This window comes from Pleurodeles waltl, chromosome 10 (genome assembly GCF_031143425.1).
Source record: "Pleurodeles waltl isolate 20211129_DDA chromosome 10, aPleWal1.hap1.20221129, whole genome shotgun sequence".
In the NCBI taxonomy this organism is placed as follows: Eukaryota; Metazoa; Chordata; class Amphibia; order Caudata; family Salamandridae; genus Pleurodeles; species Pleurodeles waltl.
The window spans coordinates 635,770,597-636,924,029 of record NC_090449.1 but is presented as its reverse complement, the minus strand read 5'-3'; positions in this window follow the sequence as shown (position 1 = coordinate 636,924,029).

Sequence of the window (1,153,433 nt, the reverse complement as noted above, 5' to 3'; positions counted from 1 at the left end):
CTGAAAGGCTTACTTGGTAGAGTCCTTATTAGATTTACTCTATAATTGTGGTTTAGTATGTCTGGCCCCCAGACTATCCCGACCAATACTAGAGTAGGTCTCAGCGCTAATCTTTGGCAGCTCACGTTCTTGACCTTGTACAGGAACGTTCCGCAGCCACATGTGCACTGCTAGTGCAACTGCTTCCTCTTAAAGATTGCTTAATATTATTGAAGATACAATGGCAGCATAGCCCATTAATTGCATCCCCAAATCCAGGGCGGGGCAGTCCATATTCACCTTAAACTTAAGTTAACACATCCCGGAAGATTGTCAAGTGTTGGTGTACCATGTGTGGTAGTATATAGCATGACAAATACCGTGCCCCAAATATTGCAGTTATCTACTGTGGGAAACCTCCCGAATGTAAGCCCATAGTGAGAATTGTATGTTTATCTTCAGGTCCCGAATGGGGAAAAACGGCTTTCAGCCATTTTTTTTTTAGTAAAACCAAAACACAATTTCTTCCAGTTTCGCGGGTACCCTACCCATGATCAAATGTACAGTCGCAGAGTTAATGCCTGATGTGACTGTATGTAGTTGCACTGGGGCAACATGTGCTGGGTTAGTGTTTAATGTTTGTATTACAAACTATACTAACAGTCTATATATTGTTGTAAGTTCAACATATAAGTGGTGAACCTCAGCTACCGCCAAGGTGCCTGCATCAGGATGCGGTGTATATGTGGCCAATTAAGGCCAGGTAGGACCATTATTGCTCAGAGGACCTAACCTAATGTGTAATATTGTGTGGGGTAGAGCACCATCAAGCTAGTCATTATGGTCTTGAGAAGATAGAGGTATCTCAAAGTATGCGTAAGCTCTGTATTGCTTGACATTGTTCAGTATTCTGTCTATCAATTGTTCTTTTTGCATTTGTTGCCCTAAGTGGGATGGGTATGCCCAGGCGTCTGTACCATGCTCCTCATGCCACTGGAGTCAAGCTAGCCTGGCTGATGAGGGGTCATACCCCAAAACCGGTCCCTGGATGCTTGTTTCCGGTCCAGCAAGGACCTGGCCTGGCAATTCGGTCCGGACTGTTCCCAAGGAGAACTGGATCAAGACTGATTTGCATATGTCTGGGTCTAAATTGGAATGGCATGAGTAGCAAACAAACAATGGATTTAGGCCCAGACCTCTGTCCTGGGGGTTAATGTTTAACATTGTTCAGCATTCTGTCCATTTATTGTTTTTTTGCACTAGTGTGACTGAAGCATCTTGCACCACCCTCTAACGTAGCCCATTAAAGCTTTTTTTGAGCCTAACATTATAGTCTGGGTGCAGTTTTAAACTACAATTCAACCTGACAAAATAAACCTTTTGCCATGCTTGTACCTTCCTTTTTAATACATATAAGTCACTGCTAAGGTATGTTCTCAATGGTCGATAGGACAGGAAGAATAGTATTTCAAAAGTAGGGCGTCTTTTTAAGTTTTACACGCCCTGGTAGTAAAAAGCTCCTACATTTATTTTTTACTACTGTAAGGTCTACCTCTTCCACAGGATAATATGGGGTTATCTTATTACAATTCATAGGAGCTTACTTTTGATTGGGAACAGGTAGAATGTTGGCCTCAAAATAATTATAATTTTTAATCCTTTTTAATGGTAAAGTCAGGGTTGAAGTCACAATTCTGAAAATGCCACTTTAGAAAGTTGGCAATTTCTTGTCCTAACCATTTGCAGCCTACAGCCTGTGTCCTGGGGCATATGACTGTGAATAGCTTGACATTTGGCCTTTACACATTCCTCCCAGACAGTGTGACAAAGGGGGATTACATTTTGGCAGGATGGGACAACCTGTTGGGTGGTGCAGAGTTTTCCCTCACCCCGCTTACCTTTCAAAGTAATGTTTCCAGCACACTCAGAAAAAAGGAAGGGACTTTCCTGAAATAGATATGGGGATAAACTAGAAGTTTCACCCGCTTTGAAGGCTGGCAGCAGGTATACATATTGTACCCTCAGACCAACTCTTCAGAACACTCCTGACCTGTGGTTGACATCAGAAAGACTGTCTTGGACACCCCAGAAGGCTACCATGCTGCTACAAGAGGGCTGCCCTGCTGCTACAAGAGAACTGCCGTGCTGCTTGAGACCTGTCTTATTGCTTAAATCAAAGTGACTCTAAGGGCTTGTTTGGCTAGCCTCCTGTGTGAGCTACAGGGACATAACAAGCTCTGGAGACCTTGAACCTTGCACCTGGCCTCTGCTGGAGTCCTGGCCCCCGAAGTGGCACCCCTCCAGTCCTGTGCCCTTGGTGGTAGTGCTGAAGGTGCTGCTCATGACTACCCTAAAATGTGGGATTTGGAAAAACATTTCACCAAAAAGTGGTCTAACTACCGACAGAAGACAGAGTTACCTGCTCAACTATCCGCAGAAAGTTCATAACCAGTTATCCTGCTCCCATTAAGTTGTTATCCAAAACAACAAATCCTGCCCCTCACCAAAAATATACACCCTCATGGAGCCTTCAGCAGCTACATCCTGCAACTCCATCCTGCCTTCTCATTAACATTTCTACAAAAATACTTTTATATCCAAAGTAAGCACAGACGGGGGTCAATCCACCTTGGGTAGCCTAACAGTGCTTCATCATGGTCAGCCTTAACATTTGGCTTTACTCTTGCACAATCAGATCCCCCATGGTTGGTGCTTTGATCTTTTAGGCATTATTTAAAACTTAAAACTTTTTGTGTTGTGTGTTTACTTTATTCCTGTTCGTGTGTTGCATAAACACTCAACACAGAGCCTCTAGGTTAAGCCTGACTGCTTTTATGCCAAGCTACACAACAAGATGATGGACAAGTGCTGAAACTTTTCAAACACTTATCCCCAGTCAGAGAACGGAGTTAAATCAATTGTTCGTTTTCTCACAATGCAACCCCAATTTGGACCCACCCAAGATAAAAGGGTTATGCACAGGTTAATTAAGTGAATGCACAATTTGCCCCACAAAACCGCACCTCAGCATATCATTAAATATCAACCAGTCTTTATACACAACAATATATACAAACAAAATACAAAAAAGACAAAATATATATACAAGTATACTCAGACAGATATATAGGCTTAGTATCATAACATGACAAAAACAAATAAATCCCTGCAATGTAATGTCTCAGTTTTCCTCTGAAACATTTAATTAGCAAGATCTGAGCCTGGTCCAACGTTGTCTATTGTAGTTTCAGAGTAACACAAAGCACAAGACTAAATATTACTATTTATCATCAGAGATTTGACTAGCACTTTAGTCCTCACACTGAACCCTAAACATTAGTGCACACATTTGGGTGTAACAGTCTCATCAGCAATACATAAGTGGATGTATGTCTATACATTACGGGCCATATTTATCAAACTTTCAAGTAGCGCAATGCAGCATGCGTTGCATGAAAGAGGGGGGCAGGAATGAGCCATATCTGTCAAGATATGGCACATTCCTGTTCTAAGCCTACGCTGACACACAACCAGCAGCCTAGGATTGTTTTTGTGTAGGAAGGGACACCTTCTTGCAGAAAAACAATCCTTGGTGACATTTTCCTCTTTCACCTGTGGAGGCATGGCATTTTGACACATTACCAGATTTACCGCTAATGGTAGATCTAGGAATGTACCAAAATCCATGGGTGGATGTATGGAAACACCTCCCTGGGGCAGAGTAACGCTGGGCAATTTGCACTGACATGCATGTCTTCTGATTTATCAAGCCATGCAGGGCCGTGCAAGGTGGCCCTGCGCAGCTTGGTAAATCTTACTAGGTTTTGCGTCACCTTTGTGACGCCCATGTTTGGTGCAAGGGCATCTCATAACCTTGATCAATCTGGCCCTACATTTCATTGTTTTAATCCCTTTTGTCTAATGCAACTATAAGCTGGATGTTCAAACAAAAAAATACAAACATTTACATCACGTAAGGCATTTTGCACATCTAAACTAAAGCCTACAGATGCTCTTCATAGTAAGATCTAAAATCATATTTGAAAATAAAGTTTATCTTTACAGGAGAGATCCCTTTGTGATAAGTATTCTTTATTTTCCAAGTCCTAATATTTGTTTTAAGCTATTGTACCAACCAGCCATGGTACTCATAGCCAGCAGGGGTGCTTAAGCTTCCTGAGGAGAATCTTTCCAATAAGGCTCAGGGCAATACAAAGTTGGTTCAATTTTAACATCAAGGTAATTCCTTTAGAGGTTTCATCAGTAGGGTCACCTTACCCTAAGATTAAGTAATTTATCTTTCACTTGCTCTCCTGACAAGTATGCCTTCTTTACCAAATCAGATACAAGTAGAAATCAGAACTGGATCATGATGGATATGTTCTTCAAACACACCCACTCCTAAGTGGTCAACAATTTATTAAAGTAGTATATTATATGTTAACATCTAATCAATGTTTCAAGAGTTTAATTTGTACTGCATACCCACTGAAGCAGACAGAGAAGTCTTGAGTCTCTGTTTGAGGTTTACCACCTTTCTGCAGCTGCATGGTTGATTCTTTACATTGTTTTTTGTGAATGCATAGATCTTGAGATCTTTGAAGTAGCCTGGCTTAATGTACCAAATGGAATTTGAAATTATATGTAAGTGTACATTCTTGCTTTTCCCTCCTTATTTGTGTGTGCGTGTGAGAGAGAGAGGGGGTGGACTCATGGATTGGGGTGCCGTTAATAAGAGAGCAAGGGGGAGAATGTCCTAGGCAGAGCAATAAAAGTGTGGAAAAAGGTGAGATGGGGGAGGTTGGGCTATAAAGGAAGAAGAGACAAGTAATCAGATTTGGGACCATCAAAATTGAAGAGGGAGACATGTGGCGGTCTGTCATTGTCAATAACAGACAGAAAAGAAACAGCCAGACAGGAAGTAATATTATGAGGAAGAAGGGAGAAAGACTGAGAGACACTTTATCAGGAGTTGAAAGCAGAACAGCTTCTGTCAGCATGCCTTTAACATTATTTCAATGATGGCAAATCTGTTTCTAACATTGAAGATATTTCAGAAATCAGCTTACCAGCAGGTGCTATCTTACTCCTGCCTTCATCTTTAGACATTGTGGGGCCCTCTACTGTACCTACATTAGGAGGCTGAAGTGTGGATAAAGACACAACAAATACAGCTGTGACTGAGAAGGCTTTGTCTCATATGCGGCTATTACAAGAAGATAGACCAAACAGCTTCAGTTCCGTGGAGATTGCAGGTTTCCTCCTGGAAAAAGGAAATGTTGTGCAGTCCTGATGTAGTCCGGCATTAACAGCAGACTTCAAAAATTAAGAAAATTCTACAAGAGCAGCAAGCACCCTAACACGGAAGAATGTATGTTTTACATGGGTTCTCAAGCATCAAGTGACAAGCATTTACAAAACAAGCATTTGCAATGCAACCGGTCTCGCGTTTGCTTGAGCTAGAGTAATTAGCATTGTAAACTCCTAACCGGACTTTTCTTGCCACATAAATTGGAAATAAAAATAAAACAGTTTCACATAACTAACTGGACTTTTCTTGCCATATAAACTCAAAAGTAAAAGTTTCACACAAGCAAATTGATGACCACCCTCAGTGCAAAGCAGACACACAAAGGGAAATAAAAGTTCACTCATAGTGAAACCTATTGGCAAAAGTGCAATTATTCATATAAGCGGCAAAAGTACAATTAACTTTGTTATAGGGTCGACGTCATGCAAAGCCCTTGACTTTTGTCCAGCGAGATTGCACTGTGAAAAAAGAGAAAAAGTAGCACAGAAACTGGACAGAAAACATGGAGCCTCGTAAGTTTTCAGTACTTGTTGCTGGGCTCGAGGCAGGCTAAACACTGGGAAAGGCATGGCTTATGCATGCCTTTCAGTAATGAAAGGAAGCAGATTTTAAAAGGTAAGCTCACGCACCAAAGAAAGAAACTGATGTGACATGGGTGTGGTTTGAAGCCCAAAGAGAGATTACAGTACGGGACGGAACAATTTCTGCTCGCCCGTAAAAAAGGGGAACATTTTCTTGAGCAATACACATATTGATTCAGATAATACACAAAGTTCCCTGCAGTTTGTTCTTGTCAAGCTGCTTCCATTTCTTTACTAATCTTCCCATTTTTGTATTTTGACTTTTTCCGGTTTGCTTCAGACAGCTGAGTTCACTGTGAGAAATGTCCATAGAGTGTCAGACAAATATATTCCTTCCACTGTCCAGACCACAGAGCTTGGTTCCAGTTGACACTTGGAAAGTGGTGCTTGCAATGATTTTCTCAGCAGCATTCCAACCCTACTTGCTTTCTCTAGTTGCATCACTTCGTTTCTATGAAGGATGGTTATTAAGAAAGTTAACATATTTTTGCTTTTTGGACATTGCAGTGAATACCAGTGTTTTAAATTGGAAAAAGTAAGTGCAAGTAGTCACCCAAATGTGCCATGGAGATTGGGTGGAGCTAGAGGTGAGCTTAATTTCCAAAGACCCCTTCCCTTTTGCGAATGGGTTAGCATCCGTTTCAAAAGGGTGCAAACTGCGATTGGTTTGCGACCGTGTTCTCAGTCACAAAGCAATCCTGCATTGCACTGCAACTCACAATTAGGAAGGGGACACCCCTTCCTAATTGCGACTCGCAAACCCGTTTTGCGAGTCGGTAACCAGGTTACCGAATCGCAAAACGGGTTTTGTGCATTGCAAAGTGCATTTGGCATGTCGCAAACAGCGAGATTCGCTGTTTGCGACATGCAAACTGCTTCCTACTTCTGGCCCCAAGATCGCAGGATCTAAGGACCCTGTTGGGTTAAAAAGGTGTGATTAATTTGTGGAGAACTTTTGGGCCTGCGTTATGTTTGGCCCGATGTATATGGGGCAGTGCCTTAAATTGGACTCTACTGCTTATGGGCTGCCAATGGAGAACTTCAAGGGGCATATTTATAATGCCCTAGCGTCACCTTTCTCCACATTAACATCATTATTTTTGCCGTTAATGTGGCCCAACGAGGCCGAAATCCCAACGCCGTATTTACAGGATGGTGCAAGGTATGCATTGCGCCACTCTGTAACCCTTTGCGCTACCTTATGCCTGTGACAGGCCTAATGTATGCAAAGGGGGCATTCCCCTGTTAGGTGAGCTGGAAAAATGTGTAAGGAAATCTATGAAATATCTTTGCACCATTGTTTACAGCACTTTTAAAGCCTGCTCAAGAGCAGGCATTAAAAGAGGGCTTCCATTCTTTAGCATAGGGCCCTATGTACTGTGCAGGAGTAGGCCCAATATTTTGGTGCTACTCCTACAGAGTACATCAATAGCGTCATGAAAAATTATGCTATTGCCCCCTACCCTGTGCAATGGTGCGCTGTATTTTAAATAAGGCGCACACATGGTGGCGGTAGGGGGGTGCTAAGGGGCGCAGGAAAAGTGGTGCTGCAATCGGTTCAGCGCCACTTTCCATAAATCTGCCCCTAAGTGTCTCCCTGGCTGACCTTGATTTTGGAATCCCTAATAGTGTCTGGGCTGCGGCATTCTGAATGATTTGAAGTTCCTTATCACTGCCTTGGAACTACGTAAATAGAGTGAATTGCAATAGTCAAGGCATGATAGGATCAGACCCTGGATCACGATTCTTCTGGAATCAGCTGGAAGCCATCTAAGGGTTTTCCTAAGTGCTCTTAGTAGACAGAAGCAGGTACCAGCTATCTTGTTCACCTGCGGGCCCATATAGAGCTGAGTGTCTAGGGTAAAGTCTAAGCTCTTCACCTCTTTATTTTGGTTTTGGCCATTCCCCTATCACTGTGGGACAGCTGATATGTTGCCAGAGGGATGGGTTGTTACCTAACATCATCTCCTCAGGTTTTCTCTCTGTTTAACTTTAGTCAGTTGCCCGCCATCAATTTTGATGCCTTCTCCAAACAACTGTTACGTTTTGTCGAAATGGCGATGATGGTATCAGGGGACAGCATGGCTACTAGCTGTGTTTCGTGGGCGTATGACACAATTGTGAACCCAAAGGCACTGATGATGTTTTATAATGGACAGACATAAATACTGAAGCTTGGTCCCAGCTGACACCTGTAAAGTGAGGCTTTACAATGTAATCATTTTCTCATCTGCATTCCAAACCTCCTTTCTTCCTCTAGTTGTATCACTTGGTTTTTATGAAGGGTGGTTATTAGAAAGTTAGCGTATTTTGCTTTTTGGACATTGCAGTGAATACCAGTGCTTTAAATTGGAAAAAAAAGTGCAAGTAGTCACCGAAATGTGCCATAGAGATTGGGCAGAGCTAGAGGTGGGCTTAAGTTCCAAACATTTTATAGGCTCAAATTCAAAAGCCGGTAAGTTAAGTACCCTCAAAATTGGGTAATCGTAATGTATATTTACAGTCTTTAGAAGTGTGAATCCAGAGTGCTAGATGTAAAGGAGCAAAGTAAATAACGTGCATCTTACAAGCAATTACTATGCTAAAATGGTATTGAATCAAATGTGCTAGGCTTGTGCCATTTATTATGAAACAGAATACATTTAATATTGTTCAGAATTCTTGCCCACCATACTTTGCTAGAGGTGGCTATGTTCATTACATTATGTAATATCTGTGATATTCTAACGTTTGTCAAGCTTCTCTCAGGCTCTACTACGACTATTTCCTTTTCCAGTTTCTCTCATTCACATTGCCAACATAGTGCTTAAAATGTATCACTTTCCTTTTACTCTCTTTCCATTCATTCTCTAATTTGTCCACTATATTTTATTTGGCCTGTTCCTCCCATATCTCATCCTCCTTTCACACCCAGCCTCTTATTTCTTTGCACTTTTTGTCTCTTCCATGTCTGACCCCTTTCCCCACTCCTCAGCTTTCCCTCTTCTCCTTGATACCTCTGTTACCTGTATCTCTCTCCCCTGCCTCTTATTATTCAAGGTGCATCTTACTCTCTCCTGTCGACTTTCTGTCCCTCTTCCTTCTTTCCCTCTACCTTGGACTGACTATCTGATTAGGGCCTCCTAGAAACAACGGTGTTAGAAGTGGGTGTGGGGTACACATTTCCCTCTCTCCCTTTCCCATCTATCCTGCTCTGTGGAATGGAACTCACTTGTTGCATTATGCACTGGCCAAATGTACAGCACTGGAATAATAATTCAATTCATCAAATTTATAAAGCACATGGCTACCCAGAACCGGGCTTCGCAGCGCTCAAGGAAGGACAGTGTAAAGAAAAAGTACACAAATTATGGGAAAAGATAGGATTTTGGCTGCTTCCTAAAGTGCAGGAAATTGTTTTCACTTCTCAGCTTGAGAGGCAACGAGTTACAGAGCTTAGAGGTAAGATATGAAAACAATCGACCCCCACACCTAGCTCTAATTATCCTGGGCATAGCTAAGAGATCAAGCTTGCCAGATCTAAGGACCCTATTGGGTTGATAAGGTGATCAATTGGTGGAGAACTTTTGGGCCCATGTTATGTTTGGCCCGATGTACCAGGCAGAGTGCCTTAAACTGTACTCTACTGCTTATGGGCAGCCAATGGAAAGCTTTAATTGTCTCCCTGCTGACTGTGATTTTGGAATCCCTAATAGTGTCTGGGCTGTGGCATTCTGAATGATTTGAAGTTTCCTTATTACTGCCTTGGAACTACGTAAATAGAGTGAATTGCCATTGTCGAGCTCTTCACCACTTTTTTTCGGTACTGGACGTCCCCCTGTCATCATGGGCCAGCTGATATGTTGCCAGAGGGATGGGTTGTTACCTACCACCATCACCTCAGGTTATCTCTCTGTTCAACTTTAGGCAGCTGTCTGCCACCCATTTGGATACCTTCTCCAAACAACTGTTACGTTTTGTCAAATTGGCAATGGTATCAGGGGTCAGCATGGCTACCAGCTGTGTATAGTGGACGTATGACACCATCGTAAACCCAAAGTCACTGATGATGTTTTATAATGGACAGACATAAATATTGAAAAGTGTGGGGCTCAGTGACGAGCCCTATGGGACTCCACATCTTATGCATAGTGGAGTAAAATGATCCCTCTGTCACTTGGAAGTCTCCCTCATCCAAAAAGGAAGTGAGCCATTTTAAGGCGTTTCCAATAATGCCAATTTCTTCCAGGCATTGCAGTAGAATAACATGATAAACCACACTGAAAGCAGCACTCAGACCGAGGAGTATGAGTGCCGCTGAGCCTCCTTGATCAAGGTCCAACTTAAGATCAACAGAACAGAAAGTGCAATTTCTTTACTATGACCATCACAAACCCTGTTTGAATTGGGTGGCAGATATTACTGGATTCCAGAAATACTGATATATTTCAGTTAATAATCTTCTCCAAGATCTTGCTCGGCCCAGGGAGTAGAGATGTAGGCCTGTAGTTCTCAACTGCCTTGAGATCTAGCACGGGCTTCTTCAGTAGGGGGTCAACGTTTGCATGTTTCCATACTTGAGGTACATGCTTGATCGTCAGTGATAGAGTATATAGTCTATTAACCCCAACAACATTTCATCGCCACACTTCGATAGAATATCTATTGGAGCAGGATCAAGAGGCGAACCTAATGTAATCAGGTGGGATTTCTCCAGAGACATATCACTCCCCAGCATGGCAGAGTTCACATACACACTGAGCACAATCAGAGTAACAGATTTTAGCATATAAGTATATGCCTGCCATGTCCAATGCTGTGTGTGCACATTTGCTTATAACAGCACAATGCTAGCTGCTTTTTACTTCAGTGCACAGGTGCAGTCACAATGCGGGCCTACTTCCGTTGTAAATACAGCAAAATCAGTGAATTGTATGCAAGCTGTACCAAAAAGTGCACCACTCACTTTTACAGCATTTAGCATGTGCTGCATGGATAGCATGAAGGGCCGGTTGTCCAGCATTGTCTGGCTTGTGCTAGCTAGGCAAAGAGAGGCTTGGTGCAACAAAGGGCTAACAGGAAAGTTTTATTCCAACGGGCAACACTCACCAGGCCACAAGGCAAATTCCATCTGCATCCACACTAGCTCAACCATTTTCCTTTTAGATAATTCACTTCCTTCTTTAAAAATGTCATGGTCATTCATCTGCCTTAATGGCAACACCCACGCCACTGATTCATGATCTGTATTGTGACTTCTCTTCCCCATGATAATGGTACCAGGGCGATCAGTTCCCACTCATCGCCCAACCAGTTCCACTGGTCAAACTTGCACTGGCTGCCCCCTCTGCTTCCTTACCTTTGTAGCTTGTTGCCTGCAGAATGATCATAAAGGATTTGCAAAGCTGGGTTTGCAGGCTGGGGGGCGAAACTGACAGCATTTTGATAGCTTTGGGCACTGGAGACAAACGCACACACCTCATGTCAGCAAGCACACAGCACAGGCACTCGCACATTCGGTGCATTGAATATGTTTAATAGGTTTAAGTTTTACAAACACATTAATTTTAGATGCCAGATTATATGTTTCTGTTTTACAAAATGTTCATTCCGGAAGGTGAAGAAGGCTCCCTTGCGCTCCTTCCAGTCACACCTGCTACTGCTGGCTTAGTTCACAGCCTTGCCAACTCGACCTGGCCACAGTAAGTCACCCTCATCAATTTTCTTCAGGACACACTTTCTGGCACAAGACAAATAGGGCCTGATTTAGATATTGGTGGAGGGGAATACTCTGTCAAAAACGTAACAGATATCCCGTCTGCCGTAATAATGATCTCCATATAATGTAATGGGATCATAATACGGTGGATGGGATATCCGTCACATTTGTGAACGAGTATTCCCCTCCACCTAGATCTAAATCAGATCCATAGTGTGATTGACTGCGCAGGGCCTAATTAGACCCTGTGCTTAGAATCAATGAGTGGTGGAGTCTTCAGCAAGAACTACCCCTACACAGAGGATCGGTGGGCCTACAACCTTCTCAGCAGCAGAGCTGTACCTATCTTGCCCTGGTAGATAAACCTACCCCGAGCCTGCCATGCTGTTCATCAGCGTGCCACTACTCTCCCTGGCTGTAGAGAAGTTCCAATACGATGTGTGGAAAATTCTGAAGTGCTGGTACTTAAGTGAGTATTGGCCCATATAAAGCACTGGTGAACACTTATTTTAATACTGCAGTTATTCAAGTATGGTTTGACATTTTATTTACAAACTATGCTTCTTCAATAGCCTTCGTTATTGATTCTCTGCTTCTTCTGAGAGTAGGGCTTGATCTTAGATATCTATCACTAACGACTCACACTAGTAGCATAAATCAATCCCTTCAGCCTCTGTTTTGGCTATGAATATATTTCAAGGGCCCACGTGTAGTTATGGTTAAGTAAGAGTTTCAATTACAAATCTGTTTTTTGCTTTCATAATAACTTGGTGCCGTTTGCCAAATCTGCATAAACTTTTTTTTTTTTAAGTTGAACTGATGTGGGTCCGGCATGGCAAGTTTCATGCAGATTCGTCTGGGGAGGTAATTCGGTTCAGCCATGTTTTCTTTATCGTAGAACGAATAATCCAATAGGGGTTGAAGTGGTAGATGTCACTTTTTTAAAGTGCCCCCCTCCCTTTTTTTGTACCCCGCTTGATGGATCTCCAGGAAACCTGCCATACCGAACCAAAATCAGGAAAACTTTTTTTAAAACTCTTATGCAGATTACTTGAACACAGTAGTCAGACTTCCAGACTTGCAGGCTGACAGCGGATATGTACTAAACCATTCGTTTACGAAAGAGATGCAGGTGACAGCAAACAGATAGGATGCAAATTGCAAACATAAAAAAAAAAAAAAAAATGTCCTTTGTTTAACTGAGTAACAGAAAGAAAATGTTAATATTTTCTGCTCATAACAGTGGTACAGAGACAGCACAATACATGCTGCATTTTAATTTCTCTCCACAGTAACCGAGCTGCGAGAAAAGGCTTGCATTGAATTAAGTAGCTGATGATATATTTCGAATATGATGTTATTTCCAGAGAGCTAACACAAATGAAAACTACTTAAAGGAGGAACCGAAGTGGATGCATTCTTTGAACTAACAGCAACATTCAGAGGTTTTGCAGAGCAATTTATTTTTCTCTTATCAGCACACTGGAAGTGCAATGCTGTGAATTTACAAGGGAACCTTAATCCAATTTGCAGGTATTTTATGGTTGGTCTCCTTGTGGAAAATGTAACTGGTAAAACATTCATTTTAACTTGACGTCTTGTATTTCCGTAGGATAATTTTTCACAGGGGCAACCGGTGCATGAAAGGGTGGCGGTATACTATTTGATTCTGTTTGGCAGCCATTTTGAGATCGAAACTAAGTTTTTTTTGTTAAACTACAATGGCACAAGAGGAGGAAAGACACCGATTTCAATTACTCGTAACAGATTGCAATAACACAGTTGCCTCTCCAAAACTGTTTGCCTCTTTTTGTGGTTGTTTTACATCTTTGTGGAAATCTAATAAATAAAGTTTGAATTTTATTCCTAAAGAGGCGGAATAACTTAGTGATTTGAACCTTACTGCTGAAACATGACCTAATCTGGTACCTGGCAATGCAGTCAGCCGCCTGCCTTTCTGACAGTCAGCATTATATTGTGTAAGTAACATTTGCCATTTACAGTGCTTAGAAATGTCATGGGTTTGGTATGAAAAAGTATTTTCAAAAGTTATTATTATTGTTATTACTGCATCCTGCCATCAGGCCCCACCCAGTGTATCACCACTTGGCCCAGTGAACAAACTCTGATTTTAGGAACTGGTTCTGTAGGCAGGGATGTGTTGGAATCCAGGAGTAATATACAAAGCCAGGGTGATGTGAACAGCCTAATTGTGTGATACTTTCATTTTCCTCTAGATAGTGTTGGTGTGCTTTTGAATCCATGCTGTGTTTGCATTCCTAAGAAGGGGTGCTCTGGCACCTTCTTGTCAGGCAAAAACTGAGGCAGAGCCAACAAAACATTGACTTCTGCTGCCTTCTAGTGATTGAGTAACGTGGAGTAGCTGAGGGAGATCTTGAAATTATACCTTCTTTTTAGGCCAAGACAAGAGGGGATGGATGATGATGGTGACTGGAGGTATAGGCTCACTCTTCGAAAAAAGATTCACATGGGCTTAGATCAAATCCTAACTTGAGGTGAGGCTCCATAAGGGAAGAAGTTTTGCAGTGACAAGGAACTAAAACCTATACCGGATCAGAATGGACTCTTAAAATTCAGTAGTTACAGGGGACAGTTCCTGTCAAGGGAAAATCTCATAAATGTCCAAGACTTTAGGGAGACAGTCTTTTCACACCTGACCAGTGACTAAAGAGGCAGCTCGATGTAGCTCTTAAACGCTATGCTTGGAAATGAGATTTGAGTGTAGTGTCATTGCATGAGTGGTTAGCCATGCCAGTTAAGTAGGTGGGTTAGGAGGACCAGGGACCAGATTTTAGTTTGGAATTAAGCAAAAAAGGGCCCATGTGGGGTCCAGCACCCCTTTTAACAAATCTGAGCTGTTGGCCTTGGCATCCTTCGTGTGGTTTTCCCCTAACTTTTTGACTTCAGACTTCCTGTTTTTGATGACTTTGTTTTTGCTGGCCTTAGTACTGTTCATATTTTACCACAGATAACCAGTGCTAAAATGCTTGTGCTCTTTCCCTAAAATATGGCAACACTGTCTTAAACTCAATTGGCATATTTAATGTAATTGTAAACCCCCAGTAAAGTGGCACTACTTGTGCCTAGGGCCGGTAAATTAAATGCTACTAGGGGGCCTCCTGCACTGATTGAGCCACCCACTCAAGTAGCCTTTTAAACATATCTCAGGCCTGCCATTGCAGAGTCTGTGTGCAGTTTTAAACTGCCATGTTGAACTGGCAAATTACATCACTTGCTATGCCCAAGCCTTCCTTTTAATACATGTACATCATTTCAGGGTAGGTCCTGGAAATCCCAGAGGGCAAGGTGCAATGCATTTGAAAAGTTGGACAGGTACTTTCAAGTTTTACATGTCCTGTTAGGGAAACACTCTTAAATTTGCTTCCACCACTGCGAGGCCTACCGCTCCCATAATGCAACATTGGAATTACCTTATTACATTTTATAAGTCTAATTTTCAAATGGTAACAGGTAACTGCTTTGTGTTTGGTATGTCTGGAATCACAATTTAAAAATGTAACTTATGGTGAAGTCAGATTGTAAATTGAAATTCTGAAAATGCCACTTTTATAAAGTTGGAATTTTCTTGCCTTAGCCATTTGGTGCATGCAGTCTATCTCTTGGCCATATGACTATGCTTCCTATTGTGTGTGGCTGTCTAGGAGGAATACACAAATCCCTATTGTCACCCATACTCAGTCATATGGTTGAAAAGGCCATGTATGTACATATAATATTAATTAGCCATATTTGCACTCCTTTGTATACATTTGGTTTTGCAGTAATTTACTAAGTCAGCCTTTACTATGAATCATGCGTTCAACTACCCAGCTGGGCAATTAATTACTCTGGTGGGACGCGCTGGTGGTGGCGGCAGGAGGCTGCACTCAATCTAGTCAGGGCAGGAGCCCTTTAAACTTTCTCCAGCGCGGGACGCGCTGTTGGTGGCGGCAGGAGGCGGCAGCCAATCCAGTTAGGGCAGGAGCCCTTTAAACTTTCGCCAGCGCTCCCGCCTCGTGGGATGCGCTGTTGGTGGCGGCAGGAGGCGGCACTCAATCTAGTCAGGGCAGGAGCCCTTTAAACTTTCTCCAGCGCGGGACACGCTGTTGGTGGCGGCAGGAGGCGGCAGCCAATCCAGTTAGGGCAGGAGCCCTTTAAACGTTCGCCAGCGCTCCCGCCTCGCGGGACGCGCTGTTGGTGGTGGCAGGAGGCGGCACTCAATCTAGTCAGGGCAGGAGCCCTTTAAACTTTCTCCAGCGCGGGACGCGCTGTTGGTGGCGGCAGGAGGCGGCAGCCAATCCAGTTAGGGCAGGAGCCCTTTAAACTTTCGCCAGCGCTCTCGCCTCGCGGGACGCGTTGTTGGTGGCGGCAGGAGGCGGCACTCAATCTAGTCAGGGCAGGAGCCCTTTAAACTTTCTCCAGCGCGGGACGCGCTGTTGGTGGCAGCAGGAGGCGGCAGCCAATCCAGTTAGGGCAGGAGCCCTTTAAACTTTCGCCAGCGCTCCCGCCTCGCGGGACGCGCTGTTTGTGGCGGCAGGAGGCGGCACTCAATCTAGTTAGGGCAGGAGCCCTTTAAACTTTCGCCAGCGGTCCCGCCTCGCGGGACGCGCGCGGGCGGCGCCCGGGCAAAGCCCGGGCCAAGGGCGGGCCCGTCCTGCGCCTGTCATCGTCCGAAAGAGGCTGGGCTGGGCCACCCCTCTTTCGCTTACAGTAAGGAGTGACTGCCTAAATCCATTTCAATTACCTGATACATATTTTGGTGTCTCTTTTTTGCTGCTAGTGGACTTTTAAAAGCCTATTTAGTACCATCTTGTTTGTTGCCCCGCTGCTGCATTGTTCTCACCATTGTGAATATGGGTAGGAAAAAAGGAACCCTATCTGGGCCTCAGGGGGGGGAGGCGGAAGCAGCAGACAGGGCTATGGCGCCACCACATTAGAATCCTTTCTTGCAAGAGCGGTTGGGGTTGTTACAAAAGAAATTGATTTGGCAGAGAGGAGGTTATCCATGGAATTGGAAGATTGGCACCAGGCCCCAACAGAAAACGGCCTTTGTGAGGCCGTGGCTGTGGAGGTGGACTTTCTGGGGATAGGGCAAGGTGCTGGTATGGCTGATACTGAGCCTGTTCAGGCTGAGCCAACAGAGTCAACAGAGGATTTGGGGTCCCATGGCCCCTCTAGAAGAAGTAAAAGACTTCTATTGTCTTCTCCCCCGGCCTCTCCTGTGGAAAATTGTAGCCCTCCCCCGAGGAAAAGAAAAGCCTTAAAAAAACTGATACCAAAGACAAAAACACCTCTCCTGGAGCTCCCTAAGGGTGGGAGCAGTGATTTTTCATCTGGTCAGCACTTTGGGCACGACACAACTAATATACTGACTAAATTTCAGGAGATTATTCAGGAGCTTTTGTCTCCCATGGTGGCGAAATTGTCTGCCATAGAAAAAACAGTATCCCTGATTTGTGCGCAAGGAGGTCAAGGAAGCCAGGGTGTTGGTAGAAGTGGGGCCTTGATGAGGCATCCCTGTGCCAGTAAGGAGTTGCCCTTCCCAGAGGTAGCCGCAGGACTCTTGGGGCCCATGGAAAAATCATCCCACCTTTTGGTGAATCCTGTCAATAATGAGGGTCAGGGTGCCTGTGCTGAAACTGCTTCGACTGCACCAACCCCTTCATTGAGGCCAGAGAGGCCAGTTTATATGTCTAGCTGCAATAGGCAGCCAGATACGGACTCTGTGGCAGCTGGGGGGGGTGGCCAACTGCTGTCTGGAAATGACAATCTGAACCAGCCAACGGCCAGGCCTTCCCCGGCTTGCTTGGATCTCCCCCCTGCATGTGCCCCCTACGTGGTAGTGCTGACGAATGTGCCTGCTCTTGTTTATGGGGCAACTGAGTCTACAAACCAACTCATAAATAAGGTTGGACATTGGCTGAGCAAAAATTGTGACTTTTCATGTAAGGACTTCAAGGATATCCTGTTTGCCAGAAGAATTGGGTGGGTTGGTCCTAAAAACAAGATGGGGAAGGGCGACTGTATTATTATAAATGTCAGATATCCCGCCTTGACTAAAAGGCTTCTCTCTAGCCATCGCTCTCCTGTCCCTAGTGCAGGTTCTATGGGTATGGTTCCCTTGGGCTATTTCTATGATCACATGCGAGCGTGTACTGGGGTCTCTTCTGGATCTGGTAGGAACCACCCCCTGGGTCAATTCAGCCTGCAGGCACGTAGTTGAAAAACCAACAGCAACCTATCCCTGGAAGGGGTGGATTGACAATGCGCTAAGGCACTGGCTATACAAGAAGAGGTACCCCCACAGTGTAATCTTATCTCATGGAATATTGCTGGCTATGACACTAAGCTATCTGATCAAGCATGGGTTGGGTGTGTGGCTAACTATGATGTTATCATGCTTCAGGAAACTTGGTCGACGGGACTGGCTGTGTGGGATGGGTATGACAGATATGCAATTCCAGCCGTACAGTCTCTTGGTGGTCGCTCGAAAGGTGGCCTGGTTACTCTAATTCGCCTCTCTAAGATAGTGGGTGCTTTCCAAATTAACTGTAACCATCAAGGTATATTGCTGGTATGGGTACTCTTCTCCAATCATTTTAATGTATTATTGGTCAACTTTTATAATGCTGTGTGGGATATGGGGTGCCAAATTGGGGCCCTGTTCTCCATTCTTAAGATTATGCAATATAGAATGGAGAAGGTGGGATTGGAATTTCGTGCCATCATCTCTGGGGACTTTAATGCCAAGTTGGGCCGGTCCTGTACTGTGGTTAATCCCTTCATCCGTGACTGCGAGGTCTATTCAGCGCTGGGTCCGCAGGAATCCAGAGGCAGAGATCTACTAAAGGAACTCGGGGAGATGGGCCTCTTGAATTTCTATGATATTGAAGCAGTAGGCACTCACCAACTTCCAACCTATGTCGGAAGAGGGTCTGGATCCACCATCAACTATATTTTTGTGTCCCCTCCTATGAGAGACTTGGTGATGGGAGGTAAAGTGTTAGGCGAATGCTTTAGCGATCATAATCCCCTTATATTGTCCTTTAAACTCCTGGGGGCGTTTCGCTTACTGGGACGAGGCAGGCCTGTAACGGTGGTGACAAAGGACCAGGGTAAGCGGCTTGGGTGGAAGCAAGTAGACCACCAAAAAGTTGTGGGAAGGGTTGTGGGGGACAACCTACATCTATTTATGGAAATACTCCTGACAGAAGCGCCAAATCCCATGACTGTTATAGATGCGATAACAGTAGTATATGCAGCAGTCAGAGACTGTCTTTTTGTAGTAGGCAACCACCCTAATAAACGTAAATGTGGCTGGTACGATAAAGCCTGCTATGATGCAAGGGCAAATTTAAAGATGGCTACCAAGACCCACCCTAGAGATTGGGTTCTCGTAAAAGAAGCGAGAATAAGGTATAAAAGGACCCTGAGGGATAGTAAGCTAAAATATAAAGATAAAGCTTGGGAAGAGTTAGAGCGTGCTACAGCTTTGAAAGACCCCGGCCTGTTTTGGAAGGTGGTGAATAGAGGTTCCCTTGAAACAGAAACCTCCGAGGGCCTTGGATGTAATATAGCCCCGGAGGCCTGGGTAACTCATTTCTGTAATATATTTGAGGGTACCCCCATAAGTAATACACGGGAGAGTGTGTATGATGTGGCTCCTAACCTAGCAATCAGATTCTCACTACAGGAGGTTATTGATGCGATACAGAGTTGTGCGCATAATAAAGCTCCGGGCCCGGACTCGATCCCGATGGATTTGTATAAAGCTAACCCTCAGTTATGGGCACCCATTCTCCTAAATGTTCTCAATGCAGCCGTAACTGTGGGCATCCCTGCCTCTTGGAGATTAGCATGCATAGTCCCAGTGTTTAAAAAGGGTGATCGTAATGATCCTAAGTCTTATCGCCCTATTTCACTGCTGGATGCCTCTGTGAAGATTCTGGGACGGATTATCCTAGGGCGTCTGGAGGCCTGGATGATAGGAAATGATATTTTAAGTCGGGAACAGTATGGCTTCAGGGAAGGTCTCGGTACGCAAGAACAGTATCTCAATTTACTGATGATAATCGACAAATACACGCAGGCCAGGAAAGGTACCCTTTATCTTGCTTTTATGGACCTCAGCTGTGCTTTTGATAAAGTGAACCGGTCTTTATTATGGGAGAGGCTAATTCAGTTAGGGTTGGACCCTATTATTGTAGTGCTTCTCCGATATCTCCATTCATGGACAGTAGCAAATGTGAGGGTGGGCCCAAATGGGGAATGTTCGGAGGCATTCAAGCTTTCAAGGGGTGTGCGCCAGGGGTGTGTCTTGGCCCCTACCTTGTTCCTTCTATATACTAATGGACTGACCGATTTTCTGATGGAACACTGCAGGGATGTCCCGAAGGTGAAGGGTATTGATATCCCTGTGCTGACAAATGCGGATGACGCGGTCCTTATGGCCCGCACGATGAATGGTCTCCGAGAATTAGTTAGAGCTTATGTTGTCTTTATGTCAGCGTTGGGGCTGGAGGTCAATTTTAAGAAGTCGCACTTTATGGTTTGTGGTAAACCTATGAGCAGGGTTGGGGAGCTAAGGGTGGAGGATCAAGTTATTAGCAGAGTCCACGAGTTCCCATACTTAGGGGTCATTTTTTATGAGAAAGGATCTTGGAAACCCTGTATTGCCAGAAGGATTGTGCTTTTTCATGCAACAGTTGGTGCAACCTTTGACTTCGCGGCTAGGGTAGGTAGCAAACCGATCAAACCCCTGCTTGAAATCTTTAGGCGGAAATGCCTACCTGTCCTTCTGTATGGTTCAGCACTTTGGGGGTTTAGGGATACCCGAGCCCTTATGGTGGAAGAAAATCGTTTCTGTAGAAGGCTTCTGGGTGTTGGTCAAAATATTCCTGGATTTTGCCTCCACCTGGAACTGGACCTTGAGTATGTACAGGAAACTACACAGCTGGCTCCCCTTTTGTTATGGATTTCAGTTTGGTGTAACGAACATGCCTCTCTTAATAGGGATATCCTAAGGGATTGTTTGGCCTGCGACCATGTAAAACATATTCCCTGATTGTCGCACATAAGGAAGATGGCACATGACCTGGGGCGGCCTGAATTGTTTGATTATCCCGAAGACCTAACTAGCTACGATAAGAAATGGGTTAAGGATAACTATCAGAGAATCCAGGAGACCAAGAGGGAGGGGGAGGCTCTAAGGAAAAAATCGATCAGGGAATTTACTATGCTAAAGATGTGGGTGGGTCCTGAGCAATATCTTTTAGAAATCAAGGATGTGAGGGAAAGGTCTCTCATAACTCGATTTCGCTTGGGGATCATTAGAAGTAATTTGTGCTTCTCCCTAGGTCAGTATGGGGAGAAATGTATTAGACCCTGCCCCTGTGATGGGGTGTCCCATCAAACTTTGATCCATTTTACCTTGTTCTGTGTCTTCTATGCTCCATTTAGAACCCGATTCCTACTACCACTCCTTAGGCCCAAGGGTTTTGTGCAATACCGTCCGGCTTTCATGTGGCTGCAAATGGCCTCAGATGTACTGGTATGGAAGGGCCTGGGATCATTTCTGAAGGGAGCTACTACTTGGCGCAAAAATTTAAAATGTTTAGAATGATCACATTTATTTTTTTTCAGTTTTTTATGAATGAGGTTTTTATCTTCTTTTGTTTTTTATTTTATATTTTATTTTTATTTTATTTTATTATTTTTTTATATATATATATATATATATATATATATATATATATATATATGTACATGTTTTTATGATGGGTGCTTTTATTATACATGGTTTTTATTGGTATTCTTATAATGTTTTGATGATTATGTGTTGTAATGGATGAATTTTTTTATACCGAATAAAGCTTCTTCTTCTTCTTCTTACTCTGGTGGCCAGCAGGTGAATCAAACTCTTGCCCAGAAAATAGACCCACTTGGAGGGGATTAGGCTTTCTCCTGTTATAGAAAGAAGATGCCATGGACAGGCATGGGCATGCTCTTTTCATAGAGACGAAAGAGGCAAGAAGACCTTGGGCAATATTCACCCCAGGGGGTCAATTTGAAGTTTTGGGGAAAAAGTATGCAATAGCAGTTGGTAGGGGCTAACACCCCAAAGAGAGCTATTGCAAACTAAGAGTTGAATTAGCCATCCTGAAAATTCCCATCATGCTGTGTGAAGGAGCAGAACAGCAAGTGGACTGCTCTTAGAAAGTGTCTGCCATGGGTGGAGGGATGTTGTACCATCTCTGAATTAGGCTAAAACTCCCATGTTAGAGAACTCTCCACCTCAACTTTTAAGTCGCTGCACATGGGAGAAACTCAGAGTAAAAAAGGAAACTGCAGAAGAAGATGAAGGACAGAACTCATGTGAATGTACCCCAGCCTGCATAATTTGCACTTGTACTTTTAGACTTTGTTGGCCATTTATCTCCAGAGCTAGTGGCACTGGCCTTCCTCTGGAGGACAGTGGAGAGTTGACTTGTGGGTGCCCTGAAGGAGAGGGTTCTCTTGTACTCATGTGGATCAGTCCTGGCTGGAGATGGCTAGGGAAGTGGTGCCACAGGCACAAGACAGAAGTGCCCTGCAAGTGGCTATGAAAACAGGGAAGTGTGGGTGGATGGTGTAGTCTGCCTTTGGGGCCCGGGGGTGTTGCTGCTGGGAGAACCCTGGCCAGGCTTCCAGGAACTGAAGACAGGAGGGGATAAACATGTGTTCTTACTCATCGGAGGAAGAGCAATCTAAATTAAAACAAGATAATTCCAAGAGTATCCAAAGTTTTAGGGTTAAGGAGGCTCTAGACAAACACTCCTGGAGTGTACCACCAAAGCATAATCAGCCATGTCAAAATCAGCCCAAGATATCCACCTGGAAACACTGCAGAACTAAGCAGTTTTTCTGAGGCACCAAGGCCAGGTCAAGGGGCAGTTTGCCAGCTTTGTAATTTGTCTCACAGGGAAGGTTAGTGTCCCAGAGAGTGTCCAACCTGTAGAAAAAAACATCTGATAATCCCTTTGCCCAATTCCCGTAGCCCCTGGGGAGGGCCAATGTCCTGGGGAACAGTGTCAGTTGCGCATGTTAAATTTTCCTCACCATCTATGCCACAAGGTATTACCACACTGTCAGGCATCCTGGGTCGGGAAATCCCCCAGTGCCTGACGAAAGTAGCCCAAGTTCCACAGGAGGTTAATGCCTCCCCACTTGCTGTTTGCCCTTGGAAAGTCAAATGGAGGCGTCAGATTGATGTGAGGGTAAAAGTCTCATTTCCTGCTGGCACAGTGTCTTTTCAGTTTGCATGTGGAGTCACATGAGGAAGCAAGGGCACCTGTGCTCCATCCATGCTGAAGTGAAAAGCCATGTTTAAAAAGAAAAGCACACAAAATGGCTGGTGCTTAATTTAAGAAAAGAAAGAGAAAAAGGAAAAATGTATCAACCCCTGTGGCCACTTCAGAGGGCTTATCACTGGTGGTAAAACATCAGCCCAAATGGACTGAAACAATTGTAGAATGTGCATATTTGCACGTTGGTACCCCAGAAGGGCAGGGGCACCACCGAGAGAGCCTGCTGTGTGTTTGGAGGCACCCAGGAGCATCTGTGAGCCTCCAACATACAGAAACAAGCCCAAACAATTTTGGAAGGCTGCCCTAAGTTTCCCTGGCACTGCAAAAGGTTTTGTGTTCAATTCAAACACTTCTGAAGCTGTGGTCATTCTCCAGAGACTGTGGCATACATAGATGTTTGTTTACAAGCCCTCTAATGGCTTGACAACCTTGTCAAAAATATAAAAAGACTGAGACAGTGCATGTTCTGAATATTGACAAATTTATTGGTATGTGCACCATGACAGTAACTCGCTGCATATATTATTTTATGTTAATAAAAGTTAATACCCTCTTTAAAGGTTTTGAGTGTCAATTTGCATTGCTTTTGAGTTCATCTTTTGCTTTTATTTTATGATGATCCACTAACGTCTACAAAAAAGTGATGGGTGGAATGCTTGAATCAATCTCAGCCATCGGTAAATACTCTTGTTGCATCCCAGTCCATCATTATTTAGCAAACTGTGCAATTCAGTTTGGACCCAACCATATGCAAATAAGCCTTGGCCTTGCACTAATTTGAACAGTCCAGACCAAACTGCCAGGTCAAATCCTCCCTGAACCAAAAAAAAAAGCAACCCAGAACTGGTTTTGCCCTAGTTAGGGCTCATCTGCCAAGTATAACTTGATTCCAATGACACAGTGAGCATGGGACCCACATTTGGGCATTCTGGTCTCATTTAGAGACACACACTAAAGTATACAAAAAAGTGATGGATGGAATTCTTGAATTAAGATTAGCCACTGGTTATTATTCAGGGATGCATCCCAGTCCATTGTTATTTTACACACCATACCATCATAGTTTGGCCAGCCATATGCAAATCTGACTCGACCCTGCTCCCTTGGTAACAGTCTAGCCTAAACTGCCAAGACAGGTCCTATCTGAACCGGAATATAAGCAACCCAGGACTAGTTTCAACCTAGTTAGGGCTCATCAGCCAGGTATAGCTTGATTTCAGTGGCACTGTGTGCACAGGACTCACATCTGGGCATATCTGTCCCATCTAGGGCAACACAGTAAAGTATACCAAACAAATGATGGGTGGAATGCTTGAATTTATCAGAAGCATACAGTAAGTCAGATTCAGTTAGTAGGATACTCTCAGATCACAGATCACAAAAATACCAAAACAAAATCAGGGGATTTAAGCAGGCCAGAACCCACTCTCTCAAAAGATCCCATTATAATATCCAAACGTTGCCACAGAAAAAATAATAAATGGTATTACACTAAACCCGGCATAAATTTTACTAAAAAAAATGTACTTTCAATGCTTTGGTGTAAATCTGTTTAGTAGCAAGAAAATATTTTAATCAAATAAAGTTTGTTGGTTGGAATTCAAAGGGTGAGCTTGTCTATGGATAGATTAACAGTTAGATTAGAATTTAAATACAGATCTATGTTTGGCTGAGTAAGCTGTTTTTGCTGTCTTGCTTGACAGTAAGTAGGATATTTGCCTCAGTACACTGCATTGATGAAACAGATGAATTTTAATTTGATCTAAGCATTTGCTGAGTACCTGTGCAATGCTTCGTGGGTCGGTTTGATGTGGTCTCACATACAGAAGATGAGGTACATTCTGACAGCCTGGGTCTGAATCTTTGGAACCTTGTTAATGTGTTTCTCGGACAGAGAACATAATATTAAAGTAGTTGAGGGATGCCAGGAGGTGGGCTCTTGATACCTAGGTAGGTAGATTCAGTACTTGCTTTGAGAGAGTGGGAGAAGTTTCCAGAAAATGGAGAGCTTCATGTTCACACTCTTTGCCACAGTGTAAATTTGGAAGCACAGTTGTGACTGAATTGAAAGGAATCTGGTAGAACTCTATATTAGGAGTTTCTAGGTTGGATGTGAAGATCAGGTCTAGCATGGGTCATACAAACTGTGTTAGGCTGCCCACCATCTCTGTGAGGCTGAAGGCAGGTTCTGTACCTTGGCTGCCAACCCTAAAAAAAAAAGTCACCCATTTCATGCTTCCTTTCAGACAATACTACTATTATCAGTTCCCACCCAACCCAATATTTATAGAGTCCAGAATCATCCACTCACAAACTGCTTGTGTTCACAGTTTGACCTTTAGCAGTGTATGAGCAGTATGAATTACAACATACAGAAATGTTCACTGTTCACATATCAAAATGAGTGTAATCATAATCTGATGATGGTTTACCACTGCTTTACAGATAGAAACCATTAAAAAAAGCACTACCCACACAAATAGGTTTCATTTAAAAAAAAAAAAAAATATATATATATATATATATATATATATATATATATATATATATATATATATATATATATATATATATATATATAAAGGAAACATATAAATTCAGACAAGCACACTGCTAAAAACACATGAACACCCATTCATACATAGCAATAAACATGCATGCACTATTGCAGGCAGGCAAACAGGGATGCAGTCACCCATGCTAACTGACCAAAATAAATACTGAGGGCCTGATTTATACTTTTTACCACAAACACAGTTTTGCAGCAAAAAGTACAGTGCCGGCCTGCACCATTGCACATCACCAGCTGGGTGCCATATTAAAGGAATGGCGCTAAACTTAGGCTAGCATCTTAAAAGAAGACGCTAGCCGGATGGGGGTGGTGATAGGGAAGGAGGGAGTTGTGCATCAAAAATTACGCTAGCCTGGTTAAAGGCAAAGAAATGCCTCTAACCAGACTAGTGCCATTTCTTGGTGCACAACCACCAAAAACATGACTTCTGTCTTAGGAAAAACAGGAGTCATGCCCACCACCTCAATGGCCAGCAGAGGGGACAAGTGTCCCCTGGGCATAGCCATTGCACCCTGCGCCATGCAGGGGGCCCCAAGTTAGGGCCCCGATTGCAAAAAAAGAAAACATACTTACCCAGATTACCCTGGGATGGGGTACCCCATCCTCCGTGTCCCTCTGGTGGTGGTGTTCCTGGGTCTTTGGGAGGGCACCTGGTGACCCATTACATGATGTTTAACCATCGAAATGGGTCCACAGGTCCCCTAATGCCTGGTCTGACCCAGGTGTTAAATAATGGTGCAAATCATGCTTTGCACTATTATTTGGTCCCTCCTCCTAACTGTGGGTCATTTTAGCACTGGGGATAAATATGGGGCTATTGGGATAGCACCATTATTTAGATGGGAACGCCTACCTTGCAGCTCATTGACGCAAGGTAGGTGCACACATCCAAAAAATTATGCAAACTCCTATGTTTTGACATTGTCTAACGTTAAAATACAAATTGGAGTTAGGTTTGTGCCAAATATACATTAAAAAAATGATGCAAATTCGGGCAAACAGAGAATAAATCTGCCCCTAAGTCCCGGTCCCATGTCCAACGGATATATAAACAAGGTGCCCCTTGACCAATATCTATATAAATAGCCCAACAAACCAAAAATTCAACATAATCACCTGCAGTAGAGGGCACAAAATCATGAGCCAAAGAGACCACATGGTGGTGTGTAGCACATGAACATGAAGTGTGTTGATAAGGGGAGCATGCAAAGGGGGAGCACTGGTTGATGTCCTCAAGGCGAGTAGAGTAAGATGTGCTTCAGGGGAGCATATTTAAATAGTCTTAGGTGATATATTTCAAGGCAGCACTGTGTAGTATTCGGTTCGGATATTCAGGGTCACGTGCAGAAAGCCACACAAAGTAATGTGCAGTAGGGGGAGCCAGTGATGAACAATTTTGAATAGAAGTTTATGTTTAAGATTTCTGCAGCTGATACTATGCACTCTTGAAGATGACTATGGTTCCATTTTGTGAGTTTTGTTTATCCACGGGTCCCATGTAATACATTTTTCCATAAGGAAATTTAAGCAGATATATTACAAAAAACTATGCGTCGCATTGGTAGAGTGCTGTTATAGTGATATGCTCACTAGCTTTTTTAACAAATGCCAAGCATAAAAAGTATTTATGTTGAGATTAAATCATTTTCTAATTGCCCCATTAATAAAGGAGCAAATGCTACATTATCATGGTGGGCTGCACACTCCATTCCCGAAGCATGATCAAGCGTGGAATTTTACACTGCATACCTTACTTCTTTATTATATTTGCAATACAATTAACATACAGAGATGCCACAATATCATTCAATATGCCAAACCTTAAAAGGAATGCATCAGATCTACATTAAACTACTTAATGGCATGAGACAAATAAAGAGTTTGGCTTATACTACAACTAATTGCTTCACCAAGTTCTGTGATTCAGTTTGCGCTACTTTTTACACACAGCATTATTCCTAAAGTATGTGGCTTCTTCCACCCTGCCTTCTCTGCATCCTAATTTTCCATCATTTTCGACATGGTGGAATGCTTACAAAGGAACACACAAATGACAGCACAAAATTGCTCCACACCGATCTGCAGGACTAGGCATGTTTTGTCTGTAGCTCTGCTCTCCCATGAATTCTCTCTTTAACCTTTAATCAGCTTACTAAGAGGGTGCTCACATAGATATATACATAAATGTGTAGGTGGATAGCAGTCAATAATGGGGCGCTTTTCCTCAAAGTGGTTATAGATGATGTTAGCCCTGGCATTGGTCGGCGTGATTTCCCCTGTCTTTTTTGCTTCGGATCCTGTGTTTATGACTGTGTGCTGCATTTTGTTTTTGCTGGTCTTAGGACTCTGGGCACTTTGCCCCTGCTAACCAGTGCTAAGGTGCAACTGCTCCCTGTTTAAATTGTGCTGGTGATTGGTTTATCCATGATTGGCATATTTGATTTACTAGCATGTCCCTAGTTGTGCTTAATTTGTAAAAAAAAACTGTAAGTACTAAGACTCTTCTGAGGAGGCCACTGCAGCCAGCACTACTCATTCTCCCTGTTAGCTCTGCCAATGACAGTATCAACACAACTACTAAGCATCTCACTCCTACAAGTGTGACAATTCAAATTATTCCAGACTACCCAAAGCTAGAATAAGGACATAAGTTGCAGGTAATGCTCTTGTTTTAAGTATATTGACTTATTAAACACTGTATTTCTGCTTATCTCTAAATCGGCCCAACAATGCCACCATGTGATGAGCTGTCACTAGAGCCGGTGCAGACAATTAAGTGGTGGTGCCAAGCATAGAATCCAGCAGCTCAAATTAAGCACTGATCCCTAGTAAAGTGCACTATGTGTGACCAGGGGCAGCAAATCATATTCTACTAGTGGGCCTGCATCACTGATTCTGCAACCCACACGAGTAGCCCTGCAAACATGTCTCAGGCCTGCCATTGCATCTGTGTGTGCAGTTTTAAACTGCCATTTCGGCCAGACAAGTTCACCTTTTTGCCACGTCAAGATCTTCCCTTTTGCTCGTCTCTAGTTGGCATTTGTTTGCACCATACCCAGGCAGGGTTCCTCACTCTAGTCAGGGTAAGGTAGTCACACAGCTAAGATTACAAAAGTACTCCACAGCAGTTTAGAAAAATAGTCAATATTTATCTGAGTAAAACAAGACCAAAACAACAAAAATCCAACATACACAAGTCAAAATATCACTTTTTAAAAGTTTGAACAAGTCATAATCCATAGGAATCAATGGATGTATCTCTTTAGCACAAAGTACTGGGGTGCATCAGAAACAATTCTCGTAGGAAAGGTGATGTCCTCAGTTCCTTACAGCTGTGCGGGATCATTGAAAAACTGACGCCCAAGGAAAATGCATGGAGAATCCAGATGCACTGTGTTGATGGGGTTTCAGTAAAACAGGTGTTGCATCGATTCAGCAGCCGCAAGACAGGTGCTGCATCAATTCTCCAGCCGTGAGACAGTGGCTGCATCAATTCTCCATCCTCTGGACAGGCACCTCATTGATTCTTCAGCCATTACATGTTGGAGCATAGATTGTTTCCTCCAGGGTACCATCTAACACTTTCAAGGGCTCAGGAACTAGAGTTGGCGCCACTTGGCAAGTCAAGACTCTCAGCAGAAGAGCCCCGGCACTGCTTTGTGTTAGGGCAGGCACAGCCCTCTTTGGGTGTAGGTGTCAGCTCCTCCCACCAGTCTAGCTCAGGAAGACGCATCAGCCTGGAGTTGAGCCTTCAGGATATGCAGGGCACACCTCAGCTCCCTTTGTTTGACGGTCTGGAACAAATGAACAAATAGCCCAACTGCCATTCTGACCCAGACGTGTATTCAGCAAACAGGCAGAGGCATGGAATGATTAAGCAAGAAAATGCTCTCTTTCTAAAAGTGGCATTTTCAAACTGGCAATTCAAAAAACAACTTCACCAAAAGATGTATTTTTAAATTGTAAGTTCAGAGACCCCAAACTCCACATCTCTAATCCCAATGTGAAATTACACTTAAAAGATATTTCAAGGCAATCCCCATGTTACCCTATGGGGAGAGATAGTCCTTGTAATAGTGAAAAACGAAGTTAGCATGATTTCACTATTGGGACATGTAAACCACCTAGGTCAGGGCGGAGTGCTATGCGGAACTCCGTGAAGTGATGAAAAAGCTCAGTTGTGCTACGCAGAGTTCTGTAAGTGGTGGAGTTTGGTTAAGGTGCACTGTTCGCACTGATTTTCAGTGCATGAGTTTCTCCCGTGCTGTAAAATCAGCGTGAACAGCATCACACTGAGTGCCACAGGGCGCTAACTTCTTTCTGCCTACTCGAGTGGATTTTCTACTTGAGCAGCAGCTTCCTCAATGCAAGCAGCGCCATTCTCATCGGGAGCAGTCACGTCCTACAGCAACTGCTCACGTTCAGAAATCTCACTCGCCAACTTAGCGATTTCTCTCGCCCGCATCCACCAACTTAACATTGGGGAGCGCGAGCAATAGAAAAAATTCTGCTTCGCATCACCTCTTGGAGCTTTTCGGAAATCTGCCCTCCGCAAGGAATGCAGAGTGGGTGAAAACTCTGCGAACTCCGCCGGCAAAGTGAAATTCTTAGCCCACCCCTAAAAACACCCCAGCACATGTCCTACCTTTTAAATACGCTGCACCCTGCCATGGGAGCTGCCTTGGACTTACTTTAAGGGTGACTTACATGTAGCAAAAGGGAATGTCTGGGCCTGCAAGTGGGTGCACTTGCGAGGTCGAAATGACAGTTTAAAATTTCACAAACACACTGCAATGGCAGGTCTGAGACATGTTTGCAGGGCAACTCATGTGGGTGGCACAATCAGTGCTGCAGGCCCACTAATAGCATTTGCCCTGGGCACACATAGTGCACTTTACTGGAGACTTACCAGTAATCAAATATGCTAATCATGAATAAACCAATCACCAATACAATTTACACAGGGAGCACTTGCATTTTAGCACTGGAGTCCTACGACCAGCAAAAACAAAATGCAGCACACAGTCAGAAACAGGAGGTCAGAAGCAAAAATAAGACAAGGGCAATCATGCCAACTGATGCTAGGTCTAACAGGTAACATCATTGACACATTGAGCTTTGCTCCTATTGTCAATAACACAATAAGGAAGCCCTCATTCTAAAACAACTGATATCTGCTCATCTACAATTGATTTTTTTCAGATCTTTATATTGCTAGCAGATGCTTGAATGAATCAGAAACTGAGAAAAACGCTAAGGCTGATTGATTACAATGCTTGGATTAATCTTTACCACTGATAATTACTCTGAGCAGTATCTAATTCCATCACTTTCTTTGGTCACTGTGCCATTTCAGAATACATCTAGAACAATTACTGGGAGTTTCAATTGATCAAAGCTTTTCTGTCTATCCATTTTGCTGCACAAATAGGTCAACCTAAGTGGCATGGATTTGTCCAGCTGTGCCCTAAAACGTCAAGCTGCACCTCACTGATGACCCCCAATAAGGCAAAAATATATTCCATATTTTGCTCCAGTTCAGAAGGCATTTAGCTTAGCTGTGTGGACTAAACTGCGTGCTTTTCTGCAAGGCTCAACTTATCTTCATATAGTCGTTTCCTGTGTATAATGCCATAGATGATTTGAACACAATAAGAAGAAACATACCTACAGCACTTTCCAGTTGTTAAAGTTGATTCAATTCTTTCAACTTGTGGTTAAATTGCTATGTAAGGAGCAGTGCTTAACTTGTAAATAAAAAGGTGCCTGTGCCCAAAGCCCTCCTTTTAAACACGGGGTTGCTGCATTTAAATGTGCGAGCACAGAATTCTGAGGAAGCTTATTCTGAAGCCATCTCGGACCTCTTCAATCCATTTAAAGACACTTCCTGTCCATTTAGCTCACCATTGCAGCTTTCTGCTTTCTCCCAATGTGACGCTTTTTCTGTTTTCTCTTCCTCCGTCTTTCAAATGTGTCTTTTGCTAGCAGCAAATGCTTGAGGCAGAAGAATAAGCCCAGGCCCTCAAAAATAAGTGTCAGTGCTCAGCACCAGAAACAATAAGCACAAATTAAGCACTGATAAGGAGTTATCTTAAGAGGTAGGAAGGTGGCCAGACGAGGGTCTCAAGACCCAGTTTCGTCACAATTTTTCTGTAGGAGTGTGTGTTTCTGTAGCGAGGCTGTGCAGCTAGCAAGACTATTAATGTTGTCCAGCTCTTTTTTTTGTGGGTGGTCCATGCAGCTTTGCTCTAAAACAACGGAGTGAAATTAGCTCACAGTACTTCACAATAGCTCACAAGGATTCAAGAACTTTCATCCATCACATTTTTCTGCCCACGTGAAAAAGGAAGTGCCTTTAGCGTGGCTTCCTCTATTTCTGATAAATGAGCAATTAATGAAACTAATGCATATTCTCAAGCACATTTCAGAATACACGAGGGAAAATATGATTGGAAAGGCGCAGTGCTTTGCAGACTGTTCAGGTGAATATTGCTGGAGAAGACATGATTTATGCACCCTGAAATACCCACTAAATCTATCATTTTTTGCAAGCAAATATGTTCATTTGGATTTTGTCTATATAAACACCATCGTTCGGAAAGTATAAATTGTTGTTACTGTTCGACACATTGATGATCATTATTGACTTGTGTATTCACTTATTATAAGATACCAGTCCTTTGTGCAGGGAATCAGAAAAATGACATTCTGCAAAACGCATATGACACAACTCACTTTTTATGAAGAAAAAAAAAAACAACAAGCTCAAACCAAGCACCTCTACGAATGTGAAGTAAGTAGTTAGACGGCCAGCCAAACACACATGCGCACTTAGGTGAACTCTCTCCTCCTCCTCCCCCACCACCAGTGACCCAGCCTCGCCCCTCCCTGCACTGCTAGCTGAGCCAGCAGATGAAAAATAAAACAATATTAAACTATTGTTTTATTTTTCATTTCCTGGCTCTTGGCCAGGGGGGAGCGACGTTCCTCAGCCAATGTGGACTAGCCACCCCCGCTAGATACACAGAGGTATTGCCTCCTTAGACCTGCCAATAGTTTATTTAAAATGTGTCTTAATTACTTTAGCTGGTCCTTTTTACTTTGATTGCTTTTATGCTTTAAAATAGTTATGTAATAATACCATCATTTGTAAATAATTATGTAATAGTGTCATTATTTTTTCTCTATATACAGTCTTATATAAATGATTCTGTATGCAGATTTATATAATTGTGCTTCCCATAGCCATAGATTGTGTTTTATTTGAAAATAATTGCTGAAGGACATCTATTTAAATGCATTCATGAAAATTGGATACTTACAAATTTGAGGGCCCTGTTGCCTTCTTTTCAGTATAATAATGGTTTATGATTTTCTCTTGAAATATATTTTTGATTTGTAATATATAGAAGACCTCACAATGTATAACAAATAAACAAAAAACAGGACAAACATCACCCCATTTGGCAGAGGCTGGCCCAGAAACCTTCCAACTTCAGTGTAAAAAAGAATGTATTAGCTAAGTAGTTGAAAACGTGTGTGACAGTGGATAAACTGACTGTGCTGCAGGCTAAACAAGAGGATTTGCAAAGAGACCGTCAATTGCTGCACAATCTACAAAGTAGTCAAGAAAAATTTAAATTGTTGATCTACTTTCTCAGCACAACAAAGACATATGAAAAGTAAACAAAATGCTTTCAGAGCTGTAGGCCCAAAGTCTTTCTCAAACGGAGATTGCTTGCTCATCAAGAGTGTGTACGGAAGGCCACATCATGTGTGATAGTAATTCTGCTGGTGCTAGCTGGCTCCTTTTCAGAGTTTATGGTTTTTAAGCAATTTTAAATTGATATTTGGCCCTCAAAGGCACTATTTGATTTAATTTTATCACAATTATCCCTGGACAGAAACCCCCTCAGCCATCTTTGAGGATACCAGGCTCGCTTACTCATTAGAATCCACCTTTGACCATTCTCTATGCAGGGAATGGGCAGTGACAGTGGTAAAAGTAGGTGGTGCCAGAGACGGGTGGTCGACGATGCCAATGGGGGAAGGAAGCATATGTCTTGTGAGAAACATTTTGGTCACATTCACATTTTTATTTTACAAATCAAACACTGACTGACTGACATCCCTTTGTAAGAAAAAGGCAGGGAGCTAGCTGTATATCATTGAGTGGGACATGTATTTTAATATGTCCTAACAATAAAACTTACAAATTGTCGTTTTTCTGGGGAAAAGTTAGTAGCCCCATTGGCTAGTGCAGAGTTACAGGCTTACATCTCAGTCCTGCTCCTGTTAACCTCTGGATGGGACTACTAAAATGGGAACTTCTAGGTATGAAATTAATTGTGGCGTCATACCCAACTTGATGTCAAAGTCAAATTTAACGTCACTTTTAAGGACAGGAAACTTTGAGGAAGTTGCCAGTTTATCCAGTGGATTGTCACAGTTGCTGGCCACCAGACAGTCTTCTGCCCACCTGGGGATTAGTGTGAATGACTCCCAGGCTCAGGAAAACTGAGGCCTGTCACAGAGGGTGGTGTGTCCTCCCCTAGTAGGAAGCCAAATGGGGTGTAGACCCAAAACGCGACTTTGTGGTTAACTGGCAACCACACTCGTGTAGGACTACCCTTTTGTACAGACAGACAGCCTGGAAGTAGGAACAGAAAGGAAAACCAGTTGCCAAATCTTTTTTTCCATAGGAATGTGGCCCACAGGTAGCCACACCTTGAGGGTGGGCTACAAAGCTCCTAACACACAAGGAAGGGTTCAGAAAACTTGAGGGATGGCAGGATAATGTACTTTGGGGTTGCTAAATAGCACACACAGCTGGAAGTTGTCATAGGGCAGAAGGGGTCCTGGTAGCCCATTGGCTAATGATCACATTATCCTTCTAGTGCACTTTCTGGACCTAAATAAGGCACCCCTGGCATCCTGAACCTCAGATAAAATCTGGACTGAAAAGAGGATCAAGGAAGGACTGCCCTGCTGACCCCTGGATCTGGCAAGAAAGGCTGCACGAAATGCTAGACTGGCCCGCTGCTTCTTGGCCTAGTAAAGAGTCAACTGTCCCTGTGGTGTCTGCTCAAGGAAAATATGCTCCTTAGTCCTAGACCGAAGTGATGTCGCCAAAGGTCAGTTGGCTGACACCTGTTCCAGCACCATGGCCACAAAAGCTGCCTGTCCTAGTCAGGCTGTAGCCATTCTCAAGGAAGCGTTCATGACTGCAGACATGCAGCTAAGAAGACTTACATTCTGGACTCAGAAGTTGCACCTATGTCTGCTGGACATGGGAGAGTTGTCAAAGTGTGGATTGGATGCCAAAGATGGGCACTAGCCCTCACTAAAGGATACCACTGGAAACTCTGTGTACAGAGATTGGCAGTTCAGCTGCTGCTGGGCTTCTACTGGCTACGAGAGGACATCAAGAGACCCCAACCTGTGTTGCCAAAATTACCCCATCTTAACAGTGGACAGAAGAATGACCCAAGGAAGGCCCCCATCGACCACACAGCAGCCACAGCATATTTCATCATCCTCAGCATCCTGTATCCCCAGCATCAGGACCACTCTATTAAGCCCTATGCCAGTCTTTCTGTAAAGTATGGAACTAGACTTGAGACTGCTTTGGTGAGCATGTAACTGTTCAAATATTCCTTATTGCCCCTCCCAACCTTCATCCTATTGTAATTGTTCACCCTGTCCAGGTTGGAATAGTAAAACACAAGTCTTTCAAACTTTCAAAAGTTTACAAGGTTTTTGGCTATCATTGCTTGTTTGCACTTTGGACCAAAAAGCTGAGATTTACTTTTGATTTAAAAATTCCATACCTCTGAAATCCTCTAGTGGAATTTGCTCATCTTGGTATCTAAAACTTCATAAAAATATAATCTATTTTTATAAATGGTGCTGGATTTCTTCGGGTTGTCTGATTTTCTTATTTCATTGTGTGGTGCTTCTAAGTGCTTTACACTAGCTCCTTTATTCAAGCCTTGCTGCTTGAAGCCACACAAATGAGCACGACCAGCTCAAGATGGTTTCATGAGTTTATTACATGGTAAGACCGCACAACCATATCATATAATATGTCACAATTGTCAGATCCCTCAAACCAACTACCATTGCAAATTTTAAATGCAACTAAAATATATATACAATATATTAATATATGCAATTGTTGAATGACAGCTGATAAAATAGCAAATAAATAGAAAGTCAAACTCCAAGAATATCAAATTGACAAAAATATCTGACAGTGGTCATACCTGTTTCACATTTGAATTTATAAACAAATTGGTGCAGTATGTGGTGTGTTATCACACAGCAATTACTGGCTCTTTTTTCTCAGTAATTAGTGTCCAAATATATAGACAATTAAAGTACAAGAAGATTCCAGGCAAAAATCAACATTTTTTAATTATAAACTGTGTGATAACAACAAGTAGTGGGCTCCATTGTAAAAACTCTTGTGGTTTTCACAGGGATCAATACTCTTTAGTGAGACTGTAAAGAGAAATTGAGAAGTTGGTTAAAAGAGACAGTTCTCAAGATAAAACTTAAGTGGAATCAGCAGCAGAGATCTTTTGATTGACAGGAAATGCATGTCATCAAGCAGGTCTAGTAGTCACTGAATGTACTTGGACTGGAATACTGGCATTTGACCACACTTCAAACGGAAATCACTGAGCTAATGTTGTTGTCAAAGCGGCCATTATTAGGGAAAACATGTTTACTTGGACCAGGAAGTTAACCAGTTACCTGCTACAGCAGATACACACCAGAAGGCAGATCCATATGTTGTTCATTGCAATTGGACTTCAAAAGGCACACATTCATACCAGACCTTGCTTGAAGAAGATGCCATGCTCTGAACAGAAAAGTGGCGAAGGGATAGAGATGGTTCCTCAATCAGGTGGATATTTACATGACAGTGAGATGGCACTGAGGGCCTGTTACATACACTAGGTCTAGGGTTGTGTATGCATTTCCTACCCAATGCTTAGGACATCATAGGTATCTAAGAAGCATATACGCAAGGTCCTTCAAACAGCCCAAAAATACTAATGGTTAGTGTGATTAGGACTAACTAAGATATATAATGAATATCATTGTTTCACACTTTGTTGCTTCTTGACACAAACTTTAATGAGTGTCCACTACTGGCCCAGAGGGAGCACTGTTTGGTTCAGTGGGTAGCAAGTCAGAAGACTGCTCAAAAAATATTGTCTGAGAAAATATTGTATCCTAAATATTGTTTACAAAAATATACTCACTTTGAGTGTACATTTGCTATGGTTACCTCCAATTGGGCAGGATGTCTATAAACTATATTTAGGACACACAATTCTAGACAACAGTTAGGGTAAAAGATTCTGGTACCATGTCATCTCAGACTAAGGGGGTCATTACGACCCTGGCGGAACAAGTCCGCCAGGGCCGTGGGACGCGGTGGCACCGCCGACAGGCCGGCGGTGCCCCGCGGGGCATTCTGACCGCGGCGGCTCAGCCGCGGTCAGAGAAGGGAAACCGGCGGTCTCCCGCCGGTTTCCCGCTGCCCCAAAGGAATCCTCCAAGCCGGCGCAGCATGCTGCGCCGGCATGGGGATTCCGACTCCCCCTCCCGCCATCCAGTTCCTGGCGGTTCTCCCGCCGGGAACCGGATGGCGGGAGGGGGAGTCGCGGGGCCCCTGGGGGCCCCTGCCGTGCCCATGCCTATGGCATGGGCACGGCAGGGGCCCCCGTAAGAGGGCCCCTAAAAGTATTTCAGTGTCTGCAAAGCAGACACTGAAATACGCGACGGGTGCAACTGCACCCGTCGCACCTTCCCACTCCGCCGGCTCTATTACGAGCCGGCGTCATCGTGGGAAGGGAGTTTTCCCCTGGGCTGGCGGGCGGTCTTGTGAAGACCGCCCGCCAGCCCAGGGGAAAACTCGGAATACCCTCCGCGGTCTTACGACCGCGGAGCGGTATTTCGGAGGGCGGGATCCTGGCGGGCGGAGTCATAATGAGGCCCTAACTGTGTCAGAGGTTCTTAACCTCTGGCCTGTGGACCCCTGGAAGTCCCTGTGACTAGTAGCTCTTTTTTTCTGTGAATAATCAGACACATTTTGAGGTAGATAACTGTTTAAAGGTGGTTCTTCCAACAAGGATAATAGTTTCAACAATTTACAATAATACTTGAAATATACTGTCTTGCCTTTCCAGTGTATTTGATTTATGTAATAATACAGTGGTTCCCAACCTTTTGACTTCTGTGGACCCCCACTTTATCATTACTGGAACCCAGGGACACCCACTGAATCATTATTGGAATCCGGGGACCCCCCACTGATTCGTTACTGAAAGCTAGCTACCTAATCTGTTAATATTATTTAATTTTCTAAGCAGTTGCAGACCCCCTGAGGAGGCTTCGTTGACCCCCAGGGGTCCCCGGACCACAGGTTGGGAACCACTGTAATAATACAATCAATAAATATATGTTGAAAGAATATTCGGTAGCATCTTAAAAATATTTTTAGTGAGACGTTGATTATTAGCTCTGGATAGAGGATGTGTGAATGCAAATAGGTTATGTTCACTCTCAAACAAGCTCTGACCCGAACTAGTAATCAGTCTTTGACTAAACACTTCTGAATTGCTTATGATTTCCTAGTAAATCATACACATAAGCAAAGTGTTTTACAAACCAGCACACTTACAGAGACAGCTTTTAATTGCTAACTGATTTATACATCCATACACAGGTAGGCTACTCAAATGGTCGTTCCGGGCTGCACATTCTTGCATCCACGACGTTACATGGGCAGGCACTTACAGACTCCGACCACCTACACTTCTGATATTATAAAGGGGACATGCCTTTACTTTTCTATAGACCTGAAGTACTTCAACAGGCATTTTCCAATAGGCAATCTGTACTTCTAGATTAAATGCCAAGATTTTAAGCAATCAACTCGATTGTTGCACCCTGTCTGTCTGAGGCCAATATCAATCCAGTTAATACTTCTCTCTCACTACTTCCCCTGAGAGCTCTGATTTCATATGATTATCCATTAACTATGAAGACGTTCTGTATCTTATACCCATTTGTATTTGCACTCATATTTAGACAGTGTCAGAGAAATGTAGGTGTGCTGAGTAGATATAGTGACCAAAAACAAAAGGATCACCCTTCCCTTTAACCCCAAGAACAAGGGTAATACCATCATTCAAACAAATGTTCTACCAGGAGAAAAAAACTTTTTTTTTAAATAACTCTAATAGCATCACATGGAAAATATATTGACCTGTCATCTAAGTCAATTATTCACTTTCTAGAAAAAGATTACATACACCATATTTCAAATATTTTCAATATATATTTTTTCGAACCTATGTAAAGGAAAAAGGTTCTCCATGTGATTGTGCAGTGAATACGTGATAAACTGTGAACCATGGCAAAAAGATAGCTATGTACAAGATGTACAAAAAAATGCACCAGGTGCCCACTACCCTTGGGATTACTTTATTGAGGGATTAAAACCCAAAGTGATAAAGCATAAAAGTTTGTATCCAACAATAAATGTAAAGGGTGGGCGAAAACTTAAGTTGACATTTAGACCCCTTTTCTAGGATGAATGCTCATCATCAGGACAAAATAAGGATAGACACAGACCCGAAATAATCAGGGACAAATCTTCATGAAAGAATCCCACTCAGAATTTTTTTGTTTTATATATGTATAGGGGCCACTGCGTGCTATACAAAAGTGTGTTGTGTCTGCATCAATGTTCATTAGGAAACCAGGAAGTGTTGGCCCCATGGCGGCATAGCTAAAAAAGTCTGAGGAGAACACAGGTATAAAAACACTAGCCGTGAGACCAGAGCATCTCATCCACTTCAGTACTCCAAAGGAAGAGTACTTGCAAGTGTAGGAATACCTCTCCCCAGCCGCAGCATGTCAGATTTGCATTGGTGCTCCAGACAGAAATCAGGAACTGGTAGCCCCACTTTAACATCAATACCATCCTCAGGACTATGCCATTTTAATGAAGAAGAAGGATACGTGCGTTGAGCAGTTGGAAACACTTATGGAGGAAAGATGGTAGCACCATTTCAACCTCAGGACATATTTGTCTGTTGAGATTCTGCTGATGTATTGCAAAAGTATATTGAAGCGCTCAGTTTTTTTCTTTCATTTTGGTGGGCACTGCGCCACCTCTACTCCAGCTCTGCCTTATGGGGGGGGGGGGGGGCTTATTCTTTAAAATGACGTGGTCCTGAAGATGGTATCACTGATATACGACAACCGAGACCGAAACGGCGACGCAAAGCCCATCTTTCCTATAAAAACATTGTTAACACCGAGTAAGAGCCTTGTATTCTTGTAATAGACAGTCTCTATCTGTATGTTTGAAAGTGAGTATTCTGTTCATGGACATATGCCGCAGAAGATTTTGATTGTATTAGAACTATACATTGGCAATGTATATTGAGATTCATGTTTTGAACCCCTGTGATTTTGTGTTGAGTATTGGCTCCTTTTGAAAAATAAGTTAGGAAACATATACGCCTGCAATGACAATGTTCCTTTTCTTTTTCAATTATTGTGTAAAAGTAAAAAAATTATTGAGTTGGAATGTCACTTTTGGACTCAGAAAACATAAAACAAATTTATTTCGAGATTTGTGTTGAAGTAAATCCCTTGTTGGCACCTTTACTTCCATTATCAGAAGGTAAAAGCAGCACAGAAAGTGCACAGAAAATGAGTAATATTTCCGAGGCGCTTACTCACCATCAAGACTTACTAATTCGTTGAGCATTTATAGCTGTGACAAAGTGCTTGAAAGTGGCTGGCTGCATGTTAGCACTATATAAACCTAGAAATGTATACTTTAATTATTAATTGAATACATTTTTAATAGGACGTACAGTGGCCGTTCATGAAGCATGCACTCCAGATTTAGTTGATTCCAGGCGCTTTAATAATGTTGCCGTTGTTATGAGCTTCTATGGTTTATCTTTGTGTAGAAAGTTGGTCAGAGTTCAAATGGCATGAATTTTTTCACGGGAAAAAATGTCATTTTGTAAGTCCCACTCATTATATTTTATTTGGGAAAATCAATTAAATGTTTTGGGTGATTCAATCCTGTTAACAAATACATATTACCTTCAAGTATACATTCATATACAAACTTATATCTTAACAAAGAAAAAGCCTTTATACTTGTAAATGTCAAACCTAATAACTGACTCTTTGGGATCCTTCATTTATAATGTCAGCAGGAAACGAGTTCAGCGCTCTGCGACAGCTGTGGGTGTATTACATTTATTTAAGCTCCAGTGATCTCATAATCCAGTCACATCTGCTTAGAAATCCAGAGGAATTGAGAAATATACCTTTACAAAGCCAACTTCACAACAACTGTCTCTATCGGAAAACCACCTTAAAAGACAAGAGCTCATCATAAAATATTGCTACTTTTATTTTTGCTAAAATGGAAACTCATAAGTCAGAGACTGTGACTGTTGCTTAGAAACAGATCTATTGGGTTTGGAGACTAAATAGTCAACTTGTAATCTTCAGGCTGAAATTCTGTGAACACCTGCATCACCAATGAAAAATAATAGATGAATAAACTGAAAAAGGTTGTGATTTGGAAAAAACAGAAACACACCAACATTGCACAAATCATCGTACATAAATGTTGTAGCTACCTTTCAAACACGTTTAAATTCAGATCTCCATGTCTTTTGTACATTCTGCTTATGTACCACAGACCAGACAATGCTGTTAGGCAGGTGTTTGTGTGTAGAAACCTTGCTGAAAGGCTATTTTCCCAAATAGTATTAGAGTTTACCTGCTAGATGATGACGCGTCTGTAACTGATTTGTTCACATGTTTTTTTAAAAAACATGGCTGTGAAAACGTGAAATATTAACTTGGGAAAGAGGGATTCCATCAATTCGTTAACACACTATCTTGCAAAGTTACAATGCAGTTCACGTAGAATATTCTGCTCATTCTCTAGCATCTACCATACAAGCAAAAGGCTTTTACTTGGAGAAATGCATGACAGGTCAAGCAGCAGCAACTCATCCATACTGGCAGAGGGGCCACTAACTTTTCCTCGCAGGAAGAGTATCTGTCAAGCTGAACAAAAGTCAGCCTGACAGATACTCTTCTGGTTCAGGTCAGGCAGCCAGGAGTTGGACATGCGCTAAATGCACAGACTCCTGGCTGCCTGAGCTGCAGTTTGCTGGGCTGAAGAAGTCACAGCACTGTGGGCTGTGGACGTAACCTTTTCTGCTGAGCACAGGTGCCTTGAGGCCCTCCCCTCATGATGAGGGGGAAAGTCACTTATTGCTTTGGGCCTGGGCACTTCAGTTTTAAGCCCTGAAGCCCACGGGGCCAAGTGTCAATTATTGATACCTCGTCACAGTGTGGGGTGGGGGTCAGCAGTCTCATTTACCCCATCCCTCTCTATGACGTGTGCTGCCTTCCCTCATTGGCTGACCTTAAGTAATGTTTGGTGCATGTGTGCATGTATGAATGTATGTGTATTTATTAGTAAGTGTTGTGAATGCATGTGTGAATGCATGTGTGAATGAATTGGTGTGAGTGAGGTGTATGTGTGCGTATGTAACCTACCACCTCCCCTGCTCCCTTTCCTCTTATAATTAGCGGCTGCCACTGGGTACAAGAAGAACCAAACATTAAAGTTGAGAAAACAAAGCAATAATAGTCCGTCAGAAGCTGGATTACTAGTTGAGGGGGTGAAACCTTACTCAGGCAGCCACCACAATCCTTGAGGGTGAAGCCATAATCAAACCACAAATAACCTGGGTTCAACACTCTGGTAATTTGGCACAGAGTGGTCAGGCTTAACTTAGAGGCAATGTCTACAGTATTTGTGCAGCAATTCAAACAGTAATAAAGTGAAACACAACACAAGAAAAATCCCCACACAACTTAAGCAAATAGAGTAAAATGTAATAAATCATTTGATACCAAAATGACAAAACTCCACTCAGTAGAACTGGGGATAGGTCATTTTAAAAATGCAAGTGGAAATAGCACTGAAAAGCACAAAGTGCCAACTGTGGTTACCTAGTCACATTAGACTGGAACAAAGTCAAAAAATTCAGGCTGATCACGATGGAGCGCAGGCTGGCTATAGGGACATAGTTAGGCTAGCTGAACAAGGTACCTTAAATCTTGGTTGGGGAGTGAAATTGAGTCCTGTGTCAAGGATGCGTCATGCAGCAGAGGCAATGTGAGGTTCTGGGGGTGGAGATATGTCAAGCAGAGGTGGTTCCAGGTAGCTGTTAGGCTACAATGCAAGATCCTGTGTCATTGTTGAGGATGCTGCTGATGAAGGGCTTGGAATTCAAAGTCCTGCATCAAAGATGCATTGCACACCAGGTCGATTCCGAAGAAGTTGTAGGGCTCGTAATGCAGAGTTCTGCATTGATGATGTGTCTTGCACTGGTGGTTCCGATGGACTGCGGGGTTACCTTGTGAAGTTCTTCATCGGGATGCATAGCACAGCAGTTCAGAAGAGGAGTTTTGCGAGGTGAAGGGTCTTGCTGCGTTTGCTCTGCTGAGCCAACAGATGGGCTGGCAGAGCACCATCAGGCCCATTTCCAAGGGTCCAGGACTGGGGTGGCACCACATGGGAGGGCCGGACTCATGGGTGGCAGTGTTCAGGTGCTGGGTTCAAGGTTGTTGGAGCCTGTTTTGTCCCTGAGGCTCTGGTCAGGAGGCCAGACAACTAGCCCTTGCAGTCAATCTGGTGGTCCTGGGTTCAAGATGCAGGTCCATTCCCTCACTCAGACAGGAGGGCAGCAAGACAACATAGCAGTCCTACTTCTGAGTCTTCCCTCACTCAGACAGGAGTGCAGAAAGACAGCATAGCAGTCCTACTTCTGAGTCTTCCATAGAGCTAGATGTTTTCTGAAGAGTTGGATCTAAGGGTCCAAAATGAATACCTGGTGCCCACGTGGATTAGGACATGATTCTGGAGATTTCCATCACCAGAGGTGCTTGGAATTTCCTGCCTCCCTACCCTGACCCCAGATTGTCTGCCGTCACAATTGACTAGTGTTAAACCCTTTGTACGTGTACTCAGGAAGAGCCATTGTGATGTGCAAGTGTGGAAGGTGACAGCTCCAACCCCTCATCAAGTCAGACATGGTGCATTCTGCTAACACCTATGGAACTTTGTTTCAATGTCTGGGGGCAATAGACAAAGACCAACTGCCAGCTACACATAGTCAAGTGACCCAGTAAACAGACTGCAGGCAACAAATGGTTAGGACAATGAAATGGCAACTATCTAAAAGTGGCATTTTCAGAACTGTGGCTTAAAATCCACTTTACCATTGAAGAGGGCTTTAAATTACAGTTCTTTAGACACCAAACTCTACATTTTTCAGAACTGTGGCTTAAAATCCACTTTACCATTGAAGAGGGCTTTAAATTACAGTTCTTTAGACAACAAACTCTACATTCCTACATTCTCACAATTGAAAGTTATCACTTATTTAATTTACTATGTTAACCCAATGTTATCTTATGGAAGAGGTAAGAATCAAAGTAGTGCAAAATGAATTTAAGGGATTTTCACAACTAGGCCTATGTTAAATTAAAAAGAACATGTCCATCTTTTTAAATACACTGCACCCTGCCCTCAGGGCTGTTGAGGGCCTATCATAGGAGTGCCTATTTATATATACAATAATAAAAAAGGAAGGTTTGGGCTTGGCAAAAGGGTTTATCATGCCAGGTTTGATTCACAGGCCCCCGGTACATGTAGCATGGCTTTACTAGTGACCTACAAGTAAATGAACTGTTCCAGTTGGGTGTAGGCCAATGTTACAATGTATAAAGGAGGGAGCACAGGCACTTTAACAATAGGTAGCAGTGGTAAAGTGTGCATAGTCCTAAAGCCAGCAAAAATGAAGTGAGCAAAATCAGGAGAGTGGAAGGCAAAATGTTGGGGGAAAAAGATGCTAAGGATGTGAGGTCTAACTTATTCCTAGACTTTTTTAGAGTAATCAAGATAAATGTAATCAGCAAGTTGTCATACAAATGGTTTAAATGTGATTAGGTAAAGGGAGATACAAACATTTAATGTTTTAAAGTACAAAACACCCAAAAACTACAAAGCATTAAATAGAGTCAATGTTCACAGTTGACTAGGATCTAGGCACAATTTTAGGCCGACATTTATGCAGTAGGGTTCAGTAAGCCTTGTCAATCACACCAGTCAATGTTTCAAGTTAGCACTTATAAGCTCAGTTTTGAGCTGGCTGGAGAATGTGAAATCTCATTAAAGTGTATTTTCATTAATCCTAACTATGGTTACAATATCCTGTTTGGAAATGAGAAAGCCATAGAGTTTCTACTGGCAGAGCCACTGATGGCCTTGGATGTGTTGTCCATCCACCACAGGGCCACGTATTTGAGGTAGGGCAACCATCACTAGGGGCCTGATCTACTGAACATTCATGCAATGCAGCAAGGGAACTTGCTGTGCTGTGTTGCACAAAAGGGAGAGAGCAAAAATACACCCTATTTCCTATAATGTGGTGCACTTCTGCTCTCTTCTAGCACTGGCACACTTGTGGCAGCTTAGCGCCAACACCCTTGCACCACGATGCGGGGGCACTTGTGTTGTGGTCAGAATAGTTTTTGTGCAGGGAGGACTACCTTCCCACATAAAACCTATTCTTAGAGGCTTTACCTCCTTATATGTGTGCTTCAGAATGTAACACACATGCAAAGAGAAAGTATATAGGAGGAATGATCCCCCCTTACTCCAGCCTTGAATATGCAAGCCACTTAGACGTTAATCTAGTTTTACAGACTTTAGTGAATATGGATATGTGTTGAAATACATGGGCAGATGCCAAGAGCTACTACTGCATGCACAGGTGGATGCTCTGAAGGCAGTAAGATCTGAGTTAGGCAGTTGGTAATCTCACAATAGGGCATAGATAGTCCTATGCCAAAATTGCTACACTGGTAGCCTTGTGGGCTGCCTGTCAGGCTCTAAATGAACATCCTAGTGCTGAAGTCAGTGAGTGTCTCTCACAGCCAGGTACACTGATTCCAGAGTCCTACTGAAGGTTTCTCTTTCTGTCCCCAAAGGTCTGAAGGTGTCAAAATTAGTTTTTAAAGGTAAAGCCAGAGGATACATCAACCATGGATACATTTGCCACCTTTCCCTGGACCTAAGTCCGATATTCAACTTAGTATCTACTTTTGGCTCTCAGAAATCTTTAACATAGTAATTTTTGGGGTACTCAGAAACCTTCAGTGTGGTAAGGCTTAAGATTGTAGGTGAAAAGGCCCCTATCGGGTCAAATACATCTTTTTGGCAGGCCTACAGTAGCCTCTAATATGTCTGGAGAGGACTCAGAGCAGGAAAAACTGGGGTCCAGATTCTCAAAGATTTAGCATCAGTTTAGTGTTGATTTTGTAAAGCTAAATCAATGCTAAACATTTTGGCATTCACAAACCAATGCATTGGTTTGTGTAGCAAAATAGCGCAAAGCAGAGAAAAATTCTGCTTTGCCTTACTTTGTGTTAAGGGGGCGTTACATGGGTGGTACATGGTTGTACCCATGCTACCACCCATGCTTTTTTATGCTAAACCCTATTATGAAACATCAGAAGAAAGGGTTTAGTGCCAAAAATTAATGCCTACATGGAGAAATGCTTTTATTTCTCCCTGCTTTTCAGGCTTTGCATGTGTGCTGCACTGTGCAGAACACATACAGAGTAGGAAAAACATTTCCGCTTGTTTTGGCATAGTATTTTGCATAGGAAGGGTACCCTTTCTGTACAAAACCTATGTTAGACCCATGCAAACACACAAGCACTAAGGCGCTCAGGTGTGTGCATGGTGCATGGTGTGAGAAACAGGGCTGATTGCAGGTGTTCGCCTGACTCTGATGGTGCCCTGGGAACTGCTAACCAGTCCCAGGGCCTGTGCTCTGTGTAAAATGAGCATGCAAATTAGGCTAATTATAATTGGCTATGTCAACCTACCTATGAGTCCCTAGTATATCGTAAGGCATGTAGGATAAGGGACCCCAGCATAGGTGGCGCACCCATAGGTGTACTGTTGAGGTGCCCAGGGTCATTTTAAAGGCATGCCTGCCTTGATGGATGCTTTTAAACTAAAGTTATATGCAAATTCAACTTTGGATTACAAATACTTCCAAAGTCTTAAACTACCTTACTTTTACATATGTCACCCCTAAGGTGTGCCCTAAGTGCCCCTAGACTGAGGTGCCATGTAACTACAAGCAGGGACCTTATCAAATTGTTTTATAAGCCCTGGTGAGGTAAAATAGATACATTTGTTTTTCCCTCGCTGTAGTGAATAGGCTCTGTAGGCTAAAATTGGGAGACTTTATTTTAATTAATAAAGTATCCAAATGAGCAAGATATGGCGAGTTTGGTTTCAAATTAATTGTTATAATACATCCCACAACTTCCATTGTTGGATTTAATATAACTAGTTCAGGGAAAAAGTGAAACGCTTCCTAAAAGTTACCAGTTTCTGGTCTGTAGTGGCCTTCTCTGATTGGCCAGCCTCTGGCAGCCTGGCCAGGCTGCGTTGATGATCTGTGAATTGGCCTGGGCTGAACACAAAGGAAGTGCCTGGGGAGGAGATCCGATGCAGCAGATGGTGAAACAGGATGGGGGAGAGCAGCCAAACTGGTCTTCAAAGAAGGGAAGGACATTTGGAGAAGCTCAGGACTTACCCCATTCGCTGCAAACTCAGACAACCAGGTGCTTTCTTGATTAGATTAGGAGAGGGCAGGAGAGGGGTGTGTTTAGGATTTTTAGCTACACCAGTCGATGGGCTCAGCCAGACCTAACCTCCAAAATTCAGTTTCTTCCATTTTGGATTTTTAATGACTGTTGCTCCCTGGGATTGTTTTTTACCACACTTCCCAGGAAGTGGTCATCCAAGGAGGTAGTGGTCTGCCTGTGAATGGGAAGTTGCCCCCCCGCTTTTCACCCCTGGATCAAGGATAAATATGTCAGAGCTGCACCCACACCTCAGATCCCTACAAGGAACAACATCAGAAGAAGAAGGTCTGCCCTGCTGGATCCCTGACCTGCACCTGGACACCACACTCTGAAGGACTACACCAGCTGCACACTTGGGCTTTACCACTCAAAGGACTTTTCCTGTATTCAACTGGTTCTAGAAGGGACTCCCTGTTTACTACAGGTGACAAATAGCTAACCAGAGTCCCCTGCATCAAAATCTGTAGGAACTGACCAGCTAACCAGTGGCTAGTGATAATTTTTTGATTTGAACCAGGTGCATTCTGGGAGTTGGAGTCCTAGCCCTCAAGGAGTAACTCAGAGCTTTTGGAACTTTGGGGTGAGCTGTGGACTCCTAAAGGGCCTTCAAAGACCTTCTGGAAGAAGATCCAGAAGTTTGGAGAAGATTGGAGAACTTTTGGAAAAAAGCTCCATAAAAGGACTAACCTGCCATTGAGAGTCAAGCCGGCTCACGTCGACCCCGACCCGGTTTGACTTGCAGGTTCGTCCCGCTGAAAAGCTCCAGAGCCCCAGACTTCCAGGATTTCACCGAGGGTGCCTGGAAAGTCAATCTGACGACTTTGACCGGAAATCGGCTTTCTGTGGAGGGTCGTCTGATGGATGAGAGAAAAAGCTCCAGAAAAAGTGAGTCTAAAGGTAAAAAGATGACCGGGAATTCCCGCACAGCGTATCCAAGGAGGGCTCCAGGGACATCGGATCAAGATTCAGCTTTGGCCCGTATGAAGATTTCCATCCCCAAAAATCATCTAAGTCTGAATGTAGAATTCTTCATAGAGGTCTCCTGCGACGCTTACTAAAGAGAGCTCCAGGGAGGTCAGATCAGATTGGTGACTTAGTCTCGCTGAAGAAAATTTTCAAGAAAAGACTAAGTCTGAAGGCAAACTTTTGACCGAGGCCTCCCGCTTGCTGTAGCCGAGGAAGGCTCCATTGCGGTTGGCCTCAAACTTTGACTTTGCCCCGGTCTAGTGCGACCAGATGACCAAATGGGCACTTTTAGTTTCTATGCGCTAGAAAACATTCATTCTTTAAAAATTCATATCTCCGGTTCCCCTTATCCAATTTCATTGTTTTGGTATCATTTTAAAGATAAAAATATAATCTACGTTTATAAATTGGTGTTGGATTTGTATTGTGTTTTGTGTTTTACTTATTTACTGTTTTGTGATTTTTAAATGCTTTACACACTTGTGTCCTAGGTTAAGACTTGTCAGTTGTTGCCAAGCTACCAAGGGTTGAACTGGGTTTAAGTTACTGAGACCTAACTGCAACCTAAGTGGAGGTTAGTAGCCTATTGCTAAGTGTAGGTACTTACCTGCCCTTACCAATAATCTACATCCCAACACATGGAAGCTAAAATCAGCCCTATCACTAAGGAGGGTAAAGGAAAGAGCCTTATTTCTGTGAATGTGGCGCTCTCCTGCTCTCTCCTTGTCATGCAGTGCAGCACAGTTTTTTTGGGTGCTGCTACGTGACACCTGGCAATTAATAGCCAGCATAGACACACCTTTTTAACTGAACTTTGGTATCTTGTCTTGCTTCTCCGGAGGCCAGTAAAATGATATAGTCTCAATTTTAGAAGCTGCTGGAAATATCATTTGTGGTTTTTCATACAGCTCACAGGCTTTCAAGGACGGCTTCTAGGTTCCCAGCTCCACACCCAGCAGGGGACCTACTTGGTCCTCTGCAGTCCACTGTTAACTAGTTAGCAGGTTCTTTGCAGAGAATGGAACCCTGTTTCAGTCCTTTGTGCCTCGGAGGCAGGACCTGAAGCCAACCAGCTAACCCTTTGAGAGCACTTCCCGTCTCTGAGAAAAGGTGGATCGAGTGGTGCACCTAAAGCTTCTTCACTACCATATCTAGGCAGGATTCTTCACAAGGCCCAGTATTGGTATGAGGCTTGGAGGTGCATTTTTATCCAGAATGTGAGTAAACGATAAGCAATATTCATTGACCTAATCCCTGCAGCAATCTGACAATCCATGAGAACATTGAATCAGTTCCTGTCTTGTGTGCGATCAAAGTATTCCAAGTATTCCAAAATTCTTTGTTCAAAATGGCAGATACCCCTCGACCTAAGTGTCTATTAATTACTAGTATGAAGAGTTCCTGATTTCAGAAACAAGCCTACTATTTACTGAGCTTTTCAGAATTCATGGAGGCTTAATTTGTGTTAGGGTGAAAGCCCTGCAGAATTTTGAAATAATTACTGCAGGAGATTCTAAGTGGCACAAAATATGAATTTTGTAATAGCTTTACTTAATAATTATCAAACATCTACCTCAGCCATTAAAATAGGTTTTGATAAATAAATAATGAAAACGAACTTTTAGGGTAATTTTTAACATATTTCTGGCACAAAACTGTCATTTTAATCCCAACCAGGCCTCTTCACACTAAAACGGCAATTTAATTTTGCATTGGACATCACTTTGAATGATTATTTATTTTCTTATTTTTCTTATACGCTTAACATTTGTTACTTTTATACACATGGGGCCTGATTCACAAAGAAAAACCTATACGTTTGTGTAAGTTTACTCTTTTCCAATATTCCCAAAACTTTAATTTAAAAATAGGTTCACAAATGTGAAGAATTTGGAGCCAGTGCAGAGAACTCCAAACATAAAAAAATAAGCCTGTCCTATCTTTTTATGTGCGGAGGTCTCTGCCCCTACTGCGGAGCCTCCGCACTGGTAAACTTACTATTAAATTGCAGTTTTGTGAATAATACAAAACAGTAAACTTACACAAACATTTAAGCTTACCATTATGCATGAAGCCATCAGCACCCACCCATCTGTGCTACAAGGACACAAAGGGGCTACTTATGTAATATATAAAAGTGTTTTTTCTACATGCCACAGCACTTTCCTTTTTTGAGCCATGTATTTACAAACAAACTTGTGGGTGATTTAAATGAACTCTTCTGCCCTCACATGACATTGAACTTTCATGTCACTGGTGCACTTGCTGCACCGATCTTCTGTGGCTTTACTAGAATGTTAAAAAAGCTGATTGGGTGTAGCCAGATTTCTTTGTCTGACTTTTCTTCTCACAGACAACTAGTCCAACAAGTGTACGTTTTTCTGATGTAAGCATTGACATAACACAATCACTTTCTTCACTTTCACTTATTGTTGAGGCCGAAGAACTGTTTGACGATGATTCAGATCACGATTGACGTCATTTGGTATCCATTTGCCACGTTGCTTCTGGAGCTTTCTGGCAGCCATTTTGTCTTCAGATCATGGCGCAATTACTCTTTCCTTTGCTCTGCACATTGTCACAAAATGGTTCTGTTTTCTAAAGGCTGTGCATATTTGACCAGTGGCGGGACACTTTCCTCCATGTGGAAATGCAAATCCACATCTGAAAAACAAAATCTTTTTGTGTGTGGACATCACTTTATTTTATTGATTTAATTTGAAGGAGATTTATAGAGGTCAACAAATGCACAAAGGTGTCTAGGCACTATAGTCTCAAAGGTGCAGGTCCATCAGCAACATTAGCTTCCAAGTATCCTAGAGTGTGAAAAGCCAGGTCTCTAAGGCCCTCCCTCCTAAAAGGAAGGAGTGATCTAATACTGTCAGGTGGCTGGGCAGCAAGTTCCATAGTCTAGCTGCTGCAACCGAGACAGCTCTGGCTCCCCATCACACCTTCTGGAATCTAGGCACAGTCATCAGAGTGAGGTGAGCAGAGCTGAGGTTTTTCACTGGCTTATACCTATCAAACATAGGCATGAATTCCACTGGCCCAGTTTGGTAGAGGGTCTTATGAACTATACAGGTGGCCTCAAACATAATATGTTTTATTATAGGGAGCCAGTGGAGGGACTGTAGTCCCTTGGTTACTAACTGTCTTTTTGGTATTTCCAGGGCAAGCTTGGCCAATGAGTTCTGCACTAACTGTAGTTTGGCTTGGACACACTTGTTCGTATCCAGATAGAGGGCATTACAATAATCGACTCTAGACATGATTAGTGCAAGAGCCACTTGTTTCCGAACTGAGAGAGGAAGGAGAAAGGAGAGGAAAAATTTTCCACAGCATTCTGATCAGCCAGAAACCTGATGATAGTACATTTGATCTGAGAGTCTAGAGAGAGCTTACAGCCCAACATCACCTCTAGGTTCTTAGCCTTCTCATTCAGCTTGGGAGAAGTACCTATTGACTCAGGCCACCAATTTGAATTTCAGACAGAGGATTGCAATCCAAAGAGCAGTACCTGTGTCTTTCTCCCATTGAGGTTAAGGTAGCTTCTCGCCATCCACCCAGCTACAGCTGTCATACAGTGATTGAAGCTCTTAGCAACGGTTTCAATATCCTTGGTAACTGACATGATGAGCTGGGTGTCATCGGCATGAGTCACCACCTGAATCCCAAAAGAATGAATAATCTTACCAAGGAGAAAAACATACATGTTAAAGAGGGTAGGAATTGAAGATGAGGCTTGCGGTACCCCACATGGTGAGGAAAACGGTCTGATAAAAATTGATTCATGGCTACCTTCTGAGATCTGTCCTTGAGAAAGGAGGATAGTAGTTTCAAAGCCCTACCTGAGATGCCCAGTTCCTGAAGGCGGTCAACCAGCAGAGATGAGGACATGGTATCAAAGGCGGCAAACAGATCCAACAGGATTAATGCTGCACCTTGCCCCGTTCCACACACTGCCTCACACTGTCAGTAGCTACCACCAATGCCATATCGGTACCATGATCTTTTTGAGTTCAAACTCTGACTAATCTAGCCACTTCTGTTCTTCTGCATATGCCATTAAATGGCAGTTCAGATGTTTTTCCAAAATATTAGCATGAACTGGAAATAAGGAGAAAGGTCAGAATTTTTTAAGGTCACTGGGGTCCAAGTTAGATTTCTTCGGAAGAGGCTTCACCACTATTTCTTTCAAAGCTCAGCGATAGCACCCAGAGGAGATAGCTTCATTCATTAGGGATGCGAAGGGATGAGCTACCAAACTAGCCACCATATGAATTCTTTTAGGAGTACACGGTTCCAGAGTGGAGACCAACTTAGTATTAAGGTGCTGCTCTACACGTTCTGGAGTAAGAAGAGGAAATAGCAATAGTGTCTTTTCTTCTGGTTCCATAGATTCAGAGGAGGGAGAATCCTCTTTCTGCCACTCACCGCTAGAAAACAATGTTTTCTCTGTAGCCGCTCTTAAACTTCAATTTCATTATAAATGTTTGTGATTTTTGATTGAAAGAACTCAGCGAGCTGCTTGCATAGTTTTTGAGAGTCTACAACTACAAAGGGAGCTGGAGGTGTGGATAACTGCTGCACAATCTTGAAGAGATCTCGAGATGAACCCGTTGCCTCAAATATTTTAGTATTTAGATTTTTCTTCTATGAGAGTTTGTTCATATTCTCTAATCATTGCCTTATAGGCAGACCTTTCCTGCTCATCATAGTTCTTCCTCCAGGAATATTCTTGGTGATGGCAAGCCTGCCTATATACCCTCAATCTGTCTGTAAACCAAGAGGCTGAGTGAGCCCTTCTCCTCCACTCAGTCTTTCATATGGGGGCTACCTAATCCACTGCCCTATCAAGCCAGGCATAAAGATTCTACCCCCACCTGTCAACATCCTCCTTCACACTAGGGGCATGCTGACAAATGTCGTCCTGAGGGATTCCATTGATACCCACTTCCAGTTCCTCCTACCAGCGTTGGAGTGAAGAAGAGGGTCCCTCACCTGAGACAGAGGAAGTTCGAAAGAGAATTAAACTGCCAAATGATCTATCTAAGGGGGAGCATGGACTGAAGTATCACCCTGGGGTCATCAGAAAAGATACCATACAGAGTATGCCCAGCCATATGGGTGGCTACTAAGACCAGCAGTGATAGCCCAAGGCAGGCCAGGGTTTCTTTAAGAACTGTGGTATCTCTATTAGTGCAGTCCTCATGATGAAAGTTAAACTCTCCCAAGATGGTAATATTGCCCTTACCCTGTCCAATAAAGTGTTGTAGAGTACAGTGGAGGAGAGTGTTGTAGAGTGTAAGTGATGTGTCATGTTGGAGTGGCATATTGTAAAGAGAAGTTGGGTGGTGTTTTGATGAGTTTCATATGATGTAGTAAAGTGGCATAGAGTGGATGGACGTAGCGTGGAGTAGAGTGGCATAGCATACAGTTGACTAAAGTGTCATAAATTGAAGCAGTGTGTTGTACAGAAGAGTGCAGTGGGGTGTCATACAGTATAGGACAATGATGTAGACTACAGCATAGTAGAGTGCCATGCAGTTTAGTTGATTTTTGTAGAGTGATGTGGTTTGTAATACAGTACAGTTTGGTAAAGTGTAGTAGAGTAGATTGGCATATAGTGTTATAGAGTACACTGGCAGGCCTTGGAAAATCATAAAATTTTTACTAGATCTCCACGTTGAGTAACTTGAATAATATACTTGATCTAACTGTAATGTACTTGACCTGTAAATGGGTCTCAAATTCTGTGATCCTAGGCAAATAGGTTACAGAGTCGCCTTTTTCTTCATTCTCACATGAGTGCACCTTCAAATATGTGAGCTTAGCATTTCTGCAGTACAAAAAACAATTTTGTTTTATTAAGTAGACTAAAGTGTGGTGCATGTATCACAAGAATATAGCCCACACATAGGGGACACATGACCCATGACTTGATTTTAGCTTACTAATAGCATTGCCAGTAGGGCAGGAGTGTTTCTCAGTTTGTTTAAACACTCGCTTTTAAAACATATATTTCTAAACCATGATGTGGTAGCCTACTGTCATCTACACACAGTAAATTTCCAAGAAATGGCCAAAAACCTTACCACTAATGTGCAGCTTTACTGATAAAACTATATAGTGTATTAAGAATCTGTGAAAATTGGGTTTCAGAAAACATATCCTTTGCACGTCAACACCTAAAGTTTTCTGATTTGTTTTTATCCTATTAAAATATTTTTTTATCACACAGAAATACAGAAAATGGCCATTCTCAACTACCAATACATATTTTGAAATGTTTGTACAGTTGACTTAGTCATTTAAATGCTGTGTGTTGGGAAAAACCTAACACCCTGTAGTTTTTTTATTTCCCCACTCTAAAGCAGATCAGACAGTTCACCTTACAAACTATTGGAACTCTATAGTCAGAAGGAAAATTAATTGTAAGATAAATTTACTTTGGACCTCTGTCTGTGAACAAAGAGCAAATGTGACATACAAAAACAAGATTTAAAGGCATCTTTTATTGCCCCTCCACTTTCTGACTGAACAGAGCACCTGTTCTTTGTCAACTGGCCAGAAAGGGCGAATTACTCCACCTGATCAAATACGACTTGCCATAGCAAGTGGTTGGGTAGATTTTTTGACCCCTGAATGACATTGAGAGGTGTAGAGTGGAGTGGTGTAGAGTGGAGTGGTGTAGAGTGGATTAGTGGGGTATAGTGGAGTACTGTGTAAGAGTAGAGTGAGGTAAAGTGGGGTGTAGTGGCATACAAAGAGTTGTGCACAGTGTTGTGTCTGGGACTAGAGTATTGTAGAGTGCAGTGGTGTAGTGTTGTACAGTGGCATACAGTATTGTAGAGTGTTGTACAGTGGAGTGAAGGCGTATAGACAGGAGTAAAGTGTTGGAGAGGGGCATACTGTGTAGTAGAGTGTTGTAGAGTAGAGTTGTATAGAGTACAGTAGTGTGTGAAACAGTGGAGCTGCATAGAGTGGATTGCTGTATAGTAGCAAAGAGTTAGGTGAAGTCTCATACACTGCAGTAAAGTTGAGTGGAGTGGTGTAACGTAATGAGGAATAAAGTACAATAGGCTGTATTGGAGTGTCGTAGAGTAGTGTGGCATGGATTGGAATGTACTGGTGTATCATAGGTAGCAAACTGCTATAAATTGGAGTGGGGGTCTCATACAGTAAAGTGGAGTGCTGTTTTGTATAAAAAAAGTGTTGTGTAGTGGATTAGATTGCTGTACATTGGAGTGTACAGATATAGAGTGGAGTATAGGGTTAGACAGTGGAGTGTGTGGTGATGGAGTGGAGTAGAATGTCATAGAGTGTGGTAGACTATTATAAAGTTATATAGAGGGCAGGAGAGTGTTATACAGTGGAGCGGTATAAGATGGAGTGGGCTACACTGTAGTGTACAGTAGAGTGGATTACCGTAAAGTGGAGTAGCATACACTAGAATATTGTACAGTGGAGTTTAGAAGAGTGGAGTGGCATAGAGTAGAATAGCATAGAATTGGCTGGTGTACAGTGGAGCAGCACAGAGTGGAGTAGGGTACAGTGGATTAGTGTAGAGTGGGTACCATAAATTGAAGTGGTGTGTGTACCAATGAGGAAACTTTTATAACTTAGAGTGACATCTCATTCAGTTGAGTGGAGTGCTTGTTATACATTGCTGGAAACTGCTGTAGAGTGGAGTAGAGTTTTGTACAGTAGAGTGTATGATCATACAGTTGAGTGCAAATTTGGACAGTGGAATGCACAGAGATAGAGTGGAATAGAGTCTAGTAGAGTGGCATAGAGTGTAGTTAAGTTTTGTAGAGTAGAGTTTTATAAAGAGGAAGAGAGTACTCTGGAGTGGTGCTGAGTAGAGTAGCATACAGGGGAATGGCATAAACTGGAATAGCATAGACTGGAGCGGAGTAGAGTAGGCAGATTTGTCATACAGTGGAGTGGCATAGAGTGTAATAGCCTATAGTGTACTAGTGTACAAGGCAGTGGTGTGAAGTCTAATAACATATAGTGTAGTAGTGTACAGTGGAGTGGTGTACACTGAAGTGGTGTAGTCTGGAGTTGTGTATTGTGTGGTGGGTTAGAGTGTAATAGCATACAGTGGTGTGGCCTACAGTGGAGTTCGACAGAATGGAAGAACATACAGTAGAAGGGCAAAGACTGAAGATTCTTACTTTGTAATAGTGTACAATAGAGTGGCATACAGTGGAATAGCATAGAGTGGAGTACAGTGGAGTAGTGTAGAGTAGAACAGCATAGAGTGGAACAGCGTAAATTAGAATAGCATAGAGTGGAGTGGCGTACAGTGGAGTGGTGAGACTGGAGTAGTATACAGTGGAGTGGGGTAAAATGAAATAGCAAATAGTAGAATGGGGTGGACTGGTGTCCAAGGGACTAGCATAGAATGCAGTGGCCTAGAATGGAGTTGTATACAATGGAGTGGCATGCAGTGGAATAGTGTAGAGTGGAGTGGTGTCCAGTAGAGTGGCGTAGACTGGAATAGCATATAGTGGAGTAGCTATAGTGCAGTGGCATACAATGAAGTGTTGTATACTGGAGTGGTGTACACTGGAATGGGGTAGAGTGTAATAGCATACAGTGGAGTGGTGTACTGTGGAGTGCTGTAGAGTGGGGTGGCATACTGTGGAATATAGGAGAGTAGAGTGGCATAGAGCAGAATGACGTAGACTGATATAGCATACAGTGGAGTAGTGTACAGTGGAGTGACGTAGACTGGAGTGAATGAAAGCCAATCACTGTTACTATAAAAATTAAGATTATACATTTTTTCCCTAGTGGCCAATTATCATGTCTTCCATATAGTAGTTTGTGTGGCTCACTGCACGGTCACGTTCCCATTTTATTGTACAGAAGTACATACGAAAAATGTTTTTGTTTGGCTAGTCCAGCACAGTTTTATTTTGTGAGCCGGAGACCATGCAAAGGAAACTTACGTAGACTAAGATGTATTCTAATTGTTATGTATTTACCTATAGGTTTCCATTAGCATGAGACCATAAATGGGTCTTTCCGTTGTTCACGTAACTTTTCATATGCAGTGTAGTTTACTTTTTAGGGTTCCTTGCTACTTTTAGTAGTATTGTTCTACAAGATATCACTGTGTTAGTGACCCTTATAACTTCATAACATCACTTACAATAGCAAAAAGAATTATCTACAACGTCTAATGTACACTGCTGTGAAATTTCTTTAGAAGCCGTCCAGCTGTTTTGACGCTACATCAAATGCATAGGTCCATGTAAATTGCACTGGATTTTAAGCATGATTTGAGACCCCCCCCATTTTATTTGCACCCTCCCTTAATCAAATGCCGCAAATCTTTCAATACACCAAAAAAGTAAAGGGTGTAACAGGTCTGCAAAGTTTCATGGAGATTGATCAAACAGGTGCAAAATTATTAAGGGACAAAAATCCCCTACAAAATCCAGATATTAACCCTCACTATAACTACAGTGTGGCTATATATATATATATATACATATATATCCCTTTCTCATATATACACACATAAAACGCGTTTCAACCGTCTCCCGGTCTTGATCACATGATCAAAGCAACAATAAGCATCAAAATTTAAGGGACTAAGCCACATAATAGACACTGAAAAGAGACCCTCACACCATGATTCTGAAAGGATACTCTTCAATAATTAATTTCAAGTTAATAATTCCTAAAATATTATGCTCTTAAAATATACAATAAAGGGTGAGCACATTTCATTTTATAACCTTTGTTAACATATTCACTACATAATTCTGGTGCTGTACCAAACAAATCAAATTATTAAGAAAACTCTTTAAGTGTATGTCATTAGAGAATTAAATTAGATCAACCTCAAAATCAAGGAAACCTTTTTTGGGCATGTCATTACAGTGATAAAACAATGAACCTATAGTACGAGACATTGATCACAATCCACATTGGCGAAAGAGAATGAATGGAAAGAAACTGCATGAAAGGACAAAGGGTGAAGGGCTGGTTTGAGCATTTTTGCCAGGTCTGCTTTTGGTTTCCTAGTCCAGCCATGTATGCTAATTTGTATGCTTAGGTACTTCAAGGAGTATATGCATATGTTAATGTTATGGTTCTATAACTCCTCCCCAATAGCTAATGGTATAGGATAAAGCAAAGACTTTGGTCAGTTTCCTCTGAATCCTGACACATCCATTATCTTTTCACGGCCACCAACATTTGAGGGAGTTAGTTCTTTGGCTTTGACATATACATTAACACATCACTGGCATATTAGGCTACTACATGAGTTGTGTGTCTAATCATCACTCCTCTGTCCATGTGATGTTTCCTCAATAACTGTGCCATTGGTTTTAGTAGCAATGCAAAAATGATAGGGGCTAGGGAGCAGTGTACCTCTTTCTATTTTCTTCTATGACAATAACAATGTGTTAATCCTCACCCCAATACCAACCTTGTTTTTAATGAGATAGGCCAAATGAATGTATGGCCATCCCTAACCACACCTACGTAGTGTCTCAAACCTGAATTTCCAGTTTAGCACATCAAACACCTGAAGGGCACCTGAGCTTGATATTGTATGCGAGCAACTTTGCACTACATATATTCCACAAGTACAAATAATCTAATGTTAATCATTGTGCTGTATTAAGGCATTCCTTTTTTGTGGTATGTATTTAGGAATGACAGTGGAAGATCTGATGCACAATATAGCGGATCTTTTCCTCGATCATGTAGCACCACCACTATCACCTCTCTAATGGATGATGGAAACACCCTGTTCTCCTTTTTTTCATTGTTTACTGCCAACAACCAGAGTGCAACCTATGTTCTGTTTTATCTCTTCAATTAACATTGGCTTATTTCACATGTTCCTGTCCTTTGGTATGACCAAAAGTAATTCTGCTTCATCTAGTACCATATGCATTGCTGTCTCAAATGGTGGGTTTGTCTGTAAATATAGCTCAGCAAAGTACTGTCTACATCTATTATTGATACCTTCTTGCATGCATTCGATAATATCATTTGGCATCTTAAGAGCTTCAATTGTTCAACCTCCCCTTTCTTTATTGACCTACCAAGCCAGTGCTCTACCTTCCTTGTCACCTTCATCGTGTTGTCTTAATGCCATTTTCTCCTTATACTAATCTTAAATGCCCCCATCGGGAAGTTTGCCATTCAACTGTGTTCTCATTTAATTAAATGTATTCTTTAATCGCCTTTCTCATCTCTCTATAGTGGGTATCTGATTGCTTTCATGGCTGAGCCCTCATGAAAGGACCAGTGAAGCGTGTCAAATGGGTCTCCATTTTACTTTAAGACAGGAATGGACTGACAGTGATCTATCACCAAGTGTGCTAAACAGGGCATCTCTAATTAATGTATAACAATATTTGGTAGTTAGAATCGGGTAGGCATGAGCACTAGGGGTGCCCTTTCTCTACCCCTTGCTGAACTCTCTACAATTCAGTCAAACACAAATGCCTCATCATTCCATGTAATGTACATCTACCAATCGTCACCATTTACAAAACATGGAAAGGGACAGATGCTGTCATACAAATTAGAAGTCCACCCCCGCCACCAGCTCTAGTCATAAAGAAACGTACCACATTTGAGCTGCCCATTTGCCTGACAACTTAACCTGTTCTTTGCGTAATAGGATTGTTTCCTGTTAAATCGTCGGACATATGGGCGTGTCGTCTTTATTTTCACTGTGATATATATTCCTTTCACGTTTGACGTTAACACAGACACATTGGCCATAGTTGTTCATGACCCAAGTATCTAATGTTGTACCCTTTACAAATACCTTGTGGTACACAGGATCTTTCAACCGTCTTTGGTGCATACCCTAACCGGAAATATCTCCGAGTTATGGTATATTGTGCTGCCAACAACTCTCAGAAACACGGGACAGTCAGTAATTGCCTCTTTGTGTTTCTGAGCTTTGCTGTCAGCAAAAGATACACTAAATCAGAGACATTACAAGTTAACGTATGAACTTAAGACGCCAAAAATAAACACATTTTCCTTCTGTACCGGGGCAGCACAGAAATTGTGATTATGATTTGACCCTCGGCATTGAGGAGCTTACTGTCCTACCCTTTACGGGAGAGCTAACTTTTCATCATTTGGTAAGGTATCATCAGGTTTATCAGATAAATAGTTTTTCCCTTTCATGTCGATGCACAAGCGCGCTGATGGAAGGAAAAACACTTTCTCTTTTATTTAGTTTATGTTTCTCTTCCTCAGACCTGTAAAGTTGTCAGGGCTGATATGCTCTTACAGGCAAGGTAATGATTTGGTTATTTGGCGAAATGAAGATGGTAAAGGGCTCTATGATAGCAGCCTTGTGAATCTGCTACACAGTGCATCCTCGCTGGCTGCGATCTTGTACACACTCCATTTCATATTTCAATCACAAATAAAATTCTATCAAATTGGATGGAATTCTTCCACTGCCTTACACCAAATAAATATAGTTAAAATACTGAAAGCAATGAAATCAAGCACATTTCGAACTAATATGCTCCTATAATGCTTTTTCGGTGCTTTCCAAAAATTCTCGTCCAAAGGCGGCGCTTAGAATCGTCACTGAGGACAGTCAATATTTTTTAAAAACACTCACCAGTTATTTTTTTCTTGAATACCTCATTCCTGCATCGGACTATTGCAGAAGTAGAACATAAGGAACACCAACTAGGAACCCATGCTTAAAAACTAATGGCATATTTTCCGGGCTGTATTTTCATTTGCCTATTTAGAACTTGCCTAATTGGTAGAGCTCAGTTAATGAGTTACAACATAGTTTAACATTCTTGTATGTTTGAGCGACAACAAGGTTTATGCCTGAACTTTCTACTTTGCAACGAAGGATAACAATGTATCTACTTGGTACGGCTTCAGGGTAAGGTCCATGAGAAAATTACACAAGAAAAAAATAAGACAGATAGGAGCATTTTATAGGACGCCCTTATCACAGAGACGTTCCCATTTTGTGCCTGTAGTCAATCATCTTGACAAATAGGATCCACATGTCTAATCAGCGTTTGTACCCATAATAACACATGCATGTTTTTATATTTGTGAGTTATTTAAGAACGGTGCGCATTGCAAAATAGTCTCTAGTCGCGTGTGGGAATTTCGCATGAAAATTTCTTGCTCAGTTGAAATGCAAGAAGCAGGTCAGTAGGGACTACAATCTTTTAAAGTACTGTAGGGTTTCCTACGTTACCACCACAGCACAGAAACTCTTCCCTGGACGAGGAGAGAAGAACTTGGACTCCATACTTTATGAACCTGTAGCCTTTCTGCTGACAACTATTTCTTTATTTTATTAAAATATTTTAAAAAAGACAAGCAAATACGCGTACAAACACACACAAAACAATATTAAACAAAATTAATAGCAAGATAAAAATAAAATCAATTAATGTATTATACATTTAAAAATGACACTGGCTATCACTGTACCCATTTGTTGCACATTTAAATAAAAGACAGAAGAACTTGTGACTTAATGAAATACTATAAAACCAAATGTGACATACAGAGCTCCAGCAATAGAACACGCCGAACAAAAAAAATATTACATGGTGCATCATATGGGAGTTCTAAAACACAGCAGCAGCTTTCGTTATGAGCACAGGTTACTTTTTAGAGGAAATATAACTGAAACTGTCACCAGCAGGGTCAATGGGTTTGTCGCATCTGCTATAAGATAAAAAGTTCGAACCCATGAACACACCTCATCCGCACCACCTCACAAATCGCCACAAAATGATATCACTAATATACAACTGCCCTGGGTTCGATGTGGCCCAATGATGTGGATTTGGAAAGTTTTATATAGTACGGTGTACCCATAGGACTTTGGAGGGGTAGGCTACCAGTTACCAATCCACGCCTCGGTTGGAGGATAAAATAACTCGTAGTGACCCATTTTCCACCCTTGCCGAAGCTTCCATTTTCTGCAATTTTAAAACCACAACTCACGCCAACCAGGTTTTACTCCCCTGAGAGCTACTTCCACCCATGTATTCAAAAGCCCTACAGGTACCGATACCAGGTCATTAAAAGAAGAGCGAGACAATTTAGGATTTTTCTCTTAACAGAAGCATTAAGATATGATAATTAGTCTATGTCCTGAAGAAAACCTCAAGATATCGGGTTCAATTGCACATCAACTGCTCATGCAAATTAAGAAGGGCACTAGAACCAACGACTGGCTGGCTAATAGGAGAACTGATTGCCCCACCTTTTGATCAGTAATCCATTCCCTTTGGTATTCACCTTTAAACTTTGGGGGACTCATTTAACCACAGACTGTATGCATAATTTCTTGATGGACGGTGACTACACCCAAAATATTACGTTTTATATTGTACAGCACCTTTATCACCTTCTCACATCACAGGTGAGGGTCTACTCAATACAGGTCAGGGTCTACTCAATAATCACATGCAATAATTATAGATGTCTTCCCCCTCAAGATGTATAATGTTCTTCTCACGTATTTATGAAAAGATGTCTGGAATGTTCTACTTTTCTCAGGTTCTACATTTAACCTGAGACAACTGAATTTACCCTTGTCCCTAATATAAGTCAATATTGAATCTTTTTTGGATAGTATTTATTCCTACTATGTCAAGCTAAAAGGGTATAGAATCCTTTGTCAAACGAATTCCTGTTAGAGAATTGGGAACTGAGATTCTGGATTGCATTTGCCTTCCATATACATATGCAGGAAGTATGCACTACATTGGAAGTACATAGAGTATAGTTAAGGACCAAGGGGGAGCTCACCTTAAGCTTTTTGCAGACTCCTCCGGGGTCCATAAATGTTGACCGTGAACCAAAAAACATCAGTCCATATTCCTTCAAACACTAACCAAAATTAAATATTCCCTCAAAAATATAAATGTCAACGTGTGCTGGATTATATCAAGTTTAGTTTTGAAGCAAGAAATGAGCCCTAATTCAAGACATGAAAATGATCCGCATCCCCTGTCGACCCCTCCACACAAGTGTCTGTCTGCCTATGCTATCACACACCAGCTGAAAATAGACTACTATTCTTTGTAGCTGTACTATTATTATGCACACAGCTGTGACTCAGTTTCCCCCTCCTGAAATTCAGTAGGTGCCTTCAATCCCGCGAAAACACAGATATTTTGACGGTATGGCTGCTGGCCGCAAATGCCTTACAGACAGCAGTGTGGTGACTGCTCTTTAGGAATGGGTGTAAATATGACACCATCCAAATAAGAGGTGAAGTAGATTCTTTATTAGGAGCACCTCATTTTCAACAGCCTCAGGAACCAGACGTAGCTGCCTTGATCGGAACCTCACACAGAATCAGCATGTGGAAATTTCAACCGCTTAGTAGTTACCCACCTCTGCATACGAAGGATTAAACACACTTGAACAATGCATTCAAATACAGTGCTGAGTAAGTAGTCAAGTGTGTGTCCACCATCAGCGTTCCATAGAACGCTGGAAGCGATGAAGCGGTAAACAGCTTTCAAGTTCATGCAGTTCACGCAGGTTTAAACACCATTAGTTTAAAAATACAAAATATGACTTTTTTCCATTTGAAGGAGTGCTTACAGATATCAGTAGACTTCCTGGTAAATGCACACCAGTTGCCACACAGTAATTCGAGTCACCCCTACCAGTTTCAGTACGGATTGTAAACCAGTAGAGCAGGCTATAGAGATGGCCAGGTGTTCCTACCCCGTCATTGCCACTGTAAAGATGACACCATCTAACTGAGAGGTGAAGTAGATTCTTTGTAAGGAGCAGCTCACATCCAACAGCCTCAGGATCCAGACCTACCTGCCTAGATCAGAACCTTACATCAGTCACATCACTGTGCTCGGAATGGAACCCAACATTCTACAGAAGCATTCTGTAAGACATCTCGACGTCACGATGGGGATGGGTGAAATTTGAAAGCATGGAGGTGAGATATCCTCCAGGAATTACACCAAAATACTGCAATGATTGAACTGGACACTTGAAAACATGGAGGGGTTCAAAGGGTTACCGCTGCCCATAAAACGTATTTGAAATTAGGGTCATGAGGAAATTTACTGGACAATTTCTGTAAGATACAGTCTAAAACACATATATTTGTAGACATTTCTGAAGAGGAAGACGTTAGGTAATCAAATAAATTATAATTTCCCTATTTCCCCAAAGAAGTCTGAGCCTCCTCAATGTTATTTCAGTGAGTTCTCAATACCTGCAGTTTTTTGTAAATGGGATCTAATGGTGCATTTTACAATACAATTTCCCTAGGAAACCGCACTAAAAGCCATAGGTTTTACAGGCAGTTCACACAGTTTGGGTATGCAAATGGACATTACATTCCGTCATATGTGAACCTTTTTGAATTAACAGTAGCAAATATATGATTACAAAATACAATGAATTCACCGAAAAATGATGTTACGGGACAATATAATTAAGATAGCGAGCGAAATTGACCCACTATGGTTATCAAAACTACCAAATTCCTAACGCAACCAAGGCCTACATTAATGGAAAATTTAGATGTATTCGTGTGAAGATGATGCTCTTAACCAAAACTGTCAAATTTCAATAGCTTTTATTTGCTTCCTTGATGTCTCCATCATAAACCCTGTAACATATTTTAAAGGGGTCACCCAGTGTAGATAAAAACAGAGTTCTCTCTACCTATGCCTGCATTGCTAAAAAGTACCAGCAATAGACACTCCAAAATGTTCCTTTGTTTAATGATCCCTGCTTGGACTTTGAGACATATTGGTGTGACGAACATTGATCAGATGGCCCCTCTATGAACATCAAATACTCATGCAGAACCGAAGAAAGGCATCAACTCAAAACCAACATAACAGACTTACAGTGCAGTAAAATATAACTGTATTACACAATAACACAAGGTAATAACACGTTAATATAGCTCAATAGCACAAAACCACTTAGCACCACAATGTAAAACAAACCTGAACAAACCCACAAGGGAAAACACAAATTATACAACACAAAACACAAACACACCATTTTAACAAGACAACAAAATATAAATTCAAAACACCAACCCAACACACAACATACCTGAACAATACCACAACAAAACTCAGTGACACAAAACATAAACACCTCAATGCAACAATACTGAAACAAGAAAACTGCAATAAAACAACACCAAAATAAATCACTACAGTAGCACAATGCAAAATGACACAAGAAAAGAAACTGTAAAGCAACATAGCATAAAAACACAACAAGCTCTTTCCTTCACCTATTGACCTCGACCAGCCTTCGCCTTGAATTGGTAGGACTTTCCCCGTAGTTAACTATGGACTTTAAGGCCTTCATTAAGTTGGTCAGTTTTGAGTGCGCTATTTATCATGCAAAATAAAAACTGACTCTGCAGTGCATGTAATTTAGCGTGTGCAAAGATTCTTGGGTTTTGCCACTAATATTATGTATGCATAACATATTTTTTTTTATATAGTTTTCATTAAGATGTGTAAGGACATATATCGCATTGGTAATAAATTTCATATGAGTTTCTCTCTGCCATGTAGCATCCTGCGATGAAACGAAAAATAATTTTTCCAGCAACCCCCTACCCCCGCCTCTTGACATTGATCCCAATCATATATTTGAGTCTCTAGAGAGCCATCCCCAGCCCTACCTCAGCCCCAATCGCTCTTCCTTGTCTTTTTTTGTTGTTATTTCGTGAGTGACCTGGCTTCCCCCATCAGTCCCCCCACATTTACCTTCACCAGGCGTGCAATGGTGAACGTCAGTCAGCCCCTGACCACCAAGTCAACTCCCACTCTTGTGTAATCTGGCGGGCACACTTACCCTGCTTCGGTACTCTTCAAGGCAGCCAGCCATCAGAAGAATCCCTCAGATCAGGCAGCATGACTGCTCACACCCTCAATGTGTCTGCAGCCTTTTTGCCCCTTTCTGGTGTGTTTCATGAGTCCTCCCTCTACCACAGTCCACTCAGACATGTCTTTGAGCCAGTCTCCATATTTTGGGAGCTCTGCCTACAAACATTTAATAGCTATGTGGTGTTTCACCAATAGCAGGCAGAGTAAAATAAATTTCCTGCTATGTTTCTTGTTATCAGGGGAGGGGAGCAGGCCCAGCAGAAACTTCTTCAGCGTAAGCTGGTCTGCCCATCCAGTGGCCCTGTTTAGTTGCTCTATCACCTCCAGCTAGTAGGGTGCCAGCGAAAGACAATACCAGACACCTACATTGGGTGAAGCAAGCTACACAGATGCTGAATGCAGCGTGGGCAGGTGGTGTTCTTGGAGATAGATAGGTCTGATGTACAAAGTTGTACTGTATCCATTTAAATCGGGCATTAGAATTAATCGTCCTCGCCGCTTCATGCACTCGTTTCCAGTCTCTGGCAGTCATAGGCTTCTCAACTACTTCTTCCCATTTTGTGTGTATGCGGAGTGGAGATACGGGGAAATCTTCCCTCAATGCTTGATAAACACTGGATATCAACCATCACCCCCCTGCCATGGCTTGTAGCACTGTCAGAATTTGAGAGTGTGGCGGTGCCTCTGGGAAGCACGGGTACAACAGACTTGTTGTGGCAAAGATCTTTGGGTACTGCAGGTATTGACTGGTCCCCAGTGCTAAGGACACAATAGCATCTTCTCTTTTGATTAACTTATTGATAGGGTACAGGTCGCCCAATGTCTTGCAACCTCCATCTTTCCATTTTTGAACTGATGTAGCCCCAGCTATATTGAGGAAGGGCTGCAGGGACCATAGCAACCTATCTGTTGCGTACGGGCTCGGCATAGCATTCTCGTAACTGCCAACTCCCAGATCCTACAAACCTGACATATGATATAAGGTGTGCCCAGAAGCACCCTCCCTCCATCAACAAAATGGGTAGCTGTGTAACACCATAGGAGATTCACAGTAGCCCTTTTTCCCAATTGCTGTCGGAGTCAAGCCAGTGGATGGCATACTGTAAGTATGCCGCCTTGTAATACAGCTCCAGATTTGGGACTTCTAGGCCCCCTTTTCCACATGTCCTCTTGAGTGTGGCTAGTTCAAAACGCTTCTGTTTATTTGCCCATAGGAAGTCTATGATAAGACTGTCAATTTCAGTAAAATAATGCCAGTGAATCTCATAAAAAGTGCCTTACAAGGTGTATAGGCATCAAGGATGCACAACTAGTTTAACAAGGGTAATTCTACTCATAAAGGACAGGGGGAGAGCCCTCCAGTACTGGACTAAAGCCTGCAGCCCCTCCACCACTCCATCGATGTTGAGGTCTAAAAACCATTGCTCAATGTGGGTAACCCTGATCCCCAAATACCTCACATTATTAGACTGCTAGGGGAACCCCATGTCTTGTAGTCCTTCAGCTGGGATCAAGACCTGTGTTCCCATAGGGAACAGGTTAGACTTTCTTCAATTAGCATAAAGTCCAGAGACCTCCCCAAACTCATGCATCATGTTCAGTAGTATTGGTACAGAATACTTAGCTTGTATCAGAAAGACCAGAGCATTGTTAGCACAGAGGGAAGTCACATGGGTGTCTTCTCCTACTGTGATCCCCCAGGATCCGACTGCCCAGAGCAACATGTCTGCCACTGGCTCTATTACCAAAACAAACAGCAGAGGTGACAATGGGCACCCATGCCACGTGCCCTTGTGCACCTGGAAACTGTCTGAGACCATCCCACCCATCCACACTCCCGCACTTGGATTAGTGGATAGTAGTTTAACCCACTGTATGTATTTAGGACTGTGCCACAGTTTTTTGAGGAGAACTCAGAGGTAGTCCCAGTACACCGAGTCGAATGATTGTTTCTTACTGAGAAACTGCAAAGAGTCACCCTGCAGTTGCAGCACAAGACAAACTTGTGAAAGACACCAGAGATCATAGAGGATATTCCATTTCAGAATAAACCAACACTGGTCTGTGTTTGTTAAGGCTGAGAGGTGGCTCTGCCGGCGAGCCAGTAATATACCACTAAGGGCTTTGATTTCAAAATTTAGCATAGAAAGGGGCCCATTGGGTCCTTGCCCGGTTTTGGTATCATCAAGACCATTGCTGCTCGCAATGTGTCCGAAATTCTCCCTCTGAAGTGCCTCCTGATATACCTCTAGCAGTCCTTCTGCAACGGTGTCCACATCACCATTTTCAGCCCCCCTATTGTCACAAGAGTATCTTCCCTGGAGATAGGCATTTCCATTGACTTGAGATCACACTCCGCAAGTCGCGGATGCGTGACCCTGGCCAGGTACTCTCCTTTCCCAACCACTTTTTCTGGCTGTGTCGCATACATCTTACACAGGTGGAACATGAACATCCCGTTAATGGCTAACTGTGTACGGACTAATACCCTTCTGTCATCTTGAAGTGCCAAGACCAGGGCCTATCGACCATCCTGCTTAACCACATTTGCAAGTAGTGCCCCCTCTCTGTTACCCTACCCATGTAGCCACTGGTGGTGTGCAGAGTAGGTGAATTTCTCCAGCCTGCACCAGTCATCAAGTATTTCCTTGCGGCACAGTTGCCAGTCTGGAAGTCTGTCAGGGTTAGTAGATAGTTCCCTCTCTATGACACCCAGGCACTCATCGTTTTTATCCAGGCTATGTTTCAAGTGGTGCCTGGCCCCATAAGTTGTCTTTAAGCACGCTCCATGGAGGACTACCTTCATAGCGTCTCAGTCCATGGATCTACTGTTCCCACTCCCACAGGTCTCATCAAAACAGTGCATCAACATTTCACCTTCCATTGCTGCAAATGGGGGTCTGTCAGAGCCTTCGTCCTAAGTCTCCACTGCAGGACTGCTGGCCACTTGCATGCCCTTCCAAAGCCCATCACCATGTGGGTGTGGATGATAGGTATTGGGCTAAATATGATATCCCCATCACCCCTTGTGCCATGGCAGGGGTCACAAAACAATAGTCTAAATGGCTGTATGCCCCTACAGATGGCGCATAGCAGAAGTCTACCTTCTCTGTCTGGTGTCTTTCCTGCCAGATGTCCACCATTCTGAGGCTCCTTAGTGTGTCTTGTAGTGTCCCTATCATTGCCAGCTTTGTGTGGAGTCTGGAGAGCTCACAATCAATCACCCCTTCCAGAGCACAGTTACAGTCTCCCACCAGAATAATATTCGCAGCTAGGTATTCTGAGGCTGCTGTTACCAACCTAGTACAGAAGTCTGGGAACTAATTATTAGGTGCATGCACATTCAACAACTAAACAGGATCACATACCTCCCTTCTGGGTTGATCACGTGCCCCTTGTGATTGATCATTGACCCAGATTATTGCTCCTTGTGCATACCTAGAGTAGGAAGTGGTATAAAGCTGCTCCCTCCACCTCTTCTGCAGATTATGCATGCAGTTTCCCCAGACATGGGTTTCCTGCAGGAGGGCTATGGAATCCCTGTATCACTTTAGGTAGACATATACCCTACGTCGCTTTTCCAAATTGCCCAGAACTCTGACATTCCAAGTCATAAGTTTCATCAATTCACCCACCATGTCTCATCGCATTCAGAACAGTCCAGCATCTGGTCTCACACGGCCTACCAGCTCTTGGCAGCTCACCCAACAGGAACGAGGCAGAAACTGGCACCTTAATGTACAGGAGCAGTAGAACATTCCTCAGAGCAGTACCCAGCATCAGCACTCCCCCCACCGCTTGAGCAGCACAGCCAAATGTCCTAGACCAACAACAGGCAGGCTGGAAAGTACCATCCACCAACCCATTTCCATCAGAAGAAGAACAGTCCACGTTTCAACCAAAACGTTTGCTTTGCTAGAGGGAAAAGCCCAAAGGGAGTCATGAGGCCATGCACTCAAGCTCCTCCATCAACACCACACAAGTCTCCCCCTCTTCCCACCAACAGATCAGTCTGTTTAGAAAGGATGATCACAGTGCACATCAATGAGGTTGCCTTACACACCACCCAGGAAAACGTTCAAGCACCATACCCATCACCTGAGAGTTCTCAGTCAATCAGCACCACTCCACATTTGTGGCATGGCCATTGGGGCAGCACCAACTGCTCCCCAAGTCCTTCACCCACAGGTTAGTATCAGTTCTCATTTTAAGTCGATCACAGGTCAATGTGGCCCAACATCCGTACTGTCGTTGCTAGGCTCAGGGTCACTTCGCCACCTTTGGGTTGACTCTCTGGAGTCCTGCACCACATTTCTATCCATAAAGAAGCCATCAGAGCAGACCACAACCCATCCCGTCCACCCCGAGCTGTCCAAACTATTAGTGTGTTCATGCTGTGTGCGGAGTTGGCCGATTGCCACTGTTTGAGTGGCGTTGCTGACCCTGTCCCTGCAGCACTCCTGGCACGGGCTTCCACCAAAGTATCCACACAGTCACTTGCTTCCTCTGGGGTGAAAAACAACAGCACCTTCCCTCAATGCAGCACACATAGGCCCATATTTATACTTTTTTAGCGCCGCCTTTGCGTCATTTTTTGATACATTTGTATTTTGTAAATTTGCTCTGTTTTTGCATCAAAAAGCGGCGCAAATGCGGTGCTAAAAATGTATAAATATGCACCATAGTTTTGCTGGGTACATCAGACTATTTCAGATTAAGGTTGCTCATGCAATTCTTAGCAAACAGGAAAGTTATTTGCTGGTCCGGTACATTTTTTGGGTAGTAAAGTCTTAAAAATTAAACATGCATGCAATGAGGGCACTAGGTGGTTCCCCAGGTCTCAGCGGGGGGGCAATGCCTGATGGGCCCATTCGATTGTGAAGAATTTCAACAGTCTTTTGGGACACAAAGTATTAGCAATCCATTCCTCTAAGAACAACTCTGCCAATTGCCCCGCCACCTTCTCCGCAAACCCAAGAAATTTCAAATTGTTTATTTTAGACTGACCCTCGGAATCTTCAATCCTCTCATCCACCCAGGCTCTTAGCTTCTGTAATATCACCATTGAGTCCTTTAGAGTGCTCACCTCTGGCTGCAGGTCTGCCACGGTTTCCTCAGCAGTGGTGACCCAGTCAGCCACCTTTTGCAGGTCCACCTGTAGGAGACTGACCTCAATCATCACTGAGTCTATTTTTGTGACCAGTTCTTCCCAGGACCCTAAATTGCTGTCACAAGGTCGGCAAGCATTGGAGATGAGTCCGCTGGTGCTCCCGCTGCTTCTCCAGGTTCCCCACTGCATCTTCCTGGTGCATGGTGTGGGTATAATTTACCCTTTTATTGACCCATGTTGACTTTTCAGATTTCTCCATCCCCATTTGTTTGACAGGCCTCCTCCGTACTCGTGTGGAGCCCTAGCCACGGGATCAAGCCACTCTCACGCCGAGGCCACAAAATGGGGACTGCAGGCACAACAGGTTAGGTTCCATACCCAAGGGGCACCCACCCAGGCCCATCCCCATGCCCTCTTGGGAGTGGCCCTCCACAGAGACTGTTCAGGCAATCGCGGGTCTCATCAGTCAGGCGCTGAACTCCCCAGTTGCCCTTGGTACGCACTCAGGGGTTGGCACAAGGGGTGCAGCATCCTTCATCCATTGGCAACTCCACTCCCTTCGCTGGTGGGAGCTCCACAAGGAGTGTCTAGCTGGCCATCCTGGTTGGTCATGCCCCAAGCATAACATACATATTTTGTTATTTACTGGGCATTTTTGCCCTGATAAAATCGGCAGATTTTACCTGCCAAAATTATGCAGGTAATGTTTTTATTTCTCCCAGTGTGTAACTAGTATGATAAAAATAGCAAAACTCATAAAAATCCAGAAGTTACCACACATATCAGAAGTTACCAGGCAATTTGTAATGATAGCCTTAGTAGCACTTCTGTCAATGCTGATGCAACTAAGTACACAGTCCCAGATATAGTAAAGCTGTGCACCAATGTGAAGCGACTCTTGTATGTATTATGCCACACATAATGTGTTTTCCACTAGAAAAGGGCCATTTTCTCAGCACTAAAAAATTATCTGCTCTGTGTCGCTCTGCATCAAAGAAGCTTTACTGTGACAGATCAGTCCAAACATCAATAGGTTTTCATGCACAGCCCGATCGTCTAATGTAGCCAGACTGAACTTTCAGTCAAAATGCCTTCAAGCAATGGTTAACGAAAAGAAATGTGATTATGCTGCCAAAAACTCGTGTATTGCATTTGTGCTGCAGTGTAGAGCAAACATTCAATGTGTTGGATCCTTCTGAATTTGTCTAGGCATTGGAAATTGAGCTAGAATGGCACGTTTCCAGTGCAAATCCTTGGCTAGATAACACACACTCACCTGTGCACTATAGGGTGATACTGTGCATCCCCAAGGCAGCGTTGTTGGAGCTCCAGCACAGAGGATGACGAGCAGCTGACCAGTCTTTGCGAATATTGGCCTGTGTTGTGATGTCACCCTTGTGTAAAGTAGCACAGCGAATTTGGTTGCTGATTTCTGTTGTGCAAAATATGGGTAAATCTGGACCATAAGGGCTTTTGTGGATTAAAAAAAAAACTACCTGAATATGTTTACTATCCATATTTGATTCCGCATTGATGCTAGAATAATTTAATGGCTAACTTAAAAAAATCAATATTTCAATGTCGAAACATTTAATTTAAATCATGTCAATATGAAACAAAATATTTGAATTCATTAATGGCTCAATATTTTTCTAAGTCTTAAAGCAGCGCAAATAGTCACAACACTTCCTCAAAATGTGCTCATCCTGTGATTAGCTAACAATGTCACACACAGTTGGCAGTCAGTGCGCCTCCACGAAAGACATCTCTTTGAGCTGCTGACAGCGGGTAGAAAAGCAGGTCTACTAGTGCACAACATTTATTGATGTCCAACTGGATGTCTTGGAAAATAAACCTCCATAAACGGTTCATCAGCAGTGTTAGACCTGACAGCCTTAGGGTAGTCACCCCTAACTTTTTGCCTGCCTCCCTCCATTTTTTTGGACACTGTTTTTGCTGGTTTATAGACTCTGCGCACTTTACCACTGCTAACCAGTGCTAAAGTGCATATGCTCTCTCCCTTAAAACATGGTAACCTGGAATCATACCTGATTGGTCTATTAATTTACTTATAAGTCCCTAGTAAGGTGCACTTTATGTGCATAGGGCTGGTAAATTAAATGCTACTAGTGGGCCTGCAGCACTGGTTGTGCCACCCACTTAAGTAGCCCCTTTTTCCTTGTCTCAGGCCTGCCATTGCAAGACCTGTGTGTGCAGTTTCACTGCCACCTCGACTTGGCATTGAAAAGTACTTGCCAAGCCTAGAACTCCCCTTTTTCTACATATAAGTCACCCTTAAGGTGTGCCCTAGGTAACCCCTAGGGCAGGGTGCTGTGTAGGTAAAAGGCAGGACATGTACCTGTGTAGTTATATGTCCTGGTAGTGTAAAACTCCTAAATTCGTTTTCACACTACTGAGAGGCCTGCTCCCTTCATAGGCTAACATTAGGGCTGCCCTCATACACTGTTGAAGTGGCAGCTGCTGATCTGAAAGGAGCAGGGAGGTCATATTTAGTATGGCCAGAATGGTAATACAAAGTCCTACTGACTGGTGAAGTCGGATTTAATATTACTATTCTAGAAATGCCACTTTTAGAAAGTGAGCATTTCTTTGCACTTAAATCCTTCTGTGCCTTACAATCCACGTCTGGCTGGGCTTGGTTGACAGCTCCTTGTGCATTCACTCAGACACACCCCAAACACAGGGTACTCAGCCTCACTTGCATACATCTGCATTTTGAATGGGTCTTCCTGGGCTGGGAGGGTGGAGGGCCTGCTCTCACACAAAGGACTGCCACACCCCCTACTGGGACCCTGGCAGACAGGAGTAAACTGAAAGGGGACCTGGTGCACTTCTTAGCCACTCTTTGAAGTCTCCCCCACTTCAAAGGCACATTTGGGTATAAAACAGGGCCTCTGCCCTACCTCATCAGACACTTGCTGGAGAAGAAACCTGAACCAGAAACTACATCCTGCCAAGAAGAACTGCCTGGTTGCTCAAAGGACTCACCTGTCTGCTTTCTACAGAGGACTGCTGCCTTGCTGTTGCCCTGCTGCCTTGCTGAACTCTTGTCTGGCTGTGAAAGTGCTCTCCAAGGGCTTGGATAGAGCTTGCCTCCTGTTCCTTGAAGTCTCAGGACCAAAAAGACTTCTTCCTTTCACTTGGACGCTCCGTGCGCCGAAAGTTTCGACGCACAGCTTGTTTCGCGGCGAGAAAAACGCCGCACACCGACGCTGATCAACGCGCCGCCCTCGGGACGATCGAGACTTTGACGCACAACCTCGCAAGGACAACGCCGCCCGACTTTCCAGGAGAAATCGACGCGACGCCTACCGTGAGTGCGAAACTTTGACGCACGGCCTCGCAAGGACAACGCCGCCCGACTTCCGAGGAGAAATCGACGCGACGCCTGCCGTGAGACCAAAATTTCGACGCACGGCCTCGCAAGGACAACGCCGCCCGACTTCCAAGGAGAAATCGACGCGACGCCTACCGTGAGATCGAAACTTCGACGCGCAGCCCCGCAGAACGACGCGCAGCCGGAAAACAAGTCGGAGAATCCACGCACAGACCCGGGACATCTGGTAATCCCCGCGATCCACGAAAAGAGACTGTCTGCGCGCCGGAAAATGACGCCCGACTTCCCCGCGTGGAAAAGAACGACGCAAGTCTTTGTGTGCTGAGGAGAAATCGACGCACACACCCTTTTTCCACGCATCTCTTCTCCTGTGGCCCTCTGAGGAGATTTTCCACTCCTAACCAGGTACTTGTGCTTGAAAGAGACTTTTGTTACATTCTAAAGACTTAAGACACTTTATATCACTTTCCTGTGATATTTCTACAATTTTCCATTGCAACTTTATTCTTTTTGACCTACAATTATCCTGATAAATATTATATATTTTTCTAAGCACTGTGTGGTGTATTTTTGTGGTGCTATATGGTGGTATTGTATGATTTATTGCACAAATACTTTACACATTGCCTTCTAAGTTAAGCCTGACTGCTCGTGCCAAGCTACCAGAGGGTGGGCACAGGATAATCTTGGATAGTGTGTGACTTACCCTGACTAGAGTGAGGGCTTTTGCTTGGACAGAGGGTAACCTGACTGCCAACCAAAAACCCCATTTCTAACATTGGTGATCAGCGGTGAGGATAGGACTTGTATTTGTGCAGTGACATACAGTAGCTAAGTATTTCACTACCTACCCACAGTTGAAGGTCAACTTGGTTTTTATCTCTTTTTGAAAATCCGTTTTTTTCCTGACAATTTTCAAAAACTAAATCCTCACTCAACAGGCAGGGGACTTTGACCTAGTCCAGTTGGATACATACACGGTCAAACAACTAAGAGGATTCTGCAGGGCATTAAGGGTACCCACCCAAGGGGCCTCCAGAAAGGAGGACTTTCAAGTGGCGCTGAGGGCCTGGGCAGAAGCCCATTTAGAGGATGATGAGGAAGGGGAGCCAGAAAATGGCCCCTCAGAAGGATTTTCACTATCTATGGATGGTGTTACCACTGCAATTGTGCACCCTTCCAGACCAGGGAGCAGTGTCTCCATGCAAAGCCTGACCGCAGAGGAAAGGAGAGAGGAAAGGGAGTTCCAATTGCAAATGGCAAAACTGAAAATTGAGGCGCAACAGGAGGAGAGGAGGGCAGAAAGAGAAGCCAAACAAGCTGAGGCTGAAAGAGCAGCCAAACAGATTGAAGCTGAAAGAACAGCCAAACAGATTCAAGCAGAAGCTGAAAGGGCAGCCAAACAAGCAGAAGCTGAAAGAGCAGCCAAACAAGTGGAAGCTGAAAGAGCTTTGGCTGAAAAGAAACTATTGTTGGCTCATGAACTGAGTCTCAAGGAGCTGGAGATCAAGGCAAGACAGTCTGAATCCAGCAATAATGGTGGCAGCATACAGACAGGACCTGCTGGAGAAAAGAAGGTTCGTATACCCAAAAATGTGGTGCCCAGTTTTGTGGTGGGAGATGACATAGATAAATGGTTAGCTGCTTATGAAGTTGCACTAAGGGCTCATGAGGTTCCTGAAGGGCAATGGGGGGTAGCTATGTGGGGTTATGTGCCGCCATTGGGGAGGGACACACTTCTCACATTGGATCCACTGGATCAAAACACATACCCACTCCAGAAAGCCACTTTACTTGCCAAGTTTGGGCTGACCCCTGAGGGATACCGTCAGAGGTTCAGGGACAGCACCAAACAAACCACACAAACATGGGTAGATTTCTTTGATTTCTCTAGTAAGGCACTGAATGGATGGGTGCGGGGCAACAAAGTAGCAGATTATAAAGGTTTATATGACTTGATCCTGAGAGAGCATATGCTTAATGTTACTTATACAGATTTGCGCCAGCACCTAGTGGATAGTAAGCTGACTGATCCCAGGAAGCTTGCTGAGGAGGCGGACCTCTGGGTTAGCACCAGAGTGTCCAAAAAGGTACCTGGGGGGGACTCCCACAAAGGTGGTCAGGGTTCCCAACAGAAGAAAGAGGGGGGAGATAAACTTACAGATAAGGAACTCTCTAAAGGCCCCCAAAAGAATTCCCAGGGAGGGGGTGGCAACCCTTCCTTTTCCAAATTTGGGAAAAAGCCAGGGACATTTGACAAGTCAGGAAATTCTAGCCCCAAATGCATGGAGTGTTACCAATATGGCCACTACAAAGGCGATCCACAGTGTCCCAAGAGGGCACCGTCCACTACCGGACAGGCACCTGGGTTGACTAGTGTAGCACTCGGGGGGGAGATGGACCCAACTAGCTTTGGGGAGCAGGTAGAGATTTCCCTAGTGTCCCTGGGAGAAGGAGAAATGGTGCCCAAGGCCCACATGCCCAGAAATACTTCCAAGTACCGGCAGTGGGTCACCATTGATGGGCAGAGGGTGGAGGCTCTGCGTGACACAGGAGCCAGTATGACTACTATCAAGAGTCAGCTGGTGTCAGCAGAGCAGATAGTACCTAATGCATTCCACCAGGTCAGAGTCGCTGACAATCGCGAGAGTCACCTACCGGTGGCTCTGGTTCCCTTTGAGTGGGGGGGGGTCTCTGGTACTCTGAAAGTAGCTGTGAGTCCTGCCATGCCTGTAGATTGTCTGTTAGGCAATGACCTTGAGCACACTGCTTGGAAAGAAGTGGAGCTCAGGTCTCACCTGGAGATGTTAGGGTTACCTGAGTGGGTCTGCATGACCACACGGTCCATGGCTGACCGAGAGGGAAGTCAAGGGCATCTGGAGCCTGGAACGATGGCCCAGAGAGCTGCCAGGAGGAGGGACCAGGGGTGCGGGAAACCGGCCCCAGCTGTTCCCACAGTGGCTGACGGGGCTCCTGAGGAGGAGGCTTCCGAGCCAACTGGGGAAGACATTGCCGCCCTAGGTGACTTACCTGAGCTTGCTGGCTGGCAAGTTGAGGGTGGACCCACCAGGGAGGAATTCTGCAAGGCGCAGAAAGAATGTCCCACTCTAGAAGGTTTGAGGAAACAAGCCTCAAACCAGGCAGCCGGCGACGCCTCTGGCGATCACCACCTATATTGGGAGAATGATCTCCTCTACAGTGAGCCTAAGGTTCCGGGCTTTGGGGCAGCACGTGTGCTGGTGGTCCCCCAATGTTACCGAACCTTCCTACTGGGTCTGGCTCACGACATTCCCCTGGCAGGACATTTGGGGCAGGGCAAGACCTTTAACAGGCTTGTCACCCACTTTTATTGGCCCAAAATTAGGACACACTCAGACAAGTTCTGCAGATCCTGTCCTACCTGCCAGGCCAGTGGTAAAGCAGGAAAAAGGGTTAAAACCCCCCTGATTCCACTTCCTGTCGTTGGCACCCCCTTTGAAAGGGTGGGCATCGACATTGTTGGTCCCTTGGACCCCAAAACTGCCTTAGGCAACAGGTTCATCCTGGTTTTGGTGGACCATGCCACCCGTTACCCAGAGGCAATCCCTCTGAGGACAGTAACTGCACCGGTGGTGGCCAGAACCCTGATGGGGATATTTACCCGTGTGGGATTCCCCAAGGAAATAGTGTCTGACAGAGGCACTAACTTCATGTCTGCATACATGAAGTCTCTGTGGGATGCGTGTGGTGTAACTTACAAGTTCACCACACCCTATCACCCCCAGTCGAATGGTCTTGTGGAGAGATTCAACAAGACCCTGAAAGGCATGATTGGTGGCCTCCCTGAGGCCATGAGGCGTAAGTGGGACGTCCTCTTACCATGCCTTCTCTTTGCTTACAGAGAGGTCCCCCAGAGAGGGGTAGGGTTCAGTCCCTTTGAACTTCTTTATGGGTACCCTGTCAGGGGACCCTTAAGCATTGTCCAGGAGGGATTGGAGAAAGCTCCAAAGACACCCCCTCAGGATGTGGTCAGCTATATGTTGGCCCTCCGCAACCAGATGACCCGCTTCTGGAAAGAAGCCCAAGATAACCTTGAGGCCAGTCAAGAGGTGATGAAACAATGGTATGACCAGAAGGCCACCCTGGTAGAGTTTCAACCTGGAGACAAAGTGTGGGTAATGGAGCCAGTAGAGCCCAGAGCTCTCCAGGACCGCTGGTCTGGCCCATTTGAAATAAAGGAGAGGAAAGGGGAGGCCACTTACCTAGTGGACCTCAAAACCCCTAGGAATCCCCTAAGGGTGCTCCATGTGAACCGACTAAAAGCTCATTTTGAGAGGTCGGAGATCAACATGCTTCTGGTCACAGATGAAGGAACGGAAGAGGAGAGTGAACCTCTCCCCGACCTCCTCTCTGCCCAAGAAGGTGATGGGTCAGTAAGCGGGGTCATTCCGTCTGACTCCCTGACTCTAAATCAGAAAGGAGACTGTTATGAGCTGTTGGAGCAGTTCTCCCCCCTGTTCTCCCTTACTCCTGGGCTGACCCACCTCTGTGTTCATGATATTGACACCTGTGACAGTCTCCCTGTGAAAAACAAAATTTACAGGTTGTCGGATAAGGTGAAGGCCAGCATCAAGGAGGAGGTCTCCAAGATGTTGACTCTAGGGGTCATTGAGAAATCCAGTAGTCCCTGGGCCAGCCCAGTGGTATTGGTCCCTAAGGCTACTGCCCCCGGTGCGAAGCCAGAACTCCGGTTCTGTGTGGACTACCGGGGTCTCAACTCAGTCTCACGGACGGATGCTCACCCCATCCCCCGAGCTGATGAGCTCGTGGACAGGCTAGGCGCTGCCCAGTTCCTGAGTACGTTTGATCTTACTTCAGGGTACTGGCAGATCGGCCTAACTGAGGGGGCCAAGGAAAGATCCGCATTTTCAACCCCGGATGGCCATTACCAGTTCCGGGTGATGCCGTTCGGGTTGAAAAATGCCCCCGCTACCTTCCAACGGTTGGTTAACGGGGTCCTAGCTGGCAAGGATGCCTTCTGTGCAGCCTACCTGGATGACATAGCTGTCTACAGTTCCAGCTGGGAGGAACACCTGCTTCACCTCAAGGAGGTGCTTCAGGCCCTGCAACAGGCAGGCCTGACCATCAAGGCCAGTAAGTGCCAGATTGGGCAGGGTTCCGTGGTGTACTTAGGACACCTAGTGGGTGGTGGCAAGGTGCAGCCACTCCAGGCCAAGATTGAAACTATCAAGGCCTGGCAACCACCCCGAACACAGACGGAGGTGAGAGCCTTTCTAGGCCTCACAGGATACTACCGCCGATTTGTCAAGGGCTATGGTACCATTGTAACACCCTTGACAGAACTCACTTCCAAGAAGCAACCTAGGTTGGTAAATTGGACAGAGGCTTGTCAGAAAGCCTTTGACGCCCTGAAGGAAGCCATGTGCACGGCCCCCGTACTCATGGCCCCTGACTACTCCCAGGAATTTATCGTGCAGACAGACGCTTCAGAGCATGGCATAGGGGCAGTCCTAGCACAGCTGAATGAGGAGGGCAGAGATCAACCGGTAGTCTTTATTAGCAGAAGGCTATTACCACGGGAACAGAGGTGGAGTGCTATTGAACGAGAAGCTTTTGCTGTGGTCTGGGCACTGAAGAAGCTAAGACCCTACCTGTTTGGGACTCACTTCCGGGTTCAGACAGACCACAGGCCCCTCAGATGGCTCATGCAGATGAGGGGTGAGAATCCAAAACTCTTGAGGTGGTCCATTTCCCTACAGGGGATGGACTTTACGGTGGAACATCGCCCAGGGGTTGACCACGCCAATGCTGATGGTCTCTCCAGGTACTTCCGCCTTAGCGATGAGAGCTCCCAGGAGGTCGGGTAGCTCTCCCCACTTTCAGCTGGGGGGGACACATGTTAGACCTGACAGCCTTAGGGTGCTATATGGTGGTATTGTATGATTTATTGCACAAATACTTTACACATTGCCTTCTAAGTTAAGCCTGACTGCTCGTGCCAAGCTACCAGAGGGTGGGCACAGGATAATCTTGGATAGTGTGTGACTTACCCTGATTAGAGTGAGGGCTTTTGCTTGGACAGAGGGTAACCTGACTGCCAACCAAAAACCCCATTTCTAACAAGCAGCCATTAAATAACTCAAAATATGTTTTAAGGAATACCCACACACACCACTGAGAAGCCACAATATCTTTAAGTACAGGAAGATCCTTGTTTTTCTTTTTTCTTTTTTTTTACATAAATAACGCTTTGGACATTAAACAGTGAGACTAAAGAGTTGGCTATATTACTCAGTTGTAAAATCAAACCATCACATAGGGCATTTTTAGGGTTGAGCTTGCGTCGCATTCACTTGCGCATGCGTATCGCTAGCGAGACGCTTTAGGAATTAGAAAAGGACTCGGAGCCCCGTCGACGTCACGTCAGTGTCTTTCATTGGTTCATTGGCTTGCCTGTTAGAATCTGCTTGCTTTGATTATTGGAAAGCACATATAGGTCATGCCTTTTCCAGTGGTTAGCCCTCCACGAGGGCAGCGACCAAGTACAGAAAACATGCGAGGCTCGCTGTTTCCCGTCAGGTTTGGAGACTACTTTTTATATTTAGTTCACAGTGCAATCTTGCTTGCTTAGTTTGTAATTGTTGCAGCACGGCAAGCATCTGTCATTGTTGCAGCACGGCTTGTTTTATACATAGTTTCGTCAGAATCACAATCTCGTTAGGTGTAGGTTACCCCGCATTAAAATTCTGAAGTCAGATAGTGGACTCCTTGCCCTGCATTGTTTCGCCTAAATCCTCAAGTGTACTAGACATCCTGCTACCTGCCCTGTGCCAGTGCTTGTTTGTATTGCATAGCGCACAACTATTGAGTGCGCTTTTCTGTGTGTCTTTTTATTCATTTCTCTGTATCTACTACCACCTCGGATTCAGTTTCTTCTTTCCTCTGGTTTTTCATCTTAATGCCAAAATTCTGCACGTGTAACAGTTGGTTGACTTTGACTATCACAGCTAGGTTTTGTATGGAAAAGAAGGCTCTATCTATCTGGAGACTGTTCTATCCAGAGAAGATGACATTTGTCACGGCACATGAAAAATATGTTCAAAGAAAATTTTCTTCACGGCGTTTTGGAATCCCAGCGAGAGCATTTGTTGGTGACGCATGTTCACAGCTTAGCGAATTTGGGAGTCTAAATTCTCTCCAGGCCTGAAGGGATAAGCGTACTGGGAGGTGCGCAACTGCCCCATCCAAACAATGCCACAAGTTTTGCTGCTCTGAAGATAGGTGAATAATTTCGGGTTCCAGGACGTAATGTCCAGTATTTGTGCATTGACATGTCAGGTGAAAGTGACGTTGCTTCAGAGTAAGCTAGGGTCTTCAGAGGTTCGACAGGTCTTGGTTTACTCTCAAGCACCCTGCCCCATACCTCCCTCGTGCAGCTGTGCTAAGTGCCAGGGACGCAGGTGCAGTTTCTTTCGCCTGTTCAGAGTCCGCTCGGGACTCCTTCGTGTTTTCTCGGGAGCTGGCGGGTAACTCTGCAGAGTTAAATATGTGAACGCACGCCCTGGTCACGTGACCCGACGGGGCCCTGGAATGCCGCATACTTGCAGTGCTTTAACAAAGACCACTGTACGGCAGGTGTTTGTTAGAGATTACGTATTAATTTAGTGAGATCAGGCGAAGGCACTACAGAGACAACTGTACACTGATGTTAACCCGTCCCTCCCATGGAAACCGTTATAAAAGTGTTGCTTTGAGTAGCACACCAACAAAGACGGCTACTATGCGAAATTGTCGTGCACATACATGTTGCAGTTTTCTACTCCCGGCATTGTCCACGCACTCAAACAGAGTAGCAAAGGTGGGGTTGCCACCTAGCTGCATTTTGTCCGCATGGTCAATATTTTTCAAGTCTGAGCAGGTAACAGATACTGGGAAAATCTCGCAAAACCCGGTATTTTCCAATTTCAAGCATAAATTTAAAATAACAACTAAATTAGGAAATCAAGTCAAAGGTATTTAAAGTCTGTCCACGCTATTCCCAGATGAGTATTACATCTAACAGAAGGTGTTGCCATATCAGCCAAAATCTCCAGAGACTTTTAGGACAAATCATGTTAAAGTACCAGCCACTGACCCTCCCAGAGTCTCTCAACACAGCCACTTGTTGAGAACTGTTTCTGTGGGCAGGCCAGCATTCTGTGTCATTTGCAAAGTCAACTATTGTCCTGCTTGAAGTTACAGACTCACTGGAGACCTGTGTCCAATCAGTGTGTTGGCGTTTCCACTTCTAAGAGCGCCAAGAGAACTATTAATCGTAGGTCTCGGCGGCGTGCTGGGCCGTTGTGTACGCACCAGTATGAATGCTGGTCACATGTTGGACTGGAACTACGGGCAGTCGGGCACTGCTTGAAAGGGCTGGTATTGATGGTGTTTTTTAAGTCGAGCGTAGCAGCCCGCATGCGCTGTTTTTTCCGACGTTTTGGAATGTATCTGGGTTTTTAGCAATGACCATCTCACGCCCATCTCCATCCCTCGTTCCTGGGCTTGTCCTTCAGAAATCCTTTGACTTAGGTAAATGGTTTACATTTGTCCCTCCTTGGGGATGTTTTGTTACCACCTTGGCTATTGCCCCATTACATGGCTAATTACAATTTTGCCGATAAGTGTGACTGCAAGCAAACTTTTTTCCCCCCTTTGTGTCCCTCCTTATCTCTGATGCTCCTGGCGGCCGAGGCGCTGTGAATTGTCTTGCTTATGTGAAACTGTTTTACTTTTGATTTTAAAGTTAGATGGCAAGAAAAGTCCGGTTAGGAGTTTATAACGCTAATAGCTCTAACTCGAGCAAATGTGGGACCCATTGAGTTGCAAATGCTTGTTTTTTACTTGGTTTGTGGAATGTACTTCTGACATGCAGTTATTTATTTCTATGTATTTTAATACAGACTTCTTTGTATGCATTAGGTAATGCAGTAGAATCTAGACTGATTGTCAGAGGTTTACTGTGGAAATGTTATTTAATCATACCCTTTCCACGCCACTTATGAGTGACATAATTTGGAGGAGGCATAGACTTGCAATACAGAAAAATCATGGGCACCGCTAAATAATTAACACGAACGCATTAACAAAATGTGGCATAACAAGTACTACCCCTTCCCTAATAAGTATAACTAAGCAGTTATAAATATGTACCCAGATTATGGATAAATTAACAAGATATTTAGCTATTTACAGGCCACCTCACTCTGTGCAACTCAATTAAGGATCAATAGAATACCTAAATATTTGATTTCAAAAACATGCAACATAACCCAATGCTTGACTCTACAACCTGACCATACTACAGCAATTCCTCTTTGTGTAGGCAGCAGATCCTACGTTAATACATGCTCTTTTTGAATATATTGACAACAGAAAAACCAAAAGACTACTGCACATTCCTATATTTTAGAGTGTTGTTGGGGTGCTCAAACATTCAAAACATGTCCGTTGTCAGGCATGTGTATTGGAACAAGAAACCTTGTACCAGCAAGTTAATTCTATTCAAAGAGAGAATGGAGCACACAGATAGTAATACTATTCCATGGGTGATGTTTGGATGGTTATGGCTCATTGAATATCTGAAAGAAACATAGTGTACAGTCCCATCACGGTGGTATCAATATAATGAGTATTCATTTAAGAATTGCAGAAGAGAATCATAGTTGCATAATTAAATAGTTCATAAACATAGTATTTAATGTAAAAATAGAAAATTGTGTTACAATGATTTTTTATAACAAGTCTTGAACAATATCAATCTAATAACATAACAGATAGCCTATTTGTAGATTAAATAGATGTACCAACACAAATAAATGTCATAACAACCATCAGGTGATTATCACCTAAAGAGGGAACATATACAGTCCCATAAATTGATGAAATACATAAGATTGTCCAATTGACAGATTGAAAAACTGAAAGATAGTATCTTCATCCAATTGAAAAATGATAATTCAGTTCATCCGAGTTCAGCCGACACGTGTTTCGTCCTCTAAGGGACTTTTTCAAGGCTTCAGGTTTCCAATAAGGTGCCTGTGTGAACGGTATGCTGTACGGCAATTAATCCTTTGGTGGCAGTGATCACCCATTGCCGTACAGCATACCGTTCACACAGGCACCACTTTCTAGGATGCCGGGACTACCCTGAAACCCTATTTTATGACTTTCAACTTAAGAGATTTTTATCACAGAATCTCAGTTACTTCTCAACAACCTTTGACTTACATTCTCTACCTCAAACTATGAAGACTACTAAGACATTTTAAAAGTATTGGAAACCTGAAGCCTTGAAAAAGTCCCTTAGAGGACGAAACACGTGTCGGCTGAACTCGGATGAACTGAATTATCATTTTTCAATTGGATGAAGATACTATCTTTCAGTTTTTCAATCTGTCAATTGGACAATCTTATGTATTTCATCAATTTATGGGACTGTATATGTTCCCTCTTTAGGTGATAATCACCCGATGGTTGTTATGACATTTATTTGTGTTAATACATGCTCTGCCTGAAGGTTATATAATAACTTAATTGAACTGCCCCCATTCTTTTCCACTAGAGAGGTGGTATAATATTTCACTATACAACAGTACATGAGAGCCTTCTAGTAGTTAGGGAGTCTGGAATCACCCACAGTTGAAGGTACCAGAACCAGGGTGAAGGAAAGGTTCAGCAGCCAGAGCAACTTGTTGAGGCAGTGTAGAAAATTGCATTTGCCAAGTTAAAATTCAATTTCCTCACTTTTTGGATCACTAGCATTTTGATGTTTGTTGTGGGCAGAAGGTTGATGGGGAGCCTATAGTCAGTGTATTTTCTGCTTAGAACTACCAAACTCCTGCATCAGTAGTTACAACTCTGCTACTGTGGAACAGGAAAGACCTCAGTCAGGGAAACACACTGACAATAGATGTGTACTCATATTAATAATAAGCAAATTGTAAGTTAAAGGTAACAGTTTACAATGCTTGCCCAGGTGCAAACCTGCTCACCTGTGGGACTCTAAAGAAGAATTTACTTTTGCTCTCTTGGCTTAGCTACCCACATTGGACTAACGTTCATTTTAAACTGAAGCCCAATATTCCTGAAAATTCAGACACATGAGAAGGTGGTGCTCTTAGGACTTAAACCTCCATGCCATGAAAGCTATAGATGACTTCTCTTGTTCCCGGTCCTTTCTAAGAGGATGTGTTCCCAGATTCTATGGCTGTAGTGAACTACAGGACAGCTTGGTTGTTACTTTCATGAGCATATTAGGAATGTCTACACAGTGGTGGAGGAAACATCTGACTTTTGTGAGAGGTTGTTTTAGATTTTAAAGATGTATTTTACTTGGAAAAAGTCATCCAACACGTGCATTTTTTTCCTTATGAGTTATTTGATGCTTAGGTAGCCAGAAAGCATTTTACTCAGCATTTGCCTCAAAAGATAACATTTCCTACAGTTAAATAATTTGGTATATACTTAATTTGAATTTGCACAACCATTTTTATAGCATTCTGAAAAAATACATCCTGCCCTGTGGAGTAAATATAAGAGAAGCGTTCAAAGGTTACACCAGAATTCTCTTGCTGCAAAGGATTAATCAAAGCTTGTAATCAGCCAATCTCTTGAACTGGGATATAGAGGTATTCGTCCTATGTGGACAGGTTTCTGTTCTTGGGTCCACTTTCTCTGGAGGCTATGGTTTGAAAGTGTCTGTTAATCCAGAGTCTGTTCATCCACATAGCCTGTACTGGACGTCCAGTTAATGTGGAATACTGCAATCATGAGTGACTTGAAACAATTTGTGTTTAAGGTGGACCTTTGAAGACCAGGTCAATCAGGATCTGTAAAAGAGAAACTGCCCTTTCTTGTTTTTTTTAAATGTGAATCAATCCTATAATTCAAACCAGAACCTGGCTCAACTTTGAAACCAGCAAGACTCCTTCTAATATTGGCAACACAAAGTACTTTTTCACTTTATGTATGATGCCCCCTCTTGTAAATGGGCTCCCTCAAATATGTTTGACATCCTGTGTCCAAAAAACACAGATATTATTCAGGTTTGTCGTACTCAAGACTTTGTAGTTTTGTCAATTTGTTAAACCCCAACATGAAAGAACTGATTTGTAGAAATCAGTATCTTCAAGATGACTGACTCCATTTACCCCCAGATTGTCTAAATCTATGATTTACTTAGTTTTGCTCTGAATGTTTTGACTGGTAACTTTACTGTTGATTGAGGCCTCATGATAGAGGTGTCCTAGGTCAGAGGACTCAAATCACATAAAGACCTCACTTGGACCAGCTGCAAATGATATTGCTTCGCAAGTCTAAATGTGACATTAAAATCTTAGACCTAGACAAAATCTCAACTTCGGTTTGACTATGTGAAATTTTGAGTGAGCCAATAGTAGGGGAGGGAGCATTTTGCCTAAACCCAATCAAATCTTTGAATGGCACTCAGATTCGTATTTTTGTTTCAATTTTATTTGTGCAATATATTTTACCATTTAATTTAATGTGATGTTTCCTTCATGTATATCACATTTCGTTCACCTCAATTTCTATTGCTGGCATTTTCCTTTTTCCTGTAACACTTGAAAGCTGTCTATGTCATCATCATTGTTGCTTTACTTTTCATATTAAGAAATTGTATTTTCACATACGGTTGGTGCAGTTACCAAAATTCTTTATTTCTTTGGTAATCAGAACACCGACTTTCGCTCTCTGTGAGGAATGTCTTGTCACAGAAGCCAGTCTACCAAGAGTAAGTTAGGATTGTGCTGAATAAAAGTAGTTCATCTCTGTGGGGAAGGCTACCAGGCATTCTCAAATAGACATCAGGAAAGTGTAGATCAACTCTTGAATCGCCGTCCATCCGATCTGTGTATAAGACCTTAGGAAACCTCTTCTATCTTGTCTCCATGCAAAACTATTGCCATGTTCTACCAGGTAGCTGCACCATAGAATTCTCTGCTAATGGTAAGCCTAAACTTGTGAGTAGCATTAGGCACAGGAAAGGAGACAAAGCAGAGTCTAGCAGCACATGCCATCTGTTAAGACAATTTCAAAGAAAGATCACGTAGCAAACAGCAGTTCAGCTTTTCAAGAAACAATCCAGGCAGTAAGCCTGAGGATGGCCCTCCTTTCTGAACCCTGTTTTTACTGCTGTTCCTGTAATGCGCTCTGTAGTCCTCAGCTAGTGGGGAACCTAAAATGACCAGGTGCACATTTCATATAAAGAAGAGATGAGACAACATGTAGCAGTACAGAATACTAATAGAGTCAGTTTCTGAGGAAAGCTTGAAGTATGCAATTTAAGCAAACACTTAGTATTCCTATTAGAGAAATGACTTACTGGAGGAGTGATCCTGCCTGATTTCTTGTTGGGCTTTTTTACAGAATGTCCTCTTGTGGAGTACGGATGCCAATGAAGGCTACAAGGAATAGTTATACCAGTTGGCAAGAGGAAGTGTCAGTGTTCTGATAGACTTTGATCTATAAATCATGTTAAATCAGAGTTATATCATTTTCTGGTCCTTTAAGGAACCCAAGCTGCTTTAGAACATTAGAAAGTTTACTGGTTAGGAAAGCAATCACAGGGATGAAGGTCTGCTAACTCTTGCAGGCCATCATTCTTGCAATTGCAACCAATCACAGAGGGCTTCAGTTGCATCTTACCTAATTAATGTTAACTAGGCAGATTGTACTGCAACCCCTTACGGTTCCTTACTTTGTGAACCAAACTATTTGTGCGTGGGTCCGTTAGCAACATAAGACTGCATTCACACAGAGTCGGTGCACAATTTGTGCTCACTTTTCCAAATGTAATCGTTGTACATCATGCCCACTATCTCCAAGCAGTAACAGATGACTGGAAAGTTGGGTGGTGGAGATCAGAAATGCAGCATCTCAAAATCAAAGCTTCATTTCATGCCTGTTGGTCAATACTATAGAATGAAGGCAGACTTAGTGGGATGAGTTAAATGAATTTTAAAAGTAAATGAGTAACTCAGTCAAAGATGTATATGACTTCATAACCCACAGCTAAATAAGTCACTATCTTTCAAAGTACTGACATTATTAAAGGGACGTTTTCAGGAGAATATTGTCCTTGGTGTCACTGCTGCCTTTGATATTTACAGAATTGGTCTAGAAAATAGTGTGTCAATGAGCAAGAGGAATCATTCCTAACTGATTATTAATTTTGTCCAGTAAGGTATTGGCGACAACTAAGATGCCAACGTTATCAGATGAAATAATATCAGTAGTATTATGAATTACAGAAAATTCAAGAAGTAGGTTGGTGGATAAGATGTGTTGATATTTATTGGGATGGACAAAATAACTGCCAATTATAGAGTAAATTTGTTTTAAGGGGGATTAAATATGGTTAAAGCATGACACATACCATCCTCCTGTGAATTGTGTTTTTTTTCATGTAACCACCAGGATGTGTCATTTATTCCAGCTACAAAATAGGTTTAGGGACCTGTTTCACTGCTTTCAAGAATCAGCTAAACTTGGCTGCATCGTAAAAAATAACAAACTCTGGTTATATGTGTTATAGGAGAAAATATAGCAATTAAAAAAATGTAGGCACTCAAGTATTTTTCAGCACAATCAAGTATTATGTGTTCCTCAAGATTTAAGTGCATTGTCATCTATATCTTGGTCCAAAGTGTCAATAAAAAATGGGTATTTGCATTTTCTTTCTTCCCTATCTGTAAAAGGGGCATTTGTTTTGGTCAGGAAACTGGCCTTCCCCTGAAAATGAGTCCAGCAACATCAGTAGAGAATGAACTGTATTTGACCCCTTAGTCTTGCTTTGAAATCATGTCTCAACTGTTCATGCATTCATCTGACTTTCAAAACATAGGGCCATTTGCTCTGCACTTGTGAAGCCAGTGATTAGAATCAATAACTGAGGTGAGACGTCCACTATGGAGGTGGGAAAGAACTAGATCTTCTTAATCTCTCCAGTGTATTTAATGTGTAAACATTACATCACAAAGTTAACATCTAAGAACATTTTCAATGTTGCTACACAATAATTGATAATCATCCAACACATATCCAACCAACACAATCCATTTCCCTGCAAAGACTTGGATTGACAAAGAACTTGTGAATCATGAACTTAGAAATATACTTGCATCTCTGGTCTGCTGCCTAACAGTGCATCAGACAGTAGTAATCGATTGTTGTGTCCATGAGAACACAAATACCCTGAGCCTTAACCAACCTGCTCCCAAAAAATTTAACTAAGAACTGTGTACACGTCATTCCTTATCATAAGTGGCATAACTTCCAGCACCTGTTCTGAATTCTGTGGCAAAAAGCCTTTGCCATAAATGCCCCTAATAAACAAAATAGATTGCAATACAATGACAATTGCTTAGAGAAGTTAGCAAACTTAGACAAATGTGCAATCTAAGCATGATTGAAAGTGTTTCTTCACAGATAAGCAAGGCGAAGCCATCTGAATACCTTTATCAAATTACTAACTTTGTTCAAAACATTGGAACTGTCGTTTATCACCTGAACTATCTTTCATGTTAAACTCCTTACTTACTAAGGGAATATAAGGACTGTAACAAGGAAGCCTTGGGTTCGAATAAATGAGGATAACTGGTAAGTAATCAGACAATTTCCTCTGCCACTCTAATGACTAATGCCCAATCACTCCCGACAAACCGTATCAAGGACTCAACATAGAAACGTACATCGGCTTCCGAGCAAATGTGTGAGAAATGAAAGCCACCAACTTGTTCCGTGCTGACACCTGGCAGCCATCTGGAGTTAACATCTGCATGTGTTTCCAAACTCTGATTTCACGATGTAGAGACGTAGTACATGTCGTTCATTCGCGGACGGATTATTGACATCATGAGTGTCTTTGAAACTTTGAACGTGGGATTTCTTATGTTTTAACATAACTGTTACTGCAACGGTACATTCGTTTAGAGGTTTCCATAAGTTTGTGGACAGTAAGGAAAGTTACAGTGGTCTTGGTGTTACATGCTGCACTGTCCTGATCCCAGAACATTTAAATGATTAACAGTAAATTCCAGAAAAAGGCGCACTTATGGTATGCTTTCTTACAAAGTCGGATTTTGGCTATTGATTCGGTATTTGTGTTTTGGTGGAATGAGCCTGATGGGGCCTAGTGATACAGTCCTTTGTGAAGCCTTTGCCTTGGTTAGGATTTAAAGGTATGGTGGTGTTAGGCCATATCACTCATCTCTAGTAAAGATGTAAGCAAGCTCTGTGACCAAGAGACACACTATAGGTCCAACATGGCATGTGCATTGCTTCCAGATCCTGTCACGTCCTCATGCACAACTTTGGTGACAGTTATCAGCTGTTCCCCTCCCATCAGATGGTTGGTCATTCTGTTAATGGAAACTCTCTTCACTTTGCGGCGATGAGGGAAAGTTCTAAATTAAAGCATATTATCTGATAGGTCAAAACCACTGACCCGTCGGCGAGCTCTGTCCAGTCACCAGTTTAATTCAAGCTGTGGAATGTTATCACCGCTGAAGTGACTGGACATAAAATTATTTCACTGGTCTAAAATATTAGCAATATATATTCTGTAACCCCAGTAGCATACGAAAACGTCTCCTGACAGTCCCACCGAATGAAGTACATTTATTTCCTTCAAGAAAGATACATAATAGGCTGTTCTCCTATCCCATGTCTACCTGCACCTACTAATGTATTGAGAGGGGCTTGTAGGATTGGACCAAAGACACAAGCCATGACATAAAACTAGCCTCATATCACAAGGCAGCGTAATAATACAAAACAATTACGTACGTGAATAATGATGTCACTCCGGGATATGTACTGTTGCTTATTTGTTTAGTAACAAAAGCTGTTTCTTGCCATTGTGCTCACCTCTGAGATGTGTTCGAGTGTATGCACGAGGGTCAGCAGGGTCAAACACGTCGTTCATGAGATTAGAAACCATGAGTTCACTTAGCGCGCCACCTTTGCTATATTATAGAAACTATAGGAGCCTGTGATTCTCTTCGATTGTAAATAACGTGGTGTGAAACACACGGCCCTTTCCTATTGAAATGCTGTGCGTGTACCTCATCTTTAAATATTCAGAGTAGGTATTAAATTATGTCTACAATGTGCAATCTGATAAATAGGCCTGTTCCAGGAACACAGCTGACCATATGGATCAATGTGGCAGGTGTAGACAAGAGGTTTAATCCTTCCGTCGCTTTACGTTTTAAACATCTATAAAACATTGTCAATTACTTAAAGATGATCTTAATTATTCCGGTTACCTTTCCTCGTCTAGCGGTGTAGCTAAGATTACCATAGCAGGTGCAGTGGCACAGGGGTCTGAGCGGTGCAAGCTAATTTTGGCTTTCTTTTTTTTATCAAACTAGGGAACGATGGTCTAGTTTTCTTGTTAGAACTGGGGCCCACGGAACATTGTCGCGCCACTGTAATTGTCCCTAATGTCGCATAACTTCACCTCATGTTATGTAATTACTCGTACAAGGAAGGGTTGTTGTGTACAATGCACGTGTAGAGCCAGCCATAGTTTAGGCTCCTGTACCGGAATGTATGGTCACTGCTAACTGGGACTTGGCTTCAAGGGGGTGTTTGGGGTGTCCCCGTTCCAGTTAATGTATTTCCTGGTAAATAGTGCTCTAAATTGGGTGTGCTGAGGCGTCTGTCAGATTTCACCAGTTGTGTTTACATACACACTGACAAAAAAAGCACACCCACTCCCTCCCTCTCTGTTTAGAAAGTCTTCAAAAATTTTCGTTATTTTACAAAATATTGTGTTTTCTCTCACTTACTACTCCTACCAATACGCATTCCCCTCCCTTTCCACTGCCCTTTTAGTCCCTTTCTTGAGCACTGCTTGTCATATATCGTATGTTAATATTAAAAGACAGCATAATTCATAGAAAATCTGAAGTTCCACCTCCTCTTCTCTCCCCCTCTCCAACCTTACTGACCAAGCTACGCCCCTGACCGCTGGCAACAACCAAAACCTGCTACGTTGAAACCAATTCTGGCAGCGTTAAAACCAATTCTGGCATGGCGGCAACAGACCCAGCACACGCCTGACTTCATGGGGATTAGAGATAATCTAGGAAAAGTTAAACGTTCGGCAGGTAAATAACACGAGACCCACTGCGCTGCAGTCTGACGGTGCCCGCTTCTTTCGGTGACCGCTGCAGTTTTGCACAGTAGGCGACAATTCCCTGCAGTGAGCAGTGTCACCAAATGCATCCCGGTATCCTTTCATCCAAATGCCAAGCTAAATCATTCCATAGGGTACCTGGAATCATACTCCGAACTGCTTAGATACACTAGAAAATATGGTGGCGCAAGAAAAGGTGCAAAGGGCAGACCCACCCGAAGCAGTGCGTAACACAACAGATCGGTGTGTGCAGGTGTGCCACCCTCACTCTGTGTGCAGCGGTGCAGCTGGCCGCAACAGCATCTGTTTCAGAAAGCGCTCGCGCGCTTGTTACACCCTACCACAAAAACACTGGTTCTCGCGCCTGTCTTTCTCAGTATTTGAAAACACGAATTGGACGCGCACTACACATAATAGCAACTGAAAATAAAACGCGCTGGTGCTTCAGTGAATAAAAACCGTTAAACACGTAGTGCATTTACCACTTCCGCGAACTGTGTATTCTTTTCATATGCATAATTTAAAGCCTGTCATCTTTTTAAATTACATGTTATCAACCAAGCAAGACAAATGGCTGCAGCTACATTGTTTTCTAAACTAGAATATGGCTGTGGGCAAAACGTGTGCACGTTTCCCGTGCGTTGTCCCATGCCATGCAGCTGTCGGAACAAACTTCAAAGGTAGACAATCTTGAAAAGCTGAGAATCCACCTACCTTCGGCGTTTTCCCTCCGCTGGGTGGACATTTTAAGTTATTAGAAGCTCCAGCTGTTTGATTCATTTTTGCAGTAAGTTGATCAGCTGTATTTTTTTCTAACTTTTCAGTGCGCTGAGTATTGTGGACCTCTGTTGATGTTAGCCCTGGTATCACAAAGACACGAGAATTATCCGTAATTCGCAGCTCTTATCTTGAGAGTTGTAATCCCCTCTTCACACCTGCAGTTTCTCAAGCACACAAATCATCAAGGCTCAACGAGAGGGGTGCCGAAGATCAGACTGTTATTGCAGTGTTGATGGAAACGCCGTGACCCGGGCGGATTGAGCCTTCCTCCTCACGCATAGCCACGCTCAGCCATGACCTCTGCTTTGATGATTACGTCGGACGGAAGATCAGAAAAGAAAGCTTTATCGATCCTGATGCCAAAAAAAGCTCTTGCTACACGGGACCACAAGGCGAGTCGAACTGGCATGCGCTCAAAGTGGTTTTATTGCGCAAGAAAGTGAGAGTGAAGTTGGTAGATAAAAGGATCATGCGAGGGAAGCTCCAGACTGGGGAGAATATGAAATCCCCCTTTCGAAGCCAAGTTTATTTCCTCGTGCCGCCTTCTTCATAGCAGTTGTGTCCCAGACTGCAGCATGTATAGCTAGTTCGTTTTCTGCGCAAGCATCCTTCCCCGCTGTTACTCTCTGGCTCCCCTGTCTGGCTGCCTCTGGCAACCCTTCGCTCATCTCCAAGCCCGTGCCTGCCCGAGGCTTGCAGAAAGGTACCTCATTTGTTTTAATCTCTTAAGGACATTTCCCTCCCGATAAGAAATGCCGGGATGTGATGCAATGCTCGATTGGCCACTTCAGGCAATTTTCTGATTGGGTTTGAATAGGTTCAGGGCAATTACTGATTGGAAGGGATTATTCCCCACTCATACTCTCTGCAAGCTGCAAAGAATGTGATATTCTATTTAACACTTTACTCATTTTCTTTACAGTGGCTTTTGAAAGCACCTGAGTGTACAGGGCTACACGTGCTACATCAGTATTAGGTTTTTCTCCTCAGAGTAAATGTGCTGTGTGCGCCATTTAGCAGTGTACTTTCAAAATATGCATCGTAGAACACAACGCTTTCTATTTTCTGAGGTGCAGCCACGTGAAGGAGTTGTTTCTCTGTACAATTACAAAAATGACTAGTAAAAATAAAGTATTTCCAAAGAAGCTATACCAGTTGCATTCATACGTGTTTGTGTGTGGGTTTATGTGAGCAAATGCATGAGACTGAATGTGATCACACATTGTGGCAAGCTCAAACCTAACCAGGAAGAGTGCGATGGGTGAGAAAAAAACAGATCCACGTGCAAATACATACACTGGAAAAAAAAAAATATATATACATTGAAAACAGGAATGTTATAGTTAGGAAACAATTAAAAAAAAAACGTAGAAATTCACTAAAAAAACAAAGGTTACAGGGACGTTATAATTAGGTTCTGATTTTAAATGCACACAACCATAGAAATTACCTTTTATAGAATTATTTCAAATAATTATAACTCGTGCCTGCTAGAAATGGGGTCTCTAGTTGACAGTGGTATACACCCTGGTCCAAATAAGGACCACAATGCTAGTCAGGGTAAGTCACACGCAATCCAAATTATACTGTGCCCACCCTCTGGTAGCTTGGCACTGAGCAGTCAATCTTAACTTAAAAGGCAATGTGCAAAGTATTTGTGCAATAAATCATACAGTAACACAGCGAAAACACGGCAAAAATACACCACACAGGCTTAGAAAAATACATGATATTTAGGTGGTTAAATTAAGGTCATGACGTTAAAGATCCAATAAGCTCAAGTTGAGATATCACTTTTGCAGGTTTAAAAATAGTCCAAAATCTTAAAAATCAACACTTGTCTCTTGTTTACACAAAGTACCTGGTTTGCGTGAAAAATGACACCCACAGAGACCGCAGAGGAGGAGATGCGTGGAAAAATAGGTCATGCATCGGATTTTTTGATGTGGCACAGACGATGCGTCATTTCTTTTAACGCTGCAAGGGGCTTTGCGTTGTTTTCCAGCATGCAGTCTTTGTTCCTCACTGTGATGCGGGGATCTTTTTGACACCCAAGGATGATGTGGGGAAATCCTGGCTGTACGGGAAGAAGTCACAGGCATTGCGTCAATCTGGCATGGCGATACATTGAATTTTCTGTGGCACTGCATGCGCTGCGTCAATTTTCCACTCAGGGAATCTGCTGTGTCGTTCCGGTTTGGCTGTGTGTCAATACAGTTGGGCTGTGCTTCAAATATCCTGTCACAAGGCAGGCGCTGCATCGAATTTTCACTCGGGAAGTCAGGCTGCGTCGTTCCAGCTCGGCTGTGCAGCAATTTCTCGGTCACATAATGGCTGTGCGTCTTTTCCAGCAGGCTATGCGTTGATTTTCGGAGCACAAGGAGTTTCCTGAAGAGATGAAGTCTTTTTGGCCAGAGACTTCAGAAAAAAGGAGGCAAGCTCAATCCAAGCCATTGGAGAGCATTTCTCAGCAAAGTCAGAGGGCAGCAGAGCAGCAGGGCCGCAGTCGTTTCCAGAAAAGCAGTCCAGATCAGATGTTTAGGTAGCCAGACAGTTCCTCTTGACAGGTTGCAGTTTCAGGTCCAGAAGTGTCTGAGTTGGTGGGGTCAGGGACCCAGTTTATATACCCAAAATGCCTTTGAAGTGGGGGAGACTTCAAAGAATGGTTTTGAAGTGTACAAGTTTCCCTTTCAGTACAGGTATGTTTGCCAGGGTCCCAGTAGGGGGTTTGACAGTCCATTCTGTGAGGGCAGGCCACTGGTCTTTGAAATGTAAGTGTCAGGCCCCCCACCCTTCCAGCCCAGGAAGAGACATTCAGTATGCAGATGAGTGCAGGTGTGACTGACTGTCCTGTGTTTGTGGTTGTCTGGGTGAAATGCACAAGGAAGCTGTCAACCAGCCCAGCCCAGACATTGATTGGAGAAAGGCTGTAAGGCACAGATGGATTTCAAGTGCAGAGAAATGCTCACTTTCTAAAAGTGGCATTTCTAAAATAGTAGTATAAAATTCAACCTCTCCAATAAGCAGGATTTTCTATTACCTTTCTGGCCAACTAAATGTGACCTGGTTACCCCTTTCCGATCAGAATCAAAGAGTATATGGGGGTAGTGCTAATGCTATCCTATGAAAGGAGCAGGCCTCACAGTAGTGGAAAACAAATTTAGGAGTTTTCCACTACCACAACATGTCCTGTCTTTTACCTACATAGCACCCTGCCCTATGGGTTACCTAGGGCGTACCTTACAGGTGACATATGTAGAACAAGCATTTGCAATGCAACAGATCTCGCATTTGCTCATGTTAGAGCTGATAGCGCTGTAAACTTCTAACCCGACTTTTCACCTATCGGCAAAAGTGCATTTATGTACGTAAGCCGAAAAAGTACATTTAACTATGTAAAGCGCTCGACTTCTGCCAAGCGAAATCGCGCTAGTAAATTAGAGAAAAAGTAGTCCACGAGCCTGACAGAAAACAGCGAGCCTCACATGTTTTCTGTACTTGGTCGCTGCGCTCGAGGAGGGCTAGCCACCGGAAAAGGCATGACATATGCATGCCTTCGACTAATGAAAGCAAGCAGATTTTAATAGGCAAGCCCATTAACCAATAAAAAACACTGACGTGAGTCGACAGGGCTCCGAGCCCTTTTCTAAAACCTAAAGCGTCTCGCTGCCATACGCATGCGCGAGCGCATGCAACGCAGGCTCGACCCTAAAAAGGGGAGTTTAAGGCTTGGCAGGTACTTGTAAATGCCAAGTCGAAGTGGCACTGAAACTGCACACACAGGCCTTTCAATGGCAGACCTGAGACATGGTTAAGTGGCTACTTATATGCTTGGCACAACCAGTGCTACAGGCCCACTAGTAGCATCCAATTTACAGGCCCTTGGCACATGTAGTGCACTTTACTAGGGACTTACAAGTAAATCAAATATGCCAATTGGGCATGAGCCAATGTTACCATGTTTTTAGGAAGAGAGCACATGCACTGTAACACTGGTTAGCAGTGGTAAAGTGACCAGAGTCCTAAAGCCAGCAAAATTGATGTCAGAAAAAGAAGAGGAGGAAGACAAAATGTTTGGGGGTGACCCTGCATAGAGGCCATTTCCAACAGTGCCCTAAGGTAACTTTAACTCTCACCTGTTAGAAAGTGGATCTCTAGTTAGCAGAGGTGTGCACCCTGTCCAAGTAGGGACCACAATCCTAGTCAAGGTAAGTCACAACACAATCTAAATTATCCAGTACTCAGCCCCCAGTAGCGTGGCATAGAGCAGGCAGGCTTAACTTAGAAGGTAATGTGTAAGGTATTTTTGCAATAACTTATACAGTAACACCGTGGAAACACCACAAAAAGTACTGCACACTAGTTTAGAAAAAAGGTAATATTTATGTGAATAATACAAGATCAAAATGACACTGATCTAATATACACTGGCCAAGATATCACTTTTTAGAGGTTAAAGTAAGTCCTAATCCATCAGAAAAATGGATGTATCTCTTTAACACAAAGTATCTGGGATGTGTAAAAAACAAAGACGATGTGAGCTACAGGGGAGATGAGGCACCAGAAAAACAAAGCGATTCGTCAGTTCCTTACTGCACAGGGGAGGTGATGCATCAATTCTTTCTTTGCAGGTGAGACGATGCATCGGTTCCTTAATGGCAGAGGATATGATGAGTCAATTCTTTCCTTGCAGAAAAGGTGATGCATAGATTTCCAGACCAGAAGCCATGCCTTCTTACTGGGGTGTAGGGTTGATGACAACCTGATGCCCAGGGATGACGCTTGGAAAATCCAGATGTGCTGTGATGATGGTAAAACAGGTGCTGCATCAACTTTGCAGGTGCTCGGCCAATTTTTGAGCTGCAAGACAGGTGCTGTGGTGATTCTGCAGGCATTGTGTACATTTTTCAGCGGCGAGACAGGCGTTGCATATACTTTTCCAGCTTCTTAACAGGATGCAGCTGAAAAACCTTTAGAGATCACTTGTGGTGGGAAGTCAATGTTCTTCCAGAGTAAAGGAGCAGAAGGCAGCAGGGGAACAAGCAGAAGAGCAGTTCTTCCAGAAAAGCAGTCCAGTTGAGTCCTTTGGACAGGACTGCAGTCCTTCTGATATAGTCCGGTTGTCAGTCCAGAAGTTTCTAATTCTTATGGGGTCATAGACCCAATATATATACACCCAAATGTGCTTTAGAAGTGGAGAAGACTTCAAAGAGTGGTTTTGAAGTGCACCAATCCCTCATGCCTCTGCTCCCTCATTACAACCCAATGTGGCTGTTGTTTTGCCGCTGTCCTTCCCGCCTGCCCTGAACATTTAGCTTGCTGCCCCACCCAGCTCCTTCCTACCCTCTGTTGTCTGAGTCCATGCAACAGACCCCTCCCTCCTGCCCTGCATGGTCTGGTGTGCTGCCATTGCCCTCCATTTTGCTTTATGTCTATGCCCACCCCACTTGCTGTCCATTGCCAAGTTCTATGCCCCATGCCCCATCATTGCCCTCCTGCTTAGCCTATGTGCCTAGCTTGATAACCCACCCCTTTCCCCGCCCTCTGATGTCTATGTGCATGACCCTGATTCCTCCTTTTTGCCCACCAGTTTCATGGACCTGTCACTACCCATCCTATCTACTCTGAAGGTTCTGTGGAACTGCCACTGCCCCGCTCGCATGCCTAGCATGGTCATTTGGCTGCCACCTGTCCCTGCAACCTTCACCCTGTCTGTCTGAGTACCTTGTCACTATTACTTCCCTCCTGTCCTCCATGGTCCATTTTGCTGCCACTCCCTTCTGCCGTCCGTGCTCTGTTGTGCTGCAACTGTTCCTCCTGACTACAGTGCATGGCCTGTTGTGAAGCCCCTTCGCCTGCCCTATCATGTCTGTGTCGAGCCGCTACCTCTCCCTTCTGTACACCATGGCCCTTTGTGCATGCCGCTGCCACTAATCCTCATGCTTGCTATGCATGGTTGTCTGTGCGGCTACAGCCCCTCTCACCTGGCCAGTGTGATCAGCTTGCTTTCCCTAAACCCCTCCACCTTCCTTCCATTGTCTGTGTGTATGCCATTAAAATCTTGTGTTGTGCTTCCAGTGCCCATCCTGCCTGCCCTTATGGTCAACTGGCTGTTCCTGCCCTGCCTCCCTGCCCTCCTTTTTCCATGTGTAGGCCGCTGCCCCCATTGTCTTGCCTTGTCTGGTTTGTTTTTGCGCTCCCCCCCCATCTGTTATGGTCTGTTCTGCTTTAACTGTCTCTCCTGTCTGTCCAGTATGTGCATGGCCCTGTCTCCTCCCTTTTACTTTCCATAGTCCATTGTGCAGCACTGCCATCCCACTTGCCCTGTGTGTTGTATGGTGCTGCTGCAACACCTGATGCCTGCCATGTAAGGTCAGTTTGATGCACCTGCCTATCTCCCTCCTGCCAGTCCATGCCCCCACACCATTACTCCTACCACCAGTGACCTAATGTACCATACCTGCCAACATTTTGAACTTGGTAAGAGGGAGATTTTTTAAACAAAAAAAACCTGGAGAAATGACTTTCCCCATTAACTTATACTGAAAAAGAGGAGATATTAGATAGGAGACAGATAAAATAAAGACCTTTTGGGTTTAAAAAAAGTTTAGAATCTCCTACCTCAATCAGGTCAGTTGGCATGTATGATTATGCTGCCACTACCTCTTCCTTCTGCCCTGGATGATTTAGTACATTGCCAAAGCCTCTCTTGTTTATTGCCCCTGCCCCCTTTTCTCTGCCCTTGTCTTCATTTCCCCTGCCCTCTATGGTCTGTTATGTTCCACTGCCCCTCCCGCCTGCCCAGCATGGCCAACAGGTTACCTCTGCACCCTTTTCCCTGCCCTCAAGTACATGCCCCTGACCTTGCCTCCCCACATTATTATAATGAACAACTAGATTGCTAACATTCTGTATTCATTACAAAAGTGTGGCACGCCTGACATCATCTTGATGTAATCAAAATTGAAATACCTAAAGCACTCCCACCATCCCACAAAGCCAATTTACATCACACAGTTGTGCTGGCGTTCTGCCTGTGGTGGGCCCATGATGGTGGGAGTCTGTTGTGGACAATTTCCATTAAAAAATCTTACCCTTTGGGAGAAATGAAAACATTTTAGCTCTGCACTGAGGTGGTTCAGAGACGTAGCCATGCTGATGCGTTCACTCAGGCTGTTGGAAACCTTTGTTATGGAATGAACTACAAGTATATAAGTTACAAAGGCATACATAATATGGGAGCTGAGATGGCGAATTACTGAACCTGTTGCAAATGTTGTGTGATGTACATTGACGTCCAATTGTATTCTCACAGATACACTAAAACTGTTGTATCTGTGTTTTAAGAATTAATTGGGCAAGGCTAAGGTGACAGCGGCCACATCGGCGAGGATGAAGTTGGCCACTGGGGGATTGAGTGCAGACACCACAGACACTGAGGCACCCAGTGGCATGGAGGTTGAGAGTGCTGGCACGGGGTCTACCAGTGACTCTACATCTTCCTGGGAGGCCTCCAATGAAGACCAGTCCCTAGTGGGGTAGACCACGGAGAGAACGTGACACCTGCACCTCCATCTGCCACCCATTCTAATCTCCACCCTCCCTCTTGCTCCCCCCAGTTGACCATAGCCATCTCCCTAAAAGGGGTGGATTCACCATTGCTGCAGGCACCTCTGCCCCTACCCTGGGACCCTGGCTGTGCTCACTGAGAAGGATGTTAATCTTTTAATAACGATTGCTGTAGACCAGACTGCACTATTGAATGCCATCAAGGGACTTGCTGGCCAGGACACACAGATGCTGGCTTACGTGGATGGCATTCACGGTGCCCTGTCTGGCCTACAGTGGTCATTCCAGACTGTGGCCACCTCATTGGCCTTCAGCATCCCACCCACCCCAACCTCGTGACCAGACTCCCATCATTTCCCCATCCCAACTCCCTCAACACAGCCCTGTCCAAAGCACACACAAGCATATTGTTAGAAATGGGGTTTTTTGGTTGGCAGTCAGGTTACCCTCTGTCCAAGCAAAAGCCCTCACTCTAGTCAGGGTAAGTCACACACTATCCAAGATTATCCTGTGCCCACCCTCTGGTAGCTTGGCACGAGCAGTCAGGCTTAACTTAGAAGGCAATGTGTAAAGTATTTGTGCAATAAATCATACAATACCACCATATAGCACCACAAAAATACACCACACAGTGTTTAGAAAAATATATAATATTTATCAGGATAATTGTAGGTCAAAAAGAATAAAGTTGCAAATGGAAAATTGTAGAAATATCACAGGGAAGTGATATAAAGTGTCTTAAGTCTTTAGAATGCAATAAAGTGTCTTTCAAGCACAAAGTACCTGGTTTCTGGTGGGAAATCTCCTCAGAGGACCACAGGAGAAGAGATGCGTGAAAAAAGGGTGTGTGCGTCGATTTCTCCTCAGCACACAAAGACTTGCGTCGTTCTTTTCCACGCGGGGAAGTCGGGCGTCGTTTTCCGGCGCGCAGACAGTCTCTTTTCGTGGATCGCGGGGATTACCAGATGTCCCGGGTCTGTGCGTGGATTCTCCTACTTGTTTTCCGGCTGCGCGTCGTTCTGCGGGACTGCGCGTCGAAGTTTCGATCTCACGGTAGGCGTCGCGTCGATTTCTCCTTGGAAGTCGGGCGGCGTTGTCCTTGCGAGGCCGTGCGTCGAAATTTTGGTCTCACGGCAGGCGTCGCGTCGATTTCTCCTCGGAAGTCGGGCGGCGTTGTCCTTGCGAGGCCGTGCGTCAAAGTTTCGCGTTCACGGTAGGCGTCGCGTCGATTTCTCCTGGAAAGTCGGGCGGCGTTGTCCTTGCGAGGTTGTGCGTCGAAGTCTCGATCGTCCCGAGAGCGTTGCGTTGATCAGCGTCGGTGTGCGGCGTTTTTCTCGCCGCGAAACAAGCGGTGCGTCGAAATTTTCGGCGCACGGAGCGTCCAAGTGAAAGGAAGAAGTCTTTTTGGTCCTGAGACTTCAAGGAACAGGAGGCAAGCTCTATCCAAGCCCTTGGAGAGCACTTTCACAGCCAGACAAGAGTTCAGCAAGGCAGCAGGGCAACAGCAAGACAGCAGTCCTTTGTAGAAAGCAGACAGGTGAGTCCTTTGAGCAGCCAGGCAGTTCTTCTTGGCAGGATGTAGTTTCTGGTTCCGGTTTCTTCTCCAGCAAGTGTCTGATGAGGTAGGGCAGAGGCCCTGTTTTATACCCAAATGTGCCTTTGAAGTGGGGGAGACTTCAAAGAGTGGCTAAGAAGTGCACCAGGTCCCCTTTCAGTTCAATCCTGTCTGCCAGGGTCCCAGTAGGGGGTGTGGCAGTCCTTTGTGTGAGGGTAGGCCCTCCACCCTCCCAGCCCAGGAAGACCCATTCAAAATGCAGATGTATGCAAGTGAGGCTGAGTACCCTGTGTTTGGGGTGTGTCTGAGTGAATGCACAAGGAGCTGTCAACTAAACCTAGCCAGACGTGGATTGTAAGGCACAGAAGGATTTAAGTGCAAAGAAATGCTCACTTTCTAAAAGTGGCATTTCTAGAATAGTAATATTAAATCCGACTTCACCAGTCAGTAGGATTTTGTATTACCATTCTGGCCATACTAAATATGACCTCCCTGCTCCTTTCAGATCAGCAGCTGCCACTTCAACAGTGTATGAGGGCAGCCCCAATGTTAGCCTATGAAGGGAGCAGGTCTCACAGCAGTGCAAAAACGAATTGAGGGTTTTTTACACTACCAGGACATATAACTACACAGGTACATGTCCTGCCTTCTACCTACACAGCACCCTGCTCTAGGGGATACCCAGGGCACACATTAAGGGTGACTTATATGTAGAAAAAGGGGAGCTCTATGCTTGGCAGGTACTTTTAAATGCCAAGTCGAGGTGGCAGTGAAACTGCCCACACAGGCCTAGCAAGGGTAGGCCTGAGACAAGGAAAAGGGGCTACTTAAGTGGGGGGCACAATACGTGCTGCAGGTCCACTAGTAGCATTTAATCTATAGGCCCTAGGCACCTGGAGTGCACATTACTGGGGACTTATAAGTAGATTAAATAGTTCAATCAGGTATGATCCAAAGTTACCATGTTTACAGAGAGAGAGCATATGCACTTTAGCACTGGTTAGCAGTGGTAAAGTGCGCAGAGTCTAAAAACCAGCAAAAACAGTATCCACAAAGTGGAGGGAGGCAGGCAAAAAGTTAGGGGTGACTACCCTAAGGCTGTCAGGTCTAACATGTGTCCCCCCCAGCTGAAAGTGGGGAGAGCTACCCGACCTCTTGGGAGTTCTCATCGCTAAGGCGGAAGTACCTGGAGAGACCATCAGCATTGGCGTGGTCAACCCCTGGGCGATGTTCCACCGTAAAGTCCATCCCCTGTAGGGAAATGGACCACCTCAAGAGTTTTGGATTCTCACCCCTCATCTGCATGAGCCATCTGAGGGGCCTGTGGTCTGTCTGAACTAGGAAGTGAGTCCCAAACAGGTAGGGTCTCAGCTTCTTCAGTGCCCAGACCACAGCAAAAGCTTCTCTTTCAATAGCACTCCACCTCTGTTCCTGTGGTAATAGTCTTCTGCTAATAAAGACTACCGGTTGATCTCTGCCCTCCTCATTTAGCTGTGCTAGAACTGCCCCTATGCCATGCTCTGAAGCGTCTGTCTGCACGATAAATTCCTGGGAGTAGTCAGGGGCCTTGAGCACGGGGGCCGTGCACATGTCTTCCTTCAGGGCGTCAAAGGCTTTCTGACAAGCCTCTGTCCAATTCACCAACCTAGGTTGCTTTTTGGACGTGAGTTCTGTCAAGGGGGACACAATGGTACCATAGCCCTTGACAAACCTGCGGTAGTATCCGGTGAGGCCTAAAAAGGCTCTCACCTCAGTCTGGGTTCGAGGTGGTTGCCAGGCCTTGATAGTTTCGATCTTGGCCTGGAGTGGCTGCACCTTGCCACCACCTACTAGGTGTCCCAAGTACACCACGGAACCCTGCCCAATCTGGCACTTACTAGCCTTGATGGTCAGGCCTGCCTGTTGCAGGGCCTGAAGCACCTCCTTGAGGTGGAGCAGGTGTTCCTCCCAGCTGGAACTGTAGACAGCTATGTCATCCAGGTAGGCTGCACAGAAGGCATCCTTGCCAGCCAGGACCCCGTTAACCAACCGTTGGAAGGTAGCGGGGGCATTTTTCAATCCAAACGGCATCACCCGGAACTGGTAATGGCCGTCAGGGGTGGAAAAGGCGGACCTTTCCTTAGCCCCCTCAGTCAGGGCGATCTGCCAGTACCCTGAAGTAAGATCAAACGTACTCAGGAACTTGGCAGCGCCTAGCCTGTCCACGAGCTCATCAGCTCGGGGGATGGGGTTAGCATCAGTCCGGGTGACTGAGTTGAGACCCCGGTAGTCCACGCAGAACCGGAGTTCTGGCTTCGCGCCTGGGGCAGTAGCCTTAGGGACCAACACCACTGGGCTGGCCCAGGGACTACTGGACTTCTCAATAACCCCTAGCGTCAACATCTTGGAGACCTCCTCCTTGATGCTGGCCTTCACCTTATCTGACAACCTGTAAATTTTGTTCTTCACAGGGAGACTGTCACCGGTGTCAATATCATGAACACAGAGGTGGGTCAGTCCAGGAGTAAGGGAGAAGAGGGGGGAGAACTGCTCCAACAGCTCATAGCAGTCTCCTTTCTGGTTTAGAGTCAGGGAGTCAGACAGAATGACCCCGCTTACGGACCCATCACCTTCTTGGGCAGAGAGGAGGTCAGGGAGAGGTTCACTCTCCTCTTCCATTCCTTCATCTGTGACCAGAAGCATGTTGATCTCCGACCTCTCAAAATGAGCTTTTAGTCGGTTCACGTGGAGCACCCTTAGGGGGTTCCTAGGGGTTTGGAGGTCCACTAGGTAAGTGGCCTCCCCTTTCCGCTCCTTTATTTCAAATGGGCCAGACCAGCGGTCCTGGAGAGCTCTGGGCTCTACTGGCTCCATTACCCACACTTTGTCTCCAGGTTGAAACTCTACCAGAGTGGCCTTCTGGTCATACCATTGTTTCATCACCTCTTGACTGGCCCCCAGGTTACTTTGGGCCTCTTTCCAGAAGCGGGTCATCTGATTGCGGAGGGCCAACATGTAGCTGACCACGTCCTGAGGGGGTGTCTTTGGAGCGTTCTCCAATCCCTCCTTGACAATGCTTAAGGGTCCCCTGACGGGGTACCCATAGAGAAGCTCAAAGGGACTGAACCCTACCCCCCTCTGGGGGACCTCTCTGTAAGCAAAGAGAAGGCATGGTAAGAGGACGTCCCATTTACGCCTCATGGCCTCAGGGAGGCCACCAATCATGCCTTTCAGGGTCTTGTTGAATCTCTCCACAAGCCCATTAGACTGGGGGTGATAGGGTGTGGTGAACTTGTAGGTTACACCACAAGCATCCCACAGATGCTTCATGTACGCGGACATGAAGTTAGTGCCTCTGTCCGACACTATCTCCTTGGGGAATCCCACACAGGTAAATATCCCCATCAGGGTTCTGGCTACCACCGATGCAGTTACGGTCCTCAGAGGGATTGCCTCTGGGTACCGGGTGGCATGGTCCACCAAAACCAGGATAAACCTGTTGCCTAAGGCAGTTTTGGGGTCCAAGGGGCCAACAATGTCGACGCCCACCCTTTCAAAGGGGGTGCCAACGACAGGAAGTGGAATCAGGGGGGTTTTAACCTTCTTTCCTGCTTTACCACTAGCCTGGCAGGTAGGACAAGCCCTGCAGAATTTGTCTGAGTGTGTCCTCATTTTGGGCCAGTGAAAGTGGGTGACAAGCCTGTTGAAGGTCTTGTCTTGTCCCAAATGTCCTGCCAGGGGAATGTCGTGAGCCAGACCCAGCAGGAAGGCTCGGTAACATTGGGGGACCACCAGCACACGTGCTGCCCCAAAGACCGGAACCCTAGGCTCACTGTAGAGGAGATCATTCTCCCAATATAGGTGGTGATTGCCAGAGGCGTCACCTGCTGCCTGGTTTAAGGCTTGTTTCCTCAACCCTTCTAGAGTGGGACACTCTTTCTGCGCCTTGCAGAATTCCTCCCTGGTGGGTCCACCCTCAACTTGCCAGCCAGCAAGCTCAGGTAAGTCACCTAGGGTGGCAATGTCTTCCCCAGTTGGCTCGGGAGTCTCCTCCTCAGGAGCCCCGTCAGCCACTGTGGGAACTTCTGGGGCCGGTTTCCCGCACCCCTCGTCCCTCCTCTTGGCAGCTCTCTGGGCCATCGTTCCAGGCTCCAGATGCCCTTGACTTCCCTCTCGGTCAGCCATGGACCGGGTGGTCATGCAGACCCACTCAGGTAACCCTAACATCTCCAGGTGAGATCTGAGCTCTACTTCTTTCCAAGCAGTATGCTCTAGATCATTGCCTAACAGACAATTTACAGGCATGGCAGGACTCACAGCTACTTTCAGAGTACCAGAGACCCCCCCCCACTCAAATGGAACCCGAGCCACCGGTAGGTGACTCTCGCGATTGTCAGCGACTATGACCTGGTGGAATGTATTAGGGATTATCTGCTCTGTGGACACCAGCTGACTCTTGATAGTAGTCATACTGGCTCCTGTGTCACGCAGAGCCTCCACCTTCTGCCCATCAATGAGGACCCACTGCCGGTACTTGGAAGTATTTTTAGGCATGTGGACCTTGGACATCATTTCTCCTTCTCCCAGGGACACTAGGGAAATCTCTACCTGTCCCCCACAGCTATCTGGGTCCATCTCCCCCCCGAGCGCTACACTAGTCAACCCAGGGACCTGTCCAGTAGTGGACGGTGCCCTCTTGGGGCACTGGGGATCGCCTTTATAGTGACCATACTGGTAACACTCCATGCATTTGGGGCTAGATTTTCCTGACCTGTCAAATGTCCCTGGCTTTTTCCCAAATTTGGAAAAGGAAGGGTTGCCACCCCCTCACTGGGAATTCTTTTGGGGGCCTTTAGAGAGTTCCTTATCTGTAAGTTTATCTCCCCCCTCTTTCTTCTGTTGGGAACCCTGACCACCTTTGTGGGAGTCCCCCCCAGGTACCTTTTTGGACACTCTGGTGCTAACCCAGAGGTCCGCCTCCTCAGCAAGCTTCCTGGGATCAGTCAGCTTACTATCCACTAGGTGCTGGCGCAAATCGGTATAAGTAACATTAAGCATATGCTCTCTCAGGATCAAGTCATATAAACCTTTATAATCTGCTACTTTGTTGCCCCGCACCCATCCATTCAGTGCCTTACTAGAGAAATCAAAGAAATCTACCCATGTCTGTGTGGTTTGTTTGGTGCTGTCCCTGAACCTCTGACGGTATCCCTCAGGGGTCAGCCCAAACTTGGCAAGTAAAGTGGCTTTCTGGAGTGGGTATGTGTTTTGATCCGGTGGATCCAATGTGAGAAGTGTGTCCCTCCCCAATGGCGGCACATAACCCCACATAACTACCCCCCATTGCCCTTCAGGAACCTCATGAGCCCTTAGTGCAACTTCATAAGCAGCTAACCATTTATCTATGTCATCTCCCACCACAAAACTGGGCACCACATTTTTGGGTATACGAACCTTCTTTTCTCCAGCAGGTCCTGTCTGTATGCTGCCACCATTATTGCTGGATTCAGACTGTCTTGCCTTGATCTCCAGCTCCTTGAGACTCAGTTCATGAGCCAACAATAGTTTCTTTTCAGCCAAAGCTCTTTCAGCTTCCACTTGTTTGGCTGCTCTTTCAGCTTCTGCTTGTTTGGCTGCCCTTTCAGCTTCTGCTTGAATCTGTTTGGCTGTCCTTTCAGCTTCAATCTGTTTGGCTGCTCTTTCAGCCTCAGCTTGTTTGGCTTCTCTTTCTGCCCCCCTCTCCTCCTGTTGCGCCTCAATTTTCAGTTTTGCCATTTGCAATTGGAACTCCCTTTCCTCTCTCCTTTCCTCTGCGGTCAGGCTTTGCATGGAGACACTGCTCCCTGGTCTGGAAGGGTGCACAATTGCAGTGGTAACACCATCCATAGATAGTGAAAATCCTTCTGAGGGGCCATTTTCTGGCTCCCCTTCCTCATCATCCTCTAAATGGGCTTCTGCCCAGGCCCTCAGCGCCACTTGAAAGTCCTCCTTTCTGGAGGCCCCTTGGGTGGGTACCCTTAATGCCCTGCAGAATCCTCTTAGTTGTTTGACCGTGTATGTATCCAACTGGACTAGGTCAAAGTCCCCTGTCTGAGACCCAGTCAGAGACATGTTGAGTGAGGATTTAGTTTTTGAAAATTGTCAGGAAAAAACGGATTTTCAAAAAGAGATAAAAACCAAGTTGACCTTCAACTGTGGGTAGGTAGTGAGATACTTAGCTACTGTATGTCACTGCACAAATACAAGTCCTATCCTCACCGCTGATCACCAATGTTAGAAATGGGGTTTTTTGGTTGGCAGTCAGGTTACCCTCTGTCCAAGCAAAAGCCCTCACTCTAGTCAGGGTAAGTCACACACTATCCAAGATTATCCTGTGCCCACCCTCTGGTAGCTTGGCACGAGCAGTCAGGCTTAACTTAGAAGGCAATGTGTAAAGTATTTGTGCAATAAATCATACAATACCACCATATAGCACCACAAAAATACACCACACAGTGTTTAGAAAAATATATAATATTTATCAGGATAATTGTAGGTCAAAAAGAATAAAGTTGCAAATGGAAAATTGTAGAAATATCACAGGGAAGTGATATAAAGTGTCTTAAGTCTTTAGAATGCAATAAAGTGTCTTTAAAGCACAAAGTACCTGGTTTCTGGTGGGAAATCTCCTCAGAGGACCACAGGAGAAGAGATGCGTGAAAAAAGGGTGTGTGCGTCGATTTCTCCTCAGCACACAAAGACTTGCGTCGTTCTTTTCCACGCGGGGAAGTCGGGCGTCGTTTTCCGGCACGCAGACAGTCTCTTTTCGTGGATCGCGGGGATTACCAGATGTCCCGGGTCTGTGTGTGGATTCTCCTACTTGTTTTCCGGCTGCGCGTCGTTCTGCGGGACTGCGCGTCGAAGTTTCGATCTCACGGTAGGCGTCGCGTCGATTTCTCCTTGGAAGTCGGGCGGCGTTGTCCTTGCGAGGCCGTGCGTCGAAATTTTGGTCTCACGGCAGGCGTCGCGTCGATTTCTCCTCGGAAGTCGGGCGGCGTTGTCCTTGCGAGGCCGTGCGTCAAAGTTTCACGTTCACGGTAGGCGTTGCGTCGATTTCTCCTGGAAAGTCGGGCGGCGTTGTCCTTGCGAGGTTGTGCGTCGAAGTCTCGATCGTCCCGAGAGCGTCGCGTTGATCAGCGTCGGTGTGCGGCGTTTTTCTCGCCGCGAAACAAGCTGTGCGTCGAAATTTTCGGCGCACGGAGCGTCCAAGTGAAAGGAAGAAGTCTTTTTGGTCCTGAGACTTCAAGGAACAGGAGGCAAGCTCTATCCAAGCCCTTGGAGAGCACTTTCACAGCCAGACAAGAGTTCAGCAAGGCAGCAGGGCAACAGCAAGACAGCAGTCCTTTGTAGAAAGCAGACAGGTGAGTCCTTTGAGCAGCCAGGCAGTTCTTCTTGGCAGGATGTAGTTTCTGGTTCCGGTTTCTTCTCCAGCAAGTGTCTGATGAGGTAGGGCAGAGGCCCTGTTTTATACCCAAATGTGCCTTTGAAGTGGGGGAGACTTCAAAGAGTGGCTAAGAAGTGCACCAGGTCCCCTTTCAGTTCAATCCTGTCTGCCAGGGTCCCAGTAGGGGGTGTGGCAGTCCTTTGTGTGAGGGTAGGCCCTCCACCCTCCCAGCCCAGGAAGACCCATTCAAAATGCAGATGTATGCAAGAGAGGCTGAGTACCCTGTGTTTGGGGTGTGTCTGAGTGAATGCACAAGGAGCTGTCAACTAAACCTAGCCAGACGTGGATTGTAAGGCACAGAAGGATTTAAGTGCAAAGAAATGCTCACTTTCTAAAAGTGGCATTTCTAGAATAGTAATATTAAATCCGACTTCACCAGTCAGTAGGATTTTGTATTACCATTCTGGCCATACTAAATATGACCTCCCTGCTCCTTTCAGATCAGCAGCTGCCACTTCAACAGTGTATGAGGGCAGCCCCAATGTTAGCCTATGAAGGGAGCAGGTCTCACAGCAGTGCAAAAACGAATTGAGGGTTTTTTACACTACCAGGACATATAACTACACAGGTACATGTCCTGCCTTCTACCTACACAGCACCCTGCTCTAGGGGATACCCAGGGCACACATTAAGGGTGACTTATATGTAGAAAAAGGGGAGCTCTATGCTTGGCAGGTACTTTTAAATGCCAAGTCGAGGTGGCAGTGAAACTGCCCACACAGGCCTAGCAAGGGTAGGCCTGAGACAAGGAAAAGGGGCTACTTAAGTGGGGGGCACAATACGTGCTGCAGGTCCACTAGTAGCATTTAATCTATAGGCCCTAGGCACCTGGAGTGCACATTACTGGGGACTTATAAGTAGATTAAATAGTTCAATCAGGTATGATCCAAAGTTACCATGTTTACAGAGAGAGAGCATATGCACTTTAGCACTGGTTAGCAGTGGTAAAGTGCGCAGAGTCTAAAAACCAGCAAAAACAGTATCCACAAAGTGGAGGGAGGCAGGCAAAAAGTTAGGGGTGACTACCCTAAGGCTGTCAGGTCTAACACATATGTATGCACCCATGACAACAACCACAAGCAGCACATCCCAACACTAACACAGCAAAAAACCACAAGCACAGACACACACATGCAGACACCACACACACCACCACAGTCAGTCCCCAGTCAGTGCACCTACTACTACACAACCACACACCCCCTCCACCGCCACACACACAGATACAACACCCACCACTACAGCAACACCCTCAGACACCAGAAGCACACCCCCAGTCAGTGTAACCACCATCACACAACCACACAACACCACACCCCACCACACCTACAGACACCACACCCACCACTACAGTAACACCCACAGACACTACAGGCACATAACCATTAAGCACACCCTCACCACACATGCATTCACCAGTGCGCCCTTACACATACCACACCAGCACTTACCACATCCACTACACACACATTCACACACATACATACTCAACACAAACAGCCATACTCACCCACCAAAAAGAAATCAATCAGTAAAAGACACAAATCTAAAATTAAAACATATAACCTGGACCCTCAAGCATCCACATCTTCAACACAAACATGCACAACAGACACAGCAACTCCCTCTACCTCCCAAACCCAAATCCCTCACGAAGAGCCTACCCATTTTCCTAAGGAGAAACTTCTTTTTTTTCTGGCCCTGATTCTTTCTACATCCCATGCCACCCTTGCCAAATGTAAATCTACCCCTTCCAAATCTCAAACTCCCCCTACCAAACTCAACCCCCAAACGCAAAACCAAACCCTCCCCTACTGTTAGACCTGACAGCCTTAGGGTGATCACCCCCAACTTTTTGCCTGCCTCCCTCCACTTTTTGGACACTGTTTTTGCTAGTTTTTAGACTCTGCGCACTTTACCACTGCTAACCAGTGCTAAAGTGCATATGCCGTCTCCCTTTAACCATGGTAACACTAGACCATGCCCAACTGGACTATTAATTTACTTATAAGTCCCTAGTAGAGTGCACTATGTGTGCCCAGGGCCTGTGGACTAAATGCTACTAGTGGGCCTGCAGCACTGATTGTGCCACCCACTTAAGTAGCCCCTTAACGTTGTCTCAGGCCTGCCATTGCAAGGCCTGCGTGTGCAGTTTCACGGGCAATTCGACTTGGCATTTTAAAGTAATTGCCAAGCCTAAACCTCCCCTTTTTCTACATATAAGACACTCCTAAGGTATGCCCTAGGTAACCCATAGGGCAGGGTTCTGTGTAGGTAAAAAGTAGGACATGTACCCATGTAGTTTACATGTCCTGGTAGTGTAAAACTCCTAAATTCATTTTTACACTGCTGTGAGGCCTGCTCCCTTCATAGGCTAACATTGCGGCTGCCCTCGTACATTGTTTGAGTTGTAGCTGCTTTTCTGAAAGGAGTACGATGGTCACATTTAGTATGGCCAGAATGGTGATATAAAATCCTGCTGACTGGTGAAGTTGGATTTAATATTACTATTTTAGAAATGCCACTTTTTGAAAGTGAGCATTTCTCTGCACTTAAATCTTTCTGTGCCTTACAATACACATCTGGCTGGGTTAGTTTACAGCTCCTTGCACAATCATTCAGACACACCCCAAACACAGGATACTCAACCTCACTTGCATACATCTGCATTTTGAATGGGTCTTCCTGGGCTGGGAGGGTGGAGGGCCTGCTCTCACACAAAGGACTGCCACACCCCCCACTGGGACCCTGGCAGACAGGATTGAACTGAAAGAGGACCTGGTGCACTTCCAAGCCACTCTTTGAAGTCTCCCCCACTTCAAAGGCACATTTGGGTATATAAACAGGGCCTCTGCCCCTTCCAACTCAGACACTTACTGGAGAAGAAACTTGTAACCAGAACCTGCATCCTGCCAAGAAGAACTGCCTGGCTGCCCAAAGGACTCACCTGACCGCTTTCTGTGAAGGACTGCTGCCTTGCTGTTGCCCTGCTGCCTTGCTGCTCCCTGGCTGAGGTGAAGAAGTGCTCTCTCAGGGCTTGAATAGAGCTTACCTCCTGTTCCCTGAAGTCTCAGGACCAAAAAGACTTCATCTCTTCAAGAAGGACTCCTTGTGCAGTGAAATTCGTCGCACAGCCTGCCAGAAACGACGCACAGCCTGCACCGAGGTGAAAATTTCATTGCACGCTGAACTGGAACAAAGCAGCCCGACTCCACAAAGAGAAGATCGACGCAGAGCCAGCGTAGCGACTGGAAATTTGACGGACAGCCCACTGGATCGACGCATAGCCAAGCCAGAACGAAGCAGCCCGACTTCCAGGGAGAAATCAACGCAGCACCTGCCGTGCAGTAGAAAATTAGATGCAACGCCCACCGGATCGACGCAGCTCCTGTGACTTTGTCCTGCCAGCACAGGAAATCCACGCACCGTCCCTGGGGCGTCTGAAAACCCTGCAACCCGAAGAGGATCCACGACGAGCGCCGGAAATCGACACACAGCCATCCATATATGGAAACTAAACAACGCATTGCCGTGTGCGGGCCGAGAAATCAACGCACACCCCTTTGTTTCCACGCGTCTGCTGCTCTGCGGCCCTTTGCAGAGATTTTTCTCATGAACCAGGTACTTTTTGCTTGAAAGAGAATTTGTTTGCTTTTAAAAGACTTAAGTCACTTTATATCACTTTTCAGTGATATCTCTACTTTTACTTATTGCATCTTTGATCATTTTGACCTGCATTTAACCAGATAAATATTATATATTTTTCTAAACACTGTGTGGTGTATTTTTGGGGTGCTTTATGGTGGTATTGTAGGATATATTGCACAAATACTTTACACATTGCCTTCTAAGTTAAGCCTGACTGTTCAGTGCCAAGCTACCAGAGGGTGGGCACAGGATAATCTGGATTTTGTGTGACTTACCCTGACTAGAGTGAGGGTCCTTGCTTGGACAGGGGGTAACCTGACTGCCAACCAAAGACCCCATTTCTAACATTGGTGATCAGCGGTGAGGATAGGACTTGTATTTGGGCAGTGACATACAGTAGCTAAGTATTTCACTACCTACCCACAGTTGAATGTCAACTTGATTTTTAATCTCTTTTTTTCGATTTTGTTTTCCCAGTCAATTTTTTTACCAAAATCCTCACTCAACATGTCTCAGGCTTGGTCTCAAGCAGGAGATTTTGACATTGCACTGTTGAAGACATATAGGCCCATATTTATACTTTTTGACGCAAAACTGCGCTAACGCAGTTTTGTGCCCAAAAAATTATCGCCGGCTAACGCCATTCTGAAGCGCCATGCGGGCGCCGTATTTATTGAATGACGTTAGCCGGTGTTAGCCGCCGGCGCTGTCTGGTGTGCGTTAAAAAAAACGACGTACACCAGGCAGCGCCGGCGTAGGGGGAAAATGGCGTATGGACGTCCACAAATGGTGCAAGTCAGGCTGAGGCAAAAAAATCGCCTTAACCCGATTTGCGCCATTTTTTTACAACGCCCATCCCCCATTGAAATGACTCCTGTCTTAGCAAAGACAGGAGTCATTCCCCCTTGCCCAATGGCCATGCCCAGGGGACTTCTGTCCCCTGGGCATGGTCATTGGGCATAGTGGCATGTAGGGGGGCACAAATCAGGCCCCCCTATGCCACAAAAAAATAAATAAAAAAATACTTACCTGAACTTACCTTAATGTCCCTGGGGTGGGTCCCTCCATCCTTGGGTGTCCTCCTGGGGTGGGCAAGGGTGGCAGGGGGTGTCCCTGGGGGCAGAGGAGGGCACTTCTGGGCTCATTCTGAGCCCACAGGTCCCTTAACGCCTGCCCTGACCCAGGCGCTAAAATCCAGCGCAAATGCGGGTTTTTTAGACCCGCCCACTCCCGGGCGTCATTTTTGCCCGGGAGCATATGCATCGGAGTCATTTTTTCAGACGGGAACGCCTACCTTGCATATAATTAAAGCAAGGAAGGTGTTCACGCAAAAAAATGACGCTAACTCCATGAACTTTGGCGCTAGACGCGTCTAACGCCAAAGTATAAATATGTAGGCCCATATTTATACTTTTTGACGCAAAACTGCGCTAACGCAGTTTTGCGCCAAAAAATTAGCGCCGGCTAACGCCATTCTGAAGCGCCATGCGGGCGCCGTATTTATTGAATGACGTTAGCCGGCGTTAGCCGCCGGCGCTGTCTGGTGTGCGTTAAAAAAAACGACGTACACCAGGCAGCGCCGGCGTAGGGGGAAAATGGCGTATGGGCGTCCACAAATGGTGCAAGTCAGGCTGAGGCAAAAAAATCGCCTTAATACGATTTGCGCCATTTTTTTACGACGCCCATCCCCCATTGAAATGACTCCTGTCTTAGCAAAGACAGGAGTCATGCCCCCTTGCCCAATGGCCATGCCCAAGGGACTTCTGTCCCCTGGGCATGGTCATTGGGCATAGTGGCATGCAGGGGGGCACAAATCAGGCCCCCCATGCCACAAAAAAAAAAAAAAAAATACTTACCTGAACTTACCTTAATGTCCCTGGGGTGGGTCCCTCCATCCTTGGGTGTCCTCCTGGGGTGGGCAAGGGTGGCAGGGGGTGTCCCTGGGGGCAGGGGAGGGCACCTCTGGGCTCATTCTGAGCCCACAGGTCCCTTAACGCCTGCCCTGACCCAGGCGCTAAAATCCGGCGCAAATGCGGTTTTTTTAGACCCGCCCACTCCCGGGCGTCATTTTTGCCCGGGAGTATAAATACGACGCATATGCATCGGAGTCATTTTTTCAGACGGGAACGCCTACCTTGCATATAATTAACGCAAGGAAGGTGTTCACGCAAAAAAATGACGCTAACTCCATGAACTTTGGCGCTAGACGCGTCTAACGCCAAAGTATAAATATGGAGTTAGTTTTGCGTCGAATTTGCGTCGAAAAAAATGACGCAAATTCGGCGCAAACGGAGTATGAATATGCCCCGGAGTTAGTTTTGCGTCGAATTTGCGTCGCAAAAAACGACGCTAATTCGGCGCAAACGGAGTATAAATATGCCCCTTACTGTCAAACAGTTGAAAGGGTTCTGCAAGGATATGGGAGTACCCACCCACGGTGCCTCTAGAAAGGAGGAATTTCAAATGGTGCTGAGGGCCTGGGCAGAAGCCCATTCAAAGGAGGATGCTGAGGAGGAGGAGCCAGAAGATGGCTCCCCAGAGGATTGTTTGCCATCAGTGAATGATGTTACCACTGCAACTGTGCCCTCTGCCAAACCAGGGAGCAGTGTCTCTGATCAAGGCCTGGCAACCACCTAGAACACAGACCGAAGTAGAAGCCTTTTTAGGCCTCACTGGATCTTACCGTAGATTTGTCAAGGGCTATGGTACCATTCTGTCACTATTGACAGAACCCACTTCCAAAAAGTAACCTAGGTTGGTGAATTGGACAGAGGCTTCTCAGAAAGCCTTTGATTCTCTGAAGGAAGCCATGTGCACGGCCCCTGTGCTCAAGGCCCCTGACTACTCCCAGGAATTCTATTGTGCAGACAGACGTTTCAGAGCATGGCATAGGGGCTGTTCTAGCACAACTAAATGATGAGGGCTCAGACCAACCAGTAGCCTTTATTAGCAGAAGGCTATTACCACGGGAACAGAGGTGGAGTGCTATTGAGAGAGAAGCATTTGCTGTGGTTTGGACACTGGAGAAGCTGAGATCATAACAGTTTCGGACTCACTTCCGGGTTCAAAATGACCACAGGCCCCTCAGATGGCTCATGCAGATGAGGGGTGAGAATCCTAAACTCTTGATGAGGTCCATTTCCCTACAGAGGATGGACTTTACGGTGGAGCATCGCCCGGGGATTAACCACGCCAATGCTGATGGTCTCTCCAGATACTTCCGCCCTAGCGATGAGAGCTCCCAGGAGGTTGGGTAGCTCCCCCCACTTTCAGCTGGGGGGGACACATGTTAGACCTGACAGCCTTAGGGTGGTCACCCCTAACTTTTTCCCTGCCTCCCTCCACTATTTTGACACTGTTTTTGCTGGTTTTTAGACTCTGCGCACTTTACCACTGCTAACCAGTGCTAAAGTGCATATGCCCTCTCCCTTTAACCATGGTAACATTGGACCATACCCAACTGGACTATTTAATTTACTTATAAGTCCCTAGTAGGGTGCACTATGTGTGCCCAGGGCCTGTAGACTAAATGCTACTAGTGGGCCTGCAGCACTGATTGTGCCACCCACTTAAGTAGCCCCTTAACCTTGTCTCAGGCCTGCCATTGCAAGGCCTGTGTGTGCAGTTTCACTGCCAATTCGACTTGGCATTTGAAAGTACTTGCCAAGCCTAAAATTCACCTTTTTCTACATATAAGACACTCCTAAGGTATGCCCTAGGTAACCCATAGGGCAGGGTTCTGTGTAGGCAAAAGGCAGGACATGTACCTATGTAGTTTACATGTCCTGGTAGTGTAAAACTCCTAAATTCATTTTTACACTGCTGTGAGGCCTGCTCCCTTCATAGGCTAACATTGCGGCTGCCCTCGTACATTGTTTGAGTGGTAGCTGCTTTTCTGAAAGGAGTACGATGGTCACATTTAGTATGGCCAGAATGGTGATATAAAATCCTGCTGACTGGTGAAGTTGGATTTAATATTACTATTTTAGAAATGCCACGTTTTGAAAGTGAGCATTTCTCTGCACTTAAATCTTTCTCTGCCTTGCAATCCACATCTGGCTGGGTTAGTTTACAGCTCCTTGCACATTCATTCAGACACACCCCAAACACAGGATACTCAGCCTCACTTGCATACATCTGCATTTTGAATGGGTCTTCCTGGGCTGGGAGGGTGGAGGGCCTGCTCTCACACAAAGGACTGCCACACCCCCCACTGGGACCATGGCAGACAGGATTGAACTGAAAGGGGACCTGGTGCACTTCCAAGCCACTCTTTGAAGTCTCCCCCACTTCAAAGGCACATTTGAGTATATAAACAGGGCCTCTGCCCCTTCAAACTCAGACACTTCCTGGAGAAGAAACTTGTAACCAGAACCTGCATCCTGCCAAGAAGAACTGCCTGGCTGCACAAAGGACTCACCTGACTGCTTTCTGTGAAGGACTGCTGCCTTGCTGTTGCCCTGCTGCCTTGCTGCTCCCTGGCTGAGGTGAAGAAGTGCTCTCTCAGGGCTTGAATAGAGCTTACCTCCTGTTCCCTGAAGTCTCAGGACCAAAAAGACTTCATCTCTTCAAGAAGGACTCCTTGTGCAGTGAAATTCGCCACACAGCCTGCCAGAAACGACGCACAGCCTGCACCGAGGTGAAAATTTCATTGCACGCTGAACTGGAACGAAGCAGCCCGACTCCACAAAGAGAAGATCGACACAGAGCCAGCGTAGCGACTGGAAATTTGACGCACAGCCCACTGGATCGACGCAACGCCCACCGGATCGATGCAGCTCCTGTGACTTTGTCCTGCCAGCACAGAAAATCCACGCACTGTCCCCGGGGCATCTGAAAACCCTGCAACCCGAAGAGGATCCACGACCGAGCGCCGGAAATTGACACACAGCCATCCATATATGGAAACTAAACAACGCATCGACGTTTGCGGCAGGAGAAACTGACGCAAACCCCCCTGTTTTCACCCATCTGCTCCTCTGCGGCCCTTTGCGGAGATTTTTCACATGAACCAGGTACTTTGTGCTTGAAAGAGACTTTGGCCCTCATTACGACTTCGGCGACCTTTCAAAAAGACCACCGAAGCCGCGGGTGACAACATACTGCCAGTGCTGGCGGTATTGGTGGATCCTTATTATGACTTTTCCATTGGTCCAGCGGACGGAAATAGCGTTTCCATCTGCTGGCCCAGTGGAAAAGTCACATCAACATTGCAGCCAGCTCATAATAGAGCCAGCGAAAATGTTGATGTGTAGAGGGTGCAGCAGCACCCGTCGCACATTTCACTGCCCGAAATTCGGGCAGTGAAATGCTCGAAGGGACTGTGCCTGGGGGCCTCGAGTCCCCCTTACGGCAAGCCTTTCCATAGCAGTGTTTACTGCCATGGACAGGCTGGCGGCTTGGGACTCATAATCCCCAGGGCTGCACTGCTTGCAGCGCTGCCCTGAGGATTATGACCGCCTGTCGGTCAAGTGGAGGGGCCTGCAGTATGTTCGTGGCTAATGCGCCATGGTCATAATTCACTGGCGGAACACCGCCAGCCTGTTGGCAGTGTTACCGCCAGTGTACCGCCGGCCGTCAGGGTCATAATAAGGCCCTTTGTTTGCTTTTAAAAGATTTAAGACACTTTATATCACTTTTCAGTGATATCCCTACATTTACTTATTGCATCTTTGATCATTTTGACCTGCATTTAACCAGATAAATATTATATATTTTTCTAAACACTGTGTGGTGTATTTTTGGGGTGCTATATGGTGGTATTGTATGATTTATTGCACAAATACTTTACACATTGCCTTCTCACTGCTCACTGCCAAGCTACGAGAGGGTGGGCACAGGATAATCTGGATTGTGTGTGACTTACCCTGACTAGAGTGAGGGTCCTTGCTTGGACAGGGGGTAACATGACAGCCAACCAAAGACCCCATTTCCAACACCTACAAAACTCAAATCCTTCCATCCCAAATCCAACCCCCCCCACTAAGAGTATTGAAGTGCTTGCTCTCTGCCCCATAGATGTCCCTTCCAGAGGAGGCTTATTCTGGCAGTGAATTTAGGTGGCAAGTGATGGGCCTGACAGCCATTATGGCCTATATGGGCTAACACCTTTGTTCCCAGTTTTCCATTTCATGAGATGGAGTTTTGTTATTTCCCACTGAGAGACTTGTCTCTTCCTTTTATAAAGATATTTTATTTTGAGCATACCTTTGTCCTGGCCTTATTTTTGGATTGTTACTAATTGTATCCTGATGAAGTTTTTTTGGCTAATGTGCGTGCCAAGCACTTACTCTCATTTCTGACAATGACAAACACAGATTTTATATTTCAGTTGTTTTTATTAAATGCATAACTAGGCTTGTACATTAGTGATGGACATAATCATTTTGATGCAAGCATTCATGTTGTTACTGGATGCTTGCACCAAAATTATATGTTTCTGTTTTTGTGAGTGGAGAATGCATGTGTATTTATTTTGACATGATGTGTCAATAATATACCGACATGCATCACACAGGTGACCTGGCACTTTACAGTAGAATGGGATGTTATTTTTGTGATATATTGAACACACAAAGGGCTCATGTGACCTTCATGCATCTCTGCCATGTTTGCAGTTTACCAGTAAAATGTTTATTACTTTCTGTGTACACCCACTTGTAGCATGTTGTAGTGTAATTGCCACAGTATCCTGGGATTGTTTGGTTCACACTGGGTATACTGTTTAAGTTGATACTTAAGATATTTTGGAGGCATTTTTACACTCACTTTAACTGACACATTTCTCTTTGGGACTATTGAGACATTTTATGTGGGTGTCCATTGCCATAAATGCAGTCTTTCCCAGATTGCTGGGTGGTACTTAAATCTTGAGGTCTATTCTGAAACATTTTCAGACTTCAGCATTAAACACTTCAGCATTGCATACCACTATGGTGGTATTTACACAAATTAATGAGCCATCCATGAGTCCACTAGTACTGTGATGCTACAACTCTGAGAGCAACAGGAATGCCAGTGATTTACCTTCTGTTCCAGTGATGACATGGTTGATTTCCATCTTGGACCTCGTCCAGGAGCAATTATAAGGCTGGTAACAGCGGGTTAATAGCAGTAGGATAAATGGAAAGTGTTAAAAAGGGGAGTTTCATGTTTATATAGCTCCCAAACCACCAGGTTTAGCTGCTGCTGTTGCTTCAGTGGGACTTCACATCAAGATCGGCTTGGCGGTAAAAGGGTCTTTCTTCCTACCACCAGCCGCTTTTGCCTATGGCACAGCCGACACAGGTGAAGATTCTTGGTGGTGATGGCAGACCATCGGCGGTCTTTCACCTATGCTCCCGCTGGCATTCAAACCCGGAGGGTGGACCATCACGGCGGCTGGCGGGTTTCCAATAGAAAAGAAAATCAGGCCGTAAGTGTTTTGCTTCAATCAAGATGGCTTCAGATGTGCCACACATTTGTCATAAGTGAGACTGTTAGCCCTCTAGTTGTTCTTCAGAACAGCCTGTGAAGTTGCAATAGAACACAAGGGGATCAACTGACAGGCTGTTCCTGTAGGAAGTTCATGTTTTACTGAGAATGTCAGACTTCATTCTCATATGGCTGAGAAAGTAAGTGTGAATGACGGACAAAATGCTCTCATTTTACCTTCTGGAGTACTTCCATAGCCTCTATGGGAAATTCAAGGTAAAACATTCTCTGAAACATGATTCATAAAATCCTCTAAAACACCTTAGAACATACTACAATTCCTAAAATTTGAATGGTGGCATCAAAAAATTATTAATATTTTAACTAAACTGTGATATCACCCTTTATATGTTCTCCTTTTTGTGACCCTCATTACATGGCATTCACTACAATGCATTTCAATGGGGTGCTGTCATAAATATTGGTCCCAAGATGGCTACCAGCACTTCCTGGCTGAAGTGTTGACAGCCTATTAGATCTCATCCTGAGATCTGTGCATAGGCTCCACTCAGATATACAAATTTGGAATTCCTTTAATATCTCGAAAACTAATGAATGGATTTACGCAAAAAACAAACAGCTTGCTTTTTAGGCCAGCACCTTCCTTCCTGGAAAATTTGGTGAAATTCCATTCAGCAGTTCGGGCTGCCGTCGTATCTAAAATGCCCATAGAAATTAACATGGGAAACACACTTTTTTTGACCCCTCTTTTTCTCAACCCCAACTTGATGGACCACCCCGAAACTTTCCATGTGCAGCAAGACCCTAGGCGACATTATTTGGGGGAATATTTCATGAAGATTTGTCAAATGATGCAGAAGATATGGGCAAGTCAAAAAACACTTTTCTTATTGAAACATAGGCCCTCATTACGACCTTGGCGGGCCGCCAATGCGGCCGCACTCCCGCTGTGGCCATCAGGAAATCCCCGATGGGCCGGCGGGCGGAAACCTGGTTTCTGCCCGCCGGCCCAGCGGGGATCTCGGGCGCAACACAGGAGCTGGCTCCAAATGGAGCCGGCGGTGTTGCAGCCGTGCGACAGGTGCAGTTGCACCCACCGTGCTTTTCAGGGTCTGCATAGCAGACAGTGAAAAGCAGCATGGGGCCGTGTCAGGGGCCCCCAGGGGCCCCGCGACTCCCCGTACCGCCAGCCTTTTCCTGGCGGTTCCAAATGCCAGGAAAAGGCTGGCGGTAGGGGGACTTGTAATCCCCTGGGCTGCTAGCAGCGCTGCCCTGGCGGATTAAATCCACCGGGACCGGCATTGGTCCCGGCGGTGCGACCGCAGCACTTTCACCTCGGTCGTAATACTGTGGATTTCACCGCCAGCTTGCTGGTGGTGAAATCCGCCACAACAACCATGGCAGTCCAAGACCGCCAGGGTTGTAATGAGGGCCTAAGTCCTAACTATAACTTCCTATTGGCAACCGTCACGCACAGTGCCAATTACCCCCAAAATTACAGCAATCATACCATCTTTCACAGTATCATTGATAATATCAATGTAATATTTGCTGTAAAATTTTGGCAAAAAAACTGTGCATGGCGATGGCGCAAGTTATAGTTACATTAGGGCATGAGTTATAGTTACTTGAGGTATCTCTAACTATAACTGGTGAATGTCTATGGTTTGGTACGATTAAAATCTGAGGCTAACTTTAACCTCCCTGTAACCTTTGGTTTTGCAAGTGAATTTCTATATTTTTAAAATTTTATTTCCTAACTATAACGTCCCTGTAACCTTTGTTTTTTCCAGTGAATATATATATATGTATATATACGTATATATATATATGTCATAATAAGGCCCTACATATATAAAACCAAACAAAACAGTCCTATCACGCCGCGCTCCACAGCCGGTGCTTGTGTCATGAATGGACCATTTACCTGCATTTAAATTTCTTCGAAAAACAAAGTGCAGCAATCCAAAAGACTTTGTATAATTCTTTAATGTATTCCAAAACAACCCATCATCATCACCAATGCGTTTTGACTATCACAGTCTTGATCACGGTAAGTAAGTGCATCTTTTCCTTTGCCCATACATATGCTCCCACCCTCTGCCATTATCCAGCATTCTGGGAGATGTAGTGCAAATCAAACATAGTCACAGTGTAAATTATAAACATATCTAATAAACTACCATCAGGATGTCTAATACATTTTCAGACACTGCTGATCCCTTTCTCTATTTCTTCTATTTATACATTATTATTTTTACATATGCAAAGCTGTGTGTTCCAGATACATCTCTACACAATCTCTCCCCATCAGTGTGGCTCATATTTCAAGCTCCCATACTTGATCTACACACCATGGGTATAGTGAAGTCCATGTGTTCAGCTACTTCTACTACCAGTGTGGGTAGGTAGATTCCCTCCCCCCTCAGTGGCCTAAGTGTAGTTTAGCTTGGCTTCCCACCTGTCCCTTTTTTACTTTTTCCCAATATGCCTGCCTCACTGGGCTTATTACATATATACTTGTCCTTTCTTGTATATTTACATAGTAATAGGATATACTCTCTCCTGTCCTAGGTGATCCCTATGAGACCAGTACAAGAGCCCGAGGTCACAGCCCTATGGATTGATCTAAGTATCAAGTTTAACATCTATGATCGTTGTAGTTTGTTTGCGACCACTAATAATATTGTTTTTTATATATTAAATGTTGCTCACATCTATTGTAGTGAGGGATATAGTATCCCAGCCCCCCCCTTGTAGGCATCATTACAGTATAGTCTGGTCCTAAGCCCTCTGGAGAACTTCCATTATTCTAATCTGCCGTGGGAATGTCTACAGTGTCCCAATCTTACCACTTATCCACTTCCAAGATCCTTTTGCCAAGACCTATAAGTATTGTACACCTTAGGGAATAATGCACCTTTCCTATTTTGACATAACATTAGTACCTACTATCCAAATACCAATTCATTCTGTCACATCTCCCATAGCAAGTATGTGAATCACCATCATCTTTCTATATGCTGATCTTAATATAAGTGTCTCTGGACATGGATATTGCACAGTTACACCCTATCTTTTGTCATGACGCTAGTGTCAGTGCCTACTCTTACAGTTTCTATAGATGACTGTGCATTTCCTCATCTCCATTCAATCCGTACGAGTCTTGAGTCTAATAATCATTTTTTACTCCAATCGTCTTAGTTTAAGTATCCTGTCACCTCCTCTTTCATGTTTCTTTACCCAGGCTATGCCATAGAAGCGCATGTGTAGCCAATCTACTCCATCATGACATTGTAGATGCTTGGTTAAGGCGTAGTTCATATCTCCATTTTGTACTGCCCATATATGTTCCAGTATCCATTTTTTCAGGAGGCAGATCATACTTCCCGCATACCTTAGCCCACATATGCACTCTAAGGCATATACAATAAATGAGGTGTTGCATGTTATCTTGTCCTCTATGGGTATATTTCTTACTTCGTAATCCATATACTCCTTCTTGTTGATGCCAATCTGGCATGTCTTGCACTTATTACATTTCATAAAACTTTTATTCCTTTGTTGTAACCAATTTGCTTGTGTCGTCATCTCAAAGAGGGTGCTCTCCTATAGGTCACACCAGGTCGCAACCCTAAAACTGCGCCACTGTCTGGATCCTTCTTTATCACAGCCCATATTTATTTAAAATATTGAGAACTTTATGATTCTCTTTGCTATAAGTCAAAATTAATCTAATAGTAGCATCATCCACCTCTTTAGATGAATTTGTATAGTTCATGAGTAGCTGTGTGCGTGTGATGGATCTTGCTCAATCCTCTCCTTGTTTCACATCCCAATATTTATATCGTCTTTTGAGGAATCTCTGTTTTGTTTCTCTGAATTTACTTTCCATTTCATTCTCATTAGAACATTTTCTCTTCATCCTAATGAACTCCCCATTGGGGATACTTTTCTTTAATGGTGTTGGATGAAAACTAGATCCCTGTAATACACTATTAGTTGCAGTGGATTTATGGTGTAGAGTTGTCTGTATTGTGTTCTCCTCAATATACACTGTCACATCCAGAATTTCTCTCAATGTCCTGCTCATTTTGTATGTAAACCGTAGGCCCACATTGTTCACATTTAATATGTATATAAACTCCTTGCATTGGTCTTCTGGGCCATTCCAAATCAAGAAAAGGTTATCTATGTAACGGAGCCACATGACGATTTTTTCCATATGTACATCATTCTCCTCTCTCCAAGCCACATGCTTCTCCCACCAGCCCATAGTGAGGTTTGCGTAGCTTCGAGAGAAGAAAACTCCCATTGCAGTTCCACAGATTTGAGAATACGTTTGATGATTAAAGATTAAGACATTATTTCTAAGACATAACTCAACCACCTCCAACAACATCTCTGAGTTTTTCAGCTCATAAATGCTCCTTTGTTGCAGGAAATATTTTACTGCTCTCAGCCGACTTTATGTGAAATCGGTGTGTAAAGTGATACCACATCTATGGTGACTAATAGGTATCCATCCTGCTGGGCGATATCATCCAGCAATCTTAGAAAGTCCCCTGCATCTCGTGTATATTAGCTCAAGTTTCTCACCATCGGTGCCAAAAAGTGGTCCCCATATAATGATAGATTTTCATATAGGGATCCACAGCTGGATATAATAGGTCTACCAGGGGGCTTAGTCAATGTCTTGTGTACTTTTGAGAGGAAACAAATTGTTGGAATCACTTGGCTCTCATTCATTAAAAGTGCTCGTTCATCCTCATTCAATAGACCCTCTGAGTGCCATTTCTGAAGTCCCCTGTGTAGATTCAAGGTTAAATCATTAAGTGGATTTTCCGATAACTTATCATAATTCGTAATTACATTCAATTGTCAAAGAGTCTCTTCTAAGTAGTCGTTCTTCTCCATAACCACAATATTTCCTCCCTTATCTTCTGGTTTGATTTCTAATTTCTAATTGTTTAGCAGTCATTTCAGTGTGCATATATATATATAACTGCAGGATGAAATTACACTAAATTTGGAAGAAAGGTAGCCTTTGGTCCAGAAAGAAGCCTTTTTGTTGTTTGGTATAAATCAATTCAGTAGCTTTTGAGATATTAAAAGAAAACTAGATATGTATATCTGGGGCTGCAAAGGCTTCATGAATACTCCCGATCTCGTGCAAAGATATGTTTGGCTGCCAGCACTTCAACCAGGAAGTGTTGGCAGTCATTGTGAGGCTCAACTTCAGCAGAGTCTAAAAAACAAAACAACAAAAAAAGGCAAAGGGGATAGGGCACGATTAACCTGCCCCTCCAGCCTTGGTGCAGGGGTCCCGGGGGTATTTTTTTATCCCAGTGAAAATCATGGCAGATCTGCTAATTTTACAGTGATGTCAAAAAAAAAAAAAAACTAGCATGGTGTACTGGACTTGCTTTTATTTTTGCCCCCGGGCGGGCCAGGTCCTGGGGACATCAGGAGGTGAATAAGGAGGGGGACACACGGGGAATCCCTACTAGGGCTTTTCAAAGCCCCAGGTAATGCCATCTCCCCGGGGCAGTGTAAAATAAGTATGAAGGGAGGACATGAGTTATAGTTACTTGAAATAACTCTAACTATAACAGCTGAATTTCTCTGTTTTTGTGTGTTTAAAATATGAGTCTAACTATAACATCCCTCAAACCTATGTTTTTTAAGTGAATTTCTCAGGTTTTTGTATTCTATTTTCTAAGTATAACATTTGTGTAACCTTTGGTTTTTTCAGTGACTTTCTATGTATTTATTATTGTAAAGTAATTTTAATTATGTTACGCTAATACAACCACCCCGAGCACTGCCTTCAGCCATGCATGGTGAGGGTTGGCCACCAGGCTGGCCAGGTCCTGCATCCAACCCCCTATAATCTCCCAACGCTGCACCACATGCAGCCTTTTGGCTATGTACAGCAGCGTTTGGGTACAGGGCCTGGCTTGTGGCCAGGCCCTGCGGCCTACCTCACGGCACTCATGACCTGCTTCTTTGTTTGGTGGAGATGTGTTCATACTTTTGTGTATCAAGAACGTGTCTCCAAATTTGGAGCAAATTCAGCTCAGAGGGCCCTTTTAGTAAGCTATCCATCATCCTGGGAATATGGTGGGAAGAAGTTACATACCACTAATGATTATGGGGTGGGACCAAAATGTTGGGGCTTCTAGGCCATTGTGCATACTTGTAGTTTTTAAAACACGCCAACAATCTCACGTCTCAGCAGCACATGACAAGAAAGAACCCAATTGTTACGATCACTACATGAGATATTGTGCTAAAATAAAGTAAGGATGCAAACACCTCCATCAAGGACTACCAAAAACTTTTCAAGGTGGAAATGCAGATTAAAAACACTTGTTTTGCCTTGACCATGCACAAGAAAATAGAATGATTAATACTTTATAGAAGTGGACCTTGAATTTGGGCACCTGCCCATTAGTACATCGTTGGGTAAATGTATACTGCATCTCATACATGACAGCTGCGTAAAGGACACCAAGGTAATGTCTTCTGATGTGTCTGTAACTTTGTCAATGTAAATGTTCCTTGGAATTTTTCTCAAATTACTTTTCAAGATGCAACTGCAGAGAAAGCACCAAATTGTGTTTTCTCTGCAGTTGCATCTCAAATTCTTTTCTTTTAAGTCTTGTTGAAGTCTGTATCAGGAGCCTCAAGGCCCCTGTGGTCCTAGCCAGCTTCCCACTTCCTGCGGGAGCCGGCACTGCTCCTGCACACAGGGAGCTGCTGGAAATGCAGCTCCATGCATGTGGGAGCAATACATTCATCTCTTTCCCTGCCTGCATCTCTACGCCTCCAGCAATGGGGACCATTTTCACAGCACTAACTTGTTGACAGCAGAGAATTTGCTTTTGTTTTGTGGGAGCTGTCATATGTGCACCGCTGGAGGTCGCAGGGGTGGCAAAACAGAGGGCTATAAATGGCTCAGGAGGGCGGTCACATTGCCCCCCTCCTTTGTTAAGCAGGGGCCAGCCCCAGGGAGGTGGTGGTCCCCGGTGTATGTGGGGTCCATGTGGCCCCCACTATAATGTTTGATTGGCCCCAGGGTGGTGGTGGATCCCAAGGCTTGGGGGCATCTACACAGCCTGCATTATTTTATACATATAGCTCAGGGGACGTGGTGGTCTACATGGCCCAGGAAGTCTGCAAGGCCCTCTGCATTATTTTATAAGTATAGCCCTGGGGAAGTGATGGTCGTCGGGGCCCAGGGGGCCGCATGTCCCACACTATTTTTTATTAATAGCACCAGGGAGGCGGTGGTCCCCGGTGGGGTCCTCATAGCTCCTGCATGTTTTTAGCTGATAGCCACAGGTAGTTGGTGCTCCCATGGCCGGGGGGGTTCATGCAGCCCCCCCATATAGATAACAAATATAGTCCTGGGAAGGTGGTGGTCCTGGGTTCATTTAACAGCCTTAGGAGGGTCCCCCGTCCTTTTTTCTTAAAGCTGCAGTGCCCCTGGGACCTAACCCACCCGGAAGGAAATTAATAAACAGCGTGGGAGACCACATTTTTTAAAATTTTCAGCAAAATCATCAGATCCATTTGCGGATTTTGCGGAAATATTAAAAAACATATTTTTTAGGCCTGGCAGAGTTCCACGGGGACCCCAGGACCACCAAGGCAAGGGGGTTAGGCCATTCCTACCCTGCCCCTTTTTCTTTTTTTTGGTGTTTTTAATTGTGACTCAACTGAAACCGAGTCACAACATGGCTGCAAACACTTCCTGGTTGAAGTGTTGGCAGCCAGCTAGATATCAGCAAGGGGACTGTTGATCCATGGAGGATCTGAGTCCTTAGATGTCTATATATTTTTTCTTTACTATCTTTAAAACTATTGAACAAATGAATACTTAAATCGCAAAAAGCACAATTTGTGAACCAAGATCTTGTTTCCTGTCAATTGGTGTAATCCCGTTCAGCAGTCCCGGCTGTAGGCATGTATAAAGACCTTATGGTAATTAATGTTGGAAACTCACTTTTTTGACCCCACCTTTTTCTTGCCCTCTGTTAGATGGATCATCCAAAAAGTTTCCATGTGCAACAAGACCCTATAAGGCACATTTTTGGGAAATAGTCATGAAGATTCATCAAACTGTGCCAAAGATAGAGCCAAGTAAAAAAACGTTTTTTTAATGGAAACTAGATCCTAACTATAACTATCTACGACTGCCAGTAGATAACATATACACAATCACACAAAACAACACAACTTGGAAGTTGGTGTGCTGCACATTATGGAGGGCTCAAACCTAAACAGCAAGAGTGCGATGAGCGAGAAAGAAGCACACCCATATGCAAATACATTCACATATACACACATATATATTTAAGACATTAAGACATAAGACATTAAGGCCCTCATTACAACCCTGACAGTAAATTCTGCTGACCGCCGTGCAGACGGCCGCCAACATACTGTGTCCGCGGTGGAAATCCGCTAGGGGTATTATGACCCACACTCAGAAATCTTCCACGATACAGACACCCACACAAGTCTGCCACACCAAAGGTCAGTGATAAACTGGCAATAGCAAAACCCACACCGTCACACAACAGAACTACACCCACACTATCACAACCCATGAATCAACGCGGCGATCATTCAACCACGGCAATCCATTGGCGGAACACACTGCCGCGCTCAAAATACACACACATTTACAAAACACCACCACACTGGACAATTCAAAATACACACACCTGACACACATACACACACTCACAACACTATAAAACACACACCCACATTATCCACAACCCCTCACAACGACAATTTTGGAAGAAGCAGAGAGACAGAAAAGCAAAGACAACACCAGCATCCAGAGGCACACAACACCATCCATGCACCTCAAAGAACAAACCCCAACACATCACCCCACATATCACATCAACCATTAACACACACATCACCCAAACCACATCGTGGCACCTTAAAGACACCCCAGGTTCTCTGAGGAGGAACTTGGGGTCATGGTGGTGGAAATCATCCGGGTAGAACCACAGCTATTTGGATCACAGGTGCAGCAGACGTCCATTGTAAGGAAGATGGAGCTATGGCGGACAAATTGTCGACAGGGTCAGCGCAGTGGGACACCATCCAAGAACACTGGATGACATCAGGAAGAGGTGGAACGACCTACGGGGGAAGGTACGTTCCGTGGTATTCAGATACCAGGTAGCAGTACAGAGAATTGACGGGTGACCCCCACCTCCTCCCCCACAACTAACAACATGGGAGGGGCAAGTCTTGGCGATTATGCATCCTGAGGGCCTCACAGGAGTAGGAGGAGGACTGTACTCTGGTAAGTCAAAGCTTTACTACTATATCCCCCACCCTACCTGCATGCCATGACAAATCTCAACACCTACCCTCTCACCCATCACCTCAACACTTCACAGATACCCCACTAGCACCTCCCACACATCCCAATACCAAGCCCTGCATGTGACAACAATGCATGGACACCCATCACAGACCTGCATGGACACCCATCACCACAGCATGCCCAGTAGAGAGACTCACCAAACCCACACAATCACCACTCACACAAGGGCCAAGTCGATAATGCAAGCACAGTAATAGAGGGAAACACACCCATTGCACAAGATGGCACACACAGATACAATAACAATGCATTTACACCCCAACACGACCCCTACACAACGTTACCGGACAGGGGGTGCCAGCCATATCTAGTCCACCCACAGAAGAGGCCCACAGTGATGACAGCAGCTCTCCACGCCTGGATCAAGATGACCAGCCCGGCCCATCAGGGACCTCTGGACAGTCGGTTCACCTGCCACAGACCCAACCCTCCACTGAACCTCTCCCCTCAGGAAACACCAGCACAGCACCCACCCAGCGGGCCCATGCCACTGTCCCCAGGACATGTCAATCAACAGTGTGTCCACCACTACAGGGACTCCAGGCAAACCCACTAACCCAGGACGATCAGGGACCTGGGGTCAGTGGCAGTGGGCACACGGTTCAGGGGACAGAAGCACAGGACAACAGGGAAGCTGGGAGGACTGCTGTGCGACTGGGGGAGGACAGGCCCAGGGAACCCACTCTTCACGAGGCACTCTCCAACATCATGGGAGCATACCTCCATTCCCAGGAGACCATGGGCATGGTACTGGCCAAGTTTCAGGAGACCCAGCGGCTGCAGGATGAACAGTACCTGGGGATCAGGGAGGACTTGAAGCCCATTAACACCATCCTGGTCACCATTGCAGGGGTGCTGGCAGACATTGCCAACACATGAGGGAGAAAGTGGCATACCCCCGGCCCCTGGCACCTGCCTGAATGATGAACAGCCTTTACGTCCGCCGGTGCTAGTGGACAGGAGGTCCCGCCACAAGAACAACAGGCCACCAGCACCCCACCCCCTGCAGAAGGAGAACCACCCCGCAAACGGTCCCTGCGATCCAGGCACAAGACAGAGAACATTGCCAAGACCCCCGTCAGGAAATAGGACTCTCCTGATTGTCACCCTTCTGTCCCACTATGTCACCCTGTCCACCTTGAACTGACATTGCTCCTCTTCCTATGCCCCATTGGACAATGCACCTCTGATACAAACAGATTGGACTCTACTATGGATATTCCGCCACCATCACGCCAGCCCATTGCACATCCCCCTCTACTCATTAGCACTTAAATAAACACCCTTGAATCACATAACAATCTGGAGTCAGTCTGTACTTTCACAAATGTATCATTACAACCTCTCAGACAAATATCAATGTAAATGTTCATTTGCACATACCAAAGTATGAAAGTTGTTGGGCAGCAGTAAACATAGCAGACGGCAGAATGTGGCACCCAGATCTTTGAAAGGAAAGCCAAAGTGAGCTGTCAGGGTCCATACACAGAGGTAAAAGGCAGACTTATACAATGTCCTACATTAGTCAAATATGAGATGAGCAGTGCCAGTCTCTTACCTGTGTCTCACTGGAATTACTGTATGATGATGTTGTTTCGGTTGTAAATATCTTCTTCCTCTGCCTCCTCTTCCTCACTGCCCACAGGCTCAACAGCTGCCACAAGACCAACATCCGGCCCTTCCTCCTGCAGAAAAGGCACCTGGCGTCGCAAAGCCAGGTTGTGCAACATACAGCATACCACGATGATCTGGCACACCTTCTTTGGTGAGTAGTATAGGGAGCCACCTGTTAGATGGAGGCACCAGAATCTGGCCTTCAGGAGGCCGAAAGTCCGCTCAATAATCCTCCTAGTTCACCCATGTGCCTCATTGTAGCGTTCCTCTGCCCTTGTCCTGGCATTCCTCACTGGGGTCAGTAGCCATGAGAGGTTGGGGTAACCAGAGTCACCTGTAAATGTCGAGGGATATCTGTTAGGCATACACCAACCCTTAGGGACTAAACCATACCCAGGCACCTAATTATACTGTGTGGGGACCTTGGGCTCACCTATTAGCCACACACAATGCCTCTGGAGTTGGCCCATCACATAAGGGATGCTGCTATTCCTCAAAATGTAAGCGTCATGCACAGAGCCAGGATACTTAGGGCCATATTTATACTTTTTGACGCAAAACTGCGCTATCGCAGTTTTGCGCCAAAAAGATTAGCGCTGGCTAACGCCATTCTGAAACGCCATGCGGGCGCCGTATTTATTGAATGGCGTTAGCCGGCGCTAGCAGACCGGCGCTGCCTGGTGTGCGTGGAAAAAAACCACGTACACCAGGCAGCGCCGGCGTTGGGGAAAATGGCATTAGGGCGTCTTAAAATGGGGCAAGTCAGGTTGAGGCAAAAAAATCGCCTCCACCCAATTTGCGCCATTTTTAACGATGCCCAGACGCCATTTACATGACTCCTGTCTTAGTAAAGACAGGAGTCATGCCCCCTTGCCCAATGGCCATGCCCAGGGGACTTATGTCCCCTGGGCATGGTCATTGGGCATTGTGGCATGTAGGGGGGCACAAATCAGGCCCCCCTATGCCAAAAAAAAAATTAAAAACAAAAAAAATTATACTTACCTGAACTTACCTGAATGTCCCTGGGATGGGTCCCTCCATCCTTGGGTGTCCTCCTGGGGTGGGCAAGGGTGGCAGGGGGGGTCCCTGGGGGCATGGGAGGGCAGCAGTGGGCTCATTTTGAGCCCACAGGTCCCTTAACGCCTGCCCTGACCCAGGCGTTAAAAAGAGGCGCAAATGCGGGGTTTTTTGCCCCGCCCACTCCCGGGCGTGATTTTTGCCCGGGAGTATAAATACGACGCATTTGCGTTGCAGTCATTTTTTTAGACGGGAACGCCTACCTTGCATCTCATTAACGCAAGGAAGGCGTTCACGCAAAAAAATGACGCTCATTCCTCATACTTTGGCGCTAGACGCGTCTAACGCCAAAGTATAAATATGGCGTTAGTTTTGCGCCGAATTTGCGTCGAAAAAAACGACGCAAATTCGGCGCAAACGGAGTATAAATATGCCCCTTGGCATTCACATGGGAGATGTACTGGTCTACCAAACACACGATCTGCACATTCATTGAATGGTAGCTTTTACGATTTCTGTACACCTGTTCATTCCTGCGGGGGGGACAAATTCCACATGTGTATCATCAATGGCACCAATGATGTTGGGGATATGTCCCAGGGCATAGAAGTCACCTTTCACTGTGGGCAAATCCTCCACCTGGGGGAATACGATGTAGCTGCACATGTGTTTCAGCAGGGCGGATAACACTCTGGACAACACATTAGAGAACACTGGCTTAGACATCCATGATGCCCTGGCCACTATTGTCTGAATGGAACCACTGGCCAGGAAATGGAGCACTGACAGGACCTACACTAGAGGGGGGATACCTGTTGGATGGCGGATAGCTGACATCAGGTCTGGCTCCAATTGGGCACACAATTCTTGGATTGTGGCACGATCAAGTCTGTAGGTGATAATGATGTGTCTGTCTTCCATTGTCGACAGGTCCACCAGGGATCTGTACACCGGAGGATGATGCCATCTCATCATCTGCCCAAGCGGATGTGGCCTATGGAGAAGAATGTTGAGCAGAAGGTCATGTACCACATGGTTTGCCCAAGGGTTTTGCACTAATGTGATTAACTCGGTGTGTGGCGTTGTCTGTCCGTTTTTGTGCCCAAATGTGCTGTGACGCAGTTAGGTGCCCTGCCATGTGCCACCCTGAAATGGACGCTGCCTGACCTGCAAGGAGGGACAAGGGGAAATGAGGTAACTGCGCTGAGTTGTGCAGCATCGTGGTAGTCGGTCAAAGACCGCTGCGCAATTCAGTATTGATTATCATTGGGCCCTATGGGTTCCAGGAGCCAATGACGATGTACGCCGGCGGTGACGGTACGCATCACCGCGGACGTGACCACCATTTTCTAGCTGTTCACTCACTTGATACCTGATCTTCAACAGGAGAGGACCTACACTGCAAGTGCTGCTGTGACCCCAGTCTGGAAGCGACAATGGCTCGAGTGAGGGCCCCTGCCTTCACTGCGGAGGAGTTGGGGAGACTACTGGATGGGGACCTCCCAAAGTACATGCTACTCTACTGTCCTCCAGACAAACAGGTGAGTAAACTGTGAGCATGATGCGTGGGACATGAATGTATGGAGTGGTGTGGCTGGTAGATACATGTTGGAGGGGGCCCTGAGGGCTGCATGCGAGGATGGTGAGTGTATGTGTGTCATGGCCTGGGTGGGAACTGGTGGCCAAAGAGTATGATGAACCAGACGGGGGAGTAAGTTCCTTTCTTACTTTACCTTTCCTCTAGGTCAGCGCCCACCAGAAGAAGGGTATTTGGCGTGCCATCGCCAAGGAAGTAAGGACACTGGGGGTCTATCACAGGTGGGGCATCCACTGTCGCAAGAGATGGGAGGACCTGCACCGCTGGAGCAAGAACACAGCGGAGGCCCAGCTGGGGATGGCCTCCCAATGTGGAAGGGCTGCCTGTCGCACCATGACCCCCCCTGATGTTCCAGATCCTGGCGGTGGCCTATCTGGAGTTGGATGGGTGCTTGAGGGCATCACAGCAGCCACAAGGGGGTGAGTAAAGTCTCATCCAGCTGACTCTGCGTGCTTTATGAGGTGTCTGGGTGGGGGATGTGAGCTGTGGGTTCCCCTAGGCCAGGGCGAACTTAGTAGGGTAGGTTCCTTGTTAGGCAGGCTCTGTGGCACTCCAACCCCAGTAGTGGTAGTGGCCATCTATAACCGGTCAGGCTCCTGTGGGTTCCAGGTGTGCAGCAAATTGGGTTAGGCATAGTCCCCCATGGGCAGGTGATTTCCCTACGAACAGTTAGTGCATGGCCTAGTGCATAGGGCTGCTCCCTGTGTGTTGTGTCCGCCAATGGTAGTGGTGTTGCTGCCATTGACCATGTGTCTCCTCTGTCTTTCCCCCCCTTTTTGTTTTGTCACCCTGTCCTTGTGTGCATTAGCATCATCTGGCAGAGGAGCAGTGGCACCGGAGCAGGAGGAAGCAGCAACCCACATGTACGGAGTCTGAAGGCACCAGTGGGACGGAGGGCGAGGGGAGCTCCATGACGGGGACAGGAGGGGACACCAGCGACAGCGACTGCTCCTCTGATGGGTGCTCCCTTGCGGTGGCGGGCCCCTCTGTGCCCACAGCAAAAACAGGTACAGCCACCACCCCTCCTACCAGCACCGCCCTCCCAGCAGCCCCTCAGCCTTTTTCCTGTGCCCGCTCACCCAGGAGGGTGGGCATCACCTTCGCCCCAGGCACCTCAGGCCCTGCCCCAGTCAGCCCTGCTGCCCTCAGTGAGGAGGCTATTGATCTCCTGAGATCCCTCACTGTTGGGCAGTCAACCATTTTGAATGCCATCCAGGGTGTCGAGAGACATTTGCAGCAAACAAATGCATACCTGGAGGGCATTCATTCTGGCATGGCAGCCCAACAGAGAGCATTTCAGGCTCTGGCCTCAGCACTGATGGCAGCCATTGTCCCTGTTTCTAGCTTCTCCCCTCCAACTTCCTCTACCCAGTCCCAATCCCCTCAACCCCAGCCTATCCCAAGCACACCTTCAGACCAGCATTCACCCAAATCAACACACAAAAGTGGCTCAGGCAAACATAAGCACCACACATCTCTCAGGCACTCACACAAGCACCATCCACATGCAGACACACCAACATCCATTGCCTCCAATGTGTCCCCCTCCTCCACCTCCCTCCCAGTCTCGTCTCCACTCACACCTGCATGCACTACATCCTCAGCCACTACCTCCATCACTAGCACGCCCATCACAACACACCGCTCACGTGCAATCACCACACCCACTACCATTCACGCGTCCCCTGTGTCCTCTCCCAGTTTGTCTTTGAGCCCTCCTGCCAAAGTACACAAATGCCAGCACACACCCACTCAACAGCCATCCACCACACAACAGCCTCCAACCCATGCCCCTCACCCAAACTCAGCAAACGTACACCTCCTACAACGACTATCTCTTCCTCCACTCCCAAACCCCCTCCATCTTCCCGCCCCAGTGTGTCTAAAAAACATTTCCTGGCTTCCATTGACCTCTTCCCTAAACCTCCCCCCATCGTTCCCCTAGGGCCAGGTTGTCTAGAGCCCAGACCAGCACCTCAGCCACCAAATCTTCATCCACTGTGGTCCCTGCAAGTCCGGGAGGATCGAAGAAGGCACCCATCAGGGCTGCCAATGTGCCAACTACTGAAGCCAAGCACCACCCAATTCCACCACCCGACAAGATAAAGAAGGGGCCAGCATGCAGAAGAGAAGTGCCGCACCACCCACCCAGCAAGGCCTCATCCAGAAGCAAAGAGGACAGTGCCAAGGTCCCAGCAGCGACTTCCAAGGTGGGGAAGGGACACAAGAGCATAGCAAAGTCACCCCAGGGCACGGAGCCTCCGGGTGAGGGACTGGTGATCCGCATTTCTCAAGTCAGCCCAGCAACCTGTACCACGGTGAGCACCGCCGCAACGACCGCCACCTGCACCGCCACCTGCACCATCTGCACCGCCACCTGCAGGTACTACAGTCACCAGCATGATCCCCAGTGGGCAGCCTTCCGAGGCTGCAGGAGACGACCTGGTGTCTCCCTCAACTACTACAGACACCTGCATCACGGGCAGCATCTCCGCCGCAGTCACGGCCGCAGCCACCGCCACCTGCCCCGCGACGTGCCCAGGCAGTGCCACTACAGCAGACATCAGCACCATCCTTAGTGGGCAGCCGTCCGAGGCTGCAGGAGATGTCCTGGACCCTGCACACACTACATTAGGCACCACCACCAGCACGGCCACTACCAGCAGTTTGCAGCCTAAGTCGTCGCAAGGTGGAGTCTGTCTCTGCCTCCATAGAGTATCATGCTACCCGTTACCGGAAACTCTTGTGGCTCAGACACCCAGGTGAGGGAATGGGAACTGCCACACCCCAGGTGCAGCATCACTGGGCACCAAGCCCCCTTCAGAACCAGTGGAGAAAAGCAGCCACTAACACAGTCCTTGCAGGATGAAGCACTCTTGGCACCATGCCCCCTCCAGAACCAGTGGAGAAAAGCATCCACTAACCCAGTCCTTAGCAGGATGAAGCACTCAGGGCACCATGTCCCCTCTGGAACCATTGGAGAAAAGCATCCACTAACACAGTCCTTAACAGGATGAAGCACTCTGGGCACCATGCCCCCTCCAGAACCAGTGGAGAAAAGCATCCACTAACCCAGTCCCCAGTCCTTAGCAGGATGAAGCACTCTGGGCACCATACCACCCAATTACGCCACCTGACAAGGTAAAGAAGGGGCCAGCATGCAGAAGAGAAGTGCTGCACCACCCACCCAGCAAGGCCTCATCCAGAAGCAAAAAGGACAGTGCCAAGGTCCCAGCAGTGACTTCCAAGGTGGGGAAGTGACACAAGAGCAAAGCAAAGTCACCTCAGGGCACGGAGCCTCCAGGTGAGGGACTGGTGATCCCCATTTCTCAAGACAGCCCAGCAACCTGTACCGCGGTGAGCACCGCCGCAACGACCGCCACCTGCACCACCATCTGCACCGCCACCTGCACCGCCACCTGCACCGCCACCTGCACCGCCACCTGCACTGCAGCTGGCGCTACTACAGTCACCAGCATCATCCCCAGTGGGCAGCCTTCCGAGGCTGCAGGAGACGACCTGGTGTCTCCCTTAACTACTACAGACACCTGCATCACGGGCAGCACCAGCAGCATCTCTGCCACAGCCACCGCCGCAGCCACCGCCACTTGCCCTGCGATTTGCCCAGGCAGTGCCACTACAGCAGACATCAGCACCATTTCCCAGTGGGCAGCTGTCCGAGGCTGCAGGAGATGTCCTGGACCCTGCACACACTACATGAGGCACCACCACCAGCACTGCCACTACCAGCAGTTTGCAGCCTAAGTCATCGCAAGGTGGAGTGTGTCTCTGCCTCCATGGAGTATCATGCTACCTGTTACCTGAAACTCTCGTGGCTCAGACACCCAGGTGAGGGAATGGGAACTGCCACACCCCAGGTGCAGCATCACTGGGCACCAAGCCCCCTTCAGAACCAGTGGAGAAAAGCAGCCACTAACACAGTCCTTGCAGGATGAAGCACTCTTGGCACCATGCCCCCTCCAGAACCAGTGGAGAAAAGCATCCACTAACCCAGTCCTTAGCAGGATGAAGCACTCAGGGCACCATGTCCCCTCTGGAACCATTGGAGAAAAGCATCCACTAACACAGTCCTTAGCAGGATGAAGCACTCTGGGCACCATGCCCCCTCCAGAACCAGTGGAGAAAAGCATCCACTAACCCAGTCCCCAGTCCTTAGCAGGATGAAGCACTCTGGGCACCATACCACCCAATTACGCCACCTGACAAGGTAAAGAAGGGGCCAGCATGCAGAAGAGAAGTGCTGCACCACCCACCCAGCAAGGCCTCATCCAGAAGCAAAAAGGACAGTGCCAAGGTCCCAGCAGTGACTTCCAAGGTGGGGAAGTGACACAAGAGCAAAGCAAAGTCACCTCAGGGCACGGAGCCTCCAGGTGAGGGACTGGTGATCCCCATTTCTCAAGACAGCCCAGCAACCTGTACCGCGGTGAGCACCGCCGCAACGACCGCCACCTGCACCACCATCTGCACCGCCACCTGCACCGCCACCTGCACCGCCACCTGCACCGCCACCTGCACTGCAGCTGGCGCTACTACAGTCACCAGCATCATCCCCAGTGGGCAGCCTTCCGAGGCTGCAGGAGACGACCTGGTGTCTCCCTTAACTACTACAGACACCTGCATCACGGGCAGCACCAGCAGCATCTCTGCCACAGCCACCGCCGCAGCCACCGCCACTTGCCCTGCGATTTGCCCAGGCAGTGCCACTACAGCAGACATCAGCACCATTTCCCAGTGGGCAGCTGTCCGAGGCTGCAGGAGATGTCCTGGACCCTGCACACACTACATGAGGCACCACCACCAGCACTGCCACTACCAGCAGTTTGCAGCCTAAGTCATCGCAAGGTGGAGTGTGTCTCTGCCTCCATGGAGTATCATGCTACCTGTTACCTGAAACTCTCGTGGCTCAGACACCCAGGTGAGGGAATGGGAACTGCCACACCCCAGGTGCAGCATCACTGGGCACCAAGCTCCCTTCGGAACCAGTGGAGAAAAGCATCCACTAACACAGTTCTTGCAGGATGAAGCACTCTTGGCACCATGCCCCCTCCAGAACCAGTGGAGAAAAGCATCCACTAACCCAGTCCTTAGCATGATGAATCACTCGGGGCACCATGCCCCCCCCGGAACCATTGGAGAAAAACATCCACTAACACAGTCCTTAGCAGGATGAAGCACTCTGGGCACCATGCCTCCTACAGAACCAGTGGAGAAAGCATCCACTAACAGTCCTTAGCAGGATGTAGCACTCTGGGCACCATGCCCCCTCCAGAACCAGTGGAGAAAAGCATCCACTTGAGAGACTGTGGCTTTGCACTCCCCAGGAGCAGGCAGTGGGCAACCCACCCACTTGAGAGACTTGAGAGACTTGAGAGACTGTGGCTTTGCACTCCCCAGGACCAGGCAGTGGGCAACCCACCCATTTGAGAGATTTGAGGAACTGTGGCTTTGCACTTCCCCGGACCAGGCAGTGGGCAACCCACCCACTTGAGAGACTTGAGAGACTGTGGCTTTGCAGTCCCCAGGACCAAGCAGTGGGCAACCCACCCACTTGAGAGACTTGAGAGACTGTGGCTTTGCACTCCCCAGGAGCAAGCAGTGGGCATGGAGCCCCCTCGAGGAGCAGTGGCGTTGTTCCATCAACCAGCTGAGGTGCCCCCCTTTCCTTCCCCCTGAGGTGCCTGTGTGTTTTTGACCTGATGCCCCTGCAGTGTTCTGTTCGTTTTGTGGCAGATGTTATGTGTGGGCTTTGCCCATGCTTTTTGGGCCAATGGTCCACGGACATTTAATGGGACAGTGTACTGACTTGTGTACTTGCTGCTAACATTTGTATATACTGATGATTATAAGTTGTCTTAGCCTATCTGATTGTTCGATTATTTTACTTGTTGAACTCATTTCATTTGGTCCTTGCGTTCTTCCATGGGGTGACGGGGTGTATCTGCGATGTGATTGGATATGTGTGTGTGTGTTGTTGTGGGTGGGGGGTGCGGGTGTTGCGTGTGTGTGTGTCACTCTCTTTTCCCTCCTCCCTTCCCCGGTGTGCTAGGTGCAGTACTCACCGTGGTCATCGTCGCCGTCTTTGATGTTGCTGGTAGTTGAGGAGGTAGGCCAGCATTGGCTGGACCTGTAACTCGGGCTCCATGGCGTCCTGGTTGTTCGTAAAGTGTTGAAAGGTGAGTGGTTTCCCTTCTGTGTTCTGTTTCCGCCATGCTTTTGATGGCGTTGGTAACGCCCCGGAAAAGCTGGCTGATTGGTGCCTTGTAATAGTGTGGGCGGTGCATTGTCTTCCGCCTGTCTGTTGGCGGTTACCGCCACAGTGTTTGTTTCTACCGCCGTGGCGGTCAGTGTTAATTTGGCTGTCTGTGTTGGCGGTTTCCGCTATGGTCGTAATTCAATTTTTTCTGCCGGCCTGTTGGCGGTATTACCACCGCTTTATCACGACCGCCATAGTTGTAATGAGGGCCTAAGACATTTAAATCACAATCTAAGTATGCAGTATAAAGATCATGACAGCAGTAATGAGTGGGAGACAACAGACAAATTCACTTTGAAAAAGACAGCATGTCAAAACACGTCATGAAGTCTCCTGGCAATCTGTTTTCACAAATAAATGAAGTTGGTTCATGCAGCTTCCAGGAGTGCAGACTCTTTTGTGGTTCTACATATGAGTTTTTTTTTGGTTTTAACCCTAATCTAGCACCGGCAGTTGAGCACGGAATATATATATGTATATATATATATACATATATATATATATATATATATATATATATATATAGAGAGAGAGAGAGAGATAGATATATGTATGTATGTATTACCTACTGACGGTCGCCAGTAGGTAAATATAGTTAGGACCATATTTCTATAGAAAAAGTGTTTTTTGACTTGCCTATATCTTTGGCACCATTTGATGAATCTTCACAACATTTTCAAAAAGAAGTGTTCCAGAGAATGTTGCACATGGAAAGTTTCAGGGTGGTCTGTCTAGTAGAGGCCAAGAACAAAGGGCGGTCAAAAAAAAATTGTTTCCCATTATTAATTCCATAGGGATTTTGAACATGACTACAGCCCGAATGGCTGAACAGAATTACACCACATTTGGCAGAAAGCTAGCTCTTTGTCCAAAAAGAAGCCTTTTTCTTGTTTGGTGAATTCTGTTCAGCAGTTTTTTTGATATTATAGAGGGACCCCCTCCATGACATAAAAAATGACTTTAAAAAAACTGTTTGCCCACATTTGCCGCAAAATGTTTTAAAAAAACCAAGCCTAGGCTCCCGTTCCTATTTGAATAGAGACCATGGGTGGGCCAGGTCCCTGTGGCATTTTCTAAAAAAAAGGAGGGGGCGCAGAGGCCCTCCCCTCCTAAGGCTCTTTGAGCCCTGGGAACCACCACCTCTCTGGGGCAATACAGTTGTTTTAAAGAGGGAGGCCCAAACAGCCTCCCCACAGCCTGGGGGACCGCTAACTCTCTGGGATTGAGAATTAAATTTATGCGGGGGCATGCAGCCTGCCCACAGCCTCAGGGACAGCCATTTTCAGAGGGCTGAATAAAATTGTTTTAGGGGGTCTGTTGCCGACCACTAGCCCCCGGGGGGTCCCGCCTACCTGGTGCAAGGTATTGCAAATAAGGGAACATGCAGCCCTCCTGCAGCTCTGGGGAGCAGACCTGGGGACTGGCAAATCCCCAGGGCTGAATGAAAATGATGAAGGGGTCTGTTGCAAACCCCCGACCCAGGGGGCCACCACCTCCCCACGACAAAATTAAAGGTTGGAGGGGGGCTGTGAGGACTTCCTCAATGAGCCAATAATGGCACTGGCAACTGCCACTCTCCCAGGGCCTGCTCCTGCTATGTCCCCGGGTGCCCACCCCTGGGAAATAGCCATTTGCTTTGATTTGGCAGGAGCTTTGACAGCTCCCCACCAAGTCAGAGCAAACACAACTCCACTCCCAAATACTCCTTGTCTGTGACAGCAATGTCAGCTCCCACAGGTGGGGGGGCTGGCTACACTACAGGGGCTTTGAGGCTCCCCTGTAGTCTCATTCCACACTAGTTGTCCTGGAGGGCACCCTTGGAGAGATGGCCAGACCCTGGGGATGGGGTCCCTGAGGCTGAGAGTGGCCCAGAGAGGTGGGGCTGCCTTGCCCCCCTCTTCATTTTAAGAAAGGCCAGTCCCCAGGGGATGTGATGTTTAAGGCCAAGATTAGCCCCACTCCTGCACACTAGCCATTCAAGCAACGAGGTAGCACTTACTAACTAACCAGTAGAAAGTACTCCTGTTAGATAGGCATTTTGTGTAAAACTGTGGACTTTTGTTGGATAAACGAGTGAGGATGCTGTGTACGCCAACGGTGGTGTTGTTGCAGTCATTGACCCAGTGTATCCTTTGTCTCTTCCCCCCTTTCTTGTTTTGTCATCCGGTCCTTGTGTGCATTAGCATCATCTGGCAGAGGAGTAGGAGCACTGGCGACAGAGGGAGCTGCATCATACAGGACCCTGGAGGCAGAGTCCACTGATGCCGAGGAAACAAGTGGGACGGAGGGCGAGGGGAGCACCACGACGGATACTTGGTTGGACAACACAGACTCTGATACCTCCCCTGATAGGAGCTCCCTGGTGGTGGCGGAGACCTCTGTGACCACCACAGCTGCAGGTACAGCCGCCACCCCCGTACCAGCACTGCCCACCCAGTAGCCCATCAGCGAGTTGCCTGTGCCTGCTCGCCCCAGGCACCTCAGGCCCTGCCCCAGTGAGCCCTGCTGCCCGGAATGAGGAGGCTATTGACCTCCTGAGATCCATCTCTGTAGGGCAGTCAACCATTGTGAATGCCATCCAGGGTCTGGCATCCCAGATGCAGCAATGCAATGCATTCCTGGCAGCCCAACAGAGATTGATTCAGTCTCTGGCCTCCTCTCTGATGGCTGCCATTGTCCTTGTTTCTACTGTCCCCACTCCAACTTCCATTTCCCAGTCCCATTCTCCTCAACCCCAACCCATCCCAAGTACAAAGACAGACGAGAATGCAAACAGGCAACACACAAGAGTGGCACAGGCAAACACAAACACAAGCACCACACTTCATCCCACAGTCACTCACACAAACACCATACCGTTGCAGACACGACAACATCCACAGCCTCCACTGTCTCCCACTCATCCACCTCCCTCCCAGTCACATCCACGCTCACATCTGCATGCACTACATCTACATCCACTATCAGCATCATCACACCAAGCAGAACAACCACCTCACTGGCAGACACCTCCACAACAGCCATGCACGCATCCCCTGTGTCCTCTCCCACTGTGTCTGTCCCCCCTCCTAAAGGACACAAACGCCATCCACCTCATATCAGCTTGCAGCCCATGCACCTACACCCAAATCCAGCAGACATACACCTCCCTCATCCTCTACTCCCATTACTCCTCCGTCCTCCAGCCCCATCATCCCTAAAAAGGTTTTCCTTTCCCAAATTGACCTCTTCACTACCCCTCCCACCAGTCCTGCACGTATGGGCAGGGTACCAAGGACACAGCCCAGCACCTCAGCCAAACAGTCCAGGGGGACAGTGGTAGCACCACCTACTTGTGGTGGTAGGAAAACCAGACCTACGACACTGAATGGGAAGGAGCCAGCACCACCAGGGATGAAAAGGAAGAGTCCTGCACCAGCTGTGAGGAAGGGGAAGTAGCCTGCTCTAGCTGTGAAGAAGGGGAAGGAGCCTGCACCAGCTGTGAAGAAGGGGAAGCAGCCTGCATCACCAGACAGAGAGGGGAAGAGCCCATCCACCCCTGCCAGGAAGGGTAAGGGATCCCTGACCCTTGAACAGGAGGAGACAAGGCACTGTACGCCAGCGGAAGCTGTCAGGCTAACACCACCACACTCTACACCAGAGGAAGCTGTCAGGCTAACACTGCCACAACCACCAGCTGTCACGGGGCCCACACTGCCAGCTGTAGATATGCAGCTATCAGTGAGTGCAGGGGCTGCCCAGGAGCCTCTTTCAACAACCACCACAATGACGCCATCAGTGAGTGAAGGGGCTGCCCAGGAGCCTCCTCCAACCACCACCACAATGCAGCCATCAGTGAGTGCAGGGACTGCCCAGGAGCCTCCTCCAACAACGACCACAATGCAGCCATCAGTGAGTACAGGGGCTGCCCAGGAGCCTCCTTCAACCACCACCACTGTGCAGCCATCACCACCGGAGCACGCAGCGTAGTCCACCCTCCAGGGTCTACTGTGCGGCCTGCCCCCTCCAGAACCAGTGGGCAAGTCACCCACTCCAGAGACTGTGTCCTTGCACTCCCCAGGACAAAGCAATGGGCATGTTGCCCCTTCCAGAACCAGTGGGCAAGTCACCCACTCCAGAGACAGTGGCCTTAACACTCCCCAGGACAAAGCAATGGGCATGTTGCCCCCTCCGGAACCAGTGGGCTTGTTCCTGCATCTGGTTGAGGTGCCCCCACTGAGGTGCCTGCCTATTTGCTAACTGATGCATCTGCAGTGTACTATCCGGATGTGGTCAGGATTCGAGTTGGGCCTTATACTGTGCCCTGTGGCCATGTAGGACATTTGAGCATTGGTCTGGGCAGTGTCCCTTTGGACATGTGTACATATCTGTTCCATTGACAAATTGAATTATTAATTTTGGATTTGGTCTGATTACAATCACTTAAGTCAATTCCTGTTGTCCTTGCATTATTCTGCCGTTTTTCGGGGCCAAATTATTTTTCTTATGCAGCTGGTTGTGTGTATGATGTGTGTGTGTCAGGTGTGTGTTGTGCGTGTGTCTGTCACTCTCATTTTCCTCCCTCCCTCCTTTGTGTGCTGGGCTGTTGTACTCACCGTCGTCGTCTTCTTCGGTGTTGGTGTTCGAATTGAAGCATAACGTAGAAGATCATCGGGAGAACTTTCAGTTCAGGTTCCATGGCGGCGTGATTCTTCCCTGTGTCTCCAATGGTGAGTCATTTCACTTCTGAGCTCTGTTTCCGCCAGGCTTTTGTTAGCGTTGGTACTGCCCCGGAAAAGGTGGAAGAGTGCAGGTTTAAAATATGGTGGGTGGTACTTTGTCTGCCGCTTGGCTGTTGCCAGCTACCGCCGTGGTGGCTGTTGTTTCCGCAGGGGTGGTTGGTGCGGTACATTGGCTGTCTATGAAGTTATCACCACCATGGTCATAATTTGGCAGTACTTACAACCAGCCTGTTGGCGGTATTACCGCCACTCTATCATCCACTCCCCGGGTCGTAATGAGGGCTCATATCTTTTGTCCTAAGTTACCTATATCTCAAGCCCTTGCCATGCACTGCCAATTACCACAAATATTACATCACTCATAACATCTTTGATAACTTCATTGATAATATCAATGTATCATTCGCAGTAAAATTATTGAAAAGAAATCTGTGCATGGCGGGGTCGTGGCAATAATACTGTCTTCATGTTACGTGAACTTGGAAGACTCATCAACACCAAAAGCAAGGGACCAGGCTATTTTAGTGAAGTGGATGCATATTCACCAACCAGGACTTTATTGTTCCATTGTGCTGCTCTACATTTCCAGATGCTTCCAGACAACAACTACATTGTAATCTCTGCTCCACATGTAAAGCTGCACATAGAATCCTCAGGACTTCATTGTTAAAATGAGCCCCACGATCTGATTCAGAGAAACCGTAAATTTGTACCTAGGTATTAACTCCTGCAACAGCAGTTTAGCTTCAGTGAGACTATGATTTTTCTGTGTTGGGTAGGTTGTCATCCATTGAGAGCAAATGCTCACTCTACCTAGGATATAGCATTATAGAATAGGCATCTTGATGAAGTCCATTGCATCCTGTTGAAGGCACCACTTGATCTTCCTACATGGCTTTGTGTAACTGGTGTTTTTCCCCTACGTTTATCTGTTGGCATGCCACATATTGATGGTGCAAGTCTTTTGCAAGCATCCTGAATCTCGGGTTAAACCAATTCTTTCTGAATAGTCCCAGCATTGCATCTTTTCCTAGAAGTGTTGGGCGATGGAAGGGTTGTGCCATTGGAAACAATAAACTCTCTGGCAACACTAGTCTTCAATCTCCTGAAATCCAAATGCCATTTGTGTTTTTCCCACATCCTGCTCTGTTCCAACCCTGCTGTTTCTGACCCTGAAATATCTTCCTGCAATCTCTTGAGCTCTTTTCATGTATCAGCTACTTACAACATAGAAAAATTAGTATCCTTTTTAGACTCATTTTTGTAAGCCCCGATAAATGTGCAGGCCACAAGATCAGAATACCATGCAACTTCATCATCAAGACCCTCTCATTGGTCTTAGACATGAGCCATCTACAAAGATTATATAATCAGGCTCAATCAATGGTTCATCTTTTAGGTGGGACCTTGGCTTGGTGCATACATTTGTGACATCTAGACAATCATGTTCAACCTCCCCATCATTCAATTCATTTACAGGGGGACATAGCAAACTTGATGGATTCAATATCTGACATTGTTTTAGGGAAATATTGTCAGCAGGAAGAATTTTTGCTGCTCATGCTTTGTAATTCTATTTTTTGTCATGTGTTGGGTTTTCATTCTGGTAGGCCAACTTTCAACAGAATGAGGGACCTTAACAGATAAAAGATGTCCCATCAATGTATTCTCACAGCAACTGCAGTGACTGCTTTAAGAAAGCCTGGCAGTCCTGTGACTACAGGGTCAAGGGTAATTGAAATATAAGCCACAGGTCTTCGAGAACCTCCATCTATCTGAGTAAGCACTGAGAGAGTGCAGCCCTCCATCTCACTGCAAAACAATTTTGAGCATCTTACTTTAATCAGGCATTTGTAGTGCCGGGACATGACAGAGACTTTCTCTCAGCTCTAGGAAAGCATTCAAGCATTCGTTGTTCATTGGAAGAAAATCAGGCACATCATTGTGTGTCAGCCTCGGTAAAGGCTTAGCCACTAAGGACAAGTTTGATATTCACTGTCTGCAGTAGCCGACCATTCCCAGGAACATTCTGACTTCTCTCTGTGTTCTAAGTGGATTCATTTTCAAAATCATTTATACTCTTGTGACACCTTTCTCATTCCTTTTCAAATGATATATCCCAAGTATTGGACTTATTTTGACAGTATTGCAGTTTATTTGGAGGCACTTTATGTCCATTCTCAGCTAGGTGATCCAACAAAGCAAAAGTATCTTGTCTACTCGTTTCTGCTGTGCTCAATGCCACAAGTAGGTCATCAATCTATTGCATAAGAACTGAATCACAAGGCATCTGCAAAGAGTCAAGATTTTTTTTTAGGATCTAGTTAAATATGGAAAGTCTTTCAGTATATCCTTGTGGAACTCAGAACCATGCAAAAACTATCTCTCTGAATCCAGACTTACAGCTGCGTCTTGTCGGGCCTTGTTAAATAAAACATTTTCAACATGAGTTTGAACATTGACACCATCCAGTGTACAGTAAATTGGGAAATTTCACTTGCACAACAAATCTCTTCTTAATAGATTTACAAGGCTTGAATCACATACTACACAGCAGTGCTTTTCTTCAAATGAAACTATTTTTACCTGAACTTCTGAGGCTGGGTTTGTTATCCATTTATTTGCAAATCCTAAAACTTGGATCTTCTTTCCCGAGAGTGGTATGTCTAGGACTTCTTTTGTTCAGTAGAACGGGTAGCTCAAGTATTGATAAGAAATTACGTTTGATGGCCATTTTTATCACCTTCTATGAATGGTCCACTCTGGTCTATCTCTGACTACGGCAAGTACACCACGTATTCAATCTTCCTCCCCGGCATGCAAATTATCAGAGCAGAAGCTCCCACTGTCCAACATAGGGAACTGTTGAAATGATTTCTGATTCTGAGTCTGGAATGGATTTGTATTTGCTCTGGGCATCTAATTCATATTCAATCTAGGGTTTCTCATATTTTGTGAAACCAGTAGAGCTTGTGGGGCTTACATATTTGGAACCTGTATCTGCATTGGCACTTGCATTGCTGAACATGTACATAATGCATCTGCAATTTCCTCCTTGCATTTGACCATCACTATTCAGTCTGTTTGTCTTCAGCCTACACCCCCTCTTCCAATGCCCACTTTTGTTACAGAAATGACAAAAATTCATTTTCTTCAGCATGACAACATCTAAACCAGAATTCGGATCAACTGGAACTCCTTGACCTCCAGCTTGTGGAACAATTATACCTCCTTGAACACCTTAAATACCAGCTTAAACCCAGCACTATGCATTCCACCTGAGTACCCTGCAAACAAGTGATTCAGAAATCCTTTCTGCGCCAAGTTCATTTGGTTAGCATAAATGGCTCCTTCAGTCTCTTCTGATTCATTTCCTGTTCTTCACTACAATATTTTGCATATCTCGGGATTTCATACAATAGTTTTGCAGCCAGCTAATCACACTCCGTTTTATGTGCATACTGATCTCTGGAGTCAACCTGGAAACAAACTATGACACAAGGAATCCCACATCACTCTTGTTGAGATATTCCATGCTCACTGTGTTGTCTAAATGTCAGCATCAATCGCTTACAAGTCATACACTGATTCTTTTGGCTCTTGTGACATTCATTTAATTTTCAGCAAATCAATATCCTATGGAGGAATCTTTACTTTCAGAACGGTAATCACCTAATCATACTTATTCATTACTACAGGAGATGGTGCATTTGTACATACATCTCTCAGTGGTTCTGAGTGTGGCCATTGTGCAGCAATTTTACACTTATCCCACCAATGATTTGGCACTATGAAATAAAATAACATATTAAAATAAGTCCACAACACCTTTAAAATCTTCACAAATCTGTCAAGTTATATGTACCACGGTACAGGATTCTGTCTCAGTTTTGGAAAATTATTCGTAAATGCTGCCACATCTCCTGTACTTCATGGTACATGAGCATAACCTCTACCTGGTATTTCTCTCATTCGAAAAGCTAAGGCTTCACCTTCATCTGGGGTACCTGGCAGTGGATCACTCTTTGCTTCATTTGCAGCAGATTGTTTCTTTTTTATGTTTCTTTGCTCCTTTGCTTTTTAATTTCTCAAAATCACTCCATTTACAAATGCATTTACTAATCCAGTAATGTGCAATTACATTCCTGAAGAATGCATTATTTCAATGGCTTCATCATCCAATTGTGCCCTCAACTATTTTTACAAAGGGACACTTTTTGAAAGACTAACTTCATATTTTGGAGCTAATTCTATTATTTTATCATGTATAGCACTGCATGCCTAGTAATCTCTTTGCTTAAGTAAATTAGCTCTTTTTCTTGGTATTGATTCACATGTTCAAGATCTAAGCATCTTGCAATTATTTTTTCTAGTTCGATTTTTAATCCTGGGACATTTAGCGGTCTGTCCTCTGTCTCCTGTGTAATGATGACCTGATTTTGTGCACTTACTGTCTTTTATTCTCTGTAGTGTCTTCAAACCGCTGTGGAAAAATCTCATCTTCAAATAAATTTGTCTTGCCTTGTGCTATTGGTGTCGTAAAGGCAACCCTTTTCCCTTCTCTCAATGACTGAACAATTTGTGATTTCTGCAATGCAATAAACCCTGTGCAAATCTGTAACGACTCTGCTGTTATAACTCTAATAACAGGTACTGGGACACTCACAATAGAAGCACTAACACCTGGAGACATCACTGTAGGAACAGTCTCAACTCAGGTAGACACAATGTTAGCTATAACTATTTGTACATCTGTCTTTGTCATAACAGACTGTGTCATCTGTAACGGTCTTTTAATTTGAATTGCATTTGGGTCAACAAGGGCTGTAGCCAATGTCACATTAGATTTCAAAGCACCCTCAAAATTATCTACGGGGGTCACATAAGGTGGTGGACACGAAGCTAACAATGCACCCAGAATTTCATCCCTTGAGTCACTATCGGTGTTTTATTTATTTCAACCTTTTTCATCTTAATTTCCCTGTGCGTTATTCTTTTGTGACTTCTGAGGATTTTCATTAGTAATTGCTGGGTACAGTCGTGGTCTTCAACTATGCATTTCCTCCATGTCTGCTCATCCCATCTAGCATCGGCCATAATTACGCACTGCTCTCTTAGCCTTGTTCTGAAATGTTTCTCTCTCCTTAGCAGCTGCAGCTTTCTCCCAAGCATTTAATGCTTTGTACTGTGTAGGTCTGGGTGGTGGTTTCATCTCACATAGCTTATCTCTCAGTCTGCAATGATTGTTAATTTAAATGTACATGTTTTTGGAAACTCATTTTCAGTGATCTTGCACTTTTGACGAAGCCACAAACATGTATGCAACCCTATACTCATTGCTATATAACGTACTGGTGTACCCACAGGAGGCAAACCTCCACCTTCCCAAACTGGAATTGTCACATCACCTCTCACAGTATTTTTAAAAGCTTTAAAACATTTAATGATCTCAAGTTATTCAACAAATGGTAAACAATGTAATTTAAATCTTCAATGTTTTAATTCTATTCCACACACTTCAACTTCTTAGCACATCCATCCTCCAATCTCAGTGTAGTTCTGCACAGACATCATCCAATTACTGCAAGGCATTTCACACCAACCGACCAATCTCAGCGCAGCACAAATGATGCAGCTGCTCACTCCTTGCAGCAGTTCACCCTCCTTTACAATTTTCTCATACACACAATTCTACAACTTTAATCAAACAATAAACAAACAATATTTGTCGGCTCCTTCAAAGAAAACCAAAGGCAGTTCAACAATTGGAGTATTTAGGTCTTTATACCCTCCAACTTTTCCCCCTCAAAAAAGATTTTCACATATGCAAATGAAATCTCGAGCAGTGGGAAATCACCCTAATCAATGCAGCTTCACCTTTGCACAATAGGTTCCAATAATATCAATAAATATTAGTGCAGTCACAACAAATCCTGACAGTCCTTATCTCCATTGTTCAATTGACAGTATCTCAAGACCTGCACCGCAAATCTTTAGCAGACAAGAAAACCATAAATCAACTCTTATTTATCTATCCTAGGATCTTAGACTACTTTGAGGTCCAATAACTTCTTCAACTTTTTATATAATAAGTATATAAAATTAGCAAATTTATTCAACACACATAAACAAATACTTGAACAAAACCTCAATAACCAAGACAAGTGTGATGCATGACCCTATTGATACTCACTCCTCCAATTCTGCAATTGCCTTTCAAACTGTACTACATCAATTTTCAAAGTTTGGGCTATGAGACATGGGCATCTATCTGAATCAGGGCAATGAATTACAACTCCTCTTTCTCATAATGTAAACTATCCTCTCGCTACCAACATTGCTGAAGTGGTTTTAAGTTATCAGTTTACAAGAAAAATGTTACCATTCATTTGGAGAAAAATATCTGCTGTTTCACTGAGCCAGTGGACATTTGACGTTGGCTGAGATTAACCAGGAGCTGTACATCAAATTAAACTATCATCACAATCTCAATTCTATTTTCAGTCAATAATGAGAGTCGAGGTGAGTTTTAAGGGTTTTATTCATCAAAACGTTTAGTGTTTCATCTTTATTAAACTCAGCATATAAAGTCATGAATATCAATCATTAGGTTTGTCAAGGATCAAACATAAGCAATCAGTAAATCATGCTAAGTACACTTAACTAGTTCCATAAAGAAAATAATTCATATTCTAGGAATGAGGATAAAAAAGGTGTCAGAACTTATAAAGTGTTTCAATTAGAGAGAGCGAGATCAATATGCATAATTCTTTGGTATCAAAATATCAGTTCAATAATTCAATAAGCAATCAAAGCAGAATTTCACATAAAGAGAGGTTCAAGAAACTCAGTAGAGTCTTAACATGAGGGGCATAGATGCGGGTAAAGTGGCTATGGGGAGAATGTGTGTAAACCTACTCTAGGAAGAACGCAATATAATAGACATCACAATCTAAGCTTTGCAACATGTTGCTTCTTCTTTCTCCAATCAACCAATCAGCTTTCAGTGCCCTAGAGGGAACAGGATCACTCCTCTTCTACTCCCCAGGAATACAATAGACCACAGACTGCCATGTCGAGTGAAACATTTCTTATCAATTGCAATGTTAATTCTCTTACTTGTTCACACCATTCATTTGCCTTTAGAAAAACTGCATCTTCATGTGTGAAGTTTTCCATTGCCTCACTCAATGACAATCTCTATTCATTAGTTAACAGCGTTCTTTGTGTAAGTAGAACCATTTGTTAAGTTGAACGAAAACATTTTATGCAACTATCATTCATTATGAAAAATATGTTTATGAGCAGGTCAAGAAAGAAACATTTTACATGTTTGCTTGCCAGAATATTCTGCCTCAGCTATTCAGGCCTTGTATGGGTAAATGGGGTTACCTTCTACTATGTCTGCACTTAAAAGCACTTATTTATTTCAAAGTCTACTCATCAATTCTGGACATTTTTAAATTATTTTTCTCAACATTCAAAATGCTTTTGCACACATTCATGCATACTGTATGAAACTGGGTTTCTCGTTGGCTGAGGTCTGAACCCTGTCTAACCAGGAACCACAATTCTAGTCGGGGTAAATCAGATATGCACCCTAAATTAACCTGTGCTCACCCTATCCAATAAATGAAAGTTGATATATGAATTTTTAAAGAACATCTGCAAATAGAGTGCTTAAAATCATAAAGCGCCAACTGGAGCTATCTGGTCATGCTATACTGAGTGAACTCTCAAAAGTCAGGCCAACTACGATGGAGCACTGGTCAGCTACAGGAACCAACTTTGTTCCTCTGAAATCAATACCTTGGATCGGGGTTGCATCAGCATCGAGGGAGGATGCAAGGAGCGAAGTGAGGAGCAGCTGAGTTAATGCATCAGAATTTAATCCTGACTACGTAGGTGATGCATAGGTTCTGAACTGCGCAATTGGGGATGTGTCCCTGTTGAACCCCTTGGGTGTAAGTGATGAAAGTCATCCAGAAGCGCAGCTAGTGATGTGTACTGAAGCAGTAATGCATTGGCGTCAAAGGAGATGCATTGGTTCTGACTGACGCAATGAGGGTGATGCACAAAGTTTACAGTTGCAGCCCTTTATACCCACTGGCAAGGACTCAGGACTGGATTGGCACCACAAAGCAGGGCAAGACTGGCAGTAAGCAAAGTCCAGGTGCTGTTGCAGGATCAAGTGAAGTATTTGATGTTCCTGAGACTTCAAAACAAGGCAAGACAGCAATCATTTGCAGTCACTTTGGTTCTGGGGATGTGGAGATGCAGGTCCGGTCCTTCTCACTCCCAGGCAAGGAGGGCAGCAGGCAGCAGGCAGAAGGGCAGGCAGAGCAGGAGTCCAGCAGAGACCAGCAGGGTCCAGCAGAATGATATTTCTTCCAGCAGCACAACAGTCCTTCTTGCTGGCAGAATGTTCTCAAGGTTCAGAAGTGTATTGAAGTGGTGGTGTCAAAGATCCAGTACTTACACCCAGCTGTGCCTTCGAAGTAGGTGAGACTTCTGAGAGAGGCCTTTGAAGTGCACAAAGTCCCAGCCCTCCATACTCTGGCTCCAGAGTCACTACAGGGAGGCATGCACCTCTTTGTGTGGGGAGAGGCATAGCCCATTCAGGTGCACTTGTCAGCCCCTCGATCCCATCCTGCTCAGGATGACCCATCAGGAAGTTAATGGCCCATTAGAATGTAATTGGTCCATCAGGCACACCTAAGCTCCCTTTGTGTGTGGCTATCTAGATGAAATGTACAAAGCCCAGCTGTCACCCACCCCAGACCTGTATTCAGAGACTGACAGAGGCACAGAATGGCTGAAGTAAGAAAATGCCAACTTTCCAAAAGTGTCATTCTCAGACTTGCAACTTAAAATCCAACTTTACCATAAGTTGTAATTTTAAATTGTGAGTCCAAAGACACCAAGATCGGGAGTCCCATCTCTTCCCAATTGTAAGCTTATAAGTTGTAATAGGGCAATTCCAATGATAACCTACCGGAGAGATAAACCTTTCAGTAGTGAAAAACAAATTTAAGAGATCTTCACTACCAGGACAAATAAAACAAAAAAGTACATGTCCAACATTTTAAATACATTGTTCCCTGGCCTTGGGGCTGTCCTGTGCCTATTGTGGGGGTGACTTATATGTGTTGAAAAGGAAGGTTTGGGCCTGGCAAGAGGCTTAAACTGCCAGGTCGACATAAAAGAAACTGCACATACAATCTCTGCAATGGCTGACTTGAGTCATGTTTAAAGGGTTACTGAAGTGGATGACACAATCATTGCTACAGGCCCACCAGTACCATTTAATTTACAGGCCCTGGGCACAAGTAGTTCACTTTTCTAGAGACTTATAGGTAAATGAAATATGCCAGTTGTGAATAAGTCAATGTTACCTTGTTGTAGGCACAGAGCACATGCACTTTAGCACCAGTTAGTAGCTGTAAAGTTCCCAGAGTCCTAAAGCCAGCAAAAACAAGGGCAGCAAAACAGGAAGTCAGAGGGCAAAAAATTAGGGGAACCACACTAAGAATGCCAGGTCTCACCCATACATTCCACTATTCCCATTGTCACCCTGCATGTTACAAGATAGTAATCTCTGTGAGTTAAGTGCCTACTGCTCAAGTATATGCGTAACTTGTAGGCCACATTTAGAATCCCCAGAGCTAACCCCAGTGGGGTCGGGTTGGATGAGAGTGATGGCTTACCCATTATGCTGTTTTGGTGCTGGTCGACATTACACTTTTCTTGTCGCTTTCAAAGTCTGAAGTTGTGTCATCTGTGCAGATGGAGGTATAAGGAGTCACATGTATGTATGTAGTATTCCTGTGCCGTGAACAGACAAGTAAGGCTGAGGAGCAGTGTACAGGATCACAAGCAAGCATAAAGTCAGCCAGTGATTATTTTACATGTCTGATTGTGGATAGTCTGAGAACCAACACAAATAACGAGCTTGTCAGCAAAATAAGTGGGGGTGCTGGTCGTGATGAGTTTGTTGGTTGTTGGTTGTTCGCCCCGCAAGAGGAGACAGTGGAGTTCCAGCAGGATGAGAGTGATGAGATCATATTTATTCAGGACATAAATGAGACATGCTGAAGCATGTAGGATGCACTTAAGGGGTGCCAAAGTCGAGTCTTCGTGGCCATGGAGTAAGGCATTACCATCTTCCACATGGAAGAGTACGAGGGTTTGAATAGCAGTTGCGAAGTCTTTTCTGGAAGAAATGGTTTCACTTTCACTAAAAGAGAGACCGGATACCACACAAAATGTGAAATACGTCAGTGGTCCACAATTGATTCATTACCCATGCAGTTTGCGGAATTTGGAGCATTATTGCACTGGCACTGTCTCCGAGACGTGCCCTGAAACTACTCATGCTAGAGCATGGATGGGAACCCTTTCAGGAGCCCAAGGAAAGACATGGGTTATTTGGCTCGGGCTGTGACTATCAGACATTTTTATCACTAGTGACCTGGACGTAAACTTAGTGTTGAACTCAGAATTGGGCACCAAATACAGCACTTTAGCAAATGATCCTCAGGCTATGAAGTCAAGCAGTTCGATATTTAGACAGGGGATGATTTGGAGATAGAGACTCATAACTCAATAATCAAATTAACAGCAATAGATAAAGGGCCAGGCAGTGCCTTTACTTAAAATGAAAGTACTTTATTAGTACGCACACAACATAATACTGAACATAAGTTTCAGTAACTCACACTGAGTTCACTGTATTTGTATGCTTCTGCTATTCGCTCTCATGCACATTTCTTGTGGAGATTGTGCAATGTTCTGTCCAGGTGCTCCAATTAAAGCAGCATTTGCTAGGGAATGATCCAGCCCCTGAAGGTCTTTCCCCCTCCTTCTTAAATTCAAGGTTGAATAATTGAATAATGAAAGTTCGTTGGTCTGTGCCCTCTGTGTTGCTCAGTTCCCTTGGTCTCCATCTCTAGGGCGGTGTCAGCTTTAGTAGCTGGGAGACTTGCCGCTACAGGTGATGTGTTGTACATTTAATCCTGGAGTTGTGCATTCAAAGCACAACCAAACAGAAGGGTGACGATAGGTTGATACCCTGGAATGCCTTGAACACTAACTTGAGGGCACAGCCAAACCGAATTTATGTAGGAAACTCCTAAATAGGGAATGGTTTACATTGACATTCAATTAAGATTCTGCATTAAAGTGGATGGAAAATGAAGAAGATTTTTTAGGGATTTTCCTCACCTCTGGATTATTCTAAGTAATTTGACCATTTTCTTAGATGTTGATCTATCATGCAGAGACTTCGAAGTGACTAAACGTAAAGCAGCCGTACTGCACAAAATTCTTTGTTAAATTGTATGACCCTAAATTCCTTTTTAAATAAATAAAATCATTTAAAGAAGACCGGGTGGAAGATTACCAAATCTACACCACTTCTCCCACACCAAACATGCAGTCTGCAAGTGGTGTAGATTGCTACTACAGAACATGCATTAAGACTTTTCTATTTTATAGTGAATGCATGTTCATTCATGTAAGAGGCATGTAGTTCAACTCTGACATTCCCACACTTGCACGTAGACACGGACCTATGCAGAGGAAGAAATCCCCTTTCTTCTAAAATGCAGGATTTTCGCGAACCTTCCCTCTTTTTCTATGCCACTTGACCTGCATTGTTCAGGTGAAAATTTATCAGTGCACAAGATTGTGGAGCAGTCGGTGATTTTTTTTGTGATGCGCACAAAGGTACAACTCTTCCGGTGTTCATCTCATTACGTTAGCATGAATCCCACTTGTGACGCTTCCCTAGACCCAACAAATGGTTCGTACAAAATCAGAAAAATCTTTATTTTTACAAAGCTTTTTCACTTCTAAGAGACACATGTAAAATATGCTGGTATTGCTTTTGTGAATCAGGACTAGATTTTGCTTGCACAACTGACCTCTTTTTGTTGTACATTTCCTGCCTCGAGAGCCACAGTTAGAGTGCTGCATTAATGTGTTTAAGGATGTATTTTGTACAAACACGTTTGATATTTTGTGGTAATTCTGAGAGGTTATCTAATTCCCCCATCAGATTGCCAACAGTGTTTTGCTATTGATAATGCAGAATAAACATTGAAAGAAGAAACAATATATTGTAAACATGTCAATGCATTTTCTGCTATTTTGTTTAGCTCACATCTATTAATCCTGTAGTGACGTTGCAATAATGCAGAGTTTTAACATCACTAATAGATTTAGACATAACCAATGGGTTTTGCTCATCAATCTACAGGCCAACTCTACAAAACCTAGCAGTAAAAAGATATAAACCTACTCATATAGATTTCATTTTACATTTTGAATACTTTCCGACTTTCATGTAGCTCACAAAACATTCCTGGTGTACCTCTCTGAATTGGCGACTGTCACAGTTTTTAAGGAGAACTGACATGCATGTTGTAGGGATGAGAATATCCACTGCATGGTATACAGTGTTGTTCTCCTGCCCTGAGACTCATCTGTGAGTATCTGGTATTCTGGTTTTTGATTTGCTGTCCTAGTCCCACACTGATCTAGTGTGAGTGCAGACACCTAGGCCTATCCTTTGAAATGTGTGAGGTCCTGGACTGTCCTGTGACCCCGATGGTCAAGTCAAGCATGCCTTCCTTACATTAACAGTGGTTTACTGTCCCTGTCATGGATTAAACATGTAAATTTGTGGTGGCAGAGTTCTGTATCTTGTGAATCCATAGTTGTGACCAGATCTGTTTTATCTGTGTCACCTGAAGATGGAGTCTAGTGGTCCATGTATGTAACATTATGCTTTTGTGTGTTAACCTAGGTCCTGACACTAATATCTTAAGTTTATGTTGTGTATGTGTGTGTACATGGCTATATGATACATGTCTTTTTTGTATTAGTGAATCAGAGAAATGAAGGATTCATTTTGAGTGTCCCTGAACTGGCCTTATGCAAAAGTGTGAGGTGTAAGTGTTTTTCCTGATACTGGAATTGCATTTCTGACATTCCTGAAGCTGAAGGCAGGAGGCCTAGACACTAGAGTGCAGAGAGAGTATATAAGGCTCATTTCATAATTCAATTAGAACTTTTGCTGAGTCAAGCTGTTGATCAGTCTTCTTGTAGCACTGCCATTTGGTAAATGATGAGGAGAGGGTGGGACTGCAGCTTCTCTTGCTCAGGGTGAAAGAGTACCCACAAGTGAGGAAAGTTGTTTGACTTTCCCCTGATCATTGTTCAGTGGGGCTGGTAAAAGCCAGCTTCCAAGAGGTGAAAGACATCACCTGAAGACTTGCTGGAAGAGGTGACTATTTGACCTGATGGGCCATCTGGGCTGAGGGGATGGGAGGAGAGGTTACTTACACCTGAAATGGCTGTGCCTGCCCTTACACAATGCAGTCCCCAACCCCTGGTATGTGTCTGGGAGGATCTTGAAAACAACAGAGACTTCTCTTTGAAGTAGGCCTACTTCAAAGGCAGAAATCGGTATCAGAAGAGGACCTAAAACCCCTGAAAATTAGATTACTTCTGGAACAAAGAGGAACCACTGCCGGGGAGAAGGGCTGGAAAAGTTGGTGGAGGAGTATTGCCCCTTTGCCTGTGACTGTGCTGTGCTGGTATGGCCTGCAGTAGGTGCTTCTGACTGAGAGAGGACAAAGACTGACTTTTGTGTGACTTCGCACTGGTGAAGAATCTCCAAGGGCTTGACCTGAGCTTGCCTCCTGTTGTTGAAGTCTCAGGGATAACAAAGACTTCTCTCTGCCAGCACTTGGGCATTCTGCTGAGAATCTTGCCTGCCAAGTGGTTCCCTAACCAGTCTTTGGGCCCTTGAAAGGTGCAGCTGGTGGAAATGGACTGAAATCTATGCAAAGACTGGTGGGTGGGGAAACTTTCAATGCACCACTGCCTTGCGACTGCTAAACGACGCAGCGCCGGCCTAGCGGCTAAAATCGATGCTCCACCTGCATCGCAGCTAGGAGATCGACGCAATGCAGCTGGAGAAACGACATGCCACACCCACAGCGGCTGCTGTTAAAGATGCAAGCCCCCACGCAGTGTGGTTTTTGACACCACGCAACTGGATTTCAAGGCAACATCGCTGGGCGTGGAAAATCAACGAAAAGCCTTCCCGGACCTGAGGTGTCTGTCCGGGATCAATGCATTGCTCTCTTGCAGGAGAGAAGAAACAATGCACGCCAACCCGACCGGCGCAGGAACAATGCACGGTCTCACTTACAACTGAGAAATTGACCCATCGCTTGCCTTTTTGGATGCACACTCGACCATGCAGCTTTATTTCAACACTACCCAGGTACTTTTGTGCAATGCCAGCGTTGTCACTGTTTTCTAAGGATTAAGGGGGTCATTACAACATTGGCGGGCGGCAACCACCACCCGCCAAGTTGTAACCGCCGTGCAGCTGCACTCCCGCAGTGCCCATCATGACATCCCCGCTGGGCCGGCCCGCCGGGGGATGTGGTGGGCAACATGGGCGCCGTCTCCGAATGGAGCTGGCGGTGTTGCAGCCGTGCGACGCAGACAGTGAAAAGCTGCACGGGGCCCCGTCAGGGGGCCCCTGCACTGCAAACCGCCAGAAAAAGGCTGGCGGTCGGGGACTCGTAATCCCCTGGGTAGCGCTGCAAGCAGCGCTGCCCAGGCGGATTATCACCTCCGGGGCAAAAGTGGCGGAATACCGCCGGCCCCGGCGGTGCGACCGCGGCACTTCCGCCGCGGTCGTAATACGCATGGAAGCACTGCCATCCTGTTGGCGGTTCTTCCGTCGTTTTAGCCCTGGCGGTTGCGTACTGCCAGGGTCAAAATGACCACCTAAGACTCTTATTCTTTTTTAAATTTATAACTTGACTTGTGTATGTCGGATGTTTGTCGTCTTGGTCTTGTTTTGTTTAGATAAATGTTAACTATTTTTCTAAACCTGTGTTGTGTCATTTTGTAGTGTTTTCACTGAGTTACTGTGTGTGTTGGTACAAATACTTTACACATTGCTTCTGAAGTTAAGCCTGACTGCTCATACCAAGCTACCAAGGAGGTGAGCAGGGGTTATCCCCTTTACCCTGACTAGAGTGAGGGTCCTTGCTTGGACAGGGGATAACCTGACTGCCAACCAAAGACCACAATTTTTAACACTTGTATTTCAAGTACCTCATTATGGAGCAGTCTTATCTAATGTACATGTTTGTGGGGGCATTTTATATATATAACTTTGCCTCAACTGTCTATATATATTCACAGTGATGGTTGTATGAAAACTCTCTTCTTATGCTTCATATGACTACAGGTCTCTCAACATTTTGTAATGTTACCCAGTAGCCACAAAATTGTCTTTTACAAATACTAATAATGATTTTCTTACTTTGCAAGAGAATCTAATCTGGACTGTCAAGCTTAGTGGTGATGCTAGGGATTTTCTCTTCAACTTTCGTTCATGAAAATCATTATTATCTTTCAGATGGAAAGAATTAGGGGACCCTCTTGTATATTGTACTTAGATGTCACAATAATGGAAATCATTATTATCATTCGGAGGGAAATAAATATTATCAGGGGACCCTCCCGTTTACTGTACTCAGATGTCACAATAATGGGGAATTCGCTTTACTCAAGTTCCACTGAGGTCCAAGGAATATTATCATTCAAGACCCTCTCTATATGTCGAGAGGCAATAAATCCATCTTTGTTATTTTTCTAACAGCCTCTGTTCCAAACTTGCCTTTTGCCCTCCTATTTGCTCCAGGATCACCCAGCGCATGACGGTGGGACTGTGACTCATCTCCAGGAAGTGCACTGTAAGTTTTGTGGTACTTCTCCTACACCTGATATTGCTACAGTACTTGAAGATATGAGTTTTTATTTATCTGCTTGTCATACCAATGTAGCGCAAGTTACAGGTGCAGGTTATGAGGTAGATCACAATACTGGTATTGCAATTTGTGTGTCCCCTTATCGTCCACCTTTTTCCTGGTTCCATTTCTATTGATTTAACAGTACTCGAAAGATGGTATTCAATACCATTCCTGTAGGCATAGTGACCTGTAATCCAGGATAAGCTCTAAGGGCCAGATGTAGCAAAGTTTTACGAGTCGCAAATGGCCCGATTCGCAATTTGCAACTTGGCAAAATCCGAAATGGGATGCAAAAATCCCATTTCCGAAGTGCAAATTGCGATGCAAGCCATAACCGAATCGCAAAAATAGCGACCTCATTGTGCGACCCGCAAAGAGGACGTCGCAATTTGCGAGTCGCAAACCATATGAAAAAGCCACTTGCAAATTGCTACTAGTCGCAAAAAGCCCATTTTGCACACCCAAATTACCACTAAGTCAGAGCAGGTGGTAACCAGAACCAAAGTATAAAAGGAGACCCAGAAGGCATCTGGGCTACTCAAAATGGTTGAACTGTATGTGATAGCATGGAGGAGGAGAGTCCACACCGCCCAGCAGAGGAGGAGGAGGAGCCAGAGGCAGGAGAGAATATACCGAACCAGGCAGACACTTTTCCAACAAACTGAGGAGGAGATTTATGACAAATATAGACTGAGCAGTGCAGCAATATTAGAATTAATTAAACTACTCAATCCGCAGCTTCAACGACAGACAATGCGCGGCAGCGCCATCCCCACACATGTGCAAGTGCTATGCTCACTGCACCTCTTGGCCTCGGGAAGCTATCAGGGGGTGATTGCTGTGGCAGGTGGGGTATCCCAAAGTGCACTATCACGATTCTTCAGATGTTTCCTAGATGCCATACTCACAGACATGTCCATATACATATCCCTACCCAGGAATGAGGCAGAAATTAACAGCACCAAGTTGGACTTCTACAGAATTGCCAACTTCCCCCATGTAATAGGGTGTGTGGACGGGACACATATACAAATCTGCCCTCCTGCAAATCTGGAATATGTGGTCCGCAATAGGAAATGTACCCTCTCACTAAACATCCAGGTGGTATGCGACGCCCATAACGTCATCACTGACATTGTAGCCAAATTTCCAGGGAGTACACATGACTAATACATATTCAGGCACAGTGGGATACACCAACCCCTAGAACGTGGGGAGTTTGGAGACGGATATCTATTAGGTATTGCTGAATACACCCTGAAGCCATGCATGCAGGTCACTGTATAAACCATCCATGCCCTGCTAACATTGCTTATTTTTGCCAAACAGGTGACAATGCATATGCGCTAAGACCATGGATACTTACCCAGTACCTAACACCTGGCAATGAGAATGAGAGGCGATATAACAGTGCCCATTGGCGGACCAGAACTGTCATCGAGAGGACCTTTGGACTGTTAAAGGCAAGATTCAGATGCCTCCACAAAAGTGGAGGTGCACTCCAGTATGCCCCAGTAACACCATTCAAGATCGTTGGCGCATGTGCACTCCTACACAACATTGCCACCAGAGGTGGGCTACATCTCACCCCTGAAGACACAGATTCGGAGGATGAGGAGCAAGAGCTACCACATCGCCAGCCTGGGGATAGAAGCATTGCAAATCAAGGCAGACAGAGACGGGACCACATTGCAACCCAATACTTTGGCAGGTACGTGGCAACTGTCACCACACTCACTGATGTCACACAAACAGAGCCCAGTTGTGTAGTGGAACAAACAAAACCTTTTTATTTGTGAACTAAATGTTGAAAGAAAAGTGCTGTCCGTAAGGGGCTGTACATGTCCAAACGTTATGAGGACCCATTAACATCATGTGCCTCATGAGTTATGCTGTCTGATGGCCTACACCCTCCTCCTTGTGCGCCCAGCATGGCTCATCCCAGGTGGGTCTGCTGACCCCTGCCGTGCACTTGCACTCCTCAGCACACGTGAGTCACTTGCAGACACACTGCTTATTGTGGACCTCTCCTCACTGTCCTGAGGGGTCTCACCTGGGCTCCTTGCCACCTGCCTGGCTTCCAACAAGTCCACTGCGTGGCTGATGTGGCCAAGTCCACGTGCCACATCCCCTGCAAAGTGGCCAAGTTCTACCTGTAGACTCACGGGCCGTCTAGACAGGCCAGTAGTGTTCGTAGCAAGACGCCCAATTGACGCTGCCATGCGGTCAAAGCGTGCCACTAGGTGGCGCTTCCTGCGCCTTGTGCTGCGTCTGTCTGCCACCAGTTCCGTCACTAGTTGGCGGATGGCCTGGGTGAGATCGCCCACATTATCATTAATTCTAGTGAACTGCGAGTTCACTTCAGCCAGGCCATGGGTCATGTTGTTTTCCATTCTGTGCAAAGCACTTGATATTGACCGCAATTGTCTGTTCTGCAGGCGCTGACCGTTAAGGAGGGATGCCTCTACTCTTGACATTGCTGCCTTCCCTATCTCCTCCTGGTGCATCGCCAGAACTCGGCATCTGTGTCTGCGCCTTTGTCGTTCTGCTGACTCTGGACGACTTGCTGTGGGGCTGGGGCCAGGGGTTGTGTGAGCTTCCCCCATTTCCTGCTCTTGTTCCTGAGGGGACTGTGGTGGTGTCCTGCTGGGCCCAGGAATTTCTGCTGCAGCCTCCTGCACTGTCTCTGGCCTGTTGTCTCCTCCCTGGACATTGTCGCTGCTGGGGGTGTTGTGTGGGAGACCTGTGGGACATAGGGAATACACTGTCAGTCTCTCACATCAGTTGTATGCCTCATAATAAACATTTGCCTATATGCTGACTACTGTACTACATTGCCCATAATGCACCATTCTCGTGGTTACTAGACTGGAATGGAGCTAGTATGGTTGTGCCTGCTGCTGTGTACTGGGAGAGTGTGGATACTGCATTTGTAGGTGTGAATGCATTGCTCATGGTACTCACTTTTGGATGTCCCTGGCGCAGAACTGTCCAATTCTCCCATTCCAGAAACGGCCTCAGGCTCCAGGGTCTGCTCCACCTTTTCTTCCATGGCTGTGGGTGGTGGGATGGTGGATGGGCCTCCTCCAGTGCCCCTCATTTCTCTGAGCTGCTCTGCCACCCTCTCCTTTGACCTGGAGGTCATACCACCTTTTTTTTATTTCCTCCAGGGTGTGGTGGCTCACCCCTATGGCATTAATCCTGTCCTGGATTTGCAGCCAGATCTTCTTTTTCTCTGTGTCTGGGACACTCGGGCTGCCTTGCCAAACAGTTTGTTGTGGTGCTGGCAGCATTCCTCAGTGAGCACCTCCAGTTCTTTATCAGAAAACTTTAGTTTCCTTCTTCTCCCAGCACTGCCTGTGTCCTCCATAGTAGCAGCAGGTCCTCTCTCCTGGGTGTTGCACTGCAGTTTGGAAAGGGTGTGGTCCTCCCTCCTCCCAGGTGTGTTTGATGAATTCCTGGTTCTGATGTCATCAGCAAGAGCCAGGAAGTGTATTTCCCAACTGTTATGCTGCACCTGCAGGCAATTTCCGGGCCAGTCGCTAGAAGCGAACTCGCAAAATGAGGTGCAACATCATTTGCGAGTCGCAAATTGGTGTCGCTCCTTTTTCTTGGATTCCATTTTGCGCGTTGGAAATTGCGATTCGCATTGAATCGTAATTTCCGACTCGCTATTGTTTTCCTATCTGGCCCTAAGTGTCCTGTATGCTAGTCATAGGGCTGTGAATATTTTTCAGGGGAAGGGGCCTTACTAGACTATCTCAAACTTCTTGACCTCTTAAAAGAAAAGAGAATTTTTCACTAGTCCAGTTTCCCAGTTCGTAGTATTGCCCAATTCTTATTTATCACTTTCTTCACTTGACTGGATGTTGTGCTGTAAGTGGTCAAGAATGTCAAAGGACTAGATGTGTTCTCCTGAGGCGTATCTTCCAACATGGTCTCCCAGTTCTTGTTCCTAGCTCGTTTTAAGGATTTTGCTATTATCATCTTGGGACACTCTCTGGCCTTCAGTTTCTGTGTAAAACTGTTTGCCTGATCTCAATGAATGTTATTTGAACAGTTTCCCTTTAGCCTCAGGAATTGTTCATAAGGTAAATTGTCACGTATAGGCCTCGGTAAAAACATTCATACCTCATAAGTGTGTTCTTATCCATAGGTTTATGGACTGTGTGGATAGACAGTTTTCTTTTGTATGCAAATATTGTGACATCCAGAAAGGATATTGAGTTGTTGTCTACTGTATGAGTAAAGTTCAAATTGGTGTCACATTAATTAAATCAAGTTATTAATGAGGGAATAGTATTCAACTCTCCATCCCATATTACAAGGATATCATTTTTATATCGTTTCCATAGTAATATCCTTCATTTGAAGGGATTATTATCATTGAGAATATACTATTTTTCAAAGTTATAAACATACAGACCTGTTCCACTCAGGGCAAAGGTACCCCCACTGATGTACCAAAGATGTGTAAAACAGGGTGCCTTCATACTCGAAAAAACTATTTGTTAGTGCTATGCGTGCACACTCCACTACAAAGTTTCTAGGTGCCAAAACCCCAGTCTTCTTCTTCCAGTGTCATTCTGAGAACCTCTAGGGTTTATTCTGTGTATATAGACGTTCCACATCTAGACTCATTAACTGTTGTGTCTCAGGGTCAAATTGCACATTTCTTAATAAACTCATCAGATCTTTGGTCTCCTTAAAGTAAGTACATTTGTTTTGTACTATTGGTCTCAGAAATAAATCACAGTATCTAGATAGAGGCTCCAGTAGGGACTCTATTCCCGAGACTATTGGGTGTCCTGGTGTAGGTGTTATGTTCGTATGTATCTTAGTAAGGTATAAAAGTAGGGCATTTGAGGATTTTTAGGTTGTAAAAGTTCGGCATCTGTTTTGTGATCCAACCATTCTCTTCAGCCTGTTCCACCAGTTATTTTATTTCTTGCTTAACACTGATATTGGATCAATTGTAAGCACTCTATAACTCTTTAAATCACTCAGTAGTCAACGGCACTCCATATCATGATCCTGCTTAGTTTGCATGACTCCTCCTCCCCACTTATCTGCAGATTCTATAATTAGCTCGCCATCTTTTCTCAAATCATACAGTGCCAGCCATTCCTCTTTTGTCATGCTCTTAACAGTTCTTCTCTCTGTTGCCTTAATCATTTCTATATTATTATACACTGCTTGTTCAAAGACCTGTATCTGTGTTGGGATTGACCCAGAGGGGAAGAAAAGAAGATTTTACCCTCAAATATGTATCACCTTCTCCCCTACATCTCTTGTTTTATTTTTTCTTCTTCTCTACATATATTGTATTATTCTCTTCAAAAAAGGCTTTAAGTTTTTATTTTCTGAAGAATACTTGTAGTTCACAGTGTAAACAGAACTTATCCAGATGTAGGATCCAGTAGGAACAACCCCTATTCCTTTGTTTAGAACTTGCTTTTGAGTTTCTGTGACAATCATCTCTGAAAGGTTTAGTCTAATGTCTGGCCCTTCTTCGTGCTCGCCACTGGTTCTTTTGTCATGCTCCTTCTATGCATGCCTGTTGCGCTGTCTTCCCACCTGACCTGGCTCCCTCACTTTTGTTTGCCTCTTCCTTCCCTTGCTAATAAAAGCAGATAAAACCCTTGGTTGCGAAAGAATTGAGGTGGAGGTGAGGCTTGAATAAAGGGTGGTTCCCATCCAAATATTTGTTGAGGAGGAGGACAGTACTGTTGGGGCAGGCCCATTTTTCCATTGTACCGCGCACTTGACTCCCAAGGATATAACTTGGCACACTGCTTATTTATTCGTCTCTGCCTTGCTGTTCTGCCTTCCTCACTAGACCAGCTTTTTGTGTTTCTATTAGTGTCCTCAGTGGAAGTGGCTTTAGAGGTGTTGCTATTTCTGTCGGCCTGTATATATTCTGGAGCAAAATAGGGAAATACCTTTTATTGCTCCAAGTACATCACACAAAGATGTTTAACCTTATCCCATAGTAAAGTGGTACATGAGTACAAGGGTGCTCTCTAGACAATTTTAACATCACATCTTTTTTCTGTTGATGTATACTTCACATTGTAGCTGCACATACACAATAATATTTGACCCACACCCCCGTAATTAGGTGTGGAAGCATACCCCGGAGGCATTAGGCACCCAGGGTGGGACCCCGACGACGAAGCATGCCGCCAGTTAGATCGGTGCGCGAGGGGGTGTTTTACAAGAACAAAAAGACTCTTTTAGGAACACAGATATAGATGCTAAGCATAATGGCTGGGTACCTGCTTTTGTTGATTAGATTGTGAATTTTTGGGAAGATAAGCAGGTACACCTTCTCTTCTCACTCCATTGTGTTGATTTTCAGTAGAGCTATACAATGACAGACACTCACATTATTTTAGCATGTCCACAGTTTACAAATGTATTAGTTTGTGATAGCTCATTCAGATCTCTTGGAGGCCACCATTGATTACGATTACATTGATTTGTGTTTTCAAGGTATCCCTTCCCAATAATTCACCTGTGAGTTAACAAGTAGTGCAGGTGGGAAACTGAGAATGATCAGGTACATTTACATTTCTCTGGGGTAGAGGGGAGGTGGAAAGGGTAACACTCCCTTTTTTAAAACACAAACCCCACAAGTGTGTTTTTTCACAGAAACTACTGAGAGCTGATATTCACAGACAGATTACGGCGAGAGCAGCATACAGTGCAAGATAAACAAAACAATGTCGTTTATATCCTATTTCCATTTCCCCTATTGGGTTAGAGTAGCCTCAGCATATTAAGATTGTCAGGAGATTTGGATCCAGTTATGGAGCTGGGAACCAATATCTCAGACGTTAGTTCACTCCTGGGGCAATCTCAGGTGAATGGTTGGCAGATGGGCAAGCGTGATAGGTGACAGGTGCACCTCCTGCTTAATTCAGAGTGGCCCATCCTGCCCACACCTATGTTAGCTTTGCCTCACTGTCTGGGAGCAATACAGAAGGACCGACTGCCAGCTACACCCAGTCATGTGACCAAGGGACAGGCTGTAGGCACCAAATGGTTAGGACAAATAATGCCATCTTGCAAAAAATGCAATTATCATAAATGTGACCTAAAACCCCACTTTACCATGAAAAGAAGATGATTTTAATTACAATTCTCAAGACACCAAACTTGACCTGCCTATCTGCTCCTTATTGTAAGTTATCACTTATTAAATGTATTAAGGAAAACCAATGTTATCTGTTTGGAGAGGTAGGCCTAGCAGCAGCGAAAAACACATTTAAGAGTTTTTCACTAACATGACATGTAAAAGATAAAAGTACATACCGAAGTCGTCCTTTCAGGACCTACCCTAATGGTGACATATGTATTGAAAAGGAAGGTTTGAACCTGGCAAAATGTTTCTTTTGCCAGGTTCCAATGACAGTATAAAACTGCACACACACACTGCAATAGCAGGCCTCAGACATGTTTTTTAGAGATTCTTTGGTTTCTGGCAAAATCTGTGTAGCAGGACTTCTAGTAGAATTTAATTTACAGGTCCTGGGTACATGGGGTACCACTTTACTAGGAATTTGAAAGTAAATTAAATTGGGTATAAGCCAATTGTACCATGTTTAGAGGGGAGAACATGTGCAATTTAGCACTGGTCAGCAGTGGCAAAGTGTACTGAGACCTAAGGACAATAAATACTAATTCAGCAAAAATAAGAGGGGAAAGGGCAAATGTTTTTCAGATGAACCTGCAGAAAGTGCCAAGTCCAACAATAATATTGTAGCCATCCTTGAAGTAAAAGCCTTAAGGCATTGGCTAACAATAGTTGTGAAGAAGGAGTGCAGAAATGCATATGCATTTAGGAATGAACTCAGTTGAGCTCAGGAACATATACTCCATAATCCCAAAGTGAGGCCATGTCAGGTTATATGTAAACCATAACTGTGGTGCTATAGCACTTTGCTGTCAAACAATACAGATAAAAGCGATCTGGGTATGACTCATCTACTGGTTCTAGGGCCTGAACAGAAACAGTCCAGCCCCCACTGTTTTTGGGAAAACATATTTCTCAATCTTAAGACCTCAGTGGCACTGCCAGGCACATTGTCTATAACCCCTCCTTCTCCTGTCAGTATGAGTACGCAACAGGGGCCCTGTAATGAAAGGATACACAGAGCTGTATTGTCTTCGACAGAGAGGTTTACAACATTCTTCACCTCATACAAGTGTCCACTGAAACAGGGTAGAGTTTCATGCAGCATAGTAGGCTTCAAAATTCTTAAGAAAGTCCTCATGCTATACTCACTCCTGCATTAGCATTCACACAATGATTGTCCACAGCTGATCAGCATTTGCCCTCTCAGGTTGTATCTTCAAAGGAGAGCACCCTTGGAATTCTGCCCAGGTCTCTGTCAAGAGGCCAGAGTCTAGCGCACCCCACTCAGAGTTTTAAAAAAACACTACTTTCACCACAGGTCTCTTCCACGGGACAATCTAACAAACTCTGACACCAAATCTAGAAACAACTCTTCTCTCACTATATTGACATCTATATGACACTTCGAAAGCCTTCTAATCCTCAAGGTGCCCTTCAAGGGGCATACAGAGTCTTACTGTGGGCAAATTGTATCCACTCTCACATCCATTATGACATTGGTCACACCCTGAGACTTGCTCTTCAGCTAAAAGTCCTTACCTTGAGACAGAATGCGTCTGGTCATCAAGGACTACCAGTCTGGCACACAGCACACACATTCATCCATCGCACACTCAGTTTCAGTCATGCAATAGTCTGCCTCGGCTGGGTCTTCTGTCACCTATCTCATAGACAGGAGTCTCAGCACCTCAGAAGTGCGAGATTCAGTTTCAAGTGGCCCTCCTTTTGTAAAAGAGCAGATAAAACATGCTCCACCTTTCATACTAGAGCAGATGAAGTCTCACTTCTACTCTTTACTCTTTTCTGGGCTCTCTGAATCCTAATATTTAAGGGCGTACCATTAGAGCCCCTCTGAGAGGAAGATTTGGTTCTTGATTTCACAAGCTGCAACGCTAAATGTGGCAAATAATTGTTAATGATGAGATCAACTAGCAGGCTTGAACAAACATCTGTCCTTCTCTGGGCAACAACTTCTCCCACCTCCAGGGTGACCAAGACCAATTGGTAACCATTCGCAAGGTTATACACACTGATTATGCCTTACATAAGGCAAACAAGTTACAGCTGTGGTGATCCCAGCCTCCCTACCACTGTGGATTATGGTGTTTTATAAATGAGTGTCTAGACCCAATTAACTGAGGTTTGTAGGAGGAATATTACAGTGTTCTCCCACACCCTCCATTGACCCTCAATGTTTACTTTCCCCTGAAGAGAAATTAGGGAGACCCCCCTTTTCTGTCCCCAGTGCCACTCTTTAGTCCCACTTCAAGTTACTCATCAATTGAAAACATTCTGGTGCAGCTCACACCACTTGTGGTGTCTAGATTGGAAGTGTCAATGAGTAGAATTGATTTGTACTTCCAACTCCACTTAAGACTATTGTACAGTGAAAAGAAGAATAGTGTGGCAGAAAAAGAGCAGCAATAGCCTGTCTTTAGTCTCTTGTATCTGCCACAGGGTCTTGTTCCACCCAATGACTGAGAGGAAGCCTTCCCTATATGACATGCCATTGCTTGTCAAGCCCACATGACTATGTGAGAGCAAGAGGATTGTGATAAAGAAGATAAGAGTATATACTCATTTCCACTGACAAAAAGAGCATAGGATAGCTTAAATACTGGTACCCAGAAAACTCACTGCTCCTTAAAAACTTTAGAACCACAATCCAATTTTTTTTTTTAGAATGACAAACAATTGAACCCTGATGGACAACGGTGAACGGGACAACGGTGAAACAGTCGCCCTCATCCTCCTCGACCTCTCGGCTGCCTTCGACACCGTCTGCCACCGCACCCTAATCACCCGCCTCCGCTCCACCGACATCCAAGGCCAGGCCCTGGACTGGATCGCCTCCTTCCTCTCAAACCGATCTCAAAGAGTCTACCTCCCTCCGTTTCGCTCAGACCCCACCGAGATCATCTGCGGCGTACCTCAAGGCTCATCACTCAGCCCGACACTCTTCAATGTCTACATGAGCCCCCTCGCCGACATCGTACGCAAGCACGACATCATCATCACCTCCTACGCCGACGACACCCAACTTATACTCTCCCTCACCAAGGACCCCGCCAGCGCCAAGACCAACCTACAAGAGGGCATGAAGGACGTCGCAGATTGGATGAGGCTCAGCCGCCTAAAGCTGAACTCTGACAAAACAGAAGTCCTCATCCTCGGCAACACCCCGTCCGCTTGGGACGACTCCTGGAGGCCCATGGCCCTCGGCACCGCATCGACCCCCGCAAACCACGCCCGCAACCTCAGCTTCATCTTGGACCCTCTTCTCACCATGACCAAGCAAGTCAACGCCGTGTCCTCCGCCTGCTTCCTCACCCTCCGCATGCTCCGCAAGATCTTCCGCTGGATCCCCGCCGACACTAGAAAAACCGTGACCCACGCCCTCGTCACGAGCCGCCTGGACTACGGCAACACCCTCTATGCTGGGACCACCGCCAAGCTCCAAAAACGCCTGCAACGTATTCAAAACACCTCGGCCCGCCTCATCCTCGACGTACCCCGCAACAGCCACATCTCCGCACACCTGAGACACCTGCATTGGCTCCCAGTCAGCAAAAGGATCACCTTCCGACTTCTCACCCACGCACACAAAGCCCTCCACAACAAGGGACCGGATTACCTCAACCGTCGCCTCAGCTTCTACGCCCCCACCCGTCTCCTCCGTTCCTCGGGCCTCGCGCTCGCTGCCGTCCCTCGCATCCGCCGCTCCACGGCGGGTGGGAGGTCCTTCTCCTTCCTGGCAGCCAAGACCTGGAACTCCCTCCCCACCAGCCTCAGGACCACCCAGGACCACTCCGCATTCCAGAGACTCCTAAAAACCTGGCTCTTCGAGCAGCAGTAACCCCCCCCCTTTTTCCCCTAGCGCCTTGAGACCCGGGTGAGTAGCGCGCTTTATAAATATTAATGATTTGATTTGATTTGATTTGACAATTGTGATCCACCCAGCTTTATTGGACAAGATGTGGGTGACTTGTGTGGCACCGCAAAGTCATTTGCAAACAGTACATTTTCCGGGGAGATGGATCAAATTTTTCACAGATATACAGTTTTACTAATAAAACTATATTGCACACAAATGATAATCCATGGAAATCAGGTTTCAGTGAATATCTGTCATTTGTGTATCAAAAGAAAAGTGTCTTGATTTGTTTTAATACTATTAAAATCTTTGTTTCCATCACACTTCAGAATAACAAAAACCGTGCTTCATTTTTGCGTTCCTAATGGCAGAATGTTTACAGGTCTTTCACATTTGTTGTATCTTACAGAAAATATTATCTTTAAACCTTTCCTTTCACACTCGCCGTACCCCAGCAACATTGTCACATAATTCCCTTTACTTTTCTTTCTACGACTGCAAAGTAAGAGGAGTTTGTAAACACCAATCTTCACGTCAGAAAAATAGGCAGCAAATTGTCAGAAGACATGGCCTGATATTTGGCCTCTGTCTTTGAAGCCCAGCAAGCATGACAAGATAAATAAAATTCAGAGGCCAACCTTGATTATTGCCTGAACTTTCACAACTTTTACATAAAGTTTTGAAATATAACACTTAATAATGAACAACATCAGCATACAGTGCCACTATTATGTCATGCAGAATGTTAAAAAATAATTGGCCAGGTTGCTACATATTTTTCATAGATTTGAAGTCTCACCATGTACATGAAGTAAGCTTGATTATTCATGAACTTTCCCTTACACATAGTAAATACCTACCTACACCTACCACTGTCAACACTCTCCTGCAACTAAATTGAAGCGGAGTTTGCTACAATTGTAAGCTCCTCAGACACAAGTGATAGATTCAGTAGCAGAAGTCATTTATACATCGCGTTTTGGTGATTATAACCCAATGGTGTGGTCAGCTATGAGAGGATGAAACCCTCCTCGGAAAATATATCGGAGGGCTGATTACCTGAAAATTTACCTGGATGTCAGTGTGAAATCAGTGAAGTGAAATGTGTTAAATTGCCGTACTTTGTCATTCTTTTCTTTCTTAATTAAGCACACAGCCACTTTCATGAGTTATGTCGCCAACATCCATATAAATTCTTGTACATCTTCTCCGGCATAGACACTTGTGGTTAAAATGCTCAAAAATGCAATAGTTAGAAAAACAAGGGTAAGAGAAAATAATATTAATTGCCTTGTCTATTTACATTTAACATTTAGAGCTGCTGATAATTCTGTAGTTGTGGAACTTCACTGTTGTCTTCGATATATTTTTTAAATGCTGAATGGTGAAGGAAGTTGGTGAAAATGCTAAAGCCTGTGCGCATTTTGATGGTTATTAACTTCAAGTTTATGAATGTGGACATTTTCTTCATGGGGTTGTTTCCCCCTGAGGTCTTCCCTGTTAATCAGAAATGAAATTTCTTTAAATATTGATGAATTAAAATGAAGCTTTTGTATTAAATTGCGATATTAGAGCTTTGATAACCTCATCAAACTTGCAGAAACTGGTTGCAGTATATTAATACAATCCTCTTACATTTTTAACAATATTTTAAGTTATTTGCAATTTTAAATAATAGATCATGAAAAAGTCAGACGCATTAGTAGCGTTTTGTCTAATTATTGAACACAGAACTATGCATGAGTAGGAGTAATTGCAAAATATAGTTACAAATCACAGAGAGTATTTCCATGAGTCAATGAATAAGAAGGGTGATTCAAAGAGATCTGAGACAAAGCTGCACTTTTAAAAAATATGTCTTATAGTAAAGGTTGTGTTGGTTTTGGATGCTTAGTTACTCTGACCTTTAACTATGAAACGATAAGCTACACATCTGAATTACAATAATCTCAGAATTATAAAAAATGACTCCTAACCTTGAGGACCACCCTGAAAATACGTGCATAATACTATTTTTGTAAATGTTCTATAATTCTACTTGTCATGCCAATGTCAAACCTGACCACCTTGTTATTATTTTGATAGGCTATGGACATGTTGGGAGCTGTTTCACCACACAACTTCATCAGATCACATATTTCATATTTCAGTCGTAATCTATTAAATATGTTGATACAACCATTCTTTGGAAATTGAAATTCTCCTAATTTTATAATTATGACCCACCTAATAAGGGAGTGTGAATAAAGACAATAGAGTAAATAACATTATTGGGAATATATCACCAGAGAGATATTCCACATTTTATTCCACTCGCCATGTGACACACAAAAGAGACTGGAGGGGTAAAGAGAATTTGTATATGAAAATGTACAAATTAAGGTTATTTTAATTCAAAGGACATGAAAGCCAGGTCTGCCGTCTGTTGAAAATTATAATGATTAACCCTCTTTAATGGTAAATTCGAAGCTATCACTACAACTTTGAAAATGCTACTTTTAGAAAACCCTCTGTGACTGCAGCCTGCCTTTAGTCACATGGCTGGGCGTAACTGACAGCTGAGGCTTTGTGAATTCACCCCAGACAGTCAGAAAATAGTGGAATTAGCAGAAAATTACCTTTCCACTGGCAGGATGGGGGAGAGCTGAGCATAGCCCCACTCGCACCTAAATAGATCGTGCTCTGCCAGCACACAGGGCATGAAAATAGGGCTGTTAGACACACTCTTCAGTTCACGGCTGGACCTTGCAAGGACTCTCAAAGGACTGCCTGCTGCTGTGACCTCCTGTGCACTCTACCAGTCTGCTGCTGTACCTGGACGGACTGCTTTGCTGCCTGGAGCCTGCCTTGAACCCTCAGAGGCCAGCCCTGCTATTGAGCCCTGCATCTTCACCTGCACCCAGGGCTTCAAGAAGTGATTCCAAGGGCTAGTTAGCTGGCCTCCCGTTTAGAGCCAGAGGGACATAACAGGCTCCTACCATCTTGAACCTACACCTTGTCCCAGCCAGAGGGAGTCCTGAACCCTCAATACACTCCTGGGCGCTTGGTTGTGGTGCTAAAGGTGACTAGATATCTGTAGTTGGTGTTTTTTTAATCTTTTAGGCACTATTTTGTAAATTAAACTTCAAACAATGATATCTTTGGTTACTCTGATTAAATTCTTGTCAAAATGGTGTCAAATAACATTAAAATGTACTCTATGTTTCAAATTGACTTGGGATTTTTATTGTGTTGTGGTTTCACTTAATTACTGTTTGTGTGCTGAATAAATACTTCATAACTTGCCTCTAAGTTTAGGCTGACTGTTTTTTATGCCAAGCTACCTAGGGGGTAAACACAGGTTAATTTAGTGACTTTTTGTTGTTCAACCTACAAAGGATTGTGGCTGTTGCTTGATCAGGGCTCACGCCCAAGTCAACCAACAACACTATTTCTCACAGGGAGGACATGAGGATTACCACAGGACACTAGCCACACATATCCCCCAACCTGAGAGTCCAGGTTTATTATGGCTGAAGACTTTCATCATCTTGAAAATTCCCTGAGACATGGAATTCTGGGCCTGCTTGCAGTAAATACGATGGGAACTACTGAAGGGTGTGTGTGCAGTTCCACTGCCATTTCGAATTTGGCATTTAAAATTACTAGCCAAGTCTTAAACTCCCTTTTATCTACATAAAGGTCACCCCTAAAGTAGGCCATAGGTAACCTTTAGGGCAGGGAGGTACTCATGTAAAAATCAGGACATGTACTCATGTGTTTTACATGTCCTAGTAGTGATAAACACATTAATTCATTTTCCACTACTGTGAGGCCTGCTCCTCTAATAGAATAGCATTAGAACAGTTATATAAGTGGTATATTCTGATCTGGAAGGAGTAGCCATGTCATATTTAGTATTGCCAGAATGGTATTAGAAAGTCCTATTGACTGGTGAAGTTGGATTTAATATTACTAGTTTAGAAAGTCCACATTTAGAAAGTGGGCATTTCTGTGCACTTACTGCCATCTGTGCCTAATACCCTGTTTCAAATCCACGTCTAGTCTGTGCTAGTTGACAGCTCCCCTTGTGCATTCCACTCAGACAACCACAAACACAGGACACTCAGGCAGTCAGTCAGTCACACAAGCTTTATTCGGTCTAATTAACCATCAAAGCAATGACTTACAACAATAAAATCGTGATCTATACATAGTAAATATATAATAACAAGATTAAAAAGTAGGTAATGAGGATGAGGAAAAAAATAAAATGAGAGATCTGCAAGTGTACAAAGAGAAAAAGTTGATATAAATCTTCACATGTGTGTCCCGTCCTATAAATGAGGGGGAAGTGTCAAAGTTCCTTTTTGTTGGCTGCCTTTAACTTCCTCATCGATAATTTATAAGAAATTTAATAAATAAAACAATTGGATTAAATAAGATAAAATCAGGGTTCAATTAATATCAAATCACTGTAATCCTTTTTTTTAAAAATATGTACGTATATACCAGGCAGACGCAAGGAACTTGCTGACCACACAATTTAAGAGAGAGGAGCAATCTCTCAACATCAGCCTGAGGGCATCTTTGCACGTTCTCAACCCCATATTTCTACAAGCGGGACAAAGCCATTTCCGCCGGGCAACGCCATAGGCAGGACAAATAAACATAAAGTGCACTACAGTTTCCACAGAACCATTACAGCAAGGGCATTTATCGGATATCAGGGTGGAGCTCCATGAACTAGAAAAAGACTTCAGAGGGAGGCATCCATACCTAAATCGAACATACAAACTTTTAATTAGTTGATCGGTAATTAAGTCCAGGAAGGGTTCGAAGTGGGGAAACCACTTGTATTCAAGGAAAAGAGACGTCAACCTACCATGTGAAGTACATAGCAGATATTTTTCCCTAACATGGGATCAGTAAACAGATTTCAGGTGGTCCTTGTGAGCCGTCCTTAAATTATTGGGCTGGCTCCAGAAATCACTGAGTCCCAAGGTATGGAACCATTCCGAAATGTACTTGAACCAAGGGATAGAAAGTGCATTTGGTCTATCCAATAAGTCTTGCAAAGACTCCTTGTAGGTGACTAATTCAGGGATAGTCCAGATACGAACCCAAAAAGTTAAAGGCCTTAAAGCTATTACATCAGAAATACGGGGGAACCCTAGGTCCAAAAACACTGGAACCAGGGGCGTGCTACGAGGACATGCCAAGAGTGATCTTGGAAAATTATTTTCCCCCACAGATAACTTGCTAGATTTGGAGCAACCCCAGACCTCAGCACCATAGACCGCGGCACTCTGAGCCTTGGCTAGACAAATGGTAATAGCAGGGGAAACAACTTTCTCAGTATTAGACATTTGAAAACGCAAAATTGCCCCTGACCTATGTGCTAGGAGGGCTAAGCTTTTCCCTACCTGGGCCTGCCAGTTCATATCGTTGCTGATTCTCACCCCTAAATAGTCAATAGAGCATACCTTGCTCAAAGGAACCTCGTTATACAAGATGTTACATCGTTTTGAGCTACCAGGACCAAAGATCATAAGTTTTGTTTTACTAGAATTGAGTTCCAATCCATGGTCTGCACAAAACACACTAAACCTGTCCAGGAGGACCTGAAGGCCCATAGGTGTTTTAGAGATCAAGAGGGAGTCATCAGCAAATAAGAGAATTGGAGCTTTTGAATTATTCAAAGAAGGGGTATCGTTTTGACAGTCAGTTGCAACTTGCACTACTTCATTGATAAACAACGAAAAGAGAGTGGGTGCCAGGACACAGCCCTGGTGTACCCCCCGCCTGATATTAATGCAATCAGTAAGTTCCCCCTGACTGCCCCATCTTACTCGAGCATAGGTGTTCTTGTGCAATCTTTGAATTAGATGCACCAAGTTCATCGGGACGCCAATTTTCTTTAGGACTTCCCACAATTTCTGCCTTGGAACAAGATCGAAAGTGGACTTAAGGTCAACAAAAGCAACATATAAATTTTGTTTGGCCAAGGTAACGTATTTCCAAAGTAACAAAAAAAATCTGAAAACTTGGTCCATAGTGCTAATTTTTTAACGTAAACCAGCCTGGAGGGGAGATATGACCTGATTAGCTTGGACCCAGTCCATTAGCCTGTCTAGAACTTGCTTAGAAAAAATCTTTTGAAGATTATCAATGAGGCTAATTGGGCGGTAATTGGCTGGCAGTCCCACATCTCCTTTTTATGAATAGGGATAATTTCGGCTCCGAGCCACGAGTCCGGAATGGGGCTACCTGCTGCAATGGCATTTGATAAGGTATTAATGTACCACGCCCAAATGAAGGGTTCAGACTTAAACAGGTCCCCCGGTATCTTATCAGGACCAGGAGCCTTAGCGGGTTTCAAAGAATTAATAGCTGCTGTAGTTTCAGCAATTGTAGAAACAATGCCCTCCATGGGACCTTCAATGAGAGGTCTGTGTTTGGCACCCATATGGTCCTCGTGATACTGTTGCACGGATGAAGCATAAATCTCGGAAAAATAAGCCACCCATCTTTCAGGCTGGATGTGAAAATTAGGAATAGCATTACCCTCTCTATGCCTGTGAGTCAACAACCTCCAAAAAGAGCCCTCGTCTCGATTTTCGACTGCCTCCAGCAGCTTCTGCCAGATCTCAAATTCCCAATTTTTCTTCGCTAGATTCAGGGCCTTGGCATAGCTAACTCTAGCGGCCCTGATCTCCTCCTGTGAGTGCTTGCGGAGGGCCAGTTTAAGATTGAGCCTAGCAAGGTCGCAGTCATTGTTGAACCATTCTCTGGATCGGATAGTATCAGAAGTATATCTCACAGTGGTTTCTTTATAAAATACATTCTGTAGAATATTTATCAATTCAGCATGAATTTTCTGGATTGGAAGACTATCGACCTCTTGCTTTTCAAGACCGGAAAACAGCTGTAGAAAGGAAGAATACATTTGTTTGACCAGGAGTGGGTTGGATGTAACCTTTGGCCAACTAACACGAGTTTGCCTGGAGTTTAGGGAAGGGATCGGAACATCAGTGATCTCTAGGTGTTGTGTTCTCCCAAATGCTTTGTTGAATAAAGTAAGAGATAGAGGGTGGTGATCGCTATCATGACGGGGTTCAACCTTCATGTCCAGAGTGTGTGACCAAAGCCTGATGTCAACAAAAGAATAATCAATAGTGCTGGAAGAACACCCCTGCTTAAAAGTGGGGGCACGATTTAGATCAGATCTAGTCCGACCATTACATTCCCTGAGTCCATAGCGTAGGCAAAGGGAAGCCATCTGTGTAGCAGCACAAGAACCAATGCTAAGAGAATCATCCTTCACTTGGGGAATACCCCAGGATTCATCTTCTTCAGTTGTTAGATTACCTACAAGGTTCTTGGATACAAAAGAACAGTTTATATTGCCCCCTATCACCAGATGGTTAGAAGGATGCAAAAGTTCCATATGCTCAGCTAGCTGAACAAGTACCCTTGATTCCATATTGGGAGGGACGAACCTCGCATACACGTTGACCAAGGTCACTGTGAAACCAGGGTGAAATATGAGTCTAACACCCAATAAGTCTAAGGAGTTAAGGGGTAATACAGAATGGTCGCATTGCAGTTTCTTATTCACTAAAATCATAAGCCCACCCATAGGCCTACCAAAGCCTCCAGAGGCAGGCTGGGCTGTGTCTTAATAAATTGTAAACCCCTCAACATATATTAACTCTTCCGCCCAGGTTTCCTGAAAAAGACATAAATCTTGCTTAGAGATAAAGTTAACCCATCCGGGATCTCCCATCTTTTTCCTTATTCCAGCCACATTCCAAGATAAAATATTAAGTACAGAGGGCACAAGTATGGGTCTAACTCTCGGGAAATGATTGAGTTCAGAGCCCTTGATCGTTTGCCTCTGTAAGACATAGCAACTGAAGTGGGGAACACTGAAGGAGGAACATCGTTTAGTCAATCTAAATCAGATAACCGGGGAGAGCGGATCTTGGTCAAAGCTGATCGATTGCTATTAAGTGGACCCTGAGCCCTTCCCACATGAGTATTGGAAGGTCTATCAATACTTTGTGACTCCCCCCCCCCCCCGGAGAATACATGGAGAGGCCAATTCCGATATTTCTACCAGATGTCAAAGAATGAGTCCGTAGGTTGAAAGCCATAAGGTTATCGACCATAGAGGTGTCAAAAAAGAGGATTGAAATATAATCAAGATATGAGTCTGGTTGAGCATGTCTATGTGCCTCCCAAATATCAGAACGGATAACAGACAGACATTTCCTCTGTATGCGAAACCAATAGACAACTTTATTAATGAGAGAATCGTGGGACGCTCTCTGCCCAGCAGACAACCTGGGGACCCCTGTCATGTAGATATATGCATCCTTCCTACTCTGATCATGTCTCCCCTTTGAATCTGTCGCCTGAATAAATTTAAATTGACCTTGGCGTGAGACTCTTGGTGGACTTGCGGGCGCCTGTGCACTCTTCCCAACCATAGCTCCCATGGGCAGGGGATTTATACAGGGAGGACGTGGGTCGTTATTTGTTGAAGCAGGAATAAGCATGCAACCGGAGTCGGTGGGGTTGTCGTCAGACAGAGAGAGGCAACTCCCCTTTTTATTTGTTGCCATACTCATAGACTTAGCCCCCAGCTTTGGACATTTGGGGTAAGAAGCTAAGTTATCCCCAGTGTCTAATGTAGCTAGCACGTTAGGCCCTCCCGTCGGCTCAGGAAAGTGGTTATTCGTGCTAAGCGATTTGCAGTTACACAATACCTTTGTCTCAGATAGTCCAGAGATTTTACCCAAAATAACCATTACCAAAGATTTTAAATTGTCCAGCTTCTGGGAAACATTTTCCAGTTCAAGTGACATCTTGCGTTGGGCCTGCCAGTCCAATTCCTCTGTATCAGGTTCCACAGAAATTAAAGGCAGAGAGCAGCCTGGGCCCTCGCTAGAAGTGGATAGGAGTTGAAATCTGTTTGAGCAGAGAATATCACTATAAACTACAGACTTGGAACCCAAATGCAGAGAGTCCCTAAATTGGTTACATTCTGCAACTTCAACACATGAAGTAGGCTTTATTGGTGGTGAACGAATTGCAGCCTTAGATATAGGAGGGGGATGGAGGTCCGCTTCCACAGACAAATGAGATGTTCGTAGTTTTTTGGTAAATAGATCCGGGATCTTCCTAAGAGTCGAAGTAGCCGGAATGGAAGGAGCGGTGATAGATGGACTCCTCAATATTGCCTCTACTTCCTTGAACAAGGAGTCAATAGCTTGAAATTGATTCCTAATGGGCTTAGGAGGGTCATCACTTTTCCGACCAGCTCGTTTCTTGTGTTTTTTGGCACCAGAAGGTGGCGCAGGGACATCATCTGCCTTACGCTTCCCCATTATTCAGTACGGCGTGTCCAAGCCAAGGACTGGGGCCCCCAAAGACAAAAACAAAGGAAAAATTGAGAAAGGATGGCCCAGCCCGTGAGAATCCCCTAGGTGTAGAAAGAGAGCAGGGGTGCCTGGGATTAGGGGTCCCACCAGGTACTAACCAGGCACTGGCAAGCCTGCTGCTATCACAGTACAGATGAAAGAGGGGGGGCCCAGCCCAGCCTCCTCCGGTCTCCGACGGGCACAGGACGGGCCCGCCCTTGGCCCAGGCTTCGCCCAGGCGTGCCTGCGCGCGTCCCGCGCTGTTCAAAATTTAAAGGGCTCCTGCCCCTTACTGCGATGCCGCCGCCGCCTCCTCCTTGGCCCCAGGTGCAGGTAAACGCGCGTCCCGCGAGGCGGGAGCGCTGTTTACAATTTAAATGGCTCTTGCCCCTTACTGCGATGCCGCCGCGCCTCCTCCTTAGCCCTAGGTGCAGGTAAATGCGCGTTCCGCGAAGCGGGAGCGCTGTTCAAAATTTAAAGGGCTCCTGCCCCTTACTGCGATGCCGCCGCCGCCTCCTCCTTGGCCCCAGGTGCAGGTAAACGCGCGTCCCGCAAGGCGGCAGCGTTGTTCAAAATTTAAAGGGCTCCTGCCCCTTACTGCGATGCCGCCGCCGCCTCCTCCTTGGCCCCAGGTGCAGGTAAACGCGCGTCCCGCGAAGCGGGATCGCTGTTCAAAATTTAAAGGGCTCCTGCCCCTTACTGCGATGCCGCCGCCGCCTCCTCCTTGGCCCCAGGTGCAGGTGAACGCACGTCCCATCTGCATTCATCTGCATACTTAATGGGCCTTCCTGGTCAGGAAGGGTGGAGGGACTCACACTTGCATTTCAAAGGGCAGTGGCCTTCCCTCATCCAAAGGACTGATAACCCCCCCCCCCCCACAGGGACCCTGACAGAGAGGATTGGGCTGAAAGGGGGACTTCACAACCTTTTTTTGAAGTTTCCCCCACTTTAAAGACATTTTGGGTATCTAAACTGGGTATCTGACCCCGACCAAATCAGACTCTTCTGGATCTACACCTGCACTCTGTCAGAGGAACTGCCTGGCTGCCCAAAAGACTCATCTGTACTGCTTTGCTGAGAAGGACTACTTCCCTGCCTGTTGCCCTGCTGCCCTGCAGGCCTCTGACTTTGCTGTAAGACTCTTCCTTCTCCAAAAGTGCTCTCCAAGCACTTGGATTGAGCTTTCTTCCTGTTATGAAGTCTCAGGGCCAACAAAGACTTCTCAAGCTAGCTTTTAGCTAGTTTTCTGACTTTAGCGACATCAAGAACAACTTCAGTGACGTCAGCACTGACGCCGCAGCTGCTCTGGCTCCATGGACTTTGCTCCATTCAATGACTGCGGCCTGCAATGCTTGTCCGACGTAGCCACGATGTCTCTAATGTCATGCAGTGTGATCACGATGCTGTGAAGACGACTCTTCATGTCTTGACTGACTGGATTGATCGACTGTGCCTGGTCACTAGGAACTGATGCCTCCCCACCGATGCTGCACCAGCTCCCTCTGCAACCAGACAGAACTGATGCCTCACCTCCCCTACCTCGCTGTACGGAACCAACGCCTGACCTCCCCAGACACCATAAGGGACTGACACTGCCCCGGCTCCAGCGACACTTCATCTCCACTGCTTCATGCAACATCTTTGTTTCTTTGCTTCCAAAGATACTGTGCCCGGAGTCAGTGATAGCCCCAGTTGGAGCTATTGAGTTTCTAAGTGCTTTAGTGGGGTGAAATCTTTAAAAATTCATAACTTTGCTTGTGTACATTGGCTTACCATAGTGTTGACCTTATTTTAGTCAGATAAATATTATCTATTTTTCTAAACCTGTGTGTTTTATTTTTTTGGTGGCTTCAATTATGTTACTGTATGATTATTGCACAAGTACTTTACACATGACCTTCTAAATTAAGCCTAACTGCTCAGTGCCAAGCTACCAGAAAACAGGATAATTTGGATTGTGTTGTGACATACCCTGGCTAGGACTGTGGTCTCTACTTGGACAAGGGTGTATACCTCTGCCAACTAGAGACACCATTTCTAACAATAAGATTACAATAAAACATGAGAAATATGATCATAAAGATTAAACAAGAATTTAGGTAAACCTCATTTAAAAATATATATTTAGATTTATTTATTTAAATCAATGTAAATATATACAGATAAACGAAGCATACACAAATAGCAGAGATAAATAACAAGTATTAACCACATAAGGTACAAAAACAATTTCAAACTACTAAACCAAGAACCAATGAAACTGAACTTAGAAGCAGTTAATCAATAAAAACATTTTCCCAAAAAATAGGATAAAATAAAACCAAAACTTGTATTTAACTGTTGGGGATGAAGCCACAGCTAATGGAAGGTATCACTTTGGCTGACTAAAGCTACAAACTGCCAAATAAATAACAATTATGCTAATATTATATCCCTAAAACGTAGGTACCAAAGCTTCCAATAGACATTCTCAAACAGCATATGAAGAAAATCAAGTCACAAAACTATTTCAAAATTGGAATACAAGAAAGACAAAATAAAATATAACTATATTAAAACAAACATATGGAACTTCACTACTAGACCTAATAAACAGCAACATATTTTAAATGCATTAATAGATACAAAAGTCATACCAAATAACAGAATTAAAAAAACAAATAATTCTTTATTTCTTTTTCAATGGCAAAATTAAGAACAGCCTTACAATTAACATAGAACCAACCAACCCATAAAAAAGAAGGAACCCCAAAAATCATAAGTGCATAATGTAAAACAATGTGGGGATCTCCCTATATCTCAATGTAGAGACTCTTTTTATTTCAAAATGAAATGTGTTAACATGCAACAAGTGAATAACTGTGATACAATCAAATTCATGTTTCTAGCATATTCTTCTGCAAGTGAGCATGAAGTGGTGATAATCAAGCTCTTGCTAAACAAATTAATTATAGATAAATATATGTGTGATTGTTTAGTTAAGGATTGTTCAACTACAAGCTGCAAGAACACTTGGATGCACTATGGCCCAATATTTTCACAACACAGGCATGTGCTGCATTTAATTGAATATGGGGCACCCCATGTTGCCCCTGCACTGGCGCTAAATTGATCTGCCTAGCACCAACGCAGGCATTGCAAGGATGTCTGCGTTGAGGGATTTGATTGTTTATGTGTGGGAAGGTGTCCCTTCCTGCACATAAACAATCACTGAAGCACACACAGAAGTGCCAAGCTTAATTTTGAAATGATTGTTGATGTGCAGGAACGGACTCCTTCCCGCACATAACAATCATGTCTGGCTTTTTGCTATTTCTATGTGTGTTGCAGAATGTAGCATGCATAAAAAAGCAAAAAACGAGAAGGAATAAAAGTATTTCCCATTGTCGAGCCTTTCTAATGCCACCCCTGGATTAGCGTTAGATTTTGGCGCTTCTTCAGGTTTATGAGAACTCGTAAATCTGAGGCAGCGTCAAAATGCAATGGGTGTTGCTGTGGCATGCCCACAGCAACACCCATTATACGTCCATTCCACACAAAGGACTGCATGTGAAGGGGCCATATTTACAAGGTGGCGTTAAGCCACAAAAAAGTGGCTTAACACCACCTTTAAATATGGGGCAGGGCATAGCGCCACTGGAGCGTTGTAGTAAAAGTGACGCTCCGGTGTTGCTAGGGGCTCTTAAATATGCCCTTATGTTTATTGTTTAGTTTAAGAGTTATCCCCAGGATGTTGTAAACATTAAGACCATTACGTTTCAGATTCTACTATTTCTATTGTTTGTCTCTTGTGACTGTTCTACTTTCATCACTTGTCTTTCCAGACTTTTCCATTTCCATCATATAAAGAAGTAATAGGTAAGACGAGTATTTCTTTGCATTATGTCAACTTACTCTCTAGGATGTTATGCTTTTGTTGTTTATATGTTTTCATTATTCTCATTTATGGCCTAAGATGACATGTTTTTATTGTTTATAGTTTTCAGTATCATGTCCACTTGCAGTCTAGGCTGACAGGTATTTATTGTTTATAATCCTGTAGATATTTAATCAATGTAATGGTTTAGCTGATGCATTTTCAGCCATGATTGTTTTGTCTTACTGCTGATTCAGTGTCTACACCTTGTGTACATCGCCATGGTCCTGCTGTCAGCATCGTTTTCAAAACATAACATAAGATTGCAGCTTAGAACCCTTAAAAAGTGAGGCATCACACTACAGGTAGGAGGGACTTCACCCGGCAATACAGTAGAGATTAGGATGGGCATGACTCCAGCTTGCATCTTCACCAAAAAGGCTCTGGCAAGACTCTGTAAAGCTCTGGTAAGCTCTTAGCTTCCATGGAATGTTGGCAGGGTGTATTTGCTCTCACACGGACACAATTGTCCTTGCTGTTTTGCCTAGAACAGCAGGCATGCTGTTCAAGTTCCAGAGATATTAAACAATTCTTTTGTCTCAAATTAGATATGTGCACCTCCTCTGCAATTAAAAACGTATGCTTATTATTAACTGATTCTGCTAGGAGTACCTTAGAGCCCAGAGACAGCACGTGAGGGTGTTGTTTTTCAATGTTTATGAACTACTTCTTTGCTTTCATTTTAATCTTCAGCGATGTTAGCAATTATAACGTATACCCAGGATGAGGAATTTTATCATAAATATTTAAAAATGTATGTTCCATTTCTAGTGTTCCAATACTGTGCCTCAACCTATCTTATGGGACTGATCGTTACTATGAAATGCTTTTTACACAAGATTGCTCAGTGGGTTGTATCTGGATTACAGTCCAACTGGATTTCTAACTCATATGGGCACATTGACTGAGTCCTTGTGCTAGGGGCTTAGAAATCCAATCTCTGTGACTCTGAGGCTAGGGGGTACACTCCGAGAATGCATCAACATGTTGTAAAAATCTAACAATATTTTTTTAACAAAATTCTTTTAGCTAGTATATAATATATATACATTATTCTACAAATTCTAATCTTCACACATATTATGCCACAAACTTCAACATACATCAGGTCACAAAAGTGGAAATTAATATTAAGTTAATAGGGGACTACACCTATAACAAAACAGCACGTTTAGTGAAAGGATGCCTTGGAAATGCACTGAATGATTGCTATTGCAAATCCACCACCAAAGAAGATATAGTTGAAAATGTAAGGGGAAACTATCACCCTCCAAACATGACTGAAATTAAAATTAGAAAAGCCCTGCATGGCTGAAGAGAATTGAGCACAAGCTGACAAGAACCCAAAAGAACTGCACTAAAGTTCTTTAAAAAATGACTGGGTAACTCTCTTCCAGAGAAAACCTAAAAAGACTAATAAATAAACCATGGAGAATTAATAGTGAAACACCAAGAGCACACAGAATACATGATAAACTGTAACTCCCACACTTAAAATGCCACTTACTAGCCATGATTTCTTACTGCATCACACTGAAATTAATGACAAAAGAATAATTGTTTATGCAACTAACAATAATTTACTAATCCAAACACAGTGCAATACATGGATGATGAATGGGAAATTCAAATTGTGCCCACCACTATGTACACAAATATACATGAGCACTATATTGCACAAATGTCCCTTTAGTCAAAAAATTATTTACTTCCAAGAAATTCTTTCTTACAGAAATATAACAGAAAATCCAGTTCATTAATATAGCCTTAGAACCCGCCGTAGCGGGCTCTACCGGCTATTAAAGGCCCGATACCCGCGTTAAATGCCCGAGCCGAAGGCGAGGGCATTTAACAAGGCAGAGGGACTTTAATAGCCGGTAGAGCCCGCTACGGCGGGTTCTAAGGCTATTAGAACATTCTGCCACTCAGGGCAGAATGTTCTATTAAAAAAAAAAAAAATGTTCACGGAGCCCGAGTGGATTAAAATCCCCTCGGGCTCCGTGAGGCTTTGTTCACAGCTGCTGCTGTGAACAAAGCGAACATTGGAATGTTGGCGCTGCGGGCTTTTACCGGCCAGTAAAAGCCCGCAGCACTCCATTGCTTTCAATGGAGCCCCCAGCATTCCAATGTTCTAATACATAGTAATTAAAAGTTTCATAAAATCTCCAATAAATACACTACATGACCTCATGACACAAACATAGAAACAATTATAATTCTGTGTTTATAATACCTTTTCTGGAAAGTACATCTTGCGAAAGTATACAATAAAAACCCATTTATAGCTTACATATCAGTCAGTCAAAATTTCTTTATTTGGCTCAGACATAGCCACTAAAGACACAAAGAGAAATAAACAGCCAAAAGTTAAAAATACTAACAAATACCAGACCTAAAATGTTACAAAATATTCAATTCATCAAATAGCTGCAACCTCCACTCTGAAAGACACCCACACCAATAATCAAATAAAACAGGTAAATAGGCAGCCACTGCTTTCTCTAGAAGGGGTAATATTTCTTCTTAAACCTCCATAGATCTCCTCAATCGTACATCAGCTTCAAAAAACGTTTAAACCCCTTGACACACTTCAAGGGCATTTAGCAGAAGGCGGTGAAACAGTGCATCCTTACTCCAAAGGAGCATATTTATGAGGCTTGAGACGCAGTTGCATCACTTTTAGCGGCGACGCAAACCTCTCAACCAGTCTATGAGGCCACACACGGCCACATTGCATTGCTTGGAATGGCCTTGTAGATATGAATTAAGGCAAGGCAGCACTTATATCTACATTGCCTTACTCTGCACCAGGGAGGCATTTTGACGCTTCTCCAGTCTTACAACAGCCTGTAAACCTGGGGATGCACCAAACCTTACACCTGCCCAGGAGAGGTGCAATGAAGAGAAACATCTTAATTTCTCCTCCTTGTTTCCTCTTTCTGTGTGTGCTGTATTCTGGATCACAGAGAGAAAGAGGAAAAGGCATCCTGGGATTGTTTTTATTTAGGAAGATGCCCCATTCTGCCCCAAAAAATCCTGTTGACTATTCAGACACATTAGGGTGCCTGAATTTGCTCTAGGCACCCAAAATGGTTCCAGCACTGTTGAAAGGGACAGGAATGTGCTGTATCTCAAGGATATAGACCATTCCTGCCCTTTCCTTTTGACGCAGGTCAACTCATCAAGATGACTTGCTGCGCTGCCCTGCCCCAAAGTCTCGTAAATGAGTCCCTTAGGCCCATATTGATACTTTTGTAGTGCCTCATTTGCGTCATTTTTTTACATAAAATTGGCGCAAACTTATATGTATTTTGTAAGTTTGCGCCGATTTTGCATAAAAAATATGACTCAAATGTGGCGCTACAAAAGTATAAATATGGGCCCAAGTGTTTTAAAATCATATTAAAAAAAAGCTTTCAAATATAATCTAAAAAAGTACAGAAAAACATAAAATGCATCAAGAATTGCTCAGGGTCATAGTCGCAGGGACGAAGTTTCTGAAGGTGCCACCTGTGTGCCTGACCCAGGGAAACTCAGAAGCTGCACCACGGTGCCAGCCCTAAACATTAAAAAAAGAGCCCTTTCCCACTGTATTATTTTTAGATACATGGAAATCAGAATACACTTTAACTGTCTCCTTATTCATTTCACTTACAAGTCTCTGGGAGTGACAATGATCTAAAAACATCAATGTGATCTTATTCTTATCCGATTTCCTGATTGTATCTAGGGAATCGAACTAAACTGATAGATTCAAGATGCCACGCATTTTGCATACATAAGCTAACCATGAGATGGCAAATCCATTAACTTAACACAAGCAATCCATAACAATTTCCCCGTTTACCTTCACCTCGCTGTCTGACCTGATGATAACCCATAATAAAAGTGGTGCCAACTTGGTCAGATCACTGATATACAAACGTTTGAGTTCCGTGTGCAGGATGAAGTGTAAGCTCGAAGGCAGCAAGTACATCATCCTTCGACAGATAGGGGTTTGTTCAACCCGCGTCAGTGTTGCCATAGCCTCAGATCCCAGTGCCATAAAAACAGCAGAGACAAGAGCACTATAAATGTTAAGAATTGGGGATACGATGCCCTTTCTTTTCCTTATTGGTGAATTAAGAGTTGATACAGCTCTTCTCTTAAGCTTTAAATATCCATTATGATCTGTGTATGCCATGTCCATGCATTACTTAAAATAACCCCTAAATAATAAAATCATTTATACCACAATCATGTGAGATTTACTATAATTAGTAACCAAATTCAGGGCCAGATGTATCTAACGATTTTACATCCGCAAACTTTGGCCGTTTGCGAATCCAAAAACATGGTCTGCGATGCATGAAAGGCATTCGCAGACCAAAAATAAGGAATCGCAAAAATAGCGATTTTTTGCATTGCAACATGGTTTTGCGACATGAAATACCAAATCGCAATTAGCAATTCGGTATTTCAAGTCGGAAATTGTGAGATGCAAAATGCGACACGCAAAACCATGTCGCAATTCGATGCATCAAAAATTCGCAAATTGCAAATTTTTGCAGAATGGCCTTTTGCACATGCAAATTACCACTAGGTGAAACCAGGTGGTAACCAGGTGCAACCTATATAAAGAGGCCCAGAATGCCTCAGACTCTTTTCCACAATGACTGCACTCTACGTCATGGTGAGGAGAATGAGGATCTTGGCAGGTTTATGGAGAGGGAGGAGGAGACAGGAGCGCATTTTAAGAGTGCGCATCACCCTTTTTGACCAGACTGAGGAGGAGATATATGATAAGTACAGGTTGAACTCAGCCATGATACTTGACCTGATAGCTGAGCTACAACCCATACTGCAGCGCACAACACATTGGACTCATAGCATACCCACCGAAGTGCAGGTATTGTGCTCCCTCCACCTACTTGCCTCAGGGAGCTATCAAGGGGTCATAGCAGCAGCTGGAGGAGTATCACAGAGTGCCCTCTCTAGATTTTTCAATGCATTTATCAACGCCATGCTGAGTAGGATACACCAGTATTTCAGATTCCCCCACACCCCACAAGAAATACAGCAGACAAAAATAGATTTCTACCAGATAGCACAGTTCCCCCATGTCCTAGGTGCCATAGATGGGACACATGTTGCAATATGTCCACCATCCGCCATAGAGTATGTGTACTGCAACCGTAAATACCAACATTCAATGAATATACAGGCGATATGCAATGCCTCCTACATCATAACTGATCTCATGTATAGGTACCCAGGGAGCACACACGATTCATACATCTTTCGTCACAGCGGCATTCACACAAGACTGCTAGCTGGGGAGTTTGGTGAAGGATATCTACTAGGTATTGTCCCTCTGTACACTGGTGCATTGATGGCGTGGTGACATCAGATGGCTCACTTACTCATTATACCCTCTGTTCCTTCCAGGAGACAGTGCCTACGCAGTGCGCACCTACATGATGACACCCTACCTCAATCCTACAACACCAGCAGAACGGAGATACAACTCAGCACACAGGGCAACCCGGAATGTGGTGGAGCGCACCTTTGGGCTGCTGAAGAGTCGCTTCCGGTGCATCCACAAAAGTGGAGGGGCACTACAGTTCAGCCCGGACACGACCTGTAGAACAGTGGCCACATGTGCAATCCTGCACAATATAGCTACCACCAGGGGCATACCTGTGGAAATATCTGATTCCGACTCAGATGAGGATGATGATCCCATGCCCCCACCCTACAGCCAGCAGACAGGACCAGTGCAGCAGAGGGCTAGCAAAGGCGTGCAGACATCACGCACAACCATTTCAGATGTAAGTAATAACAACACAACTTCACTGACATGTGTACTGGTAGTTAGAACATTTATTACCTTAACGTCAGGTAACATAAGTTTCACTAGCAAAATAAATAAATATTATGTGTCATAAAATAAGCAGATAACAGTGTCTCACTATTAATTCATAGTTTACTGTATCACAAAAGAAGCAGACAGTCCCCTGTGGACATTACAGTCACTTTCTACGGCCACTCGAGTGTGCAGTGGCCTCACTGGCAACTCTGGTATCGGCCTCAGTGGCAGTGCTGTACCTGGCACTGCGATGCCTAGGATCAGTGGTGGGCACTGCTACGCTGCTGAGGCTAGATGAGTCCTCAGTCTCCCCTTGTCCAAGTTCACTGGGTGTAGCAGAGCGGTTACCCAGCATATTATCCAGCACATTAGTTATCTGGAACAGTCCCTTTGCCACATCCCTACTGCTGTGTGCTGCCTCCACCTGTGCGGCCACAGCACGCCGCGATATGAGGGCCGTTGATGTTGCAAGGCGATTGACCGATCAACAGAATCCACCAAACATGCCCATAAAACAGCTCTCCTGCCTGCGGTGGCTGACTCTGTCGTGCCTTAGCTCTGTGCAGAGTTCCCTCACTGCAATTGTCAGCTCCCTGGTGTTCTCAGAAGCTGAGATCTGTCCCTCATGCAGCTTTGCAATGTTAGAATTAAGGCACTCCAACTCCCGATGCAGCCCCCCCATGTTGGCAGTGTGTGCCTGCATCTGCCTATGCACTGCTGTTATCTTCCTGTTTTGCAGGCGCTGCAGTTTCAGCATAGCGGATTCCAGGCCACCAAAGACTGATGGGCCCTCTCCTGCTTCCATGTGCTGTGCACCTGCATACAGATGCCTCCTGCGGGGTGTTGAGTTACGCTGGGGCTGGGACTCCTGCATAACAGTGGATCTGCCATCTAGGGAAGGAGTGTGGCCGTCATCCCGCATGTCGTCTGAGTCCTGGCTCAATTTGGGGAGCGGTACAGCCCTTGCCCTGCGTCTGATAGGCGCAAAATTCAGTGACTCAATGGTGTTGGAGTCTGATGGAGGGTGGGTTTCAGCATCCCCCACACCGGCACATGCTGATTCTGCTGGGCCTTGGCCATCTGCAACGACAATATGCAGCATGTCATTTATGTATGTATCACCAAAGGTTACACAATGGTAATAAATGTACAGTTACATCATATCACTATGTAGTGGGTGTTGTGTTCTTCTGGGTGTCGCTCTCCCTGATTACATTCTATGTGCTACTTTCAGATCTGGGTTGTGGACTACCACTCCCATAAGGCATTGTTGTGCAGCTTCTAAAATGTGGAATGGACTACTTCTCACAATGCTTTGCACTACTTGCTAATTCCTAAGGGGCATTTGTACATACACATATGGGGTTACATTTCAATATTTGCACTTACCTTTACTGGTGGTTGGTGTGCCGGATGTGTCTATGTCAGTGACCCCACTGACAGCTTCTGGGAGGAGTGTCGACTTAACCAGGTCTTCCATCGGGGTGGAGGGTGTCTCTGTGGATGGTCCGCCTCCTGTGCTCCTTGCCTCCTGTAGTCTTCTTGCCACCCTCTCCTTGGCACATCAACGCAGGTTGTACCACCTCTTTTTGATCTCCACCACTGAACGCTGCGCAACACCCACAGCGCAGATTTTTGTTTGAATGTCCGCCCAGAGTTTGCGCTTCTCACTCTCAGGGACCTGGAGTGAGCTCTTCCCGAACAGCTGGGCATGGCTCCTCACCACCTCCTCAGTGAGCACCACCAGTTCCTGCTCACTAAACTTGAGTTTTCTTTTCCTCTCTCCCTTCTCCTTTCCATGTGCAGAGTTGTCCATGGTGATGTGCAGTCCTGCCTTGTTCACAGACTTGCTCCCTGTGGCTGGGCTGTGTCTCTCTCACTGCTCCTTTGGGTGTGGCACCTGCAAACTGCCTTGGATGACTCACTTCCTGCTTGTGATGTCATCAGGCTCTGCCAGGTGTGCTTTCTCGCAATTTGCGATTTTCAATTACCGAATTGCAAATGTTTTGCGATTCGGTATTTGGGCCTCGCAAACCGCAAATAACGATTTTTAAGAAATCGTTAATTCTGAATCGCAGATATGTTAGATAGCATATTGCGACTCAGAAATAGCGATTCCTTAAAAATTTCTATTTGCGATTCGCAGAGGGCTTTCTTCATACATCTGGCCCTCAGTTCGCTGTTTAAAGAAAAAAAAAACTTCAACGAGTAAATGAAGGGCCCCCGGGATTCGTGCCATTATAACCATGTCAGCTTAAAGCAGTGCGGGCACAAAAGCATTCTTGATTTTTGGGATATCACTGGTGACAGTAACCAGAATGGAACACAACTTGTTAATGTAGACCACAAAAAGCAGTGGGGCAGAAAACAGCCAAGGTCTTGTGAAGGGAATATAAAAAGTTACCTAACTCCACCTCCAGTCCCAAATCCAGCATCATCAGCCAAAGTTTATTTCTGTTGACATAGTCAAAGTTGGCTGACAGGTCTATAAAAGCCAGGACCATTAGAGAGTGCTTAGCAATGGTATATTTGCCATAAGGCTCTGGGTGCAGTTGAACAGTGCATATATATCACATTCAGGATGTGCAATTTCAGTTGGTTATGTAGATACTAACGTGCATTATGAGAAACCAACATGACACAAACTGACTAGTGAAAAATAATCCATGTTTAAAATAAAATTTAATTTGAATCTAGAGCATACCCCAATCATGAACATTCATATCGTATTCAAGTTAAACAGCAGTTAACCGTACTGAGTTATAAGTAGCAAACTGGTTTAATTTCTTACATCGATAATGGAACACTTTAGTGGATGCCTCAGAAGTAACCAGCTGTACTAGAGGGCCCCAGGACGTACTCCTATTTTGGGATGCCTTTCTCAAAAGATCAACAAACATCCCCATATCCCAGGACAGGGCATGGAAATGCTATTCTCGGGGATCTCAGGAAGAGCAATCCTTGTATAAGATGACACAATTTTACGTAGATATTGGCTGATAGCAACGGCTACATACTGATGTATCACCCCACACACCAGATTTAAACCCATTTCTTTCAATCAAACCTCATATTTTTTCAATTCTGGATGCGGGATCTATTTCCTTTCCACTAGGAAAGAAACACAATATACCGATAAGTGGCTTACCAAATATACCCTGAACGCTGCTTGCATGGATACTGACAATGGCTCCTACCTGTGCGTTTTCAATCCGCTACCTGAGTCAATTCCCACCCTGTGCTGCAAACCTTTGTTTTGCTGGATCCTTTCTGGAATTCTGTATAAAAATGGGAAAGGGTTAAATCCCTACAGGGTTGGTAAAATAGGTGTGACAGATTACTTGTTCCTCGAGTACTGTAGGTGGTGCGCCAGCTAGTTTCCTCAGCACAACATTTAAGCGTGCTTATTATGAAGGGTGGGCGGTAAACTCTTCTCCGCTGGCGGAGTTGGCAGAGTTTTGCCTACTCTGTGCTACATTTGGAGCACATAGTATGGCAAAAACTCCACCAACCACCATGCTGCAGAGCTTTTCTTGCGCACAGCTCACCAAAGTTAAGTTGGCAAGTGTGAGCAAGATTTCATAACATGGGCAGTCGAGGCAGGAAATTATCGCTCATATTGAGAAAGATGCTGCTTGTGTTGTGGACGCTGATGCTCGAGTAGAAAACCTACTCACATCGGAGACTGAAGCAGTGCTCTCTAGCATACTGTGTGATGCTGTTCTCTCTGTTTTTACAGTGTAGGACAAGCTCCAGTTCTAAAAATCGGCAATGCATTGCAATGGACTAGAATTCCATTGCTTGCAGAACTCAGTGGAATCTCGCTGAGTTTTTCGGTAGTTCTGTGGATGTCGCAGAGTGAAACTCCACAAGTTCTGCCCACCCCTACTTTTTATTTCACTAATTTGTTTTCAATTCACCTCCTTCAAGGCACATATTTGGGGTACCTAGGCATTCCATATTGACTTTCACTGGGTTCCTCTTAGCAGAGAAGATTGCCATTCCCTCAGGGAGGATTTGCATGGATAGTTTTTGATAGAATAGAAGCATCACAGGGCCCTTGCATCCACCGAAGTACCCCAGGCTCCAGATTTCAATTCCCGTTTTATGGTGTGTATCATTGCATTTTTTGGTAGGTCAAACATTGATTTCAAGATACTTCCTTCTAACACCTCCAATACAACCCTTCTATCCATAACCAATACCTCCACTCCATACAAAGCCTGAGGAATTATCTAACCCAGTATAACTTTACTTAGTGGTTTAAAAGTATAACTACCATATTTGTGGTCAAAGTGCTTACAAGCATTCACTTCTATCATCAACGTAAGACTCCAACTAGCCAGGTGCTTGTTCCATCCTAAATCATCTGAAAAGATTAACCCTAAGCATTTATAGTCCTACTCCAGTCGGGTAGTCCCTAGGAACCAAGAGAATCCCCCTTTTTGCGTTGAAAATAGCAAGGTTGTTGTCTTCTCGGTATTGATTGTCTATTTTTTTTCTAGACAGTAAATGCTTAGTGCGTTTATTTTATATTTAAAGCTAATGGGCATGAGGCCCATCACCACAAAATCATTTGCATAAATGTACCAAATAGTATACCTCCCTGCAATCTTGGGTGGAAAACTGTGAGTAGCTTTTAGTACCTGATGAAGGTTCAAAATGAATAAGCTAAACAACAGGGGAGCTAAAACGCTTCCTTGTCATAAGCCATTCTCTGTTGAAAATTTCCTCAATAGGCTACCTGCCCTACCAAGATCAACCTGCACCCACTTATTGCTATAGTGTTTAATCAGGAGATCTGACAGGTTCTCAGGAATATTATACTGTTGGAGTTCAAGCCATAGCATGCCTCTGTTCACCCAGTTGAAGGCCACCCTGAAGCCAGTGAAGCATCAGCAAAAGCCACCTACCACATCCACTGATCTCTTAGTGACTCTCCACTGAGTGAAACAGTGGTCCAGGGATAATTATTGTCATCAACTGATCTTTCAGAGAATCATCACTAAACATTTTTTTTCATTCAAATCCTACTCCTTGCTATGAAAAGAGCATTGGGATAATCCAAAAACTATTTTTGTAAATTGTTAACCAGATTCAGCAACTCACTCTCTGGTACAGAACATACTGATGGAGCATGTATGTTTTGACAGACCATTTGTCTAAACCTCGTAACATCTTTAAAAAAATCAATTATGCAGGCAAGTACCCATGCTCAAGTGGTTTGCAACTTTGTTACTTTCCTCCCACAGTGCACTGATCTGAAGTTAATAGTCCACCTGCAACTCTTCCCCAGTTTGAGGGCTTGGCATTTTGCGTAATAGGAACAAACCCCTCAACTAACAGGCACTCAGTCAGCCATGTTTCCTGGAGCAACAAAACAGGGCAAGTACTTAGGATCTCTCTGTAATTTCCTATTTTCATGAAAAAAATTAAACCCAGGAATGTTTCACACTAAGACATGACCTGGCAGTAGATGCCCTGACTTCTCCCAGCCCATCTCATCAGCTTTTCTTTCACTCCAAGATGAAGTTTAGCAACTCCTAGAACCTTGTGGCTGAAAGCATGGACCCTCTTCCCTCCAACATTTGCAGGGATGTCCAACCACATCAAGATGTTGGAATGAATCTTAGTTCCCCCTAATTTGGGTTTTGTCATTTTGAAATGTATGGTTACTATTCTATCTTGGATCTGTTTCATTCCCAGCAGCTCATTCAGTGCCAACTTTATGTCCAACTCTAAGGGACCTAGTTGTATTTACCTGATTTTATTTTAATCTACTTTGTTCAGCAAAAAATGACGCTTTCCTGAGGCAACCACCTACCTCCTGCAGCTGGTTGGCACCCTCTCCAACTACCTCAGCACAATCGTGTAGACAGATGCTGTTGGCTTCCAAAGCTGGCACTGATGCTTCAGCTAACCACTTTGCCTCCTCAGAGGCAAATAGGTCATACATTACCTCAACACCTGCAACTGTCTTAAAGCACACCAGTACTAAGGGCAGATTAATGGAAAGTGTCTCTGCACCGTGTGCAGCACCACTTTCCCTGTGCCTCTTAGCACCCCCCTACCGCCACCATGTGTGCACCGTATTTAAAATACGGCACACCATGGAGCGGGGTAGGGGGCAATAGAGTAATTTCCAATGACTATTGGTGTACTCTGCAGGACTAGTGCCAAACTGCTGGTGCTACTCCTGCAGCATACATAGGGGCCCAATCTAAAGAATGATTGGAGTTTAAAGAATTACTGTAGTGGGTTACCAAACCTGGAATCTCCCCCTACCGTGGTTAATTTTTTTTTTTAATGATTTTGGCTTCTTTCTCACCAGTTTCACTATTGAGAGGCTTTGCTTCAAGCAGGGGCCTCTCTATGGTACCTTCCCCATAATTCCATTCTTTTTGACGTTTCCTATTTTTTCAGTCCCCCCTAGCGGTTTGTTTGACCTTTGTGTCCCTGTCTTACAAATCCTCTCCCCAGGATGTAGTTGTTTAACCTTTCCATTGATGTGCTGTTTTGGGAGATGAATTAGAAGGTTGCCTAGGAGTTGCCTTTCTGCATAGCTTTTGCTTTCTGACATATTTTACACGCCCCCTCCTACTGGTGGTCCTTGTTTCTCCACCCATTCCAAAGAACAGGTTCCAAAGACTCTCCCTCTTTTAAGGACTTGATAGGTGCTCTCTGAGTTAAAGGTCCCACCAAAACATAGGAGGTAGATGGCATAGCCTCTAAGGGCCTGGAGGGATCACCTGTTACTGTGGTACTCGTCTTTAAACCCCCTCCTGTGGTGGACTCCTTAGACTTGTCCTTCAGCAATCTACTCATGTTTTCAAGTAGCTGAATCTGCTTAATGTTTTGGGCATGGTTCAATAGTAAAGCTTTTAACTCCAAAGTCAAATTGTGGCTGTGTACTACAATGGTGCGCACTTCCGAAAATTTCTTGCTTGTATAAAAATGCGAAACAGTCAGTGATTGTTGATATGTAAATTGCAAGGAGTGCCAGATTGGTTCCACACCCAGCCACAGGGTGTGTAGGTTGTGGAGCCAGTTGGTCCACACTGGATATGTAGGATAGAGAGAACCACGGCACATCCAATAATTCCAAATGTTTTCTTTTATTCTTCTTTAGTATATCCAATGAACAAAGATCTGTTACAATGTTCCATGTACGAATAGTCTTTGGTATATCCAATGAACAAAGATCCGTTAACAATGTGCAAACAGCCGACACGTGTTTTGTCGTAACAGCGACTTTCTCAAGGCTTGTTGATATAGTATCTGTGTCAAATTAAGTCCATAATGTGGTATTCAAAGTGATGATTCTTTTCCATGCAGAATATGTTTATGTTAAATTCATGGGTACACCTTTGGACTATAACAAAGGTTGTACCTAGACCATGATAAGTTGAACTATGGAATCGTCCGTGTGAGCTCGTGTATACCCCCGAATACGTCATCACTTTGAATACCACATTATGGTATGGTTGGTATCCCCTCAGTTTGGGTATCACAACATTAATTAAAGGCTAAACCTGCCCCACTTTCCCTCACAAATATTGGCAAGGATGATAAGCTGGGGATCTTGCCCTCATAGCACCTCTCTGCTGCATTTGGCGACTCTCCATCAGACTAGATAAGATTGATAGATCCAACTCTCTTGGTCTCAACTGAGCACTACCAGTAAGTGTGGACAGCCCCAGCAGCATTTACCCTTTAGACAGCTACATCATTTTGAATGTCCTCAGACACCTTGGACTTCTCGGTAAAAATGTTTTGCACACATAAATCATCAAAGCCAGCAACTGATTTTCTCCAGCATTCCATGCTTCTTAAAACCTCCATATCAAAAACCTCTGATGGTCCCCCCTCCAGTAGAAAATTCAGATGAGTCTAAGACAGGGCAGGGTGCTGTAAGTGAAGGCTGTGTGGTTGATCCCACAGCACCTTTGAGTGCACCTTTCTCACAACTGACCCTTTTCGCAGCCTCAACCCTAACCACCCTACCTCTTGAAAGCTGCAAGTGCTCTGACATACCAAATCAATCCCATGTTCAGCGGTCAAGACAAAAGGACCAAACACAGGCACCAGATCTGGAAACAATGTTAAGTGGATTTGGAACAGTGACCATGGGTTGTACCTACGCTTCTGAACAGGGCTGAAGATATATCAGGATGACAAAGGTTGGAGACAGAAGGCAGCACAGTGCAGCACACTGGGCACAGGATATGGAATCCACAAGTCAGAAACAAGCAGACAACGAAGCGGAAACATGCAGGTTCTCCGGGCAGAAGCCACACCAGCCTTTAAGCTGGCCGCTTCCATGCACTGGGAGACCCCACACTGCATGCGCCTAGCATGCTCCCCACTCAGCATTGTGCTCCCGCACTGCCCTTCAGAACTGCTATCCTACTATCCCATTTGAATCTCAAGGTCCGACCTTTACTGCCTTGGTGCTAACCTTCTCTGGCACCAGCAGGTACTGTGTGCTCCGATGCAGGCCCTAAACAGGCTCTGAGGCACAGAGGCTCTAAAACTCAAAGAAATAGAGCTGGCAGATGGTGTGCAACATGCACCATGTGGCAGACAGGCAGCAGACAGTATGGTTTGGTGATTTGGCAATTTGGCAACTTGGTAGTTCGGCAGTTTGACCTGACCTTGTGCCTGCCCCTTCCTAGCCTATCCACAGCTCTGCATCTGTCGCTCTCCCAGCGTCAGCGTCCATCTCAGCTCACAACATCAGGATCAGCATCAACTCAGCTCATGTCCTTTGAAACTATGCACTGCTACAAGCTACATGCAAAGCATAGCAGACTCTTTAAAAATCAATCCACTGAAAAACACATTTTTACAATACACAAAAAAAATTTCATGATTTTGAACACGCTATGATTTAATCTATCCTAAAGGTTTACCCACATAGCAATATGTGTGCTACTAATACCTTAGCCAAGGTATACAGAACAACCTAAAAACATACACTGTGTATTGAATATACCACAAATGCAGAAGTGGCCTATGAAGTAAAAACAAGTACATTAGCCTATGCCTGTGCCAAACACCACAAAATGGTAATAGAATCCCCATACTACCAAATAAATGAAAAAAAACCTTTTCACTATTAATAGAGTATTTTGAATATACTTAGCTTGGTTGCCTGCATTAGTCTGGACATAGGCATCAACCCAAATTTCACTTCCCATGGTGGAATGTCTAGAACAGCACCAGTTTTCAAAGAGCAAAAACTAACAATGCAGTACAAAGGTGACACAATTTGTTTTGTTCCAGGGAACACTTGGAAGAAGCCACTCAACACTCTACCAATTTCTAGAAACACTCAAATAAGAACAAAACTACTAGCAACTAAGGCCGGATTTAGATGCTGGCTGCAATGTTCCCACCATCGAATTTTGCCTGCCGCTCTGATGGTCCGTCCACTGTATTTAGTTTTCAGCTGGACCATAGATGAAAGACCACCAACGGTCCACCGTCACCACCAAGAATCTTCACCCATGTCAACGGTGCCATAGACAAAAGCCACTGGTGTCGGAAATACAGCCCCTTTAGCTGCCAAGCCGATCACAATGTGCAGTCTCACCAACGCAACTGTGGTGACTAAACCTCCACATCTCAGTTGGTGGTTTGGGGGCAATATAAACATGAAGCTCACCTTTTTAATGGTTACCACGCATCCTGCTGTCATGAACCTGTTGCAACTAGTTCTCCAGTTGCTCCTGGGATAGGTCCAAGATGGAAATCAACCCCGTAGTTGTCAGAACAGAAAGTAAGTCACGTATATTCCTGTTAACCTCAGAGTTGTAGCTTCACAGTACTACTGGACTAGTGCATGGCTCATTATTTTCTTTGTAAATATCACCATAATGTTGCACAATGCTGAAGTTTGTAATGTTATAGTCCGACAATGCATCAGAGCAGACCTCAAGTTATAAGTAGCACCCACCAATCTGGGACTGACTGCCTTCATGGCAATGGACACCTACACAAAAAGTCTCAACAATCAGAAATATAAATGTGTCCATAAAGGTGTGTGAAATAATGTCCCCAAAATATCTAAAGTATCAACTTATACAGTATCCCCAATGCATATGTTCATATTTTTGACACATCATCGCAAAATAAACACACATGCATTCTACACTCACAAAAACAGAAACACATATAATTTTGATGTAAATGTCCAGTAACAAAATGAATGCTTGCACCAAAATTAATATGTCCATCACTATTGTACAACACTAATGTATGCATTTTAAAAAAAGAACTAAAATATACAGCTTGTGGTTATCACTGTCACAAAGAGAGTAAGTGTATGGCACATGAATTTGCAGAAATAACATTATCAGCAAACAATTGGTAACAATCAAAAAATAAGGCGAGGAGATAGGTATTCTCAAAATAAAATGTCTTTATATAATGAGGAGCTAAGTCTCCTAATGGGAAATAGGAAAGGTTCACCTGGACAGAGTGAAAAAATATGTCCAAAGGTGTTAGCACATGTGGGCCATAATGGCTGTCAGGCCCATAAATTACCTCCTATTTACACTGCCAAAATAAACCTCCCCTGGAAGGGGCATCTATGGGGCAGAGAGCAGGCATCTCATTGATTTTAGTTGGGGGGGGTGCTTGGGCTTGGGAGGGGAGGGTTTGGGTTTTGAAGGGGTGGGCTTGGGTTTAGGAAGGGTGGGTTTGGGTTTGGGAGGGGTGGGCTTGGTAGGGGTGATGTGGGATTTGGAAGGGGCACATTTCAATTTGTCAAGGGTGGGGAGGGATGTGAAAGGGGTAATGGCCAGGGGAAAAAGTAAGCTCCCCTTAGGAAAATTGGTAGGGTGTTTGTGAGGGATTTGGGAGGTAGAGGAAGTGGCTGTGTCTGTAGTGTGTGTGTGTGTGTGTGTGTGTGTGTGTGTGCTGAAGTGTAGGTACCTGACTGTCTAGAGTATGCACTGTATCTTTATATTTATTATTTACTGAGTGTCTGTTGGGTGGGTGAATGTGAGCATTTGTGTCAAGTATGTGTGTGTGTGGATTTGTGTAGTGGATGTAGTATGTGTTGGTGTGGCATCTGTGGGTGTACTGGTACATTCATGTATGGTTTGGGTGTGCCTACTGGGTGTGTGCCTGTGCTGTCTTCAGGTTTTGCTTTAGTGGTGCATGTTATGTCCATGGGTGTGATGGTGGTGGGGGGGGTGGTTGTGTTGTGGTGGGTGCACTTAGTATGGGTGTGCTTGTGGTATGCGTGGGTGTTGCTTTTATGATGGGTGTAGTGTCTGTGGGTGTGCTGGTGGTAGGTGTGTGTGGTAGCATCTTGTGTGGTAGCATCGTGGTCAGTGCACTGACTGGGAGTGTGCTTGTGGTGTGTGTGGCTGTTGCTGTAGTGGTGGGTGCTATGTTTGTGGGTGTGCTGGTGGTGGGGATGGGTGGGTGGTTGTGTAGTGGTAGGTGCACTGACTGGTGGTGTGACTGTGGTGGTGGTGTATGTGGTGTCTGTGCTTATGTTTTTTGCTGTGTTGTTGTTGGGATGTGCTGCTTGTGGTTGTTGTTGTGGGCGCATGTATATGTTTGCATGTGCTTTGGACAGGGTTGGGTTGAAGGATGTGGGATGGCGAAGGGGTGGGAGTTTGGGCATGAGGTTGGAGTGGGTGGAAGGCTGTGGCCAGTGAGGAGGCCAGACCCTGGAATGACCACTGTAGGCCAGACAGGGCACCATGAATGCCATCCAGGTAAGCCAGCATCTGGAAGTCCTGGCCAGCCATCCCTGTCATTCAATAGTGGGGTATGGCCTACAGTGATAATTCTTAAAAGATCAACAGCCTCCTCAGTGAGCACAGCCTGGGACACCAGGGCAGGGACAGAGGTGCCTGCAGCAAAGATTATGCTGCCCCTTTTTGGGGGGGGGTGACTATGGCCAATTGGAGGGGAAGCAAGAGAGAGGGTGGAGATTGGAATGGGGCGGATGAAGACACGTGTCACATGGGGGCGGATGAAGACACATGTGTCACAGTGTCTCCAGGGTCTGTCTCTATTATGGACTGTTCTTCATTGGAGGCCTTCAAGGAAGATATAGGGTCACTGGTGGCCTCTCTACCAGCCCCCTCACCCTCCATGCCATTTGGTCCCTTAGTGTCTGTGGTATCTACATCCAATCCCCAGTGGCTAGCTTCATCCCCACAGATGTGGCCACTGTCACCTTTGCCTTCCCAGTTGATGCTGAAAACACAGATACAACAGTTATAGTGTATCTGTGAGAGTACAATTGGACATCAATGTGCATCACACAACATTTGCAATGAGTCAGTAATCCCTCATCTCTGATGCCTTTCTCACTTATATAGTTGTAGTTCACTCGATAACAAAGGGTTACAATGACATCAGTAAACACATAAGCCTGGATACATCTCTGAACCACTGCAGTACAGAGCTAAAACTGGTCCACTTCTCCCAAAGGGTAATATTTTTGGATGGAAATTGTCTGCTCAAAATGGGAAAACACAACATCTATGTGATGTTAGCTTCCATATGTAAATGCCCCTTTCTGTCCACGGGCAGGACTAAGGACACCAAAATGTTGTCTGTGGGATGCACAACTCTCTCACCAATGTAAACACATTCTTGTCTATTGCTAACAATACAGTTTGGCATTATAATCCACATTGGCATTTGCTGAGTGGCTTACAAGCACACGTTGTGAAGGACTCAGGTCAACCTGCTACTGTCCACATTAACTTACTAGACATTTGCTGGACAAACTGTTTTCAAACATGTGTCAGACAAGGAATGATGCAACTGTACACAGAATACCAATACTTTTGGTGCAGATGCACATTCTCACATTGTTATAGCACCAACTTAGCAATGTCAAGTCTGATATATCAGCTGCTTCATAATTGTGCAGTTTTCCACAGTTACCAGTATTGAAGCCTACACTCACTACACACATTTGCAACATAATATCACACCTAACCCAATCATGACATGGTGCATGTTTTGTGAAACTGTCCCTCATGTCATTGTGAAAATGCTGGCAATCCTTTTGTTTGCATGCAGCCATGTTTCTGCCCTCAACAGTACTTGAATTGTGAGGAGGAATATAGTGGCATCCTTCAGCACAATGCAGTATACCACACACAGCATTGGATAGTGTCAACTGACATCTCCAGAAATCATCAGGGATTTGGATGTTTGTGTCGACATCAAAGTTGTACCATACAACATAGCTGAAAAGTAAATAGGTTAAACCACAGCAGTATTTACAGACAGTGACTTACCACTATGTTGCTGCTGTTGGGTCCTCAACTGCCATCAAGATCCAGGTAAGCTACAACAAGGATGCAGGCCATTAGGGGGTTCAGGATGCGTCACACCCGCCTGGATCACTGGAAGGACTGACCAACTTGGCTTTCAGCTGACTTTCTCCTCCCATCTCTTCCGACAGTGCAGGCTACATCGCTGGTGGAACCCAAGGGCCTGCACCTTCTTTGCGATGGCCTTCTAGATTTCCCACTTCTGATGGCCGTTGGCCTGTGTAAATGAAATAAAAGGACAAGAACATTCAGTGTTACTGTTGGGCAGTATTACTGTGACATTGCATTTTGGAAATTCTCATGTACCTTCACCAAACAATTACTGGATTCTGTTACTAACACATTGTTACAGGTAGAGCAGAAATATTGATGGTGATCTCATGGGCACCATCAATACGTGCAAGCTTCTCATGTTACCTAATCAGGCTTACCAAATTATCTTGGCCACTGCTAATCAACCAATCCTGTTGTGAGAGCCACCACAATCATTGTGAGCTACTAAAGGCCAAACCACCTGTACAATCCTTGCACATCATCATACACACTGCTACATTGACTTCCTGCCTAAACTCTCGAGAGTCAGAACCCATGGTCTGCATCACAGACAGTGACTGAGGGCAAGAGAAAGGCCAATGAGTCAGAGGTTTATGGGTTGTTTGAACAAGCGTGTTTTGGGATGGGACAGACTGGGAGGGATGATGGTGAGCCAGTGTCATCTGAACTTCCTTCACCTAAAATAAGTTTACCTACATGTGGCTTCATGACAGGTTTTAACCATACAGAGCAACTTAATACATAATGTGTTTTGGAATCCCATGTGACAGTACCGTATCAGAGCCCTTCCAGGCCTCTACATTTTTCCATCAACATCACTTTATTTTCAACATTGGATGTATGTTGTCAGTCGTACTACTGGTACACTGTCCACTGTCGAATAGTAGTCAGTGGCCTGCAGTTTGTATGATGAAATAGAACGTATTTGTTGAATGGACACACAGTACGGCTTCTACTTTCAGGTGGCATAACATTGCCATGCACAGACTTTCAGGCATTGGTCATAAAAATCGATCCCAGCTACATCATTTTTCAACTTCAACTCCAATCAAAACACGTTCACATTACCAAAAAGGAACCAAATAGCCTGTGAATCTGAAAGGAAGAGGTTACTCAGTCAGACATTCCCCAATCAGATATGTACTGTTCCTCTGGGTCTCATAGAGAACCTCCTTGGGAAGGAGCTCCAGCTCAGGGGAGAAGGAAGGGGCCCTGTCACTTGCTTTGCTCAGCATACTGGCTCTGAGAGGTTGGTAACAGTAGCAAAAAACGAGGAGGTCTTGATGGTTGCAGTGTTGGAGGCAAGTGAGTGTTTTTTCACAACGCGGCATACAAGTTCACTGCGGTGGTACAGGAAAAGCCCTGCACATGTAGTGGTAAATGTCAAATAGCAACCCAGTCAGGGAGCTCATTTTTTCATTGTGGGTGTGTAGTTCCAAGATGTGCTCCCTCTGCAACTCGTTGATTTCCCAGTGCTCAGTTATAACCTGGGCCATCATGTCCTGGGACTGTTTAATTGATTCCAAGACTTGGTCAATGGTGGTCTGTCAAATAAAAACCCCAGTAGCCTCCCTTGGCTGGCCCACAGATTCCTTTCCATGAGCCTACACCCTTGAGGAAGTGTACCCCATACCACTGGGTCCTGGCATAACTGGAGGCTAAGTGTGTGTTTCAACAGGGGCCAGGACTGGGGGGCACAGGATTGGTGTGTATGTCTTAATTGCACAGGAAGTAGAGGTTTCTTCACACTCAGATATTGCAGCTGTGGTGGGAGGTGTAGGTGTGGGATGAGTTTGACTCGCTGGAGCTGTCTAGCCGGGCTGACCAGATGTAACAATTGGCTCACGGTCATCCTGACTTGCAGCATTGAAGTCCTCACTGAAGGCTCCTGGGCTGGAGTCGAGATGTCTTGGCTGGCAGATGGTGCACTGGGCTGGGTTTTTGGACCTGCAAAGGTTACAGAGGATATGTAATTAAGACATAATTTATACATTGCATGTGTCTTTGTATACAGAAGGGCCAGCCTAAAAACTAGAAAGAGAGTGATAGACTGATTAGGCCCTTGCAGTATTTTCATTATTTTACTCATGCAACCTGATTTACACAGATGAAAACTCCAATACTGACCTTGTAGAAATATCCTGAAATGTCAAAGTGTTATTTTAGATTTGTTGGTTACATGTGACAGACATTGAACCCAACACAGTAGTGAGTAGGTTAGAGTACTGGCCAATTCCAAGGCCTATCAGGTTGCAAAACATTGGATACAAAGTGTTTCATAATGCACCAGAAACTGTAATTGGTCCTCATATGGAAAATGAAATTTAACATGTGTGTGGCTACTAATTCTATTCAGCATGCCACAAAACATTTTTGGATATCTTGGATTCAAAAGACAATGTTTAATGTAAGTGTTTTCATCGCCTAAGTGTAGCTATGCGTAGGGGTCAACATGGTTGAGATACACAAGAAGTGATATTTTAATCCATAGCATGACATGATGACTATCGAATGCACTAGTTTTTTAATTGTGTATACCTATTGAATTAAAGGACGGTGGAACAACATTGCATTGCACTATTGTTTTACAGATCAAAAAACAGAGCATCATGGTAGTTGTGGTCATCTGTTGGTACCATAGACAAAACTTGTTTGAAAAGTAAGTTACACATATCACTTCCACTGACTATTTTGGTGATAGATAGACACAGGTTTCCAACTCGTATTAACATATGAATATACGTAACTAAGAGAAAATACAATGTAGATACACCATACTTTCCTGTGAAAACGAATGGAGTTTTGGACCTGTTTATGTGAGCACAACAACATACTGTAAAAGACAATAATAGGCAGAGCCCATGCAAGGGATGATTCATAGGAATTACACACAATCTGACTATACATTTTGTATTATGTTAGAAGAAGAGCAACAACCTTGCTGTTAGTAATTTGTATGGCACAACATATTTTGTTTAGTCAAAATTAGCTAAATCTGTTTTGCTAAGGATGTTGCAGCATTGAAAGCATCTAACCTAAGGGCAGGACTCCATTAATGATTATGGAAACATACATAGGTCTGACTTACCAGTCCGCTCTCTACCATGGATTCCAATCAAACCTTCAGGATGGAGGATTTGCAAGACCTTCTCCTCCCAGGGAAAGAGATGCAATGGGGGGGCTGGGAGAACCACAACCAGTCCTCTGGCCCTCCAGCTTGGTGGCCAGTAAATGAAATTTCCCCCACAGGTCATTCCATGTCTTCCTAATGTCCTTCTGTGTGTGCACATTGTCAGTTACAGCATTCACTCTGTCAACTATTCTGGTCTACATTTGCCTTTTCTGGGAAATCGTAGTATATTGTACTTGTGCTCCAGACAATTGTGGCTCTACTATAATGATTTTTTCTACCATGACAGACAACTCTCCCTCTAAAAAACTGGGCTTTCTCCTCCCTGCCATCGTGAATTATTGGGAAAAACTAAACTAGTGCCCAAAAAGATGAGGGAGAATCAAGTAAATATGGTTTAAAAAATACAGAGGGACATTAACAAAGAAAAAAACCTGTCTCCTGTGTTGCAGTTTCTGCATCCAATTGGTCTTTTGCCGTGTAATGGCAAAGGATCATGGTCTGAAATAGAGTCTATTTTATAGTGTGTTTTGCAGATGTTCACAATTGTCCAGTTTACAACAGGTGTGGGCTACTAACATCCAGCCAATAGCCACAGCCATGGTACTACACTGACCTGGTCCCACAATGGATTCCTGCCGCCACGGGCCCGCTGCTGACACTCTACCAGTACAACTGTGTGATCTAAATAGACTTGGCGGTATGCTGCTGTCAAGCCGGTGACGGAGTGCTAATCATCAGCATTGGAGTCTGCTGCGTCGGCTGCGGGATTCAGGTGGCAAAAAGGAGTGCACTTGTTTTGGCGGTCTTTGGCTTAGACTCAATACTGCTAAATACAGCCAAAATCTAAAGCGGGCCCAAAGACTAGAAAAGTCCCTAACACAACTGAAAATAGAAATGTCTTACTTCAAACTACAGATTGAACACTACTATTAGAATATCACTAGAAAAGAAATCAAGCTGAAACCTCACTTAAATAAATTAAGCACCCAAAAAAATTAATTTTATAAATAGTAATTTTTTTTTGCCTTGTCTTTGTTAGACTTTATTTTAGTTAGTGCTATAAAAGCAATTATAACAATACATAAAAGAATAAAATCATTAAATCATTAAAAACCTCAGAATCTCAACATAAAAAATGGCTAGGAAAGACACATGAAAGTAAAAGGTAGCAGCATATGATGGAACCATCACAACACTCTAAAGTACAAGAACAAAGTTCATTTCACAGCTCCTAGACATGATTCTGTACTGTTGCATGCGGCAAAAGTCCATATTCAAGAACAGCATATAATTAATAAAAGCACAAGAAACAACAAGATGGAACATACAAAGGCACAAGCTCTGGGCAGTAGGCATTAAGCAGCAACAGGGCAACTCTTTTCTGTCAAAGTCTCCACATGCATGTAAGAAAACAAGAAACATCAAACACAATTGGTTGAGCAGTGTCTGCCTTAAATATTCTAGTGCCAATTTTGTAGTCCCAGGTGCCAGATTTTAGCACAACGCAGAATCTATTTCCTCTTATGTGTGTAGTATTTTGGGCAAAAATACAGAACATGGTCAATAGTTTCCTTCACTACAGGACAAAAGGGACAGCTCAAATTAGGTTCAGCATGGGCAACAGGATGTTACCACAGCGAAGTAAATGAATGAGGCGGCAAGATCACAACACAAATCTTAACATAAAGAGATCTGGTAGCCTGGGTCTCAATCATATCCCTATACTCTTCCAGGTGATAGGTGTCTTTGAATTCTAGAAAACTTGAGGTCAGGGAACCTAACCCCAAGGCCTTGTGGGATTTGCTATCTACATGTCTCCAATACAACTCCTTAAGCAGTGACTTGGGAGTGCCAAATAACACTTCTGGGTGGTTCCACATATTTCTGCACTCATCATCTTTAAGACAATGCCTAGTGTACTCCATTCATGGGATCCTAACAGCCCCAGTGTGTTTTATAAGTTCTTCCACACCCAACTGAAAGGGAAATAAGTCCAGTTAGGACTGGATCATCCTCCAATACCATAAGGGTCTAAGGCTCATATTTATACTTTTTGACACAAAGCGGCGCGGACACAGTTTTGCGTCAAAAATGTTACCGCCGGCTAACGCCATTTCTTTGCGCCGCTCTGGTGTCAAATTTATACTTTGATGCTCGGCTGCACAAACCACTGGTGTAAGTCTTTTTTTTTACTCAAACCATTGCGTCACGTCGTAAAGAAAAACAATGTTAATGCAGCAAAAATGACTTTGATCCGGTTTACGACGTCGCAAACCGGATACGTGCCATTTTTTTACGCAATTGCGTCAAAAGCGGCACAAACACAGCACGATGTGCAAAGGAGAGCCAAAATGTATCCCATAAGCTTTGAGTGACCCAAGGAAGATGACAACCAACCAGGAACCAGCCAGGAGGACCCACACAAGACCCAGGAGAGGGAGAAGAAGAAAAGGAAGTGTTTATTCAGTGCAGAGGAGCAGGAAATACTGGTGAAAGAGGTGACGGAACACCAGCACCAACTTTTTGTCACCTCTAAATTGCCAATTAGTAGGAGAGAGGCAATTTGGCAACAAACTGTTGACAAGATAAACAGTGTGGCAGAAGTATGGAGAACAGTCATCGAGTGCAAGATCGCTGACATGACTGCGGCGCAGGACCAAGGAAAAGATGGCCAGGAACATGATGGCAGCACTGCAGATTGGAGGTGGGAATCCAGTACCGCAGGAGACCCTTGACCACAAGGAGGAGATGGTGGCAGCCGTCATCCCTGAGCAGATCGTCACAGGGATTCAAGGACAGGACAGCACAGAATACCAGGCCACAACACAGATGCAGGGTAAGTGGCATGGGGAACTAAAATGACTAAATGTGAACTGTAGGCGGGGGGAGACATACCTACTACACAAAGCATGTAAGTTATGATAATCAGGGAGTGGAAAGGGCAAAGCGGCACGGCACAGGGCCATGGGCTGTTCAGAGGAAACCTGGGGCACAGTACAACACTACACCAACAACCTTTGCATTGGGGTATTCTGTCATGCCAAGGATGTTGGAAAGGTAAAGCCAGTCCAGGAGGGTAGGCTACAACGTAAAACTGGCCTGCTGTCACAAGACAGCTGGTATTCTCACTACATGAACTAGGGCTCAATTAACAGTCTCAGGCCATATCCGCAAGTGGAATTTAACATTGACAACAGTTGCCACTACCACCTCTGCTGTGTGTGCCGGTCAAGAAGCTAATGGCAGCTACGTGCCCATGGACAAACACACCCAAATTAGAGGGTTCAGGATGACAACGTTATCAATCCCCTGTAATCAATAAAAATGTGCTAATCCTGTCAAATGTGAATGTCCAAAGTCGCTACAAACATCAGCCATTGTCATAAGCATTATGAGGTACACAGCAGTAATGTCATATCCATGCTGCACATGTCAGGGTCCACACTGTGCCTGGGTCACAAAAGCTGCAATGATACCATGCAACATCCCAACTGTCATACTGCTCAGCCAACAGCATTGAGGAGGAGAACATATGTTTCTGGCTAGTGAAACACACCCGCACAGGCAGAAGAGGAAATGGAAGCCTGATAGGACCATCAGTGCAATCCAATGTAGCACACATTCCCCAGCAACAACATTACACACTACCAATGCTGACATCTGAATTGTGCCATGCCAACGCTATACATAGTATATGCTAGGTCTCAGCAACATATAGCTGGATGGGAAATATCAGAGACTGGGGCAGTTCCAGATTGTTAAGTGTGGTGCAAGTGTCATCAGAACACCCACAGCCAGTGCAAGGCCTCACCATGAGAATGGAAGTAGACGGAGGGTTAAGTTGTACAATAAGGGGTCAACATACAATTTGGGCAAAACCGACACCTAAAGGATGTGGAGCAGACAATTCCCCAAACTGCCCTCACTACATGTGACATTCAGGCGGGGCATAGGCCTGGGAGAATGCTAATATTACAGACAGGAACAATAAACAGGAACCAAGATCCCAATGTGCAACTAATAGGAAGTCAGGCACGTCACGTTACAAATGACACAACACAGACACACTAATTGTACTATATCTCATTGCAGAGGACGATGGCTCTCTTGGGGATATGCCTGTCCTGGACTTCCCTGAAGACATGGATGATGAGCTGACAAACATCAGCCAGCAGACCCTCCAAGATGTCCTTGGAACCCTCTAGACCACACCTTCAGTCGCAAAGAGGAGCACAGATACAGCAGCCATCACAGAGGAACCACCTACCACCCCAATTGTACGACCTACCAGCTCCAACCCAGCTGAGGAATCTGCCGACGCTGGCACCAGCTTTGAGAGGACAGTAGTGGGAGTACACATCTGTGATAGCCTCCATACTGGGAAGTTAGCTATTGTACATATGCTGCACTAGATCAGCAGGGTTGTACCAAACGTGAAGTAGCAAAGTACTTGGGAACTTTATATGTATGATGGAATTGCTCAGGAGTCCCTTGCACAACATCATGCAAGTAATACATTTTGACCATTCATTACCCAAATTCAGGTATCCCATGATGACCCAATAACTTATGAGAAGTGCATGGCTATAAAGTAGCACAGATGGCAAATGCATCAGCTCAGTTCCAGCTATTGTGCCCAAGACCAATTTAAAACACACAGGTACAATGAACAGAGGGCCAGGGATATTTGTTATCCCTCAATTGGTATCATTTGCTTCATGTTTTATGCTACAGCTATGGAAAGTAGCACCAAACATTTAGATATGAACCTGTGTGCATTACTTTGGCATCCATTCCTAATTTAATTGTGACACAACCAAGTCAAACTATCAGCCTAAGATATTATTTATTAGCTGAGGTTAGGAAGAAATTTGTACGTATGGGCCAGAATACAGATCAGACATATATTCAAAATAATTGGGGAACAGATTAATTCTTCGCTTTAGCTTGTGAAAAACATCTCTTTCCTGGTATACTCACAGACCATGGATAAAACATATGTTTGAGCCGCATTACCGTCATCTATTGACGTAAAAGCAGCACTACAATATCAAGTTGTGTATTTATAAGTTTGTGCAGCTGTTGCGTCAACAAATGATGGTAATGTATAGCAATTATTGTATAACTCATGGCAACTGTATGTTTAACTTGCATTCCACATGTCCAAGAACATTGCCTGCAGCACATGAACAAATCTGCTACTGTCACTACAGAGCATTTAAATGTGCACATTACTCTGAATTGTACTCACCAACAGGGCCACCAATCATAATCCCCAGGTGGTCCAGCAGGTCTTGCTCCCTGGCAACCAGGTCAGCCCAACGGTGTTTAAGCTGGTGGTCATTGCGCGGTGTGTTGTAGATTCTTTTCAGATGATACAGGACCTTTGCCCACCGGAACCTCCTTGCCTCTGTGTGATACCCCTGTATCTCACAGTCACCTGCTTCAATCATTAATGGGAGGAAGTGGCACACCAGTTAAATAGATCCCCCCAGCTCCTTCTCTCCCATCCTACCAAGACATGGCCTACTCAAAATGCTTGAAAAAAAAGAAGTAAGAATGGGGTACAGAGGATAATGAAGGAAAAGTAGGAGAGGGAAATGAAAACTAATTAACAGTAAAACAGCCCAACTGTCCCCAAACTAACACTACCCACAACAGACTCCCAACAGTACAAAGACAAAATTAGACACCAGAAATGACAAAAATACACTTACACAGGATAACACAGGCACCTAGGAAACACCAAAAGACAATTTAAAGACCACACAGGAGACACATTCACAATATACACAGAGAGACAAGTCCAAACACAGCCACACAGTCAGGAAAAATCACAGACTGCAAAGTAAAAGTGAAAGGACACCCACTCTCCCAATTCTGTAAACAGGATATCCTATTATATCACTTCCTGCCTCAAATGCGGTGCGTTTTTATTCTTATGCGTCAAAATATTAGAACGCTTACAGTCTGTGCGTCATTTTTTTTACGCACATGCTTAGAAATTACCCCACTTCCATATTTTACATTATTTTTCATACTTAACCAATTTCATGGGGTACAGTGTGGGAATTACCGCTCAGGGCCAATGGATCAATCATGGCAGTGAGTGTAATTTTTCCACGCATATGCAGCATTTTTTGATGCATGTGTGTCTTTTTTTATGCATATGTGTCAACATTTCTGTCTTTTACTGGGTTTGGGTCATTTCTCAATTTTAATAGTACATGACATGTGTGACTATACAGAGATACGCTGTTTGCACCTACATTGTGCATTCCAGTGTATGGGCACATGTGATGTTGTTGTACTGGATTTGCACTCTTCACTGACGCAGTAGATGGCCAAACGTGTGGAATACAAATTGGTATAACCCAGCTTGGGCATGTTGTGCGTCAATAGAGGATAGCAAGGCTACGCAACTTTATACAGTAACTCATTGCCTGTGTGTCAATGTGTGTGAATTGGCTCTTACTAATGTAGTTGTCCCACTGTGTGAACATCACAAGACGTGTTTTCTTAAATGTGCTTGTATGCATGTGTTCTCAATGTGGCCAACCATCAGATGCTATTCAGAGTAGAAATGAGAAAGAAATGTGTTTGTCATACACGTAGCAACAAATGCTGTGTGAACTTCCCAGTTTGTATGGGACATGAGCATCTCCAATGACAAACCATGAACAGGATAGATAGAAAACGGTTGATCATGGCAAAGTTCCAAGACTAGGCCATCACATGTCCTGAAATGTTGGATACCACTTCATGGGCACTTGTTTGTATACTACCCATGAGTCAGGCATTGGAAAATGCTATGTGGGTACAGTGTTTGTGACACCGAGTCCCAAAACCAATCCACAAATGTAATGTCACACCACAGTTTGAGTCATATAAATGACCTATGTTTCTCCTGTGGCAGTGGAGGACCAGCAGACCAAGCAGCACATGTGCACATATTTCCAGTGGTTAGTTGCACAAAGGTAACTAGTTCAAGTGTGTGGGGCCATGTGTAACCTGTGTCATTATTGGGGTCCATGTTGTCACAGTTACGTGCAGGTCTACTCATGAATCTGTGGAGCCATTTCCTGCATTTACAAAGCATCCTTCACAGCTGAATTGAACGAAAGCCGAAGAACAATTGAGAACACACATGGGGATAGTCCAGCTATGATCTGCAGATGTTTTATGAGACTGACAACAGGGCAACCTTGGTGTGCTCACAAAGTTGATGAATCACTAATTTTAAACCAGCAGGTTTCATCACAACATTTGTACACCGGGTGACCTCTAAAATTCCCACTGCAGCCGGGAACATCAGTGCCTCTGTGCTGATTAATCTCACAGCTATTCAATATGCAAGCCCCATCAATATGTTGGGGGCAATGTGAATCAGTGTGTGGACTGTCAGGGTACAAACATGTGTTGACATTTCATGCACATTATCTAAAGTTGTTTGTTGTGCTGGAGGCACCATACATAAAGCACAAATTGGACAGACAAAACTCTCAGCACAGCCACACAGTCTAGAAAAATTACAGACTGCAAAGTGAAAGTGAAAGTACACCCACCGTACCATTTCTGTAAACAGGATATCCTATTACATCACTTCCTGCCTCAAATGCGGTGCGTTTTTATTCTGATGCGTCAAAATTTTATGATGCTTACAGTCTGTGCGTCCATTTTTTTTTACACAAATGCTTAAAAATTACCCCGCATCCATAGTTCAAAATATTTTGCATTGGTAACCAATTTCATGGGGTACAGTGTAGGAATTACCACTCGGGGCCAAAAGATGTATAATGGCTGTGAGTGTCATTTTTCAACGCATATGCGGCGATTTTTGTCAAAATATATGTCTTTTACTGTGTTTGTGTCATTTCTCACATTTTTAAAGTACATGACAGCTGTAACTGTATAGAGACAGGCTGTTTGCATCCTGCATTGTGTATTCCAGTGTTTGGGCACATGTGGCAGATCACACTACTGCGGACCATGATACTCATGTTGTTGTACCGGATGAACACTCTTCACTGATGCAAAAAGTTAGATACCCAAACTTTTTGAATAGAAATTAGCATTACCCAGTTTGAGCAGGTTGTGCGTCAATAGAGGATAGCAAGGCTATGCAACTTAATACATTAACTTATTACCCGTGTGTCAATGTCTGTGAATTGGCTATTTCAATTTTTGTTGGGCCTCTGTGTGAACGTCAGAAGATTTGCTTTCATTAATGTGCTTGTATGCATTTGTTGTAAATGTGGATAACCTTCACAAACTATTCAGTGTAGATATGAGTCAGGATATGTGTTTGTCATACACGTAGCATCTAATGCTGTGTGAACTGCACTGACTTTTGGGACAATACATCTCCCATGCCAAACTATTCACAGGATAGATAGAGGACGGTTGATAGTGGCAATGAGTAAACCATCACATGTACAGGAATGTTGGATACCACATCCTGGTAACTTGTGTGTATACTAGCTATGAGCCAGTCTTTTGAAAATGCTATGTAGGTACAGTGTTTGTGGCACAGAGTCGGAAAACAATCCAAAAATGTATATAAGACCTATGCTTCTCGTGTGGCAGTGGAGGACCAGCAGACCAAGCTGCAAGTTTCACATATTTTCAGTAGTTAACTACATAAAGGTGTCCTGTTCAAGTGTGTGGCCATGTGTACCCAGTGTCATTATTGTCCTCCATGTTGTCACTGTTACGTGCATGTCTACTCATGAGTCTGTGGATCCATTCCCTGCATTAACAGAGTATCCTTCAAAGCAGAATTGACCGAAAGCCAAAGGGGAATGGACAACACACATGGGGATATTTGAGCTATGGCACTGCAGAAGGTTTATGAGGCTGACAACAGGGTAACCTTGGTGTGCTCACAAACGTAATGGATCAATAAATAGATCCCACAGCTTTCATCACAACATTTGTACACAGGGTGGCCTCTAAAATTCCCACTGCCACAGGGAACATCAGTGCCTCTGTGCTGATTAATCTCACAGCTAGTCACCATGCAAGCCCCATCAATAGGTTGCGGCCGATGTGAATCTGTGTGTGGACTGTCAGGGCACAAACGTCTTGTCCTCTCATACACATTAGCAAACCTTGTTTGTTGTGCTGGAAGCACCGTACCAACTCCTTGCATACAGCCATAGTACACTGTCACTGTTTGGCACTCATGACTACATGAAACCCAGACAAGGGATGGGGGCTGGATTATGCAATTTGAATACATGTCCCAGACCATAATACGATAAGTAAACTGATTAAACTATACTATACATTTGAGGATTCACCGTAGACCTACCAGACACAATACCCCAGGAGGAAAGTGAGGGCATGGAAAGCAACTATGAGAGAAATGTAGCCGCCACAGGGAACCTCTATGGTAACACAAAGACAGGTAACAATCAGGCTAACAGGATGCACGCTCTGTCAAGAACTAACATGAAAAAGGCAAATGCACAGTGAGCAGACCCAGACTGGGAAAAGCCTGAACAACACTGTGGAAAATGAAAACTGGATTTGTGCTGTTGGCTGCAACGTTACACAATAACCCAAGGACTGTGTTACACAAGTGGTTTATACGGCAATGTACAACAAGGATATACATAAAATGACAGCTTCTAAGCAGTTCCAGGCAGCAGCAATGGCAGTGCAGATTCAAATGGCTGGTCTGCATGGAAGTGCTCAGAGGTGTTTGCAGATTCAGTCTCTCAGAATTCCTGTAGGTGTGAATCCAGTTCAAAGGACCAACAGTACCTTTCAGGTCCTACAGACTACCAGGCAGTGCATTATTGGAACTGAAATCCATGCAGTCAGATGAACTAGGACTATGGCATGCATACTAAAGAGAGAAGCACACTGGAGTCAGAATCTGAGTCTGGGTGTTTGTAGATGAAGGATTATCAGGGTACAAATAGTCCTGGTACAGGGCCACCTAGAGAAGGGTGGGGAGAGACTGAAGAAATGCCTGTGACAGAACTTATAACTGGGATGGCATGCACAGGGCATGTCTTGTGAGCAATGCTTATCATACTTGGGGCACTTATGCTATCCATTTGCAGCTTACATGGACTTCTTGTCACACATGCTCCTTGCAGAGAAAGCTGATGTCACACTTACTCCTGTCAAGGGTGTGGTCATACTTTCCTGTTACTAATGCAATTGCAACTCCACTGGCTCATGTATGAAGCAGGTTTTTTACTTGTGATTTATGGTGTCTTAGTTGTGTGCCATATGCTGCAACAAACCATGTTGCCAACATGGATGTGTCCCATAGTTGTGTTACTCTGACATTGCCCTTCAAATGTGAAATGAACACCATATATGTCATTTACACTTTGTGTGAAGTTGGGTGTACATTCATACCAAACATATGTGACATGGCTTTTTCAGTATCCTAATCTATATTACTGCACTGCTCCATGAGTCTAAACTCGGATTGTGATTCCTAGGGATCATGTGATGCATAAATAATTACCCAGACCATGATTTAGTGATTAGAGTAAGTGTTTAATGAGATATGGTAAGAAAGTGGTGATGGTGACTATAGTTAAAAGAAGTTTTGTACAATGTGTTGTCTCTGACGCAATCCTGCAGCAGTGTTTGGATGGTCCCCCTCAGGTTGATGGACAGCATCCTCCTCTTCCTCCTCTTCAGGCATTTGTGGATCTGGTTCATAGAAGGGAATGTTCCCCCTTACACATATATTGTGCAGGATGGCACAGGTCAGAATGATCTTGCAGACCATTTCCGGGGAATATAAGAGGCTGTCTCCAGTGATGTGGAGGCACCTGAATCTTGACTTCCGGATGCCAAAGGTCCTCTCTACTATGGTGTGTGTCCTCCTATGTGCCTCATTATAGGCACGCTCTGCTGCAGTGCTTGGGTTTGCAAATGGGGTAATCATCCATAGCTGGATCCCATACCCCTGGTCAGCTGAAAGAGAAAATGAGCGAACAATTTGATGGAGTTGCACCATGATTATCACTTTGCATGGCAGTTGTTATCTTGTGTTGTCTGTGACTTATCTGTGTTTTTGTTATTGTATGGAATCCTAGGCTTCTAGGATGTACCATTAGCATTGGGTTGTTTCATTTTCTGGACTGGTGTTTGGCTGGTTGACCAGATGGCGGCGGTATTTTTGTAGACTTGCAGTGTGCTCCCATGCATTATGTCATGTGAAAGAGGTGCCAATGTGTCTTAACTGGGGGTGACATGATACTTCCATACTCAGAATCAATTCCACAGTGGTGGTAACACAGTTGCATCTAAATGGCCTGGACATCCCATCCAACTTAACATATGCAATGAATTTGTTAAACATCAGTGAGGCCCTTTGATTTGGCTAGGTGACAATGTACAACACATTTCCATAAGTTGGCAGCACTGAAGTGTTGACAATTGACAATGCAGAAAAATCCCATGTGTGACAAGTTCTATGCAAAACTATTTTTCTGCCCTCACCGAGTTGGCTCATGTTCAAACGTGTACCTACACTAATGAACCTGGTCCACTTAATGTGGCTAACTTGGTTGTGGGGGTGAAGGTTTAATTGTAAGAAGGTCCATATGCCTGTACATCTGTTGTGTGTATGTGTAATTGTCTCAATTAGTTTGTGTAGCAATGTGCACGTTGCAATATTGTCACATCAATATGTGTAATTAGCACAGTCCACTTGCTTATTGGTAGTGGGTAATGTCAGCCCAGGAGTGATGTGAGATGTTGGTACAGCCTCAATGATTCCATGTCCCATTCATTAGGGTCATCATCATCATGCTATGTGTCTCATGGTGTTTGACCTGCAGCGAAACACATTGCATACCCCTTACACAGTACATATTTTTGGAAGGGTGTGTGATTGAGTGTTATTGATGTGATATTGGAAGATTCATCTTCCAAATAGTACTGCCAGTTAAGGCCATGTCTTTGTCACTGTGTGGTTTTAAATTTGTCTCTGGTGACTCTGGAGTCGCATCTGTTGTTGTTTGCATCTGTCATTTGTCCCTAGGTGTGTATCCCATTGGGTCAGGATATCAAACATGCCTAGCAGTGTCACAACCTCATTGTCTTCCTGGCCACGTGTAAATGTAGTGGTGTATGTGTTGTGTGTCCTACAGGGTTGCTGTGCTGTGTGTATATAACTGGGTTTCTGTACTTACCAACAAGTAGGCCATTTCCATATTGTCCATCCTGGAAGTGTTGATTAATGGTGCTGTGGCGGAAGATGAATGAATCATGTACACTTCCAGGATACTTTGCCACAATGTTGGTGATCAAACCCCAGTGATACACAATGGCCTGCACATTGGTGGAGTGTGTGCTTCCTGTTGCGATATAGATGCTCGGTTGCAGCAGGTGTCACACTCCGTACATGTGTGCAGTCAATGGCACCAAGCATGTGTGGGAAGCCGTTGATTTGGTAGAAGCCTTGTTTGGTCTCCTGCTGTGCTGTGAGGGAGATGATGGCATCCAGTACTTTGGGTAGGAAGCAGAGAATAAGGGCTGTGAGATCCCGGCAACCAGGGCACCAGTGGTTTGAAAAGAGCCACTTGCCAACATGTGGAGGACATCTAGCAGCTTGGTCTCTAGTGGAATGATGTAGGGTGTCTGCAAGCTGGGTGCCAACTGTGGCTCAATGTGGCGCAGCAGCTGCTGCATGGCTTTCCAGTTTAATATGTACCTCTGGATGATGTCATGTTCCCTGAGGCCCAGAAGGGTTGTCCTGGTCCGGAATATCCCCTCCTACCTTCTGCGTTGCCTTTGGGGCCCCTGCTAGTGTGGTGGAAGCTGCTGCTGTTGGCCCTGTGTTCTGCGTCTGCATGCATGCTCGATGAATAGCACCTCTGTGTCTTCCTTTTGGAGCTCTGATGTTTTCCTTAAGTACTGGTGTGTTTGCCCCATTTTAACGCCTTCCCTGACCCAGGTGTTAATTTTTTATGCAAATTGGACTGTGCACCATTTTCCGACTCCGCCTCCCAGCCGTGCGGGATTTTTGCATGGTAGGATAAATATGCCGCACGTGTGTTTAAGTAATTTTTGGGACGGGAACGCCTACCTTGCATGTCATTAACGCAAGGTGGTTTCACGCATCCAGAAAATGACGTACACGGCTGAATTTTGGCGTTCGCGGGTGTCAAAGTATAAATATGGTGTTAGGTTTGCGCCAAATTTGCGTCAAAATTCGCCTGTAAGTTTTATTCTGGGGATAAGATATTGAATGCCAAGATCTAACCTGAGTGGCACGAATGGAATGCTGGTTTGTTAGATTAGTGAGAAGTCAGAGAAAATGATTTTCCATCTGTTCCATATTGTGGACATTGTAGTGTCTCCAGAGTTCTCCACCATATAGAGACCGCCTAAAGCTTTCAATGTGTAAATATTCAATGCAGGTGTTATCAGACTAAAACTAGATCCCTCAAAGGCTCTCAAGATACCACCTGTATGATACTCTAGTCTGAGTTTGCACTTTTGGATCTGAGGTGTCCAACCAACATTCTCATTTAGAGTGAGTTCCAGATTCTCAAAGGAACAAAGCCTCTCCAGTGGTAAGCTATTAGGGACTGGGTGTGATCTGGCAAGTATTCAATACCATATATTTATTTTATTGGGGTTGACCTGCAGCCCAATCTGCCTACAAAAGACCCTAAACTGATTCAACAAATTGTGGATGCCCATTGGGGATTTCAAGACGGTAAGGTGTTGTCTGCAAACAGGAGCGGCGGGAACTTCCTGTTTGCAGACACGGGGCATCATGCTTGCACTGCTCTAATGTGGTTACCAGTCATTAATGTATGACAAGAGCAATGTGGGAGCTAATACAAACCACTGTCACACTACCGGGATACTGGAATGGGGATTGTAAACTTCCAAGTAGTGTCATTCCTGATCTGTACATAGTCGTTTAAGTGCACCCTCCTAAACACATCAGTCAGATATTTCGGAATGCCCTTGTTTGTTCGGGCTGCCCACAGGTCCTCCCTGGGGACTAAATCAAAAGCTGACCAAAGGTTGACAAAAATGACACAGCAGCACCCACACCCCAGTGTGATATGCTCTCAATAGATAAATTGTACTTGGAGCACTTGCTCAATAGTGTTAGTCCCAGCCGTAAATCCTGCATGGAGGGGAGTCACCACTTCTACATCCTCAATCCATGCTTGTAGTCTGTTTAACAGAATGTGACAAAAAAGCTTCTGTGAGCTGTCAAAAAGACTGATTGGGAGGTAATTCCACGGGACAGACCCAAGGCCTTTCGTAAAGATTGGGATGATTTCAGTCCCTGACCAAGTCTGTAGCATGGTAAGCCCATTCATGATGTTATTGAAAAAAGGGCAAAAGAAGGGCACCATATCTCCTTCTCGGCTTTAAACAAATCCCCAGACACTTGATCAAGCCTGGGCACTTTCTCTGGTGTGAGCCAGTCAATTGTCTCAGCACTTGCACTAGTAGTAATAGGGCTAGAAAGACAATCAATCTGACGAGACAGGGCACCTGCAGACGAGACACTAGATAATTGGCACTCCTTATTACACTCCCCTGGGGTATCCAGGCATTCTGCTTGTGTGACCAAAGTCACACCCTGCTGGCTGGGCTCAACATATAGCCATTGGTTAGTGACAAGGCTGACTCATTTGTCCCCATATCTTGCGCATACAGACCTAAGAAATGTTTGACTCAATCAGCAGCTGTCATATTACTACACAGCGTGGTTGCAGATTCAAGATCCTTGTTGGCCACTTTTTGCAAAAGGAGTGATGGCCTTTCCCCTTGCATGCAGCCAATAATGTCTCCCATCTTGTTTGGCCCTGTCCAATATAGTTTTATTGGAAGCTTTTGCTTCCTGAATTGCAACTCTGGCAACCCCCTTGATAACAGCCATCAAGGCCTGCCTAGCTATCTGACATGCCTTGGTGAACCATTTGGCCACATAAGCCTGTTTTGAGAGGGTCTTGACTTCTACCAAAAAGAGCTCTTTTATGGAGGAGGTCAAGGAATTGTAGATGTCCCTAAGGTCCTCCCATGAGGATACTACAAGTGAACTTCCTCCTGGAGCAGAACTGCTTCCAGGGCAGTAACAATACCCTTCTACAACTGGGGCTAAATAGTTGGCCTGCATTGATTGCTAGTGGTCAAAAGTCTCCTAACAAAGGGTTCTAGATCATGTGATGGTATGCTGGAGCCTAGCAAGCTCAGGGAGAGATTTAAGGCATTGTGTTTGCTACTCTGCCTTGAAACCACCTCCACATCGATTACTTGTGACCACAGCTTCACATCCATCAGGATGTGATCTATGCAACTGGCCCCACCCTGTCGTTTGAAGGAATACTTCCCCTCGTTATCTGATGGAGTGCTCCCATGACAGGCCCACAGGCCATTTTTGAGGGTATAGGTATTTAGTTGCAGGACTGCTGCACACTATTTTTTAATTGGTTGGAGTGTGAGCTCCAGAATTGCGCATACTTTATGTTCTCCTTCACTAAGTGCATCACTGGCAATACCAAGGGGTCCAAAATTACAATTCAAATCCCCTGCCACAATTCTGAAAACATCAACTGGAAGAGATGAAAGGTGCACATTGATTACAAGAATAGCAGCTAAATCAGCTGTATTACCTTTGTGCCTACTGTAAACATTATATAAACATAATGAATGCCCATCAGGAAATTGCAAAGAAACACATACCACATCAGAGGACCCAAAGTCAATAACTTTATAAGAACAGGCCAAAGTGGTTCTCAACCAAATTGCAAGGCCCCCTGATTGCCTGCTTTTCCCTGAGAAATGACCGGGTTGATCGAAGCCGGCAAACTCATGCTGAAAATGTGGCCTAACTGCCCATGTTTCCTGGAACATACATAGATCAAATTGGTCCAAGAAGCTACCGCACTCGAGGCAGACCAATTTATTTTTGATGCCAGCAAGGTTCATGAAACAAGCTTAGTGAGGTGGGCCATCATGGCAGCAGAGTAACAGCCAATACAAACACTGGGGGGAGCAGTTGCAATGAGCTGAGGGTAATTTGGTAGATGCTGCTGCAACAGGTTATCATGGCTAGGGGCTTCCAATGCAGATCAAATAGGCTCCACTAGTGAGGGATACAAGGAAGTCATAGAATCAGCTCAAACCTCTCTAGTGGACAGGGTTCCAGACTTGCATGGTGGATCCTGGGGCGTTGCAAGCCAATTATTAGCATTTAAACCTGAAAGTGTCAGGTATCTATTGGAGATAGTGATACCTAGGGGGGCCCAAAGGCTCCAGTTGACAATTTTTATCATCTCTCCTTGTAGGTCGACCAAGACAGCTAACTGAACTGGTTAGACTTGGTTTAAAAAAGTAACCCAATGGAAAGATACTTGTGGAAATACAGTTTACGAATGGACGAAAGATCCTCCATTTTGTGTTTCCCAGTCGCCATTTTGTGTTAGCCCTTTTCTAGTTTTCCACCTCAGCACATATAAATCTGCTCCATCCGCACAAAGAAATGCTGATATATTAAATGACCCCAGAGCATATGTTTGTTCTTTTCTTGATGGCGTACAAATAGAGCAGGGCACGTTGACACAAGGTCAATGACTCATTTGTTTAACTTTCCTATCACATGTAATACAGCTAACAAAAGACTGCTGATGGTAACAGATTATTGTTGACACAAGAAATGTGACCTTTTGTTCCATATCCAGATGATTAATGATGTGAGCGCCTGACTCTGTAACCACAGGCATATCTATGTTTATAATTTGTCACTAGTTATACTCAGTTCTGCTTTATATTTGTTCTCTACAGAAATACTGATGATTGATGGAAATTAGTGAGTAATCTTATATTTGTGCTCTGTATGCCACATATACACATCCGCAGAGGAACTGGTCCTGACCAGTTCATGATACTGTCCTGAGATCATTAATCATCTTTGGCAGTTGCTAATCCTTCATACCTACTCCCACCCACTCTTGTTCCAGCACAACCATATATAAGGCCACCTGTGACTGTGTAAGTTGTCCACTTCTCTCATAGCCACATAGAGCTGTGAGGTGGTGTACCCGCTTGAGCGCAATAAATCTTTTTATATTTCAGTTACCTCCGACTGCTGGTCCTCCTTGTTGTAAGCGTACCTGGGTGAAGTAAGAAAAGATTCACTTTCACAAATTGGCGACTTTGGTGGGACCTCTCCGTGGGACATCCAGCGGCTAGTTACGTCCGTGGTGGAAAGGTGCGACCGAGGACCGAATGATCGTGGGGGCCCCTGCACGAAGGAGACAGCGTTTCTCTGCAGCAGCTGCCATCTGAAGTCCCGACAGGCCTCTCGACACAGGATTCCCCGGCAGAGGTCCACGAGCTGATCCCTTCTGAAACAGACGTGTTGTCCGAAGACCAACAGTCGGACGATCCAAGGACCACAAGGAACACCACAGATTGGTGAGATTGTTCTGTTGCATATTATTGTTACAGGTTTTGGTCAATTAAGTCTGTTAAAGACTGTGGTAAAGGAATAGTTATAACTAGAAATAATAGGAACAATGAAGAAATGCATTTCTAAAACGTTCTGTTGTATACGTTCAGGTTAGAGGTTGGACGAAAGTATCCCCACTCCTGTTGAAGATAGTCCTGGTTGGATATTAATGATAAAGAAAGGAGTGAATGTGAACTTATACAATAAAATATGGCATGAGTACACAAAAAAGGATAAGGAATTACAGTTTCCTATTGATGGTACCTTTGATTTAGCTAAAATACAGTATCTACAACAATGTATGATGGAACAAAAGGTTCGACCTGCTATGTTTGAGGTATTTCAAACATGGGAAAAATCCGCCAGAACACGGAATATGAAGCAGAAAAAAGATAGGGAAAGAGAACAAAATAAAACACCTATGGCCAAGGTAGCAGAATATAATAATATGCAGATAAATGAAAATATTGAACAGCATGACAGAGAATTTAGGATGAAAACAGAAAAATGTTTTGTTGCAGTAGAAAAAAGAAAGTGCCCCCCAGTCGATGAGGTATTGGAGGATTTGTTAGATAAACCACCTCCGTATAATATTGTCCAAATACCTGCACCCCCAGGGCCTGCGGGTCAACAAGCGAATGTTATTGCTCAGCAAGTTCAGCGGGTGATCCCTCCTGTTGTACCGGTTCCCCAATTAGCCACTCCCGTTGTACAATCAACAGGTAACCACTCCTGGTACACAAACTCAACAGATAAACACTCTGGTCACTAATAGACAGGGTACTCTAGGACCTCTAGGCTATACCATGACAACACCTTCCGCTCCTCCACCAGTACCTTTAAGCACAATGACTCAATGTACCACGCAATGTAATTCCCCCGCAATAAATTCACAAAGAACACACCACTGGATGGATTCCCCTTACTCTTGCTCACTAACTAGGGATAGTTCGTCACCAAATAAGTACGTCAGACAATCCCGACTAGGTCACTTAGAAAAAGGTACCATAAAAAAAATGACAAGAAAATGGATGGACCTAGGAGACATAACTAAAAGAGAAGCCAAGGAAACATTTGAAGGAATGCAAAAATTAAGAGTTAAAAATGTTGTCATTAATACTATGGTGGAACGACTGTTTGATCACTGTAATATTTTATCAGAGGTCTGTAACATCAGTTTCGATATGACAGACAGATTGAATAAATTATGGAAAGATAGCGACCAGTCCACATTAACGCTCACACAATGTGAAACTGCGTTTGAAAATTGTTACCACTATCAAAAGGAGCTAGATGATATTGCATGTGGCGCCACCGATAAACACCTCCACCAGCATTATGGCCCGGAAGATAATCATAACACCTCAGCCTTCCCTATGAGAGGGATACATCCAATTCCAGATCCTAGGGGTGGAAACCGTCCACCTATTGCCCAATATGTTCATACTCCTTGGACTAGAGCTGATTTGCTGGCTATGAAAAAAGATGTGCCGGATCCCCGAAAAAATCCAAGAATATTTTACGAGCAACTGGAATCCGCTATTAATTTAACACCTATGATATTAAAGGACATTGATTTTTTGTTTGATTTTTTCGTACCTCAAGATATATGGCGCCAAGTAAGGGACGTCGATTGCCCAACCATTAATTGGCAAAACATAATAAATAATGACACTGCTAGACAACCGGGAGGGGAGGTGCCTCAAGTATTAAAAGATTTACCAGGGCTTATTATAACACGAATGGAGGAAATATTGCCCAGAGAAAAGGTGGATTGGGATAAATTGACTGCATGTCGACGGAAGGAGGGAGAAGAAGTGACTGATTTTTTCAGTAAAATGGAAGAGGTTTTCAAAGGATATAGTGGACAAAATATACAGACTGTACAAGGAAAGCGCATTTTTGCAAATCAATTTGTGCATAATCTCTTACTTGATTTGTCAGACAGTATAAAGACATACGAAAGTACATGGACTGCTAAAGATCCAGCTGAACTATTAACAATGGCCTGCTATTATGAGAATAAGAGAAATGCAGAGAAAGGAAAGAAAGATAAGCAAATGAAGGAGTTAAAAACAAAAGCATTAATGCAGCAAGCTTTTCCTGACAGAGGAAGGTCAATAGAACGTACAAATTTTCAGAGGGGAGGTGGACGTAGTAGAGGGGCTGGTCGAGCTGCTTCGGCTCCGACGCAGCAGAGAGCAGGGTTAGGGTACAATACATGTGCCAATTGCTGTCAGGGGGGTCATTGGAAGAACGAGTGCCCTTTGTTACAGGGCCAGGGTCAGACTATGAGAAATAATACAAATACTTACAGAGGGAATACAACACGCCATGCAGACAGAGGGAGAGGGAGGGGACAACAGAGAAATTATAACTACGCAGAACAGTCAAATTATTTTGATAAAAGAAATAATGCGTATTTTACACAGGATTACGCACAGGATGATGAATTTCAAGATTGGCCACAATAGCGATGCCCAGGAGAGGACAGGGAGCGAGCGCAGATACCAGTGGACTCTTCAGGGCCATATATAAAAATGGAAGTTGAAGGTGAAAAGAGGGTATTTCTTCTAGATACTGGTGCCACTAATACATCCATTTCCCACCGCTTGCTCCCCCATGCTCCTCTCTCGGGAAAGTTAGATAAGTCCGTGGGATTTTCTAATGCCGTTGTCACAAGCCCCATTTCACGACCATTGGACTTCACAATAGGTCCCATAACAGGGACTATGCCATTTGTATTAACAGAAAAATGTTCACTTAATCTACTAGGACTGAAGGCTTTGAAAATGATGCATGCAACTATATACTGTATGCCAGATGGTGTCTACCTCACTTGTAAGAAAATGGCACTACCTAAGCAAAAATGCCTATCTAGACAATACATGGTTTTAGACAAAAATGACATTCCACCTGAACTTCATGACATAGATCCAAAACTATGGGCACATGGACCAAATGATGTAGGAACAATGGATATTGACCCAGTACATATTCAAGTAAAACAAAACGTTAGATTGCCTCGTATTCCCCAATACAAGATTTCAAAAGAAGGTGAGGAGGGACTAAAAATTGTCATATCAGACTTACTGCAACGACAGATAATAAAGGAAGTGACAAGTAGCCTATGTAATAGCCCCATTCTACCTGTGGTTAAACGAGATGATGGTACAGGGCAAGTCAAATATAGGATGGTTGTTGATTTACGAGCCATTAATAAAATAGTGGAACCCCAATACCCTGTTGTACCCGACATTACTGCAATGTTTTCGTCTGTACCGCCTTCAGCCCAGTGGTTCACTGTAATCGAGCTCAAAAACGCCTTCTTTAGTATTCCAGTACACCCAGATAGCCAATACTTATTTAGTTTCAGTTTCCAAGGAAGATCTTACCAATTTTGCAGAGTTCCTCAGGGCTATACAGAAAGTCCGAGCATCTATAGCCAAGCATTAAAAAGACAACTAGATAATTGTGTAATGCCACCTGGTACAGTATTATTACAATATGTGGACGACTTGCTAATAACAGCTGAAACGGAGGACATCTGTAAACAGGCTACGCATGCTGTTTTAACATTTCTTGCTCTGCATGGACATAAGGTTTCGCCAGCTAAACTGCAGAATTGTCGACAGGAGGTGACATATTTAGGTCATCTCCTGTCGAAAGGAGGGAGGAGATTATCATCTGACAGAATACAAGCAGTGCAGAGCATTCCCAGACCTAGAACTCAAAGAGATGTGCGTGCATTTCTGGGAATGGTCTCGTTTTGTAGGAAATGGGTACCAAATTTTTCTTACCTGGCCAAACCATTACTGTCCTTAACTCACAAAGATGTGAAAGATCCCGTCCCTTGGGAGAAAGAGCATCACAATAGCTTTATGGCTTTAAAACCTGCTTTATGCAATGCACCTGCTTTGGGCACACCAGACTACACTAAAGACTTTGCATTGTTCGTGTATGAAAGGGAAGGGTGCGCAATGGCTGTACTAACCCAGAAAAATGGAGAGAAGAATAGACCATGTGCCTATTTTTCCTCAACATTGGATCCGGTAGCAAGAGGCCTACCAAACTGCCTCAAAAATATTGCTGCTGCGGCTGCTGCAGTAAAACAGGCAGATTCTATTGTCCTTGGACATCCAGTTATGGTCCACGTACCTCATTCAGTGGACATACTATTAAACAAAAACAAAACTCAGCATTTAACTAATGCTAGGTTGACTCATTATGAGCTGATACTAATGGCCACTAACGTGACCTTACAACGATGTAATACGTTAAATCCAGCTACTCTGATGCCTCTCCCTTCAGAGCAGGATGAAGTACAACATGATTGCGTGATTGTTACTGAAACTGAAACGAAAGGTCGAGTGGATTTGGTAGATGAACCTATGCCCACAGTTGATGGTACACTATTTGTGGATGGCTCTTGCCTAAAGAGACCAGATGGAACTACCTCTGCAGCCTATGCAATCACAACCAACACAACAGTGGTTGAGACATGTAAAATACAACAGATGTCTGCACAGGCAGCCGAGCTAATTGCTCTAACTAGAGCATGTGAGCTTTCAGAGAAATTAGTAGTAAACATCTACACCGACAGCCAGTATGCCTGGGGGGTGGCTCACAACTTCGGGAGACTATGGGCCGAGAGAGGGTTCATTACATCTGGGGGTGCCAAAATACAGCATGGCACCTTGATTACAAGACTATTAAATTCTATTGCATTGCCAACCAAGTTAGCTATTATGAAGTGTAGGGCACACAAGAAAATCACAGACGATGTAGGTCAGGGTAATGCCTTTGCAGATGAAACAGCAAGACAAACTGCTTTAAATGAGTACACCTTAACTTATGTAGTGTCAAGTGCAGATGAAGACAAAAAAGATGAAATTGATCCCCACAAAGAGATAAAGGAGATTCAGGGATTGGCAAGTGAAAATGAAAAAAAGCAATGGGTAAAAGAAGGACATTACTTTAACACACACCTTGGGGCTTGGATGAATACACTTGGGACAAAGTGGATCTTGCCCGATAGTTTCCTCCTACCCATGCTTCAGATGGTTCACAGTCCTGCACATCTGGGGGCTGATGGGATGACAAATATAATTGAAAAGTTATGGGAAAACAAAAGTCTAAGAAAGACAGCTGTAAAACTTTCAAAGAATTGTATGACCTGTGCTCTTCATAATGTGGGGAAAGGGATACAAGTACCACCTGGCCATTTCAGATTACCAGAATACCCCTTTGAATGCCTTCAGATGGATTACATAGAAATGCCCCCTTCCAATGGCAAAAGATATGTTTTGGTTATTATATGTAGTTTTAGTAATTGGGTGGAGGCATTCCCTTTGAAAGATAACACTGCATTAAGCACAGCCAAGATGTTGTTAAAAGAGTACTTCCCCCGCGACGGCTTGCCAAGAAGTCTGTGGAGTGATAACGGAGTACATTTTTCAAATACAATAATGGACCTAGTATGCCACAGACTGGGCCTCAAACAAAAATTCCATTCAGTTTATCACCCAAAAGCAGCAGGACTTGTAGAGTGCTGCAACACTGCATTAAAAAATAAACTGCAAAAAATATGTGCATCAAGCACTCTCAGTTGGGTAGATGCTTTACCCTTAGCTTTGTTCTCCATGAGAACAACTGTTACTTCCAAAAACAGGCTCTCTCCCTACGAGCTTGTTATGGGGAAACCAGCAAATGTATATGGGTTTGCTTCTCCACCAAAGTTGCAAGAATTGATGCATTCTGCTTTATTGGATTGTTGTAAAGAACTAACTTCTGCCTTGTCTACCATTCGCCAACAGGTCAGAGACACTTGGTCCCCGCCTCTGGAAGGAGACGTACATGACATCATGCTTGGGGACTGGTTCCTGACCAAAAACTTTGTGAGAAAGAACAGCCTACAGCCCAGATGGAAGAAGCCATCTCAAGTTTTGTTAGTCACACAAACAGCAGTTCGATGTGATGGACACAAAAATTGGATTCATTTGTCAAATGTGAAGAGAGCACCACCGTTCTGGCCAGAGTTGCCCCCGGAAGAGGACCATTCTGACCGAAGGACTGGTGACTGCACTCCTGCAAAGATTGACAATAAACGAACAGTACCAAGATACAATTTATGCCCAAGTAAATTGAAGAGTGCTTAGGACGGAGCAAGCACCAACTGCCGCGCACTGAACAGTGCCATCTCTAAAGGACTAACTTGTGCAGTGAGGTTAGTAAAATAAGGACACTGCCGGTGAAGATATAAAAGGAGCATAAAGGAAATACCTCCCAAGCCCAAAGACCCATAGGAGGAGAGGGCTCGAGGTTGAATTTTGTCAAATAATACCAATTGTAGAGCCTGTAACAGTGAGGCCTATAACGAACACTGTTGAACTGCCGCATATGTGAAATTATATATATCACAAATGGTATTACTATTTGGAAGAACGACAAACCACATTCCTTTGATAGACATGGAGGATACATATTCTACCCTAAAATTGAATAAGAAAGGGCCTTGGTACTCCAAAATAGGCATATTATGTTTACTATTCTGTGTAATGTCTTTGGTTATCGGACTGTTATATCTTCTAGAGCTCTACCTCCCTATAAAAAATAAAGCCCCACTTCCCTCTAAGTTTCCCTCAGATATTATCCCCTCAGTTACGGTAGCACCCGAGGATATGGATCACAGGGAGGAAATGCGTCATAACTCTTTTCTTACCCTACTTCATCAGACCCATAAAGTAATAGATAAAAATAATTGCTGGATATGCATGCAATTTCCAGCCTATGTAGACGAAGGAATACCCCTTCTCCAAGTACCCCTGCCCTTTGAAGCATCTTGCTATGCATTACACATTGTCGTGCTGAAAATAGAGCTAATAGGGGTCTTTAATAAACTGGTCACCTCCCGCTCTAGCACTAGGACATCGACAGTCTCCCTGTACAACCGTTATCATAGTGACATCCTTGAGTCAGGGAATTGCACTGAAGTTATCCTGCCTAATGCAACGTTCCCCTTTTTTAATATATTTACCCCACTGTTTTTGGTAAATAATGACAGTACACCTCCGCTTGATAGGGACACCATGAAAATACCCTTTCTAAAAATAAGGCAATGTGGGGTGCTTGCATATGTATTAGGAGCAACGGTACTGCCAATATGGGGAATAGTACAAATTGTAATATGACTTTTGAGGTGATTTCTCAGGAAATATCTGTTCCACTTTATGTCGGTGACTCAGTTTATTTCATCTGTGGTTCCAGAGCCTATACTTGGTTACCAGTGAATTGGGGTGGCTGTTGTCATCTAGGACTTATAACACCAGCTATGTCTGTCAAAAATACACCGGAAGTAAATAGAGCGTTTAAGACTATAAGGGGTAGGCGGAGTGTTGACCAAGGAGACACGGTGTCTGAGATAGCTGGTGATGTGCTGACGGCGTTTGTTCCATGTTATGGCCCTGCCATACATTCCAGGAATATTCGCAGATTATCCCGTCTCTTGGATGCAACTATAGAGGAGACAGCGGGGATTATGGAGAACATCACAGTCGAGCTCAAGGCCGTCAGATTAGTTTCCCTTCAAAACCGGATGGTTCTAGACATGATGTTAGCAGAACGGGGTGGAGTCTGTAGGGTGATCGGGGCTTCCTGCTGCACGTATATACCTTACTCCTCCACGTCAGTTAGGGAAGCTGTCAAAAGACTGTATGATATAGGAACACAGGCCCATAGTGATGTTGGCTCATGGGACCCTGCGGGTTCCTTTTGGGATACATTATCTGCATGGGGCTGGAAAATAGGGATGTTCCTTGTGACTATCTTCCTTATCGTGGTTGGGTGCTGTATTCTCATTAATTGCCTACCCATGTGTTGTCAGTGTTTGGGGCGTCTGTTGAAACCACCCCGATGCCCCCAGTGACCCTAACTAATGCCCTTATCATGAGGGATGTTGTAACACAGCAATTGATGGATATCGACATTTCGGATAACGCCCCATCAAGCGTGAATACGGTTGATTATGTGAATGAGCGCAATGATGCCCACTATAGTAACAGCCGGCCTATTTATGAGCATGTGCACTAGAAGCTGCACCAAAATGTTGGACCTTGCGTCCAATGGGTCGATTGTGGAAATACGGTTTACGAATGGACGAAAGCTCTTCCATTTTGTGTTTCCCAGTCGCCAGTTTGTGTTAGCCCTTTTCTAGTTTGCCACCTCAGCACATATAAATCTGCTCCATCCGCACAAAGAAATGCTGATATATTAAATGACCCCAGAGCATATGTTTGTTCTTTTCTTGATGGCGTACAAATAGAGCAGGGCACGTTGACACAAGGTCAATGACTCATTTGTTTAACTTTCCTATCACATGTAATACAGCTAACAAAAGACTGCTAATGGTAACAGATTATTGTTGACACAAGAAATGTGACCTTTTGTTCCATATCCAGATGATTAATGATGTGAGCGCCTGACTCTGTAACCACAGGCATATCTATGTTTATAATTTGTCACTAGTTATACTCAGTTCTGCTTTATATTTGTTCTCTACAGAAATACTGATGATTGATGGAAATTAGTGAGTAATCTTATATTTGTGCTCTGTATGCCACGTATACACATCCGCAGAGGAACTGGTCCTGACCAGTTCATGATACTGACCTGAGATCATTAATCATCTTTGGCAGTTGCTAATCCTTCATACCTACTCCCACCCAATCTTGTTCCAGCACAACCATATATAAGGCCACCTGTGACTGTGTAAGTTGTCCACTTCTCTCATAGCCACATAGAGCTGTGAGGTGGTGTACCCGCTTGAGCGCAATAAATCTTTTTATATTTCAGTTACCTCCGACTGCTGGTCTTCCTTGTTGTAAGCGTACCTGGGTGAAGTAAGAAAAGATTCACTTTCACATACTGATGGATGATTTCACACAGGCATACCAGGCCCTTAGCCTGGATCTTACAACAATGAAACAATTTAACACTTCAGGATTCCTACAATTGATCACTACACAGTTCCCCTCTGATGATTTAGGTGAATGGCCAATCCACCTAATTCTCTTCACTAGTAGTATGTCTTTGTACTCAGGAATGGCAAATGCAGTGTTCTGAGAGAGCCACTGGCAAACTTTGTTCTTTAGTTTTAAATATGATTCCTCTATCTCAGCTGATAGAGATGGCACTCCTAGCAGAATCGCAACAGAGGGACAGCATTGATGTGGCAAGTCCAGGGACTGATGGATATGAACAAGCTTGGCATAGATGGAGATCTGGTAATTGCAGAGGCCTCAGCAAGCCCCTTGTCCTGAGTTACAGCTGTTGCTTATCTAGGTGGAGGAGCAGCCCCTGGCCCTGTTGATGCAGATGGTGCGGATCAAAGGAGCTGATAGCACTGCAGAAGGTGAGGGAAAGAGCATGTGGACATTTATCATAGTTGGAACTTGGAACATCACAGATGGAAGTCTGAGTAGATGGGTGGGAAGGGGCTGCTAGTATCAAAGGATAGTTCTACTTGTGGGAGAAATCCCAAATGGCCCCTTCCAATGAGCATATATTATCTGCAGGGAGGGAGATTGCAGTGGTTACTAAAGATTTGATTTGTTCCCATGTTAACCTTGAGCCCCACCTTGCTTCCGAATCTTTGGTCAGTCCAACTCTACATTGGAAGGGCACACGTCTGCAGGTTTCTGGGCACTGGTGGAGAGATGAGTAAAAGGTCCAGCTTTTTAGAATTTCGGGTAGTGACTCCTGCTTTGATTTTCCTCCCCTTCTTTTTGGAATGTTCATAAGGACTGGTAGGAATAGGCAATTCAAAAGCACACGAAAGTGACACTTTTCCCAGAATCATTGGCTAAGCATAGCCTAAATCCTCTACAGGAATGACACTATTTGTATGGCTTGTAGTAGCAGCAGCAAGGTCATCATTTGATAAAAGATAGTTAGTGGATGGTGGTTGCTCCATACAGTGGAAAACAAAACTCTACCTTTCTTTCATATCAAGTGATACACGCCTCTCATGCCAGCTCAAATGCCTTCTTGACTACACTAACTGCCTGTGCCAGAAAGGAGTCTAAAGTTGTACGAGCTGGAGTGCTGCTCCTGATGCTGTCCATGCTGGAGCCAGTTCACGCTTGCCCATGATCAAAGAAAAGTAGGGACAAAGGTTCCAAGAGGTCAAAGAGGTCCAAGGATCAAGGGCTTGTAGTCTCTGCTATAATGATTATCCCCCACCACAGCATCTCATGTCACAAGCAAGCAGATAATGGGAGGATGCGCCAACTAGAGCCAACTGATTCAGAGCAGCATGAAGGATCTTGTCTCAAGGTCTCCAGGTAAGAATGTCAGATGAGAGTGTCAGATCATATCATTAGCAGCAAGCCCAACAGGTCAAACAAGGTGAGATACAGCAGAACCAGCAACCAGTGATAAAGCTGGCAGGGAAAGCCAGCATCACTGCAACTGCAACTGTCCACTTACCTTCTCCCCTTTGCCTTGCTATAGCCACCACCTCCACTCACACAAACCAAGGCCAATGAGGATTGCAGGAAAAGGCAAGAAAAAGTAAAGGTGGTAGAAATAGCAGGCCACAATGCTGACAATCCATTTTGACCCACTTGCCTGTTGAAGTTTGCTAGGCTGGGACACCTGGGTGTACGGTTATCCACCCAGAGCTCAATTATCAGCTCAATTTCCAGCTCTGTTGCCAGCCAATACCACTATTAGACTGTGAAGACCTTCCTCTTCAGCTGGGAAAAATGTCACAAACGCCACTGCCACAGCTGTGGACACTGCCATGTAGACTCCATCAGCTTTAAACTCTACTAAACCACAACCAACTGCAACGGCAGCACCTACAGCCACTGCCCAGACTGCCCTGCGGTACACCTGTATCAGCCCGTCACCACTTGTGGTAATGGTTGGGGGCAACAGCAGTACTACAGCAATGTTGAAGGCAGTCATGGCAGGAAAAAACAACCTTGCTCCAAGTCTGGGGCTGTAGATGCCCTAAGAAAGCAGCGAGATGCTGCAACGACTTCTGAAATCTTCTGAAGAGTCCTCTGATATCTTTCAAATATAGTTCAAAATGTGATCTGAAAGGTGTTTCTGAAATGAGTGAAAATTATATCCACAGAGCTGGTCAGCTCATCAGCTGCCTTACAGCTCACAGCCTCCCTCTCTTCTTGTGTTGCCGGAAGCGTGCAGCATGTGACGTGTGGGCGGCGACGAGCATGGCATTATGAGGGAGGGGACTGACACAAATGCTAACTTCAGGCTCCAGAAACCGAACCAACAGCTTCTCTACTGAGCAGAAGCTTCTGCAATCAACATGGGGGGAGGGGAGGCTGCTCAGTTTTACTGAATTATTTTTAATAAGTTGCAATCTGAATAAAAGTATAGAAAAGAATCAGAATGTCAGAATGAAAAAACTGGTGTTCACAAATGATGAAAACAGACTACAAACTGAAGCAAGCACTGCAAAAATGTTGAAATAATAGAAATAAAAAAATACTTTCTTACTATACAGGGAGTGCAGAATTATTAGGCAAATGAGTATTTTGACCACATCATCCTCTTTATGCATGTTGTCTTACTCCAAGCTGTATAGGCTCGAAAGCCTACTACCAATTAAGCATATTAGGTGATGTGCATCTCTGTAATGAGAAGGGGTGTGGTCTAATGACATCAACACCCTATATCAGGTGTGCATAATTATTAGGCAACTTCCTTTCCTTTGGCAAAATGGGTCAAAAGAAGGACTTGACAGGCTCAGAAAAGTCAAAAATAGTGAGATATCATGCAGAGGGATGCAGCACTCTTAAAATTGCAAAGCTTCTGAAGCGTGATCATCGAACAATCAAGCGTTTCATTCAAAATAGTCAACAGGGTTGCAAGAAGCGTGTGGAAAAACCAAGGCGCAAAATAACTGCCCATGAACTGAGAAAAGTCAAGCGTGCAGCTGCCACGATGCCACTTGCCACCAGTTTGGCCATATTTCAGAGCTGCAACATCACTGGAGTGCCCAAAAGCACAAGGTGTGCAATACTCAGAGACATGGCCAAGGTAAGAAAGGCTGAAAGACGACCACCACTGAACAAGACACACAAGCTGAAACGTCAAGACTGGGCCAAGAAATATCTCAAGACTGATTTTTCTAAGGTTTTATGGACTGATGAAATGAGAGTGAGTCTTGATGGGCCAGATGGATGGGCCCGTGGCTGGATTGGTAAAGGGCAGAGAGCTCCAGTCCGACTCAGACGCCAGCAAGGTGGAGGTGGAGTACTGGTTTGGGCTGGTATCATCAAAGATGAGCTTGTGGGGCCTTTTCGGGTTGAGGATGGAGTCAAGCTCAACTCCCAGTCCTACTGCCAGTTCCTGGAAGATACCTTCTTCAAGCAGTGGTACAGGAAGAAGTCTGCATCCTTCAAGAAAAACATGATTTTCATGCAGGACAATGCTCCATCACACGCGTCCAAGTACTCCACAGCGTGGCTGGCAAGAAAGGGTACAAAAGAAGGAAATCGAATGACATGGCCTCCTTGTTCACCTGATCTGAACCCCATTGAGAACCTGTGGTCCATCATCAAATGTGATATTTACAAGGAGGGAAAACAGTACACCTCTCTGAACAGTGTCTGGTAGGCTGTGGTTGCTGCTGCACGCAATGTTGATGGTGAACAGATCAAAACACTGACAGAATCCATGGATGGCAGGCTTTTGAGTGTCCTTGCAAAGAAAGGTGGCTATATTGGTCACTGATTTGTTTTTGTTTTGTTTTTGAATGTCAGAAATGTATATTTGTGAATGTTGAGATGTTATATTGGTTTCACTGGTAATAATAAATAATTGAAATGGGTATATATTTTTTTTTGTTAAGTTGCCTAATAATTATGCACAGTAATAGTCACCTGCACACACAGATATCCCCCTAACATAGCTAAAACTAAAAACAAACTAAAAACTACTTCCAAAAATATTCAGCTTTGATATTAATGAGTTTTTTGGGTTCATTGAGAACATGGTTGTTGTTCAATAATAAAATTATTCCTCAAAAATACAACTTGCCTAATAATTCTGCACTCCCTGTACAAACCAATGCAGTAGAAATACAACTATTGTATTTCTATTATAATTAATGTACAAAGTATTTCAAAAAGGCATAACATGTAAAAACTGCTAGAAAAGAAAATATTTTTCCTCACAGTTTTTTTCAATATATATAATAATAAAAGTTGAAAAAGTACAATATACGTTGGAAAAATGTAAAAGCTTTTTGTCAAAAACAATATGCATGCAAACTTTTATGAAATCTTTTATAAAATGTATAGTTGGCAGAGATACACATCCTTGTACATGTAGGGACCAGAATCCTTGTCAGGGCAAGTCAGGGCAAGTCACAACACAATCCAAATTATCCTATACCCCCCCTTTTGGCGCCTTGGCACTGAGCAGTCAGGCTTATCCTAGAAGGGATTGTGTAAAGTATTTGTGCAATAACTCATACAGTAACACAATGAAAACACCCCAAAAATACCTCACACAGGTTTAGAAAAATAGATAATATTTATCTGAATAGAGTAAGGTCAAAACAACAAAAATCCAATAAGCACAAGTTGAAATGTCACTTTTAAAAGGTTTAAAAGATGCTCAATCCTTAGGAATCAAAGTTTGTATCTTTGTACCACACAGTACCTAGGGTGCATCAAAAATAACGATGCATGGGAGCCGCAGAGCAGGAGATGTGTGGAAAAATGGGGTGTTGCATTAGATTTCAGGAGCCTTGGTTCCTCACTGCCATGAGGTGATATTTTGATGCCCAGGGACGATGTGTTGAAAATTCTTAGCGCGCTGGTAGAAGGATCCGGTAGGCATTGCGGCAAAATTTCTGCCAGGAGGCGGGCGCTGCGTTGATTTCCGGTTGTGGGTCCGGTGCTGCGTCATACCAATCAGTGGTGCGGCGATTTTCCAGCCGCAAAGCAGGCTTTGTGTTGATTTCTGCAGGCCTTGTGGCGATTTTCCAATGCTCAAGGATTTCCTGAAGGGGTCAAGTCTTTGTTGGCTCTGAGACTTCAGAAACAGGAGCCAAGCTCAATCCAAGCCTTTGGAGCACACTTTAGGAGGAAAGAAAAGTCAACTGCTCCATATTTATAAGGAGGTGGGACACCACCTTTTTGTGGCGTTACGCCTCCTTGTAAATATGGGCCTATCTGACACAGTTTTCTGCATCAGAGGGGCTTGCAATGGGTGTTGCTGTGGTCGTTCCACCAAAACACCCATTGCTTTTAACGCTGCCTCAGATCTGCGTGTTGTTATAAACCTTTGGAACCACCAACAACTAATGCCATCCCAGGGATGGCGTTAGCATGGCAAAACGAAGAGGAATGCTTTTATTCCTCCTCATTTTTTGCTTTTTCTATGAGTGCTGCGTTCTGCAGAACACATAGAAGAAGCAAAATTCTGCGGATGATTGTTTATGTGCAGGAAGGTGTACCTTCCTGTATATAAACAATCACTCCGAAATGCCACTTTGGTGCAAGGATGCCTGCGTTGGCACAGGCATCTTAATTTAGTGTGTGCGCAGGGAGAAATGCAGTGCCACGCCATATTCCTCTATATGTGGCGCATCCCTACCTGCGTTTTAAAAGTGGTGCAGCGTGGCGCTGCTATTTTTAGCTCAGCCCCGAGCTGCGCCACTTTGGCTTAAATCAGAGCCTAAGTTCTATGGTATTTGCTCCTAATGTGTCAACTTAAGCTTACTAAGAGAAAAAAGTGGCGTACATCATGTTCCTCACTGTAGGTGTTTCATCATGTCATCCTATGCTATGCTATGCTGTGTCGTGTGGAAAGCAGAGCTTGCTAATTAATTTTATACCATGAACACTAACAGTGGTGACACCAGAGCTTTAAATCAAAGCTAGAATAGAATAAGCGAAAATTGTGTGTACTTTTTTATGATCCTGCATGAATTTTGTGGACACTACCTCTATTTCTTCATTCACTTCTGAAACCAATCGATTTATGCATTTTTATATTCGTTTTTCAGTTTTCGAACCCTGCAATTGTGATATTTCATTTGGATCTTGAAAATATTCTAATAAAGCAAATCATGATATATGATTGAAATATGTTCACCCGGAACCATAATTGTATTTAAGATCCCCTTCAAAACCAGCTTTCATAAAAGCCTAAACCTTGTTTTTAAGATTTATATTCATTCATTAACCCAGCTCTTTTGACATTTTTATTGTAAATCATAGCGGACAAAAAGCTGAAAAAGGTGGAAAGTGCACGCTTTCATGCGATTTGTAAATGCCACATTCCGAATGACTAATCGGCATGCTCACACAGTTTAATCATTGTTTCCTCAGTAGAAGATCTGTCATTATTACAATAGAAGATAAAGAGATACTCAAGTCTCCCTCCAACCCGTGATGGGGCTAATGCATACGGGTTGGAATATGCATTAATATATCTGTCTGCCCACGCTCTATTCAGCATAATCATTCCATTCATCTCCAATCGAAAAGTATCATCGTGGGTCATGCTGGCTATGTACAGTACTCCATTTTTTCCAGAATATTAAGAATGTTCCTGTATTATCTATTACAAGCAATTAATCATCAATTACCAGTCTTTTGACCCTTTAAACAAAACATGACGGTCATATCAATTACAATTAATTACCCGGTAGCCAGGTATTACAAATGAATTAAATGTATGTGTGTGCGCATGCAGAGATGCATATGTGAGTGCATACTTGCTGTTGTGTGTGCAGGCATGCGTCTGTGTGTGCATCTTTTCTGCGCAACACATCCTCATTGAAAGATAATTTCCCTACTTCTTTACCAGACAAATGTACTTTTCACGTGTGTACCATTACCAACATTGCCTCCATGAGCATTACAGAAATTGTTACCAAGATTTTCTTTGAAAACCTTTTTTAATTAGCATTTTAGAAAAACGGCACATAGTTAAGTACGAAGAAACAATTGCAATGATTACATATAAGTAGAGTGCATGTCCAAGTCATAGTGAAAGTCTCACACCAAGGGCCTGATTTAGATATTGACGGACGACTTACTCCTTCACAACTGTGACGGATATCCCGTCCACGCAATCTAAATCCCAGTATATCCCATGGGATTCAGATTTCGGTGGACGGTAAACCCATCACCATTGTGAAGGAGTAACTCATCCGTCAATATCTATATCAGGCTCCAAGTTTAGTATAACTCCCAAACAAAAGAAGAATGCTCCTACAGAGGGAGGAAGCTGTTCAGTCAACAGAGTCTCTGGTTCAAGTGCAAGACAGTGCTTAACCCCCCTACTTGCTGAACTCATGTTTGGTTGGCTTGTAGGACTCTGTGCACTTTACTACTGCTAACCAGTGTGAAAGTGCTTGTACTTTCTCTTTTAACCCTCATAAAATTAACTTACACCCAAATGGCACATATAATTTACTTGTAAGTTCCTAGTCAAGTGGTACTACTGGCACTACATGTACCACGGTCCTGTAAATTAAATGCTACTAGTGGGCCTGCAGCACTCATTGTGACACCTACTTAAGTAGCCCGTTAAAAACATGTCTCAGGCCTACCATTTGAGTTTTAAACTGGTGGTTCGGCGTGGAAAATAACTCTTTTGCCAGGCTTAAACCTTCCTTTTTAATACATTTGTCATAAACAGCAACAGAACAGGATGCAATGTATTTAAAAAGTTGGATTTTTAAGCTTTTTATGTCCTGCTAGTGAAAATTCTCAAATTTGTTTTTCACTATTGCAAGGCCTACCTCTCCCATAGGATAAGATAGGTTTACCTTATTACAATTAATAAGTGATAACTTTTCATTGGGAAACATAGGGAAAGTCATGTTTGGTGTCTGAGGAATTATAATGGAAGCTCTATTTTATAGTAAAGTCGGATTTTAAGGCATAATTCTGAAAATGCTTCTTTTACAAAGTTAGCATTTTCTTGTCCTAACCATTTGGTGCTGCAGCCTGTATCCATGGTCACATGACTTGGAATAGTTGCAGTTGATTTTTGGGTATTCCTCTCAGAGAGTCTCACATTAGAGGGTGTGAATGTTGGCAGGATGAGCCACCCTGGCTTGACAGGAGAGGGGCAGAGCTGTCACTTACCACATTTGCACTGGTCCAGCTCACTCACAAAGGACTTCACACTAGCCTATTTTGCATTTAGACAGACAGGGACCAGGGCAGGCAGGCAGACAGCCAGGAAATTCCAGACACCTCTGTAGGTGGAAAGCTACAGAAGCTTCTCCCACTTCAAAGGGGGCACCTGGTGTAAAAATGGAACCTTCAGGCTTAGTCTTCAGTACACACCTGGGCCTGTGGTACTACAGAAGAAGGGCACCCTCCTGTCCTGCTGTTTGAGGCCTGTCCTGCTTTCTGAGAAAGAAGACTGAGCTGCTGTCTTCATCCCACCCTAGTGATTCCAAGGTCAGCTGACAGACCTCTTGTTCTGACCTTCAGGGACATAACAAGCTCCAGAGGCCTCCCTGCTTCTGCCTACCTGACTTGCTCTCTGGACCTGCAATTAGACCTGCAACTGGAACTGTCTGAGCCCTGCTGCACTATGCAAGAGTCAGTCCCTGATCTCTAGGTGGTGCATCTCCAGCTCCTGGACACTTGGCTGGCATGTGAGATTGCACTCCTCTGACTAAAAAAAAAGAAATCCTGAATTTTTGGGCTCTTCACAACCATGAATGGGTACATTTGCACGAAGTTCTTGCCACCTGCAAGACCACCAATGCGAACCCGGTGAACCCAAATCTTTGTGCTAAAGCGACTACCAGCGGCGTCCGATGTGAACCATGTGCTAAAGCATTGACAGCCCGCGGTGACAAACAACTAGAGTCTCCAGCAATGACCGTCCACAAAACCCAGCAGGATCTTTGAGTTACAACAATGTCTGTCTTTGAAGCTCAGCCTGCTCTTCGTGCCACAATGACAACCACAACAGACACTCTTCCAGTTCCTCAAAGCCTCCTCCTCTGCTAGACTTTAGAACGTTTTCTGCTGGACTAGCCTACCCTCATCCAGTCCACAGCCCCTCATGGTCAGACTGACCATGCGACTTTCACTGGTCTCGCACAACCAGATAACTAAAAGTGGCACTTTGTGCCTCTAGGCACTATGCTTACCTTAAATGTTTAAAAAAAAATACCTCCAGTTCTACTGACTGGATGTTTGTAATTGTGGTGCCACATCATTTATTACAATATACTCTACTTTTCTAATTTGGTGTGGGATTTGTCTAGTGTTGTATATTCACTTTGTTGCTATTTGAGCATTGCATCAATACTTTACATATTGCCTCTAAGATAAGCCTGACTGATTTTTCGCCAGGCTAACAGAGAGTTAAGCACAGGGTAATTTAGTGATGTTTGTTGTTAACTCTGACAAGGATTGTGGCTGCTGCTTGAGAAGAGCTAACACTCCTCTCAACCAACTAACCAATTTCTTACAGATACGTAAAGCACCAACTCATAGGTTATACGATAATTCAATGTAATCTAGTTTGTCAGACTGCACTCCAAGTACACGAGGCTGCATCGCTTCTCTTGCAGCTACAGTGAAGGAGGCCAGTCCTGGTCTATTTGCATGAAGCCCACCTCAGGAATGACTGGGGTGCCAAGAGGAGCATCAGGTTGTAATTAGAGGTACACCCCTATCTGGAATGTGGTAGCAGAGGAAGGGGCAAAGACCAGATCAAGGAGCAAATATTCCAATACCCCGTCCAGCCACAACAGCAACAGTACAGGAGACATCACACAGTAGGTGTGCACCTTCCCACAAGGCGCAGCAGCTGACCTCAGGAGAGTTCAGTGCTGATCACCTGAGCAGAGCGGGAAAGCCCTTCACCACTGTCACTAGCCTCCTCACCTCTCCAGCTGTTGCAGAAGTAAATGATATATGGTAGAAATGGGGTCTCTGGTTGGCAGTCAGTATGTACTCTGTTCAAGCAGATACCCTCACTGTAGTCACAGTAAGGAAGATACACACCTTGGATAACCCCTGCTCACCCTCTAGGTAGCTTGGCACAAGCAGTCAGCTTGCTTATCTCAGAGGCAATTTGTAAAGTATTTGTACCAACACACACAGTAATACGGTGAAAACACAACAAAAGGGACACAACACTTTTTTCGAAAAATAGCAGATATTTATCTAAATCAAACAAAACCAAAACAACAAAAATACAACATACACAAGCAAAGTTATGAATTTTTAAATTACAAAGAGTCTTAATCCACAGAAAACAATGGGTGCGTTGCTTTTACACAAAGTACCTGGTTTGCGTCAAAAATAAAGCTGCACGGGTGAGCGTGCATCAGAAAAGTCAGTGATGCATCGATTCCTTACTCGCAAGTGAGGCCATGCATTATTTTTTCTCCAGTTGGGTAGGCGATGCATCATTTTTCTCTCCTGCAGAAGAGCGATGCATTGATTTCTGGACTGGCAACCTGGGCTCCGCTCAAGTGCATGATGATTTTGTGCCCAGTGACTGTGCGTGTGAAATTCCAGTGCACGGTGGTGAAGAGCCACTCTGTGTGGGTGATGTGTTGATTTTGGCAGCTGCACACAGGTGTTGCATCAATTTCCCAGCTGTGATGCAGGTGCTGCGTTGATTTTACAGCCGCGAAGCAGGTGCTGCGATGATTTTTCTCCCACCCGGTTCCTGTGTATAAATTTCAGTCTTGGTTCCACCAGCTTCTGCTCTAAAGGGCCCAGGGACTGGAGTAGGTACCACTTGGCAGGGTAGGAGGTTCAGCATGAGAGTCCAGGTGCCGGCAGAGGAACTCTTTGATGGCCCTAAGACTTCAGAACAGGGGGCAAGCTCAGTCCAAGCCCTTGGAGACACTTCACATGCAGGAAAACACAGCAAAGCCCAGTCCTTTCAAAGGCAAAAGGAGCATCTGCAGGCCAACCCAGCAAAGCACTGTCCCAGGCAAAGGGGCAGTAATCCTCCTCCAGCTCTTCACCTCTTCTCCTTGGCAGAGGTTCCTCTTGATTCCAGAAGTAATCTAAAAGTCTGGGGTTTTGGGTCAACTACATATACCCATTCCTGGCTTTGAAATAGGCAAACATCAAAGGAAAGTCCCTGTTTTCACAAGATCATGCCTTGCTCAGGTCTGGCACCAGACACACACTAGGGAGTTGGAGACTGCATTGTGTGAGGACAGACACAGCCCTTTCAGGTGTAAGTGTCAGCTCCTCTCTCCCCACTCTAGAGCACGAGAATGTTCAGGATATGCAGACTACACCCCAGTTCTCTTTGTGTCACTGTCTAGAGGAAATTCACAACAGCCCAACTGTCAGTCTGACCCAGTTGTGGAATACACAGGCAGGCAGAGGCCCAGAATGATTAAGCAAGAAAATGTCCACTTTCTAAAAGTGGCATTTTCAAACTGACAATCTAAAAACTAACTTTACCAAAAGATGTATTTTTAAATTGTAAGCTCAGAGACCTAAACTCCATATCTCTATCTGCTCTTAAAAGATATTGATAGGCAGTCCCCATGTAAAACTATGAGATAGATAGGCCTTGCAACAGTGAAAAACGAAACTGGCAGTATTTCATTGTCAGTATATGTAAAACACATCAGTACCTGTCCTACCTTTAACATACACTGCACCCCACCCATGGGGCTACCTAGCATCTACCTTAAGCGTGCCTTACATGTACAAAAAGGGACGGTTTGGGCCTGGCAAGTGGGTACACTTGCCAGGTTGAATTTACAGTTTAAAACTGCACACACAGACATGCAGTGGCAGGTCTGAGCCATGTTTACAGGGCTACTTCTGTGGGTGGTACAATCAGTGCTGTAGGCCCACTAGTAGCATTTGATTTACAGGCCCTGAGCACCTCTAGTGCACTTTACTAGGGTCTTACTAATAACTCAAATATGACAATCATGGAAAAGCCAGTTACACATTCAGTTTACACAGAGAGCACTTGCACTTTAGCACTGGTCAGCAGTGGTAAAGTGCCCAGCGTATCAAAAACCAGAAAAAAACAAAGTCCAGGACACAATCACAACATAAAAAGCAGAGGCAAAAAGACAGGAGAGACTACGCCAAGGATGCCAGGTCTAACAATTTAGGCTTGATAAGAGCCACAGTGCTAGACTTATTGGGGGGCCACCACAACACAGTCGAAGGGTACACCACATAAGGCCCAGCAGCTCAGCAGCCCACTGCCAGTTGGTCTGACTCTTGATCCTGGAGCAGAGAGGGGCCATTGCCAGCCTTCTCAGCATCACTGCTGCCCCTCCAAGGAGATTAGGTGCCAACTGCCCGAAGGAGGAGATGAGGAACAAAACTGGCAGGACAGATCAAGAGCCCCAGAGCTAGGCATCCTCCATGTCTGCTATCCTGGCCATGCTTCCCAAATTGTTACCATGTTGACCTGTAAAAAGGCAGCAGCTGACACCGGGGACAAAAGTAAGTGTACCAATTTCGCTGCCAAGTTGCAGAACACTATAGGCAAAGGAGAAGATGAATGTTATGTCCCAAAAAAAGATTTGTAATGACTCCTATCTTGAAAGTGCATCAAATTTACATACACAATTATAAATTTGATACCTTTCTTATATTAAGAGGTCCAAGGAAGTGTAATTGTCTTAATGGCAAGATCTTCATGATGACCACTAATATCAGTTTCAACATGTTCTTTTGGCAATGTGTCGACAAAGAACCTTCACAAAGGAGTAATGATGCGATGAAAATGCTTATAGTCCAAGACAAAACTAGTTAAAAGCCATAATCTCAAATGATCAATGATTTAACATTCAGTTTCTATGAAACACTCCATCAATGAAGCTTTAGCAGATAGGTAAATAACATGATGGGTAGTGGTGTCCAATTCAATGGTAATAATTCTCTGAAACTCAGAACACTGAAAGGCTGAGTGGACCCAGAAGGATTCAAACCTGTGATCTTCAGGATCCCACATATCTCATACATTAATCTACTGAGATACCTTACTAGTAAAATTCACACAGCACCATACCCAGTTAAATTATACATTCAAAATTATAACAGATATTATATGCACTAGTTAATAAATCTTTCAAGAAGCAACATGCTCACTCATTCATATCTTATATGTTGCAAACTCTCAGCCCTAAAATTAACCATTGTGTTTTCTATTAGCATATTATTGCAGATGCAGATTTTTGCGGCTCAAATTATCATGTGTTTTGCAACAATTATCTAATCAGAAGAAGAGAGGGTATGGGGAAGGAGGGCAGAGGGGGAATACATAAGAAAGGAGAATGCGGCATGAGGAGGGTGGAAAAGGTGGAAGGGAAGAAACGAGTAATGGCAGTCCCATCTACTTCAGTGATACATCAATTTAGCCAAACAATAACAGGCAATATGCCTCACACATATTAGCATTGCTAAAGGAGAAAGTCAAAAACCTATAGGGCATATTTGTGAAAAGGTTTCATCACATTTTCTCACCACAAAATGGGGGCAAAAGTGGTGCAATCCTTAAAATGCCTTTTATCAAGCTATGCAAGGTCACCTTGCATAGCCCTGAGAGGCTTGATAAATCTAAAGTAATGCAATGCAGTGCAAATCACTATGCTACTCCATGTTCCCACACAACACCCATGGATTTTGATGCATTCCTAGATTTAACATAAGTGGTAGACCTCGGAATGCACCAAAACTGTTACGCCTCCCCAGGTGAGGTGTAATGAGAAGAAATATCTTTCTTAGAGTTGAATTATGGAAGAGGTATAGTATTTCACTGGCCATAAATTTGACAACTAGAAAAGAAGACCTGGTGAAAAAAAAGATTAAACCAGATGCAATATATTCTTGAACTAGATGGTACAGACTTACAAAAGAGGCTGAGGAAGGAATAAAATCAGTAATCGAAAATTTGTTGACAAGGGAATTCTCTGAGAAGTGCTTGGTAGTCATTGCAATTACCTGTGATGGGAATTAAAAAGCCTAGTGACAAATGGAACATAGTGCAAAACTTCAGAAAAATAAATACAATTGTTGTGCCTTGTTGTCTTGTGGCACTGAATACAGCAGAAGCAGAATTGTATACAGTCATTGATTGGCTTATGCCAAGCATTCTTATCAGTCCTATTACATGAGGATTTACAGCTTCTCATATGGTGTAGAATCTAAGAAGGGTATACTGAGAGTATACTGAGAGTCCTTAAATTGTTCTTTCAAATACTAAAGAAAGATTGATAGAGTCTAAAAGTGCCATGTAACCAGTTCTATTTCTTTGTATAGATCACTTCCTAATAGCATCTAAGTCAAAGGAGGACTGTAAACTGGATACCTGTGTCCTGTTGAATCACCTACCTGAAAATTGGTATAAAGTCTCCCTGACCAAAACTCAAGTTTGTGAAAAGGATATAATTTATCTCAGAAACCATATTGAAAAGGGTTTGAGGATAGTTTCTAAAAAAGATGCTTTTGCAACTCTGTAATTGAGCTCGCCAGCCACCCAGAGAGAGGTTCGGATGTTCCTTGGAATTGTTGGGTACAAGAGATTGCAGGCAAACTTTATTGAGATGCCACACTATCATGGTTTGAAGTATATCTTGGTAATAGTCTGCCTGTTTTCCAAATGGGAAGAAGCATTCACACAAGATGAGCAGACAGAGTTACAGTTAGCAAATAATTGTTGAGGGAGTTGATTCCCAGGTTCAGGCTCCTAACTTCTATTTAGACCGATCTTGGCGCATATTTCAAGAATTAAGTGTTGGGAATAATCTGCACAGCTTTTGAGATCAAGCAGAGATTTTATTGTAATTATCAGGCACAATCCTCAGGTTTAGTGGAAAGGACCAATGGCACACTCAAGAATAATCTGGCAAAGGTCTGTGCCTCAAATGGAATGACGTTACTTGATGTTCATCCTCCTGTTTTCCAGACAGGAAGGCAGGCTTGACTTCCCATGAGTTCCTGGGTTATTGCAAAAGTCAAGCTGATATGGTGAAATCTGTCTCTGAAATCTACAAGGATACCCACTTCCATGGTATGAATGCAGGTGATTTGCGGTTTTCTGAAAGCACGTTTGTAAGGGCTGTCTCAATCAAAGGTGGAAAGGCCCTTTCCAGATCATATCAACAACAATTAACAGTTTCAAGTGTGCAGGCATGCCTCAATGGATCCACGCTGCTCACATGAAGAGCAAGAGTGCCTGACTCAGTGGATGAGGTGAATGAACATAGTACACAGTGCTGCCATCAAACTCAAAGCCAAATCCGGTTTTGCAGTGTCAATCCAGATGAAGATGAATATTTTTATGTGGAACTGATGAAGATAAAGTGAAAAGGCAAGAGCTAAAACTTCAGTTAGGTGAAGGTTTAGGTGAGGAACCTGAAATTCCTGAAGTCCAGTTACATAGTGATCAGAATGAAGAGCTACTGCCCCAAAAATGGGCAAAGCTTGAGTGGCAGCATGAAATAGTCTCTGATCAAAACAGTGACAAGGTGCAGTTGAAAATAAAAATAAAAAGTATTCATTTTGGAAGAAATGGTTTCACAGTGGAAAAAACACACAGAGACAAATTTATCAAAGAGCAAGCTTGAGTTCAAATCAAAGCCGAGAAGAAGATGGACATTGAAAACTATAGTACAAAAAGAGAGAGGTAAAGACATTCCAAGAAAGATAACATGTGAATGAAAGCATTGTGAGCTTAGGAGACTTTAAGAGATCATTGACACCACTTGCTAAAAGATAACGTAGAAGAAGGGTTTTACTTTGAAAATATGCCTCACCAGAGATGGTGTATTGAGCCGCAGTATCAGAAAAAGAAGAAGCAGATAAAATTGAGGAGGATTATTTTCAAATGAGTAAAAGTCAATATCATTTTGAGAGTGGTTCAGGCACTGAGAAATAACCTGAAGAAGAACCACCTTAAAAGGAGAAATAGCGACTTTAATTATCCAGTACTAAAGAAGAAGATGCATAAAAGAATCAAATAATTTTTGACTATCAAACTTAGAGACTTTGACAGATTTGTTTTGAATTTACGAGACATTAAGGCCCGTATTTATACTCCGTTTGCGCCGAATTAGCGTTGTTTTTTTCAACGCAAATTCGGCGCAAAACTAACGCCATATTTATACTTTGGCGTTAGACGCGTCTAGCGCCAAAGTATGGGCAAATAGCGTCATTTTTTTGCGTGAACGCCTTCCTTGCGTTAATGAGATGCAAGGAAGGCGTTCCCGTCTAAAAAAATGACGGCGACGCAAATGCGTCGTATTTATACTCCCGGGCAAAAATCACGCCCGGGAGGTGGTGGGTCAAAAAACCCTGCATTTGCGCCACTATTTAACGCCTGGGTCAGGGTAGGCGTTAAGGGGCCTGTGGGCTCAAAATGAGCCCACAGGTGCCCTCCCCTGCCCCCAGGGACCCCCCCTGCCACCCCTGCCCACCCCAGGAGGACACCCAAGGATGGAGGAACCCACCCCAGGGACATTCAGGTAAGTTCAGGTAAGTATAAGTTTTTATATATTTTTTTTTTTTTTGGGTGGCATAGGGGGGCCTTATTTGTGCCCCCCTACATGCCACTATGCCCAATGACCATGCCCAGGGGACATAAGTCCCCTGGGCATGGCCATTGGGCAAGGGGGCATGACTCCTGTCTTTACTAAGACAGGAGTCATTTAAATGGCGTCTGGGCGTCGAAAATAATGGCGCAAATCGGGTTGAGGCGATTTTTTTGCCTCAACCTGACTTGCCCCATTTTAAGACGCCCTAACGCCATTTTCCCCCTACGCCGGTGCTGCCTGGTCTACGTGGTTTTTTTCCACGCACACCAGGCAGCGCCGGTCTGCTAGCGCCGGCTAACGCCATTCCATAAATACGGCGCCCGCATGGTGCTTCAGAATGGCGTTAGACGGCGCAAAATTTTTTGACGCTAAACTGCGTTAGCGCAGTTTAGCGTCAAAAAGTATAAATATGGGCCTAACTTTTTCACAGACTATAAAGTGGAATAAATATTTATTTTCCTTTTTCTTGTTTATTATTGTTTTATGGAACTAAGAATAAAAAAGTAAATATTATTGTTTTAAAGAAACTTTTGGTTCACACTTGATTTTTTATGCCACAAACAGATTTCTGGTCTCAAATGGGAAGATAAGAAACAACATATGCTGTTAAATTTTAGTAGTAATGTTGCTAATTATGGCGTTATTACTATTAGTTGGCCTGTTGGTGTGTTTACTGATTCCTGTGTGAAATGTTCCAAATTATATGAATAATAATAATAACGTTGTAGCTGAAACTAATCTTGAAGATTATAAACAAATGATACCAATACAGGAAAACATTTAGCTAGAGATTTTATAGATAATGGGCATACTAAAATGATTAGGGAATACATGAACAATATGAAGATTAACAAATTGCTATGTGTGCGCTTATCTTCCCCAAAAACAGGGGAAGGATCACCATATGTACATTTATTTAGAGATATTAGAAATATATTTTGTTTTACCTAATTGATTTCCCTGTGCCCTTAGGGAATTTGTTCATTAATGAGAATGAAAAATAATTTATATATAGTGAATATTTGAGGGGGATTGCACAAAACGGATATGATACTAACCTGAATAGAGGTAAGTTGTCTTTGTTGAGTAGTGAAGAGCATGATTTTAATAGAGAATATAATAAGGAGAGGAGTGAAAGTAGTGAGAAATTTAGAGGAGCAGCAAATTGCTTTAGAACAGTGGTTCCCAACCTGTTGACCTCTGTGGCCCTTCAATTTTACTAGAACCCCAGGACCCGCCACTAAATCGTTATTGGAATCTGAGGATTCCCAACTGAGTCATTACTGGAAGCCAGGGACCCAGGCCTAAACATTGTTCATGATTTGAACTGCAAAACAATACCCAGAAAATACAGAAACAAGCGTTCCATCAAACACATATACAAATTATAACACATTTTATTTAATCTGGAAACAAATAAAAGAAAAAAAATACAAAGTCTAATCTTAGTAGGAAGGTTGTCACTTTTCTAAATTCAATTGGAGCCACACATATTCCATACTATATTCTGTTTCATGCACCTGCACTGTTCCCACAAATCAATCTGAGGATATTAATTTAATGTTTAGCCTCCAATTTCAAATTCCTTCCTATTTACAGAACATTTTATTTGTAGACACTTTATTAATCTGTTAATATTAGTTCATTTTCTAAGCAGTTACAGACTCCCTGAAGAGGCTTTGCATACCCCCGGGGGTCCCAAGACCGGTGGGAACCGCTGCTTTAGAAGAAGAGGAAAAATTCAGAGTCTCAGATTCCCATCCTAGGTTAAAAGTGGACCAAGAAAGAACAGACAAAATGTGCATGGTAAAACATAATCCTAAGGAAAAGGAGAGAGAATCATTTGTAGGTGAAACCATTTATGGCAAAACGTATGAGGCCAGGGGAGATCTTTTATCTGGAAGGGAACCTATTATGAAAGAAATCTATTATGTTTGTGGTAAGACTGCTTATAGTAACCTGACAAGATATTGAGTAGGTTCATTTTATTTGGCTTCAGTTCTCCATAGAATTTTTCACATAGATGAGTTAGATGAAAAACATGGCATGAACTTTGACAAGTGGTTTTAGGCACTTGAGGAGCAATGAATGATGTAAAAAACAGATGATTGGACAAATGTCATACAAAACTGTCTTGCCTTGGATAATCTTTCAGAACAAGAGGGTGGAGTTTGTAAAGTAAATAAGTTAAAGAGGTGTCGTGCTTACATTCCTGATCATAGTGGTGTGATTCTTGTATTAGTCACATACCTATTTTGACTCATGAGATTAGATCATTAACAGAGCCAGGATTATGGTAGAGTGCAGAATCCTGTATGAGAGAGTTAGGAAGTAGCTTTGCTAAAATAGACGAATGGTCAGGTAATACTGCTAGTGATGCTCTTCAATCATTTTTAACACCTGTAATACTTGTTATGATTTGTGCAATTGCCCTATTGCTCTTTCTATAGTTTTTAGAACATATATTTAGTAGATATATTAATAAAACTTAAAGCTGTACTAAAGAGGAAAAGTTTGATGTATGTAAATTGGACAACTATAAGGATTGAATGTATCAACAATTGATGAAATTGGAAGAGAATATACTATTATCTATCAAGATGAATGTTTCAACAGACTAATGGCTGAATAATAAAGTTCATCATTGGGGTTTAGTGAGTATTAAAAAATAATTAAAGGGGGAGGTTGTCAAAGCCTTTTCAGCCTTTTACATTTTGAGTGACAAATTATTTGTGTGAATTAGTCATTTTGATGATGCATATGACCTTAACTGATGACCTAATGATTTGGCGCATAAACAAATCATTATTAATTTAGAGGTGTGGTTAATTATGTAGCCTAGTTCGGCCACGTTGTCTTGCGAAACACCATTAAAATTGAGGCAGTTTCTGGTTTTCTGCTCATCTTGCTCATGTTCATCCCCCACCCCAGATACCTGTTGAAAGTTTTCTCCTCCCACAGTTTCCATGAAATACAGAGGGCTATGACATATTGTAGTGTGAGAAAGCATGGCATTATAAATGATAATTCCATTGTGTACGTAATGCATCATTTTGAAAGATTTCTGCTGCCAGTTATGATGCAGGAATGCACAAGAACATAATTCTATGAACTATTTTTAAGAAAATGTTTCATATTCTTTTGTACATTACCGGACTAGAGTTGCTGAGGAAGCAAGTTTAATATTTCTCTTACCATAGGATATGGATTAATTTTGAGATACTTTCAGTTTTACAAAATTGTTTTTAAGTTGCTAGTGCAACCTTCCCATGATCGCACCATGTTGAGTTTGCCGTTTTATTCATTAATATGCATAAATTGTGTATATAAAACCCTGGTTTTGATGGATCAGAAGCAATTTACAATTTTCTTCCCATAACGCTACCCGATGATTTTGAGATTATTTTCCTCAATTAGGTCCATGTTTACAAGAAAGTGTCACATCACAGATGATGTGCCACTTTTCTTGTGCCCTCCTACCAGCACCTAACAACACCATGGTTGCAGCGTATTTATTATACGGCGCACTATGGCAGTCATTTGCACAATAGCATCAACATTTTTTATGCTATTGTGGCACTTTGCTGCACTACCGGCAAAAATGTTGACGCTAGTGCAGCAAAGTGCAAGGAGGCCCATTGACTACAATGGGTGCATCATTTTAATGCCTACTCTGAGTAAGCATTAAAAATGGCGGAAAAAATGGCGCAGTGAAATCTTGCACATTTTACTGCATCATTGTTTTCAAGCTTCCCAGCGCTGGAACGTCCCACTTGCATACATTATGCCTGGCGCAGGCATAATGTGGTGCAAGGGGTTGCAAAGTGGCACAATGCAAGTATTGCGCCACTTTGTAAATCTGGCACAGCAGAAAAGCCACCTTAGTGCTGCCTTAGCATCACAATAAAGATGCACTAAGGTGGCTAAGGTGGCACAAGGGGCTTGTGAATATACCCTTTAGAATTTTGTCAGTACACTTTATGAGTTTGACACTTAGGGGCATATTTATACTCTGTTTGCACCAAATTAGTGTCATTTTTTTTTAACTCTAATTCGGTGCAAAACTAACTCCATATTTATACTTTGGTGCTATACCCCTCTAGCGCCAAATTTATGGAGTTAAAGTCATTTTTTGAAAGTGTAGACCTATCTTGCCTTAATGAGATGTAAGGTAGGCGTTAGTGCAGTTTTGCACCAAAAAGTATAAATAAGGCACCTAGAATTTAGAGAGATTTTATTTGTCTAACTAGGATTTCTCTTCTGATTTATGACTTTGTATTGTGTATCTGAGAAAATTATGTATTTTCTCTCTAACATTTTTCTGAACGACTTGTAGTAACCCCATTAAACTTCATTTTTATCTAGAACTCAGTTCCTGAGTGGTCTCAGTTTCTAATTATGATTCTACTGAGCTATGTTTGTGTTGTTGATGGGAAGGGTCATCTCTAACCAATAGATCACCAAGAAGACTCACAGAGCTAAACTGTATACGTTGAAATGTGTCACTCAACAAAATTGGGGTTCGGGTGCTTATTGAGATTCAGCTCCCACACAAGCATTTGAAAGGGTCTTGTTAGTGGAGCAAAATCTCTCATAAATACCTTCTCAAGGTGGCCTTCCTTGCAGCCCATTAACTCTTTGCAGACAAGAAAGAATCTGATTTAGTAAGTAATTAGGAACATGATTGACAAATGTCTTCTTGACTTCAGAGGATTTGTATGCTTTAGGCCACATACGCCAACATCTAGGGGTTGTATGTTGGTAGTTTAGATCCAAAAGAAGGCCAACTGGAGCATGATTTGCTAAACCACTTTTCAGTATGTTACAGTCTAGGGCACCTAGGAAGATAGTGCCCAACACCAAGAAGTAATTTATCCTGGAAGACGTGCCATGTGCTCCAGATAAAAATATGTAGTCGTGGGACAGCATGTGATTCCTATGCGAAACATCCATGAGGTTAAACTGATTTATCACATTTTGGTGGGCTATTCAGCTGTATACATTGCTTCTATATACTTACCTAGTTTTGTCTAATAAAGGATTGGGTGTTAAATCTCAATCACCCTCCAGGATGACCTTGAATACTACTGAATTCCAGCATGATTTTCAATAGGTATTTAAGATATGCTTTCCCGTTGTGATTGGGCACATAGACCCCAGTATGATTGCAATATCTAAGAAACTGAACTTTGCAAATATGTAGTGTCTGTCTAAATCTGTACACGTTTTCAAAACCTGTTGGGGGGGTGAGGGGTGAATAAGGATAACTGCTCCACACTCTTTTGTAGCAGGAGTGCCTTGTGCTTTATAGTGACATAGAGACCGAGTGTTGCTAATTAATAATTACTTTTAAATTTGTCAGATTCAAGTGTGGATAGATGTGACTCTCGGAATAGCACTACGTCAACTTTTTTAGTGGAGAGATAATGTTAGACTTTCTTCTTCTTAACATTATGGAAGAGCCTGCTTACATTGAAGGTTCCCAAATGTTATGTCGTAGGAAGGACTGCATTAAGATCCTCTCTAGTATAAGTATTGATGTGCGTTGTCAGCCACGGCAATGAAGTTGGTAAATGTAGTAGGCCTGTGTCTGTTTTCGTGGATGTGATGAGGGTAAGGCAGAGAGGTTTGAGATACAAGAGGAGGAAAGGTAGGATCCGGCAGAAAAGGGTAAAGCATAAAAGTGAGCTGGAAGGGGGAAGGTGAGGGAGAAAAGGCCCACACTAATCGCCAACTGTTGCCCCAGCATCACATTCCCCAGGAACCCCACACAGTGGACACAACAATTATAGGAACAAAAGTACACAAGGTATTTGTTAGTGTATGAATGATCTGTTCATACAATGTCCCAATGTTGAATACAAACCTAAGATGATAGGGCAGGACATAACAAAATACATGCTAAAGCATGTGTGGTTAAGTAAGTACACTCCTCACACGTGGCAGGTTCGGCACAATAAGTCTTCCAACTGGATTTCGGCATATTAAGGGGGATATTTATACTCTGTTTGCACCTAATTAGCGTCATTCTTTTTACTCTAATTTGGTGCAAAACTAACTCCATATTTGTACTTTGGCGCTAGACCCATCTAGCGCTAAATTTATTGAGTTAAAGTCATTTTGTGGATGTGGAAACCTACCTTGCCTTAGTGAGATGCAAGGTAGGCATTCCCGTACATAAAATGACTCTATGGCCTTAATTCAATATTTATACTCCCATGCAAAATTGGGAAGAGGGGTCAAAAAATGGTGCAAAGCTTGCTTTGCCCCATTTTTTAATGCCTGGGTCAGGGCAGGCGTTAGGGGACCTGTGGGCCTATTTTCATGGTGGAATGGAATAAGCCCACAGGTGCCCTCCCCAGGCCCGAGAGACACCCCCACCCACACCAGAGGGACAGCGGAGGATGGGGGACCCCATCCCAGGTAAATACAGGTAAGTATTTTATTTTATTTATTAAAGTGCCATGGGGGCCCTGAAATGGGCCCCATACATGGCACAGGGTGCAATGGCCATGCCAGAGGACCCTTGTCCCCTGTGCTGGCCATTGGGGTGGTGGGCATGACTTCTGCATTTTCTAATCTGGTTGGAGTCTTTTTTTTTTTACTTTAACCTGTCTAAAGTCATTTTTTGGTGCAAAACCCCCTTCTTCCATACCGCCAGCCGCAGCCAACTAATGTCAGTTTTATTGACGCTAGCCTACCCTTTGCACCGGCTTGCACCATTCCATAAATATGGTGCCCAGCAGGTGCACAGAAATGGGGCAAGCTAATCTTTTTGGTGCAAAAACAGGCATGCAGGAAATTCTAGTCCACCCTGAGTAGGATAATCCCTACATAAAATGAATTCCCAGAGAATTGTGAGTAGTAGAGGGAAGAGAGTAGTTGGATTAAGTGTGAAAGCATAATGAAGGCAATACCACCTGTGGAAGGACAGAAGAGTAGAAATTTGAAACAAGCATCTGTGGGGTATGCAGATCAAACATATGAAGTCATCAGAACGGGAATTACGAGACAAATTACAAATTGTATTAAGCTTGCAAAATCATTAGTAGGATGCAACAGATCAGAGTGCAAACGAGAACAAGACATTCTGAGCATTCTTCAAAGATTACAATATAGGAATGTATTGTTCTCTGGTCAAAACTACGCGAAAGAAATCCATACTGTGTGCTGCTCCTGATTAGTTCTACAGAAAGTTTCCATTGACCTCAAAGATGGACATATTGTATTTATAATTTATGCTACTGTAGAAAGAGTACAAATGTGTATTTTTTTACTCAAACTTCTCAGAATGTCTTGTTCCTATTTTCTACCTGGTTGTTCCTATTTTCTACCTGGTTGTTCATGTGAAAACAGGTAATTTTTCACATGACCTCTTAATGAAATAGCACAATAGTTAGCCAGGCACTTCTAAATTGAGAATGTATGAAATGAGCATTGATATGATGGGCAAACAACAGAAACAGGCAGGTTCCCAAACATCTTCTCAAACATTTTCAATGCAGCAGAATAGCCAGCCTAGTGACAGCATTTCTGAGAATGAAGATATGAGATATTACTAATTTATTTTATCTTGTGGTTGAAAACACTGTAATTCTCATTAATAATACATTACATATATTGTTTCTTTCTCATTAATGCACTGATGTACTATCCCTATTTAACCCCTTCGCTGCCAGGCCTTTTCCCCCTCCTGTGCCAAGCCTTTTTTTTTGGCTATTTGGGGCAGTTCGCGCTTAGCCCCTCATAACGTTTTGTTCACATAAGCTACCCACGCCAAATGTGCGTCCTTTTTTTCAAACATCCTAGGGATTCTAGAGGTACCCAGACTTTGTGGGTTCCCCTGAAGGAGACCAAGAAATTAGCCAAAATACAGTGAAAATGTTGTTTTTTTCAAAATAATGGGAAAACAGGGCTGCAGAAGGCAGCTCGTGTTTTTTTTCCCTGAAAATGGCATCAACAAAGGGTTTGTGGTGGCAAGATCACCATCTTCCCAGCTTTCAGGAACAGGCAGACTTGAACTGGAAAACCCCATTTTTCAATACAATTTTGACATTTTACTGGGACATACCCCATTTTTTTTATTTTTTGTGCTTTCAGCCTCCTTCCAGTTAGTGACCAAAATGGGTGAGAAATCAATGCTAGATCCCAGAAAGCTAAACAGTTCTGAAAAGTAGACAAAATTCAGAATTCAGACTCTTCTGGTTGCGGGGATATATAGGGCTTGTAGGTTCATCAAGAACTCTAGGTACCCAGAGCCAATAAATGAGCTGCACCCTGCAATGGGTTTTTATTCAATACCGGGTATACAGCAATTCATTTGCTGAAATATAAAAAGTGAAAAAATAGGTATCAAGAAAAGCTTTGTATTTTCAAAATGGCCACAAGATAAGGTGTTGAGAAGCAGTGGTTATTTGCACATCTCTGAATTCCGGGGTGCCCATACTAGCATGTGAATTACAGGACATTTCTCAAATAGTCGTCTTTTTTACACATAGCCTTACATTTGGAAGGAAAAAATATAGAGAAAGACAAGGGGCAAGAACACTTGTTTTGCTATTCTGTGTTCCCCCATGTCTCTCGATAAAAATGGTACCTCACTTGCGTGGGTAGGCCTAGCGCCCACAAAAGGAAATGGCCCAAAACACAACATGGACACATCAAATTTTTTCACAGAAAACAGAGGTGTTTTTTACAAAGTGCCTACCTGTGGATTTTGGCCTCTAGCTCAGCCGGCACCTGGGGAAACCTAGCAAACCAGCACATTTTTGAAAACTAGACACCTAGGGGAATCCAAGATGGGGTGACTTGTGGGGCTCTGACCAGGTTCTGTTACCCAGAATCCTCTGCAAACCTCAAAATTTAGCCCAAAAAACACTTTTTCCTCACATTTTGGTGACAGAAAGTTCTGGAATCTGAGAGGAGCCACAAATTTCTTTCCACCCAGCATTCCCCCAAGTCTCCCGATAAAAATGGTACCTCACTTGTGTGGGTAGGCCTAGCGCCCACAAAAGGAAATGGCCCAAAACACAACGTGGACACATCACATTTTTTCACAGAAAACAGAGGTGTTTTTTACAAAGTGCCTACCTGTGGATTTTGGCCTCTAGCTCAGCCGGCACCTGGGGACACCTAGCAAACCAGTGCATTTTTGAAAACTAGACACCTAGAGGAATCCAAGATGGGGTGACTTGTGGGGCTCTGACCAGGTTCTGTTGCCCAGAATCCTTGCAAACCTCAAAATTTGGCCAAAAAAACACTTTTTCCTCACATTTCGGCGACAGAAAGTTCTGGAATCTGACAGGAGGCACATATTTCCTTCCACCCAGCGTTCCTCCAAGTCTCCCGATAAAAATGGTACCTCACTTGTGTGGGTAGGCCTAGCGCCCACAAAAGGAAATGGCCCAAAACACAACATGGACACATCATTTTTTTTCACAGAAAACAGAGGTGTTTTTTACAAAGTGCCTACCTGTGGATTTTGGCCTCTAGCTCAGCCGGCACCTGGGAAAACCTAGCAAACCAGCACATTTTTGAAAACTAGACACCTAGAGGAATCCAAGATGGGGTGTCTTGTGGGGCTCTGACCAGGTTCTGGTACCCAGAATCCTTTGCAAACCTCAAAATGTGGCCAAAAAAACACTTTTTTCTCACATTTCGGCGACAGAAAGTTCTGGAATCTGACAGGGGCCACAAATTTCCTTCCACCCAGCGTTCCCCCAAGTCTCCCGATCAAAATGGTACCTCACTTGTGCGGGTAGGCCTAGCGCCCACGAAAGGAAATGGCCCAAAACACAACGTGGACACATCACATTTTTTCACAGAAAACAGAGGTCTTTTTTACAAAGTGCCTACCTGTGGATTTTGGTCTCTAGCTCAGCCAGCACCTGGGGAAACCTAGCAAACCAGCACATTTTTTAAAACTAGACACCTAGGGGAATCCAAGATGGGGTGACTTGTGGGGCTCTGACCAGGTTCTGTTACCCAGAATCCTTTGCAAACCTCAATATATGGCCAAAAAAACACTTTTTCCTCACATTTCGGTGAAAGGAAGTTCTGGAATCTGACAGGAGCCACAAATTTCCTGCCATCCAGCGTTCCCCCAAGTCTCCCGACAAAAATGGTACCTCAGTTGTGTGGGTAGGCCTAGTGCCCACAAAAGGAAATGGCCCAAAACACGACGTGGACACATCACATTTTTTCACAGAAAACAGAGGTGTTTTTTACAAAGTGCCTACCTGTGGATTTTGGCCTCTAGCTCAGCCGGCACCTGGGGAAACCCAGCAAACCATTGCATTTTTGAAAACTAGACACCTAGGGGAATCCAAGATGGAGTGACTTGTGGGGCTCTGACAAGGTTCTGTTACCCAGAATCCTTTGCAAACCTCAAAATTTGGCCAAAAAAAACACTTTTTTCTCACATTTCGGCGACAGAAAGTTCTGGAATCTGACAGGAGCCACAAATTTCCTTCCACCCAGCGTTCCCCCAAGTCTCCCGATAAAAATGGTACCTCACTTGTGTGGGTAGGCCTAGCGCCCACGAAAGGAAATGGCCCAAAACACAACGTGGACACATCACATTTTTTCACAGAAAACAGAGGTCTTTTTTACAAAGTGCCTACCTGTGGATTTTGGTCTCTAGCTCAGCCAGCACCTGGGGAAACCTAGCAAACCAGCACATTTTTTAAAACTAGACACCTAGGGGAATCCAAGATGGGGTGACTTGTGGGGCTCTGACCAGGTTCTGTTACCCAGAATCCTTTGCAAACCTCAATATATGGCCAAAAAAACACTTTTTCCTCACATTTCGGTGAAAGGAAGTTCTGGAATCTGACAGGAGCCACAAATTTCCTGCCATCCAGCGTTCCCCCAAGTCTCCCGACAAAAATGGTACCTCAGTTGTGTGGGTAGGCCTAGTGCCCACAAAAGGAAATGGCCCAAAACACGACGTGGACACATCACATTTTTTCACAGAAAACAGAGGTGTTTTTTACAAAGTGCCTACCTGTGGATTTTGGCCTCTAGCTCAGCCGGCACCTGGGGAAACCCAGCAAACCATTGCATTTTTGAAAACTAGACACCTAGGGGAATCCAAGATGGAGTGACTTGTGGGGCTCTGACAAGGTTCTGTTACCCAGAATCCTTTGCAAACCTCAAAATTTGGCAACAAAAACACTTTTTCCTCACATTTCGGTGACAGAAAGTTCTGGAATCAGACAGGAGCCACAAATTTCCTTCCACCCAGTGTTCCCCCAAGTCTCCCGATAAAAATGGTACCTCATTTGTGTGGGTAGGCCTAGCGCCCACGAAAGGAAATGGCCCAAAACACAAAGTGGACACATAACATTTTTTCACAGAAAACAGATGTGTTTTTTACAAAGTGCCTACCTGTGGATTTTGGACTCTAGCTCAGCCGGCACCTGGGGAAACCTAGCAAACCAGTGCATGTTTGAAAACTAGACACCTAGGGGAATCCCAGATGGGGTGACTTGTGGGGCTCTGACCACGTTCTGTTACCCAGACTCCTTTGCAAACCTCAATATTTGGCCAAAAAAAAACCTTTTTTCCTCACATTTCGGCGACAGAAAGTTCTGGAATCTGAGGGGAGCCACAAATTTCCTTCCACCCAGCGTTCCCCCAAGTCTCTCGATAAAAATGGTACCTCACTTGTGTGGGTAGGCCTAACGCCCACGAAAGGAAATGCCCCAAATACTCTCTGGACACATCAAAATTATCAAATACAAAACTACCTGTTTTTGCAGGGGGCACCTGGGTTTTTGGTCCTGGGCTCAGCAGCCTTCTAGGGAAACCTACCAAACCCAGACATTTCTGAAAACTAGACACCCGAGGGAGTCCAGTGAGGTATGACTTGCGTAGATCCCCCAATGTTTTCTTACTGAGAATCCTCAGCAAACCTCAAATTTAGCTAAAAAATCAAATTTTTCCCACATTTCTGTGTGGGATCACCGCACTGGGACACATTTCATACCACCCAATGTTCCCCTCAGTCTCCCGGTAAAAATGATACCTCATTTGTGTAGGTGGGCCAAGTTTTTGTGAAAGGGAAGAGCCAAAAACATGTTGATATTGAGGGGGAACAAAAGGGGTCCGAAAGGTCAGTTTGCAAAAAAACATTTTTAGGCTGACAAGTGCAGCAGAATTTTTATCGGTAGAGATGAGACAATGCTGGGTGGTAGGAATTTTGTGGATTCCTGCAGATTCCGGAAGGTTCCATCACAAAAACGTGGGAAAAATGTGTGATTTCTAGCAAAGTTGGAGGTTTGCAGGGGATTGCGGGTACAAAAATGGTGCGGGTGCATGTGAAACACACCACCCTGGAATCACCCAGATGTTAGTTTTCAGATGTGTCTAGGTCTTGTGGATTTTTCTACATGGCAGCATCCCAAAGTCCATAAAGTGCAGCCCTCACCATCCCAAGTGGGACGATTTTGAGAGTAAGCCAAGTTCTCATGGCCCAAATGTAAAACTAAAACCCAAAATAATCAAATGTCTTCTTGCTTGCTGTGGGATAAGATGTTTTAGAGTGCGGGGGAGAGCTGAAAGACTGTTACCCCCTTCAGTTGAGGTGGGGGCGTAACCAGGCCCATACTGGTTGGTAGCCACCATCCAAAATATATATATATTGTTTTAATTCCCTGGCATCAAGTAGACTTTCTGCCCCCCTGGGGTGTGGATCAGGGGTAATTGCCCCATCTGCCCACTGGTGGGCAGAACAACTTTGGCCCCATTTATTTTGGGGTGGGGGTATGGCCATACCCCCACCCTCTTATTTTTGAAAAAAAATCTTCCCTGGCCTCTGGTGGGCTTTCTGCCCCCCCTCGGGGGCAGATGGGCTTTCCAAAAATAGGCCCATCTGCCCCCAACAGGGGGCAGACATGGCCAACAGTAATGTGCCCCCATGGGGAGCGACCCTTACCCAAGGGGCTGCCCCCCTAAAGAAAACACACGCATACACACACACCAATCCCTGGTGCCTAAGTGGTTTCTGCCCCCAGGGGGGCAGATTGGCCTAACAAAAATTGGCTGATCTGCCCCCAAGGGGGGCAGAAATGGTCTAAATAGAATTTGCCCCCCAGGGGATCGACCCTTGCCTAATGGGTTGCTCCCCATCTCTAAAAAAACCAACCAAACAAAAAAAAATTAGCCCTGGTGCCTAGAGGTTTCTGCCCCTCCGGGGGCAGATCGGCCTAATAACAATATGCCGATCTGCCCCCAGGGGGGGCAGAAATGGCCTAAAATAAATGTGCCCTCCGCTCTCCCATCCCCCCCGGGGAGCGACCATTGCCCACAGGGTCGCTCCCCTTGCGTGACATTGGCACAAAAAAAAGATCCTAGTTGTTTGGGGGCAGATTGACCTAAAATCGGCCGATCTGCCCCAAGGTGGGCAGAAATGATCTAAATACAATTTTCCCCCCAGGGGAGCGACCCTTGCCTAATGGGTCGCTCACCATCTCTAAAAAAACAAACAAACAAAAAAAAACACACAAAAAAAATTAGCCCTGGCGCCTAGAGGTTTTGGCCCCCCCCCTGGGGCAGATCGGCCTAATAACAATAGGCCGATCTGCCCCAGGGGGGGCAGAAATGGCCTAAATACAATTTGCTCCCCAGGGGAGCGACCCTTGCCTAATGGGTCGCTCTCCATCTCTAAAAAAACAAACAAACAAAAAAAAACACAAACAAAAAAATTAGCCCTGACGCCTAGAGGTAAACAAACAAAAAAAAAAACAAAAAAAAAAATGTGCCCTGGTGCCTAGAGGTTTCTGCCCCCCCAGGGGCAGATCGGCCTAATAAAGATAGGCCGATCTGCAGAAATGGCCTAAAATAAATTTGCCCCCCACCCCCCCGACCCCCTTGGGAGCGACCATTGCCTACAGGGTCGCTCCCCTTGCATGACATTGGTTCAAAAAAAAAAGATCCCCGGTGCCTAGTTGTTTCTGCCCCCCTTGGGGGCAGATTGACCTAAAATCGGTCGATCTGCCCCCAAGGGTGGCACAAATGGTTTAAATACAATTTGCCCCCCCAGGGGAGCGACCCTTGCCTAATGGGTCGCTCCCCATCACTAAAAAAACAAACACACAAAAAAAACACAATTTTTTTTTTAGCCCTGGCGCCTAGAGATTTCTGCCGCCCCCTGGGGGCAGATCGGCCTAATAACAATAGGCCGACCTGCCCCCAGGGGGCGCAGAAATGGCCTAAAATAAATGTGCCCCCCGCTCCCCCAACTTCCCCAGGCAGCGACCATTGCCTACAGGGTCGCTCCCCTTGCGTGACATTGGTGCAAAAAACAAAATCCCCGGTGCCTAGTGGTTTAGGCCGATCTGCCACCAAAGGGGGCAGAAATGGCCTAAATACAATTTGCCCCTCCAGGGGAGCGACCCTTGCCTAAGGGGTCACTCCCCATCTGTAAAACAACAACAAAAAAATCCCCGGTGCCTAGTGGTTTCTGCCCCCCTTGGGGGCAGATTGGCCTAATTAAAATAGGCTGATCTGCCCCCCAGGGGGGCAGAAATGGCCTGAAATAAATTTGACCCCCACCCGCCCAACCCCCCCCGGGGAGCGACCCTTGCCTACAGGATCGCTCCCCTTGCGTGACATTGGTGCAAAAAAAAAAAAGATCCCCGGTGCCTAGTTGTTTCTGCCCCCCTTGGGGGCAGATTGACCTAAAATCGTCCGATCTGCCCCCAAGGGGGGCAGAAATGGTCTAAATACAATTTGCCCCCCAGGGGAGCGACCCTTGCCTAATGGGTCGCTCTCCATCTCTGAAAAAACAAACAAACGAAGAAAAAAAAACACACAAAAATTTTTAGCCCTGGCGCCTAGAGGTTTCTGCCCCCCCTCTGGGCAGATCGGCCTAAAGTCTATAGGTCGATCTGCCCCCAGGTGGGGCAGAAATGGCCTAAAATAAATGTGTGTCCCTCCTCCCCCAACCCCCCCCGGGGAGCGACCATTGCCTACAGGGTCGCTCCACTTGCGTGACATTGGCGCAAAAAAAAAGATCCCCGGTGCCTAGTTGTTTCTGCCCCCCTTGGGGGCAGATTGACCTAAAATCGGCCGATCTGCCCCCAAGGGGAGCAGCAATGGTCTAAATACAATTTGCCCCACAGGGGAGCGACCCTTGCCTAATGGGTCGCTCCCCATCTCTAAAAAAACAAACAAACCCAAAAAAAACACAAACATTTTTTTTAGCTCTGGCGCCTAGAGGTTTCTGCCCCCCCTGGGGGCAGATCGGCCTAATAACAATAGGCCAATCTACCCCTGGGTGGGCAGAAATGGCCTAAAATAAATTTGCCCCCCACCCCCCCAACCTCCCCGGGGAGCGACCATTGCCTACAGGGTCGCTCCCCTTGCATGACATTGGTGCAAAAAAAAAAGATCCCCGTTGCCTAGTTGTTTCTGCCCCCCTTGGGGGCAGATTGACCTAAAATCGGCCGATCTGCCCCCAAGGGGGGCAGAAATGGTCTAAATACAATTTGCCCCCCAGGGGAGCGACCCTTGCCTAATGGGTCGCTCCCCATCTCTAAAAAAACAAACAAACAAAAAATTTAAAAAAATCAAAAATCAGCCCTGGCGCCTAGAGGTTTCTGCCCCCCCTGGGGGCAGATCGGCCTAATAACAATAGGCCAATCTACCCCTGGGTGGGCAGAAATGGCCTAAAATAAATTTGCCCACCACTCCCCCAACCTCCCCGGGGAGCGACCATTGCCTACAGGGTCGCTCCCCTTGCATGACATTGGTGCAAAAAAAAAAGATCCCCGGTGCCTAGTTGTTTCTGCCCCCCTTGGGGGCAGATTGACCTAAAATCGTCCGATCTGCCCCCAAGGGGGGCAGAAATGGTCTAAATACAATTTGCCCCCCAGGGGAGCGACCCTTGCCTAATGGGTCGCTCTCCATCTCTGAAAAAACAAACAAACAAAAAAAAAAAACACACAAATTTTTTTAGCCCTGGCGCCTAGAGGTTTCTGCCCCCCTCTGGGCAGATCGGCCTAAAGTCTATAGGTCGATCTGCCCCCAGGTGGGGCAGAAATGGCCTAAAATAAATGTGTGTCCCCCTCCCCCAACCCCCCCCAGGGAGCGACCATTGCCTACAGGGTCGCTCCACTTGCGTGACATTGGCGCAAAAAAAAAGATCCCCGGTGCCTAGTTGTTTCTGCCCCCCTTGGGGGCAGATTGACCTAAAATCGGCCGATCTGCCCCCAAGGGGAGCAGCAATGGTCTAAATACAATTTGCCCCACAGGGGAGCGACCCTTGCCTAATGGGTCGCTCCCCATCTCTAAAAAAACAAACAAACCCAAAAAAAACACAAACAAAAAAATTAGCTCTGGCGCCTAGAGGTTTCTGCCCCCCCTGGGGGCAGATCGGCCTAATAACAATAGGCCAATCTACCCCTGGGTGGGCAGAAATGGCCTAAAATAAATTTGCCCCCCACCCCCCCAATCTCCCCGAGGAGCGACCATTGCCTACAGGGTCGCTCCCCTTGCATGACATTGGTGCAAAAAAAAAAGATCCCCGTTGCCTAGTTGTTTCTGCCCCCCTTGGGGGCAGATTGACCTAAAATCGGCCGATCTGCCCCCAAGGGGGGCAGAAATGGTCTAAATACAATTTGCCCCCCCAGGGGAGCGACCCTTCCCTAATGGGTCGCTCCCCATCTCTAAAAAAACAAACAAACAAAAAATTTAAAAAAATCAAAAATCAGCCCTGGCACCTAGAGGTTTCTGCCCCCCCTGGGGGCAGATCGGCCTAATAACAATAGGCCAATCTACCCCAGGGGGGGCAGAAATGGCCTAAAATAAATGTGCCCCCGCTCCCCCAACCCCCCCAGGGAGCGACCATTGCCTACAGGGTCGCTCCCCTTGCGTGACATTGGCGCAAAAAACATAATCCCCGGTGCCTAGTGGTTTCTCTCCCCTTTGGGGTCAGATTGACCTAAAATCGGCCGATCTGCCAGAAGTGGCCTAAATACAATTTGCCCCTCCAGGGGAGCGACCCTTGCCTAAGGGGTCACTCCCCATCTGTAAAACAACAACAACAACAAAAATCCCCGGTGCCTAATGGTTTCTGCCCCCCTTGGGGGCAGATTGGCCTAATTAAAATAGGATGATCTGCCCCCCAGGGGGGCAGAAATGGCCTAAAATAAATTTGCCCCCAGGGGTTGCTCCCCTTGCGTGAAATTCATGAGAAAAAAAAAACTCCCAGTGTCTAGTGGTTTCTGTCCCCCTTGGGGGAAGATTGGACTCATAAAAATAGGCCAATCTGCCCCCAAGTGGGGCAGAAATGGCCTAAATATGATTTGCCCCCTAGGAGAGCGACCCGTGCTTAAGGGGTCGCTCCCCATATCTAAAAATAACAAAAAAACAAAAACAAAACAAACAATTTTTTTTTATCCCTGGTGCCTAGAGGTTTCTGCCCCCAAGGGGGGCAGAAAAGGCCTTTAAAAAAATGCCCTCCCTGGGAGCGACCCTTGCCCAAGGGGTCGCTCCCCTCATGCCAGTTTCCTTTTCCAAAAGAAATCCCTGGTGTCTAGTGGGCATTTTAAAAGCCGGATTGCTTTACAATCCGGCTTTTGAAATGCTCAGAGAGACTTCAAAGGGAAGGAAATTCCTTTCCTTCCCTTTGAAGCCTCTCTGGCCTCCTCCACATAATCGGAAGAGATATGCTTTGCATTTCTCTTCTGCTCAGCTTCCAGCGTAATGGGAGGAGGCCTCTGTGAAAGTCAGCGCGCGATTGCGCGATGAACTCACAGGGGTGGTGGCGGGGGGTCAGGGGTGGAAGGGGAAGGGCTTCCCCTTCCATCCCTGCCTTGTGGGGGGGGGGAACCCCACAGAGGGAGCGCCAGCACTCCCTCTGGGCTCTGTCCCAGGACGTAATGGTCACGTCCAGGGCACACGAGCACTGTGCCTCAGGACGTAACCATTCCGTCCTGGGCACAGAAGGGGTTAAAAACCAGAGGTGTGCAATTTGCATACCAACTGATTTGCAAATTAGAATGCAATTTGTGAAGTGACCTAAATAGTAATAAGTTGCATCACAAACTCTTAATTTGCATGTGGTGGCAAAACAACCTTTCCTAATGAATATTAATTAGACAAGTTGCAATTTGTGAACCATTGTGATTGGCAATAAATGTAACAATGGACACTTGTGTCCGCATATTTGGATTCCAAACAGGAAACATTTTATTAAAGCTGCCTGTGTCCATCAAAGGGACTGGTGCTTCTTTTAAAGTGTCCCAGTAAGAAAGACATTCAAAGTCTGTGGTCCTATGGATTTCCACAGAGACAGTTCCTCTGTGAGAATCAATCAATCACTCAATCAGGATTTATAAAGTGCGTCTAATCCCCCAATAGGGTATCCAGGTGCTTGCAGGTCCCGAGGGCTTATTCAAACAGCCAGGTCTTGAGGACCATTCGCAATTCCAGAAGTGAGGTGATGGTCCGGAGGTGTGCGGGGAGGCTGTTACAGGGTTTTGCTGCGACGTGAGAGAAGAAGCATCCTCCACTTCTGCTTTGGTTGATGCAGGGATCATGGGCAAATGAAAGGGAGGCAGAGTGTAGTCTTCTCAACGTTTGGTGGACATTCAGTCAGTGGTTAATATACGTGGGTCCTTCGTTGTGTAGAGCCTTGTGTGCATGGGTCAGCAACTTGAATTGGCATCTCTTCTGTTTGGGAAGCCAGTGAGTTGCCTGAGATGGGGTGTGATGTGGGTTCATCGAGGAAAGCTGAGGATGAGTCTGGCTGCAGCGTTCAATATGGTCTGAAGTCTCTTTAGGAGCTGCATGGCAATTCCTACATAGAGGTCGTTGCCGTAGTCCAGTTGGCTGGTGATGAGGGCTTGTGTCATGATGTGTCTCGTGTGTAGAGGTAGCCACTTGAAGATCTTATGCAGAATGCGCAAAGTAAAGAAGCAGGTGGAGGAGACTGAGTTGATCTATGATTTCATGGTGAGCTTGTCAATAATGAGTCCTAGGTTTCTGGCATGGTCGGAGGAAGTGGGTGTCGGTCCTAGGTCTGATGGTCACCAGGAGTCATTCCATGTGTTGCTGCTGTTGGCACAGATCAGTTCTTCTGTCTTTTCTGTGTTCAGCTGCAAGCAGTTGTTCTTCATCCAATCAGCAACGCTTATCATGCATCAGTGGAAGCTGGTTCTGGTAGTGGAGGAGTCATCGGTTAGTGAGAGGATGAGTTGGGTGTCGTCTGCGTAGGAAATAATGTTGAGAACATGGGATCTGACGATGTTGGCCAGCGTGGTCATGTATACCTTGAAGAGCATGGGGCTGAGGAATGAGCCCTTGGGGACACTTCAGGTGTTCTGCTTGGGTTTGGAGATAAAAGGTGGGAGGTAGATCTTCTGTTCTACCGGTGAGGAAGAAGTGTTCCATTTAAGTGCATCCCTTTGGATGGTGATGTGGTGGAGTCTTTTGATCAGCATGTGGTGGGATATTGTTCTGAAGGCTGCCAAGAGGTCGAGGAGGATCAAAGCTGTGTTTGTTCTTGGTCGAGGAGGGTTTGGTGTTGTCAGTGGCCACAATGAGGGCAGTTTTCATGCTGTGATTGCAGCAGAAGCTGGATTGGGAGGCATCGAATAGTTGGTTCTGCTCCAGGTATGTCATGAGTTGCTTGTTGATGACGTTTTCCAGTACCTTTGCTGGGAATGGGAGAAAGGAGATTGGCCGGTAGTTTTTGGGTTGACTGGGTGTGTTTCCTGGTGTTGGGAAATGTTGCAATGTTGATAGCAGTGTTCAACAGGGTTGTGAGTTCCTGGACGATTTTTTGGTTTCCAAGGTTGAAGATGGAGTGCAGGCATGGGTCTGTTGGAGCTCCCGAGTGGATGGATATCATGGTGGAGGTGATGTCCTGGTTGGAGAGGATATTCAGGTAGTCAGTATGTGGTTTGTGTTGATTATGGTGGTTGTGTATCTGTCAAAGAAGTCCGTACCTGTGGGTTGGAGTTTGAGGTTTCTGTATATGGTTGCAATCTTCTAATGGAAGAAGTGGTCAGGGTTGTCAACCAGCTCCTGTGAGGGTGTGATGTTGTTTTCGCTGGCAGCCAGGTTGGACAGTTCCTTAACGATGTTGAAAAATTCCTTGGTGTTTGGAGCTGGTTTGGAAACATGTGGCAAGGGCTGTCTTTTTTGTTGCCTTCAGCAGCTGGTGGTACAGATTGAGGAAGGTCTTGTTTTTGTCAGAGGTGTCATTGCGGGTGTGCCATCTCCTCTCCAGGTGTTTTCTGCCTCGTTTCACTGTTCTGAGTTCTTAGGTGTACCAGCTGGCCTTTTTGTAGGATTTTCTCTGGATGTTGCTCTTGATGAGGAGGATGTTGTTGGCACAATAGGTGATCCAGGCAGTGACTTTTTTCACTCCCTGTTCGAAGTTGGTGGTGGTAGCGGGGTTGTAGTGTTGAGGGCATCCGCCCAGCTGGTCTCTGAGATTTTGTTCCACCTCCATTCGGGGGGTGCTGGTCATCCTAGGTGTGGAGGTGCTGGGGCTGAAGATACTGAGGGGGATGGTGGAGTGATCGGTCCATGTGAGTTCGGTAACATGGTTGTATTTGACGCAGTTGCTGGAGGTGAAAGTAGGGTCCAGCGTGTGTCCTGTGGTGTGGTTAGGGTCGTGGATGATCTGGGTCAATCCGAGACTGCTCATACTGCCAAGGAGGTGTGCAGTGTTGGTGTCGTTGGGGTCGTCGATGTGGAAATTTAGGTTGCAGAGGAGGATATAATCCTTGGAGATTACGTCTAGGGGCGCAATTAATTCTGCGATGGTGTTGCAGAAGCTGTAGCATGGGCCTGGGGGTTAGTATGCGAGGGTGCCTCTGATGATTGTTTTGTCTTCTATGTGGAGCTCAAAGTTGAGATGTTTATTGGGGGTGGTGGTGTTGGTGGTGATGGTGCACTGTATGGTCTCTTTGTGGATGATGGCTGTTCCTCCTGCCGGCTTGTTGGTGCAGTCCTGGTGAATTATTTTATATCTGTCAGGGATTGCTGTGGCAATGTCTGGGGCGGATGTGCAGTTGAGCCAGGTCCAGTGAGGAAGATGATGTTGGGTGTGAGGGCGGCAATGAGGTCCCATAATTTGGGGGAATGCTTGCATAGTGAGAGTGTGTTGAGAAAGGCGCATGCTTGTTGGTGTTTTTGTTCAAGTTGTGTCTGTGGTGTGTTCGGAGTAGGGCTGGTCGGTGGGCTGTTGTGTGTGCTGTGGCAGGTGAATGGCAGTGGGTGCAGGTTGAGGGCCCTAATGTGGGGTGTGGGTCGGCATGGTGGCAGTGTTTGTGGCGGCACCCAGGGTCGAAGGTGCAGAGCTCAGCGATGGTGTGTGTTTGGAGGGAGGAAGGGCCAGGGGTCAAGGCACTGGGAGCGGCCCAAGCTCGGATGGGCACAGATGGACTTGCCTTTGGAGCACCAGTGGTGTCTCCACTGCGCTTTTACACTGCGGCCTGCATTAAGTGGGGCCTGGGGCGGGCAGGGCAGAAACCACCCCCTTTGAGGTGTCACTAGCTGGTAAATGGCTTGCAATCACAATTGTGGTGACATATCATTGATACATTCCTTTCTGAATCGCAAATAGAAAGGGGATACCCTTCAGCTACTCAGAGCCATTGCCAGTAGACTATATGCAAGCATTTCTCCCATCACCTTTTGTGTGTTTGATTTAATTGCATAAGTGGTCAAGGATGTGCTCAAATGTGGGTTCCTTGCCCACTGTGGCATATGATGAAAGCTATACCTCACTGATGAGACCTAACAAGGCAGAAGATTGTCTGGGGGCTTGTGTTGCTTGTGCTCCTTACTGTAGGGGCCTCACTTGGCAGTTTGGGATGGACTGTTTCTGTTAGAGGCAGGATCAGCACTGATTTGTGTTAGAAATGGGGGTCTTTGGTTGGCAGTCATGTTATCCCCTGTCCAAGCAAGGACCCTCACTCTAGTCAGGGTAAAGGAGAATCCCACTCAGTTAACCCCCGCTCACCCCCTTGGTAGCTTGGCACGAGCAGGTAGGATTAATTTCAGAGACCAGGTGTAAAGTATTTGTATCAACACATACTCTAATATAGTGAAAACACCACAAAATGACTCAACACAGGTTTACGACAATAGCCAATATTTATCTAAACATAACAAGACCAAAATTACAAACATCCGACATACACAAGTCAAGTTATGAATTTTTAAAGATTCAACTCAAACATAGCACCTAGAAACACAAAATGCTTTGATGAGGTGATAACACAGTGTTCTGACGGAGTCGTTCCCAACAATCTGACGCCAATGGTGCTAGGTACAGAGTCACACAGACCCCCAGGTACAGTACCTTAGTAAAATGTGAAAACAAGCCAGTCCTCGAAGTCAGGGATCGCAGCTTCACTGGATCCGAGGCTACACCGGTTCCGGTGCTCCGGGACAAAGGAGCGGAGGCATCTCGAAGAGGGGTCAGGTCTTTGCTGTGGAGCGTGCAGGTGAGGCGGCGTTGGTGCGAAGTGTTGAATCCACGCACTTCAGGTGGAGCTGATATCCGGCGATCACAATGTGGTGTGATGACTTCCATTGAGTCACGGACTTCGGCGGGGCTGCAGTGATGTCGGACCTGCGAGTGTCGTCACACTCCAGCAAGGACCATGGAGTCATTTGCAGGTGGCCTCACAGGATTCGACAGCGGCGTTGGTCCGGAGTTCTCTGATGTTGGTTTTCTTGGATTTTCACCAGCTTCTTCTTTCAAGGGCCCAGGGACTGGATAGGGCACCACTTGTCAGGGTAGGAGTCTCAGCAAAGAGTCCAGGGGCTGGTAGGAGAAGTCTTTGAAGGCCCTGAGACTTCAGAACAGGGGGCAAGCTCAGTCCAAGCCCTTGGGGATTCATCTCAAGCAGGAATATACCACAAAGTCCAGTATTTGTCCCCTTTCACACGCAGAAGAGGCAACTGCAGGATAGCCGAACACAGCACAGTCACAGACAGGGGCAGCACTTCTCCACAGCTCTTCAGCTCTTGATTCTAGAAGTGATCTATTTTTCAGGGGGTTTGGAAGCACTTCTTATACTCCTTCCTGCCTCTTAAGTAGGTCTCCTTCAAAGAGAAGTCTCTGTTGTTTTCAAGATCCTGCCTTGGCCAGGCTAGGTCCCAGACACACACCAGGGGGTTGGAGACTGCATTGGGTGAGGGCAGGCACGGCCCGTTCAGGTGTAAGTCACCACTTCTCCCCTCCCTCCTAGGACAGATGACTCGTCAGGATATGCAGGCCACACCCCAGCTCCCTATGTGTCACTGTATAGAGAGAGGTGCAAACAGTCCAACTGTCAAACTGACCCTGACAGGGAATTCACAAACAGGCAGAGTCATGAAATGGTTTCAGCAAGAAAATGCCTACTTTCTAAAAGTGGCATTTTCAAACACACAATCTAAAAACAAACTTTACTAAAAGATGTATTTTTAAATTGTGAGTTTAGAGACCCTAAACGCCACATTTCTATCTGCGTCCATAGGGAATCTGCACTTTAATAATATTTAAAGGCAGCCATCATGTTAAGAGATAGGCCTTGCACAGTGAAAACTGAATTTGGCAGTATTTCACTGTCATGACATATAAAACACATTAGTACATGTCCTACCTTAAACATACACTACACACTGCCCATGGGGCTACCTAGGGCCTACCTTAGGGGTGCCTTACATGTAAGGAAAGGAAAGGTTTAGGCCTGGCAAGTGGGTAGACTTGCCAAGTTGAATTGGCAGTTTAGAATTGCACACACAGACACTGCAGTGGCAGGTCTGAGCCACATTTACAGGGCTACATATGTGGGTGGCACAACCAGTACTGAAGCCCACTAGTAGCATTTGATTTACAGGCCCTGGGCACCTCTAGTGCACTGTACTAGGGACTTACTAGTAAATCAAATATGCCAATCATGGAAAGCCAATTACACCTATATTTTGCACTTTAGCAGTGGATGGCATGGGTAAGGTGTCTAGAGTATCAAAACAGCAAAAACAGTTCCCAGCACACATCAACAACCTGGGAAACAGAGGCAAAAAGTTAGAAGAGACCACACCAAGGATGCAAAGTCTAACAATTTGCATAAAGAAAGACTCTGTCTAGAGAGAGACATGGGTGAAAAACGATTGGATGCAATGATAACCCAAGCAATTGCCAGTGGTTAGAATATTATCAAGCATTCATCTCTTCACCTTTTGCGTATTTGATTTAATGCCTGAACTAGTATGCCCAGACATTGGTGCCTTGACTGTTGTGCCAAAAGATCCAAACTGTATCTCACTCTTGAGGCCAAACAAGGCTGAAACTAGTCTGGGTTAGCTGACGTTCGCTTCTGGAGAGGACCTTGCCTGGCAGTTTGGATGGAGTGTTCCTAAGAAAAGCAGGGTCTGTACTGATTTGTAGACCTGTGCAAAATGTAAATGATGCCAGCATAATTCATGTAATTTAGGGAACTTCGCTTTATGCTTGTTACTTGAAATTCCTGACACCAAATTGTGTAATTACGCACCATTTGTTATATACTTTTACTACAAACACATAATTTGAGGTAAAAGAATATTGAGGAGACACTTGAACATTATGCAAGAAGGCATTGTTTGTGTTTTTTTATTTAAATGTGTTCTTATGCCAAAAAGTGACGCATGTGCACATTTTGCTCTAAATAAAGCGAAAAATGACTAATTCACATATTTTCCAAACATGCATAATTTTGTGCAGTTGTGCATAATTTCACACACCCCTTCTGATTTTCATAAGATTTGCATAAAGAGAGCCTCTGCCTAGGGTGACACAGTAGTGATAAACAATGTATTTGAATAATATGCTAAGCAATTGGTAAGACTATTTACAAGCATTCCTCCCATCACCTTTTGTGTGTTTGAAATTCTAAAGTTATCAATTTGGAAAGTCACCCTTGTGTGTTCCCTGTAAGCCCTCAGATGCTGGTTTATTTAGATATAAAAATGTGACATTCTAAATTTTGTAAAAAAAAAATACCCTCACAGTGAATAGTTGCTAAAAGTTGTTTGTCACTTTCTAGGTTGCGTTACACTTTGTGTGAACAGGCTTGATTGTGAATAATTTTCATTTTCAAAACTTAGCTTGTGACCATTGTAAAAACTCGCTTAAAACAATATGTTCTACTTTATGTCAAACATCTCATTTATTGGAGCCAATTCATGTTTGCTAAGTGTAGTGGAAAATAAACTTTCAAATGTTCACTTTGTGCTGCTTTGCATCAAATTGAAGTTAAAGAGAGTTTGGCTCTCTCCCTTGACTCTAGTGCCTGTAATTAGGTGTGAACCACATGTCTCATGAATGAAAATGAAGCTGCTTCCGAGATAAGGAAGGTTGACGTTTTGTAAATGCTGTGGTTGCTGTAATTTTTTAGTGCAGAAGAAATGATTTACGGTGTCTCAGAGATTTGTACTGTCACCACAAGCCGGACAAGGCATCTGCCTTTCCAATTTGTTAACAGGTAAAAAGTGAATTATGAAATCCTAGTCAGTAACACACTATGGCCAATGGAGTTGTCTAGCAGGTAAGGCTTGGCTGACTTTAAGAACTGAGGCCCATATTTATACCTTTTTTGCGCCGCATTTGCGTTATTTTTTTACGCAAAAGCGACACAAACTTACAAAATACAATTATGGGCTATATTTATACTTTGTTAGCGCCGCTTTTTGATGTAAAAACAGTGCAAACTTACAAAATACAATTGTATTGTGCACGTTTGCGCCACTTTTGCATCACAAAATGATGCAAATGCGGCGCAAAAAAAGTATAAATATGGTCCTGAAGGTTTCAGTGGTCTGGTAAGATGGTCACTGTATGACATGTCCCTAAGAGTCAGTGCCCCTGCTCTTTGAAAGACACTTTTATAGTTAACGATTCTCTATCCAAGACAGCATAACCCACCTTAGGAGGGCTTAATGAACATGAAAAACGTTAATAAGTCCATTTGGCCAGTAATTGATTTACGCTGTGACAGAACACCTTCCACTGTGAGTTGCGAGACATCGGCATTCACAATGTAATGCTGTGTTCGATCTGGATCTACCAACAATGTAGTGCTAATTAATTTGTCCTTCAACTTGAGTTTCCTTTTTCTTCAACAATTTGACAGCCTGTTGAGTTTCCTTGTCCTAGTGGATTTCTAAACCTTTCTTTAGCGATCTTTATGTGCGTGAAACTATAGTCAAAATGATTGTTAAATTGCCCACGAAACGTTGCAAACCCTAAAAGTCTTTATTTCTCCGAAATACATTTTGGAGCCTTCCACACTTTGAAAGCCTCTACCTTTTTCATGCCCATTTGTATTCATGTGTAAGTTATAATAAACCCTAAAAAGTCCACCTGTTGAGTGTGAAACACACACTGTTCCATCTTTGCGTAAAGATGATTTAAAGGCAACCATTGCAGAATTAAATGCACATGAGCAACATGTACAGTTGAAGATTTTCAGTAAATATATGTCATCTACATAAACGACTACACATCGGTCTATTAATTCAGACAACACTTTGTTATGGAAATATTGCAATGCTGCCGGTGCTTTGCACAGTCCAAAAGGCATTGACAAACTACTTTAACAGTCGAGTTTCGAGGCATTTTTATTAAGAAATCACTGAGCTTTGAGGCATATTCATTAAGAAATCACTCAGCACAGCAAGTCGCCTTGCTGAGTTGCTTTATGGGACAAGGCAGGAATGCGCCATATTTAACACTGTATTGCACATTAGTGTATTTTCCCTGTGCCTGTGCACAATTGTGTTGCCTAGCACCAACGCAGGCACCCTTGAACCATGGTGTAAGGGTGCCTGCGTTGTAAGCATGATTGTTTTGTGCAGGAAGGGGCACATTCCAGCAAAAAACAATCCTGAGAGTCATTTTCCTGTTTCTGAGGAAATAACAAGGAAAAATAAAAATGTTTCTCATTGTTTCGACTCATTTATGGCATAGCATAGCATTTTGACACATTCCCAAGTTACCAGTAATGGTAATTCCAGAGGGAATGTCACAAGGAACCACCAGCTTGTCAGGGAACCTGACAGTGGGGTCAGACACACTAGAGCAAGGATAGGAGTCTCTGTCACCTGGTGAGCAGGCACCCACCCTCAAGGAGAAGGGTTTTAGAAGCCTGCGCACAGGGATCTTAAGATACCACCTCAGGCTCCATCCAGTGGTATCAACAAAACTAAAAGACTTGTTTTAGATTGACTGTTCTGTAAGCTCAGTGATGGGGTGTTTTTCTGTATTTCTTTGACTTATTTGTTTTTTTGTTTTCACTTATTTTGGTTTTTTCTCTGGTTATGTTGTGCTAAATGGAATGTGCTATGTCATGAGTCGGTGGGGTTTGAGAATGAGACCCCTCCCAAATAAATGCATTGTGGTTTGATCATTACGTAGGGACCCACGTTAATAAAGAATCCGATTGACGCTCTCTGGAGTTAGTTAACTGCCAATATGTGTCTTGTGTATTATTACCTCCCCTCAGGCCCATTACAATTACAAGCCTCGTCGGGTGGGTAGCACCTGGTCATCACCAGCACTCATACCCCACAACCTAACATAGCCTTAGACATGTTTGATTTCATTAAAGCATTGATCAGTCTTGCAAGTGAGTTTACTATTTGTCAGGAGTTTTTTTTATTCCGTTGTTTTCTAACATAGAGTAACTTGGCCCAAAAAGCGTCAGACTAGACTCTCCTGACCTCTCAATGCTGCTTATTATACTGCTTTTTTGCAATTTTCAGTTGGTTAAACATATCAGAAGAGAGTGTTATTTCCTCATGGTCCTGAGGGCTTTATTTCGTTTCTGGTTTGTTAATCGGCAAGCCAGTGAGATTTTCTTCTGGCCAGGTAAACAATGTAAGATCTTTTTTCTACTGGGGCCGAGGTTGACCTTATTGTAAGTTGCATTAAAAGTGCAGCAAAACGCTTCCCAATATAGTATCTGGTCATTATTTCTTAGCTCACATTTGTTTGTTATTTTGTCTGCTATTAGTGCTATTTTAGGAACTGAATGATCGGAATATTTTATTCATTGATAACCAACTGTATTAGGCAGCACATCTTTTGGCACATCTGGAAGCCTAGGTAAAGCTCGACTGAATTCCATGACTTGAGGGAGGTAATCACTGTATGCGGTTCTTTCTATTCTATATGTCTTTAACATGGGATATAGCTGTAATGACACCAGGGTATAGTCAATGAGTGTGAAGTTGGCCCATGATACGTAAAATTTAGTGGGATGTCATTGACACTCCTGCCATTTAGCATCCTCATGCCTCCATATTCAACTTTGTTTATAAAATATTCACAATCATTTCGTTACAGCAAATATTTTTCCTTGTGTGAGGGACAGGAACTTCCCAGTAAAGATTTTGAGCTAAAGGGTGTTCTTCCTTGTCAGGATTTTGCAATAGGTTCATGTTAAAGTCTCCACTTTATAAGAATACTTGACACCTGAGAACATTGCAACAGATCTTGGGCCATATTTATACCTTTTACCGCCTGCAAACGCCATTCCTTTGCGCCAAATTTATACTTTGACACACGGCTGCGCAAACCACTGGTGTGAGTCGTTTTTTTTTACTCAAATCAATGCGTCACGTCGTAAAGAAAAGCAACGTTAACGCAGCGAAAATGACTGTGAGCCGGTTTACATCGCAAACCAGATACGCGCCGTTTTTTTACACAATTGTGTCAAAAAGCGGCACAAACACAGCATGCTAAGGAGAGCAAAAATGGATCCCAGATGCTTGCACGGACCCCAGGAAGATGACTTCAGACCAGGAACCAGCCAGGAGGACCCACAGAAGACCCAGGACAGGGAGAAGAAGAAAAGAAAGTGTAGCTTCAGTGCAGAGGGGCAGGAAATTCTGGCGAAAGAGGTGACAGAACACCAGCACTAACTGTTTGTCACCTCAAAGTTGCCAATCAGTAGGAGAGAGGCAATATGGCAACAAATTGTTGACAAGATAAACAGTGTGGCAGAAGTACGGAGAACAGTCATTGAGTGCAAGAAATGCTGGCATGACTGCAAGCGCAGGACCAAGGAAAAGATGGCCAGGAACAGGAAGGCAGCACTGCAGACTGGAGGTGGAAGTCCAGCACCGCAGGAGGCCCTGGACCACATGGAGGAGATGGTGGCAGCCGTCATACCTGAGGAGAGCGTCACAGGGATTCAAGGACAGGACGGCGCAGACTACCAGGAAACCACACAGATGCAGGGTAAGTCGCATGGGGAATCAAAATGCACAAATGTTAACTGTAAGCAGGGGGGGCATTCCTAATACACAATGCATGTAAGTCATGATATTCAGGGAGTGGCATGGGTAAAGGGGCATGACACGGGGGCATGGCCAGTTCAGTGGAAACCTGGGGCACAGTACTACACTACACCAACAACCTTTGCATGGGGCTATGCTGCCACGCCAAGGATGTTGGAAAGGTAAAGCCAGTCCAGGAGGGGAGGGTACAACGTAAAACTGGCCTGCTGTTACACGTCAGCTGGTGTTCTCCCTACATGAACTAGGACTCAATTAACAGTCTCAGGCCATATCTGCAAGTGGAATTTAACATTGGCAACAGTTGCCACTACCACCTCTGCTGTGGGTGCAGGTCAAGTAGCTAATGGCAGTAACGTCCCCATGGATCAAACACACCCCAATTAGATGGTTCAGGATGACAACTTTATCAATCCCCTGTAATCACTACAAATGTTCCAATCCTGTCAAATGTGATTGTCCATAATTGCTACAAACATGTGCCATTGTCATAAACATTATGAGGTACACAGCACTAATGTCATGTCCATGCTGCATATGTCAGGGTCCACCCTGTGCCTGGGTCACAATAGCTCCAATGACACCATGCAACATCCGAAATGTCATACTGCACAGACAACAGCATTGAGGGGGAGGACATATGTCACCGGCTAGTGAAATTCACCCTCACAGTCAGAAGAGGAAATGGAACTCTGCTAGGACCATCAGTGCAATCCAATGTAGCACACATTCCCCAACATCAACATTACACACTACCAATGCTGACATATGTACTGTGCAATTCCAATGCTATACATAGTTATGCTAGGTCTCAGAAACATGTAGCTGGATGTGAAATATCTGAGACTGGGTCAGTTCCAGATTGTGAAGTGTGGTGCTAGTCCCATCAGAACAACCACAGCCAGTGCAAGGCCTCACCATGAGAATGGAAGTAGACGGAGGGTTGAGTAGGACAAGAAGGTGGCAATTCACAATTTGGGCAGAACCAACACCTAGAGGATGTGATGCTGACAAGTCCCCAAACTGACCACAATACATGTGACATGCAAGTGGGTCATAGGCCATGGGAGAATGATAATATGAAAGACAGGAGTAATGAACCAGAACCAAGATCACAATGTGCAACCAATAGGAAGGCAGGCACGTCACATTACAAAACCCACAACACAGACACACTAATTGTACCATATCTCATTGCAGAAGACGATGGCTCTCCTGGGGATATGCCTGTCCTGGACTTCCCTGATGACATGGATGATGAGCTGACAAACATCAGCCAGCAGACCCTCCAAGATGTCCTTGGGACCCTCCAGACTCCACCTTCAGTCGCAAGGAAGAGCACAGAAGTAGCAGACTTCACAGAGGGCCCACCCACCATCCCAATTGTGCGACCTGCCAGCTCCAACCCAGCTGAGGACTCTGACGACACTGGCACCAGCTTTGAGAGAACTGTAGTTGGAGTACAGCGGGAGCTGGCCAAGGAGGTGCGGGTGGGGATGGAAAATATGGCAGCCAGCCTAGAGGGGGTGCATTCGTGCATGATGTCAACAGGCAGCAGCCATGCAAGGGCGAACATCAATCTAACATGAACTCGAAAAAAGTGTGAAGGAAATCAGCACAGCTGTAAGAGAGTTGACACAACACCTCCAACAACAATCCTGTCAACGCGTGCACAAATGCAACATTGACCCCCTCAGGGCTGACCTGGCTGCCTACCACCGTGATGTGGCTGCTATACTTAAGAACCAGCAGCTCCTCCTTGCTGCAGTAAAGCCCTTAATAGCCCCACAGTTGGCAGCTACCGGGATGTCTGACTCCACGTCTTCAAACACTGAGGTGTGTGTTGCCCCTTCAAACCCACCACCACCAAGGGCAGAGGAGACAACACACACATCAGAAGATGAAGACGTGGAACAGATCACCTTCATCCGTAAGAGTACCCGGTAGCACTAGTCCCTACCACATGGCCACCTATAACCAAGGTCCTTTGCTTTGTAACATGCCAGTCTTACAACAGCTGCTCACAAGCACTGTTCTCCAGCCCACTGTTTATCTTGTCACCCTGCCCTGTGATTGTCTCTCACTAACTCATTGGCAAATCCTGTCCCTCTGCACTGTCTGACACTTCACCCCAGCATGTACAATGACATGTCCTTTTGCACTTGTGTAGGATCACAATGGAAGGTGTAACACTAATGGACTCACAATCATGGACAATGTACATAAAGCACTACAGCACATTAAAATAAATAGCACTTACACAACAACTGTGTCTCTGTGTAATGTGACACATCAACCGTGATGGAGATCAGTGATGTTTACCTCAGGTCAATGATTATAGAATGTCAATACAACTGACCTGAAAGAATGTTGGCTGACAACTATGCACTGTGGTCTGGGTTGTACCATCATCTGCCCTTCCTGAGGGTTAATTATAAGGGAAATAGAAACTATACAGTTTAATGCTGTGTTGGACAGAATAACGCTTTCTCAAGGGATTTCTAAGCCAAAACTTATTGCGTTCAACTTTTTCTTCAAGCCAATATTTACGTATGTGACATTTGACCCAACTTTTTCCTAACACACACCATACAGCATAAATGGATGTGTATGAGTGTACGTACAAATATGTAATCTGGCTGAACAATGTAACAAATGATAGGTGTGAGTTATGTATACCATACTATATGAGATCATACTACCACTCACCTTTTAATGCTTCACTTGAACATCAGGCTGCAGGCAGACTTAACGCAGTATCCTCAATACCAAATCTGGTCGCAAAGTATGTGAGATAGAAAACATACATCAAAAATTAACAACACTTTGGGATCCATAGTAACCTTGAGTGGTGGGTGCAATGGATGGCAGATTCTTAGCAAAGGAGCTCTGGTGTAGCTGCCAATGTAACAGCTCAATTGGGATTTGGTTGCAGGATGGGACACAAATGTAAATACTAAAGAGACACTGTTCACCCATGCCAAGGCCCTGATCCCCCAGCATGTGACACATACTGTAAAGGATTACCCAAATATTTATTTAACAGTAAAAAAGGAAGCTAAAACCTGGGGAAACATCTTACCTAACCTAACCTATCCTAACTACACATTACCCACAACTGTCCCTAACTAACCTAAGCTAAACTTACTTATCATATTTAACTAAACGATCTAAACATCAATCCCCCACCCCCTTAGAAGACGGGACACATGGAGGACAACATATACTAACCTAAACACATACTATCTTATACTAAACAAATATGTATTTTTTGGGATTTATTTTTTATATTGTTTTTTTTTTTAACCCCAAAACCCCAACATCATCCCCCACCCACCCACACACATAATAAAAAACAGATACTAAAAGTATCATACCCGCACCCCCCACCCACTACTACTAACTAAACTAACAGCCTATTCTAACTTAACACTAAGCCCCCTAAACCCACTAATGAAAAGAAACAGGAAAGAGGAGGGAGGGAAGGGAATTATGGCTGAGGGTAAAATGTTTACAAGGTCGTCCTCCGCAGGGTCTTCTTTATGGCATGCACCCTCCTATTCACTTGTGCCACCTCCTGCTGCAGCCTGTTCATTTTCCTCAACATAAGGTCAATGTCACGTTGCATCTGTTGAAAATCTTCTGGGTCAATGACTGCAGCAGGGGTGGTCTGGGTGCCAGTTGAAGATGTATGTCCCCTTGTTGGTGCCATGCATGTAGGAGGAGGTGCAGGTGGTGCTGTGATAGGTCCTGGAGCAGTGGAGGTTGACGGTCCAGCAAAGGTGCCTGCTATGGTTGGTGCCACCTGGGTGGTAGAGGTGGTGCTGGTGGTGGTGGCTGTGGTGGACACGGAAGGGTCCCCTTGGGCAAATGCCCTCCACACTCCGGAGGCTCTTTATGGCGATAACGCCGTGCCATGTTGCAGAACCCAGACTCCACATCCAGAATGTGGCGGTAACGCATTGCCTGGCGCTGAAACTCCCAAATCTGGATGGGATTCATATTGGCTTCTGCTAAAAAAAACATAAAACCAAACATTAGGTACTTCATTGGGTGATATGGCTCCAGAAGTAAATCAGACAATACATCTAATCTACCAGAAACAGGCCATATCATCATACAGATCACTGATTGTCCCTGAGGAAGTACATGCCAACGCAGCCTACACATGTCCTATCAAACAGCCTAGCAATGGTCTAAAAGATGTGTAACAACTTAAATGACCTATGCATCATTTGTCACATAATAAATGCTGCAGGTCCTCCACATGTGACAGGCCAACTAATGACTAACTTCTGGATGACAATCAAGGGCCACAAGATCTGGGATTTGTAAATGGAATTGCCATAATAGAATGCAGTTGCTAATCATGAGTGGGTATCCTAGTTTTGGACAAGTGATTCACAGATGTACATGCCTGTGTACTAAACTTGGATCATCAGTCCTAGGTACACATTTCATAACCTTACGCCTGTGCCTGAGGGGGGATGGACAAGCAACAAATACTTTCCAACATCTAGGACACCCAGGAGACTTTGGACAGCTGTACATGGGTTTGGGCAGTCCACCACAGGTAAGGAAGATGTCCAACTAGGATACATCCAAAACTTGGACAATCCCATCCACATTTATGTTTGGAAATACAGACAATTGTCAACATCATTTCATACCAGTAATACATGACTTACAACAAGCAGATAAATGCAAGCACACATCTGGCCATGAGCTGCATGCACACCTATGACATTGTACTCAACTGACACATACACGTAGCACAACATGTGGAGCTACATGCTGCTAGGAAGTCAGGCATACAGTCAAACATGTTCATTAGTGAACAGGGAGGCTCAAGTCTGTGGATAAGACTTTGGCATCCCTTTTCTGTGAGATTCTGGGTCGGACTTGCTGACTAAATCATAAATATGGTCCTCTGCTAAATTTTCTTAATAAATGTTTTATCAACAAAAGTCACCCTATTCACATGGGCGTGCCTACAGGGCTGCACTAAAATCCCAAAATATGACTATAAGCTAATGATTGCCCAACTCAAAGATGGAAAAAAAATGATACTCCACTCAAGTAACATATCCGATCATTTACCAGTGCATCATACCTTGCTATGTGTCCAAGACACAGGAGTCAATCACACAACAGCAGCAAACACAACACAGAACAGAAATATCAACACTTACTGGAGATGTCTGGGTTCGCAAATCGAGCCACCTCTCCGATTGTGCAGGGGGCAGGTCCACCTGTAAAGCATGGAAGGGAGAAATGTGCTCAATGTCTGTTCACTGTACAACACTTCCAAATACAATTCCTGTGTGTAAGATTGAATCAGAAAGTCCAGCCTCTCAGGCATGATGATACTGCAACCGACATACCACTGCAAACATGTACAGACCCTGTCACTCCAGTGAGTGATACACACATATCTGCACACATGCAGTGGCCCTAGCTATCAAGTGGTGGCAAACATGCTCCATCATTTGTTGGCAGACTCATTTATGGAGTGTACTCCTCTCATCATGTGTATCAATGAGAGACATGCAAAGACACTTTCCTGGAGGACTGCAATACCAGTCACTCAGGTATTGTGGCTTGGGCATCAAAGGACAATCCTTTACTGTGTGACGCACCCGTGGGTTGAATTAAGGGCATGATTTATCCTGCTTTCTATGGTCCCTTACATGTAGGGCCTGGGTTGTGTTTAGGTTACATATGCTACATTAAAAGGGTACCCTGAGCCACATACGCCCCCTGTGACACCATAATGGCAGGGATCCTGTGCATTATTTGGTGACAGTTTGAGGCTAGCCATGGATTGACCAGTTTTCATATTTGGATACAACAAGGAGATATATGTTGACAGTGTACATTGGATTCATCCATGACAGACTGCATGGGCACAGGTGTAGTCATTGCCCCTGAAATGTGTCTCTCATTGCCCTGTTTACCCAATATGGGTTTCGGAAATCACAGATAAGCCACATTCAACATCTTACATTTGCCAATTTGGTTGATTAGCGGATATATAGAAAACTGACACTGTTATTTTTTCAATACTTGGTTTGGTAAATGTACCAGTGTGTCTATCATGATGATGTAGTTTTTAATTTGTATGTACCTTCGGAATGACAGCAGTCACAGGTATGCTGGTCTACTGATCTTAGCATACACCCATGTCAGTGATAGCCTTCATACTGGGAGGTTAGTTATTAAACATATGTTGCACTTGATCAGCATGGGTGTGCCAAACTAAACTAGCTAAGTATTAGTCAACTTTATCTGTATGATGGAATTGGTCAGGGGTCACTTGCATGACATCATGCACTCAATCCATTGTGATCATACATTCCCCCACGTCATGATGATCCCATAACTTATAACATAAGTACATGGCAATAGAGTAACGCAGTTGGCAAATGCATTAGCTTGGGGCCAGCTATTGTGACTAAGACCAATGTAAAACACACAGGTACAATGTACAGAGGGCCATGGATAGTTTGTACCCCTCAATTTGTATCATTTGCTTCATTTCATGTGCCACAGCTATGGTAAGTTGCACCAAACATTTTGATGTGAGCCCATGTGCATTACTTTTGGCATCCATCCCTAATTTAATTACGGCACAACCAAGTCCAACTATCAGCCTAAGATGTTACCTGAGGTCAGATATAACTTGTTGCGTATGTGTCAGAATCCAGTTCAGACATGTATCAGAAATATTTGGGGGACACATTATTTCTTGAAAACATGAGGTTTAAAAACATGTCTTTCCTGGTACAATCACAGACCATGCATAAAACACATGTTAGAGCCACATTTGCATCATCGATTTACATGAAGGCGGCACTAATTTACAGGCTCCTGTTGTTTTTTGTAAGTTAGTGCAGCTGTTGTGTCAACAAATTGTGGTATTGTGTAGGAATTATTGTATAACTCATGGCAACTGTATGTTTAACTTGCATTCCACATGTCCAAGAACATTGCCTGCAGCACATGAACAAATCTGCTACTGTCACTACAGAGCATTTAAATGTGCACATTACTCTGAATTGTACTCACCAACAGGGCCACCAATCATAATCCCCAGGTGGTCCAGCAGGTCTTGCTCCCCGGCAACCAGGTCAGCCCAACGGTGTTTTAGCTGGTGGTTGTTGCGCGGTGTGTTGTAGATTCTTTTCAGATGATACAGGACCTTTGTCCACCGGAGCCTCCTTGCCTCTGTGTGATACCCCTGTATCTAACAGCCACCTGCTTCAATCATTAATGGGAGGAAGTGGCACACCAGTTAAATAGATCCCCCCCAGCTCCTTCTCTCCCTTCCTACCAAGACATGGCCTACCCAACATGCTTGAAAAAAAAAGAAGTAAGAATGGGGTACAGAGGATAATGAAGGGAAAGTAGGAGAGGGAAATGAAAACTAATTAACAGTAAAACAGCCCAACTGTCCCCAAACTAACACTACCCACAACAGACTCCCAACAGTACAAAGACAAAATTAGACACCAGAAATGACAAAAATATACTTACACAGGATAACACAGACACCTAGGAAACACCAAAAGACAATTTAAAGACCACACAGGAGACAAATTCACAATATACATAGAGAGACAAGTCCAAACACAACCACACAGTCAGGAAAAATCACAGACCGCAAAGTGAAAGTGAAAGGACACCCAGTGTCCCAATTCTGTAAACAGGATATCCTATTACATCACTTCCTGCCTCAAATGCGGTGCATTTTAATTCTTATGCGTCAAAATATTAGAACGCTTACAGTCTGTGCGTCATTTTTTTTTTACGCACATGCTTAGAAATTACCCCACATCCATATTTTCAATTATTTTTCATACTTAACCAATTTCATGGGGTACAGTGTGGGAATTACTGCTCAGGGCCAATGGATGTATCATGGCAGTGAGTATAATTTTTCCACACATATGCAGCATTTTTTGACGCATGTGTGTCTTTTTTGACGCATATGTGTAAAAATTTCTGTCTTTTACTGGGTTTGGGTCTTTTCTCAATTTTAATAGTACATGACATGTGTGACTATACAGAGATACGCTGTTTGCACCTACATTGTGCATTCCGGTGTATGGGCACATGTGATGTTGTTGTACCGGATTTGCACTCTTCACTGACGCAATAGATGGCCAAACGTGTGGAATACAAATTGGTATAACCCAGCTTGGGAATGTTGTGCGTCAATAGAGGATAGCAAGGCTACGCAACTCAATACAGTAACTCATTGCCTGTGTGTCAATGTGTGTGAATTGGCTCTTACTAATGTAGTTGTCCCACTGAGTGAACATCACAAGACGTGTTTTCTTAAATGTGCTTGTATGCATGTATTCTCAATGTGGCCAACCAGCTGATGCTATTCAGAGTGGAAATGAGAAAGGAAATGTGTTTGTCATACATGTAGCAACAAATGCTGTGTGAACTTCCGAGGTTTTTTGGGACATGAGCATCTCCAATGACAAACCATGCACAGGATAGATAGAAGACGGTTGATCATGGCAAAGTTCCAAGACTAGGCCATCACATGTCCTGGAATGTTAGATACCACTTCATGAGCACTTGTTTGTATACTAACCATGAGTCAGGCATTGGAAAATGCTATGTGGGTACAGTGTTTGTGACACCGAGTCACAAAAACCAATCCACAAATGTAATGTCACACCACAGTTTGAGTCATATAAATTACCTATGTTTCTCCTGTGGCAGTGGAGGACCAGCAGACCAAGCAGCACGTGTGCACATATTTCCAGTGGTTAGTTGCACAAAGGTGTGTAGTTCAAGTGTGGGGGCCATGTGTAATCTGTGTCATTATTGGGGTCCATGTTGTCACAGTTACGTGCAGGTCTACTCATGAGTCTGTGGAGCCATTTCCTGCATTTACAAAGCATCCTTCACAGCTGAATTGAACGAAAGCCGAAGAGCAATTGAGAACACACATGGGGATAGTCCAGCTATGATCTGCAGACGTTTTATGAGACTGACAACAGGGCAACCTTGGTGTGCTCACAAAGTTGATGAATCAGTAATTGTAAACCGGCAGGTTTCATCACAACATTTGTACACAGGGTGGCCTCTAAAATTCCCACTGCAGCCGGGAACATCAGTGCCTCTGTGCTGATTAATCTCACAGCTATTCACTACACAAGCCCCATCAATATGTTGGGGGCAATGTGAATCAGTGTGTGGACTGTCAGGGTACAAACATGTGTTGACATTTCATGCACATTATCTAAAGTTGTTTGTTGTGCTGGAGGCACCATAACCAATCCATGCATACAGCCATGGTACACTGTCACTATTTGTCACTCATGCATACATGAAACCCAGACAAGGGATGGGCCATGATTAGGCTATTTGAAGACAAGCTCCACCCCATGATACAATAAGTAAACTGATTACGCTATACAATGTATTTGAGTATTCATTGTAGATCTACATGACACAATACCCCAGGAGGAGAGTGAGGGCATGGAAAGCAACTGCGACAGGGAACCTTTATGGTGATGCAAAGACAGGAACCAGTCAGGCCAACAGGATTCAGGGTCAATCAGGAACAAAAATGAACAAGGCAAATACACAGTGAGCAGACTGAGACTGGTCAAAGCTGGAACAACACTGTGGAAAATGAAAACTGTATTTGTCCTGTGTGTTGGAACTAAACACAATAAACCAAGGCCTGTGTTACCCAGGTGATTTATACGGCAATGCATAACAGTGTTATGCATATAATGGCAGTTTCTATGCCGTTCCAGGCAGCTGCAAGGGCAGTGCATGATGGCTGGTCTGCTTGAAGGTGCATCCAGGTCCTGTAGGTGAGAATCAAGTTCAAAGGGCCAACAGTACCTTTCACATGGGAAGCAATGGACAGGTGATTACAGGTCCTACAGACTACAAGGCAGTGCATTACTCGACCAGAAGTCCATGCAGACGGAAAAATATTGACTATGGCATACCATACTAAAGAGGGAAGCACACTTGATTCAGAATGTGAGTCTGGGTGTGTGTAGATGAGGGATCATCTGGGTACAAATACTCCATTTCCAGGGCCCCCTGAAGAAGGGTGGGGTGAGACTGAGAACATGGCAGTGACAGGACTTATGACCTTGGATGGCATGTGCAGGGGATGTCCTGTGAGCAATGCGAGTCATACCTGGGGCACTTGTGCTATCCATTTGCTGCTTACATGGATTTCTTGTCACACATACTCCTTGCAAAGATAGCTGATGTCACACTTACTGCTGTCAAGGATCTGGTCATACCTTCTTGTTACCAATGCTATAGCACATCCACTGCCTCATGCATGAGGCATTTATTTCCTTAGTGAATGATGGTGTCTTAGTTGTGTGCCATATGCTGCAATGAACCATATTGCCAACATGTATGTGTGAAATAGTTGTGGTCCTCTGCTATTGCCCTCAAATGTGAAATGGACATGAGATATGTCATTTACAGTGTGCGTGAAGTTGGGTGTACATTCATACCCATCAAATGGGATTTTTCAGTATCCTAATATGTATATCTGCAATGCCCCATGAAGCTACACTCTGATTATGACTCTTAGGGATAATGTGATGCAAAAATGATTACCCAGACCATGATATAATGATTAGAATAGGTGTTTATTGACATATGGTAAGACAGTGGTGATGGTGAGTAGAGTTAAAAGGAAATTTGGACAGTGTATTGTCTCCGACGCAATCCTGCAGCTAAGTTTGGATGGTCCCCCTCATGTTGATGGACAACGTCCTCCTCTTCCTGTTCTTCAGGCATTTGTGGATCGGGTTCATATAGGGGAGTGTTCCTCCTTACACAAATGTTGTGCAGGATTGCACAGGTCAAAATGATCTTGCAAACCATTTCTGGTGAGTATAGGAGGCTGCCTCCGGTGATGTTGAGGCACCTGAATCTTGACTTCAGGATGCCAAAGGTCCTCTCGACTATGGTGTGTGTCCTCCGATGTGCCTCATTATAGGCACGCGCTGATGCTGTGCTTGGGTTTGCAAATGGGGTCATGATCCATGGCTGGATCTCATACCCCTGATCAGCTGAAAGAGAAAATGAGTGAGAAAATGTTGATGTTGCTTGCACCATGATTATCGCTTTGCATGGCAGCTGTTCTCTTGTGTTGTCTGTGACTCATCGGTGTTTGTGTTATTGTGTGGTGTCCAGGGGGGGGGCAGAAACCTCTAGGCACCAGGGATAAAAAAAAAATTTGTTGCTTTTGTTTTGTTTTGTATTTTTGCAGTAGGGAGCGACCCCTTAGGCAAGGGTCGCTCCTCTAGGGGGCAAATTATATTTAGGCCATTTCTGCCCCCCTTGGGGCAGATTGGCCTATTTAAATGAGGCCAATCTGCCCCCAAGGGGGACAGAAACCACTAGAGACCAGGGAGTTTCTTTTTTTTTTGCGAATTTCACGCAAGGGGAGTGACCCCTTAGGCAAGGGTCGTTCCCCTGGGGGGCAAATTTATTTTATCCCATTTCTGCCCCCCTGGGGGGCAGATTACCCTATTTTAATTAGGCCGATCTACCCCCAAGGGGGGCAGAAACCACTAGGCACCGGGGATTTTTTTGTTTGTTTGTTGTTTTACAGATGGGGAGCGACCCCTTAGGCAAGGGTCGCTCCCCTGGAGGGGCAAGTTGTATTTAGGCCATTTCTGCCCCCTTTGGGGGCAGATCGGACGATTTTAGGTCAATCTTCCCAGAAACCAGTAGGCACTGGGGATTTATTTTTTGCGCCAATGTCACGCAAGGGGAGCGACCCCGTAGGCAAGGGTCGCTCACCGGGGGGGGGGGGGGGTTTGGGGGCAAATTTATTTTAGGCCATTTCAGTCCCCCCGGGGGCATATCCGCCTATTGTTATTAGGCCGATCTGCCCCCAGGGGTGGCAGAAACCTCTAGGCGCCAGGGCAATTTTTTTTTTGTTTGTTTTTTTAGTGATGGGGAGCGACCCATTAGGCAAGGGTCGCTCCCCTGGGGAGCAAATTGTATTTAGACCATTTCTGCTCCCCTTGGGGGCAGATCAGCGGATTTTAGGTCAATCTGCCCCCAAGGGGGGCAGAAACAACTAGGCACCAGTGATTTGTTTTGCGCCAATGTCACGCAAGGGGAGCGACCCCGTAGGCAAGGGTCGCTCCCCTGGGGAGAAAATTGTATTTAGACCATTTCTGCTCCCCTTGGGGGCAGATCAGCGGATTTTAGGTCAATCTGCCCCCAAGGGGGGCAGAAACAACTAGGCACCAGTGATTTTTTTTGCGCCAATGTCACGCAAGGGGAGCGACCCCGTAGGCAAGGGTCGCTCCTCGGGGTGGGTTGAGGGGGGCGGAGGGGCAAATTTATTTTAGGCCATTTCTGCCCCCCCCGGGTGTAGATTGGCCTATTGTTATTAGGCCGATGTGCCCCCAGGGGGGCAGAAACCTCTAGGCGCCAGGGCTAATTTTTTTGTTTGTTTTTTTAGAGATGGGGAGCGACCCATTAGGCAAGGGTCGCTCCCCTGGGGGGCAAATTGTATTTAGACCATTTCTGCCCCCCTTGGAGGCAAATCGGCCGATTTTAGGTCAATCTGCCCCCAAGGGGGGCAGAAACAACTAGGCACCGGAGATCTTTTTTTTTGCACCAATGTCACGCAGGGGGAGCGACTCCGTAGGCAAGGGTCGCTCCCCGGGGAGGTTGGGGGGGCAAATTTATTTTAGCCCATTTCTGCCCCCCCTGGGGCCGGCTGAGCTAGAGGCCAAAATCCACAGGTAGGCACTTTGCAAAAAACACCTCTGTTTTCTGTGAAAAAATGTGATGTGTCCACGTTGTGTTTTGGGCCATTTCCTTTTGTGGGCTCTAGGCCTACCCATACAAGTGAGGTACCATTTTTATCGGGAGACTTGGGGGATCGCTGGGTGGAAGGAAATTTGTGGCTCCTCTCAGATTCCAGAACTTTCTGTCACCGAAATGTGAGGAAAATGTGTTTTTTTAGCCAAATTTTGAGGTTTGCAAAGGATTCTGGGTAACAGAACCTGGTCAGAGCACCACAAGTCACCCCATCTTGGATTCCCCTAGGTCTCTAGTTTTCAAAAATGCACAGGTTTGGTAGGTTTCCCCGGGTGCCGGGTGAGCTAGAGACCAAAATCTACAGGTAGGCACTTTGCAAAAAACACCCCTGTTTTCTGTCAAAAAATGGGATGTGTCCACGTTGTGTTTTGGGGCATTTCCTGTCGCGGTCCTGTCGCAGGTGCTAGGCCTACCCACACAAGTGAGGTATCATTTTTATCGGGAGACTTGGGGGAATGCTGGGTGGAAGGACATTTGTGGCTCCTCTCAGATTCCAGAACTTTCTGTCACCGAAATGTGAGGAAAACGTGTTTTTTTAGCCAAATGCTGAGGTTTGCAAAGGATTCTGGGTAACAGTACCTGGTCAGAGCCCCACAAGTCACCCCATCGTGGATTCCCCTAGGTGTCTAGTTTTCAAAAATGCGCTGGTTTGCTAGGTTTCCCCGGGAGCCGGCTGAGCTAGAGGCCAAAATCCACAGGTAGGCACTTTGCAAAAAACACCTCTGTTTTATGTAAAAAAATGTGATGTGTCCACTTTGTGTTTTGAGCCATTTCCTTTCGTGGGCGCTAGGCCTACCCACACATGTGAGGTACCATTTTTATCGGGAGACTTGGGGGAACACAGAATAGCAAAACAAGTGTTATTGCCCCTTGTCTTTGACAAAAAAGATGTCTATTTGAGAAATGCCCTGTAATTCACATGCTAGTATGGACACCCCAGAATTCAGAGATGTGCAAATAACCACTGCTTCTCAACACCTTATCTTGTGGCCATTTTGGAAATACAAAGGTTTTCTTGATACCTATTTTTTACTTTTTATATTTCAGCAAATGAATTGCTATATATCCGGTATAAAATAAAAACCCATTGCAAGGTGCAGCTCATTTATTGGCTCTGGGTAACTAGAGTTCTTGATGAACCTACAAGCCCTATATATCCCCACAACCAGAAGAGTCCTGCTGACAAAACGGTATATTGCTTTAAAAAATCTGACATCGCAGGAAAACGTTACAGAGTAAAACGTGGAGAAAAATGGCTGTTTTTTTCACCTCAATTTCAATATTTTTTTATTTCAGCTGTTATTGTCTGTAGGAAACACTTGTAGGATGTACACAAATGACCCCTTGCTGAATTCAGAATTTTGTCTACTTTTCAGAAATGTTTAGCTTTCTGGGATCCAGCATTGGTTTCTTACCCATTTTGGTCACTAACTGGAAGGAGGCTGAAAGCACAATAAATAGTAAAAATGGGGTATGTCCCAGTAAAATGTCAAAATTGTATTGAAAAATGGGGTTTTCCAGTTCAAGTCTGCCTGTTCCTGAAAGCTGGGAAGATGGCGATCTTGCCACCACAAACCCTTTGTTGATGCCATTTTCAGGGAAAAAAAACCACGAGCTGCCTTCTGCAGCCCTTTTTTCCCATTTTTTAAAAACAAAACAACATTTTCACTGTATTTTGGCTAATTTCTTTGTCTCCTTCAAGGGAACCCACAAAGTCTGGGTACCTCTAGAATCCATAGGATGTTGGAAAAAAAGGACACAAATTTGGCGTGGGTAGCTTATGTGAACAAAAAGTTATTAGGGCGTAAGCGCGAACTGCCCCAAATAGCCAAAAAAAGGCGCGGCACAGGAGGGGAAAAAGGCCTGGCAGCGAAGGGGTTAAGTTGTCAGCACTGACGTGTTGACAATTGACAATGCACAAATATCCCATGTGTGACAAGTTCTATGCAGACCTATTTCTCTGCCCTTGCCGAGTCGATTCAGGTTCAAACGTGTACCTATACTACTGAACCTGTTCCAGTTCAGCTGGCTAACTTGGTTGTGAGTTTGTCATTTACATTGTCAGAAGGTCCATATGCCTGTACATCTCTTGCGTATATGTGTAATTGTCTCAAATCGTATGTGTCGGAATGTGCACTTTCAATATTGTCACATCAATATGTGTTCTTAGCACAGTCCACTTGCTTATTGGTAGTGGGCAATGTCAGAGCAGGAGTGATGTGAGATATTGGTACTGCCTCAATGATTCCATGTCACCTTCATTAGAATCATCATCATCATGCTATGTGTCTCATGGTGTTTGACCTGCAGCGAAACACATTACACACCCCTTACACAGTACTTATTGGTAGGAAGGGTGTTTGATTAAGTGTTATTGACGTGATATTGAAAGATTAATCTTCCAAGTTGTACTGCCAGTTAAGGCCATGTCATTGTCATTGTGTTGTTTTAAATTGTTCCCTTGTGTCTGTGGAGTGGCATCTGTTGTTATTTGGCATCCAATACCTGGGGTAGGAAGTCAGATAATGAGGGCTGTGAGATCCCGGTAACCAGGGCATCAGTGGTTTAAAAGGAGCCACATGCCGACATGTGGAGTACGGCTAGCAGCTTGGTTTCTGGTGGAATGATGTGGGGTGTCTGCAAGCTGGGTGCCAACTGTGGCTCAATGTTTCGAAGCAGCTGCTGAATGGCTTGACAGTTGAGTCTGTACCTCTGGCTGATGTCTTGCTGCCGGAGTCCAAGAAGGGTTCTCCTGGTGTGGAATATCCTCTCCTGCCTTCTGCGATGCCTTTGGGATCCCTGCTGGTGTTGTAGAAGCTGCTGTTTTTGGTCCTGTGCTCTGTGTCTGCGTGCATGCTGGATGAAAAGCACCTCCATGTCTTCCTTTTGAAGCTCTGCTGTTGCTTCTGTGTGTTTTCCTTAAGTAGTGGTGTTTTTGCCCCATTTTAATGCCTGCCCTGACCCAGGCGTTATTTTTTTACGCAAATCGGGCTGTGCGTCATTTTCCGACTCCACCCCCAGGCCGTGCAAGATTTTTGCGCGGTAGCATAAATATGGTGCACGGGTGTTTAAGTTATTTTTTGTACGGGAATGCCTACCTTGCATGTCATTAACGCAAGGCAGTTTCCCGCATCCAGAAAATTACGCACATGGCGGACTTTTGGCATTCGCGGACTTGGGCGTCATTGTATAAATATGGTGCACGGTTTTCACCGATTGTGCGTCAAAATCTTTGATGCACATTCAGGGCAAACAGAGTATAAATATGCCCACTTGTGCCATGGTAATCAGTTTGATCATTAAATCCATTTTTGTCATTGGGTCTGGATGGATATAGGCATTAATCAAGAATATGGATGATTCCCCTTGTTTGTTCCAGTTCCATAACTCCAAGAGTTGTAAACCTGGGTCAGTTTCGGTCTGAGCCCTAATTTCTATTTTTAACGATAAAGTTATATACATCGTGAGGCCTGCTTCTGGTCTCCCACACTTGTGTTGTTTTGTTGCGGGGATATTGTAAGGCATGTAACCCATGATTGGAAGAGAGGCCATTGCCCAAGTTTCCCGAAGGACTATGACATCATAATTCTTCCATGTTGGCGGGGGATCCCATTCTCTAGTTTGGATTTTGCCCCTGCAATGTTACAAGAACCAATTTTAGGGAACTTATGTTGTTTTTTGAAGGGGGAAGGAGAGGGAGCTTGAATGTGCAATGCATGTGTATGAAAATTTCTGCAAGGCCTGCAGAAGTCAGCCTCAATTGTCCCCCAGAGGCTGAAATTGTGCTGGGGTAGAGGACATTATGGTGCTATGTTGATCCTTTAAGTATTGAGTACACTTGCTTTTGAAATCTTGTTGAAGAGTTAGTTGTGCTGTTTTCCAGTAAGTAAGGATAGCAAGGCTGAGCATAGGGCGAGATGGGAATTCCCCAGGAATCAAAGTGATGTTTTTCTTTTAACACTATGGATACAATAGCTGGCGAGGGCCAGTCTACAGGAATGGTTTCTCATAAATTATTCTTGCATGACGACAACGTTTTCACTGAGATTATATCGCTAGTGGTAAGAATATCCAGAGAAGGTATTGGTCTAAGAAATTTCAGAATGTTGCCTCTGATTAGGGTATCCTGTTCCCTTTAGAATCATATTCTGGATCCAAGACAGTCTTGGTATTTTCTTGTTCACCCTCACTAACAACGGGCCAGAATACTGATCTCTTACCTAAATTCTGAAAACCTCTAGTTCTGTAACCACGTTGTCTGAATGAACGATTCCTCTGGGGATAGAATTGTGGTTTGAAATCTTGCTTGTATCCAAAGGAGCCTCTGTTTTGATTGACCATACCTCTGTGGCCAAATCGGCCAGCAAAGCGGCTCCTGCCTTTGCGGCCCTGCCAAAAAACAGAGAATGGAAAATCTTTTGCATGGAAGATTGCACCTTATCAATGGACGTATAGGTGGCCACATATTTTCTGAGCTCCTTAGTAAAGGATTTTCCAAAGAGCAATCCATTAGCGTCCTGTCCCATCTCTTTGGAAACAAGGTTGCTTAATTCTGGATCAATTTTCAAAAGGAGACTCTTCCGTCTCTCCTGCGCCATAGCAGCATTAGTGTTCCCTAAAAGACAAATGGCCCTTTGGGCCCAATTTGATCAAATTAGAGGGTCAACTTTGGTGCCCTCCATTCTGGCTTCTTTTGCCAAATCCAAAATTCTTGTTAATGGACCGGAAAGATCCAACAATCTATCTTGATAATTGGTCCATGTTCTATCCACACCTTTTTTGGGGACTATACCAAACTTAGTGAAGAACATTAACATGTTAGGGTCAATCACAGGAGTGGCTGAAATATTATTAGATAAGGACAGTCTAGGACATTCTGATTTTAATCTATTATGAGACAATTTGTCTAAGGGTTGAGGTAATTTATTGGAGACATAAGTTGCGACATGATCACTGAGCGTCCACTCAGTGGAATTTGGGTGACGGATAAGCGCAGGATCAAACATTGGTTGACCTGAAAAATCTAAAATGGATTCATTGGAACTAGAAACTTTTGAGGACTCTGCCAGTTCATTAAGAGAAGTTTTACACCTCTTCTCCACAGGCCCTGACCAGATAATTTTGTCTGGATCATCCTTATCCATGTCAGAATCACCCAAATCATCGTCTGTGTCTCCCAATTGAGTAATATGAATGGGAAAACTAAGGTTTGTGGAAGTACCAGGTTCAGAAACTGAACTTTTTCAAGGAGAGTCTCTCTTTGAAGCCAAATTATCTGCTCTTCTTTTTCTGGGCTTTTTAGAAGCTGAAGTAGAGATATCTAAAGTCAATAATTTTTTAACTGAGGCCTCAAAGGACTTAGAAAAATCTGATATGGAGCTTGAAACAGCTTTTTGGACCGAGTCTTTAATGAAAGAGTCCAAATTATCCTTAAAAATTTGAGCTTCCTCATCTTCAGAAGAATTCTCCATAATAAAGTATTTTTAAAATATTGATTCCAAATAAATGAGGGCCAAAGATAACCGGCTCCACTAAATAAAGAAAATAACCCAAGGACTACAAAGGGTTAACTTCTTTCACCCGAAGAAAGCAGGAAGTATTTGTCAGAAAAGAAACCAAAGGTGGGGGTGGTGTGGCTTAGCACTCCGGGGCAGACGGATGCACGACACCACAAATGCTTGAGAAAAGGCTAGAAATACCAGAGGGAAAGCGTGTAAAGAACTGAAACAGTCGACCCTGCCTGCACAGTGCAGAATCTAACCTCCGGTAAGAGCGCTACCTTTGGAATGGACAGTTTGGAAAGCGCATGCTGCCTTACGAGGACGCTCGTTATAGAACGTTGCATTCTATAATGAGCAGAAACGGCTAATATGCACGTTTCATGACTAAAACATGAAAATAATATTAAATATACGCATATAACTAATAAAATAGGACTGTAAGGGCCAGATGTAGCAAAGGTTTTTCCCCATTCTGTGTCTAGGGGAAAAAGTGTTTGTACATATGGCCCTAAATGGGTAAAATTAATAGACAGTAAAGTGGTTCTTATCTTGATTGTGATCAGCAAGAAAAGAGGACTTGTTGCTCTCAGTCAAGACATTTACACTTAGTTTGTGTCCTGATTGGTTTGTTCTATTGTGACATGTTTTTTGTATTTTCCCAGCCAGGAATGCTGGGAGTTGTAGTGTTTCTTTGCTGCTATTCATATTAAAGCAAGAGAAGAAAGCATAATAGGAGCCTCCGTGCCTTGTAAAAAAATCCAACTTTACCAGTAAAGAGAATTTATTATTACAGTTCCTAGGTTCTAAACATGAAATACCTACTCCTTCTCAATTAGGAATTACAGATTACTAAATGTAATAACCAAATATCCAACGTTATCCGATGAGAGGACTTGGACCCACAGTAGTAAACAAACCTATTTGAGATTTTTTCGCTACCAGGACATGTGTAAAACTAAAAAGTGTCCTTCCTTTTATTTACACAGCACCCTTCCCTATGGGCTGCCTAGGGCCTACCGTAGGGCTGACATATGTAATAAAAGGGGAGTTCAAGGCTCGGCAAGCGGTGTTAAATGCCAAATCGACATGGCAGTGTAACATGCTGCAATGGCAGGCCTAGGACATAGTTTACAGTACTACTTATGTGGATGGTACAAGCAGTGCTGCAGGCCCACTAGTAGCATTTAATTTATAGTCCCTGGGCACATGTAGGGCACTTTACTAGGGAAATATAAGTAAATTAATTATGCCAGTTATGTATACACCAATCAAACCATGTTTTAGGGAGGGAGGACAAGCACTTTAGCACTGATTAGCAATGATAAAGTGCACAGAGTCCTAATGCCAACAAGAACGGATTCAGCAAAAGTGGAGGCAAGCAGGCAGAATGGTTGGGAGAAGACAACCTAAGGTTGTCAGATCTAACATGAGGGTAGCAGCCTGCAACTTGGCATCCACTTATGGTTATGTCATGAGTGCTGCCTGCACCTAAAGTATTACATATTTGTTGGTTAATTGTTGATTTCCTCCTAATAGGCTTTTCAAACATTGAATTGCTATCACAGACATTGCCCCTGACTAGGACATTATTTGTTTCTTTTTTCCTTCCTTTTCTTGACCTTTCTTTGCCTTTTGTATGTGGTGAACACTTCTATGCTCTTGATGCCGATGGGTTGCTCTACTGTTAGGCATCTCCCCTTTGCTTAAACATCTCTCAGTTCTCTTTGTTTCAGTTTAGAGTTAGGCAAGCAGTTGAGCGTTCCTTCTTGATTGAACATTCACTATTGAGTTGGCCAGTGACTTCTTTATCAAGCGCTTGGTGCTGTCCTTTGATAGGTGAGCAACAGTACTAGATGTAGGGCTTTTGATCTGAGAAAACGTAGGTTTTTACTTTCTTTTACTTGACTGTCTTATTGGTGTTGGTAACAGAGGGAGCCATGCTTCACTTAATGTCATCCACTGACAGAGCCAGAATACCTGGCAAGGTACTCAGCTTATCAATTATTAGAGCACAGGTACACTTGACTGGTGAAAGGGTGTAAGTATTTTGTACTCAGGTAATTAAGGGGCATATTTATACTCTGGTTGCGCCGGAATTGCGTAGTTTTTTTTTACGCAAATCCGACGCAAAACTAACTCCATATTTATACTTTGGCGTTAGACCCGTCTAGCGCCAAAGATCTTGGAGTTTGCGTCATTTTTTAGCGTGGACACCTTCCTTGCGTTAATGATATGCAAGGTAGGCGTTCCCCTCTAAAAAATGACTCTGAGGCATGTGCGCCGTATTTATACTCCCGGGCAAAAATGACGCCCGGGAGTGGGCGGGTCAAAAAAAATTACGTCCAGCCGCTTTAGCGTAATTTTTTAGCGCCTGGTCAGGGAAGGCGTTAAGGGACCTGTGGGCTCGGAAGGAGCCCAGAGGTGCCCTCCCATGCCCCCAGGGACACCCCCTGCCACCTTTGCCCACCCCAGGAGGACACCCAAGGATGGAGGGACCCATCCCAGGCAACTTAAGGTAAGTTCAGGTAAGTATTATTATTATTTTTTTTTTGTGGCATAGGGGGGCCTGATTTGTGCCCCCCTACATGCCACTATGCCCAATGACCATGCCCAGGGGACATAAGTCCCCTGGGCATGGCCATTGGGCAAGGGGGCATGACTCCTGTCTTTGCTAAGACAGGAGTCATGTCAATGGAGGGTGGGAGTAAAAAAAAAATGGCGCAACTCGGGTTGAGGCAGATTTTTTGCCTCAGACCGACTTGCCCCATTTTTTGACGCCCAAGCTTCATTTTCCCCTACGCCGGCGCTGCCTGGTGTAAGTCATTTTTTTTGACGCACACCAGGCAGCTCCGCTGGCTAAAGTCATTCCATAAATAAGGCACCCGCACGGCGCTTTGGAATGGCGTTAGCCGGTGTTAAATTTTTTGACGCACAACTGCGTTGGCGCAGTTGTGCGCCAAAAAGTATAAATACGGCCCTAAGTGTTTAGGTCTGCCAAAATTATATCACTGCCTGAAATGAAGGCCGTTCATATGTTCAGCAGGATAAATTGAATATCTAATTTCTGAGACTGATAATTCAGAACAGCTACTGAGGCTTTAGGAGTAGTTAGTAGTGTGGGCCAGATATTTTTGACTCCTTGACTTGGTGTAAAGTTGAGTAATGAAAAAAGGCTTTCCTGCCATTTGGCTCTTAATTTGCTCCTTCTTTCTGTTGACACTTTGACTAAATTGCAGGGTTAGATATAGTTGTTGCATCATGTATTGTTACCGTAATGTGATCTAGCATGGGTCTGAATGAACTGCCTAAGTCCATGTGAATTGACTCTTGTGAGGCGTGGTCTGGGAGTGATACATTTTGGGATTTTTTTAGAGTAGCAGGGCCACTGGAATTATACAGCAGGAAAGGGCCAATTTATGCACCAGGATTGAGTAAATTATGTAACAAGAAAAGGCAAATTATGCATCATAATGTGGCACATTTTGTGATAGATATTACTTCATTATTTTGTCATTTTTAAACCTGATAACACCATATGGGTATTGAATGCACCTCACTACTACCAGTTTATTTAACACCTAAATATAGCAATAAGACACAGAAAGGTGATCTGTCCAGCTTTGCAAAGGACATTCCACTGTTCTGCAACACTTGTTGCTGCATTTTAGGTAACTTTGGAATCATTTGAGCTAGAAACAAAACATTTTTTATTAAACTCTGTAGATTATGCAGGAGATGATGGATTATGTGGCAAATGCAGCAAATCTATAATAATGCAAAAATCACTGCAGCCGCACTATCACATAGTTCTAGCGGCTTTACTTATGGCTATTGAAAAAAAACCTTGTTCAAATCCTTTATTATTGACTAATGAATGCAACTCGCTCTGAGTCGCTAACTGGGTGGGGTTGAATGCCTCATACTGTTTGAATATTGCTTCTGAGTTGCAGCAGATCCTGGGATGCTTTTTAAAGTGTTTTTACGTAGAGTTGAGTGAACTTGAGCAAAGCACAATAAAATGCAGGAAAACTCTGTTTTGGGGGTGGGACTGTTTTAGTTCCTGAGTAAAAGGTTCAGTAGATGAGCCCTGCAAAGATTGCAGAGAACTATGCTCCGGAAGATCTTTACCTCACTTGTGTGGTGCCACAGCTGGTGATGAACTTGAATATACGGGGCTTGTCTGTTGAAGAGTAGTAACAGCCATCTGTTGCTGAGGCTTGTCGGAAAGCTTGCATATTGATTCACTTTTTTTGCTTCTTGTTCTCGTGATCTGAGACCGGGAGTATGGGATTAGGTAGACCTGGTAGATCACTTGTGCTAGAGAATATAAGTGCAGAGGGATCTTTAAGAAAAGTAAACTTATTCTTATAAACTTTCTGACACACATCTGTGGAATTGGTGAAATCAAACAACCTTAGTCCTGGGTTATTCTTGACTTTACATTTTGACTGGTAAGCTCCAGCTTTTACTTCCTCTTCCTATGGACAGTTGTCTGGGGGGGAGGGCATTGCCCTGGAATTGCCCAACCTCATGTCATTTCCATGTTTCAGGGAGAACGCTGGGTAAGGGCTCAGGGGTTACTGGACCTTCTTTTGCAGCTTTTACTTGGCCAGTTTGTTTTTGATCACCCTTCATTGCACATTAAACCACGCCCGATGGCACACCCCCATCATGGCGGGCTATTTACTCATCTCCAAAGTGTGTCCACGCAGCTCTGCTGCACTCATTTGCCATGGTTTGGGAGGTGCTTGGCTCCCCTGTTTGGCATGGGCACCATCTTCAAAGGGTTCAATAAATTTGTTTTATTTTAACAATGGTTTACGCGGTACAGTGAAGCCTAGGATGGGACTCAAGGGTTTCTGGACTCTGGTTTGCTGTTTTTTTTGGCCAATTTGTTTTTTGATGGTGTTTCATTGCACAAATTAAACCACGCCCTCCCTTAATTGCAGGTTATTTACTCATCCACAAAGTACATCTGCGCAGCTCTGCTGCATCCATTTGAGCCTGATTCTGTTCCTTGTAGGCATACTTGTTGCCAAAGTTTGGGATGGGCCTGGCTCCTGTGTTTGTCGTGGACGCCATCTTCAAAGGGTTTAAAGCCCTATTTTATTTATTTTATAGTTTGATATTTCTCACATTTATTTTAAATTGTTTTATTTTACCAGTAGTTCCACATTTCAGGGAAGCCTGGGGTGGGACTCAATCGTTACTGGACACTGCATTGCTGCTTTTATTTGGCCAATGTGTTTTTTGATCGCGCTTCATTGTCCATTAAGCCATGCCCATTGGCATGCCCCAGGTAATGGTGGGCTATTTACTCATCTCCAAAGACCGTCCGCTCAGCGGACATGCCACTGGTACTCTAAAGGAAAGCTCATCTATGCTTGTCCATTCCCGGATCATCCCTTGCGCAGTCCCTCTGTCCACTGAGACACCCAGAGCTCCAGAAAGGTGAGTTACACATAGGATGAGCTTTAGGATTACAATAAGGGAAATAAAACTGGTGGTTGCACCAAACTGGATCTTTCATTTTGCAGGGTGAACCCCAATATTATTGCAAAGATTGTGGAGAGCTATTGGGGCAGGAAGATTTCAACAAAGGTGACACACAAAGTTATACACTAAAGGGACAGTCTAATTCTATGGCTATAACGAAAAGCAAACGATGTGATTTGTTAAATTCCAGGTCATTAGTGAAACATGGTGTGGAGTTCACCATGTTCACTGAGTCATCTAAACCCACTTTAGTTTTTAATCAGAGAGAGTTTGGTAGACCTCACAGCAGGTCCTGGCCTACTAAACGTTATTCTGGAGGGGTACACAATGAATAGACTAGACAGACCTTCCAAATGAGGGGAGTAGCTTGCAATCATTTATAAGGATGACATTCCAGCTATTTTTGAACCAGTGCATACTACACTGTGCAAGGCCATGACCTTCTCTATGGAACCATCTAACAATCAGACTTTTAAAGGTTTACTGCCTTATCAACGCTCCCCCCCCAGGTCGGAGACAGTTGTTTATCAAGAATAGAAACAACCTAATGGAGGCAAATTCCTTCATAATGATTATAAAGTATTGGGAGATTTTAACTTCTACTTGGAGCCAATCACAGATATTGACACTATTGCACTTAACCAAACTATGAGCAGTCTCTGCCTCTCTCGGAGAGTTACCGCCACCAAGCTGGGCATATCCTGGATGAGATTTTTACAAACAATAAGGCCCTAACCCATATAAGGGTTTTGCCATTAATCTGGTCCAACCACAAGGCCATTCTCTTCGATATATAATGTGTAAACAACCTGGCTAGGAGATTCAAGGTTCTCAGGGCCGCATTTATAATTTTTTTTTTTAATCAGCCCATTTGCGACTAGAAAAATGCTTTTTGGGATGAACATGTTTCCGAAGCGCAATTTGGGTTTTGCGATTTGATGTTAGGAAGGGGGTGTTAAGGGCATCCCTTCCTAACACCGAACCATGAAACCCCTTCCCCTTTGTGAATGGTAGCGAAAACGTTTTTTGAGAGCAGGCAATGGTCACACGGACCGCTGCCTACTCTTAAAAAATGAAACTGAAACGTTTCATTTTTTTCTTTTTAAATGCATCCCATTTTTATTTAAGGAAAAAGGACTGCGCTTAAAAAAATAGGTTGCTTTATTTCAAAGTAATCACAGACATGGTGGTCTGCTGACCATAGCAAGCCACCACCCATGTGATTTTTGTGATTCCCAGTGGGTCCCAAATTGCAACCTACCTCTTTAATATTAATGAGGTAGGTCTATTTGAAACCCAGCGGGAATCGCAAAAGAAACTCAATGGAGTTTCTTACATTTGGAATTGGGATTTCCTAATTGGTATTCACATGGAATCACAATTACGAAATCGCAATTCCAAATGTTAGTACATGTGGCTCTAAGTCCTTACTTTCCACTCATTCATGGCACAAAATTCAATCATAGGATTTCAAGCTAGCTCTGGAAAAATCACCCCCGATCTGTCCAGATGATTATAGATAAATCCATTTTGAATTACTCCAACTGGCTGAAAGAAACAATTAACACTCTGGCCCCACCAAAGAAAGTTAAACCTCAGAGGAATAAACCCTCTATCCCCTGGTATTTAGAAGATCTCAGGAAGCTAAAACTAAGTTGTTAAACAGAAGGAGAGAATTTGGAGGAAAGCCTACAATTAATTAGACAAAATAAAATATAAGGAATATATAATGATGATCCTAAAGCAAAATCCATCTCTTTAACACAAAAAATCCAATCCTCAAAAAGCTCCACTAGAGAACTATTTCAAACTGTCTAGAATTCTGACTAATAAACATGTAGGAAAGACCCAAGACTTCTGTAAAACTATAGCAGGTTTATTTCAGAGCAAGGTGGAATAAATGTATATTAAATTTTCCAAAAATATCTCACCTCCAGCTAGAGGTGTTTTGAGTTTAGCTATACAGCAAGGTGACAACTCCTTGTCAGATTTCTCTCCTCCTCTCAAGGAGGAAGAAGTGGAACTATTCAAATCCACGAAGTCAGGATCCCCCTACGACCCGTGCCCTCCTAGAGTGGTTAATCTACTTCCAGAATATCCAAAAATATCTTAGAGGCAATATTCCTTCTGGAGGTAAGTACTATACACAATATATACACTAGAGACCAAAATCAGGTAAGTAAATAGTCATAGAATAGTGCAAACAGTAGAAAATACAATAGAATGCAAACCAGTTACCATTGTGAAGCTACATATAAGAATTGAACTATATGTAGTGTGCACACATGTAATGGTGTCCCCGCACTCACGAAGTCTGGGGAATTGGCTCTGGACAGTGTGGGGCCACCTTTGCTAGTGCAAGGGTGCCCTCACACTTAGTAACTTTGCACCTAGCCCTCAGTAAATGAAGGTTAGACATATAGGTGACTTATAAGTCACTTAAGTGCAGTGAAAATGACTGTGAAATAGTGTATGCACTATTTCACGCAAGCTGCAGTGGCAGTCCTGAAGAAGAGTTTGTCTGAGCTCCTTAAGGGTGACAAAAGAAATGCTGCATCCCATAAGGATCTCCTGGAACCCCAATACCCTGGGTACCTATGTACCATATACTAGGGACTTATAAGGGGGTGCCGTGTGCCAATTGGAATTGGAATATGAAGTCACTAAACTATAGTGACTAATTTGGAAGCAGAGAGAGCATAAGCGCTGTTGTTCTGGTTAGCAGAACTTCAGTCACACAGTTAAGCACTACTGACAACACACACATTAGGCCACAAACTATGAGCACTGGGGTCCTGACCAGCAGTATCCCAGCAAGACAGGCAAAACATACTGATAAAGAGGCAGAATTTGGGGGTAACATGCCAAGAAAGATGGTACTTTCCTACACAAGGTCAATGAGGTTTTTTGCTCTCTCAATGGAAGCGTGCTTTGCTGCTCCCTCTAATTAAAAAAAACAATTTCATTGTCTTGGATCCCAACAGCTACAGGCCTAAATCCAGACTACCTAAGCTTGCCAAAATAATAGAAAAAATTATGAATAAAAAGCTAACCAATTACATCGAAATCAATCACCTCTTAGATCCTACACAGTTCAGATTTAGATCTGGATGTACTTCAGAGACAGCTCTTAGTAAAGCCACAGAAAAAGTAAGAGTCTCACTTGACCATGGAGGAAGAGCAGCGCCCATCCTACATGACTTATCAGGAGCATTCAATATGGTCAAACACAGGTTGCTGCTGGATCACCTTTCTCATTAGGAATCAAAGGGTCAGATTGGGGTCTGCTTAGCTCCTTCCTCATGGGCTGTGAACAATCAATAGCAGTAGGCAATTTCATTTCACCTCCCTTTTCCCTTCAATTTGAGTCCCTCAAGGATCATCGTGAAGCCCAACCCTGTTTAATAATAATGTTACATCTCTCGCTGATTTAAGAAGGCCCTTTGTTTTTCTCTTATATCCTAACCTGACGATACTCAAATTGTCATCTCATTAGCTAGCAGCGACATAAATACAGGACTGAGATTTCACAACTGCATGTTAGCCGTCAGTGGCTGAATGAGCAATACCTGTTTGAAACTGAACTCAGGAAATACGGAGGTTCTTCTTTTTGGTAACCAAACCTCCTTCTGGTCCTCAGCCTGGTGGCCACAAGAACTGGGGCCATTCCCTTCATTCCAGCCGACCTGCAGAAAACCGTTGTTACTTCTTTTGTCCTTGCAAAACTTTATTACTACAGTGACCTTTACCTCAATTGGCAACAATGATTAGTGAAGAAATTACAAACAGTGAAGAATGCAGTGGCGTGATTGTTCCTGAAAATCCTCAAATTTCAATCAGCATTGAAGGCTCTGAGGAACTTGCACTGGCTTACTGTCAAACAAAGAATTGTCTTCAAAGCCTTATGCTTCACTCATAAAACTGAACAATGTGGGTCCCCCTTTCTTGAAGTACTGTCTTAACTGGCATACTCCAGCAAGGACCTTACGATCGAATTCATCAAAAAACCTGGATATTCCGATATTTAAGAAAACCTCATGGGGTGATAGCAGTTTCACACTTGGAGCCACCAAAGCTTGGAACTCCCTGCCTCTCAATATAAAGTCTCTGCCAAATCCTTTAGCCTTTCGGAAATCCTTGATAACCTGGCCATTCTAAATGTAGAATTGGCTTTAGTTTAAATGAACATGCAGAGCTAGAGCCACAACACCCATGGGTATTTGAGTGTTCTATAAATACTTTTAACATTAACATTGACATTTGAAGTGACTTTAAGCTGTTGAATCAAAGAGCCAAAGCCCCAGCAGATCACAAAAGAGGAGGGCCAGCGTTTCAATGCAGCTACCAGCTTCTTGCTTGCAATGGCTTCTAGAAGCAGCATCAGACCTGTAAATTGGGCAGAGATGGGTCAAAATGGCTAGGGAGAAGTAGTGGAATGGTGGAAAGGTTGCAACTGGTGGAGAAAATGGCGCGGGAGATCACCGGTGCCCAAGCCGCACTGACCATTTTGACATCGCCATCCTCACCTGGCAGAATTCAACCCTACACTCTCAGAATAACTCCTGGGAACTTGTAAGTCTACTTAGTCCAATGGTCAAGCCACACACATCAGAAGGTTCCACGGCGTGGGGCTTTTATTTCATGCTAGTCACCTGAGTCTCAGGCCACCAACCTCAACCACAGTGTTCCAGCCACTAGCATCCGCTGCCCGGGCTGCTCTTGCGTTGCCATCAGCGCCACCCAGCTCAAACCGGCTTGGCTCAGCAACTCTATAGTCCTGTCCTCCATATACCCCGAATGGCTATAATGAAAGCTTCATTGTCTTATCCCTCCCCACCTGAAACAGAGGCAAAAAGGGCTGAGCCAGGGGGTGAGAGCCGAGGGGACAAGACCATAATTGGGGGCTGTAGACCAGGGTTCACCTGTTTGACTTCAGCAGCTTGGGACAGGGGCAGTTAGATGAGGCAGATCCAATCATTGCCCAGGTCTGTGGCTTTGCCTCTATACTTCTTCACTTCTTGATGATGCCCCAATGCTTAGATGCTCTGGCACACCGCTGTGATGCACTTCCTCCAATGCATTCACTACGTAAACCAACTCTGCAGTCATAGAGCCTGTGCGGTTGCAAGGAGACATTTTAGCATTATCTAAGAATCTGGGAGGCTTTTTCTCTCCATGAATAAAGAGCATAACACTGGATTTCCCATGAAAACTTTCTTCTCACAGCAATTTTTACCACAAAATTTAGATTTCTAACTAAGATTTGGTTAGCCTAGTTTATTTCAGGACTGTATCTTTGTAACCGAGGAATCCCTAAAATTCCCTTAAATTGTGGTGCATTCATTATAGAAAAACAGATGTTGTCTTGATAGGCATCTTGGACGATCAGAGTTGATTCATCACTTGAACTAACGGCAGGACATGAAGACAACTTGCTCACAATTTCTACTCTTGTTCACAATTGGAATTCTCAATGATTCTGCAAATTTGAAATAAATAAAATTGCTAATGGGTCAAGAATCAAAGAGCATTTTCACAGATATTTTGTTATTCTCGCCAAGTGCCATCCTGTGATGCACTTTGCATCAGATGAGACTTGAATTGGTCAAGAGCATGCAGTGTGAAGTGGGAGACTTACTATCCAAAGTGTCATTTGGGAGAAAGCTGTGCTGTAAACTAGGCTGTTAAAATGAGTTTTTAAAGGATTATGGGCTTGATTTAGATTTTGTCAGATAGGTTACTCTGACACAGGAGTGATGGATAACCCATCCAACAAAATCTAAATCCCATTATATTTTGTGGGATTTAGATTTTGGTGGACAGGATATCAGCACCCGACCACAAATATCTAAATCCGACCCTATGTTCTAAACGAGCAGCCGACTGTGATTGGAGAGGTCAGGTTGCAGGGGGAACTATAACATGCCAATACTGTGCCATGTTTTATTTCCCTGGCCACTTAAATTATGCAGCAGTAGTCGACTAAGTTATGCATTAGATCTGACAAAATTATGCTGCAAGAAAAGGCGAAATGTGTGGCAAACTACAGCACAATCTGTGGCAGCAGTATTTCATTATTTTGCCATTTCAACATCTTTTAAGACTGCAAGGGCAAAGTTGCAAATCACTAGCCTCAGTTTAGACCCTGAAAATTGTGATCGACAACTGAAAGTAACTAATTATATTTATAAAATAATCTGCTACTGCGCAGAACCACGATTTGGTACTTTTTGTACCAAATTGTGATCCATTTGACAAATATGTATTTTGGTGGGTGAAATGTGCAAATTATATAGCAGATGGTGGACCTTTTTGCTCGCAAATCCATAATTATGCAGATAGAGCAGCAACTGCAGAACCACATAATTCTAGTGACCTTTGTTATACATTACTGCACATTGTTATAAATAATTTATTATGTACATGAGCTTAGCACTTGAACTAGGGCAAACTTAGTTTAAAATTGTATTTATGATCCCTGGAAAATTGCTACGACAGAATTTAACCATGATGTTGTTGTGCAGCTGCACGAGGATACGTGTTTCCATTGTAGGTGGATGTTTCCTACGCAAAAGAGGAAAGGCATGCTGCCCCATTTCACTTCAAATTGCAGACGTCCCTTCTCCAGCAAAAATGGCTCTTTGAAACCCTCACTTTAGCAGCTACAGCAAGGAAGTTACAAAAACCCATGGGCTGTTATTATGAGTCCCACTAAAACGTCTATTAGTTCTTTGAGCGAAGGGCTGCTAAACCAGCCAAGTACTGTGAACAAGACGGAGAAAAAACATGAGTAAAATGGGGAAAAGGATAAGGAGAGATGAAAACCGAGTGACCATGAAAAGAAGAGGTAAGAGAAAAGGAAATAAAGAAAGATGAGTAGATAGAACGAGAAAATGAAGAGGGGGAAAACGGAGGAATGCATCACTGAACGCGAAAAGTTAGGCGGGTGAAAGCAGTAAAGAAGATATGAAAGAAGTGAGAAAGGAAAGGTGAAAGGAAGGTGAAAAGGGAGGACGGAAGGATGAAAGGAAGGGTAAAAAGAAGGAAGAAATATAGGTCCAGATGTACAAAGGTTGTTTGCATTTCTTAACTGTCCGAATCAGGGCCACTTAGAAATGCAAACTGGGCTTTTCCAATGTACAAAGCCCTTTAAGGAATTGCGATTTCTACCAATTCCTAGAGTAGGAAATGCAAAAAGGGATTTACTGTTTGCATTTCCTATTTTGATGTACCATGCTTTTCCTAAATGCGATTTGGGGCATTTTGGAGATGCAATTACCACTGACTTGAAGTTGGTGGAACTTGGTGCAATTTAAAAAAAGAACCCTTAGGCATATGTGTGCTCTAGGTGCACTGTTATTTTTGGGGTGCACCAAAGGGGGCCTTTTTCCCATAGCTATCCCTGGTTTTGCATTTCCTAAATAGTGATTTCTTAATAAGGAATCACTATTTAGGAAATGCAAAAACGGCTCATTGACTCAAATGCAATGGGATTTCTTAATACAAATTTCATAATAGCAATTCCTACTTTGTAGGAATTACGAAATTGGTATCCTTGTAAATAGCATTTTGCAATTCTTAAACAGCGATTTCTATGAATTTGCTATTTAATAAATGCAAAACTGAATTTTCTTACATCTGGCCCTAAGTATGAAATGATGGATGACCAGAAAAGTGAAAGAATGGGCTGAAGGGTGAAAAGTTTGATGGGTGAAAAGATGGATGGATAGATTGATAGAAGTTAGGTTGGCTAAGTGGATGAGAGAGTGGATGTATAGTTGGAAACATGAAAGAGAGTATGGATAAGTGGATTGTATTGAAGGGGTGAGAGGATGGATCCATTGAAGGATGGATGCAAACATAGAGGAAACTTTCCTGGGGAGCGTCAAGCTCACTTGCTTCACTCGCTTGGTGACATTAGGGCCCTGGTTTATCAAAGCATTGCATTGCCTTTGCATCATGCAGGTTGACGCAAGGGCAATGCAATCCCTAAATCAGATTGACTAAGCCACGCAATGACACCCTGCATGGACCTGTGTGCCTTGGTAATTCTGGAGTATCGCATGCAGAGTAAGTCACTTTCTTGTGTTACTGTGTGGCAGGGAGGCATTCCATGGGTGGAGAGTGGATGTACCCACGCACCCACTGATGTATTTTAGCACATTCCAAGATTTACTAAGACAAGTAAACCTGGTAATGCACCAACATTTTACCCTTTTTGATGTAAGCGCAACAAGGAAAGATATATTTATGTTGCTTTGTTTTTTCCTTCTCCTAAGTGTGCTGCACTTTGTAGCACACTTCCAAAGAGGAAAAAGCCTTGAAGGATTGTTTTGTGCAGAAAGGTGTCCCTTCCGGCACAAAGACAGTCCATAATGCAATGGTGATTGAATTGGCACTTGATAGCCACAAGTATGCCAGCACAGAGGAAGAGTAAGAATGTGCCATATGTTAGTAAATATGGCCCATTCCTGCCTTATTTATTTGATGCAGCAAATCAATATGTCTAGCTGCATTGCACTGCATAAAATAATGATGAACCTGGCCATCAATTTTTTATTCAAATTAAGGGTATTTTTTGTTTTTGTGTACTTCTCTGTTCAGAACACTTCTCCTAAGGCAGTAAGCTATAGCCTATGCAAAAGTCAAAAATATACTTTCCATTTGGCAACGGACTTTTGACTGGAGGCCCAGGAGTGTCGCAGAGACAGTCTCAGTACACTAGTTTGTCATCAAACACCACATTCCCATGGGGAGGGGATTTTGTTCCTTGCAAAAATGCAGACAAGGCCACTACTTTCTGCTACTGTGCGTGCTCACCTTTTTTCAACCTTGCATGAGGACGTGGATGTCTGTTTGTGGGGTAAATCAGGAGTCCCAGAGAGAGAGCCTGGGGGAAGTTGCAGCAACAAAATGAAAAGATACAGCTGGAGACCGCTCCCTAGTCGGTGCATGGCTAATGTAGCAGAAACACAGCACTAAGAAAGTCTCTGTCAGGCATGGATAAGTAAAGCGCTTCAATGCATCACCAGGGGCAGTAAGCACCTTACAAATTCTATTGCACCATAGTTACAATGGAATTGCCAGCATATTTATGTTATAACAAGTGTGGCTCCTCACTGCTGTGAAAGCATTGCACCTTACCATGAGTCAATTACAAGCCAAGCGCACGCAGTCTTAACTCGCTGTGTCTAATGACTATTAAATAATTTACTCCTATTTACAAAAGAAGTAATAATATTCAGTTTTATTTGCAACGTTTTAAAAGACCCCGATTTCTAGTGTGTGGGCAGATATAACACCCTGCTGAATAAACTTGTTGTTAAGATCTACAAGTGGGTCGTTCGACTACCAAAGCTTCATCTGACGTTCAGATCAAGCTTGAACTTGGCCTCCCTACGGCAGCAGGTGCAGGTGCCTTCCTTAATCTGTCATAAGTTACAGAGGGGCAGAGTTGGTAGCCTAGAGGCATTGCTATGGTCCGATATCAGTTACAGCCAACAAAGCTCTCAGTCACTTCCTAGAAGATTGTCAGCAACCCTTTGATAGAAAAGATCTCTAGGCCAGCAACCACAGTCCACAACACTTTAAAATGAGTATAATAAATAATGTTCACCTTTGGTCATTTCATTTAGGCAGGGCACTACTCACGAAACGCAAGCATGCCTGAGCAGGTATTAGCAGGTATCAGAGAGCTACACCAGCATCACATCTTCCCTGCAGGTATGCCATCCATTCAAAAGTAAGATTCATGGGCCTCAAGCTGGGCGACTGGCAATTTCTGAAACATTTATCCAACTGGCGTCACCCAAGTGTGAATACAATCTACAGGCCATGTGGTGGTTATGAAGAATCATTCTAACTTGTTGTATGCCTCTGCCCAGCACTGCTGCGCAAATGCAGGGCCAGACTTCGGAGAGAGTGGAACAAACTTGGAGTTCGCACATGTCAGCAGGCAATTATCGGCTCCTTAAGTCCCAATAATGTCTGATTATTTACCTGTAATCTTCATTACTCCTGGTCCTGTAGTCCTCATCCCATTCATTACTATATGGAGAGATTCCTCTCCATATAGTAGTGAAGGGGAGGAAGACGGTGTGACCTGGGGGTAATACAGCCCTGAACATTTTGCTGATGAAGTTTGTCACCATCGCATCCAACATGTTCAGCAAGCTAGGGGGGCGAACAGATGTGTCTCGTACACTCTTTTGAACCATCTGTTGAAACTGATCAGCCTCATTGAATTGTATTAACTCCTTGGGTGCCCTGGTTGTAACGGTTACGTCCTGGGCAGCACCACTCCCCTCGGGGCCTCACACCCCCCCTCCCCTGGATAGGGATGGAAGGTCAATTTATTTTTAAGCTATTTCTGCCCCCCAAGGGGGCAGATCAGCCTATTATAATTAGGCCGATCTGCCCCCAGGTGGAGCAGAAACCGCTAGACACCAGGGATACACTTTGTTTTTTGTTTACTGTATTTTTTTTTATATGTGGGGAGCGACCCCCAGAAGCAAAATTAATTTTGGGCCATTTGTGTCCCCCCAGAGGGCAGATCGGCCTATTTGTATTAGGCCAAGAAACCACTAGACACCAGGGAATTTTTATTTATTTATATTTATACACAAGGGTAGCAGCCCATTGGGCAAAAGCCGCTCTCCAGGGGGCCTATTTTTATTAGGCCGATCTGTCCCCAAGGGGGGCAGAAACCACTAGGCCCCGGAGATTTTTTTTGTGCCAATTTCACACAAGGGGAGTGTCCCCTTAGGCAAGGGTCGCTCCCCTGAAGGGGGGGAATTTATTTAAGTCCATTTCTGCTTCCCTTATGGGCAGATCGGCCTATTTCTATTAGGCCGCTCTGTCACCGGGGGGCAGAAACTACTTAGGCACCAGGGATTTGTGTGTGTGTATATGTGTGTGTTTTGTTTGCGGGGCAGCCCTTTGGGCAAGGGTTGCTCCCCATGGGGGCACATTACTGTTGGCCATATCTGGCCTATTTCTGGAAGGCCCAGCTGCCCCCAAGGGTGCAAAAAGCCCACCAGAGACCAGGGAAGATTTGTTTTTTCAAAATAAGAGGGTGGGGGTATGGTCATACCCCCACCCCAAAGAAATGGGACCAAAGTTGTTCTGCCCACCTGTGGGCAGATGGGGCAATTACCCCTGATCCACACCCCAGGGGGGCAGAAGGTCTGCTGAATGCCAGGGAATTTAACAAAAAAACTAAAAATAGTGGGGTGGTGGCTACCAACTAGTATGGGCATGGCTGTGCTCCTACCCCAACTGAAGGGGGTAACAATCTTTCAGCTCTCCCGCTGTGCACTAAAACATCTTATCCCACAGCAAGTAAGAGGACATTTGATTATTTTGGATTTTGGTTTTACATTTGGGCCATGAGTGCTTGGCTAATTCTCAAAATCGTCCCACTTAGAATGGTGAGGGCTGCACTTTTTGGACTTTGGGACGCTGCCATGTAGAAAAATCCACAAGACCTAGACACATCTGAAAACTAAACATCTGGGTGAGTCCAAGGTGGTGTGCTTCACATGCACCCCACTCCATTTTCTTACCACCAATGCCCTGCAAACCTCCAACTTTGCTGGAAATCACACATTTTTTCCTAATTTTTGTGATGGAACCTTCCGGAATCTGCAGGAATCCACAAAATTTCTACCACCCAGCATTGTCTCATCTATACCAATAACAATTCTGCCACGCTGACCCTCACCCTACCAAAGAAAAGACCATGAACTCTCACCAGACACCCTTTTTCCATAATTTAAGCACAGGAAATTCACTAGACATCTATCATAATACCCTCAAACCAATGAGCAACACTGCCTCAAAATACTCTACGCAACCTGCCACTGACCAGTCCCATTCAGGTAATATAGTTCTAATGGTCAACGTTCCCAAGTTAACCACATTGGCGCGCAAGGAAGGGGTAGACTCTATCAAAAACAAGGCAATCCACTGGATTCGCCATGTTAGAGGCTGCCGATCCATAATACGCGAGGACCTAATCAACGTAGTACGACGGCCAGACCCGGGAACTCACTTTGATATCCTAAAACTGACACTTAAGAACAGGACCATGGTGAACAATCTGGTGGCCCTAGACGCTAGAACAAGCCCACCTGCACACTCACGCATCCAGTTTAAACAGCCCAGGTCTCCCATGCTCCACGAGGAGTGTCCGAGTTACCACCCAGCAGAAAACCTATCCCCTCTTGGCAAATATGATTGACTCACAGCCCCACCTAAAATCTATGCAGGCAAACCTTGCAACCTTCCAACATCTATCACCCCTAGATCCTCCTTTTACCCCACCACTGTCTGTCCATGTACTCAATCCCCTACCCATGACACCGAGACCATTTCTGTCTCACTGAGCAATCATGACATCAATGCTCCATCCATCTTGCAGGCACATTGGCTACCAAACCAAGAGCTGCTGTCTAGGCCCTCAAGCACCTCCTGGATCAGGACCAGGCCAGCTCCAACAGAGGAACATCACCAACCACCGCAAGCCTCACGGGCAAACATTGGGATCAACCCATCTTTGCTCCCTCAGCCACATCTGCCAGACCAACCCCCGACAGCCAACTTTACAAACCCCGGGCATCCAGACAGGACAACTCAGCCACAATCTGGGGTACGACTTGTCTCATGGAACGTGGCAGGTCTGAAATCTATTCTTCCCCTTCCATCCTTCTTCTCTTTTATTGACGAACATGACATATGTCTCCTTCAGGAAACATGGTCACTCGACCCACTCTTCCGAACAGGTTATACAAATTTCCACATCCCCGCTGTGGCCAGCACGAGAGGCAGGCCCTCAGGGGGCCTGACCATCTGGATCAAAACATCACTTAGCTGCCATATATCACAGCTACCTACCGTCTCTCCCGACCTGTTAGGCCTTCGCCTATCCTTTGGGCCTGACACTGTGGTGAACATTTTCAATATCTAAACTCGAGGGGTCAGGGGGGGTCAAGTCTCCAAAACCCTCTGCGCCCTCGTAGCCCTCTTACAAAATTATCCCCGCCATCACAAGACCATCGTGGCTGGGGACTTCAACGTCACATTCGAACCCCTTGACTGGGACGATCTCAGGTCCACCCGCGAGGAAGATCAAGCTTGGTCTATCCCCGCCCTGTCAATCCCACCCATCAAGAGGTGGACGTCGGTTGCTATTCAGGTCAAATCTCTGACCATGGAGTTTGGACTCAGGGCGCTAAATGGCAGAACCAATTCAGACACCAATGGTAGTCACACGTACAACAAAACGAACCACACCAGCAGAATCGATTTGGCCTTTTCGATATAAGATTATGGCCTCTAGTCATCGATATGACAATCATCGAAAGGACTGAAAGTGATCACAACCCTCTCTCTGTTCACACATTAGCCCTAGGTAACCTCCCAGCCATGTCTAACCCCGCAGCAGTAGCACCTGAGGGTATTAGCCTGGCCAACAACAAAAGATACCTAAAATGGGACAATATTGTGGCCCGGCCCGCACTCATCAACGCTGCCAACAACACCCTAAAATCCACACTAATGGACCTAGAGGCAGGCTCTGCAACTCCCCACCAGGAAATAAGCTCTATCCACACCTCCTGCTTTAGGGATATCGCAGCCCACTTCTCAGCACCCCCAGCCCACGACGACAAACGACCTAAAGCCAGGCACCGCTGGTTCAACAAAACGTGTCGGTCCCTAAACAAGCGCCTAGTTCAAGCCATTAAATCCAAGGACCCCATCGCCATCTGCGTAGCTAGGAAGTCCTATAAATCTGCAATATGCATAGCCAAGCGTGATCAAGATAGCAAATGGTGGACAGCACTCAGCGACGCTGTGCGCGAGAGAAATTATAGTCTGTTCTGGTCCCTGGCAGCCCGAGGCCCGGAAACCAGTGGTCTGGACATTTCAACCAACATTGCCCCAAGAGACTGGATAGTCCACTTTAGCAGTCTGTACTCCCCTGATCATGATAGCCCCACCTCTGTTTGTACGGGCCCCCTCCTATTTCACTCATTAGCACCCACCACCGCAGCACCCCTGTTGTTCTCTCAAAGTGATATAACCTATTCTCTAAGCACCCTAAAGCGCGTCAGGGCCCCTGGTTCAGACTGCGTCCCAGCAGACCTATTTTCAACAGACCTAGCATCCTGGTCAAGATACCTCACCATTCTAGCTAACGCAATAGCATCTGGGGCGCCAATTCCCGATTCTTGGAAAGTGGCCATTGTTATTCCAATCTTTAAAAAGGGCGACAGATCTCTTCCCTGTAACTATAGACCCATTAGCCTTATTGACTGTGTCCAAAAAGTCTTCTGCCACTGCCTCCTAGGGAAGATCAAAGAATGGATAATTGACCAAGATATCCTTAGCCCCCTCCAAGCTGGTTTCCGAAAGAAGATCTCCACCACTGATCAAGCCCTCAGATTCCTATTATTATATTGGAAAATAGTGTTCATTGGTAAAGGCAGCCTTTATGTAGCTTTTGTGGACCTCAAATCTGCTTTTGACCTAGTACCTCGTAACAAACTTTGGGTCACTCTCTCTCGGATGGGAATCCCGGAACACATCCTTGCCATTTTGATACGACTCCACGAGGACAACTACGCACAAGTCAGGTGGGGCAACAAGGGACAACTAACCAATAGAATCCACGTCTCCCGGGGTGTGCGGCAAGGTTGCGTACTTGCCCCGACCCTCTTTTCCCTGTACATCAACGAAATTGTCCCCTCCCTCCTCAGACTGCAGGCTGACGCACCTTCACTTGGCACACAAAAAATCCCAGTCTTACTTTTTGCCGACGACACTCTTTTGATATCCAAAACCCCCAGTGGTCTAAGGAAACTCCTTGCGTGCTTCGAGCATTTCTGCTCATCTCAGGGTCTCGAAATCAACGCCTCGAAAACCAAACTAATGACCCTTAATCCCCACAGATCTTTCAAAGGGAAATTTACTTTAGAGGGCTCCTCACTGGAGAAGGTGGGCATTTTCAGCTACCTGGGCATAACACTCACTGACAACATGTCCTGGAAGCCACACATAGGAAATCAAGCCCTTAAATTAAGACAAACAACTGGGACTCTACTAAAAAAATTCCACCTCTCACACACAAAACCAATTCGCCCAGCATTACAGTTATACGAAGCCCAGGCAGTTTCCTCAGCGCTTTATGGGGCCGAACTCTGGGGTTACACCAAAACCCAAGACCTAACCACCGCTGAAAACAACTTCCTAAGAAACCTCGTGTCCCTTCCGCTAAGCACCCCACTGTTCCCGCTTTTCAAGGATCTCGGCATCAAACGCATTGGTCACAAAGCCCGCCTGCGACCTCTGATGTACTGGCGGCGTCTCTGGACCACTCCGGAACTTCACATCTTCACCGAAGCCCTACAGGTCATCCTAAAAGCCGACCACCTTCACAGAATCCCCTGGCTACGATCCATCAAGGATTTACTACACTCTATCGGGCTCGATGATCTCTGGAACTCACCAGCCACGTCAGTCTTTCCCTTGAAAAGCGAACTAAAGAAACTATACTGGCAAATGGCCAACCACGAAGATACTCGGGCTGCACTCCACACTACATTATCTTGTGACTTTGCCAACTTAAAAGAGTCATGCAAGTACGAAACATTTTGGGACCTAATCACGGCCCCAAGGGAAAGGAAACTGTACTTCCAGCTCCGCATTGGAACACTCCCATTAAGACTTTTTACCAGCAGCTGGTCACACAATGAATCCACCACATGCCCTGCTTGCAAAGCCCCCGTCGAGAATCTCCCTCACCTCCTTTTTGCATGCCCCGCATATACCGCCCCCCGTAGGAAATGGCTGGCCCCGGCATGCAGACTACTGGGAGTACGCTGCTCTACGCTAGCCCTGTGAATCCTTAGATGAGACACCAGGCCAATGCTAGTGATCGCTATCGCTAAATTCCTCGGAGCTAGCTGGCTTATCAGAGGGAAAACTCTTCTGGACAAAGACTCCAAATAAGACTGTCCCAACATCCTGCGCAGCGCATTTCATTTTATTTTCATTTCATTTCATTCTATCTAATTTTTACTCCATTTTATCACTGTATTTACCTGCAATTTTATTTTTTTATGTGTATTTATTTGTATTTATTACTGCTCGCGCTTTTTTGGCTCTTGTAGCCGCAATAAAGCTTTTTGAATTGAATTGAATAACAATTCTGCCCCACTTGTCAGCCTAGAATGTTTTTTTTCAAACTGCCCTTTTGAAACCGCTTCGGTTCCCCCTCAATTTCAACATGTTTTTGGCTCTTCCTTTTCACAGGCACTTGGCCCACCTACACAATTGAGGGGAATGTTGGGTGGTAGGAAATGTGTCCCGGTGCTGTGATCCCACACAGAAATGTGAAAAAATGTGATTTTTTTTTAGCTAAATTTGAGGTTTGCAGAGGATTCTGGGCAAGAAAACACTAGGGGATCCACGCAAGTCACACCTCCCTGGACTCCCTCGGGTGTTTAGTTTTCAGAAATGTCTGGGTTTGGTAGGTTTCCCTATATGGCTGCTGAGCCTAGGACCAAAAACACAGGTGCCCCCGCAAAAACAGGTAGTTTTGTATTTGATAATTTTGAAGTGTCCAGTTAGTGTTTTGGAGCATTTCCTTTCGCGAGCACTAGGCCTACCCACACAAGTGAGGTACCATTTTTATAGGGAGACTTGGGGGAATGCTGGGTGGAAGCAAATTTGTGGTTCCTCTCAGATTCCAGAAATTCTGTCACCGATATGTGAGGAAAAGGTGTTTTTTGGCCAAATTTTAAGGTTTGCAAAGGATTCTGGGTAACAGAACCTTTTGGGAGCCCCACAAGTCACCCCATCTTGGATTCCCCTAGATGTCTAGTTTTTTTAAATGTGCAGGTTTGGTAGGTTTCCCTAGGTGCCGGCTGACCTACAGGCCAAAATCCACAACAAGGCACTTTGCATGAAACAGCTCTGTTTTCTTTGGGAAAATGTGATGTGTCTTCTTTGTGTTTTGGGGCATTTCCTGTTGCGGGCGCTGGGCCTACCCACACAAGTGAGGTACCATTTTTATCGGGAGACTTCGATGGATGAAAGGAAATTTGTGGCTCTTCTCAGATTCCAGAACTTTCTGTCACCGGAATGTGAGGAAAAAGTGTTTTTTTGGCTAAAAGTTGAGGATTGCAAAGGATCCTGGGTAACAGAACCTGGTGGGAGACCCACAAGTCACCCCATCTTGGATTCCCCTAGGTGTCTAGTTTTCAAAGATGCAATTGGTTTGGTACGTTTCCTTAAGTGCCTGCTGAGCTAGAGGACAAAATCCAGAGGTACACACTTTCCAAAAAACACATCAGTTTTCTTTGGGAAAATGTGATGTATCCACGTTGTGTTTTGGGGCATTTCCTGTCGTGGGCACTAGGCCTACCACACAAGTGAGGTACCATTTTTATCAGGAGACTTGGGGGAATGCTGGGCGGAAGGAAATGTGTGGCTCCTCGCAGATTCCAGAACTTTCTGTCATCGAAATATGAGGAAAAAGTGCTTTTTGGCCATATTTTGAGGTTTGAAAAGTGTTCTGGGTAACAGAACCTGGTAAGAACCCCACAAAGCACCCCATCCTGGATTTCCCTAGGTGTCTACTTTTAAAAAATGCACAGGTTTGGTAGGTTTCCCTAGGTGCCGGTTGAGCTAGAGATCAAAACCTACAGCTAGGCACTTTCCAAAAACACATCAGTTTTCAATGAAAAAATGTGATGTGCCCATGTTGCTTTTCCTGTCGTGGGCCTTAGGCCTACCCATGCAAGTGAGGTACCATTTTTATCGGGAGACTTGGGGAAACACAGAATAGCAGAAAGTGTTGTTCCCCTTGTCTTTCTCTACATTTTGTCCTTCCAAATGTAAGACAGTGTGTAAAAAAAGATGTCTATTTGAGAAATGCCCTGTAATTCACATGCTAGTTTGGGGACCCCAGGATTCAGAGATGTGCAAAAAACTACTGTTTCACAACACCTTATCTTGTGCCCATTTTGGAAATACAAAGGTTTCCTTGATACCTATTTTTCACTCTTTATATTTCACCAAATGAATTGCTGTATTCCCGGTATAGAATGAAAACCCATTGCAAGGTGCAGCTCATTTATTGGCACTGGGTACCTAGGGTTCTTGATAAACCTACAAGCCATATATATCCCCACAACCAGAAGACTCCAGCAAACGAACGGTATATTGCTTTCACAAATTTGACATCGCGGAAAAAAGTTACAGAGTAAAACATCGAGAAAAATGACATTTTTTTAGCTCAATTTCAATATTTTTTAATTTCAGCCGTTATTTTCTGTAGGAAAACCTTGTAGGATCTACACAAATGACCCCTTGCTGAATTCATAATTTAGTCTACCTTTCAGAAATGTTTAGCTCTCCAGGATCCAGCATTGGTTTCCTACCCATTTCTTTCACTAACTGGAAGAAGGATAAAAGTACAAATAGTAAAAATGGGGTATGTCCCAGTAAAACGCCAAACTTGTGTTGAAAAATGTGATTTTCTGATTCAAGTCTGCCTGTCCCTGAAAGCTGGGAAGAAGGTGATTTTAGCACTGCAAACCCTTTGTTGATGCCATTTTCAGGGAAAAATCACAAGCCTTTTTCTGCAGCCCTTTTTTCCCATTTTTTTTTAAACTAAATGTTTTCTGTATTTTGACTAATTTCTTGGTCTCCATCAGGGGAACCCACAGACTCTGGATACCTCTAGAATCCCTAGGATGTTGGAAAAAAAGGACATATATTTGGCGTGGGCAACTTATGTAGCCAAAAAGTTATAAGGGCCTAAGCGTGAACTGCCCCAAATAGCAAAAAAAAGGCCTGGCACCTGAGGCGGAAAAGGCCTGGCAGCGAAGGGTTTAAACCAAACAGTCTCTTAAGTGACTGTAATCCCAAGGGTGCTTGTTTTGATGAGCACTCTACTGGTACTAATGGCTGTGTTTACACTGCACCAGCATTTCATCAGCTCATTGTCCAGTTGGTAATGAGGAACAACATGCTGCTATTCTGGTTTAAGTTAACCAGAGGGGACACAGTTACGGCATTTGAAATCTTGCTCAATTCCTGTGCTGCTACCATTGAGGAATAATCAGCTGCTTTTTTTTATCTTGCTAAATTATTTGTCGAAATCGACCAGTCACATTAAACTGCATCCAACAATAACAGAAGCAATAAGTCATTGACTGATGAAAATCCGAGGATTTCACTTTGACGATCACACTATGCTACTCATGGTTGTTCTTACATTACACCTGCACTGTATTGTAAAAGCGACTGCCTCAAAGCATTTGCACTTTATTTAATTGTGATGCTACAAATGTGCTGCTACAAATGAGGAATGGACCAGTTATTACCCGTTTAACTGACCAGCATGTCAACCTCAGCATGTTTTAAATTGCTGATACACATGATAACATAGCTTTAACATGGAAGAACATAATTATTGTTTTAAATGTTTTAAATAATCATAAACAATAAATATATTTATATATTTAATGTGTGTATGTATATATATATATATATTTATATACACATATAGTGTGTAGCATAATCACTTCTAAAACTATAAAATAAAATAACAATGTAACAGACTGGAGCGAAGTGGCTTTGATGATGGTCAGGGCTCTGATACTTTGTTCTTGCCTCAGTCCCATTTGGCATTAATGTATAGGAATGCATCACCGTGACATTTCTATCCTGTTGAAAAAGTAGAATTTTTTTTAACCAATACAAACCCCATTTGGCATTAATGCACAGGAATGCATGACCGTGACATTTCTATCCCGTTGAAAAAGTATGAAAATGTCTCAACCAATTCAATTTTCGAGTAGCCTAAACGCATTTCTGAAGTGCGTCAGGTTCTGTTGCCAGGGTAACCGTGTGATAGTAGCATTTAAATGACCTCCAAAAGGCTCTTTTATTTGTAATGTACATCATAACAACCTTAATTATGAGTATAGTATGAAACCCAGGTCGCACTTTCAAATGAACCTATTGCCTTGAATAGGTTAATGTTTTTTTTACCTAAACCTGAGTTAATCCGTAATTCTGAGAAATTTTCCGGAAATTAAACAGATGAAAGTAGAAGCGTTTTTTTAATACCACATCATAGTCTTTTGGCTAGCATTCCTCGGGAAGATAATGTACAATTTGTTGATTCCAAGAAAATACAGTAGATGTGCCAAATTACTGGTAGTGGAATTTCCGCCATAATGGTGTATTTTGGTAGTGGTAGTGTCGCGGATGGCAGATTTATCTCATCTGCCAGGAACTACAGACATTATAAAAATGAAAATCCATAAATTAGACCCACGTTTTTATTTCTAAAGTGATACCAAAATGTTAATTTACATATTTGCCTATAGTCATCATATATATAAAAAGAGATTCATAAATATATGCCAAGGAAGGTAACTTACTTAGCCCAAAATAATTTATTTTAGAATTCTCAATCAGCTTGTTATTGTTATCTGAAAGCTATACACCAATATATATATATATATATATATATATATATATATATATATATATACACACATACACACATACACACACACACAGACACACACACACATATAAATTCACTTAAAAAAAAACAAAGGTTACAGGGACATTATAATTAGGTTGTGAATTTAGTCGCACAAAGCCACAAAGCCATAAAGCCTGTCTGCCGAAGATCTGATGGTGAGGTTGGCGTCAATGTGGCTGGCTCCCCACTGGGGCCATTACAAGTTTCCCATAAACTACCTAAAGCATTGTCTTCAACTCGTAATCGAGCTGGCGGCAATGCTGTAATGCATAGGGTGCACTACCGCTCATCACAAAGTTCACTGTCTGCAAAGCACATAGTGAACTTTTCAGAGGGGCTGGACAGGGTTGCCCTGCCATGCCCATGCCAAGTGCATGGACAGTGCAGGGCCCCCCCTGGGGCACCTTGCACCCCATTTCCATCAGACTTTTCATGGCAGTGCTACCACTATGAAACCACTGGCAGAGAAGGGGGGTCATAATTCCCAGGTTGGCTCTGCTTGCAGCACTGCCGTGGTGGATTAGGACCGCCATCACCACCAGACCGTTGTGTCATTGAAAACTGGTGGTTCGACCACGGCCCTACCACCGCGGTTGTTATGTGGGGGTCGGCCCGCCGTAGTGGAGGCGGTCCCACCGCCACCACGACCCTGTTAGTCATTAGACTACTTTGGTCATAATGAGGCTCTATGTTTGTGGGAACCTGAACATGTTTACCTGCACATACCATATCCATGTGATATTGAACATCCAAACACCCACACACTATCTCTGCTGGGACTTGAACATCCTAGTAACCACACACTATCTCTGTGGGGACTTGAGAATCACTGTAATTACACATTATCTCTGTGGGGACTTGACTGTCATTATCATGGCACATTATCACGGCATGGCTCTTATAATCTAAACATATTCTGTCAGTAGGGACTTGAACATCACTATATTCACACACCATAAGGAGGCTTGAACATTCCTTTAATCACAGACTATCTGCATGGAGACTTAAACTTTATCTTCACACTCTGTCTTTGAGTGGACTTGAACATGCCTACCTTCATACACCATCTCTACATGGTCTTGAACATGCCTAAAATCACACATTATCCCAGTAGGGACACATTTTCTGTGTGGAAACTTGAACATTATCTTCATACACTATCTTTGTAGGGACTTGATCATGCTTACCTTCACACGCCATGTCTATGAGGTATTGAACATCTCAATAACCACAAACTATCTCTGTGGGGACTTGAGCATCACTTCATCACGCACTATCTCTGTGGGGTCTTGAGCATCACTATAATTACATGCTATCTCTGTGGGGACTTCAGCTTCACTATAATTACACAGTATATCTGTGGGGCGTTGTCTATCATTATCTTTACAAGTCATTGCTGTTTGAACTTGACTTTGATAATCTGCACACACTCTGCCAGTAAGGATTTGAACATCTATATTCAGATACTATAAGGAGGCACGTACATCCCTATCAACACACACTGTGCATTAAATACAGACACACTATCTTTGTGGGGACATAAATATAAGGACTGAACTTGCCTATACTCACACTATAGGCATCATTATCTTCACACATTCTCTGTGTAGAGACTTGAGCATTATCCTCACTCACTCTCTTTGTGGAGACGTTAACATTATCTACAAACAGAACTTCTGTGGGAACTTGAACATGCTTACTTTCACACACCATCTCTATGAGTTGTTGAACATCCTAGTAACCGCATACTATCTCTGTAGGATTTGAACCTAACTATAATTATGCACTATCTCTGTGGGGGCTTAAACATAATTATATTTACACACTATCACTACATAGATTTAACTATGATATTCTGCACACACTCTGTGGGTCGGGCCTTGAACACACTATATTCACAAACTGTAAGATGGCTTGAACATCCCTATAATCACACACTATCTTTGTGGGAACTTGAGCACCCCTATCGTCACACGCTATTTGTGTGGAAACTTGAACATTATCTTCACCCACTATTTTTGAGGGGGACTCAAACATGCTTACCTTTACACAACATCCTTATGAGGACTTCCCAATAACCACACATTATCTCTGTGGAGAATTGAACATCCAAATAATCACACACTATCTCGGTGGGGACTTGAACATCCCAATAATCACACACTATATCTGTGGGAACTTGAACATCCTAGTAAACACACACGGGCTCTGTGGGGACCTGAACATCACTATGATCACATGCTATCAATTTGGGGGCTACATCAATATCACTTTTACATACCATTTTAGTGAGGATTTGAACATTCTTATAATCACTGTTTCTGTGGTGACTTCAACATCATTTACTTCACATGCTAGCTCTATTGGGGACTTACACCATGGTTGTAGCGACATCTCTGAAGAAAATTTGGTACTATTATGATCACATATGACCTCTGTGGGCAGCATCACACACTCTCCCTGGGCAGAAAGTAACATTACATGCTATCCCTATGGAGATGTAGTCTAATAACTAATTAATATGATCACACTCAGTTGACCACATTGCCTAATTTCATCTTTTAATTTATCAATGTGTTAGTCTCCTAACTCCTAAGACTTTGGGCACCAAGCAAAAAGGTACACACTATCTTAATTCCCCTTCCATAATCCTGATATATTATAGTTTCTGATGCATTATTAATATAACCCATCTATTGTGTGCCAATAGGGTACATGTAGCCATTCAATTATGAATAGACTATGATGTTATTTGTGTATATTGTTGATAAAATAAATATTTAGCCTTATGACCATGAGTGTATTCCAACACAAATGATAGTTATGGAGTAAGCCCCCAAAAAGATAAAACGTTTTCAAGTCTACAGAATGAGAGTTCTGTGCGTGTGTTTACATTTTCATATAAGAGCAGGATCTTGTATTATGAATTTTTTCTTAACATTTTTCTGTAATTGGAATATTTTTAAAACATTAGGAAGGAATAGTCCCCACAAAGCAAGTGTCCACACATAGTCCCCACAAGGATGGTAACATGTGTATGTGTGTTTGTGTACATGTGTGTGTATTTGTGTGTGTGTGTGTGTGTGTATATATATATATATATATATATATATATATATATATATATATATATATATATATATGCTATAAATAATGTTAGGTGGGATGGTGAGATGAGATAATGGTGAGGATGTCATTGTAGAGAAGCTGTGTAGGTATGAGAGGGAAAGTTGATAGGTTGGTATTGTTTGCCAAGTTTTACTATGTAGGATGAGGGTGATGAGAGAGACCCAGGAGACTTAAAGTCCTGAACAAAGGACAAGGACAAGAGAAACAGTGCATGAGGAGAAGTTACATACTTCAATTTGATAGATAACATGCCATGAAATACAAATGGTGTAAGGGTATGAGGACACCAACAATTCATCTAAGACTTGTCTGCATATTAGTACATTTTGATTCCATGTTTTTCAAGATCAATTCTTAACCTTTTCTTTTATACATGTTCAAAGTGCACATCAAGCAGGATAGAATAAATCCCTTAAAGAGTGGGCAGGTCATTAGCCACAGCCTGTAGATTTAGGTGTATTTATGTCTCAGTTAAAAAAAGTATGAGTAGAATGGGAACATGTAACATGTAGTGTCAGTGAATCCTTTAAGCACAGACAGGATGTCAATGAGGGTTTGGTGAGCAATGGTGTCAAAGGCTGCAGGAAGGTCAAGCAGCTTGAAGATTCATGGATTTCCTTTAACTGCAATATAGATGGTTTCTTGCAAAACAAGAATGGTATCTGTCTTGGAATGGATCTAGATTAATAGTTACATGGAAAGTACTTTGGTTTGACCTAGTCTTGTAATTAAAGTGTGACTTCTTTTTCCATCATCTTTCTGATGAAGAATAGATGGACGATGGTTAAGGAGTTGACTAGGTCATCAAGTGAAAGATGGATTGTCTTTAGCAACTGAAAGGTCTATGTTGTTAAGGAATATGCTTTGTGTGAATCATTTATGATCCTGGGAGGGAGCCTGAAAAGTACCCTGATGATGGACTTCAAGATGGTTGAAAAAGATTTCCGTTTCCTAAGTGGCTGCATTGAGCACTGCGAAAAAATGTTTGATTTATGCATCAAAGAAAGTATTTAGAGTATGTTGCATGGTGGGAGGAATTGATAGTAATGGTTCTGCTTAGCATTGGTGATATTTGGCCTGACCCTTTCAAATGTCTTAAGAGAAACAAGATTAGCGTTATATTTAATTGAATTGGTCCTAGCTGGTTTTTGCCTTAGAAAATATATTGTTTTATGGATTTAAAGAAAGCTTTTTCTTTTATTGTATGTTTCTGTCAGTGATGGTAGGGCCAAAGTAGGTAGGTTTGTGTGCAGTAATGAGGTTGTGCAGTTGTCAATGAGATGTTTAATTCTATGACTTTGCGCTATTCCTTTGCTTATTTTGGTAACGTATTGTCATGCAATTTCCTTGATGACATTTTCTCATGGACTATGTTGTCATTGTGTACCATCTCTGTGTTTGTCACTTGGTTGTCAGTAATATAATGAAAAATGTGCAAGCAATATAATATGCATAACATTTGTTTGGATTGGGTTTAGGTATGGGTAGGCAGATAAGCACTTACGGGGAGGGGATGACAGATAAATGGGTAATGGGTTGAGGGCGGAGATGGGTTTGATGCAAGGGGTAAGAGGTTAGGTGTACATAGTTAAGGGTAAAAGCTTAAGGCATTGGGGAAAAGGTAATGTTAAGGGCCAAGAGTGAAGAGGAGTACGGAGTAAGGGGGGGTAAATGTGAGAAATGGGGTTGTTGGTTGACTGGGGTGTGAGCCCTGGTCAAGCAACAATCACAATCCCTTCCAGGGTAAACCACAGAAAGTCACAAAATTAACCTGTGATTAACCCTGCATAACTTAGCACAAAAAGCAATCAGGCTTAAACTTAGATGCAATGTGTAAAATATTTCTGCAAAACACAGGCAGTAATAAAGTGAAAAAACACCACAAACAAATCTTGAACCAAACTGAGTGAATTTTAATCATTTATTTGACACCAAAAGGACAAAAATTGAGTTGGTAAAACCTGAGTTATGGCTTTGTTCCATTTTAAGGTTCAAAATAGCACTTAAAAGCAAAGAGCACCAACAGCGGACATCTGGTCGTGCTAGGACAGGGCAAAGTTAAAAGTTAAGATGACTGTGATTGGGGGTGGTTCGGTTACAAAATGTGGAATGGACCCGGTCAGTGTTTACCCTCGCACATAGAAAATTATTGAAAGAAAGGTCTCTGAGAGGAAATAAGTTTTAGCGGGCAAGGCTGCAGGAACGTCCAAGGAGGGAGCATTGATGCCAGATAGCTGTGGAGCAAAGCCGCTGTGAAGATTTTTACCATCATATTCAGTCATCAAGGTGGAAGTGAAAAATCTCCAGTGGGACCAAGCAGAAGGCTGTAGCCAATGACAACTCCACAAGGTTGGATACCCCTTTGGCGAAGGACTGCTGAAATGGATTTGCTGCTGTGGAGAAGAAGGCAGCGAAAGAAACCACAAAGGCAATCTGACAGGCAATGCACCTCAGGCGGATAGAGTGAGCAAGTTGGTCTCGGTCTCCACCCGGTCATCAAAGCACTTTTTGGCTAAATTTTGTCTGAGCCTTCAGTTTTAGAAATTGGCCATCTGGGCACCCTTGGCATTGCATCTAATGGATCAGGAGTGGATGGAGACCTCTTAGGAGATACAAACTTACTCAGACTGGGTCTAGTTGCGGGTTGAAGTTTGTGGAAGCCTGTTATGTCCCTGTTGCCCCTGAACAGGAAGCCAGCAAAATAGCCCTTGAAGACACTTCTGGAAGTCCTGGGAGCAGGTGAAGATGCACGGCTCAACAAGAGGGTCAGCCTCTGAGGGTTTAAGGAAGGCTCCAGGCAGGAAAGCAGTCCTTCCAGGCACAGCAGCAGACTAGTAGAGAGCACAGCAAGTCACAGCAGCAGAAGGTCCTCTGAGAGTCCTTCCTCAGGTCCAGTAGTGAACTGAAGAGTGAGACAGAGAGCCTTAATTGTATACCCTGGTGCCCTGCTTCTAGAAGGTGGAAGTGGTTTCTGGTAAGGTTCTCTGAAGTTCTAGGAGTTTCCTGTCTCCCCTGCCCTTGCTCTAAGCTGGTTGTGCTGAAGATACAGCATTGTTAAGCCTATTCTGAGGATCCAGAGCACAGTCTATTCAGGTACAAGTGGGGCTGTGCTCAGCCCCCCCACCCCTATCCAGCCGATTGATGGGAAATTCAGGCTTTGCTATTTCCACTGTTGTGTGACTGTCTGGGGTGAAGTCACAAAGTTCTAACTGTCAGTTACACCCAGCCATCTAAGGCAGGCTGCAGGCACAGAGGGCTAAAGGCAGGAAAATGCCCACTTTCAAAAAGTGTTGTTTTCAAACTTGTAATGATAAATTTGACTTTACCATTAAAGGTTTATCATTACAAGTTCATAGGTACTGAGCATGCCTCTTAATTAGAAATAGCAGCTTACCAAATGTAATAAGGAATCCCCAGTGTTATCTTATGGGATGGGTAAACCTCACAGTAGTGAAAATGAATTTATGAGCTTTTCACTAATAGGACATGTAAAACTTAAACGTACATGTCCTATCTTTTCATTATACAGCACCCTGCCCTAAGGGCTACCTAGGGCCTACCTTAGGGCTGACACATGTGCAATAAAAGAGGAGTTTAAGGCTTGGCAAGGAGTTTTAATTTATTTTTAAAATGCCAAGTGAACATTGCCGTGGGACACTACATTCAGGCAGCAATGGCAGGCCTGGGATATGTTTTAAGGTGCTACTTAAGTGGGTGGCACAATATGTGCTGCAGGCTCACTGGTAGCATTTAATTTACCTGCCCTGGGTATATGGTATACCCCTCTAGAAGGGACTTACAAGTAAATTAAGTACACCAATCAGTTATGTGCCAATCAAACCATGTTTAAGGGAGTGAGCACAAGCACTTTAACACTGGTCAGAGTCCTAAGGCCCACAGAAGCAAAAACTCCAGAAAAATGGAAGCAAGCAGACAAAACATTTGGAGAAGACCACACTAAGGCTGACAGGTCTAACAGCAAGGCTGTAAATGTAACAGGTTAAGTGTAGGTGTAAGGGATAAGGGATGTGGGTAATGAGTTAATGGCAAAGCATAGTGATTAAAAGTAAAGAGTTAGGGGTAAAAGATAAGAGTTATGGTAAGGGGATAAAGGGTAAGAGCTTGCAGATATAAAGGTAAATGTTAATTGCACAAAGTTATTGCAAAGGCAAAGAAGTTAAGGGTAGGAAATAAAGTGTAAGGGATTATGGGTAAAGTGGAAGGCGCTGGGTGAGAAGGGAGGCTGTAAAGATAATGGGTTAAGTGGTTAAATGATGAGCATTATGTGTTAAAATAAGGGCTAGGTTCTGTGTTTTTTCAGAAGTAATGGGCAGTCGCTCTATGGTGGATAGCTATTTCCATCTCACATATTGAATTCTAATATTGGAGTTTTAGGTCAGTTGTACATTCACTGGTTCCTTTATTAAATCTTTGTTTAGTCCTTTGTTCTGAACCGGTGTCTCTATTTGAGCCCCTTCTTGTGATTCCAGTGAGAACTTTACTTCTCAAAGGTAAAATTCGGATGGTCATCGCCGTGACCCACAGGTTGGATGATCTGTATGACTCGTTATAGTAAATGTATGATCATGTTTGATGCCCCAAAAAATTCAGAAGCACTCCTGAGAAGTTATAACAGTTTCAGCTTTCCAGGAGTATTCAAATCCAAAAACAATTGTAAATGGGCATAGTGTACATTTACACATGTGTAAATGATTTGCAAAACTGAATCTGCCTGTACCTTATTTTTTACTTTTCTCTATGACAACTTTATTCAGGTGGAGAAATTCCTTTTTTCTTGTGACCACTTCAATTTTCGGGATCTTGCCTCCCTGTAACTACCCCTGACAGGAGTAAATCTCCGATTATAAACAATGTGATAGGTACTTTGTATATATTTGTGAACATCCAAAAATTGGCAGTGGGGATCTTTACATGGCAATATTGCACCATACCTGGGAGTGTGATTTGCATTATGAATGCGTATTCATGTTTTTTTAATGCAAACCATTAATTTCAATTGTAAAACAAGTCCTTTGCGCATCTAAGTGCAACTTAAGTTAAGTGCACCTTAGGTGTACCATTTGTTTCATTCGCTGGGACAATCTTTTTTAAGTTCCACATTTTCCTCTTCTAAATTACACTTACTATTGAAATGTCCCTGTCAATGCTAATATACTGTTTATGCTCGGTCATTCTATTATCGAGAGCTAGGCACATGTTCACAATTATTTTGCAACCTCTTATGACTGATTTCCTTAAATAACTTAAGAGCTTTCTTTTCATCTAGAACTGTATTCAGGACTGATTTTGCAGATGAGTTAGTGGATATAGGTTGATCAATAATAATGAGCGTTTTCCATGTTGCCCAAGGAGTCATAGTGAATTTATGAGGAAATCGCTGCTTCTTTAATATTTCTATGTAACTCAAAATCCAGCAAAGATAGAGACAAAGAACCTGAATCAGAAAAAGTGTGCCTCTAAAATTCAGAAGTAAGCCGGGAATAGCACACAAGTAATTCAGCCCTACTCATAACAAAATTGTTCTTGTATTGTTGAAGAAGGAGGCAAAGTTGGCACCCATGTCTCAACACCAAAGCTGTGGCTTGAAAACAACTAGCCGCTGTTGCAAATTCCCAATAAATAAACAAGTTGCAGGTGTTTTTTATTGCACAGTTTCGATAGATATTAGTTGGAACAATGCTTGAGTTAGAAGTGTCAACCCAGCAGCATAAAACTGAAGAGAAAAGGTAGGCACCGTGTAGCACGTTCCCTTGTTCTGCATCTCCTCTCCTGATTTTCACCTTATAATGGCCTCTGTGCACTGTGACACTCTGATTCAGTGTAAGAATGTGGGTGCTCTGTCCCAAAATCTTTACTTACAAATTGACTCCATTCAATTGTTTTTTTTTAAACGTTTCAGTAAGGCTATATTAAGCTGGCACAGAAACTGTACAGGTGGCAATCAATGTTAAATGTGGTATGTGGGCTGAAGTGCATTATCACAATACTCACATTTATGACCAAAGTGTAAGTGTTCAGAGAGTACCATAATGCTATGGATGTACTACAAATTAAAAGTGCCGCACAGCAACATGGCAAGAAAAGTGATTTGCCATATAGGGAAAACTAAACACACACACATATATATGTCACCCCTAAAGCGTTTCTTCTAAGCCAACAGGGCTGAGTGCTTATTATTTAAGCTCAATATCATGTATAGGTATTATACTAATACACAGAACTTCAAATTAACTGTATTCTAAACTTGCTATTGAATAAAAGAAGATTTTTAATACAGTTGGAGTTACAGTTTTTTCCATGAAAGTGTTCTATACACTGCCTGAGAGCGAGACTAGTTTGGAACTAGTTTGCCCAGTAGCCTTGACCAAAGACTGAATATACTTCCCAGTTTGGCAATGCTCCTTCTGGAAGACAGTGGGCTTGTCTCTAGGAGCAGGAAGCCACGGGTGGTGTTAACATGGCCACTTAGCAGAGATTAGCCACATGTGACAGGGACAGAACTGCACAAACAGCAGCTTCCACAACTCTTCCTTTTGCAATGGATATCCCAAATGGGAATCTCAGAAACTGACACCATTCATGCACAGAACTACCCTAGACTTACTGCCTGTGCTTCAAACTGAAGTTAAAGCTAGACTCGTCAAAGTCAGACAGAAAGTACACTTAGATTCCACTCAGCCACAAACTGTGAATGCCAATGGGCACTTGGAGTTGTTTTTGATTTTTGCCCTAAAATTCGAAAAATCAATGTCTCTCGATTAAATTACCCAGTGTTGATCTTTTTGTTGTCTTTTTGCTCAATGCATTTTTCTTCATTTTTTTAAATCGGTTTGGGAATCTTATTCTATCCTGTTCTTAATGTTAATGATATTTGATACTGCTTGAACATAACACTCTCGTGCCATTGCTAGCATGGTAGAGGTAGAGCACAGATTAATTTAGAACTAACCAGACTGCGTTTAAGAAGTTGGTATGGATGTCCCTCTGAAACAAATAACCCTGTTTATAATAGGGCTAGTTCATAAGATATTTGTTTTAGAATTACTCGCGGTGTGTTTCTGAGCTACTTTGTATTACAGGAGGCTTACACCTGGAATTTAGAAGCAAGCCAGCAGTATTACAAGAGTAAGGATCAGACCTCAGTTAAAGGATCAATATTTCACACCATACTGTTATGAAAAAAGTGATTGGGTATCATTTAAGTTATAGCCATTGCTAGAAGATTTACCATACTACAATGAACACAAAAAAAAACAAAAGAAAACAGAAGGTCAAAAAGGCGGCATTGAAAGTTCAATTAACTCATCAACACTTTTGTGAAAATGAAGAGAAAACAAGTAATATACATCATGTGATGGCTGAAAGAGTAATTAGTTTATTTTAGTGTAATATCAAGTATTTACTGACACATTGTATACTAGCAACTTCATAGTAGAAACTGAACTAACAACCTGGTAGGGCACCACAGCATTAATTCCACTACAAATTCCTTTATTTACATCAAGGAATGTGTTGCTTAACTAATGATGCTATAAAATAAATCCTGAAAACAAAATGATGAGCATTAATTGGAAATAGTATAAGAAAACAGAAAATCTGCATATTCTCCATTACAGCTATAAAAAAAACACACATTTTTGGTTACAAATGTGTTGATCCATAGGCCTTCTAATTACTAGAATGTAAAAGTATAGACAGCAAAATAAGGTTTGACTCAATTATTAAAATTGAGACCTGTGTAGTCATAGGAGTTTCCATCACAAGCGGCTATCTTTTTTGGTTCAAAAGCCAAACCCTATGTTTTGTTTTTATTTCATTTGCTTTTTCATTCGCTTATTCACAATATTGTCACTGTTTCTTATATATGCATAGATGATGTATTAGCCTCCCCACGTCCTATTTTTCTATCACTTCCTCTTCTAGAGTGTAAAGCGAATTTACTGAATCTGTACAGACTCAAACGGTGAAAAGGCTCCTTGAAGACCTATCCTGCATCAAATATTTAATTTTGTAGCTTGTCTAATGACTAATAGTAGCATTGTGAATAGTATTACTCAACCCTGCTAGAAAGATTTGATGCACATATGAGGGTCTTGGACAATGAAACATGAGGGATACTACTCACAATGATTTCACTGCCTTACTCCTGATTTCCAGGTGAAAGCCAGACGTACTACAAGAGTAAATCACACGTACACATAGCAAAATCTTAGTTAATCGGCCCCATGTGAAAAGAGAAGAGGGCTTTGAAGCTGTCATAGTTATCTACAGCAAAGGGACTTTAAATGAGTTTACATTTATTTAATTAAAGCAGCCGCGTGTTTAAGAGGAGAGCTTTGGGCACCGGCACGTTTTTATTTACAAATTGAGCACTGGGATAACGCCATTATGAACGCAGTTAATCAGCTATCCTATAATATATATATATATATATATATATATATATATATATATATATCAGCTTTCGGTATGATTTGTTCCTTGAAAAGAGACGGATAGCAGAAGTGTTTCGAAGCTCAGGTCGGACAATGGAAGGCAAAAGATACATTGTAATCCTGCAGAATATTCTATTGATTTTCTACGATCTGTATAGCAATGACAGTGCAACCTTGCTTCTTTGTAATTTCTAAAAATACAATATCGTTCTAAAATGCAGTTTAGTGGTTCTTTTCTATCTTTATTAAGGTTAAACGAATGTAGTTTTAATGAAACAAATGCATAATTAATGCAAACAATGTAAAATGCATCTTCCATTCTTCCTTCAGGGAAAAAGTGACCTTGAATTGTTCACTGGACATTCTTTAGCTAATTCAAGATGCGAGGTTTCATTTAGGTATAGTCTTCAAACTTATACCTTTCCTCTTCTATGAAACCTGAGACATTAAACATTGTAAATGTGTCATAATATTTCTGTCATAACTTACTTTTAAGGCTATTTGGGTGCAAAAATATTTTTAGCATCCTCACAGCTAATCAAGTAGCAAGGACAGCTTACCCACAGCAATAATACTTAATGAGACACACAACATGAATAGAAATTAAGGGGCATATGTATCATGATGTTGCATCGCTCTTGCAGCACGCACGGGGGCACGCAGGTGAAACAAAACCTAGGTCAGATTTAGCAAGCCACCTTGCGTGGCCCTGAGTGGCTTGATAAATCTGGAGTAACGCAAGGCAGCACAAATTACTGCCTTGCATGACTCTGCCTCAGAGAGGCATTTCATGGGTGAAGTGTATGTGTTCCCATGCATCCACCTAAGGAATTTGGCACATTCCCAGTTTTACCAGCACTAGTAAACCAGGGAATGCATCAACTCCTACACCTTCTCAGGGGAAGCGAAACAAGGAAAAATATATTTATTTCTCTTGTTCTTCCCTCTTCTTTGTGTGCTGCATTCTGCAGCCGCACTTAGAAAGAGGAAAATGCACTTGAGGATTGTTTTTGTGCAGGAATGTGCCCCTTTCTGCACAGAAACACTCCTGCCTGCTAAGAAGGCACCCTGGCACCCTGGTAGCGCACATTCCTGCTTTTCCTTTACACATAGTGGAACACAGCAAGGTGGATTGCTGCCCTGTGCTGCACTGCATGAAATAACAACAAATCTGCTGCTAAAGTTTGTGTGAAAATCTGCAGTGCTGCGTTATGCAAACTATAACAATTTGTGCAACCATATTACAAAGAGATGCACATTGAGGATGTCATCTGCTGCGCACATCTAAAAAGATGTCATGTTAGGGTGCCTCCACAGTGTAAAGAATAGACTGCAGTGTCTTGTGTTCGACTTGTATTCAAGATACACTTTGTAGTACAGCTTTGTGTCAAATTACAACAACCCATGAATAACTGTGCAACATATTTTATGTTTCTAGGTCATGCGACTTTACTAGATCTGGCTATGTGTGTTTAGGGTGTTTGAACTGCTTCACCACATTGTGCCCCAATTGTATTAATCAACAAGGTTTTGCAGCAAGTGATGCAAGAAAATTTAGACCAAGACTGACTATAATTCTGAGTAAAGGTTGCATCACTTTTGTAGTGCAACCCCTACACAACTTACTAAGCCACACACAAGTACATTTGCATGGCTTTGCGTGATTTGGTAAATACAAACTAACAGAACGCAGCACATTAAATTGCCTTACATTACTTTGCATTAGGGAGGTGCTACATGGGTGGAGTATAGGCATTTCCTTGAGTCCTCCCATGGATTGTGAAGCTAAGCCTGGTTTACAATGGCCTGCAAGCCGAGGGGTGTACCAAAATGATAGGTCTCCCCGACAGAGGTGTAACGCAGAGAGATATATTTATTACGCCTTGTTATTTCCTCTTACTATGTGTGATGCATTCTGAATCACGCATAGAAAGAGAAAATTGCCTCTTACGATTTTTTGTGCAAGAAAGTATCCATTCCTCTACATACACTATCCTGTCTGTAACACAGACACCTTTGAAGCATGCTGCAATGGTGCGTGCACTGGTGATATGCAGCACACAGTGAACCAGTGCTAGGAGAGAGCTGATGTGCACCATATCTTAGTACATATGGTACATTTCTACACTCTTCCCTTTCACGCAACAAGATGGAGCAAGTTGCCTTGCTGTGATACATTGCATGAATTATTAGTCAATTTGCCTCTCTGTTTTGAGCCTGTCTCAAGTTTTCAGTGAAAAATGTTTAGGAAAGTTGATCAACTTGCCATTTGTGCCACCTTTGTCTCACATAGCAGTGGTTTGCGTCTTGGAAGCATCCATACAAAGTAATAGTAAATCCGCACCTCAAGGTGATTTCACCTCTAACCTCTCATAGATATGTGGCCTAGAAAACAGTGACAAGGGATTTTCTGGGCAAGTACCGTGCATTGGAAGAGTGTTCAGAGATTGATGCCACATTTAACCGGTGAATACAGCACGCAACCATGGGTATTCTGTGAGCTTAAAGTGCACTAAAAATACAATCTCCGACCATGTAAAAAGTCCTGTTACAGCTAATTTTTCATACCACATCAGAGGGATTTTACATTTGACCTCTGACGCACTTGATAGCCCCACAAGTGTTCAATCACATTAACTAGGGGTGGGTAAAATTTGCATAATTTACTTTTGCAAAATTTAAAGAAAACTAAGCACATTTTTATGTGATTATGCAAAAAGAAATTCAGTTCTAAGCACTATCTATTTTTGTATGAAAAACCTCAATTTTCATGCTAAAAATAGCACCAAAAATTAAAGTACCATGAAGGACATCCACTTTTGTTCTGAGTGCTGACATTGTTCTGGCATTGTTCCTGCATTCCAATTATTTAATGTTGCCACAAATGCAATTATATCTATGCAACATGGCTTAATGGCGTAATGTTTGGAATTTCACGTGATATGCATAACTTGAAATTCATGACATTGTGCAAATCATGCCAGCGTATCTGAAATTTTGCCCAGGTCTGATCATAACACTGCCAGCTGGGAAGTGGAACTACTTTGTAACTAAGCTAGGTCCAAAATTCACCAGGGCATTTGCACAGAGACATTACCTATCTCGATGAATTTATCCTGTGGAAGATGTATAAACGACTTTGTGAAGTCTGTAAAAAGTAAACCAGTGAGAATAATGCTCTTAAAAATAAATCACAATGCATTTAAAACATAATCCCATATTTGTCATTTTTTCATGCAGCGCAATGCAGCAAGCCAACTTGCTGCACTTTGCTGTGCCGCGTGAAAAGGAAAGGGGAGGAATGCCCTTTCTGTTTAACATTTTACGGTGCAGTCTTCTCCTTTCCTAGCGCTAGTGCACTTTTCACTGCCTAGCTCCATTGCCGGCACCCTTGCATCATGGCGCAAGGGAGCCTGCATTGTAGGCAGATTGTTTTTGTACAGGAAGGGACACCTTCCTCCACAAAAACAATCCTCAGAGGCATTTTCCTCTTCCTATGCGATGCTCAGAATGGAGCACATGTACAAAGAAGAAAGAATGAGGAAAAATATTTCTCCTTGTTGCTGCTCACCTGAAGAGGTGTAGCATTTTGACGCATTCCCAGGTCTACCACTAATGGTAAATCTAGGAATGTGCCAAAATCTATAGGTGGATGCGTGGGAACACCCATGCTCCACCCACGGAAGCCTCTCTGGGGCAAAGTGATGTAATGCAGTTATTTGCGCTGTCTTGGATTACTCCAGATTTGTCAAGCTATGCAGGCCCACACAAGGTGAACTTGGGTGGCTTGATAAATTTCACTTAGGTTTTGTGTTACCCTTGCACCTCCTTGCATTGTGCAAGGGTGACGCAAATCCTTAATAAATCTTGCCCTTAATTTATTGATCCATAAGCTGGCCTTAGTCTCTAAAGCATCTTAGCATCTACGAGGACCCTAATCCTCACATATTCATCAAATAAGGGATGGAGGCTGTGGCTTGTGACCTTAAAGGGAATCACAGGATGTTCCTATTAACAGAAGCAGACCGTGTAATAGTACTTCAGAGCAGTGCTTTAGATGCACAGATTTTCAAATGGAAGAGTAACTCAGCTCTTCCACTGGACATGTCTGTCCATTGAAAGCACTGCCAGAGGCATGTATTTACAGGCCTTTGCGCTGTACTGGGCAAAGTTTTCATTGCACAGCATTGTGAAAAGATCCTTCCTTTGCAATGCCCTTAGGGTACTAATTGGTTACTCTGCAAATTGTCTGCGCACAATCCGGCACACACTAATGTGGTTGAATTGACTGTGCACCTCCGTTTGCATATCTAACTATGCAGGGAAAGAGGACTCTTGCTCTCTCTCTCGCTCTCCCTCTCTATCTCTCTATCTCTGTAGATAGATAGATAGATAGATAGATAGATAGATAGATAGATAGATAGATAGATGTGGCATTCGTGGCAGGAATGAAAGATATAGTTAGACCACGTGCCTCAGTCCAATCCACCCAGATTGTTTTTCATTTTGGAGCTGTGGAGGAAACCATAAGCTCCCGTGGCTTGCGGGCTTCCTGTACTCTGCAGGAGCTGACATCCAATCAAAGGGAGCAGTTTCTTTTTTCTCCCACAGTGAGCAGAAGCAGTGCTTGTCCTTGTGGACAAAAAGGGAAGTTGCTATGGTGATATGACCCCATAGACAAGCACCGTGGGCTGAGTAACCTGCCCACAACTGACTGTGATGTCCTAGGGGGATGGAATCTCCTATAAGGCCATGGTGTTGGGGTACCCATGACCAAAACATTATCTCAGTAAATGGGGCTCATGTATGCTTACTACTGACAATAATAAATAAAAAAAGTTAGGTTACCCCCAGGCCCTGGCCCACACCAGGGGGAATTTAGAAAAAGGTACCTTCCTGTGATATTCTGGCAGATCACAAAAAGGAAACAAATATCCTTTTAGCCCCAGGGAGAATACCTCTAGGCCCACCCCCACAAATACTAGAGGATCAGGTTACCCCTACACTGACTCCTCATGTCGTTGTCATTTTCAGGAGAGGAGGCCAGTTCTGACCTAACTGTAAATACACAGTGACAACTGCCACTGTGTAAAACATTACACAGTGGTGGTAGCCGCTATGTAGTTATAGGTATGGCAACTTTCTACAGGCAGAACATTTTTTGTTTTATTAATAACTTTGGGGCAGTTTGACAAATCTTCATAAAGCTCTAAAAAATGTTCATGCACCTCAGCTCATTCCTGGAAGGTTTGGGGTGCTCCGCCAAGCAAGGCTTCGAAAAAGGGGGTGCCATCACACAATTTCCCCATGCAGTTTCTATAGGGAATTTTAAACAATGATCCAGATAAAATGACTGAACAGAATTACACCTAATTCTGCAGGAAGCTAAAGGGTGGATTTATGTACATTGAATGCAATGTAGGGCAGCAAGCAAAGTTTCTGCCCTGCTTTCCATGAAAGGCAGACTGCAGAAATGAGCCATATCTCTGAAGATTAGGAACAATTCTGCTGTCTCCTAGTGCTGGCACACTATGTGTTGCCTTGCGTCACCACAGGTACCATTGCACCATGGTGCAAGGGCACCTGCAATACAGGCAGGATTGTTTTTGTGGAAGACATACCTTCTTGCATAAAAGCAATCCTTACAGGCATTTTCCAATTCTTTATGTGTGCTGCAGAATGCAGCTTGCATAGACAGAGGAAATAAGGAAGAAAAATAGATATATTTTGCTTTGTTACACCACGTTCAGGGAGGCATTGCATTTTGACACATTTCCATGTTTACTAGCTTTAGTAAATCTGGAAATCCCTCAAAACTCCTAGTGGATGCACGGTAACACCCATGTTTCACCCATGGATGCCTCCCTAATGAAAAGTAACGCATAGCAGCTCTACGTGCTGCCTTGCATTACTTTTTTGGGAAACATCCTAAGCAAAGCCATGCAAATCTGATTTGCGTGGTTTTGTAAATTACTAATTATACTATGCGCCATGGCTGCACCAATAAAGTGGTGTAACAAAATGTTAGTAAACCTGCCACAAGCCGAAGGGACTTATAAGTAAATTCAATGTGCCAATTAAGTGTATACTAATTTAACCATGTTTGGAAGGGAAAGCAAAAGCATTTTACTTCTCGTTAGCAAGGGCTCGAAAGCCAACAAAAACAGACTCAGCCAAAGTAGGTCAGTGAATGCAAAAATCTCAGGGAATGCCACACAAAAGATGAAAGATGGTAATTTCCAGCTGTAACTATAATGTCACTTTAAACATTGAATTTTGATTCTTTGACTTTTTGATGTTAGAAAAGATCATATTACCACACCTGACTATAACATCTATTTTCTACAGTTTTTTAACACTTTCAGTCAACAACTCCACTGAATACAGCCCTTGGGTAGTCATAACCGGGGGCTAGCACATGCCAACCCACCACAGCTTGCTGTCCATAATCAGCTGACTGCTTCTTTGTCCTTCTTGCTTGCCCTCCCTCCTCCATCTGCATGTTGTTGCTATCACCTCCTGCCCTTTACGCCCCTGCCCCCCTCCTGACTGCCCTCTGTTCTCTGTCTGTATGCTCCAGCCCATGCCCCTACATTCTCCTTGTGCATGCCCCTGCCCTCCGAGGTCCACTGAGCTGCTCCTGCTGGCCTACTGTCCTGATGGTGACCCCTAGTTACCATGGGTCAAAATGCCATTGACGATAAGGGCAATAGAAACTAAAAATTGTTAATGGGCTGTTTGGTTTCCTGAACTGAAAGACCTAAAACTTGCACAGCAAATTGCTGAAACGTTTCCTATGCTTCCTTTGCTTCTGTATTTTATTACAAACGCTAGTGCACTGTTTTCATCACTCACTTTGTGTTCACTTGAGCACTGAGTACGTATTTCACAGTTCAGATTATAAAACAGCATAAGTCCGAATCATGTCTGCAAGTGACTCTTGTTTTCATAGTAGCTTATTATTTTTTCAGTTTTTTTATGATTATTGTAATTCATTCTCCTTGATTCACCTTTAGAAAGATGGTATATTTCTGCCTAACCCAAATGTGCCTTTCTGCAGGTGTCCAGGCTCACATGACTGTTAATGACTTTCCTGTGGTGTGATGTGTTCCCCCCCCAGATAGGGCACAAAAGGAGGGGGATACACTCAGTTACTTGCTGGGTTTCAAAGGGTAGCCAGAGGGCTGTACTCAGCCCTTTCTTGACTTCAGAAGACTCCTGCCCTGTCACTTGCAAATGGAGCTCACACCTGGGCCTGCCTGCCTTTTTATCACTTGCAGGTTGGAGCCAGACCCAGGGGAAAAGAAGAACTGACCAGGACCAGTTGGAGGGTTAGACAAAAGAGTGATCTCCCAACTATAGACTGGCACTAGGTATAAAATTTGCAACCCCAGTACCTCTCATCAAAACACTATTGGAACTGATAAGATTCAAAAGAAAGATTATCCTGCTGTCTGACTATTCATCCTTGTTACCTTGATCCCAGAACCTCAGAAGTGACTCTTAGGGTCAGTTGGCTGATGTTTTCTAAATTGGTTTGAGATTCTTCTTGTGTTGTGTTTTCACTTTATTACTATTTGAGTGCTTCATAAATACTTTACACATTGCCTCTCCATTACACCTGGTTGCTTCTGCCCCACCTTACCAGAGGGTTAAGCACAGGTTTATTTAGTAACTTCTGTGGTTCACCCTGACAAGGATTGTGATTAGTATTTGAGTGAGGCACACACCCCACTCAATTAATAACCCAATTCCTTACAGTTAGGTATGGTAATAAGATTTAAATCTACCTTAAAAAACCCTAGAAATGCATTGAAAAAACAACTGTTAAAGGAACGTTATAGTTAGGTGTTGAAATTAGTTAAAAACTGACATTTAAAAACCATAAAACCCTGAAGTTATGTGAGCTAACTGTGGCCCTCATTACAGCCCTGGCAGTCGGTGTTAAAGCGGCGGTAATACTGCCAACACGCCGGCGGTGACACAAATGGAGTCATGACCACGGCGGAAACTGCCAACACAGACAGCCACTTTAACACTCCGACTGCCACGGCGGTAGCAACAAACACCATGGCGGTAACCGCCAAGAGCCAGGCGGTTACAATGTACCGCCCAACCCATTACAGCCTGCCCATATGCCAGCTTTTCCAGGGTGGTACCAACGCCATCAAAAGCACAGCGGAAACAGTACTTTGAAGGGAAACCACTCACCTCTCGACACTCAAGGAAGAACCAGGATGCCATGGAGCCTGAGCTGCAGGTCCTCCCCATGCTGGTGTACCTTCTCATATACCAGGAGTATCAATGGCGGCAGCGATGACCACGATGAGTACTGCACCTAGCACATAGGGAAGGGGGAGGAAAAAGAGAGTGACACACACATGCAACTTCTCCACCCCCACCCTCACCCCCAACACCATACACACAAACACATGCAACAACATTACATATACACCCCGTAACTCTCTGGAATAATGCAATAACAAAAGGAATGGAGTCAAATGAGTGTTATATTAGAAATAGACAGAAATACGTTAATATATCAAAAACAGTGTTTACAAAATATACAATATTTACAAAAGGCGGGACAATGTCCACTCAAAATGTCCGTGGCCCTCTGGGGCAAAACACATAGGCCAAGCCCACACTTGACTCCTGCCTCAATACGGAGAAAACACTGCAGGGGCTTCAGGTCAAAAACACACAGGCACCTCAGGAGAGGGTGAAGGGGGGTGCACCTCAGCCGGAAGATGGTAAAACACCACTGCTCCTGGAGGGGGCTCCATGCCCACAGCGATGTCTGGGGAGTGCAAAGACACAGTCTCTCAAGTGGGTAGTTTGCCCACTGCTTGTTCCTGGGGAGTGCAAATCCACAGTCTCTCAAGTGAGTGGTTTGCCAACTGGTTATAGAGGGGGCCTTGTGCCCAGTGTGCTTCATCCTGCCAAGGATGAGGTGAGTGGATGCCTTTCTCCACTGGTTCTGGAGGGGGCTTTGTGCCCAATGATGCAGCACTTGGGGAGTGCCAGGTCACAGTCCCTCACCTGGGTGTCAGAGCCACGAGATTTGCAGTGACCAGGATGCATGATAGTCCATGGAGGCAGGGCTACTGTCCATCCGCTGCCGGCTACGGCTGCACAGTGGTGGTAGTGCTAGTGGGGGTGCTGGCAGTGGTGGGGGGAGGCTCCAGCCCTTCTCCTGCAGCCTCGGACGGCTGCCCACTGGGGCTGCTGCTGCTGGCAGTGGTGCTACTGTCAGAGGTGCAGGTAGCGGTTCAGGTAACGGTGCTTGCGGCGGGGCTTGCGGCGGTGCAGGTGGCGGTGCTAGCCGCGGTGCAAGTGCCGGTGTTGCCAGTGGTGGAGGGAGGCTCTAGTCCTTCTTCTGCAGCCTTGGACGGCTGCCCACTGGGGCTGCTGCTGCTGACCATGCTTGTGGTGGTGCCTGCGGTGGTGCAGGTGGCGGTGCTGGCGGTTGTGCTGGTAGCCACCAGGCCTTCACCTGCAGGCTCGGATGGCTGAAGTGCCTTGGCTGGTATTTTGTGCCCCTTCCTGCCCTTGGCAGATGGTGGTGTCACCTTGGGTCTGGCAGCTGGAGTCTTTGAGGTGGCCTTGCTGGGTGGTTATTGCTCCTTCCCCTTGCTGGATGCGGACCCCTTCTTCACCTTTCCAGGTGGAGGAATGGTCTTTGCCTTGGCAGTGTTTGGTGCCACACTGTCTGGGCTGACGAGTGCCCCCTTTGAGCCTCTGACAGCTGCAGGAACCAGAGCGGACATGGACTTGGTGGCTGAGGTTCTGGGCTAGGTTTTGGCCACCCTGGCCTGAGGGGAAGGATGGGGGGGGAGGGATAGGGAAGAGGTCAATATTTGCCAAGAAAAGCTTCTTAGGGACATTGGGGCGGGAAGATGGTGAAGGTTTGGGAGTGGAGGAAGAAGGAGTGGTGGTACGAGGTGTCAGTCTGCTGTGTTTGGGTGCAGGTGCATGAGCTGGATGCTGTTGTGAGATGGATGGCAGTTGGGTGGGTGCTTGCATTTGTGTAATTTAGGAGGAGGGGTCACAAACACAGTGGGAGAGGACACAGGACATGTGCATGGATGTGGGGGTGGTGGCTACCATTGAGGGATGTGCAATGATGGGTGTGCTGGTGATGGAGGCAGTGGATGAGGATGCAGTGCATGCAGGTGTGAGTGGAGATGCTACTGGGAGGGAGGTGGACAACGAGGAGGAGGGGGACACAGTGGAGGCAGTGGATGTTGTTGTTGTTGGGGATGGTGCTTGTGTGAGTGCCTGTGAGATGAAGTGTGGTGCTTGTGTTTGCCTGAGCCACTTCTGTGTGTTGGTTTGGGTGAATGCTGGTCTGAAGGTGTGCTTGGGTTAGGCTAGGGTTGAGGGGATTGGGACTGGGTAGAGGAAGTTGGAGGGGGAGGCTAAAGACAGGGACAATGGCTGCTATCAGTGCGGAGGCCAGAGCCTGAAATGCTCTCTGTTGGGCCACCAAGCCAGAGTGAATGCCCTCCAGGTATGCATTTGTTTGTTGCGTATGCCTCTCGACACCCAACAGTGAGGGATCTCAGGAGGTCAATAGCCTCTTCACTTAGGGCAGCAGGGCTGACTGGGGCAGGGCCTAAGGTGCCTGGGGTGAAGGAGATGCCCACCCTCCAGGGTGAGCGGGCACGGGAAACACGCTGAGGGGCTGCTGGGAGGGCGGTGCTGGTAGGGGGGGTGGCGACTGTACCTGTTGTTGGGGTGGGCACAGAGGTGTCCACCACCGCCAGGGAGCTTCCATCGGAGGAGCAGTTGCTGTCTGCAGTGTCCCCTCCTGTCTCCGTCATGGTGCTTCCCTCACCCTCCATCTCACTGGTGCCCTCACCCTCAGTGGATTCGGCCTTCAGGCCCATGTGGGATGCAGCTCACTCCGTCGCTAGTGCCTCTGCTCCTCCACCAGATGATGCTAATGCACACAAGGACAGGGTGACCAAACAAAAAGAGGGTGGAGAGACAGAGGATACACTTGGTCAATGCCAGCAACACTACTGTTAGCGTACACAATACACAGGGATCAGCCCTATGCACTAGGCCATGCACTACCAGTTACAGAGCTGGTCACCAGCCCATGGGGTACATAGCATAACGCCATCAGCTGCACACCTGAAACAAACAGGGCCCTGACCAGTAGTAGATGCCCACTAACACCATTGGGGTCGGAGTGCTCCAGAGCCTGCCCAGCAAGGGACCTACCCTCCCATGTTTGCCCTGGCCTCGGGGCACCCACAGTCCACATCCCCACCCAGGGAAAATCTTAACGTGCGCAAAGTCATGAATCTGATTTTGTACTCACCCCCTTGTGGCTGCTGTGATGCCCTCAAGTGCCCATTAAACTCTGGATAAGCCACCGCCAGGATGCGGAACATCAGGGGGGTAAGGGTACTACGGGCACCAATTCCTCATTGGGAAGCCAGCCCCAGCTGGGCCTCCGCCGTCTTCCTTGCCCAGCGGCGCAGGTCCTCCCACCGTTTGCGGCAGTGGGTGCTCCGCCTGTCAAAGACCCCCAGGGTCCGCACCTCCTTGGTGATGGCACCCCAAATACCCTTTTTCTGATGGGCACTGACCTGCAGGAAAAATGCAGCAGAAAAGGTATTAGTCATACCGTCCGGACCGTCACACTCATGGCCCACCATATCCGTCTCATCACCTGACGCACATACATTGAACACCATACTTGCAGCACTCTGCCCAGGATGCCTCAGCCCCACCCTACATATGGCTTGCACACACAGCACTCCATACATTAATGGCCCACACATCATGCTCACAGTGTACTCACCTGTTTGTCTAGAGGACCATAGAGTAAAGTGTACTGGGGTAGGACCCCATGCACCAGTTTTTCCAACTCTTCCGCTGTAAAGGCAGGGGTCCTTTCCCCAGACACATGAGCCATTGTCGCTTCCAGACACAGGTCACAGCAGCACTTACAGTGTAGGTCCTCTCCTGTTGAAGGTCAGGTAGCAAGTGAGCGAATAGATAGAAAATGGCAGTCACGTCAGCGGCGGTGCGTACCGTCACCATCGGTGTACATTGCCATTGGCTCTTGGAACCCATAGGGCCCAATGATAACCAAAGCGAAGTTGCACGGCGGTCGTCGACCGCCTACCGCAACGGCGCACAATGCCAGCGGAATTACCTCATTTCCACTTGTCCCTCCTCACAGGTCAGGCTGATGCCATTTCAGGGGGGCACAAGCCATGGCATCTAACTGCGTCACAGCAGACATTGGCACAGCAACTGACTCTCGGATTCACATACTGGTTCTGTAAATGAAGAGATACATCATTATTTCAATAGATGTGTGGGTATGACCCTCTGCTCACCGTTTTCCTCCAGAGGCTTCAACCGCTGAGGATGAATATGAGATGGAGACATCCTCCAGTGTACAGACCCCTGGTGGACTTTGCGACAATGGAGGACAGACACATTATCCTAACTTACAGACTTGATCGGGCCACAATACAAGAACTGTGTTCCCAATTGGAGCCAGACCTGATGTCAGCTATCTGCCAGGCCACAGGTATCCCCCCTCTAGTGCAGGTCCTGTCAGTGCTCCATTTTCTGGTTCCTTCCAAACATCAGAGGTTATGGCATCAGGGATGTCTCAGCCAATGTTCTCCAACGTGTTGGCCAGAGTGTTGTCTACCCTGCTGAAACACATGTGCAGCTACATAGTATTCCCCCAGGTGGACGATTTGGCCACCGTGAAAGCTGAATTTTATGCCCCGGGACATATCCCCAACATCATTGGTGCCACTGATGGTACACATGTAGCATTTGTCCCCCCCGGAGAAATGAACAAGTGTTCAGAAATAGAAAAAGCTATCACTCTCTGAATGTGCAGATGGTGTGTTTGGCGGACCAGTACATCTCCCATTTGAATGCCTAGTATCCTGGCTCTGTGCATGATGCCTTTATCTTGAGGAATAGCAGCATCCTATATGTGATGGTCCAACTTCAGAGGCACCGGGTGTGGCTAATAGGTGAGCCCAAGGTCCTCACCCAGTATATGTTGGTGTCTGGGTATGGGTTGTCCCTAAGGGTTGGTGTGTGTCTAACAAGTATCCCTCGATATTTGCAGGTGACTCTGATTACCCCAACCTCTCATGGCTACTGACCCCAGTGAAGAATGCCAGGACAAGGGCAGAGGAATGCTACAATGAGAACCATCGTCCTCCTGAAGGCCAGGGTCCGGTCCTCCATCTGACAGGTGGATTCCTGTACTACTCACCCAAGAAGGTGTGTCAGATCATCGTTGCATGCTGCATGTTGCACAACCTGGCCTTGAGACGCCAGGTGCCTTTACTGCTGGAGGATGAGCCTGGAGATGGTCTTGTGGCAGCGGTGGAGTCTGTGGACAGTGAGGAAGAGGAGGTAAAGGATGAAGATTTGAACAACAGAAGCTCTCTCATACAACAGTACTTCCAGTGGCACACAGGTAAGTCACTGTAACTTCACTTTACATTTCATTTTTCTGTTGGACATTGGACATGGCAGCATAATTTCCCTATGTCTATGGCCACTTACTGTACCCTTTGGCATCTCTATTTTCAGATCTCTGTGCCCCACTCAGGCTCCTGGTGTGTTTACTACTTCCCACTACAGGTCATACCAATGTATAATTAACTGAACATATGAATTGCAATGTTTTCAGATTGTTGTACTAATACATATTACAATAAATTGACAGACTCCAGATTTGTATTTTTTGCAAGTTTTTTTTAAAGTTCTAATAAGTAGAGGGGGATTTGCAGTGGCCTGGGGTGATGGTGGAGGAATGTCCAGTTAGAGTCCAGTCTCTTGGTATCACAGGTGCATTGTCCAATGGGGCATAGGAAGGGGAGCAATGGCAGTTCAAGGTGGAGAGGGTGACAGAGTGGGACACAAGGGTGACAATCAGGAGAGTCTTATTTCCTGGCGGGGTCCATGGCAATGTTCTTGGCTTCTGCCTGGATCGCAGGGACCATTTGCGGGGTGGTTCTCCTTCTGCAGGGGGTGAGGTGCAGCACCCCTGCAATGGTGACCAGGATGGTGTGGATGTGTTTAAGGTCCTCCCTGATCCCCAGGTACTGTCCCTCCTGCAGCCACTGGGTCTCCTGCAAATTGGCCAGTATCTGGCCCAAGGTCTCCTGGGAATGTTGGTATGCTCCCAGGATCCCTTCAAGTGCCTTGTGGAGAGTGGGTACCCTTGGCCTGTCCTCCCACGTCACACAGCAGTCCTCCCAGCTGCCCTGTTGTCATGTGCCTCTGTCCCCTGAACCGTGTGCCCACTGCCACTGACCCCAGGTCCCTGATTTTCTTGGGTTTGTGGGGTTGCCTGGGGTCCCTGTAGTGGTGGACACACTGCTGATTGACGTGTCCTGGGGACAGTGGTATGGGCCCGGTGGGTGCTGTGCTGGTGTCTCCTGAGGGAGGAGGGTCTGTGGTGGTATGGGATTGTGGAAGGGTAACCGACTGTCCAGAGGTCCCTGATGGGACAGGTTGGTCATCGTGATCCAGGCGTGCAGAGCTGCTGTCATCACTGTGGGCCTCTTCTGTGGGAGGTCTGGTTGTAGCTGGCACCTCCTCTCCGGTGACGTTGAGTGGGGGTCCTGTGGAGATGAACATGCAGTGTTATTGTATCTGCATGTGCCATTTGGTGCATGGGTGTGTTTCCATGTATGGTTGTGATTGCCCTGTCAGCTTTGCCTTGTGTGAGTGGTGACTTTGTGGGCTAGGTGATTATCTCTAATGACCATGCTGTGGTGATGGGTGTCCATGCAGGTCTGTGATAGGTGTCCATGCATTGGAGTGGCATGCTGGACTTGGTATTGTGATTGGTGGGTTGTGATAGTGGGGTATATGTGAGGTGGTGGAGTGATGTGGGTGAGGGTAGGGGTAAGAGTTTGTGATGGTATGCAGGTAGGGTGGGGGATATAATAGTAAAGATTTGACTTGCCAGAGTCCAGTCCTCCTTCTACTCCTGCGAGGCCCTCAGGATGCATTATTGCCAAGACTTGCTCCTCCCTTGTTGTTAGTTGTGGGGGAGGAGATAGGGGTCCACCACCAGTCCTCTGTATAGCTACCTGGTGTCTTGCAACCACGAAATGCACCTTACCCCGTAGGTCGTTCCACCCCTTCCTGATGTCATCCCCTGTTCTGGGGTGCTGTCCCACGGCGTTGACCCTGTCCTTGACTCTCCGCCATAGCTCCATCTTCCTTGCAATGGATGTCTGCTGCACCTTTGATCTGAATAGCTGTGCCACTACCTGGATGATTTCCTCCACCATGACCCTTAGCTCCTCCTCTGAAAACCTTGGGTGTCTTTGGGGTGCCATGGATGTGGTGTGAGTGGTATGTGTGAGGATGTGTGGGGTGATGTTGTGGTTTGTACTGTGAGGTGCGTGGATGGCGTATGGGTGATGGTGTTTTGTGGCTCAGATTGAGTGGGTGCTCCTGGCTTGTCTCGCTCTCTCTGTTTGCAATCTTTTTTTGTCGTTGAAAGGGTTGTGGGTAATGTGGGTGTGTGTTTTATAGTGGTGTGGGTATGTGGGTGTGGGTGTGGGTGTGGTATGTGTATGTGTGTCAGGTGTGTGTAGTTTAAATTGTCCAATGTGATCTAGTTTTGTAAGTGTGTGTGTATTTTGAGCATGGCGGTGTGTACCGCCAATGGTTTACCATGGTTGAAAGACCGCTGTGGTGATTCGTGGGTCCTGATGCTATGGGCGTATTTCTGTTGGCGTAACGGTGTGGGTTTTGGTACCGTCAGCTTATCACTGACCTTTGGTCTGGCGGACTTGTGTGGGTGTCTGTGTAGGTGTCTGTATAGTGGCGGATTTGTCCGTGTGGGTCATAATACCCGTAGCGGTATACCGATGCGGTCACGGTATGTTGGCGGTCGTCAGCATGGCAGTAGGCGGTAGGCGGCATTTACCGCCAAGGTTGTAATGAGGGCCTATATCTTCTTTCCCTATCACACACTGCTTACGACCTTACATATTACATCACTTATGACCTTAAATGACGTTAGTGATGGTATCACTGATTACATCACAAATGAAATTATTGATGACATCTCTGATGACATCATTCAAACTACTGTTCCTCAAATTCTTCTATATACCACTTGATCATTTTAGAAAAGATTTTCTTTTTGCGCGGCTTTTGCCTTCATGTCACATCACTTATGACATGTTAAAGTAAATTATTAATGACATCACTGATGACATCTCAAATTACATCAATCAGTAGACATGACAGTATGCTATTAACTTTTCTTAGTAGAAAGTGTTCAGCACGGTCCCTGTGGAATTAATTTCCTTACCATCTCTAGTACTAATTGGCGTACTCTTTTGCAAGAAGCAGAACACGGAAAATTTGAAATATATCTTTTGAAATCACTGGTATTGAGGTGCATAAGCAGTGCAGTGGAACTGTTGACATTAGTGAGATGAGTAACTTAGAAACATTAATTACTTTCAAAAACAGTGTTTGGTTATAATTTCTTGATCACGTGCCTGTTAAATAGCTCACCTCATATTCAATGTTAAGAGAACAGCTTCACGTCTATATGTGAGATAATTATAAGGCATGCACTACTAGGCACTACAGAGAACCCTTCATAGTATTTAAAACTATGTAACATACTCCTGAAATAGGCAGAATTGCGTGACCATTTTTATAGCGCTTGGGATCACACTGTGACTGAAACAGTCTGTAAGTGAGTCACGCATAGATTATGCAACCTTGAACAATGTACAATGTGTTAGAATTTTCAATGAATATTTGGAAATAAATATGAGTACTTTGGATAACTGTAGTTCACATAGAAATTGCCTACAGCAGTACAGGGCCACTCGTTAATGTCAGCAGGTACAAGGAAATCTACAGATGAAAAGTGCACTGTAATAAGAAACTTGAAATTTTCTCATATATTTTTGATAACAGGACTTTGAATTAAGGCATGGCCTATTTAAAGCATATGTATGCAACTCACACTACTTGCGCTGTGCATTGTCTTTACATTGTTTAAATGAGGTATTGCTTTCACTTTAAACTACACTGATAACTAAAGTGTGTACCACATAACTGTTTCCATACCAAATGACACATATCTTCAGTTTCTATTTGATGAGCAGTAGTTTGGATGATGTCAGGGCCATATTAGGTTTGGTGAGGGGACCATCAGCCCCCCTACCTTTCAAAAAAATACGGACAGGGGGATGGTGTCAATAGGGTCAGGCTCCGTGGCCAACCCCTCCAAAGGCAGCCACCCCAAGCAGCATGTGGCCTTCGGCCAGGCACGGTGGGAGTTGGCCACTGGGGACACCATCCCCCGGACCTTGTTTTTAAAAGGGTAGGAGGCCTGGTGGCCCCCCTCACCGAACCTATTATGGCCCAGAGGACTCCATCACCCAAGGCTATATGTTTTAAAGGAGAGTGAGGCCACAAGGCCCCTCTCCCTGAGCCTCATTAGGCCCTGGGGACCGCTGGATCTTTTTTATTGTGATGGGGGTGTGACTCCCCTTCCCCAAGTATTATTAGGCCCTGGGGAAATTATCTTCCAGTGCCATTTTTTTAATCAACGGGGAGGAGGGGCCACATGGTCTCCCTCCCCGAGCCTTATTAGGCCCTGGAGACCCCATTCCCCAGGACCACTACTTAAACTAAAGGGGCATGGCCCTCCCTAACTGAGCTGTTATCAATCCTGGGTACTCCATCCCTCAGATCCCACATTACTTAAAGGTAAGTCCCTGGTGCCCACCCAGGGCACCCACCTTACACTCATTTGTGGCTACATGAGGAGCTCCAAGGTCCCCGTGGCCCCAGCCTGCTCCCTGCATGCAGCATGGGCCCGTATTGCTCCACTCTGAAGGAAGCACCTAGTTATGCTGCTCCCTCCAGGCAGGCACTATACTTTGATGTCTTTTCCTTCCCCCATCAGTGTGAGAAAGGAAACAGATCAAAAGTCTGCTCCCAGCAGGCTGGAGGATTTTCAAAGTACCCACAACCTGGGAACAGACTTTGGGCCTGATTATGACCTTGGCAGATGGAGTACTCCGTCACAAACGTGACAGATACCCTGCCTGCTGTTTTACAAGTTCCATAGGATATAATGGAACTTGTAATATGCCTGATGGGATATCCGTCATGTTTGTGATGGAGTCCCATCCTCCAAGGTCATAATCAGGCCCTTTGTGTTTGCTTCAACACTGAGGGAATTTTGAAAATGCTACGCCATGCAAGAAAAAACACAGTATCCCTGCCCACTCTGGTGCAGGCAGGCAAACCACTGTGTCCTAGGGGTGGGCTTTCTCCATCCCTCAGATCCCACATTACTTAAAGGTAAGTCCCTGGTGCCCACCCAGGGCACCCACCTTACACTCATTTGTGGCTACATGAGGAGCTCCAAGGTCCCCGTGGCCCCAGCCTGCTCCCTGCATGCAGCATGAGCCCGTATTGCTCCACTCTGAAGGAAGCACCTAGTTATGCTGCTCCCTCCAGGCAGGCACTATACTTTGATGTCTTTTCCTTCCCCCATCAGTGTGAGAAAGGAAACAGATCAAAAGTCTGCTCCCAGCAGGCTGGAGGATTTTCAAAGTACCCACAACCTGGGAACAGACTTTGGGCCTGATTATGACCTTGGCAGATGGAGTACTCCGTCACAAACGTGACAGATACCCTGCCTGCTGTTTTACAAGTTCCATAGGATATAATGGAACTTGTAATATGCCTGATGGGATATCCGTCATGTTTGTGATGGAGTCCCATCCTCCAAGGTCATAATCAGGCCCTTTGTGTTTGCTTCAACATTGAGGGAATTTTGAAAATGCTCCGCCATGCAAGAAAAAACACAGTATCCCTGCCCACTCTGGTGCATGCAGGCAAACCACTGTATCCTAGTGGTGGGCTTTCTGGACACAACATGCTTACCTCAGGGAATACGGTTCCCGGGGCCATTGATGGTTTGGAAAAGGGAGGCATATACTCCCTCCCTTTTAATTTGTTTAGCCTCCCTAGAGGATGGGGTCCCCGGGCCTTAAGAGGCTCTTGGAGAGGGGGCAAATGGCCCCACTCCCCTTAAAGAATACAGTGGGCCCAAGGGATGGTGTCCCCAGGACTGGAAATGGTATGGGGAGGGGGAACCCATCCCCCTCTCTTAAAAATACTTCAGGCCTCAGGTGATTGTGTTCCCGGTAACGAAAGAATCACAGGGAGGGGGGCTGTGTGCCCGCATCCCCTTAAAACATAATTTCAGCCTTAGGGGATGGGGGACTCAGAGGCATAAAACAGCCTGGAAAAGAGGCCATGTGTGTGCCCCTCCCCAAATAAATTAAAAGCATCACCCCCCAGACCATGGCCCACCCAGGATTTAAAAAAGAAGGCCTAGATGTATACTTGCTTGGCGCCAAATTTGTGTCATTTTTTGTACGCAAAATCAGTGCAAACCTAACTCCAAATTTATACTTTGGCACTAGACCCGTCAAGCGCCAAAGTTTTGGAGTTAAAGTCATTTTTTGCCAGCGGGAAACTACCTTATCAATGAGATGAAGGGAGGCATTCCCGGGCAAAAAATGACGATATGGCCTTAGCGCCCTATTTATCCCCCAATGCTAAAATCAAGCACGGTGGGAAGGTGGCCTTAAATAATGGCGCTAAGTGGGTGGGTAGAAGTCACAACCCTGGCAACCTTACCTTCAAGCATGGAGAAGTACAGGCAAATGCCTAAGATCAACTGGGTGAGGCTCTAAGGGATACAGGAGCCATATGTAATACAAATTATTTTTTTCCCAGAACAGATCCTACTTGGAGTATTTCACCAGGTTACCTATGCTGCCCTTATGTCCAAGTTACAGCCCATTGCAAAGGTGAGTTTGGAAAGGGAAGGTGTGACTGGCCCTAAGAAGGTAGTTGTGTCTCCTGCCCTCCCAATGGAGTGTCCACTGCTAATGATCTTAAAGCTTCTGAGTAGTCAGGGGTGGAAAGGCATGTCCATGCTCGGATGCTGCACCTCCCTGAGTGGGTGTTTGTTGTGATATTGGCATAGGCTGCACATCAGGGGAGTAATGGACCCTTGGACCCTGGAGCAGTGGGCCAAGCCTCCAAGAGCAAGAGAAAAGACAAAGGGTCTTGTGAGCCAACCCAAGTAGCTCAAGAGGTCTTAGGAGGAATCCAACCCTGAGCATGAGAATCTGGCCTCAGAAAAAGGATTCCACTCCTTCATGATATATCCGACTTGGCAGAACTGCAAGGAGCCAGTGGACCCACCTGAAATGAGCTGTACCAGGGAGAAAACGATTCTCCCACTCTCGCGGGCCGAAGGCATACTGCCTCAAGACAACAGAAGGGTGATGTCAATGATTTCCACAGAGAATATTGGGAGGATAGAGTCCTCTATACTGAGGCCATGGGCCCCATACCAGAGTCAAACAGGAGAGTGGTGGTCCCTCAGAAGTATACAGAGTTCCTCCTTCTTCACATTGGCTCATGACATTCCCTTAGCTGGACATTCAGGACAGATCAATACCTACCACAGGCTGGGCAACCGTTTCTATTGGCCACTTATGTCCGACAAGATAAAAGAGTTTTGCAGCTTCTGCATCATCTGTCAAGCCAGTGGCATGGCATGTTGATTCCCTATACCCTCCAACTGCCTCTTGGAACAGATATATCTTGGTGCTAGTGAACCATGCCACTAGATATCCAGAAGCCATAACTCTCAAGACAGTCACTGTCCCCAAAGTGGCTAGAGCGCTACTTGGCATCTTCACCGAAGTGGACTTTCTCAAGGAAGTGGTCTCAGGCTAGTAGACTAACGTTATGCCCATCTCTCTGAAGGCGATGTGGAATAAATGTAGTGTTATTTACAAGTTCACCAGCCCTTATCATTCACAGACCAGTCGTCTGGTAGAAATATTCAATACGACCATGAAGGGTATGATCATGGGCTTAACCGACAAGCTCAGGCGGGGATGGAATGTTCTCTTTCCATGCCTGCTGTTTGTTACAGGGATGTTCCACAGAAAGGTGTTAGTTTTAGCCCCTTTGAGTTACTATTTGGCCATCCGGTATGAAGGCCATTGTTTCTGGTTAGATAAGGTTGGGGGAAGCCTCTCAAACAGCCCAAACAAGATGTGTTGTATTATGTGGTCGGCCAGTAGCCCCACATGGCAGAGTATATGAAGAGAGCAAGCAGCAAACTGGACTAGCTAAGAGCTTATTTAGCTTTGGTATGACCAGAAGTCTACTATGCCTAAGTGCCATCCAGGACAGTTGGTGTGGTTGTTGGAGTCTGTAGCTCCCAGGGCCTCCAGAAGAAGTAGACTGGGCCCTACCCCATTCTGGAAAATTGTGTGAGACCTTCCACCCCCAGGAATGCCCACATGGTACTCCATGTCAACAGATTGAAACCCCACCAAGACAGAGCAAACAGGACCATGCCGATAGTCACAAATGAAGGAAGGGAGGAGGTGAGTGCACCTCTGCCAGACCTTCTCTCCACAAATGCACAAGGTGGGTTAGTTGAGGGAGTAGTACTCTCTCCCACATTGACATTCCAGCAGCAGAAAGACTGCAGACAAGTATTGGAGCAGTTTGTTGGGCTGTTCTCCCTTACTCCTGGATTCACCGCTTAGTCTATTCGTGATATTGACACTGGAGACAGCCTACCTGTCAATCACAAGTTGTACAGGTTGTCTGACCAGGTCAAAGCCAGCACTAAGGCTGAGGTAGGAAAGATGCTTGAGCTGGGGGTAATCAAGCCCTCTGACAGTTCATGGGCCAGTCCAGTGATATTGGTACCAAAGCCTAATCTCCACGGGGGGAAAAAAGAATTGAGGTTTTTGTAGACTACAAAGTTTTGAATGTAGTCACCAAGACTGACGCTCACCCCATACCTAGAGCTATTGCTCTCATTGGCAGGTTAGGGACTGCAAAGTAAAAGAGTACATTTAATTTGACCTCAGATTACTGGCAGATTGCTCTAATTCTAGAAACACAGGAGAGGTTAGCATTTTCAGGTCAAGGTAAAACTGAAGAATACTCCTGCCACCTTCCAAAGGCTGAGGAACATAGTCCTTTGCGGGTTGGACACTTCCAGAGAAGATTAGCTGGATGATATAGCTGCATTTAGTTCTACCTGGGATGAGCACCTGGCCCAACTGAGGGAAGTGCTTCAGGCCCTGCAGCAGGCAGGCTTGTCCATCAATGCAGGAAAATGCCACATAGGGCAAGGTCCAGTAGTGTATTTGGGCCACCTTGTAGAATGAAGCTGTGTACAATCTCCCCAGCCCAAGATTCGGACGATCATAGATTTGGAAGCTCCTAAGACACACACCAGGTCTAAGTCTTTCGTGATCTGACTGGGTACTGAGATTTGTGAAGGTCATGGGACCATTGTGGTTCCCCTGATAGAAATTACCTCAAAGAAGCACTCCAAAAAGGTAATCTGGACCTCATAGTATCAGAAGGCCTTTGACACTCTGAAGGAGGCTATGTGTTCAGCACCAGCCTTATTGGCACCTGCCTATATTAAGGAGTTTGTGGTAGAGACAGATGATTCAGAGCAAGGAATTATGGCAGTACTGGAACAAGTAAATGAAGAGGGCCAAGCTCAACCAGTTGCCTGCATTAGCAGGCAACTACTCCCTGGAGAGCAAAGATGGAGTGTCATTGAGAGGGAAGTCTTTGCTGAGGTCTGGGCCCTGAAGAAGCTGAGGCCACACCTGTTTGGTACTTACTTCCGTGTACAAAATCACCACAGGTTTCTCTGACAGCTCATGCAGATGAGGAGCGAGAACCCAAAATTTTTTAGGTGGTCCATTTACCTATAGGGGATGGGCTTCACAGTGGAACACAGATCTGGGACTGCCCATGCCAATGCAGAGGGACTTCCCCGGTTTTTCCACTTAGTTGATGAGTTCTACCAGGATGTAGGTTAGTTATCCATCACCATACATCTGGGGGAGCGTGTAGGAAAGTAATGTTTTTTGCCCTGATCACCCCCATTTTCTAACTTCTGCTAGTGTTTACCGACATTGAAAGTGCCCTAGGCTCTATATTAGAAATTGTTTTTCTGGTTGGCAGAGGTATGCACCCTGTCAAAGCAGAAACTACAATCCTAGTCACATAGACACAAAAAGTTAACACATGCTCACCCTCTGGTATCTTGGCACAGAGTAGTCAGGCATAACTTAAGAGGCATTGTGTAAAGTATTTGTGCAACACTTCGAACAGTAAAACGGTGAAAATACCTCACATGAATGATTCACATCAGGGTAAAAAAATAGAGCATAATTTAATGAAAAAAGCAAGGCCAGACTGACAAACATCCAATTAATAAAAACTGAGATATGGATTTTAAAGATTAAGGTGGTCATTATGACATTGGTGGTGAGTGATTGAGTGGTACTACGTTGGCTTAGACAGCCAACGTAACACACCAACCGCCAGGTCGTTAACAACGCTGACCATGGCGGTAGCCATCAACGGCCAGGCAGAAGCCAAGGTACCGCCCACCATATTATGACATAGCAGACAGCCAGGATTTCTGGGGCGGTACCAATGAGAACAAAAGCCTGCGGAAACATAACACAGAAAACGAAAGACTAACCAACAGGTACACAGGGGACGCCGCTGCCGCCATTGAACCTGAACTTCAAGTCTTCCCAATGCTATTCTACGCCATGGTCCTCATTGAACACCAACGCCGAAGAAGACGATGATGGTGAGTACAGCCACCTAGCACACAAGGGAGGGAGGGAGGAAAAGGAGAGTGACACACACACACATGCACGCAACACACACCAAACACAGAACCAGGAGCAGAGTTAAACCAATGTCACAGGACACATGTTAAAATAAAACAAGGACTGCTATGAGAATCAGCAAACGCAGTATTTGATGCCAACAGCCATCATATTGTCCATTCAAATCCAAATGCAGGGACAATGTTCAGAATGGGCCAATGGTCAGTCCAAAGTACAAAATGGCCACATGGCCACAGGGGACAATCCAAAGCCCAACTTCACTCCCGACAACATTTGGAATCCACTGTTCAGGGGCATCATGTTGGAAATGGGCAGGCAGCTCAGGGGGAAGGGGGGATGGGTGGGGGCTCCTCAGCTGAAGTGGGGAACTTGCCCATTGGTTCTGGAGGTGGCTCCATGCCCACTTGTCATTGGTGGGGAGTGAAAGGCCACAGTCTCTGAAGTAAGGAACTTGCCTACTGGTTCTGGAGGGGGCTCCATGCCCATTTGTCATTGGTGGGGAGTGCAAGGCCCCAGTCTCTGAAGTGGGGAACTTTCCCACTGGTTCTGGAGGGTGCTCCTTGTACAACAGTCCCTGGAGGGTGGCCTACATGCCCTCTGCTGGAGGTGAGGGCTGCTGTGTCTATGCTGGAGGTGAGGGCTGCTGTGTCTCTGTTGGAGGTAAGGGCTGCTGTGTCTCTGCTGGAGGTGAGGGCTACTGTGTCTCTGCTGGAGGTGAGGACAGCTGTGCCTGTGCCGGAGGTGGGGGCTCCTTGCCCTGTGCTCGAGGTGAGGGCTGCTGTGCCTGTGTTGGAGGTGGGGGCTCCTTTCCCTCTGCTGGCGGAGTGGGCCTCTTGCCTTTCATTGGTGGTTGATTGGGAACCTTCCCTTTCATTGGACGTTGAGTGGGAACCTTCCCTTTTATTTGTGGTTGAGTGGGATCTTTGGCACTCTTTGGTGGTGGAGGGAAATTCATGTATTCCCTCTTGTGCCCCCAAGGTCCCTTTGGCCTTTGACGTGTCACTTGTGTCCTTGCCTCCAGGACTAGGAGTTGTTTCCACTGTCCCTGTCCCTTGCTTTTCACCACCCTAGTCCTCGCTTTCTGAGCCGGAGGCATGCTCTCAGTAGGAGTGGCAGCCTTTACACTCTGGGGCCCCTTTGTGCCAGCAGCCGATGATTTGACGGGAGCAATGGCAGACTGTTTGGCTGAGGTGCTATGCTGGGTCATTGGGACCCTGCTCTTACAGGCAGGACAGGGGTGGGGAGGTGGAGGAAAGAGGTCAAGATGTGCAAGGAAAAGCTTCTTTGGGGCATTGGGGCGGGATGTGGGAGGAGGGATGGGAGTGGAGGTTGAGGGAGTGGTTGTCGGAGGTGTACGCCTGCTGGACATGGGGCAGGTGCATGGACAGTGTGCGTGTGTGAGGTGGCTGGATGTTGGGTGTCAGTGCGTGTGTTTGTGTCTCTTAGGAGGGTGGCAGACAGGTTGGGAGAGGACAAAGGGGACGCGTGGATGAATGTTGTAGAGCTGTCTGCAAGTAAGGTGTGTATGCTGCATGATGTGGTGATGGTAGTGGTGGCCGTTGATGCAGTGCATGCAGGTGTGAGTGCGGATATGACTGTGAGGGAGGATGAAGAGGGAGACAGTGGAAGCAATGGATGTTGTTGTGTGTGCAACTGTCTGTTGTTTGTGTGAGTGCTTGTGGCCTGAAGTGTGCTGCCTGTGTTTGACTGTGCTACTCTTGTGTGATGTTTTGTGTGCATGGTTGTCTGTATCTATACCTGGGATGGTTTGAGATCGAGGAGACTGGGACTGGGAAGTGGTAGTTGGAGGAGGGACGGTAGGAACAGGGACACTTGCTGCCATCAGAGAGGAGGCCAGAGCCAGAAATTATCTCTGTAGGGCCGCCAACCCACTGTGGATGACCTCCAGGTATGCATTGCATTGCTGCATCTGGGATGCCAACCCCTGGATGACATTCACAATGGTTGACTGCCCTACAGAGATGGATCTCAGGAGTTCAATAGCCTCCTCACTGAGGGCAGCAGGTCTCACTGGGGCAGGGCTTGAGGTGCCTGGGGCAAAGGAGATGCCCACCCTCCTGGGTGAGTGGGCAATGGCAACTTGGTGGAGAGGTACTGGGAGGGCGGTGCTGGTACGGGGGTGGCAGCTGTGGCGGCTGTGGCTGGGGTGGTTCCAGCGGTGTCTGCCACCACCAGGGAGCTTCCATCGGAGGAGGAATCAGAGTCAGTGTTGTCATCTCCTGTCGCTTCAGTGGTGCTCCCCTCACCCTCTGTCCCACTGGTCCCTTCGGAGTGGGTGGACTCTATCTCCTGGGTCCTGTGGGATGTAGCTCCCTCAGTCGCCGCTGCCCCTGCTCCTCTGCCAGATGATGCTAATGCACACATGGACAGGATGACAGAAGAAAATAGGGGGGAGAGAGAGAAAGGGAGCACTGGGTCAATTACAGCACCAACTCCACAGTTGGCATACACATCACCATTACACACAGGGATAAGGATTGAGCAGTGGCATTACATTGGCTAAATGCCACAGTAAGATGAGAGCCAACCCCAGCCAACTGCACCCCTCCTGGGACCCACTAAGCCCTGTCTAACATTGAATGCTACCTATCTAGGTTACCAGATTTTGCTACACACCCATTTACCTTGAGCTGGATCATGCAGCAATGGCTGACCTGGCATCAAGGGGCACTCACTAACTGAAACCCACCAGGAGGATCCCATGCCACCCAAAATAATTGTTGTCACACTCACTGTACTCACCCTCTTGTGGCTGCTGTGCTACCCTCAAGCACCAATCCAGCTCTGGGTAGGCCATTGCCAGTATGCACGCCATCTGGGGGGTCAGTTTCCGAAGGACCCCCTGCCCTCGTTGGAGGCCATCCCCAGCTGGGCCTATGTGGTCTTCCAGGCCCAGCGTGTCAGGTCTTCCCACCTTTTCCTACAGTGGGTGCTCTGCCTGCTATAGAACCCCAGGGTCAGCACATCCTTGGCAATCGCATGTCACAATACCTTCTTCTGATGGGTGCTGACCTGCAGAGGTAATACAGACAGGAGAACACCATTAACCATACAATCCAGCCTGTCTCACATCTGCCACACAAAAATCATTTGCATCTCCATTGGCACACACATCACCTGGGGCACTGCATGCACACTACCACCAGACATACCCCCACCCAAATTACACACTGCTATCACCCACATTTCCTTGCGACCTTGTCACATGTATCATGCCCATGGTGTTACCTGTTGGTCTGGAGGCCCATAAAGCTGTCCATACAGGGATAGGACCCCATCCACCAAGCACTCTAACTCCTCCGAAGTGAAGGCAGGGGCCCTTTCCCCTGTCACATGGGCATGGCAGGATCCAGACACAGGTCACACCAGCACACCCAGTGGAGGTGTTGTCCTGTGTAAAGTCAGGAATTAAGAGACGTTTTAGACAGAAAATGATGGTCACATCCCCAGTACACCGTCACCGCTTCCAGTGATCCCCATTGGAAATTGTTCTCCATAGAGCCCCATTTTAGCCAATGAGGAGTAGCACGGCGGTGCAAGGCCTCCTTCTGCCATGACGCCCAACGCCGGCGGAATTACATCACTTCCAAGTGTCCATACTTGCAGGACAGGCAGTCGCCATTTTATGGTGGTGGACAACATTCAGAAATTGGAAACTGCGTTATTGCTATAAATCACACATACATTGAAATTCACATTGTCCAATTACATACATGCTTTATGTACACTGAGGAGGTGGTTACATTGTTCAATTTGTGACACCCTACTCACTCTTGTGTCACTTAGATACCTATCACTGCAGAGGAATAGGAGGAGGAAACAAGACCTGGTGTGCAGACCCCTTGTGGAAGGCTACACTGGAGGATAGGCACATAATACTGACCTATCGACTGGAGAGGGCCACAATCACAGAGCTGTGTACTCAACTGGAGCCTGATCTGAGATCAGCTATCCGTCATCCCACTGGGATCCCCCTTCTTGAGTAAGTTCTATCAGTGCTTCATTTCCTGGCAACTGGTTCTTTCCAAGTGACAGTAGGCTTGGCAGTAGGAATGTCACAGCCAATGTTCTCAATAGTGCTAGCATGGGTTTTGTCTCACTTGGTCAAACACAGGTGTGCAGCTACAACACTTTCTGCCATGTGGAAGATTTCCCCCCCTCCAACACAATGAACAGGTATTCAGGAATCGGAAGAGTTTCCACTCACTCCATGTGCAAATGGTGTGCCTGGTGGACCACTACATCTCCCAGGTCACTGCCAAGAATCCTGGGTTGGCGCATCACGCCTTCGTCCTGAGGAATAGCAGCATTCCAAATGGGATGGCACAACTACAGAGGAACAGGGTGTGGCTAATTGGTGAACCAGAGTCCCCAATCAATGCATGTCAGTATATGCCTTCAGGAGTCAGCCCCCATAACATTGTGTAAGGCTAATGTTTGGCCTTAAATACTTTCAGGTGACTCTGGCTACCCAAACCTATTGTGGTTCCTGACCCCTGTGAGGAATGCCAGGACAGGGGCTGAGAATTGGTATGATGATGCACATGGGTGAACCAGGCGAGTCATAGAAAGACCAGGTTCAGATGCCTCCATCTGACAGGTGGATCCCTATGCTACTCCCCTGAGAGGGTTTGCCAGATAGTTGTAGCATGCTGCATGTTGCACAACCTGGCCCTCAGACGACATGTGTCTTTTCTGCAGGAGGAGGAGATTGAATATGGCCCTGTGGCAGCAGTGGACCCTGAGGACAGTGAGGATGAGGAGGCAGACGATGAGGTTGCGGACAACAGAACATCAGTTATACAGCAGTACTTCCAATGGCACACAGGTGAGACAGTGGAACTGACCATTCCTCTGATTATTTATCCTTTCAGTGTGGCTGTAGCATGATGGTAGTCAATCCCTTTGCATCTCAACTGACTGTCACCCTTGCCTTCTCATTTTGCAGATGTTGGTGTTATAACTACTGTGTACTGATGTGATGACTACAGACAGCTACAGGTCATTATTTGTATGCTATCACAGAGTTCAGGTCATTTGCATAAGATGTAACTGTTACCATAATTGCACATTTTCTTCATATAAAGCACTATCACTCAAGTTGTATTCAAGGGTGTTTATTGTAGTGAAATTTATACACATAATTGTGCAATGGAATGGGATGATGGTAGAGGTAAGTCTGGGGTATTTTTCCAGTCTATTTTTAGCACAGCTCCAGTGTCCAAGGGGCCACAAGAAGGGGAGCAAGGGCAGTTCAAAGTGGACAAGGTGACAGAGGGGGACACAAAGGGGACATTCAGGAGGGTCTCATTTCCTGGCAGTGGTCCTGTTTTTGGCAAGTGTCTCTGGCATCTGTCTGGGTCACAGGTAACTTTTGGGGGGTTGTTCACCTTCTGCAGGGGGAGGGGTGCCGGTGGCCTGTGGGTCCTGTGGCAGGGCCTCCTGTCCACTCGCTGCAGCAGATGTGGTGGGCTGTTCAGTTGACTGTCTATTGGAAAGGGCCCGCTGGTTTGCTGTATATTCCCTCAATATGTTGGCCATGTCAGCCACACCCCTGCTATGGAGACCATGGTGGTGTTAAGGGCCTGCAAATCATTCCTGATCTCCTGATGGTGTACCTCCTGCTAGTTTTCCTGCATGATGGCAAGAATCTGGCCCATCTTGTCCTGGGATTGTTGGTAAGCCCCCAGGTCATTAGCGAGTGCCTCCAGGACAGTTGGTTCCCTCAGCCTGTCCCCCCACTGGTGCACAGCTGTCCTTCCAGTTTCCCTGTCCCCCTGTACTTGTGTCCCCTGAATGGCGTGCCACTTCCACTTCCACTGACCCCAGGACCCTGATTTTCTTGGCTTTGAGGTGTGGAATGGGGTCCCTGTACAGGTGGGCACACTGCTGATTGATGTGTCCTGGGGTCAGAGGTGTGGGGATGTTGGGTGGGTGCTGTGGTGTGTTGGAAACTGAGGGGGGAGGCTCTGTGGTGAACTGGGATTGGGCTGGGGTGGCCGACTGACCAGTGGTCCCTGATGGGCCAGGAAGTTCATCCAGATCCAGATGTCCAGAGTTACTGACATCACTGGGGGCATCTTCTGTTGGGGGACTGGATAGCTGTGGCACCTACTCACCGCTGGGATTGGCTGGGGCACCTGTGGGGATGTAAGTGATGTAATATGCTTAACGTCTGTGACATATTCTACATCCCTAGCTTCCTCTATATCGTTGCTGTTACCCTGCCACCTTTGATTGTGTAGGGTGATGGATTGTGGGATTGTTAGTTCTCCATGATGTGCATGCATAGGTGGTGGGTGTACATGCAGGGTTGGGTGGGCTGTGCATGCAGTGGTTATGGCATGCAGGGCTAGGCATTAGGGTTAGTCATATGTCTAGGTGCACTGTGTGGGATGGAGTGGAGTGATGGGAGTCAGGGTGAGGGGGTGAGATGGCATGCAGGTATGGGGGGGTGATAGGTCGTAAATGTTGACTCACCAGTGTCCAGTCCTCCGGCTACTCCAGTGAGTCCGTTAGGATGCAGTATTGCCAAGACTTGTTCCTCCCATGCTGTCAGCTGTGGGGGAGGAGGTGGGGGTCCACCATCAGTTCTGTGGGTGGTGAGCTGGTGCCTTGCTGCCATGGAACGTACCTTACCCGTAGGTCGTTCCACCTCTTCCTGATGTATTCCCTTGTTCTTGGATGCTGTCCCATGGCGTTCACCCGGTCCACAATTCTCCGCCATAGCTCCATGTTCCTTGCTATTGATATTTGCTGTACCTGTGCTCCAAACAGCTGTGGCTCTACCCTGACTATTTGCTCCTCCATGACCTGCAACTCATCATCAGTGAAACAGGGGTGCCTTTGTGGGGACATTGGTATTGTGTGGTGCGTGTTGTGTAGTGGGTGTTCAATGATGTGGTAGGGTGTGGGGTGCGTGACAGATGGCTGGGTGTTAGTGGTGTATGTAGTTGTGTCTGTGATTTCCGTGCTTGTCTCTTGGCTATTTTTCATGTTCATAAAGGGTTGTGGGTAATGTGGGTGTGTGTTTCATAGTGCTGTGGGTGGATGGGTGTGGTGTGTGTATTAGTGTCAGGTGTGGGTTTTTGGTATTGGCCAGTGTTGTGTTGTTTTGTATTTGCGTGGCTATTCTGACCGCACCAGTGTGTACCGCCAATGGTTTACCACCGTTGAATGTCCACTGTGGTGATTTGTGGGTCATAATGTGGAGGGCGTTGCTTTGTTGGGGAGATGGTGTGGGTGTCCCGACAGTTTAACGCTTACCTTTGAACTGGCCGATTTGTGTTTGTGGCAGTATTCTGTCAGTTTGGTGTGTGTGTCATAATATGGCGAACGGATGTTCGCCTCCGCGACAGTAAGCGGGATTTACTGCCAATGTCATAATGAGGGCCTAAATGTGTAAGTAGTGCTTGGACGCAAGAAGTGCCTATGAGGACATCTGATCATGCTGGACCGGAAAAAAGTAAAGAGTTCAGGCCACCCGGGATAGAACACCGGCCGACTACAGGACCCACGCAGGGCCTGATGAGCAAGAGTACGTTAATCCTTGTCGTACCAAGAGATTCGTCATTGACCCCCACGCAGTTGGGGTGTGGGCCGGAATTCTCCAATGACTGCGAGTCATCGGGCCCGGGTGTGGGAGTTCCGAATAAGATTTGCTGGATCAGTCCACATTGGAGTGGTGATGTGTTGATCTTCTCCATGCAGTGGCAGTGCTGTCTTGATCCCAAACCAGTGGTTCCAGGGTGATGCAGAGGTTCAGAGTACAATACGTCGGTCCTGTCAGTTACAGCACTTTACATTCACTCCAAAGGGCCCTGAACTGGGTTGACACCACTTGGCAGAACAGGACTTACAGCAAGTAAAGTCCAGGTGCTGTTTTTAGGTTGAAGGGAAGTCTTTGATGTCCCTGAGATTTCAGAACAGGAAGCAAGCCAGCAAGCCCTTGGAGTCACTTTGGTTCTGGGATGGAAAGATGCAGGTCCAGTCCTCACTTACAGGCAAGTGGGCAGCAGGAAGCAGGTCAGCTCAGCACAACATGCATCTAGCACAATAGCAGCTCAGCAGAGTGACAGCCCTTGTAGGAGCACAGAAGTAATTTTTCCTGGCAGAGTATCCAAAGGTCCAGAAGTATCCTGCGTTTCTGGTGTCATGGGTCCAGTGAATATACCCAATTGTGCCTTTGAAGTAGGGATACTTCAAAGAAGGGACTTTGAAGTGCACCAAGACGCTCAATTCCTGCCCTGGATCCAGACTCTCTACAGGGGGCTATGTAGCTCCTTAAGTGTGGCAGGGCACTACCCTTTCAGGTGTGTCAGCCCCTCCCACCTATTCTGCCTGGGATGGTCCATTAGGATGTTCATGGCTTTTCAGTCACACCTATGCCCCCTTTGTGTGTGGCTGTTTAGAGGGAATACACAAGCCCAGCTGTCACTTCACCCCAGACATGTAATGGAGACTGGCAGACGGTACCAAATGGCTAAAGTAAGAAACGTGGCATTTTCAGAACTGTATTTTAAAATCTGACCTCACCATAAGTTGTGATTTTAAATTATGTGTCCAGAGACACTAAAGCTGGCAAAATTATCTCTTCCAGATTGGGAATTACACTTATAAGATGTAATAAATTAATCCCAAACTCATCCTGTGGGATAGATACACCTTATACTAGTGAAAAACAAATGTGGAAGTTTTTTACTACTAGGATATGTAAAACTTAAAATTACGTGGCTTGTGTTTTAAATGTGTCACACCCTGCCCTGTGAGTCACACAGGCCTATCCTCGGGGTGACATATGTGTTTAAAACGGGAAGGTTTAGGCTTGGCAAGAGGTTCAACTTGCCAGGCCTACGTGGCAGTTTAAATCTGCATACACAGGCTCTGCAATAGCAGACATGAGATATGGTTAAGGGGCTACGTTCATGGGTGGCACAGTCAGTGCTGCAGGCCCAATAGTAGCATTTAATTTATAGGCCTTGGGCACATGTAGTGCACTTTACTAGGGGTTTATAAGTAAATTAAATATGCCATTTGTGTATGAGCCAGTGTTACCATGATCTAGGGTAGAGAGCACATGCACTTTAGCTCTGGTTGGCATTGGTAAAGTGCACAGAGTCCTAACACCAGCAAATATGAGGTTGGAAAATAAAGGGAGGCAGGCAAAATGGGTGTCCCTCCCTCTTGCCAGCCTAGAATTTATAATATTTTCAGGAGGAGTTCCTCAAATCACTGCCCGGAACCAAAGAAGAAGCAAGCCTGCCCTGCTGGACCATTTGACTGCACCACAGAAGACTTCTACTCAGAAGGACTGCACCTGCTATACTCTCAAGGCTCCATAATAAAAGGCCTTTGCCTGACTCAAAAGAAAAAGAGTGGACTCCCTGAGCAGCAACAGGTAAAAAAGTGCTGACAGAAGTCACCTACAGCAGACAAAGAGAGGACTGGCCCAGCTACAGCTGGATTTTCCTGAATTGCACAGGTGCATTTTGGGAGACTGAGTCCTAGCTCCCAAGTCGCAATCCAACTCTGAACTCTTGGCCAGTGCTAGAGGACAATTCTTTCCCCAAAGGAACCAAGAATCAACTGGACCACAGCTCCTGGACCCATCTTCAATGAGTTTCTGATCCCCAAAAGGTACCTCTCAGGCCGTGGCTCTTCATGACCGCAAACAGGACTTTTGACACAAATCTTGCAAAGGTAAAACTTCAGCTGAACTAATCTGGGACTATATCTGACCCACGTTTCAATTGCAGTTGGCTTGAACCTTTAGATTTGACCCTGTCCAATGCTACTGGAGAGCCGGGGTTGGTGCTTTTTTAGGCGCTATGATACAGTTTATTCATATCTCCGGTTGCCTACATTGGATTTTTGTGTTTTCAGTGTAATTTTAAAGATAAAAATATTCTCTATTGTGATAAATTGGTGTTGGATTTTTAATGTATTGTGTCTTTCACTTATTAACTGTTTTGCAATATTGAGGGGCATATTTATACTCTGTTTGCGCCGGATTAGCATGGTTTTTGTTTACCCCAATCCGGGTCAAACTTAACTCCATATTTATATTTTGACGCTAGACCTGTCTAGCATCAAAATATCAGAGTTTGCATCATATTAAGGATGCGTGAAACCGCCTTGCATCAATGAGATGCAAGGTAGGTGCTCCTGTCCAAAAAGTGACTCCAAAACCTGCGCAACATATTTATCCAGCTGGGAAAAAATGACACACGGGTGGGATGCGGACTCGAAAAATGACGCAAAGCCCGATTTGCATCAAATTTTAATGCCTGGGTCAGTGCAGGTGTTAAAATAGGGCAAGCACACCACTAATTAAGGAAAACCAGCTCAAGCAACATCATTTCTCAAGAAGGACAACATGGAGGTGCTACTCATGCAGCATGCCAGACGACGCAGAGCACAGGACCAACAGCAGCAGCTACCACTACACCAACGTGGACCCCAAAGGCAACACAGAAGGCAGGAAAGGGTTTTCAGGACCAGGACAACCCTCCTGGGCCTCAGGGAACAGGATATCATCTGGAGGTACAGACTCAACTGGCAAGCCATACACCAGCTGCTGCGCCAAATTGAGCCAAAGATAACAGCCAGCCTGCAGACCCCACACAATGTTCCCCCAGTGACCTAGCAATATACACACGGCACAGCAACCTTGTAGGACACACAATACATACACCATTACATTGACACGTGGGCAGGAAGACACTGAGGTGTGACATAGGTAGTTATGTTGGACACCCTGACACAATGGGATACACACCTATGGACAAATGACGGCTGCCAATAACAATAGATGCCACTCTAGAGCTACAAGGAACCAATACCAAAGCACACAGTGACTATAATATGGCCTGCCCTGGAATTACAATTTGGAAGATGAACCATATACTATTACGTTAGGTCACATAGTCAATCACACACCCTCCCAAGCAATAAGTACTTTAGAAGGTGTGTGCACTTTTGGTCGCTGCAGGTCAAACACCATGAGACACATGGCATGAGGATGCTGACTCACATGTAGGTGACATGGAAATACTGAGGCAGTCCCAACATCACACATCACTCATGGGGTGATGTTGCCAGCTAGCAATAAGGAATCGGATTCTGCTATGAACACATATTGATGTGCCACTAATGCAAACTGCACAGAGCTGCACACACTGACAGACTTAATTCACCATCAAAATAACAGATGTACAGGGAGATGGCCCTTCCTGCACAGATACATCCACCTCCACAAGGCAGTTAGCCAGGTTACCTGGAACACGTTTGGTAGTGTAGGTGCATGGTTGCACATGAGCCACTTGCAGAGGGAACCACAAAGGTCTACATAGAACCAAATCACACATGGGACAATTGTGCATTGTCAATACTGAACACCTCTGTGCTGCTAACTTAGAGAGATGTGTTGGGCATTGTCACCAAGCCTAATCAAAGTGCCTCACTTCTGGATTTCATCTGCAATGACATATGTCTAAATGGATGGGATATACAGGCCATGTAGTGCAACCATGTTACCACCACATTGGAATCTATTGGGTGTGTGGAAGTATCATCTCCCCTCCAGTGAAAGTACACTAAAACATGCATGGGAGATACATACTGAACTGCTGTTTGGAAACTAAACCATAGATATCATGTCAATGAGCCAAACACAAGTTGTCAAGTCAAACAACCCAATGCAGAAAGAATCTCACAGAAGCCCAGGATCTCACACAATGCCACAAACACATATGAGTCACAGACAACACAAGATATCAACTGCCATACTGCATGACATTCCTGGTGCAAGCAACAACAAAATACTTACTCCTATTTTCTTTTTCAGCTGATCGGGGTTACAGGATCCAGCCATAGATCATGACCCCATTCCCCAACCCAAGCACAGTAGCAGAGCATGCCTATAATGAGGCACATCGGAGGACATGCACCATTGTTGAACGGACCTTTGGAATCCTGAAGTCCAGATTCAGGTGCGTGGACATCACCGGAGGCACCCTCCTATATTTGCCAGAAATGGTCTGCAAGATCATATTGACTTGTGCCATCCTGCACAACATTTGTTTTAGAAGGAACATCCCCCTATATGAACCCGAACAAGAACTGCCTGTGGAGGAGGAGGAGGTGGATGGTGCCAGGGAAAATGAGGGGGAACATCCAAACACAGCTGCAGAAATGCGTTGCAGACAGCAGACAGTTTATAACTTTTTTCAACAACAGTCACTATGTACACATTGTTACGATATGTAATTAAACACCTCACTTTATCACATAATCCTGCTCTGGTTACTTATTTATGCATCACATGTTCTTTAGGAATGTGAGTATTACCTCAGGGAGCATGTCACAAAGACAAATCTGATTACTTCTGATGCAACATCACATGTGATGCGTATGATTGGACAGCAAACATCACACACAGTTTTTTTTTTTAAACTCTTTTTAATTTCACATATGAAGGGTGAAATCATAGGACCACAGCATATGACCGACATCCACATTGCCAACATGGTCTACTGTAGCACATGACACACAACCATTGCATCTTCAATCATAAGGTAAATAAGTGCATCATACATGAGGCAGTAGATGGTGAAATATCATTGGTAACAGGAATGTTTGAACAGACCCCTGACATTGGTCAGTGTGACATTTGCTATCTCTGCAAGGAGCTTGTGTGACAAGAGGTGCACCAGTCCTGAAAATGGATAGCATGAGTGTCCCAGGTATGACAAGCAATAGTCACGGCACATGCCCTGCACAGTCCATCCCTGGTAATAAGTCCTGCCATGTGTTAAGTCTCTGCCCTTCCTTATCTAGGGGGTGCTGTAAATGGACTATCCGTACCTTGGGAATCATCCTTCTTGCTTCCCCTTTCTATATGGCATGCTATAGAACAACTACATTAGCCTGCATGGACTTCAGGTCCCATAACGCGCTGTCTGGTTGTTGGTAAGACCTGTCATCTTCTGTCCATAGCTTCCTGTGGGAAAAGTCTGGTTGTTCCCTTATACTGGATTCTCTCCTCCAGGACTTGTTAGACACTAAAGCTGCACACACCTGTGAGCTCTCTCGTGCAGCCCAGCCATGTGACTCTGCCCTGGCCTTGCTGCTGCCTGGAACTGCTTGGAAGCTGCCATTCCCTTAAGCTTCTCGCTGTGCATTGGAGTACAATTCATTTGTGTACCAGAGCCCTTGTTGGATTGTGTTACAGTCCTGATTATGCCTGAAACTGCTCTCTGTTTACATAGTGTTGTTCCTGCTTGTTCCAGTCAGACTTTGCTCCCTGTTTTTCGGCCTTGTTCATGTTTGTTCCTGACAGAGCCTGCTTCCTGGTACCCAGACCTGTTCCAGCCTTTGCGTCAACCAGAGCCTGTTCCCTGTGCCTGCATTTGACTCATAGTAGGTTCCTTTGCCCTCCGTTTCCTCTTGGGGAATGGTGTCTGGTAAGTGTACTATCAGTCCTCAACTGCATAGAATTGTTTAATTTTGTATTAGTTCTGGTACCTGGTTTCCAGGAGGCTAATCAAGCTCCCATCCTTTGTCTAGTTTTGAATGTATTCATTAGTGCCTAACCGTGACAGTGTGCTACGGCTGTATTCCTGGATTTGTTACTGTGTCTCCAGCCCAACAAACAAGGGCTAGTATTGCATATGTAAGTACAATCCATGTTTGTTCTCTGAGGGTCGTGACACAGATTCACTTCTGCCGCCATCTTTCGATTGGGCTTGCGTGGTGACTAGCTGTCAGAGTAATCTGCACAGAGGCACTGACGTTCCCTGTTGCTGTGAGAAGTTCGGAGACTTACCCTGTGTACAAACGTGGTGATGAGCCCTGCATGTTTGTCTATTACTTGCCCATTACATATTTGGCCACACTAAGGTTGCTCTGTATTCACTCTTCTGTATTATCTGTCGTACCATAGCTGCCCTATCCCCTTGTATGCTTTTAGCTGATCTTCTGCTTTAGGACAAATCTGCCTTGCAAGATACTCTGTGAACTCAAGGGTTGCCCCAACAGACTCCTGACTAGACCTGCACGAAACCTAACACCATGGAGCTCAATACTGACACAAGGTACACAAGCCAACACTCTTGAACTGGACACTTTGTGCAATGCACCTCTGAAAATATGTGAACACATGCAGCCAGAGCTGCATGTCCACCACAGCCACTGAAGGAACATAGGTAATTTACATTAGTCAAACTGATGTGTACACAACAATTTTATGATTGTAATTGAGGCTCAGTGTCACAAACACTGTACCTACCAAACATGTACAAATGCCCGACATATGGTAGTTTACACACAAGTCACCATGAAGTCGTAGCCAACAATTAATGACATGTGAGGGGTAACATATCTGACATAGCCCTTATCAGCCATCCTCGATCTTCCCAGTGTATGGTTTTCCATGGGAAATGTAATGTCCCCAAAGTGAAACAACTACACACATCAAATGAGTCAACACATATTAAAAACACATACCATGACTGTTGTACATCATTGATTGCCATCTAATGTTGATACCCATTTGTAACAGATTCATACATGACCATTACGCCAAATGTATTGCATGCCGTTCCATCAGAAGCACACACATAGTTGTAACAGTCAATTCATACAAAAAACACACAGGCCATGATTTATACTTTTGTAGCGCAGCCTTGCCATCATTTATTGACGCAAATCAGTGCAAACTTACAAATTCCATTCAAATTTCCTAACTGTGCGCTGCATTTGCGTCAGACAAAAAAATGAAATCCTGCGCAAAGATAGTAGAAATGTTGGCTGCAGTTGCATGGTTTACCACATGTGGCCAAACACTAAAACACACACTGCAGGCCATACCATCCTATCTTCGTATAGATACAGGCTGCATGCATGTCAAATATTTAAAAATCATGCAAACACAGCCTGAGTCACAATCTTTTACGCAAATTCATAGAAAAACATGCAAACGCATACTAAACGTCAATGGGTCCCTAGCGTTTATTCCACCAGCGCAACTCACACATGCGGATATCCATAAAAATAGTAGTTTCTTGGTAATGAGTGGTATTTTGCCATACCTGTAGGTTATGCGACAAATATATTTACATAAACTATGTATGTGTACAAAAAATACACACAAGATGGAAAACGGGGCGCAAAAGGGACAGGAAGCGATACCATAGGAAATCCTGTTTACAGACATGGTACAGTGAGTGCACTTTCACATTCACTTTGCAGTCTGTGATTTTTATTGACTGTGTGGCTGTGTGTTGGTGTTGCCCTCGTTTAGATTGTGTATATTGTATCTTGTGTGGTCTCTCTTTTGTCTTTTGGTGTATCCTATTTGTATATTGTACCTGTGTAAGTGTTTTTGTGTATTTTATTGTTGTCTGAATAGTATTTGTACTGTCTGGTGTCTGTTTGGGGGTTAGATTAGTTTGGTTAGTTGGGTCGGTAATTTGGGTTTGTAAGTTTCCTTTTTTCAAATTTCTTTTCCTTTTTTTTCCTCACTTTTTTTGTTGAAATACTGTACCATACCATGTTGGGAAGGGCGAGGATGAGCCGCATGGGTGAGGAGGATCTTGAGGCATTTTTGTGGCCGGCGTGCCACTCTATTCCAATGATACTGGAGGCAGGGGGCCGTGTGATACAGGGGTATCACACAGAGGCAAGGCAGCTGCGTTGGGCTAAGGTGCTCTTCCACCTGAAACGAGTCTTCAACACCTCCCGGAACGAGCACCAGCTGCAGCATCGCAGGGCTGTCCTGGTGGCACGAGAACAGAACCTGCTGGACCACCTGGGTCTGGTGATCTGTGGTCCTGTTGTGAGTATCACATTTACAAATGTGTACAGTAGAATGCTCCTGAGTGACAGTAGCAGATGTCTTGACGTGCTGCATGCAATGTTTGTGGCTATGTGGAATGCAAGTTGCACAAACTGTTAGTGTACCAGTACTGAGATGTATTACACATGCACCAAGCCATTTATAGCCTTCACAAATTGCATAGTTTTCTGAATTTTTGTGTTTACGTCAGGAAAATATTCATTCAAATGCACAACCCAAATTTTGCCATTCTGCTATCACATTGCACAATCACAAAACAGGGTTTTCTAGTGGCATATAGGAATAGGCGTTCCTAACCTATTATCGAGTCGCAGGTGGCTAATTGTTTTTTTCTTGGGCACAAATGCTGGCACTAAATAATTGCAGTTACCATTCGTTTCAAGTTTGTGCTAACCCATTTGCAAAAGGGGGGGTCCCCAGGGGATCCCTTATTCTTTGTGAATGCCTGGCAAAAAATGTATTCTGAGCAGGAAGTTGTGCCACGGACCACTGACTGCTTCCAAAAATAGTTTTCAGTAATAAAATAGGTTTTTCAAATACTTTCTGTTTCCCCTGCTGAAATAAGGCTGCAATTCAACAAATGTTTACATCCCAATTTGAAAGCAGTCACAGACATGGTGGTCTGCTGAGCCCAGCAGGCCAGCATCCTTTTGAGTGCTGCCATTCCCAAGGGGTTTGCAAAATGAGACCTACATCATCATTATTCAAGAGGTAGGTCATTTGCTACCCCATTTTTGAATTGCACACAGTGTCATATTGAGTGTTCTACCTCAGATCACCCTACTTCATAATTGCTAGTTGCTAAGTCTCGCAATGTGTGACTCACAAAACCTGATATAGGTACATATGGCCCTGAGTGACACATTTCAGGTGTAATTACTACACCTGTGCCCTTGCAGTCTATCAATGATGATCAGCTAAGACACTGTCAGCATACCATATTTCACAGTTTTGGGACAGCAAAGTGGGCAATCCATGTTTAGCGCTACATTGTCATCATTACACACACATGAACCCTGCCATCATGTTGGCATAGGGGGCATATACGGCTTAGGGGACACTGCCAATGGGGCATTTGTTACCTACATACAACTGTGCCACATCAGTTATGGACCACTGAATGCACGATAATTGCTGACTGAAGACTGACCCACATGTCCATCACAAAGTTAATCATGGTCCCTTGATGCACAAGCCACGATGCCTAAGTCATTTGTATTGCAGTGCACCAGGGAAGTGCCATTGCAATTGTCATCTAATTACACATCATATGGTGTACCATATGAAATGAATTAGTCACAAAACTTTGTAGTAGTCAGGTTTAGCACCACATGATTGTTAGGCCCAGTGCATGTGTGCATATGTGTGTCTATCACTCACTAGAATGTCAATGTCAATGCAAGTTTGCAGTGGTATGTCTGTTGGAGTGCCTACATGCCAGATCAGCAGCTCACTCCTTTTAAATGTCACACACTGTGATATGTTGTCCCCATGTTTGTACAGTGACCAGACATTGAGCATATATCTCCTTTCTATGCCTTACAGGTGGACCGGCCCCCTATACCACCGGGGAAGTGGCTCGATTTGAGGACTCAGACATATCCAGTAAGTGTGAAAATGTCTGTCCTGTGTAGTGATTGCAGCTGTTGTGTGATTGACTCGTGTGTTGCACTCATTGCAAGATATGATGAGCTGATACGTGATCTGATATATGACTTGACTGGAGGTTGACATAGTGCTCCATGCAAGGGTTAGACATTCACAGGCAGAGAGTCATATCTTTGGAGTCTTGTGCTGCCCAATAGGCATCAGCATGTGAACAAGGTGATAAGTAGCCACTTGTAGCCCACATTTGCTTTGGGGGTGGTCCAGTGTCAGAATATTGACAGCAAGTCATACCCTCACTTACACAAGATAGTGATGCATCACTTTTCCACACAAAATTGTGCATCCCTGTATTGTAATGTACATGTAGGACTGTATGGGTGACTGTCCCTCAGCATCTAGCCCCAAATGTTGTACTCCATTTACGTGGCACTTATGGTATGTTATAGGCGTGCATGCACGTCCAGGCCAGATGTGTGCTTGCATCTATGTGGGTGATTTAGGAAGTGTGTTGGCAGATCTTATGTTGATGGTTGTCCACAAATGGAAACATGAATGTAGATGTGATTGACCAATGGATACCTCACTCCTAGTTGGCAGGCCTACTCACATGTGTTCCACTCACTAAATCCATGTACAGCTGGACATGGCTTTTTGGTTGTCTTTGACGATTGTGATGATGTATTGCATGCCCATCCCCCCTGAGGCACAGGGGTAGGGGAGAACATATATGTCGGTAGGTGTGATGGTCACAGTGTGGATGACAGACATCTAATTCAAGCATGCATGTGTCCCAAACAAAACTGACCCCTTATAATTAGCAACTGCATACCATACTGCCAATTACATATACAAATCACAGATCTTGTGTGCCTTGAAGTTGATCCAGATGATGGAGATTTGTCGGCCTGGCCCATGTTAAGTACTTGCTGCATGTGCACTGTGACACATTGCTCTACATAAATGCACAGATCAGTTTATTTGGTACACACCTTGTTGTGCTTTGCTGTGCTGTTAAATACTTGATGGTTAGGTCGCGTTGCCATGTCATTCCTCAGGGAAAATGTATCATCTGTACTGTGATTTGGACTGCATGTGCAAGTTGAGGGAGAGTGTTAGATTATCATCTGTTCATGCATCACACAATGATGACAATAATGGTTGCCTGTCTCATTTTTACAGCTGCCAACATGAATGCCGCTGAAATAAGGGAGTTCCAGAGGTGGGGAGTGAGATACAGGCATATCTTGGATGTGGAGTCTGCGTTCAGGATGATGGCAATAAGCTATCGTAGGGGGACAGCCACAGGAGCATGGCGGGCTTTCAGCCAAGGGGGCCCAGCTTTGGCCACAACAGGTGTCGCCACCACCACAACTGCAGCCAGCGGCCCAGTGGCCACCAATACATTAGCCCCACCTGCTTCACCCTCAACCTCGGGAGCTACAGCCACAACACCTGCTGCACCTTTACTTACAGCACCCCGACCATGGCACCTGCAGGAGCGACAACATCAGGGGCACAGACCACCACAGCCACTGCTTTGGACATGGGTGCGATCAGGCATCTACAGAGGGACATGAGAAAGGTCCTAAGGAAGATTGACACTCTCCAGCGGGACGTGGATAGGAATAGCCGGAGGCTAAAATCTATTAAAAAACCTCTGAAGAGGGCAAACCTCTGAACTGCTGCATTGCCTCACCCTAATTCCGTCCCCTCCCTCCTCTTTCCTTATCCTGTTTATTATTGGGTTTAGAAGGTTTAGTGATAGGTTAGAGTAGGCTAGTAGTTTAGATAGGATAAGTAGGTTGGGGTGGGGCGTTTATATTATTACATGTTAGTTTGTAGGTGGGTGGGGGATGATGTTGAGGCTTTTCTGTATTATAATACAAATACATGTATATATATATATATATATATATATATATATATATATATATATATATATATATATATATATACGTATTTGTTAAGTATTAGTTAGGATCTGTTTAGGTTAGTATATATTGTCCTACATGTGTCCCGTCATATAAGAGGGGGTGGGGGTAATTGTTTATAGTTTTTAATTAAATGTGGTAAGTAAGTTTAGCATAGGGTAGTTAGGGCCAGTTGTGGGTAATGTAGAGTTAGGATAGGTGTGTGACATAGTTTTAAGTTCTCTTTTATACATAGTTATTACAATTTTAGGTACTCCTTTACGGCATGTGTCATATGCTTGGGGATCTGGGTCTTTGCATGAGTGTGTATGGCCAATTTTCCGTTGGCCTGTGTATTCCATCCTGCATCCACATCCCACTCTTCACATGTTGATTCCCACTTCCAACTCAGCAGTCACATTGGCAGCTACAACAAAGCTAAATCTCTATGCATCTGCCATCCATTGTACCCACCACTCAAGTTAACTATGGTTGCCATGTATTGGGCAGGGAGGTATGATTTTAAAGCTTCAACAAGTAGAGGGACAGGGAGAGTTAGAGGTCCAGTGTATAATCTCCCAAAGTAACTATAGACAAAGTAAATACACTGTTCCTAGCAGAAAGAGAGGGAAACCCTAAGGTTTAGGAGCAAGAGCCCTCACACACCCAATTGGATGTCATGCTTCATCATCGGTGTGCTCCTCGTCAGACTGGCACTGCAATGTCTGACGGGATCTCCATAAGGGGGCTCTTTGCCGGAGATCTTTTTTGAGTAACTGCCGTGAAGAACTACAAAGCAGGTCGCTATTGTGGTGAAAAATGGCGCACATCTGATTTGCGTCGTTTTTCAATGTCGTAAACCGGATTAGAGTCATTTTTCCTGCGTTAACGTCATTTTGCCTGATGACAAGGCGCAATGGGTAGCGTAAAAAAAAAAGACTCTAACCTGTTCTTAGTGCCACCATGCATCAAAGTATAAATTTAATGTAGGGGGGGCATTAAGAGATGGCGTTAGCGAGTGTTAAACTTTTTGATGTAAAACAGCGTTAGCGCAGTTTTGTGTCAAAAAGTATAATTCTGGCCCTAAGTTAAACCTGACTGCTCATTGCCAAGCTACCAAGGGTCGAGCAAGGATTAAAGTTACTGAGAGTTGACTGGACCTATTAATGATTGTAGTATTATTGCTAGGTGAAGGTGATTTGCCCCACCCATTAATAACCAACTTTTCTACTGTAAGGAATTTGCCTCTTGCTGTGTCAATGTTTTCTGTGATGCTTAGGGTAGATGTTGCATTTTGCATCCAGATTGTGGCTGTGTCACTCAGGAGCCTCTATTGCACAATGTTTGAGACCCTGCGCTACCCTGACCCTCAACAGTCCCCATTTTGTTGCTGTTCTTCTGGTCAGTGACCTGGGGGTGATAGAGATTACATTTTACTAATACATTAGTGGCATAGACGTTAGCACATGACAATTTAAAAATTTTAATTTAAAGCCGAACAGAGTACATTAACAGGAAATGTTTGGAATATGGCAGACTTGCGCCCTCCATTAGAATGAGCATTGCGTATTACCATGACAGATGCTGTGCAATTGTGTTACTGAACTACTGAAATGAAATCTAATTAGAAATATTATTTTAGAGATAAAGTAGACACACTTCAAAAGTTGCCGGGGGAACAGGACGCTCTCCCCAGCCCGCCCACTTGCCGCAGATACTATAAAGGAGCCGCGCCCCCCGCCAAGACGGGCCCGTCTATGCCCGTCTTTATCCGTCTAAGGCCAGGCCGGGCCCCATCTCTTTATTGCCGCATCCTGTAAGTAAGAGGCTTTTGCACACAATACAACAGGGCCGGGGATTATACCGTCAATGCCCGGAGGAGGCTGGGCAGGGCCTTTTACCTTTCCTGTGTTGAAATCAAGCAAGGCCTTTTATTTATATTTTTATCCCGCCCCACTTAGATTTCATGGGGAAGAGGAAGGCTGTAGACTTGCCAGCTCTGCTTAAGGGAACCAAGAAAGCCAAGAAACGTCCTGACAACTACGTTAATCAATCTTCCTTGAGGGGCCATAACGCGCTAGACGCTATTGACCTCCTCTTAGAGGAGGTCGAGTCTATTTTAGGTACTCATTCGATTGGTCACAGGCATCATAAAGATGGACAGACAAGGGCAAGGAAAATACCAGATATATTTAATCAGAAGGGCAAAAATCATCCCTTAGACATTATTCCCGAGACCGACGGCGGTAAGAACAACAATACCTATACATCTCCCTTAGTAGCACCTTTGCGGACCCCCATTGACAATGTATCTAGTTCTGTGGAGTCACGGAAGGAGCCTCCTTTTGAGGTTGATAAGTACATTCCCCCTCCCTTGAGTCCAGTGATCAAGTCGTTCCTAATATATTATTCTCCAATCGCTTTGAACAACTGCAGGAGACTAACGAAACGCCGCGTTTGCCGGGATCTGTTAATCCAGCCGTGAGGACATGTAGTCCTCATTTTGACTCAGAAACCCAAGAAGCCCAGAACATTAGAACTGATATGGCCTCAATTTTACAGAGAGTTAACGAAGTCAAGGATTTGGTTCTGGCTCTAACCACCCTAGTAAAAGGGAAAATAACTTCCCATTGCAGCTGTCTATGTTCTGGAGACAGTATGAAGATTCAAGGGGATGGACCATCTACAGTAACCAATCTAGTTATGGGGGACACGACGGAAGGGATGCCCCTGCATATAGCCAGTGATCCTTTACTTACTTTAGATAGGAATGGGAGCTATCCCCCATATCTCCTTGGAGAACCACGTCATATAGAAGTACCTGTTAAATCAATTAGTTACAACAAAACATTAAACTCCAGGACAAGTAAGAAAGACTACATTGATGGTGTTGAAGTAAGAGGAGGGGACAGGGTTTATGATTCATTAAACTTAGCCAGAACAGAGGTTCCGGCTACTTTTCAATATACTAGACTTTTTAAACCTCTCCGCAACTATAACTCTTCCTTGCATACAGAACAAAATGAAGTAGCAACCACGTCCCAGGCTAAGGACAAGAGGAAGGGTGACAATGTCATCCATTTGGTAGATGTTCCTAAATTAGCACCAGGCACAACAGAGAATCAGGATTCTCTGATCAACAAAGTGACTCATTGGTTACGTACTCGTCGAAATTGTCTTTCTATTATTCGTTTGGACATATTGGCAGCAGACAGAATGAGTGTCCCTGATTACAATTTGGACAAGATTACCATCTACCTAGCTAGTAAGTTCCTGGTTACCCAGCTCATGGACTTCAATCTGCGGACCAGACTGTATGAGGAGAAGAAAGGGAGGGCTAGGCTTATGATAGATCCCAGTAATTCTCCTACTTTAGTAAACTTTGATACACTAAGTAACACACGCAGAGACGGCTCATCTTGTACCTCGCAACTAATCCCTGTATGACTGTCCTTAGCTTTGAAGGTGCCTTATATGATCAACCATGAGATATTTAATTTCGATGAGAGCGACAGGGGACTGGTAAGGGATATAGGTAGTACTGATATGGAACAGAAGGCCTCTAGCGGGCTGTCTTGTAATATAGATCAAATTTATAACCCACTCACTCTATTGTCTTGGAATGTAGCAGGTCTCAACAAGAAGTTGGATGACCCAGACTGGGGTGCTTTTATCAAACACATAGTCATATGTCTCTTTCAGGAAACTTGGGCAGAGAGAGATAAGGTTTTAGACGGATTTTCCTCCTTCTCTGTCCCTGCGACTCCTTTGGGGAAGGGTAAGGGCCGTGCAAAGGGTGGGCTCTTGCTATGCATAAACAAGAATGTACAATGTGACCTCCAGCTGTTAGATATAGACTCTGTAGATGTAATGGGCATTTGAATTAAATTTAAACAAGATCTAACTATTGCTATCATTAATGTGTACAATCGACCAGTTTCACGGAATACTGAATCCCAAATTTTAGTTGCACTAATTAGCTATCTGGAGACTATGCATCCTTCTACTTTATTGATTATAGCCGGGGATATGAACTGCACCTTTGAGCCTTCTTCCTTGCTCAGTGGCTTAACTGACGAGGAAGATGAGCTCTGGGGGATACCCCAGCTAAACAGTTCTCGACTTGGCACTCGCTTGTGTGTGGCCACTCAGCTTGCCTCCCTTTGCTTACAATTTGGATTAAGGGCTTGCAACAGTAGGACATCATCTGATCTAAACCTCGCTCGACCTTCAAGAGGGGCATGTATATCAGTACCATTGATTATTTTTTGGTGGATGTCAGGTTATGGCCTCATTTAAGGGATATGAGAGTGGAAGCCAGAAGTGAGAGTGATCACTTTCATCTGCTACTTACATTGTCGGGGAGATGTTCAGGAGAACTTCTAATATCCTAAAAACTGGGGCTCCCCCCCTGCGATAGATCAGTAATTTCACTAAGGTCACATGGCCCAAAGTGATGACCAATCTCTCAGCGATTAGAGGAATCTACCAGGCTTTTACAGATAATTTGGCAGTATACGAGAACCAGGCTGTAGATAATATTACATTTTTTGACATTCATGTTAATCTGACCAAACAACTACAGAAGTTCTTCTATAAAGAAAGGAGATTTGGGTCGCATGGAAAAGACAAGGGTCGCTGTGGCTGGTTTGATGAATCTTGCTCAAGAGCCGAGATTGAGATAAAAGATACATTAGTTAGTGGCTCGCAGAGGGAGATACAGCAAGCAAGACGTAATTATAAAGGAACCACAACCCAGGCAAAAAAAAAGTGGGAAGATTTAATGTGGCAAGAACTTTTAGAATCCTCAAGAGCAAATGGCAACAAGCTCTTCCCGGAACTCCTGACCAAAAGGCAGTCAGGAGGTACGACACTTCCAGCCATCCACATCCAACCAGAAAGATGGGTGGAGCACTTTACCAGTCTTTATGCTCTCCCAATAGACCCTATGGAAGTTTCTGGGTTATATCCCCGCTTGATGAATTTAGATTCTAGTCCAAGCCTGCCCACATTTAGGGGAGGTGATTATGATTCAAATAACTGTATCTTTTTTTCTCTGGAAGAGACCCTGGAAGCTGTGAATTCCCTCAAACCAGGTAAAGCACCAGGTCACGACAAGCTTCCAGGTGATCTCTATAGATCTGAACCACATCTATGGTCATGGTATATAAACACCATCTCAAATAGTATAGCTGCTGGGGGACCAATTCCTGAGACTTGGAAGGGAGCAGAAATCATACCCATCCACAAAAAGGGCAATGTAAACCTCCTGATTAAACTATAGGCCTATTAGCCTCTTAGACAACTTACAGAAGATTTTTGCAAAACAACTTCTGCAGAGGTTAACTAATTGGGTCGAGGATCATCAGATTCTTTCCCCACTCCAGGCAGGTTTCCGACAAAAAAACAGTACAGTGGATCAGGTCTTCAGGTTGGCAGTACTGTACTGGAAGTATGTTGCCCTTGCTAAGCAGCGTTTGTACGTAGTATTTATTGATTTGAGATCTGCATTTGACCTGGTTCCCAGAGCTAAGCTGTGGGAAGTGTTGGGAAAATTGGGAGTCCCAGTTGAATTTTTGCACTTGCTAATAAGACTCCATGAAAACACCTATGTGCAAGTGAGATGGGGGGACCATGGTGAATTGACTGATCAGATTCCAACTCAGAGGGGCGTTCGCCAAGGTTGTGTGCTAGCTCCTTTACTTTTTACTTTATTCATTAATGAGGTAGTGAAGTACATGACCCATTGCCAAAACGATGCCCCCTCTCTTGATGCTCCAAAAATCTCTATTCTTTTATTTGCAGATGACTCGTTGCTTATATCAAAATCCCCAATGGGGCTCCAAATCTTTTTTTTGCAGAGAACATGGACTGGAGGTCAATGTTAATAAAACTAAATTAATGGTGTTTCACACTGGGCCTAGTAAAAGCTGCTCCATTACTATTGATAGAGTCCCATTGAATAAGGTTAATTCTATAGACTATCTGGGTGTTAGACTATCCAGTAAACTATCCTGGGAGGATCATATTTCGAAGAGCTCGGGGCTCCTGCAACACAGAGCTGCCTTTATTCTTTGTTTTTATCAAAGTTCTAGCATGAAAGCAGTTCTTCCAGCAATTAAAATTTACATAGCCAAGGCACAGGCGGCAGCTCTATATGGTGCAGAAATATGGGGTTCATGTATTTGTACTAAAATAACAGTGGGAGAGAATGCATTTGCTAGGGCCCTGATAGCGTGTCCACGCAGTTTACCTCTGATTCCTCTCTTCTTAGACTTAGGGTTGAAACGTGTAGCAGATCTGATTATTTTAAGACCCCTAATCTTTTGGATAAGGATATGGACTACCCCTGAATTGACCTCTTGCAAAGCATCACTAGTCGACTTGCTAAAAAAACAGAATGTAAAAACTATCCCCTGGATTAGACATGTTTCCTATTGGTTTGGATTATTGGGCTTGGCCGATTACTGGGAAAACCCCCATAATTTAGAAAGGCACCATAAAAATGTCCTGAAGACAACTTATTGGTCCTATATCAGGGCCAATTACATAACTTGTAACTCCTATGGTCGGTTGACGGATTCCTTTCTTGATTTTAAGTGGTTCACGCAATATGAGCCCTATCTTGATATTATACCAAATCTACTGGGTAAAAGTCTATATGTAAGATTTCGATTTGGAGCATTGCCCTTATTATCCTTGACAAGTAAATGGGGACAGCCCTCTAAAACTGATTTGTGTCCTGCGTGCGATTGCGCGAAAGAGTCCATCGAGCACTTTATGTTTTTTTGCCCTGCTTATTTTATCCCACGGTCAAAGTGGATCCGTAAAACCTGCTTAGTATTGGGTTTAAACAGTTGTTATCACTCATTAAGGGTTTTAAAAACCAATAAACCTATTGATTTAGTTTTAGCAGTTAGTAAATTTTTAGTTGCCACTTGGAATATACGACGTTGTATTTTAACCAAAAATAGATGCATTTTTATACTGTAATTTGATACTGTATAGGCTTGTATGTATTTATGTTTTTATTATTTTTATATTATACTGTATTGATGATGTATTTAATTGAGGATTATGTACTGTCGTGTATTGCTTTGATGGCCAATGGACCGAATAAAGCTTGTTTGTTTGTTTGATATTAAGTAGACATGAAAAGCATATTCTGAGTAGTAGCCAAACATGATTTAACAGTACTTATGTTGATTTATGTGAATTTATCAATGTGGAGCTATATACGTGTGCAGAGAAATAAATGCATGTTTACATTTTCTAATGTTATGTATTAAAAATGACCGTAATTAAATGATTTTATTTTCCCATATGTATTAATTACGTGATTCGCATTAACATTAGTGTTTAGTAATTAGAAATATGTATTTGGGCTTTCTCTTCCAGACTAGGCCTGATGATTCATTTTCACTGTAATATTGAGAAATGCTAACTCAGCATATTTCCTTTGACCTGAATTATTTCTTAGGTTGCTCATGTGTTAGAGAATGTCTTATTGTATTGAGAACAGAGATGGTAGTTTTAATATCCTTGAATGTAGCAATATTTGTTCCAGCTAATGGATGGACGACAACTATAACTTAATTTACATGAGAACTTTTAGAAACATCCTGTGTACCCTGGGAAAGAATCACAAAGTTTCAATGGTTATACCAATTGTCATTTTCCAACTGAACTGTATGAATTTATCAAGATGACTTTGCACCTTCCCTGAGAAAATTCAGAATATTTGCAAACCTGATGGGAGTCAATACTTTTCATTGGATATTGATCCATTTGCATAGGATGAGTCCACTCTGAGGCCCAATCAAGAATCAGTGGTGTTTTCTAATTAGGGAGAGACTTTTTAACTGTAGGCGAGCTTACTTTTGACAGGGAGAGGATCCACTCCATTACACCCAAAGAGTCAGTCCTTTCCAAATATCCTCAAAACTGTTTCGTTTTGCCTCTTATGTTCACCCATTGCAATTGTCTCAACACCTATGCTATTCATTACTAATATGCCCCACAAATTCTGCACTGCTCTCTTGCCCTTTGTGCAGCTTGTGTTCTGCACTGTCCCTGGTGTGCTGTCTACTGATGCTGTGAAGCTGTGAGCACTTTGGACTGATGAAGCCTTCCTATCTGCTGTCTCATGAGGAAAGGTATATAATCTGCAATGAGACATTTCTTGCTTCCCTTTCAGCTTAGATGATTTACACCAGTATATTTTATAGTGAGTTACCTAGTTAGATTATTGTTCAAATTATTTTTGTCTCCTTTTTCCTTATGTTGTGCGCATGTGTTAGTACATCACCACACATGCATGTCCAAATTTGTAATAAGAGTAGGGATGGCCCAGCCTAAAATGTTATTATTGCTGTTTGAATTTGACCAATGTCACCATCAACTGCTTTGAGATCTGTTTCTGTTGCACAAATCATTGTCTTATTAATCTGTGTCATCTTATTTGAATGTCTAATAGTATTGATGTTTAGTAGGCTAAGGGCCATATTTATACTCCGTTTGCGCCGAAATTGCGTCGTTTTTTTTGACGCAATTTCGACGCAAAACTAACGCCAACTAACGCCATATTTATACTATGGCGTTAGAGGCGAATAGCGCCAAAGTTCCCGGAATGTGCGTCATTTTTTAGCGTGAACCCCTTCCTTGCGTTAATGATATGCAAGGGAGGCGTTCCCGTCTAAAAAATGACTCCCAGGACTTTACGTGGTATTTATACTCCCGGGCAAAAGAGACGCCCGGGAGTTGGCGTGGCTAAAAACGGCGCATTTGCGCCACTTTTTAACGCCTGCTCAGGGCAGGCGTTAAGGGGCCTGTGGGCTCAAAATGAGCCCACAGGTGCCCTCCCATGCCCCCAGGGACCCCCCCTGCCACCCTTGCCCACCCCAGGAGGACCCCCAAGGATGGAGGGACCCACCCCAGGGACATTCAGGTAAGTTCAGGTAAGTATAATTTTTTATTTTTTATATTTTTTTTTGGTGGCATAGGGGGGCCTTATTTGTGCCCCCCTACATGCCACTATGCCCAATGACCATGCCCAGGGGACAGAAGTCCCCTGGGCATGGCCATTGGGCAAGGGGGCATGACTCCTATCTTTACAATGATAGGAGTCATGTTGATGGGGGATGGGCGTCGTTAAAAAATGGCGCAAGTCGGGTTAAGACGATTTTTTCGACGTAACCTGACTTGCCCCATTTTAAGACGCCCATGCGCCATTTTCCCCCTACGCCGGCGCTGTCTGGTCTACGTGGTTTTTTCCCACGCAAACCAGGCAGCGCCGGTCTGATTGCGCCGTCTAACGCCATTCCATAAATACGGCGCCCGCTTGGCGCTTCAGAATGGCGTTAGACGGCGCAAAACTTTTTGACGCTAAACTGCGTTAGCGCAGTTTAGCGTCGAAAAGTATAAATATGGGCCTAAATGTCTTCAGACGTTTCGGTCAGACTATGGTTTTCATGTATGTTTAAAATTTAGATTTGCATTCCATTAACATTACTTTGGCTCTGAGGTTGTAATAAAGCTTTGAAAATTGATTCAATTTGGAGTTTTGTTTCCGTAGTCAAATTGGTCATGGTGTTTAAAATTTGTTTAGATTTCTCATGTCATTGATTTGTGTATGAGAAATCCAACTACCCACACTTCTCGGAGTCCAAAGATCCCATTGACCTCTAGTGTGGGTGGGATAAGCTATTGTGTCCACCATTACCCTGAGCGCGGTTTCTGAATGTAAAATCAGAAAAATTGGGATCGCGCTCCAACAGCTTTTGGTAGCACAGAGATGGTTTTGCCTCATGAGGAGGAGAATTAGATTTTGCCCACATTGTGAGCTACTCATGGTGAAGTGTAGGGGTGAATGAAATTCCAGCGTCATGTTACAAGTATATGGTATGTTTTTTTAATAGGGTTTGTGCTTGGAATGGTTTTGCTAAACTGTGGTGAAGTGATGTGTGAGATGTTTAGGAAGTCATTGTACTCAAAGTGATTGTCAAGCTTTTGTGCTCAAAATTGTCCATGTGGTTCTTGTTGTTTATGGGTCCTGCATGGCCTAAGACTCCGGAGTACTGCACCAGTGTATGGAGACACTTGGTTAATTTGTTGTCTGTAGTGAGGTATTGGTCGATTGAGTGCTGTCGACAATACCAGTAGATTCCTTGAGTGGGTGTCAGTTATTGGTTGGTATTAGGTGAATCCCGAGTGCACAGGGAAGAACCGTATCAATCAGGAGTGAGATTTACTGGTCAAATTTTACTTGCATTTGAGCAAAAGCCACAGCAGGAAGTGCAGCCGCACAGCTTTCAAAGCATTTGAGTCCTACTGTAAGCAGACATGTTACACAAAGTAAAATTATTCCCCGCCATAACACAGGAGAGTGATCCAAATGTTAGACCTAAGACCAAAAAGAAGCCATCAGCAGACTTAGAGCAGATGTGAGATGACCAGAAATGTACAAAAGCCACTGAGGGTGATTCAGATGATGAATTTATAACCCAGCTATTACAGAATTGCCGTCCACCATATATTACGATAGAATCAGTAAGTCAGTATATAGCCCTGAGTTTAGCCACACCTCCAGTTGTGCTGAGCCAGGTTCCAGCAGCTCCAAATGCACCTGCTACTAAGGTAAAACAGGTGCCAGCAGTTTGACTGCAGTTCCTGTTGCTAAAACACCACAAAATATAACAGTTCCAGTTATGTCACAGCCAACTCAGAATTCAGGAATGACTCGAATGGAGTCTATGCCTAAGGTAATGACACCTGCACAGATTGTGAATTAGAGGCAGACAATGCCCATGTATTCTCCAATATCGACTCCACAGAATGTGGCCCCGAATTAATCAAATTAGACCTTTGGTACAGTATTAACTGGTCAAGGTACAGGACTAATGTTCCCACCAAGTCAAACGAATTTGTCAGGACCAGATACATTGACAGTTCCCGTGACAATAGGTCCAGTCATCCTGTTGCATGCCAGGGCAATAAAAGGAGTAGTTTACAGACTCCAAACCTGGTTATGGTAGTACATTCTCCATTTGTAACAGATGCAGAAATGGAAAGACTGATCACTACTTGCCATCTGTGACCCCTATGAATTCCTACGGTTCTAACCAGATGTTTGATAAAGTAGGTCTGCTGATTGATGTGACATGTCCCCCGTGTTCCACAGATTTAGCTATGCTGGCGCCGGAGCAGGTTATGAGAACATCATGTAATATTCCACAGACCATATCCCCAGGTAATAATATCAGCTTTCAAGGAATAGCAGCACAACAACTAACTGAATGGATAGACAGTTTAGGTGAAGTATCAGTTTTGGGAAACCTACCAGAGAGAGAAAAGACATTGAGGGGGTCATTCTGACCCCCGCCGGCGGCGGATGCCGCCGGCCTGGCAGGAACCGCCAGAAGACCGTACCGCGGTCAAAAGACCGCGGCGGTCATTCTGAGTTTCCCGCTGGGCTGGCGGGCGACCGCCAGAAGGCCGCCCGCCCCCCCAGTGGGAAACCCCCTTCCACGAGGATGCCGGCTCCGAATGGAGCCGGCGGAGTGGAAGGGGTGCGACGGGTGCAGTTGCACCCGTCGCGATTTTCAGTGTCTGCCACGCAGACACTGAAAATCTATGTGGGGCCCTGTTAGGGGGCCCCTGCAGTGCCCATGCCAGTGGCATGGGCACTGCAGGGGCCCCCAGGGGCCCCACGTCACCCGTTCCCGCCAGCCAGGTTCTAGCGGTGAAAACCGCCAGAACCAGGCTGGCGGAAAGGGGGTCGGAATCCCCATGGCGGCGCTGCTTGCAGCGCCGCCGTGGAGGATTCCCTGGGGCAGCGGGAAGCCGGCGGGAAACCGCCGGCTTCCCTTTTCTGACCGCGGCTTTACTGCCGTGGTCAGAATGCCCCCGGAAGCACCGCCAGCCTGTTGCCAGTGCTTCCGCGGTCGTTGGCCCTGGCGGTCCATGACCGCCAGGGTCAGAATGACCCCCTGAATTTGGCTAGACTAAACCTGAAACTGAATTAAATGAATGAAGCAACACTTGAGCTGGACAGATTGGATTCTTACTGTGAAAATTATTTGCGCTTTATGTGCAAGGATATCACACACCGTGCAGGGCAGATTTATGGGACATTTGCTGAGTTGGCGCAGAGATGTGAAATTGAGCTGGATAAATCTAAACCATTGAAAAGAAGTTACATATTAGAATTTGATTCTAAAGACGTTACAAACATGAGATCAACTGGCATGAAAATTCACATTAGAGAGTTGATCCAAGACATCCAAACATGGGGAGCATTAGATAAATGGAAGGTAAATGGGCAAAGAACAGACATCAGAAGAAAATGATGACTGCACCCTCAAATGGTGTACAGCAGGCTGAGAGAGCTGTAAAGATGATGCCAATGAGAGAAATTCCAGGAGGGAATCTTGTTTATGTCCCATGGAGTAGAAGTGACATACTGTCATTCACCAATGATTACCCGAGGTTGAGGAACAAGCCAGTGGAGTGGTACCAACAAACAGAGAGGTTTGTTAAGCTTGCAAAGTGCCTGTGGGAAGATTCAAACACTTTATTTGAAATTGTGGTTCCAGCAGATTTGTGAGTTTCATGTCAGCGGAGTGTTGATTGGCCAACTCAAGAACTGCCAAGAGATCCAGTGACAGGTATGCCATCTGAGGAGGTGATGAAAAGTTATTTCAAGGCAAATTCAATTCTTGAAAACTAGAGTTTTTCCCGAGATGTTAATTGGCAGAGGATTGACAGAATAGCCCAGGTGTCGAAGGAGTCTGTTCATGCTTACCATGAGAAATTGTTGCATGAATTCAAACAGTATAGCGGTACTGAGATTATTGAGTCGAGAGATATGATTCATATTGTGCTTAGATTTGTGTAAGGATTAAAGCCTGAAATTAGCAATATTATTCAGAATCATTTGATTCGCTGGCAGGGTAAACTGATTGATGAAGTATTGCAGTACGCAAAATACTGTAGTGATGACATTGAATTGAAGCAGATAAAATTAGAGGAGAAGGTGATGGTGATGCAAATCAACTCTGCCCAAGCAGCAGGAATGCAGGGTCCGCAAGGGATGATGAGCACAGGTGGAATGCAGGGAGTACAACAGCAGGGCAATGTAATGCCTCAGTTTAGAGGTGGAAGGCAAAGTCGTGGAGCTCGAGTAGATCAGAATGTTAATGTGGCTGATGTTCAGTCCATGAAGAGAATGCTTCCTTGTCATGCTTGTGACAATGTCGGACACTGGAGATGGGAGTGTCCATACAGTAATATAATTAATTTGATGCAAGGTGGTGGTATTGCACAGATGGTTGACACCAGTCAATTTCAAAATCAAAGAGTTCAGAGACCTGGAAATCAAAGTATGAATGTTTCTACTAGATAAGTACAAATGCAAATTCCCCAACAGCAGGTACAGTTTCCCCAGCAGCAAATACAGGTCCCATGGCAAATGCAGATTCCACAAGCTCCGATGGCACAGCAGCAAGTAATGGTTCCCCAGCAGAATGTAAAGCAGAGAGCAAATGCAAATGTAAAACAGTTAATCACACAATACCCACTCATCGAGTTCAATGATGATGAAGTGAGTGAAGAGTATTAGAGTGAGAGTTAAGAAGAAGAATGTGTGTTGGCTGCCTCCCTGGATTGTAGATCAGCAATAATACAAGTGTTATGGGTCATGATGTTTCATTTCTGGTTGACACTGGAGCAACTCGTTCCACTGTCAGATCTGCAGAAGTCCCTAACCTGCCTCTTTCGGGAAGGACAGTTCAGGTAGTAGGAGTAGCAAACCAGCATCTCGTAAGTCTAATTACGATGTACATCTTAGTCAAGATAGGAACCTTTGAGGATTTACACCAATTTGTACTATGTCATTCAAGTCCTATGTGTCTGTTAAGAACAGACATAGGGCCATATTTGTAAGCCGCTAGCGCCACAGAAGCGTCACTTTTAGTGACTCTCCTGTGGCGCTAAGCACAGTGCCATATTTACATGGTGGCTTTAAGCCACTTTTTGTGGCTTAACGCCACCTTGTAAATACAGCCCCTTCCCACACTCCCAAACAGCACTGTGCGTGGAAGGGGCATGCAATGGGTGTTGCCACAGCAACTCTCATTGCATTTTGACGCTGCCTCAGATTAATGAAATTTCGTAAATCTGAGGCAGCGCCAAAATACTTATTCCTCCTCGTTTTTTGCTTTTTCTATGTGTGCTGCATTCTGCCCCACACATTGAAAAGGCAAAATGACAGAAATTATTGTTTATGTGCGGGAAGGTGTTCCTTCCTGCACATAAACAATCATTTGAAAATGACATATTAGCACTTCTATGTGTGCTGCGTTAGTGTTTGCTTGTGAAGGGACACCATCATGCACATAACCAGTCATGCCCCTCAACACAGACATCCTTGCACGTTGGTGCAAGGATGCCTGCGTTGATGCTGGCAGCTAAATGTAGCACCAGTGCAGGGGGAAACGCAGGGGTGCACCATATTCCCTTAAATACAGCACATCCCTGCGTTTCTAAAGTGATGCAGCGCTGCACTGCCAATTTTCTTTAAATCTGGCCCTTACTGTGCACACTAAAATGTCCCATCACTTGTACTCATGAAGGAATGGCAATCCACACAAATAGTGATGATGAAACTTACAGCCAAATTGATTAAATGTACCCTCTCATATTATTGTTTCATGTGATGACAGTCAGAGTCTTGCCTGATGAATTACAGGACACAGTAATGTTGAGAGTTTGGGATCTCCCCTGAAAACATATTAGACTTATATGAGGTGTTAAGCCAGTCAAGGTGACCATAAAACCAAATGCAGTTTATCTCAAAACGCCTCAGTACAATATGACCCCAGACGTTATTGAGGGAACTATTCTAATAATTGCAGACTTTGTTGAGCAGGGAGTTCTGAAAGAAGTGATGGGCAGTCCTTGTAATTTCCCTACTATGGGGCTGCAGACGCCAAACGGAAAGTATCACATTATCCAGGATTTGAGAAAGGTGAATGAAATTGTGGTATCATATCATCCCGTGGTGCCAAATCCAGCAGTGATTTTGTTCCAAATTGCATGTGAAGCAGAATGGGTTTCCATTAATGATTTGTCCCAGGCATTCTTTTCAGCGCCCTTACATAAAGACAGCCAGTTCCTTTTCTCATTTAAATTTAACAATTCTATATATTCCAGGTGTTGCACCCCACAGGGATTCTCAGAATCACCATCTGTTTTTAATCAGATCCCGAAAAAGAACTTAGAGTCCTTAAGATTGCAATTTCAGTCTACTCTGGTACATTACATTTATGATTTGATGGTTGCATCCAATACATGTGAAGCTTGCAGACAAGATACAATAGTATTGTTGAATCATTTGGGTGAAAACGGACATAATGTTTCCCCTACCAAATTATAATATTACCTGAAGGAGGTAAAGTATTTGGGTCACCAGATTGAGAAAGGTGTAAGGAAAATGTCTCAGGAGAGAGTTGCAACCATTATGCAGACATACCCCCCAGTCACACAGAGAGATGTTTGAATGTTTCTAGCAATGGTGAGCTACTTCCACCAATGAATCCCAAAAATGTCAGTAATTTCCAACCCTCTGCAGAAATTAACGCAGAAAGATATTACGGACCCAGTTCCGGTTGATGAAGAATGCATGAGAGCTTTCACTGATTTGAGAGAGAGTTTGTACAGAGCTCTCATTCTGGTGATTCCTGATTACACAAAATGTTTTCACTATTTTGTCATGAACGTGATGGTTGTGCTCTTTCAGTTTTGACACAGTTTACATGGAGGACCAAACAGACCTGTGGCATATTTTTCCACCACATAGGATCCTGCTGCTGCAGCTTTGCCTGGCTGCTTAAAGAATGTGCCTGCCACTGGTGTAAGTCTTAGTCAATGCAAAGGCATTGTAATAGGACATCCTTTAACTGTCTATGTTCCACATTTGGTTGAGGTTCTTTTGACCAGAACCAAAACCCAATACCTAACTAATGCCCATCTTCCCCGCTATGAGTTACTCATCCTTGGATCCCCAAACGTGTCTATAAAACGTTGTTCAGGGTTGAATCCTGCCACATTGTTACCTATTAATGTTATGATCCAAATTATGAAAATGAAGTGGAACATGGCTGCCTTAATGTCACTGAACTATGTACCAAACCCATACCTGATATTCAGGCTACTCCTTTAGAATGAGAATATTCAAGTTGTGTTTGTTGATGGCTCCTGTTTAAGAGACAATGAAGGAATCATGAGAGCTGTTTATGCCATTTGCACAGTCGCAGGAATAGTTGACGCTCTGTGGATTCAGGGTGTCATTTTTGCCCAAGTGGCTGAATTGGTTTCTCTTACAAAAACGTGCTGTGCATCTGAGCAGCTTAAAGTGACAATCTTTACAGACAGCCAGTACGGGTTTGGTATTGTGCATGACTCTGAGCAGTCATCAATCAATCAATCACTGCATTTGTAAAGTGTGCTACATACCCGCAAGGGTCTCAAGGTGCTGGTGAGGGGGGGGGGTGCTACTGGTACCAGAGAGGCTTTATGACCTCTTCAGGATCTCCCATTCAAAATAGTGAAAAAATACACAGTTCATTAAATGTATTACAATTACCTGAGAAAGTTGCAGCTGTGAAATATTTAGCACAGCAGAAATCAAATGATTATTTCTTGTTGGGCATAGCCTATGTTGCCCAAATTGCCAGATACTGTGCACTTCATTGTGTCATCTTCAATGAAGAGTGGGGTGGTGGAAGTGATGCCGGTGAGACAAATCAAAGTTTCCTAACATCAGTGGTTGATACTTGGGATGAGGTTAAGAGATTGCAGGAAGAGGCGATGGAGGAAGAACGTAGAAGTTGGAGTAGAGCAGGTTGTGTACAGAGAAAGGAAGATGATGCCTGGAGTTCAAATGAAGGGAAAGTAGTATCGCCAAATTGTTTGTTGACATCTATAGCTAGATATCACCATGGCCAAGTTCATCTTGGCAGACATGCAATGATTTGTACATTTAAATAGACATTGTGCAACCCCAGATTTAGGTTAATCGCAGAAGCATTGTGTCATTGATGTGTGAGATGTCAGCAAATTAATCTGGAAAAACGGCCCATGGTTAATTTAAGACATAGGTGGATCGGTGTTCTGCTTAGCTTTAAACTAAGAGGGAACAAGGCCAAAGAATGCAGCACTCCTAGTTGAGTAATTAATTTATAAAGGCACTTCCCAGATTTCAAACAAAAGCACACAAAAATATGAATGTGAGCATTTAACTTCAATGCAGTAAAATATGTGTAGATACCAAAATAATCACAGCAGTTGAACAAATATAGGCAGAAAAAGTACAATACATTAACCATGAATATTTATACGATGAATATATATATATTTATGTATGCGCACAGCAAAGATAAATAATTAAGAATTAAAATGCATCACCATGGCAGTTGACTTCTTCATCCTTGCCAACATCAAGTCGAGGACCCCTGGATGGCTGCGGTAGTAGGAGATCCTTCCAATATAGGATATTTTACCCTGAACTGTGCGTCCATGTTCAGAACTCCTTATAACTCAGTGCCAAGCCGCCCCACCTCATGTACCTTAAACAAACCTAGGAGGAAGGTTTTAACAGCTCCCCCTCCCTTCGCATAATGAAATTCAAGTGCTGGCTGTGCTCAGTCTGCTGTGAAAACATGCAAAGGAATGGGCCCTGCCCCCGATGCGCATTCCAGAGACAGGGAAGCTGTATTTTTCCTTGATGGAAACATTCCCAGGCTGAAGCCTTCTCTTATCATGTATCTTCCACATCCCCCATGTTTTCTTCCAACATGGTGTAACTCTATGCTAGGAAAAAGAGCATACACATGTTCTGTGTAGAAAACAAGCTGTGCATGGAAAAATACTCGTGGCACTAATGTGACGGCATCTGAAGCTAAGCTGAGCTCAATATGGAGTCAGTGGTTAAAATACAGATAGCATTACAATAGGGAGGTCCATTTAACAGAATTCAACTTGATTTTATTGAGGTGCCTGCCTGCAATGGATTGAAGTATATGTTGGTGATTGTGTGTGTCTTCACATTGGATAGAAACATACCGAACATGCAGGAAAGACAGTCTTACGGTAGCCACGCTGCTGCTCATGGAGGTGATACCTAGGTTCGGCTTCCGAACTTCTTTGGAATCAGATCGAGGATCTAATTTTAACAACAAGATCATATAATTAGTGTGTGCAATTCTGAACATTGAGCACAAATTGCACTGCAGTTACAGACCAGAGGCGTCTGGGTTGATGGAGGAAATTAAGAGAACCCTGAAACCTCGATTGGTAAGGGTTTGCGCCTCTGCACCATTAAAATGGCCTGAGCATTACCACTTGTCCTAATGAGCATGCACCACTGACAGGAATACAGGACTGTCACCACATGAGATCCTGATGGGGTATGAAATAATGTTGCCCTAAGTGGGAAGGGTATGTGCAGGCATGGGTCCTATGCTTGCTATGCCACCAGATTCAAGCTAGCCTGGCTGATGAAGGGTGATACCCTGAAACCGGTCCCATGATGCTTCTTTCTGGTCCAAGGAAGACCTGGCCTGGCAGTTCGGGCTGAACTGTTCCCATGGAGGACAGGGTCAAGACGGACTTGCATATGGCTGGGTCCAAACATGGCAAGCAAAAAAATACTGATGGATTAAGCCCAGATCTGTGATGGGGTGAATGTTTGATTTGTTCTGCATTCTGTCCTTCATCTGTTGTTTTTGCATTTGTTGCTCCAAGTCAGAAGGGTATGCCCAGACGTGGGTCCTATGCTTGCTATGCCACCAGATTCAAGCTAGCCTGGCTGATGAAGGGTGATACCCTGAAACCGGTCCCAGGATGCTTCTTTCTGGTCCAAGGAAGACCTGGCCTGGCAGTTCGGGCTGAACTGTTCCCATGGGGGACAGGGTCAAGACTGACTTGGATATGGCTGGGTCCAAACTGGAATGACATGGCAAACAAAAAACAAACTGATTGATTAAACCCAGATCTGTGATGGGGGTGAATGTTTGATTTGTTCTGCATTCCGTCCATCATCTTTTGTTTTTGCATTTGTTGCCCCAAGTGGGAAGGGTATGCCCAGACCTGGGTCCGTGCTTGCTATGCCACCAGAGTTAAACTAGCTTGGCTGATGAAGGGTGATACCCTGAAACTGCTCCTAGGATACTTGTTTCTGGTTCAGAGAAGACCTGGCCTGGCAGTTTGGGCTGGACTGTTTCCATGGAGAACAGGGTCAAGACTGATTTGCATATGGCTGGGTCCAAACTGGAACGATGTGGTAAGCAAAAAAACTGATGGATTAAACCCAGATCTGTGACTGGGGTGAATGTTTGATTTGTTCTGCATTCTGTCCTTCATCTGTTATTTTTGCATTTGTTGCTCCAAGTCAGAAGGGTATGCCCAGACGTGGGTCCTATGCTTGCTATGCCACCAGATTCAAGCTAGCGAGGCTGATGAAGGGTGGTACCCTGAAACTGGTCCCAGGATGCTTCTTTCTGATCCAGGGAAGACCTGGCCTGGTATTTCGGGCTGGACTGTTCCCATAGGGAACAGAATCAAGACTGATTTGTATATGGCTGGGACCAAATTGGAATGACATGGCAAGCAAAAAAACTGATGGATTAAACCCAGGTCTGTGACTGGGGGTGAATGTTTGATTTGTTCTGCATTCTGTTCATCATCTGTTGTTTTTGCATTTGTTGCTCCAAGTGGGAAGGATATGCCCAGACGTGTGTCCCGTGCTTGCTATGCCACAAGATTCAACCTAGCCTGGCTGATGAAGGATAATACTCTTAAACCGGTCCCAGGATGCTTGTTTCTGGTCCAAGGAAGACCTGGCCTGGTAGTTCGGGCTGAATTGTTCCCATGGGGAACAGGGCCAAGACTGATATGCATGTGGTTGGTCGAAACTGGAATGAGATGGCAAGCAAAAAAACTGATGGATTAAACCCAGATCTGTGACTGGAGGTGAATGTTTGATTTGTTCTGCATTCCGTTCATCATCTGTTGTTTTTGCATTTGTTGCCCCAAGTGGGAAGGGTATGCCCAGACATGGGTCCTGTGCTGGCTATGCCACCAGCTCCAATGTAGCCTGGCTGATGAAGGGTGACACCCTGAAACCGGTTGCAGGATGCTTGTTTCTAGTCTAGGGAAGACCTGGCCTAGCAGTTTGGGCTGGACTGTTCCCATGGGGAACAGGGTCAAGACTGATTTGTATATGGCTGGGTCCAAGCTGGAATGACAAGGCAAGCAAAAAAACTGATGGATTAACCACAGATCTGTGACTGGGTATGAATGTTTGATTTGTTCTGCATTCCGTACATCATCTGTTGTTTTTGCATTTATTTCCCTCAAGTGGGAAGGGTATGCCCATACACGGTCCTGTGCTTGCTTTGCCACCAGATTTAAGCTAGCCTGGCTGATGAAGGGTGATACCCTAAAACCTGTCCCAGGATGCTTGTTTCTGGTCAAGGGAAGACCTGGCCTGGCAGTTCGGGCTGGACTCTTCCCATGGGGAACAGGGTCCAGACTGATTTGCATATGGCTGGATCCAAACTGCAATAACACGGGAAGCAAAAAAACTGATGTATTGAACCCAGATCTGTGACTGGGCGTGACTGTTTGATTTTATTTGCATTCATTCCATCATCTGTTGCTTTTGCCAATGCACTTGTAAACATAACAGATGATTTAGTGCTGGATTATTGCAAATGTCTGGGTGATGTGGTTCCCCCTTTATCGCATCAGGATGAAGCAGCAACAAGTCGAACGGCCCAAGAGCAGTGTCACAGCCTGAAGGCTGGTGAATGGGTGCTTGTACAAAAACACGTGAGGAAGACTTGCCTAGAACCAAGGTGGAAAGGACCTTATCAGATCATCTTGCTGACTACAACAGCTGTCAAGTGTGCTGATCTTCCAAACTGGATTCATGCAACCTACACACGCAAAGTTCCATGTCCTCTTGAAGACACAGAGGCCCTCATTACAACCCTGGAAGTCGGTGATAAAGCAACAGTAATACCGCCAAAGGCTGGTGGTAAATACCGCCAAATTATGACCATGGCAGAAACAGCTCAGACAGACAGTTACTTTAACACACTGATCGCCAGGGCGGAATCGACAAGCACCACAGCTGTATCCGCCTACAGTTCCTCCCACTATATTATGACACATCAATCCGCCACCTTTTCCGGGGCAGTACCAACGACATCAAAATCCTGGCGGAAACACCGCACAGAAGGGAAACAACTCACCTGTGGAGACTCTGGGAAGAACCACGCCACCATGGAGCCCGAGCTGCATATCTTCCCCATGATCCTCTACGTCCTGCTCCACCATGAGCATCAACGACGGCAAAGACGACAACGGTGACTACAGCCACCTAGCACACATGGGAGGGGGAGAAGAAAAAGAGAGTGACACACACATGCAAAAATCAACCCCCCCACCCACAACACCATACACATATGCAGATGCAGTAACATAACATATTTACTCCGTACCCCTCAGGAATAATGCAAGGACAACAGAAATAGATCAAAGTGAGTGTAATAAGATAAATATTGTGGAAATACGTGCATGCAAATCCAAAACTATATTCACATTTAATAATGAAGGGACACTGCCCAGTCCTCAATGTTCGTGGGCCACAGGGCCACAATACAAAGTCCAAGCCTCCACTCGTCTCCTGCAACAACATGGAGGGAACACTACAGGGGCATCAGTTCAAAAATAGGAAGGGAACCTCAGGGGGACGGGGAACGGGGGCACCTCAGCCGGAAGATGGAACAAATCCACTGGTCCTAGCAATGGAAACATGCCCATTACTCTGTCCTGGGGAGTGCAAGGCCACAATCTCTCAAGTGGGTGACTTCCCACTGGCTCTGGAGGGGGCAATATGCCCTGTGCTTGGTGATGGGGAGGGCAAGGCCACAGTCTCCCAAGTGGGTGACTTGCCTACTGGCTCTGGAGGGGACAACATGCCCATTGCTCTGTCCTGGGAAGTGCAAGGCCACAGTCTCTCAAGTGGGTAACTTGCCCACTGGCTCTGGAGGGGGCAACATGCCCTGTGCTTGGTCCTGGGGAGTGCAAGACCACAGTCTCTCAAGTGGGTGACTAGCCCACATGCTCTGGAGGGGGCAACATGCCCTGTACTCTAGATCCTGGGGAGGATGGGGTGAGTGGATGGCATTTCCACTGGTTCTGGAGGGGGCATTGTGCCCTGTGATCTTCATCCTGGGGAGGATGGGGTGAGTGGATGGCTTCTCCACTGGTTCTGGAAGGGGCATCGTGCCCTATGATCTTCAAACTCGGGAGGATGGGGTGAGTAGATGGCATCACCACTGGTTCTGGAGGGGGCATTGTGCCCTTGATCTTCATCCCGGGGAGGATGGGGTGAGTGGATGGCTTCTCCACTGGTTCTGGAGGGGGCATTGTACCCTGTGATCTTCATCCTGGGGAGGATCAGGTGAGTGGATGGCATCTCCACTGCTTCTGGTGCCCTGTGATGATGCCCTGTGATCTTCATCCTGGGGAGGATCAGGTAAGTGGATGGCATCTCCACTGCTTCTGGTGCCCTGTGATGACAGTCTTGGAGAGTGCAAGGTCACAGTCTCTCAGGTGGGTGTCATACCCACAGGATTTGCAGGGGCAGCCCGCACAACAGCCCATGGACGCAGGAATACACACTGTCAGCCAGCAGTGACGGCTGCTCAGTGGTAGTGATGGTGATGTTGCAGCTGGTGGTGGGGGGAAGCTCATGCCCATCCCCCTCAGCCTCGGACGGCTGACCACTGGTGCTGCTGCTGCTTGTGGCAGTGCTGCTGGTGGAGCTGGTGGTGGGGGGAGGCTCCAGCCCATCCCCTGCAGCCTCAGACAGCTGCCCACTGGTGCTGCTGCTGGTGGCAGTGCTGCTGGTGGAGCTGGCGGTGGGGGGAGGCTCCAGCCCATCCCATGCATCCTCGGACGGCTGCACCACCATGGTTGGTGGTGTGGGCTCAGACTGAGTCCCAGCACCAGGCCCCTTGTCCTTTCTGCCTGCTGGTGCAGGCCTCTTCCCCTTCCTGGCAGCAGCTTGGGATTCCTCCTTGCCCTTCCTTACAGCAGCTGGGGGTGGCACCTTTCCCTTCCTTTCAGCAGCTAGGAGTAGCATCTTTCCCTTCCTTTTTTGCAGCTGGGGCTGGCATCTTTCCCTTCCTTTCAGCAGCTGGGGGTCACATCTTTCCCTTCTTGGCAGCACTTGGGGAAGGCACACTTTCATATGTGGCTGCCTGGTGCCCGGGCTCCTTTCCCACCAGGAGTTTCTGGGGACATTACTGGGCTGTGGACTCGGTGGCTGAGGTGCTTGCCCGGGTTTTACACACCCTGGCCAGACGTGAAGGATGGGGTGAGAATGGGTAGGGAAAAGGTCACCGGTGGAGAGCAAAAGCTTTTTAGGGACATTGGGGTGGGAAGAGGTAGAAGGTTTGATGTGGAGGAAGAGGAAGTGGTTGAAGGAGGTGCCTGTCTGCTGTGTTTGGGTGCAGGTGCATGGGCTGGATGCTGTTGTGAGGTGGATGGCTGTTGGGTGTCTGAGTGCTTGCATTTGTGTACCTTGGGAGGAGGGACACAGACACAGTGGGAGAGGACACAGGGGACGTGTGCATGGCTGTTGGGGTAGTGTCTGCAGGTGAGGTGTGTGTTCTTCTAGGTGTGGTGGTGATGCTGATAGTGGATGATGGTGTAGTGCATGCAGGTGTGAGTGTAGATGCAACTGGGAGGGAGGTAGAGGAGTAGGAGGAGGGGGACACAGTGGAGGCAGTGGATGTTGGTATGTCTGCATCTGGATGGTATTTGTGGAGTGCCTGTGGGATGATGTGTGGTGCTTGTGTTTGCCTGTGCCACTCTTGTGTGTTGTCCTGTGTGCATGCACGTCTGCCTGTGTGCTGGGGATAGGTTGGGGTTGAGGGGAATGGGACGGGGTAGAAGAAATTGGTGGGGGGAGGGTGGAAACAGGGACAATGGCTGCCATCAGTGAGGAGGCTAGAGCCTGGATTGGTCTCTGGTAGGCCGCCAAGCCAGTGTGAATGCCCTCCAGAAATGCATTAGTCTGTTGCATTTGGGCTGCCAGCCCCTGGATGGCATTCACAATGATTGACTGCCCTACTGAGATGGATCGCAGGAGGTCAATAGCCTTCTCACTCAGGGCAGCAGGGCTCACTGGGGCAGGGCCTGAGGTGCCTGGGGCAAAGGAAATGCCCACCCTCCTGGGTGAGCGGGCACGGGCAACTTGGGGAGGGGCTGCTGGGAGGGTGGTGCTGGTACGTGGGGGTGGAGGCTGTACCTGTAGCTGGGGTGGGCACAGAGGTGTCTGCCACCATCAGGGAGCTTCCATCGGAGGAGGTATCTGTGTCCGAACTATCCCCTCTAGTCTCCGCCATGGTGCTCCCTTCCATCCCACTGGTGCCCTCACCGTCGGTGGACTCTGCCTCCTGGGTCCTGTGGCATTCAGCTCCCTCCATCGCAAGTGCCACTGCTCCTCCACCAAGTGATGCTCATGCACATAAGGACAGGGTGACAAAACAAAAAGGGGGGGATAGACAAAGGATACATTTGGTCAATTGCTGCACAAACACCACCGTTGGCGTACACCATACACTCACACACAGGGAACAGCCCTACGCACTAGGCAATGCACTGGCAGTAACAATGCTGGTCCCCAGGGCATGGGGAGGGACACATACCGCCAAGTGCAGCATACGTGGGACCCACACACCCCTGCCCAATAGTGGTTGCCTACTAGCTAGGTTGAAGGAAATTCACAACAGAATGCTGCCCAAAATAGAACCTACACTGCAATGTCAGGCCTGGCCTAGGGGCACCCATAGGCACACATATCCCAACCGGATACCACCCATCAGGCGCAAGTAGTGTGGATGGGCACTGTACTCACCCCCTTGTGGCTGCTGTGATGCCCCCAAGCACCTATCTAGCTCCGGATAGGCCACCGCCAGTATGCAGGCCATCAGGGGGATCAGGGTATGACGGGCACCCCTTCCTCATTCGGAGGCCATGCCCAGCTGGGCCTCTGCCATCTTCCGTGCCCAGCGTCTCAGGTCCTCCCACCATTTCCGACAGTGGGTCCTCCTCCTGCCGCACCTCCCTGGCGATGGCAAGCCATATACTCTTGTTTTGAAGGGCACTGACCTGCAGAGGAAAAACACAGGAAATGGTATTTGTCAAACCGTCCTGCCTGTTACACTCATGGCCCACCATACCCATTCCTATTCCCCTTACACACAGACATGACCCAGCATAAATGCTGTATGCTGCCCAGGGCCCATCCACCAACCCCCCCAACACGAGGCCTTCACACACAACACTCAATGCATCCATGCTGCATGCATCGTGCTCGCAGTGTACTCACCTGTTGGTCTGGAGCCCACACAGCAGTCCGTACTGGGGTAGGACCCCATCCTCCAGTATCTTCAACTCCGCCAAGGTGAAGGCAGGGACCCTTTCACAGCTACATGAGACATGTTAGGTTCCAAACATGGGTCACAGCAGCACATGCAGTGTAGGTTCTCTCCTGTTGATGGTCAGGTAGCAAGTGAGTGTACAGACAGAAAATGGCTGTGACGTCTGCGGCGGTGCATACCTTCACCGCCAATGTACATCACCATTGGCCACTGTGTCCCATAGGGCCCAATGATAACCAATGAGGAGTTGCACGGCAGTTCCCAACCGCCTCCTGTAACGGCGCACAACGTCAGCGGAATTACCTCACTTCCACCTGTTCTTCCATACAGGACAGGTGGACACTATTTCAGGAGGGGGGCAGGCCACAGATCTTAAATGCGTCACAGTTCACAATTGTACATTCAGGACATACATCACTAATGAATTATTAAAATCACATCATGCATTGAACTGTAGTGGTTACAATGTACAACAAATGACCTGGTCCTCACTCTTTTGCCCCATAGATTGCAACCGCTGCGGATGAATAGGAGATGGAGACATCCCCACGTGTACAGACCCCTGGTGGACACGGCAACAATGGAGGACAGACACATAATACTCACCTATAGACTTGACAGGGCCACAATCACAGAACTATGTGCCCAATTGGAGCCTGACCTGATATCTGCTATCCGTCACCCCACTGGGATCCCACCTCTTGTGCAAGTCCTATTTGTGATCCATTTCTTGGCAACTGGTTCTTTCCAAGTGACAGTGGGTGTGGCAGCAGGAATGTCACAGCCAATGTTCTCATTAGTGCTGACCAGAGTGTTGTCTGCCCTGATTAAACACATTTGCAGCTACATCGTTTTCCCCCAGGTGGAGGATTTGGCCACAGTGAAGGCTGACTTCTATGCAATGGGACATATCCCCAACATTATTGGGGCTATTGATGGAACACATATAGCATTTGTCCCCCCACTGCCCCCAGCAAAATGAATAGGTCTTCAGAAATCAAAAAAAAAATCACTTGATGTATGTGCAGCTGGTGTTTTTGGCGGACCAGTACATCTCCCATGTCAATGCTAAGTATACTGGGTCGGTGCATGATGCTTTCATCCTGAGGAATAGCAGCATCCCAAATGTGATGGGCCAACTAACTACAAAGGCAAACAGTGTGGATAATTGATGAGCCCTGGTTCGCACCCAGTGGATGTTGGTGTATGGGTATTTTGTGGGCCATAACGGTTAGTGTGTGGCTAACAGTTGCCCATCGCTATTTGAAGGTGACTCTGATTACCCCAACCTCTCATGGCTACTGACCCCTGTGAGGAATGCCTGGACAAGGGCAGAGGAACATTACAACGAGGACCATGGGCGAACAAGAAGGATAATTGAACGTACATTTGGCTCCTGAAGACGAGGTTTCGGTGCTTCCATCTAACAGGTGTATCCCTGTGCTACTCACCCATGAAGGTCTGCCAGATTATTACGGCATGCTGTATGTTGCACAACTTTGCCTTGAGACACCATGGGGGTCATTCTGACCCCGGCGGTCTCAGACCGCCGGGGCCAGGGTCGGCGGGAGCACCGCCGACAGACCGGCGGTGCCCCGCAGGGCATTCTGACCGCGGCGGTTCGGCCGCGGTCAGACAAGGAAAACCGGCGGTCTCCCGCCGGTTTTCCGCTGCCCTTGGAATCCCCCATGGCGGCGCAGCTTGCTGCGCCGCCATGGGGGATTCTGACACCCCCTACTGCCATCCTGTTCCTGGCGGTTCGCCCGCCAGGAACAGGATGGCGGTAGGGGGTGCCGCGGGGCCCCTGGGGGCCCCTGCAGTGCCCATGCCAATGGCATGGGCACTGCAGGGGCCCCCGTAAGAGGGCCCCACTGTGTATTTCAGTGTCTGCAATGCAGACACTGAAATACGCGACGGGTGCAAACTGCACCCGTCGCACCCCTGCAACTACGCCGGCTCAATTCTGAGCCGGCGTCCTCGTTGCAGGGGCATTTCCTCTGGGCCGGCGGGCGCTCTTTTGGAGAGCGCCCGCCGGCCCAGAGGAAATGTCTGAATAGCCGCCGCGGTCTTTTGACCGCGGTGCGGTCATTTGGCGGCTCCCTCCAGGCGGGCGGCTCCCGCCGCCCGCCGGGCTCAGAATGAGCCCCCATGTGCCTTTTCTGTAGGAGGAGAAGGCTGGAGATGCCCCTGTGGCAGCAGTGGACCCTGTGGACAGTGAAGATGAGGAGACAGAGAATGAGGACAACAGAACTGCAGTGATCTGTCAGTACTTCCAATGATACACAGGTAAGACAGTATAGCTTCACATCTCATTGACAGTTCAATGTTTGCCATTGTCACTGGCAGGCTGTGACTTCCTACTTTTATGGCCACTCACTGTACCCTTTGGCATCTCTATTTGCAGATGTTGGTGCCCCACTATTGCTCCTGGTGTGTTCACTCCAGCCAACTACATATCTTTCCTATGTATACATTACTGTACAGTTGAATTGCAATGTTTAAAACTTGTTAAATGAATACATGCTTAAATCATTTGACACACTCCATACTTTTTTTTTCAAAGGGTGTTTATTTATGTGCTAAGCAGTAGAGGAGCAAGTGCAATGGGCTGGGTTGATGATGGAGGAAAGTCCGAGGTAGAGTCCAGTCTATTTGTACCACAGGTGCCTTGTCCAAGGGGACATAGGAAGGGGAGCAATGGCAGTTCAAGGTGGAAAGGGTGACAGAGTGGGACACAAGGGTGACACTCAGGAGAGTCTTATTTCCTGGCGGGGTCTTGGCAATAGTCTCTGGCTTCTGCCTGGATCGGTGCTTCCATCTAACAGGTGTATCCCTGTGCTACTCACCCATGAAGGTCTGCCAGATTATTACGGCATGCTGTATGTTGCACAACTTTGCCTTGAGACACCATGGGGGTCATTCTGACCCCGGCGGTCTCAGACCGCCGGGGCCAGGGTCGGCGGGAGCACCGCCGACAGACCGGCGGTGCCCCGCAGGGCATTCTGACCGCGGCGGTTCGGCCGCGGTCAGACAAGGAAAACCGGCGGTCTCCCGCCGGTTTTCCGCTGCCCTTGGAATCCCCCATGGCGGCGCAGCTTGCTGCGCCGCCATGGGGGATTCTGACACCCCCTACCGCCATCCTGTTCCTGGCGGTTCGCCCGCCAGGAACAGGATGGCGGTAGGGGGTGCCGCGGGGCCCCTGGGGGCCCCTGCATTGCCCATGCCAATGGCATGGGCACTGCAGGGGCCCCCGTAAGAGGGCCCCACTGTGTATTTCAGTGTCTGCAATGCAGACACTGAAATACGCGACGGGTGCAAACTGCACCCGTCGCACCCCTGCAACTACGCCGGCTCAATTCTGAGCCGGCGTCCTCGTTGCAGGGGCATTTCCTCTGGGCCGGCGGGCGCTCTTTTGGAGAGCGCCCGCCGGCCCAGAGGAAATGTCTGAATGGCCGCCGCGGTCTTTTGACCGCGGTGCGGTCATTTGGCGGCTCCCTCCAGGCGGGCGGCTCCCGCCGCCCGCCGGGCTCAGAATGAGCCCCCATGTGCCTTTTCTGTAGGAGGAGAAGGCTGGAGATGCCCCTGTGGCAGCAGTGGACCCTGTGGACAGTGAAGATGAGGAGACAGAGAATGAGGACAACAGAACTGCAGTGATCTGTCAGTACTTCCAATGATACACAGGTAAGACAGTATAGCTTCACATCTCATTGACAGTTCAATGTTTGCCATTGTCACTGGCAGGCTGTGACTTCCTACTTTTATGGCCACTCACTGTACCCTTTGGCATCTCTATTTGATGTTGGTGCCCCACTATTGCTCCTGGTGTGTTCACTCCAGCCAACTACATATCTTTCCTATGTATACATTACTGTACAGTTGAATTGCAATGTTTAAAACTTGTTAAATGAATACATGCTTAAATCATTTGACACACTCCATACTTTTTTTTTCAAAGGGTGTTTATTTATGTGCTAAGCAGTAGAGGAGCAAGTGCAATGGGCTGGGTTGATGATGGAGGAAAGTCCGAGGTAGAGTCCAGTCTATTTGTACCACAGGTGCCTTGTCCAAGGGGACATAGGAAGGGGAGCAATGGCAGTTCAAGGTGGAAAGGGTGACAGAGTGGGACACAAGGGTGACACTCAGGAGAGTCTTATTTCCTGGCGGGGTCTTGGCAATAGTCTCTGGCTTCTGCCTGGATCACAGGGGACGTTTGTAGGGTGGTTCTCCTTCTGCAGAGGGAGGGGTGCTGGTGGCCTGTTGGTCCTGTGGCGGGGCCTCCTGTCCACTAGCGGCAGCGGAGGTGGAGGGCTGTTCAGTTGTCTGGCTAGTGGCAGGGACCCGCTGGTGTGACACTGCCTCTCTCATAATGTTGGCCATGTCTGCCAGCACCCCTGCAATGGAGACTAGTGTGGTGGTAATGGACTTCAAGTCCTCCCTGATCCCCAGGTACTGTCCCTTCTGCTGCTGCATGTTCTCCTGCAACTTGTCCATAATCTGGCCCAGTGTATCCTGGGAATGTTGGTATGCTCCCAGGATCGCAGTGAGTGCCTCCTGGGGAGTCGTTCCCTGGGCCTGTCCTCCCCCTGACGCACAGCAGTCCTCCCAGCTTCCCTGTTGTCTTATGCCTCTGTCCCCTGAACCGTGTGCCCACTGCCACTGACCCCAGGTCCCTGATTGTCTTGGGTATGAGGGGTGCCCTGGGGTCCCTGTAGAGGTGGACACACTGCTGATTGACATGTCCTGGGCACAAAGGTATGGGCCCTCTGGGTGGATGCTGTGGTGGTGTTTCCTAAGGGGGAGGCTCTGTGGTGGTATGTGACTGTGGCTGGGTAACTGACTGTCCGGAGGTCCGTGATGGGCCAGGTTGGTCATCCAAATCCAGGCGAGCAGAGCTGCTGTCATCACTGTGGGCCTCTTCTGTGGGGGGGCGGATGTTGCTGGTACCTCTTCTCCGGTGACATTGGCAGGGATATCTGTGGGGATGTAAATGCAGTGCTATTGTTTCTGTGTGTGACCTATTCTGCATGGGTGGGTTGCCCTCTATGGTTGTTATTTCCCTGGCAGCTTTGCCTTGTGTGAGTTGTTATTTGGTAGGCTAGCTGTTTCCCTCTGGTGTGCATGCTTTAGTGATAGGTGTCCATGCAGGCTTGTGAGTGGTGTCCATGCATTGGTGGTGCATGTAGGGCTTCAGATTGGGATGGGTGAGACGTGATGGTGGGGTGTGTGGGAGGTGGTGGAGTGATGGGAGTGAGGGTGGGGGTATGTGATGACATGCAGGTGGGGGGGTGATAGAAATAGTATAGAGTTGACTTACCAGAGTCCAGTCCTTCTCCTACTCCTGCCAGGCCCTCGGGATGCATGATTGCCAAGACTTGCTCCTCCCATGTTGTTAGTTGTTGGGGAGGAGGTGGGGGTCCACCGCCAGTCCTCTGTACAGCTAGTTGGTGTCTTGCTACCACAGAACGTACCTTCTCCCGTAGGTCGTTCCACCTCTTCCTGATGTCATCCCTTGTTCTGGGGTACTGTCCCACGGCATTGACCCTGTCCACGATTCTCCGCCATAGCTCCATCTTCCTAGCAATGGATATCTGCTGCACCTGTGATCCAAATAGCTGATTTCCTCCACCATGACCCTCCGCTCCTTCTCAGAGAATCTGGGGTGTCGTTGTGGTGCCCTGGGTGTTGTGCGAGTAGTGTGAGTAAGGGTGTGTAGGGTAATGTGTTGGTGTGTGTGTTGTGAAGTGCGTGGGTAGTGTAGAGGTGATGGTGGTATGTGGCTCTTGATGTGTGGGTGCTCTTGCTGTCTCTCTCTGTTGGCAATTAATTGTATACATAAAAAGTTGTGGGTAGTGTGGGTGTGTGTTTTATAGTGGTGCGGTGTGGTGTCTGTATGTGTGTCAGGTGTGTGTAGTTTGAATTGTCCAATGTGGTGTTGTTTTGTTTGAGTGTGTGTATTTTGAGAGCGGTTGTATGTACCGCCAATGGTTTACTGCCATTGAATGTCTGCCGTGGTGATTCGTGGATCATAATGTTGTGGGCGTTGTTCTGTTGGCGTAACGGTGTGGGTTTTGGTATCGCCAGTTTATCACTAACTTTTGGTGTGGCAGAGTTGTGTCTGTGGCTGTAGTATGTTGGCGGCAGTCAGCATGGCGGTGAGTGGGATTTACCGCCAATGTCATAATGAGGGCCAGAGTCTCATCCCTTAGGAGTGAATACAGAAAGTGAAGGGGTTCAGATCAGCCAAGCTGTCAGGGTGGACAAGTGGCTGAAGCAGAGCTCGAACAAGATGGTGAAAATGCAACTGTTCCTATTGCAGATAAAGGCACATGTGAGTGAAGACAAATCCATCTGACTCCTGGCAACACGGAAAATCCTGAGAATTCAGGTACACCTAAAAAGAGCACTGTAAAAGGGGGCCAATGTCCCACACCGATGCCTCATCTATAAGCTCCAAACTATAACAGAGGCAGCTGAAAAATGTAATCAAAGTGAAAGCAAAATTTGTGCCATAAGGAGAACCAAAAGGAAATGAGTGCCTAGTCGCATATACTAGCCAACTGAATGGATTTATCTTATTGGAAATGAATGGGAGAATTAGTTTACAGCCTTCTTTTTTGACCACGAGAATTCAGTTAAACATTTTGGAACTTGAAATTGCATTTGAACTGAGTTTTGAAATAAACTTGCCAATTGATCAAAAGAGGCATTACATACTGGAAGTGATAATCAGTGATCATCCAACTGTGATTTGTGAAAGACAAACTTTTTAAACTTTGAGAACTTTGAGTCAAAACTTGATAAACTTTCTAGAGATCAAGAATCGTTCCAAATAAGTGCAAGGAGACTATTAAAAGACTGCTTGAATTTTGATGTTGCTTGCTTGCTTTAAATTTTTCTTTTTTTTCTTTTTTTATCTCTCTGATTCTACAGAAGCCATGAACCCAGTACAGTGTAAATGAAGCAAATGTAAATATATATGCATTGGTTTAGCAATAGTATGTGTGATCATGAGTATTTTATTGGTTGTAAGTTTGAGTATTTCAGTGAAAGAAAATGTGCAAATCACATCAACTCCAGTGAAGGGAATTACATTATATAAGCTGGATAAATTTCATGAGGATGAAAGATTGCTTCATTTAGATGACACAAAGGGAGACATATACTCTAATGTCTATTATAGTCTGCTGCATGAGTATGTGGATACATTGAACATTCGTGACTGTTATGCATACACCCAGATTCCATCATCAATGCAGGAGGGGATCACTTATCACAGTTTACCATTCATTTAAGGCATCAGTTGTAGCCCATTGCTAACACACCTGTATAAACAAGAATACATGTAGTATTTTTTTTCTAACTTTTATCTCATTTTCTCTTTTGTTCCCATTGATCGCCATTTGAGCACCATTGCAAAGACTAAGAACATAGATATAGTTGGAGGATTCTTTGAACCTACACTAACTTTTGGCACAACATATGCAAACTGGAACAACTTAACATGTATTCCCACACAACCAGAGAATGAGTTGATTAATCTAGTTGATGACAGAAGAAAAGCAATAAAAGAAAAGATAGATAAGGGCATAGTTTCACATGATTACAAAAGGGATTCCACTCACAATACGCCTGATACACAAGGGCACTTTGCTTTAGATTGGCAACATGTAGGGAAGCTTTGTATATATAGGCCATAGTCAAAAACTGACGATAAATTTGTAGGGACTAGTGAATGCAGACATGTGTTTTTGATTAAGAGTGTGTGGGATTTCATGTTGAATGGGCAAGACCCCGCTGTGCTTGGTGTATATTATATTTGTGGGAAAAATGATTATTACAGGTTACCGAAAGGTTGGTATGGCACATGTTATTTAGGGATGTTTTTTTCTGAAAATCTAGCAAGTATACAGTTTTGACAACTTAGTATGGATGAGGCAAGAACCTAGAGAGGAGCAAGTGGTTCAGAGATTACCGGAGATATATTTGGAGCCTTTATTCCATCAGTGGGTGTGATCTTGAATGATATTAAGATAAGGAAGTTATTAATCATTGTAGATAAGATGTGGACTGATTTTCAGGTGCAATGCTCCTAATAGACACTGAAATGGTTGCGGAAGATGACTGGTTTTGCAGAATCGCCTTGCGTTAGACATCCTTTTAGCAAAGGAAGGCAGAGTTTGTTGAGTTTTAAAGGTGCAACATTGTTGCACCTACATACCTGACAATAGTAAGAAGATGAGAATATACATTTCTAATCTGCCAAGTCTGAGAAATTACTTAAATGACCTGAAACCGAGAAATATTTGGAAGTCAATGGGTGAAGGATTCTCAAGAGTAGGATCGTGGGTTGGAGATTTAGGGAATGGATTTGTGAGAATGATCCTCAAACCTCTACCGGTTGTGACTGTGTGCATAATTTGTGCTCTTGGATTTAACAAAGCATATAATTTCTGGAAGGTACAAAGAACAAAGAATAAACAGAGAAGAGAAGAAATTCAAATGAAGAATATGAGAAAATAGACCTAGACCTATGCGTGATCATACAACAAGGCTTTGAGCTGTCTCATTGTACATGAGAGTTTGATGACATAGATTGCCATCAGAGGAGGGATTGATAGAGATTACATTTCACTAATACATTAGTGGCATAGAAGTTAGCACATGGCATTTTAAAAATCTTCATTTAAAGCCTAACAGAGAACATTAACATGAAATGTAAAAATGTGCATGTTTGGAATATAGAGGACCTTGGGCCAGATGCAGCAAAGTTTTGCGAGTCGCAAATGGCCCGAATCGCTATTTGCGACTTCGCAAAATTCGAAATGGGACGCAAAAATCCCATTTCCGAAATGCAAATAGCGATGCAATACAGCACCGACTCGCAAAAATTGCAACCTGATTTTGCGACCCGCAAATAGGAAGTCGCAAATTGCGAGTCGCAAACCATATGCAAAAGCCAGTCGCAAATTGCGACTAGTCGCAAAAAGCCCTTTTTGCAAATCCAGATTACCACTGATTCAGAGCAGGTGGTAACGAGAACCAAAGTATAAAAGGAGACCCAGAAGGCATCTGGGTGACTCAAAATGGCTGAACTGTACGTGATAGCATGGAGGAGGAGAGTCCAGGCCGCCCAGCAGAGGGGGAGGAGGCAGAGACAGGAGAGGATATACCGAACCAGACAGACACTATTTCAACAAACTGAGGAGGAGATATATGACAAATATAGACTGAGCAGTGCTGTAATCTTTGAATTAATTGAACTACTGAATCTTCAGCTTGAACAACAGACAATGCCCGGCAGCGCCGTCCCTACACATGTGCAAGTGCTATGCTCACTGCACCTCTTGGCCTCAGGTAGCTATCAGGGGGTGATTGCTGTGGCAGGTGGGGTATCCCAAAGTGCACTCTCACGATTCTTCAGATGTTTCAGATGCCATACTCACACACATGTCCAGATATATATACCTACCCAGGAATGAGGCAGAAATTAACAGTACGAAGTTGGACTTCTACAGAATTGCCAACTTCCCCCATGCCAACTTCCCCCATGTAATAGGGTGTGTGGACGGGACACATATACTAATTTGCTCTCCTGCAAATATGGAATATGTGTTCCGCAATAGGAAATGTACCCACTCACTAAACATCCAGGTGGTATGTGATGCCCATAATGTCATTACTGACATTGTAGCTAAATATCCAGGGAGTACACATGACTCATACATATTCAGGCACAGTGGGATACACCAACGCCTAGAACATGTGGAGTTTGGAGACGGATATCTATTAGGTATTGCTGACTGAAGCCATACATACAGGTCACTGTGTAACCCTGAGATGCCCTGCTAAATTTGCCTTTTATGTCAAACAGGTGACAGTGCATATGTCCTGAGACCATGGATACTCACCCCGTACATAACACCTGGCAATCAGAACGAGAGGCGATATAGAAGTGCACATCGGCAGACCAGAACTGTAGTGGAGAGGACCTTTGGCTTGTTAAAGGCAAGATTCTGATTCCTCCACAAAAGTGGAGGTGCACTCCAGTATGCCCTAGAAACAGCATGCAAGATAGTTGCTGCCTGTGCCATCCTACACAACATTGCCACCAGACGTGGGCTACATCTCACCCCCGAAGACACAGACATGGAGGATGAGGAGCAAGAGCTACCACATCAACAGCCTGGGGATAGAAGCATCGCAAATGAGGGCAGAGACGGAACCACATTGCAACCCAATACTTTGGCAGGTACGTGGCAACCAAGACCACACTCACTAATGTCAGACACACATAGCCACGTTGTGTAGTCACACAAACAAAACCTTTTTATTTCTAAACTATGAAAAAAATAGAATAGTGCTGTATGCCACAGTCTTGAATTGTCAAAAGTCATATAAGACACATTAATTTCATGTGCCTTATTAAGAGTACATTTTTGTGGCTCACACCCTCCTCCTACTGCGGCCACCATGGCTCATTCCTGGTGGGTCCCCTGGCCCCTGCCGTGCACTGCTACTCCGCAGCACACCAAAATCATTGGCAGACACATTGCTAATGGTCGAGCCCTCCTTGCTGTCCTGCGGGGTATCCCCTGTGCCCCTTGCAGCCTGCCTGGTCTCCATTAGGTCTACCGCATGGCTGATGCGGCCAAGTCCCCGTGCCACATCCCCTGCAAAATGAAATAGTTCAACCTGCAGGCTGACAGTATGCCCTGACAGGCATGTGGTGTTGGTAGCAAGGTGCCCAATGGATGCTGCCAGTCTGTCAAACCTGGCGGCAGAGTTGCGGCCCCTGCGCCTTGTCTGTGCCCTGTCTGCCACAAGTTCAGTGACCAAATGTTCAATGGCCTGTGTCAAGTTCCCCAGATGTTGGTTCATGTGTTGGAACTGACTGTCCACATTTGCCATCCCATGGGTCATAGTGGTCTGCAGTCTATTGAGATTCCTATTTATTGACCACAAGTGTCTGTTTTGCAGGCGCTGACCCTGAACCAGTGATGCCTCTAGTCCCCCAAACTCTACATCTGCGACATCATTCCGGGGCACAGACTGCACTCTGCGCTGGCGTCTGTGCACTGCTCCAGCTGCTGGCTCTGTGCGCCTCTCTGTGGGGCTGGGCCCTGGTGCAACCCCTGCTGCCTCCATGTCCTGCGTTGGATCTTCCATGGACTCTGGTGGTATTCTGCTGGGCCCTGCTGTGTCACTGGCAGCCTCCTGCTGTGGGTCTGGCCCATGTACCTCTCCCTGCATGTGTTTGCTGCTGGGGGTGCCTTGTGGGAGACCTGTGGGACATAGGGGATACACTGTCAGTCTTGCACATCTGTTTTATGCCACACAGTAAACATTTGCCTATATTTGAACCACTGTACTACGGTGCCCATAATGCACTATTCTAGAGGTTGCTAGACTGGAATGGAACTAGTCTGGTGGTGCCTGCTGCTGTGTACTGGGATGGTGTGTATATTGCATTTGTGGGTGTCAAAGCATATCTCATGGTACTCACTTTTTGATGTCCCAGGCGCTGAAATGTCCACTTCTCCCATGCCCAGTACAGCCTCTGGCTCCAGTGTCGTCTCCACCATGGTTTCCAGGGCTGTGAGTGGTGGTACGGTGGATGGGCCTCCTCCGGTGCCCCTCATCTCCCTCATGCGCTCAGCAACCCTCTCCTTGGTCCTGGAGCGCAGGTCATACCAGCTTTTTTGCGGATTTCCTCTAGGGTGCGGTGGCTTACCCCAATGGCATTGATTTTTTCTTGTATTTGTTGCCATATTCTTTTCTTCTGAGTGTCAGGGACACTTGTTGCTGCCTTGCAGAAGAGTTTGTCATGGTGCAGGCAGCACTCTTCTGTAAGGACCTCCAACTCCTTGTCTGAGAATTTCAGTTTTCTCCTCCTGCCAGCACTGCCTGTCTCCTCCATGGTTGCTTCAGCTCCTCTCCCCTGGGTGTGGCTCAGCAGTTTGGGATGGGTGTGGTCCTCCCTCCTCCCAGTTCTATTTGGTGACTTCCTGGTTCTGATGTCATCACCAAGAGCCAGGAAGTGGGTTTCCCAACTGTTATGTTGCACCTGCAGGCAATTTCCGAGGCAGTCGCAATTTGCGACATCGGACCACACCCTTCGCGCAAATTGCGAGCTCGCTTTTAGCGAGGTCGCAAATTGCGACATCGCTAAAAACGGAGGTCGCAAAATGCGGTGCGACACCTCTGCGATTCGCAATTTGGTATTGCAAGTCTTTCTTGCATTTGGTTTTGCGAGTCGGAAATAGCGATTCGCATGGAGTAGCTATTTCCGATTCGCAAAATTTTACCTACTTACTTCTGGCCCCTTGTGCCCTCCATATGTATGAGCATCGTGTATTACCATGACAGATGTTGTGCAAATATATTTAATGAACTACTAACATGAATTCTAATTAAACATATTAGTTTAGAAATATAGTAGACATGGAAAGTATATTATGAGTAGTATGATGATTTATATGAATTCATCAACATGGAGTTATATGCGTGTGAAGAGAAATAAATGCATGTTTTCTAATGTTACACATTAATAATGATCACAATAAAATGATTTTATTTTCATATATGTATTCATTACATGGTACACATTGGCATAAGTGTTTCGTAATTAGAATTATGTAGTTAGGCTTTGTAAGGCAGACTAGGCCTGAAGATTAATTTTCTCTGTAATAGTGAGAAATGCCAATTCATTATGTTTCCTTTGACCTGAATTATATCTTAGGTTGCTCATGTGTTAGAGAATGTCTTATTGTATTGAGGACAGAGATTGTAACTTAATTATACTTGAATGTAGCAATATTTGTTCCAGCTAACGGATGGGCGACAACTATTATTGAATTCTCATCAGAACTATTAGAATCATCAAGTGTACCTTGGGAAGAACCTCAAAGTCTCAATTGTCATATAAATTGCTATTTCCCAACGGAACTGTATAAATTAATCGAGATGACTTAGCACCTTCCATAGGAAAATCAGGAATAGTTGCAAACCTGATGAGTGTCTACAATTTTTATTGGATATTGATCCATTTTAGGTGGGTGAGGCCACTCTGAGGACCTATCAAGGCTCCATGGTCTTTTCTAATTTTGGAGAGACTTTTTAACTTTAGGGGAGCTCACTTTTGACACAGCGAGGATCCACTCCATTACCCAGAGAGAGTCAGTCCTTTCCAAACATCCTCAAACTGTTTCCTGTGAGAAGGTAGCCTCTTTCTAACAAGGTTACCCCCATGTTGGCCTGTTTGTCAGTGTGTTTTTACTGTGTCACTGGGATCCTGCTAGTGAGGACCCCAGTGCTCATCAGTTTTGGCCTTCTTACCAGTCTGTTTCACTGTTTTTGTCAGTATGCTTAAATGTGTCACTGGAGTCCTGCTAACCAGAACTCCAGTGCTTATGCTCTCTCTGATTCCAAATTTGTACTTACATACTGGTAACCCAGTATTCCTCTCCAAATTGGTATACTGAACCCCCCTCATAAGTCCCTATTATATGGTAAGTAGGTACCCAGGGCATTGGGGTTCCAGAAGATCCTTATGGGCTGCAGCACTCTTGTGCCACCCATAAGGAGCTCATACAAATACATCTTCAGGTCTGCCATTGCAGCCTGAGTGAAACAGTATAAGCACTATTTCACAGCCATTTTCACTGCACCAGGTCACTTATAAGTCATCTGTATGTCTAACATTCAGGCCCTGAAGGCTAGGTGCATAGTACCTGTGTGCGAGGGCACCCCTGCACTAACAGAGGTGCCCCCACATTGTCCAGGCACATTTTCCCAGACTTTGTGAGTGCGGGGATGCCATTATAAGTGTGCACTACATATAGGTCAATACATATATGTAACTTCACAATCGTTACTCCGAATATGGCCAAGTAAGGTGTCCAACAACTGGGAATTGTACCCCAATACTGATTCCAGTATTGGTTTGCACAATCCCATGCACTCTGGCTGCTCTACAATGGCCCCCCCGTACTGCTATACCAGCCTTCTGAGGTTTTCACTACAGTCCCAGCTGCTGCCACCTCACAGACATGTTTCTGCCCTCCTGGGGCTTGAGCAGCTCAATCCCAGGAAGGCAGAACAATGCATTTCCTTTAGGAGAGGGGTGTTACACCCTCTCCCTTTGGAAATAGGTGTTATAGGCATGGGAGAGGTATCATCCCAGAGCCTCTGGAAATTCTTTGAAGGGCACAGATGGTGCCCTCCTTACATAATTCAGTCTACACCAGTTCAGGGACCCTCAGTCCCTGCTCTGGCGTGAAACTGGACAAAGGAAAGGGGAGTGGCCACTCCCCTGTCCATCACCACCCCAGGGGTGGTGCCCAGAGCTCCTCTAGAGTGTCCCTGAGTTCTGCCATCTTGTTTTAAGGATGGTCAGGAAACCCTAGGAGCATCTGAGTGGCCAGTGCTAGCAGGTGACGTCAGAGACCCCTCCTGATAGGTGCTTACCTGGTTAGGTGACCAATCCCCCTCTCAGGGCTATTTAGGGTCTCTCCTCTGGGTGTTTCTTCAGATTTGGATTGCAAGACTTCAGCAGGAATCCTCTGCATCCTTTACTTCATCTTCAACCAACGGGTCAATCGCTGACTGCTCCAGGAACTCTGCAAAACAGCAACAAAGAAGCAAAGACGACTTCTGCAACCTTGTAAATTCAGCTCCTGTCAGCAACTGCAACATCCTCTGAGGACTACCTGTCTTCAGCTTACACCAGAAGAACTGCAGGACTCTCCTGTGGAGTGACAGAGTAAGTTCCCTGCTTCTGCAGGCACCTCTCTGTAGCGATGACTGGTGGGTTGGACCACCCCTCCAGATGACAGGTGTGGATCCAGAAACACGGGTGTTGGACTAAAGTAACTTGGGCCATCCCCCCGTCCAGCTGTCCAACTCTGGTGTAGTTAAGAGGTTGCCTCCCTATGCAGGACAGTCCCCCTTTGCACCAAGTGACTTACAGTTGCTAAGGATTTTGTGCGACCTTCCAAGAAGCTCTTCATGCACAGCTCAGCTTAGGCCCGCAGCACTCAATCCTGCGATGCACAGCTTCCTGAGTGGTTCTCCTTTGTGTCTTGCTGCGTGGGCCTCCATTTGCACCTTCTTTGTCCCTGTATTGTGGGACTCCTGTGCATGCTGTCTGATTTTCTGAGGGCTCTCTGAGTAGCTGAGAGCCCCCTCTGTCTCTCCCCTCCTGGGTAGAGGCCAACAGATCCCCCTTGGTCCCGGGCAGACCCATTTTCCGCTAACCCCAAGCTTTGCGTGTGCCAAGGCTTGTTGGGGGAATCCAGCGACGCAAACCAGACTGCGTTCATCCATCCAGCGGAGGACACCATCTGCACCAACCAGGAACCTGCATCTATCGTCTTTAGTGCAATACTGATTTTGTCTTCTCACCAGTGGTTCCACTTTTGCACCTTCATCCGGGTTAGCATGGGCTCCTGTTCTCCCTGGACTCTTCTGTGCTTCTTGGACTTGGTCTCCTTCTTCCACAGGTCTTCAGGTCCAGGAATCTATCATTGGTGTCTTGCAGTCTCTTATGGTTATTGCATTATCTTCTATCACGACTTCAAGTGTGTTTTAGGAAACTTGCTATGTTTTACTCCTGCTTTCCTGGGCTCTGGGGTGGGGTACTTTACTTAACTTTGGTGCTTTCATACACTCCCCGCGCCCCCTACACACTACACTTGCCTAGGTGGGAAACCGACTTTCGCATTCCACTACTTTAGTGTATGGTTTGTGTTCCCCCAGGCCCATTGCAACCTATGGTGATTTTCACTATTTGCACTGTTTTCCTACTGTGAACCTATCTGTTTCTGGTTACTAGTGTATATATATTGTGTGATTTACTTACCTCCTAAGGGAGTATAGCCTACAAAGTATTTGTGGCATTGTGTGGATAAAATAAAGTACCTTTATTTTTGTAACACTGAGTATTGTCTTTCATGTGCCTAAGTACTGTGTGACTACAGTGGTATTGCAAGAGCTTTCCATGTCTCCTAGTTCAGCCTTGGCTGCTCTGCCTAAAATTACCTCTAGACAGCCTGGCATTTATATACTGACTACATTTCACTAATAAGGGATAACCGGACCTGGTATAAGGTATGAGTACCTTTCGTACCCACTACAAACCAGGCTAACCTCCTACATTGGCGGTGCAGCGGTGGGATAAGTACTTGCAATAGCCTTATCACTCTGTCACTAGTGCTTTCCACAGGAAAGTGTACTCTGTTCTTTGGACTATACAAAAGTATACCTAGTAATTGCACTTCCATTCTAAAAGTCTTAAAGTTAGATAAAGTAGGTATTTTCTTCCCTTTCACATTACTTTAACTTTTCTATCACTATGTCTTCCTCTGAGGCCACCCCTAGGGTTGTTAAAATTACTTAGAACCTACACTTTAAAGGTTTGAGAGGCCTTTGCTTGGAGAGAAGCCTAGGGATTGGGAAGAACCCTAACAAATATTTCCTTTTAAATCTCCTTCTCCAGGATGACCAAGAACAGTCTGGTCACCAGGTAGGGGAGGCAGAGGAGGATTCTGACCAGGTAGAATCAGGAGAAGGTCCTGAAGATGCAGGGGAGTGTCCTTCCCACAATCTTTCCACTAACAAACCTTCTAGTGTAGCTGGTAGTGGGAGGGGGTCACACACAAGTAGAGCTTCCTTCACACCTAGAGGCCAGGTCACTAGGGTTACACAACTTAGGGAGAGATCCACTTTTGCTCATTCCCATATTACCTCAGTCTCTGAAGGGTCTCACACATCCAATCCTGAGGATAACTCCCTAGATAGGGAGCTCAGAAAGCTCAGATTGGAAGAGGCTAGACTGAGGCTGAAACAGCAACAGCTGGCCCTAGATAGGGAAGCCTTAGCTATAGAAAAGGAAAGACAGAGTTTGGGGTTAGTTCCCCATGGCGGCAGCATTGACAGTTTCAGAAGTTATGAGGTCAGGGAGGGCAACATAAACTCCAGACATTTACATAAGATTGTTCCCCCATTCAAGGTGGGGGATGATATCCAAAAGTCATTTGCTGCACTTGAGAGGGCCTCTAAGGTTCAAAAGGTCCCTCAAAACCAGTGGGTTGCTATCCTTTGTTGTCCTTCTCTGACAAAGGGAGGTACAGACTCCTCACTGTTAGGGAGGAGGACAGGCTGGCCCGTCCTTTAGGGCGGAGGGGCCACACCCTCCACCTTTTGCCCCTCATGAAGAGTCTGTCAGGCTGAACAAAGGTCAGCCTAACAGACACTCTTTATTTTCAGCACAGACAGCCAGGAGTGTGACAAGCGCAATTTGTGCAGACTCCTGGCTGCTTGAGCTGAACTTTGCTGGGCTGAGGAGGTCACAGCTCCTATGGACGTGACCTCCTCGGCTTAGCAAAGGTGCCTCGGGGCCCTCCCCTGGGTGACGAGGACAGCGTCACCCATTGACACTCGCCTTGGGCGCTTCAGGTTTAAGCCCTGAAGCACCCAGGGGGAGTGTCAATCAGTAACACTTCGCCACAGAGTGGGGTCATCAGTCTCACTGACCCCATCCCACTCTGTGACGAAGCTGGAACTGCTGCCTTGCCTCATTGACTGACCTTGGGTCAGCCATTGAGGAAAGGCAGCAGTCCCAGCCCTTCTGGGACCTCGAGGCTGAAGGTAAGTGTGTGTGTGATGTTTTAAAATGAATGTTTGGTGTGTGCGTGCATGTTTGAATGGTATGAGTGTTGTTAATGGATGTGCGTGCATGTGTGTGTGAAAGAATGAGTGTGTGTGAACTTTTAAAATGAATGTTTGGTGCGTGCGTGCATGTTTGAATGTTATGAGTGTTGTTAATGGATGTGCGTGTGTGCGTGCGTGTCTGTGTGTGAAAGAATGTGTGTGTGTGTGTGCTTCCCGCCCATCCCCCTCCCTCCCAAAGCTGCCAGGCACCAGTGGAGAAGGGCTCAGACAATTACACCATTTTCAAAAATGCACTCATTGATGGTTTTGGGCTCACTACAGAGCAATACAGAATCGAGTTCAGGGAAACCAAGAAGGAATCTTCACAAGATTGAGTACACTTTGTAGACTGATCTATCAAAGCTTTAGAAGGTTGGTTCCATGACAGTGAAGTGTCTGATTACCAGGGTCTGTATAATCTGATTTTGAGAAAGCATATACTGAATAGTTGTGTGTCTGATTTGTTACACCAGTACCCAGTGGACTCAGATCAGACCTCTCCCCAAGAATTTGGTAAGAAGGCAGACAAATGGGTCAGAACAAGGGTGAGCAGAAAAGCTCATACATGTGGTGACAAGGAAAAGAAGAAAGATGGTGACAAATCTCAAGATAAGCATGGGGATAAAAATAAGCATAAAGATCCTTCTTCAGGTCCATAACACTCCTCTGGGGGTGGGGATAAGTCATCTTCCTATTCTTCCCACTCTACACACAATAAAAAGCCCTGGTGCTATGTGTGCAGAGGTAAAGGCCATAGGCCAGGGGGTAAGTCCTGCCCAGGTAAAGACCTTGAGCCTACCACCACTAATACATCGTCTTCAAACTCTAGTGCTCCTAGCAGCAGTAGAAATAGTGGTGGGACTACTGGCAATAGTCAAACAAAAGGTGTAGTTGGGTTCACTTTTGGGTCCGTTATAAAAACTGGGGAGGTATAGAAACCACTAAGACAGTTTCTGTCACACCTGGTGGCATCGACCTTGCCACCTTGCCTGCCTGTCCCCTTAACATGGACAAGTACAACCAGTCAATTGTGATAAATGGTGTTGAGGCCCAGGCCTTCAGGGACACAGGTGCCAGTTTCACTTTAGTGCCTGAAAACCTGGTCTCACCTGCACAACACCTCCTTGGACAGAAGTACCAGGTTACGGATGTCAATAACTCCACTCAGTCTCTCCCCTTAGCTGTAATGCAACTTAGTTGGGGTGGAGTTACTTGCCCAAAGCAGGTAGTGGTATCACCTAGCTTACCTGTAGACTCTCTTATAGGTAATGACCTAGAGGCCTCAGGTTGGGCTGATGTATAGTTTAGGACCCATGCATCCATGCTGGGTATCCCCGAGGAATTGCTTCCTCTTATTTCAAGTGAAATGAAAAAGCAAAGAAGAGAAGGAGCCCTGAATCCTCAGGATCCTCCTCCCCCAACAGTTAAGAAGGGTCTCAAAGTATCCCTTCCCCACCCTGCCACCAAGGATACCATTCCTGTGGTGGGAGAGACCTCTCCTGGGGTGGAACCTGTACCAAGGGAGCCCACAGCTGCCAAAGCTAAAATCCCAGAGGTAATAGTCCCTCTCTGTGACAGCACTAAAACGGATAAACAACACTGCACTGTTTTAGTTAATTTGAAGCAACCCTCCAGTCCTCCCAGAGAAACTTTAGTACAGCAGACCTGCACCACCTCTAAACACATAGGACGACAGCCCTGTCCTTATGTGGAGCTTTTAGTGCAGCTGCCCTGTCCTGCTCCAACCCAGGAGAAATAGCATCCCTGTTCTCTCTTGAAGCCATATGGACAACCTTTTTGCCCAGCTCTGGCTTTGCTGAGACAGCATCCCTCTCTAGCATTCCAATTCTTAGGCAAGCAGCCCTGTCTTGACATAGGATCAGAGGGACAGTCACACTGCTCCACTTTAAATCACTTAGGGGCATATTTATACTCTGTTTGTGCTGAGTTTGCGTCGTTTTTTTCGACGCAAATTCGACGCAAAACTCACTCCATATTTATACTTTGGCGTTAGACGCGTCTAGCGCCAAAATTCATGGAGTTAGCGTCATTTTTTTGCGTGAACACCTTCCTTGCATTAATGATATGCAAGGTAGGCGTTCCCGTCTTAAAAAATGACTCCGATGCATATGCGTCGTATTTATACTCCCGGGCAAAAATGACGCCCGGGAGTGGGCGGGTCTAAAAAACCCGCATTAGCGCCGGATTTTAACGCCTGGGTCAGGGCAGGCGTTAAGGGACCTGTGGGCTCAGAATGAGCCCAGAGGTGCCCTCCCCTGCCCCCAGGGACACCCCCTGCCACCCTTGCCCACCCCAGGAGGACACCCAAGGATGGAGGGACCCACCCCAGGGACATTAAGGTAAGTTCAGGTAAGTATTTTTTTTAAAAAAAAATTGTGGCATAGGGGGGCCTGATTTGTGCCCCCCTACATGCCACTATGCCCAATGACCATGCCCAGGGGACAGAAGTCCCCTGGGCATGGCCATTGGGCAAGGGGGCATGACTCCTGTCTTTGCTAAGACAGGAGTCATTTCAATGGGGGTTGGGAGTGAAAAAAAAATGGCGCAAATCGGGTTGAGGCGATTTTTTTGCCTCAGCCTGACTTGCACCATTTTTGGACGCCCATACTCCATTTTCCCCCTACGCCGGCGCTGCCTGGTGTACGTTTTTTTTTTTAATGCACACCAGACGGCGCCGGCGGCTAACGCCGGCTAACGTCATTCAATAAATACGGCGCCCGCATGGTGCTTCAGAATGGCGTTAGCCGGCACAAATTTTTTTGACGCAAAACTGCGTTAGCGCAGTTTTGCGTCAGAAAGTATAAATATGGGCCTGAAAACTTACAAATAGAGAATCTAAGAATATGTACAAATCTCCAAACAGGGTGGTTTACATCCCCACAGGAAAGTACCCATACAGTGGATGATAAAGGGAGTAACCACTCTACTGCAGATCTACTCCCCACGTACCACCACTTAGACAGTAAAGTTTCAACTGGCCAAGGTTAGCCTTATTGTCCTTCCGTTGGGGGGGAGGGGTATGTGAGAAAGTAGCCTCTTTCTAGAATGGTTAGCCCCATTTTGGCCTGTTTGTCAGTGTGTTTTTACTGTGTCACTGGGATCCTGCTAGTCAGGACCCCAGTGCTCATAGGTTATGGCCCATTTGTCAGTTTGTTTCACAGTTTTTGTCAGTATGCTTAACTGTGTCACTGGAGTCCTGCTAACCAGAACTCCAGTTCTTATGCTCTTTCTGTTTCCAAATTTATACTTACATATTGGCAACCCAGTATTCCACTCCAAAGTGGTATACTGGATTGCCCTTATAAGTCCCTAATATTTGGTACCTAGATACCCAGGGCATTGGGATTCCAAGAGATCCATAAGAGCTGCAGCATTTCTTTTGCCACCCTTAAGGTGCTCATACAAACACTTCTTCAGTACTGCCATTGCAGCCTGAGTGAAATAGTGTAAGCACTATTTCACAACCATTTTCACTGCACCAGGTCACTTATGAGTCAACTATATGTCTAACCTTCAGACCCTGAAGGCTAGGTGTATAGTACCTAGCAGAGGTGCCCCCACATCGTCCAGGCCCTTTTTCCTGGACTTCGTGAGTGCGGGGTCACCATTATAAGTGTGCACTACATATAGATCAATACATATATGTAGCTTTACAATGGTAACTCCGAATATGGCCAAGTAAGGTGTCTAACAACTGGGAATTGTACCCCAATACTGATTCCAGTATTGGTTTTACAATCCCATGCATTCTGGGTGCTCTACCATACCCCCCAGTACTGCCATAGCAGCCTTCTGAGGTTTTCACTGCAGCCTCTGCTGCTGCCACCTCTTAGAGAGGCTTCTGCCCTCCTAGGGCTTGAGCTGCTCAGTCCCAGGAAGGCAGAACAATGCATTTCCTTTAGGAGAGGGGTGTTACACTCTCTCCCTTTGGAAACGGGTATTACAGGCGTGGTAAGGGTATCATCCCAGAGCCTCTGGAAATGCTTTGAAGGGCACAGATGGGGCCCATCTTGCATAATTCAGTCTACACCGGTTCAGGGACACCCAGTCCCTGCTCTGGTGCAAACCTCGACAAAGGAAAGGGGAGTGACCACTCCCCTGTCCATCACCACCCCAGGAGTGGTGCCCAGAGCTCCTCCAGAGTGTCCCTGGGTTCTGCCATCTTATTTTCAGGATGGTCAGGGAACTCTGGGAGCATCTGAGTGGCCAGTGCCAGCAGGTGACGTCAGAGACCCCTCCTGATAGGTGCTTACCTGGTTAGGTGACCTATCCCCCTCTCAGGGCTATTTAGGATCTCTCCTCTGGGTGTTTCTTCAGATTCAGATTGCAAGACTCCAGTAGGAGTTCTCTGCATCCTTTACTTCATCTTCTACCAATAGCTGACTGCTCCCGGAACTCTACAAAACTGCAACAAAGAAGCAAATATGACTTCTGCAACCTTGTAACTTTATCTCCTGCCAGCAACAGTTTCCATGTCGTGCATCCTCGAGGACTGCCTGTCTTCAGCCTGCACCAGAAGAACCGCAGGAATCTCCAGTGGAGTGAAGGAGTCACTACCCTGCTTTAGCAGGCACCTCTCTGCAGCGACAACCGGTGGCTTGGACCTCCTCTCCAGATGACAGGCATGGATCCAGCAACATGGGTGGTGGACTAAAATGACTCCGGCAGCCCCTCCGTCAAGCTGTCCCACTTTGGAGGAGTTAAAAGCTTGCCTCCTTATGCAAGACGGTACTCCCGTACACCGCATGACATGCAGGTGCTAAGGCTTGTGTGCCACCTTCTAAGACAGTGGTTCCCAACCTGTGGTCAGGGGACCCCTGGGGGTCCCCGAAGCCTTCTCAGGGGGTCCGCGAGAGCCTAGAAAATTAAAACATATTAACAAATATTTACAAATTTGGTCCCCAGCTTCCAGTAATGACTCAGGCGGGGGTCCCCAGATTCTAAATATGATTCAGTGGGGGTCCCTGGGTTCATTAATGTTAAAGTGGGGGTCCACAGAAATCAAAAGGTTGGGAACCACTGTTCTAAGAAGTTCTTCATGCACAGCCCAGATTAGACTCCCAGCACTCAATCCTGGGACACACAGCTTCCTGAGTGGTTCTCCGGCGGCATGGGAATCCTTTGTGAATGCTGTGCAGGCCTCCATTTGCACCTTCTTTGTCCCAGTGCTGTGGGACTCCTGTGCACTCTGCCTGGTCTTCTGAGGGCTCTCTGAGTTGCTGAGAGCCCCCTCTTTCTCCCCCTCCTGGGTAGAGGCCACCAGGTCCCTCCTGATCCCGGGCAGCGCCATTTTCCGCCAACCCTAAGCTTTGCGTGTGCCAAGACTTGTTGGTGGAATCCAGCGAGGAAAACAAGACACCGTTCATCCATCCGGCGGGGAACACCCTCTGCACCAACCAGGAATCCACATCTGTCTTCTTAGCTGCAATACTGACTTTGTCTACTCACCGGTGGTTCCACTTTTGCACCTTCATCCAGGTTAGCAGGGGCTCCTGTTCTCCCTGGACTCTTCTGTGCTTCTTGGACTTGGTTCCCTTCTTCCACAGGTCCTCAGGTCCAGGAATCCATCGTCGGTGTCTTGCAGTCTCTTCTGGTTATTGCATTATCTTCTATCACAACTTCTAGTGTGTTTCAGGAAACTTGCTATGTTTTACTCCTGCTTTCCTGGGCTCTGGGGTGGGGTATTTTACTTACCTTTGGTATTTTCTTACACTCCCAGCGCCCCTCTACACACTACACTTGCCTAGGTGGGAAACCGACTTTCGCAATCCACTATTTTAGTATATGGTTTGTGTTCCCCCTATGCCCATTGCAACCTATGGTGATTTTTACCATTTGCACTGTTTTCCTACTGTGTACTTACCTGTTTCTGGTTACTAGTGTATATACTGTGTTCTTTACCTACCACCTAAGGGAGTATAGCCTACAAAGTATTTTTGGCATTGTGTGACCAAAATAAAGTACCTTTATTTTTGTAATACAGAGTATTGTCTTTCATGTATGTAAGTACTGTGTGACTACAGTAGTATTGCATGTCTCCTAGTTCAGCCTTGGCTGCTCTGCCTACAGCTACTCCTAGACAGCCTGACTTCTAGACACTGACTACATTTCACTAATAAGGGATAATCGGACCTGGTATAAGGTGTAAGTACCTTTGGTACCCACTACAAACCAGGCCAGCCTCCTACTTTCCTTTTGCCTCTTATTTTCGCCCATTGTAACTGTCCCAATACCTACGCTGTTCACTACTAATATGCCCCACAAATTCTGAACTGCTCTCTTGCCCTATGTGCAGCTTGTGTTCTGCACTGTTCCTGATGCTGCTGTCTTCTGATGCTGTGAAGCTGTAAGCACTCTGGACTTATGAATCCTTCCTGTCTGCTGTCTCATGAGGAAAGGTATATAATCTGCAATGTGACATTTCTTGCTCCCCATTCAGCTTAGATGATTTACACCAGCATATTTTTATAGTGAGTTTCCTAGTTAGATTATTGTTCAAATTGTTTTTGTCTCCTTTTTCCTTATGTTGTCCACATGTGTTAGTCTGTCCCCACACATGCATGTCCAAACTTATGATAAGAGTAGGGATGGCCCAGCCTAAAATGTAATTATTGCTGTTTGAATTTGACCAATGTCACCATCAACTGCTTTGAAATCTGTTTCTGTTGCGCAAATCATTGTTTTATTAATCTGTGTCATCTTATTTGAATGTCTAATAGTATTGATGTTTAGTAGGCTAAATTTCTTCAGACATTTTGGTCAGACTATGGTTTTCAGGTATGTTTAAAATTTTGTTTTGCATTCCATTTACATTACTTTGGCTCTGAGGTTGTAATAAAGCTTTGAAAATTGATTGAGTTTGGAGTTATGTTTCCTTAGTCAAATTGGTCATGGTGTTTAAAATTAGTTTAGATTTCTCATGTCATTGGTTTGTGTTTGATGTATCTGATTACCCACTCTTCTCTAAGTCCAAAGATCCCATTGACCTCTGGTGTGGGTGGGATAAGCTGTTGTGTTGCACCATCACACCGAGAGCCGTTTCTGAACCCGAAATCGGAAGAAGGGGAACGTGCTCCAGCAAGAGCTGTCGGGAAAGTCTCAGTGTAGGTGCTGCTTATAGCTCTGGAGGGAGAAATACCTTGAAAACTAATAGCCATCTATTTGATTTGGAGCGCTATTAACCTCATGAAATACACACAAACTTTAAAGTACCCATAAAGAGACCTGTTGCTGAAGAAGGGCTGTTACCCATGAATGCACAGCAATACTGGCACGGGCTACACGAACAGAGGGTGAAAACGTCCTAGTTTGTAAGTTACTGAAATTATCATGAACTCCACTTACCATAATGCAATGGGGAACTTTTACAGTGATGCCAGCTTTGTGCTGTCATCCTATCCCCACCTCCAAACCCGGCATTATTATAACGTGTTGTTTAATTACTGGGCACGGCACCAACAATCAGGTGCACAGCTGAACTGTGAACTGAAGAGGTAGATACAAATCACTGGGGATGATGGTCCCCTTCACAGTCCCATCTCACATGACTCCCGTGAGGCTCAGGAAAGAGAAAACCAAAGGTAAGAGATTGTGAAAGATATAGGGGGTTATTACAACTTTGGAGGAGGTGTTAATCCGTCCCAAAAGTGACGGTAAAGTGACGGATATACCACCAGCCGTATTACGAGTTCCATAGGATATAGGCCCTCATTCCATTCGGAGCCGGCTTCATTGTTGCAGGGCCTTTCCCGCTGGGCCGGCGGGCGCTCCTTTGGCGGGCGCCCGCCAGCCAAACGGGAACCGCCACTTGCCCGCTCTGCGGTCAAAAGACCGCAGAGGCCATTCTGGCTTTCCCGCTGGGCCGGCGGGCGCCCGCCAAAGGAGCGCCCGCCGGCCCAGCGGGGAAGGCCCTGCAACAATGAAGCCGGCTCTGAATGGAGCCGGCGGAGTTGCAGGGGTGCGACGGGTGCAGTTGCACACGTCGCGATTTTCACTGTCTGCAATGCAGACAGTGAAAATCTTTCTGGGGCCCTGTTAGGGGGCCCCTGCACTGCCCATGCCAGTGGCATGGGCAGTGCAGGGGCCCCCAGGGGCCCCACGACACCCGTTCCCACCATCCTGGTTCTGGCGGCGAAAACCGCCAGAAACAGGCTGGCGGGAAAGGGGTCGGAATCAAGCAGCAGCAAGCAGCGCCGCCATGGAGGATTCTCCCAGCCGGGGGTAATCCGGCGGGAAACCGCCGGACCCGGCTGGGCGACCGCGGCTTCACAGCCGCGGTCGGAATACAAAAGGAAGCACCGCCAGCCTGTTGGCGGTGCTTCCGTGGTCGTCGACCCTGGTGGTCGATGACCGCCAGGGTCAGAATGACCCCCCATAATGGACTCGTAATACGGCTGGTGGTATATCCGTCACTTTACCGCCACTTTTGGGACGGATTAACACCTCCTCCAAAGTTGTAATAACCCCCATAGTCTAAAGGCTCCCCACCAACTGCCTGATTTGAGCAGACCGCCATTAAGTCACAAACAACAATGTTAATTATATGCACGCCACTCACACACACCACACATACGCACACTGTCTCTTTCTCTCGCACCTGCTTTTGAATGCATGTACTGCTGCACCCCCACTGGTGTTAACCAAGAGTATCAGGTGGTAAGAGCAGGTCCTTTAAGAAGGTCACAAAGGACCTGGGCTGCAGCCCCAAACAGGAGTTCGTAAACAAACAAGATAGCAAGCTGTTTTCTACTGTCTCTTGCCCAGTGTTTTTGGAACAGTGAAAGAGAGTGGGAGGATGATTCTGGCTCCCAGAAAGCCATAAGAAGAGCATATATTTTTTAATTACAAGCACTGAGGCTCGGCTGTATGTGTGTGAAGGCCTGAGAGAATCAGGGACATGCAACCTCTGCTTATCAGACCGACACCTGCCTGCCACACATTATGCTTTAGTATGAATCTTAGTAAAGTAGGCCGACTGAGTGCAGAGATTCTTTCCAGTTGCATTCATACGACTGTCAGACAATCTCCTTGTGGGTTACCTGATCCAAAACGATTTCTCAATTTATGCAAACCAGAGTTGGCTGGGCTCCTTTTAGCTGTAACGGAGCCGACACGACCAAGAACAGTGTTATTTGTTATTTGTAATTCATTAAAACTGTAATTGTTTTCAGCTCACCGTAGAAGAGGCATCCAGCGGCTCTATTGCTGACTCTAAGGTATTTGAGAGCAGACTTCTTGTTTTTCCCAGTAAATAAGCTTATCTTACCCCATGTGTTATTGAAGGTCGCTGTGTTCTTGTCTTTCTTCAGCCACTAATCATTCAAGTCATCCTTTGAATGCATTTGTATGTGTATTATTTCATGGACGGACCTGTTTTGGATTTAATTGAATGTGGGGTGTTAACTGCATCCTTCATCCTAAGATCTGGATGAGAGGCTGCAAAGTACTGAGATTAATTTTCAGAGATGATAGTGGGGTACCAGATTTGCAAGGATGTGCTATATCAGGATCAATGGGCATAGTGGGATAAATAGGTGTTTTGTTATGCTATGTTGGTTTGTCTAGTGCACTAATCACCCGAGAGAGTATCCAGACGCCAGGACAGGTGCTTATACAGAGAGCAAGATCCTCTGTTTCTTGTGCAACTCAGGAGATGAGGAGGCTCTGATGTATTGAAGGAGGTTGTTCTATGTCTTGGGTGTGATAGGAAGAGGATGACTTAGATGTCATTTGTGTTGGAGATGATGGTAAGGCCTTGTGATCAGATGATGTTGGTGAGCACTGTCATGTATATGTTGAAAAGTGTTGGGCAGATGCATGATTCCTGTGAATCTCTACATTTCAGTTTCATGGTCTCTGATGTGAAAGGTGTCAATCTGACCTTTAGGTTCTTCCCAAGAGGTAGGAATAAATCCATTTGAGAGCAGATCATTGTATGCTAATCTTGTAAAATGTTCTGATGAGGGCGCAGAGAGTTCAAGCAGGATGAGAGCTACTGTTTCTCCTTGGTCCTGGATGATTTGAATGTCATTGGTGACCGAGATGAGTGCAGTTTCTGTGCTCAGTTTTTTTCTGAATCCTGATTGAGTGTCGTCTAGAAGGTGGTGAAGTTTGAAGTGGGTTGTGAGCTGCTTGTTGATGGCCATCTCAATCACCTTGGCTGGATAGAAGAGAAGAGAAGGAAGATGGCCCAGAAGTTGCTCATTTGATTGACGTTGGTTCTAGGCTTCTTGAGGAGGGAGTTGATTTCTTCAATTTCCATTCATCCTGGAAAAGTGCAGATATGATGGAGGTGTTGATGATGTGGGTCGGAGGCTACTGATTTGTGATGTTCCCAATTTGTGGATGTGGTAGGGCATTGGTCCTTTGGGGCCCCTGAGTGGATGGTCTGCATGATTGCCACTATATTGTTTCTGGTGAGGGTTGCCCATTCTGGCAGGCGGCTGTCTTGGTGGGTTGGAGAGTGATGAGTTATCTATGGTTGAGTTGTTGTACAAAGTTGTTGTAGATGTTTGCTATTTTGCTATGGAAGATGTTGGATAGGGTGGTACAGAATTGTTGGGAGGCAGTGATATTGTTGACAGTGTCTGAGAGCGAGATGAAATCTTTGACGGTGTCCTTGCAGCTGTTGAAGCTTCTTTTGATGCTGTCCAGTAGTGTTTCTTTCTAGGTGTCTTTTATTTGCTGGTGATAACATCTGAGCGCCACCTTGTAGGTAGTTCTGTCGGTGGTGGTGTGGCAGGCTCTTCATTTCCTTGCTAGCAGTTTGCAGTATCGTTTAGTGTCTCGGAGGTCTTCTGTGTACCAGCTGGCCTGCTTATTCTATCTACTATGCTTGTTGAGTTTGATAGATGTGAGGGAATCCATGCACTTCTTAATCCAGTTGTTGATGACCTTGTGAGGTTGACTTTGGGGCTGGGTTGATCTGTGATTTTTCCCCAGCTGCGGCTTGGAATGCTGAACCTAGTGGGGGTCTTGACTTGAAGTGTGCTGGTTTGGAAGTAATTGATGGAGTGCTTGGTGCCTGTAAGTGATATAGTGGCGCTGAATATGATACTGTCACTTGTGATGAAGATATGGTCTAGGGTGTGTCCTAAGGTGAGTGTTGGTTTTGGAATAAACTGGGTGTCTGATGTTGCTCAAGTGTTCAAGAAGTGCTGTGGAGCAGGGGTTGTTTTGGTATTCCATGAGAAAATTGCTCACTGAGGCAAATGTATTCTCTGGAGTTGATGGTGAGCGTAGTGACAAAGTCGGTGATAAGATTGGTAAAGGTGGCTCATGGTCCGGGTGGTCGGTAGGCTGTTCAGGGTGAAGTTTTTAGAGATTTGCAGCTTGAAGTGTAGGCTTTCCCATGAATGAGTGGCATTCTCCATGAATGTTTTGCATGTGTTGGACTCCTTGAGGATGATTGCAAGTCCTCCTCCTGGCTTCTGAGGGCGGTCCTGTTGAGTGATATTGTAGCCCACTGGAATTGCTGTGGCAAATTCTGGAGTCAGGTCTCTGCGAATAAGAGGATGTTGTGTACAGCAGGTCGCATATTTCAATTGTGTGTTTGCTGACTGATCATGGTAGAGAAGCATGCATGCAAGTGGGTGTTTGCTGTGGCTTGTGGTAGGGGTGTGGGTGTAGGCATTGTTTGGACCTGTGAGGCATGTGTGTTAGGTAGGGGTACTGAGGGAATTATTAGTATTTGCGTGTGGGGGGTGGGCTGGTGGTTGCTGAAGAACCTTATGGGTAGGTCCAGCTGAAAGTGCCTGCCATAGCGTAAAACATTGCAGCAGTTGTGGGAACAGTGATTGAGGGCTAGCAACCTAATAAGTGCTGCAGAGTACTGCTGTGTGGGGATTGGACCAGGGTTCCTGGTGCTAGGTGTGGACCAGGCACAGATGGCAAAAACAGGCATGCCTTTGTCCACTGCGTGCTTCCACTGCTTGTTCGTGTTGCCACTGCCATTAGGTAGGTCCTGGCAGGGGGACGTTTGCTGTACTGATGGGTGAAGAGAAATGAAATCCTCTTGCTTGGCTTTTTCTTTTAAAGATGGTTTTGGTGGAAAAACCAGTAATGTTACTTCCTGTCCAGATGAATGGTGGAACATTCAGTGATGTCACTTCCTGTGCAGGTGAATAATGGGAGATCCAGTGATGTCACTTCCTGTGCTGATGGGTGACAGGAAAATGCAGCCAGGGTGTAGGCCACAATGCTGGATTCACAAAGGCTGTACTTGGCAGGATTGAGGAGCTTTGGCTGAGGTATGTAGGCCTTGAACCTGAATTAACTCTAGGGGCTACAGAGTGGTGTTGAGCTACCTCGCCTCAATGTATGCTTGTCTCAGTACTATTATAAAGGGGTGGAGGGGTTTCAGGTCAGGATTGAGGTATGCTATCTGAGCTTTGGTAACAACTGTGACAGTGGACTAGGACTGGAATACAAGAAGTCACTACAGGTAATGTGTTGACATGCATTGCCAGAATTGTGGAAATGCCTCAGCACTGCAATAGGTGAGGTTCTCTTAGAGATCAGCAGTGGTAAAACTAAGTGTGAGTCCCAGGATGTAAATAGAAGGGAGTGAACATAACAAGATTAAGATACATTGGCTGAGGTGCACATTGTAGGTCTCCATTTATGAAAAGCAGCAGGGAGGCTACAAGGCAGAAATGAGATAATTGACTGAGCCATTTGGTTGATTTACCACAGCATCAGAAAGAGGGGTTCTGTTATGAAATGAGGAGCATTAGCAGAGCTTTAGGTCCACACTGTTTCTGTAGAACAGTGCAAGAGTAACTGGAGGCAATTAATAGAGGTGTATTAGGAGAAAGATGTGTATGTCCATTCATAGAATTAGCAGGAAATGCTGCATATCAGGAATAGGGTGCATTGGTAGAGATGTGTAATGTCTACAGTGCTCCAGGAGCAGAGGTTGCTATATGGTGGAACTATGCAACATTGGCTGATATGTATGCAGTTCCTATTAGAGAGCTAGTACTGAGGGATTTAGGTCAGGATTAAGGTCCATTGGCAGGACACTGTACATTTTGACAAATACTCCAATATATATAGAAATTACCTTGTATTTTAATGTTGTGACACAGTTTATATTGGCCTATTAACTGCCCATGAAACTGTTACCAAAAAATAACAAAGGGGCAGCTCTGTATACCAAGGAACCAGGATAATTGTGGAATATCAGTAAACACAGTGTTTCTTAGGGGTTCATAAATATCCCAATAGTCATTCCAGGGGCCCTAGTTGGGTGCTAGATCAACCATTTATTTGAATAAAAAGGATAACAACTGAAATAATAGGAAAGAACATGTATTTAGGGCAAGATAAAAGTATAAAAATAAACAACATTGATTGATATTAGTTGTTCCTGGTGAAGGTGCAATGCAAGTGATAAATTACAAAGTGATAGACAGAAAACACAGATGCAGTGGTCAGAGGTTCAGTTCATTGAGCACACTGACATCCCAATCTCTTCAGGGTGTAAAGTACAAGATTTAATTTGTGATCAAGCAAAATACTGTGGACATTTCCCTTCAGGACAAAATATTAGGTAGCAACCTAGAACAATGAACAATTTCAGGGTCCATAAGTCACTAGAAATTGTGATTCACCATCAAAAGGGAAAAGTTGATGGTGTTTTTCAAAGTCACAAATGAAACATTTGTGATATATAGTCAAAGAAACTGAGAGCCAAAAAAGTAACCAAGGGCATGATTTAGAGTTTGGCAGATGGGTTACTCTGTCACAAACATGACAGATATACCGTACACCCTATTACAATTCGCATAGGATATAATGGGATCATAATACGGCGGATGGGATATCCGTCACACCAATGTGACGGAGTAATCCCATCTGCCACCCTTTAAATCAGGACCTACTCAAGGTAAAAGATTTGAGTGGTGTGATCAGCAAGGCATAACCAACCCCTGACCCATCCAGGTCAGCCTGAAATCGTGCTTAAGTGAGTTGGGGAAGGCCAGCAAAAGGCTGCTTCCAGAAAAAAATGACCTTGGGTGCATCAAAAATAACCCCGCACGGGCAATACGTTGATTTCACTCACTCACGAGACCTTGAGTCGCTTCTCCTTTCGTTGGGTCGGGCGCTTCGTTTCTTCTCTCCGCAGGAGAGTGATGTGTCGATCCGGTCAGCATTCTCGGGTCCGGGCAGGCCTTGCATCGTTTTTACACACCCAGCGGTGTTGGCGTCTGAATTCCAGCCGAAAAATGATCCGAAAACCACGCAGTCCAGGTTCCTATCTCACCAGCCTCCGTCAGCGATGCTGTGCGTCATTTCTCCAGCCCTGGGCATCTGGTTGCATTGCAAGCAAACGTCGATTTTCAGCTGCGAAGCCGGCGGCGTGTCGATTTTTCAGCCGCAGATAAGAGTTGCGTCAATCTATTCCCTGCACGGCATTCTGTGTGTGGATTTCTTCCTCTTAGGCTTCCAGCTTCTCTTTTCAGGGTCCCAGGAACTGGATGGGCACCACTTTGCAGAGTAGGACTCTCTCCAGAGACTCCAGGTGCTGGCAGAGAGAAGTCTTTGCTGTCCCTGAGACTTCAAACAACAGGAGGCAAGCTCTAAATCAAGCCCTTGGAGATCGTCACAAGATGGAAGGCACACAAAGTCCAGTGTGCCCCCTCTTACACTGGCAGAAGCAGCAACAGCAGGATAGTTCCACAAAGCACAGGCAGGGGAGCTCTTCTTCCGCAGCTCTTCAGATCTTCTCCAGACAGAGGTTCCTCTTAGTTTCCATAAGTGTTCTGAAGTTTGTGGTTTTGGGTGCCCTTCTTATACCCAATTTCTCCTTTAAAGTAGGCCTACTTCAAAGCAAAGTCTCTCTTGAATGTAAAATCCTGCCTCGCCCAGGCCTGGCCCCAGACACTCACCAGGGGGTTGTAGACGGCATTGTGTAAGGGCACGCACATCCCTTTCAGGTGTGAGTGACAACTCCTCCCCTCCCTCCTAGTACAGATGGCTCATCAGGAAATGCAGACTACAGCCCTGCTCCCTTTGTGTCACTATCTAGTGTGAGGTGCAACCAGCCCAACTGTCAAACTGACCCAGACAGGGAATCCACAAACAGGCAGAGTCACAGAAATGGTATAAGCAAGAAAATGCTCACTTTCTAAAAGTGGCATTTTCAAACACACAATCTTAAAATCAACTTTACTAAAAGATGTATTTTTAAATTGAGAGCTCAGAGACCCCAAACTCTACATGTCCATCCGCTCCCAAAGGGAATCTACACTTTAATCAGATTTAAAGGTAGCCCCCATGTTAACCTATGAGAGGGACAGGCCTTGCAACAGTGAAAAACCAATTTAGCAATATTTCACTGTCAGGACATATGAGACACATTACTATGGGGGTCATTACAACCCTGGCGGACGGTGTTAAAGGTGCTGTAATACCTCAAACAGGCCGGCGGACAAAAAAAGGGAATCATGACCCTGGCGACAACTGCCAACAAAGACAGCCACTTTAACACACCGCCCGCCACGGCGGTACAGATGAGCAGCGTGGCGGTCACCGCCAACAGACAGGCGGAAGACAATGTACCGCCCATAGTATCACAACCCGCCAATCCGCCACCTTTTCCGGGGCGGATTCACCGTGGATAAAAACACGGCGGAAACGGCCATTTCAATGGGAAAACGCTCACCTGAACACATCCCACGAGGAAGGAGGACTCCATGGAGCCGGAATTACAAATCCTACCGGCCCTTGTATTCCTACTCATCTACGAAGAGCAATGCCGGCGCCGGCGAAGACAACGGTGAGTACTGTACCTACGACATAGGGGAGGGGGGAGGCAAAAGTTAGGGGGACACACACGAAACACCCCCACCCCCACCCTCGCATATTACAACACACACACCAATGCATTCACAAAAATCACAGTAACAACCCCCCCGGAAGAAGGCAAAGACAAAACAAAATCAGTTCAAACATTGTAATGTATCAATATACATGTTCCAAAAATATACAGACATAATATAAAATCATTCAAAAGTATATATATTACGAGAAGTAGTGCAGATATGCACATATCAATGTCCGTGCACCACTAGTCCAAAAATGCATGGGCGAGGCCCACAAAAGATACCTGTCCACAAACGGAGAGAACACTGCCGGGGCATCAGATAGAAATACTACAGGCACCTCAGGGGGAAGGGAAGGGGGGGCACCTCAGCCGGATGAGTGCAAAGCCAGATCCACGACGGGGCTCCATGCCCATTGATGTATCCTGGGGAGTGCAAAGCCACAGTCTCTCAAGTCTCTACAGTGGGTGGTTTGCCCACTGTACCATCCTGGGGAGTGCAAAGCCACAGTCTCTCAAGTCTCTACAGTGGGTGGGTTGCCCACTGTACCATCCTGGGGAGTGCAAAGCCACAGTCTCTCAAGTCTCTACAGTGGGTGGGTTGCCCACTGTACCATCCTGGGGAGTGCAAAGCCACAGTCTCTCAAGTCTCTACAGTGGGTGGGTTGGTCACTGGACCATCCTGGGGATTGCAAAGCCACAGTTTCGCAAGTAGATAACAGGCTCCACTGGTTCTGGAGGGGGACTGGTGCCCAGACTGGATTAGTCTCCCCGTGACAGTTCCTGTCCCGTCATTGTCCCAGCTGCACATGGGATAACGATGCTTGATGTGGCGGCCTTTTCATTCTTCCCCGGTGCATGCCCTGTTCAGCGGTGCTTTGCCATGGTGGTCTCTGGACTGTTCAGCGGTGCTTTGCCATGGCGGTCTCTGGACTGTTCAGCGGTGCTTTGCCATGGTGGTTCTGGACTGGGCATTGGTGTGTGGCATGACGTTCTCTGGACTGGGCATTGGTGTGTGGCATGACGTTCCCTCATTGCCCAGCGGGGCTGTGGCAGCCGGGGCCCTCCTGGGCACTGACTCCGGCGGTGGTCTCCGGACCAGTGACGATACTTGGGCCCTCCTGGCACTGACTCTGGCGGTGGTCTCCTGACCAGTGACGATACTTGGGCCCTCCTGGGCACTGACTCTGGCGGTGGTCTCCGGACCAGTGACGATACTTGGGCCCTCCTGGGCACTGACTCTGGCGGTGGCGGTGGTCTCCGGACCAGTGACGATACTTGGGCCCTCCTGGGCACTGACTCTGGCGGTGGTCTCCGGACCAGTGACGATACTTGGGCCCTCCTGGGCAATGACTCTGGCGGTGGCGGTGGTCTCCGGACCAGTGACGATACTTGGGCCCTCCTGGGCACTGACTCTGCCGGTGGTCTCCGGACCTGTGACGACGGTGCTGGCGGTGGCGTCCCGACCGCCAGGAAGGATGCCGCCCTTCTCCGCCGTGATGATCACACCAGGCTGTGTAGACTTCCTCTGGCCCTTCACCACCTTTGGAGGAGTCACAGCTGACTCTGCAGTCCCCCTGGGACCCTTGTGAGTTGTTTTGCCTCCAGGAGTCTTCACAGGGTCCCGTCGGCCACTTTCCAATTTCAGAGCCTTTACAGGGGGTGGGCTGCCAGTGCCTTGGCTCCGGGTCACACTGCCTGCCCTGGTGGCCGGTGCACTCCACACACCTTGAACAGGCACCACTGGTACTGGAGGCTTTTTGGCTGAGGCGCTATGACGTGACTGATGAATTGGAGGGTGGGGTGGGGGGTAAAAAGGTCAACTTTGCAGAGGGACAGTTTCTGACGAACACTGGGATGGGTAGTTGGAGGGGGTCTGGGAGTGGAGGAAGAGGAGGTGGTTGTAGGAGGTGTCACTTTAGGTGTTTTGGGTGCAGGTACTGGAGGCTGTCGTGAGGTGGATGGATGTTGGGTGTGTGGGTGCCCGCGTTTGTGTACTTTGGGATGGGGTGTCACAGACACACTGGGAGAGGACACAGGGGACGTGTAAATGGGAGTGGAGGTGGTGAGTGCAGGTGAGCGGGGTGTGGTGCTGGGTGTTCTGGTGCGACTCCTGGTGGCTGTAGATGTAGTGCATGCAGGTGAGAGTGTAGACGAGACTGGGAGGGAGGAGGGAGACGACGACGAGGGGGACACAGTGGAGGCAGTGGATGTTGGTGTGTCTGCATGTGGGTGATGCTTGCGTGTGTGCCTGTGGGTTGTGTGGTGCCTATGTTTGCCAGAGCTTCCCTTGTGTGTTGACGTGTGTGCATGCTGGTCTGTAGGTGTGCTTGGGATGGGCTGGGGTACAGGGGATTGGGTCTGGGTGGAGGAGGTTGGAGGGGGGAGGCTAGACACAGGGACAATGGCTGCCATCAGTGCTGAGGCCAGAGATTGCAAGGTTCGCTGAAGGACAGCCTGACCAGAATGAATGCCCTCCAGGAATGCATTACCGTGTTGCAACTTCCTTTCTACACCCTGGATGGCATTCACAATGGGAGACTGCCCAACAGTGAGTGACCTGAGGCGGTCAATGGCCTCCTCACTGAGGGCAGCAGGGGTGACAGGGGTGACAGGGGCAGGGCCAGAGGTGCCTGGGGAGAAGGTGATGCCCACCCTCCTGGGTGAGCGGGCAGGGGCGAACGCTTAGGGGCTGCTGGGAGGGCAATGCTGGTAGGGGAGGTGGCGGCTGTACCTGTAGAAGTGGGGCGCACAGATGGTGCCGCCACCACAAGGGAGCTCCCATCGGCGGACGAGTCCGTGTCGCTGGTTGGTGATCCGGTGGCCGACGTGAAGCTTCCCTCACCCTCCGTCCCACTGGTGCATTCTGAGTCCGTGGTGTGGCCCTCCATGGCCATTTGGGATGCAGCTCCCTCGTGCTCCGGTGCCACTGTACCTCCACCTGATGATGCTGATGCACAAAAGAACAGGGAGAGCACAAAAAGGGGGGGGGGAGGGCAGAAGAAAGACAGGTTGAGTGCATGGCATACCGCTACCGTTGGCGGACAATACAGACACAGCAGCCCCCTGCAGTACGCCGTGCGCCTGGCCTCTGCAGATGAAATTTCTGGGATCTGGCCTACATGGCTATGGTGGACATCTGCACACATGGATGCCACAGGGGCATCTATACCTGTACTTGGCACTCTACTGCGGTGGGGTAGAGTGCCACATGGGCTGCATTACGGAGGTGCCTAGTCTACGTATTTCTGCCTGGCCTAGGTACACCCACAGGCCTCCTCCCCCACCCAGACCCCTCCACTGCGCACAAAGTCCGCAGAATGAGAGAGTACTCACCCCCTTGTGTCTGCTGTGATGCCCTCAAGCGCCCATCCAACTCAGGGTAGGCCACTGCCAGGATCCGGAACATCAGGGGGGTCATGGGGCGACGGGCACCCCTCCCACGTTGGGAGGCCATCCCCAGCTGAGCCTCCGCCGTCTTCTTGCTCCAGCGGCGAATGTCCTCCCATCTTTTCCGGCAGTGGGTGCCCCGTCTCTGGTGGACCCCCAGGGTCCGGACGTCCTTGCCGATGGCACGCCAAATGTCCTTCTTCTGGTGGGCGCTGACCTACATGACATGCACAAGGGAAGAAGCGAAGTCATTACCAACTGCACCGTCGATGTGAGTGGCCCCCCTCCCTACCCTAGCCATGTGGCACATTCATTCACATGCATTCATGTTCTCTGAACTCTGCCCCCTTCCCTCTTACAACCAGCCCTCTCCACCCAGGCCTAGCCCATACAGAGAAGATGGCAGAATCCTCCGGTGTACCGACCGCTGGTGGACCTGTTGACAATGGAGGAGCGACATTTAATCGTCTCCTACAGGTTTGACCGTGCCACAATCCAGGAACTATGTACCCAGTTGGAGCCAGATCTGATGTCACCAATCCGCCATCCCACTGGAATCCCCCCTGATGTGCAGGTACTGTCAGTGCTCCATTTCCTTGCAAGTGGGTCTTTTCAGACAACAGTGGCCATGGCATCAGGGATGTCCCAGCCTATGTTTTCCAACGTGCTGTCCAGAGTGTTGTCTGCCCTGCTGAAACACGCAAGGAGATACATCATTTTCCCTGAGGTGGAAGATTTGGCTACAGTGAAAGGTGACTTCTATGCCCTTGGACATATCCCCAACATCATAGGTGCTATTGATGGGATCCATGTAGCTCTGGTCCCCCCCCACAGGAGTGAACAGGTGTACAGGAACAGGAAGAGTTATCATTCGATGAATGTACAGATGGTATGTTTGGCAGACCAGTACATCTCCCAGGTTAATGCTATGTTCCCTGGCTCAGTGCATGACGCCTACATCCTGCCGAATAGCAGCATCCCTGATATGATGGGTCAACTCCAGAGGCACCGGGTGTGGCTATTAGGAGACTCTGGTTACCCCAACCTGTCCTGGCTATTGACCCCAGTGAGGAATCCCAGGATCAGGGCAGAGGAACGCTACAATGAGGCCCATGGGCGGACTAGGAGGGTGATTGAACGCACGTTCGGCCTCCTTAAGGCCAGGTTCAGGTGCCTCCATATGACAGGTGGTTCCCTATTCTACTCACCGAAGAAGGTGTGCCAGATCATCATCGCCTGCTCGATGCTTCACAATCTTGCTTTGCGACGCCAGGTGCCTTTTCTGCAGGAGGATGGTCCAGATGACGGTGTTGTGGCAGCTGTGGAGCCTGTGGAGCCTGTGGACAATGATGAGGAGGAAGCTGAGGAAGAAGACAACGACAACAGGGAGTCAGTCATACAGCAATATTTCCAGTGACACACAGGTGAGAACATTTTCATTTTTACCATTACATTCACTGTCACACGTCTTCCTCTATCCTGTGTGTAATTTAATGGGATTATTTGGTAACTGAGTTGTTCCTTTCCATTACGGTTTCACAGGTGTGGTTACCAACGTGTGTCATCTGCATGCATCCTTTGAAGACTTGTGATGTATGACATAGGTATGTTGCCTTTACAACTAGAAACGCATTTTGACACTGTCATTGATAATACATTTTACCAAATCATAGACTGACTCAACATTGTTTTGTGGTTCAAGGGTGTTTATTTAAGTGCTTGAAAATGGAGGGGGTTGTAAAATGGTGAGGGGTGATGGTGGAGGAATGTCCATGGCAGAGTCCAGTCTATTAGTCTCACAGGTGCACTGCCCATATGGGCATAGGAAGTGGAGCTGGGGCAGTTTAAGTATGGACAGGGTAACAAAGCGGGACAGTGGGAGGACAATCAGGGTGGTCTCATTTCCTGGCGGGGGTCTTGCCATCTTGCTCTGTCCTGTTCCTGGATCTCAGGGACCGCTTGCGGGGTGGTTGTCCGTCTGCAGGGGGTGGGGTGCTGGTGTGGTGGTCCTGTGGTGGGGCGTCCTGTCCACTAGCGCCGGCGGAGGTGGTGGGCAGTTCATCATCCATGCTAGTGTCAGGGGCCCCTTGGAGTGCCACGGTGTCCCTCGTGGTCTTTTGTATGTCCTTCAGCACCCCTACGATGGTGCCCAAGGCGGAGCTGATGGTCCTGAGCTCCTCCCTGAACCACAAATACTGTTCCTCCTGCAGGCGCTGGGTCTCCTGAAACTTGACCAGGACCGTCGCCATTGTCTCCTGGGAGTGGTGGTATGCTCCCATGATGGAGGAGAGGGCCTCGTGGAGAGTGGGTTCCCTTGGCCTGTCCGCCCCCTGTCGCACAGCAGCCCTCCCAGTTCCCCTGTGTTCCTGTGCCTCTGTCCCCTGGACCGTGTGCCCACTGCCACTGCCCCCAGGTCCCTGTTGTTGTTGGGGTGGTGGGTTATCCTGGGTTCCGTGTAGTGGTGGACACACAGCTGATTGACCTGTCCTGGGTACGGAGGTTTGGGCCCGCTGGGTGGGTGCTGTACTGGTGTTACCAGAGGGTGGAAGGTCAGTGTTGGGCTGTGCCTGTGCAAGGGGAACCGACTGTCCCGAGGCCCACGATGGTCCGGGCTGGTCATCAGGCTCCAGTAGGGCAGAGCTGCTATCGTCACTGTGGGCCTCTTCTGTGGGTGGAGTGGAGATGTCTGGACCCTCCGGTGTGGTGACGGTCCTTCGTGATCCTGCAGGGGCATAAGAGCATGATTATTGCATGTGTGTGTGTGATGGTGTGCAATGTATGGGTGTGCGTGTACCCCAGTGCAAGCATTCCTGTGTGGGGGCTTGTGTGATGATGGTTAGGGGGTTGTTATGGATATGTGCTGTGGGCATGCTTTCGTGATGGGTGTCCATGCTTAGTTGTGTCATGCAGGGCTTGGTGTTGGGATGTGTGGTTTGTGTTATTAGTACATTGGTGAGGAGTTGTAGTGATAGGGGAGGGGGTGAGGGTGGGGGTCTGTGATAGCATGCAGGTAGGGTGGGGGATCTGATAGTTAAGATTTGACTTACCAGAGTCCATTCCTCCACCGACTCCTCCGAGGCCCTCAGGATGCATGATGGTCAAGGCTTGCTCCTCCCATGTTGTTAGTTGTGGGGGAGGAGGTGGGGGTCCGCCGCCAGTCCGCTGCACCGCGATGTTGTGCCTGGAGACCGTTGAACGCACCTTCCCCCTTAGGTCGTTCCACCTCTTCCTGATGTCCTCCCGATTTCATGGATGCTGTCCCACAGCGTTGACCCTGTCGACTATTCTGCTCCATAGCTCCATCTTCCTGGCTATGGATGTGTGCTGCACCTGTGAGCCAAATAGCTGTGGCTCTACCCGTACGATTTCCTCCACCATGACCCTGAGCTCCTCCTCGGAAAAGCGGGGGTGTCTTTGGCGTGACATGGGGTGGTGTGTGTGATGTGTGGGGTGGTGTATGTGGTGATGAGTGTGGTGATGTGTAGTGGTGTGTGGTGATTTGTGCCTGGATGTTGTGTGGGTGATGGTGTTGTGTGCCTCTGTGTGGTGGGATTGTCTAATCTGTGCTGTCTCTCTGGCCTTTGTGACTAATTTTTGGTCGTATGGGGTTTATGGGTGATTTGGGTGTGTGTTTTATATTGTGTTGGGTGTGTGGGAGTGTTGTTTGAATGTGTATCAGGTGTGTGTATTTGGAGTTGTCCAATGTGGTGGTGTTTTGGAGATGTGTGTGTATTTTGAGCGCAGCGGTGTGTACCGCCAATGGAATACCGCGGTTGAAAGACCGCCACGTGGATTTGTGTGTCGTAATAGCATGGGCGTGTTTCTGTTGGCGTGGAGGTGGAGGATTTGTTATCGCCAGTTTAACACTGACCTTTGGTGTGGCGGAGTTGTGTGGGTGTCTGAATTTCGGCGGATTCCGAAATGTGTGTCATAATAGCTGTGGCGGAATTCCGAGGCCGCGGCGGTGTATTGGTGGTCTTCTGCACGGCGGTAAGCGGCTTTTACTGCCAATGTTGTAATGACCCCCTATATGTCCTACCTTAACCATACACCGCACCCTCCCCTTAGGGCTACCTAGGGTCTACCTTAGAGGTGCCCCACATGTAGGAAAAGGAAAGGTTTAGGCCTGGCAAGTGGGTACACTTGCCAAGTCGAATTTACAGTTTAAAACTGCACACACAGACAATGCAGTGGCAGGTCTGAGACCTGATTACAGAGCTACTTGTGTGGGTGGTACAACCAGTGCTGCAGGCCCACTAGTAGCATTAGATGTACAGCCCCTGGGCACCTCTAGTGCGCTGTACTAGGGACTTACTAATAAATCAAATATGCCAATCATGGATAAACCAATTACATACACATTTTCTAAAGGAGCACTTGAACTTTAGCACTGGTTAGCAGTGGTAAAGTGCCCAGAGTAACAAAAACAGCAAAAACCGAGTCCAGCACACATCAACAACCTGGGAAACAGAGGCAAAATGTTAAGGGAGACCACGCCAAGGATGAAAAGTCTAACAATCACTGTTCTCGAAAAACAATTTATTCCGCCTGCAGAGGTGTATGTTTCATCACAGGAAAGTGTGGATTTCCTAGTACCTATGTTTTACTTATCAAAATTCATAGAGTGAGTGCACCGAAGGAGTGGACTTCACATTAAGAAGGCAGTGTCAAGAATACAATGTTAGAGGATGCTGGCAGACAAGTTCTTTGTTTCTCAATAGTCGAAATAACCAATTCTTGGGATACAAGGAAACATTAAGGGGCATATTTACAATTAATTGGAGTAGGGCAGCATGCAAGTCTTCTTGTTGAACTGTCCTGCGCCAATTTGAAAGGGCAGGAATGCACCGTATTTACGAGATACAGTGAATTCCTGCCCTTTCAGCCAGCGCCAGTGCACAATTTGGTGCCTTTTACCAATGCGGGCACCCTTGCACAATGGTGCAAGGGTATCTGTGTTGTTGGCAGGAATTTATTTTTTGTGCAGGAAGGGACACCTTCCTGCACAAAAGCAATCCATGGAGGTGTTTCGTCTTTCTAGGTGCGCACAGATTTTGATGCATTCCCAGGTTTACAGATCCTTGTAAATCTGGGAATGCATCCAAACCCTTTGGTGTTGCATTGGAAAACCCACCGCAATGCACACAGAATGCCCCCGGATGCAGTGTAAGGCAAAGCAGCGACTTTCGCTGCGTTGCCTTAAACAGATGAGGCTATGAAAAAGTACCCAAAGTGGCTTTATGTGGCCTCGTAGATATGGGTCAGCACTCTGTCCTGCCAGAGGTACATAGAACGTGATGCAGCGGCAGCAACTAAGCCCATTAGCATCTAACCTAGGGTAAAGAGAGACAAATTGGTTGAATGACGAAAATCCCTTGTACTGGCTGTCTAAATCCATTAACCCTCAAGCGCGACAACCTTCTGCAGGTCAAGTGATAGTATTTTAATAATGTAATAAGACGTGTATGTATGGCATAAATAAATATTTACAAGACAAAAGGACGTGTACTTACCATTGTAGGCTAGCAAGAAAACCTTACCAACAGGATGAGGCAAATAGACCCCACAAGGCAGTAAGCCAAAAAAGAAAGGAGGGAGGAGGATTAACTGCAGGGTAGGGCACACAGCAAGTAACTCAGTATTGTTGTTTTTTGTAGGTTACTGGTGTAGCAAGGACTGAAAGTATAGTAAAAAAAATCAACTGTGTTTCAAATGGAGAACTGGGCGCAAACTAAGGTGGCCAGCAGAAGAATCCAAAATAGCGCACAGTTGTTACCCATTGAATAAGAACTGCTGCCTGCCTTTTCTGTCCATGCTGCGAGCATTGATCTCTGACAGGCTGCCACCATTGTGCATTCGAAAGTAGGAAGGCCAGTTCTTGATCTGGCCCAGTCAGCACCAGCTCTAGAACCAGTCCATCACATAGTGGTGCTGACTGTTTCATTTTGAGGTGAGCACAACTATGTTTAATAAGTCAATTTCAACTGAAATTCAATAATACCAGCCTTTCACCTCATGATTATATCTTTATGTGGCCTGAAATAGTCTAGATTGTCACACTTGTAGGAAGGCATGGTTAGATGTTACTTTTTTACTGTTATTGGTTGCACTGGCAGGGGCAATGGGTGGTGCAGGCTGCAGTGGCCTTCCGAGAAGGGCCCCTGCACTTAATTTTTTTTTTTACAAACTAAGCACTGATGAAGGCACACAGGCCCATATTTATACTTGGTTTGCACTGAATTAGCGTATTTTTTTTACAGTAATTCAGGGCAAACCTAACTCCATATTTATATTTTGGCGCTAGACACATCTAGCGCCAAAGTTATGGAGTTAACGTCGTTTTCTGGATGGGAAAACCTTCCTTACATCAATGAGATGCAAGGTAGGCATTCCTGTCATTCCCTTCCAGAAAAGGATGACATGGCCTTTGCGCCATATTTATCCCCTTGTGCTAAACTCCAGCACGGGGGATGGGGGCCTTAAAGATTGGCGCTAGGCTTGCTTAGCATCATTATTTAACGCCTGGGTATGGACAGGCATAAGGGGACCTGTAGGCATATCTCCATGGTCAGAGACCATGGAAAGTGCACACAGGTGCCCATCCCTGGCCCAAGTGGCACCCCCACCCAACCCCACCCACACCAGAGGCACACCACAGGATGGCAGACCCATCCCAGGTAAGTCCCAGTAAGTATTTTTTTTCCCGCTCAGGGGCCCTGACTTGGGGCCCCCTGCACGTCACTGGCCCCAATGGCCATGCCCATGGGATGTTCATCCCCTGGTCATGGCCATTAGAGTGGTGGGCACAGCTCCTGTCTTTAATAAGACAGGAGCCATGTTCATGGGGGTTGTGCGCCAGAAAGTGGCGCTACACTGCTTAGAGGCCATAATTCGGCGCACCAGCTCCGGTTTCCCCTACGCCTCCCCTGCCTTGTTAGCCTCCTTCCCAAGGACACTAACAGGACATTAGCGCCGGCTACCGCCATTCCATAAATATGGAACCCGGCCAGCATCTTGGAAGGCCGCTATACTTTTTCACGCAAAACTGCGTTAGCGCAGTTTTGCGTGAAAAAGTATAAATCTGGCCCTAAGTATTACAAGCACTGCCATCTTGGATTTAGTGAGATGCTGATCGGTGAAGGGTTCATGAGGCATCAACATCCCACAGCTTGCCACCCAAACCTCTAGCCCCAAGCCACAATCTAAGGCCCTGATTTATACTTTGTTTGCGCTGCATTACTGTAATTTATTCATGCAATTGTATTTTGTAAGTTTGCGCCGCTTTTGCATCAAAAAATTACGGTAATGCGGAGCAAAAAAAGTATAAATCAGGGCCTAAGTGCACTAGCTCATGTATATATGTTTTGGCAGCCTTAAACTCTTTGTCAAATGGTGTCCCGTTGAAAGTTCATCTGATGGCCAGAGCAAGTAGTAGGGATCTGTAAAATAAAACACATAAAGAAACCTGACAAGTCCTGTCAGGCAGGACCAGAATGATAGAGGGTTGGCTTGCCTATTATTATTGGTAGCAGAGGTCAGATATTACAGGACGGGGGTTTAGGGGGCAGGATTTCCTGAGCAAGGCTCTCCAAATCCAAGCAGGGTCTAACTGGAATGTGGTCACTGGAATTTGCCCTTAGCAAACCGGCCCTTTACCCAGATGTGCTGCCTGGATAGCTTGTGAAGGAGCTTATTTGGTGGACGGAATTGAAGGCAGGAGTCCAAACTATGGCGACCCCCCCAAAACAAATTATGCTTTTCAGTTTTATTAACAAAAAAGAAGGCAAAAACAAAACAGCTACAATTCAAAACAGCATTTTGTATGACATAAAGAGACTAATGGTTCACAAGGCAAAACATAAAAAACAAGAACAAATGAAAGAATATTTATAAAAACAATGCAAACATAGAATATATTCTTGAAAACAACTGTACGTTTTTTGGATATATATGTTTTTTCTCTTTTCCAGTTTGATGGCTTCCTGAAGTAAAGAAATGTGTAGCAAAATAAGAACCAAGGCCCAGATTTATACTTTTTGACACAAAACTGCACAAATGCCAGCAGGGCGCCAAATTTATGGAATGGCCCAATCCGACGCAAAGGGTGGGCTAACGTCATGGAAAATGAGGTTAGCTGGGTGGGGGTGGCCGTATGGGAGAAGGGTGTTTTGCTCCAAAAAATGACGTTAGGCTGATTAGAGTACAAAAAGATGACTCTAACCAGCCTAACATCATTTCTTGAAGCAAAACCATCCACACCACATGACTCCTGTCTTACAAAGGACAGGGGTCATGCCCACCACTCCAATGGCTAGCACAGGGGATAAGGGCCCCGTGGGCATGGCCATTGCACCCAGTGCCATGTAGGGGGCCCATTTAGGGCCCCCAATGGCACTTTTAAAATAAAATACTTACCTCTACTTAGGTAGGGGTATTCCTGGGGCTTGGGGAGGGAACCTGTGGGCTCATTCCATGGTGTTTGACAATGGAAATGAGTCCACAGATCCCCTAACGCCTGCCCAGACCCAGGCATTAAATAATGGCGCTAAGCAGGCTTAGCGCCATTATTTAGGCCCTACCGTGCACCATTTTTGCACAGGAGGATAAATAAGGTGCTAGGGCCTTTGGGTCATTTTTTGGACGACAATGCCTACCTCGCATCTCATTAATGCAGGGTAGGTTTACGCATCCAAAAATGACTTTAACTCCAATATTTTGGTGCTAGACTTGCCTAGCGCCAACATATGAATATGGAGTTAAGTTTGTGCTGAATTAGCGTACAAAATAATGATGCTAATTTAGCATGAAGCAAATATAAATCTGGGCCCAAAGGTTTCACAATGACATTGAAATACATGGTAGTTAGGCAACCTCATTACTCTACTCTCCATGGGTGTTACTGAATATTAATCTGAAGCTAAATGTTGCAAAGTAGTCCTTGTTTGTCTTACACTGATAATTCTTTCTGAACACGGATTTTAACTGATACATTAAAAACGCCATGCAGTTTTAAAATGTACTCACAAGAGAAAACGTCAAATTAATCGAGTAACAGTAGTGACTACAATTTACAACCAGCATTCTCTGCCATATATTTAACACACTTGCAAGGTTTCTTGTAAAATCATTAACTGATTAGACACTGACAGTGTTAAACATCAAACCTCCAGCAGACTGACAGAAAATCATTATCAGGAGGTGCCTGGGAAATGTCCAGAGTGCACCTAGACTTAGTGAGCTCATCTCCAGGTAATTGACTTCAATCTTTACACGTGCATCTTGACGTACATCAATATAAAACCGTGTAATTTGTCAATGTCAAAAGCTTGCTCAGAATTAAGAGATGTTTATCATTAGGTACACTCTAAATTAAAATGTTAATGGGTACACTAGATATGAGAATCTAAAAAATAGAAATGGTGCCGTAAACATATGTGGGATATGCTCTTAATTCATTAACTTGCTTAAAATGTAATCATCCTATAAGTTTGTACTTTTGAACATTTGTAGAGCTAAAGCTTCTCAGTCCTGAATGGTGCTCTGTTCAGTATAATTCTTGTGTCTCTCAATCTCTCACACCTATTAAATATCAATGTGTAGTTATCTTATCTCGCAAGCTAATTATTCTTTATGAAAACCTACTCTGCAATATTTTTCCAACCCCTTTTAAGAACGCCAAAATGCTTTCATGTTCTCATTATTCAGTCTTTACCCATATATTTTCTCAATCATCTGCACCCATTGCATTAAACTCAGTATTGCTCAAGGGCGTACCTTAGTCAATGAGATTCGGAGAGTGTGAATGTCAAATTTCCCAAATGCAAAAGCAGTGGGCCATGGATGAATGTGAATGGTGACCAAGGTTTGAGATGGACTGTTCCTGTGAGGAGCAGGGTCAGTACTGGTTTGCATTAGAAGGGCCTCTGGGGATAAATTTGACTTTGTTGAGCAAGTGCTATGTTGCAGTGACCGAGTGCCAATGCAAGCATTCGCCCCATCATATTTTGGGTGTTTGATTGGCAGTAGTGTGTCTGGAAACCTGAGTCTGGGTTAGCTTATCAAGTCTACTACTGACAATGTGTGTGAATTAGAAAAGTAGTACTTTTGAATACATTCAAGGAGTACATCTACGGGGCAGATTTGCTAATTGTTTGGGGCAATACAAAACATCAAGCAAAGTTGCTGCACTGTGTTGCATCACCTGAAGAGAACAGAACTGTGCCATACCTTCAAAGAATGGCAAAGAGACTCTCTCTCCATGTCTGGTGCATTTTAGCCTGCCAAATACCAATGTAAGCACTCTTGCACCACAGCAGTGCAAGGGTGTCTGCTTTATGATCAGGATAGTTTTGCAGAATGCAGCACACATGCAAAGAGGAAATAACAAGGAGAAATATATTTCTCCTAGTTATGCCAGTCTCAAGTGGGCATGCCATTTTGGTGCAAATTCACATCTACAACTCTGTGTGTAGAGGTTTGCATCAAAATCCTTAGGTGGATGTACAGGAAGCCTGTGCACCACCCATGGAACGCATACCTGATGCAAAGTAATGCAACGCAGCTGTATTACATTTTCTTGCAAAGCAACACAAATCAACATTTGTGTGGCTTTGTAAATACTTTTAAGGTTTTTGTGTCAGAATCTCTTCAGAAAGTGACACATCCCCATGCAAAATCTTTGTAAATCTGGGCCTAAATTCATTTAGTTTTCTAATCCACAAAATGAACATGTTAAAACATCTCACAGAAATCAGAATGACCAGAAAAACTGGCACAGCAAAGCAAGATTGACTCAGGGCACCCAGACACAACTACCAATCCAAGAATGTATTTTTTGTTTCGGTGTCACACAACACACACCCCTGCCAGAGCTACCACTGGGTCATTTTATATTGAGTATATTAGTTTGCTACATAAAATGTTGTCTTTTCTAAATTTTGAAGTTTTCTGAAGCTATATTAAAGTATCATTCAGTATGAGTGTTGTCATATTTGGGGTATCAGTATAAAATAAGTAGCCACAGAGTTGATATAGTGAAAGAACACAAGCAAAGAAAGAGAAACAAGCTCTGGTTCATGTGTCTCTCTGTTTTAGTGTTATTTTAATTTTATATATTGTCTCTGTGTGTCCTGGTCACCCCAGGCATTCGCTCAGAGGAAGTCCAAATTCTGGGGGGAGATGATCCCTCTGGAGGGCTCCATTTGAGGCCATTTCACTGCTGTATATGGGTTTTCTGTAACCTCGACCTTTATTTTGATCCTCTCCCACTTTCATAAACTCAAGGAGAGCACCCATGCTTATACTGTCGCTCCAGTGATGATAAAACTTTTTCCCCACAAGAAAGGTCTCTACCTTTAACCTTTCCCATTTTATTACCTCTGCCCTCCACCTTTCGATTCCATGCACGTTTTCTGCTTTTCACTGCATGGCTACAGCTCCTTTGGTAAGCAGGAATGCCAAATCAATGATTTTGTGAAGTAAACTGAATTATAACTGCTTAAACTGAGCATTTTATGATACTTTTTGGGTGTATCCCATTATCTGTGCCGGATGAGAACCTTCTTGTTCATTACCACTGGTCTGGGCCCATTTCTTGTTTACTTTATACAGGTAGCTTATTGTCTTAATTAATAAAGTCCTGTATAAGATCAATATTACTTGCTTCCCTACCCTTTCCATCAAAATCTGTGGTGAAATTGTATACCTTTTTAGCTCATCTACGGAATCCACCATCGTACTGTTTCAGTGATTTAAGTCATAAGTTGGCAAATTTCTTACCAATATGCCTTTCCTTAGGCTGAGATGTGGGAAGTACTACACAATCCCCAACCAGCACACATTGTCTCTCTTCTTCTCCCTCTTCCATTGTGGTTGTAAAGGGAACCCAAGGTTTGAGCCCACTAGAGTTCTCCTTGCATCCTTCAAATAACTGGTAGAGAAAATCTGGTGTCCACACTGTTTTTTCAGCCTCTTGTCTAAGTGTGCTTGTTCCAGGAGCAATATTTGGGTGCCCTTTTCTACTAATATCTGTGCATACTGTATCTCTTAGTGTGGCTATTCACGGTCTTAATGTTCCTTGTGAGAAATGATACCTATCGCTCTGTGTGTTGGTCATTCTCTGTCCATTATGATTGGTTGACCACCCACTAAAGGTAGTTTTCTCTACCCTCTGCCTTGAATTCAGGTTTCCCTAGTTTACCTACCCAGTCCATTGCTACATAAACAATAACTGTTAGATGTGGGGCCCTTCAATGGTAGTCCCTCAAACCTTTTGCCTTCACACCTCCTGTTTTTCTAAATTCATTCACAATTCACCCTTGCTACCAATGCTACAGTGCCTGCACTCTCTCCCTAAAACATACAATTGTCCTCACTTAATTGATATATTAAATTTACTTGTAAGCCCCTAGTAAATGGTACTACATGAACCTAGGGCCCGTTAATCAAATGGTGCCAGTGGGCCCGCAGCAATCATTTTGCCACCCACTAATGTATCTTGGGAAAGCATATCTCAGTTTGTTGTGCAGTGTTAAACTGCCATTGTGATCAGGCAAAATAAACCTTCTGCTAGGCTTAAGCCTTTCTTTATAATTATTATAAGGTACCCACAAGGTGGGACCTAAAGGCTCATAGAGTAAGATGCATTATATTTAAAAAGTAGCCTAAAGTCATATTTCACTGTTGCAAGGCCTATCTCTCTCATGAGATAACATTGGGTTATTCAAATACAATTAACGAGTGATAACTTATGTTTGGGAGCAGATAGGAAAGTGATGTTTACACTCAAAGGAATTTTAAAATCCTCTTTAAGGGTAAAGTCAGATTTTAAGTTGTTATTCTGAAAATGGCACTTTTTTAAATTTGCCATTTCCTTGTCCTAAATATTTGGCACCTGCTGCCTGTGCCCTGGATCCCATAACAGTGAATAGCTTGGCAGCTAGCCTTTGTGTAATCCAGTGTGGCAAATAAGGAATAGATGTTGGCAGGATGGTCCATCCTGCCAGAACGTTTGGGCAGAGCTTTTTTCTGCCAAATTACATTTCAAGGGACTGCCTCCAGCAGCTTCATAAATGTACCTGAAACCTGTCATTTGTAACCCCAGAATACTTGGAGCCTAGCAGGGGGAAGGGACTAGATATGGGGGTAGTGTAGGGAGTCCCTCAGGTTAAGGGTTGGCACCAAGTATAAATGTTGGACCTCCTGAGCAACTCTTCAGTTCACTTTTAGACCTGTGGAAGAATCAAGTGAAGGACTGCCCTGCTGCTGGAAGGACTGCCGTGCTGCCTGAGGAAGGAAACCTGTACCTGTTCTTGAACTAAGGACCACCAGAGTTACTCAAAGGCTAGCTGGTGGGACTCCTATGTGAGCTACAGGGACATAACAAGCTCTAGAGACCTGTCCTGCAACCTCCCACTTGACCTGTTGCACTGGACCTGCCTGGATCCCCAGCTCGAATTAATGAGCCCTGCTGGCCTCTGCTGATGTGAGTCCTTGATCCCCAAGAGATGCCTCCCCTGGTCCTGGACACTTGGTTGGGATCAGAGAGAACACCTCCTTGCCTAACTGAAGGTCCCCTCAAAATCATTGTGAAGCGATGCAAAGCCCTACAAAGCCTCCACACACAGTAGAAAGCTTCATCAGATCTGACACACAGCGATGCAAAGCCCCGCAAAACTTCACCAAAGAGCTGCAAGATTCATTGGAATTGATGAAGAGCAACGCAAAACCCCACTAAGCCTCACAGGACAGCTGAACACCTCATTGGACTAACACCGAGCAATGTGAAGTCCTGCAAAGCCTTGCTGCACAGATGCAAGACCTCACAGAATCAACACCAAGCAACACAAAGCCTCGACAAAGCAACGCAGTGTAGACCTCGCACCAAGAAAATAAGGACAAGTTTTAGCAGGCCCTACTTAGTCTTGTGCCTGGCCTGCATCTTATTGCATCTCATTACGGTTGGCCTCAACTGATGACTTTGTCCCGGTTCAGCGTGACCAGATACCCTCAGTTGGTGATCTGCGCTTTTTTGTGCTATTTTTATTAAAAGATTTATCTTCAATATCTCTGGTTTTACTGATTGGATATTTGTCGTTCTGGTATAATTTTTTTTAAATTACTCTATTTTTCAAAAAATGTTTGGGTTTTTCTTGAGATGTGTTTTCATTTTCTTACTGTTTGTCTGCTGCATAAATACTAGGCCTGGGTGTAGTGGGTGGAGCCGCGCTACATGGAATTCCGTGAAGTGTGAAAAAAACTGTGGAGTTCCACGTGTGGGCGAATTTCTCGGTTGTACCTGTTTGCGTTGCATTTGATGTCAAAAGCACCATGAAGTACATATTTGTGTTTAAAATCCCACGTAAACAGCACCACATGGTTCATATTGGCACAGCCATCTTATTTTTCATTCTGTTTATGGTGCTGGGCCTGTCTTCAACTTTTCATCCAACCTCAATCTTTGCAGTCCTCCACCCTTACACTTAATCAACCTATATTTTGTATTTATTGTATTAGTGTGTATTTTTGTGTCTGATTATTTTTACGTTGACTTTTTATATTTTTGTTTATTTTCCCTTATTTCTCCTTCCTTTCTTCCTTTTCCTCCTGTTTCTTTTCTTCTCTTCTTCACCTGCCCAGCACCATAGCAGAGCAAGGGCAACAGAGGCTGCCTACCTTGTGGGCAGCGGCGCTGTCAAGGGGTGCAGCCTCCGCCAATTTTTAGCCAGGAGGAGGTAGCAGTACTGGTTCTATGCAGTGACACCTCCCCTCCATGCTGGCAGCTGTGGGCAGGTCTGGGAGCAGTTACCCCCAGCTGGAGCTTCAGCAGCTTTGGGCTAGGGTGCGCTGGATGGTCAGGGCCACCACCTAGGTCCAGTGCACCACCAAGCAGCTGATGCACTGGGCGGATATAATCGACCGCGAGCCGGACCTGCTCTGCCTGCTAGGCGTTGAGATCCCAGGGCTTGGTGAGTATTATATTTTTACTACATTTGTGTTCTACAAATAAGAATATTATTTATTATGTGATCCAGTTAGAGATAGGCAGGTGCTCGGCGCTACATCATCACACTCGTAGGCACTTGCTTTGGCTGATTATCTAAGAAGTCATTGCAATTCGGACGCCTTTGTCCTTATGTCTCCATAGGGAATTAGTGATATCAGTGAGTTAGCGTTCTCTGTGACTTTATGTACCTTATACGGTCCCAAGCAATTTCACAGTGATGCGAGTATGCATGCATTTAAAAAAAAGGGAGACTGAGTTGGTCCATCAAGGGGCTTGCGAAATGCAAATAGAATGAAAGATCATTCATCGCAATGTATTAGTTCCAAATGTAGTTTTTGTGAAATACATTTGAAATTGGGATTTTAGGAGTATAGCCAACTCAACGATAGTTGATCATAGTGGTATAGTACCATAGGCGATCTGATTTAAGTGCAATGTTATTGCATTTGCCTGTTATATAATAATATTGTGGAGATTAACATTACCACTAAGGTATTTATTTTATCTTCTTTATTTCTTACATCAGTACACAAGGGCAAGAAGAGGGGTACTCCACCAACATGTCCAGCTTATCTGGGGAGGTAATGACCACCAGTGCAGGTGCTGATGGCTCTGCTAATCCCAGTAAGCCCTATTATTTAATATTATTATTATTTCCCTAACTTTTACCTCTCTCTATGTTTATACTACTTTTAATTTTGCCTTGTTTACTTTTTTTATGCTGTCTTTCTCTTTTCCCAACTCCCCTATCCAGGTTTTGTTTAATTCCTGCTATCCCTGCATTATCTTTTTTTGTGTGTTTCATTGACCATTTTGTATTCCACCCCTTTATTGCTCTTCAATGATTCCAAGTCGTCAGTCAAAGGCTATAACTCTGCCCCTCTATTACGCAAAGCTTTTTGGTTGGCTTGACTATCTGGTGTTTCTAACATTCTAACAAAAATGCCCAGAGTGATATTTTGAACAGAAGATGCTGCAGTGCTAACCAAACTCTAATGATGTATTACAGTTGCATATTTTTTATTTAAAAAATTAAGAGTGGGAGGTGTACCCAGCATCTAAAAATGATATCCTGTTTTTTATAGCCACACCAACCATTGGAGCCGGTTTAAGTTCTACCACTGCAGAAGCAGATTGTGCAAGGGGAGATGCGACAGCAGGGGTGGGCGATGGTAAGTCACATTGCTTGCTTATTGACAATTACTCTTACTCTCTAGCTACAAGGGCGTATTGTGATCAGATTTATGACCCCCTCCCCCCCCAATTACAGCTACAGCAGTGGTTGGGTTACTTATGGCCTCTTCTATCTGCAAATCAGCAAAACCACACATAATGTACGCTAACAATGATGGCTTGATGGAAACATGAAATAACTGCAGGTTAAAAGAAAGGATGGGTGATAGGAGTAAAAGGAAAAGATGGTGGGTGGATGAAAAATGATGCATGGGTGAATATTGGTATTGGGTAAATGGATGGATGGGTAAAAGGATGATTGAAAGAAAGGGTGGATAGTGTGGGTATTGAATGGATGGATAAAATATTGTGAATTTGGGTGAAAGACTGCATGAGAGAAAGTAAAGCTTAACCCATGGTGGTTATGGGTGTATATAGAGGAAGAATGAAAGGACGATTGAATAATTGCTTGGATGAATAAAGAAAGGAGCTCTTTTTCTGTAGAGAGATCAGTGACGACCCTCTATTGTTCTATAGCAAAAGCTCTACCTACCTGCCTAATCCATCTGCATTACTCCGCAGTAGAGTAAGTCAAGTTTCTTTACTTTACTTATTTCCCAGTGAATCAATTTGTTGGAAAGAATTTGTGATGGTGGGCGAGACCAGTGAGTAAATTGGGATTAGTAAGTGCCCGTTTTGATTTCAAGTTTGTCCTAGGGGATACTATGTGACAAACGTGCCAAATACAATCTATTTAACCCATTCCTTTCTCTGTAGTGCACTTCATTGTTTCCCCCGTCTACTCACAGCAGACAGGATAAATATATATGCATTTTATACATGACATGTGTGATGTATCTTATTTATTTATCTGCCTCTTTGGAGTCAGGGTAGAAACTAAACTAAGTGAAAGCCATGTGGGGAAGAGCAGGGCCATTGGAATTAAAGATAGATAATTGTCAGCTACAGCTGCCTGAGCTGCAGACAGTAGCAAAGTACTTAAAGTGCTTGCTAGCATGCCTCCATATATTTGGCACAACAGCTTGTACTCCATGGTGCGTAATGCCTTACTCATCAAAAATGAGAGGTAATTAATTGTTATGTTTCTACTAAATGTGTCTGTTTAGTTACTTGAAAAGCCTTTAAAATTAAAAAATGGAATCACTGTTTTTTAAATCTGGTCTTATTCTGCCTTAATTCTTTTCTACCAGACGGTCAGTGCTTTTTATGTGAGGTATGTGTAGGTAAGCAAGTAAAATAGTGGCCCTGTGACTCTACTAATCATAATCACATCAAATTCCAATGTTCCTAGGGGAGCAGCAATATAGTGCCTCTATGCCACCCACTACCTATCATTTGAAGAAGTGTTTGTTCAAAGCATTATTTATTTATTTTTTATTTTTTCTTCTTCTTTTTCTTACTGTAGCTACTCCTGTTCAATGACCACCAACCAAACAGGATATTTCTGCCTATCTGTGGCAGCAGAGACTGGGGAACATCCAGGCTGAATATCAGCGGTTGGCCATACTGGAGGAGGAAGAGGCCAAAACAGCTGTCTTGGACCTAGGACCCAGCAGATCACCACACTAGCCCCCAGCCTCCTAGCCAGTACATCATCTGCACCGCTGCCAGCAGTCAGGGTCCCTGACTGCACCTGCTGCACCCTCTTTCTCTAACAGGGCATTGCTCAGACGCATCGTGCAACAGATGGACCGGATAGAGAGCCAGCTCACAAGCATTGAGCAGAGTCTGGACCAGCTCCAGACCCACATTGGTAGTACCCTCTTTTAAACCCTTTTTTTGTTTTTTGTTTTGGTGGGAGGGACTTTTGTGGGTGGAGAGGGTGGGGAAGGATTTGACATGGACTTTTTGTTGGACTTTTTTGGGATGGGGTTATTGGCTTGGGGAGAGGGGTGTCAATGTAGTGGGTGGAGAGGGAGGGTTTTCTATTTGTAAAAAATTAAAGGGGATTTATTTTTACTTCATTTGTGTCTCAAATCTATGGTGTTTTAGACTTTTGGGGACATATTTACAAGCCCCTTGTGCCTTCTTGTGCCACATTAGTGTCATGTTTTTATGCTGTTATGGTGTTAGGTAGGCATTTCGATGCACCATATTTACAAAGTACTGCAGTGCTTGCATTGCGCTACTTTATAACCACTTGAGCCACATTATGCCTGCACCAGCGTTCCAGCACTGGGAGGCCCGAAAAAATGGTGCAGTGAAATTTACAAGATTTTATTGCACCGTTTGTTCTATCATTTTTAACACCTGCTAAGAGCAGGAGCTAAAATGATGCATACATTACGTTCAATGGGCGTCCCTGTGCTTTGCTGTACTAGCATCAACATTTTTGATGCTAGTGCAGCAAAGCGTCACAATAGCATCAAAAATGTTGACGCCATTGTGGTAACAACCTCCATGGTGCACCATATTATAAAACCGACGCAACCATGGTGTCGTTGGGTGCCAGTAGAGGAATGCAAGAAAAGTGGGGTATCATCTATGATGCACCACTTTCTTGTAAATATGACCCTTAGTTTTCACTGCTGTATTTTAGTGTAGCCTGTTACTGTAATCTGCTAAAAAAACTGTATGCCATTTACTTACACCCTTGCTCAATTACCCTCTGCAACTATGTATTGACCACTAGGGGATGTTGCCCTTGCCTACTTTGCCTACAAAAACACAGTACAACAGACAACATCTTCTTCAGAAGGAGTTAATTACCAACTAAACAATTTCACTTTAATCCATAGTTCCTGAATGGAGGAAGCGAGGGAGTCTTCTTACTGCAAGGTTTTTCCTGAGGTGGCATCTTAAGGGGGTGGAGCAGTAGTAGTAGCAGGCTAGCAAGCTAAAAGGGAAGACAGAAGGTACCACTCCCACCTGTGCAAACTACAATTGCAGGAATAATTAAAGGATTATCCAACACTGCCAACTAGCTTGAAAGAAAACAGCGAATAAGTGGGTCATATGTTGTAACCTTAGGAAGACTGAGACCAGACTACCACAATGACAGCATTAGACAAACACTAAAGAAGACCATTGATAATAAAATCTAGCAATATCAATTTCTTCTGAGCAATGGCGGGGAGCTATAAAACTAAATTTAGGAAATGAAATCATGGAGTATTGAGAAGTGGGCTCAGACTCAAGAGTATTTGAAACAGGTTAAGTGTTTAAGGAACACACACACAAGGCATGAATGATGATGTTGATGGGGCCGGTGTGGAATATTAATCAGGTAATAGAAGGTAATAGAAGGTAGAAGGTCATGCAGTGAGTTGGTGTTGCTTCCACCACATCCGACCCACCAAGTGTGTGAATCATTTATGGTGAAAAATTAGGTCTGACCTCCATAAATTATACAGCCTGGGGAAAGAGGGTTAGGTGCTCAATGAATGTATGAGAAAGGGGATTTAGGGAAAGGTGTGACAAAGACAAACATTATTCAAAAGAAACCATGACAATATTTGTTGGGACACTGAGCAGCGCACCATCATCAATCTGTTGTGGAAGGAAATGAAGGGATAAGTAAGTATGACACAGTTCAGTAAATACATTGCAACAGACCTTCTACCCCAGAGAGACCCCATATAGTATATCCTAATTGTTATATCTTCTAGTTTTGAAATATGAAAGATCGAATGTAACCCACCTAGTTCAAATAATTATGACTGTTAAAAGGAAAATTATACTGTATTGTCGAATTGGGTGATGCATCTCTGTTCTTCTTGGAATATCTGTCACTCTGGTTACTATCTGAACCTGTCCGGTGGGTAAGCTGGTGTCTTGAGCTTTCCCCCGGTTTTGTTCATACAGGGGAAGACTAGGAGAAGGCCTGTGTACTGAAAAAAAAACCAGTAACTGTATTATAGAGTAAAGGAAAAGGACAAGAGAAAGCAGGTTAAGCTTCATGAGGAGTCAGGAGTGTACCAAGAACAGGCAGAGCAAGAACATAAGAGAAGTTTCACGTTTGAGCTAGCAATGCAGCAAACACATACTCAGCAGCATTTTGAAAATAATGCACCTCTCTCCAATTCACAGAGCTGAGTGAGTACTAGGTCTCAGAGTCTCCACCATCATCATGGGTTATTTTTGAAGTTGTTAATTTTCTCCTTTCTAGCTGTTGAGGTAGTCCCGCCCTGAGTCCTTCCATCTTCCTCCTCCAGATTCAGAGGAACCCCATCCCAGTCCCCAACCAACCAAGGTAGAACAGTGAAGTGAGCTGCTGTTGAAGAACAATTAGGGAAACAGAACTGGAGTATTTTTTGTGTAGATTTGTGTTTGGTAATTAAAGTGGCTGGTCTGTTCTGAGGAACAAGAAAAAAAGGAGTAGACCCTACAGGTAAATTTCACTACTTTTGAAAGGCCAATCACTTTTGTTGCATAGGTTCTCATTATCCTAATGAGCCTACACGATTTGGGCGGCAGAATCACCTGTATTGTGGGGAAATGAGTTTACTCCCACACCATGTGACACCTGCCGGCCTAATCCAGATTTTTCCGGCTAAGTAGCAGCACCTCTTCTCCGCCCTAGAGCAGTGATGATTATGACAACTGGGCGCATGACATACATGACTCCGCAGGGGAATAGTGGTTGGTCAGATCTCATCCTTTTCTCTCAGTGACATTGGTCTCACACATGCAAAGACAAAAGAGGCAGACTATAATTCAATAAGATTTTATTGAAATAACTGCATCTTAGATAAGAAAGCATGTATTGCAATAACTAGGACGATAAGGCACAATAGAAGTAAAATTGTAACAAGGAGAGTAAAACACAAAAATAGTCCTACCATACTGTAACTAAGGATTATATAAACATAGGTGTATTTATTGCCTACCTATGCTTTGTTAGAGCACAGTGTGTTAAGCTCTAATTCGCCCTTCAGGCTTACCCCTGGGAGGACATCATCCCTCATACCTGAGCAAAGAGGCCTGTGGTCTGTGTAGACACCATTCTCATACGGGCCAGGAAGCAGATAGTCTAAGCAAGCAGCTGTAGTGAAGCAATCAGCAGTCATCTGGCTAGAATCTCTCTCTAACGTTTATGGACAAAAAAGTGTTTTTTATAATAACACAACTAATGTTCTAAGAAAGATCCCCACGTAAGAATGTGTATGTTTCTGTGAAAATTGGAGACAAAGCATACCATGTTTGCCGGCAATCCTATCTTACTGCACCCTTGAGGAAAGCACAGAGGGCAAGAAATGTCCTGCTAATAACGCAGTGCTGTCATAGGCGAAGAACAACTAGATGGAGCAAAATAAAACAAGCACCGCAAATGTGGCTTGCTAAATGAAATATAACTATGCTAAGGTGCACAGCTGCAGGCCTAGGTAGCTAAAATACCATGTATAAAATTATGGCTAAAATAGCTAAACAACACCCTCCCCTTGCCTGTTCAAAGGTGCTTTAAAGTCTAAATAAAAATATAAAATCCACTAAAAAAATTCAAGCATATGTGTCCAAATACAATCTCAATAAAGACAAGTTAAAAGACATTTGAGCATGTAATAAAAAGGGACAATTTTAAAGTAGCAAAGTGGCGCTAGCAAGACCAAGTTAAAAAATCAGTGTCATTTTTTAAATCGCCAATTATGTCCAGGACAATTGAAGCCAGGAAAGTTTCCACATCGGCAGGTGGTAGAACGGCCAGATCTACTCAAACTAAAGCCAAGGAGCACTTATGTTGCAAAGCCTGACCTCCAGCTGAGACAGTGGCATTCCGTGTTGTGACCAATGTTGTTTTAGGAGCTGCACAATCCAAGAAGGGCAACTCATACACAGCTTCCTGCAGCCGACGCACCCTCAACGTGCATGTCTGGTAATGATCCCTCAGTGAGAACATCAACAGATCAGCATCCAATGATAGTAAGGGCTGCATAGAAAGGAAAACTTCCAGTGCATATTCAAAATGACACCAAAGGCATCAGAACTCGGGCTGCACACAATCCAAAACCAGTCTGAATGACAGAGACCTGTCGCGTAGGCTCTCATTATTCTAATGAGACTACTGGATTTTGAGCAGCAAGATTGTCCACAGTGTGGGAGACTGAGTCTGACCCACGGTGGGTGACACCTGTCGCTCCAAATCCAGGTTTTGCTCCGGCTAACTAGCAGTACGTCATCTCTTCCGAAAGGTAGAGATGATTGGACAGCAGAGCGCATGACATATCATACTTCTCAGGGAAGTCGTGGTCACTCAGGTTGCATCCGGTTCTCTCATTCACAATTCGGTCTCATATATAAATGAAAATGAAAGCAGTATAAGTTTTAAAGACTGGTTTAATAAAATGACTGCATTCTAGATAGCAAAGCATGAGCTGCAATAACCAGAATAACACAACATAACAATATTAAAATGGTGACGATGAGAGTGAAGCATAAGAATGATGCTATCATATTGCCACTAAAGTCAATGGGCTATTGTTAGACCTGACAGCCTTAGGGTGGTCACCCCTAACTTTTTGCCCTCCTCCCTCCACTTTTTGGACACTGTTTTTGCTGGCTTTTAGACTCTGCACACTTCATCACTGCTAACCAGTGCTAAAGTGCATATGCTCTCTCCCTTTAAACAAGGTAACCTTGGATCATACCTGATTGGACTATTTAATTTACTTATAAGTCCCTAGTAATGTGCACTATATGTGCCTAGGGCCTGTAGATTAAATGCTACTAGTGGGCCTGCAGCACTGGTTGTGCCACCCACGTAAGTAGCCCCTTTACCTTGTCTCAGGCCTGCCATTGCAAGGCCTGTGGGTGCATTTTTACTGTCACCTCGACTTGGCATTTAAAAGTACTTGCCAAGCCTAAACCTCCCCTTTCTCCACATATAAGTCACCTCTAATGTGTGCCCTAGGTAACCCCTAGAGCAACGTGCTGTGTGGGTGAAAGGCAGGACATGTACCTGTGTAGTTTACATGTCCTGGTAGTGTAAAACTCCTAAATTCGTTTTTGCACTACAGTGAGGCCTGCTCCCTTCATAGGCTAACATTGGGGCTGCCCTCATACAGTATTGGAGTGGTAGCTGCTGATCTGAAAGGAGTAGGAAGGTCATATTTAGTATGACCAGAATGGTAATACCAAATCCTGCTGACTGGTGAAGTTGGATTTAATATTACTATTCTAGAAATGCCACTTTTAGAAAGTGAGCATTTCTTTGCACTTAAATCTTTCTGTGCCTTACAATCCACGTCTAGCTGGGCTTAGCTGACAGCTCCTTGTTCATTCACTCAGACACACCCCAAACACAGGGTACTCAGCCTCACTTGCATACATCTGCATTTTGAATGGGTCTTCCTGGGCTGGGAGGGTGGAGGGCCTGCTCTCACACAAACGACTGCCACACCCCCTGCTGGGACCCTGGCAGACAGGATTGAACTGAAAGGGGACCTGGTACACTTCCTAGCCACTCTTTGAAGTCTCCCCCACTTCAAAGGCACATTTGGGTATAAAACAGGGCCTCTGCCCTACCTCATCAGACACTTGCTGGAGAAGAAACCTGAACCAGAACCTGCATCCTGCCAAGAAGAACTGCCTGACTGCCTAAAGGACTCACCTGACTGCTTTCTGCAAAGGACTGCTGCCTTGCTGTTGCTCTGCTGCCTTGCTGTACTCTTGTCTGGCTGTGAATGTGCTCTCCAAGGGCTTGGATAGAGCTTGCCTCCTGTTCCCTGAAGTCTCAGGACCAAAAAGATTTCTCTTTTTCATTTGGACTCTTCGTGCGCCGAAATTTTCGACGCACAGCTTGTTCCGTGTTGAGAAAAATGCCGCACACCGATGCTGATCGACGCGACGCCTTCGGGGCGACCGGAACTTCGACGCACGGCCTCGCAAGGACAACGCCGCCCGACTTCAGAGGAGAAATCGACACAACGCCTGCCGTGAGAGCGAAACTTCAACACACAGCCCTGCAGAACGACGCGCAGCTGGAAAACAAGCAGGAGAATCCACGCACAGACCCGGGACATCTGGTAGTCCCCGCGACCCATAGAAGGAGACTGTCCGCACGACATAAAACAACGCCCGACTTCCCCGCATGAAAAATAACAACACAAGTCCGTGTGTGCTGGGGACAAATCGACGCACACACCATTTTTCCACATATCTCTTCTTCTGTGGCCCTTTGCGGAGATTTTCCACTCCAAACCAGGTACTTTGTGCTTCAAAGAGACTTTGATTGATTTTTAAAGACTTAAGACACTTGATATCACTTTCCTGTGATATCCCTACAATTTCACATTGCATCTTTATTCGTTTTGACCTACAATTATCCTGATAAATATTATATATTTTTCTAATCACTGTGGGGTGTATTTTTGTGGTGCTATATTGTGTTATTGTATGATTTATTGCACAAATACTTTACACATTGCCTTCTAAGTTAAGCTTGACTGCTCGTGCCAAGCTACCAGAGGGTGGGCACAGGATAATCTTAGATTGTGTGTGACTTACCCTGACTAGAGTGAGGGTTCCTGCTTGGACAGAGGGTAACCTGACTGCCAACCAAAAACCCCATTTCTAACAGCAATTTTTTATCTGAATCATAATTTGAGCACAGCATGTTAAGCTGTAATCCTGCCTTTCAGGTTCCCCCGGGAGGACATCAACCCTGATACCTGAGCAAAGGCCTGTAGTCTGTGTTAGCATCTGCAGCGAAGCATTCAGCATACAGTTGTGGTTCCCTGGCTGGAATCTCCCTCTTAACGTGTAATGGGACTAGGAAGTGTTTTTATAATAACACAGCTAATGTTCTAAGAAAATGTCCCTACGTAAGGATGTGTATTTTATACGAATTTTGGAGACTAAACTTCTGCCACGTTCACTGGCAATGTACCAAACTGTAGCCTTGACTGAAGCACAAAGTGATCAAGAATGCGTTGTTTGAGAACACAGTGCTGGGCTAAGCAAAACAGTTAGATAGAAGAAATTAAAGTAAGACCGTAAAACTGGTTATTGTAAAAATAACAATGCAAAGCTGAATAAAATATATCTATGTCAAGGTGCACAGCAGCCCAGTGTATTAAACTAATGTGCATGGAGCTATAACTAAAATGGCTACACAACAGACCAGTTGCACTCCAATCCTTCCAGGAATGGTGCTCCGAAATATGCATCATACGTTCATGACTCAGTTGCGCTGGTGGAACTGCTTTCTGACCTCCTTGTTGTGAAGGGACAGCCATTGTGGATAAAAATTAGCAATAGCAAGATACCACCTATTATAGCCAAAATAGTCGGAAATCCACGTCACTCGAAAAAATGGAGTGTACAGCTGAAGGTATTAAGCCAATTATAAAGGGGAAGGTGTAAATGAAACCAGAACCAACAGCCTTAAACAAATGTGCAATTCCAGTAGTACTGGACAAGTTAAATATTAATCCCATGAGTTCACCAAAGTGTCTTGGAAATTTTTTACTTAAAAGGGACTATGGGGGTCATTACAACATTGGCGGTAAAAGCCGCTTACTGCCATGCAGAAGACCGCCAACACACGCCGCGACCGCGGAATTCCGCCACGGTCATTATGACCCACAGCTCGGAATCTGCCAAAATCCAGACACCCACACAAGTCCGCCGCACCAAAAGTCAGTGATAAACTGGCGATAACAAAACCAACACCGTCACGCCAACAGGAATACGCCCACACTATGACGACTCACGAATCCATGTGGTGGTCTTTCAACTGTGGTATTCCATTGGTGGTACACACCGCCACGCTCAAAATACACACATATTTACAAAACACTAACACGTTGGACAATTCCAAATACACACACCTGATACACATACACACACCACTCCCACACATCCAATACAATATAAAACACACACCCACATCACCCACAAACCCTTACGTCAACAATTGCAACGGAAGGCCAGAGAGAGACATCACCATCTACAAACTAGCATCCACAGGCACTCAACACCATCACTCACACAACATCCAAGCACCTCACACAACACACCTCTAAATATCACCCCACACATCACAACACACACCACCCCACACATCACCCACATCACCCCATGGCCCCGCAGAGACACCCCATGTTCTCTGAGGAGGAGCTCAGGGTCATGGTGGAGGAAATCATCCAGGTAGAACCACAGCTATTCGGATCACAAGTGCAGCACACCACCATAGCTAGGAAGATGGAGCTATGGTGAAGAATCGTGGACAGGGTCCACGCAGTGGGACAGCACCCAAGAACACTGGATGACATCAGGAAGACGTGGAATGACCTACGGGGGAAGGTCCGTTCCGTAGTCTCAAGACACCACCTTGCGGTTCAGAGGACTGGCAGCGGACCCCCACCTCCTCCCCCACAACTAACAACATGGGAGGAGCAGGTCTTGGCTATACTGCATCCTGAGGGCCTCGCAGGAGTAGCTGGAGGAATGGACTCTGGTAAGTCAAACCTTTAACTACTTCATCCCCCACCCACCTGCATGCTATCACATACCCCCACCCTCGTCCTCACCCCCATCACTCCAACTCCTCACGTATGTCCTAATATCACAAACCACACATCCCAAACCCAAGCCCTGCATGTAACACCAAAGCATGGACACCCATCACCAAAGCATGGCCACTGCACATACCCATACACCCCCCTAAACCATCATCACACAAGGTCCTACACAGGAATGCAAGCACTGGGGTACACGGTCACCCACCCATTGCACACCATGGCACACACAGATGCAATAATTATGCCTTTCCATCCCTGCAGGACCCCTACCCAACATCATCGGACAGGTGGGTCCAGATATGTCCACTCCACCCACAGAAGAGGCCTACAGTGATGACAGCAGCTCTGTCCAACTGGATCAAGATGACCAGCCCGGCCCATCTGGGACCTCGGGACAGTCGGTTCCCCTCACACTGGCACAGGCCACTACAGAGCTTCCCTCCTCTGGAAACACCAGCACAGCACCCACCCAGCGGGCCCATACCTCTGTCCCCAGGACACGTCAATCAGCAGTGTGTCCACCACTACAGGGAACCCAGGCTAACCAACCACCCCAACAACACCAGGGGCCTGGGGGCAGTGGTAGTGGGCACACAGTTCAGGGGAAAGTGGGCAAACCACCCACTGTAGAGACTTGAGAGACTGTGGCTTTGCTCTCCCCAGGATTGACAGTGGGCAAACCACCCACTGTAGAGACTTGAGAGACTGTGGCTTTGCACTGCCCAGGATTGAACAGTGGGCAAACCACCCACTGTAGAGACTTGGGAGACTGTGGCTTTGCACTCCCCAGGATTGAACAGTGGGCATGGAGCCCCCTCATGGATCTGGCATCATGCACTCATCCAGCTGAGGTGCCTCCCCCTTCCCCCTGAGGTGCCTGTTTTATTTCTTTCTGATGCCCCAGCAGTGTTCTCTCCATCTTGTTCGGGTATCTTGTGTGGGCCTCGCCCATGCCTTTAGGCCCAGTGGTCCACAGACTATGATAGTGGAAGACCTTGGACTTGTATTCTTGGTGTATATAGTTGTTTATAGTGTACATATCTTTATGTATGTATATATTTTTGATGACTGTATTTGGATATATTACAATCATTCAACTAATTTTCTTTTGTCCTTGCATTCTTCCGGGGGGGTTGCGGGGTGTAACTGTAGGGTATCATAATGTATTAGCGTGTGTGTTGTCGTGGGTGTGGGTGGGGGTTTTGCGTGTTGCATGTGTGTGTCACTGTTTTTTCCTCCCTCCTCCCCTGTGTCGTAGGTGCAGTACTCACCGTGGTCTTCGCTGCCAGCGTTCGTGCTCCTGGTAGAGGAGCAGGAAGATAAAGGCTGGAAGAATCTGAAGTTCCGGTTCCATGGCGTCCTGGTTCCTTGTCGGATGTGTAGAGGTGAGCGTTTCCCCTTCCAAGTCCTGTTTCTGCTGTGTTTTTGTTTGCGGTGAATCCGTCCCGGAAAAGATGGCAGATTGGCCTGTTGTAATTCTGTGGGCTATACATTGTCCTCCGCTTGTCTGTTGGCGGTTACCGCCGCGGTGTTTGTTTGTACCACCTTGGCGGTCGGAGTGTTAAAGTGGCTGTCTTTGTTGGCGGTTTCCGCCACAGTCGTAATTCCATTTTTTTTCCGCCGGCCTGTTGGCGGTTTTACCGCCGCTTTAACACCGACCGCCAGGGTTGTAATGACCACCTATATCTCTGCTGATGAACTCGCAACCTGAAGTTCATATGTCTTGCATGCCGAAGTTAACCCCACATTTTTTTTCAACAATAAAGCCATGAGTCTCCTCAACTTGTCAAAATTCACATCTGACGTAGCAACATGAGGCCAAATCTCTGCTGCTTCCCTTCACTGTGTAGGGGGAAAAATACATTCCTGCAACAGGTGACAATTTGGGAGACCGAAATGACATAAGTTATTCCGGCTTGCATTCCACAACAGCTCTCACTGTTAAGGAGCACATAGCTGCCATTGGAAAGCTAATCAAGGGGACTGGATCTCCCTTCAAATAATAAGCCAAGTTTGCCGCCAAGGCATTACATACCCCGTGCAAGGAAAGCATGCTCACAAACTATTGAAAGGCTCACAGCAGTTTCACATTCACTACCTCTAAGAAAGACCTCTTTCATTCCATTGAAGCATTTGTACGAAAAGGGAAGCTCCCACACCTCATGTATATAACTATCTCCCAGCCTTTCATATCTACCTACTGGAATGTGTTTCAAGCAGGAAGTGAATTTAAGTGCTGAACAAGACAGATTAATAACCCTGTGCATTAACCATTCAGCAGATGGTATTTCAGCCACAGTAAAAGACAACTTCTCTAATTTCTCAATGTTTAGCATGACATAAGTCACTTCCTTTTTAGCCATTATTAGTTGTTGGCACGTTAAATTAAATGTTGAAAATATATCCCTGGCATTCATGTGTTGCCAAGGAACATGACTTGCTTTCAGCATTTGTAGTGTCCAACCTGACTGCATTATGGATCTTAGTTGACTCTGTCCATGATGTAAAGACGACATATCACTCTGTACTATATCGATTGCAGAAGAAACAATATTGTTTAACATTTATATCTGGTTGAACAAGGTGTTAATCCCATTATCTACAATGGCTGATGCTTAATGTATGTTTTCCCTATCTATTTGCCTTAACCGGGCAGTGGCTTCTTGTTGGGAAACTTTCAGAATTTCATCATATACCACATATAAGAAGCACTTTCTACACTGTTTTATGGGGCCTAACAGGAAATCCCACAGATTTGTTTCATTAGACAGGAGACTGAGGTGTTCCTTAACAGCATCCAGTGAGGAACTCTTTAACCATTGCTGGCACAATTTCCTTACACTGTATGTTGTTACCACACCCGAGTGTTCCTAAGACACATAGTGAAGGTCTGACCTATTTGTTAAAAAAAAACCTGTGGAATTTACAAATTTTTTATTACACCCATTGGTATCTATTGGTCACAATAACCACCCACGAGGATGTGAAAGTGATGTATTAAGGGCATATTTAAACTTGTTTTGCACCGAATTTGCATAATGTTTTTTACTCAAATTGGGCGCAAAACTAACTCTATATTTATACTTTGGGGCTAGACCTGCCTAGCGCCAAATTTATGGAGCTAAAGTCATTTTTTGGACTTGGAAACCTACTTTGCATCAATGAGATGCAAAGTAGGCGTTCCCGTGCAAAAAATGACTCTATGGCCTGAGCGCCATATTTATACCCCCGTGCTAAAATCATGCACGGGGGAGATGGGGGTCAAATAATAGTGCAAAGCTTGCTTTGCACCATTATTTAACGCCTGGGTCAGGGCAGGCATTAAGGGACCTCCCCGGGCCCCAGTGACAACCCCACCCACACCAGAGGAACAGCGGAGGATGGGGGACCCCATCCCAGGTGTGTATAGGTAAGTACAGGTAACTATTTTTTTCTTTTTTTAAGTGCCATTGGGGGCCCTGAAATGAGCCCCCCTATATGGCCTTGAGTGCAATGGCCATGCCCAGGGGATCCTGGTCCCCTGTGTTGGCCATTAGGGTGGTGGGCATGACTCCTGTCTTTTCTAAGACAGGAGTCATGTGGTATGGATGTTTTTGCGTCAGACAATTACTCTAGGCAGGTTAGAGTCATTTTTATTTACTCTAAAGTGCCTAACCTCATTAATTGGTGCAAACCCCCCTTCTTCCACACCGCTAACCCCACCCAAATAACGTTTTTTTTTTTACGCTAGCCTACCCTTTGCACTGGCTTGCACCATTCCATAAATATGGTGCCCGGGTGGTGCACAGAAATGGTGCAAGTTGGTGCTAAAGTTTTGCACCAAAAAGTATAAATCAGGGCCTAGGTGTCTCAGCTCCTCTTAGGATAATTAGGGATTTATAGATTGTCAGCTTGTTTCAGGGTGATATCTGGTAGTTTTTGTTCTTCTAACAATGTGTGTTTAATGTCCATGTGTTGTCTAGTTGCCTCAGAGGATGCCCGTCCAGTGCCAGACAGAGATCGCTCGTCTCTGCTCACAGCTGACTGCATAATCACTACTTCCATTCCAGCTTGTATTTGTGCTGTTCCTCATCCCATCTAGATCATTTCTACCTCCTTCTCCTTCCAATCTGTTGTTCGTGGGTCTGTCCATCTCCATTAGCTGGCCTATTTGCCATCACTCAGCCCTTCACCTTCTTAGACTGAGCATTTGAGACATCTTGCATAAACTTCTCTTGTGGACTTAAAGCCATCTCCTGCTTTTAATTTATTTGTTTCAGTGTCCTTTAAAATTCCTTGCTTGCCCATGCTCACTCCTGCCTCCATGTCCCTCCTTTTTCTCTTTTGTTCCTCCTATAGAGCAGGGACTGAGTACTGTATCCGTACGCTTTGTCATTTTTAACTGTTTTGTGGTGGACTTTAATTTGCCTCTAACCAGCCTAGCGTCATTTTTTCTGCAAAACCCCCTTCCCCATACCATCACCCACACCCAACTAACATAATTTTCCCAGACATTAGCCCACCCTTTGCACCGGCTTGTGGGATTCCATAAATTTGGCACCCAGCTGGTGCTCTGGAATGACGCAAGCCGGTGCTATACTTTTTGATGCAAAACTGCATTTGCGCAGTTTTGTATCAAAAAGTATAAATATGGGCATTGGTTTGATAGTCATGGGGTACATGTTTGAATTGCACGTTAAGTTGAAAAGGATGCTTACTGGACCAATCTGGAAAATTCTTGTATTCTTACAGGGAGCCCTCAGATCTTGGAGGAAAAGAGAGCTGTGTGGCATCTAATGGCATTCACAAAGGTTTATGTTATTTCTAACTTCTTACCACTATTCATATTAGTTTCCCTTGACGATGCGGAGCCATGTTAGACAGTATAGGCCTTTAGGTAACTGCGTTCCTTGACGCCCTTAAATGCCACTTTCAATGTGTCAGCCAGAGTCTTGCAAGAAGCAAACACCTTACTGACTGTAAATATAGATATGTCTGTCAATCTCAACTTGAAACGGATTTCCTGCCTGCACATCCTCCATTCTCTGAGGTCAGTCCTGCACTCAGAGCTTGAGCAAAGCCTTGGAGAGATGCATGTATTATTGGATGCATGTCATCACTTTGAAATTGGAGACATTTCATGATGTTTGTTAGATTGAAATTGAACAGTACATGAAGGAAGATGCACTAGGATTTGATTGGATTTCCCAAATTTCAGGACCCACACTTTAGTAGACTTCACTCCACATCCCTTTACACCAATACCTTTTAGACATACTGGATAGCAGCCACACTAGAGTAAAACATGGCTAAAACATATTGGCAAAGCCATTGATGGGACATATTGGCTATGCCATTGCTTGTTTGAGTCTGTGAAGAACATTATCTTGTTGGACTCTGACTTTCAGTGTAGCTGGGAGAGCAGCACTGTATGCAATCTATCTCTGTTTCTTTCTATAGCCCTCAAGGAAATATGATCTCTGTTTCTGCACACCTTATGTGTAATTGCAGAAAAGTGTTACAGTGGCATTTCACACCTTAAATGTGTCCACTGAACAGGCTTCTTGCAGGATCATGTCACAGTAATCAAGCAATATCTATGCCACTGGAGAGGTATGCTCTGGAAGACAGTCTCTTGGCTGGCACTCTTTTTGATCTCTCATTAAAATCAGGATTGTCTTTCGGTTACCACTTCCTGCGCTATGCATGATTCCAAGTATCCAGCCATGTCCGAGCCCTCTATTCCTTCCAAATATCTGAACACTCTGATGTTTTTTCTCCATGAACCAGCTTCACAGTCCACTGCTTTGTATTCTAAAATCCTCACTCGTTATGCGCAGACCTTCAGTTGAGCCTTTAAGGACACCAAGCCTCGATGAAATTCCCCCAGTACTTTTCTGTTGCTTTTCAGACAGTTGGACAATTTTCTCTGGAACTCTGTGTGTAGTCTCACATCTATTACAACAGTATTCATTTTGATTCTTAGGGTCTCCCTCAGAGTGATGATAGCCTTCAGTATTCTGTTCAGCTTGCCTGTTCTCCTCCTTGATTTCACTTACCCATCTTGAGGCCTATCCAGGTGCATGTCAGTTGTGGTCCGTGTGGATAAAACTGATCCTTCAACCTGCCTTTTCTGCCTATGAAGGTTGATGTGTGAGTGCTTATTGGTTATTATCCCCAAGATGGCAGCCCATTACAGACAACATATTACAGCTGTCCAAGTGTTTCTTGCCTGTCCCTCTGGCCGAGTGGAATCCGTAGCTCAATGCCTTGCTGCTCAGGTTTCAAGGGTCTTAAATGTTTGAATCAGCTTTACCTCACCCAGCTTTTCTGTCAGTGTTTCATGATAATGGTCAGAAGCTTGTGCTTTATGGGGGTCATTCTGACCCCGGCGGTCTCAGACCGCCGGGGCCAGGGTCGGCGGGAGCACCGCCGACAGACCGGCGGTGCCCCGCAGGGCATTCTGACTGCGGCGGTTCGGCCGCGGTCAGACTAGGAAAACCGGCGGTCTCCCGCCGGTTTTCCGCTGCCCTACAGAATCCTCCATGGCGGCGGAGCGTGCTCCGCCGCCATGGGGATTCTGACACCCCCTACCGCCATCCTGTTCCTGGCGGGTCTCCCGCCAGGAACAGGATGGCGGTAGGGGGTGCCGCGGGGCCCCTGGGGGCCCCTGCAGTGCCCATGCCAATGGCATGGGCACTGCAGGGGCCCCTGTAAGAGGGCCTCACTTTGTATTTCAGTGTCTGCTTTGCAGACACTGAAATACGCGACGGGTGCCACTGCACCCGTCGCACCTTCCCACTACGCCGGCTCCATTCCGTAGTGGGAAGGTGCGACGGGTGCAGTGGCACCCGTCGCGTATTTCAGTGTCTGCAAAGCAGACACTGAAATACAAAGTGGGGCCCTCTTACGGGGGCCCCTGCAGTGCCCATGCCATTGGCATGGGCACTGCTGGGGCCCCCAGGTGCCCCGCGGCACCCCCTACCGCCATCCTGTTCCTGGCAGGAGACCTGCCAGGAACAGGATGGCGGTAGGGGGTGTCAGAATCCCCATGGCGGAGGATTCTGTAGGGCAGCGGAAAACCGGCGGGAGACCGCCGGTTTTCCTAGTCTGACCGCGGCCGAACCGCTGCGGTCAGAATGCCCTGCGGGGCACCGCCGGTCTGTCGGCGGTGCTCCCGCCGACCCTGGCCCCGGCGGTCTGAGACCGCCGGGGTCAGAATGACCCCCTATGTGTCTGTTTTGGTTACCTCTCATCTACCAAAGTGGTTGGTGGCTTTGCTAAGGGTGCCACTGTTAGCCTATTCTCCTCTCATCACCATTAGGTCTGGGCATATGCACTTCAAAATCATACTGCAGACTCTTTAGTGTGGGTCCAATGTCTGCAGTCCAACTGTAAATCTGGCCTTTGACTTCCCAGTCTTACTGTCAGGGTACTCTGCTCTCTCCACAGGCTCAACTCTGGGATCCAAGTATTGTCAGTGCTCCAATGTTAAGAGTTCTCCCCTCCGGGTCAGATGTGGATGATGAAGAAACTCACCCTTTTTCTGTTGCTACTATCTATCTGGAGGGAACAAGGGAACAGGAGCGACATTATGTGCCCCTCAGAATAATTCTTTCTTCTGTTAAGTGAGGAGAGCAGCTCTACCACTCCAAACGCCTTCCTGTATTCCTCTTTAGCACACAGTAATGAGGACATTTTGCTTGAGGGCGTCCAATACAGCCATCACAATGTTGAGTAAACTCTTTCTACGTGGGTCCCATTCCTGTTTTGCACATTGCTTCGTCTCACTCTAACCAGGATACAGGCCACCAGTCTCCTACCAACTAGGCCCCCGGGCACCCTCAAACCATTGCATCTGTCTATTGGTCTGCATATTTCAATAGCTCTGCAGTCAAGCTGCCCTTCATTTGTCTGCAGAGAGCTAGGTACCTTCCTCAGATTGTCATACCAAGCCTGCCCTGCTTCCCTCGACACCTCTAGACTGTCGAATTCAGCAATCTGTCATCGTAATGAGTTGGGATCATCACCCGTGCTCCCTTCACAGATCAATTACCTGTCACTTATGGGACTCGCACCTCTGTTTTCAGGTAGTGAGACCTGACAGGTTCAGTGTCAGGTCCCTCAGTGCCACCTTTTCTGTCACATCCTCAATTAGGCTGTGTATCTTTATTGCATTGGCTGGGGGTGTTTCATGCAAGGCATCTATCTTCTGGCAACATCTTGTGTTCAACCACAGTCAAGCTCAATCAACTGGTTCACCAGTCTAGCCCTTCCTCTTCCTCACTAGATGCCTCCACCATGCCATGAGGACTATCATGTGGTGTGGCATTAGCTTTTGACTTGCGGTACGCCAAATGAAATGAAATGTAGATTTTATATAGCGTGGCTTATCACCGTGAGGGTCTCAAGGCGCTGTCCGTTGGCACGGGGAGATAAAGTAATTTGACCAGAATCACAGGACTTTGTGTCGACGCCGAGGATCGAACTCGGGTTTCCAGCTCCTGAGGTGGTCTCTCTGACGGCTGCGCTATATCCTCTCCCATATGCCAAAGGTGGATAGAATACCAAAAGATTGGGTAGGCAGTTGAGGGGCACAGTATTTGCATCTTAATCCATTGTCCTTTCACCCACATTGCATTACATTTTTCTGCCAGTGAGATTTCAGAATTTGTATCCCTCGTAACATATACTCCTACATAGGATATGAATCACAAAAAATGTAAAGGTATGTGTGGAGATTTACACCTCCGCTAAAATTTACCTTAACACATTTTTACAATTCACAAGCATTCCTATTCATAATCCTGGAATGCTACATCAGTCACACATATCCTGGCATACTAATGGTAATATTGTGTGACTTTGTTGCGATTTGCCATATCCCCAATACGTAATTGTATATAAGTGCACAATTATGATGCAGCATTAAAAACATCCCTAAATGAAAATGCACTTTTTTCTTCACAGGGACTATGGGCCATATTTATACTTTTTGACGCAAAACTGCGCTAACGCAGTTTTGCGTCAAAAAAATTAGCACCGGCTAACGCCATTCTGAAGCGCCATGAGGGCGCCGTATTTAATCAATGACGTTAGCCGGCGTTAGCCGCCGGCGCAGCCTGGTGTGCGGGGAAAAAAACTACGTACACCAGGCAGCGCCGGCGTAGGGGGATATGGGGCTTGGGCGTCAAAAAATGGGGCAAGTCAGGTTGAGGCAAATTTTTCACCTTAACCCGATTTGCGCCATTTATTTCGACTCCCAACCCCCATAGAAATGACTCCTGTCTTAGCAAAGACAGGAGTCATGCCCCCTTGCCCAATGGCCATGCCCAGGGAAATTCTGTCCCCTGGGCATGGTAATTGGGCATAGTGGCATGTAGGGGGGCACAAATCAGGCCCCCCTATGCCACAAAAAAAAAAAAAAAATGACTTACCTGAACTTACCTTAATGTCCCTGGGATGGGTCCCTCCAGCCTTGGGTGTCCTCCTGGGGTGGGCAAGGGTGACAGGGGGTGTCCCGGGGGGCATGGGAGGGCACCTCTGGGCTCCTTCAGAGCCCACAGGTCCCTTAACGCCTGCCTTTTCCAGGCACTAAAAAACGGCGCAAAAGCAGCCGTACGTCATTTTTTTTGACCCGCCCACTCCCGGGCGTGAATTTTGCCCGGGAGTGTAAATACGGCGCACATGCCTCGGAGTAAATTTTTTAGACGTGAACGCCTACCTTGCATATCATTAACGCAAAGTAGGTGTCCACGCTAAAAAATGACGCAAACTCCATGGACTTTGGCGCTAGACGCGTCTAACGCCAAAGTATAAATATGGAGTTAGTTTTGCGTCGGAATTGCGTTAAAAAAAACGCCGCAATTCCGGCGCAAACGGAGTATGAATATGCCCCTATATTTTTTATGTGAAGAATCTTCTTCTCATACATCCCCTTTGGGTTTGGCAGGTGATCTATTCTTCTTCCCAGACCTTTGCTGTAGTAATACTCCCAAAGCACCTAATATTAGTGTTGGAAAGTAGAGTATTGGTAAGGGCAAGTAAGTACCTACACTTAGCAATAGGCCACTAACCCCCACTAGGTCCAGTCAGGACTCAGTAAATGAATCCCCATTCAACCCTTGGTAGCTTGGCAACAAGCAACAAAGGCTTAACTTAGGGTGTGTAAAGCATTTAAACATCACAAAACAGTAAATTAGTGTTAGAAATGGGGTCTTTGGTTGGCAGTCAGGTTACCCCCTGTCCAAGCAAGGACCCTCACTCTAGTCAAGGTAAGCCACACACAATCCAAATTATCTTTTGCCCACCCTCTGGTAGATTGGCACTGAGCAGTCAGACTTAGCTTAGAAGGCAATGTGTAAAGTATTTGTGCAACACATCATACAATATAACCATATAGCACCACAAAATACACCACACAGTGTTTAGAAAAATATATAATATTTATCTGGATAAATGCAGGTAAAAAATGCAATAAGTATATGTTGAGATATCACTGAAAAGTGATATAAAGGTGGTCATAACAACCCTGGCGGTCGGTGTTAAAGCGGCGGTAAGACTGCCAATAGGCCGGAGGTAAAAAAAATATGGAATTACGACCGTGGCGAAAACCGCCAACATAGACAGCCACTTTAACACTCCGACCGCCATGGCGGTACAAACAAACACAGCGGCAGTCACCGCCAACAGACAGGCAGAGGACAATGTACCACCCACAGAATTACAACCCACCAATCTGCCACCTTTTCCTGGGTAGATTCACTGCGAACAAAAACACAGCGGAAACAGGACTTCGAAGGGAAAACGCTCACCTCTGCACACCCCACGAGGAACCAGGACGCCATGGAACCAGAGCTCCAGATTTTTCCAGCCTTTATCTTCCTGCTCCTCTACCAGGAGCACGAACGCCGGCAGTGAAGACCACGGTGAGTACTGCACCTATGACACAGGGGAGGGGGGAGGGAAAAAACAGTGACACACACGCAACACCCCCACCCACTACAACACACACGCTAATACATCATGATACATCACAGTTACACCCCCCCTGGAAGAATGCAAGGACGAAAGGAAATGAGTCGAATGATTGTGATATATTCAATTACATACATCCAAAATATTTACAAATATATACATTTATACTATATACAATTAAAAACACCAAGAACACAAGTCCAAGGGAGTCCACCATCTTAGTCCGTGGATCACTGGGCCCAAAAGGCATGGGCGAGGCCCACACAAGATACCCGAACAAGACGGAGAGAACACTGCAGGGGCATCAGATAGAAATAAAACAGGCACCTCAGGGGGGAGGGAAAGGGTGGGCACCTCAGCCGGTCGAGTGCACAACGCCAAATCCACGAGGGGGCCCCATGCCCACTGTTCAATCCTGGGGAGTGCAAAGCCACAGTCTCTCAAGTCTCTACAGTGGGTGGTTTGCCCACTGCTATATCCTGGGGAGTGCAGAGCCACAGTCTCTCAAGTCTCTCCAATGGGTGGGTTGCCCACTGCTATATCCTGGGGAGTGCAAAGCCACAGTCTCTCAAGTCCCTACAGTGGGTGGTTTGCCCACTGCTATATCCTGGGGAGTGCAAAGACACAGTCTCTCAAGTCTCTCCAGTGGGTGGTTTGCCCACTGCTATATCCTGGGGAGTGCAAAGCCACAGTCTCTCAAGTGGCTGTCAATCTCCACTGGTTCTGGAGGGGGCCTTGTGCCCTTAGTGCTTCATCCTGCCAAGGACTGAGGTAGTGGATGTCAATCTCCACTGGTTCTGGAGGGGGCCTTGTGCCCAGAGTGCTTCATCCTGCCAAGGACTGAGGTAGTGGATGTCAATCTCCACTGGTTCTGGAGGGGGCCTTGTGCCCAGAGTGCTTTATCCTGCCAAGGACTGAGGTAGTGGATGTTAATCTCCACTGGTTCTGGAGGGGCCTTTGTGCCCACAGTCTCCACTGGTTCTGGAGGGGGCTCTGTGCCCAGAGTGCTTCATCCTGCCAAGGACTGAGGTAGTGGATGTCAATATCCACTGGTTCTGGAGGGGGGCTTGTGCCCAGAGTGCTTCATCCTGCCAAGGACTGAGGTAGTGGATGTCAATCTCCACTGGTTTTGGAGGGGGCTTTGTGCCCAGAGTGCTTCATCCTGCCAAGGACCTAGGTAGTGGATGTCAATCTCCACTGGTTCTGGAGGGGGCTTTGTGGTCAGAGTGCTTCATCCTGCTCGTGGCTGCCTCAGTAGCGTCAGAGCTTTTGCTGCTCATGGGTCTGCGGTGCTTGTGGCGGCGGTGTCCTTTGCAGCAGCGCTTGTGGCAGCAGTGTCCTGGGCAGCGGTGCTTGTGGTGGCGGTGTCCTTGGCAGCGGTGTCCTTGGCAGCGGTTCAGCTGCTGGCGGTCCTGTCTGTGGCAGTGGGGCTGCTGGCAGTCGCCTCCTGGGCAGCGGGGCAGCTGCTGGCGGTCCTGTCTGGGGCAGTGTGGCTGCTGGCGGTCACCTCCTGGGCAGCGGGACTGCTGCTGGCGGTCCTGTCTGGGGCAGTGTGGCTTCTGGTGGTCGCCTCCTGGGCAGCGGGGCTGATGGCGGTATTCTCCGCTGTGCTGATCTTCCCTGACTTGCCGGTTTTCTTGTGCCCCTTCCCCACCTTGGAAGGTGTCGCAACTGACTCCACAATCCCAACTGTACCCCTGGTAGCGGCTTTGGTGGCTGGTGTCTTCCCCCTCTCCCGCCGGGCACTGGCCAACTTTTGATGCTTGACAGGTGGGGGACTGTCCGTGCTGTGGCTCCTTGCCACACTGCCTGCCCTGCTGCCTGGTGCACCCTAGAATCCGGTAACTACTGGCACCACTGGTCCCGCCGCTGTTGTGGCTGAGGTGCTAGATTGGGACCTGGAGAGTCGTGCCCTAGGAGACTGACAGGGTGGAGGAGGTGAGGGAAAGAGGTCAAGGGTGGCCAGGAAAAGTTTCTTAGGAACACTGGGATGGGTAGATGGAGGGGGTTTGGGAGTGGAGGAAGAGGTAGTGGTCGTTGGAGGTGTACGTTTGCTGACTTTGGGTGAAGGTGCATGGGCTGGATGGCTGTTGGGTGGGTGGGTGGCTGCGTTTGTGTAGTTTGGGAGGAGGGCTCACAGACACACTGGTACAGGACACAGAGGATGTGTGAATGTGAGTGGGGGTGGGGACTGCACGTGAGAGGGGTGTGGTGGTGGGTGTGCTGGTGATGGACGTAGTGGCTGAAGATGTAGTGCATGCAGGTGTGAGTGGAGACGAGACAGGGATGGTTGAGGGAGACGAGGAGGAGGGGGACACAGTGGAGGCAGTGGCTGTTGGTATGTCTGCATGAGTATGATGCTTGCGTGAGTGCCTGTGGGATGTGTGGTGCTTATGTGTGCCTGAGCTTCCTTTGTGTGTTGAGGTGTGTGTATGCTGGTCTGATGTTGTGCTTCGGATAGGCTGAGGTACAGAGGTGTGGGTCTGGGTGGAGGAAGTTGGAGGGGGGAGGCTAGAGACAGGGACAATGGCTGCCATCAGTGCTGAGGCCAGAGTCTGAAAAGCTCGCTGAAGGGCTGCCTGACCAGAATGAATGCCCTCCAGGTATGCATTGGTTTGTTGCAACCTCCTCTCTACACCCTGGATGGCATTCAAAATGGTAGACTGCCCAACAGTGAGGGACATGAGGAGGTCAATGACTTCCTCACTGAGGGCAGCAGGGGTGGCAGGGGCTGAGGTGCCTGGGGCGAAGGTGATGCCCACCCTCCTGCGTGAGCGGGCACGGGGCAAAGGCTGAGGGGCTGCTGGGAGGGCGGTGCTGGAGGGGGGGTGGCGGCTGTACCTGTAGATGCAGGGGCACAGATGGGCCTGCCACCGCAAGGGAGCGCCCATCAGAGGAGGAGTCCGTATCGCTGGTGTCAGCTCCTGTCCCCGCCGTGGAGTTCCCCTCGCCCTCCGTCCCACTGGTGAATTTGGAGTCCGTAGTCTCGTCCTCCAGGGCCATGTGGGATGCAGCTCCCTCCTGCTCCGGTGCCACTGCTCCTCCGCCTGATGATGCTAATGCACACAAGTACAGGGAGACCACAAAAAGGGGGGGGGGGGGAGACAGAAGAAAGACATGTTCAGTGCATGCAATATCGCTACTGTTGGTGGACACGACAGACACAGAAGCCCCCTGCACTACGCCGCGCACTTGGGGTCCACTATTCAATCCCTGGAAATGGCTTACAAGGCTATGGCCGATTTATGCACACATGGATGTCACAGGAGCCTGACTAGGTGTAGTTGGTACTGTACCCAGGTGGGGTGGGGTGCCACAGGGTCTGCCTGAAAAAGGGGACTTAACTAGCAAACTCGCCCTGCCCTAGGGGAACCCACAGCCCACCTCCCCCACCCAGACACCTACAATGCGCTCTGAATCAGCTGAATGAGAGTGTACTCACCCCCTTGTTGCTGCTGTGATGCCCTCAAGCGCCTATACAACTCCGGGTACGCCACCGACAGGATCCTGAACATCAGGGGGGGTCATGGTGCGACGGGCACCCCTCCCACGTTGGGAGGCCATCCCCAGCTGGGCCTCCGCCGTCTTCTTGCTCCAGTGGCGAATGTCCTCCCATCTTTTCCGGCAGTGGTAGATCCCCAGGGTCCGGACGTCCTTAGTGATGGAATGCCAAATATCCTTCTTCTGGTGGGTGCTGACCTACAGGAATTGTACAGGGAAAAAAGAGAAGTTATTACCAACTGCGCCATCACAGTCATTGGCCCGCATCCCTACCCTTGCCATGTGGCACATGCACTCACCGTCGTTTCATGCACGCCTCATTCCCCCCCCCATCTTTCATCCACACACTCCATACAGGCATTGCTCATACAGCTTGTTCCCATTGTACTTACCTGTTTGCTGGAGGACCGTAGAGTAGCGTGTACTGGTCGAGGACCCCATCCACGAGTTTCTCCAACTCCTCCGTGCTGAAGGCAGGGGCCCTTTCCCCAGACACACAAGCCATTGTCTCTTCCAGACTGAGGTCACAGCAGCACTTGCAGTGTAGGTCCTCTCCTGTCGAAGATCAGGTATCGACTGATTGAACAGATAGAAAATGGCGGTCACGACTGCGGCGGTGCGTACCGTCACTGCTGGCGTACATCGTCATTGGATCCTGGGACCCATAGGGTCCAATGTTAACCAATGCAGAATTGCGCCGCGGTCTTCGACCGCCTACAGTGACGGTGTACAACGCCAGCGCAGTTACCTCATATCCCATTGCCCATTTTACAGGTCAGGCAGCCACCAGTTCAGGGGCCCGCATAGCTTTATTTTTAACTGCTTCACACATACCTAGGCCTTGGCTCATCACTCATACAGGCAAATTTCGGTTTATGAATAGTTTTCTGAGTAAGCTGTGTTTACGTACCTCAGAGTTGGTTGACTCTGTGCTTGCTGTTCTCCTCCATAGGCACCGTCCGCTGGGGCATGTGAGGAGATGGCGGCATCCTCCGGTGTACAGACTGCTGGTGGACCTGTTGACAATGGAGGAAAGACATGTGATCATCACCTACAGGCTTGATCGTGCCACAATCCAGGAACTGTGTGCCCAGTTGGAGCCAGACCTTATGTCAGCTATCCGCCATCCCATAGGAATCCCCCCTCAAGTGCAGGTGCTGTCAGTACTCAATTTCCTTGCAAGTGGGTCATTTCAAACAACAGTGGCCATGGCATCTGGGATGTCCCAGCCTATGTTTTCAAACGTGTTGTCCAGAGTGTTGTCTGCCCTGCTGAAACACATGCAGAGCTACATAGTTTTCCCTCAGGTGGAGGATTTGCCAGAGTGAAAGGTCACTTCTTTGCCCTGGGACATACCCCCAACTTCCTAGGTGCAATTGATGGGACACATGTGGCCTTGGTCCCCCCCTGCAGGAGTGAACAGGTGTACAGAAACCGGAAGAGTTACCATTCGATGAATGTGCAGATGGTGTGTTTGGCAGACCAGTACATATCCCATGTTAATGCCAAATTCCCTGGCTCAGTGCATGATGCTTACATCCTGCGGAATAGCAGCATCCTTTATGTGATGGGGCAACTCCAGAGGCACCGTGTGTGGCTATTAGGTGAGCACCTGGAACCAAATCAGTGGGAATAGTTGTCTGGGTCTGGGGATATCCCTAAGAGTTAGTGTGTGTCTAACAGTTGTCCCCCGCCATTTGCAGGTGACTCTGGTTACCCCAACCTGTCATGGCTACTGACCCCAGGGAGGAATCCCAGGACAAGGGCAGAGGAACGCTACAATGAGGCCCATGGGCGAACTAGGAGAATTATAGAGCGGACCTTCGGCCTCCTGAAGGCCATGTTCCGGTGCCTACATATGACAGGTGGTTCCCTATTCTACTCACCAAAGAAGCTGTGCCAGATCATCGTGGCCTGCTGTATGCTTCACAACTTGGCTTTGCGACGACAGGTGCCTTTTCTGCAGGAGGATGGTCCAGATGGAGATGTTGTGGCAGCTGTGGAGCCTGTGGAAAGTGAAGACGAGAAAGCAGAATAAGAGGACATCGTCAACAGGAACTCAGTGATCCTGCAGTACTTCCAGTGAGACACAGGGAAGAAGACAAACCTGCCTGCTACATGTACTTTAACACTACTACCTCTCTACTGTCTGTCCTTTTCACCCAGTGTATGGTCACTAAGTTTTCCCTTTCCCTTACGATTTCACAGATGTGGGTCCCACTGTGTGACATCTGCTTTGTTTCCTCATGGAGTAGAGCTGTGTGACATCGGTATGTTGACATTACATTTGAAAGAGCATTTTGTCACTGTAATTGCTAATACACTAATTCGAAATCACAGACAGACTCCAGATTGTTTTGTGCTTTAAGGGTGTTTATTTAAGTCCTCAATATTGGAGGGGGTTGTAAAATGGTGAGGGGTGATGGTGGTGGAATGTCCAGGGCAGAGTCCAAGCTATTAGTCTCACAGGTGCATTGTCCAAAGGGGCACAGGAAGTGGAGCTGGGGCAGTTTGAGGATGGACAGGGTGACAAGGTTGGACAAAAGGATGACAATCAGGGTGGTCTCATTTCTTGGCGGGGGTCTAGGCATCATTCTCTGTCTTTGTCCTGGATCTCAGGGACCATTTGCGGGGTGGTTCTCCATCTGCAGGGGGTGGGGTGCTGGTGTGGTGGTCCTGTGGCGGTGCCTCCTGTCCACTGGCGCCGGCGGAGGTGGTGGGCAGTTTATCGTCCAGGCTAGTGTCAGGGGCCCCTTGTTGTGCCACAGTGTCCCTCCTGGTGTTGAGGACTTCCTTCAGCACCCATACAATGGTGCCCAGGGTGGAATTGATGGACTTGAGTTCCTCCCTGAAGCCCAAATATTGTTCTTCCTGCAGCCGCTGGGTCTCCTGAAACTTGGCCAGTACCGTTGCCATCGTCTCCTGGGAATGATGGTACGCTCCCATGATGTTGGAGAGGGCCTCGTGGAGAGTGGGTTCCCTGGGCCTGTCCTCCCCCTGTCACACAGCAGCCCTCCTAGTTCCCCTGTTTCCCTGGGCCTATGTTCCCTGAACCGTGTGCCCACTGCCACTGCCCCCAGGTCTCTGTTGTTGTTGGAGTGGTGGGTTAGCCTGGGTTCCCTGCAGTGGTGGACACACTGCTGATTGATGTGTCCTGGGGACAGAGGTATGGGCCCGCTGGGTTGGTGCTGTGCTGGTGTTTCCACAGGGGGGAAGCTCTGTGGTGGCCTGTGCCAGTGTGAGGGGAACCGACTGTCCCGAGGTCCCAGATGGGCGAGGCTGGTCGTCTAGATCCAGTTGGACAGAGCTGCTGTCATCACTGTGGGCCTTTTCTGTTGGTGGTGTGGACATGTCTGGACCCTCCTGTCCGGTGACGTTGGGTAGGGGTCCTGCAGGGGTGTAAAAGCATGATTATTGCCTCTGTGTGTGCCATGGTGTGCAATGGGTGGGTGACTGTGTACCCCAGTGCTTGCATTCCTGTGTGGGACCTTGTGTGATGAAGGTTTAGGGGGGTGTATGGGTATGTGCAGTGGCCGTGCTTTGGTGATGGGTGTCCATGCTTTGTTGTTGCATGCAGGGCTTGGTGTTGGGATGGGTGGTTTGTGATATTGGGACATTTGTGAGGAGTTGGAGTGATGGGGGTGAGGGCGAGGGTGGGGGTAACTGATGGCATGCAGGTTGGGTGGGGGATATAGTATTCAAGATTTGACTTACCGTAGTCCATTCCTCCAGCTACTCCTGCGAGGCTATCCGGATGCAGAATAGCCAAGACTTGCTCCTCCCATGTTGTTAGTTGTGGGGGAGGAGGTGGGGATCCGCCGCCAGTGCTCTGAACCACAAGGTGGTGTCTTGAGGCCACGGAACGCACCTTTCCCCGTAGGTCGTTCCACCTCTTCCTGATGTCATCCCTATTTCTTGGGTGCTGTCCCACTGCGTTGACCCTGTCCACTATTCTTCACCATATCTCTATCTTCCTAGCTATGGAGGTGTGCTGCACCTGTGCTCCGAATAGCTGTGGTACTACCCGGATTATTTCCTCCACCATGACCCTGAGCTCCTGCTCAGAAAACCTGCGGTGTCTTTGCCGTGCCATGGGGTGGTGTGGGTGATGTGTGGGTTGGTGTGTATTGTGATGTGTGGGGTGATATTTAGTGGTGTGTTGTGTGGGGTGCGTGGATGTTATGTGGGTGATGGTGTTGAGTGCCTGTGGATGCTTGTTTGTAGATTGTGGTGTCTCTCTCTGGCTTTCTTTTGGAATTTTTGGTAGTAGGGGTTTGTGGGTATGTGTTTTATTTTGTATTGGGTGTGTGGGAGTGGTGTGTGTATGTGTATCAGGGGTGTGTATTTTGACTTGTCCAATGTGGTAGTGTTTTGTAAATGTGTGTGTATTTTGAGCGCGTGGATTCGTGGGTCGTGATAATGTGGGCGTATTCCTGTTGGCGTGACGTGGAGATTTTGTTTTCGCCAGTTTATCACTGACCTTTGGTGTGGCGGACTTGTGTGGGTGTCTAAATTTTGGCAGATTCCGAGCTGTGGGTCATAATGACCATGGTGGAATTCCGCGGCCGCGACGATGTGTTGTTAGTCTTCTGCACGGCGGTAAGCGGCTTTTACCACCAATGTTGTAATGACCCCCAAAGTGTCTTAAGTCTTTTAAAAGCACACAAAGTCTCTTGCAAGCACAAAGTACCTGGTTCACGTGAAAAATCTCCTCAAAGGGCCATAGAGGAGAAGAAGTGTGGAAACAAAGGGGTGTGCGTCGATTTTTTCTCGGGCCGCACACGGCGATGCATTGTTTAGTTTCCACGCAGGGACAGCTATGCGTCAATTTCCGGCACTCGGTCGTGGATCCTCTTCGGGTTGCGGGGTTTTCAGACGCCCCGGGGATGGTGAGTGGATTTCCTGCGCTGGCAGGACAAAGTCATAGGAGCTGCGTCGATCCGGTGGGCGTTGCGTCGAATTTTCGACCTCACGGCAGGTGCTGCATCGATGCCTCTCTGGAAGTCAGGCTGCGTCGTTCCGGCTTGGCTATGTGTCGATCCAGTGGGCCGTGCGTCGAATTTCCGGTCGCTACGCTGGTGCTGGGTGGATCCTCAGGCTGTGTAATTATGGTTTGCCGTCCGGTGAAATTTTCACCGCAGTGCAGGCTGTGCATCATTTCTGGCTGGCTGTGCGTCAAGTTTCACCTCACAAGGAGTCCTTATTGAAGACATGAAATCTTTTTGGTTCTGAGACTTCAGGGAACAGGAGGCAAGCTTTATCCAAACCCTGGGAGAGCACGTCTTCACCACAGCCAGAGAGCAGCAAGGCAGCAGGGCAACAGCAAGGCAGTAGTCCTTCACAGAAAGCAGTCAGGTGAGTCCTTTGGGCAGCCAGGCAGTTCTTCTTGGCAGGATGCAGGTTCTGGTTACAAGTTTCTGCTCCAGGAAGTGTCTGAGTTGGAAAGGACAGAGGCCCTGTTTATAAACCCAAATGTGCCTTTGAAGTGGGGGAGACTTCAAAGAGTGGATCTGAAGTGCACCAGATCCCCTTTCAGTTTAAGTCTGTCTGCCAGGGTCCCAGTAGGCTGTGTGGCAGTCCTTTGTGTGAGAGCAGACCCTCCACCCTCCCAGCCCAGGAAGACCCATTCAAAATGCAGATGTATGCAAGTGAGGTTGAGTATCCTGTGTTCGGGGTGTGTGTGAGTGAATGCACAAGGAGCTGTCAACTAAACCCAGCCTAATGTGGATTGTAAGGCACAGAAAGATTTAAGTGCAGAGAAATTCTCCCTTTCTAAAAGTGGCATTTCTAGAATAGTAATATTAAATCCAACTTCACCAGTCAGCAGGATTTTATATCACCATTCTGGACATACTAAATATGAACTTCCTATTCCTTTCAGATCAGCAGATTCCACTCAAACAATATATGAGGGCAGCCCCAATGTTAGCCTATGAAGGGAGCAGGTCTCACAGCAGTGTAAAAACATATTTAGAAGTTTGACACTGCCAGGACATGTAAACTACATAGGTACAAGTCCTGCCTATTGCTTACACAGCACCATGCCCTATGGGTTACCTAGGGCCTACCTTAGGGGTGTCTTATAAGTAGAAAAAGGGGAGTTTTAGGCTTGGCAAGTACTTTTAAATGCCAAGTCGCATTGGCAGTGAAACTGCACACACAGGCCTTGCAATGGCAGGCCTGAGACAAGGTTAAGGGGCTACTTAAGTGGGTGGCACAATCAGTGCTGCAGGCCCACTAGTAGCACTTAATCTACAGGTACTGGGCACATATAGTGCCCTCTACTAGGGACTTAGAAGTACATTAAATAGTCCAGTTGGGTATGATCCAATGTTACCATGTTTAAAGGGAAAGAGCATTGGCACTTTAGCACTGGTTAGCAGTGGTAAAGTGCGCAGAGTCTAAAATCAGCAAAAACAGCATCCAAAAAGTGGAGGGAGGCAGGCAAAAAGTTAGGAGTGACCACCCTAAGCCTGTCAGGTCTAACAATTAGTAAAACACACAACACAATACAAATCCAACACCAGTTTATAAAAATAGATTATATTTTTATCTTCAAAATGACACCAAAACGATTAAAATCGGATAAGGGGAACAGAGATATCAATTTTTAAAGAATTTATGTTTTCTAGTGCATAGGAACTAAAAGAAAAGCAACGATCTGGTCTTCTGGTCGCACTAGACCGGGTCAAAGTCAAAGTTTGAGGCCCACCGCAATGGAGCCCTGCTCAGCTACAGAAACGGGAAGCCTCAGTCAAAAATTTACCTTCAGACTTAGGCCCATATTTGAAGAAAAATGAAGGATTGCAATGCTCTGCCACAATTGGCAGTACACCCTTCCATCATTTTCACAATGCAGGGATGTGCCATATTTAATTTAATACAGCGCACCCATGTGTTGTCCCCTGCACTAAATTGAGCTGCCAAGCCCCAATGCAGGCATCCTTGCAGGGGTTTGATTGTTTATGTGTGGGAAGGTGTCCCTTCCTGCACATAAACAACCACTAATGCAGCAAACACAGAAATGCCAAAGCGTCATTGTGAAATGATTGTTTATGTGCGGGAAGGGACACTTTCCCTCACATAAATAATAATGTCTGGCAAAATGCAGCACACATAGAAAAAGCAAAAAACAAGGAGGAATAAAAGTATTCCACCTCGTTGCACCTTGCTAATGCCACCCCTGGGCTGCTATTAGATTTTGGCGTTGCCTCATGTTTACGAAAACTCATATATCTGAGGAAGCGTCAAAATGTAATGGGTGTTGGTGTGGCAGACCCACGCAACACCAGTTGCATGCCCCTTCCACGCAAAGGGCTGCGTGTGAAGGGCCCGCATGTACAAGGTGGCTTAACGCCACCTTGCAAGTACAGCGCAGGGCATTGCACCACTGGAGCTTCATGAAAAATGGCGCTTCAGTGGTGCTAGTGGCTCATAAATATGTCCCTTAGTCTTTTTCTTGAAGATTTTTTTTAAGCCGTACAAAGTCACCAATCTGATCCGACATCCCTGGAGCCCTCTTCGGATACGTGTCACAATTCGTGAAGAATTCTACCTTCGGATTTATATGATTTTTCAGGATGGAAATCTTGTGCGGGAAGTCCCAGTCAACTTTTTACGTTCAGACTTTATCACTTTTTGGGAGCCTTTTCCTTCTGACAGGGGTCGACCGGCCACAGATTCAAGGTCATCAGCTCACCTTTCCAAGAGCCCTCTGTGAAATCATTGAAGTCTGGGGCTCCGGAGCTTTTCAGCAGGACGAACCTGCAAGTCACTCACGCTGTGTTGTGGTTGAGATAAGCCAGCTTCACTCATCACAGCGGGATGGGTCCTTTATGGAGCATTTTTCCAAAAGTTCTCCAAACCTCTGCATCTTCTTCCAGAAGGTCTTTGACAGTCCTTTAGGTTGATACTGCAAATTATAGTTAGCCTAACTTGCAGACTCATTTTACACAGAGCACAGTCCCTGGGACTGGTTAGCAGTATCCATCGTTAGAGTCAGGAAATCACTAGCAAAGAGAGAAAAATGGGGACAACAAGTTAGGGAGCTTCTGCAACCAGACAAGTTTTCTCATACAAGTCCCCCCCCCAGCGCACATACCCAGAAGACTCAGCCCAACCCTTGGAGAGTCTTCCTGGCTTGTCAGGCGAGGAAGACAGTGAGGAAAACTGGCTGTCCCTTTCCACGGCCTACTCTGCCTTGCATCCTCCTGTCATGGGCACTCCCTCCGGGTAGTGAACCCTTTCCAACAGTAAAAGGACCCATTTTAAACTGTAACTTCCCTGAAGGGGGTCTTCCTTCTCTCTCTCTGCCAACTTGGTTAGTGAGCTGCCCACCTACCCTATCCCTAACTTTGCTAATGCAACCCCTAGCTTACCCAAAGAGGTCAACCAACACTTGAGCAACCCCCCCATGACCAACAGGGTCAGGGGGCCTACTTTGCTTTTGGCTCTGGGATCTGCCTCCCAGGCCAAGTGCAGTGCTGCCATGAAGGCCACCACCCAGCAGAAGCTACTGATAGCTGTCAGAATCCAGAACCACACCCTAAGCTCTCCACTGACAGGTGGGTGAGCTGCTTTAGGGACAACTCTGGGATCCTGGCACCCGTCTTTCTGTTTAGCGTGGGAGGCTACCACCTCCTGTGACAGACACCCTCTTTCCACTCTCCATTATGTAGGTGCAGGGGCAACACCTGTGGCTGGACAACTGCCTGACTACTCAGGACTTTCTTGGGGTCAGGTGAAGCCTTACCAGTGCCAAGTCTGGGCTCCCCCTACTGGGGCAGAAGGCCTTGGGTTCACTGGAAGTCTCTTTAAGAGTGGCCTACCCTCCCCTTTCTTCTTCCATTTTCTTGGGGAAACTTGTCTCCTGACTGTAGGGACTGGCTCCCGAGGACTTTGGGTTCAGTGGGTGCACTGGGTGACCACCTCCTCTGGGAGTTTGTTGCCCAGGATACAATCTAGGGGGGTCAGCACTGACCACCACCCTAAACTAGTCAAGGATACTCTCCCTCTCTAGGGGCACTATGGCTACAGGTTTGGAGGTGACCTCAACGGTGGCTGTCCAGACTCTCCTGGTCTCCCCTGGGACATACATGTATGGGTCACCAACTGGTCACTCACTATAATGTGACTGGCACAGGTGCCTCTAAGGCCAGTGGTAGGGAACCCATTCACCTAAATGGGGTAAAAGTCCCTACTCCCATCTTCGGGGATCACCAGCTTACCATTGCGTGGTCACTCAGGTCGCATCCTGTTCTCTCATTTACAATTCAGTCTCATATATGAATGACAAACAGAGGCAGTGTATGTTTTAATAATGGGTTTAATAAAACAACTGCATCTTAGATAGCAAAGCGTGAGCTGCAATAACCAGGACAACACAACATGCCAGTATTAAATGGTTACACGAAGAGTGAAGCATAAAAATAATCCTATCATATTGTCACTATGATCGATGGATTATTTCCTATCTAAATCATAATCTCAGCACAGCATTTTAAGCTCTAATTCTGCTTTTTAGGTCCCCCCGGGAAGACATCAAACCTCATACCTGAGCAAAGGCCTGTAGTCTGCGTTAGCATCTGTAGCGAAGCATTCAGCAATCAGCATGCAGTCGTGGTTCCCTGGCTGGAATCTCCCTCTAACGTGTAATGGGACTAAGAAGTGTTTTTATAATAACACAGCTGATATTTTGAGAAAATGTCCCTACATAAGGATGTGTATTTTCTACGAATGTTGAAGACTAAACTTCTACCACGTTCACCGGCAATGTACCAAACTGTAGCCTTGACTGAAGCACAGAGTGATCAAGAATGTCTTGCTTCAGAACACAGTGCTGGGCTAGGCAAAAACAGTTAGATAAATGAAAAATAAAACAAGACCGTAGAAATGGTTATTGTAAAAATAATGCAAAGCCAAATAAAATATATCTAGGTTAAAGTGCACAGCGGCCTAGTATGTTAAAATAACGTGCATGGAGCTATAATTAGAATGGCTACACAACACCATCTGGTCCTGTCTCCCAGCCCAATGCTATGAGGGCCTCATCATCTGAGGAGTCCTGGACTGGACAGCCCAGTGATAACCACCTTCTTTGGACAGGCTGCATCTCCTCTGAAGTGACCTGTCTGCTGAGAGTCAAAGCAGGCCTTACTGTCCAAGATCTTCTTTAACACTGGGTCTCCCTGCCTCTACTTGTCAGAGTGGAAGTGGGATTTACTGCCCTTCTTCTTAGGGTTCTTGGATACAGAGGGAGTCTTTGTGGTGGGCTTAACTCCTCCCTCTTTAGGTTTTTGGGGATCTGACCTCCCTTTCTTGGAGTCTCCCCCCCTAGTACTTCTCACCCACTCTGGTTCTCAACCACTCATCAGCTGCCTCGCCCAGCTATCTGGGGTTGGTCAGCTTAGACTCCACTAGATGCTGGCACAACCTATCTTGGATACAATTGGTCAAGCTGTGCTCCCTCATGATCAAAATGTATAGCGCCTCATAAGTATTAACTTTGTTACCATGTACCCGGTCCTCTAGTCCCTCAAGTGAGGTGTCTACAAAGTCAACCTAAGACTGGGTATTGACCTTCTGGGTGTCCCTGAACTTCATTCTGTACTGCTCTGGAGTCAGACCAAATATTTTGATTGAACACCTTTTCTTACTGGGATAGGAATCTGCTTCCTCCCCCCTAGGGTCAGGAGTCTATCCTTCCCAGATACTGGGACCAGCTCCCATAGGAGTTGAACCCCAATATTAGGGCTTAACCCTTCTCATTTGGAGAGCTCTCTCAAAGGCCCCCAACCACTTGTCTATGTCATCCCCCTGTACATAAGCAGAAACAACCGACTTGGGTAACGTGGGGCAGAATCCACCTGTGGACACCTCAACTTCTCAGTCACTGCCAACATCTCTCTGTTCAATCTTTGCCCATTTCTTCTTCTCAAGGGCCAACATCTCTGCCTCCAAAACTATAAGGGCTTCCTGGAACTCAAGCTCCCTTTCCCTGAGGTCCTGGTCTGCTTCTTCTTGGGCTAATGTCACAGACCCTCCGCTCCCACTAGCTCTGGATGGGGTCATAACTACTGATGACACCGACTGGTGATCATCCACCTGGAGTTTGGAGAGGACATTTTCCCTCTCCCTTCCTACCTTGAAGCTTTCTAAGCTTCCCTCTGAACTACTCAGGCTTTAAGGGACTTGATCATCACAGCCTTCCTAAGGTTATTAGCAGCAGGTAATCCCCTCTTTCTGCATGACACCCTAAACTAAGCTGCAGTGAGTGTGGGTAGGCTAGCCAGATCAAGGTCCATGGTTTTGTGTCACTTAAAAACAAACTTTGCCACCAATTGGTCAGAGCAATTTAGAAAAAAAAGAAGTAAATATAAAAATGAGTCAAAATTTGAAAAATCAAAAATACTTTTGCTCTAGGTCGATTTGGAGGATTTTTAACTTATTTCACTTAAAACTGTAGTGTGATATTAAACACAAGCACTGAATCCAACCACTGCACACCAAACAAATGTTGGAAAGTGGATAATTGGTAAGGGCAGGCAAGTACCTAAACTTAGCTGTAGGCCACTAACCCCCACCAGGTCCAGTCTGGTCTCAATAAATTAATCCCGGCTCAACCCTTGGTAGTTTGGCAACGAGCGACAAGGCTTAACTTAAGAGACAGGTGTGTAAAGCATTCAAAAATTACAAAACAGTAAATTAGTATAACACAAAACATAATAAAAATCCAACACCAATTTATAAACATAGATTATATGTTTGCATTTAAAACAACACCAAAACAATTAAAATCAGAAAAGGGGATCCGGAGATATACATTTTTAAAGAATTAGGCCCTCATTACAACCCTGGCGGTTGGTGTAAAAGTGGAGGTAATACTGCCAACAGGCTGGCGGTAATTAGGTCAAATGTTGACCATGGCGGATAGATCTCCGATAGACAGACACTTTAGCACACTGACAGCCAGGGCGGAAACTACAGGCACCACAACGTAGCCACCTACAGCCAGGCGGAAGTCAATGTTTCGCCCACCATATTATGACATGCCAATCCGCCACCTTTTCCGGGACGGTACCAATGACATCAAAAGCCTGGTGGAAACACTGGACAGAGGTGAAAGGACTCACCATTGAAGACACAGGGAACAATCACGCCGCCATGGAGCCCGAGCTGCATGTCTTCCCCATGGTCTTCTACGTGCTGCTCCACCACGAACACCAACAACGGTGAAGATGACGACGGTGAGTACAGCTGCCTAGCACACAAGGGAAGGAGGGAGGGAGGAAAACAACAGTGACACACACCACACACACCCATCATACACACCCCATGCACACAACCAGATGGACAAAAAAAATAAGGTAATCACCCTAAATCAGCTGAATAATGGAAGGACAAAACAAATTTACTAAAGTGAGTGTAATAAGATCGACACAGTATAAATAATAATTTAGCCAATGTAACAGATGTTTACAAATGTACAGAACAAGGGACACTGCCCAGTCCTCAGTTTGCGTGGGCCACATGGCCACAGGCCAAAGTCCAAGGCCCCACTTGTGACCTGCATCAACACGGAGAGAACACTGCAGGGGCATCAGTTGGCAAATAGGCAGGCACCTCAGGGGAATGGGAGACGGGGGCAGCTCAGCCGCCAGATGGAGCAACACCACTGGTTCTCGAGGGGGCAACATCGCCCTGTGCATGGTCCTGGGGAGTGCAAGGCCACAGTCTCTCAAGTGGGTGATTTGCCCACATGTTCCGGAGGGGGCAACATGCCCTCTGCTTGGTCCTGGGGAGTGATAGGCACCAGTCTCTCAAGTGGGTGATTTGCCCACATGCTCTAGAGGGGGCAACATGCCCTGTGTGTGGTCCTGGGGAGTGCAAGGCCACATTCTCTTAAAAGGGTGATTTGCCCACATGCTCTGGAGGGGGCAATATGCCCTGTGCTTGGTCCTGGGGAGTGCAAGGCAACAATTTCTCAAGTGTGTGATTTGCCCACATGCTCTGGAGGGGGCAACATGCCCTGTGCTTAGTCCTGGGGAGTGCAAGGCCACAGTCTCTCAAGTGGGTGATTTGCCCACTGGTTCTGGAGGGGGCATCGTGCCCTGTGCTTTTGATCCTGGGGAGGCTGGGGTAGGTGGGTGTCTTACTCACTGGTTCTGGAGGGGGCATTGTGCCCTGTGCTCTTGATGCTGGCGAGGCTGGGTAGGTGGGTGTCTTACCCACTGGTTCTAGAGGTGACATTGTGCCCTGTGCTCTTGATCCTGGGGAGTGAAAGCTCACAGTCTCTCAGGTGGGTGTGATACCCATTGGATTTGCAGAGGGCAGGCCGCACAGCAGCCCATGGAAGCAGGATTACATACAGTCCGCCGACAGTGATGGCTGCTGAATGGTGGTGGTGGTGCTGCTGGTGGGGGGAGGCTCCTGCCCATCCCCTGCAGCCTCGGATGGCTGCCGACTGCAGGTGGCGGTGCTGCTGTTGGGGAGGCTCCTGCCCATCCCCTGCAACCACGGACGGCTGCCCACTGTAGGTGTGCCGGTGCTGGTGCTGCCGGTGGGGGAGGCTCTTGCCCATCCCCTGCACCCTCCAACAGCTGCACAACCAAGGTTGGTGGTGGGGGCCCCGTCACAGTTCACCTCAGCCGCCAGATGGAGCAACACCCCTGGTTCTCGAGGGGGCAACATCGCCCTGTGCATGGTCCTGGGGAGAGCAAGGCCACAGTCTCTCAAGTGGGTGATTTGCCCACATGTTCCGGAGGGGGCAACATGCCCTCTGCTTGGTCCTGGGAAGTGATAGGCACCAGTCTCTCAAGTGGGTGATTTGCCCACATGCTCTAGAGGGGGCAACATGCCCTGTGCTTAGTCCTGGGGAGTGCAAGGCCACATTCTCTTAAACGGGTGATTTGCCCACATGCTCTGGAGGGGGCAATATGCCCTGTGCTTGGTCCTGGGGAGTGCAAGGCAACAATTTCTCAAGTGTGTGATTTGCCCACATGCTCTGGAGGGGGAAACATGCCCTGTGCTTGGTCCTGGGGAGTGCAAGGCCACAGTCTCTCAAGTGGGTATTTTGCCCACTGGTTCTGGAGGGGGCATTGTGCACTGTGCTTTTGATCCTGGGGAGGCTGGGGTAGGTGGGTGTCTTACTTATTGGTTCTGGAGGGGGCATTGTGCCCTGTGCTCTTGATGCTGGCGAGGCTGGGTAGGTGGGTGTCTTACCCACTGGTTCTAGAGGTGGCATTGTGCCCTGTGCTCTTGATCCTGGGGAGTGAAAGTTCACAGTCTCTCAGGTGGGTGTCATACCCATTGGATTTGCAGAGGGCAGGCCGCACAGCAGCCCATGGAAGCAGGATTACATACAGTCCGCCGGCAGTGATGGCTGCTGAATGGTGGTGGTGGTGCTGCTGGTTGGGGGAGGCTCCTGCCCATCCCCTGCAGCCTCGGATGGCTGCCGACTGAAGGTGGCTGTGCTGCTGTTGGGGGAGGCTCCTGCCCATCCCCTGCAGCCGCGGACGGCTGCCCACTGTAGGTGTGCCGGTGCTGGTGCTGCCGGTGGGGGAGGCTCTTGCCCATCCCCTGCACCCTCCAACAGCTGCACAACCAAGGTTGGTGGTGGGGGCCCCGTCACAGTTCACCTCAGCCGCCAGATGGAGCAACACCACTGGTTCTTGAGGGGGCAACATCGCCCTGTGCATGGTCCTGGGGAGTGCAAGGCCACAGTCTCTCAAGTGGGTGATTTGCCCACATGTTCCGGAGGGGGCAACATGCCCTCTGCTTGGTCCTGGGGAGTGATAGGCACCAGTCTCTCAAGTGGGTGATTTGCCCACATGCTCTAGAGGGGGCAACATGCCCTGTGCTTAGTCCTGGGGAGTGCAAGGCCACATTCTCTTAAACGGGTGATTTGCCCACATGCTCTGGAGGGGGCATTATGCCCTGTGCTTGGTCCTGGGGAGTGCAAGGCAACAATTTCTCAAGTGTGTGATTTGCCCACATGCTCTGGAGGGGGCAACATGCCCTGTGCTTGGTCCTGGGTAGTGCAAGGCCACAGTCTCTCAAGTGGGTGATTTGCCCACTGGTTCTGGAGGGGGCATCGTGCCCTGTGCTTTTGATCCTGGGGAGGCTGTGGTAGGTGGGTGTCTTACTTACTGGTTCTGGAGGGGGCATTGTGCCCTGTGCTCTAGATGCTGGCGAGGCTGGGTAGGTGGGTGTCTTACCCACTGATTCTAGAGGTGGCATTGTGCCCTGTGCTCTTGATCCTGGGGAGTGAAAGCTCATAGTCTCTCAGGTGGGTGTCATACCCATTGGATTTGCAGAGGGCAGGCCGCACAGCAGCCCATGGAAGCAGGATTACATACAGTCCGCCGGCAGTGATGGCTGCTGAATGGTGGTGGTGGTGCTGCTGGTGGGGGGAGGCTCGTGCCCGTCCACTGCAGCCTCGGATGGCTGCCGACTGCAGGTGGCGGTGCTGCTGTTGGGGGAGGCTCCTGCCCATCCCCTGCAGCCGCGGACGGCTGCCCACTGTAGGTGTGCCGGTGCTGGTGCTGCCGGTGGGGGAGGCTCTTGCCCATCCCCTGCACCCTCCAACAGCTGCACAAACAAGGTTGGTGGTGGGGGCCCCGTCACAGTTCCTGACCCAGGCCCCTTGCCCTTTCTGCCTGATGGTGCTGGCTCCTTAGTCTTCCTGGCAGCTGCTGGAGCAGGCTTCTTTGTCTTCCTGGCAGCAGCTGTGGCAGGCTCCTTTTCCTTGAGGCTGGGCCCATGGACTGGATGTCTGAGGTGCTTGGCTGGGTTTTTGCCACCCTGGTCAGATGTGCAGGACGGGGAGGGGTAGGAAAGAGGTCAAGTTGGGTAAGGAAAAGCTTTATAGAGACTTTGGGGCGGGAAAAGGGAGAAATAATGGGAGTGGAGGAAGAGGGAGTGGTTGTTGGAGGCGTCTGTCTGCTGATTTTGGGTGCAGGTGCATGGCCTGTATGCTGTTGTGAGGTGGATGGCTGTTGGGTGTCTGAGTGCTTGCATTTGTGTACCTTTGGGGGGGACAGCCACAGTGGGAGAGGACACAGGGGATGTGTGCATGACTGTTGTGGAGGAGTCTGCCAGTGAGGTGTGTGTTCTGCTAGGTGTGGTGGTGATGCTGGTAGTGGATGATGTTGTAATTCATGCAGGTGTGAGTGTAGATGGAACTGGGAGGGAGGTGGAGGAGGAGGAGGAGGGGGACACAGTGGAAATTGCAGATGTTGGTATGTCTGCATCTGGATCGTGTTTGTGTGAGTGCCTGTGGGATGAAGTGTGGTGCTTGTGTTTGCCTGAACCACTCTTGTGTGTTGTCTTGTGTGCATGCTCGTCTGCCTGTGTGCTTGGGATAGGTTGGGGTTGAGGAGAATGGGATTGGGAAGAGGAAGTTGGAGGGGGGAGGGTGGAAACAGGGACAATGGCTACCATCCGAGAGGAGGCCAGAGCCTGGATTGATCTCTGTTGGAAGGCCAAGCCAGTGTGAATGCCCTCCAGGAATGCTTTAGTCTGTTGCATCTGGGCTGCCAGCCCCTGGATGGTATTCACAATGATTGACTGCCCTATAGAGATGGATCTCAGGAGGTCAAGAGCCTCCTCACTCAGGGCAGCAGGGCTCACTGGGGCAGGGCCTGAGGTGCCTGGGGCAAAGGAGATGCCCATCCTCCTGGGTGAGCGGGCACGGGCAACTCAATGAGGGGTGGCTGGGAAGGCGGTGCTGGTACGGGGGTAGCGGCTGTACTTGTAGCTGGGGTGGTCACAGAGGTGTCCACCACCACCAGGGAGCTTCCATCGGAGGAGGTATCTATGTCTGAACTGTCCCTTCCAGTCCCTGCCGTGGTGCTCTCCTCGCTCTACATCCCACTGGTGCCCTCAGCATCAGTGAACTCTGCTTCCTGGGTCCTGTGGGATGCAGCTCCCTCCATCGCTGGTGCCTCTGCTCCTACGCCAGATGATGCTAATGCACATAAGGACAGGGTGACAAAGCAAGAAGGGGGGGACAGACAAAGGATACACTTGATCAATGGCTGCACCAACACCACCGTTGGCGTACACAGCACCCTCACACACAGGGAACAGGCCTACGCAATATGCATTGCACTACCATTGATATTGCTAGCCACCAAGGCTTGGAGAGGGGCACGCACCAGCAAATCCAGCACAACTGGGACCCACGCAGCCCTGACCAGTAGTGGATGCCTACGAGCTAGGTAGTTAAATTCGCCCTTCTGCACCCTAGCCACCAGGGGACCTACGCTGCTATGTTAGGCCTGGCCTAGGGACACCCACTGACACACATCCACCACCTGGATGCCTCCCCACCAGGCGTTAGTAGTAATGATGGGCACTGTACTCAGCCCTTGTGGCTGCTGTGATGCCCTCAAACACCCACCCAGCTCTGGATAGGCCACTGCCAATATGCGGGCCATCGGGGGTCAGGGTTCGACAGGCACCCCTTCCTCATTGGGAGGCCATCCCCAGCTGGGCCTCCGCCAACTTCCATACCCAGCGTCTCAGGTCCTCCCACCGTTTCCGACAGTGGGTGCTCCACCTGCTGTAGACTCCCAGGGTCCGCACCTCCTTGGTGATGGCACGCCATATACTCTTCTTTTGATGGCCACTGGCCTGCAGAGGCTATAAAGACAGGAAAATAGTATTAGTCAGACAGTCCTGCCTGTTACACTTATGGCCCCCCATACCACTTCACAACACCACTTGCACACACATGGCCCAGCACACAACCAATACGCCGCCCAGAGGACATCCACCCACCCCCCTTACACAAGGCCTTCACACACACCACTCAATCCATTCATGCCACATGCATCGTGCCCATAGTGTACTCACCTGTTGGTCTGGAAGCCCATACAGCAGTCCGTACTGGGGTAGGACCCCATCCACCAGTCACTCCAATTCTGCCAAAGTGAAGGCAGGGGCCCTTTCCCCAGTCACACGGTCCATGGTATGTCCCAGACACAGGTCACAGCAGCACATGCAATGTAGGACCCCTCCTGTTGATGGTCAGATAGCAAGTGAGGAATCAGATAGAAAATGGTGGTCACGTCCGCGGCGGTGCATACCGTCACCACCGGCGTAGATCACCATTGGCCACTGTAACCCAGAGGGCCCAATGTTGCTCAATGAGGAGTTGCATGGCAGTTCCCGACCGCCTCCTGCAACGGTGCCAAACGTCAGCGGAATTACCTCACTTCCACCTGTCCCTCTACACATGACAGGTGGACGCCATTTCAGGGGTTGGGGGCCAAGCCGTGGATAATTGCTGCATCACTGTTTACATTTGGACATAGTGGACAATTCACACTTACCCATTACAAATTAACAGCATGTATCTTCTGTTGTAGCCCGATTGTTCAGTTTGTGACCGGCTCCTCACTCTTTTGTCCCATAGATTGCAACCACTGCAGATGAATAGGAGATGGAGACACCCCCCCGTGTACAGACCCCTGGTGGACTTGGCAACACTGGAGGACAGGCACATTATCCTCACCTATAGACTGGACAGGGCCACAATCACAGAGCTGTGTGCCCAGTTGGAGCCTGACCTGATATCTGCTTTCTCTCACCCGACTGGGATCCCCCCTCTTGTGCAAGTTCTATTAGTGCTCCATTTCCTGGCAAGTGGTTCTTTCCAAGTGACCGTGATCTTGGCAGCAGGAACGTCACAGCCAATGTTCTCAATTGTGCTGACTAGAGTGTTGTCTGCCCTGATTAAACACATGTGCAGCTACATTATATTTCCTCAGCTGAAAGATTTGGCCACAGTGAAGGCCGAGTTCTATGTAATGGGACATATCCCCAACATAATAGGGGTGATTGATGGTACACATATTGCATTTGTCCCCACCGTCAAAATGAACAGGTGTACAGAAATCGTAAGAGTTTCCGCTCTGTGAATGTACAGATGGTGTGCTTGGCGGACCAGTACATCTCCCACGTCAATGCTAAGTATCCTGGTTCGGTTCATGATGCCTTTGTCCTGACGAATAGCAGCATTCCGAATGTGATGACCCAACTACAGAGGCACAGGCTGTGGCTAATAGGTGAGACCTGGTCCCCACCCAGTATATGTTGGTGTATGGGTATGGTGTGGGCCATGTGGGATGTGTGTAGCTCATTGATGTCCCTCAATATTTGCAGGTGACTCTAGTTACCCCAACCTATCTTGGCTGCTGACCCCTGTGAGGAATGCAAGGACAAAGGCAGAAGAACATTACAATGAGGCACATGGGTGAACCAGAAGGATTATAGAATGGACCTTTGACCTCCTGATGGCCAGGTTCCGGTGCCTCCATCTAACAGGTGGATCCCTGTGCTACTCATTAAAGAAGGTCTGCCAAATAATGGCGGCATGCTGCATGCTGCACAACCTTGCCCTCAGACGCCATGTGCCTTTTCTGCAGGAGGAGGAGGCTGGGGATGCCTGTGTGGCAGCAGTGGACCCTCTGGACAGGGTGGATGAGGATGAAGACAACAGAACAGCAATCATCAGACAGTACTTCCAATGACACACAGGTAAGACAGTGTTACTTCACATTTCATTGTAATTATTTTTAATATCTTTGGCACTGGCATGCTGTTATTTCCCACTTCTATGCCACCTTACTGTACCCTTTGGCAATTCATTTTACAGATGTTGGTGCCTCACAATAGTTCCTGGTCTGAAAACTGCAGCCAGCTACAGGTCATTAACATATGCTCATTTACTGTACAGTTGAATTGCATTGTTTGAACCTGGTTAAATGAATACATATTTGAAAAATTTGACATCCTCCATGCGTCTATTTTTTCCAAGGGTGTTTGTTGAAGTGCTAAAAAAAAGAGGGGCAAGTGCAATGGGCTGGGGTGATAATGGAGGAAAGTCCAGGGTATTGTTCCAGTCTATTTGTAGCACAGATGCATTGTCCAAGGGGACATAGGAAGGGGAGCAATGGCAGTTCAGGGTGGACAGGGTGACAGAGTGGGAAACAAGGGTGACAATCAGGAGAGTCTCATTTCCTGGCGGGGGTCTTGGCAATAGTCTCTGGCTTCAGTCTGGATTGCAGGGAACATTTCTGGGGTGGTTCTCCTTCTGCAGGGGGACGGGTGTTGGAGGCCTGTTGGTCTTGTGGTGGGGCGTCCTGTCCACTAGTGGCAGCGAAGATGGAAGACAGTTCAGATGTCTGGCTAGTGGCAGGGGCCCGCTGTTGTGAGTCTGCCTCCTTCATAATATTAGCCATGTCTGCCAGCACCCCTGCTATGGAGACCAAGGTGGTGTTGATGGCCAGCAAGTCCTCCTTGAGCCCCTGGTACTGTCCCTCCTGCAGCAGCCTGTTCTTCTGCATATTGTCCAGGATCTGGCCCATTGTGTCCATGGAATGTTGATATGCTCCCAGCATCTCTGCAAGTGCCTCCTGGACAGTCAGTTCCCTGGGCCTGTCCTCCCCTGGCACACAGCACTACTCCCAGTTTCCCTGTTGTCCTGTGCCTGTGTCCCCTGAACCGCGTGCCCACTGCCACTGTCTCCAGGTCCCTGATTGTCTTGGGTATGAGGGGTGCCCTGGGGTCCCTGTAGAGGTGGGCACACTGCTGATTGACATGTCCTGGGGACAGAGGTATGGGTACGCTGGGTGGGTGCAGTGGTGGTGTTTCCTGATGGGGGAGGCTCTGTGGTGGTGTGTGACTGTGCCTGGGTAACTAACTGTCAAGAGGTCCATGATAGGCCAGGTTGGTCCTCCAGATCCTGAAGTCCAGAGTTGCTTTCATCATTGTGGGCCTCTTCTTTAGGGGGACTGGATATTGCTGGCACCTTCTCTCCAGTGACATTGGCTGGGGTACCTGTGGGGATGTGAATGCTGTGTTATTGTTTCTGTGTCTGACGTATTGTGCATCTGTGGCTTGCCCTGTTTGGTTGTATTTGCTCTGGCAGTTTTTACTTGTGTACATTGGTATTTGGTGGGATAGCTGATTCCCTCTAGTGTGCATACTTTAGTGATAGGTTTCCATGCAGGGCTGTGAGTGGTGTCCATGCATTGATAAAGCATGCAGGGCTTGGCATTGGGATGAGTGAGATGTGATGGTGGGGTGTGTGTGATGAAGTGGAGTGATGAGAGTGAGGGTGGGGGTATGTTATGGCATGCAGGCAGGATTTAGTAGTAGTATAGAATTGACTTACCAGAGTCCAGTCCTCCTCCTACTCCGGCCCTCAGGATGCATGATTGCCAAGACATGCACCTCCCATGGTGTTAGTTGTGGGGGAGGAGTTGGGGGTCTACCGCCAGTCCTCTGTACAGCAAGTTGGTGTCTTGCTGCAACGGAACATACCTTCCCCCGTAGGTCGTTCCACTACTTCCTCATGTCATCCCTGGTTCTTGGGTGCTGCCCCACGGCGCTGACCGTGTCCATGATTCTCCACCATAACTCCATCCTAGCAATCGATATCTGCTGCACCAGTGCTCCAAATAGATGTGGCTCTACCCTGATGATTTCCTCCACCATGACCCCTAGCTCCTCCTCTGAGAATCGGGGGTGTCTTTGTGGTGCCATGGGTGTTGTGTGAGTTGTGAAGGTGAGGGTGTATAGGGTGGTGTGTGTAGGGTGTGATGCTGGATGCGTGGGTGGTATATAGGTGTAGGTACTGTGTGGCTCTGGTTTTGTCAGTGGTCTGTCTCATGCCAATGGTTTGTAGTCGTAAACGGTTGTTGGTAATGTGGGTGTGTGTTTTATAGTGGTGTTGGTGTGTAGGTGTGGTGTGTGTATGGGTGTCAGGTGTGTGTTGTTTGAATTGTCCAATGGGGTGTTGTTTTGTTTGTGTGTGTGTATTTTGAGCGCAGCAGTATGTACCCCCAATGGTTTACGACCATTGAATGTCCACCGTGGTGATTCATGGGTCATAATGTGATGGGCGTTGTTCTGTTGGCGTAACGGTGTGAGTTTTGATACCGCCAGTTTATCACTGACCTTTGGGATGGCGGAATTGTGTATGTGGCTAAATAGTGACGGATTGGTGTGTGTGTGTCATAATATTGTGAACAGATATCCGCAGCGGCGGAGGTATGTTGGCGGCAGTCAGCATGATGGTAAGTGGGATTTACCACCAATGTCATAATGAGGGCCTTAATGTTTTCTAGCGCTTAGAAACTATAAGTGCCAATCTGGTCATCTGGTTGCTCTAGAACAGGGCAAACTCAAAGTTTGAGGCTGACTGCGATGGAACCCTGCTCGGCTACTGTGAGTGGGAGGCCTCTGTCAAAAGTTTACCTTCAGACTTGGACTTTTTCTTGAAGATTTTTTTCAGCAGGACAAAGTCATCAATCCGATCCGACCTCCCTGGAGCCCTCTTCAGATACGCGTCGCAGGAGACCTCAATGAGGAATTCTGCCTTCGGACTTGGACAATTTTTCATTACAAAAATCTTCGCCCTGGCAAAAGCTGAATCTTGATCCGACACCCGTGGAGCCCTCTTCGGATACGCTGCTTGGGATGTCCCGGTCAACATTTTATGTTCAAAGTTTGTCACTTTTAAAGCTTTTTCCTTCAGACGGAGGTCGACCTTCCGCAGCAAGCCAATTTCGATGCAAGGTCGTTGGATCACCTTCCAGGAGCCCCTGGTGAAATCCTGGAAGTCTGGTGCTCTGGAGCTTTTCAGCAGGACGAATCTGCAAGTCAGAACAGGTCGCGGTTGAGGTAAGCCGGCTTGACTCACCACAGCGGATCATTCCCTTTATGAAGCTTTTTTCCAAAAGTTCTCCAAACTTCTGGGTCTTACAGAAGCTCTTTGATGATCCTTTAGGAGTCCACAGCTCACTCCTAGGTTCCAAAAGCTCTGAGTTGCTCCTTGAGGGTTAGGACTCCAACTCCCAGAATGCACCTTGTTCAAATACAAAAATGACCACTAGCCACTGTCTAGCTGGTCAGTTCCTTCAGGTTTTGATGCAGTCTCCAGGTGCAGGTCAGGGGTCCATTAGGGCAGTCCTTCTTCTTCTAATGTTGTTCCTTGTAGGGATCTGAGGTGTGGGTGCAGCTCTGACATATTTATTCTTGCTCCTGGGGTTGGAAAGTAAAGGGGGGCAACTGTCCAATCACAGGCAGGTCACTACCCCCTTGGATGACCACTTCCTGGGAAGTGTGGCAAGAATCAATCCCAGGGAGCAACATTCATTATAAATCCAAAATGGCAGAAACTGAATTTTGGAGGTTAGACGTGCTGAGCCCACCCACAGGTATGGCTAAAAATCCTTAACCCACCCCTCTCCTAATCTAATCAAGAGGGCACCTGGTTGTCTGGGTTTGCTGGAAATAGGGGAGGCCCTGAGCTGCTCCAAATGTATTTTCCTCCTTTGAAGAACAGTTTAGCTGCTCTCCCTATCCTGTTTCACCATCTGCTGAGGCAAATCTCCTTCCCCAGGCACTTCCTTTGTGTTCAGCCCAGGCCACTTCACACCACATCAAGGCAGCCTGGCCATGCTGCCAGAGGCTGGAAAATCAAAGAATGGCACTACAGAGCTGAAATTGGTAACTTTTAAGAAGAGTTCTAAAACTCTTTCTCTGAACTAGTTGTTTTTAAATCCAACAATGGCAAGTTGTTGCATTTATTATAACAATCAGTTTGAGACCAAACTTGCTATATGTAGCTCCTTTGGAGACCTTATTAATTAAAATAAAGTCTCTCCATTTTAGCCTATGGAGCCTATTCACTACAATGAGAGAAACATGAATTTGGCTATTTTTCCTCACCAGGGCTTATAAAACATTTTTAACACTTTGGGAGTACTTTGAATTCCAAATTCGCATACAACTTTAGTTTAAAAACAGCCAGCAAGGCAGGCCTGAATTTAAAACGACACTGTGAACCTCAGCAGTGCATCTATGGGTGCACTATCTATGCTGGGGTCCCTAAACCTACATGCTCTACCATATACTAGCGACTTATAGGTAGGTTGATACTGCCAAATATGTTTACCCTAATTTGCATACTCATATTACACATAGCACAGGCCCTGGAACCGATTAGCAGAACTCAGGTCACCATCAAAGTCAGGAAAACACCAGCAAATGTGAAAAATGGCGGCAAAAAGCTAGGGGTCTTCTGCCATTAGCCCAGTTTTCTCACAGTTAGAAATGGTCAGATAGTTTGTGATAGTTTGTGAAAGGAAATATATCTAAAGGCCTTTGGGCATATTCAAAGAACAAAGCCATACAAGGCTTATTGATCCTGTTCTCCACTCCTTACTTGTGGTTTACTGCTATACAATCCAACACACTTGCATGGAAGAAAGCAGTGATCCCCACATCACAGATTTGAATTTTAGCAACGCAGATTTAGCCTTCTGTGTTCCAAAGCTCGGTAAATTGACAACCATAGATTTGGTAGCGGTTGCATCTGCTATTTAAAGTGCTTAGAAACATCAGAATTGCGGTATGAAGCTCTAAATTAAAAACGTATTAAGAACATTTTTAGTCATTGAAATGCAAGTCATTGCGCTGAAAGTATCTGTGCATTAAAACTGAATTTCGACTGTAATTTCATCTTCTTTAATCATTGCATAAAAGTGAGATGAGCCATCTAGATTAATGTCCCATGCACATGATTTCTTGCCTTTTGGCTCATATTAGTCATTGAGGATCGGGGATTTCTGAGAGTAGAACATTCTTGTCCCATGTGAAACTCAAAAACGAACAGAGGTTTACAAAATTGTTTTTAGAACATAGTTAAAAGAAGATTGATCAGGGAAAGTTTAGGAGTATCCAGTTGAATGAAAAATGTGGCTTGTACAGTTCTAGATGCCATTTTGTATCATTTACAGCAACAACAGCAACAAATGCCTAAAGGGAAAGAGACACTAGCCAATTAATGAGGGTTTTTTTGGTTTATTGGTTATTCACGCACCTCCTTTGAAATACTGGAAAAGAAATGTGAGAATCACTGTTAGCAATATACGCGTGGGATTTCAAGTCATTTAATTACAGAATTAGGTTTAATTAATGGACGGCTGTATTCCCTTTGACATGCTCAAATTGTGAATCAAATGACATTAGGAGCAATCTGTAAAATATAAATACATTCCTTAAGCGACCTGAAGGATGACAGCCTAGACCTCCTGTGGATAAGATACTCTCGCTCGGTAATATTGGCTAGTGAGTTGAGTTTTTTTCGGTAGTATGGGGTGTAATGGACAGGTTACAAGTTTGAATCCTGGCAAGGTCAACTTATTTTCAGCAAAGTTTATTGTCTCAGCTAACTGCTATACAAAATATAATGCACATTTAGGAAATAAAATCAGCAAATAGTTAAAACATGGATAATGACTTCTGTCACAGATCTATAACATTTGGAAAATCTAAAATTATCAGCATAAAACAGCTTATAGGACATAGGATGTGTAGCCTGCCATAAAGACAAAATATAAGCTGACACCGGAAGATTAATAGAATCTATGTGAGTCTTATGACTTAAGGCCAGCACGCCCTTGCAACTTGCAGTCCTATGTAACCTAAAAAGAAGTAGAATTTGTTTTGATTCCTCAGAGCGGCTATTTTCATGTTAAATGATATAAAATGGCTAACATTTTCTATTCCTCCTACGTTACATTTGCATAATTTAACATTATTCTTCTGGGGTAACCTGCTATTAAGCGGTGTATAGCCACACTGGAAAGAGCTCAACTCAGACTTTCAGGTACCAAGGACCTCATTTACAAGAAAGTGGTGCATTCTATTTGAGGGAAGATTGTGTGAAAGATGTCACAGTAGATCAGTCCCTAATTTTCTGACTTTTTATGAGTGTTACATTCTCAGAAAATGTGTATCATTTAGTCCAGATTCAGTCCTAGTTAGGAATAAGTCACTTCTTATACCCATCAACATTATCAAAAGACAGGGAACTCAAACTGTGTTTTTACATGATCTACAGTAGTGCAAAAATATAAATAAGCGGGCTGTGTTTTTGTGAAAATCAATTAGTTTTATTCCAGAAATGCTAACTGCATCTGATAAATGACTAGAGAAGCTGAATTATGAAAAGAGAAAACATTTCGAGTAAGAAAGTTCAGAGCAATGTGTAATAAATACTAAAAACAGCCGAACAGCCACCTCTACTGTTTGTTTCATTGTTTTAATTTACTAACGTTGTGTATCGAAGGATGATTATCTGCCGTCATGGAATTTATGTAAATATGACCATGATATTCTGCTACTTTTTATTCATTCTCCTGATTAAAGATTTTTTCCTGAGGTACATTACATTGGTACACAGGCCTGTCTGCATGTAATCATTATACGAACAAAATAATACTCACATAAAGGAATAACGGACAGATTCGTACATCGATTGGGGAACACTGCCCTTACTGAGGCACACTACAAGTTCAGGGCTACATTTTTTATCCCTGTGAGAAAAGGAGTGTGTGCAGGGATCAGAATGGTGAATTGTGAGCCAATTAGCACAGCTACCCAAGCTTACACGGGGAGGTGGAGGAGAAAACGGATCCAATGGGAAAGCTCTGGACAAGGTAACAAGAAATCACAGCTCAGAAAGAAATGGCGCTCAAAATGCTATTCAGCTTTCAAAATAACTAACCACGAGGACATAAAAAACAATCATATAACAACATTACAAATGAAAGCGATGTGGGGTACAGCACCCAGGAGCTCAGCACTCTAAGGGCCAGATGTAGCAAAGGGTTTTACCCATTTTGTGTCTATGGGAAAATGTGTTCGTACATAAGGCCCTAAAAGTGAAATTCAGTAAATTTCTCACCCACAATTGCTGTTACAGTTCCTGACTGCAGGTATCCACATAAGGGAAATACATGCCCAGACAAGGTCTGTGGACACCTAGAGTGATGTTATAAAAGTAACATAAAGACAATACTCACAGCAGACAGGAAACACCGCCTAGTTTGTCAGCTGTGCCCATGAAACCTGGCAATCAGACAGGAACTTGCAAGGTTGAGAACTAAAATACACAGCCATAATAGACAAGGAGCTAGTGAGGAGGAATGAAGGAAAACAAGAGCTCACTAGTAACAAATCAAGGAACAACCCACATAAGGGAAATGGAAGTTAAGACAGCAGGAATGAGAAGATAGTAAATTAGTAACTTGAACCATGGTAAATGGGCAGAAATGCAGGAACTGGGAAAAAGGTACATACATAGTGCTGTGATAGACTTGTTAGCCCTAGGGTGATCTTTCCCCGAGCTTTTGGTCTTTCTCACCCATTTTTGCTGATTCTGTTTTTGCTGGCCTTAGGACTCTGTGCACTTTAGCGCCACTGACCAGAGCTAAAGTGCTTGTGCTCATTCCTTAAAACATGGTAATATTGGCTTCCCCCACAACTGGCATATTTAATTTGCATGTAAGTCCTTCGTAAAGTGGCACCACTTGTGCCCAGGCCCTGTAAATTAAATGCTACTAGTGGGCCTGCAGCATTGATTGTGCCACCTACTTAAGTAGCCCTTTAGGACATCTCAGGCCTACCATTGCAGTCTTTGTGTGCAGTTTTTAACTGCATGACGACCAGGCAAAATAAATCTTTTGACAGGTACAATCCTTCCCTTTTTATATAAATACGTCACTCCTAGGTTAGGACCTGGACAGGCCAGAGGGCAGGGTGCAGTGTATTTATAAAGTAGCAAAACCAAAACAAAATGATGGGCGCAGTATTGAAACTTTTCAAACACCCACTCCCAGTCACAGATCAGTTTAATCCATTGTTATTTTGCTTGCCACGCCACTCCAGTTTGGCCACATGAAAATCAGTCTTGACCCTGTTCGTCATGGGAACAGTCCAGCCAAACTACCAAGCCAGATCCTCCCTGGACCAGAAACAAGCATCATGGGACAGGTTTTGGGGTGTTAGCCCTCATCAGCCAGGCTAACTTGAATCCAGTGGCACAGCATGCACGGGACCCATGTCTGCGCATACGCTTGCCACATAGCAAAACCAAAAAATAAATAAAAGAGTTTTGAGAGTGTCCAATCTCAGATCTGGGTTCAATCAATCATTTTTTTGCTGACCACATCACCCCAGTTAGGACCCAGCTATATGTAAATCAGACAACACTGCTCCCCATGGGAACAGCCCAACCTGAACTGCCAAGCCAGATCCTCCCTGGACTGAAAACAAGCATCCTGGGGCCGATTTACGAGTATCACCCTTCATAAGTCAGGGTAGTTTGAATCCAGTGGCACAGTGAGCAAAGGACCCACATCAGGGCATACCCTTGCCACTTAGGGCGCACATAGCAAAACTCAAATAAAATGATGGACGGAGCACTGAAACTGTTCAAACCCTCACCCCCAGTCACAGATTTGGGTTTAATACATCATTATTTTCCCACCATGCCACCCCAGTTTGGACCCAGTCATATGCAAATCAGTCTTCACCCTGCTCCCCATGGGAACAGTCCATCGTGATCAGCCAGTTCCTCCCTGGACTAGAAACAAGCATCCTGGAAACAGTTTTGGGGTATTACCCCTCATCAGCCAGGCTAGCTTGAATTGGGTCGTGCAGTGAGCACAGGACCCACGTCTGGGCAGACCCTTCACACTTTTTGCACTGTTCAGCGTTCCATCCATCCTTTTTTGTCTTTGTCACCCTAAGTGGGAAGAGTATGCCCAGGAGTGAATTTCTATGATTTATTCTAACAAAAAGTAATATCAAATTACTGCATGTTAATACATCCACTGCCTTGTGAGGTGGGGGTTGGGTGCAGGCCCTGTGGCCAACCCCCCCCCCACATGCATCCACCCCGACACTGAGCACGGCCTGTGACATCAGGTTGGATGCAAGGGGGTATTTTGTTTTCTTTTTTTGGATCCACAGATCCTTTGCAAGTTTAAACTGGGGTGTTGCACTGACCCCCATGGTGGATACGTGGATCAGTAGAAAAAAAATGTGGGGCACTTTTTGCCCATAAGGGTCCCCTTCTTGTGTTCTATGGGGGTCAGGGTACCTGTATCCAGACCCCTTATAGTTTTTACATCGTTTTTTCCCACATCCCAGCCAATGCGACAAAGAAAATGGTGGACGCAACTTGCCTGTCAGGTTTTGGCCAGCCAAATAGGACCTTGCTTTTCCCTCGGATCTGAAAATTCTCTGTGAGTGAATTTGTGGAGGAGCTGCGTCCCTAGATATACAAACTTATTTTTCCCTTTAATTACTCAGAAACTACTGAACAGATTTACACCAAATCACACAAAGTACAATCTGCGGACCAAGATCTAGTTTCCTGCCAAATTTGGTGCAATTCAGTTCAGCGGTTCCCCGTAGACACAGAATGGGGAAAAAGGATTTTGGGTCCCTAATTTTTCTCAGCTCACTCTTGACAGATCAACCGAAAACTTTCAAGAATGCAGTTGAACTAGTTGGGATACTAGTTTTGAAAATGTTGTGAAGATTCGTCAAACGGTGCCAAAATTATTAGCAAAATAAAAAAACACTTTGTCTATGGAAAAAGCTGGTGCTAACTATAACTACCTACTGGCTAATTCCAGTAGGTGAACTATATATATATATATATATATATATATATATATATATATATATATATATATATAAGTGAGTGTGTGAGTGGTTTTGTGTGTGTGTGAGTAGATGTGTGAGAGGTTGTGTGGCGGTGTGAGTGGGTGTGTGAGTATTTCCGTGGATATCACCTGTGATGTCATTAGTGATATCAGTTGAGATGTCATCATTGATGTCATCAGTGATGTAATTTATCATGTCATAAGTGATGTAATATGTGCGGTCATAAGTAGTGCATTGCGGTGGCATAAGTTATTGTTAGCTCAGGTAACTACAACTGCTGAATTGCAATGGTTTTGTATGAGTGAAATGGGAGTCTAACTGTAACGTTCCTGTAAACTTTGGTTTTGCCAGTGAATTTCTAAGTTTTTTAAAATTCTGTTTCCTAACTATAACGTCCCTGTAGCCTTTGTTTTTTTCAGTGAATTTCAGTGAGCTTAAAAAAAATTCAATTTCCTAATTGTAATCTTTGACCGTGAATGTGCGAGTGCCTGTGTATGTAGGTGAGTGGGTGTATGAGTAGCTGTATGTGTCTCTGTCTAGGTGTGTCAGTGAGTTTCTGTGTTTGTAAGTGGCTGTATGGTTGTGTGGGTGGGTTTGTGAGTGACTGTATGGGTGTATTTATGGTTGAGTAAGTGGGTGTAGGAGTACCTGTGTGAATCTGTGAGTAAGGGCATCAGTGTGTGGCTGGGTCTGTGAGTGGGTTTATGAGTCCCTGAGTACATGTGTGAGTGGGTGCTTGACTATCTCAGTAGTTTTGTGAGTGAGTACGTGGGTCTCTGAGTGGGTCTGTGAGTATTTGCATGAGTACCTGAGTGAGTGTCTGAGGATACCTATGAGTGGCTGTGTGAGTTTTCATGTGTTTGCACACATTTTCAATCCAAGTTTAGTACTTTCTATCTATTTGAATAAATGCCCAGTAAATAATCAATAGTGGAGCTTTTTAATAAAGCTTAAGGAGAGGATACCCGTGTGTTTATGTGTTTTGACAATATAATTGTTGAGAGTGGATGTTTATTAACACCCGACTATCCCACTTCCTCAAAGAAAACAACACTCTTGACCCCTCACAATCCGGGTTCCGCAAGACCACAGCACGGAAACCGCCCTCATCGCATGCACTGACGACATCAGGACCAAAGTCGACAAAGTCGAGACCGTCGCACTCATCCTCCTAGACCTCTCTGCAGCCTTTGACACTGTCTACCACCACACACTCCGCACACGCCTCCACAACATAGGAATTTAGCACAAAGCCTTAGACTGGCTCACCTCACTGACCGGACCCTGAGAGTCCGCCTTCCACCTTTCCACTCCACCGCTACCAAGATCATCTGCGGAGTCCCCCAAGGGTCCTCCCTCAGCCTTACACTCTTCAACATTTACATGATCCCCCTGGCCAACATCCTCCGACCACACGGAATCACTATCCTCTCCTATGCAGATGACACCCAACTCATCCTCTCCCTCACCCGCAACCCCACCACCGCCAAAACCAACCTACACGCTGCTCTCCTCGACACCACCAATTGGATGACAACTAACCACCTCAAGCTGAACTCCAACAAAAACGAGATCATCATATTCGGCCCCAACAAAACCATATGGGACGATTCCTGGTAGCCCACAGCCCTAGGCCCCGCACCCACCCCCGCAAACATGCACGCAACCTCGGCATCATCCTGGACCCCTCCCTCTCCATGACACAACAAATCAATGCACTAACCTCCTCCTGCTTCCACACACTCCGCACTCTAAAAAAATCCTTCAAATGGATTCCCCCAGAGACCAGGAAGACAGTCACCCATGCACTCATCAGCAGCAGACTTGACTACGGTAACGCCCTCTATGCCAGCACCACACTCAAACTCAAACGCAAACTCCAGAGAATCCAGAACACAGCCGCACGCCTCGTCCTTGGCCTCCTACGCCACAAACGAATCTCACCACACCTCAGATCTCTTCACTGGCTCTCCATAGACAAGAGAATAACTTTCAAGATCCTCATCCATGCACCCAAATCCCTCCACAACACCGACCTGACCTACCTCAACGAAAGAGTGAACTTCCACACTCCCACCCGCAACCTCCGATCAGCCGACCTCGCACTGGCTACAGTCCCCCGCATCCACCGAACCACCACAGGAGACAGGGCCTTCTCCTACCTCGCCCCCACAACCTGGAACTCCCTCCCCACCAACCTTCGCAAAACCAAAGACCTCCTACTCTTCAGAAAAAACCTCAAGACATGGCTGTTCGAACAGTAACCCCCCTCACTCCCCCCGACTAACGCCTAGAGACCCTCACGGGTGAGTAGCACGCTCTATACATTTTTTTGATTGATTGATTGAGAAATATATGGTAAGATAAATTCTCCTCTAGAGAAAGTAATGAGACTTCAAAGATGGAAATCTCTGTGAAACAAAAAAGTGCATGTTTGCTACGTAAAGTAAGTGCTTCTTTGTTTACAGGAGATGTTTTTATATTGTTTGGCATCAAGATTTCCTCATCAAAATAAGTCTATACTACGTTGAGGAAGCTGCTTGTTAAGATGTTGATCATCTTGGTAAAACATACAAAGACCTTTAGACACTACTAAGATGAGCAGGGCCAAACAGGAAATCATCCAACTGATTTCCAAATTTGATTATTATTTGGAATTGAAAGGTACAACTATAGACTTTGCTGTCACCAGGCAGTACAAGAAAGAACCCGATGATTACAGTCACATACAAACAGTGCTGAAATAAATCAACAATGCAGTCATCTCTGTGAAGGATTTTAGTTTATGTGTCAATATGGAATTACTTAGAAAATAGAGGTCCTTTGCATATACCCAGTGTAAGGGATACAATCAGTACAAGCTTTCTGAGGTGGATGTTTACTTAGGGTACATGGTATATATATCTTTGTAAATTGTAGTTGGGTTTAATTTATTGAAATTTGTAAATGATGATTTGATAGTCTACGTTACTTTCTACTGTGAAATAAGTTAGTCATTTGTTATTGTGCAAATGTGTAGTATATATTATATATTAGAGGTACACAACTGACAATATATTTTGTATTTCTCTGTGTCACTCCTTGACATTTGTGTTAGTAAATTTGTAACTATTTTTTAAAGCTTTTTTTATATTATAGTGAATTTGTTGAGATTTGTAGCGATACATATGTTCTGGTGTTGCAAAAAAGTTGCATGAATGTGTGTATGGGTTAGTGAGTGACTGGTTGCATGAGTGGCTGTGTGAGTAGCTGTATGGAAGAGTGAGTGGTTGTGTGAGTACCTGTATGGGAAAGTGAGCGGCTGTATGGCCGAGTGAGTGCTAGTGTGAGTGGCTGTGTAGGTGAGCAAGTACTAGTGTGAGTAGCTGTATAAATCAGTGTGAGAAAACTAGGCTGATCACAGAAGCCCCCTAACACTTTGCCCCCATTTTTCACTTCTTGCTGGTGGTTTCCTGACTCTGATGGTGCCCTGGGTACTGTTAACCAGTCCCAGGGCATGCACTGTGTGTAAAATGAGTATGAAAATTAGGCTAACTGCAATTGGCTATTTCAACCTACCAATAAGTCCCTAGTCTATGGTAGGGCATGTAAGTATAGGGACCCTAGCATAGGTGGTGCACCCATAGGTGCACTGCTGAGGTGCCCAGGGTCATTTTAAAGGCAGGCCTGCCTTGCTGGCTGCTTTTAAATTGAGGTTACCTGTAAATTCAATTTTGGAATTAAAAGTACTCCCAAAGTCTTAAACTACCTTATTTATATACAGAAGTCACACCTAAGGTGTACCTTAGGTGCCCCCAGAGTTGGGGGCAGTGTAACTATAAGCAGGAACCTTATAAAATATGTTTTATAAGCCCTGGTAAGGAAAAATAGCCATTTTTTCCATCATTGTAGTGAATATGCTCCATAGGCTAAAATGGGGAGATATTATTTTAATTAATAAAGTCTCCAAAGGAGCTGGATATGTCAAGTTTAGTCTCAAACTGATTGTTATAATAAATGCAACAACACGCCATTGTTGAATTGAATATACTAGTTCAGGGAAAGAGTTTTAGAACTCTTTCTAAATGTTACCAGTTTCAGCTCTGTAGTGGCCTTCTCTGATTGGCCAGCCTCTGGCAGCCTGGCCAGGCTGCCTTGATGAGGTGTGAAGTGGCCTGGGCTGAACACAAAGAAGGTTCCTGGAGGAGGAGATCTGCCTCAGCAGATGGTGAACCAGGATGTGGCGAGAGCAGCCAAACTGGTCTTCAAAGGAGGGAAGGACATTTGGAGCAGCTCAGGACTTCCCTCATTTCCTGCAAATTCAGACAACCAGGTGTCCTCTTGATTAGATTATGAGAGGGCAGGTCATGGGTGTGTTAATGATTTTTAGCCACACCAGTGGGTGAGTTCAGCCAGACTTAACCTCTAAAATTCAGTTTCGGCCATTTTGGATTTTTAAGGGATGTTGCTCCCTGGGATTGATTTTTGCCACTCTTCCGAGAAAATGGTCATCCAAGAGAGTAGTGGCCTGCCTGTGATTGGACAGTTGCCTCCCCCCCCCCAATTTTCATCCCAGGAGCAAGGATAAATTTGGCAGAGCTGCACCCACATCGTAGAACCTTACAAAGAACAACATCAGAAGAAGAAGGACTGCCCTGCTGGACCCCGATCGGCACCTGGACACTGCACTCTGAAGAAATGGGCTTTACCATTTGGGCTTTGCCACTAAAAGACTTGGGGGGTCATTCTGACCTCGGCGGTAAAAGCCGCTTACCGCCGGTCAGAAGGCCGCCACAATACCGCCGCGGCCGCGGTCAGCCGCCACGGACATTCTGACCCACAACTGCAAAACCTCAGATAATCCGCCCTCCACTGCAGTCCGCCACATCAGCGGCCAGCGGTAAACTGGAGAAGACCAAACCTCCACCGCCACGCCAACAGAAATACGCCCATCCCATTATGACCCGCAAATCCACGCGGCGGTCATTCAACCGCGGTATTCCATTGGCGGTACACACCGCCGCGGTCAAAATACACACACCTTTACAAACCCATACCACATTGGACAATTTGAAAGGCACACACCTGAAACATATACACACACCACTCCCACACATCCAATACCATATAAAACACACACCCACATCACCCACAAACCCCTACCAACAAAAACCAGAGACGAAGGAGAGAGAGAGACACATCAGAGAATAGAGAGCCAGACACACAGAGGCACACCGCAACATCACACACACCACATAGAAGCACAAAGCACCACACACCAACACACACATCATCACATACACCACCCCACACCTCATACACAGCACCCCATGGCACCACAAAGGCACCCACGCTTTTCGGACCAAGAACTCCGGGTCATGGTGGAGGAGATCATAAGAGTGGAACCCCAGCTCTTCGGCTCACAGGTCCAGCACACCACCATAGCAAGGAAGGCGGAGCTCTGGCAGCGGATCGTGGACAGGGTCAACGCGGTGGGACAGCATCCCAGAAATCGAGAGGACATCCGCAAACGATGGAACGACCTACGGGGGAAGGTGCGCTCGATGGTCTCGCGACACAACATCGCAGTGCAGAAGACTGGCGGGGGACCCCCACCCACTCCACCCGAATTCACAACATGGGAGCAAGAGGTACTCAACATCCTGCATCCTGATGGCCTCGCTGGAGTACACGGAGGAATGGACTCTGGTAAGTACAAGGCCAACCACTTCACCCCCCCCCAGCATGCTAACCCCCACCCTCACCCCCAACCCCCCAGCACACATCCTCCCTGAGAATGTCTCCCCAGCACAACCCACCCAACACCAACCCCTGCATGCCACCCCCAAACTATGGACACCCATCACCTAAGCATGACCACTGCACATACCCATCACCCCCCCCACAAAACACCCTCACAACACCTCCCCCAAGGGAATGCCAGCACTGGGGGACAAGGGCACCCATAAAACGCAAGCTAATGCACACACAGAAACAATAACCATACCCTCTTACCCCATGCAGGACCCGAACGACAACACACCGGTCAGGAGGGACCAGAAATGTCCATCCCACCCCCGGAACAGGCCCCTAGTGATGACAGCAGCTCTGTCGACCTGGAACCTGACGACCAGCCCGGACCATCGGGGACCTCTGGGCAGTCGGTTCCCCTCACCCAGACAACAGGCCACTGCAGACCCAACCCCCTCTGGGAACAACAGCACAGCTCCCACCCAGCGGGCCCATGCCTCTGTCTCTAGGACAGGTCAAGCAGCGGTCTGTCTACCACTACAGGGCCCCCAGGGTAACCCACCAACCCAACAACAACAGGGACCTGGGGGCAGTAAGAGTGGGCACACCGTCCAGGGGACAGAGGCCCAGGGAAACAGGGCAACTCGGAGGGCTGCTGTGCGACAGGGGGGGGGAGGAGAGGCCCAGGGAACCCACTCTCCAAGAGGCCCTCACCACCATCATGGCAGCCTACCACCACTCACAAGAGACGATGGCGACGGTACTGGCCAGGTTCCAGGAGATCCAGGCACAGCAGGAGCAACACTACATGGGGTTCAGCGACCAACTCAGCAACATCTCAACCGCTATGGGGAGCATAGTCCAGGCCCTGAACCGTATAGAGGACACGTTTCGGGACCATGTGGCATCACACAGGGCCCCTGTCACTAGCCAGGAACAGGAACAGCCTACCACCTCCGCCGGCGCTAGTGGACAGGAGGCCCCACCACAACGACAGCCCACCAGAACCCCACCTCCTGCTGAACAACAACCGCCCGCAAAAGGAGCCTGAGATCAAAAAAACCGACAGAGTAGGATGTCAAGTCCCCCGCCAGCATCACATACCCCCTGAAGTCCTCCCACTGTTCCACATTGCCACCCTGTCAAACCTTGAACTGCCCCTGCTCCATCCTGCCACAGGGATATGGACAATGCACCTGTGAGACTGAGAACTGGACTCCGCCATGGACATTACTCCACCCCCACCCATCACTGTTTCACTATCATGTACCAATATCTATGCACTAATAATAAATCACACATTGCACTGAAATCAATCAGGACTCAGCCTGCCTTATTTACAAATGTATGACACATTACATATCAATTACGTATTATTAACATTGTGAATTACACATACCGAGGTAACTTAGCATTAGTCCATGGGCCAACCAAGCCGAGGTCACGCAGTGGCTCATACAGCACAGAAAAGGGAAGGGAAAATCAAATATCATGTTCATAGGTCTGGGGGGAAATCGACAAAGTTGAGATGCAGGAGGCTTTCAGGAAATGTAAAATGGCATGGGTGATTATTACCTGTGTGCTACTGGAAATACTGTTCTATTACTCTGTCCCTGTTGTCTGTGTCGTCCTCTGAGTCTTCCTCCTCTTCACTCTCCGCAGGCTCCACAGCTGCTTCAACACCACCATATGCACCATCCTCCTGCAGGAAAGGAACCTGACGTCGCAATGCCAGATTGTGAAGCATACAGCAGGCCACGATGATGTGGCACACCTTCTTTGGTGAGTACATCAGGGATCCCCCAGTCATATGCAGGCACCTAAACCTGGCCTTCAGGAGGCCAAAGGTCCTTTCGATGATCCTCCTAGTTCGCCCATGGGCCTCATTGTACCGTTCCTCTGCCCTGGTCCGGGGATTCCTTACTGGGGTCAGTAGCCAAGGCAGGTTGGGGTAACCAGAGTCACCTATTAGCCACACACGTTGTCTCTGTAGCTGCTCCATCACATAGGGGATGCTGCTATTTCGCATCACATACGCGTCATGCACTGACCCTGGGAACTTGGCATTTACATGGGAGATGTACTGGTCAGCCAAACAGACCACCTGGACATTCATCGAATGATAACTTTTTCTGTTTCGGTACACCTGCTCATCGTCTTTTGGGGGTACCAAAGCCACATGGGTCCCATCAATGGCACCAATGATGTTGGGGATATGTCCAAGGGCATAGAAATCACCCTTCACTGTAGGCAAGTCACCCTCCTCTGGGAAAATGATGTCGCTCCGCATGAGTTTCATCAGGGCAGACAACACTCTGCTCAAAATCTTTGAAAACATAGGCTGAGACATTCCAGATGACATGGCCACTGTGGTCTGGAATGACCCAGTTGCCAAAAAATTGAGGACTGACAAAACCTGCACCAGAGGGGGAATCCCTGTGGGTTGGCGGATGGGGGACATCAGGGCTGGCTCCAGCTGGGCACACAGTTCATGGATAGTGGCACGGTCAAGTCTGTATCGAAGTATTATATGGCGTTCTTCCATTGTCGACAGGTCCACCAGCGGTCGGTACACGCGAGGATTCCTCCTTCTCATCGCAAGTCCCAGCGGACGGTGCCTAGGAAGGACAACATGGAGCACAGAGTCAGCCAAACCACAGGTACGTACAGACAGCTTGCACAGTTAAAGAATGGCAATGGGTTGAAAGGCGTGTATGTGTGGCAATGCAAGGCCTAGGCCTGTGTGTCGCAGTCAAAATTAAGCCATGTAGGCCCTTGAAATGGCGGCTGCCTGACCTGTGAAGTGGGACAATGGGATGTGAGGTCAATGCGCTGGCGGGGCACACCGTGGCGGTAGGCGGTCGAAGACCGCGGAGCAAAGCCGCATTGGTTAACATTGAAGCCTATGGGTTTCAGGAGCCAATGACGATGTGCGCCGGCGGTCGCGGTACGCACCGCCGCGGGCGTGACTGCCATTTTCTATCTGCTTAATCACTCGAGACCTGATCATCCACAGGAGAGGACCTATACTGCAAGTGCTGCTGTGACCTCGGTCTGGAAGATACAATGGCTGCTGCGACTGGGGAAAGGGCCCCTGCCTTCACGTCTGAAGAGTTGGAGAAGCTTGTGGATGGGGTCCTCGCCCAGTATGCGCTACTCTACGGTCCTCCAGACCAACAAGTGAGTACACCGGGTGCACATGGAATGGGCTATGCCTGTGTGGATTGGGGTGGATGTAAGTTTGTGAGGTGGGGGGCGAATGAGGAGTGCAACGCCCGACAGATGAGAGCATGTGCCATATGGCAAAGTTGGTGGGGGGGGCCAATCACATCTAACATGCAGGTCATTGATGATTTCCTCCTTTCCACCCTGTACATGTCAAATAGGTCAGCGCCCATCAGAAGATCGAGATTTGGCGTGCCATCGCCAAGGAAGTCCGGAACTTGGGGGTCCACAACAGACGTTCCCCACTGCCGCAAGAGGTGGGAGGACATCCGCCGCGGAACAAGGAAGACCGCAGAAACACTGCTGGGGATGGCCTCCCAACCTAGGAGGGGTGCCAGTCGCACCATGACCCCCCTGATGTCCCGGATCCTGGCGTTGGCCTACCCAGAATTGGATGGGCGCTTTAAGACATCACAGCAGACACAAGGGGGTGAGTATCAGCACATTCTCCTATCTTTCTGCGCAGTGGAGGCGTCTGGGTGGGGGAGGAGGGCTGTGGGTGACATTAGGCCAGGGCGCTTTCTGTAGTGTAGTCCTCTTCCTTAGGCATGGCCCTGTGCCCCCGGCCCCCACCGCTGTAGGGTGACAAGTACAGCCGTTGAAGGTCCAGCATCTCCCATGTGCGCGTTTGACGTCTCTTGGCCTGTTGTCCTAGTCAGTAGTACTGAGTAGTGTACCCCGAATGCGCGGCTTAGTGCATTAGGCTCCTGTGTCTGTCCTCTCCGCCAACGGTGTTGACATTGCATGCACTCAACCTGGTCTTCTTTTTTCTCCCCCCACCCTTTCTCTTCATCTTCTTGTGCATGTGTGCATTAGCATCATCAGGCGGAGGAGATTTGGCATTGGAGCACGAGGGAGCTGCAGGACACAAGGCCCCGGTGGGCCCAGGAACAGACACCGAGGGCACCAGTGATCAGGAGGGCGAGGGGAGCACCACGACGGGGACCGCTGGTGAGAGCAGCGACAGCGACACGTCCTCGAATGGGAGCTCCCTAGCGGTGGCGGCAACATCCGTGCCCCCCGCCTCTACAGGTACAGCCGCCACCCAGCGCACCAGCCCCGCCCTCCCAGCAGCCCCTCAGTCTTCGCTCCGTGCCCGTTCGCCCAGGAAGGTGCGCGTCTCCTTCGCCCCAGGCACCTCAGCCCCTGCCCCTGTTGCCCCTGCTGCCCTCAGTGCGGAGCTCATTGACCTGGTAAGGACGCTCATTGTTGGGCAGACGACCCTTTTGAATGCCATCCAGGGTGTGCAAAGGGAGGTGCAACAGAGCAATGCGTACCTGGAGGGCATTCATTCGGGTCAGGCTGCCCATCAACGAGCGTTCACTGCTCTGGCATCAGCACTGACGGCAGCCATTGTCCCTGTTTCCAGCCTCCCTCTTCTTACTGCCTCCAGCCTTTCTCTGTCTCCTGTTCCTCAGCCTATCCCATCCACACCATCAGACCAGCCTGCACACACCTCAACACCCAAGAGCAGCTCATCCAAACACAAGCACCACAGATCCCACAAACACTAACCCAAGCAACACCCAGATGCAGACATGCCAACAGCCACTGCCACCCCTGTGTCCCCCTCCTCCTCGTCTCCCTCCTCCCTCCCTGTGACGTCTACACTCACACCTGCATGCACCCCAACATCAGCCAGTGCTTCCATCACCACCTCACCCTCCAGTACAGTCCACACTCGTGCAGTCACCACCCCCACTGCCATTTACACGTCCCCTGTGTCCTCTCCCACTGTGTCTGTCACCCCCTCTTCCAAGACACACAAACGCAGGCAGACACCCACCCAACAGCCATCCACCTCACGACAGCCTACAGCACCAGCACCTTCACCCAATGACAGCACACCTGACTCTCCTACAACCACCTCCTCTTCCTCCACTTCCATCTCCACTTCTCCTACCCTTTACCTTGGCCCTAAAAAACTTTTCATGGCTAACCTTGACCTCTTTCCCTCCGATGAGCTCCCCCCTCCATCTTCAAAGAGTCCCAAGAGCACCGCAGCCACCACCAGCCCAGCTTCGGGTGTCACTGTTGTGCATGGGTTCTGGAGCCCACCCTTTGCCAGCAGTGACACATCGATCAGCAGCAAGGACACGTCCAGCCCCCCCCCCCGGCAAGAGGACCCGCAAAAACAAGGGCCGCCGTGCGAGGACCGACAGGGCTGCCCCCAAGGAGCAATGTGCGGCCACTTCACCACCCACACCATCTAGGGGAGGCAAGGGCCCGAGAGCCCCATCAAAGGAGCGGAAGGGCAGCAGGAGCGCGGAGAAGGTGGACCCCACATGTCACATCCCAGCTGGGAAGGAGGACACTAAGGAGGCCAGGAGTCCGTCCCCGAAGGGTCCAGAAACGTCACGGTCCGAGGGCGACTGAGCAGGGAGTCCAGGCCAGGTCTGGCTCCCTTGACCTGCTGGATGAGCACCGCTGAACAGGGCCCACGGGGCAGAAGAGCACCACTGAACAGGGCCCGCGGTGCAGAAGAGCACCGCTGAACAGGGCCCGCCGTGGCGAAGAGCACCGCTGAACAGGGCTCGCCGTGCAGAAGAGCACCGCTGAACAGGGCCCGCCGTGGAGAAGAGCACCGCTGAACAGGGCCCGCCGTGGAGAAGAGCACCGCTGAACAGGGCCCGCGGTGCGGAAGAGCACCGCTGAACAGGGCCCGCCGTGGAGAAGAGCACCGCTGAACAGGGCCCCGCCGTGAAGATAGGCACCGCTGAACAGGGCCCGCCGTGGAGAAGAGCACCGCTGAACAGGGCCCGCCGTGGAGAAGAGCACCGCTGAAGAGGGCCCCGCCGTGAGGATAGGCACCGCTGAAGAGGGCCCCGCCGTCTCAAGCACCGCTCCGCTGGGCCCTTCTTCTCAAGCACCACTCCGCTGTGCCCCGCCGTCTCAAGGACCGCTCCGCTGGGCCCTTCATCTCAAGCACCGCTCCGCTGGGCCCTTCTTCTCAAGCACCGCTCCGCTGGGCCCTTCTTCTCAAGCACCGCTCCGCTGGGCCCTTCATCTCAAGCACCGCTCCGCTGGGCCCTTCATCTCAAGCACCGCTCCGCTGGGCCCGCCGTCTCAAGCACCGCTCCGCTGGGCCCTTCTTCTCAAGCACCGCTCCGCTGGGCCCTTCTTCTCAAGCACCGCTCCGCTGGGCCCTTCTTCTCAAGCACCGCTCCGCTGGGCCCCGCCGTCTCAAGCACCGCTCCGCTGGGCCCTTCATCTCAAGCACCGCTCCGCTGGGCCCTTCATCTCAAGCACCGCTCCGCTGGGCCCTTCTTCTCAAGCACCGCTCCGCTGGGCCCTTCATCTCAAGCACCGCTCCGCTGGGCCCTTCATCTCAAGCACCGCTCCGCTGGGCCCTTCATCTCAAGCACCGCTCCGCTGGGCCCTGCCGTCTCAAGCACCGCTCCGCTGGGCCCTTCATCTCAAGCACCGCTCCGCTGGACCCTTCTTCTCAAGCACCGCTCCGCTGGGCCCCGCCGTCTCAAGCACCGCTCCGCTGGGCCCTTCATCTCAAGCACCGCTCCGCTGGGGCCCTTCATCTCAAGCACCGCTCCGCTGGGCCCTTCTTCTCAAGCACCGCTCCGCTGGGCCCTTCTTCTCAAGCACCGCTCCGCTGGGCCCCGCCGTCTCAAGCACCGCTCCGCCCTTCATCTCAAGCACCGCTCCGCTGGGCCCTTCATCTCAAGCACCGCTCCGCTGGGCCCCGCCGTCTCAAGCACCGCTCCGCTGGGCCCTTCATCTCAAGCACCGCTCCGCTGGGCCCTTCATCTCAAGCACCGCTCCGCTGGGCCCCGCCGTCTCAAGCACCGCTCCGCTGGGCCCTTCATCTCAAGCACCGCTCCGCTGGGCCCTTCGTCTCAAGCAACGCTCCGCTGGGCCCCGCCGTCTCAAGCACCGCTCCGCTGGGCCCTTCATCTCAAGCACCGCTCCGCTGGGCCCTTCGTCTCAAGCACCGCTCCGCTGGGCCCCGCCGTCTCAAGCACCGCTCCGCTGGGCCCTTCATCTCAAGCACCGCTCCGCTGGGCCCTTCATCTCAAGCACCGCTCCACTGGGCCCTTCTTCTCAAGCACCGCTCCGCTGGGCACCGCCGTCTCAATCACTGTTTATGGTTCACTGTGCCCACCATGCCTCCTCCTTGACCAGTGGAGACTGTCATCCACCTGATGGACTGTGGCTTTGCACTCCCCAGGATGGTACAGTGGGCAGCCCACCCACTGTAGAGACATTGAGAGACTGTGGCTTTGCACTCCCCAGGATGGTACAGTGGGCAGCCCACCCACTGTAGTGACATTGAGAGACTGTGGCTTTGCACTCCCCAGGATGGTACAGTGGGCAGCCCACCCACTGTAGAGACATTGAGAGACTGTGGCTTTGCACTCCCCAGGATGGTACAGTGGGCAGCCCACCCACTGTAGTGACATTGAGAGACTGTGGCTTTGCACTCCCCAGGATGGTACAGTGGGCAGCCCACCCACTGTAGAGACATTGAGAGACTGTGGCTTTGCACTCCCCAGGATGGTACAGTGGGCAGCCCACCCACTGTAGTGACATTGAGAGACTGTGGCTTTGCACTCCCCAGGATGGTACAGTGGGCATGGTGGCTCCTCGTGGATCTGGCGTCGTGGACTCATGTGGCTGTGGTGCCCCCCCCTTCCCTGCCCCCTGAGGTGCCTGTAGTTTTTACATCTGATGCCCCTGCAGTGTTCTCTCCAAAGGACTCAGGTCTCGAGGGAGGGCTTTGCCCTTGTTTCTCAAAACTTTGGCCCACGGACATGATGAATTCGTAGGATGTGCAGGACTTGTTACTTCAGTTATACACTGATGTGTATGTCATTTGTTTTCTTGTGAATATCTTTCATGGTTGTACGATAATTTTCAGGAGCTTTTTGGTACATAAATATTTATTCCCAATTTGATTATGTCCTAGCATTTTTCAGGGGTGTTTGGGTGGTGTCACTGTGACTTGTTGCTCTGCATTGGTGTGTACATAGTTGGGGGGGGGGGGGTCGCATATGTGTGTGCCCGTAACCTTTCGTCCTCCCCCCTCCCGTGTGTCGTAGGTGCAGTACTCACCGTTGTCGTCTGCGCCGGACTTCGTACTCGTGGTAGATGAGAAGGTAGACGAGAGCAGGTAGGATGTTTAATTCGGGTTCCATGCTGTCCTCCTTCCTCCTGGAGTGCGTAGTGGTGAGCGTTTTCCCGTTCGTAGTCTGTTTCCGCCGTGTTTTTATCGGCGGTGCTCCCGCCCCGGAAAAGGTGGCGGATTGGTGAGTTGTGATAGTGTGGGCGGTACATTGTCTGCCGCCTGGCTGTTGGCGGTGACCGCCGCGCTGTTTGTTTGTACCGCCGTGACGGGCGGAGTGTTAAAGTGGCTGTCTGTGTTGGCGGTTCCCGCCAGGGTCAGAATTCCATATTTTTTACCGCCAGCCTGTTGGCGGGTTGGCCGCCGCTTTAACACCGACCGCCAGGGTTAGAATCACCCCCTTGGTCTGTCTCCATCTCTAAAAGGTTCAAGAACAGACTCCCTGCTTGCTACAGGTGAAAAATAGCTAGCCAGAGTCCCCTGCATCAAACCCTGAAGGAACTGACCAGCTGACTAGGGGCTAGTGGTCATTTTTGGATTTCAACCAGGTGCATTCTGGGAGTTGGAGTCCTAACCCTCAAGGAGCAACTCAGAGCTTCTGGAACCTTAGGGTGAGCTGTGGGCTCCTAAAGAACCTTGTGGAGGAAGATCCAGAAGTTTGGAGAAGGCTGGAGAACATTTGGAAAAAAGCTCCATAAAGGGACCTACCCACCGCAGTGAGTCAAGCGGGCTTACCTCAACCGCAACCCAGCCTGACTTGAGGTTTGTCCCACAGGAGCCACAGATTCCCAGGATTTCACCAGGGCCCCCGGGAAAGGCAATCCAATTAATTCAACTCGAAATCAGCTTGCTGTGGAGGGTCAACCCCCATCAGAAGGAAAAAGCTCCAAAAAAGTGACAAAGTCCGAACATAAAAAAATGACTGCGACTTCCCGCACAGTGTATCCGAGTAGTGCTCCAGGGAGGTTGGATCAAGATTCAGATTTGGTCCGGACGAAGATTTCCAAACTGAAAAATTGTCTAAGTCGGAAGATAGAATTCTTCACCAAGGTCTGCTGCGACACAGATCTGAAAAGGGCTGCAGGGAGGTTGGATGGGATTGGTGACATCGTCCCGCTGTAGAAAATCGTCAAGAAATAGACTAAGGGGCATATTTGTACTTTTTGATGCAAAGCCTCACTAATGCAGTTTTACATCAAAAAGTTTAGCACCGACTTGCACCATTCCTGAGGGCCTGCTGGGTGCCTTATTTATGGAATGGCACAATCCAGTGCAAATGGTGGGTTAGGGTAGAATAAAAATGATGTTAGTGGGGTGGGGGTGGTGGTATGGGAGAAGGGGGTTTTGTACCAAAAAATGACCAACGCAAAACCATCCATACCACATGACTCCTATCTTAGAAAAGACAGAAGTCATGCCCACCACCCCAGTGACCAGCACAGGGGACAAGGGTCCCCTGGGTATGGACATTGCACCTGGTGCAATGCAGGGGGCCCCAAGTTTGGCCCCCGATGGCACTTTAATTTAAAAACAAATACTTACCTTTACTTACCCTACTTACCTGGGATGGGGTCCACCATCTTCTGGTGTCCCTCTGGTGTGGGTGGGGGTGTCCCTGTGGCTTGAGGATGGCACCTGTGGACCTATTCCATGATGTTTAATCATAGTAGAGTGTCCACAGGACCCCTAACGCCTGGTCTGACTCAGGTGTTAAATAATGGTGCAAAGCAAGCTTTGCACCATTATTTAGCTTGTGCCTCATTTTAGCATGGGGCGATAAAAATGGGGCTATGGGGTTAGCACCATATTTTAGATGGGAACGCCTACCTTGAATCTCATTGATGCAAGGTAGGTTCATGCATCTAAAAAATGGTGCAAACTCCAATATGTTGACGTTAGACAGGTCTAACGTAAAAATATAACTTGGAGTTAGTTTTGCGCTGAATTTGCATACAAAAAATGACACAATTTTGGAGCTAATGGAGTATAAATATGCCCCTAAGTCCGAAGGTAAATGTTTGACTGAGGTCTCCCGACTGCCGTAGCCAAGCAGGGCTGGATATCGGTCTTCCTCAATCTTTGATTTAACCCTGGTCTAGTGCAACCAGATTGGCACTTTTAGTTTCTATACGCTAGAAAATATTTAGGCCCTCATCATGACATTGGCGGTAAATCCGGCTTACTGCCATGCTGACAGACGCCAACATACTGCTACGGTCGCAGATAACCGTTCTGCATTTTACAACACACACACACCAAACCAACAGAATAAAGCCACATACATCAAATATGCCAGACCAAAGGTCAGTGATAAAGTGGCAGTCCCAACACCCATACCGTTATGCCAAAAGAACAACGGCCACCACATCATGACCCACGAATCACCACAGCGGACATTCAGCGGCGGTAAAGCGCTGGCGGTACACACCACCATGCTCAGAATGGACACCCAAAAACTAAACTACAGAACATTAGCCAATCCAAACAACACACACCTGACACCCATACACATACCACACCATCCACTCACACCACTATAAAACACACACCCACATTACCCACAACCCTTTAAGTATAAAAATCCTTGCCACCAGACAGACATCAAGACGACTGAGACAAATACACACACACCCATACATCCCTCACACACTCCACTACGCACACCCAGGAGTAGCCAGAGGACTGGACACTGGTAAGTCAACATTTACCACTTATCACCCCCCATACCTGCATGCCATCTCACACTCTCACCTTTGCTCCCATCAATCCACTCCTTCCCACACACTGCACCAATGCAGATGACTAACCCCAATGCCAAGCCCTGCATGCCATACTAATGCATGGGCAGCCCTCCCAGCCATGCATGGACACCCATCACCAAAGCAAGCACAGCATAGGGGAACTAACAATCCCACAAAACTTCACCAAACACAATCAAAGGTAGCAGGGCAAAAGCAACAATAGAGGGGAAGATAGGGATGTACAACATGTCACAGGCATGAAGCATAATACATCTCTTACATACCCACAGGTGCCCCAGCCAATCTCAGTGGAGAGGAGGTGCCACTACTATCAAGTCCCCCAACAAAAGATGCCACCAGTGATGATAGTAACTCTAGACTTCAGGATCTGGATCAGCAACCTGGCCCATCAGGGACCACTGGACAGTCGGTCACCCCAGCCCACTCACAGTCCACCACAGAGCCTCCCCCATCATTTACCAACACCACAGCTCCCAACCAGCGTACCCACACCTCTGTCCCCAGGACACGTTAATCAGCAGTGTGCCCACCTGTACAGGGACCCCATTCCACACCTCATACTCAAGACAATCAGGGACCTGCGGTCAGTGGCAGTGGGCACACCGTTCAGGGGACAGGGGCACAGGGCAACAGGGACACTGGGAGGACTGCTGTGTACCAGGGGGAGGACAGGCCCAGGGAACCGACTCTCCACAAGGCATTCACCCATGTCCTTAGTGCCTACCAAGAATCCAAGGACACGATGGGCCAGATCCTGAACAACATGCAGGAGAACAAGCGGCTGCAGGAGGAACACCATCAGGAGATCTGGGAGGTCTTGCAGGTACTCAACACCACCATGATCTCCATAGCAGGGGTGCTGGCAGACATGGCCAACATCATGAGGTCAATAGACTGCCTATTACTAGCCAGTCTATTGATCAGCCCTCCACTTCAGCTGCAGCTAGTGGACAGGAGGCCCAGCCACAGGACCCACAGGCCACCAGCATTACTCCCCCCGCAAACGTTCCCTGCAAACCAGACAGGAGGCAGAGACATTTGTCAAGACCAAGACCACCGCCAGGAAATTAGACTCTCCTGATGGCCCCCTTGTGTCCCACCCTGTCACCTTGTCCACTTTTAACTGGCATTGCTCCCCTTCCTATGGCCCCTTGGACACTGGACCTGTGCTAAAAACTGACTAGAACAATATCCTGGACCTTCTTCCACCATCATCCAATTCCATTGCACTTTACCCTCAATTATATAGCACTACAATAAACACGCTTGAAAACAATTTGAGTAACACTGTTTAATGTGTCTTTCATGTGCATTTGTGGGAACAGTCACATCAAGTGCAAATGATCTGAACACTGTGAAAGCTAACAAATAATGACCTGGAACAGACTGTAGTGATCACATCAGGACAATGTTGTCATATGACCAACATCTGGAAAATGAAAAGCCATAGGTGACAGTAAGTTGAGATACAAAGGAAGTGAATGCCATCATGCCATAGGCACACAGATAAATCAATAGTCAGAGTAATGGTCAGTTCCACTGTCTCACCTGTTTGTCATTGGAAGTATTGTCCTATAAATGATGTTCTGTTGTTCTCGTCCTCTGCCTCCTCATCCTCACTGTCCTCAGGGTCCACTGCTGCCACAGGGTCATCTCCAGTCCCTTCCTCCTGCAGAAAAGGCACATGTCGTCTGAGGGCCAGGTTGTGAAACATGCAGCGTGTCACTACTATCTGGCAGACCTTTCCGGGTGAGTAGCACAGGGATCCACCTGTCAAATGGAGGCACCTGAACCTGGCCTTCAGGAGTCCGAAGGTCCTTTCAATAATTCTCCTGGTTCGCCCATGTGCCTCATTATAATGTTCTTCAGCCCCTGTCCTGGCATTCCTCACAGGGGTCAGCAGCCATGATAGGTTTGGGTAGCCAGAGTCACCTGCAAGTATTGGGGGACAACATGTAGCCTTACACAATCCTATGGAATCCTGAAGGCATACACTGACATACAGTTGGTGGGGGATCTGGCTCACCTATTAGCCACAACCTGTGCCTCTGAATTTGGGCCATCACATATAGGATGCTGCTATCCCTCAGGATGAAGGCATCATTCACTGACCCACGATACTCGGCAGTGACATGGGAGATGTACTGGTCCACCAGGCAAACCATTTGCACATTCAGTGAGTGAGAACTCTTCCGATTCCTGAACACCTGTTCATTCTGGCAGAGGGCGACTAACGCAATATGTGCACCACCAATTGCACCACTTATATTGGGGATATGGCCCATTGCATGGAATCCAGCCTTTACAGTTGCCAAATCTTCCACCTGGGGGAAAGCAATGTAGCTGTACATGTGTGTTCACAAGGGCAGACAAGACCCTCGCCAGCATTGGCTGTGACATTCCAGCTGCCATGCCCACTGTCAAGTGGAAAGAACCAGTTGCCAGGAGATGGATCACTAATAGCACTTGCACAAGAGGGGGGATCCCAGTGGGATGACGGATAGCTGATATCAGGTCAGGCTCTAATTGGGCACACAGCTCTGTGATTGTGGCCCTGTCCTGTCTATAGGTAAGTATATCTGGATGTCCTCCAGTGTAGCCAAGTCCACAAGGAGTCTGTACATGGGGCTTTGTCTTCTCCTATTCATCCGCAGCAGTAGGTATCTAAGGGTCACAAGAGTGGGTAGGCTGTCACACTTTGAACAATGGAACCACAACCTCAGTGTACATGATGCATTTATGTGATGGAATAGTGGTAATGACAAGGTATGCGCAAATCTAGGAAGTGACGCAGTAAAGGTTAATCTGATGGTTGTCCATCTCCATGACACGGCGTCCACCTGTCCTGTATGTAGGGACAGGTGGAAGTGAGGTAACTCCGCTGACGTTGGGTGTCGTGGCAGAAGGTGGTCTTGCACTGCTGGGCAATTCCTCATTGGTTAATATGGGACTCTATGGAGTACAGTGGCCAATGGGGATCAGCGCCGGGGGTGACGGTGTACACCACTGCGGACGTAATCACCATTTTCTATCTGACTCCTGACTTATTTCCTGACCTTCAACAGGAGAACACCTACACTGTGTTTGCTGCTGTGACCTGTGTCTGGAATGTACCATGGCCCGTGTGACTGGGGAAAGGGCCACTGCCTTCACTTCAGAGGAGTTAGAGTGATTGGTGGATGGGGTCCTACCGCAGTAAGGGCTGCTGCATGGGCCTCCAGGCCAACAGGTGAGTACACCTTGGGGAAAATGCATGTGGGAAGGATGCATGGAGATGTGTGTGCAAGCATCATGTCATGGGGGGGATGTAATGTGGTAGTGTACATGGTGTGTGCCAGCCGATGTTTGTGCCAATGGTGATGGAAAGGAGATTGGTGGCCATATGTGTGACAGGCTGGATTGTATGTGTAATGGTGTCCTCCCGTCGGTATTGCCTCTGCAGGTCAGCAGCCATCAAAAGAAGGGATTATGGCATGGCATTGCCAAGGACGTGCGGACCCTGGGGTATATGGCAGGCAGAGAACGCACTGTCGGAAATGGTCGGAGGACCCGAGGCGCTGGGCATGGAAGACCGCGGAGGCCCAGCTGGGGATAGCCTTCCAACGAGGAAGGGGTGCCCATTGGAACCTGACCCCCCTGATGGCCCGCATACTGGTGGTGGTCTACCCAGAGCTGGATGGGCACGTGAGGGCATCACAGCAGCCACAAGGGGGTGAGTACAGTGGGCATTACTACAATAATTGGTAGCTTGCATTGGATCCGGGTGGTGGTTGTCAGTTAGTGGCCTCAATGCCAGGCCAGACATTGCAGCGTGATCCAGCTCAAGAGTAATGGTTGAAAGGGAAAAAAAGGAATCTTAGCTAGGTTGCATTCCATGTCAGACAGGGCTTAGTGGGTCCCAGGAGGCGTGCAGTTGGAGGTGTTTGGCCCTCATCTTGCTGTGGCATCTAGCCAAATCAATGGCAGTGCAATGCATAGTGCTCAGTCCTGATTTCTGTGTGTGAAGGTGCTATGTAGTCTAACAGTGGTGTTGGTGCAGCAATTGACCCTGTGTTCTCTTTCTCTCTCTCCCCCTTTATCTTGTGTCATCCTATCTGTGTGCATTAGCATCATCTGGCGAAGGAGCAGGGGCACCGGGGACAGAGGGAGCTGCATCACACAGGACCCAGGAGGCAGAGTCCACCGATGCCGAGGGAACCAGTGGGACGGAGGGCGAGGGGGGCACCACGGCAGAGACAGTAGGTGACAACACAGACTCAGATACCTCCTTCAATGGAAGCTCCCTGGTGGTGGCGGACGCCTCTGTGACCACCCCAGCTGCAGGTACAGCTGCCACCCCGTACCAGCAATGCCCTCCCAGTAGCCCCTCTGCAAGTTGCCCTTGCCCACTCACCCTGAAGGGTGGGCATCTCCTTCTCCCTAGGCACCTCAGGCCCTGCCCCAGTGAGCCCTGCTGCTGTGAGTGAGGAGGCTATTGACCTCTTGAGATCCATCTCCATAGGGCAGTCAACCATTGTGAATGCCATTCAGGTGCTGGCAGCCCAGATGCAGCAATGTAATGCATTCCCGGAGGGCATCCACAGTGAATTGGCAGGCCAACAGAAATCGATTCAGGCTCTGGCCTCCTCTCTGATGGCAGCCACCGTCCCCACTCCAACTAACACTTCCCAGTCCCAGTCTCCTCAACCCCAACCCATCCCATCCACACATACAGATGAGCATGCACACAAGGAAACACACAAGAGTAGCACAGTCAAACACAGGCACCACACTTCAACACACAAGCACTCACGCAAACACCAGACATTTGCAGACACAACCACATCCACTGCCTGCACTGTCTCCCCCTCCTCCTCCTCCACCTCCCTCACAGTCCTGTCCGCATTCACACCTGCATGCACTGCTCCAACAACCACCACCAGCATCACCACACCAAGCAGCACACACCTCAATAGCAGACACCTCCACAACATCCATGCACGCATCCCCTGTGTCCTCTCCAACCCTGTCTGTCCCCCTCCTAAAGCACACACACAAGCACTCAGACACCCAACAACCATCCACCTCACAGAAGCACACTCCCCATGCACCTGCACCCAAGTACAGCAGACGTACTCCACAACCACTCCCTCAACCACCACTCCCATCCCTCCTCCCTCTTCCCGCCTCAACATCCCTTAAAAGCTTTTCCTTGCCCAACTTGGCCTCTTCCCTCCTCCTCCCCCCGTCCTGCCCGTCATAGCAGGGTCCCAACAATCCAGCCCAGCACCTCAGCCAAACAGTCCACGTGAACAGTGGAGGCGCCTCTTAGTTGTGGAGGCAAGACAGTGATGCTTCCCACTCCACCAGCCAGGACTGACATGAAGGGGAAGGAGGCTGCACCTCCTGCCATGAAGGAGAAGAAGCCCTCGACTCCTGCCATGAAGGGGAAGGAGCCTGCACCTCCTGCCATGAAGGTGAAGAAGTCCTCGACATCTGGCATGAAGGGGAAGAAGCCGTCGACTTCAGCAGAGGCTGGCGGGATGACACCACCACCACTAGTGGTCACGGAGCCCTCACCTGCAGCTGAGGCAGTAAAGCCCACACCTATGGCAGAGGCTGCACCTTCAGCCGCTGAGACAATGCAGCCCTCACCTCCAGCAGAAGCTGCCCAGGAGGCACTTTCACCTGCGGACACAGTGCAGCCCTCACCTCCAGCAGAGGATGGCAGGATGACACCACCACTAGTGGTCATGGAGCCCTCACATCCAGCTGAGGCATTGCAGCCCACACCTCCTGCAGAGGCTGCACCTTCACCCGCTGAGACAGTGCAGCCCTCACCTCCAGATGAGACAGTGCAGTCCTCACCTACAGCAGAGGGTATTTAGGCTACCCTCCTGCGACTGCTGTAAAACGAGCCCCCTCCAGAACCAGTGGGCAAGTCACCCACCTGAGAGACTGTGGTCTTGCACTCCCCAGCACAGAGAAATTGCCATGGAGCCCCCTCCAGAGCCAGTGGGAAAGTCATCCACCTGCAAGACTGTGGCCTTGCACTCCCCAGCACAGAAAAATAGGCATGGAACCCCCCCAGAATCCCAGGTTTGTAAGTGACTGTATGGGTGAGTGAGTAGTTGTATGAGTGAGTGTGTGTATGAGTGAGTGCTTGAGGGCCTGTATAGATGAGTGAATGGTTGTGTGAGTGTCTATATGAGAGAGTGAGTATGTGTCACTGGCTCAATGGATAAGTGAGCGATAGTGTCAGTGGCTAAATAGCTGAGTGAGTGGTAGGGTGAGTAACTCCATCAGTGAAGTAGATTATAAGCCAATGAAGCTAACACAAAGCTATTGCAGGACCAGCTCATGTTTAGAAACACTCTCCCTGGTATATCTGAGCAATATGTCTGTGCTTCAAGAAATGTTTTGAGACATCTAACATCATTCAACTGCAGCAGCTGTAGGAAAAAAAGATATCTATCTGATCACATTATATAGCCAAATATTCTACCTCATCTCTATTTGGAAAATTAATAAAATGAATAACTTTACCCACTGCATCATTCACTAAGCCTTCTTCAACATTTAAATTACGTCGCAAAATAACTCTAACATTTTTGCAGATACATAGGCACTTTTCTAATCCTGCTTTCTGGAAACTGACTTCTCCAAATAACTCAACTTTGCTTGTAGTTTATCTGTCAGCAGTATTGTGACTCCCTTATGTTCCATTTTAACAATAGCTGTAATTTCCAAAATATCTCCTTTGTGCAATTGTAGTAATTTTTCATTGATTTTTTCATTGAAGTTGAGGCATTCTTGAAGTGTTGGTATTAAAAAAACTATACATTTCTGTTATTTAATGAAATTGAACAATATTTCTGGTGCTGTAGTGTTAGATGGGAATAGACTCTTGATAAGGCAACTTTCTAAAGTACGCTTTCCCTGTTTCATCAGGACACCCATTCTAATGTCTTTTAGTAAATCTCCTTATTCCATTTCAGATGCTTGGCATATGTTCTTCATTAATTCTTTCTATTCAAACTTTAACCAAATGTTCATGTTGCCAATACTTCTGGGAAAATTTATTGTTTCTTCATGCAAAAGTATTTTGAAAACAGGTTGTCCTTTTACAGGCGTAAGTTGTAGTAGGTTACCAAAGACAATTAGATGCTTTCCTCCAAAGAGGATATCAGTTAGTTCTTAAAATCTGCTGCATCCTTAGGTATCTGAAGGCACGCATTATGTTTGAAACCATGCTCACTTCATCAGTGATTAGTAGCTTCATTTTTTTCAATATCCTTGATACTTCATGGATAGCGTCACCAGATAACTTCTGATATTCTAATTTATTGTTATGTTAAACAGGTAGCATTAGTAGTTGATGTAGAGTCATTCCTTTAATGTTTTGTGCAGCTAATCCTGTTGGTGCTGTTACTACACATGACAAATTTGTATCTGTAGTCTTCTGTAGATAACTGGTGACAACTTTAGGAAGCTTTTCCCAGTCCCAGCCTGTTCACTGATGCATAGTAATATTGGTTTATAAGAAGAACATTCACATAGTTTTGTCTTGTGGAGAAATCCATGCTCTATTTTACCCTTAACTTCATTATATATCTCTCTTTGTCCTTTGTTCAGTTGTTCCACTAACTGTTTCACATTTTCTTCTCTTGCCTGTTGCATTGCAGTCTCCACCTCATTCATAGCTATTGCTGCTTCATTTTGAATTACTGGTTCCCGAAGAGGATCTTGACTTCCTTGTACAGAATTTTGGCTGCTTTGTGAACTCTCCCTGGCTATCTAAGCAACAATGGTTTCTTCTTGTTCAATCTCATCTTTGGAAACGCAGAACACTGAATACTGTCTTTTACAACATTGAATGAGTCCTCATAACAATCACAATGTCCAAATAAATCTGATTCAGTATGCCAAGGCTTAAAGATTTGCAAAAGTGCCAACTAGAAGAACTCTCTCCTCTCTGCAGTTTGTCAAGGAAGCTTTCTGTGGTTAATTAGATTTCCTTAATTGTGTCTCACCGAACAAACGCCATATCCAATGACTGCTAACTTTCTTTCTTCTATATTTTCAGTTGCATTGCTTCTTTATTTATATTGCTGAAGTACTTCATAGAGACATATGTTTTTAGGATGAAGACTTCTTCTTGGATAGTATGTATCAAGCAGATTCGTTTTAAGAATGTCTGTACTCTCTGGATAAAATTTTGCAAGGTATTGGATTTCTGGGAAAGACTTCAATACTTTATTAAGACTGTTTGCAATGCCTAGGCTTACCAACACAATTACTCTAGACTTGGAGAAGAAACTTGCTGAGCTCAATCTATCTGCACACTCTTAAGATCTAACTTCTCAGTGGGAAACCATTTTCAAACTAAAACTGTACAGTTTCTTGACAGGACTCTTTTCTACAGACATCTCCTCCCACACCTCTTTCAGCTCTGTCTTCTCTGCCTTTCTGATATAAGAAGTCACGTACCGAGCAATAGCAATACAGTTATCTGCTACAAATTGTACAACCATATTTGCATTCTACATCTTCAGAATAAGTATTTTTTGGTGTTTTCCATGTAAGAGTGTGTCTCACTGCTGACAAAAAGCTGTTCACTCGTCCCTCTGAGATGAAAGGCCGTGGGAATCAAAAATGACATCTTGTGTAAAATTCTGCTTTAGATCTACATTTTCGACTACAGTATTTTCTGTTGCATGAAAGAAACAACAGACCCATCAGTGCCTGTTCCAAACTTCGGGGCATCTTTTACCCATAAAGCATGTGAATATGTGGAGCACCTCCAACTTGGTACGCTTTGTGCCAAAATAAATCAGTCACTTTGCCAAGCGGAGGATTAGTTTGGTTGCAGATGAAGTCCATCATTGCTTGAAACCTGTGGTTAAAATATCTGCAAACGTTTGCTGGATTGAATGAGCAGGGGAAATAGCCATTACAATGCGGTCATTACATGCATGACTGCTGAGCAAGCACCACACATATGCCTTAACCATGCATGCCTTTACCACGCATGTCTTTACCACAAATATGCCTTTACCACGCATGCCTTTACAATGAATTTCTTTGAAAAGGCATGAATGGTAAAGGCATATGTGTGGTACAGGTTTTAAAGGTAAGTCTTATTTTTTAAATTTATAAAGACATGAATGGTAAAGGTGTATGCATGGTAAAGGATTTGCAAGTAAGTACAGGTAAGTATTAAGTGCATTAAGTGTTTAGATATATATGTGAATATATATCGGGTTTTAGGTAAGTACTGGTTTTTGGGTCGTAAGGGCGTTTTAGGGTGTATGGTGGTTATAGGTTCTTGGGAGGTAAGTGCTTTTTAGGTTTTAGGGTGGGTAGGGTTTTTTGGGTGGTAAGGGCATTTTTAGATTTTAGGGTGGCTTGGGGGTTATGGGGTGGTGAGTGTTTTTTAGGGTTTAGGGTGGGTATTGGATCTAGGATTGTAAGGAGTTTTCATGTTTTAAGGTGGGTATGGATTTTTGGGTGGTTAAAGGCATATTTGATTTTGGTGTGGATATGGATTTTTGAGTGGTAAGGCCATTTTTAGGTATTACAGTGGATATGGGTTTTGGCATAGTAAGGGGATTTTATTAGGTTTTAAGGCGGTTACGGGTTTTTGGGCAGTAACAAATTTTTTTTAGGTTTTAGGATGGGTGTGGGTTTTTGGGTGGTAAGGGCTTTTTATTATCTTTTAGGGCAGTTATGGGGTTTTGGGTAGTAAGTGCATTTTTTAGGTTTTAGGCTTGGAATAGGTTTTTGGGTGGTAAGGGGTTGTTAGGCTTTAGGGTGGGTATGGGTTTTTTGGGTGGTAAAGGAGTTTTTCGTTTTTATGGTAGGTATGGGTTTTTGGGTGATGGAGTATTTTAGGGTGGGTATTGTTTTTTGGGTGACAAGGGTATTTTTAGGTTTTAGGGTGGGTACTGGTTTTGGGGTGGTAAAGGATTTTTAGGTTTTAAAGTGGGTATGGGTTTTTGGAGGTAAGGGCATTTTTAGGTTTTAGTGTGGGTATGTGTTTTGGGTGGTAAGGAGTTTTAGGTTTTACAGTGGGCAGGGTTTTTGGGTGGCAGGGTGATTGAAAATATATATATATATATATATATATATATTTTTTGTTCTATCCCGTTAGATTTATTTTTTAACTACAATTCCCAGTATGCATTGTATTAGTAATTAGTGTGTTACTATAAATAGGATCTGCAATAGCAACAGGATGTTTGAACTTGAAAAAGACCTCACGGTCGAAACACGTTTTTCTTTTTGTTTCCAGTCATGAAATAAAAATATGATTTATTGTTCCCTTGATGGATTGCACTGCAAATCCTTGGCGTACACATTTCTTTATGGGATCGGCTCGCCCAGAGCGGTAGCACCGGTACTTGGAGCGTGGTGCCTTTTGGAATTGAGCCGCTTTGTTTCTCTCTCTCTCTTTATATATATATATATATATATGTATATATATATGTATATATATATATATATATATGGGTTATTGTTGGACCTGACCCTTTTACAGGGTCATTCCTCAGACTTTTTGCCTTTTGCCTCCTTATTTTTCTGACCTTTGTTGGCTCACATTATGACTCTAAGCACTTTTTCACTACTAACCAGTGCTAAAGTGTGTGTGCTGTCCCTTGTAAAGTTGGTACGATTGTCTTATACCTAATTGCCATATTTAATTTACCCATACGTCCCTTGTAAAGTGGTATCCCTATACCCAGGGCCTGTAAATTAAATGCTACTAGCGGGCCAGCAGTGCTGCTTTCCCCACCCACTGGAGTAGCCTCTCAAACGTATCTCAGGCCTGCTAGCGCAGGGCCTGTGTGGGCAGTTTTCTGCCACAGGGACCTAGCATCTGAATTTACTTACCAGGCCCAGAACTCCCCTTTTAGTACATGTAAGTCACCCCTAAGGTAGGCCCTAGCTAGCCCTATGGGCAGGGTGCCATGTATGTAGAAGGCAGGACATGTGCCAGGTTGCGTGGCCTGTCCTGGTAGTGACAAAGCCTAACTTGGTGTCTCACTGCTGGGAGTGCTGCCTTCTCATAGGATTGCATTAGAAATGCCCTGCCTTATGTGTAAGTGGTATTGTCTGATTTATGAGGGGTAGCGTAGGCATGTTTGGAATGATTGTAATGGTGATAAGAAATGTTGCTTCTAGAAAGTGCACATTTCTCTGTGCTTATGACTCTAGTGTTTTTGCAGCTTGACTCCAATCTATGTCTGGGCAGACTGACCGTTGGGGCTTTGTGCATACTTTTCAGACAACCTGTACACAGGGAGGGTGGAGGTGTCACAGAGCTGCATCTACATATTGTATGGTCTTCCTGGGCTGAGAGAAGGGAGAGGCAGAGCATAGCTGCATTTGTAAAGGCTGTGCCCTGGCCTCGCACAATAGGGTCGTTTACCCACCACAGATGTTTGGAGCCTGTGCTGGAGGAGAGAAGGGGCACTCCCAGAACCATTTATATCTGGCTGGAACCCCCTCCCCTCCTCATTGTAAGAGACACTGCAAACTTAGTATAAGTACAGGGGAAGTTTCCCCACAATTTTAACATTCTTGGAACTGGACAGAAGGCTGCTGAGAGGACTCACCAGGGACCGCCATGAACTGCTGCTGTTGTGCTGACCTGTGACCCACAGGAGGAACTGCCACTGCTTGCATCCACTTTGTGCTGGCCTGTTGCTGGGCCCCACTGCCCTGTGCTCTACTTTGTGTTTCCCAGGAGCTAAGTGCTGTGGCCCCTGCCTCCCTGCACACCTCTGCTCTTCAGCGCAAAGGAGCGCTGTGCCCTGATTACAGAGGGCACAAGGAGCACTTTTCCAATTGAAATCCTTTGGGCACCTAGGGAAGCGCCTTGCTGAGACCTCAAAAACTTGCCGGGAGGAGTGCTGGTAGGGGCCCTGTGAGGGAGAATCACTGCCGCAACCTGGGCTCCCAGAAGTGGCCCCCAGCACTCATAAGCGCTTCTCCACACTCATCACCGCCGCAGCCCGGGACCGCAGTGTTGCCTTGCGCACTTTTTAAAGCGCTTCCTGTGCTGCCCATATCTCCGCCACAGCCCAGGTGCCAATGAATCACCGCCGCAGCCCGAGCGCACGTTTGATTGTTGGAGTGTGTCGCGATCTGTCTAGTGCCTCCAGGGCACCAAAAGGAGGAGAAGAGGAGCGAGTGCGCACCAGCCGTGCCCCGGGGCAAAGCGCGCTTACAGATGTGCTCCCGGGGCACCAGCAGACACCGTCCACGGTGCCTGCTCACCAGAAACGCCAAAGGAGAGAGGAGAGCAGATCGGGTGCGGCCATCCTCCAGAGCAGAAGGAAAGCCTCATCGAAGGCCCCGATCCAACTTACCTTCACTTTTGACAACCGCCCGAGGATGCGGGAGGCTGTCTATCCAACACAGGGCACGGGGAGTGGAAAGGGAATTACTTTCCCCCCGTCCACTGCCTTAGGGGCGCGATTGCTCCGTAACTTACTTGGCATTGTTTTGTGGGCCCCCCTCTGGTGCTAGGGCCAGTGGAGGGCTGGGGGAGCCCCCAGAGATCGCAGTCCCCAGGAAGGGCCCATTAGGAAATCAGATAGGGTGCCAACCGCCCTTCTCCCTTAGGAGCAACGTGTGGCCCCTGATGAGGGCATAGGAGCACCTGGGGCCCCTACCACGATCTTCCAGGCACTAGGAGTTCCTTGCTCTACAAAATAAGGTACTTTTGGGGAAACTGGGAGGGTGGTATGCTCCAGGGTTATTCTTCCTAAGGATATATATCATGTCTTGCCATATGTAACAATGGGTCTCATTATGACCCTGGCAGCCGGTGTTCCACCAGCTATTATGACCATGGCGCAATAGCCACGGCAATACAACTGGCCCCTCCACTATACCGCCAGGCTTTTGCAAGCACCGTTGCCCTGGGGATTATGAGTCCCCGACCACTAGCCTGGCCATGGCGTAAATACCGTCATGGAAAGGCTGTCGGTAAAGGGGACTTGGGGTGCCCCTGGGGGCCCCTGCAGTGCCCATGCACTTGGCATGGGCAGTGCAGGTGCCCCCAGGCATAGCACCATTGCGCATTTCACTTCCCAGAATTTAAGGCAGTGAATTGCGCGATGGGTGCTACTGCACCCGCTGCACATCAGCATTGATGTGACTTTCCAATTGGGCCAGCGGACGATAACACTGTTACAGTCCGCTGGCCGGGCAGAAAAGTCATAATAGGGAGCCAGAAATACCGCAGGCACTGGCGGTATTCTGGCTCCCGCAGCCTCGGCGGTCTTGCCAAAAGACCGCTGAGGTTGTAATGAGGGCCAATGTTGCTTTGTGGGCATGTATGAGGTATTTATAACAAGAACACATGTTTCTTAATTATAATTCCTGACTACTGTTTATGTTGCAGAATCCTGAGTACTTACGTGTTCCATTGTGACAACTGCTTATTCTTGCAGAGTATTAGTAACTTGTGTAACGTTCTGACAACTGCAAAGGTAGCAGGGTATTACTGACGTGTAATGTTTGGTCTAATTATGTTTTGTGCAATACAGTTTATTTTTACATAGTTCAGTGTTTTTTTTACTTTGTGGTGTACATCTTGCGTCACATGTGTTGTGTATGTTGTGCAAACGCTTTACACATTGCCTCCTGGTTAGGCCTGACTGCTTGTGCCAAGCTACCAAGGGGGTGAGCAGGGGTTATCTTGGACATGTAACTCCCTTGCCCTGACTAGAGTGGGTGGGTTCTGCCTGGCTTAGGTGCATACCCTAGCCAACCAGAAACCCCATTCCTCACAGTTATGCTTACCACTTTACTTTTTACCACGCATATGCCTTTACCAATCATGCCTTTACAACAACATTTTCGATGGAAAGGCATATATGTGGTAAAAACTTTTGTTGTAAATGAAGGCATGTTAATGATCATACGTTGTAGTGGCCACGTTTTAAAGGCATGCGTGGTAAATGCATGTGCAGTTCCATCATACATCCAGGAGCAGAGTTCTCCAGGTGTCTTTAGATTGATGTCTTTTATATGTGAATTTGCTTCTCTTAAGAAATCAAGCAGGTCATCCCAAGGATATTCAGCTCAACTGAGTGTCAGAAACAAGGTAGGTGTTCCTAGGTTTCTCAACATGCATTTAGCCTTTCCGTGATGACTATACTAATCCTCGTTCGTACCACGTATCCATACCATGAAATTGTTGAAAAGTTGTATTCCAGATTTTCATCTTTTCCATGAACTTTTTTAACAAACTCCCTTGCTGACAGATTCTACATATTTACCCCTGTTTTCAGAGTATAATTAACTAACTGCATCAGATAATCCAGACAAGTTACTTTCAAATAGCAGATACAATATATAGGGAATACACTGCTGAAATCTTGGGTCCTCTGAGTAAAGTCTAGTTGATCTGAACTCTGCTGCTGGTATTTGTATAGGCTGCTCATCATATCTACCATGTACTCCAGTAGGAAACAGAAGTAGAAAACAGCAAGCTTCTAAGGTTTTGTCCCACACACACTTAAAGGAACACCTTTTGCTTCTTTTCATCTGAAAGATATTGATAGCAACTCCAATAATCTCTTTGGAATGTAGAGGATGAATACTACTCTACTACTAGGCCCAATCCATGACTAAAGGAGTATTTGTCTGAATACATGACAAGATTCTGTCAGTATTTGCCTATATTCCTCAGTAAATGTAGTTGTCAACTTACATACACATTTACAGATTCATACAGGTGCTAAAACAGGCACTCACGTAGTGGCAGACGCTCATGTACCTGTTCACAGACCCACTCAGAAACTCATGTACCTGCTCACAGACCAACTCAGACACTCATGCACCAGCTCACAGACCCACTCAGAGACTTAAGCACTTACTCACAGACCTACTCAAAGACTTTGGCACTCACTCACAGACCTACTCAGACCCTCACACACTCACTCACAGACCCAGTCAAATACTCACACACCCACTCACAGTCTGATGCAGCAACTCACAGACCAACTCACACCCTCAAGCACCCACTTGGAACCTCAAATAGCCACTCACAGACCCACTTAGAGACTGATTCACCCTCTAACAGACCCAGTCAGACCCTCATGCATCTGCTCACAGACCCATTGTAACACTCATGAACTCAGTCACAGATGCATTCAGACCCTCATGCACCCACTCAGATGCTGACACACATACTCACAGACGTAGTCAGACCCTCATACACCCATTCATGGATCCACTCAGACAGTCACATACCCACTCAGAGACTCACTCATACCCTCATGCACCCACTGAGAGATCCAGCGAGACCATCATGTACACACACAGACACCCACTTGGACAAACTTTATGACAACACATTGAAAGAGGATGTAAGAGAGTTATGTGGCAAATGAGAGAACTAGCCTAAGTCTGTTAGACACAGTGACAGACACAGTGAGAGGTCATAAATGATTTTAGAGACTAATTTTGAAGATGATCTTCCTAGAGTGTTGTAGAAAAATTACTGATGTGCATTGAATGCATGCTTTTGTTTTGCATTTTCACACCATAGTCATGAATATCACGATGTCACCAAAAATATTTTGAAAAGTTGAAAAAAACAACTTTTAAACAGGAAATGAAGAAGAATTTTAGGTACTAGGGTTGCCCTGAGAAGAGCATTTGTATTCACTGTAAGTATTTGATAGCTACATGTAAGACCGGATTCAGAGTTTCAGGTTGGAAAGAAAAATTCTGTTGCTGTCATCTGTGAAGTTTACACCATCACTGCTATATATACACCATGCATTTCAAAGCTCAGATTGTTATTGTAGACACAGCACATGTTATGGTCTCTGAGGAATGCAGAAACAGTTTTATTAACATCTTTTCTTGCTTTGTCAATCTGTGGACAGAACTGATTAGGCCAGTTCCATTTCTGCCTTTGGCATATGTTGGAGTAAATCAAGAATGTGTGAGGGAAAAGTGTCATCAATTGTGCAAAGGTATCTTTCATTAGGATTTCCAGTCCTACCCCAATCAATGTGCCCAGCTCATTACCAACGCAGTGCACAATCCTGAGGTCAGGAGTTTGGCAATCTCTATTGCTTTTAAGCAAAGGTAGCAACTGATGCCACTTTCACCCTCTCCTGCCAATCCAATTAATGTTCAATGTAGCCAAACCCAAGTCCCTGCCAATACCATTCTTTCTAGCAGCCATCAAAACCCACAAAATAGCTTTGCCCAACAATCCACACTCTAACCATTTTGAAGTGAAACAGTAGTAGCAGACAGGAGGAGGCTGTAGCTGAATGAGGCAATGTAGCTAAAATGGAGGTGTGCTCCTGGTTTAATAAAACATACATTTCATTGATTACTGTGAAAATGTAGGTGGCTGAAAATAGGTAACGTCAAGAAAGGATTAGTAATTAGATATATGATTGGCTGTAGTAAAATAACAAATAGTAAGACAGACTTGGATATGGTTTTGATTATGTACAGTAAACCACACCTGCAGCATCTCATTTTTTAACTTGTATTCCTCTTCTAGAATGTTCTACAAATTTGTGGCCAACTGGTTGTAATGGGCTGCTATGGAGACTGTGCTAAGAGTGTATTGGGGCAGGGTCTTAAAGAGAGGCTTTTATCTTTCTATGAATTAAAAGTGAGTGAATCTATTTCTTCTTTGCTACATACACTTACACTGCTGTTAAAAAGTCAGAGAAGAAAGAAACAGATACAAAAAACTATCTCCTCAAAAATGAGAAACAAAAGTGGCAAATGAAGAAAAATTATTGAAAGAAAAAAAATGCTGCTAAGAGAACAAAGACTTTTATTACTATAGTATGTGGTGAACTTGAAAGACAGTAAAATGTAGTACATAAGAAACAAAGCTTGACATCAATTAAGAAAGGAATAAAAATGCATGATATTACAAATAAGAAATCCTACGATGGTGCAAAGAGTTTAACTAGAAAGCAGTGCCAGTTTAAGGAAATAAGAGTTAGAATGTTCCATAGCAGAGTAATCAAAAATCTAATGAGAAGTATGAAGAAGTATAAACGAAGGAGACAAACTGTCATACAAAAGGAACGTATTGAGGGTATAGTACAGAAGGTCTTTGTTCTAAAAAGGACGCTATTTATTTTGGATGCAAATAGAATGAAAACTCTAGATTAGAAAAAGTGTTTAGTATGAGGACAAAAAGCCAAAAGGAAAGACGTAAAAAGAACTAACTTTTGCAAAGTTTTTAATGGGGAATGGAGACATTCTTTTAGTACTGATCCTTTCTTTAATAATGAAAGCTACTTGCAAAAGAATAGACTAGTGCCTGCGGTTGATGAATCTGGACATAGTTATGAGATGAAAGATGGTTCTTATGTTTAAAAAAAAGGTTGTGGTACCCAGAAAAGGTTGAGGAAGTTATAGCTGAATGGGTACAGGGAAGGCGTAGAAAGGCCCCAGTATATAAGTGGAATTGTAGCAGTATTCGTAGTGTTCGCCAGCAATCAATTGACAATCTCAGAAATGTTTTACGTAAGTTAACATGCAAAATTCTTAAACAGAAAATTGTCATTTTGCAAAGATTAGATCCATGTAAAGTAAGAAAATAAAGAAATGTACTGGGACATTCACCAGAATGCTTATGGAAGAAAGTGTGGCAAAGCGCCTTTCATTTATTTTTAATGCTAGCTTTTCACCACTTGCGAATGCAAACTTTAGTTAGGAGGCTTCATTGTGTGAAGAGTCCTCCACTATGTTTACAAGAAAAGAATAGAGCTCTTTTGCACGGGACTGTGGCAGAGGTAGAAAAGATTAATGATGATGTGCGATTTCATTTCTTTGGACTTGAAGAAGAGAGCAGAGAAAATGGACACTTGCAATCTGCAGGTATATCATAGCAAGAAATAAGTATAACTGTTCACAACTTTCAAGAAGAGATTAGAAAGTTTAACAGATTCTTCTCAGAGAAACTGGACTGTGTGTGCATATGTTGTTAACACACTCACTAAAGAGTCAGACTCGTTATGTTACTATGTCTTCAAAAACTGAAGAAGACAATACAAATAAATGGTGAGAATGTGCAGGTTATTTATTTGTAGAGGAACACTTTGACTGTTTCACACAACAAATTATATTTAAGTAATGTTATAATAAATTAGAGGATAGTAAAATGCCAACTTATAACAAGTAAGGACTAATTTCTATTCCACAAGAACTTCAACACTTCAATGTTTGTGAATCTATACTTATACAACATACACATCCATTTCAAGCAATAGTCTGTATGGAGTCAAAGACATGAAAGTTACCTCCAACTGAACTCCAGAAAGGTCAAAAAGGTAGAGTTCTGTACTTGCCATTAGATTTTAAGCAGAATATTGAAACTATAGGTGTAGAAAGAGTTTTGGAAGAAGGACTTGTAATTCTAGCCAATGGTGTGCTAACCAAGAGTAAAAGGATATGGCAAGAGTTAGTAGATGTTAGTAAAGTAATACAATTATATCTGGTACAAAACAACATTTACTATAAAATTGTAGATGTTCTTCAAGATATTTCTAATATATAGAGGTTCACAAACTTCCCTCAAGAGGTCAAATTGAAAAGGTGGATCAATCTAGATTGGGAGAAATGTATGAACATTTTAGTATTCATCCTCTACATTCTAAAGAGATTACTGGAGGTGCTATTGATCTATTTCAAATGAAAGAAGTGAAAGGAGCTCCATTAAGTGTGTGGGAGAAAAGCGTAGAAGCTCGCTGTTTCCCACAATCGTTTCCTACTAGACTAGGTGGTAGATATGATGAGCGGCCTGTACAAACTCCAGCAGCAGAGTACAGATCAACAAGGCTTTACTCAGAGGATCCAAGATTTCATCAGTGTATTCCCTACATATCACATCTCATATTTGAGAGTGACTTGTCTGGTTTATGGTATGCAGGTAATCATATTTGAAAACAGGGGTGAATATGAAGACTCTGTCAGCAAGGGAATTTGTTGAAAAAGTTAATGGAAAAGATGAAAATCTGGCGTACAACCTAATTAATTTGATGGCATGTCAACGTGATACGAATGAGTATGGGTATCATCGTCATGGAGAAGGTAAATGCATATTAAGAAACCTGAGAACACCTACCTGGTTTCTAACTCTGAGTTGTGCCAAGTATGCATGGGTAGATCTGCTTGACTTCTTAAGAAAAGCAAATTCAAATATAAAAGACATCAATCTAAAACCACCTGGGGAACTCTGCTCATTGGATTAAGCAAACGTTTGCAGATATTTCAAACACAGATTTCAAGCAATCATGGCTTTTATCCGCAACAAAAATAATAAACCTATTGGGGAAGTGACTGATTTCTTTTGGCGCAAAGAGTACCAAGCTACAGAGGCTCTACATATTCACATGCTATTATGGGTAAAAAATGCCCCAAAGTCTGGAACAGACTCTGATGAGTCAGTGTGGTCTTTCATAGAACAGTATGTAACATGTGCCATCCCAACAGAAACTGCTGACAAATGATTAAGATAACAAGTTCTACGATTTCAAAATCACATGTGTGGTAAATACTTGTTGTCAAAAATATAGATCTAAGGTAACTTTTACACAAGATATCGTTTTGGATTCCCAAAACCTGTCAACTCAGAGGGAACAGTGAACAGCTTTTTGTTCGCAGTGAGACACAGTATAACATGGTATAACATGGAAATCACCACAAGATACTTACACTCTCAAAAGATCAGAAGCATCAAAATATATAAATGACTACAGCCCTGTTCTTCTGAACATGTGAAATGCAAATATTGATGTTCAATTTGTAGCAGGTAACTCTATTGCTGTTGCTAGATATGTGACTTCCTATATCACAAAGTCAGAAACGACAGTGATGAAAAAGGGCTGGAAGGGTGTTTCTGCAGAAAAGAGTCTCACCAAGAAATTGTGCAGTTTTAGTTTGAAAATGCTTTCCCACAGAGAAATTGGATCTTATGAATGCACAGACAGAGTGAGCTCTGCAAGTTTGTTCTCCAAGTCTAGGGGAATCGTATGGGTAAGCCTAGGCCTTGCAAGCAGTTATTATAGAGTATTGAAGTATTTTGCAGAAATACAGTACCTTGCAGAAGTTGATCGCGAGAGTACAGACACCCTAAAAATTAATATGCTTGATACATACTACCTAAGAAGGATTCTTCATCTGGAAAACATGTGTCTCTATGAAATACTTCAGCATTATACATATAGAAATAATACAACTTAAAATATAGAAGAAGGAAGGTTTGCAGTCATTGGCTGTGATGGTTGTTTGGTGAGCACAATAAAGGAAATCTAATTAACCACAGAAAGCTTACTTGCCAAACTGCAGAGAGGAAAGAGTTTTTCTATTTGCTACTTCTGCAACTTTTCAAGCCTTGGCGTACTGAATCGAATTTCCTTGGACAGTATGATTGTTATGAAGTCTCATTCAAAGCTGTTAAAGACAGTATCCAGTATTCTGTGTTTCCAATCTACTTGCAGATGTTGAAAGATGCAATTGAATAGAAAGAAACCATAGCTACTGAAATAGCTAGGGAGATTTCACAAAACAGTCCAAGTTCTCGACCAGAGAACCAGTAATTCAAAATGAAGCAGCGATAGCTATGAAGGAGGTGGATTTCGCCATGCAGCAGGCAAGAGAGGAAACTGTGGATTTTGAACAGTTAGTGCAACAACTAAACAATGAACAGAAATAAATTGATAACAAAGTTAAAAGTAAACTGGGACACAGATTACTCCACAAGAAAAAAGTATATGAATGTTCTACATATTAACCAATATGACTGTATATCACAGGAGACGCTGACACTGGCAAACGTTTCCTAATTAAAGTTCTCATTGGTCACTTGCAGAAGATTACAGATTCAAATTTGTCATTAGTAGTCACAGCACCAACAGGATTAGCTGCACATAATATGACAAGATTTACATTGCCTCTACAACTAATGCTACCTGTTGAACATGACAATAAACTGGAATTTCAGAACTTATCTGGTGACGCTTACCATGAGGTATCAAGAGTATTGAAAAACAAGAAGCTTCTATTCATTGGTGAAGTGAGCATGCTATTGAACATAATGTTTGCTTTATTACACTTAAGGATGCAGAGGATCTTAAGAACAAACTATGAACTACTATTTGGAGGAAAACATTTAATTGTCTTTGGTGATCTACTCCAACTTACCCCTACAAAAGGACAACCTGTTTTCAAAACACTTTTTCAAAATGAAACAAGGAATTCCCTAGGAAGTATTGGCAATGTGAATATTTGGTTAAACTTTGAATGGCAAGAATTAGTTAAAAAAACATGCTCCAAGCTTCTGATATGGAATATGGAGACATACTGAGAGATATTAGAGTGGAAGTCCTGACAATGCAGGGGAAACATGCTTTGAAAATTTGCCTTATCACAAGTTTATTTCCATCTGACACTGGTGGACCAGAACTAATGGTCAATCTCATTAAAGAAGAAAAATCTATAGTTTGTTTAATGTAAACACTTCAAGAGTGCTCAAACGTTAATGAGAAATTACTACAATTAAAGAAAGAAGATATTTTAGAAATGATTTCTATTGATAAAAATGGAACATCAAAGTGTCACAATACTACTAACAGCTAAACTACAACCAAAATTTGATTATTTGGAGAGATCAGTATAAAAAATAGCAGGATTAGAAAAGCATGTATTTGTCTGCAAAAATTATTTTTTGACGCAATTTAAATGTAGAAGAAGGCTTAGTAAATGGTGAAATGGGAAAAAGTATTGATTTCATTCATTTTCCAAATAGAGGAAAGGTAGAATACTTGGCTATAAAATTTGATCAGATAGATGATGTCAAGAAGATTGGTCAGTGTGTTGTACGGTGTTTGCTTGTAGAAGACATATATTTGACTGCAACAGTTTCCTCTCTCTTTAGGATATATGCAGTGACCATCCATAAATCACTGGGGTTAAGCGTAGATGCAGCTTTGGTAAATGTTGGATGTTTTGTATGCAAAGAAGGAATGTCATATGTAACATTGCCAGGAATTCGAACCTTGTCTGGTTTGTTTTTGATTGACTTTGATGAGACCAAAACTTACTGTAGATGTAAGCTGTATTAGAGAGTACAAACGGTTAAGAAGTCTAGATGCTCCTCATTTAGGACAGAACCTTGTATATGAGAAAAAGGTACTCTGCCGAAAGTAGAAGATTACAAAACAGTGTATGGACCCTCAAGAAAAGAATGGACAACACAGAGAGGGGTAAGAAGAGAAAATTGAAAAATGACAGTGAAATTGTAGGTCACCAGTTGGTAAATAGTTCAGGTGTCAACTGCAATGAGAATCTCTTATACACTATATAATTTGCTGCAATGTTTAGTGACTGACAGAAGTGCAATACATTCTCCTTCAGGAATCCGAGATCTTTTAGATATATGTACTGGATCAATAATATTTGCTCTGAACACTCAGCAGTGTGCACCGGATGGTGATGCTTGGAGCCTTAGAACAAGACTAAGAAAATAATGATGATCTTTTTGAACTCAGTAACAAATAGACTCATGGCTGTAAAGACTGCCCTTTTATATCTAGCTGTGAAATCATCTCTGAATTATTATCTTTTTAATTAACATTTCCAGATTGTGAAAGTGTGCCTTTTGACAAATGGTATAGACATGCTTACCAAAATATGACCTGCCCAAACTGCAGATCAGACCTTATCTGTAGATTGTTTCTACAAAGAACAGGAAAATACCTTACATAGCTAATATATACCTTATACCAAAGTTATGCTACAATGATGCAGAGCAAATGGTTCCAAACTGAAAACTGGAATTATCAACTTCAAAGCTGGACGAATATCACTTTCAGAAAGAGCTTTTACTACTTTGGCTATCATATTTCACGAGGAGTAAATACAACCTCTGTGTATTTAAAAAGCAAGAGTGGATAGACAGAATGAAATGACATCAACATAAAATACAAAGAGAAACTTCCCCTCGAACTACCAAACTCATATCTTCTCTTTCTTCAACCATAGTTCTAGGTAAAAATTATGATTAAAAAAGTGGACACAGTATTTCCTGTACATGGTTCATCTGTTTTCTAGATATAATGCGGCCTATTTAGGGTAATGTCTTAAAAAAGATCTTCAAATGTCAAGATTCCTTTTAATATTCCACAAAGAAGTAAATATAAGAAGCCAATACAGTACTGTCTAATTAAAGTTTGAAACTGGAAGGACATACTCTAATTACAGCAGCCTGAAGTTGAAAGAATACAATTAATTTTAAACTAAATAAAAAATCCCCTTTTGTTTCTCCAACCAAACGTTTACTTGCTAATTGAGGAAAGAAGCTACAGTGTAAGTTTTTGTGAACATAGATTACCAGCACTATAGACATCATTTGGCCTACTAGGGATTCTGTTTTCAAGAGCATCTCTAAAATTGAAGAGTACTTCACATGTTTTCAGATATAGTACCAGATATAGGCCCTCATTACGACTTTGGCGGTCTATACCGAAGACCACTGTGGAGGCAGCAATCCGCCCACCGTATCATGAGTTACAAAAACAAAAACGCCAGAAAGCAGCCCTAAATTTAACACCGCTAGGTCCAACAAAGGTGGGAGTGAGTCAGACCCACCACCCTTACCACCACGCCAACAACAAATCACCCTCCAAATTGCGACACTCGAATCACCACAGCGGTCCATTAACGGTTGTTACCCATTAGCGGTGTGGACTACCACAGCCGATTTTGCTACTCCACATCAACAGAAGCCAACATTTTCCAGACTGAATTACCCACACTTGATACACATAAACACAGTGTATACACCCACCAACAGCACTTTAAAACACACCCCCACACAACCTACAATTCTTTGCAAAATCCCACATTCTCCTATATGTTGCCAGCCCACGTATCCCTAGAACTGCACACACAAACCACAGCCACCTATACAACCTTCACGCATCACACACCACACATCATACCCCTACACCAAACACACACAACACCACTGTACTCAATCACTACTTCACAGCATCCCATATATCCACACAACCGCCACCCCCACCAAACATACCCTCCTCTGCACAACACACAAACTACTCCCACTACACAATCGCATGTCCCCACAAAAGAACCCATGTTTCACTGATGAGGAGTTGTGGGTCATGGTAGACGAAATCGCCAGGGTAGAACCACAGCTGTTTGGTGCACAGGTCCAGCAGATATCCATTGCCAGGAAGATGGAGCTATCGTGGAGAATCATAGACAAGGTCAACTCTGTGGGAACCTACCCACACACAAGGGATGACATAAGGAAGAGGTGGAACGACCTACGGGGGAGGATCGTGCAATGGCATCCAGGCACCACATTGCCATCATGAAGACTGGCAGTGGACCCCCGTCTTCTCCCCAACAGTGGGACAACATGGGAGGAGAAGGTCTTGGCTGTCCTGCATCCCGAGGGCCTCACTGGAATAACTGGAGGGCTGGACACTGGTTAGTCACCTTTACTTCTTTACCACCACGTACACCTGCATGGCATGTCCCCCATCACCCGGTCTCCCTTCAATCCACTCCATCCCAAACTTATAACCACCCTCAACAATTTTCCCCTGCATGCCCAGCCCACTTCATTCACACCTCTCCAATGGCATCATTCACAAACATGAGTAGTGCTTAGTCAGCATAAAGCACTACCAATCCCACAATGCATCACTATACACAAACCAAAGGTGGAAAAACAACACCTACCCATAGGGAAACCCATAAATGCTGAACATGTATCTGAGGATGAAATTAACAACTTTCATACATGTCCATAGGTACCCCAGCCAATGTCAGCCAGCAGCATGTGCCATGTCTACCCAGTCCTCCTCCAGAAGAAAGCCCCAGTAATGACAGCTACTCTGGATGTCTGGATCTGGAAGATCTCTCTGGCCCATCTGGTACCACTGGTCAGTCAGATACCACAAGCAAGACCCAGTCCACCCCTGAGCACCCCACATCAGACTCCATGACAACAGCAGCCACCCAACGTCCCCAAATTTCTGTCTCCCGGACACGTCAAACAACAATGTACCCACCTACACAGAGACCGGAGTCAACCCCTTTCAGGCAAGACGAAGAAGGTCCTGGTGCCAGAGGAAGTGGGCAAAATTCAGGGGACATAGGCACAGGGGGCCTGGGCAAGTGGGTGGATATCTTTGAGCCAAGGGTTGGCCCAACCTAGGGAACCGACTGCCCAGGTGGCACTGTCACAAGTCCTGGGAGCATACCAGAAATCACTGGACAGGATGGGCCAGATACTTAACACTTTGCAGGAGAACAAGAGGCTACACAGGGAACACCACCAGGAGGTCATGCAGCAGTTGCAGGACCACTATGACAACATGGTGTGGTATTGTGGTTGTTATTCCATAGTGTAAATTACCAGTGAGTCACTGTGATGTGTATGCCATATGTGCTGTTATTGCTGTTATTGAACCTGTGCTCCCTTTCTTTCTCCCCCACGCTCCCTCCTTTTCTTCTCCTGTCCTTGTGTGCATTGGCATCATCTGGCCAAAGGGCAGGGGCATGGGTGGGTGGGGGAGCTGCAGCCCACGGGACCCAGGAGGCAGTGTCCACTGACACCAAGGGACGAGTGAGTTGAAGAGCAAGGGGAACACCATGGGGGAGACAGGAGCTGACACTACTGACTCTGATTCCTCCACAGATGGGAGCTCCCTGGTGGTGGCAGACCCCTCTGGGACTACTCTGGCAACATCATCTTCCGCCACCCATATTCCCGCACCGCCTTTCCAGTAGCCCCCTATCCACTCGCCCAGGAGGGTGGGCGTCTCCTTTACTGCAGGCACCTCAGCCCCTGCCAGCCCTGCTGCCCTCACTGAGGAGACTATTGACCTCTTGAGATTAAACTCTGTAGGACAGTCAACCATAGTGAATGCTATCCAGGGGCTGGCATCTCAGATGCAGCAATGCGATGCCTACTTGGAGGGCATTCACGTTGGCTTGGCTGACCTACAGAAATCGTTTCAGCCTCTGGCCTCCTCTTTGATTGCAGCCAGTGTCCCTAGTTCTTCCGTCCTTCCTCCAACTACCTGTACCCAGTGTCAAAGCCCTCTCCCACACCCATCCCAAGCACACAATCAGATGAGCATGCACCCAAGACAACAGACAAGACTGGCAAAGACCAGCACAATCACCACAGATCACACCACAAGCATACACACAACCAACACAAAGAAACACACACAACAACAGCCACTGCTTCCACTGTCTCCCACTCCACCTCCTCCCTCACAGTCACATCAGCACTCACACCTGCAAGAACTGCATCCTAAGTCCCAGATCCTGTCACCTGTTCAGACTTGCCCACAGTCACCACATCAGGAAACATGCAGACTAGCACCCCATTCACCACTTGCGCAGTCACCACCACCATCACAACCACATGCAGCACACCCACCTCACTTGCAGACACGTCCCCCAAAAACATTTGCACCACCAGTTTGTACTCTCCCTCCCTTTCTGCCCACCTCATCCCAAAACACATAAATGCTCCCACTCAGACACTCAACAGTCATCCACCTCACACAAGCAATCTTTCAATGCACCTACAACCCAGTCTAGCACATCCTACAACCACTCCCTCTGCCTCCACTTCTGAACCTGCTCCCACAGTCCTCCCCACTGTACCCAAAAAACGTTTCCTTGCCCGCCTTGACATCTTCCCTCCTCCTGACACACCCTGTGTTGTCCCTAAATGTAAGGTCCTGCTCCTCCAGCCCAGTACCTCCAGCTCCCAGTCCTCCCATGGCCCCTCTAGTGTTTTGAAAGTCCCTCCCCCGCTAAGACATCTTCCACTATGGAGCACAAGGCAGCCACTCCCACCGCTCCAGACTCACTCCTACACCCCCAAACAGAAGAGCAAGACCCCACCCCTCCCAAACCAAAGTCCAAAGACCCCCTTCCAAGAAGAAACCCCTTCACCCCCCACTCCCTGCCCCCTGAGGTGCCTGCCTTCCACATTGATGTCCCTGCCCAGTGGAGTCACTTGGGCTGTCAGGATTCAAGTTGGGCCAATAACGTTGCCCTGTGTAGTGGCATGGACACTTGGACTGGCCAACGACCCCTTGTTTGAAGGTTTTGTTTTGTTGTGGGCGCTATTCCCACCAGAATACAGTGGTTGACTCATAGGTATTTGTCCTGCCTTTCTTTTCTCATGACGTATGTAATCCTTGTATTTTTTAGTAGATTGTTCTCCATATGGTCGGTGGACGGACTGCACTAGTGGTTTAAGCAGTGCATTGGCTGTATGTGGAAGGGATCACTGCCGTGGTCATAATATGGTGGCAGTACTACTGCAGTCGCCGGCCTGGCGGTCAGCTGACCGCCAAAGTTGTAATGAAGGCAATAATCATTCAAGATAAATCTTAAAATCTGCTTGCTTAAAATAGCATAGGGACTAGAGCCATGGCCAATAATTAATTAAATGTAGTGAGTGCGAAGCATAGTATCACTTACTTGTAGTGATCTACTGTGCAGCTTTTTTTTTTTTTTTACAATCCTTTGATTGTTGTTTCCCCACTGTTTGAAAATTATGCTTTACATAAACCATAATTTAAGGTGAAGGAGTATAAAAGCTGAAAACAGTAAAACAATCAAAGTGATATATTTACTACACAGTAATATATTCCTACAGTATAAGCTATGACTATTGTTATATTTGTCTACCTATGAAGATTAAATAGTAATATATCGGTATTTTCTTTTTCTTTTTCAATAGCAGCAGCAGTTGAACAATGTTTTATGGAAACAGATCTTCAACCACAGACATAATGGTTAGAAATATACATGGAGAGTCTTTTTAAATATAAAACTACTGGTGTCATACCTTTCCATTACTTCACTCTGACTGTATCCTATTTAAATGTACTGTGTAATATAACAAATTTGCAGGTACTCATACAGCCACTTACTCAACCATCCAGCAGCTTGCTTACGTAGACATTAACTCAACCTAGCATTTAGCCGTGCAGCCTCTCACTGAAAGACTGAGGGGGTCATTATGACCCTGGCGGTCTTTGACCGCCAGGGCCAAAACGACGGGAGCACCGCTAACAGGCTGGCGGTGCCTCCCGGCGTATTTGGACTGCGGCGGTAGCGCCGCGGTGGCACTGCTAGGGCCGGCGGTTTACCGCCATTTTGGCCCCGGTGGTGATAATCCACCAGGGCAGCGCTGCAAGCAGCGCTGCCCTGGGGATTATGACTCCCCTTCCGCCAGCCTGTTTCTGGCGGTTTGCACCGCCAGGAAGAGGCTGGTGGTAAGGGGACTCAGGGGACCCCTGGGGGCCCCTGCACTGCCCATGCACTTGGCATGGGCAGTGCAGGTGCCCCCAGGCAGAGCCCCGTTGCGCATTTCACTGCCAAATGCGCGACGGGTGCTACTGCACCCGCTGCACATCAGCATTGCTGCCGGCTCAATTAAGAGCCGGCGGCAATGTTGATGTGACTTTTCCGCTGGGCCAGCGGACGGTAACTCTGTTACCGTCCGCTGGCCCAGCGGAAATGTCAAAATAGGGAGCCAGCCATACCGCCAGCAATGGCAGTATTCTGGCGCCCTCAACCTCGGCGGTCTGCCATGCAGACCGCCGAGGTTGTAATGACCCCCTGAGTCTGTGACAGAGCAACTCATATACCTACACTCACTCATAATCCAGTAACACACCCTCTCAGTTACTGATGTGGCCATTCACCATCTAACTTAATCATACAGGAACGTATACTGTGACTCACTCAACTACATACCTACTCATAATACCACTCACTCTGCCATACAGCCACTCACACAGCTACTAATTCAAGTAAACAGCTACTCACTCAGGCACTACCTCACTTCTACAGCCACTCATGCACTCTCTCACTCACTCATACAACCCCTCACCCAGTCACTCACTCATTTATACATGCACTCATACACACAGTCAGTCACCTATGACAATTCATAGTCTCTCATCCACCCATACACCACTGATACATTTAATCACTCACTGATACACCATTCATTCAATCATTTTCTCACCCATATACCACTTATACACTCACTTATCCAGACATGCAATTATACAGTTAGGCCCTCATTATCAACACGGCGGTCGAAACCGTGGTGCCGCCGGCAGTGGCGGTAAAAACCCCCAACAGAAGAGCGGTCCGGACCGCCAAATAAAGAACTAACTGAAACACAGTCATCCTGAAAACCACCCACCGCCAGTAGAGGAGTGCCGACGATGACGGCAGAGTCCACCCACAGGCCGACATAAGGGCCCGACCTGCCCATCAAATAATGAACCACAAGACCGCTGTCAGTTCCGGGGCGGGAACCACCGCCACGTAAAGCCAGGCAGAAAAAAACCTACTACAAGGAAACACTCACCGGAGGTCCACACAACGCGTCAAAGCAGACATGGATAGAGAGCTGCAGATCATGCCAGCCCTGCTCCTTTCCATATACCTCCACGACTGAGACCGCCGGCAAAGACGACGACAGTAAGTACTGCAACCTACGACACAAGGGAGGAAAAGGCACAGTTACATACCCACCCACTCCACCCACCCTGCATTGCTCCCACAACCCTTCACAGCAGCACAACCCATACACCCCACAGCAAGTGGTACTTACTCGACACAAGGCAAATCCAACCTGGCCATAGTACATACAAATGCCCCACACCCAAAAACAATGAAACTAGAGACCAGGATACAGGAGTGTGCCGCCAAAACACAGGGCGCACATAAATATTTTTTTCAGCTCACAGAGCCAAGTATGCACAACAAGGCCAATGGGCAGTCTATAGTGCCAGACTTGTATGGGCCACAATGGCCCCAACCTGACTCCCAAAAGTACACGGTACTCTACCTAATGGGGAAACAATGGGTCATCCAGGCACCTCAGGGAACAGGGGCAGGGGGTGGTGGGGATGGGGATGGGGATTTGCGACAGGGGTGGGGCTTGGACTTGCGCTCAGAAGGTGGAGGGGGCTTGGGTTTGGCTTTGGAAGTTGGGGGTGTGTGCTTCGACCGGGTGGAGCCAGATGGAATTGGCTCAGCACGGGGCTTCTTCCTCTCTAGGGAAGGGGCATGGGAATGTGAAGGGCAGACAGGGGCAGGTTGTGTTTGGAAGGAGTGGAAAGGGCAAGGAGGTGTGCACGCTTAGGGACAAGATGGGGTTAGCCAGTGGGTTGGAAGAGGTCAACACGGGGGAGGAAAAGTTTTTGGGATGAAATTGGGCTGGGCCTGGAGGGGGGCTTGGGAGTGGAGGTAGAGGGTGTTGTCATAAGTGGTGTAGGTGTGCGTGTCGTGGGTGCAGGTGACTGGACAGTATGCTGAGGTGTGGTGGATGTGTGATGGGTGGGTGTCTTGGTGCGTTTGTGTGTTTTTGGAGGAGGAGGGTGGACACAGTGGGAGAAGACAGGCTGCCAGTGTGGATGTATGTTGTGTGGGTGTCTGCAAGTCTGGTGAGTGTGCTGCATGTGTCAACTACAGTAGTTGTGGTGAGTGCAGGTGTGGTGTCTGGGGTGCATGTCTGGATGTCTGCTATTGTGGTGAGTGCAGGAATAGGCTCAGCAGTAGTGACAGTGCTTGTGGGTGTTCATGTAGAGGGGACAGACAGGGAGGTGGAAGAGGTGGCACACTAGGACAAGTGGATGTTGCTGTGTGTGCATGTGTATGTTGTCTGTGTGAATGCTTGTGGTGGGAGGTGTTGTGCTTGTGTTTAGAAGTGTGCTTCTTGTGTGTTGAGGTGCTTGACTGGGTGTCTGATTGTGTGCTTTGGACGGGTGAAGGGAGTGGGGTGCTGGAAGGGGTAGAGGAGGTGGGAGGGGGGAGGTGGGACCGAATGACCAGGGAAACTGGCTGCCATCAAAGAGGAGGCCAGAGCCTGAAAAGAACTCATTTGCCTGCTGCATCTCTGATGTTAGCCCCTGGATGGCATTGATGATGGTTGTCTGCCCTACAAAGATGGTTCCCAGGAGGTCAATAGCCTCCTTTGTGAGGGCAGCTGGGCTGACTGGGGCAGGGGAGAAGGTGCCTGGGGGCACGGGCAACTCAGTGGGGAGCAAAAGGGAGGGCGGTGATGGCAGAAGATGTTACTGTAGAGGTATGCCCACTAGAGTCTGCCACCTCCAGGGAGCCCCCATCGGAGGAGGTATCTAAGTCACTACCTCCAGTGGTCGTTGCCTTCCCTGTGGTACTCCCCTCGCCCTCCTATCCACTGGTCCCCTTGGTGTCGGATGACTCTGCCTCCAAGGATACGTGGGCCGCTGCATCCCCACTTGCCGGTGCCTCAGCTCCCTTGCCAGATGATGCTGATGTACACAGACAACACAAGAGAACAGGGAGGGGGAGACAAAACAGGAGAGACACTTGTAAATAGCTGAAAGGAGTGAACATAGTGGCCAGACAAACACCCACCCAGAAGAGCCCCCCCAACAGGCAGTTCCTTCCCCTATGCCCATGGCCATGCCCCTGACTAGTGACCAGAACCCTGCTCTATACCCATCCCCTGAACTACCTAAGGACCCGACGTGTGGGAGACCTGACCAAAACACCCCTACACCCTACAGGGGCCATCATGTAATCGACTTCACTGAGAGTCCCTGCAGCTCAGCAGCATAAACCCTAATGCACCCACAGACATCCATCAACGGTTAAGATTATGACATGAGTACTCACCCCCATGTGACTGCTGTGCAGCCTTCAAGCGCCCATCCAGGTCTGGGTACACCACCGCCAGGATGCGTAGTATGAGGGGGGTCAGTGCCCGACGGGCACCCCTTCCACTTTGGGAGGACTTTCCCAGCTGGGCCTCACAGATTTTTCACGCCCAGCGGCGCAGGTCCTCCGACCTCTTCCTGCAGTAGGTGCTCCGCCGGTTGTAGACCCCCAGGGTCTGCACCTCCTTGGTGATGGCATGCCAAAGTGCCCTCTTCTAGTGGGCGCTGTACTAAAAGGGAGACACAGAAATGTAACACAGAGGTCAGGCACATGGAAAATATGTACAGCTGCCTATACGTCCACTATGGAACGGACAGTACTGACAGACTTACAGGACATACGCACACAGCATGGCATGAACCATGGGTCATGCAGGCTCAGATGTGCACACATATGTACTTACAACCCCATCCATTACACCCAAACAGTGCCCCCAAAACCCTGACTCACCTGTACCTCTGGCCATCCGTAGAGCTTGGCGTACAGGGGCAGGACCCCATCCACTAGCCTCTCCAATTCCTCTTGGGTGAAGGCTGGGGCCCTTTCCCCTGCAACACAAGCCACTTCCATGACCAGAGGCAGGACACAGCAGTACACTGAGTGGAGTACCTGCTCGCACGAGATTAGGGAGTTAAGTGAAGTTGGGGTGACAAATTGCATACGTACCGGGGAGGTGTGCAGCGTCACCACCGGCGGCGATCATGGTACACCAGGATTCCCCATTGGCAATCATGTTAACCAATGATGGTGCGAACGGTGGTAAACACTGCCTTCTGCTGTTACGTCTACCGCTAGAGGTATGAGGTCACTTCCAAAACAACAGTTTTGGATTACAGGGGGGAGACATTTTGGCCAAAACTACGCATTAATAAAAATGAAATTGGCACAATGCAGGCCCTATTGTTCACCTAACACACCTATGCATTTGACCATTAACAATACCACACATATCAAACCCTGTTTACTCATTGAGGTCTAGATGAAATTCTGTCAAGAACATTTACCTTTTAAGTCCCTACAATCAAGTAAGCAGTGCACAATGAATGACAATGTGTGCCTATGTCTGTGTGTTCCTCACACGTCTTTCAAATCCCTCCTAGGTACCGGCCCTTGTGGCGAGGAAGGGCCCCATCGGTGTACAGACCACTTGTTGATTTGCGGACCATGGTGGAGCGTCACATCACAATCAATTACAGACTCACCTGTGCAACTATTCTCGAACATTGCGCATTACTGGATCCATCACTGAGACGGGCAATTCGTAATCAGCATGCCATCCCTTCTGAAGTGCAAGTGCTCTCTGCACTCCATTTCCTGGCCACGGGCTCATTTCAAGCGACAGTGGACATGGGTGCAGGAGTTTCACAGCCAATGTTCAGCATGGTACTGATAAGATTTCTAAATGCATTTGTACGACACCTGCAACCCTATGTGAGGTTTCCCCAAAGTACTGACCTCCCTGCCCTCAAATCTGATTTCTATGCCTTTGCAAACATACCCCATGTGATCGGTGCCATCGATGGCACCCACATACCTATAATACCCCTAAGAGTCAGTGAACAAGTGTACAGAAACAGAAAGAACTTTCACTCCATGAACATCCAATTGGTATGTATTGCAGACCAGTACATCTCACATGTGAATGCCATGTTCCCCGGTTCAGTCCATGATTCCTTTGTGCTGAGGTACAGTAGGGTGCCACAGAAGATGGAACAACTACAAGAGGACAGAGTGTGGATCATAGGTAGGTGTTTCTCTCAGTAACTGCCACCTAGCAGACAGCCAGGCTGTCTGACTCAGAGGCTTGCTTTGACTGCCCTGTTTTGTACATTTGTCTAGGTGATTCTGGCTATCCCAACTTGCGTTGGCTCCTGACACCAGTGAGGAATCATGGAACAAATGCAGAGAGGAATTACAATGAGGCCCATGGACGTACTAGGAGGGTGATAGAGCGCACAATAGGTTTCCTGAAGGCTAGATTTTGTTGTCTACATATCTCTGGGGGTTCCCTGGCTTATGGGCCTGAAAAGGTGTGTAGAATAGTGGTGGCCTTCTGCATGCTGCACAACGTGGCAGTGAGAAATTCTATCCCCCTCTTGGGTGTGGATGGTGCTGTAAATCATGACCAGCTTCCTCAGAGAGGGGAGGAGAGTGATGGTGATGATGAGGAAGGAGAAGATGACAATTCCAGGACCCAACTGATACAACTCTACTTCCAGTAACTATGTGGGACTAAGGGCTGACATTGGTGTTTGTGACACACTGTTAGTGTGCTTTGTCAACTAAGGGGGGGGGTTTGAATCTACTATTTGAAAGTGGGTCCAGGTCTGCATGGTACCAAATACAATTTAGTTTATTCCATTTGTCCACAACATTTAGGCACACAGGTGTACTTCCATGCTACGCATTTCCAATAAAGTAGTTATCAGCCACTTGCACCCATACTTCACTTTGTTCTCACATTATGACAGGGGACAATGTTACAGGTGTGATGTGTGTTTTATTAGTGGCAGGGATTGAATAGTGGTATTTACAGTGATGGCAGTTGGTCATGGGTGGTTGTCCTCAATGGCAAAATGGTGGCAGCCTTGTTGTTGGTATTTATGGGTCCATCAATTCTTACATGAGTTCTTATTGATTGTTAGCACTGTTTGGTGGTTAATTGTGTGGGATGGTTGGTGGGCAGGTTGTAGCAGGGTTACTTTTTGGATGGGGGCTTGTTTTTGGCAGGGGTTCCAGTCCCATATGTTGGCCCGAGGGTCCTTTCGGGCTCCTGCTGTTGACCTAGAGGGGATGACATGGTTGTACCTTGTGTTTCCTCTGAGGGTAGTTCGTGGATTATTGCTGCTGTTGCTGTCATTGTCTGGTCTGTCTCCTGTGCTGTTGTGGGGGCCTCCTGTCCTGTGTGGGTCTCAGACTGGGTTTGTACCAGCTGCAGCAGTGCTCCTGCTATGCTGGCCATTGTGGCATTGTGCAGTTTCCACTGCTCCATGGCCTCCTGGTGGTGTTCCTGCTGCATCCTCTGACTCTGCTCCAGGCTGGATGCTATCTGTGTCAATCTGTCATGGGTATGCTGGTAGGTCCCCAGGACCTCAGAGATCACGTCCTGGGCTGCAGCATCCATCCTGTGGCCTCCCCCCGGACCACTGAGGCCCTACCATTGGACCTAGCCCCCTGTGCCTGTATCCCCTGCACAGGCCAGACAGTACCACTTGTACTGGGGCCATCGTCTTCCTGCCTGTTGGTATGGGGTGACTGTGGCCTCTGTACCTGTGTTCCAACAGTCTGTGGCCTGGATACACAGGTGTGGGGACCGTTGCCGTGGGCTGATGTTGTTGTCTGGGTGGTAGGGGCCATTTTTTGGGGGGCCATGCAGGGTGCCTTTGTGAGGTTTGCACTGCATTTTGTTTTGGATGTAGCATTGTGGGTTGTTAGTGCCATTGTGAATCCTGCAGGGGTAGGTAGCTGTGCACAGGGGGAGGGATTTGGGCCTGTTAGTGGGTTTGTGGGCTTGCAGGGGGATTGGATTCAGTGGCTGTGGGCTGGGTGGGGTAGTGGTCCTGGTGGATGTTGGTGGGGTGGTGCATGCATTCCATGCAGGTGCCTTATTTAAGGAATGACGTTAGCCGGCGCTGCGGACTGGTCTGAGTAAAAAAAAATTACTCAATCAGGCAGCGCCGGCATAGGGGAAAATGGGGATTGTGCGTTAAAAAATGGTGCAAGTCAGGTTTGAGGCAAAAATCATGCCTCAAACCGGACTTGCGCCATTTTTTGACGCACAACCCCCATTGAAATGACTCCTGTCTTAGCAAAGACAGGAGTCATGCCCCTCTGCCCAATGGCCATGCCCAGGGGACTTCTGTCCCCTGGGCATGGTCATTGGGCACAGTGGCATGTAGGGGGGCCTAAATTAGGCCCCCCATGGCACTTTAAAAAAAATAAAAAAATTACTTACCTCAACTCACCAGTACTTATCAGGGATGGGTCCCCCCATCCATGGGTGTCCTCCAGGGGTGGGCTAGGGTGGCAGGGGGTGTCCCTGGGGGCAGGGAAGAGCACCTCTGTACTCCTTCCATGGTCAGAGACCATGGAAGTGAGCCCACAGGTCCCTTAATGCCTGCCCTGACCCGGGCATTAAAAAACGGCACACATCAGGCTGTGCGCTGTTTTTTAAGGCCTGCCCCCTCCTGTGCATCAAAATGACGCTAGAGTATAAATAAAGCGCACAGGCCTTCAAGTCATTTTTGGGCGGGAACGCCTACCTTGCATGTCATTAATGCAAGGCAGTTCCCCGCATCCAAAAAATGACGGACACAGAGGAATTTTGACGTCTGCAGGCTCGAGCGTCAAAGTTTAAATATGGTGCACGGTTTGCGTAGAATGTGCATACAAATCTTTGACCCGCATTCGGCGCAAACAGAGTATAAATATGCCCCTTAATTGCAGCAGCCGTGTGTTTAAGGGGAGAGCTTGGAGCACTGGCACCTTTTTATTTACAAATTAAGCACTGACTCACGCTGACAAGTTGACGGACACTGGCATTCCCACAAATACGTAATCTGTTATTGAATAGTGTATGCCAATAAAAAGATGAGCACAATTTAAACTTTAAGTATTAATTAAAAAATAGCATTGTTATGTTTTGTTTATTAAGCAAGTTACAATCTTTTTTTTACAGTTTATTGCAAGCTTGCTATATTCGCAAATACTGCAAAAGCGGACAAACACACCATTTTGTGATGAATCCATGAACACAGACTTCATGAAAAAAAAATAACTACAACATAACCCAGTAAAATATGTGAGAAATGGATACATAGTAAAATGCTATATAACTTCTTCTCACTTATTCCCACATTGAAAATTACCTATAGCAGATAATATGTGACTTATTTTCACTTATTAGAAAATACACATGAAAAGTTGATTAGTCCAAAGTGGCTGTAGTGGGTATCGGACATTAGACAGGAATGATGGAAGGGTGTGGTCTACATTACAACCTCAGGTGCAGCTTTGTAAATGGACAACATTTTGCCACCACTGCTGTGAAGTTCCCTTTCCATAAAGGAAAATAAAAATTCCCTAGTACCCCGCTTACTCTCCCCTACATGCTCTCCTACACTAACTAACTTCCCAAGACACCTTTCATGCAGTTAGTCACTTCTCATACATACACTCATACACTCAATCTCTCATCCGTACAACACCTATGCACCTTCTTGCTTACCATACTTGCACTCATGCACTCAAAAAAGCATGAATACAGGCACTTGTTCACTCACTCACCTATTAAGCATTCATACACTCTTTCAGTCATTGATACACCACTCATGTACTGCCACTCCACCATGCATGCACTAATAGCCACTGAGTAACCCATACACACTCATACACTCACTCAACCATCCATGCACTACTCACACGTCACTCATGTATGAATGTGCTCACACACTCAGCTGTACACCTCTCATACACTCAATCAATGACTTATACGTGACTAATAAACTCAATCACCCATACGTACAGTTACATGCTCAGTCACTCATACACCACCCCTGCACTCACCCAGTAACCCATACATGTACTGATAACATACAAACAACTACATGTACACAACACTTTCATAAACCCTCCTTGCACTCAAGACCATGTGAGACACATGCTTTTGTCCTACCCCATAAAATCAGTTAACTACACACTAAAGGCCATGTGTGGCATTGTTTTGGAGCCATATGCCCCAGTGTTTCAATTAACATGTAGTAATTACAACTACTTTACATTACAAAAAAACCTAAGAACTTCACTGAAAAAAACCAAATGTGACAGGACCGCTATAGTGCAGAAATATAATTTAGAAAAACATATAAATTTACTAAAGAAACAAATGTTACAGGGACGTTATAACTAGGAAATAGAGTTAAAAAAACCTTAGAAATTTACTGAAAAAAAACAAAGATTACAAGGACATTATAGTTAGGTTCTAAATTTACTCGTACAAAACCAATGGAAATTCAGCAGTTATAGTTACCGCATCTACTATTACTTGTGGCCACATAATGCACTGCTTATAACCTCACACTCGTGACATGGTCAGTGATATCACTGATGGTATCTGAAATGACATCACTCATGACATTACTGATGACTTCATCCACACAAATGCTTACACACCCACTCATACCCCAATACAATCATACATCCACATGCACACAACTACTCACATACTCATTCACAGACCCATAGCACTACCACCACACACACACTCACTCTCACACCCTCTAACAGAACCACTCACTAATCCATACAATACTCACTCAGCTATTGCCCCTGTAATACAGCTGCCTACACACCACTCATACACCAATACAGACACTCACAAACCCTGGGAGTCTACCATAGACGGGGCACCCACTGCCCCAAAGGATGGGAGGACCTGTGCCGCTGGAGCAAGAAGACGGCGGAGGCCCAGCTGAGGATGGCCTCCCAACATTGAAGTGGTGCCCGTCGCATCATGACCCCCTGATGTACCAGATCCTGGTGGTGGTATCCTGAGTTGGATGGGCGCTTGAGGGCATCACAGCAGCCACAAGGGGGTGAGTACAGTCTCAATCAGCTGACTCTGCGTGCTTTATGAGGTGTCTGGCTGGGGGAAGTGGGCTGTGGGTTCCCCATAGGCCAGGGCAGACGCAACCAGGTAGATCTATTGTTTTGCAGGCTCACTGCCACTCCCACCCCAAAGGTGGTAGTGGCCTTCAACACCTGTGGGTTCCAGGTGTGCATCTAACGGATCTAGGCAGAGTCCCCCACGGGCATGTGCTTTTCCCCTGCACTGTTAGTGCATTTCCCAGTGCATTGGCTGCTCCCTGTGTGTTGTGTCCGCCAACGGTAGTGGTGTTGCAGGCATTGACCATGTGTCTCTTCTGTCTTTCTCCCCCTTTTTGTTTTGTCACCCTGTTCTTGTATGCATTAGCATCATCTGGCGGAGGAGCATTGGCACCAGAGCAGGAGGGAGTTGCAACCCACATGGCCCAGGAGGGTGAATTTACGGAGTCTGAAGGCACCAGTGGGACGGAGGGCGAGGGGAGCTCCATGATGGGGTCAGGCGCAGACACCAGCGACAGCGACTCCTCCTCTGATGGGAGCTCCCTTGTGGTGGCGGGCACCTCTGTGTCAACCGCAACAACAGGTACAGCCGCCAACCCCCCTACCAGCACCTCCCTCTCAGAAGTCCCTCATTGAGTTTCCAGTGCCCGCTCACCCAGGAGGGTGGGCATCTCCTTCGCCCCAGGCACCTCAGGCCCTACCCCAGTCAGTCTTGCTGCCCTCAGTGAGGAGGCTATTGACCTCCTGAGATCTCTCACTGTTGGGCAATCTACCATTTTGAATGCCATCCAGGGTGTCGAGAGGCATTTGCAGCAAACAAATGCATACCTGGATGGCATTCATTCTGGCGTGGCAGCCCAAAAGAGAGCATTTCAGGCTCTGGCCTCAGCACTGATGGCAGCCATTGCCCCTGTGTCCAGCCTCCCACCTCCAACTTCCACTACCCAGGACCCAATCCCCATGTACCTCAGCCTATCCCAAGCACACCATCAGACCAGCATGCACACTCATCAACACACAAGAGTGGACATGGCAAATATAAGCACCACACATCCCACAGGCACTCACACAAGCACCAGACCCATGCAGACACACCAACATCCACTGCTTCCACTGTGTCCCCCTCCTCCACGTCCTCCTCCTCCCTCCCTGTCTTGTCTCCACTCACACCTGCATGCACTACATCCTCAGCCACTACCTCCATCACCAGCTTGCCCATCACCACACACCACTCACGTGCACTCACCACCCCCACTACCATGCACACGTTCCCTGTGTCCTCTCCCAGTGTGTCTGTAAGCCCTCCTCCCAAACTACACAAATGAAGGCACACACCCACCCAACAGCAATCCACCTCACAACAGCCTCCGGCCCATGCACCTTCACCCAAATTCAGCAGACGTACACCTCCTACAACCACTACCTCTTCCTCTACTCCCAAACCCCCTCCATCTTCCCGTCCCAGTGTGTCTAAAAAACTTTTCCTGGCTAGCATTGACCTCTTCCCTACACCTCCCCCTGTACTTCCCTTATGGCCAGGATGTCCAGGTCCCAGCCCAGCACCTCAGCCACCAAATCCTCCAGCACTGTGGTCTCAGAAAGTCCTTTAACATCGCTGGTGGCACCCATCAGGGCTGCCAGTGTGCCACCCCATTCAGGCCAAAGATCAGCCCATTCCTCCACCTGCCAAGGTGAAGAAGGGGCCCACATGCCGTAGGGAAAAGCCGCACCAACCACCCAGCAAGGCCTCCTCCAAGCCAAAAGGGGACAGTGCCAAGGTCCCAGCAGCGACATCCAAGGTGGGGAAGGGACACAGGGCTAAGGGGAAGTCAGCACAGGGCACAGAGCCTCCGGCTGAGGGACTAGTGTCACCCCTTCTGACAAACAGAACAGCAACCTATACGGTGGTGGACACCACCACCTGCACCGCCATCTGCATGTCTGCTGCCTCAGAAACAGTCCCCAGCATCATCCCTAGTGGGCAGCCATCCGAGGCTGCAGGAGACGTTCTGCTGTCTCCCTCCACAGGTGCTGACGCATGCACCACCGGCAGCATCTCCGCCACAGACACCACCGCAACCACCCCCACCAGCCCCGCGACGTGCACAGACAGTGCCACCACAGCTGACATGGCAAACATTCCCAGTGGACAGCCTTATGAGGCTGCAGGAGATGTCCTGGACCCTGCACAGAGTACATGAGGCACCACACCCAGCACTGTTAGTACCAGCAGGTGGCAGGCAAAGTCGCAACAGGGTGGAGTGTGTCTCTGACTCCATGGAGTATCATGCTACTTGTTCCCAGGCAATATCGTGGCACAATACACCCAGGTGAGGGAATGGGACCTGCCACACTGCATGTGCAGCACTCTGGGTACCAAGCCCCCTCCGGAACCAGTGGAGAAAACCATCCACTCACCAAGTCCTTGGCAGGATGAAGCACTCTGGCCACAAAGCCACCTCCAGAACCAGTGAAGAAAAGCATCCCCTCACCCAGTCCTTGGCAGGATGAAGCACTCTGGGCACAAAGCCCCCTCCAGAACCAGTCGAGAAAAGCATCCACTACCCCAGTCCTTGGCAGGATGAAGCACTCTGGGCACAAAGCTCCCTCCAGAACCAGCAGAGAAAGGCATCCACTACCCCAGTCCTTGGCAGGATGAAGCACTCTGGGCACAAAGCCCCCTCCAGAACCAGTGGAGAAAAGCATCCACTACCCCAGGCCTTGGAAGGATGAAGCACTCTGGGCACAAAGCCCCCTGCAGAACCAGTGGAGAAAAGCATCCACTCACCCAGTCCTTGGCAGGATGAAGCACTCTGGACACAAAGCCCCCTCCAGACCCAGTGGAAAACCGCCACCCACTAGAGGGACTGTGGCTTTGCACTCCCCAGGACCAATCAGTGGGCAAACCACCCACTTGAGAGACTTGAGAGACTGTGGCTTTGCACTCCCCAGGATAAAGCATCCACTACCCCAGTCCTTGGCAGGATGAAGCACTCTGGGCACAAAGCCCCCTCCAGAACCAGTGGAGAAAGGCATCCACTACCCCAGTCCTTGGCAGGATGAAGCACTCTGGGCACAAAGCCCCCTCCAGGACCAGTGGTGAAAAGCATCCACTACCCCAGTCCTTGGAAGGTTGAAGCACTCTGGGCACAAAGCCCCCTCCAGAACCAGTGGAGAAAAGCATCCACTACCCCAGTCCTTGGAAGGATGAAACACTCTGGACACAAAGCCCCCTCCAAGGGCAGTGGAAAACCGGCACCCACGAGAGAGACTATGGCTTTGCACTCCCCAGGACCAATCAGTGGGCAACCTACCCACTTGAGAGACTTGAGAGACTGGCTTTGAACTCCCCAGGACCAATCAGTGGGAAACCACCCACTTGAGAGACTTGAGAGACTGTGGCTTTGCACTCCCCAGGATAAAGGAGTGGCAACCAACCCACTTGAGAGACTTGAGTAACTGTGGCTTTGCACTCCCCAGGACCAATCAGTGGACATGGAGCCTCCTCGTGGAGCAGTGGCGTCGTCCCTTCATCCGGCTGAGGTGCCCCCCTCCCTTTCCCCATGAGGTGCTTTTTTATTTTCGAGCTGATGCCCCAGTGGTGTTCTCTCCGTTTCGAGTCAGGTATCATGTGCGGGCTTCGCACATGCATTTTGGGACCACTGGTCCACGGACAATCATTGGACACTATCCGGACTTGTGTAGTTGCTGTACATATTTGTTTATACTGATGATTTTAAGTTTTTTTGGCCTATCTGAATTTTTGATGATTACACTTGTTACAATCATTTCCTTTTGTCCTTGCATTCTTCCAGGGGGTGACGAGTGTAAATGCAATGTTAATGCATGTATTGTGTGTATGTTGTTGTGGGTGAGGGTAGGGGTGTTGCATGTTGCATGTGTCACTCTCTTTTTCCTCCCCCCCATGTGCTAGGTGCAGTACTCACCGTGGTCGTCGCCACCGTCTTTGCAGCTCCTGGTAGAAGAGGAGGTAAACCAACATTGGTAGCAACTGTAACTCGGGCTCAATGGCGTCCTGGTTCCTCATTGGGTGTCGAGAGGTGAGTGGTTTCCGTTCCAAAGACTGTTTCCGCCATGCTTTTGATGGCGTTGGTACTGCCCTGGAAAAGGTGATGGATAGGCTTGTTGTAATACAGTGGGCGGTACATTGTCTTCCGCCTGTCTGTTGGCGGTTACCGCCGCAGTGTTTTTTTTACCGCTGTGGCGGTTGGAGTGTTAAAGTGCCTGTCTGTGTTAGCGGTTTCCGCCATGGTTATGATTCCATTTTGTTTGCCGCCAGCCTGTTGACGGTATTACCGCCACTTTAACACCGACCGCCAGGGTTGTAATGAGGGCCTGAGTGTGTTGTGTGAATGGTTGGTGTACTGCTTAATGAGAACTGGCACAAATAGCATCAACATTGCACTATCAGCACAATGTAACTAGCCCGTAATGCAACTGTATAATCATACAAATAGTTATGATGTAGATCCAAGCTGCACATTCTCCTCGTGCCACATCAACAAAGTCTCAAACTGCATGCATTGATCCACATTCTGCATCCTTCCACCAACAGATGCCTGTGGCAGATATGCTGTATGCAAGGAAATGTCTCAAATGTAGAAAAGGACAAATTTATGGAGCAGACAGTCCATAATGCTTGCACTACCCCTTCCAATGAGCACATGTATGGGGCCTGCTGCAGGTAGATGAGAATGTAACAGAAGTATTGTATGCAACGGACCTACCTGTGCTATGCTGCACTAGTGCCATCATTCATGGCTCCAATGCATTATAGCACCAAAAGAGTGACAGCACACATTACACTACTGTGGGAATGTCCACTATGGTGAACAGGAAGGCAAGGTACATGCCACCATGTCACCATGTCAGTGGCAGGGACAAGGAGCCTGCAAGGAAGGAGATTGTGTGGGATCAAAGCACAAAATACCTTGTAAGGTTGCCCCACGTGTGATGCACAATGCTATACATAATATACAACCACAACCTGTGTCTGTAACATGTCACTGAGCCTCCATTAGCAAGTAAATAATGAGCTATGTCAATAGCCACCACAATCAAAGATTGGCATATCTCTGTTTCATTGCAGAGGATGATGTCTTACTTCCTGCTGACCTGTCTGCTCTGGATTTTACAGATGGCATGGACGACCAGCTGCCAAGTATCATTGAAGAGACTCTCCAGGATGTCCTAGGTTCCCTCCAGACACTACCTCTAGTCACAGAGAGGACATCCAGCACTGCAGGGTCTCCACATGAACCACCCACCTATCAACGCACCTCACCAGTCAGTCCTGATACAGCCCTGGACTCCAAGTACCCAGACATCACCTTCCAGAGGACAGTGGTAGGAGTCCAGCGGTTGCTGGCCAAGCTGGTGTGGGTGGGGTTTTAGACCATGGCAGGCAGCCTAGAGGGAGTGCAGAAGTACCCCAGTCCAGTTCAGGACAACTCAGCTGCCATCAAAGGCACCCACTCCCCGCTACGTGAACTCTAGCAGTCCCTGGCCGACATACCTGCTGTCATGAGGTAGAGGTTTCAATAATTGCCCTCCCAAAGTGGCAGGAGCATGATAGGCTGGGGGCTATACAGAATACCCTAGAGTCCATACAGTGAGAAGTGGCCTCCCTCAGGAAAAATATGGCTGCCTACCACTGTGATGTTTTTGCTGTATGAAGACATTTGGTGGCATTCCAAGCAAGCCCCTAGTCCACGCAGCTCCCTGCTGATGAGGGGCTAAACCCAGAAACATGTGTACATGGATATACAGCACTTGCAGCACCTACGGAGGTGAAAGGCTCTTTTTACTTTTTGAACGGACTACGAATCGACTTCATTTACCATGATGCATTGGAGTCATACTTTGTTGCTCGAGTGCAGGCAGTGTGCTCCCTCTCTGTGAAACTATCCTATTCTAAACTAATCTTGCAAATGTAACACCACACTCTAAATTCTAAACATTGTCCCCTACACCCACTTAAGTGACAGGACACGAGTAGGACAACATAAGTAAGGCTACACATGTACTAACCTAAACTATCACCTACACAAATGAATATTTTCTGCATTTGTTTTAGATTCTTTAATTATTTTGTTATAAACATAGAAACCCCAACATAACCCCATCCAACACCCCCAAAATAAAAAATATACAAAAACCCACCCTTCAACTACACTTACACTAACCTACACCTAAACTATTTTACTATCCTAACAGTACCCACCTAAAACACACTTATTGACTTTACATGAGTAAAAGGGAGAGGGAGGAACTGGTAGGCTGTGGCACACATTCTTTTACAACTACTTCAGTTTTTTCTTGCAGTACTTTAGTAGTTTATAATTATGGGCATTGTCTCTCTACAACTTATCCAGCCTAGCCATAATGGCTGCTATGTCCCGTCTCATGTTGGATTTGAATGTAGAGCTTGTGGCTGGAACAGGTGGCTGTTGGGGTGCCTGGATGTGGATTAGTGCTGTAGAAGTGGAGGGGGTAGGATCAGCAGAGGCTTCCCTGGTCCCAGATGTCTTCCCTGATGTGGGCTGACCAGCTGTGGGTTGTGGCAGAGGTTCCTCATTTACACATGCACAGCAAACCCCAGCAGATTTCTTCCTCCTATATCTCTTCTCCATCCTTTGGTACCCTGCCTGTACTGCCATTATGTGCTGGTACCTGTCAGCCCTCTTCTCAAAGACGTTTTCTTCCACTTGGGTCATATTGGCAACTGAAACATGAGGAGAACATGGCATTGACTACAGCATTGGGTGGAGGTAGAACACACATGTAAAGTACAAAGCATCCTCAAATTACACATTCTGTCCACCACACATTCCACAACACTGACAAACTCCCGCCATTTATGGTATCATGTACATGTCAGTGGGGTAACATCTATCCATTGTTGACCATCAGTGGATAGAGGTAGGTGGACCACTGAGTCCTTGCTCAACATTTGTGTCATCAGACTAGTGAGGATCAAGTGACCCTATAATTCCAGAATCCCTGTGCCATTGCCAATATGTGGTGCAATGTATGCAATCCACCACTTTGACACGCCTGGTGCTACATTCGAGCCTTGGCCAGGCATCATGGATGCAAGGTGGGGGTCATCTGATAGAGGGACAGGAAACTTTCAACTTACAATTCTAAGGTTTGGCAAAGCATCATTCATGTGTCCTTGGATTAACACCTGCTCAGAGCACGCATTATAAGGGCGCACACCATTGCTCACAATGGGCCCACATGTACAATTCAGGCATAGTGTCCATGTAGTTTGACCAAAGCATAAACAGCACATCTATGTTGTCTACAGAATTACTACCTATTGCCCACTACCCTGTGCTATGTTGTGCAAATTGGGTAATGCAGCAAACACATGGTGGCTGTATGGGTGCCCTAAGGGACACAGTCAAATTGGCAGTGCACTGGGTGCAGGTACAGTATTCCTATATATTGAACAACATGTGTACATGTATGTCAGACATCTCCTAAGTACCAGGTACACACTCAGCATTCACATTCTATGCACATTTGATGTGACCAAGATCACTTACAAATATCATGATGGGTAGACCATGTTGATTAATCTGCACACATCTAGCTTGCTATATACCGTAGACATGTCCCACAACCTACTTGAGCAGAGTTGTATTCTCATTGTGTACTAAACTGACTGTTGGCCAGCACAATAAGGCTCCTTTCATGACTGCTGCCTCACTCAAAATCTGAAGAGTAGTGAAGCACAGGTGTATCCTACATAAGCTCCCTAGAGACCTCTAAACATGTACATCATCTGTAACATTTTCGGAGTAACTGAAAGCTAAGTCTGGCGCACCATGCTGTCAAAAGTGCAGTGACATATTTGTTGGCAACAGGCATGCTAATCAGATAAACAGCAGCTCAGACACATATCATGATTGACATCAATGTACATGTGGGCATGCTTTCGTATTCCTAACACCTACTATTCCATAGCAGCACACAGCACTTATGCAAAAATCAACTTATACCCCATCCTCAACATAGCATCAGACATGATTTCCATATCCTAACTCAGATGATGTCATCTTGTTGATTGCACACATCAGACCCTCTCACACAAAAACCAGGGATGACACACATGACGCACAAGGTGACACTTACTGGCTCCACTGAGGTCTTCAAATTGGGACACTTCTCCAGTGGTGTATGGTGGAGGCCCACCTGCAATACATGACGGGAAAACCTAGCTTAGTGATTTTTGAACATTTATTTGCAACAGTTTCACATTCAACTTGTTAAGCTGAGTAAGCAAGTCAACTTAGCGGTAGGTCAGGACAACTGCCAAACAATTATAATCTGTCTGTGAGATGAAGGGCCAGATAATGGAGACCCTGGCACCACCAAAGCATCAGTTTCTCTGATGCTCCTGTGGTGCATTTCACTGCACCATATGCACATAGATTTGTCAAACTGATGTTTATTAGAGTTACACGTCCATGTCCATATGGGCAGCATGACACAGCATCAGAGGGGCATACAATGGTTGTTGCAGTGGCCGTTCCATTTTAACACCAATTGCTAGTAACCCTGCCCCAGGTGTTGAAGACATCTTTGTCATTATTAGCAATAAAAAAATCTAACAACTGCCCAGGGGTGGTGTGAGCATAGCAAAGTGTTCAGGAATGCATTGATATATCCTTGCTTCTTGTCACTAATATGTGTGCCTTGTCAAGGGACACACACTAGAGATAAAATGTCATGGCAGTTACCTCATGTTCACGTTGTTGTCCCTTCCTGAACATTAACTGAATAACATTATGGATGTCTTGCCAATACTGTGTGGGCAGCCATTGTCACCACAGTAGACCATATGTGTCCAGGAAGGGATACCAACCTGTGCATACACACTCCCCTCAACAAAGACACACTTGCACTGTGGTCCAAGTATGCCTGCATTAGTACTGCTACTGAGTAATAGTGCTGCCATGATGGAGGCCTGCCGCATGCTGTTTGTAAAATGGGGCAGGCCTGTGTCCAAAATCTGCTCATGTGTGTCAGATTTATTAACATTTTGGGGTGTATGTGATACACGATGTACACAAAGAGGAATGTGCAAGTAGTCTAGATTCGATGCCTAGCTAAGCTCCCTTAAATGCCATTGGCCAAAGAACAATGGTACTGATTTTTAAGGAACGTTGTGCTGCACGTAGTGCCTCGCATGTGTCCTTGTGACCCTTGGTGCCCCCACCATGTGTGCGCCAAATGTAATATATGGCGCACCATGCCGCAGGGTAAGGGGTAATTGTGTCATTACATATAGACACAAATTATGTACTCAGCAGGAGTGGCACCAAAAATGTAGCACTACTCCTGCAGAGTACATGGGGCCATCATATATATTTACCGCCTGCTTTGAGCAGGCATTCGAAGGGGCTCTGTTTATGCTGTTTTTGTTACTCTGGGCACTTTACCACTGCAAACCAGTGCTAAAGTGGAAGTGTTCCTATGTAAAATGTAGGTGTAATTGACTTTCCATGACTGGCATGTTTGGCATATCATGATTAGAACAGTGCATTAGAGGTGCCCAGGGCCTGTAAATCAAATGCTACTAGTGGCCCTGCTGCACTAGTTGTGCCACCCACAGGAGTAGCCCTTAAACATGGCTCAAACCTGCCACTGCAGTGTCTGTGTGTGCAGTTTTTAACTGCCAATTTGACTTGGCAAGTGTACCCACTTACCAGGCCTAAACTTTCCCTTTTTATACATGTAAGACACCCATAAGGTAGGCCCTAGGTAGCCCCAGGGGCAGGGTGCAGTGTTATGTAAAAGGTGATACAGGTATATGTGTGTTTTACATGTCCTAACAATGAAATACTGCTAAATTCGGTTTTCACTGTTGCAAGGCCTATCTCTCTCATAGGTTAACATGGGGCTGCCTTTAAATATTATTAAAGTGCAGATTTCCTTTGGGAACAGATAGAAATTTGGAGTGTAGGGTCTCTGGACTCATAATTTAAAAATACATCTTTTAGTAAAGTTGGTTTTAGATTGTGTGTTTGAAAATTCCACTTTTGGAAAGTAGGCATTTTCTTGCTTAAACCATTCTGTGACTCTGCTTGTATGTGGATTCTCTGTCTGGGTCATTTTGACAGTTGGGCTATCTTCACCTCTCTCTAGACAGTGACACAAAGGGAGCTGTGGTGTGGCCTGCATATCCTGATAAGCCATCTGTGCTGGGAGGGAGAGGTGGAGTGGTCACTCACACCAGAAAGGGCTGTGTCTGCCCTCACACAATGCAGTCTCCAACCCCCTGGTGTGTGTCTGGGGCCTGGCCTGGGCAAGGCAGGATGTTTAAAACAACAAAGACTTCTCTTTGAAGTAGGCCTACTTCAAAGGCAGAAAGGGGTATGAGAAGAGCATCCAAAAACCCTGCTCACTTCTGGAATCAAGAGGAACCTCTGCCAAGGAGAAGAGCTGAGGAGAAGTGCTGCCCCTGCCTGTGACTGTGCTTTGTTGGGCTATCTTGCAGTTGCTGCTTCTGAGTGTAAAAGGTGACAAAGACTGGACTTTGTTGTGCATTTCTGCTTGAGAAGAATCTCCAAGGGCTTGAACTGAGCTTGCCTCCTGTTGTTGAAGTCTCAGGGTCAACAAAGACTTCCCCTGCCAGCACCTGGAATCTCTGCTGAGACTCCTGCCCTGTAAGTAGTGCCTTATCTAGTCCCTGTACCCTTGAGAGGGGAAGTTGGCAGCCAAGAACTGAAAATCCATGCACAGAACACCGTGCAGGGACATTTACGACGCACCTTCCATGACGTGGCTGATAAATGACGCATCACCGGCTGCGCGGCTGAAATCGATGCTCCACCGGCATCGTGGCTGGGAGATCGATGCAACGCGGCTGTAGAAATGACATGCAACACCCGCGTACAGAGACTGATAACGATGTAGCACCGTACAACCAGATTTTCCAGGCATTGTCCTTGGGCGTCAATTTCAACCCTACTCTGCGTGGATCCGAGGTGTCCCATGCGGTGTCGCATCAGTTTCTTGGGGGAGAAAAACAACTCATCACTGACCCGACCAGAGACAGAAACGATGCACAATCTCACTTGCGAGTAAGGAATCGACACATCACTGACTTTTTCGAGGCACGCTTGCCCGTGCAGCTTTATTTTTTACGCTAACCAGGTACTTTGTGTAACAACAGCATTCTCACTGTTTTCTAAAGGATTAAGACTCTTATTCTTTTGAAAATTCATAACTTGACTTGTGTATGTGGGATTTTTGTCAGTTTGGTCTTGTTTTGTTTAGATAAATATTACCTATTTTTCTAACCCTGTATTCTGTCATTTTGTAGTGCTTTCACAGAGTTACTGTGTGTGTTTGTACAAATACTTTACACATTGCTTCTGAAGTTAAGACTGTCTGCTCGTGCCAAGCTACCAAGGGGGTGAGTGGGGGCTAACCAAGGGTGTTTCTCCTTTACCCTGACTAGAGTGAGGGTCCTTGCTTGGACAGGGGGTAACCTGACTGCCAACCAAAGACCACATTTCTAGCACCAACAATGCTTCAACTGGTGGTCGGTGCACACTTCTCCAAATATTACTCACAGGTGGTGGAGGACCTTGCCCCACTGCAGCTTCCATGCCTCTGTGGGGTAGCCACCCAAAACTAGCATAATGGGATGGTAACGCTGCACTAACCAAATTAACCCTCTCAGTTTATCAGCTACCGTATTGGTGGTAATCCCTTTCTCTGACATTATGCAGTATGTTCAAACTCCAAATGTACCAACTCAGAAAAATAAATTAACAAACTACTCAACCTAACCCCAATAACCTCAACAAACTATCCTACCCCTGGACAAACACCCCACAATACAATAACAAATACAAGACAAAAATGCTACGAAAGACTGAGGAAAAAGACAAAAAGCACACAACAGCAACAGGACACAGCACAAAACTCTAAACCAACACCAATCCTCCACCAGCTCCACACACCCTCACACAGTCAAAGAAAAAAAGACTGTGAAGTGAAAGTGAATCCACTGTACCATGTATGCAGCCAGGAAGTCCAGTTTCATCAATTTCTGAGCCTGTTCTGATATGCGTAATTTTTTTGACACATGACGGTCATGCATCAATTTTCCCCTATTGAGACTGACAAGGCCTCAAAACTTTCGATTGACGTGCAGGGGCCAGGCATCATTTTCCCCTTAGCAAAGTTAGTAGTATTTGCGTATGCGTCAAAGTTTTTTTACGCATGACGGTCATGCATGGTATTCCTTCCCCTTAAGCCTTACAAGGCCTGGGGACTTGAGAGTGACGTGCAGGGGCCAGGAGTCATAGTTCACATAGGGTATTATTGGATATTGCTGTTTGTGTCAAACGTTTTTAACAGGAATGCGTGGATTTTGATGGAAAGACTGACAGTCCACCCAAATTCACGGACCATGTTACAGGGGCTATGCATGTATCTAGTAAGTATGGTATGGCTACCTGTGTGTGCAAGTTTATGCAGATCTTAACAGTAACATCCTTATGTGTTACCATTGTTTTTGTATGTCTGTGTGTGATGCATGCAATGACAGATACTGTTTACATATGTGCATGTGTTGCTAGACTTTGTACACATACATGTTACCACATATGTACTAGGAGTGTACATATGTGATATAATGCATATATGTGGGTCTACCAAATTGTAATGTCTAATTTCCAAATGTACATATGACTACAAGTCAGTAGATATGATGGGTTGTGTCCAATAAATGGTAATGCATGTGCTACTCATGACAAATTGTACTCTGAGGGTGCAGCGGACAATGGCTTGGTTAATTTCTCATTATACCTGGCAATGTGAGTGTATGTGTGCCCACACTGAAGTGTGTTGTTAGGTTAAGGCTTCATGATGCTCTGCTACACGTGTGACATATAATTTCCCATGCATCTATGATGCAGGAGATGGTGTACTCACATGTCAATGAAGGTCGGTATGTGCTGTATGGGTTGTAAGACATGTGCAGTGTCATATGTGCAAAATTTACCACAGCGGTGTTTTCATGGGATATGAAACCTCATATATCCTCCTTCCTCCATGGACACATGTTGGACTTTTTTACATGGCTGTGTAGTCATATCAGTCCCATCTATGTTTCCGTATTTTGGAACACATCTGATGGTCATTTTAAGTATGTCAATGATCATGTGATGCAAATGCATTTTCGTTAGTGGGAAGTTGACTTTCGTGCATATTCCAACAAACAATACCAGGCCTGTGTCATTTAAGTGGTGCATGTGTGCTGAGATATCAGACATATGTGTGCATGTGACAAACTAGGTACTTACAATCGACCACAACATGTTTGTTAAGACTGTCACATAAAATGGCATACAAACTGTGTAGCAGTCAGGCAATGATGGCAGCCTAGTGATCCTTTTTACTGTGTGACTATTTATGCCCACACAGGCACATGGTCACATGTTTTGGTGCAGTTTTAAAGTGCTCCACTCTGCTCAGTCGACTGGGCACATGCATCGGGCCTATGACTGTGTCAAATGTCAATGTAGCCTCAGCATTGGGGTTAGAGGGTGCTGGGTGGGGATCTAGCCTCCTCATGATAGCTCTTAAGGAGAGCAATGTGCAGTCGCCTGCAGACTGATACATGTACATTTGTGATCAAATGGCCTAGGATTTTCATTTTCCTTTGGGTACTTAATGTCAGGCTTGCCCTATCATGTACAGAGGACTGGCTACTTGTACATGTAGGACATGTCTCATGATTTGGCATGGTCTGACAGACATTGTAACACATTCTTTGTAATTTCCATTTGCACCTTCGTTAGGGCATGTATCTCTAGTGTAACTTGTAATTTTTGTAGAACCCAGGGGATAGATGTTGTCATCTGTCATCGCCTTCTTTCAAAATAGTACATGATGGGCAACTGCAACATCGTTGTTGTAGCAAACATGAGTGGGTTATGTACTGACCTAGCCATCCTCTGAACAAATGTTGGGTGATCACATGGTGTCATTGTTGTGTTGCACAATCATTATTGGTCTACGTGTGTATCTTTTCCATCATATACAGCATATCTTGTTTGGAAAAGATCAGGTCCTACATTGCTGGCATTCTATAGGCTGCTTACACTTTGTACACTTCCTCTACTGCACATTGTCCGGTCATACATGGACAGGATGCAACGTGTGACTTGTGTAATTTGGAGATGTGCACATCTTCGACTACTAGCTACATGATAGTTTCCCTCACATTTCCAAGCTTTGCGAGATTACATGACTTCCACACACACATGAAAGCACACCTGCCACAGCACTTGTGTAGTCTCCAAGTGACCTCCCCATTTTGTATCTCCAAGTTCCTGTGGGGTTCTCTCAGCTGTCGTTCCACATCCTTCGGTGTACATGGGTTTGCACTAAATTCAGTATTCCAAAACCCACTGTCAGTGTCACCATGAGGGTATCTTGTTAGTGACTGTCAGTGCTGTATTATTTACTGGCCACATGCATCATATCTGTCTCCTTCTTCTGACATACATTTTAGGATGGGTCTGTGACATGTTTGGACATTGCTAGACATACTTGCACATCCCACACCTGAGTGGCATGTTGGAGACCTAGGCCCTCATTATGAACATGGTGGTCTGGACTGCCATGCCGGCGGTGGTGGTAATTGCCACCAATGGCATGGCGGTCCAGATCGCCATATAATGAACGTGGCTGAACCGCCACGCTTGAAATGCCACCACTGCCAGGCTTCCGCCACCAGGCAGCCAGGCGGTGGCGGCATTTCTGATCTGACTGGGCAGCGCTGCCCGCCGGATAATGAGTCAGATTACACCAGCCTTTCCCTGGTGGTTTACACCGCCAGGGAAAGGCTGGCAGAACAAGTGACCCGGGTTCACCCTGGGGGCCCCTGCACAGCCCGTCGCGCATTTCACTGAAATTCCCTAAAATTTCAGTGAAATGAGGGACGGGTGCTGCCGCACCCGCTGCACTGCTACATTGCCACCAGCTCCATTTGGAGCTGGCATCAATGTTCAGGCCCTGCATCCAGCTGGGCCAGCTGGCAGAAACACTATTTCTGCCCGCCGGCCCAGCTGGATGTTTATTATGTGGCCAGTGGTGGGTTCTGTGCACTGGCGATCTTCTGTTGACCGTCAGCACCGATCTCACTGGGTTTCCCCGCCGATATCGTAATGACCCCCCTAGACATTTTAGGGAATTTTTTCACTGTTGGTAACTTTCTCTTGGTCAGGCATGTGAGTGTCAATGAGAGGAGTGTTCTTATATGTGGTGTGTGATGGTATCATACAGACTATACTAGGTAACCTTACTAACACATATCAACCAAAGTAGGTAATTGCAAACACCTACCTAGGCCATACACCCATACATCAGTCTTCACATGCATATCCGGATTAGCTACATGCATATGCCAAGACAGCAGATTGTGTGACAAGTGTGTTAGAATGTACACAGGGAGTAGGACAGACTCTGCCTACATTCCACCCGGACATTAATTTGGTGATGCATTCTCCCATTTCATAGTTAAATCCTGACTATGGGCCATATGTATGGAAAGTGGATCAGCACCCACTGCTGATGCACTTGTCTATCAACCCTTAGGGAACTGCAGAGCCAACATGTGTGTACTATGTATGAGGTACAGCACACCATATGGCAGGGTTGGGCCCAATGGGGGTGCCAAAACCTAATGCCATTGATATACGGTGCACACTTAGAGTCAAACTTTGGATCCTAACCCTGAACAGTCAAGGAAGGTCCATTGATACCAGTGGTCTATCCCCTTGTCACGCGTGCTCAGTGCTGGCGTAGCAGCTATCCACCTGAGGTGTGGTACAGTCCAGTACCTGTTTTTCTAATGCACCATTTGGAAACAGCTCCTACTGTATGTACAGCTCCCATGCATACATCTTGTCAGGCGTGTGGATGATGTGGGGAAAGGGGTAAGTATTTACATAATGGACACTTAACGCCATATATTTTTTGTGGTGTCTGGATCTAGGTTTACGAGAGCCTCATGACCGTGAGTTATGTGACACTGATGCGTCACATGGGGGCGCTATACCCTCCTATGTCACAACCTATGTTTCAACCATATTTGTTACTGTTCTTTCCTGATTTCTGAGGTATGAGCAACATTTCAATGGTATATGAAGTGGAGAATGAGTAGACCAAGGACATTCAAATGCAATTTGATTTATTGGTATGAGCAACATTTCAATGGTATATGAAGTGGAGAATGAGTAGACCAAGGGCATTCAAATGCAATTTGATTTATTGGTGATAATTACAAAGTGATCTTATATGTACAGTGTCTAGGTGTAGACGTTCTGTACAATTTGTTGTCTCCTGTGAACTCCAGCAGTAGTGTTTTGTTGTTTCCCATCCACCCCTGCTGCACCATTGTCATCCTACTCTTCAATGGGGACATCTAACAGTTCATCCCAGAGAACGCTGGTCCGTATACTTATGTTATACAAGATTGCACATGCAAGTATCATCTTGCATACAAGTGGTAGTATCATCTTGCATACAAGTGGTAGGCATACAACAGGCTTCCTCCTGTCAGGGCCGGGCACCTGTACCTTGACTTCAGGATCCCAAATGTCCTCTCCACCACATTTCATGTCCTTCTGTGCCCTTCATTGTATGCCTGCTTTTCCACAGTTGTTGGGTTGCCAAAAGGAGTCATCACCCATGGCTGTATGCCATCATCTTGGTCAGCTGCAAAGGAATGAGAGAACCTGTGTTGGTAATGCATATTTGTGGTTTTGTATGTTCCATGGCAGATGTTAGTTTTAGGTGGAGTGGTGACTCCAACTTGCTTCTGGTATTGTGTGCGTTCTTGTTTTGTAGTATGGTTCCATTGGTTTGTGTTGATGGACATTCGAATCATAGGTTGTGGCTCAGGGACCTGTTGATTGTCAAATTAATCCTTATTGACAGTTCAACCATTCCAAACATGTGTTGTGTTGTCCATATTAGAGTCTGTGTCCTATTGTTACTAGGACCTACCACCTCTTTGCACCACAATTGTGGCATTTGTATTGACACCATGGTAGCCCTACAAAGTCAAACTCAGGCCTCCATGTTACCATGTGGCACTACGCAAGCAGTGCAACACTTTGTGACCCTTTGTGGTAGATGATGGCTGTGCCAGCCATCATGTGTACATGGGTGTGATTTACACAATTGGAAAAGTAGCAAAATAGGTGCAGTGGAATCTCCAAGGTTTCTATACATGATTTCTCACATAACCTTTCTACACATGCACAGTGCAGGCGTTAGGAGGGGGAACACCATAGTTTTGCATGTGTCCCTATATATGGTGCATGAAAGGTCAGGGATGTTCTCAATACTCCTACGGAGCCCTACTATAGCACCCATTATCTTTACAGTATTGCACCTACTGGGTGCCATGGTGGCACGTTACTTGTATATAATGCACACATAGAGGGGTTACGAGACGATAAGGGGCACATGTGAAGTGGTCTTTCTTGGCTGGTGATGTTGTATTCCTATGTGGGGGACCTAGTTCCACCTATCCTCACATGGTGTGCCAGTCAGGTTGTGGCTGCATTATGGACATATGTGTGTATGTGTGTGTGATGTGCAATGAATGCGGTGTAGTGTGGCATGTGGCATGTGTCATAGGTGTTGTCTGTACATCTGTGTTTCCGTGCCCATGTGTGTTTAGTGTGGTGTATGTCTTGTTTGTCCTACAAGGTTAGTGTGTTGTCTGTGTACTGGTTGGTATGGTGGCTTACCTACGAGTAAGTCATTGCCATATTGCCCATACAGGAACTGCTCGTTGATGGTGGAATATGTAGGCACCATGGACGATGCGGGGATATTTGGCTAGGATGTTTGTGAAGAGCCCACAGTGATCTACAATGGCCTGCACCATTTATGGAATGGGTGTGTTTGCGGTGCCTGTAGAGGTGTTCTTTTGAAGCAAGTGGCACAAGTTGGACATGGGTGCAGTCCATTTCACCCAGCACATACAGGAATTTGTTAGAAACATTGCTTGGTCTCCTACTGCAGTTGCTGGGTGTTAAGGAAGCAGATGTGGTACTGTATGAGGTGGATGATTGCATCCAGAACCTTTGGTAGGAAGGCTGAGAAGGATGGCTGGGAGATACCAGCCACTTGTGCACCCGGTGTCTGTAATGATCCTGACGCCAGCATATGTACTGTGAGGAGTTTGGTCATGGATGGTATATTAGTTGGAGTTTCCACCCTTGCAGTGATGTTTGGCACTATGTGGTGCAGCAGCCGTACAATGGACTCCTGCTTCAGATGTTCTGATGACATCTTGTTCCCTGAGCACAAAAATGGTTGTGCGCTGTTGGAATATCCTTTCCCGCCTTATGTCCTGGCTTTGTGGCTGCAGTGTTGTTTGGGCTTGAGGGACGTGTTGTCGTTGCTGTCATCTGCGGCGTGTGCCAAGCTGGAGCATTAACAGTTCTATGTTGTCCAGGAGGTGGCCAATGCTCTTTTTTGGGGGGTTTTCCCTCAGTTGTGATGTGTGTGCCTCATTTTAACGCCTGGTCTGACCAGGGGTTAAAATTTTATGTAACTTGGGCTTTGCATCATTTTTTTTTACCAATTCCTTCCTGTGTATCGTTTTAGCATTGGGCAGTAAATATGGCACGAGAGGGCTACGGTCATTTTTTGGAAGGGAATGCCTACCTTGGGTATCATTGTTGCAAAACGATGCAAGGTGGGTTCGCGCTCCCAAGAAATTACGCTAACTAAGATATTTTGACACTAGACGGGTCGAGCGTCAAAATATAAATATGACAGTAGGTTTGCACTGCTTTTGTGCAAAAAAAAGGATGCAAAGGCAGCGCAAATCTTTCATAAATAAGGGCCTAGGTTCATTGTCCTCAAGAATATGCTCAGCTGTGACCCCACAGCTACGAACATTGTTTTCTTCTCAACCCTCACATTTTTTAATGTGATGCATCAAAATCACTGGCTTTTTTAAGTTTAAGGACTTTGCTCATCATAATCTCCATTTTGGACATTGTAGGTCTTGATTGCCACAGATTATTTGTCTTTTGCTCTGACGGCTGGGTGTTGTAGTACTTCATTGTGTGCTTAGAACTTAAACTAAATCAGCTCAATTGGACACATTTCTGCAGATTGAGGTAGTTCAATTCTAAGTAAGGTACATTACATTTTTGGATGTTTAGTCTGTTCAAAATAGTATATCAGCCTTCCATTTTATAAAATATAGCAGGCAGCAATTTAGTAGTGCTGAAGACATCACCATGGGCCTCTTTGCCAAAGCCAAGACAAAGCATAGTTTCAAACTTCAATCCTGTGCGATTCAAGGACAGCCTCTTTGAAAAGTATATGTGCTCATTAATGGATTAACCGGTTCTGTGCCTTGTACGAGATGATCTCGTCCAAGGCTATAGTTCCCCTGTGCCTTGGACGAGATCATCTCGTCCTAGGCACAGGGGAACTTGGGGGAGCGCTAGCGTGCCCCCCATGCACCCCCCTCCCCCCCAGGCGGGGATGGAAGGGGAAGACCTTCCCCTTCCACCCACGCCCCCCCACGGCAATCCGATGACGTCAGCACGCGCACAGCGCGCTGACGTCATCTAGTGTTGCCGGGCGCGCTGGAAGCCATTTGCTTCCAGCGCGTCTTCGGAGAAGGACGTCTCAGGTGAGTCCTCTCCGTTTTTGGGGGGCGGGGGTGGTGAAAACAGACACGGGGGGAAAGGAAAGGGTTTTTCCTTTCCCCCGTGCCTGTTTTCATAAGATTCCTGCTCCACGATCGCAGGCAGGGCCCGCGATCGTGGAGCTGGCATCTCCACTAGCCACCAGGGATTTTCTTTTTTGTTTATTTTGGGGGCGACCCCTTGGGCAAGGGTCGCCCCCCCCGGGGCAATTATTTTTAGTATTTCGCACCCCCTGGGGGCAGATCCGCTGATTTTTCGGCAGATCTGCCCCCGGGGGGGGGGGTGGGGGTTGAAAACCACTAGACACCAGGGATATTGTTTTTTATGTTTATTTTGGGGGCGACCCCTTGGGCAAGGGTCGCCCACCCCGGGGGCAATTGTTTTTTGTATTTCACCCCCCCCGGGGGCAGACCCGCCGATTTTTTGGCAGATCTGCCCACGGGGGGGCGAAAACCACTAGACACCAGGGATGTTTATGTTTGATGTGTATTTTGGGGGCGACCCCTTGGGCAAGGGTCGCCCCCCCGGGGGTAATTTTTTTTTGTATTTTGCCCCCCCCTGGGAGCAGATCCGCTGATTTTTCGGCGGATCTGCCCCCGGGGGGATGGGCGAAAACCACTAGACACCAGGGATGTTATATTTTGTGTATATTTAGGGGGCGACCCCTTGGGCCAGGGTCGCCCCCCCCGGGGGGCAATTATTATTTTTTTTTTGCCCCCCCCTGGGGGCAGATCCGCCAATTTTTTGGCGGATCTGCCCCCGGGGGGGGGGCAAAAACCACTAGACACCAGGGATTTTATTTTTGTTGTGTATTTTGGGGGCGACCCCTTGGGCAAGGGTCACCCCCCCCGGGGGCAATTTTTTTTGGTATTTCGCCCACCCCTGGTGGCAGATCCACCAATTTTTGGGCTGATCTGCCGCCAGGGGAGAGGGGGGGCGAAATCCACTAGACACCAGGGATTTTGTTTTTATTGTTTATTTTGGGGGAAAACCATTGGGCAAGGGTCTCTCCCCTGGGGAGCTATTTTTTTTTTCTGTTTCGGCCCCCCCCGATGGCAGACCAGCCATTTTTTGGACGATCTGGCCCCGGGGGGGTGGAAGCACACTAGGCTCCATGGATTGTGTGGTGTGTGTGTGTGGTATGTGTTTGGGGGCACCCCTTGGGCAACGGTCACCCCCCTAAGGTGGGGAAAAATCGTATTGGCCATATCTGCCCCTAATTTTGTAGGCCCATCTGCCCCCAAGGAGGGCAGAAAGCACCAATACGGCAGGGATTTTTTTGTTTTGTGCTGGGGGTGCCCCCTTTGGGAAGGGTCGCCCCCTAAAAGGGGACACAGAGGTGTTGCCCATTTCTGCCCCCCTTGGGGGCAGATTGGTCAATTATTTTACGCCCATCTACCCCCGAGGGGGGCAGGATCCACTTAGGTACCAGGGACAACTTCTAAGTTCTTGGTGGTGGGGTGTTTGTCAACTGGCAAAGTATTTGTATTTGTGATTATAACAATTTATTTCTTCTTTTTCTTCTAGTTCAACGCTTTTGCTTCCTTTGCTGTGGATCTTTGCGGTTTTGGCAGTAGTTGTCCTAGGGTTTGCATAGTTGCATGTTTTAGGTAAGTGAAAGCAATTTACTCCAAAGGAGTATTGTTGACATGCATGAATGACATGTTTGTAGGTGGTGTACTAAATGCAGTATTGTGTGTTTGACATTGTCCTTAGATTTGAGCACAGTGATGTTTGTGTTGTCATATGTCTAATTTCCTTTTTTCTTTTTTCTTTTTAGTGGGATATCATTGGTGATTGCTTTGTCTGTGCAGAGTAGTTGCTTGGTGAGTAGCTATTTCAGGCAACTGAGTGGTATAGTTTTTTGTAGTACATAACTCTTTGTGATAAAGCTACACTTTGTTTATTACTTATTTTAGTGCTAGTTGTTGTTGGCAATCCATTTGTTGTTAGGATCATGGCTAGCCGCAAAGTGACCGATCAGAAGGTTGTTCGCATGCTCTTTGAATCGTCTTCAGACCATGATTACGACACTGACTCTGCATCTGAGGCAGAGGAGGAAGCAGGAGATTCTGGAAGTGAGTTTTCTGTCCGAGAGTATTCTTCTGATGAGGAAGCTACTCTCAGTGCAGATGAAGGGCCTGTGTTAGAGGAGGACATTGATGTGCCAAGAGTGCAGCAGCCTGGGGCTGAAGGGTTTCCCATTGGAAGACCTGACACCTGGATTGCCCCAAACATGGAGCAGCCACAGTTACCTGCATTTACTGGTCTCCCAGGGTGTAGAGTTAATACGGAAAACTTTCTGCCTGTCCATTTCTTTCACTTGTTTATGGACGATGTATTTTTGGAAGAGATTGTGGAGCAGACAAATGTGTATGAAGAGCAATATTTGCAGGACAACGCTGCCAGACTTAAGCCTCAGTCTAGAGCTACTCATTGGGTTCCCACATATCTGGAAGAGATGAAAAGGTTTTTAGGTTTGTCTTTTTTGATGGGGTTGATCAGGAAGCCGTCACTGGCTTCTTATTGGTCTACTAGTCCCTTGATGGCAACTGCTATATTTCCTGCAACTATGACACGTAATCGGTATTTGCTTCTTCTTCGTATGCTGCATTTTGTAGACAATGCTTTAGCCTTGCCACGAGATCACCCTGATTGTGACCGCCTTTTGAAGATTAGGCCTGTCCTTGATCATTTTGTAGATCGGTTTTCAGAGGTCTATGTTCCAGGCAAAGAGATAAGTGTGGACGAGTCTTTGGTCCTTTTCAAGGGGCGTTTAGTTTTTAAGCAGTACATTCCTAGTAAGAGGGCACGGTATGGGATTAAATTGTATCTGCTGTCAGAAAGCAGTACAGGATATGTGTATAATTTCCGGGTCTACACTGGTAGGGATTCCAGTATTGACCCTCCTGGTTGTCCGGCCACTTTTGGAGTTAGCGAAAAAATTGTGTTGGAACTTGCTAGACGGCTGTTTAACAAAGGTCACCATTTGTACGTAGATAATTTCTACACTGGAGTGCAGTTGTTCAAGGAGTTGTTTAGGGTGGACACTGTAGCTTGTGGCACAATCCGTTCTAACCGGAAAGGCTATCCAAGGGAGCTTGTCTGTAAAAAACTTGAGAGGGGACAGTGCAGTGCCTTGCGGAATAATGAGCTGCTAGCTCTGAAATTTTCAGACAGGAGGGATGTGTACCTGCTATCGACCAACCATGATGAGAGTACTTCCCCTGTGGCTGTTTGGGGTCAGGTTGCGGAAGTGCGCAAACCTGCGTGCATTTTGGACTACAATAGGCACATGGGTGGTGTTGATAGAGTAGATCAGAGGTTGGAACCTTACACTGCTCTTCGTAAGTCTTATGTGTGGTATAAAAAGTTGGCCCTACATTTATTTCATTTGGCAACTTTTAATGCCTTTATTGTATACAAGGATTGTTCACCTGAGTCAAGGATGACATTTGTTAAATTTCAGGAGTCGGTGATAGAAAGGCTTATTGTGGTTGAACCGGCAAGAGTTCCTAGAGTAGAAGTGGTGGAGGATGTGGCTAGATTGAAAGATCGGCACTTTCCAGATCACATTCCTCCCACTCCCAAAAAAGACATGCCCACAAAGAAATGTAGAGTATGTGTCCGGAGATTAATCCAGAGGGAGAGCCGGATGTACTGCCCCGAATGCCCTTCAAAAGCCTGGGCTGTGTGTTCCCGGCTGTTACAGAAGTTACCATACCCAAAAAAAAATCTGGGAAATACCTTGAGCGTAAGCTGTCTGTTTTATATTTTCATATGTTTCACGGTTGGCATCTCTGTCATGTATTTAGTTAGAGCTTTTGTGTTTGTAGTTTTGTGCTTATTTTAAAATTAGTGGTTTCTTTGTTGTTTATAAACAAAAAAAGTGATGGTGGTGTGCTTGGAGTGGCGCTTGGCTGGCGGTGTGCTTGGGATGGCGCTTGGCTGGCGGTGTGCGTGGGGTGACGCTTGGCTGGCGGTGTGCTGGGGATGGCACTTGGCTGGCGGTGTGCGTGGGGTGGCGCTTAGCTGGCGGTGTGCGTGGGGTGGCGCTTGGCTGGCGGTGTGTGTGGGGTGGCGCTTGGCTGGCGGTGCCAGCCAAACGCCAGTCCACACTCCCATCAGCTGGTGTGATTCTTGTATCAGGCATGTGGGCGTATGTTAGTGATGGGCCCTTGAGTGGCGCGGTCTGTCGATGTGAGTGTTGTAATGTGCTGGGCCCGTGGCTGGCGGTGTGAATGGTCTTGTGCGTGTCATGTATGAAAGGTGTGTGAATGGACTGTAAAGCGGTTGGTGCCTTGTCGTGGCTTTACAGCTCACGAGCTGTGAGTCATTGGTTCAGTTTTTTGCCTTTCAGTTATTAGCAGTGCATTTCATTTTTGTGAAATCTCTTGTTAATAAAATTTGATCCACTGAACCATCACTCACCCTCGTGCCAAATCCAACCAGTATGTGTGGTAAAAATGACAAAACCTGCTCCGCTGTAATCAGGCATTGCACCACACCTGTGACACGCTAGGTGCCTCGGGTGGGACCCCAATGATGAAGCATGCCACCAACTTGGTTGGTGGGTGAGGGGTCTTCTTCACATAACCTAAGTGTGTTTCTTTTCACACTTTTAGTGTTTGGCACATCACGGACGTATGTGCACACATCAATATGATATATCACAAAAATACCTGTTTTTGGGGGGGGAGGGCCCATCTATGTTTTTGGTCCTGGGTGCGGCCTTCATCTAGCGAAACCTACAAAACCCAGAATTTTTTTAAAACTAGACACCCCAAGGAGTCCAGGGAGGTGTTGCTTGCGTGGCTCCCCCAACATTTTCTTACCCAGACTCCTCTGTAAACCTCAAAATTTGCATTAAAAAGCATATTTTGCTGACTTTTCTTAGGAGGATCACCGCTCCAGCAGAAAATTCCTACTCCCCAGTTTTCCCCTCAGTCTCCCAAGTAAAATGACACCTCACTTATGTGGGTCCCCAAAGCAGAGTCCGTCTAAAGATGTATAAAAGAATATGCCCTTATAAACTCGCTGTGCTATCCCTTCTATCTCTTCAAGTTTTGGGACTTATTCTGTTGCAGGCACCTGGCCCACCCACACAAGTGAGGTATCATTTTTATCGGGAGACTTGGGGGAATGCTGGGTGGAAGGAAATTTGTGGCTCCTCTCAGATTCCAGAACTTTCTGCCACAGAAATGTGAGGAAAATGTGTTTTTTTAGCCAAAGTTTGAGGTTTGCAAAGGATTCTGGGTAACAGAACCTGGTCCGAGCCCCACAAGTCACCCCATCTTGGATTCCCCAAGGTCTTTAGTTTTCAAAAATGCACAGGGTTGGTAGGTTTCCCTAGGTGCCGGCTGAGCTACAGGCCAAAATCCACAGGTAGGCACTGTTTTCTTTAAAAAAATGGGATGTGTCCACTGTGCGTTTTTGGGCATTTCCTGTCGCTGGGGCTAGGCCTACCCACACAAGTGAGGTATCATTTGTATCGGGAGACTTGGGGGAACACTGGGTGGAAGGAATTTAGTGGCTCCTCTCAGATTCCAGAACTTTCTGCCACAGAAATATGAGGAACATGTGTTTTTTTAGCCAAATTTTGAGGTTTGCAAAGGATTCTGGGTAACAGAACCTGGTCCGAGCCCCACAAGTCACCCCTCCTTGGATTCCCCTAAGTCTCTAGTTTTCAGAAATGCACAGGATTGGTAGGTTTCCCTAGGTGCCGGCTGAGCTAGAGGCCAAAATCTACAGGTAGGCACTTCGCAAAAAACACCTCTGTTTTCTTCCAAAATTTTGGATGTGTCCACGTTGCGCTTTGGGGCGTTTCCTGTCGCGGGCGCTAGGCCTACCCACACAAGTGAGGTATCATTTTCATCGGGAGACTTGGGGGAACGCTGGGTGGAAGGAAATGTGTGGCTCCTCTCAGATTCCAGAACTTTCTGCCACAGAAATGTGAGGAACATGTGTTTTTTTAGCCAAATTTTGAGGTTTGCAAAGGATTCTGGGTAACAGAACCTGGTCCGAGCCCCGCAAGTCACCCCTCCTTGGATTCCCCTAGGTCTCTAGTTTTCATAAATGCACAGGTTTGGTAGGTTTCCCTAGGTGCCGGCTGAGCTAGAGGCCATAATCTACAGGTAGGCACTTCGCAAAAAACACCTCTGTTTTCTTCCAAAATTTTGGATGTGTCCACGTTGCGCTTTGGGGAGTTTCCTGTCGCGGGCGCTAGGCCTACCCACACAAGTGAGGTATCATTTTTATCGGGAGACTTGGGGGAACGCTGGGTGGAAGGAAATTTGTGGCTCCTCTCAGATTCCAGAACTTTCTGCCACAGAAATGTGAGGAACATGTGTTTTTTAAGCAAAAGTTTGAGGTTTGCAAAGGATTCTGGGTAACAGAACCTGGTCCGAGCCCCGCAAGTCACCCCTTCTTTGATTCCCCTAGGTCTCTAGTTTTCAGAAATGCACAGGTTTGGTAGGTTTCCCTAGCTGGCGGCTGAGCTAGAGGCCAAAATCTACAGGTAGGCACTTTGCAAAAAACACCTCTGTTTTCTTCCAAAATTTTGGATGTGTCCACGTTGCGCTTTGGGGCCTTTCCTGTCGCGGGCGCTAGGCCTACCCACACAAGAGAGGTATCATTTTTATCGGGAGACTTGGGGGAACGCTGGGTGGAAGGAAATTTGTGGCTCCTCTCAGATTCCAGAACTTTCTTCCACAGAAATGTGAGGGACATGTGTTTTTTTAGCAAAATTTTGAGGTTTGCAAAGGATTCTGGGTAACAGAACCTGGTCCGAGCCCCGCAAGTCACCCCTTCTTCGATTCCCCTAGGTCTCTAGTTTTCAGAAATGCACAGGTTTGGTAGGTTTCCCCAGGTGCCGGCTGAGCTAGAGGCCATAACCTACAGGTAGGCACTTCGCAAAAAACACCTCTGTTTTCTTCCAAAATTTTGGATGTGTCCACGTTGCGCTTTGGGGCATTTCCTGTCGCGGGCGCTAGGACTACCCACACAAGTGAGGTATCATTTTTATAGGGAGACTTGGGGGAACGCTGGGTGGAAGGAAATTTGTGGCTCCTCTCAGATTCCAGAACTTTCTGCCTCAGAAATGTGAGGAACATGTGTTTTTTTAGCAAAATTTTGAGGTTTGCAAAGGATTCTGGGTAACAGAACCTGGTCCGAGCCCCGCAAGTCACCCCTTCTTCGATTCCCCTAGGTCTCTAGTTTTCAGAAATGCACAGGTTTGGTAGGTTTCCCTAGCTGGCGGCTGAGCTAGAGGCCAAAATCTACAGGTAGGCACTGCGCAAAAAACACCTCTGTTTTCTTCCAAAATTTTGGATGTGTCCACGTTGCGCTTTGGGGCGTTTCCTGTCGCGGGCGCTAGGCCTACCCACACAAGTGAGGTATCATTTTTATCGGGAGACTTGGGGGAACGCTGGGTGGAAGGAAATTTGTGGCTCCTCTCAGATTCCAGAACTTTCTGCCACAGAAATGTGAGGAACATGTGTTTTTTAGCCAAATTTTGAGGTTTGCAAAGGATTCTGGGTAACAGAACCTGGTCCGAGCCCCACAAGTCACCCCTCCTTGGATTCCCCTAGGTCTCTAGTTTTCAGAAATGCACAGGTTTGGTAGGTTTCCCTAGGTGCCGGCTGAGCTAGAGGCCAAAATCTACAGGTAGGCACTTCGCAAAAAACACCTCTGTTTTCTTCCAAAATTTTGGATGTGTCCACGTTGCGCTTTGGGGGGTTTCCTGTGGCGGGCGCTAGGACTACCCACACAAGTGAGGTATCATTTTTATCGAGAGACTTGGGAAAACGCTGGGTGGAAGGAAATTTGTGGCTCCTCTCAGATTCCAGAACTTTCTGCCACAGAAATGTGAGGAACATGTGTTTTTTTAGCCAAATTCTGAGGTTTGCAAAGGATTCTGGGTAACAGAACCTGGTCCGAGCCCCGCAAGTCACCCCTCCTTGGATTCCCCTAGGTCTCTAGTTTTCAGAAATGCACAGGTTTGGTAGGTTTCCCTAGGTGCCGGCTGAGCTAGAGGCCAAAATCTAAAGGTAGGCACTTCGCAAAAAACACCTCTGTTTTCTTCCAAAATTTTGGATGTGTCCACGTTGCGCTTTGGGGGGTTTCCTGTCGCGGGCGCTAGGCCTACCCACACAAGTGAGGTATCATTTTTATCGGGAGACTTGGGGGAACGCTGGGTGGAAGGAAATTTGTGGCTCCTCTCAGATTCCAGAACTTTCTGCCACAGAAATGTGAGGAACATGTGTTTTTTTAGCAAAATTTTGAGGTTTGCAAAGGATTCTGGGTAACAGAACCTGGTCCGAGCCCCGCAAGTCACCCCTTCTTCGATTCCCCTAGGTCTCTAGTTTTCAGAAATGCACAGGTTTGGTAGGTTTCCCTAGGTGCCGGCTGAGCTAGAGGCCATAACCTACAGGTAGGCACTTTGCAAAAAACACCTCTGTTTTCTTCGAAAATTTTGGATGTGTCCACGTTGCGCTTTGGGGCATTTCCTGTCGCGGGCGCTAGGACTACCCACACAAGTGAGGTATCATTTTTATCGAGAGACTTGGGGAAACGCTGGGTGGAAGGAAATTTGTGGCTCCTCTCAGATTCCAGAACTTTCTGCCACAGAAATGTGAGGAACATGTGTTTTTTAGCCAAATTTTGAGGTTTGCAAAGGATTCTGGGTAACAGAACCTGGTCCGAGCCCCACAAGTCACCCCTCCTTGGATTCCCCTAGGTCTTTAGTTTTCAGAAATGCACAGGTTTGGTAGGTTTCCCTAGGTGCCGGCTGAGCTAGAGGCCAAAATCTACAGGTAGGCACTTCGCAAAAAACACCTCTGTTTTCTTCCAAAATTTTGGATGTGTCCACGTTGCGCTTTGGGGCGTTTCCTGTCGCGAGCGCTAGGCCTACCCACACAAGTGAGGTATAATTTTTATCGGGAGCCTTGGGGGAACGCTGGGTGGAAGGAAATTTGTGGCTCCTCTCAGATTCCAGAACTTTCTGCCACAGAAATGTGAGGAACATGTGTTTTTTTAGCAAAATTTTGAGGTTTGCAAAGGATTCTGGGTAACAGAACCTGGTCCGAGCCCCGCAAATCACCCCTTCTTCGATTCCCTTACGTCTCTAGTTTTCAGAAATGCACAGGTTTGGTAGGTTTCACTAGCTGGCGGCTGAGCTACAGGCCAAAATCTACAGGTAGGCACTTCGCAAAAAACACCTCTGTTTTCTTCCAAAATTTTGGATGTGTCCACGTTGCGCTTTGGGGGGTTTCCTGTCGCGGGCGCTAGGACTACCCACACAAGTGAGGTATCATTTTTATCGAGAGACTTGGGGAAACGCTGGGTGGAAGGAAATTTGTGGCTCCTCTCAGATTCCAGAACTTTCTGCCACAGAAATGTGAGGAACATGTGTTTTTTTAGCCAAATTTTGAGGTTTGCAAAGGATTCTGGGTAACAGAACCTGGTCCGAGCCCCGCAAGTCACCCCTCCTTGGATTCCCCTATGTCTCTAGTTTTCAGAAATGCACAGGTTTGGTAGGTTTCCCTAGGTGCCGGCTGAGCTAGAGGCCAAAATCTACAGGTAGGCACTTCGCAAAAAACACCTCTGTTTTCTTCCAAAATTTTGGATGTGTCCACGTTGCGCTTTGGGGGGTTTCCTGTCGCGGGCGCTAGGCCTACCCACACAAGTGAGGTATCATTTGTATCGGGAGACTTGGGGGAACGCTTGGTGGAAGGAAATTTGTGGCTCCTCTCAGATTCCAGAACTTTCTGCCACAGAAATGTGAGGAACATGTGTTTTTTTAGCCAAATTTTGAGGTTTGCAAAGGATTCTGGGTAACAGAACCTGGTCCAAGCCCCGCAAGCAAGCCCTCCTTGGATTCCCCTAGGTCTCTAGTTTTCAGAAATGCACAGGTTTGGTAGGTTTCCCTAGGTGCCGGCTGAGCTAGAGGCCAAAACCTACAGGTAGGCACTTCGCAAAAAACACCTCTGTTTTCTTCCAAAATTTTGGATGTGTCCACGTTGCGCTTTGGGTGGTTTCCTGTCGCGGGCGCTAGGCTTACCCTCACAAGTGAGGTTTCATTTTTATCGGGAGACTTGGGGGAACGCTGGGTGGAAGGAAATTTGTGGCTCCTCTCAGATTCCATAACTTTCTGCCACAGAAATGTGAGGAACATGTGTTTTTTTAGCCAAATTTTGAGGTTTGCAAAGGATTCTGGGTAACAGAACCTGGTCCGAGCCCCGCAAGTCACCCCTCCTTGGATTCCCCTAGGTCTCTAGGTTTCAGAAATGCACAGGTTTGGTAGGTTTCCCTAGGTGCCGGCTGAGCTAGAGGCCAAAATCTAAAGGTAGGCACTTCGCAAAAAACACCTCTGTTTTCTTCCAAAATTTTGGATGTGTCCACGTTGCGCTTTGGGGGGTTTCCTGTCGCGGGCGCTAGGCCTACCCACACAAGTGAGGTATCATTTTTATCGGGAGTCTTGGGGGAACGCTGGGTGGAAGGAAATTTGTGGCTCCTCTCAGATTCCAGAACTTTCTGCCACAGAAATGTGAGGAACATGTGTTTTTTAAGCAAAATTTTGAGGTTTGCAAAGGATTCTGGGTAACAGAACCTGGTCCGAGCCCCGCAAGTCACCCCTTCTTCGATTCCCCTAGGTCTCTAGTTTTCAGAAATGCACAGGTTTGGTAGGTTTCCCTAGGTGCCGGCTGAGCTAGAGGCCATAACCTACAGGTAGGCACTTTGCAAAAAACACCTCTGTTTTCTTCGAAAATTTTGGATGTGTCCACGTTGCGCTTTGGGGCATTTCCTGTCGCGGGCGCTAGGACTACCCACACAAGTGAGGTATCATTTTTATCGAGAGACTTGGGGAAACGCTGGGTGGAAGGAAATTTGTGGCTCCTCTCAGATTCCAGAACTTTCTGCCACAGAAATGTGAGGAACATGTGTTTTTTAGCAAAATTTTGAGGTTTGCAAAGGATTCTGGGTAACAGAACCTGGTCCGAGCCCCACAAGTCACCCCTCCTTGGATTCCCCTAGGTCTTTAGTTTTCAGAAATGCACAGGTTTGGTATGTTTCCCTAGGTGCCGGCTGAGCTAGAGGCCAAAATCTACAGGTAGGCACTTCGCAAAAAACACCTCTGTTTTCTTCCAAAATTTTGGATGTGTCCACGTTGCGCTTTGGGGCGTTTCCTGTCGCGAGCGCTAGGCCTACCCACACAAGTGAGGTATAATTTTTATCGGGAGCCTTGGGGGAACGCTGGGTGGAAGGAAATTTGTGGCTCCTCTCAGATTCCAGAACTTTCTGCCACAGAAATGTGAGGAACATGTGTTTTTTTAGCAAAATTTTGAGGTTTGCAAAGGATTCTGGGTAACAGAACCTGGTCCGAGCCCCGCAAATCACCCCTTCTTCGATTCCCTTACGTCTCTAGTTTTCAGAAATGCACAGGTTTGGTAGGTTTCACTAGCTGGCGGCTGAGCTACAGGCCAAAATCTACAGGTAGGCACTTCGCAAAAAACACCTCTGTTTTCTTCCAAAATTTTGGATGTGTCCACGTTGCGCTTTGGGGGGTTTCCTGTCGCGGGCGCTAGGACTACCCACACAAGTGAGGTATCATTTTTATCGAGAGACTTGGGGAAACGCTGGGTGGAAGGAAATTTGTGGCTCCTCTCAGATTCCAGAACTTTCTGCCACAGAAATGTGAGGAACATGTGTTTTTTTAGCCAAATTTTGAGGTTTGCAAAGGATTCTGGGTAACAGAACCTGGTCCGAGCCCCGCAAGTCACCCCTCCTTGGATTCCCCTATGTCTCTAGTTTTCAGAAATGCACAGGTTTGGTAGGTTTCCCTAGGTGCCGGCTGAGCTAGAGGCCAAAATCTACAGGTAGGCACTTCGCAAAAAACACCTCTGTTTTCTTCCAAAATTTTGGATGTGTCCACGTTGCGCTTTGGGGGGTTTCCTGTCGCGGGCGCTAGGCCTACCCACACAAGTGAGGTATCATTTGTATCGGGAGACTTGGGGGAACGCTTGGTGGAAGGAAATTTGTGGCTCCTCTCAGATTCCAGAACTTTCTGCCACAGAAATGTGAGGAACATGTGTTTTTTTAGCCAAATTTTGAGGTTTGCAAAGGATTCTGGGTAACAGAACCTGGTCCAAGCCCCGCAAGCAAGCCCTCCTTGGATTCCCCTAGGTCTCTAGTTTTCAGAAATGCACAGGTTTGGTAGGTTTCCCTAGGTGCCGGCTGAGCTAGAGGCCAAAACCTACAGGTAGGCACTTCGCAAAAAACACCTCTGTTTTCTTCAAAAATTTTGGATGTGTCCACGTTGCGCTTTGGGGGGTTTCCTGTCGCGGGCGCTAGGCTTACCCTCACAAGTGAGGTATCATTTTTATCGGGAGACTTGGGGGAACGCTGGGTGGAAGGAAATTTGTGGTTCCTCTCAGATTCCATAACTTTCTGCCACAGAAATGTGAGGAACATGTGTTTTTTTAGCCAAATTTTGAGGTTTGCAAAGGATTCTGGGTAACAGAACCTGGTCCGAGCCCCGCAAGTCACCCCTCCTTGGATTCCCCTAGGTCTCTAGGTTTCAGAAATGCACAGGTTTGGTAGGTTTCCCTAGGTGCCGGCTGAGCTAGAGGCCAAAATCTACAGGTAGGCACATCGCAAAAAACACCTCTGTTTTCTTCCAAAACTTTGGATGTGTCCACGTTGCGCTTTGGGGGGTTTCCTGTCGCGGGCGCTAGGCCTACCCACACAAGTGAGGTATCGTTTTTATCGGGAGACTTGGGGGAACGCTGGGTGGAAGGAAATTTGTGGCTCCTCTCAAATTCCAGAACTTTCTGCCACAGAAATGTGAGGAACATGTGTTTTTTCAGCCAAATTTTGAGGTTTGCAAAGGATTCTGGGTAACAGAACCTGGTCCGAGCCCCACAAGTCACCCCTCCTTGGATTCCCCTAGGTCTCTAGTTTTCAGAAATGCACAGGTTTGGTAGGTTTCCCTAGGTGCCGGCTGAGCTAGAGGCCAAAATCTACAGGTAGGCACTTCGCAAAAAACACCTCTGTTTTCTTCAAAAATTTTGGATATGTCCACGTTGCGCTTTGGGGGGTTTACTGTCGCGGGCGCTAGGCCTACCCACACAAGTGAGGTATCATTTTTATCGCGAGACTTGGGGGAACGCTGGGTGGAAGGAAATTTGTGGCTCCTCTCAGATTCCATAACTTTCTGCCACAGAAATGTGAGGAACATGTGTTTTTTTAGCCAAATTTTGAGGTTTGCAAAGGATTCTGGGTAACAGAACCTGGTCCGAGCCCCGCAAGTCACCCCTCCTTGGATTCCCCTAGGTCTCTAGGTTTCAGAAATGCACAGGTTTGGTAGGTTTCCCTAGGTGCCGGCTGAGCTAGAGGCCAAAATCTACAGGTAGGCACATCGCAAAAAACACCTCTGTTTTCTTCCAAAACTTTGGATGTGTCCACGTTGCGCTTTGGGGGGTTTCCTGTCGCGGGCGCTAGTCCTACCCACACAAGTGAGGTACCGTTTTTATCGGGAGACTTGGGGGAACGCTGGGTGGAAGGAAATTTGTGGCTCCTCTCAGATTCCAGAACTTTCTGCCACAGAAATGTGAGGAACATGTGTTTTTTCAGCCAAATTTTGAGGTTTGCAAAGGATTCTGGGTAACAGAACCTGGTCCGAGCCCCGCAAGTCACCCCTCCTTGGATTCCCCTAGGTCTCTAGTTTTCAGAAATGCACAGGTTTGGTAGGTTTCCCTAGGTGCCGGCTGAGCTAGAGGCCAAAATCTACAGGTAGGCACTTCGCAAAAAACACCTCTGTTTTCTTCAAAATTTTGGATGTGTCCACGTTGCGCTTTGGGGCGTTTCCTGTCGCGGGCGCTAGGCCTACCCACACAAGTGAGGTATCATTTTTATCGGGAGACTTGGGGGAACGCTGGGTGGAAGGAAATTTGTGGCTCCTCTCAGATTCCAGAACTTTCTGCCACAGAAATGTGAGGAACATGTGTTTTTTTAGCAAAAGTTTGAGGTTTGCAAAGGATTCTGGGTAACAGAACCTGGTCCGAGCCCCGCAAGTCACCCCTTCTTTGATTCCCCTAGGTCTCTAGTTTTCAGAAATGCACAGGTTTGGTAGGTTTCCCTAGCTGGCGGCTGAGCTAGAGGCCAAAATCTACAGGTAGGCACTTTGCAAAAAACACCTCTGTTTTCTTCCAAAATTTTGGATGTGTCCACGTTGCGCTTTGGGGCCTTTCCTGTCGCGGGCGCTAGGCCTACCCACACAAGTGAGGTATCATTTTCATCGGGAGACTTGGGGGAACGCTGGGTGGAAGGAAATTTGTGGCTCCTCTCAGATTCCAGAACTTTCTGCCTCAGAAATGTGAGGAACATGTGTTTTTTTAGCAAAATTTTGAGGTTTGCAAAGGATTCTGGGTAACAGAACCTGGTCCGAGCCCCGCAAGTCACCCCTTCTTCGATTCCCCTAGGTCTCTAGTTTTCAGAAATGCACAGGTTTGGTAGGTTTCCCCAGGTGCCGGCTGAGCTAGAGGCCAAAATCTACAGGTAGGCACTTCGCAAAAAACACCTCTGTTTTCTTCCAAAATTTTGGATGTGTCCACGTTGCGCTTTGGGGCGTTTCCTGTCGCGGGCGCTAGGCCTACCCACACAAGTGAGGTATCATTTTTATCGGGAGACTTGGGGGAACGCTGGGTGGAAGGAAATTTGTGGCTCCTCTCAGATTCCAGAACTTTCTGCCACAGAAATGTGAGGAACATGTGTTTTTTAGCCAAATTTTGAGGTTTGCAAAGGATTCTGGGTAACAGAACCTGGGCAGAGCCCCACAAGTCACCCCTCCTTGGATTCCCCTAGGTCTCTAGTTTTCAGAAATGCACAGGTTTGGTAGGTTTCCCTAGGTGCCGGCTGAGCTAGAGGCCAAAATCTACAGGTAGGCACTTCGCAAAAAACACCTCTGTTTTCATCCAAAATTTTGGATGTGTCCACGTTGCGCTTTGGGGGGGTTTCCTGTCGCGGGCGCTAGGACTACCCACACAAGTGAGGTATCATTTTTATCGAGAGACTTGGGAAAACGCTGGGTGGAAGGAAATTTGTGGCTCCTCTCAGATTCCAGAACTTTCTGCCACAGAAATGTGAGGAACATGTGTTTTTTTAGCCAAATTTTGAGGTTTGCAAAGGATTCTGGGTAACAGAACCTGGTCCGAGCCCCGCAAGTCACCCCTCCTTGGATTCCCCTAGGTCTCTAGTTTTCAGAAATGCACAGGTTTGGTAGGTTTCCCTAGGTGCCGGCTGAGCTAGAGGCCAAAATCTAAAGGTAGGCACTTCGCAAAAAACACCTCTGTTTTCTTCCAAAATTTTGGATGTGTCCACGTTGCGCTTTGGGGGGTTTCCTGTCGCGGGCGCTAGGCCTACCCACACAAGTGAGGTATCATTTTTATCGGGAGACTTGGGGGAACGCTGGGTGGAAGGAAATTTGTGGCTCCTCTCAGATTCCAGAACTTTCTGCCACAGAAATGTGAGGAACATGTGTTTTTTTAGCAAAATTTTGAGGTTTGCAAAGGATTCTGGGTAACAGAACCTGGTCCGAGCCCCGCAAGTCACCCCTTCTTCGATTCCCCTAGGTCTCTAGTTTTCAGAAATGCACAGGTTTGGTAGGTTTCCCTAGGTGCCGGCTGAGCTAGAGGCCATAACCTACAGGTAGGCACTTTGCAAAAAACACCTCTGTTTTCTTTGAAAATTTTGGATGTGTCCACGTTGCGCTTTGGGGCATTTCCTGTCGCGGGCGCTAGGACTACCCACACAAGTGAGGTATCATTTTTATCGAGAGACTTGGGGAAACGCTGGGTGGAAGGAAATTTGTGGCTCCTCTCAGATTCCAGAACTTTCTGCCACAGAAATGTGAGGAACATGTGTTTTTTAGCCAAATTTTGAGGTTTGCAAAGGATTCTGGGTAACAGAACCTGGTCCGAGCCCCACAAGTCACCCCTCCTTGGATTCCCCTAGGTCTTTAGTTTTCAGAAATGCACAGGTTTGGTAGGTTTCCCTAGGTGCCGGCTGAGCTAGAGGCCAAAATCTACAGGTAGGCACTTCGCAAAAAACACCTCTGTTTTCTTCCAAAATTTTGGATGTGTCCACGTTGCGCTTTGGGGCGTTTCCTGTCGCGAGCGCTAGGCCTACCCACACAAGTGAGGTATAATTTTTATCGGGAGCCTTGGGGGAACGCTGGGTGGAAGGAAATTTGTGGCTCCTCTCAGATTCCAGAACTTTCTGCCACAGAAATGTGAGGAACATGTGTTTTTTTAGCAAAATTTTGAGGTTTGCAAAGGATTCTGGGTAACAGAACCTTGTCCGAGCCCCGCAAATCACCCGTTCTTCGATTCCCCTAGGTCTCTAGTTTTCAGAAATGCACAGGTTTGGTAGGTTTCCCTAGCTTGCGGCTGAGCTACAGGCCAAAATCTACAGGTAGGCACTTCGCAAAAAACACCTCTGTTTTCTTCCAAAATTTTGGATGTGTCCACGTTGCGCTTTGGGGGGTTTCCAGTCGCGGGCGCTAGGCCTACCCACACAAGTGAGGTATCATTTTTATCGGGAGACTTGGGGGAACGCTGGGTGGAAGGAAATTTGTGGCTCCTCTCAGATTCCAGAACTTTCTGCCACAGAAATGTGAGGAACATGTGGTTTTTTAGCCAAATTTTGAGGTTTGCAAAGGATTCTGGGTAACAGAACCTGGTCCAAGCCCCGCAAGCAAGCCCTCCTTGGATTCCCCTAGGTCTCTAGTTTTCAGAAATGCACAGGTTTGGTAGGTTTCCCTAGGTGCCGGCTGAGCTAGAGTCCAAAACCTACAGGTAGGCACTTCGCAAAAAACACCTCTGTTTTCTTCCAAAATTTTGGATGTGTCCACGTTGCGCTTTGGGGGGTTTCCTGTCGCGGGCGCTAGGCCTACCCACACAAGTGAGGTATCATTTTTATCGGGAGACTTGGGGGAACGCTGGGTGGAAGGAAATTTGTGGCTCCTCTCAGATTCCAAAACTTTCTGCCACAGAAATGTGAGGAACATGTGTTTTTTTAGCAAAATTTTGAGGTTTGCAAAGGATTCTGGGTAACAGAACCTGGTCCGAGCCCCGCAAATCACCCCTTCTTCGATTCCCTTAGGTCTCTAGTTTTCAGAAATGCACAGGTTTGGTAGGTTTCCCTAGCTGGCGGCTGAGCTACAGGCCAAAATCTACAGGTAGGCACTTCGCAAAAAACACCTCTGTTTTCTTCCAAAATTTTGGATGTGTCCACGTTGCGCTTTGGGGGGTTTCCTGTCGCGGGCGCTAGGACTACCCACACAAGTGAGGTATCATTTTTATCGAGAGACTTGGGGAAACGCTGGGTGGAAGGAAATTTGTGGCTCCTCTCATATTCCAGAACTTTCTGCCACAGAAATGTGAGGAACATGTGTTTTTTTAGCCAAATTTTGAGGTTTGCAAAGGATTCTGGGTAACAGAACCTGGTCCGAGCCCCGCAAGTCACCCCTCCTTGGATTCCCCTATGTCTCTAGTTTTCAGAAATGCACAGGTTTGGTAGGTTTCCCTAGGTGCCGGCTGAGCTAGAGGCCAAAATCTACAGGTAGGCACTTCGCAAAAAACACCTCTGTTTTCTTCCAAAATTTTGGATGTGTCCACGTTGCGCTTTGGGGGGTTTCCTGTCGCGGGCGCTAGGCCTACCCACACAAGTGAGGTATCATTTGTATCGGGAGACTTGGGGGAACGCTTGGTGGAAGGAAATTTGTGGCTCCTCTCAGATTCCAGAACTTTCTGCCACAGAAATGTGAGGAACATGTGTTTTTTTAGCCAAATTTTGAGGTTTGCAAAGGATTCTGGGTAACAGAACCTGGTCCAAGCCCCGCAAGCAAGCCCTCCTTGGATTCCCCTAGGTCTCTAGTTTTCAGAAATGCACAGGTTTGGTAGGTTTCCCTAGGTGCCGGCTGAGCTAGAGGCCAAAACCTACAGGTAGGCACTTCGCAAAAAACACCTCTGTTTTCTTCCAAAATTTTGGATGTGTCCACGTTGCGCTTTGGGGGGTTTCCTGTCGCGGGCGCTAGGCTTACCCACACAAGTGAGGTATCATTTTTATCGGGAGACTTGGGGGAACGCTGGGTGGAAGGAAATTTGTGGCTCCTCTCAGATTCCATAACTTTCTGCCACAGAAATGTGAGGAACATGTGTTTTTTTAGCCAAATTTTGAGGTTTGCAAAGGATTCTGGGTAACAGAACCTGGTCCGAGCCCCGCAAGTCACCCCTCCTTGGATTCCCCTAGGTCTCTAGGTTTCAGAAATGCACAGGTTTGGTAGGTTTCCCTAGGTGCCGGCTGAGCTAGAGGCCAAAATCTACAGGTAGGCACATCGCAAAAAACACCTCTGTTTTCTTCCAAAACTTTGGATGTGTCCACGTTGCGCTTTGGGGGGTTTCCTGTCGCGGGCGCTAGGCCTACCCACACAAGTGAGGTATCGTTTTTATCGGGAGACTTGGGGGAACGCTGGGTGGAAGGAAATTTGTGGCTCCTCTCAGATTCCAGAACTTTCTGCCACAGAAATGTGAGGAACATGTGTTTTTTCAGCCAAATTTTGAGGTTTGCAAAGGATTCTGGGTAACAGAACCTGGTCCGAGCCCCACAAGTCACCCCTCCTTGGATTCCCCTAGGTCTCTAGGTTTCAGAAATGCACAGGTTTGGTAGGTTTCCCTAGGTGCCGGCTGAGCTAGAGGCCAAAATCTACAGGTAGGCACATCGCAAAAAACACCTCTGTTTTCTTCCAAAACTTTGGATGTGTCCACGTTGCGCTTTGGGGGGTTTCCTGTCGCGGGCGCTAGGCCTACCCACACAAGTGAGGTATCATTTTTATCGGGAGACTTGGGGGAACGCTGAGTGGAAGGACATTTGTGGCTCCTCTCAGATTCCAGAACTTTCTGCCACAGAAATGTGAGGAAAATGTGTTTTTTTAGCCAAATTTTGAGGTTTGCAAAGGATTCTGGGTAACAGAACCTGGTCCGAGCCCCGCAAGTCACCCCTCCTTGGATTCCCCTAGGTCTCTAGTTTTCAGAAATGCACAGGTTTGGTAGGTTTCCCTAGGTGCCGGCTGAGCTAGAGGCCAAAATCTACAGGTAGGCACATTGCAAAAAACACCCCTGTTTTCTTTCTACGTGTGTCCACGTTGCGTTTTGGGGCGTTTCCTGTCGCGGGCGCTAGGCCTACCCACACAAGTGAGGTGTCATTTTTATCGGGAGACTTGGGGAAACATAGATTAGCAAAACAAGTGCTATTGCCCCTTGTCTTTCTCTACATTTTTTCCTTCCAAACATAGGAGAGTGTGTAAAAAAGACATCTATTTGAGAAATTCCTAGTAATTCACGTGCTAGTATGGTCACCCCGGAATTCAGAGATGTGCAAATAACCACTGCTCCTCAACACCTTATCTTGTGCCCTTTTTGGAAATGCAAAGGTTTTCTTGATAGCAATTTTTAACTTTTTATATTTTAGCAAATGAATTGCTGTATACCCGGTATAGAATGAAAACGCACTGCAGGGTGCAGCTCATTTATTGGCTCTGGGTTCCTCGGGTTCTTGATGAACCTACAAACCCTATATATCCCTGCAACCAGAGGTGTCCAGCAGACGTAACGGTATATTGCTTTCGATAATCTGACATTGCAGGGAAAAGTTACAGAGTAAAACGTAGAGAAAAATTGATGGTTTTTTCACCTCAATTTCAATAATTTTCTTTTTCAGCTGTTATTTTCTGTAGGAAACTCTTGTAGGATCTACACAAATGACCCCTTGCTAAATTCAGAATTTTGTCTACTTTTCAGAAATGTTTAGGTTTCTGGGATCCAGCATTGGTTTCATGCCCATTCCTGTGACTGACTGGAAGGAGGCTGAAAGCACAAAAAATTGCAAAAATGGGGTATGCCCCAGTAAAATGCCAAAAGTGTGTTGAAAAATTGGGTTTTCTGATTCAAGTCTGCCTGTTCCTGAAAGCTGGGAAGCTGCTGAGTTTTGCACTGCAAACCCTTTGTTGATGCAATTTTCAGGGGGAAATCCACAAGCCTTCTTCTGCAGCCACTTTTTCCAATTTTTTTGAAAAAAATGAAATTTTCACTGTATTTTGGCCAATTTCTTGGCCTCCTTCAGGGGAACCCACAAAGTCTGGGTACCTCTAGAATCCCTAGGATGTTGGAAAAAAGGGACGCAAATTTGGCTTGGTTAGCTTATGTGGACAAAAAGTTATGAGGGCCTAAGCGCGAACTGCCCCAAATAGGCAAAAAAAGGCCTGGCACAGGAGGGGGAAAAGGCCTGGCAGCGAAGGGGTTAAGTTGACAGATTTAAAACTAGAATTTAAGACGTGACAGCAAAACTTTAACCCTCCTTCTAGCTTAAAAAGGGTGCACCTAAAATCCACTCATTCTATTTGCCCATTGAAGTGAAGGTAAGGGTCAGGCTTCAGGATCCAGTCTCCATTATAATAGTCTCAATGTGTTTCCTTTCACATTAGAAATTCTGCTTGTGTATGTGAGTCATTTTATGACATCTGAGTTGGATTAATCTATCATGGTTCACACTGTGGACCCGTGTTATGTACCTCTATAAGAGATATTCTCTATCAAAGGTATTCACAAGGGCAACTTACACTTGTGAGTAATTTACATTTGTAATTTGCTCTTACACTTTTGAGTACCTCTAGAACTGTGGGCTGTTCACAAAATCCTACTGTAAACATCCTCCAAAGTACAGACTTATTTACCTATACCCCTCAAAAAGGAGTTGGAGCCAAACTTACAAGAGCGTGTTACTTCTTAAAAAAGACAGCAGTAAGTCCTGCTGGCCTGGCTTTAGCGTGATGGTGCCCAGTACGACAATCTTTTCTAGGGACTTCTCATGACCTTTTTCTGCAAGGGTTTGCTCCCTACCACCATCTAACAGTGTCCCTCATCTCTCCCCAGCCTCTCTTTCATGTGCATTTCATTTGTTTTGTAGTGATACTTATAAAAGTGTAGGATGTCAAACGACTTCTCATTACACACACACATTATACAGAAGCAATGAATCATACATGTGTAAATCAGTCTGTTAGAAATGTTATATAGGACAACAAGGATTAGAAGTTATAGGAATCACATGCGTCCATACTAGTAGCCAGTTTATTTTAAATGTGATAGTCTCGAGAAGCATTGGGGGTGCCTTTATTAATAACAATGGGCCAGATGTATGACAGCATTTTGCAGTTGCAAAGTGCGAAAATCTCCATTTGCGGCATGGCCTTGTACAATGTACCATTCCTATTTTGTGAGTCAGTATCTGGTTCCTACTCGTAAAATAGAGATTGCAACTCACAATTAGGAATGGGCGCTCCAAAGGCATTCCTTCCTAATTGCAACTCACAGGCCCATGTATGATTATTTTGTGAACGTGAATGCGGTCACAAAACAATCGCAGTTAACACCAATTTCAAATTGGTGTTAACTCATTCGCAAATGAGAATGGGTCCCAACGGGAACCCTTCCCCTTAGTGAATGATAGCAAAAATGTGTTTTCAGAGCAGGCAGTGGCCCCACTGACCACTGCCTACTCTCAAAAAATGAAAAGAAAAATTTTGATTTTTATGTTTGAAATGTAGCCCATTTTTCTTCAAGGAAAACAGGCTGCATTTCTTTTTTTTTTAAACTGCTTTATTGAAAAAGCAGTCAGAGACATGGTGGTCTGCTGATCCCAGTGGGCCACTATCCCTGTGAGTGTGTGGCCATTTCCAAATGGGTTGTAAATTTCGACCTGCCTCATGAATATTAACAATCCATTGGAAATCACAAACAGTGTGGGTAACACTGGTGTACATTTTGTTCTATGATTCACAAACATATTGCAATTTTGCGTGTCACAAAACAAAAAAACTGGTCCACTGTATTTCTACCGAAACAAGCTGCTTTAGGATAATGAAAGACTGTGGAATAACCACAATGTTCTAATCTATACCTTGCAGTTTGCATGTAGATCTTTGATGACAGTTCAGAGATCACTTTTCTATAATAGGATTGTAACTTATAAACTTCAAATAACTAAAGAATCAATGTTACAAAAGCCTCAATCCACTGAGGTATCCACATAAAATGCAGATCTGTGATCTGCATGATACATATTCTTTTCAGCAGGCACATAAACCCTCCATGATAATTTATGATTAGTCAAAACTGCCACCAGACAAAACTCTGATCTCTCTCTAGCAGGAGCATTAATCACCAGAGTTATCTTGACATTTTTATTGTTCCTGAAAACAGCTGGACACACAAGGGACTCTACAGCAGATGCTTCTAAACCCATAATTAGTTTCCAAAACAGGGCCCCCTTCCCAGCTCAGGTCCAGGTGCAGCTGCACCAGTCACACTGACTGAAAGTCAGCCCTGACGTCCAGCATAACACATGGCAAACCACTGATACTTCAACACCCTCTTGTAGAAAATAATGGAGACAGAGACCTAAATGTAAACTCCATAGGAAATAATGTTAAACTAAATGAAATTATTTGAAATAGTTAAAAAATAACAATAATAAGTAACCTTTCCTTATAATTTACCATTTGAAGACTCTGCCCCAACTGAGAAAATCTCCCTAAAGCCACAGTGAATGGTGTATGACTAGACAAAAGTGGCATAACTTTGGGAATTTTGTGTGAAAAGTGTGAAGTAACATTCCGAAAATTATGGAAATCATTCAGCATGATTTAAATTGTGTCCAGTTTTAGTGATTATACATGTTTTGACGACTTTTGTCAATAGCATTGGTTTAAGCTCTAAAGCAACAGGTTTGCATTTCAGAATAGCATCATGGACTGGTCTTTAAATGGTTGGTTGCATTCTTAATCGCGCAAGCCTTGGTAGAACCAATAGGTCTGACCAAGGCAAAACGATATCATGGCTAATTTTTATTTTTTCATTGCATGATTATGACACAAAAAGAGTAAGAAGGAAAAAAGAAAACATACAACATACAACTATCGAAACGTGGCAATGAAATGCAAGCAATAAAAAAAGTCATTTTGTTGGTGTTTAGTTCACTTTGCACTTATTTAAGACTTTAGAACTTTTTACCCACAAAACGTATCCAGAACAAATGTGCATCCTTTTCCCCCCAAATGCTGGGGATTCTAAAAATACACATAGTTTGTGTAGACTCATTGGAGGAACCATGAAAATAGCTAAAATACATTTGTTTTACATTTGTTTTAGAAAAGTGCTCTGCAAGAAAAAATATATACTTTGTTTCTAAAAACGAAAATCAATAAAAGGTTCACTTTGCTAAGATCATCATTTCCATAGCTTTCAGGAACAAGTAGTGTTGTTTCATAACAGTATTTTCTTTTTCCTATGTGGTAGTAAATCTTTCCTATATTTGCGGTTTCTACCTACATGCTGTTTGTGGTGGAAACACATATGAAACACTTGGGCAAAGCCGGGAAGCTATACATTTCTGAAAACTAGAAACAATTCTACGTTTAGTAAGGTGTTATTTTTCTAAATCACACATTTTTCCCACAGGAACTAATGGTTGAAATAAAGAAAAATAATGAAAATAAGTCAAAATGAATGATAAAATTTAGTGAATGAAAAATGGGTATGAAGGAAATGTATACATTTTATTAAATGAGCCCAAGATACTGAGTGTAGGAATCATGATTATTTATACTACTAGACATTTGTGAATTTGAGGTCACTCGAACTATCATGAGATTCAGAGGACATTTTTACAAAATTTGTTTTTTCTGCACATCGGATTACATTTGGAAGCCAAAATTTGAGATAGCATTTCAAATTGATAGTACCAAATGTCATGCTATTCTGTATTTTCACATTTCTTCCAATACAAACAGTCGCACTTGTGTACGGGGAGGGGCTATCGTCTGCGACAGAAAAGGCCCCAAAATGTAACATAAAAGAATACAATTATTTATTTTGAACATGTGGGTAGCTGTAGAATTTGGGCTCAGACTCGGTTGCCACCCAGGCAAACCTTTCAAACATTGATAATTCGGGAAAGTAGATACCTAGGGAATTCTAGGATGATATCATGTGCTGGGATCCCACTATGCCCTGCAACCATCAAGCTTTGGCTACAAGCATGAATTTTTGTTTCATTTCTGTGTGGAAAATTTCTGTAATCTGTGAGGACAAACACAGCAATCTTTGGGGTTCACAACATTTCTAACACACAGCATTCTCACACTTCTCCTGTAGAAAATGGTGTCCTATTTTGTGGCCGTTTCCACCTCATAATATTTTCTTTAAAAAAATTCCCTGGTGTCTAGTGTGGCTTTCTGCCCCCTTCCTTGTGACACAATTTGTAATTTATCATTTTATCATGATGAACAGGCATGTTTAAATGATGAATCAAAAAAGAGTATAATAAAGTGAAATGAACAAAAATGAAAAGAAAAAGAAAGTAAAAAGAAAGTACCTTGGGAGGTCAGAGAAATCAGAGAAATGCATGCACTCCTATGGAGTGTTGATAAATAAAGAAAAGAAGCATGAAAGAGAACAAGAAAACACATGAATGCCAATGGAGTTCTTCTCTATAAGGAAAAAGGAAACGGTAAGAACAAAATGATCCTGGGTGGGACAAACACAAGAATAAGTAGGAAAGTCATTGACCAACAAGCAGACACCTGAGACAGACAATAAAGCCAGTCAGACGTACATACATCTAATCAACAGCATCTAATCAAGAGCCTGACCCAAAGCCCATTATCAGTATATCATATGTATTAGAATCAACAAATCTGCCAAAAGGCAGCTAAAGCTGCCTGTAGCAGAGAAACATAAAACTATATACTGACCCAAATGTTGGAAAAGATGGATGGAGATGATAGGGAGTGAAGTCTTGCTGATGTGAATCTCCTGTGACTTCCGAGGTGTTGTGAACTGTTTCTGTTAGATAAACAAAGTAATAACCTGCTAATAGCAGCTTTTTTTTTCAATCTTCATATTTTCTCATTGGATCTGGATGTTCCCCTGTTTAAACAATGTTATTACTTTGCAGTCTAGTCCCTTTCACTGGATAGCGTTGAAATCTTAAACCACTACCTCTAGTTTCTTTTAAGAATACGGCAGCTTCGTCCTACACAAACATCTTTTACTTATTTATTAAAACCATCTATCACAGTCGACTTCTTTCTGTTCATCCTCTAGTGCAATGCAAGTAAACCCATTTACAGTGCAATTACTTGGCTCTTTAACTATGCAGTTCATCTTGTCAGTGGTTCGGTATCTCATTAAATTATTTCCAAAGGGACTGCTGAACTCCATGTTAGAAATCCCCGAACATTCAGTAGCAATAATCTGTAGTCGTATCCTGTGCAGGGCTACTAAATCTTCATCTGCTTTGATTTATATGTCATTATAAGGCTGTTTCCGCAGAGAAGGATAAAAAGAAAGAAATAGTCTCACTTCCACTGCCGCCAGGTCTGCACACTTTCAACAACTTGAAGCTCGCCATCTGCCCAAAGTGGTCCAAGGAGTATTAGTGCCTTTACATGATTATTTTCCACTAGTTGGAAATTTGACAAGCTCATTGAATAAATCAAGGTCACATGACCAGTTCAATGGGTTAATTCGTAGTTTGATGGGCATCCCGCTATCCCACCAGGTTGGCAGAGACCACTGCCTTCACTCCCCCGGCAATCCTATAAAGATCCAACATATATATATATATATATATATATATATATATATATATATATATAAAGGTCTGACTGCTACATTCAAACCCTAGCAGGGGGACCCACCAGAAGACCATCATCACTGCCAGGAACGTTGTCTCCGATGGACTGACGTGATCTGAGTTGTACTCAGCCACGGTGGTGCTGAACTCAGCGCCGCCGTGCTGATTACAACTCATCTTTCTGTCAACCTTTCCTTGGCATTCACCCAGCCATGTAAAGGCTGGCAAAAAGCCAGTGCAGGAGGCACTGCCCATGCCCATCGGATTGCATATTCAGAGGGTGCTGAGGTGCTACAGTATTGGCCTCAGCTCCCTTTAAGAAGCCGAGACCAATACCCCAGCACTGTTTCTGCTGGTCAATCTGGCTGGAATGTCGTAGTACAATGCTCCCGCTGGTCCGCCCACCGGGAACATTGTAATGACTGGGGATGTCACCTGTATGATGGTGGCCACATCCCGCGGTTTTGGAGGATCCATGATGCGACCGCCAAAGTCATAATAAGGCCCTTTGTGTTTTCAGTTTATTCAATGCTAAAGCAGATGCAGTGAAGGCAGCAGACAATGCAAAGTGGTAGTCATTTTTGTTGCTTAATTTCTCAGAATTCCTTTCTTGTTTTTCTGAACCAAACTCCCAAAGCAGCAGGGACTTTTCTCCCTAAAGGTAGGTGTTATTGCTTTATTTTCCTGCTCGCCCCTGCTGTTCCCATCTCATCAGTCATTGATAGAAAAAAATGATTGTTGACAGCCCTAGAGCAAATTGGGTGAAACTTAAGATGCTCTGATTCTGGCAGCACTTTCCAAAGCAGGGGTGCTAGTTGGTTGATCCTGATGGAAAACCCATCTAAGGTGTCACTGTCAAAAACACAAAGGTCTCCTGAATCAAAATAAAGGGCCTCATTATGACATTGGCGGTAAATGCCGCATACCACCGTGCTGACGGCCGCCAACTTACCGCTGCGCTGGCGAATATCCTTTCACCATATTATGCCACACACACCCCAATCCGACAGAATACAGCACACACACACAAATCCGCCAGACCAAAGGTCAATGATAAAGTGATGGTCCCAAAGCATACAGCGTTATGCCAACAGAACAACGCCCGTCACATTATGACCCACGAATCACCACGGCGGACTTTCAACGGCGGTAAACCATTGATGGTACATACCGCAGCGCTCAGAATGGACACCCATACAAATCAACACTACATTGGACAATTCAAACAATAAACACCTGACACCCATACACACAGCACACCCACACACCCACACCACTATAAAACACCCACCCACATAACCGACAACCCTTTACCAACAACTATTGCCACCACAAGACTGAGAAGAAGAGCACAGAGAAAGCTAGACACACACACCACTCACACCCATACACCCCTCACGCATTCCACAACACACCCCCCACACATTACCCAACACACCCTCACCAACATACATCACACAACCCCCATGGCACCACAAAGGCATCCCCATTTCACTGAGGAGGAGTTAAGGGTCATGGTGGAGGAAGTTGTCAGGGTAGAGCCACTGCTCTTTGGAGCAAGGGTGCAGCAGATATCAATAGCAAGGAAGATGGGGCTATGGCCGAGAATCATGGACAGGGTTGATGCTGTGGGACAGCATCCAAGAACAAGGGTTAACATCAGGAAAAGGTGGAACGACCTACGGGGGAAGGTACATTTCATAGCAGAAAGACGCCAGCTCGCCATACAGAGGACTGGCGGAGGACCCCCACCTCCTCCCCCACAACTCACAGCATGGGAGGAGCAAGTCTTGGCATTACTGCATCCTAAGGGACTCGCCGGAGTAGCCGGAGGACTGGACACTGGTAAGTCCACTTTTAACAATTATCACTCCCCATACCTGCATGCCATCACACACCCTCACCCTCACTCCCATCACTCCACCACGTCCCACATACTCCTCCATTACATCTCATTAATCCCAATGCCAAGCCCTGCATTCTGTACAAGTGCATGGACAGCCCTCTCAGCCCTGCATGGACATTCCTCACCAAAGCATGCACAGCATAGGGAAACTATCATAACCACAGTACACCAACATACACAAGCAAAAGCTGGCAGGGGAACAACAACCATAGAGGGGAAGTTACAGAAGTACAAATGTCAGACACCTAAAGCAAAATACATCATTTACATCCCCACAGGTACCCTAGCCAATGTCACTGGAGAGGAGGTGCCACCACTATCCAGTTCTCCAACAGAAGAGGCTCACGGTGATGACAGTAACTCTGGACTTCAGGATCTGGGCGATCTACCTGGCCCATAAGGGACCACTGCACAGTTGGTCATCCAAGCCCATTCATAGACCACCACAGAGCCTCCCTCATCAGGAACCAACACCACAGCACCCATCTAGCGCACCCACACCTCTGTCCCCAGGACACGTCAATCAGCTGTGTGCCCACCTGTACAGGGATCCCAGGCCACACCTTGCACACAAGACAATCAAGGACCTGGGGTCAGTGGCAGTGGGCACACTGTTCAGGGGACAGAGGCATAGGCCAACAGGGACACTGGGAGGACTTCTGTGCACCATGGGGAGGACAGGACAAGGGAACAGACTCTCCAGGAGGCACTCTCTGAGATCCTGGGAGCCTACAATGATTTCCAGGACACGATGGGCCAGATCCTAGAGAATGTGCAGGAGAACAGGCAGCTGCAAGAGGGACAGTATCAGAGGATCAGTGAAGACTTGCAGGCCATTAACAACACCCTGCTCTCCATAGCAGGGGTGCTGGCAGACATGGCCAACATCATGAGGGAGGCAACACCACACCAGCGGGCCCTACCACTAGCCAGTCATCTGGACAGCCCTCCACTTCCCCTGCTGCTAGAGGCCAGAAGGCCCTGCCACAGGACCAACAGGCCACCAGCACCCCTCCCTCTGCAGAAGGTGAACCACCCCGCAAACGTTCAATGCAAACCAGACAGAAGCCAGAGACACTTGCCAAGACCACCGTCAGGAAATTAAACTCTCCTGATTGTCCCCCTTGTGTCCCACTCAATCACCTTGTCCACCTTTGTTAGAAATGGGGTCTTTGGTTAGCAGTCTGGTTACCCCATGTCTAAGCAAGGACCCTCACTCTAGTCAAGGTAAAGGAGAATCACCCTTAGCTAATCCCGCTGACCCCCTTGGTAGCTTGGCACAAGCAGGCAGGCTTAACTTCAGAGTGTAGGTGTAAAGTATTTGTACCAACACACACAGTAACTCAGTGAAGACACTACAAAATGACACAACACAGGTTTAAAAAAATAGGAACTATTTATCTAAACAAAACAAAATGAAAGCGACAAAAATCCAACATACACAAGTCAAGTTATACATTTTAAAAGCAAAAGCATCTTAAGTCCCTTAGTAAACAGTAAATAGACTGATAGCGTTGAAAAGTACCTGGGTAGTGTCAAAATAACACTCACGGGAGTGTGTGCATTGATAAAGGTTAGCGATGGACGATTTCTCACCTGCAAGTAAGACCGTGCATCATTTCTCCTTCTCAGGTCAGGTCGGCATGCGTTGTTTTTTCTCTACACAGGAGAGCAATGCGCCGATCCGGGCTGCATTGGGGTCCAGGCGATGCGTCCTTTTTCCATGCCCAGCAAAGTTGGCGTTGAAAATCCTGCCCAAGGTATCAGCAAAACCGCACAGTGTGGGTTGCAACGTTATCAGCCTCTGTCAGCAGGTGTTGCGCGTCGTTTGTCCAGCTGCGTGCGTCGATCTTCCAGCCGAAAAGCCAGCGGCATGTCATTTTTCAGCTGCATCTCGGAAGGTGCATCAATATTTTCCCCGCATGGCGGTCTGTGTCTGGATTTTCAGTCTTGGTCTGCCAGCTTCACCTTCCAAGGCCCCAGGAACTGAATAGGGCACCACTTGACAGGGCAGGAGACTCAGAAGAGAGTCCAGGTGCTGGCAGGAGAAGTCTTTGATGGCCCCGAGACCTCAACAACAGGAGGCAAGCTCAGGACAATCCCTTGGAGATTTCTTCACAAGCAGGAATCCATAACAAAGTACAGTCTTTGTCCCCTTGCACAGGCAGAAGCAGCAACTACAGGATAGCTCCACAAAGCACAGTCACAGGCAGAGCAGCACTTTTCCTCAGCTCTTTAGCTCTTCTCCAGGCAGAGGTTCCTCTTGATGTCCATGAAATGATCTCAAGTCTGTGGGTTTGGGTGCCTTTTGGCCTTTGAAGTAGGCTTACTTCAAAGGAAAGGCTCTCTTGTTCGTGAAATCCTGCCTTGCCGAGGCCTGGACCCAGACACACACCAGGAGGTTGGAGACTGCATTGTGTGAGGGCAGGCACAGCTCTTTCAGTTGTAAGTGAACACTCCTCCCCTCCCTCCTAGCACAGATGGCTCATCAGGATATGCAGGCTACACACCAGCTCTCTTTGTGTCACTGTCTAGAGAGAGGTACAAACAGCCCAACTGTTAAACTAACCCAGACATGGCATCCACAAACAGGCAGAGTCACAGAATGGTTTAAGCAAGTAAATGCCCACTTTCAAAAAAGTGGCATTTTCAAACACACAATCTTAAAACCAACTTTACTAAAAGATGTATTTTAAAATTGTGAGCTTCGAGACCCCAAACTCCACATGTCTATCTGCTCCCAAAGGGAATTTACACTTTAATAATTTTTTTAAAGCAGACCCCAAGTTAACCTATGAGAGGAACATGCCTTGCAACAGTGAAAAATGAATTTGGCAGTATTTCACTCTCAGGACATATAAAACACATTAGTATATGTCCTACCTTAAACATACACTGCACCCTGCCCATGGGGGTACCTAGGGCCTACCTTAGGGGGGTCTAACATGTAAAAAAGGGAAGGTTTAGGCCGAGCAAGAGGGTACACTTGCCAAGTCCAATTGGCAGTTTAAAACTGCACACACAGACACTGCAGTGGCAGGGCTGAGCCATGTTTACAGGGCTTCTAATGTGGGTGGCACAACAAGTGCTGCAGGCCCACTAGTAGCATTTGATTTGCAGGCCCTGGGCACCTCTAGTGCACTGTACTAGGGACTCACTAGTAAATCAAATATGCCAATCATGGAAAAACCAATCAACAATACAATTTACACTGAGAGCATATGCACTTTAGCACTGGTTAGCAGTGGTAAAGTGCTCAGAGTCCAAAAGCAAACAAAAACAGGTCAGACAAAATAGGAGGCAGGAGGAAATAAGATTGGGGATGACCCTGCATAAGGAAAAAAAGTCAACAACCTTGAACTGCCATTGCTCCCCTTCCTACGTTCCAATGGACAATGCACCTGTGCTACAAAGAGACTGGAACAATACCCTGGACTTTCCTCCATCATTACTCCATTCCATTGAACTTTCCTCTCTATATTTTAGCACAACAATAAACACTCTTGGATAAAAATCGACTACTAATATTTCATGTATTGCAGATTTGTATTGATTGAAACAGCTACAACCATTGCAAATGAACTGTAAGCAGTATGAGCATTGAATGAATGACCTGTATCTGGCTGTTGTGATCACACCAGGAGAATGTTGTCATATCACCAACATCTGCAAAATGAATATCCATAGGTAAAAGTAAGTAGGGCAAAGAAGTGGGTAATGTCAGCATGCCAATGCCACACAGAATACACCAATACACATAGAAATGTGAAGTTGCACCGTCTCACCTAGTAGTCTAGAAGTACTGATGTATCACTCATGTTCTGTTGTCCACATCCTCATCCTCTGCCTCCTTCTCCTCATTGTCCTCAGGGTCCAATGCTGCCACAGGGGCATCTCCAGTCTCCTCCTCCTGCAGAAAAGGTGCATGCCGTCTGAGGGCCAGGTTGTGCAACATGCAGCATGCCACTACTATCTGTCAGACCTTCCTAAGTGAGTAGCACAGGGATCCACCAGTCAGATGGAGGCACCTGAGCCTGGCCTTCAGGAGGCCAAAGGTCCTTTCAATGATCCTTCTTGTTCGCCCATGTTCCTCATTATAACGTTCTTCTGCCCTTGCCCTGGTATTCCTCACAGGGGTCAGCAGCCATGATAGGTTTGGGTAACCAGAGTCACCTGCAAATATTGAGGGACAACATTTAGCCACACACTATTCTATATGGCCAACACCATAGGTATAGACCAACATATACTGGGTGGGAACCAGGGCTCACCTATTAGCCACACCCTGTGCCTCTGTAGTTGGGACATCACATTTGTGATGCTGCTATTCCTCAGGACAAAGGGATCATGCACCGGCCCAGGATACTTAGCATTGATGTGGGAGATGTACTGGTCCGCCAAGCACACCATCTGCACATTGATGGAGTGGAAACTCTTACGATTCCTGAACACGTGTTCATTCTGGCGGGGGGATTCAAATGCAATGTGTGTTTCGTCAATCGCCCCAATAATATTGGGGATATGCCACATTGCATTAAACCCGGTCTTCACAGTGGCCAAATCCTCAACCTGCGGGAAAGCAATGTAGCTGCACATGTGTTTGATCAGGGCAGACAAGACTCTTGTTAGCACGATTGAGAACACCGGCTGTGACATTCCTGATGCCAAGCCCACTGTCACTTGGAAAGAACCTATTGCCAGGAAATGGAGCACTGATAGAACCTGTACAAGAGGGGGGATCCCAGTGGGATTACGGATAGCTGATATCAGGTCAGGTTCCAATTGGGCACACAGCTCTGTGATTGTGGCCCCGTCCAGTCCATAGGTGAGTGTTATTTACCTGTATTCCAGTGTCCCCCAAGTCCACCAGGGGTTTGTACATGGGGGTATGTCCTATTCATCTACAGCGGTAGGTATCTAAGGGACACAAGAGTGAGTAGGCTGTCACAAACTGAACAATGGAGCCACAACAACAGTCCACAATGTGCAAACATATTATGGGACAGTGTAATTTATGAAGTATGTGCCTATGGATCCTGTGACGCAGCAATTATCAATAGGCCTGTTCATCCCCCATGAAATGGCAACCACCTGTCCTGTGTGGAGGGACAGGTGGAAGTGAGGTAATGCCACTGACATTGTGTGCCGTGGCGGTCGTGAACCGCCGTGCAATTCCTCATTGGTTAATATTGGGCCCTATGGGATACAGTGGCCAATAGGGATCTACGCCAGCGGTGACGGTATGCACCACTGCGGATGTGACAGCCATTTTCTATCTGATTCCTCACTTGTTTCCTGGCCTTCCACAGAGGAGGACCTACACTGCATGTGCTGCTGTGACCTGTGTCTGGAACCTACCATGGCCCATGTGACCAGGGAAAGGGCTCCAGCCTTCACTTCTGAGGAGTTGGAGCGACTAGTGGATGGGGTCCTACCCCAGTATGAAATGTTGTGTGGGCCTCTAGAACAACAGGTGAGAACACTGAGGGTACAATGCATGTGGCATGAATGCATGGAATTGTGTGTGAAGGCATCATTTAAGGGGGGGTGGGTGGAAGTCCTCTTGGCGGTGTACATGTTGTGGGCTAGGCTATGTGTGTGCCAATGGGGATGCAAGCGGGTATGGTTGGCCATTTGTGTGACAGACTGGACTGTTTGTCTAATGGTGTCCTCCTGTCTGTATTGCTTTTGCAGGCTAGCGCCCATCAAAAGAATGGGATATGGAGTGCCATCGCCAGTGAGATGCAGACCCTGGGGGTCTATGACAGGCGAAGCACCCACTGTTGGAAACGGTGGGAGGACCTGAGACACTGGGCACAGAAGACCATGGAGACCCAGCTGGGGATGGCCTCCCAATGAGGAAGGGGTGCCCGTCGGACCCTGACCTCCCTGATAGCCCGCATACTGGCGGTGGCCTACCCTGAGTTGGATGGGTGCTTGAGGGCATCACAGCAGCCACAAGGGGGTGAGTACAGTGGCTATCATTATAACGTACGGCTGGTGGGGTGGTATATAGGTGCTGGTTGTGTGTCCTTGGGTGCCCCTAGGCCAGGCTAGGTATAGCAGCGGGGTCATCTGGTGGCTAAGGGTTTGAATGTAAAATACTGCTTACCTAGCTTGTTAGTATTCACTTCTGGGCAGGGCTGCGTGTGTCCCAGGTATGCTGCAGTTGCCAGTGTGTGCCCCTCCTCATTCCTTGGTGACTAGCCATTTCACTGGTAGTGCCATGCATAGTGCATAGGCCTGTTCTCTCTGTGTGAGGGTGCTGGGTACGCCAACGGTGGTGTTGGTGCAGTCATTGCCCCTGTGTATCCTTTGTCTCTCTCCCCCCATTCTTGTTTTGTCATTCTGTCCTTATGTGCAATAGCATCATCTGGTGGAGGAGCAGAGGCACCGGCGACAGAGGGACCTGCATCCCACAGGACCCTGGAGGCAGAGTCCACCTATGCTGAGGTCACCGATGGGGCAGAGGGTGAGGGGAGCACCACAGCAGAGACTGGAGGGGACAACACAGACTCTGAAACCTCCTCTGATTGGAGCTCCCTGGTGGTGGCAGACACTTCTGTGACCACTCCAGCTGCAGGTACAATGCAACCCCCGTAACAGCACCGCCCCCCCAGTAGCCCCTCAGCGAGTTTCCCGTGCCCGCTCAACCAGGAGGGTGGGCATCTCCTTCGCCCCAGGCACCTCAGGCCCTGCCCCAGTGAGCCCTGCTGCCCTGAGTGAGAAGGCTTTTGACCTCCTGAGCTCCATCTCTGTAGGTCAATCAACCATTGTGAATTCCATCCAGGGGCAGGCATCTCAGATGCAACAATGCAATAAATTCCTGGAGGGCATTCACAATGTATTGGCAGCCCAACAGAGATCGATTCAGGCTCTGGCCTCCTCTCTGAAGGCAGCCAATGTCCCTGTTTCAGCTGTCCCCCCTCCAGCTTCCACTTCTCATTCCCATTCGCCTCAATCCCAACCCATCCCAAGCACACAGGCAGACACGCATGCACACAAGACAACACCCAAAAGTGGCACAGGAAAACACAAGCACCACACTTCATCCCACAGGCACTCACACAAACCCCATTCAGCTGCAGACATGACAACATCCACTGTCTCCACTGTCTCCCCCTCCTCCACCACCTCCCACCCAGTTACATCTACACCCACACCTGCATGCACTACATCAATATTCACTACCAGCATCATCAGCACACCAAGCAGAACACACAACTCAATGGCAGACACTTCCACAACATCCATGCACGCATTCCCTGGTTCCTCTCCCACAGTGTCTGTCCCCCCTCCTAAAGGACACAAACGCAAGCACTCAGACACCCAACAGCCATCCACCTCACAACAGCATACAGCCCATGCACCTGCACCCAAATCCAGCAAACATACACCTCCGACGACCACTCCCTCATCCTCCACTCCCATTACTCCTTCCTCTTCCTCCCCCAAAGTACCTAAAAAGCTTTTCCTTTCTACGATTGAACTCTTCCCTACCCCTCCCCTGACCTGCACACATGGGCAGGGTAGCAAGGACCCAGCCCAGCACCTAAGCCAAACAGTTCACGGGCAAGTAGTAGCACCACCTACTCGTGGTGGTAGGGATTCCAGACCAACAATACTGAAGGAGGCAGCACAACCTGGGATGAAAGGGAAGAGTCCAGCACCAGCTGTGAAGAAGGGGAAGGAACCTGCACCTGCTGCGAAGAAGGGGAAAAAGCCTGCACCAGCTGTGAAGAAGGGGAAGGAGCCTACACCAGCTGGAAAGAAGGGGAAGGATCCTGCACCACCAGGCAGAGGGGGGAAGACCCCATTCACCCCTCCCAGGAAGGGTAAGGGATCCCCAACCCATGAACAGGAGGAGAGGAGGCAATCTACACCAGCAGAAGCTGTCAGCCAAACACTGCCACCACCAGCAGCTGTCACAGGGCCCCCACTGCCAGCCGTGGTTGTGCAGCCATCACAGAGTGCAGGGGCTGACCAGGATCCTCCCCCAACCACCACCTCAGTGCAGCCATCAGAAAGTGCAGGGGCTGACCAGAAGCCTCCCCCAACCACCATCACAGTCCAGCCATCAGCGAGTACAGGGCTGACCAGGATCCTCCCCCAATCACCACCTCAGTGCATCCATCAGAAAGTGCATGGGCTGACCAGAAGCCTCAGCCAACCACCACGACAGTGCAGCCATCAGCGAGTACAGGGCTGACCAGGAGTTTCCCCCAACCACCACCAAAGTGCAGCCATCAGAGAGTGCAGGGGCTGACCAGGATCCTCCCCCAACCACCACCGCAGTGCAGCCATCCGTGCCTGCAGATGCCATGTAGTCCAGCCTTCAGGGGCTATTGTGCGGCCTGCCCCCTCCAGAGCCAGTGGGCAAGACACCCACTTGAAAGACTGTGGCTTGCACTCCCCAGGACAAAGCACAGGGCATACAGGGCATGTTGCCCCCTCCACAACCAGTGGGAAAACACCTACTTGAGAGACTGTGGCCTTGCACTCCCCAGGGCAAAGCAATGGCCATGCTGCTGCCTCCAGAACTAGTGGGCTTGTTCACGCATCTGACTGAGGTGCCCCTGCTCTTCCCCTGAGGTGCTTGTCTGTTTGATTACTGATGCCCCTGCAGTGTTCTATCCAGATTGGTGCAGGATTCGAGTGGGGCCTTGGACTGTGCCCTGTGGCCATGTGGGCCATTTGAACTATGGACTGGGCATTGTACCTTTTGTTTTATACAAGTGTACATATCTGTTTCATGGCCAAATCGGATTGTTGATTTTATTGTTGGACTGATAACAATCACTTTCGTCAATTCTTGTTGTCCTTGCATTATTCTGCAGATTTTCAGGGTCAAATTGTTTTTGTAATGCAGCTGTTGTGTGTATGGGGCATGTGTGTCTGTGTGTGTTGTGCGAGTGTGTGTCACTTTCATTTTCCTCTCACCCTCCCTTGTGTGCTAGGCTGCTGCACTCACCGTTGTCGCCTACGCTGGCATTGGTGTTCCAGGTGGAGCATAACGTAGAAGGTCATCGGGAAGACTTGCAGTTCGGGTTCCATGGCAGAGTTGTTCTTCCCTGTGTCTCCAATGGTGAGTCCTTTGACTTTTGTGATCTGTTTCCACCAGGCTTTTGATGGCATTGGTACCGCCCCAGAAAAGGTGGCAGATTGCAGGGTCAAAATATGGTGGGCGGTACTTTGTCTTCCTTTTGGCTGTAGGCGGGTACCACCGTGCTGACTGTTGTTTCCGCCAGGTGGTCGGTGTGGTACATTTGCTGTCTATTGGCCATGGTAAAAATTTGGCTGTAATTACCACCAGCCTGTTGGCGGTATTACTGCCACTTTATCCCCCACCGCCAGGGTCGTAATGAGGGCCAAATTATGGAAACTGGAGGTTTGGTGAGATAGAATACCTACTGATTTATTACCATTTTCCAATTCCACCCTCCTTTAAATGAGACGCTTAGGGGGTCATTACGACCCTGGCGGAAGGCGGAGAAGCGGCGGTAAGACCGCCAACAGGCTGGCGGTCTTTTTTTTGGAATTATGACCATGGCAGTTACCACCATGGTCATCCGCCGCTTCTCCGTTCCAGGGTCTCCAGCCCGGCGGTCGTCACTATACCGCCGGCGGTATTTTGACCCGGCTGACCGCCAAGGATTTCATGCGGTTTGGAACCGCTATGAAATCTGTGGTGGTAAGCACTATCAGTGCCAGGGAATTCCTTCCCTGGCAGTGATAGGGGTCTCCCCCACCCCCACCCCGACTCCCTCCCCTACACCCCCCACCACCCCTGCCACCCCCCAAAGGTGGCAGGACCCCACGCACGCAGGCACCACCAACACACATACACACACACCAACATACATGCCAACATCCACACGCACAGTCAGACATGCACACCCACATTCAAACATACATGCACACAACCATATAGACATACTTACAGTCATACACGCACTCATTCCCAACCTCACAAGACCACCGCAAGCATATACGCACTCACACACCCCCACTACATACACACACGCACACCCCCATGCACCCACACAACACACAACACCCGCCCTACCCCCTCCCCTAACGGACGATCGACTTACCTGGTCCGTCGATCCTCCAGGAGGGGAGGGGATCCATGGGGGCTGCTCCGCCGACACCACACCGTCAACAGAACACCACTACGCCGAATCACAGGACATGATTCGGTGGGCAGTGTTCTGTTGACGTGGCGGTGGAGCAACCTCCACTTCCCCGCCGCCCGCCAGTATGGCTGTTGGCGGCTCTCTGTCCGAAAAAGGACGGAGAGCTGCCAACAGTCATAATACGCCGAGGGCAAACCGCCACCACTGGTGGTCTTCCGCACGGCGGTCCGCCGCCGAGGTAAAAATGACCCCCTTAGTTATTTAATATTTCTGGTAAATAGCTAGAAATGCCATATAGTGCAGTGGATCAAAGCTGAGGGAAAATAGGCTCATGAAAAAAGCTTACCATCTTGTGTGTTTTGTGGAGGAGTATAGATATTTTAGTTTGTCAAAAACCACCCTTTTGTGACTGCATAAAAAAAGACAACAAAACATAAACAGAGAAAATGGGAGAAAAGGATGTTCTATGAATTTGTTCACAAATAGGTGCTTTCTCTCAAGACCCCTAAACCTGTTTGATAAAACATATCTTCTGAGTATTCCTAAATTATTGAATCCTCTTACTGACATGTTTTATAGGACTGCTCTATTTTATAATACAAATATTTTGTCACTGAAGAAGTAACTGTGCATTTTGCAAGTCATTATTTTCACCTCCTGCCATTGAGTTTGTCAAGAAAACTCTTCATAAGAAATGTATTCCTTACAAGCTGTTTGGAACCTAGCACCCTGCAGATACTTTGGATTGGAGGAACTCCTTAAGAGAACTAACTTGACCTTAAGCACTAGACACACAGAACAAATCATGCAGTGATTCAAAGAGAGAAATAATGTCTTGAACAGCTCAGGAAGCTGTTATTACCCTACATTGACCTAAAAGAAGAATATTCTTGTATTGGAGTTGTATCCAATAGAGTCCTACAGTTAATGTTCTTATTGTTAACTAGATCAGGGACATTTTCAGGCTAAGTACAGTCCTCAAACCTTCATCTGTGTACAAGGACCTTTAGTAAATGAGAATTGCACAAGAGTTCCATTAGAAGGAATGATCAGCTCAGCCAAAGAGTGCTTCAGTATGTCAAGGAAATGCATAGTAAATCCAGTCACAATTTCGATTTCCAATATGCCATTCATGGTTCTTGTATTCACCTGCTTATGTTACAAAAGACTGAGCTCCCAGAAGCGCATTTGTGAAGAAAGCACCAATATGATAACACAGCTCCATGTGTTTTCAAGAGCCTTATAAATAAATACGTTTTGGGTTCCATTTGCAAAACACACAAATAAGTGGCATGTTTCTGCGCAAAATGTGGAAAACTAATAAAGTATTTTTGCACAAAATTAACCACAAGTGTCAGAAACTTGGAAAGGGACCATGTGATGAGTGGCAAGTGTTTCACATTTTCCTCTCTAGAAATACTCACTAACAAGGCTAAACAAGGTTCAATACAATTGATCAGTGTAGGAAAGTCCTCCTTTTTGCCCTGGCCACCCCCTAGCGTTTTGGATAGATAATGGTGGTTACTGACTCTTGGCTGTGCCCTGGGTACTGCTTACCAATCCCAGGGCAAGTGCTCTGTATAAAGTGGATATGCAAATTAGGCTAATTATAATTGGCAGTATTAACCTACCTATAAGACTCTAATCTATAATAGGTGGTGTAGGTTTAGGGACCCCAGCATAAGTAGTGCACCCAAGTGTCATTTTTAAGGCCAGGTTTTTAAACTTAAGTTATATGCAAATTCGGATTTGGCATTAAAAGGGCTTACAAAGCCTTAAACTATCTTATTTGTACATATAAGCCATCCCTAAGGCGTGCCCTATGTGCCCTTAGTGTTGGGTGCCATGTAACTATAAGCAGGGACCTTATAAAAATTGTTTTATAAGCCCTGGTGAGATAAAATAGCCAAGTTCGTTTTTCCCTCACTGTAGTGAATGGCCTCCATAGCCTAAAATGGGGAGAGTTTATTTTAATTAACAAAGTCCCCTTACGTGTCAGATACCTCAAGTTTGGTAACAAATGAATTGTTATAATAAATCCCACAACTTACAATTGTTGGATTTAATATAATTAGTTCAGGTAAAGAGTTTTCATTAATCTCTGCCTAAAAAGTTGCCAACTTCAGCTCTGTAGTGCCCTTCTCTGATTGGCCAGACTCTGGCAGCCTGGCCAGGCTGCCTTGATGAGGTGTGAAGTGGCCTGGCCTGAGCACAAAGGATGTACCCGGGGGAGAAGAACTACCTAAGTGCTAAGTGTAGGTACTTACCTGCCCTTACCAATAATCTACTTTCCAACATTTTTGGTGTGCAGTGGTGGGATCCAGTACTTGTGTTCAGTATCACACTACAGTTTTAAGTAAAGCAAATAAAAAATATTTTAAATTGTCCTAGCGCAAAAATTGTTTTTGATTTTTAATTTGGATTAATTTCAATTATTGCATTTTTGTGATTTTATTACATTCCTGATTGCAATGTTTACAAAACTAGGGAACCATGGAGCTTAATATGGCTGTCCTACCCAGAATGACTGTAGTCCAGCTCAGGGGGTTGTCGACTGAGAGGTGGTTGCCTGGAGCCACTAACCTCAGGAAGAATGTTCTGACTTAATCACTGACAGTCTGGGCTGTGGCCCAAGAAGTAGGCCCAGAGGAAGCTCCAAAGGAGGAAGGAGCAGGGGAGGATGCTAGTTCCAACCACTCAGGGGAGGGGGGGCATCTGAGCCTTTGTTAGGATGAGGAAGACCAGTCGTCACAGCACACAGTTACTAGGGCTATACCCAAAGCTAGTTGAGGGAAGGGGATCCCTTCAGAAGGACAGAACCTGTCCCTTAGAGAAAGAGAGCTGGAGGCCCAGCTAGCATATATAGATTTGGAGGCAGAAAAGCTGGCTCTGGCAAAGAAAAAGTGGGCAACGGAAGAGAACCAAGATGGTGGCAGTGGCAGAGAAGCTGTGATGTCCATGGGTGGAGGAGTTTGCCCCAGATTACCCAAGGGGGTGTTCCTGCCTATGTAGAGGGGGATTATATAGACAAGTGGCTGGGGGCCTTTGAGAGGGCCCTCCAAATGAGGAGAGTTAAGCCTCAGTACTGGGGTTCACTTCTATGGGAGTTGATCCCCAACTCTGGAAGGGATAGGGTTCTGACTTTAAGTGGGGAGGAGGTAGATTCATACCCTAGTATGAAGAGGTGCTTAACCAAGAAGTTTGGTCTGACCCCAGAACAGTATAGGCTCAAGTTTAGGGACACCAAGACGACAAGCACTCAGTCCTGGGTTGATTTTGTGGACATGTCAGTTAAGGCACTATAGGGTTGGATACAGGGCAACAAGGTAAGTACCTTTGAGGGGCTTTACAATTTGATTATGAGGGAGCACCTTCTAACTAACTGTGCCCAAGAGAAGCTCTGCCAGTATCTAGTTGACTCTAAGGTGACCAATCCTGGAGAGCTGGGGGAGACAGCAGATTACTGGTTAAGAACTAGGGTTAACCAGGGGGTGACCAGAAAAAGGGAGGACATAGTTCTTCTCAGGGGAAGAACCAAGGAAAGGATGACAAAAAGTCTAAAGAGTCCTCACAAGAGTCCCCAAAAACTTCTCAGGGTGGGGGAGCTCCATCCCATGCAACTTCTAAGGGGAAAGGGTATCAGGAGAAGCATTATGATCCTGTTAAGGCAGGAAAGTATCAGGAGCTTCCAAAGGCAGGCAAGTGTTTCGAGTGTCATCAACCTGGACACAAGGGAGGGGATGCTATCTGCTACAAGAAGCCCACTACTGTTAGGCAGTCCCATGGGATTTCTAGTGTTGGTGTGGGGGTGGAAGATGGCCCAGGACTGGGATCAGGATACCCAGAGGTCACCTTAGTGTCCTTGGGTTGGGTAGATATTGCAACTATGGCCACCGTACCTCCCAGCATTGAGAGGTATAGGCAGGGGCCTGGAGTCAATGGGACTGAGGTGGAAGCTCTGAGAGATACAGGAGCCAATGTGACAATCGTCACAGAGAAGCTGGTTTCTCCAGAACAGGTCTTAGCTGGTATCTTCCACCAAGTAACAAATGCAGATAGCAGAAGCAAACTCCATCCCAGGGCCATGGTGAGCCTGGAATGGGGAAGTGTGACTGGACCTAAGAAGGTAGCTGTAGCGGCTGCCCTCTCAGTAAAATGTCTGCTGGGACATGATCTGAAAGAATCTGAATGGTCAGAGGTGGAAAGAAGGGTAACCCCACCATGACCATGGGCAACCAGGAGAGTGGTGGTCCCCGAGAAGTATAGAAAATTCTTCCTAACCTTAAGCCATGTTATTCCCTTAGCTGGACATTTGGGCCAGACCAAGAACTGGAACAGGCTGGTCAACTATTTCTATTGGTCCCAAATGTCAGAGAAAGTCAAGGAGTTTTGCAGTTCCTCTGTCACCTGCTATGCCAGTGACAAGGCAGGGGACAAGCCAAAGGCTCCCTTGATACCGCTGCCAGTGGTTGGGACCCTTTCAGAGGATGGGGATTGACATTGTCTGTCCCCTGCACCCACCAACTTCCTCAGGCAACAGGTACATTTTGGTGGTTGTGGACCATGCCACCAAGTACCTTGAGGCAATACCCCTCAGAACAGTCACTGCTCCCACAGTGGCTAGGACCCTACTTGGGGGCATATTTATACTCTGTTTGCACCGAATTAGAGTCATTTTTGTTTTACTCTAATTCAGTGCAAAACTAACTCCACATTTATATTTGGTGCTAGACCTGTCTAGCACCACATTTATGGAGTTAAAATCATTTTTTGAAAGTTGAAACCTACCTTGCCATAATGAGATGCAAGGCAGGTGTTCCCGTGCAAAAAAATGACTCTATGGCCTTAACGCCATATTTATACTCCTGTGCAAAAATGGTGCACGGGAGGGAGGAGGGGTAAAAAAATGGGGCAAAACTTGCTTTGCCCCATTTTTAAATGCCTGGGTCAGGGCAGGCGTTAGGGGACCTGTGGGCCTATTTCCATAGTAGAACACCATGGAATAAGCCCACAGGTGCCCTCCTCAGGCCCCAAGGACACCCCCACCCACACCAGAGGGACAACGGAGGATGGGGAACCCCATCCCAGGTAAGTACAGGTAAGTATTTTATTTTATCTTTAAAGTGTCACTGGGGGCCCTGAAATGGGCCCCCTTAAATGGCACTGGGTGCATTGGCCATGCCCAGGAGACCCTGGTCCCCTGTGCTGGCCACTGGGGTGGTGGGCATGACTCCCGTCTTTTCTAAGACAGGAGTCATGTGGTATGGATGGTTTTGCGTCAGAAAATGACTCTAGGCAGGTTAGAGTCATTTATTTTTACTCTAACCTGCCTAACGTCATTTTTTGGTGCAAAAACCCCTTCTTCCATACTGCCAGCCCAACCCGACTAAAGCCATTTTTTTTGCCACCAGCCTACCCTTTGCATCATTCTATAAATATGGTATCCAGCTGGTGCACAGAAATGGTGCAAGCCCGTGCTAAACTTTTTGGTGCAAAACTGAGTTGGTGCAGTTTTGCACCAAAAAGTAAAAATCAGGGCCTTGGTGTGTTCACCAGAGTGGGATTCCCAAAGGAGGTGGTCTCAGATGGAGGCACACATTTTATGTCAGCCTATCTGAAAGCAAGGTAGGATGAGTGTGGTGTTACTTATAAGTTGATCACCCCCTTTCATCCCCAAACCAATGGTCTGGTGGAAAGATTTAATAAGAGCTTGAAGGGCATGACCATGGGTTTGTCTGACAAACTCAGAAGGAGATGGGATGTCACAGAAAGGGGTTGGATCCAGCCTTTTTGAATTACTGTTTGAGCACCCTGTAAGACACCCATTATGCTTGGTGAGAGAGTCCTGGACGAAGCCTCTCAAAGAAGCCAAGAAGAATGTGCTAGCTATGTGCTGGGTCTGCGATCACACATGGTTGAGAACATGAAGAAAACAAGCAGCACACCTGAGACATTTGTAGGAAAGTACCCTCTTTTTGCCATGGTTTCCCCCATCTTCTGCCTGATGTCACTATGCTTAACTGTGTTCACTGGGATCCTGCTAACCAGGACCCCAGTGACTATGCTCTCTTACCTATAAATTGTGTTGTTGCATACTGGTAACCCAGTATTTCACCCAAAATTGTCATACTGGTACCCCCTTATAAGTCCCTAGTGTAGGAGGCTGACCTGGTTTGTAGTGGGTACCTACGGTACTTACACCTTATACCAGGTCCAGTCATCCCTTATTAGTGAAATGTAGGCAGTGTTCTAGCAGCTTAGGCTGTCTAGAGGTAGCTGTAGCAGAGCAGCTTAGGCTGAACTAGGAGACATGCAAAGCTCCTGCAATACCACTATAGTCACACAGTACTTATACACAATAAAAGACAATACTCAGTGTTACCAAAAATAAAGGTACTTTATTTTAGTGGCACAAGGCCAAAAATATCTTATAGGCAATACTCCTTCTGGAGGTAAGTAAAGTATTATACACAATATATACACTAGTAACCAAAATCAGGTAGGTAAACAGTCATAGAATAGTGCAAACAGTAGAAAATACAATAGATTGCAATAGGCCTAGGGCCAACACAAACCATATACTAAAATAGTGGAATGCGAATGTTGAATTCCCCCTAGGCAAGTGTAGTGTGTAGAGCAGCTCTGGGAGTGTAAGAGAACACCAAAGGTAAGCAAAATACCCCACCCCAGAGCCCAGGAAAGCAGTAGTAAAATACAGCAACTTTCCTAAAACACACAAGAAGTCATGATAGAAGACAATTCAAAAACCAGAAGAGACTGCTAGACACCAACAATGGATTCCTGGACCTGAAGACCGGTTGAAGAAGGGGATCAAGTCCAAGAAGCACTGAAGAGTCCAGGGAGAACAGGAACCTTGCTAACCCAGATGAAGGTGCAAAGAAGAATCGCCAGTGAGAAGACAAAGTCAGTATTGCACCAAAGAAGACATATGCGGGTTCCTGGTTGGTGCAGAAGATGTCCCACACCGGATGGATGAATGCAGTCTGGTTTGCATTGCTGGATTCCACCAACAGGCCTTGGCACACGCAAAGCTTGCGGTTAGAGAATAATGGCGCTGTACGGGACCAGGAGGGACCTGGTGGCCCCTACCAAAGAGGAGGAGACAGAGGGGACACTCAGCAACTCAGATAGCCTCAGAAGACCAGGCAGTGTGCACAGGAGACCCACAGCATGGGGACAAAGGAGGTGCAAATGGACGCCCATGCAACACGACACAAAGGATTCCCACGCCGATGGAGAACCAATCAGGAAGCTGTGCGTCGCAGGATGGAGTGCTGGGGGCCTAAGCTGTGCTGTGCACAAAGAACTTTTTGAAAGGTCGCACACAAGCCTTAGCAACTGCAAGTCACTCTGTGCACAGGGGTACTGTCTTGTGTAGGGACGCAAAGCTCTTACCTCCACCAAAGTTGGACAGCTGGACATTGGGACTGTCAGAGTCACTTTAGTCTACCACCCGTGTTGCTAGATCCATGCCTGTCATCTGGAGAGGGGACCCAAGCCTCCGGTCGACATTGCTGAGAGTTGCCTGCTGAAGCAGCGAAGTGACTCCGTCACTCCAAAGGAGATTCCTTCGGTTCTTCTGGTGCAGGCTGAAGACAGGAAGTCCTCTAAGGATGCACAACCTAAAAACTGTTGCAGTTGCTGGCAGGAGCTGAAGATACAATGTTGCAGAAGTCACCTTAGTTTCTTTATTGGAGTTTTGAAGAGTTCCTGGAGCAGTCAGTAGCTGTTAGGTCGGTAGAAGATGGAGTAAAGGATGCAGAGGATTCCTGCTGGAGTCTTGCAATCCAAATCTGAAGAACCACCCAGAGGAGAGTCCCTAAATAGCCCTGAGAGGGGGACTGGTCACCGAACCAGGTAAGCATCTATCAGGATGGGTCACTGAGGTCACCTGCTGGCACTGGCCACTCAGATGCTCCCAGAGTGCCACACCACCTTGAAATCCAAGATGGTAAAATCCAGGGACACTCTGGAGGAGCTCTGGGCACCACTCCTGGGGTGGTGATGGACAGGGGAGTGGTCACTCCCCTTTCCTTTGCCCAGTTTCATACCAGAGCAGGGACTGGGGGTCCCTGAACAGATGTAGACTGGATTATGCAAGGAGGGCACCATCTGTGCCCTTCAAAGCATTTTCAGAGGCTCCGGGAAGATACCCCTCCCATGCCAGTAACGCCTATTTCCAAAGGGAGAGGGTGTAGCACCCCTCTCCCAAAGGAAATGCTTCATTCTGCCTTCCTGGGATTGAGCTGCTCAAGCCCCAGGAGGGAAGAAGCCTGTGTGCGAGGTGGCAGCAGCTGGGGCTGCCTGGAAAACCTCAGAGGGCTGGTATGGCAGTACTGGGGGTCCACTGTGGAGCCCCCAGAGTGAATGGGATTCTGCAACTAATACTGGAATCAGCATTGGAGTACAATTCCCAGGTATTAGACACCTTACTTGGCCATATTGGGAGTTACCATTGTGAAGCTGGACATGGGTATTGACCTATGTCCAGTGCACACTTAAAATGGCATCCCTGCACTCAGGAAATCTGGGAAAATGAGCCTGGATGAAGTGGGGGCACCTCTGTTAGTGCAGCGGTGCCCTTACACACAGGTACTTTACACCCAGCCTTCAGGGTTGGAAGACCTGATATATAGGTGACTTATAAGTGACCTGGTGCAGTGAAAATGGCTGTGAAATAGTGCATGCACTATTTCACACAGGCTGTAATGGTAGTCCTGTAGAAGCCTTTGCATTGGCTCCCTATGGGTGGCAAAATGGGTACCTATGTACCATATACTAGGGACTTATAAGGGGGGACCAGTATGCTAATTTGGAGTGAAATACTGAGTTATCAGTATGTAGTGAAAGTTTTAGAAACAGAGAGAGCATGAGCACTGGGGTCCTGATTAGCAGGACTCCAGTGACTATTTAGAAAACAGTGAAACACACTGACAAACAGGACATAAAGCATAAGCACTGGTGTCCTAACCAGCGGGGATCCCAGTGACATGGTCAAAAACACACTGACATCAGGCAGAAATTGTGGGTAACATGAGAAAAAGAGGGTACTTTCCTACACAACACCCCCCTAAATGAGGGAGAATAAGGCTAACCTTGCCCAGATGACTCTTCATTGTCTAAATGGAAATATCTGGAGAGTCCATCTGCATTGGAGTGATTATTCCCAGGTCTACGTTCCACTGTAAAGTTCATACCCTGTAGGGAAATGGACACCTCAACAATTTAGGGTTTTCTCCTTTCATCTGTTTTAACCATAAGATAGGTGTGTGGTCTGTCTGAACTATGAAGTGAGTCCCAATCAAGTAGGGTCTTAGTTCTTCAGGGCCCAGACCACAGCAAAGGCCTCCCGGTCTATGGCTGACCAATGCTTTTCTCTAGGCACACACAGTAAGGCCCATATTTATACTTTGTTTGTGTCGAATTAGCATAATTTTTTTCACGCTAATACGACGCAAACCGAAGTCCATATTTATACTTACGCGCTAGACCCGTCTAGTGCCAAAGTTATTGAGTTAGCGTAATTTTTTTTACTGTGAAAACCTAACTTGCGTCAATGAGATACTTATCCTCCTGTGCAAAAATCATGCATGGGAAGAGGAGGTCCTTAAATAATGGCGCTAAGCCTGCTTAGTACCATTATTTAACACCTGGGTCAGGGCAGGCACTAGGGGAGCTGTGGGCTCATTTCCCTTGTCAGAGACCATGGAAACAGCCCACAGGTGCTCTTCCCTGCCCCCAAGGACACCCCAATACACCTGCACCCACACCTGGAGGACACATGCACACACATGCACACAAACACACACAACACCCCCTCCATTCACACACACCCACCCCCATTCACACACACAACACTCAACACCCCCTTTCCCCGTCAGTTGATTACCTTTTCTGGTGGTCATCCAGGAAAGAAAGGTGTCCATGGTGCCTGCTCCGCTGGCACCGCCCTGTCACCACAACACCGCCACGCCGATTACAAAGTTGTAATACGGCAGGCGGTGTTGTGATGATGTGGTGGTGCCAACGAAGCAACCTCCACTAGACCACCGACAGCCAGTGTGGCTTCTGGCGGCTCTCAGCCAAATTTATGGTAGAGAGCTGCCAGCAGTTATAATATGGTGGTCTCAAGACCACTATCACTGGCAGTCTCCTGGCCGGCGTGACTTTGGCAGTCAACTGTTTAGACCGCCAAAGTCATAATGAGGGCCTTTGTCTACTCACCGGTGGTTCTTCTTTTGCACCTTCATCGTGTTAGCAGGGGATTCTCTTCTCCCTGGACTCTTCTGTGCTTCTTGGATTTTGTCCCCTTCTTCCACATGTCTTTAGGTCTAGGAATCAACTGTTGGTGTCTTGCAGACTCTTCTGGTTTATGCATAATCTTCTCTCATGTGTTCTTGTGTGTTCTAGGAAAGTTACTGTGGTTTACTCCAGCTTTCCTGGGCTCTGGGGCGGGTTCTATTACTTACCTTTGGTGTTTTCTAATACTCCCTGCCCCCTTCTGCACACTACACTTGCCTAGGTGGGAAACCGACATTTACATTCCACTTTCTTAGTATATCGTTTGTGTTCCCCAGGCCCATTTTCTAACTATTGTTATTTTCACAATTTGCTCTGTTTTCTAACTGTTTCCACGCCTGATTTTGCATACTAATGTATATAATTTGTGTATTACTTACCTCCTAAGGGAATATAGGCCCTCATTATGACATTGGCATTAAATCCCACTTACCGCCATGGTGACTGCCGCCAACATAACGCCGCCGCAGTGGACAACTGCCAACCATATTATGACACACATACCAATCAGTCACTATATAGCCACACACACAAGTCCGCCAGCCCAAATTTGAGTGATAAAGTGGCGGTATCCAAACCCACACCGTTATGCCAACAGAACAATGCCCACAACATTATGACACACAAATCACCGTGGCGGACATTCAATGGCATCAAACCATTGGCGGTACATACTGCTGCGCTCAAAATACACATACTAAAACAAAACAACACCACATTGGACAATTCAAACTACACACACCACACCCACACACCAATATAAAACACACACCCACATTACCCACAACCCTTTACCAATACAAACAACTGCCACCAGAGAGAGACAGCAAGACCACTCACACAACCAGAGCCACATACCACCATCACCTATACACCACACACGCACCTCACATCACACACCTCAACATAGCACCCCACACACCCTCACCCACACCACTCACACTACACCCATGGCACCACAACAACACCCCAGATTCTCTGAGGAGGAGCTGAGGTTCATGGTGGAGGAAATCCTCTGGGTAGAGCCACAGCTATTTGGATCACAGGTGCAGCAGATATCCATTGCTAGGAAGATGGAGCCATGGCGGAGAATCTTGGACATAGTCAATGACGTGGGACAGTACCCCAGAACAAGGGATGACATCAGGAAAAGGTGGAACAACCAACGGGGGAAGGTACGTTCCATTGCAGCAAGACATCAGCTCGTAATACAGAGGACTGGCGGTGGATCCCCACCTCCTCCCCCACAACTAACAACATGGGAAGAGCAAGTCTTGGCAATCATGCATCCTGAGGGCCTGGCCAGAGTTGGAGGAGGACTGGACTCTGGTAAGTCAAATCTACACTACTATCACCCCGCTTACCTGCATGCCATCACATACCCCCACCCTCACGCTCACTCCCATCACTCCACCACTATCCACGCACCCTACTATCACATCATACTTATCCCAACGGCAAGCCCTGCATACAACACCAATGCATGGACACCCCTCACAGACCTGCATGGACACCTATCACCACTGCATGCACACCAGAGACAATCACCTAGCCCACCAAATAACAACTCACATAAGGCAAAGCTGCCAGGGCAATAACAACCATAGAGGACAACACACCCATGCACAAAATGCCCCTGTATAACAATAACACTGCAATTGCATCCCCTCAGGTAGCCCACCCAATGTCACCGGCAGAGAGGTGCCAGCAACATCCAGTCCCCCCTCCCAGAAGAGGCCCACAGTGATGACAGCAGCTCTGGTTGCCTGGATCTGGATGGCCAACCTCGCCCATCAGGGATCTCCGGACAGTCGTTAACCCTGGCACACTCTCACACCACCACAGAGCCTCCCCCCTCAGGAAACACCACCAGTGCACCCACCCAGCGAGCTCATACCTTTGTCCCCAGGACATGTCAATCAGCAGTGTTTTCCACCACTACAGGGACCCCAGGCCACCCCACATACACAGAACGATCAGGGACCTGGGGTCAGTGGCAGTGGGCACACAATTCAAGGGACAGAGGCACTGGACAACAGGGAAGATGGGAGGACTGCTGTGCGACAGGGGGGAGGATAGGCCCAGGGAACCGACTCTCCAGGAGGCACTCACCGCTATCCTGGGAGCATACCAACATTCCCAGGATATGCTGGGCCAGATGCTGGACAAGTTGCAGGAGAACATGCGGCTGCAGGAGGGACAGTACCTGGGGATCAGGGAGAATTTGAAGGACATCAACACCACCCTGGTCTCCATTGCAGGGGTGGTGACAGACATGGCCAACACTATGATGGAGGCAGTGGCACACCACCGGGCCCCTGACACTAGCCAAACCGCCAAGCAGTCCTCCACCTCCGCTGCCGCTAGTGGACTGGAGGCACCGTCCACAGGAACAACAGGCCACCAGCACCCCTCCCTCTGCAAAAGGTGAACCACCCCGCAAACGTTCCCTGTGATTCAGGCAGAGGCCAGAGACTACTTCCAAGACCCCCTCCAGGAAATAAGACTCTCCTGAATGTCACCCTTGTGTCCCACTCTGTCGCCCTGTCCACCTTAAACTGCGATTGCTACCCTTCCTATGCCCCCTTGGACAATGCACCTGTGATACAAATAGACTGGACTCTAACCTGGTCTTTCCTCCATCATCACCCCAGCCCATTGCACTTTGCCCTCTACTTCTTAGCACCTAAATAAACACCCTTTAAAAAATACAAGTATGGAATATGTCAAATGATCCAAGTACGTATTCGATTAACAACGTTTAAACATTGCATTTCAACTGTACAGTAATGTTTACATTGGAAAGACCTGTAGTTGGTTGCACTGAACACATCAGGAACAATAGTGGGGAACCAACATCTGCAAAAAGAGATGCCAAAGGGTACGGTGAGTGGGCATAGAAGTAGGAATACACAGCCTGCGAGTGACAATGTCACACATCAAACTGTCAATTTTATGTGTGTCAACACTGTCTTACCTGTGTCCCATAGGAAGCATTGACGTATAATTGCACTTCTGTTGTCCTCTCCTCATCCTCTGCCTCTTCATCTTCACTGTCCACAGGATCCACTGCTGGCACACGGCCATCTCCAGCCTCCTCCTCCTGCAAAAAAAGGCACATGGCGATGCAAGGCAAGGTTGTGCAACACACAGCATGCCACGATGATCTGGCAGACCTTCTTGGGTGAGTAGCACAGGGATCCAACTGTCAGATGGAGGCAACAGAATCTGGCCTTGAGGAGGCCAAAGGTCCTCTCTATAATCCTTCTTGTTTGCCCATGTGCCTTATTGTAACGTTCCTCAGCCCCTGTCCTGGGATTCCTCACAGGGGTCAGTAGCCATGAGGGGTTGGGTAACCAGAGTCACCTGCAAATATTGAGGGACAACTGTTAGACATACATTAACCCTTAGGGCCCACACCATACCCATACACCAACATATACTGGGTGGGAACCAGGGCTCACATATTAGTCACACCTTGTGCCTCTGAAGGTGGGCCATCACATTTGGGTTGCTGCTATTCCTCAGAATAAAAGCATCATGCACAGACCCAGGATACTGCGCTTTGACATGGGAGATGTACTGATCCGTCAGGCACACCTTCTGCACATTCATGGAGTGAAAGCTCTTTCGATTTCTGAAAACCTGTTCATTTTGCCGGGGGGGGGGGGACAACTGCAATATGTGTTCCACCAATAGCTCCAGTAATGTTGGGGATATGTCCCATTGCATAGAAATCAGCTTTCACTGTGTCCAAATCCTCCACCTGGGGGAAAACAATGTAGCTGCATATGTGTTTAATCAGGGCAGACAACACTCTGGTCAGCACCATTGAGAACATTGGCTGAGACATTCCTGCTGCCAAGCCTACTGTCACTTGGAAGGAGCCAGTTGCCAGGAAATGGAGCACCGATAGCACATGCACAAGGGGGGGGGGGGGATCCCGGTGGAGTGACGGATAGCAGAGATTGGGTCAGGCTCCAATTGGGCACACAGCTCTGTGATTGTTGCCCTGTCAAATCTAGTATGAGGTGAGGATAATGTGCCTGTCCTCCATTGTTGCCAAGCCCACCAGGGGTCTGTACACGGGGGATGTCTCCATCTCCTATTCATCCACAGCAGTTACAGCAGTTGCAATTTAGGGAGCAAAAGAGTGAGCAGCTGGTCATTATCTCTTCATTCCAACCACTACAGTTCAATGCATGTTGTGATTGTAACAGTAATTTGTTGGAGATGACCAAATGGTGCATTTGTGTACTGTGACGCAGTTAGGATCCAAGGCCTGCACCCCCCACTGAAGTGGCGTCCGTCTGTCCTGTATGGAGGGACAGGTGGAAATGAGGTAATTCCACTGATGTTGTGCGCCGTTGCAAGGAGGCGGTCGAGAACCGCCGTGCAACTCCTCATTGGTTATCATTGGGCCCTATGGGATACAGTGGCCAATGGTGATGTATGCCAGCGGTGATAGTACGCACCGCCATGGATGTGACCGCCATTTGTGCACTCACTTGCTACCTGACCTTCAACAGGAGAGGACCTACACTGCAAGTGCTGCTTTGACCTGTGTCTGGAACCGACCATGGCTCGTGTGACTGGGGAAAGCGCCCATGCCTTCACCTTGGCGGAGTTGGAGTGACTGGTGGATGGGGTCCTACCTCAATGCCGACTGCTCTATGGGCCTCCAGACCAACAGGTGAGTACACCGTGAGTACGATGCATGGGGCGTGAATGCATGGAGTGCTGTGTGTGAAGGCCTTGTGTAGGGGGGATTGGTGGATGGGCCCTGGGCAGCGTGAACATGTATGGTGGGCCATGTCTGTGCTAATGGGAATGGGAAGGGGCATGGTGGGCCATGAGTGTAACAGGCAGGACGGTCGGACTAATACCTTTCCATATGTCTATTTCTCTGCAGGTCAGCTCCCATCAAAAGAAGGGTATATGGCGTGCCATTGACAAGGATGTGCGGACCCTGATGGTCTATGGCAGGCGGAGCACCCACTGTGGGAAACTGTGGGAGGACCTGAGACGCTGGGCACGGAAGACGACGGAGGCCCATCTGGGGATGGCCTCCCAATGAGGAAGGGGTGCCCGTCAAACCTCGCACCCCCCTGATGGCCCGCACACTGGTGGTAGCCTATCCGGAGCTAGATGGGTGTTTCGGGGCATTACAGCAGCCACAAGGGGGTGAGTACAGTGCCCATCATTACAACCTATGCCTGTTGGGGTGGTATCCGTGTGGGGGGTGTGGGCCCTGTGGGTGCCCCTAGCCCAGGCCTGGCATTTCAGGATAGGTCCCATGTAGGGAAGGGTTCTGATGTGAAAGTACACCTACCAAGCTAGTAGGCATCCACTACTGGACAGGGGTCTGTGGGTCTCAATATGCTGCAATTTGCATTAGGTGTCCCTATCCATGGGCTGGTGACAAGCATTGTGACTGGTAGTGCATTGCCTAGTGCGTAGAGCTGTTCCCTGTATGTGAGTGTGTTGTGTACGCCAATGGTGGTGTTGGTGGCGCCACTGACCAAGTGTATCCTTTGTCTCTTCCACCGCCTTTTTGTTTTGTCACCCTTTTCTTATGTGCATTAGTATCATCTGGCGGAGGGGCAGGGGCACCGGCGACAGAGGGAGCTGCATCGCACAGGACCCAGGAGGCCGAATCCACTGACGGTGAGGGCACCAGTGGGATGGAGGGTGAGGGGAGCACCACGGCGGAGGGGACAGTTCTGACACAGACACCTCCTCCGATGGAAGCTCCCTGGTGGTGGCAGTCAACCATTGTGAATGCCATCCAGGGACTGGCAGCCCAAAAGTAACAGACAAATGAATTCCTGGAGGGCATTCACACTGGCTTGGCGGCCCAGCAGAGATCAATCCAGGCTCTGGCCTCCTCTCTGATGGCAGCTATTGTCCCTGTTTCCAGCCTCCCCCCTCCAACTTCCTCATCCCAATCCCATTCACCCCAACCCCAACCTATCCCAAGCACACAGTCTGACCAGCATGCACCCAGGAAAACTCACAAGAGTGGACATGGCAAACACAAGCACCACTCTTCATCCTACAGGCACTCACACAAACACCATCCAGAATCAGACATAACAACATCCACTGCCTCCACTGTGGCCCCCTCCTCCTCGTCCAGCTCCCTCCTTGTTGCATCTCCACTCAGACCTGCATGCACTACATCCTCATCCACTACCACCATCACCAGTACACCTATCAGTACACAACCCTCACTGGCAGTCACCACTCCCACATCCATGCACACGTCCCCTGTGTCCTCTCCCACTGTGTCTGTGCCCCCTCCTCCCAATGTACACAAAAACAAGCACTCAGACGCCCAAAAGCCATCCACCTCACAACAGCATCCAGCCCATGCACCTGCAACCAAATACAGCAGACTGACACCTCCTAAAACCACTCCCTCTTCCTCCACTCCCAAACCATCTCCCTTCTTCCCGTCTCAATGTCCCTAAGAAGCTTTTCTTCCCTAACTTTGACCTCTTCCCTGCCCTCCCCCTCCCCGTCCCGCACGTCAGGCCAGGGTGGTCAAAACCCAGGCAAGCACCTCAGCCACCCGGCACAGTAGTGTCTACAGTTACTCCAGGTAGGAGAGGATCCCGGGAACCAGGCAGCCACACTGAAAGGGTGCCTGCACCAAGTTCTGCAAGGAAGGGCAAGGAGCTACCCCCAGCTGCTGCAAGGAAGGGCAAGGAGGCACCCCAGCTGCTAAAAGGAAGGGCATGGAGGCACCCCCAGCTGCTAAAAGGAAGGGCAAGGAGCAATACCCGGCTGCTGCCAAAAGGAGAAAGGAGCCATCCCCAGCTGCTGGCAGGAAGGGCAAGGGGCCTGCACCAGCAGGCAGAAAGGTTACGAGGCCTGGTGCTGGGACTCACTCGGAGTCCCCACCACCAACCATGGTGGTGCAGCCGTCCGAGGCTGCAGGGGATGGGCTGGAGCCTCCCCCACCACTGCCAGCGCCGCCACTAGCAGCAGCAGCCCCAGTGGGCAGCCGTCCGAGGGTGCAGGGAAGGGCTGGAGCCTCCCCCCACCACTGCCAATTCCACCATTAGCAGCACCACTGCCTGCACTGAGCAGCCGTCACTGCTGGTGGACAGTGTGTAGTCCTACATCCATGGGCTGTTGTAAGGCCTAGCCCCTGCAAATCCTGTGGGTCTGACACCCAGGTGAGAGACTGTGACCTTGCACTCCCCAAGATCTGCATCACAGGTCACGCTGCCCCCTCCAGAACCAGTGGAAGAAGCCATCCACTCACGCCATCCTCCCCAGGATGAAGCTCACTGGTCACAATGCCCCCTCCAGAACCAGTGGAGAAGCCATCCACTCACCTCATCCTCCCCAGGATGAAGCTCACTGGGCACAATGCCCCCTCCAGAAACAGTGGAGAAGCCATCCACTCCCCCTCCTCCCCAGGATGAGGCTCACTGGGCACAATGCCCCCTCCAGAACCAGTGGAGAAGCCATCCACTCACCCCATCCTCCACAGGGTGAAGCTCACAGGGCACAATGCCCCCCCAGAACCAATGGAAGAAGTCAACCACTTGAGAGACTGTGGCCTTGCACTCCCCAGGGCCAAGCAGTGGGCAAATCACCCACTTGAAACACTGTAGCCTTGCACTTCCCAGGATCATGCACAGGGCATGTTGCCCCCTCCAGAGCCAGTGGGCAAGTCACCCACTTGAAAGACTGCGGCCTTGCACTTCCCCGGGTCATGCACAGGGCATGTTGCCCCCTGCAGAGCCAGTGGGAAAATCACCCACTTGAAAGACCGTTGCCTTGTACTCCCCAGGCCATGCAGTGGGCAAGTGACCCACTTGAAAGACTGTGGCCAGCACTCCCCAGGATCATGCACAGGGCATGTTGCCCCCTACAGAGCCAGTGGGCAAGTCACCCACTTGAAAGACTGTGGCCTTGCACTCCCCAGGATCATGCACAGGGCACGTTGCCCCCTCCAGAGCCAGTGGGCAAGTCACCCACTTGAAAGACTGTGGCCTTTCACTCCCCAGGATCATGCACAGGGCCTGTTGCCCCCTCCAGAACCAGTGGCACTGTACCATCTTCCGGCTGAGGTGCCCCCCATTCCCCGTCCCCCTGAGGTGTCTGGCTATTTTCGACCTGATGCCCCTGCAGTGTTCTCTCCGTGTTGTTGAAAGAGCAAGGTGGGGCCTTGGACTATGTGATGTGGCCCTGTGGCCCACGGACATTGAGGACTGGGCAGTGTCCCTACATTTGTAAATATGTATATACTTTTTGATTTGGATGCACGTATTTATATTATTTTATCTTATTACAGTCACTTTAATCAATTCCTTTTGTCCTTGTATTATTCTTGAGGGGTACGGGTTGAATATGTAATGTTACTGCATCTGTTTGTGTGTATGGTGTTGAGGGGGGGGTGTTGCGTGTGTGTGTCACTCTCTTTTTCCTCCCTCCCTCCCTTGTGTGCTAGGAGGCAGTACTCACCGCGGTTGTCTTCGCCGGCGTTGGTGTTCATAGTGGAGCTGAATCTAAAAGAAGCATGGGGAACACATGCAACTCGGGATCCATGGTGGCGTGGTTGTTCCCTGAGTCTCCACAGATGAGTCCTTTGACTTCTGTGCAGTTTTTCTACCAGGCTTTTGATGTCATTGGTAACGCCCAGGAAAAGGTGGCAGATTAGTGTCTCATAATACAGTGGGCGGAACATTGTCTTCTGCCTGGCTGTAGGCGGTTACCGCCGTGGTGCCTGTTGGTTTCGCCCTGGCGTTCGGTGTGTTAAAGTGGCTGTCTGTCTGAGCTGTTTCCGCCGTGGTCATAATTTCATATTTATCACCACCGGCCTATTGGCGGTATTACCGTCAGGGTCGTAATGATGGCCATAGGGGGTCATTACAACCGTTTTGACGGATTTCACCACCAACAGGCTGTCGGTGAAATCCTGGGGATTACGACCGCGGCGGAAGCGACACGGTCACACTGCTGGGACCGGCAGTTTCCCACCACTTTTGTCCCGGCGGGAGTAATCCTTCAGCAGCGCTGCCCAAGGGGATTAAGAGTCCCCCTCCCGCCAGCCTTTTCATGGCGGTTTGCACCGCCATGAAAAGGCTGGCGGAAAGGGGAGTTGCAGGGCCCCTGGGGGCCACTGCAATGCCCATGCCACTGGCATGGGCAGTGCAGGGGCCCCCTGCCACGGCCCCGCGCAGCTTTTCACTGTCTGCTATGCAGACAGTGAAAAGCGCGATGGGTGCAACTGCACCCGTCGCACAGCTGCAACACCGCCGGCTCCATTTGGAGCCGGGTCCTGTGTTGCGGCCGAGATCCCTGCTGGGCCGGCGGGTGGAAACCAGGTTTCCGCCAGCAGGCCCAGCGGGGATCTCATAATGGCCGTGGCGCGAGTGCGGCCGCATTAGAGGCCGCCCGGCGGTCAAACCTTGGCGGGCGGCTTCAGCTGCCCGCCAAGGTTGTAATGACCCCCATAGTCTCTACGGTATTTTTGGCATTTGTATAACCAAAATAAAGTACATTTATTTTTGTAACACTGAGTATTTTCCTTCATGTGTGTGAGTACTGTGTGACTACAATGGTATTGCATGAGCTTTGCATGTCCCCTAGATAAGCCTTGGTTGCTCAGCCACAGCTACCCCTGGAGAGCCTGGCTTCTAGAAACTGCCTACATTTCACTAATAAGGGATAACTGATCTGGTATAAGGTGTAAGTACCATAGGTACCCACTATTAACCAGGTCAGCCTCCTACAGCCAGCTAAAAGCTCATGAAGCTCTGGCATGACCAGAAGGCTGCCCTGCCTGAGTATCTCCCAGGTCAATTGGTGTGGGTTTTTTAGGGCTTTTGGCTCCTGGGGCACTTCAGGCCAAATGGACTGGGCCCTATCCAATTTTGGAGAAAAAGGGTGAGGTCACCAACCTGGTGGACCTTGGCACCCCCAGGAATCTTCATAGAATCCTGCATGTAAACAGACTGAAACCCCATTAAGACAGGGCAGACATGACCATGCTTATGGTCACAGATGAAGGGAAGGAGGAGGAGAGTGAACTTCTGGTAGACCTCCTTTCCACAAATGCACAAAATGGGTCAGTGGAGGGAGTGGTGCTCTCGCCCAAGTTGACAGCCCAGACTGCAAACAAGTTCTGGAGCAGTTTTCTGGTCTGTTTTCTTTGACCCCTGAACTCACCAATCGGTGTGTTCATGATATTGACACTGGTGATAGCTTGCCTGTCAAAAACAAGCTGTACAGACTGTTTGGCCACGTCAAGGCCAACATCAAGGCTGAGGTGGCAAAGATATTGGATCTCAAGGTAATTGAGCCCTCTGATAGTCCGTGGTCCAGTCCAGTGCTATTAGTTCCCAAACCTAATCCCCAGGGTGGGAAAAAAGAACTAAGATTCAGTGTAGACTACAGTAGTCTAAATGCAGTCACCAAGACTGATGTTCACCCCATCCCCAGAGCTGAGGAGCTCATTGTTTTGTTGGGGGCTGTCAAATTCCTAGGTACGTTTGATCTGACCTCAGTATACTGGCAGATTGTTTTAAATCCATGAGCTAAGGAGAGGTCAACATTTTCCACACCAGACGGTCACTTGCAGTTCAAAGTGATGCCCTTTGGCCTATAAAATGTTCCTGCCACCTTCCGATGGTTAGTGAATAGAGTCCTGTTTGGGTTGGAATCTTTTAGTGCAGCTTATCTTGATGATAGAGCTGTATTCAGTTCCACCTGGTCCACTTGAAGGAAGTACTTCAGGCCCTGCTTCAACCAGGCCTGCCTATTAAGGCAGGCAAATGCCAGATAGGGCAAAGTTAATTTGAGTAACTGGGCCACCTTGTTGGTGGAGGCCATGTACAGCCTCTCCAGCCCAAGATCCAGACTATCCTGGATTGGGAGGCTCCTAAAACCCAGAGTCAGGTCAGGGCCTTTCTTGACATGACTGGGTACTACAGGAGGTTTGTTCAGAATTATTGAACAATAGTGGCCATTCTGAGAGAGCTTACCTCAAAGAAACAGTCCAAGAATGTAATTTGGACCCCAGAGTGTCAAAAAGCAACACGTTTATAGTGCAAACAGATGCTTCAGAAGAAGGGTTTGGGGCAGTGTTAGCACAGGTTAATGAAGAGGGCTAAAATCAGCTGGTTGCCTTCAGCAGCAGGCGACTACTCCCCAGAGAGAAAAGATGGAGTGCCATTGAGAGGGAAGCTTTGCTGTGGTCTGGTCCCTGAAGAGGTTGAGGCCATACCTTTTTGGCACTCACTTCTGTGTACAAACTGACCACAGACCTCTCAGATGGTTGATGCAAATGAGGGGTGGAACCCAAAACGGTTCAGGTGGTCTATTTCCCTAGAGGGGATGGACTTCACAATGGAACACAAACCTAGGAGCGCCCATTACAATGAAGATGACCTTTCCAGATTTTTCCCCTTAGCTGATGAGGACTACAATGGTGTACGTTAGTACCCATCACCTTTTATCTGGGGGGGCAGTGTAGGAAAGTCCTCCTTTTTACCCGAGTCACCCCTAAACTTTTTGGACAGATACTGGTGGTTACTGACTCTTGGCTGTGCCCTGGATACCGCTTAGAAATCCCAGGGCCAGTGCTCTGTGTAAAGTGGATATGCAAATTAGGCTAAATATAATTGGCAGTATTAATCTACCTATAAGTCCCTAGTATATGGTAGGGCATATAGGTTTAGGGACTTCAGTGCTGAGGTGGCCTGTGTCATTTTACAGGCAGGAGTGCTTTGCTGGCTGCTTTTAAACTAAAGGTATATGTGAATTCAACTTTGGAATTAAAAGTACTTCCAAAGTCTTAAACTACCTTATTTTTACATATAAGTCACCCATACGTTTTTGCCATATGTCCCCCTAGGGTTGGGTGCCATGTAACTATAAGCAGGGACCTTGTAAAAGTTGTTTTATAAGCCCTGGTAAGGTAGAATAGCCACATTTGTTTTCCCCTCACTGCAGTGAATGACCTCCATAGGCTAAAATGGGGGGACTTTATTTTAATTAACAAAGCCCCCGGTGTCAGATACCTCCTCAAGTTTGGTATCAAATTAATTGTTATGACAAATCCCACAACTTACAATTGTTGGATTTAATATAACTAGTTCAGGTAAAGAGTTTTAAACTCTACCTAAAAAGTGGCAACTTAAGCTCTGTAGTGCCCTTCTCTGATTGGACAGCCTCTGGCAGCCTGGCTAGGCTGCCTTGATGAGGTGTGAAGTCGCCTGGGCCGAAAACAAAGGAAGTGCCTGGAGGAGGAGAACAATTTTTGGCCCCACCAGTGGGTGGGCTCAGCCAGATGTAACCTTCAAAAATCAGTTTCAGCCATGATGGACTTTAGAAGAATGGTGCTCCCTGGGATTGATTTTTGCCACACTTCCAAGGAAGTGGTAATCACAGGGGGAAGGACCCTGCATCTAATTGGAGAACCAGGACCCTCCTGTTTTTCACCCAGGAGCAAGGACACATATGGCAGAGCTGCACCCACACATCAGATCCCTACAAGAAAGAACATCAGGAGAAGAAGGACTTTCCTGCTGCACCCCTGACCTGCACCTGGACACTGCACTCAGAAGGACTGCACCAGCTGCATACTTGGGCTTTACCACAAGGACTTTGACTGGCTTCAACTGGTTCAAGGAGGGACTCCCTGTTTGCTACACGTAAGAAATTGCTAACAAGAGTCCCCTGTCTCAAATCCTGAAGAAACTGACCTGCTGACCACTGTCCAATGGCCAATTTGTAGTTTGAGCCAGGGGCATTATGAGAGTTGTAGTCCGCACCCTCAAGGAGTAACTCATAGCTTCTGCAACCTTGGGATGAGCTGTTGTTTCCAAAAGAACCTTAAAAGACCCTCTGGAAGAAGATCCAAAAGTTTGGAAAAGATTGGAGCACTTTTGGAAAAAGCTCCATAAAGAGACCAATCCGCCATGGCAACTCTAGCCGGCTTGCCTCAACCGTGACCCGGCCTGACTTGCAGGTTCGTCTTCCTGAATAAAATCTCTGAAAAAGTGACTGACTAAGTCCGAATGTAGTAAGTTGACCGGGACCTCCCGCACAGTGTATCCGAAGAGGGCACCAGGGACATCGGATCAAGATTCAGGTTTGCCCAGGTCGAAGGATTTTCATCTCGAAAAATCTCCTAAGTCCGAATTTATAAATCTTCATTGAGGGCTCCCGCAATGTGTATCCGAGGAAGGGCACCAGGGAGATCGGATTGGACTGGGGACTTCATCTCACTGAAGAAAATATTCAAGAAAACAACCAGGAAGCTTTTGACCGCAGCCTCTCGTTTGCTATAACCGAGCAGGGCTCCATCGCGGTCGGCCTTAAACTTTGACTATGCCCCGGTCGAGGTGTGACAAGATGACCAGATTTGCACTAATCACTTCTAAGTGCCAAAAGCATTAATATGGTATTTTTTACTCTGCTTGCGCTGGATTTGCGTCATTTTATTTACGCAAATTTGGTGCAAAACTAAGACCATATTTATTCTTTGACACCCGACCCCGCGAACATCAAAAAGTGCGTCTTTTCTGGATGCGTGAAACCGCCTTGCGTTAATGACATGTGAGGTAGGTGTTCCCATCCAAAAAATGACTTAAACACCCGTCGAAAAATGACACACAGCCCGATTTGTGTCAAAAATTAACACCTGGGTCAGGGCAGGCATTAAAATGGGGCGCTCACTAGGCATTGCAGTTCCGGCCTAGTGAGGAGCTATTCCCGATGATGATGCTAGTCATCCAGAGTGATGCTTGAGGGTTCTCGCTCCTGAGATTATAGGTCTCCCCTGTTTTCTTTTTCCTTTTTTCTATATTTTGTGAATTTGGAACATTGTACCTTTATGTAGTCATTAAAATGGGGCAAACACACCAGTACTTGAGGAAAACACACAGAAGCAACATCAGAGCTCCAAAAGGAAGACATGGATGTGCTATTCATCCAGCATGCATGAAGACGCAGAGCACAGGACCAACAGCAGCAGCTTCCACCACACCAGCAGGGACCCCAAAGGCAACACAGAAGGCAGGAGAGGATATTCAGGACCAGGACAACCCTTCAGGGTCTCAGGGAACATGACATCATCCAGAGGTACAGATTAAACTGGCAAGCCATACAGCAGCTGCTGCGCCACACAGAGCCACAGTTGGCACCCAGCTTGCAGACACCCCACATCATTCCACTAGAGACCAAGCTGCTAGCTGTCCTCCACATTTTAGCAAGTGGCTCTTTACAAACAACTGGTGCCCTGGTTGCCGGGATCTCAGGGCCCTCATTCTCTGCCTTCCTTCCCAAGGTACTGGATGCCATTATCTCCCTCACACCCCGCCACATCAGCTTCCCCAACACACAGCTGAAGCAGCAGGAGACCAAACAGAGCTTCTACCAAATCAATGGCTTCCCCCACGTGCTTGGTGCCATTGACTGCACACATGTACGGATTGTGCCACCTGCTGCAACAGAGCATCTATACCGCAACAAGAAGCACACACACTCCATCAATATGCAGGCCATTGTGGATCACTGGGGATTAATCACCAACATCGTTGCAAAGTATCCTGGAAGTGTACATGATTCATTCATCTTCCGCCACTGCACCATCAATCAACACTTACAGGATGGCCAATATGGAAATGGCCTAATTGTTCGTAAGTACAGAAACCTAGTTATATACACACAGCACAGCAACCCCGTAGGACACACAACACATACACCACTACATTGACACGAGGCCAGGAAGACACTGAGGTTGTGACACTGCTAGTCATGTTTGATATCCTGACCCAATGGGATACACACCTATGGACAAATGACAGATGCAAATAACAACAGATGCCTCTCCAGAGACATAAGGGACCAATTTAAAACCACACAGTGACAATGGCATGGCCTTAACTGGCAGTACAACTTGGAAGATGAACCTTTCAATATCACATCAATAACACTCAACCACACACCCTTCCAAGCAATACGTACTGTGTAAGGGGTGTGTAGTTTGTTTCGCTGCAGGTCAAACACCATGAGACACATAGCATGATGATGATGACTCGAATGAAGGTGACATGTAATCATTAAGGCAGCACCAACATCTCACATCGCTCCTGGGGTGACATTGACCGCTAGCAATAAGGAAGTGGACTGTACTAAGAACACATATTGATGTGACAATATTGCAAAGTGCACATTGCTACACATACGGATTGACACAATTGCACATATATACAACATATGTACAAGCATATGGACCTTCTGACACCTAATCCCTTCGCTGCCAGGCCTTTTCCCCCTCAGGTTCCAGGCCTTTCTTTGGCTATTTGGGGCAGGGCACGCTTAGGCCCTCATAACTTTTTGTCTACATAAGCTACCCATGCCAAATTTGCATCCTTTTTTTCCAACATCCTAGGGATTCTAGAGGTACCTAGACTTTGTGGGTTCCCCTGAAGGAGGCCAAGAAAATAGCCAAAATTTGTTTTTTTTCAAAAAAATGGGGAAAAAGGGCTGCAGAAGAAGGCTTGTGGTTTTTTCCCTGAAAATTGCATCAACAAAGGGTTTGCGGTTCTAAAATTACCAGCTTCCCAGCCTTCAGGAACAGGCAGACGTGAATCAGAAAAACACTTTTTTCAACACAATTTTGGCATTTTACTAGGACATATCCCATTTTATGATTTTTTGTGCTTTCAGCCTCCTTCCAGTCAGTGACAGAAATGGGTGTGAAACCAATGCTGGATCCCAGAAACCCAAACAATTATGAAAAGTAGACAAAATTCTGAATTCAGCAATGGGTAATTTGTGTAGATCATACAAGGGTTTGCTACAGAAAATAACAACTGAAATAAAAAAATATTGAAATTGAGGTGAAAAAAACCAGCAATTTTTCTCTACGTTTTACTCTGTAACTTTTTCCTGCAATGTCAGATTTTTTAAAGCAATATACCGTTACGTCTGCTGGACTCTTCTGGTTGCGGGGATATGTAGGTTCATCAAGAATCCTAGGTACCCAGAGACAATAAATGAGCTGCACCTTGCAGTGGGTTTTCATTCTATACCAGGTATACAGCAATTCATTTGCTGAAATATAAAGAGTCAAAAATAGGTATCAAGAAAACCTTTGTACTTCTAAAATGGGCACAAGATAAGTTGTTGAGGAGCAGTGGTTATTTGCACATCTCTGAATTCTGGGGTGCCCATACTAGCATGTGAATTACAGGGCATTTCTCAAATAGACGTCTTTTTTACACACTGTCTTATATTTGGAAGGAAAAAATGTAGAGAAAGACAAGGGGCAATAACACTTGTTTTGTTATTCTATGTTCCCCCAAGTCTGTCAATAAAAATTATACCTCACTTGTGTGGGTAGGCCTAGCGCCCGCGACAGGAAATGCCCCAAAACCCAACATGGACACATCACATTTTTACATTGAAAACTGACGTGTTTTTTGCAAAGTGCCTAGCTGTAGATTTTGGCCTCCAGCTCAGCCGGCACCTAGGAAAACCTACCGAACCTGTAAATTTTTTAAAACTAGACACCTATGGGAATCAAAGATGGGGTGACTTGTGGGGCTCTCACCAGGTTCTGTTACCCAGAATCCTTTGCAAACCTCAATATTTGGCCAAAAAAACACTTTTTCCTCAAATTTCGGTGACAGAAAGTTCTGGAATCTGAGAGGAGCCACAAATTTCCTTCCACCCAGCGTTCCCCCAAGTCTGCCAATAAAAATGGTACCTCACTTGTGTGGGTAGACCTAGCGCCCACGACAGGAAATGCCCCAAAACACAACATGGACACATCACATTTTTACATTGAAAACTGACGTTTTTTTTGCAAAGTGCCTCGCTGTCGATTTTGGCCTCCAGCTCAGCCGGCACCTAGGAAATCCTACCAAACCTGCACATTTTTTAAAACTAGACACCTAGGGGAATCCAAAATGCGGTGACTTGTGGGTCTCTCACCTAGGAAGACCTACCAAACCTGCACATTTTTGAAAACTAGACACCTATGGGAATCCAAGAAGGGGTGACTTGTGGGGCTCTCACTAGGTTCTGTTACCCAGAATCCTTTGCAAACATCAATATTTGGCCAAAAAAAACACTTTTTCCTCACATTTCGGTGACAGAAAGTTCTAGAATCTGAGAAGATCCACAAATTTCCTTCTACCCAGTGTTTCCCCAAGTCTTCCGATAAGAATGGTACCTCAATTGTGTGGGTAGACCCAGTGCCTGCGAAAGGAAATGCCCCAAAACACTATCTGGACACATCAAAATTATCAAATACAAAGCTACCTGTTTTTGGGGGGGGGGGCACCTGCGTTTTTGGTCCTGGGCTCAGCAGCCATACAGGGAAACCTACCAAACCCAGACATTTCTGAAAACTAGACACCCGAGGGAGTCCAGGGAGGTGTGACTTGCGTGGATACTCCAGTGTTTTCTTACCGGGAATCCTCAGCAAACCTCAAATTTTGGTAAAAAAAATCACATTTTTCCCACATTTCTGTGTGGGATCACCGCACCGGGACAAATTTCCTACCACCCAACGTTCCCCTCAGTCTCCCGGTAAAAATGATACCTCACTTGTGTGGGCAGTTTGGAACAAGTGGGGGAGAATTTCTATCAGTATAGATGAGACATTGCTGGGTGGTAGGAATTTTGTGGATTCCTGCAGATTCCGGTAGGTTTCATCACAAAAATGTGGGAAAAATGTGTGATTTCCTGCAAAGTTGGAGGTTTTTAGGGCATTGTGGGTAAGAAAATGGTGCGGGGTGCATGTGAAGCACACCACCCTGGACTCACCCAGATGTTTAGTTTTCAGATGTGTCTAGGTCATGTGGATTTTTCTACATGGCAGCGTCCCAAAGTCCAAAAAGTGCAGCCCTCACCATTCCAAGTGGGACGATTTTGAGAGTTAGCCAAGCTCTCATGGCCCAAATGTAAAACCAAAACCCCAAATAATCAAATGCCCACTTGCTTGCCGTGGGATACGATGTTTTAGTGTGCGGGGAGAGCTGAAAGACTGTTACCCCTTTCAGTTGGGGTGGGGGCATAACCATGCCCATACTGGTTGGTAGCCACCACACCACTTTTTTTTTTTTATTCCATGGCATTTAGTAGACTTCCTGCCCCCGGGGTGTGGATCGGGGGTAATTGCCCCATCTGCCCACTGGTGGGCAGAACAACTTTGGCCCTATTTATTTGTGGTGGGGGTAAGGCCATACCCCCACCCTCTTATTTTGCAAAAAAATCTTCCCTGGTCTCTGGTGGGCTTTTTGCCCCCCTTGGGGCAGATGGGCCATCCAAAAATAAGCCGATCTGCCCCCAAGGGGGGCAGATATGGCCAACAGTAATGTGCCCCCATAAGGAGCGACCCTTGCCCAAGGGGCTGCCCCCCCAAACAAAACACACACACCAATCCCTTGCGCCTAAGTGGTTTCTGCCCCCAAGGGGAGCAGAAATGACCTAAAATAAATTTGCCCCCCAAGAGGATCGACCCTTGCCTAAGGGGTCGCTCCCCTTGTGTGTGATATTGGCACCAAAAAAAAAAATCCCTGGTGCCTAGTGGATTCTTCCCCCCTTGGAGGCAGATCGGCCTAATAAAAATAGGCAGCTCTGGCAGAAATTGCCTAAAATAAATTTGCCCCCCAGTGGAACGCCCCTTGCCTAAGAAGCCGCTCCCCTTGCGTGAAATTTTTGCAAAAAATAAAAATCCCTGGTGTCTAGTGGTTTCTGCCCCCCCGGGGGCAGATTGGCCTAATAAAAATAGGCCGATCTGCCCCTAAGGGGAGCAGAAATGGCCTAAAACAAATTCTCCCCCCCCACAAGAGAGTGACCCTTGCCTAAGGGGTCGCTCCCCTCAAGTGAAACTGACAAAAAAAAAAAAAACTGGTGTCTAGTGGTTTCTGCCCCCCTTGGGGGCAGATTAGCCTAACAGAAATAGGCTGATCTGCCCCCAAGGAGGCAGAAACGGCATAGAATTAATTTTGCCCCCAGGGGAGCGACCCTTGCCTAAGGGGTCGCTCCCCACATATAGCAAACAAACAAAAAACAAACAAAAAAATAAATACCTGGTGTCTAGGGGGTTTCTACCCCCGGTAAAATTATTTGCCCCACTGGGGAGCGGCCCTTGCCAAGGGGCCACTCCCCTTATGTGTACATGTAATAAAAAAACAAAATCCCTGGTGTCTAGTGGTTTCTGCCCCCCTCGGGGGCCGATTGGCCTAATAAAAATAGGCCGATCTGCCCCCAATGGGGGGCAGCAATGGCCTAGAAAAAATGTTGCCCCCAGGGGAGTGACCCTTGCCTAAGGGGTCGCTCCCCACAAATAAAAAACACAAAAACAAACAAAAAAAATAAATCCCTGGTGTCTAGGGAGGTTTCTGCCCCCCCTGGGGGCAGATCGGTCCAATTGTATTAGGCCGATCTGCCCCCGGGGGGGCAGAAGCAGCCAAAAAACAAATTGCCCCCTTGGAGAGCAGCCCTTGCCCCAGGGGCCGCTCTCCTTGTCAACTAAATAAAAAACAAAAAAATTCCCTGGTGTCTAGTGGCCTTTCTGCTGCCCGATCGCATCGCGATCGGGCAGCAGAAATGCTCCTTCGAAGCCTGAAAGGAGAGGAAAGGCCTTTCCTCCCCTTTCAGGCTTCTCTGCCCCATCCACGTGATCGGAGAAGAAATGCAAAGCATTTCTCCTTTGATCGGGCGCTGGAAGCTGAGCTTCCAGCGCCAGAGGGAAGGCCTCTGATGAGGTCAGCGCACGAAAGTGCGCTGACATAATCAGATGCCACGGGGGTCACGGGAGGGTGGGGGTGGAAGGGGAAGCGATTCCCCTTCCATCCCTGCCCAGGGGAGGGGGGTGCCTGGCCATTGGGGGGAACGCTAGCGCTCCCCTAGGGGCCCATAGCAGGATGAGGTGGTCTCATCATCGGAACCGGGGAACCGGCGCTAAGGACGAGATCACCTCGTCCTGGGCACCCAAGGGGTTAAACCTTCACCCCCACAACAAAGTTAGCCAGCTTACGTGGACCAGGTTCAGTGGTGTAGGTACACGTTTGCACATGAGCCAACTCGGTGAGGGCACAAAAATAGGTCTGCATAGAACGTGTCACACATGGTATATTGTTGCATTGTCAATTGTGAACACTTCAGTGCTGCCAACTTATGGAGATGTGTTGTACATTGTCACCTAGCCAACTCAAAGGGCCTCACTGTTGTTTTTCTGATGCTATGACATCAGTTGAATTGGATGGGATGTTCAGGCTACATACCACACTGGAATCAATTCTGTGTGTGGAAGTATCATGTCACCTCCAGTGAAGGCACATGGACACTTCTTCCACATGACATAATGCATGGGAGATACACAATGAACTGCAAGTTTACAGATATACCGCTGATATCCAGTCAATCAGCCAAACACCAGTTTACATAAATAAACAACACAATGCTGAAAGAACATCCTAGAAGCCTAGGATCCCACACAATAACACAAACACAGATGAGTCACAGACGACACAAGATAACAACTGCCATGCAAAGTGATAATCAAGGTGCAAGCAACATCCAAATATTTACACTCATTTTCTCTTTCAGCTGATCAGGGTAAAGGGATCCAGCCATGGATCATGACCCCATTTGCAAACCCAAGAACAGCAGCAGAGCGTGCCTATAATGAGGCACATCGGAGGGCACGCACCATAGTAGAGAGGACTTTTGGCATCCTGAAGTCAAGATTCAGGTGCCTCGACATCACCGGAGGCAGCCTCTTATATTTACCTGAAATGGTCTGCAAGATCATTTTGACCTGTGCCCTCCTGCACAACATTTGTGTAAGGAGGAACATTCCCCTCTATGAACCAGAACCACAAATGCCTGAGGAGGAGGAAGAGGAGAATGCTGTTCGTCAAAATGAGGGGGACCATCCAAACACTGCAGCAGGATTGCGTCAGAGACAGCACATTGTACAAAACTTCTTTTAACTCTAGTCACCATCATTACTTTCTTACCATATGTCATTAAACACCTCACTTCATCACTCAATCATGGTCTGGGTAATTATTTGTGCATCATATGATCCCTAGGAATCATAATCAGAGTTAAGCCTCATGGAGCATTGCAGAAATACAGATTAGGATACTGAAAAACCCACATCACAATTGATGGGTATGAATGTGCAGCCAACATCACACACAGTGGAAATGACATATGTCCTGTCTATTTCACATGTGAAGGCCAAAATCAGAGGACCACAGCTATGACACACATTCATGTTGCCAACATGGTTCATTGTAGCACATGACAGACACCATCAATCATAAGGTAAAAAAAGTTGTTTCATACATGAGGCAGTGGATGTGCTATTGCATTGGTAACAGGAATGTATGACCAGACCCTTGACAGCAGTACGTGTGACATCAGCTATCTTTGCAAGGACCATGTGTGACAAGGAGGCCAACTACGCTGAAAATGGATAGCCAGAGTGCCCCGGGTATGACAAGCATTGCTCACAAGACATGCCCTGCGCAGTCCATCCCAGGTAATAAGTCCTGCCACTGCCATGTTTTAAGTCTCTCCCCACCCTTCTCTAGGGGGGCCAGTAAATGGACCATCTGCACCCTGATGACCTTCATCTAAATATAACCAGACTCCCAATCTGACTCCTGTGTGCTTCCCTCTTCCGTATGGCATACTATAGTTAAAGTTGATCAGTCTGCATGGACTTCAGGTCCGATAATGCACTGCCTGGTAGTCGGTAGGACCTGTAATCAGCTGTCCATTGCTTCCCATGTGAAAGGTCCAGTTGGCCTTTTGAACTTGATTCTCAACTACTGGACTTGTGAGAGACTGAAGGTGCAAACACCTGTGAGCATTTCCATGCAGACCAGCCATTTGAACCTGCACTGCCATTGCTGCTGCCTGGAACTGCTTAGAAGCTGATATTTTCTGAATATCCTTGTTGTGCATTGCCGTGTAAATCACTTGTGTAACAGAGCCCTTGGTGGAGTGTGTAACGTTGCAGCCCACAGCACAAATACAGTTTTTAGTTCCCACAGTGTTGTTCCACCTGTTCCCAGTCAGAGTCTGCTCACAGTGTATTTGCCTTGTCCGTGTTTGTTCCTGACTGAGCCTGCATCCTGTTAGCCTGATTGGTTCCTGTCTTTGCGTTAACCATAGAGGTTTCCTGTGGCTACATTTGTCTCATAGTTGCTTTCCATGCCCTCTCTTTCCTCCTGGGGTATTGTGTCTGGTAGGTCTACGATGAATCCTTAAATGTATAGTATAGTTTAATCAGTTTACTTATCGTATTAGGGTCTGGGACATGTATTCAAATTGCCTAAACCAGCCCCTATCTATTGTCTGGGTTTCATGTAGTCATGAGTACCAAACAGTGACAGTGTACTATGGCTGTATGCATGGAGTTGGTACGGTGTTTCCAGCACAACAAACAAGGTTTGCTAATGTGTATGAAAGGACAAAACATGTTTTTGCCCTGACGGTCTAAACACAGATTCATATCGGCCGCAACCTATTGATGGGGCTTGCGTGGTGACTAGCTGTGAGATTAATCAGCACAGAGGCACTGATATTCCCTGTGGCAATGAGAATTTTAGAGGCCACCCTGTGTACAAATGTTGTGATGAAACCTGCCTGTTTCCTTTTACTGATTTATAAAGTTTTTGAGCACACTAAGGTTGCCCTGTCGTCAGGCTTATAAAAGATCTGCAGGGCCATAGCTGGACTATCCCCATGTGTGTCCTAAATTGATCTTTGGCTTTAGGTCAATTCTGCTTTGAAGGATACTCTGTTAATGCATGGAATGGTTCCACAGACTCATGAGTAGACCTGCATGTAACTGTGACAACATGGTGGCCAATACTGACACAGGGTACACATGTCCACACACTTGAACTGGACACCTTTGTACAATGAACCAATGGAAATATGTGAACACATGCAGCATGGTCTGCTGGTACTCCACTGCCACAGTAGAAACATAGGTCATTTATATGACTCAAAGTGTAGTGTATCATAACTTTTTTGGATTGATGTTGGGACTCTGTGTCACAAACACTGTACCTTCCTAGCATTTTAAAATGCCAGACTCATGGGTAGTATACAAACAAGTGACCAAGAAGTGGTATTCAACATTCCTGTACATGTGATGGCTTACCCTTGTAACATTGTCATAATCAACCCTCCTCTATCTATCCTATGCGTAGTTTGTCATGGGAGATGTTTTGTCCCCAAAGTCAGGGAAGTTCACACAGCATAACACGCTACGGGTATGACAAACACATATCCTGACTGATGTACCTCAATGAATGGCATGTGATGGTTATCCACATTTACAACACATGCACACAAGCACAATATGCAAAACACGTCTGGTGACGTTCACACAGAGGCACAATAACAATTGAAATAACCAATTCACAGACATATACACACAGGCCATGAGTGGATGTATTAAGTTGCATAGGCTTGCTATCCTACATTGACGCACCACCTGCTCAAACTAGGGAATACCAATTTGTATTCCAAATTTTTGGGTTGCTGTTGCGTCAGTTAAGAGTGCTAATCTGGCACAACAACATGCGTATTATGGTCCGCAGTAGTGTGGTCTGCCACATGTGCCCAAACACTGGAATACACACAGCAGGCCCTAGCAGCCTATCTCTGTATAGTTACAGCTTACATGTACGTAAAAAATGAGAAAAATTACACAAACACAGTAATAGACAGATATTTTGATGCACACGTGTAAAAAAAGATGCATATTCATCAAAATTTGCTGCATATGCTTTGAAAAATGACGCTCACAGCCGTTATACATCCACTGGTCCCTAGCGGTAATTCCAACACTGCACCCCATGAAATTGGTTATCCATGAAAAATATATTGATCTTTGAATGCTTGGGAATTGACGTAAAGGCCGTAAGCGTCAAAGTTTTCACGCATCATAATATAGACACACCGCATTTGAGACAGGAAGTGATGTAATGCGATATCCTGTTTATAGAAATGGTACAGTGGGTGTACTTTCACTTTCACTTTGCAGTCTGAGATTCTTTTAGACTGTGTGGTTGTGTTGAGAGTTGTGTCTGTCCAAATTGTGATTTTGTCTCCTGTGTGCCATTCCATTTATCATCTGTTGTTTTTTAAATTGTCTCATTAAATCTGTGTAAGTGTTTCATTGTCATTTCTTGTGTCTAATTTTGTCTTTGTACTGTTGGGAGTGTGTAGTGGGTATTTGTTAGTTGTGGTATTGTTGGGCTGTTTGTGGGTTCTTTAAGTTTCATGTTCCCACATCCTTTCCCTGTATTTTCCTATTTACCCTTTCATATCCCTATTATTTTTGTTATGTTGGGAAGGCCACGTCTGGGGAGAATGGGTGAGGAGGAGCTGGGGGGCTTTCATTTGGCTGGTGTGTCACTTCCTCACCCCTGATGTTAGAGGCTGGTGGCAGGGTGAGACAGGGGTATCACATGGAGGCGAGGAGGCTCAGGTGGTCCAAGGTGCTGTTCCATCTGAAGAGAATATTCAACAGCCAAAGCAACGTCCATCAACTAAAGCATCGCTGGGCTGACCTTGTGGCCAGAAAGCAAGACCTGCTGGACCCCCAGGTGTGGTGATTGGTGGCCATGTTGGTAAGTACAAATCAGACTATTGTGCACATTTAAATGCTCTGTAGTGACAGTAGCAGATTTGTTTACATGCTGCATGCAATGTTGGTGGACATGTGGAATGCAAGTTAAATATACAGTGGCCCTGGTTATACAATATTTGCTACATATTACCGTCATTTGTTGATGCAAAAGCTGCACAAACTTACAAAACACAACTTGATCCTGTAAATTAGTGCTGCTTTGACGTCAATAGATGATGGTAAGGCGGATCAAAAATATGTTTAATTCATGGCCTGTGAGTGTACCAGGAATGAGATGTATTTCACATGCTAAAGCAAGGAATGAATGTAGTCTGCAATTATTTGGAATACATGTCTGAAATGTATTCATGGCCATACGCACAAAGTTCTTCATAACCTCTGGTAATATTTTAGGCTGATACTTTGACTTGGTTTGTGCAGCATTTAAATTAGAAATGGATGCCAAAGTAATGCACACGAGATAATATCTAAATGTTTGGTGATACTTTCCATAGCTGTAGTGTAAAAACATGAAGCTAATGCTACATATTTACAAAAAAAAAAAATACCTGGCCCTATGTTCATTGATCCTGTGTGTTTTAATTTGCCTTGGGCACAATTGCTGGTACAGAGCTGATACATTTGCCATCTGTGTCACTTTATAGCTAAGCAATGTTCATAAGTTAATGGGTCATCATGGGATCCCTGAACATGGTGAATGCATGGTCACAAATTATTTATTTGCATGATGTTGTGCAAGGACCACTGACTGCTTCCACCATACATTTAAAGAGACAACATATTTTGCTAGTTTACCTTTGGTACACCCCTGCTGATCTAGTGCAGCATATGTACAATAGTTAACTTCTCAGTATGAAGGCTATCACAGACATGGGTGTATGCTACGATCAGCAGACCAGCATTCCTGTGACTGCTGCCATTCCCAAGGTGCATACAAATTGAGACCTACCTCATAAAGATTGCCACAGTAGGACATTTGCTAAACCATGTTTGAATTAGGAGACAGTGTCAGTTTGTTGTATAACCACAGATCACCCAACTTGGCTAATGTAAGTTGATGAATGTGGCTACCTGTGATTTACAATACCTGATATAGGTACACAGGGCCATGAGTAACACATTTCAGGTGCAATGACCACACCTGTGCCCATGCATTCTGTCACAGATTATCAAAATAGACACTGTCTGCATATATTTGTCTGTTGTTTTGATTTAGATAAATGGCCAATCCATGTTTAGCATAACATTGTCATCAAGTAACACACAGGATCCCTGTCATCATGGTGTCATAGGGGCAATCTATGGTCTGAGTACACTGGCAATGTGGCATATGTAACCTACAGACAACACAGGCCCAAATATAATGGATCATAGAAAGCATAATACTTCATGAGCTAAAATCAACCCACATGAGCATCACACAGTAACGGTTTGTCCCTTGATGCACAAGCCACAATACCCGAGTGACTGGTATTGCAGTGCACCAGGAATGTGGCTTTGCATGTCTCTCATAACAACAAATGAAGAAATGGATTACCCTCTATGAATAATACAGCACAAAATTGAGTAATCATGTTTGTCACCACATGATTGTTAGGGCCAGAGCATGTGTGCATATATGTGTGTCTATCTCTCACTGAAGTGACAGGGTCCATACATGCTTGCAGTAGTTTGTCCGTTGGGGTGTGTACATGCCTGAGGTGCTGCTCTATCATATAAAATGTCACATGAAACAGTGATTTGATGTTCCAAGTTTTGTACAGTGAGCAGACATTGAGCTCATTTCACTCTTCCATGTTTTACAGGTGGACCAGCCCCCTACACAATTGGAGAAGTGGCTCGATTTGCGGACCCAGACTATCGAGTAAGTGTTGATATGTTAGTTCTGTGTTGTGTTTGCAGATGTTGTGTGATTGACTGCTGTGTGTTGGACACATAGCAAGGTATGATGTGCTGGCACATGATCTGATATGTGACTTGCGTGGACTTTTACATTTTGTTCCATTTTTTAATAGTACAATCAGTGGCGGAGAGTCATATTTAGGGATTCTAGTGTTGCGCTGTATTCATGGGCAGGTGAACAGGGTGATATTTGTTGCTACATTTATGACAATGAAAAATTTGGAGGTAGCCGTGTTCATGATATAGTCAGCAAGTCATACCCTGATTCACACAGACCAGTGGTGCTAAAGTATTACCCACAGACTTTAGCCTCCCTGTGAATTAATAAACATGTAGGACTGTATGTTTGACTTCCTAGCAGCATCTACCTCCACATGTTGTGCTACGTTTATGTTGCACTTAAGCGAAATGTCATAGGTGTGGATGCAGCTCAAGCCCAGATGGTTGCTTGCATCTATGTGTTTGTTTTTGGAAAAGTATAAGTGAGATAAAATGATGTTGACAATTGTCCGCAATTAGGAACATAAATGTGGATGTGACTGTCCAATGTTTGAGTCTATCCTAGTTGGCAGACCTCCTTACCTGTGGTAGACTGACTAAACCCATGGACAGCTGTCCAAAGCTTCCTGCCTGTCCTTGATGATGAAAGTATAAGTTGCATGTCCATCACCCCCTTAGGCACAGGGTTAGGATTATGAAATATGTGCACCTAGGTGTGAGCATCCCAGTGTAGAAGACAGACATGTCATTCCAACATTCCTTTGTTCCATACTAGGATGCCTCCTCATGAGTAGCAACTGCATTCCGTCCTGGCAATTCCATTTACAAATCACAGATCTTGTGGGTCTTGATTGTCATCCAAGAGATAGTCATTATTTGGCCTGTCACATGTGGAGTACTTGCAGTATTTGTTTTGTGGCTAATGGCAGAACTATGATGCACAGATCATATAAGTGGGTGCACACCTTTTTGAGCATTGCTGTGCTGTTAGATAGGAGATGTGTAGGCTGCATTGGCATGTAATTCCTCGGGGACAATCTATGATCTGTACAGTGATTTGGACTGTTTCAGCTAATTTTGAGGAGGTGTTAGAATATCATCAGTAGATGTCTCACACAATGATGTTACTAATGTTTGGCTTTCTCTATTTTGACAGCTGCCTACATGGATGCCAATCAGATCAGAGAATTCCAGAGGCAGGCAATGAGTTACCACCACATTCTAGATGTGGAGTCTAGGATCCGCAACATGGTATGGCGTTATCGCCATGAGAGAGCCACAGGGGTCTGGAGGGCATTTGCCCAAGGGGGGCCATCTTTGCCCACAACAACCAACACCACCAGCACAACGGCTTCAACGACAGTCACACCCAGGATGACAGCCACTGTTGCAGGTCCCTCTACCTCCTCAGCTCCAGGCCCACAGACAGAAGCTCCTGCTCCTCCCCCTCCAAGCACGGCACTGGCACTAGCACAACCATCCACTAGTGGCGCCCAAACAACCCCTGCTGCAGTCATAGACAATGCCAAATTTATGAACATGAGACATGACATGCAACGGATGTTGCGGAAGATGGACAGGCTGCAGCAGGAGGTGTCCTGGAATAGCGTGGGATAAAGAAGATCCTGCGGAGGGCAAACTTGTAACTTTGTGACCCTCCGCCATGATTCTCTCCCCTCGCTCCTCTTTTTTGGTTCTTATATTTAGTGGGTTTGGGGGCTTAGTTTTAGGTTAGAATAGGCTGTTAGTTTAGTTAGTATAAGTGGGTTGGGAGGGTGGAGGGTATGATATTTTAACATGTGTTATTTTGTGAGTGGGTGGGGGATGATGTTGGGGTTTATGTGTATAAATAAATAAAAAATATATATATATATAGAAAAATAAATACCAAAAAAGAATAGATTTGTTTAGGATAAGATAGTATGTGTTTAGGTTAGTATATGTTGTCCTACATGTGTCCCGTCATTTAAGGGGGTTGGGGGGTTGATGTTTAGAGTGTTTAGTTAAATGTGACAAGTAAGTTTAGATTAGGGTAGTTAGGGCCAGTTGTGGAGAATGTGTAATTAGGATAGGTTAGGTTAGTTAAGGTGTTTCCCCTAGTCTTAGTATCCTTTTTTACTGTTAATAAATATTTAGGTACTCCTTTACAGTATGTGTCATATGCTTGGGGATCAGGGCCTTGGCATGGGTGAACAGTGTCATTTTAGTATTAGCATTTGTGTTCCATCCTGTATCCAAATCACATTATTGACATGGTTATTCCCAATTCCAATTGGGCTGTCACATTGGCAGCTACACCAAAGCTACTTCTCTATGCATCTGCCATCCATTGCACCTACCACTCAAGGTTACTATGGTTCCCAATGTGTTGTTAAGTTTGGATGTGTGTTTTCAATCTGTCATAGTTTGAGACCAGATCTGGAATCTTGGGCACTGTGGTACGTCTGCCTGCAGCCTGATGTTCATGTGAACCCTGATAAGGTGAGTGATGGTATACTCTTATGTAGTATTGTGTACATAACTCACACCTAACATTTCTTACATTGTACTGCCAGGTTATATATTTGTCCATACACTCATAAACATCCAATCCTGCTGTATGGTGTATGTGTGTGATGAATGTTTATAGTCAGATGTCACATACATAAAGATTGACTCAAAGGAAATTTTGAACACATTGATTTTCTGCTTAAACATCCCTTGATGCGGACTTTTTCAGTCCAACACAGAATTATACTGTTAGTTTTCTATTTACTTCAGAAATAACCCTCAGGAAGCGCAGATGATGATACAATCCAGACCCCAGTGCATAGTTATCAGCCCACAATCTTTCAAGGCAGTTGTATTGACATTTTATGGCCATTGACATGTGACATACATCACTAATCTCCTACACGGTTGATGTGTCACAATAAACAGAGACAAAGAGGTTGTGTAAGTGCTATTTATTTCAAAGTGCTGTAGTGCAATATTTACATAGTCCAGGATTGTGAGTCCATTAGTGTGACGCATTCTATTGTGATACTACACAGGTGCAATGGGACATGTCATTGGACATGCTGGGGTGAAGTGTCATACAGTGTAGAGGAACATGAATTTCCAACGAGGTAGTGAGATACAATCACAGAGCATAGTGTCAAGGTAAACAGTGGGCTGGAGAATAGTGCATGTGAGCAGCTGTTGCAAGACGGGCATGTTTACAAGTACAGGACCTAGGATATAAGTGCCCATTTGGCATGGACTTGTGCTACCGGGTACTCCTATGGGTGAAGGTGTTCTGTTCCACGTCTTCATCTTCTGATGTGTGTGTCATCTCCTCTGCCCTTGGTGGTGGTGGGCTTGAAGGGGCAACACACACTTCAGTGTTTGAAGACTTGGAGTCAGAAATCCCAGTAGTTGGCAGCTGTGGGGCTATTAAGGGCAGTACTGCAGCAAGGAGGAGCTGCTGGTTCTTAGGTATAGCAGCTACATCACTGTGGTAGGCAGCCAGGTCAGCCCTGGGGGGGTCATAATTACATTTGTGCACGCAGTGAAAGGTTTGGTGTGAGAGGTGTTGTGGCAACTCCCTTACTGCAGTGCTGATTTCCTTCACACTTTGTTGAAGTTCTTGCAGGATAGATGTTCGCCCTGGCATGGCTGATGCCTGTTCTGCAGATGACATCATGCACGAACGCACCCCCTCAAAGCTGGCTGCCATATTTTGCATCCCCACCCGCACCTCCTTGGCCAGCTCCTGCTGTACTCCAACTACAGTCTTCTCAAAGCTGGTGCCAGTGTCGTCAGAGTCCTCAGCTGGGTTGGAGCTGGCAGGTCGTACAAATGGGGTGGTGGGTGGATCCTTTGTGATGGCTGCTACATCTGTACTCCTCCATGCAACTGAAGGTGTGGTCTGGAGGGTTCCAAGGACATCTAGGAGGGTCTGCTGGCTAATGTTTGTCAGCTCATCATCCATCTCATCAGGGAATTCCAGGACAGGCATATCCACAGGAGAGTCGTCCTCCTCTGCAATGAAATATTGTACAATTAGTGTGTCTGTGTTGTGGCATTTCTAATGTGACCTGCCTGACTTCCTAATAGTTGCACATTGTGATCTTGGTTCCTGTTCATTGTTCCTGTCATTATGATTAGCATTCCTCCAGGCCTATGCCCCACCTGCATGTCACATGTAGTGTGGGCAGTTTGGGGAAATGTCTGCGTCACATCCTCTAGGTGTAGGTTCTGCCCAAATTGTATGTTGCCACCTTCTTGTCCTACTCAACCTTCTGTCTACTTCCATTATCCTTGTGTGGCCATGCACTGGCTGTGGGTGTTCTGATGGCACTTGTACCAGACTTAACAATCTGGAACTGACCCAGTCTCTGATATTTCACATCCACCTATATGTTGCTGAGACCTAGCATATACTATGTATATCATTGGCATGGCACAATACGGGTGTCAGCATTGGTAGTGTGTACAGCTGATGTTGGGGAATGTGTGCTACATTGTACTGCACTGATGGTCACGGCAGTGTTCCATTTTCTCTTATGGCTGTGCAGGTGTGTTTCAGTAGCTGGAAACATATGTCCTCCCCCTCAATGCTGTTGTCTTAGCACTATGACACTTGAGATGTTGCACGGTGGCATTGAAGCTATTGTGACACAGCCACAGGGTAGACCCTGACATGTGCAGCATGGGTATGACATTACTGCTGTGTACCTCATAATGTTACATACAATACCTGATGTTTGTAGCACCTATAGACATGGGCATTTGACAGGATTTTCACATTTCTATTAATTACAGGGGATTTAATAACATTGTCATCCTGAACCCTCTAATTTGGATGTGTTAGATCCATGGGCACGTAACTGCCATTAGCTACTTGACCTGCACACACAGCAGAGGTGGTAGTGCCAACTGTTGTCATTGGTAAATACCACTTGCAGATATGGCCTGAGACTGAAAATGTATCCCAAGTTCATGTTGTGACAATACCAGCTGTCGTGTGACAGCAGACCAGTTTTACGTTGTACCGTACCCTCCTGGACTGGCTTTGCTTTTCCAGCATCCTTGGCATGGCAGAGTACCCCCATGCAAAGGTTGTTGGTGTAGTGTTGTGCTGTGTCCCAGGTTTGCCCTGCACAGCCCATGCCCCTGTGCTGTGCCCCTTTGCCCTTTCCACTACCTGATTATCATGGCTTACATGTATTGTGTAGTAGGTATGTCCGCCCTGCTTCAGGTAACAATTAGGCATTTTGGTTCCACATGCCACTTACCTTGCATCTGTGTTGTATCCTGGTAGTCTGCGCTGTCCTGTCCTTGAATCCCTGTGATGATCTCCTCAGGGATGAAGGCTGCCACAATCTCCTCCATGTGGTCCATGGCCTCCTGCAGTGCTGGACTCCCACCTCCAGTCTGCAGTGCTGCCTTCCTGGTTGCCTTGCCATTTTTTCCTTGGTCCTGCGCTTGCAGTCATGCCAGTGTTTCTTGCACTCAGTGACTGTTCTCCGTACTTCTGCCAGACTGTTGATCTTATCGACAATTTCTTGCCAAATTGCCTCTCTTCTACCAATTGGCAATTTAGAGGTGACAAAAAGTTGGTGCTGGTGTTCCGTCACCTCTTTCACCAGTATTTCATGCTCCTTTGCACTGAACCAACACTTCCTTTTCTTCAACTCCCTCTCCTGGGTCTTGTGTGGATCCTCCTGACTGGTTCCTGGTCGGTTGTCATCTTCCTGGGGTCTCTCACAGCTTCTGGGATCCATTTTGGGGCTCCTTTACACATTTTGCTGTGTTTGCGCCACTTTTTGATGCTATTGCATCAAAAAATGGCACGTATCTGGTTTGCAACGTCATAAACCGGATTAAAGTAGTTTTCAGCATGTTAATGTTGTTTTATTTGCGACGTGGCACATTGGTTTGAGAAAAAAAAATGGCTCTAACCAGTGGTTTGTGCCGCCGAGCGTCATATTATAAATTTGACGCCCGGATGGCGCAAATAAATGTCGTTAGCCGGCATTAAACTTTTTGACGCAAAACTGCGTTGGCGCAGTTTTGCATCCAAAAGTATAAATATGGCCCTAATTCTTTAAAAATTCAAATCTCCAATTCCCTTTATCCATATTTCATTCGTTTTGGTGTCATTTTAAAGCTAAAAATATTTCCCATTTTTGTAAATTGGTTTTGGATTTTTAAACTGTTTGCTGTGTTTTATTTATTTACTGTTTTGTGATACTTGAATGCTTTACACTTTGTCTTCTAATTAAGCCTTGTCGCTCGTTGCCAAGCTACAAGGGTTGAGCTGGGGTTAATTTATTGAAACGTAACTGAACCTAGTGGGGGTTGGTGGCCTATTGCTAAGTGTAGGTACTTACCTGCCCTCACCAACAATCCACTTTCAAAAAATCAGCATACCTTACTAAGACCCAGATGTAGCAAGCTTTTTGCATGGCGCAAAGAGCGAATTTCGCTGTTTGCGACATGCAAAAAGCACATCGCGATGCCCATTTCCATTTTACGAGTCGGTAACCTGGTTACCGACTCGCAAAATGGGAATGCAAGTTGCAAATAGGAAGGGGTGTTCCCCTTCCTATTTGCGATTCGCATCACGATTCAGAATTGCTTTGTGACGCGAACGCGGTCGCAAAGCAATTTGCAGTTACCACCAGTGTCACTTTGGTGGTAACCCATTCGCAAAAGGGAAGGGGTCCCCAGGGGACCCCTTCCCCTTTTTGAATGGCCCTGAAAAAATTAAACTGACACGTTTCATTTTTTCGTGTGTGATGCAACTCGTTTTCCTTTAAGGAAAACGGGCTACATTGCAAAAAAAAAAAAACTGCTTTATTGAAAAGCAGTCACAGACATGGTGGTCTGCTGTCTCCAGCAGGCCACCATCCCTGTGAGTGCTGCGACTCGCAAGGGGGTCGCAAATTGCGACCCATCTCATTAATATTAATGGGGTGGGCATTTGCGACACCCTTGCGACTCGCTGATTGTGTCAGGGACACCATCCTGCATTCGGATTTGCGACTCACAAATTGCGAGTCGCTCAGACTCGCAATTTGCAAGTCGCAAATCCGGAATTTTTTGCATCTGGCCCTAAGTGTGGTGTCAATTCTGACCTTCAAGAGTACTGGTCTGCTCCATGCTGCATTTCAATAGTGGTACCGCAGGGCAATTTTATTTCCGAAAAATAATGCATTTTCTAATACTGAGTACCAGATAAAAGCACTTTAAAAATAATGAGGCCTATTCACAAACTACATTTGGTTGTATATTTTGTAGTGTTACAATAGTACTACTAACATATTACAAAATGCTGTTCATGTACGCACATTGGGAGCTTTCTGCCTCCGCTTCGCCTGTCTTTTATGTGCAGAGATTTCGACCCCAACTAAAGACATCTCCGCACATGTAGGTAAACATTTTAATAGTAAAAGTGGAAGGGGGCGAAATGAATGGCTGGAAAAAAGGGAATACTTACTACTAAAAGGGAGGGACTATGGGATGAGTAAGGAGCAGCTATGGGAGGATTAATGAGGGATGTAGGAAGGGGCATGGCCCACCCACAAAAGAGTGTTCCTCTTCCTATTCACAAACTACACTTCTATAAATACCCCAGCCGAAAAGAACCTAAAACAGTTGTAAATATACTCCATCTCAGAGCTACATTGAGTCGAGTACCACCCAAGGCTACTCACAGGTACTGTAACACCCTCCAGTAGAAAATAATGAAGGGGAGCATTTAAAATAAAGCCCATTAGGAACCAATGATGAAATAATTTTAATTATTTAAGCTGTTTAAAATATTACATTGTTTTTAATGTTAAAAAAATAATAAACAATTACATAATTATGAATTAGTTTAAAATACTTTAGTCACCTTTTTCGATATGAAAAATAATGTAACAGTAATATTTATTAAACATAATTAAATTACTATTAATTAATTCTACACCACTTTGACGAATATTAAATATGTAATAAAATATTATTTTTTACATTCGGTGCCTTTTTACTTAAACTTCAGAAAATATGTTTATATTAAATGTAATATATTCATAATAATTGAAATGTTTATTTAAAATTAAATTAATAATGCTGTAACTTTTTCTTATTATTCTACATTTAAAATACATAAATATACCATTATAAACATTAATAATTAACACAATTTGTTTTCTACATTTTTAAAAAAAATGTAATAAACTTTTCCCTATATTTTACCATTGGGAGATCTCTGCCCTGCGGCCTAGATCTTTGCCTGCATGTGAAAAATTACAAATAGTAAATTTACACTTGTAAATTAATCTCCCTCAAGGTGTGTAAGTCTGCATGTTTGAGTACCTTTACACTAGTAAATACTGAATAGCCTAAAGTAGTAACGTTACTGATCATCATAAATACTTTATTCAGTACACTGGAACCATAAGGGTCATCACCTCAGACCAACTTCTGTGTGGAAAAAAGATGATGGAGTGGAGAGCAGGACAGCAAGCAGTCTTTGTAAAAACTTGTTCTCCATTATCTGAAGGCTTTTACTATTTATGAATCCCTATACACCTGTCCAAAAAGAAGAAATAGATAAACATTTACTTTTAAAAAACAGTAAGTAGTTCTTTCACTGGCTTATGGCTCATTTAAAAAAAAAAAAACATGAACAGTATCTATGGATCTTTGAAATTGTAAGGTGTGGATGATCATTACAAATTTCCAATTAAAGTCCACTTCTAGAGGCACACCCAGATATGTGAAATGGGGGACTTTTAAAATCTCCGAACACATTTTTTAGTTTTGGTTACCTATGGAAGACTTAAATCGATGTGTCCTAAGGCTTAAATTCCCCGTAAATATGTTAAAGATGTCCAGTAATGATTAAAGGCTGTCCTTCATATGAGGAAAGCAGCATCTGCATAAAGAAGAACAGGGACTGGCCGTGAATTGATTATTGGTAGATCTTTCCCTGCACTATGCAGATGACCCTCCTGACCATTAACATAAGGAGAAATGGGAAGGGGGCTAGCATGCACCCTTGCCTCACCTTATTAACAGATGGAAAGTCCTCCGTCAAGTCGCCCTCTTGACTAAATCAGACTATAGTAGAGGTGTGTGTGCATGAAGTCTGATAAAGAGAGTTATAATGCCACTATCTACCCCCAATTGTTCCATAACGGCTCAAAGCTTTTATCTATTCAGTGTATCAAAGGCACATGTTAAATCCATGAAGGCAAGGTGGACACAGACTTTGTTTGCCTTTGTGTACTTTTGTATAATGAGGGTTACATTCTAATGTGTCTAAGCCCAGACGAAATCCAAACTGGACAAACCTCGGGTTTTTACCACCCAGTCCTCTAGCTTGGCTAATATATCACGACCTAGGATCTTAACATAACTGTCCAGAAGAGAGACTGGCAATAGCAATAAGGTCAGCCCTTATCTCTCTTTTTAAAAATGGGTACGATCATCGCCTGTAGTAGTAACGTTACTCAAAAATGTAAGAGTAAACCTCCACATTTAGATTTACTCATGTTTAAGTTTACCTTTGCAAGTAGGCCTCAGTGTCCCTATGTTAGCCCAGGAGGCGTATCAGGAGCAGGGTTCTATGTTCTTGGCCTCTAAACATGATACTCATTGTGGCTTTATAATTATAATACTGGTGTGAGAACTGACATGAGGTGCCTGCTGAAGCACTATCTGTTTACACTTGGAGAAAGGAACAGACTCACACCGTTATGTAGGCCTTCCTTGGAGCTGGTGTTTCAGAAGAAAGTGACAAATACCCTGTTCCAGGCTTCTCAGCCAGCGAAGAAACAGTATCCCAGAAGTAATTACGCTGGCAGATTCTCCATAGATGGGGAACTCTCTTGTGGAGGATTTACAGTTTCCTACTCCTGTCATAGAAATTTCTTTTTCCACCTATCTCCTGATGGGGCCTTTCATAAATTTGCCCCTTCTCACTTTCTCAAGGCACATATGGGGAACATACATGCAAAGAACTTAGGTCCTGGTGACATTTTCATGACACCAACGTTATTGCACATAATAACTGGCAATTCACATTATGCTTGTGATGTGAAATGCCCAAAATCACACCACTTCGCCATGGTATGTAATTATCCATCTGTTAGGGGAAAGCTCCTATTGGGGGAGCATGGGAAAAATGGGAATGAAAAGAAAATGAGCAGCCGCTGTTCCTACATTTCACACTAAGAAAATAGTGCTAAGTGCTAGGTTTGCGATTAGAGTAAATTTCCTTAAACTTTTTAGACATTTTGCATGAACACTCAAGAGAACATTACTCAAAATTCGCACTCCATACATAAAAATCCCTGCTAAACAGGGAGTTCACTGTGTGATATTCAGGAGCACCTAATACTGTAGGTAAAGAGATGAATACCTGAGAAATGTATTCTGCTCTGAAAATGTCTTATATATAATTTCAAAGAGCATATATTTGCCCACTGGAGGCCTTATTTACAAGCCATGTGTGTTGCCTGTGCGTCTTTTTTGGGACGCACCACCGGCACATAGAACAAGCCCATATATACAAGGCCACACAAGGATATTTTGTGTGGATTTTCATGGGCTTGTAGATATGGTGTAGGGCAACACAGCGCAAGTCACTGCGTTGCCTTACACTGAGTTAGGGAGGTGAACGTTGGGCATTGCGATGGGTTTTTCCATGCAAAACCATGGGTTTAGAAACATTCACAGATTTACAAGAATCTGTAAACCTGCGAATGGGTCAAAATCTTAGGCCTCCCCAGGGGAGGTGCAATGATCAGAGTTGTCTTTATTTCTCGCGTTTGTACCTGTTTTTATGTGTGCTCATTCTGCAACCCACATGGAAAGAGGAAAAAACCTCCATTAATTGTTTTTGTGCAAGAAGGTGCCACTTGCTGCACAGAAACAATCCTGTCTGCAACCCAGGCATCATTACACTGCGGTGCAAGGGTGCCTGTGTCAGCACTAGGCAGCCCATTGTGCACTAGTGCAGGAGGAGAGGACGGAAATGCGCTGTATCTGGCAGATACAGTGGATTTCTGCCCTTTTCCTGTGGCACAGGGCAGCACAGCAAGATTGCTTGCAGCGCTGTCCTGAGCCACGGCACTTGTAAATAAGGGTATACAGGATGAATGTAATCTGTTTGATGTAGGCAGCATTGCGTTTCTGGGAAATCCCGTTAACAAGAACAGTCAAGGTTACATGTACAAGGTTACATGTACTACTCATAAAGCACTGCATCGCTGAAAAGTGTGTAAGATCCTATATGCACAGACTCAGCATAATCACAGCTCACTGAACATTCTTCAAATACTGGAAATTGCTGCTAATTTTATGAATATTAGAGAATGGGGAGAATACAAGAAAAGACGCATTTAATTTCATGGTTAGATGTGAAATGTAAAACTATCAAGAAATCTGTGAGAGCGCTCACCCATGAAGGATGTGCATTCAATTTGTTTAAGTCCACTGCCACTTTATGGAGGTGTATTTTCTTCTAGTAAAAGTGTAAGCACTGATCGCGGGTGAAGGATAATGTTTTTCTCCACTAAGTTTTGTTTAAATAATTCTTCAGACACAGCCTTAAGATTGCATAACACCTAAGATTTGTATTTATTCAATACTGGTATAAAAGGTCAAGGCTAATGGAAAAAGAGAGGAAAAAGAGACTGAAGTTGGAGAAAGTTGTGCTTCAACGTGAATGCATGATTTTGATACATCCTTTTAATCTTCATTACACTGAGTGCCACTCTTCATTGTGGGAAACTTAGGTCCTGATTACGAGTTTGGCAGACTGTGGACCACCATGGTGGCGGCAGCGGTCTGACTGCCATTGAATAAGCGATGGACCACCGTATTATGATGCATGCGGTTCTATAGACCAAAGAACGCAGGGGTCCCGCCTGCACCACCAGGCAGCGTAGACCTTGCAGCCGCAAGACAGTCTGATTAGGCAGTCAGAGCCACTGTTTCCGCTGGACAGATTATGATGTTGCCTTCCGCCAATGTGACTGTGGCGGTTCAACCACTAAGTCCCAGCTAACAGAAACTGAGGCATAAAAGGCAAGAACTCACCTGTAGGCAGCATCACACATCCAGTGTTGCCATGGACCCGATCCTTCACATCCTGCCACTGCTCCTGTTGCTGCTAATAGATGGAGACCAAAATGAATGCAGCTGTGGATGCAACCAATGGTAAGACAAAACACCTAACTGTGTCCCCAAACACCACAACAATTTGGCATGCCACCATCGTCCTGGTATGGGGGCTGTGCCTAGTATGATTTTGTGTGCCCTCGGTCAGAGTTTAACACAACATATGACCCAATCACAGCAACATGATGCCCCCTTTGGGCAGGTCACTGACACTTCACCACTACACTCTACAACACCAGACATGTGTGCACATCCTAATTTCAGGGACAGTGAAGTGTACATTACATTGTGTCACACAACAGCAAAATCACATCAATATCACATCCTATTATTTGAACTGACACCATCACATTGCACACATGCCATGGATTGTAGACATATTGAAGAAACATATGTATGGATGTGTCAAATAACCCAAACACCCCTTCCATGCAAAATCCCTTGAATGGATCCACACATATCATCCACATTGCAAGAGAATGGAAGGTAAATGAGTAATGTTGTGGGACAAAATTCTCCAAAGCTCAGGATGTAGGTGGGGTCCTTTTGGTTTTGAGAGGGGGTGGGGATCATAGCTGTAAGGACAAGGTCAAAAAGGAAACTTTCTTTGGGAAAACTTTAGAAGGGATTAGGCGTTGGGAGGTTGAGGAACTGGTTGTGTTGGCTGTGATTGTTGATGCTGCTGGTGTGTGCATGTCTGAGGCATGCTTCGGTTTGGATGGTGTCTGTTGCATGTCTGAGTGTGGGTGTTTGCATTTCTTGGGGGCTGTGAGGTGGAGGAGCTAGGTATTGTGGGAGTGTTGGCTGTGTTGGTGGTGGGTGTTGGGGTGGTGTTTGGGGGTATGGTGTGTGTTGTGGCTGTGTCTATGGGTGTTGGGGTAGTGTTATGGGGGTATGGTGTCTGTAGCATGTTGGTCTGTGGGTGTTGGGGTGGTGCTTGGGGGTATGGTGTCTGTGGCTGCGTGCATTGGAGGGTGTTGTGGTGTCTGGGGGTATGGTGGGTGCAGTGTGTGTAGGTGTTGGGTTGGGGTCTGGGGTATGCTGTCTATGGTGTGTGGGTCTTTGGGTGTTGGGGTAGTATCTGCGGCTATGGTGGGTGTGATGTGTGGGTCAGTGGGGTGGTGTCTGTGGGAATGGTGGGTGTTTGTGTGTGAGTGACTGTTGAGTGCTTGAGTGGCAGTGTGTCTTGTGGTGCTTGTGTTTATGTGTGCTTTTTGTGCTTGTTGAGGTTAGTGTGTGCGGATGTGTCTCTGTGCTTGAGACAGGTAGGGGAATAGGGAAATTGTATGAGGAAGAGGTAGGTGGTGGGGAAGATGGTTGAGAGGAGGATTGGGGGATTTGGAAGGTTGCCGTCAGTGAGGAGATGAGAGCCTGAAAAGATCTCTGTAGGCCACACAAGGCACTATGAATGCCCTCCAGGTACACAACTATCTACTGGAGATGGATACCCTGCACCTGGATGGCATACAGAATGGCAGCCTGACCTGCAGAAATTCTCCTCAGGATGTCAATAGTCACCTCACTCAGGGAAGCAGGGGTAACAGGAGCAGGGGATGAGGTGCCTGAGGTGAAGGAGATGCCCACTCTCTTGGGTGAGCAGGCATGGCCAACTGGGAGGGAAGCAACAGGGGGTTGGAGATGGAACTTGGTGTGGGGGACAAGAATGGAACGGGATCAGGTCCTGATGGGGCCGCTGACCCTAGGGAGTGGTCACTGGAGGAAGAATCTGAAGATGATCATGTGAATCCTGTGTCATCTCTGGTACTCCCCTCACCCTTCAGGATAGTGGTTCTTCTGTGTCAGATGTCTCATGACTAGAGGTACCATGGCCAGTTACGTCCCCATTTGGTTTGGCCCTGTGTCAGCTTGCCTGTGCTGATGCTGTAATTACAAAGACAAATAAAGTCACTACATGTGCCTGATCACACTTGAACACACTTGAATACCAAACATTACCATAATGTACAGTAGCACCCAGCCACAAGCTCCAGCAAAGTGGCTCCAACATTCGCAATGCCATATGCATGCATGCTACACACTGTGAACGGTTGCCCACAGGATATTCAGAATCACAGATAACTCCAATTGCATGGGTGGAGTTGTGCAATGACAATACACATAGTGCAAGTTGGAGGCATTATCACCTTGAATGGTTTGGCTTATGTCCCATCCCTCTGCAACCTGCTGTCACAAATAGTATGGCATGGCCAAGTCCAATCTCACAGATCCCACACAAGGTTATGCATCCAGCTTATCTTGATATACCCAATACCTCATCATGATGAAATGATGGTCAAATAATCCAACCATGATGCTGAAAGAAGTACAGTAGCCAGAAGATGGTGACATGGAGAAACCCCTAATGGCCACTTCACTATATGTACATTGTCTAAATTTACTAGTGGAGGTTGTACTAATGTTGCTCAAATAGATGACACATCTTGCACAGAAATGTATACTGGGGACAAATTGGGCAAAATGCCTGTGAGATTTGTCTACAAATATCCACATCACAATGTTTCAGCTATCCCGAGTGAAGTCACCTCTCTTGATTAGTACTCAGGAAAATACACTACTCAGATTGCATTCGTAAAAGCCAATAGTCCTTTGAATGTTGTTGAGGCCCAGGGATACTCAGGTACCTGTAGAAGGCCCGTAATATGTTGCTCAATGAGAAGGCACATCACTGTCCCTTTTTGACAAGAAAACACAGATTCCCTTGGATGAATGTATGTACACAACCACATATGATTCCCACATTACTGCAAGTCACTCCCTTATGCATGTCAACAGTTAGGCAATGAACATTCAGCATTTAAAATGTGCTAAGCACTTTGTTAAATGATTTTACATCAATGACATGGACATTGAGAGTAAAAACTGTAGTCCTACCTGTCATGTCCTTCATTGCTTCTGCTTTTCTATATACTAAATTATATGGAATGGCAGGTGAGGGTATGAGTGAGCCACCAATCAATGGTGACACACTCTTGTCTGTGACACCACATGAACTGTAGCCCCATCACATAGGTACAATTCAAAACACATTGGCATGCACATATATATGTGAGGGAATCAGACATCATCCCGTGAAGATAGGTAGACCATACATGAAACAGCAGTGAAAGGAATATGGCAAAAGTGAAAGGTACACATGCTAACATGTAGGCACAAGGAATGATGGCAACAGTGATGTCACCAAAATCATGTCACTGTCCAATGGAAGGTATTGGTCTGTAACATCACCCAAAGGGCAATGTATGCTCTGTCACATTTATGATGGCAACCTTCACATGATATACAGTAGTGAGGCACCAGCACTTGTCACACACTGAAGACAAGTGGCTTGTGGGCGACATATGCCAATACACTCAATTGAGCAGACACATGGCTGAGTACAGTGATCTATTCTTGTTGTTTGGGCTAACACACTGAAGACAAGTGGACTGTTGGGTACAAATGACACCGATAACAACAAACAACATGACCTGATTGATCAGTGTACTCAGACATGTTTTGGCACTGAAGAATTAATTGGTTGTGGACTGTACTCTGTGTGTCCTAGTTCACTGGGCCATTAGGCAAGGCACGTCAGCATGCACCAACTACCATACCTAAACTAACAATTACTCAACTTGTGTGTCACACGTGGCCCATCTCTTATCTTCAGGAGTGGATGGCAGACTCTAACACATCAACTTGTCAATGTAACAGGCAGAAATATGCACAGGACTCACCAACTTGTAGCTGCTGTTCTCCCTCAAATGCCCATCAAGCTCGGGGTAGGCCACCACAAGAATGCCGACCATTGGGACAGGGTCAGGCTCCAATGTGCTCCCCGCCCACACTGAGAGGGCAGCCCCAGCTGAACGTCTGCAATTTTTCAGGTCCTGCGTCTCAGGTCCTCCCATCTCTTCCAACAGCTATGGACCCCGAGGGTATGCACCTTACAGGCAATGGCTCTCCAAATCCCTTTCTTCTGATGGGTGTTGACCTGTATGGATGCATGAGTCAAATCAAAAGATTGCAGATCCATTTTTTTTTTGCCCAAATGGTTGTGTCACACACATTTCAGAAACACCAAGCACAAACCTTTTGTAATTGTGAACACACCACAAGTGTAAAGCACACATGCTAATAAGGACAGGGACATGACTACACAATTTTGGAGTCATCTGCTGACTACCCCACTACCCTGCTCATGGCCAACACTGACTAAGCAAGCCTAATGACATCAGGTAGCCCAGGCTCAAGCAACTTGTACTGTGATGTGAGCTACAATGAAATATAACACATCATTGTGGCCTTCTAAAGGGCCTGACTGGACTGGCACATGTACATTCAGCCACATCGACTCAATGCATACAGTCGCTACAGGCAACTATCACACTACAGACTTCACCCTAAGACTTAAGTGGCAATGAAAGGGCTGCCATGGGTGGCACAGAAAATCTCTTCCTTGTGCATGTGTGGACATGTGGGCTACCCAATGTAAGCTTAATGACTTCAATGTGGGTTTGTGTGGTATGTACGTGTAGCACAGAACACACCTTTTACCATATGTGGCAACCCTACAGAGATGACATTCAACACTCTAAGGTATGTTTGGTCGATTGGTTGCATGTAACTTAGCTAATGAGTCACACATTATGCCCTCCCTGGAATCAATCAACTATCTGCGCTGTTGGTTTGCCACTTGTACAATATGCCTGTACTGGACAACTATAACTTATGTAAAGGTGACAACAGAGCTGTGGGAGTAAGGGAAATGTTATGGGTCAATGGCACACATTGACAATGAGGCAAAATGCACAAATTACCAGGTCAGGAAGTTATCTTGGTACCCATGCCTAATGTAGTCAATGGACAAAGGGCTTCAGGCCTAGTCTTGCCACTGGAGAATCCTTTCAGCCACGTGCCAGTATCTGCAGGTCTGTAGGGAGTGGGCGCGATGCCACAGTTGAATAGCCACAGTAACTCTACCCCAGCCTGGCCTATGTCCCATACTGGGAGATACATTTGACATGCCCAAGACTCTGCAGGCTGAGCATACAGAACCTACATTACACTCACAGTTCCATCACTGCATTACAGTGCATCACATGCCCATCATCTGTGTGGGGTTTGGCTTGTGTGGCATTCCAAAGGGCACAGTGATTATTATATGGGTCTCATACAACAGTTTGCCAAAGTAAGATGTGGGTTGAGTGATCTGTGGCACTATACACATTGCTTACGAGATCTTCAAATGACTCAAACAGTACACATGCACAGCTCATGCTGTGATGCACATATGTTGCTTGACATTTACAACCATCACATCCAAAGATAGTTCATTGTATTTCTATAAAGTCTCATTGCCTAGATATATGAATGCAACACAATGAGGGTCTAGTCCTTATCAAACATCACAAAACACAATTTTAATGTGAAATACATAGAGTACTTTTTCCTACTACTTGCACCATGTACATCCCATGTATGGCACACAAAATGTGACAACAGGCACCCACAAAGTCTAACTGGCAGATTGTAGCCTGTGAGGAAGGAAAGGATGGTGTTGAACAAATTCAAATATGCCTCTGAGGTTCATATCTACTCCTCTGGTGAGCCATAGAGCTGATCATAAACGGGAAGTACCTCATCAACGAGCCTCTCCAGCTCCTCAGGAGAGAAGGCGGGGGCCTTTCACCTGCTTGGCCTGGCATAATTTCTCCTGGAGGTGGCACACAGCAGCTGAAGTGGTGGAGGTGTTGATGGCAGCAGTGTCAGGAGTCAAGTGAATGAATTTGCAAAACGTGGCATTCATGGACGTCACGTATGTGTGGTCATCACCATCGACAGGCACAGCCATTGGCCTGCAAGCATCACAGGTATCAGTCTTAGCATATGGCTGTGTCTGCCATAGTTGGAACCGTGCACCGGGTGGTCAACTTCTGTCGGTGGCCATGGGCGGTTCCTACTGTCCAGGTGAAGTAGGTCAGGGCATCTGCCATTTTGGCAGTTAGAAATACAATATTGTGCCCTGATAAATGCATCACAACACCAATATATGTGTTGGATCATCACAAACATTCTGAAGCAGCCTTGTTGTGTAGGTTTTATTACACAATCACCAGTGTAGTGTGTTGCTGAGCACAGATGGCATATTACAGTGGTGCACTGCCCACTGCCCCTGACAGAATTTTTGGTGGTCAGAATAGACGGTTACATTTTGAGGGTTATTTGAGAAGCAGATAGTTGGGTGCTGCCCAAATCCATGCTGTGAACACACATATAGACAACCATGGGAGTAGTTGAAAGCTGTGACGTGTACTGGGTGTAATGTATTTCCAGTACAAAATGCCTTGTCATATGATTTTTATAGATATGTATAGGAAAGTACTCCTTTTTGCCCTGGTCACCCCCAAACTTTTTGACTGATACTAGTGGTTACTAACTCTGACTGTGCCCTGGGTACTGCTAACCAGTCGCAGGGCCAGTGCTCTGTCTCAAATCGATTATGCAAATTAGGCTAATTACAATTGGCTGTATCAACCTACCTAAAAGTCCCTAGTATATGGTAGGGTATGTAGGTTTATGGACCCCAGCATAGGTAGTACACCCATAGGTGCACTGCTGTGGTGCCCATTGTCATTTTAAAGGCAGGCCTGCCTTGCTGGCTGCTTTTATGTTAAAGTTAACCCATTCGACTTTGGAATTAAAAGAACTTCCAAAGTTCTAGGCTACCTCATTTTCACATATGTCACACCTGAGGTTTGACCTAAGTGTCCCTAGGTTTGGTTGCAGTGTAACTATAAGCAGGGACTTTATAAAAGATGTTTTATAAGCCCTGGTAAGAGAAATAGCTAAATTCACTTTTCCCTATTGTAGTGAATGGGCTCCATAGGCTAACTATGAGAGACTTTGGGCCTGATTACAACTTTGGAGGAGGGTGTTAATCCATCCCAAATGTGACGGATATCCTGCCCACCGTATTACCAGTTCCATAGGATATAATGGACTCGTAATATGGTGGGTGGTATATCCGTCACATTTGGGACGGATTAACACCCTCCTCCAAAGTTGTAATCAGGCCCTTTATTTTAAAATAATAAAGTCTTATTTTTGTAGGAGGCTGGCTTGGTTTGTAGTGGGTACCTAAGGTACTTACACCTTATAACAGGTCCAGTTATCCCATATGTTATTAATGTAGTCAGTTTCTAGAGGCAGGCTCTCTAGGGGTAGTGTGGATGAGCAGCCAAGGCATAACTAGGAGACATGCAAAGCTCATGCAATACCACTGTAGTCACACAGTACTCACACACATAAAAGAAAATACTCAGTGTTACAAAAATAAAGGTACTTTCTTTTAGTGACACAAATGCCAAAAATACCTTAGAGACTATGGGCCAGATGTATCAAAGGGTTTTACCCATTCTGTGTCTATGGGAAAATGCCTTCGTACATATGGCCCTATACTCCCTTTGGAGATAAGTAACATACACAGTTTATACACTAGAATGTAGTAACAGCTGTAAAAACAGTTAAAAAACAGTGCAAAAAGTGAAAATCACAATAGTTCAAATGGGCCTAGGGGGAACACACACCATATACTAAGAAAGTGAAATATGAAAGTCGGTTTCCCACCTAGGCAAGTGTAGAGCGTAGGGGGTGCTGGGAGTGTAAGACAACACCATAGGTAAGTAATATAACCCACCCCAGAGCCCAGGAAAGCAGGAGTAAATCACAGTAAGTTTTCTTGAACACACAAGAACACGTTATAGAAGATTTAACAAGAACCAGAAGAGACTGCAAGACACCAACGATGGATTTCTGGACCTGAAGACCTATGGAAGTAGGGGACCAAGTCAAAGAAGCAATGAAGAGTCCAGGGAGAACAGGAGCCCCTGCTAACCCCGATGAAAGTGCAAAAGAAGAACCACTGATGAAGAAGAGCAGTCAGTACTGCACCCAAGAAGACAGATGCAGGTTCCTGGTTGGTGCAGATGATGTCCCGTGCCGGATGGATGATTGCAGTCTGGTTTGAGTTGCTGGATTCCGCCAAAATGGTGCTGCTCGGGAGCAGGAGGGAACTGGTGGCCTCTACCCAGGAGGGGGAGACAGAGGAGGCTCTCAGCAAATCAGGGAGCCCTCAGAAGACCAGGCAGCACACACAGGAGTCTCACAGCATGGGAACAAAGAAGGTGCTAAAGGAGGCCCATGCAGCACTAGACAAAGGGATCCCACGCCGCCGGAGAACCACTGAGGAATCTGTGCATCACAGAATAGAGTGCTGGGGGACGGAGCTGCATGGTGCATGAAGAACTTCATGGAAAGATGACAACAAGCCTTGGCAACTGTAGACCATGTGGTGCATGGGGGTACTGTCTTGCGTGGGAAGGCAAGTTCTTACCTACACCAAAGTTGGCCAGCTGGACTTCAGGACCAACGGTACCACTTCAGTCCACAGCCTGTGTTGCTGGATCCATGCACTTCTTCAGGAGAGGGGACCCAAGCCACCGGTCGTCACTGCAGAGGGGTGCCTGTTGAAGCAGGGAAGTGACTCCTTCACTTCAAGGGAGATTCCTTAGATTCTTCTGGTGCAGGCTCAAGAGAGGCAGACCTCGGAGGATGCACGACCTGGACACAGTTGCAGTTACTGGCAGGAGCTGAAGATACAATGTTGCAGAAGTCATCTTTGCTTCTTTGTTGCAGTTTGTAGATTTCCTGGAGGGTCCAGATGCAGTTTCCTCAGTAGAAGGTGAAGTAAAGGATGCAGAGGATTTCTGCTGGAGTCTTGCAATCCAAATCTGAGGAAATACCCAGAGGAGAGACCCTAAATAGCCCTCAAAGTGGGATTGGTCAGCTACACAGGTAAGCACCTATCAGGGGAGGGCTCTGAAGTCACCTGCTGGCACTGGCCACTCAGATGCTCCCAGAGTGCTCTGCCAAATTGGTATCCAAGATGGCAAGACCCAGGGACACTCTGGAGGAGCTCTGAGCACCACCCCTGGGGTGGTGATGGACAGGGGATTGGTCACTCTCGTTTCCTTTGTCCAGTTTCATGCCAGAGCAGGGTTTGGGGGGCCCTGAACTGGTGTAGACTGGATTATGCAAGGAGGGCACCATCTGCTCCCTTCAAAGCATTTCCAGAGGCTCTGGGAGGATTCCCCTCCCATGCCTGTAACACCTATTTCTAAAGAGAGAAGGTGTAACAGTCCTCTCCCAAAGGAAATTCTTTGTTCTGCCTTCCTGGGCTTGAGCTGCTTGAGCAAAAACCGGTCAGTGAGGTGGCAGCAGCTGGGGCTGCCTGGAGAACCTCAGAAGGCTGGAATGGCATGACTGGTGGTCCACTGAGGAGCCCACAGGGTGCATGGAATCATACAACCAATGCTAGAATCCGCACTGGGGTATATTTCTGAGATATTAGACACCTTACATGGCCATATTCAAAGTTACCATTGTGAAGTTGTACATAGGTATTGACCTATGTCCAGTGCAGCAATAAAATGGTGTCCTCACACTTACGAAGTACGGGAAAATGGTCTTCGACAATGTGGGGGAACCTCTGCTACTGCAGGGGTGTCCACACATAAAGTTACTCTGCACCCAGCCTTTGGGGTTGGACGGTCTAGTATATGGGTGACTTATAAGTGACATAGTGCAGTGTAAATGGGTATGAAATGGTGCAGGCATAATTTCACACAGGCTGCAATGTCAGTCATGTAGAAGCCTTTGCATGGGCTCCCTTTGGGTGGCAAAAGAAATGCTGAAGCCCATAGGGCTCCCCTGGAACCTCAATGCCCTGGATACCTAGGTACCATATATAAGGGATTTATAAGGGGGCACCAGTATGCCAATTATGAGTGGAATACTGTGTTAGCAGTATCCAACAACCAAATATAAAAAGGAGAGAGCATAAGCACTGGGGTCCTGGTTAGCAGGATCCCAGTGACACAGTCAAACACACTGACAAACAGGTCACAAATGGGGTTAACCATGCTAGAAAGAGACCACTTTCTCACAGTGTTCCATAGGATGGAGCTAAATATGGCAAGTTTAGTATCAAATTAAAATATATAATTAATCCTCAAACTTGCCACATTTGGATTTAGTATAACTTGCCCTAGAAATAACTCTTGCTAAAAGTTACCAACTTCAGCCCGATAGTACCCTTCTCTGATTGGTCACCCTCTGGCAGCCTGAGCCAGGCAGCCTTGATGAGGTGGGAAGTGGCCTGGGCTGAAATAAAGGAAGCATCTGGTGCGAGGAGATTTGCCTCATCAGGTGGTAGAACAGGATAGGGAGGAGCAGCCAAACTGGACTTCAAAGGAGGGAAGGGCCTTTGAAACAGTAACTGTACCTCCCCCATTTCCTGCAAACCCAGACAGCCAGCTGCCCCCTGATTAGATTAAGAGAGGGCTGGAATAGGGTGTGTTAAGGTAAACTTATACACACCAATGGGTGGACTCAGCCAGATCTAAACTTTAAGATTGACTTTTTGCCATCTTGGATTTTGGAGGAATGTTGCTCCCTGGGATTGATTTTTGCCAAACTTCCAAGGAAGCTGTCACTCAAGAGGGTGGAGGCCTACACATGATTGAATAGAGGTCCCCCCTTGCTTGCCACCCTGGGACTAAGGATAAATATGGCAGAGCTGCACCCCATTCCGATGTCTACAGGACCAAGACAAGAAGAAGAAGAACTGCCCTACTGCCCCCCTGGACACTGCACTCAGAAGGACAGCATTAGCTGCACACTTGGGCTTCACCAAGAAAAGGACTTTGCCTGACTTCTACAGCTTCAAGAAGAACTCACTGTATGCAACAGGTAGGAAATAGCTGTCTAGATTCCCCTGCATCAAGCCCCGAAGAAATTGACCAGCTGACCAGTGACCAGTAGTCATTTTTGGATTTGAACCAGGTGCATTCTAGGTGTTGGCGTCCTAACCCCCAAGGAGCAACTCAGAGTTTTTGTAACCTTGGAAGGAGTTGTGAACCTGTAAAGAACCTTAAGAGAACTTCTGGAAAGAAATCCAGAAGTTTGGAGAAGTTTAGGGCAACTTTGGAAAAAAAGCTCCAAAAGTTGACCGACACAGCATCATGAATCAAGCTGGCCAGCTTCGACCGTCACCCAGCCTGACTTCCAGGTTCATCCCACTGAAAAGCTCCGGAGCCCCCTACTTCTAGGATTTCCCTGGGGGCTTGTGGAAAGGCAATCTGATGAACTCACATTGAAATTGACTCGCTGAGGAGGGTCATCCTATGTCAGAGATAAAAGCTCCAAAAAGTCTGAAGGTAAAAAGTTGACGGTGGCCTCCCACGCAGTGTATCCGAGGAGGGCTTCAGCAAGGTCGGCTTTAACTTCAAGTTAGTCCCAGATGAAGATATCCGTCCTGAAAAATTGTCTCAGTCCAAACGTAGAACTCTTAACCGAGGCCTCCTGTGACACATATCCATAGAGGGCTCCAGCAAGGTCAGCTTCAACTTGTGTCTTCGTCTCGGTTGGTGAAAGGCCTTCAAAAATTCTCCTAAATCCGAAGTTAAACCTTTGACTGAGTCCTCCCGCTAAGAGTAGCCAAGCAGGGCTCCATCATGATCGTCCTTAATTTTTGACTTTGCCCCTGTCAAGTGTGACCAGATGTCCAGATTAGCGCTTTTGATTTCTATGCACTAGAAAACATTTAGGCCCTCATTATGACATTGGCGGTAAATGCTGCTTTCTGCCACACTGACTGCCGCCAACCTACCTCCATGGCGACAGATATCCGTTCACCATATTATAGCACGCACACCAACCCGACAGAATACAGCCAAATACACAAAGCCGCCGGACCACGGGTCAGTGATAAAGTGGTGGTCCCAAAACCCATACCGTTATGCCAACAAAACAATGCCCATCACATTATGACCCACGAATCACCATGGCGGACATTCAACAGCGGTAAACCATTGGCGGTACATACCGCCGCGCTCAGAATGGACACCCACATACAAAACAACACCACATTGGCCAATACCAAATACACACACCTGACACCCATACACACCACACCCACGCCACTATAAAACACATACCCACATTACCCACAACCCCTTATGAATTACAATTGCCACCAGGAGACTGAGAAGAAGAGCACAGAGACAACTAGACACACACACCACTTACACCAATACACTCCTCACGCACTCCACATCACACCCCCTACCACATTACCCAATACACCCTTACCAACACATATCACACCCATGGCACCACAAAGGCACCCCCATTTCAACGAGGAGGATTTAAGGGTCATGGTGGAGGAAATTGTCAGGGTAGAGCCACAGCTATTTGGAGCACAGGTACAGCAGATATCCATTGCAAGGAAGATGGAGCTTTGGCGGAGAGTCGTGGACAGGGTGAGCGCCGTGGGACACCTACAGGGGAAGATATGTTCCATAGCAGCAAGACACCAGCTCGCCATACAGAGGGCTGGCGGTGGACCCCCACCTCCTCCCCCACAGCTCACAGCATGGGAGGAGCAGGTATTGGCAATGCTGCACCCTGAGGGACTCGCTGGAGTAGCCGGAGGACTGGACACTGGTAAGTCAATATTGACTACCTATCACCCCCTCAATATCTGCATACCATCCCACACCCACACCCTCACTCCCATCACTCCACTCCATCCAACACACTGCACCTATGCATTTCACTAACCCCAGTGCCAAGCCCTGCATGCCAAACCAATGCATGGACACTCCTCCCAGCCCTGTATGGACACCCATTACTAAAGCATGCACAGCATAGGGAAACTAATAATCCCTCAATAAATCACCATACACAAGCAAAAGCTGGCAGGGCAACACCAATGATAGAGGGGAAGCAGGGAAGTACAAATGTCAAACACATGAAGCATAATACATCACTTACATCCCCACAGGTACCCCAGCCAATGTCAGTGGGAAGGAGGTGCCACCACTATCCAGTCCTTCAACAGAAGAGGCCCCAGTGATGACAGTAACTCTGGACTTCTGGATTTGGAGGACCTACCTGGCCCATCAGGGACCACTGGACAACCGGTCACCAAAGCCCACCCACAGACCACCACAAAGCCTCCCCATCAGGATCCAATACCACAGCACCCACCCAGCGTACCCAAACCTCTGGCCCCAGGACACATCAATCAGCAGTGTGCTCACCTGTACAGGAAACCCAGGCCACACCTCACACCCAAGACAATCAGGGACTTGGGGTCAGTGGCAGTAGGCACACTGTTCAGGGGACAGGGGCACAGGCCAACAGGGAAACTGGGAGGACTGCTGTGCACCAGAGAAAGGGCAGGACCAGGAAACGATTCTCCAGGAGGCACTCTCAGAGATCCTGAGAGCCTACCAACATTACCAGGACACGATGGGCCAGATCCTAGACAACGTGCAGGAGAACAGGCGGCTGCAGGAGAGACAGTATCAGGGGATCAGGGAGGACTTGCTGACCATTAACAGCACCCTGATCTCCATAGCAGGGGTGTTGGCAGACATGGCCAACATCATGAGGAAGGCAGCAGCACATCAGCAGGCCCCTACCACTAGCCTGTCCATCGACCAGCCCTCCACTTCCACTGCAGCTAGTGGGCAGGAGGCCCCGCCACAGGACCCACTGGTCACCATCACCCCTTCCCCTGCTGAAGGTAAAACACCCCGGAAACATTGCCCACGACCCAGACAGAAGCCAGAGACACTTTCCAAGACAACCACCAAGAAATGAGACTCTCCGGATTGTCCCCCTTGTGTCCAATTCAGTCACCTTGTCCACCTTGAACTGCCATTGCTCCCCTTCCTATGTCCCCTTGGACACTGCACCTGTGCTACAAACAGGCTGGAACAATGCCCTGGACTTTCCTCCTTCATCACCCCATTCCATTGCACTTTCCCCTCCACTTCAAAGCACTACAATAAACACCCTTGGAAAACACTAGACTATAAGTATTTCATGTATTGAAAATTTGTCTTGATGGTAACAGCTACATCCATTTCAAATGAACTGTACATAGTGAGCGCATAGAAAGAATGACCTCTAGCTGGTTGTAGTGATCACATCAGGACATTGTTGTCATATCACCAACATCTGTAAAATGATAATCCATAGGTGACAGTAATTAGAGGTAACAATTGGGTAATGCCAGCATGCCACTGCCACACAGAATACACCAATAGCCATAGAAATGTCAGTTGCACTGTCTCACCTGTGTGTCATTGGAAGTACTAATGGATAACTGATGTTCTGTTGTCCACATCCTCATCCTCAGCCTCCTCATCCTCACTGTCCTCAGGGTTCACTGCTGCCACAGGGGCCTCTCCGGTCACCTCCTCCTGCCGAAAAGGTACATGGTGTCTGAGGGCCAGGTTGTGATACATGCAGCATGCCACTACTATCTGGCAGACCTTCTCGGGTGAGTAGCACAGGGATCCACCTGTCTGATGGAGGCACCTGAACCTGGCCTTCAGGAGGCCGAAGGTCCTCTCAATGATCCTTCTGGTTCGCCCATGTGCCTCATTATAACGTTCTACAGCCCTTGTCCTGGCATTCCTCACAGGGGTCAGAAGCAACGATAGGTTTGGGTAGCCAGAGTCACCGTCAGGCATTGAGGGACAACATTTATCCACACACTATTCTATTAGGTTAAAATCAGAGGCATACACTAACATACACCGGGTTATGACCAACACTCACCTGTAAGCCACACCCTGTGCCTCTGTAGTTGGCCCATCATATTTGGGATGCTTCGATTCCTCAGGACAAAGGCATCATGCACCGACCCAGGATATTTAGCATTGGCGTAGGAGGTGTACTGGTCCACCAGGCACACCATCTGCACATTTATGGAGTGGAAACTTTTACGATTCCGGTACACCTGTTCAATCTGGCGGGGGGGACAAACACAATATGTATCCTGTCAATCGCACCAATAATATTGGGGATATGTCCCATTGCATAGAATCCAGCCTTCACTGTGGCCAAATCTTCCACCTCGGGAAAGCAATGTAGCTGCACATGTGTTTTATCAGGGTAGACAAGACTCTTGCCAACACGATTGAGAACATTAGCTGTGACAAGCCAAGCCGACTGTCACTTGGAAAGAACCAGTTGCCAGGAAATGGAGCACTGATAGAACTTGCACAAGAGGGGGGATCCCTGTCGGATGACGGATAGCTGATATCAGGTCAGGCTCCAACTGGGCACACAGCTCTGTGATTGTGGCCCTATCCAGTATATAGGTGAGTATAATGTGCCTGTCCTTCAGTGTAGCTAAGTCCACTAGGGGTCTGTACACGGGGGTATGTCTCCATCTCCTATTCATCCACAGCGGTAGGTATCTAAGCGACACAAGAGGGTGTAGGCTGTCATAATTTGAACAACTAAACCACAACAGCAGTCCACATTGTGCAATTACGTATTGGGACAGTGTAAAATATGGGCCTATTTCTCCTGTGACGCAGCAATTTTCGACAGGCCTGTTCAACCCCCCTGAAATGCCAACCGTCTGTTCTGTGTGAAGGTGCAGGTGGAAGTCAGGTAATTCCGCTGATTTTGGGCGTCAAGGTGGTAGGCAGTCGTGACCCGCCGTGCAAATGCTCTTTGGATAATATTGGGCCCTATGGAGTACAGTGGCCAACGGGGATGTACGCCAGCTGTGACATGACCGCCATTTTCTAAATCATTCCTCACTTGTTTCCTGACCTTCAACAAGAGAAGACCTACACTGCGTCTCCAATGGTGAGTAATTTCACTTCTGAGCTCTGTTTCTGCCAGGCTTTTAATGGCGTTAGTACCGCCCCAGAAAAAGTGACAGTTTCCTGTCTCGTAATATGGTGGGTTGTACTTTGTCTCTCGCCTGGCTGTTGTTGACTACCGCCATGGTGACTGTTGTTTCAGCCGTGGCGGTTGGTGTGGTACATTGGCTGTCTATGGGAGTTCTCACCGCCATGGTCATAATTTGGCAGTACTTACCACCAGCCTGACTTTATCACTCACCGCCAGGGTCATAATGAGGGTCTTAATCTTTAAAAATTAAAATCTCTGGTTTCCTTTACTGGATTTTCTATAATTATAAATTGGAGTTGGATTTATATTTTGTTTTGTGTTTTACTTACTTACTGTTTTGTGATTATTACATGTTTTACACACCTGTCTTCTAATTTAAGCCTGACTGCTCGGTGCCAAGCTACCAAGGCTTGAGCCAGGATTAATTTTTGGAGACCTTGACAGGACCTAGTGGGCATGTGTGGCCTATTGCTAAGTGTAGGTACTTACCTGCCCTTACCAATAATTCACTTTCCAACAATATACATCATGCATGTTGGTGTGGACACAGTGATTAATGCTCCAACTCAGTTATTTTCACAAAAAGGTAGCCTGGGAGAGGGAGGAGATGACAACCTCAAGTGTACCATCCATTGCCAGACCTTCAAACCATGGTAGAATGTCACGGCATCAAACAGTACCGTCTGAATAGGCAAACAATTGTGGACTTATGTCTTCCGTTTGGAGCCATATCTAATGGCTGAAAACACAAATCCGACATATACACCACCCAACGTTCAACTCATGACAGTATTGCACTTGCTGGTTATGGGGTCCTTCCAATATACAGTTGCCATATTTGGTGGTATGTCCCAATCTATCTTCAGTGGTGTGTTAAGAGACACCCTATACGCAGTGATGAAACACATTGACAGCTGCATCAGGTTCTCCAGACGTGAGGATTTAGTCAATGTAAAGGCTGGCTTCTATGGCTTTGCTCACCTCCCACATGTAGTGGGAGTCATTAATGGCACACATGCTACCTTGGAGCCACTGCAGGCCAGTTAACAAGTCTATTGCAACATAAATCACTGGTTCCCAGGTTCAGCCCATGATTCCTTTGTAATGTGGAATAGCACCATACCCCAGCTGATGTAACAACTGCAACCAGAGAGGGCCTGGCTGGTTGGTAAGTCACATCTGTCCTGATTTTGTGTGTGCAATGTCAGGTGCTACAATCATAAAGGAAGTGACTCATTTATGCACAAATGTCACATTCCTAAACAGGAGACTTAGTATATATAAACCATCCTTGGTTATTGACACTGCTGAGGAATCCACATACGACAGGGGAAGTCTGCTTCAATGAGGCCTGTGGAACAACAAGCAGTGAAGCGGGCTTTTTGGCTCCTGAAGGCCAGATTTTGCTCTCTGGACAGGACTGAGAGAGTCCTCCCCTACTCATCCTGGAAAGTGTGTCAGATCACTGTAGCATGCTGCATGCTCCATAACATCGCTCTGCAGGGGAATATCCCCCACATCCCAGAGGAGGGGGAGCCAGTGGTGCCACAGGGTGAGAATCCTGAAATGCCAAATGAAGGTGATAGTGGTGAAGAGGAAGGAGTTGACTTGTGACAAGATCTCATCAACAGCTTTTTCTCATGAGTGTAGGTATGCCATGAGATGTCATGAATGTGACTGTACAATGAACTGTAGTTGAGATATTGAATGGAGTTAATTATTGGAAATAGGGAGCTGATGCCCAGGCAAAATCAGTCAAAGGGTGTTTGATGAGGTAGCTTTTGACAAATTCACATCTTGATGATATTGCTTTGTTTGTATCAGATTTATTATGATGCCCTTTGTTCTCCAGATGCTTGCTATGTAACTTGTCTCATATGTATGGTTCCACAACTATACTCCTTGTTTTGTTCTTTGTTAATGTACCTTCACCATGACATCTTCATGTGGGCATTTCAGAGTTGTGACGTTGGCAGGTATGTGATGCTGTTCAAACATATGAAGTAGAACTGGATTGTCCCTGTGAACGAAGGTCACAGATTTTGGGTGTATAAGACCTGTGTCAAGACAGCTTGCGCAGTGATAGGATGGATGTTTGGAAGACCCCATTGGACTTGTTCCTTGTCTTGTGACGGCGCTGATGCATCATGTGTGTCATTATGTGGTCAGAAAATATGTAATACTAGGCCATATTCATGTCAGTTTACTTTCACATTGGATAAGCACTCTTTTTGTATGAACTATATGTAGCTGTTGATGTGGTTCGTCATTGAAGGCCAAAGTTCCTGTGACACATCATTGACATTTGTTTGTGTCATTCCAGTATATGCCAAAGCACTGGATTGTAATGACCCTATGATCATAAACTGTTGTACTGCCATCTGTGTGAGTCTTGCATTATGTTGGTTTGCCTTTGTGTGGTAGGGGACTTGGCTCTAACTGATGACATCCACCACTTTATTGTTTGCCTATTCTACAGGACAATATTCGATAAATCTATTCCTTCCATGGTCTGGAGGTCTGTACTTGTAAATCTGATCATTTACAGAGTATGATTCAATCATGTATGATGTGTTCTGTTTCAGACTTATTGATAGCCTATGTGCTGAACAATGCAATTAAATATCATTTGACAAGGCACTTGTGTGTAGATGTTTGTGAGAATGGTCGTAATCCTGAGCTGGACACTGTGTACATGCAACATATCCCTGCTTCCACAAGTACCTTGAATCTTCATTGTATGGTTCACATGGTCTGACATATCTACATGACTAAATGTGAAATGTAAGACAGCAGACCATGACTTAGTGATGGGTGAATTTAATGCAATTCTACTTCTTACAAAACAGTTGTAAGAGAAATAAACAAAAATGTAAAGTCAAGGAATCAGTCATGGTAGATGAAATCACTGGAGTACATGCCACACCATTGGAAGTCCAAAGTCCACAGTATTCCTCCGATTGGAAATGGAACGTGGTTCAGGATCAGTCCACAGAGTGTATGTGTGTCACACTTCATTTGGAAGTTCACTAACAGATGTATTTGGGCAAGTGAACACTGGGCTAGCGGTTGGAGTAAACAAAAAAACAGGGCCTCCTGGGAGTTGTAGTCAGGTCAGTCCCTCTACTTCCATACATTTACATGTTGAAACATTTCATGAGTTCTTGGATGAATTTTTATTATTGAAACACTTACAGGCACCATTCCAACTTATGGCATGCGATGGGCCTTGGTAGCTGTGAAGTTAGATCCAATAATACACATTGACAGTCTTGCAACTCAGATGCTCTGGGTATTGAATGTTGTTAGATTCAATGAACTACATGGTGGCAGAGAATGATCTGTGAGCATGCATGACATTGCAGATTAGAGCCTGTAATTTACTCTGCTCCCCCGGGTATTCCTATCAAGCCCTTAGGATACAGGATGCAAGGATGGCCAAGATCTTCTCCAAGTGAAAGAGTTGTAAAGGGGCACTGGGAGGGACACCTCCAGTCTTGTTGGCCTCCATCTGGTGCCTGGAGGCTGGGAACGCACCTTGCCCCTTAGGTCGTTCCACCTCCTCCTAACGACCTCCTTTGTGCATTGGGTGGTGCCTACAGCATTCACTCTGTCAGCAATCTTTTGCCACAGTTCCATTTTCCTACTGAGAGGAGGTTGCTGGACTTGTGCTCCAAACAATTGTGGCTCTACTCTTATGATTTCATCCAGCATGACTCTCAACTCCTCCTCTGAATAACATGGATTTTTGGTTGGTGACATGACTGAAAATAAAGTGAGCAACAGTGAGAAAGTGTACAAGACAATCAAAATTTGGGACAAAAAATAAAAAAATAGTAGAAGTGTGTGTAAGGTGAAAAATGTGATGGGCAAAAAAGGCTGCCTTATGTGATGAGAAATTACAAAAGGGTGTGTGGTCTTTGTCTTGCTGTGCTGCAGTGAGGGGGCAAAGGATCATGGTCTGTGAAAAGGTGTGTTTTATAGTGTGAGTCCACTAGGCCCATAATTGTCAGCTTTGTTGTTTTTTAATTCATCCAATGTGCACTTGTCTGTTACTTTGCTGGATGCAGACCGGAGTGGGTGACCGCCATTGGCTAAGCATAGCAAGGGGACTGCCACGGCGACTATGTATTTGCAATAGGTTCGGTGGTTGGCTGCTGCACTGACGGCGCAGGAGTATGGACTGTCCCAATGGCTGACCGCTGCACTGCCGGCGGTCTGCACTTTGGCTTGGCATGCGGAGGTTCTGCCTTTGTTCTTCGTAATATGGCAGTCTGGAGACTGCTGATTGCAGCAGTCTTATTGGAACCACCAAACTCGTAATCAGGCCCTTAGTTTGTGTGTGGGAAATACAAAACTGCATTCTAATTTTTACAGTTAACAGTTAGTTGCTACCCTGCATTTTAAATTACTTAGTATTCAATTTATTAGAAATTTCTAATGCATCTGCGCAAATGTGAGCGAAACTTGTTGCCCATGTCGTCACACTAAAGGCAGTCTCTCTCATTGGTCCCCGCTGCACAAGGTTTCACTCTGAGGCCTCGAAAAAGTTAAGTAAATATGCCGTACAGTTCAATCATATTTTATCAAATACACTATTACTTCAAGTTAATACTGAATTTTAGGTAAGGTAAAGCATTTTGTAAGTCTTGCTTTTTTTCGTGGACCTGACTTATGAATTCCCGAGGATAAAGCTACAGAAACAAACATCAATAATGTGAGAAAAATAACTTTGCGGAAACTAAAAACGTGGTATAAGTGAACCTCATCGGTGCAATGAAGACAGTCATGAAAAATGCAGTTTCTACTGTCAAGAGCAGGTCCATCGTGTGAAGGATGAAATGTTAAATAGTGTCGGTGAACTCGACGGACTAACCAAAAGTACAAGGACAGCCTCTCAGATTCAAGGATTACTTTGTATAACACTTGGGAAAGTATAGGGAAAGGCTAAAACGTTTATTGATCTTTAAAATAAACTAATTCATATAAATATTTTAATATTAAATAGTAATGAAAAATAATTTGCAATGTTTATTTTAAACGGAGAACAATATAACAAAAGGTACAGCATTATTAACGTATTTGTTTAATTAAATATTTCATTATTTTTGGTGGTTCAATTAAAAAACATACTCAAGTGCAAATGTTAGAAAAACAAGTGGTTTTTCTAGCTAGGTGTTGGGCTGAAAGAAGGTGACACTTCAAAGTTATCCTGCACCCTGTCCCGAAAGAGCCGGCAGATCTGGGCTGCTTCATGGTGCTGTATCACTGCTCTCTGAAGTGGTGTCAGTAAATAATCTCATGAGATCGGTGATACCTTCCCATGCGTATTCATGTGAAAACCCTTTCAAAGATTCCTAAACATGGTGAATGGTGTCATTGAAGATGCTGCCTCTCCAAGCTGGTTCAGCTGTAGGCCATCATAGGTCACTTTCAATGAAGCCAGCATTGAATGCACCAAGTCAATGACTAACATGTTCATCAAATGAGGGACTAACACAAAAACTGAAAAGGACCAAGGGATGAATTAAAAACGAAATAGAAAGAAGTTGAAAGTGAACAGGGGAACCAGAGCCGGAGAGTGTGCCTAATGGTCCCATGGTCAATACTTTACACCGCTTCCAGAGCACACACTTCCTATTGCAGCTGAACAATCAGTGGCTAAAGAAGGCCCTCTGGTAATTGGTGTCAAAGATTATCAAAAAAAGTCACACATCCTTGAAAATCCTGAGAGTAAACCCCTTGACAGGAAAATTAGAATCCTAACCAAAAGATGTAAACAAGGCACATATAATTCCCTCTGCTGGGGGCAATGGTAATCGTGGTGGACCACTAAATTCTCTCGTTATTTCTGAATTCCCAGAAATTGCATTGGTCAAAGTCCTGTAACTGGGATCAAGAAAGTGACCTACAGTAGGGACCGAATACAGGTCTACACAGTCAGTTGTAAAACACTATTGCTCAGGGAAAACCACTGGCAGATGTTATGTCTGCTGTAGAATTCTCATGCTCTCCATTACATTTGTTGCATCTGTGGCACACCAGAAGTTTTCTGACAAAGGCTGTGAATTTTACATTATGAAGGAGTAATTTGAATAATTTCATGAATTTTGCCTGAAATACCTGTAACTATGCCATTACATCACATTACATAATTACGCGGTGTTCATGGTAAAATTTATTGACATAAGGATGTGTTTCATGCTAAAATATGGCACTAAATGAATGGTTTAATTTTTTGCAAAATTGTGCATGTCATATAATTTCCTGACATGTCAAGTAATTACTTGAAAGCAAACCCATTCCTCTGACCCAAGAGCCCTGAAGCATTCCTTGAACATGCATGGTTGTATGCATAATACATAATGTAAAATTAATGTTAGAAATTGGGCTGTGGGTTGACTGGGGTATGAGTGCTGGTCAAGAGGCAACCACAATCCTAGTCAGGGTAAGGTGCAGGCAAACCCTAAATTAACATTTGCTCACCCTCCGGTAGCTTGGCGCTGACAGTCAGGCTTAACTTAGAGCCAGTGTGTAAAGTATTTGTGCAGCACTTCAAACAGTAAAACAGTGAAAACACCACACCAAAAATTCCACATCAGTTTAGAAAAATAGATCAAAATGTAACAAATAAAACAAAAACAAAATTACAAAAATGGAACTAGTAGAACTGGCAATACTGAATTGCAAAGTTGTAAGTAAAAATACTGCAAAGAAAGAACAAAGCAATGTTGAGGAGATCTGGTCGAACCAGACCCAGACAAAGTCACAAGTTCAGGCTAAATGTGATGGTGCAGGGACCAGCTACAGGGACCTAGTTAGGTCTGCTGAACAAAGTACCTTAAATCCTACTGGCAGAGCATTGCCTGGATCTGCATCGAAGATGCGTCACGTAGCCGAGGTGATGCATTGGTTCCGAGATGCGGCAAGGCTGCAATGTGGGGTCCTCTTGCATTGAGGATCCTGTCAACAGGGCTTGTGATGTGAAGGCTGATATGGAGGATGCTTTGCGCAGTGGAGTCGATGCTTCAGTTCCAATGAGCGGTGAAGGTGCAATGCAGAGTTTCGGCATCATCATCCAGGCTGCTGTCAACTGAAAATGCAAGGAGCTTGCGTTGGGAAAAGCGTTATGCAGTGACAATTCCTAAGGTGATGCGTCAAACTCAAGATGCAGGATGAGCTGGCTATGCAAGTCTTTCGTGATGGTCCAATCTACACTGCAGCAGTGATGCATCAGTTCTGCTCGAGGATGCACCACTCAGCGGTGGAGATACATCAGTTCTGCTCTGGTATGTGTAGCTCAGCAGGCAGGATGTGTCGGCTGTGCTAGCAATTGCCTTAGGCCAAATAGCAAGGGGCCAAGACTAAGGTGGCACTACTTGGCAGTGCAGACTCACAGCTGGCAGGCTCCAGGTGCGGAAGCAGGGAGGTTGGAAGCCTATTATGTCCTCTGGGTTCTGGTGTCAAGTGATGCAGATCCAGTCCTCCTCACCCAGGCAGAGGGCAGCAGACAGCAAGTCAGGACAGCAAAGCAGGAGTCCAGCAGAGTGGTAGTCCTTAAGCAGCACAACAGTCCTTCTTCCTGACAAAGTATTCACAGGTCCAGAAATGTATTGAAGTGGTGAGGTCCGAGTACAGTAGTTATGTCTAGTGGTGCCTTTGAAGCAGGAGAGACTTCAAAGACAGGCCTTTGAAGTGCACAGAGGTCTTGCCCCTCTTGCCTTGGCTCCAGACTCACTACAGGGGATATGAAAACCCTTGTGTGGAGACAGGACACAGTCTATTCAGATATAAGTGAGGCTGTGCCCAGTTCCTCCCTCCCACCCTGTCCAGGGTGGCCCACCAAGTCAAACCTAAGCTCCCATTGTGTAATCTATCTAAGAGAAATACACTAAGGCCCTCATTACAACCCTGGCAGTCGGTGTTAAAGCAGCAGTAATACCGCCAACAGGCCGGCGGTTAAAAAAATGGAATCACGACCATGGCGGAAACCGCCAACATAGACAGCCACTTTAACACTCTGACTGCCACGGCGGTAGAAATAAACACTGCGGCGGTAACCACCAACAGACAGGGGGAACATAATGTACTGCCCACTGTATTACAAGGCACCAATCCGCCAGCTTTTCCGGGACGGTACCAACGCCAACAAAAGCATGGCGGAAACAGGACTTGGAACGGAAACCACTCACCTCTCGACACCCAACGAGGAACCAGGACGCCATGGAGCCCGAGTTACAGGTCCTGCCCATGTTGGTTTACCTCCTCTTCTACCAGGAGCAGCAAAGACGCCATTACGACCACAGTGAGTACTGCACCTAGCACACTAGGAAGGGGGGAGGAAAAAGAGTGACACACATGCAACACCCCCACCCTCACCCACAACAACATGCACACAAACACATGCAGCAACTTGATATTTACATCCCGTCACCCTCTGGAAGAATGCAAGGACAAAATGAAATGATTGTAATGAGTGTAGTCATCGAAAAATCAGATAGTCCAAAATGTAAACCATCAGTATATACAAATATGTACAGCAACTACACAAGTCCGGATAGTATTGCAATCATTGTCCGTGGACCAGTGGTCCAATGGTCCCAAAATGCATGGGCGAAGCCCACACATGATACCTGACTTGAAACGGAGAGAACACTGCTGTGGCATCAGATCGAAAATAAACAGGAACCTCAGGGGAAGGGGGAGTGGGGCACCTCAGCCGGATGAACGGACGACGCCTCTGCTCCACGAGGGGGCTCCATGCCCACAGTTTGGTCCTGGGTGTGCAAAGCCACAGTCTCTCAAGTCTCTCAAGTGGGTGGGTTGCCCACTGCTTTATCCTGGGGAGTGCAAAGCAACAGTTTCTCAAGTCTCACAAGTGGGTGGGTTGCCCACTGCTTTATCCTGGGGAGTGAAAAGCCACAGTCTCTCAAGTCTCACAAGTGGGTGGTTACCCACTGCTTTACCCTGGGGAGTGCAAAGCCACAGTCTCTCAAGTGGATGTTTTTCTCCACTGGTTCTGAGGGGGCTTTGTCCCCATAGTGCTTCATCCTGCAAGGGATTGGAGTTGTGGATGCTTTTCTTCAATGGTTCTGGAGGGGGCTTTGTGCCCAGAGTATTTCATCCTGCCAAGGACTGTGTGAGTGGATGCTTTTCTCTACTGGTTCTGGAGGGGGCATTGTGCCCAGAGTGCTTCATCCTGCCAAGGACTGTGTGAGTGGATGCTTTTCTCCACTGGTTCTGGAGGGGGCATTGTTCCCAGAGTGCTTCATCCTGCCAAGGACTGTGTGAGTGGATGCTTTCCTCCACTGGTCCTGGAGGGGGCTTTGTGCCCAGAGTGCTTCAAATGCAGCGTGGCAGGTCCCATTCCCTCACCTGGGTGTGTGTGACAAGAGAGTGCCTGGAAACAGGTAGCATGATACTCCATGGAGGCAAAGACACACTCCACCTGCCACCTGCAGGTACAAACAGAGCTGGGTGTGGTGCCTCATGTACGCTGTGCAGGGTCCAGGACGTCTCCTGCAGCCTCGGATGGCTGCCCACTGGGGATGTTAGCCATGTCAGCTGTGGTGGCACTGTCTGAGCATGTTGCAGGGCTGGTGGCGGTGGTGGCGGGGGTTGCAGCAGTGTTGTGGCGGAGATGCTGCTGGTGGTGAATGTGTCAGCACCTGTGGAGGGAGACAACAGGACGTCTCCTGCAGCCTCGGATGGCTGTCCACTGGGGCTGATGCTGGGGACTGTTGCTGAGGCAGCAAACGTGCAGGTGGCGGTGCAGGTGGCGGTGTCCACTGCCGTACAGGTTGCTGTTCTGGTTGCCATCAGGGGTGACTCTAGTCCCTCAGCCGGAGGCTCTGTGCCCTGTCCTGACTTTCCCTTCGCCTTGTGTCCCTTCCCTGGATGTCGCTGCTGGTCCCTTGGCACTGTCCCCTTTTGGCTTGGAGGAGCCCTTGCTGGGTGGTTGGTGCGGCTTTTCCCTACGGCATGTGGGCACCTTCTTCACCTTGGCAGGTGGTGGAATGAACTGATTCTTGGCCTCGCTGGGTGGCACGCTGGCAGCCCTGATGGGTGCCGCCCACGATGTGACCGGACTTGCGGAGACCATAGTGCTGGAGGATTTGGTGCCTGAGGTGCTTGGCTGGGACCTGGACATCCTGGCCCTAGGGGAAGGACGGGGGGGAGGGAGGTGTAGGGAAGAGGTCAATGATAGCCAGGAAGAGTTTCTTAGACACACTGGGACAGGAAGATAGAGGGGGTTTGGGAGTGGAGGAAGAGGTAGTGGTTGTAAGAGGTGTACGTCTGCGGAATTTGGGTGAAGGTGCATGGGCCGGAGGCTGTTGTGAGGTGGATGGCCGTTGGGTGGGTGTGTGCGTGCGTTTGTGTACTTTGGGAGGAGGGCTCACAGACACACTGGGAGAGGACACAGGGGATGTGTGCATGGTAGTGGGGGTGGTGATTGCACATGAGCGGTGTGTGGTGATGGGCGTGCTATTGATGGAGGTAGTGGATGAAGATGTAGTGCATGCAGGTGTGAGTGGAGACGAGACAGGGAGGGAGGAGGACGTGGAGGAGGGGGACACAGTGGAGGCAGTGGATGTTGGTGTGTCTGCATGGGGATGGTGCCTGTGTGAGTCCCTGTGGGATGTGAGGTGCTTATGATTGCCATGTCCACTCTTGTGTGTTGGTAAGTGTGCATGCTGGTCTGATGGTGTGCTTGGATAGGCTGAGGTACAGGGGATTGGGTCTGGGTAGAGGAAGTTGGAGGGAGGAGGCTGTACACAGGGACAATGGCTGCCATCAGTGCTGAGGCCAGAGCCTGAAAGGCTCTCTGTGGGGCCACCACGCCAGAATGAATGCCCTCCAGGTATGCATTTGTTTGCTGCAAATGCCTCTCAACACCCTGAATGGCATTCAAAATGGTTGATTGCCCAACAGTGAGGGATGTCAGGAGGTCAATAGCCTCCTCACTGAGGGCAGCAGGGCTGACTGGGGCACAGCCTGAGGTGCCTGAGGCAAAGTAGATGCCCACCCTCTTCGGTGAGGGGGCACAGGAAACTCAATGAGGGGCTGCTGGGAGGGCAGTGCTGGTAGAGGGGTGGCGGCTGTACCTGTTGCTGCGGTGGGCACAGAGGTGCCCGCCACCGCAAGGGAGCTCCCATCAGAGGAGGAGTTGCTGTCGCTGGTGTCTGCTCATGTCCCTGTCGTGGAGCTCCCCCTCACCCTCCGTCCTACTGGTGCCTTCAGTCTCCGTAGATTCACCCTCCAGGGCCATGTGGGTAGCAGCTCCATCCTGCTCCGGTGCCAATGCTCCTCCACCAGGTGACGCTAATGCACACAAGGACAGGGTGACAAAAAAAAGGGGGGGGAAGACACAAGAGACACATGGTTAATGCCTGCAACACCACTACCGTTGGCAGACACAACACACAGGGAGCAGCCCTATGCACTAGCGCATGCACTAACGGTGCAGGGGAAAAGCACATGCCCAGGGGGGACTATCTAGACCGATTTCATGCACAGCTGGAACCCATAGGAGCCTAACTAGGTGTAGAGGGCAACTACTACCTTTGGGGTTGGAGTGGCACTGAGCCTGCAAAACAATGGGTCTACCTTGGCGCGTCTGCCCTGTCCTAGGGGAACCCACAGCCCACCTCCCCCACCCAGACACCTCGTCGAACGCACAGAGTTAGCTGAATGAGACTGTACTCACCCCCTTGTGGCTGCTGTGATGCCCTCAAGCGCCCATCCAACTCAGGATATGCCACCGCCAGGATCCGGTACATCAGGGGGGTCCTAGAACGACGGGCACCCCTTCCACGTTGGGAGACCATCCCCAGCTGGGCCTTCACCGTCTTCTTGCTCCAGCGGTGCAGGTCCTCCCATCTTTTATAGCAGTGGGTGCTCCGTCTATGGTAGACCCCCAGGGTCCACACTTCCTTGGCGATGGCACGCCAAATACCCTTCTTCTGGAGGGTGCTGACCAAGAGGAATAGTGAAGTAAAAAAGGATGTTACTCCCCCGTACAGTTCTTCTCACACATTGGCCATAAACCTCCCACCCAGGCCCAGAAAACAATCCTCACATGCTGGCCTGCCCCCCGTCTCTTCCATCCACGACACTCCATACAATCATGTGCCATCAACCATGTACAGGGGGAGGACCCATCCACCAGTTTGTCCAACTCCTCTGCAGTGAAGGCAGGGGCCCTTTCCCCATACACTGTAGCCATTGTCACTTCCAGACGCAGGTCACAGCAGCACTTGCAGTGTAGGTCCTCTCCTGTTGAAGGTCAGGTATCAAGTGAGGGAACTGATAGAAAATGGCAGTCACATCCGCGGTGGTGCATACCATCACCACCGGCGTACATCGTCATTGGCTCCTGGAACCCATAGGGCACAATGATAACCAATGCTGAATTGTGCAGTGGTCTTCGATCGCCTACCGCGACGCTGCACAACGCCAGCGCAGTTACTTCATTTCCCCTTGTCCCTCCTTACAGGTCAGGAGGCCGCCATTTCAGGGGGCCACATGGCAGGCCAACTAACTGCATCACAGCAATTTTTGCCAGTAATACGGACAGACAAAGGCACAGAGAGATTATTTCACGATTGTGCTAAACAGCCTTGTGAAACCTATGTGGTGTATGACCCTCTGCTCACCCTTCTCCTCCACAGGGCACGTCCGCTGGGGCAGGTGATGAGATGGAGGCATCCTCTGGTGTACAGACCCCTGGTGGACCTGTCGACAATGGAAGACAGACACATCATTATCACTTACAGACTTGATCGTGCCAAAATCCAGGAACTGTGTGCCAAATTGGAGCCAGACCTGATGTCAGCTATCCGCCATCCCACAGGAATACCCCCTATAGTGTAGGTCCTGTCAGTGCTCCATTTCCTGGCAAGTGGGTCCTTTCAAACAACAGTGGCCATGGCAACAGGGATGTCACAGCCAGTGTTCTGTAACGTGTTGTCCAGAGTGTTATCTGCCCTGCTGAAACACATGCACAGCTACATCATTTCTCTCAGGTGGAGGATTTGCCCACAGTGAAAGGTGACTTCTATGCCCTGGGACATATCCCCAACATCATTGGTGCCATTGATGCTACACATGCGGCATTTGTCGTCCCCCCCGCAGGAATGAACAGGTGTACAGAAACCTGAAAAGCTACCATTCTATGAATGTGCAGATGGTGTGTTTGGCAGACCAGTACATCTCCCATGTGAATGCCAAGTATCCTGGCTCAGTGCATGACGCTTACATTTTGAGGAATAGTAGCATCCCTTATGTGATGGGGCAACTCCAGAGGCACCGTATGTGGCTAATAGGTGAACCCAAGGTCCCCACACAGTTTAAATAGGTGTCTGGGGATGGGAGAGTCCCTAATGGTGGGAGGATGTCTAACAGTTGTCCCTCGATATTTGCAGGTGACTCTGATTACCCCAGCCTGTCATGGCTACTGACACCAGTGAGGAATCCCAGGACAAGGGCAGAGGAATGCTACAATGAGGCACATGGGTAAAGTAGGAGGATAATAGAGCGCACCTTCGGCCTCCTGAAGGCCAGATTCCGGTGTCTCCATCTGACAGGTGGCTCCCTATACTACTAACCAAAGAAGGTGTACCAGATCATCGTGGCATGCTGTATGTTGCACAACCTGGCTTTGCGACGCCAGGTGCCTTTTCTGCTGGAGGATGGGTCTGATGCTGGTCTTGAGGCAGCTATGGAGCCTGTGGACACTGAAGAAGAGGAGGCAGAAGAAGAAGATATAGACAACCGAAACAACATCATCATGCAATACTTCCAGTGAGACACAGGTAAGAGGATGGCACTGCTTCTCACATCTCATACTACGGTAGGACATAGCATAAATCTGCCTTTTTACCTCTGTGTACGGACCCTGACATGTCACTTTGGCTTTCCATTTCACAGATCTGGGACCCACTTTGTGCCCTCTGCTATGTTTACTGCTGCCCAACAACTGTGTAACCATGGTACGTGAACATGAACATTGACATTGCTAGATTTCCAAAAGGTTGCAATTACACATTTGTAAAAGTACAGACTGACTCCAGATTGAATTGTGATTCAAGGGTGTTTATTTCGGTGCTAATAAGTGGAGGGGTGAGTGCAATGGGCTGGGGTGATGGTGGAGGAATGTCCATGGTAGAGTTAGTTTTTTGGTCTCACAGGTGCATTGTCCATGGGGGCATTGGAAGGGGAGCAATGGCAGTTTAAGGTGGACAGGGTGACAAAGTGGGACGGAAGGGTGACAATCAGGAGGGTCTTATTTCCTGGCGGGGTCTTGGCAATGTTCTCTGTCTTGTTTCTGGATCTCAGGGACAGTTTTGCATGCTGATTCTCCTTCTGCAGGAGGTGGGGTGCTGGTGGCCTGTTGTTCCTGTGGCAGGGCCTCCTGTCCACTAGCGCCGGCTGAGGTGGAGGGCTGTTCATCATCCCGGCTAGTGTCAGGGGCCCGTTTGTGTGCCACTGTGTCCCTCATGGTGTTGGCCAAGTCTGCCAGCACCCCTGCAAGGGTGACCAGGGTGGTGTTAATGGACTTTAAGTCCTCCCTGATCCCCGGTAGTGTTCCTCCTGCAGCCGCTGGGTCTCCTGAAACTTGGCCAGTACCGTGCCCATGGTCTCCTGGGAATGGTAGTATGCTCCCATGATTTTGGAGAGTGCCTCATGGAGAGTGGTTCCCTGGGCCTGTCCTCCCCCTGTCACACAGCAGTCCTCCCAGCTTCCCTGTTATCCTGTGCCTCTGTCTCCTGAACCGTGTGCCCACTGCCACTGACCCCAGGTCCCTGATTGTCTTGGGTTGGTGGGTTTGCCTGGGGTCCCTGTAGTGGTGGACACACTGCTGATTGACGTGTCCTGGGGATAGTGGCATGGGCCCGCTGGGTGGGTGCTATGGTGTGTTTCCTGAGGGGGGAGGGTCTGTGGTGGCTTGTGACTGTGGCAGGGGAATCGACTGTCCAGAGGTCCCTGATGGACCGGGCTGGTCATCTTGATCCAGGCGTGCAGAGCTGCTGTCATCACTATGGGCCTCTTCTGTGGGGGGACTGGATATGTCTGGAACCTCCTGTTCGGTGACGTTGGGTATGGGCCCTGTTGGGGTGCAAATGCATAGTTTTAGTATCTTTGTGTGCCATCTTGTGCATTGGGTGAGTTACCCTCTGCTCACATGCTTGCCTTGTGTGTTTTCCATTGTGTGATTAGTTTTTGGGGGTCTGTGAGGGTGTCTGTACTGGACATGATTTGGCAATGGGTGTCCATGCTTTGGTGTTGCATGCTGGCCTTGGTATTGGGATGGGTGGGTTGTGATAGTGGGGCATATTTGAGGTGTTGGAGTGATGGGGGTGAGGGGGTGGGTGGGGGTATGTGATGGCATGCAGGTGGGGTGGGGGGATATGGTAATTAAGATTTGACTTACCAGAGTCCAGTCCTCCTGCTACTCCTGCGAGGCCCTCAGGATGCAGTATTGCCAAGATTTGCTCCTCCCATGTTGTTAGTTGTGGGGGAGGAGGTGGGGGTCCACCGCCAGTCCTCTGTACAGCAATCTGGGGTCTGGATACCACTGAACTCACCTTCCCCCGTAGGTCGTTCCACCTCTTCCTGATGTCATCCCGTGTTCTTGGATGCTGTCCCACTGTGTTGACCCTTTCGACGATTCTCCGCCATAGCTCCATCTTCCTAGCAATGGAGGTGTGCTGCACCTGTGATCCGAAAAGCTGGGGCTCTACCCGGATAATTCCCTCCACCATGACCCTGAGCTCCCCCTCTGAAAACCTGGGGTGTCTTTGAGGTGCCATGATGTGGTGTGGGTGATGTGTGAGGTGATGTTTGTTGTGATATGTGAAATGTTGTGTTGGTGTGTGTTGTTTGAGGTGCGTGGATATTGTATGATTGATGGTGTGGTGTGCTTGTGGATGCTGGTGTAGTGTTGGCTATTCTCTCTCTGTGCTTCTTCACCAAAATGTTGTTGTAAGGGTTTATGGGTAATGTGGGTGTGTGTTTTATAGTGGTGTGGGTGTGGTGTCTGTATGTGTATCAGGTGTGTGTATTTCGAATTGTCCAATGTATTTGTGTTTTGTAAATGTGTGTGTATTTTGAGTGTGGCGGTATGTACCGCCAATGGTTTACTGAGGTTGAAAGACCGCTGCGTTAATTCGGGGGTCGTGATAGTGTAGGTGTATTCTTGTTTGCGTGACGGTGTGGGTTTTGGTATCGCCAGTTTATCACTGACCTTTGGTGTGGCGGACTTGTGTGGCTGTCTGTATTGTGGCGGATTACGAGATGTGGGTCGTAATAGCTGTAGCGGATTTGCGCCACGGTATGCTGGCGGCCATCAGCATGGCAGTAAGCAGGATTTACCGCCAGGGTTGTAATGAGGGCCTAAGTCTAGCTACTATCTACACCCAGTAATGTGACCAGAGACAGGCGGCAGGCACCAAAGGGCTGAGGCAAGAGAATGCCAACTTTCTAAAAGTGAATTTTTCAGAATTATGACTTAAAATTCGACTTCATTTCAAGTTAGGATTTTACATAGTGATTACGGAGACACCAAACTTGAAGGAATCATCTCTTCCCATTTGGAATTTATGCTTGTAAATTGTAATCAGGCAACTCCAATGTTATCCTTTGTGAGTGACAGGCTTGGCTTTACAGTACTGAAAAACAAATGTGAGTATTTCCCTACAATGACATTAAAAACTGAAACGTAGATGTCCTGCTTTTTAAATACACTGCACCCTGCTTCACTTTAGGCTGTCCAGGGCCTACCCTAGAGTGTCTTATATGTATTATGAAGGAAGGTGTGGGCCTGGCAAACTTTTTTTGCCTGGTCCACGTGGCAGTTTTAAACTGCACACACAGGTTCTGCAATGGCAGGCCTGAGACATGGTTACAGGGCTACTTAAGAAGGTGGCACAATCAATGCTGAAGGCCCATGAATAGCATTTAATTTAGTGTCCCCGGGCACACTCAGTGCACCTCTCTAGGGACTTATAAGTAAATTAAATATGCCAAGTGGGGTAAGCCAATATTACCATTTTTACGCAGAGAGCACAATAACTTTAGCACTGGTTAGCAGTGATAAAGTGCACAGAGTCCTAAGGCCAGCAAAAATGAACGCAGCAAAAATAGGAGGAGGAAGACAAAAAGTTTGAAATGCCCCTTCAAAAAGGGACAGGTCCAACAATTCACATAACCTAGCAAAACTGGTTGAGGATCTCAGATTTATCACTTAGCAGTGAGCTGGAATGAAATGATCAGAATGCACTGCAGTGCTTCCTTTCAGGCTGGATGAAAGGTTATCTTGAATGCATTCCCACACACATTAGGGATACACATTGAGAAATGGAGTGAAAAAAGACCATATAACATCTGGAAATTTTACAATATACCATAACACAACAATATACAAAGCTCATCTGTGGCTTGTAAAGTGTGAAGCTGACTTTTCATTATACCCTGACTTTTCAATTTATCTCAACACACTGACCCATGACCTTTGAGGATAGATGCAAATATATTAAGACCCTGAAAGGAGACTTATATTGCATTGATGCACATTATTGGTTGAAATACTTGCCACCTGGATGGAACTGAACTTGGAAAAGACCGAAGTGGTGGTCTCTGGGAAGGATGCCTCACTGTGGAAGTTCACTTGGTGGCCCACAGACCTTGGACCCATCTCCACAACTTTTTCACAAGTGAGAAACCTTTCAACATCATAGACAACAAACTGGACATGACTGTCCAAGTCAACACAATGGCCTCATTGTGCTTCCTCACCCTAAGGATGCTGAAGAAAATCTTCAAGTGGTCACCAGACACCACCAGGAAAACAATCACCCAGCCTTCATAACCAGTGGACTAGAATACAAGAATGTCCCGTATACTGGGATAACCAGCCAGCTCACAAGAAGAATGAGAGTAGCCAATATGCACCAGACAGACTAGTCCTCAACCTCCCACACTAAGCCCATATCACACCACACCTCAGGGAACTCCACTGGCTTCCGGTACACATGAGTGCATACTTCAAACTCCTCACCCAAACAGACAATGCCCTCCACAACACAAGCTCAACCTATCTGGACAGGTCCATTCACTTCCACCAACCTTTTAGACACCTCCACTCACACACCCTACGCATCCACACAAGCAGAGCAAGGGGCCGTGCCTTCTCATATGTGGCTCCTAAAGCCTGGAACCACATCCTACAACACGTTAGAGCCTCCTCCACTCTTTCACAAGGAGCTGCAGACCTAGCCCTAGGCAAACGATTTATCCTGGTTTTGGTGGATCATGCCACCCGCTACCCAGAGGCAATCCCTCTGAGGATGGTGACTGCACCTTTGGTGACCAGAACTCTGATGGGGATCTTTACCCGTCTGGGATTCCCAAAGGAGATTGTGTCTGACAGAGGCACAAACTTCATGTCTGTATACATGAAGTCCATGTGGGATGCGTGTGGGTGACCAACAAGTTCACCACACCTCCAATGGTCTTGTGGAGAGATTCAACAAGACCTTGAAGGGCATGATCACAGGCCTCTTTGAGGCCATGAGGCATAAGTGGGACGTTCTCTTGCCATGCTTTATCTTTGCTTATAGAGAGGTACCCAGAAGGGGGTAGGGTTCAGTCCCTTTGAGCTTCCCCATGGCTATCCTGTCAGGGAACCCCCTAAGCATTATGAAAGAGGGGTGGGAGAAAGCTCCCAAGGCACCCCCTCAGAATGTGTCAGCTACATGTTGGCCCTCTGCAACCAGATGCACCGCTTCTGGAAGAAGTCAAAGAGCCTACTTGGACAAGGGTTTATATCTCTGCCAACTAGAGACCCCATTTCTAATGTGTGTGTGCGTGTGTTTGTGTGTGTCTGTGTATGTGTATGGATACACTTTTTGCTTCTTTACGTCTCTTGCAGGTTCTTTTCCATCCATTTTCCACCTTTGTCATTGATTTCAAATCGTTCTCTTCCTTCTTCTTTCTCCCTGGCCTGTCTTTCTCTCTCTTGTTCTGGCTCAAAACCTCATGATGAAAAAATAATGCAATAACTCCCCTCCCCAGAGGTGATTGGAAGTACCCACCTGCAACCACTGCCACACATTAGACACTGGTTTGCGATAACTCTGCCCTAATTGCACATAACAGTGGAAGTTTTCACATGCTAAAATCATGAAAGAGCCCTAACCCAGACAGTGGGCTTTCAGAGACACCCTTAACAACATGAAAGCAAGCGGTTTACCACACATCTTTAAGCACAGAGCAGGCATCCAGAAGTACATTTTTATCCTTCCTGAACCAAATCGGTTACACTTAGTACACTAGAGGCAAATAGTTTTGCCATCTATAAAAACAATTTACACTTGCTGAAAGGACGGATATGGTGGAGAGCAGTGAGAGTTGTGGAAGTACAACATTTCATTTGGGGGCAGAGATAACGGAGACGCCAGGATGGGGCACAAGAAGTAGAACAGAGGTCACATAATTTAGCTTCATTGAATACATTTTCGGTATACTACTCGAAGTTCGAGGTTTAAATATTGTGCAACAAAAATATCATAGCTAGAATATCGATCACATGTTAGTATTGGTTTACTATACTTATATCCTCCTACATGTATCTTGATGTCATGTATATATTGCCAAGGCACATATATGGGGACTTAAGCATAGTAAATCGATATCTATATATGCATGTTTGCTTCCACAATCTTTTGGCAGTCAATGTGTGACTATTATATTTTAGTTCACGAGTTGATATTAGGGCCATGATATTTTTGTTGCATGATATCTGTGTGTCCTGTATTTAGACATACGACCTAAATTACACCTCGGACAACATCTAAGCCTCGATTCCGTTTGCCTTTGGTTGTCTCAACTTTTTCTGACTATGTTGCCAGGTCTAGTGCCTTGACGTAGTGGCCTTTGAACACGTTACAGGTCAGACGGAAATATATTCACATCTCAAGTTCTGGCTGGCATGGTAGATGAAAGGCCAGGCAGCTAATCGTTCAAAGAAACTGACCGTAAAGAGAAATACTATAGACACCAGGTTGAAAAAGAAGGTAATCAGAAGTTTCATGGGTCACCACAGAACACGTAGCTTTCATTGCCTATTCCTCTTCTGGAACAGAGCCGTCTTTCAACAATGTAGAAGATACCACAGTGACTATCAGGAGAGTGCTTCAGTATCTATGAGAAAGAATGTATTTTCAGTAGATTGGAGTGCCACGGAAAGTCACTTCGCTCTCCCCACATTGCCAGACGGGAAAATAATCTTTTTCGCCGCCCTGTGGCTAAATAACCTTCCGATTAATGAATTAATTTACATTTGTAAATTGCTGTAATATACAGCATATCTTGCAACGTGACAGGCAGATCAAGGGTGGAGACTACAGCTACACTAGTCCATGAAAAAGATGAATATTGTATAGAGATTCCCTGAAACACTTTTTAATTGGTCATGGTTCTTTTGTTTAAAAAAAGAGAATAATATTCATGTAAAGTATTGAAAAAAACCTTCAGTTGAAAGTATATTAAGAGGTGAGCACCTTCTATCTTTCATCGCGTTGGGTTTTCTGTAACTAAGTATTTTTTCCATTGAACAATTTTTACATTTGATTTTAAGTCAGGTGAAAACGAAAAAGTAAATTTTCAAAACCAGGTGTGGGTAAGTTAAAAAAAATTGAGGGTAACATCTTGTGGGCTCTTCTACGGCCGGAAAACAGTCAGTCTTCGTTAAACTTCTTTGAGTTTTTCTTAGTAAACATTAATTGAGATTTTGCGTCACAGATAGCAAAGCTCTAGAAAAGTCATTACATAGAAAAAAAGAGTAATTAAGATTGAGTGGGCAAGCTCTAAAGCAAACTCTAAAGTAGTGTTAATGTAATAAGTGAAAAGAGATTAATATACAGAAATATCGTGGAGAGGCAACAAATATTTGTTATTAGTAGATCAAATTGTCCCAGAAGGGAGGAGCAGTGAAAGGCTGGGAAAGGGAAGGCGGAGGAAGAGGTAAGTTACAAAAAGGTTTTTAAAAAGTGGCTTTTTTATGGCTTGGCGGTTACCCTCAATGCCTTAGCTTGAGAATTTCATAATAAAGAAGCAGTTCTTGTGAAAGGTTAGGAGTCGGAGGTGTGGTGGTTTAACTTTTTTGATTCTACCCTACTACAGTCATTTCAGAGGGTTGATCACATTACTTAGGTACAGCTGGCAATGTTCCATGTGTCTGAATACTAGTGGCAGACTTTTGAGATGACCACTTGCATGTTCACTTTTTGGCTCCTTGAAGCAGCATAAAAATGTGCATATCTGGGTGTGGCAGACAGGGCAAGCTTTAGCACAGGTGGCGCATGGGGTGACAATCTTTTTTGGCACCTCCATCGATGACCTCCTCGGATTTCCACACTACCACCTGGCAAAAGTGCCCCTCATATTTCCATAGTCCCTCTCTCGTATACAATTAATTTGTTTTTAACTGCTAGTAAAGGCCGGCTTTAATAATCCACTCAGCTATCCTCTTAAAATACAGATCTATTCTTTGCAGCGGGCATATTGACAGTCTGCGCTACTTGATGATGAGCAAAAACTGCCACTAGACGAAACTCGATCTCTCTCTCTCATCTCAAGAGTTATCTTGACATTTTTATTGCTGTCTGAAAGCGGGATGCACAAAGAACTCCGCAACAGGTGCTTTGAAATTATATGTTGTTCCTGCACTCAGTACCCCCAGCGGAGATCAGTCCCCCTCCTCTAGGTCATCACCCGGTACGGCCTCACCGATCTCATTGCTCTAACGCTGGCCCAGGTGTCAGTTACTTGTGAGAAAAGGCCTCTTTCTGACATGGTTACCCCCCACCTTTGCTTGATGTTTGATGTGGCCTGGAAGTTGTAGAGTCCAAGGTCCCTGCTAACCAAGTTCCCTGGGCCAGCTCTCTTTGCCTAAAACTGTTGTGATGCATTGGGACAATTCGATACACCCTTAACTACCACTGAAAGAGCCTAGTAAATGGATACCTATGTGCCCAGGGCACGGTGCACTATGGGTAGGCCCCTGATGGCAGCAGAACTGATTGTGCCACCCTCTAGGGCCATGCATCCAGATTCACCCAGCACTGCCATTGCAGGCTGAGTGTCCTGGTGCAAACCTAAAACATAAACTCAACATGGCACACTGCCTGTGTGCCCTGTCCAGCATACACTGCATTTACTGTGGGTAGGACACCCCTCTGGCAAGCCTTACAGCCTAAGGCAAGATGCTCCATATTATACGTGAGGGCATAGCTGTATGAGAAATATGCCCCCACTTTGTCCTTGCCAAACCTGGAACATAGTGAGTGAACAGAGCATGTGTTAATACATGTGCTGGACACTGATCAACATGAGTTTCCCAGCTATATGATGGCCACTCTGAACCCTGGGTTGTTTGGTATCAAACAACTCAGAATGATAAATCCAGACTCGTTAGTACCAGTATTGGATGCATCCCTAAATGTACCCAGGGGGTCACCTTAGAGGTGCCACCTGCAAAAGTTTACTATCCTGGCATGGTTGCTAACTGGTTCTATCCAGCCTGCCACCTCCAGACAACCAATATACAAACCTTGGGGGAGAGCCCTGTCTCTCTGGTTTGTAAAACAATGCCCTTCCTGGGTGGAGGAGCTAACGCCCCCTCCCTCAGGAATGTGCACTGCCCTGGCAGTGAACTTCAAAGGGCTTACCTTCCTTGAAACTTGACCCCCAGGCCTGCTGCTAGCAGTAGATGGCCTTCCCCTTGGCAAACCCTCACTTTTGGCAGGAGCAAAGGCGGGAAACAACACAAAAGGTAGGAGGAAGCTTTAGTTAGCAAAGTTAGAAGCCTAAAAAAAAAAAAACTTGTGGCACAAAATCTCTACATTTGTGGTATTTTTGCAGTAGGCAGAAAATGTGCTCATGTTAAAAATACTGCTTAGCCTGTGCTCCGTCACTGCTGGAGACTGCGCTATGTCAAAATCTGTAACCTTACAGTATATCCTTCAACATACCATCTGGAGCTGGATGATATCTGGCACCACAAAGTATAGATCACAATACAAACCCTCTGCTCTCTCTGACATCACATAACCTACGTTCTTTACAGTGCGGCGGGCAGCAGGGATTGTGGGGGAGCACAGGAGTGGAGGTACGGGCAGCAGAGTCTCAGATGTGTGGGAGGGCCAATATGAATAATGGGAGGAGTGGGGCATAGTAGATAGAGGGGATTGGAGGCAAGAGAGGAGTCACTGGGCAGCAGAGGAGACATAGGAGGAAGTGAGAGTGGCAGGAGACATAGGACAGTGGAGAGAGGTGGGCCAGTTCCCAGGTGGCATACTGAAACATGTGAAGTGGGCCGGAGGCTAATTGCACAGGAGGAGGCTCTGTGCATTTACAAGGAAGGCGACAGAGACTGTTAACACTTCTGCTACCTGATAACCTGTTGCTCACCATCCTTTAACTGGAACAGCACAGAGTCAGTAAAGAGAGGGTCATACTCCAATTTTTGCAGGCACTTTTGTGAAAATCACAGGGCTTTTACAAAAGTGCCCATTTTGGAATTTATTGGCAAATCAAAAAATGGTGATATTCTGTGGGGTCTAATGTAAGGGTGTGCATGTTCCCCATCACCAATTCTTTCTTGACAGAGGATGCACATTGGAAAATGACTCTGTATTATGCACAACTGGAAGCATGGTCATGGGAGAGCATTAACCCAACATCTATTGAGTTCAAACATACTTCTAGAACCACCATGAACAAGCAGTCACATTTGAATATGCACATAGACTCTATTGAGTAATAACACTTGAACAAGTACACGTATTTGAGAACATTAAGTGAAAAATGTACCTGTATGTTCGAGAACCACAGCGTACATCTGAGGATTCTCATGGGCTATAGTGAGTGTAATGTTTTTCACATGTGCATGAATATTTGAGAAATAAGTTACTGAATGTGCATGCCTTTTCGAGAACCATGTGTACTACCTAAGATTGTCCAAATGTTTTGGTTAAGAGGTTCACAAACCCTAGTGCAAATTCAAGAGAAGTTGCTTTTCTGACTGCATCTTTGTTGCTAAATTCACAGAAACATTCAAGGATGCACATGCAGTTTTGTGAAAATCTGATCTCAAATGTTTACGTTTTTGAGACACTCATGACATGTGTGAAGACTCATATGCACGTTTCACTTCATAAGTGACCCTATGGGTTCAAGAGCCATGTTCCTGATGTTTCCAAACGTAGAACTCATTTTTCACCTTCAGACCACAAGAACCCATTTTAAATCCACATGCTCTCCTACAAGTGCCTGCAATCAATGGCACCAAGACCATTCTGACATGGTGATATGTTGGAGAAGTAGAGGATGTACTTTCCAACTAAGGACCTGATTTAGAGTTTGGTGGATGGGTTACTCATTCACAAACATTACGGATATTCCGTCTTCCGTATTACGATTTCCAAAGGATATTACTGAATCGTAATATGGCAGATGGGATATCCGTCATGTTTGCAATAGAGTAACCCCATTCGGCAAACTCTAAACCAGGCCCTTAATGTTTTTGAGGGTCTCAAAGATTTTTAGCTGTCTCAGAGGGTGACCAAATTTACAACCCAGAGAGAATGTTGCACACTGTACAACAGATAGTTGTGTATGGCAACTTAACCACTCTAGGAAAGTTCCTTTCCTGCTTTTCACCCAACATTTTAATCCTTTTTCTGGGCCCTGTTTTTGCTTGATTCAGGACTCTGTACATCATGAAACTACTATTCTGTGCACCTGTGCCTGTTTTCCAGACCTACAATGGTACTGTTGAAAGTGGTTGCACTCAAGTGTTTTTTTAAACTTTCCTGTTATGTCATGGTAGATGTTTCAGGGATTGTGGCACTTGTGGCGTGAATGTAAAATGTCAAACATTGGCTGTAGTGTGTACCTACACCAGGAGATGTATGACAAATATATATGACTGCCAGGAGCCCCACTGTTCTGGCAGGGTGGCAGGGTTGCAGTTCAAAAACACTGCAGTGGCACATGGAAAAGAATGATGTATTTGCCATGTAAGATGATATATACTTATAAGTCACATCTGAAGTGTGCCTTGTAAGCCCACAGTGCAAGATGCCTATTATGTAAAAAAAATAGCACCTTAAATATTTGAAATAGTGTGCCCTCGCAGTGACTAAATGTCAGCCTGCTTAGCAAGATCACTAGAGTGAGAGTGACAACATTTCCAGGCTTAAATTCCTCAAAGGTTCTTCATGTTCTTCATCCATGTCTTAGCCCTTCTTTTGTAATCACTCACTTCTCAACTCTGACCCTATAACATGCACATTGGCATGGTTATACACTAGTTCTGAATGACACAATTGATTACTATGCTGTTTTGAGTGCCCACTCTCATTGCAGCCCCCATAAGGGACTGCTCTATATGATATACTTCAGGACCTGCTTGAAAGAATAAGAACGGTCTCCTTCCTGTGGGAACATTAGCCACATTGGGAGCAGCTCGGTATAAAACACTTGTTGCTTGTTATTGTAGTTCCTGAAGTGAGAAGAGCTTCATATTGAGGTGGTGGTCAAGCACAGTCCACTGAATTCCTATCTCTTCTGGGCATCTGCACTTTTCCTCCTCTTTATTCCAGATGTTAAACTTGGGAAAGAAACAATAAAAGTAAGTTTCAACTAAAGTAAGGGAACACTTGTGCTCACTTACAGCAGGAACTTACTGCAGCAATCTGCCACATGATTAGTCAGTGGTTCTTTAGACCTGCAATGCAAAAAACTTTTTAAAAAAGTATTTTTATTTTCATTTTGAATAATACATAAACAGGGCAATCCTGCACAACAGGCACTAATGGCATCAAATTGCTAGTACAGCTGCACAGATATTGTTGGGTAAACAGTAAGCCTTTCATCCAGGCACCTAGGAATAAAGCATTATAACTGCGAATGTATTCAGGACAACACAATGATAACCATATATTATATTTTCCCTCCCCTTCAGATTCACCCCCGGGTGTTATCATTCATAATTTTTGAGGCAACCCCCATAGACTCCAGCTCATAATAGGCCCTCCATCAACCCCAGACCTTATAAAATGTGCAGGGACACCATATACTCTGGTAGGTCACTTTTTCAGCTGCCATGTCCAGGTCCATCCCATTCCTCCATTCACTTATGGGAGGAACATCTTGTGCGTCCCAGCGCCTCGCTTTATCCCTTTTGGCAACTGACAGCCCTAATGCACTAAACAGGAGTTTTAAATGGGGGAGATCAACGTCATTTGGGGTACCCAACAGGACAAATATGGGATCAAGTGTGATTGGGACCTCAAGTATAAGGGAAAGCTCTTGGGTAATTCTGGTACAGTAGACCTGTATGTGGGAACAGTTCCCATAATGTGTGTAAAAACTAACCTGTTGGCTTGGTACACTGAAGACAGACCAGGGAGGGTGCATTGCCCATGTTGAATAGCTTATCATGATCAAAGTAAATCGCGGGGATGCATCAATGCAGCCTCGCAATCAATATCTTCAAATTCACCCAGGTCTCGTTCTAATCTTGTTCTTAGTTTAGGGAGGGAGGCTGGCATATTATTATTGATAGTGCGATACGTCTGGGATACTGCCTTTCCCGGTCCACAGGGGCATCTCCTTCATGATCTTGATCTTGTGAGCCCAGCCCACTGTTTTTGTCACCCAAACCAATGGCACCAGACTGTGGAAGCCTTTTCCACCATACAAATAACAAAGATATTAGCACTTTTCCAGCCCTGCACATTCCAATCAAAATGTATGGCTGTATTGCAGGGCATAGATCCAATAGTTGATATTGATTAGATGTGCCACCCAATAATAGCCTTAGATGTCAGGGAGCGCTAAACCACCATTATATTGAGAACACTGCAGTGTTCGGAGTGGTATTCTAGGATGGCGGTCATACCAAAGTAAAGATTGCAGAGCCTCAATGATAGAGAATGACAACTGAGGGATAGGTTAATATGTGTGGTGAAGGGCTTAAAGTAGCTGACCAGGTATTCATCCCGAGAAAAGACATGATCTAGTCTAGAGTAGACCCTGTGGGTGCCCGAGAAGAAGGAATAAGCCCTATCCAAAGGGTGTAAGATGCACCATACGTCGCTCAGGCCCAGGGTGTCCGCAAACTGCCCCGCTGGGGTGTTGTTCGGGGGCCCGGAGCAGTCTTGATTCACCTTCATCACATCGATAAAAATCTCCTCCTAATACGTGGAGTGCTGATAATGTCTGTAATATTAGTTAAAGTTAGCTCCTGTAGCCAGACTGGGGAATACACACTTATCAGGGTAATTTCAGTTCATCCCCGGAACCCCTGCAGACCCAAGTATCCCCCACTTGGGTCAGTCCACATTTTGGATACCAGAAAGTGAAGATTTTTCTCACTAAGTTTGCAACCCTCTGGGATCCTGAAGTATAACATGCATGTGCCAGTGTGGTGTATGCACCTGTAGTGAAATATGTGTTTTTGACCACTGACTTTGTGTTGCACCACTTTGCACCTGGATTAGCTGTCTAGTGTTCACCAGTAGCAACTGCCAGTTGACTTTATTGTAGCATTAGACACTGCCATGTTAAAGCTGCTCATATTTTTCCACACTGTAAACTGTGCTTGTTTTCGTGCTCTTTCTCACCAAAGAGCTAGGACATATTATCACCGTAGAGCTAGTACATAATATGGAGGAGTTAGTCAGTCAGCATGATAAGGACAGCAGGGAACAGCTTAGATTTGGGAGAGACACCTTGGGAAACTGGCCAGTTCCAACCTGTTTCTTTCAACCCTGATCTAAACTAGCCAGCATGTTTGAATTACAAAATTAGTTTTTTTTTCCAGAAAGCTCCTTTTGGTTTTTTTAAGATATAAGAAGACTCAGTGAGAGTAAGGGGCCTCAATCAGGATCCTTGACTTCGAATGCCTAATATCTGTCCTGTGAGGGTGGATATCTCTTTCTCGCAGTCAAACAGGGTCATCGTCTTGCTGGCATGAGAAAGATGAAGACCTTGGCAGGCCCTACATTGATGAATTTTTACTTCATTATTTGCTTTGCATTATGTTATAATATAAATACATATATTTGCTGTGTACATTGCAGTGGAGAATCATTTTGGTATATTTTCCTTTTATTGCTGTGACTATTTTTAAACGTGTGCTTTCAACATGCTAAACTCCTTTTAGGAACCTCGTGGTGAAATAATAATAAATGTATTTTTGAACTAAGCAGTGCATTCCAGTGATTTTTGTCAGCTTGGTCATTAGTGACAGCAAAACAGCGCCCCTGCCAGAAAACTACAATGTGTCCCCTGTAGGTTTATTTCCTAAAGAAGAACCACATCTGACTGTAGACATTTGATGTATTGCTGGACCAGCCCTCAATTGATCTTGTTGCCCAAGTTGTTAACATTCCAGGTCAGTACATACAGTACCGTGAGGGGCGAGTCCTCTAAGTGTCCAGGTTGTGCCATCCCATGTGATTAGTACTCAGTGCCACCATGTGGCGGTCTCAGTGCATGCCGTATAGTACTGGTAGATGCGTCCATCTGTCATCTATAGTGCAAACAATACAAAAGGAAACATAAGTAATCTCAACATAGGTGCTCACTTATATGAATCAAGTTGTTTTTCATCTCTAATATTGGTCACAGTGCTCAGAGGGAGGATGTCCACCCTACATCCTCCACAAACCTAGGAGGATATAACAAATCTCAGTGCCTCAGGCATATGCTAAAAAGTGCACAAGCACAATTTCCATGTTGTAAACACCAAGATGTTCATTCAGGTTTATAGATCCATACTTTATTAAAATTCTTCACCCTCTGCCAACACGTGTTTCATCGTTTTAGGTGTGTAGCCTTTACGACTTAATCAGGGCTAGACATAAACACAAATAATGCTGTACACAAATCAATTACAACTCTTCTTTAGGACCATACACAACACCCTGTGTCGTGGTCATTTGTGACAAACCAAATTTCAACTATACAGACTGGTGGGAATACAAGAGTGAAATAAAAATAATTTGTTCCTGACAACCAGTGTCACATACCGATTGGTCCTCCACCACATAAATTATTTTTAACCAATCTGAGTGAATCCCATTGTCATGTTACAACAATCCATAAGTGGGTTATTTAACTGTGTAAACCACAAACGATCCCCAAAGGTGCCAATAAACCTATTGCACAAAACAATCATGTGTCATGCCACCACCATGTAAATGTATATATTGCCGTCAAAAAACAAATATAACTCACAAACAAATCCAGCGCTCAATTATAAATTTCAGTCATTTGAGGGAATCAATATCTACTCTATTAAGTATAATAAAACAACTGCCATAAATAACACCAACTTCAAATGCAAATCAATTCTCAGTACTATGTTAGACTCTCCCACTCACCACAAATCCATCAAAATTGTTCACATTAGAAAAGTAAGACAGAATGTATTGATCCTTATTCTCATTTAAATTCATCTATAAAATACAATTCACAAATATGTATATCTCCTCAATGCTAGTCCGATAACAATAAACGTACAAAGTACTGCATATAGGCCCTCATTACAGCCCTGTCGGTCGGTGTTAAGGCAGCAGTAATACCGCCAACAGGCCGGCGGAAAAAAAAATTGAATCACGACCACGGCGGAAACCACCATCATAGACAGCCACTTTAACACTCCGACCACCACGGCGGTAGAAACAAACACCGCAGCGGTCACCGCCAACAGACAGGTGGAGGACAAAGTACCACCCACTGTATCACAACAGGCCTATCCGCCACCTATTCCGGGGCGTAACCGACGCTATCAAAAACACGGCAGAAACAGTACACAGAAGAGAAACCACTCACCTCTCGACACCCAACGAGGAACCAGGACGCCATGAAGCCCGAACTACACGTACTGCCTATGCTGGTCTTCCTCCTCTTCTATCAGGAGCAGGACAGACGCAGTCGAGTGAGTACTACACCTACAACACAGGGGAAGGGGGAGGGAAAAGAGAGTGACACACACACACGCAACACGCAACACCCCCACCCTCACCCACAACAACATACACACAAATACATGCAGCAACATTACATATAAACACCCCCACCCCCTGGAAGAATGCAAGGACAAAATTAAATGATTGTAACAATTGTAATTATGAAAAATCAGATAGTGAAAGTTCAAAATTCAGTATATACAAATATGTACACCAACTACACAAGTCCGGATAGTGTACCAATCATTTTCCGTGGACCAGTGGTCCCAAAATGCATGGGCGAAGCCCACACAAGATACCTGACAACACTGGAGGGGCATCAGATAAAAAATAAACAGGCATCTCATAGGGAAGGGAAGGGGGCAACTCAGCCGGATGAACGCACAATGCCACTGCTGCACAAGGGGGCTCCATGCCCATTGCTGTATCCTGGGGGGTGCAAAGCCGCAGTCTCTCAAGTCTCTCCAATGGGTGGTTTGCCCACTGCTTTATGCTGGGGAGTGCAAAGCCACAGTCTCTCAAGTGGATGTCATTCTCCACTGGTTCTGGAGGGGGCCTGGTGCCCAGAGTGCTTCATCCTGCCAAGTACCGAGGGAGTGGATGTCATTCTCCACTGGTTCTGGAGGGGGCCTGCTGCCCAGAGTCCTTCATCCTGCCAAGGACTGAGGTAGTGGATGTCATTCTAAACTGGTTCTAAAGGGGTCATGGTGCCTAGTGTTCTCCACATGCCATGTGGCCGGTCCCATTCCCTCACCTGGGTGTGTGTGCCACAAGATTGCCTCTGAACAGGTAGCATGATACGCCATGCAGGCAGAGACATACCCCACACTGCTGCGGCTTCGCCTTCCACCTGCAGGTGCAAACAGTGATGGAAGTCATGTGTCATGGAACCTGGGCAGGGTCCAGGAAGTCTCCTCCAGCCTCGGACGACTGAGCACTGGGGATGGTAGCCATGTCAGCGGTGGTGCCACTGTCAGAGCACGTCGCGGGGCTGGTGGCGGTGCTTGCCGCGGTGTCTGTGGCGGCGGTGCTGGCAGTGGTGCACGGGTCAGCACCTGTTGAGGGACACAGCAGGACGTCTCCTGCAGCCTCGGAAGGCTGCCCACTGGGAAGATGCTGGGGACTTTTGCTGAGGCTGCAGACGTGCCGGTGGCGGTGCAGGTGGCTGTACAGGTGGCAGTGCAGGTGGCGGTGCAGGTGGTGGTGCTGGTGGCGGGGCAGCTTGCAGTGTTCGCCGCCGCACAGGTTGGTGTAGTCGTGGACAGAAGGGGTGACACTAGTCCCTCAGTCAGTACCACCGTGCCCTGTCCTGACCTGCTCTTCTGCTTTTGTCCCTTCCCCACCTTTGATGGTGCCGCAAGTGTCTTGCCACTGTCCCCTTTTGTTTTGGCGGAGCCCTTGGTGGCTGGTAGGTGTGGCTTCTCCCTCCGGGATGTGGGCACCTTCTTCACCTTGGCAGGTGGTGGAATGTCCTTGCCCTTGCTCCGTGGCACACTGGCAGCCCTGATGGGTGGCGCACTTGATGACCCACCACTGTGCCTGGGGATTTGGTGGCAGAGGTGCTGGGCTGGGACCTGGAGAGTCTGGCCCTAGGGGAAGGACGGGGGGGGGAGGTGAAGAGAAGAGGTCAAGGTTTGCCAGGAAAAGGTTTTTAGACACATTGGGATGGGAAGATGGAGGGGTTTGGGAGTGGAGGAAGAGGTAGTGGTTGTAGGAGGTGTACGCTGCTGAATTTGGGTGAAGGTGCATGGGCCGGAGGCTGTTGTGAGGTGGATGGCTGTTGGGTGGGTGTGTGCTGCGTTTGTGTACTTTGGGAGGAGGGCTCACAGACACACTGGGAGAGAACACTGGGGATATGTGCATGGTAGTGGGGTGGTGAATGCACATGAGCGGTGTGTGGTGATGGGCGTGCTGGTGATGGAGGTAGTGGCTGAGGATGTAGTGCATGCAGGTGTGAGTGGAGACGAGACAGGGAGGGAGGAGGAGGACATGGAGGAGGGGGACACAGTGGAGGCAGTGGATGTTGCTGTGTCTGCACGGGGATGGTGCTTGTGTGAGTGCTTGTGGGATGTGTAGTGCTTATGTTTGCCATATCTACTCTTGTGTGTTGATGAGTGTGCATGCTGGTCTGATGGTGTGCTTGGGATAGGCTGAGGTACAGGGGATTGTGTCAGGGTGGAGGATGTTGGAGGGGGGAGGCTGGACACAGGGACAATGGCTGCCATCAGTGCTGAGGCCAGAGCCTGAAATGCTCTCTGTTGGGCCGCCTGCCCAGAATGAATGCCCTCCAGGTATGCATTTGTTTGTTGCAAATGCCTCTCAACACCCTGGATGGCATTCAAAATGGTAGATTGCCCAACAGTGAGGGATGTCAGGAGGTCAATAGCCTCCTCACTGAGGGCAGCAGGGCTGACTGGGACAGGGCCTGAGGTGCCTGGGGCGAAGGAGATGCCCACCCTCCTGGGTGAGCAGGCACGGGACACACGCCGAGGGGCTGCTGGGAGGGCGGTGCTGATAGGGGGGGTGGCACCTGTACCTGTTGATGTGCTGGGCACAGAGGTGCCCGTCACCGCAAGGGAGCTCCCATCAGAGGAGGAGTTGCTGTCACTGGTGTATGCTCCTGTCCCCGTCGTGGAGCTCCCCTCGCCCTCCGTCCCACTGGTGGCTTCAGACTCCGTTGTTTCACCCTCCAGGTGGGTTGCAGCTCCCTCCTGCTCTGGTGCTACTGCTCCTCTGCCAGATGATGCTATTGCACACAAGAACAGGGAGACAAAACAAAAAGGGGGGGGAACAGAAGAAAAACATGTACAGTGCAATCACCACCACTACCGTTGGCAGACACAAACACACAGGAAGCAGCCCTCTGCACTACGCCATGTACTAACAGTTCCTAGCAAATTCACATGCCCATGGGATACGAGGCCTAAGCCCAATTGCTGCACACCTGGAAGTCACAGGAGCCTGACGAGGTGTAGATGGCTTTTACCACTAGTGGGGTTGGGGTGCCACAGAGCCTGCCTAACAAGGGACCTTGCCTACCAAGTTCGCCCTGGACTAGGGGGACCCACCGCCTACCTCCCCCACCAAGACACCTCGTAATGCGCGCAGAGTCAGCTGAATGAGAGTGTACTCACCCCCTTGTGGCTGCTGTGATGCCCTCAAGCACCTATCCAACTCCGGATACGCCACCGCCAGGATCCAGTACATCATGGGGGTCATGGTGTGACGGCCACCCCTTCCACATTGGGAGGCCATCCCCAGCTGGGCCTCCGCCGTCTTCTTGCCCCAGCGGCGCAGGTCCTCCCATCTTTTACGTCAGTGGGTGCTCCGTCTGTGGTAGACCCCCATGGTCCGGACGTCCTTGGCGATGGCACACCAAATACCCTTCTTCTGGTGGGCGCTGACCTAGAGGAAAGGTACAAGAGGAAAGGAAATTACTCACCCATCAGGACAGTCATACTCATTGCCCACCAGTTCCCACCCATGCTCTGACGCACATACACTCACCATCCGCATATACAGGCCTCAGCCCCCCCATGTATCTTCCATCCACACCACCCAAAACAGGCATTGCCCACGCAGCATGCTCGCAGTGTACTCACCTTTTTGTCTGGAGGACTGTACAGTTGCGTGTACTGGGGGAGGACCCCATCCACTAGTTTCTCCAACTCCTCTGAAGTGAAGGCAGGGGCCCTTTCCCCAGACACTGTAGCCATCGTCGCTCCCAGACACAGGTCACAGCAGCACTTGCAGTTTAGGTCCTCTCCGCAACGGTGTACAATTCCAGCGCAGTTACCTCATTTCCCCTTGTCCCACTTTACAGGTCAGGCAGCCGCCATTTCAGGGGGCCACATGGGATGGATAAAAACGGTGTCACACCTATCTAGGCCGGGAATACAGACAGATACCGGCACATTGCGAATTACCAACGTTTCTGCAAATAACACATTGTAATACCTCAGTGTTGGATGACTCTCTGCTCGCTGTTCTCCTCCATAGGGCGCGTCTGCTGGGGCAGGTGATGAGATGACGGCATCCTCCGGTGTACAGACCCCTGATGAACCTGTCTCCAATGGAAGAGAGACACATCATAATCACATACAGACTTGATCGTGCAACAATCCTGGAACTGTGTGCCCAGTTGGAGCCAGACCTGATTTCAGCTATCTGCGATCCCACCGGAATCCCCCCTCTAGTGCAGGTTCTGTCTGTCCTCCATTTCCTGGCCAGTGGGTCTTTTCAAACAACAGTGGCCATGGCATCAGGGCTGTCCCAGCCAATGTTCTCTAACGTTTTGTCCAGAGTGTTATCTGCCCTGCTGAAACACATACGCAGCTACATCGTTTTCCCTCAGGTGGAGGATTTGCCCATAGTGAAAGGTGACTTCTATGCCCTGGGACATATCCCCAACATCATTGGTGCCATTGATGGTACACATGTGGCATTTGTCCTCCCCGCAGGAATGAACAGGTGTACAGAAACCGGAAAAGCTACCATTCGATGAATGTGAAGATGGTGTGTTTGGCAGACCAGTACATCTCCCATGTGAATGCCAAGTATCCTGGCTCAGTGCATGACGCTTACATTTTGAGAAATAGCAGCATCCCTTATGTGATGGGGCAACTCCTGAGGCACCGTGTGTGGCTAATAGGTGAGGCCAAGGTCCCAACACAGTTGACATAGGTGTCTGGGTATGGGGTTGTCCCTGAGGGTTAGTGTGGGTCTAACACTTGTGCCTTGACATTTGCAGGTGACTCTGGTTACCCCAACCTGTCATGGCTACTGACCCCAGTGAGGAATCCCATGACAAGGGCAGAGGAACGCTACAATGAGGCAAATGGGCGAACTAGGAGTATTATAGAATGCACCTTTTGCCTCCTGAAGGCCAGATTCCGGTGCCTCCATCTGACAGGTGGCTCCCTATAATACTCACTGAAGAAGCTGTGCCAGATAACCGTGGCCTGCTGTATGCTGCACAACCTGGCTTTTCAACACCAGGTGCCTTTTCTGCAGGAGGATGAGCCAGATGGTGGTCTTGTGGCAGCTGTGGAGCCTGTCGACAGTGAAGAAGAGGAGGCAGAAGAAGAAGATGTCAACAACCGAAACAACATCATCATGCAATACTTCCAGTGAGACACAGGTAAGAAGATGTAACTGCTTCCCACATCTCATACTATTGTTGAAGCTAGCACACGTCTGTCATTTTCACTCAGTGTATGAACCCTGATTTGTTACTTTGGCTTTCCATTTCACAGATCTGGGTCCTAGTTTGTGTCCTCTGCTATGTTTACTGCTGGCCTACAGCTGTGTTACATTGGTATGTGAACAAGTACATTGAAATTTCTTTATTCCATAGATATTGCAATTACACATTTGTGAAAGCACAGACTGACGACAGATTGTTTTGTGGTAATTTCTGTGCAAATAAGTGGAGGGGGTTGTTAAATGGGCTGGGGTGATGGTGAAGGAATGCCCATGGCAGAGTCCATTCTATTTGTTTCACAGGTGCATTAACCAATGGGGCATAGGAAGTGGAGTAATGGCAGTTTTAGGTGGACAGGGAGTCAAAATGGGACAGAAGGGTGACATTCAGGTTGGTCTTGTTTCCTGGCGGTGGTCTTGGCAATGTTCTCTGTCTTGTTGCTGGATCTCAGGGACCGTTTGCAGGGTGGTTCTCCTTCTGCAGGGGGTGGGGTGCTGGTGGCCTGTTGTTCCTGTGGCAGTGCCTCCTGTACACTGGCGCCGGCAGAGGTGGAGGGCTGTTCATCGTCCAGGCTAGTGTAAGGGGCCCGTTGGTGTGCCACTGTGTCCCTCCTGGTGTTGAAAAGATCTGCCAGCACCCCTGCAAGGGTGACCAGGGTGGTTTTGATGGACTTCAAGTCCTTCCTGATCCCCAGGTAGTGTTCCTCCTGCAGCCGCAGGTTCTCCTGAAACTTGGCCAGTACCGTGCCCATGGTCTCCTGGGAATGGTGGTAAGCTCCCATGATGTTGGAGGATGCCTCGTGGAGTGTCGGTTCCCTCGGCCTGTCCTCCCCCTGTCGCACAGCAGTCCCCCCAGCTTCCCTGTTATCCTGTGCCTCTGTCCCCTGAACCGTGTGCCCACTGCCACTGCCCCCAGGTCCCTGATCGTCCTGTGTTAGTGGGGTTGCCTGGTTTCCCTGTAGTGGTGGACACACTGCTGATTGACGTGTCCTGGGGACAGAGGGATGGGCCTGCTGGGTGGGTGCTGGGTGTGGGCTGTCCTACGGTGATGAATTTTTATTTTATTCTTTGCTTTGCAATTATGCTATAATATAATCACATATATTTGCTGTGTACATTGCAGTGGAGAATCATTTTGATATATTTTCCTTTCATTGCTGTGACTATTTTTAAACATGTACTTTCGACCTACTAATCTCTTTTTAGGAACCTCATGTGAAATAATAATAAATGTCTTCTTTGAACTGAAAAGTGCATTCCAGAGATTTTTGTCAGCTCAGTCATTAGTGAAAGCAAAACATTTTGGCATAGATTGGTCAGTCTAAAGAGGGGTTGGAGAGGTTCAGAGTGCACGATTTAAAAGTGTAAATATGTTTTAGTTCAGAGAGTTAAAGAAGCATGGCAAGCCATGTTTGAAAATGCATGTGAAATTAAAATGCCTTATGATGTTTTGGTTAATGTATTTTCTTGTTTATCAGGACTTTCTAAGTTTTGGGATGGGTGCTTGGATAAAACAAAAGTGTTTTAATGTTTAGAAAAGGTGTTTTTCTAACATAATGATGTCCCTTTTGTTCTTGACAGGAGGGTTTAGATATATTTGCTTACAGAAAAATGCACAAGAGATGTAAACAGTTAAAATATGAAAATAAGAATTTAAAGGAGCATGTCAGTCAGAACAAATTATTGAAAGAGAAAGCTGAGATCTACCAATCTGTTACACGAGAATCTGACTTTTCACATCCCAGTAATGAGGAGGTTAAAGAAGGTGGGGGCCAGTGTGAGCTGCATGAGCACAGCGTAGTTTGTGCGTAGAGTAGGCCACAGTTTTTGGCAGGAGTTGAAATGCATTCTTTCAAAGATTACACTGGGCAAAAGGTTGGCAATATTACTGGTATATTCAGACAACTTTTGCAGAGTATGGAGTGTACAATTAATTCAGGCCAGACACAGGTGCTGTCGCAAAATGTGCAGTTTCTAGGATTTCAGTGGAATCCAGAACATAGAGAGATGTTGTTACAGGTAAAACAAAATAAGTTGGAGTTTCTTACTCTTTGCACTAAGCAAGAGACACAGAGTTTCATATAATTGTTTGATTTTTGGAAACAGTACAACCCTCATCTGAGTTAAATCTTAACCCTTTGGTACAAAGGAACTAGGAAAACAAAATACATGCGTTTGAATGGAGTGAAGAGCAGCTGTGTGTTTTTGATTTTGCAAATGAAATAATTCAACAGACTTTAGACTTATGTACAGTGCAAGAGAGAAACACTGAGTTACATGTAACTGTTCAGGGACAATATGCAAACTGGAGTATGTGGCAGAAACAGGGGAGGGCAAGGGTGCCCCTAGGAATTTGGACTAGAAAACTACCTGACTTTAAGAAGCGCTATACTCCTTTTGAAAAACAGCTTTTGGTTTGTTGTTGGGCTCTAGTGGATACTGAGCAAATAACACTAGGTTATAATGTAATTCTGAGACCTGAAATACCAATCATGCAGTGGGTGATTAGTTCACCTGAATCTCACCGTATACTACATACACAACAGGCTAGTATCATACACTGGATCTGGTACATACAAGACAGGGCTTGAGTAGGACCAGCAGGCACTGCAGCCCTACATGAACAGGTATCACAAGCCCCTGTACAGGATGAGGAGAGGGTGCAGGAGGTACCACAGGTAAAAGAGTCACCAGGGAAATGGAGTGTGCCATTTGAATTCTTGTCCCCTGAGAATAGAAAGCATGTTTGTTTTACTAATGGTTCATTGAAATACGTGGGTACTAAAGGCCATTGGCAAGCAGTGTCATACAATCCAGTTACTGAAAAGTTGTTGTCTACCACAGAAGAAGGAAACAGCAGCCAATATGCAGAGTTGTACACTGTGTGTCAGACTCTAAGGCAGTGGTCTTCGAACTTTTTAATGCCGCGCCCCCCCAGTTGAAAAATAAAAATCTTTGGGCCCCCCCTCAGAATTGTTCACAATTATTTTAGAAAGATGGCAATGTTTAAATATGTCTAAACCTATTTAAACATTGCAGTGAAGTACTGTTACCTTTTTAAACCTGCAATAACATGCTTCTGCTTAAAACAAAGGCATGTTATCTGTATAATATTTCTTTTGGCCAGCATTTGGCGCCCCCCATGGGATCACTTGAGGCCCCCCTGGGGGGGCCCGCCCCCCAGTTTGAAGACCTCTGCTCTAAGGCAAGAGCTTCCTGGGACGTGTCGTTTTTACACTGATTCTTGGTCCAGTGCCAATGGATTAGCCGCATGGCTTTGCACATGGCATGCACATAACTAGTTCATTCATTCAAAGGAGGTGTGGAGCAAAGAGTTATGGCAGGAAATTTGAGAAATGTTAGAACAGAGTTAAGTCATACATGCTCATTGTTTCATTGACTCATTAGAACACTGGTTCAATTCCCTTGCAGACGTCAAAGACAAACGCTCAGAGGCAGAAGTGTCAGCCCAGAACTCTGACTTGGTGGGGATGGCTAAGTGGGCGCACCAGAAATGTAGACACCTGGGATAAGAAGCAACTTACAGGTGGGCAGAAATTAGAGGGATGCACATTCACCCAAATTTGATCAAAACTGTGATTTTGCAATGTCCTATTTGTCAGCACACACAACAGATATCTGTCCCACAAACAGTCAAAGATCAATTGGGGAAAGGAAAGTTACCAGGATAGATAGAAATCAAAGCTATTCTGTTAAATAGTGAAGATATTTATTCAGAGTGGAGACAGAATTGTCCAACTTGTCATAAGTGCAGTGTATTGAGGATTGGTAAGGAAGGGGACTGCCCCAGCCCTTCTGACAGTGCAAGGAAAGGGAAGCTGTGATTCAGCAGATAAAAACCTCAGTGCTAAGGTGTGGGTTGAATCCCCAAATGCCCCTCCGGAACCTGCAGAAATTATAGCAAAGGGCCCCAATAACGCCCTGCTGATTATAAAACAAGGAAAGGAAAAGGGAGAGCACATTTCAGATGACAAATATTTTTTGCAATAAAAATCATACTTGTTTCTTTTACAGATCTTACTACGACTTGCCACTGACCATGAGTGTGCTGTGTGGTCTCCCTTCGGGCGTTTGCATGTGGGGCATGGGGAGGGACATTACCCCCAACCTGAACCTGATTGATCATCTTTGTGCAACGCTCCTGCTGCTTTTAAAGTACAAAACCCATGGATCCATTTTGCGCTAATTGTTCTTCACGGATCAAAGTTCTGCATGGGATCAATGCAGAGTACCATGGATGTTCTGTCAACTTGTTTGATAACATTTTTCCACTGGAACCAACCCTTGGCTTGTTATCATCTGATGACTGCTGCCAGTCTCATTAAGCATATCATGTTGCCAGTTGGCTGGCTGTTTTCGTGTGGAAACCTGACTTTCACTTACATTTCAGCTAACATAATGGGTGGGCCGTGTACTTTTACACGCCTAAGACTCATGATGTTTCCATTTAATTCTACACCAACTTGCTATCCTAGAGACACTATTCAATCAGTCATTATCCCAATCAGAATATATAAGCTTCAGTCTTTTCATTGTAGGTGTGTCTGGTTTAAATGTTAATAGGATCAATACGTTAATCCACTTCCATTGCTTTAGTGTTTGCTTTTATTATTTCATTATGTTGCTGTGTCCAATGCAAATCTGATTTGCTTATGATGTTTTGTTTTGTTTTTAAATAAGAGAAAAGTACACAAAGTCATTAATCAAAGGGTGGAAATGTAATGAAATAGGTATTTTTGACCACTGACTTTGTGTTGCACCACTTTGCATCTGGATTACTTATTCAGGGTTCACCAGTTGCAGATTACATTTTGTATTCAGTTTAGTTGCCTATTGACTTTATTGTAGCATTAGACATTGCAGTTGAGCTGGGTTTTTCCACATGGTAAACTGTGCTTGTTTTTCGTATTCTTTATCACCGAACAGTTAGTCAGTCAGCATGATAAGAATATACATGTTTTTTCAGTGCAGAGAACGGTTCGGCCTTGGGAGGAGTGCCTTGAGATGTTTGCCAGTTCTCAACGCTTTTCTTTCAACTCTGATCTAGAGTAGCCAGCATGTTTGAATATTTCTCTTTCATCGGAGGGGTATTCTCCAGAAAGCCCTTTTGGTTCTTTAAGATATAAAAAGGTGGCCCTGCTCAGTAGCAGTGGAATTTCCAAGACCTCGGTCAGGATTGGACGGCAGATGCCTGACATTTGTCCCTTGAGGGTGGATATCTCTTTCTCGCAGTTGAACAGGGTCATCTTCTTGCTGGCATGAGAAAGATGAAGAGCTTGGCAGGCCCTACGGTGATGAATTTTTACTTTATTCTTTGATTTGCAATTATGCTATAATATAATCACATATATTTGCTGTGTACATTGCAGTGGAGAATCATTTTGATAAATTTTCCTTTCATTGCTGTGACTATTTTTAAACGTGTGCTTTCGACCTACTAATCTCTTTTTAAGAACCTCGTAGTGAAATAATCATAACTGTCTTCTTTGAACTGAGAAGTGCATTCCAGAGATTTTTGTCAGCTCGGTCATTAGTGAAAGCAAAACACCATGGCATCTAAGTCTTTCAACCTAGGCTCTCACCTTCAAGATATCATGAGGGCAGTGGATTGGTCTGCTGAGTCTGTATTTAAAATCTTCTACTAGAGACCTTATATTGATGTGGCTTCCTTGGTTCTCCAACAGCTTTGAATAAGCATAATCCAAAGCCTCCAGTCCCGACAGAGTATAAAAGATTTCCTATCTAACACGTCAAGAATTGTCCGTTCTATTAAGGACATGAAGGCAAAGACTACCCCCCCTTTCATCTCTTAACATAACAAAGTAGATTATTGTGCAATGTTTTTATATTGAATTGTATTGATGATGTGTTTCCCTTGCACCACTATTGAGTATTGCTGGATTGAAATTTTAATCTGGAGATCTGGGTGTTATGATGCCTTTATCTCTATGTTTTTCAGAATGTGAACAAAAGAATGGGTAGCGGAATTTGGGGTCAGTCTCTGTTTCCAGTTACTGGCCTGGTTGGTCCTTTGATAATGTGGGTACTTTCCTGCTCTGCTGAAGTCCACGGTGGTTATTCTACAATTGAGGGGATATCTAGTTGTCCTAAAATGTTCACAAGAAGAATCAAGATGTCAGGCAAAGAAAGAGAACGATCATGGCACTCAGGGGTTTATATAGAGGTGGCAGAAGGACACGAAAGATGCAGGATATATGTCGGCAGTATGGAACGTTTGGGAAATGTAGTTTTTACATAAATTGTTTTATTTGGCTGCTGTGTGTTTTGTGTTAATAGACAGCGAAGAAGGAGAAGCATAATCCTTGCCTCCGTGTTCTTAGTAGAATTGAAAATGCTTGACGCGTTACCTAGAATTGTAGTAAAGCCCAAAACCCTTGTAGAAATCAACAAGTCTGCAACAACAACAGTAGTGTAGTTCCTGACCCTAAAACCATCAGAATCTAGACCCTTTATGATCATTATTATGCAGTCATTACGTCTTCCAAATTATAGTGGTGGAGAGACAATTTGAACATGTGGTACTGTACAGTGCTGTAATGTACCACATACCATATTTGTTATAACCCCTTTGCAGCAGCGGCTCCTGATAGTGGCCAGAGGAATGCCACTCTTCCTGATTTAAAAGCCATTTTCACGGTAATTGCAAAAAAGCAATTACCATCCACGTTTCCATTAGAACGGATTTGCCGGCCTGTTTGACGTGAAACTCGTTGCTCACTGAACGTCAGGCTGGCAGGCACTTTTCCAGAAGCACCTGCATTAGTGCGCATGTGCTAGCAAAATAATTTTAGTCATGCAGTGATTTTAAATAGCATACAGGCTAAAATTATGCTAGCCCTTGCTACAATACTTTGGGGGTCCTCAAAGACCGCCCATCAATGACGCAAAGAAAGTCATAATTACAGCCAGGCTTGGGCTTGTTCAACATCAGCCGTCTTTAGCCACTGTATCACTCCTCCGATTCTTGAGTCCACCTCTTCCAGCGCATGTGATTGCTGGAATGCAGGAAGAATGATTACACACAGCAGCTGCTGGCCGAGAAACCAAGGAGAAAGCCCCCTCCTGAAGGAGATTGTGCCCTCAGAAGACAGCAACTGCACGTCTGCATTAGGTTAGGAGTGAGACTAACAATAGTAACATGTTTTCCATGTTGTTTCCATTATTAAAGTGTTCACTGCACGCTTTCGGGATACAAACACTATAGAGAGCATGTTACTAGCTAGGCAATAATAACGTGCTCTTCGTGGTGTTTACATTATTAAAATGTGTAGTGCGCAGTGGAGAACATCTTACTATTGTACTGATGACATCACGAAGAACATGTAACTATTGTGCTGTTGACAACAATAATGCATCCTCTGTGGTGTTTGCATTATTAAAGTGTTCAATGCACAATTTAATAATTCAAACACCACGGAGAACATCACTCTTGTGCTAATGAGAATAGTTCCATTGAGTGTTATTCACACACTGCACAATTAAGTCCAAAAACAAAAGCCTCTTGCTTTCCTGAAATAGCGATGATAAAATCATTTTTTTTCAGTCATCCCTGTGTCCAGATCGCAGGGTTTGTAGCTGCCATCTAAACACTCATGTTCCATTCAACAACCTGCAAGCCCATTAACAATTTGAGGTGATCTAAGTTTTATAAACAGGTAGCTGTCAAACAGTTCTTCCTTAATGACATATGGACTGATAGGGATCACAAAATGCACACTCTTCTCATAATTTGTCAGTAAACCCTAGGCCCGGATGAAACCTGTCTGGATCAAGTATGCAATACGTCCTTTTCAAAAGGAAAATCACTGTCTTTGGGACATAGACTGTGCAGGGAGTGATGGTACCTGAGCTGAAATTGATCTTGTCGTTTGCTGTGGTAACTGAGTAAGCACCTCCTTTATTAACTGCAGCTGGTAAAGAACTGCTTCCACACCGCAGCAGTGGTTCACGAGCAGCTCTGCTGATAATAGTCATCACTGAACATATGCCTGTTGGAGCTAAGGGTGATTACCCAAGATCTCCAGTCCCTTATTTTTATCCAAAACAGTACAACAATGCCCCGGAATACCAGAGAGCGCCACTGCCACGCATGTGTCAACAAGTGGCTGTAGTGCACACTTTAATAATGGAAACAGTACTAGAGAATAGTAAGTAGACAACAGAGCTATGGCTCCTGTGTTATGTGTATTATATTGTAAAGAGGAGATTCCAAATCTGGAACCCTAGCCCCCTTCGGAGGTCAGACTTGTTGAACAAAGCAGAAATTCTGTGAAATATTTTATGACTTTTTCTTTATAAATGCCTATGTAAGCTAGTTTTAGTCCATTTATCACAGAAATCATGCAAAATTGCACAAATGTTTTTAAATTGTCATGAGCAGAAAGCCCACAAAGCCCCCTCACAAACTTCGAGCTCGATCGCTTTGCTTGCTAAAATGTGTTAATTGGTCACACCCCACCACTTAAAAATTCCACCAGCTGCCACTGCACCTGAGTTTGTAGAGGAGGTAGGGTGGACATCCTCCCTCTGAGCACCGTGCCATATATCAGAGTGGAAAAACAATGTGAAACACATAAGTGAGAGCCGGTTCTCCAACATTTATTTTTAGGTGCTAACTAGTTATGATGTATTTACATTTGCCATGTGTTCTACTAAAATCCAATGCAAGCATATTCTTTCCTTTAGTTCCTGTAAGTAACTGATTTGCTAATTTGTGTACTTTGTGCCACCAAATTATCATTCCATTGATCCATTTAATTTATTATTATCAGGTTCATTTATTGTCTGTCTTTAGTCTAGATGGTTCTCTAAACATGACGCCTCTTGTTTAGCTTGAACTGGACTGTAGTCTTTGTGGCCTGTACTTAAGACTCAGCGGTTTGAAATTAAACACAGAACTACAGCCCAAGTGGGGTAACCAGAAACTGTATGGCTAGACTTCCACATTCTTTAGCTTTTTTCACAAAGACGAAAATAGCAATATTTTCAAGTGGAAAAAATGCTTGCAGATAAAACACTGTGTTAAAGTAGAGTTAAGGAGTTAAAAATGTGATGAAAAAAGCATTTCGGTTGATGAAAGGCGAGGAGTATACTTAAATGAATATTCAGCATTGTTTTGCAGGGAAGTAAAACCTTTAATAACACTAATATTATGCCTTATTTCCACTCATTTGATATATATTTATATTGAATCAGGTTATTAGGTTTTTCCTTTAAATGTGAACACTGACCTTGGCTGCTCTTTTTGGTATGTGTGATTAGAAACCATAGTGGGACGCAATGCTTTTTCTGCTGACAGTACTGAATTGTTTCTCTATAGGTGTAAAATTGTGGCTTAATTGTGGAATGGTGGCAGTTGTTCTGTGAACAGAAGGCACAACCTGTGCTGAAGTAAGGACTCAGATCTAGTACAAACCTTGGAATTACCATGGACTCCAAGCTAAAAATGAATGCCAAAGTGGACATGTTAGCACGATTAAGCTTCATCACCTTGAAAACTCTTTGTCGCATCTTCTCCCACCTCGGATTTCCACACAAGGTCCAGGCTACTATCTCTCTTGTACTATCTAAACTAGATTACGCCAATGGCCTCTACCATGGATCATCTCTACCTTCTATGAAAAAACTACAACGCATTCAGAACTCGGTTGCCAAACTACTACTACATGTAAAGTCACAAATCCACATCTTCCCTGCCTTGAGGCACTGCATTGGTTACCGGCTGCCAGAAAATCAATTTTCAAGCTGCTTTGTATTACCCACAAAGCAATACATTGAACAGAACCACTTTCATCAGGAATAAAATCACCAAATACATTATCATACAAGGAAAAGACTATAGGTGGTACATCCTTCTCTGTTCAAGTGGCCAAACTATGGAATTCATTACCCCCAAATATAAGATCCACGGATAACTATCTTGTCTTCAGAAGACTACTCAAAAGTTAGCTCTTTCCTTCATAACCATCATAGCCAAACAGAAATGGACTGCATATGCTTGGGTTGGTAAACATTTATAATCTGATTATGTGTATATATCTAGATATGTCTATTTCTTTAAGAAATATATATAATTACTATTTCATAATAATAAAATATATACATACTCTTTAAACCTGTTCAATAAAGGTATATTTACTCACAGTTAAATGCATATATGTGCGTATGCTTGTGTGCGTATATGTGTGTATGTGCGTGCATATATGTACCTACAAGTATGTATACAATGTAAGTGTATATGTGTGTATATATATATATGTGCATTTATTCATTGCATAACGTGTTCATAGGCTATTGCATAGTTTCTAGCTAATTTGTTAGATTAGATATTTATGAATCCCTGCTTTCTTTTTATCTATCATAATGAGCTAATGTTATCTAAACTATTTTATCAGCAAGCATTTCGCTATTGAAAATTAAGATAAAATAATGTTAGAAATGTACACAAATACATTAACCTCAAATATTGCAAATCTTGAAAGTCTGAGTTTATACAACAGAACTTTGAATTTCAAAATATTATATCCATTATTATAGTCCTTATACATATATTTCCTTACTATGTATTTATGTATCTATTTATTTATTACTTAAGTCCTACTGTGCAAGAAGGGGAAAATACTCTCTTTGAAGCTTTACTCTGTCTCCCCATCACCCTATACCTCTATCAATCTATCCTCCATCCCCACTCTCTGACGCATCTCACACCCATTCTACTACTATGATCTCCAAAATAACCCTGCCTAAGCTCTTTCCTCCTTTACCGCTCCTGGCTCACCCCGAACCTCAGTTTTCTACTATGATCTCCCAAACAACCCTACTTATTATTCCTCACTTATCTCACCTTTGAATCATCCACTACTCAACTACTATAATATCCCTAATCCCTTTCCACAGATTCATCCCTCCTCCATCTCTTCTTTACTCATCCCAAGCCTCATCCTATTACTATAAACTCCAAATTAACACTTCTGAATTCTTCCCTCCTCAATCCCTCCATTATTCTATTGAAACCTACCAACAAACTCACATATCCTCTGCTCAAATCAACTCATACTAATACTCAATATTTTCCTATACTAGTGCACTACTAATCCTTTGGGGTTCCGGAGTAGCATGCTACTCACCGAAAAGTGCTTCAGCACCTCGTCAGGGTTGGTAGGCTTTATATAAAACAAATTACAATTACAATTCTCACCCTTGATTTGGTTAGAAACATAAGTGAACCAAACTCCTGACTCCAAATGTTCCCCCTCCTCACCTCCCTGCACCTCCCCATGATCCTGAACCAAAATACCTGAACTAAACCTGACATTAAGAGGATATGAGGGGTCCCTAAACCTCCACCCCCCTGAATTAAAAAACACAAAGTAACTGTCAAGAAACCAAATAAAAACTTAATGAAAAGAGAAGTGAAAAGAGAAAAGAGAAAAAAACACACACTCCATGGTAAAAGTTGGGAGTTTTGTTAAGGGGTGATGAGGAAGCTCAGTTTCGCTTCTGGAGCTCCACCATGGCCCAGTATCTGTTGTGAAGACGTCTTGGCCATTTATATAATTTCCCCACCACGTTTTGAGGAGGTCTGGCCCACAGAGTCTTGCTTCAGGTTGGCAGTATTGGCCATCAATGAATGTTCCCCATCTGAGTCAGATGATTGGTTTCTCTCCAGCAGTTGAGATGTAGTAGTCCTTCAAGCTGTAAAATGTTGGACATTTTTGATGACTGGACCAGTTCACTCCCTGTAACGGAGAAGATCTCGGATCAATGCTCTTTTCTCTTGTCCTGCAGTGATGTTCCTCTAGGTCTCCTGCGCGAGGCACCCCTGCAGCGACAGCTTCTCGTGGTCTAGGTCTTGGGCCATGTTACCTTCACCCGTGCCGTCGGGTGATTTGCCAGACCCCTCTTTTTGGTCTGCCGTAAGGGCCCCTCCTTGATCCAGGCCCAGGTCTCCACCGGGGACTGAAAGAAGAAGGACTTGCCATTCTAGAGAACCTTAAGTTTTGCCTGGAACATTAACATATATTGCAGCTGAAGAGCTCTCAGCTTCGCTTTGACAGAATCAAAGGTGTGCCTCTGCCTCTGAACCTCTCAGGATTAGTCGGGGAACACCATTATCTTAAAGTTAGCATGCCAGATATCTCCCAGCCAGTGTACTTCCAGGAATATCATTTTCCTATTGTAGAAGTAAAAAAATCAGGCAATCACCAGCTGTGGCAATGTTCTCAGGGAGGTCTGGTGGTCAACATCCAGTGGGCACCTGTGGTGGTCAACACCCATTGGACACGTTCTGTAACAAAGCGTATTGAGAACTGGTCTAGGTGCCTCTCAGCCAGCCCTCCAGAAATGTACCCACATTAGTTCCCTTAACTCCCTCTGGAAAACCCACTACCCAAATTAATTTGTGTGCATGATTTTCTGCATCGTCTTCTCTCCAGTGCATTTCCTTCATAGAGGTGTTGAGTTCCACCACTTCCTTGTGGAGGCCCGGGTCGCGTCTTCCAACTCTGAGATCCTGTTTTTTTACCATTGTGACCCTTTCTGAGACATTTCAAAGGTCTTGTCTAAGGAGGGTGACCTTGGAGTGTACCGCCTTGATTTGTCCCTCTCAGAACGATTGGATTGCCAGCAGAAGTGCTGCTTTGTTGGGCAAGGGAGGCAAGGCTAGCATTCTTCAGGCTCCCCCTATGATGCCAGCGTCTTCGTGTATCGGCCCATTCTGCCCTGTCAGTGGGCCTTGGATTATATGTCTTTAGCCATTGCATTTGTGGTGAGAGACAGGGTGGCAGTGGGGGGAGGGACGTCACCCCAGGTGATTCTCTCGATGCAGTCTCTCGCTTCATGGGGGAGGTGAGACACTAGCCGAACGCCCCTAGCAACTGCAAATTCATTGTTCTATAGTGGAAGGTTGTTCCCTATGGCACTCAAGCAGACAGGAAGCCTCTGGTTAGCAATAAGATGGTCCTGATACTGCCTGGCATGCCTTGGTTGACAAATCCTCCAAGGCGGACCGCACAGCCCCCACGTTGGGAGCTTCTAGTAGGTCTCACTTGGAGTGCAGGCCCTGCGTGACCAGTCTACGCCTGGCAACAGCGCTGATACAGTTCTGCCTGACTGCCCCCCAGCAGCTCACCTCTTTATCAGCAGCACTAGAGTTGAGTCGAGGCAACAGAGCAGGTCCTGTCGAAGGCCACAGAAGAATGAGGGGAGAGAGAGAGGTTCTCACCAGGCACTGCACCCTCTCTAGCCCCCATGCAAATCCGTGGCCTTGGGTTCAATTGTTTCTACCGGCACAGCCTGCCGAGTACAGGTGGGGGAGACTATGCTTGTCAGGCTCCAGCCAGTATGCCTTCAGTCTCCTCTCTCTCCCAGGCAGTATCCAGTCCTCTGGCAATTCTCACAACGGGTGAAGGGCAGCGGCATCGCTCTCTCCCAAAGGTCCGCAACCCAGCCAAGATACCTGGTAAGTGTCCGTACTAATACTCAGAAGTAGGGAAGTTCACCCCCACAGGGTCCTGCCGCTCTCCGAGTTGATAACCAAGGCAGTCATCAGTTTCTTCCTGGTACCGACAGCTTCACCTTGCAGCTGTCATTTCATAGCCTGCACAGCACCACAGCTGCCGTCTCCTCGCAGGTTCTATGAGTCCCTGGATGGTCGCTTCAGCAGCCAGGGTGTTTGGAACATGATCCTATCAGACCGTATGTGCTCAGTCCATGCCTAGATGGCCGTGCAGCAGCAGGATAGTTGCAGGATTCTGTACGAACTGGTGGAGCTCACTGAAAATGTGACTAGTCCGCCATCTTGCAGGCTACGCCCCTGTGAAGCAAGAGATTTGTTAGCACATATTGTAACTTGTTCAAACATTGCAAGGAAGAACCTTTTTAGAATAATTGTTGAAAAAATGGTTAAGATTGCCACTGGCCATTTCTACAGACTAATGTAACAACCTTTTTGAATACCTATTACTAATTGTCATAGTCTTCGTTCTTCCTGAAGTAAAACAGAAAGTTCCATAGTAAGAATCAACTAGGTACAGTGTATGTGTATAACAGTATCAGTAGTCTGGTTATAATGAAGAGTTAAGTAGTGATTGGCAAACTAATATTTGGAAGTAATCTTTCATTGCAGAAGAGAACCAAACTATAAAATCAAAGACCACTATTACTTATTTTGAGGGAAAAGAAGGAATGAACAGAAAACTAGCTTTTCCTCTGTAAGACAAGGGAATAGGAAAGAAGTGCTTCAAAAAGATATACAAATGACATTGTTTATATGTTTATTTTCTCATACAGACTGAAGATTAGCACCAACTACATAAGTTAACATCCAGCACTGAAACCCCGTGATTCAAAACTAGTCAGGAACAGGTAACAAACCACTACTGTGATTCTCTCTCTTTTTGTCTTCCCATTACCCTATCAAACGTCTGTGGCTGCTTGTTCTTAAGCTAGTAGTTTGAGGGGGCAGTTGGGAGTCAGCTTTTGTGAATCCATGTCATGCCAGCAGGAAAACCTACTATATCAGGTTAGAGCTTGCAGTTTGAGGCAAAAAAAGCCCAAACAATGTTTTCTTTGTGGTGGTTTAGGCTACAATATTCACAATCCCACACATAATTAAAATCCTTGATTTGTATCTGTGCCAAGGAAAAAGCTAGCACCACTTATGCAAAATCATTTTCCACTGGTTTTCAAAATTTACTGAAATGTTGAAGTCTGATTTTTGAATATACTTTGTGTTGCCTGAGCTAAATCTGGCTTAGAACCAGTTTTGCCACTCATCTCACCACCAGAGACCAACACTAATTTCTGTCTGAATTGAAAAATAACCTGTTTTCCAAAGGGAAGTTGCTTGGTATCTGACCCAAATGAGGCATGAGTGTTGTCAACATCTGCCCACTTGACAGGAATTAGCTGTTTTGTGGTCAGAACAAAGGACAGCATTCATACTATCTCATTTTTCATGTATGTGCCAATTGAGGCTGACTGCATTTTCTACTTTTCAGACCTAGTTCCCTCCAAGACCGCCTGGCTCCAGTACCAACAGGGGGGAATTCAATTCTTGGCCCTTTCAGAGGAATGAGTGGTTTAGAAAGAACCAGAGACTGTTTTGGTGGAAGAATACATTAGCCATCTTTGATTTATGGCTTCTAGGGAATTTGTGCATTAAAACAAAGAGGAAAAGCTGTGATAAGAGGTAGATGTCGGTTGTTAAAGTAGATGGAGGTAGTGGGAAAAGATCTGTTCATGAGCTAATGCACAGGAAAAGACTGACACTTCACTGCCACCTCATCAGAACATTTCTGAACTTGGAAAGATGCCACTGGAAGAAGAAAGACCCACTGGAAGAAAGAAGACTCAAGGACTCCCGCCTCCTGTGGCACTTAGGGACTGGAACTGCTCTCCATGGGTCAGTTGGTTAACCTTCTATTTACTTGCTCTAGTGAAACAAAAATCAGATTGACTTCAAACTCCAAGTGGGCCTACACGACTGCAAAGAACTGGGACCTGCAGATGGCCTGGGTAAAGAGAGACAGAGTGCCTAGAATCCTACCCTAGGGAGATGAGGCCTACAGAAGTAACCAGAAAAACATTTTCCAGGTGCCTAATTCCAGGGGAGACGGACAAGATGCTGAAGTTTTTAAGGGGTGGTCTCACCCAACGTGACAAGAAAACTAGATTTACCCCACTTAGAGCTCTTTGCAATGCTGAAAACAGGTTCAATGGTATCTTGCAGAAAAAGTTTCTGACCTCGTGCAGGTGTACTCTGCAGCTGCCAGCCTTGCCCCACTGGAGGATTTTGAGAATGAAAGAAGTGACTAAGTCTGAAGTTAAATTCATGGATATGGGCTAGGCAACCAATTAGCCCAGTGACAAAATGACCTAGTCGACCACTGAAGCCAGTTTTCTCCTCCTCTGAACTTTTGGTGCCAAATTCTAGGGCTTCAGTGACTGCTTAAAAAAAATGGATGTCAAGGGTCCCTTGCCAGCTTTAGTCTTGAACCCTGCCCCACTGAAGGTCTATGACATCAATAATAGAGACATAGGGCCCAATTGGAGTACCCTGTGAATAAAGTTGATGTTGGACCCCTGTATTTGGGTCCAGCGTGCCATCACGTTTGTACCATTGGTGTTTCTACTGGTACTGCTGGCAAAAATTTTATACTAATGTACTGATGGACTTGAGGCCGTCGATGTAAGTACATCAGGCCAATGCCCTAATGTACTCTTTTCTGTCTTCTGGACTTCCAATAAAAGTCCCAATGAGAAAAATACAAAAAATTACCCCCACCCTAGGGTCATTAGTTTTTTGTTTTACCAAAACAAACTCCCACTTTTGGAGTTAGTTTTTGTTAAAAAAAAAAATATAAAAAAAAAAGCTGCGTGAAAAGTGGAACCCTCTAAGCCAACATTCAATACCTTTAGTGGAGTCATTGTGGTGATGACTCTTCTAAAGAGCATGGAATTCCCCACCAGTCAGGCAGAGATCTGTACATACATTGGAATGTAGACCTCTCAAGCAGTGGAGGATATTATCTCCAGGATGTCAACTACAAAAAAAAATGCAAATGTCTATGTATATTAGGTCCCCTTTCTACAATCAAGAGCCAGCACCTTTCTGGTACTTAGAGGATAGGTTCAATCTTCAAAAATGTGTCCAGCATGGTTGAGAGAGTGGCACTGACGGAGGGTTGCTCCAAATCTGGTTCTTTCGTATAAGTGGAAAGAGTGAGTAGAAGTACTGTCCTGGTTTTGAGAAATGCTTGGTGTAATGTGGAAAGAATGGTTAAGGTGGGGGTAAAGAAACTTTCAGGGTGTTTCAAAAAATTCAGAATTGAAGTCTGTGCAGAAGCAAAAGAGTAATTAAGCACCTAAAAGGTTGATAGCTGAGTAATTTGCTACACACATAAAAGGGCATTTTCTGTCCTTATAGTTTTAGTCCACTGGGTTTATCTTTTTCTTGTATTCTTCCCCACTGTTTGTGTGAAATCACTTTTATTGTTTCTGTTCTTTAAAAATATAAAAGGGAACTTATTGTCATAGTATCCCTTGGTTGTTTTGCTCTTGTGGGAATGTGCTGTTCAATTGTGGTCTAACAACATTCTTATCATGGAATTTGCTGTTTCAAATGGAGGGATCTGTTCTGAACCATACCTTGCCTGTGCTGGTTAATAACTACATTTGATTCAAATCATAGCCTGGACGTTCGTCATCCGTCTGCAACAAAAGCCGGCTTTTCAAGCAAACTTGAATTTCCTAGCAGATATGGATGACTCTTTGTCATCTTTGTGTTAAACAACATTTATAGCCAGATGTACAACCTTGTTTGCAGTCGCAAACAGGCCCAAATCACATAATTGGCCTGTTTGTGAATGCAAAAAAGCATTTTGGTATGTATGAATCCAAACATTTTGATTCAATAACACATTACTGAGCTGCAATTTAGAATTGCGAATGCATGCCTATTTGGTATTTGGGAGGGGCTTGTTTAGGGCGTCCCTTCCAAATACAGATTCTGAATGAGATGCAATAATGTTTTGCAATAAAATTCCAGTTGCCAAACATTATTATTTTACCAGCACCTCAAAGGAGGTGGTAACCCATTTAGAAATGGGAAGGGGGCACCACGAAACCACCTTCCCCGTTGAGAATGTTAAAATAAATATTTTTAAGAGCAGGCAGTGATTCATTGGACCGTTGCTGGCTCTTAAAAAAATGAAACTTGAATGTTTAATTTGCTTCTGAGAAAAGAATCCCGTTCTCCTTTAAGGAAAATGATCTGCATAAAAAAAAAAAAGCTTTATTGAAAAGCAATCATAGGTATGGTGGTCTGCTGACTCCAGCAGGCCATCATCCCTGTGATGGCTGTCATCCCTATTGAGGCGGAAATTGTGACTTTTCTTATTAACATTCATGATGTAGGGCAATTTGCAAACCACTATTCAATAGTTGCAAGTTTTCTTACATTAGGAATTGTGAATTCCTAATTGCTATCCGTTAAGATTTGCAATTCAGAAATCACAATTCCTAATTTTCCTACTTACGGCCCTTTGTAATATACTACAATGTATCCATATATTTCCAATTTAAACATTAGTCTAGTAATAAGAAAACATAAAAAACACAGACTCCAGTCAGTTGACTGTTCCCTCAAACCAGCAAAACAAAACCTTAACGTAGGGGAACATTCAAATAAAAGTATTATGGAACATGTTGAGCTGCATAGGTAATCGGGTCTTTCGGCCTAACAGTATGTACGTAAACTTAGGAACTGTAGTAAAACATGGATTCATCAGTTGCATGCGTGACTACAACCCCTCTAGCGGCAACAATAGATTATAGTGTACAGTGATCCAACTATGAAATGCTGAGGGCCTGATTCACAATGGCAAACTCACACTTTTGTGCAAGTTTATGATTGTTTGCTACTCACAAGGGGATTTATGATCAGTATCTTTACGAGTGTGGAGCCTCACACATAAAATGTATTTATGTGCAGAGACTCCACACTCGTAAATATACTACTAGTAAATCCGTTTGTGAATAGCAACCAGTCATAAACATACACAAAGGTGTAAGTTTATCTTTATGAATCACGGTTAGAGGGTGCTTTTACTAACATTTTGCATCAGAGGGAGATGCATATCAGGGCAAAATGTTTTTTACAACACTTACTGCATACTTGCGGGCAGATTTAAGGAAAGTGGCGCTACACTGGGTGCAGCGCCACTTTGCTTGTTCCCCCTTAGCACCCCCCTAAAGCCATCATGTGTGTGCCGGAACTAATGTGCAGCGCACCATGGCGGTAGTTAGGGAAACTAGCGTCACAATTGTTTACGCCAGTTTGGAGCTTTGCAGGACTAGCGTCAAAAATGTTGACGCTAATCCTGCAAAGCCCATTGAGGACATAAGTCCCCTGGGCATGGCCATTGGGCAAGGGGGCATGACTCCTGTCTGTGCTAAGACAGGAGTCATTTCAAAGGGGGTAGGGAGTCAAAATAAAATCGGGTTGAGGCCAATATTTTGCCTCAGACCTGACTTGCCCCATTTTTTGACGCCCAAGCTCCATTTTCCCCTACGCCGGCTGTGCCTGGTGTGGGTCATTTTTTTGACGCACACCAGTCAGCTGCGCCGGCTAACGTCATTCCATAAATAAGGCGCCCGCATGGTGCTTTGGAATGGCGTTAGCCGGCGTTAAAATTTTTGTCGCACAACTGCGTTGGCGCAGTTGTGCGTCAAAAAGTATAAATATGACCCTTTATGTCTGGCACAGACATAATGCAGCACAAAGGGTTACAAAGTGGTGCAATGAATGCATTTCGCCACTTTGTAAATTTGGCACCACGATTTTGGCCTCATTGGGCCACGTTAGCGTAAAAAAAATGATGCTAAAGTGGTGCAAGGAGGCACTATGGGCTCATAAATCAGCTCCTTGATGTTTAGGCAGCGCTCCGAGAGTGGTACAAGAGAATTCCCATGCAGCCGTCTATGGTTTTGGATGCAAAACCCTATTGGCTAAAACAGTGAACAGGGTTTTGCATTAAAAAAGAATGCTTGTACTCAATGTAAGAAGATGCAACAACAGATTATAATTTATTTGACTGTATTACGATAACTGAAGTGATTACATCTTCTGTAAACCAGCACATGGGATAGACTCACTTTCCTTGCTGGACAGAAACACTACTCTTTAGGGCGACCACACCACTCCAGGTCTTTATGGGGACTGTCTCCAACCCTAGACCTTTTACCTATAAATATTTATTTTTAGGTATGTTAATATAATTGGCTTAACACCCAAAATGCCTTAGGCTGTCACACAAAAGTGCAAGTTTGGAAGCAGTGTCCTTAATAAAGTAGAGACTTTAGGCCAGGTTTAGACTTTAAGAATGGGAACTCCGTCACAAATGCAATGGATATCCCATCTTCCTAATTGCAAGTGCATTACAATACAATACATTTGTAATATGGCGGACAAAATTTCTATTGCATTTGTGACAAAGTACCAGTCAATCAGACTCTAAAACTGACCCTTTGTCTCCCATTCCAATCCGGTAGTCTTTCATTTAGGACCATTCCCTTTCCTTGGACTGTTTGCTTTCTGGTCTATGGCTTTTAACTGTCAGTCTTAATTGCCGTGACTATCTGAACATCTGCCACTTCTTAGGAATGATTGCGACCCATTTCTTAGGCTAGAAATTTCTGCTTCTGAAACTCAAGTAATTCAATAACTCCCAGCCCAGTTTGACATTAGTGATGAGTTTTACAACAGAATTCACCACCTACTATATTAATTGCCACTTACATTTATTTAATTTAACCTATACAGTCACACACTCATTTGGAAGCGTGATGATTAAAGCGACTCATCATCATAATTATGGGTTTGTAATTGTTTGATGATGTGAAAAAATTATTTTAGCAGAAAAAAATCTCCATTATCTGTGACTGCACTGTCTTTTATTGTTTCCAATTGATCACCATCATAATTTCCTTGGCAATTCTTGAAACTATCCACAAAAGAAAATGCCTATTCTTTTCAGTGTGTGTCAAACGTGCTTGCTGCTCGTTTTCTTTAATTTCTATTACTTTAAATAAAAAAAGATAAGATTGCTACATAAGAGGATAAAACAGGGAGCCACATTTTAACTGAGGATATGAGGGCAAGACTACGAAAACATGTGTTCCCCTTAGTGATGTATCAAGGACACCAAGGGTCCTAATTCAAGCAAGGAAAATGCCTCCCAGGCTCTGTGTTGGGTATTAAAAGGAAAATTCTCAATGTTAGTACCATAGCACACATATCAATCAGTTCAAATATATATTTAGAGATTGTTCACACAAAGTAGAGTAGATGATATTTCATACATTCAAGGTTTATTGGAAACTAGCTACATTCTTAGTGTAATTAAGTTTGCATTACATCGTTTAGACAGCTAGCCAACATGTGTTTCGTCACAAGTGTCTTTTTCAAGGCTGTAAACATATGGATAAAGTATAAGGCCATCATGAGTACTGGGATAATGGTCCTTATTAATCTTATTTATGTAGGAGAAAACTGTACTGCTAGATCTCTCATGCCCAAATGTGAGTAAAATGTATCCTAAAAGAGTGTTTCATGTATCAAATAATGTGGGAAAACAGAAAGTGTTTGCGACAATAAGCGATGTTAGTAAAAAGGTATGTCACCAAATAGTGAGAAAGTGCTATACATATCAGACTTGCAAAGTGAACTTAGTGTGCAGTAAACCCAAAAGGATCAGAGAAGCCCCAAGAAACCCAAGTATATTGAGAGAATATTACAGACTACTTGAATTTCCTAAAACAACTACATCATATATCCAGGGCGAGTGATTGAGAGATGATCCTTATGTTATGTGGATCAAGTAAAGCTATAGAAGGAAAAAGGAGAAACACACCTTATGTAGTTGTAGACTTTGCTGAGGGGAATATTAAAATAAGTGACATGGTCAAGGTCAACTGTGGTTCAACTAATCTGTACAATTAGAGCAAGGGTACACATGTCATAATGTTTGACCAAACTGGTGAAATAGTAAATTACATCTAGTCTGTATGCGTTACAGCTGATCAGAATCTATGTGAACTGAAGTTGCTAAAAGGTAAACACTCTGCTTGGACTAACCAGATACAATCGTACAAAGAGGGCAGAATTAATTGTAGTAAGTCAAAACATTGAGATTGACCTATAATCTGGAGGAGAACACAATTGTGTATTTAGGTGAGAGGTTATGCTGGTAGACAGGAATAGAACTATTCAAGTAAGTGCTAGAGATCTGTAATCTGTAAAAATAAGGAAGATGTTTGGTATATTACAAATATAATGGGTGCAAGGGACCCTTAAATGGAAGTTAGCGGTGTAGTAAGGAGTAAAATAGCGGTAACTGCGGTGTGACTACAGTACTATTATGATAAGAAGAAGGCAATGCGAGTAAAGCAAATTTACCTCATAAATGGTGGGCTAATGGCCTCCACTTAGGATTAAATAAGCCCTAATAAGATTTCCTATAAACAGCAAAGATAAGTAATTAGGTGTTTGCCATCAATAATTAAAATTGTTTCCCAAGGGATGTAAGTTACCTTAAGTAGTTTGAAGCGTCCAAGTCCAAAGGGAAACGTAGGATGCTGCAGAGCCTTCTGTTTAAATGTGCAAGTAATAAATAGGAATGGAAAACAGACTCTCAAAGGTATCCCTGGCAGCCATATTGGTAATGATTTAGTTCCTAACAAATAGCGATCCTTAATGATACTGAATATGGGCCCCAAAAGAAACCAAAGTAATGTTAAAGTCTGTATACTTGCATAGATATCATGGGTTAGAATAGAAGTTCTAATAGTAAGTAATATCAGAGTAGTGAGCACCCAAGAAGTAAGAAAAGGAACACCAAAGGGTAATTTACCTTTGGATGTTAATAATGTGTGACAGTGACGGGTCTCGTTCATATCAGTGAAATGAATGATTAGCGGGAATCAACAGATAGTATGTACATGATATTCAAGAACTTCTGAAAAGTACTGGGTGGCCCATGTGTGGTCCTGATTAGTAATTCTAGTTTCATTGTGCTGAAATTCATCTGTATGGTAATTAAAAGTTAGTGGGTATCACAAAATACAGGCTTGGTCAGTATCATGATAAAGTAGAAGCATTTAATTACTGAAACAGTGTCATATCTTGAATAGTATGCAGGTATGCAATAGTAAACTATATAACATCATTTTGAAAACCTAAATGGTGTGTAAAACGTGTAATTACTAAGCTCAATCTTAGTTACAAATGTATGTATTCGGTAGACCGAGTAGATGTGTCCTGAACAGAAAAAAGTCCATTCCTTGTAAAAGAGTTGACAATTTAGGACCAGATTTGCTAAGATTTTGATTCAGAGTTGCATTGCTTCTTTGATGCATCCCCTACACAATATCTAATTTAGGACTAACGGTGCCTCATAAATCCTAATTTGGATGACTTTGAAAAAATAATGCAGCACAGCTCAAGCTGCCTTTAATTACCTTGTATAATGTATGCGTTAAATGGATGGTGCATGGTACATCCCTGTGCATCCACCCACGTATTTTGACTTACACCCATATTTACAAAGACTTGTAAACATCGGTTTGCACCATAATGGTGCTCTTTCCTGAGGCCAGCAAAATGAGGAGCAATATCTTCTTTTCTGCAGGACACATATAAAGAGGACATTGCATCAATGGGTTGTTTTTTAGAAGGTAGGCATTTCTTCCTGCACAAAAACTATCCTGACTACTTTGCAGCATCCGTCTGATATGAGGCAAGGATCTTTGCATTAATGCTAGGCAATCACAAGTGTGCCGGGAGAGAGCAGAAATGTGCCATTTCTTTAAAAATAATGCAGCTGTTCTCCTCTCTCCCTTTCACGTAACACAGTGTAACAATTCACTTACCGTGTTTCTGCAAGGAGGAGGACAACATACCTGGTTGTGGCACGTTCCCCTCAGACTCTTCTTCATTCAAGGGACGTCTGTGTTCTCTCTCCACTGGACATAGGATGCTTTCCTTTTAATTAGGAGTAGGGGAAAGAGGAAGGGGCGGGACCCTGATGCGGTTTCCTTGGCCAAAATACATATCACAAAGAAGCCCGTGGCCTGGAAGTGAAGAGGACCCAAGCGGAAAAGTGCTGGTGGTCCGAGACGCCACTGGAGGAGGACGACTCTGCAGGTACAGCACCTCTGGAGACCGTATTGATGGCAAGGGACACCAGAGCGCCTGAGGACCCACCAGACTAGAGGGCCACTAAGTCCAGAGACGTGACAATTGGAACGGAGGCTGTAGCAACTCATTGAGGTGCTGCTTAGGCAGGTGCATAGTAGGTTGCAGAATTGGGGGCGACATATGGGGCACAAGTTACGAGTCCATCACACTAAGAAGGGCGGGCGAGGTGCCAGAGGCGTGTTGACCTACTAAGCTTTTACCTGTATGCATGATGCTCACACTTAAACACAGCATGGATGAATGGTCATGGCGTTGCCATAACCAATTGTAAAAGCATGGTGTTGGTAAAGCCTAGCACACACAATCATTTGTTTTCCCGCTGTTTTGTTTACTGTGATTTTCGGCTCCTATCTGAAACTTTTTCCTTTACGTGCACTCCCGGGTGAATCGGTAACAATGACATTGATAGCACCAAGTAGAAGAGAAACTTACCTGCGCTATCGCCTTTCTTCTGAGATTCTCTGCAGGGTATTCATTGGCTCCTGTGACTGATAACTGAAAAGAAGAGAGGACGACTTTATTGACTGACTGTATTTCGCTCACAAACAATAGAAACCAAACAATAAAACCCCCATAAGCATGCATCAGCTACGCAACCCTCCCTTATTAGCTGCTGTTGCAAAGCTGACAAGTGGTGGAGAATGCAGATATGAGCCCATCCGGATAAGATGGAGAACGTAGTACACCAGGTTCGAGAAGGTCAGAGGAAACTGGAATTTGTGCTTACAAAGCACATGAATCAGGCGTAAATTGACTGCACTGTTTATAAGAATGCTTTATAGACCCAAGGTGAAAACCTTACAAAATTATCTGAAGGACAATTCCAACTCACTACAGGGATCCACCAAGCCAGCCAACCGTCCATGCTGGGCAACATAATACCCCTACAGAAGTACATTTCCAGGGACGATCTGGTGGCCTTTTTCCTCAACTTCGAGGGTGCCGCGAGGGCCAACGCTTGGCCTACAGAACAGTTGCCTTTCTATCTCACTTCATTACTTACTAGAGAGGCCCAAGCTGTCTAATAGATTGCCAATAGCAATGGCACTTCTACTTACAACGATACCAAGAAAAAGATCATGGACTGCTTAGGAGTGAATGATGAAACCCATCACCTGAAATTTTGTAAAGAGAGAGGAATGGCACGTGATACCCCAAAACCATATTCTACAAGCTGAAAGATAGAGCCAATAGATGGCTAAAACCTCAGGAGTTCAGTAAAGAGGACATGATGGACAAGATTTACCTTGAACAATTTCTAGAAGCACTACCTTTTTTTACTCAGCGGTGGGTAAGACAGCATGTGGGTTTCACTCTTGAAAATGCCATCAAAATGGCTACCCCCTTTTCTCAGGTCCATCTTCAGAGTAGATTTGTGGATCCTAGGAAGCCCACTAAATCTACTTCAATCTCACAGTTGAAGGCAGAGAAAAAGCCCTATAAACTTCAGGAAGTTGGGAAGAACAGAAACCTTCGGGCCGAAACCCTGACTGTGCGTGGTTCTCAGTCTTACAAGTGTGGAGAGTGGAGCCACATCACTTGTTTTTGTAAAAAGAGGAAATAGAAGAATGAAGAAGAACCAATGGACATCAGCGATGGAGCCACTCTATTCTGAATATGCAGGAATTTGAAGCCGGCTATTATGTGAATATGAACATCAGTGATCAGTGGGTTAAAGCCCTTCTAGTCTCAGGTTGCAAACAATCTGTAGTCTAAGCTAATCTGATCCGTTCCTCAAGAGAGCTCTACACAAGCTAGTGGGAATATGTTGTGTACACGGGGACATGAAAACATATCCCCTAGCCTGTTTAAGAATATGAGATGCCAAAGTAAGAATGTCTTGTCCAAGTAGCAGAACTTCCAGCTGTTCCAGAGGAAACTATCATTGAAATAGACAATCCTTTCTCCTTAGATCTCCTTGGAGATAATCTAAAAACTTGTACCTCTGGCCTCAGTGACATACCTCCATGGAATGGTCTTCTTACTCCTGAACCCTGGGTCCTGGATAGGAATTTCAAAACAGCTCAGTTGAACAACAGTGCATTACTAAAAGCTTGGCAAAACCACCAAAGCTCTCCAACACAAACCTGCCCCCTCTTATCCCAAGCTTATCATTCAGAAAGGCCTGTTGTATAGGGGTGGTCACTTGCATGACAAGCCCCAACTACTGGTACCTGTTGACTTCAGGGAACAATTGCTCTTCTTTGCCCACTCCCATTTGTTGAGTGGTCACTGTGGGACACAGAAGACTAGCAAGATGATCTTATGTCACTTTTATTGGCCTGGCATATATGCCCAGGTCAAGGAGTATTGCCAGGCCCTTGAGGTATGTCAAAAGAAAAACCCCTACAAACCCCCAGGTGTTCTCTTACAGCATCTCCCTATAATTGAAAAACCGGTCAATAGGGTAGGAATGGATTTGATAGGCCCATCACCATGCTTCACAAAAGGATTTCAATATTTATTAGTCCTCGTCAACTATGATGCTCGGTACCAGGAGTCCATACCCTCAAGAGCCCGGAAAACCAAAGTTATATACCACCAGCTCATAATAGTCTTCTCCCTTTTGGACCTCCTGAAAGAAATCCTTATGGATCAGGGGACACCCTTTGTGTCCCACCTCAAGAAATAGGTGTATGAATAATTAGAGATAAGACTTCTAAAGACCTCGGGTTTACCACCCTCAGACCAACAGTCTGGTCAAAAGATATAATGGGAGCCAAAAAAACTGACCCTAAATTTTTTTTGTTGCAGTAAATGCTAAAAAATAGTACCAGCTACTCTCCCTCACACTTTTTGTCCTTCACGGACAAATACAAAGCAGTCTCGGCACCTCACCGTTTGAACTCCTCTTTGGTCATCGCCTCATACTCTCTTGGAAATTATGAGAGAGATGTGGGAAAAGGATGCAGAGAATGATGCAGGAGCTTTGTTAGACTATTCTAGGCACCTTCATTCATGATTAGGAAAATTGAGAGCCCTGGCTCAGGAGAACCTCGGAAGAAGTCAACCGAAACATAAAGAGTTCTTCGATAAGGGAAAGAAATGGAGGGAATTTTGCGTAGGTGACTGGGTCCTGATTCTGTTACCCAGCTCTCCAGCAAAGATGAAATTAGAGTGGCACAGTTCCCACAAGATCACTGAAAAAATAGGCTGCATTACCTATCATTTACAGGTGTCTCCTAGAAAAGAGCAGACATATCATGTTAACCTCCTTAAAAATGGTTGGGACCGCTCCCTAGAGCAGTACAAACTACAACAGCTATGACCACTACCTTGACCGACGTCAAGGTCAACCTGGATCTCTCGGAGAGATAAAAATTGGATCTGGGTGTTCTATTGCATTCTTTCATGGACACCTTCCCTGATGGACCCCTCTGGCAATTCATTCCATTCCCATAGAAGAAGGGATAGTAATAAAACAAAGACCCTATAGAGTCCCTGCTGCCTGACGTGACGCTTTACAAACCAAAATTTAATAAATGCTGAAAATTAGAGTCGTTGTCCTCTCCACCAGCAATTGGTGTTCCCCGATCGTACTGGTACCCAAACCTGATGGCAGCATTTTTTTTTAAAATAGTTATCCCCTACCCAGAGTGGACCAAGCAGTTAGAGGAAGCTCAGTATAACTCCACCATAGACTTAACAAACAGCTATTGGCAAGTCCTCTTAGACCCCCATGACCAAGAGAAGACCGCGTTTGACGTCCCGATGGACTCTATGACTTTACGGTGTTACCCTTTGGGCTTCCTGGACCACCATCCACTTTTCAGAGGCTTATGAATACCCTGCTTCAAAATCATCATGGATACTCATCTGCTTATATGGATGACATTGTGGTGTACAGCAAAGACTGCTCTGAATATCTACACCACCTACAAGCCAGTCTCTCAGAGTTGCAAAACTCTTGGCTACACATCAACGCCAAGAAATCTAAATTTGCCTACCAAAAAGTGAAATATCTCAGATACCTCATGGGTAAGGGTATAATTGAACCGCAAACCAAAAAGATAAGAGCCATTTCTTGAAACACGGAGGGACCTGAGGGTATTCCTAGGACTCCTAGGCTACTACCGGAGGTGCATACCAAAATATCCGGAGCAGGTAGCCCCTCTCACTGATCTCCTGAAGAACATTTCCACGGAAACCCTCAAATCACCATCTGAGACCACCCTCAATACTTTGCAACAATTAAAATATGTCCTGACTGCCAGTCCTGTTCTGGTTTCTCCAGACTTCAATACGCTGCTCGCATTACAGATTGACACCTCTGCCTTAAGTATAGGAGCCATACTCTCCCAAGTAGACTCTGAGGGGCTGGAAAGACCCATATACTATAACAGTCAGACATTGTTCCCTCAAGAACAAGTTTATCCAACAATTGAGAAAGAGTGTCTGGACCTCAAATGGAGTATTGAGAAACTGCATTATTATTTGGAGGGGAGACCTTTTGTACTGTATACTAATTATGCACCCCTTACTTAGTTGCATAGCAATAATGGGGAAATTATAGAGTACTGAGGTGGTTTCTGTCTCTCCAACCCTACCAGTTTGAAGTGAAACATAGGATGGGCAAGAACTACGGTAACATGGACTTTCTTTCTTGTTTTCCCCTTTTCCTCAATTGGGAAAATCCAAGGGAGGGTGTGTGTGAGGAGGAGGATGACATATCTTGTGTGGCACATGTTCCCTTCAGACTCTTGGTAATTAAAGGAACGTCCATGTTCTCTCCCCACAGGACAAAGGACACTTTCTCTTTAACCAGGACTACGGGAAAAAGGAAGGGGCAGGACCTCGATGCTGGTCCCTTGACCAAAAGACCTCTTGTGAAGAAGCCCGGGCCCAGAGGTGAAGGGGATGCTAGCAGAAGAGTGGCAGTGGTCTGAGACGAAGAGGGAGGAGGACAACGCTGTAGGCGCAGCACAGCGGGAGACCGTATTGATGACGAGGCACAAAAGGACACCACAGATCCCACCCGACTGGAGAGCCATGATGTTCGGAGAGGAGATAATTGCAACTGGGCCGTAGAAGCTTGTTGAGATGCCAAAACTCCCAGCCAGGGACTTGACTTAGGCAGGTTCATAGTAGGTTGCAGAGTTGAGGGGGACATATGGGGGCACAAGTTACAAGTCCATCATACTAAGAAGGGCAGGCGGGTGGTGGAGGCATGTTGACCTAGTAAGCTTTTCTCTGTATGCACGATTCTCACACTTAAACACAGTGTGGATGAATGGTCACGGTCTGCCCATTTGTAAAAGGCTGTTGTTGGTAAAGCCTAGCAGACGTAACCATCTGTTTGCCTGCTGTTTTCCTAACTTTGATTTTCGTTTCCTATCTGACACCTTTTCCTTCATGTGCACTCCCGGGTGAACAGGTAACAGTGACATTGATAGTCCCAAGTATAAAAGAAACTTACCTGCGCTATCTCCTTTCTTCTGAGATTCTCGGAGGGGTGTTCTTCAGCTCCTGACTGGTAACTGAAAAGAAGAGAGGAAGGCTTTACAGACTGACTATATTTAGTTCACAAACAATAGAAACCAAATAATACAAACCCCATGAGCATCAGCTATGCTGTCCCCCCTTATTAGCTGCTGTTACAAAGCTGGGAGCTTTGTTGCATTCAAGGTTGGTAAATATGCACCTTAGTGCCACCCTGACATGAAGAATCATGACAAACTTCCTCTTAGCTCTTCTGTTGCAAAGTGGTGACCTATAGTGGAGAGCACAAACTGGCTAACCAATGCTGACTGACTGCTCTGGTTAATGGTTCACAAAAGGGGAGTGGCAGATATCCTGTCTGCCGTATTATGATCCCTATAAGATATAAAGGGATTATAATATGGTGACTGGGATATCTGTCACATTTGTGACAGAGTATTTCCTCTGCTGAGATCTAAATCAGGCCCTTTGTCACTGAGGGGTGGTGGACACTCTTGTTACAAGGGTAAACAAGAGGACACACTTGCCCAGTAGAAAAACGAAGCTAGCATTTAACATATAACATGAGGTTGAGAAAAGCATTCATGTGGTGAATTAAGTTACAAGTTTTAAATCAAGCCCATAGTCAATTTGCTATATGCCAAACTAGTTGACAATAGATGTTGAGAGATCAAGGACAAGATTACGCTGCCTCTTCAATAAGATATAACCAAATAAAATTATTACCTCTCATGAGGCCTGATTCACACAGGTAAACTTACACGTTTGTGTAAGTTTACTATTTTTTTCGTGTTCACAAATTGCAAGTCTAACTTTACTAACAGTAATTTTATAACTGCTCAGTCATAAAATTATTATTAGTAAAAGTAAACTTGCAGTTTGTGAAGATGAAAAACATACATAAAAAAGTGTAAGTTTACCTTTATGAATCAGACCCTTAGAGGCCAGCCTTTTAATACTCATATTATTCTAGTCCTACAAGCTGCCATTTGCTACCTTAGAGGTGGCTCCTGTTCCAAATTAGTTTGATGCCTTATAATTCAAAGTTCACAGCAGCAGACACATCAAAATTAGCTTAGAAGGGATCCTTCCTCATCTTTTAAAAATACCCAACCCCTTAGGACCTCAATAGCAAGTATTATGTTTGCCAGCGGATGAGTCAGTAGGGCAGTTCAGTTATGCTTGATAATGGAATCCATTGATCTTTGTCCTCCTTTGTTTTAGAACTCTTTGGGCCTGATTTAAGAGGGCCTAGTGCTACTTTAGAGCCACCTTAGCTTCAGTTTTATGATGCTAAGATGGCGCTAAGATAGTCTTTTCCCCACACCAGATTTACAAAGTGGCACAATACATGTATTCCGCCGCTTTGTAACCCTTGAACTGGACTAATATAAATGCCTAAACAACAGGGATTGAATTGTCACCACCCACAATGATAATAATTGTTAGAAATGGGGTCTTTGGTTGACAGTCAAGTAACCCCTTGTTCAAGCAAGTACCCTCACTCTAGTCAGGGTAAAAGAGAATCACCCTCAGCTAACCCCTGCTTTCCCCCTTGGTAGCTTGTCAGAGCAGTAGGCTTAACTTCAGAGTGCTAGGTGTAAACTATTAGTACCAACACACACAATAACTTAATTAAAACACTACAAAATGAAACAACAGCAGTTTAGGAAAATAGGAAATATTTATCTAAACAAAACAATACCAAAAGGACAAAAATCCGACATACACAAGCCAAATTATGAATATTTAAAGATTAAACTCAAAAATAGCACTTAGAAACACAAAATGCTTGGATGAGGTGTTAACACTGTGTCGTGATGAAGTCGTTCCCAACAAGCCAACAACAGCGGCGCCAGACACGGAGTCGCGTAGACCCCCAAGTACAGTACCTTTGGTGAAGACTGAAAACAAGTCGATGCGCGCAGTCGGGGATCGCGGCGTCTGTGCGAAACATTGAATCAGCGCACTTTGAGCGGCTTCGGTCACGACGTGGTGCAGCAACTTCCACGGAGTCGCGGACTTCAGCGGGGCTGCAGCGGCGTCAGGCCTGCGAAGGTCATCGCGTTCCAGCCAAGATCAAGGAGTTGGGTTCAGGCGGTGTCACCGGATCCAGCAACGGTGTCGGGCCGAAGTCATCCGAAGTCGATTTCCTTGAATTTTCACCAGCTTTCCTTTCAAGGGTCCAGGGACTGGATAGGGCACCACTTGTCAGAGCAGGAGTCTCTCCAGAGACTCCAGGTGTTGGCAGAGAGAAGTCTTTGCTGTCCCTGAGACTTCAAACAATAGGAGGCAAGCTCTAAATCAAGCCCTTGGAGATTTCTTCACAAGATGGAAGGCACACAAAGTCCAGTCTTTGCCCTCTTACTCTGGCAGAAGCAGTACTGCAGGAAAGCTCCACAAAGCACAGTCACAGGGCAGCACTTCTCCTCAGCTCTTCAGCTCTTCTCCAGGCAGAGGTTCCTCTTGATGTCCAGAAGTGTTCTAAAGTCTGTGGTTTTGGGTACCCTTGTTACACCCAATTTCCCCTTTGAAGTAGGCCTACTTCAAAGTAAAGTCTCTTTTGAATGTGAAATCCAGCCTTGCCCAGGCCAGGCCCCAGGCACTCACCAGGGGGTCGGAGACGCCATTGTGTGAGGACAGGCACAGCCCTTTCAGGTGTAAGTGACCACTCCTCCCCTCCCTCCTAGCACAGACGGCTCATCAGGAAATGCAGACTACACCCCAGCTCCCTTTGTGTCACTGTCTAGTGTGAGGTGCAACCAGCCCAATTGTCAAACTGACCCAGACAGGGAATCCACAAACAGGAAGAGTCACAGAAATGGCATAAGCAAGAAAATGCTCACTTTCTAAAAGTGGCATTTTCAAACACACAATCTTAAAATAAACTTTACTAAAAGTTGAATTTTTAAATTGTGAGCTCAGAGACCCCAAACTCCACATGTCAATCCGCTCCCAAAGGGAATCTACACTTTAATCAGATTTAAAGGTAGCCCCTGTGTTAACCTATGAGAGGGACAGGCTTGGCAACAGTGAAAAATTAATTTAGCAATATTTCACTGTCAGGACATATAAAACACATTAGTATATGTCCTACCTTAACCATATACTGCACCCTGCCCTTGGGGCTACCTAGGGCCTACCTTAGGGGTGTCTGACACGTAAGAAAAGGGAAGGTTTAGGCCTGGTAAGTGGGTACACTTGCCAGGTCGAATTTACAGCTAAAACTTCACACACAGACACTGCAATGGCAGGTCTGAGACATGATTACAGAGCTACTTATGTGGGTGGCACAACCAGTGCTGCAGGTCCACTAGTAGCATTTGATTTAAAGGCCCTGGCACCTCTAGTGCACTTTACTAGGGACTTACTAGTAAACAACATATGCCAATCATGGATAAGCCAATTAAATACAATTTTACACAGAGAGCATATGCACTTTAGCACTGGTTAACAGTGATAAAGTTTTCAGAGTTCAAAAACCAACAGCAACAGGTCAGATAAAATAGGAGGCAGGAGGCAAAAAGATTGGGTATGACCCTGCATAAGCAAAAAAGTCCAACAATAATCAAGAAATCCATGTGTCCAGAGTTATCAAACATTTTCTACATGAACACTAAGGGTAAACACTTTTTAGTTGTATGTACTTAAACTACCATGAACGGCAACATTAGAATGTACTTAATACATCTACAATATGCCTGCTCATAATTTCATTTCGGGTCCACAATTGTGCAATCACAAAATACATTAGTCATGCAAAGGAGAAGCTATCATATGTGTTAATATTACGTCAATTACTTCATAGGTACATTTTGTAGACAGTTAGGGCTCATTACAAGTTTGGAGGTCTTTTGGCAAGACTGCTGTGGTGGTGGCTGCCAAAAGACCGCCATGCTGGCGGCGATCCGACCGCCGTATTAAGAGTCCCACAGCTAAGTCTACCAAAAACAGCCAAAAATTCCAAAACTGCCAGGACACTGGAGGATAGAAAAGAGGCGGTCCCACCACCAGCAGTGCCACCCTGACAAAAACCATCCTACTATGTTACGATCCACAAATCACAAGAGTGGTTCTTCCATGGCTGAAAACCATTGGCGGTGAGAACAGAAACGGTCTGAACTCACATCAGTCAGAACACTACACCAGTTTGAATACCCCACAACTGACACACATTGAAACACCCAACACATCTACACATTGCACTATATAACACACCTCTACACAACCCACAATCCTTTGCAACCAGAATGCCACACATAGCAACAGACAAGCAATATAGTAGAGAGATGCAAAAATCAAGAATAGGCACCCACACACATTTGACTACGCACACATCCCACACCCTCACAACCTACACAACACAATATTAAGTACCACACACAATGCACTACAACCATCACCCACTCACATCACAGTACCCACACCTCATCACAAACATTTTTTCATCCTTTTTCACTTCCTCACCATCTTTACCACCACTACCATGTCCCCACAAAAACATCCACATTTCACTGATGATGAGTTGAGCGTCATGGTGGACAAAATTGTCAGGGAAGAGCCATACCTATTTGCAGCACAGGTCCTGCAAACATCAATTGCCAGGAAAATTGAGTTGTGGCAAAGAATAGTCAACAGGGTGAATTCAGTAGGCAGTTACCTAGGCACAAGGTAGGACATTAGGAAGAAGTGGGATGACCTCAGCGGCAAGGTACGTTCCATGGTATCCAGGCACCAGCTGGCAGTTCTCAAGACTGGCGGTGGGCACCCACCTCCTCCCCCTACTTTCACATCATGGGAGGAGAAGGTCTTGAACATCATGCATCCTGTGGGCATGACAGGAATGCCTGATGGAGTGTAGTCAGGTAAGTCACTACAACATTCATTTTATCAAAGAGTATTGTCTTGCGTGCTCACTGATCACCTTTCTCCACCTCAATGAGCAAAACCACCCCTCTCTCCAAGTGTCCAAATATACCCTCTGCCATGCCACATGTCAAATATACTCACCTGGGGGCACATTGTTTGGGAATCGCATGTGATGTACTTGGAACTGGCAGCACTACAACTCCCAGACTCATTGTTCCATCATTAAGAAAACCAGAACAGTGCATTAAAATGGAAATGTTTTGCATGCAAAACTATCAAAGTAACCCATCCTGAATGTTCTACCATTTAACAGTTTATGGCAATGACAGCAATCTAATGGCCCACTACCAGCACCATTACAAGAAAATCACAGCTACAGCTGTGTCCCATACCAAACTGGCCTCTGAGAAAAGCTTTCTCATAATGTCATATACTCACCTGGGGGGGACAATTTAATGGCAAACTGGATGCACCTGCAGTACATCTAGCCAGAGGCCCAGGTCAAATGGTAACTCCTATACTGTGTGCCAACTCTGACAACATTGTGCATTGTTCAGCTTTTATTTGACTCAGTGATGTCATACACTTTACTAGGAGAGAAATATACATTGTCATGTCTTTACTTAGGCAAGATATGAGGATATTAGACGTTATCTAAACACCAACATACTCCAAGAGCTTGGAGCACGCTGTATGTAATTGCAAATCTCTGTGTTCCACGTTGCTCTTATCCAGATTTTAAAGCAGCTGTCATTGTCATTTCAGGGGATCATGTAAAGGCAGTGTGTGCACCTTACATACCCCCTTTAGCTGTCAAATGTATACTTCACTTGTTGCATCACTTACAGCAACTGTGTGTTCCACTTCTCCTACAGTTAACCTTGCCATTCCCATCATGAAGAGGACACCAGAGACTGACACTTCCTCTCTGGATGATGGCTACAGTAAGGAAAACATCCCTGGATGTTTGGACACTGAGAACATAGCTGGCCCAACAGGGACACGTGGTCAGTCAACATCTATCGGTCTCACCCTGCTCACATCGACTCCTCCCAGCCCTGTTGCATCTACATCACAGGCAACCATTCGCCCACAAACCTGTGTCCCAAGGACAGTCTATTTCATTGTGTACCCTCCAGTACAGGTACCTGAGCCTCCTATTGTCACCCCTGAGAATGATGGTCCTGCTACCAGTGGGAGTGGGCACAATTTGCCAGGGGCACAGGTACGTGGGGGTAGGGTGCGTGGGAGGGATGGTGTGGGCCAGAGGATGGGGGCTCTAAGGGACACAACTGACCAGACGGCCTTCTACCAAGTCTTGGGAGCCTACCACAATTCTCAACCCATGATGGGCCAGGTACTGACCAGGATAGGGGAGATCAAAGAGCTGCAGAGGGACAACCACCAGGAAGCCATACAGCAGTGGCAGGCCCAAAATGCCATCCTGGCCTCTATTGCTGGGGTTCTAAAGGACATGAACTCTACCCTGAGCAGGTATTGCACCCACCATCAGGCCTCTTTTACTTGCAATGAAAAAGCAGGCCCTTCTACATCTGTGGCTGCTGGTGGAAATTAGGCCCCGCCAGGGGAAGAGAATGCCTCAGACCCCCCACCCTCTGTAGCAGAAGAACCCCCCGCAAACATGGACATCCACCCAGACATCCAGGAGGCGCAGATGCCAAATCCATTGCCAGGAAGTAAACCCCTCCTGATTGGTTCCCCTTGTGTGAAACTGATACACCCTGTTGACTGTTCTGAAACCTAACTCCATTTTACTATGGCTCAAGGACACTGGACCGATCCTGAGTGAGTGTAATGTATTAATCATATACAACTCTCATGTTTGACAACTATTGTAGCAAAATGTTCCTCTCCAATGTTAAAACTTTGTTACAGCTATCACACATGGATAACCCATATACATATTGTATTTGGATTTTAACATGGACATGACACAAATCACCTGTATTGTACATCTCCACATATTTATTTGGAAAATGGCAATCATCACACAGTGAAGTACTGCTGTGGACTTCAGTGTTTCAGCATAAGTGTCATTCACTATCACTCCTTAGCTTCCAAATGACCATACCCCATTAAATGGACAGAGGTCAGTACTAATCTCCCCAGTCATGGAACCTTCCAGTTGCCATGGTCAGGTATCTGTAGGCTTGCCAATCACCTTCAGACACATGCACATTGGTTTGCAATGAGGAAAAACACTGGCAGCTATGTATAAGTTGGTTTACATACAGCACAAACCATACTGATGCTAGAGGGTCTTGTTACCACATCATGACATGTGTTAGACACAAATACACACACACATGGCACCATTTGAGCCACCTCAAATACCAAACAAGTCTTTATTGTGGAAAACAACACTTCCATTCCACTCTCCTGACTGCCTGGGCAGAACTCACACATCACAAATCTCATGATAAACAGTACCTGGCTTAATCTATGTCCACTTTTCATGTCATTCTGCTGATCCCATCTGCCTGTGACACTGTCTGAGATAGCCAAATGAGGATGAGCCAAAAAGCCAATCTACAAAACTGTGATTGACAAAGATAAGGTATAGGCCAGAGTGGAACACATACATCACATTACCAATTCATGAGTACAAATGTGACTTTGATCGTGCATTTTCTATACAACAGACTAAGGCCCTCATTACATCCCTGGCGGTTGGAGATGAAGCGGAGGTAATACCGCCAACACACCGGCAGTAAAAAAAAATGGAATTATGGCCATGGCAGAAACTGCCAACACAGACAGCCACTTTAACACACTGACCGCCATGGCGGTAGCAACAAACACCGTGGTGGTAACCACCAATAGCCGGGCGGAAGACAAGGTTCCGCCCACTGTATTACGAGACACCAATCCACCACCTTTTCCGAGGCGGTACCAACGCCATCAAAAGCACGGCGGAAACAGTACACAGAAGGGAAACGACTCACCTCTGGACACTCAAGGAAGAACCACGACACTATGGAGCCTGAACTACAGGTGTTACGCATGCTGGTCTACCTCCTCCTAAACCAGGAATACCAACGGTGGCAGAGACATCCATGATAAGTACCGCCCCTAGCACACAGCGGAGGGGGGGAGAGAAAGAGAGTGATACACACAGGCAACACGCAACACCCCACCCCCAACAACATACACACAAACAGACGCAATAACGTTACATATCCACCCCGTACCCCTCAGAAATAATTCTAGGACAAAAGGAATTGAGTAAAGTGAGTGTAATATTATAAAGTTCTAGAAATACGTCCTCAAATCACAAAACAGTACATACATATATATATATATATATATATATATATATATATATATATATAAATATACAAATGGAGGGACTGTAGGAGGCTGGCCTGGCTTATAGTGGGTACCTAGTGGTACTTATACCTTGTGCCAGGTCCAGTTATCCCTTATTAGTAGATTAGAAGTGTTTCTAGCAGCTTAGGCTGATAGAGGTAACTACAGCAGAGCAGCTTAGGCAGAACTAGGAGACATGCAAAGCTCCTACTATAACACTTGTATCACTTAGCACCAAATCACAAGAAACACAATACTCAGAGTTACTCGCAAGTGTCCAGGGGGGGCAGGAGCCCACTAAACCCCGGATTAAGGTGCAAAAGGGCTGCCTCTGGGTGGAAGAAGCCAAAGATTCTGCAACAAAGGAAGGTGCCAGGAACTTCTTCTTTTGTCAGAAAATGTCCCACCGCGTGGGGGAGGATACAGAGTTGTTTCCATGCAGAAAGACTGCAAACAAGCCTTGCTAGCTGCAAGAGTTGCTGTTGAAGGTTTTGGGTGCTGCCAGGGCCCAGGAAGGACCAGGAGGTCACCCCTTGGAGGATGCGTTCAGAAGATCTAAGCACAGCAGTCGTCTCAGCACAACAAAAGAGTGTCCCATGAAGTCAGAGTCCAACTCAGCGAGTTGGGCACTGCAGGACGGAGTGCTAGGACCTGGGATAGGCTGTGCAAAAAGGAAGTATTGCAAAAGAGCACAGAAGCCCTAGCAGCTGAAGTTCACGGAGTACACAGGATTACTGTCTGGCGTGGTGAGGCAAGGACTTACCTCCACCAAATTTGGACAGAAGGGCCACTGGACTGTCGGGGACACTTGGAACCAGCTCCTGTGTTCCAGGGACCACACTCGTCAAGATGAGAGGGGACCCAGAGGACCGGTGATGCAGAAATTTGGTGCCGACATTGGCAGGGGGAAGATTCCGTCGACCCACAGGAGATTTCTTCTTGGCTTCCAGTGCAGGGTGAAGGCAGACAGCCCTCAGAGCATGCACCACCAGGAAACAGTTGAGAAAGCTGGCAGGATGAGGCGCTACAATGTTGCTGGCTGTCTTCTTGCTACTTTGTTGTGGTTTTGCAGGCGTCCTGGAGCAGTCAGTGGTCGATCCTTGGCAGAAGTCAAAGAGAGAATTTCAGAGGAACTCTGGTGAGCTCTTGCATTCGTTATCTGATGAGAAACCCACAGGAGAGACCCTAAATAGTCCTCAGAGGAGGATTGGCTACAGAGAGAGGTAAGCACCTATCAGGAGGGGTCTCTGACATCACCTGCTGGTACTGGCCACTCAGAGGACTCCATTGTGCCCTCACACCTCTGCATTCAAGATGGCAGAGGTCTAGGACACACTGGAGGACCTCTGGGCACCTCCTCTGGAGAGGTGTTGGTCAGGGGAGTGGTCACTCCCCTTTCCTTTGTCCAGTTTCACGCCAGAGCAGGGCTGGGGGGATCCCTGAACCGGTGTACACTGGCTTATGCAAGGAGTGCACCATCTGTGCCCTTCAAAGCATTTCCAGAGGCCAGGAGAGGCTACTCCTCTCAGGCCCTTAACCCCTATTTCCAAAGGGAGAGGGTGTAACAACATGTCTCAGAGGAAATCCTTTGTTCTGCCTTCCTGGGACTGGGCTGCCCAGGCCCCAGGGGGGGCAGAAACCTGTCTGAGGGTTGGCAGCAGCGGTAGCTGCAGAGAAAACCCCAGAGAGGTAGTTTGGCAGTACCCAGGCTCTATGCTGGAGCCCCGAGATGCATGGAATCGTCCCCCCAATACCAGAATGGTATTGGGGTGACAATTCCATGATCCTAGACATGTTACATGTCCATGTTCAGAGTTACCATTGTGACGCTACATATAGGTATTGACCTATATGTAGTTCACACGTGTAACGGTGTCCCCGCACTCACAAAGTCCGGGGAAATTTCCCTGAACAATGTGGGGGCACCTTGGCTAGTGCCAGGGTGCCCTCACACTTAGTAACTTTGCACCTAACCTTTACTAAGTGAAGATTAGACATACAGGTGACTTATAAGTTACTTAAGTGCATTGTAAAATGGCTGTGAAATAACGTGGACGTTGTTTCACTCAGGCTGCAGTGGCAGTCCTGTGTAAGAATTGTCTGAGCTCCCTATGGGTGTCAAAAGAAATGCTGCCACCCATAGGGATCTCCTGGAACCCCAATTCCCTCGGTAACTAGGTACCATATACTAGGGAATTATAAGGGTGTTCCAATGTGCCAATGAGATTTGGTAAAAATAATCACTAGCCTGCAGTGACAATTTTAAAAGCAGAGTGAGCATAAACACCGAGGTCCTGGTTAGCAGAGCCTCAGTAATACAGTTAGGCACCACACTTGGAACACATACAGGGCACACTTTATGAGCACTGGGGTCCTGGCTAGCAGGATCCCAGTGACACAGGCCCAATCAAACATACATATAAGTGAAAAATGGGGGTAACATGCCAGGCAAGATGGTACTTTCCTACACAACTCCCCCCCCAAATGAGGGACAATAAGGCTAACCTTGCCCAGATGACTCTTCATTGTCTAAGCGGAAATATCTGGAGAGTCAATCTGCATTGGAGTGGGGACTCCCAGGTCTATGTTCCACTATATAGTACATTCCCTGTAGGGAGATGGACCACCTCAACAATTTAAGGTTTTCACCTTTCATTTGTTTTAGCCAAAGTGAGTATCAAACAGATATGGTCTCAACTTTTTCAGTGCCCAGACCACAGCAAAGGTCTTCCTCTCTATGGCAGACCAACGCTTTTCTCTAGGGGTCAACCTCCTGCTGATAAAAGCAACAGGTTGATCCTGGCCCTCAGTATTAAGCTGTGATAGCACTGCCCCAATCCCCAATTCAGAAGCATCAGTCTGGACTATGAACTTTTTGGAGTAGCAAGGGCTTTTTAGGACAGGTGCAGAGCACATGGCCTTCTTGAGCTCATCAAAAGCTTTTTGACATCTGGCTGTCCACAATACCTTTTTAGGCATCTTCTTACTAGTGAGGTCATTAAGAGGAGCTGCAATGGAGCCATAAGTCTTAATGAACCTCCTGTAATAACCTGTGAGGCCTAAAAAGGCTCTCACTTGTGTTTGAGTTGTAGGGGGAGCCCATTCCAAAATGGTCTGGATCTTCCCCTGCAGTGGTGCAATCGGTTCCCTACCTACCAGCTGGCCCAGATAAACCATTTCCCCTGCCCTATCAGGCACTTTGAGGCCTTGATAGTGAGGCCCGCCTTTTGCAGGGCCTCCAAAACATTCCATAGGTGGACCAGGTGATCATCCCAGGTGGAGCTAAAGACAGCTATATCATCCAGATATGCTGCACTAAAAGCTTCCAACCCCTGCAGGACTGTGTTCGCCAACCTTTGAAAAGTGGCAGGTGCATTCTTCAGACCAAGGGGCACCACAGTGAACTGATAGTGCCCTCCAATGGTTGAAAATGCAGTTTTGGCTTTAGCATCTTCTGATAATTTAATCTGCCAATACCCTGCAGTTAAATCAAAAGTGCTCAGATACTTGGCAGAAGCCAGTGTATCAATCAGCTCATCTGCCCTGGGTATAGGGTGAGCATCTGTCTTGGTTACTTGGTTGAGCCCTCTATAGTCAACACAAAACCTCATCTCTCTTTTACCATCCTTACTGTGAGGTTTAGGAACAAGCACCACTGGGCTAGCCCATTGGCTTTCTGAAGGCTCAATCACTCCTAAGTCTAACATTTTCTGAACCTCTTGTTTAATGCAGTCCCTGACATGGTCCGGCTTCCTATAAATCTTACTTTTGACAGGTAAACTGTCTCCAGTATTGATTGTATGCTCACACCAAGTAGTGGTACCTGGTATCAGTGAGAAGAGTTCAGAAAACTGACTTAAAAGATTTACACAGTTGTTTTCTGCTCAGCAGTAAGACAATCTGCCAGTACTACTCCCTCCACTAAGCCATCAGCTTCAGTGGTGGAGAAGAGATCAGGGAGAGGGTCACTCTGTTCTTCCTGTCCCTCATCAGTTGACATGAGCAGGGTGAGATCAGCCCTGTCATAGTTGGGTTTCAGGCGGTTGACATGGAGCACCCTAAGGGGCTCCTGGCAGTGCCCAGATCTACCAAGTAGGTAACCTCACCCTTTTTTTCAACAATTAGATGGGGTCCACTCCATTTGTCCTGGAGTGCTCCTGGGGCCACAGGCTCCAATACCCACACCTTCTATCCTGGGTGGTACTGGGTAAGGACAACCTTCTGGTCATACCATTGCTTTTGCAGCTCCTGGCTGGCCTGAAGGCTTTTTACTGGCCTTTTTCATGTACTCAGCCATTCTTGATCTTAGGCCAAGTACATAATCCACAATGTCCTGTTTAGGAGTTTTTAAAGGTTGTTCCCAACCCTCCTTAACAACTGCAAGGGGACCTCTCACAGGGTGCCCAAATAGGAGTTCAAAGGGGCTAAAGCCCACTTCTTTTTGGGGTACCTCCCTGTAAGCAAAAAGGAGGCAAGGTAACAGGACATCCCATCTCCTTCTGTTTTTCAGGGAGTCCCATTATCATACCTTTGAGAGTTTTCTTAAACCTCTCAACCAGACCATTTGTTTGTGGATGATAAGGAGTAGTGAACTTGTGTATTACACCACATTCCTTCCACATTGCTTTGAGGTACGCAGAGTTGAAGTTACTACCTCTTTCTGACACCACTTCCTTAGGGAAGCCCGCTCTGGAAAAGATTCCCAGGAGGGCCTTTGCCACTGCAGGAGCTGTAGTCGTCCTTAAGGGGATTGCTTCAGGGTACCTAGTGGCATGGTCCACTACCACCAGGATAAACCTATTGCCTGAAGCTGTTGGAGGGTCAAGGGGGCCAACTATGTCAATCCCTACTCTTTCAAAGGGCACCCCAACCACTGGAAGTGGAATTAAGGGGGCCTTTGGAGTGCCACCAGTCTTGCCACTGGCTTGACAGGTTACACAAGAGCGACAAAACTCTTTGGTGTCCTCTGACATATGAGGCCAGTGAAACAGGGGAACAAGCCTGTCCCAAGTTTTACTTTGGCCCAAATGCCCAGCCAAAGGAATGTCATGTGCCAAGGTAAGAAGAAACTCTCTGTATTGCAAAGGGATGACCAATCTCCTGGCAGCTCCAGGTTTAGGGCCCCTTGATTCAGTATACAGGAGGTTGTCTTCCCAATACACCTTATGGCTATCACTGACATCCCCATTCTGTGGCTTGACAGCTTGCTGTCTCAAACCCTCTAGTGTGGAACAGGTCTGCTGTGCCACACTCAGCTCTTCTCTAGCAGGCACCCCTGCATCCAAAAGCTCAGCAGTGTCTGCTGCCAGCTCATCTGGTATAGGTTTTGCAAAGGGAGAGGATTCTTCTTCCTCAAGAGGGGAATCTTCTGGTGAGGGAGGGATAGTGGGTAAGGATTTACCCTTCCTACCCCTAGCTTTTGGGAGCACTTGGTCCATTGTTCTAGGATCCAAGCTTCCCTGTCCTTTTTGCTTTTTGGCCTGAACCTTTGTTAAAGCAAAAATATGCCCAGGAATGCCCAGCATTGCTGCATGAGCCTCCAACTCCACTTTAGCCCAAGCTGATGTCTCCAAATCATTGCCTAGTAAGCAATCTACAGGTAATTCAGTGGCTACCACAACTTTATTTGGACCAGTAACCCCCCTCCCAAGTTGAGATTCACAACAGCCATGGGGTGGCTAAGGCCCTCATTCGGACCTTGGCGGGCGGCGGAGGCCGCCTGCCAAAGTCCCGCCGTCAAAATACCGTACCGCGGTCGCAAGACGCGGCGGGTATTTTGACTTTTCCCCTGGGCTGACGGGCGGCCGCCGAAAGGCCGCCCGCCAGCCCAGGGGAAAACGACCTTCCCACCATGAAGCCGGCTCGTAATCGAGCCGGCGGATTGGGAAGGTGCGACGGGTGCTACTGCACCCGTAGCGTATTTCACTGTCTGCTATGCAGACAGTGAAATACTAGCGGGGCCCTCTTACGGGGGCCCCTGCAGTGCCCATGCCATTGGCATGGGCACTGCAGGGGCCCCCAGGGGCCCCGCGACACCCCCTACCGCCATCCTGTTCCTGGCGGGCGAACCGCCAGGAACAGGATGGCGGTAGGGGGTGTCAGAATCCCCAAGGCGGCGCAGCATGCTGCGCCGCCTTGGAGGATTCATTTGGGCAGCGGGAAACTGGCGGGAGACCGCCAGTTGTCCCGGTCCGACCGCGGCGTTACCGCCGCGGTCGGAATGCCCAAGGGAGCACCGCCGGCCTGTCGGCGGTGCTCCCGCCCCCGTTGGCCCTGGCGGTTCTGTACCGCCAGGGTCATAATGAGGCCCTAAGTGTGTTATTGTGAGCATCAGTCACTTGGTACTGCTGACCAAGTAGGTGTTGATCAGGGTGAACCAGTTTCTCTATAACCATAGTTACACTGGCTCCTGTGTCCCTGTAGGCCTCAACCTCAACACCATTAATTAGGGGTAGCTGCTTGTACTTACCTAAATTAAGGGGACAAGCAACCAAGGTGGCAAAGTCAATGCCACCATCAGAGACTAAAACAGCCTCTGTGGTCACCCTAACCAGACCAAGCCCAACTACACTGCCAATAGTGATCCCACCTAGAACTTTGGATTGGCTATTTGTAGTAGACTTCCCACCACCGCTGCTATTACTAGGGGCACTAGAGGTTGCAGTTAGGGTTGTGGTAGTGGGAGCCTTGGTGTTTTTCTTTGGACAAGTGGCATCACTTGCCCAATGGCCTTTTACTTTACATAAATAACACCAGGAATTTTTCTGATTGTGAGAAGAGGATTTGGACCTACCACCCCCAGAGGATTTTTGTGGGCCTGATGAAGACTCAGAATGTTTTTTATCTTTGTCCCCACCCTTGTCAGAAGATACCCCACTCCAAGACCCTGAAAAGTAGGAGTAAAGTGACCCTACTATTCCAGAAAGAGAGTAAAGTCGAGATAAGGGATTCTGCAAAGACCACAACTGACTGCAAAGGACTGAAGATGGATTCCTGGACCTGAGGACCTGCAAAGGAAGGGGACCAAGTCCAAGAGTCACGCAAGTGTCCAGGGGGGTTGAAGGTTTTGGGTGCTGCCAGGGCCCAGGAAGGACCAAGAGGTCGTCCCTTGGAGGAGGAGACAGAGGGGGTGCTCAGCAACACAGAGATCCCACGCAGAAACAGGCAGCACCTGTAGGAGCACCTGAACAGGCGTTCAGAAGATCTGAGCACGGCGGTCATCTCAGCACAACAAAAGAGGGTCCCACGAAGGCGGAGTCCAACTTAGCGAGCTGGGCAATGCATGATGGAGTGCTGAGGACCTGGGCTAGGCTGTGCACAAAGGAAGTCTTGTAAAAGTGCACAGAAGCTCTAGCAGCTGCAGTTCACGCAGTACACAGGATTACTGTCTGGCGTGGGGATGCAAGGTCTTACCTCCACCAAATTTGGACAGAAGGGCCACTGGATTGTTGGGGACACTTGGAACCAGCTCCTGTGTTCCAGGGACCATGCTCGTCAAGATGAGAGGGGACCCAAAGGACCGGAGAAGCAGAAATTCGGTGCCTGCATTGGCAAGGGGAAGATTCCGTTGACCCACAGGAGATTTCTTCTTGGCTTCCAGTCCAGGGTGAAGGCAGACAGCCCTCAGAGCATGCACCACCAGAAAACAGTCGAGAAAGCCGGCAGGATGAGGCGCTACAATGTTGCTGGTAGTCTCCTTGCTACTTTGTTGCGGTTTTGCAGATGTCCTGGAGCAGTCAGTGGTCGATCCTTGGCAGAAGTCAAAGAGAGACGTGCAGAGGAACTCTGGTGAGCTCTTGCATTCGTTATCTGATGAGAAACCCACAGGAGAGACCCTAAATAGCCCTCAGAGAAGGATTGGCTACAGAGAGAGGTAAACACCTGTCAGGAGGGGTCCCTGACGTCACATGCTGGCACTGGCCACTCAGGGGTCTCCATTGTGCCCTCACACCTCTGCATTCAAGATGGCAGAGATCTGGGACACACTGGAGGACCTCTGGGCACCTCCCCTTGGGAGGTGCTGTCAGGGGAGTGGTCACTCCCCTTTCCTTTGTCCAGTTTCACGCCAGAGCAGGGCTGGGGGGGATCCCTGAACCAGTGTAGACTGGCTTATGCAAGCAGGGCACCATCTGTGATCTTCAAAGCATTTCCAGAGGCCAGGAGAAGCTACTCCTCTCAGGCCCTTCACACCTATTTCCAAAGGGAGAGGGTGTAACATCCTCTCTCAGAGCAAATCCTTTGTTCTGCCTTCCTGGGACTGGGCTGCCGAGGCCCCAGGGGGCAGAAACCTGTGTGAGGTTTGGCAGCAGCGGTAGCTGCAGAGAAAACCCCAGAGAGTTAGTTTGGCAGTACCCAGGCTCTATGCTGGAGCCTCGGGGATGCATGGAACGGTATTGGGGTGACAATTCCATGATCCTAGACATGTTACATGGCCATGTTCAGAGTTACCATTGTGATGCTACATATAGGTATTGACCTATATGTAGTTCACGCATGTAATGGTGTCCCCGCACTCACAAAGTCCGGGGAAATTGCCCTGAACAATGTGGGGGCACCTTGGCTAGTGCCAGGGTGCCCTCACACTTAGTAACTTTGCACCTAACCTTCACTAAGTGAGGGTTAAACATTTAGGTGACTTATAGGTTACTTAAGTGCAGTGTAAAATGGCTGTGAAATAACGTGGCGTTATTTCACTCAGGCTGCAGTGGCAGTCCTGTGTAAGAATTGTCTGATTTCCCTATGGATGGCAAAAGAAATGCTGCAGCCCATAGGGATCTCCTGGAACCCCAATACCCTGTGTACCTAGGTACCATATAGTAGGGAATTATAAGGGCGTTCCAGTGTGCCAATGAGAATTGGTAAAAATAGTCACTAGCCTTCAGTGACAATTTTAAAAGCAGAGAGAGCATAAACACTGAGGTCCTGGTTAGCAGAGCCTAAGTGATACAGTTAGGCACCACACAGGGAACACATACAGGACACACTTTATGAGCACTGGGGTCCTGGCTGGCAGGATCCCAGTGACACAGGCAAAAACAAACACACATATAAGTAAAAAATGGGGGTAACATGCCAGGCAAGATGTTACTTTCCTACAGGGACACTGCCCAGTCCATAATGTCTGTGGGCCACAGGGCCATATCACATAGGCCAAGGCCCCACTTGACTCCTGCTCAATACGGAGAGAACACTGCTTGGGCATCAGGTCAAAAATACACAGGCACCTTAGGGGGAAGGAGAAGGGGGGCACCTCAGCCAGAAGATGGTACAGCACCACTGCTCCTGGAGGGGGCTACATGCCCACTGCTTGGTTCTGGGGAGTGCAAAGCCACAGTCTCTCTAATGGGTGGGTTGCCTACCGCTTGGTCCTAGGTAGTGCAAAGCCACAGTCTCTCAAGCAGAAGGCGGCTTCCACTGGTTCTGGAGGGGGATTTGTGCCAAGTGTGTTTCATCCTGGCAAGGAGGGGGTGAGTGGATGCCTTTTTCCACTGGTTCTGGAGGGGGCTTTGTGCCCTGTGTGCTTCATCCTGGCAAGGAGAGGGTGAGTTGATGCCTTCTTCCACTGTACATGTATTGCGCCACTTTGTAACCCTTTGCCCTACATTATGCCTGCGCCAGGCATAAAATGTACAAAGGGAGTGTTCCCCCATTAGGGGGGCCACAGAAATGGCACAAACAAATATAAGAGATTTCTGTGCATCATTTTTCTCAGCACTTTTAACGCCTGTTCAGAGCAGACGTTAAAAGGGGGCAAACCATTGTTCACAATGGTCCCCTATGTACTGTTTAGGGCTAGCGCCAAAATGATGGCGCTAACCCTGAGCAGTACATTAATTTCTGACGCTCCTGCCCCCTACCCTGTGCCATGGTGTGCCATATCTTAGATACAGCACACACATGGTGGCGGTAGTGGGGTGCAAAGGGGCACAAGGAAAGTGACGCTGCACTGGGTGTAGCGCTACTTTCCTTAAATCTGCCCCTTCATTTTTAGTCTTACTGAGCCATTCTAAGGATGTCTTATAACAGACTTAGAAGCACCTTAGCTTGAGTAATGTCAGTGCTTATCCATTTGTTTGGGTGTGGGTCATCTATTATCCCCCATTCTTCTTTGCAGACAGTCGTTGTGCCTACATCAGTTTGGTAGATTTCATAGGTTCAACAGGACTAACACTAAAAGCCTCAACTTCTTCAATCACTTCAACTCATCTATCAAAGCAAAATAATCCTCGTGTTTACAGGTACATTGTAGATTACATACAATAATTGATCATTATACCAGTGATTAGAGCCTGCTCAACCAATTCAATTAAACCTGTTTGTCCAAGAATTTCATGCACTCTTGGAAGGAATGTGTTTTGTCTTGGTCAGCAAACATCTTGAACTGCACTAATATAAATCCCTAAACACCAGGGGGGTCATTACATCCCTGGCGGACGGTGGTAAAGCGGCAGTAATACCGCAAACAGGCCGGCGGAACAAAAAAGGGAATTATGACCGTGGCGGAAACTGCCAACATAGACAGCCACTTTAACACTCCGACCGCCACGGCGGTACAGACAAGCAGCACGGCAGTCACCGCCAACAGACAGGCGGGAGACAAAGTACCGCCCACAGTATTACAACAGGCCAATCCGCCACCTTTTCCGGGGCGGATTCTCCGTGGATAAAAACACAGTGGAAACAGCTTTTGCAATGGGAAAACGCTCACCTGAACACACTCCACGAGGAAGGAGGGCACCATGGAGCCGGAACTCCAAATACTCCCTGCGATTGTGTTCCTGCTCCTCTACGAACATCAGCAACGGTGAGTACTGCACCTACGACATAGGGGAGGGGGGAGGCAAAAGTCAGGGACACACACACGCAACACCCCCACCCCCACCCCGACCCTCACACACTACAACACACACACCAATGCATTTCCAAACATCACAGTAACAACCCCCAACCCTCCCGGAAGAATGCAAAGACAAAAGGAAATGAAGTACAACTATTGTAATGTATCAAAATACAGTAAGCACATATATACATAAATATATACACATTCCAAATACATACATCATGATTAGTAGTGCAGGTATGCACATTTCAATGTCCGTGGACCACTGGGCCCAAAATGCATGGGCGACTCCCACACACGATACCTGTCCAGAAACGGAGAGAACACTGCAGGGGCATCAGATAGAAATACAACAGGCACCTCAGGGGGAAGGGAAGGGTGGCACCTCAGCCGGATGACAGCACCACGCTAGATCCATGACGAGGCTCCATGCCCATAAATGTATGCTGGGGAGTGCAAAGCCACAGTCTCACAAGTCTTTGCAGTGGGTGGTTTGCCCACTGTACCATCCTGGGGAGTGCAAAGCCACAGTCTCACAAGTCTTTGCAGTGGGTGGTTTGCCCACTGGTTTATCCTGGGGAGTGCAAAGCCACAGTCTCACAAGTCTTTGCAGTGGGTGGTTTGCCCACTGTACCATCCTGGGGAGTGCAAAGCCACAGTCTCACAAGTCTTTGCAGTGGGTGGTTTGCCCACTGTACCATCCTGGGGAGTGCAAAGCCACAGTCTCACAAGTCTGTGCAGTGGGTGGTTTGCCCACTGGTATATCCTGGGGAGTGCAAAGCCACAGTCTCACAAGTCTTTGCAGTGGGTGGTTTGCCCACTGTACCATCCTGGGGAGTGCACAGTCATCCTGGGGAAGCCACAGTCTCACAAGTCTTTGTAGTGGGTGGTTTGCCCACTGTACCATCCTGGGGAGTGCAAAGCCACAGTCTCACAAGTGGATAATAGTCTACATTGGTTTTGGAGGGGGAGTGGTGCCCAGAGTGCTTCATCCTGTTAAGGACAGATGGAGTGGATGCTGTTCTCCACTGGTTCTGGAGGGGGACTGGTGCCCAGAGTGCTTCATCCTGTTAAGGACAGACGGAGTGGATGCTGTTCTCCACTGGTTCTGGAGGGGGATGGTGCCCAGAGTGCATCACCCTCCCCGTGACGGTCCCAGTTCCGTCACTGCCACTGCCGCACATGGCCTAACGATGCTTGAGTTGGCGGTGCTTGGCTTGCTCAGCGGTGCTTGCCATGGCGGTCTTTGCCCTGTTCAGCGGTGCTTGGCCTGTTCAGCGGTGCTTGGCCTGTTCAGCGCTGCTTGCCATGGCGGTCTTTGCCCTGTTCAGCGGTGCTTGGCCTGTTCAGCGGTGATTGCCATGTTCAGCGGTGCTTGCCATGGCGGTCTTTGCCCTGTTCAGCGGTGCTTGGCCTGTTCAGCGGTGCTTGCCATGTTCAGCGGTGCTTGCCATGGCAGCCTTTGCCCTGTTCAGCTGTGCTTGGCCTGTTCAGCGGTGCTTGCCATGTTCAGCGGTGCTTGCCATGGCGGTCTTTGCCCTGTTCAGCGGTGCTTGGCCTGTTCAGCGGTGCTTCAGTTTGCTGGCTCTGACCTGTGCAGCGGTGTGTGCCATGGCGGTCCCTCATTGCCCAGCGGGGCTGTGGCTGCCGGGGCCCTCCTGGGCACTGACTCTGGCAGTGGTCTCCGGACCAGTGACGATGTTGCTGCCCTCCTGGGCACTGACTCTGGCTGTGGTCTCCGGACCAGTGACGATGTTGCTGCCCTCCTGGGCACTGACTCTGGCGGTGGTCTCCTGACCAGTGACAAGTGTGCTGCCCTCCTGGGCACTGACTCTGGCGGTGGTCTCCTGACCAGTGATGAGTGTGCTGCCCTCCTGGGCACTGACTCTGGCAGTGGTCTCCGGACCAGTGACGATGTAGCTGCCCTCCTGGGCACTGACTCTGGCGGTGGTCTCCTGACCAGTGACAAGTGTGCTGCCCTCCTGGGCACTGACTCTGCTGGTGGTCTCCGGACCAGTGACGATGGGGCTGTCGGTGGCGTCCTGGGCAGCGGGGAGGATGGCGGTCTTCTCCGCCGTGCTGCTCTTCCCTGACTTTGGAGACTTCTTCTGCCCCTTCACCACCTTGGGAGGAGTCACAGCTGACTGGACACTCCCCCCGGGACCCTTGTGAGTGGCTTTGCCTGCAGGAGTCTTCACCCTCTCCCGTCGGGCACTGTCCTATTTCTGGTGCTTCACAGGGGGTGGACTGGCAGTGCTTTGGCTCCGTGTCACACTGACTGCTCTGGGGCCCGGTGCACTCCACATACCTCTAACAGCCACCACTGGTACCGGACTTTTTTTGGCTGAGGTGCTACTACAGGACCTATGAATAGGAGGGGGGGTGATGGGACAGAGGTCAAGGTTGCTCAGGAAAAGTTTCTAATGAACACTGGGATGGGTAGCTGGAGGGGGTCTGGGAGTGGAGGAAGAGGAGGTGGTTGTAGGAGGTGTAACTTTTGATGATTTGGGTGCAGGTGCATGTTCTGGAGGCTGTCGTGAGGTGGATGGATGTTGGGTGTGTGTGTGCCTGCGTTTGTGTACTTTGGGAGGGGACGTCACAGACACACTGGGCGAGGACACAGGGGACGTGTAAATGGTAGTGGGGGTCGTGAGTGCAGGTGAGCGGGGTGTGGTGCTGGGTGTTCTGGTGTGAGTCCTAGTGGCTGTAGTTGTAGTGCATGCAGGTGAGAGTGTAGACGACACTGGGAGGGAGGAGAGAGACGACGAGGAGGGGGACACAGTGGAGGCAGTGGATGTTGCTATGTCTGTATGTGGGTGATGCTTGTGTGAGTGCCTGTGGGATGTTTGGTGCTTATGTTTGCCAGAGCTGCCCTTGTGTGTTGAGGTGTGTGCATGCTGGTCTGATGGTGTGCTTGGGATAGGCTGAGGTACAGGGGTGTGGGTCTGGGTGGAGGAAGTTGGAGGGGGGAGGCTAGACACAGGGACAATGGCTGCCTTCAGTGTTGAGGCCAGAGATTGTAGGGTTCGATGAAGGGCAGCCTGACCAGAATGAATGCCCTCCAGGAATGCATTACTGTGCTGCAACTCCCTTTCTACACCCTGGATGGCATTCACAATGGTAGACTGCCCAACAGTGAGTGACCTGAGGAGGTCAATGGCCTCCTCACTGAGGGCAGCAGGGGTGACTGGGGTAGGGCCTGAGGTGCCTGGGGCGAAGGTGATGCCCACCCTCCTGAGTGAGCGGGCACAGGGCGAAGGCTGAGGGGCTGCGGGAGGGTGGTGCTGGTAGGGGGGGTGGTGGCTGTACCTGTAGAAGTGGGGGGCACAGATTTTGCCGCCACCACAAGGGAGCTCCCATCGGAGGACGAGTCCGTGTCGCTGTTTGCAGATCCAGTGACCGCCGTGGTGCTCCCCTCGCCCTCCGTCCCACTGGTGTATTCAGAGTCCGTGGTGTGGCCCTCCATGGCCATGTGGGATGCAGCCCCTTTGTGCTCCGGTGCCCTTGTACCTCCGCCTGATGATGCTGATGCACAAGAGAACAGGGAGAGCACAAAAAGGGGGGGGGACAGAAGAAAGACAGGTTGAGTGCATGGCTTACCGTTGGCGGACAATACAGACACAGCAGCCCCCTACACTACGCCGCGCTCTTGGGCTCTACAGATGCAGTTCCTGGGATATGGCCTCCATGGCTATGGTGGACATCAGCACACATAGATGACACAGGGGCATGTAGACCTGTACTTGGCACTCTACAGAGGTGGGGTGGAGTGCCACATGGCCTGCATTCTGGAGGGTCCTAGCCTACGGAACTCACCCTGGCCTAGGGAAACCCACAGCCCTCCTCCCCCACCAAGACCCCTCCACTGCATACAAAGTCATGAGAATGTGAGTGTACTCACCCCCTTGTGTCTGCTGTGATGCCCTCATGCGACCATCCAACTCAGGGTAGGCCACCGCCAGGATCCGGAACATCAGGGGGGTCATGGTGCGACGGGCACCCCTCCCACCTTGGGAGGCCATCCCCAGCTGAGCCTCCGCCGTCTTCTTGCTCCAGCGGCGAATGTCCTCCCATCTTTTACGGCAGTGGGTGCTCCGTCTCTGGTGGACCCCCAGGGTCCGGACGTCCTTAGCGATGGCACGCCAAATATCCTTCTTCTGGTGGGCGCTGACCTACATGACATGTACAGGGGAAGAAGAGAAGTCATTACCAACTGCACCGTCGTAGTGAGTGGCCCACATCCCTGCCCTTGCCATGTGGCGCATGCATTCACACTCCTTCATGCTCGCATAACTCTGCCCCCTTCCTACTTACATCCAGCCCTCTCCACCCAGGCATAGCGCATACAACTTGCACCCTATGTACTCACCTGTTGGTCTGGAGGACCGTAGAGTAGCTTGTACTGGGGGAGGACCCCATCCATGAGCTTCTCCAACTCCTGTGCAGTGAAGGCAGGTGCCCTTTCCCCAGACGCACGTGCCATTGTCTCTTCCAGACCGAGGTCTGAGCAGCACTTGCAGTGTAGGTCCTCTCCTGTCGAAGATCAGGTTTTGAGTGATTGAACAGATAGAAAATGGCGGTCACATCCGCGGCGGTGCGTATCATCACTGCCGGCGCACTTTGTCGTTGGCTCCTGGGACCCATAGGGTCCAATGTTAACCAATGCAGCATTGCGCCACGGTCTTCGACCGCCTACCGCGACGGTGTACAACGCCAGCGCAGTTACCTCACATCCCATTGTCCCACTTTAGAGGTCAGGCATCCGCCATTTCAGGGGCCCACATGGCTTCATTTACAACTGCCTCACACATACCTAGGCCTGGACTCAACACACTTACAGACAACTTTTTAAATTATGTTTCGTGTACTGTGTAGCTGTGGGTACATACCTCTGAGTTGCTTGACTCTGTGGTCGCTGTTGTCCTTCCTAGGCACCGTCAGCTGGGACATGTGAGGAGATGGCGGAATCCTCCGGTGTACCGACCGCTGGTGGACCTGTTGACAATGGAGGAGCAACATTTAATCATCACCTACAGGTTTGACCGTGCCACAATCCAGGAACTGTGTACACAGTTGGAGCCTGACCTGATATCAGCTATCCGCCATCCCACAGGAATCCCCCCTCAAGTGCAGGTGCTATCAGAGCTCCATTTCCTAGCAAGTGGGTCATTTCAAACAACAGTGGCCATGGCATCAGGGATGTCCCAGCCTATGTTTTCCAACGTGTTGTCCAGAGTGTTGTCTGCCCTGCTGAAACACGTGAGGAGCTACATTGTTTTCCTTCAGGTGGAGGATTTGGCTACAGTTAAAGGTGACTTCTATGCCCTGGGACATATCCCTAACATCATAGGTGCCATTGATGGGACCCATGTAGCTTTGGCTCCCACAGGAGTGAACAGGTGTACAGGAACCGGAAGAGTTATCATTCGATTAATGTACAGATGGTATGTTTGGCAGACCAGTACATCTCGCAGGTAAATGCTATGTTCCCTGGCTCAGTGCATGATGCCTACATCCTGCGGAATAGCAGCATCCCTTATGTGATGGGTCAACTCCAAAGGCACCGTGTGTGGCTATTAGGGGACTCTGGTTACCCCAACCTGTCATGGCTATTGACCCCAGTGAGGAATCCCAGGACCAGGGCAGAGGAACGCTACAATGAGGCCCATGGGCGGACTAGGAGGGTGATAGAACGCACCTTTGGCCTCCTGAAGGCCAGGTTCAGGTGCCTCCATATGACAGATGGTTCCCTATTCTACTCACCAAGGAAGGTGTGCCAGATCATCATCGCCTGCTCTATGCTTCACAATCTTGCTTTGCGACGCCAGGTGCCTTTTCTGCAGGAGGATGGTCCAGATGACGGTGTTGTGCCAGCTGTGGAGCTTGTGGACAGTGATGAGGAGGAAGCAGAGGAAGAAGACATTGATAACAGGGACTCTGTCATACAGCAATATTTCCAGTGACACACAGGTGAGATACATTTTTTTACTATTACATTTACTTTCACACTTCTACCTCTATCCTGTCTGTCAATTTGAAGCAGTATTTGCTAATTGAGTGGTACATTTCCATTACGGTTTCACAGGTGTGGTTATCAACGTGTGTCATCTGCTTGCATCCTTCATGGACTTGTGATGTGTGACATAGGTATGTTGACATTACATTTTCGAACGGATTTTGCCATTGTCATAGTTAATACACATTTTCATAATCACAGACTGACTCCAGATTGTTTTGTGGTTCAAGGGTGTTTATTGAAGTGCTAATTATTGGAGGGGGTGGCAAAATGGTGATGGGTGATGGTGGAGGAATGTCCATGGCAGAGTCCAGTCTATTAGTCTCACAGGTGCACTGCCCATATGGGCATAGGAAGTGGAGCTGGAACAGTTCCAATCTGGACAGGGTAACAAAGTGGGACAGTGGCATGACAATCGGGGTGGTCTCATTTCCTGGCGGGGGTCTTGCCATCTTGCTCTGTCCTGTTCCTGGATCTCAGGGACCGCTTGCGGGTGGTTCTCCGTCTGCAGGGGGTGGGGTGCTGGTGTGATGGTCCTGTGGCGGGGCGTCCTGTCCACTAGCGCTGGCGGAGGTGGTGGACAGTTCATCGTCCAGGCTAGTGTCAAGGGCCCCTTGGAGTGCCACGGTGTCCCTCATGGTCTTCTGTTCTGAGCTCCTCTCTGAACCCCAAATACAGTTCGTCCTGCATGTGCTGGGTCTCCTGAAACTTTGCCAGGACCGTCGCCATCGTCTCCTGGGAGTGGTGGTATGCTCCCATGATGGAGGAGAGGGCCTCGTGGAGAGTGGGTTCCCTAGGCCTGTCTGCCCCCTGTCGCACAGCAGCCCTCCTAGTTCCCCTGTGTTCCTGTGCCTCTGTCCCCTGGACCGGGTGCTCACTACCACTGCCCACAGGTCCCTGTTGTTGTTGGGGTGGTGGGTTATCCTGGGTTCCCTGTAGTGGTGGACACACAGCTGATTGACGTGTCCTGGATACGGAGGTATGGGCCCACTGGGTGGGTGCTGTGCTGGTGTTACCAGAGGGTGGAAGGTCAGTGTTGGGCTGTGCCTGTGCGAGGGGACCTGACTGTCCCGAGGCCCACGATGGGCCGGGCTGGTCATCTGGATCCAGTTGGCCAGAGCTGCTGTCATCACTGTGGGCCTCTTCTGTGGGTGGGGTAGAGATGTCTGGACCCTCCTGTCTGGTGACGTTAGGTAGTGGTCCTGCAGGGGTATAAAAGCATGATTATTGCATGTGTGTGTCTCATGGTGTGCAATGGGTGGGTTAGCGTGTAACCCAGTGCTTGCATTCCAGTGTGTGGGCTTGTGTGATGAGGGTTAGTGGGTGTTATGGGTATGTGCAGTGGGCATGCTTTAGTGATGGTTGTCCATGCTTTGTTGTTGCATGCAGGGCTTGGTGTTGGGATGAGTGGTTTCTGTTATTAGTACATTAGTGAGGAGTTTGAGTGATAGGGGAGGGGAGGGGGAGAGGGTGGGGTTGTGTGATAGCATGCAGATAGGGTGGGGATATGATAGTTAAGATTTGACTTACCAGTGTCCATTCCTCCATCGACTCCTCCGAGGCCCTCTGGATGCATAATGGTCAAGACTTGCTCCTCCCATGTTGTTAGTTGTGGGGGAGGAGGTGGGGGTCCGCCGCCAGTCCGCTGTACCGCGATGTTGTGCCTGGAGACCACGGAACGCACGTTCCCCCGTAGGTCTTTCCACCTCTTCCTGATGTCCTCCCGATTTCTTGGGTGCTGTCCCACTGTGTTGACCCTGTCGACTATTCTTTGCCATAGCTCCATCTTCCTAGCTATAGAGGTGTGCTGCATCTGTGAGCCAAATAGCTGTGGCTCTACCCGTACGATTTCCTCCACCATGACCCTGAGCTCCTCCTCCGAACAACTGGGGTGTCTTTGGCGTGCCATGGGGTGGTGCAGGTGATGTGTGGGGTGGTGTATGTGGTGATGAGTGTGGTGATGTGTAGTGGTGTGTGGTGTTTTGTGCGTGGATGTTGTGTGGGTGATGGTGTTGTGTGCCTCTGTGTGGTGGGGTTGTCTATTGCTGTGCTCTCTCGGTCGCCTTCATCTCTATTTTTTGGTCGCAGGGGTTTGTGGGTGATATGGGTGTGTGTTTTATATTGTGTTGGGTGTGTGGGAGTGGTGTTTGTATGTGTATCAGGTGTGTGTATTTTGAATTGTCCAATGTGGTGGTGTTTTGGAGATGTGTGTGTATTTTGAGTGTGGCGGTGTGTACCGCCAATGGAATACCGCGGTTGAAAGACCGCCGCGTGGATATGTGGGTCGTGATAGCATGGGCGTGTTTCTGTTGGCGTGACGGTGGAGGATTTGTTTTCGCCAGTTTATCACTGACCTTTGGTGTGGCGGACTTGTGTGGGGGTCTGAATTTCGGTGGATTCCGAGATGTGGGTCATAATAGCTGTGGCGGTTTTCCGCGGCGGTGTATTGGCGGTCCTCTGCACGGCGGTAAGAGGCTTTTACCGCCAATGTTGTAATGACCCCCCAGGTGTTGAACTTGTACCACCCACAATGATAATAATCAAGAAATCTATGTGTCCAGAGTTATCAAACACTTTCTGCATGAGCACTAAGGGTGAACACTTTATAATTTATGTACTTAAACTACCATGAACAGCAACAGTAGAATGTACTTAGTACAATCTACAATATGCCTGCTCCTAATTACATTTCGGGTCCATAATTGTGCAATCGCAAAATACATTAGTCATGCAAAGGAAAAGCTATCACATATGTTAATATTACGTCAATTACTTGATAGTTACATTTTGTAGACAGTTAGGGCCTCATTACGAGTTTGGCGGCCTTTTGGCAAGACCTCCGTGGTGGTGGCTGCCAAAAGACTGCCATGCTGGCGGTGATCTGACTGCCATATTAAGAGTCACACAGCTAAGTCTGCCAAAAAACAGCCAAAATTCTAAGTCCACCAGTACACTGGAGGACGGAAAAGAGGCGGTCCCACCGCCAGGAGCGCCACCCTGACAAAAACCATCCCACTATGTTACGATCCACAAATCACGAGAGTGGTTCTTCCATGGCTGAAAACCATTGGCGGTGAGAACCTAGATGGTCTGAATTCACATCAGTCAAAACACTACACCAGTTTGAATACCCCACAACCGACACACATTCAACCACCCGACACATCTACACACTGCACTATATAACACACCTCTACACAACCCACAATCCATTGCAACCAGAATGCCACACACAGCAATAGACAAGCAATATAGTAGAGAGAGACAAAAATCAAGAATAGGCACCCATACACATTTGACTACGCACACATCCCACACCCTCACAACCTACACAGCACAATATTAAGTACCACACTCAATACACTACAACCATCACCCACTCACATCACAGTACCCACACCTCATCACTAACCTTTTTTCAGTTCCTCACCGTCTTTACCACCACTACCATGTCCCCACAAAATCATCCACATTTCACTGATGATGAGTTGAGCATCATGGTGGACAAAATTGTCAGGGAAGAGCCATACTTATTCGAAGCACAGGTCCAGCAAACATCAATTTCCAGGAAAATTGAGTTGTGGCAAAGAATAGTCACCAGGGTGAATTCAGTAGGCAGTTACCTAGGCACAAGGTAGGACATTAGGAAGAGGTGGGTTGACCTCATCTGAAAGGTATGTTCCATGGTATCCAGGCACCAGCTGGCAGTCCTCAAGACTGGAGGTGGGCACCCACCTCCTCCCCCTACTTTCACATCATGGGAGGAGAAAGTCTTGGACATCATGCATTCTGTGTGCATGACAGGAATGCCTGGGGGAGTGGAGTCGGGTAAGTCACTACAACATTCATGTTATCAAGGAGTATTGTCTTGCGTGCTCACTGATCACCTTTCTCCACCTCATTGAGCAAAACCACCCACCACCCCTTTCTCCAAATGTCCAAATACCCATCTCTGCCATGCCATATGTCAAATATACTCACCTGAGGGCACATTGTTTGGAAATGGCATGTGACATACTTGGAACTGACAGCACTACAACTCCCAGAAGGCATTGTTCCACCATTAAGAAAACCAGAACAGTGCATTAAAATGGAAATGTTTTGCATGTGAAACTAACAATCAAAGTAACCCATCCTGAATGCTCCACCATTTAACAGTTTATGGCAATGACAGCAAAGCAACAGCCCACTACCAGCACCATTACAAGCAAATCACAGCTACAGCTGTGTCCCATGCCAAACTGGCCTCTGAGAAAAGCTTTCTAATAATGTCATATATTCACCTGGGGGAAGGGGGGACAATTTAATGGCAAACTGGATGCACCTGCAGTACATCTAGACAGAGGCCCAGGTCAAATGTAACTCCTATACTTGTGCCAACTCTGACAACAATGTGCATTGTTCAGCTTTTATTTGACTCAGTGATGCCATACACTACTAGGAGAGAAATGTACATTGTCATGTCTTTACTTAGGCAAGATATGAGGATATTAGAAGTTATCTAAACACCAACATACTCCAAGAGCTTGGAACATGATGTATGCAGTTGTAAATCTCTGTGTCCCACGTTGCTCTTATCCAGATTTAAACGCAGCTGTCTATGTCATTTCAGGGGATCATGTAAAGGCAGTGTGTGCATCTTACATACCTTCTTTGGCTGTCAAATGTATACTTCACTTGTTGTATCACTTACAGCAACTGTGTGTTCCACTTCTCCTACAGTTAACCTTACCCTTCTCAACATGGAGAGGACACCAGAGACTGACACTACCCTTCTGGATGACGGCTACAGTAAGGAAAACACCCCTGGATGTTTGGACACTGAGAACATAGCTGGCCCAACAGGGATATGTGGTCAGTCAACATCTATCAGTCTCACCCTACCCACATCGACTCCTCCCAGCCCTGTTGCATCTACATCACAGGCAGCCATTCCCCACCATTCCCTGTGCCCCAAACACAGTCTATTTCATCATGTACCCCCAGTACAGGTACCTGAGTCTCCTATTGTCACCCCTGAGAATGATGGTCCTGCTACCAGTGGGAGTGGGCACAATGTGCCAGGGGCACAGGTACATGGGGGTAGAGTACATGGGAGGGATGGTGTGGGCCAGAGGATGGGGGCTCCAAGGGACACAACTGACCAGACGGCCATCTACCAAGTCTTGGGAGCCTACCAAAATTCTCAACCCTTGATGGGCCAGGTACTGACCAGGATAGGGGAGATTGAAGAGCTGCAGAGGGACAACCACCAGGAAGCCATACAGAAGTGTCAGGCCCAAAATTCCATCCTGCCCTCTATTGCTGGGGTGCTAAAGGACATGAACACTACCCTGAGTAGGTATTGCACCCACCATCAGGCCTCTTCCACTTGCAATGAAACATCAGGCCCCCCTACATCTGTGGCTGCTAGTGGAAATGAGGGCATGCCAGGGGAAGAGAGTGCCTCAGACACCCCACCTTCTGTAGCAGAAGAACACCCCACAAGCATGGGCATCCACCCAGACATCCAGGAGGAGCAGATGCTAAAACCAAACCCATTGCCAGGAAGTGAACCTCTTTTGATTGGTTCCCCTTGTTTGAAACTGATACACCCTGTTGACTGTTCTGAAACCTAACTCCATTTTACTATGGTTCAAGGACACTGGACAGATCCTGTGTAAGTGTGATGTATCAACCATATAGAACTCTCATGTACGACAACTATTGTAGCAAAATGTTCCTCTCCAATGTTAAAACTTTATTATAGCTATCACCCATGGATAACCCATATACATATTGTATTTGGATTGTAATATATACATGACACAAATCACCTGTATTGTACATCTCCACATATTTATTTGGAAAATGGCAATCAGCACACAGTGAAGTACTGCTGAGGACTTCAGTGTTTCAGCATAGGTGTCATTCACTACCATACCTCAGCTTCCAAATGACCATACCCCGTTAAACGGACAGAGGTCAGTACTAATCTACCCAGTGATGGAACCTTCCAGTTACCATGGCAGGTATCTGTAGGCTTGCCAATCACCTTCAGACACATGCACATTGGTTTGCAATGAGCAGAAACACTGGCAGCTATGTACAAGTTGGTTCACATACACCACAAACCATACTGATGCTAGAGGGTCTGGATACCACATCATGACATGTGGTAGACACAAATGGACACACACATGGCACCATTTGAGCCACCTCAAATACCAAACAAGTCTTTATTGTGGAAAAGTACACTTCCATTCCACTCTTCTGACAGTCTGGGCAGAACTCACACACCACAAATCTCATGATAAGCAGTACCTGGTTTAATCTATGTCCACTTCTCATGTCATTCTGCTGATCCCATCTGCCTGTGACACTGTCTGAGATAGCCAAATGAGGATGAGCCAAAGGGCCAATCTACACAACTGTGAGTGACAGAGATAAGGTATAGGCCAGAGTAGAACACATACATCACATTACCAATTCATGAGTACAAATGTGACTTTGATTGTGCATTTTCTATACAACAGACTATGGGGTTGATTCTTACCTTGGCGGGCGGCAAGTACCCCCGCCAGAACACCGCACCGCGGTCGTCAGACCGCTGCGGTGATTCTGGGTTTTCCACTGGGCTGGCGGGCGACCGCCAAAAGGCCGCCCCTCCAGCCCAGTGGAAAACAACCTTCCCACGAGGACGCCGGCTCTGAATGGAGCCGGCGGAGTGGGAAGGTGCGACGGGTGCAGTGGCACCCGTCGCGTATTTCAGTGTCTGCGAAGCAGACACTGAAATACAAAGTGAGGCCCTCTTACGGGGGCCCCTGCAGTGCCCATGCCATTGGCATGGGCACTGCAGGGGCCCCCAGGGGCCCCACGACACCCCATACCGCCATCCTGTTCCTGGCGGGCGAACCGCCAGGAACAGGATGGCGGTATGGGGTGTCAGAATCCTCCATGGCGGCGCAGCGAGCTGCGCCGCCATGGAGGATTCATTTGGGCAGCGGAAAACCGGCGGGAGACCGCCGGTTTTCAACATCTGGCCGCGGCCAAACCGCCACGGTCAGAATGCCCTGCGGGGCACCGCCAGCCTGTTGGCGGTGCTCCCGCCAACCCTGGCCCGCCGGGGTCAGAATGACCCCCTATGGTCCTTATTACAGCCCTGGCGGTTGGTGATAAAGCGGTGGTAATACCGTCAACAGGCCTGCGGTAAAAAAAATTGAATTATGACCACAGCGGAAACCGCCAACACAGACAGCCACTTTAACACACCGACCGCCACGGCGGTAGCAACAAGCACCGCAGTGGTAACCGCCAACAGCCAGGCGGAAGACAAGATTCTACCCACTGTATTATGAGACACCAGTCCACTACCTTTTCCGGGGTGGTACCAACGCCATCAAAAGCACGGCGGAGACAGTACACAGAAGGGAAACGACTCACCTCTGGACACTCAAGGAAGAACCATGATGCCATGGAGCCCGAACTACAGGTGCTACGCATGCTGGTCTACCCCCTCCTAAACCAGGAATACCAACGGCGGCAAAGACAACCACGGTGAGTACTGCCCCTAGCACATAGGGGAGGGGGTGAGAAAAAAGAGAGTGATACACACACGCAACACGCAACACCCCCATCCCCAACAATATACACACAAACAGATGCAATAACATTACATATCCACCCGTACCCCTCAGGAATAATTCAAAGACAAAGGAAGTGAGTAAAGTGAGTGTAATAATATAAAGTTCTAGAAATACGTCCTCAAATCACAAAACAGTATTTACATATCTATTCAAATGGAGGGACTGTAGGAGGCTGGCCTGGCTTATAGTGGGTACCTAGTGATACTTACTCCTTGTGCCAGGTCCAGTTGTCCCTTATTAGTAGATTAGAAGTGTTCTAGCAGCTTAGGCTGATAGAGGTAGCTATAGCAGGGCAGCTTAGGCTGAACTAGGAGACATGCAAAGCTCCTACTCTACCACTTGTATCACTTAGCACCAAATCACAAGAAACACAATACTTAGAGTTACTAAAAATAAAGGTACTTTATTTTAGTGACAATATGCCAAAAGTATCTCAGAGGATATACTCCCATAGGAGGTGAGTAAAATATACAAAATATATACACAAACCAAAATCAGGCAAGTAAACAGTTAGAAACGTAGTGCAAACACTGTAGAACACAATAGAATGCAATAGGAGACAATAGGCCTAGGGGAAACACAAACCATGTACTCCAAAAGTGGAATGTGAACCACGAATGGACCCCAGGCCTAGTGTAGTGTGTAAGAAAACACTAAGGGTGTCCAAGATACCCCACCGAAGACCCTGAAAAGAGTAATGTTACCTTACTACCCCAGTCCATAATGTCCGTGGGCCACAGGGCCATATCACATAGGCCAAAGCCCCACTTGACTCCTGCCTCAATACGGAGAGAAAACTTCTGGAGCATCAGATCAAAAATACACAGGCACCTCAGGGGGGAGGGGAAGGGGGGCACCTCAGCGGGAAGATGGTACAACGCCACTGCTCCTGGAGGGGGCTACATACCCACTGCTTGGTCCTGGGGAGTGCAAAGCCACAGTCTCTCTAGTGGATGGGTTGCCTACTGCTTGGCCCTGGGGAGTGCAAAGCCACAGTCTCTCTAGTGGGTGGGTTGCCCACTGCTTGGTCCTGGGGAGTGCAAAGCCACAGTCTTTCAAGCAGATGGCTGCTTCTACTGGTTGTGGAGGGGGCTTTGTGCCCAGTGTGCTTCATCCTGGCAAGGAGGTGGTGAGTGGATGCCTTCTTCCACTGGTTCTGGAGGGGGCTTTGTGTCCTGTGTGCTTCATCCTGGCAAGGAGGGGGTGAGTGGATGCCTTATTCCATTGGTTCTTGAGGAGGCTTTGTGCCCTGTGTGCTTCATCCTGGCAAGGAGGGGGTGAGTGGATTCCTTTTTCCACTGGTTCTGGAGGGGGCTTTATGCCCATTGTGCTTCATCCTGGCAAGGAAGGGGTGAGTGGATGCCTTCTTCCACTGGTTCTGGAGGGGGCTTTGTGCTCAGTGATGCTGCACTTGGGGGGTGAAAGGTCACAGTCTCTCACCTGGGTGTCACACCTACAGGAATTGCAGGGGCCAGGACACACTACAGCCCATGGAGGCACAACTACACACTGCCCGCCGGCGGAGATGCCTGCTCAGTGTTGGCAGTGGCGGTGCTAGTGTCGGGGCTGGCAGTGGTGGAGATAGGCCCCAGCCTTTCCCCTGCAGCCTTGGACAGCTGCCCACTGGGGCTGCTGCTGCTGGCAGTGGTGCTGGTGGCAGTGCAGGTGGCTGTGCTACCAGTGGTGGCCTCAGACAGCTGAAGTGCTGTGGCTGATGTTGTGTGCTCAGATTCTGCTCCAGCAGCAGGCCTCATATCTATCCTGCCTGCAGAACCAGACCTTTGTCATTGTCCTTGGCAGCTGGTGGTCCCTTCTTACCCTTGGCAGCTGGTGGTCACTTCTTGCCTTTGCCAGCCGGTGGTGCCTCCTTGCCTCTGCCAGCTGGTTGTGCCTCCTTGCCCTTGGTAGCTGGTGGTCCCTTCGTACCCTTGGCAGCTGGTGCAGGCACACTGGCTGTACTGACGGGTGTCTCCTTGGAGCCTCTCCCACCTGCAGTAGCTGCTGAAACTACAGTGGCCGTGGACTGGGTGGCTGAGGTGCTAGCCTGGGTTATGACCACCCTGCCCTGAAGTGAAGGAAGGGGGAGAGGGGCAGGGAATATGTCAAGGGTGGGGAGGAAAAGCTTTTTAGGGACACTGGGATGGGAAGAGGGTGAAGGTTTGGGAGTGGAGGAAGAGGGAATGGTGGTAGGAGGTGTCTGTTTGCTGTGTTTGGGTGCAGGTGGATAGGCTAGATGCTGTTGTGAGGTGATGGCTTTTGGGTGCCTGAGTGCTTGTGTTTGTGTAGGAGGGGGCACAGACACAGTGGGAGAGGACACAGGGGACGTGTGCATGGATGTGGGGGTGGTGACTGCCAGTGAGGGGTGTGTACTGATAGGCATGATGGTGAAGGAGGCAGTGGGTGTGGATGTAGTGCATGCAGGTATGAGTGGAGACACTACTGTGAGGAAGGTGGAGGAGGAGGAGGAGGGGGAGGGGGTCACAGTGGTGGCAGTGAATGTGGGTGTGTCTGCATCTGGATGGTGCTTGTGCCTGTGGGATGAAGTGTGGTGCTTGTGTTTGTCTGAGCCACTCCTGTGTGTTGTCTTGGGTGCATGCTGGTCTGATGGCATGCTTGGGATAGGCTGGGGTTGAGGGGAATGGGACTGGGTAGAGGAAGTTGGAGGGGGGAGGCTAGAGACAGGAACAATGGCTGCCATCAGGGTTGAGGCCAGAGCCTGGAATGATCTCTGTTGGGACACCACACCAGAGTGAATGTCCTCCAGGAATGCATTTGTTTGTCGCAAATGCCCTGCAGTCCCTGGACGGCATTCACTATGGTTGACTGCCCAACAGAGATGGATCGCAGGCGGTCAATAGACTCCTCACTGAGGGCAGCAGGGCTGACTGGGGCAAGGCCTGAGGTGCCTGGGACGAAGGAGATGCCCACCCTCCTGGGTGAGCGGGCATGGGAAACACGCTGAGGGGCTGCTGGGAGGGCGGTGTTGGTATGAGGGGTGTCGGCTGTACCTGTAGTTGGGGTGGGCACAGAGGTGTCCGCCACCACCAGGGAGCTTCCATCGGAGGAGGTGTCACTGGCCGAACTGTCCTCTCCAGTCTCTACCATGGTGCTCCCCTCGCCCTCCACCCCACTGGTGCCCTCACCGTCGGTGGATTCAGCCTCATGGGCCATGTGGGATGCAGCTCCCTCAGTCGCCTCTACCTCTGCTCCTCCGCCAGATGATGCTAATGCACATAAAGAAAGGTGTTACAAAAAAAAGGGGGGGAGAGAGAGAGGATACACTTGGTCAATACCAGCAACAACACCACCGTTGGCATACACAACACACAGGGAACAGCCCTATGCACTAGGCCATGCACTACCAGTTAGAATGCTAGTCACCAAGGCATGGAGAAAAATGCCTAATGCCAATAGCAGTATACCTGAGACCCACAGGACCTTTCCCAATAGTAGATGCCCACTAGCAAGTTTGGGGCTGGAATGCATCAGACCCTGCCCAACATGGAACCTACCCTGCTATGTTCATCCCCCACCCAGATAACACCCAACCACATGCAATTTGCTGAATTGGAAACTGTACTCACCCCCTTGTGGCTGCTGTGATGCCTTCAACCGCCCATCCAACTCCGGATAGGCCACAGCCAGTATGCAGAACATCAGGGGGGTCTGGGTTCGACGGGCACCCCTTCCTCATTGGGAGGCCATCCCCAGCTGGGCCTCCGCCATCTTCTTTGCTCAGCTTCGCAGGTCCTCCCACTGTTTACGACAGTGGACGCTCCACCTGACGTAGACCCCCAGGGTCCGCACGTCCTTGGCAATGGCACGCCAAATACCCTTTTTCTGATGGGAGCTGACCTGCAGCAAAAGATACAAAGAAAAAGGTATCAGCCATATCGTCTGGCTTGTTACACTCATGGCCCCCCATATCCCTCCCATCCCCTTATGCATGTACATTGACCACCATACATACAGCACTCTACCCAGGATCCCTCAACCATCCCCCCCCCTTACATGAGGCCTACACACACAGCACTCCATTCATTCAGGCCGCATCCATCGTGCTCACAGTGTACTCACCTATTGGTCTGGAGGACCATAAAGTAAATGTTACTGGGGTAGGACCCCATTCACCAGTCTCTCCAACTCCTCCGAAGTGAAGGCTGGGGCCCTTTCCCCAGCGACTCGAGCCATGTTCACTTCCAGACACAGGTCACAGCAGCACTTGCAGTGTAGGTCCTCTCCTGTTGAAGGTCAGGTAGCAAGTGAGTGAACAGATAGAAAATGGCAGTCACATCCGTAACGAAGAGGAGGCAGAGGGTGAGGATGTGTACATCACCATTGGCTACTGTAACCCCTAGAGCCCAATGATAACCAGTGAGGAGTTGCACAGCGGTACTCAACCGCCTCCCGCAACGGTGCACAAAACATCAGCGGAATTACCTCATTTCGACTTGACCCTCCACACAGGTCAGGCGGCAGCCATTTCGGGGGGGCAGGCCATGGCACCTAACTGCACCACAGCAGACATAGGCACATTTAGGGGACTACACGTTAACATACTAATTCTGTCACAACATGCAAGGCATTTTACTCTGAGGATATGTCTGAATATGACGAGCTGCACACTGTTTTTCCCACTAGAGTACAACCGCTAAGGATGATTAGGAGATGGAGACATACCCCCGTGTACAGACCCCTGGTAGACCTGGCAACAATGGAGGACAGGCACATTATCCTCACCTATAGACTTGATGGGGCCACAATCAAAGAGCTGGGTGCCCTATTGGAGCCTGACCTGATCTCAGCTATCCTTCACCCCACTGGGATCCCCCTTCTTCTGCAAGTCCTATCAGTGCTTAATTTCTTGGAAAGTGGCTCCTTCCAAGTCACAGTGGCCATGGCAGCAGTGATGTCACAGCCTTTGATCTCAATAGTGCTGACCAGAGTGTTGTCTGCCCTGATGAAACACATCGGCAGCTACATCGTTTTCCCCCAGGTGGAGCATTTGGCCACAGTGAAGACAGAGTTCTATGCAATGGTACATATCCCCAACATCATTGGTGCAATTGATGGTACACATATTGCCTTTGTCCCCCCCGGAGAAATGAACAGGTGTTCAGAAATCAAACGAGCTTTCACTAGATGAATGTGCAGATAGTGTACCTGGCGGACCAGTACATCTCCCATGTGAATGCAAAGTATCCTGGGTCTGTGCATGATGCCTATATCCTGAGGAATAGCAGCATCCCATATGTGATGGCTCACCTCCAGAGGCACCGGGTGTGGCTAATAGGTGAGCCTACGGTCCCCACCCAATGTATGTTAGTATACGAGTGTGGGGTTAGCCCAAGGGTGAGTGTCTGGCAAATAGGTATCCCTCGATATCTGCAGGTGACTCTGGTTACCCCAACCTCTTGTAGCTACTGACCCCAGTGAGGAATGCCAGGACAAGGGCAGAGGAACGTTACAATGAGGCACATGGGCGAACAAGGAGGATTATTGAGTACACTTTTGGCCTCCTGAAGGCCCGGTTCAGGTGCCTCCATCTGACAGGTGGATCCCTGTGCCACTCACCAAAGAAGGTCTGCCAGATCATCGTGACATGTTGCATGTTGCACAACCTAGCCTTGAGACGCCAGGTGCCTTTTCTGCAGGAGGATGAGGCTGGAGATGGTCATGTGGCAGCGGTGGAGCCTGTGGACAGTGACGAAGGGGAGGCAGAGGGTGAGGATGTGGACAACAGAACAACTATCATACAACAGTACTTCCAGTGACACACAGGTAAGACACTGTAACCTCACCTTTCATTGCTGTTTTGTGTAGTGAATTTTATCTGGCTGGCTGCTGTTCCCACTACTATGGCCACTTACTGTACCATTTAACATGTCTATTTGCAGATATTTGTGCCCTACTCTGGCTCCTGGTGTATTGACTGCAGCACATTACAGGTCATACCTATGTACACATAACTGTACAGTGTAGGAGGCTGGACTGGCTTGTAGTGAGTACCAAGGGGTACTTACACCTTGCACCAGGCCCAGTTATCCCTTATTAGTGTATAGGGTGTCTAGCAGCATAGGCTGATAGATAATGGTAGCTTAGCAGAGCAGCTTAGGCTGAACTAGGAGACGAGTGAAGCTCCTACAGTACCACTAGTGTCATATGCACAATATCATAAGAAAACACAATACACAGATATACTAAAAATAAAGGTACTTTATTTTTATGACAATATGCCAAAAGTATCTCAGTGAGTACCCTCAGTATGAGGATAGCAAATATACACAAGATATATGTACACAATACCAAAATATGCAGTAATAGTATTAGAAAACAGTGCAAACAATGTATAGTCACAATAGGATGCAATGGGGACACATAGGGATAGGGGCAACACAAACCATATACTCCAAAAGTGGAATGCGAACCACGAATGGACCCCAAACCTATGTGACCTTGTAGAGGGTCGCTGGGACTATTAGAAAATAGTAAGGGTTAGAAAAATAGCCCACCCCAAGACCCTGAAAAGTGAGTGCAAAGTGCACTAAAGTTCCCCAAAGGACATAGAAGTCGTGATAGGGGAATTCTGCAGTAAAGACACAAATCAGCAATGCCACAACGATGGATTTCCAGTCGAGGGTACCTGTGGAACAAGGGGACCAAGTCCAAAAGTCACAAGCAAGTCGGAGATGGGCAGATGCCCAGGAAATGCAAGCTGTGGGTGCAAAGAGGCTGCTACTGGACAGTAGAAGCTGGAGATTCTGCAGGAACGACAAGGGCTAGGAACTTTCCCTTTGGAGGACAGATCCCCCACGCCGTGGAGAGTTGTGCAGAAGTGTTTTCCTGAAGAAAGACCGCCAACAAGCCTTGCTAGCTGCAAATCATGCAGTTAGGGTTTTTGGGTACTGCTGTGGCCCAGGAGGGACCAGGATGTTGCCAATTGCGTCTGGGGAGAGAGGGGGCGTCGAGCAAGACAAGGAGCCCTCTCAGCAGCAGGCAGCACCCACAGAAGTGCCAGAAACAGGCACTACAAGGATGTGTGAAATGGTGCTCACCCGAAGTCGCACAAAGGAGTCCCACGTCGCCGGAGGACAACTTAGGAGGTCGTGCAATACAGGTTAGAGTGCCGTGGACCCAGGCTGGACTGTGCACAAAGGATTTCCGCCGGAAGTGCACGGAGGCCGGAGTAGCTGCAAAAGTCGCGGTTCCCAGCAATGCAGTCTGGCATGGGGAGGCAAGGACTTACCTCCACCAAACTTGGACTGAAGAGTCACTGGACTGTGGGAGTCACTTGGACAGAGATGCTGGATTCAAGGGACCTCGCTCGTCGTGCTGAGAGGAGACCCAAGGTACCGGTGATGCAGTTCTTTGGTGCCTGCGGTTGCAGGGGGACGATTCCGTCGACCCACGGGAGATTTCTTCGGAGCTTCTAGTGCAGAGAGGAGGCAGACTACCCCCACAGCATGCACCACCAGGAAAACAGTCGAGAAGGTGGCAGGATCAGCGTTACAGAGTTGCAGTAGTCGTCTTCGCTACTTTGTTGCAGTTTTGCAGGCTTCCAGCGCGGTCAGCAGTCGATTCCTTGGCAGAAGGTTAAGAGAGAGATGCAGAGGAACTCGGATGAGCTCTTGCATTTGTTATCTAAGGAATCCCAAGAGACAGAGACCCTAAATAGCCAGAAAAGAGGGTTTGGCTACCTAGGAGAGAGGATAGGCTAGCAACACCAGAAGGAGCCTATCAGAAGGAGTCTCTGACATCACCTGATGGCACTGGCCACTCAGAGCAGTCCGGTGTGCCAGCAGCACCTCTATTTCCAAGATGGCAGAGGTCTGGAGCACACTGGAGGAGCTCTGGGCACCTCCCAGGGGAGGTACAGGTCAGGGGAGTGGTCACTCCCCTTTCCTTTGTCCAGTTTTGCGCCAGAGCAGGGCTAAGGGGTCCCTGAACCGGTATAGACTGGCTTATGCAGAAATGGGCACCATGTGTGCCCATGAAAGCATTTCCAGAGGCTGGGGGAGGCTACTCCTTCCCTGCCTTCACACCATTTTCCAAAGGGAGAGGGTGTAACACCCTCTCTCAGAGCAAGTCCTTTGTTGTGCCATCCTGGGCCAGGCCTGGCTCGACCCCAGGAGGGCAGAAGCCTGTCTGAGGGGTTGGCAGCAGCAGCAGCTGCAGTGAAACCCCGGGAAAGGCAGTTTGGCAGTACCAGGGTCTGTGCTACAGACCAATGGGGTCATGGGATTGCGCCAACTATGCCAGGATGGTATAGAGGGGGCAATTCCATGATCATAGACATGTTACATGGCCATATTCGGAGTTACCATTGTGAAGCTACATATAGGTAGTGACCTATATGTAGTGCACGCGTGTAATGGTGTCCCCGCACTCACAAAGTCTGGGGAATTGGCCCTGAACAATGTGGGGGCACCTTGGCTAGTGCCAGGGTGCCCACACACTAAGTAACTTAGCACCCAACCTTTACCAGGTAAAGGTTAGACATATAGGTGACTTATAAGTTACTTAAGTGCAGTGTAAAATGGCTGTGAAATAACGTGGATGTTATTTCACTCAGGCTGCAGTGGCAGGCCTGTGTAAGAATTGTCAGAGCTCCCTATGGGTGGCAAAAGAAATGCTGCAGCCCATAGGGATCTCCTGGAACCCCAATACCCTGGGTACCTCAGTACCATATACTAGAGAATTATAAGGGTGTTCCAGTATGCCAATGTAAATTGGTAAAATTGGTCACTAGCCTGTTAGTGACAATTTGAAAGAAATGAGAGAGCATAACCACTGAGGTTCTGATTAGCAGAGCCTCAGTGAGACAGTTAGGTATCACACAGGGAACACATACCTATAGGTCACAAACTTATGAGCACTGGGGTCCTGACTAGCAGGGTCCCAGTGACACATAACAAACATACTGAAAACATAGGGTTTTCACTATGAGCACTGGGCTCTGGCTAGCAGGATCCCAGTGAGACAGTGAAAACACCCTGACATACACTCACAAACAGGCCAAAAGTGGGGGTAACAAGGCTAGAAAGAGGCTACTTTCTCACATACAGTCTATTTGCAATGTCTACAGATTGTTAAACAAGTACATCCTTTAATCATTTGACATACTCCATACTTGTATTTTTCCAAGGGTGTTTATTTCAGTGCTGAGAAGTAAATGGGGATGTGCAATGGGCTTGGGCGATGGTGGCGGTAAGTCCAGGATAGAGTCCAGTCTATTGGTATCACAGGTGCATTGTCCAATGGGGCATAGGAAGTGGAGCACTGGCAGTTCAAGGTGGACAGGGTGACATAGTGGGACACAAGGGTGACAATCAGGAAAGTCTTATTTCCTGGCGGGGGTCCTGGCATTTTTTTCCGGCTTCTGCCTGGATCACAGGGACCGTTTGTGGGGTGGTTCTCCTTCTGCAGTGGGTGGGATGCTGGTGGCCTGTTGTTCCTGTGGCAGGGCCTCCTGTCCACTAGCGTCAGCGGAGGTGGTAGGCTGTTCGTCAGTGTGGCTAGTGTCAGGGGCCCGTTGGTGTGCCACTGCCTCCCTCATGGTGTTGGCCATGTCTGCCAGCACCCCTGCAATGGTGACCAGGGTGGTGTGGATGTCCCTCAGGTCCTCCCTGATCCCCAGGTACTGTCCCTCCTGCAGCCGCTGGGTCTCCTGCAACTTGGCCAGTATCTCGCCCATCGTCTCCTGGGAATGGTGGTATGCTCCCAGGATGTTGGTGAGTGCCTCATGAAGTGTCTGTTCCCTGGGCCTGTCCTCCCCCTGTCACACAACAGTCCTCCCAGCTTCCCTGTTGTCCTGTGCCTCTGTCCCCTGAACTGTGTGCCCACTGACCCCAGGTCCCTGATCGTCCTGTGTTTGTGGGGTGTCCTGGGGTCCCTGTAGTGGTGGACACACTGCTGATTGACGTGTCCTGGGGACAGTGGTATGGGCCCACTGGGTGGGTGCTGTGGTGGTGTTTCCTGACGGGGGAGGCTCTGTGGTGGTATGGGACTGTGCCTAGGTAATCGACTGTCCAGAGATCCCTGATGGACCAGGTTGGTCATCCAGATCCAGGAGTGCAGAGATGCTGTCGTCACTGTGGGCCTCTTCTGTGGGGGGACTTGATGTTGCTGGCACCTCCTCTCCGGTGACATTGTGTGGGGGACCTGTGGGGATGTAAATGCAATGTTATTGTTTCTGCATGTGACATCTTGTGCATGGGTATGTTGCCCTCTATGGTTGATATTGCCATGGCAGATTTGCCTTAGACTGAGTTGTTATTTGGTTGGCTAAGTGATTGTCTCTAGTGTGCATGCAGTGGTGATGGTTGTACATGCAGGTCTCTGATGGGTGTCCATGCATTGGTGTTGCATGCAGGGCTTGGTTGAGGGAGGGGTGGGTTGTGATGGTGGGGTATGTGGGAGGTGGTGGAGTGATGGGAGTGAGGGTAAGGGTGGGGGTATGTGATGGCATGCAGGTAGGGGGGGGTGATAGAAATAGAGATTTGACTTACCAGAGTCCAGTCCTCCTGCTACTCCTGCCAGGCCCTCAGGATGCATGATTGCCAAGACTTGATCCTCCCATGTTGTTAGTTGTGGGGGAGGAGGTGGGGGTCCACCGCCAGTCCTCTTTACAGCTACCTGGTGTCTTGCAACCACGGAACGCACCATCCCCCGTAGGTCGTTCCACCTCTTCCTGATGTCATCCCTTGTTCTGGGGTGCTGTCCCACGGCGTTGACCCTGTCAACGATTCTCTGCCATATCTTCCTTGCAATGGATGTCTGCTGCACCTCTGATCCGAATAGCTGTGGCTCTACCCGGGTGATTTCTCCACCATGACTCTTAGCTCCTCCTCAGAGAATCCTGGGTGTCTTTGTGGTGCCATGGGTGTAGTGTGTGTGGTGTGTGTGATGGTGTGTGGGGTGATGCGTTAGGGTGTGTGCTGTGAGGTGCATGGATGGTATATGGGAGATGGTGTTCTGTGGCTCTGGTTCTGTGGGTGCTCTTGGTGTGGCTCTCTCAGTTGTACATTTTTTGTAGTGGGAAAGAGTTGTGGGTAATGTGGGTGTGTGTTTTATAGTGGTGTGGGTGTGGTGTGTGTATGCATGTCAGGTGTGTGTATTTTGAATTGTCCAATGTGGTGTTGTTTTGTATGTGTGTGTGTATTTTGAGCGCAGCGGTATGTACCGCCAATGATTTACAGCGGTTGAATGTCCGCTGCGGTGATTCATGGGTCATAATGCTGTGGGCGTAGTTCTGTTGGCATGACGGTGTGGGTTTTGGTACCACCAGTTTATCAATGACCTTTGGGCTAGCGGACTTGTGTGTGTGGCTGTATAGTGGCGGATTTCTATGTGTGGGTCATAATACGGGTGGCGGTATACAACCGCGGTCTCGGTTTGTTGGCGGCAGTCAGCATGGCGGTAAGCGGCACTTACCGCCAATGTCATGAGGGCCAATATACATAACAATTCTGTACACAACTACAAGGAGCACTTTGCATACATATCTGAGTCATTGGCTTTGGAGCCACTTAAGACCACACTAATCGTGGTAAAAATAAAATTTCATGCCATGCATAACCCTTAACGATACCCCATGGAATCCCTATTGTAACATCGCATCACATCACATACCTTGAGTCAGTTGAAATACTGAATGGTGAGATCTGCCCTGATGTCTTCAGATTCATCCTAATCATGCTTATCCTCACTTGGCAAATCTGCATTTCTACCCACAGGATCTGCTGGCTTTCCCTCATCTGGTATGTATGGTATCTGACGTCCTCAGGGCAAAGTTGTGGAGAATGCAGCAGGCAACAATTCATTTACATACCTTGTAGGGTGAGTAAAGGAGGGCTCCTCTAGACTTGTCTATGCTGCAGAATCTTGCTTTCAGGAGCCCAAAGGTCTGCTCCGTGACATGTCTTGTCCTTGCATCAACCTCATTGAAGCTGACTTCCTCTGGCGTGGTTGGGTACCTCACTGGTGTCAATAACCAAGGATGGTTTGGGTAGACAGAGTCCCCTGTAAGGTATAGTTACACCAGTCCAAACTTTAATCTTGGACATCCACATATATGGTTGCAGGAAAAAAGGTACAGACACACATGACATATATGAGTTACCGACCAGCCAGGCCCTCTCTGCGTATAGTCGTGTCATTAGCAGTGGGACATTGCTGTTCCACATGATGAAGTAATCATGGACTGATCCAGGATACTTTGCGCAAACTTGTGAAATGTAGAGGTCAGCCAAACATAACACTTGGATGTTTATTGAGTGGAAGTTTTTCCTGTTCCTATATGTCTGTTCATTAGCACATGGGGGAACCGAGGCTACATGTGTGCCATCTATGGATCCAGCCACATGTGGAATGTGTCCCAAAACATAAAAAGCACCCTTTACAGGCCTATATCCTCACGTTGGGAAATCTGATGTGACTGTCCAGGTGTCTTAAAAATGCCGACTGTACAGCCTTCAAAACCAGACTGAACATGGGCTGAGACTTCCCTGCAGTTAGGGCCACTGTATTCTGAAAGGATCCAGCGGCCAGGAAGTATAGCACTGACATGACTTAAACGATGGGATGTATGCTATGTGGATTGTGAATGGCAGGCATCAGATCTGTCTCCAACTGATGACAGAGATCCATAATTGTACGCCTATCCAGGTGATATACATGGATTACATGTCGCTCCTCCATGGTCTGCAATTCCTCTAGTGGACGGTACTTTGGATGTTGTCTTGCTCTCTTCAGGCCAGGGTAACTATGTGGGCCAACACCAGAATTTATTTGAATGACTCAATTTATTCATCATAAGTATGATCACACCAATCTCACACATATTTCCAAATCGTGTCACAAGAAACAGTGAATATGTGGTATTCAGCACATAGCTAGCCAAAATATGGATGTTACTGTTGCCTATCCCCTAAACGCTTGCATGTTCTTCAAATGGAGATACATGTCACAGGCAGTAAAAGTTACAACAACCTCGTTGACATGTAACACATATTTGTTTAACCTATACTATGTCAGATTGCCATTAGTATTGTGACAATACTGTTTCATGGACATAACCCATAATACCTCATTTTCACATCCTCTACTAATGACATGCACATTGATTGTTGTAATCACAAAGCCAGCATGTAACACATTATCATTGATATGAGTTTTAGGTAAATGAGACACCTTTCATTACTTCAACGTACATATATGAGCCCTAAAATTGCAGCTGCCTGACCTACTGTACTGGACATCAGGAAGTGCCCTGACTCCAGCGGCGAATGTCGTCATGGCGGTAGGCAGTTACGACCGTGGTGGCCATTGCCATTTGAAAACATTGCTGCCTTTGGTGGACTTCGGTCAATGCGACATCCAACTGCGGTGACAGTCCTTCATGTGCTGGACGTGACCATCATCTCTTCTGCAGAATCCCTCACTTGACTCCTGACACTGCTGTCAGGAAGACCTCCACGACCTGAGCTGCTGTGTCTTGCCTCTGGGGGCAATCATGCCACATCCTGCAGGTGATAAGGCCACTGCCTTCTCTCCAGAAGAGTTGGACAAGCTTATGGAGGAGGACCTACCCCTGTATGACCATCTATATGGTGCACTAGAGGAGCAGGTGAGTCCAATGCATTACCACTGGGTGACAGGTTGAGTGTATGATGATGTAGATGAAATTTACAGTAATGAAGGATTGAGATGTAATGCATGGGTAGATGGACATGTGCATGTGTGCAGAGAAAGATTATTACCCCTGATACATAGTAGCTAACGTATGATGTATGCACCCTGATCCACAAATATACATTAAAGCATTAACATTAATGGTGGTGTGACAAATAGTTGTTGAGATGTAGCATTTTAAGGACATTCTTCTGGTCTGGTCATATGTTTCTAGCCGACACCTGGTACTGGTAATACATCTATTATGGCTGACTTCACTTCAAAGATGACCTGACTGCAGATGGTAACTTGAAAAAGAGTTTGATGTGTGAGGAAGTGTATGTTTGGCTACTTGCACTAACTTAAGTTTTCACCCTACTTGTTTTGGGGTGGAGCAGGTGGACATGACTTTCTCCTCTTCTCTATCTCATCCATGCAGGTCAACGCCCATCATAAAAAGAGGATCAGGCGTGCCATGGCCAAGAAAGTGTGGACCCTGGGGGTCCACAGTTGATGGAGCACCCACCTTGGAAAGCAGTGCAAGGACCTGAGACACTGTGCCCAAAGCCCACAGAGACCCAGCTGGGGATGTCCTCCCAAGGAGGAAGTGGGAGCTTGACCCGCATGTTGGCAGTGGCCACCCTGAGTTAATGGGCATTTAAGGGCAGCACAGTAGCCACAAAGGGGTAAGTACTGACTACACTCATTTACATCCCTCTGACAGGTCAGTGTATGATGTGAAAGTATCTAAGCTGTGACAATGTGGTAAGTACAAAAGGTAAACTATCTCCTAGGAACACCTAGATGTACAGTTCTCAACATTGGTACACAGGTGTGCACATAGTATTGTGTATAGGGACATATTACTCACCTATGTTATCCCTTCTATGCAAAACACTATGATGCACATGTGACTGTGTCATATGTGTACTACTATACTGCTCTATTCACCCTGCTGGTTGATCCTTGCCATCTACAGATCCATACTCCCAATGTCCTGAAGGTAAGTTTTCCTGTTCTTTGCCCCCTGTCCATTCCAATGTCCCTTGATCAATCTCTATGTGCAACATAGAGTCTGACAATTTAAAAACAGTCCTACTATTCTTGAGGTTTCAAATGATTGTCAACGTATTGTGAGGCTATGATCTCAATCTGACATTTCACATGCCACATTTGCTACACTTACTAAGACCTCTTAGGAGGTGTCCCCATTGGCGAGTGAGGACTATACATTGGCATCAGAATGGATATCCTACATGTTGGAAACCATGGTGGTATAATTAGACTTCTAGTGCAACCAATATCAATGATGTATGTGCACAGAATATTAGTACCTTGTAAATGTTCTTTGGATGGTAGGTGGCTACACAGGAATTTCCTAATCCAATGTGTTGTGGGCATACTAAATAGGCCAAGACATCTTATTAATAGGTACAATCTACACTGTTTTTGCCAACATCATGTGTACCTTGTTAGGTTCTCCCATAAATCAACATTGTGATGCAACTTCAAAATACTTACTATTGGGGATATGTTTTGAAGGCTTCTTGTATGGAATCCTATTGTTTGCACTGACCTAATTGTGTTGCAGGTGTAGCAGTTCACATTCACATGTTGGTGGAATGGTATGTGTAGTCTGTCATTTGGCTAGCCTCAAGGTGTATGTCTCTATCCTGGTAACCTCAGAAGGGGTTTATGGCATTGAGATCTTCCTTTACAGATGTAAGATTATTCATGTCTGAACTGTGGATAGTGATGTTGCCACTTAACTAATGGGCTATTGATGTTGCCACTCATCGTGATTAGCTGAACTGTATGTGGCATTCATGCACATGACAGGTGTCCATTGTATTTAAGGTGTTGGTATGTTACCTGTGGTTGTCTGTGGGTAACTCTTGTGGGGTAAGTAGGCGCCTATAAGTGTACATGACATTGTTTTCAGGTGGAGAATGAATAGGATGAATATATCCACAAAGTCTGTATAATCGTTTTCCACAACACTATTGGTACATGTGTTGGTGACATGGATTTAGACTCCATAATACTCCAAATTTGGTTATGCCAACTAGAGTAGGTACATTTGCGCAATTATAATTGTGAAGGTTGTAAACACTGTAAAACGAATTTCTTTTGGGTTGTATGCAACATGCTGTCTTGTGTTTGGTATTTGATGAGGTTCCCTTCCTGGGACATGACATCAGGTTATGTTATGAGTATGTGTAGATTTTTTGTCTGTGTTATGTGGAGATCAATGTTGCCACTATTTCCGATAGCTTGGTTGTAGTTTTAAAATGTTACTGTGGATAGGAACCCAAAATTATGTTGCCAAGTCAGCTTGTGATGAAATGTTTAGTGTGATAGCTGTACTGATAGGATGGTATTGTTGTTGTGAGATAGGAGGCCTATGTGGTGTGTGACATAGATTTACATAGGGGTGTGGATTGTATTTTGTTGTGACATGATGTTGGCACCAACCTGATACTACCTAGTAGTGTAGTACACCTATATGTAATGTTAGTGATGAGTATAGTGCGATGTAAGTGTATGAAAATAATGTGATGACCCTACCTCTCTCTCTGTTTTCCAGCATCAGCAGGCAAAGCGGGAAGCTGCTGGCCACAGGACCTCAAATCATGATGCCAACAACACCGAGGGACCCACTGGCCTGGAGGGTGAGGGGTGTGCTACGGGGGAGACAGGAGCCATGTCATCATCTTCAGAATCCTCCTCCAGTGCACACTTCTTGGCAGTGGCAGACACATCTGGGACCACCCAGCACCATCTCTGTCTGCCACCCCCCTTTCTACCACTGCCCTCCCTGTAACTTCCCACCTAGTTGTCCATGCCTGCTCACCCAAGAGAGTGGGTGTCTCCTTTGCCGAATGCACCTCTGCCCCAGCCCCTGTTAGCCTTGCTGTCCTCAGTGAGGAGGCTATTGACCTCCTGAGGTCAATCTCTGTGGGTCAGTTGACCATCGTGAATGCCATCCAGGGACTGGCAACTCAAATCCAACAGTGTAATGCGTTCCTGGAGGGTATTCACAGTGCACTGGCTGGCCTACAGAGATCTTTTTAGGCTCTGGCCTCCACACTGATGCCAGCCAGTCACCCTTTGTCTACCATCCCCCCTCCACCTTCCTCTTCCCAATCCCAAACCCCTCTTCCCTGATCCAGCCAAGGCACACAAACAGACAGGTATGCATCCACCTGAACATCAAAGGGTAGCTCAGACAAACATAAGCACCACAAGACATCCCATCGGCATGCACACAAGCAACATTCAGATGCACAATCAGCAACACTCACAACCTGCCCTGACACCCCACCACCCCCAGCATCACAGACAGCACACCTGACACACCTGCAAACACCACACCAACATAAACAGACCCAGCCTCTACACCTATCCTACCTGCAGACATCACCCAGCAGATCCTCAGACATTCACCCCAATCACCACACCATAGGCACCACATTCACTGACACTCCTATAAGCAGCACATCCACCATACCTGCTGTCACCACTCCAACAGTCACCCACACAGCAGGGCATCCCCTAGAACCTCCACCATCCCTCATCCCAAGACACATTAACGCCCTCACTAACCCACCCAACAGACACCCACCACCCACAAGCATACCTCTCACAAACATTCACTCAAGACGTCCACACCAGCACCTCAGACAACCACTCGCTTTCCCTCCACACCCAAACCCTGCTCTGAACATCCCTGTGTGTGTAAGAAAACTTTCCTTTCAGAGTTTGCCCTTTTCCCTACTCCTCTCCCCCCTCGAGACCCCTAACCGTTCAGTTTCCTTCCCCAAGTCTGTCCCTTCCACTTCCAAGGCCTCCCCTACCCTTATGCAAGTACCCATGCCCCTCCCTCGCCAAGAAGACTATCCCTCCCAAGAAAATCGAACCCTCCCCTAAGCCTAAACCTAAACCCCCCTCCCAAGCCCAATCCCAAAGGCCCCCCTCCTAAATCTAAGCTCAAACACCATACTCTACCACCCATTACCCCCACATAATCCCAGAGGTGCCTTCCTACCGCCTGGATGCCCCTACCTGTGGAGGTTACATGGGAGTCTGGAGTCACGTTCGGGCACCCATATGTGCATTGTATGCACTAAAATGTACACCTATGGACTGGCCTATGGCCTCTGACTTTTACACTGATTATTTATTAATATAATCTAACCAACCAGTTGACGGTTTTGTGTTTACATCTTTGTCCTGCATATTTTCTCCTACGTTAGAGTTGTTCCTGACTGACATTGGTTGTTTGTCAGTATTTGTGTACGTGGGGTGTGTGTGCTACCTGCATTGTTTGGGCAGTATATGAGGTTGTGTGCAATGCTTTTGTCCCCCAGTTATAAGGTGTGTATTGTGTGATGGACTGTGTATGTTTGTAACATGTTGTTGTCATGGTATTCAGTGTTTGTGTTGACAAGTGTTTGTTGCTGTATTGTGTGGCTTTGTGTGCTTTGTGTGAGTGTGCATGTTTTGTGCTTGGTATAATGGATAGAATGAGCTGTGTGTGTGATGTGTATGTTGATTGGTAAGTTAGATGGATGTGTGATTGTGTGTGTTTGTTCCCTGTTGGTTGTACGTTGTGTTGTATGTGTGATATGTCCCTGGGTAGTGTCTGTTGTGAGTGCTTGCCAATATATTAATGATGGTGCGGTATTGATGTTGTGACGTGTTGTGGTGTTGTGTGGTATTGTGTGTGATTGGGCCTGTGCTGTGTTTCCATGCGTAAGTGTGTGTTTTTGACGTGCATGTGTGGTGGCCATAGTGCGTGTACTGTGTATGTACGGGTGTCTGTGTGGCTGTTTGTTAGTGTGCGTGTCAGTGTAAATCTACATGTGAGTGTCACCCTTTCACTCCCTTCCCGATGGTATTTTGTGGTAAGTCTACAAACATTGGTAAATTACAACAGTAACAGGTAAGTGTGTGTGCTTACAGTTGCTGTTGTCATCGACAACGAAGATTCTGAAGTCTTTGGGCGAGCATGACGTCTGGTTCCGGTTCCATTGTGGCTCTGGATGAGAATGGCTTCCTGAAGGTGAGTGTCTCCTTTTATGCAGTTCGTTTCTGCCTAGGTTTCCGTGGTGGTGCGACCGCGGCAGAAACCTTGGCGGTGTCCAACTTCGTAATCTGTATGGCGGACACATGATCTCTGCCGCACTGCAGGTGCCTTCCGTTGTCTGTGGAGGTCTGACTGCAGTGGCAGTGCTGGCGGTGCTTTAGCTGTATTCTGTTAGGTGTACCAATAACTTGGTAGTCTTCTCCACCCGCCTGTTGGCGGTACAACCGCCACTGCTAATTTGGCAATCCTGAGACAGGCAAACTCATATTGAGGCCTTTACTTTATTTTATTTTTTGGGTTGATCCAAATTCTGGTCAAAATTTTCCCATTTATATGCCAGAGCCTGAGTATTCATAGTGTTGCCTTTGAGCCTAACACTAGTGACCATTTACATGTGCACCTTGCATTTCCGAGGATTGCCATAAACCATTGGCTTCCCGAAAAATCAACTCCAGCTGTGGGCAGTTCAATCATCTATGAAACAATTTATTTACAGAGATCTGTTGTGGAACATAATATCAAGAACCAAAATATTGTGATTCACAAATATTGCAAAAATAATATTTGGAACCAAAATGTTGTGTTTGCATACACTGCATGTAAACTGAAAATTATAAAGAAAAAAATATCATAGACAGAATGCCATAAACGTGAGACAGGAATATCTATTTTTCCACACTTGGCTTTACATTTAATTGATATAGATATTACAGTTGATAGTATTAATAATACAATTAAAAAGAAAAATGTTTTTAACAAGTATGAAATTCAAAAAAAAAAAAATGTATACCTAAAAAATACAACATCATGAAAACAGTTATTTAAAAAAACATTAAAATAAAAGCAACAATACAAATTAAATATGTACATATATAATCGAAAAACAGACAAATTAAAAAAAAAACGTAATTTTATAAATAAAAAGATACTAATCAACAGTAATGGAAAAGTTGGTCTTTGCAGTGGTCACATTTACTATCTGGACTCTAAGCTTAGCAACAAAAGGAAAAGTCTTGGACATTGGAGGAATCAAGATCTCGAGTCCCACTGCAATGCAAACAAAAGTAGGGAAAGTGCTGGATTTTAACTCCAAAATATGCAAAGTTAAGGAACATGTTTAAGTTTGGAAGGGTGGATTTACTATTCTGACTTAAATCTAAACAACAGAGGGTAAATTGATGGAATTTGACGAGGTTAGATTTACTATTCCACTCCAATCTAATCAACAGAAGGAAAAGTGTTTGATGTTGGAGCGATATGATTTAATATGCCTACTCCAAAATTATATTAATTTAAACAACACAATAGAAAGTTTCAAATATTTTAAAAATGATAAATGTTTTAATTAAATATAAAACTAATAGTAATAAATCAAATCAATGCAAATTGCATTTTTCAAATCAAATAAAAAATATTTAAAAATGTGAACATATTTTCAATTAAAAGACTTCCCAGCCTATTACCTTAAAAATCAACATCAACAAACAATTATAATTAAAAATTTATAAACATGAATATCTTTGAATTTGCAGCTGCAGGTGACAGCCTTTTCATTTATTTCGTTTTCAACAGTCTATATTCGTTTTTTGGCACTCTTTTTACTATTTGGGGGAGGGTTATTGATTTTACAAACCATGGTCCGAGTTCAGAGGCCAATGGTGTTTTAAATTTCAGGAACAGTGTTTTTATTAATTTTTTACTCTGTCTGGATTACAACTTTTACAACTAGACTTATCAGTGTTTTAAATAACGCCCTTTTACACTCTGAGGAAGGATTGTGCCTGCCGGTCTCGGTGTACTGAGACGGCAGCCATTTTCCGACCTCTTCAGAAGCACACTTACGGATGCCATCTTGAGGAAGTCAGCGGTCTAGCCGTCTGATCCTCCTGTTATCTGAGGACTTAAAAACCTTCAATGCTGCAGCCGCGCAGCAGAATATCTTGGAATTTGCAGCTGCAGGTGACAGCCTTTTCATTTATTTAGTTTTCAGCAGTTTATATTCGTTTTTCGGCACTCTCTTTACTATTTGGGGGAGCGTTATTGATTTTACAAACCATGGTCCATGTTCAGAGGCCGATGGTGTTTTAAAATTTAAGGAACAGTATTTTTATTCATTTTTACTTTGTTGGGATTACAATTTTCACAACTAGACTTATCAGTATTTTAAACGTGGCCCGTTTACACTCTGAGGAAGGATTGTGCCTGCCGGTCTCGGTGTATTGAGACAGCAGCCATTTTCCGACCACTTCAGAAGCACACCTACGGACGCCATCTAGAGGAGGTCAGCGGTCTAGCCGTCTGATCCTCCTGTTATCTGAGGACTTAAAAACCTTCAATGCTGCTGCCGCGCCGCAGGCACGCCAAAGGCAAGCCCATCTGTGCCCGTCCGTACCAGACCAGGCCCAGGGGTCATCAACTATGGTCATCTTAACATAGGTAGGCTTACATAGGATGCTGAATTTCTCCATTCACTTAGATTTAATATCGGAGCCAAAGGTAATGAACAAACGGTTGCCAGGAAAGTTACCTGTCCCTATAATAGAGGTGATAGACCCCCCCAACCTCTGATACAGAACATACCTGTATCACATAAAGCACCACATAGCTTGTTTCTCCTGGGAAATTGGAGATCTTTAGCTGTCCACAAACTGGATATCAATCCTCTACTTAATGAATTAACACCTACAGCCCTGTTCCTAACAGAAACATGGCTCCATAAGGGCTCAGCTCCTGATATTTCCCTGGCTTTACTTAATAAGTACTCAATCATAAGGCATGACAGAGTCTCCGGGAAAAAGGAGGGGGTGTTCCCATTATTGTCAAGGATTCAGTTAAGGTCACGACCCATCCACTTAAGTTATTAGATAGTGAGAGTATGTATTTTTCCTTCTCTTTAAATCCTCAATATAGTTTCTCCGGGACCTTAGTGTATCGCCCACCGGCTCTTCATTGCATTTTCTTCGAGCCTTTCTAGAGAAAGTGGCAGACTTAGGCCCTCATTCCTACTCTGGCGGTCACCGCCCGCCAGACGGGAACCGCCAATTGGCCGCTACGCGGTCAAAAGACCGCTGACGGCATACAGTCCTTCCCGCTGGGCCAGCGGGCGCTAACTATGTTAGCGCCCGCCGGCCCAGCGGGAAGGAGGGCTGCAACACAGGAGCCGGCTCCGAATGGAGCCGGCGGTGTTGCGGCCGTGCGACGGGTGCAGTTGCACCCGTCGCGCTTTTCACTGTCTGCTAGGCAGACAGTGAAAAGCTGGCTGGGGCCCTGTTAGGGGGCCCCTGCACTGCCCATGCCGGTGGCATGGGCAGTGCAGGGGCCCCCAGGGGCCCCAGGACACCCGTTCCTGCCAGCCTCTTCCTGGCGGTGACAACCGCCAGAAACAGGCTGGCGGGAAGGGGGTCAGAATCCCCATGGCAGCGCTGCTTGCAGCGCTGCCATGGTGGATTCGCCCAACCGGGGCTAAATCGGCGGGAAACCGCCGGCCCCGGTTTTCTGACCGCGGAGAATGGGCAAGGAAGCACCACCAGCCTGTTGGCGGTGCTTCCGTCATTCGTGGCCCTGGCAGTCGTAGACCGCCAGGGTCAGAATGACCCCCTTAATTTGTAACAAGCCAAATTTCACAATTCTTGGAGATTTTAATATTCATGCAGAGAATTTAGAGAATGCAGTTGCTAAGAGACTTCTGTTAGATATGGAGGCCTTAGATCTCACACAACTAATCATGGGCCCTACACACATCAAGGGTCATACCATTGACTTAGTTTTCAGCAATACAGGCGACTTAACTGCCCCCCCAGCCCGTTCTGATCATTATCTAACACCCTCCTAAAGCATTATCCAACCTTATAGTCGTTGGCATATGCTTAAGACTAAAGAATGGATTGACATCCTATAGAGTTCAAAACCCACATTGAATGGGAATATGGCTACATCTTTAGACTCATTTAATAAATGGATTAGCAAAAGCTTAGACACAATCTTTCCATAAACATTACGGCCGAGTGGACATAAGACAAAAGTGCCCCCTGGTTCTCCAAATATCTTAGCCTAATAAAGAGAGAATGTAGGCGGCTGGAGCGAAAATTGAGAAAATCATATGAGACTTCCTCTAAAGATGAGTATATGAAGGCTATCAGAAGGTTTCATGCTGAAACTAAAGCAGCCCAAAGCGCATGTTATGCAGATAAAACCGAACAGATCTCTAACTTCCCGAAGGAAATCTTTCTCCTGTTAAAAAAATGTACCTCTCTTCAGGCATACACAGATACTATAGAAGCCTCGCATAACCATAGTAGTGACTTAGATGGATTTTTTCAGTAAAAAATTGCAGATATCTATTCAACCTTTACAACAGATACCCATAGTCCCCAAGCGGTAGATGAGGAGTGTTCTAAGGGTGCAGCAAGGTTTACATATATTCCTCTCCTCTCTCCTGAAGCGGTCTCTATACTATTGACCACCCTTAGATCAGGGTCTCCCCAGGATCTGGCCCGCCTTCAATCTTAGGACAAGGGGCTTCAATAATAGTCCCTGTGGTAACTCAGCTGCTGAACATGTCATTATCAGTCGGCACCGTTCCTCCACAATGGAAACATGCAATTGTGAAGCCGTTGCTTAAGAAGCCCAGCCTGGATCCACTCATCCCTGGCAACTATAGACCAATCTCTATGCTGCCAGCCCTTGCCAAAGTACTTGAAAAAAATGTTAATACTCATCTTTCGAGTTTTTGGGAGGAAAATAACATTCTCCGTCCACCTCAGATGGGCTTTAGACCATTACATAGTACGGAATCTGCATTAATTGCAGTCACGGAAGAAGTTAGGAAACGTATAGATCAGGGCTTGGTCTCGGCAATCATGCTTCCCGATCTTAGTGCTGCCTTTGACATGGTGGAGCACAATATCTTACTCCAGAGAATGAGGGAAAGTGGAGTCTCAGGCAAAGCCCTCAGTTGGTTTGCCTCATTCTTGGAAGCAAGATCATTTCAAGTTTTGGGCCGTTCCTTTAATTTGAGCTGTTTTAAGAGTTAGTGGGGGGGTGCCCCAGGGCTCTTCTTTGAGCCCTATATTATTTATTATTTGTATGGCCCCTCTGGCAAACGTAGTGGGGCCCTGTGGACTCTCTGTAGTATCATATGCAGATGACACCCAGCTTGTGGTATCCTTTGCTACCAATCAGAACTCAACCAATTTTCGGCTCATTCCTTGTCTACAGGCAATCTCCAAATTGATGTCCAGCTGTAGACTTAAGTTGAACGGAGACAAGACACAGATTATGTTTCTGGGCCACCAGGCAAAACCAAACTTAATCTCCCCAGTCCTACAACCATTAGAAGATCTTCCATTGCCCAAAGAAAGCGTTAAGAGTCTGGGAGTATGGTTTGATCCATGGTTGACCATGGATCATCAAGCGAAAAAAATATCCCCCTCCTGTTTTGGCATACTCAGACTTCTCAGAAAGATTTTCTAAATACTTTTGTTCATTGCAAATAGGGTCATCATACAGGCCTTAATAATCTCTTGGCAGGATTTTGGGGATGCCCTGTTTCTTGGACCATCAAAATACATTATGAAGAAATTGCAGGTGGTGCAGAACACTGCTGCCCACCTTCTCCTCAATTAACCCAAGCATGAATCAGCCATAACAGCTTTATCTACGTTGCACTGGCTTCCTTTGGAGCAACGGATAAAATGTAAATCTTTATGTTACACTCATAGAGTGCTAAATGATAAAGGCCCACCAATATTGCGAACCCTGGCTTCTTTTTACAAACCTACCAGACATCTTAGATCATCTTCCACTGCCCTAGCTGTCATTCCCCCAATAAAAAAGGCCAAATGGGGAGGAAGATCAATATCGTATCTTGGAGCTAGACTGTGGAATTCATTACCACTGAATCTACGTCAAACCAGCCATGAACTGTCGTTCCGGCGGCTAATAAACACTTGGTTATTTTAGTTTCTGTTCCAAAGCTGTATATTCAAAGTTTTTTCTGTATAGCACGGGGAGGCCTTCGGGTAGCTATGCGCTCTAAACATTTTCATAACATAACATAACATAACATGTATTAATATTACAATAAAAATAAAAATAAAGTATTAATATCATTGCAATCAATGAATTTTAAAATAAGTAGGAAAATTAAATACACAAATAAATTAATTAAAAATTAATTTAAAAAATCAGCAAATAATTAACATAACAAGTGATAATTAAATATTTCACATATTTATCTGTTGAATATATAATTTTTAAAATAAGTATTAGTAATGAAAATTATATAGTACATATTACAAAGCTTCCTACCCAAATCTTCTACTAGCTCGAAAAGCTTCTACTGAATTAACAGTTTCTAAACAACTTACATTTCATATAAACATGTTTGAAAGTATGCCAAACAAATTAAACACAAATATTATTACAATAACATAATACCAAAATAAATACAATTTATGAATTAATTAAAACATGATCATATATACCTTATTAAAAACAATATTATAGACAACTATAAGAAAAACAATGTCAAATACTTTAAAACACTATAATTTTACTTGCTATATCCTGTCTGTTGGGCCTAGTCCTTTTTACAAGGTCATTCCCCAAACGTTTTGCCTTCTCCTCCTAATTGTTCTGACCATTTTTGGCTGATGTTATGACTCTGGTCATTTTGTCACTGCTAATGAGTGCTAAAGTGCATGTGTTCTCCTTTTTAAACTTGGTATGATTGGCTTATACCTGACTGGCACATTTAACTTACCTGTAAGTCCCTTGTACAATAGTATCCCTATACCCAGGGCCTGTAAATTAAATGCTACTAGTGGGCCTGCAGCACAGCTTGAGCCACCCAGAGAAGTAGCCTTTCAAACCTGTCATAGGCCTGCCAGTGCAGGGCCTGTGTGTGCAGTTTACTTCCCCAAGACCTGGCATCTAAATTTACTTGCCAGGCCCAGACTCCCCCTTAATACATGTAAGTTACCCCTAAAGTAGGCCCTAGCTAGCCCCATGGGTAGGGTGTTATGTATGTAGAAGGCATGACAGGTGCCTGGTAGCGTGGCCTGTCCTGGTAGTGACAAACAGCCTATTTTGGTTTCTCACTGCTGTGAGTGCTGCCAATTCATATGATTGCATTAGAAATGCCCTGCCTTATGTCTAGGGGGTATTGTCTAATTTATGAGGGGTAGAGTTGGTATAGTTGTAATGATAGTGAGAAATGCTGCTTACAGGTGTAGGTGGATTTGTCATTAACTTTTATTACTTGTCAGGAAGCCTGTACACAGGGAGGGTGGAGGTGTCACAGAGGGGCATCTGCATTTTGAATGGTCTTCCTGGGCTGATAGAAGGGGAAGCAGGGCACACTTGTATCTGTAAAGGCTGCGCCCTGGCCTCACACAAAGGGCTTGTTTACCCCCAACTGATGTTTGGAGCCTGTGCTGGAGGAGAGAAGGGACACTACCAGAATCAGCTGTAACTGGTTGGAACCTCCTATACCCCTCATTGACAATGCTTGGCAGAACTGGGTATAAGTACAGGGGATTTTTTCCCCATAAGGACACACAAGAAACATACTTGAAACTGAACACAGAACGTTGCTGAAGGGACTCATCAGGAACCGCCTTGGACTGCTGCTGCTGTGCTGACCTGTGACCTGCTGGGTCACTAGGGGGAACTGCCACTGATTGCATCCCTGTTGTGCTGGCCTGTTGCTGGGCCTTACCACCCTGTGCTGGATTTGTGTTCCTAGAGTCTGGGTGCTGTGCCCCAGACCTCTGGGATCCTGGGTCCCTAGTGTAAGCACAACGCTGCATGTGAAGCCTGCTAAGCACCTTGTGAACATCTTCGTCTGCTTTGCTGAGGCACCTGTAGAGTGCTTTTTGTTTTATCTGCAAAGCGCCTTAAAAGTACAGTCCCTTCCTTTATTCCGAGTGGGGAAAATTGCTGCCGCGGCCCAGGCGTGTAGAAAGTGCTGAGCGCGTTGGAAGCACGCTCTGTCAAGTGCCCCCGGGGCATGAGTGAAGCAAAGGCTGGAGCGAGCGTGCTCCTAACTTTACCTCCGGGTTGAAGTATGCTCGGAGGAATGTCTGTGGGGCACCAAAAGGCCCCAGCCCTGGCCTGATCACCGCTGCAGCCTGGGAAGAAGAGGAAACACTTGTGCACCAGATCGGGTGTGGGTGAGTGGATGGCAGCGGCCCCAGGAGGGAGAGAGACCTCATTGGAGGTCTCCTCTGGATCCCAGGGCCGCCCTGAGAGCAGGACTCAGGGGAGGAGAGAGTAAGTCCCCCCTTCCCCCGGTTGCTGCCTGAGGAGTGTGACACTCCAGTACTTGTCCCTTTGTTTTGGCTCCATGGCCACCCGTATGGTCGACCGTGGCCCTGTGGGCCCCCAGGGGCAGAAGTCACCCTGGTCTGGGTGCTGGCCCTAGGAGGGGTCGATTCACCGGAACGGAGGCGGTGCGTGCCTTCCCCCTTCCATTTATCCATCATCAGATGTCCCCCGTTTTGTTGCCAAGGAGCACTGGGGGCCCCTTTGCCCTACACCGCACAAAAAGGGGTACTGTAATAGGACCTAAGGAAGACATCATTGAGATAATTTGCCAGGTATTCTCTGACGCTACTCTTTATGGGCTTTTCTAATGTTTCTGGTATGGGCATTTATGATGATTTTATGACAAGTGCATTTCTTTAGTAAGGTTTTCCTGACTACTGCTTATATTTCAGAATAATCAGTAACCTGTGTGTTTTATGTGACTACTGCTGGTTTTTGCAGGGTAACAGTACTGGGTAATGTTCTGACAACTGCTTGGGTAGAAGGGTGTTACCGACATGTTGTGTTTAGTCTAATGATGTTGTGTACAATACAGTTTATTTTTACATAACTTGGCGTTGTTTTCCCTTTGTGGTGTGTTTATTTCGTCATGTGTGTTGTGTGTGATGAGCAAACACTTTACACATTGCATCGGGGTTAGGTCGGACTGCTCATGCCAAGCTACCAAGGGGGTGAGCAGGGGTTATCTTGGACCTGTAAGTCCCGTGCCCTGACTAGCAGGCAGGGTATTACTAACATGTTGTGTTTGGCCTAATGATTTGGTGTACAATACAGTTTATTTTTACATAACTTGGTTCTGTGTTCCCTTTGTGGTGTATTTATTGCGTCATGTGTGTTGTGGGAACAATTTACACATTGCCTCCAGGTTAGGCCTGACTGCTCATGCCAAGCTACCAAGGGGGTGAGTAGGGTTTAGTTTTCTTGGACGTGTAACTCCCTTGCCCTTACTAGAGTGGGTGGGTTCTGCCTGGCTTAGGTGCATACCCTAGCCAACCTGAAACCCCATTTCTAACACTATCCCAGAGTATTATTAACATCACAATATATTTGACACAATATTTCTGTCTCATCATAGTTTCACCTCCAGTGTAACCTTTTCATATTGCTCACTTCATTTTTTAAATACCATTATCTAGTCTAATGCAAGCCTTCGTAAAAACATTACATTTAGGTCAACTCTATAAAATGCGTAAGAAGTCTGAGGAGCCAGGGATCCTTGTTTTAAACTAGTTCTATTTTTGAAAGAGATTATGAAATGGCATGAAAAGTGATTAACACAATGCTGGGAAACCAACCCAAACATGTTCTATAGCAACAGTTACCTGGGAACCATCTGGACGTTCAGGTTGAGAACTGAGGTTCTTTCTAAATCCTTTCATGAGTTGACGTGTGTGACATGTTCAAGCCCTTGGTCAAGCCTTTTACAGTAAGCAAGCATCATCTGGCCTCTGGTATTGGTTCTGGAAAGTACTAATAATTGACATTTATGACTGTTTTGGTATGAAGAACTTTTATTAAGTTTCTTTTACTAGACAAATATTTGTTTTTTCCCACACTATTGTTGATTGTCCTGACTTGCAAGCTGCAATTGCTGCATTTGTGCTTAAATTTTGTGGTCAAACTCCTAGAGAATTTTTTATTTTCCAAACGTCCAATATATTTGGCATCCGCAGAATAGACAGGATTTTCCACCTAATGCCTACTATGTTCATAGTCAGATTAAACCAATGACCATGGAGAAGCTGTGCTTCCTCTCTATTTGTTTGGTGTGCTTTATGTATATTTCTTGTATAAAATTGAGTCTGCTACCTGGTCTGGCACTTTCCAAAGCACCACTGCCGTCAGTACCCTATACATATAAATATATCAGCAAATTATTCATGTTTCTCTCTTTCCTCACACTGTTCATGGCAAAAAAAGCAATTTTTTTCACTGGACAATCCTCAGAGGACTGAAAACTGAGAGGAATGTTTTTGCAGTGGTAGATGCGCTGAGTGACGTGCAACACAGCTGCCCTGTACCTTTTTAACATGCCTCAGAACATGCATGGCAGTTCAGCGTGACTGTGCTGGAACTTAACAGTGGCTGCACCCAGGCAGCATGCACTGTTAAAAAACAAAAGTGTTGTTGTCTGGAGGTCAATGTGCAGGTGCAAGGAGAAGCTCGGTTCTGCACTTCCGCCCATCTGCACCACACTGTGAGACACCTGCTTCTCTGCAGTTTGTAAGACGAAGTTGGTTTTACAAGTTGTGGCCAGATTAATATTCGGCTACCTATAAATGAACATTTTTCTGTTAAAGCACATTACCTTATGGCATATCACAAACCAGTTGTCACTTGCCAGACAACTCAGTTATAATCCTTTTATTGATCTTTGCAGTGAGAAAGACTAAGGACCGGATTTAGAATTTGGCAGACGGGTTACTCCGTCACAAACGTAAAGGATATCCCATCCACCATATTAAAAGTGTAGTTGGATATAATTCACTTGTAAAATGGCAGATGGGATACCTGCCATATTTCTGACGTAGTATCACATCCGCTAAACTTTACATCAGGTGTCAAATTAGCCAAGCCAAGTTTTAAACTTGTGACATCAAACCTAGACACATCACTGAAGTAGGTAGGTTGACCCACTACCTATTTTCGCAGACTTCTAACTACTACAATAGTCAGTCCTCTAAGGGACATTCATCTTTGCAATCACCAACGTTTTCTTGGTAAGGTAAAGTTTTTATTAATAAATACAGCAGCTGCAAATGATATGCTATTCTATTTATGGAGTTTGGAGTCAGAAATCTAAAGATTAGTTTCAGCTAATTACTGTCTTATGCTATGTGATCTCAAACACTCCTCTATTAATTATTTTTCTTTTCCCTTGCTTAGAGAGAGAGAAATTACTCAAACTGTCACATTTGACTGATAAATGTGTCCATGGGGCATTATAGGGCTATCAAAAAATGTTAAAAATTTTGAAGACTAACCCAGACAAACAAAAGGACAGGATTGCAAATGCAATCATTTTCTTATACTAAACAATTGGTTACAGTGAACCAATATTGGTAAGCACATATTTCATTGAAGATGGACACCCAGAAAGATCTGAAAAAAAAACACCTAGTGGTGTTAGTGTTCGCTATGGTTCAAATGATATAATAAGAGATGAGAATGGTGACGTTCAATATATAATAATCATCCAAAGGTGCAAGAGCAGTACAATGACCAGTATGAGGAAAAGGTAAAGGGATAAAGTATACAAAAAGGTATACCTGAATTTTGTGGTAAGTGAACAGTTTTGTACGATCAAATGCAACAATGCAAAGTACAGTATGCCAAACAAAAAGAAGGTCAACTTTTCACCCTTATTATCTGGTGTAGGATTGTGCCATCATAGGGACAGGTTAGACAAAGCTTCTTTCAAAGGTTATCATTCTACCAGAGAACATAAGAACACACTAAAAGATACACAATACATCACTTACAATAATAGTAACAGGTGAAAGTGTTATAGTACATCATGAAGAAAAGCTATGGGGCCATTACAGTGCCAATAGCATAGATGCGCATAAGGAATTGTGTCAATTGGATTCATGACTGTGAATTCCCAACATTACAGACATGTAGAAAAATATAACAATAAAAGTACATATTGTTCAAACAGGAACCATAGCTGTGAAAGCAGAAATGTTACATACAAGCAAGGCATCTTAAGAATAAGGGCCACATGTACAAAAGGTTTTAATGGTCTCAAATGAAGGATCAGGCTGTTTGCGACTGCTAAATAGCCTTTTTACATGTCCTAACCCTAATATGTGATTCGGTAACCTATTAACGAATCGCAAAATAGTTTTGTGAGCCAGTATTAGGAAGGGGAATGTCAAGGGCATCCCTTCCTAATGGCGAGCCACAGGGGGATGTTTGAATGATTTACAAGAGTAATGCTGTTGCAAAACATTCACAGATCACGACCAACACCAACTAATTCACAAATGGGAAGGGTCCCCCAAGGGACTCCTTTCCCTTTGCAAATGTGGATCCAAAAATGTTTTAAGAGCAGGCAGTGGTCCTACGGATTACTGCCCACTATTAAAAACTGAAAAGAAAACTTTTCATTTTGTTTTTTAAATGCTTCTCTTTTTCCTTTAAGGAAAATAGACTGCATTACACAAAAATCATTGCTTTATTGAAAAATCAATCAAAGACGTGGTGGTCTGCTGACCCCAGCACGCCACCATCCCTCTGATTCTAGCCATTCACATTGGTCGCAAATTGCAACCTGCCTCATGAATACTGACGAGGCAGGCCCATTTGCGACCCACTGGAAATCACAATATCTCTTTGTGACACATTGGTACTTTGTATTTTGTGATTTCCTAATTATGATTCCCAAAAAGTCACAATTAGGAAGTTGCAAAGTCTGGTGATTGTGCAAGTAGCCCAAAATTATGTAAATGGTGAATGATTATGTGGACATAGTAATAATAGGGAAGTATTGGGTGGGTCAATGTAGGGGTGGGCATTGTGTTGACGGACAGCAGGGTGTAGGAGGTCTTGGGTTACACTTGTTTGAGACATATTCCAAGATGCAAGTCTCCTTTTTGTAACACAAAGGGCCTCATTACAACATTGGCGGGCGGCGATTGTAACCGCCGTGCGGCCGCCAATGCGGCCGCACTCCGGCGGTACCCATTTTGACATCCCCGCTGGGCCGCAACATGGGAGGCGGCTCCAAATGGAGCTGGTGGTGTTGCAGCCGTGCGACGGGTGCAGTTGCACCCGTCGCGCTTTTCACTGTCTGCAGTGCAGACAGTGAAAAGCCGCATGGGGCCCTGTCAGGGGGCCCCTGCACTGCCCATGCCAATGGCATGGGCAGTGCAGGGGCCCCCAGGGGCCCCGCGACTGCCTGTACCGCCAGCCTTTTCCTGGTGGTTCAAACCGCCAGGAAAAGGCTAGCGGTAGGGGGACACGTAATCCCCTGGGCAGCGCTGCTAGCAGCGCTGCCCTGGTGGATTACAACCGCCGGGGCCTTTGTGGCTCTTCCGTCACGTCGTAATGTCCCTGGAAGCACCGCCAGCCTGTTGGCGGTGCTTCCGTGATTTCAGCCCTGGCGGTCCCGTACCGCCAGGTTTGAAATGACCCCCAAAGTCTGGCTCAGAACTTCTCTTTCCTTTTCTGGGTCACAAGTGCCTGTGACAGCATAAATAATCAGCAATAAAGTGGCACAGTGCCTGACAATATTTCAAGTTGTCAGTCCACTCTTCCCTTGCTCTAGTTTGCTTTGTCTTTCACATCCCTTCCCTCTGGTTAGTCCTGGCTAGGATTAGTCCTTGTTTTTTTGTATTCATGTGTTATTACAATTACTGTTATGAAGTGAAGTTCATGAGACAAAGTAGGTTAAGACATGTACCATCATATTTCCAGACGGCTGAGTGGCTGTCAGAGTCACGCTTGGAATGTTAAGGATGACAGTTGGGGAGAAGGAAAGTTCCAAGGGGAGGGGGACAAGAAAAGGAAATACCATTAGAACATTACAACACATCTCCCTTTAAATGGAAATTGCTACCATTTAGCCAGTGTAAAATATGCAGGAATCAAATAACAACTATTCATGGCTACAAAGTTAAGATACAGAAGATATTCGTTCTCATCATTGCCACTGGATTCCACATCACTCTGCTCAAGTGAAGTTATAGTCTCTATGCCATTTCGGGGTTGAACATGCTCTCTTCCTTCCATGGTAACCCTCAAAGTTACCTTCTGTTTACCTAATTGATGTGTGTCTCACATTTTCTAATGTTACAATGTTTTTTCACGCTTGGATCACCTTTAAGGAATTGGAAAACCTGGACCCATTTATCTTTCATGGTTAGGGCACATCAATCCAGACCCAATCCCCAACCTTAAATGTGATAGCTTTTATATGTTTGGAGACATATATATAATTTTGTACTTTCTTTGGTGTGAAGTTATTCTCTCCAATGCCTTTACTCTATCTATTACCATACACTTCTTTTTCCTTGATGAGCAGGTGGTTCATTTTGTTCTAGATTCTCTTACTTTAAGGGATACAAAAGGAGACACTGTTGTGAAACAATTTGGTGTGGTTCAATATGCCTAGATCTTGTAGAACAATGGGGCTCTTTTACAAGCCCCTTGCACAACTGGAGCACCACTTTTTGTGACGCTCTGGTGGCACTGTGCACTTCGCTGTATTTACAACGCGCCGTTAAGCCACTTTTTGTGTGCCTTGTAAATACGTGTTCCTTATAAATACGGCCCCTTCTTACGCAGTACTTTTCGTGGAAAGGACGTGCAATGGGTGGTGCTGTGGCCATTCCAAAGCAGCACCCATTGTATTTTGATGCTGCCCCACATTTACAAGGTTTCATAAACCTTAGACAGCAACTAAAATTAAAGCCACCCCAGCTGTGGTGTTAGCATGGCGCAACAAGGAGAAATGCTTTCATTTCTCCTTGTTTTTTGCTGTTTCTATGTGTACTGCATTCTGTAGCACACATAGAAAGAGCAAATCACCACTGAAGATTGTTTTTATGCAGGAAGGTGTCTCATCCTGTACAAGAACAATCTCCCCGTAATGCATCCTTCCTTTCAGCATGGTGCAATGGTGGCTGCGTTCGCTCTCAGGAACAAATTTAGCACTGGCGCAGGGGGAAACACAAGGGTGTGTGGCATTCTTGTTAATACAGAGCATCCCTGTATTTTAAAAATGAGGGAACGCGGCTCTGCCAAATTTGGCTCAGCGTCACGCTCCGTCATTCTCTTTTAAATGAGGCCCTATGTTTGCTGCTACTCCTGCTACTTCCGCTCTCTGAAAACACTCTTTTATCTTTGTGTTCATTCTTTCTACCAGTCCATTTGCTCTTGGACAGTATAATGCTGTTCTCTGCCGTTGTATGTGAAGTTCCTCTAAAAAATGTCTTCATTGTGTCTGATGTAAATTGAACCCCATTGTCTGTGCTAAGTATCTCAGGTGTTCCTTCTTCATAGAAAACACCTTAAAGAAATTTGCCTATTGTTGTTTTATCAACTAGCTGCACACACTTTAGTGTTATCCAATGTGTGTGGTAGGCTACCAAAACAAGAATGAATCTCTCTTTAAGAAATTTGAGTTTCAAGGTTTCAGGTCTAAAGCCAAATTTGTTCATAGTGTGTCTGGGACTTTTACAGGTGATAAATGAGGCATCTTTACTCAGTGGGTTTTGTCACTCTTGATATAGTCACATCTTGACCTTTGCTTCTACCATGGTACCCATACCTGGCCACCAGTATTCTGAGCATACTTTATTTTTTGTGAGACCACGACCTAATTGGTCCTCATGTGCAAGACTGGTAATGTGATCTCTCATGCCTACAGAGGGTATTCTTTTATCACTGCGGTATAGAGTATTGCCTTGCACGCTTAGCTCAAATGTGACTTCCGAAAATGTTGACAACTTAATTTGTATACCATTCGGTGTTCTAGCCAGCCTTCGCCCTATCTCTTTATTACTTACCCCAGCTAAAATTCTAGAAAAGCATACTAATATCAAACTAGCCCGTTTTCTCAAGGAAAGTGGATGTTTGGATCCTTCCTAGTACTGGTTTCGGAAAGTGCACAGTACAGAATCCACTCTTACAGCCACTTCGACTTGATCTGTCGGATGGTGGATCAAGGGGAGGGAGCCATTCTGGTGTTATTAATCTTCTCTGCAACTGATGGTACAACACCTTTACCAGGCTGGGGCAAAAGACAGTCCCCTGGATATCCTGAAGTCTTTTCTGTATGAAAGATAAAACATTGTGAGTTGTGGTGATTTTAGAGCTGCCCCGTTCCAACTTTCTTGTGTGGTCCCTCAGGGGTCATCTCTTAGCCCCACCCTGTTCAATCTGTATGTGGCACCGCTTGTGAAGTTTGTAATACTCAGCTTATTATTCCAGTCAATAGGAACTGGGAGGAGGTAGCAGTCAGGTTTCACATTTGCATGAATGAGATCAATAACTGGATGAGCCAAAATTAGTTAAAAATGAATGGAGAGAAAACTGAAATCCTGTTTTTCGGCGCTAACAGCTCTTTATGGAACTCTCGCTGGTGGCCACAATCTTGTGGAGACCTGCCTGCGCCCAAACCGGTGATGAGAAATTTAGGGATCCTATTTGACAATGGTATGTCTTTTGATCTACAGGTTAATCATACTACTAAATCCTGTTACAAGGTGATTAAAACTCTCTAGAAAATGTTACCCTTCTTACAGAAGGATCTCAGATTTTCAGTGATTCTTGCTTTAGCCATATCTAAATTGGACTACTCCAATGCTTTGCTGCTGAACATCAACAAAGGCTCTCTCCACAAGCTGCAACTCATACAGAACACAGCAGCCCGCCTGGTGTTGGAACTTCTGAGCTTGGAGTCCGCCAGTGGAAGCCTGAGGCAGCTGCATTGGCTACCTGTAGAGAAGCGTATTTTCATTAAAGATCTCTGCCTCACTCATAAGGCTCTCGAATCCGAGAGGTCCAAATACCTTTGCACAACTTTGAGATGGTATGCGCCTTGTCGTCACCTAAGATCCACCAGTCTCCATCTGGCCTCATTTCCCCACTGCAGGAAATCTGAATGGGGCGACAGAGCTTTCTCGGTGGTGGTAGCTAAGCTATGAAACGCTCTCTCGATCCGCATCAGGAAAGAGGAAACTTTTATACCTTTTTGGAAAAAGCTAAAAACATGGCTTTTTTCCCTATAACTTCTTGGCCATGAAAGGTTACTGCTGCTCCTTCATCTTTTTTTGCTCTCACTAGCATCTCTCTCCGGTAAGTGATTCGATGCTATGGCCAGAATGCGCTTTACAAATACAAATACAAATTACCTTCCTGAATAAACTTGGAGAGCTTGCTTAATTTGTCATCTTCTTTCATACAATTTTGCCATTCAGCTTCATTTACACTGACCAGTTTGAGCACGACTTCATCTTGTGTTTCTTCGCTTGCTTTTGTGTATTAGAAATACCTAAAGGTGCCCTGGAAAGGAAATTTGCTGGTGCATGTTCCCTAAAATTGTACCCTTCTAATCCTAATATGCAACAGGATATCCTAGGTGTGGTCATCTCTGAACCCTTAGTTGTAAATGCATATACTAAAGGTTTTTTAGTTGGTTCGGGTTATGAATGGTATACCCCATAAAAAGAACTTGAAATCTCAGAATGCCCAATAGCAGGCTAGAGTCTCCTTCTCTACAGCCGAGTAGCATTTTTACAAGTCTTTTAAGGCACTGGAAGCAAATGCTGCATAATCTGCTCCTCTCTAGCAACCAATTGAGTGAGACTAGTCCCCAGACTTTTGTTGCCAGCATCAGTGATTAATATCAAAGGGAGTGCTAGAATTCACACATTTTTTTTTACTTATAATCAATAAATTTGCAGAATGCTCAATGGCAGAGTTTAGGGGTGCAGACTCGACTCGTGCTCTGCCCCAGTAGCACGGATATTCAATTTAAAACCAACTGGTGCACCAGCACGCACCCACTAAAGCCGCACATCCATGCAGACAAAAGTCATGAAAATCAACAAACAAGAGTCAAATTTTCATCCAAGTAATCCATAGGAATGCATGTTCTCTCCATTGTTCTTTAACTCACACAGCAGCAGCGTGATTCAGACTTTAAATGTTAAAGAAATGCCCATCCAGGCTGTTTTCAGCAGCGCCTTAGAATTCACACCCATTCCTAGGTAACCAGATAAACAGTCACCCAATGTATTCCGGGCAAAAAGCCCTTTGTCAGGGGTAGCTGTAATATAAAAAGGTCCCATCCGCAACCATAAATAATCTCTTAAAACATAAACATAAAAGCATGCGATTCATAAAGTTAATGCTCAAAAAATCACCATCAAATTATGCTGCAACCAATTGCACCACGGAGTTCATGCTCGTTTTAAGCCAGAAAGTATTTGAAAAAAATAATAAACAAAAAAGTCTTCATTCTCAATATATGTGCTGTAAAAATAAAATGTAAAATAAAAATGCCCAAGGCTGAGCTGAACCATGTGTTATCCAATTGTGCAAAACCCAAACGTAAGCCAAACAATCAACTCACAGGACTACAGATGTGTAAACTGCATCTCCAATCTCTCAGTGCTGTAACAGGCAACATGATCTCGTCGGTGCACCGTGGCAGAGACAATCTTGACTAAAGTGGCAGCTTTGTGTAATGATTCGCTGATATTCTCAAATAAAAATAAACATATCGTGCCTAGGCCAAGTAACAATTGAAAATTATTTCCACAAACTTCGTATCCGAAAATTCCTTCATCTTGTACACATCCCTGTTTCGACAAGATCAGTTTCGTCCTGAAGATGGTATCGTGGATCAAATGAATTTGAGACCAAATTGTCTCTACCTGTTTTCCCTTCATAAAATGTTCTGACACATGTATTGATGTTTTGTCAAAGTAGACAGACACATCTATGATACTCAGAAAGTGGGCTCTCAGCACATTGTGTTGTAATTGTATCTCTACATCACATTAGACAATGTCATTGTAACAGAGCCTATAATGATCTAACACCGGTAATCAGAAACGTGTGGTTTATAGTTATGCATGGAATTCGTTTTTGAAAACAACAATTTCACAAGATACACCTAAGTTGTTTGTGATTCATACTTGTCATTTTATTGTGAATGAGCTTTTGTGAGTACCTAAATTATTTTGTTCACATTAAATTATGCATAACGAGAGTTGGATGTGTGGGAAACCTGGGCTGATTGCAGAAGCCCCCTAACTTTTTGTCCCCATTTTTCACTTATGCTGGTGTTTTTCTGACTCTCATAGTGCCCCGGTTACTACTAAACAGTCCCAGGGCCTGAGCTCTGATTAAAATGGATATGCAAATTTGGCTAATTATACATTGACTGTACCAACCTGTGTCTAAGTCCCTAGTATATGGTAAGGCATGTAGGTTTAGGGACCACAGCATAGGTCATACCTTGTTTAAGTTAAATTTCACCCCAAATTCGACTTTGGAATTAAAAGTACTCCCAAAGTCCTAAGCTAAAGTATATTTACATATAAGTCACCCCTAAGGAGTGCCCTAGATGTCCCTTGGGTTGGGTGCATTTTAACTACAAGCAAGGACTTTATAAAATATGTTTTGTAAGCCCTGGTGAGACAAATATAGCTACATTTGTTTTTCCCCATTGTAGTGAATAAACTCCTTATGATAAAATGAAGAGACTTTATTTTAAAATAATAAAGTCTTATTTTCCACAGGCAGGAGCGAAATACGGCATGTTTAGTGTCAAATTAAAAGTTATAATAAACCCAACAACTTGCTACTGGTAAATGTATTATAACTTCTACCTAGAAAGAGTTTTAGAACTCTTTCTAAAATGTACCAGTTTTAGCTCTGCAGTGCCCTTCTCTTATTTGTCACTCTCTGGCAGCCTGAACTAGGCTGCCTTGATGAGGTATAGGCACCACCCCAGGAAATCAGAACTCCTTCTGGCTATGTATGCCTTGCCAATGGTGTCTCTCCCCTTAAGCATAATTCTCATAGTAGTCATTCCCTCTAAGGGAATGGGGTCCCAATTATACCCTCTAGTTTAATGTCTGCTTCTTCAAGTTCTCCTTCCTTTGCAGGGAACAGATTAGAAAATACATTACTATCTATCAGCATGCAGGCACACAGCAATCAACAAAAACTGTGACTGGTTTGTTATCGAGAGTAATGTTATGGGAAGGAAATCCCACATTTTCTTTTTCTCCTTGCAACTGGAATATGAATTTCCGTTCTTTCGATGGTTCAGGTTTGACCATAAGAACTGGTTTGCTGTGTAGGTCCCGGCATACCCTGTCAAAATGACCCTTTTTGCCACACTTAAGACAGATAGCTACCCTCGCTTGATAATGAGAGTTATTGTCCAATGCTACCGCACCAGTAGCATTTTGGTTTGTCACATGCTTATAGACTGATTGTTGTATTTGGTTTCTTTGTTGTGATCTTCCTTTTGAACCACATTAACTTCAGCTCAACACAGACCTTCATCTCCTTGATACAGTCAATTGTGTGCTCCACAATTATGGTTATGGGCAGGATTTAGAGTTTGGCAGAGGGGGTTACCCAATGATAAAAGTGATGGATATCCCACCCATCGTTTTACAATTCCATTATTGCCTAGGGTACATGTAATACAACGGACGGGATATCCCTCACATTTGTGATGGAGTAACCCCTCCACCAAACTCTAAATCAGGTCCTAAATCTATAGCCTGTTTGAAAGCTATTATACCAAATGTTAGGAAACATGCACACAAAATACCATACAATAGGAAGTTCTCCTCAGTATGGATGTAAATGGCATATTTACTCTACAAGCCTCATAGGAAAATGCAGGGGGGACTGTCAATGTAGCCACACATTCGTCAAAGGAACACATCCGTCAGTATACCTACGGTGCTCCCTGCAACCCTGCATCTTCCTACTGTATGTTTTTTTGTGTGCATGTTTTCTAACGTTGGGTATAATAGTTTTGCAGTGGTCTGAATTCCTGTTTAACCAGCAGGGTTATTATTTTGGTCCTGAAGAAAGCTGTTTGACTCTTCGAGGCAGAGAAACAGCTGAAATATGCCCACCTCTTGATGTTGAGGATCATTGTTTTCCTCATGACATGTCATTGTTTTTAATCCTGCCGAGGACTTAGCCCAGTAAAGTTAATCTGTAGATTCTGGGAGGCATTTTTTACCTATTTACACCAACCTGCCAGCCCTTTTCACATATTAGAAGTGCACCACTTACAAACACATAGAGCACACTCAATCACACTAGGTGATACGAGTGGGGGGTCCGATAAGGAAGCAGGCAACGGGTGGTACCTGTGGGTGAGGACCTCACATATATATCCGGAAAATGTCCAGGTGATGTGATGAGAACAATAATCTACCTGGGTGTTTCACACAATCAGTGGTGATGTTCGGAAGTGCACACAGTTTGGAGTAACATTTTTTGTTTAATAGAATTGGGTTCACCCTCTCTCTTGTACAGTATATTTTGTCTTAGAGATGGGGAAGTTGAGGGCCTCTCAATGAGGAATGAGAAGTCACTAAGTATTGTTGCATGTCACCTTCTATGCATGGATTATATGTATTTAAGGCTCCTTTTTTCTGTTTTTACTGATTTTCATAGATAAATACAGACAAAAAACAATGTTTCCCGTCTGTATTTATTTTTAAAAGCTGACAACCACAGAAAATTGTGCTTCTTTCAAGTGAATCTCCTCCTTTACAGCTGTTGGAAAGTGGATTATTAGTAGTGGTTGGTATGTACTCAGATCTGAGTGACTCTCCACCTGACTGACTGTCCTTTAAGAATTCCAGGCCAACAGCTGAGCAGATACACAACACGGGGAGTTAAAAAACAACACAAGACTTTGTTAAATACAGGCCTATCTTCACATATACCTATAAATAATACTAATACAGTAGTTACCTGTGGTTGTAGTGTTTTGTTATATTTGGCTGCTTAATTTGCTGAAACGTGACAGGCATCAACGTACAAGTGTTTTTTTATCTGTTAAAGAAATGTGGAAAAAAACATTTGCTGAAACGTGACAAGCAGTATAAGTGCATTTTTTTCAGTTAAATAAATGTGGAAATATATCATTTTACAACTCCATTTATCCTCAAAACACAAAGTAAATATTTATAAATACCGATAATATGGGCAAAAAATAAATATGAATAAATACAGATAGTAATGTTCAACAAATAAATACCATAAAACCGGGAGTCCTATCTGTATTATCATATAAATCAGAGACTTTCTGAACCATTTTCAGGCCCATTAAAATACACCAGAGCATCTTGGCTTCAACAGGCTGGATACAATCCTGCATTGTATAACAAGGGCACCTTCAGATTTTGTAAGGTATTTATTGTTGTTAAAACACTACACCATCAGAAACATTTAATACTGGCTGCATACACCAAATACAGTTATGCTGCCAAATATATTTTAGCATGAATTTCTTATTAGATCTATATTTATCTTTATATCAGTATAATAAATCTACCTCATATATTACCTGCTACTACCTAACTAAACTAATTATCTGTATCTCATTTTCTGATTCCATTCCACCATTCTTTGTGGATAGTAAGTAAGAGAGTGTACCTTGGGCAAGAGAGCTATGGCTTCTTCAACACTTTATAGATTTTATTTTACTAATTTTACTGAATGAGCACCAGATATTTTACCTACAGTGCTGCCCTGATGTATTTTCTGCAATAGACCCCCTATGAACACAACTTAACCAGTCAACGTTCATGGTGGTCCTGAATGCTCCTTCACAACGGCTTATAGAGAATTCCCTTAAACATAGTGCAGTAGAATGTAACAATTGGCTAGTCAATTATATATGGAAATCTTATTATCGCTCACCATGCAGACATTTCAATAGCCACCACTAAGAGGCATATGAAATGCTTTGCCACCAAGATGCAACATGACAACACATTTCATTATGTGAATTGTTTTTTTTAAAGTTGAGACTGAGATGCTCATTACAAGTCCGGCGGTCCTATGAACACAAGACTCACGGTGGCAGTCGGACCTCTGCCAAAGCAGCGGTCTGCTCTCCACATTATGACGGTGGCAGAGCCACCATGGTCCGACTGCCGGCACTGCCAGGTTGCCTCCAGTCCATAGCCTGGTGTTGCCGGCGGTCTTAATCCGCCAGGGCAGTGCAGCAAGCAGTGTTGACCTGGGGATTATGAGTCCCTCCTAGCGAGCTTGTTTCTGTCCTCGTGAGCTTGTAGTTGGGCTTCTTGCCTTCCCTCTAGAAACCTGTACTGTTGAGCTTGTAGTTGGGCTACCTTGGTTTTCCTCCAGTTATTTAAGATGGTGTTGAGGACAATGATCTCATTCTAAAGGCTAATAGTGCTGGGATTGTGCTAAGTTATTTTGAGATGAGAGTACATGGTGGTTTGCTTGAGAAAGGTGGTAATGGTTTCTTCTTTGAATAATCTGGTATTAAAGTGAGTGGTAGGTAGACTGAGATGCCTTAAAACTATGGGGCATATTTACAAGTAGATTGCGCTGCTGTTGCATCTTTTTTTTTTATGCATCGGTGACACATTCTCTGCTCCATGTTGCTCCATACTTACAAAACCAAGCATTGGGCCCAAAGAGTCAGTTTTTCATCGTTTGGGTAAAACAAAATCCTCCACTGGAATTGGCTGCGCCATGTGGTTTATAATGCATGCAGGGTAGGCGTTCCTTCATCAAAACTCACTTAGGACTGATGCAGTGATATTTCCACTGCGAGATGCATCACTTTTAGGGTGGAATACATCACAATTCCTATGCCTCCTTAACCCAGGCATAGGAAATGACATAGTGGCTTTTCAATAGACATCTGACCTGCTGAAGTCACTTTACACACTGGAATATGTCTGTATTTCACATCCCCTCTACTAGTAGTGGGTCTACACATGTGACAATCATGTTGTTGAACCCGCTGACCAAACTTGGACTATATAACCTATGATTTCATCTTTCACTGCAGCAAGGCAATGTGATGTTGTGTATTTTTACAAGGCACAAGCCAGGATTGTCACTTCTCCATGGAGGAAGGGGTCCCCAAGCCCAGGCTTGTGTACTCCAAAGGATAACAGGTAAGTACACACATAAGGTAGCTAATACATATATTTCAACATTACATTACACCACATACTTTTATTCACTCACATTATCCAGTCACTTACTGTGTTACACATACTTAGGTATTCACAAACACATACGTAGACTATGCCCACTGTAAAGTGACACATAGCCAAATTTCTTACACTGCATCGAGGACCAATGTGAGATTGTCTCCATTGCCCTGACTAGAGTGAGTGTCCCTGCTAGAACAAAGTGCAAACTGACTGCCAACCAGAGCCTCCATTATTATATATATATATACACACACATATATATATATTTATATATATATATATATATATATATATATATATACATACACACACACACACACAGATATATATATATAAACATGATATTTACACATATATATTAATGTATATATAGATATATACATATATATATATATATGTTAAAGGTATGTAGATGTTTGGTTAGAAATACTCTACCTATACCTCACTCTGTGCACTTACCTCATTGATAGTTCTGTCATCATATTGCATCCATTCAATATTTAGTTGGAACTGCCAGACTACAACCCTCAAGGACGACAAATTAATGTGAATCATTGTAACGAACTCGGGGCCAGATGAATGAAAATAGAAATAGTGAATATCTAATTGTGATTTTTTTCATGAATCGCAATTAGTACATCGCTATTCCTACTGTGTGAACCTTTTTGAGTTTCATTAGTGATTTGTAGTGGGTCACAAATTGACCTACATCATGGATAATATTGTGTGACCCACTGGGATTTGCTGCCATTGCTGGGATGGTGGTGGTTTTATGGGGTCAGCAGAGACCCATTTCTGTCATTGTTTTAAAAATAAAGCATTTTTTTAAATGCAGCCTATTGTCCTTAAAAGTAAATAGGATGTGTTTAATCTCATAAAAATGAAACTTTGAAGTTTAATTTTTTTAAGAGTAGGCAGTCCTGCTCTTAAAAGTATTTTTTCCACCATTCTCAAAGGGGAAGGGGCCCCTTGGGTACTTCTTTCCATTTGTGAATGGGTTACCACAAACTTTAACTTGGCGATAAACTGCAAATGTTTCGCAACCACATTTCAGTCGCAAAACATTAATAGATAGCACTGATTTTGGTATTAGGAAGGGACACCCTCAACATGCCCCTTCAACATACTGAATCGCAAAACCCTTATTACGATTTGGAAACAAGTTACTGAATCACAATTTGGGCTTTGTACATCAGAAAATGCATTTTTGCAGTCACAAATGGCCTGCTTCTGGGAATCAGGCATTTGCGATTGCAAAAGTGCTTTGTACATTTAGCATTGGGTCTTTTTCTGTTTCAGCACTATTTATTAAACATGCCAAGATTGCCCCTCTATAAATGCCTTTAACCATAACCACAGTGATTGAAGGCAGTCTCCATTTGAGGCACTGCAAAGCACAAAGGTGATTCTGTTGAAGTGTGTGCCTTAGGTTTGGTGTAAGGGTGATTTGCATAGGATCTAGTGGTTGTTGAAGTACATTTGGTTTTGATGTATGCCTGGTAAAGTAAGTCTTGAATGGATTTCTTAATGTAAGTTTTCAATTCGATGGCTACTTAAAAAATCCAAGACAGAATTCTATTGTCATTAATACTTTTTTGCCGGTCAAGTTAGAAAACATGAACCAAAACTCCATCAAATGTTTTATTGTGGTCCTATGCAAATTGATTTTATGCTGACGCTGCTAGTTCGATGATGCACATGATTGGGCCTTTGTGGCAATTTGTTGGGATGCAGCAAGGGGGTCCATAGAAAATGTGGACCAGTCCATATAAGGTACTTCTTCAAGGTACAGGATCATGGTGATGCATATCTTCCAGAGCAAACAAAGATGGAAGGGTGTGCAAGGTCCATGTATTTCAAAGACAGAAGCCTTGCATCTCGGAAGGCAGTGCTTCATAATACAGATGAGTGAAGACAGAAGGATCACATGTCCCATGAACCTAAAGGAAGTCTCACAAGACTTGCTGATGATGGTTTTGATTTTGAAAGCATAGAGTATAAGCGCTTTGTGTTCTACAGCATCATTGATAGGCAATTGTGACACATAGTTCCTGCAGTCAGGACTTGTTTGAATCCTGTCATTGTTCTTCTTTGAAGTTGACAAAATACATCTTGCAAATAACAGAATTTCATTTGTTGTTTTTACCAAGTCATAGGCTATGACATTTGTTTATAGGGTATATGAAATTTGTACTACCTACATTTTTCCCTTATACATTGCTCCTGTCCTACCTAATAGGGTAAAAGGGAGAAAAATGTCACCATGTATACATAACCATGGAATCCAGAAATCGAGTTCATTCACAAATTGGAGTTTATGTCTGAACTTGGATTTGTGGACAAGTAGTACTGCACATCCTATGGATTTTCTTTGTTGTTTTATGGAGATGTGCGAACCAATTGAGAACATAATTTATGGCAATCATTTATGAAGACGATGACATTATAAATAGCCTGGCCATAGTCATTTACCCATTGCATATTCACCAAGGCATGTCCCAAATACCACCCCAACATTCCTCTGTCTAGGTTCGCTGGGAGCAAACCTCTCTAGGGTCAATAATGTATGGATGAGAAACAGTTTGCATGTATGCCTCCTCCACAATTAAAACCATAATAAAACTAGAATGGGCCACTGTTTTAGCAAAGGTCTGAAGCCAAGAAACGTAGAGCATCTTTAAACCTACACTATACAAGTTAGTCAAGTACATTATAAGTATCCTTGCTTTTAAACTGACAATTGATAAACTAATACAAGTCCAAAATTAAACACAATCTAATCTATGCAACCCAGAGGACTTAAGTCGTATCTACGAGAGATGGGAAATGCTAACAAACATGCTATGAAACATTCCAAAACCATGAGCAGAGGCCTCACGTCCACACCTACTAGTGAGGATCGAAAGCTCAACACTACACTTAGACTTGCTTACCTCCACACAAGTGTCACAAAAATAAACCAAGTTAGTTCAAATATTTTACAAAAAATAACACCACCTAAGATTAATCTTCACATACTTCCAGCACACATACTAAGTTAGCAGAGATAATTCTGGCTTGTGAAAGTTGCTAGTGGAATGTCATTCAGGAAATAATCTATGGCCTCATGCAAGTTAGAAAGCTGTTTAATAGTATTCGGCATAACAACAAGAAAAAACATATTATATATTGCTTATTGTGAGGAAGTGGATTATTACTTTGGGTGGATGGTAGTCCACCTCAAGTGATAGGATTGCTATACTTGTTAGATCCATTAAAGGTTTTGTAAAAGGATTCAGTAATCCAAACGTGAGCTCAACCCCGGGTAGCTATGGCACAGATCAGAAAAGTTTACCTTCAGAAAATGTGCAAAGCATTTAGAAGTACCAAAACAGTTAAAAAGTTGAAAACAAAACAAAATAAAAATCCCACTCCAAAAAAGAATAATTTGTTGCTCGAATGTGAATTTACCTTAAAAAATTAAAACCAAGAGGCAGTTGGCAAAACAGGAACAGCTGGTTTAATTAAACACAGAGGTTGGGATAGCAGTACAGAGTTGGGTCTGAAGACTGTGTCAAACTACAGTTCCGTATAGCGTTAGACTGACCATGGCACGCAGCAGGGAACAAATAGATTTTTGGATCTTCAGTTTTATACGAAACAGGGCAAGATTCATAACACTTTGTTCAGAAAATCCACTGCCTGTAACAGTGTTCTACACGCTCCAAGCGCACATTCTAGATCAAGGATAAACAATATTCCTTATGGTGAAATGGTGCGTGCTCGCTATAATTGTAGTGAGGAGTAAAAATGCATGGAGCACATATAAATGACTAAACAGTGATTTTTTAGCCAGGGACCACAAGCAAAAGGTTTTGTAAAGAGCAAAGCATAGAGTACGGCAGCTGCCAAGGGATAACAAATTGGATATGAGCCAGAAATACACGAGGAACATAAATCGTGATTTAGTATTCATTACGCAGTATACCAGGATGAGTAATGATATATATATAAAATTATTTGGAAACACTAGCACCTATTACTCGATATTCCAGGAATAAAGGGTGATATTGCCCATAAACCTAAGGTGACATATCGCAAAGGCAAGACAATAAGAAACCTACTATGCCCGAGCTATGTAACAGATGTGGCAACTACTAGTACATGGATATGCAAATCTAGCAAAGGGTTCTTCAGATGTGGTGACTGTAAAATGTGGGGGTTTGGTAGGCATAGAATGAAACACTTTTGTTACAATAGAGAGCGGAAGTACAGTATTCGACATTTTATCAATTGCAAAATTAAATTTGTGTTCTATATAATTGGTTGGGGATGTGGCCTAATATATGTTGGCAGCATTGTGAGACCTCTCAAGACACATATACAAGAGCACATACGTGCTATACGTAACAGGGAACACAGATATCCTATGACAGTGCATATGTTTGAAATACATGCGGGCATGACTGATGTTTGGTTTCATGGGATTGATCATGTCCCCCTGAACGTGAGGGGAGGCAGTAGGAAGCTGTTACTGAGACAAAAGGAAGTAGGTTGGATTAGCCACCTCCGTTGCATTGTGATGGGACACAACACTGAAAATAAATAAATTCCATTACTTTTCATCATTGTTTCACACATGTGTGCATGGGATGACTTATGCTATAATGAGTCCAGTAGTGCTTTATGACTAGTGGAGGGATCTCTCATATTTATAAGGACTATGGTCATCTTCACAAGCATAAGAATTAAGATATATGTCATGTTATTCATATGTTTGTGACACCAGATGTGCAAATAAGGAGTGATTATTATTTATCTGGTTAGTCACTCAGCTTATTTGTGAAATGAACAAGGGAGCTTGGGGTATTATGGATGACTGACTTTGAGGATGTGGTACGCTGCTAGACTGTCAAAGAGGTTGATACTGTTTATTATTTTTTCCGAAATTGTTTAGTCTTTCCTGTATATGTTGTTTTTCCCCCTTTTGGCAGTAGGTAATACAAAAACCATCATAGGAATTCTTTGGAATGTTCATATGCCCTTTGCGCATTATGAATGGGCTTGATAACCCCCCATTGTCACGATGATGACCTGATGGAGGTGTATGTCTTTGTGAAATAGGATAATAATTTGATGTGACTTAGTTGAAAGGGAGCAAGAGGTGTTGATATTTTATCACCCTCTCACTAACAGTTCCAGGTGACTCTGTTCTTATTCGAACACAGCAGTGTTAGGTGCCCTAAAAGCTTTCATATTATAGCGGTGTGTTTGTCACTTTAAATGGTCATTGACACGTGACCTGAGTAACTTGAAGCTAAAAGGGAGAAAAATTGGCGGCAAGGGTAATTCCCTATGCCATCACAGTGAGTGTTTGGAGAGTGGGTTTAACGATGGCTTATCATGGCTGCGTGATTCACGATTTTATTACATTGGTAAATCAAGTTATATAACATTGATTTGCAAGTTGCTGCTAAAATCAGGTTTTGGACATGTTTGAAATGCTTATGGACGGCTACATTTAATTTGATGAGCCCAAGCAATATAGAGAATGCCTGAATTTGTTTTGTTGCTTATATAAATGGCTGTAACTATGTGACCTGAGTGCTCTGCGTTTGGAAGCAATTAAAAGAACTACGCATTAGTGATAAAGCTAATCCCCCACGATACCTTTAGTGAGCGTTCGGTGAACTGGTAGAGCGACACTTCATGGTTATGATAATTATAACTGTTTACAATCACGGCTGGGTGAGGTGATAAATAGTTTGCAACAGTGTAGCAACATTGGTGTTACTTTAGTTGGCTGTAGCCATGTGGCCAGAGTGCCCTGTAGGTAAAAAGGCAGATTACGTGAATTACAGGTGTGTTAGAAGTGGGGTTTATAAAGGCACCACTTCTGTGTGAACTATTTATAATTACGGTGAAATGGAAAAAAGTTTGCAACAATGTAGCAGTATTGATGTTACTTTAGATGGCTGTAGCCATGTGACCTTAGCACCTTGTATATAAAAAGGCAGATTACATGAATCCCGGGTGTGATTGCAGTGGTAGTTTAGCAAATGCATAATAATGCTTTTTTGAGTTTTTCACGCTTTTCAGTTTCCTCATGACTAAAACGAATGTTCTTGAAAATACTGCTCTTCCTGTTCTTTACAGTTTTCTTATGGCGAAAATGAATTTTCTAGGAATTACTGCTGTTCACCTTTTGCTTATGACAGAAAACGAGAGTTCTTGAAATAACTGTTCTTTCTGCTCTGTACTGTTTTCTCAGGACTAAAGGACTGCTCTAGGAATAATCACTATTTTTAATATGACAGAAAACAAATGTTCTTGAAAATACTGTTCTTCCTGCTCTTTACTATTTTCTCACCACTAAAACAAATGTTCTGGGAAGTAAAGATTTCTATGGCTTATCCAGAACTTTTAAGAATTAATTCTCTCTCTCGCAGAATACTTGCATGACTGCAACAATTCCTTCAGGAAAACGAATGCATGACTTCTCCAGAAAGGCTTCTGTCTCTCAAAATCTCCTCAATGAAGTGCGTTGCTTCAGAGGCTGCGTGCACACTTCACATCATTCAGCTGTCCACAAGACCTCCTCCAGCCGCAACATTAGAGTGGCAACCTTGACTCTCACCAGCTGCCAATATGAAAGCCACTTCCAGGAAACTCTCCATAATGAAGTCTGCAGATGGTGCGGGTGTCGCCAACTTCAAAGACCCCTAGAACCTGGAGTGGGGGAGCTGTAGAAACTGAGGATTTCCAGACAGTATACAATGGTGCAAAAATACATAACTTTTGGTATTTTGCAAATCTCGTGATGGTTTCCTGGAGAAACGTCTGCAGTCTTCTGACGTTCGAGGTGTCTCCACTCTGGTAACTGTGCTGTGGTACCAAGAGTGTCTTTGTTTTTGGAAAAAGAGTTTGTGGAAGAATGTCCATGTAAAAAACAGTCCCAAACAGTCTATGGTCATTGTCTCACACACTTGGGTCTTGTGATTCTGGAAGTTGCTGCTAAAGAGGTGGCGGGCTGCTGTAAAGGTGGTGCACTCATGGCTCCGTCACAGATCTGTTGGATAAGAGTTGTGTGTTGTAGGTTATCTCTGGAAAAACATACATCATTATTTTTCACAAATGTTCTGTACATTTATTTTGAAGGTGATTCCATTTGAGGCAACTATTTTTGGGGAGAGGTGAGTGTTTTAGTTATGGATCGCCGGAGTTTTATTTTGAGCAGCATTTGATCCTCTCATCTCACCATGAAAGAGGACGGTGTTTCAATGGGGTGATCTTCATGGGATTATTCCTTTTTTCCTAACTATTTTCCCTAGTGTGTGTGTGTGTACTTTACCAATGTGGACAGAACATTTTGACCTTAATGTGGGTGTGGTGATGTGAAAGAAAGGGGACATTTCGCAATTTGGGGGTCGCTGGTGAACGTTCTCCAAGGACACGTGCATGCTGCTTTAGTCCCTGCACATGGCGTGCAAAGAGGTTCTGTAAATAGACAATGATGTAGTTCCTAAGTTAGATAAAGAAGGAAGAAGTCGGAGATAACCCGAGAAGCCAGATCAGAGGATCTGATCACTCAGGAGCAAGATCCTTCACACACCCAAATGGGTGTCATGCTTCATCATCAGGAAGCTCCTCATTGGACTGGTGCTGCAATGTCCAGCAGGACCCACTGGGGGGCTCTTTGCCGGTGTTCTTTTATGTCTTGCCGATGTGAAGAGCGAGTTACAATGTTTTGAAGAGAGAAAAAAGTGAAAGAGAAAAAAATTATGTCTTTGTCCAAAACAAACAAAACCCTTAGCCTGTTCCAAATGCATAGTGCCCGATGCTGAGGGGAGGCTTTGAGTGGTACGTGGGACCAAGTGAGCTTGATAGTCTATCACTATCATCTACAGAACAAAGCACAAGCTATACCTAATCGCCAAGATCCAAATCTTTCCCTAATGTCCGATTTATATCCTATATCACACCCAAGGTTCATGCGTACCATCTGTGTCATGCTCAGATGTCCAAGCGAATAACACCTCTCACTTCTTTCAGTTTCCAACGGTGTTAAGAAACTGATAGCTCTGAGAACCAATCAATCAATCAATCAGGGATTTGTAAAGCGCACTACTCAGGGGTCTCAAGTCACTGAGGAGGGGAGGGGGAGAAGGTGGGGGGAGGTGCTGCTACCGCTCGAACAGCCAGGTCTTGAGAAGTTTCCTGGAGGTAAGGAGGTCTTTAGTCTGGTGCAGGTGGGAGGGAAGAGTGTTCCACGTTTTGGTGGCGCGGTGCGAGATTGATCTACCGCCATTTGTATTTCTGCGGACACGTGGGACGGTTGTGAGGGCAAGGTCGGCGAGGCGAAGATGCCGGGTCAGGGTGTAGAAGGAGAGTTGTCTGTTGAGATATTCTGGTCCGATGTTGTGCAGTGCTTTGTGAGCATGGGTGAGGAATTTGAAGGTGATTCTCTTGTTGACTGGGAGCCAGTGCAGGTTTTTCAGGTAGTCTGTGATGTGGCAGTGGTGGGGGATGTCCAGGATGAGGCGTGTGGGGGCGTTCTGGATGTGTTGCAGCCTCTTCTGGAGTTTGGCCATGGTTCCTGCGTAGAGGGCATTGCCGTAGTCCAGCTTGTTGCTTACAAGGGCTTGGGTGACTGTTCTTCTGGTTTCGGTGGGTATCCATTTGTAGATCTTTTGGAGCATGCGGAGGGTGTTGAAGCAGGAGGAGGAGATGGTGTTGACTTGCTGGGTCATGGATAGTAAGGGGTCCAAGATGAATCCTAGGGTGCCTGCGTGGTTGGTGGGAGTCAGATAGGTTCCGAGAGTGGCAGATCACCAGGAGTCATGCCAGGCAGAGGTAGTGGGGCCAAAGATGAGGACTTCCGTCTTGCCGGAATTGAGTTTGAGGCAGCTGCTCTTCATCCTTTTGGCAATTGCCTTCATTCCTTTGTGGAGGTAGGTCTTGGCGGAGTCCTTGGTGAGGGAGAGGATCAGCTGGGTGTCGTCGGCGTCTGAGATGATGTTGAGGCTGTGGGATTGGGCTATGTTAGCAAGCGGGGCTTTGTAGACGTTGAAGAGGGTCGGGCTGAGGGACAAACCCTGGGGTACACCAGATATGATTTTGGTGGCCTCTCAGCGGAATGGGGGGAGGCTGACTTTCTGGGTTCTGCCGGTGAGAAAGGAGGTGACCCAGTCCAGGGCTCTGTCACGGATTCCAGCATTGCTGAGGCGTGAGCGTAGGGTGTGGTGGCAGACGGTGTTGAATGCGGCCGAGAGGTCCAGGAGGATGAGGGCTGCAGTTTCATCGCTGTCCAGTATGGTTCTGATGTCGTCAGTGGCGGAGATGAGGGTGGTTTCGGTGTGGTTGCTGCTTAATCTTGATTGGGAAGGGTCCAGGGTGCCATTGTCCTCTAGGGAGTGGGTTAATTGTCTGTTGGTGGCCTTCTTGATAACTTTTGCTGGGAAGGGGAGCAGTGAGATAGGCCGGAAGTTCTTGAGGTCCTTTGGGTCCGCCTTGGTTTTTTTGAGGAGGGCACTGATCTCGGCATGTTTCCAGCTCTCCAGGAAGGTGGCTGACTTGAAGGAGCTGTTGATGATCTTCCGTAGTTGGGGTGCGATGACAGAGCTTGCTTTGTTGAGGATGTGTTGAGGGCAGGGGTCAGATGGAGAGCTGGTGTGGATGGTGTTTATGATTTCGATGGTGTTGTTGTCGTTGACGAAGATCCAGGAGAGCAGGAGGTTGGTCGGAGGTGAATTTATGGTGTTGGTGGTTGCCGGGGGGGGTCTGGGTGCTGAAGCTGTTGTGGATGTCTGCAATCCTGCGGTGGAAGTAGGAGGCTAGGGAGTCGCATAAGTTTTGGGATGGCGGGATGTCATTGGTGTTGGAGCTGGGGTTGGTGAGTTCCTTCACGACGTTGAAGAGCTCCTTGTGGCTGTGTGTATTGTTGTTGATTTGGTCATTGAAGGCGGTGCTTTTGGCGGCTCGGATGAGTTGGTGGTGTCTGCAGATCGCATTTTTGAAGGCTGTGTGGTTGTCCAGAGTCTGATCTAGGCGCCACTTTCTTTTGAGTCTTCAGCAGCTTTGCTTAGATTCGTGAAGGTCAGTGGTAAACCAGAAGGCCTTTCTGTCGGTGCGTCTATTGGAGTGATTCTTGATTGGGGCAGGAGTATTGGCACAGGTGTTGACCCATTGCCTGAAATTGCGAGCAGCTGCATCAGTGTCGGTGGTGTCAATAGGTGGGTTCTGGGGCAGGGTCACGATAAGTTGGTCTTCGGTGACCTTGGTCCAACTGCGGTGGGAGATCTGTTGTGGGTGGTGGTGTGTTGTGGATGCAGCGGTGGTCTGTCTGGTAGAGTTCGGTGGTGTGGCTGAAAGAGACGTGATTACTGCCAGAGAAAATATTGTCAAGTGTGCATCCTGCGGAGTGGGTTGGTGTTGTGACAAGCTGTTTGAGGCCGCGGTTGGAGAGGTTTTCGAGCAAGGTGTCGGTGTTTTGGTGTTGTTGCTGTTCTCAAGGTGGAAGTTTAAGTCTCCGAGGAGTATGTAGTCAGTGGATGCGAGAGCGTGCGTGCTGATGATGTCAGAGGGTGGTGTTTGGGTCCCTATGGATTTGGAAGTGCAGGAGTTTGGCGCTGCTGAGGGTGTCTTTGGTGTTGGTCGTGATCCTGAGGGTGTTCTTGTGGATAATGGAGCAGTGAGAAAACCCTTTTAGACTAAACAAAACAGGAACAGTAGGTTTAATTAAATGCAGTGGCCGGGAGAGCAGTAAAGAGTTGGGGTCTGTTAACTGTCTCAAAGCACATTGGTTCTGAGTGCCATTACACACATTTCTCAAAGTGTTATAAAACAATTCTATGCATTCTTTGGAAAAAAGAATTCTGGCCTATTCACAGAGTCATAAATCTGACCATCTCATAAAGTGCACAGGTCGGTTTTTACCTTGCGTGGACATAATGCGGGCCAGTTGGTAATATGTCCCGATATCCGACATGGGGAGCACATGATCACTTTGTGTTGTGTGTGCTGTGTTCTGATTGGCGGCGTGTTCCTAACTTTATGTGGTGTCTAACTTTTATGGTGTTTTGGGAACGGGCACCACTTTGGCTAAATGTGTGTTATTGAGGGCAAGTTTCCTAGGATCATTGTGGTGTCACTGCCTATCTGAGGGATGAATCTGGTTTTTTCCTGTTGGCATATTTATCTACGGGCTACTTGTCACCCCATCTAAGATCTCTCAATCAGTTGTTTCAGGCCTAGGTCACAGTGCTTGCCGGACCACATATTTCTGACTCAGGGCCAGATGTAGGAAGTTGGCAAATTGCGACTTGCAATTTGTGAGTCCGAGCGACTCGCAAATTGCAACGCGCAATTTGCTATGCAGAACGGTGTCTCAGACACCGTCTGCGAGTCGCTATGGGGTCGCAAAGACCCACCTCATTAATATTAATGAGGTGGGTCGCAAATTGCGGCCCCATAGCGACTATGGGCACTCACGGGCATGGAGGCCTGCTGTAGTCAGCAGACCTCCATGTCCGTGACTGCTTTTAAATAAAGCAGGTTTTTTTTTTCAAAGTGTAGCCCGTTTTCCTTAAAGGAAAACGAGCTGCACTTGGAAAAAAAAAAAAAAACCTTTTGTTTCGGATTTTTTCAGGGCAGGTAGTGGTCCTTTGGACCATTACCTGCTCTGAAAAAATAATTTGGGGTCCAGTCACAAAGGGGAAGGGGTCCCATGGGGACCCCTTCCCGTTTGCGAGTGGGTTACCATCCACTTCAAGTGGATGGTAACTGCGACTCCATTTGCGACCGCGTACGCGGTCCCAAATGGAGTTGCATACCACTGCGACTCGCAAATAGGAAGGGAACACCCCTTCCTATTTGCGACTCTGAAATGCATTTTGCGAGTCAATTCCGACTCGCAAAGCATAGCAAACACACTTTTGCGACTCACAAACGGCAATTTTCGCCGTTTGCGACTCGCAAACTGTTTGCTACATCTGGCCCTCAGTGTTGATAAGGAGGAGGATAAACAGTGATACAAGTTTGTTTGTTATGTGTACACATATCATGGTGTACATTGACATTGTTTTTATCAATATTAACATTTTTAATGAACAAAATGACTCTGAAATGACAAAAAACAATAAGGGGAACTGAAGATGTCAATTTTTAAATAGAAATAGCTCCAAAAAGCAGTAAGCGCCAGCTCCCCTTATTTGACTCTGCTTGACTGGTACCTAGGCATGATTTGAAGCTGAACACGATGGACTACCGGTTGTATTCAGAAACCAGGTTTGTCCCAGTTGGGCGTTTTACCTCATGACTTAGGCCCTCATCACTAATCTGGAGGTCTTAAGGCCCCCAGACTCGCAGTGGCAGTCAGACTGCTGCAGTCATGGCGTTCGCGGCAGTCCGACGGCCACATTACGACCGTAGTGGAGTCACCATGGTCTGACCACTGACACCACCAGGGTGCCACCAGTCAACAGCCTGGTCGTCTCGGTGGTTGTAATCTGCCCTCGGGATTACGACTCCCCAATCTGCCTGCCTTTTCATGGCCATGGAAAGGCGGACGGAATAGGAGTGCCGGGAGCCACAAGGGGCCCCTGTAATGGCCATGCACTTGGCATGGGCAGTGCAGGGGCCCCGATAGACAGCCCGTCAACCTTTCTACTGCCCAAATTATGGGCAGTGGAAAGCGCGACGGGTGCTGCTGCACCTGCCGCACTGCCATATTGATACCAGCTCGATTATGAGCCGGCCTCAGTGTTCAGGCCCTGCGGTGAACTCATAATAGGGCCGGTGGTGTTCTGACCGCACTGATGGTCAGGTGGTGGTACAAGTTTGGCGGGCAGCCTCTGCTGCCCACCAAACTTGTAATGAGGGCTTTAGTGTTTGAAATGGAAGTCAACAATTTTCAGCTTGGCAAGGCAACAGTTTGTGCCTGAATAGGACTCCACATGGCTCTACATGGCAGAACGAGGTGCCAGTGAACCTGTTGACTTTTGATGGGAGAGGTCAGATTGGGAGAAATTCAAAATTCTAACTCAAGAAATGTCATTCACCAGCCAGATACTTTTGGTACTTTTGCTAAGTGAAGATTTCTGTGCTCCGAACATAGACATTTTTGGTACTTGGATGTCTCCATTGAGGCTAGGCTGCAAGGTGTAGCCAAACAGAGCTCACTGAGCCTGGGTACATCCTCCACGGTGTCATCCTGAAACAGATTTGCTGCTGCACAAAGATCCGAGCAGGAGCAACCTGAATCTTTGACCCAGCAGCAACACACTTTCATCAGATTGAATTTGCCAGTTTCTCCCAGTCCTAAAGAGGTCTTTGGAGCCTAAAAAGTTTCTGAGTCCCAAGTTTTTCAGGAAGTTATGAGTACACTTTGACTCAGCCAACACTATATGAACCTCAAGATCAGCACATGGGAATCAAGGCACACTCCAGTGGAAACTATCAGCATGGTCCAAGGCAGGTACAGCTGTAACTGGTCAGCTGGTCTCTTCAGGGAAACGGCTTCTAGTAGCTGTCCTTGCAGCTTAACAAGATGTAATCCAACTGACACTTAGAGTCTACTTCTTTGCTTGGTATACAAGTGGGAGCAGATCCAGCTTTTTAGATCTCCTCACAGGTCCCAACAGCAGGTGCAGTCCTTTTCCCACAGATCAAATAGATTTTTGAAGAGGATACCCAGGGGTGCCTAATTTATCCTTGGCACTTAGCCGGTGGGTGGTGGTGACTCCTGGCCCTTCCCTGACCAAAAGGGAAAAAGTTCCCATGGGTAATCCTACTAATTTTTGCAGCATTTTCTGGGTGCCTTATTGCAAACAATCACACTGTGCCCCTCTATACCTACAGCCAAAATGGTGAAACCTCTTTTCCCCTGTGCAGAGCTCTTATGCCTACCCCTGAGGTGTAACTATAGAAATTAGAGACACCTCCTCTGTAATCACTTCAAACCTGTCTGAGGGCAGCTCCTCTCCCACATGGATTGGTGCCTGTTAGAATAGATGGAAATAAGGTCCCTGCCCAAGTGTTAGTTAGCATTTGCTGGTGATAGAATAGGCCTCTTTGAAGTTAATCACGTTCCGAGGCACAGCCTGGATGATCATCAGGGGGGCTACCCAGCTCCTGGGTGAAAGTGGAAAATTTGTATAAATAGGCTCCTAGAGGCTTTTGGCAGGGTAAAGGTAACCTTTTAAAAGTACCCTTTTTAAAAATATGTATTTCAAATCCAACTTTAGAAATTAATTGGGCATGTAATAAATATTTTAAAAATCCAAAGAATTAACTTTGTAGCTATTTCCTAGGCAGCAATAGCATTAAGAAATGTAATGGTGTTCCCCATTGCTTTAATATGGAACAGCTAACACTGCTACAGTGAGAATAGCTTTTGGGTCCTTGTCACTCTAAGGACATGTTTAACATTAAACTTTTATAAGTCCTACTTTTAAATAATATGGACAGTAAGGACTACTTAGTGAGTTATTAATATTTAAAAAGAGGGACTAGGTCTGTCAAAAGTTTATTTTTTAGCAGGTCAAATTTGCAGTTTTAAAACAGCACTGTCATTATAGTAGGTGAAACAATGTGTGCTGATGTCCACTAGTGACATTTAACTTACAATCCCTGGGTAGACTTTGTACCATATACTAGGGACTTACACATAAGATTAATATGGAAATTAGGAGTATAGCCAATTTATACATGATTTAGGAGTCATAAAACATGCACTGGGGCCTGGTTAGCAGTGTCCCAGTGCACAGGATCAAACGTCCAGCAGCATCAGTCCAAATAAATTGGTGACAATCATGCAAAAAGAGGCATTTTTCTATACTTATTCATCATCACTATACTACTGGCCATGAGTAATGCACCACCTAAATCTAATTTGTGTTCCTTGAGAATAGAAACGTCAGAGTGGGGTCCAGCCTCTCATCCTCACAAAATTCTTTATCAATACTCTGTAGCATACATTTTTCAATCCAAAAGTTGAATTTCCTCAGTCTCCTATTCTTTTAATTGTTCATGAGTATATAGATATCACCAAATACTAAGTCAAGGGTGTCATCATATTCGGTATTTGGGTGTTTAACAGTTGGCGGTGCTTTTTTTGTTTTCTCTCTAGCCCTGATCACAGGTCAGTCGGAGTAAAATTTCCACATGGACTGCCTGATTCTGAGTGGGTAGGTTTTTCCAAACCCATTTTTTCCAGGCTTTGGAGAACCATATCTGATTTTACGAGATGTTAATTCCAGACAGAAAATCTCATAAGCCTTTCGCCTCTACACTCATTTATTTTTTAACAGGAGTAATATGTCAGACAAAAAAATACATATTACTCATAATTGCTTTAAACTCTTTTACTACAAGAAACCCTTTAGGTCTGCATAGATCTTATTTCTAAAAATAACACTTTTACGAAGTATGGGCCTCATTGAGAGTTTGGTGGATGGGCTAATCAATCAAAAAGTGATAGATAGCTCATCCGCTGTATTACAATTGTACTTCTAATACAGCAGAGTAGACATCTGCTATGTTTGTGTGTTTGTGACTGAGTATTGTGACCCACCAAACTCTAAATAAGGCCCCATGTTTGGAACTGCCTGTAGTAGGTTGTTTAATGATTCTCCTTTCTCACCCATCCTGGTAAGCTGACTCTATTGGTTAACATTTTAACACTTTTCTTAGCACTGTAGCTGATGTAAATTGTTGTAGAAGTTAAAAAAAATTCAGGATAACATGTTGAAATACTCCATTTAAAACTATCAATTAAATTGACTTAGGCATATATGCCCACAATGGTACCTTTAACAGAGAATAGGATTGTGAAAACACATTTTGTGCATTATAATATCACTGGAGGAAATGCTTCTAATGTGCTCCATCCATCACTAGCTTTTCTAACTGCATCCCCCTCTTATCTGTTACAGTCAATTGAGAACCTTTGCCATATGCAAATGATCTAGGTTCATGTGATTGATGGCTGAATTACTATTTTTAGTTTACTACATAGAGATGAAGAAATGTCTAATAAAAATGTGAGAACGATTATTTTATACTAGTTTATTATTCAGTGAAAACCTTATTCTTAGTCTTTCAGCACTTACTCCTATAGTTTAGCACTTTAAGGTTTCTCTTTATTCTTATTATTCTCCTGTTCAAATTAGACCCTACAGTGGCACAAATGTGGTCAGGTAGGAATACAGATTACTACAAAGTAATATTTATGTGAAGAAAAAAAAAGTCTGATAGTTATGGTCAAAACTATATGACTGAGAATCTTTATGTTTAAATAACAAAACTGATACATCGAAGGCCCAGTGATGCAACAGGTTGCTCTGCAATGGAGGAGAAGCTAAGAGTTGAGGCCGGGGACGTAAGGAGGTTGTTGCCGGTTGTAATCAGATCATTGTAGATGCCATCACTGCCATTGTGGCCCGCACAGACCCAGCGGCCTCCTGCAGCCCTCCTGTGGCTGTGGCAACCCGCCTGCGTGAGGGATTGACACACCTGAGCCTGGTCAGGTTTTGGCCTTCGGAGCATGAGGTGATGCAGCAGGGATAGTCATGCTGATGTGGAGGGAGCCTCTGTGATCTTGGTAGTTCTTATCTTCAGCATCGGAAGAAGCAGCAGAAAGGAACCACAGAGGACCCCGGTACCCAGTACCTGCATCTCCAGAACCATCATCTGGCAAGACATGAGAGCATGGAGTCCTTCCCTGAACAGCCAACCCCGGCCGCCTCCACCTCTCTAGCAGCCCATCAGCCAATTGACCCTTTGGCTCCAGAGCCTGAATATTAGCTGAGGAGTTAAGGAAACAGAGGAGGAAGCAGCAAGGCAGGGGTGAGTGCGTCCCTTAAACTTATCGAACTTACTGCTATCACCTGAAGAGGAAATAGGGAAGAGAGGGGTCTCAAAGGTCTAAGAGGTCTTAGATTTCTTGAGGCCCCCTGGACAGCTCAGAAGGGGCAGGGGTCTGTACTTAATCCAGCTAAACAGCCATACAGCCATACAGCTACACAACCCCCTCATCCTGAACAGCAAGGTGCGTGTATGTCCCTATACCACTTCACAGCAACTGAAAAGCATGTATGAGTGGAAGCAGTGTCCAACGGTTCATCACAGAGCTGTCCTAAAGAAGACAAATCTGCAAGAAGAAGTATGTGCCCATTCCACCTTTCATGCAGGAGGGTTGAGGCGCTACTCATCTAAGAGAAGACTGAAGTGTTACATCCCCCCTTGAAAAGTCATAGGGAGATACCATTGAGGACTGATTGACCAACGGATCCTGTTATTTACCAACCACAGAACACCACAATATGCCCTCCACTTTTTGGCATTGGTAATTGGACCAGATATGTAGAGAGACTAAGCCAATCCTCACAGAAACAGCTCCAATAGGTTGAGGCGTGGTTTGCGAGTTTGACGGTGAGCTCCCTATCACTGAGGCGCAGCAAAAACCCTGCAAGCTGACAGGTATCATGAGGTCTGGCAAGGTCATACAACAAGTCTTGCTAAAGGATTGGAACCAAACAGAGCCCTCAAGGAAGACCAGGACCTACAGTGTGCCAGTAAACATAACTAAACCAAGCACAGGCCATGTTAGCCCACTGATGCTACCTATCCAAACTCTATTTGGGAAGACAAACAGTGCCAGCGATAGTAAATTAATTCTTAAAGGATACAGCCACAGCTACCTACTTGATATCAGAAACATCAAGGGCTTACCGACACCACTGGCGCCCCAAAAGCCAGTCTCAACAACAATAAGTTCTGACCAGCGACCCAACCTATACCTATGAGAGGTAGTGCAAACAACAGGTACAGTAACAAGTGAAATGACAGGTGGAAATATCATTACGACACAGGCTCAGATTCATATCTCAAACAAACAACACTCAATGCCTAGGCCTGAGAAATGACAGGACCCAATCCAGTCTTCTACGGAGGAGAACAACACCTGCCGCAACACTAGTAGCCCAGTTGAAGAGGATGACAACTCTTGACTACACTCAATCTCAATAACAAATAACACAGATCTGATACAAGCAATGGAGGCCAAGACCACCAATTTGGATGACAACCATGAAGAAAGCACGCACTCATTAACAGAAATCTCGAGTCATCTGGTTTCCACATCTTAAGCAAACCCAAGCACAGATGCCAAAGTGTCAAGACTAGTCTCACTGCCTTCAACACAGGTCCAGGAAGGCACTATAGAATCAAAGGCAAACAGTGATAAGTTTGATGCATGCACAGGGTCCCAGAGTATTGAGAACCATGTCTTCTTACAGGTGGATAGTATTTTTAACAATCTGGTTGGCCCAGATTGCAGAAGAAGTTAAGGCCTTTTTAAAAAGATGCCATCTAATTATCAATAGAAGAGGAAGGGAAAATTAGATCCTAAAAAACAGGATAAGCAACAATTCACCCTTCTGAAATGTAATTATTTACTCGGGTGAATCAGACCTCTTATTGTCTTGCACAAAAAGAGGACTCTTTTATCAAGTGTGTGCTCTGCTTTGACCAACAATGAACAACAGAATGGCAATTACTATAATTGAAATCCTAATTTGATAAGAACAGTGAAGCAAACATAAGAGTCTATGCATATTAGCCAGAAACCGGCATAGATAGAGTGGATACAAACACAAATCGGAGAAATTCCCATGCTCTGTTTCTGAATATACTGTGCATATCTTCACAGAAGGATGGTACAGAGCAGAACACAACAAAGTGTCGTAGTTGGACTCATGCTCTAGGAAAGTGTGCTGGTTTAAGGATGACAGTACTTATGTTTATAGGCGACTATGCCAGTCCTACAACAAATCACAACTATGATCCCAACCCTCTCGGCTTACAAGCAGCACCTCACCAAAAACCCAAAAAGTAAAAGGTTGTTTGTGGTAGCCTTTACGCAGGGTCTCACGAGTATGACATCTCAGAGAGTGTCGTGGTTAAACGAAGATTACTCTTTTCTCACATGAACAACATATCTCAATCAAACACAGGCAATAAAGAAGATGCAGTAAGGTTTCAATAGTTTTTATTTCAACAGAACTGCAATCTGCAATAAGTTGCAAGGGCTGCAGTGATTGGGATGATGAACAGTGCAAGAAACAGAATGGTAAAGACAAAAGTCATTAATACAAAGACCCCCACCATCTTGAGATATCATGAAAAGACATGAGATATGAAATATGTCCTAATACCCTAATATGATGTACCTAATCTCTAACTTAAAAGAGAGTTAGGCGTGTTAAACTTAATCTGCCACTGCCATGTCCATGAGAAGAGCCCCCCAACCCTTGTCACCTTTGAATGAGGTCACTAGCTTAGACTCCATAGGGACATGAAGACTGGGTCAGAGTCAAGGTGACGTGCAGGATCGATAGCAGCGATGGCATCTGGTCGGAATACCTTTGAGTATCTGTTTAAGTGAGGTCTGCTTGGACCCCTGACGTAGGTCTGTTCCCAAACAAAAGATAACAAGACATGCTTGGGACAGTAATTTACATGAACAATTCCCTTGAAGGTGTGAAGAGGGAAGGTACCTGATGTGAACACCTACAGTTTGTTTATCTTTGTCGCTTGAGATTGACTCCCAATATGAGGTAGTGTCTGATTTCCAAAAAGGGAGCAGGTACTCTTTTGTCCCCTTCCCTACTGCAAAAGCTGAAGATAACTTCAGAGACAGTGGTAATCAGTGGTCCAGTGGCCCACTCTCTGCACTCTTTGAAGTTTTTCAAAATGGCAAACCTTTTTTTTAAAGCTGCCCGTTTCCAAATTTGGGCTGCTTTAAAAAACATTTTGAAATACTTTCAAAGGCTTGGCAGTCTGCTGTCTCTTACAGGTCACTGACCCCGTGAAGGTGGCCTTACAGATTGAGTCCCAACAATTTGGTAGGGCGCTCTGTACCCCTTCTGATTCCTTTTTTGACAAACTGACTTATTAGTACATAGGTCAGTTTGCAAAATAAATTATTGGTGGCAAAATGTTGGTACATTATTTATGACAGCTTTGTGCGATCAGTACAATAGTACATCTGGCCAATAGGCTGCTATACTGCAAATTGGTCAAGCACCACATTGTCATACTACAAAGAATCTGAAGTCAAATCTGATATACATATTTAATTAATGGTAACCTTTTACACAGTCATATTATTGACCCGCTGAGGGAGCTGCTGAGCCCTTTTCTGTGTGTACTCTAAAACTGGTGGTAAGTAGCTATGTTTTCTATATACACAAGCTGTCAGATGTCGGTTCTGTTCAGTTATTCATTGTGATACCACTTTAGCTTGAGGGTTGTATTGGGCTTTTTCTGATGTGCTGGCTGCAGGTTAATAGTAGTGAGCGTAGTATGGGTATCGGTTCATGGTGGATGGATAGGCCAGCCAATGTGATTCATGATCAGGATGAGTTTGACCCACCTCCATTAACCAATCACTGAACTTCAAGGTTTAATGCTAAATGAAAGCTTTTTTATATGTTTATACCATATTTTTCTGACATATCATAGTTTGGCTGATTTGGAGGATTTGGACTGGGAATCTACCAGTGTCTGAGGCCCAATGGTTCTGCACTACTTTGACCTTTGTCATAAAAATGTGTACTGCCATATAACACTGATTTTATATTGCCTTAACACTAGAAGCAAGTAATGCATTCTTAATATGAATATGAAGACAGTAACTTTCTTCCAATTCAGTGCTAGTCTTTAAAACTGATTTGGATTATTTACATCTGCCAATTCATTGTAGGAGGCCAGTATCAATGGTCCATTAATCCAGCCATGCCATGACAGCTCCTCACTGCGCCTTTTCAAGGGGAGATGGGGCAATATTTTCAATTGCCTCTGTTAATAGGGGAATACAGGGGCTGAGAAACACAGGTAAAGCCAAGACTCCTGTGGAACCTGGCTTGTGAGCCTGTGCGTGAAAATTGGCCATATTAAGTTCTAATCAGTTGGCTCTAATAGTAGTGGAATCTCTGGGAAAATATCAGACAGTGTCTGAAATTCTGAATTTCCCATCCATTCAGTCAGTATTATTAGAAGGATAACTTGCTCTGCCATTGCCTATGCAGTGGAGATACCACGTAGATTCAAGGCTGCCTCGTGATCTACTTCTATTGGGAGCCACTTATACGAGATTGTACTAATATAACTGAAATTGTGTGAATTTATGAAAATATATAAGAATAATGTAGTAATATGTCATATTGAAATGTATAACCTATGTTTTATATTGATTTGTAGAGTTAACTTAGCCGTGAATAAGGCCTATCCTTTTTGCAGGCCTCACGAGAAAAGGCTGAATCACTAACGAGCTGTAGAGAAGCAAATGCATTACTTGACCCTGAACTACCCAATGTTAAAGTTGCTTAGCTAGAATTTTCTGCAATGTACCAATAGACAGGAGATGATGAAGACAATTTGATACAATTATGTGTAGAGTAGGCTAGATGTACTTTCCCAGGACTTGAACAATGGAAGCACTGACTGAAGAGGAACATGCAACATTTTCGATATCTGAAGATCCAGATGATAAGGACATCAGATAGTGAACCAATCCACGTCTTGTGAAAGGACATATATTAAAATTTATAGATTTGGTAAACAAATATTATAGGTTAAAGTCATATCTGCTGACTGACTGTCCAATTGGGAATTAGGGGGATGGACTGGGAGACCTTAATAAAAAGTAATGACAAGGGGCTACAAATTGAGATGCCGGAGAATTTAGGAGATGTGTGGGGAGAATTGATGATGTCAGGAGACGCTGTTCGAGATTCTGTCGTCGGGCTCATACTCTTGAGACCCTGATGCGTGGCTGATCTATTGATGACCTCAAGACGAAGACTGACTTTGTTTCTTGCTGATCCATTCTGTGGATAGGTAGCTATGAAAATGTGACTGACTAACTTGTGTCTTTTCTTCTAGGTATCAACTGTGCTGTTTTATAGATTTCCTCTTAGAAAGATGTTTTCCAAATTCATGTTTTCCTAAATTGTTGTGCATGAAGCCCCACATGCTAATGCTAATCTTGGTTAGGTAGGCTTTCTAGGGGTGACGTTGACAGTGACAAATGACTGACAAACTATCTGCTGAACTCTTCTATAGATGCAGCAAAATCTTTTATTGGCTTAGGTAGGAGTATTCAAGCATATGTTTTTTTCAAGTTTTGATTAGATTATGTTATGGATGTTTCCTTAATAAACTGATACTGACCTGATTGAATAAAGTTTGATCTAACTCGATGATTTAGTATTGTAACCAATAGGGAAATATTTTTTTTTATCTCTTTACTGAGTTGTGGTTATTCATGAATATATGGTTTTAGATGTTGTCAAGTAAATAATAATGGTTGGTTATACTGATTATTGATGTCAGTAATCACTACATGATTAGGAAATTCCATGCGATCCAAAAGGTTAATCGACCTATACGTGTCCCCTTGTAAGTTTGCTTACTAAGGGCCAGGTACTCTAGCAGTTTTTGGTAGCAGCTTGATGGTTAGTTTCCTTGGAAAACTAGTTATGTGGTGATTACTAGTTATGGTTGTAGTTTAGGTTAGGGTTAGTTGTTCATATTTTATGAGGTTTGAATTTTGTTTTTGTGAAATGGCAATTGTAGCAAAGATATTGTCCCCTTAAGTCCAGAAATGACTTTTCCAGATCCTGGTTCCCGCTAGTATAGATGGGTATATTCTCAGAGTTCTTGTTATAGTGTGAAGGTGGTAGGTTGCGCTTGCAGAGGCTTAAGCAAAATGCAGGTGAATTGTGACGTATGAGAGGTAAAGTATTGAGTTGGCGTACTCCAGTTGAGGTTAGTAGGAGTGTGCGTACTCCTCAGTATGAGAGTAGGGAAGTCGTTGAACTTCATATGTGTCGCACTTTGTCCTAAAAAATTGTCCACGTGGTTGTTGGTGATGTACAGACCCTGCGTGGTCTAAGACTCCGGAGTATATTGACAAGTGTAGGAAACACTTGGTTATATGTTGTAATCTGTCTGGGTTAGTAGGTTGATCGGGAGTGGATCAACAAGTCGGTGTGTGAGTTAAATGAGTAAGAGGACACATTGATCAGTTGAGAGTGAAATTCATGGGTCGAATTTTACTTGCGAATGTGGGAGACTGAGAATGAGGAATAGCTATATGAGCGAAAGGGCCATTAGTGAAAATCCGTAAGGTCTCTGAAGCGATTGTGTACCTTCCTGTAGTAAACCAGCTGATTTGTTTTGGTTATTGTTTTTTGGTTAGTGCTCACAATATTTCGCATTAGTTTTGTGTGAGTTGAAGTCTAGGAGGACAAGCCACAAGACTTTTTCAGCCGCAGTGTGTGAGTGTTACGTCAGAGTGTGCCGCACTGGGATAGGTTGGCTAGTAAGAAGAGTTGCAAGTGGATTGGCAGCTGTCCGTAAGAGGCAATTGGTTGAGTAAACGGGTAAAAGGAATCTTGGGACTAAAAGTCATTTCACTATTGAATTGAAATAAACACAACAGAGAAAATGAAGTCTTTCAAAGTGTTTAGAAATGCCATGAAGGGTGATTCTTAATTTAAGGTGTCAGGGGGGGAGCAAACCCAACGGAAAATTCACCGGCGTATATTGTAATGGAGGAGCGAGGTGTCGCACCATGTCTTTGGTTGAAACAGTGGTGAAAGATAACAAAGAAATTGTGAGCTCTAGCATTTCCAGAGCATGGAACGTTCAATTTGAGAATTTGGGATGAATTGCAAATGACATTATATGAGACAAAGCCATTACCGAGGCCAGCACAGTTTGAGGCTTTAGCAGTTTGGGAGCTGGTAGCCAGACAGCAACACGAGTTGAAATTTTGGAGGAGAATAAAGAAGGAGGAAAAATCTTTGGCAGAAGCACAGTGGGATTGGGAACAGAAAAGGTGGAGAACAGAGACATTACAGGGAATTAAATTATTTCCTACAATTACAGAATAAGGTGAGAGAGATAAAGAAGATGCTGCTATGGGGTGATGAGAGTTCAGGGACAAAGAAAAAGAAAAAGACCTATGTAGAAAACCTTGATTTAGATGATGAAGCTCTTATTACATAGTTGTTGAGGGATTGACCTCTGCCATATGCGATGCATGCAGGGGTCCAAGTACTAGTTCTGCCCCAACCGCTCCGGCTCAAGCATCAGGGACAGGGGGACCAATGCAGCCAGACAGTGGACAGGTACAAGGGGTAGTACAGAGTACTCCTAATGCAGGGACTACGTCTGTGGTCCAAGCACAAATGCATCCACCATTGATACAGAGAATCTATCCAGATGTACCTGTTCTTTAGATGACTTTGAACTTAGTGGTGCCATCGGAGCAAGTGCTCCTGAGGCCAATGCTAGTTCAGACTGAACAGACTACACAGCAGCAGGGTTCCCCGAAGTTTACACCGATAACAGGGACACAGTCAGATTTCACACCAGTGATGAATCAGGCTATTGGAGTAGCCTTTCCACAAGGTGCGAGTGGTAGGGCAGCTCCAGATGCAATATAGCTACCGATTACTGTTGGCCCAGCGGTACCATTATACGCACAAAAGAAAACAGGTACAGAAGATCAGAGTGAAATGTCACAGAGCCTCGTGAGGAGGGGAGTGAGTGATCATGGGCAGATGGTGTTATCTATGGGTCAGACCTTTAATGGATCTGGATAGTTAATGAATCTTAGTCCACTTGTAGCACTTCCAGATTCAGTAAATGGCCTGAGTGCGAGTCCAAGTTTGAAACTTTTGACACCGCAAACTCCATGTGCAGCGATGCAACAAATACCAGTGCCAAATGCAAGTAACATCTCGTTACAGGGATTGACAGCCCAGCAATTGAATGAATGGTTGGATAGTTTAACTACACCTCCAAATACATCCAAGGGTGAAGGGCAGATAAATCTTGTAAGGTTAGCTACAGAAGTAACGGAGCTAGTTGAGGGAACGAAGGGAGTGAACAGGTTAGAATCCTACACAGAAGAAGAGCTGAGATACTTGTGTCCAAGGATTATAAGGGAAGTGAGTAAGCTACATCAGAAATTTGGTAAAGCTGGCAGAAAAACATGTTATTGAGATTGAGAAAACAAAACGTTTGAAACAAAGTTACAGGCTAGATTTAGAAGCAAAGGATTTTGAGCACATGAGGTCAGCAGGAATGAAGGCTCATTTTAAAGAATTGTTGCAGAGTGCTCAGATCTGGGGAGCAAAAGAGAAGTGGGAAGGTAGATGGGCAAAGAAGAAGGATAAGCGGAAACGAGATTCACAAGAAGAGTCTGAAGGTGTTCAGGAAGAAAAGGATCTGGTAAAAATGTTACCAATGAGAGAAATTCCAGGAGGGCAGTTTGACCATGTCCCTATGGCACAGGAGTGATATATTGTCATTCACAAATGATTACCCAAAACTGAGAGAGAAACCGGTTTAGTGGTATCAGCAGACAGACAGGTTCATAAAACTATCTAAATGTCTGTGGGAAGACTTGAATACATTGTTGGAAATAGTGGTTCCGGCTGATTTGTGGGTCGAATGCAAGAGGGCAGTGGATTGGCCAACAAGCGAACCGGAAAGGGATAGAGTTACAGGTGCACCATCACCTGAGGTGATGAAACATTACTATAAGGGGACTGAATTCCTGAAAAGGAGAATTTCTCCTAAAAATATTGATTGGCAGATAATTGACAGAACAGTGCAAGAAACTAAGGAGTCAATGCATACCTATTATGAGAGATTGCTGAAAGCATTCAAAGAGTACAGTGGTAAGGAAGCAATTGAGCCAAAAGAGATGCTGCATTTTGTGTTCAGGTTCGTCGAAGGGTTGAGACCAGAAGTAGGACAGATGATTAAAAGTCATTTGATTTGTTGGCAAGCAAAGCTGATTGATGAAGTGCTGCAGTATGCAAAATACTGTAGTGATGAGATTGAATTGAAGAAGAAAAAGCTGAAGGAAAAAGCAATGGTGATGCAAATAAAGGCAGCTCAAACAGGAGTGCAAGGAGCCATAGTACAACCGATGCCACAGCAACAGAGAACTATTATGTTCCACCCCCAGATGAGAGGTAGAGGTCGTGGAATTGACATGACACGTGGTCCGGATTTGGGTACTCTGGTAGTTCAGAATGACATGCAGGGAATGAAAAAGATGTTACCATGTCATTTGTGCAGAAACGTGGGACACTGGAAGCGGGAGTGTCCGTTGATGGTGCAGGATGGTGTTGTTCAGCAAGGTGGTGATGTCAGAACATTTCAAACTGTGAAAGTCCCAAAAATTAAAGGATTTATTCCAAATGTTCAGAACCGAGTGCAGAGTTTTCAACCCATGCAGCAGGTGCAAATGCTTCGTGCACAACTGACACAGTTACAACCAAAACAGCAGCAGGTTCCCATGGTACCTATACAGCAAATGCAGATACCTCAAGCCCCAATGGAACAGCAACAGATGATGCTTACTCAGCAGTTCACAGGTCAGAGATAAAAAAGAAGTAATGACACAGTACACCAATTTCCATTTCATAGTGAGGATGAAATAAACAAAGAATGGCAGAGTGACAGTTCAGATGAAGGACTGTGTAGGCTTGCAGTGTCCCTAGAAGTAGAACAGAGAGGACCTTTTGTGAAGGGAAAGGTGATGGGTTACAGAGTCTCATTTTTAGTGGACACAGGAGCCACCCGCTCTAAAGTGTGAAGTGCAGAAGTTCCAAACTTACCTCTTTCAGGTAGAACAATGCAGGTTGTGGGAGTGGAGAACAGAGAGTTGACAAATCCAATCACAGATCCAGTGCAGGTTGAGATTGGTAACTTCCAGGGACTGCACAGGTTTGTAGTCTGTGACTCAAGTCCAGTATCCCTACTGGGAAGGGACTTAGGCTTAGGGCCAAATGTACGAACACATTTTCCCATAGAAACAGAATGGGTAAAACCCTTTGCTACATCTGGCCCTTACTGTGTAAGACAAAATACTCCATTAGTTGTTCGAACACTGGGATAGAGGTACAAACTAATAGTGACTAATGTGTGGGACCTGACAGGTAAAGAAGTGGGTTTGATTAAGGAAGTGGAACCGATTAAGATCACTTTGAAGCCAAACGTAGTATTTCCGCAGCTTCCACAGTATAACATGGCACAGGATGTCCTAATGAAAGTGGCGCAAATAATTTTAGATTTTCTGAAACAGGGAGTTTTGAAAGAAGTGTTAAGCAGTCCATGTAATTCACCAATAATGGGCTTAAAGAGGCTGTGTGGGAAAGTGCGCATTGTGCAGGACTTACGAAAAGTGAACGACATGGTGGTCAGGTGTTGTCCGATAGTGCCAAATCCAGCAGTGATACTGTTTCAGATTCCATGCGATGCAGAGTGGTTCACAGTGGTTGATTTGTCACAAGCTTTCTTTTCTGTGCCTCTTCATGAGGATAGTCAGTTTCTTTTTAGTTTCAAATCCCTAGACAGAGTCTACAGCTGGTGTAGGCTTCCACAAGGATATACGGAGTCACCGTCACTTTTTAATCAGATCCTGAAAAAGAATCTGGAGTCATTGGAGTCCCCGTATCAGTCGACTCTAGTGCAGTACATTGATGATTTGCTGATTGCGTCCAGGACAAGGGACCTGCGTAAGTACGACTCGATTGCCCTGTTGAATCATTTGGGAAAATTCAGACATAAGGTGTCTCCTTTGAAACTGCAGTATTGTCAGAAATCAGTAAAATACTTGGGACACCAGATTGAGAAAGGGTCAAGGAGAATCTCCAGGGAGAGGATTACCATGATTTTGCAGAGAAATCCCCCGACTTCGCAAAGAGATGTCAGAATGTTTCTGGGAATGGTATGGTATTGTCGACAGTGGATTCCAAATTTTGCTGAGATTGCCAAACTGTTACAGCAGTTGACATATAAGTAAGTTACAGACCCCATTACCTTAGATGAAGCTCAGATGAGAGCGTTCACTGAATTGAGAGAGAGTTTGTGCAGAGCTCCAGCGTTGGGAATGCCAGATTACACAAAGCCATTCACATTGTTTTGTCATGAACGTGATGCTTATTCTTTATCTGTTTTGACACAGGTCCATGGAGGTGCTTATCGCCCAGTAGCTTATTTTTCAGCTAACTTGGACCAAGTCGCAGAAACTTTACCAGGTTGTCTGCGTGCAGTAGCCATAGTTGGTCAAAGTCTTTCTCAATGTGAGGGAGTAGTGATGGGATACCCTTTGACGGTAATGGTACCATACTCTGTTGAAATCTTACTGACAAGGACGAAAATGCAGTATTTTACTGGTGCAAGACTGGCGAAGTATGAGACGAGCATATTGGGTGCTCCAAATGTAACATTGTAAAGATTTACAGTGTTGAATCCAACAACATTCCTTCCAAGTGATACTGTTAAAATTGAAAAAGAAGACGACATCGAACATGATTGTCTTGAGGTAACTGAACTGTGTACAAAACCGAGGCCTGATATTAGAGATACACGATTGGAAGAAAATGACCAAATTGTCTTTGCTGATGGTTCATGTCTAAGAGATGGTATAGGGACATTGAGAACAGGATATGTGGTATGTATAATCACAGGCACATTAAAGGCTTCTTGGCTTTGAGGTGTATATTCTGCACAAGTGGCAGAATTGGTAGCTCTTACTAGGGCATGCCATGTTTCTGTGAGACTAAGGGCCATATTTATACTTTTTGACGCAAAACTGCACCGGCGATGTTTTGCGTCAAAAATATTACCGCCGGCTAACGCCATTTTGGTGCACTGTGCGGGCGTCAAATTTATACTTTGACGCACGACAGTGCAAACCACAGGTGGGAGTCATTTATTTTGACGCACACCGCAGCGTCAAGTCGTAAAGCAAAACCACGTTAACGTGGTAGAAATGACTGTGGGTCGATCTACGACCCTGCAAACTAGATATGCGCAGTTTTTTGACACAATAGCATAAAAAAAAAACGCAAACACTGCCATTTCACCAGAGGAGGGCCAAAATGTATCCCAGATGCCACCACAGACCCCAGGAAGATGACAACAGTCCAGGAACCAGCCAGGAGGACCCACACAAGAACCAGGACACTTATAAGAAGAAAAGAAAGTGTCGCTTCAGTGCAGAGGAGCAGGAAATCCTGGTTAAAGAGGTGACGGAACACCAGCACCAACTGTTTGTCACCTCAAAGTTGCCAATCAGTACGTGAGAGGCAATATGGCAACAAATTGTTGACAAGATTAACAGTGTGACAGAACAGTCATCGAGTGCAAGAAACGCTGGCATGACTGCAAACGCAGGACCAAGGAAAAGATGGCCAGGAACAGGAAGGCAGCACTGCGGACTGGAGGTGGGAGTCCAGCACACCAATGAGGCCCTGGACCACATGGAGGAGATGGTCACAGCCGTCATCCCTGAGGAGATCATCACAGGGAGTCAAGGACAGGACAGCGCAGACTACCAGGAGACAACGCACATGCAGAGTAAGTCGCATGGGGAATTGAAATGCACTAATGTCAACTGCAACCGGGGGGGGAATACCTACTACACATTGCATGTAAGTCATCATATACATGGAGTGGCATGGGTAAAGGGGCACGGCATGGGGGCATGGCCTGCACAGACAGAAGCTGGGGCACACCATTACACCACACCAACAACAGTTCCATGGGGGCATGCTGTCATGCCAACGATGGAGCAAAGGGAAAGCCGTGCCAGGAGGGAAGGCCACAACGTCAAACTGACGTCCCGGCATACGTCAGCCACCATACCCACCACATTAACTAGGGCCCTCTTAACAACCTCTAGCCATACCGACAACTGGAATGTAACTACAACAACAGTTGCCACTACCACTTCCGCTCTGTGTGCAGCTCAAGGAGCCAATGGCAGTAACCTCCCCATGGATCATACACACCTAAATTAGGGGGTTGAGGATGACAACTTCAACAATCCCCTGAAAAAAGACAAAGGCCCCAGTACTGTCAAATGTCAATGCTCATAGTGGTTGCAAACATCAGCCAATTTCAACAACAATAGGAGCTACACAGAGTCCATCCTGGGCCTGGGTCACAATGTAACATCCCAAATGTCATACTGCTCAGACAACAGCATTGGGGTGGGCACATGTAACTGGTCACTGACATACACCTGCACAGTCAGAGGAGGAAATAGGGCACTGCTACGACAATCAGGGCAATCCATTGTACCACACATTCCCCAACATCAGCAGTACACATTACCAATGCCAACATCCATATCGTGTCATACCATTGCGATGCATAGGATATGCTAGATGTCAAATACATTTAAGTGAATGTGAAAGATCATAGATTGGGGCAGGTCCAGATTGTTAAGTGTGCTGCCAGTGCCATCAGAACACCCACAGCCAGTGAAAGGCCTCACCATGAGAATGGATGTAGACGGAGGGTTGAGTAGGACAAGAAGGTGCCAATTCACTATTTGGCCAAAACCAACACCTAGAAGAGATGATGCCGACAAGTCTAATAACTTAATAACATACATGTGACATGCAGGTGGGCCATAGGCCTGGGAGGATGCCCATCTGAAGGACTGGAGCAGTAAACACGAAACAAGATCACAATGTGAATTCATCACAAGGCAGGCATGTCACATCACTCATGCCACAACACAGACACACTAATTGTACCCTGTGTCATTGCAGAGGAAGATGGATCTCCTGCGGATATGCCTGTCCCAGATTACCCTGATGACATGGATGACGAGCTGATAAACATTCCCCAGGAGCCTATCCAAAAGGTCCTTGAAACCCTCCAGACCCCACCTTCAGTCACAAGGAGGAGCACAGAACAAGCAGCCATTGCACAGGATCCACCCACCACCCCAATTGTAAGACCTGCCAGCTCCAATACAGTTGAGGACTCAGACGACACAGGCACCAGCTTTGAGAGAACTGTAGTTGGGGTACAGAGGGAGCTGGCCAAGGAGGTGCGGGTGGGGATGCAAACTATGGCAGCCAGCCTAGAGGGGGTGCGTTCGTGCATGATGTCATCTGCAGATCAGGCAGCCGCTATGCAAGGCTTAACATCTATCTTGCAGGAACAGCAAAAAACCCAGAAGGAAATCAGCACAGCTGTAATACAGTTGACCCAACACCTACAATAGCAATCCTGTCAACGCGTGCACGAATGCAACATTGAACCCCTCAGGGCCGACCTGGCTGCCTACCATTGTGAAGTGGCTGCTATTCTCAAGAACCAGCAAATCCTCCTTGCTGCAGTACTGCCCTTAAGACCTTCACAGGGAGCAGCGACCGGGATGTCTGACTCCACGTCTTCTAACACTGAGGTGTGTGTTGCCCCTTCACAACCACCACCACCAAGAACAGAGGAGGCAACACACACATCAGAAGAAGAAGACATGGAACAGATCACCTTCACACGGAAAAGTACCAGGAAGCACTAGTCCCTGCCACATGGCCAACTATTACCAACGTCCTGAGCTTTGTAACATGCCAGTCTTGCAACAACTCTACTTAATGAATTAATGACTGTTCTGCTTACCACTGTATATTTTGTCATCCTGCCCAGTGATTGTCTCTCTCCTACTCGTTGGCAAATCCTGTCCCTCTGCACTGTCTGAAACATCACCCCAGCATGTCAAAAGCATTTCCGTAACCCCTTGTGTAGGATCACAATGTAAGATGTCACTCTTATGAACTCACAATCATGGACAATGTACAGATAGCACTACGACACTTTTCAATAAATAGCACTTACACTACAAATCTGTCTCTGAGTAATGTGACATATCAACTGTGCAGTAGATAACTGAAATGTGCCTACTGTCTGCTATTGGCCTTCAAAGGAGAAATGTACATGATTTATGTCATTTACAGTGCGTGTGTATGTGACCATTGTATGTTATGCATCACATTAGCTTTGGGATTTTCAGTGTCCTAATCGGTATATCAGCAATGCTCCATGAGGCAACACTCTTATTCTGATAGTTAGAGATGAAGGTGTGCAAAAATGAATAGCCAGACCATGATATGGTGATTATTATAGGTGTTTATTTAAATTAGTTCATTAAAGTGGTGATGGTGATTATATTTAAAAGAAATTGTTGACGATATGTTGCTGCCTGCGTGTACCAGCGGCCGTGTTCTGTAGTTCCCCCTCATGTTGCAGGCCAACATCCTCCTCTTCCTCCTCTTCAGGCATGTGTGGCTCTGGTTCCAGGAGGGGAATGTTTCGTTTGATGCAAATGTTGTGCAATATTGCACATGTTAGGATGATCTTACAGACCATCTCCGGGGGAATATAGGAGGCTACCACCAGTGATGTCGAGGCACCGGAACCTTGACTTGAGGATGCCGAAGGTCCTCTCATCTATGGTGCGTGTCCTCATATGTGCGTCATTGTAGGCACGCTCTGCTGCAGTACTCGGCTTACCAATAGGTGTCATTATCCATGGCTGGATGCCATACCCCTGATCAGCTGCAAGAGAAAATGAATGGGATTATGTTGATGTAGCTAGCCCCATTGAAATGACCTTTCATGGCAGTAGTTGTCTTGTGTTGTCTGTGACTCTTTTTTGTTATTATGTCGCATCCCAGGCTTGTAGGATGTACCATCTGCATCGTGTTGTTTCCTTGGCTGAACGAGTGTTTGGCTGCTGACCGTTTGTCAGCAGTATGTTTTGGGATTTGCAGTACAGTGTGCCCTCCCTAGCATTGTGACTTGTGGTACAGTGTGTCTTCACTGGGGGTGAGATGATAGTTCCATACACAGAATCATTTTGACAGTGTTGTTAACACGTTCATATCAATGGACTCTGGACATCCCATGGATTACTGTAAACGTCCTAGGGGCACTTACAATTTGCAAGGTGACATTTAGGCAACCCACTGCACACGTTGTGATCTTTGACGTCTTAACATTAGGCTGTACAGTAATTTCAGATATGTGACAGGTTCAATGGTGACTTAAGAAACATGGCTAGCGATGTCACAACCTCAGTGTGTTCATGTTCACATTTTGCTGCTGTGGAGAATGTGTTGTGTGTCCTAGAGGGTTGCTGTGCAGTGTGTATATAAGTAGGTTTTTGTACTTACCAACAAGTAGTCCATTGCCATACCATCCATCCTGGAAGTGTTCATTGATGGTGCAGTGACGGTCGATGAAGGAGTCACGGACACTCCCAGGATATTTAGCCACGATGTTGGTGATCAATCCTTGGTGATCGACAATGGCCTGCACATTGATGGAATGTGTGTGCTTCCTGTTGCGGTCGAGGTGTTCCGTTGCAGCAGGTGGCACAAGGCGTACATGTGTGCAGTCAATTGCACCAAGGACGTGTGGGAAGCCACTAATGAGGTAGAACCCCTGTTTTGTTTCCTGATGCTTCTGCAGTGTGTTAGGGAAGCAGATGTGGCGGGGTGTAAGTCCAATGATGGCATCCAGTACTTTGGGAAAAAAGGCAGAGAATGATGGTTGTGATATTCCGGCAACCAGGGCACCAGTTTTTTTAAATGTGCCACTTGCCGGCATGTGAAGTACGGCAAGCAGCTTGGTTTCTGTTGGGATGGTGCGGGGTGTCAGCAAAGTGGGTGCCAACTGCTGTTCAATGTTTCGCAGCAGCTGCTGAATGGCCTGCCAGTTTAACCTTAACCTCTGGATGATGTTGTGTTCCCTGAGGCCATGAAGGGTTGTTCTGGGGCGGAATATCCTCTCCTGCCTTCTGCGCTGCCTTTGGGGTCCCTGCTGGTGTTGTTGTAGCTGATGGGCTCTGCGTCTGCGTGCACGCTGGATAAGGATCACCTCAATGTCTCCCTTTTGCTGCTCTGCTGCTCTGCTGTTGCTTCTGTGTGTTCTGATTAAATACAGGTGTGTTTGCCCCATTTTAACGCCTGCCCTGACCCAGGTGCTAATTTTTTATGCAAATCGGGCTGGGTCCACCTCCCGGCCGTGCGTCATTTTTGCCCGAAAGCATAAACACGACGCACGGCCTTTTAAGTCATTTTTTGGGCGGGAACGCCTACCTTGCATATTCTTAACGCAAGGCGGGTTGCCACATCCCAAAAATGACGCACACAGCGGAATTTTGTCGTCCGCGGGCTCGGGCGTCAAAGTTTAAATACGGGGCAATGTTTGCACTAAATGTGCGTCAACATTTTTGAAGTCCATTTGGCGCAGACGGAGTATAAATATGCCCCTAAGAGTCACAATCTATACAGACAGCCAATATGGATTTGGAATTGTTCATGATTCTGGTCAATTGTGGTTGCAAAGAGGTTTCCTGACCACTGCTGGTACAACAGTGAGAAATGGCGACAAGATAAAAGAGTTGTTGTACACAAAACAGTTACCTGAAGAAATTGCCGTGGTAAAATGCAGTGCACATCAAAAGGCACAAGATTACGTCTCATTGGGAAATGGATATGCGGATCAAGTTGCAAGGTTTTGCGCATTGAACTGTATATTGTTTAAAGACAATTGGGAATTAATGCCTGAGGAAGATAGTACCTGCACAAGTTTTACATTAAAAGTGATTGATACTTTGAAAGAATTTAAAACATTGCAGGATAATGCAGACAAGGAAGAAAAACGACTTTTGGGTTAAATTAAAATGTGTCCAAAGACCTGATGAAATTTGGATTTATGAGGAGGGTCAGATGGTCTTGCCCATTAGTTTATTGTCTCAGATGCCCCATTACTACCATGGGCAGGCACATATTGGAAGGGATGCCATGGTTAGGTTATTCAAGATTGATTGGTTTAATCCTAAATTCAGACAAGCAGCAGAGGCAGTATGTCAGCGATAAATAGTTTGTCAGCAGCTGAATGTGGGAAAAGGGACAGTGGTGAATTTGAGCCATTGGAAGAGCAGGAGGTCCATTCAGCAGAATGTAATTGGATTTAATTGAGATGCCTGCGTGTGGAGGTTTGAAGTACATGTTGGTGATTGTGAGAGTCTTTAGTCATTGGACTGAAGCATACCCCACAAGAAGAAATGACAGTCTCACAGTAGCAAAGCTGTAGCTTAGGGAGTTAATACCACATTTCAGATTCCTAATCTCTTTAGAATCAGATAAGGGAACACACTTCAATAACGAGGTGATTAAACTCTTATGTGCAGCACTAAACATTGAGCAGAAGTTGCATTATAGCTATCACCCTTTAAGCATCAGGACTAGTGGAACAAATGAATGGTGCCTTGAAATCAAGAATTGGCAAGATGTGTGCCGCTACAAATCTGAAATGGCCAGATCCATTATCTTTGGTGTTGATGTCAATGAGGAACACACCTGTCAGGAAGACAGGGCTGTCACCCCATGAAATCCTCATGGGTAGAGCAAGGAGATTACCAGCAGTTCCAGCCAATGCACTTGTCAATATTACAGATGATATGGTGTTGGACTACTGCAAGGGTCTGGCTGATGTGGTTCGCTCTTTCTCTCAGCAGATGCAGGCCACCACCCTGGCACCCATCCATGACCCAGGTCACAATCTGAGAGCCGGAGACTGGGTCGTCATCAAAAAGCACGTCCGCAAGACCTGTTTGGAACCGCATTGGAAGGGTCCCTACCAGGTAGTGCTAACGACTACGACAGCTGTGAAGTGTGCAGGGCTCCCGAACTGGATACATGCAAGTCATACAAAGAGAGTGGTGTGTCCACAAGAGCAGGAAGAAGTGTTGTTGAGAGCACCAACAAAAGTGAAACAGGTAGCCACACTTGAATCAGAACAGGAGTCAACTGAATCTGAAGTTAAACCTGAGCTTGTCGAAGATGGGTCTATCACCCCTGTAAGAGACGAAAGTGAAGAATTACAGGAGGGTGTGAAAGAACCTATCACAACGGACATAGCACAGCAGAGGTTCTCCCAGAAGCAGACGGTGCTGCAAAGCAGATAGAGCAAGTGCCAGACCAAGAGGGTGAAAGAGTTGAGACAGATCATAGACAAGGTGATTCGACTTCTCCTGAGCCCGTTGCAGGTCCATCAAGAGAAAACACCATAGAGAAAGAAAAGGAAAAGGGTCCAATCTTGAGAAGAATATTGACAGAAGGAACGAGAAAAAGAAATAAGTGGCCTGGATCGCAGATTGGGAAGAAAAATGAATTGGTCATTAACAATAGAAGAAGAAGTAGATACTACGAGAAAGGAAGAACTGAGTGGAGGAGAATTAGGTGGTGAACAAAGGTTGAAAAGAAAGAGAATAACAAGTCGAAGATCCGCAGGTCCTGAGTGGGCATATGCAGCTACCAATGAATGGCAACTCAAGTTTATGTATTTTTGTTTTGATAGAGAAGTTCTGAGTCAGTATTTTGATGTAACCTGAAGGTGATCAGGAATATCTGAATTGTTGAGCTGATCTGAGAAACTTAAGAAAGTAACTGTTGAAATAGAACCAAAAGAGACATTGATAACCTAATATGACAAGCGAAAAACCGGATGTGACAAGCTGATAATCGATTTTGACAAAAGGAAAAGGGTTCCTGGATGTGAAACTGAACTGTGAGAAATAATTTTTCCTTTATTTATGATTTTTGTGCTGTATTTATCTAAACTTACTTCTGCTTTCTGATTCTTTACAGATCATGGCTGAACTAAATAATCAAGTTAGAAATATTAGGTACTGTAGATATATGAGTGTCGGAGTGGCAGTTATGTGTGGAAATGATTGTGTGAATATGTCATGATATGAAAAGGACTTCTATTACTTCTGTTCCTGAAACTAATACACTAACAGCTTTAGAGAGGTTTAAGTTAGATGAGAAATACTTGCATGATTATACTAATGGTCAAGGAGAGCTTTCTTCTAATGTTTTCTATTGCTTGTTGAGTGAGTATGTTGAGACGATGGATGCTAGGAATTGTCTTGTGTGTACGCAAATTCCTTCATCAGTAGAGTAAGGAGTTACGTACCATAGTTTGCCTTTAACTTATGGCATAAGCTGTAGTTTGCTTCTAACAAGATTCTATAACCAAGAGTATATACAATACTTTTATTTGAATTTGATCTAGTGTTTTCATGTGTTCCTATTATTAGATATCTGAGTAAAATAGCTAAAGAGCATGATATAGTACTAGTTAGAGGTTTCTTTGTACCAACATTAACATTTGGAACCACAGACGCGCATAAGAACAACGAGTGAATGTAGGCATGTGTTTTTGTTCAGAGTAAATGGACTTTCATGCTGAATGGTCAGGACCCTGCGATTCCTGGGATCTATTATATTTGTGGACCTAGGGCCAGATGTAGGTACCAAAAAATTTGCGACTCGCAAATTGCGAGCATGTGCGACTCGCAAATTGCGTGTCGCTAATAGGAATGCAGGTACAATGTCCGTGTACAATTTGCGACTCGCACCTGGAGTCACAACGCAGATAGCGAGTCCGCTGTCTGCGAGGTCGCTGTTTGCGACCGCGCAAAAAACTGACTCACAATTTGCGAGTGGGTGTCGCAAATTGCGAGTACCATGTAAATTGATTGCAGGTGCTGCAGAACACTCCAGAAACCACTCCAGAACACTCTGGAAACACTTCCTGGCACATGATGATGACATCACAGCCAGGAAGTTTACTAATACACCTGGGAGGAGGGAGGACCACACCCATTTTAAACTGCTGAACAGCCAACAGGAGGAACAGCAGCTACAATGGCAGAAACACCAAGAAAGAGAAAACTCAAATTTTCTGAGAAGGAGCTGGAGGTGCTGACAGAAGAATGCTGTCAGCACTATGATGATCTCTTTGGAAAGGCAGCCCTCAATGTGCCAGACTCAACCAAAAAACAACTCTGCCTGGAGATTCAAGAAAAAAGTGAACTCCCTGGGGGTGAGCCACAGGAGTGTGGATGAGATCAAAAAGAGGTGGTATGACCTCCGCTCCCGGACCAAGGAGAGGGTGGCAGAAAGGCTCCGGGAGATGAGAGGCACAGGAGGGGGACCATCATCCGTACCACCACCCACACCCCTGGAGGAAAGGGTGGAGGAGACCCTGGAGCAGGAGGCAGTGACAGGATTTGGAGATCTGGACACCTCTGAGCCCACTACATCAACCGGTGAGTACCATGTGATAAGCCTGTACCCCCATCAATGCCATACCCCCACCCACCATGTACACAGGGGCATGCACAACCAAGATAGCTCCATTTCAGGGTAGCAAACACCAGAATGATGCATTATGGGCAATGTAGTCAAGTAGGCAGTAAATAGGCAAATGATTATTAGGAAGTGTGCAACAGATAGTAGACACTGACAGTCTGTTCCCCATGTCCCACAGGTCACCCACAAGACACCACCACAAGCCACAGCAGCCAGCCCCATGAGGACAGCACAGGAGCTGCCACCACTCCCACCTGCACCACCAACACCATCCCCGTGATGTCAACACCTGCTGCAACAGTGGTTCAGGAGGCTGCACCAGCAACAGCCAGGAGTGCCACAGTAGAGCACACAGGGCATCCACCGCTGCGCAGGCGACGCAGGTTCAGGAGAGCAGGGCTGCAGGCTGAGTCCAGCCGTCCATCTACCACCAACACCGAGGCACAGCTACTCCGTGGTCAGCGCCTGCAGAACAATATGTTAGGGAGAATTAGTGGGGTGCTGCACCGCTTTGTGAGGAGCAATGAGGCCAGCATGCAGCATCTCCATTCCCAATTGGACGTGATTGGCACAAACACTGGGGACCTAGCCCTGTCCATGAGGGAACTGGTGGCGAGGGTGGGCGGTGCAGGGACTGTCAGCTGCTCCAGAGGCTGGACAGGATGGCCACATCAATTGGCAGACTGGCAGTTTACACCACTGGCCTGTCGAGAAGGACAGTTTGCCTCCAAGTTGACATGGGCCACTTTGCAGGGGATGTGGCTAGAGGCCTGGGCCGGATCACACATGTGATCGATTTAATGGAGGCACGGCATCTGTCCAGGGGCACAGGGGACACCCCCCAGGACAGCGAAGAGGGCTCTACAGTGAGCAGTGTCTCTGCCAGTGACACTAGGGTGCTCCGGAGTGGGAGTACCAGGCAGAGCACTGCAGAACAACCTGGGACCAACCAGGCTGGCAGAGGCCGCCATAGGACATAGACTGAACCCTGTCCCTGAGGTTGGGGCACATGACGGCAATGTGCCCCATGCATGGTTTGCTTTTTGATGCTCATGAACAGTTAGTCATTGTAAATAGTTCAATTTCTGCACATATTAAATAGTTTTTTTGTTCCACTTAACAAATGGAGTTTTTGGTCAATAGGTGAGTATGGTTGAAGTCGACACGTACCTTCCAAAGTATTGGGTTGCGATGTGTTGCCGTCTCAGTCTGCCTTGATTTGCTATACTCCGATCCCCATGATGGCGATGTGGTTGCTCCTGCTCTTCATCCTCTGAATCTGGGTCTGCAGAGGTGAGAGGTAGCCCGCGTCGGGTGGCAATATTGTGCAGGATGGCGCATGCGACAACAATTTTGAATGCTGTAATGGGGGTATAATGGAGGGCACCTCCACTGCGGTGGAGGCATCTGAACCTTGCTTTCAGCAATCCGAAGGTGCGTTCTATTATGTTCCCGGTCCTCTTATGTGCACTGTTGTATCGCCTCTCGGAATCATTGCTGGGTGTTAAGAACGGAGTCATTATCCATGGCCGTGCATATGCACTGTCACCTGTTGGGCACAAACATTACACTGTTAGAAAGTCCTGGTTGGTGTGCACAGTGACCTGTGTGTATGTCTACGAGGTGTATGCAGCTCTACCTAGGAGGTATCCGTCTCCAAACTCCCCACGTTCCAGCCGTTGGTGTATCCCACTGTGCCTAAAAATGTAGGAGTCATGGGTACTGCCTGGAAATTTCGCAACAATGTCGGTGATGACATAATGGGCGTCACAAACAACCTGAATATTGAGTGAGTGGGTACACTTTCTGTTGCGGAACAGATGTTCCAGGTTTGCAGGGGGGCATATTTGAATGTGTGTCCCATCTACACACCCTATGACATGGGGAAAGTTGGCAAACCGGTAAAAGTCCAGCTTGGTGCTGTTAATTTCTGCCTCATTCCTGGGTAGGTATATGAAGTGAGACATGTGTGTGAGTATGGCATCTAGGAAGCCCTGAGGAACCTTGACAGTGCACTTTGAGATACCCCACCTGCCACAGCAATGACCCCTGATAGCTCCCTGAGGCCAAGAGGTGCAGTGAGCATAGCACTTGCACATGGATAGGGAATGCGCAGCCGCGCAGAGTCTGGCGTTCTAGCTGTGGTTTTAGTAATTCAAATAATTCTAGTACGGCTGCGCTGCTAAGGCGGTATTTGTCTTATATCTCTTCCTCAGTTTGCTGAAAATTAGTCTCCTGTCTCTGGCTCCTCATCCTCCTCTGCTGGGCTGCGTGGGCTCTCCTCCTCACTGCTATCAGGTATATCTCCACCATCTTGAGTCACCCAGATGCCTTCTGGGTCTCCTTTTATACTTTGGTAATGGTTACCACCTGCTCTGAGTTAGTGGTAAATGGGACATGCAAACTGGGCTTTTTGCGACTAGTCGCAATTTGCGAGTTGCAATTGCATATGGTTTGCGACTCGCAAATTGCGACTTCCTAGTTGCTGGTCGCAAAATGGGGTTGCAATTTTTGCGAGTCGCTAATGGCTCGCATCGCTTTTTGCAAGTCGGAAATGGGATTTTTGCATCCCATTTCCGATTTTGCACAGTCGCAAATAGCGATTCGGGCCATTTGCGACTCGCAAAACTTTGCTACATCTGGCCCCTAATGCTTATTACCGGCTTCCTAGAGGATGGTAAAGGGACAAGTTATTTGGGGATAGTTTTCCCTGAAATTTATCAGATAGATGACTTAAAGAAGTTTCTGAGAGTGACTGAATTACATCATAAACGACAGAGGAGGGAAACCTCTTCTGCAAATGTGGGAGATATTTTTGGTGCAGTAATTCCTTCTGTAGGAGTTATTTTGAATGCAATCAAGATACAGAAGTTGCCTACTATTGTGGATAATATGCTGACAAATTTTACAGGGGCAATACTCCTGTTAGATACCGAATTAGCTGCGGATAAAGCTTTGACGCTTCAAAATAGGCTTGCTTTAGACATACTTTTAGCGAAAGACGGCGGGGTCTGTAGGATGATTAATGCCAGCCATTGTTGTTCATTCATACCTGATAATGATAAGGATAAGGGACTTGCTCACTAACTTTAATTCAAGTAAAGATTTGAAGGAATTGAAGAAACCAGGGGCCATATTTATACTTTTCGACGCACAACTGCGCCAACGCAGTTGTGCGTCGAAAAAGTTAACGCCGGCTAACGCCATGCGGGCGCCGTATTTATACAATGACGTTAGCTGGCGTTAGCCGGCGGCGCTGCCTGGTGTGCGTGAAAAAAAATGACGTACACCAGGCAGCGCCGGCGTAGGGGAATATGGAGCTTGGGCGCCAAAAAATGGGGCAAGTCAGGCTGAGGCAAAATTATCGCCTCAACCCGATTTGCGCCATTTTTTCCGACTCCCAACCCCCATTGAAATGACTCCTGTCTTAGCAAAGACAGGAGTCATGCCCCCTTGCCCAATGGCCATGCCCAGGGGACTTCTGTCCTCTGGGCATGGTCATTGGGCATAGTGGCATGTAGGGGGGCACAAATCAGGCCCCCCTATGCCACAAAAAAATAAAATAAAATTACTTACCTGAACTTACCTTATGTTCCCTGGGATGGGTCCCTCCATCCTTAGGCGTCCTCCTGGGGTGGGCAAGGGTGACAGGGGGGTTCCCTGGGGGCATGGGAGGGCACCTCTGGGCTCCTTCCGAGCCTACAGGTCCCTTAACGCCTGCCCTGACCAGGCGCTAAAAAACGACGCAAAAGCGGCTGGACGTCATTTTTTTTGACCTGCCCACTCCCGGGTGTGATTTTTGCCCGGGAGTGTAAATACGGCGCACATGCCTCGGAGTAGATTTTTTAGACGGGAACGCCTACCTTGCATATCGTTAACGCAAAGTAGGTGTCCACGCTAAAAAGTGACGCAAACTCATGGACTTTGGCGCTAGACGCGTCTAACGCCAGAGTATAAATATGGAGTTCGTTTTGCGTCAAATTTGCGTACAAAAATTTACGCAAATCCGGCGCAAACGGAGTATAAATATGCCCCCTGGTGTTTGGGAGAAGGTTGGAAAAGGATTTGCTTCGGTGGGCAACTGGCTTAGTCAAATTTGGAATGGGATATTATTAAAACTTGTACAGGGAATATTAATTGTTATTGCTTGCATATTAGGATTATGGGGTATATGCAAACCATGGCAAAACTTAAAATTGAGGAGATCTCAAAATAATCAGAGGAGGGAAGAACCTCCCAGGGTAAGAATCTATAGGGAAAATTTGAGAAGAAGACAAAATACAACTGAGACAGAATTGTAAATGCAGGTAAAGGAAAGGTGTGATGACACATTTAGTCATCACAGGAGGGACTGTTGAAGCAGATATGCTAAATAGAAAATTATTAATGATGTTTATGTGTTTAATCAATGAAAAAGCTCATAGAGAAATTAATCGTAGAGAAAATAATGTGCACGTTTGAAAATGTGCCCACGGGCATGTCAGCCACTTATACGAGATTGTACTAATATAACTGAAATTGTGTGAATTTATGAAAATATATAAGAATAATGTAATAATATGTCATATTAAAATGTATAACCTATGTTTTATATTGATTTGTAGAGTTAACTTAGCCTTGAATAAGGCCTATCCTTTTTCCAGTCCTCACAAGAAAAGGTTGAATCACTAACGCGCTGTAGAGAAGCAATTGCATGACTCGACCCTGAACTACCCGATGTTAAAGTTGCTTAGCTAGAATTTTCTGCATTGTACCAACGGGCATGAGATAATGAAGACAATTTGATACAATTATGTGTAGAGTAGGCTAAATGTACTTTCCCAGAACTTGAACAATGGAAGCACTGACTGAAGAGGAACATGCAACATTTTCGATACCTGAAGAGCCGGACATCGTATAGTGGACCAATCCGCGTCTTGTGAAAGGACTAATATTAAAACTTATAGATTTTGTAAACAAAACTGACTGACCAATTGGGAATTAGGGGGATGGACTGGGAGACCCAAATAAAAAGTCATTACAAGGGGCTAAAATTTGAGATGCGGGAGAATTTAGGAGATGTGAGGGGAGAATTGATGACGTCAGGAGACGTTGTTCGAGAATCTGTCATTGGGCTCATACTCTTGAGAGCCTGATGTGTAGCTGATCCTATTGATGAACTGAAGACGAAGACTGACTTTGTTGCTGATCCATTTTGTGGATAGGTAGCTATGAAATGTGACTGACTAACTTGTGCCTTTTCTTTTAAGTACCAACTGCACTGTTTTATAGATTTCCTCTTAGAAAGATGTTTTCCAAATTCATGTTTTCCTAAATTGTTTTGCATGAAGCCCCACATGCTAATGCTAATCTTGGTTAGGTAGGCTTTCTAGGTGTGACATTGACAGTGACTAATGGCTGACGAACTATACGCTGAACTCTTCTATAGATGCTTTGAAATCTTTAATTGGCTTAGATAGGAGTATTCAAGCATATGTTTTTTTCAAGTTTTGATTGGATTATGTTATTGATGTTTCCTTAGTAAACTGATACTGAGCTGATTGAATAAAGTTTGATCTAACTCAATGATTTAGTGCTGTAACCAGTAGGGAAATAAAATTGTTTAACTCTTTACCGAGGTGTGGTTATTCATGAATAGATGGTTTTAGATGTTGTCAATTAAATGTTAATGGTTGGTTATGCTGATTATTGATGTCAGTAAACACTACATGATTAAGATATTCCATGTGATCCAAAAGGTTCATCGACCTATACGCGTCCCCTTGTAAGTTTTCTTACTAAGGACCAGGCGCGCTAGCAAGAAGTAGATAGTTTTACGGGTTGAGGTTTGAGCCCCAGGTGTTAGGACTACTGCCTAAAGAAGAAGTTGTTCATGGAGATTTGTTGGAAGCAAAAAAGTTATCCAAGGTGTCCCATATATTATGTGAGTGGGTTTTCTATGGAGAGTGTTGAAGAGCAGTATTGTCCGTATTGTCATTATTGAGGCGTAAGTCTTAACTTACACGAGCATGCATGAAAACTTCTAGAATCTTAATAATTCAAATTTGGATTAAGGAAGGATTTTTAATTGCATTGTGTTACCTTATTTATGTTTTTGCAACAGAACTGATCATGTAAGACATTTTAACACATTTGGAAAGAGCAGTACCATGTTTGTAACATTCATTCGTAAAGTTTGAACATAATCATCAAAATATATGTTTAAACAAAAAAAAAATCCAAAGTGCAAAACAATACATAAAGCTGTAACTTCAGTGTCAGCACCTTGTCAATTGTCTCGGAGATATCATGTACTGCCAAGACGCCCAATTGCTCAAGCATTATATAAGACAGTGGCCCTCATTACGAGTTTGGTGGTAATTACCACCAACCCCCGTGAAGTCTGCCAGCAAAAGACCACTGTGGAGGTGGGAAGCTTACTTCTGTGTTACAACTCTAAAGGCAAAACCCACCAGAAAAGATGAAGGTATTCAACCCCGCCAGGCTGAATGACAGCAGGAAATAAGCTACACTGAATCCATGAAACAGGCTGCACTGAATCCGTAACCGCCATGGAAAAAATAACCACCCTCCCAATTCCGATTCACAAATCAGCACAGTGGTCATGCAACAGCAGTACGCCATTGGTGGTACAGACTGCCGCGGCCATGAAAAGGACTCAACAACAACAACACCCCACATTGGTCATTTTGAAAACCTCACACCTGAAACACATAAATACACTTCACATGCCCACACACACCACTATAAAAAACACACCCACAATCACTAGCTATGCCTACCTGCTGCTACACAACTCCCGGCCAACTGGAAAGAGACCACAAACACAAGTCACAGTTTTGCACACCCCACATATAACTCACAAACACACAACTATGCATCCCACAACTGCATCTTTAAATATCACCACACCTGTCACCAACTCACTCACACACTCCACTACCCAAAACAACACCACCACATCACAGCACATATCTCCCCACACAACCCACTATGGCACCCCCCCTTAAGATCCTCCGTTTTGCTGACAGGGAGTTGCAGACCATGGTGGGTGAAGAAATGAGGGCGGTGCACACGCCCAGCAGACATCCATTCCCAGGAAGATGGTGCTATGGCAGAGGATCGTCAACAAGGTGAATGCAGTGGAAAGCCATCCACACACAAGGGACGATATAAGGAAGAGGTGGAACGACCTGCGGGGGAAGGTCCAAGGCAGCACAACACCAGATTGCCATCCAGAGGACTGGTGGTGGTCCCCCACCACCTCCCCCGAGTTGACTGAGTAGAAGAAGAAGGTTTTGGCTATCCTGCATCTGGAGGGCCTCACTGGAGGACTGGACTCTGGTAAGTCAATGACACACCCCTTCCACCACCAGCAACTGAAATCCATTTTACCCCCTCCCCTATACCGAACCCAAGACACCCTATCCCATATCCATCCCACCCCATCAACCATCCACAACGAACCTCTGCATGCCCACGCACCCCACTAACACCTACATAACCAATGTGCACACAACCACCAGTCCCTGCATGCAATGCTTGAAACACAACAAGTCCCACAATGCATCACCCATTCCCCTAAGTTCTATGCACTGCACCCATCTCAATGAGAGTCCTGCATGCAGATGTATGGAGATATAAGCACAAGAAACAGGTGGCAGATGCTGACAGGGACATGGCAATGACAGGACAGTGGACAGAAACAGAAGGAAACACATGCCACTGCTAATGTGTGAAAGCAATGCACATGTGCAATGTCCACCATCGTCAACCAACTGACTGTCAATGCTATATTCCCTGAAGCTGTTGAACACTACTTCCACCCAGCTGACACTCAGTCAAACAATCTGCAGGACACAAAATAAATTAGTTTTTTTTACTCCACAGGTACCACTGCTCATGGCAGCTGCCAGGAGGTACCATGAAGTGCCAGTCCCCCAGCAGAAGAAGGCCCCAGTGATGATAGTCCAGCAGGATGTCTGGAACTGGATGACCACCCTGGCCATCAGGAACCTCTGGTCAGTCACCCTACAGAAGTCCCACACAGCCCAACAGACAGACCCTCACTACTCAACCACCACCAAAAGCTGTGGCTCAATGTCCCCAAACCAGTGTCCTGAGTCAGCCACTGTGTGTCCACCTGTACAGGAACCGGAGTCACCACCCATCACCAGGCAAGACGATGAAGGTCTTGGTGCAAGTGGGAGTGGGCACACTGTGACGGGGTCACAGGCACAGGGGGCCTGGGCTAGTGGAAGGTCATCTGTGGGCCAAGGTGGGAGCCAAACCAGGGAAGCGACTGGCCAGGAGGCCATTTCCCAAGTCCTGGCAGAATACCACCACTCTCAGGACAGGATGGGCCAGATCCTGCCCACTTTGCAGGAGATTCAGAGGCTGCAGAGTGAACACCATCAGGAGGCCATGGAGCAATGGCAGGCCTACAATGGCACCATGGCCTCTATCAAAGGGGTCCTGCAGGACATGGCTGCAGTCCTACATCAGATCTCCACCCGCATGCAGGCCCCTTCCACAAGACACCCCGCCCTCCACATCTGCTGCAGGTAGTGGAATGGTGGCCCTGCCAGGGAACTCACAGGACACCTGCATACCTTCCTCTGTTGCCCAAGAACCCCCTCACAAACGAGGCCGGCCAGCCAGATATCCATCAGAGACTGTAGCCATGACCAAACCCACCCCCAGGAAATGATCCTCTCCTGAACTGTCTCACTTGTGTGCCACTGACACATGTTGTTGACTTTCTACTGTCAGTGCTCCGTTTTCCAATGTCCCCATGGACTACCAACAGCTGTGAACACCAATCTGACTATTTTTTCCACCATTTGTCCACTCCCTTGTATTATGCCATCCCTTATTTTGATTCACTTAATAAACACTGTACATTCACACCCAATGTATTTGTGCTTTATTCCTAATGCATGCATGTGATGAGCAACTTTATCAATGTAAAATGTTGAAACTGTACCAGAAATTGCCTAGGACGAAAGTTTGCAGGTATGTAACATTCCAAATCTGTGAAATGGACTCTAACACCTACACCAGGAATGTCCTAATCCTCCTTGTACACGAAATGGCAAACGGTATCCCACAATAGGAAGACCTGTGAGGAACAGATACGTAGCATACATTTAGGTACAGTTTGTTCAATGACATTTGAACCTGCTTTGTGTCCAAAGTTGGACATCATTGCCAGAGTACTGTCATTTATTGACTGACCAGTATTACCATTTGTCAGTTGCACTACACACCAGTAATGAACAAAAATATGCAGCTTTGCAGATTAGTATAACTGTAGGGCCATCTACATCAGCTGAGGTGACCACATTGTGAGGGACACTAGGTCGATGTGCAAGTACTGAGGAGATGTGGAGTCACAAGTTCTTTCAGCAAAACTGGCCCACATCCTCTATCCACGCAGCATGTCCAAACAGTCCATACATGTAAAAGCAGGAAACACATCTTGGAAAACAAACCTTCTGTGTGTGAACTACCTTTGGGAGTCATCAAACATGAAGCAGTAAGGGGTATTTGACAGTACACGCATTGCACACACACACACACACACACACACACTGCTGTGTTTCTAGTACTGGTTGTACATTCTGTCAATCGTACACAAATCTGAATATGCAATGTTGTGAGAAACAGTAGGCAAAATGTACCTTCAACTCACTGGAAGTATAGCTGAATGAGCTGAGTTCTGGAGTCCACATCATCCTCCCCTGCTTCATCACTGTCCTCTGCCCCCTCAGCTGCCACTGGTGGATCAGGTCGTTCCTCCTCTTCCAGTAGGGGTACATGTCTCCTTAGTGCCAAGTTGTGCAGGATACAGCAGGCCATGATGATCTGGCAAACCTTGTTTGGGGAGTAGCACAGAGATCCGCCTTACAAATGCAGGTACCAAAATCTTGCCTTCAGTAGGCCGAAGGTCCTTTCGATTAATCTTCTTGTCCTGCCCTGTGCCTCATTGTATCGAATGTCACCCCCTGACCTGGGATACCTCACTGGTGTCAACAGCCAGGACAGGTTTGGATAGCCAGAATCACCTGGGAGGAGTGGGAATATACAGCACGTCACCATTTTGTAGCTGGTAAAGAGTATGAAAGGCAGGTTGCGAGCTACTGCACTCTCACATCTCACTCACCCACAAGCCAGGCTCGCTCTCTTTGTAGCTGTGCCATCAGGTGTGAGACACTGCTGTTCCTCAAAATGTAAGAGTCATGCATAGATCCAAAGAATTTTGCAATCACTTGGGAGATGTACTGGCCTGCAAGACACACCACCTGTACATTAATGGAGTGATAACTTTTCCTATTCCTGTACACTTGTTCGTTTACCCTGGGAGGAATCAAGGGAATATGGGTGCCATCTATGGCCCCAATCACATGTGGAATGTGTGCAACGTCATAGAAATCAGATTTCACAGCCAGCACTTTGGGAAATTTTATGTAACTGTGTAGGAGTTTCAGCAAGGCAATGAGGACATCCCTAAGATGTTACTAAACATTGTCTGTGACACATCTGCTGCCAAGGCGACGGTCACCAGAAATGACCCAACGGCAAAACTTTTTAGGACAAATAGTACCTGCACAGAAAGTGATATAGCATAAGGATTACGTAGAGCTGGCAGTAGATCTGGCCCCAATTGAGCACACAGTTCACTTATGGTCATCCGGTTCAGACAGTAGGTCAGAATCAACTAGGGACTGACACACCGGTGCATTCCTCAGTCTCTGCATGGGTCGGAACCTTGGGAGAGCTAACACACATGTCACCACACCAACACATTAAGAATGATGTCTAACCACACACAACTGAACAAACGTAGCCTTCATATGATGGAAGCATTGTATCCTGCTAACATTGTGACAATCAACGAGTGATCACGGTGCTATGCAACCTACCAATGCAGCTAACTGATGCCACCCATCACATATGGCATGTATAGCTGTATATGACTGATGTGCCTAACATGTACAAGTAGATATGACAGCATGGAAGGCTCATAGAGATTGCACTCTAGTACATTTTACACTTCAAATGGTAGTCGCCTGTCCTACATGCAGAGGACAGCTGGAAGTTACATGACTCCGCTGATGTAAGTTGTCATGGCATTAGGTGGTCTGTACAATTGCTCATTGGTTAACATTGGCGTCTATGGGGAACACAGGCCAATTATGATCGCCCCTGGCGGTGATGGTGCAAACTGCTGTGGTTGTCACTGCCATTTTGATTTCCCTTTGCCACTTGACTCCTGTACTCACCACGACCACAACTACACTGCATGTGCTGCTATGTCCTGCATCTGGTCGCGAAGATGGCATGTGCAACAGAGGAGAGGGCCCCAGCCTTCATCCATGGGGAGCTAACCAGGCTCGTGGATTGGATCCTACCCCTGTATGCCAAGTTGTACGGGCGACAAGAGGAGCAGGTGAGTGGATTACCAGTAAGTGTGATTGCTTGGGTGCATGCGTGAATGTAGGATCACCAAGCATATAGGAGTAGTGGATAGGCCATCAGTGGGCCTCCCACTCACTTTCAGATGCCTATGTATCCTCCCCCCGTACCTGAGCCTACTCAAATGTTCCTTTTTTAGAAAGAGGCCAAGGGAAAGGGAAAAAGAAGGGAGTCAATTGGAGATTAAGAGAGGAACCATCAGAGACAGAGATACACAAAGAAAGCACCCCAGCACAAGCAAGATGTGACCAACGGGTTAAACACAGTCATAAACCTGAGTGAGAGAAATTTATATTAAAATGAGACAAGAGCCTTAGAGAAGGGACTAGGATACGCCCCTACACCTAAATTAGACATTTTCAAATTGAGAATAGAGCTAGCAGTCAGTAATATGGAAACTAATAGGAATACTGGTCTACAACCAAAGTCTAAGTTTGCCCCTTCCAGTAATCAAATGCCTCCTGAGGTCCTAGCCTTCGAAAAATCAGTCAGTCATCAGATTGACAACCTGAGAGTGGCCCCACAGAGAAATTACAGAACTTAGTACAGAGGAACTAGCAGCACTTCGGGGACTCACTTCAGACACCACGATAACTGTAAAACCAGCAGACAAGGGCGGTGCTACGGTGATACTGACAACAACAATGTACAACGAGGAATGTCTGCGCCTACTTGGGAACAGACAATACTATTAAAAAAAAAACAGAGATCCTACCCCTGAAATCCAAGAAGAAATAGCCTTTTTAATATCAAAAGGACAGGATAATGAGTGGATCACCAAACGTGAAGCAGCATTCTTGAAACAAGCAAACCCCATATTTTTACAATTTGCCAAAAATACATAAAAACAAGCATCCCCCACCCCAGGAGACCAATTGTTTTAGGGATATTTTAGAGCCCCTTTCACAATTCTGCGTCATATTCCTATAACCCTTTGTTAAAAAGATACCGACTTATCTGAAAGACACCAAAGATGTGCTCAATTTACTCAATGGGTTGTACTTTGATAGGGAAACTGAGTGTTTGATAACCTTGGATGTAGAGTCCCTGTACACTAACATACCTCAGGAAGCCACACATGAGGTATGTTAGTGAAATCTTTGAGAACAGCACATGGAATTCAATATCTCTAACTGAGTTTATACTTGACCTTGCCCACATAGCATTAATGAGAAACTTCTTCGAATTTGACAATAGCTACTACTAACAAGTACACAGAACATCAATGGGTAGGACATTTGCCCCAAGTCTGGCCTTTCTATAGGTGGACTCCTTTGAAAGACAATAGGCCTGATTACAACTCTGGACAAGGGTGTTAATCCATCCCAAATGTGACGGATATACCACCCGCCATATTACAAGTCTATCATATCCTATGGAACTCGTAATACGGTGGGCAGGATATCTGTCACATTTGGGATGGATTAACACCCTCCTCCAAAGTTGTAATCAGGCCCAATATGTCCTACAGAAGGAAAACCCATTCCAGAAACATATCAAACTATGGAAACGTTATATCGATGATGTTGTCTTGATTTGGACAGGAACACATGATGAAGCATCAACATTTGTGGATTGGCTAAATGCCCTAAATCCCTACCTGAGATTCACCTCAACCATAGGTGGCACAGAATTACCTTTGCCAGATCTTCTCAGATGTGAAAAAAATGGCTTTTTGAAGACTGAAGTCTTTTACAAACCCACAGATCGGAACAATCTCCTTCAATTTCAGAGTTTCCATCCACGTTTTCTGAAGGAGAATTTACCAGTGGGCCAATTCCTCTGCCTACAACACAATTGTTCCAATGTTTCAGACTATACCAAACATGCAAAGAAACTTACCAGCAAACTTGGTGTAAAAAGATATCCTGCTTACCTTATAAAAAGAGCAGAAAAAAGAGCCCGCTATCGTCACAGGGATTAGCTGTTACAGCCGTTCCAACGACCCAAAAAGGAAGATAACCTAATCTGTATAACCACTTTTAATCCATTGTCCAACAAGGTACAAAAGATAATTAAAGAGGATTGGAAGATTCTGATATCTGGATGATTACCCTGTGATCCTCCTCTAAATGGTTTTAAAAAGCAAAATGTATACGTGACATGATTGTCCATACACGTCCTCGTGTTGTGAATCTTATAAACAAACAAACTACCCTTTGACATATGCCAACCCCTATTGGACATTGCCTCTGTGGCAACTGTAGAGTTTGTCAATTCACAAAAAAAGACTACAAAATTTGAACTAGGTTTACAAACTCCCTGGGAACTAAGAACACTCTCTAACTGCAACAGCAAGAATATGATTTATGTGATCCAATGCCCTTGCTAGTTCAAATATATTTGCATGACTACAAGGAGAGTAGGCACACACATATGTGAACACAGAAGCACTATCAGGTGCCGACGGGATACGACCAGACTTACAGACCATTACATCAAGAACAACCACTCCCCTGACAATATGGAATGGGTTGTAATAGACAAACTAAATAAAACAACGAAAAATATGAAACAAAAACTTTTACACTATTAATAGAGATGGGTCTGGATAGTACGCACAGACACCACAGGACTCAATGATGACATTCAATTGTCAACCTTATATGATTAACCAACCAATCTAGAGAATTCCCCCCACATTTCCTTCCCCACCTCCCTCCTTTTCCTCTTCTCTCTTTTCTCTTTACTTTCTCTGTTTCACTTTCCATTTTCCACACCCTTCTCGATATTACCCTCCTGCTATGCTCACCCCCATGCCCAACCCACATCCCCTGAGTCTTATCCTATCTTCTTTTCTTTTCTTCCTTCCACATTCTATCTTTTCATGTTTCCTCCCTTCTTTTCCTATCTGTTTTTATTTAATATTCTGTTATTTTTGTTGTGTTTGTTTTGTTTGATTGGTTTGTTTGTTTGGTTTGTGTGTGTTCTCTTGTTCTCTGTCTGTAGTTAAAGATTTATAATTTCCCCCCTTTTTTCATTATCATCATTGCTCCCCATTTCCCCTTTTCTTCCCCCCAACTCCCACACAACTCCCGCCCTCTCCCCCGCTCTCGCTCTCTCTAGCTCTCTCTCCCTCTCTCCCTCTGTTCCTTTTTTCCCTCTTCATTTCTTACCTTTACCCTCATGCACGCTGCCGGTATTGCTCGAGGCTTAGAGCCAACATTTCCCATGAGCCCGGGCACCGGTGTGATGTCAGACGTAAGCGCCTGTCTTCCGCTGAAGTCCTGCATGTTCTCCTTGACAACCCGGGACTTTGGGACTCCATTTCCCAAAGGCCGGAGTGCTTGGGAGATGGCCTTCAGTCACTCCCCTCACACAAGAGAGATGCGCAACCTGCTCTGAGGCTCTGACGTTCTTTTGACGTGAGCCCTACATATGGGCGCCGCATCCCAGCTCATACTAACAAGCAGCTGGGACACGGAACCCTTTAGGTGTACATAAGAGATGCAGCCTTTGGAGTAGTAAGTTCACCCCTCCGGGAGCATGAGAGACCCGACGAACAGATAAGGAGTGTTTTGCCTGTTTGTCTTTCGTGGTATATGTTGTTTTGTCATTTATCTATGACCCCATAAATGGGTTTACTGCATTTTCAAGAGTCTGATTTCAATCTTACTTTATAACTACAGCCTGGGTAACCCTATGTCACCACATATTATATTATATTATACATTGCATGAGCCATTCCCGGCTGTTAATATTTTCACGTGAGCCAAATAACTAGGACTTATTATTTGCCAATTACAAACACTAAGCCTCATTACACCTTAATAACATTCTGTCTCTACTAACTTTCCCGTTCCTGAACCTCTGTTCTGCCACAGAGTGTGACAATAAGGGGCAACTCCCCTCCCCACGTTCCCAGACTTGAGGCTAATAGCCTCTATTCCACAGGGTAAGAGATCCTTATTGAATACAATTTTTGAGAGCTTGACCGACAGTCTAGTATAAGGATTTACAATAATTTGCATGATTCTGTGTGTGACCTATGGCATGGTTTTTACATCTTAGTGTGCATTAATGTGGAGTAAGTTCCCACATGCACCATATACATCATGGTTTGATGTTTTATTCACTTGTTTTCCCTTCTAGGCCTCCCTCAAACGGTTTAATAAGGCGGGCCCCTTATGCACTTTAATGCATCAGCTCACGACCTAGCATATCTAGCTAGCCCCTCACGCATTAGGGATCCTTGACGCTGACGAATGCCCCAGACCGTTTCTGGCTTTAGGAGAGGGCAGAAACATGTTGGTCATAAATTTCTTCTAAGACACCTTGAATCATTATATTCAAGTTTGTCACATTCTGCTTTTAATCTTAACAACAAACATCTTCATTAAAGTATTATATCTAATAGGTGATTTGTGAGGTAATTTTAGTATCTATTTCTCTTTCAACTGGATCCCCTTATTTATCCAGAAAGATTCAATGTCAGCACTCCCTCAGAGTTTATTTAACAATGAGCTTGAGTCTGCACAGGTAGTATCATCTTACCTGGTTGGGGCTAGGTGGTCATACAATGAAGCATGACACTACAATGTGTGTGAGACCACATAGTCCCTAAAGGGAACTCCCCCAATCACCTCTCAAACACTCAAATGTCACTGCCACTTGCTTTCCATGTCTATGAAGTAGACCGCCTAACTGGCAATCTACCCTTTTTCGGAACAGGCCAGCAAAACCTGTCCTTAACATCCCCCATACCCGTTGTGTTAGAGTGAACCCGTAGGAAGATGGTAGAATGTATGGTGGACTACTATCAGTATGACTCTACCGTGGTAAGTCTACATTAATGTGTATTCCTATTTGTCTCCAATGCAAGACAGTGCCCCTCAGAAATAGGGGTTATTGTGAGCCATTGCCAAGGACCTGAAGACCCTGGGGTCTATAGCCGGTGGAGCCCCCACTGCAGGAAACAGTGGGAGGACCTGAGATGCTGGGCCCGGTAGACCATGGAGGCCCAGCTGGGGACGGCCTCCCAACGAAGGAGGGGTGCACATTGGACCCTGACCCCCCTAATGGGCTGCATACTGGTAGTGGCCAACCCAGCATTGGATGGGCACTTGGAGGCATCACACCAGCCCCAAGGGGGTGAGTTCTCACTGTCCTGCATGCTAACTGTATTGGGGGGATGGTAGGCAATGTGAAGAAAGGATGCAGTTGCAGTGACTCATAGGTGTCACGGAATGCAGGTGTTCAGCTTCTTGACTGGGTTAAGTTACTTTGTTGTGCAGGTGGCATGTCTACCCAGGCAAGGTGGAAATTGGGTAGAACAGTCAGTCAGGTGGTGTTCCTGTTGTCTTACAAAGTGGCGTAGTGGTAGTCAAAACATCTGAGCAGCACATGCAGGACATGTACAGTGAATCTGCAAGGCACCACTGTCAGTGAAGTGTACACCAAAGAGGCAGGTGTAATCTCTATCAGTGGAACATTCCTGTAGTTGAAAGGCTATGATAAGGTGAGGTCTGAGACTGAAGTGTACTGCATGTGTGCCTTCCTGCATCATAGTTGAGTTGCTCACAGCCTGCATCCCTTTCTTTGTCTCCCCACCTCCCTCTCTGTTTTCTTGTGTACTTGTGTGCATTAGCATCATCAGGGGAAGGAGCAGAGGCCCCAGTGAGTTGGGATGCTGCAGCCCACGGTACGCAGGAGGCACAATCCACCGATGCTGAGGGAACCAGTGGGTTGGAGGGTGAGGGGAGCACCACAGGGGAGACTATTACAACTGCTACATCAGACTCAGATTCCTACTCTGACGGCAGCTTCTGGTGGTTGCAGACCACTCTTGTATCACCCCAACTACATCTTTGTCTGCCACTACCCCACCAGCACTGCCCTCGGAGTAGCTTCCCACCGAGTTGCCCGTGCCTGCTCACCCAGGAGGTACTTACACCTTGTGCCAGGTCCAGTTATCTCTTTTTAGTAGATTAGTAGTGCTCTAGCAGCTTTTGCTGATAGAGGTAGCTATAGCAGAGCAGCTTAAGCTGAACTAGGAGACATGCAAAGCTCCTACTATACCACTTATATCATATAGCACTATATCACAAGAATCACAATACTCAGAGTTACTAAAAATAAAGGTACTTTCTTTTAGTGACAATGTGCCCCAAAAATATATCAGAGGATATACTTCCTTAGGAGGTAAGTAAAATACACAAAATATACAAACAAACCAAAATCAGGTAAGTAAACAGTTAGAAAAGTTGTGCAAACACTGTAGAATACAATATGATGCAATAGGCCTAGGGCAACACAAACCATATACTAAGAAAGTGGATTGCAAACCACTTAGGGACCCCAGGCCTAGTGTAGTGTGTAGAGGGTCACTGGGAGTGTAAGAAAACACTAAGGGTGTCCAAGATACCCCACCCCAAGACCCTGAAAAGTAGGAGTAAAGTTACCCTACTTCCTCAGAATCACACTAAAGTTGTATTAGGAGAGTCTGCAAAGACCACAACAGACTGCAAAGCACTGAAGACAGATTCCTGGACTTGAGGACCTGCAAAGGAAGGGGACCAAGTCCAAGAGTCATGAAAGTATCCAGGGGGGCAGGAGCTGACTAAACCCCAAATGAAGGTGCACAATGGCTGCCTGTGGGTGGAAGAAGCTGAAGATTCTGCAACAATGGATGATGCCAGGAACTTCTCCTTTGCACAGAAGAGTTCCCATGGTGTGCTGGAGGATGCCGAGTTGTTTACATGCAGAAAGATCACAAACAAGCCTTGCTAGCTGCAAAAGTCATTGTTGAAGAAAAAGGGTGCTGCCCGGGCCCAGGAAGGACCAGGAGGTTTCCACTTAGAAGAGGAGACAGAGGGTGCGCCCAGCAACACAGAGAGCCCATGCAGAAGCAGGCAGCACCCGTAGAAGTACTTGAACATGGGTTCAAGAAAACTGAGCATGGTGGTCATCTCAACACTACAAAAGAGGGTCCCACTGAGCCAGTGGTCAACTCAGCGAGTTGAGCAATGCAGGACTGAGTGCTGGGGACCTGGGCTGTGCTGTGCATGAAGGAATCCTTGCAAAAGTGCACAGAAGCCCTAGCAGCTGCAGTTCACGCAGTTCACAGGATTACTGTCTGACGTGGGGAGGCAAGGACCTACCTCCACCAAATTTGGACAGATGGACCACTGGACTGTCGAGGTTACTAGGATCCAGCTACTGTGTTCCAGGGACTGCGCTCGTCACAATGAGAGAGGACCCAGAGGATTGGTGAAGCAGAGGTTTGGTCCCTGCGTTAGTAGGGGGAAGATTCCATCGACCCACAGGAGATTTCTTCTTGGCTTCCAGTGCAGGGTGAAGGCAGACAGCCTTCAGAGCATGCACCACCAGGAAACAGTCAATAAAGCCGGCAGGATTAGGCGCTGCAATGTCGCTGGTAGTCTTCTTGCTACTCTGTTGCAGTTTTGCAGGTGTTCTGGAGCAGTCAGTGGTCCATCCTTGGCAGAAGTCGAAGAGGGAGATGCAGAGGAACACTGGTGAGCTCTTGCATTCATTATCTGAAGAGAAGCCCACAGGAGAGACCCTAAATAGCCCTCAGAGTAGGATTGGCCACCTATTCAGGTAAGCACCTATCAGGAGGGGTCTCTGACGTCACCTGGTGGCACTGGTCACTCAGAGGCCTCCATTGTGCCCTCACGACTCTGCATTCAAGATGGCAGAGGTATGGGACATACTGGAGGAGCTCTGGGCACCACCCCAGGGTGGTGATGGGCAGGGGAGTGGTCACTCCCCTTTCCTTTGTCCAGTTTCGCACCAGAGCATGGGCATCCCTGAACCGGTGTAGGCTGGCTTATGCAAGGAGGGCACGATCTGTGCCCTTCAAAGCATTCCCAGAGGCCAGGAAAGGCTACTCCTCTCAGGCCCTTAACACCTATTTCCAAAGGGAGAGGGTGTAACACCTTCTCTCAGAGGAAATCCTTTGTTCTGCCTTCTTGGGATTGGGCTGTCCAGACCCCAGGAGGACAGAAGCCTGTCTGTGGTTGGCAGCAGAGGTAGCTGCAGTGAAAACCCCAGAGAGCTCGTTTGACACTACCAGGGGTCCATGCTGGAGCCCCGGGGATGCATGGGATTTGCCCCCAGTACCAGATTTGGCATTGGGGGACAATTCTATGATCTTAGACATGTTACATGGCTATATTCGGAGTTACCATTGTGAAGCTATATATAGGTATTGACCTATAAGTAGTGCACATGTGTAATGATGTCCCCGTACTCACAAAGTCCGGGGAAATTGCCCTGAACTATATGGGGGCACTCTGCACCTAACCATCACTAAGTGAGGGTTAGACATATAGGTGACTTATAAGTTACTTAAGTGCAGTGTAAAATGGCTGTGAACTAATGTGGATGTTATTTCACTCAGGCTGCAGTGGCAGTCCTGTGTAAGAATTGTCTGAATCCTATGAGTGGCAAAATAAATGCTGCAGCCCATAGGGATCTCCTGGAACCCCAATACCCTGGGTACCTAGGTACCATATAGTAGGGAATTATAAGGGTGTTCCAGTTTGCCAATTAGAATTGGTAAAAATGATCACTAGCCCGCAGTGACAATTTTAAAGGCAGAGAGAGGATAAGCACTGAGGTTCTGATTAGCAGAGCCTCGGTGACACAGTTAGGCACCACACAGGGAACACACATTCAGGCCACAACTATGGGCACTGGGGTCCTGGCTAGCAGGATTCCAGTGAGACAGGCAAAACCAAACTGACACACAAGTAAAAATGGGGGTAACATGCCAGGCAAGATGGTACTTTCCTACAAATGCCATCCAGGGGATGGCATCACAAATGCAGCAAACAATGCCTACCTGGAAGGCATTCACAGTGCCTTGTCTGGCCTCAAGAGATCGGTTCAGGCTCTGGCCTCCTCTTTCACATCAGCCAGTGTCCCTAGTACCTCCACAACCCCCTTCCAACCACCTGTGCCCCATCCAGCAACCCTCACCCATCTCAAGCACACATGCCAAACAGGATGCACACAGTAAAACAAAAGAGGTACACAAGGACACACAGGCACCATAAGTCACATCACAGCCATACACACACTCAACAGACAGATGCAAACACAAAAACAGCCACATCCTCCACTGTCTCCCCCACCCCGTCCTCCCTTACAGTGACTTCACCACACACCCCCGCAAGCACTGCATCCTCACTCCCATATCCTGCTGCCCCCATTGACACAATCACCACAACAGTAGTCACCCAGACATGCATTCTGGACATCACACCTGCATTCACCACCAGAAGCATTCACATGACTGTTTGTCCTCTCCCACCCTTTCCCCCCTCTCAAAACACGTAAACGCCCCCACTCAAGCACGCAACAGTCATCCACCACACACAAGCAGACTGAGCACCCACATGCATCCACATCCAGCCCACCTACACATCCACCAGCCATTCCCTCTCCCTCCACTCCCGCGGCTGTTTCCACAGCCCCTCTACATGCTCCTAAAAAAACTTTTCCTTTCCCGCATTGACCTATTCAAACCTCCTGGCCCTCCCCGTCTTGTCCCTGCATGTTTCAATGGCCTCCCCATATCCAGTCCCTCCACTTTACATTCCTCCCTTGACCTTCCTTCCGGCTCCCATGTCCCTTCCCCCTTCAAGAAGAAAACTGTGAAGAGGCCTGATTCAGCTCCCACCCACCAGTCTAAACCCACTGTCCCTCCTTCCAAGGCTAAGGCCAAGACCCACCCCTCCCAAGCCGAAGCCCAAGCCCCCCTTCCTAACTTGATCCCCACCACCAACCACCCCCCCCCTTGCGCCCTGAGGTGCCTGCCTTATTGATGCCCCTGTCCTGTGGAGACCGTGGCCGTGCCAAGAGTCAGGTTGGGGCCCTGTTGGCAGTTTGGCCACAAGGTCATGGACTATGAACTGCCCAATGGACATCTTTATTCATAGTTCCTGTTTCCCCTTTTGTTGTACAGAACAATATATATGGCCAACCTGCACAACTGGTGCACTTTGATCAAGTTTCCTGTGTTTGACTATGGCTGCCTCATGTGCACAGGTATGTGCATCATTATCCCCATCTGTGCATGTGTACTGTGCTTTTGTGGCAACATCATTTCTGTTCTCCACTTTTGCCCCTTTCTGTATTTGTGTTTGTGGGTAGAGTGAGTGGTATGGGCGATGACGTCATGGTATGGTACCAGTGTATGTATGGATGGCACTTGTGGTTGTATGCTGTATGTGTGTCTGGTATACTGTCTTCTGCCTGGTGTCTGTGTCAGCTGTGGTTTTGTGATCAGTTTGTGTGTGGCTGGGTCTGAGAGCTGTGGTGTGTTTACGGTTGGTGTTGTTTGGTGTGTGAGTGACGTGTGTGTAGTGCATGGTGTGTGTTCTGGTTGTGCATAAGTGTGTTGTAAGTGCATGAGTGTGTGTATATGGATAGAGGTGTTGCTGTGCGTGTGTGTGTGAGTGGGAGTGCAATCCAGTGTCGGGTATGTGTGGCGTGTGGGTGTGTAATTGTCCCCTTCCCTGCCTTGCGTGGTAGGTGGGGTACTCACCGTTGTCATCTTTGTGGCACTGCATGTCCCGGAGGTGGATTACAATTAACAGCATTGGGAAGATCTCCAGTTCATGCTCCACGTCATTGGCGGCCTCCTCTGTGTCCCTACGGTGAGTGTTTCCTTATATACTGTTCCTTTCCGCCAGGCTTTGAGTGGAGGTCGGCCTGCCCCCGAAATCATAGTGGTGTGCTGAGCCATAATATGGTCGGCAGTAAGGTCCTTTCTGCCGCACTGTAGATGGCATCCGCCGTCGGTGGCGGTCGGCACACACTGGTGGTACAGGCGGTGTACTGGGTGTGTACTGGCCTATTCACTGCCGCGTTTGCATTATGGCAGTCTGCACTGCCAGCCTGTTGGCGGTCGGATCGCCACCGCTGCCGTGGCGGCCTGTCTCCGCCAAAACCGCAATGAGGGCCAGTGTCTTTTGGTCGTTCTTTGAGCCATTTTTCACACAAACGCTTTTAGAACACGATTACTTATTTGGAAGATATGTAACCAAGATTTTATAATGTCTGATTAGCTTTTATTTATAACACATAGGCCCTCATTACAAGTCTGGCAGTCTTCAGGCAAGACCGTCATGTGAAATGGTGCCACCATACCACCAGTGATGGCGGTATGGCGACTGCCAGATTACGAGTCACAAAACATAAACTGCCCAAAAACAGACCCAAAACCAACACCGCCAGGCCAACCCACGGTGATAGTGTGACTGTCCAACCGGAGGCTCCGCCACGCAGAGACCATTCTAAACATCAAATTTAGAGGCGACCTCCAGCACAGCAGGACATGCACGGTGGAAACCATGTGGCTGAACAAAAAGGCACTGCTGAAAGTAGCCAACACCACATTCGATAGTTCGAATATCCCATACCTAAAACTCAGATACACACCACGCGCACCATAGAGCACCCCCACACACACACACCCACAATCCCTTGAGACAACTACGAGCAGCCAAAGCCACACTCGATACGAAGCACACCCCAAACACAACAAAAAAAATCACATAGCACACAATGGACAAATCAACACCACAGCCCACCAGCACCCACAGCCACACACCCCGCACTGCACCTGACATACAGACCACATACTCCCCCCACAACATGTCATGACAGAAGCACCGACGGTTCACCGACAATGAGTTGCGGGTCATGGTGGACGAGATCATCAGAGTAGAGCCACAGCTGATGGGAGTCCAGGTACAGCAAACATCAATAGCGAAAAAGATGGAGTTACGGCAAAGGATCGTCAACAGGGTCAATGCAGTCGGCACATACCCATGCACAAGGGAGGACATCAGGAAGAAGTGGAATGACCTCAGGGGGAAAGTCCGTTCCTTGGCACCCTGTCATCAGATAGCCAGCAACAAGACCAGTGGTGGGCCCCACCACCTCCCCTTCAGTTGACATCCTAGGAAGGGAAGGTCCTTGACATCATGCAACCAGGTGGCCTGACTGGCATCAGCAGAGGGCTCAACTCTGGTAAGTGACAATAGCCCCCCAAGCACCAACCACCCCTGCCCAGCATGCCTGCCTACCACCCACCACTCTCCAACCTACTACAACCCACCCCACTGCCCTGTCCCAAACACCCTACACCCCTCCTCTGCATGCCACACCACCCCATTCTCACCATCCCTACTCACACACTCCTAATGCATGGATGACAGCCACAATATGAGAACCACAGCTCCTACATTCCAGCACAACCCTGCAGAGGATGACAGGCTCAGACAGCCCTCCCAGGATGAAGGCCCCACTGGATCTCTGGATGGGGACGACTTGCCTGGGCCATCTGGGACCACTGGACAGTCCACCAACATAGACCCACTCTGGACATACTGGACACCCCTACCCATGTGGCAACAACACCACAGCCAGCCCCTGAACCCCAATCCTGTGCCCCAGGGACCTCACAATCAGAGGTGTGCACCATAGTACAGAAGCCACTGTCAAGGGCATACACATAAGACAAGGATGGCCCTGCTGCTAATGGAAGTAGGCACACTCTGCCAGGGGCACAGGCAAAGGGGGCCAGGGGTAGAGGGATGGGAACCGTGGTCCAAGGCTCAGGACAGCCACACCAACTGACTGCCAAGGAGGCCCTCAACTAAGTCCTGGGTGTATACCAGAAGACTCATGTCCCAGTGGCCCAGATCCTCGCCACGGTGCAGGAGACCCAGCGGCTGCAAGGGGAATACCATGAGGAGGCCATGCAACAGTGGCAAGCCCACAACACTACCATGGCCTCCATAGCAGGGGTGCTCAAGGACCTGACCACCGTCATGTGTGAGTTCACCACCCCACCAGCAGGCCCCTACCACTGGCCACTTCCCATTACAGCCCTCTACGTCAGTGGCAGCTAGTGGCATGGAGGCCCCGCCACAGGGCTCGCAGGACACCAGCACCCATCCCCCTGTAGCTGAGGACGTCCAACTAGACATCCAGCCGGACATGATGGCCAGACCACGACCACCACCAGGACGTGACCCTCTCCTGAACATTCTCCCTTGTGTGTGACTGAGATACTCTGTCGACTGTCCACTCTCATATCTCCATTTACCCATGCCTAGCATACTCGACCTGGACTATCCACAGCTGACCTCACCACTCTCATGATCTCAGCCACCATGACCCCACTCATCACCCCTTGCACTTGTCTATCCCAAATAAACACCAGTTGACCACAGTTAATGCCTACATCTTTATTTGGCATGAGTACAAATGGAACTGCCAATACATGTGCATCTGGCAACCCATCACCCAGCACATGCATGGGAGGATGGCGGGGGGAGCAAAATGCAGGGAGGTCGATTGTGGAGCAGCCAGTGGCTGGAGATATGTGTCAGGGGAGGCAACAGGCCAGGCAGGGACCCGAGTGCACCACTACAATGTCCTGAAAGTAGAGCAAGACAGGGATAACAATCACTGTAGGAGTCATACATGCCAACTCAACACAAATGCAATGTAGGAACAGGTATCCAAGGCAGATCTGCCAGTCAAGTCCCCAACCATATGTCCAGTACCAACACACAAAAACCACACATACCAATCCAATGATCCCACCCGCACAGTACCCAGCACCAGACATGAGCCCATACCCACTGCCACCAGCAACAAAGTGCCACTGCCACCCAATGTTGACTCACAGAATAGATGCTGCAGAGATGCAACAACCCTGCATGGCACACACATAGCACTTGAACTGGCAGCTCAGGGAACTTTGGAAATACGTTTTGATAGCACTAGAGCACCAGCACAACAGCTGCGTGACTACAGGCCTGACCTGTACACTGTGGCTACCTGAGTCATGGGCACATGCGACACCCCCTCAACCCACCCAGAGTCACAGCTGCAACCAATACCGTCAGTGGTCACAGACAACAAGTGGTAGCAGGGATAAGACAGGCAGTTGTAGAGGATACATACCAGACAGTTGACACACACCTGTATCTCAGCCAAAGTAATGTTGAATCAGTTCTGCCTTGGAGTCAAATGCATTCTCATCATCCTCCTCTTCATCACTCCCCATGTCCCCTTCATTAGCCACTCGTACAGCTACACCCTCCTCTGCATCCAGCTATGGGATCTGATACCTAAGGGCCAAATTGTGCAGCATTCAGCAGGCCACAATGATCTGGCACACCTTCTGTGGTTTGTAGAGCAGAGCACCCCCGGAGACATGCAGACACCGGAGCCTGGCCTTCAGCGGGCGGAAGCCCCTCTCAATGACCCATCTGGTACGAACGTGGGCCTCATTGTAACTGTCCTCTGCAGCTGAAGTTGGATGCCTCACAGGTGTCAGGAGCCAGGGCTGGTTGGGATAGCCAGAGTCACCTGTGTGCACAGAGGTAAGAGGCATGTCAAGACCAGAAGGGTAATAGGGTAGGGACACAATGGTGCAGAGAGCTGAGGGGCACACATATGCAGGGGTACATATTGATGAGCCAGGCCCGGTCCCTGTGGAGTGGTGCCATCATGTGTGGGACGCTGCTATTCCACAGGATGAAAGAATCATGCACAGAGCCTGGGTGCTTGGCAGTCGCCTGGGAGATGTACTGATCTGTGAGACAAACCACCTGCACATTGACCCAACAAAAGTTTTTGTGGTTCCAATAGACCTGTTTACTCCTCCTGGGTGGCACCAGGGCAATGTGGGTGCCATCAACGGCCCCAATGTCATGTGGGACGTGTGCCACATTGTACAATGCATCCTTGACAGAGGGCAATTCTGCATGTTGGGGGAACCAGATGTAGCTGCCCAGATGTTTGAGCAGGGCACATAGCACATCCCTCAGGACATTGCTAAATATGGGCTGCGACATCCCCGCTGCCAAGCCCACTGTGACCTTGAAGGAGCCTGAGGCAAGGTAGTGGAGGACTGACAACACCTGCACTGTGGGATGGATGGCATTGGAATGGCGAATGGCAGGCAACAGATCCGGCTTCAACTGGGACACCAGTTCCACGATGGTCACATGGTTCAGGCGATAGGTCTGGGTGACGTGATGCTGCTCCAGTGTGGCAAAGACGACTAGGGGCCTGTACACTGGTTCATTCCTCATCTTCAACCTTACATCTTACCTGGGACCAGGAGAGAGTTGGAATTATATTGTGCACCATAGACTGTGTTGACGGTGTTAATGTGGCAGCAGGTCAGCAAATGTAACCCATGACGCACTAACTTTCACACAAATTACACATTTGACATGTAAAATGGCAGCCGTCTTTCTGCATGCATGGGACAGTTGGAAGTGAGATCATTCTGCCGGCGTAACACATCATGGAGGTAGGCGGTCACAACCGTTGTACAACTCACCATTGGTTAACACTGTTCCCTATGGAAGGCAGGAGCCAATGGTGATCACCGACGGTGGCGACTGTGATGCCCGCGGGGACCGTGACCACCATTTCATATGCTCATGCTCACTTGACTCCTGAACCTTGTACACTGAAGACTTCCACTGCATGTGCTGCTGTGTTCTGACTCTGGTAGCCAAGATGCCATGTCCTGCTGGTGACAGGGCCCCATCCTTCACCCAGTAAGAGTTGGAGTGGCTCGTGGACGGGGTCCTGTCCCTGTATGGACAGTTGTATGAGGCACCAGAGCAGCAGGTGGGCCCAATCTCATTGTCCTGTTTGTGATTTGGGCGCATGGGGATGGGGGCCTTCGTAGGTGGCAGTATGTATGGAGTATGGACATGGGTCAGGGGCCTAAGGCTACGTTGGGTGATGAAATGTGGGTGTGGAAGTGTGATGTGTGCTGGTCACTGCTGTCCCTCTGATGCCACTCTACATGACTGTGTCCTTCTGTCTGGGTCACCCATGCATGTCAGCGCACATCAGAAGAAGGGGATTTAGTGTGCTATCGCCAAGCAAGTGTGGACCCTGTGGTTCTATGCCCGGTGGGGCACCCACTGCAGAAAGTGGTTGGAGGACCTGAGACACTGGGCCCAGAAGATCGCGGAGGCCAAGCTGGGGACGTCCTCCCAACGAGGGAGAGGTACCTGTCGGACCCTGACCCCACTAAATGGCCAGCATATTGGCGGTGGCCTACCCTGAGGTGTATGGGCGCTTGAGGGCAGCACAGCAGCCACATGGGGGTAAGTACTCACTCTCACTTGCAAGATGTGTTGCCATGGTGTCTCTGGGTGGGCACCATTGGATAGCTGTGGCATGGGAGCTAGGAACAATGATGTCCACTATGGGTAGTGTCCATCTGGGCAGGATTGGCATCACAGGTGTTGGTAGTGCCATTCAGTCAGTGGTACCGGGGCAGACTCCTTCAATGTTGAAACTGTGTGGCCACCTATTAGCTAGATGTGCTTGCCAGCTCATGGCAACATGATGATTGGACATGGGGTGTCACGCCATTGTGATTGGTTCTTGCCAACCACTGTGCCAGGGGTGGATCCAGGGACCTCAATCAGCTGGCAGGCACTGCATGTGTATTGGGGTGGGTGCACCAAGTGGTCACAGTGCTACTTGACAAAAGACAAGTAGGCCTTCCAACTAGCCGTGGAGGATTTTGTTGGCTAGTCAGTCCTTTATCTGCCAGTCTCAGTGGTCATGGATAGTGTACAGGAACTGGAAAGGTGTGTGGGGTATGCCACTCCTAATGTACATGTTTGCATCAGTCAGACTATCAGCGGTTGACATGTGCATTGTTGCGGTTTCCCTCATGGTGTTCCCAAGTAGTAGGATGTGCAGGGGTGGGCATAGTGTATCATGGCATTCAATGCTGATATTTTACACTGTGTCACTGTTGTGCTGGAATTGACCGATTGCACCCTGTCTCTCTCTCTCTCTCTCTCTCTCTCCCTCCCTGTCCTCCTCTGTGTTTGTGTGCATCAACATCATCTGGTGAAGCGTAAGGGGCACCGGCGTGTGGGGAAGCTCCAACCCACGGGATCCAGGAGGCTGATACCAGTGGAGCCGAGGGGACCAGTGGTACGGAAGCGAGGGGAGTGCCATGAGGGTGACCGGATAGATGACTACATCTTCTGAATCCTCCTTCAATGGATGCTCCCTGACAGTGGTGGACCCATCTGGGACCATCCCAGCACCATCCTTGTCTGCCACCCCCCTTATCAGCACTGCCCTATCTGTAGCTCCCCATCAAGTTGCCCGTGCCCACTCACCCAAGAGGGTTGGAATTTCCTTCGCCACAGGCACCTCTGCCCCTGCCCCAGTCAGCCCTGCTGCCCTCAGTGAGGCTATTGACCTCCTGAGGTCCATCTCTGTGGGGCAGACAACTATTGTGAATGCCATCCAGGGACTGGCATCCCAGATGCAACAGTGCAATGCATTCCTGGAAGGCATTCAGAGATCGCTTCAGGCTCTGGCCTACTCCTTGATGGCAGCCAGTGTCCCTTCTACTTCTGTCCGCCCTCCAGCTACCTGTTCCCATACCCACATCCCTCTCCCCTCACCCTTCCAAGGTACACCTACTGACCCACATGCATCCACATCAACAGACATGGTACGCAAGGACAGACGTAAGCACACAAATGCCACCACTGCCATGTACATACTCAACAGACACATACAGACATGACAACATCCACAACCTGCATCAACTCCCTCCACCACCCCCTCACAGTCAGTACACCACTCACACATACAGTCAACACCACATCAGTCACTGATCCTGCCACAAGTGCCCTCACTGCCACTGTCACCACATTCTCTGACCCCCATTCAGACACCCCATGCACCATTGGCACAGACACCATGACTGTCAACACACCTATATGCATCACATCCACCCTACCCACAGAAACCACCCCAACATACACTCACATGTCCCCCTGCCATCTTCTTGCATCTTCCCCCACCTCCTCCCAGTACATCTGAACTCCCACACTCACACACCCAGCAGTCCCCAGCACAAACATATCATCCAGCCATGAATCTGTCTGCACCCAAGGCACCTACACGTACACACTTCACAACCATACCCACTCCCTCTACTCCCATCATCCTTACTTTGACCTCCCTTGTGTCCCCAAAAAACTTTTCCTCTAAGAGTTTTCCCTGTTCCCCACCATTGACCCAGTCCCTGTTCCCCCAAGTGCCCTGCTACCCTTCCAATGCCCCTGCCTTCTGCTTTCCAGTCTACCACTGCCCCCAACAATGCCCATCCACCACCTGCCACTTCTGCCCCTGTCATGTCCACTGCTAAACCCAAGCCCCTGCCCACTCCCTCCACTTCCAAGGCCAAGCCCACTCCCTCCACTTCCAAGGCCAAGCATTCTCCCTCCAGTTCCAAGGCGAAGCCCAAACCCCCCGGTACCCCCAGCCCCCAAGGGCAAGCCAGAGGACCCCCCATCCAAATCCCCCCCAAGGACCCTCCCACCAAGCCCAGACCAAAGGACCACCCTCCAAGCCCAAGGACCCCCCACCCTCATCACCTCTGAGGTGCCCGCATACCCCATTGATGCCCCTGTCCTGTGGAGGCCTGCACTTTGCAGTCAGGAGTCAAGTTAGGGTGTCACCTTGTGCCCAGTGTGCTAGTGTGGATATCATTTAAAATTTTCTATCAAATCTGCGCCAAAACATCATTGGTGTTGATGGTGCCTACCTTGTCCAGGCTTTCCTTCTTTCTACATGTATGTGTGAAGTTTGTGGGTATTAGCATGCATGCATGTTTGTATATGTGTGTGTGTGTGTGTTGGTAAGTGTGTTTGTTTTTGTGTGTGTTTGTGAGACTTCCCATGCCGTGTGTGTGTTATGTGTGTGTACTAATGTTGTTCCCTGCAGTGTGTGCTAGGCTGGTGTACTTATGGTTGGTATCTCGGTCGCCGTCGCTGGTCCAGGGATTGCATGGCCACGTAGAGGATTGGGAGGAGTTGCAATTCACGTGCCATGGAGCCTACGGATGAGCCTGTGTTCCTGAAGGTAGGTGTCCATTTTATATTGTTCCTTTCATCAGGCTTTTGGTAGCGGGGGATCCGCACCCAGAAATCCTGGTGGTGTGCTACCTCGTAATGTGGTAGTGGGATACTGCCTGATCGCCGGCCTGAAGATGGCTGCCGCGCTGACCCCTCCACAGTGGTGGTACGAACAGCAACTTGGCTGTGTTCTGCAGGTGCCTTCCCAGTACTTGTGATATGGCGGTCCTCAACGCCAGGCCTGCAGCAGTGCGTCCACCAACTCCACCGCGGTGGTCTGCTCACTGCCATACTCATAATGAGGGCCATAATCTTAAAATATCACTTTACCTGGAGAGGAATCAGTTGAACCTTGGTGGATTATCAATTAAATACATGAACGAAAGAGATACATTGGACAGCAAGTTGACTGCCCAATCTAGGCATGAGTGTAAAAAGCATACCATCCCCTTTGATTAATGTACTGTATAAAATATTATCTGAGTCTACAGACCTCATTAACTGTTGAGCACTAAAGTTTAACTGAACAATTTGCAGCGTGTTTCTATATGTTTTCTTGGGCAGTGTATAATACATTTGCATATGTCTTTCAATACAATGTTGACATTTTAAGAAAGCGATGCTTCTCATGGATTAAAAAATGGGGAGTTACTGTTGTTTTGCTCAAATGTGGAAAAATAATATATTTCTGAGAGCATGCAGGGTTTCTGATCGCACAGCCTCTGCTGGCTTTACCACTTCTAATACCTAATCTGGCAATCCGTCTCCCACAGCACTGCTAGGACACAGCAGCAGTCATCCGGCCCCATTTAACCAAAGGGTACCCAGCACTAGATTTCCTGTGTGGGACTGACATGCAATGTAATGTAAGGCAGTCCTGAGCAGTGGACCTGTCATGTAGGAAGAAAACATCCTGCATATAGAGCATTTGTTTGCCTGTGTTTTTAAACCCTCTGCTTTGCAGTTCATTTTTGAAAAAACAAGAAATACAGATCAGGAACATAACAATATGGCAAATAGGTTGTATGTCAATTAGCCTAAAACACTCACTTAGCTTTACAGTTTTGCTATTTGTTGTTAAAAAAGAAGCAGAAATTCTAAGCAGAACCATGACAACTTGGGAAGTGGTCTGTATTTATCTTCATCTATAGGACAGGTGACAAACTGGTGGCATCACAGTAGAATCAGAGACCCTAATCAGCCTAGCAGAGTTTTCTAAACCAGATGGCTGCCCTCTACCATGAGAATGGGATAGTAATTTCTGAGAGATTAGTGGATTCCAATAGGTAATAAAATAACGCATTACTTCATTGGTTTGAGCCTACTGTCACTTCGCACAAGCTAGAGGCCAGCACATGTTCTCCCTAATGTCCCATTATTAAAAGTAAAATAATAGAAATCTTTTCTCTTTGATAAATTAACCATATGAGATACAGATGTTGACATATATTACAGGTAAGTAACCACTAGACACCAGATTCATGACATAATTGCTATCAGTCATTGCTTCAATGAATGAACATGTTTATTCAGCAAATCTTAAAACAATGAGCTACTTGATAATAAATTATTCTACTCATTAGTTTTTCCACACCGGTACTGAAAATTAAGCAGTTAATATAATTGGGACTGTAAGAAAGAAATGCAATAATTTACCAATGGAACCAATTCTTGTATACCAGACAACCATTGATGCAGATAAGATAAAATCTATTGAAGAATTTTGGAAAAGGGATTATTGGTATGGGCAGGTTAGCACCTAGACTTAGCAATAGGCCACTGACCCCCACTAGGTCCAGTTAGGTCTCAATAAATTAACCTCAGCTCAACCCTTGGTAGCTTGGCAATGAGCAACAAGGCTTAACATAGGAGACAAAGGGTCTCATTACAAGTTTGGTGGTCATTTGGGAAGGCCGCCGCTGTGGCGGACGCCAAAAGACCACCATACTGGCAGTAATTCGACTTCTACATTAAGAGGTACCGCTAAAAAACAGACACATTTTAGAAACCGCCAAGACACTGGAGGACGGAAAAGAGGTGGTCCCACCACCAGCACCGCCAGCCCAATAAAAATCCTCCCATCAGATTACGATCCACAAAACATAACAGCGGTTATTCCATGGTAGAAAACCATTGACGGTGTGAACCGCCTCAGTCTCAAGTCACATCACACTGAACACAACACCACATTGGATAGTTTGAATACCCTACACCTGACACACATCTCCACACCCTTCACACCTACTCACTGCACTATATAACACACCCCTACACAACCCACAATCATTTACAGTCAAATCGCCACACACAGCCACATACAAACAACATCCCAGAGAGTTCAAATGAGCAAGAATCGGCACCCATTTACACTTCATTATGCGCACAACACACACCAGCACATCATATCAAACACAATTATTAGTACCACACACAATCCACAACACTAGTCACCCATTTACATCATCTCACCAACACCTCATCATTTACCTAACTTTGCACCCTTTTACTTTGAAAACAACCACACCATCTTCACAACCACTACCATGTCCACACAAAAACACCCAAGTTTCACAAATGAGGAGCTGAGGGTCATGGTGGATTAAATTGTCAGGATAGAGCCATGCGTGTTCGGAGCACAGGTCCTACAAACATCTATGGCCAGAAAACAGATTTGTGGCAAAGGATAGACGACAGGGTGAATTCTGTAGGCAGTTATCCATGCACAAGGGAGGACACCAGGAAGAGATGGAACCACCTCAGGGGAAAGGTCCATTCCATGGAGTCCAGGCACCAGCTTGCAGCACTGAAGACTGTTGGAGGGCCCCCACCTCCTCCCCGTACTTGAGATGAGAAGGTCTAGGACATCCTGCATTCTGAGACAGGAATACCTGCTGGAGTGGAGTCTTGTAAGTGCCCACAACATTCATGTAACCCAATTGTCTAGTTCTGCATGCTCCCTCACCACCTAAACTAACCCCAATTAACACAACACCCACTACAACTCTGTCCTAATTACCTAATACCCCTCTCTGGCATGCCTACTAAATAAATCTGGCCCTCCAGCCCTTGGAAATGGCAAGTGAAGTACAGCCTAATCATAGCACTACAGCTCCCAGAATGCAATATCCCATCATTTTCAAAACGTGAACACTGCACAAAATATTACGTCATGCGTGTTACACTATTTTTCTCTGTACACCATCTTGATTGTTCGAGTGTGGAACAGAACATGGCAATGACAGCAATACAATGGCACACTCACACTAGCATCCCAAGCAAAACACAGCTAGAGCTGAGTGACCAGTGGATATGGCCAACGATGCAAGATCCCACGTTAGTAAAATACTCACCTTGTTTGGAATTTTATATGGCTGAGTGGATGCACATGGAGTACACTCTTATACAGGTCAATGTCCATTGCTCACTCACATACTTTGTTCCTACAAGGACACCAATGTGCATTATACAGCTCTTATTTTTGGCATCTATCATGCCAGACATTTAACAAGGTAACAGAGGTGTACATCCATGTCAATAATCAGACAATATCAGATGCCATAAAGAGTGCAAACAATACCAACCTAGCCTAACAACTCAATACACGAAGTATGGAATTCAAGACACAGAGTTGTATGTTGTACTAAGTTATTTGGTGCAGAAGCTGTCAATGTCATTGCTGGGGGTCATTAATGCACTGCCTGCATCTGACACAACTGCAATAATACCCCCAATTTAACCTGAACTCTGTCTTTTACTCCTTCAACAGGTAACTTTCCCATTGTCACCACGGGGAGGATACCAGAGACTATGACTACCCCTCTGGATGCAGGCCCCAGTGAGGAAAACACACCTGGATGTCTGGACACTGATGACAAACCTAGTCATCTGGGACACCTGGTCAGTCAACAACTGTCAGCCTCACCCTGCCCACATCAACTCCCCCAAGCCCTGCTGCATCTACATCACAGACAACCATTCACCCCCAAACCTGTGTACCAAGGACTGTTTCATCCATTATGTGCTCCACAGTACAGCTACCTGAGTCTCACCATGTCACCCCTGACAATAATGGACCTGCCACCACTGGGAGTGGGCACACTGTGCCAGGGACTCAGTTACGTGGGGATAGGGTGTGTGGACTAATGCTGTGGGCCAGAGGATGGGGTCTCAAAGAGACAATACTGACCAGAAAACCATCTCCCAAGTTTTGGGAGCCTACCAAAGTTCCTAAGACATGGTGGGCCAAGTTGTCACCATGTTGGGCGAAATCCAAAAATTGTAGAGGGACAACCACCAAGAAGTCATGCTGCAGTGGCAGGCACAAAATGGCCACCTGGCTACCAAGCAGGGGTGCTGAGAGACATGAATAACATACTGAGAAGGTTTTGTACCCAACATCTGCCCCCTTCCACAAGCAATGAAACATCAGGTGCTGCTAGTGGAATGGAGACTCTACCAGGGGAAGGACATGCCGCAGACAAGTCCACCCTCTGTAGCTGAAGATCCCCCCGCAAACATGGACATCCACCCAGACATATAGTGGGAGCAGATTCCAAGACCAAACCCTATGCCAGGAAGTAAATCTCTCATGACTTGCACCCCAAGTGTGCCACAGATACACCCTGTTGAGTGTTCTGTAACCAATCTCCATTTTCCTATGGTGCAAGGACACTGGACGTGTGTATCCTCATGGTGTATCAGCTACCCTCATAATTCCAGCCACCATGACTGAACCCATCACTGTTTATTTTGTGTGGTATTTATGTATATAGTAACATATGTTGTTTTAATTACACAATGAATCACACTTAAACATAGGTTCTATGTATGTGTCATTTATCATCTATGTTTAATAGTTATGCATGGCAACTGTCTGAATATGTCCGAATATGTCCCTCAGTATTGTACACCCATTCTTATGAACATCAAACGTGGACTCTATCAGCAGGAGGCTCATCACAATAGGATAGGAAGAGGACAAATTCCAAAAATGTTGTAAGCTACAACTTCACACAATCATTGGTAGTTATGCTAACAGCATATAGAGCATGACTGAGAGTATCATCAGGATGTGTTTTAAGGTGCCACACAATGCTAAACCACAGGATACAGAAGTTAGGGTCATGTTAGTCTACGAATAAGACAGGTGGTACACAGATTGGTCCTTTTTATCACCTACTAAATCCTTATCACATAATCATACCACAGCTTCTATAAATTCATATCCATTGTACAGACAGTGATCAGTAATGATGTCCCCAGTCCTGGAACCTTTCACTTTCATTGGCCACATACCTGTGGGCTTGTCATTTACCTATGTCAGTCCACATTGCCATGCACACTGGTCTGCAAAGTAGGAACACGCTGAAAGCTAGGTACAAGGTAGTTTACAAACAACAGAACCCGTTGTGATGGCAGAGGCTATGGTCCTACATTTACACATGTGCCAGACACATATCCAGACACAAATGACCCAATTTGACAACCTACTGTACCCTACAGGTGAACTTGGTGAGAAAACAGATTCCCACCCCAGTGTCCTGAGAGTCGGAACAATGTTCGTTGCACGCCACATAATCAAGACCAATAGTACCTGGTTTCAGCCATGTCCACTTCTCACGTCTGTCGGCAATTCTCATCTGCATCTGACATTGTCTGTCATTTGCAATAGGATGATGAGCCCAATACTGTCTGGACAAATCTGTGGTTGAAAGAGAAAAGGGATATAACATAGCATAATATACTCCTCAGAGAACTCATGTCCACAATTGTAACTTTGCATCTACAACAACAAAACATGATACTGTAGACCACTCTGTCTTATAGACAATATAAACTTTCAGTCTGCATGTACAACTCAGTCATAGGCATTGGAGCTATCTACAACCCCACAGATGATGCAAGAAAGAAGGTGACGTGCTTACCCATCTACTTCAGGTTACAAAAAATTACATTACAACATTACGTCAAATTCACATACCTGTTATCAGTTGAAGTTCTAATTTATGAGGTCTGCCCTAGAGTCTCCTGCTTCATCTTCCCCTGGCCCTTCCTTACTGGCAAATCTGCATTTCCACCCACAGGTTCTGCTGCCTCTCCCTCATTTGGTATAAATAGTATCTGTCGTCTCAGGGCAAGATTGTGGAGCATGCAGCAGATAACTATTATTTGACATACCTTGGGTGAGTAGAGAAGGGCTCCTCCTTGCCTTCAGGAGCCCAAAAGTCTGCTCAATAACATGCCTTGTCCTCCCCTGGGCCTCATTGTAGCGTACTTCCCCAGGCGTGGTTGGGCACCTCACTGGTGTCAACAGCAAAGGATGGTTTGGATACCCAGAGTCACCTGTAAACAATGTGATAGGACAAGACAAGCCTATTTGTGGGACATGCAACATTGTGATGATAGGAGACATATAATGCAAACACACATTTCAGTTGTAACTTACCAACCAGCCAGGCCCTATCTGTGTGGAGTTGTGCCATCAGCAGTGGGACATTGCTGTTCCTCATGATGAATCAATCATGGACTGGTCCTGGATACTTAGCACTGACTTGTGAAATCTACTGCCCTGCCAGACACACCAATTAAACATTTATGGAGTTGCAGTTTTTCCAGGCATCAGATCTGGCTCCATCTGCTCACAAAGATCCATGATAGCATGACGATTCAGCCGATATGCCTGTATACAATGTCTCTCCTCCATGGTGTGCACCTCTACTAGTGTACAGTACACTGGTGGTTGCCTTCCTCTCCTCATGGCAGTGTAACTATGTGAAAAGATGTAAACGTAGTATGTGACATGCAACATGTACACATCATGTAAAGTCAAATAAACAACTCTCACATATCTGCTGTTGAGGTCAGTTACAACCTCTGACATCTACAGAACAGCACATAGCTATGCTTCTGATGACACCCTCCTTGGTGCGCATTCCCTCAACTAACTATTGAACTACACATACATATTAATCTGTTACTGAACATGTTATTAAGTCCCGCCAACTAGACATATCTTATACATATTGTTATACATTATCTACAGTTTCAATCCACCTAGAAACCTCAGAGTAGGGGTACATTGCTATCACCACATGTCCTCCAGTTACTCAACATTTACTGCACATATAAACAACTTAACATGAAGGCACTACTTATAAATATACTGCACAATATGGGGTATTGCTCATGATGCAGATTTAAAAACTCTGTCATACATGACATGTGCTTAAAATGGCAGCCGCCTGACCCACTGTACTGGACATGTGGAAGTGACCTATGTCCGCCGACGGATGTTGTCTTGGCGGTAGGCGGTTACAACTGCAGTGGAAATTGCTATTGGAAGACATTGCTGCCTTTGGAGGTCTTGGGCCAATGGCGATGTCTGCCAGCAGTGACGGTCATGTAGATGGCAGGCTTGACCAACATTTTCTGCAGTATTGCTCACTCGACTCCTGACACTGCTGCCAGCAAGACCTCCACTACCTGAGCTGCTGCATACTGCCTCTGCGAGCTATCATGCCATGTCCTGCAGGTGATAAGGTCCCAGCCTTAGCCCTGGAAGAGCTGGAAAAGCTTGTGGATGATGTTCTACCCCTGTATGGATAGTTATATGGTGCACCAGAGGAGCAGGTGAGTACAATGCAAAACCAATGTGTAATAGGTATGGTGTCTGATGGCATACCTGAAATGTAAAGTTGTGAAGGTGTTGATGCATGCCGATGGCAATTTGCAAATGAGTGTGAGCTAATAGGATGGGAATGTTTGCCTACTTGCTGTCACTGAAGTGTTCTGTTCACTACTATTGGTATAGAGCATGTGGACATGACTGTTTCCTTTTGTCTGTGTCATCCATGCAGGTCAACGCCCATCAGAAGAAAGGAATTTGGCGTGCCATCGCCAAGCAAGTGTGGACCCTGGGGGTCCACAGCCGGTGGAGCACCCACTGTAGGAAGCGCTAGGAGGACCTGAGACGGTGGGCCTTGAAGACAGCAGAGACTCAGCTAGGGATGTCTTTCCAATGGTGGAGGGGTGCCTGTCAGACCTTGACCTCTCTAATGGCCCACATTTTGTCAGTGGCCTACCCTGTGGTGGATGGGTGTTTGAGGGCAGCACAGCAGCCTCAAGGGGGTAAGTATTGACTGAAACCATGTACATGCCTCTGCAAGTTCAGTGTATGATGTATGAGTATCACGTCATGCAGATAAAGTGTCTCCTAGGTAGACATAATGTTTGAGTTGGCAATATGGGAACACAGATGTGAAATGTGGCCATAGTATTGTGTATAGGCATATGTACATAACCTATGTCAACCACATAGTATGACTTCATGTGGAGATACAGCTGTGACTATGTCATATGTGTAATTCTGCTCAGCCATACATATGTGTAACCAGCTGTGTCATCCTACCCACCCAGTGTTTCCAAGTCAATTTACCCAATGGATCAGTTGTATAGCTCTTTGGTCTCAGATCAGTCCTATTCCACTGGAAGCTGCTCATTGTGCAACATAGGGTCTGACAGATGAGAAACAGGGACAAGTAATCATGTGTCCAGAAATAGATGGAAACTTCATGTGAGGCTGTTATCCCTAGCAAAGAAATAGCTATGTCAAACTCGCTACTCTCCCTATAAGGTTTGAGGAGGTATCCCTATTGTCAGCTCAGATTCATACATTGGGAAAGGTGAGTTTTGATCAGGGTGTACATCCAACATGTTGGAAATCATGCTGATAATGATACATTGACATTTCAAGACATAACATTGACATGTGTACTAATACCTTTTAGTCTCATGTATATGATTATGACGAGGTAAGTGGCTAGGTTGCTGATCCCTTAGTCCATGTATATTGTCCATGCTGCATAGGGCAATACCATAGCTATATGACTGCAACAAGAACACCTGCCTACATCATGTGTCAATTGATACTTCATGGCTACTGTAATGTTGAAACATCTTCTTTGCCAGACTTACCTTAGGGAATGTGAGGCTCTTAGGAACAGTTTTAGTAATGGATCTGCTAATTTCTACCTGACTTAATGGTGTAGCAGATGTTCGATTAGACATACGCATGTTAGTGTCATGGGATATGTTGTCATTCATTTTGCTTGACTCTAGATGTATGTGTCATTCAGGGTTACCTTAGTAAATAGTTGTTTAATTTGTAGTTCTGACTAAGGTAATAGGAAATTCATGTCTGGACAGCTGTTAGTGATTAGGGTGCTTAGATGAAGACATGTAGAGGTTTCAAATCAGCATGTATAGTTGAATGCTATTAGCCCTTCATGCACATTGTTTGGTGTCCATTGTATTGGTGGTGTTACTGTGTTCCCTCTGGTTCTCTGTGGATGTATCCTGTGTGCTAAGTAGGCCCCTTTTGCAGGGCATAAAATAGTCGTCTGTGTGTCAATGATTTAGATAAGTGGGTCCAGATACCCTTCATCATTTTTTCATTGTATTCACATAGATGTTTCAATGACAAGCTATGTCATTTTGTGAGGCACATAGTTTAGGTATGCCATATGTAGTGCCTTCATCTGAGGTGTTTGACATTGTGTAAGTTGTAAGATGAGTTTACTTTCATGGAACATGACTACTGGTGATGGACTGGGCAGGTGTAGAGTAGGGGGTGGCATGAAATTGTGTTGCCAGGTATCTGCAGTTCTTTAACATGATTTGTGGATAGACAGTGATGATCTGTAGGGGGGAGAGAATTTAGATGTGGCCAAGTCACATTGTTCATGATGCTTTTGAGTCACTGATGAATTGATGGGATGGTGATGTAGTGGCCAGATGGTTGGCTTATGTTGTGGGTGATACTGTAGTCATATGGGTATGTTGGAAGTATCTAGGTGTGACATGCTGTAGGCTCTGAATGGTTTCTACCTGGGGCTTTATTTGACATAGATGTGTTGTTACTTTTGTGTATGCTGTAATGTAAATGTATGTTGAGAATGTGATGATCCTCTCTCTCTCACTGTCTGTTTCAGAGCATCTGCCTTGGCAGGTGAAGGAGATGGGGCACAGCCGAGTGGGGAAGCTGCTGGCCACGGGACCCAGAGTGCTGAGACAACCAACAGTGAGGAACCGTTGTGGCCCTGAGGGCGAGGGGAGTGCCACAGGGGAGACAGGATCCATATCTTGATCATCGGAATGCTCCTCCAGTGGACACTCTCTGGCAGTGGCAGACCCATCTGTAACCACGCCAGCACCATCTAAGTCTGCCACACCCTCTTACTATCACCCCCCTCTCTGTAGCTCCTCACCCAGTTGGCCGTGCCCACTCACCTTCTGCCCCTACCCCTGTCAGCCCTGCTACTGTCAGTGAGGAGACTATTGACCTCCTGAGGTTGATCTCTGTGGGTCAGTCAACCATTGTGAATGCCATCCAGGGACTTGCAACTCAGATACAGCAGAGCAATGCATTCATGGAGGGCATACACAGTGCACTGGCTGGCCAAAAGAGATCCTTTCAGGCTCTGGCCTCCACACTGACGGCAGCCATTCACCCTTTGTATCCCATTCCCCCTCCACCTCCACCTTCCTCTTCCCAAACCCAAACCCTTCCTCCCCGACCTAGTCAAAGCACACAGACAGACAGGCATGCATCCACCTCAACATCCAAGGGTAGCTCAGACAAACACAAGCACCACAAGACACACCATCGGCATACACACAAGCAACATACACCTGCACGCATAGCAAAAGTCACCATCTGCCCTGCCATCCCCACCACCCCCAGCATCACTGACAGCACACCTGACACACCTGCAGACACTACACCAACATTCACAGATCCAGCCACCATACCAATCCTACCCACAGACACTACCACAGCAGACCCTAAGACATCTACCCTAGTCACCACAACTGCAGGCATCACAACCACTGACACTCCTATATGGAGCACGTCCACCATACCTGCAGTCACCACCCCAACACTCAACCACCCACCACAGCATCCCCAGCATCTCCACCCCCTCAGTTTATCCACATAAACACCCTCACTCACCCACCCAACAGACACCCACCACCCATAAGCATACCTCCCACATACATGCATCCTCAACAACCACACTGACACATCAGACAAGAGTTCTCTCACCCCCCACTTCCAAACTCCCTTCTGATGACCCTCCTGTGTGTCTACAGTGTTCCTTTCATATTTTGACATTTTTCCTGCTCCTCTTCGCCCCGTGAAACCCCTAAATGCTCTGTCTCCCTCCCCAGGCCCATCCCTTCCACCTTCAAGGCCTCCCCTACCCCCTGCAAGTACCCATGCCCCTCCCCCACCAAGAAGTCTTCCCCTACCAGGAGAACCCAACCCTCCCCTAAGCCTAGACCTAACCCCCCTCCCAAGCCCAATTCCAAAGGACCCCCTCCCAAGCCTAAGCCCAACACCACCTCTGCCCCCCATAATCCCTGAGATGCCTGCCTGCCCCCTTGATGCCCATACCTGTGGAGGTCACACAGCAGTCAAAAGTCAAGTTCAGGGCACCCAGATGTGCATCAAACACATGTTGGACTATTTCTATTTGGACTGGCCTATGGCTTCAGACATTTTCATATTTGTTCTAACTTTTAATAGATAACTGGACCAACCAGTTGTTGGTTTCATCGTTACATATTTGTCCTGAATTTCTTTTGTGTAAGTGGGGCTTGTGCTACCTGTTTTGTCTGGGCTGCATGTGAAGTTGTGTACTGTGCATTTGTCCCACAGTGATAGTTTTGTGTTGTGTGATGGCCATGTGTATGTTGGGGACATATTGTTGCCATGGTCTTGAGTGGTGTTTGTGTTGACATGTGTTTGTTGTAGTATTGTGTGCCCTTGTGTGCTTTGACTGTGTACGTGTTCATGTTTGGTGAATGGTATGTCAGATACGTTGTGATGTGTGTTTGCTTAGTATGTCGAATGATGCATTGTATGGTTGTGTGATTGTTTGTGTTCGTTCTCTGTTGGTGGCGCTTTGTGTTGTATGTGTGATTTGGCAATGGGTAGTGTCTATTGTGGGTTCTTGCCAATGCATTGATTGAGTTGCAATGTTAAAGTGTCATTTTGTTGTGTTGTGGGTGACTGTGCCGGTGCTATGTTTCTGGGTGTAGGTGTGTGTTTTCGACGTGTGTGTGATGGCTCTAGTGGGTATACTATGTATGTGCGTGTGTGTATGTGGCTGTCTGTGAGTGTGTGTGTTAGTGTCAGGTTACGTGTGTGTGTGTGTCGCCACCTGGCCCGATTGGTATGCTGTGGGTACATAGGACCTTTGGCAATTTACAACAGTGACAGGTAAGTGTGTGTGTACGCATGGTGGCTGTTGTCATCTTTGGTGTTGATTCCTGTGTCTCTGGGCAAGTAGGAGCAGTGGGAAGACGTGAAGTTCAGGTTCCATGGCGGCTCCAGACAAGTCCGGCTTCCTGAAAGTGAGTGTCTCTTTTTATGCAGTTGGATTCCCCCTGGGTTCCCGTGGTGGTGCGACTGCAGTGGAAACATTAGCGGTGTTCAACCTCATAATCTGTCTGGTGGAAACATAGGGGGTCATTCCGACCCTGGCGGTAAATACCGCCAGGGCCGGGGTCGGCGGTAGCACCGCCAACAGGCTGGCGGTGCTCCGCCGGGCATTCTGACCGCGGCGGTACAGCCGCGGCCAGAAGCGGAAAGCCGGCGGTGTACCGCCGACTTTCCGCTGCCCATGGGAATCCGCCATGGCGGCGCAGCTTGCTGCGCTGCCATGGGGATTCTGACACCCCATACCGCCATCCTGTTCCTGTCGGTTCGCCCGCCAGGAACAGGATGGCGGTATGGGGTGTCGTGGGGCCCCTGCGGACCCCTGCAGTGCCCATGCCGATGGCATGGGCACTGCAGGGGCCCCCGTAAGAGGGCCCCACAAAGAATTTCAGTGTCTGCTTTGCAGACACTGAAATTCGCGACGGGTGCAACTGCACCCGTCGCACCTTCCCACTCCACCGGCTCCATTCGGAGCCGGCTTCCTTGTGGGAAGGGTGTTTCCCACTGGGCTGGCGGGCGGCCTTTTGGCGGTCGCCCGCCAGCCCAGTGGGAAACCCAGAATGACCGCCGCAGTCTTTTGACCGCAGTACAGTCTTCTGGCGGTTCCCGCTTGGCGGGCGGCTCCCGCCGCCCGCCAATCTTAGAATCAGGCCCATAGTCTCTGCCGGCCTGCAGGTGTCTACCATCGTTCATGGCGTCTAGACCGCAATGGCAGTGTCAGTGTCACTTTGGCTGTGTTCTGTTGTGAATTCCTCCATGGTCATAATATGGCGGTATTCTCCGCCAGACTTTTGGTACCGCCAAACTCGTAATGAGGCCCATAGTGAGTAAAGCACTCAAATATAACAAAACAGTAATTATATAAAACACAGGAAACAGTTCAAAACCAATTTATAAAAATAGCAAATGTTTTTATTTTTAATTTGACACCAAAACGATTAAAATCGGATAAGGGGAACCGGAGGTAAGAATTTTTAAAGAATACATTTTTTTAGGGAATAGAAACTGAAAGCCCCAATCTGGACATCTGGTCGCACTCAAAGTCAAAATTTGAGGCCGACTGTGATAGAGCCCTGCTCAGCTACAGCATGCGGGAGGCCTCAGTTAAAAGTTTACCTTCGGACTTAGGTCCTGATCTAAGGAAAGTGGCACTGCACCCAGTCCAGAGCCACTTTCTTGTGCCCCTTAGCACCACCCTAACGTCACCATGTGTCTGCTTTATATGCCGTATACGGTGTACCACGGTGATGGTAGTTAGGGAAACTAGCGTCAAAATTTTAGACGCTAGTTCGGAGCTTTGCAGGACTAGCATAAAAAATGCTGAAGTTAATCCTGCAAAGCACATTGAGGCCCATCAAAATCAATGGTGTGCCTCCTTTTAATGTCTGCTCGGAGTAGGCATTAAAAGTGTCGAAATAAATGACGCAAAGAAAGCTCTTAGATTTCTTTGAACCATTGTTTCGGCCCCACAAATAGGGGAACGCTCCCTTTGCATTAATTATGCCTGGTGCAGGAATAATGTAGTGCAAAGGGTTACAAAGTGGTGCAATGCATGCATTGCATCAATTTGTAAATCTGGTGCAGCAATTTTGGCCTCGTCGGGCCATATTAGTGTAAAAAAATACAAATGATGCTAACGTGGCGCAAGGAGGCAGTAGGGGCTCTCTATTCAGCCCCTTTGTCTTTTTCTTGAAGATTTTCTTCCCCGGAACAAAGTCGCTGATTGGATCCTAATTTCCTAGTGTCCTCTTCGGACGTGAATCACAGGAGACCTTGATGAAGAATTCTACCTTCATGCTTAGGCAATTTTTTTCAGATAGAAATCTTTGTCTGTGCTGAACTTTAAATTTGATCCAATATCCCTGGAGCCCCACTCGGATATGCTTAACGGGAAGCCTCAGTTAACATTTTAGGTTCGGACTTTGTCAACTTTTTGGGACCTTTTTGCTCTCTGAAGTCGGATGCCTCTCTACAGCAAGCCAAGGTCGAGTCAACATCGTCAGATTGCCTTTCTTGGTGCTCCCGGTAAAATCCTGGAAGCCTGGGGCTCCGGAGTTTTTCAGCGGGATGAACCTGCAAGTCAAGCAGGGTCGCAGTCGACATAAGCCGACTTGGCTCATGAAATCAGGTCGGTCCCTTTATAGAGATTTTTACCAAATGTTCTCCAATCTTCTCCAAACTTTTCGATCTTCTTCGACAAGGTCTTTGAATGTCCTTTAGGAGTCCACTGCTCACCCCAATGTTCCAGAAGATCTGAGTTGCTCCTTGAGCAGGTAGGACTCCAACTCCCAGAATGCACTTGGCTCAAACCTAAAAAGGACCATCGGACAGTGGTCAGCTGGTCAGATTCTTCAGGCTTTGATGCAGGGGACTCTGGTTAGCTTTTTTATACCTGTAGCAAACAGGGAGTCTCTTCTTGAACCAGTTAAAGCCAGGCAAAGTCCTTTTTTGTGGTGAAGCCCAAGGGAGCAGCTGGTGCTGTCCTTCAGAGTGCAGTATCCAGGTGCAGGTCAGGGGTCCAACAAGGCAGTCCTTCTTCTTCTTTTCTTCATTCCTGGTAGACATCTCAGGTTGGGTGCAGCTCTGCCAATTTTATCCTTGCTCCTGGGGTGGAAATAAAGGGGGCCTCTTGACCAATCATGTGCAGGCGACCACCCTCTTGAGTGACCACTTCATGGGAAGTGTGGCAAAAATCAATAACAGGGAGCAATATTCTCCCAAAATCTAAGATGGTAAAAATTCAATCCTAGAAGGTTAGGTCTGTTTGAGCCCACCCAATGGTGTGACTAAGGCCCTCATTACAACATTGGCGGTAAATCCCGCTTGCCGCCGTGCAGAAGACCGCCAACACACCGCGGCGGCTGTGGAATCCCACCACAGCTATTACGACCCACAGCTCAGAATCCGCCAAAATCTAGACACCCACACAAGTCTGCCACACCAAAGGTCAGTGATTAACTGGCGATAACAAAACCTCCACTGTCACGCCAACAGGAATACGCCCACACTATCACGACCCACAAATCCACGCAGCGGTCTTTCAACCGTAGTATTCCATTGGTGGTACAAAACACAACCATATTGGACAAATCGAAATACACACACCTGATACACATACACACACCACTCCCACCCACCCAATACAATATAAAACACACACCCACATTACCCACAAACCCTTACAACGAATAATTTGGAAGAAGCAGAGAGACAGCCAAGCAAAGACCACACCAGCAGACAGAGGCACACAACACCATCACTCATACATATCCACGCACAAAACACCACACACCCCTAAACATCACCCCACACATCACAACACACACCACCTCACACATCACCCACACCACCCCATGGCACCGCAAAGACACCCCAGGCTTTCTGAGGAGGAGCTCAGGGTCATGGTGGAGTAAATCATCCGGGTAGAGCTACAGCTATTTGGATCACAGGTGCAGCACACCTCCATAGCTAGGAAGATAGAGCTATGGCGCAGAATTGTGGACAGGGTCAATGCAGTGGGACAGCACCCAAGAACACGGGATGACATCAGGAAGAGGTAGAACGACCTACTGGGGAAGGTGCGTTCTGTGGTCTCAAGACACCACATTGCGGCAGACCCCCACCTCCTCCCCCACAACTAACAACATGGGAGGAGCAGGTCTTGGCTATACTACATCCCGAGGGCCTCGCAGGAGTAGCTGGAGGAATGGACTCTGGTAAGTCAAATCTTTCACTACTTCATCCCGCACCCTACTACATGCTATCACATACCCCCACCCTCGCCCTCACCCCCATCACTCCAACTCCTCACATATGTCCCACTATCACAAACCGCACATCCCAACACCAAGCCCTAGATGCTACAACAAAGCATGGACACCCATCACCAATGCATGTCCACTACAGATACCCACACAGACCCCTAAACAATTATCACACAAGGTCCTACACAAGAATGTAAGCACTGGGGTACAGGGTCACCCACCCACTGCACACCATGGCACACACAGATGCAATAATCATGCCTTTACACCACTGCAGGACCCCTAGCCAAAATCACCGGACAGGAGGTTCTAGACATGTCTACTGCCCCCACAGAAGAGGCCCACAGTGATGACAACAGCTCTGTCCAACTGGATCTAGATGACCAGCCCGGCCCATCTGGTACCTTGGGACAGTCGGTTCCCCTCACACAGTCACAGGCCACCACAGAGCCTCGCCCCTCAGGAAACACCAGCACAGCACCCACCCAGCCGGCCCTTACCTCTGTCTCCAGGACACGTCAAGCAGCAGTGTGTCCACCACAACAGGGAACCCAGGCTAGCCCACCACCCCAAGAACAGCAGGGACCTGGGGGCAGTGGCAGTGGGCACACGGTTCACATGCCAGAAGCTCAGGAAAACAGGGGAACTGGGAGGTCTGCTGTGCGAGAGGGGGAGGACAGGCCTAGGGAATCCACTCTCCATGATGCCCTCTCCAACATCATGGGAGAGTACCATCTTTCCTAGGAGACAATGGCAACGGTACTGGCCAAGTTTCAGGAGACCCAGCAGCTTCAGGAGGAACAGTATTTGGTTCAGGGAGGAACTCAAGTCCATCAGCACCACCCTGGGCACCATTGTAGGGGTGCTGAAGGACCTCGTGAACACCAGGAGGGACACTGTGGCACAACATAGGGCCCCTGACACTAGCCTGGACGATGAACAGCCCACCACCTCCACCGGCGCCAGTGGACAGGAGGCACCGCCACAGGACCAGGACACCAGCACCCCACCCGCCTGCAGATGGAGAACCACCCCACAAACTGTCCCTGAGATCCAGGACAAAGGCAGAGAACAATGCCAATACCCCCTCCAAGAAATGAGGCCACCCTAAATGTCATCCTTCTGTCCCACTTTGTCACCCTGTCCATCCTTAAACTTCCCTAGCTCCACTTCCTATGCCCCTTTGGACAATGCACCTGTGAACCAAATAACTGGACTCTGCCATGGACATTCCTCCACCATCACCCCTGACCATTTTACAACCCCCTCCACTATTTAGCACTTAAATGAACACCCTTGAATCACAAAACAATCTGGAGTCACTCTGTGCTTTCACAAATGTGTATTTGCAATAATTGAGGGAAATAGCAATGTCCATTCTTTTGTCAACATACCTATGTCACATAGCTCTAGTCCAGAGGTCACACAGGGGGACCAACATCCATGAAATCGAAAGGTAAAGTGACAAATTAGGGTCCATACACTGGGTGAATGTGACAGGCAGATGATAGTTCTAACAATTTTATCAGATGTAGGAGGCAGTGAAGTCTTTTTACCTGTGTCTCACTAGAGGTATTGCTGGATCACGGTGTTTCTGTTGTCTATGTCCTCTTCTTTTGCCTCCTCTTTTTCACTGTCCACAGGCTTCACAGCTGCTCCAAGACCTCCTTCTGGACCATCCTCCTGCAGAAAAGGCACCTTTCATTGCAAAGCCAAGTTGTGCAGCATACAGCAGGCCACAATGACCTGTCACACCTTCTTTGGTGAGTAGTATACTCACCGGAACCTGGCCTTCAGGAGGCCGAAGGTCCTCTCTATAACCCTCCTAGTTCACCCATGTACCTCATTGTAGCATTCCTCTGCCATTGTCATGGGATTCCTCACTGGGGTCAGTAGCCATGACAGGTTGGGGTAGCCAGAGTCACCTGCAAATGTCGAGGGACAACTGTTAGACACAAACTAACCCATAGGGACAACCCCATACCCAGACAACTATTCACACTGTCTTGGGTCCTTGTCCTCACCTAATAGCCACACACTGTGCCTCTGGAGTTGCCCCATCACGTAAGGGATGCTGCTATTCCTCAGAATGTAAGCGTCATGCACTTAGCCAGAAAATTTTACATTCACATGGGAGATGTTTGGGTCGGCCAAACACACCATCTGCACATTCATCGAATGGTACCTCTTCCTATTTCTGTACACCTGTTCACTCCTGCGGGAGGGTTACCAAGGAACATATGTCCCATCAATGGCACCTATGATGTTGGGGATGTGTCCCAGGGCATAGAAATGACCTTTCACTGTAGGCAAATCCTCCACCTGAGGGAAAACGATGTAGCTGCACATGTGTTTCAGCAGGGCAGACAACACCCTGGACAATACGTTTGAGAATATAGGCTGGAACATCCCTGATGCTATGGCCACTGTTGTTTGAAAAGACCCACTTGCCAGGAAATGGAGTACTGACAGGACCTGCACTAGAGGGGGGATTCCTGTGGGATGGCAGATAGCTGACATCAGGTCTGGCTCCAACTGGGCACACAGTTCCTGGATTGTGGCACGATCAAGTCTGTAGGTGACTATTACATGTCGCTCTTCCATTGTCGACAGGTCCACCAGCGGTCTGTACACCGGAGGATGCCGCCATCTCTTCACCTGCCCCAGCGGACGTGCCCTATGGATGAGAACAGCGAGCAGAGGGTCAGCCAACACTGAGGTACTAATACAACAACTTTATTGCACACATTTGTCAATCCGCTATGTGTCTGTCTCGGTCTGTATGCAAGGCCTAGATATGTGTGATGCATTTAAAAATAATGCCATGTGGCCCCCTGAAATGGCGGATGCCTGACCTCTAATGTGGGACAAGGGAATATGAGGTAACTGCGCTGGCATTCCACACCGTCGCGGTAGGTGGTCAAAGACCGTGGCGCAATCCTGCATTGGATAACATTGGACCCTATGGGTCCCAGGTGCCAATGACGATGTATGCCGGCGGTGACGGTACGCACCGCCACGGACGTGACCACCATTTTCTCTCTGCTCACTCACTTGATAACTGATCTTCAACAGGAGAGGACCTACACTGCAAGTGCTGCTGTGACCTCAGTCTGGAAGCGACGATGGCTCATGTGTCTGGGGAAAAGGCCCCTGCCTTCACATCGGAGGAGTTGGAGAAACTAGTGGATGGGGTCCTCCCCCAGTACACTCTACTCTACGGTCCTCCAGACAAACAGGTGAGTACACTGTGAGCATGCTGTATGGGCAATGCCTATTTGGAGTGGTGTGGATGGGAGATAGGGGGGGATGAGGTGTGCATGATCTGACGGTGAGTGTATGTGCATCAGGGCAAGGGTGGGAACGTGGGCCAATGACTGTGACGGTCCAGACGAATAATGTTGTACCTTTTCCCCTGTACTATTCCTGTAGGTCAGCGCCCACAAAGAAGAAGGATATTTGGAGTGCCATCGCCAAGGACGTCCGGGCCCTGGGGGTCCACCACAGACGGAGCACCCACTGCCGGAAAAGATGGGAGGACATTCGCAGCTGGAGCAAGAAGAGAGCGGAGGCCCAGCTGGGGATGGCCTCATAACGTGGGAGAGGTGCCCGTCACACCATGACCCCCCTGATGTTCCGGATCCTGGTGGTGGCGTATCCGGAGTTGGATGGGCGCTTGAGGGCATCACAGCAGCCACAAGGGGGTGAGTACAGTCACATCCATCTGACTCTGCGTGCATTGGAGGTATCTGGCTATGGTAGGTGGGCTGTGGGTTCCCCTAGGCTACGGCGAGCCTTGTAGGCAAGGACCCTTTGTGAGGCAGGCTAAGTGGCACCCTAACCCCACCCGTAGTAAGAGACATCTACACGTAGTCAGGCTCCTGTGACTTCTATGTGTGCAGCAATCGGGCATAGGCCATGTAACCCATGTCCCTGTGAGGAATTAGGGAACTCTAAGTGCATGGCGTAGTGCAGAGGGCTGCTGTGTCTGTAGTGTCCGCCAACGGTAGCGGTATTGCATGTACTGAACATGTCTTTCTACTTTCTTTCCCTCCCTTTTTGTGGTCTCCCTGTTCTTGTGTACATTAGCATCATCAGGCGGAGGAGCTGTGCCACCGGAGCAGGAGGGAGTTGCATCCCACATGGCCTTGGAGGGTGACACTACGGAGTCAGAATTCACCAGTGGGACGGAGGGCGAAGGGAGCTCCACGGCGGGGACTGCAGCAGAGAACAGCGACACCGACTCCTGCTCTGATGGGAGCTCCCTTGTGGTGGCGGTCCCCTCTGTGCCTCCCGCATCTACAGGTACAGCTGCCACCCCCATACCAGCACTACCCTCCAAGCAGCCCCTCAGCGTGTGGCCCGTGGCCGCTCACCCAGGAGGGTGGGCATCTCCTTACCCCAGGGACCTCAGCCCCTGCCCCAGTCAGCCCTGCTGCCCTCAGTGAGGAGGCCATTGACCTCCTGAGATCCCTCACTGTTGGGCAGTCTACCATTCTGAATGCCATCCAGGGTGTAGAGAGGCAGTTGCAACAGACAAATGCATACCTGGAGGGCATTCATTCTGGTCAGGCAGCCCAACAGAGAGCATTTCAGACTCTGGCCTCAGCACTGATGACAGCCATTGTCCCTGTGTCCAACCTCCCCCCTCCAACTTCCTCCACACAGACCCAATCCCCAGTACCTGAGCCTATTCCAAGCACACCATCAGACCAGCATGCACACACCTCAACACACAAGGGTAGCTCTGGCAAACATAAGCACCACACATCCCACAGGCACTCACACAAGCATCATACCCATTCACACATACCAACATCCACTGCCTCCACTGTGCCCCACTCCTCCACGTCTCCCTCTTCCCTCCCTGTCACGTCTCCACTCACACTTGCATGCACTATATCGTCAGCCACTACCTCCATCACCAGCACGCCCATCACCACACACCGCTCATGTGCAATCACCACCCACACTACCATTCACACATCCCCTGTGTCCTCTACCAGTGTGTCTGTGAGACCTCCCAAAGTACACAAACGCAGTCACACACTCACCCAACAGCCATCCACCTCACGACAGCCTCCAGCCCATGCACCTTCACCCAAAGTCAGCAAATGAACACCTCCTACAACCACTACCTCATCCTCCACTCCCAAACCCCCTCCATCTACCCATCCCAGTGTGTCTAAAAAACTTTTCCTGTCAAACCTTGACCTTTTCTCTTCACCTCCCCCCCCTTCTGTCCCCTAGGGCCCGCCTTTCCAGGTCCCAACCCAGCACCTCAGCCACCACATCACCGGGCACAGTGGTGCCAGCAGTAACCGGATTCTGGAGTGCGCCAAGCAGCAGGGCTGCCAGTGTCCCAAGGAGCGAGGCCAAGGACATTCCCCCACCTTCAAAACAGAAGAAATTGACCACATCCCGGAGGGAGAAGGCCAAAACACCTGCCACCAAGGGCTCAGCCAGGACAACAGTTGAGAGTGGCAAGACAGCTGCGCCACCATCCAAGATGGGGAAGGGCCTGAAAAAGAAAGGCAAGTCAACGTCGCCGCCAACCTGCACGGCGGACAAGACTGCCACGGGCACTGCCACCTGCTCCGCCGCCACGGGCACCGCCGCCAGCACCCAAGATACTGAGCCCTTCGCCTGCACCGCAGACACTGTGCCCTTTAGCAGCACCAAGGTCAGTGAGCCTACCACCAGCACCGCCGCTCAGGACACTGCCGCCAGCACCGCTGCTCAGGACACCACCGCCAGCACCGCCGCTCTGGACACTGCCGCCAGCACCACCGCTAAGGACACCGCCGCCGGCACCAAGGTCAGTGATCCCCCTACCAGCACTGCCGCTCAGTACACCGCCGCCAGCACCAAGGTCAGTGAGCCCCCCACTGGCACCGCCGCTCAGGACACCGCCGCCAGCACCAAGGTCAGTGAGCCCCCCACCAGCACTGCAGCTCATGACACAGTCGCCAGCACTGAGGTCAGTGAGCCCCCCCACCAGCACCGCTGCCCAATGAGCGCCGCAAGCATCGCCGCTACTGAGCCCGCTGCCAGCGGCCACGCCACATCCTGAGTCAGTGGCACCACCGCAGACATGGCTGCCATCCCCAGTGGTCATTCGTACGAGGCTGGTGTTCAGTTCCAGGGGCCTGGCCAGCTTGCATTTTGCACCACTGTCAGTGGAGTGTCACATCCACTACCTCAGTCCTTGGCAGGATGAAGCACTCTGGGCACATAGCCCCCTCCAGAACCAGTGGAGTATCACATCCACTACCTCTGTCCTTGGCAGGATGAAGCACTCTGGGCACAAAGCCCCCTCCAGAACCAGTGGAGAAAGATATCCACTACCTCAGTCCTTGGCAGGATGAAGCACTCTGGACACAAAGCCCCCTCCAGAACCAGTGCAGAATGACATCCACTACCTCAGTCCTTGGAAGGATGAAGCACTCTGGGCACAAAGCCCCCTCCAGAACCAGTGGAGTATTACATCCACTAACTCTGTCCGTGGCAGGATGAAGCACCCTGGGCACAAAGCCCCATCCAGAACCAGTGGAGAAAGACATCCACTACCTCTGTCCTCCATAACCAGTGGAGAAAGACATTCAATACCTCTATCCTTGGCAGGATGAAGCACTCTGGGCACAAAGCCCCCTCCAGAACCAGTGGAGAAAGACATCCACTACCTCATTCCTTGGCAGGATGAAGCACTCTGGGCACAAAGCCCACTCCAGAACCAGTGGAGTATCACATCCACTACCTCTGTCCTTGGCAGGATGAAGCACTCTGGGCACAAAGCCCCCTCCAGAACCAGTGGAGAAAGACATCCACTACCTCAGTCCTTGGCAGGATGAAACACTCTGGGCACAAAGCCCCCTCCAGAACCATTGGAGAAAGACATCCACTACCTCAGTCCTTGGCAGGATGAAGCACTCTGGACACCAAGCCCACTCCAGAACCAGTGGAGACTGTTATCCAGACTGTTATCCAGACTGTGGGCAAACCACCCACTGGAGAGACTTGTGAGACTGTGGCTTTGCACTCCCCAGGATAAAGCAGAGCAGTGGGCAAACCACCCACTGGAAAGACTTGAGAGACTGTGGCTTTGCACTCCCCAGGATAAAGCAGTGGGCAAACAACCCACTGGAGAGACTTGTGAGACTGTGGCTTTGCACTCCCCAGGATAAAGCAGTGGGCAATCCACCCACTGGAAAGACTTGAGAGACTGTGGCTTTGCACTCCCCAGGATAAAGCAGTGAGCAAACACCCCACTGGAAAGACTTGAGAGACTGTGGCTTTGCACTTCCCAGGATAAAGCAGTGGGCAACCCACCCACTGGAAAGACTTGAGAGACTGTGGCTTTGCACTCCCCAGGATAAAGCAGTGGGCAAACCACCCACTGGAAAGACTTGAGAGTCTGTGGCGTTGCACTCCCCAGGATACATCAATGGGCATGGAGCCCACTCATGGAGCTGGCGCCGTGCACTCATCCGGCTGAGGTGCCCCCCTTCCTTTCCACCTGAGGTGCCTATGTTTTTTCTCGATCTGATGCCGTGCAGTGTTCTCTCCGTTTCGATTGGGTATCTTGTGTGGGTCTCGCCCATGCATTTTGGGCCCAGTGGTCCAACGACTATATTGGTGCAGTACCTGGACTTTAATTCTTAGTGTACATATTTGTTTTTAGTGTATCTAAATTTTTTATTAATGGATTTGACATGATTACAATCGTTCAACTCATTTCCTTTTGTCCTTGCGTTCTTCCAGGGGAGGTTGGGGGGTGTAAATGTAATGTTTCAGCATATATTGGTGTGTGTGTTGTTGTGGGTGAGGGTGGGGGCGGGGGTGTTGTGTGTGTGTGTCACTCTCTCTTCCCTCCCCCCATGTGTCATAGGTGCAGTACTCACCTTTGTCATCGCCGCCATCAGTCGTGCTCCTGGTAGAGGAGCAGGAAGACAATCGCAGGGAGTATTTGGAGTTCAGGCTCCATGGCGTCCTGGTTTCTCGTGGAATGTGTAGAGGTAAGTGTTTCCTCTTCCAATTCCTGTTTCCTCCGTGTTTTTGTTCGCGTTGAATCCGCCCTGAAAAAGGTGGCAGATTGGCCTGTCATAATAGTGTGGGCGGTACATTGTCTTCCGCCTGTCTGTTGGTGGTGACCACCATGCTGTTGGCTTGTACCGTCGTGGTGGTCAGAGTGTTAAAGTGGCTGTCTATGTTGGCGGTTTCTGCCACGGTCATAATTCCATTTTATTGACCGCTGGCCTATTGGCGGTTTTACTGCCTCTTTACCACCGACCGCTAGGGTTGTAATAAGGGCCTAAGTTTCCCTTGGCACATCCCTTTCCTGCCCTGTCCTAAACTAATCAGGGGGGCACCTGGTTGTCTGGGTTTGCCAGAAATGGTGGCGGCACTGAGCAGCTCCAAATGTCCTTCCCTCCTCTGAAGTCCAGTTTGGCTGCTCCCCCATTGTCAACATCAGGGCAGTGCGCGCTCTAAGGGCGAAAAAAATGCAAAAACCCAACAGTTTCAAGCTAACATAAGTTATGCATTGCGATGATATGATGTTGTTTAACCTTTTGCATTGCAGAGTTTAATCTTAAAGACTTATGTTTAGCATGCATATAAATACTGTTCATATGCTATGTACTGCTGCAGGTTTCCAGACTGTGTCAGGGTGTGGTCCCCTTCCAGGGCATTCTAGAAGCTTTCCCTGCAGCATGCCTGTCTGTGGTTTGTGGGCTGGGCCAAGACTCTATATTAGGGAGCCAGCCCAGCTCCACGTGCTCACTATTCAGCGGTCCCGGTGCAGAGCAGCAGCAACTTCCTGAGCTCCTGTTCCTGTGGCCTACTTTGATCTTCCAGGCCTCTGCCCTTCATTCTACATTGGTGATCCTTAATCAGGGCGGTAAGATGGAGGTTGGGCTGGGCCGCCGACCCCGTTATCGAGGACGCTTAAATTCTTGGGCCTAATTCTTGCATGATAAAAAAATTACCCTTGCACGTGTGAATGTGCACTTGGGCATTTCGTGGCAGTTGCATGCTGTTATTCGAATCGGCAAGACGGGCAATTCTTTCCTCGTGCTTAATTCATGATATTCATTGTACGCTACCATTTCTTGACAGTTGCATGGTGGCCTTCGAATCGGCAAGACGTGCGATTCGTTTTCTTGTGATTTAACCCTTGATATTCATTGTACGCTACCATTCCCTGGCAGTTACATGGTGGCCTTCGAATCGGCAAGACGCACGAATCGCTTTCTAGTGATTTAACCCTTGACATTCATTGCACTCTGCCATTCCTTTGCAGTTACATGGTGGCATTCCAATCGGCAAGACGCGCGATTCTTTCCTCTTGCTTAATTCATGTTATTAATTGTGCGCTACCATTCCTTGGCATTTACATGGTAGCATTCGAATCGGCAAGACACGCGATTCTTTTCTCGTGCTTAATTCATGTTATTCATTGTGCGCTACAATTCCTTGGCTGTTGCATAGTGGCATTCGAATCGTCAAGACGCGCAATTCTTTCCTCGTGCTTAATTCATTTTATTCATTGTGCGCTACCATTCTAAGGCATTTACTTGGTAGTACTCGAGTTGACAAGTCGCGTGATTTATTCCTTGAATCTACGTTGTGTTATTCATGATGCACAATCCTTCTATAGTTTTTTATTACCTATGTGAAAATCTGCAATGTGCGCAATTCATGTTCCAACATTTTGAGAGAACAAATGGCCAGGGTTCTAGATGTAATGTTGTGTGTTCCTAATATGTATTCTCAAAAAGAATTCATAAGATGCTTCAGAACTTATTCAGATTGTTTTCCTGATTCTCATGCAATGGAAAGTACTTGAATTTGAAAGTTTCATTTAACCTCTCTTGATTCCCTCACAGGTATCCAGTCATCTTGAAGCCTAGTCATTTTAAGTCTATTCTTAGGTTGTTCATGTTTTCAGAATGATGATGCTTAGAGTCATAGCCTAGTACTGATTTCATGAGATTTAATTTTGATGTTGTGTGTTTTAACCATTTGCTTCCTACAGGTCTCCTTCCGAGCTCTTCCCTTCCTAATCCCCTTTTCCCCACTTGGACTCTCTTAGATTCTGTGACAATTCTAATATGAGTATTGGAGCTGTCTTGTGGTGGAAATGTTGGGAACGTGCACAGACCCCGAGGATCTGGTGACTCTGACACCCATCCTATTTCACCATCTGCTGAGGCAGATCTCCTCCCCCAGGCTCTTCCTTTGTCTCCAGCCCAGGCCACTTCACACCTCAACAAGGCAGCCTGGCTGGGCTGCCAGAGGCTGGCCAATCAGAGAAGGGACTACAGAGCTAAAGTTGGCAAGTAGTTATATTAAATTCAACAATCGCAAGTTGTTGGATTTATTATACCAATTAGTTTGATATCAAACTTGAACTTTTAGCTCGTTGTTAGCCTACGGAGCCCATTCATTACAGTGAGCGAAAAATTTGTTTGGCTATTTTACCCTCTCCAGGGTTTATAAAACATCTTTTATAAGGTCTCTGCTTATACTTACATAGCACCCAGCCTTAGGGGAACTTAGCGCATACCTTAGGGGTGACTTATTTGTGAAAATAAGGTAGTTTAAGACTTTGGAAGTACTTTTAATTCCAAAGTCGAATTTGAAGGTAACTTTAATTTAAAAGCAGCCAACAAGGCAGGCCTGCCTTCAAAAGGACACTAGGCACCTCAGCAGTGCACCTATGGGTGCATTACCTATGGTCCCTAAACCCACATGCCCTACAATATACTACGGACTTAGAGGTAGGTTGACATAGCAAATTATAATTAGCCTACTTTGCTTATGGGGCAGGTTAGCAGTACCAAGAACATAGCCAAGAGTCAGTAACCACCATTATCTGTCCAAAACATTTGAGGTGACCAGGCAAAAATGAGGACTTTCCTACAAAGAAGAAAGGAAATGTTATAAAGAATAATGTAGGATTCAATCAAGCAATAAACTGTTTTAGATTAAATATTTAATCCTTATTCATTTACTGTTTTGACAAATGAAACATATTTTTCAGACTTATAAATAATACAGGGCCTGCATTTATAGGGACAGGTACATACTAGAAAATAAAAAGAAATAGACATAGAAGTATTTAATGCCTCAACTGGATCATCACTTCCTTATCATGAATAATAGTTATGCAGTAGCTATCTATCTCCAATGATATAATGCATGGAAAAAAAAAAAAAAATAATAATACTAAGTTAAAAAAGAGAGTAGGAAAATCTCATATTATGCATTAATTGTCATATTAATTTTTGAATCTGGAGGGATAACTTGTCTAGGGTTTAGGAGACTACTCTAATCTGATTTTGAGAATTAACTGGCATAGGTCATTTTACCTCTTATAGTGTACTAGTTTCATAAAAAGCTAACGGGATAGATGTATCATTATCTCAAATAGGGATTATCTAGTTGCGATTCTCTGCAATTGGGTAATCGTTATTTAAATGTGTGAAGCTCCATGTGTTTCATTTAGCATTTCCTAATGGGTGGCAAATCGACCTACCTTATTAATATTAATGAGGCAGGTAGCAATTTGCGACCCATTAGGAAATGTTGAAATTCCAGGAGTGGTGGCCTGCTGGGCTCAGCAGACTACCATGTCTGAGATTGCTTTTAAATAAAGCAATCTTTTTTTTAAATGCAGACTGTTTCCTTAAAGGAAAATGGGATGTATTCTAAAAAGAAAAATGACACGTTTTCTTTTCATTTTATAAGAGTAGGCAGGGGTCCGTGGGACTACAGCTTGCTATTAAATTTTTTTTAATTACCATTCACAAAGGGAAGGGGGTCCCTTGGGGACCCCTTCCCATTTGCGCATGGGTTACCGCCTACTTGAAGAAGGTGGTAAAATGCAAATGTTTTGCAACCACATTTTAATTGTAAAACATTCCTACATACTGATGCTATTCGGTATTAGGCAGAGACGCCCTGAACACGCCCCTTCCTAATATCGATCGATATGTCTTTGTAATTTCAAATTAGAATTCAGTAACATGTTACTGAATCGCAAATTGGAATAAATACCTACCACAATGCATTTTTGCAGTCGCAAACGGCCTGAGCAGGCCATATGCGACCACAAAAACGTATGTTATTAAGAAAGTTAAACATTTGTACTGAGATCGACATTCAAAGTGAAACATGGGATTATTGAGATGCAATATGGAAGGACAACGCAAGTTGATCATCTGAATGATTACCATAGGACCTAGATAAGCCCCTATTCCGGTTCTAATAATTAGTAATGTAGGCTTACTTTTTGACCAATAACATACTCAAAAATACTGCTACTTGGCTAATTTTTTTGAAATTGTATCTCTTTCCAGTTGACATCTGTGCATTGGCTCTGAAAATGTGAATGGGTTGTGTTAAGTCTCTCTGTCTTGCACAATGAGAAGTAAATAATAAAGGACCCAGCTTCTTGCACACCAGATTCAAGCAGTATCTCTCAGCAAGGCTCCTTTACCATTTGTCCGCTACTTCAATAGTTGTGCCTCTCTTTATGGGAACAAAGATAGAAATACTGTTATTTGCTTTCTTGGCTGCTATTTATTATAACTGACTTTCTTTAAACCTGGTTCTTCATCACTTGAAGTTTCAGAACTTCAAAACACTGGACCAGATATACTAATTTGGCTTGCAATGCATTTCAGCAGACAAATTTGCTTTACTGAGGTATAAAAGAGAAAAACACAGCACAGCATCATATCTATAATCATTTTCCTGCTGCTGCTATCATGACCTGTGCCGGTGCTATAACAAGTCTTCCTTGTGTGACACAGATCCTCCCACAATGATACAGAGGCGAGTAGCACAGGGTTTTGTCTGGAAGATGACCCTTCCAGTATAAATTCATACATAAACTCCGCACATTGTGTAACACCATCCTGTAACGCCCCCTAATGAAAAACAGCATGTTTGTTATGCTCAGTAAAGGTCATCCTTCTAGAGTAAAATACGTTATTTCCACTGTGTAATAAGTACTGTTTGCAGTTTTGTCTCACTTTGTATTGCTCTATGTTGCTTTGCACCAGTGAAAATCCTCAGAACTGTGTGGCGTGGATTGTTTCCATAGTATCATAGAACATTGGGTTTGATGTGTTTTTGTGTTTTTAATACTCATCATTCTTAGAGCACTAAGATTTCCTTTAGAATTAGAATCAACCAATGTGACCTTTATATTAGAGATAGAACAAATGATTAGTAAATTGAAGTGCACTTTACATAAATGAATAAATAGTGAGAAAGTGTTTAGGATTGAGGTGTGTCATTTTTGACTGGGTAATGGGCAACAATTGTTCCATTGATTTATGCTTGCATTGAAAAGGGCTAAAAGTATTCAAAATGCTAAAATGTACCTCTCTTTTATATGATGTAGACATTTATATGCATAATAAATATACTCTAAGGAAATATATTAATTTTTAAATATATAAATTCTAATTCAATAATGTAGTGTCATAATCAAAAGGCATTCATGTTGATATACTTTTAAAGTTATTTTGATTACATGCAGAGCGGGAGAAAAGAAAGACACAAGGCACCGATGACAGTAATAAATAGTAACTGCATTAAAATGACTTAATTCAACTCTGCTAGAATAATCACTGTTGGATAATGACTGCATGGAACAAGATACTCTCTTCGAAAAAGTTAATCCAATATTGTCTGTAAGGTTTCAAATCAAGGACAACTGGGCAAGTGAGCTTTTAACAAAACAGAAATGAGCCTTAATACTATGCACGAGCAAACAGGAAAATTATTGATGTCAGCTTGCACTATTTGTATTCCCACTATGCATTAAAGAAGCAGATATTAACTTTAAATATAACACTGAGATATTAATTTCATAAAGTTTTCACTAGATCAAAGAACAGGGCAAATTTATTTGTAGCTTTTTTTGCTGTTTGTCTAAAACACAATGGGACAAATCACTTTGGTGTCAATCCATATCACAGATATATTTTTACTCCTAGGGCAAGAAACCAAGGATACTGTTGGACCTGTCCTGCGCTGCAAGGTCAACCCCAAACATTTTGTCTTCTCCCATCCTGTTTTCTGACGCCGTTTTTGATTGCTTTTAGGACTTTGTGCATTTTATCACTGCTAATCATTGCCAAAGATCTTGTGTTCTCCCCTTTAAACATGGTAGCATTGTCTTACACCCAATTGGCACACTTAATTTACTTTACAAATCTCTAGTTAACTGATACTACATGTACTCAGGGCCTGTAAATTAAACACTACTAATGTGCCTGCTGCACTTATAGTGCAACCCACTTATATAGCTATTTTAAACCTATCTAAGGTCTGCCATTGCAGCCCTTGTGCAATGTTAAACTCCCAATTTGAGTCGGCAAAATAAACCTTTTGCCAAGCCTAAAACTCCCTTTTCGTTACAAATAAGTCACCCCAAAGGTAAGCCATATTCAGAGCAGAGACCTCGGTGCAATATATTTAGGCAGCTGGACATGGACTTTTAAGTTTACATGTTCTGGTAATGAAAAATTCTCAAAATCGAATTTCAGTGCTGGGAGGCCTACCTTACCTATAGCATAATACTGGGTTACCGTATTACATTTAATAAATGATGATACGTTGGGAGGAGATAGAAATACCATGTTTGGTCTCTAAGGAATTTTAATATAAAATCCTTTTTATAGGTAAAATCAGATTTTAAGCCACAGTTTAAAAAAATCAAGTTGGCATTTTCTTGTCCTATTTGGTGTCTGCAGCCTGTTCCTTGATCATATGACAATTTGCAGTTGGTAGTCATCATTTGTGTATCTATTTATCGAGTTGGCATTTTCTTGTCCTATTTGGTGCCTGCAGCCTGATCCTTGGTCATATGACCGTGTGTACTTGGCAGTTGTCCTTTGTGTATCCCTCCCAGACATTATCACAAAAGAAGTACTGGGTTTTGGCAGGGTGGGCAATCCTGACTTGATGGGAGAGGTAGAGCTACTGATAGGATGCCACCTATCCCACTTGCACTTCAAAGTAACCTCAGCACACACACAAAGAACTTTACACCAACCCTTTAGTGACTTTATACATCATGGGAACAAGGGTGGGAGGCAGGAAATTCCAGACACTTCTTGGGGGGGGGGGGCTCCAGACGTTTCTCCCTCTTCAAAGTGTGCAGGAGGTATAAATACTGGACCCTTGGACAAACTCTTCAGATCACTTCTGGACCTGCGGAAGACTCAGAAGAAGGACTGCTCTTCTGCTCTGCTGCTGGAAGGACTGCCATGCTGCTCTACTGCGAGAAGGACTACCCTGCTGCCTAAGAAAGGAAGACTGGGCCTGCACCTTGAACCAAGAACCAACAGAGTGACTAAGGGCTAGATGGCTGGCCTCCTTTTATGAGCTACTGGGGCATAGCAAGCTCCAGAGACTTGCCCTACTTCTTAGACTCAACTGGACCTGCTAGTGCCCTGCTGTGTACCTCTGCAAGAGTGAGCCCTGATCCTCAAAAGGTATCACCAGGTCCTAGACCCTTTGTTGGTATCAGAGTGTACTCCTCCTGGCCCAGGTGTGGGTTGCCACAAAACTGATGCAGTGAAATGCAACACAGTTGCTCTATTTTCTAGATTGCTGTGGGATTTTTCTTGCATTGTGTTTTCACTCTATTACTGTTTGAGTGCTAACAGTTTACATACTGCCTATAATTTAGGCCTTATTGCTTTTGTGGCAAATTACCAGAGGGTTAAGCACAAGTAATTTAATGACTGTTGTGGCTCACCCTGACAAGGACTATGATTGTTGCTTGAGTAGGGCTTATACCCCAGCAACCAAACATCCAATTTCCTATCAAAATATATTGAGAAACCACATGCGATGAGTAAGCTATCTATAAATTGTCAAAAATTTGTAATAATGACTTTAACAAAATAAATCATGTGGCAAGAATGACTTGTGTTTGAATTACTTGGGCAACCTGGACTCTTTTTGCTACTGTTTCCTGAAATATGTAAAGTAAAATTTGATATTGGCAAAAGGATTATGTGCATTTGTGCTAACAGTGTAGTCAAGTAGTAGCCTCTGTTAATTGGAAAATATTGGAAGTGTGAAACTGTTTTATACATAAGACATCACTAGCTAGTAGGCAGCACATCATATTTTCATTTTAAATCATTATTGGTGTACCATTACATATAATCTCATTTATATCATCTTCATTGGAAGAATGTCTGGCAAATCTTCATACTATACAAACTGGTCATTCATTAACTCTTTTGAATGCACATTGTATCATATATTGTACATAGAGGATTTTCCTATACAGTCCAATGTTTGAGTATTTACTTTCATAGAAAACGTTGCCAAATATTAAAAGACAAGTCCATCATATATAGTAGAGCCACAGACAACACATGTTTCATGGTAATACTAAACACTTCTTCAGGACTGTAATAGAAGCATACATTCCATCAAAAGTAGCACTGTACATTAATGTTATAATAATACTTTCTAACTATACACTTTATCCAATTCATTTTAGGAAAAAATAATAACACATTAATAAGCCTCTAACATCTACTACACATAGATTTATTACATCACAAAATACCTACTCAGGTCAAAATGTCCTAGTAAAAATGTATTTTATGTATAGCACCCCTGATCATTAGTGTTACATCCTATATCAAAGATACAAAAGATCTTTTGAGAAACAATACAAGATATTCCTTGGGATAATAGCTTCTGACAATGGATGTCAAAAGTGTATATACGATCATCAAAAATATAGATGGATTAAGAGCACTGAGATATTTCTATGCAGTAAAATCTGCTAACATTTATAAGCATGTTAAAGTAATTCTTGAATTTGTGGAATTGGTGCTGCACATTTTTTTTTTTTTTTTAACTAAAGAGAACTGTATCATCAGAAATGTGGAATAGCCATGGATGCCAGATTTACTCCCTCTTATGCCAAACTGTTAATGGAATGGTATGCGAGGGGGCATGCGTAGAATGACTCCCATCAAAACATTTCAAGATTCCATCAAGTATACATACATATTAAGTCACTGCAATGATTGTATGCTATGTTTACACCTTACCTTACACAGCATTCCAGGAGACACTGAGACATTATTGTACACTTATACAATGATGACAGCTAAGTTCTCCCACTGGAAATATGCACAACTATTATGTTCCTAAAGATATAGCACACCTTCTATTTTTTATACCATTGTGTTACTAAAGTTTCAAACATCCTGATCTGACAGTGCTCATAGAAATCTTGTCTGAGTATGACTAGTATAATTACATATGTATCTTATTAATCTATTGTCTATATTTTAAACAAAAGGGTTCACGTCAATTCTCCCAACACCTTACAACAGAACAGATCCTACACCTACTAGTGATCCCTGCTCAACTCGCAAATGATGAAAATCTTCGGCAGATGGTTCTGGAATGACCTGTAAAAATAGATGTCCAATATCATTATAAATCAATCCTGATTGAGCTACACATGACTAATTGATTTTTCACTTGCAATTGTGCACCATTTTCGGTTCTCCTAGCAAGTACACAAACCTGCGATCGAGAGCCAGGAAACACCACTAGACACCAGGGATTTCACTTAGGGGGGGTCGGCCCTCTTGGAAAACGGGCTGCCCCCCAGGGGGCATATTTGTTTACGTAAAGGTAGGTGTCCCTTGAAGGGGGCGCAATCGTGCTCGATTGAGCCCCCCAAGGGCTAACTTTTTTTTTTTTAAATAAAAACATTGACAGGGGTCGCCTGTGGGCAGGGAGACCGCCTGTGGGGGAAATACTTTTTTTTTAAAGTTGTAGGGTTTCCCTGGGGGCCATTTTGGCCCCCAAGGAAACCATACAACTACTAATAAAATATAGATCTATAGACATTTAGATCTATATATATATATATAAAATATAGATATATCTATGTAGATAGATATGTCTATCTACATAGATATATCTATAGCTAGAGATAGATCTATATATACATATATATTTATTTATATATATATATATATATATAGATATAGATATATCTATTTAGATAGATATATCTATCTAAGATAGATATAGATAGATAGATAGATAGATAGATAGATAGATAGATAGATAGATAGATAGATCACTTTTTTCAATGCATGTGTGGTTTCCCAGAGGGCTGAGATCGGATCCCAGGAAAACCAGACCCACAAATAAAAGTCATCTCTGTATGTGTATATATATATATATATATATATATATATATTTGCCATCAGTTGTCTTGCAGTTGCAGCTTGTGTCTTCAAAGCAATGCACATACTTCAACTGAAGCGTTTCAACTGTAGCTTTTAGGCAGCAATAAAAAAAGTCAAGTAAGTTTTGTGATTATGTTTCTGCTACAAAAGGATCAGACTTTTGTCCAGTGGCAGTTTTAGTGCATAAAGAAGCGCAGTAGGTTTATATGCCTACTACAAAGAGCAAATCTGTATTTTATGTAAATAGCTGAGTACATTAGTAAAGTCAGTCATTACCTGAGCTATAATACAAATTAAATGTATGTGTGGGGGTGGGGCCGGCTATGAAAAGATGAAGGGAATCCGAGGAGGAGGACATGGGAGTGGGAGCCCCAATAATGATTGTTGGACTGGGCGCAGGAGGTACTAAAGACTGTGACAAATGGTATGTGACAAGGTGTTTTTTGAGCGTCTTGAAAGAACGTGATGATTGAGGGAAGAAGCGCAGGTAAGGTGACCTCTACTGTTGCACGTATCACACACCAGCAATTTTGTGACAGTCTACGTAGGCTAGTGTTTTAGAGCAACAGTTTAGCCAGTAGCAGAGAAGGCATCTCGTTGGATGACTGCTGCTCCCGCCCTCACTTGGGTTATATAGGACAGCTCTGACATAGGATCAGAGACTGAGACAACAGATACTGAGACAGCATCTGAGGGATAGGACAATGGTGCAGACTCTGGGAGTGATTGTTCAGTCAGAGGAGTCCCATTCGATGACTCCTCTTCCAGTAATTATGAGGGAGGTGATGAGGACAGTCCTGCTATCCCTTCGCAAGCACAGTCTGTGCAACAGGGCAATAGCGGGATAGCCCAAACCAGAGGGCAGGTGAATGCAGTGGCAAGCATAGAGAGAGAGTGCTCTCTTGGGAGCTCCCCAATTTAGTTCAGCCCCAAATTCCACTGCCCAAATTGTACTGTGGAGACATCAAAATTATCTACCACAAAACAAACTAGTTGTGTAAGGCAGGCACCTGTGTTTTTGGTCCTGGGCTCGGCGGCCATATAGGGAAACATACTAAACCCTGACATTTCTGGAAACTAGACATCCGGAGGAGTCCACAGAGGTGTGACTTGTGTAGATTCCCCAACGTTATCTTACCCAGAATACCCTGCAAAGCTCAAATGTTGAACAAAAACTCTATTTTTCTTGCATTTCTGTCACACGAACTACAGGAATATGCTGGGATCCACAAAATTCCTACCACTCAGTGATTCCTCACCTGTCCTGATAAAAACACTACCCCACTTGAGTGCCTGCACCTAGTGCCTGCGTCAGGAATGGATCACCCCAGGGTCAACAGTTGCTTCATGTAAGGACCAGCATTGACTGTTGTGTGATCTTGTGTCGCGGGCACTAGGCCTAGCCACACAAGTGAGGTACCATTTTTATTGGGAGACTTGGGGGAATGCTGGGTGGAAGGAAATTTGTGGCTCCTCTCAGATTCCAGAACTTTCTATCACCAAAATGTGAGGAAAGAGTGTATTTTTTCCAAATATTGAGGTTTGCAAAGGATTCTGGTTAACAGAACCTGGTGAGAGCCCCACAAGTCACCCCATCTTGGATTCCCCTAGGTGTCTAGTGTTTACAAATGCACATGTTTGGTAGGTTTCCCTAGGTGCCGACTGAGCCAGAGGCCAAATTCCACGGCTAGGCACTTTGCAAAAAACAGCTCTGTTTTCTTTAGGAAAATGTGATGTGTCCATGTTGTGTTTTGTGGCATTTCCTGTTGCAGGCGCTAGACCTACCCACACAAGTGAGGTACCATTTGTATCAGAATACTTGGGGGAACAATGGGTGGAAGGAAATTCGTTGCTCCTCTCAGATTCCAGAACTTTCTGTCACCGACATTTGAGGAAAAAGTTTTTTTTTGGCCAAAGTTTGAGGTTTGCAAAGGATTCTGGGTAACAGAACCTGGTCACAGCCCCACAAGTCACCCCATCTTGGATTCCCCTAGGTGTCTAGTTTTCAAACATGCACAGGTTTGGTAGGTTTCCCTAGGTGCCGGCTGAGCTAGAGGCCAAAATCTACAGCTAGTCACTTTGCAAAAAACACGTCAGATTTCAATGTAAAAATGTGATGTGCCCATGTTGCCTTTCCTGTCACGAGCATTAGGCCTACTCACGCAAGTGAGGTACCATTTTTATCGGGAGACTTCGGGGATCACAGTATAGCACAACAAATGTCATTGCCCCTTGTCTTTCTCTACATTTTTTCCTTCCAAATGTAAGACAGTGTGTAAAAAAGACATCTACTTGAGAAATGGCCTGTAATTCACATGCTAGTATGGGCACCCCAAAATTCAGAGATGTGCAAATAAACACTGCTTTTCAACACCTTATCCTATGCCCATTTTGGAAATACAAAGGTTTTCTTGATACCTATTCTTCACTCTTCATATTTCACCAAATGAACTGCTGTATACCCGGTATAGAATGAAAATCCATTGCAAGGTGCAGCTCATTTATTGGCTCAGGGTTCCTTCGGATTTTGATAAACCTACAATCCCTATATATTCCTGCAACCAGAAAAGTCCATCAAACGTAACGGTATATTGCTTTAAAAAATCTGACATTGCAGGAAAAAGTTACAGAGTACAACGTGGAGAAAAATGGCTGTTTATTTAGCTCAATTTCAATTTTTTTATTTATTTCAGCTGTTATTTTCTGTAGGAACACCTTGTAGGATCTACACAAATGACCCCTTGCTGAATTCAGAATTGAGTCTACTTTTCAGAAATGCTTAGCTGTCTGGGATCCAGTATTGGTTTCACACCCATTGCTGTCACTAACTGGAAGGAGGCTGAAAGTACCAAAAATATTTAAAATGGGTATGTCCCAGTAAAATGCCATAATTGTGTTGAAAAATGTAGTTTTCTGATTCAAGTCTGCCTGTTCCTACAAGCTGGTATGATGGTGATTTTAGCACCGGAAACCCTTTGCTGATTCCATTTTCAGGGAAAAAAACCACAAGCCTTCTTCTGCAACCCTATGTTTCCCATTTCTTTGAAAAAAATAAAATGTTAGCTGTTTTTTTGGCCAAGTTCTTGGTCTCCCCCAGGGTAACCCACAAACTCTGGGTACCATTAGAATCCCTAGGATGTTGGAAAAAAATGACGCAAATTTGGCATGGATACCTTTTATGGACAAAAAGTTATGAAGGCCTAATTGCGAACTACCCCAAATAGCCAAAAAAGGTCTCAGCACGGGGGGGAGAAGGCCCAGCAGCTAAGAGGTTAATATGATCAATATACATAGCCATTATTTTCAATATATTTTCAAATCTATGTTTTCCGTGAACGTGTTGACTAACTGGAGATTTCTTATCAACTTTTCTTATTGCATTCACGTGTTCTTTTATTCTCTTCTCTGGTGGATGTACAGCTGATCCTACATATTGCTTTCCAGATAGGCATTTAATCATGTAGACACCGAAGCTGGAGTTACAATTTATAAAAGATTTCATTGGAAATTTCCTGCTTTCATGATAGTAATGAAAACCAAAATTCCTTGGTTTTATCAGCAATATATTTGCAACAAATACAATAAAACAGCCACATGGTTTATCTATAACCAATTATCAGAATTCTTTCTATAATCTTATTGTGTCACTGGGATTGGGGAAATGCTTTACAGTTTCTGTTTTCCTATACCTCACCAATGGCCTTTCTATGACAATTCTGTAAAGTTCTTTATCAACTTGAAGGATATGCCGATGTTTCCTTAAAAGGCTGTGTATCCTTCTAGTCTTTGTTCAGAATTTGGTAATAAATCTAACAATTTTTTGGTTCATACTCCCAATTATTTTCTTTGTATCTATTAATAATAACTTTCTGAATTTTGTGTACTCATAATATTTTCAACATGTATCTTTTTTAGATAGCTGCATTTGTGCAATCTCCTTATTGTTTTCACATGATAGTCATACAGTATAGTCATATACTAGTGGTTAGTGCCATCTACACCTAGTCAGGCTTCTGTGACTTCCATGTGTGCAGCAATCGGGCTTAGGCCTTGTACCCCAATGGGCATTTGATTATTCTAGGAACTATAAGTGCATGGCGTAGTGCAGAGGGCTGCTGTGTCTGTACTGTACGCCAATGGTAGTGGTTCTGCATGCACTGAACATGTATTTCTTCTGTCTCCCCCCCTTTTTGTGGTCTCCCTGTTCTTGTGTGCAATAGCATCATCAGGTGGAGGAGCAGTGGCACCGGAGTCAGGAGGGAGCTGCATCCCACTTGGCCCTGGAGGGCGAAACAACGGAGTCTGAAGCCACCAGTGGGACAGAGGGTGAGGGGAGCTCCACGGTGGGGACAGGAGGTGACAGCAGTGACAGCGACTCCTCTTCTGATAGGAGCTCCCTTGCGGTGGTGGGCGCTCTGTGCTCCCCACATCAACAGGTACAGCCGCCACCCCCCCTACCAGCACCGCCCTCCCAGCAGCCGCTCAGCATGTGTCCCGTGCCCGCTGACCCAGGAGGGTGGGCATCTCCATCGCCCCAGGCACCTCAGGCCCTGCCCCAGTCATCCCTGCTGCCCTCAGTGAGGAGGCTATTGACCTCCTGAGAACCCTCACTGTTGGGCAGTCTACCATTCTGAATACCATCCAGGGTGTTGAGAGGCATTTTCAACAACCAAATGCATACCTGGAGGGCATTCATTCTGGTCAGGCAGCCCAACAGAGAGCATTTCAGGCTCTGGCCTGGCATGGCAGCCATTGTCCCTGTGTCCAGCCTCCCCCCTTCAACTTCCTCCACCCAGACCCAATCCCCTGTACCTCAGCTTATCCCAAGCACACCATCAGACCAGCATGCACACACCTCAACACACAAAAGTGGTTCAGACAAACAAAAGCACCACACATCCCACAGGCACACACACAAGCATCATACTGATGCAGACATACCAACATCCACTGCCTCCACTGTGTCCCCCTCATCCACGTCTCCCTCCTCCCTTCCAGTCTCATCTCCACTCACACCTGCATGCACTACATCTTCAGCCACTACCTCCATCACCAGCATGACCATCACCACACACCGCTCACGTGCACTCACCACCCCACTACCATTCACACGTCCCCTGTGTCCTCTACCAGTGTGTCAGTGAGCCCTCCTCCCAAAGTACACAACCGCAGGCACACACCCACCCAACAGCCATCCACCTCACAACAGCCTCCGGCCCATGCACCTTCACCCAAATTCAGTAGACGTACACCTCCTACAACTACTACCTCTTCCTCCACTCCCACACCCCCTCCATCTACCCGTCCCAGTGTGTCTAAAAAACGTTTCCTGGCTAATATTGACTTCTTCCCTACACTTCCCGTCCGTCCCCTCGGGCCAGGCTTTCAAGGTCCCAACCCAGCACCTCAGCCACCACATCCCCAGCTACAGTGGTGCCAGCAACTGCGGGCTATTGGAGTGCGCCAACCATCAGGGCTGCCAGTGTGCCACGGAGCAAGGGCAAGCACATTCCGCCACCTGCCGAGCTAAATAAGTTGCCCACATCCCGGAGGGAGAAACAGAAAACACCTGCCACCAAGGGGTCAGGGAAAATGAAAGGGGATAGTGTCAAGACAGCTGCGCCACAATGAAAGGTGGGGAAGGGCCAGAAACTGAAGGGCCGGTCCGGAGAGGGCATGGTGGCACCGACTGAGGGACCAGTGCTACACCTTCTTTCCACGGCGAAGCCAACCTGTACGGCGGAGAAGACCACCACCTGCACCGCAACCTGCACAGCCACCTGCACCGCCACAGATCCTGCCGCCAGTACCCCTGTCCCAGACTCTGCCACCAGCACTGCTACCACAGAACCCGCAACCAGCACCGCCGCCACATAGCCCGCAACCAGCACCGCTGCCACAGAGCCCGCCGCCGGCACTGCTGCCACAGAGCCTACCGCCAGCACCGCCACAACAGAGCCCGCTGCCAGCACTGCCGCCACAGAACCAGCCGCCAGCATCGCTTCCACAGAGCCCGCCGCAAGCACCGCCGCGACTGATACCGCCAAAAGCACCGCCAGCGGCCCTGTGACATCCTGAGCCAGAGGCACCACCACAGACATGGCTGCCATCCCCAGTGGTCAGTCGTCCGAGGCTGGTGGTGAGTTCCAGGAGCCTGGGCAGCTTCCATGAAGCATCACTTTCAGTGGAGATTCACATCCACTACCTCAGTCCTTGGCAGGATGAAGCACGCTGGGCATCAAGCCCCCTCCAGAACCAGTGGAGATTCACATCCACTACCTCAGTCCTTGACAGGATGAAGCACTCTGGGCACCAAGCCCCCTCCAGAACCAGTGGAGAAAGGTATCCACTACCTCAGTCCTTGGCAGGATGGAGCACTCTGGGCGCCAAGCCCCCTCCAGAACCAGTGGAGATTCACATCCACTACTTCAGTCCTTGCAGGATGAAGCACTCTGGGCACAAAGCCCCCTCCAGAACCAGTGGAGATTCACATCCACTACCTCAGTCCTTGGCAGGATGAAGCACTCTGGGCCCCAAACCCCCTCCAGAACCAGTGGAGATTCACATCCACTACCTCAGTTCTTGGCAGGATGAAGCACTCTGGGCACCAAGCCCCCTCCAGAACCAGTGGAGAAAGGCATTCACTACCTCAGTCCTTGGCAGGATGAAGCACTCTGGGCACCAAGCCCCTTCCAGAACCAGTGGAGAAAGGCATCTACTACCTCAGTCCTTGGCAGGATGAAGCACTCTGGGCACCAAGCCCCTTCCAGAACCAGTGGAGATTCACATCCACTACCTCAGCCCTTGGCAGGATGAAGCTCTCTGGGCACAAAGCCCCCTCCAGAACCAGTGGAGATTCACATCCACTACCTCAGTCCTTGGCAGGATGAAGCACTCTGGGAACAAAGCCCCCTCTAGAACCAGTGGAGACTGTTATCCACTTGAGAGACTATGGCTTTGCACTCCCCAGGATGCAGCAGTGGGCAAACCAACCACTGGAGAGACTTGAGAGACTGTGGGGGTCATTCTGACCCTGGCGGTCCATGACCGCCATGGCGGAGGGCGGCGGAAGCACCGCCAACAGGCTGGCGGTGCTTCCTGGGCTATTCTGACCGCGGCGGTAAAGCCGCGGTCAGAAAAGGGGAACCGGCGGTTTCCCGCCGGTTTTCCCCTGGCCCAGGGAATCCGCCATGGCGGCGCTGCTTGCAGCACCGCCATGGGGATTCCGACCCCCTTCCCGCCAGCCTGTTTCTGGCGGTTTCCACCGCCAGAACCAGGATGGCGGGAACGGGTGCCGTGGGACAGTGTCTGTCTATGTTGGCGGTTTCCACCACGGTCATAATCCCATTTTTTTTCCTCCAGCCTGTTTGCTGTGTTACCGCCGCTTTAACACCAACAGCCAGGGTTGTAATGAGGGCCTTTTTCTCTGCAAGGTACTCCTTGTGCACCGAAAATCGATGCACAGCTTGCCGGAAATGACGCACAGCCTGCCTTATGATGAGAAAATCACTGCACAGCCGAAATGGAACGACGCAGTCCGTTTTCCTGAGGAAATAATCGAGGCAGCGCCTGCCTTGTGGCTGGAAATTCAAAGCACAACCCTACCGGATCGACCCACAGCCGAACTGTAATGACCCAGCCCGACTTCCCGAGTGAAGAATCAGCGCAGCGCCTGCCATGCGACAGAAAATTAGATGCATCGCCATACCAGATCAATGCAATGCCTGTGACTTCGTCCCGCATGCCCAGGATTTCCACGCATCATCCCTGGGCGTCAAAAGCATCCCAGCATCGCAGTGAGGAACAAAGACTGTGTGCCGGAAATCGAAGCAAAGCTCCTTGCAGTGTGGAAAGAAATGATGCAACATCTGTGCCGGGACGAAATTTCTGACGCTCACCCTATTTTTCCACACATTCTCCTCCTCTGTGGTCTCTGTGTGTTATTTTTTACACAAACCAGGTACTTTGTACAAACAAGAGACAACTGTTGATTTCTAAGATTTAAGACTCTTTTTTATCTTGCAAAAGTGGTATCTCAACTTGCACTTTTTGAATCTTTATTGTTTTGACCTTAATTTAACCGGATAAATATAATACATTTTTCTAAACCTGTGTGGTGTATTTTTGTGGTGTTGTCACTGTGTTACTGTATGATATATTGCACAAATACTTTACACATTGCCTTCTAAGTTAGGCCTGACTGCTCAGTGCCAAGCCACTAGAGGGAGGCCACAGGATAGTTTGGATTGTGTGTCGCTCACCCTGACCAGGATTGTGGTCTGTATTTGGACAAAGGTGTATACCCCTGCCAGCTAGAAACCCCATTTCTAACAGTAGGGAACCAACATTTGTATCATAGTCGCAATTGTACTTTTGGCACTGAGTTTGCGTACTACCTGTACAATTTATGATGAAACATTTATAGTTATTTATTACAACTTTTAGCATTTTTGTTTTACATTTCAGTCTCTTAACGCTTGATGCATTGTTGGATCGGACATTATCGGATTATGTACTTGTAGATGTCCAATATGCATTATTGCCGATTTCCAGTCCAAATCCAAGGTGGCTTTTTTTGCCTCTCTATTGTGGTTGCACTTAAGACTATGGTCACCTTATTAGATTGATGATTTGCTTCATATGTCATAATACTGGCTATTTTTACCTATTTTCACTTTTGTGAACTTGCACAATCGGAGTCCAATAGGAGACTAGTTTTCTATGGAGAAGAGGACGTATAAAGGTTCTTCTGTGCGGTTCTTTGTGCCTCTGTTTTGTGTTTGCACTTTAGCATATGTTCACTTTACGGGATTTCTGGTATTGAATATCAGGGATCTCATGTTATCCTTCCATCCTTGACTTCTGCGAATGCTGTATAAAACAGGAAATGGTTCTTGAGGTTTACATTGTTACTCTGTTACAGCGAATTTGCACAACCTGAGTCTATTAGGAGACTAGCTTTCTGGGGAGATTGGGAATCCTAAAGGTTCTTCTGTGTGTTACTGGCTTCCTCCTGTGTTTGCACTTTAGCACATGTTCACTTTATGAGACATTTGGTATTTCATGTCTGTGAACGCTGTAGAAAAAAGATTGGACTGAAGGTACATATTTTAACTTTGCTAAAGCGGATATGCATGATTAGAGCTCATTGCAGCATTTGTTTCTACATGCTGAATTGCTCCTAGTCAGCCTAGCCAGCAGGGTGGTGCGTCCCCACTTATAAATTGCAATAACCATTTTTCACCTCTCGCCCTATTGGGGCCACCTGAATCAGTAGGAGTAGGCCAAGGGAGATAGAGGAGCCACTAACTTCTTCAGTTATTCAGAGGGAAGAACCTGCTGAGTCACAGCTAGCACAAATAAGAGCTGAAATTCTGAGCCTTAAAGAGTACCTCACATCCTTTAGCCATATGATATATGAGAAATTGGATGGCATATCTGCTGTAATTGGGGACATAAGAAAATCATCATCCAAATCTGATCCTAACTCCCTGGCCAAGCAAACCCAATTAGCTGGAACATCTATGATAGGAATGCGTAGGGGAAAATGGACTGAAGTGGTAACGCAGAACTTTCATGGGGGCATAAGTGTACCTCCTGTTGTGGGCGCCTCTAACAAATGTGATACAATTCGGAATAGAGGAGCCAACTGTGAGGTGCATAGAAATGAACTTTTAGACAAAAGGTCTATAGGCCCTTTGAGAAATGCCCCCCCAACTCAGACATAGTGATTATGATATATACATGATAAAAAATTTAAATTAGCACTTGTAGAGCACACTACTCACCTGTTAGGGTCTCAAGGCGCTGCACTCATACCGCTATGGAACCTCTCCCGGCTTTTCCCTGTGAGGCACCCACTCCTGAGCACCCCCAGGGTGAAGCCAGGCATCCAAGCGCTGTTGGGGCCGTTGTGGAGATTAAGCAAGCTATTGCCCAGTGTTGCAGAGTGGGACCCATGAATTAGATTAGGCACCGAGGCGAGAATTATCTGGTCAAGGGGAATTGAGCCCAAGACCTGCTGAAGCGGGACTTGAACCCTGGTCTTGAGCCAGATCTCTGCTTCAGGGTCTGCTGCTCTAACCATTGAGCCACACTTCTCCAATAAATGTCCCCAAGCTAAGCAACGGTTAAAAGGAGCAAGGAGATTCCCTTAAAAACAAAGTAATCCATTGGATAAGGGGGACCAAGAAGTGCAGGTCTATTATAAGGGATGACATAGTCACCGCTCAGAGATACACAAGAGCAGGATTAACAACAGACTTTATAGGGTTTAAACTGAGCAGCCAGAGCCTAGTAAAGGGTCTTTTGGCACTTGATTTAAGAGTGAGACCTGGTACCTCATCACAAGTGTCACTCGCCCAAAAAATCCCCCAATCACTGGCAAATTTGTTTTTCCAAGAGAGATAGAATACCCCAATGGCCCTCCATACATGTACTCCTAGAAGGGACCAAAAGAGTAGTCCAACCTCAGCTATAGATTGACGTGGAGCCCCCACGGTGAAGGCTGGGAGAAATGGTATACCCAGTCTAGACCCTTTTATGCCAAGTAACCAGATATTGCACACCCTGGGAGCGGAGCCAGAAGTACATTGTAGTGATCTACCAGAGGAGATGGACTATGGACTAATACCTTGTTTAAATGAGACCAGAGAGAAGCCGTTAGACATGGGGGATGGACTTGACCGTCTGATTAGGTTTCTATCTTGGAATGTGGCAGGGCTGCTTCAGAAAATAGCTAACCCTGACTTGTTTAGTTTTATAGATCAACACCATATTATTTTATTACAGGAGACATGGGTTTCATCTGCGATTAATAGAGAAGGCTACTGGACCTTCCAGAAGACCGCAATTCCTTCACCATCCGGCAGGGCGTCAGGGGGTTTGATAATCTGGTTAAAACACGATCTGTTCCCAAAGGTGAAGGAGCTAATAACCCCTACAAGGGATCTAATAGCCGTCGAGGTGGAACTTAGCACTGCTAGGGTCCCGTTAGTATAGTAATTGTAAGCATATATGTTAGACCTGGCACCCAAAGTACTTAGACTGTACTGATGAGTATGCTAACAGACTTCCTTAACTGTCTACCGGGAGGGCAGGGTTTAATCGCTGCAGGAGATTTCAATATGCAACTGAATTCCGGAGATGACAATCATCAAAAAGGAATTCAGTTTGCAGATCCATGGGATAGATCTGGGCCGGTTCGAGTTACAACTAAGAAAGAAGGGGGAGCATTAAATTTACTAGAAGACCTAATAACAACATAGGGGTTAAGAATAGTAAATGGGAACACCAGGTCAGACACCCCGGCCTCGCCCACATATAGGAGAGGTCCATACTCTAGCCATCTTGATTACGTTTTAGTAGAAAACGTTCTCTGGAAATCTCTTATCGACATGGTTGTTCTCCCTCGAAATGACAGTGACCATCAAGCCCTGAGTACTGTCTTTTCTACTATCTTATTTCTACTATCTTATTTAGTTGTAAAACATTGACAACATGGGCCAATGGCAATGTCCTAGCTATGACGAACGATTACAAAAATGTGAAATGGGAATGGGTGGAAGATGATGTAATCTTCCAGTTATTAATTTATAGAATAGTTGCATCAACGCTCTTCCCATTGAAGCATACAAATATTATATTGGTGGATTTGATCAACTTGCATAGCATTTTGACCAACCTGCTAAAATCACACTTCCCGGTAGTAAGGAGGCGGACAGAGATTGGGACTAGAACATTAAGGTGGTTTTCCAACTCCTGTCACCAGGCCAAAATACAGTTATTGGGAGCATTAAAGGCAGGGAACTACCGAGAGATAAGAGAATCCAGGGCTGCGTACATAGTTGTACTAAAAAACGCTAAAAAAGAGTGGGAAACCAAATATTGGAATGGGCTGGTAGATGCACTTCATGAGAAGGATTTCAAACTATTTTGGAAATTAGTGGCAGACAAAGGCAGCTCTCAAGGTGTGGAGATCTACCCCGTAATCCAGCCAGAAACCTGGGTGACACATTTAAAAAATGTATATAGAAAACCTCAAATTAGTAGTACTACTATCCCTCTACTTAAATCTAATGAACTTCTTGCTAATACATCAACTGCTGGGAGAGCTATACTACCTAAATTTGCCCTGTTTTTTTTTTCCTTAAAAGAAACAACTTTGGCTCTCCAATCAGTATGTAAAGGGAAGGCCCCTGGGTTGGATGGCATCCCAGGTGATTTATATCTGTCCCGACCGACAACTTGGTCTCTGTATCTAAATACGCTCAGTAATGAGATACTGAGGGGGAGGAGGACTTCCCCCCACGTGGCAAGGAGCAATCATAGTCCCTATTTACAAGAAAGGGCCAAGGGAAGAACCTACTAACTATAGGCCAATTAGCCTACTTGATGTCAGTCAAAAAATATTCAGTAAGCAGGTATTGAATAGACTACAGGCATGGATAGAGGATTCTCATATTCTCTCCGACTTCCAAGCAGGATTCAGGAAAGGAATGAGCACAATAGATCAGGTATTTAGGTTTAACCTCCTTTGGTGGAAATATCTGTCACTGAATAAGAGTCATTTGTATGTAGCTTTTATTGATTTAAAAGCTGCTTTTGACATGGTTCCACGGGATTTATTGTGGAATGTCTTGGAGAGTTACCAACTTGATGGAAAATTACTAAGACTGATTAGGTATCTACATGAGGGGACTTACGCTCAAGTAGGTTGGTCCCAAAGTGGCGATTTATACCTGTCAATAGGGGGGGTTAGGCAGGGGTGTATTCTGGCCCCAACATTGTTTAATCTCTACATTAATGGTGCGGCGGACCAACTGTTACACTGCAACCATGACGCCCCAAAGCCAGCTGGAGCCTCTGTCCCCATTGTAATGTTTGCTGACGATACCCTATTAATCTCGAGAACACCCATGGGCTTGCAAAATGAACTGGATGCTTTTTATAACTTTTGTTTTAATAGAGGACTTGAAATAAATCCAACAAATTCAAAGTTCATGGCTTTTAATCCTCATAAATTGTTTAGGGGGAAAATGACCATAGCAGGCCAACCAGTGGAGAGAATCAGCCAATTCGATTACCTGGGGATTAGGCTAAGTGTTGACCAAAAATGGTCGCCGCAGATTGGGAAGAGTCTGACAGTTTTAAGACAGAGGTCGTCAGTGATAGGGAGGAAAATTGCTAATATTTCGCAAGGGGAGATATCACCTGCTATTACTGTCTTTAAAGCAGCGGCAGTTGCAGCTTCAATCTATGGTGCTGAGCTTTGGGGACACACTAATTCCAGGTGTTTGACTACGGTAGAAAACCGTTTCCTATGAAATTTTCTGCGACCGCCGATGAGTACCCCTCTCACCCCCTAAGATTCGACCTAGCCTTAAACGAGATCCACAATGAAATTGCATTAAGACCACTCAAGTATTGGGCTCGTCTTTGGACTTCTGAGCATCTGTCCACCCTCCATATAGTATTAGATGAGTTTCTTGTAGGTGACTGTGCATTAAAGATCCCTTGGTTTAGACACATTAGAGATATGTGTAAACTCCTTAAAATGGAGGAGGTGTGGAGTGCTCCTCATAAACTGACCAAGGAAGTAAAATAGCGTATAAATAGGTGCTATTGAGAGAACATCTTGGTGCAAATTTGGGCTAAAAACCAAGGCAGTCAGACTCTACAGTTTCTAGACCATAAATGGAGCCCCAAATTTGAGGCCTATATGGACAACGTAAATCCTCCCTATACCAAAACACTTTTTATTAAGTTCAGGTTAGGGATCCTCCCGCTCAAGACATTTACTGCGCGATGGAGAGTGGAGGACTGTAATTCAATGGTTTGTCATTTTTGCCAAAAGACAACAGAGTCACTCGCGCACTTTATGTTTTTTTGCCCTAGATATTTGGCACCAAGGAAGAAGTGGATTGCCCCGTTATGTAGGTTAATGGGGATAAGGGAATGGAATACAGCATTACGTCTCTTGACAACTGATACAAATGACAAAATAGATTTTTCAGTTGCGAGATATCTGCAAAGTGCATGGGCTATAAGAACCAGAGAATTGCCATAATTGTGTGTTTTAACATATTGGTTTCAGATTTTACTTATTTAACATAACAAGTTGTCAACTGACTGGAGTTAAGATATAATGGCCCATTACATTTTATATCTAATACCTTAGGATTTTAAGATTTTAAGAACAATGTTTGTTTTGCACTGGTTTTACAACTACATGATTTTATAATTTATTCAGGGTTCTTAATGTATATTGTGGTATTTCTTGCTTATTCCCTTTTATAACTGACATGCTGCTCAATTATGATATGGTGTTTTATTGCTTACTTTTATGGCTTCTAGCCGAAATAAAGTATTATTTGAGTGATTTATTGACTTGCTCCTACGTCAAATGTAATTCAAAATTTTATACAATAAAAAAATAACTTGACTAACAGCAAATGTTATATTTTACCTGATTCACAAAGCTATATGTAAAACTGAGGTGCAAAAATAGCTTAATAAGGGGTTAAGGGCCAGATGTAGCAAAGGGTTTGCGCCTCGCAAACTGCGAAAAACGCTGTTTGCGAGGCGCAAAAGCCTCTCTGCTATGCAGAAATGCATTTTGCGAGTCGGATCTGACTCGCAAAATGCATTTCCGACTCGCAAATAGGAAGGGATGTTCCCTTCCTATTTGCGACTCGCAATGCTATGCAATTTCATTTGCGACCGCAAAAGCTGTCGCAAATGAAATCGCAGTTACCATCCACTTGAAGTGGATGGTAACCCAGACGCAAACGGGAAGGGGTCCCCATGGGACCCCTTCCCCTTTGTGAATGGAAAAAAAAAAAAAAAAACAGAGCAGGCAGTGGACCAATGGACCACTGCCTGCCCTGAAAAAAACAGAAACGAAAGGTTTCGTTTTTTTTTTCCAAGTGCAGCTCGTTTTCCTTTAAGGAAAACGGGCTGCAGATGGAGAAAAAAAAACTGCTTTATTAAAAAGCAGTCACGGACATGGTGGTCTGCTGACTCCAGCAGGCCACCATCCCCGTGAGTACCCATACTCGCAATGGGGTCGCAAACTGCGACCCACCTCATTAATATTAATGAGGTGGGTCTTTGCGACCCCAATGCGAGTTGCAGAAGGTGTCTGAGACACCTTTCTGCGTAGCAAATTGCGACTTGCAATTTGCGAGTCGCACGGACTCGCAAATTGCAAGTCGCAATTTGCTTTTTTGCTACATCTGGCCCATGGTGAGGCTTTTGCGTGAGCATGAGCAAGTCTGCCCTTTGTGGCTTGTGGGTGTTTCATACAAAGGTTGGTGAAGATCCTACCATTTGCACGTTTGTAGTAACAAGTTATTTGTAGGTAATTTCCCACCCAAAACATGCCTGTCACTTTACTCCAGTCACGGTGGAAGGTAAATCTGCTTTGCGACTGGAATTGGAGAGAATACCTGGAGAGAAAGGGAAGAGGTTTTCACTAACTGGCATGGATTCCCTAGTAGCACCGAATATCAGTGATAGCGGTGTTATTTTGTTATTGAGGGACGTTGATGAACCTTTTTTTCTCTCAAATCGGGCCTCTGATAGGTACCCCTCATGTTTTGTTGAAACACTGCCCAGACAAAGTATACTTTGAACGCACCTATATTGCTCAACCCTGTGTCATCCGGGTGTGCTGGAAGCCATAAGCAGCACAACTAGGTGCCATCCCAGATTTTGAGTCAAGAATGCAAATTAGTCCAGTCAATGAATTACCTCAACTGGGAACGTTAGGAAAATACTTCTCCCAGAACACTTAATAATTAGCCCATTACTTCTTCTTAGGTCTCAAATTAGTTTCAATGTACCTACTAATGTGCCACAGTGCTTGATTATTTCAGAGCATAATTCATGTGGCTGAGTGCTACACGAATTCATCCTAGTTGCCAAAACTACGCGGTGAATTCAGCTAAATTGGGATATTCTGACTGCACAACTATTTACATGTAGAGCTGTTCCACATTAGTAATCCAAATAGTAGTACCGCTCTGGAGCTGTAGAAATGAGCGGGAGATGGTATAAAAAAAAGCAGACAGAAAGGGAAAGAAGTTGCCAAGAACTGTAAAGTCGGTGGGAGAACTAGAAACTAGTAGAATGCGGTCAACATTAAATAAATAAATGGGAATACGAAATGGAAATAGTGCAACTGAGCGGGAGGGAAGGAAATCAACACTTAGAAAGAGTTAAATAGTAGAAGAGTTAAAAAAACGAGAAAGTGGGTATTAGCGAAAAAATGGCGAAACACTGAAAAAGGTAAAACTCTTAAAAACAAAAGACGTACAGAAATAGCAACAACGATGTCTAGGATCGATGTGAGAAATGAGTAACAGGCACAGCAGTAAATGCCTTGGAAGCACAGTGATAATTCTTCTGTTAAGCTATTTTAATTTGCTTGCAGATTGTGTTTGAAGCACAAAGAAGCACGTTGCATTTCTACTATTGCTGGAAGCTCGACCTTGAAACATAAATCAGTACATGCCATGTTACAATATAACAGGCTAACTACGCCATTATCTGTACGTGTTTTACAATCCTTACATCCAATAACTGTTAAGACGTGGGAAAAGAGTCTGCAGTTGCAACAGCATCATATGTATTTCGTAAGGGACTTAAAACATGGGGCGCAATGTTTGGGCCAGGCACTGAGGATTCCGATTTACACCCTGGCTGCTCCCCTCTCACCCCCAAAATTATGAGATACAGCAATAGTAAGGGTTCAGTGGACCACGTAGTGTATTGGCATTGGTGCCGCTTCACCTGCTGCAATAATGGAAGCCTCGTCCCTTAAAACCTCTCTTTTTAGTCAATAAATCTCTACGGTCAAAACCTCATGTAAACACATTATTATTATATAGAGCCTGCTGTACAGCCCAATGCATGGCCCTAGAGATCCGTCCCCGTTTCAGGATTGAAGATCTGAGAGGACAATGAAGGAATATAGGTGGTACAAAAGATGGATTTGCCGGGGACAAAATGTCAACAAAGAATTTCAGAAGCTCTCCTGTTTTACACTCTGGCAACATAGGTCCTAGTTTCACAAGTCTAAAAAAATGTGGATGTGTTTAAACATGTTGATTGCAATTGAAAGAAACATTGGCCCTGTCCAGCACCCAATTTATACCATTAGCAGTGATACTGGGTACAGGCCAGACTATGTACCATGCCCCATCCCCTTGAGCACACTGCAGAAAGTGCCCATTTGGGCATTGTGAGCGGGTACTTCTTATAAGGCTAGGAGATCGATCGGACATGGCTCACTAACCATAGACCAGCCCAGAGATTCCTACAGGCAAGAGATTTTTCCCACAGAGGAAACCAATGTGTATGCGGAATGAAGTTGGGGTTATGGTTATCATAACTAACCATAAATGCATAAATGCAAAAAGCATTTTTAGGGGTTTTCATTCACCACAGAGAAACCTAGACTTCACATTACACTAAAAATAGTAGAATAGTATGGCAATAATCGTTTATCTTTGAAGGCTGTCCATGATTGAAAGTTAGAAGAGGAAGTTGGAGGGGGGAGGGTAGAAACAGGGACAATGGCTGCCATCAGACAAGAGGCCAGAGCCTGGATTGATCTCTGTTGGGCTGCCAACCCAGTATGAATGCCCTCCAGGAATGCATTAGTCTGTTTCATCTGGGCTGCCAGCCCCTGGATGGCATTCAGAATGGTTGACTGCCCTATAGAGATGGATCTCAGGAGGTCAATAGCCTCCTCACTCAGGGCATCAGGGCTAACTGGGGCAGGGCCTGAGGTGCCTGGGGCGAAGGAGATGCCCACCCACCTCAGTGAGCAGGCACGGGCAACTCGCTGAGGGGCTGCTGGGAGGACGGTGCTGGTACAGAAGTGTCCACCACCACCAGGGAGCTTCCATCGGAGAAGGTATCTGTGTCTGTGACTCCTCTAGTGTCCGCTGTGGTGCTCCCCTCGCCCTCTGTCCCACTGGTGCCCTCAGCTTCGGTGGACTCTGCCTCCTGGGTCATGTGGGATACAGCTCCCTCCGTCGCTGGTGCCTCTGCTCCTCCACCAGAGGATGCTAATGCACATCAGGACAGGATGACAAAACAAAAAGAGGGGGGGAAGAGACAAAGGATACACTTGGTCAAATGGCTGCACCAACACCACAGTTGGCGTACACGGCACCCTCACACACAGGTAACAGGCCTACGTGATATTCTATAGCACTACCAGAGATTTAGTTAGCAGCCAAGGCATGGGGAGGGGCACACCCTGCCAACTGCAGCACACCTGTGACCCACACAGCTGTGACCAGTAGTGGATGCCTATGAGCTAGGTAGCAAGATTTGCCCTTCTGGACCCTAGCCACCAGGAAACCTATACTGCAATGTCAGGCCTGGCCTAGGGGCACCCACTGACACACATCCCCCACCCCGATGCCACCCCACCAGCCGTAAGTTGTTATGGTGGCCACTGTACTCACTCCCTTGTGGCTGCTGTGATGCCCTCAAGCGCCCATCCGCTCAGGATAGGCCACCGCCAGTATGCGGGCCATCAGGGGGGTCAGGGTTCAATGGACACCCCTTCCTCATTGGGAGGCCATCCCCAGCTGGCCCTCCACCGTCTTCCGTGCCCAGCGTCTCAGGTCCTCCCACCGTTTGCGACAGTGTGTGTTCCGCCTGCCATAGACCCCAGGGCCCGCACCTCCTTGGCAATGGCACGCCATATACCCTTCTTTTTATGGGCACTGACCTGCAGAGGCAATAGACACAGGAAAATATATTTAGACAAACAGTTCTAACTGTTACAATTATGGCCCACCATTCCCCTTCACATCGCCATTTACACGCACATGGCCCAGCACACAACCTATATGCTGCCAAGAGGACATCCACCCACCCCCATTACAAGAGGCCTTCACACACCACTCCATGCATTCATGCCACATGCATCACCACAGTGTACTCACCTGTTGGTCTGGAGGCCAATACAGCAGTCCGTACTGGGGTAGGACCCCATCCACCAGTCTTTCCAACTCCTCCAAAGTGAAGGCTGGTGTCCTTTCCCCAGTCACACAGGCCATGGTAGGTTCCAGACACAGGTCACAGCAGCACATGCAGTGTAGGTCCTCTCCTGTGGATGATCAGGTAGCAAGTGAGGGATGAGTTTGAAAATGGCGGTCACGTCCACGGCGGTGCATACCTTCACTGCCGGCATACATTATCATTGGCCACTGTATCCCATAGAGGCCAATGTCAACCAATGAGGAATTGCAAGCGGTTCCCGCCGCCTCCGCAACGGTGCACGTCAGCGGAATTACCTCACTTCAACCTGTCCCTCCACACAGGACAGACGGAGGCCATTTCAGGGGGGGTAAGCCCTCGAAAATTGCTGTGTCACTGGTGAAATTAGGACATAATAGACAAATCACACTTACCCATTACAAGTAAACAGCATTCAAGGTTCTGTTGTAGCTCCATTGTTCAGTTTGTGACCGGGTCCTCACTCTTTTGTACCATAGATTTCTACCGCTGCGGATGAATAGGAGATGGAGACATACCCCCTATGTACAGACCCCTGGTGGACTTGGGAACACTGGAGGATAGGCACATTATCCTCACCTATGGACTGGACAGGGCCACATTCATAGATCTGTGTGCCCAGTTGGAACCTGACCTGATATCTGGTATCCGTCAACCCACTGGGATCCCCCTTATTGTGCAAGTGCTATCAGTTCTCCACTTCCTGCAACTGGTTCTTTCCAAGTGATAGTGGGCTTGGCAGCAGGAATGTCACAGCCAATGTTCTCTATACTGCTGACAAAAGTGTTGTCTGCCCTGATTAAACACATGTGCAGCTACATTGTGTTTCCCCAGGTTGAAGATCTGGCCACAGTGAAGGCCAAGTTCTATGCAATGGGACATATATCCAACATAATTGGGGCGATTGATGAAACACATATTGCTTTTGTCCCCTTCCCCCGTCAGAATGAACTGGTGTTCAGAAATCGGAAGAGTGTCCATTCTATGAATGTACAGAGGGTGTCCCTTGAGGACCAGTATATCTCCCACGTCAATGGTACGTATCCTGGGTCGGTGCATGATTCCATTGTCCTACTGAATAGCAGCATCCCAAAAGTGATGGGCCAACTACAGAGACACAAGGTGTGGCTAATAGGTGAGCCCTGGCTCCCACCCAGTAGATGTTGGTGTATGGGTATGGTGTGGGCCATATAGGATAGTGTGTGGCTAAATGTTGTCCCTCAATATTTGTAGTTGACTCTGGTTACCCAAACCTATCATGGCTGCTGACCCCTGTGAGGAATGTCAGGACAGGGGCAGAAAAATGTTATAATGAGGCACATGGGTGAACCAGAAGGATAATTGAAAGAACCTTTGGCCTCCTGAAGGGCAGGGTCAGGTGCCTCCATCTAACAGGTGCTACTCACCCAAGAAGGTCTGCCAGATAGTAGTAGCATGAGGCATGTTGCTCAACCTGGCCCTGAGACGCCATGTGTCTTTTCTGCAGGAGGAGGAGGAGGCTGGAGATGCCCGTGTGCCAGCAGTGGACCCTGTGGACAGTGAGGATGAGGAGGCAGAGGATGAGGATGAGGACAGCAGAACATCAGTGACTAGACAATACTTTCAATGACACACAGGTAGGACAGTGTTACTTCACATTTCAATTACATTTGTTTGAATTTGTGTGGCACTAGCATGCTGATATTTCTCACTTCTATGGCCACTTACTGTTCCCTCTGGCAATTCATTTTGCAGATGTTGGTGACCTCACAAATACTCCTGGTGTGATCACTGTAGCCAGCCACAGGTCATTAATCTATGCTCATTTTCAGTACAGTTGAATTGCAATGCTTGTACCTGTTTCAATGAATACATAATTGAAAACATGACATACTCCAGACTTCTACTTTTTTCAAGGGTGTTTATTGAAGTGCTAAGAAATTGAGGGGCAAGTGCAAGGGGTGGGGTGATAATGGAGGAAAGTCCAGGTTATTGTTCCAGTCTGTTTGTAGCACAGGTGCATTGTCCAAGGGGACATAGGAAGGGGAGCAATGGCAGTTCAGAGTGGACAGAGTGGGACACAAGGGTGACAATCAGGAGAGTCTGATTTCCTGGCGGGGGTCTTGGCAAGTGTCTCTGACATCTGTCTGGATTGCAGGTAACATTTGCGGAGTGGTTCTCCTTCTGCAGGGGGAGGGGTGCTGGTGGCCTGTGAGTTCTGTGGCGGGGCCTCCTGGCCACTAGCGGCAGTGAAGGTGGAAGACTGTTCAGATTTCTGGCTGGTGGCAGGGGCCCGCTGTTGTGTGACTGCCTCCCTCATAATGTTGGCCATGTCTGCCAGCCCCCCTGCTATGGAGATCAGGGTGTTGTTAATGGCCTGCAAGTCCTCCCTGATCCCCTGGTAATGTCCCTCCTGCAGCCACCTGTTCTGCTGCACGTTGTCCAGGATCTGGCGCATCGTGTCCTGGGAATGTTGGTAGGCTACCAGGATCTCTGCTAGTGCCTCCTGGAGAGTCAGTTCCCTGGGCCTGTCCTCCCCCAGTGCACAGCAGTCCTCCCAGTTTCCCAGTTGGCCTGTGCCTCTGTCCCCTGAACCATGTGCCCACTGCCACTGACCCCAAGTTCCTGGTTGTCTTGGGTATGAGGTGTGGCCTGGGGTCTCTGTAGAGGTGGACATACTGCTGATTGATGTGTCCTGGGGACAGAGGTGTGGGTACGCTGGGTGGGTGCTGTGGTGGTGTTTCCTGATGGGGAAGCTCTGTGGTGGTGTGTGACTGGGCCTGGGTAACTGGCTGTCCAGAGGTCCCTGATGGGCCAGGTTGGTCATACAGATCCTGAAGACCAGAGTCGCTGTCATCACTGTGGGCCTCTTCAGTTGGGGGTCTGGATATTGCTGGCACCTCCTCACCATTGACATTGGCTGGGATACTTGTGGGGATGTAAATGGTGTGTTATGGTTTCTGTGTCTGACATATTGTGCATCCGTGGCTTGCCCTCTTTGGTTGTATTTGCCCTGGCAGCTTTCACTTGTGTTTTTTGGTGCAAGGTGGGATTGTTAGTTCTCTATGGTGTGCATGCTTTAGTGATAAGTGTCCATGCAGGGCTGTGATTGGTGTCCATGCATTGGTAGAGCATGCAGGGCTGGCATTGGGATAGGTGAGATGTGATGGTGGTGTGTGTGGGAGGTGGTGGAGTGATGGGAGTGAGGGTGAGGGTATGTGATGGTATGCAGGTAGGGGGGGGTGATAATTGTTGAAAGTTGACTTTCCAGGCCCAGTCCTCCTCCTACTCCAGCCAGGCACTCAGGATGCATGATTGCCAAGACTTGCTCCTCCCATGCTGTGATTTGTGGGGGAGGAGGTGGGGATCCACTGCCAGTCCTCTGTAGAGCGAACTGGTGTCTTGCTGCAATGGAACGTACCTTCCCCCCTAGGACGTTCATCCTCTTCATCCTCTTCCTGGTGTCATCCCTAGTGCTTGGGTGCTGTCCCAAGGCGTTGACCCTGTCCATGATTCTCCGCCATAGCTCCATCTTCCTAGTTATCAATATCTGCTGTACCTGTGCTCCAAATATCTGTGGCTCTACCTTGATAATTTTCTCCACCATGACTCTTAGCTCCTCCTCCGTGAAACGGGGATGTCTTTGTGGTGCCATTGTTGTTGTGTGAGGTGTGTAGGTGAGGGTGTGTTGGGTAAAGTGTTAGGGTGTGTGATATGGGGTATGTGAGCAGTGTATAGGTGTGTATAGTGTGTGGCTCTGGTTGTGTCTGTGGTCTTTATGTCTCTCTGCTGCCAATTGTTTGTAATGGTAAAGGGTTGTAGGTAATGTGGGTGTGTGTTTTATAGTGGCGTGGGTGTGTGGGTGTGGTGTGTGTATGAGTGTCAGGTGTGTAATGTTTGAACTGTCCAATGTGGTGTTGTTTTGTTTGTGTGTGTCCATTTTGAGCGCAGCGGTATGTACTGCCAATGGTTCACTGCCGCAGAATGTCCGCTGTGGTGATTTGTGGGTCATAATGTGATGGGCGTTGTTCTGTTAGTGTAAGGGTGTGGGTTCTGATACCACCAGTTTATCACTGACCTTTGGTGTGGAGGATTTGTGTGTGTGGCTGAATAATGACGGATTGGTGTGTGTGTGTGTCATAATATAGTGAACGGATATCCACCGCCGCAGCGGTAAATTGGCGTCAGTCAGCGTAGCGGTAAGTGGGATTTTCCGCCATTGTCATAATGAAGGCCTATATATCTTCAGCCTTCTACCAGTGCTCCAAGGGTTTCAGTGAGCAGCATGCACCGGGGCCAGAGTGGGTACTAGTAATATAGATTCAGAGTGGTGATTGCTATGAAAAAGTAGGAGACACCTCATTTAAACATACAGGTTTGAGCTGCTGGATATTGATTCCAGCAGCACCAGCTTCTCATCATTGGTATACACCAATGTATGCAGAGATAAAAGCCTGAGCAAATGATCATGCAACCGCCCACTGTAGTCAGACCCTTCCTATTGTGTTCCTAATTATGTCCCTGCTAGGTTAGGTGCTGAAGCTGGTCCTCTGTTCAGAGTGATATGATACACTCAGTCAGTCTTGTGACCGTCAGAACTAAAAATGTGCTTAGAGGCCTTCACAATATTCTTTCAGCAGCGGGGCCAGACTAGGAACCCAAAGCAGCCCTGGCACATTTTGTCAGACAAGCCCCCATTGGGTGCATACAGTGAGCAAGGCCAACTATTACAAAATGGCTTAGGGGGTTCCCCCGACCAAGAAAAATGGGGAAAAATGGCAAAAGTGGAGCATTCTACGATGCACTTGTATCATTGTATTATATATTCAATTGTATTAGTTTTTAAAGCATAGTACATGATGACCTTACAGTGCACCAGGATACAATAATCTTTATTGGGCTCTTCAATGATTCCCTCACCATCACCTTGAACAGTGCCTTTCATCTCTCCTTAGCCCCTCTTTCACATGTATTTAATTTATTTTATAGCACCTTTCTTGCCGGCATAGGGTGTTGGAGCACTTTAAATCACACACGCATACAAAAACAATGAATCCTACGTGTGTAAATCAGTGTATAGAAAATGTTACATAAGACAAAGGAGACTACAAGGTGTAGGATTCACATGTCTGCCATACCCGTAGGCATTGTTTAAGAGTGCGTTGTGTGGGGAAGCATAAACTCAGGATAAAGAATGTGACACCATGGTTAGGGTTGACTTTACTCATTTATTTCTACCCAAACAAACCCTGACAGTTTGCTTGCAGCTCTTTGATGGCAGTTCATTGCTCATTGTGTTAGATTATGGTTGTAAATTGTGGCGGCACAGTAACAAAAGGATCTCTGTGACAAAAGCAGTATCCCACTGAAGATTGCACATAAAATACTGTTCTGGGATTTGTATAGTACACATTCTTTGCAGCAGCATATTACCATTTGCATTACTGTAGATGAGTCAAGACTGCCACTAGACAAAACTCCGATCTCTCTCCAGCAGGTACATTAACCCCTCGGGTACCTTGGACGAGGTGACCTCGTCCAAGGCACTGGCTCCCGGGTGCCTTGGACGAGGTCACCTCATCCTACACCCGAGAACTCCCGGAGGAAGCCCTTCCCCTTCCACCCCCGATCCCCCCCCCCCTGTGACGTCAGTGCGCATCGCGCGCTGACAATCACAGAGGGCCTCCTCCCATCGTGCTGGAAGCTCAGCTTCCAGCACGATCCAAAGAGAAATGCAAAGCATTTCTCTTTTGATCACGTGGGGGAGGCCCAGAGAGGATTCAAAGGGACGGAAATGTATTTCCTTCCCTTTGAAGTCTCTCTGAGCGTTTCAAAAGCCAGATTGCTTGCACTAGACCCCAGGATTTTTTTTTTTTTTAATGAAATGGACATAAGGGAGCGACCCCTTGGGCAAGGGTCGCTCCCAGGCGGGGCATTTTTTTGGAAGGCCTTTTCTGCCCCCTCTGATTGGCCTATTATTAGGCCGAATAGCCCCCAGGGGAAGCAGAAACCTCTAGGCACCAGGGATCATTTTGTTTTGTTTTGATTTTTTTGGAGGAGGGGAGCGACCCCTTAGGCAAGGGTCGCCCCCCTAGGGGGCAAATTATATTTAGGCCATTTCTGCTCCCCTTGGGGGCAGATTGGCCTATTTTTATATGGCCAATCTGCCCCCAAGGGGGACAGAAACCACTAGACACCAGGGAGTTTTTTTTATGTGAATTCCACGCAAGGGGAGCGACCCCTTAGGCAAGGGTCGCTCCCCTGGGGGGAAAATTTATTTTAGGCCATTTCTGAAGGGGGGCAGAAACCACTAGGCACCGGGGATTTTTTAAACTTTTTTGTTTTACAGATGGGGAGCGACCCCTTGGACAAGGGTCATTCCCCTGGAGGGGAAAATTGTATTTAGGACATTTCTGCCCCCTTTGGGGGCAGATCGGCTGATTTTTGCTACGCCAATCTGCCCCCAAGGAGGGCAGAAACCACTAGGCACAGGGGATTTTTTTTTTTGCGCCAATGTCACGCAGGGGGAGCGACCGCGTAGGCAAGGGTCGCTCCAGGGGGGGAGGGGTTGGGGGGCAAATTTATTTTAGGCCATTTCTGCCCCCCCTGGGGGCAGATCGGCCTATTGTTATTAGGCCAATCTGCTCCCGGGGGGGGAGAAACCTCTAGGCGCCAGGGCAAATGTTATTTTTGTGTATTTTTTTTTGTTTGTTTGTTTTATTAGAGTTGGGGAGCGACCCATTAGGCAAGGGTCCCTCCCCTGGGGGGCAAATTGTATTTAGACCATTTCTGCCCACCTTGGGGGCAGATTGGCCGATTTTCGGTCAATCTGCCCCCAAGGGGGCAGAAACCACTAGGCACCGGGGATTTTTATTTTTTGCGCCAATGTCACGCAAGGGGAGCGACCCCATAGGCAACGGTCGCTACCGGGGAGGGGTTGAGGAGGTGGGGGGCAAATTTATTTCAGGCCATTTCTGCCCCCCCTGGGGCCGGCTGAGCTAGAGGCCAAAATCCACAGGGAGGCACTTTGCAAAAAAACACCTCTGTTTTCTGTGAAAAAATGTGATGTGTCCACGTTGTGTTTTGGGCCATTTCCTATCGTGGGTGCTAGGCCTACCCACACAAGTGAGGTACCATTTTTATTGGGAGACTTGGGGGAACGCTGGGTGGAAGGAAATTCGTGGTTCCTCTCAGATTCCAGAACTTTCTGTCACCGAAATGAGAGGAGAACGTGTTTTTTTGGCTAAATTTTGATGTTTGCAAAGGATTCTGGGTAACAGAACCTGGTCAGAGCCCCACATGTCACCCCATCTTGGATTCCCCTGGGTTTCTAGTTTTCAAAAATGCACTGGTTTGCTAGGTTTCCCCATGTGCCGGCTGAGCTAGAGGCCAAAATCCACAGGTAGGCACTGTTTTCTATGAAAAAATGTGATGTGTCCACGTTGTGTTTTGGGGCATTTTCTGTCGCGGGCGCTAGGCCTACCCACACAAGTGAGGTATCATTTTTATCGGGAGACTTGGGGGAACGCTGAGTGGAGGAAAATTTGTGGCTCCTCTCAGATTCCAGAACTTTATGTCACCAAAATGTGAGGAAAATCTGACATTGCAGGAAAAAGTTACAGAGTAAAACGTAAAGATAAAAGTTTTTTTTACCTCAATTTCAATATTTTTCTTTTTCAGTTGTTATTTTCTGTAGGAAACCCTTGTAGGATCTACACAAATGACCCCTTGCTGAATTCAGAATTTTGTCTACGTTTCAGAAATGTTTAGGTTTCTGGGATCCAGCATAGGTTTCATACCCATTTCTGTCACTGACTGGAAGGAGGCTGAAAGCACAACATTTTTTAAAAATGGGGTATGTCCCAGTAAAATGCCAAATTTGTGTTGAAAAATTGGGTTTTCTGATTTAAGTCTGCCTGTTCCTGAAAGCTGGGAAGCTGGTGATTTTAGCACCCCAAACCCTTTGTTGATGCCACTTTCATGGAAAACACCACAAGCCTTCTTCTGCAGCCACTTTTTCCCATTTTTTGAAAAAAATGTAATTTTCCCTGTATTTTGGCTAATTTCTTGGCCTCCTTCAGGGGAACCCACAAAGTCTGGGTACCTCTAGAATCCCTAGGATGTTGGACAAAAAGGACGCAAATTTGGCTTGGCTAGCTTATGTGGACAAAAAGTTATGAGGGCGTAAGCGCAAACTGCCCCAAATAGCCAATAAAAGGCTTGGCACAGGAGGGGGAAAAGGTCTGGCAGCGAATGGGTTAATCACCAGAGTTAACTTGCCACTTTTGCCTGAAAATGGTTGGATATACAAGAAACTCTGTAGTGCTTTTAAAACAGCTGCGCTGCTACAAAATTGCCCCCTAAAACAAAGCACCCCCCACTCTTCCAGCCTCGCAGGGAAACACCAGTTGCTGAGCACGACCAGTCTTTTTTTTTTTCTACACCACCTAGGCACATGGTACATACAGAAAGATACTACAGCCTGTGAGCTACGGCTGGCCAACACATTTCATTGCTGTGTAACTTCATCGCAAGTACACACACATACAATCTGTTTAAACAATTCACATATGATTTTATTTGTATAATTATAAAAAAATACTTTTTAATAGTATTGCTGATTTTATAATTTACATAAGTGTTTCTTATTTTTACATCATCTTGGTTGACTTTTTTTTACATTATTTACACATTTGTTTAAATTTTTACTTCAATTCCTCATTGTTTTCTATAGGTCAATAGGGAAATAGTCTTTGTTTTATTTTCATTTGCAGCCATTCTTTTTTAGCACTAACTAATCTTTTGTAGTCTACTCGCATTGTTTAACATTTATTTGCCTGAAAGTAAGTCCTGGGAAGGTACCTCTGTTTGTCAGAGCAGATAAGACCTTTTTTAAGGTTTTACAAAAAAGGTTTTGGGCATACGAGGGTGTAGGGAGTAGTATTGAATGGTAGTTATAATGCTTTTTGTGGTTTTTAGAAGGTTTATTAGTAGTTTTCTGGTTTTGTTTACTAGTGGTTTGTGTTAAGCTGATATTTTGTTTGTTACTAAGATATTATTATTATTTTATAATATGTTTTATTATGTTGTGTGGTTTGCATAGAATAGTTGCTATGTTTATGTTACGTTTCATATACTGAGTTTTTGTGAGTAGGTATTGTGTATTATTTTACAGGTTTGTGGATCTGAAGGTATCGCATGGACATTTGGATCTTGTGTTTATTTTTTAATGGAAATCATTTTGATCTCTAGTCAACCAATATATTAAATTTTTATTTGCTTTGATGTATCTGTTTTACCAAAGTGTTTTGTTTCTAAATTGTCAGATTTTTTATGGTTCCATTCTATGTGTAGAATTTAATCGCTTCTCTTTGATTTTGCATCTATTATAGATTTGTTTAGTTGGTGGCTTTTTGTTTTTTAAATAATTAATAAACATATAAATTTTATTCAACAGTTCAATTTGTAATCTGAGTTGAATACTTTGTTCACAGATGTATAAAAATACTTTAATGATTAATTAAAAATAATGGTATTGTTGCTGGTTTAGATTTGTCTTCAGTTTATTTGGTACTGTATAGCAAAGGTGCTTTTTTATAATAGGCTTTTAGCTAATGTTTCTAAGCAGTGTACTCCTTTGTTGTCAACAAAGAGGTTTAATTTACATTGTAGCATGTTGTACATTCTATTGTTTTTTGGGTGTTTAATTTGGGTTACTGATTGTTCTGTTCATAGTTGTTGGTAGCTTTGTACATTTTGTAGTGCTTCTATGAGTTTGTACAGTGTAGGTTGGGTTCTGCCTAGTGTGGATTCGAAGTCATTGTGACATCCTTCCACGCTGTTGTTTGTTTTGGCTTCCTGAGCCATGGTGCTGTTGAAGACATTCCACCATGGTACTTGAAATGTATGTTGTCGTCTCTGTCCTGAGCAATGAAGTCTGCCAACCCAGGTACCCTCATAAGAATCTTTAGGGAACTAAAGGCCTGATTTAGAGTTTGGCAGATAAATTTACTCCATTACAAACGTGATGGATATCCTGTCCTCCATAGTATGATTCTATTATTCCTTATAAGAGTATAGGAGTTACCCACCCACCAAACTCTAAAACAGGCCCTCAGTTTATGTTCATTGTTTTGGTATAAAGGACTTTCTATAAGTAAGTTGTAGTGGTCAGCTATATCTGTGACAAGGGCATAGGCTAGTGCAATCACTTGTTGACCCTCAAAGGCAAATTGCTGCTTGTGGCATATTTTACAAGTAGGCCCTCATTACGAGTCTGGCAGTCAGCGTACCGCCTCAGTGGAGTTGGGGGTTGCTCCACTCTGGGCCTGGGGGTGAAGACCGCCATAGCACAAGTACTGGGAAGGCACCTGCAGAACACCGTTTGGACCCCCACAGCAGAAGGGCTAGCGCATCTGGCAGAAGCCATCGTCAGCCTGGCGGTCGGGCAGGAAACCACATCCATATTACAAGGTTGCACATCGCCGGGATTTTTTTGGGCAGAACCACCACCACCAAAAGCCTGGTGGAAACGAACAATATAAATGGGAACACCTACTTTCAGGAACACAGGCACGTCCATAGGTGTCATGACACGCAAATTGCAACTCCTCCCAATCCTCCACCTGGTCCTGCAACTCCCAGACCAGAAATGGCGACCACGAGAAGCCATGCCCACACACACAGGCAAACAAACACCTGTACACACACACACACACACACACACATACACACACTTCTGGGCTGGGAGGGGGGTTCTTAGGGGTGGACTTGGATGGGGGTCCTTGAACTAGCCCTTGGAGGGGGGATTAGCCAGGGGTGGTTTGAGCTTGGCCTTGGAAGTGTAGGGAGTGGGACTGGCCTTGGAAGTGGAGGGAGTGGGCTTGGGTTTGGCAGCAGGAGCAGTGGGCGTGACAGGAGCAGAAATGGCAGGTGGCGGAAGTGCATGGGCAGGGGCAGATTTGGAGGCAGAAGGCAGGGGCATTGGAAGGGTAGCAGTGCACTTGGGGGGAACAGGGACTGGGTCAATGGTGGTGAACAGGGAAAACCCACAAAGGAAACATGTTTTGGGGACACATGGGAGGTCAAGGAAAGGACGTTTGGGAGTGGAGGGAGTGGGTATAGTTGTGACCTGTGTACATGGAGGTGCCTTGGGTGCATGTGCGTGGGTGAATGACATGAGTGTGCCTGGGGACTGTTGGGTGGGTGAGTGCCGGCTTCTAGATATATGCAGACAAGGATGATACAGGCATGCGGTCAGATGGGTCCGCCACTGCCAGGGTGCTGCCATTAGAAGAGGAATCTAAAGATGGAGTGGTCGATCCTGTCTCCCCCGTTGCACTCCCCTCACCCTCCATCCCACTGGTCCCCTCGGCTCCGCTGGTATCAGCCTCCTGGGTCCCCTGGGCTGCAGCTACCTCACTCGTCGGTGCCCCTTCTCCTTCACCAGATTATGCTGATGCGCACAAAGACAGAGGAGAGGGAGGGTGGGTTGGTGGGAGAGAGGGACAGGGTGCATTTGGTCAATGCCAGCTCAAAAGTCACACAGTGTGACTACATCATCTTCTGATGTCATGCCATGAGACGCCATGCCCTCAGCTACACATGATACAACAATGGGACACTCTGGGGGAAAGCATAGCTATGCACATGTGTACCACTGATGCTGATACAGATGCAATTGTGTACATGATGAGAGGCATACCCACCACATCTTGGCACACAAGGTTGCTGGAGACGTTTTACCCCGTGGCCCATCAGGTACCCCTAGTGTACAATATAAACGGGGCGTATAAAACATGCTAGGTAACGCCTACTGACATACTCGTAGAAAATACTCCGGTTGGTTCGGTCACGATGCTCATTTTACAGAAACTAAACCTCAACAGGAAACACTTACCAATATAAACGTAGCAGGTGCCCCAGTTGAAGCTCAGCTTCTGGAAAGGACAAGCCACCCTAACTCTCGGGCTTGGCAAAGATAAAGCAAGGCTGTGCGCTCAGAGATCCCATAGCAGAAAAAGATCCAGAATCCTTCCTGGACGTGAACTGATGTTGTACTGGAGCGTAATCAGTATCTGACTGTGACGCGTGGGTTCTATCTTCCTCTCCTGGAGACACAGAGTAGAAGGTTCTCCCTTTATGAAGCACCTGTAAGCTCCGCCCGCTGAGCCACGCCCCGTCCACCCTCGAAGTAGGTAAAGGAATTCCCGCCTTTTACCAGGATGATGGACAGCTTTCCAAAACGACCCCACTGCGTTTACCGCCGATTCCGGTGGTGCGTTGTTGATGCGCAGAAGCACGGACATCTCCACAGACGCACTAGTAACAAAAGCATACAAACAAAAGTCGTAGCACTCGTGGTATAAAAACAGAGTTAGACGTTGTACGTATGTCCAGTCTTCTTCGTAAATTATCAACCAAACTTGTGTTTGTATCAAGGTCCAAGTTTTATTAGTACTGTTCAGAAATCCTCCAAAGGAACAGCCTATTTATAATGTTCAGATATCCTCCATAAGAACAGCCAACACGTGTTTCATCCTCTGAGAAGTATCTCTCATTAAGGACTTCATCAGGGCTGAAATAAAATAAAGTAGTATCTATATATATGTTGTGGAATAAAGGATAGGAGCAGAAAATTGGACCAAATTCAAAATGTGACAATAGTGCGGTTATGCAAATGCATGCTCTATTGTGACTAGTGTGATAATCATTAAAAAAAGAAAAACACAAGCTAACAAAACAACCCAATTAATAATAACCTTAAATCCAATAAAAAACATCTCGATCCGTGATCAAAATTAAGGTCTAAAAACGTGACCAAACATGTCTGAAGATCAGAGTGCCCAAAATTCATTTTCAAACTCAGTGCACATCACTGTAGACAATCTAATTAAGGGTAATCCATGTGACTAAAGTAAGAAAGGGACCCCGATTTGTGTAAAAGTAATGTTACTTAGAGGTTTACCAGTATAATCGAAAACATCCAGGAAAAAATCTATCATAAACAATGTGGGGCGAGAAAAAACTCCACTAACCTTACTGTACTTCATATATTCACAATAATCATATCGTTAGGTAGTCATCGAATATTATCTGCGATGAGATTAAGAAACAATCAAAAAAAGCAGTAATGCGGTCAGCCCCATCCATCTTGTAATTAAATAACAATTAGAACTAGAACTTCTATACGCTGATAAGGAAATTTAGGGTGGATATTTAAAAACGGTAAATATGCAAAATCTCACCTCCATCAAAGTGTCAGAGTGACTAAATATCGGAAAAAAGGGAAAAACGCCGCGCGGTCTTATTCACCCGCAGCGTTCCCGAATCTAGTGGCCGCAGTGTATCTGAACGTCCGGATACCGGAAGTCAGATAAGACGCCTGATCGCACCAAGAGTGAAAATAGAAAAAGGACTAATATTAAGAAAAAACGGATGCCATCTTGGAGTGTCTCCGTTGGTATACAAGGAGACAAGCTTAGTATTCCTAATCCATATAACAAGTCACTAAATAATAATGTAAAGGTCACCATAAACTGGCGCCACATCAAGGTATCTCAAATCGGACAATCTGCAAAATTATGTCATAAGCTAAGTTATCTTGACAGTCTATAATGTCAAGGAAAATTAGGGCAATAACTGGTAAGTACCAATGTAAGGTAAAAAGTCCTATTGGATAAGGGAAATGTAATATAAGTAAACCTCTGAGTAATTAATAATACACCCAGAAGAGATATACCCAGTGTCAAGAGAGACAGTCACATGGTTATTAAATCTTCCAAATGCTCTCAGTTTCAATCCATTGAATACTTATAATCTAACATCCATAGCATATAATAAGGCAACCAACAGTACTAGTAACAATAACATTGCCAAAGGCACACAAGGTTGCTGGAGACGTTTACCCCGTGGCCCATCAGGTACCCCTAGTGTACAATATAAACGGAGCGTATAAAACATGCTAGGTAACGCTTACTGACATACTCGTAGAAAATACTCCGGTTGGTTCGGTCACGATGCTCATTTTACAGAAACTAAACCTCAACAGGAAGCACTTACCAATATAAAAGTAGCAGGTGCCCCAGTTGAAGCTCAGCTTCTGGAAAGGACAAGCCACCCTAACTCTCGGGCTTGGCAAAGATAAAGCAAGGCTGTGCGCTCAGAGATCCCATAGCAGAAAAAGATCCAGAATCCTTCCTGGAGGTGAACTGATGATGTACTGGAACGTAATCAGTATCTGACTGTGACGCGCGGGTTCTATCTTCCTCTCCTGGAGACACAGAGTAGAAGGTTCTCCCTTTATGAAGCACCTGTAAGCTCCGCCCGCTGAGCCACGCCCCGTCCACCCTCGAAGTAGGTAAAGGAATTCCCGCCTTTTACCAGGATGATGGACAGCTTTCCAAAACGACCCCACTGCGTTTACCGCCGACTTCGGTGGTGCGTTGTTGATGCGCAGAAGCACGAGGACATCTACACAAAGACGCACTAGTAACAATAACATTGCCAAAGGCACACAAGGTTGCTGGAGACGTTTACCCCGTGGCCCATCACGTACCCCTAGTGTACAATATAAACAGGGTGTATAAAACATGCTAGGTAACGCTTACTGACGTACTCGTAGAAAATACTCCGGTTGTGTAGGCCACGATGCTCATTTTACAGAAACTAAACCTCAACAGGAAGCACTTACCAATATAAACGTAGCAGGTGCCGCAGTCGAAGCTCAGCTTCTGGAAAGGACAAGCCACCCTGGCTCTTGGGCTTGGCAAGGATGAAGCACGGCTGTGCGCTCAGAGATCCCATAGCAGAGGAAGATCTGGAGTACTTCCTGGAGGTGAACTGATGGTGTGCTGGAGCGTGGTCTGTGTCTGACTGTGACGCGCGGGTTCTATCTTCCTCTCCTGGAGACACAGAGTAGAAGGATCTCCCTTTATATAAAGCACCTGTAAGCTCCGCCCGCTGAGCCACGCCCGTCCACCCTCGAAGTAGGTAAAGGAATTCCCGCCTCTTACCAAGATGATGGACAGCTTTCCAAAACGACCCCACTGCGTTTACCGCCGATTCCGGTGGTGCGGTGTTGATGCTCAGAAGCACGAGGACATCTCCACAAAGACGCACTAGTAACAATAACATTGCCAAAGGCACACAAGGTTGCTGGAAACGTTTACCCCACGGCCCATCACATACCCCTAGTGTACAATATAAACGTAGCAGATGCCGCAGTTGAAGCTCACCTTCTGGAAAGGACAAGCCACCCTAACTCTTGGGCTTGGCAAAGATAAAGCAAGGCTGTGCGCTCAGAGATCCCATAGCAGAAAGATCTAGAATCCTTCCTGGAGGTGAATCTGATGATATACTGGAGCGTAATCAGTATCTGACTGTGACGTGCGGGTTTCTATCTTCCTCTCCGGGAGACACAGAGTAGAAGGTTCTCCCTTTATAAAGCACCTGTAAGCTCCGCCCGCTGAACCACACCCCGTCCACCCTCAAAGTAGGTAAAGGAATTCCCGCCTTTTACCAGGATGATGGACAGCTTTCCAAAACGACCCCAATGCGTTTACCGCCGATTCCGGTGGTGCGTTGTTGATGCGCAGAAGCACGGACATCTCCACAAAGACGCACTAGTAACAATAACATTGCCAAAGGCACACAAGGTTGCTGGAGACGTTTACCCCGTGGCCCATCACGTACCCTCAGTGTAGAATATAAACGGGGCGTATAAAACATGCTAGGTAACGCTTACTGACATACTCATAGAAAATACTCCGGTTGTGTAGGCCACGATGCTCATTTTACAGAAACTAAACCTCAAAGGAAGCACTTACAATCATAATCGTAGCAGGTGCCGCAGTCGAAGCTCAGCTTCTGGAAAGGACAAGCCACCCTGGCTCTTGGGCCTGGCAAGGATGAAGCACGGCTGTGCGCTCAGAGATCCCATAGCAGAGGAAGATCTGGAGTCCTTCCTGGAGGTGAACTGATGGTGTGCTGGAGCGTGGTCTGTGACGCGCGGGTTCTGTCTTCCTCTCCTGGAGACACAGAGTAGAAGGTTCTCCCTTCGTGGAGCACCTGTAAGCTCCGCCCGCTGAGCCACGCCCCGTCCACCCTCGAAGTAGGTAAGGGAATTCCCGCCTCTTGCCAGGATGATGGACAGCTTTCCAAGGCGACCCCACTGCGTTTGCTGCCGACTCGCGTGGTGCGTTGTTGATGCGCAGGGGCGAGAGGACATCTCCGCGGGGACGCACTAGTGGCAATGACATTGCCGGGGGCACACAAGGTTGCTGAAGACGTTTTGCCCCCGTGGCCCATCACGTACCCTAGTGTACAATGTGGACGCGGCAGATGCCGCGGTTGAAGCTCACCTTCTGGAAAGGACGGCCCACCCTGGCTCTTGGGCTTAGCAGGGATGGGGCGGGGCGTGGCTGTGCGCTCAGAGATCCCATGGCGGAGGAGATCTGGAATCCTTCCTGGAGGTGAGCTGATGATGTGCTGGAACGTGGTCTGTGTCTGACTGGGACGCGCGGGTTCTGTCTTCCTCTGCTGGAGACACAGAGTGGAGGGTTTCTCCCTTTGTGGAGCACCTGTGGGCTCCGCCCGCTGGGCCACGCCCCGTCCACCCTCGAGGTAGGTGGGGGAGTTCCCGCCTTTTACCAGGATGATGGATGGACGACTAAGTATTTTTTACCCTTGATTCTAATTATGTATTGTATGTGCAGATGTGTGTGTATAGTCATGTGTGTGTGTGTATAAATATATATATATATGTGTATGTATGTGTATATGTCGTATCTGTGCCTGGCATGTTTCAATGAATTTCTGCTCTCTTTTTATCACACTTATCTACTCATCACTCTTATGTCATGTCTCTATCAAACTATCCTCCATTCTCACTCGGACTCATCCCAAATCCCTTCGACCACTTTCATCTCCTAAATATCTCTGCCTAAGCTCATCCCTCCACCCCCACATCTAACTCACCAAACCTCACTCTACCTCTGTGACCTCCCACACAACCCTACTAAATTCTCCTGCATTCATCTCACCCTGCTAATATGCTCTCCCTAACCCTTCCACATCCTCTTTCCCCTCCGCCCCCCTTTTATTCATCTCAAGCCTTTGGATTGAGTAAATGAAGGATAAACTCCCAATTAACACTTCTGGATTTCTTTCCTCCTCCACCCCTCCATTACTCCAGTCAATCTAACTAACAAACTCTCATATCCGCAACTCAAATTAACTCATAATAATACTAAAACTGTACTCCTTATTAAATTATACTAATCCATCACTAATTCTTGTTTGGGTACCGGAGTAGCGTGCTACTCATCGAAAAGCGCTTCGACGCCTCGTCAGGGGTAGTAAGCGCTATATAAATACGATTACAATTACAATTACAATTACATCTGCACAGTACCTGCCCACTTCCCATGCCCGTTGAGACACATAAGTCCTGGACAACCGAACCTATATAATCCTGCATGGGTAGTTGGCATGCCTACCAGGCCATGGTCTAATTGCACAGTGACATCTTGTCTCACCTTACCTTACAACACACAGTACCTGCCAGCAGATTGAGGACTCTACATTTGCCCCGGCACATTGTTTGGCAAAAATTGATTACAATGGCCTGACACCCCAGATGCAATGATCCTGTTGGCATGAGCTGCCTAGCCCTTTCTTGGTATTAGGTGACAACAGCCACACCACATTGGAGGTAACTGCTCCTCTATTCACTGACTGCATGGCATGGCCACACATCTATGATGCCAAACCTGCCCGGTTGTCTAATACCCATAGAGGACATGAATCCACCTAGTATCCACACTACAGTTCCCCAATAGTGCTGACTCCGAGCCACCATGGCAACACGGTTGTAAGTGAGAGTGTGTACTCATGCCCTTGTGGCTACTGTGCTGCCCATAAGCGCACAGCCACCTCAGGGTAGGCCACTGCCAGAATGCGGGCCATTAAGGGGGTCAGGTTCTGACGAGCACCCTCGCACGTTGGGAGGACGTCCCCAGCTGGGCCTCTGCTGTCTTCCGGGTCCAACATCTCAGGTCCTCCCACCTCTTTCTGCAGTGGGTGCTCTGCTGGGCATGGACCCCCATGGTCCGCATTTACTTGGCGATGGAACACCATATCGCCTTCTTCTGATGGGCACTGACAGTAAGAATGTCTGGTTGGCTGTCCTCCTTGGTCTTCCACGCCATCAAACAGAATAGCACTCAGAATGCAGGCCACCTCATCAGATGTCAGATCAATGATAGGATTGGCAGACACATCCACAGTGCAGTAGTGCACAGCAGCTTCATGAGCAGACACATCCGCGGGACCAGCAACATCCATAGTGCCGAAGAGGGCCCAGACATCCAGCAAGGGCGGCTCATAAGTGACCTCACAAATCAGTCCTAGTCTCAAAGGGCACAACTGTGAATTGAGCCTCAGTGGGGACATCAGCAGCTCTTGGTCCACGGGAGGCAGTGGCAGAACAGCAAGGCACACCGTAGGTGGATTTTCAAAGTGGCATCATGTGCAGTGAAAGACAGGTGCACACACCATAGGAGTCGTCGGGATGACAAGGATCAGTCACGCTGCAGTTCCACCAGAAACAGAGCTCCAAAAAGCTGTACCATGCGATTACGGCACAGCTGGGCTGATTGTAGTGGCTCCATTACTCCGCTTTGCTGGAAAGCCACAACCATTGTGTATCAGGTACAACAGCAGTAGTATCCTGCCAAATTCACAGTGCAGACGCATAACACACTTGATGGAAGTGATGGATGGCTGTAGGAATGAGTCCAAAAACAGTATAGGAGAGGGACATAAATCCAGACCCGACAGACTTACAGCATTGCCAAATCCCTGTAGTGCTTCTAGCATTGGTCATAGTGGATAGCAGCTCTCCAGAGTGCTTAGGGGAGTTTGAATGTTATGGGAGTTGTGTCTCAGCCTATGGTCTTGCTATCTGGTGAGTACACGACTCTCTAGCCGAGGTCAACGTGAATTGTCACTGGAACAGTAGCGCCTTCAGTCTGCTCAGCTTGTCATTGGCTACAATCATGGTATCAATGTGGGGCCACCTTTCTGCTATTTTGATCTGTTGTGTGGGGGGATTGTAACTTGGCGGCAACACGTTAAAATCATTGAGACTGTGATCTCGTAGGCAGCGCCTGGTCTCATTGTGCAACAGCTGTGGTCGTTCATGACCACATAACTTCCATTGTAAGTGTATTGGACGCTGGATGTGTCAAAGGGTCAGGAGAACCCTTCTGACAACAGGCCAGGTTTACAACCCCTGCATTGCAAAGGCTATGAAGGGACACCTGTTTGCATATCATTGAATGACTAACAGTAGGCTAACAGTCGCTCCCGCTGTGGGAGACCTCTGTTTTACTGTACTACCATTTATATTGCAAAGGCAACTACCACTCAACTTTCATGTAGCTATCTACTAGTCGCTCCTCTCTGCCCACTGCAAGTTGTTTAATTAAGTTGGAAACATGAAACATGATAATGGGCAGATTGATGATGCCATGCATGAGGCATACTGTCGGTAGACTATCTGCAACTGTGAAAGGCACATTCACTGACTTTTCTATGTGACAAATGGTGAAACTCACTTACCTTCTGGAACCATCCCAGCACCATCCTTGCCCACCACCCCTTACCAGCACCTCCCCCCATAGCTCCACACCCAGTTGCCCGTGCCCACTCATCCAGTGAGAATTAGTACTTACCCCCATGTGGTTGCTGTGCTGCCCTCAAGCGCCCATCCACCTCAAGCTAGGCCACTGCCAATATCCGGGCCATTAAGGGGATCAGGGACTGATGGGCACCCCTCCCTCGTTGGGAGGACATCCCCAGCAGGGCCTCTGTGGTCTTCCAGGCCCAGCGTCTTTGGTCCTCCCACCTCTTTCTGCAGTGGGTGCTCTGCCGGGCATGGACCCGAAGGGTCTGCACTTGCTTGGCAATGGCACGCTAAATCCCCTTCTTCTGATGGGCGCTGACGTGCATGGGTAAACAGACAGGAGGACACAGTCATGTACAGTGGCATTCCTGGGATGGTAGTGGACAGCATGCAATAAACTTCCACACCCACACGTCGTCAGCCAACGTAGCCTTAGGCCCCTCACCCATGTCTATGCTCCATACCTATTGCCACCTACCAAGGACCCCATCCACATGCGCACAAATCACATACAGGACAATGATATTGGGCTCACCTGCTGATCTGGGGCCCTGTCTCCTGCAGGAAGTGGCAGAGTCAGAACACAGCAGCACATGCAGTGGTCTTCTGTGCATGAGGTTCAAGAGTCAAGTGAGCATGAGCAAACGAAATGGCAGTCACGGCCGCCGCGGACATCTCCGTCACCGCCAGTGGCGGTTACCATTGGCTCCTGCCTCCCAGAGGCAAAAGTGTTAACCAATGGTAAGTTACATGGTGGTCATGACCGCCTACCACTATGACGTGATACACCGGCAGGATGATCTTGCTTCCACCTGTCCCATGCATTCAGACAGGCGGGCTAGCATTTTACAAATCCAATGTGTAATGTATGTGCAAGTTTGTGCGTCATGGGTGACATATGCTGGCCTGCGGCCAGATCAATGCCGTTGACACAGTCTATGGTGCGCAACATTAAACCAACTCTCTCCTGTTCCCAGGTACGATGGATGGTTGAGGATGAGGTATGCACTAGTGTACAGGCCCCTAGTAGACCTTTCCACCCTGGAGGAGCGTCACATCTTCCAGAACTATCACCTGAACCATTTGACCATAATGGAACTAGTGGCCCAGTTGGAGCCAGACCTGTTCCCTGCCATTCGCAATCCCAATGCCATCCCTCCCACAGTGCAGGTGTTGTCATTCTTACACTACTTTTCCCTAGGATCCTTCCAGGTCACAATGGTCCTCCCAAGTAAGAAGTCACAGTCCATGTTCAGCAACGTCCTAAGGGATGGACTGTGTGCCCTGATAAAACATGGCCAGCTACATCTGGTTCCCCCGATGTGCAGATATGCCCACTGTCAAGGCTGCATTCTATGAGGTGGTACACGTCCCACCTGTCATTGGGGCCATTGAAGGCACCCACATTGTCCTGGTGCCACCCAGGAGGAATGAACAGGTGTACAGAAACCGCAAAAACTTTTATTTGGTCAATGTGCCGTTGGTGTGTCTCGCAGAACAGTACTTCTCCCAGGAAATGGCCCAGTGCCCAGGCTTTGTGCATCATTCCTACATCCTGCAGAACACCAGCATCCCACACATCATGGCACCACTCCAGAGGGACAGGGCCTGGCTCAACGGTGTGTACCCCTGCATATGCGTGATCTTCAGCTCACTGCACCCTTGCGTCCCTGCCCTATTGCCCTCCCATTCTTCACATGCCTCTTCCCTCTATGCACACAGGTGACTCTGGCTATCCCAACCTGACCTGGCTCCTGACACACATGAGGCATCCAACCTCAGCTGCAGAGGACCGTTACAATGAGGCCCATGGTCATACAAGACGGGTCATTAAGAGATACTTCGGCCTGCTGAAGGCAGGTTCCGCTGTTTGCATGTCTCCAGGAGTACCCTGCTCTACAACCCACAGAAGGTGTGCCAGATCATTGTGGCCTGCTGCATGCTGCACAATCTGGCCCTGAGACGTTACATCCCATTGCTGGATGCAGAGGAGGGGATAGCTGTGCCAGTGGCAGATGAAGGGGACATGGGGAGTTATGAAGAGGAAGATGATGAGGATGCAGCTGACTCCAGGTCAGAGCTGATTTGACATTTCTCTGGCTGAGATGCAGGTATGTGAAAACGTTGTGGTATGCGTCCTCTACAACTGTCTGCCTTGTCTCTGATGCCACCTGTTGTCTGTGACCACTGACGGTATTGGTTGCAGCTCTGACTCTGGGTGGGTTGGGGGTGTCACATGTGCCCATGACTGAGGCAGTCACTGTGTACAGGTCAGGCAGATAATGTTCTGATACACTAGTGCCATCAATGTGTATGTAGTATGTTCCCTGAGTTGCCAGTTCAAGTGCTATGTGTGTGCCCAACAGGCTTGTTGCATCTGTGCAGCATCTATCTTGGGAATCGACAGTAGGTGGCACTGCAACATTGTGGTTGGTGGCAGTGGGTATGGGGCCAGGACTGGTGCTGGGTGCTGTGAGGGTGGGACCATTGGGTTGGTATGTGTTGTGTATGTGTGTTGGTACTGGCCATATGTTTGTGAACCTGACTGGCATATCTGCCCTGGATACCTGTTCCTACAGTGCATTTGTGTGGAGTTGGCATCTGTGACTCCTAAAATTATCGTTGTCCCTGTCTTGCTCTCCTTTCAGGACAATCTGGTGGTGTTCTCTGCTCCCTGCCTGGGCTGTTGCCTACATTGACACATATCTCTAGCCACTGCCTGCTCCACGATCGACATCCCAGCATTTTGCTCCCCCCTCTGTGAACCTCCCATGAATGTGCTGGATGATGGATTGCCACTTGTACATGTATTGGCAGTTCCATACATACTCATGGCAAGTAAACACGTAGACCTGAACTGTGTTCAATTGTTGTTTATTTGGGATGTACAAGTGTAAGAGGTAATGAGTGGGCTCATGGCTGCGGAAATCATCAGAATGGTAAGGCCAGCTTTAGGTAGTCCTGGTCCAGTCTGCTGGCCATGAATAGACAGAGATATGGGAGTGGGGGTTCCTCAGCTGCAGGGGTAGGAGTGCTGGTGTTCTGCAAGTCCTGTGGTGGGGCCTTAATTCTACTGGCTGACGTGGAGGGATATGATGGATGTAGCCAGTGGTTGGGCCTGCTTTTGGGTGGTGGACTGACGCATGACAGTGGTTAGGTCCTTGAGCACCCCTACTATGGAGGCCATGGTGGTATTGTGGGCCTGCCACTGTTGCATGGCCTCCTGATTGTATTGCCACTGCAGCCACTGGGTTTCTTGCACGGTATTGAGGATCTGGGCCACTGTGTCCTGGGTGTGCTGGTATATACCCAGGACTTGGTTGAGGCCCTCCTGGGCGTCAGTTGGTGTGCCTGTCCTGACCCTTGGGCCACAGTTCCCCTCCCACTACCCCTGGTCCCCTGTGTCCCTGGCACGGTGTGCCCACTCCCAGTAGCAGCAGGGCCATCATTGTCTAGGATTGGTGCTATTGACTCTGGTCGCTGTACTATGGGGCACACCTCTGATTGATGGGTCCCTGGGGTACAGGTTTGGGGTTCAGTGTCTGGCTGTGGTGTTGTTGCCACATGGTTTGGGTCTTCAGGTGCGTCCAGGGTGGGTGTGCCATTCGTGGACTGTCCAGTGGCACCGATGGCCCAGGCAAGTCGTCCTCATCTAGACATCTAGTGGGCCCTTTATCCTGGGAGGGCTTTTTGAGCCTAGGATCCTCTGCAGGATGTTAGTGGCAGGGGTACCTTTGGATGGATAGGGTAGATGTTAGTTGTGTGACTGTTGTTTCTGTTATGTCTGTTTTGTGATGCATGCACTGCAGACATAAGTTTGGATTGGATTGTGCAAGCTGTGGTTCTTCACATTGTGGTTGAAATCCATGCATTTGGGGTGTATGAGTAGGGATGGTGGGAGTGTGGTGGCATGGCATGCACAGGAGGGGTGTAGGGGGTTTGGGACGGTGTCAGTGGGGTGGGTTGCAGTGGGTTGGAGAGTGGTGGGGAGGAATGCTGGGCATGGGTGGTTGGTGCTTTGGCCAGTATTGCTTACTTACCAGTGTTGAGCCCTCCCTGATGCCAGTCAGGCCCTTGGGATACATGATGTCCAGGACCTTCTCTTCCCAGGTTATCAACTGTAGGGAGGTGGTGGGGGGCCCTTGCCAGTCTTGTTACTATCTTTCCTCTGACTGGACGCCATGGAACCAACCTTCCCCCTGAGGTCGTTTCACCTCTACTTGATGTCCTCCCTTGTGCGTTTGTATGTGCTGCCTGCGTTGACCCTGTCGACAATCCTCTGCTATAACTCCGTCTTTTTGGCTATGGATTTTTGTTTTACCTGGACTCCCATGAGCTGTGGCTCTACTCTGACAATCTCATCCATCATGACCCACAACTCATTGTCAGTGAACCGTGGGTGCTTCTGGCGTGACATGTTGTGGGGTGGGTATGTGTTGTGCATGTCAGGTGCAGTATGGGGTGTGCGGTGATATGGGGGTGTTTGGCTGTGTGTGCTGGTTTTGATTTGTGCAATGTGTGCTGTGTGATATTTGTTTGCTGTGTTTGGGATGTGCTTAGGCTCGAATGTAGCTGTGGCTGCTCGTATTTGTCGCAACAATGGTGGGGGTTATATGGTGGAATGGTCAGGTGTGCATGATATTTGAACTGGCCAATGTGGTGTTGGTTACTTTCCATGGTGCCTTTTTGTTCCGCTGCGGTGCGAACCACCTACGGTGTCCACCGTGCATGTCCCGCTGTGCTGGAGGTTTAGTCATAATATGATGGTTGGAATGGTGTCGGCGTGGTGGGGCTGGCAGTTGATCAGTCACTCTTTCTCTGTGGGTTGGCCTGGTGATGGTTGTTTTGTGACTGCATTTGGGCGGTTTGTGTTTTGTGACCCGTAATCCGTCAGTCGCTATACCATCACCGCTGCCGGTATGGTGGCGCCATATTGCACGGCGTTCTTGCCCAAAACCACCAAACTCCTAATGAGGGCCTTAGTGTGGCTTGGTGGAGGTGTCCCCAAATACTTTGGTTTAAGTGGTAGTAACAGCATTTACAGCTGCATGTGTTTAGAGGTGTATGGATAGTTTAAAGCCATGGCCTGTGTAAAATCTATTATTATTTTATGTGGGGAGCAGTTGTTTGTTTTTGATTTAATGTGGTTTAGAATTTTTTGTAAGTGCTATTTTGTTTATTAGGTAATTTGGCATGTATGAATGGTACTTTAGTGTTTTTAAATTGTGTATATCTGAGTGAATGGTTTGGGGCTCATTTTGAATGTTCCATCGATCATTCATGTTTGACATTGAGTTGGTTTTAATAAGTTAGCTGTGGTAAAAAACATCATGATACACGTATCTTTGTTAAGTTTATCATGTAAGAGGAAGGGTTCCTTAATACGTGTGATGGTTAAGGTCTCGGGAATTTGGATGTCTTGGTATGTTTTAGGGCAGTTTTTTTTTTACTTTTTAATGCCACGCCCCCCACTGGGAAAAAATAAATCATCAGCCCCGTCAGAATTTTTCATAAGTATTCTATTAAGTTGGCAATGTTTAAATATTTCTAGACTTATTTAAACATTGCAGTTAAGTTCTGTTACCTTTTAAAAATGCATAAAACATTTTTCTGCTTAAAATAAAGCACTCTCCTCTGCATAATGCGTCTTTTGGCCAGACGGTGGTGCCCCCTGGGATCACTTGAGGCCCGCCTCCCTGTTTGAAGACTCATGTTTTTGCGGCAGGAAGGGTATCGCTAGTGATTTTTTTAGATCTTGCTACTAAGAGCTTCAACATGGTAGCTTGGGAACTAGTGCTTGTTTTTTTTTTAAACATGAGGGATGTTGTGTTCTCTTACATTATTAACAATGTCATATTTTGTCCTGGTCCTCCCATAGGAAAGATTAAAGTAATATTAAGTACATTTCCAATTGGTAGTTTATAGACTTGTTCTTTATTCACTATAAGTATAGCCCATGTGAAAGAGTATTTGTTTCCATTTCTGTGATGTGATGTATCTTGCTTGCTCTGCCATTATATCTGGAAATAGTGTATTAGTATTAAGTAGTCAGTGTTTAAAAATATACAATACATTGCATATTGACCTGCAACATTTTGCTTTTCGTTTTCTATTTTATACTTACATAGGTATTGTTAGAAATGGGGTATTTGGTTGGCAGTCAAGTTACCCCTTGTCCAAGCAATGACCCTCACTCTAGTCAGGGCAAAGGAGAAACACACCTGGTTAACCCCCACTCACCCCCTTGGTAGCTCGGCACGAGCAGGCAGGGTTAACTCAGAAGTCATGTGTAAAGTATTTGAACCAACACACACAGTAATACAGTAAAAACTCTATAAAATGAACACCACACCATTTAGAAAAATAGGTAATATTTATTTTAATCAAACAAGAACAAATGGACAAAAATCTAACATACACAAGTCAAGATATGAATTTTCAATAGAATAAGAGTCTTACTCCATAGAAAACAATGGAAATGGTAATTTTACACAAAGTAACTGGTTTGCGTAAAAAATAAAGCCGCAGGGGTGAGCGTGCGTCAGAAAAATCAGTGATGTGTCGATTCCTTACTTGTGAGCGAGGCTTTGCGTCGTTTCTTCTCCAGTCAGGTAGGCAATGCATTGTTTTTCTCCCTTGCAAGAAAGTGATGCATCGATTTCTGGACAGGGCACCTCAGATACGCACAGGTTCATGATAACTTTGACGCGCAGGGACGATGTGTGAGAAATCTGGTTGCACAGTGTTACCAAACCATACTGCGTGGGGTTTGCATTGTTATCAGCAGCTGCAAGCGGGTGTTGCGTCATTTCTCCAGCCGCAATGTATCCATCTCCCCGTCACAATCCAGGTGGAGCATTGCTTTTAGTTGCAAAGCGTGTGGCGCATCATTTTTCAGCTGCGTTGCACGTGGGGCATCAAAAATTGTAGTCTTTGTTCTGCCAACTTCACCTCTAAAGGGGCCAGGAACTGGATAGGACACCACTTGGCAGGGCAGGAGTCTAAGCAGTGGATCCAGGTGCTGGCAGGGGAAGTCTTTGATGTCCCCGAGACTTCAAAGCAGGAGGCAAGCTCAGTTCAAGCCCTTAGAGATTCTTCTCAAGCAGGAATGCACAACAAAGTCCAGTCTTTGTGGCCTTTCACAGGCAGAAGCAGCATCTGCAGGATAGCCCAACAAAGCACAGTCACAGACAGGGGCAGCACTTCTCCTCAGCTCTTCTCCTTGGCAGAGGGTCCTCTTGATACCTGAAATAATCTTGAAGCAATCTAAAGTTTGGGGTTTTGGGTCCACTACTTATACCCCTTTCTGCCTTTGAAGTAGGCAAACTTCAAGGGAAAGTCTCTGTTGTTCACAAGATCCTGCCTTGCCCAGGCCAGGCCCTAGACACACACCAGGGGGTTGGAGAATGCATTGTGAGAGGGCAGGCACAGCCCTTCAGTTGTAAGTGACCCTCCTTCCACTCTAGCACAGATGGCCCATCAGGATAGGCAGACTACAGCCAAGCCTTTTTCCCTCTGTCTAGGCAGGATTCACAAAACACCCCAACAGTCAAACTGACCCAGACAGGGAATCCACAAACAAGCAGAGTCACAGAATGGTTTAAGCAAGAAAGTGCCCACTTTCTAAAAGTGGCATTTTCAAACTGACATTTTAAAAAACACCTTTACCAAAAGATGTATTTTTAAATTGTGAGTTCAGAGACACCAAACTCCTTATTTCTATCAGTTTCCAAAGAGAATCTGCACTTAAAAGTTATTTAAAGGCAGCTCCCATGTTAACCTATGAGAGAGATAGGCCTTGCAACAGTGAAAATGAATTTGGCAGTACTTCAGTGTTAGGACATGTAAAATACATCAGTACATGCCCCACCTTTAACATACACTTCACCCTGCCCATGGGGCTACCAAGGGCCTACCTTAGGGGTGCCTTACATGTATAAGAAGGGAAGGTTTAGGCCTGGTAAGTGGGTACACTTGCCAAGTTGAATTGGCAGCTTGAAACAGCACACAGAGACACTGCAGTGGCAGGTCTGAGCCATGTTTACAGGGCTACTAATGTGGTTGGCACAGCCAGTGCTGCAAAACCACTAGTAGCAGTTGATTTACAGGTCCTGGGTACATCTAGTGCACTTTACTAGGGTCTTACTAGTAAATCAAATATGCCAATCATGGAAAGCCAATTACACGTACATTTTACAAAGGAGCACTTGCAGTTTAGGTCCGATCAGCAGTGGTAAAGTGTCCAGAGTACCAAAAACAGCAAAACAGAGTACAGCACACAGTACAAACATGGGAAGCAGAGGCAAAAGAGACAGGGGAGACCATGCCAAGGATGCTAGGTCTAACAGGTATTCTTGCTGAAAAATTCAGTTATTATTTGCAAGTTTTTGATTGCAGTTCTCAGGTGTGTCCTTTTCTGTTGGAGAGAAAATAATGTAGTTCTATTTTAAATGTTTGTTTGTTGGTACTTAGTGAGGGGTGAGAAGTTTACTTAGATTATAACCATGTAGGGTTACTTTCTGTTTATTAATTGTTTTTAATAACTTAATTTTTGATTACTTATTAGCAGTTTTGTAGTGTTCTGTTGTTTTTTCTGTAGATTAGTAGATTCTCAGTGCTGCAGTAATTCTTTGTAGTATCCATATTTTAAAAAGTAAAAGCAGTAGAGTGTTTAGTTAATTATTTGCTATTTTACCCTGTTAAAAATAATTAAGATAGAAGTTAGTATGAGTAAATTTTTACTTACTTTTACAGGTAGTTGTATGCATCTGTCCACTTCTGTATTGAAGTCCTGTCTGGAAAACCAGGCATAGAATTGTCTTCTTGCAGGTTTTATAGTTTTGGGAGTAGTAACAAGTTGTATTTTGTGTGAAGTTTATATTGATAGTTAAATTGACTGGATAATGTTATTGGTTTATTTTTTTGAGGTGTTATTGAATTAGTTAATGTTCTTTTAATTTACATTGTTTTCCAGTTATTTTCTTTTATTATGAACGCTAATCAGTTTTTATTTTATGTTGTCTATATAGTTTGGTGTATTTGTGTAAACTAGACGTATTATTCATTTGAATATTGCACATTATTTTTTATTAAATGTCGAAATGTTAACACTTCTTGTAAATAAAATATTTTATTAACATTCTGATATTGTGAAGTGTCATTTTGTGTCTTTTGTGGGTTTTGTTTTTTTAGTAAGCGAAAATTGTTAACATTTAGCTAGAATATTTAAAAATTTACTAAATGTTTCATTTTTATAAAGTGAAATGTTACTATTTTTAGATTTTGTATTAAAACTGTTGATTTATTTCAAGATTAATGTAGTGAATATTTTTTGGTCTGATATTTTGTTAATACTTATATCTTTATATAAATGTTACAATATTTTAGTTTCCAACATTTTTGTTCTCAATATAAATGAAAATAGATATTTTTGACAGCTATATTTTGGTTAACGATATTTTAGTTTTGGTTTTGTTGTTAAGTACAGGAGGACAATATTTTTGCAAACAATATTTATTTTCTGATACTGTTGTAAATCAATATTCTTTACATCAATATTATGTCAGTAATCCTTGATATTACATAGAGCTTTTCCAATTGTGGACAAATGGTCTTGACTAGGGCTACTCATGCTTCAGAATATGGTAACTTGGTAACCAGCCAACGCAGCACACTAAGGCCATCATTACAGCGTTGGCGGTCTTTTTTCAAGACCGCTGAAGCCGCAGCAGCCAGCATGCCGCCAGTGCTGGTGGTATGCTGGCCACCCTGTTAGGAGTTTTCCGCTGGGCCAGCAGGAGAAAACAGAGTTTCTGCCTGCTGGCCCAGCGGAAAACTCACCACAACATTGACGCCAGCTTGTAATTGAGCCTGCGGCAATGTTGTGGTACGTCGGATGCAACAGCACCAGTCGCGCATTTCACTGCCGTAATTCAGACAGTGAAATGCGCGACAGGGCTGTCTATGGGGGCCCCTGCACTGCCCATGCCAAGTTCATGGGCAGTGCAAACCCCCTTTCCACCAGCCTTTGCATGGCGGTGAGACCGCCATGCAAAGGCTGCTGGAAAGGGGACTCATGATCCCCAGGGCAGCGCTGCTTGCAGCCCTGCCCTGGCGGATTGTGACTGCTGAGACTGCCAGGCTGCTGACAGGCAGCAACCTGGTGGTGCAGGTGGTCGGACTGTGGCACATTTGCCACAGTCATAATAGTGCGGTCTGACCTCCATCGTGAGGGTGGGGGTCTTCAGACCGCCACACTCGTAATGAGGGCCTCAATTTCCAGACCAGAGCATCATGGTTTCAACCAGGGAATTAAGACAAATATGCAGAAATTCAGTATGCAAGAACTCTTGATGTTGCTATATCACTAATATAGCTTTTGAGAGGTTAGTATACCTGCAGATTTTACTAAGTGAGAAGCAGGTAGGCATCATTTGGTCACAAGCAGTCATTCGCCCTTTGACTCATTCTTGCATACACTGACTCAACCATTCACAACACCAAACACACACACATAAACAAACACACACACCGATGAAGAGGCATGTTAAGTTTGATGCCAGACCCTTTGGATTTACTAATGTTTGCTTTTTTGGCTGCTTATAATTTATATTCCGCTTTGAACTGTGTAGCAGACTACACCCTTCTTAATGAAAGGTTTAGCTCTACATATACAGGGTCCTATGGTTCCTATGAATATAATAAAGATATATTGGGCCTTATTTAGGCCTTGGCAGTGGATAGCCATCTTGCCAGGGTTGAGTCATTCTTCACCTCTGCCTAATTGGCTAAGGACCTCCCACTGTAATCAGAAATCCCCACCTGCCTAACTGGGATCTTTCTGCTATGAAGGAAGGTGCCACCACAGTAGTGTTGGCACCATGTTTAAAGTAGCTAACAGCAAGCGGCTAGTGTTTTTTTTTTTAATGAACAAAAAATATATGGCCCGACGCACATTGATCTTAACCTCAGCATGTGGGTGCCATGTAATATTGTCTCTACCTATTTTAACCATGCTTAACATGGTGGACAGGGCAGGAAAAAAATAACAGTTGTCCCACCCTAAAAAGGTGAGGATGGCCCTTGTTGCGATCCCAGGTGTCCTGTGTCAGATTGACCCCCTGGGTTTGGGATAACCGCCAGCAGCGCTATTAGTGTCAGCATAACTTAGCAAGCAGTTCCACTACCTTTAATTAGAGAGGGTTAACTGCGTCTTTGAAGGGGCCGGGGTACTGCCACTTTTATGATACTTCTCCTGCTCCATTAAACTCCAAGTAAGGCCCTAAGTTTTTACCCCAATCTCAATTTTTCCTTCTCTCCTTTGGCTCCCTTTTTCCTTGACTATGTTATTATTCTGATCGTGTCATGTTGTTTTAGCTTTTGTTTCTACTTCACCCTTTTTTCCTCACTCACTCTCTCTTTCTGTTATGTCATGTGTATTGTGAAGTGCACTATCATCCATAAGGGTATCCTGGTGATGAGCAGGTGTGTGTGCCTAGTCCTGCATATGGTCGAATAGTTAATTGAATAACTAGGTCTTCAACTTCTTGTGGAATACAAGAAGAGAAGAAGAGGCTCTGATATAGAGTGCCTGACCTCTCCATGTTTTAGGAGCAATGAAAGAGAATTCTTCTCCTCCTGCTCTGATTCTGTTCATTCAAGGATATGTGTGAGTAGGAGTCCTGCAGAGCGGATATGTCTTGTGGTTGGTGAAATGTGATGTGACTGTTCAGGTAGGTTGGGCCTAAGTTGAGCAGTGCCTTGAATTTGTGTATGTGTGTGAGGATTTTGAAATGAATGAGTGTGTGTATTGGGAGCCAGTGAAGCTCCTTAAGGTGCAGTGTGACGTGAGTTCTGTGTGGGAGGTTGAGCATGGGACTGGTTGATGAGTTCTGGATGGTTTGTAGTGTTCTAGTGAGTTATGTGATCCCAGTACAGAGGGTGTTCCCATAGTCCAACATGGTGGTTACTAGGGAGTGAGTGACAGTTTTTCTTGGGGCACATTTGAAGATCTTCCACATTATCATCAGGGTCTGGAAGCAGGATGCAGTGATAGCATTGACTTTTGCAGTAATGTCCAGTTTGATGTCCATGACTATGCCAAAGTTCCTGCATGGTTGTTAGGTGGGATGGGGGGTCACTACTTGGACTCCCATGGTGAGGTGCTGTTTCCGACATCTGTCTTATCAGTGTTAAGCTTGAGACAGTTGGCTTTCATCCAGTTAGTGACTTCGGTCATGCAAGCTGTAAACTTATTTCTTGTGTTGAGGGTCTTGTCTGAGAGGGCTATTATGAGTTGAGTGGTGTCTGCTAGGAGAGTATGTTGTTGTGTGCATGAATGATGTTAGCCAGAGGGATCATGGGTGTGTCAAAGATGGTAGGGCTGAGCGAAAAACCTTGAGGCACTCTGGAGATGAGTTTGCGGGCTTCTGACAAGTAAGGTCTCTCTCTTTCTCTCACCTCTTTTTCTTTCTTATGTGTACATTTCTAATCCTTTATCTCTCTGTGTCTAGATCATTTTTGTGTCAATCTCTCAGTTTCATGGCAATTTTCCCTGTTTCTCGCTCTTTCACTCACTTTTCCTGCCTGTGGTGTTGTTCCCTCTATTTCCCCCTCCTCTGTTTTTCTGTCTATCTGTCTTACTCGCTCTGTCTGTCTCTGGTGTATCTCTGTATCTCACTGTGTTTTAGGTAATGTGTTTTCTGTATCGCTCTCACTCCCTCATAAAATATTCTCTACCTGTCTCACTCTCCTATTGCTGAGAATGATTGGAATTGACATCGTAGACCCTGCCTTTCAATTGTAATCCTATAATGACAGCTAATCTTATTTAAAGCCCACAGTGACAAAACTTCATGCATAATAATTAACTTCTACAAATATTCAATACTTTTATTTCATCATTGTCAACATAAAGCAGAAAAACAAGATCAGCTCTCAAGTAGCAATGTTGAAAGGAATCCTCTAAGCATTTTAAAGTGTGTTTAAAGTCTGTTAATTTATGGGAAAACTGTTTTACGCTCCCATTGGGATAGATCCATAACAGCTGAAACTAAATTGCTGGAACATAAAATAGATAAATTGTGGAGTGGTTTGATGAATACAAATTAAATAATTGATAATAATGCAACAAAAGCTAGAAATACCCGTATACTTGATGAATGTAAAAAGTCAAGGATTAATAAATTGCCTGTACCTAAACCAAACTCAAAAGTCTAGTTCATGCAACTTTTCTGGTCATTGCCAATGTGATGCTCATACAAAATGTCAACATGGACATTAGCAGAATTCACCTGGTTCACTACAACAGAAAATTTGGATTGCACAACGGAGAAAATGCTCTCACTCTGACCCTTTAGGTGTGATTAACTAAAAGTATATCCCATTACATGTGAGGAAGCTCCTACCCTAATAGTTCCTGGTGTAAGGATATTAGAAGACTGTCATAATCCAAGATGACAGTCTTTAAAGAAACCATTTGTAGGGAAAGGTAAAGCTTCCGAAAATAAGACCGTTAAAGCATATTTTAAATGGCAGAAATCCGTGGCTCTCTGTGAAATTTACATGTATTCCTTAGCCGCCGTAACACCCCAGTGCAATACTTCCTCACTGCATAAGAGAAACTATCGCCAGCGAAAAGAGTTTGAAACATATACGTGAGTTTCGGTAAATAGAGTATTTGAACCGAATGTGGTAGACATTTTACTACATTTTTGCATATGGACTATAACAGAGGGTTCAAATGAAACTCTCTATCGGGAGCGAACTTACTGACGCATCATGCCCCACTTTGCACCCAATTCCACACGTGCACCACTGTGTGCATAACTAACTTTCTACATGTGCTAATAACTCAGCAGGTGTGTAACTTACCGTTTGAATACTGCAAGTGGACATCATAAAGAAGGGAAAGAATGTGTGGGAACAGCAAATGGTCTTTATTTATGCAAAATAAGAGTGTCGAAAGAGGGATCAACGGTAGAAAATTGGACATTTTAAAAACGAGGATGCAGCTGCCGCTAAGGAATTTGGTGATTCGCAAACAGGAGGGTAGGAAATTGGATCGTTAAACTAGGCTATAGAGAGGCCAAGGTGTGGATCTGAGCTGTGTTTCACAAAGTTAAAAAAAATCGGGATTCAACTTGTATCTGTGGAGAATAGCTTAATCAATCTCAGTGATAGGCTGGTTTGAATTTTACGGTGGAGGGTGGTGAATGGGAGGGGGATACAATAATAATATTAAAAAAATAATAGAAAGGCACTTACCTGATGTGATGGGTGTCCGTCTCTGCATCGGCATCCTCCTCATTGTGGCTCTAGCGTGGAGACCAGCAAACAGCATGAAACCAATGTCAGGATTGGTGGGAGCGGCCTCTCTCAGCAATCACCAGAGAGCTGGAGCCCTGTGCCTTCTCTAATCCAGTTGTTTTACGACAGCTGGGTTAGAGATGTTTAAAGTGTGCATGTCTGGCTGGCCTTTTCAAGACGGCCGGCCGAAGGGACATGCACACTTTAAACAAGTGCACAGCTCCCTGCTGCTGTCACTCAGCAGCAGAGCAGAAGTCGACCCGCTCGGTCATCACAATTCGTTCAGGACGGGTGTGCTGAAAAATAAAGTTTATTACCATTTTTTTCACCTCTGGGGCATTTTTGGGGCCTTTTGTTAGTGGAGCTCACCTGCTCTTGTGGAGGGGCAGCCCCTGATCAATCTATGTAACATGACCTAAAAATCAAGGCATTGCTCATGAAAATGCACGTGTTACATGTGCAGGAACTTATGAAAATAAATGACGTAAATGGTTGAAAGCACGTTAGTTGAAAGTATATGTATTTAATGTAAAGGAACGTCATGGAAATGAAGGAAAACAGTTTTTGTGGTAAAACATTATTGCTATTAGTAATGCTTATCAATATACACAACACAGTATAATGTTTGCTGTCTGCCATGTTGTTATTTTGAAAGCTGTATTTATGTGTCTGTTCCATTGGAAAATTGGAGTTATGGACATGGCGAGAGGCATGAGCTATGGCATGTGTTTTCTGGGATAATAACTATACTTGGCTAATGTCAAAGCTTTTATACGTTTGAGCCAGAACCATTACTCAGTTTTTAATTCTGTTTTTTTCCCAAAGACTTTCATTTTATTTTAATAATTTGCTTAATATCCAAAACCTGTTAGCGTCAGGACCTGTGCCAAACTTGCTCTGAGAGACTTTTCACTCTGTGCATCCCTAGCTCTCTTCCTTAGATGCTGTTTTCTTTTTTTCACCCTTTATGAAAGTTTCTAGTTACATGTGTAGTGTCTTGCATGATTTGGAAGGAACCTTTCTGGCTCCTCAAGGACTTCATATCAGTGTGTCACCTAATGGTTAGAACAGAACGTATGAACATCTTAGTTTAGAATGTTGGAGTTCACAGGTACATGCAGAGGAATAAGGAAGTGTGATTTACAGCTCTGTGCGTGGCCTATTTATTCAGTGGGTACCAGGCTGGGGAAGATGCCACAACTGAAGACGAGATAGGGGAAAAGTAACCCGAAGTAGAAAGTGCTCTCTTCGAGAGTTTGCTTTGGGCTAAGCAAACTTCTTGTGCCTCTTCGAAGTGGCAAGTTGACGGTTGCAGTATGTGGAGTTAAAGCGCAACCCCAGCTGGTGTGAAAAGTGTGAATAGAAAGAGAGCTTCATGCAAAAGTATATGCATTGTTGGTCAAGAGACTATGGTGGTCATTACAACCCTGGCGGTTGGTGTTAAAGCGGCGGTAAGACCGCTGTTGGAAAATGGGTTATTGGTAGGGCAGGTAGGTACCTACACCTAGCAACAAGCCACTAACCTCCACCTAGGTACAGTTAGGTCTCAGTAAATTAATCCCAGCTCAACCCTTGGTAGCTTGGCAACGAGCGTCAAGGCTTAACTTAGGAGACAAAGTGTAAAGCATTCAAATATCACAAAACAGTAATTAAATAAAACACAGGAAACAGTTTAAAAATCCAAAACCAATTTATAAAAATAGTTTATATTTTTATCTTTAAAATGACACAAAAACGATTAAAATCGGTTCAGGGGAACCGGAGATATGAATTTTTAAAGAATTATTACTTTTCTAGCGCTTAGAAACAAAAAGCGCCAATCGGGTCATCTGGTTGCACCTCGACCGGGGCAAAGTCAAACTTTCAGGCCGACCGCGATGGAGCCCTGCTCGGCTACAGGTCGCGGGAGGCCTCGGTTAAAAAGTTACCTTCTGACTTAGTCTTTATTTTGAAGTTTTTCTTCACCGGGACGAACCTGCCAGTTGAATCCGACCTCCTGGAGCCCTTGTCCGGATACGCGATGTGGGTTTCCTCGGTGGAGACTTTTACCTTCGGACTTAGTCGTTTTTTCGAGATGAAAATCCTTCGACCGGGGTAAACCTGGATCTTGATCCGACGTCCATGGAGCCCTTCTCGGATACGATGGCTGGGAGGTCCCGGTCAACTTTTTACGTTCGGACTTAGTCTCTTTTTTGGATGTTTTTCTTTACCGGGACGAACCACGAAGTCAGGCCGGGTCGCGGTTGAGGCAAGCCGGCTAGAATTTCCGCGGCGGGTCGGTCCCTCTCTGGAGCTTTTTTCCAAAAATTCTCAAATCTTTTCCAAACTTCGGGGGCTTCACCCAGATGTTCTTTTAAGGTTCTTTTGGGGTCCACAGCTCACCCCAAGGGTCCAGAAGTTCTGTGATGGTCCTTGGGGGGTGCGGACTTCAACTCCCAGAATGCACCTGGCGCAAACTCCTTTTTGGCCACTGGACAGTGGTCAGCTGGTCGCTTTCTTCAGGAGTTGGTGCAGGGGACTCTGGTTTAGCAATTTTTCACCTGTAGCAAACAGGGAGTCCCTCCTTGAACCAGTTGAAGCCAGGCAAAGTCCTTCTTGTGGTGAAGCCCAAGTGTGCAGCTGGTGCAGTCCTTCTGAGTGCAGGGTCCAGGTGCAGGCCAAGGGTCCAGCAGGGCAGTCCTTCTTCTTCTTTAGTTCCTTTCTTGTTGAATTCTGGAGGGGATCTGAGGCGTGGGTGCAGGTCTGCCAGTTTTATCCTTGCTCCTGGGTGAAAAGCAGGGGGGCCCTGGTTCTCCAATCAGGGACAGGGTCGTCCCTCTGTGATGACCACTTCCTGGGAAGTGTGGCAAAAATCCATCCCAGAAGGCAACAGTCTCTAAAAATCCAACATGGATGAATCTGATTTTTGGAGGTTACATCTGGCTGAGCCCACCCACTGGTGTGGCAAAAAATCATAAACACACCCCTCTCCTGCCCTCTCCTAATCTAATCAAGGGGGCACCTAATTGTCTGGGGTTGCAGGATGTGGGGGTGTTGCTGGGTGCTCCAAATGTCCTTCTCTGCCTTTGAAGACCAGTTTGGCAGCCCTCCCCCTTCCTGCCTCACCATCTGCTGAGGGGAGATTCTCTCCCCCAAGCACATTCCTTTGTGTGAAGCCTGGCCACTTCACACCTCATCAAGGCAGCCTGGCAGAAGCTGCTGCAGGCTGGCCAATCAGAGCACAGCAGCAAAAACAATGCAGAGCTGAAATTGGCAACTTTTTAGGTAAAGTCTAAACATTTTACCTGAACTAGTTATATTAAATCCAACAACTGGAAGTTGTGGGATTTATTACAACAATTAATTTGATACCAAATTCTTGGTATGTAACATTTAAGGAGACTTTAAAATTTAAAATAAAGTCTGCCCATTCTAGCCTATGAAGGCCATTTACTTCCATGAGGGAAAAACGAATTTGGCTGTTTTTACCTCACCAGGGCTTATAAATCTATTTTTATAAAGTCCCTGCTTATAGTTACATGGCACCCAGCCCTAGGGGTACATAGGGCACACCTTAGGGGTGACTTATATGTAAAAATAAGGTAGTTTAAGACTTTGGAAGTACCTTTAATTCCAAAGTCGAATTTGCATATAACTTTAATTTAAAAGCAGCCAGCAAGGCAGGCTTGCTTTTAAAATGACACTGGGCACCTCAGCAGTGCACCTAGGTGTGCACCACCTATGCTGTGGTCCCTAAACCTACATGCCCTACCATATACTAGGGACTTATAGGTAGGTTAACTTAGCCAATTATAATTAGCCTAATTTGCATATCCATTTTACACAGAGCACAGGCCCTGGGACTGGTTAGCAGTACCCAGGGCACCAACAAAGTCAGGAAAACACCAGCAAAAAGAGGAAAATGGGGGCAAAATGTTATGGGGCCTCTGCAATCAGCCATGTTTTCTCACACAACCCCCCCCAGCCCACACGCCCAGGAGACTCAGCCCAACCCTGGGAGAGTCTTCCTGGCTTGTTAGGCGAGGAAGACAGTGAAGAAAACTGGCTGTCCCTTTGCAGGGCCTACTCTGCCTTATATCCTCCTGTCAGGGTCACTCCCTATGGGTAGTGAAGCCATCCCAACAGTAAAAGGACCAAACTCAAACTGAAACTTTCCTCTAGGGGGGTCTTCCTCTTTTCTCTCTGCCAACTTGGGTAGTGAGGTGCCCACCTCCCCTACTCCAAACTTTGCTAGGGCAACACCTAGCTTACCCAAAGAGGTCACCCAACACTTGAGCAACCCCACCATGACCAATAGGGTCAGGGGGCCTAATTTGCTATTGGCCCTGGGGTCTGCCTCCCAGGCCAAGTACAGTGCTGCCAGGAAGGATAGCACCCAGCAGAGGCTACTGACAGCTGTCAGTACCCAGAACCACACCCTAAGCTCTCCACTGACAGGTGGCTGAGCTGCTTTAGGGGCAACTTTGGGGTCCTGGCACCCCTCTTGCTGTCTAGAGTGGGGGGCTACCACCTCCTGTGGCAGACACCCTCCTTCCACTCTCCCTTCTGTCAGTGCAGGGGCAACACCTTGCATCTGGACAGCTGCCTGACTACTCAGGACTTCCTTGGGGTCAGGTGAGGCCTCACCAGTGCCAACTCTGGGCTCCCCCCTTACTGGGGCAGAAGGCCCTTGGCTCCCTGGAACTCTCTTTAAGAGTGGCCTACCCTTCCTTTTCTTCTTTCCTTTTCTTGGGGACCCCTGTCTCCTAACTGTAGGGACTGACTCCCCAGGACTTTGGGTTGGGGGGGCGCCCTGGGCGACCACCCCATCTGTGACCAGACTCACCTCTGGGAGGTCATTGCCCAGGATACAATCTAGGGGAAGGTCAGCACTGACTACCACCCTAATCCAGTCAAGGATACCCTCCCTCTCTAGGGGCACTATGGCTACAGGTTTGGAGGTGACCTCCCCTGTGGCTATCCTGACTTTCTTTGTCTTTCCTGGGACATACATGTCTGGGGTCACTAACCGGTCACTCACTATAGTGTGACTGGCACAGGTGTCTCTCAGGCCAGTGGTAGGGATCCCATTCACTTGAATGTGGTGGAAGTGCCTACTCCCACCCTCAGGGATCACCAGCTTACCATCTGGTCCTGTCTCCCAGCTCAATGCTAAGAGGACTTCATCATCTGAGGAATCCTCCTCCATGGCTACACTGGACAGCCCAATGCTAACCACCTTCTTTGGACAGGCTGCATCTCCTCTGAAGTGACCTGTCTGCTGACAGTCAAAGCAAGCCCTACTGTCCAAGAGCTTTTTTAACCCTGGGTCTCCCTGTCTCTGCTGGTCAGAGTGGGATTTACTCTCCTCCTTCTTAGGGTTCTGGGGTACAGAGGGAGTCTCTGTGGTGGGCTTACCACCTCCCTCCTTAGGTTTTTGGGGACCTGTCCCCCCCTTCTTGGAGTCTCCCCCCTGGGACTTGACAACCACCCTGGTTCTCAACCACTCATCAGCTGCCTCCCCTAGCTCTCTAGGGTTGGTCTGCTTAGAGTCCACTAGATGCTGGCGTAACCTTTCTTGGGTACAATTGGTCAAGATGTGCTCTCTCATGATCAGATTGTATAACCCCTCATAAGTATCTACTTTGTTACCAATAATCCAGCCCTCTAGTGCCTTTAGTGAAATGTCCACAAAGTCAACCCAAGACTGGGTACTGACCTTCTGGGTGTCCCTGAACTTCATTCTATATTGCTCTGGGGTCAGACCAAACTTCTTGGCTAAGCACCTCTTCATACTAGGGTATGAATCTGCCTCCTCCCCCCTTAAGGTCAGAAGCCTATCCCTCCCTGAGTTGGGGACTAACTCCCACAAAAGGGAGCCCCAGTATTGAGGCCTAACCCATCTCATTTGGAGTGCCCTCTCAAAGGCCCCCAGCCACTTATCTATGTCATCCCCCTCTACATAAGCAGGAACTACCCCCTTGGGTAATCTGGGGCAAACTCCCCCACCCATGGACACCTCAGCTTCTTTATCGCTGCCTCCATCTCTTTTCTCTTTGTATGCCCACTTTTTCTTTTCTAGGGCCAGCTTCTCTGCTTCCAAAGCTATGTATGCTAGCTGGGCCTCCAGCTCTCTTTCTCTGATGGATGGTTTCTCTCCTCCTGAAAGGACCCCCTTCCCACCACTAGCTTTGGGTCTGCCCTAGTGACTGTATTTACTGAGGACCGTTCTTCCTCATCCTCACTTAGGCTCAGATGCCTTCCCTCCCCTGAGTGGTTAGAGCTTGCATCCTCCCTTCTTTCTCCCTCCTCTGGAGCTTCTTCTGACTCTACCTCTTGGGCCTCAGCCCATGCTGTCAGGGATGTGATCAGGATTTGCTTCCTGAGATCAGTGGTTGCAGGCAACCGTCTTTCAATACACAACCCCCTAAGCTGGACTACTGTCAGTGTGGGTAGGCTAGCCAGATCAAGCTCCATGGTTCCCTAGTTTTGTGTCAATAAAAACTTTTTGCAAAAATTGGAAACAAGAATTTAGAAAAATTACAAAAATTCAATAATTGAAATTAATCCAAATTAAAAATTAAAAACAATTTTTGTACTAGGACAATTTAAAGGATTTTTAATTTGTTTTACCTAAAACTGTAACGTGATATTGAACACAAGTACAGGATCCCGTCGCTGCTTCCAATTATGTTGGAAAATGGGTTATTGGTAGGGCAGGTAGGTACCTACACCTAGCAACAAGCCACTAACCTCCACCTAGGTACAGTTAGGTCTCAGTAAATTAATCCCAGCTCAACCCTTGGTAGCTTGGCAACAAGCGTCAAGGCTTAATTTAGGAGACAAAGTGTAAAGCATTCAAATATCACAAAACAGTAATTAAATAAAACACAGGAAACAGTTTAAAAATCCAAAACCAATTTATAAAAATAGTTTATATTTTTATCTTTAAAATGACACAAAAACGATTAAAATCGGTTCAGGGGAACCGGAGATATGAATTTTTAAAGAATTATTACTTTTCTAGCGCTTAGAAACAAAAAGCGCCAATCGGGTCATCTGGTTGCACCTCGACCGGGGCAAAATCAAACTTTCAGGCCGACCGCGATGGAGCCCTGCTCGGCTACAGGTCGCGGGAGGCCTCGGTTAAAAAGTTACCTTCTGACTTAGGCGGTCATTCTGACCCTGGCGGTCAAAGACCGCCAGGGCGGAGGACCGCGGGAGCACCGCCGACAGGCCGGCGGTGCTCCAATGGGGATTCCGACCGCGGCGGTAAAGCCGCGGTCGGACCGGCAACACTGGCGGTCTCCCGCCAGTGTACCGCCGCCCCATTGAATCCTCCAAGGCGGCGCAGCTTGCTGCGCCGCCGAGGGGATTCCGACCCCCCCTACCGCCATCCAGATCCCGGCGGTCCGACCGCCGGGAACCGGATGGCGGTAGGGGGGGTCGCGGGGCCCCTGGGGGCCCCTGCAGTGCCCATGCCACTGGCATGGGCATTGCAGGGGCCCCCGTAAGAGGGCCCCTACAAGTATTTCACTGTCTGCTTGGCAGACAGTGAAATACGCGACGGGTGCAACTGCACCCGTCGCACAGCTTCCACTCCGCCGGCTCGATTCCGAGCCGGCTTCATCGTGGAAGCCTCTTTCCCGCTGGGCTGGCGGGCGGCCTGAAGGCGGCCGCCCGCCAGCCCAGCGGGAATGTCAGAATTACCGCCGCGGTCTTTCGACCGCGGAACGGTAACCTGACGGCGGGACTTTGGCGGGCGGCCTCCGCCGCCCGCCAAGGTCAGAATGAGGGCCTTAGTCTTTATTTTGACGTTTTTCTTCACCGGGACGAACCTGTCAGTTGAATCCGACCTCCTGGAGCCCTTGTCCGGATACGCGATGTGGGTTTCCTCGGTGGAGACTTTTACCTTCGGACTTAGTCGTTTTTTCGTGATGAAAATCCTTCGACCGGGGTAAACCTGGATCTTGATCCGACGTCCATGGAGCCCTTCTCGGATACGATGGCTGGGAGGTCCCGGTCAACTTTTTACGTTCGGACTTAGTCTCTTTTTTGGATGTTTTTCTTTACCAGGACGAACCACGAAGTCAGGCCGGGTCGCGGTTGAGGCAAGCCGGCTAGAATTTCCGCGGCGGGTCGGTCTCTCTCTGGAGCTTTTTTCCAAAAATTCTCAAATCTTTTCCAAACTTCTGGGGCTTCACCCAGATGTTCTTTTAAGGTTCTTTTGGGGTCCACAGCTCACCCCAAGGGTCCAGAAGTTCTGTGATGGTCCTTGGGGGGTGCGGACTTCAACTCCCAGAATACACCTGGCGCAAACGCCTTTTTGGCCACTGGACAGTGGTCAGCTGGTCGCTTTCTTCAGGAGTTGGTGCAGGGGACTCTGGTTTAGCAATTTTTCACCTGTAGCAAACAGGGAGTCCCTCCTTGAACCAGTTGAAGCCAGGCAAAGTCCTTCTTGTGGTGAAGCCCAAGTGTGCAGCTGGTGCAGTCCTTCTGAGTGCAGGGTCCAGGTGCAGGCCAGGGGTCCAGCAGGGCAGTCCTTCTTCTTCTTTAGTTCCTTTCTTGTTGAATTCTGGAGGGGATCTGAGGCGTGGGTGCAGGTCTGCCAGTTTTATCCTTGCTCCTGGGTGAAAAGCAGGGGGGCCCTGGTTCTCCAATCAGGGACAGGGTCGTCCCCCTGTGATGACCACTTCCTGGGAAGTGTGGCAAAAATCCATCCCAGAAGGCAATGAATCTGATTTTTGGAGGTTACATCTGGCTGAGCCCACCCACTGGTGTGGCAAAAAATCATAAACACACCCCTCTCCTGCCCTCTCCTAATCTAATCAAGGGGGCACCTAATTGTCTGGGGTTGCAGGATGTGGGGGTGTTGCTGGGTGCTCCAAATGTCCTTCTCTGCCTTTGAAGACCAGTTTGGCAGCCCTCCCCCTTCCTGCCTCACCATCTGCTAAGGGGAGATTCTCTCCCCCAAGCACATTCCTTTGTGTGAAGCCTGGCCACTTCACACCTCATCAAGGCAGCCTGGCAGAAGCTGCTGCAGGCTGGCCAATCAGAGCACAGCAGCAAAAACAGTGCAGAGCTGAAATTGGCAACTTTTTAGGTAAAGTCTAAACTTTTTACCTGAACTAGTTATATTAAATCCAACAACTGGAAGTTGTGGGATTTATTACAACAATTAATTTGATACCAAATTCTTGGTATGTAACATTTAAGGAGACTTTAAAATTTAAAATAAAGTCTGCCCATTCTAGCCTATGAAGGCCATTTACTTCCATGAGGGAAAAACGAATTTGGCTGTTTTTACCTCACCAGGGCTTATAAATCTATTTTTATAAAGTCCCTGCTTATAGTTACATGGCACCCAGCCCTAGGGGCACATAGGGCACACCTTAGGGGTGACTTATATGTAAAAATAAGGTAGTTTAAGACTTTGGAAGTACCTTTAATTCCAAAGTCGAATTTGCATATAACTTTAATTTAAAAGCAGCCAGCAAGGCAGGCTTGCTTTTAAAATGACACTGGGCACCTCAGCAGTGCACCTAGGTGTGCACCACCTATGCTGTGGTCCCTAAACCTACATGCCCTACCATATACTAGGGACTTATAGGTAGGTTAACTTAGCCAATTATAATTAGCCTAATTTGCATATCCATTTTACACAGAGCACAGGCCCTGGGACTGGTTAGCAGTACCCAGGGCACCAACAAAGTCAGGAAAACACCAGCAAAAAGAGGAAAATGGGGGCAAAAAGTTATGGGGCCTCTGCAATCAGCCCTGTTTTCTCACAACCGCCAACAGGCCGGCGGTAAAAAAATTGCAATTACGACTGTGGCGGAAACCGCCAACAAAGACAGCCACTTTAACACTCCGACCGCCATGGCAGTACAAACAAACAGCGCGGCGGTCACCGCCAACAGACAGGCGGAGGACAATGTACCGCCCACAGTATCACAACCTACCACACTATTCACCGCGGATAAAAACCTCTACACACCCCAAGAGGAACGAGGACGCCATGGACCCGGAACTCCAAATTCTTCCTGCAATAGTCTTTCTGCTCCTCTACCAGGAGCACGAACGCCGGCAGCAAAGCCCACGGTGAGTACTGCGCCTACGACACAGGGGAGGGGGGAGGCAAAAAACAGGGAGACACACACGCAACACCCCCACCCTCACCCACTACAAAACACACACAAATGCATATCAATACATCACAGTTACACCCCCCCAAACCCTCTGGGACCATGCAAAGACAATAGAAAATGAGTGTAACCATTGTAATATATTAAAAGTAGTAGGCAGAAATATATATATACACCATGTACATAATATATACCAAGCATAGTAGTCCAGGTAGTGCTCTAAGAAAGTCCGTGGAACACTGGGACCACACGGTATGGGCGAGGCCCACACAAGATCCCCGACCATGACGGAGAGAACACTGCAGGGGCATCATAAAGCAACTAAACAGGCACCCCAGGGGGAGGGAAAGGGGGGCACCTCAGCCGCTTGAGTGCACAACGCCAAATCCATGAGGGGGCCACATGCCCACTGTTCAATCCTGGGGAGTGCAAAGCCACAGTCTCTCAAGTCTCTACAGTGGGTGGGTTGCCCACTGTTCAATCCTGGGGAATGCAAAGTCACAGTCTCTCAAGTCTCTACAGCGGGTGGCTTGCGCACTGTTCAATCCTGGGGAGTGCAAAGCCACAGTCTCTCAAGTGGATGACAGTCTCCACTGGTTCTGGAGGGGGCATGGTGCCCAGAGTGCTTCATCCTGCTAAGGACAAAGGTAGTGAATGACAGTCTCCACTGGTTCTGGAGGGGGCATGGTGCCCAGAGTGCATCATTCACCCCATGACGGACCCAGTTGCGTCAGTGCCCTTGCCACTCATGGGCCAGCGGTGCTTGAGATGGCGGTGCCCTGTTCAGCTGTGCTTGAGATGGCGGTGCCCTGTTCAGCAGTGCTTGAGACGGCGTTGCCCTGTTCAGCGGTGCATGAGATGGCGGTCTCCATTGCAGGGCTCAGCTGCTGGCGGTCCTTCTTGGCCCAGCGGGGCATTTGCTGGCGGTCCTTCATGGCCCAGCGTGGCTTTAGCTGGCGGTCCTTCATGGCCCAGCGGGGCTTTTGCTGGCGGTCCTTCATGGCCCAGCGGGGCTTTTGCTGGCGGTCCTTCATGGCCCAGTGGGGCTTTTGCTGACGGTGGCCTCCTGGGCAGGTGGGCTGGTGCTGGCGGTGGCCTCCTGGGCAGGTGGGCTGGTGCTGGCGGTGGCCTCCTGGGCAGCTGGGCTGGTGCTGGCGGTGGCCTCCTGGACAGCTGGGCTGGTGCTGGCGGTGGCCTCCTGGGCAGGTGGGCTAGTGCTGGCAGTCCTCTCCTGGGCAGCTGGCCTTGTGCTGGAGGTGGCCTCCTGGGCAGCGGGGATGATGGTTGTCTTCTCCGCCGTGCTGCTCTTCTCAGACTTGCCGGGTTTCTTGTGGCCCTTCCCCACCTTGGAAGGTGTCACAGCTGACTCCACACTCCCACCGGGGCCCCTGGGAGCAGCTTTGGTGGCTGGAGTCTTCCCCCTCTCTCGCCAGGCACTGGTCAACTTCTGATGTTCCACAGGTTGGGGACTGTCTGTGCTTTGGCTCCGTGCCACACTGGCTGCCCTGGTGGCCAGTGCACTCCAGATTCTGGTGACTACAGGCACCACTGGTCCCGGAGATGTTGTGGCTGAGGTGCTAGTTCGGGACCTAGGAGACGGACGGGGTGGGGAGGTGTGGGAAAGAGGTCAAGGGTGGACAGGAAAAGTTTTTGGGACACACTGGGACGGGTAGCTGGAGGGGGTTTGGGAGTGGAGGAAGAGGTGGTGGTTGTAGGAGGTGTACGTTTGGTGACTTTGGGTGAAGGTGCATGCGCTGGAGGCTGTCGTGAGGTGGATGGCTGTTGGGTGGGTGTGTGCCTGCGTTTGTGTATCTTGGGAGGGGGCGTCACAGACACACTGGGAGAGGAGACAGGGGACAGGTGAATGGTAGTGGGGGTGGTGACTGCACGTGAGCGGGGTGTGGTGGTGGGTGTGCTGGAGAGGGACGTAGTAGCTGTAGATGTAGTGCATGCAGGTGTGAGTGTAGACGAGACTGGGAGGGAGGAGGGAGACGAGGAGGTAGGGTACACAGTGGATGTAGTGGCTGTTGGTGTGTCTGCATGTGTGTGATGCTTGCGTGAGTGCCTGTGGGATGTTTGGTGCTTATGTTTGCCAGAGCTTCCCTTGTGTGTTGACGTGTGTGCATGCTGGTCTGTAGGTGTGCTTGGGATAGGCTGAGGTAGAGGGGATTGGGTCGGGGTGGAGGAAGTTGGAGGGGGGAGGCTAGAGATGGAGACAATGGCTGCCATCAGTGCTGAGGCCAGAGTCTGAAAAGCTCGGTGAAGGGACGCCTGACCAGAATTAATACCCTCCAGGAATGCATTAGTTTGTTGCAACTGCCTCTCTAAACCCTGGATGGCATTCAAAATGGTAGACTGCCCAACAGTGAGGGACCTGAGGAGGTCAATGGCCTCTTCACTGAGGGCAGCAGGGGAGACTGGGGCAGGGCCTGAGGTGCCTGGGGCCAAGGTGATGCCCACCCTCCTGGGTGAGCGGGCACGGGGCAAAGGCTGAGGGGCTGCTGGGAGGGCGGTGCTGGTAGGGGGGGTGGTGGCTGTACCTGTAGATGCGGGGGGCACAGATGTTGCCGCCACCACAAGGGAGCACCCATCAGAGGACGAGTCCGTGTCACTGGTGTCAGCTCCTGTCCCTGCCGTGGAGCTTCCCCCGCCCTCCGTCCCACTGGTGAACTCCGAGTCCGTAGTCTCGCCCTCCAGGGCCATGTGGGATGCAGCTCCCTCGTACTCCGGTGCCACTGCTCCTCCGCCTGATGATGCTAATGCACACAAGAACAGGGAGACCACAAAAAGGGGGGGCGACAGAAGAAAGACATGTTAAGTGCATGCATTAACACTACCGTTGGTGGACACGACCGACACAGAAGCCCCCTGCACTACGCCCCGGTCTTGGGCTCCACTGTTCAATTCCTGGGAAATGCCCTACAAGGCTATGGACGACATCTGCACACATAGATGACACAGGGGCATGACTAGGTGTACTTGGCACTCTACAGAGGTGGGGTGGGGTGCCATATGGCCTGCCTTATGGAGGGGCCTTGCCTACGGAACTCACCCTGGCCTAGGGAAACCCACAGCCCACCTCCCCCACCCAGACACCTCCAGTGCGCGCAAAGTCAGCAGAATGAGAGTTTACTCACCCCCTTGTGGCTGCTGTGATACCCTCAAGAGCCCATCCAACTCCGTGTAGGCCACCGCCAGGATCCTGAACATCAGGGGGGTCATGGTGCGACGGGCACCCCTCCCACATTGGGAGGCCATCCCCAGCTGAGCCTCCGCCGTCTTCTTGCTCCAGCGGCGAATGTCCTCCCATCTTTTCTGGCAGTGGGTGCTCCGTCTGTGGTAGACCCCCAGGGTCCGGACGTCCTTGGTGATGGCACGCCAAATTTCTTTTTTCTGGTGGGCGCTGACCTACATGAAATGTACAGGGGAAAAAGAGAAGTTATTACCAACTGCACCGTCGAAGTTATTGGCCCCCATCCTTACCCTTGCCATGTGGCACATGCATTCACCGTCTTTCATGCACGCAGCACTCTCCCCCCCTCCTTCTTACATCCAGCCCTCTCCACACAGGCATAGCCCATACAACATGCTCCCTGTGTACTTACCTGTTTGTCTGGAGGGCCGTAGAGTAACGTGTACTGGGGGAGGACCCCCATCCACGAGCTTCTCCAACTCCTCCTATGTGAAGGCAGGGGCCCTTTCCCCAGACACTCGAGCCATTGTCTCTTCCAGACCGAGGTCACAGCAGCACTTGCGGAGTAGGTCCTCTCCTGTCGAAGATCAGGTATCGAATGATTGAACAGATGGAAAATGGCGGTCACGTCCACGGCGGTGTGTACCGTCACATGGCTCCTGGGACCCATAGGGTCCAATGTTAGCCAATGCAGCATTGCGCCGCGGTCATCGACTGCCTCCCGCGACGGTGTACAACGCCAGCGCAGTTACCTCACATCCCATTGTCCCACTTTACAGGTCAGACAGCTGCCATTTCATGGGCCCACATGGCTTCATTTTCAACTGCGTCACACATACCTAGGCCTACACTCTACACACATACAGGCCATCTTTTGTGTATGAATGGTGTTCTGTGTAAACTGTGGGTACGTACCTCTGAGTTGTTTGACTCTGTGCTCGCTGTTGTCCTTCATACGCACCGTCCGCTGGGACATGTGAGGAGATGACGGCATCCTCCGGTGTACCGACCGTTGGTGGACCTGTCGACAGTGGAGGAGCAACATGTGATTATCACATACAGGCTTGACCGTGCCACAATCCAGGAACTGTGTACCCAGTTGGAGCCAGACCTGATGTCAGCAATCCGCCATCCCACAGGAATCCCCCTCAAGTGCAGATGCTGTCAGTGCTCCATTTCCTTGCAAGTGGGTCTTTTCAAACAACAGTGGCCATAGCATCAGGGATGTCCCAGCCTATGTTTTCCAACGTGTTGTCCAGAGTGTTGTCTGCCAACATCATAGGTGCCATTGATGGGACCCATGTGGCTTTGGTCCCCCCCACAGGAGTGAGCAGGTGTACAGAAACTGGAAGAGTTATCATTCGATGAATGTACAGATGGTATGTTTGGCAGACCAGTACATCTCCCATGTGAATGCCATGTTCCCTGGCTCAGTGCATGACGCCTACATCCTGCGGAATAGCAGCATCCCTTATGTGATGGGTCAACTCCAGAGGCACCGTGTGTGGCTATTAGGTGAGCACCTGGAAGCAAGTCAGTGGGAATGGTTGTCTGGGGATATCCCTCCAGGTTAGTGCATGTCTAACAGTTGTCCCTCGCCATTTGCAGGTGGCTCTGGTTACCCCAACCTGTCATGGCTACTGACCCCAGTGAGGAATCCCAGGACAAGGGCAGAGGAACGCTACAATGAGGCCCATGGGCGAACTAGGAGGGTGATCGAGCAGACCTTCGGCCTCCTGAAGGCCAGGTTCAGGTGCCTCCATATGACAGGTGGATCCCTATTCTACTCACCAAAGAAGGTGTGCCAGATCATCGTGGCCTGCTGTATGCTTCACAACTTGGCTTTGTTGGTGTGGTGGTCCTGTGGCGGGGCGTCCTGTCCACTAGCGCCGGCGGAGGTGGTGGGCAGTTCATCGTCCATGCTAGTGTCAGGGGCCCTTTGTAGTGCCACAGTGTCCCTCCTGGTGTTGAGTACTTCCTTCAGCACCCCTACGATGGTGCCCAGGGTGGAGCTGATGGTTCTGAGTTCCTCCCTGAAGCCCATATACTGATCCTCCTGCAGGCGCTGGGTCTCCTGAAACTTGGCCAGTACCGTTGCCATCGTCTCCTGGGAGTGGTGGTAGGCTCCCATGATGGAGGAGAGGGCCTCGTGGAGAGTGGGTTCCCTTGGCCTGTCTGCCCCCTGTCACACAGCAGCCCTCCCAGTTCCCCTGTATTCCTGGGCCTCCGTCCCCTGGACCGTGTGCCCACTGCCACTGCTCCCAGGTCCCTGTTGTCGTTGGGGTGGTGGGTTATCCTGGGTTCCCTGTAGTGGTGGACACACAGCTGATTGACATGTCCTGGGGACGGAGGTATGGGCCCGCTGGGTTGGCGCTGTGCTGGTGTTTCCAGAGGGGGGAAGGTCTGCGGTGGCCTGTGACTGGGTGAGGGGAACCGACTGTCCCGAGGTCACCGATGGGCGGGGCTGGTCATCTAGATCCAGTTGGACAGAGCTGCTGTAATCACTGTGGGCCTCTTCTGTAGGTGGTGTGGACATGTGTGGACCCTCCTGTCCGGTGACGTTGGGTAGGGGTCCTGCAGGGGTATAAAAGGATGGTTATTACATCTGTGTGTGTCATGGTGTGCAATGGGTGGGTGACCATGTACCCCAGTGCTTGCATTCCTGTGTGGGACCTTGTGTGATGATGGTTTAGGGGGTTGTATGGGTATATGCAGTGGGCATGCTTTAGTGATGGGTGTCCATGCTTTGTTGTTGCATGCAGGGCTTGGTGTTGGGATGGGTGGTTTGTGATGTTGGGACATATGTGAGTAGTTGGGGCGCTGGGGGTGAGGGTGAGGGTGGAGGTATGTGCTTGCATGTAGGTAGGGTGGGGGATGTAATAATTAAGATTTGTCTTACCAGAGTCCATTCCTCCACCTACTCCTGCGAGGCCCTCAGGATGCAGAATCGCCAAGACCTGCTCCTCCCATGTTGTTAGTTGTGGGGGAGGAGGCGGGGGTCCGCCGCCAGTCCGCTGAACCACCTGGTGGTGTCTTGAGACCACGGAATGCACCTTCCCCCGTAGGTCGTTCCACCTCTGTCTGATGTCCTCCCAATCTCTTGGGTGCTGTCCCACTGCGTTGACCCTGTCCACTATTCTTCGCCATAGCTCCATCTTCCTTGCTATTGAGGTGTGCTGCACCTGTGATCCGAATAGCTGTGGCTCTACCCAGACGATTTCCTCCACCATGACCCTGAGCTCCTCCTCCGAGAACCTGGGGTGTCTTTGCCGTGCCATGGGGTTGTGTAGGTGATGTGTGGGGTGGAGTGTGTGGTGATAAGTGTGCTGATATGTAGTGGTGTGTTTTGTGATGTGCGTGGAAGTTCTGTGGGTTATGGTGTTGTGAGACTGTGGATGCTGTTGTTCTTGCTGGTGCTGTCTCTCTCTGGCCTTCTTTCTGAATTTTTGGTAGTAGGGGTTTGTGGGTGATGTGGGTGTGTTTTTTATATTGTATTGGGTGTGTGGGAGTGGTGTGTGTATGTGTATCAGGTGTGTGTATTTCGAATTGTCCAATGTGGCTGTGTTTTGCATGTGTGTGTGTAATTTGAACGTGGCGGTGTGTACCGCCAATGGAATACCGCGGTTGAAAGACCGCCGCATGGATTCGTGTGTCGTGATAGTGTGGGAGTATTTCTGTTGGCGTGACGGTGGAGGTTTTGTTTTCGCCAGTTTATCACTGACCTTTGGTGTGGCGGACATGTGTGGGTGTCTGAATTTTGGCGGATTTCGTAATGTGGGTCATAATAGCTGTGGCGGAATTCCGCTGTGGTGTGTTGGCGGTCTTCTGCACGGCGGTAATCGGCTTTTACCGCCAATGTTGTAATGAGGGCCTAAGAGCAAGATCTTACCAAAAGGTACTGCGCTGCCATGCAAAAAAATGTTATACAAAATATGGAGTGTTACCACTGAAGGCGGATTTAACCAGGCTTACATAATGCAGTTAAAGACAGTTATCAGATATCAAATATAGCTACAAGGTAGGGATCAACCAGGTGTGAGACAATACAAACTGAAGTATAAAAAGAATAAAGTAGATAACGTCTCGAGCCAGATAGACAGAGTCATCATAAACGAATAGAAGGTGGCTCCAGAGAAGTGCCCGGGGTTGTACTAAAGAAGCCTTCCATATTTCAAGCGGCCAGAAATGTGGCAGAAGGTCCTTCTGTCCATGGAGTCCATCAAGAACAATCCCGAGGCTGGCCCACTGCAGAGCAGGTGCATGATTGGAACTGATCCTGATTTCCCGGCAGAGTTGCCAGGGAAGATGCTACTCTCAATGTCAGTAAGATCCACACTGGTTTACAATGCTACCTCCTTCCTCTAACTACCACCATCATTCAACACCGCCAAAAAGCAAATTATTTGCAATACATAAACTGCATGGATAGAAACATTTGAAGATTTCATTGATGCACTTGAAGGGACAGATGACAGGAAGATTATTCAATATCTTAAAAGTCTTGCTGGTGTTGGTGTGAAAGAAGTCATAAAAAAATGCCAAGAGCTGATCAAGAAGTCACAAACCGTCAGATTAAGAATGTGTTGAATCTCAAGTTTAATCCAGTACCAAACGTCCACTGTAAACAATATGTTTTCAGTCAAGAACATCAAAGAGTTGGCATAACAACTGATTAATTCGTAGAAGGAGTCGACACACTTTTCAAACACCGTAAGTTCAATGAATTTTACCCATGAGACTTAGAGTGATCAATGAATATTTGTTCAATTCATTCAGACCACAAATGCTGAGAGAAACTCCTACGGCCTCATTATGAGTTTAGCCATCTTTTGGGAAGACCGTCGTGGAGGCGGCTGCCAAAAGACCACCATGTCGTCAGCAATCCATTCACTGTATTAAGAATCACACTGTGAACCCTGAAAAAAAACAGCCAAATTCCCAAAACCACCAGGAGAGTGGAGGATGGAAAAGAGGCGGTCCCACCACCAGCACCACCAGCCCGACAAAAATCCTCCCATCATATTACGATCCACAAATAACTATAGCGGCTCTTCCATGGCGGAAAACCCTTGGAGAGGTGAACCGCGATGGTCTCAACTCACTTCTGTCAGAACACCACACCACAATGGATAGTTTGAATACCCCACACCTGATACACATCTACACACGTGACACACCTATTCACTGCACTATATAACACACCCCTCAGGCACATACAACCAACATCCCAGAAAGTTCAAATTATCAAGAGTAGGCACCCATTTACACTTCACTACGCACACATCACACACTTGCACAACAAGCTAAAAACACATATTAGTACCACACACTATCCACAAGGCCAGTCACCCACTCACACCACCAACACCTCATCATTTACCTAACTCTGCATACTTTTACTTTGAACACAACCACACCGTCTTCACAACCAGTACCATGTCCCCACAAAAACACCCAAGTTTCATAGATGAGGAGTTGAGTGTCATGGTGGATGAAATTGTCAGGGTAGAGCCACACCTGTTTGGAGCACTAGTACTACAATCAGCTATTGCCAGGAAAATGGAGTTGTGACAAAGGATAGTCAACAGGGTTAATTCTGTAAGCAGTTAACCATGCACAAGGGAGGACATCAGGAAGAGATGGAACGACCTCAGGGAGAAGATTTGTTCCATGTCATCCAGGCACCAGCTCGCAGTACTGAAGACTGGTGGTGGGCTCCCACGTCCTCCCCCTACTTTCACATCTTGGGAGGAGAAGGTCTTGGAAATCCTGCATCCTGATGGCCTGACAGGAATACCTGAGCGAGTGGAGTCTGGTAAGTACCAACAACATTCATGTCACACAATTGTCTTGTCATGCATGCTCCCTCACCACCTTTACCCACACCAAATTACATTCCACCCTCTACAACTCTATCCTAATCACCTAATACCTCTCCCTGTCATGCCACATGTCCACTAAACACATCTAGTCCCACAGCCCTTGGAAATGACACGTGAAGCACTGGCTATTCATAGCACTACAACTCCTAGAATGCTAAATCCCAACATAGTCAACACCAGTACACTGCACCAAATATGACAGCAATGCAATGGCTAATTCATACTATCATCCCAAGCAAAGCACAGCTACAGCTGAGTGCCCATATATAATGGCCACATATCAAAGATCCCAAGCTAGAAACATACTAACCTTGTTTGGAAAGTCGATGCTGAGTGGATGCAGATGCAGTACATCCAGATACAGGTCAATGTCCATAGTAAACTCATACACTGTGTTGCGTTAAGGAAACCAATGTGCATTCAACAGCTCTTATTTGTGTCAGCGATCATGCCAAACAGTTCACTAGGTAACAGAGGTGAACAGTCATGTCAATTATCTGACAATATCAGATGCCATCAGCTGTACAAACATTACCAACATGATTTCTAAGCATGAAACATGTTGGATGGAACTGAAGTTGCAGAGTTTCATGTTGTATCCAAGTTACATAGTGTGTCAGTTGTCAATGTCATTGCTGGGGATCATGTCAGGGCACTGTCTGCATCTCATTCAACTGCTACAATACCCCCATTGTAACCTGAACTCTGTGTTCCACTCCCTCCACAGGTAACCTTGCCATTGTCGCCATGAAGAGGATACCAGAGACTGCCACTACCCCTCTGGATGAAGGCCACAGTGAGGACAACACCCCTGGATGTCTGGACACTAACAAAGAACCTGGCCCATCTGGGACACATGGTCAGTCAACAAATGTCAGCCTCACCATGCCCACATCAACTCCCGCAAGCCCTGTTGCATCAACACGCAGGCAATCATTCACCCCCTAACCTTTGTCCCAAGGACTATGTCATCCATTGTGTGCCCCACAGTACAGGTACCTGTGTCTCACCTTGCCACCCCTGATAATGATGGATCTGCAACCACTGGGAGTGGGCACACTGTGCCAGAGGCACAGGCATGTGGGGGAAGGGTGTGTGAGGGGGATGCTGTGGCCAGAGGATGGGGTCTCAAAGGGACACTTCTAACTAGGATGCCATCACCCAAGTATTGTGAGCCTACCAAAGTTCCCAAGGCATGATGGGCCAAGTTATGACAATGTTGGGGGAAATCTAAAAGCTGCAGAGGGACAGCGACCATGAAGTTATGCAGCACTGGCAGGCACAAAATGCCCACTTGGCTTCCATTGTAGGGGTGCTAAGAGACTTGAATAGCGCACTGAGTAGGTCTTTTTCCCAACATCTGCCCGCTTCCACTAGCAATGATACATCAGGACCTTCCATATCTGCAGCAGCTACTGGAATGGAGACCCTGCCAGAGAGAAGACATACCTCAGAAACCCCACTCTGTAGCTGAAGACCCCTCCCCCAACAAACATGGACATCCACTCAACTCAGTCATCCAGCAGGAGCAGATGCCAAGACCAAACCCACTGCCAGGAAGTAAACCTCTCCTGAACTGTTCCCCTTTTTTCCACAGATACACCCTTTGACTGTTCTGTAACCAATCTCCTTTTTCCTATGGTGCAAGGACACTAGACCTGTGTTCCCTAATGGTGTAGCAGCTACCCTGATGATGTCATCCACCATGAATAAACCTATCACCATTTTTTTGTGCGTGATTAACGTTCATAGTCACATATGTGTTTTGTTTCTCTACAAAAAATCACACTTAAACACAGGTCCTGTGTACATCTCATTTATCAACCATATACAATAGTAATGCATGCCAGCTCTGAGTCTACAAACAAGAAGAGTTGATTCAGTGGCTCGCATTTCATGCGCTCCTCGTCCATGCACCTTTGCGTAGAGCAGTGGTCTTGAATGTTACTGCGGCAGTCCCATATGTAAAAAATAAAATAAAATCATCGGACACCTCACAATTTTCCACTATTGTTCTGTTAAATTGGCAATATTTATTTAAAATGCCTTAACATATGTAGCCACTGCACTTAAGTTCTGGTATCTATTTTAAAAATGCAATCAAATACATGATTGCCAAACATACTATTCTGGCCATCCAGGCCTTGGTATGATTATACGAAATGTGGGGGGAGGAGAGAGGTTTGAGGAATATTGGAGTTTCTTCCCCTTTGACACCTTCTCCCAGTCAGGATATAATTGGCAAAAGATGTTAGTGATGGCCCATTATAGTGTAACTTCAATACAATATAATTTTATTTATTTATGATATGGCACTCACATGAAAATCCACGCAGAACACAATATAAATTACAGGAAAAAGAAACCATACCATATATCACCTATAAACCAACCAAACAGTATACTGACCCCAATTCTAACAAGTTCATTTAAATATTGTAATTAATACAATGTTTAAAAACACAAAAAAGTTAAAAAATATTTAGCAAAACAATTCATTTGGTGGGACATAGAGGGCCTGCAATACTTCTGATGGAGAGAGTATGGAGAGTTGAAGGCAGATTGAGCGTAACCATCTTTGACGATATAAAAACAAAGCCGGGCAAATAAAAAGAACGTGATCCATATCTTGGATACCATTCTGACAAAAATCACAGATCGCAGAGGACCCATACCCTCTTGCCCATAATACATTGAGTGGAAGCAGCCCATGCCATAACAGGAGCCAGAATTGTCTAATCCCATGCAGCAGGACCCAAATGAGATAGGGTTGCATTTTCTTTAGTAACATAGAATCTAATGCAGGTTGGAAACCCCGCCTGTGTGAAGAAACCTTTCTATCCAAGCAAAAGCTTAAGGACCAAGTTGCTTGCCTAAAATTGTACCTACCAATAATATACTTTGCCCTACCACCAGCCAAAATGTATTTCTTTAGCAGAGACCTTAAAGAATCGCTGTCACTCTTATCCAAGCTTCATGCCACTTATTAAAGCACTGTTATCAGCATGATGCTTTTCTTAGCCAGAGCCTAGCACCTCCCCTAGGATCAATTAAAACCCCCCAGGGGTGCCCGTCTACCAATTTGAAGACCTCGGTTGTAAAGGGTAGCCTAAGCACCAGTAGCTAAGCCGCCCTGTGAAGTGCTTCCCACCAAATCAAGAGTCCAAAAATTAGAACAGTTCAGCACCTCGCTCCTCTGGCAGTGCTGTCTTATGGTTGTCTGAATGTTGTGTACATACTTATTCAGCATTTTCACTGAACCGATCAACGCACCGATTTTAGGAAAATCGTACTGTCTACACAGCACATGCACTAAATTGTGACGTTAGATGATATAAGGAATGTATTGGAATATCACAAGTTATTTATTCATAAACGTGGCTCTGCTTTATGCATCCTTAGCTTGTCTGAAGCTTTTCTAGGGAAACTCCAAGACAGTCTTTAAAAAATGACATACATGCATGACATTTAGGGCGATATTTATACTTTTTAAGCTCCGCATTTGCATCATTTGTTTACGCAGAAGCGGTTCAAACTTGCAAAATACAATTGTATTGTAAGTCTGCGCCGTTTTTGCGTCAAAAAGCACTGCAAATGCGGCGCTAGAAAAAGTATAAATATGGGCCTTAGACTCCACATGCAACATTACAAGGCAGTTCATATAGTAGGCGTCCTGTCCTTTTGCATTACTTTTTGGTGACCCTGCATCAGACTGTAGGCCACACTGCATGACCCCTGCAGCCTTAAATCAGTTTTTTCAATCGTGATTTGATCCAAATAGTGTGACCTTTTTAACACCTTCAAAAAGCTCTGAACCATCTATAACAGGGCCGAAACATGTCAGATGTTTTTAATGATAAATCATGTGAAATTAGGAACTCCATTTGCATTGAACCTTATTTTAACTTATTTAAGCTTGATTTAACACTTTGAGGGCGAATTGAGCACTCAATTCGAAATACGAAAAAAAGGAAAAACGAAAGTCAATCTGAATATATGGTCTCTATACAAAAATAAAGGCTATAGCTGGAATTTTAAAATAAGATACACAAAGACTACTATTGTCCCTGAGGCATCTTACCTTCAAACAACTTTACTGATGCTTGAGGACCGCTACAACTCGTGTGTGCATATGTAATAGTGAAACAGATTACAAAAAAGCCTTTCTTCCGATTAGTCTGAAATGTTCAGAATTGTGGGGAAAATATTTAGGCCCGTATTTATACTCCGTTTGCGCCGAATTAGCGTAGTTTTTTTCGACGCAAATTCGGCGCAAAACTAACGCCATATTTATACTTTGGCGTTAGACGCGTCTAGCGCCAAAGTATGGGCAAAGAGCGTCATTTTTTAGCGTGAACGCCTTCCTTGCGTTAATGAGATGCAAGGAAGGCGTTCCCGTCTAAAAAAATGACGGCGACGCAAATGCGTCGTATTTATACTCCCGGGCAAAAATCACGCCCGGGAGGTGGCGGGTCAAAAAACCCCGCATTTGCGCCACTTTTTAACGCCAGGGTCAGGGTAGGCGTTAAGGGGCCTGTGGGCTCAAAATAAGCCCACAGGTGCCCTCCCCTGCCCCCAGGGACCCCCCCTGCCACCCCTGCCCACCCCAGGAGGACACCCAAGGATGGAGGGACCCACCCCAGGGACATTCAGGTAAGTTCACGTAAGTATAATTTTTTATATTTTTCAAATTTTTTTGGGTGGCATAGGGGGGCCTTATTTGTGACCCCCTACATGCCACTATGCCCAATGACCATGCCCAGGGGACATAAGTCCCCTGGGCATGGCCATTGGGCAAGGGGGCATGACTCCTGTCTTTACTAAGACAGGAGTCATTTAAATGGCGTCTGGGCATCAAAAAAATGGTGCAAATCGGGTTAAGACGATTTTTTAGCGTCAACCCGACTTGCGCCATTTTAAGACGCCCTAGCGCCATTTTCCCCCTACGCTGGCGCTGCCTGGTCTACGTGGTTTTTTTCCACGCACACCAGGCAGCGACGGTCTGCTTGCGCCGGCTAACGCCATTCCATAAATACGGCGCCCGCATGGCGCTTCGGAATGGCGTTAGACGGCGCTAAATTTTTTGACGCTAAACTGCGTTAGCGCAGTTTAGCGTCAAAAAGTATAAATATGGGCCTTAATTTTTTCAAAGCTTTCGGGAGCATCATGTGGAAAGACTGTTTATTCCCCTGTAATGGTACTTCTAACATGTTGATTCAGTATAATGATGCACATTTCATTTAATGGCTAAGAGGACAAATTATTATACTAGGGAGGACTGATTTTAACAATATTTTAATGTCATCATTTTGATATCAAATTAATTGTAGCTGGAATTTTAAACTTACCTTTGCACTTTTATACTTATTTATAGTTCAAATATCAGAAACAGGTTAGGAAGGTGCTCAATTGATAGCAGCAGGTACTCACTACTGTTAAAGTTTAACAAATTGTCTAAAATCTCAGAAGTGCCCACGTTGACTTATCTGGGTAATTAAGCAGAGTATGACAAAATATCACACTTGAAATGCCTGATATATTTACAAAAAGTCAATGTGTTATATTAAAAAATATTATATAAAAGGTATGTGTGTTGCACACAGTTGAAACATTCTTCATTTACATTATCGCCTCCAAAAAAGAGAATCAGCTAAATGGTGGGCTTCATCATATTAAAAAAATATCTTGAAGTTGACCGCAACCTAGGGACTTACGTGTTGACATCTTCCTATCAGTTGATGATTTGGATATATTCACACAAAACAACCTTTTGAACGGTATATCTGAATGCAGACTGATATTGACTATGTGAGGCTAGTGAGGCATCTTAGGAGACGTTTAGGCCAATATTTTTTGCAGGTACTCATGTTCAAGAGCAGTGAAAAATGTAGAATCAGGGAATTTTAGCATGTAGAATGATTTTTGCACCTACATTTGATACAGGCGTAAAGCTTACCCGCTAGGAGTTAAAGCTCGAAAATATAGTCAGAAAAGCATAAGGGGGAAGAAACAGCATAAAACCCCTACGGTTCCCTTTCAAAACCAGATGAACTTTCGTCACACAAAGTAGCACGACTTGGCTTTGTGTGACTTCCGACCAGCAAATAAAAATAGAGGCAAAAAATGGGAAAAATGCAAATTGCATCATATTCCCACACTTAACTGGTTTCCCTTCGTGCTGTGCTCCAATGCAGAATCACACTAGGAAGATTTTGCACAAGCGAGGCTGATGACATCATTAACAGGTATTACTGTACCCGCACAATATTATGATGTTTGTGCAGTGCATTGTAATTATTTAGTAAACCTTGGCTTCCATGTTTGTAGATGTTCGTAGTGAATTACAGCATTATTAACAGCCTTTAGCGAAGGAAACCGTAAGCGGTTTAGAACTATTTTTCGTAAAGCCTTTCCTCCAAAAAATACATTTGTTAAAATACGGGTATTTTCCAGGGAGTGTAGTTCAGAATGCTTGAAATAGAAGAGCAAGAGTGAAAATGTATTGCTTACAAGTCGCTTCCTGTCGGTAGGTTAATGTCGCTTCCATTTTTACTTTTGGATCAATATAAGTATTCACATTACAGAGGTAACATGGCGGTGTGTGAGAGGCGAACAATGCACGCGTCATCATATCTAGGGAAACTGAGCATCAGGCTTGGACGTACTTGCCGTTTTACAACGTCTTTCCAATGAAATTACATTAGGCTCTTTTCATTAATTTATTTGTCTTATATCGACCGTGAGGGAATGTAGAAACGTAGCGTGTTTAACATGTTTCAGTCACAGGCAGATATAATACTTTTACTACGTTTCATTAACAATATCGAGTTTACCGCCTGCTAAGATTTCCCAAGGTCACTCACTCTGAAAGTAAAAAGCTGCTGCTTTCAGTATGCTGCATTTGATTTATGTTGATCGCATATAACATGACCATCCAATTGTTATATACAACTGGTTTCTTCTGTATGTGCACAGTGTGCCCGTCGTTGACTATGATAACACATAGTAGGATGCTCTTGCTAAATATGAGAAAGCCACACAAATGTATATTTTGTGATTTATGCTAGATAATTAATTCCGAGTAGAAATAAGCGCCGAGGCACAATGAACTTTTTAAAACACGAACATTTAAAACATAAGGGCCTAAATTAAGCATTTTTTTGCGCAGCATTTGCTCCTTTTTTACATATAAACGGCGCAAACATCCAAATTATAATTGTATTTTTTTAGGTTTGCGCTGCTTTTGCATAAAAAAATGAGGTAAAGGCAGCGCTAACTTAATAAATCATGCTCATGGTGTTGTGCATTGAACATTGTGTTGCTGTGGCTATTGATACCGAAATGAAATCAGGGGCCGCACTATAAATAGGTGCACTGGCCCAAACCGAGCGGTGTGCCTGTTTTCAAATAGTTTACACTTAACTTAGACACTCTCAGAGTTAGCTTATGAGCAATAGAAAGCAGAACTCAGAAACAAGGGACCTTCCATGAACAAATGTGCCGGCAGCAAGAATATCTCTGTGCCTGTTTTTTAAGTCAATGACTGCCTTAGAAACATACACTTAAGGCCAGATTTAATGGAAAATGATGGTGTACGGTGCTGCGCCAAATTTGCCAGCATCATGCGCAATCATTTTAAAAATGCAGGGATGGACCGTATTTACTAGAATGCGGCACACACGTGTTTCCCCCTGCGCCTGTGCTACTTTTGATGCCCTGTGACAGACGTTCCTCCTCGTTGTGCCCCTCTAATGTCACTCCTGGGGTGGCGTTAGATTTTGGCACCGCCTCAGGTTTACAAAAACTCAGAAATTGAGGCAACGTCAAAATGCAATGGGTGTTGCTGTGGCACGCCGACAGCAACACCCATTGCACATCCCTTCCACGCAAATTGCTGTATGTGAAGGGGTCGTATTCACAAGGCGGCCTTAAGCCACAAAAAGTGGCTTAGCACCACCTTATATATACGGCGCAGGGCATAACACCATCGGAGCGTCACGAAAAGTGACTCTCTGGTGGCGCTAGGAGCTCTTAAATATGCCGCTTAGGTCCATATTTATGAAAAATGTGTCATTTATTTTAACGCAGGTTAGCGTCATTCCTTAGTACCATCCATGCGCCATATTTAAGCAGTGACACATAATGGCGCTAAGGAATGGTTATTGTAAAAAAATGAAGTTAACCATTTGGACATGCCCTACATATGTCGTAAAAAGGTTAGCGCCATTTTTTTGCAGCATTAGCGACAAAACAAAGCGCGCAAGCAGGAAAAAGTGCAAATTGAAGAGAAGATGGAGTTTTCAGGCCAGGAGAGACCTGAGGGGGGCCTCAATCACCCACATACCAGCCAGGAGGCACAAGAAAAGTATCAGGAAAAAGAGAAGAGAAAGCGCAAGTGTGGAGCATGACATCCTGCTCAGAGAGGTGATGGAGCACCAACACCAGCTCTTCATCACCTTCAAATTGCCAGGTGGTAGGAGAAATGAAATATGGCAGCAAATAGTAGACAAAGTCAGCAGCGTGGCAGAGGTGAAGAGGACTGTCACCCAATGCACAACTAAGGAGAAACTGGCCAGGAACCGAAAGGGAGCACTGCAGACTGGAGGTGGAAGTCCTGCACCACAGGGGGACCTGGATGAGCTGGAGGAGATGGTTGCAGCAGTCATCCCGGAAGAGCTGGTCACTGAAACTGGTCCCAGGATGTTTGTTTCTGGTCCAGGGAAGACCTGGCTTGGTAGTTCAGGCTAGACTCTTCCCATGAGGAACAGGGTCAAGACTGATTTGCATATGGCTGAGTCCTAATTAGGGTGGCATGGTGAACAAAAGAACTATGGATTAAACCTTGATCTGTGATCGGGGGTAAGTGTTTTCATTGTTCAGCACTCTTTCCATCATCCTTTTGTGTTGCTAACATTGCCCTAAGTGGGAAGGATATTCCCAGACATGGGTTCCGTGCTCACTGTGCCAGTGGATTCAAGCTAGTCTGGCTGATGAAGGTTGATACCCTGAAATTGATCCCAGGATGCTTGTTTTTGGTCTAGGGAGGAGATGGCTTGGCAGTTAGGGCTGGACTGTTCACAGGAGGATCAGGGTCAAGACTGATTTGCATATGGCTGGGTCCAAAGTGGGGTGGCATGGTGAGCAAAAGAGTGATGAATTAAACCCAGATCTGTGATTGGGGTTGAGTGTTTGCATTGTTCAGCACTCTGTTCGTCATCCTTTTGTGTTGCTAAAGTTATCCTAAGTGGGAAGGGTATGCCCAGATGTGGGTCCTATGCTCACTGTGTCACTGGATTCAAGCTAACCTGACTGATGAAGGGTAATACACTGAAACCGATCCCAAGATGCTTGTTTCCGGTCCAGGGATGACCTGGCTTGGCAGTTCGGTCTGGAATATTCCCATGAGTAACAGGGTCAAGAGTGATTTGCATATGGCTGGGTCCGACTGGGGTGGCATGGTGAGCAAAAGAATGAGGGATTAAATCCAGATCTGTGACTGGGGGTGAGTGTTTGCATTATTCAGCACTCCGTCCATCATCCTTTTGTGGTGCTAAAGTTGCCCTAAGTGGGAAGGGTATGCCCAGACGTGGGTCCTGTGCTCACTGTGCCACTGGATTCAAGCTAGCCTGGCTGATAAAGAGTGATACTTTTAAACTAGTCCTAGGCTGCTTGTTCCCGGTCCAGGGAGGACCTGGCTTGGTAGTTCGGGCTGAAATGTTCCCATGAGGAACGGGGTCAAGGCTGATTTGTATATGGCTGGGACCAAACTGAGGTAGCACGTGAGCAAAAGAACAATGGATTAAACCCAGATCTGTGGCTGGGGGGCATTGTTTGAATTGTTTACCATTTCGTCCATCATCCTTTTGTGTTGCCATGGAATTACAGGACAGCGCAGACTACCAAGAACTACCACAAATGCAGGGTAAGTTGCAGGGGGTAAATATCTTGAAGTCCACAAATGGCAGAAGGGGGAGGCACATAGGACATCCTCAAAGCATGGTAAAGGGTTGCATCATGACACATACGCCCTGAATCAAGACGCACCACCCCCACCCAAGCCACACATGTAGTGATGCTATGGTTGTGCTATGCACTCCAACATATTCACAACGTCAACATAGGCCACTCACCATGACTATACTCTATCATGTAAATAAGTAGCATATTGCCTGGAAGGAAAGTGCAAATAGGGTGACTGTGGCTGTGCCATGACAACACCCACTGCATATTGTCAAAGCCCCTGTACTAACACAACTTAGACATCAGAGACTAGGGCGGAAGTCAATACCACCCTAGCGGTGGTGTCAGGGTGGTGTCTCTGGCCAAAATGCTTCTCTTCCTCCTTGTCGCATTGCCTTTACTCATGTGCACACATTGAAATGCCACCTTAGCAAAAATAGCTTGTACATGTGCAGGAAGGGACACCTCCCTGCACATGAACAAATCTCCCCCCAAGGCAGGTACCCCTTCATCATGCTGCAATAATGCCTGTGTTGGTGCAGGGAGAACAAATCTGTGCAAGCGCAGGGGGAATTGCAGGGCTGTACCGTATTCAAGTAAACATGGCACATCCCTTCTCACCTAAACTGCTGCAATGCACTGCAACACATATTGCAGCAGGCCTGAGCCGTGCCACATAAGAAAAATCTGCCCTAAAGCTTGCAACCTGTGGATCACAACCCATACAGGGTGAACCCAAAACGACTCAGAAACAACCATATGCACCATATGCGAATGGCCACAAAATAAAACACATACAACACATCGAGCATGTTTGTGAACATCATGTGTGCAGCTGTACAAGTAGCTGCAATCTCACCATCTGACAAGCTAGAAGCCCAGATCAAACAGAAGATGATGGTGCATGCTGCTGTGCCAAATTAGGGAGCATCACGCACTGTCATTTTCAAAATGCAGGGATGCGCCACATTCATAAGAATACTGTGCACCACTGTATGCCCCCTGCACAAGCAGTAAATTAGCTATTGTGTGCCAACGCAGCCACCTTTGCACCATAGTGCAAGGATGGCTGCGTTGAGGGGAAAAGTACACCTTCTTGCTCAACATCAAACTCAAATGGCGATTTGCTCTTTCTATGTGTGTTGCATTCTGCAGCACACATAGACAAAGCAAAAAATCTAGTAGAAATGTAAGCATTACTCCTAGCTTTCCCATGCTAACACCACCCCTGGGCTGGCGTTAAATTTTGGTGCAGCCTCTGGTTTACGAAAGTCGTAAATCTGAGGCAGTGTCAAAACGCAATGTGTGATGCTGTGGCACGCCCACAGCAAAACCCATTGCACTCACCTTCCACACAAAGTGCTGTGTGTGAAGGGGCCATATATGCAAGGCGGCGGTAAGGCACACAAAGTGGCTTTACGCCACCTTGTAAATATAGCGCAGGGCATTGCGCCACTGGAGTCTCACCAAAAGTAACACTCAGGTGGCACTCAGGGCACCTAAATATGCCTCAAAATACCTTGTGAGCTTGACCCATGTGTGATGCAAAATACAACACATGAGTACAACTACAACCTTGGCTCAGCAATATGTCCCTGTGCTTCCAGTGGCAAATAAATGATGTGCTGTGTCAACAGCCAAAACAATTTAAGATTGACCTTACACTATCTCATTGCAAAGGATAATGGCTTACCTCCTGCCGAGCTGCCTCTCGTGGATTTCACAGATGACATGGTTGACCAGCTGCCAATCATCAATGAACAGACTCTCCAGGATGTGCTAGGATCCATCCAGAAACCACCTCCAGTCGCAGGGAGGACATACAGTGTTGAGGGGTCTACACATGAACCACCCACCTACCAACACACACCACCAGCCAGTACTCACACAGCCCTGGACTCCGAGGACCCAGACACCACCTTTCAGAGGACAGTGGTAGGAGTCCAGCCTGTCAATGTTGCAGGGTACAGTTCCAATTTTCCCTGTTGTCAGATGTGCCACACTTGCCAACAATGAAACTGCATGACCCCACCAATGACAGTTGAAGTTCTATACTTACCTGTCCAAGACAAAGTATACATACACATTGTGAATGGCTGGAACAGTGGGGGGCAAATGTATGGACTAATTGATGTAATGTAGCAGCCAATCTGACTTCTCCTTGGTCATAGGGGTTGCACATGATAATCCTTGAAAATCAAGACAGTAAACATACCCTAGGCCACTCCTCCAACTTGGCCAATGCACTTATGAGAACCCCCAGACACTCAATCAACTTATAAAAAATAGTCTAATAGAAACTGGATTTATTGTACAATTTCTAACAATCATACACCTACTACTAACCTAAAAATCACCCTATACTAAACTAACTTATACTAACTTAACTTAACTAACAACTACACCTATCTAAGCTATCCTAAACGTATCTTACACATGTAACACCACATTCTAAACATTGTTCCCCTACTCCCCTTAAGAGACAAGATACAAGTAGGACAAAATAAACTATGACTACACATGTACTAACCTAACCTATGGTCTAAGCAAACATATATATATATATATATATATATATATATATATATATATATATATATATGTATATATATAAATATATATATATATATATATATATATATATATATATATATATATATATATATATATATATATATATATATATTTTAAATTGTATTTTGCTTATACAGAAATACACCAACATTACCCCCCACCCAATCCTCCACCAAATCAAAAATGCAGAAAAACCCACCCCCAACTATGGGGCATATTTATACTCTGTTTGCAACGGATTCACGTAATTTTTGTTTACGCAAATCCGGCGCAAACATGACTCCATATTTATATTTTGACGCTAGACCCGTCTAGTGTCAAAATAATGGTGTTAACGTCATTTTTCGGATGCGTGAATCCTCGTTGCGTCAATGAGATGCAGGGTAGGCGTTCCCGTCTAAAAAATGACTCAAACACCCTGTCGCCATATTTATCCACCTGGGCAAAAAACACGCATGGGTGGGAGGCGGAGCCAAAAAATGACTCAAACACCGATTTGCCGACGCCATCATCTCCCTGACACCCTGCTACATCAGATTCCTCAACACCCGGCAAAAGCAGCAGGAGGATAAACTGAGGTTCTATCAAACCCATGGCTTCCCGCATGTGCTTGGTGCGATGGACTGCACCCATATCCGGCTCGTAACACCTGCAGCAACAGAGCACTTATACCGGAATCACAAGCACACGCATTCCTTTAATGTGCAGGGCATAGTGGACCACTGCAGATTATTCATAAACATTTTGGCCAAGAATCCTGGAAGTGTCTGTGACGCCTACATATTCCAACACAGTACGATCGATGAACAGTTCCAGGATGGACAATTTGGAACTGGCCTACTTGTGGGTAAGTTAACAAATCTAGTAATGTACACACAATACCCCAACCCTGTCGAACACACAAGACATACACCACTACAGTAACATATGGCCATGGTAACACACATGTGCAGGTGATTACACATATGCAGCTTGCAGCAGTTCAGCACAATCAGTGCACAACACCAATACACACACCTACATGTACATAACACACCCACAACTTGACACGCACACCACAGGAGGGACACGTGAAGACGTACCCTTTGAAAACAGCAGAACTACACCGACCACTACAAGTGGTTTCAGGCTGCCCACTATGTACACATCAGACACACTACACCAAATAAACAATATCACAGACACATCAAGGGCATACACCATGCTCATGTCATGTAACTTCCAAAAGGTTACAGATGTCTCAAGTCATGTCGTGCTAATCACTGCCAGAACAAATATCAAACACGACAAAACTTGTGCCAATATCTACTGCATCTCATCAACACATACCTAACATACCTGTAGTGTGCAGAGACAACTGCCTGACGCAGTGGCTCACACACATTGGAATACAAGATAAATCACCAACACATCCCATGTGCCAGATGTGTTAGAAGTGGAACAACAGTCACTGTAGTGCAAACTCACATGCAACACTCACTGACTCACAACACCATCATGTATGTACCAGATATAAGAAATGGCCTAACAAGGAGCAGAGAAACAGCCAGGCAGTGCAGATCATGAATGTCATAGTGGGACCTAGTAGGAGACAACAGGACATCACATGCACTGTGCCAAGGGATGCATTTGCTAAGTAGCTGAGCTGTCCCATAGCCTGCACTGTACCTGTGTCGACAGTAGAAATGCACAGTATTGTTTTGGATGATAGGAGAGACACTGCCAGTTTTGTTGATCATCCAGTGAAACGGGATGCACACTCTTTGACACCTCATGGGTGACACAAACATTAACTGCCACTCTGGGACACCAAGGGAACAATGTTATATCCCACAGTTCCATAGTCATGGCCTGCACTGTATGTACATCTTGGCAGATGACCATCTCTACATTACTTTAAGCCACATGCTAAATTGGCCACCCTCTTACGCTGCATGTAGCATAGAAGGGGTGTGCAATGTTTCTCGCTGCAGGTCTGTCACTACAAGATACATAACATGAAGGTGCAGACGCACATGTTGCTGTCCCCTAAGACCTGAGGAAGTGCCAACAAAAAAATACCACCCCAGGGGTGCAGTATGCAGTATGCAGTTTGCAAATAGGAGGTAGACAGTTCTATGAACTCAGATGAATGTGGCACAAATGCATGCTGCACTAGGCTGCACACACAGAAAGAGCCAACTGGCCATCAAAAAAGCATATGTCCAGGGCCGTGTACTGTACAGCACAGATACATCCACCTCCACAAGGCAGATAGCGAAGTACCCTGGTGTAGGGTAGGTAGCGTTGGTGCACGGCTACACATGTGCAACTGGCACAGGGGACAACAAAGGGTTGTCAATTAACGTGTCACACATGGGGCATCCTTGCATTGTTGAAATGTTACAGGACATAGCAGCCAATTTAGGAGACATGTTGTGCGTTCACACTAACCAATTTCATAGGACCTAAGTGTCACACCTCATCTGCAATGACACATGTCAAAAGGGATGGGATGTCCAGGCACTGTAGTGTCACCATATTGCCACCACATCTGACCACATTGTGCTGTCAGGATGTGTTATGTCCCCTCTACTGATAGCACACTCATACAAAAGTGCACTGCAAAACACATGGTATACAGAATGACTATCAGTGTGGAATCCAAATCAAGTGTTCTAGGTCCTTGACCCATACACAAGAATGTCATGTCCAACAACCTAGTGCTGAGGAAAGGTTAGGAATTCACACAAAAACACAGATACATATGAACCACAACCAGATCCTAATATCAACTGCCATGGTACGTGACTTACATCCTGCAAGCCCTCACAATGATTTACTCCTGTAATCTTTTGCAGCGGATATGGGTTATGGCATACAGCCATGGATAATAACCCCTTTTCACAACCCAAGCACAGCATCAGAGCGTGCATATAATGAGGAACATCAGAGGACACTGACCATTGTTGAGAGGACATTTGGCATCCTGAAGTCCAGATTCAGGTGCCTTGACATCACAGGAGGCAGCCTCCTATATGCCCCAGAAATGGTCTGTGTTAGAAATGGGGTTTTTGGTTGGCAGTCAGGTTACCCTCTGTGCAAGCAAGAACCCTCACTCTAGTCAGGGTAAGTCACACACAATCCAAAATGACCCTATGCCCACCCTCTGGTAGCTTGGCACGAGCAATCAGTCTTAACTTAGAAGGCAATGTGTAAAGTATTTGTGCAATAAATCATACAATAACACAATATAGCACCACAAAAATACATCACACAGTGTTTAGAAAATATATAATATTTATCAGGATAATTGTAGGTCAAAACGAATAAAGATGCAATGTGAAATTGTAGAGATATCACTGAAAAGTGATATAAAGTGTCTTAAGTCTTTAAAAAGCAAAGTCTCTTTCAAGCACAAAGTACCTGGTTTAAAGTGGAAAATCTCCGCAAAGGGCAGCAGAAGAAGAGATACGTGGAAAAATGGTGTGTTCGTCGATTTCTCCCCTGAACACACGGACTTGTGTCGTTATTTTTCACGTGGGGAAGTCATGCGTCATTTTCCGGCGCGCGGACAGTCTCTTTCTGTGGGTCGCGGGATTACCAGATGTCCCGGGGTCTGTGCGTGGATTCTTCGGCTTGTTTTCCAGCTGCGCATCGTTCTGTGAGGCTGTGCGTCAAAGTTTCGTTCTCACGGCAGGCGTTGCGTCGATTTCTCCTCTGGAAGTCAGGCGGCGTTGTCCTTGCAAGGCTGTGCGTCGAAGTTCCGGTCGCCCCGAAGGCGTCGCGTCGATCAGCGTCGGTGTGAGTCGTTTTTCTCGCCATGGAGCAAGCTGTGCATCGAAATTTTCGGCACACGAAGAGTCCAAATGAAAAAGAGAAGTCTTTTTGGTCCTGAGACTTCAGGGAACAGGAGGCAAGCTCTATCCAAGCCCTTGGAGAGCACTTTTACAGCCAGGCAAGAGTTCAGCAAGGCAGCAGGGCAACAGCAAGGCAGCAGTCCTTTGTAGAAAGCAGTCAGGTGAGTCCTTTAGGCAGCCAGGCAGTTCTTCTTGGCAGGGTGCAGGTTCTGGTTCAGGTTTCTTCTCCAGCAAGTGTCTGATGAGGTCGGGCAGAGGCCCTGTTTTATACCCAAATGTGCCTTTGAAGTGGGGGAGACTTCAAAGAGTGGCTAAGAAGTGCACCAGGTCCCCTTTCAGTTCAATCCTGTCTTCCAGGGTCCCAGTAGGGGGTGTGACAGTCCTTTGTGTGAGAGCAGGCCCTCCACCCTCCAAGCCCAGGAAGACCCATTCAAAATGCAGATGTATGCAAGTGAGGCTGAGTACCCTGTGTTTGGGGTGTGTCTGATTGAATGCACAAGGAACTGTCAACCAAGCCCAGCCAGACATGGATTGTAAGGCACAGAAAGATTTAAGTGTAAAGAAATGTTCACTTTCTAAAAGTGGCATTTCTAGAATAGTAATATTAAATCCAACTTCACCAGTCAGCAGGATTTGGTATTACCATTCTGGCCATACTAAATATGACCTTCCTACTCCTTTCAGATCAGCAGCTACCACTTCAATACTGTATGAGGGCAGCCCCAATGTTAGCCTATGAAGGGAGCAGGCCTCACAGTAGTGAAAAAACAAATTTAGGAGTTTTACACTACCAGGACATTCAAACTACACAGGTACATGTCCTGCCTTTCACCCACACAGCACCCTGCTCTAGGGGTTACCTAGGGCACACATTAGTGGAGAAAGGGGAGGTTTATGCTTGGCAAGTACTTTTAAATGCAAATTCGAGGTGACAGTGAAACTGCACACACAGGCCGTGTAATGGCAGGCCTGAGACAAGCTAAAGGGGCTACTTGAGTGGGTGGCACAACCAGTGCTGCAGGCCCACTAGTAGCATTTAATCTACAGGCCCTAGGCAAATATAGTGCACATTACTAGGGACTTATAAGTAAATTAAATAGTCCAATCAGGTATGATCCAAGGTTACCATGTTTAAAGGGAGAGAGCATATGCACTTTAGCACTTGTTAGCAGTGATAAAGTGCGCAGAGTCTAAAAGCCAGCAAAAACAGTGTCCAAAAAGTGGAGGGAGGCAGGCAAAAAGTTAGGGGTGACCACCCTAAGGCTGTCAGGTCTAACATGTGTCCCCCCCAGCTGAAAGTGGGGAGAGCTACCCGACCTCCTGGGAGCTCTCATCGCTAAGGCGGAAGTATCTGGAGAGACCATCAGCTTTGGCGTGGTCAACCCCTGGGCGATGCTCCAACGTAAAGTCCATCCCCTGTAGGGAAATGGACCACCTCAAGAGTTTAGGATTTTCACCCCTCATCTGCATGAGCCATCTGAGGGGCCTGTGGTCTGTCTGAACCCGGAAGTGAGTCCCAAACAGGTATGGCCTCAGCTTCTTCAGTGCCCAGACCACAGCAAAAGCTTCTCTCTCAATAGCACTCCACCTCTGTTCCCGTGGTAATAGCCTTCTGCTATTAAAGACTACTGGTTGGTCTAGGCACTCCTCATTTAGCTGTGCTAGGACCGCCCCTATGCCATGCTCTGAAGCATCTGTCTGCATGATAAATTCCTGGGAGTAGTCAGGGGCCTTGAGCACGGGGGCCGTGCACATGGCTTCTTTTTGAGAGTCAAAGGCTTTCTGACAAGCCTCTTTCCAATTCGCCAACCTAGGTTGTTTCTTGGAAGTAAGGGCCAGATGTACGTAGGCTTTTGCACCTCGCAAACGGCGAAAAACGCCGTTTGCGAGGTGCAAAAGCCCTCAAGCGATGCAGAAACACATTTTGCGAGTCGGAACCGACTCGCAAAATGTGTTTCCGACTCACAAATAGGAAGGGGTGTTCCCTTCCTATTTGCGACTCGCACCGCGATTTAAGTTGATTTGTGACCGCGAAAGCGGTCGCAAATCAACTCGAAGTTACCATCCACTTGAAGTGGATGGTAACTCAATCGCAAAGGGGAAGGGGTCCCCACGGGACCCCTTCCCCTTTGTGAATGATCACAAAATTATTTTTTCAGAGCAGGCAGTGGTCCTATGGACCACTGCCTACTCTGAAAAAAACCGAAACAAAAGGTTTCGGTATTTTTTTCTATTTGCAGCTCGTTTTCCTTTAAGGAAAACGGGCTGCAAAGAGAAAAAAAAAAACTGCTTTATTTAAAAGCAGTCACGGAGATGGTGGTCTGCTGTCTCCAGCAGGCCACCATCCCCGTGAGTGCCTAGACTCGCTATGGGATCGCAAACTGCGACCCACCTCATAAATATTTATGAGGTGGGTCTTTGCGACCCCATAGCGAGTTGCAGAAGGTGTCTGAGACACCTTTCTGCATTCCAAATTGCGACTTGCAATTTGCGAGTCGCAGGGACTCGCAAATTGCAAATCGCAATTTGGAATCTTTCTACATCTGGCCCTAAGTTCTGTCAAGGATACACAATGGTACCATAGCCCTTGACAAATCTGCGGTAGTATCCTGTGAGGCCTAAAAAGGCTCTCAGCTCAGTCTGTGTTCTAGGTGGTTGCCAGGCCTTGACAGTTTGAATCTTGGCCTTGAGTGGCTGCACCTTGCCACCACCCACTAGGTGTCCCAAGTACACCACGGAACCCTGCCCAATCTGGCACTTACTAGCCTTGATGGTCAGGCCTGCCTGTAGCAGGGCCTGAAGCACCTCCTGGAGGTGGAGCAGGTGTTCCTCCCAGCTGGAACTGTAGACAGCTATGTCGTCCAGGTAGGCTGCACAGAAGGCATCCTTGCCAGCTAGGACCCCGTTAACCAACCGTTGGAAGGTAGCAGGGCATTTTTCAACCCAAATGGCATCACCCGGTACTGGTAATGGCAATCAGGTGTGGAAAATGCGGATCACTCTCTAGCACCCTCAGTCAGGGCGATCTGCCAGTACCCTGAAGTAAGATCAAACGTACTCAGGAACTTGGCAGCGCCCAGTCTGTCAACGAGCTCATCAGCTTGGGGGATGGGGTGAGCATCAGTCCGTGTGACTGAGTTGAGACCCCGGTAGTCCACACGGAACCGGAGTTCTGGCTTCGCACCTGGGGCAGTAGCCTTAGGGACCAACACCACAGGGCTGGCCCAGGGACTCCTGGATTTCTCGATAAGCCTTAAAGCTAACATCTTGGAGACCTCCTCCTTGATGCTGGCCTTCACCTTATCTGATAACCTGTAAATTTTGTTCTTCACAGGGAGACTGTCCCCTGTGTCAATGTCATGAACACAGAGGTGGGTCAGTCCAGGAGTAAGGGAGAACAGGGGGGAGAACTGCTCCAATAGCTCATAGCAGTCTCCTCTCTGGTTTAGAGTCAGGGAGTCAGAGAGAATGACACCTTTCACTGACCCATCACCTTCTTGGGCAGAGAGTAGGTCGGGGAGAGGTTCACTCTCCTCTTCCATTCCTTCATCTGTGACCGGAAGCATGTTGATTTCAGACCTCTCAAAATGAGGCTTCAGTCGGTTGACATGGAGCACCCTTAGGGGGTTCCTAGGGGTTTGGAGGTCCACTAGGTAAGTGGCCTCCCCTTTCCACTCCTTTACTTCAAATGGTCCAGACCAGCAGTCCTGGAGAGCTCTAGGCTCTATTGGCTCCATTACCCACACTTTGTCTCCAAGTTGAAACTCTACCAGGGTGGCCTTCTGGTCATACCAGCGTTTCATTATCTCTTGACTGGCCTCAAGGTTACTTTTGGCCTCTTTCCAGAAGCGGGTCATCTGGTTGCGGAGGGCCAACATGTAGCTGACCACATCCTGAGGGGGTGCCTTTGGAGATTTCTCCAACCCCTTCTTGACAATGCTTAAGGGTCCCCTGACAGGGAACCCATAGAGAAGCTCAAAGGGACTGAACCCTACCCCCTTCTGGGGTACCTCTTTGTAAGCAAAGAGAAGGCATGGTAAGAGGACGTCCCACTTACGCCTCAGGGAGGCCACCAATCATGCCTTTCAAGGTCTTGTTGAATCTCTCCACAAGACCATTAGATTGGGGGTGATAGGGTGTGGTGAACTTGTAGGTTACACCACACGCATCCCACATAGACTTCGTGTATGCAGACATGAAGTTAGTGCCTCTGTCAGACACTGTCTCCTTTGGGAATCCCACACGGGTAAATATCCCCATCAGAGTTCTGGTCACCACCGGTGCAGTTACGGTCCTCCGAGGGATTGCCTCTGGGTAACTGGTGGCATGGTCCACCAGAACCATGATGAACCTGTTGCCTAGGGCAGTTTTGGGGACCAATGGACCACCCTTTCAAAGGGGGTGCCAACAACAGGAAGTGGAATCAGGGGGGGTCTTAACCCTTTTTCTTGTTTTACCACTGGCCTGGCAGGTGGGACAAGATCTACAGAACGTATCTGAGTTTGTCCTTACTCTGGGCCAATAAAAGTGGGTGACAAGCCTGGCAAAGGTCTTGTCTTGCCCCAAATGTCCTGCCAGGGGAATGTCGTGAGCCAGACCCAGTAGGAAGGTTCGGTAACACTGGGGGACCACCAGCGCATGCGCTGCCCCAATGGGCGGAACCTAAGGTTCACTGTAGAGGAGATCATTCTCCCAATATATGTGGTGATCCCCAGAAGCTTCACCTGCTGCCTGGGTTGAGGCTTGCTTCCTCAGGCCCTCTAGAGTGGGACATTCTTTCTGCGCCTTGCAGAATTCCTCCCTGGTGGGTCCACCCTCAACTTGCCAGCCAGCAAGCTTAGGTAGATCACCTAGGGTGGCAATGTCTTCCACAGTTGGTTCGGGAGCCTCCTCCTCAGGAGCCCCGTCAACCACTGCGGGAACTTCTGGGACCGGTTTCCCGCACCCCTTGCCCCTCCTCTTGGCAGTTCTCTGGGCCATTGTTCCAGGCTCCAGACGCCCTTGACTTCCCTCTCGGTCAGCCATGGACCGTGTGGTCATGCAGACCCACTCAGGTAACCCTAACATCTCCAGGTGAGATCTGAGCTCTACTTCTTTCCAAGCAGTATGCTCCAGATCATTGCCTAACAGACAATCTACAGGCATGGCAGGACTCACAGCTACTTTCAGAGTACCAAAGAAACCCCTCACTCAAAGGGAACCAGAGCCACTGGTAAGTGACTCTCACGATTGTCAGCGACTATGACCTGGTGTAATGTATTAGGGACTATCTGCTCTGTTGACACCAGCTGACTCTTGACAGTAGTCATACAGCTCCTGTGTCACGCAGAGCCTCCACCTTTTGCCCATCAATGGTGACCCACTTCCTGTACTTGGAAGTATTTTGGGGCATGTGGGCTTTGGGCACCATTTCTCCTTCTTTCAGGGAAACTAGGGAAATCTCTACCTGCTTCCCAAAGCTATCTGGGTCCATCTCCCCCCGAGCGCTACACTAGTCAACCCAGGTGTCTGTCCAGTAGTAGACGGTGCCCTCTTGGAGCACTGGGGGTCGCCCTTATAGTGACCATATTGGTAGCACTCTAAGCATTTGGGGTTGGATCTCCCTGATTTATCATAAGCCCCTGGCATTTTCCCAAATCTGGAAAAGGAATGGTTGCCACCCCCTGCCTGGGAATTCTTTTGGGGGCCTTTGGAGAGTTCCTTATCTGTAAGTTTATCTCCCCCCTCTTTTCTTCTGTTGGGAACCCTGACCACCTATGTGGGTGTCCCCCCCAGGTACCTTTTTGGACACTCTGGTGCTAACCCAGAGGTCCGCTTCCTCAGCAAGCTTCCTGGGATCAGTCAGCTTACTATCTACCAAGTGCTGGCGCCACTATGTATAAGTAATATTGAGCATATGCTCTCTCAGAATCAAGTCATATAATCCTTTATAATTATCTACTTTGTTGCCCCGCACCCATCCATTCAGTGCCTTACTGGAAAAGTCAAATAAATCTACCATTTTTGTGTGGTTTGTTTGGTGCTGTCCCTGAACCTCTGACGGTATCCCTCAGGGGTCAGCCCAAACTTGGCAAGTAAAGTGGCTTTCTGAAGTGGGTATGTGTTTTGATCAGGTTGATCCAATGTGAGAAGTGTGTCCCTCCCCAATGGCACCACATAACCCCTCATGGCTACCCCCCATTGCCCTTCAGGAACCTCATGAGCCCTTAGTGCAACTTCATAAGCAGCTAACCATTTATCTATGTCATCTCCCACCACAAAACTGGGCACCACATTTTTAGGTATACAATCCTTCTTTTCTCCAGCAGGTCCTGTCTGTATGCTGCAACCATTATTGCTGGATTCAGACTGTCTCGCCTTGATCTCCAGCTCCTTGAGACTCAGTTCATGATCCAACAATAGTTTCTTTTCAGCCAAAGCTCTTTCAGCTTCCACCTGTTTGGCTGCTCTTTCAGCCTCAGCTTGTTTGGCTTCTCTCTCAGCCTCAGCTTGTTTGGCTTCTCTCTCTGCCCTCGTGTCTTCCTGTTGGGCCTCAATTTTCAGTTTTGCCATTTACAATTGGAACTCCCTTTCTTCTCTCCTTTCCTCTGTGGTCAGACTTTGCACAGAGACACTGCTCCCTGGTCTGTAAGGGGGCACAATTGCAGTGGTAACATCATCCACTGATAGCAACAAATCCTCCGAGGGGGCAATTTCTGGCTCCTCTTCCTCATCATCCTCCTCTAAATGGGCTTCTGCCCAGGCCCTCAGCGCCACTTGAAAGTCCTCCTTTTTGGAGGCCCCTTGGGTGGGTACTCTCATCACCCTGCAGAAGCCTCTGAGCTGTTTGACCGTATATGTATCCAACAGGGCTAGGTCAAAGTCTCCTACTTGAGACCCAGTCAGAGACAGGTTGAGTGAGGATTTAGTTTTTGAAAATTGTCAGGAAAAATGAATTTGCAAAACAAGAGATAAAAATCAGGTTGACCTTCAACTGTGGGTAGGTAGTGAAATACTTAGCTACTGTATGTCACTGCACAAATACAAGTCCTATCCTCGCCTCTGATCACCACTGTTAGAAATTGGGTTTTTGGTTGGAAGTCAGGTTACCCTCTGTCCAAGCAAGAACCCTCACTCTAGTCAGGGTAAGTCACACACAATCCAAAATTATCCTGTGCCCACTCTCTGGTAGCTTGGCACGAGCAATCAGGCTTAACTTAGAAGGCAATGTGTAAAGTATTTGTTCAATAAACCATACAATAACTCAATATAGCACCACAAAAATACACCACACAGTGTTTAGAAAATATATAATATTTATCAGGATAATTGTAGGTCAAAACGAATAAAGATGCAATGTGAAATTGTAGAGATATCGCTGAAAAGTGATACAAAGTGTCTTAAGTCTTTAAAAAGCAAACAAAGTCTCTTTCAAGCACAAAGTACCTGGTTTAAAGTGGAAAATCTCCGCATAGGGGCGCAGAAGAAGAGATACATGGAAAAATGGTGTGTGCGTCGATTTCTCCCCTGCACACACGGACTTGCGTCGTTATTTTTCACGCGGGGAAGTCGTGCGTTGTCTTCCAGCGCGCGGACAGTCTCTTTCTGTGGGTCGTGGGATTACCAGATGTCCCGGGGTCTGTGCGTGGATTCTTCGGCTTGTATTCCTGCTGTGCATCGTTCCGCAAGGCTTTGCGTCGAAGTTTCGTTCTCACGGCAGGCGTCGCGTTGATTTCTCCTCTGGAACTCGGGCGGCGTTGTCCTTGCGAGGCCGTGCGTCGACGTTCCGGTCACCCCGAAGGCGTCGCGTCGATCAGCGTCGGTGTGCGGCATTTTTCTCGCCGCAGAGCAAGCTGTGCGTCAAAATATTTGGCGCACGAAGAGTCCAAATGAAAAAGAGAAGTCTTTTTGGTCCTGAGACTTCAGGGAACAGGAGGCAAGCTCTATCCAAGCCCTTGGAGAGCACTTTTACAGCCAGACAAGAGTTCAGCAAAGCAGCAGGTCAACAGCAAGGCAGCAGTCCTTTGTAGAAAGCAGTCAGGTGAGTCCTTTAGGCAGCCAGGCAGTTCTTCTTGGCAGGATGCAGGTTCTGGTTCAGGTTTCTTCTCCAGCAAGTGTCTGATGAGGTAGGGCAGAGGCCCTGTTTTATACCCAAATGTGCCTTTGAAGTGGGGGAGACTTCAAAGAGTGGCTATGAAGTGCACCAGGTCCCCTTTCAGTTCAATCCTGTCTGCCAGGGCCCCAGTAGGGGGGGTGGCAGTCCTTTGTGTAAGAGCAGGCCCTCCACCCTCCCAGCCCAGGAAGACCCATTCAAAATGCAGATGTATGCAAGTGAGGCTGAGTACCCTGTGTTTGGGGTGTGTCTGAGTGAATGCACAAGGAGCTGTCAACCAAGCCCAGCCAGACGTGGATTGTAAGGCACAGAAAGATTTAAGTGCAAAGAAATGCTCACTTTCTAAAAGTGGCATTTCTACAATAGTAATATTAAATCCAACTTCACCAGTCAGCAGGATTTGGTATTACCATTCTGGCCATACTAAATATGACCTTCCTACTCCTTTCAGATCAGCAGCTACCACTTCTATACTGTATGAGGGCAGCCCCAATGTTAGCCTATGAAGGGAGCAGGCCTCACAGTAGTGAAAAAACAAATTTAGGAGTTTTACACTACCAGGACATGTAAACTACACAGGTACATGTCCTGCCTTTCACCCACACAGCACCCTGCTCTAGGGGTTACCTAGGGCACACATGAGAGGTGACTTATATGTGGAGAAAGGGGATGTTTAGGCTTGGCAAGTACTTTTAAATGCCAAGTCAAGGTGACAGTGAAACTGCACACACAGGCCTTGCAATGGCAGGCCTGAGACAAGGTAAAGGAGCTACTTGAGTGGGTGGCACAACCAGTGCTGCAGGCCCACTAGTAGCATTTAATCTACATGCCCTAGGCAGATATAGTGCACATTACTAGGGACTTATAAGTAAATTAAATAGTCCAATCATGTATGATCCAAGGTTAGCATGTTTAAAGGGAGAGAGCATATGCACTTTAGCACTGTTTAGCAGTGATAAAGTGCGCAGAGTCTAAAAGCCAGCAAAAACAGTGTCCAAAAAGTGGAGGAAGGCAGGCAAAAAGTTAGGGGTGACCTCCCTAAGGATGTCAGGTCTAATAGTCTGCAAGATCATATTGATCTGTGCCATCCTGCACAACATATGTGTACGGATGATCGTACCATTACATGAGCAGGTTAATGACCTGCCTAAGGAGGAGGAGGAGGAGGAGGATGATGGTGGAGAAGTAAATGAGGGGAAAGAGCACAACACAGCTCCTAGTATACGCCGCGGACTGCAAATTGTACAAAACTTCTTCACATAATCATCACGTAACTCACCTTATATATTTTTTCAATAAACATCTCACTCATCCACACAATCTGGCTTTCGTGTCTTCAATCTCTCCTACATATACCTTAAGATAATCAGTCTAACCTCAGGGAGCATTTCACAAATACAAATCTGAAGAGTACTGTAATAACATCACATGTGAAGTGTAAGAGTGAACTGCTACCATCACACACATCACAATTAGCCCCATCACTTGAATGTGACAACTGAAGGACCCAGTTTATGGACCACTACATATAATTTACATCCACGTTGCCAACTTGTTTAACAATAGCACATCACACAACATGTCGAAAGGTGAACTAAATAAGGGGTCCACTTATGAGGTAGTGGATGTAAAAATATGGTGATATGGTAATGTTTGAACAGACCACTAACACAACTCAGCGTGAAATTTGCAATGGCTACATGGGGCATGTGTGACAAGGTGGTGACATCATTGGTGATAAGGCCCAACATGATTAGCCCAGGTATGACAAGCAATTGGAGAAACGGAGCATGTGCAGTAAACCCATGGAAATCACACCTGCCACTGACATGGTGCCCAATCCTGTCACAGGGTACACATGACACTTTGCACGAACATGTCTATGGAATGCACATCAGAATGGATGAGAAAATATACAGCTAGCGCTGCATGTCCACCACAAAAGTTATTGTAATACAAAAGCAAAATGCTAATATTTTCAACTGGCTATTGTGTTCAATATATGAAATGGTAGGAAGGTAGGCAGAGTGTGTCAATCACAGAATGTAGCAAAGATGTATGCATGTCAGACGTGTAGTCCACACAAAAGTCATCCATATACTCAAAATCAACATATGGAGACATTTGTCGCTTAACAGTTGCCAATTTGCAAGCATCAGCCATCATCAACAATCCCTGAGCTGTGAATGTTGCATGGAATGTGATGCTCTGTAAGACAACTACACACAGCAAATAAGTGAACACAAATCACAATAACATACCATGACGCTTGCATAGTACTGACTGCCATACATATGTGGATACACTGTTGTCACACATACAGACATATGCATGACGTGTATACGTTTGCATGCTGCTGATTCTGTAACACACACATTGGTGTAACACAACAATCATACACAAATCACATTGCACAATAGACTACCACAGGTGGCCATACACAAATGCCATTCTTCAGCCCAGCACAAACAATTATTATATTGATACAGGGTGCATACATCAACAAATCTCAAAATCACACAATCACAATTAGAGTAAAAAAAAACGATGCAAATGCGTCAGAAATATCCGCAAACGCAAACTACATGACCCATGGGCCTTAGCATAGTTTTCACCTTCGCACTCCTTGCAATGCTGATTTACTGCTAAATTGACGCATAAAGGTTATGAGTCAATATAACTAGACGCACATAAGTGATGCGTCAGCAATACTCACACAAATATCAGATGCATCAAAAAAACATGCGAATAACAGAAAACGTGACGCAAGTGCACAGGAAGTGATGTTATAGGATATTCTGTTTACAGGCATGGTACAGTGGGTGCACTTTCACTTTCTCTTTACAGTCTGTGCCTCTTTTGACTGTGTGGTTGTGTTTTGGAGTTGGTGGTGTCTTCTTGCTATTTAGTCTATCTTGTCCTGTCCCTCCCATCGTGTTTACTGTTGTATTTTATTGTCATTTGTCCCAGTGTCTGTGAATTTGTTGCGTTCAGTGTATTTTACCTATGAACTTGTGCTGTCGGGTGTCTGCCTGGGTTAGTTCTATAGGTGGGTTAGTAGGGTTATAGAATTTTTTGGTGTTAAGTTTCCTTTCAGTACTCTTTTTTTCCAGTGCACTGCCTAACATTTATTTTTACCTGTACCCCAGTGCAATGTCTGGCAGGGGGAGACTGAGCAGAATGGGGGTGGATGAGCTGGGAGGCTTTATTTGGCTTCATTTGGTTGTTAGCCCACTACCTCCCTTTGATGCTAGAGATGAGTGGCCGTGTGATCCAGGGCTACCGTACGGTAGCGATTCTGCCACTCAAATCCAGTAGACTCATTAGAATAATGAGAGCCTACGTGACAGAGGCAAGGCAGCTGCGGTTGGGAAAGGTGCTCCACCACCTGAAGAGGGTGTACCACACCAGTCGCAGTGACCATCAGCTGAAGCATTGCTGGGCTGACCTTGTGGGCAGGGAGCAGGATCTTCTCGACCATCTTGGTGTGGTGATTGGCGGGCCTGTTGGTGAGTACCCCATTGGCTAACTAATTACTGTTCACTGCACTTGAATGCCAGTAGCAGATGTGTTGGCGTGCTGCATGCAATGTATGTGGACAGGTCACATGCAACCAAAATAGAGTGTCATTGTGCCAGTATAGACATGGGCTTCACATATCCTAACATTTAACCAATGCAAGTCAGAAGTTTGGCTGGTCATGTACATCCATCACTAAGTCACACATTTCATGGGCTATGGCAACATCTGTGCCCCAGCATTGTGTTATGTATGATAAGGTTAAACACTGCCACATGCCATTTGTGATTGGATTGTGATAACTAAGTACGACAATCCATATATGGTGCAATAATGTCAGAGTTTCACATACATCAGCCCTGCCATTATGTTTACAAAGGGGGAATACCCACCTTAGGGGGCACTGACAATGGGCCATTTGATACCATCAGCCAATTGTGACACATCAGTCATGGATTACACAATGCATGTGAATTGCAGACTAACTATTTAGCCGTTTGTCCTTCACAAAGTCCCTCCGTGTGCCTTGCAGGACAAACAAGAATACCTGAATCAGTTGTCTTGCAGAGAACAAGGGTTGTGTCAATTATCTGTCACCCAACTCCCCCTCATGCCATGGAGTTACATGGCTACCCCCCATTGCCCTTCAGGAACCTCATGAGCCCTTAGTGCAACTTCATAAGCAGCTAACCATTTATCTATGTCATCTCCCACCACAAACCTGGGCACCACATTTTTAGGTATACGATCCTTCTTTTCTCCAGCAGGTCCTGTCTGTATGCTGCCACCATTATTGCTGGATTCAGACTGTCTCGCCTTGATCTCCAGCTCCTTGAGACTCAGTTCATGAGCCAACAATAGTTTCTTTTCAGCCAAAGCTCTTTCAGCTTCCACCTGTTTGGCTGCTCTTTCAGCCTCAGCTTGTTTGGCTTCTCTCTCAGCCTCAGCTTGTTTGGCTTCTCTCTCTGCCCTCGTGTCTTCCTGTTGGGCCTCAATTTTCAGTTTTGCCATTTACAATTGGAACTCCCTTTCTTCTCTCCTTTCCTCTGTGGTCAGACTTTGCACAGAGACACTGCTCCCTGGTCTGTAAGGGGGCACAATTGCAGTGGTAACATCATCCACTGATAGCAACAAATCCTCTGAGGGGGCATTTTCTGGCTCCTCTTCCTCATCATCCTCCTCTAAATGGGCTTCTGCCCAGGCCCTCAGCGCCACTTGAAAGTCCTCCTTTTTGGAGGCCCCTTGGGTGGGTACTCTCATCACCCTGCAGAAGCCTCTGAGCTGTTTGACCGTATAGGTATCCAACAGGGCTAGGTCAAAGTCTCCTACTTGAGACCCAGTCAGAGACAGGTTGAGTGAGGATTTAGTTTTTGAAAATTGTCAGGAAAAACGAATTTGCAAAACAAGAGATAAAAATCAGGTTGACCTTCAACTGTGGGTAGGTAGTGAAATACTTAGCTACTGTATGTCACTGCACAAATACAAGTCCTATCCTCGCCTCTGATCACCACTGTTAGAAATTGGGTTTTTGGTTGGAAGTCAGGTTGCCCTCTGTCCAAGCAAGAACCCTCACTCTAGTCAGGGTAAGTCACACACAATCCAAAATTATCCTGTGCCCACTCTCTGGTAGCTTGGCACGAGCAATCAGGCTTAACTTAGAAGGCAATGTGTAAAGTATTTGTTCAATAAATCATACAATAACACAATATAGCACCACAAAAATACACCACATAGTGTTTAGAAAATATATAATATTTATCAGGATAATTGTAGGTCAAAACGAATAAAGATGCAATGTGAAATTGTAGAGATATCGCTGAAAAGTGATATAAAGTGTCTTAAGTCTTTAAAAAGCAAACAAAGTCTCTTTCAAGCACAAAGTACCTGGTTTAAAGTGGAAAATCTCCGCATAGGGGCGCAGAAGAAGAGATACATGGAAAAATGGTGTGTGCGTCGATTTCTCCCCTGCACACACGGACTTGCGTCGTTATTTTTCACGCGGGGAAGTCGTGCGTTGTCTTCCAGCGCGCGGACAGTCTCTTTCTGTGGGTCGTGGGATTACCAGATGTCCCGGGGTCTGTGCGTGGATTCTTCGGCTTGTATTCCTGCTGTGCATCGTTCCGCAAGGCTTTGCGTCGAAGTTTAGTTCTCACGGCAGGCGTCGCGTTGATTTCTCCTCTGGAACTCGGGCGGCGTTGTCCTTGCGAGGCCGTGCGTCGACGTTCCGGTCACCCCGAAGGCGTCGCGTCGATCAGCGTCGGTGTGCGCCATTTTTCTCACCGCAGAGCAAGCTGTGCGTCAAAATGTTTGGCGCACGAAGAGTCCAAATGAAAAAGAGAAGTCTTTTTGGTCCTGAGACTTCAGGGAACAGGAGGCAAGCTCTATCCAAGCCCTTGGAGAGCACTTTTACAGCCAGACAAGAGTTCAGCAAAGCAGCAGGTCAACAGCAAGGCAGCAGTCCTTTGTAGAAAGCAGTCAGGTGAGTCCTTTAGGCAGCCAGGCAGTTCTTCTTGGCAGGATGCAGGTTCTGGTTCAGGTTTCTTCTCCAGCAAGTGTCTGATGAGGTAGGGCAGAGGCCCTGTTTTATACCCAAATGTGCCTTTGAAGTGGGGGAGACTTCAAAGAGTGGCTATGAAGTGCACCAGGTCCCCTTTCAGTTCAATCCTGTCTGCCAGGGCCCCAGTAGGGGGGGTGGCAGTCCTTTGTGTAAGAGCAGGCCCTCCACCCTCCCAGCCCAGGAAGACCCATTCAAAATGCAGATGTATGCAAGTGAGGCTGAGTACCCTGTGTTTGGGGTGTGTCTGAGTGAATGCACAAGGAGCTGTCAACCAAGCCCAGCCAGACGTGGATTGTAAGGCACAGAAAGATTTAAGTGCAAAGAAATGCTCACTTTCTAAAAGTGGCATTTCTACAATAGTAATATTAAATCCAACTTCACCAGTCAGCAGGATTTGGTATTACCATTCTGGCCATACTAAATATGACCTTCCTACTCCTTTCAGATCAGCAGCTACCACTTCTATACTGTATGAGGGCAGCCCCAATGTTAGCCTATGAAGGGAGCAGGCCTCACAGTAGTGAAAAAACAGATTTAGGAGTTTTACACTACCAGGACATGTAAACTACACAGGTACATGTCCTGCCTTTCACCCACACAGCACCCTGCTCTAGGGGTTACCTAGGGCACACATGAGAGGTGACTTATATGTGGAGAAAGGGGAGGTTTAGGCTTGGCAAGTACTTTTAAATGCCAAGTCAAGGTGACAGTGAAACTGCACACACAGGCCTTGCAATGGCAGGCCTGAGACAAGGTAAAGGAGCTACTTGAGTGGGTGGCACAACCAGTGCTGCAGGCCCACTAGTAGCATTTAATCTACATGCCCTAGGCAGATATAGTGCACATTACTAGGGACTTATAAGTAAATTAAATAGTCCAATCATGTATGATCCAAGGTTAGCATGTTTAAAGGGAGAGAACATATGCACTTTAGCACTGTTTAGCAGTGATAATGTGCGCAGAGTCTAAAAGCCAGCAAAAACAGTGTCCAAAAAGTGGAGGAAGGCAGGCAAAAAGTTAGGGGTGACCACCCTAAGGATGTCAGGTCTAATAGTCTGCAAGATCATATTGATCTGTGCCATCCTGCACAACATATGTGTACGGATGATCGTACCATTACATGAGCAGGTTAATGACCTGCCTAAGGAGGAGGAGGAGGATGATGGTGGAGAAGTAAATGAGGGGAAAGAGCACAACACAGCTCCTAGTATACGCCGCGGACTGCAAATTGTACAAAACTTCTTCACATAATCATCACATAACTCACCTTATATATTTTTTCAATAAACATCTCACTCATCCACACAATCTGGCTTTCGTGTCTTCAATCTCTCCTACATATACCTTAAGATAATCAGTCTAACCTCAGGGAGCATTTCACAAATACAAATCTGAAGAGTACTGTAATAACATCACATGTGAAGTGTAAGAGTGAACTGCTACCATCACACACATCACAATTAGCCCCATCACTTGAATGTGACAACTGAAGGACCCAGTTTATGGACCACTACATATAATTTACATCCACGTTGCCAACTTGTTTAACAATAGCACATCACACAACATGTCGAAAGGTGAACTAAATAAGGGGTCCACTTATGAGGTAGTGGATGTAAAAATATGGTGATATGGTAATGTTTGAACAGACCACTAACACAACTCAGCGTGAAATTTGCAATGGCTACATGGGGCATGTGTGACAAGGTGGTGACATCATTGGTGATAAGGCCCAACATGATTAGCCCAGGTATGACAAGCAATTGGAGAAACGGAGCATGTGCAGTAAACCCATGGAAATCACACCTGCCACTGACATGGTGCCCAATCCTGTCACAGGGTACACATGACACTTTGCACGAACATGTCTATGGAATGCACATCAGAATGGATGAGAAAATATACAGCTAGCGCTGCATGTCCACCACAAAAGTTATTGTAATACAAAAGCAAAATGCTAATATTTTCAACTGGCTATTGTGTTCAATACATGAAATGGTAGGAAGGTAGACAGAGTGTGTCAATCACAGAATGTAGCAAAGATGTATGCATGTCAGACGTGTAGTCCACACAAAAGTCATCCATATACTCAAAATCAACATATGGAGACATTTGTCGCTTAACAGTTGCCAATTTGCAAGCATCAGCCATCATCAACAATCCCTGAGCTGTGAATGTTGCATGGAATGTGATGCTCTGTAAGACAACTACACACAGCAAATAAGTGAACACAAATCACAATAACATACCATGACGCTTGCATAGTACTGACTGCCATACATATGTGGATACACTGTTGTCACACATACAGACATATGCATCACGTGTATACGTTTGCATGCTGCTGATTCTGTAACACACACATTGGTGTAACACAACAATCACACACATATCACATTGCACAATAGACTACCACAGGTGGCCATACACAAATGCCATTCTTCAGCCCAGCACAAACAATTATTATATTGATACAGGGTGCATACATCAACAAATCTCAAAATCACACAATCACAATTAGAGTAAAAAAAAACGATGCAAATGCGTCAGAAATATCCGCAAACGCAAACTACATGACCCATGGGCCTTAGCATAGTTTTCACCTTCGCACTCCTTGCAATGCTGATTTACTGCTAAATTGACGCATAAAGGTTATGAGTCAATATAACTAGACGCACATAAGTGATGCGTCAGCAATACTCACACAAATATCAGATGCATCAAAAAAACATGCGAATAACAGAAAACGTGACGCAAGTGCACAGGAAGTGATGTTATAGGATATTCTGTTTACAGGCATGGTACAGTGGGTGCACTTTCACTTTCTCTTTACAGTCTGTGCCTCTTTTGACTGTGTGGTTGTGTTTTGGAGTTGGTGGTGTCTTCTTGCTATTTAGTCTATCTTGTCCTGTCCCTCCCATCGTGTTTACTGTTGTATTTTATTGTCATTTGTCCCAGTGTCTGTGAATTTGTTGCGTTCAGTGTATTTTACCTTTGAACTTGTGCTGTTGGGTGTCTGTCTGGGTTAGTTCTATAGGTGGGTTAGTAGGGTTATAGAATTTTTTGGTGTTAAGTTTCCTTTCAGTACTCTTTTTTTCCAGTGCACTGTCTAACATTTATTTTTACCTGTACCCCAGTGCAATGTCTGGCAGGGGGAGACTGACCAGAATGGGGGTGGATGAGCTGGGAGGCTTTATTTGGCTTTATTTGGTTGTTAGCCCACTACCTCCCTTTGATGCTAGAGATGAGTGGCCGTGTGATCCAGGGCTACCGTACGGTAGCGATTCTGCCACTCAAATCCAGTAGACTCATTAGAATAATGAGAGCCTACGTGACAGAGGCAAGGCAGCTGCGGTTGGGAAAGGTGCTCCACCACCTGAAGAGGGTGTACCACACCAGTCGCAGTGACCATCAGCTGAAGCATTGCTGGGCTGACCTTGTGGGCAGGGAGCAGGATCTTCTCGACCATCTTGGTGTGGTGATTGGCGGGCCTGTTGGTGAGTACCCCATTGGCTAACTAATTACTGTTCACTGCACTTGAATGCCAGTAGCAGATGTGTTGGCGTGCTGCATGCAATGTATGTGGACAGGTCACATGCAACCAAAATAGAGTGTCATTGTGCCAGTATAGACATGGGCTTCACATATCCTAACATTTAACCAATGCAAGTCAGAAGTTTGGCTAGTCATGTACATCCATCACTAAGTCACACATTTCATGGGCTATGGCAACATCTGTGCCCCAACATTGTGTCATGTATGATAAGGTTAAACACTGCCACATGCCATTTGTGATTGGATTGTGATAACTAAGTACGACAATCCATATATGGTGCAATAATGTCAGAGTTTCACATACATCAGCCCTGCCATTATGTTTACAAAGGGGGAATACCCACCTTAGGGGGCACTGACAATGGGCCATTTGATACCATCAGCCAATTGTGACACATCAGTCATGGATTACACAATGCATGTGAATTGCAGACTAACTATTTAGCCGTTTGTCCTTCACAAAGTCCCTCCGTGTGCCTTGCAGGACAAACCAGAATACCTGAATCAGTTGTCTTGCAGAGAACAAGGGTTGTGTCAATTATCTGTCACCCAACTCCCCCTCATGCCATGGAGTTACATCTTCTGTAGATTTGCCACACATGGTTGTTGCAAGGTGTAGCACTACATGAGTCTCAGGCCCAGTGAAAGAGTGCAAATGTATGTCTCTCATACACCAGAGTGACAGTCTCATTGTGAGTATGCAGTAGTGTGTCTGTTGCACTGTCCACAACCTAGATGAATACCTCACTCTTCTGAAATAGTACATACTGCCATATGTTGTCCACTAGTAGTGGCAGTGATGTGATACTTACCATGGTTTTCCATCCATATATTTCAGGTGGCCCTCTCCCCCACACCATAGGTGAAGTGGCAAGATTCGAGGACCCAGATGTATCCAGTAAGAGTGATTTTGTCTGTCTGTCGCATATGCTCTTATTATTCTAATGAGACTACTGGATTTTGAGCAGCAAGATCATCCACGGTGTGGGAGATTGTCTGACCCACTATGGGTGACACCTGTCGCTCTAAATCCAGGTTTTGCTCTGGCTAACTAGCAGTGCCTCGTCTCTCCCAAGACGTAGAGATGATTGGGCAGCCAAGTGCATGACATATCATACTTCTCAGTGAAGTTGTGGTCACTCAGGTTGCATCCGGTTCTCTCATTCACAATTCGGTCTCATATATAAATGACAATAAGAAGCAGTATGAGTTTTAAAGACTGATTTAATAAAACAACTGCATTTTAGATAACAAAGCGTGAGCTGCAATAACCAGGATGACACAACATGACAATATTAAAATGGTGACAAGGAGAATGAAGCATAAGAATAACGCTATCATATTGTCACTAGAATTTATGGACTATTTCCTATCTAATTCATAATCTGAGCACAGAATGTTAAGCTCTAATTCTGCCTTTCAGGTTCCCCCAGGAGGACATCGACCCTCATACCTGAGCAAAGGCCTGTAGTCTGTGTTAGCATCTGCAACGAAGCATTCAGCAATCAGCATACAGTCGTGGTTCCCTGGCTGGAATCTCCCTCTTAACGTATAATGGGACTAAGAAGTGTTTTTTATAATAACACAGATGATGTTCTAACAAAAATGTCCCTACGTAAGAATGTGTATTTTCTACGAATGTCGGAGACTAAACTTCTGCCACGTTCACCGGCAATGTACCAAACTGTAGCCTTGACTGAAGCACAAAGTGATCAAGAATGTCTTGTTTGAGTACACAGTGCTAGGCTAAGCAAAAACAGTTAAATAGATGAAATTAAAACAAGACCGTAAAACTGGTTATTGTAAAAATAACAATGCGAAGCCGAATACAATATAGCTAGGTCAAACTGCACAGCGGGCTAGTGTGTTAAGCTAACGTGCATGGAGCTCTAACTAAAATGGCTACACAACATGTCCTGTGTAGTGTTCAAGTGTTTAGTGTGAGTGAATCATGAGTTCAGCACCCAGTGCTAGGGGTGGTGAGTTGTAAAATGATCAAAAAGCAGAGTAGGATGGATGGTGACAATGTGTCACATTTAAGTGGTTTCCCATGCATGAGCTTAAAGTCATATCTTGGGAGGCTTCTGGCGGTCAATGGCCTGCATTGTGTAAACAAGGTGATGACAAGCCACATGTAGCTCCTTATGTGACTAAGATGTGCACTGTTGTGTATGTAATGGCACTGGAAAACACCGTCATTCACACAACACAGTGATGCACCATTTTCTTGACAAACTGGGGCATCCCTGTATTGTGATGTACATGTAGGAATGTGTGTGCATTTGTCTACTAGCATGGTGCCAATAATCTTGTAGTCCACCTATGTGACAACTAAATGGAATATGATAGGCATGCATGCAGGTCAAGTACAATTGTGTGCTGGCATGGTTATGGGTGTTTGAGGAATGGCATTGATGGGTGTTCTACACCTTCACACATGAATAGAACTGAGAGACCTATGGATACTAGCTTCATATTTTGTCATCACCTAAATTATGGTCCACCACTGACTCCATGTATGAGTGGGCATGCATTTGTGGATGAGCTGGACAGTTGAGATGTTGATCTGCTTGGCCATACCCCCTGGGGCACAGGGGGAGGGATCAACAAATGTGTAGGTAGATGTGATGCTCATTGTGTATGTGACAGTCCTTTTGATCAGGTTAGCATGTGTACCTATCAACACTGAACCCTTATGGTAAACAACATCATCCCATACTCACAATAACAGCATCAAGTTTCAGGTGATGTTTGTTTGAAAATTTGAACCTTAAGAAAAGGAATAGTGGCCCTGATCAATGTGAATTTGACTCTGCCTTAGCATTGTCACACATGGTGCAAAGTCTAAGCACATCTGCATTTGTTTTTTACCTATTATTGTTGTGGATGATTATGGTGTAAGGGAAATGGTGCTAAGGCAGCGTCGTCGTTTTATCCATCAGGGCCATTGTACCATCTGGATTTTGAGTAGGAGTGCATGTGCTATTTAATGTTGATAGTAAGCTGATTTACTGTATATACTCTACACAATGCTTACACTGATGGTTGCCTGTCTCATTTGTGCAGCTGCCAACATGAATGATAACCAACTCTGTGCGTTTCAGAAGAGGGCAGTGTGCTATAGGCACATTTTGGCAGTGGAATCTGGGTTCAGGAGGATGGCATGCCGCTATCGCTCGGAACGATCCACTGGCGAGTGGCAGGCATTCAGCCAAGGGGGACCCACACTGCCCACACAGGCTGGGCCAAGCGCAACTGCTGTGCAGGGGCCCACAGCTGCCAACGTCACCATTGCTCCAGCTGCTGCACCCATAAGCAGCATGACACAGCCACCCACATCAACTGCCATCCACATGAGTGCCATAAAAGATCTTCAGAAGGATGTCCAAAAGTTGGACTCCATTGAGCAGGAGGTGGCCAAGAATAGCAAGGCCCTCAAGAATATGAAAAAAGGCTCAATAGGGCCAGCCTCTGAATGATATTATGTCACTCCTCCCAAATTGACTCCCCTCCCTCCTCTTTTTCTACTCTTTTTTTGTGGGTATTAGGTGGTTAGTTGTGGGTTGGAATAAGTTAGTGGGTTAGTTAGGGTAAGTAAGTTTGCGGGGTGGTTTTACTACTTTTATATTTTACTATATGGGTGAATGGGTGGGGGGTGATGTTGGGGTTTTTATATGTTTGGTAGAAAAAAATAAAAACAAATACAAAAAAAAAAATATTTGTTTAGTCATTGTTAGTAAATATGTAGTTTAGTGTATGTTGTCCTGCACGTGTCCTATGATATATGGGGGGGGTGGGGCTAGGGAGCGAATATTTAGTGTGTGTAGGTAAATATTTAAGGTAAGTGTAGCATAGAGTAGTTAAGGTCTTTTGTGGGTTTGTATAGTTAGGATAGGTTAGATTAGGATAGGTGTTAATTATTTATTTATCAGAATAACTGTTATTGGGTACTCCCTTACTTCATGTGTCATATGCTTGGGTCTCATGGTCTTCCCATGGGTGTACAGTTCAAATTGTGTGTTGTCCTGGGACTCCGTCCTGCATCCAAATCCCTCTCTTGACATTTTCAACACCTCCTGAGCTGTCACATTGGCAGCTACAACACATCTACTTACCTGTGCACCTGCCATCCAGTATTCCCACCACTCAAGCTGACTATGTTGACCATGTATAGGACAGGATAGGTGCGGGAATTCAGCTAACATTGTATGTGTTTAGTTGTGGGATGTTGGTCACTGTGGGATATGTTACTACTGCCTACATATCATTCCTATCCTGCTAAACTGACCTATGGCAATACTGGATGAATTTGAGTTTCTCTGTTTCACACCAATGTGTTCTAGTGGGACTCCCAGTTGATGAAATTGCCTGATAACTGTTTCACACCCATTCTTTCAGTATGTAGTGGGTGTAGCATACATGTTTTCAGAATATATCACATATTCAGTGATTTGATTGTAGGGGATGAGGCCAACATCAACATCAACATACAACATGTAGGTACCATGTGCATAGATATGTGCCCACATATACATGCAATTGTGTACTGACGCTGTGTGACTTGAGACATGTTAAACACATCACAAACACTAGGCATTGTAGAAGTGTAACAACACACATAAACATGCTGGTTGTGTAGGTGGTGTTTATTTACAAGTGTAACAGTGTAAAGTATGTACAATGTGCAGGTCTGTGACCCCATTTGTGGAATCCATCCAATTGGGACACAACACAAGTCCAGGGTTGAGGGGCATGTCACAGGACATGTTTGGGTAAAGTGTCTTTCAGTGCAGGAGTACATTCAATTGCCAAATGGAAAGTTAGGGACAATAGTAGTCCATAGCAGGGAGTTCAACAGTGTGTTGAGGTGGACTGCATATCTGTCAGAGTGCCGGCACCAGCATTTTGTCAAGCACAGGACTAAGGAAAACACAGCCCATGTGGCATGGGCTGGTGTTACCGGGAACTCCTACGGGTGAAGTTGATCTGTTCCACATCTTCATCCTCTGATGTGTATGGTGCCTCCTCTACCCTTGATGGTGATAGTGGGGAGGTAGAGGGGGCCACACACACCTCAGTGGTTGAAGATATGGACTCCCAGTTCCCAGCAACTGCCATCTGTGGCACTACATATGGCCTCACTGCAGCAAGGAGGAGCTGCTGGTTTTTAAGAATAGCTGCAACATCCCTTTGGTAGGCAGCCATGTCTGCCCTGAGGGAGACCAATTCCCAGTGCATGGAGTCCTTAGTGTCCTCAGGCACACTGCTGCCAGTTTGGGAGGGCAGTTGTTGTGGCCCTCCCTCATGGCAGCAGCTATGTCTCTCAGACACTCCTGGACTCCACGCATTGGGGAATGTGTGCGTCGTTTGGCTGCTGTCTGTTCTGTTGCCATTGGGAAAGTGGCACTAGGGCTTATGATGTGCCCATTAGTTCCAATGGATTGTTCCAGTACACCAAGGCTGCAGTCTACAGCCCTATGGCCAACCTACATGTCACATGAATGGAAGTCCTGTTGCCACAATTGTCTATGTCATATCTTCTAAGTGTGTTGTCTATCCTTATTGTATCTTGCGGCCTCTTATCTTGTTCTACACTCCCTTTCCATCCATTTGCATGTTGTTGCCTTGCAATGTGTGTTGCTATTCTATGCTCATGGCACAGCACCACACATGGCAATTTTCACCTGTCCCCGTCTTATATGTTTCACATACACCCATGCTGTGCTGAGACCTTGCACTACCCCAGGGATGGCCTATTCACCACACTGTGTTCTTGTTGCCATTGATGTCTCCTCATGCTGTGATTTGTGTTTGTGTGCTACTTTGCATAGCACTCATGGACCTGGCAGAGTACTGTTTCTATTCATGTCATAGTAGGTTGTTTACCTTACTGAACACCTATGTCCTCCCCCTCACTGCTGCCCTCCTTGCACTATGATACATGAGTGCAGCATGGTGACAGTACAGCTCATGTGACAAAAGCTCAGGTTTGAACCGAGGGATAGCAATTTGGATATGAAATTTGGTTGTGTTAGTGGTGTTGATGTAACTACATGCAAGGGATTTAGTGATATCACAACCAGTGGCACAGTGATTATACATGCCATCCATCCCATGTGCTGCAGTTGTACATGTGGGTATTTAGGCCATGTGTTCTTAATACGTCGTGTATATTTCAATAGTGCATCGCACTCCCAAGGTGCAGGTACATGGGTAAGCTTACATTGGCATGGTTCAAGTTACTTATTGTGCAATGTGTCCCTCTGCGCTCCTTTGCCATACATTGTGTGTGTCCTATGTGCCTCCCCCTTCTAGCATTGACATTTAAGCATATATTTCCCCCATGCAACTTACCCTGCATTTGCACTGTTTCCTGGTATTCTGCACTGTCCTGTCCTTGTATTCCTGTGACGATTTTTTCCGGGATGACCGCTGCAAACATTTCCTCCATCTCATCCCAGTCCTCTTGCGGTGCTGGACTCCCAACTACAGTTTGCAGTGCTGGCTTCCTGTTCCGTGCCATTTTTTCCTTGGTCCTTCTCTTGCAGTCATGCTAGTGTTTCTTGCACTCAGTCACTGTTCTAACCTCTGCCACACTCTTGAACTTATCCACAATCTGTTGCCAGATTGCCTCTCTCCTTCCAATTGGCAATTTGGAGGTGGCGAAGAGTTGATTTTGATGCTCTGTCACCTCTCTCACCAGTATCTTGTGCTCCTCTGGGCTAAAACAACACTTCCTATTTTTCTCCACCCTCTCCTGGATCTTGTCTGTGTCCTGCTGGCTGGTTCCTGGTTGACTGGGCTCTCCCTGGGGTCTCTCCTGGCTTCTGGGATCCGTTATGGCTCCTTTGCACTGTTTGCTCCGTTTGCGTTTCTTTTTGACGCTATTGCGGGCAAAAATGGTACTTTTCCGCATGCAACGTGTTTCCATGTCGTAAACCGGATTAGAGTAATTTTTTCTCTCTTAACATCATTTTGGCTTAATACAAGGCACAATGGTTATCAGGGGAAAAAATGACTCCAAACAGTTTTTAGCGCCACCCAGCATCAAAATATAAATTTGACGCCCGAGTGGCATTAAAAAATGGTGCTAGTCAGCGCTAACCTTTATGACGTAAAACTGCGTTAGCCCAGTTTTGTGTCAAAAGTATAAATCAGGGCCTATATTCTTTCTACCTTATGCCTACCTTAAACTAACCTATTACTACACGTCTAAAACCCAATCTAAATCTATGTACAACAGTAAAAGGAAAGGGAAGGAACTGGGAGGCTGTTGAACAATTCATTTCTTTATGTTTTTCATTGTTTTAATTATGTAGTTCAACATCTTCTAGTTGTCAACACTCTCCTCCTCTAATTTGTCCAATCTGGCAATTATCTTGTACATGTCCAGCTTACTACTGCAGCAGGTGGCTGAAAAGGTGCCTGGCTCCTAACCAGTACAACTGACGAGGAGGGGCTTGGACCTACAGAGGCCCCCTGCACCCCTAATGCTTTTACAACACTGTTCTTCTTTTGTGCAGCTGCTGTGGAGGTCCCCCATGTGCAAATGCACACCATTCTCCCATCGTCTTTTCCTTGCGGAACATCCTTCCCATTCTGTGGTATCCAACATCCACCTCCTTAATGTGCCAGTAGGGTTCTGCCCTCTTTGGAATGCGTGCCTTTGGTCTGGTGTCATATTGGCAGCACAAAAATGAGGACAATCAAGCATCAGATTCAGCACTGGGTGTATGTTAAACAGACATTTAATGTACACTGCAACTGCATATAACACACAGTCCACCACACATTCCTCAACAATGACTTACTACTCATCTATGATTATTTCCTACCAGCCATCCACAGTATCATGTACATGTCACTGGGACGACGGCTATCCGTTGTTGACCATCAGGACCCAGAGGTGAGCGGACTAAATTGTCCATGATCAACATTTGTGTCATCAAACGTGTGAGGATCACATGCCCCAACAAGTCTGGATTTCCTTTGTCCTTATCCATAAGGGGGGCTGTACAAGCAATCTATCATCTTGACACCCCTGGTGAAACATCAAGGCTTTTCCAGCCATCGTGGATGCAAGAAGGGGGCTATATGATAGGGGTTCTGGAAACTACCCACCTGCTATTCTAAGGTTTGGTAAATTGTCATTTATGTGTCCTGGTGTAAGACCTGGCCTGAGCATACGTTACAAGAGGGCACACCATTGCCCATGATGTATCCACAGGTACAACTAATAGAATGTCCCCAGAAAGTTTTTCCAAAGCCTGACCTGCACATCAAATTTGTCAACACATTACAGAACTGAAGACCTCTACCCTGTGCTATGTTGTGCTACATGTGTAAAAAGGCGCACACATGGTAGATGTATGGGTGCCCTTAGGCCCACAGTGAGTTTGGCACTGCACTGGGTGCTACAACAGTATCCTGAAATATTGAACATCATGTGCACATGCATGTCAGACATCACCAAAGTACCAGGTATGCACTCAGCATTCACATCATATGCACGTGATGTGACCTACATCACTCACAAATATCATGGTGGCTGGACCATGTTGTGAATACAGCTGAGATCTGGCTTCAGAAAATTCATAGACTTTTCCCACAACCATCTGGAGCAGAGTTGTCTCCTACTTGTGTACACTACTGACTGCTGTCTAGCACAATATGGGTCATTGCAGTACTATGACCACAGCCTCCATATATAACTAAAGGGTAATAAGGCACCTGTGCTGCATGTGTCTCCTACAAAAGCCCCCTAGGGACCTCTAAAGATATAATCTACTTCTGTGCCATCTTGTGAGTACGTGAGTACGTGTAAGCTATGTGTGGCACAAGGTGCTGTCAATAGTGCTGTAACAAACAAGTTGTCAACAGGCATGCTATTAACATAAACAGCTGCTCTGACACCTATTATGATAGATATCAATGAATATGTGGCCATTCCATTTCCTAATACATACAATTCCATGCCAGCACACATTGCCCCTTGTGCTACAAGCAAGCCATTCTAAATGCTCAATATTCCAACAGACATGATGTCACAATCCATACTCCAATAATATTATATAATTGGTCAGGCAAAACCATTATTCATAGCATTCCACAAATCAGACTGACTCACACCAAACCCTGGATTGGCACACAGGATGCACAAGATGACACTTACTGGCTGCATTGGAGACTTCAAATTAGGCCACCTCGCCAACTGTGTAGGATGGGGGTCCACCTGCAAGACATAAATGGAAAGCATTGCTTAGTGAAATTTGTACATATCAGTTAATGGACAACATTGTTAACTATCAACTTGTTAGGCATAGAGAGCAAGTCATCATAGTGGTAGATCAGAGCAACTGACAAACATCTATGATCAGTCAATCATACATAGGTCCTCATTATGACATTGGCGGTAAATGCCGCCTACCGCCACGGCGCCGGCCACCAACATACCGTCGCCGTGGCTACCAGCCGCCCACCCGCATTATGACCGTAGACGGAATTCCATCAGAAGGCTGGCAGAATACCGTTGACGGTCATGGCAGCTGACATCGGTAAGGTGGCACTGCTGCCAGAAGCAGCGCCACGCCAGCAAAACACCACCTACTCTGTTCCATGATACGGCCTGGCGGTGTTTTGCTGGCGGACGCTGCTGCTGGCAGCAGCGCCACGTCCCGTCTCCTGCCGGAAGACCCCTCTGCAAGCAGGTAAGGGGTGGTGGTGTTGTGAGTGTATGTGTGTGAGGGGTTGTGTCTGTTTTTGTATGCCTGCATGCCGTTGTGAGTCATGTGGAATGCGTGCATGAATGAATGAATGTGAGTGTACATGCATGTTGTGTGTTGTGAATGCGTGTGTGCGACAATGCATTTTAGTGTGTGTTGCAGTGTCTGGGTATATATGTGTGCATGCGTGGGTGGGTGTGGGTATGCGTGTGTGTATGAGTGTGTATTTGTGCGCGTGTGGGTGTGTAAATGTGCGGGGTGGGAGAGGGAGGGGAGGGTGGGTGAGGATTCTGGGAAGGGGACGGGGAGACCCCTATCAGTGTCCTACAGGAATTCCCTGGCATTGAATGTGCCTACCGTCATGGTTTTTGTGGTGGTACGCTTGCCACAGTACCATGATGGTAGGCAGGGTCATAATCCCGAGGGAGGGATTGTGATGGCCACCTGCCTGGAGACGGAAGTCTCCAGCCTATCGGCTGTTACCAACCTGGCGGACGGAGTGGTACATTGGCAGTTCGGCTTGAGACAGACCGCCAATGTCACAATTTGTGAAAAGGTACCGCCAGCCTGTTGGCAGCACTTTTCTCCAAATTACCGACATCCACCTGGGTTGTAATGAGGGCAATATTCTCAGATAATGGAGACCCACACACTTTCAAACCATCACTTTCCTAGACAGTCCTGTGGTGCTTTTCATTGCACCGTTTATACATGGCACTGTCATGCAGGTGTTTGTTAGCTCTACACCTCCATGACCATTTGTGACTGCATGACACTGTATACTGCATCTGAGGGAAATGCAATGGTTGTTGCAGTGGCTATCCCATTATGACACCCATAGCATTTGAGCCTGCCCCAGTTGTTGTAGACATCTACCTAATTGTCACTGCAAACTGATAAACAACTTCCCAGGCATTGTGTGAGTTTTCCAAAGTGTTGAGGAATGCTGTGAAACATCCTTGTGTGAAGTAACTAATATGTGTGTGCCATCACAAGTCACACACATGAGCAATAACGCAATGGGAGTTTACTCTTGTAAAAATAGTTGTACCTACCTGCACATTGACTGATTGAAATTATGGATGCATTACCAATAGTGTGTGGCCAGCCATTGTTGGCATTGTATACCATTATTTGTCTAGGGAGGGATAAGAACATGCACATAGATGCACTGTGGTCCAAGGATGAATGTGTTGGTGCAGGTTACTAAGTAATGTGCCAGTGATGGAGCAGATGCAGGGCAGCCCCATACTATCAATAAGATGTTGCAGGCCTGTGGAACTATATTAGCACATGTGTGTGTGGGGTAATAGACATAGTTTGAGGTGTATGTGATACACAATGTACAGGAAGAGGAAAGTGCCAGTGGTCTGGGCCCAGTGCATAGTAAAGCTCCCTTACATGGCTTTGAACAATGACACAAAGGGGCAGATTGAACAACACTGGTGCAGCACTAATGGTATCACTACAGTCCTTGTGGCCCTCAGTGCACCGCTTACCCCCGCCATGTGTGCGCCTCATCAGAATTAAGGCACAGTATGATGGAGGTAGGGTCCAACTGCATCTATTTATGTGTAGGAAAATGATGTACTCAGCAGGAATTGCAACACAATAGATCATCACGACGTCTGCTGAATACATAGAGGCCCAATACATGCATTTCTATTCCCTATTATATAACACCTGCTCTCAGTTGCCGTTCAAAGTGCATGAAATATTGAATGTAGGTAGTTCTCATTTTTTCCAGAATCTTTTACATTTGCCCCCCAAACAGGTTTTGGACCCCTCTCCCATACATGATGCATGCCACAGGCCTCATGTTGTGCTGCTCAAAACCGAGTTGCCCTATGCATGCATCACAATACTTTTAATGGTTGTTCAGGGAAGATAGTACATCTACCCTACCTAGGCTTCATTATTGTACATTGGAATGGCAGCCCTAAGGTGGCGCTGGGGCTCTTCATACAAGCAGCGTATGACATGTCCAGATCCATAAACATGACATGCTGCACTCAACCATATCAGCATTTATCATGCACATGCAAATAATGGACTTTGAATGGAAATGGGATACTTACTAACTGTTCCACCAATCTTGATCCCCAGGTGATTCAGCAGATCTTTCTCCCTTGTGATGAGGTCAGACAATCAGTGTTTTAATTGGTGGTCATTTCTTCCTGTGGCAAAAACTCTTGTCAGGTGGTGGAGCACCTTGCCCCACCGCAGCTTCCTGGCCTCTGTGGGGTAGCCCTGCATGACACAGCCACCCAGTACCAGCATCATGGGAAGGTAATGCTGTACTAACCATATGAAGCTCCCAGCTCATCGGCGGACATCCTAGCCATCCACCCTTTCCCTTACATAATGGACTGCAAATGCAGTTGACACAAACTTTTTTTAATTCTCTAAGACTACCCCAACTATCCTAAATACCCAAACAACTATACTACCCCTGACAAACAACCCACAATACAGTGAAATATACAGAACACTTATAATGCAAAAGACAGATTATATGACAAATAAAACACAGCAGCTATAGGGCACAGCACAAAAACACTCCAAGTACTCCAAATCTCCAACAGCATCAGCCCCACACACCCTCACACAGTCACAGACAATGAAGTGAAAGTGGACTCACTGTACCATGTATGCAGGCAGGATTTCATTTAAAAAACATATGGCCACAGTGGTGTGTTCATAGGATGTGAAACCTCATTACTATCTTCCTGCATGGGCACATGTTGGACTTTGACACATGCATGTGTGGTCATATCAGTGCCACCTTTGGTTCCTTATGTCGGAACATATGTGAAGGTAATTTCTTTCAGTCACTGATCTTGTGATACCTTTGCTCTTACTTTTGTGCTAACTTGCCTTTTGTTAAGAATACTATATACATTACCATGCCTGAGCCGTTACAGTGGTATGTGTGTGCAGAGATATGTGGTAAATGTGTGCATGCCACCAACTAGACACTCACATTTCTCCAGATCATGTTTGTAATGACTGTCACATTCAATGGCATACCACTGAGTAGCAGTGTTGCAGTCTGACATAGATGGCAGCCTACTCCTCATCACTACTGTGGGAGTTTGTATGGCAACACAAACCCATGGTTTCATGTGAAGGGGCAGGGTTACAGAGCTCCAGTTTACTCAGCCCACTGTGCACACACATCAGGCCCCTGACAATGTCATGAGTTTATGTAGCTAGTGCAGTGGTGTTAGGGTATTTTGAGCTCAGATCTAGCCTTTTCATGATTGCTACTCAGCAGGACAATGCACAACTTTCTGAAGACAGACACATGCACTGTTGTGATCACACAGACCGGGATATCACATTTTCCTCTGTGGTACTTGATGTCAGCCTTCCCCTCTCATGTACAGATGACTGGGTACTTGCACATGTTGGGCATGTCTCATCATTTGATGTTATTAATAATTTCCATGGGCAGCTTTGTTAGGGGTTGTATATCGGCTGTGACTTCTATTTTGGGAACGTGCCAGGGTCCAGATGGTGTTGTCTGTCACTGCCTCCTGTCATTTTGGCATGCTATGGGCAACTATCAGGTTACAGTAGTGGAAAACATGACTGGGTTATATACTGACCTGGCCACCCTCTCTGTATATATGTTGAATGTTGACATTTAGACATTGATATGTTGCACAGTCAGTATTGGTCTATGTGTGTTCCTTCTCCATGTTTTCCTGCATTGCTTGTGAGGTATGTATTGTCTTCTACATTGCTCCCATTCTTTAGGCTGCTTGCACTTGGTACACATCTTCTACAGCAACATTGTCTGGTCATAGATGGACAAGATGCAACATGTGACTTGTTCAAATTGTAAATGTACACATCTTCTGCCATTGGCTACATAATAGTTACAGTCCCAATGACGGTATTTGTGAGATAGAATAAGTGCCATGTACACTTGTGTTGTCTCAAAGTGACCTCTCTTGTTGTATTTGCCAGTATCTGTGGGTATCTCTCAGCTGTCCATTTACATCATCCGTTGAATATGGGTATGCATTTTTTCCAGAATGTCACAACCTAGGTAAATCTTATCATGAAAGAATGATGTTGAGGTGTGAAATCATCCCAGTGCTGTTTTTTTCACTTGCCAAATGCAACATATATGGCTACTTCTACTCCCATTCACTTTTTTGATGGGTCTCGGATATTTTTTGAACAATGCTGGACATAGTTGCACATTCCACACCTGATTGCCATGTTGGAGCCCAAAACATGTATGGGATAATTTGTAACTGTTGCTACCTTGCACTTGTTCTGGCATGTGAGTGACAAAGAGTGGTGTGTATTGCTATGTACTGTGTGATGTTGTTATACAGAGCATACTAGGTAACCATGTTGACACATGTAATGCATTTTTGGTACTAGCAAATCCTTTGCTACCTAAGACATACACCCCTATATCAGTCTTCACATGTTTATCTGGAATTTCTGTAGGTATGGTTCAGTGTGCGAAAAGTGTGAAAAGTGTGCATCTTATGTACATAGGGAGTGTAACACACTCTGCCTACATTCCACCCAGACAATTATTTTTGGTGCATTTTCCCATTTAATTTTTAGATCCTGACCATGGGTCATGTGCTTGGATAGTGGTTCAGCACCCACGGCTGCCTAATTTGTCTGGCAACCCATAACACACTCCACAGACAATGTTTGTGTGCCATAAGTGAGGTACAGTCCACCATGTGTCAGGGTTGTGCCCAATGACAGTGCCAGGACGTAATCCCATGGACACAGTGTGCAGGCTCTGCCTCTATCATTGGCTACAATCCCTGTACAATTACTCAAGATCAATAGTTACCAATGATGTCCCCTCCTTGTCACACATGCACTGTGCATGCAAAGCAGCAATCACCCTGAGATGTGGCAGTGTTCAGTTGCTGCATTACTTAAACACCATTTGATCACAGCCCTTACCTTATGTGCCCGCTTGCATACATCCTGGTAGACATGGTGTTGATGTGGGGAGAGGGCTAGGAATTAGCACCTTGCCCACTTGAAGGCATGAGATATGTAGTGGTGCATGGATCTAGGCCTTCAGGATTCATATGCCCATGAAGTGCGTGTCACTGATATGTGAAATGGAGGCAGTAGACCCTCTTGCATCACAAACGATGTTACTACCATACTTGTAACTATTGTGTTTCTTACTTGCTCCCTGAGGCTTGAGTTACATTCCAATGGTATATGTAATAGAGAATGAGTAGACCAAGGAGATTCAGGTGCAAAGTATTTTATTTGTGCTATTTTCAATGTGATGACGATAGTCCAGTCTCTATGTATAAAGGTTCTCTACTATGTGGAGTCTCCTGTGAACTCCAGCAGCAGTGTTTTGTTGTTCCCCGTCCAAATTAGCTTCTCCATCATCATCCTCCTCCTCATTTGGAACGTCAATCTGTTCATCCCAGGGAACATTTGTTCTTATACATATTGTATGGAGGATTGCACATGCCAATATGATTTTGCATACTAGTGGTGGAGCATACAAGAGGCTTCATCCTGTCATGGCCAGGCACATGAACTTTGACTTCAGAAGCCCAAATGTCTTCCCCACCACATTGCATGTTCTTCTATGCCCTTCGCTTATATCACACTTTTGTAGGATGATCTAGTTTGGTGCAGTAGTATCATCTAGCTTCCAATACATGCTTTCTCACAGACAGGCTTTGGGAGGGGGCACGCCTATTTTTCACATGGGTCCCTATTTATGGTGCATGTAAGGTCAGGTTTGTCCTCTATACACCTGCTGAGTCCCACTATGGCATTCATGAACTTTACAGTTTGCACAAACTGTTTACCATGGTGGACCATTTCTAGTATCCAGAACAGACATGGTGGTGTTAGGGGCACTAAGGGGCGCATGTGAGGTGGCACTGGAATAGGTGCTGCCCCATTTCTCAGGATCCTCCCCCATGGTCTTTCATGGCAGGTTGATTTGTATTCATATGTGTGCGAAACAATGCAGCAGACAGGTCTATGTGCACACTACAGGTATGTCAGGTATGTGTAGATGATATATAGTTGGTAGTGGCACCGCTTGGGTGGTATTTGATATAGGAGATGCCAGAGGCTTGCACAACATGATTTAAGTTGGGCTGTGACTATGTGTGTCTTTCTTTAAATGGCCATGGCCATGGCCTACGCCCTTGACATAGCTGAGCTATTCTTTGTTTTATGTAATGTGTGTGGGGTCTGTTGTCAACCAGTGGACACTTGTAGTTGTTTGTGGGCTGCTTCTGTATGCAAAGGGGACATTGCTCCACATGTCCACACAGGATTTTCAAGTCAGGTTGTGGCTGTATTATGTGTATGTGGGTGCATGTGTTTGTGATGTGCAATGATTTCAGTGTAGTATGGCATGATGCATATGTGTTGTTGCCTGTACGTCTGTCTTCCCCTGCCCATGTGTGTTTAGTGTGGTGTTAGAAATGGGGTCTTTGGTTGGCAGTAAAATTATCCCCTGTCCAAGCAAGGACCCTCACTCTAGTCAGGGTAAAGGAGAATCACACAAAAAGAAAACACCCGCACACCCCCTTGGTAGCTTGGCACGAGCAGGCAGTCTTAACTTCAGAAGCAATGTGTAAAGTATTTGTACCAACACACACAGTAATACAGTGAAAACACTACAAAATGACACAACACAGGTTTAGAAAAATAGGTAATATTTATCTAAACAAAACAAGACCAAACAACAAAAATTCAACATACACAGGTCAAGATATGAATTTTCAAAAGAATAAGAGTCTTAGGGCCACATGTACGAAGCTCCGGTTTTGCGACTCGCAAACTGCGAGTCAAGGCAACTCGCAATTTGCGACTCGCAAAACCGGATGTACAACAGTGTCAATGACACTGTCTGCGATTCGCAATGTAGCCTGCATATCCTGATGAGCCATCTGTGCTAGGAGGGAGGGGAGGAGTGGTCACTTACACCTGAAAGGGCTGTGCCTGTCCTCACACAATGCAGTCTATAACTCCCTGGTGAGTGTCCGGGGCCTGGCCTGGGCAAGGCAGGATTTCACATTCAAGAGAGACTTTACTTTGAAGAAGGCCTACTTCAAAGGAGAAATTGGGTATAAGAAGGGCACCCAAAACCACAGACTGCAGAATCTGGTGATGCCACCTGTAACCGACTCCGTGATCTTCGCTGGAATGCGACAACCTTCGCAGGCCAACACTGCTGCAGCCTCGCCGAAGTCCGCAACTCCGTGGCCGGCACCGCTGGTGTCAGATTGTTGGGAACGACTCTGTCACGCCGCAGTGTTAACACCTCAACGAAGCATTTTGTGTTTCTAAGCGCTATTTTGGGATTTAATCTTTAAAACTTCATAACTTGACTTGTGTATGATGGATGTTTGTCCTTTTGGTCTTGTTTTGTTTAGATAAATATTTCCTATTTTCCTAAACTTGTGTTGTGTCATTTTTTAGTGTTTTCATTAAGTTGCTGTGTGTGTTGATGCAATTACTTTACACCTAGCACTCTGAAGTTAAGCCTACTGCTCTGCCAAGCTACCAAGGGGGTAAGCAGGGGTTAGCTGAGGGTGATTCTCTTTTACCCTGACTAGAGTGAGGGTCCTTGCTTGAACAGGGGGTAACCTGACTGTCAACCAAAGACCCCATTCTTAACAGTAAATATTTACAATTTCAAGGACTGTGTAAACCTAGATTCAAATGATTTTTAAGTCATGTTCAAAAGCTAGAATTACAAATAGATACCAAGGTACCAAGGTCCAGATTTATGGTGGCCTAGCGCCATTCCAAAGCCACATGAGCTTCATTTTGTTTTACCCTAATGTAGCGTTGAAAGGGCGAACACGCCACACCATATTTACAAAGTGGCACAATCCTTGCATTGCACCACTTTGTAATCCCTTGCGCTACATTATGTCTGCGCCAGGCATAATGTATGCAAGGGGGGTGTTCTGGTGTTAGAGGGGGGCCGAAAAAATGGTGCAAAGGAATCTGTGAGATTCCTTTGCACCATTTGTATCAGCATTTTTAAGGCCTGCTAAGTGCAGGCTTTAAAAAGAGCCTCCCATTGTGTTCAGTGGGCCTCTGGGTCCTTTTCAGGATTAGCTTCATCATTTTTTATGTTAGTCCTGCAAAGAGCAGGACTAGAGTAAAACAATTATGATGCTAGTCCCCCTGACTACCACCATGGTGCGCCGTATTTGAAATATGGTGGACACATGGTGGCGTTTGGGGGCTAATGGGACACAACAAAAAGTGGGGCTTCACTGTGTGCAGCACCACTTTTCATAAATCTGGGCCTCAATCTGTGCATTTCAAGGTCACTAATAAAACTCATTAAACCACATCCTGGATCCTGCTATTTTTGGGCAATTTTCAACCAATCTCTCTTCTGCCTGCTAGGGGGAAGTTACTTGAGAAACATGAGAATCAAATATTTGCGAACTTCCTCGAAGATAATCATTCCCTTCACCACACTTAAATGAGCTTTTGAACTCAACACAGTACGGAGTCAGCTCTTCTGGCAGTGACAGAGGAACTCACACATCGACTTGACCAGGGAGGTGTTGTTGCGTTTATACTATTAGATTTAAGTGCAGCCTTTGACACTGTTGACCACCCAACACTAATTGAGAAACTGAAGGAGGTTGGAGTGAAGGGTAAGGCACTGGATTGGCTGATGTCCTTTAGAAAGGCTAGAACCTTCCATTCTATGGAAGGTTCCTGTTTATCCAACTCTCTGCCTAATATGTGCAGGGTACCACAGCTCTCAGCCTCACACTTTTTAATATTGATCTTTGCCCTCTGGCAGACATCATACAGGAGTCTGGGTTATCCCTAATTTCCTACGTGGTTGATACGCAACTCGTGGTCTTTCTCACTGACAGCCAGAGGCCAGAGATATATCAATTGGCCCTATGCCTGGAAAAGGTGGCCAGCTGGATGGCAAACTGTTGCCTAAAATTGAATGGCGACAAAACAGAACTAAAGATTTTAGGGAAACATGCAGTTATGTTTCCAAGCATTGGCTGGCCAGACTGCCAGGGGACTCCCTTGACCCCCAACTCCCTTGTCAAGAATTTGGGAATGTGAATGCATAAAGCCCAGGTCATGGATGCCCAAGCAAAAAATCTTACGATCACCTGTTTTGGATTATTAAGGGCCATTTCAAAGATCTTGTAATGGGATTCCAGAGGAGTCCAGAAAAACTGTGATTCAATCTCTGGTGTTAAACTGCCTGGATTACGATAACTTCCTTTACCTGGGATCACCAAAATATGTGATAAAGAAACTACAGGTGTTTCAAAACACGGTGGCCAGAACTCTTCTTAATATTTGCCAGATGTGAAACATTAAAATAATCTATGAAAATGTTACACTAGCTGCGATAGAAACAGATTGAAATGTAAATCCCTATGTATGGCACTTAGAGCTTTGCATAACAAGGGCCGTTCGACCATACTGTCCAACTAGATCTCTGCGATCCTCTGCATCGTCTGTTGAATATGCCAAAGATTCAGAGAGCTAGATGAGGAGGAAGAGCCTCAGCCTATCTAATTTAGAACTCAATGTCCCTGGAGTTGCGGCTTCTGGATGAGGCACCAAGGTCCAGGAACTTGGTTAAAGCCTGGCTCTTTCCACAATAATCTTGGACATTTTTCTGTTTTTCTCTGTTTTTTAATCTGCTGTCTCACCTAGTGCTGGGATGCCCCAGGGTAGCCATGCGTTACAAATCCACCAAAATAAACATGAACATCTGGCCCGTGATCCCAAGCATGAGCAGGGGGAAATCATTGTATTTTTTTTCCTTTTTCCATTTTTCTTTTCCATGTGTGGACAAGTGGGTTATATAACCAGGTTGGGCAGTCCTGACTAGTGGAATGCAGGTGCCACCTCTCGCTGAAAATTAGCCAATGTTTTGGAGAGTTTTTGTGCTTAGGTATGCTGTGTGCAGGTCTGGGTAAGGCAGTTTGGTGGGCAGTGGAAGTGCAATAAAAATGGCAGTTTCAAAAAACAATACCAGATTAAAATTATCGAGATGATTAATTTGCTTACTATTGCATCAAATGTTTTTTTTTAAACATAGAATGTGAACGATTCAAATGGGGTCAGTTTGTAGGACACTGAAAACTCTTATATATGACTCTTTTTCTGCTTACAGAAAACTCATATTTCAGGTTTTGTTTAGGCTAGGATGGATTCCCTGGGAATTCAAGATATTTGGTGACAGCTACCAGTGAATCTAATGTCTGTATGTCTGTCTGATCTCACCACATTCACTGGTCATGCATGAACTAGTTTTGGCTCCATCCATGATTGTTGTAATTATAATGCAGCCAACGGCACCACCAGACATTGACTTATCTCTATGGACTTTAGAATGGCAGCAAATACATTGGACAGTAAAAATGCTGACATTTGAATAAGCCCTTTTGTGTAATGCTATGCTTTGGGAATACCTGGAAACAATAATTAGAGACTTCCAACTACTGATAAATAATAATAATAATACTCCCATTGAAGCCTGGGAATAATCTGAAGCTTTGATCAATGGATTATAGTTTACTTCATTGTGCACAGGTGTGCATAGGTGTCAGAACTCCTTTTAGAGGGCAATGGGGTAAGCAGGATCTTCTGTGCCTAAACTTGGGGGTTGAGGCCTTTTACTCTTGATGTACCAGGCCCAGCCTACTATGGATTCTGAGGAGCTGGGCCAAGTACCCCTTCAGCAGTTGACTCTTAGGAATAGTATGGTCCAAGCAGTCAAAGGATCCCTTGGGGAGGAGGTAGATACAGGGAGTGAACACAGGCTTACAACTCAAAATACACACCGCAGCACTAGCAATAAATTATTGCCCAGCCAAATACACACTTTTTTTATTAAAAAGATAACTCTTTTTATTTTAGTGCCACCACTATAAAGCCAAATACAACATTCTCACACAACTACACAGCCCTCCTGAGGCCAGGGCCCTAGTGTTTCATAGGCAGTTCCCTGTATCCCTCTCTGTCCTTGCTCTATTCCCAATTCACTTTCGGAAACATCCAGAGTCAGCCCAACTAAAAGTCCAAGTCTCAAGAGTCTTTTTCAACTATATTGTAGAGACAAAAATCTTCTAGCACCTAAGTGCTATCTACCAAGTAAATTCTTCCCTACGCCACCCTCCCCCCGGGCTAACTTGACTCGAATTCCTTCTTATCCTCGTCTTCAAAATCGGTGTGCACTGAGTTCCTGGGCACTGGAGCAGCAATGGCTGGTTCAGGTGAGTTTACTGCATGCAGCCTGTGTGGGTGTAGTTTCTTGCATGATTTAGAAGGGAACATTTCTGGCTCCCCGAGGACTCTGTATCAGTGATGTAATTGCTAGAATAGAATGTAAGGAAAGCTTGTTTTAAAATTTGGGGGTTCACAGGTACACAAAGAGGAATAAAGATGTGTGATTTACAGATCTATGGGCCAGATGTACGAAAGGATTTTACCCATTCTGTGTGTATGGGAAAAAGCTTTCGTACATATGGCCCCATGTGTTGTATAGTCACTCGGCGGTAGCAGGCGGGGGAGAACTGTACAACTTGCGAGGAAATAAGTGATAAGTAACCTGAAGAAGAAAGTGCTCTCCTATAGAGTTTTCCTTGGCCCAAGCAAACTGCTTGTGAGTGCCATGTGTGCCTTCATCAAAGCGCCAAGTCGACGGTTGGCGTATATGGAGTCAAAGTGCAGCTCCAGCTGATGTGAAGTGTGTGAATGGAAAGAAAGCGTCACAGAAAAGTTTACGCTTCATTGGTCAAGAAACTACAACCAAGATCCTACAAAAAGGTATTGGGGTGCCACGCATAATAAAGTAATACATTGTCCAGAGCGTTAACGCTGAAGGTGGATTCAACCAGGCTTACAGTTAAAGACAATTATCAGATACCAATGAATACTGCAAGGCAGATATCAACCAGGTGTAATAAAATGTAAGCTGAAATGTAAAGAGAATAAAAAAGATGACTTACTGAGTCTGATAAGCAGAGTCATCATACCCCAGTTGATGGCGGCCACAAGAAACTTGGCAAAAGGCCGCTCAGCAAATGGAACCCATCAAGGATGACCCCAAGGCTGGCCCATCGCAAGGGCAAATCTGGGGCATAAATAGAACTGACCATGATTTCCAGTCAGAGAGGCCAGGGAGAGCTCCTATCACGATGTTAGTAAGTTCCATACTGATCTTCAATGCTGCCATTTTCCAGAACCACGACTACTATTTAACACCACCAAAAAGCAAAATATTTGCTATAGATGGAATGCTTGGAAAGAGACATTTGAAGATTGCATAGAGGCACTTGAAGAGAATGATAACAGGACGATTATCAAATATCTGAAAAATCTTGCTGGTGATGGTGTAAAAGAAGTCATAAAAAAAATTCCAAGAATTGACAAAGAAGTCACGTGCCATTCAGATTAAGAATGCATTGTTGAATCTCAATTTTAATCTAGTACCAAACAATGACTATGAACGATACTTCAATCAAGAACATTATAGAGTTGATTAAACAATTGATGAATTTGTGGAAAGACTCAACACACTCATCAAGTACTGTGAGATGACGATGAAGCCATGCGGCTTAGAGTGATCAGTGCACGTTCGTCCGATTCATTCAGACAATGAATGCTGAAAAATACTCTTAGGGCCTGATTTAGAATTTGCCAGATGGGGTTACTCTGTCACAAACATGATGGCTATCCCCTCCACCGTATTTCAATTGTGTTTTATTCTATGGAACTCATAATACATGGGATATTCATCAGGTTTGTGATGGAGTAACCTGTCCACCAACTTCTAAATCAGGCTCTCAGTCTGGAGCAAGTGTTGATGGCTGCCAGAGTTGAGGAACGTGCTGAAAGACAAACTGCCACTATTGAGGTCAGAGGTGCCAGGAGCAAGTCACTCATGAGTGTGAAAAGTATGTCAAAACAAAAGACGGAAGGACACAAAGTGATGTCTACATGCTAAAAGAAGTTGTGTTTCAAATGTGAATTTGCATTTCCACAGGAAAGAAAGTCTCCTATCATTGGTAAGATATGCAAAGGGCGTGGTAAAGAGAATCATTTTGTGATGCTTTGCAGAGTAAAGGAAAAAGTGAGTGCATGAGGACAAAATGGCCACCAGAACATTCTAAAAGCAATGTTTGATGCTCACCCTCAGGGCCAAGATGCAATATCAGTTGATGCAAATGGATATCAAATGAGGTCGATTGTCATCTAAATCATTATCAAACAGTTCTTCTGCTTCAAAAATAAGTGAAAGTGAAGAAAGTGATTGTGCCACGTCAATGCTTACCTCAGAAAAACCTGCACATGTTGGACTGGTCTCCTGTGAGTAGAAAAGTCAGCCACAGAAAAGTTGACATGTCAAAGCAACAAAAACATACAACACTGTAAAGATTACATTGAAAATAAATGGATATTCAGTCCATTTCATTATCGACAGTGCTGCATCGAAAATATAATTTCCAAAGAGAAGTACAATGGACTGTCTCTGTTACCACAACATACACCGCCAAAGACCAAGGCCCATGATGAGTCAAGGTAATTTACAGACAGTGAAATATAAAGAAACAAAAGTACAAGCACCAATCTATGTGCTTCAAGGTGCAGCGGCAAGTGCCTGCATGCTCATTTTCAACATGGCTGCTGACATTGGACTGATTTTGGTGAATTACTACATGAATGCACAACTCAAAATAGTAGGTCAATTCCCTTCATTGTTTCATGGGTTAGGAAAGATAAAGACGATGAAAGTAAAGCTGCATATTAATGAGGATGTCCGTCCTGTTGCTCAGAGACATAGATGAGTTGCTTTACATTTACCAGAAACTGTTGAAAAATTACTTGAATCATTACTTAAGCACAACATTATTGAATGTTCCTCTGGTCCAACTCCATGGGTTTCTCACATAGTAGTAGTGACTAAAAAGGACTGTGAAGGAGCTGTGTGCATATGCATTTACATGCATCAGGAGAACCAACCAATTGAACGAGAACAACATTCAGGTCCGCACATTGCTGACATGATAACACAATTGAATGGTGCAAAAGTCTTTCTCGACTTGATTTGAATAAAGGTTATCATCAGTTACAACTTGAAGAAAGCTGCAGATATATTACAACCTTTTTCTGCACATGTTAGTTTGCTTAGATACAAGAGACTTATGCCCTCATTACAAGTGTGGCGGTCTCAAGACCACCACACTCGCTATGGTGTTCGGACCGCCGTATTATGACCGTGGCAGAGCCACCACGGTCCAACCGCTGACACCGCCAGGCTGCCGCCATCCTGCAGCCTAGCGGTCCCAGAGGCTGTAATCCACCAAGGCAGCGCAGCAAGCAGCGCTGCCCTGGGGATTACGAGTCCCCATCCTCCAGCCTTTCCATGTTGGTTTACACTGGCATGGAAAGGCTGGTGGAATGGGGATGTCGGGGGCCCCTGGGGACCCATGCACTAGGCATGTGCAGTGCAGGGACCCCCATGGACAACCCCGTCATGCATTTCACTGCCCGAATTATGGGCAGTGAAATTCGCGAGGGCTGCTGTTGCACCCGACGCACCACAACATTGCAGCCGGCTCAATTACGAGCCAGCGTCAGTGTTGTGGTGAGTTTCCACTGGGCCAATGGGCGGAAATGCTGTTGTCACCCGCTGTTGCAGCGGAAAACTCCTACTAGGCCGGCAAGCATACCACCAGCACTGGCGGTATGCTGGCTGCAGCAGCTTGGGGGGTTTTCTGTGATGACCGCCAAAGTCATAATGAGGCCCTAAGTTTTGCTGTATCATCAGCTGCAGATGTTTACAAAGACATCATACAAAGCATCATACAACCGGTTGTGAATGTATTCAGTTAGGTTGATGACATAATCTTTTTTGGAGCTACACAGAAGAAGCACAATAAAGCCCTCACACAAGTATGTAAATTACTCAATAATGCAGGGTTTACTTTAAATGCAGACAAATGTGAGTTCAACAAGACAAAACTGAAATTCTTTGGCCATACGTTTTCTGATGTTGGTATGACACCTGGCCCTAAAAAAGTACAAGCTTTAACAAATGCTGAACCCCTACAAGGTATTTCCATGGTATGTTCTTTTCTTGGAATGGCCAGTTACTGTTCAAGACACATTAAGGCCTTTGCCACTGTTAGTGCTCCATTACATGAGTTAACAAAGAAAAATGTTTATTTTAAATGCTCTCAAGACTGTGAAAGAAGTTTCAAGAGAATCAAACGCACCATCGCGAATGCTATGGAAATGGCACACTTCAATCCAAGACTCCAATTAGAGATTGTGATTGACAATATCCCGGTAGGGTTAGGTGCTATACTTGCACAGCATAGTGGACACCCAAATGCAAGATGACATACTGTGGTCTATGCTAGAAGTTTGTCTCAACCAGAATGTGCTTACTCACAGACTGAGAATGAAAATTTGGCTGTGGTATAAGCTTGTGAGCATTTCCATGTATTCCTGGACAGAAAGCATTTTACACTGGTGACTGATCATTCAGCATTGCACACCATCTTCAGCAATCAAAGAGCCAAGATGTCTCCTCAGATTGAATGATGGGTACTGCGATTGCCATAGTATGACAACATAACTGTGCATCGACCAGGCAAGGATCAAAATCCTGCTGACTACTTTTCAAGAGTGCCTATCCAAGGCCAGGGTACTCCATCCAAAATGGCTGAGACCTACATTAATTTAATTGTCAAGTCAAGTACTCCAACTTCTCTGTCGTTAACCCAGATTGTCACTGCCACGAGTCATGATAGTGACCTACTGAATTTAAAAGACATAATTACGCATCAGTCAAGGAAAAAACACATTCGACCTCTCAGTAATGATGGGGAATATCAAAAATACAAAAATGTCAAAGGTGAATTGTCCAACGCCTGGACAACACCTGCCATCACTGCTGCCAGGGTCCCACAGAGAGAATACGACCCCCCCATTGCCGAATTCGCAGGTAGGGGTGCCGCATTGTCAGGGTACATTGGGTGGGCACTACACAGGAGGTCGGGACCACTGCAGGCATACCATATAGAGAAAGGCAATCCTTTTGTAATTTTTTTAAGGTCTAGGATCAGGGGAAAATTGACAACATAAATAGCAAAATATCCTACATGACCTGTACATATTTCTTCTCTATTCACCTCAGGTACCATATCCAGGACCAATAATTTTAATGTATTTCCCCCCTCTCATTTACCCATACAATAGGTATTTTACAGTCAAACATCCAATCAATAGTGTTCCCACCACTTGCCCCAAATTTACACAAATTTCTTAGGGCACCCCGGGCTTAATAAATTGGTTCTTCTTGTTTGGCGCACCAGTCCAACCCAGTACACCATTGAGCCATCTTCAGTGGACCTGGGGTCTTCCATGCCCTGGGGATGTCTCTCTTTGCCACTAAGTTGCAATGCCCACCAAGGCTCTGTCCCCCCAAAGACCATCCATGTCCCCCACAACCCCCAACAGCATCAGCTTGGGAGTCGGCTGCACTGGGATGTCCAGAACAGCTGAAAGTGTGCGTTCAATTGGAGACCAATATCTAGTTATAGGGGGACATTGCCATACTATGTGGAAGATGTCTTTTTGGGGGGGTTCCACACCTCTCTTAGTTGGAGTCATGAAGAAGGTTAGCCATGTGGAGGTGCTGAGGGGACATGTATGCGTGATGGAGATGAAGCAAGCATAGGCTTGCCATTATTACTAGTTCATGTGGGGCCATATAAGCCTCCTCCCAGTCCACTTTGTCGAGTTCCCCAGACCAGTCCTCCCAAGTCCAGCGAAGGCTTTCCAACGTTTCGGGACCATTTTTAATCAAAGTGAAGTATAGTTGGGAGATCCCACCCTGCTCCATTCCCCCCATCAACAGTTTTGCTACATGGGGATTATATTCTGGTACGTCCTGAAGTCGCAATGAGTAGCAACCCGAGGTATGTCACACCTGAATATATTAATGGAATTGTGTATTGTTAGACCTGACAGCCTTAGAGTAGTCACCCCTAACTTTTTGCCTGCCTCCCTCCACTTTTTGGACACTGTTTTTGCTGGTCTTTAGACTCTGCCCACTTTACCACTGCTAACCAGTGCTAAAGTGCATATGCTCTCTCCCTTTAAACATGGTAACATGGTATCATACCCAAGTGAACTATTTATTTTACGTATAAGTCCCTAGTAGAGTGCACTATATGTGCCCAGGGCCTGTAGATTAAATGCTAATAGTGGGCCTGCAGCACTGATTGTGCCACCCACTCAAGTAGCCCCTTAACCTTGTCTCAGGCCTGCCAATGCAAGGCCTGTGTGTGCAGTTTCACTGCCAATTCGACTTGGCATTTAAAAGTACTTGCCAAGCCTAAAACTCCCCTTTTTCTACATATAAGACACCCCTAAGGTATGCCATAGGTAACCCATAGGGCAGGATGCTGTGTAGGCAAAAGGCCTATGTAGTTTACATGTCCTGGCAGTGTAAAACTCCCAAATTACTTTTTACACTGCTGTGGGGCCTGCTCCCTTCATAGACTAACACTAGGGCTGCCATCATGCATTGTTTGAGTAGTAGATGCTGATCTGAAAGGAGTAGGAAGGACATTTTTAGTATGGCCAGAATGGTGATATAAAATCCGGCTAATTGGTGAAGTTGGATTTACTATTACTATTTTAGAAATGCCACTTTTAGAAAGTGAGCATTTCTTTGCACTTAAATCTTTCTGTGCCTTACAATCCACGTCTGGCTGGGTTTAGTTGACAACTCCTTGTTCATTCACTCAGACACACTCCAAACACAGGATACTCAGCCTCACTTGCATACATCTGCATTTTGAATGGGTCTTCCTGGACTGGGAGGGTGGAGGGCCTGCTCCCACACAAAGGACTGCCACACCCCCTACTGGGACCCTGGCAGACAGGATTGAACTGAAATGGGACCTGGTGCACTTCTAAGCCACTCTTTGAAGTTTCCACCACTTCAAAGGCATATTTGGGTATTTAAACAGGGCCTCTGCCCCTTCCAACTCAGACACTACCTGGAGAAGAAACTTGTAACCAGAAACTTCATCCTACAAAGAAGAACTGCCTGGCTGCCCAAAGGACTCACCTGACTGCTTTCTGTGAAGGACTGCTGCCTTGCTGTTGGCCTGCTGCCTTGCTGCTCTCTGGCTGTGGTGAAGAAGTGATCTCCAAGGGCTTGGAAAGAGCTTGCCTCCTGTTCCCTGAAGTCTTAGGACCAAAAAGACTTCTCTCTTGCAACTTGTCTCCTTGTGCGGTGAAAATTTGACGCACAGCCGATGCACAGCCTGCCCCGCGGTGAGAAATTCACCGCACGCTGAACCGAAATGATGCAGCGCTTGTGACTTCGCTCCTCAAACCCAGGATTCCACGCACAGACCCAGGGGCATCCGAAAACCCCACAACCCGAAGAGGATCCATGATCGAGCACCGTAAATCGATGCACAGCCGTCCCTGCGCGGAAACAAAACAACTCATTGCTGTGTGCGGCCCAAGAAATCAATGCACACCCCTTTGTTTCCACGCTTCTCCTCCTCTGCGGCCCTTTGCGGAGATTTTTCACGCGAACCAGGTACTTTGTGCTTGAAAGAGACTTTGGGGGTGATTCTAACCCTGGCGGTCGGTGTTAAAGTGGCGGCCAACCCGCCAACAGGCTGGCGGTCCAAAAAATGGAATTCTGACCCTGGCGGGAACCGCCAACACAGCCCGCCAACTTAACACTCCGACCGCCGCGGCGGTACAGACAAACAGCGCGGCGGTCACCGCCAACAGGCAGGCGGCAGACAATGTACCGCCCACACTATCATAACTCACCAATCCGCCACCTTTTCCGGGGCGGGAGCACCGCCGATAAAAACACGGCGGAAACAGACTACGAACGGGAAAACGCTCACCAAAACACACTCCACGAGTACGGAGGACAGCATGGAACCCGAATTAAACATCCTACCTGCTCTCGTCTACCTTCTCATCTACCACGAGTACGAAGTCCGGCGCAGACGACAACGGTGAGTACTGCACCTACGACACACGGGAGGGGGAGGACGAAAGGTTACGGGCACACACATATGCGACCCCCCCCCCCCAATCATGTACTCACCATGCAGAGCACCAAGTCACAGTGACACCACCCAAACACCCCTGAAAAATGCTAGGACATAATCATATTTGGAATAAATATTTATGTACCAAAAAGCTCCAGAAAATTAGCGTACAACCATGAAAGATATCCACAACAAAACAAATGACATACACATCAGTGTATAACTGAAGTACCAAGTCCTGCACATCCTACGAATTCAGCATGTCCGTGGGCCAAAGTCTTGAGAAACAAGGGCAAAGCCCACACAGGAGACCTGAGTCCTTTGGAGAGAACACTGCAGGGGCATCAGATGTAAAAACTACAGGCACCTCAGGGGGAAGGGAAGGGGGGGGCACCACAGCCACATGAGTCCACGACGCCAGATCCACGAGGAGCCACCATGCCCACGGGACCATCCTGGGGAGTGCAAAGCCACAGTCTCTCAAGTCTCTGCAGTGGGTGGATTGCCCACTGGACCATCCTGGGGAGTGCAAAGCCACAGTCTCTCAATGTCTCTACAGTGGGTGGGCTGCCCACTGGGCCATCCTGGGGAGTGCAAAGCCACAGTCTCTCAAGTCTCTGCAGTGGGTGGATTGCCCACTGGACCATCCTGGGGAGTGCAAAGCCACAGTCCATCAGGTGGATGACAGTCTCCACTGGTCAAGGAGGAGGCATGGTGGGCACAATGAACCATCAACGGTGCTTGAGACGGCGGTGCCCTGTTCAGCGGTGCTTGAGACGGCGGGGCCCAGCGGAGCGGTGCTTGACAGGAAGGGCCCAGCGGAGCGGTGCTTGAGACGGCGGGGCCCAGCGGAGCGGTGCTTGAGAGGAAGGGCCCAGCGGAGCGGTGCTTGAGAGGAAGGGCCCAGCGGAGCGGTGCTTGAGACGGCGGGGCCCAGCGGAGCGGTGCTTGACAGGAAGGGCCCAGCGGAGCGGTGCTTGAGACGGCGGGGCCCAGCGGAGCGGTGCTTGAGAGGAAGGGCCCAGCGGAGCGGTGCTTGAGAGGAAGGGCCCAGCGGAGCGGTGCTTGAGACGGCGGGGCCCAGCGGAGCGGTGCTTGACAGGAAGGGCCCAGCGGAGCGGTGCTTGAGACGGCGGGGCCCAGCGGAGCGGTGCTTGACAGGAAGGGCCCAGCGGAGCGGTGCTTGAGACGGCGGGGCCCAGCGGAGCGGTGCTTGAGACGGCGGGGCCCAGCGGAGCGGTGCTTGACAGGAAGGGCCCAGCAGAGCGGTGCTTGAAATGAAGGGCCCAGCGGAGCAGTGCTTGAGACGGCGGGGCCCAGCGGAGCGGTGCTTGACAGGAAGGGCCCAGCGGAGCGGTGCTTGAAATGAAGGGCCCAGCGGAGCGGTGCTTGAGACGGCGGGGCCCAGCGGAGCGGTGCTTGACAGGAAGGGCCCAGCGGAGCGGTGCTTGAAATGAAGGGCCCAGCGGAGCGGTGCTTGAGACGGCGGGGCCCAGCGGAGCGGTGCTTGACAGGAAGGGCCCAGCGGAGCGGTGCTTGAAATTAAGGGCCCAGCGGAGCGGTGCTTGAGACGGCGGGGCCCTGTTCAGCGGTACTCTTCTGCACCGCGGGCCCTGTTCAGCGGTGCCTATCTCCACGGCGGGGCCCTGTTCAGCGGTGCTCTTCTGCACCGCGGGCCCTGTTCAGCGGTGCCTATCTCCACGGCGGGGCCCTGTTCAGCGGTGCTCTTCTGCACCGCGGGCCCTGTTCAGCGGTGCCTATCTCCACGGCGGGGCCCTGTTCCGCGGTACTCTTCTGCACCGCGGGCCCTGTTCAGCGGTGCCTATCTCCACGGCGGGGCCCTGTTCAGCGGTACTCTTCTGCACCGCGGGCCCTGTTCAGCGGTGCCTATCTCCACGGCGGGGCCCTGTTCAGCGGTGCTCTTCTGCACCGCGGGCCCTGTTCAGCGGTGCCTATCTCCACGGCGGGGCCCTGTTCAGCGGTGCTCTTCTGCACCGCGGGCCCTGTTCAGCGGTGCCTATCTCCACGGCGGGGCCCTGTTCAGCGGTGCTCTTCTGCACCGCGAGCCCTGTTCAGCGGTGCCCATCCAGCAGGTCAAGGGAGCCAGACCTGGCCTGGACTCCCTGTTCAGTCGCCCTCGGACCGTGACGTTTCTGGACCCTTCGGGGACGGACTCCTGGCCTCCTTAGTGTCCTCCTTCCCAGCTGGGTTGTGGCATGTGGGGTCCACCTTCTCCGCGCTCCTGCTGCCCTTCCGCTCCTTTGATGGGGCTCTCGGGCCCTTGCTTCCCCCAGATGGTGTGGGTGGTGAAGTGGCCGCACATTGCTCCTTGGGGGCAGCCCTGTCGGTCCTCGCACGGCGGTCCTTGGTTTTGCGGGTCCTCTTGCCGGGGGGGGGACTGGACGTGTCCTTGCTGCTGATCGATGTGTCACTGCTGGCAAAGGGTGGGCTCCAGAACCCAGGCACAACAGTGACACCCGAAGCTGGGCTGGTGGTGGCTGCGGTGCTCTTGGGACTCTTTGAAGATGGATGGGGGAGGTCATCGGGGGGAAAGAGGTTAAGGTTAGCCAGGAAAAGTTTTTTAGGGCCAAGGTAAAGGGTAGGAGAAGTGGAGATGGAAGTGGAGGTAGAGGAGGTGGTTGTAGGAGAGTCAGGTGTGCTGTCATTGGGTGAAGGTGCTGGTGCTGTAGGCTGTCGTGAGGTGGATGGCTGTTGGGTGGGTGGCTGCCTGCGTTTGTGTGTCTTGGAAGAGGGGGTGACAGACACAGTGGGAGAGGACACAGGGGACGTGTACATGGCAGTGGGGGTGGTGACTGCACGAGTGTGGACTGTACTGGAGGGTGAGGTGGTGATGGAAGCACTGGCTGATGTTGGGGTGCATGCAGGTGTGAGTGTAGACGTCACAGGGAGGGAGGAGGGAGAAGAGGAGGAGGGGGACACAGGGGTGGCAGTGGCTGTTGGCATGTCTGCATCTGGGTGTTGCTCGGGTGAGTGTTTGCGGGATCTGTTGTGCTTGTGTTTGGATGAGCTGCTCTTGGGTGTTGAGGTGTGTGCAGGCTGGTCTGATGGTGTGGATGGGATGGGATAGGCTGAGGAACAGGAGACAGAGACAGGCTGGAGGCAGTCAGAAGAGGGAGGCTGGAAACAGGGACAATGGCTGCCGTCAGTGCTGAGGCCAGAGCAGTGAACGCTCGTTGATGGGCAGCCTGACCCGAATGAATGCCCTCCAGGTACGCATTGCTCTGTTGCACCTCCCTTTGCACACCCTGGATGGCATTCAGAAGGGTCGTCTGCCCAACAATGAGCGTCCTTACCAGGTCAATGAGCTCCGCACTGAGGGCAGCAGGGGCAACAGGGGCAGGGGCTGAGGTGCCTGGGGCGAAGGAGACGCGCGCCTTCCTGGGCGAACCGGCACGGAGCGAAGACTGAGGGGCTGCTGGGAGGGCGGGGCTGGTGCGCTGGGTGGCGGCTGTACCTGTAGAGGCGGGGGGCACGGATGTTGCCGCCACCCCTAGGGAGCTCCCATCCGAGGACGTGTCGCTTTCGCTGCTCTCACCAGCGGTCCCCGTCGTGGTGCTCCCCTCGCCCTCCGGATCACTGGTGCCCTCGGTGTCTGTTCCTGGGCCCACCGGGGCCTTGTGTCCTGCAGCTCCCTCGTGCTCCGATGCCATATCTCCTCCGCCTGATGATGCTAATGCACACATGCACAAGAAGATGAAGAGAAAGGGTGGGGGGAGAAAAAAGAAGACCAGGTTGAGTGCATGCAATGTCAACACCGTTGGCGGAGAGGACAGACACAGGTGCCTAATGCACTAAGCCGCGCATTCGGGGTACACTACTCAGTACTACTGACTAAGACAACAGGCCAAGAGACGTCAAACGCGCACATGGGAGATGCTGGACCTTCAATGGCTGTACTTGTCACCCTACAGAGGTGGGGGCCGGGGGCACAGGGCCATGCCTAAGGGAGAGGACTACACTACAGAAAGCGCCCTGGCCTAATGTCACCCACAGCCCTCCTCCCCCACCCAGACGCCTCCACTGCGCAGAAAGATAGGAGAATGTGCTGATACTCACCCCCTTGTGTCTGCTCTGATGTCTTAAAGCGCCCATCCAATTCAGGGTAGGCCACCGCCAGGATCCGGGACATCAGGGGGGTCATGGTGCGACTGGCACCCCTCCTAGGTTGGGAGGCCATCCCCAGCAGTGTTTCTGCGGTCTTCCTTGTTCCGCGGCGGATGTCCTCCCACCTCTTGCGGCAGTGGGTGCCCCGTCTGTTGTGGACCCCCAAGGTCCGGACTTCCTTGGCGATGGCACGCCAAATCTCGATCTTCTGATGGGCGCTGACCTATTAGATATGTACAGGGTGGAAAGGAGGAAATCATCAATGGCCTGCATGTTAGATGTAATTGGCCCCCCCCACCCACTTTGCCATATGGCACATGCTCTCATCTGTCGGGCGTTGCACTCCTCATTCGCCCCCCACCCCACCAACTTACATCCACCCCAATCCACACAGGCATAGCCCATTCCATTAGCACCCGGGGTACTCACTTGTTGGTCTGGAGGACCGTAGAGTAGCGCATACTGGGGGAGGACCCCATCCACGAGCTTGTCCAATTCTTCAGACGTGAAGGCAGGGGCCCTTTCCCCAGTCACAGCAGCCATTGTATCTTCCAGACCGAGGTCACAGCAGCACTTGCAGTATAGGTCCTCTCCTGTGGATGATCAGGTCTCGAGTGATTAAGCAGATAGAAAATGGCGGTCACGTCCGCGGCGGTGCGTACCGCGGCGGTGCGTACCGCGACCGCCGGCGCACTTCGTTATTGGCTCCTGAAACCCATAGGCTTCAATGTTAACCAATGCGGCTTTGCGCCGCGGTCTTCGACCGCCTACCGCCACGGTGTGCCCCGCCAGCGCAGTGACCTCACATCCCATTGTCCCACTTCACAGGTCAGGCAGCCGCCATTTCAAGGGCCCACATGGCTTAATTTTGACTGCGACACACAGGCCTAGGCCTTGCATTGCCACACATACACGCCTTTCAACCCATTGCCATTCTTTAACTGTGCAAGCTGTCTGTACGTACCTGTGGTTTGGCTGACTCTGTGCTCCATGTTGTCCTTCCTAGGCACCGTCCGCTGGGACTTGGGATGAGAAGGAGGAATCCTCGCGTGTACCGACCGCTGGTGGACCTGTCGACAATGGAAGAACGCCATATAATCCTTCGATACCGACTTGACCGTGCCACTATCCATGAACTGTGTGCCCAGCTGGAGCCAGCCCTGATGTCCCCCATCCGCCAACCCACAGGGATTCCCCCTCTGGTGCAGGTTTTGTCAGTCCTCCATTTTTTGGCCAGTGGGTCATTCCAGACCACAGTGGCCATGTCATCTGGAATGTCTCAGCCTATGTTTTCAAAGATTTTGAGCAGAGTGTTGTCTGCCCTGATGAAACTCATGCGGAGCTACATCATTTTCCCCGAGGAGGGTGACTTGCCCACAGTGAAGGGTGATTTCTATGCCCTTGGACATATCCCCAACATCATTGGTGCCATTGATGGGACCCATGTGGCTTTGGTACCCCCAAAAGACGATGAGCAGGTGTACCGAAACAGAAAGAATTATCATTCGATGAATGTCCAGGTGGTCTGTTTGGCTGACCAGTACATCTCCCATGTAAATGCCAAGTTCCCAGGGTCAGTGCATGACGCGTATGTGATGCGAAATAGCAGCATCCCCTATGTGATGGAGCAGCTACAGAGACAACGTGTGTGGCTAATAGGTGACTCTGGTTACCCCAACCTGCCGTGGCTACTGACCCCAGTAAGGAATCCCCGGACAAGGGCAGAGGAACGCTACAATGAGGCCCATGGGCGTACAAGGAGGGTGATTGAGCGAACCTTTGGCCTCCTGAAGGCCAGGTTTAGGTGCCTGCATATGACTGGTGGATCCCTAATGTACTCACCAAAGAAGGTGTGCCATATCATCGTGGCGTGCTGTATGCTTCACAACCTGGCTTTGCGACGCCAGGTGCCTTTCCTGCAGGAGGATAGTCCAGATGGTGGTGTTGTAGAAGCCGTGGAGCCTGTGGAGAGTGAAGAGGAGGAAGACTCTGAGGATGACACAGACAATAGGGACAGAGTGATACAACAGTATTTCCAGTAACACCCAGGTAAGAATCACCCACGCCATTTCACAATTGCTTCTAGCCTCCTGCATCTGTACTTTCTGTAGTTCCCCACAGATGTTTTTTATTCATTTATGCCTTTCCCTTCCCTTCTCAGTGCTGTCTGACTCAGTACCTGACTTCTGCTTGGTTCGCCAATGAAATACAGCGTATTGACATTGGTATGTTGTCATGACTAATTGACAGAACAGAAATTGAACAGTAATATGTTATCCCTTTGTTAATAATACAGCATGACTCAAAACAGGTTTGTGTGCAAAATGTGATTTATTTACAGTGCTAGATACCGGTACATGTGATTCTAAGGGTGATGGGTGGGGGTGGAGGAATATCCATGGCAGAGTCCAGTTCTCAGTCTCACAGGTGCATTGTTCTTTTGCCTGTGGAAGGATGGAGCATAGGCAGTTCATGGTTGGACAGGGTGGCAATGTGGGACAGTGGGAAGACTTGAGGGGGTATGTCCTGCTGGCGGGGGTCTTGACATCCTACTCTGTCTTTTTCTTTGGTCTCAGGCTCCTCTTACGGGGTGGTTGTTCTTCAGCAGGAGGTGGGGTTCTGGGGGGCTGTCGAGGTGTTGGGACCTCCTGTCCACTAGCGCCGGCGGAGGTGGTAGGCTGTTCCTGGTCCGGCCTAGTGACAGGGGCCCTGTGTGGTGCACCATGGTCCCGCAACGCGTCCTCTATCCTGTGGAGGGCCAGGACGATGGTCCCCATTGCGGTCCCGATGATTCTCAGCTCCTCCCTGAACCCCATGTAGCGTTCCTCCTGCTGTGCCTGGATCTCAGTGAACCTGGCCAGTACCGTCGCCATCGTTTCTTGGGAGTGGTGGTAGGCCCCCATGAGGGTGGTGAGGGCCTCTTGGAGAGTGGGTTCCCTGGGCCTCTCCTCCCCCCCCTGTCGCACAGCAGCCCTCCGAGCTGCCCGGTTTCCCCCGGCCTCTGTCCCCTGGCCGGTGTGCCCGCTCCCACTGCCCCCAGGTCCCTGTTGTTGTTGGGGTGTCGGGTTAGCCTGGGTGCCCTGTAGTGGCAGACACACCGCTGATTGAGCTGTCCTAGAGACAGAGGCATGGGCCCGCTGGGTGGGAGCTGTGCTGGTGTCGGCAGAGGGGGTCGGGTCTGGTGTGGCCTGTGTCTGGGTGAGGGGAACCGACTGCCCAGAGGTCCCCGATGGTCCGGGCTGGTCATCAGGTTCACTGTCGACAGAGCTGCTATCCTCAGTGTGGGCCTGTTCCGGTGGTGGGATGGACACTTCTGGACCCTCCTGGCTGGTGTGTTGTCGTTCGGGTCCTGCATGGGGTAAGAGAGTTTGGTTATTGTTTCTGTGTGTGCAATAGCATGCGTGTTGTGGGTGCCCTTGTCCCCCAGTGCAGGCATTCCCTGGAGGGAGGTGTTGTGAGGGTATTTAGTGGGGGGGAGGGGTTAGTGCAGTGGTCATGCTTAGGTGATGGGTGCCCATGGTTTGTGTTGGCATGCAGGAGTTGGTGTTGGGATGGGTGGGTTGTGCTGGTGAGACATTGTCAGGAAGGATGTGTGCTGGGGGGTTGGGGGTGAGGGTGGGGGTGTGGGTTGGCATGCTGGTGGGGTGTGGGGGATATAGTAGTTGAGATGGGACTTACCAGAGTCCATTCCTCCGGCTACTCCTGCGAGGCCCTGAGGATGCAGGATGGTCAAGACCTCTTGCTCCCACGATGTAAATTCGGGAGGGGTGGGTGGGGGTCCGCCGCCAGTCTTCTGGACCGCGATGTTGTGCCTGGAGACCATCGACCTGACCTTCCCCCGTAGGTCGTTCCATCTTTTGCGGATGTCCTCCCTATTCCTGGGATGCTGTCCCACCGCGTTGACCCTGTCCACGATCCGCTGCCATAGCTCCGCCTTCCTGGCTATACTGGTGTGCTGCACCTGCGAGCCGAAGAGCTGGGGTTCCACTCTTAGGATTTCCTCCACCATGACCCGGAGTTCTTGGTCCGAAAATCGTGGATGCCTTTGGGGTGCCATGGGGTGGTGTGGGTGAGGTGTGGGGTGGTGTATGTGATGAGGAGTGTGTTGGTGAGTGGTGCTTTGTGCTACTATGTGGTGTGTGTGATGGTGTAGTGTGCCTCAGTGTGTCTTGCTTTGGATTGTCTGCTGTGTCTCTCTCTCCTTCTCTCAGTAATTGGGGTCGCAGGGGTTTGTGGGTGATGTGGGTGTGTGTTTTATAGTTGGTTGATTGTGTGGGAGTGGTGTGTGTATGTGTATCAGGTGTGTGTTTTTCAAATTGTCCAATGTGGCTGTGTTTTGGTGATGTGTGTGTATTCTGACGCGGCGGTGTGTAGCGCCAATGGAATACCGCGTTTGAATGACCGCCGTGTGGATTCGTGGGTCGTAATGGCATGGGCGTATTTCTGTTGGCGTGACGGTGGAGGTTTGGTCATCTCCAGTTTATCGCTGCCCGCCGATGTGGCGGGCTGCAGTGGAGGAGGGATTTTTGGAGGTTTGGCCGTTGTGGGTCAGAATGACCGTGGCGGTTGACCGCGGCCGCGGCGGTGTTATGGCGGTCTTCTGACCGGCGGTAAGGGCATTTTACCGCCGAGGTCAGAATCACCCCCTTTGTTTGCTTTAAAAAGACTTAAGACACTTAGGGCCTGATTCTGACCTTGGCGGTCTTTTCGCAAGACCGCCGAGTTACCGCCGCGGTAAAGACTGCCGACCGCGGCGGTATGCCGCTGCGCGTATTCCGACCGCTGGGAGCGTTCCGCCGGAATACTGCCAGCAGCCACACTGGCGGTCGGCGGGAAAGTGGAGACTGGTCAACCTCCACCGCCACGCCAGCAGAACACCGCCCCCAGAATTACGACCCACATTTCTGTGTGGCGGTCTTCTGTTGGCGGTCTTCTGTTGGCGGTCACGTCCCTATGGCTCCCGTCGCCTCCCGGAGGACCAACGCACAAGGTAAGTTGATCGTCCGTGAGGGGAGGGGGTGGGGGGGTGTTGTGTGATGTGTGCGTGCATGGGGGTGTGTAGAGGGGGTGTGTGAGTGCGTGCATGCGGGCGGGGGGTGCTGCTGTGCCTTTGGGCAATGTGTGTAGTTCGGCGGGTGCGCATGTCGGCATGTATGTGTGCGGGTATGTGCCCCCGTTGTGTATGTGTGTGTGTAGGGGGTGTGCATATGTGCATGTTGGGGGTGCGTGCATGTCGGGGTGCGTGTATGTGCATGTCGGGGTGGGGGGGGCAGGGGGTTCGTACCACCTCTGGGGGGTGGCAGGGGGGTGAAGGGTGTGGGGGGAGGACTCGTGGGGGGCAGTGGGGGGTGGGGGAGACCCCTATCAGTGCCAGGGAAGGAATTCCCTGGCCCCGATAGTGCCTACCGCCATGGTTCGCATGGCGGTTCCCGACCGCCAAAAACCGCGGCGGTAAGCAGGGTCATGATACGGTTGGCGGTCTTGGGTCGACCGCCGGGCCGGAGTGTGCGAACTCCAGCCCGTCGGTCATGACCGCCGTGGCGGTCGGAGTGGGGAAGTGGCGGTCGATCGCGGCGGTGACCGCCGCGGTCAGAATGCCATTTTTCGGACCGCCGGTCTGTTCGCGGTCCGACCGCCGCCTCTCCGCCGACCGCCAAGGTAAGAATCAGGCCCTTAGGCTCTCATTACAACCCTGGCGTCGGGGGTAAAGCGGCGGTAAATCCGCCAACAGGCCGGCGGTAAAAAAAATGGAATTATGACCATGGCAGAAACCGCCAACATAGACAGCCACTTACTTTAACACTCCGACCGCCACAGCGGTACAAACAAATAACATGGCGGACACCTCCAACAGACAGGCGGAAGACAATGTACCGCCCACACTATTATGACAGGCCAATCCGCCACCTTTTCCGGGGCGGATGCAACGCAAACAAAAACACGGCGGAAACAGGACTTGGGAGGGAAAACACTCACCTCTACACACCCTATGAGGAACCAGGACGCCATGGAGCCTGAACTCTAAATACTCCCTATGATAGTCTTCCTGCTCCTCTACCAGGAGCCCGACCGATGGCGGTGATGACCACGGTGAGTACTGCACCTACAACACAGCGGAGGCGGGGAGGGAAAAGAGAGTGACACATACATGCAACATGCAACACACCCACCCTCACCCACAACAACACACACACCAATACATGCTGAAACATTACATTTACACCCCCCAAACCCACCTGGAAGAACGCAAGGACAAAAGTAATTGATTGTAACCGTTGTACTCAATAAACATCAATAAGTCCAAAATTTATATACACTATAAACAAATATGTACAACAAGAATTCAAGTCCAGGTACTGCACCTATATAGTCCGTGGACCACTGGGCCCAAAATGCATGGGCGAGGCCCACACAAGATACCCGATCAAAACGGATAGAACAATGCAGGGGCATCAGATCGAAATAAAACAGGCACCTCAGGGGGAAGGGAAGGGAGGGGCATCTCAGCCGGATGAGTGCATGACACCAGCTCCACAAGGGGGCTCCCTTCCCATTGATGTATCCTGGGGAGTGCAAAGCCACAGTCTCTCAAGTCTCTCCAGTGGGTGCTTTGCCCACTGCTTTATCCTGGGGAGTGCAAAGCCACAGTCTCTCAACTCTCTCCAGTTGGGTGGGTTGCCCTGGGGAGTGCAAAGCCACAGTCTCCCAAGTGGATAACAGTCTCCACTGGTTCTGGAGGGGGCTTTGTGCTCAGAGTGCTTCATCCTGCCAAGGACTGAGGTAGTGAATGCCTTTCTCCACTGGTTCTGGAGGGGGCTTTGTGCCCAGAGTGCTTCATCCATCCTGCCAAGGACTGAGGTAGTGAATTATATTCTCCACTGGTTCTGGAGGGGGCTTTGTGCCCAGAGTGCTTCATCCTGCCAAGGACTGAGGTAGGGGATGAGATTCTCCACTGGTTCTGGAGGGGACCTTGTGCCCAGAGTGCTTCATCCTGCCAAGGACTAAGATAGTGGATGCATTTCTCTACTGGTTCTGGAGGGAGCTTTGTGCCCAGAGTGCTTCATCCTGCCAAGGACTGAGGTAGTGGATGTGACAGTCCACTGACGGTGGGGCAACATGGAAGCTGCCCAGGTCCCTGGAACTGACCACCAGCCACATACAGATGACCACTGGGGATGGCAGCCATGTCTGCGGTGGTGCCACTGGCTCAGATTGTCGCGGGTCCGCTGGCTGGGCTGGCGGCAGTGTCATTAGCGGTGGTGCTTGCGGCGGTCATTGTGGCAACGGTGCTGGTGGTGGCCTCACTGACTGCGGTGCTGGCTCACTGACTTACGTGCTGGTGGCTGGCTCACTGACTGCCATGCTGGCGGCGGGCTCACTGACCGCGGTGCTGGCGGCGGTGTCAGTAGCGGTGGTGCTGGTGGCGGGCTGCTGACTGCTGGGCTGCTGAAGGGCACAGTGTCTGCGGTGCTGGTGAAGGGCTCAATATCTGGGCTGCTGGCGGCGGTGTCTGTGGCAGCGGTGCATGTGGCGGTGCCAGTGGCGGTCTTGTCTGCCGTGCAGGTTGGCGGCGACGTTGACTTGCCTTTATACTTCACGCCCTTCCCCACCTTGGATGGTGGCGCAGCTGTCTTTCCACTCCCCACAATTGTCTTGTCTGAGTCCTTGGTAGCAGGTGTTTTGGCCTTCTCCCTCCGGGATGTGGACAACTTTTTCTGTTTTGGAGGTGGGGGAATGTCCTTGGCCTCGCTCCTTGGGACACTGGCAGCCCTGTTGCTTGGCGCACTCCAAAATCCATGTATTGCTGGCACCACTGGGCCAGGTGATGTGGTGGCTGAGGTGCTGGGTTGGGACCTGGAAAGGTGGGCCCTAGGGGGTGGGGGGGGGAGGTGTAGGGAAGAGGTCAACATTTAAGAGGAAATGTTTTTTTAGACACACTGGGACGGGTAGATGGAGGAGGTTTGGGAGTGGAGGAAGAGGAAGAGGTAGTGGTTGTAGGAGGTGTTCGTTTGCTGACTTTGGGTGAAGGTGCATGGGCTGGAGGCTGTCATGAGGTGGATGGCTGTTGGGTGGGTGTGTGACTTGGGAGGAGGGCTCACAGACACACTGGTAGAGGACACAGGGGATGTGTGAATGGTAGTGGGGTGGTGAGTGCACATGAGCGGTGTGTGGTGATGGGCGTGCTGGTGATGGAGGTAGTGGCTGAAGATGTAGTGCATGCAGGTGTCAGTGGAGAAGTGACCGGGAGGGAGGAGGGAGACGTGGAGGAGGGAGACACAGTGGAGGCAGTGGATGTTGGTATGTGTGCATCGGTATGATGTTTGTGTGAGTGCTTGTGGGATGTGTGGTGCTTATGTTTGCCAGAGCCACCCTTGTGTGTTGAGGTGTGTGCATGCTGGTCTGATGGTGTGCTTGGGATAGGCTGAGGTACTGGGGATTGAGTCTGGGTGGAGGAAGTTGGAGGGGGAGGCTGGACACAGGGACAATGGCTGCCATCAGTGCAGAGGCCAGAGTCTGAAATGCTCGCTGTTGGGCTGCCTGGCCAGAATGAATGCCCTCCAGGTATGCATTTGTGTGTTGCAACTGCCTCTCTACACCCTGGATGGCATTCAGAATGGCAGACTGCCCAACAGTGAGGGATCTCAGGAGGTCAATAGCCTCCTTACTGAGGGCAGCAGGGCTGACTGGGGCAGGGCCTGAGGTGCCTCAGGCGAAGGAGATGCCCACCCTCCTGGGTGAGCAGCCACAGGACACACGCTGAGGGACTGCTGGGAGGGCAGTGCTGGTGGGGGGGTGGCAGGTGTACCTGTAGATGCGGTGGGCACAGAGGGGCCTGCCAATGCAAGCGAGCTCCCATCAGAGGAGGAGTCGCTGTCACTGGTCTCAGCTCCTGTCCCCGCCATGGAGCTCCCCTTGCCCTCCGTCCCATTAGTGAATTCAGTCTCCGTTGTCTGGCCCTCCAGAGCCATGTGGGATGCAGCTCCCTCCTGCTCCAGTGGCACAGCTCCTCTGCCTGATGATGGTAATGCACACAAGAACAGGGAGACCAAAAAAAGGGGGGGGAAGAAGAAAGACATGTTCAGTGCATACAATACCGCTACCGTCGGCGGACACTACAGACACAGCAGCCCTCTGCACTACGTCATGCACCTAGAGCTCCCTAATTAATCACAGGGACATGGGGTACATGGCCTATGCCCGATTGCTGCACACATGGAAGTCACAGGAGCCTGACAAGGTGTAGATGGCTCTTACCACTGGTGGGGATGGGGTGCCACTTAGCCTGCCTCACAAAGGGTCCTTGCCTACAAAGCTCGCCCTAGCCTAGGGGAACCCACTGCCCACCTCCCCCACCCAGACACCTCCAATGCATGCAGAGTCAGCTAACTGAGAGTGTACTCACCCGCTTGTGGCTGCTGTGATGCCCTCAACCGCGCATCCAACTCCAGATACGCCACCGCCATGATCCGGAACATCAGGGGGGTCATGGTGTGACGGGCACCCCTCCCATGTTGGGAGGCCATCCCCGGTTGGGCCTCTGCCGTCTTATTGCTCCAGCGGCGAAGGTCCTCCCATCTTTTTTGGCAGTGGGTGCTCTGTCTGTGGTGGACCATCAGGGTCCGTACGTCCTTGGCGATGGCATGCCAAATATCCTTCTTCTGGTGGGCGCTGACCCAGAGGAATAGTACAGGGGAAAATGTAAAACTTTTACCGTCCGGACCGTCACAGTCATTGTCCCACGTTCCCACCCTTGCCCTGACGGACATTCACTCACCGTCCGATCATAGAGGCCTCATCTTCCCCCCGTATCTTCCATCCACACGACTCCAAATAGGCATTGCCCATACAGCATGCTCACAGTGTACTCAGCTGTTTGTCTGGAGGACCGTAGAGTAGCGTGTAATGGGGAAGGACCCCATCCACTAGTTTCTCCAACTCCTCCGAAGTGAAGGCAGGGGCACTTTTCCCAGACACATGAGCCATCGTCGCTTCCAGACTGTGGTCACAGCAGCACTTGCAGTGTAGGTCCTCTCCTGTCGAAGATCAGGTATCAAGTGAGTGAACAGAGAGAAAATGGGGCTCATGTCCACGGCGGTGTGTACCGTCACCGCCGGCGTACATCGTCATTGGCTCCTGGAACCCATAGGGCCCAATGTTAACCAATGCGGAATTGCGCCTTGTCCCACATTACAGGTCAGGCAACCGCCATTTCAGGGGGCCACATGGCATCACTTTTTAATGCGTCACACATATATAGGCCTTGCATATACACAGAGACAGGCACATAGCGTATTGACAAATGTGTGCAATTAAATTATTGTCTTACTACCTCAGTGTTGGCTGACTCTGTGCTCGCTGTTCTCATCCATAGGGCACGTCCGCCGGGGCAGGTGAGGAGATGGCGGCATCCTCCGGTGTACAGACCACTGGTGGACCTGTCGACAATGGAGGAGAGACACGTAATAGTCACCTACAGACTTGATCGTGCCACAATCCATGAACTGTGTGCCCAATTGGAGCCAGACCTGATGTCAGCTATCTGCCATCCCACAGGAATCCCCCCTCTAGTGCAGGTCCTGTCAGTACTCCATTTCCTGGCCAGTGGGTCTTTTCAAACAACAATGGCCATAGCATCAGGGATGTCCCAGTCTGTGATCTCTAACATGTTGTCCAGAGTTTTGTCTGCCCTGCTGAAACACATGCGCAGCTACATCGTGTTCCCTCAGATGGAGGATTTGCCAACAGTGAAAGGTGACTTCTATGCCCTGGATCATATCACCAACATCATAGGTGCCATTGATGGGACACATGTGGCCTTGGTACCCCCCGCAGGAGTGAACAGGTGTACAGAAACCGGAAGAGCTACCATTCAATGAATGTACAGATGGTGTGTTTGGCCGACCAGTACATCTCCAATGTGAACGCCAAGTTTCCAGGTTCAGTGTTTGAAGCTTATATTTTGAGGAATAGCAGCATCCCTTATGTGATGGGGCAACTCCAGAGGCACCGTGTCTGGCTAATAGGTGAGGACAAGGACCCTATACCGTGTGAATAGTTGTCAGGGTCTGGGGTTGTCCCTAAGGGTTAGTGTGTGTCTAACAGTTGTCCCTCGACATTTTCAGGTGACTCTGGGTACCCCAACCTGTCATGGCTACTGACCCCAGTGAGAAAGCCCAGGACAAGGGCAGAGGAACGCTACAATGAGGCACATGGGTGAACTAGGAGGATTTTTTAAACAACCTTCGGCCTCCTGAAGGCCAGGTTCCGGTGCCTCCATATGACAGGTGGTTCTCTGTACTACTCACCAAAGAATGTGTCACTTTGCCTTACCATTTCACAGATGTGGCTCACACTCTGTGACCTCTGCTATGTTACCTCATGGACTAGAGCTGTGTGACATACGTATGTTGACAATATAATGGACATTGCTATTTTCCTCAGTTATTGCAAATACATATTTGTGAAAGCACAGACTGACTCCAGATTGGTTTGTGATTCAAGGATGTTTATTTAAGTGCTAAATATTGTAGGAGGTTGTAAAATGGTCAGGGGTGATGGTGGAGGAATGTCCATGGCAGAGTCCAGTTATTAGTCTCACAGGTGAATTGTCGAAAGGGTGTCTTAAATAAAGCGGTGTTAAATTGGGGTTAAAGTTGGCGCTCAGGATCCCTTATTAAGCAGTAAAGAGTTAAAGAATGAGAGGTGCCAACACCAGGGAAACACCCAATCCCTAAGGTCATAAACCCGACAGAATAAGAACAGACATGTGTGGCAACTCTCTCATTCAAAAGGAATATCAACCCGCAGTTTGTTGAAGATACAACAGTCCACGTACAATATGGTTTTGATTTATATATTTGACAAATATCTGACCGTAATAATACCGATATGACTTGACAGTTTGAATACAGCCACAATGAAAATTGCAAAGAACTAGAAATAGCGATTGAAATTCTTTCCATAATGTTGTCATATGTACAGTGATGCAATTAATGCGGCTTGATGATACAAATCCAGCCCATTTTAAGCTTATTTTCAGCCTACAGCCATTTGCAGGCAACACGTGTTTCGTCAAGGGAAGTCTCCTTTTGAATTCCCGTACGACTTCTTCAGGGCTATAATTTATAAATACAAAGTAAAATATGAGAACCAAAATGCTCCAACTTTGATATTTCCACAATGTGAAAGGGGAACCCAGAAAAAATCACCAAAGTCTCTGCCAGAGGCTGAGAAGACCACATGCAAAAAATAGTGATCAAGGACATGCAACACACAAGTCAAATTCTTCTAAAGTGCTCTTTATACCTTTCACCATCAAAGTGTAAGTGTTTACTCATACCAAGGGAAAAACCACAGTGACAGCATGAAAAACAACCATAATAGTCCAGAATTTTAATTTCAAATAGAAGACAAAAAATTCAGCAAATACCTTGTATTTACACCAATCTCCAAAATTATGTACTTAGTCAGACATTAATAATGTTATGGGCCATGTGCAAATCATCTGACATAAAGGATAAAAAAGAGAAAGAAAAAGAAAAAGAAAAAGGCCAAGTGACCTATTAAAGTTGAGTGCAATCTAAATAAGCCATAAATTTCAGATCTCAAGGAGTCAAGAAAAATGCCACAAAAACTCCAATAAAATACCTTCCGTCCTATATCATTATAATCCGTCTTCTAATGAAGCTGTAAAACGAAATTAAGGAGAGTATACTTTTAAATGTCAAATATCTACATAAATAGCGTACTGTAGCAGGCTAATATGCGTGCACAGCCCTAACGGAGATTAATTAGATCAAGCATTCCCAACTCACCTATAAATATTAGAGTCGCCGTATCAGCGTTATGATTGAGTAAAAGTGCAAAATAGCCGCGACGCGAGTGCGCTTCTCCTCCATAGCCTGTGATCAAATCCCGGAAGTAAATATACTTCCGGGACAGCCGTGTAAAGACGTGTCAATGCGTCAAAGACTCGAAATAAAGGTAGGACTAGCCGATAATTTCATGTTTACTGATAACGGGTTCCGTGAATAACGGAGACCCATTAGCTCACAAAAACAATCAAACTAATTTAAGTGTACATAGTAAATAAAGACCGGAATTCTCCCCATACAGCATAGACCTCCAAATATGTGGTTCTATAAAGCTTATGATATACTTCACAGTAAAGCAGAATAGTACCAATGATAGAACTTATTATTGAGGGAGAGAGACACCATCAAATCAAAAAAACAAAAACTTTTCCCGCATAACCTGACATCGGAGCCTATGGCTAGATACTTCAAAAACAGTTTGTTGTAGTGGAATCGGGCAAAAGTAATATCAAAATTAGACACAAGTTATAGTTAAGGTACCAAATCCATACATAGAAACTATGTATCTTGATTGATGACCAATTGGAGAATTTTGGCTCTTGATACACAGTGAAAAAACATTTTCCTATGTTAAAAGGAGTAACACACCATCTGACTTAGTGCTAAAAATTACAACAGAGACCCAATGACATTGTTGGGCTTTCAAAAATCAAAATCCCCAAATTAATGATTGCATGTAACGAGACTTTCATGTTGCAAAATAAAATTGTCAATCAACAAAATGACATATTACTAAAGATTACAAAAGGGACCCAAAGACATTTGTTAAGCATTCAAATGACACAATTCCAAAACTCTGATTGTGTACAAAGAAATTTCCATGGTGCACAATAAGAAGCCAATCAATAACATATAGTAAAAGGATATTGAATAAATACATGTTAGTCCCCCAGGAAGAACTCTAATTCTCTGTCGGAATTAAGGCCTAACTCAACGGCCTTTAGTCTCATGAACCAGAGAGCTTCTTTCTTGCGCAAAGCTAGTTCTCTGTTTCCACCCCTTGGATCCTTAGGGATATCTTCTATTCCAAAGAATTCAAAACTTCTATGCGAGGTTTGCGAGATACAATCAACAATATGTGCTACCAAGGGATATCTAACATCGTTACTGTTCATTGCTCGAACATGCTCCCCTATTCTAGTCTTAAGTTGGCGTATTGTGCTTCCAACATAAATCTTATGACATCTACAGCGTATGATGTAAACAACAAAAGTGGTATTGCAGTTAATCAGAGTGCTAATAGTAAATTTTCTGCCCCCCTCTGAGAATTCACCAATATTATGGCACGCCCAACGGCATACCACACAGCAACCACATTTGAAGAAACCGATGAGTTGTGTAGAGAGCGGGTTGATATTCCTTTTGAATGAGAGAGTTGCCACACATGTCTGTTCTTGCATTGTCCAAAGGGAAGTGGAGCTAGGGCAGTTTAAGGATGGACAGGGTGACAAAGTGGGACAGAAGGATGACATTCAGGGTGGTCTCATTTCTTGGCGGGGGTCTTGGCATTGTTCTCTGTCTTTGTCCTGGATCTCAGGGACCGTTTGTGGGGCGGTTCTCCATTTGCAGGGGGTGGGGTGCTGGCGTCGTGGTCGTCCTATGGCGGTGCCTTCTGTCCACTAGTGCCGGCGGAGGTGGTGGGCAGTTCATCGTCCAGGCTAGTGTCAGGGCCCCTTGTTGTGCCACAGTGTCCCTCCTGGTGTTCACAAGGTCCTTCAGCACCCCTACAATGGTGCCCAGGGTATTATTGATGGGCTTGAGTTCCTCCCTGAAACCCAAATACTGTTCCTCCTGCAGCCTCTGGGTCTCCTGAAACTTGTCCAGTACCGTTGCCATCGTCTCCTGGGAATTATGGTACGCTCCCATGATGTTGGAGAGGGCGTCATGGAGAGTGGGTTCCCTGGGTCTGTCTTCCCCCTGTTGCTCAGCAGACCTCCCGGTTCCCCGGTTTTCCTGGGCCTCCGTCCCCTGAGCCGTGTGCCCAATGCCACTGCCCCCAGGTCCCTGCTGTTCTTGGGTTTTGTGGGTTTGCCTGGGTTCCCTGTAGTGGTGGACACACTGCTGCTTGACGTGTCCTGGGGAGAGAGGTATGGGCCCGCTGGGTGGGTGCTGTGCTGGTGTTTCCTGAGGGGGTAGGCTCTGTGGTGGCCTGTGACTGTGTCAGGGGAACCGACTGTCCCGAGGTCCCAGATGGGCCGGGCTGGTCATCTAGATCCGGTTGGACAGAGCTGCTGTCAACACTGTGGGCCTCTTCTGTGGGGGGGGGTGGACATATCTGGAACCTCCTGTCCGGTGACGTTGGGTAGGGGTCCTGCAGGGGTATAAAGGCATGATTATTGCGTCTGTGTGTGCCATGGTGTGCAATGGGTGGGTGACCGTGTACCCCAGTGCTTACATTTTTGTGTAGGACCTTGTGTGATAATTGTTTTGGGGTCTGTGTGGGTATGTGTAGTGGACATGCTTTGGTGATGGGTGTCCATGCTTTGTTGTTGCATGCAGGGCTTGGTGTTGAGATGTGTGGTTTGTGATAATAGGACATATGTGAGGAGTTGGAGTGATGAGGGTGAGGGCGAGGGTAGGGGTATGCGTTGGCATGCAGGTAGGGTGGGGGATATGGTAGTTATAGATTTGACTCACCAGAGTCCATTCCTCCAGCTACTCCTGCGAGGCCCTCAGGATGCAGTTTAGCCAAGACCTGCTCCTCCCATGTTGTTAGTTGTGGGAAGGACGTGGGGGGTCCGCTGCCAGTCCTCTGAACTGCAATGTGTTGTCTTGAGACCACAGAACGCACCTTCCCCCGTAGGTCGTTCCACCGCTTCCTGATCTCATCCCTTGTTCTTGGATGCTGTCCCACTGCGTTGACCCTGTCCACGATTCTGCACCATAGCTCCATCTTCCTATCTATGGAGGTGTGCTGAACCTGTGATCCGAATAGCTGTGGCTCTACCCGGATGATTTCCTCCACCATGACCCTGAGCTCCTCCTCAGAAAACCTGGGGTGTCTTTGCGGTGCCATGGGGTGGTGTGGGTCATGTGTGAGGTGGTGTCTGTTGTGATGTGTGGGGTGATGTTTTGGGGTGTGTGGTGTTTTGTGCGTGGATGTGTATGAGTGATGGTGCTGTGTGTTTCTGTATGCTGGTGTGGTCTTTGCTTTTCTGTCTCTCTGCTTCTTCCAAATTTTTCGTTGTAAGTGTTTGTGGGTAATGTAGGTGTGTGATATATATTGTATTGGGTGTGTGGGAGTGATGTGTATATGTGTATCAGGTGTGTGTATTTTGAATTGTCCAATGTGGTTGTGTTTTGTAAATGTGTGTGTATTTTGAGCGCGGCGGTGTGTACCATCAATGGTTTACCGCGGTTGAAAGACCACCGCGTGGATTCGTGGGTCGTGATAGTGTGGGCGTATTCCTGTTGGCGTGATGGTGGAGGTTTTGTTATCGCCAGTTTATCACTGACCTTTGGTGTGGCAGACTTGTGTGGGTGTCTGGGTTTTGGCGGATTCCGAGCTGTGGATCCTAATAGCTGTAGCGGAATTCTGCGGCCGCGGCGGTGTGTTGGCAGTCTTCTGCACGGCGTTAAGCAGTATTTACTGCCAATGTTGTAATGAGGGCCTTAATATTACTTTTTAGTGATATCTCTACATTTACTAATTGCATCTTTGATCGTTTTGACCTGCAAATATCCAGATAAATATTATATATTTTTCTAAACAGTGTGTGGTGTATTTTTTGTAGTGCTATATTGTGTTATTGTATGATTTATTGCACAAATACTTTACACATTGCTTTCTAAGTTAAACCTGACTGCTCAGTACCAAGCTACCATGGGGTGGGCACAAGATAATTTGGATTGTGTGTGACTTACCCTGACTAGAGTGAGGGTCCTTGCTTGGACAGGGGGTAACCTGACTGCCAACCAAAGACCCCTTTTCTAACATATATGGAGAGGGAGAACTGTGCTTGTAGGCTGGTAAACAAGCAGAGGGTCAAACCACACACCAGGTCAGCTAGTGTTGTAATTCACAATAGCTTCTGTATATGAAAATCCTCCTGTGTCGACACTTACAGGAGTCGGTGACCTCGCCAGAGAGGGGTTTGGCCCATCAGGAGATCCTCCCAGTCCATAAGGAGGAGGGCCCTCCTCCATATTGGAAAGATTACCCTGGTGATCACTGGAAAGGCTTGGTGTATTGGATGACCATAGAGATGGTGAAGCACGCCATCCAGACCGAGAGTATCAAGTTCCAGGCAGTATGTGGGGTCGTTCAAACCATATGTCAACCAGTCATTCACTACCAGGAGATGGGACGCCCAATAATAAAGTTGGACATCTACAGAGGCAATCAGACCAATCTCTGACATTTAGGGGGTTATTCTAACTTTGGAGGAGGTGTTAATCTGTCCCAAAAGTGACGGAAAAGTGACGGATTTACCACCAGCCGTATTATGAGTCCATTATATCCTATGGAACTCGTAATACGGCTGGTGGTATATCCGTCACTTTACCGTCACTTTTGGGACGGATTAACACTCCTCCAAAGTTAGAATAACCCCCTTAGTGTGAGCCATCCTGGAGGAGGCATCCCTTCCAAAGAAAGGAGTACAGCAGTGCTGCTACTTCACAAAACAAAGCCTCAGGAAGATAGTGTGGGTTGTTCTGAAGAGGATACAAAAATCAGGGCAGCACCATCATCTTGGTCATGGCCACCCTTCCGAGGAATTAAGAGGAAGATTGTACCATACCGCAAAGCTCTGTTTGGTTTTCTGTATGAAAGTTGTTAAGAAAAGAATGTGAGCCTGTTCAGCCACCGTGGTGATGTGGATCCCTAGATATTTAAAGTTTAGGCGGTGTAAGGGAATATTCACCTGCCATCTGCATGATGCATTGTTGCCATGTAGTGGGACCACAAGGCACTTGTCTATGTTCAGGCATTGGCTGGAGGCCTCCTCAAATAATCAAATAATCAAATTGAAGATGTTCTAGGGCTCTTGGGCCCGCCTCGACAGGCTCTGCCAAATAAAGCAACACATCGTTGGTGTACAGGGCAATTCTGTTTTTAAGGGACCTTCCCTAACTCCATCCCGGCATCTGTGTGTCACATCTGCTCAGTCTTGCCAAAGGCTCTAGAGCCAGAGCAAAGAGGAGGGGGGAAAGGAGGCAGCCCTGGTGGGTTCTCCACTCAACAGGGAAAGAAGCAGACAATACCCCATAAATAAGGACTTGTGCATGCAGATGTGAGTATAGAAGTGATATCAGTCTGCAAAATCGAGGCCTGAATCCCATACGCTCAAACACCTGCCCCAGGAAGTCCCAGTCAACGGCATTGAAGTATTTTTCGATATTAAGGAGGAGGAGGGCAAGGTCTGCTGTTAACTTATCTTTGTGGGTGAGAGCGACTTGAATGTGTTGAATACAGTGCCTAGTGCTATGATTGTGCATGAAGCCACAATGTTGTCAATGAATTAGGGAGGTGATGACTTCCTTAAGTCGGGTTGCTAGGAGTTTAGCAAATATTTAATATCTGTTTTAATAAGGTATAAGGGCGATTTGCCCCACACTGCTCAGAGGGCAGGTCTGACTTGGGGAGGATGACAATGGTTGCCAGGTACAGGTCTTGGGGGTACCCCCCTTTGGCAGTGCCTCATTATAGAGATAGAACAGGAAGGGTGATAACATAGCACAAAAGTCTGAGTAATACTCCATTGGAAGCCCGTCTGTGCCTGGAGTTTTCCCAGACCTCAGGACATGTATGGTCCCCTGGATCTCTTCAACCGTATTAGGTTCACCTAACGAGGTATGTTGTGCACCGGTGAGAACCAGAAGGGATATGTCTGCTGAAAGGGGATTGGTATTCTCTGGTGGCAGGCAGGAGTGTTGGACGTACAGATCACTGTAGCAAGCCGCAAAAGTGGCTGCTACGTCTTGTGCGGTAGTGACCAACTCATTTGATCCAGACTTTATCACTGGAATGAACAGCGATTCAAGACATTTAGTCACCAGCCAGTAGAGCAGGACGCCACTTTTGTCTCCTTGCTCATACACTCGTTGAATAGTTCCTCGCCAACACTGACAGGCTTCATGGAACAGGAGCTGTCAGAGCGCTGTTTTGTTGAGGCCTGGTTGGTGGGTAAGTGTTCTGGTTGTTGAAAGAGCAAGCTCCCTTTCAGTGCGTAGTATGCATGTCTCCAGGGCAGTCATGTCGCATTAGCACTCTCTCTTTTTTAGTCACAAGTATCTTTTCACTACTACCCAAATTGTTGGCTTGCTCGCCCTCCACAGAGTACCAAAGGTCTCAATTGTCCAATCGTTGAATTCAAAGTAGAGATGAAGTTTATCCCCAATTGGGTGGCTAACTGTTCCTCAGTGAGGAACCATACGTTAAGGAGCCACATGGGCCTCCTATGTGGGACAGAGGATTCCAATTGGAGGAGTTGTGGGCAGTGGTCTGATATGCCTCTAGGCAGCATAGCTGCTCCTGTTGCAGCTGGGAGGCCAGCAGCAGGTAACACAATGTAGGCTATACAAGACATGGTATTATGTGAAGCAAAGGTGTGTGAGTACAGAGTACTTCTGGGGTTCCATGTTCTCCACACATCACTGAGCCTTAGAGAATCCCACCAGGTCATGAGCAATTTCGATTGAGTGCGGTGTTCATAAGTAATCGACCCAGAGACATCCAACTCTGCCACAGCACTGAAGTTTTCTCCTACGAAGAGGACACAATGTGGGAGCGTCACATCAGTGAGGACTTCAAGGTATGCCTGTGCATCTGTAGGGGGCTAACGTAGACACTGAAAAAGGCGTAAGGTGCCCCCTCTAGTGTACCTGTCACCCCTACGTATCTACAAAGAGGGTCTTGGAATGCTTGAAAGCTTGCAAGAGGAAAGGACTTGTGGAATAGAATCACCACACCCTAAGAGCCTTTTGTGAAGCCTGAGTGGAAGGCACTAATATATCCACATCTGCCTATGAAGAAACATTGCATGACAAGGAGATGGAAAACCTGAAGCAGGTTCACTGTTGGATGGAGGCTTTGAAGGGATGTAAGAACACTGGAGCACTTGATGCTGTTTGAGACCATTAATATTCCAAGAGATAAGGATTAATTTCATCACAGGGTCGAAGTGTGGTGAATGAGAGTGCTCAGTGGGAGCAAGAGCGATGGGGTCACTGAACACGTAAGATGAGTGGAGAAGCATGCTTGACTGCTGGTAAACAAAAAAAACACAACAAAAACATATTAAACTTGATTCCCGAGAGGACAACACCCCCCACCACCCACCCAACACCTCTATCAATGAAGCATCTGTCACCCGTCTAACACCTAAGAATGTAAACAAACTCATAAACTGGGACTGTACAAATGTATATATCCCTAAGATAGAAGGATGTAAGCAAAAGGATACAGTACATCTCTAAGAGGGCATCCTGTTTCAGGAGTGTTCCTTATAGTTAACTCCTGTAGTTTATTCAGTCTGTCAAGGATCCCGATGCAAGGTCTGCGGTTACCCCTCCATTCCCTTTCCCACTGAGGCCTGGGAAGTTGCAAGAAGAGAGTTGTGTGATAGGTCCAGGTGAGAGTCATCACTGTCAGACAGCAGGATCTCCAGGGATTGAGACCCCTCTTTGTTCTTCTTCCTGTGTTTGGCTCAGTAGCAGGATCTGGAGTGTGTACCAGCTGGTTTCTGGGCTGCGGGGCCAGTCTGAGAATCCTCCTGTGGTACAGTGTGTTTTCTGAGCGAGCGTTGTTTGGTGGCCCATCCCCAGATGGCCTCCTGGAAGTCAAGTAATTGGGATTGGAGCCTGGCAGGGAAGAATAGAGTGTACAGGGTAGACATCACCCTGAGCTTCTGCTTGACTGCATCATACAATTTCCTCTGAGCCTGTGTGGCCTTGGTATAGTCTGGGAAAAACATGATTTGGGAAAATTGGTACATGGGCCTGGGTTTAATTTGTGGCCTCTTTAAGGACCGCATCCCAGTAGTGGAAGTTCAAGATTTTGATGAGCATTGGCTGCGGCCGAGTCCCGAAGGGAGGTCACGGCCTTAGCGCACAACGTGATCTTTCAAAATCAAAGCAAAGCATCCAGGATCGAAGTCAAGTCTCTATAAAGCTGATCAGGTTAGGGGATTCGACACCCTCTGGGAAGCCCACTAAGCAGAGATTGTTTCCCCAGTAGCGACTTTCTCAGTTCTGGTCTCCAGGGTGTGGACCTTTGCTGTTAGAGCTGCCACTTTGGATTTGAGGTCTGAGGAGCCACTCCTCAGGGTGAAAACGCATTCTTCCACCTCAGATACTCAGCTGGTGACCCGGCGGGAGTCTTGATGTAGTAACCTGACCTCCACACCAACCTCCCCTATCTTCACCTCAATTGCCTCTCTAGATGCTTGGATAGCCTGAAGGATATACAGTAAATATGAGGAGGCCAGCACTGTGTGGTTGGGGTCTCTGTCCAATGATTTCTTGGTGAGGTCCTGGAGTGCTGGTGGTAAATCTGTTCACCTTAGACTGAAAAGAGGAAGCAAGGATTTATCTATACCCATGATGAGCGCAGATCAGAGGACTGGGTTCCGTGTCAACCTCCATGATTGTTTTTGCTTGAGACCTATCTCTGGGCTCGGATTAAGAGACAGGAGAGAGGAATATTGGCGAACCAACTATCAGCGGATTGAGGCATCATCACCCTACCACCACAACCTGCTTCCCCCGATGGGACAGCACAAGCAGTCAGGCAGAGTAATTCAATGGTCAGACAGTGTGGTGAAATTTGAGGTGATTGATGATGAGACAATCTGCACAACACATAAAGAGGTGGCCTGGGGGAAAGGGGTCACCCTGGTACCATCCATAAAGGTCTGCTGAAGTGCCGCCTGCAACAACTCATCCACCCTACTAATATTGCCACTCACTGGGCCACCTAACAGTAATGGAGAGGGGGCCTCCTCAAGAGGCCTCTTCACAAGTAAGAATTGGACAATGGAACTGTCATTTAGTAGGTGGGGGGAGATGCCCTACCCCTATATGCAGTGGGGAGAAGGAATAAGCAAATGTTTACACAGTCCCATGCACCATGTAGGTGGCCCTAACAGGCATGTAGACAGTGGCCATACTGTGTTAGGGTAATGCGTGGGGCTCTTGGTGATGAAGGCCCAGACTAATAGTGCCACAAGGGGGCACTTCACTTTCAAGAAGGTTTGCTCCCCTGCCGGATATTACAGAATTTCAGGGTCACAGTCATGCAGTGTGGCCCCCACTCCTCACCTTAAGGGTAGAGGGGCCCTGCCCACCAACAAGGCAGAGCATGATCCACCCAAGGTGGGGACTAGCGCTCGACCACTCTGTCGGAAAGCATCACGGCAGCAAGGCCACCCCAGGGTCTCCACCAATATCGCGGGCCAGGTCACGGGTGGTGTAAGGTGGGGCTGAGCAATGCCTTTCCGGCAGCAATCGGCCCCATCAAGGACATGGAGAAGCGAGGCCCTGTTGCTAGTCACATTAGTCCCATGGCCCTGGGTCCCTGAGCGGGTACAGGTCCACTCGGCCACCGCCTCCCCGACAGTCCCAACGTGAATTCAGGGGCAAAGGTACCGCACCTGAAGCAGTCTTGCCCGGATCCGTCCCTTGTGTGGCCTGGGCAACAGATTCCTCTTGGACCACCTCCACAGGTGCCACCCCCATGTCTACTCCTCTGGGGCGACAGCAAACCTGTACGCAACTCCGGCCTCCATGCAAGCCACATGCCTTGTTCTCCTGGTGCGGTGAAAATTCAAGGATGTGGCCACAGAGCGCTCCAACGGATATTGCTTGTGGGGAGCGGGGACAGTCGATGACCTATGGAAGGATTGTAGGGTGGACCCAGGGTGCTGGATAAATTAGGATAACTAGGGAGAGTGTAGGAGCTTTTTAAGTTGCGCCACCATCTTGGCTGCTTCAGTCACTCCTCCTACCCAATGGGCATAATTCATTTACTAGTGAGTGCCTAGTAAAGTGCACTACATGTGCCCAGGGCCTGTAAATTAAATGCTACTAATGGGTCTAAGCACTAATTGTACCACCCTTTAAGTAGCCCTTCAAACATGTCTCAGGCCTGCCTTTGCAGAGCCTGTGTATGCAGTAAACCTTTTGCCAGGCCCAAATCTTCCTTTTTAATACATATGTCACCTCTAGGGTATGCCCTGGACAGCCCAGAGGATGGATTGAAATGTATTTAAAAAAGTGGGATAAGCACTTTTAACTTTTACATGTTCTGGTAGTGAGATAACCTTAAATTAATGTTTCACTACTGCAAGGCCTATCTCTCCCACTGGATAAAATTGGAGTTGTCTTGTCACATTTTATAAGTGTAATTCCCAAATGGGAAGGGATAACTCCTTCAGTTTTAGTGTCTCTGGAATCACAATTTTAAATCCTAAATTCTTGGGCAGTCAGATTATAAATTACAGTTTGAAAAAATCACTTTTTAAAAGTTCGCATTTTCTTGCCTTAGCCATTTGGTGCCCGTAGCCTGTCTCTGGTCACAACTGGGTTGGGTTGGCAGTTAGGCTTTGTGCATTCCTCCTATACAGCCACACACAATGGTAGCTTAGATGTCATTGGATGGGCAGTTACTAACTAGCATGATGGGAGGTAGGAGCCAGGCCCAGTCTCACGTACACCTGAATAGGATGTGTTCTGTCTCCACACAAAGGGGTCAACAACCCTACATTGTCACTTCAGCCAGCTTTGAACTAGGGTAAGGGAGGTAGTGATTTTCATGTACTTTAAAGACAATAACTAGAAGCTTCTCTAACCTTCCAGAACCAGGGTACCAGTCTATGAAAGGAGGACTTCAGACACCACCACTTCAGAACATGTCTGGGACTATGCCAGGAAGAAGGACTGCTGTGCTGTTACAAGGACTGCCACTCTGCTGGACTGCTACTCTGAAGAAGCTGCTGCTTTGCTGACCTATTGCCTGCTGCCCTCTTACTGGGGAAGAACTGGACTTGCAAACCATCTTGAACCCGCCACCCCAGAGTGACTCGAAGGGCTATTCTGCGGGCCTCCTGATCTGAGGCTCCCCATAGCTCCAAGACCTGTCTTCATTGATTTCCTGAGTCGAAAGAGGTACCTGTCAGGTCCTGGACCCTTGGTGAGGCTAAGCATGCTCTTAGTTCAAGCTTTTGGGCTTTTTGAGAATGCAAAGGGCCCATTCACACTGGAACTACACCGCTCATACTGAAAATCTCCGGGAGGTGCATCCACCTCGTCTCTTTGCACAGCAGCATTGAAGGGTCGCAGTGAACCAGCAACGCGAAGCACCACAATGCGCATTGCCCAGCCTGCTCTTCGCACCTTTTTGACAGCCACCAGTAACATTTTCCTTGCTTCTTTCAATCCTCTTCAATGGAATGGAACTGTTGCGCAAAACCTGAGAAGGTACACCTTCAGATGGATCTTCAGATGGAGTAATCTGGAACTGTATCCGACCCAGCTCCATCCGGGTTGGCCTGTGCTCTTGACTTTGACCCAGTATAGCACATCCAGATAGCCATGGTGGGCACTTCACGATTTTATGCACTGTATTGCAATTTAGTCTCTAAAAATTCATATCTCTGGCTCTACTTATTGAGTTTGTGTCTTCATTTATTTATTAAATTAGCCTATAGTTTTCTAACCTGATGTAGGATTTTTTGTGTGTGGTATTTTCACTGTTTAACTGTTTGAAGTGTTGGAAAAATACTTTACACATTGCCTCTAAGTTAAGCCTGACTGCTCTGTGCCAAACTACCATATGGTTGAGAAGAGGTTAATTTGGGGTTTGCTTATGCCTTGCCCTGACTAGGATTGTGGTTGCTGATTGATCTGGGCTCACATCTCAGTCAACCAGTAACCCAATTTCTAACAGGAGTGACTAGAGTTCACACCTTAATGTCAGCCACAGTGATATGAGTAACAAAATGTTAGACCAGGGTTCCAACCAGCCTTGGGTCTACATTCAGAGGCACACATAAACCCAGTGCATGCACTTAACATACATGCACTGCATATTACAGTACACGTTGCACATGGAGCCATTCTTAGGCACCATTATACCCAGCATGTGCATTTAACATGCATGCCCTGCACAGAACTAAATCCTTCTTTAACTATACTGCTTAATAGCACACATAAACCCAGTACGTAAATTAAACATGCACATCACCACATCCTTGATGTCTTATATAATTTAGAGGCATACATACACTCAGCACATGTATTTAACATGCACACATTGAAAAGTACACATTACCAATGTATTGTACCCTTCCCAGGCATTTACATACCCAGTGCATGTACACCACTCATGCTTTCTTCCTCCTGTATCTCTCATTTCATCCATCTATTCTGTGTCTCTCTTCTCCCTCTCTCTCTGATCGCTCTCCCTCCTCAACCTCCCTCTTTCCAATCTCTTTCCCTCACCCTTTTCTCTCTTTTGCTCCTCTCACTCTTACTTCTTATATCCCTGCTTGCCTGCATTAATGATCCTGGGAAAACTGGAGAAAGCAAGACATCTTTTGGACTTCAATATTCTGACTTCAGTGCCTTCAGCCCCCCTCGGAAATGCCTGATGAATAAATGGCCAGTTTGGCCCCGCAAATCAATGAGTGTGAATGCTGTTGAATGCAACTGAATGAAAAAAAGCAGGAGCTGTGAAGTGTGAACACTGCACTGTCAGGGAGTCACTGTAACTTCCTCAAACAATAGCTACATTATTGTTGTCCTTTTCAAGATTTCCAAGGGCATATTCAAATTTAGGCTGGATACAATCTAGCCTGTAATCCTTAGATTTCTTTACGTGCTCTGCTCACACCAGTCCTGATTATGGGCTTCCATTAATTTATAGGCCAAAAATGTGTTTACCTGCAAGGAGATTAGGGGCCTTCTGTTCAGTTCGGGTAGATTTGGGCTTGTACGTCTTCAAGCCTATACATTGTTTTGTCTTCCGGTTCATGTCCTTCTCTGTTTTGTGTATATCGTGCCTTGCACTATTTCTTTCACTTCTGCCACTGTGTTTACTGTGTATAGCACTGTGGAATTTTTTTATTACATTTTGTTCATTGTAGGTATACCTTATGTAAAAAAATGGGTTCTTGGTTGAGGGGGATGAAACCCTACTCAACCAACAGACACGGTCCATTTCAGGGTGAACCATGAAAGTCATTAAATTAATCTGTGCTTATTCCTCTGGTAACTTGGCACAAAAGAAGTCAGGCTTAATGTAGAGTCAATGTGTAACACAATAATGAAGCACGCAAACAGTAATAAAGTAAAAACACAAAAAAAACTAGAGCACTTAAAAAAAGTAAATTGTGAAAAATTATTTGACACCAAAACAACAAATATTCGGTCAGTAGAACCATAGTTACGAATATGTAAAGTTTAAAGTGTGAAATAGCACCTAAAAGATCAAAGTGCCAGCACGGAAAACACCACCTGGACCAATCTGACCTCCTACGTGTCCAAAGTGGGCAAGTGGTTGCAAGAGAATTGCTTTAAACTCAACAAAGAGAAAATGAAGATCCTGATTTTTGGAGCTTCACTTGGGAATCCTCCTGGGCCACCCACCTTATGTTCCATTCCCACCTCCACAGACCATCATCCCAGACGACAAACTCACTGATAGAAATGAGGTCTCTATTTGGAAGTGGTTTGCACCCTCTCCCAGTAGGGACCCTCACTATAGTCAGAGTAAGGGAGCCACACAGCTGAGATAACCTCTGCTCACCCCTTTGGTAGTGTGGTTCAAGCAGTCAGGCTTATTTCACAGGCAAGGTGTGAAGTATTTGTATACACACAAAAAGTAACACAGTGAAAACACTACAAAAGGACTCCACCCCAGTTTAGAAAAATAACCAATATTTATCTGAATAGAATAAGACCAACACAACAAAAATCCAACATACACAACTAAGATACACATTTTCAAAGATTAAATCTTAGTAAAGCGCTTAGAAACACAATAGCTCCAACTGGGGCTATTACGGCGATTTGACTGAGTCATTCCCAATAGTCTGATGCCACTCTCGAGGGAGTCCGGGCTGGTCATGGAGTCGTTCGGACTCCAGGTGCAGTAGCTTGGAAAACAATGAGGAATCAAAGATGTCACACAAAGTTGGGGAGGCAAGGCATTGCTAGAGCCAGTGCGGCATCGGTTCCTTACTGCTACCAGTGAGGTGAGACATCAGTTCCTTACTGCTAGGCAGGGGAAGTGATGCGGCATCAGTGGCGAGGTGTCAGTTCCTTATGACCCAGCGGAATCAATTAATCCAACAGTCAAGATGCGTAGCGTCAACCCTTTGGTGTCACAATCACACCACAGGGCCACAGATGCTGCAGTAGAGTTGGGTGCCAGGGGCGTAGTTTACATGGCACTCAGGACTCACACTGTGGTGGAACATCAGAAGCACTGTGGTGGAATTGGGCCTGTGTTGCAGTTCACGGTCAATGCACTCAGCGGGGACCATGGTCCTGGTACAGGTGTTGGCATGGAGTCGGACAGCAGCAGTGGTTCCAAAATCCCTCTGCAGTTGATGTGCTTGGTTTCTTCTGGGTTGCACCAGGGCTCACTTCCAAGGGCCAAGGGACTGGATTTGGAACCACTTGCCAAGTCAGGTGTCCCAGTAAGAGAGCCCAGGCACTGACAGGTGAAGTCTTTGATGTCCCTGCGGCTTCTTAGCAGGAGGCAAGCTCAGTTCAATCCTGGAGAACCTTGGAAAGCAAGATGTAGAAAGCAAAGCTCAGACCTTTTACTCCAAGGACAGACGCAACAATCAGCAGGCCAGCACAATCCAACTCTTCATCCTGGTAGAATATCCTCAGTCCAGAAGTGTTCTTACCATGTGGTGTTATAGGTCCAGTATTTAGACCCATTTCTGTCTTTGAAGTTGGAAAACTTCAAAGAGAAGTTTTTGTAATGTATAAGACCCTGATTTTCCCTGGTGTGGCCCCAGGCACACTCCAGAGAGTTGGAGACTGCTTTGTGTGAGGACAGGCACAACTCTATTCAGGTGGCAGTGCCATCTCCTCTCACCAGCTCAGGAAGACCCATTAGCCAGATGATGGGGCATCAAGATATGCAGGGCACATCCCAGCTCTCTTTGTGTGACTGCCTAGAGTAAATGCACAAACAGTCCCAACTGTCATCCTCACCCAGACATGTATACAGCAGACATGCAGAGGTACAGAATGATTAAGCAAGAAAATGCCCATTTCTAAAAGTGCCATTTTCAAACCTACAATTCAAAAGCAAACTTCACCAAAATATATTTTTAAATTGTGAGTTCAGAGACTCCAAACTCCATATCTCTATCGGCTCCCACTGGGAAATTAAACGTAAAATATATTTCAAGTTGATCTCTATATTATCCTATGGGAGAGATTGGCCTTGCAGTAGTGAAAACCACATTTAGCAGTATTTTACTCTAAGAACATGTAAAACACACCAGTACATATTCTATCTTTTAAATACACTGCACTCTGCCCATAGGCCTAGAGCCTATTTTAGGGGTAACTTACATGTGGTAAAAGTGAAGGTTCGGGCCTAGCAAGTTTGTGCACTTGCCTGGTCGAAACAGCAGTTTAAAACTGCACACACAGACACTGCAGATGTAGGTCTGAGACATGTTTACAGGATAACGTAAGTGGGTGACACAACCAGTGCTGCAGGCCAACTAGAAGCATTTGATTCACAGGCCCTTCGCACACATAATGCACTTTACTATGGACTTACTAGTAACTCAAATATGCCAAATATGGAGAAAACAATCACCAATACATTTTAGACAGAGAGCATATGCACATTAGCACTGGTTGGCAGTAGTAAAGTGCACAGAGTCCTTAAGCCAACAAAAGCAGGTCAGAAAAAAATAGAAGGAAACAGGCAAAAGGTTTGGGGATATACCCTGCTAATTGGGCTAGGTCCAACACTCACAATGAACAAACAGGTCAGTGCTTTGATTGCATCTTGCTGCCTCATCCTCAGAAAGCTTCACAAGATTTCCAAATGGCTCCCCACTCGCACCAGATGCACAGACACCGAGGCCCTCATAACCAGTAGACTCGACTATGGCAACGCACTCTACATCGGCATCTCCGTCCAGCTCAAACAAAGACTCCAGACAATCCAAAACTCCGCTGCCAGACACATCTTAGACATCTCCAGAAGTTCTCACATCATTCCCTAAATCACTGAACTACACTGGTTACCCATCCAGAAATGCAACCTCCTCAACACATCAGGATTGCTACTCCCCTTCTTACCACTCGTACCTTACCTCGGATCTGTGGAGCAAGTGAATGTGACCATCTGTGGTCCTATTTCTATTAATTTGATGGCAACTGCAAGATCTAAATGACCAACCGTGAAAAAGACAATTACTGCTATTGAATGAGAACTCCATAAAGGCAAGACATACACAGTTGAGAAGTGCTTGGTCAGATGGAATTTTAGTCCTGAAGAGACCATCTATAACTAATCCGTGGGTCGAAAGTTAAACACTTCATCCACAGTAACTTAGTAGTCTGGAACAGTATTTTGGCTGGACTGACATGTTGGAACCATGGATACTCTTGGTGTATACTGTCAGTGGAACCAGAATTATGAATTTGTCAAATTTCGAGTGTAAAATAGCGTCCAAAAGATCAAAGTGCAAACACGAAAAACACTGCTAGGACCAATTTGACCTCATGCATGTCCAATGTGGCCATGTGGGTGTGAGAGAACTGCTTTAAAGTCAACACAGACAAAATGTAGATCCTGATTTTCTGTGCTCCACTTAGGAATCCTCCTGTGACCACAATACTTAGGTTTCATGCCCACCTCTCCAGACCATCATCCTTGACAACATACTCAGATGAACAAACAAGTGTGTGCTGTGATTGCATCTTCCTGCCTCATCTTCAGAATGCTTCACACGATTTTCAAATGGCTCACAAAAGAGGCATGTAACCGAGGCCCTCATACCCAGTAGGCTTGAGTATGGCAAGGCTCTCTACATAAGCACCTCCATCCAGCTCATGCAAAGACTCCAGACCATCCAAATCTCTGCCACCTGACTCATCCTAGACATCCACAGAAGTGCTCACATCATTCTCTACCTTACTGAACTACACAAGCTACCCATCCACAAATGTTGCAAATTCAAGTTGCTCATCCACGCCTACAAAGCCTTGCACAACACCAGACCAGCAAAACCAACAACCAACTTCAACTCTACCAACCTTCCGGACAGTTATGCTCCACCTATTTCTCTCTCTCACACACGTCCTCCGCATCCACAGAAGCAAGTCACGAGGACGTTCCTACTTTGTCGCCACCAAGAACAGGAATGAACGTACCCAACACATCAGGATTGCTACTCCACTTCTCACTGCATGCACCTTACCTCAGATCTGTGGAACATTATTCAGGCTGGAGCAACATGTTTGAATCATGGATTCCCATGTTGTATATATGTATCATATTTAACTGTTGCACTATTATATCTATGAGCACTGCACAGTCTGCATTTTATTGACACATTGTCTGGCACCTTCTAAAAAAAAAATACAATTGTGATTGTGTAATGATCTTCCATTGACATATACGTTTACCTCATGGGGAAACTTGAGTGAGTCCCACAAAACCAATTTGTTTTTGTTTTACACAAAATGACATAAAATAACATAACATAACTGCAGACATCTATGCGTGTGAGACAAGGGCGAGATTGAAAGTTGTGTCTGACTGCAATGGAGCACAGTTCGAATTCATGAAGTGGATAGAGCCACTTTTCCACTTATCTTCAGATTTAGAAGAATTATTCAAGAAAAATGTCTGAGAAAATAAAGTTCAGCAAGGCAAGGCAGCCCGTGGTGTCCCCAGAGGAGCAGGAAGAGGTGTTGTCATCAAGGAGCTGCTGGATGAAGTAGCGATGAAGATTTCTAATTCTCTTTTTTAGAAGTCAAAAATCTCCAGCAAGACAAAATTGCAGGTTGTATCTCATGAGAACTCCATGAAGCCGGTTACCCCTTTTGTGAGGAGCTAATGAAGAGGATTTGCTGTTGTGGAGAAGAACGTAGCTGTAGCTCCTGTAAAGTCAGACAAACAGGTGATGTACCTTGAGCCGATCAACAAGCAGGTAGGCCCCACTCTCCTCTCCTTTGTAAATCCCAGGTTTTGGTTTTGAGCTATATGGGCACCTTTTGCACCACTTTCATACTGGAGAGGCGCACGTGGATGGGCAGGACTCACTCAGGTTGGGACCAGGTGGGGGTTGAAGATGGTTGGAGCCTTTCCTGTCCCTGAGGGTCTGATCAGGAAGCCAGCCAAATAGCCCTTGGACTCATTCTGTAAGTACTGTACTTCAAGCATAAAAGCAGGTCACAAGGTGCAGGGCTGTCCGGTGAGAGCACGAGGCAGAGTTGTGGCAGAAAGGCAGTTCTCTTGGTGCAGCAGGTTGGTCTTCTGAAGTACCCAGCAGGCCACATAAAGCAGGGCAGTCCTCTGTGAGTTCTTTTACAGGTCCAGAAGTGAACTGAAGTGTTGGTGTGAGGGTCCTATTTTTATATATGATGTTAGCTTTGAAGTTGAACAAACTTCTGGAGTATTCTCCCACAGAAGTATCTAGAATTTCCCACCTCCTTGCCCTGGTCCAAGTCTGTCTGCGGTCCTTTGCATCCTTGAGGCAGTGCCTTTGAAGTGCAGGTATGGCTCTGCACAGCTCCACTTTCCCATTCTGCTTCGGATGATCCATCCTGTCAATGCCCTGTCCCTCTCTTATTTGGCTGTCTGGGAAGAATACCCAAAGGCCAACTGCCAGCTAAATCTAGTCATGTGGACCCTGAAAATAGGCTGCAGGCATTAAATGGTTGGGACACGAAAATTCAAAATTTCTAAAAGTGATATTTTCCGAATTGTGCTTTAAAATCGGACTTGACCATTAAACAGGATTTTAAATTACAATTCCCTAGACACCGGAGATGACATTTATACTGATTTCCAAACAAATGTTATCACTTAATAAAGGTAATATTATAGCCCAATGTTATCCAATGGGAGAGTTAAACCTCACTGTAGTGTAAAATTAATTTAAAAGTTTTTCATTACCAGGACACGTCAAACTTAAAAGTACATGTCCACGTTTTAAATCAAATGCACCCTCCCACATAGACTGTTTAGGGATTACCTTAGGGATGACTTATATGTAATAAAAGAGTAGGTTAAGGCTTTTCCAGACGTTTTGTTTTGCCAGGCCAAATTGGGGGGAGCTACAGCTGCACACAGGCTACAGTGACAGGCTTGAAACACATCTTAAGGGGCTATTTAAGTGGGGTGCACAATTTGTGCTGCAGGCAGACTAGTATCATTTAATTTGCCTGTCCTGGGTCTATGGTATACCATTTCACTAGAAAGTACATTATATATGCCAATCAGGTGTAAGCCAATGTTCTCATGTTTTAGGGAGTGAACGCAAGCACTTTAGCATTGTTTGCTGTTGTAAAGGGCACAGAGTCCTAAGCCCAACTGTAAAGATTTTGATGTGCTATATTTTACGGCTGGGAAGCCCTACCTGCAGTACACTTCCAAATATCATAAAATATATGTCTTACTTACCAAAATATTGCTCCCTGCCTTAGGATACGATTGACCTTCCTTAGTAAAGATGTACCTATAATGTTAAGGGATAGGGTGGCTTTGCCATAGGTTTAAATGGTAAGTCAAACTGGCAGTGCAAACACTGCCCTTCCAGTCTGCAGTTGCAAGCTGGGAGTTTTTTTGTACGTTGTCACACGAAGGGTAGCACAAACAGTGCTGCAGTCGTGAATGGACACTCTGTCTTACATGCTCTGGTTACCCTGAGCACCATACTCTAATGACTTATGAGTAAGCCAGGCCTTGCCAGTTGGGTGTATTCAATGCAACATGCACTATGTATGGGGTTAAAACACTAGCAATGAGGTCTGGCTAACAGGACTCAGTGCACTCTCAGGACCATATTTATACTCTGTTTGCACTGGATTTGCGTCACTTTTTTTGATGCAAATTCGGTGCAAACTTAACTCCGTATTTATACTTTGACGCTATACCTGTCCAGCGCCAATGTTATGGAGTTTGAGTCATTTTTTGGACGTGGAAACCTACCTTGCGCTAATGGCATGCAAGGTATGCATTTCCGTGAAAAAAATTACTCTAAGGCATGTGCACCTTATTTATCCTCCGGCGTCAAAATGACGCAAAGGAGGAGGAGGGCCTTAAAACATGGCGCCCAGGTGGATATGCGCTGTTTTTTAACGCCTGGGTCAGGGCAGGCGGTAAGGGACCTGTGGGCTCATTTCCGTGGTGGGAGACCATGGAAGCAGTCCACAGGTGCCATTCCCTGCACCCAGGGACACCCCCTGCCACCCTAGCCCACCCTGGAGGACACCCATGGATGGTGGGACCCATCCATGGTGAGTGCAGGTAAGTGCAGGTAAGTATATATATATTTTTTTTTAAGTGACATAGGGCGGCCTAACTTGGGCCCCCCCTACATGCCACTGTGCCCAATGGCCATGCCCAGGGGACAGGAGTCCCCTGGGCATGGCCATTGGGCAGGGGGGCTGACTCCTGTCTTTGCTAAGACAGGAGTCATTTCCATGGGGGTTGTGCGTCAAAATATGGCGCAACTCAGGTTAAAGCCAATATTTTTGACTCTAACCTGACTTGCACTGTTCTTTGGCGCACAACCCTCAGTATTCCCTTCCGCTGCCCGGGTACCGCCATTTATTTTGACGCTAACCAGGCCGCAGAGCTGGCTAACGTCATTCCATAAATAAGGCGCCCGGCTGGCACGTTGGAATGGCGTTAGTCGGCGGTAAACTTTTTGATGCAAATCTGCCCTGACGCTGATTTGCATCAAAAAGTATAAATATGGGCCTCAGAGTCGAAAAGCCAGCGGCATAAGTTCAAAAATGTGGGGGCCACGATGCAAAGAGGCATTTCCTTACACCAACACAAACAAGTTCAGCAAAACAAAAGGGGAGAAAGCAAAATGTTTGAGGGTGATCTTGCAGCAATGGCCAAGTCCAGCACTCTACTTCTCACATACTTTTAATAAAGAATCTCAACATTGATTATAGGTAAATGGGTCATAAAGTATATAGAATAACTCATAGATTACATAAATGTGACTACATCAAACCCAGTTTTTTTTATAGATCAATAATTAGGAACTCTTTAGTGAAGTAACATTCAAGATAAAGTAGCTTTTTTGAGGACTGACAGGACAAGTCACAAACACGTGAAGCTTTAAAAAACACCATATAAACTATCAATTGTCATAACGCACCACTGGTAAGGAGAACCTGGACATTTTCAGGGAGTTTATTCTTTCATCAAGCTCTTTGTGTTCCTTCAAGTACTAGGTAAGTTTCCTATTAATATGTCTGCAATGCTAGTCTTCCTTTGAAAATGAAATTATTGAAGGACTTAAGGGGTGCTTCTCCAAACAGTAATTTTTGATTGTGCAGACTCCTTTCTCTGCTATTAGCTCCTCTGCTATACCTTACTGCTTATGGCTATACATATGTCCTTATTGTTATCAGGCATGATCACCTGGGCAAAGCAGTGGGCAGATGATTTTTAGCGAGTGACGTATCCCTGCTCTCTGGGTATTGAACCTAAGATACAGCTATAATAGTTTGATGTAATTGCTGCACCAAGTATAGAAAGAAGCATCAATAACCCTAGTTTTTGTGAGGGAAGTTGAAGATTTTTACATTAAATAAAAAAAAAAATCAGGGGCCAAATAAAAGGTAGGGCTAAGAAAACATTTGCATATACTTTTTTTTCAGTAAATGTCAGTTACATTAGTCTGAAAAGGGAGTAAGTTATATGCAATTTACGACAGCTCTAGTAAATCGGCTCATTTTTATCCCTGCATCCCTGCACCTCAGCACACTAAGCTAGCTCATCTTTCCCGACCTGTTTTCAGAAATTCAAAGCATGGACAAGAGCAGTTGAGTGACTATCTTGGTGTCTGATGTGCAGCTGATCAGATTAAAGTCAGGGAAGCGGACGTTATGTTATTTCCGTCTGTGAACAGAAGAAGCCTGGCATTATGAACAGCTCAGTGAACTATAGTGCAGGCTTATGTGCCTAATCATTGATTAGAATTTCTTTACATTTTAAATTATTAACCATTTCATAGTTCCTCAGCCTCTACATGTAATCTGGCATGCTTTGCACATTTATAATGGTCTGAAATGGGAATTCCATTGACTTAATTTACAAAGCATGTAAATGATAGCTGTTCCTCGGCAGATGATGATGTACCTTGGAAGAGTACTTAATTCAAAAAGCATGTAAATGATACCTGTTCCTCTGAGTGCAAAGGCGTGCTTTCGAAGAGAACCATTTCTCAGCATTGCACAAGGCCATACATTTGAAAATGATACATTCAGGCAGAAGTATAACGAAAGAGCGCATCTTTGTAGACGAGGAACAGAACCTAAGGCCCATATTTATACTTTTTTTGCGCCGCATTTGTGTTATTTTTTTACGCTAAAGCAATGCAAACTTACAAAATATAATTGTATTATGTATGTTTGTGCCGCTTTTGTGTCAGAAAATGACGCAAATGCGGTGGAAAAAAAGTATAAATATGAGCCCAAATGTCTTTAGTTACTTTCTAAATCCTTCACATGGTCCTAATTTGCATGAATATTCATAACGAATAGTTCATGCTGCAGCTGAGAAACCTTTGATTCAGACACAGCATTTACACTCCAGGATGTGAGGGAACTAAAACTAGAGGTGGGCAGAAGAGTTTCACTCTGTGGAATTCCAAGGTGTTACATAAAAACGCCACACAATTCTGTGGAGTTCCACCAAGAAGAGGAAATTAAGCAGCTCACACTGCTCACTGTGAAAATTAGCTCTATTAGCACGAGCAGCACTGAAAAATCATCACAAATTGCACCATGCGTTGTGCAAGAGCGTGCAGCCACTCAAGTTGATTTTGAGATGAAGTGGGAGAAATGGCACAGGAAACAGAGAAAATAAAGTCAGTTTTGCCTGAAGTGTATCTGTTAATAGGCCCAACCTATGCAAATAAGCTGCTTACTATTAATTTAAAATACCAAACATTGGACCAGCCGCCTAACAGCTGTAAATGAATGAATTTGGGTGAAATAAATCACATTGCCAGAGATGGGGACATAACTATCAGTTTTCTTTGGCTGGTGCAGGATTTCAGTGTTGAATGTCTTTAGGACACTGTAGTACTCAAAAGAGAAGGCATCCTTGAATGCAAATTGACCAACAGAAGGCATCACCACTACACTTTGAATTTGAATTATTATGCCTATTTTCTAAAATGTTCATAATAGATCTCCCTCATCTTCCTGCTCCCACGGAAAATCCAATTAATAATAATCTAAAGCAGTATCAGGAAGCGCTGCACTGGCTCAAAACAACAGCCAAACACTTGTTTTTATGAGCCTGTAGTGTGTAAAGTAAATTCATTTGGCATTTCTCGAGTTAGGGTTTGATTTTCAGACACTATACCTCAGAAACAGTGATCAGGATTTGCCACTTTCTTTCTGAGGGGTGCAGTCTATAGCAGTGAACTAACTTGGAGAAACATTGGGTTAAATGATTTCACTTTACACACTTCAGATGCTTGAAAACAAGCCCTGGGCTCTTTGTAGCTCTTCATGATTCAACTCCTGGAGTCATGCAAAGCTGTTGTCAGACACAGTCATAGTTGTTCTCTGCCAGGGATAAATCTCCCTCAGTGTCCATTAATCACCCTTCATGTCTATCCAGCCGAAACTGCAAAGCCCTCACCATTCACACAAACTGCCCTGAGATTCTCCTCACTGCAAGAAGCATCACCACATCCTCCAGGCTGCCTGGGGCTCAACAAACGGTTGTGAGAACAAGCAAAAGTGAGCAGATACTTTCACATCTGAAGAAAAGTGGCCACCTGTCATTGAGTATTGGAAGAACCTTCTGCTCATCATTTACAGGCCCTCCACAGTTGAGTTTACAAAAAAGTCAACAACAGCTGAAACCTACCTGTTTAGGCCTAACTGAAGGCTAAACTTTGAGTGAGGTGCTACCTATTAAGGCATGGACGCTATTGAAAGGACCTTTGGTACGTGCTGTGCTAATTTTAAAATTTGTGAATTAATTGGTTCATATCAGAATAGATAGGAAGTCAATAATATCCCCATGTAACTCTTATGAGTATATCACCTATGTGGTATAGATCTTGGGTCTGCATCCTATAATTTATCTCCATGCTCTGTTGATGTGCTCCACTGGTACTTCTGCCTGCTTGGCCCCTCCATTCAGCACCGACTCTCCTATGAACGTTTTTGTAGTTTTATTGCTAAATCGTCCATCACCAACTCACAATATTAGATCATAAAAGGAAGGTAGCCAGTACATTGTGTGATACTCTCAGCCCCATTCTCATATTCTTTCTGTTGCAGGTCCTAAAGCAATTGAGTTATTTAGTATATAAGGTGTGGATGTTCTAAACTTCACTGAACACCGATCCTCATTCACAAATGTCTTCTTCTGAGCTCAACTTATTATCCCTCTTATTAGGATAATATGTTGTCGCGTAGGCTCTCATTATCCTAATGCGACTACTGGATTTTTGGGCGGCAAGATCGTTCACAGTGTGGGGGACTAAGTCTAACCCATTGCGAAGGACCCTTGTCACCCCAAATCCGGGTTGAGCTCCGGCTAACTAGCAGTGCCTTATCTCTCCCAAATGGAAGAGACAATTGGGCAGCCGAGCGCATGACATCTTAGTGCTTCCCAGGGAAGTTGTGGTCACTCAGATCCCAACCAGTTCACTCAGACACAGTGTGGTCTCATATATAAATGACAAAAGCAGTTTGAGTTTTAAAGATTTGTTTAATAAAACGACTGCATTTTAGATAACAAGGCGTGAGCCGCAATAACCAGAACCATCCAACACAGTAGGAATGAAATAGTAACGAGGAGAGTGAAACATAAGAATAACGCTATCATGGTGCAACTAGATTACGTTCTCTCTTCTAAGTTCTATTTTGAGCACAGCATGTTAAGCTCTAAGCCTGCCTTTTAGGTTTCCCCGGGAGGACATCGAACCTCATACCTGAGTAAAGGCCTGTGATCGAGATCAGCATCTGCAACAGGGCAGTCAGCGTCTAGTTGTGGGTTCCTGGTCGGAATCTCCCTCTCACGTGTACCAGGACTAGGAAGTGTTTTTATAACTAACACGCCGGTGTTCTAAGAAACGTCCCTACGTAAGAATGTGTACTTTTTACGAACCCTAAAGACTAAACTTCTACCACGTCTATCGGCAATAGTAACATCTTTTGCAGGTGATGTGTGGCTACACAAATTTAGTGATATTTTATCCTGAGTTATCTTCATTAACCGGATACAAGGCAGCTTTTCCAAGAAAAAAAAGTTTCATCAACACACAAATTGTTTTGCAGCTTGGACGATTTCCTTAACAAAGCAACTAGAGCCTTTCCTTAGAGAAGTCTGATTTAATTGCTGAAAGAAAAACATTAAATCAGAACTTTATGTTTCAAATATTTTGATTTGCTGTGGCTAGATCCTTGGTTGTTAGTGGATCAAATACTGGATGTACTCTGAGTGATGTTGATAATGTGGTGGGCCCTACAACAACTTGCAGCAGGTCATCATTTTATTTGTCTTTGTTATTGTATTGTTTTACATGGGTGTTTGCATAGTGGTCTTTTACCCCTGAAATGCCTGATCTTATTCCTGGGTTCTCTGATTGTATTAGGTAATAATGTTTCGTAACACTGGTGAGGTTGTGAAGCACATTGATTGGCATTAGGTTCCCAGCACGTTTTGCAGTGAAAAGTTGAAAGAGTGTGCTTTGTGGTTAGGCTTATATGGACATGCGATGCATGAGGTATGACAACATGGAAATATGGTGTGCTAAGTGTCACTTTGCATAAGCAGAGTGTGTGAGCATAGACCCAGCCAAGCATGCAGGTACTTTCAATATTTAGTGGTGGAGCATGTCATCCATACATCAATGCACGTGCACTAGTGGAGACAATTGGGATACATGAAACCCATCAGGTAATATTGAAAAGCCCAAACCATTGGAGGCATTGTTAACCCTCCAAGACAGTGCTACGCATAGCTCACATATGAATGACACAAGGCCAACCCTACTGCAGTCAGTGTGAAGCCAGCAAGGGGTACTGTATGCAGTCCATCCAGGAGCTTCAATAGGTCCAATTCACTTGAAGCAATGTAAAACCACTACAGAGTACTATCTGGTGTCTACATAGGAAATACCGATGACAATCCCTTTGGGGGCTTTGCTAGGTCAACAGGAAGTATTACACAAAGTCTACATAAGAGTATCTTAGTAGTACCAGGACCCTTGGGCCACTTTACAGCAGACTAGCTGATGGTATGGCATGATGGCTCCTTAGAAACTGTGGGAGGCCTCTTTCATGATGCCCAGCTACTTACATTCAACCAAATATGCGAAGATCAAGACATTCCCCTGGGTTGGTTCCTATTACATGGGCAACAACTGATAGCACTTTGGCCACTGTGGGGTGCAATAGATGAAGAACTACCTACCCATGTGATGATACATACAATATATTTATTGGGGAGAGGGCTAATTCTCATCAAACAGCTATTCAAAGCTATCAGAGAATACACAGGGACCCCACTGGCACAATTTTGACACCTTTGGGAATAGGATGTGGCGTCATTACTACACAACATTGAAAATGGTCCAGAGCCCTAGAGTCCCTCCTTTCCATTTCCAGAAATGCACATTGTAAAAACATCCAGTGCATGATATGCCGTAGGGCATATCTCACACCTTCGCGGCTAAACCACATGTTTCCCAAATTCAATCTCACCTGCCCTAGATGCTATGCCCAGGCAGCCAACCGCCAGCATATGCTCTTGTCATGCTCTAACATAGCTAGCTTCTGGCAAGCCATACTTGCCTCATTGGCCACAGTCACTGAACTCACAACATTAATCTTCTGGGAGGCTACAGCCCTGGGTATCTTCCATAGGTGGGAAATCAAAAGGTGCTGGCATGTTTGGCTCTCCTGTTGGCTACGCATCCACTAACCATGCACTGGGGGTCTCAACACTCCCCGACTCCTCTCCAATGGCACAGGGTTTTGCTCCATTGGGGAGAGGTAGAAAACTCTAAATTACATTGAGAGGAAGCTCAACGGATCCAGAGACACCTCATAGCTGTAGCCTGGGATACTATGCTTATACAGTTCAGGGAACTAACTGATGTGGACCCCCTGCCTCCTTAGACTTTTCACCTCTAAAGGTCCCTGTTAGAAATGGGGTCTTTGGTTGACAGTCAGAATACCCCCTGTTCAAGCAAGGGCCCTCACTCTAGTCAGGGTAAAAGAGTATCACCCTCAGCTCACCCCTACTTAACCCCTTGGTAACTTGGCAGAGCAGTAGGCTTAACTTCAGAGTGCTAGGTGTAAAGTATTTGTACCAACACACACAGTAACCTAATGAAAACACTACAAAATTACACAACGCCAGTTGAGAAAAATAGGAAATATTTATCTAAACAAAACAAGACCAAAACGACAAAGATCCGACATACACAAGTCAAGTTATGAATTTTTAAAGATTAAATTCAAAAATAGCGCTTAGAAACACAAAATGCTTCGATGAGGTGTTAACACGGCATCGTGATGGAGTCGTTCCCAACAGGCCGACACCAGCGGCGCCGGACACGGAGTCGCGTAGACCCCCAAGTACAGTATCTTTGGTGAAGAGTGAAAACAAGTCGATGCGCGAAGTCGGGGATCGTAGCGTCTGTGCGAAACATTGAATCCGTGCACTTTGAGTGGCGTCGGTCACAACGTGGTGCGGTGACTTCCACAGAGTCACGGACTTCGGCGGGGCTGCAGCGATGTCGGGTCTGCGAAGGTCATCGCGTTCCAGCGAAGATAGCAGAGTAGGTTGCAGGCGGCGTCACCGGATTCAGCAGTGGCGTCGGTCTGAAGTCATCTGAAGTCGATTTCCTTGGATTTTCATCAGCTTTTCTTTCAAGGGCCCAGGGACTGGATAGGGCACCGCTTGTCAGAGCAGGAGTCTCACCAGAGACTCCAGGTGCTGGCAGAGAGAAATCTTTGCTGTCCCTGAGACTTCAAACAACAGGACGCAAGCTCTAAATCAAGCCATTGGAGATTTTGTCTCAAGATGGAAGGCATACAAAGTCCAGTCTTTGCCCTCTTACTCTGGCAGAAGCAGCAACTGCAGGATAGCTCCACAAAGCATAGTCACAGGCAGGGCAGTTCTTCCTCCTCAGCTCTTCAGCTCTTCTCCAGGCAGAGGTTCCTCTTGTTTCCAGAAGTGTTCTGAAGTCTGTGGTGTTGGGTGCCCTTCTAATACCCAATTTCTACTTTGAAGTAGGCCTACTTCAAAGTAAAGTCTCTTTTGAATGTGAAATCCTGCCTTGCCCAGGCCAAGCCCCAGGCACTCACCAAGGGGTCGGAGACTGCATTGTGTGAGGACAGGCGCAGTCATTTCAGGTGTAAGTGACCACTCCTCCCCTCCCTCCTAGCACAGATGGCTCATCAGGAAATGCAGACTACACCCCAGCTCCTTTTGTGTCACTGTCTAGTGTGAGGTGCAACCAGCCCAACTGTCAAACTGACCCAGACATGGAATCCACAAACAGGCAGAGTCACAGAAATGGTGTAAGCAAGAAAATGCTTACTTTCTAAAAGTGGCATTTTCAAACACACAATCTTAAAATCAACTTTACCAAAAGATGTATTTTTAAATTGAGAGCTCAGAGACCCCAAACACCACATGTCCATCTGCTCCCAAAGGGAATCTACACTTTAATCAGATTTAAAGGTACCCCCCATGTTAATTTATGAGAGGGACAGGCCCTGCAACAGTGAAAAACAAATTTGCGATATTTCACTGTCAGGACATATAAAACATATTACTATATGTCCCACCTTACCCATACACTGCACCCTGCCATTGGGGCTACCTAGGGCCTACCTTAGGGGTGTCTTACATGTAAGTAAAGGGAAGGTTTAGGCCTGGCAAGTGGGTACACTTGCAAATTTGAATTTACAGGTAAAAGTGCACACACAGACACCGCAATGGCTGAGACATGATTACAGAGCTACTTATGTGGGTGGCTGTTAGGGTTTGTGCACAACAAAGAGCATGTCCCCTCTCACTGCACTAGTGGGTTCTGTAATAGCTCCCTTTTAAACTTACTATTCAAACCCTTTCTTGTTATCTCACCTTCCCCCCCCCTTAGGCTTCTGTGTATGTTGTTTAATGTGCTGTTTTGTTTACACATTGGGCCTTGCTTTTACCAAGGCTTCTTTAAAACACTCCTCCCTAGGCCATGTGTTAATTCAACTCATTTGCATAATAACTGAAACTCTGCACACCTTTCAAGAACATGTGCAGCATGTGAGGACCACACCCAGCTCTTCAAACCACACCCAGCTCTGCTCACCTTTCAAGAACATGTGCAGCATGTGAGGACCACACCCAGCCCTTCAAACCACACCCAGCTCTTCGAACCACACCCAGCCCTGTCTATAAAAGGCAGCCCCCGAACCTCACCCAGTGCTTGTGCTCGTCTACCTCCCGCTTACCTGAGAACAGATCCCTCAGCGCTGGCACTCCTGCTCTCTACAGACTTTCATTGGCTTCAATGGGCGCAGCTGCTGGCTCTTCCTTCTTCTGGTTTCCGGTTCCTCCTTGCCTCAGCCTCTCTCCTACAAACAACCTGCAAAAGAGAAAGGTTAGACTGATCAGTATCTCTTGCCAGCAACAAGTAAGTGCAAAACTTTTTATTACCTGAAGGAACTTTGACAACAATTTCTGGATTCGTGTGTGGACGGTTTGAAGCAAGATACCTTCCACGAACATTGTGATTCAGGCTCTTTGTTGCAAGAATACCTTGCGGAGCTTTGTGAAACAAACATTGTTTTTTTTTTTTTATGGAACTTTTAAGAATCGAACAGTGGAAACCATTAACAGCAAGGCAAACAGTAAATCAAGGACTTGCACAAATTACATGCTGTATTTTGATGTAAAAGTACAGTATTTGTTTTCCAAAAGATTCTGGAGATATGGGAAAAGTGAGTCTGCTATTGGAAATTTAGGCTTTAGTTATATTAAGATGAATGTTTGATATTGGTAATTCTGATAACGGTATTTGTTTAATGTTTTAGAAGCTTTACAGTAATAGAAAGCACATCCCAGAGCAGTAACACATTCCAAACCTGGAAACTCGAGACCAGGATCCAAGAGGTACTTTTAGAAGAGAATTTCTAATAAATAAAGGGATAGTCAGGAACCCATTTAGGAATAGGTTGCACTTATCTGTTCTTTGTTTATGTTTCATTAGGCACCAGTTTCTACAGAAGTCAGAAAGGGCCGCAGATTTGTGCAGCACTTCAACAGTGGAAACGCAAGAACGGTGTTGTCTCTCTTTTTTATTTTATCCACTTCCCCCCTACCCTTGAGCTTCTGTTCTTAGTGCACTGTGTTAAAAACTAGTGTGCTGGAACAAGCAGTTTCAGGGTGGGGTCGGATTGTCTTCAACCTCCATCAGAACTGAACAAGAACTCAGGTGAGCTGGGCTTTGACAGAGGCACAACCAGTTCCGCAGGCCCACTAGTGGCATTTGATTTACAGGCCCTGGCACCTCTATTGAACTTTACTAGGGACTTACTAGTAAATCTGATATGCCAATCATGGATAAACCAATTACATACAATTTTACATAGAGAGCATATGCACTTTAGCACTGGTTAGCAGTGGTGAAGTGCTCAGCGTTCAAAAGCCAACAGGTCAGAAAAAATAGGAGGCAGGAGGCAAAAAGATTGGGGATGACCCTGCATAAGAAAAAAATGTCCAACAGTCCCGAAGACCGTGTTGGCTTCTGAGAGTCCTAGACACTGCCCCTCTGTAGCATAATAAGCCCCCTTGCACTAGGTAGACATCTCTCCATCTTTTCCTGTGCTGAAGCATACCAGAGGATGCAATGCTCAGGTGACCTGGTCCATGCTCCCTTTGTGCCCCCAGCATGCAACTTTTTCATACCACCTGTATACTAATCTTCTGAACTCGCTTGTGCCCCTCCCCTGTTACCTCCTCTGTCATGTAGTTTCTCCCCAGTGTCTTGACTTCCCTACTAGTTGATAGAGGTTTCATTTATCTCTTCCTACTGGGTTCATTACATTTAAGCGGGGCACCCAAAAAAACTAACTTTCATTGTTGCACAATGCGAATGCCGGCAGCTAAACTTTCCTCCACTCATAGCTCAAACTGAGACACTGTACCTTCATTCTGTTTGTGAGAAATGTCTTTTTGACTTCGTTTGCCAGTTTCTGCTCTGATTGTCATGCAACTGAATCCTAAAGCTCCTTGTATAATTTATCATTGATGTAATGCAACTGTTGGACATTGTTTGCTACACTTTCAATTATGTTGTACCTTCAAGGGTTAAAGAAGATAAAACCACAATAAAAATTGTTTTTAAAAAAAGAGTATCTGAGTATCAATCCATCGGAGGCAAATTTAAGGCCCCAGATATTATTATATGGAGTCCACCCAGGCGGTAGTGGAAGAAGCGTAGTCATGGGTTCTGGCCCAACTTCCTTTCCATACCTAAACAATCTCAAAAAGGGTAGACTCTCTAGGAGGACCCTCTAACTTTCTACCCTTTATTTTGATGCTGGGGCAATTGGGCACCCTGATAGACAACATTAAATATGAGGACTGTGACAGTTACAAAGTTCTGAGAAGGCCAATTTGGACAAGTGAAGCAGCTAGGAAGTAGGAGGCATGAGTGCTATGAGGTCGAAGGACATCTGAAAGGAAAAACTAACGTTGCCCGACTGTACCATGACACTACCAAAATTGACTTCCCAACAATTTAGAACTTTCTTTAAAATCCTTGGCTAGTATGATTGTCAAAGGACCTATTATGCCAAATTAAGTAATATTTCACACATATTGTATGTAAAAGTCTCAGTGCACAGAGGATTGTGGTTTTTCAGCATGCAAACTCATTATTCTGCTTCTTCTTCTGTCCTAGTAAGGGCTCCTCACCCTTTTACTCCATATCCTTGTCCTTATTCTTCTCCTCCTAGTTTTCCTACTTAGTTTGTTTTCTCCTTCTTCCCTTTACAGAGGTCAGCCAGTTATTGGCTGCAAGCCTGACTGTTGAATTTAGTTTATTTATTCCAGCAGCACAGCATCAGTGGACCAGTTGTCCAGAAAGCTAAAGCAAAAAATGTGTTGCAGCACATTCTAAATTGTAAACAATTACTAGACAACAGGAATCAAGATTTTTAAAGGAATCAAAATATGACTGAACCATAAATATACATTAACTAATGACAATATATACCTATATATTACACAGACTGAAATTGAAAATCTAAAACATCTTTCCCCTCAATAGAGAAAATGCAAATACTATGATGCAAAAATATTTATGTTTGTCAGGAGCATGTCTCATTCTTGTCACTCTCTTAGCTCTAGATGCCACAGATTCACAGAGCATTACTTCATGTCTTGGTACTGACACATTACCATCAATACCGTATTTCGTTATATCAATATCTTCAAGCCAAACTGACTTATCAATATTAGGCAAGAAATGCACTTCTTTTTCTTTCATATCTATTTTACCACTCAATAGTTCTTTGCATTTTGATACTTGTCGGAGGTTCCACACCTTACCGTCCTGAGTAACCACACTATTACAGGCCTCAAAAAATCATTAAAATGTTACTAGACCTGCAGGTTAAGTAGCTAGAACAATCTACTCGACCTAACTGTAATGTTCTTGACCCAGAACCTAGACTCAAACTTTGTAATCCTATGCAAATATTGTATTTTATAGTCACCTTTTTCTTCATTCTCATATACGCGTGCAACTTCAAATATGCAAATTTATCATTTCTGCTGTGAAAAATTCCTCTTTTGTTTGATTAAGTACACTAAACGTTTGCTCCATATACAATAAATGTAGTCCACATATAGGGTACACATGATCCATGCATGACTTGCCCCTTAGTTTACTAATAGCTTTGCCAAGAGGGCAGGAGTGTTTCTCAGTTTATGTTTAAGCACTCACTTTTAATAAGTATATTAGTAAAGTAGGATGTGGCACCGCAATGTCATTTAAAGATAGTACATTTTCAAGAAATGTCCAAAAAACCTTCCCACTAACTTGCAGCTGTACGGATAAAACTATACAGTGTATTAACAATAATCTGTGAAAATTAGGTTTCAGAAAAACATTTATCTTTGCACATCACCAAGTAAAGTGTTCTGACTTTTTTTCATCCGCTTAAAAAAAATGTCATCACAGCTACTGAAATATATTTTGAAATGTTTGTTAAGTTGACTTAGTTATATAAATGTTGTGTGTTAGGAAAGACCTGATACCCACAGCCTTTCATTTTAGACAGGTCAGAGAGTCACAAGGAAAAGTATTTGCATTGAAAGAAGACAGACTGACTTCTGACCTCTATCTCTGAACACAGAACAAATGTGACAAGAATAAGATTTAAAGGCATCTAAATTTCTTCTTCCACATAGAAGCCTACTATTCCTTCATGTTACTTTGTTTACTTTCCACTTTCCTACCTACCAGTTCAACATCAGTTTTAACACTTATTTTTTCCCCATTTCTTCCTGAACTACCATAGACACATACATGTCACAGGATTTCTTCCTTTAAGTAGTTTGAAAGGAGTACCTTCTGTTACAGTATAAGGTGTCACTCTGTACATACATAATGTTTCTCTCAGAATATTTTTCCACTCACATTCAAACTTACGTGCTTCAAATACCCAATCCTTTAGCACACAGTTACATTTCTCAACTTGACCATTGCCTTGGGGTTCATATAATGCTGTGGTAATTTGTTAAATCCAGCTGTGTTGGGGAAAATCTTCCATTTCCTCAGACTTGAGTTGAACACCATTATCAGTGATTAAGACCTCTGGGTATCCTTCCCTCAAAAAGGTTTTTTGAGGAACTAAGGCCCATATTTATACTTTTTTAGCGCCTCATTTGCGTCATTTTTGATGCAAAATCGGCACAAACTTACAAAATACAATTGTATTTTGATGGTTTGCAGCGTTTTTGCGTCAAAAAGTGGCGCAAGTGCGGCGCTAAAAAAGTATAAATATGGGCTTAAATCACTACCCCCGAATTTATCTGTGTAACAAACTTGACTTCTGGCCACTTTGAATGATAATCCACAAGCACTAAAAAAAATCATGCCTATTGTGGCAATGATTAAAATGGTCCTCAAATGTCCGAGGCAACCTTCTACCAAGGAAAATCTGGTCACCTTACAGGTTTATGAGGAGCTAGAACAACGTTAAGCGCCCCTTCACCTCTCACGCACACATCACACGCCCTGACCATTCTATCCACCATCCTATCCATTCCTAGCCACCAAAAACTTGTCCTGATGAGTTTCTTCATAGAGGACAAACCCAAGTGTAACTGAAGAATTACTTGCACTATTTTGTCCTGGGGGACCACACTTGCTATCCTTGAACAGCAATTGTCCTTCTAACTCCAACTCATCAGATGCTTTCCAAAATGGTAAAGCTTCAGGGTTCAATCTCTCTATCTTTGCTCTTATTTCTGAAACATACTTTTTCACTTTTTTCCACAGCTCATCCTTTTTTCCACTCCATCCATTATCTTTCATCAATTTCTTCAAATTCCTCTTCCACCACCTCTTTAAAAGGGGCATTCATGTCTAGTTCTTCATTCACTTCCTTTTCATACATCATACTACATGATAACCTGGTCAGACAGTCGGCCTTAACATTGTTTTTTCCTGGTACATATTCAACTTTGAAACAGTACTCTTGCAATCTTGACAATCCTAGCAATACAAGAGCTAGCATTTCAACCAGACCTCAGAGACAGAATGTGTAAAGAGGTTTATTATCTGTTATCGAAAGGAAATAACTGCCCCACACATAGTTGCAAAAGTGCTCATTAGCACAAACACACCCTAGTAACTCTATTATAGCATTTCTCCTATCAGTGTCATTAAGAGTCCTTGAAGCAAATGCCACAGTCCATTCTTCTTTTCCACATTTCTGGGATAAATAACTCCTAAACCATGCATAGTGGCATCCATAGTAATCGCAGGTTATTTTCCCCATACAAAAAAGTTTCAATGTGGATGCTTCTAACAACTCAATTTTGACTTTTTGAAATGTTCGTTGCTGTTTGTCAGTCCAACTAAACAAAGCTTCTTTCCTTGTCAATGCTCATAAAGGTTCCATTTTTGTTGGGAAGTCCTTAATAAATTTACTACAATATTCACACATTCCTGCAAAAGATAGTACCTTCTCCTACGTGTCAGGTGTAAGTGCTTTCACAATAGCATCACCAGGAGATTTGTTTGGCACCACCCCTTCAATAGACTATGGCCCTCATTACAAACCTGGCAGTCGGTGTTAAAGCGGCGGTAATACCGCCAACAGGCCGGCGGCAAAAAATTGGAATCATGACCACGGGGGAAACCGCCAACATAGACAGCCACTTTAATACTCTGACCGCCATGGCGGTACAAACAAACAGCGTGGCGGTAATTGCCAACAGATAGGCGGAACACAATGTACCGCCCACCCTATCACAACCCGGCAATCCACCACCTTTTCCGGGGCGGAACCAACGCGAATAAATACACGGCAGAAACAGTACACAGAAGGGAAAATCACTTACGTCTCCACACCCCACGAGGAACCAGGACGCCATCGAGCCAGAACTGCAGATCCTTCCGGCGATGGTCTTCCTGCTCCTCTATCAGGAGCTCCAATGACGGTGGCGACGACCACGGTGAGTACTGCACCTACAACACAGGGGAGGGGGGAGGGAAAAGAGAGTGACACACACACGCAGCACACAACACACCCACCCCCACCAACAACACTATACACACAAATACATGCTGCAATATTACATTTACACCCCCCACCCCCTCTTGAATAACGCAAGGACAAAAGGAAATTATTTGAACGATTGTAATCAATAAAAATCCAGTAGTCAAAACTCCAAATCCAGTATATACAATTATGTACACCAACTACACAAGTCGGGATAGTGCACCAATCATTGTCCGTGGACCACTGGGCCCAAAATGCATGGGCTTGATCCACACTAGATACCTGACTGGAAACGTAGAGAACACTGCAGGGGCATCAGATCGAAATGAAACAGGAGGGGGAGGGAGGCACCTCAGCCTGATGACCGCTCAATGCCACTGCTCCACGAGGGGGCTCCATGCCGCCCAATGCTTTATCCTGGGGAGTGCAAAGCCACAGTCTCACAAGTATTTTCAGTGGGTGGTTTGCCCACTGCTTTATCCTGGGGAGTGCAAAGCCACAGTCTCACAAGTCTCTCCAGTGGGTGGTTTGCCCACTGCTTTATCCTGGCGAGTGCAAAGCCACAGTCTCACAAGTCTCACAAGTCTTTTCAGTGGGTGGTTTGCCCACTGCTTCATCCTGGGGAGTGCAAATCCACAGTTTCACAAGTCTCTCCAGTGGGTGGTTTGCCCACTACTTTATCCTGGGGAGTGCAAAGCCACAGTCTCACAAGTCTCTTCAGTGGGTGGTTAGCCCACTGCTTTATCCTCGTGAGTGCAAAGCCACAGTCTCTCAAGTCTCTCCAGTGTGTGGGTTGCCCACTGCTTTATCCTGGGGAGTGCAAAGCCACAGTCTCACAAGTCTTTTCAGTGGGTGGTTTGCCCACTGCTTTATCCTGGGGAGTGCAAAGCCACAGTCTCACAAGTGGATAACAGTCTCCACTGGTTCTGGAGGGGGCTTTGTGCCCAGAGTGCTTCATCCTGCCAAGGACTGAGGTAGTAGATGCCTTTCTCCACTGAAAGTGATGCTACATGGAAGCTGCCCAGGCTCCTGGAGCTCACCACCAGCCTCGGACAACTGACCACTGGAGATGGCGGCCATGTCTGCGGTGGTGCCACCGGCTCAGGATGTCGCGGGCCCCTGGCGGTGCTTGCGGCGGTGTCAGTCACGGCGGTGCTTGCGGCGGGCTCTGTGGCAGCGGTGCTTGCGGTGGGATCTGTGGCAGCAGTGGTGGCTGTCGGTTCTGTGGCAGCGGTGCTGGCGGAGGCTTTGTGGCAGCGGTGCTTGCGGCGGGCTCTGTGGCAGCGGTGCTTGCGGCAGGCTCTGTGGCAGCGGTGCTTGCAGTGGGCTCTGTGGCAGCGTTGCTGGTGGCGGACTCTGTGGCAGCGGTGCTTGCAGCAGGCTCTGTGGCGGCAGTGCTGGTTGTGGGCTCTGTGGCGGCGGTGCTGGTTGTGGGCTCTGTGGCGGCGGTGCTAGTTGCAGGCTCTGTGGCAGCGGTGCTTGCGGTGGGTTCTGTGGCAGTGGTGCTGGCGGCGGGCTCTGTAGCAGCGGTGCTGGCGGCAGGCTCTGTGGCGGCAGTGCTGGTTGCGGGCTCTGTGGTGGCGGTGCTGGTTGCGGGCTCTGTGGCGACGGTGCTGGTTGCAGGCTATGTGGCAGCGGTGCTGGCGGCGGGCTCTGTGGCAGCGGTGCTTGTGGAGGGCTCTGTGGCCGGGGTGCTTGCTGCGGGCTCTGTGGCAGCGGTGCTTGCGGCGGGCTCTGTGGCAGCGGTGCTGGTGGCGGGCTCTGTGGCGGCGGTGCTGGTTGCGGGCTCTGTGGTGGCGGTGCTGGTTGCGGGCTATGTGGCGGCAGTGCTGGTTGCGGGCTCTGTGGCGGCAGTGCTGGCGACGGGCTCTGTGGCAGTGGTCCTGGCGGCGGTGAAGGTGGCGGTGCAGGTCGCGGTGCAAGTGGCAGTCTTCTCCGCCATACAGGTTGGCGTTGACGTGGAAAGAAGGTGTGACACTGGTCCCTCAGTTGGTGCCACCATGCCCTCTCCTGACTTGCCCTTTAGTTTCTGGCCCTTTCCCACCTTTGAAGACGGCGCAGCTGTCTTACCACTATCCCCTTTCGTTTTCCCTGACCCCTTGGTGGCAGGTGTTTTCTGGTTCTCCTTCCGGGATGTGGGCAGCTTTTTTAGCTTGGCAGGTGGCGGAATGTCCTTGCCCTTGCTCCGTGGCACACTGGCAGCCCTGGCAGCCCTGATGTTTGGTGCACTCCAATAGCCTGCAGTTGCTGGCACCACTGTGGCTGGGGATGCAGTGGCTGAGGTGCTGGGCTGGGACCTTGAAAGCCTGGCCCTAAGGGACGGATGGCGGGAGGTGTAGGGAAGAGGTCAATATTAGCCAGGAAAAGTTTTTTAGACACACTGGGACGGGTAGATTGAGGGGGCTTGAGTATGGAGGAAGAGGTAGTGGTTGTAGGAGGTGTACGTCTGCTGAATTTGGGTGAAGGTGCATGGGCTGGAGGCTGTTGTGAGGTGGATGGTTGTTGGGTGGGTGTGTGCCTGCGTCTCTGTACTTACTGGAATAGTACAGGGGAAAAGGAAGATTTTTACCCGTCCGGACCGTCATAGTCATTGGCCCACATTCCCACCCTTGCCCTGATGCACATACACTCACCGTCCGCTCATGCAGGCCTCAGTCCCCCTACCCCCTATGTATCTTCCATCCACACCACTCCAAACAAGCATTGCCCATGCAGCATGGTCACAGTGTACTCACCTGTTTGTCTGGAGGACCATACAGTTGTGTGTACTGGGGGAGGACCCCATCCATTAATTTCTCCAACCCCTCCGAAGTGAAGGCAGGGGCCCTTTCCCCAGACACATGAGCCATCGTCGCTTCCAGACTGAGGTCACAGCAGCACTTGCAGTGTAGATCCTCTCCTGTTGAAGGTCAGGTATCAAGAGACTGATCAGACAGAAAATGGCGGTCACGTCTGCAGTGGTGCGTACCGTCACCGCCGGCATACATCGTCATTGGCTCCTCAGACCCATAGGGTCCAATGTTAACCAAGGCAGGATTGCACCGTGGTCTTCGACCACCTACAGTGACGGTGTAGAACACCAGCGCAGTTACCTCATATCCCCTTGTCCTATCTTACAGGTCAGGCAGCCGCCATTTCAGGGGGCCACATGGCATTAATAATAACTGCATCACACCTATCTAGGCCTTGCATGCACACAGTAATAGGCCCATTGCGTATCAATAAATGTGTGAAAATGACATTTTGTGATACCTCAGTGTAGGCTGACTCTCTGCTCGCTGTTCTCCTCCATAGGGCACGTCCGCTGGGGCAGGTGATGTGATGGTGGCGCCCTCTGGTGTACAGACCACTGGTGGACCTGTCGACAATGGAAGAGAGACATGTAATAGTCACCTACAGACTTGATCGTGCAACAATCCTGGAACTGTGTGCCCAGTTGGAGCCCAACCTGATGTCAGCTATCCGCCATCCCACAGGGCTACCCCCTCTAGTGCAGGTCCTGTCAGTACTCCATTTCCATTGCATCAGGGATGTTCCAGCCAATGTTCTCTAACGTGCTGTCCCGAGTGTTGTCTGCCCTGCTGAAACACATGCGCAGCTACATTGTTTTCCCTCAGGTGGAGGATTTGGCTACAGTGAAAGGTGACTTCTATGCCCTGGGACATATCCCAACATCATAGGTGCCATTGATGGGACACATGTGGCATTGGTACCCCCACGCAGGAGTGAACAGGTGTACAGAAACTGGAAAAGCTATAATTCGATGAATGTGCAGATGGTGTGTTTGACCGACCAGTACATCTCCCATGTGAATGCCAAATTTCCTGGCTCAGTGCATGACGCTTACATGCTGAGGAATAGCAGCATCCCTTATGTGATGGGGCAACTCCAGAGGCACCGTGTGTGGCTAATAGGTGAGGAAAAGGACCCTATACAGTGTGAATAGGCGTCTGGGTGTGGGGTTATCCCTACGGGTTAGTGTGTGTCTAACAGTTGTCCCTTGACATTTGCAGGTGACTCTGGGTACCCCAACCTTTCATGGCTACTGACCCCAGTGAGAAATCCCAGGACAAGGGCAGAGGAACGCTACAATGAGGCACATGGGTGAACTAGGAGGGTGATCGAACGGACCTTCGGCCTCCTGAAGGCCAGGTTCCGATGCCTCCATATGACAGGTGGTTCTCTCTACTACTCACCAAAGAAGGTGTGCCAGATCATCGTGGCCTGCTGTATGCTGCACAACCTGGCTTTGCAGCGACAGGTGCCTTTTCTACTGGAGGATGGTCCAGCTGGAGATCTTGTGGCAGCTGTGGAGCCTGTGGACAGTGAAGAAGAGGAGGCAAAAGAAGAGGATATCGACAACAGAAACAACGTTATCCAGCAAAACCTCCAGTGAGACACAGGCAAGAAGATGTCACTGCCTCACACATCTCATACTATTGTTTGAGCTATCAGAAGTCTGTCATTTTCATCCTGACTTGTCACTTTGACTTTCCATTTAACAGATGTGGGTCCCACTTGGTGCCCTCTGCTATATTTCCTCAAGACCTACAGCTGTGTTTCATCAGTATGTGGACAATTAAATTGACATTGCTATAGTCCATAGTTATTGCAATTACACATTAGTGAAAGCATAGAGTGACTCCGGATTGTTCTGTGCTTGAAGTGTGTTTATTTCTGTGCAAATAAGCGGAGGGGGTGTAAAATGGGCAGGGGTGATGATGAAGGAATGTCCATGGCAGAGTCCAGTCTATTTGTTTCACAGGTGCATTGTCCAAAGGGGCAAAGGAAGTGGAGCAAGGGCAGTTGATGGATGGACAATGTGACAAAGTGGGACAGAAGGGTGACATTCAGGGGGGTCTGATTTCCTGGCGGGGGTCTTGGCAATGTTCTCTATCTTGTTCCTGGATCTCAGGGACCGTTTGCGGGGTGGCTCTCCATCTGCAGTGGGTGGGGTGCTGGTGTCGTGGTCCTGTGGCGGTGCCTCCTGTCCACTAGCGCCGGCGGAGGTGGAGGGCTGTTCATCATCCAGGCTAGTGTCAGGGGCCCCTGGTTGTGCCACAGTGTCCTTCCTGGTGTTGACAAGGTCCTTCAGCACCCCTACAATGGTTACCAGGGTGGTGTTAATGGACTTCAGTTCCTCCCTGATCCCCAGATAGTGTTCCTCCTGCAGCCGCTGGGTCTCCTGAAAGTTGGCCAGTACAGTTGCTATCGTCTCCTGGGAATGATGGTACGCTCCCATGATGTTGGAGAGTGCCTGGTGGAGAGTGGGTTCCCTGGGCCTGTCCTCCCCCTGTCGCACAGCTGTCCTCCCAGTTCCCCGGTTTTCCTGTTCCTCTGTCCCCTGAACCGTGTGCCCACTGTCACTGCCCCCAAGTCCCTGATTTTCTTGGGGTGGTGGGTTTGCCTGGGTTCCCTGTAGTGGTGGACACACTGCTGCTTGATGTGTCCTGGGGACAGAGGATTGGGCACGCTGGGTGGGTGCTGTGCTGGTGTTTCCTGAGGGGGGGGGGCTCTGTGGTGGCTTGTGCCAGTGTCAGGGGAACCGACTGTCCTGAGGCCCCAGATGGGCCGGGCTGGTCATCCTGATCCAGTTGTGCAGAGATGCTGTCATCACTGTGGGCCTCTTCTGTAGGGGGACTGGATATGTCTGGAACCTCCTGTCCGGTGACATTGGGTAGGGGTCCTGCAGGGGATTATTGCATCTGTGTGTGCCATTGTGTGCAATGGGTGAGTGACCCTGTACTCCAGTGCTTGCATTCTTGTCTAGGTCCTTGTGTGATATTTGGTTTGGGGTCTGTGTGGGTATATCTGTAGTGGACATGCTTTGGTGATGGGTGTCCCTGCTTTTCTGTTGCATGCAGGGCTTAGTGTTAGGATGTGCGGGTTATGATAGTGGGACATATGTGAGGTGTTGGAGTGATGGGGGTGAGGGTGAGAGTGAGGGTGGGGGTATGTGATGGCATGCAGGTAGGGTGGGGGATATAATAGTTAAGAGTTGACTTACCAGAGTCCGTTCCTCCTGCTACTCCTGCGAGGCCCTCAGGATGCTGAATTGCCAAGACTTGCTCCTCCCATGTTGTTAGTTGTGGGGGAGGAGGTGGGGGTCCACTGCCAGTCCTCTGTACTGCAATCTGGTGTCTTGAGACCACGGAACGCACCTTCCCCTGTAGATAGTTTCACCTCTTCCTGATGTCATCCTGTGTTCTTGGATGCTGTCCCCCTGCATTGAACCTATCGACGATTCTGCGCCATAGCTCCATCTTCCTAGCAATGGAGGTGTGCTGCAGCTGTGACCTGAATAGCTGTGGCTCTACCCGGATGATTTCCTCCACCATGACCCTGAGCTCCTCCTCAGAGAACCTGGGGTGTTGTTGTGGTGCCATGATGTGGTGTGGGTGATGTGTGAGGTGGTGTGTGTTGTGATGTCTGAGGGGATGTGTTGTTGTGTGTTGTTTGAGGTGCGTAGATGTTGTGTGAGTGATGATGTTGTGTGTCTGTGGATGCTAGTGTTGTTTCTGGTGGTGTCTCTCTCTGGCCTTCTTTCAGAATTTTTGGTAGGAAGGGTTTGTGGGTGATGTGGGTGTTTGTTTTATATTGGATTGGGTGTGTGGGAGTGGTGTGTGTATGTCTATCAGGTGTGTGTATTTCGATTTGTCCAATGTGGTTGTGCTTTGTAAATGTGTGTGATTTTTTCAGCTCGGTGGTGTGCACCGCCATTGGAATACCGCAGTTGAAAGACAGCCACGTGGATTCATGGGTCGTGATAGTATGGGCGTATTCTTGTTGGCGTGACTGTGGAGGTTTTGTTATCGCCAGTTTATCACTGACCTTTGGTGTGGCGGAATTGTGTGGGTGTCTGGATTATGGTGGATCCCGAGCAGTAGGTCGCGATAGCTGTAGCGGAATTCCACCACTGCAGCAGTGTGTTGGGGGTCTTCTGCAGGGCGGTAAGCGGCATTTACCACCAATGTTGTCATGAGGGCCTATGTATGTCCCAAATACTCCACAGAATTGCTGAACAGTTTACACTTGGTTTCTTTCAAGGTTAATCCGCATTCTCCCAATTTTTTACGCACTTATCTAAGATGAATTAAATGTTCCTGATGATTCTTGGAATATATGAAAATGTCATCCTGGAAACATTTGACAATTGAATGCATGTCTTTGAATATGTGTTGCATTACACTTTGAAAAACTGACACCGTTGAGGCCAGACCAAAAGGCATCCTCCTAAACTAGAACAGGCCCAGCAGCGTAAGAAAAGCAATATAGTTCTAGGAGTCATCAGTTTATTCTATCTGATGATACGCAGATCTTAAATCCAATGTGGAAAAAACTGTAGCACCCCGTAGCATTCATACCACTTCATTTATATTAGGAAGAGGATGACAATCTACTATGATATTAGCATTCACTGCCCTCAAATCATCACAAAGTCTCAATGTTTCATCACTTTTCCTTGCCACAACTATGGGAGACACCCACTCTGATGACTCAACTTCTTCTATAATTCCATCTCTCACCATATTGTCTAACACCACTTTTGATTCTTGTCCGACATGTATAGGGACATTTCTCAATTTCTGTTTTACAGGACTAGCTTCTTTTTTATTTTAATTCCATATAAATAACCTTTCAAGTTGGCTAGCATATTAGTAAAAACTTTAGGGAACTGGTTACTTATGATTTTCTCAACACATTTCATCGCCACCAGAAAAACAGGCTCTTTGCTTCTAGGATTAAGAATCATACCCAGTGTTCATTGGTCTCTCCAACCGAGTACATTCACACCTCTTTCCACAACATATCGTTTGATCTGAGCCATTCTCTCTTTGAATTCTAATTCAACTGACTCATATCCAACTATATAAATTATAGAGCCATCAAAACTTTCAGCGATTATATCTGATGATTTTAACTTGTGTATGTCCAATAATCCTGAGAACCTTTTATGAAAATATTTCCTAGTGATGATTGTCTATGGAGAACCTGAGTCTGCCATAAGTTCCAAATCAACATACAAAACTTCCATAATGCATTTAGGGGGACATTTGATTTCTTTTTCTTCATCATTCATATTGAAATTCCTAATGGACAGTGCTACTCCTTTACCATACCCTTCTCTCCAGCCATACTCACATTTGGTATCCTGCTCCCCACCATCTCCTACAAAAGAGACTTTTACCCTGTAAGCATCAGTATTCTTCTTAACATCCTTCCTTACACGGGCAAAATGTCCTACAAGTGCACACGGTTTGCAATCTTTAGCAATAGCAGGACACTGCTCAAAAAAAGCAACAAGGTTGGTACTACAACATCTATAACATACTTTGACTTTCTCAGACATTTTAAAGTTACAATGCGCACTGCTCACACTGCACACATTAGTATCAGTATTATTCACTGTGCACACATCATCACTCTTTAATGCAGTTTTGCTCACTGAAGACATCCACTTCTCTGATTGCTCCAAAGATTGTGCAACCACAATCACATCATGTAATTTGGGATCTCCCAAAATTCATAACTGTTCCTGTATGTTTTAGTTTTTTGCATGTACTATGATCTGATCCCTGATCATTTCATCTGTCATAAGCCCAAAGTTACATGTCATAGAATGTCCCCTCAATGCTGTAAGAAACTCATCAAAGGATTCATTTTCTTCTTGTTATCTGGTGTAAAATGTACTAGTAGTGAGTTTGATTCACAAAAGAGGACTTCTTGATAAACATCAATGTCTTCTTCCTGTATCTGAGGTAAAGTTCTAAAAATTACTTGACCCTCTGATTCTAAGTCAGGTAGTAAAATACTTTTCCCATTTTTCACTCACATCCTGACCATCAATAGCACTCATATAATTTACAAACTCCTTTTTCTCATCTGACTCATGTCATTACTGGTTAACCTTTGGCTGGTAAAAGTTTAACTGGAAGATCAAATTGCATGCTTGTAGCTAAATGTAGTAGCCTTAGTGTCTGTTAACTGTATGGATATAATATCTATAATGCAAAAAACAAACCAATAAAATAAAATCTGCAAAAGAAAATTGTTTGCATCCCTTTAGTAGTGTAGAGTTACCATGATGTGCAGAAATTCCACAATTTTAACAACATCCACATTGAAAACAAAGCTCTGATGTGGTTGTTTGTAAAGCACCTCACCGCAGAGCAGTATTCACTTCCTGATGTGAGAGTGGTCAATGGAAACACCAGTTTTAACATCCAATGAGGGACTAGTTTGACTGCCAATAAACATCCAGATAACATCTTTGCATCATAATATGCAAGTTTTTCTTGTTTAAGAAGAGAGGATTTGAGGAAGAAACTGCACAGGGAACAGACAGTTGGGATGGGAAACAGTTGCGCTCCTTGTCCGAAGCACAGAAGGTCACGGTCACATTCACAGTGACAAAACAGTGAGCAGTGTAGAATGTGTGACATAGAGGCGTGGACACAGCTATGTTTTAAAAATGCCACCATCGGTATGATGAAGTGCTCTAATCCTCAGATTTACCAGCAAGATTATTTTGTATATATAGCATGGCTGGTAGTGTAAGACAGTAGTCTTGATATTGGAGTCAATTAACGTGGTTCTCAAAAATACTCCAAATTCAAATTGCACCAAATAGTTCACACATACAGAATGCTGAGCATGCGGTTCATAAATGAAAGTCCAGAAATTATACCATTCCTGTGCTGCTACCACGACGACAGGATCATTGCTGGTCCAAGTCGTCAATATTGAATTTAGCTTTCCACTCCTGAAAAGGATTTATAGTATTTATTCCAACACCACAGCATCTGTGGAGCAGCTGTCCAGAAAGTCAAAGGAAAAATATGTTGAAGCGCATTCTAAATTCTAAACAGGTACCAGGGTTTTAAAAGGAAACAACACGTGAATGAACCATAAAGATAACTTAACTAATGACAATATATGCATATATATTTCACAGACTGAAATTGAAAATATAACACTGACACTGAGGTTTTTTTGTTTTTTTCCAGATTTTCTATGCTTAAAGCAGGTAAGAAGGGTGTTGAGGAGAGAGAGAAAGAGGGACTGGAAAGCACCTGTCTCAACCCCCCTTTATTTACTTTGCCAGTGCTACTCAGACTCAAGACCCCAGCCATTTAAAACAATACAGTGATCCCCTACTGTAAGCAGGAAGCATTGAAGCACCATGAACAGAAGGAAATATAAAAGATGTTAGTAAATCATTAGGACAAAAATATTCAGAAATAGAGAAACAATTCCCAAAATGCTTGCATATTATTTAGAGTCAGGGCAACAATTACATGTTTTAATTTAATGTGTTCTTACTGTTAGACCGATTTTTAAATGTGATAAAATCGCAAACACATCTCTGTGTCTGTATTACATGACTATTCTACTAGTTTTTTACATGATCACATTGATATATTTCCATCTGTTGTATTTCAATTTTTCTACTGTAAAGTCCTCATTGGGAGGAGGGCTGTAACCTTATTTCCATAGTATTAGAGATTTTAAGCAAATGCACAGCAGAAACACCTCTCCCTAGGGAGCAGACGTTTGAACTCACAGGGTCTTCTGAAGGCCCCTTTTAGTGTGGTTGCCCTCACATTGTGCCATGTGTACTAACATTTAGACTCTGGATCCCTGTTTATAACTGGACTGGATTACTAGATCAATTCCTCGCAAAACCTCTCTATAGAAAAAGGTCAGGTTAAGAGTTATTTCAGTATTCTATCGGGCAATGTCCACCATCTGTATGTCACTATATATTTATATGTCACTACCACACAGTTTGGATTTCAATTAAAGAGAGGTCAAACGCACACCAAATTTTCATTTGATACATCAGTGATGTTCACTAGTGTGTGGCAGTGCCACTGGATGTCAAAGAAGTTATTACAACTTTCTTTAAGAACAATTTCCACTACAAACTCACCATCATCACCAGCAACAGCCGAAGCCCTGAAACTGAAATGAACAGTTCTTAGCCAGGAGAGGAAACCACAGGCAGCATCTGGGGAAATAAGAACAGCAAGATTCCACTCAAACACTGGCATATAATCCCTGTACAGAGATTGTAAGGATGATGACGTGGTGTTAATTAAAAAATGGAAAGGATATGTGGTACTCCTACATTGTATCACTCTCCCTGAACTTAACTACTATCTTCTATTTTCCCTATCAAGATCCTGATGGCTTACTATTTTATGACTTAAGGCATGATGTTAGGGTTCTGCTCTGGTGGGACTATCAAAAGCTCTGGCATTGGATCAATAACATCAAATGCGGAGCAGACATAACTCACACAGATTTTGGATACATTTGTGTTCGTTCTGTGATTTTTATAAATCCTTGTTTTGGTCATCTGAGGCTTTTTCCTCTTTCAATGTGGGTTTCTAAGTGTGCTGCAAAATGCAACACAGTTAGAAAGAGGAAAAAAACAAGGTGAAATAAAGGTATTTCTCCTTGTTATGCCCCTCCTTGTGAGGGCGTAGTATTTTTGACACATTGCCAGGCTTACCAGTCTTGGTGAATCTGGCAGTGCAACAAAATTCATAGGTGGATGGCTGGGAACACCTACGCTCCACCCTTGGAACGCCTTCCCAGGGCAGAGTAATGCAAGGCAGCGACTTACACTGCCTGGTGTTACTCCTTACTTACCAAGCAACAAAGAGCCATTCAAGGAAGCCTTGTGCTGCTTGGTAGATTTAACTTTACTATTGCGTTGCCCCTGTAACATCATACGTGACACAAGAGCAATCCAACACTGTGATAAATCAGGCCTTGGAGTGGGTGTGTAGATGAGAAGATAAAACATAGAATCACCTGCAACAAAGAAATCTGATATTTGTTAGAATGTTGCTACACTGAGAATGCTGCAGCCATTCTGTAAGTGTATACTATCAAAGTTATTCTTATGATTATATATTGTGATGGGGTAATGTTATGAGTGACTATGTTTGTGGTGCTATCCCCCAGATACACAACCAGTCACATTCTGAGTTAGGTGCATTTACCTTGTAGTCAAAAGTCATCAGAAACTCCAGCAACCGACTGATGTGCAAGTTTGTATGAAAATTTAGCTGTTGTGCATGTAGGTTGATGGAGTGCCACTAGTGTCTGTTACTGCAAATGTTGGCTCTGGTGGGATGGCTGAATTGCTACATCATAGAAATGCATGACATCTAATATGCGAGGGAGAAAGGCAGTGGCATAGTATTCTCTTGGCACCTGTTGTTTTTCCACCAGTGCCTCTGGCATGGTTGTAAATTGGTACACTTAGATAGTGATGGATCTGAGAACCTGTAACATGCAGCTCGATTGGCCTGGTTGTTAGATGCCAACGGTGTCCCCTGTGACTCTGTGGAAAGATCCAGCTGCTAGGAAATGGAGTGCAGTTAATATTTTGACATGTGCAAGTATTACATGGTAGTGGTCTGTAGGTGAACTGAGATCCTGCTACCAGGCCCCGATCATGTCAAGAATAACATCAAGCAAGAAGCAGTATCTAGAAATGACTACTTCCCTGACCATTCCAAAGATGTTATTTCTCTGCAAACAAACCTTATGTCTCTTTCTCAAGTAATTGTTCCTCAAAATGACTTGCAAGCTGTTAAAAATGTTTTTGTTTGTGGTTTTCCTCCCTACAAAAGCCATCTAGTTTTGATTGTTTGACGTTGCAGTACGTTTCACCTGTTGATGGGTGTTTTGGAATGCTGAGTGTTAACTCAAACGCTTGTCATATCAGGTGTGCTGATCGAAGACTAGCTGTAATATATGTTCACTTCTAATTGAAGTCTTCTTTACTGTTGTGTGTCTGTGTTATACAGTGGTTAAATATAATATTTATATTTTCAAAAATGTAAAATTTCATTTTTTGACTCATAAAAATATGTTACACTTTTTTTATTTTTCCTTCGTTGATGTTATTGGTCCTTGTCGCTAATGATTTTGTGTGTAGTTTAACTTGCAATGACAGTGATTCGCAAGAGTGCTCTGAGAGACATACTCCAAGACTTTGGTTGGATCAAGTTTGATCATTTACAAACAAGCCCTTGGTAGAGCCAACACATTCAATTCTTCATAGGGGGATCTCCCAGTCATATATTCAGGGAAGGTAATGTTCTAGTACCCATCTAGAGACAACCCCTATGTATGCTCTGTGTTAAAACAGGTCCTGTGCCCAGGAAGCCTCATATCAAAGTACTATAGGAATGTGTGAAAAATTATAATATATATGGGTCTTCATTCAAAAAGGAGAGAATTCTGCTTCACAAAGAAAGTTAGAAATGAGGTGTGTGCGGCATTTATCATTTGTCTTTAATTTTTATACCCAGACCCATGGGTAAAAACAGATTACCATATTTAGACCAGTTTAATAAGAACACCCAACAAGTTTCATTGCCACTCGACACTCACTGGCAATACGGCCAGGGGACCACTTTTCAACCATACATACAACGGACTCTATTTCAAAAGACAAATGAAAAGATGGACAGATAGCACAAGCACATAATCTGAGTCAAATCCTCAGGAACATCAATCGTATCCCTTATTCGCATTCGTGAAGGGGTAATTACCATATGGCCACCGTTTGAACACCTACTAGTATTCCATTGAAGGAAAGCGTCAGGGAAAATACAATTCAGTTGCCTAGGAGGAAACAATACCTTCATATCATATATGCTTCACAACTTACAACTGGATCATAAAGATATTGACCTGTATGCAGCAGCGATGAGAGGTAACTCAGTGCCATGAACTATTACTGTGGACTGTTATCAAAGCCCATATAGTCCCCTTCATACAGATTCCTTTCATTATCGGCCACTGAATTCCCTTCCCAGCTTCATCAGTGTTTCACTCCCCCCGTGTCAACTCACTCAGCGCCGGTATCAGCAAACAAAATGTACCCGAGCCCTACCCGCTTTCTATGTGAAGCAGCGGTGAAGCTTGTCCCACTTTGGTAGAGACACTGGAGTGCCGCCCATCTTGGGAGGATATAAACGAAGTGCACCCACTTCCTGTAATTATCCACCCTAGCTATCAATCTCTTTCTTTGGCAGGGCACTGCTTGTGCTTACAAACTCATCATTCAAAGACTAACTGTCAGTGCCTAGTAGAATAAAATGCATTTTTTGAACACATTAAAAGGAATAAGTTAAATGTATGTTTGTGAAATGTAATTTATTCAAAAATGTATTTGTACGATCAGAGTGAAAACTACTAAAGAGAAAATTTCAGCTCAGGAGGTGAAAGGATATAACAACCCATCACCAGTTTTTAGTTATCCTACTTTACAGAAACAAGTGGAAATTATCTCTGCCTAATTTACTCATCTAAAGAGATGTCAGTAGGAAATCAACGGTACTCTCCACAAAGGAGGTAAATCTCTAATTATAGAATGATATCACCTCACGGGACAAGTACTTAGCCCCTACGTTTATGCCACTCAACCAAATCATGCAGGCCCCTTAGGTCTGCTTCTGCGTTGTCCTCATCAACGGTTGTACCTGGTTATAAACCAGGTTTAGTAACTGTAATTCTAGTTTTGTTGTGTACAGACTAACCTGTGGCTGTGGTCTGCTTTATATTGGACAAACCACTCGAAAAATGAAAGTTAGGATACAGGACCACATTAGTATTCCCAGGGCGGGGCAGCGGAGGGGACCCTTGGTTTATTTCCATCTTTAGCTCCTCCTTCGTTTTTAGATCAAGTTTGAGACTGTTTAATCAGCAATAGTACTGCAAACATGTGTGTGTTACTTTGACAAACAGCAAGTGGTTTATTCTTTTTTGGGTATGTTGAGTATTTACATTTGCCTTGCAAGCACCTACCTCTTTTTTCCCTCAACTCCAGCAGTAGTAAAAGTAAAAGGTCTGTTCCATTTTCTTAATGCTCCTCTTTACCCCTTCCAAATTTATACTAAAATGTATAACTCCATGTGCTGAGAACTCTGTACTTGATGCTTAGGGCAAGCATAGGTGGCTACCTCTGCCCAGACGTATGTGCATAGCATTTGAGAGTACATAAAGTTGTACTAATGGAGTATTATTTTACATAATCACAAATGCTTTGGCAAATAGGCTCTGAGCAGTGTAAATATTTTCTGCTGCTTGTAATTAAAAATCCTCCCTCTGATTTCACTCCCTTTTCACGCTTTATAGAGAAGTGTGTATGTTGTCTTGCTCTGAGCAACTGTGATTGAAAACTACCATAGGAATAAATATACAATTTGTTAATGTTCCCTTGTATGTGTATGACATCAGATGTAAAAGGACTTTAAAAGACCCTGTGGCATTCGTACTTGGCATTATAAATAAAATTCCTTCCCTGACAAATCCCTATTATTGCCCTGTGCTTGTGATAAAATAAGCTCGGTGATGCATGAAACCACCAACCTTTGAGCAATAATGTTTTCTATACATCAGTGTTGAAGCCTTGGATCAGTCTGCAGTTTTCAGTATTGTGCGACTGCATTACAGCAGCTGTTAAGAATGTTGATTGCTATTGCCGACCTGGTAGACCTGGAGGACGGATGTGTGATGGCTGACCTTCAGCTTCCTCATTACTTAAAGCTCTCAAAAACGCTTGGTAAATGTATTAGATAATTGAGGGTAGATTTGAAATACATTTTCTGGAAAGCAAGAATGTTATTACTCTTTATCAATTGAGATCACTTAGTTGAATCCCAGCAATATGAAGACATTACATTGCTCCAAGCTACAGTTATTGAGTACAATTGTTTTTGAGGTCTGCAGCCACCAGCCATCTTAGCTAGGGCAGAGGTAATATTGTTGTCAGGCTCTTTGTGGTTTCACTCCTCAAAGCCAAATAAAATTCATGACTTGCTGCCTGGTATACCAGAGAATATTTAACTGGGTTGAAAAAAAAACAGTCATCAATGCCAATATATTATTTGATTGATAGGGTGCGCTAAATAAGTGTTACTATAAATTGCATTAATTTAATGTGTAAACCTAATGTAATACCATGATTGCCAAAATATTTTGCATGTGTTTTAATGCTCATTGGTTTAAGAATTTCTCATGATGTTCAGTAAACAACATTTTCCCTTTAGCTGGAATTTGGAAGGCCTATGTTCAGACCCAAGACAGAAATTGAACTAAGCCAGTTGATATATAAAATTAAAATGTATTTGGATGAGGTGGCACTCCAATTCCAATTATATAATCGTGATACATATTAAGAGCTTCGTTTAATGGCAGTGTACATTTCAAAATACTTTAGTTTCTACAGGATATATCAAATCTCGAAGAGGATGAATTAGTGAGATATTATGATGGAGAAACGTCTGGCAGTGAGTTCCACCCTGGATTCCATTTTCTCAGGTTTACACTAAAGCCAATGAATATTTTACCCGAACATTCTGCTGCCAGGTTTAAGAATAGGTAGCCTGGCGAGACTTTTAGTGACTGAACATCAAGGACCAACTATTAATATTTCCACCAAAACATTGAGACTGCTGATATCAATGGCATGAACTCTTCATTGAGATATTTACATATTTCTTGCCACGACAAGTGCAACTTTCATTGAAAGAAGACTGGGAATTCAGCAGCCAATGACTATTCCCTTAGAGAAGAGGTCTTCAAACTGGGGGCAGGCACACCTAGGGGTGCCTCAAGTGATCCCGGGGGTGGGGGCGCTAGGCTCCAGCCAAAAGAAGCATTACACTGATAAGTGTTTGTTTAAGCAGAAACATGTTATTGCACTTTTAAAAAGGTAACAGTGCTTAACCGCAACGTTTAAATACGTCTGAACATATAATTAAAGATTGCCATCTTTACAAAATAATTGCGAACAATTCTGAGGTGGGGCCCAATGATTTTTATTTTTCAACTGGGGGGGCGTGGCATTACAAAGTTTGGAGACCACTGTCTTAGAGTAATTGAAACAAATTAGTATGATCATGCCAGAGCTAGTGACTAAAGACCTAAGATGGAGTCATGCAACCACCACAACAACAGTGACCAGAGGAGATCCTACTAGAGGAGGGTACCTAAATAAGACACAGATCAAAAATGACATATGTGCCTACCATTTCTTGCAGGATTTCAGAGAATAGTAGGGCCCTGTAGAGGAATCCTTGACACTGACAACAGATGATTATTCTTGATGACAGCTGTGCTAGCTCACAGAGCCCACGGTTTCAGTGACATGTTAGTATATCTTTATACTTCAATTTCAACCCACCTATCAATAAAAGTGACTCATGGTACAGATCTAGTAGACTCAGGACAGTTCAGAGCATTTTCTGTGGGATATAGGAAGAGGAGAAGGGAACTGCCTAAAGACTATAGATACTACAGAATGGGGAGAAAGGTGCAGTCAACTCCCAGTACATTGCCAACAAGCATAGCATGAAGCTCTCATCACAGCAACTATGCTGGTAGACACAGAGGGTAGGGGGAGATCATGAACAAAGAGATGTGTATTTTTGTGGGTTTTGTAGTCCCTACCACTCACTGTGGACATGTTTACTTCTGAAGTCACTTGCTACTAGTTCTAACGGTGTTCCACCAGCATGCTAGTGATGCATGACATTCTGCTCTTTTACTAACGCTGCTAGTTTTTGCCTTTGATTTACAACACATTTTTAATCACACAAATGTTAGTCTTCACTGTCTTACCCATCTGGGCAATCTGTCTCTCACTGGGGCAAAGGGACATGTGGTGCTGCCTGTTTCTGTTTCATACTGGTCACTTTTGACTCATTCCAATCCTGTTGACTATTTGACACCATCTAATTATATTCAGCAACCCCTCTTTCTGCAACAATGCAATAACTCACATATTCCCATCTTTGCAACTGTTCTCCCGTGAATAAAATGCCAAAAAAGGATGGATCTGTGTCCTAATTTTACCTGGTCTGTACCTGATCTTTGGGTCCCACTGGGGGGGCTTCCCTTAAGATTTCCATGCCCTTCTTATTACTCAAACAGCCCAGAGTCTATATTGGATCATATGAATGACCCAAATCTATATATTCTCATCTGGCAGCAACTATAGTATTTGCAGTGTCATACTCTATAACAAGTGCAACTTCAGTCTCTGATTCCCTTAAATTAATGACTCAATATGAGTTCAGTTAAAATTATCTCACTTATTCAAATAATTCTGGCACATGTTTGCAAGAAAATTCAATCAATTTTATTATATGTTTCAAAGGTTTTATGAGCAAAATCATTTACATATTTTGTTTATTTTTTCTATTTAGACATATCAATTTCTATTGCTCTGTATTCTAAAATTGCCAGTCACATTTCATGATTGTAGGAAATGCCTCCTTTTCATGATCAACCACATTTCTTTGGACTTTTTCAGCAGGTTTAGTCACTCTGTGTGGTGGGGCGCTGCTAACCAGGCCCCAGACAGCCTTATTTTAAATATTAATGCCACCGTTGAGTAGGCTTTAATGCCCAAAAGGCAGGGTACATAGTATGTAAAAGTATGATATGTAGAAGTTTAATGTTAAGCAAGTCCTTACAGTGAAAATGCCCCAAAACCTATTTTCACAGTTACAGGGTTAACTGTTCAATAGAAAGGTAGTGGAATGTAATATTATATGTAATGATATTGTCTCCAGAAAGGTAACAGTTAGAAAATGTATTCTTGGACTTTTTAAAGTTTTCAATATCAGCACAATTTACAGTGTAAGAAATATGTTGGTATAAGGAGCTTGTTAGATTTTGGTTTACTGGTTGAATGGGGTATGTGCCCTGGTCAAGCAGCAACCACAATGCTAGTAAGGATAAGGTCCAGGCAAGCCCTAAATTACCCTGCACTCACCCTCTGGTAGTTTGGCACAGAGGAGCGAGGCTTAACTTAGAGTCAGTGTGTAAAGTACTTGTGCAACACTTCAAACAGTAAAACAGTGAAAACACCAAACAAAAAATCCAACACCAGGTTAGAAAAGTAGATCCAAATGTAATAAATAAAACAAGATGAAAACAACATAAACCAGCTAAGTAGAAATGATGATATTGAATTTCAAAGTTTTTAAGTAAAATAGCACTAACAAGCATAAAGCACTAACCTTGGATATTTGGTCATGCCGGACCAGAACAGAGTCAAAAGCTCAGGCCAATTGCGATGGAGCATGTGCCGGCTACAGGGACCCAGTTAGGGCTACTGAACCAAAGTACCTTAAATCCTAGGTTGCAGAGCATTCCATGGATCCGTGTCAAAGATGTGTCACACAGAAGAGGGAATGAGTCAGTTCTAAGGTGCAGGGAGAGGTCCTGTTGCATTGACATTGATGATCCTGTTGACGGGGCTTGTGATGCGAACGCCGGTGTTGAGAATGTCTTGTGCAATCGAGGTAATGTGTTAGTTTGATGGGCAGTGAAGCTGCAAAGCTGAATTTAGCCATTGTCGTTGAGGCTGCCATTTAAGGGAGATGCAAAGAGTTTGCACCAGGAAAAGCATTGACCTACAGCAGTTCCGAAGATGATACATTGGTCCCTAGATGTGGTATGGGGCCATGATGCAAATCTTTTGCAAGGAGCGCAATACACGCAGTAGCAGTGATGCATTGGTTTTGCCCAAAGATGTGGCTCTCAGCCAAGGAGATACATTGGTTCTGCTTGGGAATGTGTTGCTTAACAGATGATGTGTACATTACGCTGAGAAAACACCTTAGGACCACTTCCAAGGGTCCAGGACTGGAGTGGCACCACTTGGCAGGGCAGACTCATTGATGTCAGAGTCCAGGTGCAGATGTATGGTATATGGAAGTATTTCATGTTCCTGAGACTTCAGATAGCCATTGGAGTTACTCTTGGTTCAAGTGATGCAGGTCTAGTCCTTCTCATCCAGGCATGGAAGCACCAGCCATCAGGGCAGCACAACAAAGCAGCAGTCTAGTAGAATTGCAGTCCTTCATCAGCACAGCAGCCTTTCTTCCTGGCAGAGTGTTCACAGGTCACTGGTCCAGAAGTACTGAAGTGGTGGCGTTTAAGGTCCTGTACACATACCCAGTCTGACTTTAAAGTGGGAGAGACTTCAATGACCGGTATTGGAAGTGCACAGAGGTCCTACTGTACTTGCCCTGGCTTCAGACTCATGCATCCCTTTGTGTGTGGCAGGGCATAGTCTATTCAGGTATAAGTGAGGCTGTGCCCAGCTCTTTTATGGCATCCTTCTCAGGATAGCCCATAAAGACATAGATGGCCCATCAGGTCACATTTAAGCTCTCATTCTGTGTTGTAGTCTAGGAGGAATACACAAAGCCCCGTTGTCACTCATCCCAGACATGTGAAAGGCAGGCAGCAGTAACCAAATAGCTAAAGTAAGAAAATGTAAACTTTCTAAAAGTGGCATTTTCAGAATTGCAATTTAAAATCTGGCTTCACCATAAGTTGGGGTTTTAAATTATGACTCTAGAGAAAACAGACTTGACAAGTTTGTCTCTTCTTAATAAGAGGTTATGCATATAAAATGTAATAGGGTAATCACAATGTTATCCTATGGGAGAAATAGGCCTTGCAGGATTGAAAACTGACGTTGGGAGTTTCTCACTTCCAGGACAAGTAAAACGTAACAGCACATGTTCAGCCTTTTAAATACATTTCACCCTGCCTTTGGGGTTGTGCAGGGCCTATCTTAGGGAGGACTTATATGTATAAAAAGGGAAGGTATGGGCCCAGCAAAAAGGTTATTTTGCCATGTGAACATGACAGTATAAAACTGCACATACAAGTTCTGCCATGGCAGGTCTGAGGCATGGTTAAAGGACTACTTAAGTGGGAAACACTATCAGTGCTGCATGCCCACCAGTAGTAGTTAATGTGCAGGTCCTGTACTGTACTGGGTACATATAGTTCTACTTTGCTAGGGACTTATAAGTACTTTAAATATGACAGTCGGGGAATGATTCAATATTACCATGTTTAGGGGCGAGAGTACAAGCACTTTAGCACTAGTCAGCAGTAGGAAAGTGCCCAAAGTCCTAATACCGGCAAAAATTAGGTCATAAAGGTGGAGGAGGTAGGCAAAAAGTTGGGTAGGAAGACTACCATTGTGCTGGCAAGTCTAACACGTGTTCCAAGTGTGGAGAGCTACCCAACTCCTTGGGAATTCTCTTCCTAAGGCATAAGAACCTGGAGAGACCATCCAAATTAGTGTGAGCTGACCCTAGACGGTGTTACACCATCAATTCCATTTCCTGTATGGAAAAGGACTATCTCAAGAGTTTGGCATTTTCCCCCGATTATCTGCATGAGGCATTTGAGGAGCTTTTGGCCTGTCTGAACCTAGAAATGAGTCCCAAGCAGTTATGGTCTCAACTTCTTAAGCTCCACGGCAAAAGCTTCTCTCTCAATTGTACTCCACCTCTGTTCCCATTTGTGTAGCCTCCTGCTAATAAAGGCTACTGGTTGGCCTAGGTCTTCTTCATTCATTTGTGCTAAGACCACCCGTATGCCATGCTCTGAAGTGTCTGTCTGCATAATGAGTTCCTTGGCGACGTCAGGAGCCCTGATTACAGGTGAGGTACATATGGCCTCCTTGAGGCTATCAAAGGCTTTCTGGCAAGCTTCCGTCCAGATCACCAACCTGCTCTGCTTCTAGGAAGTCATCTCAGGTTAGGGGACAACAATGGTGGTAGTATTCTGTGAGGCCCAGGAAGGATCTCACTTCTTCCTGAGTTTTAGGTGGGTGCCAGGCCAAGGTAGTCTCAATCTTGGCATGGAGGGGCTGCACCTTGCCTCCACCCAACAGGTGACCCAGGTACACTACAGAACCCTGCCCTATCTGGAACTTACTGGCCTGGAGGCAGGCCTGTCTGCTGCAGGGACAAAGCACCACATAGAGGTGGTGCGGGATTTTCTCCAAGCTGTAACTAAAGACAGCAATGTCATCTAGGTTGTCGGCACAAAAGGCATTCTTAACAGTTAGGATCTTGATAATCAACCTCTGAAAGGACCTCGGGCATTCTTCAAGCCAAAGGGCATCACGCAAATAGGAAGTGGCCTTTGGGGTTCAGAATACTGACCTCTCTTTTGCCTTTTCAGTCACAGCCTGAGGTACTGAGGAGCTTGGCAGCAACCAGCCTGTCAATGAGCACATCAGCTCAGGGGATAGGGAATGCACCAGTTCTAGTGATGGAAGTGAGCCCCAGTAGTCCTCACTGAACAGGAGTTCTGGAGTGGCACTGGGTGGGGCAGCCTTTGTTTCCAGCACCACTGGTCTGGACCAAGGACTATTGGAGGGCTCAATCACCCTAATGCCAGCATCTAAGAGACCTCCTTCTTGATACTAGCTCTCATCTTATCTGGCAACCTGTTAATTTTGTTTTTAACAGAGGGACTGTCTCGCTTGTAAATGTCATGGACACAGAAAGGCAAAGTGTCAAAGTAACAGGTTAACAGTCCCTCTGCTGCTCTAGGATCAGGGAAGAAGAGAGGTTGACACCTTCCACCGACTCATCATGATCCAGGGCAGAGAGGAGGCCAGGGAGAGGCTTTGTTATATGGTTCTGACTAATCAAGTTGTAATGTTAATTTGGTCAGTATGGACCTCAGAATATAGGGGCTTAGACCACATATACCATATATTGTGTCAGTAAATACTGACACAATTCCTAGCTAGCTCACAGCACTCCGGGTGGACCCCTATCCTTACCAGGGTACTAGACTGTATCAACAACCTCAAACCTGATTACTCTGATGCCCAAGAAAATCATGGAAAAAGATTTACCCTTTTGTCATTACTTTTGAATACCCAAGATAAACACAAGATACAAAATGGCTTTTAAAACATGTATTAAAACTTTTGTATTATTGTATAGAAAGCATGAGCTGCACTTATTCGGCAGATGGAGCACAGCATGCTAACCAGCATTACGGAAATGGTAAAAAAGATAAAGAATTTAACCATGGCAATGTAACTATATTGTTATGGTACTATTTGTAACTACCTACGTTATAGAAAACATAGTGGGAGTACCCTATTGCAGATCCATAGGGATAGCCTACTCCCCCCATACCTGGTATGATGTGTCAGGAAGCTGGTCTGATGTGGTACAGGCTATTGTCATTTGCAGGATAGAAGTTTGAGAAGGGTTCTTCAAAGTGGGGGGGGGCCCCCCTATGAGAGCCATTAGTGATCCCAGGGGGGGCGATAGGCTCTTCCTAAAAGAAGTATTATGCAGATAGCAGTACTTTGTTTTAAGCAGAAGAACATTTATTACATTATTAAAAAGATAACAGAACTTAACTACAATGTTTAAACAAGTCTAGACATATTTAAACATTAGCAACGTAATATAATAATTGTGAAAAATTCTGAGAGGGGGGCCTGATTATTATTTTTTTCCCACTGGTGAGACTCAGCATTAAAAAGTTTGAAAACCACTGGGTTAGATTCTGCAGGGCTGCATCTCGGTCACAGTGTACAGTGTATCGGGATAAGCCTAGCAGAAGTGCTCCTCTACCGCACCTAATGTAACACAGAGGCAGTCTATATAATGTATTGTACACTGTATTGCACTTTGTCAGAACTGTAGAGCTGATGCAATGATTTGTCTATAGCTTTGTAGCTGATACCAGGGCATTTTGTTCCATGTACATAGCCTTGGATAGAGTGCACAGATTACATGTCAACTGGAAAAAGGTGCATGTAAAATATCTTCTGAACACATAGTTGTGTAAGTGTAAAAACATGTCAAAGGTCAAAAGTGATGCCAAGCTAATATGTGCACTCTCAAATGGAGATTCTGCGCAGGCTTCACCGAACCTTCCCTTTGGCTGTGGGAGATTAATCCAAACTAATATAAAAACATATAAAATAGCTTATCTTATGATTATTAAATTAATGTTTAGATAAAATGTTAAATGAATAAAGCAGATGAAAGCCTTATTAAAAGTATGCCAATTAAAAAGCATGGTACTAAAAAAAACATTTTTGTGAACAAGAGGTCAAATCAAAAGTCTAGGTGGTTCTCAGAATGTTTACATTTCGATGGGATTGAGGGAGGAACCTGCATCCACAAACAACAGATCCACAGTGGCCTGAGAATCAAGTTCCAATGAACAAACATGGTCATATCCAGCCCAATCAGCGGATGCTAAAAACGTGACGGCTGTTGGCGTGATCACAACATTAGAGCCAGATCCCAGGATCCAAAGTGTCCATTTTGACCAGAAATAATGGCTCATAGTATGCATCCAGCAGCAATGACAACCTCATAGGACAGCACTGACAGTGGGTCCACAACAGCCATACATGCAAATTTCATGTCCATAAATTGAACACATTGCATGGCTAGACACAAGTCTACTGCACACTCGAAAGAGCACAAAAGGCAGAGGACCAAAGGCTGTAAACAGTGTAACCACACTGGTCAAAAGACAAAAAACAGTTCACGGTCATTTTCTGGAGTGAAGACACTCCAAAGTACTGTATCATGCATTCACAACACAGTAGACGTGTGGCAAGTTCATCATCATTTGGTCTACAGGTGGAACATCTATTGCTGAGCAATATAAAGAAGACCAAAATAGCACCAACTAGCAATAACAAGCAGTATGGCTCCAAAAGTACTGGTAACCAATGAGTGCAGAAAGGATGGTATCAATCTGAATACAGTCTGCAATGTGCGGACAAAGCATGGTGATATAGGGCCCAACATAAAATCTTGTAAATCCATGTAATCAGAGAGGAGAGATAAATGATCTTTAACTGCAGCTAATGTGGAGTGCTGTATGTATTGCTGTCATAAGTTCCCTACGCTATATGTGGTAAGTACCCTTGAATGTTGGACTGCAAATATTGAGGGTCTGGTCTGCTTGCTGTAAAGCACATGGAGGAGTTTAAAAAGTGATAATGACAAACATTAGTGTTGATTGACCACAATAACCACCCATTTGGACCTGAAATTGAAGAATTACATGTACTATTCTAAATCATCTTATTTAGTTGTTCTTCCTTAAAATCTGCAAAGTGTTTCCAATTGTCAAAACATGCAATGGAGTAAATGATAGGTGTGTTCATGTCTTTAATTTTAGCTAGACCGATGCAAGTTGTTTGTTGCACTGTTTTATTCATTTGTCTAGGGATGAGAAAGGCTCTAAATAAGGCATCAATGCCCTGAATTTCCCAGTGGTGTGTTCCCCAAATGAATTTAAATAAATGTAAATCTCTTTCCAGTATTCATAACACTGCAGGGACAATTGGGAAATAACTGACTCAGAATAAATTAATTTTATTTAGGTTAGCACATCTTCCTTCACTGGGGAAGGGTAAGCTTATATTAATAGGAAACTCGATCCAAGGGATTGTGACCAGAAAAATACGCAAACTTTCTCAAATATGTTTTTGAACTACCACAGGTGGTTTCAGGCCAAGGTCTCATTGTGTATAATTGAAAACTGCATGTGGAGAAATAAGTCTATGTACGTAATAATGAGCATAGTGATGATACCAAAACATTTAATCATAATTAGCAGAATTTAAATAAAAATATTCAGTTTCAAACACAGAATAACTTTAACTCAGAGAGTATGCTCTTTATAGTCTCCACGTCCCACTCGTCAGAGATGGCTCAAGGGATTAATATATCATCCTTTGGAACAAATAAGGAATTTGTAGTGTTTCTGTAGAACCAAAAATGTCAAACGGCACCTTATTCTAAACATTTGCTTCAGAGATGGGAAATGCAGAAATGCAGGTCTCTTAGCACTCTATGTGAAGAAGAGCGAGGCTTTAGCACCTTAGCTACCAGTTTTGGGGCAAAGCATTCTGGAAGATAATGTCCATTCAAGACCAACAAGTAAACTCTAACAAATCCAATCCAAATGAAGAAGAAAAACAGTAAAATGACAATCCAAATATAGGAATACAACAAGATGATGGATGGAGTGCTGAAACTTTTCAGAAACTCACCCCCAGTCACAGATCTGGGTTTAATCCATTGTTTTTTTGCTCACCATGCCACCCCAGTTTGTATCCAGCCATATGCAAATCAGTCTTGACCCTGCTCCCCATGGGAACAGTCCAGCTCAAACTGCCAGGTCAGGACCTTCTTGGACCAAAAACAAACATACTGGGACCAGTTTCAAGGAATCACTGCACATCAGCCAGGCCAGCTTGAATTCCCGTGGCACAGTGAACAAGGGACCCGTGACTGGGCATACCTTGTCCACTTAGAGCAAACATAGCAACACAACAAGATGTTGGATGGAGTGCTGAAACTTTTCAGAAGCTTACCCCAGTTACAGATCAGGGTTAAATCCATTTTTCATTTGCTCACCATGCCACCCAGTTTGGACCCAACCATATGTAAATCAGTCTTGACCCTGCTCACCACGGGAACAGTTCAGCCCAAACTGCCAGGTACTCACTGGACCAGAAACAAACATGCTGGGACCGGTTTTGGGGTACTGCCCCTCATCCACCAGGCTAGCTTGAATCAAGTGGCAACATGGGCAAGGGGGCCATGTCTGGGCATTTCCTGAGCACTAAGGGTAAACATAGCAACACAACAAGATGATGGACTGAGTGCTGAAACGTTTCAGACGATCACGCCTAGCCACAAATCTCTGTTAAATACATCATTCTTTTGTTCACCATTTCACCCCAGTTTGGACCCAGACATATGCAAATCAGTTTTGACCCTGCTCCCCATGGGAACAGTCTAGCCCAAACTGCAGTATCAGATTCTCACTGGACCGGACATTACATGTACCATTCTGAATCATGTAATTTAGTTTTTTTTCTCTAAAATCTGCAGAACATTGCAAATTGTTAAAACATGCAGTGGAGGTAAGGATAGGTGTGTTCATGTCTTTACTTTTAGCTAGACCCATGCAAGTTGTTTGTTGCACTGTTTTCTTAAGAAAAATCATTTGTCTAGGGATGAGAAAAGCTCTAAATAAGGCATCAATGCCCTGGACTTGCCACTGGTGTGTTTCTCAAATGGATTTCAAATCAATTATTTATTTCCAGTAGTTATAACTCTGTAGGGACAAATGGGAAATAAATGAATCAGAATAAATAAATTTCATTTGGGTAAGCATATTTGTATCCACTTTGGAAGGAGTAAGCTTATAATAATAGGAAACTTGTTCCAATGGATTGCGACCAGAGAAACATGCAAACTTTCTCTAATATGTTCTTGAACTACCACCAATGGTGGCGGGCAAAATTTCCATTGTGTGTAATTGAAAACTGCACATGGAGAAATACGTCTGTGTAAATAATGATGAGAATAGTGATATTAACAAAACATTTCACCATAATTAGCAGAATTGAAATACAAATCTTAAGTTTCAAACAGAGTATAACTTTAACTCAGAAAGTATGTGCTTTATAGTCTCCACGTCCTACTAATCAGAGATGGCTCTAAGAATTAACATGTCATACTCAGCCATTTGGAACAGATAAGGAACTTGTAATTTTTCGGTAGGACCAAAAATGTCAAACAGGAACTTCTTCTAAACAATTGCATTGGAGATGGGAAATGCAGACATGTTCACAAGGGACAGGTCTCTTAGCACTCTGTATGAAGAAGAATGAGGCTTTAGCACCTTAGCTACCAGTTCAGGAGCAAAGCATTCTGGAAGGTAATGTCCACTCAAGAGCAAAGAGAAAACTGTAACAAATCCAATTCAAATGAAGAGGAAAAAGAGTGAAATTGCAATCCAAATATAGAACCATGGAAGAAACAGAAAAGTCTGGTTCAGCCCAAAAAAAAAATGTGTGAAGTGTGTGACAAATTTAATCAATATCAGCAAAATAATCAGAGGCAGTCTGTGCAAAAGCAGAGACCTCACGTGTCAAAGAGGAACTGATAGGCTCTTCCAAAGATAATTGGTAATCAACAGTATCATTGTTGGAAGCAGCATTTGAGAAATGTAGGCTTGCATCTGATGTGTGTCCTGCACACAGGAGCAAGTGAATGTTCAGCATCTGAGGGCCCCCGTTAGGGAGCAGCAATTTTTGTATTATCTAATTCTTGTAGATGGATTTCCTGCAGGATAGTGAGAAGAAACAGGGTACTACCAAAAATCCCTTGTGGCCTACTGTGTAAGATTTGCCACATGGTTCTTATCTACCAAATCAATTGAAGCAAAGCATTTGTTTTTAGAATCAGCAAGCAGAGGCAAAATCACAGTTCTGATACCTTGAAAGCCTATGACTGGCACAGGTGCTCGGTAGGATAGGCAGAATTCCTTCTTATCCGTATACTTATCTCAAAATTAGATCCCGAACTTTAGGAATACAGCTGGAAGGCTTCATGTCTTCATTGGCAGAGCATTTAGAAATTGTATTTGAGCGGTCATCTCAGAAGACTTGTAATTCCTGCAAAACGTTCATTGATATTAAAAAGAGCATCTGCCCCCACTGTGCTAGCGTTATTGAGATCAGGAATGTACAGTTGGAGCCCAAACAGGATCTCAGTGGGGTCCCACCTCCCAATGATCTTCTACGCAGATTATTTAAAGCTCTCTGGACTCCATACAGATGATGGATCCAGCTCAGACCTGAATCTAATACTCTAGCGGTTAAGGACTGCTTTAAGTCATGGTTCTATCTTTCCACTATTGAATTCCATTCAGGATAATAGGGAAATGAATCATGCACAGCAATACCCAGGGTCCCCATGGTATCCTGAGAATCCGTAGAGGTAAAAGCCGATCCCTGGTCTGAGTGGTCTGCCTGGAGGGCTAACCCAATGATCAAGTGTTTCAACTTGAACTAATTTAGTAGTTGCTCTTGAAACCAGAAACTCTTCAAGAAAATGGTGAGCTGTCATGACCTCTGCTACTCTGTCTAGCAGTGTCAATGCCCATGTCTTGTTGTGAAGAGGTTCTTAGTATGTGTGGCATATTTAACTGAAATACTTGTCACTTTCTTCTTTTTAAACTGGGGTTTTTGTTGTAGAAGTTTCTCTTCTTTTATGATAAGGGCAGAAAAACATTGTGAATCTGTTTCCAGTTTCACATACTCTTCCTGCCTGCCAACTGTTTGTTGGGTAAGTCTTGAAATGAACGAGAAGGAGGAGTATCAGTATACTGATACCTCTCAGGTTGATTTAAGTGTATCACAGTTATGTAAACTATAACATTTTTCAGAGAACTCTAGTTGACAAGATTCACCTTGTGTCTTCTGATTCTCTTTTTATTATTTTTGCCCCAGAAATCTTTAGAAGACTCAGATGTCTTTTTGGTATTTTCTGTATCAGATTTGCTTTTAAGTTGTGGCTTATTAGGCTTGGCTCACAAATTAGCTCGACCTATGAACCTATAGGTGTTAGTGTACTGTCAGCGCTGCTGACTCTCCTTTAACATTACTTAAAATAATTGAGGAAACTGGCAAAATTGCAAATTAATTTCATCCCCAAATAAGAGACTGGGAAATACCCATGCCCATTTTTCATCTGTTTCAGCACTTCTGATAAAACAGTAGTAGGTGTATTGCATTTTATGGTGTATAGGGCAGTAAAGACAGTGCCCTAGGTGGCACAGTCTTCTATAGGGGGAACCATACCAAGTGGTAGACACAGTGTGATAATTCTGTTTGTCTTGGGATCTTGTATGCGGAAACACTGCTTCAAGTTGTTTTTTGTACAGGTGAAAACAGAATTTACTCCCGCCTGGTGGGAACCTTACCCAAAATTGTGTTAACAGTGACAGGACTAATTGCAGGCATAGCTAACTGTGGCTGTACAGCTTAAACAGGCCTTTCTGGGACAGTTATTATTGTACTCATAGCAAACCGCATTAAACATCTATATAGTCAAACTAGACCTGTGTACAGGGTACGTAGTTCTCCAGTATTTAATGGTACTAAATTCAGGTATGGTGTGTAGCAAGGTAGAACTGGCTAGGCTGCCCCTTTATTGCTGAGGGGACCTAGTCCCACACTACAACGTGCACGTGAGGGGCTTCTTTGAAGTAATTTTAATGTTCCTGAAAAGTTAAATCTACTTCTAACTGATGATAGTACCTGTATTGAATAGATATGGTGGCCTGAGTGTATGTATTAAATATTTGTGTTGTGCCAACTGCTGCAGAAAAAGTTATCCAACACCAAAAGCCTTCTCATTGATGTGTTCATGTGCCTCTACCATGAAGATAACATCTCTTCCCATAAAAGGGAGTCTCTGTGCCACTAAATGTTCTGTAAAAGCATGCCAATATTTGACATCAGTTAATTGCACTTGCCATCGTACTGAATGGAATTCAGAGAGGAAAAACACTACTGTTGGGTGATCCATTTTAGACGTTCAAGCTTGAACAACGGACAGACATAAATAGGTAATTTCTACTAAGTTGAGGCAGATACATCCCTTTCACAACAGACATCTCTGTGTAAAGGTGTAAAAGAAAACCTTGGGCACATGCAAGGACTACTCAGGAGACCTGCTAAGTAAGAACCTGACCCAGAACATTGGTGGTACTATGTTATACAGTTCCTACAAATCAAGTAGGACTCTGCATCTGGTCAGCATGGGCTTTAGAATTTAGGACATAGTCCAGATATACCAACAGTACATGCTGACCTGATTTCTAGGTAGCTCAGAGTGCCCTATCTGAACCCTAACCTCATAAGGGTACCAGACTGCATCAGCAATCTCAAACCTGACCACTCTGACTCCCTTCCCAAGGAAGTCGTGGAAATAGATCTACCCTTTTGTTATTACTTTTGCATACCCAGGGTGAGCACAAGAAGCATACAGAAAACCATTTATTAGAACAATCGTATTCCTGAATAGAAGCATGGGCTGTGACTATTAGGCAGATAGAACAAAGCATGGTAACCAGCATTATGAGAATGGTAAAAAAGATAAATAATTCAACCATGGCAATGTTACTACATTGTTATAGTGCTATCTGTAACTACCCACACTACAGAGAGCATAGTGGGAGTACCCTCTGCCAGATCCATTGGGATAACTGGTATGATGTGTCAGGAAGCCGGTCTGATGTAGTGCAGCCTATCGTCCTTTGCAGGATGCAAATTAGAATCTGAAGGTCTGCTTCTCAATCACGATGCACCATGTTTCAGGATAATCCTAGCAGAAATGCTCCTCTGCTGAGTTTATATAGTGAAAGCAGTTTATATCATGCTGTCTTAGAGGTGCAGAGCTGGTATGATGATGTGTGTGTAGCTTTAGAGCTGATACTAGGGCAGGACATTCTGTGTACTCAGCCTTTGACAAAGTGTACAGATTTCACAGCAACAGCATTTACCAGACATAAGCTGCACATACAATGTTTTCTCAGGACAAAGTCATGTAAGTGTAAAAGCATGCAAAATGTCACCATCAAAATAGATGCCAAGATAAAATGTGCAATCTAAAATGGAGATATGGTGCAGGCTTCATCATAGCTCGCTCTCCTCCTCCACCAATTCATCTGTTATCAAGGAGCTTGTTCACTTCAGATCTCTCGAAGTGAGGTTTAAGGTGATTTACATGGTGCACCCATAAGGGGTTTCTTAGGGTCAGGAGGTCTACCAGGAAAGTGGGCTCCCTCTTTTGAACCTTTAGTTTGTATGGGCCAGTCCAGTGATCCTGGGGAGCTCAGTATTCTACTAGCTCAATGGTCATCTTTTCTGGTCAGGCTGAAACTCTACCAGAGTGGCGTTCTGGTCGTACCAGAGTTTCATGACTTCTTGTCTGGTCTCAAGGTTACTTTTTGCTTTCTTCCAGAAGTGGTGTATCTGGTTGTGGAGAGCCAGCACGTAGCTGACCACATCCTGGGGTGCGGTTTCCATGGGAGCTTGCTGCCACCCCTCCCTGACAACACTCAGAGGACCCCTAACAGGGTGACCATTAATGAGTTCAGAGG